The 1,153,433-nt window shown below is 36.1% G+C and overlaps 8 protein-coding genes and 1 long non-coding RNA gene across 23 annotated transcripts; 5 read left to right on the top strand and 4 right to left on the bottom strand.

Moving 5' to 3' along the window:
* The first annotated feature begins 8,146 nt into the window (after nt 1-8,146).
* FNTA (farnesyltransferase, CAAX box, alpha) lies at nt 8,147-53,479 on the top strand. 3 transcript variants are annotated; one of them, XM_051975627.1, is made up of 9 exons: nt 8,147-8,519; nt 11,894-11,979; nt 12,819-12,933; nt 14,027-14,131; nt 19,797-19,923; nt 26,694-26,842; nt 35,427-35,489; nt 36,248-36,419; nt 49,985-53,479. In XM_051975627.1, exons 1-9 carry the CDS (start codon nt 8,275-8,277, stop codon nt 50,036-50,038), a joined length of 1,116 nt encoding a protein of 371 aa, XP_051831587.1. In that variant the 5' UTR covers nt 8,147-8,274; the 3' UTR covers nt 50,039-53,479. The 3 variants fall into 3 exon arrangements, with proteins under 3 accessions (XP_051831587.1, XP_051831588.1, XP_051831586.1); XM_051975628.1 differs by lacking the exon at nt 49,985-53,479 and adding an exon at nt 45,004-47,602; XM_051975626.1 differs by lacking the exon at nt 49,985-53,479 and adding an exon at nt 36,859-37,555 and having other exon boundaries at nt 8,162-8,519.
* Nucleotides 53,480-68,114: 14,635 nt separating this feature from the next.
* Nucleotides 68,115-82,260, top strand: POMK (protein O-mannose kinase). The gene is made up of 3 exons (XM_051975629.1): nt 68,115-68,438; nt 76,300-76,608; nt 79,954-82,260. Exons 2-3 carry the CDS (start codon nt 76,306-76,308, stop codon nt 80,722-80,724), a joined length of 1,074 nt encoding a protein of 357 aa, XP_051831589.1. The 5' UTR covers nt 68,115-68,438; nt 76,300-76,305; the 3' UTR covers nt 80,725-82,260.
* Nucleotides 82,261-105,324: 23,064 nt separating this feature from the next.
* Nucleotides 105,325-150,154, top strand: HGSNAT (heparan-alpha-glucosaminide N-acetyltransferase). Its single transcript, XM_051975630.1, has 18 exons — nt 105,325-105,663; nt 115,400-115,521; nt 120,993-121,123; nt 121,334-121,434; nt 122,353-122,422; nt 126,656-126,725; nt 127,352-127,461; nt 128,698-128,774; nt 129,634-129,664; nt 130,673-130,833; nt 134,722-134,837; nt 139,930-140,027; nt 142,121-142,247; nt 144,054-144,140; nt 146,093-146,170; nt 147,847-147,917; nt 148,027-148,139; nt 148,981-150,154. Exons 1-18 carry the CDS (start codon nt 105,507-105,509, stop codon nt 149,160-149,162), a joined length of 1,902 nt encoding a protein of 633 aa, XP_051831590.1. The 5' UTR covers nt 105,325-105,506; the 3' UTR covers nt 149,163-150,154.
* A 16,179-nt stretch (nt 150,155-166,333) lies between these two features.
* INTS10 (integrator complex subunit 10) lies at nt 166,334-212,230 on the bottom strand. 11 transcript variants are annotated; one of them, XM_051975638.1, is made up of 20 exons: nt 211,884-212,225; nt 211,651-211,766; nt 209,840-209,907; nt 207,712-207,815; nt 206,245-206,384; nt 204,943-205,024; nt 203,841-203,981; nt 202,094-202,159; nt 201,764-201,935; nt 201,180-201,349; nt 200,695-200,828; nt 190,200-190,356; nt 187,594-187,676; nt 186,357-186,509; nt 184,841-184,949; nt 177,927-178,006; nt 176,106-176,268; nt 172,932-173,025; nt 168,805-168,882; nt 166,334-166,716 (listed from the first exon to the last, which is right to left on the bottom strand). In XM_051975638.1, the coding sequence occupies exons 1-20, from the start codon at nt 211,900-211,902 to the stop codon at nt 166,560-166,562; spliced, it is 2,286 nt and encodes a 761-aa protein (XP_051831598.1). In that variant the 5' UTR covers nt 211,903-212,225; the 3' UTR covers nt 166,334-166,559. The 11 variants fall into 11 exon arrangements, with proteins under 11 accessions (XP_051831598.1, XP_051831591.1, XP_051831592.1 ...); XM_051975631.1 differs by having other exon boundaries at nt 211,651-212,230; XM_051975632.1 differs by having other exon boundaries at nt 190,200-190,353; nt 211,651-212,228.
* Nucleotides 212,231-303,709: 91,479 nt separating this feature from the next.
* On the top strand, nt 303,710-591,402 carry LOC127548292 (uncharacterized). Its single transcript, XR_007950346.1, has 5 exons — nt 303,710-303,840; nt 331,629-331,670; nt 465,228-465,322; nt 559,307-559,423; nt 591,304-591,402. It is a non-coding gene; the product is annotated as an uncharacterized LOC127548292 (long non-coding RNA).
* A 125-nt stretch (nt 591,403-591,527) lies between these two features.
* Nucleotides 591,528-703,248, top strand: CSGALNACT1 (chondroitin sulfate N-acetylgalactosaminyltransferase 1). The gene is made up of 7 exons (XM_051975643.1): nt 591,528-592,230; nt 622,295-622,511; nt 642,730-642,831; nt 677,889-678,067; nt 679,128-679,222; nt 698,234-698,315; nt 701,334-703,248. The coding sequence occupies exons 1-7, from the start codon at nt 591,612-591,614 to the stop codon at nt 701,621-701,623; spliced, it is 1,584 nt and encodes a 527-aa protein (XP_051831603.1). The 5' UTR covers nt 591,528-591,611; the 3' UTR covers nt 701,624-703,248.
* Nucleotides 703,249-714,494: 11,246 nt separating this feature from the next.
* On the bottom strand, nt 714,495-826,522 carry SH2D4A (SH2 domain containing 4A). 3 transcript variants are annotated; one of them, XM_051975645.1, is made up of 10 exons: nt 826,322-826,522; nt 811,136-811,547; nt 797,477-797,639; nt 796,376-796,544; nt 769,573-769,653; nt 761,353-761,485; nt 758,613-758,823; nt 746,905-747,035; nt 719,418-719,638; nt 714,495-717,968 (listed from the first exon to the last, which is right to left on the bottom strand). In XM_051975645.1, exons 2-10 carry the CDS (start codon nt 811,317-811,319, stop codon nt 717,876-717,878), a joined length of 1,386 nt encoding a protein of 461 aa, XP_051831605.1. In that variant the 5' UTR covers nt 811,320-811,547; nt 826,322-826,522; the 3' UTR covers nt 714,495-717,875. The 3 variants fall into 3 exon arrangements, with proteins under 3 accessions (XP_051831605.1, XP_051831604.1, XP_051831606.1); XM_051975644.1 differs by having other exon boundaries at nt 761,353-761,488; XM_051975646.1 differs by lacking the exon at nt 769,573-769,653.
* A 63,003-nt stretch (nt 826,523-889,525) lies between these two features.
* Nucleotides 889,526-1,017,547, bottom strand: LOC127546489 (plasma membrane calcium-transporting ATPase 2-like). The gene is made up of 2 exons (XM_051973573.1): nt 1,017,323-1,017,547; nt 889,526-893,353 (listed from the first exon to the last, which is right to left on the bottom strand). Exons 1-2 carry the CDS (start codon nt 1,017,545-1,017,547, stop codon nt 890,009-890,011), a joined length of 3,570 nt encoding a protein of 1,189 aa, XP_051829533.1. The 3' UTR covers nt 889,526-890,008.
* A 119,666-nt stretch (nt 1,017,548-1,137,213) lies between these two features.
* On the bottom strand, nt 1,137,214-1,138,401 carry LOC127548296 (barrier-to-autointegration factor-like). The gene has a single exon (XM_051975654.1). The coding sequence runs from the start codon at nt 1,138,223-1,138,225 to the stop codon at nt 1,137,956-1,137,958; it is 270 nt and encodes an 89-aa protein (XP_051831614.1). The 5' UTR covers nt 1,138,226-1,138,401; the 3' UTR covers nt 1,137,214-1,137,955.
* Nucleotides 1,138,402-1,153,433: the final 15,032 nt, after the last annotated feature.

A 1,153,433-nucleotide genomic window follows, 5' to 3' on the forward strand; every position in this document is an offset into this window, starting at 1 on the left:
ATTATGCCTCAGGGGAAGTCAAAAAAGCAGGGCTAGCCATCCTTATCTCAGATCAAGCAAAAGCAAAAATTGATCTAATTAAAGAGATAAAAGGAAGGAAATTATATCTTGCTAAAGGGTAGCTTAGACAACGAAGCAATATCAATACTAAACATATATGCACCAAGTGGTGTAGCATCTAACTTCCTAAAGGAGAAATTAAGAGAATTGCAAGAAAAAATAGACAGCAAAACAATAATAGTTGGAAATCTCAACCTTGCAGTCTCAGAATTAGATAAATCAAACCACAAAACAAATAAGAAAGAAATTAAAGAGGTAAATAGAATATTAGAAAAATTAGGTATGATAGATTTTTGGAGAAAACTGAATGGTGACAGAAAGGAGCATACTTTTTTCTCAGCAGTTCATGGAACCTATACAAAAACTGACCACATATTAGGACTATAAAGACCTCAAAATTAAATGCAGGAGGGCAGAAATAGTAAATGCTTTCTTTTCAGATCACGATACAATAAAAACGACATTCAACAAAAAGTTAGGGGTAAATAGACCAAAAAGTAATTGGAAACTAAATAATCCCATCTTAAAGAATGATTGAGTAAAACAGCAAATTATAGATGGAATTAATAATTTCACCGAAGATAATGACAATGATGAGACATCATACTAAAATCTGTGGGATGCAGCCAAAGCAGTAATAAGGGGAAATTTTATATCTTTAGAGGCTTACTTGAATAAAATAGAGAAAGAGAAGATCAATGAATTGGGCTTGCAACTTAAAAAGCTAGAAAAAGACCAAATTAAAAATCCCCAATCAAATACTAAACTTGAAATTCTAAAATTAAGAGGAGAAATTAATAATACTGAAAGTAAAAAAAAAAAAACTATTGAATTAATAAATAAAACTAAGAATTGGTTTTATGAAAAAATCAATAAAATAGATAAACCTTTGGTAGAAATCTGATTAGAAAAAAGAAAGAAGAAAATCAAATTGTTAGTCTTAAAAAAGAAAAGGGAGAACTTTCCACCTTTTCCAATGAAAAGGAAATTAGAGTAATAATAAGTTACTTTGTCCAACTTTATGCTAATAAATTTGATAACCTAAGTGAAATGGATGACTACCTCCAAAAATATAGGCTTCCCAGATTAACAGAGGAGGAAGTAAATTGCTTAAATAGTCCCATTTCAGAAAAGAAATAGAACAAGCTATTAATCAACTCCCTAAGAAAAAATCCCTAGGACCAGATGGATTTACATGTGAATTCTACCAAAACATTTAAAGAACAATTAGCCCCAATGCTATATAAACTATTTGAAAAAATAGAGAATGAAGGAGTCCTACCAAATTCCTTTTATGACACAGACATGGTACTGATACCTAAACCAGGTATGATAAAAACAGAGAAATAAAATTATAGACCAATCTCCCTAATGAATATTAATGCTAAAATCTTAAATAAGATATTAGCAAAAAGACTACAGAAAATTATCCCCAGGATAATACACCATGATCAAGTAGATTTTATACCAGGAATGCAGGGCTGGTTCAATATTAGGAAAACTATTCAGTATAATTGGCCATATTAATAACCAAATTAACAAAAACTATTAAAAACACGAGAGTATAGGAATAAGGACTTTTCCTTAAAATAATCAAAGCATCTATTTAAAACCATCAGTAAGCATCATATGTAATGGGGATAAACTGGAATCATTCCCAATAAGATCAGGAGTGAAACAAGGTTACCTACTATCACCATTACTATTCAATATTGTATTAGAAATGCTAGCTTCGGCAATAAGACTTGAGAAAGAAATTAAAGGAATTAGAGTAGGTAATGAGGAAACCAAATTATCCCTCTTTGCCGGTGATATGATGGTATACTTAGAGAACCCTAGAGAGTCAACTAAAAAGCTATTAGAAATAATCCACAACTTTAGCAAAGTTGTAGGATACAAAATAAACCCACATAAATCATCATCATATATATATCTCTAGCAAAATCCAACAGTTAGAGATACAAAGAGAAATTCCATTTAAAGTAACTGCTGATAGTATAAAGTATTTGGGAATCTATCTGCCAAGGGAAAGTCAGGAATTATATGAGCAAAACTGTAAAACATTTTCCACACAAATAAAGTCAGCTTTAAGCAATTGGAAAAATATTAAGTGCTTTTGGATAGGCTGAGCCAATATACTAAAGATGACAATACTATCTAAACTAATCTATTTATTTATCACTATACCAATCAGACTCCCAAAAAACTATTTTAATGACCTAGAAAAAATAACAGCAAAGTTCATATGGAAAAACAAAAGGTCAAAAATTTCAAAGGAACTAATGGGAAAAAAATCAAATGAAAGTGGCCTAGCTGTACCAGATCTAAAATTATTTTATAAAGCAGTGGTTACCAAAACCATTTGGTATTGGTTAAGAAATAGACTAGTTGATCAGTGGAATAGGTTAGATTCAAAGGACAAAAATAGTCAATAACTTTAATAATCTAGTGTTTGACAAACCCAAAGACCCCAGCTTTTGAGATAAGAACTCACTATTTGACAAAAACTGCTGGGAAAATTGGAAATTATTATGGCAGAAACTAGGCATTGACTCACACAACACCGTACACCAAGATAAGGTCATAATGGGTTCATGATCTAGGCATAAAGAATGAACTTATAAATAAATTAGAAGAACATAGGATAGTTTACCTCTGAGACCTGTGGAGGAGGAAGGAATTTATAACCAAAGAAAAACTAGAGATCATTATTGATCACAAAATAGAAAATTTTGATATCAAATTGAAAAGTTTTTGTACAAACAAAACTAATGCAGACAAGATTAGAAGGAAAGCAATAAAATGGGAAAACATTTTTACAGTCAAAGGTTCTGATAAAGGTCTCATTTCCAAAATATATAATTAACTCTAATTTATAAGAAATCAAGCCATTCTCCAGTTGATAAATGGTCAAAGGATATGAACAGACAATTCTCAGATGAAGAAATTGAAACTATTTCTAGCCATATGAAAAGATGCTCCAAGTCATTATTAATCAGAGAAATGCAAATTAAGACAACTCTGAGATAATACTACATACCTGTTAGATTGGCTAAAATGACAGGGAAAGATAATGTGGAATGTTGGAGGGGATGTGGGAAAGCAGGGACACTAATACATTGTTGATGGAATTGTGAATGCATCCAGCCATTCTGGAGAGCAATTTAGAACTATGCTCAAAAAGTTATCAAACTGTGCATACCCTTTGACCCAGCAATGTTACTACAGGCTTGCTTATGTTCCAAAGAGATTTTAAAGAGGGAAAGGGACCTGTATGTGCAAGAATGTTTGTGGCAGCCCTCTTTGTAGTGGCTAGAAACTGGAAACTGAGTGGATGCCCATCAATCTTGGAGAATGGCTGAAAAAATTGTGGTATATGAATATTATGGAATATTATTGTTCTGTAAGAAATGACCAGCAGGATGATTTCAGAAACTCCTGGAGAAATTTACATGAACTGATGCTGAGTAAAATGAGCAGGACCAAGATATCATTATATACTTCAACAACAATACTATATGATGATCAGTTCTGATGGATGTGGCCTTCTTCAACAATGAGATTAACCAAATCAGTTCTAATAGAACAGTAATGAATTGAACCAACTACACCCAGCGAAACAACTCTGGGAAATTAGTATGAATCACTACATAGAATCTCAATTCCTCTATTTTTGTTCGCCTGCATTTTTGACTTCCTTCACAGGTTAATTGTACACGATTTCAAAGTCCAATTCTTTTTGTACAGCAAAATAACTATATGGATATGTATACATATGTTGTATTTAATTTATACTTTAACATATTTAACATGTATTGGTCAACCAACCATCTAGGGAAGGGGGTGGGAGGAAGAAGGGGAGAAATTGGAACAAAAGGTTTTGCAATTGTCAATGCTGAAAAATTACCCATGCATATGTCTTTTAAATAAAAAGCTATAATAATAATAAGCAAAAAGCAAACAAACAAACAAACAAAAACACTGATATTGATGGGTAGAGGGAGACTGGATCCCTTTCAGCTAATCTGATCAGTGTTCAAGTTTTGATGTTGAGGTATTTTTTAAGCTGAGTGTCTCTGCATTAAGAGACAGCCTAAAGATCAGTCTTTAGGGATCCCAAGCTTTCCCAATCTTATAGCTTTTTCCATTCTCTATAGGCATCCCTAAGAGAGAGAAGGATATGACAAAAACCTTAATTTTTATCAATTCACACGAGTTGTGCCCTCTTCCCTCTACCAAGGGGTAGTATGAAGTCTCTTCTCATTATTGTTCATCCTTTGTTTTCAAAGAGGATCAATAGGCGATGACTTTCTAATGAATTGGATTTAAATGAGGCAGACTTGTGGAAAGGTATCAGTCTCACTCCTTCCTTAGATATTGAAATCCATTGGTAAGATAAAAGGTATTGGTACCTGGTATTGACCCAGGATTTAGTGGATGACTTTGTCATCTTTGATGTTTGATAAAGCCCCAAGCAATCCACACATCCTGTTTTGTTGTACATAGGGAGTTTCTTCTTATTGATAGCCTACTTGGGATTTTGGCTTAGCAATGGAATCTTTGAATAAAAGCATATGGACATTTTAGTCACTTTATTCACATAAGTCTAAATTTGCATTCATTTTAAGACAGGGTGGATGTACTACTTAATTGTTTGTGAGAAGAGACTTTTCTTGGATGTAATTATGTTTTAAAAAATCAAAAAAAATTTAAGAACAAATTGTTCTCATCAACATCATACACAGAAACAGCAACCTTGTAGAATGATCAACTATAATAGACTTAGCTCTTCTGAGCAATGAATGATTCAAGAAAATTCTGGGAAATGTTGACCACATCCAGAGAAAGAACTATGGAATTGGAAACACTATTTTCATTTCTTGTTTGTTTTTATTTTTTTCTTTTTCATTGTTTTTCCATTTTTCTCTAAATCTTCTTCACAACATAACTCATGTGGAAATATGTTCAATGTGATTGTACATGTATAAACAAACATGTGTAGGATGAACTGAGTGAAGACCTGCTCATAGGAATATGACCTAATTATGACAAGAGACTTTATAATAAGTTGAGCTATTGCTAAAAAACTGCAGGGGGTTGATTGTCTTGAATGAACACTCCCCTTGGGTTTCCCACCACTTCTTAATGAGCATTTAAGTACTTCTTTTAAAGGTGCTGATGGCTTTGAATTCTCTCATCAGATGATATCACTTGTATAGTACTTCTTTAGTGAGATCTAAATTAGTTTATTATTTTTCTTTTGTTCCTGGGATAGATTTTCAGGTTTAGGATATAAGCCTGTACTCTCCCAAACAATGGGAGAAAAGGTCAAGGAGGAGGGGAGCTTCTGTTCTATTTAATCTTGTGTTTTGCAATTTATGCTTTGCACTCTACTGACAAACATTTGGTCAGATGGGAGATGGCCTTTCTTGGGAGATTGTAATATGTGACTCAGAAATGGTCACCATTTAATAAAAAAAAAAAGCTGGAGAGATCTCTAGGACTAAAGCAAAGTTTATTATACATTCTCCCAAGAAGGGCATCCCACTCAGCCAGCAGAGGATCGAAGGGAGGAAGCACCTCCTGAGGGCAGGGTTAACACTTTAATCCCTAACACAGATGCCCCCTCCCATCACTGACCCTCATCCTCATTGGCTGAGGGTCTTATATCTTAAAGGAGGGAAGTACCCAAGAAATTGAACTTGACCAATAAGTACATAGTTGCCCATATTTGATTGAAATAGGGAGAAAATCATGTCATGGGAGTATAGCAGGAAGGGGACTTAAGTATGCCTTTGGATCAATGCTCAAAGTCCTTCAGGCCTACTCAAACTCTGAATTAGATGAAGCCTTACTCAATTTTCACAACTGTCTTGAAAGATCTCACCTCATCTTGTTCAGTAATAAATCCCTTTTTTTTTTTTTTTTTTTTTTTACTGAGTCTGTTTTTGTGGTCACTACTGTCTTATACAGTTATATCGGATTTGCTTAATATGTTGTGGAAGGGTAGGGGGAAAAATCTGGAATTTAAAATCTTACAAATATGAATGTTGAAAACTATATACATAATTGGAAAAAAATACTATTAAATAAAAAAATAAAGCTCTCATTTACCCATTCACCTGATGACAAGGGGAGCCCCGAAACGCTCTCTCTCAATCTGACTTTGGGGGGAATGCTAAGCTCTCCCTTGAGAGATCTGCCCCAGGAAATCAAGATAAAGTGGTTTCATTCTGTTATCTGGGTGAGAGTAGTTGAGTCCAGGACCACTCTTACTTGCCCTGAGCTAGAGATTAAGATTTCTATAGACCTCTACTGAATTGAAAATTAGCTCAGGACTACTCCCAGTAAACTATCCAGAAATCTAGGCCTGGGGCAGTAATCTCGTTCAATTGAAACTTCTATTGAAAGATTTCAGTCTGATTCTAGCTCAAACTGCTCCCAGCCTCCATCAAGAGCTGCCCCCAGTTTCTAGCCAAGGTTTCAATTATAAAAGAGGGCAGCTGAGCTCAATCTTTGGCAGAAGAGGATCTCAAAGCAAGGATCATGCCAGGCCAAGGGACCTCCCTTGGCATGGTTACCTGCGAGGGACTCTCTGATCACTCAAAGATATTCTCTTTCGGTGTTACTCCCTCTTTATCTCTCTCTCCTAGTTCTCTTACAGGACTACACCCTCTTCCTGATGGGATTTCTCTGTTAGATAGGTTTTTCTGATAAAAACTTTATATCCCTCTGTCGGGGACCTTGCCACCCAAGAATTCAATCTTTCTAGCAAAGGCTGACTTCCCAATGCCTATAATAAACCTTTTTTGCCAGTTTAACTTTTCAAGTTTGTAAATTCATTTACAAAAGACCTGCATCACTAGAAGGGGGTTCCCACAACTCCATGCCCTGCTTTGAACCTCATTATTTGGCTCCCTGACCAGGAATTGAGGGGAACTGAACCTCATCATTTGGGGACACAACCCCAAACCTCATCACCAAGGTAAGTCTATACATGCTTAGGGTACACATCTCTCTAACTTACCAATGGGTTTGAGACCTGCCCATTATTCTCAAGCTATTTAGCCCTTCTTTAAAGAGGGTCTGCCACAGTGTTGACTGCTGTGCATGCTACAGCTTCTTGAAGCCACGGTGATATTTGGGTGAATCAGGTAAATACCAAAGGTAGATGAACATGCCCAGAAAGGACTCAGCAGCCTTCACAGCCAGAAGTGCTAGTCCCCGAAAAATATAATATTATTCAGAGAAAATTGAGATAATGTTAGCCTGAGGATATACCCCTTTCTGTTTTTGTGAAGAAAGGTCTGAGAAGACAGGGAATTATTGTAGTTGAAGACTGATGTATTTGTTCTGGAATGTTAACTATCAAATTGCATTTTAATGAATTTTTATATTCACCTTCAATGCTCATATAAAATCTCAAATTGACTAGGGAGAGGTATTGGAAGGCATGGGGGGAGGAGGGGAAAGTGGAGAATCTCTAAGTTTGTACATTTATCTCTTTAGGTTTAAATTAAGGTAGCTTAAGGAGAAAATCATCTTCCCGAGATGAAATGTGACCTCAGATACTTACTAGTTGTATGACCCCAGGGCAAGTCACTTTATCCCCGTATACCTCAGTTTCCTTATAGGTAAGGAAAGACATGGCAAAGCACTCAAGTATTTTTGCCCCAAAAAATCCCAAATGGGGTCAACGAAAGTCAGAGTGAAATCGGAGAAGGCCTTGTATAGGTGTTGGGAGAACGTTTGGAGTGAAACGAGGAAGGTCTTGGCGATGGAATGAGGTGAGAAGGCACAGAGAAGGAAGACGGAACGTCTGTGATGGAGGGCTGGGCAGGAAGGGGTTCCCAGTAAGGTACAGTAGGGTACGGAGAAGGAAAGGCTGGGGAAGCCAGAGAGACGCGCAGACAGTAAGCCAGCCAACATGACAGGACGGGCGGGGAAAGGACGCTCCAGCCCCAAGGTCGGCAAATTCAAACTACGTCCGCGCTTGCGCATTGGCCACGGCTACCCTTTCGCGCCTTCCTTCCGCCTCCGCCCCGCCCCCTCCCTCCCTCGGTCTTTCCCCGAGGGTTGTGAGAATTTGGACCTGCAAACGGAGGCCGGTTCGCCCGCGTCTCTATGGTTGGCCAGGCGACCGGAAGGGGAAGAAGGGAAGGAGGCGGATAAAGTAGGGATCAGGGCTGCTGCCGCCACCCGGACTCAGGCGAGATGGCGGCCGCCCAGGTGGCGGCGGAGGCCGATATGGCCGCGGAGGGCTTGGTAGCCGGGGAGCCGGGGCAGCAGGGGCAGCCGGGGCAGCCCAAGCCGAAGCCCAGTGCCGAGGCGGAAGCGGCGGCTGTGGCGGCTGCTACAGTAGCAGCAGCGGCGGCGGAGCCTGAGGAAGTGGAAGGGGACTCCTTTCCGGAGGACTACGGGCTGATGCGCCTCGACTCGCCTACCTACGTCCTGTACAGGTAGTGGCCCCGCGGCGGCGGGAGAAGCCCGCAGGAAGGCCGCTTCCCCTTTCCCCCCGGAGCCTCGGGCCTGCCTCCCTCCGAGGCGTTGGAGGCCAAGGCCCGTAGCTCCCTCGGGGTCTCCTCTCGGTACGGACCCCGCGCCTATCTTCTCTGCAGCTTCCCTACGGCTTCGGGCCGAGTCCCGCTGCCGGATCCCCCTTTCCAGTCTCGGAACCGCTGCTCTCCTGACTCACTGCCTCCCCACCCCGGGGCTCCTCCGCCCTCTGGGATCAGCTGCAGCCCCCTACCACGCAGCAGCCCCAGTCAGTCCTGTGGCCCCTTACACCACTCCGCCCCCTCCTTGCAGCCCCCAATCTCGCCACCGGCCCGTCCTCCCAATCCCACATCCCCCAACCTCGTCGCCCGCCCCTCCCCCCGTCCCGCATCCTCAGCCACCCCGCGTGCTCGAAGTCCCGCAGGCTCCGTCGGCCTGGGCTGCTGCCCGGCTGCTGCGCTGTCAGGCCCCTGCAACCCAGCCCTGCAGCGTGCTCATACACTCACTCTCTGGAGTTGGGGAAGAGTTAAAGGACTCCCCTGTTGACTCTTAACTCGGACCCTACAGGAAATTACCCATCCACTTTAAGATTACGGAATTAAGAGTTATAAGCCACCCAAGAGCCCATCTAGCCTTGTTCTCTGGTGTTACAGAATAGAAAACTGACTCCGAGAGGGTAAGGAATTACCCAGCCACACAGGTAATCGAGTGGCAGATGTGGGATTTTAAGTCGGATCCTAAGAACCTAAAGATCTCCTGCTCCACCACTATCGCTCCCCTTTAGGTTGTAGTAAAACTTTTTAAATTTTGGTATCCATTGTTTTCCCCTACTCAGTTATGATTAGTGCCATTTTGGTGGTTGATGGTTTTGTTGGATTTGTTTTTTCATCAGTATAGGGATCTTGTGGTATTATACCAATGCATAAGTCACACACAAGATGTGGCTAAAGTTGTGTTCAGATTCCTGAATCTGAAAGGTCAGCCTTCATTCTGTAAGGTACGAGGTCTTTCCTGCCAGTATTAGTATCGCTTAGGCTTTGTTTAGAAGGAAAAACAGGCTCCAAGAGGTAAAATGAAACATTGCTTTGACTCTCAAAGGGCAAAATGGAGGTTTCTTATCTCTTTTTCCTGGCTTCAAGGTTGGTGCCTTTTCCTCCAAATCAGACTACTTTATAGTTGAAAACCATTCTGATCATTATAGAATATATGCGTTTAAATGGAAGAGGGAAGTTGTGCATACCATTCATGTCCTCTGGTAGTTTGGATAGGCCTTTTTCTTTTTCCTACTTTTTCCTCCTGCTTTTCGCATCATAGAATAAGGCCTATGTATATAAAGGCAAGTTGTGTGTAGTAAAGGGATGGGGGTGGAGGTGTGGAATAGAATTGCAAATTCCTTGAAGGCCTTGAACAATATATTGGACTAGACATCCTGTGACTAAGAATTCACTACCTTTTGAGACAACACATTACACTTTTTAAAACCTTTATTAGCAAGTAAAGTTTTTCATTTTATCCAGGTGACAACTGTCTACTTTTTGGATCTTATGTTGACCTTTCTGCCCTCTGGGGCCAAGCAGCATAAGGTTAGTTCCCATACTTTAAAAAAAAAAAAAGTCAGCAAGGTGGCACAGTAGGTGAGCACTGGGCCAGGCGTCTGAGTGAAGGAGTCACTTCATGAGTTGAGATCCATCTTCAGACACTTGTAGCTCTGTGACCCTGGGCAAGTCTCTTCACCCTGTTTGCCTTAATTTCTCATCTATAAAATGAGCTGGAGAAGGAAATGGCAAACTATTCCAGTATCTTTGTCAAGAAAACCCCAAATAGGGTCACTAATAACTGAAACAACTGAATAACACCAACAACTCTTAAAAAAAAGTTTTTGTTGCCTTTTGTTGATTCTTCTCCTTGTGAATGTTCCCTTGTACAAAGAAAACAACAAATCTCTTTTATGTGTAATGAGCTGTTCCTGGTATGTTCTTAGTGGCTGAGTATTACTCTTATTTCCTCACCCACTATGTTTCATTCAGAAATATAGGGAACACTAGGTTGCCTAATTCAGTTTCACCTAGCAAAGAGAGTTAGGACAAATTACCCCATCTTCTTTGGGAAATTGTATTTTAATGATCTGAAAAGCAGAGCTGTTGTAAAAGGGATAGCTACATTGTCTTAAGAGTGTGGGAAAAGGCCTATCTAGACCAGCAGAGGACAGGAATGGTATTCATAACTTTCCTCTACACTTAGACTGCTAAACATACTAGAAGGATCAGAGTTAATTTAAACTAAAAAGCAGCTTACTGAGGAGAAAAAGGCACCAAACTTGATAGAATCCCTGTTCTGCTTTGGCATTTTGGCATATATGTTATGAATAATTAAAAATCACTGAAAATATTTCAGAATAAGTGTAAATTAAGCGTTTTGCTACTGCCACAAAACTTATAATCTTTGCCCTGGGAAGACTAAATGCTGATTTTTCTGGAAGTATTTCCATTTCTTTTGTTCCAGGCCCTAGGTCTCAGACACATACTAACTTAAAACTAATTTCTTTCTCCCCATTTAAATGAGATAATATTTATAAAGTTCTTGGCACAGCTCCTCGCACATGGTAGGTGCTGAGTAAGTGCTTATTCCCTTCTGTTCTATTCCTCTCATCAATCCTTTCATATAATGGGCAAAATTTCAGGATTGACAGGATGTCAGAAAGTTTACTATCATTACTATTGTGGATCAGCATAAAAAGTTTGTTGTTACAGTTTAGCTTTGTATAAAGATAAATTTGTTTTTATGGAATATTTTGTTCCCCCAAAGATAGTAGTAATCTTTTTTGGATGATATTAGCTGGTATATAGTAGGCTGTGTGATATTGTGATTTTAAAATGTCAAATTCCTAGTAAATTGTTATTCCAAAGAAAAAATGCTGACTGAAGTAGAACAGATTTTGAAGACAAGAGTCTTTTGAATTAGAGAAATCTGGTGACTTCTAATCTCAGACTGGTGCATTTAGATTCATTTCTAAATTAGAAGCTTTGTGTACTTGTTGCAAAGACTTACTGTTCTATTCAAAGACCTTTTTGTATAAAAATTGTTTTTATTTGTGAAAGGGAAGATGATTATGAATCTTAACTTTATTTGAGACTACTGGAAAGGCTTAAGACAGTAGTAGCAGAATGATTTAACTTTTTGTTTTGTGTGATTTTGTAGTACTTATTTTAAGGTATCTTATAAGAACTAATGAATTATGAGAATATTTGTCATTCTTAATCTAATAAACACCATAGTCCTTTTTCTTTCTCTTATCTGTCTGTCTTCAAGCACTGAAAAGAAAAATGTATATTTACAGGGACAGACCAGAATGGGCTGATATAGAACCGGTGCCCCAGAATGATGGACCAAATCCAGTGGTCCAGATAATTTATAGTGAAAAATGTAAGTTTATTTTTATCTAGTAATTGGTGCATAAGTGAAGAAAATTCAGCTGGCAAATTGTAGTTTCATAGTGTTTGTGAGCCAGAATAGAAAGTCTGATATTTCATAATAGCCACAAATAAGCAATTGCCATTAATCGACATCAATTGCTTTGGAATATATTTTATGGTTACTATTGTTTGTAAATTTATCATATGCAAGAAATAGATTGTTTTGCATTGTTTTAAAAAAAGTTAGGTTGTCAGGGAACACATATAATCTGTGTAGTTAAAATTACTCTTGTTTACTATACAATTAAATATGTGAATGAGTATATTTGACCTAAATTTTTCTTTTGCACTCTTTAGTATTTCATTACTCTTTTATGATGTATACTTATATACTTTTAATTAAACACAGGCTAATTCTTTTCAGGTAAATATAAATGAGAGTGAAATTAAACCTAATTTGGTACTCAAATCACTTTCTTAATAACCGTTCTCCTTTTTAAATGTTCAGAAACCACTGACCTTATCTAACTTGGACAATTAATACTCTGAGCTAATTAACCCTTATTTATTTCACTATTCAAAGACAAACCCTGCATGAAATCTGAATCAATTGTTCTATTGTAATCCCAGTAGAATCTTGTTAACCACTAAAAAGAATATTGTCCATGGAACAAATATGAACGTGAGTATTTAAATAAGAGCAGTTATAAAAACTTTAGGTTTGGGATTGTGATTTATAAGATACAGCACAGGATGTAGATAAGTAATGTGGATGCTATAATATAGTGCTAAATTTAAATAAAAAGTATATTTGTTTTAATACTTTTGTATTAACTATTCTGTTTCCAGTTAGAGATGTTTATGATTATTTCCGGGCAGTTCTGCAACGTGATGAAAGAAGTGAACGAGCTTTTAAATTAACTGGAGATGCAATTGAGCTAAATGCAGCTAATTATACAGTGTGGTAAGTAATCGATTACATTATTTTTAATTCTTTAACCCACAATCTGTGTATTGGGACAAATCACTTACCTTCTTTAGGCCATGATTTCTGTAGGACAGTGGAATTCAGTCTTCTAAGGTCCTAACTCTGAATTGCTGATCATATGTGTATTCTCATATTTGAAAACAATTGAAAAATCCTAATTTAACATCTTAAAATATACTGCTCAGGTTGATTGTTATGTAGACAAATTTGATTTGGGAATCTTTTAATGTTTTCCTTTCAGGAAGTTGACATACTACAGAATAGGGTGTGAGTGTGGGTGTGGGTGTAAATACAAACAAAATAAGAGTGATTTAAATTGAGGGAGGAGGGCACTAGTAGCTTTGGAGTTAAGAAAAGGTCTGAGATTCTAAGATATAGAAGGGAAATGGATATTTATTCCAGATATGAGATAGTCATTTCCAAGGCATAGAGATGGGAGATGAAGAGATAGAGTATTGTCTATGAGGTCCTGCAGAGAAGCTGTTTTGGCTATACCTTTTAAAAGGTGGGAAGGGAAGGAATATGGTATCATATCTGCTTGCAACAATTTAACATTAATATCGAAGCATTTCTCACTTAGAGAGTGAGTTCCTCTATACCCTTGGACATTATTTCTCTGCTCTAAAACAATTTGAAATAATATATATAGGAATCTTAAAGAAGCAGAAAATTATACTATGTTGAGATGTTGTTCTTTCTTGACTATTCCCCTCCAGGATTCTCCTGATGTAATCTTAAGAAATCTCCTATTAGGGGTGGCTAGGTGACATAGTGTGATAGAGCACCAGCCCTGAAGTCAGGAGGACTTGAGTTTAAATCTGGTCTCAGACACTTAACACTTCCTAGCTGTGTGACCCTGGGCAAGTAACAACCCTAGTTGCTTCAACAAAAAGAAAAAAATCTCTTATCTCTGAACAATCAATATTTTAAATTTTTTAAAAATATATTTCCATACTGTAAAGAACATAAGCAAAATTATTAAAATCTTAATATCTAAAACTTTGCTTTTATTGTTTATTTAAAACATTTTGAGTAATGAAGTTTTTGACAATTGATTTTTTTGGTGTAGGCATTTTAGGAGAGTTCTCTTAAAATCTCTGCAAAAGGATCTAACTGAGGAAATGAATTATATCACTGCAATCATTGAGGAACAGCCCAAAAACTACCAAGTCTGGTAAGATAAGCAAACTTTCTTTTTTGTATTGTAAAATTATTTTTCAGCACTATAGGTCATCTTTTAAAGAGGCAGAATCAAAATGGAATCAAAATACTTGGGTCCAAGCTCTAAACCTGATACTTCTTAATTGTATAGTTGTGGACAGGTCGCTTCATCTTTCTTAATTGGGCCTTTTGTGAAGTAAGGAAAATATTATTTGGGCTTTATATACCTTGTTAGTTTGTTAGAAAGGAAACACTTTATAAGCTGTGAGATGTTTGAACCTGAAGTATTCCTGTCATTCAATACTTTGAGTTGGTCTGAGGTTTTCTTGCTGTAGTTAATTCCCTTTTCCTGTGCAAATTCTCTATGTAAGTAATTGTGTACCTCCAAGATATGTGCTGTGTGAATGGAATGGAATCTCCAACTGAAGGCTCTAACAGGAGGGCTGCAGATGTGATTCTTACCCTTATTCCTCCCACAAATCTTCTATAAGGTAATGGATGTTGAATTCTAAATCATGAACCCTGAATCATGGGTAAATTTTACAAAGAATAATAGTCTCTCTCTCTTGTTACATGACTGATTCCCACCACTTTATATTAAACATTTCCTGGATGAAATATTTTATACCACTTCTTACATGCAATAGTAATGATAATTAGTTGATATTATGTAGCACTATAAAATTGGTAAAACAGTTTATATACATTATTTCATTTGATCTTCATTTTACTCTCAGGCTCAGGGGATTAACATTTCTATCGTCACATAATCCACTAAATGTTAGAGGCAGGATTGGGATGTAGGTTCATTGTGATTCCTAATCCAGTATTTCTAGCATATGTCATTGTTTCCATTGCTCTTAGGTCCCCAGTAATTTTGGTTCTTTGGAAATCATGGTGTTCCATGATTCACAACTATGTAGTATTCACAGAAAAATTCTATTATTTAAATAAACCTGTTTTTTTATATTAGGGACTTTCTTGGGATCATGGAAACCCTAGGTATTTTCCTAATTTAAACCAAATTTGAATTATTTTACCTATTCAATTCTGGTCCCAGCGTTTTGTTCATTTAGTGTTTTGCCAAGATACTTATTGATGGATTGACTCAATAGACTGCCTGTGCATCTTTCTGTCTTAGCATGGGCAACAGCCCTTCTTTATCTACTTGTTTTTCCTAATGGATTGCTAATCTCTTTGAGTGTTCATGAATTTCATTGAGGAGGTCCTGTAATCTGGGGTTTGGTGCAGTCAGCACAATATCATCCATAAACAGCAACATCTAGAGGACCTCAGCAACTAGGCAATCCCTCTTCTATTTGGATTCTGTGCAACACATCCTCCATGGTAGGTGAATATCTTTGGTGAGCATACATCTCATATTATGCCTCCTTTGGTGTGAATAGAGGGTCAGCGGAATAAGCTCAGAGGTTCCAGCTTTCAAGGAATCTTATGTTATTTTAACATATGCATAAGAAACACATTGGAATTAAAAAAAGAAAAGAAAGAAACACATTGGAAGAGAGCTTTTAAGCCTACATTTTATTATACTGAGTCAACTACTTTATAATAAAGTATAAACACAATTGAGAGGCTTTATGTTATAGTGAATAAAATAGACTGGGACTAAGGAAGATCTTGGTTCAGGTTTTGCCTGAACTAGCTTTGTGACCCTGGGCAAGAGATATGGCCAGTGTACACATAAGGCAATTAAAAATAGGTATTGAAGTCTAGTTGCTGATAGATATTGATGGAGTGTTCCTTCTAGCAATGAAATCACTGTTTTGAACTAGATAAACTCTGTACATTTTCCTAAATAGATTGCTAGAATAATTTCTTATGAGTAGGTCCTGAACTTCATGAATTTTTTATTGTGGTTGTTGCTTTTCTCAATAGTATTTTATTTTTCTAAATATATGTCAAGATAGTTTTGAGCATTCAGTTTCGTAAGATTTTATGTCAGAGCAGCTAGGTGGTGCAGTGAGTGGAAAGAGCACCAGCCCTGAAGTCAGGAGGACCTGAGTTCAGATGTGTCTCAGATACTTAACACTTCCTAGCTGTGTGACTCTGGGCAAGTCATTTAAACCCAATTGCCTGTGGGGGAGAGGGGAGGAGATTTTTGTTTCAAATTTTTCTCCCTCTCTTCCTCTTTCCCAAAACACAGCAATCTAATGGAGATTAAGCACGTACAATCTTTTAAAAATTAGACCACAAGGAAAAAAAAAATACAAGAAAGAAAAAGCAAACAAACAAAAATGAAAATACTGTGCTTTGATCCACATTTGAGTCCCCATAATCCTCTCTCTGGATGCAGATGGCACTTTCCATCCCAAATCTATTGCAATTGTTTTGAATCACCACATTGCTAATAGCCAAATCCATCATGGTTGATCATCACATAATTTTGCTATTACTTTGTACAATATTCTCTTGATTCTGCTCACTTCACTTAGCAGAAATTCATGTAAGTCTTTCTAGGCTTTTCTGTAATCAGCCTGCTCATCATTTCTTATAGAACAATAATGTTCCATTATATTCATATGCCATAACTTACTCAGCCATTCCCTAACTGATGGACAGCTACTCAATTTCCATGGATTTCGTCTTTATGGTTTTGGGCTGAATATCTTCACAAACTGAGCTACTCATTAAATGAATGAAATTGTGAACTACTCTAAAAATTGTGCAAACCTTTCTGGTTCTTTTGTCTTTTCAGCAAAAATTATTTTGATGTGTGTATACGTTTATAAAGATAAAAAAGTAGGCACAAGAGTTGTCATGTTCATATCCCCTTGAACATTTTTTGAGGGTGTTAATACCATCTATCACTTTTTTTCCCCTAGTCAATTCAGGTTTTTTTCCAACTTCCCCCTTGAAAATTAATCCTTTCTTTCTTTTAAAACAGTCACTTGCAGTACAGAAACAGAATTTTATTTCCTTATGTGCTTTAGTCTGGTCTAGTGTCTGTTCCTGGCTTCACTTATCAAACTATTCACAATTCCTCATGTAGTGTATTAGGCACTAAGGTATAAATTGTTAGGAAAGTAAAAATAAGGCATCGTGGAAACACTGGCAGATTTGTTTCATTTTTCACTATTTCCAATTTCCTCTGTAAATTTTCTTAGGATGATTCTGTTTAATTAGGTGTTACTCCAGATTTGTTTTCCTTGTTATTATATAATGTAATATAATTTATGTTGTGTATATATCTTTTTATGCACACAGTAAGCTTATATAGTATGATTGGAGAATTATGTATTCTATTGTACTAATTTTTAAGCATTTAGTATATAAACATATCCTTCTTAGTATCCTTAATTGGTTTTGTGAAAATAATTCATTTGATGTTATGGGAGTGGTTCCATAGAAATATTATAATTTCTTGATTGTGCAATTGTTGCACAACAACAGGGGGTTTGGTTGTGAGTGTAGTTATTATTGCAAAAACAACTCTGGTCAAGGCAGTCTTATGTAAAGGGTGTCTGCGTAACATTATATCATCCAATTTTTCTTTGATATCCATCAATAGGCACTTTAGAATTTTACTGTTCTAAGGTCATTTGACCTTAGCATTATTTGACAGTGAGCAAGATTGATAAATTTATTATTGTATATAATTTCAAATAACCAACTTTACTACATATGCTTTCTGTTTACTTATATCTAGAAACATTTTTAATAAAGAAAACTTGGGGGTGTTTTTGGCATAAATTTGACTAGAGATTTCTTTTATTTTCAATTGAGTGACAGCTCACATTTCAGAGTATAAATATGAAGCTAAAGTTCCCCTGCCATTGCAACTAACTGTTACCTTTTCTCATTTGTAAAAGAAGGGAACTAAATGATATGTAGAGGTCTTTACAACAGTGAATATATGACTACAGAGCAGATTTTCTGTTTTGTATTACTAAACAGGTCTTAAAAGCATTTTTATAAAAATTTAGGTTTTCAACATTCACCCTTGCAAAACCTTGGAATTCCAAGGTTCCAAATTTTTCTCCCACCCTCTCCTAGATAGCAAGTATCCAATATAAGTTAAACATGTACAATTCTTAAATGAATTTTAAAAGATGCTACTACTGGTGTTTTGAATACTGGTTCTGGAATTAAAGCATCAGGTTCTAGCTCCTTCTTCTGAGATTTACTTCCTATGGGACCTAGACTAAGTTTCTTCACTTCTGTAGATCTCAGTTTCCTTATTCCTTAAAATTCTACTTTAGATCTGTGACCTTGTGACCACTTAATTGGCAGTTGAGTTCTATTCAAGGATCCCTAATTCTCCCCAGACTTGGTGGTAGTAAATAGAAATTACAATCTTTTAAATCTATGAGAAGTTGTATATATTTATTAACCTTCTACTTTGCTATGTATGAAGTCTTATACTACATTGTAGCAAATGTAGTATAAAAATAATAATAAACTTGAATTGAGAATTAAAAAAAAAAAAACTTGAAATAATGTTTGACCAACCTAAAGCCAGCCATTTTTATTCATATGTTAATTGCTGTGTGTTAGTCACTTGGCCCTGAAAATTGGGATTGGTTTTTAATCAGGTTTTCTTTAGTGGATAAATCACTAATACCACTTTTAAATTACAAATTTTGGAAAGACAAACAATATATTTGCCAAATTCTTAAATGAACAATTTAATTCCTAATCAGACCAAGAAGCTTGCTTTGTTAAGAGTAATGATGATTACTGAGAAGTGTTGGAATTTTTTTTTTTTATACTTTAAGAAATCTGTCAGTACAGTTGTACCTTCTAACAACACAGATCACAATCCCTATGCCATAATAGGCCATTTCATCAGTTATTATAGAAGAAAAACAGCATCTAGTGCCCATCTTTTTATTTTTTTATTTTTATCTTAAGAGTGTGCTTGGCCAAAAGGAAGGTAAATTTTGATTTTAGAAGCCTCTCAAGGTAGCTTGGAATGTATGGACTAGATTTCTTTCTTAGGGACCTTACCTTAAATCCAAATCATTTGGCTTTCATTGATTGGCCAACAGTACATCTCAGGCCAAACCCCACTTGGTCATTGTTTGGGCCATGATTGGTTCAGAGTAATTGTAAATATCAGTTGTTTCTGATTTCCATCAAATATCCTAAAAATTTGATTGATTTTTTTTTTTAAACTAGATAAAATAAGTCATTTTCTGCCTCATGTTTTAAATCTTGCCTTAATCACTAATTAGGCCTTGCCTCAGTCAATCTGAATCTAATTAAAAACCTTAGCTTAAAAAGACCAAAACTCAGAAAGAAAAAGTTCTTGACTAAACTTCCCACTATTCTATATGCTTTACTTGGTACAGTTGTCATGAGACTCTTCTGAAGAAGTTTATGAGGATCTTCCTGGCTGATGTATTGCCATAGTCATTCTCTACTAATTTATGACCTCTTTGAAGGTCTATCTTAAAACTCCCCTTGGGCTTCTTACACTGATCTTTTCCTTATTTGTGTTACCTGACTCATATGTGTACAGTGCCATCTGTAATTGGTATCTATCCATGAGGGAATTTTCATCTCTAAGGGTATTGTTAACTCCTTGAATTCAAGAGCTGTGATTTCTACCAAAGACATTGCTTTTTATGCATCTGGGTTTTTAATTCTTGTTGTATCAAATTTGTGACTTGTGCCTAGTATTAAACAACACTTATCTCATTTGCTTGGGATTTTAGGCACCACAGGCGAGTGTTAGTGGAGTGGCTGAAGGACCCATCTCAGGAGCTTGATTTTATTGCTGATATTCTCAACCAAGATGCAAAGAATTACCATGCCTGGCAGCATCGACAGTGGGTCATTCAGGTACTGTCTTCTCTGTTATAACAGCAATTTCAACTCATTTATAGAGTGGCAAAGTTATTATCTTTATGAACTTTATAATTTAAGTTTTGTGCTTCTTAAATAAAGCACACTAAACAATTTCCTAGTGGATTTTTAAAATACTTGTTTAAATTTTCTAAAGAAGAAAACTTTAATATTGGTCAGCTTTTATATTTTCCTTGGGGAAATTATGTTAATAAAATAATATAACTGTAAAATTATCATAATTCTATAAATAAAAACGAATATATTGATATGATATCAAGTCTATTTGTTAGTGAATAATATAGCTAAAGAAATATACAAGTCTATTTGTTAGTGAATAATATAGCTAAAGAAATATACCTACAGAAAGTAAAACTTACATTGAAACTCTTTTAAGAAAAAAAACCTATACAATTTATTTTGAACTTAAAATAGTGTGGACCACTTACATGGACAAAAGAATTCAGAAAAGGTCATGAGACCAATAAAGTATAATTCTTTATTGGTGAAATATTCCATGTGTGGCTGCCTGTTAATGATGTCCCCAGTACAGAATGAAACTTTTTTACAGATAGAGCCAATTCATAAAGTATAGTGTAAATTAAACATTTAGACTTTTGGGACGTGTTTTTTAACATAAATTTAGAATAATTCTTTTTTTTCAGGTAGTCAATTTTCCTATTTCTAATTTTAAATTGCATATTAAATAGAAAACAGTAGCAATAACATGCACTCAGAAAAAAATTACATAATGTAGTATACAATGAAATTGTTATACCTTATAAATTTTTTCCCATAAATATTATTTTTACTTGTTACAAAAAGTAAAAAATTTTTCCTTTAGAATTCCAAATTTCTTATTCCAATATTACTTTAATAATCCTTTTTCAAAGGGATTTAAGAGGGCTCACCAAATCACACAGTTTAACTCAATGCCCTGCTTAAAATCATTTTTAAACCTTTCAAAGGTGATAATTCCAAAGCCAATGAGACTGTCAAATGGTTTCAAAATTCTAAAAACTGGGTACCTTTAATTCTCTTCTTTGTTTTTGAATTTGATATATTTGATCTGATTTATGCCAAGTTAATCATTTGAAAAAAATGAATAATTTCACAGATATGATTGGTACAAGCTTAAAATACAAACAGTAGATAAAAATTCTATATAATTGTCCAGAAAACCATAGTTTGAAATAATTTGACCAGTCTTTGATGTTTGGTACACCTTGTTTCCTAAGGAGCTATATTATATAATCATAAATTTAAGGGAACATAAAACTTAGCTTTACACTAAAATTAGCCCTTTCTGATGACCAATGGAGTCTATTTTGAAATGAACTTCTGTGAAACTGGAAATTATTATTTTGCTATTTTGCCAGTTATTGAATCAGAAATAAAAATTCAGCCTTTTTATCATTCCTTATTTTCTTCAACCTTTTCAATAGCATTTAGAATTGTTAACTGCTTGCTCTTTAAAATTCTGCTTCCTTTGACTTTTAAGGAACTATACTTTTCCTGGTTTTTCTGCAACTTTGTGACAGCTTCCTTTCAGTCCTCTTCCCTCTTTGCATAACAACAGCTCAGTGCCTCAAACTTAGGAAGTACTTAATAAATGCTTGATGACTAATTTCTTTGGTTTTTTCCTTATGCTCTGTATTTGCCTAGGCTTCTCCACATTACTTATTTATTTTTTTAAATTATCCTAAACTTAAATACCAAAAAATATTTCCTTATAGCACACCACCTAGTAGAGGATGGTAAATAGAACCATAACTTTTCCTTTTATAAGGAGAAACTTCTTTTTGAGAAACATATGTAATAAATGTAAACACATCTTCAAGACTATCCTGCTTGGCTATTCTTTGCTTTGAACTTTTTTCTTTTTTGTTTTCTTCTATGCATTTTGAGGGAAAAAATGGTCTTCTTTATTGCTATCTTCTTCACTCTTAGCATGCCTCTCTCTCCTGTGTAAAAGCCAAAAAGATGAAGAAAAAAACTCTTTTAACAAGTAAACATGATCAAACAAAACAAATCTAATATGTCTTTTTCTACATTGAGTCTCTTGTCTCTCTGTCAGGAAGTGAGTTACATGATTTATCATAGGTCCTCCTGGGAGACATGATTGGTCACTTCATTGATCAGAATTTTTAAGTATTTCAAAGTTGTTTTTCACAGTGTTGTTACATATTACCCAAGATTCTTTGAAAAAAATTTTTTGGTTATTTCTTATAGTACAATAATATTCTATCACCTCTGTATACCATAGTTTGTTCAACCATTCCCAAATTGATGGAGACTCATTTATATTCTTTTTTCTTTCTTTTTTTTTTTTTTTTGCTGAGGCAAATGAGATTAAATGACTTGCTTGGGGTCACACAGCTAGAAAGTGTTCGGCATCTGAGGTCAGATATGAACTCGGGTCCTCCTGACTTTAGGGCTGGTGTAAAAAAAATTTTTAATCTCCCCTTCAGGATCAAAAAGTTTGTTTTATGGTTCTTTCCTTCCGAATGTTCTCTTTCTTACCCATTACCTAACCCCAACATCATCCCAAACATAACCCTTTTGAGTTTGATGTATTTCTATAACAAACTGCAGGCATATATTCAACCTATCTTTGTTAATTTCAAATAAGAGTGAAATTTATCTGAGTTCTGCTATTCCTTCCCACCATCCATATTTGTATGATCTTCTCACGCTTCATTTAGTTCAGAACCCTCTTTTTTCACATTTCTGCATTAATGTATTTAAAAACTTTTACCTTTCCTTCTACTGGCACTTTTCAGATACACAAAATAAAACCATTTCACCCTCACAACCTGTTTTTCTAAACTCTCTCACATATGTTTTAAAGACATTATATTTCTGAAGTGACATTTAATTTTTATCCACTTCTCTACCTGTAGAATTTTAGTTATATCTGATTATATAGTTGTTTCAAAATGCTCAGATAAATTCACTTTTCTGAGTTTCTTTGGACTTGTCTGTATTAAAATATTCCTATTCAGCTCTAGTCTTTTCATCAGAAATGCTTGAAAGCTCTCTTCCATTAAGAGCTCTTTTTTTCCCCTGTAGGATTATATTCAGCTTTTTAGGATAAATTATTCTTAGTTGTAAGCTTTTATCTTCTCTCTTTTGTAGTACTATATTGCAAAATTTTCCCTGTTTTAATAGAAATTGTGTGATTCTGATTGACTTTGATATTTGAACTGTTTCTTTCTAGATTTTTTTCTTTAATGTGGAAGTTGTGTGTTTTAGCTTTAATATTTTGGGTTTTTTTCATTTTATGGTTTGTTTCAAAAAAAGATTAGTGTATTTCTATATCTGCTTTTGTTTTTTTGGTCCTAATAATAGATGGGGACAATTTTTTATTTGATTTCTTAAAATGTACAAGCTTTGTAAAAATAATAGTTTTCAAGGAATCTAAGGATTCTTAAATTAATTTTTCTTGCCCTTTCTTAGGTCACTTTTTTAAAATATTAAAATTTCTTTTTTTCCCCTCATTGTTTTGATTTTGTTATAATATTTCTTGCTGAGTCATCAAATCATTGATTTTTTTTTTTTTTTTTTTTGGCCTAGTCTAGTTTTCAGGGACTATATTACTTAGGTATGGTTTGCTACTATCACTTAACTTTATTATTTTTCCTATATAATTCTATATTTTCCATGTACAATCTTGTCTCATTCTAATTGTTTATACCTCTGAAATTTTGTAGATTCATTTTTTCTTCTACTGTTGCCAAGCTCATGGAGTCTATAGTGTTCCATCTGGTTGGTTGTCCTTATTCATTTTTCTGTATTTCAATACATTCATTCTTATATGCCATACATATTGTATTAGTCTCCCGTCCTTTTGTCACCTGTCTTGAGAGCCTATATTAACCCATATCAAATCCAAACTTTGAGACCCTCCCTAATCCAGTTCATTTTACCTAACAGACATTTTATCCCATTACTTTTTGTTTTTTAAGGTTATGCATGTACATTCATTTTTTACATATTTCCATGAGGTTTTTTTGTTTGTTTGCTTTTTGCTGAGGCAATTGGGGTTAAGTGACTTGCCTAGGGTCACACAGCTAGGAAGTGCTAAGTGTCTGAGGCCAGATTTGAATCCAGGTCCTCCTGATTTCAGGGCTGGTACTCTATCCACTGTGCCACCTTACTGAGTCATCTTGGGAGAGAAAAATCAGAACAAAAGGGAAAATCCACCAAGAAAAAAAAAAGGCAGAAAAAAAACTTGAAAATAGTTTGTGTTGGTTGACATTCGGTCTCCATAGTTCTCTCTCTCTGGATGTGGATGGCATTTTCCATCCAAAGTTTATTGTAATTGCTTTGGATCACTCAATTGCTGAGAAGAACCAAGTTGATCATCACACAGTTTTATTGCTGTGTACAGCATTTTTCTAGTTCTGCTTGCTTCATTCAGCATCAATTCATGTAAATCTTTCCAAGCTTTTCTAAAATCATCTTGTTCGTCATTTTTTTATAGAATAATAATATTCCATTACTTTTATGCCATAACTTATTTAGCCATTCTTTCATTGGTGAACCATTCACTCATCTTTCAATTCTTTGCCATTACAAAAAGAGCTGCTACAAACATTTTTGCATGTGTGGGTCCTTTTTCCTCTTTTCTGATTTCTTTGGAATACAGACTCATTACCAGGCACTGCTGGATCAAAGTTTACAGCCCTTTAGGCTCTGCAGAATGGTTGGATCAATTCACAACTCCTCATTATTTTCTTAATATATCTCCAACCTAGTTCACATTCAAATAGCAGATCCATCTTTTCTCTATTCCCTTTATTTCTATTTTATTTTATTTTTTGAGGCAATTAAAGTTCAACTGACTTGACCAGGGTTACACAGCTAGTAAGTATCTGAGGCCATATTTGAACTCAAGTCCTCCCAACTTGAGGATTAGTGCTCTATCTACTGGGCCAACTATTTATCCTTCCATTCCTTTTAATATTTTAGTTTTCTTACCTCCTATGCCTTTTCCAACCCCGACCCCTCCCAAGCCATTTTTCATTATCCAATCCAAATGCTCTTTCTCATGTGTAAAGCTTCTTCCAGCTAACACCCCTCCCCCCCAATTCTTCTCTGTACATATATTTCATTACATGTGAAAGTATTTCATTAGATTTGAAAGAAAACTTTGAACCAGAAGACACAGGTTTTGAGTTCTGCTTCTGTCTGCCACTTGTTAGCTGTGTGATTTTGTGCAAGTTGCTTAACCTTTCAGGATCTGAGTTTCCTTATCTGTATGGGAATGTTCGAGCAACCTCACCTGATTTTTGGAAAAATCAAATGAAATAATTTGTGAAGTGCTTTGTAAACTATAAAACACCATTCACATATAAGCAAACTGTTCCTGTAATGATCTTATTTGTATTTGAAGAGAAGAGACAGTTCACAGTTAAAAGCAGTTTATCCAATTATAATTTATTGATGTTTAAAACAAAGGTTATAGTAAGGACATGGATCACTTTGATCCCCTTTGTCTTCATTCAGGCCTGCTACAGCACATTTGAGTTTTCTATGACCTGATCAAATCTGCCAACACTGCTGACTGACCCAAGTTTAAGCTTTTATTCAAACAAAGGAAACTAGACCACTTTACATAAATGCATCATTGTAGGATAAGGAGACCTCTGGCACCTTTGAGTACATTGGACATAAGCTTATTAGATAAGGATGCATACAGGAGTTACTTTGATGCTCAATGGTTTGTAGGTTTTTAAATTTGTTAATCAAGCTAGTTGTTTCTGTTCTCATTCTTAGATTGACCATCAGACTTTCTCGGTTTTTATTACTTTAATAAAAGTACAGACCATAACATGCAGTTAGTTCTTAGTTGTTCTCTAATTGTTAGTCTTATCAACAAAACTAGGTCTTAGAAAGCAGGAGCTATGTTTTATATGTAAATTCTAATTCACGTAATATTTATCATAATATTAAGTGCCTAGTAGAAGATAAGTACATGCTTGTAAATTGGTTGAAGTCAAAAGAATTTTGTAAATGATTTATTCATGATTGATCTATCTTGGCAGATTTGTGAATTTTTGTTAGTAGAGTTTGGCTGATCCAACCATTTTGCTTTCAGCCATTATTAATATGCTGCCTTTATCTGTTTCTTTTTGGCTCCCATCTAATAAGATTTTGATTTCAAGAAGAACTTTTTAAAATAAACATTTATTATATACTTCCTGCTTCCCAGCATAGAAATATGAGCTGAAAAGGAAAATTAGAAAGGATGAAGGCAGCTCTGTTCAGTTAAGATATAGTTTATCCCTATCAGAAAGCTGAGTCTAGAGAGGAATTCAGCAGAGCACAGAATTGAGGAGGGAAAATTAGATTTTATCTGTATTGTAGGCTTCTTTTTGTTTGAAATATTGACATATTTGAATCTAGATCATTTTATAGTTTTCTAAGAAAGCTTGATTCCCAAAATAAAAAAAAGTATTAGATTAGAACATTTCTAAGATCCCTTGTAGCTTGAAAAAAATTTAACTTCTCTTCATCACTATTAGGATAATCAAAAGTTAACTAAAGTTTATATTTATACAATGCAATTTATATTGAAGTAGCCAGATCTATTTATGATGAATTTTTTTTCTTCAAAAAAACTTATTCATTATCTCTTAGTAAGGCCTGTGATTCTAAGTAATCTAAAATTGAAAAAATGCATATTAAGTATAGTAATCAAAGAATTCCAGATTTTTCTCTTTTTTTGTTTTTTTTTGTTTTTTTTTTTTGTTTCTCTTTAGGAGTTCAAGCTTTGGGATAATGAGCTGCAATATGTAGACCAACTTCTCAAAGAGGATGTGAGAAATAATTCTGTCTGGAACCAAAGACACTTTGTAATTTCTAACACTTCAGGCTACAATGATCCTGCTATCCTGGAGAGAGAAGTCCAGTTAGTATACTTTTAGCGTGACCAGTTACAATTGAAGTTCTTTAAAATTCTTTTGCTGTCATGAGGAGTCAATTTTTTCTAATATCCTTATTAAAGGCTTATTTTAAAGGTTTCCTAAATTCCTATTCCAGTGGAGGCAGCATGGTGTGGTGATGATAGAGTATTGAATTTGGAGCAGAAAATCTGGATTCAAATCCTGCCTTGGGATAACAAGGACTTAAACCTTAACTTCTGGGAATTTAGTTTTCTCATTTGGAAGATGGGGCTAATTCAGTGTTACAGTGATGATCCAAAAAGATACAATGTATGCAATGGGAACTCTGTCTGTAGAATATAAATTTCTTTATATTGGGTACCACTGGGATAGAGATCTAAATTGAAAAGTACCTCAGACTATTCTCATCCAATCCTTTGTTTCATAGATGAAGGAATTGGAGGAGAAATGACTTGCCCACAGTCCCTTATATATCTAGCATCTGAGGTGGAATTTGGTCTTCTGATTTCAGAGACAGTGAATATTTTTTCCATTATCCTATGCTACTACCATTCCCTTTATCTTCAGCATCTAGTTCAGAACATGAGCTAAGTAAATGTTTATATGTGGACTGTTTGATTAATTATAGAATTAACCATAAGCTCTCATATTGGGGCACAGTTTCTGGCACTTCATACCAAACTGGTGCAAGATCTGTCTGTTGTCTCAGAATCGATCTAAGTCTTGTCAGGAACTGTCTTGCCTATATTCACTCGTTAAGCCATCTGTGTAAGTCATTGAGGAGTTAACTGTTTTGATAGGGGGAGTCAAAATTCCAAGGTAAGACATTAGAGTGTATAAAAATGGCTTTTACCTCTCATCTTTCTATTACTCGCACAAGAATTACTTCATAATTGTGCTTAGACTATTGTTATCTGTTCAAGTGAACAACAATATTCAGATCAGAGAATAAATGAAAATTTTCATGTAACTAGGCCATTTCTAAAGCCCAGTGCTAATGTAATGTTTTTATAAAACAAAATTTTTGTGCCATTATTTCCCTTGGAATTGGTGATAGTAGGATTTACCTTTATTTTAATGCCCTTCTTAGGTAAAAGAAGATGAGGGAGCTTTCCTTGTGGATCATTTTGCAGTTTAATGCTATTGTTTTAACTTCAAAATATTTTATTGGATCTCTGATCTTTTTGAGTTGAGTATTCCCTTCAATGGTGCAAATCACAACGTATCCATGCCATCTCATTCTGTGCATCCTTTGTCCTTGACCTCTCATAAATCCTCTTTAAGAGGGATAACAAAGAGATCTCTTCCTCTAGGTTTTGTTTTGCATTTTTAAAAAATATTATGTGGATCCTTAAATCCTATATATAAATAACATTTTTTGTAATCTCTTATTGTTGGTAATATATGTAAAACTCTTTGCAAAACTTAAAGCTCTACATAAATGCTGGCTGTTATTACATTGCCTTTTAGGTGACCTCAGCAATTTTTATTCTTCAGAGGTGGTGTCCCATAATTTGCAGTTATATAACCTCACCTAGTAGAAGCATGTTACACTGAAAAGAAGAGTTTTTGTGCTTTGTGATTCTTTGAAGATGCTGTGCAGTTTTCCAGTAGCTGTTCAGTTGTTTCTTTTTTTTCTTATATTCAATTCTAGGTCCAGTTCATTGTTCATCTCTAAGTGTCTGCCCACAGTGGAACTCAATAAGCCATGTGTATAATTACATTTCATAATCTGGATAATGGGCACCTTTCATCTACTTGTTTTTTTCATTGTGGATTATTAGGGCTGATTAGTATTTTCTAAGTTAGCGCAGGCAACAAAATCTTAGCTGATTGGAGCTTCTAAAACTTACCTTTTGCAGGAAATCCTTTTATTTGGGCTCTATATAGGATAGCTTCTGTGACTTTGGCAAGCACACCTTTGGCGAATGTAATGGCAAAGTGGCTTATTAATACCTCTTTTTTCATGTCATTTTCATTGATAAAATACCAGTTTTTTAGCCCAACCATTTGATAGTGCCAAGGGCAAATATGTTCTTTTCAGGATTGATAGTAGCTGCGGTCATAGCACATGAAAGAGCAGTTGATGTACTGCATCTTCACAGAAGTTACTTTCCAGAATAATGGTAGCAAATATTGGCCGGGAATCATTGCTGTTCTCAGGGCTTATTTCTACATCAGTCCATGGGAAAGTGACAATGTTGATTCTACCTGTCAAGCACATACTGCTTCCCAACTTTTCATCAGGATACTGTTCTGCTTCAGCTAGTTTGGACTACTTGGCCCAGGAGTAGTAGCCCTTGGAAGAGTCAGTTTCTTAGAGGATGCCATTCTCAGGGCTCCTGTACTTATTTTCCTCTTGATGGCAGTTGGCTAGCCTTATTGCACATGATGATGAAATAAGGTCCTTTTGCTACAGTGTTTTCTCCTGTCAGTGATGGCTGTGGAGACTGATCTAGAGGTAGATCTGATGCTAGAGTGGGAGGGAGCACACAGCTGTTCCTAAGGTTCTTGGGTTTAGGATCCTGCATTGAAAAGATATGGCAGCCAAAGCCATTGACTTGCCTGACACATGGCAATGCTCTTTTGAGTGTTTCTCCTCTTTGGCTAGGCTGACAACCTAGGAGTGGCAGTTAGTGGGGATGGCTGATCTTTCTGTCAGTGTTACTTCTCTGGGAAGTATGCTATGGATCCTTGGCTTCAGGAAACAGGATTAAATAAACTAGAGGTAATGTCTCAGGGAAGTTGTGCTTACCTACCTGTTGGTAGAATTTGGTCAGCAGTTGTTACCTATTGGTGATTAGAAAAAAGGACTGCTTTTTCTGCAGGGATTTATCACATCATCATCTGTATTTCTTCAATTTATTCCTTATCTTCCCATCCTCACTCCTTGATGTTTTGGGACTTCCTCAACATTCTCAAAATTGTGTTGCCACCAGCACAGATTTATTTTTATATCTCTTGTCTGGTCCAGCTGACATTTCAGTCTTTTTTTTCCCTTTAATGCAATTTTCCCTTCCTTGCATAGTACATTAGAGAGAGGCATTTAAATTCCAAATACATTTGTTCCACTTTCATCCCTTTTCAGTTTCATTTTAAATGCTCTTGGGATAATTTGTCCTAATTGATCTCACATCAGGCTTAACTATATTGATTTTAAGGATGTTGTTTAACCTCTTTTTCTCTTCCATTGCTTCTGCTATTTTATAATATAATACTTTATCTCTATTATCCAGTTCTATAGTTTTTTCAAATAAGCTACATCTGATGTGTTTTCCCATTTGATCTAGTGATTGTATTTTTTGACTGAATTAGTTATGGGATCTTTAGGCCTCTTTGGAATGGTGGTTGCTTTACATTTTTTAAGCTTTTTGAATAATGTTACATGTCCCTGTCTTTGTCCCCTTTAGCTTTTTTATGTCAGTTGGTCAAGTTGGAGTTATAGTAAATGTACTCTTTTATCTTCTCATCTTTATCTGTTCTCCTAATTTGATATTGATTTTCAGCTTTGCTCTAACAAGTAGATAGATAGTAAGCATTCTGAATGTAGTCCATTGGTCCCTGATTAATAAATGATTCCAAATCAGTCCTGGTTTTCTTTACTTCGATGGCCATTTTCATTTTTTTTGATGTCATTCAGTTTATTGTAACATTGCCTTCTGACTCTTGAAAATGAGGCTTCTGTAATGTCTACAACTTTCTAGATTTTTTTATTTGTTTGTTTTTTGGGGGTGTTTTTTGCTATCCTCTCCAGGCCCACTTTATCATTGAAATAACCATGTTAAAGGAGATATTGACAAATTTGGAGAATTTATCTCCTTATCCTTTCTAATTGATGCCTGTTTTGATCTTTTTTTTTTAGATTCAATTCATATTTTGTTACTGTTATCTCTTATATTTCTCTTTTCTTCCCTTTTCCTACATTCCTACATTAAAAATTTTTTAACTGAAAGAAAAGAATCGGCAAAACTGATCATAGTTTTTAAAACTTTGATGTTAAGTGAAGTGTTTCACACCTGTGGAATCCAGCTTTCTTTATAGGAGTGTGGGAGAGGCATCTTCTCATGTCTCTTTTTGGGACTGATTTCTGGGATATTTTTTCTGTGTTTTTTTTTTAAATTATAGCTTTTTATTTACAAAACATATACATGGGTGATTTTTCAGCATTGCCCTTGCAAAACCTTTTCTGTTCCAACTTTTCCCTTCCTTCCCCCTCCCCCCACACTCTTCCCTATAATCTCTGATTTTATAATTTTATAACATGGTGGTTCTTTCCATTGCCATTATTGTAGTCATTGGGCATATTATTTTCTTGGCTTTGATATTTAAGTTTTAATTGTCTTCATAATACTTATCATGAGGTCCTGTAAGGCAATGTGACCAAATATTTTCATGAAATGCTTTCTTCTTGCTTTGGGGTTCACAGTGAAACCAAATCTACCGTATCTTTTTTTTTTTTTTTTTTTTGTCTCCCTAAGAACTTGTGGGTCTACCAATTCCTCATATGGTTTTCTAATTTCAGTTATAGTTCTTTGGTCATTGGTCATGGAGTTTTCATTTAGAATAAAAAATTAATGTGTTTAGATGTTCTACAAACCATTCTTAGCATTTTCTGTTGTTCCTTTTTGGAAAGTCATTTGTGAAAGCAGAAATGAGGCAAAAATAAGACACAGAAACATTTTGTATTTTTTTTCTTTTTTCATGGGTTGTTAAGGCCAAAACATTCATTACAGGGTGGCCAGCCTATATAAGCTTCTCCATTCATAGGTTTTAATTTTTTCTTTTTTTATTGTCAATTCAATAATTATAAATATCTCAAGATGTGAAGAAAACCTATGAGAAACTGAATTTCTACCACATACAAGGTTTTGGTTATTTTTAAATATATCTCTAGATTTTGAATTAATGTGTTTTTTGACTCCTCTTGGACTTCTTCCATCTGTGAATAACTTATCAATTTTTTAATTGATCTTTTTATGTTTAAAATTTTTTTAATGCATTTTATTTTTCAATTAGCAGAAATCTGCCCTCTCAATTTTTTCCCTCCTCTCACTTAAGAAGGAAAAGCAAAACAAATTTTCACGTGACCATGTCTGAAAGAAAAAATGTGTTATGTATATATGTGCATATCTCATTCTACACTTTGAGTCTCTCATCTCTTTATCAGAAGATATTTCATTTTAGATTTCTTGAATTGTGATTGGATATTATACTGGTGGACATGGTTGTCTTTCAGTGTTGTTTGATTTTACATTGTCATTATGCAAATTGTTCTCTCCATTCTTTTGAGTTTGCTCATCATCAGTTCATGAGTTTTCCTCTGAAATTTTCCTTTTCACAATTTCTCACAGCACAGAAACATTTCATTATATCCATACACTATCTTCTTCAACCATCACCAGTTGATGGGAACCCTCTTAGATTCCAATTCTTTCCTCAAAAAGAGCTATAAATATTTTTGAATATCATTAGAGATAACTCTCCAATTTTCCTTTTTCCTCCTGTTCCTTACTATGTGATTGATAATCTATTCTGTATACAATTGTATATGTATATTTTTCCCTTTGACCAGTTCACTTGAGAGTGAGGTTCAAACTTCCCCACTCCCCTTTTCCTTTTTGTTCATATATACTTCTATTTTCCTAGCGTAATAACATATTTAGTTTTGCTGGGTTAGTATTAATTGTAAATTTGCATCCTTTGCTTTGAAGAATATCATGCCAAGTTCTTTTTTATATAGGTGGCTGCAAAATTACGTGTAAGCCTCACTGTGGCTCGCCTGTACTTAAATTCTGGCTGTTTACCATATTTTTTTCTTTGACCTTGAAGCTTTGAATTTTGAGCATAATGTTCTTGAAATTATCATCTGGAATTTCTTTCAGGAAGTAACCAGTGGTTTTTTTCTATTTCCATTTTTGCCTTCTGGTTTTAAGAAATCTAGGCAATTTTCTTTTGAGACTTCTTGAAATATATCTTTATTCCTTTGTTTGATTGTAATCCAATGATTCTTAAAATTCTTACATTTCCTCAATTTTTTTCTAAATCAGTTTTTTGCTAAGAGATAATTTATGGTGGTGTGTTTTTTGTTTTGTTTTTTAGGTTGGTTTTTTTTTTTTTTACCTTGTTTTAATATTTGTAATTATCTCATAAAATTATAGACTTTGATTTCGTCCATTCTAATTTTTAGGGAGTTTGTTCCCTGGGCAAAGTTTTGTACCTCTTGATACAAGTTAAGAATTCCCTTAACATAGTTGTAATTTCCTTTTCTATTTTCTCCTCTAGCACTTCATTTAAAAAACTTTTTTAAAAATTCATACTTCATCTCTTTCCAGGATTCTAGTTGAATTTGTGCCCAATCTGTTTTTCTTTGTGACTTTGCATGTGAAATTTTCATAGTTATTAGCTTCTTTGATGTTTATCTTGAGCAGTTTGGGCTTTTTATAGTGGTATTTTTAGTTGTTTATTCATTCTTCTAGACTTCTTCCAGATTTTCAATTGTGTTAGGGCAGGACTTGTTACACTTCTAGAGGAAATATCTAGGCTTTTCTTGTTACTGTTTTTTTAGGGTATTGAATGTTATTCTCCGTTCTCAGGGACAGTTCCAGCTGATGGACCTGGAAGATTTCAGTGCTCCCAAAATAATATTATCCAGACTAAAATCTAATCACTGCCCCCTTGATCTGAACTCTGAAAATTTCAGATCTAAGTTTGGATCTGAGGAGCAACTGACTGCTGCTGAATTTAGCCTCTATTAATCAGTCAGCTAGTTCTACTGTTTCAGTGACAGAACTGCAAGTCTTCCTTGAATCTGTTGATTCCTGCCCTGCATATTCCTCTTCAGGCTTTAGACTGACCTGAAACCAGAAAGCTCTCTATTCCTGTCATACAAATACATCTGCTGCTGACTTCTGAATTTGTACCACTGGCTATATAACTCTGCACTTTGGAGCACTCTGTATCTCAGAATAACAGCCCTGAGAACAGATTCCTTTCTCAGTTCATCCTGGATCTGTGACCTTGGTGCTTTAAAAAAAATTTTAAAAATCTGTCACTATCCATCATCCTCCCACCAAGTGATAGTTCTTTATGGCTTTGTCTGAGAATTCACATCTAATTCTAAAACTTTACTCCTTCACTTCTACTAAGATATATAAGATATGTATCATCAGCAGACTTTTATAGTTACTGCTTTAGTCAGAGTTATTAGATTTTTCAGTAATTTCACCTCACATTGCAATGGTCATCAAATACATTTCTCAACACTTCCCCTTAACCCTCCCCACCCCCCCCAAAAAAAAAAAAAAAAAAAAAAAACCCTTACAGGAAAAACCTGTAATCCTTAATAGGCTATTGTAAAGCAGCTCTTTCTTATTCTTATATTAGACTAGTTATAAGAACAAAAAAGCCAGCATTGTAATTTTTTTCTTTTTACTTTTCAGGTATTCTCACTTAATTCTTATATCCATTCATACAAGTTTTTTCCACATTTCTTAAAATCTGTCTATTCTGTCCTCTTTCCATTCTTAGTTAAACTAGTCCTCAGCAGACAGCCTCTGAAAACATACTCAGAACATTCTAGGTGGCCTTCCTGATATTGGTGTTGCCTCCAAGAATGTGGTATTGTCACCATGAGGAATCAGTAGAACTGTTAAGAATGACTAATGACTATATTCTTAAAGGAGGTTATGCATTTCCTTCTCAGTACATAACCTCAACAAAAGTTTTTGTAAATTGACAATAATTCACAAATAATATGGAGGCAGCCAGATGGTACAGTGAATAAAGTACTGGACTTGGAGACAGGAAGACCCAAGTTCAAATTCTGCTTTAAACTTGCTTTGAGACCTTTGGCAAGATACTTAACCTCTCATCTTTGAGTTGTCATCTGTAAAATGGGGATAATGTCACTTCCCAGGATGTAGTGAAAATAAAGCTAGAAGATAGTTTTAAAGCAGTTTGCAAATTCTAAAGCATTACACAGGTGCTAGCTATTTGGGGGATGGGACTCAGAAGGGGATTGTTAAGGTCACACAGGTCACAGAGCTGGTAAGTATATGAGGTAGGATTTGAACTCAGTTTTTCCTGTCTCTGAGATAGGTGTTCTATCCACTGCACCACCCAATAGCTATTATTACTAATTAATTTAATCCTGATATGGCAGATTTGAACGTAGAACCATAATTCTTCATCTTTCTTTTTTTCCAATAATATATTCTGACCAACAGTAACAGTGAATGTGAAGAAAAATCAGTTAGTGATACTGCATTCAGAGAGGAAGCTTCAAGTGGAGAAAAATTCTGTTCCCAACTGTTTCCTATTGAAAGGATTAAATTTCCTCAACTGGCAGGAAATAAATGAGGACGACAGGATATAAACATTATTTAATGACAATCATTACTTCAATTTATATCATAGTTTGATGCCTGAATTTAAAGAAACTATATGTGTGACTAATAGATATAAAAGGAAACTAAAAGACTAAGTAAATGGATAGACAGAAAGGGAATGACTCTTACTAAGTGATTTGCCTGATTCCTATGGTTGTATGACCTTTTCTAAGTGTTCATGCTCCTTTATTTCTTTTGTCAGGTATACTCTAGAGATGATTAAAACAGCACCACATAATGAAAGTGCATGGAACTATTTAAAAGGGTAAGCTGTTTTTGATTTAGGAATTTCATTTTTAACTGTCATTAATGATGATAACTGTCTCAGCTTTTTAAGATTACATTCATACACAGTTTGAAGTTCGGAATAGAAAATGTCTTTAAATTTTTTAATATAAATTTAATGTTTATCTAGATTTCTTGTAGATGCTAAAATAGAACTTCATTCAGTCAACAAACATTTATTAAGTTCTTATTATGTGTCAGGGATTGTGCTAAGAAGCACTGGGAGCATAAATCCTAGCAAAGATGGCTTTTTCCCCTTTTAGAAATTTAAATTCTAATGAGGAGAGATATCCCATAAAAGCAACATGAGAAATATTGCTGTCCTGGAGCAATGGGAGAGGCAGGCTCTAGACACATGGGATCTCTCTGTAAATTTTACTTTAATTTCTTTCCACATCAGCCTTCTCAGAACTGCTAATAAGGAACACATGGTCATATTGAATTAATTTAGCTTTTCGGTCCAGAATATCTTTCAACTTTTACCTATGACTTTTTCACTTACTGTGAACTAAAAGATAATCAAATGAACCCATTATTAGAAATACCCTGGATGGGCAATATTTTCTTATTCCTGCTCTAGTCTTATGACTACTACTGTGTGGCCTACATCATTATCCTCTTTTCGTTTTACTTTTGACAACTAAAAACAAAACCAGGGCCAACTTTAGATAACTAGCAAAGCAGAAAGACTTTATCTCATCTTTATTAAATTCTTAATGTATTTTTTCTTTACTCTAGGATTTTGCAAGATCGTGGCCTTTCCAAATATCCCAATCTATTAGAGCAATTGTTAGATTTACAACCAAGTCACAGTTCTCCCTACCTGATTGCCTTTCTTGTGGATATATATGAAGATATGCTAGAAAACCAATGTGACAACAAAGAAGATACACTTAATAAAGCATTAGAGGTGAGCTATTAGGAATTACATTCTATTCCAGACAATCTGATTTCCATTCCCTTAGAATTAAGTCAGCACAGTGCAACTAACTTTAGATCTTGTTCTTCATAAGAATTCAGAACTCACTTAGAGTGGGTTTGGGATAACATCTTTCAAATTTCCTATCTTATAATCTAAAACTGCCTTAGAGTGTATTGTTGCCAGCAAATAACAGTAGTTTATGTTATTGTTCTGGTGTTCTTAGTTCATTGGTTTCTTTTTCCTCCCAAAGAGGAAAAAGAAATACTGACATGTTAAAACATTTTTCCAGTGGTGAAAGACTAAGAAGCTGCCCTAAAATTAATTACAAGTAGGACCTGTTATTTATTGATTTAGAGTAAATCACAGCACAGTGGGGTTGGCTATAAATGGAATTATATCTTAAAGTATTACTATTTTTCATTTCTAGTTATGTGAAATTCTAGCTAAAGAAAAAGACACTATAAGAAAGGAATATTGGAGATATATTGGAAGATCCCTTCAAAACAAACACAGCACAGAAGGAAGTTTGCCAACAGATAAGCAGCAATAACAGCATTCAGAAGACACTAATGGAATAGTTTTATTTTTAAAAGAAACTTGGAACAAGGAAGTGTGACATGGCTTAAAACCAGAGGGATCATTTCCTTCTACCTGTGTGGGTGTGTGACAACAAGTGCTTTGCACAGGTATTGCTTCCTAACAAGCACTAAGCATAATAAGTACTCTTTGGGCACTGCTGCTATTCAGACTAACTCTAGAAGTATTAATTTGGCTGTCTTTTTAAAGTAAAATAATTCCTTAAAATAACAATTCCCCAAATGAATTGTTGAGTAATAAATAATTCCATGTTTGTTTATTTTTAAAGGCCCTAAACAGTCTGTTCTTTTCACCTATTTCTTACCACTCAGCTACTTCTTAAATAGTATATATGAACTCAGATTTGCAGCAGTAACGATTACAGATAACTTGTGTATTGTGGAGGTAACATAGACTATAAGCAAGGAATACAATTGCTGCAATACGTTAGAACTATTACGGAAGCTGCACTGGTAATATCTTGCTATCGCTTTAAACTGACTAAATGACAAAATGGTTTTGTAATAAAACTGTAGATACACCTAAAACAGTATGTAGTGGTGGTGTGGTATTTTATTTTCATAGAATTTAATTAGTTCCCTTCTGAACTTAAATCATGTCATCTTATGAATCAGTTGCAAGAGAAGTTTCATTGGTTTGGTGTTTAAAAACAAAACAAATAGAAAATGGGAAAAACAGAACCTTAAAAGATAAATTTGGCAGAATTTCCTATTCCAGCCTCAGTAAGGCACAGATTGTTTTGTCCAAAGAAATATTCAGGATATGAAGATAAATAGTAATTGGTATTCTTTAGTGATGGATTATATACTTCAGGTTTTAGTTGATGTATGGCCTTTCATTTTAACATTTGCATCTTAGTTTTTTAAAGTTTTAAAACTTAACCTAATTCCAAAAATCTCCTGTTACTAATATAAATTCAGTTTAACTTATTTTTAGCGTGTTTCAACATTGGACTGAAATGATCTATGTTGCCAAGAATAAAGAGCCTCTAGACAGAATTGTACATAAGAGGTATCATTTTAATAGTTATAAGTGTAGAAGCCTTAAGGAATTATAAAGGTACTTGTTTAACAGCTTTACAACAGCTTCACGGTATATAATATTATAACAGTGCCCTTAGAGTAGAATGGAATTTTAAGATATTGAATTTAAATGGGCAGTCTCTCTATCCTTTATATTTTTAAAAATTATCTACATGTCTACATTCAAAGGACAGAAAAAAAGATATATAACAAAATTGTAACTTGTACACAGCTTGTTTTTTTTAATCTCTTACTGAATTGAAAAAAAATTTCAATAATATTTTATTTTTCCATACATGTATAGATAGTTTTGAACATTCAATTTTTTTCTTAAATTATAGCTTTTTATTGACAGAACATATGCAGGGGTAATTTTTCAACATTGACCCTTGCAAACACTGTTCCAACTTTTCCCTTTTTTCCCTCCACCCCCTTCCCTAGATGGCAGGCAGTCTCATACATGTTAAACATCAACTTCATTTTTGTAAGAGTTTGAGTTCCAATTTTTTTCCCCTTCCCTCCACTTCAAGGCAGCAAGCAGTACTCACACTGTCCTGCTTTTCTGAGTCTTCTGTACTTCTTCCCTCTCCATTTCTATTTTTTTTTTTCAAGTCATTCCTTACAGAAAATAAGCATAGTCAGACACATTACATTTACACAGTAAATGTCAGTTGAAAATATGTCTGATTCTGTACCTGTAGTCCATTACCTCTCACCCAAGAAGTGGGAATTAAGCTTGTCTTTTGAACTCATGATCGAAGTTCTTTAATCTTTCACAGTTGTTGTCTTATAATATTGTAGTCATTTTTCCTGCTTCTCTTCATTTTACTATGCCTCAAGTCTTCCCAGGTTTTTCTGAAACCATCCCTTTCATAATTTAAGTTTTGATAATCTATTCAGATATCATAATAACACCACCCATTATTATTATTATTGGTGTTCTGTCTTCCCATAGGTCTTTGAACAGTTGTCATTTTCCACTTCAGTAATCTTTGCTAAGGTTTAAGGTAGAAACTCAGGGTTATTTTAATTTTCAATTCTTTTTATATTAATGGTTTGGAGCATTTTTCATTTGATGGCTGATAGATTTTTATAGTAGTTGTTGAACAACTTTTTCTTTTGAGATCTTGCCTGTTCTTTTAACTGTTTTATCAATTAGGAAATGGCTTTTGTCCTTATATATTTGTATGTATGCTTCTGCCTTTCTGGACTTCAACAGTATGCTTTAGCTGCAGTTTAACTCTAAAATCTCCCTCAAGACCAGTGACTTTGGAATATCCATACATTATTGCAGTCTTCCATTATCCATCTACCATGACTTCTCTTCTGATGAATTTCTCCAGGAGCCTCCTGGCCAACCTTTTTTCCCTCCTGATGATGCTTCTGACTTTCTGAACTTCAGTACTGTGTTGGGTACATCTTCTAGCTCTGCCTCACATCTTCTCCTATCATTTTTTACCTATTCCTTGCTTTTGAGCTCTTCTTTATATGTTGTCATCTTCTCATCCCCACTAAAATGTGAGCTTCTTATATTTGTAAAATTTGTATTTTGCTTGTATTTATCTCTAGTGCTTAGAACAATTCTCGGCACATAATAAGTACTTCTTAAATGCTTAATTGCCTACTTACCAGTTTCTCTGTTTTTGTATCTCACACTTTTATTAGAAAAAGCTACTTCAATAGTTTTTCATAGTTAATTAGTTCCCTTCTAATTCTAACTGCATTGCTTTTGTTTGTGGGGAAAACTTCTAATAATAATAGAATTTTTTTTTTTATTTCCTGTGCTCCTTTCTTTTGTTTGGTGAAAAATTCACTTCCTAGTCATAATTGTGAATATATCCCTTTCCCTTCTCCTAATTTATGATAGAACCTTTTATATCTAGATTATATATCCATTTAGTATATTATTGTGTGAAATGTTGACCTAAAACTAATTTCTGTCAGAATGCTTTCCAGTTTTCCCAACACCTTTTTGTTAAATAATGAACTTTTAACCTACTAGCTTGTCTTGATTTTATTATACTATCCAATTGTTTTGGTATATTGTCTGCCTAATCTGTTACTGGTCAGCCTTAATTTTTTTTTTTTTTTAAACCAAACCAGTAGTTGTCATGATCACTACTTTATGACATAGATTGAGAAATGATACTACTAAACTCCTCCCCTCTATCCAAAAATTCTTTTTGTTCCAGAAGAATTTGTTATTCTATCTAGTTTTGTAAAGTAACTTTTTGGGGGGTACTTTGATTAATGTATTGTCATTTTTATTATGTTGGAATGACCCAAACACAAAAATTTCTCTTCATTCAGTTTAAGTCTCTAGTTTTGTAAACAGTGTTTTGTCATTGTATTTTTATAATGTGTGTCTTGGTAAGTGCAGAAACAGATAATTATACATTCTAGTTATTTTGAAAGGGATTTCTCTTCATCTTTTCATACACAGTTTGGATAATAGTATGCACAAAGCTTGATTTGTGAGAGCTTGTTTTAACTAATTTTCAGTTCTTTAAGATTCTTTAAATTATATTACCTACAAAAAAACTAATGATTGTGTTTGTTCTTTGCTTATCAATTTCCTTTTCTTGTCTTATTGCTATATTAGCATTACAAAATGTTTGTGTTTCTAAGACAGTTTCTCTCCAAACTGAGTCAACCTCTTTCTTCTCAGATTTTTCCCTTCTGCCTCCAACCCCTGCACTGGGAACTGTAATCAAATTAGCACTATCCCTTGCTTCATTTGACTGCACTTCTGTTCCCCGCCCCATATTTTGTCTTTGCTTTTTAGAGATTGTATCTCTTGTATTTTCATCCCTAATACTTAGCATAATGCCTTGTCCATAGTGCTTATTAAATGCATTTTCCTTTCATGTCAGTTTGTTTTTTCTTTATACTACTTAAACATATTCTTTTTATTTCATTTTAAAAGGATTGTTTGTATGTGATGCTAAAATCATGTTTGGAGGTGTCAAGTTTTTTCTCCCCATGGACACTTTTCCCCAGTTTTGTAATGGAAGCCAATGACAGTTTGACTGAATTTACCAAAATTTTGTTTAAAGACTGAATAGCATTAGGAATACATTTTTGACAGTGAAGTTTACCAACTATCTAAGTTATGCAGAAATTTTTCATCTTTTTTTCAATCTTCAGAAATTGAATTTCCTGGAATAGAGTGATGAATTGTATCTACTTGGAACTCCTACATAATTGAACTATGATTACCATTTCTGCAATTACCTCAGATCTTCATAGCATAATAGAACTTAGAATGTTCTCTGACATCTTTCATTTTACTGTTGTGGAATCTGAGTTCTAGAAAAGTGGCAACTTATTTCAAGGTCAAATAATGCCAGTCAATTCAAGAATCATCAATTGGGTACGAGGAAAAGATAATGTTTACAAAAACACATATCTCTACCTTCATTAAAATTTAATTTAATGGGAGATAAGTTACATTGTATGTTCATTAGTAGATCAAAGCCAAGTGCTATGGGTTAAAGTCCCTTCATGAACCTGTATCTTTTGCTCCAATAAGCAGTTTTGCAAATTTATACTTTTAATTAGTCCAGCACTTAACAGAGCAGTTGATATATGTAGTAGTGCTTTTTTTTTTAATCTCTGTAATAAAACACATCCATTTTTCAGACTCTCATGCCCATCATTTCTAAAGACAAGAATGAATGTTATGGACCTTTTTATACTTTAACTTAGCTCACAGTGTGAGCATTTTCTTCCTTCTGTTCACCCTACCACCCCTCTCCTGCCCTCCCCAGTAGCACCTCCATGCTCTCTTTTCCCAAACGTGTTATTTGGGGCTCAGAACATTGTCATTTAGATATGCCATGTTGAAAGATGTTTCATCATTGTCCCCAAAATATCAAAATAACTGTGAAGAGGGAATGATCTGTTTAGACCTCTCATGCACATAATTTCATACTCTAATTGGACTGATCAGGAGTACCTGCCTCATACTAGTATTTATGAAATGTTTATTGACCATCTAGTTGCAAACACCTCCAACTCAAGAGAGTGTAATTTATTAGTATAAATCCATTACTGTTCTTTGAAGAGTGCTTCAAAAAGCATATTTTTAGATAAGACAACACCACCAAAAAGCTGATGCTTCCATTTCCACATATTTATTATTCCCCTATAACATAGCTTTATTTTCTCTCCATTAAGTCACTAGTGATCTTATTACCAGTTGAAGGATTTTTCCCCCGTGTTCTCAAGTATCCTTAGCTTCTTCACTAAACTCATCATTTCTCAATTTTCATGGTTGTTGGTTCCTTTTATTGTTTCCTTTCCGTCACTAAACTGTCACTTCAAAACTGTGGGTATCCTTAGGTGTTCAATGCATTGTTCACTCAATCCTTATTAAAGGTGTTCATCCTTTCTAGAGGCTTTATTTATTGTCTTTATGACAGTAACTTTTAAATCTGTTTTTCTGATCCCACCTTTGCACCCAAAGTCTTGTCATATTAGCTGCCAATAAATATTGGGCACTTCAAACTCAGAGTTATAAAAAACTAAAATCATAGCCTCCAACTCTTCATCTACCTAGCCTTGAAACCTAAGGTTTGTTTTATCCTTTATTTTCATTCCCCACATCTGTCTTAAAGCCCTGTCTATTTATCAGTCCTGATCTTTCAGTTCCTCTTGCCACATCCTATTTCAGATATTTATTTTAGACTGAGTTACTACAAAAACCTCTCAGATGGCCTCTTTCTGTTTTTTTGCTCTTCAATTCCTAAAGTACAGTAATCTGTCAGACTTAAGCTTCATTAAACTATATTCATTGTCACCCTATTCAGATTATTAATTGCTCCTTGTTTACCATTTAATCAAATTAAAACTCTCACCTAGTTTTCAAAGCTACAAATCTTTTCCATCCCCAACCAATTTCTTTTCCCACATATTTGGGATTTAATTTATATCATCTACTTTATCCAAGGCTATCCTGGGGCTTTGCTTTTATAGCATACAAAGCCTTTATTTCACCTTTCTTCTGCAATTGAATCCTACAATTAACCCTCTTTTTTTTCTGACTTGTCTGAATAACACTAAGAAATGAGATTGCTTCTCACTCAAACTGACACTAATCCAGAGTTCAGCAGTTAGTGATACTTTTTGAACTTTCAAGGAGAAAAAAAAGCCAATATAAGCTGGAATCTCAAGAAAGGTTGAGTTGGGCTTCTGATATTTAAGTACTGACTGCTGCTCCTTTCTTGTCTCCACTAGTCTTGGGTACAGACAATAGGAATTAGCATTTAAGTCCTCACTTCATTCCCACCTCTATCTAAGCCAGGAATGGATAGAACATGCGGTGACACTGTAGAGCAAGAGTATTCTTAACCTGGGGTTTTTGAAATTTTTTTTTTTTTTAATATTCTAAAAGCTCAGTATAATTTAAGGATCATCAAGCTATTTGGTATTGATTTAAGAAAATAGGTCAATATAGGTAGCATAGTTTTCAAAAGACATTCCACCTACTCTAGCAAGGACTCAACTGTTTGACAAAAAATACTGGGGAAAAACTGGAAAGTGAGCCTAAAATTAAATTTTTTAAATTTAAAATTTTTTAAATTGAGTCTCACAGCATATACACTATAGGTTCCAGAAGGATATGTGACCTAGATATCCTTAGACAAAGGATCAAGTAATGAAATATATATATTGTAACTATTATTAGGCAGAGTTTATAATGACCAAAGGATAAATAAGATTATAGAAGAGAAGATAAACAATTTTGAAAAATTATTGCACAAACAAAATTAATAGTTAAAATTATAAGAACAAGAGCTAGTCCCCAAGTGAAAGATGATTAAAGGATCAACAGGCAGTTCTCAAATTCGAACTGCCAATTCCATAAGTCAGAATAGTTGAGATTCTACCTCATACCCATCTGGTTGACCCAAAAAAAAAAAAATTGAAATGACTGGAAAAAGGATATTAATACATTGGTAGAGCTATTTGTTTTATTGGAAAGCTATTTGGAACTGAAATCACCAAATTGTGTATACCTTTTGATCCACAAAGCCTATACCACAGAAGAAACAGAAAGAAAGATAACTGGATGTCCTTACAGTAGCTTTTTAAAAATAGTTTTAAGCTCTAAGGTGTTACTTTGTAAAGAAAGATAACTAGATGTCCTTGTAGCAGCTTTTTAAAAATAGTTGCAAGCTCTAAGATGTTACTTTGTAAAAAATCAATTAGGGATTATATGAATATGATGGAATACTATGGTAGTGTAAGAAGTTACAAAAAGGATACTTTCAGAAAAAAAACCAAAAGACTTTTATAAATAGTTGCAGAATGAATCTTTCATTGGTCCTTATTTCCCCAAAGTTATCTTTATGATGTTATTGTACATTGTTTTCTTGGCTCTTTCATTTCATTCTGCATAACTTTATTACAAATATTCCCAGATTTCTCTGAAACTAGAAGGCAATAGTATTCCATCACACTCACAGAACATAATTTGTTATAGAAACATGAGAACATTTTCTACCAGTGGCAACATTGTTAAGGCGGCCCTGAAGTCTGAAGAACTCTGATCAATGCAGTGACCAAGCATTATTCTAGAGGAAGTGTGCTAATCATCTCCTGATGGAGAAATTGATACAGAATTAGGTATACACTTTTTGAACATGGCCACAATGGGAACTTGTTTTGCTTGACTATGCATAATTGTCCTAACTGGTTTTATTTTTCTTTTTTTTGATAAAGAAGATAGGGATAGGAGATTCACCCTACCTTCCTTCCTCTACAAGAGGAGAGTAGAAACCCACAAGGAATAATAGAGAAGTGTAGAATAGCTTTGAATTTGGATGTTGGATTTATTATATTCTTTTTTTTTTTTTTTTTTTTTTTTTGAAGCAAGTTGTTCATAGGGGAGATTCAATTTTTTAAAAAAATTTTTAAAAAATTAAAAATATTGGTATGACCTGATACAGAGTGAAGTGTGCAGAACCCAGAGAAGAATTTATACAACATTGTAAGGAAAAACAACTTTGAAAGACTCTCTCATCAGTGCAATGACCAACCATGATTCCAGAGGACCAGTGATGAAACACGTTGCCTATCTCCTGACAGAGGTCAACTTAAGGTGCAGAATGAGACCTATTTTCAGGCATGGCCAGTGTGAAGATTTGTTTGCTTATTTGATACAAGGATTTTATTTATATAATATATATATATATCTAAATATAATTTTTAAAAGAATTTTGGGCTGAGGAAATGGGGAATATATTGAAGTGCTTCTCTGATTTGGTGTTGATTAAGTTGAGAATATTTAAAGAAAGAATGAAAAGGGCCAAATGGAATGTTGTGGAAAAGGGAATTTGGACTGCCAATTTTGGAACATGTTTTTGTCTTTTTTTTAATGCATCCCTAACACTTATTACAGAATTTAGCAAATAGTAAACACTTGGTAATGCTTGTTGACTGTTACTGCCTTCTCCTTTTGAAGTCAGAAAAGGTGTTTTTATATTTGATCCATGAGGATCTATGAAATAAACTGTGGAAAAAGTTAAAAGGTGAGGGAGATTTTCTTTGTTAGAACTGTTTTAATTTATTTTGTAAAGAAACATTATAAAGAGAATTTTGAGTATATTCTGGAGAGATTTACTTATCATCATTGAAGAGAAAGGAAAGCAAAAGAATTACCACAACTACTTTCTTTAAGAGATCATATGTAACTCAAGGAGAAATAGAAAGATTATTGAGACTGTAATCATTAATTCGGGTGAATAGTGTGTAAGTGATCTGTTGTTATATTCAAGTTTTGAGGTAACAATGGCTTTGATTTTCTCGTATTTTATATAATTGTATGTGTATAATATCCCTTCTCTCTTCTAACACAGTGCTCCTCTCATAAGCTCAGTCTCTAGAGGATGGCTTGGCTTCTCTTAGTAATTTTATAAGTGGCTGTTACTACTACTATAGCTCATGAGTCCCCACCATTCTATTTCCAGTTAACAGTTAGTCAGTAGACTTAATAATTAGCTTTTTGCAAAAGCATTTACAAAGATGAAAAATTAACTTGGTACAAAATAATGATTTCAGAAGCCTATGGCATACTGTCCCACAGATACGGACAGTGTCCTTGGAAAAAGCAGTTTCCAACTTGAGTATATAGTCAAAGTGTGGAACACATGTAGGATACATACATACCAATTTCTGGTTCTAGAAATCTTTTCCTGTGTCTATAGCCATCACTAATCTCTAATATATGCTCAGACACCTTGAAACTACCCTTTTCCTCAAATGATTGTCCCTTCATATCCATGTCTGTCTTTAGCCTTAGGCTGATAAATTTTCTTCTGCTGTATGATAGCTCCAATAATTTAGCTGTTGGGGAGAGTAGGAAGAAGGTGAGGCAAAAAAAGATCTTTTTTCTCTCCATCCCTTCTATCACCATTTTTTTCCCTTTTCGAAACATATTCCCTCCTTGGGTTCCAATTCCCCTTCACCTCTAGCTGCCAAACTATTAAGTTTCCCTTAGCTACTTAAGGCTCCTCTCAAAGACTGACCAACTATTTTGGTTAACCAGTCACTGTTCTCTTCCAGATTCAATCAAAGAGGTTAATATTTCCTTGAGGATTCACAGGGTTTAGATTCATCTGTGTAATTGCAATGTATGGAATAGTAGAAAAATTCCTTAACACTTATTTTACATTTTGTGATTATAAGAACTTCTATGATTATCTTAGTTGAAATGGGTAATGCAGCTACCTCTTTTACATATGGATTACTTTTAATGTTGATTTCATTATTCTTTCAATAACTTTGATAGTTATTCAATCATAGATTAAGGGATTTAATATAAAGATCAATATCACTACTATGTTTGGGACATAGTAGTTACTCAGTACTTGATTGATAAGTTAGGAAAGGAGGTTTTTCTAGTTTATTTCGTAAATAATACTTGTAGAAATGAGGTGGAAGTTTGAGCCAGCTTATTAATGAACAAAGTGGAAATTTTATTAATAAAAATATACAATGCTTCTGGAATACTTGAGTCATGGATAAGAAAAAATATGGAAATGAGTCAAGTAATAGACTAAAGGATGACCTACAAGTAAAATTGGTAAGCCATGTAATTTTGTTTCACAAGGAGAGGTTGTCCTTCTAAACATTAATAGATAGCTCTGCAAGTGCATACATAAGGTACTAGACATAGTGGAGAAGAACTCTTGAGGCAAATCTGTGGAGTCTTCATTCATTAGAAGGAGTAATTTCTAAGCTCTGTGCCCCTTAAGACTGGTCTAGTTTGTCTACAAAAGGCAGAGAAACTGTCCCTGAGGACTTTATTGGTCCAAAGGATGGTTTTTGACATGACTGAAAAGTCATGGCCTAAGGCACAAAAATGCCATTCCCCAAAGAGTTCGTGCCTCTTAGACTTGGTGGATCTCCCATTGCCAAACAAGCCAACACACTTCTGATGAGGCATATCTGTATGGAAGGGGAGCTGTGTCTACCTGAACCAGTGCTGTATCTTTACTGAGTATCATTTCTAAACTATTGTTAAATAAACTGCTTTTTTAAAAAGTGTTGGATAGTCTACAAGTGTCTCATTTCATTCCATTTCTAAGCCTGTACCCTGGAACCAACCTGAGGTTGGTCTGATTAAGAACAAAATCTTACAAAATGACATTATTTGACAATATTTGCAACAATCTGTCCTAAATCTACTGCCTTTCTGTTGAAGAGGAAATGCAAACAAGAGTCAAGCGATAGAGAAAAATATGAGTGAACAGTCATAAGAGACTAAGAAGGTAGTAGCTATATTCTAATACAGGAAGATACCTTTTCAGAATTCTTTTATAAAGTCATAGAAGCAAGCTGATGGAGAACTTGGGAGTGGTTTGTTACATTTTTAGGAGTTAAAAAAAAAAAAGGGAAAAAGAAGGAAAAAGGAATACAGTGAGAGAAGATAAGGAAAATAAGCTTATATAATTGTAGTGGATAAGAATACCATACCACTAGGAAGCAGGAGTAGGAGGATCAGTTGGTACTTGAACTTCACTGTAATGTGAACTGGTTAAAAGAGGGAAGAATCATAATTAATTGAGAATGGAGATACTTTTCACTCAACCTAGAAAACTAGGTGTGGGGGAGTTAAAGAATACATTAAAGGAGGGATTTTTTGTTTGGTTGTTTCAATTGTGTTCAACAGTACAGGACTATTTGAGGTTTTCTTGGCAAAGATAGTTAAGTGGTTTACTGTTTTTCTCAACAGCTCATTTTTACCTATGAGGAAACTGATGCAAAGTGATTTACCCAAGGTCATGGGTAATAAGTGTCAAATCAGTAGATTTGAACATAGGTCTTCCTGACTCCAGGCTCAGTGCTCTATCCTGCTCTAACTGGGGGATTAGGCCTAAGCAAAAGTCATTTGATTAAGGACAGTATACCTCAAAAAAGAGTTTAAAATAAAAAGATAAAAATCTGCATTTGAGTGCAGGATCAGAAAAAGAGGAGAAAGGAGAAAAAGTAGCTTGCACCAAATCAAGAGTACTAGAGCTGAGTACATTTCTCTCTTTATAAAGAGGAAGAACAAAAAAAGCCAAAATAAAATAAAAACTACAAGAGAAAAAATGGAGAAAAACACAGTGATGATTATTGTGAATGTCAGTGGAATGAACTCACCCTTAAAAGACAATCAATGTATGTGAAAATAGAACTCAACAATATGTTGTTTACAAGAAACATTTAAAAGAGATATTTATAGAGTTAAAATAATTGAGGCTTGAGCAAAATGTGTTTTAGCTGAATTTTGAATGGCAGGAATATCAAATCAATCTCATAAAACAATAGCAAAACTTGGGCTAATTAAAAGAGATAAACAGGGAAGCTATATTTTGCTGAAAGGTTCCATGGATTGAATTATTTTCAACACTAAAACACACACATGTAGTCTAACATTTAAATGCTTAATGGAAAAGTTAAATGTTACAAGAAGAAATAGTAAAAATAGGTTGAGACCTCAATTTTCTTTCTAACCTAGATAAATCTTTTCATCCGTCCCCCTTTCAAAAAGTTAAAGACCTAAATGAGATCCCCTCCCCCCCAGGCAATTGGGGTTAAGTGACTTGCCCAGGGTCACACAGCTAGGAAGTCCTCCTGGCTTCAGGGTTTGTATTCTATCCACTGTGCCACCTAGCTGCCCCTCTGATTTTTATTTTAAATAAGATATAGTGAACCTCTGGAGATTATATAATTATATAGGAATAGGAAGTAAAGAAATATTTATTTACCTGCTATTTGCTAAGCACTGTCCAGTTAGCCAATTGATCCTTACAACAATGGAGGTAGGTAACAAAAACTAAATGACTTATCTGGGGTCATACAGATAGTTGGATGTGCCTTGAGATCAGATCTGAACTGGTTTTCCTGACTATTGACTCTGCATTCTATATATTGTGCCCCCCAATTGCCTAAAAGAAATGTAAGAGAATATATGTATTTTCCAGCTATGGATAAAGCCTTATAAAAAGCTAACCATGTGTTCCAAATCACTATTAATCAGAGAAATGCAAATTAAGACAGCTCTGAGATACTAGTACACACCTCTCAGATTGGCTAAGATGACAGGAAAAAGTGATGATGAATGTTGGAGGGTTCGCAGGAAAACTGGGACACTGATGCATTGTTGGTGGAGTTGTGAACAAATCCAGCCATTCTGGAAAGCAATTTGGAACTATGCTCAAAAAGTTCTCAAACTGTGCATACCCTTTGATCCAGCAGTGTTACTACTGGGCTTATATCCCAAAGAGATCTTAAAGAAGGGAAAGGGACCCATATGTGACACCAAAATGTTTGTGGCAGCCCTCTTTGTAGTGGCTAGAAACTGGAAACTGAATGGATGCCCATCAATTGAAGAATGATTGAGTAAATTATGGTATATGAATATTATGGAATATTATTTTCTAGGAAATGATCAGTAGGATGAATACAGAGAGGCTTGGAGAATCTTATATGAACTGATGCTGAGCCAGAAGATCATTATACACTTCAACAACAATACTATATGAGGATGTACTCTGATGGAAGTGGATATCTTCAACAAGAGAAGATCCAATTCAGTTATAATTGATCTATGATGGACAGAATCAGCTACATCCAGAGAAGGAACACTGAGAAATGAATGTGGACTACTTGCATTTTTGTTTTTCTTCTCAGGTTATTTTTACCTTCTGAATCCAATTTTTCTTGTGCAATAAGAGAACTGTACGATCTAAACACATATATTGTATCTAAGATAATTGCCTGCCATCTAGGAGAGGGGGTGAAGGGAGGGAAGGGAAAAGTCGGAACAGAAGTGAGTACAAGGGATAATGTTGTAAAAAATTACCTATGCATATGTTCTAGCAATAAAAAGTTATAATAATAAAAAAAAGCTAACCATGTTAGCCATTTGTGTATAATCATTGGGCATAAAAATCTCACAAATGCACAAAAACAGCCATAATAAATATTATGAAATAACAGTCCTAAAGAATACTTGGATTAAAAAAAAAATGAAAACTCCCAGGAACATCATAATTAAAATCTGGGGCTTTCACATGGAAAAAAAAAATGCTGTAAGCAGGCAGAAGAGTTCAAATGTCAAAAATCTGTTTTCAGGATCACACATGATCTAGTGATTATCACTATAAAATAGATCACAAAATCAAGGAAAATGGATCGGTAATGAAATAGAGGATTTTTTAGCATTCCTAGTGGAAGCACTGTGGCTGAGTAGAAATTCTGACATTCAAAAGAGTGAAGAGGAGCACAAAAAGGCAAAGATCAATGAGTAATTATACAAATAATATGGAAAAACAGGTATATTGATGCACTTTGCGGGCAGTTAGATGGCTCAGTGGACAGAAGGGGTAGGACTGAATCAGGAAGGTCATCCTCCTGAGTTCAAATTTGATCTCAGACACATTAGATTTGTGACCCTGGATAAGTCACTTAATCCTATTTGCCTCAGTCCTGCATTTATAACGTGAGCTGGAAAAGGAAATGGCAAATCAATTCATTATCTTTGCCAAAAAATAAACCCTAAATGAAGTCACAAAGAGTCACACACAAATGAAACTACAATGATAGACTCGATGGAGATTTGAACTAGAGCAAGCCAATCTGGAGAGTAATTTGGAATTATGATCCAAAAGCTATTAACTGCATGTACTTTTTGATCTACTGATATTAATTAGTTTTTGTTTATACCCCAAGAGATCAAAGAAACAGGGAAAGATTATGTATAAAAATAGTTCTATTAGTTCATTTTGTGATGGTGAAGAATCAGAAGCTGGGGGGATGCTTATTATTTGGGCAATAGCTGAACAAGTTATGTTATATGAATGTGATGGAATACTATTGTGCTATGAGAAATGACAATGGAAGAAACGATCAGCAAGATGATTCAGAGAGGTCTGGAGAGACTTATATGAACTGATGTTAAGTGAAATGAGCAGAACCAGGAGATCATTGTACATGGCAACAACAAGACTATATAATGATCAGTTCTGATGGACATGGCCCTCTTCAACAATGAGATGATTCAAATCAGTTCACTGATGAAGAGAGCCATCTACACCCAGAGAGAGGACTGGGGGAACTGAGTGTAGACCACAACACAGCATTCTCACTCTTTCTGTTGTTTGCTTGCATTTTATCATGCTTCTCTCTTTTTTTTTTTTTTAACTGGTTTGATTTGATTTTTCTTGTGCAGCAAGATAATTGTATAAATATGTGTGCATATATTGGATTTAACATTTCTGCCATGTTTAACATATATTGGATTCTTGCCATCTGGGAGAGGGCATGGGGGAAGAGGGGGATTGGAACACAGGGTTTTGCAAGGGTTCATGTTGAAGAATTGTCTATGCATATGTTTTGAAAAATAAAAAGCTTTAATTAAAAAAAAAAGAAAGAAATGACAAAAAATAATTCCCAGTTTCAAAAGAAACTTAAGAAGATTTGGTTGAATTAAATGCAAAGTGAAAAGAACTAGAAAATTTTACTGTGTACAAAAACAGCAATTTTGTAAATTAAATTAAGACTTAGTAATTCTGATCAACACAATAATGAACCATAATTCCAAAGGATTCATAATAAAACATGCTATCCAATTCCAGAAAGAACTGATGTAATCAGAATGCAGATTCAAATAATTTTTTTCTTGTATTTTTCTCACATGGCTAATGCACAAATATGTTTCTTATTTCTCTACATATTTTTGTAATGTTTTTTTTTTTTTTTTGCTTTCTCAATGAATGGGAGAAAAGAGAATTTGAAACTGAAAATAAAATATTTGAAAGTAAAATTTTTCAAATATATTAAGTAGATGCATGTTTACAAAAATAGAAAGAATGAAAATTTACCAAAAAATTAAATATTTACACAGAATGAAAAAGAAAACTTTAATTACCTAGTTCAGAAAAAGAAATTAAACAGGCCATAAGTGAATTTCCAAAGGAAAAAGACTAATGTGAGGTGGATTATGAAGTGAATTTTATCAAATAATTAAAGACAAATTAATTCCCATATTAAATAAACTTTCATAAATAGTAAAAGAAGTTCTATCAAATTCCTTCTGTGATATAAAAATCATGATATCTAAAGTAGGTAGAGTCACAATTAAAAAAAAGAAAACTATAGTTTAATATCCCTAAAGTATATAAATACCTCCCCCCCAAAAAAGAGCAAGAATACTAGAGCAATATATCATAGTTTGGATTTATACTATGAATGCAGGATTTGTCCAATGTTAGGAAAACTTTAAAAAGTGAACAATTTTGAATTGAACAAAGAGCAAAAGTGGACAGCAGCAAAAACAATAAAAACATGATAATAGATGCAGAAAAAGTTTTTGACAAAATACAACACCTATTTGTTTAAAAAAAAAATACTAGAAAGCACAGATCTTTAATATAAGTAATACCTTGTGAAGACTAAAAGCCAGCATTATCTGCAATGGGGATAAACTAGAGACCTTTCCAATAAAACAGGGGAAAGCAAGAATGTCAATTAAAACCATCACTGTTCAATATGATAGCTATTACTAAAGAATTGTAGTGAATAATAGACAGGAAACAAACTTCATTTTTTGTATATGATATATTTATATAGAGAATCCTAGAAAATCAACTAAAAAAACCAAAGCAATGGTAGTAACTTCAGCAAAATGGCAAGATATAAAATAAACTCACATAAATTATCAGCATTTATTTAGCAGAAAGAAATAGAGAAATTCTATGTAATATATCTATAGAATGTACAAAAAACTTGGGAATCTTCTTGCCAACAGAACAAAAATTATATAAACACAACTACAACTATACTACTACAAAATGCTCTTTACACAGACATCTTTTGTTTTTGTTTTCTTTTTTTAATTAAAGATTTTTATTTTCAAAACATATGCATGTATAATTTCTCAACATCCACCCTTACAAAACCTTGTGTTCCAAATTTTCCCCTCCTCTAGATGGCAAGTAATCCAATATATGGTAAATGTGTTAAAATGTTATTTCAATATATGTATACATATTTATACAATGATCTTTCTACAAAAGAAAAATCAGAACAAAAAGGAAAAAAAAATAGAAAGAAAACAAAATTCAAGCAAACAACAACAAAAAGAGTGAAAATGCTATGTTGTGATCCACACTCAATTCCTTTCTCTGGGTGTAGATGGCTCTCTTCATCAGGAGATCATTGGAACAAGCCTCAATCATCTCATTGTTGAAAAGAGTCATGTCCATCAGGATTGATCATCTTAGTTGTTGCCTTCCAATGATCTCTTGGTTCTGCTCATTTCACTCAGCATCATTTCCTGTAGATCTCTCCAGGCTTCTCTGAAATCATCCTCCTGATGGTTTCTTACAGAACAATAATATTCCATAATCTTCAGATACCATAACTTATTCAGACATTCTCCAACTGATGGGCATCCATTCAGTTTCCAGTTTCTAGCCACTACAAAAAGGGCTGCCATAGACATTTTTGCACATGTGGGTCCAAATCACTCTCCAGAATGGTTGGATCAGTTCACAATTCCACCACCAACAATCAGTGTCCTGGTTTTCCCATATCTCCTCCAACATTCATCATTATCTTTTCCTGTCATTTTAGCCAATCTGAGAGGTATGTAGTGGTACCTCAGAGTTGTACAGACAGATCTTAATGCAAGTGTACTGATTTTCCTGTTCTTTAATGTGGAAGGCCAAATGTATTACTCTTTAACCTACCCCTACCAATGGTTTTCTTCTGATTATAAAGGTAGGTTCCCTGTGTGATAAATCCATTTAACCAGAAGGAATATTTATTTAAAAGTAATAATAAAAAAATTTATAAACACCTCATAATGCGGTAGTAGTCATAATTCTCTCCTTTCTTTACCCATATTACTTTTGGGAGGGAAAGTAGATTGGATTCATAGTTTTAGTTCCTTATAGCGTAGTCCCAAATCCAAGTCTAAAACTCCCTTTGGCCTTCAGTTGTAGACACCTTAGTTTCTTAGAGCTTTCCTGCTAGTGGATTAATTATAGCATACAGTCTGAAATACTAACTTCAAGATTATCATGGGTTATGCTCCAAATATGGGGGATTACTGTCTGTATCTCAGACTGAGAAGGACAAAAGAAACAGAATAGAAATAAAAACACCCTCAAAAGGTATTTATGATGAAGGAAAAGAGGGGTGGGGGGCAAAGTACTTCCCCTTCCTAGTTCAATTCATAGCACTTAAAATAGGGGTAAACTATATGTGACCTTCACCCTCTGGAGGTAGTGAAAGAGGGAGCAGAGCAGGAAATCAAACTTAATTATTCCAGCAGCTGTTTGAAAGACACAGCCTGTTCTGGCTATACCACCAATCAAAAGAGACTACTCCTTCTTGGGTGGTAGAAGAACATAAAGAGGCAAAGTACCTCCATCTTAAACAATCTGAGTATGTTTCAAATTCCCATTACATAAATATAGAAATGTTAATTATTAATCAATAATCCAAGTCAAAAGGTAATAAAAATGGCAATACTGGCCAAATTAATTACTAGTGCCTTACCAATCAAATGACCAAAGGATAATTTTATAGAGCTAGAAAAAAATAATTATTCATCAAGAGGAATGAAAAGATCAGTAATATCAAAGAAATGAATTTAAAAACAATTAGTGAGAAGAGGGTCTAAAAATACCAGATCTTAAATTATACTGATCAAAAAAAAAATCATCCAAACTTTTAAAGAAATGGGTTGATCAGTAGAATAGATTAGGTATATAACATATGGAAGTAAATTAGCACAGTAGACTAGTTTTTGAGAAATTTAATTATCTGGAGCAAGAACTTACATTTTTGACAAAAATGGATGAGATTGTAAAGCAGTCTAGAAAAAACTAGCTATAGACTAAAATTTCAAACTATATACAAGTATAAGGTTCAAATGAGTAAACGAATTAGAAAGGATGAAATCATAAACTAATGAGAGGAGCAAGGCAGAAATTGTCAAATTTATGACTAGAAGAATTCATGCTTAAAGGGGTGGAGCCAAGAAACAATGCAGTGAGCTCCTCTACAAACTTCTCCAAATTTCTAAGGGGCGCCAGACTGAGTCCTAGTGGGAAATCCAAACAAAAAGCACAATGCATCACTTGTCCATCCAGCTCAGGATGGGGTGTAGGGTGTGTTCAGGGAAGAACAATCCCTCTGGGACAAGGGTTGCCAAGCCCTCTACAAAAACTGCTTTCCACCTTTGTGTCCACCTGATCCCTAACTCTCACCTATGGCTCCAAGAAGTTGAAATAAGCACGGCAGCCACATCCCAATAAACTCTTTTGATAGACTAAACCAGGTTGGGGATAACTGAAGGGTTTAACCCAGTAGTGAATTAGGGAGATGTCTATGGAGGATGAGAACAATTTGTTCTAAAGACCATGAAAGCAGCTGAAGCAGCTATTGTGAAGTGGTTAGACATCAAAGACACAAGATCATCCACTGCATCTTGAATCATCACTTGTTGTCTTGACTCTCCTGCCAATGGATAGTGATGACTCTGGAAGACCTATGTCTTCAGGTAACTCTGCCTCATTTAAATCCAATTTATGCATGAATCAAAAGACATCACTATACCGTTTTACCATTTCTACCTCTATCAAAGTCCTGTGACAATGGGCGAGTGAAAGGGATGGATGCATTGGGAACTGTAATCACAACCCTGCATACAGGTGGCCCAGAACATAAGGTCATCTTCTCACTGGAAGCAGCAGTGTAATTTGGCAGTCCCCTGGGTATCTAAGCAGCCTTTTAAAGATCACATTGCTCACCTCCATGTGTGAGGAAGGGGCTAGAAAATGTGTCCTAAAAATTATCTGCTTCTTGGCCCAATTATCATGGTGGGTGGGGATCCCACCCTGTGGTCAAAACACTAAAAATTGTTTTTAAAAAATTTTCTGAAAACTTGATTCCATTCAACATCCATGGGGGAAGGACATTGCTCATACAAAAGCTTACTGAAATTTTCAAGGTTGTATGGCAAGAGGAGGTTCTGCCCCAGAAGTTCAAGGATGTCTCCATTGTTCATCCTTTATAAAGGTAAAAGGAATAGATTGTTTTGTGACATTTATTAGGGAGGGGGTGGAGCGTGGAGAGGGGGGAAATGGGTCTCTTAGTCATTGTTGGCAACATGCTTGCCAGAATACTCCTTAAAAGGTTGATCCTATACCTGGGAGGAGATTATCTACCTGAGAGCCAGTATGACTCCAGAAGGGGCCAAGGCACAGTCAATACAGTGTTTGCCGCCCCACAATTCTGGGAGAAATGCCAGGAGCAGAACAGACGTCTGTTCACAACATATGTAGATCTTGATCCGGTCAATTGTGAGAGCTTATGGAAAATTATGGCAAAATTTGGTTTCCCAAAGGAGTGCATTAGTATAATATGTTTATTTCAGGAATGGAGAACATCAAGGCTATGTGCTTGCTCCCATGCTTTTTTAGCTTGATGTTTTCAACCATGTTGTCAAATGCCTTCAATGAAACAAACATGGCGTCAAAGTCAGCTACCGCACTGATGGTAAATTGACTTGAAATGGCTACAAGACAAAACTGAAGTGGAAGGAATGTTTTATTATTATTCATAATAATATTTTGGAAATGATTGTGCACTCAATGAAGCCTCAAAAGCTGAGATGCAGCAATGTATGCATTAATTCTTTGCTATTTGTGCTAAATTTGGCCTACCAACACCAAGAAAACAGATGTTCCATCAATCAGTCCCATACCATCTGTGTGTTGAACCATCATTACAGCAAAAGGCAAAGTTTTGAATGCTTGGATAAGTTCACTTACCTTTCTTGGCAATATACTTTCCAGAGATGTTTACATGGATAACAAGGGTGACATACATTGCTAAAACTAGCTCAGTGTTTGGGAGGCCCCCAAAGAAAAATATGGAAGAGAAGAGGTATTAGACTGACTTCCAAACTGAAGGTCTACAGAGCCATCCTGACCTCATTGTGTGTGCCTGTGAAACCGGGACAGTGTACCAGGCCATGTCAGGAAACTGAATCACTTCCATTTCAAATTATCTTTGGAAGATTCTGAAGATCATTTGGCAGAATAAGATATTAATCACTGAGGTCTTTTCTCGAACTAAACTACCAAGCATTCCAACTCTACTGCAGAGAGCACAACTCCACTGGCTGGCCATATTGTTCAAATGCCAAATGTATACTTGCCAGGAAGATTAATTTATGGAAAACTCAGGGCAAAGGGGTCAGAAAAAAGTGATACAGGCACACCTCAAAGTCTCTCTTAGGAATTTTAGAATTGATCATATGACTTGGAAGACGCTGGCACATCAGAGAAGCTGCTGTGCTCCATGAGCAAAACAGAATTAGCTCAGAAGAAAGATGAGATGGGCAAAGTTAGAGAGTCCAGCCCAAATGTTCATGGGGACTATTTGTGCCTGATCTGTGGCAGAGCATTCCAAACTCAGCTTGGTTCCAGCAGCCACAACTGGACATAGTGATGTAAACTGAGATCTTTTTGGGAAAAAATGGTGTAACCTCTGGGGGGGCCCAGATATAAACTGTGTCTCCTTTGGGGAGACTCTCAAACCCTGGGAAAAGAATATCTTTCCCACACAAGCCCTTCCCAAGGTAAGTGGTTTCATTCAATCAGAGATCTTGGTCAATCACCCTCCATTGAAACTGAGATCTTTTGGGGGTGCCCCAAATCCCCTTCAGGGAGTTCCCAGACCCTGGGAAAAGCTTTCAAACTCCCAGTTAAGTGATTTTATTCAATTGGAGATCTCTATCAGATGGTCCTTTATTGATTAGCCCAGACAGCTCTCAGCCCCAGGCCAACATTTACCCATATAACCAGAGATCTGTTAATCCACTTTAGCCAAATTCTTTTTTTTTTTAATTTTTATTTAATAATTACTTTATATTGACAGAATCCATGCCAGAGTAATTTTTTTACATTATCCCTTGCACTCGTTTCTGTTCCAATTTTTCCCCTCCCTCCCTCCACCTCCTCCCCTAGATGGCAAGCAGTCCTATATATATTTAGCCAAATTCTTAATGAGGAATTTTGTCCACTAAGAAAGCTTCCTTCTTAGTAAACAATAAAATTCCCTTTTTTGCCATACAGATTTTGGGTTTGCTAATTCTTTTTCATTGGACCTACACTGACCCAAAGGGATTCCCCACCCCAATTCATGTACCTCTTCACTACTACTAACCTCATCATTTGCACGTCATCATTTTGGTTCCCTAACTGGGAATCCCTGAGAATCTGGACAAGGTAAAGCCTTTTCTTATTGTCTATTCTATAGCTGGGATGATCCAAATTCCCAGGAAAATTTGGGTTGTCTGGGGCTCCATACCCAGCAGACAGAAAAAAAAAAAAAAAAAAAAAAACAGAGACAAACTCAGTTTAAAAGATCTCAAGACTAAAAAGCTTAAATTAAAACAGCATTGCAAGATGCTGCTTAAATTTGCTGGAAAGAAATCAAACTCCCTCCTTCCAACTCATTTAGAGACAAAGGGGTCCTCCTCTGCACCCCATATGCAGTCCCTATCAGGAGGCTTCTGGATTCCTTCCAGAACGGGACCTTATGTCCAGCAATATCTCTCTAACTCTATCTCCCTCACCTGAACCAGATCCCGAGACTCCCAGCCTTTTTTCTCCTCCTCAGAATACTGATTTTAATCTCTGCCCCCTGAGAGAAGCAGCAAACTCTCAGGGAGAGACACTTAGAGAAGAGGTGCCTCTTTCAATGTCAAATCTCTCCCAGATTAAGGAAAAGCCTGGCCATTACTCTGAGGATCCCACCAGCCTTTTTGAGGGGTCCAAGGCCAACACCCTCCTTGAACTTTCCTGGGCAGATGTCAATGTTAAACAAGCTGCCCCAGATAACGGAGGAAGCTGCAGAAGCCAGATTTGGGCCCTCAAATTTCTCCCTTAGAAACAGCTGTTGGAGTCTTTAATGATAGGGATCAAACTGAGGAGCTGAGGATCCAGGCAGCAGAATTAAAGCAAGATTTGGAGAAAAGTCCCTACTCTTGGCTGCTATTTCCAGGAACCACAAAGTCTATACTTTAAACTCCCCAGTCCTTGTCCTGAGTTCAAGCATGAGGAGCACTGGAGGAGGACTGCCTACAGGAGATGAGCTGTCATTTAAACATTTGTTGCTATTCCCTCGTATCCTGCTCCCTTATTGGGGCATGATTTAATGGTGAAATTGGGGACCCAATTTTCTCTTCTCAGACCTCCAGATGGCTTTTTTTGTACTGCTCCCAAAGCTCTCTTGTATTTATTTCCTCTGAAATCTGGGAGAAAATAGATTCCTCTATTTGGGATTGGGGGATTCCTGGGCGGGCCACGCATGCCACCTCAGCCTTAATTAAGCTGTGAGACCCCAGTGTACTTCCCCATCAATGTCAATACCCAACAAAACCTGAGGTTAGGGAAGGGTTCCACCTCTGATTGAGAACTTTCTTAAGTTTAAGCTTTTAGTTCCCTGCGAGTCTCCCTGCAATACTCCAGTTCTTTCTGTTAGAAAATCTATTGGAGAGATTTGAATGGTGCAGCATCTCAGGGCAATTAACGATCCATCCCATGTGCCTAACCTTTATATAATCTTTCTCAGATTCCAGGAGACACAAAATAGTTCTCCACCCTAGACCTTAAAGATGCTTTCTTTTGTATACCTTTGCATAAAAACTCACTGAATGGGCAAAGCCAGGGGAACTTTCGCACCAACTAACTTGGACAGTTTTGCCTCAAGGTTTCGGAGACAGCCTCCACATATTCCGACAGGTACTGGCTAAAGATTTAAGGGAACTAGAGTTCCTTGGAAGCAGTGTGCGAATGACATTTTAATCTGCATTCCCACCAGAAAGGAGTCCCTAAATGCATCCATGAAAACTCTAAATTCTCTAGCCTCAAGGGGCTACAGGGTCTCTTTACCCAAAGGCCACATTGCCTGCTGGTCTGTCAAATATTTGGGCCACAATCTCACCCCCACTTCCCACTCTCTAACTGAGGAGAGAAAACAGATCATTTTAGGCCTTCCAGACTCTGCCTCAAATAAGCAGCTATATACTTTCCTGGGCATGGTTGGTTTCCGCAGAATCTGAATTCCCATATGCCCTAACCTGAGCTCTAGAACTAGGAAAGGGAATGAGAGTGAACATCTAAACTGATTCCAAATATGCTTTTCACATTTTGCATGCTCACAGGGCTATATGGAAAGAGAGGGGTCTTTTAACAACAAACAATTCTCCCCTTAAACATACAGGAGAAATCCTGCAGCTATTGCAAGCTGTCCATGAACCCAGGAAGGTTTCAATCATGTTTTGTGAAGGACACCAGAGAGGAGATTTACTTCAAGCCAAGGTTTGCAGATTCAGCTGCTAAAGCTACTGCCCATTTACCACTGACCATGGCACTTTTTAATCTCCCAGCTCCCTGATTCTTAGATCCCTTTCTATGGTTCACAGGAAAAAACCCTTGCAGAAGAAAGGGGATACATCCTTTCTCCTGGCTAGTTTCAAACACCCTCAAACCTACTCTTTACTACTCCTCTCCTGTAGCCTGTTTAGAAAAGAGAAACATATCCCGGGGAAGATTGACAAATAGACTTTGCACAAATGTCCCCTTGCAGGGATTTCAAACTGTTTTCAGTTTTGTTAACACTTTCACTAACTGGGTAGAAGTTTTTCCCTGCAGAATTGAGAAGGCTCTGGAGGTGTCAAGGTGCTCGCTAAGCCTGCCTAGCTCCTTGAAGAGAGACAAATAGTCCAGGTTTTACTTCTCAAGTATTTCAGAGTATTCCTGTGAGCACTCTGGAGAAAGAAGGATGAAACTGCCTGTGTCCTTCTTCCTCTCGCTCTCCTATCTAACTTTTCCTACTCTAAGGATGAGAAATTTGCCCCTAGCGTTTTCTCTCCTACTTTTCTTTTCTTGTTATTTTTTGGCTCTGCCAGCAGTTAACTTCTTAGCATTCTATGCCCTTTACCAGTATTTAACTCCTTCTCAGCCCTCACTGCCCATGGAGCAGGGGCATTCAGGATCATTGGGCCAACCATCAGCATCCTTAAGACAGCCCACAGAAAAGATGACAATACTCCCTAAACTAATCTATTTATTTAGTGCTATACCAATCAGACTTCCAAGAAAATATTTTAATGATTTAGAAAAAATAACAACAAAATTCATATGGAACAATAAAAAGTCGAGAATCTCAAGGGAATTAATGAAAAAAAAATCAAATGAAGGTGGTCTAGCTGTACCAGATCTAAAATTATATTATAAAGCAGCAGTCACCAAAACCATTTGGTATTGGCTAAGAAATAGATTAGTTGATCAGTGGAAAAAGTTAGGTTCACAAGACAGAATAGTCAACTATAGCAATCTAGTGTTTGACAAACCCAAAGATTCTAACTTTTGGGATAAGATTTCATTATTTGATAAAAACTGCTGGGATAACTGGAAATTAGTATGGCAGAAATTAGGCAAGGACCCACACTTAACACCATATACCAAGATAAGATCAAAATGGGTCCATGACCTAGGCATAAAGAATGAGATTATAAATAAATTAGAGGAACATAGGATAGTTTATCTCTCAGACTTGTGGAGGAGAAAGAAATTTGTGACCAAAGATGAACTAGAGACCATTACTGATCACAAAATTGAAAATTTTGATTATATCAAATTAAAAAGCCTTTGTACAAACAGAACGAATGCAAACAAGATTAGTAGGGAAGCAACAAACTGGGAAAACATCTTTACAATTAAAGGTTCTGATAAAGGCCTCATTTCCAAAATATATAGAGAACTGACTCAAATTTATAAAAAATCAAGCCATTCTCCAATTGATAAATGGTCAAAGGATATGAACAGACAATTTTCAGATGATGAAATTGAAACTATTACCACTCACATGAAAGAGTGTTCCAAATCACTATTGATCAGAGAAATGCAAATTAAGACAACTCTGAGATATCACTACACACCTGTCAGATTGGCTAAGATGACAGGAAAAAATAATGATGAATGTTGGAGGGGATGCGGGAAAACGGGGACACTGATGCATTGTTGGTGGAGTTGTGAACGAATCCAACCATTCTGGAGAGCAATACGGAATTATGCCCAAAAAGTTATCAAATTGTGCATACCCTTTGATCCAGCAGTGTTTCTACTGGGCTTATATCCCAAAGAGGTGCTAAAGAAGGGAAAGGGACCTGTATGTGCCAAAATGTTTGTAGCAGCCCTGTTTGTAGTGGCTAGAAACTGGAAAATGAATGGATGCCCATCAATTGGAGAATGGCTGGGTAAATTGTGGTATATGAATGTTATGGAATATTATTGCTCTGTAAGGAATGACCAGCAGGATGAATACAGAGAGGCTTGGAGAGACCTACATAGACTGATGCTAAGTGAGATGAGCAGAACCAGGAGATCATTATACACTTCGACAACAATATTGTATGAGGATGTATTCTGATGGAAGTGGATTTCTATGACAAAGAGACCTGAGTTTCAATGGATAAATGATGGACAGAGACAGCTACACCCAGAGAAGGAACACTGGGAAACGAATGTGAACTATTTGCATTTTTGATTTTCTTCCCGAGTTATTTTTACCTTCTGAATCCAATTCTCCCTGTGCAACAGGAGAACTGTTCGGTTCTGCAAATATGTATTATATCTAGGATATACTGCAACATATCTAACATATATAGGACTGCTTGCCATCTTGGGGGGGGGGTGGAGGGAGGGAGGGGAAAAAACGAAACATAAGCGAGTGCAAGGGATAATGTTGTAAAAAATTACCCTGGCATGGATTCTGTCAATACAAAGTTATTATTAAATAAAATAAAATTTAAATTAAAAATATATATATATACCAATACAAAGTTATTATTAAATAAAATAAAATTTAAATTAAATATATATATATATATATATATATAAAGACAGCCCACAGAGGGGACCTGATGTGTTTTTTGCAAAGGCCCCATTTCCAAACATCACCATCTCCACCTTGGATGAGACCCACTTTTAATCTGCTCCCGAGATCTGTTTCCTCTAGGCTTCAAGCTATGAATTTTCAACTGCCCTTCAGCCTACAGAACATGAGACAACTGACTGTGAGACACAACACCCCTTAGATGCCGTTGCTGCTGTTTTCAGATCTTGCACCTCCCCTCCTGGCCTGAACCCCTAGTGAACTTAGAACAGCAATATCACCCTTGTCAGCTTGAAGCAGCTACTGAAGATGAGACCTTTGCCCCTTTATTCCAAATGAATTTGGGGATTGCTTGAGGGTAGAAAATAATGTAAACTGAGATCTTTTTTGGGGAAAATGATGTAACCTCTGGAGGGAGGGGACCTGGATTGTAAACTGTGTCCCTTTTGGGAGATTCTCAAACCCTGGGAAAAGCATACCCTTCCCAGACAAGCTCTTCCCTAGGTAAGTGGTTTCATTCAATCAGAATCTTGGTCAATTACCCTCCATTGAAATTGAGATCTAATGATGGACAGAAGCACCCAAAGAAAGGACACTGGGAAATGAATGTAAACTATTTGCATTTTTGTTTTTCTTCCCGGGTTATTTTTACCTTCTGAATCCAATTCTCCCTGTGCAACAAGAAAACTGTTCGGTTCTGCAAACATATATTGTATCTAGGATAGACTGCAACATATTTAACATATATAGGACTGTTTGTCATCTAGGGGAGGGAGTGGAGGGAGGGAGGGGAAAAATCGGAACAGAAGTGAGTGCAAGGGATAATGTTGTAAAAAATTACCCTGGCATAGGTTCTGTCAATAAAAAGTTATTATAAAATAAATTATAAAAAAAGAAAAGAAAAGAAACTGAGATCTTCTGGGGGTGGCCCAGATCCCCTTCAGAGAGTTTCCAGACCCTGGGAAAAGCCTTCAAACTCCCAGTTAAGTGATTTTATTCAATAGGAGATCTCTGATTGATAGTTATTGATTAGCCCAGACAGCTCCTAACCCCAGGCCAACATTTACCCATATAACCAGGGGTCTAGTAGACCATCTTTGCCAAATTCCTAATGAGGAGTTGTGCCTGCTAAGAAAACTTCCTTCTTAGTGAACAATAAAATTCCTTTTTTTGCCATACAGATTTTGGGTTTGTAAATTCTTTTGCATTGGACCTGCTCTGACCAGAGAGTATTCCCCCCTCCAGTTCTCGCATCTCTTCACTACTACTAACCTCATTATTTGCACCTCATCAAAGATACAATCACAGAAGTATGACTAATGTGTTTACAAGTAGGGTATGGAAGACATGATCAATAATCAGATAAGGGGATAAGGAATCAAAGAGAAGAGGAATATGGACAATTGAATTGTCTCCCCAAAGATACCAAGATGGAAAAGAGACGAGAATGTAGCCAATGTTGACATAATCCCCTGGTAAAGAATTGCAGTGTGGAGGGATTAAAAAGTAAGAAAAAATAGGGTGTAGTGTTGTAAGATGGAAGAAAAGATAGAAAAATAAGAGTATGATCACTTAAAGTAATTTCAGAGTTCACAAACATGGAATGGGTCACTTGATCATGGTAAAGTCAAAGGAATTACTATTTTTTGGTGTAGCTGAAGTACAGTGGAGAAATATGTATGGAAAAATGAGAAGTTAGCCCATTTGAGGTAATATTAATATGTACATAACAGTTCCTTCCTAAAAGGGAAGGCATTGAAGAGAAGAAAATGAATTGAAGAGAAAAGTAGATTATCCTAGGTAATGGCTATGAGACTCTCAATTGGAGGCTAAATATAAATCAAATGAACTGCAAAGGAAAAGCGGTGACTGAATAAAGGTGATAGAGAGAGTCTGGAAACAGCAATGGGGGAAGAAAATTTGCATTCTCTTCCTCATTATCAGTGAGAGTCATCTCAGTCATCTCCAGTCATATGGATCTATACTTTGCCACAGAACCTATATGACAGTGGAGAAGAAAGTGAGACAGGTGACCTTACCTCACTTAAATCCAATTTACTTGTGTATCATGGCATCACTTTCTTGATGTCATGATCCTCTTAAAGAATAGAAAAACAATCTCTGAGTGATAGTAGAAGCTGCCCACTGGAGACCCAACTGGAACTGGCCAGTTGGGCAACACAACCCCCTTCCTCTCTATCTTCCTCCTTTTTTTCCTTCCTCCCTCCCATCCTTACTTCCCTTTTTCCTCTCTCTGTTCCTCCCTCCTTTCCCTTTCCTTTCCTTTCCTCTTCTCTCCTCTCCTTTCCTCTCCTTTCCTTTTTCCTTTCTTTTCCTTTTTCCTTTCCTTTCCTTTTTCCTTTCCTTTCCTTTTTCCTTTCCTTTCCTTTTTCCTTTCTTTTCCTTTCCTTTCCTTTTTCCTTTCCTTTCCTTTCCTTTTTCCTCTCCTCTCCTTTTTCCTCTCCTCTCCTTTTTCCTCTCCTCTCCTTTTCCCTCTCCTCTCCTTTTTCCTCTCCTCTCCTTTTTCCTCTCCTCTCCTTTTTCCTCTCCTCTCCTTTTTCCTCTCCTTTTTCCTCTCTTCTCCTCTTTCCTTTCCTTTCCTTTTTCCTTTCTTTTTTCCTTTCCTTTCCTTTTTCCTTTCCTTTCCTTTTTCCTCTCCTCTCCTTTCCTTTTTCCTTTCCTTTCCTTTTTCCTCTCCTTTCCTTTCCTTTTTCCTTTCCCTCCTTCTTTCTTTCCAATTCTTCCTTTGCTTATTGGTGCTCTCCCCAAGGGAATGTAAATTTTGATCTCTGAAACCTCACATTCATATCTTGGAATTTAAAGGTCAGCTTTCTTAGGGACCATGACTAAATTTCAAATCATTGTGGCTCTCATAGATGGACCAACTGTGAGTTCCTGCCAAAGCCCCACTTGGTCATTGTTTGGACCCTGATTGGTTCAGAATGAATGTAAATAGCAATTGTTTTATGTTTTAGCCAGAAATCCTAAGGGACTTTAACTCCCAAATTGATCTTTTAAAAAAAAAAACTGGTAAAAGAGACCATTTTCTGCCTCATTTCTTTCTTTTTTTTTTTTTTTAATTTTTTAATAACTTTTTATTTACAAGTTATATGTATGGGTAATTTTACAGCACTGACAATTGGCAAATCTTTTGTTCCAATTTTTCTCCTCCTTCCCTCCACTCCCTCCCCTAGATGGCAGGATGACCAGTAGATGTTAAATATATTAAAGTATAAATTAGATACACAATAAGTATACGTGACCAAACCATTATTTTTCTGTACAAAAAGAATCGGACTCTGAAATATTGTACAATTAGCCTGTGAAGGAAATCCAAAATGCAGGCAGGCAAAAATAGAGGGATTGGGAATTCAATGTAATGGTTCTTAGTCATCTCCCAGAGTTCTTTCGCTGGGTGTAGCTGGTTCAGTTCATTACTGCTCCACTGGAACTGATTTGGCTCATTTCATTGCTGAAGATGGCCAAGTCCATCAGAATTGATCATCATATAGTATTGTTGTTGAAGTATATAATGATCTCCTGGTCCTGCTCCTTTCACTCAGTATCAGTACTGTAAGTCTCTCCAGGCCTTTCTGAAATCGTCCTGCTGGTCATTTCTTACCGGACAATAATATTCCATAATATTCATATACCGCAATTTATTCAGCCATTCTCCAATTGATGGGCATCTACTCAGTTTCCAGTTTCTGGCCACTACAAAGAGGGCTTTCTGCCCCATTTCTTACCTAGCCTTAATCACTGTTGGCCTTGCCTCAGTCAAACTGAGACCCGTTAAAAAACCTTAGATTTAAGAGTCCAAGAGCTCTCGCTGCATCCTAAGCCATCTCTAATCTTCTTGATCTATATTTTGCCACGGGACCCAAATGCTCCAAAGAATATGAAGCTGGTGACTTTGCACAGTGCCCCCTCAGCCCCACCTCCTATTTAAATTCAGCTCACTTGGTATTACCTCTTTGATCTCATGGTCATTTTATAGAGTGAAGGACAAACAACATTATCATTAAGAGAAGAATGGGTAAAGCTAAAAATGCAACCACAGCAGGAAAGACTGGCCAGGGATTGCCAAGTTATCAGGAGGGAGCCCGTTTTCGGTAAGCCAAAAAGATTGAAGAAACAAGAAAGAAACAAGTTTAAGATGAAAGCAACTTTGTTGCACTTCAATCAGAATTGAAATCTAGAAATGGGGTCAAGTTCTGGTCTTGTTCAAACCTCTTTCTTTTTCGTTTCATACCATAAGGCCACTAAAGCAGGATTGTAAATCAAGACTTTATCCTTCAAATCCCCTATTAAAATTTAGGACTTAAGACAACTGGTTTTTAGGCGGCCTACCCAGCTCGGGACGGTAGAGGGACCTCGCGTTTTCAGTACAAGCTAAAAATTACGTCACATGGAAAGGGGTTTCCGGGTAGTCTGGGAAGATGCGAGTGTCCGGAAGCCATGGGGTTTCAGGAAGGTTGAGGGAGACTTGCGGGCGAGTTAGAACTAAGAGCTCCGGGGTGTCTCCGTAGCCCAATGGCCAGGTCGTTAAAATGCGTAAGGGTTGAATTTTGGTTGAGAGGCGGAGACTCCGAGTAGGCGGCTCAGGGTTGGTGCTGCCGCTGGGGTCCGCGACCCCAGGCCAACGCCAGCAGCGGCAGAAGCCGCACTTTGCCGCCCGAGCCCAGCACCTGGAGCCCTTGCGCTGGTCTGCGCGAGGATGCGCCGGCCCCGCTTGCTTTGCAGAGAGCGCGCGCCTGGCGCTCCGCCTTCGTCCGCGAGAGCTTCGGCTTCCTGGGGAGGAGCTCCCGGCCGAGGTTAATGTGCATTGGTGATGCTGCCGAGGGGCTGGGAGAGGCTCTGTCCCTGCTGATCCTTTGTACCTACGAGGTGAAAACGCTTTAATCCGAAATGACAGGTGAGGAGCCGGGGGCGGGGGGTGGGGTGGGGTGATGCTGGAGGAGAGGAATAGGGCGGGGAAGGAAGGGGAGTCAATTTCCATCCATCAGCCTGTAATTTTTCATGCACTTGTACGATGTCAGGCGCAGTGCTAGGTGCAGGCATACAAAGCCATAGTACAATCCCGCCCCGCCCCGTGGGAGCTCACGTTCTAATGGGGAGAAACAAGCACACATAAATATAATTATATATTTATCTTTACTATTGTGATATATCAATGCTATCTTAACTTTTTTTTTGCTAATATATTTTAATCAACGAGCATTTATTAAATACTTATTGTAATCAGTTAGTGATAGCCAATAATAGCTTATATTTATATGTGCCAGGCATTGTACGTGGTTTACAATTATTCACATATATATATACATATATGTATAATTTAATATGCCAATTGGTATAATAATGCTATTATAAATGCAAATATAAATTCAAAATATAGTATAAAACTATAAAATAAACTCAAATAGTGTAAATAAATAAATATAATACAACAGTATAAATATAGTATAAATAAATAAAACTAAAAATAGCATAAAACTATTGTTTAGTAGTAAGTAGTTTGGGAGGAAAGGCACCAGCCTTTGAGGGGGAAATCAGGAAACGTTTCACCAGCTGAGGGAGGGAAATAAGTCCCAGACTTGGAGGATGACTAGAGCAAAACCGGGGAGTTTGGAGATGGAGAGTTGTGTGGTGTGAGGAACTGAGAAAAAACAAACAAACATTAAACTCCTACTATTTACCAGGCACTAAGCTGGGTGCTCTGCTGAGAGATGGGACTATTTGGTTTGCAGAGTATGGGAGGGAGAGTAAATATAGGTTAAATGACAGTTTCCACTAAGTGGCTTAGGGTTAGATTTGCTTGGGTATCTTTCCTCAAATATTCTCAGTTAGAGGCTTTATTTTTAAATAGGATTTAGTGATCTTAATCTCTTCAGGAAGATGGTGAACCTTCTTATTCTATATGTAGTTTTCTTCAATTAGGAAGTGAATTCTTTGTGGCCAGGGACTGGCTTTTCTGTTTGTATTCCCTGCATTTGACAAGTAAGTAATAAATGCTTTTTTCTTTTCATTCATTCATCTTAACAATCATCTCCCCCTATATTTTACACCCAGAATATTCCTGACCATTTAAAATAAGATTGTAATATGGTGAGCACAGTAAGATTCATTCTTTGAAAATTTTGATATATTTTTAAATCATTAAAAAAAATTACCTTTTGCCCTTCATCATGAGTTTTCCCTTGTAGCAAAAAAAAAAAAAAAAAACAAAAAAAAACAACCAGAACAGTTAAGCAAACATTATCAGATAATGCTTGGAGCATTCCAAACCCAGAGGTTCCTTAAAGTTTTTTTATCAGTTAGTTATAAACAACAATATTAACTCAGCATGTCGTTTTTTATGCTTATATAATTGTCATTTACTAAGTATCTATTATGTACCCCTAAGTTAGCCAGCTAATAAATCACTCATAATATCTAACATTTCTTTATATGCCAGACATAGTGCTAAGTTATTATTATCTCATTTGATTCTAACAACAACTTTGTGAAGTTTGCCTCAGTTTTCCTAGCCATAAAATGAGGACAACAATAGAACTTATCTCACAAGGTGATGTTTTCCTTATTTTGTAAAATGGGGATAATAATAGCCCTTACCTTATCAGGTTGATGTAAGGATCAAATGAGATAATAATAAAGAATTTAGCACTATGTCTGGCATATAAAGAAATGTTAGCTATTATTATGGGCTATGTTAAGTGACTTGCCCAGGGTCATATAGCTAGTAAGTGTCTAAGGCTGGGTTTGAATTTGGGTTTTCCTCACTCAAGGCTTCTAGTGCTCTGTCCATTGTGTCATCTAGCTAGTAATAAAAGACCAAAAATAAAATATTACCTGCCCATCAAGAAGCTTTCATTTTTTTGAGGTGGAGATAGCTTACAGTTAAAACATATGGTTTTTTTTGAATTCTCTATAATACTACCTTTTCCCCGTCTTACACCCACATTATATGACTTCCCCTTATACTTTAATATAAATTATTATTTAATTTCTCCTTCTAAATACTTGTCTTCTGCTTCATGAATGAACATTAAGGATCCCTCTTAATGTGTATGAAGCAGATTTTTCTTCCCTCCAATCCTACAGTCTATGGTCCTTAATCTAAAACTTAGCTTTCAGAGTCAATAACTAACTCCAAGAGTCCTAAAGACTCTTTTCTCTGGTAAGTATTTCTTTCATCAGAGCTGTTTGCAGATTGAAATATATTTTTAAAAATTCTTTATTTTTCTTTTTTATTGCAACATGACTAATATGGAAATATGGTGATGGGGTGGTTTGTATAATGTTTATGGTATCTCTTGTCAACTTAATGGAGGAGGGGCAGAGTGAGGGAAAGAATTTGGAATTAAAAATTTTAAAAAATTAAAGTAAAAGAAAAAAGGAAAAAGCAGGAAGTTAAAATCTCCTTTATGATTTGCTACCTCTCTAGGGCTGGCCTGTTTCAATGAAATGCATTTAAAAATTTAGTGAGCCTACCCACAAAAAAACTAACCCTCCAAAGTGTTTGTTTTTTTCTTCCAAGTCTCAAATAGCACCACTTTCTACTAAGTATTAGGAAAATCTGGAGCTCTTTCTCCCTTAGTTCAGGAAAGCTGAATTTGAATTTCATGAGTCATTTAAATTTTTAAAAAATCTGTTCTAAAGAGGCAGTTCACTACCTCATTCCTTCTCCATCAATACTGTGTCTTGGCTTCAAGGCCTTGGAGAAATCTAAGGGTCTTCTTGATTCCTCTGACAACATTCATTGAGTCCCAGCTGTATTCAGAGTGCTGGGCAGATGCCATCTGAAAGAAGATACTGGGCTGGCAAAGAAGAATCTACAATTATAAAGGGAAACTGACTCTACCTGAGGAAAAAGAATTTAAAACCTTCCTGGCCTAGGCTACTGGAATGGTAGGTGCCAGATACAAAAGATGGCTATGAAGAGGCTCTTTGGAGATGCTCATGAGTACAGCATTGTGGGTTGGCTCACTAAATTTTTAAATACATCTCATTGATATAGGCCAGTCCTAGAGAGGTAGTAAATCATGAAGGAGATTTTTTTTTAACTTCCTGGTTTTTTCTTTTTTCTTTTAGCTTAATTTTAGTTTAAATTTAGTTTAATGAGTACATAAATACATTATATAGAATGTGCATCTTAAAGACTTCTTGTGACCTTTCTGTTTTTTGTTCAGTGCTATAGGGAGGAACCCAAATGTTTTTTGGAGTATATGTTACATGGTGAAGACCATTAAGTTTTCCATTTAGTAAAAAGAGGATAGGAAAAAAAAAAAAACAACTCCAACAACAAACTCATACTATAACTGGAGAGAATACAACAGATAATAAGATAGATGACTGACTGTGAAGAGATTAAAACTTTGCAGACATAATTTTTTGTTTTACAAATTTAAAACATTTATTTAAAGTACAATTTGTAAAATGCTTAATTTTCTAATAGGTGGGGATTCAGGGAGCTGTCCAGCTACTCCAGCATGGCAGAATTGCAGGATATATCTCTCCCTTTTCTTTTCACTTTTCTTCCTTGAACACACCAAAGGAACATTTTGAATCACCCTGGGGAAAACATAACATCTAGAAACAAAATTCCAAAAGGTTTCTCAAGCCTTTGGGCCAAGAGTGACTAGTGTGGCCCCATCTGTCCAGTCTCAACAGGAGGACTTCCCTATAGAAGTGTGGATTGGGTTTAGGAGGTGTTACCTCCTTCTTGTAGGTGAGGAGCATCCTGATTGACTGGGTGAGAGAGTCTGGTCATCATCCCCTGTACCTTCAGCTCTTTTGGTTAGTTAGATTGATGGGGGAGAAAATGCTAAATAGGGGGGTCAGGGACCTGGTCAGTGGAGTCAGAGAGCAGGTAGAAAGTGTTACCCTGGACAGGTGCTGCCTTCAAATCTCATCCCAGATTTCCTAAGCCAAACTACACAGCCCACTTTAAAAACAAACAAAAAAAAAAAACAGAACAAAGCTGAACCAAATGAAATATACTTACGAAAATGTGGATAACCACAGAAAATGTAGCTTTCTATGGAATGAATATAGTACTGGGTCTGGAGTTAGGAAAATTCATCTCCCTAAGTTCAGATCTCAGATACTTACTAGCTGTGATAATCACAGAGGGAAGACACTAAGATTAAGGAAGATTGATTACTTGACTGATTGATTGTTGAAATGATTACTTTTAAATGGAATGTGCTAAGAAAAATTGCATGTTATGACCATGGATGTATACAGATCACATTTGAATTTATTCAGTTTACATACAATTTGTGGCTGATTTGGCCATGCTTCAGCTGCTAGTGTCCTCCCTTCTGCCTGAATTACCTTGTCTGTAATAATTTTATATTTATTCTCTTTACATTAATTCTGTATGTATAGAATTATATGCATACTCATTTCCTTCACAGAATATAAGGTAAGGATTATTTCATTTCTTATCTTTCCTTTTCAGAGCTTAGCACAATGCTGGCATATTGTAGGTGTTTCATGAATGCTTCTTGATTTACTTAATATAATGAAATAGAAAATTTTGCCTTGAAAGAAAAACATAATCCTACTTTAAGAGGATTCAGAACAGGGCCCTAATTCTCTTCCACAAATGTTTATTAAGTAGGTGTTCTAAAAAGGACATGTAAGTTGTTAGGGATACAAAGGTAATTATTAACCTTTCTATAGGATTAAAAAATCATTTTGTTGTTGAGTTGTTCAGTTAAGCTGCTCTTTGTGATCCCACTTGGCAAAGACACCGAAGTAGTTTGCAATTTCCTTTTATAGTTCATTTTACAGATGAGAAAAGTGAGGCAAGCAGTATTAAGTGACTTATTCAGCATTACATAGCTACTAAGTGTCTGAAGTGGATTTGAACCCAAGAGAACAGAAAAAGGATTATAAATGAAACTGCAGATATAATAATGATAACTAGCATTTATATCGAGCTTTAAGGTTTGCAAAGGGCTATACAAATATTATCTCTCACCATCCCAGAGAGGTAGGTACAATTGTGCCCATTTCACAAAGGAGGAAACTGATACAAGATAACAAGATAAATTGTTTGTTACAAATCAAGTGATTTGTAAAGCTCTTAGCACAATGTCTATACAACGTTAACTATTATTGTTGTTGTTATTATTTGTCCAAAGTTACACAGCTAGAAAGTGTCTGAGGTTACATATGAATTCAGGTTTTCCTGACTCCAGATCTAGTACTTTATCTAATGTGCCAGCTAGTTGCTTCTGTTATTTATAGCTTGCTTTTCTTTTTAAATATGTAATAAATTCATTCTTTAGCATCCAAAACTATCCTACTTGTCTATGCTTCTTTCTGTCTTCTCTTCATTTGAAAAAAAAATACAACATACTTTTTTCCTTCCCCTATGCTTAGCCTCCCTTGCCTTCCTGTACTTCCCTATTAAAAAAAATAACAACACCCCCCCCCCCCCAAAAAAAAACAGCCTTTATTAGAAATATGTATAGTCAAGCAAAACAAATTTCCAAGTTAGCTCTGTCTTAAAATGTACATCTCATTCTACATCTTGAGCCATCACTTCTTGGTCAAAAAAGCATGCTTCATCATAAATATTCTGGAATCATGAATTGAACAGTGTTTTCAAGACTTTCAGAATTGTTTTTCTCTATGATGTTATATAGTTTTGTTGGTTTGGCTCACTTTCCTCTGTATCACATCCCCACATCAGATCATGCTTTTCTGAAACCATCCATTTCATCATTACTTATGACACAATACTATTTCAATACAGTTATTTGCCATTACAACAAATTGCTTATCCATAGTTTCCAGTTCTTTGTTATTATAAGATGAGCTACTATCAATAATTTTATACATCTCGGTCTTTTTATGTGCAGTACATGTGAAAGAACACTGGGAGTAAATTTTTTTGGGATGTATACCCTCTGATTTGCTAGGGTATACATCCCTCAAGGAAAGGACATCCAATCTCATTTTAGTGAGGGTAGGAGTTGAAATAAAAACAGGACTAATATAAGGTTTCCACCTGAGGAAGAAATTAAAGTAATCTAATCAGACTCAAGGCAGAAGTGAGAGAGGACTGTGTGTGTGTGTGTGTGTGTGTGTGTGTGTGTGTGTGTGTTCAGCACACCCAGACACATTGCACCTAGGGAGGAAAAACAGATGTAAGACCATTCTGTTTATTCTGGAGGCTTTACTGAAACAGGAGATAGATGCAAGAACAGCATAAATTGGAGTAATATCAGCATCCAACAACTAGAATAACTCTGTTAGGCACAGTTCTAGCCTGCAAGAGGAGGCAATGCAGTGGATTTGCTGTCCCAGGTTTCAAGAGTATGTAGTAATGTCCCTGTGTGATCCAGATCTTCATAGGTACATTTTGGGAGCTAGAAAAGGGCTTTAGAAATAACACTGATTCGAGCCATCACTGGGTCTGTATCCCAAGGAAGGGATAAGTATATATAATATAACATAAATAAAGGAAGGAAAAGTACCCACATATGCAAAAATGTTTGTTGCAGCTCTTTTTGTGACAGCAAAGCATTGGAAAATGAGTAGATGCCCATCAATTGGAGAGTGAATGAACAAGTTATGATATATGAAGTTAATGGAATATTATTGTTCTATAAAAAATGATGAACAAGCTGATTATAGAAAGACCTGGAAAGATTTACATGAACTGATGCTGAGAGAAACAAGCAGAACCAGGAATACATTTTACACAGTAACAGCTCCATTATGTGATGATCAAATATGAAAGGCTTGTATCTTCTCAGTGGTTTGGTGATCTAGAGCAATCCCAATAGACTTTGGACAGAAAATGCCATCTGCATCCAGAAAAAGAATTAAGGAGACTGAATGTAAATCAATACTTGCTATGTTCACTTCTTTTTTCTGGGTTTTTTTTTTCCCTCTCTCCTATGGTTCTTCTCTTTTGCTCTGATTTTTCTCTCCCAACAATTCATAAAACAATGTGTATTAAAAATATAGAGAAAAAAAAAGAAATAACACTGATTCCAACCTTCTTATTTTAGAAATAAGAGAATCTAGATTGGAGGGGGAAGAGAAGGGGAGGAAGAAGTGATATGCCTCCTAACTTAGTTCAATGAGAAGTGAGAGGTCTCTCAGCCAGTCTAAGGCCCAGATTGTGATGTTTTTCTAGGGAAGGGAGGTGACCCCATCTACCATCTGTTCTGGAAAGACATTTTCCCTAGTGTCTGCCTGGGAGTTTGAGAAAGTAGAAGAGGTGTGTTATTAGTCTGCTTGACCTGGCCCTCTTATGCTGGGGGCACTTCTGACAAAAAGAATGACTGGGTCTAATGGTTACAACAGAGAAATAAGTGATTTTGAATTCTATGAGTTTCCTGCGTCATGGGTAAATTTGAGATCCCTTTCTGTCTCCTAGGTGAACTTGAGATCCATTTTTTTCCATGGCTGCTAGGTGGTTAGAGGGCTGGACTTGGGAGTCAGAATTTAAATTCAAATCCAGTTTCAGAGACCTAATAATAATGTGACCCACACAAATTGTGTAAATAGCCTCAGTTTCTTCTATAAAATGAAGGGAGGAAGGACACCTCCCCCACAGCGGTATGAGAAGGCCAAATGAACACACATAAGTCAGGCTCTTTGCAAACCTTAAAGCACTCTCCGAATGCTAACTCTTGTAATTTTTATTTGAATGCGGCATATCCTGTGGCAGCCAAAAGCCCACGGCTTTTTGAACTAATACAAAACTGACCACCCTACTATTTCTTGGTTTGTTTCTTGCCTTTTAGGGAAGCATGGAAGATAACAACATGGAAAAGAAATCACAGGAGAATACAAGAGGTCCTTCCCAGAGAGAAATCCCACTCCCACCAGCTGCGCTGCTGCTGCTGGTGATGGTCCTTATGAACATCCTCCTCTATCTCTACCTTGATCATGTTTTTGTTTCTCCTCCACCCTCTGGCTTGGACTCCAGCCGATGTCCCTTTGGTACCTTCCGAATGGGACAGATGAAAAATTGCTCCCCTTGGCTCTCTTGTGAGTCCCTGAGAACAGAAGTTAGAAGGCTAAAACGTATTGGGGAAGGAGCGGTGAAAAGGGTGAGTTTCATTCTCGGGATGGGACTTTTATTTTCAGAATTGTATGTAAGGTCCTTGAGTACAGGGTGTGTCACATAGTAGGTGCTTACTAAATGTTTCTTGAATGAATTGCCCCTCTTAGGCCCAAACCTGGTTTTGCCAGTGAGCTGGGGAACCAAGGAGCAAACTCAGAAAAAGGACAACTTTGGTGATGGGCCCCTCTGAACAGAAAGAGAATTCTAATGAGTAGAGACTTGGATTTAATCAAGGGCAGGCTGAGGCAGTTCTCAAGCTGTCTCTTTTCTACCTAGATGAGTTTTCCTTCTGATTAACATGTCCACCAATGGGACCTTCCCTGGTGATCTGGATTAGTGGTAGTTTAATGAGAAGGTAAGCCAAACTTCCTAGCTCCTCCCCATCATCAGTAGTGGGGAGGAAATGGGGAGCCCTTAGATGTAACCAGTTGCTCCTCTCTGACTCCTAAAGATTTCATGTTGCTTATAATCTTCACCAGAAAAAAATAAGCCTTCTCAATAAGATGTTCAGTGGCTTGTGCCTCAGCTTTGGTGACAAGGTCAATTCAAACTTTAATGAAGGGAGCAAGGTTGTTTAGTCTTGTCTGACTCTTCATAACCCTATTAGGGGTTTTCTTGGCAAAGATACTGGAGTGGTTTGCCATTTGCTTCTCTAGCTCATTTTACAGATGATGAAACAGATAAACAGGATTAAGTGATTTGTCTGGGGTCACAGATTTGAAGTGGATGAATTAAATCCTTCTTAGCTGTATGACCCTGAGAAAGTAACTTAATTTCAATTGCCCCTCCAAAAAAAAATTTTTTTTAAAGATTCTTCTTGATTCCAAGTCTGATATTGGACCATCTAGGCTCCCACTCCCTAGAGGAGGGTATGACTCGAACTAGATCATGCTTATAAAGTTAAACCAAAGCCAGGATCTCTTTTGGGTGGAGTCCAGCCCAAAAAATAAGGAGCTGATGTTTGGGCTAGAAGTGATCACTATACTGTGTCACACCACTTTTTCTGGCTGGCTTTTTCTGAAGTGAAGTTTTAAAAATTGGAGGAAGGGGCAGCTATATGGCACAGTGAATAGAGCACCAGTTCTGAAGTCAAGAGGACCTGAGTTCAAATTTGGCCTTAGACACTTAATACTTCCTAGCTGTGTGACCTTGGGCAAGTCACTTAATCCCAATTGCTTCAGCAAAAAAATAAATAATAAAGATTGGAAGAAAAAGGATGCATCACAAATTAATACTTGATTATGAGTATAATAATATATTAATTTCCCTCAGATTGATGACCCTTGCCCAGAGTCGAAACTCGATATTTGTCTTTTGTGAGATATGGGGTCCAAAATGCAAAGCCAAACTTCATCCAAAGTTCCAGAGATCTAGGTATTAAAAATGGTTGTTGAACTGCTTAGGGGAAAATCAGATGAGATGAATACTAATAGATTTAAAGGGGCTAAAGTTAAGAATCTTATCGTGAGATAAGGTTACCATTTTTCCATTGCTTTTTTTTCTTCAGATTTTTAAAAATTGATTGATTCATTGATTTTTGAAGTGAGAATATTGGCAAATACTTGTAATCCTTGCTTTCAGGTAGACCGAGGCCCATGGGTTGGTTGCTAGAGCTGAGGATTTCTGAGCTAGAATAAGCTAAGCCATTCTGATACTCAAATTAAGTCTGGCACTGATTTGAAGAGTCCCTGGGTCATGGTGAGTCAGACTTGACTGAAAAATGTCTGAACATTTCAAGCCTGAGTCTCTCCTGTGACTGCAGTTCTTCCTTAGGCTGTCCCCTTACCCAGGGACGCTTCAATCTTTAATGCTTCAGCTTCCTCATCTATAAAATGAAGATAATAATAGCACCTGGTTCCCAGAATTATTGTGAGAATCAAATGAGATAATAATAGTAAAGTGTTACACATAGCAAATATATGTGCATATTATTATTAGTAGTAGTATTATTGTTGTTATTTCCCTTGTAGAGATAAGAAAACAGGCCCAGAGGAATTCATCTATTTGCTCAGGGTCACACAGCTAGACAATATCAGCACTGGGAGTTGAATCCAGATCTTTGGATGCTAGTGTTGGTGGCAATGACACTTCGGAGGGTGAGAGTCTATGCAGCCTCTGTTGGGCTCTTCTCAGTGCCTCCTGCTGCCCCTCAAGCAAGCGAGTTGGAGTGGGAATACAACCACAAAGCTTTTGTTTTGGGGTTTTTTTCCCTAAGACAATTGGGGTTAAGTGACTTGCTCAGGGTCATACAGCTAGGCAGTGTTAAATGTCTGAGGTCAGATTTGAACTCACATCCTCCTGATTTCAGCGCTGGTGCTTTATGTACTGCACCAACTAGCTGCCCCCAACCATAAACTTTTATTTATTTATTTTTATTGAAGCTTTTTATTTTTCACAACACATGCATGGATAATTCTTCGACATAAACCCTTGCAAAACCTTGTGTTCCGATTTTTCCCATCCTTTCTCCTCTCCCTCCCCTAGAAGGCAAGTAGTCCAATGTATGTTAAACACAACCATAAACTTTTAAAAAGAAAATTTGCTTAATAACCTTCTAGTGTATATTAACTACCTAGAAAGCTTTTTTTTTGTTTGTTACTTGTTTTTTTGGTTCTTTCCCAAGGAAATGAAGATAGGGAAGTAATCTTTTGACCAGGGGTCCTCAAACTTTTTAAATAGGGGGCCAGTTCACTGTCCCTCAGACTGTTAGAGGGCTGGACTATAGTAAAAACAAAAACTTTGTTTTGTGGGCCTTTAAATAAAGAAACTTCATAGCCCTGGGTGAGGGGGTTAAATGTCCTCAGCTGCCGCTTCTGGCCCACGGACCATAGTTTGACAAAAGAAAAACGAACTGAATAATATTTCCAGTTAAAAATTTCTAAAATGATTTTAAAAGTTAAAAGTTTTTTCCTCTGACATTTCTCCCCTGAATCCTGATTTAAGCATAGCACTAGAGCTATAAAATTCAATACAAGTAGTGTCTAAAAGTTGTTGGTATTTTTAAAAAGCTTCACAAAGGTCTGATCTCGTATAGTTCATAAATCTAATAACCTGCTATTTATGGTATACATCCCCCTATGGGGCCAACTTGAGCACTTGCACTTAAAGGCCTATATACACTACTTGTATTGAATTTTATCTCTCTAGTGCTATGTTACAGTTAGTACTGTATATCATAACTTAGTATACAGAAACAGTTCTGCATCACACTTAGAAACTTATGAACAATATTTCTGTGTCCCATTGCCCACTCCATATTCAGGGAGTATATTTCTCTGCTCATTAACACAGACAAAAGCTTGAGATCCAGTGTTCCTTGGCTTGGTTCTAGGTCTTTCTTTCTGAATGGAAGGAACAGAAAGTTGCCTTTTCCCAGCTCACCGCCCCAGAAATGAAAGAAGATTTCCTTCATGGGCTGAAGATGCTGAAATCCTTACAAAGCGAGCACGTGGTCCTGCTAATTGGCTATTGTGAAGACGACGGCACTCTTCTTACTGAATACCATCCCTTGGGTACTTTGAAGAACCTGGAAGAAACACTAAACCTCCCCAAATATCAAAGCCTGAACACCTGGCATCACAGGTTGAAACTGGCAATCAACTACGTGAAGATCATTCACTATTTGCACACCAGCCCCGTGGGCACTTTGGTGATGTGTGACTCCAGTGACTTAGACAAAATGCTTTCGCAGTACTTGCTGACGAGCAGTTTTAATATAGTAGCAAATGATCTGGATGCTCTGCCCGTTGTCAACAAGGGCAACGGGACCTTGATCAAATGTGGCCACAAGGAGCTTCTGGGGGAATTTGTGGCCCCGGAGCAACTGTGGCCTTATGGAGAGGAAGCGCCGTTCGAAGACAGTCGTATGCCGCCGTACGATGAAAAGACGGACATCTGGAAAATACCCGATGTCTCCAGTTTTCTTTTGGGGCACGTGGAAGGGAGTGATGTGGTCAGATTCCATTTGTTCGAAATCCACCAGGCGTGTAAGAAGAAGAATCCTGAGGAAAGGCCTTCAGCCCAGGAGGTCCTAGACACCTACCAAAAGGTTTTAAATTCTCTTAGAGACACAGTCTTGCCTGGGGTAAGAGAAATGTTGTGAAAATGAGATTAATCACTGAGAGGTGGGCCCTGACGATTTAAGGGGAAAATACAAGCTGCTCTTTTTGGTCTTTGTTGTGATTTTCTTCTGCTGCACCTAGATGGTTGCTTTCTTTAATTTCCTTATAATCCTTGAGCTGATAAAGGCCATAATTTGGCCTGAAGGGGTGGGAGAAGGGAACGGAAATGAAGAGAGTACATATGCATAGGAGACATGGAAAGTTCACTACATTTAAGAGTCAGCGTCCCTTTTTTTCTGGTTCTGCTACTCACTAGCTTTGTGATATTAGTTGAGTAAGTCCCATAATCTCTTCTGCACCTATTTTCTTATCTTTAAAATGAAGACATTGGCCAAGATGACCTCTATAAAGTCTATTTCTTGTTCTAAATCTATGATCTTTGGATCCTATTTTAAATTTAGCTTCCAATGCCTTTTTCAGATTGCCCCCTTGCAGGGGTACACCTAAGAGATAGACAACTAAAGGAAGGAGAACAAAGCAGCAAAAAGTCTTAGATAACCTGGGCTTGATTGTAATTGGATTTACAAAAATCAAACTGACTTAATTACACTCCTCATTGTGATGTGGAAGTTGCTGTGGGTTCTTAAAATTGAGATCACCAAATAAACAGTTTTGATGGATCCTACAAAACCAGAAAGGCCTCAAGGATGTAGAGATGGATCCTGTGTGTTGTACCCCTAAAGGACAAATTTAGCAAGTTCATTCCCAGGGTAGAATGTTGGCTGTTAGGAGATGATTTGGGGAGGAGGGGCATGAATGGTAATTCATGAATGGATCAGGAGATAAAATGGCCTTCTCTCCCTCCTGGCCCCCTTCCTTTTTGCTCTCAGAAAATGGAGGCAAAAGTTTCAAAGAATCACATAATTTTTACTCCATCTATTACTGTTAAGTTATTTATTGATATTCCTAACATGTAAATGAAAAATAAGGTGGCTGAGAACAAGAAGCAGCTGATAGTAGACAGACAATTCATGTGGTCCATTAGTATTCTTGGGATGGTAGGGAAATAAGAGGAAGGTCCCCAGCATATCCTGAGTACCCCTCCTAATGGAGATTTTATGGATCAGCATAGACAAAAGCCATACAAAATGGGTATCCATTTTGAGATCTGCAATACTGAAGAGAATATTCACATTGGAGTTTTGGAGTACTCTATGTGTATTAGTCCAAAGACCTAGCTAGTACATACCACAGGAATGGAACCAAAGCCATTCTGATATTCTCACTCTTAAGCGGAAACAAGTGTAGAGAAGTAGCAGTTTTCATCCTAATGTCTATAATGGAACATTTGGGCACCCGTCCTTGCATTGTCCTCCAAGGACTATAAGTAAACAGATCATTGCAAAGGAGATTCCCACTGAAGCATCAGCATCCATTGCATAGGAAGAAGGAGTTATAAACTCATAAGAACTGTGGAAGATGGAAGAGGATTGTGTTTTTATTGCCTAGATCACAAAAAGAACATTTTTCTCCAGTACTTTCCTTTTAATGGTAATAAAGTTGGAGTTATCAGTGTATTCACTTGTCACTTGGGTTGATTTAATCGTCATATGCAGCTCTTGGGTGCCTTCTCTCTCTCTCTCTCTTATATAATACTTTTCTATTTTTGTTAAGAAATCTATCATAACATTTTCTTTCTTGGTCAGTAAAACAGAACTATTGCCAAAAACTGATAAATTTTTCAAAGTTGAAAGATATGGAAATAATTTAATACTAAGTCCTATAGAGTTCACAATTGTGCTGCTGTCCCTAAACCATGCTTCTAAAAACCATTGCTCTTAGAGATGAGTTCTGAATGTCCCAAATGACCTATTGTGACTAGTCAATAAGAACAAGTCAGTGATATTGTCTTATTTACCAGGAGAAATGGAGTGGTCCTCGACTTTACTAAATAAAACCATCAAAGAATCCTTTTCCTATAGGTACATCATCTTATTCATCTGATGGGATGGTTATTCTCGTTCCTATTAATGATCACTAATCAAGTAGTTTAAACCCAACTCCAACCCAAGTTGGAGATCTGCAAAATTGGAGGTGCATTGATATAGGTTTTATTTCCCTGTGACAGATCTGAAATGAATACAAAGCAAAGAGGGAGAGTAGATTGTAACTATCTGTTACTTTATCTATAAAATGAGGGTGTTGGACTCCAGGATCTTTCCTTCTAGATCCTAATCTAGATCCTTTGACATTCACCTAAGGTAATACTACCTCCTGACACTCACCTGTGGCAAGTACCCAAATCCTGTATGACAGATTGCCTGTATCACAGTAAATATGAGAATGTGTGTGCCAAAAGTACATAGATATATATTTTTTATGTCTTGAAAAATAGCACCAGTCATTCTGTCCATTTCACTTAGCTCTAAATGAAATTGGCCTTTGGAATCTAGTTGATTTTACCAAATGGGATGTAATTTAATGTATTCATGTTATAATTTTTTCCTGCTCATTTCTGTCATTATAAAGTCATTTATTTCTGTTTCTTAATATTCCAACTTTTCTATCAAGTAAAATTTTGAATCTTCAAACTTGTGAGTTTTAAAATATTACAAATAAAGGAGAGACCCTTCCCCTGTTTCATCCCTTTTTTTCTCTCAAGACTTTTGTGAGTCCAGGTGCAAACTTTTCTTTCAGACTGTCTGCCAAGGCCAGAGGCCAGCAAATCCAAGTGAAATGTTACAATCTTTTCAGCTGATTTGAAATGGCTTTTCAAAGAAAATATTACCAACTAAGTCACATGAGAAAGTTCACATTTTGCCCAAAACACAGAAGTGGAAATTCATGATGTTCCTGGTATTCAGTCTTCTGCCATACATAAATGTATTTTTAAGAAAAAGAAGATGATTTCTCACTATTAAAGCTCCATCAGGAAATTGAAATCCTGCCTTTTTCATTGCTTTTTATTTAATATCAATGTGTACATCCCAAGACTTTTTGTGTTTGTCATTCAGAGGTTATTGAAAATGGAGAAGCCATAGGTACAGTACGATAGAAAGGATGTGGGGTCTGTCTTCAAGTCCCAACCTGACTTCTTATTCCCAGTGGGACCATAGACAAGTCACTTAAACTTCTTATCTTTTCAATGCCAGGTCTTCACTTGATCTGGGACTTTAAAATGAGGGAGTTGAACCAGATGACCTTGAAAGACTTTTTCAGGGCTAAGTTTGAGACTCTATGGTCCATGACTCTAGTTGATTCCAGATAATCAGGGGACCCAATGGTCTTCAGAAAGACTTTGAAGGTAAATGTGTTTTACTGCTCTACAGGACCAGAGGATTTAGAACTGGAAAGAACCTTAACGTTCATTTTAATGATGAGAAAACTGAGATCCTGGGAGATTTGCCCAAGCTTACCCAGGTAATAATGATGACAATGATGGTGGTAATAATTAGCTTTAAGGCTTGCAAAGTAGTGACTACCTCATTTGATCCTCACAATATCCCTGTGAGATAGATGCTAGTAATCTGAATTTCATAAACGAAGAAATGGAGGTCTAGAGAAGTTAAGTTATTTGCCTGACATTACAAAGCTAGAAAGTGTCTGAGGTAGAATTTGAACTCAAGTCTTTCTGACACCAAACCCAGTCTATTATGTCTGTTATGTCATGTAAAGCTAAGAGTTTACATTCAGTGCTAGTGCTAAATCCAGTGTTTTTCCAGTATACACTGAATCACTTTTCCTTTCATTAGAGGCAATTCAGATTAAGTGACTTGTCCAGGATCACACAGTAAGTATCTGAGACTGGAATTAAAGACCCAGCATTCTATCATTGCACCCCCAAGACCCACCAACCATACTGAATTCTTGACAATGTTTGGAGGGAATGAGAGGATAGTGTATGCTTAAAAATACTTGCATGTTAAAAACCTTAATTTGGAACTTAAAGAAATGATTATAACCAATAATTTGGGGAGATTCAGAATTCTTTCTTTCTTCCAAAGTCCTGATTTTAAAAGTTCATTCTCTTGAAGGACATTGCTGATAATAAAATTGGACTGTTTTTCTTGATCTGGACCCTATCCTGGTGGAAGCCTTTATGTTCTGCTCAGGTTTCATTGGAGAAGTATACATTCTTTGAATAGATAGCCCAAAGCTTTGGGTAATCTTGTAGAGATAGTTTCTCTCCCAGTGACCTGATGTCACTTTCAATTCTTCATTTAAATAAAGATCACCTGCTATTATCCTGTTATCCAATCAGAGTTGTTCCCCACTCTTTAAGAACATCTCTTCTTTGAAGAATATAAATCATGAAGTCAACCATGATTGTCTTTGGTCTAAGAGAGATGGCCAAATGATTATACTTTAATTAAACATGCTGGCCTTATTACTAACAAAAGTATTAAATTACCCAGAAACCATGTCTCTTGAAATGTTTTTTTAAGGCTTCAGAACATAAGAATAAATGTTAGTAAGACTTATCAAAAAAATTATTCTTCCTAAGTTTGCACAGTAGTGGTTTTTTTTTTTTTTTTTTGCTTTACTCCATAAAAATACAACACTTCACTCCCAAAGATTTAATTATGCTCAGCCATATTAGAAGATGTCTGTTGCAAGACCCAAGTAGCAACAGAATAGGTCATGGCATAGGAAGGCTAGAAATTACTTAAAAAAAAATAACAATAACAATGATAAGAAGTAGAATTTATGAGAAAAAAAAGTAGGAGTCATTATAATTGATCTCAAAGTCAAACAAAAAAAATTCAATCAAGAGAAAAATCTATTATGTGTCTGCCATATTAATATTGTTTTAAATGCATGTATATATGTGTGCATATGCATACGTGTGTATATATGTAAGTATAAGGTATATATATGTATTGTGTAAACATGTATGTGCACATATACACACACATAAATATATCTCTACTTAACTGTCTTCTTCTTGGGGAAGTGGGGGAGGAGAAAAGGGGAAAGAATAAAGTAAAAGATGCCCAACAGACAAAAGAAAATTTAGTAGGAGGTACAAAAAAGATGACAGCCATGAACACTATGTCTTCTATTATTATATATGCTTTTTTGAAATGCAAATTTATTGTTACATATTTCAAATCCTCCTTGATGTTCTGCTGGGACATGACAACTTTTTTTTTGCCTTTCTTTTTCTATTTTGTTTCTTCTTATTTTTCATTTAAGTTTTAAATAAGTAAATACATTTTAAAAAATAGCGAGACATCTTGTTTTAAATGTAGGAACTAAAATACTTGATGTTACTCTTGAATCCAGCAACTAACACAAATTAGGTCAGGGCTAATGAGGGGCAGCTAGGTGGCCCAGAGTGGACCTGAAGTCAGGAAGACCTGAGGTCAAATAAGACCTCAGACACTAGTTGTGTGACCTGGGCCAGTCATTTAATCCTGTTTGCTTTAGTTTTCTCTTCTGTAAAATGAGCTGGAGAAGGAAATGGCAAACCACTCCAGTATTTTTACCAAGAAAACGCCAAAGTGGGTCACAAAGAGTTGAATAATGACAACAGTGATTTTTTTTCTGATTTTAGAAGAGATCTATACATTTGGCTTAACTTTGATGATCTGGTTAAACAAGAATGCTGTTGCTTATTGAGAAGCATATTCATATTACAGTCACTAATATCTTAGTAGTATATCCATGCATTAAAAAGGATTTCACTTGATTTTGTTTTGATTTTCTAGGCAAAGAGAGTTATGGGACTGGCCTAAAGTCACACAGTTAATAAGTATCTGAGGATGGATTTAAACTAAGGTCCTCCTGACTTCAGACCTGATGCTTTATCCACTGGTTCCTCTAGCTGCTTCTTTGCTTTATTTTGAAGAGTCAAAATTTAACAATCATTTAGCAATGATGACTTCACACACACACACACACACACACACAGAACTACATTGGATGCCATGGATACAAAAGGCTAAAATTAAATAACCTTGACCTCAAAGAACTTATACTCTATTGAGAAACAGAACTTGTACACAGATAAATACAAGGTAGTTTGAGGAGGAAGACAGAACTCTTTCCCCTCAGGATAAGGAAAGCTGATGATTAAAGGGGCTGCATTTATCAAGCAAGCAATGTGGTATCTGAATATTAAAGTACAAGATTAATTCTTCCATTTCATACTTTGACACTTGGAACAATTTGTGCTTTCTTCAGTTTGATCATTGACCAACAATACATCTTGTAACCTTTCCTTGTCTTTGAAGGGTAAGTGGGGGGTAAATTTCATTCTAGTCATGAATTTAATTAATCTGGTGATTAAGCCCCTAATCTTAGCAGAATTAGCCCTCAAATAATAGATTAGCATGCAGTTTGGCAGGACCAAATAGAGTTTATGCTCTGCCAGCATGGTATTCAAGAACACAGGTCTGTCTCCATACCACAACTGAGGACTTGGATGAAGGACTTTTCAGTGCTTTCAAAATATTCATTATCTTCCATCAGTAATGGAGATGATGACTTGTGAATCTCCAAGAATGATTTTAAACTAAGAGAAATTTGCTATTTTCACACCACTTTCTACAATACTTTTGATAGGCAAAGAGTAGAATAGATTTCAATTCTTTAGACATCTATATGTTCATTTGAACTCAAGGAAATAATTTCTTTATATAGCAAGTTGTTATTTACATGCTAATTTTTTTTGGGGGGAGTGTATTTTGTTGTTTCTTTGTTTTTTAAGGCAGTTGAGTTTGTGACTTGCCCTCTTGTGCCACAGTTCTCTTTTAATGTCCTGACCCAATTTCCCTAATTGGACAATTCAGCTACTGTGCCTCAAATTATAATCATTCCCTCTTAATGTTAGGATAAAGGTCTTATGTCTTAGACCTTAGGCTATAATCATTCCCTTTTAATGTTTGATGGGATAAAGGTCTTTATCCATTTTACACATCATTAGAATATCAGGCGCCTCTCCAGTACCTCCCATTATGTCATCCTAGGTGCCACCCCCATCAGGTCATCCCCATCCAGGTACCTCCCCCATTATGTCATTGTTCTTGTTACCCTATAAAAGAATCTTGTATCTGACATTTGCGGCTGGATTTTTGGAGGATAGTCTCATTCAGCCCTGGAACCAAACCATGGATCTATTTGGTCCCAATAAATCTCCTCTTTAAATAAATTATTACTGGCATGGATTCTGTCAATATAAAGTTATTATTAAATAAAAAAAAATAAAATAAAAACATGCAAAATAAATAAATAAATTATTAAATTTTTCTCTAATCTCTGTCTTGCTTGGTTTCTATGGTATTATATTTTGGAGGCTTCTCCAGCATTACAGCCCAAGGTCACAGACTTAATTAAGTGTCCAAATCAGGAACTCCTGATTTCATGGCCGGTGTTCTCTACTGTGCTATCTAGCTGCCCTGTGATTATTTATTAAGTGATTTGCAGGCATGGTGTCGTTTGAACCTCAACAAAGCTGTAGGGATAGGCACTAGTGCCAATGGTCTCATTTTGCAGATGAGTAAACAATTTCTAAGAAATTAGGTAACATATCCTGGAGCACATAGCTAGGACCTCCCTCTCAACAAAACAATGAAATGGGCTATCATTAACCCCATTTCAAGATGAGGAAAAAAGTAATTTTCCTAGGGCTATAATTCAGCATCAGAATAGGAATTTGAATTGTAGGCTCTTGATTTTAGGTGGACTCCTCTGTGCTGGACCATATAGCCTCAAGCAAGAATACACCAGTTTGGAGAATTGCTTCCAGTGTGGAGAACCAGGAGAAATTTAATTCCAATATACTTGGGAGGGAAAATGTCAATCACATCCAAAGAGAAAACTATGGAGATTGATTGTGGATCAAAGCATAGTAATTTCACCTTTTTGTTTGTTTGTTTTTCTTTCTTTCTCATGTTCGTTTTTTCCTTTTGTCCTGATTTTTCTTGCACAACATGACAAATAGAGAAATATATTTAAAAGGGTTGCACATATTTAACCTATGTCAGGTTGTTTGCTATCTTGGGGAGGGGAGAGATAAGGGAGATAGAAATATTTAGAAGTTTTAAAAAAATGAATATTGAAAACTATTTTGATATGTATTTGAAAAAATGAAATGCTATTAAAAAAAAGAATTGCTTCCCAGTTAAAATTTTAAATTTATATATAACAGGCATTTGCCATCTTTTTTTGCTACCCAGAAGGTAATATTTTAACCTTTTGTTTCCCCTCAGAAAAAGAATATTTATCATCTCTTATAAGCTCACGCTGTCAGGATTGGGCCAAACAATACTAATTTTTTCCCATCTTCAATGTCATGATATAGTTCACTACCAAGACCAAGACTGCAAACCAATTAGAAAAATAACTCAGTACTCATTTTTAAAATTTATTTTCCCCTAACTTTATTAAAATGTATTTTATTTCCAGTTCTTAATTCTCTTGCTCTCTTTTCCCCCTGCCTGCCCCTTGTAAAGGCAAGAAAAACAAAATCTATTATAAATATACATAGTCATACAAAACAAATTCCCACCTTAACCAAGTCCAAAGAAAGAAAGGAAGGAAGAAAAGAAGAAACAAACAATGAAAATATGCTTCAATTTGCATTCTGAGTCCATCTGCTCTGTATCTGGAGGAAGATAACGTGTTTCATCATGTAGCTCAATAATCATGGACATTTGGTAGGAGACCAAAGAAAAGCAATTATCAGGTGTTTATGGAACATGTTGTTTGTGACTGAGGGCTCCGTTTCCTGTCTCATTGAATCATATTCACTTATGTGACTTTGTGCATCACAGCCTAGAATGAATCACTAAATGTTAAAGCTGGAAGAAATTTCAGAGACCATCTGAATTGAAAGATCCTCTCAATTGAAAATATTTTCCTACATTCTTGTTATTTCATGAAAGTCTTTCCAAGTTTTTCTTTTTCTTTTTCTTTTTTTTTTGCTCAGGCAATTGGGGTTAAATGACTCACCCAGGGTCATATAGATAGGAAGTGTTAAGTGTCAGAGGCCAGATTTGAACTTGGGTCCTCCTGACAGGCTGCCCCCTTTCCAAGTTTTTCTACAATCAACCTGCCCATCATTTCTTACAGCACAGCAATATTCTATCAGATGAATAATTTTCAAAGCAGCAAACATTAAGTGTCTACTGTTTTCAAAGCATTGTCTTTTAGGCATGAAAGGAAATGCAAAATTTGTAGAAGACACAGTCTCTGTTTCTGTGACATTTACCTATAATTGGAAGAACTAAAATTTAAAGAAATCCTGCCAGAATCTTTTGGGATCACAAGCCATGGGTAATTGGAACCCAAATCCATGATCAGATCATAATTTTTAGAACTATGGGTATCTTTGGAGGTGTTCACAGTCAAATTCCTTATTAGAGAGGAAAAAAGCTGAGGCCCATGTACAGTTTAGTAACCAGCCTGAAGAAGCATCTAGATGACTCAGTCAGTAGAGTACTGGGCCAGGAGTCCCCTGACTTAAAATCCAGCCATAGACAGTTAATAGCTATGTGACCTTGAGCAAGTCATTTAACCTTGACTTTTCTTCATCTGGCAAAGCACTCCAGTATCTTTGCCAAAAAAATCCCATGGACAAGTGAGTTATGGTCTGCAATTCATAAAGAGTCAAACACAACTGAACACCTAGACTAGTAAAGAGAACCACTGGGGTCCTGATGGCAGGCCCAGTGCCCTCCCCACTGCATCACTGAACTGCTGAAATAGCTCTTGATTCAAACTCAGGTATTTTTGGTTACAAATTTGGCAGTCTATCCAGTGTGCTATCTAGCTGCTACACATATGTGTTGGGCTATATGGCTCAGAAATCCCTTTTGACTCTAAGACTCTGAATCTGTAAAAGTGGTTATGGGAGATAGGGGGTAGTGAGACAAACTTTAAGGATGACTCCAGACTGGGAGAATGATGTGCCATGAATAGAAATGAAGAAGCTAATAGGAGAAACAGATTTAGATGGAAGATGATGAATTGGAAGTATTGGCAAAATATCCATGTAGGTATGTATTGCTGGCAGCTGGGGCTGAAGACTAAAATTTAGAGCAGAGACTTGGAATACAGTTACATATTTGGGCTCATCCATTTAGTGGATTAAGGAAGGTCAAGGAATCAAGTGAATCAAAGGGTCAAGGAGAAAGTGAAATCACTATGGTTGAATTGAACATAAATTGAGAGCTAGTAGTAATCATCCAAAGGATTTGGTCTTGGTTAAAAAGGAGAGATTGATCACTACAATCATCATACAGAAACAAATGAATGTAGTAGCCTCGTGTTCAATAAATTTAAAGATCTAAGCTACGAGAGTAAAGCTTTCTTTGATAAAAACTGCTGGGAAAATTGTAAAGCAGTATGGCAAAAATTAGATGTGGACCAACATTTCTTTTTTTTTTTTTTAATTTTTATTTAATAATTACTGTATATTGACACTTGTTTCTGTTCCAATTTTTTTTTCCCTCCCTCCCTCCACCCCCTCCCCTAGATGGCAAGCAGTCCTTTATATGTTGGATATGTTGCAGTATATCCTAGATAGAATATATGTTTGCAGAACCGAACAGTTCTCTTGTTGCATAGGGAGAATTGGATTCAGAAGGTATAAATAACCCGGGAAGAAAAACAAAAATGCAGATAGTTCACATTCGTTTCCCAGTGTTCTTTCTTTGGGTGTAGCTGCTTTTGTCCGTCATTTATCAATTGAAACTCAGATCTCTTTGTCAAAGAAATCCCCTTCCATCAAAATATGTCCTCATACAATATCGTTGTCAAAGTGTATAATGATCTCCTGGTTCTGCTCATTTCACTTAGCATCAGTTCATGTTAGTCTCTCCAAGCCTCTCTGTATTCATCCTGCTGGTCATTTCTTATAGAACAATAATATTCCATAACATTCATATACCATAATTTACCCAGCCATTCTCCAATTGATGGGCATCCATTCATTTTCCAGTTTCTAGCCACTACAAACAGGGCTGCTACAAACATTTTGGCACATACAGGATGGACCAACATTTCACACAATATACCAAGATAAGCTTCAAATCAATACCTGATGAGATATAAAAGTTCACATCATTTAAAAAAAAAAAGAGGAATAAGGAAAAAATTGTTTTGTGGACAGGGGGAAGGATTCCTTCCTAGGGAAGAGTTCATTACCAAACAAAAAATAAAAAGGATCACAGGAAATTAAAATGAATTTTTTTTGATTAAAGCACAACAATTTTTCACAATCAAAATCAGTGCCACTAAAATTAGAAGGAAAACAGTTTAACTAAGGAAAATCTTTATAGACATTTTCTCTAATAAAGATTTCATTTCAAGATATATAAGGAACTGATTCAAATTTTAATTTCCCAATTAATAGGATCAAATGATATGAATAGGAAATTTTCAAAGAAAGCAGTCATATGATACACATGCACACACAATCATGCAAAACATATTTCCATGTTAGTCATGTTATGAAAGAAGAAACAGACTCGAAGGAAAAAAACACAAAAAAGAAAGAAAGTGAAACTGTCATGTCCAAGAAATTGAGCAAAACAAGAGATTAGAGACCAATTCAATAGTTTATTAAATGGAGAGAAATACTGGGACCAATGGATCCATTGTTGATCCCAGGGCTAGACAAGACTATCATCTCAAAGAGTCTAGCCCTGTGTATCGGGACAGCAAGCTTTTTCTGGAATAACAAGAACAATGACATAGTCGGGGAGGCACCTAGATGGGGATAATCCAATGGTGGGGGAGGTTACTGATATTCTAATGACATCTAAAATGGATAAACCTTTATCTTGTCAAACATTAAGAAAGAATGTCTATAAAATTTTTATCTCAAACGTTAAGAGGGAAAGGTTATAATCTAAGGCAGAATAATTAAATAGGACAATTGGAGAAACCGACTTACGACATTAAAAAGGGAACTTTGGTACAACAAAACTAGTCTATTCAATCTGCATTCAGATTCCCATAGTTCTTTTGGATGTGGATAACATTTTCCATCATGAGTCCTTTGGAATTATCTTAGATCACTGTATTGCTGAGAAGAGCTAAGTTATTCATAGCAGATCAATGCACAATGTTTGTTACTATGTACAGTGTTCTCCTGGTTCAATAACAGCAAAATTATAAAAAAGAACAATTTTAAAGACATTAGAACTCTGATCAATGCAATGATCACAATTCTAGAGGATTGATAAGGATGCATGCTAGCCACCTCCTGATGGATTCAAGATGCAGAATGAGATATATATTTTTTGATGGAGCCAGTGTGGGAATATATTTTGTTTGACTATATATATTTGTTACAAGACTGACATTTTCCCTCCCAGTAGGATGGGTAAGTGGGAAGGAGAGAAAACAAATGTTTGTTAATAAAAAGTTTTACTATTGTTGTTGCTATTGTTGTTTTAATTTGGAGCTGGAAGGGATCAATCTTTTTATTTTACTGGTGAGGAAACTCAGTCCTAAAAAAGCATAATATATAGTCTTCAAAGCTCATTTTAGACCTCACCTTTTAAATAAGACCTTTTATGATTCTTACCCTCTCCCGCTTCACCTCCTAATGTTACGCCACAGTTCTCTTTTATTGACCTGACTCAGTTTCCCTAATTATCCTGACTCAGCTCTGCCTCAGTTTCCCTGCTTCTCAATTCTGTAAAACCTCCCCTCCCTCTTTATCAGAATACTTGATAAGGATAAAAGATCTTACTTTTTATTTTTTTTTATTTTTTAATTTTTTTTCCCTTTTTCTTTTTCTTTTTTTAAATTTAATTTTTATTTAATAATTACTTTATATTGACACTCGTTTCTGTTCCGATTTTTTTTTCCCTCCCTCCCTCAACCCCCTCCCCTAGATGACAAGCAGTCCTTTATATGTTGGATATGTTGCAGTATATCCTAGATACAATATATGTTTGCAGAACCGAACAGTTCTCTTGTTGCATAGGGAGAATTGGATTCAGAAGGTATAAATAACCCGGGAAGAAAAACAAAAATGCAGATAGTTCACATTCGTTTCCCAGTGTTCTTTCTTTGGGTGTAGCTGCTTTTGTCCGTCATTTATCAATTGAAACTCAGGTCTCTTTGTCAAAGAAATCCACTTCCATCAAAATATGTCCTCATACAATATCGTTGTCGAAGTATATAATGATCTCCTGGTTCTGCTCATTTCACTTAGCATCAGTTCATGTAAGTCTCGCCAGTCCTCTCTGTATTCATCCTGCTGGTCATTCCTTACAGAACAATAATATTCCATAACATTCATATACCACAATTTACCCAGCCATTCTCCAATTGATGGGCATCCATTCATTTTCCAGTTTCTAGCCACTACAAATAGGGCTGCTACAAACATTTTGGCACATACAGGTCCCTTTCCCTTCTTTAGTATTTCTTTGGGATATAAGCCCAATAGAAACACTGCTGGATCAAAGGGTATGCACAATTTGATAATTTTTTGGGCATAATTCCAGATTGCTCTCCAGAATGGTTGGATTCGTTCACAACTCCACCAACAATGCATTAGTGTCCCAGTTTTCCCGCATCCCCTCCAACATTCATCATTATTTTTTCCTGTCATCTTAGCCAATCTGACAGGTGTGTAGTGATATCTCAGAGTTGTCTTAATTTGCATTTCTCTGATCAATAGTGATTTGGAACACTCTTTCATATGAGTGGTAATAGTTTCAATTTCATCCTCTGAAAATTGTCTGTTCATATCCTTTGACCATTTTATCAATTGGAGAATGGCTTGATTTCTTATAAATTTGAGTCAGTTCTCTATATATTTTGGAAATGAGGCCTTTATCAGAACCTTTAACTGTGAAAATGTTTTCCCAGTTTGTTGCTTCCCTTCTAATCTTGTTTGCATTAGTTTTATTTGTACAAAGGCTTTTTAATTTGATGTAATCAAAATTTTCTATTTTGTGATCAGTAATGGTCTCTAGTTCATCTTTGGTCACAAATTTCTTTCTCCTCCACAAGTCTGAGAGATAAACTATTCTGTGTTCCTCTAATTTATTTATAATCTCGTTCTTTATGCCTAGGTCATAGACCCATTTTGATCTTATCTTGGTATATGGTGTTAAGTGTGGGTCCATGCCTAATTTGATCTTACTTTTTAGAACATCAGAATGCCCCACCCCATCCCAAGCTATCAGAATATCGGATACCATTTTATCAAGATGTCTCTCCTCATGTCTGGGATTTTCCCATCTCTAGAAGCTCACCCCACCTTGTCTGAGTCCTGTTCCCTGACTCCGCCCCTGCCTCAGACTACCCCCTGTGATTGAGCCACGTGTATATATGTCATTGAGACCTGACTGTGGACTGGATTCTTGGAGACTATAGTCTCATTCCACCCTGGACCAAACCATGGATCCATTTGATCCCAGTATATTTCTCCATTTAATAAATTATTAAATACTCTCTAGTCTCTATCTTGCTCAGTTTCTCCCGCATTACACTATATTTTCCCCCAATTATCTTGTGTTTATATATTTATGTGTATCTCTATATAGGTATGTATGTGTGTGTGTATACACACCTGCCATTTTCTAGGAGAATGGAAAGTTCTTAAAGACAGGGACTTTTCTCTTTTAATTTCTAGCATCCAGAACAGTGCCTAGCATTTAAGTAGTTGCTTAATCAATTCTTGTTAATTGATCGATTGTCCAAGATCACAAAGATAGTAAGTGCCAGAACCTAGTCTGACTTCCAAGGCAGCATTCTTTCTGCTTTACAGCCTTCCACTTCCCCTCCCTCAATGCTTTTTCATCAGTTGTCCCCTCTGCCCAGCATGCTCTCCCTTCTCACTTAAGTGTACTGGGTTCTCTGTACACTCTGTTCATTCCAGCTACCTCAAGAAGCTTTTTCTATGCCCACTCCCTTCACTCCCCACTACTAGTTCCTTCCCTAGGAGAAGCTATTTGCATATTATCTCTTTCTTAGTTTAGAGTTCTCTCCCATATCTAGTTTGTAGAGTCAGGATAATGAGGTAGAGGCAAACTGGATATGCCTGGAAAAAGGCAAAGGTCCTTTTGTAAGGATAATGGGACTGGGGCAGCAGCTAAGATTCCATCTTTCTGACATTACCATACTCTGATGCAAGTCTATTGGGATAGTTTGGTTCTTCTCATCTCAAGTATCTCCACACTGCAGTCCATCTCCCACTCAGAGATCAAATTAATCTTCCTAATTCCAAAGTCCAATACACAGTCCTCTCCCTCGCATTTAGTAAACTCCAGGGGCTCCCTATCACTTCCAGGTTCCATTATAAAATCCTCTGTTTTTTGTTTTTTCCTTTGCTGAGGCAATTGGGGCTAAGTGACTTGCCCAGGGTCACACAGCCGGGAAGTATTAAGTGCTTGAGATTAAATTTGAACTCAGGTCCTTCTGCTTCAGGACTGGTAGTCCACCTACTGTGCCATCTAACTGCCCTTAATTACCTGGTTTTTAAAGTCCTTCATAATCTGTCTCCTCTTTCTTTCCAGTCTTTTTATATTTTGTTGTCTCTTACATGACAATCCCACTGGAGCTGACTTCCTTGCTATTCCTCTAACAAGACATTTATCCCCAGTCCAGGTATTTTCCCAGTCTTTCCCGGAAATGTGAGATTATTTCCTTCCTCACTTCTGCCTCCTAGTTTCTTCTAGATCCCAAATAAAATCACAGTTTACAGGAAACAGTTTTCTAATCCTCTTTAATCCCAGTTTTTTACCTTTATTAATTATCTCACATTTATCCTATCTACAACTTATTTCTATGTGGTTGTTTGCATATTGTCTCTTCCCATTAGACTATAAAATCCTTGAAAGCAGTGACTTTTCTTTTGTTTGCCTTTCTTTGCATCCCCAAAACGTAGCACAATGACTAAGACATAGTTGTTGTTTTTTATTCTTCATTCTTGAAGAGGAATCAGGGACGTGATGGCCCTAGATGCAGTGAGAGATGCTGGACTTAAGCTAAGGTCTTAAGACTTTGAGCTGAGGTCTTTTAAATAAATGCTTGTTGGCCTGTTAAAAAATATTTTTGCACTTTTAGTTTCTTTTCCTTTTTGTAGTTTTTCTCTTTAGGATACAGACCTAGTAGAGGTATTGTTGGGTCAAAGAACATGCACAGTTTTATAGTTCATTGGGCATAGTTTTAAACTGTTCTCCAAAATGGTTGGATTAGTTTACAATTCCACAACAGTGCAATAACAGTTCAATTTTTCTATATCCTTTCTAAGATTTATCATTTTTCCTTTCTGTTCTATTAGTCAATTTGGTAGGTGTGAAGTAGTATCTCAGAGTTGTTTTAATTTGCTTTACTCTAATCAATAGTGATTTAGGACATTTTTATATGACTATAGAAGACTTTGATTTCTTCTGAAAACTGCCTGTTCATATCCTCTGATCATTTATCAACTGGGAAATGATTTGTAATTTTATAAATTTGACTCCGTTTTTTTTTTTTTAATATTTGAGAAATGAGTTCTTTATCATAGAAATTTGCTATAAATTCTCCATCCCCCCTCCATTTTCCTGCTTTCCTTCTAATCTTGGCTGTATTCTTTTTGTTTATAAATGCTTATTCATTCATTGCTTCATTCATTTGTTCATTTGTTAGTTATTAATTATTTGGAGCAATATTGTCACAAAAGACTTGGAATTAGAAGTCTGAGAAAACTGAAATTTGTTACCTGTGTGACCATGAGCAACTAGTTTCCATTCCCCAATTTCCCATTTCCTCTTTTGTAGCACTGAAGTATTGGGGATTAGATAAACTTTATGAGTCTTTGTGGCTCCAATGTTATATATTTTGAGTGAGGGACTATCCTGAGCTCTGGGAAGATGAAAGCGAAAGAGTGAAAGAGAGAGAGAGAGAGAGAGAAAGACAGACAGACAGACAGACAGAGAGAGAGAGAGAGAGAGAGAGAGAGAGAACGAACGAACTTAGAGAGAGACAGAGAGAGAGAGAGAGTATGTTTCAAAAGGGCACCTGAGGAGGAGAGTTCAGAGACATACGTACATACACAGAATGTGACACATTAACTGTGTCACTATGAACGTCACTTCAGCTCCCATAAGAGCTTTCCTTTCTTCATCTCTATTTTAGGGCTAAAAATACTTGTACTTTAATGCTTCCTTGTAGGGTTATTATGAGGAAAATGCTTTGCAAATGTGAAAGCATCATATAAATGTATCATCATCATTATTATTATTATAGTAAATAGGAAGTCTTACGCTTGCATTCCAAAAATAAGCTTTGCAGTATGGCTAGGCATGGTTCCCATGGAAACAAGGTCTGGGTGTTTTAGTGGACTGCATACGCAACATGAAGGAACAATGTAACATAGCTGCTATCAAAGCTAAAGATTTCTAAGGCTTGCTGGATAATAAGAACTGTATTATCAGAATCTTTGTGGATAGAATATAAATTCCCTGAGAGAGAAGGAGAGAATAAGCATATATATAACACCTACTATATACCAGACAATGTGCTAAATGCTTTTTACAAATATCTCATTTGATTCTAATAATAACTCTGCCAGGTAGATGCTATTATTATCCCTCTTTTATAGTTGAGGAAACTGAGGCAATACACACTAAGTGATTTGCTTCAGATCATATAGAAAGGAAGTGTGTCTAAGACCAGATTTGAATCTTGGTTTTTATGACTCTCTGGGATTAGTCTCCTAATTCATAAATTAAGGACATTTTATTATTATAATACTTCTAAGATGCCTTTCAGGTCTAAATCTATAATCAAATCAATCAATCAACCAATTATCCCTTTAAGATGTAATCATATTACAATAGCATAAATCAATCAAAATATATTAGAGACCCACTATATATCAGTCACTCAGTTTAGTACTAGATACAATAAGAGACAAAATACTGTCCTAAATTCAAGGAACTTAAAATCTAATGGGAGAGACAACAAACAAATATATTAAAATGAGCTACTATAGGATAAATAGGAAGTAACTAACAAAGGGAAGACAATAAAATTAAAAGGGCCTGGATCACATTATATAATCTTTGTAATATATTATATATTACACATATATGTACTATATTATATTAGGATTTTTTGCATCCATATGAATTAATGACATTGGTCTATATTTTTTTTTTCTTTTTGTTCTATAGGTATAGGTAACAGTATCATATTTGTTTCACAAAAGGAGTTTGATAGGATCTCTTCTTTGTCCATTATTCCAAATAATTTATTTAGTATTGGAATTTGTTTATTTTTAAATGTTTGATGGAATTCATTTGTAAATCCATTTGGTCCTGATACTTTGTTCTCAGGAAGCTCATTTATAGAGGCAGGTAGGTGGCTTAGTGTATAGAGCACCATCCCTGAAGTCAGGAGGACCTGAGTTCAAATGTGGCCTCAGACACTTAATACTTCCTAGCTGTGTGATCCTGGGCAAGTCAATTAACCCCTATTGCTTCAGCAAAAGAAATAAAATAAAAAGGAAGCGCAATGTCTTGTGCAATTTCTTTTTCTAAAATAGATCTATTTAGACATTCTGTTTCCTCTTCTGCTAATTTAGGCAATTTATATTTTTGTAAATATTCTTCCATTTCACTTAAATTGTTAAAATTATTGGCATATAATTGAGCAAAGTAACTCATTATAACTGTTTTAGTTTCAACTTTGTTGATATATTCACCCTTTTCATTTTTTTTAACGCTAGTATTTGAGCTTAGTTTTTGTTTATTTATTTTTTGGTGAGGCAATTGGGGTTAAACGATTTGCTCAGAGTCATACAGCTAGTACAGTGTCTGAGGCAGGATTTGAACTCAGAGCCTGACTTCAAAATGGGTATGTATCCACTGAGCCAGCTAGTTGCCCTTAGTGATTTAATCTCTTTTAAAAATCAAATTAACCAATAGAATAATCTATTTTATTGTTTTTTAAAATAAAACCAACTTCTAGTTTTCTTTATTAATTCATTGTTTTTAAAAATACTCTATTTTATTAAATTCACCTTTAATTTTTAGGATTTCCAATTTAGTGTTTATTTGGAGATTTTTAGTTTGTTCTTTTCTAGTTTTTTAAAATTGCATATCCAATTCATTGGACTGTTTTTTTTTTTCCTATTTTATTGATGTAAGTATTTAGAGATAGAAATTCTCTTCTAATCACTGTTTTTGTTGTATCCCATTGATTCTAATATGTTGTCTCTTTGTGACCATCCCTTCAATTAAATTAGTTTCTATGATTTGTTCTTTAATCTGCTCATTCTTCAAGATATGTTGTTTAATCTTCAATTGGTTTTTAACCTATGTTTCCATGTGCTTTTATTAAATATAATTTTATTGCATTTTGATCTGAAAAGGATACTTTTAATATGTCTGCTTTTTTTCTTCTAACTATAAAATTTTATGGACTAATAAAATCTTTATAAATGTATCATAACTGCAGAGAAAAAGATATATTATTTTTTATTTCCATTTAATTCTCTCCAGATATCTATCATATCCAGCTTACTTAAAATTTTATTCACTTCCTTGATTTTTTTTTTTTTGGAGGAGATGAGATTTATCTAATTCTGAGAGGGGAAGTTCCCTCTATCATTAAAATCCCCCAGCATTATAGGACTACTATCTATTTTCAGCTATACTTCGTATAACTTTTCTTTTAAAAATTTAAATGTTGTAGTATTTGCTACATATGAATTTAGTATTGGTATTGCTTTATCAAAATGTAATTACCCTATTTAATTTTTAAAATTAAGTCTATTTAACTTTAACTTTGTCTAAGATCATGATTACTATTGTTCCTTTTTTTTTTTTTGCATTAGCTGAAGCATAAATTTTACTCCAGCACTCTAATTTGACTGTGTCTCTTATTTTTAAATGTTTTCTTGTAAACAACAATTGTCAGATTCTAATTTTTAATCTACTCTTAGTTAATCTATTCTGTTTTGTGAGTGAATTCATTCCATTTACATTCAAAGCTATAATTACTACCTGTGAATTTCCCTCCATTTTATTTTTAATCACTATTGTTCTCAGACACTTTTTACACTCAATCTCAGTTACCTTATTTTCTTCATTTTCTCACCTATTCCTTATTCTACCCATCCCTCTAAAAATGCCTCCTTTATCTTCTTTTCCTACCCTCTTAAATCTTAATCTACACACCCTTCTAAAAGTCCCTGTCCCCCAATTCTCTCACCTCTCTCCAAGTTCAGAAGACTTCTCTACCCCTTCAGATGTACATGTTGGTTCTTCTTCAACTCAGATCAGAGTAAGATTCCAATGTTATCAATCCTCACTCTTTACCTGCTTCCTCTGCATCAGTTTTTCTTTTTATGCTCCATTTTCATAGACTCCTATAGAAAATAGGATTTTAGCTGGGGCTTAAAGGAAGCCAGGAAAGGTAGAAGGTAGAGATGAGAAAGAGTGTTCTAGGATAGAGAAAATGCTCAGAGCTAAGAGAGAGAATATCTTATTATTGGAAGAGCCAGGAGGTCAATATCAGTGGACAGAAGAGTACATTTTAGTTGTAAGAAGACTGGAAAAGTAGGAAAAGTAGGACTAGATTATAAAGGTTTTTGAATGCCAAACAGCATTTTTTATTTAATCCTGGAGGTGACAGGCAGTGTCTGGGATGGTGCATGCGTGTGTGTGTGTGTGTGTGTGTGTGTGTGTGTGACATGATTAGATCTGATCTTTAGGAAAATCATTTTAGTGGCTGAATGTAGAATGGGTTGATGGGCAGAAAGACCTGGGGCAGGAAAACCCACCAATATGTAATTACAATAGTCCAGATGTGAAGTGATGAGGGCCTGCACCAGAGGAGGGACAACTTCAGAGAAAAGAAGGAAGTTTATTAAAAAGATATTGCAAAGATGAATTGATAAGTTTTGGAAACAAATTAGATATGGGGAGTGAGAGATAGTGAGGAGATCAGGATGACTCCTAGGCTGGAACCTTAAAGGAGGATGCTGTTATCCTCAATAGTAATAGGGAAGGCAGGGAGAGAGATAATGAGTTCCTGAAAATGTCTACTGTAAATAATATTTGGAGATATCTGAAAGGCATTTGGAGTTGCGATGTTGAGAATCAGCAGAGTTTGGGGCAGGATAGCTAGATCTGAGAATCATAAGCATAGAGATGGTACCAAGTATGGTATAGAAAGAGAAAAGAAGAGGACCCAAGTGTCCTGAGGGACACTTATCTTTAGAAGGCATGATTTGGAGAAAGGTCCAGAGCAAGAGACAGAGAAGGAGTAGTCTGATAGGTAGGAACAGAACCCAGAGAGAGTGGTGTCCCAAAAACTTAGAAAGAAAAAAATAGCTGAGAGAATGATTGGCAGTGATCAAGGCCACAAAGATGCTGAACAGAATGAGGATTAAGAACTGGCCATTGGATTTGGTGACTAAAAGATCACACTAATCACAGCTGAAAGTTTTCTTTCTTCCTCAAAATTTCCTAAAACAATTTCTCTCTTTTGCTTTCCACAATTCCTATTTATATTCTATTTGTCTAAATACACATAATTGTTTTACCAAACCCATCACTCCCACCTCCCAGAAAGAAACTTACTTGAGGACTGGACTGTGCTATTTTTGTGTCCTAACATCTTGAATTTAGAAATAGAATAACTTACATTTGTATAAGTGTTTAAGATTCACAAGATATTTTAATACATATTATATTGTTATAATACATTATATTATACTGTATTATCATATCATATCACATTACATTATATTATATCATATCATATTATATTATATTCCATTAGATCTTGAGGTTCTTAAGGGCAGGGACTGTCTTTTGCCTTTTGGTATCTCCATCATTTAGTTCATAACCCTTCCTCACTTAAATCCAATTCATTCACAAGTCATGGCATTACCTTCCTGAAATCATGATCATCTTTAAGAATGAAGGACAAACAACAACAACAGTACCTGATGCACAATAGGCACTCAGTAATATTTATTGACTGGCATTTAGTTTTAAAATGGCCTTAGTTTTTTTTTTTTTTTAAGCTATGTAATCCTGGGTAAGTTACCACCTCTGTTTGCCCAAGTTTTACCTGTAAAATGGAGCTAATAGTAGCATCCACTTTCTAGGGTTGTAATGGGGATACATGAAATAACATTTGTAAAATGTCAGGATCCATGATCATCTTTCCTTACTCTGTTTTTTCAGCGCTAAGGCCCAACAAGCAAGCTGTGTATATGAGCTTGGTATAACAACAGTCCTTTGCACTCTGAATGAACTTCACTTGCAACTTAATCACAAAATTGATGGTCCCTGAGCTCAAGCAAGCACTAACAGGCCTAGACAACAAAGCACTATGAATGGACTTTTTACAATCTCTAGACAACAAGGCTTGTTGTTGCTGTGTCTCACTGTTGTTCCTATTCTACACTAATTCATTATTAACCTCGCCACAAATATATAAATCAAGATTTTGCACCACTGCTTTGGGTCTCCTACTAGAGGAAGCCCTGCCTGACACGTATCTAATTTATCTACCCCAGGAATAAAGGAAGTTTTTTGTTTTTAACCTGTATGAACATCTCTAGTATTTTTAAAGTTGAGTGTTTGTAAAATGTGACTCTGGTCATTTGTTACTACAGTTGACAAAAGTGTTATATAAATTTTAGTTATTTCTATTGGTTATCAGAGCATCTCTGGAGCATTGTATTCAAGTCTATGTATCACAATTTTTAGGAAGAGTATTGACAAGATGAAGGGACCAGAGAACATCTGAGATCTTTTGGAGGAACTGAAGATATTTATCCTTGAGAAAAGAATACTTGGGAAGTATATGATAACTGTTTTTCCATTATTTGAAGGCTTACAATATTGGAGAGTGAGGGAATAAATTTCTGCATGAACCTGGGAGGGCAGAATATGGAGCAATGAGTAGAAGTTCTAAAAGAGGAAGATTTTGGCTCTTTATAAAGGAAAAGAGCTTAAGTTAGAGAAAGTAGTGGATTCCCTCTTACTGGAGGCTGTCAAGGGAAAGCCAGATGACGGTATGCTGTAAAAAGAAGCTTGGTTCAGGAACAGGTGGAACAGAAGCTCCTCTGCTCCCTTCCATCTCTGAGATTCTGTGATTCTAAATGATACTATGTTGTTCAGTCATGTCTGACTCTTTTTGTGTTTTCTTGGCAAAGACTGGAAACAGTTTGCCATTTCCTTCTCCAGTTATTTTAACAGATGAAGAAACTGAAGCAAACAGTGAAGTGACTTGCCCAGAGTCACACAGTTAAGTTGTCAGAGGCTAGATTTGAACTCAAGATGATTCTTCCTGATTTCTGTGCTCTATGTGCCCTATGGCACCTGAACCTCCCAAGATACCTTGGAGTTTACTGTCTAGATTTCTTTCTTAAGGACCAAGCCTTAAACCAAAACTACTCTGATTCTCATTGATGGGCCACCAATAGATCCCAAGTCCAGTTTCACTTGGTCACTGTTTGGATCCTGATTGATTCAGATTGAATGTAAAAAGCAGTTACTTCTGCTTTGGTCAGAAAACCTGAGGATCTTCCCCTCCTAGATTTATTTAGATTTTTTTTTTTTTGGACTAGGTGAAAAAGGACATTCTTTGCCACAATTGCTACCTACCTTAGTCACTGAATGGGTGTGGCTTCAAGTCAAACAGAGACCGGTTAAAAACCTTAGCTTAAAAAGGTCAAGGTCCCATTGCATCTCTAGTCATCTTGATCTATGTCTAAACACTGGAACCAGAGGGTTCTAGAGGGGAAAATGAGGCAGGTGACCTTGCACAGCCCTCCCTCATTGAAATCCAATTCACTCGTGAGACATGGCATTGCCTCCCTGACGTCACATCCTCTTTGAGAACAAAGGAAAAACAACAACCTAGCAGGTTCCACATATATACACATATAGGAATATATAGAGATACGGAAAGCATTTATAGCACAACCTATGCTATTTACCTGTATGAGTATAGATGTATACATATAAATATAGACACACATATATAGCAGGTTAGCACACACCAGTGCTATCTAGCTGTATGTATATATGCATGCACACACATGTATACAATAGCATTTACAGAACACATGTTATCTACCTGTATGTATAAATACACACGTGCATGTACCTATACACACACATATCTACAGCTTTAAAGCACACCCTCCTGCCATTTGTATGTACCTATGTAGCACCATGGCTAAATAGCATAGGTATGCGCACATGTATCGGTAGCATGTTAGCACACACCTGTTATCTACCTGTATGCGTACATGTTTACATAACACGTATGCCCAACACGGGTACACGGCGTTTATAGCACACGTCTGTGTTACTACCCACAGACATACCCGGGCACACAGACACGCATATTCCTTCCACCCGCGTGTGTAAAGCGCTAACGGCACACACTCCTCTCAGTCTCCCACAATTTCCTGGGCTCGGACTCTCCCTGAGGGCAGGCTCCGTCCGCCGGCCCCGCAGCGCGCGGCCCCGCAGCCCCGCGGGCTCGCTCTCCTTCGGGCGGGGCGGCCGCCCGCGCTCGCGCCCTCGCCCCGCCTCCCCCCCTCTCCCGGAGCCGCCGATGACTCATGGCGGAGGCGGCTACGACGACAGCAGCCCAGCGCGAGGAGGCGGGGGAGGAGACGGCGGCGGCGGCGGCTGGGCAGAGGGGAGACGAGCGGGGCGGGCTCCGCGGCAGAGTCGGCGGCGGCTGCGGAGGGGAGCGGACGTGCGCTGAGCGGACTCCGCGAGCAGCAGCCCGAGCCGGAGCCGGAGCCGGAGCGGCCACAGGAGGAAGGCCAGGCGGCAGGACAGCGGCGTGTCGGGAGCCCCGGGCAGCGGCGGCGGACGACGACATGGCCGGGGGACCGTGGAGCGCACGCAGGGCGCTGGCGGCCGCGCTCCTGGCCGCCTCGGTGCTCAGCGCCGCGCTGCTGGCCCGCGGGGAGCTCCCGGGCCCGGACACGCAGGAGCCAGAGCGGCAGCAGCAGCTGCAGGAGCAGCAGCCTCGGGGTGAGTGAGGAGGGACCGCCGGCCCGCAGCCCCGTGCGTGTGTGCACACACATCCGCCGTGACACGGCTGCATGTGTGTCTGCGCACACAGACCCCCCAGCTCACACGCAGCCTTCACCCCCCCACACACAACATGCACCACGTCTCCAGGCAACACACATCTGTAGCCCCAGACATAGACCCGCACCCTTCGCATTCACCCACGACATGCCTCACGTCTCCCAGGCAACACATCTGTCGTCCCACGAGAGCCATTCACACCCAGCTCACATGCAACATTCATACAGAAAACATACTCCGTGTCTCCTGACAGCGCATCCCCCCACCCCCACCCCTTCAGTCATACACCTGCACACAGAATTGCACAGCCCACACTCATCATACACCCTGCCTCCCTGACGACACCCACTCAGAACACAGGCACCTGTAGTTCACATGCCAGAATGTACAGATCACACATGACCTTTGGCGACATACAACCTAGAGACATTTAAAAAATTCATTTAAAAATTTTAAGTTCCAAATTCTGTCTGCCTCTCCTGCTCCTCCCCCACCCATTGAGAAGACAATCAATATGATGCCCATTGTCCATGGGAAGTCGTTCAAAATGTTGCCTTTTTAGCCACAACGTACATACATATATCTGAAATCATACATCATCCAGTAAGTACGTAGATGTGCATGTGTCTAAATGTGTCTAAATATCTGAAATCATACATCATCCAGTAAGTACGTACATGTGCATTTAGACACAGCAAACATGCGCAGCCTTCTCTCCCTGGCAACACACGTCTGGAGTCTTACACTAGCTGCATATGTGCCTGTGCAGACATACAGCCAACACAATACATTCAGACGCAGAAAATACACATGCTCGTAACACATTCCCTCCTTCCCTCCCCTTCTCTCCCTCTCTTCCTCCTTTCTCTTCTTCTCCCTTTTTCTTTTTCTCCAGGCTACTTCTCTCCCTCCTTCCCCACTCTCTCCTCTTCTCTTATGGTGTTTGAATTTGGCTTTAGCTTTGTTCTCAACCCCATCCCACCCCACCCTACCCTTATTCTCAATTATCTCCCCTTTTAAGCTTTGGTGAAAAGCAGGATACTGAATTTCTTTCCTTCTGGAGAAAAAACATTGTTGTATTTGAAATCCTGACAGAACCTCAGCACCCAAACCCCTTCCCCCAAAACAAAAGACAAACAATCTTCTCCACAATTCTCCCCCCCAAAACAAACAAAAAAAAAACCCTTCCCTACTAGATTAAAGAACAAAATAACACAAAAAAAAATTCCTGCTTTTCCCTCTTTTTTTGTTCCCATATTGGTTGTATGCTTGCCTTCATATGCCTTGTAGATATAGATTTTTTAAAAAGAAGTGCCATTTACCAAATAATATCAGTAAGGTATTGTAAATTATTCTCCATCCAGAGTTGTCTATTATTGCATAATTGATGATAATATCAGCCAACATTTGTATTGTCTTTATTTTTCCTTTTGGTGGACAAATCAAAATTTGTTTGGGAAATAGGTGTGATCTACCCACAAAGGCTGAAAAAGAATAAATCCCTGGCCCCACATTTTGTATCTTAAGAGACAGAATTTAAACTGAGGCTTTCTATACATCATCCACTAGACACTTAGTTGCCTTAATGTTGGGAGAGATTAGAAGGGAACATTGTTTCCTTCTCCAGGCATCCTGTCTGCTCCCATGAGAAACCAATTGTTCCTTGCCCACCTTGTACATCCACCCACCATCAGGAAGAAGTGACGCAGTTGAAAGAAGCTGAAAGATGAAAAGCTTTAAGAGTCAGATACCCCAGATCTGACAAAAGCAGTAGGATTTCTGGGTGTTGCCAGTTGTACTGTGATAATGATCCTATAGATTCTTGGAAGAAGAATTTGGAGATGCTCCAGATATTTCCTAAATCCTGTATTTTAGAAGAGATGAAATTAAATGGGTGAAAGGGGGAGGAGAAATCACTTACATCCTGGATTTCTGGTACTTAATAGAAGTTCCTTCAACATTATCATCATCATCATCATTATAGTTAGCATTTATATAATGCTTACCATGTGCCAAAGTATTTTGCTAAGCACTTTACAATTAGTATCTCATTGATCCTTACAACAACTCTGGGAACTTGATACTATTATTATCATCATCCTCATTTTACAATTGAGGAAATTGAGGCAAATAGGGGTTAAGTTACTTGACCAGGATCACACAGCGAAAAATAATTACTAACATTTATGTAATTCCAGACACTATGTTAAATACTTTAACAATTAGTATCTTATTTGATCCTCACATCCTGAGATGTAGGTACTATTATTATTACTCCCATTTCACAGATGGGAAAACTGAGGCAGACAGTGGTTAGGGGACTTACTTAGGGTGACACAGCTGGTAACAGTCTGAGGCTAGTTTTCCTGACTCTAGGTGCAGCTCTTTATTCACTGCAATAACTTCAGAGCCTCCAGTCAATCAATAATTATTAAGTACTTATTAGGTTTTAAGATACTAGGTTAAGTACTGAGGCTAAGCAAAAAATAATGCCTTCCTCCAGGAGTTTACTTTTTTTTGGGAGGGGGGAGTGGGAGGCTAGCAATTGGGGTTAAGTGAGTTGTTCAGGGTCACATAGCTAGTGTCAATTATCTGAGGTTGGATTTGAAATCAGGTCCTCCTGGTTCCAGGACCCTTTAGGTGCTCTGTCCACTGTACCATCTAGCCACCCTCAAAGGAGCTTATAGTTTAATAAGGGAGATAAAATATACATAAATAGTTCCATATTAGATAGGGTAACCTTAATCCTAAATCATAACCCTAACCCTCAAGTGACTTAATTGCTCATGATGGGCAAAAAGTTTGGAATCAGATTTTTGTTTCCTAGGCCATACTTTGTCTACTAAATCATGCTACCTCTCATCTTATACAAAATAGGTGTCTAATAATTATTTGTTGAATTGAATTGCATTGATCAAATGAATTTTGAGGTTCAGAGGGATCACTTGGTATCATTAGTTCCATCCAGGTTACTTATGATCTTTTAGTACAATTCTTCAATTCTGGATTCTGGTAAAGACCACTCAAGACCTCTATTGAGCAATTTTTATCATCATTTAATTAATTATTATTATTATTTTTTTGGAGGAGTCACCTGGGTTTAAGTGATTTGCTCAGGGTCACACAGCTAGGAAGTGTTGTGTCTGAGGTCACATTTGAACTCGGGTCTTCGTGAATTCAGGGCTGGTCCTGTATCCACTGCACCACCTAGCTCCTCCTTATCATCGTTTTATAATATTATTTGACTGGGGGAAGTCATTGACACGAGACAGGAAAAAGTATTAAGATGATATTTTACTTTACTTGCCTACCCCTCGTTGTGGGCTGCAATAAATGGGGAAATAATCCCGTAGGTAGGTAGAGATAATACACAAATTATGAAATTGATTGTGTATTGTATGCTTCTGGGAATAGACCCCAAGTCAAGAAGGGATGAATGAATCAGAAGTCATTTAGTATCTTATCTCCTCTTATTCGAATATCAGCTCCTAAAGGGCAGGGACTGGCTTTCTTTTTACTTCTACTTGTATTCCCTGTGCCTGGCATCATTAGTGAGGATTAGAAAAATACTTGTTGACTTGGCAATTTGTCAAGCATTGGAGAGATGGTATCAAAGCTAGATATTCCAGGTATTCTCAAAGAACTTGCAGTATAATTGGCAACAATCACACAGGGGTTGGCAGGGAAAGGTGTTTTGGTCTGAGAAATCCTTTTTGGTCTGAGAAATCCGTTGGATGGCCAGAAGTTGGTTGGGAAGGGGGGATTATGAAGTAAGGGAGGGATGTCAGTGGGAAGGGATATGGCTGGATAGAATGTGAAGTAGGAACTGGAGCCAGCCTGACATATAGCAGGCCAGGGTAGGAATTCCAAAGATGAATGAAGTTTCCCAGGCATAAAGTCTGGAAACAATAATCATAGTAATTGCTAACATTTATATTGCTCCTTAAGGTTTACTAAGTGCATTTCATGGTTAATCTCATTTTTTCTGTTTTTAAATCTTGCTTACAGAACTCAACTGTTTGCCTTAAGAACAAGTCATTTAGCCTGTAAAATGGGCATAACATTCTTAGTAACTAGTTTGTAGGATTGTTGTGGGAATCAAATGAAATAAAGAAACATAGATTATTTTTCAGTAGTTTTATCTTATGTTATATAAATGTAGCAGTTATTGCTTTATTACCAAGAAAATAGACTTGGAGAGAAAGGTGGTATATTTTTCCTTTGAGCATGTGGTGGCAGCCTGGTGCCACAATGGACAGAGCTCTGGTCTTGAAGTCTGGAATACCTGAATTCACATTTGGATTCAGACGCTTCATGGCTCTAGTAGCTAGGTGGCCTGGAGTCATTTTTCTTAACTCAAATCCATATTTAGACACTTATTGGCTGTGTGAATTTTAGGAAGTCACAGAACACTGTTTGCCCAAGTTTCCTTATCTATAAAATGAACTGGAGAAGGAAACAGCAAACCACTGCAGTAGCTCTGCTAAGAAAACCCTAATTGGGATCACAAAGAGTCGGATATGACTAGAATTATTGAACAACTTACTAGCTTAATGGCTCTAGCTAAGACCTTGCCTTAGTTTCCTTAATTGTAAAATTGAGATAACAGCATCTCTCTGTCTCAAGGTAGTTTTGAGGATCAAGTAAGATAATATTTGTAAAATGCCTGACACTTAGCAACTTTTGTTTCCTTCCTTCCACATTACTAGGGTATCAGAGTAGTAACTATAGAGTTTTTTACTCTTTTTTAAAATAACATTTTCAACTTATCTAATTTCCAAATATGCTTTTTCATGAACTTAACTTTATACAATAAAAAGGTTCTTCAGAACCTTTCATAATTTAAAAACAGTTTTGAACAAAACTCAATAACTGTCACTTATTTCTTTATCTCCCCCTTCCCATCACTTTGATTGGTCACTCACATAATTATGCAATTTTTTTTGCAACCATGTATTCTACTAGCACTATTTGCTTTGCATTTTTAATTTTGTATATTTCTATATATTTATGAAATTTGTAATTTTTAATGGGAATATGATGATATGCTATATTATTTAGCCAGAACCTAGCTATTGGATTCATGTTATTTCCAGTTTGTTACTATTATTTATAATTTTTAATATACTTATTGGATTTTTTCTTCTCTTTTTAATTATGTTCTTGGGGGTATATTTTCACTAGTAACTTTACTGGGACAAGAGGCACTATCCATAATGTAACTTTATTTATGTAATGCCAGGTAAGTCAGGTCCATTTTAGAAGTCTTAAATGGGGATTAATTGATTATGGCTCAAGAATGGGTCTTTTCAATCACAGTTTTCAGTGATATCAGACAAGATTTTCAGGGTAAAGGGTAAAAAATGAGTAGAAAAGTCTGTCTATCTGTATACACACATCTACTTAAATAAGTGGTGAGTGGAAAGATATATACATATGTGTATATTTGTATCTGTACACAGGTATGTGTGTGTGTTTGTATATTGATGGGTTGGCTAGAAAATTTAATAAGGAAGGATGAAAATTGGGAAGGAACAGTTAGTTACATAATCTACCTTACAGGGTTGTTATGATGAAAGTGTTGTGGAGGAGGGGACTGAAAAAAGGAAGGGCAAATTGAGGGAGACGATGATCAGAAGCAAAACATTGGTGATGAGGGAAAGGGTGAAAGGAGAAACAAAAGAAAGTGTTAATTTAACTGTGAACAATTAGTAGTATTATTATCATCCTCATTTTACAGATGAGTAAACCAAGAGTCAGAATTTAAGTGAGTTGCCCAATTTCGTATCACTAACAATAATAGCTGACATTTTTCTAGCACTTGAAAATTTGCAAAACTCTTCTTTTGACATATAATAATATATGATTTGATCCTCAAAACAACTTAGTGAAGTAATTGCTATTATATCATTTTTACATATGAGGAAACAGGTTCAGAGAAATTAGGTTTATGTTTAAGGTTGGATTCAAACCTGGAGCTTTCTGATTTCAAATCTAGCACTTTGTCCACCATGCTGCTTATTTAATAAGTATCAGAGGTAGGATTTGAACCCAGGATTTTTGATTGAAAAACTATTGAGCTTTCCTATCTGCCCAAATGCCTTTCTATCACTGTTGGCCCACTTAAACACTAGTCATCATATTATTTGATTAAAAAAAAAATCATCCTCTCTTTGACTTATTCCTTAAGGGGGGGAAAACAGAAGTCTTAGCTTTCAACAAAGAGCATGAGTGTAGAGCTAACCTGTTTCCTGGGGCATAATATTAAGTGGCTAGAATTGAACATTTTGAAAAGGAAATGGATGCTCACCAAGAGCCAACATGGCTTCACCAAGAAAAAGACATCCTTTAGCGATGGAGTAAGTAGGATGATGGTCTAACTGGATTTCAGTAGAGCACTTAACAAAATTCTCTCATGCTAACCTTGTGGTTTAGCTAAAGAAATATAGACCAAACTATAATGATAACTTAGAATTCAACACATTTAGAATTGGTTAAATGACTAGACCTAAAGAATAGTTGTTAAATGATCTGTCTTTGGTCTTGTGTTGTTGAACATTTTTATCAGTGACATGGATGAAGACATAGAATTTATATTTACCAGATTTGCAGATGACATAGTGCTGGCAGAATGACTAATGCACTGGATCACAGAGTTAAAACCCACAGAGATTTTCATGGGTTCAAATGATAGGCTGAGTCTAATAAAATATTATTTAACAGAGGAAAAGATAAGAGAAAAAGCCTGAGCTTTCCATTCCAAAAATCAAAGTAACAAATAGAAGACAGTGGCATTTGTGTCTGGATGACAGTTTTTATGAAAATGTGGTAGATGTAAAAATTATTGATTTAAATGTTAGATAAAGCATTTTCTTTGGACTCATTAGGATTACTTTACTTGGCCTTTATGTCAAGGTCACCAAAAGAAAATTATTTGGTTACAGAACAAGCCTAGAGAAAATGGAGTTTGAATCTTCCCTTTACTATTGATTACAAGTTTTTGACTCTAATAAGTCACTTCTCTGAAACTCAGTTTTTCCTTATGTAAAATGAGAATTGTTTGCTGAAAACAACAGTTAAGTCATTGGCATATGAAGGCAGGGTAAGACATTTCTCCCTCTAGAACATGCTAAAGCATTGTACAAAATACTATTATTGTTATTATTCCCATGTTTATTTCAGTAGTTTAGCTAGAAATTGGACATTCAGAACTCAATATCAACTCCATAGATCTCTGCATATAATGGGTGATCAATGTTGACTGACTAGTATATGAAGACATCTATAACGATAAGGGTTTCACATTTTGATAAAGTATGAGTTTGTGAAAATGAAATGCTTTTCTAATCCATGAGATTTAGAGCTGTCACAGGCCAAATAAAACTCATTCTTCTGCACTCTCATTTGTGTTAGCTTAAGACTTTTCATCTCTACATCACCCCAGCTCCAGGTCTTTACCTTTTCCCCACTTCTCTCCTATGTATCATTTGTCACTTCTCTACAAGTGGCTCTCAAATCTCTCTTTTTCTCTTCTATCAATTAGAGTCTTGTATTGCAGTTGGATATCTTTACCCGAGCGTTCCATTGGAAACTTAAATGCATCATCATCTTCCCCTCTAAATTGCTATTCCACCTCTAAACATTACAATTTCTGTTGAAGATGGCCACATCCTTCCATTCACACAGATTCACGACCTCAGAGTCACCTTTCACTCTTCCTTCTCCTTTATCACCTATATTTAATCAGTTGCTAAGTCTCATTGATCTATATCTTTAACATCCTCTGCTTTTTAAGCCTGACCAAAGTTCAAGCCTATGTTACCTCTTGGCTGAGTTATTTCAAGAACTTTCCAATTAATTTCCCTGATTCCAGCCCCTTCCCTCTCCAATCTAGTCTTCATATACCTGCCAAAATAATTTTTTTAAGGCAAGGGTCTGACCATGTCACTCCTCTCCTCACAGTTTTTTGGGGGCCCTATTGCTTTTAGAACTAAAAAACACAAACCAAAGAACATATGCTTGTCATTTAGGGCTCATCACTATGATGAGTGAAAGATGAAACAACTGGAGAACTAAAGGATTGATCTTTGGAGCCATATCAATTTATTAAGCGGTGCTTGCCAATTGCTTGACAATTCTGGAGCAGACCTCTTCAGTTTAGGCTTGGACCTAATTACAGATCTTTATTAATTAAAACAATTAATAAAATAAGGGCAGTTAATGAAAAGGAAACAATACAAGATTAAGTAATCTGATTTTTAATTGGAGAAAAGATTTGGGACTTTTCCAAGTTGGAATGCCCTTTCGGAATTCAGAAAAAAAGAGATTTCCCACTCCTCCCATGTATCTGTGAACATACAAAGGAATATGGAAACAATAGAATGGGGGATCAGTTTTCCAGATAAGATGTATGGGTTACATCAGATATATAATTGTGAGAAAACTCTTTGCTTCAATTTTTGGATCTGAATGAAGTTTCTCATCAGCATAACCTAGAATCGGGGTCCTCAAACTACGGCGTGTGGGCCAGATGCAGCAGCTGAGGATGTTTATCCCCCTCACCCAGGGTTTTGAAGTTTCTTTATTTAAAGACCCACAAAACAAAGTTTTTGTTTTTACTGTAGTCCGGCCCTCCAACAGTCTGAGGGACAATGAACTGGCTCCCTATTTAAAAAGTTTGAAAACCCCTGATAGATCCTTGGATCAGAATCTCTAAGTAGTAGGTAGGGTTGGGTCCAGCTCCCCACATGCACAGGACGAGGTTCAAATAATGCAGTAAGTTTTTCTTCCATTTCCCACAATTGAATAAACTTTTCTCAAAAGACAGAATTTTGACTTGACTCATAATTGAATAGAAAGGGAATTGAGCTAGCTCCAGAATTTTTTTTTTTAATTTAATTTTATTTAATAATAACTTTGTATTGACAGAATCCATGCCAGGATAATTTTTACACAACATTATCCCTTGCAATCACTAGCTCCAGAATTGAATTACAAGATAGAATCAATGTGGTTCATTCAGTTCCCACAATTAACCACTTGCTATCCTAATCCCCTCAATTCCCTCATTATCAATTCTATTTTTACCTTTCTTTTCAGGATTATGTTATATGTTACTCATTTTCATTCCAGCCATATTGAACTATAGTAGTTAATGAATTTTGACATTCTATCTTCTGCCTGCTTATTTTTATATACATCTTCCATGCCTATAATATACTCTATTTTCATTTGTGCTTCTCAGAATACCTAATCTTTCTTCATGGCACAGCTTGAGTCCTACTTCCTTCATGAAACCTTCCTTAATACTCCCTTCCATTTCCCTTCCCCATTAGTATACACTTTCTTTCTCTTTCTCTATATGCTTAAATACATATGTATATTATATCCCTTTATTAGAATGTAAACTCCTTGAAAGTGGAATGATTTCTTTCTTTCTTTTTTGTTCATAGTACATAGGATAATATTTAATTTATAGTAGGAATTTAATAAATGTTAAATTGAAGTATAAAATGTGACGGGATATTCAAAGACCAGTGTGGTGAGGGAGGAAGAGTCTCAGAATGAATTTTGAAAACCACTAGTTTGCAACCAACATTTCAATGTGTGTAACTTTTCTGGAAGAATAATTCAATTTGTACTGTTTTCTTTCCTTTTGCATCTTAATTGGCACCAGATGTAAACAAAAGAAAGTTCCCTGAGTTGAAGATGGATCAGGCATTATTAATTATCCACTATGAACTTCATCATGGAGATGGAGATTTGAATGTCTACTGGCTTTCCGACCACTGTTATCAAGTAAGCATATTCTTTTTTTTTTTCAAGTAAGCATTTAAATTTTTTTTATTTTATTTTAGACAAATGTATTCTAATTCCCAATGCTTGTTAGATCCATGTAATTCTTTTTCTTTCTTTCTTTCTTTTTTTTTTTTTTTTTTTAAAGAAAAGCATTGTGGTACAGTAGAAAGAATATTAGATTTTGAAGTCAGGAATACTTGAATTCAAATGTTGCCTTGTAGTTGGTGCCCAGAACTATCACAATGCAAACTGTACTACAAAACTATAATCAGCAAAAAAAAAATTGGGAGTGAATAAGAAGTAAAGGAGTTGATCAGTAGAACAGATCAAGTACACAGCATATAGAAACAAATGAGCACAGTAGCCTAGTTTTTTGGATAAACCTGAGGATTTTATCTATTGGGAAAGAACTCACTATATGACCAAAACTATTTGGAAAACTGGGAAGTTGTCTGGTGGAAAGTAGGTACAGACCAACATCTTATACAGTTCATCAAGATAAGCGTCAAATGGGTACATGATTTGGAAATTAGAAGAACATAGGGATTACCATTTAGATTTATGGATAGTGGAAGAATTTATGACCAACAAAGAGATAGGTTTGCATGAGATAAAACAGCTTTGATTATATAAAATTAAAAAGTTTTTCCACCAACAAAACCTGTGTAGCTAAAAATGAGAAGAGAAGCAGGAAATATGAAAAAAAATCTTTGTAGCAAGTTTCTCATTTTTGATAATGTCTCATTTTTAAGGTATATAGTGAACTAATTAAAATTTTAAAGAATGTGAGCCATTTCCTGATTGATAAACAGTCAAAAGATATGAATAAATAGTTTTCAGATAAAAATAAATCTAAGCTATCAATAGCCATGTGAGAAAAATATAAATACCAGCAAATAATTAGAAAAATGCAAATTTAAACAACTCTTGAGGGTCTACTCATCAGGATGGCAAAATTGACAGAAAAGAAAATAAATACTGGAGGAGCTCTGGGAAAATAAGATACACTAATATACTGTTGGTGGGACCATGAACTGATTCCACCAGCTTTCTGGAAAACATAAAATATGGTTTAAAAGTTATTAATTAGTGTATATCCTCTGATCAAGTAATACTGCTACTAGATCTGTACCCCAAAGAGATCAAAATAAGATTAAAGGGACGCACATATGCAAAAATATTTATGGCAATCTTTTTTTGTGGTGGCAAAGAAATAGAAATGTAAGAGGTGTCCATAAGTTGGCAATAGCTGAACAAATTATGATGTATAAATGTGATGGAAATCCATTTTTGTTCTTTGTATCCTCAGCTCCTGGCACTTAATGAATGCTTACTGACTGATTGCTAGATTGCCATATCCAAGTCTGTGGTGATAATATTTAACACACAAGGCCAGGTATAGGTCTCTGGGAGACTTCCTTTCAAATTGCCATTGATACCCTAATTAATGACCATTCTTTGTTTATGGCCATTCAATAATTTCTAAATCTTCCTATGTAGTATTTTTTCTGTTTCATATTTCTATATCTTTTCCAGAAGAAAAGCGTAAGATACTTCATTAAATGCTTTGATAGAATCTAGGCAAAGTAGCATTATTCTTCATTATCAGGCTAGAGAAATTGTCAGAAAAGGAAATAAGGTTAAACTGGCATGACTGGACTTGCTCTTGATAAAGTCATACTGGATTGATTACTGCTTCCTTTTTTAGTATTCACTAATCATACTTTTGATTTATGTTAGAAGTTTTTGGGGAATCAAAAATCAAACTCAGTGGCCTGTTTTATAGTCCATCTTTTTAATCTTTGAGAAATTGGGATATTTGCCCTTCTCCAGTCCTGTAATGTGTCTCAAGTTCTTCCCTTTCTTTCAGAGATCACTGCTGATGCCTTAGCAGTCATATCTGCTAGTTCTTTCCATTTTTATGATGTAGTTTATGATGTAGTTGGGTCAATTATTTGACTTGAACTTTTCAAGGGCAACCAGATTTTTTTTTTTTTTTTTTTTTTACTGTTTTCTTACTTATCTAAGGCATTGATTGCCTATTAACTACTTTTTATACAAATTGTACTTTTTGTATAGTTCTTTCTAGTCCAAAGGTCATTCTCTTTGTCAGAAGAAACGAGGAATGGAACAGCTCAGTGTTTTCTCTGTTATAAGTTATTATTGTCTTATCCTGAAGTGGAAAAGCACCCCAAATGGGACCGTGAGAAACATAATCTTAAATCTTTGTAGTTAGAAGTTTGTTACTAGTTCTTCACTCCCTAATGCAGATGGTATTTTTAACAACCCAGAAGTGCTGTCCTGACAAACCCGAGACCTTGACAACCTGATAAGCTTAAAGAAATACTGCTTATTGCGGTCTGGGAATGACCCCCTTAGAATGATAACTTTTTGCCTCCTATTTGGAATAGAAATTCCTTTTATTATGACAAACATTTTGATGTCTCTCTCTCTCTTCTTTCTATAAATATGTGGTCCTGAGGCCACTTATTATTGACCCCTCCAGTCTTGGTGTTGGGGGAATCAGTCCTGGCCAGTAATAAATGCTCTTAAAACTTCATTATTTTGGCTGCCCTATTTTTCTCTCACCTGGGTACGTCAATCTGTCCTCATAGTGATTCTACCCCTTTTTGACTCTAGATTGTTTCTTTTGAATAAGGTGCATTCTCCCAGATTCTAGTCATGAATCTCATTCCACCATGTCTTAGCGTTACTTATTAAGTTAAATTTTCCTCTTTACATTAGGATCATTGGTTTATCTTATTTATTACCAGAGCAGAACAGATATTCTGAAGAGGAAGGCTATTTCCCAAGGAATGATAATGTGGATACATAAAGGCTCTGAAATAAAAAATCGGCCAGTAAGGGGCACAGGAAGAGCAGAAGAGGAAGAGGAAGAAATAGTGCAAACTACTAGTTGACCTGGTAACAATAGTAGACATCTATTTTCGCTGCCCTCCATTCCCCAGGTCACATATCCAAGACATAATAAAGGATTTCTCAAGACTTGTCAAATGTGATAAGTGCTACCTACTTTTTGTGTTAATCTGGGCACAAAAGATACTGCCAAGAGGAATCTGGACATATTACTAAAAGTTATAAAATTCAGAGGATGAAAATGAAATCCTTAAGTATTGTTTCAAGGCCTTCAGAAGAGAAAGGCAGAACTAGGAAGAGAACATATAGTTGGTTAAGTACATGGAATTTAAGAAAGTGATTTGAATTTTTAGTTTGGGGCTTAAAATGCAAGAATGACAGTCTCCTTGCCAGAGATGAAATAAATCTAATGTACTAGTAATGATAGATTTGCCTGAAATTTGCAAATCTAATGAAAAAGACTTTAAAATGAAAAGGAAGAGAGGGAAAGAGGGAATTACCAAGCAAGATACCATAAAGAGTAGACAAAATATAGAAATAAAATATACTGAGAATTACTTACTGAGGACAGAATAGGGGACACGGAAGAGAAAGACAGTAATAAGGCCATGGCATTGTATATTTTTTTTAAATGCACTAAGTAAGGGGGCAGCTAAGTGGTTAGTGGATAGAGCATCAGCTCTGAAGTCAGCAGGACTTGAGTTCAAATCTAGTTTCAGACACACTTAACCCCAGTTGTCTCAGGAAAAAAATGCACTAAGTAGGGGTAATAAATAAGATAAACCAATGATCTTTTTTTTTTTTTTAATAACTTTTTATTGATAGAACTCATGCCAGGGTAATTTTTTACAGCATTATCCCTTGCATTCACTTCTGTTCTGATTTTTCCCCTCTCTCCCTCCACCCCCTCCCCCAGATGGCAAGCAGTCCTTTACATGTTGAATAGGTTACAGTATATCCTGGATACAATATATGTGTGCAGAACCGAACAGTTTTCTTGTTGCACAGAGAGAATTGAATTCAGAAGGTATAAATAACCCGGGAAGAAAAACAAAAATGCAAGCATAAACCAATGATCCTAATGTAAAGGAAAATTTAACTTAATAAGTAACACTAAGACTTGGTGGAATGAGTGTTATTTCTCTGGGTAGAGTATTGTATTTGGATTGAGGAAGGCCGGGATCAACTTTTCCTTCAATTCAATCTCCTTTGGGAAGAGTTTCATCCAAATTCCAAATCATATAATCTACTTCTGGTCACTTTATAGTAATGTCTTATTTTTGTATTTCTAATCTTGCTTTAATTTTAAGTAAAAATTATTTGTATGGAAAATAAAATACTTCTATATTTTAAAATGTGTAAGTAACTATATATGGCTGGGGATAGTGGAAGAAAATTCAACAAATAACATTGTATCTGTTCATTGTAAACACTTAGATTAAAAACAAGACCTGGTGGATGAAATTCATATCAGGATCCTTTTTAGTTTGATGTTAAAGTCCTTTAAGTATATGTGTGTATGATTAATCACACACATATACACACATATATGTAATTAAAAGTATGAAGAAATATTTTCCAGAAGAAGAATTGTCAATTATTTTAAGTCATATGAATGAATATTCCAAATCAATAACAACAAGAAAAATATAAATCATTGTACACTCTGCAAATTGGCAAAAATTGGAAATAGTGTTGGAGGGATTGTGATAGATACACTGATGAAATTTTGAAAAGCAATTTGTAATTATGCAAATAAAGTAAATAAAATGTCCATATCCTTTGAATCAGAGACTATAATTAGATTTATTCTGAGGGAAACCATCAATAAGAAGAAATTCTCCATACATTCCAAAATATTCATAGTAACCCCTTTTGTGAGCATTAAGAATTTTTAAATAGTATTTTATTTTTCTGAATGTCTTTAAAGATAGTTTTCAACATTCATTTTTGTAAAACTTTGTGTTCCAATTTTTTCTCCTCCTCTTTCTTCTCTTCCCCTCCCCAAAACAGCAAGCAATCTGATATGTTAAATATGAGTAAAATAATTAAGAATTGAAAACAAAGTAGATGCCCATCAATTGGGGAATAACTAAACAAATTGTGGTACATAAGTGTAATAGAATATTTCTGTGCTGTAAGAAAGATGTGTGTTATACAGAGAAGCATTGGCAAGTCTCTATGAACTGATGATACAAAGTAAGCAGAGCCAAGAAAATGCACAATAATTACAACAATGTCGTTGAAAGAACAACATGCCAAAAATTTAAAAGTGAATTGTAGCAACATTTTAAATATCCAACCAGATTTGAATGAAGAGATAGAAGATGACACTAATCCACCCTTTTGTGGAGATGGGATCTCTGCAGGTGTTAAACACTTTGCACATGTTGTCAGATTGTTTTAAATGTATTGATCAGGTGAGCTCTAAAAAATACTGTTTGTCCATGGATGATTCTTTGGGAAGGGGAGAAGGAGGGATACGTGAGATACCTTTGATGTAAGAAGACATCACTAAAAACTTATTAAAAAAAAAAAACAGCAAACTTTAAAAATCCCCAATCCCCTTCCTTCTTGTGCTTCTATTTTTGTAGTGCTTGTATCAGTTTCTGGTGTCCGTTCCAGTGCGTCTTGGACACCCTAGCATTGCAGCAGTAGCAGTGAGCACTCAGCACCCTGTCACCCTGCTTCTAAATGATACCTTGGAAAAGAAAGAGATTTGCCGGTCTGTACCTTCTTTGATGTTGACCTATCTAAATAAAATCTACATTTTCTCTCCACCCTCCTCATACCTTGTTCCTTTCCTTTCAAAACGCATCTCCATATTGTTCTTGGTCTCCAGCAGTCATACTCCTCAGCAATGAACATATCTTTCAAATTCCAACTGTTTCTAAAATTAAAAAAAAAATTGTTATTTTTTTCCAATTCTTTGCAGGATACATTATGCTTTTGGAGAATTTGGAAACTATTCTCTCAGAGTAAACCAGATGTCCTGTGACATAATCATCAATGAAAATCCAGTCAACAGCAACTTTCGTATGTACCCATTGTTGATTATTTAACTCAGCCTGAAATTGTTTTCACTTTTGGGGTGCTGCTTGGAAAGAGTGGTAGCACACAAAATGTTTTGGATAATTTAAAACTCAAATTATAGAGCTCATCTCAGAGCATTTGAACCAACATAAATGGTGGATAGAGTATTGTATTTGGATTGAGGAAGGTCAGGATCAACTTTTCCTTCAATTATTTACTAGCTCTTAACTTACTCTGGGCAAATGACTTAATAGCCCTTAGCTTCAGTTTCCTAATTTGTAAATTAGGGGTGATAATACCACTTATCCCAGGATTGTTGTGAATATCAAAAGACATACTATAGGTAAAGTACTTTAAAATCCTAAAGTGTTCCATCAATGTTAGCTATTGTTATTAAGATTTTTGTTGTTGTTGCTATTTCAGATTTTTAGTGAAAAATGAATGGAATAATATTAGTTACCAAAGTTAGCATAAACAGAACAGAAAGGTTAAGGATAAAAATTTAGAAATAGGAGCATTAAATGAAAGAAAAAACTTTATGTTGCTTTAGGATTAGGTTAAAGAGTTCATTTCATATGAGGCCATCCAGAATCTTTCATTTTCTGACAATTCTGGATGTAGAATTTGTCATCCAAACACATTTTTTGCTTGAGTTGCATTTCAAGTAAGTAAATTGTGGAGTTAGGAAGCATTATTAATAAGTAGATTTCTCCTTTTTAATGCCTTTTGTTTTTCTCCATTGCATATAGGAAAGTTAGCAGAGAAACATGGGGTTCCTCTCCAGTAATATTTTGTCTTGCAGTTTTTTCAACAATGATTTATGTCTCTTATAATTTAAAAGTAATTTTATGGATTACAATGATGTGACTATTTATAATGTTGACATTATTTGTGATGATATTCTTCTTTTTCTTCATATAGCTATCTACATTGCATTCCTTATTTACATAGCAATCATCATTTCCTCATCCGTAGGAAATTTCTTTGTGAAGTAAGTAGAAATTGGTGGGGGTGGGATAAAGTAGAGATTTGGAAAAAATGGGTCTTGGAATATTTTGTGTATTTCTAAAGGCTTATTTTCACTCCTTTGTAATTCTTCTCTTTTACCATGACACCTTTCCTTCAAAGTATGAGAAAAAAACCTCCAACAACAACAAAAACCTTGATACCCCTTGCTTAGAGTTAGTTCCTAACAGAAGTCATTATACTTTTTACAGAGCTGTGGTAATCTCTGGGAATTTTAGGAGATGATTCTCAGGCTTGAAAAAAAAAACCCACGAAAACCTAAATATTTAAATCACCATTCTTCTATGATATGAAGCTTCCCCACCCACATTTTCTCTGCTATCACCATTCCATAGTTCAGTACTTTATTTTTGGCTCTTTCCTAGTTATTTTGATTTTATGTTACACTTCTGGAAGGGATCAGAAAATATCTTGAGAAGGGATAAGAATAGAAGGAATGGTCTTGAGAAAAAATCAGAAGAGAAGAAAAGGGAAAAAGAGAAGCAGGGTAATCAAAACTTGAATCATTTTGCTTGGAATTTTCATAAGTACTATTTCTTCCAAGTTGAAAAGAAGCTTTATAAAATGCTGGAGAAACTGAGGAAAGATAGAGATTAGAGAGTTTTAGTATTTTATTAATTGGAGAGTATAATTAACTGGACAGGACTCTTGTCTCAAAGTATTCAGTGACGAAAATGAGTTCTCAATGACATATATAGTCACATGGCTCAGCTACAGGGATAGACCAAGGCAGGGTTGGAGTCAGAACAATGAGAGTGGGAAGTTTCAGGACCATAAATTTGGTTCTAGCAGGATGGGGGGGAACTGGAAGCCAGAGTCAGGACGTCTGAATAAACAGAAGTAAAGATGTCAATGAGGTTATCTTTTGAAATATTTTAGAGGGGTAGTGTCATAAATTCTTGAGGGCAGAAGGAGTTAGGAGCCAGGAAGTCTGATCTCCCCCTCATCTTGTTACATTGACAATTTATAACCTTAGAGCAAATGGTTCTCAGTCTTAATGGACCAGAGAGGGGTTTTACAACTAAGAGGATTGAGGCAAAACAGTTAAGGAGACTGAGGCAGAACAATTAGGAAAACTCAGTCAGGACAATTAGGGAAACTAGTGCAGGGAAACTGAAGTAGAACAGTTTAAAGAGACCATGGCATAACAATTTTGCCTAAATTCCAAATAGAATTTTTGTCTCACAAGTATTGACCTTATTTTGTCAGAACTGGAGACCAGATTTAGTATAACAGAAATCTAGTAACTCTCAGGTACACTGAAGCCTTTAATCCATAAAAATGTCAAATAGCCTAGAAATGTTTCAAAGAAGAGCAAATTATAATTTTTGTCCTATGATAATGTAGAAGAATAACAGTTTTTATATGATTTTGTGAAGGAATAGGAGAACATGGGAAAAGATGAAGAGGAAATAACCAAAAAATATAGAAATGCAATAAATAGTTATAACTTATGGAAATTTTATGGTAAATTATATTCTTACATATAAAACACACTTAGCATTTGTTATTGTTTAAAAAGTCATAAGTGTTTTTGTAATGTAAAAATCATCCTAATATATATTTTTTGTTTTGGTGTATGTAAATTGCTTTGTGATCATAAGGTATGATACTATAATAATAATAATAATACTATAATAATATACTATAATAATAGTTATAATAATAAGATATAATAAAATATTATCATTAAGTTCATTTTATTTTCATAGTACATTTGTGTGAACCAAGATACTATGCAAAAGGGTCAAAGGATAAATCCAGAAAAAATTATAATAAAAACCCTAGCATTTTAGCATTATATTCCTCCCTTCAATATAAAATTTGTCTTTCCAGTATGCCTTTAAATGAATATATATCAAGGAAGATTAGCTCTCTTACCCCTTAGAACATTTAGGGTGAACTGTGCTTTTTAAAGAGACAGATGACTACAAGAAGGTCACTGTAGAATAAGGCAATGTTGTGTGATAGGGTACTAGAATTCAGATCCAATAGGCTTAGTTCAGATTCTTAAGTGGTCAGTCATTTAATAGCCGCATAACTTTTGGTAGATCAGTTAACATTCTGGACTTCCTTTTCTTCATGTATGAATGAGAGGTTTGGACTAGGTGACTTTGAAGGTACCTGTGGCCCTGTGACCTCACCTCTTTGTAGGAATGATCTTCTCTTTGAACAAGAATTTGATTTTTTGTGATTTGTGAATAGGTGACAGGATAAATACTCCTTCTTTCATCATTTTTTAGTGGACAATAAAGGCCTTTTTGTCATATAGTCCATTTATGATTTAACTCTCAAATAGAATCATGGAGGGAACATGGAGCCAGAAGTTGGGAGTAGATAGCAGTTTTGACAAGTCTTGGGAAATTCTCTGTTAAGTCTTAGATGTATGATTTGGAAAGATACCTGATCTCTACTGTTATTATCAAATAGGCCTTAATTCCCCTCAGTAAGGAATCACCCACTCAACTTTTCTCTCTTCCTCCTGTGACTATTTACTTTTGGGGAATGGATGTTTTTCTTTGTTTAAGAGAGAATCAGATAAATTGTTGTTTTAACATCCTAATTTCTCCTTTTTAAAATTATGGGCTTGACAACTGTTGACAGACATGAACGTTTTAATATACAAAGAGAAAAAGAAGATTGTATTCGAGACTGAACTTCAATGTTTTGATTGTATTAATTTTTAAAAAATATTTTAATTTTTTCCCCAGTTACATTTAAAACAATTTTTATATTAGTTTTTTAAAAAAAATTGTGTTCTAGATTTTTTCTTATTCCACCTCCAGCCCCCATTAAGAAATCATATATGAAGTTATACAAAACATTTCCATAAATCATGTTGTGAAAGAAAATATAAATCTCCCCCTTAAAAAAAACTTTAAGAAAAATAAAGTAAAAAATAAAGAGAGAAAGAGATTATGCAGCAGTGTGAATTCAGATACAATCAATTCTTTCTCCGAGTATAAATAGCATTTTTCATCATAAGTCCTTCAGAGTAGTTGTGGATCATTGTATTGCTAAGAGTAGCAAAGTCATTCATAGCTGATCATCTCACAATATTCCTATTACTTTGCACACTGTGCATTTCACTTTGCTTGAGTTGATGGAGGACTTTCTAGGTTTTTCTGAGAGCATCCTGCTCATCATTTCTCACTGAACAAAGAGTATCTTAAATTTAATGAGAGTAACAAAGATGTCCTGCTTTTGTGTATTCTTCTGAACTTCATTCTGCTCCCTTTTGTGGTTTTTGAATGTTTTATTGACTTTTATTTCTGTTCCTTTTTTTTTTTTATCACAAACTACCAATATTCTCTCTTCCCAACTTTTAGTTCCTCAATCCTCAAATAAAAACCTTCCTTTGTAATTAATATGGTCAGCCAAAACAAATCAACACATTGGCTATATTTCCTTCTATATCTTTAGTATATCTCTTTATATAAATCTCAGGTTTCTCCAACTCTGTCATTTTTATATAAATTCTTACATTAATTACACTCATCTACCATAATATTCTCAGACATTCTTCAAGTATTGGAAATCCACTTAGTTTCCATTTTTTTGTGACTACGATTAATATATTGTATATGTGAGTCATTCTTCTGAATTTGATCTCTCTGGGGATATGTGCATAAAGGGGCAAGTATATTTTAGTAACTTTGGTGGGGAGGACATAATTCCAAATTTCTTTCCAGTGTGCTTGAACCAGTTCACATACAGCTCCACTAACAGTACATTATTTTGCCTTTCTTCCCATAGACCTTGATCAGTTACCGTTTTTATTTTTTGTTTATCTTTCTCCATCTGAAGGTTTTTGTAAAATGGAACCTCAGAGTCATTTTAATAATTTCTTTTAATTATTTATTAAGATCTATTTAACTCTTTTCCATAAAATGATGTTAAATAGAAGTAGAGAGATGATTTATGAAAGAAAATACATTTGAAAACCTTACATTGATTAAACAAAGATTTCAGCAAAATTTGTGCAGAACATGAATGCTTATGGGAAGCATGAGTTTCTTTCTTTTTTTTTTTTACAAGTAAATTCAAGGACTTTTATGAAAGATTTCTTCATTTTAAAGCAGAATTATCAGCTCTAACTGTCTTGTGCTGTCTTATTATGAATTAATTTAGCAAAGGATATCATTTTAAGGAAATCATTTAAGGAAAAGAATGCTAACAGATTCTTAATAATTTACAGACTTGATCCTGTTCGGAATTGGCTGTATAAAAAAATGAATCCCAGAGAAACTGATCGTCTCATTAATTCTGTGAGTAATCGGAATGCCCCAATTTAGGATCTTTATCTTCTACAAGATTTAGAATTTTTTTCTCCCAAATGTAATAATTGTTGCTTCTCGTTTAATAGTTCTTATCCCTATTTGTCACATAGTTGCCTAACTCCACCATGTTTCCTCATTGAATGCAAGTGAGCCTGTGTTCTCAATGGCTGTGTAATCAGAACCTGCCAAGTGGGGACAGTTTTTAAGTCTAGGATCTGTGAGAGAGAGAGAGAGAGAGAGAGAGAGAGAGAGAGAGAGAGAGAGAGAGAGAAGCTGAGAACCAGACTTAATATACTCAGAAACTTTTGTTTTTGCTGTAGTAACTTGAAGCTGATGAGAAGTTATGGAGGGGTAGTTCATAACCATTAGATAATAGGTCTTTGAAGGATACCTAAATATGTCTGTCTCACTTGTTGCGCTGACATAGTGTTCTTTCTAGCTCCCTTTGCAACATTCTGTCTGAATTTATTTCAGACCTGTTCTCGGTGGCTATGTCTTTCATGTGTCCCATGGACAAGCTTAGGAAAAACAGCACAAAATCAAGTGAGGTTAAAATCTGAACCTTAAGATCAAGTAATGAACACATTTTTGGTTTTTTTTTTTCCTTGCTGAAGGAGCTGGGATCTCCAACCAGAGCAGAGTCTTATAGTAGTGACCTGCAAGTTGAAGCATGGAGACTGACCCCTCCAGTGTATCGCCTTCGCTCTCTAGATACATTTAGAGGGTATGTAGAAATTCCCTCAGAATTTTGTTTCTCATTTGTCTCATAAACAGAATCTTGTGCCCTTTAGAAACTCTTGAGTATGATGGAAGGTATTTAGTATGATGTGATTGATCACCTTGTTTGGATCCTGGTATCCCCCATACCTGACATATATTCTTTGTCATTTCAGCCTGTTAAATCTTACCCATCCTTGAAGACTCAGCTCTGATGCCATCTCTTCTGTGAAATATTTCCTGATTCCTCTCATTTTCTCCTCCCTTAAACATTTTATAATACTTAGTCTCCTCTTTTATATTTGCCATAATCCAATCAGTATTACAGTTTTTTTGTGTTTTTGTGCTATCCCTACTTCCACCAAGATTCTATTTTGGTCTTCTAGGTGGTGCAGAGGATGGAGTGGCCAGGCCCAGAGGCAGGAAAGATTCATTTTCTTGAGTTCTAATTAAATAGCCTTGGACACTTAGTAACAAACAGTGTGATCCAGACCGAGTCATTTAACTCTGTTTACCTCAGCTTCTTCATCTATAAAATAAGATGGAGAAGGAAATTACAAACTATTCCAGTATTTTTGTCAAGAAAACCCTAAATGGGATCATGAAGAGTAGGACATGACTGAAACAATTGAACGACTATAACAAAATTTGCACATTATAGATACTTAAACAACATTGTTGTTTTTAAATGAAAATTCGACATCTTTCAAGACAACCCAGATGCTTCCTTCATTGTCTTTTATTATATCCATATCCTTTTCCCTTTCTGTTCCATCATCCTTCAAGAAAAGATAATTGCCACAAGGGAACATAGAACTTTATGGTAAAAGTAAGTTATATACTAAGAGTTCTGAAGAATGGCTTCAGAACACATCAAAGTCTAATTAGCAAGCTTTTATCCTTAGAGGTACCGTTTTCTTTTTCCAGTAATATATTAGCACCACTCTAAATTCCCTCTGATCTGTCACAGCTCCGAACAATATGGGTAAAAGAATACTTTCAAGTAATCTAGTCTAATAGGTAAAAATTATCAGGCAATCTAACTTCTTACCCATAAACCCCATTTGTACAAGTCAGTCAGCCAACAAGACCCTGTTCTATGCCAGACACCACTGATGCTGGGATGCTGAGAAGCTGTTAAATAAGAATTCTCTTTGTGGGTATAAAATGTTTATGTGTTAAGTCTTCCACACTATCTTGGTATGTGGACTCTGCATTCTTTGTATTTTCTTGCTTCTTTTAGGATTGCTCTCATCATCATGGTTTTCGTGAATTATGGAGGAGGAAAATACTGGTTCTTCAAACATGAGAGCTGGAATGGTAAAGTATCTGTTAGTTAGTTTTGCCTATTTCAGTCAGCTTTTGAGAAATATGAAGAACAAAGTCTTCTGTCCCAACTTGAAGGGCATGGAAGCAAAGTTTCATGACCTTCCTCCTTTATGTTGTTTATCTTAAAGATGGTTAGTCCACTGAAGTCAGTTGTATTTTGAGATTTTACATCTCCTCTAGCAGGCCATGGGCCCATAAACAAGGTCCAGCAATAAGAACTAATAGCGTTTATAGGTGTTTCTTGATAAAATGGCTTTTGAGACTGTAGGGAAATGACAACAATTTGGCCTTTTATTGTTTTTGCCATATTCTATGTCTGTCTTTGTTATAAATCCTTGTACTCTTCAGTGTTGTATTTTAACAACATCTTAACTTCCAAGTTGTCACCTTTATTAAAGTGCTAGGAACTTTCTGTGTTACTCTGAATAATTCTCGTGTGACCTAATTTAGAAGTTCAGTGATTAGGGTTAGCCCTTCGGACATTGCTTTAAAATGATATTCTTCCCTTTTCAGTGCTCTATTTCCTTGTTTCTGGATCATTGCTTTCTCACAGTAGATGCTCACAATAAATGCTTTTGACTCATAGACATAACAAAAGATTTTTTTTCAGTGGAGTTTTCTTCAAAAAATGTGGAATGAGGTTTTCACATTTCTTTCATCTGTGGAGGATTTGTTCATTTGCATAGTACTCTGTGGGTCAAAGGGTCAAAGATCCAGAGTAGGAAGGAGCTAGTTGGTCTGACACCTTTTCTTTAAAGCCCAGATAGAAGATTCTACATTCACCTTCAGAATTAGAAAGGATGCTCATGTCAGAGCCTGTTTTCCTTACTGTTGTTGTATTGTTCTTTAGGTTTGACTCTAGCAGACCTGGTGTTTCCATGGTAAGTTGGCAGTGCCTTTTCCCTCCCCACCTACTCTAATATCCAAGAGCATTTCTATCCAGATTATATCAGAGCTTTGTTCTAAGGCCATTCATGAGGTTTGTAGCATGAGTTTTTTGCTTCTAGAGTTTGTGTGATATCAAATTCCATGTAAACTATAAACAGTCCTTGTATTTAGGGATTACCTAATTATTTATTGCTCAGAACATTGTTGCTTCATGAAAGAAGCCAAAGGAAGCCAAGAAAAATAATATCTTAATCAAAATATATAATATAATTATTAACAGTATTATAAATCACATTATATAACATAAAATTTCTCTAAGAAGTTCAGTTAGCTTTCTGGGTTCTATTTGTTTTAAGTATCAAGGAAGTTTAGTTAGAAAATAAAAAGGTGTGGTTCAATAGGGTTCCTAAGAACTCTATTTTAAAAAAAAATTAATATAAAAAAAATTAGCAAGCATTTGTCTGTTCTTTTTTTTGGAAAAAGGAAAACAGAAAAACTAAATCCTTATAACAGATATCCATAATCAAGCAAAACAAATCCCCCCCATTGGCTGTCTCCAAGAATATATGTCTCATTCTGCATTTTCAGTCATAACTTTTCTATTGAAGAGTGAGTTGTGGTTTCCTTGTTAGTCTTCTGGACCATGAAGAGTCATTGCATTGATCCAGATTTCAGGTAGCTACTTTGGCTTGTAGTTGGAAAGAAACAATTATCTCCCCTTTTACCTGGTTCAGGAGCCAAGGATGAATTTAGGAAAGGTGAATACAAGTTTTCTGTTTCTATTTCAGAGAGTTTTAGGGGCAAATCTTTTGAATTCCTATCATTTTATTTTGTTTCTAAACTGCTCGAATAGTCAGTCCTTGGGGATTTCTGGTAGTGTTCACAAATGTGCTTTTGTAGCAGAATTTGGAGGATAGCCTTTCAGGAATAAAAAAAGTCCCAATAGTGGGTACCTTCTTTGTCACCTATTGTTAACCAATTCTTCTTTTTTTTTTTTTCAGGTTTGTGTTTATTATGGGTTCTTCCATTGCCCTCTCCCTGAGCTCCATGCTGCGACGAGGATGTTCCAAATGGAAGCTGCTGGGAAAAATCCTGTGGAGGAGTCTTCTACTCTGTGTGATTGGAATCTTCATTGTGAATCCTAATTATTGCCTTGGCCCCTGTGAGTAATTGTTTTACTTCTGTTAAAAAACTGAATACACAAGTTGTAAGGTGAAAATTAAATAGTATTATGTAAAGGGAAGATGTTTAATTAATTTCAAATGCTTATCAGCATGAAGAGTGAATTAATAAGAATGCATTTATTTCCCATTATACTTTTTAGTTTAGGAAAAGGAGCTTTTTTGGATAGTCATGGAATATCAGAGAGATGGAAATGGGGGCATCAAAAACTCTTTGTTTTACAATTGCGATACGGAGAGATTAGGGGACTGTGAGATTTCATATCTAGACAATGACAGTATCTGTGTTTCTACACATATATCTGTAGACACACATACATATATATTTGTGCATATATGTGTATGTGTATACACACAAAGCTCTATACATAAATATAAACACACATGCATGTGTACAAACATGCACATACAAAACACATACATGAATAAAATACAGAAACAAAGAAAAAGAGTGAGTTGCTCAGTGCTGAAGATATAAAGACATCAATGAAATAGTCTTTGCTCTGAAGGAGTTTGTGTTCTAATGGAAGAGACAACATACAACATGTAAATAGTTACATGCAAGATACTGTACATAAGAATAGGTAATGGGTAATCTTTTAAAAGTAGGTACTAGAACCCAAGTATTTTAACTCTTTAGTATTCTTTCCATTATACCCCATAGTTACCTTAGTTTCAGTAATTTTCATAATGAAGGTTTTTTGTTGCTGACCCACAAATTCAGGTAGGTGGTTCTATGACTAAAACACTGGGAAGATCTATTTCAAATCCAGCTTCAGATACGTACTAACTGTGTGACCTGGACATGTCATTTCACCCTGTTTACCTCAGTTTGTTTACCTGTAAAATGATCTGGAAAAGAAAACGAGAAACCATTCTAGTATCTTTGCCAAGAGGAGTTAGATAAGACTAAACAATTCATCTTCATTTCTTGCTTGGTGGTTGAGATGCCTTTAAGGAATCATGCCTCTTGATCCAATTTAATGCTATTATTTATCACTGGGGCATGGAGCCTGAAGGAAGGATTTGAGGCACACAATGACATAATCTCTCAATCTCAACAAACAGGCATTGTGCTTATTACTGAAGGGGGTACAAAGAAGTGTAAGATTCATTACATAATCTTATCTATGGAAATAAGACATATGGAACAGATGGGAGAAAGTGTTTTGAGTGGGTCAAGTGCTGTGAACAAAGAGCTGTGAAGTTCAGGGATCAGCAAATGGCTAGTATGGCTGGTGCCGAGGGGTTCTTTGTAGAAGAATAATGGGAAATAAAGTGGAACCACATGGGGCAAAGATTTGGATACAGGCTAAGACATTGGCTTCCTTTTCTTAGACAAGAAAGCACCATTACAGGTCTCAAGTGGAAAAGTGCCTAAGTGAAGAGGTGTTTTAATGGGATTCATCTGACAGTGATGGATAGATGGCTTGGTGTTGCGACTGGAGACACAGAATCCTACAAGTTCTTGTAATAGTCTAGGTCTGAAGTGAATAAAGGCTCTAATTAGAGGTAGGCAACATGGGTATGAAAATAGAGAGGACTGATTTTAGGGAGTTGGTGAAAGAATAATGCATAAAACTTGGTGATTAGATTGAATGTGGGTAGCAGTTGTGAGAGGGAGGCAGGTGTCAAGGATAATTGAAGATTCCAGCTTGGTGACTAAGAGATGGTGGCACATGAACAGAAATGGGAAAGTAAGGAGGAAAAATGAGATGTTGGGGTTTTTTGCTTGTTTGTTTTTTGTTTTGGTGGGGAGCTGGTTCAGCACTAGTTTTTGAGTTTGTTTTTCTAATTTTAAATTTCATCTAAGGGAGGTAGCGTGTTACATTGAAAAGAGTGTAAATTTGGAATTCAAAGACCCAGGTTCAAATCCAAATTTTGCTTTGTATTACTTGTGTGATGTCTGGAAAGTCATTTTTATTCCTTGGGCTTTTGTCTTGTATCTAAAATGATGGACTTGGATGAAATGACCTGGAAGCGTCTTTCTAGCTCCAAATCTATGCACCTAATTCAGCAAGTGTTTATGATCATTTGCTTAATAATTTGCTGTTAAGAGTTGTAGAAGACAAAAATAAGAATAGCATGCCATTGTTACCCTGCAGAGCTTAAAATCTCCTTGGGGAAATGAGACACTCACATGAGTCACATATATAAGGCATTGTGGGACAACTAGATGCTGCAGGGGGGGGGGTTGTTTTAGGGAAGGGGAGATCAAGAGGCAGGCAGATGGTGCAGTGGATAGAGCACCAGTCCTGGAGTCAGGAGGACCTGAGTTCAAAATCCAGCCTTAGACACTTAACACTTCCTAGCTGGATGACTCTGAGCAAGTCATTTAACCCAATTGCCTTGCAAAAGAAAAAAAGCGAAAGAGAAAGGGAGATCATTTCTACATAGCTAATAATACTTTACAAAGAAGGTAGGATTTGAACCAATTACTAAGCACATATTCTTCCGAACAGTGTGCTAAACAATGGGGTGGTACGATACAGAAACTTCTGTTATTGTACAGAATCTCCTCTTCTGAGGAACTTACAATCTAACAGGAAGAGATAACACATTTTAGGGAGTTTTGGTTTAGAGTATACAGAGATGGTAAGTGGAAGCATATGGGGATAGGGTGGCTCACCCTTTCTAGTTGCAGAGGCAGTATTGATATGATTATGGTTCCACAAGTCTTTATGTGTCTATGAATGGAGGAATATGGCAGGGAGAGAGGTATTCAGGGAAAAGCAGATAAACTTACTGTAGCAGTGGTTTCATTTAAGGGGATAATGGGTGTGAGAAAAGGCTAAAACAGTTGAAGTAAGATTATGAAGGGCCTTGAATGCCAATTTAGACTTTAATCTATTAAGCTTTGCAGAATCATTCAAAATATCTGCATTTGAAATAACAATAGGACATTCCAGTGGAAATAGTTGGCAATCAGATATTTGCCATTAGAAGTAGAGGAATGGAATTGACAGAAGACATAAGTATTGGAGAGAAAGTCTTGGGACTTAAATCAAATAGAGGTGGTGATAGTTGAAACAATCAAAAAGATCTATGATTCCATCAGCATCAGTGCTCTTTGCTTGGGCTAGAGAGCAGAGAAACTTTAAAATAGGTAGCTTCAGAGAGGCTTAGGGCAGCCAGGATATATAGTGGATAGATTCCCAAAATCAGGAGGACCTAAGTTCAAATCTGGATTCAGATTTTTATTAATTGTGTGATCCTGAGCAAGTCATTTAATCCTGTTTGCCTCAGTTTGCTAATATGTAAAATGAGCTGGAGAAGAAAATTGCAAACCACTCCATTGTCTTTGCCAAGAAAACCCCAAATGGGGTCATGGAGAATTGGATATTACTGAAGTGATTTACCAACACTAGAGAGACTTTTCCTTGATATATCCTTGGTCTAACCTCAGATTCCTTAGTGACTAGAGTCCAGAAGACTCAGGAGTGAACTGTGCATTCATCTCCAAATGCTTCTAAAGATCTATTTAGGCATAGCATAGTTAGGATTTCTTTCTTTCTTTTTAAAAATTCATTTTTTATAAAAGCTTTTAATTTTTAAAATATATGCAAAGATAGTTTTCAACATTTATCCCTGCAAAATCTTGTGTTCCAATTTTTTTTCTCTCCTTCCCCCACCCATCCCCTAAACAGCAAGTAGTCCAATATAGGTTAAACATGTGCAATTCTTTTAAACATATTTCCACATTTATCATGCTGCACAAGGAAAATCAGATCAAAAAAGGGAAAAAAATAAGAAAACAAGAAAAAAGCAAACATACAACAATAGTTAGAATTTCTTGCAGACAAAAATAATTATGGTCCTTCTATGAAATAAGATATGCTTGCTAACAATCTAATATGCATTTTCTCTAGTGTCCTGGGATAAGCTGCGCATCCCTGGTGTGCTTCAGCGTTTGGGATTGACCTACCTTGTGGTTGCAGTTCTAGAGCTTCTGTTTGCCAAAGCCGTACCCGAAAACAGTGCTATGGTGAGACCCTCTACTTTGTATAAAGAATGTTCTGGGATTCAGTGATAGTTTATTTTTCCCTAAAATTCTGAACTTTACTACTATCAAATAAAAGGATCATGTCCAGATACAAAGTAGAACAGGACTGGATATGAAAATATAAATCTTCAAAAGTACAACTTGCTTTTCCTTTTAAGTGAATATTAAATTAAATTAACAATTTAAGTAAATATTAAATTCAATTCTCCCAAATGCCCTCTGATCAAATTGAAAGAAAAACAGCTGTGGATCAGAAATGAATAGTCAAACAGAACAAACCTTATATTGTGCATATCCAAAACTTGTGTGTGTCAACTATGCAACTCTCTGTTAGGAGTTGTGTACCATGTTTCACTATTGGTCTTTTGGATTTACATTTTGTCATTTTGTTGATCAGAATTCTTAAGTTTTTCAAGATTGTTTGTCTTTACTATATTATTGTATAAATTGTTCTTTCTCTATTTACTTTTCTTTGCATAATTTCACAAATGCTTTCAAGATTTATGTGAAATTTTCATTTTTAAAATTTTTTATTGTTGTTTTGTTTTTTTGCTGAGGCAATTGGGGTTAAGTGACTTTCCCAGGGCCACACAGCTAGTGTTAAGCGTCTGAGGTCCTCCTGATTTCAGGGCTGGTGCTCTATCCACTTCACCACCTAGCTGCCCTGTTTTTTTTTTTTTTTTTTTTTTTCATTTCTTAATGTGAAATAACACTGCATTTTACATATATAATAAAATTTGTTCTGCCATTCTCCATTTGATGGGGCTTCCATCTTTTCCCCTTAATTTCTAGTTCTTTACCCCTACAAAAAGAAACTGTGATACACATTAGTTTTTTATATATTATCTTTTTTCTCATTCTTTGATCTCTTTGGCATATAAGCCTACTAGTGGTTATCACTGGGTTAAAGGGTGTGTAGAGTTTATGAATTTTTGGATTTAGTTACAAATTGCTTTCCAGAATTCCAGATCAATTTATAGCACTAGTAGTATTTTTAATATGCCTATTTTCCCATAGCCCCTCCAATATTTCCCTTTTTTGTCATAAAAATTGTTCATGTTATCTGTTATTTTCCTTTTTGTCCTTTATTTGATTATGAACTCTTCTCCTATACATATTTGCTGTAGGTGTTTTATTCCACTGACCTTTTAATTTGCTTATGGTATGGCTTTTTATATCTAAGTCATATATTTATTTGGAACTGTCCTTGTTAATATGATAGGAAATGTTGGTCTACTCTAAACTTAATTTCTACCAAACTGCTTTCCATATTTACCAACATTTTTGTGTACAATAGTAAGTCTTTGTCCTAGAAGCTGGAGCCTTGGAATTTACCAAACCTTATGCGGTGTTCATTTTCCTAATCTGCTCAACTGATTGACTTTTCTAATTTTTTTTAACCAGTATCTGAGAGTTCTGATAATTACTGCTTTGCACTGTTGTGCACTTTTTTTTCCTTTTGGTTATTCTTTCCTTTGAAATTCTTGACTTTTTGGTCCCTCTAGCTGAAATTTGTTATGTAACATCCCCATAAGGTAATCCTATGATAGTAATTGGTTTGACACTGAATAGATTCATCAACTCAGCTGTTATTGTTATTTTTATGATATTGGCTCATCCCACCTAAGAATAGCTAATATCTCTCCAACTATCCAGGTTTCTATTTCTAGAAAGTGTTTTGTATTTATAGTCAAATAGCAATCTGAGGCTTTCAAGGGCATTTATAATATAGGTTCCCTACCCTGTGATAATGTACCATTTCAGTATTATCTGTTCTTATCATATATCAATTTCTTACTCAGGTGAGCTATTTTTAAAAAAGATTTTATTGGCATATTTTGTTTTTGTATTGCCTACATTTCTCTTTGTATCCCTTTCCTTTTCCCCTTTCCAAGCAGCCATCTCTTATTTAAAATATTTTTTTAGAAAAAGAAAAAAAAATCAGTTAAATCAAATAATATATGGAAAAAAATCTGACAGTATGTGTAATGCCCCACACCCTTGGACTGCTGCAAAGGAACCAAATAAAGGGACAGTGTTGTCTCATGTTTCATAGCTCAGATGCAAAGGTACTAAATAATCTCACTTCATCCCTACCAAACTAATGGAATTATTTAATCTCTAGGAGCACAGACTTGTGTTGGTACAGAAGAGTTTGTGTCTGTAACATTTCAGGGATAATATAAAACTAATTCAAATCCAGCTCAGAGATTGAGCTGCTACTTTTAAAGCAGTCATTAATGTACTTCCTGTATGTTTTTATGGATATTTCTACTTCCCTCTTTGCAGATATTTGATCTGAATCATTTTCTATGTCTTCTGTAGGGGGTGAACTGGATTGCAGAGGTTAGCCCATCACCTGTAGGTAACAGGTGATAAAGTCTTTGACCAAAGCAACTCCTGGGGGGGGGGAAGGAAAATCCAAAGTGACCCTCAGTTCTATGTAGCCCTGCTTCTGTAGGAACAGTGGCTGAGTGGTGGAAAAAGGGAGAGAGGTTGCTAAGAATCACATAGTTTTTCAGGTAAACACAAATTTTTTGTTGGTCCTCTGTATATGATATCCCTCTCCAAATGACCAACAAATTGACATATTCTAGAGGATTTGAACTGTTTCAACTAGCTGGATGGTATAATGGGTAGAGGCCTGCTCTTGCAGTTAGAAATATGAGAGTGTGACTATGGACATATCATTTAACCTTTCTCTCAGTCTCAGTTTTCTCATTTATAAAATGGAGACAATGATAGCATTTATAGGATTCACAGGATTGTTTTGGAGATCAAATAAGAAAATTATTAAGTATTTTGTAAACTTTAAAAAGCTGTGTAAATTTTGTTATATCATCACCATTATTATTATAATTGTGAAAATTATTCTTATATTTTTGCTTTAAGTGAAACCAGAAGATATAAGGAAGTAGCTGTTAAACAGAAAAATGACTCTAGGGTTTTTTTTTTTTTTTTTTTTTTTTGGTTTGTTTTTTAGAGAGGCTTAAAAATAAAAGGGCAGAGTTGCTTTCATCACGTGCCCCAATGCAGTAGGAAGCATCTTTTCATAAGATGCTTGATCATCTTCCCTTTCAGTGCTCATGATGAGCATAAGCAAAAAGGCCACCCTAAGGATAATTGCAGCTCGTACAGCAATAGCCACTAAGGAACATGAAAAGGTGGAGAAATTCTGTGAAGAGTTCATCAGAATCCTCCAAACCAAATCAGCCATTCTGTTTTTTGCTTATTGACTGCAGCCCAAAGATGAACACAGACAGGGAAAGGAGCAGAATGACATCCCATATCTTCATGGTTCCTTTCCTGGATAGTCAGAATAGTTTGAATTGCATTTATACTACTTGGACAAACCATCTCCCTTGAGAAAACTATTGCAGTATCAATTCTGGTAGAAATATTTTTTTGTTCTCTTTTGATGGCTCTAATCATTCATTTAGTCAATTAGTCACAGACATTTATTAGGAGTTTGCCATATGGCAGGTATTTAAAAGATTTTTCTTTAATTTTTTCTGCCTCTCAGTATAGGTAGATTCTTATTAGCAGATTTAACATTGTATCTCAAATTTTCTTGTTTTTTTTCTATAATGATCTTTTAACATTCACAGTAATAATAAACAGCACTTACATAGCATTTTAAAGTTTCTATTTAGAAATGTCATTTGATATGTTTTGTTAAGTTCTGTTATTATACCCATTTTGTTGATGAGGAAAACTGAGGTTGCGGTATAAATAACTTGTGTAGGGCCACACAGATTGTAGAGTCTTAGCTGTGGCACCATGTCCAAGGCTCTCCCCATTATGCCATAATTTATGCTTTCAGACTGATTTTTAATTTTGAGACAACTGATGGCTGGATACAACTCTGGATGTCAGGAAAACCTGAGTTCAGATTCATCTTCAAATACATCCTGGCTTCATGATTCCTAGCTCCTACCTCCAAATCCATCCTGCCCATCCTGGGCAGGTCCTTAACTCAGTTTCCCCATCTGTAAAATTAGGATAATAATAGTACTTCCTTCCCAGGGTTATTTTGAGAATAAGTTGAGATAATAAAGGCTATGCAAATTACATAAATGCTAATTATTATAATAATCATGTCATTTATTTAGACTCTGTAACTTGGAACAAAGTTGAAAGTATCTCAGTTTACACTGAAATTACATTCTTCTGCATATGGTTCATGGGAGGCAGTGCATAGTTGAGAGTACAAGCCTGGCTTTAGGATTCAGACATAAGTCATTCAACCCTCTCGATGCCCCCAGACAGTTGGATCTTTAAATTTTTGACATCTGTGACCTGCTTTAGTGAAGGGCGTTTCTGCACTGAGTATTCTGTTCACTAATGAAATCACACATCTGAACCCCAGCCTTATAGATTGATAGCTCATCATTTCTGTAGGAAATAGATCTAATCCAGGACTGGTTTGTTAGCTGTAATGAGTTTATTCTGTATCTACTGGCCCCCTCCGACCCTCTTCCTGACCATTTCCTGTCACCAGGGATATTTTGTAGGAATTTAATCATAATGTTTTAATTGTTTAATTTCCTGGTGTGACTAAATATTCTGCAACTTACAGCATGGCTTAAATGTATTATTTACTTGTGTGATTTCATTTTGGAAATTTTAAACTGTATGTGTGCTGGAAGCTAGATGAAACATCACTGAGGGCTGTTAAATAAAGCCTGCCATAGAGTTCTTGAAAATTGAGTTTTCTTAATGCTTTCATTGTGATTCTTCATAAAACAAACAGCTTAGAACCCACGGAAATTCATCTCATTTTCCTTCAGCATCCGAAAAATAGAGTCCATGAGTTGAAGGTCATTAGTCTAGAATATTACACAAGGTGCGCGCTGGATAGAGCACGAGTCCTTAAGTCAGGAGGACCTGAGTTCAAATTTGACCTCAGACACTTAACATTTCCTGGCTGTGTGAGGCTGGGCAAGTCACTTAACAACTCCAATTGCCTCAGGGGAAAAATGAATAGTAGAATATTACACAAAGCTTATTTTTTCAGTCAATCCTATTTCCCTTTCTGCCATTCATAGTGGAGAGGTCCTGTTTTTCTTTTCAGGATATTATCTCTTACTGGCCGCAGTGGATTTTCATTCTGATGTTGGAAGCCACTTGGGTGTGTGTGACCTTCTTGTTACCTGTTCCTGGCTGCCCAACGTAAGTAAACTCTCCTTACTTTTTGCAGATATCAAAAAGGAAAGGCTGGGGTGCAGAGTGGAGATACAGTCCTGGATTTGGCCTTTCATGGAACGCTTGAGGTTTTTATGCTGTATCTGATACTTGCCAACTGTGTGACCGAGAAAATCCCTTACCTCTCTGAGCCCCAGTTTTCTAATCTGTAAAATGAGGAGAATAAAAATAGTAGTCGTAGTGGTAGTAGTGGTGGGGCAGCAGCAGGAGTAGTAGTGAAGCTCAGGATAGCTAGACAGTGCAAATGAGAAAGCATCCAAGAAAGTACTTCCCATCTTTTAAAGGGCAATGTAAATACTAATTATTGTCATTCCTGTCATGATAGCACTTTTTTTCTGCATATTATGAATTTTATCAGAACTATTTTTGGCAAATGAATCTTTCCTCCACCCCTTCTCTACCATGTAAAAGCCTTACAGAGAAAAATCCACAGTATATCCTGAGAAATGTTTTGGTGTAGTTTCTTAATTACCTTTTGGAATGGGAATTGTCAGATTTAATAACAGTCTACAAATAATAGTAAAGGCCTCCCTCAAGAGGCCTCTCATGGTGCTTACAGCTGTTGATGCTCACCATCTCCTCCCCTCTTAAAATATTTTGACTTTAATTATATTTGTACATGTACATGTACTTTATAAAAACTCTCTGTTTTTAACTTTGGATCTCCAGTACCTGATACCCAGTAAGAGCTTAATAAATGCTCCGTAGATTGTTGAATCAAATTAACGTAAACTTTATTTTTTAAAAATTCTTTATAGCACAACAGTATTGTAAATAATACTTTATTTTTTCCAATTATATGTAAAGACAAGTTTTAACATATATTTTTAAAAAAAGTTTCAAATTTTCTCTTTCCCTCTCTTTTCCACATTTATCCTGCTACACAAGAAAAATCATCAAAAAGAAAAAAAAATAAGAAAAAAAAAGCAAGCAACAACAAAAAAGGTGAAAATATTGTGTTGTGACCCACATTCAGTTCCCATAGGACTCTGGATACAAGTGATTCTCTTCTTCACAAATCTATTGAGATTGTCTGAATCATCTCATGATTGAAAAGAGCCAAGTCCATCAGACTTAATCATTATCTAATCTTGTTGTTTCTATGTACAATGATCTGGTTCTGCTCATTTCACTCAGCATCAGTGCATGTAAGTCTCTCCAGGCCTTTCTGAAATAATCCTGCTGGTCACTTCTTACCAAACAATAATATTCCATAATATTCATATACCACAATTTATTCAGTCCTTCTCCAATTAATGGGCATGTACTTAGTTTTCAAGAAGCTTACATTCTATTAGAGGAGGTGTGTCCACGTGTGTGTGTGTGTGTGTGTGTGTGTGTGTGTGTGTACATACACATGTGTGTATGAATATATAAACATACATAGATTTGTAAGTATAGGTACATTAATGCACATACAAATATACATGTATGTGCATCTATATACACATCTCGTCTAATAGAATGTAAGCTTCTTGAGGACAAGTATTATTCCATTTTTGTTTTTATCTACTTCACTATAGTTAGATATAGATATATGTACATGTATATAAATAGAGTATGTTTACATGTTTACTCAAGAAATATGTGAGATAATTTGATATGAAAGGACTCAAAAAAGTCTTTGTGTAAAAAAAAGTTTACCCTTTGAAGAAAATCAAATGTTCCAAGAGGCAGAGGTAAGGAGGGGTACCTTCCAGGAATGGAAATGGATGATGGCGTGTTGTGTCAAGTATAGTAAGAAGGCTCAACAAGATATCAACGTTTCATTACAAAGGGAATCAAAGATTTAGAGGTGGAAGTAACCATAGAAATCATCTAATCCAACCCATTTTACAAATGAGGAAATTGAAACTAAGGCCATAGCCTTCCTGTAGGTAAGGCAATCTGTAAACATGTATAAATAGTTCATCTAATTATGTATTTAACAATTTTATTATTTATTCTTAATGTATTCTGTATTTTATGAATTTAATATTCATTATTTCATCCATAAATTTTTTTATTGTTATTCTTTATGAGGTTTCATAAAGTAAGAATTTACTTTTTACTCTCTCTAGTGGTTATCTTGGTCCTGGTGGTATTGGAGACTTTGGAAAATACCCAAATTGTACTGGAGGAGCTGCTGGCTACATCGATCGTTTGCTTCTGGGAGAAGACCACATTTACCAGCATCCCTCTCCCAATGTGAGTAAAATTAGTTCATCCTTGAAGAAGTGAAAGGAAGGTAAAAGGGTCGTTCATTGAAAAAAGCCTGCACTCAATTGTGGCTCATTTTAATTGTGGACTACTTTTTGCTGCTGATTGCTTCTGTTATGTGAATTTTAAAAAATCTTTGGGTTATAAAATTAGGCAAGAGTGGATCAGATATGGAGCATTGTAAGTCATGTTGCAGGTAAATGTTTTCTAATTGTTTCATCCTAATGTTAAAAATTAGGAGAGCGAGAGTGAGCATAGTGTCATGAAGATTGTACAGAGCTAAGCTTATAAGCCTTAGGGGCTTATTAAGTGAACTAAATTTGGCACCATCATTTTATTGGTAGTATTTTCTTAGGTTTTTGTGTTAAAGTAAAGTAGGTTAACATTTACATATGATTTGTATGCTCTGCTATCTTAGGTCTACAGGATATTTCATCGCTGGAGTTCTTCCTGGAATTTTTTTATTGAGGTTTTGTTTAGGAACTCTATGTTTAGGGAAAGACCCTTTTCCAAAAACCTTATTTTTGTTGCTATTTTTTTATATCATCTTAATTTCCAAATTTATCCTTGCTCCAGCTTCTAGCAGAAGAACCATCTTTTGTGACAGAAATTAAGAAGAAAAAAAAGAATAAGGGGAAAGAAAAACAGACCAATAAAACCAATCAGCCATCAATTGATTTTGACAGTATTTAGTGTTTCACACCTCTAAGAGTTTCATCTTTGCATAGAGAAAAGGAAGACATTCTTTGTATCTGTTCTTGGAAGATACATTTGGTCATTAAAGTATTTAGTTTAATTTTTTTCATTCTTTCCATTTATGTTTTAGCCTTTGCTTATTTTCTTTGCATCAATTTTTGTCTTTCTTTGCTTTTCTAAATTTAGGCCCATCATTGTTTCTTATAGCACACTAGCATTCCTTACATGTACCGCTCTCTGTTTAACCCTTCTTTAATTGATGGAGCAGCTAGATAGGTCAGTGGGTAGAGTGCCAGGTCTGGACTTAGGAAGATCTGAGCCTCAGGTACTTACTAGTTATGTGACTCTGGGCAAGTCACTCAACCCTATCTGCCTCAGTTTTCTCATCTGAAAAATGAGTTGGAGAAGGACATGGCAAACCATTCCCTTATCTCTTCCTGGAAAACCCCAACTGGGGTCATGAAGACTTGGATATGACTGAAGTGACTGAATAATAACAGTTAAGGGTGAAACTTTATGTCCACTTCTTTACCACTATACAACATGCTTCTGTAAATATTGTGATTTTATATATATGTATGTATGTATTTATATATGAATGGGAACTTTCTTTTTCTCATTGACCTCTTTGGAGTATGTGCCTAGCAGTGGGATCTGTGAGTAGAGATGTTTTAGTTGGATTTTAAGTGTCATTCTAAATTGCCTTCCAGAGTCTAGTCCATAGCTTCACCAATACTTTATTAGCATGTGTATCTTCTTGTTTTCTTTCCAACATTGATTTTTTCCCCCTATCTTTTGTTATCTTTGCCAATTTTCTGCTTTTGAGCCAAATTCTCATAATTTTTCAGATTTACATTTCTCTTATTAGTGATTTAGATTTAGATTTCACATGGTTATTTATTAGAAATTTACATTTTTTCTTTTGAGAACAATTTGTTCATCTGTTTGATGGATAATAATCTTTGTCCATCAGGGCTGTGATATATTATATGATAATTTCCTGTATATAGAAACCCTTCGTAAGGATGCTGGCAAAGATGCTTGTGACATGCTAAGCCCATCTTCACCACTAACCTTCTTCCTGTCTTTCTTGTCCAGGTGCTCTACCACACCAAAATGGCTTATGATCCTGAAGGACTCTTGGGAACTATCAACTCAATTGTGATGGCATTTTTAGGAGTGCAGGTAGTTTTTCTTTTGAATGTTCTTTTCTTGAAAAATAATATTCTCTGAGTGAACCAAAACAACAAAACAAATTCTAAGGAGCTTCTCCCTTCCACCCAATCCAAGTTAAAGATGCTTTGCTTGTATAGTTTGAAAAGCCTATTTAATATTTATTCTGTTCATTGGAACAATGTTCCATTTTACTGCTTGCTTTTTTCAGAGCAGATGGGTAAGGTAGATTGTGGATTTATGATTTTATCAGTATAAGCAATTTCTAGGGTGGAAACTCCCTTTATTGGTAGAGATTATTATCTATAATTTATAGTCAGTGGGAAATGAATATATACTGTTTGCATTTTTGTTTTTCTTTCCGGGTTATTTATACCTTCTGAATCCAATTCTCCCTGTGCAACAAGAGAACTGTTCGGTTCTGCACACATTTATTTTATCTAGAATATACTGTAACCTATTTAACATGTATAGGACTGCTTGCCATCTGGAGGAGGGGGTGGGAGGGAGGGAGGGGAAAAATCGGAACAGAAGAGAGTGCAAGGGATAATGTTGTAAAAATTTACCCTGGCATGGGTTCTGTCAATAAAAAGTTATTTAAAAAAAATAAATTGTCAACAACAACAAAATATATATATATATATATATATATATATATATATATATATATATATATATATATATATATATATATACACACACACACACACACACACACACACACATATATATATAACTTATAGTCAGAGAATTATGTAGGTCAGCCAGACTTTGTGACTTAATAATCATGATAAATAATAATAATAATAGCATTTAGAAAATGTTCTAATATTTGCAGAGTGCTTTCCAAATATTATTTTATCATTGGAACATCCCTGGGAGATCGGTGTTATTACTGTTTCCATTTTACAGAGCAAGACACTGAGGCAGACAATTTAGTGACTTGTTCAGGGTCACACAGCTAATAAGTGTCTGAAGCTGAATTTGACTTCAGGTCTTCCTGACCTCAGATGCACTTCTCTATCTGCTGTGTCACTTAATTGCCTTTGACTTAACCCTGGTCACACTGCTAGTAGGTGTCCAAGGCATGACTTGAATTTGGGTATTTTGACTCTAAAACCAGTCCTTATACCATTGCATCTAGCATTTATATAGCACCTAATTTGTAAAGCACTTTACAAACTTTAATTTATCCTCATATGAGCCCAAGTATAGAACAGGGGTTCTCAGGTTGCTAGACCCCATTCTTTGGTGAATACTGCTTACCTCCTGACAGATTGGTAATGGTGCAGATTGAGACCATCAGAGCAGATCGAGATTTTTTTTGGGGGGGACATGACCAAAGGGGAATTTGTTTTGCTAAACTCCACTACTTCAAGAAATCACAGGAAATTAGTTATTCCTTCCATACTGCGATTTTTCCCGTTGCAGTTTTGATATATAATGGATTGACATAAGAAATTAAATGGGAACCTTTTGGGGAATTTTGCAGAAGCTGCAGACGACACATGAAGGTATTTAGAAAAAGAAGACATTTAGAAACTCCAATATGCATAAAATAGAATGTCGTTATAATATCTCACCCCATAAAAGAAAAAGAAAAAATTCAGACTTCTTCTCTGGTACAAAGAGAGGGCTAAAAAAATTTATGTGGATTTTCTAGATGGCAGAGATGTCATGACCCTAATCCCCACGTTGTGGAAGAGTAACTGTATGTGTCAGTGCTGTCTGTCTTGGTCAAAGCGATGCAGTCAAAAAGAGATTCATCTTGAGAATGAGAGGGCTTGGGTTCTTGTTCTTAGAAAGATGAGGATGATAGTGTTAAAAACCCTGCTCACTTTGCAGGGTTGTTCTAAAGCTCTTGAAACAAGATCATCACATAGATGATCTATGTGAAGGGGCTCTGTAAAGTTCTAGAGCTGTATACAAATGAACAAGTTCATTAGTGATGGCTTTTTTCCTAGGCTGGAAAAATCCTCTTGTTTTACAAAGACCAACCCAAGCAGATCATGCTGCGTTTCCTTTTGTGGAGTGCCATGTTGGTAAGTGATGGATTTATTACTATCATTTGTTTTCACTGACGCTTAAAAGGACCACAATTTAAGACTATCTCGAAGGGCCAACCTGTCTCCATTTTTTAATCCATGAGATAGAAAATATCGATGAGATGGAAGTTTTTACTTCAAAGTAAAATTGAAATAAAACTTTTACATTAATATGCTTGGTCATGAAAAATTAATAGAAATGTGAAAATAATTAGGAATGTCATTTTTTAAGTGGATGGTGAAGGTCTGGCTTTTGCTTTCATTAATACAGTGGACTCGGGTCTGGAACCTCCCTCCACTAATGCAGATTAGCAACTCCTTTGCAATTTCTAGTCTTGGAAGGAGTTATGAAGTCCCTGGAGAGATTAAATGACTTACTTGTTTTACCAGAGCCAGTGTGTTTCTAGGCAGGACTGATACCAGTTTTCTGATTTCGGTGCCAGTTTTCTGGTCACTGTGCTGCCTCTCATTCATGAAATATGTTAAAATGTGTATATTTAGAAATACCTGTAAAATCTCTCATTATATATCCATTTCTATTATACATCCAGTGTTTTATTTTCATTGTAACAGTAAACAATCTTTGATGAACTACCTGCCCTGTCTCAGATTTATAGGAAAAAATCTTCCTTTTTAATTAAGGAGAGGGCTTCTGCTTCTGAACATTAGATTGTCATATGAATAAGAAAAACAAACTGCTGTGTTAAGACTTGGGGCTATTTTCCAATGTTGTGTTCTAGAATTGAATATGAAAATTAAATTGGCAGAGACACTGTTCCATCCTGTCCTCCTCTTGGTCACTGATTCAGTGTGTGGGAGTGGGAGCCAGTTCAGGCTTCCTGTTCTCTTCTGTTTTTCTCATATAAATGTTAATAAGGATGAATCAGAAATTACCATTAGAATGACTTTATTTTTTAAATTATAATTTTCAAAGAAAAATCAATTTTCTCTTTCCTTCATCTCTTCTTTCCCCACATAGAGAAAGCAAAAAACCTTAACTGGTTATAAGTTATAAGTATGAGGAGTCAAGAGAACAAATTCCTGCATTGTCTACATCTCTCCCAAAATACTTCCACCTGCACCCTGAATCCATCTCTGTTGGGGAATGGGCAAGATGTTTTATCACAAATCTTTAGAAATTGGTTAATATATTGCTCGGTTTCCAAGTTCCCCCTCCTCTGGCCACCCTCTTTCACTATTTATTTATTTTTCACTTAAAAAAATTTTTTTTTGGAATTCCAAATTCTCTCCAACCCTCTCCCCACCCACTGAAAAGGTAAACAGTAGGATTGCTTCCAAGTCTTTGAGAGCTGTTTGTTCTCACAGTATTGCTGTTATTGTCTATATTGTTCTCCTGGTTCTGCTCACTCCAGATCAGTTCCTACAAATCTTCCCAGATTTCTCTGAAACTAACCCCTTCATCACTTCTAACAGCCCAATAATATTCCATTTCATTCTTATATCATAATTTGTTTAGAATGACTTGAAGTATTATTTTGTTATAAAGAGTTCAATCATTACAGTAAGCATCTTAAAAGTATTTTCCCTCTTGTTTGATAGTGTAAATTTTATATTCTCCCACCACACACACATACACACACACACACACACACACACACACACACACACACACACATTTATCTTCCTCTATCTTTTTTTTTTTTTTCTTACAGGGTATTATTTCAGGTGTTTTGACCAAATTTTCTCAAAATGAAGGCTTCATCCCAGTAAATAAAAATCTCTGGTAAGTAGAAAGCAAAATATTGTTTTAATCCTTTATTTGATTACCCTGCAATATACTTCAGTGCACAGATGACTAACTATCATTATCTTTTCTCCCTACACCTGCCTAGGTCCATCTCCTATGTGACAACTCTGAGTTTCTTTGCTTTCCTTCTGCTCCTGTTTATGTATTTCTTGGTGGATGTTGCAAGACTGTGGTCTGGAGCTCCCTTCTTTTACCCAGGTCAGTTAGATTAATCCAGGAGCAAAGGTTCACTATGCTGATAGTTGCACATCTTGAGATCTATGGGGCAGTGACTTGGGAATATTTCTATAAAGAGGGGCACTGAAAAAGCTTGCCTAGAGGTGAGCCTACTCTGTGAACCTTGCATTTGTGTGTATATGGAAGGGTAACAAGGCTGTCTTTTTGGGAATAGAGACACATAATATATACTACATTGATTAGTACATTTATAATTAGTAAATCTGACATCATAATAGCTCTAATGCATTGTCCCTCCTGGAAGACATCAGTCTTTTAATAATATGCTTAGTTTGATTTATAAGGTTTTGTGCAGCATTAATACTTTTCCCAAAATGAAAAATGTCAGAGAATAAGATAGTCTGAGGAGAGATAGTAGTGATGGTGTAGTGGGGGGGAGCCAGCATTGGAATGAGACCCAGGGTTCCAATTCTGCTTCTAATACATGCTGCCTGGGTGGTCACAAGCAACTCACCTGATGTCTGTGCCTCAGGTGTTACTCTAAGTCTCTAAGATTTAAAAAAAAAAAAAAGGATTTAAATTAAATTAAATTCCAATTTAAATTTTAAGTGAGTTGTTGATCTGCATAGGTGAAGGAACTTTCCAATACTGTGAGTTCCCATTCATCAGTTCCAGATCTGAGTTCTCCCCTCCATTACATTGTCGAAATCTCTTTTTTCTCTCTCTTTAAAACACATCATTCTAGTTTCTCTTTGAAGAGAATGGGGGCAAGCATGTCTGCCAGGATGCCATCCCCAGCTTGTGAGTCTGGAGCTGAAATGTCCCTTCAGCTGATAATGGTTTTTTAAAATTTCTTTTTAAGGAATGAACTCCATCCTGGTGTATGTTGGGCATGAGGTCTTTGAGAACTACTTCCCTTTCCAGTGGAAGATGGAGGACCACCAGTCTCATAAGGAACACTTGACTCAGAACCTGGTTGCCACTTCCCTCTGGGTGGTCATTGCTTATGTGCTCTACCGAAAAAGGATTTTCTGGAAAATCTGATTTCATTGAACTGATTCTGGAGGGGCCCAGGGAGATCAGTGAAGCAAATAGACTGTCATCTGTATTAGTGAGAAAAGTGGATGGGCTTTGGAATGTTGGGTTATGGGAACATGAAATCCTCTTTTAATGTGCATAAATTAGATGCTATAGTCCTGTGAACTGGTTTAATCCCATACATAGCTCATCAGAAACCCTGTCTTCTGTATATTTGTAAATCATGTGTTTGTAATGTAACTGACCATGGTAGTTTTTCTCCTTTATTCTGTGTAAATAGATGTGTTTAGGGGCAGCTAGGTCACACAGTGGATAGAGCACCAGCTCTGGAGTCAGGAGAACTGGATTCAAATCTGGCCTCAGGCACTTGCTAGCTGTGTGACCTTGGGCAAGCCACTTAACCCCAATTGCCTCAACAACAAAAAAAAAAAATTGTGTTTGACAGTTTTAATTCCCTTTTGATGAGGTCTCATCAAAAAGGGAATTATTGCAGGCCTTTTTGCTTTCAAGTTTGATAAAAAAAACAATTGAAGACCTGATTCTTATTTCATTTTCCTATAAAATGACCGTTTTAGAGCTTATATACCCCGCTTATGAAGAGCAGCCTTATTTCTCTTGTGAACTGTAAAAGTTATTGAATGTGTTTTTGTGCTGATATGCTCTGCTTTATTTAAAAATCCCAGCTTTTCTGCTGTGTGATTCCTTCTAAGTGAGTTCCAAGAAAGCCTACCTTTCTAAGTGCCCTTTTCAGATCTGCCAGGCGCTTGCTGTGTGACACATGTTTCTGTTCCCTGATGCTTCTTGAAAAAAAAATGCCTCTTTCTGCCAAAAGATTTTTTCTGTTTCTACTTTTTTTTTTTTTAAAAGATATCATGTATTGAACTTCTTTTCTCACCAGTATTGTGTAGCTATCTAGAATTTACCTATCGTTTTTCTGAAATTCTCAGTAAAAGTGTATTTTATTATGGAAAAATTCCAATTAAATTGTTTGAGCAGCATTTGTCAGACTATTCTTTGTATAACCCCTCTCCTTAAAACTTTACAATAGAGATCTGCTTTCTGCTCATTATCACCAAGCTGACAAGGGAGTGTTTTTCCATAATGGAATTGAGAAAACCTAAAATAAGAATTAGCAGGTTTCATGTGCTTCATTAGCACATGTTGGTGGGGAATTTGGGAGTTTGGTGCTTGGTGGACCCATGAGTTCATGAATATGTGGTCCATCCACTAAGATACACAGACTGTTACCCACTCACCCTTTTCCTTGTGAGGCTCATCCCCATTTTTTTTTTTTTTTGTTTTCATTATTTGAAAATGTTTTATTGGTACCTTTTTTTTTTTTTAATACTCCTTTTACTTCTGAATGACTCCTTTCTGTCCCCAGCAAACTTTCACTATAATAAAAACAGTCAAGCAAAACAAATATAACACATTGGCCATATTTGCAAGTATGTGCTTTGCAGCTAGAGAACTCCACCCCTTTTCTGAGAGGTATCCACTATCAGTCTTCAGAAACCAAAATTTATCCAGGAATTTTAGAAATCTTTCAAAGGAGCTGAAGGTCTTCCTTCTTTTCTTTTAGTATCTTGGAGATACTGTTATGCCCTAGTCAAACTATCTATCTGTTATTTCTCATTCCTACTCTTTGACTTGTATAATCTCCCTTTTCAGTCATGTGTCTTCACTCCTTGCACCTGATGCCCCCGGAGCTTTCCACAGCCTATTCATGCCCACCACTCTGCTTTCCACTGTCCTTTGATTTGTCATTTTAATTCTCTTGAGAGCCTGATGTGACCTAAATCATTTGATATTATTGGGAGATGACTGGTGTTAATTCAGAGAAATTCGAGAAAAATAAAAATATTTGCTAGAGCCCCACCCAGTGATCATGAAACAAATACTGCCTCATACTGTTGTAAGAATCAGCTCAGGGGTCTCTTTGAGTGTTAAGCCATTTCCAGTCCTCTTAGGGAAAGAAGGGAAAACCTGAGAAGAATTCAGCATTTATATATCTGTGGCACAGGGACCGTTCTCACCTTAGTTGAGGAACCCAAAGCAGACAGGTGAAGTGACTTGCCTAGTTGTCAGTGCTCTCTCCTGCATAAAGTGGACAGATAACCGAAGACGTCAAAGACGGCAGACTTCCAAGAAGCTGTGCAGTCAGGTTCCAATCTGCAAAACTCTTTGACCAGATCTAGAAAGGATAGAGACCGAACCTTGATAGGGAAACCCAGAAGTCACTGTGACTCCTTTGTTTGGTCCAGATCAGCACAAGGAGACTGAGAGGTCTCCTGACATTGGGAACTAGGGGAGGACAAGAGTATGTCATGGGTGTGTGCTGTGGCTCCTAGGGAACGGGCAGGAAGAGTTCCCAGATCCCTACTAGGACACCCCCAGACCTGCAGCTGTCCACAGAGACAGGGACAGATACTAGGCAGCAGCTTTGTCCTGCTCTCTCCAGTCCCGAGTCACAGATCCACAGTAGACTGAGAAGGGAACTTGCACATGATTATCCTGGAGAATGTGCTACAAGAAAAACGTCCAGTAGCCATCAGCTGCTATTCACACACACCCCAGGAACAGAAATAGATTCCAGTCCCAGCATCTAGCCAGAAAACTGCCTGCAGAAAACTAAAGAAGAGATCAAAGGGGAGCCTTCAGTTGTCACTGAAACAGAACTTCCTACTTGGCTGATGGGGGCTGTGTCTAGCTGCATTCTGTTATTGCTCTGACAGAAACCCGGGTCAAGAACTTGCAGAATTGGGAGAAGGGAGAGCAGCAATGAGACTGCCCTGGATCAGACACTTTGGGAATGCTGAAACTCACAGGTCCTTGGTCTGTGTCTAAGATTGTAAAATAACACAACATATCCTAAGAAAGTAGCAACAGGACCAGCCAAAGAATGATTATGGGACAACGAGAAATATTAAAATAAGTCAAAAGGCTAAGTAAAAATAAAGAAAATTTAAGATATTTTATCGCAAAAACAAGTGCTCTGGAAAATAATGAAAAAAATTTTTAAAAGAATCACTGGACTCTTTGAATGCTATGACAAAAAAAAAAAAAAAAAGAAAAAAGAAGCCTAACAATCATATTTCCAAAAATCTTAAAACTGCCCTTATCCCAGAATCAGAGGGCAAAGTGGAGATAGAGTGACCAGAAGAAACCACAAAATGAAAAGGAACATCATAGTGAAAATCCAGAACTTCCTGGATTACCACCAACAGCCAGAACATGAATTCAAGAACTAAGGAGTCATAGTCAGGATCACACATGATTTAGTAGTCACGACTATAAAGGAGAGGAGTACTTTGAGTATATTTCCAAAGGCAAAGAGTATGTGCTTAGAGCCAAGAATAATTTATTCAGGAAAACAGTATAATAATTAAATAGAGGACTTCCAAGCTTTTCTGATGAGAAGACCAAACCTATTATTTCATTAAGGCAGTTCAAACACAGGAATGATGGGAAGCATAAAAAGATAAACATGGATGATGACAAAAGTCAAAAGGATAAACTGCTTACATTCTAACCAAGGGAGATGATACATAATCTAAATTATCATCAGGGTTCAAAAAAGGAGTCCAATTAGATGAAGCTGATGAGTGGTTCTTGTAAGGTTTTGATGATCTTAAGAAAAAGAATGGAAAAAAGAGGAAGAAAAATGCTGGGGGTGGGAAATGGGGGTTGGGGAAATTTATCTTACATGATTAGGATGCACAAATAGATACTTATTTAAACCAGGAGGGAATGGGGGAGAGCAGCTGGCACTTCAATCTTATTCTTATTTGAACTGGTTAAAGGGAGGGATGAACACACAGAATTGGATAAATACATTTCACTCAACAGGAAAATGAAGGAAGGGGGAGATGAAATTAAAGGAAAGGCAGAAAATATTTCAGCTCTTTCCTTGAATTTCTAAAGTTTTTTTTTTATTAAATGACTTTTATTAAAGCTGTTTATTTTCAAAACATATGTATTGATAATTTTCAATATTCACCCTGCAAAACCTCATAATCCAAATTTTTTCTCTCCCTTCCCGCCACTCCCTTCCTTATTCAACAAGTAATCCAATATATGTTAAACATGTGCAATTCTTCTATGCATATTTCCACAATTATGCTGCACAAGAAAAATCAGATCAAAAAGGAAAAAAAGAGAAAGAAAACAAAATGCAAGCAAACAACAAAAGACGTGAAAAGGCTATGTTGTGATTCTCTCTCAGGGTGCAGATGGGTCTCTCCATCATAAGACCAGTGGAACTGGCCTGAATCACCTACTTGGTGAAAAAAGCCACATTCATCAGAATTGATCTTCATATAATCTTGTTGTTGCCATGTATAATGATCTTCTGGTTCTTCTCATTTCACTTAGCATAGTTCATGTAAGTCTTTCCAGGCCTCTCTGAAATCATCCTGCTGATCATTTCTTATAGAACAGTAATATTCCATAACATTCATATACCACAACTTATTCAGCCATTCTCCAACTGATGGACATCCACTGTTTCCAGTTCCTTGCCACTACAAAAGGACTGCCACAAACATTTTTGCACATGTGGGTGCCTTTCTCTTTTTTATGATCTCTTTGGGACACAGGTCCATTAGAGACACTGCTGGATCAAAGGATATTCACAGTTTGACAGCCCTTTGGGCACAGTTCCAGATTGCTCTCCTGAATGGTTAGATGAGTCCACAATTCCACCAATAACGCATTAACACTCCAGTTTTCCCACATCCCCTTCAACATTCATCATCTTTTTCTGTCATTTTAACTAATTTGAGAGGTATGTAGTGATATCTCAGAGTTGTCTTAATTTGCATTTCTCTGATCAATAGTAATTTAGAACATTTCTTTGTTATAACGATAAATGGTTTCATTTCTTCATCTGAAAATTATCTTTTCTTATTTTTTGACCATTTATCAATTTGTTTCAGTTCTTTTGAAGTGGTGAAAAATGGAATGTGAAAAGGTTCCTAAGTGGAAATGAGCAAACAAATTATTATATATAAATGTAATGATACTGTCATGCCATAAAAAATAAAGGGGATAGTTTCAGAGAAATCATGGGAAAACTTGTAGATGGAGTGAAATGAAAATAAAAACAAACCAAAACACAGAATAATTAATAAAAATGACAGCAATATTGTTAAGACAAACAACTTTGAAAGAATTAAGAACTCTTATCAGTGTAATGACTAATCATGGGTCCAGAGGAACACATTATTCATGTCCTGATAGGTAAAGTACTTCAGAGTTCATAATTAGACAAATAATTTTTTGGACATGGCAGATGTGGAAATCTATTTTGATTGGGTGTGTTTTTTAAACAGGGTTTGTTTTTCTTTAGTTCTTGGGATAGAGGGATGAGCTAGGATGGGGAATGGTAAGAGTGAAGAGGAAAATCTTTGTTGATAAAAAAAAATTAGAAAGCAATCGTGTAGACGCATTCACATTTTAAATGTAAGCTTCAGACAGAGACTGTCTTTCATGTTATTTTTAATATTCTTGGCAACTAATACTTTAGGTAGACCCCTGAGTGTTTGGTGAATTGAGACTCTCAAACAAAACTAGAGAAACTACAAATAGGAATAATAATCAGTAACTTCTATAATCAATTATCCCAAGGTTAATTTCTTCCACAGAGCTTGTATCCACTCTTTTATCTGTTCAGAAGTTTACATCGTCTTTGCAGCTCCTTCATCTTCTTGTTCAATTACCTTGAAGTGTCTACCTTATGATCTTTCACATTTGTTTAGTTCAACAATTGATCCACTTTATTTTCTAAATTAAATTTTATTTTTAACTTACAATCATTCATTTTTTCTACTTCCTCTTCCAACTTAGAAAGAAAAATAGAATTTTGCAACAGCATATTCATTATAGATATCTGAAATGCCAGCAAAATAATTTTTGTGCCTGAAAATATTTATGATTGCAAAGTGGACAATTTTTCAGTAGACAGTAATTGCATTGTTTACATTGATCATTCAAATTAAACCATATTTTATGAATGAAATGATGCAAACACCTTTCTGACAGTGACAAAAGATCGATAGCCCCATTCTAAATGGCAATACTTGCTGGGTCCACTTCTACTGTCATATATTTAGGCAAAACAGGTATATAATTAATTCGTAATTTTTTAGAGTACTTGATAGCTGCTATGTAGCCCATTTATTCAACTGCTACTTGTGTATGGTAACATTTAAAAAATATGATCCATATAATTGTACCTTTAAGATTAAAACTATACCTAGATAAGTTCAGCAGTTAGGGTTTTTCTTGATCATTATTTAAGAGCCTTTTCAAAATTGAATATGTAGCATCATCTAGTAGCAGAAAATATTCTGTCAATTTAGAAAACTCTTTTTTTGGACATTTATTTAATGTTTTGTATTTATCCTTACGTTCAAGTTTGCATTTTTAGTATGCTTAAGTGTAGGTTCTAAAACTTACTTATTTATACTTATTTACTTCACTAGTTTTAAAAACATCACTATGGGGTAACACAAAAGACAATGGGCTTGATTGATGATTCTTGCCTCTGCTACTTATTACTTGTGTGACTATGGTAGAATTCTGTAACCCTTCTGAGCCCTTAAAGTTTCTTTATTTGAGACAGACTGTGGAAAGAGTACTGGTGTCTCGAAGACATGAATTCAAATTCTTCCCTAGACCCTGAACTAGCTATTTGACTGTGGGCAAGTCATTTAACCTGATTCAGTTTCCTAATCTATGAAATGAGACTAAAAATAGCCCCTCTCCCTCCCATGTCTATTGTGAAGATTATGCAAAATAATTATAAAGTACTTTGCAAATGTGAAGGTACCATATAAAAATGTTGTCTATTATTTGTTATCTAGATGAGGTGATCTAAGATTTTTCCTTTTAACATTCTTTAAGTGCTAAATCCTATGAATCTATAAGCCAAAGCAAGGGCACTCCACAGATATGTAGGGTCCACAAGTAAAATTTATGTCCAAAGAATATTAAATGGTGATTTGTCTTATGTATCAATTTTTACATCCTTACATGAGCTGCTGTATCCTGAATCTCTATAATAATGAATTGGAATCACTGACTCTTCACTCCTTAGGGTGAGAAAAAGACAAATGAACTTCTGCAAAAAGCTTCCTTAAGAGAATTTCCCAATGTGACAGAACATAATTATGAACTTAGTTATTACAACTTCCCAGAGGTAAAATCACGCTAACAAGTGGAAAAGCTTAGGAATAGATTTTCAACCAAGAGTAAAATTAACACTCACAATCCTTCTCACAAAAGAGCTAAGGGCTAGAATTTCCAACATAGCAGCAAGAAAGTTCTTAACTCTCTCCAAACATGTAAAACGCTAACATTAATCTACAAATATAATCTGATTAAATAAACTCATTTCAATAATGAAGCAGTTTCATGTACAAATTCTCTTAACATCTCAAACACAGGTTCTTGTAAATTTTGAAATTAGGTAGAAAAGAATAGTTTACTCAGTTGTAGATTCATGGAGTCTTTTCTTTGCAACTCTTCATTAGTTTATCATAAGCCAACATTCTTTTATTTGTTGGGCATTAGTTACAATAATTTCAAACTTTATTATGCTTCCCTCTTCCAAGTTTTATGAATTCTTACGTTTACTATTGATAGAAATTCAAGATGTTTGCATCATATCACTGAATGCTAGACTTTTAAAAAAAATCCCTTGATTTGTGGACAGTGTTAAAATACTTTTTTAAAAAGACTGATGACTTTTAAAGTTTTGGCTTTCTAGCTTAGCATTTCATATCAATTCCCAGAAAGTCCAGAAAGTCCTTTCATGATAGCTTGGCAACATCCCATGCAGATGGTTCCTACAACAGCACTATATTTTATTGAGCTCTGGACAAAATAGGTTTTGATTGTTAAAAGTGTTACTTTCTGTGTGAAAACATTTCTTTTCCAGTTTCCCAGTTAATTTCTTTGAGCCTTGCTCAAAGATTAGTTCTTGTCCATTAGGAGACCATTTCCTTGTCACCTGAGCAAACTGTACATCTGATAGTTATAAAATCTTTATGTAACTTGAATAACTTTATACACATAATGGAAGCACACTGTAAATGGAATATCAAAGATAGATTAGTCCTAAAGTTCATGTATTGACACTGTTAATTCTGAGTTAATTTTGTTTCCACAAATGCAATGCATGAAATTAGAGAGCACCAACTAAAAATTGGTGTGTCACTAACAATAGGTTGAAGGTTAAAAACAATGAGAATGAACTGTTTAAAATTTTTACTATTTCATATTATTGATATATGGGAAATGATGAGTAGGATGCTCTCAGGAAGGAAAAAAAAACACCCTGGAAAGTCCTCCATGAACTCAAGCAAAGTGAAATGTATAATATACAAAGCAAAGTTGTGGAATGACCAGCTGTGAATGATTTTGTTATTCTCAGTATCACAATTATCTATGATGACTCTGAAGGACTTATTTTTTTTTTTTTTTTTTTTTTTTTTTTTTTATAATAAATTTTATTTTATTTAATAATAACTTCGCATTGACAGAATCCATGCCAGGATAATTTCTACACGACATTATCCCTTGCAATCACTTATGTTTCGTTTTTTCCCCTCCCTCCCTCCTCCCCCCCCCCCCAGGATGGCAAGCAGTCCTATATATGCTAAACATGTTGCAGTATATCCTAGATACAATACATATTTGCAGAACCAAACAGTTCTCTTGTTGCACAGGGAGAATTGGATTCAGAAGGTAAAAATAACTCGGGAAGAAAATCAAAATTGCAAATAGTTCACATTCATTTCCCAGTATTCCTTCTTTGGGTGTAGCTGTTTCTGTCCATCATTTCTCCAATGAAACTCAGTTAAGTCTCTTTGTCAGAGAAATCCACTTCCATCAGAATACATCCTCATACAATATCGTTGTCGAAGTGTATAATGATCTCCTGGTTCTGCTCATCTCACTTAGCATCAGTCCATGTAGGTCTCTCCAAGCCTCTCTGTATTCATCCTGCTGGTCATTCCTTACAGAGCAATAATATTCCATAACGTTCATATACCACAATTTACCCAGCCATTCTCCAATTGATGGGCATCCATTCATTTTCCAGTTTCTAGCCACTACAAACAGGGCTGCTACAAACATTTTGGCACATACAGGTCCCCTTCCCTTTTTTAGTATCTCTTTGGGGTATAAGCCCAATAGAAACACTGTTGGATCAAAGGGTATGCACAGTTTGATAACTTTTTGGGCATAATTCCAGATCGCTCTCCAGAATGGCTGGATTCGTTCACAACTCCACCAACAATGCATCAATGTCCCCGTTTTCCCGCATCCCCTCCAACATTCATCATTGTTTTTTCCTGTCATCTTAGCCAATCTGACAGGAGTGTAGTGATATCTCAGAGTTGTCTTAATTTGCATTTCTCTGATCAATAGTGATTTGGAACACTCTTTCATGTGAGTGGTAATAGTTTCAATTTCTTCATCTGAAAATTGTCTGTTCATATCCTTTGACCATTTATCAATTGGAGAATGGCTTGATTTTTTATAAATTTGAGTCAGTTCTCTATATATTTTGGAAATGAGGCCTTTATCAGAACCTTTAATTGTAAAGATGTTTTCCCAGTTAGTTACTTCCCTACTAATCTTGTTTGCATTCGTTCTGTTTGTACAAAGGCTTTTTAATTTGATATAATCAAAATTTTCTATTTTGTGATTGGTAATGGTCTCTAGTTCATCTTTGGTCACAAATTTCTTTCTCCTCCACAAGTCTGAGAGATAAACTATCCTATGTTCTTCTAATTTATTTATAATCTCGTTCTTTATGCCTAGGTCATGGACCCATTTTGATCTTATCTTGGTATGTGGTGTTAAGTGTGGGTCCTTGCCTAATTTCTGCCATACTAATTTCCAGTTATCCCAGCAGTTTTTATCAAATAATGAAATCTTATCCCAAAATTTAGAATCTTTGGGTTTGTCAAACACTAGATTGCTATAGTTGACTATTCTGTCTTGTGAACCTAACCTTTTCCACTGATCAACTAATCTATTTCTAAGCCAATACCAGATGGTTTTGGTGACTGCTGCTTTATAATATAATTTTAGATCAGGTACAGCTAGACCACCTTCATTTGATTTTTTTTTCATTAATTCCCTTGAGATTCTCGACTTTTTATTGTTCCATATGAATTTTGTTGTTATTTTTTCTAAATCATTAAAATATTTTCTTGGAAGTCTGATTGGTATAGCACTAAATAAATAGATTAGTTTAGGGAGTATTGTCATCTTTATTATATTTGCTCGGCCTATCCAAGAGCACTTAATATTTTTCCAATTATTTAAGTCTGACTTTATTTGTGTGAAAACTTTTTTGTAATTTTGCTCATATAATTCCTGACTTTCCTTTGGTAGGTAGATTCCCAAATATTTTATGCTATCAACAGTTATTTTGAATGGAATTTCTCTTTGTATCTCTTGCTCTTGGATTTTGTTGGTGGTGTATAAGAATGCTGAGGATTTATGGGGATTTATTTTGTATCCTGCTACTTTGCTAAAATTGTGAATTATTTCTAATAGCTTTTTAGTAGAATCTCTGGGGTTTTCTAGGTATACCATCATATCATCTGCAAAGAGTGATAGTTTGGTTTCCTCATTGCCTACTCTAATTCCTTTAATCTCTTTCTCGACTCTTATTGCAGAGGCCAGTGTTTCTAATACAATATTGAATAATAATGGTGATAGTGGGCAACCTTGCTTCACTCCAGATCTTACCGGGAAAGGTTCCAGTTTTTCCCCATTGCATATGATGCTTACTGAAGGTTTAAAATATATGCTCCTAACTATTTTAAGGAAAAGTCCTTTTATTCCTATGCTCTCAAGTGTTTTTATTAGGAATGGCTGTTGGATTTTATCAAATGCTTTTTCTGCATCTATTGAAATGATCATATGGTTTTTGTTTGGTTGGTTGTTGATATAGTCAATTATGTTAATAGTTTTCCTAATATTGAACCAGCCCTGCATTCCTGGTATAAATCCTACTTGGTCATAGTGTATTATCCTGGGGATGATTTTCTGTAATCTTTTTGCTAATATTTTATTTAAGATTTTAGCATCAATATTCATTAGGGAGATTGGTCTATAATTTTCTTTCTCTGTTTTCAGCCTACCTGGTTTAGGTATCAGTACCATATCTGTGTCATAAAAGGAGTTTGGTAGGACTCCTTCAATCCCTACTTCTTCAAATAGTTTATTTAGCATTGGAGTTAATTGATCTTTAAATGTTTGATAGAATTCAGATGTAAATCCATCTGGTCCTGGGGTTTTTTTCTTAGGGAGTTGATTGATAGTTTGTTCTATTTCTTTTTCTGAGATAGGAGTGTTTAGGATATTTACTTCTTCCTCTGTTAGTTTAGGTAAGCTATATTTTTGGAGGTATTCTTCTATTTCATTTAAGTTGTCGAATTTATTGGCGTAAAGTTGGGCAAAGTAACTCCTAATTATTGCTCTAATTTCCTCTTCGTTAGTGGTGAGTTCTCCCTTTTCATTTTTAAGACTAACAATTTGATTTTCCTCTTTCCTTTTTTTAATCAGATTTACTAAGGGTTTGTCTATTTTGTTGGTTTTTTCATAGAACCAACTCTTAGTTTTATTAATCAATTCAATAGTTTTTTTACTTTCAATTTTATTGATCTCTCCTTTTATTTTTTGAATTTCAAGTTTAGTGTTTGATTGGGGGTTTTTAATTTGTTCCTTTTCTAGCATTTTTAGTTGCAAGCCCAATTCATTGACCTTCTCTTTCTCTATTTTATACAAATAGGCCTCTAGAGATATGAGATTTCCCCTTATTACCGCTTTGGCTGCATCCCATACATTTTGGTATGATGTCTCATTATTATCATTTTCTTGGATGAAGTTATTAATTATGTCTATAATTTGCTGTTTCACCCAATCATTCTTTAGTATGAGATTATTTAGTTTCCAATTATTTTTTGGTCTACTTTCCTGTGGCTTTTTATTGAATGTAATTTTCAATGCATCATGGTCTGAAAAGGATGCATTCACTATTTCTGCCTTACTGCATTTGAGTTTGAGGTTTTTATGTCCTAATATATGATCAATTTTTGTATAAGTTCCATGAACTGCTGAAAAGAAGGTGTACTCCTTTCTGTCCCCATTACATTTTCTCCAGAGATCTATCATATCTAATTTTTCTAGTATTCTATTTATCTCTTTGACTTCTTTCTTATTTATTTTGTGGTTTGATTTATCTAATTCTGAGAGTGCAAGGTTGAGATCTCCCACTATTATAGTTTTACTGTCTATTTCTTCTTGCAGCTCTCTTAATTTCTCTTTTAGGAATTTAGATGCTACACTACTTGGTGCATATATATTTAATATAGATACTTCTTCATTATTCATTCTACCCTTTAGCAAGATATAGTGCCCTTCCTTATCTCTTTTGATTAGATCAATTTTTGCTTTAGCTTGATCTGAGATCAGGATGGCTACCCCTGCTTTTTTGGCTTCACCTGAAGCATAGTAGATTTTGCTCCAACCTTTTACCTTTAACCTGCATGTATCACCCCGCTTCAGGTGTGTTTCCTGTATACAACATATTGTAGGATTCTGGCTTTTAATCCATTCTGCTAACCGCTTCCTCTTTATAGAGGAGTTTACCCCGTTCACATTTATGGTTAAAATGACCAATTCTGTATTACTTGCCATCTTGTTGACCCCGGTTTATGCTTTTCTCCCTTCTTACTCCCTTACCCCCTCCCTTACCCCCCTTCCCAGTATTAAGCTTGTGAGCTCCCCTTGCTTCTCACAGCCCTCCCTTTTTCAGTATCCCTCCCCTCCCCTTAGAGTTCCCCCCCCCCAACTTACCCCTTTCCCTCCCAGTTCCCGTATTCCCTTCCACTTAGCTTATTCCTTCCTTTTTCACTTTTCCCTTCTCACTTTTCAATGAGGTGGGAGAAGTTTCACCATAGATTGAATATGTCTAAAATTCTTCTCTTACTGCCAATTCTGAAAGCAGTAAAATACTCACTATTTTCATTCCTCTCCATTCTTTCTCTCAGATATACTAGGTTTTCTTTGCCTCTTCATGAAATGTAGTACCCCCACTTTCCCTTTTTTCTAGTACAATGTCCTTTCCTCAACTAGTTTCTAGAACAAGGTATACATGTATTTTTTTATACATCTTTACAGCCGAAATATAGTTCCCAAGATTAATCTTTACCTTTTTAGATTTCTCTTGAGTTCTGTGCTTGTAGATCAAATTTTTTGTTAAGTTCTGGCTTTTTCATCAGAAATAGATGAAATTCGCTTATTTCGTTGAATGACCATCTTCTTCCCTGGAAAAAGATGCTCAATCTCGCTGGGTAAGTTATTTTTGGTTGCATACCAAGTTCCTTAGCCTTTCGGAATATCATATTCCAGGCCCTTCGATCCTTTAATGTGGATGCTGCCAGATCCTGGGTGATCCTTATTGTGGCTCCTTGATACTTGAATTGGGTTTTTCTAGCCGCTTGGAGTATTTTTTCCTTTGCCTGAGGGTTCTGGCATTTGGCCACTATATTCCTTGGTGTTTTGATTTTAGGATCCCTTTCAGTAGGGGATCGATGAATTCTTTCAATGTCTATTTTACCTTCTGTTTCTATGACTTCTGGGCAGTTCTCTTTGATAATTTCCTGGAAGATAGTGTTCAGGCTTTTTTTTTCATCATACTTTTCTGGAAGTCCGATGATTCTCAGGTTGTCTCTCCTGGATCTGTTTTCCAGGTCTGTTGTCTTCCCCAGAAGGTATTTCACATCCTTTTCCATTGTTTGATTTTTTTGGATTTGCTTGACTGATTCTTCTTGTCTCCTCGAGTCATTCAATTCCAATTGTTCGACCCTGATTTTCAGTGAGGTATTTTCTTCACTCACTTTTTTAAGATCTTTTTCTAATTGTCCAATTGAGTTCTTTTGTTCTGTGGAATTTTTTTCCATTTCGCCAATTTTGTTTTTTAGAGAGCTGTTTTCTGTTTCCAGTTCACTAATCCTATTTTTCAAGGATTTGGTTTCTTTATCCACTCTCTCTTTAACTGACTTCTCCAGGCTCTTTTGCCAAGCCTCCCTCTCCTTTTGCAGAGCCTCCCTCTCCTTTTCCCATTTTTCTTCTAGCTCCCTTGTGAGAGCCTTTTTAATTTCCTCCATGAGATTCATCTGTGCTGAGGGATATAAGGTCTCCTCCTTCGGGGATTCACCTGGGGACTGTTTGTTTTTAGTCTCCTCAGGGTTTGGAGTCTGCTCTTTATCTGTATAAAAGCTGTCCAGGGTTAAATTCTTTTTCAGTTTCTTGCTCATTCTGTCTATTTATCAAAGACAAACTATCAAAGAAACAGAAGGAAAAAAAACCCCTTGAATGGAGGCTGCTTTCTTTGGGGGAGGGGCAGGGTATTCGTGAGGCACAGGTCCTACTGTGCTATGGCGCCTGCGCGCTGAGATCCGAGCGCTCTGAGATCCGAGCGGGCTAAGACACTGTGGGGGAGGGGTGGCCAGGTCCCTAGAAACTCCAGCTGTTTGGGATTGTATTCTTCACCCCCGGTGTTTTTAGCTTCTCTGCTGGGCTGCTGACTTGCTCCTATAGCAAAGCTCTCACCGCAGAGACGGCTGCGGTCCTACCCCCTCTCCGCTCCACCGGTTCTGAGCTGCTATCTGTGCTCTGGTTGCAGCTGCTGCTACCCGCAGACTGCTTCCAAATACCGTCCCCGCCCTCGCGCAAAAACAGACCTTTCTTGACGAGTCTCAAGGATGGTTTCTCTTGGTAAGTAATTGTATGGTTTTTTTTTCAGTCGAGCATTAATTCAGAGGCATGAAATGAAATGAATAGTGAGAGAAAAACACGGAGATTACACAGAAGTGTATTTCCTCTCCGCCATCTTGGCCGGAAGTCCTCTGAAGGACTTATTATGAAAAATCCTATCCATACCCAGAGATTGTATCTGAATACAGATCAAAGCATTTTCTATTTCTCTTTCTTTTTAACTTAATATTTTTCTTGAGGGTTTTTATTTTCATTAGGGTGGGAGATCTGTTTTTTTTCCCCCCACAACTTGACCTTTATGAAAATGTTTTGCATAACTTCACAAGTTGGTTTCTTAATTGTGGGTGGGGATAAGGGAGAGAACAAAGAGTTCAAAAATTCTGTTAACAAATGTAAAAAAAAATTTTTTTGTTTTGAATATAACTGGGGGAAAATATAAAATAAAACTTTTTTTTTTTTGCTATTTTAGCTCTAAATGCAATTTAAACGTATTTTTATCATAAGCATATGCAGTTATTAGCTCGTTCTTCCTTCTCCCCAGCCCCCATTCAGTTTGTTTGCTTTTAGTTAAAAAAAAAAATCCTTGATTTGTTGGCACAAAAATACAGTATCGTCTTCCTCACTGATGTTCAACACACACTGTGATGTAGCACAGCGCCTTGCAAACAGTAGGCACTTAATAAAACGTTTGCTGAATTAGATATAAAAGACAAAGGGTTGGGTTCCTTTCCCTTCATCCACGCCACCTGAGCAGTATGCCTGGTCCATAGATAAGCAGACTGTCAAAATACCTTTTCACTTTACCCAGTCCTAAAAACAGCCAAAACCCACTGGCCTCTGAACTGGAACTAGTCACTGAAGGCAAATGATCTTATTTTCCTGCACCCGAGAACTCTGGATCCAAAGCACGTAGCTTTGATGTGTATTGCCCAAGAGATAATCAAATTATCTGAGTAAGCTGTTAGGGGAGGGGGAAATAAGAGTAAAAGAATAAGCATTTATATAGCACCAATGTATACCAGGCACTATGCTGAGCACTTTACATGTGATCCCACTTATTCCTCAAAACAACCCTATAGATAGGGGCTATTATCATTATCCCTTTTACACATGAGGAAACTGAGGTGAACAGGGGTTAAGTAACTTGCCTAGGGTCATCTAGCTAAAAGTTATCAGAGACTTGAGTTGAATCCAGGGCTTCCTGACTCCAGGCCCAGAGCTCTATACACTGAGCCACAGGAGAATATTTAACTAGAAATAAGGCATAGAATGAAACATGTCATGATTAAAAAAAAAAAAAAAAAACCTGATCACTTATATTCATAATGCACTAATACAGTGTATTAGAAATTAACACTTAAAAAACTAATAAACTAAAAATTTTCAGTGACTGTAGGCTTTTTTGCTGATAATAGCAAGTATCTGTAATCACTACTTTTGTTCTAGTCAGATGACCATATAGTGTTTGACAAGGGTTTTAAACGTCTATTCTGGGCCACTGAAATCCTAACTCCTTTTTTGCATTGTTTTTGTCACCTAAAACAGAATTTTGGATTCATTTTTAGGTCACTATGTTTACTATGCTTATATTCAAGGAGAATGATTTGTATTTCTCCAAAATATACATACTAGTTGGCAAGTTCTTCCTTCCCCTCCCCCAAGCGTGGCTTACTCCTCCCGATCTGACAGAACTGAGAGCTGCTCGGTTCTGCACCAGGCAGTCCAGCTGGCACTTGCCTCTGCTCTCTCTTGTACTTATATCAATTGGGGAAATAAGGGTCCTGGGAGAGGAGCCAACGGCACTCTGAGTGATCACAACTTAAAATTAAAGCTTCTCAAAAGACAAACCGAATTTCTTCTACCTAACAATCTGAATGATGTAGAAAAGTACTTCTGCCGACAATGAGAACTTTGGCTAATGGAGGGCAATGTGTTCTCTGGCAGGATGCCGGAAGGTTATCCGTACCCCGAAAATTCTCTATCAAGTCCAGTCACGCCTCAGATTGCTGGCTGTAGTGTTTGCCAAATTACAAAGGAGCTGCTTTGAACAGGGTTCCCTGGAAAGGCCAATACTTCAGAATATGTGTGGAGCTTTGGAACTCTAACCTGAAAACCCAATCCAGCTGACTGGTGCCTGAGCACACTCACATCAGCCCCAAATGTCTACAGGGCAGGCCCAGGTACTAGACCTTGGATCAGCTTCTCAGGCCATGCAGGCCTCCACAGGCTCTCTCACCATCTCCCTACTGCTTTGTGCATCCCTCCCCTTGTGAGCTCCTCGAGGGAAGGGCCTATCTTTGAAAAGTTCCCAGGGCTTAGCACACAGCCTAGCACATGCTTAATAAATGCTTTTTCATTCACTCACAAAGTTTTTTTTAAGGATGGTTTTTATTTACAAAATGGTTTTTACTCTTCTTTTATAAAAGTTACAAAAAATGGGATTTAAAAATAGAAATACCTTCTTAGACTTTTGTGTTCCACATTAAAAGCAACTAAAGTTAGCATTCAGATGATTTCTTTTTAGAGTCATAAAGCCACACTGTTATTGATCACAACTTCTAGTAAAGAAAACTGTGCTCATGGGAATCACTTCATTTAGGCCAGAGCCTGAAGCAGCAAGATTTTCTCATTAATGCAGAACCTATGGAGTACGACCATCAAATTCTCGCCACACCGGGACACCTGGCGCTCCATAGCCAGGCGGAAATCTTCTTTTACACCTTTGGTGATACCCCTGGTTACCGTGTGGTGCCTGAAGTTAGCAACAGGAAAACAAAGAGAACACAGGATTATCATCTATGGCTGAAACCACATAAATCCCAAAGAGTAAAGTCTAATACATAAATCTGCCTTCTATTTAAGAGAGTAAGCCAGTAAAAGAAAAATAAAAAAATGTCCTTTAAAAAAAACCAAACCAAACAAAAAACTAAAACAATAAAACATAAAATACTACCCAAATTTTTAAAGATAGATGGGCATCTTCAAAAGTTATCTTCACCATTTTCCCCTTATAAAAAAGGCATAGGTACATTTGACTGGTTAAAATTTAGCTTTGTTTTTTAATCCTTGTCTCCTGCTAAACAATTGAAGCTCTTGAGTCCAACAGGGAAGATCCCCCCTTACTTGTGCAAGGCCTTCACTGTCATTTCTGGGAGCTCAATGAACATTAAGCCATCTTGGAAGTGGAACCAAGGAAAGGAACCATCTAAACTTTGCTCTGTTTTGGAATAGCAATGACAATTGGCAAAGAGGTCAGAGACTCTGAGCAAAAACCAGGCAAATCAAGCAGGAGTGCAGTAGGCTCAGTAATTCAATGGCGTGGCAGCAGCCCTTACAATATTTCACAAAACTGCCACACATTTGGCACTTGTGAGATCTTGGGGGTGGAGATGAACAGGAAAGTCTGAGGTGGTGTAACATTTTGGGATGCCATCAAGAGCATATTTAAAAGTTCCTTAAATAAGAAGAGAAAGAACAGAGAAAATCCAATAAAACAAATTCTTACCAATGAATAAAATAAACGAGCAGGAATCAATAGCTATGGGGAAATGGGTCCTAGCTTTACTATTTCACTGATTCGTCAAATTTAGATAAATTCAAATAAGAAGTCACCTTGATTCCATTATTATAAAAGTGATGTAGAATGGAGTTATACATTTGCATAACTAAAAATTGCTTATAAACTATTTCTTTTTTATGATGTGAAGTAAAAATAACTTCAGCTAGAATAACAAACATTACAGGTGCCACAATCAAAAGTCACACACTGTAACATAAGCAGGAAGCTTTAAATTGCTTGTTTCAGGGAAGTAGTTTCATGGTAGGAAGTCTTTGGTACAATTTACAAGAGACCTAATTCCTTCTCCGTTTATCAGAGATCAGAATGATAACCTGATCCATTCAAGGTATCTGAGTTAGGACTGGTGGTGGAGTTTAGGTAGGGGACAGTACTAAGAAGATGAATCAGTGTCAAGGGTTTTCTCCTCTAGGTAAATTAACTTCACATCTAGGAAAGTTCTATTCCAGAGCAACAGACCAACTGCAGCCTGATTTTTATGTCATAACATTGAAAAAAAGGTTTGATTCTAGCAGTAACAGAGTCAGTGTATGGGTGACACGGATAAATCCATCCCCACTGCTAGAAAACCCCCCAAGTAGCTTAAATGATAAAAAGCTACTATGACATTCTGTCCTATTCAGTACTTAAATCAGGAATTGTGTACTCTAAAGAAACTGCCAATGGCGAGGGGAAAAAAATATTGAAATCCAGCGTATTAAAAAGTAATGAATTTAGTCTTCGAAAAGCTGGGTTCCAATCCTATGCTACCTAGACAAGTCTTTTAACCTTTAGAACCTCAGTTTCATGATCTTAAAATAGGTGAGTTAGATAAGCTCTCTTCCAGCTCTGTATCTATGATCTCTAATTAGATAAAGGACAGAAGAAACAAAAAAGAAAAAAAGAAAAAGACTAAAACTGTAGCCAAAACAAAAGGCTGGTAAACCTTACCTATATTTAGAAAAGAGAACTTGTTTTTAAAAAAGTAAGCTAACATCTTGGACCGGCACTTAAACTAGTATACTCTAATAACAGTTTCACATTATCTTCATTTTAATTTGGTGGTGAATATTAAATTGAACACACACACACACTGTCAACTTATGGATAAAAATAAGAAATGTTACAATATTACAACCAGATGGTTTGCTGAGGAATGCAGAATAAATTAAAAGAAAAGCATGGATGAGGGCACTGGGTAACAGAGAGCTGAAAACCATGGGCAGTACAACATGTTGACGAAACAGCACACTATGAGCAGGTGTGTTTTTTCCCACTTGGTACCTGTCAGCAGTCTGTATGCTGGGCTGTAGTACAGGTATGAATTCCTGCTGCAGTAACCCCATGGGAGGGCTAGAAGGCCTTTAAAAAACAGCAAACAGCAGCATTCAAACACCCACACCGACTCACCCTGTACTGTAAAACACTCCAGAGAAAATACAAGAGAGAGCTGGAAGGAGACCATATGAGTGCTTTTTTTTTTTTTTTAAACCTGCAACAACCACCTTAGTCCAGCTATGTGCTAAAAGGGAAGGGAACGAAGCCACCATCCACTTTTATGATGCCCACTGATGGAATATTGTCCAGGTTTTACTTAGTAGAATTTGATTTGAACTGAGTCTCAAGATCAGCATGGTGTCCAAAGAGAGCAGTGAGAAGTTGAGCATGATGAATTTGCAGTGGGAAAGGAACTACACAGTAAAAAAGTTAATTTTTAAATCCCACTCAATCTTTTTCTCACAAAGTCCAGATGTATATGCTGACAAACTCTTTCAAATGCAATTATGTCAAGGTTTAATAAGGAGATAATTCAGTGCTGAGTGATCACACGGCACACACAGTATTCCACTGAAAGCAAAGCATAAACATACCAATACTGGCTTATTTCATTCTAGCTTGATCCAACTATAAAAAGTATGGCAGACATGTATAAACTCCTCTCTTAAATATATAAGAAAAAAACCTTTAAGTCACAGACTCTTAACTTGGAGTCCATGGACCTCCAAGGGATCCAACCATGACTTCAGATGGGATTAAAAAAAAAAAATCACAATTCTATTTTCGCTAACCTGTAACTGAAATGGAGTATTTCTTTCACTTATGAAGATAGATAATAAACATTATTCTGAGAAAGGGTTCAGAGGCTTCACTAGATGGCCAAAAAGGGTCCCTTGATCTCCAAAATTAAGAATTCCTGTTCTAAGAATAAAAAAAAATATTTCTTTCACTTTTCATCCTTTTTGGATGTACCATATCTGAAACAATTTTGACAGTCCTACAGCCAAGGAAAGAGTGAATAAAATGTCCAAAGCTGTTAATGGTATAAAGCTTCCACAAGTAGTATACCATATACATCAACTACCTTATAGTTTCTGAAAGTAATGGGAAAAGGCAATTATACAATGGGTCCAATTCATTTGTGGCCTAGATATTTTCGTAATTACCTTTTACCTATTTTTAAGATTGAAGTTTTTCCTGATTTAGCTTAAACTATCTGAGCAAACTGGGTGTTTTCTGCAGAAAATGCTCATATTTCCACTTCTATAGAGAGAACCAAGCCTAAAGATAGGTTACAAGTTGACCACAGATTTTTATTACCATCTTCTCTGTTCTTTTATTTACAAGATCTCAATTAGTTCTACACTTTAAAATTATGACCATGTAGCTTAACAGTTTACAACAACTACAGAGGGTGCAAAATAATATAAACAGCTTTCCACTATGCCTAGAACAGCTTTTTGAAATAATTTTATAAATCAAAGGAAGTAAATGCATTTTTATTCAGGTGTCTTTCTGGATTTCTTAATGTCGCATCTGTTCTCCCTGCTATCGCAGTTTAGTTTAGATAGAGACTTTAGAATGACTATAAGACCTCCACAAAGCACATTAGGCAAATTTCATTGTGCCAAACTATTAAGTAAAGGTCCCAGAAATATGGGAGAGTCCAAACCCATCCTGCCTCCCACTCAGATAACTTGCTGTTTAATTGTTTTCAAGAACTGAAAACAAGGCCCAGCATGTAGGAAATGGGTCAGTTGCTCTTAAAATGAAGGCTGGTGTCCTGGAAAGGATAATGGACTTAGCATCAGTAAATTTCTGGATTTGAATCCTACTTCTACATGTATTAGCTATGTGATCACAAGCAAGCATCTTATACCTTCTGAGTCTCACTTTCCCAATCTTTAAAATGGAGATAATACCAGCATGTCTCTCACAGGTTTGTGGTGAAGAATCAAGGTGCAAATTTGACAAACACTTTACAAATCTTCAAAGGCTATGCAAATATCAGCTAGGAGCAAAAATCCTTAATTTACCCTCAGGATCCCCTGTGGATCTATGCTCTCTGGGGCTAACCTTGACTCTCCCTTCTCACCCAGACACCTCCCCTATCTGGGGCTTGTCTGCATTCTAGGACATCTCTGTGACTTTTTGTCTGGCTTGAATAAATCATTTGGTGGGGAAATATTTTGGCTATTCCTCGCATGAGATGCTGTATCTCTTGGCTTGTCTCCCATTCCTTGAATGTCTTCTTCTCAGCTCTGCCTCCTGAAATTCTTGGATTCCTTTGGTTCTCAGCTCAAATCCTGTTTTGCATAGGAAACCTTTCCTGATGATGCCCTCTAATATTAGTGCTTTCGCTCTCAGATCATCTAAATTATCTTGTTTCCCTCTTGTTTGTGTGTGCATGGTGTTTCCCCCAATAGATAGACTGTGAAGTCCTTAGGAACAGGGACTGTCCTTTGGCTCTTTTTGTATCTCTAGCACTTAACACAATATCTGGCAGATGGAAGACACTTAATAAGTGCTTGATGACTTGACAAGGTTAAAGCAAATAGTTAAAAAACCACACTGGTGATCTCTTATCTCCAAAATCAAAACAATAGTTTTTATTTGTGAACATTTTTCATTGAGAGAGGTTCTCCTGTCACTGAATCAATCAAAAAGCAATTGCAATGTCTATTTTCCAATTTTTAAAAAAACACAGGGAAAACAAACATGTCTCATTTAATTCTTACTAATTCTTTGTGTCTTCAGTATCTTTCTTTACAAAAGTTTACTTCTCTCCTATGGTCTTTTATAAGTGTGGGGAAGGGAAGGGAAGCACAGTTGCTGCTAGATAGTATGCCATCTTCCAAATTAACTCAGTGAACTTACTGGCCAGAGACAACATTCCTTTTCCACTCTAAATCTCTGAGAAATTAATAATAAGAATCCAGAGAATGGGAGGTCTGAAGGTAAAGAGAGAAAGAGAAAGGGGAAAGTATTGTCTTTCTGTTAACTGAGAACCCATCAATTCCACAGTGGAGAGGAAAGAATCTTGACCAAAGCCAATGATTTATCCTTTTCCATCTTTATTAAACTAAGTGCTTGTTTTCTTGAAGTGACCATAATACTGACCTTTGGGAACAGCAAAAACAAAAACTCAGAGTGCACAATTATTCAAACTAGAACTAGTGCTGAGCAGCAGAGGAAGTTCTGTGACTTATTCAATAATCTGAAGAGTTGCTGATTTGGTTGTGGTAAGGAGGCAGGGGGAAGAATCACACTTACTCCTGTGTCTTTTTCTCGTCAATAAATAACTATTTATTGAAAAGAATAAATTTCAAATAAGATTGGAGTTTCTCCAGGAGGTACTAGGCTTAACTATTTATTTTGTGCTATATTAGAGTTGAGTATACTCTACTCTAGCACGTAGTAGGAATTTAATAAATTCCTACCGACTAAGCAAAACTTGCAATTCAACAGCCATTTGTATATATGACACAGTTACTAATCTTTGGGAATTTTTTGCCTCCAGCAAAGATTTTTTCCATTTTAAAAAACTGAAATGCTTCAATGGCCAATGAAGTGTGTGAAGCCAGTGAAGTTGCTGGTGGCAAGAAGAGTCAAAAGATCTCAGATTTGGTCCTAGCCCAATCTATTTATTACCTGTCTATGGCCTTGAACAAGTCTTTTTTTCCTCAAGGGCCATTTGTAAAACAAGAGGAAGAGACTAGATGACTCTTAAGGACCCTGCTAGCTTCAAAGCCTATAATTCTATCAAATCTGTACATTTAAGAAAGGAAAAATAAAAGAAACCACAAATGAGACCTTTGTGTAGTGAAACACCTCTGAAAAATGACAGAAGTAACACCATAAAAATAGTGAATGTCATATTAGAAATTAGAGAAAGTCACTGTGAAAGCTTAAGCTTTCAAAATGTTTCCCAAACCTAATTCTGTTCATAGAAGCTGAGACTCAGGCCTGGACTTTTATCTTTTTAAAAGATGTTAGAAATACATTATTATAAACATATTTCCCACAAATACACACAAAAAATTCAAGCAAATGATTAAAAAAGCAGTTATTTGTTACACAAAGTCTTATAGCAAGAAATAGTTAAATCTTAAAATGGCATTAATGTCACTTACTTGATTAGCATTCCTTGATTGGGCAGTAATTCCAAATGGATTTTTCCACCTTCCTGTGTTCTCAAATAAGCAAATTCCTCCAGCATGTCTATATCTGTAGGCCTAAGTTCAGGGTTTACCACAAAACTTTACATATGATACTAGTAATAATAAATTAGCTAAATATTCTAATGAATAAAGAAATATTACTCCTTTGAGCTAGAAATGACAAGATCAAAACCAAGGAGCACTGAAATAATCACCTTCTATATATGTAATAATTAAACAGTCTAGCTACCCCATGTTTTCAGCAATAGACTAATCTTCTCTGTTCTCTTAAACTATCTTAAACAGAAGAATTTGCTTCCCACAGTACTGAAGAGAGCTGTTACATGTACCTTCTCCCTTCAAATCCTATCTAAAAAATCATTTATCATCCCTCATTCTCTTATCTTTTATATCAGTCTCTGAAATAGAGATTTTCATGCTACCTCTCTCTTGATAGAAAGGTGATAGATTCAGGGTGCAGGATTAAGCATACTTTTTTTCTTTTTGATAAAGCCAATGAAGAAATTTATTTTGCCTAACTACTCATGTTATTAGGTTCTTTTTCCACTTTGTATGGTTGGAAAAAGAAAGAGAAAACTGATTTCTGTTTATTGTAAAAATTAAAATTTAATTAAAAAACTGAATGTAATATTTTTTACCAAGTCCATCTCTTTTATTCCCCTCTGGAAGGTTGTACCATCAATTATTCTTTTTTTTTTTTCCTATCATCCTCTTTTTATCAGTGGGCTACTTTCCTAACACTTAAAAACAGATAGGTCTTCCCTATTTCAAAAAAAATTCTTTTACTTGATCCTAGAAATTGGGGCCAGATTCTACAGGGTTATAAGAGCTAAACAGAGAAGTTGAGCAGGGAAGTCCCAAGGTCAGTTGTATGTTTAAGGAAAAATAACTTTGGCAGCAGTGCATCGAATGGACTGGAATAGGGAGACTTGAGAGGCAGAGAGAACAGTTAATAGGATATTGCAATAATATTAAAGACAGGGTATTGTTTGTCCTTTGTTCTTAAAGAGAACCACAACATCAGGGAGGTGATGCTATAACATGCCAGTGAATTGAATTTCAATGAGGGAGGGCTGTGCAAGGTCACCTGCCTCACTTTCCCCTTCAGAGCCATCTGGGTCCAGTGGCCATACATACGTCAGGAAGGCTGGAGATTGCAGATCTTGGACTTTTTAAGCTAAGGTCTTTAAAAGGTCTCAGTTTGACTATGGACAACATCCAGTTAATGATTAAGACTAGGCAGGGATGTAAATGGAAGGAATGGGTCTGATTTGAGACGTTGATAGACTTAGAAATGGCAAAATTATGGCAGCTGTTTGAATTCACAAGGAAAAAGGAGTTGGGGATAATGTTGAAGTTATGAATCTAGGAGACTATAAAGAAGGTGGGAAGTTAGGAATAAGTGAAAGCCGAGGGGGAAGCTAATGAGTTGTTTTGTACATTTTTAGTTTGATATGTGTCTGGAACCCCTGTTTTGAAATGTCTCATAGGGAGCTGATAATGAGAAATTCAAGCTCAAGGGAGAAATTGGGGGTGGATATGAATCATCTGCATAGAAATGATGATTAAACCAATGGGAATGGATGAAGTTACTAAGAAGGAGAAGAGGGTCTGGGCAAAACTTTGGAAAGCAACCTTCATTTGGGAAGCTGCTTTGGAAAGTTGTGTGATCTGGACTTTGTGCCAGTAAAGGTGACTGAAAAGTAATCTTCAAACAGGTAAGAGAACGGGAGAGAACAGTGTCACAAAAACCAACAGAGGAGACAGTAGCCAGGAAGAAGGTGCTTAATAGCATTAAATACTGCAAGTGGATAGATCAAGTGAGGAAAGACCATCACATTTGGCAATTAAGAGATTACTGGGTAGCTTTAGATTAAGTATGTTCAGCCCAAGGCCTAGTACACAGAAACTTAGTAAATGTTTGCTGTTTGAATGAATTAACTTCAATTTTTAAAAGCTCATGAGTAACAATATGCCAAAAAATACATTAGCTGTTAAAGAAAGGATGAGGAGGAGCTTGACAGCATCTTTTAGGAGAAGGATACTCCATGTCAGAAATGGATATCATAGGGCAAAACAGTTAATTATATTCCAAGGGGAACCAAAATCCTGGCAAATGATAAAATTGGCATATTGTGGTTGAAGAAAAGAAGAGGGCCTCTCCTAGACTAGAAGCAGCCACTATGAAGTGCTTAGGCTGACTAGCACTCACAGACCACATGTTCCACTGTGAGTGAAGAGCACTGCGTCTTATTAAAAGATGACCTTTGGATCACTGCTCTGACATCTTTTACTCCTTCTTTCATATCCCATACTTTCCTGCTTTTATGCATACTGTTCTTTAAGCCTTTAATGCTTTCCTTTTTATCTGTACTTTTTAAGTTCCTAGGTATCCTTCAAAACCCACCTGCTACCTCTTCCACAGAAGAATTATCCTGATAATTTTTTCTTTTTTGATAAATTTTTCTTTCTTGACCATCTCACACCTCTTTTATGCAATGATCACATTCTGCTTTGTAGTATAGTCACATTAATGTGTCATTTCCTATAGTGGACTCTACGTTTCATGTAAGCAGGAATTTATTTATCTATATATCTTCCCTAGTATCAACTGATTACACTGTAGAGCCCAATTTCTCATATTGTTGCAAAATTATGATTTGTTATCAGTAAATGTTAGATGTATCTACTATTTTATGTCTATATACCTGGGGTCACATAGAAATTTCTTAGGTGAAAAGGAGTTGTACATGAAAAAAATTTAAGAAGTCCAGTTCCAGAGAAGAAGTTTTAAACTAGAAAACTCCCAATGATGCCTGAACCAGATTAAAATATAACTGAGAAATGTTTTATGTTCATTAATATGTGGCCTGCAGGGATTGGTTTCTACTTGAGTTTGCTCTAAATCAGCTTAATAAATATTGAAAATAAGACAATCTTTAAAGTCTTTTAAAAATCTCTATCCTATTTTCTCTACTCTTCTTTAGTGATGGTTTTCCAAAGCGTTTTGATAAAAATATGAGGTAGAAAACAATTTTAAAAACTCAGTGCTAAATAAAATACACAGTGCAAAAGTCATTCTTGAAAAAGGGATCTGAAAATTGGCTTAATATGAAAAAAGGATACTTGTAACATAGTTGAAAAAATTCTCATACTGAAAGTTGCCTTGCTGACAAATTTTGTTGACAGCTTTCAAAAACAGGTTCTCTCCACGTGGCCATTCTTGTTGAAGCAACACGATTACATGGCCCAATGCCATATCATCCCTGTTATCTGTGAAAGCTCTTAACTGTAAGACAAGGATTTAATCAAACAAGAAAAAAGAAAAAGGAAAAAAAAGAAAATGAAAAAATCACTTAAGAAAAAAACCATCTAAATGTATCCTTTCACATTGTGTATAACTTCTATGATAAAACATACCTATAGAGTATTTGGGAACAAAGCAGTGTACTCTCACCTACCGTATGAGTTGAACAGAATTCACTTCTTATGCTGTTGTTCTATGAGACTACAACACCTTAACTTTCCATTCCTACAGAAAATCTCTCTAGAAAGTTTCCAATTTAATAAGAAAGCAGAGGCTTTGTTTTGTTACACCAAGTTTCCATAAGATTGTAAAAGGAAGAAAAACCCACAAAATCCATCAAAAACAACTTATTCTAGAACAAATGGCACAATCTTACTAATCTCACTAATAATCAATTTATTTCATCTTAGGAAAACAAAACAAAACAAAACATGATATGTGTTGCTTCATCTCTATTATCCATGTGAATGCAAGTGTAGTACCAGGCCATAACTCAATGATGATAGTTCATACATGCTTTTCTAAAAGAAAATCGACCTTTACTATAGAAATAACATTTAGAAACCATGTAGGAAATTTTGGCTAAGAAGCCAGTCTGAAAATCAATAAACATTTATTAAGTTCCAGGCTCTGTGGTAAGGTTGGGGGTAAGACAATCCCTAGCTTCAAGAAGCTCACAATCTAATGGAAATAGTTTTTTTTTTTCTCTCATTCTAAAGAAGCATGAAATTAAAACCTGAATTTTTGAGCTGGAAGGGGCTTAATGGTGTCCTGTCCAGAGCCTTTTTCACCAAGATGAGGATATTGTGGTCCCAAAAAGTAAAGTGATTAGCTCAAAATGAGAAAGTAATAAAAATAAAACAACCCTCCATTAGGTAGTTCTTTCATAGCCTAAGAATGGTGGCAGATCCTTCTCCTATAAGGGAGAAGCAGTTATCACACATGATATTATCTTTTATGATCATCACTTTAAAATCTGACAGGAAAACTAAATTAATGTTAACCTGGCAATTCCCATTACTACTTGAAGCCCTTGAAAACTCTGGAATAGAGCCCTTGCTCTAGAGCCAGCTTTACCATTAAACTGCTATTGAGCAAGCAAGAAATTATGGCCTTGTTACACACTATCCCTGCTAGATCTGTTTTGATAGATGATCCCTATGGTTTCTAATAGATGTTGCATTCTGAAATCTAAGAAAATAACATTGGCAAAGTCCCTCATGCCTCCCAAGCAAATTATGATGTAAAAAACATATCACTTATTTCTAAATTTCAACATTTTAACAGGTGGATTAAAAGTAACACATAAAGATTGAGACTTTTTTGAACATGGCCAATGTGGGGATTTGTTTTGCTTTACTATACATATTTGTAACAGGGCTTGTTTTCTCAACAGGGAAGTGGAAAATAGAAGGGAGCTAATGCAAACCTGAAAACAAAATAAATTTCATTAAAAATATTAGTCCAATTTTTTTGAAAGAAAATTACTTCTTCCTTACACAAAGATTCTTCTCTGTACATACTGAATAAACGTATAGAATGTATTTGCTCTACTGATTTAAAAAAAAATTAAAAAAAATTAAAAAATTACAAAGTATTTTAAATTAAGTAGAAATCCCAGTGAAGATCTTTAGACTTACCTTAAAACAGGCTAACATTAAATGTAGACAATAAGGCATAATAGCCTTATTAGTACAGGGCAGAAGTTTCAAATCTGATCCTTTAAAAAAAATACATTTGTTAGCTTAAACAAATGACTTTACATATGCAAATATTTAAGATGTTTTCAGTCAAAAAGATGAGAGAAGTCATAATGTTAAGGACATAGAGCTCATGATTATTTATGGCAACAGGAGACTGAAAAAACTCCAAGAACAATTCAAAAGCCTTTGTTCCCATCTAAGTCTTTTAATAGGGGCATGAATTTAATTTTTTTTTAAACATATTTTTTTACAAGTAGCAAGAAGTAGTTTTATTTTCTTTTCTCCCCAATCCTGATTTTTGTTGAATTATTAGTGGGCTATCTATATGGCATGCCAAAGTAGAAAGGATGAAGCAGCAATAAAAAAAAGTTAGCCTAAGAAATGACTATATTTTATAACTATACAACCATCAGTATGTCTCAAATTAAATAACATCTTCAAGTACTTTTGGAATATAGGCTTTTTTTTTGGTAAGGCTTTTATCTCATGTCTATATTCTTGTCCCATTTCCCCTCAGAAAGCTGTGTCATAAGACAAAAAAAATTTTTAAAGAGAGAAAAAAAGCACAATTGATCAGTATATTGAAAAGTCTGAAAACATACATAATGAGCTACATCTATGGACCTTTCACTTCCATGAAGGAGTAAGGTTGGGGATGTTCTCTCACATCTTTTCATTCGAGTCCCACTTGATCTGAACAATTTTGTCACATTTACTTTTGAATTTTGGGTGTTCCATTTATGTTGTAATTGCTAGTTCTGCTTACTTCATTCTGCATCAGTTCCCATAAATCTTTCCAAGTTTATCTGGATTCATCACACACATCATTTCTTACAGCACAGAAACATATTCCATTACTTTCTTGTATCACAATTTGTTTAGCTATTCCTCAAATGATGGGTGTCTACTTTGTTTCCAGTACTTAGCTATCACAAAAAGTGCTGCTGTAAATATTTTGAAATATATGGAGACCCTGGGATATAAACCCAGTAATGGAATCTCTAGTTCAAAGGATATGGACATTTTATTTATTTTATTTGCATAATTCTAAACTGCTTTTCAAAATAGTTGTACTATTTCATAGTTCTACCAACAATATATTATTTTCCACAATCCCTCCAACATTGACTACTGCCATTTTTGTCAATTTGCAGAGTATAAAATAAAAGTTCAGCAACGTTTTGATTTGCAATTCTCTTATTATCAATGATCCGGCACACTCTTATGGTTCAAAATACTTTGCAATTTTTGAGAGGTTTTTATTCATATCCTTTGATCATATATCTGTTGGGGAATTAATCATATACAGGTATCTATTAATTGTTAATATATCTTATATATCAAATGCTCAGCAGAGAAATGTGATACAGAGATTATTTTCCCACTTGACTACTACCCTTCTTTTCCTAGCTACATTAATCTGTCTGTGCAGGAGCTTTTTAGTTCAGGTTCTCTTTTCTGAAGTAAACATACTATTATGTTCCTTCAGTTACTTTAATCTTTTAATGTGGCCACATTTTCAGTGGCTCGTTTCTCCTGACTACTGATCCCCTTTTTTTGTCTGATGTCCTTTTCCTTTTAGGGTTTTACTAGTTCTCTTTCCTCTTCTGATTTTATGTTTATATATTTTTCTTCACTTCCTTTTTTTGTTTCAGTAGACTTCTCCTTCCACTCTTCCCCTTTAGTTTGTTCTGTTTCTTAGATTTTAAAATTTCATTTTTTGCCACTGTTCAATAAAGGATTTCTTTCACTCTCTTCACCCATCTTTTCTTTCTGTTTATTCTCTGATTCATGGTCAATATAATTATGATTTCTCTCACATAATTAAAATGTTCAAAATATTCATTCTATGTTCTCCCCTCTAGGTACTTTCTGTCACTGCTGATAGGACTTATTCCGTGGATTCCACTGTTTCATTGTGACTCATTCTTAGAACAATGTCAATCATTGTAGATATCAGAAAGAATGCTGACCCATGGTAGATTGTATTCTCCCCCATTTGATGTACCTTCTCATTCTGGCCCTTTCTTCTTCTTTTTTAAATGGTGTATGTGCTGCAGGATATTTATTTGGGTAGTTTTGCAAACTCTTTTTCTTTGTTATAGAGAACAAAAGTGTGGAATAATACATATGCAAATGTTTGCCCTGATAATCTTCATTTTCTTTTTTTTTCTGGCTATATGTGTATATTAAATTTTTTAAAAATACAGACATTTCTTTATGAATCATGCTGGGAGAGAAAAATCAGAACAAAAGGGAAAAACCATGAAAAGGAAAAAGAAACAGAAGAAAAAGAAAAAAAAAAGTAAACACAACATGTATTGATTTACCAGTCTCCAAACTTCTCTCTCTGGATGGCAAATGGTATTTTCTATTCAAAGTTTATTGGGATTGCCTTAGATCACTGAACCCTTGAGAATAACCAAGTCTTTCATAGTTGATCAATGCACATGATGTTACTATGTACAATGTATTCTTGGTTCTGCTTGTTTTGCTCAGCATCAGTTCATGTACATTTTCCCAGGCCTTTCTAAAATCAGCTTGTTCATGATTTTTTATAGAATAATAATATTCCATCACATTCATATACTATGGTAGATTGATATAATGACTTATTCAGTCATTCCCCAATTGATGAGCATCTACTCATTTTCCAATTCTTTGTACTGACCCTTTTTTTCTACATTTGCCTGGAAATCTAATTCCTGTGTCCATATTCTCCCGCTCATCGAGGTGCTAATGTCCTCCCATTACCAGGACAAGTTGATTTTTCAATCACAAAATTCCCTAGATCTGATCCATTATTCAGTATTCATTTCCTTTCACTAGCTTTCTCTATTCCTTAAAATAGTTATTTTATTTTTAAAATTTCTAACATTTATTGAGTTCCAAATTTTCTTCCTCCCATCCTATGCTCCCTCTTCCCTAAGATGGTAAGCAATGTGACATAGGTTATATGTACAATCATGTAAAATCTATTTCATATTAGTTTTGTTATAAAAGAAAAAATTGTAAAATCATTACAGTTTGCAAAAGGAAAAAACTGAAAAAAAATAAGGAAAGTAAAATCAGCATGTTTTGATCTGCTGTTAGACTCCATCAGTTCTTTTTCTGGATGTGAACAGCATTTGCACCATGACTCTTTTGAATTGTCTTGCACCACTGTGTTGTTAAGAAGAGCTAACTTAAACATAAAGCACAGTTGAACATCGCACAATATTGCTATTACAGCATATAATATTCTGATTCTACTTGTTACACTCTGTATCATGTAAAAGTTTCCAGGTTTTTCTGAAATCTGCCTACTCATTATTTCTTACAGAACAATAGTATTTCATTATATTCATATCATACAATTTGTTCAGCCATTCCTCAACTGATGGATATCCCTTCATTTTCTAATTTTTTTGCCAACACAAAAAGAGCTGATACAAATATTTTTGTATGTGTAGGTCCTTTTCTCTCTCTTTTTTATGACCTTTTTGGGAAGGAAACTTAATTGGAGTATTACTGGATCAAATGTCATAGAGTTTTATGGTCCTTTTAGCATAGTTTCAAATTGCCTTTCAGAATAGTTGGATTGGTTCACAACTACACCAATAATTCATTAGTGATTGACCATCTCACTCCACTCATAGAAGCATTTTTTAATGGAATTCCCTCCTTTCTCTATAGTATAGTCTCCCTCCTTCACCACCTTGCAATTTTTTTTCTTCTTTTCATTCAGTTCTTTGTAAGCTTCTCTCTCTCCTCCCCACCTCACCCCCTATCCCCCCTTCCCCCTGCAACCAAAGAGTTTGCTTTTTCTTTATTGCTATCCCCTAAATTGGCCCTGGCACATCATTCACTTCTCTTTATTCTCTGGTCTGCTCTTCCCTTACGATGAAATGTAGTTTTATTAAAAAAAGCAGATTTCCCCTGTATGTAGGATGTCAATAGGTTCTGTCCATAATACACTCTGTCCACTTTTCATTGCTACTTCTACCAGATTTCTACCTTTAATCTTGTCTCCTTGTGTGCATTCACAAAGAAATCTTATCAATCTTTTTGCTGTCATCCTGTTGCTGTACTTGTTTGTTTCATTTTTTCACTCCTCCTTAATTTATGTGATTTGGGGTGGTTAAGAAACAAGTAATTGTTAAAGTTTTGTTTGTTTTTTTTTCTAAAAATTTTTCCAACTCTTCTTTATTATTGAACAATCTTTCTTTGTCCTGTATGGCTAAATTCATATTTGTAAGATAGATCACTCGTGGCAGCATTCTGGGCTCCTTGCTGTTCAGAACACATCATTTCATTCCCTCATTTTTCTAATGAGTGTGTAATAATCTTGCATTATTTGAATAATCTTTCTTTTATATTTGAAGGTCTTTTTCCTGATGACTTGCTGGACTTGTTTCTGAGCTATTAAACTTAACCTCTGTGTATTTTGATGTTTGATGTTTTTGTTAAACTATATTTGCAGTACGTAGAGCCCAGGATGAATTTGGGGTTGATGGAAGTAATTAGGAGGGGTAGGAGGTAGAGTTCTTGGGTTCTTTTCTGGAGACAATTTCTGGAGACAATCTGTGATGTCTTTCAAATGGAATTCTATTTTCTATGTTCAGAAGTTCTGAGCAGTTCCCTTCTATTATTTTCTTTATCATGATGTTAAGATTTTTTCCCCCAACCCTATTCTCTGGAAGACCTACAATCAGTCTGTTTGGCTTGCAGAGTGAACTTATTTTCTTATAATGTTCTTATTTTCTGCTTCTCTTCCTATAGATTGTCCTTTATTTCTGTGTATTTGCATTCACAATCTAGTATTTTCTCTTTTATTTCTTTGGTGAAATTTCCCACTGCAGATGCAAGTTTTACTATTATGCTCATTTTTTTTTTTTTTTTTGTGGTGGGGTGGGGTGGGTGGTAAACTTTTTTCTTCAAAATTCTCATTTTTCTTTTAAACACTCAGAAACAGTATCTTGTTGCTTCATGCTCTCCTCAAATTCTGTAAGGTTCCCTGTCTCATCAAGTATTGAATTTTTCATTATTTTGCAGTCTTCATTCATAGATGTCTGAACTTATTTACTAGATCTGAAGGCCCTATTTCCTGTTGACTTATCTCTGTTCAAAGTGTAAGTTTTTTCCTCCTGAAATCTCTGGTACTTTTGAATTTCCCCCAGTCATTTCCTCCTTATGTTCCTAATCATTCACTTCCTGGTTCCCTCCTCCAATTGTGGTTTCTTTGGGGGCTGGATCTCAAACAGTTCTCATCTCCTTCTAACTTTATAATTTACAGTTCCCACTAACCTAAGTCTTTGCCCGTGCCTTTTGGGTGGTCAGAACTGGCTCCACTTTGATGCTATCATCTTTCCTTAGACCTGACAGAGTACGGTATTATATCCTCTCCTCCCTCTCCTGATGACCTGTTTCCACTCCCTCTGTTCCTCAGTTCTCTGGCCTGCACTGGGCTTTGTAGTCCTAGATCTTCCAGGTTGTTCCCCTACCTCAGCAGGCTTTTGCTCACAAAATGCTGTGGCCACACTGGCTGTAGAGGCCTGGGTAAACTCTTGAAACCTGGAGCCAGGGACTCCACAACAAGGGAAACATAGGGAAGGAAGGGGAGTGCTCTATGCTGGCAAGAGTGAGTTTTCATCTATGTCTCTGTTATGTCCTTGGTTTTGTTAGTACAGCTTTGAGTTGGTAGCTTGAGAGATAGGGAAAGAATAGAAATCTCAGGGAAAGTAAGCATCAGTTGCTAGGTTTTAAGATTGCAGTTTTTTGTTGTTGTTGTTTTTTAATCTTCTTTTGGATTCTGAGAAAAGTTTGAGATGACATGGAAATTGGAGAAAATATCTAGTTCATCATCTTGTTACTCATAAAGATTTTTTAGCTGATATTTTTTGGGTCTAAGTCGCATGGTAGATTAAGTATTAGATATGAAGTGAGGAAGAACTGAACTCAAATCTAGCCTCAGATACTAGATGAGTAATTCTGGGAAAGTCAGACAACTATTTGGTTCAGTTTTTTCATCAGTAAAACAATGATAGCACTTTCCTTCTAGGGTTTTTGTGAGGATAAAATTAAATAATGTTTACAAAGGGCTTTGCAAACCTATAAATGCTACCTATTATTATTTTAGCTATTATTGGTATGATAGTATCCACTAGGAATGCATAACATAGATTAGCTACAATCCTAGCTATTAGGGCCCTTGGACTTTGGTGGGAAATACTCATAGTCACATTAATTTAGGAAGCATTAGAGATATATACACAGAAAGGAAGCTTACTGGCCTAAGTATTACATGTGTAAACTAGTCTTCCAAATGCCAAATTACAGTGTTCAGGGGATCACAAACTTTTAAGAAGTATCTTTTTGGATAGGTTATGGTTTCACTGGTAGAGGAACTTCTGATGAGCAAATTTCCTCCAAAAATGGAGTTGTCAGTGCAGACTGGTGACAAGTCAAGTGACTTGATCATGGTCAGCACCTAATACCTGCCTGCAGTGAAATCTTTAGTTGAATAGTCCTTATCCACCATGCAATACTACCTTTCTCTTATCAAAAGTAAGCATGGCATAGAGTCCAGAAAACCTGGGTTCAACTCCTCCCTTTGACACACACTAGTTGTGAGAACCTGGGCCTAGTTAAATATTTAAACCTTCATATACTTTTAATAAGTTCCCATGACTTTACTAGTAAGTCATAGATGGGTTGTAGGCTATGAAAAAAAATCGTCAATTTAAATGCATAAAACTGTCAAGTCTTGCAGAACTAATAATGTTATTTTACAAGCAATCGTTAAAAAGTGCTCTTAATTCTCTTGAGATCCAAAATAAAAATAAAATCCAAACTTAATTCTAATCACTTACCTTTTCTAAACTTGGGTTTTACTTTAGAGGGTTCCTCATGAGGTTTTCCTCCATCTTGAATAGGAAGTACCATGTAGCACATAAGATCCAGAATTTTTTCACATGTCAACTAAATTAAAAAAAAAAAAAAAAAACCAAAATGTAAAAAGTACATATGTATATATTTACATGTCATGTTCACATGTAGTCAGATGCATATATGGATTAATCTGAAGCTGTCTTTAAAAAATTGATTCAAATTGAACACCAGCAGTGTACAAATTAAAAGAAACACTGGGCAAAAATATCTATCTGAAGGGTTTAAACACCATCTCAGTATAGTGTATTCTCTTTCTGGGGTTACACATTATCTGTGAGGAAATTAAAACTAAAATTAAATCAGTTTAGTTTTTCTCTTTAAAGGAATAAGCTCTACCCTTTGGAGTCACAATGCTAAAACATCAAAATATATAAACCAAGAGACCAAGAAATATTTACTGATTGCTTGCTATATAGGTAAGATCATGCTATCCAAAAATATGTAAATCAAAAAGTTCCACTCACATTTCTATAGCAATTAAATAAGATTTTAAAACTATTTTTCTCACAATGACTTATAAGGTGGTCATTTATTTATAAAAGATATATAAAATATAAGCTAAAGTGTGCAGCAGAAACCACAAGTGCTCTAGGAATTCAGCAAAATTGAAGAGCAAAACTCCATGGGAGAGATGAGATGTGAAAAAGCCTTTTGAAGGGAGGATAGGATTTAGATAGAAAAAGTATCTGGTTGGTCTCCTTGCCTCATCTCTCCTCACTCCAGTCTACCTCTTACTTGCCTAAGAAATAAATCTTTTTAAAGTGCAGGTCTGACTATGTCAGCTTTCCTAATTTAATTGTAGCAGTCCCCTACCACTAGAAAGATCAAATAAAAAACTTTCTGTTTGTCATTCAAAGTCCTTTACATCTGGGCCCTCTCCTGACTTTCCAGTCTTCTTATAGCTTACCTGCACTAACCCATCCACACACGTACTCAATGATCCAGTAACACTGGCCTCTTCCTTCCTATTAAGTGGCAAAGGCAGGACTCAACCTAGACTCCATGAAACAAAATCCAGTGCCATTTTCACTACACAATAATGCCTCCCCAATAATTCAATTCAACTCCAAGTTTTAGCAAATATATTACATTACTATTGTTATTATTAACACAACAATATCTAATTTACATAGCACTTACTTTGGGCCAGGCACCAAAGTAATCATATGCTTTAAAATGATTATCTCATTTGATTTTCACAACAATCTTGCATGATAGGTCCCTATTTTACAGATAGGAAATTAAGGCAAACACAGGTTAAGTGATTTGTCTACGGTCAATAGCCAAAGATGATTCCAATGTTTTGGGTCTAAAGGCCTAGAACTTTATAAAGCTGCAGTGAACTAAACAAGAAAAGTAACATTATCTAACAACATAAAAGTGCCTGAAATGGCTAAATGCGTTTGTGGGTACATTCACAAAACACATGGTACTTACTCTGTATTCCCCAAGAGCAAAGTGACAGGTTGCTAACTGGATGAGAGCTCTTTGATGTTCCAGTGTTCCTTGTCCAGTAATCTGTTGCTGAGGATGTGATCCCTGAAGAGCTGCTAAATGATGTAAGCTAGCTATTGCCTTTTTATACTGCCCCTTCAAAGCCATAAAAAGTGGAAATACCATTTAGAGAAGGGGGTGAAAAAAAAAGTTTATATCATCAATCAGGTAGAAATAGTCTAGTAATTGTAAAGAATTGGCAACGCTTTGACCTTCCAGTAAGTAGCAAGACAATTCTGCAACAGAGTAAAACTATTATTTAAAGCCATACAGAATTTCTAGAATTTTACCTAAAAGCATAGAGATTTTCTCTTCAGGACTCTATGAATCTTACAGTTTAATATAACCACAAAACCTTTGGTAAATTATAATTACCACCTCTAGCCTTTAAGGGGCATAATTCCTCAAAGAACCAATGATAGGAGATCAAATATAATCTCCAAATCGAGTTTGTGCTAAAAAATACAAATGTAAAAGTCAGAGCAAGTACAACTGCTATTCCCATCTTCTTTATAGGTGGTTGTTAATATAGAGAAAGAGAAAAATCATAAGATTATTAAACAATTTCTTCCATTAAGTTGTTAATCTCTTACTATTCACCTTTGTATTTCTGATGTTTCTCTTCATTTTATTTATATCATTTACTTTTTCTTATTTTTCTGCAAGCAATATAACCTTTATAATTAATTAGTTAAAATGACCCAAGTCCAAATGAACCTCAGCTCTTCAAATTATTTAATTAACAAATGTAATAAGCCTACTTGTCCCTTCTTCCTGAACTCACCTCTGAAAGTAGAAAATTATATTTTCATGTTATTTTTTGATCATTTACTTTCTTTACTTTAAGGTTAGATGATTCAAATCTAAGGCCACAAAGGCTATATCTCAATACAAAAGGGTCCAGAAAGTTTCTCTTTTCTACTTCAAAAAAACCATCCAAGGATTTTTTGTGACAGGTTTAGGACACTTTGTTCTTTATATTTAACAAAAGATATTTATATTTATTACTGTGAATATGAATTGAGAGCTCTGTATCAATAGACCATACTTATGCAGACTACAGATGAGCAAAGTTTAAAAGTACATGTAGACCATTTGATAGAATAAAAGCAAAATCCTGCACACCATTAAAATGGAAGCAAGATCTTTTCTAAATGGAATTTAGTTTGTTTCATTTTACCTGATAGATAATCATGTCAGTGAGAAAAATTCGTAGCCAAAGCCAGGTGTCTGTTTTCCATGCTAAACATATTCTTGTAAATTCTGTATGAAACAAAAAAGGCAAATTTACTGAAAAGATTTATTGTACAGGAAGGTTACATATAGGCGAGTTTTTTGTAAATCAGGATGCTCAGAATCAATAAATTATGGTTGAAATCTTATAAAAGCCTATTCTTTTCTATATTCTATATTGTACACTATGCAAAAAACCTTAAATAACCTTGTGGGATGTTACCCCCACTTTAAAGGTGAAGAAGCTGAAGCTCAGAGTGATTAGAGGCCTTGCTCATGATCACACACTGATAAAAGTAACAGAGGCATGATCCTAAACCAAATTTTCAGAGCTCCACATCCAGCCCTTTATTCACTACATCATACTCTTATTGAAACATGCCCCACAGTTCTAATATTCCAGAATTTCATCCCTCTTTCTCTTAGGAATGGGGATGGTGACAAAAAATATGGAGAACAACCAAGGGTGTTAAGAGATTCTAACCCAATGAAGTAAATTTCACCTCAAAAATACCAACTGATAGTTGGTAGAACAAAATTCAAAACTCAATATGGCTCTAGAACATACCTTATTGGAAAGAAGTTGGATTTAACATTAAAAGAAGAAAGTAAATGATCAAAGAATAACATGGGAAAAAAATTTTCTACTTTTAGTAGTAAACAAGAAACAAGAAAAAAACATGTTAAGGGAAAAAAATTATTGGAGAGAGATAGTAGAGGGTAACAACTTTTATTTTATACTTATCTTCTTTGCCAAGGATCTTTGGAATAGACTAGAACAAACATGGATAATAAAAATAAGAAACCTAAGATAAGTGATAAGAGCACCTAACAGTCCTCAGAGAGATCAAGTGACCAGGTCCAAGATATAGAAAGAATCTGAGGACATGCTTGCTGAGATCCTACTAGCAGTGCCTGAAATGGGAAAGATACCATAGGCCTGAAATAGGTAAAATGTCTTAATTTTCAGAAATATGGAAAAAGGCAAATTCTTCAAATTCTAAACTTGTGACTATGACTTTGATTCTTGGCAAAATTCTAGAACATAATATTAATAAATAGACAATAAGTATCTACAAAAGAAAGCAGAGATTACTAAGAAACAACAAAGCAAATCATGTCAGATTAACTTCATTTCCCTTTGAAAAATGTCAGGGAATTTTTGTCAGGAAAATTCTATAATATGGAAATTTACTTTACCTAGATTTCAGTAAAGCATTGAACAAAAACTAGTATAAGAAACTACTAATACTAGTCTCGTGGACAAGATGGAAAGATGTTGGCTAGACAATGGGGAAGTAAGTGGGAATCTGTAATTGCTAAAATACCTATACCACAGAATAAATCTAAATGAAATTATCAGTGATCCTGTAATAGTTAACATTTTTAATAGTTTGAATTAGGGCAAATCAAATTTACAAGAGCTAAATATTGGAAAGGAAAACTAAAGTTTTTGATGACAAGTTCCATAAAAATGTCAATAAGCTAGAATTCTGGGCTGAATATAATAAGATGAAATTTAAAAAGGATAAAAGTTACAGTCCTATACTTTGGTTTCAAAAAGTAGCTTCTTAAAGTCTAAGATGGGGGAAACATGGCTAGATAGCATTTGATCTGAAAAAGATATGGGGATTTTGGTGAACTTTAAATTCCATTAAGATCCATTAAGAGTCCAACATGATAGAGCAAAACAAACAAATCAGTGAAGTTCTGGGTTGGACTGAGAAAAGAATGGAATACAAAAAAAAAAAAAGGGGGGGGGGAGATAATCCCACATTCCCTGGTAAAGCTAAGCCTGTAGTATTGTGTCAATTCTAGGGACAATATTTTAAGAAATTCATTGGTAAACTGGTAACAACAAGAGCAGGGTGGCCAGGACAATGGGGAATGCTGGCTGGAGAGTCTTAGAATGTTCCATTCAGAATTAGTAAGGATACCAAGTAAGAATTGTATGAGTGTGACCAGTAAGTGAATAATATCATTGGTTATACTGTGATGTAAAAAAATTAAAAAATCTCCTTCCAAAAAAGTTTAGTAAAAATGATCATGGTCAGGAAATCCATGGTAAAGGAATTTGTAAACAATGTTTAGTTATTCTTCTTTTCACCACAATATAAGCCCTTTTCCCCTCTGTCATATTTTCATAAGCTGTACTGTCCCTTCCCGTGTACCTCTGCCCCAAATGCCAGGTTATATTTTCAGATATACTTATTTTTAGGAAAAAGTGTGGGCAAAGGGGAATGAAGCTAAATAGTTATTCTATCATATATTCATCCACATGTCTTGGAAGAGCCAACACAGGATAAGAAATAACAAAAGACCATAGCAAAAAGGGAAAAGAATTGGAGGAGAAAGGCCAAAAATATGAAAAGTGTTTATAAAACATTTTTGAAAATCATCAGGTGCAGCCAAGAATTAGCATTTTAAAACCACAAAGCAACATTAGCAATGGATGATTAGCAATGGTGTACTGTTTCCAATCATTTATACAGTCCAACTAGGCACTACTGAAATAACACAAACAAGTCAGTTTGAGGTGAGAACATTCCTTACCCTTGTCAAGGAAATCTAGAGAATAGAGCAGTTCCCAACTATCACGTGCCAATTTGAAGCTTTCTAGGACTTCAACTGAATTGACAAGTTCTGCTTTATTAACAACAATGTGTCGACTTCTTCCTTTTCCTGAACATTCTTCATCATCAGAACTCTGCTTTAAAAAAAAATGTGTTTAATTCAACTTTCTATAACTAACTTATCTATTCCACATCACATTTTAAATAAATGTATTTGTCCCATCTCAGGAGATTGAAAAAATAGCATATTATAGATTAGAAGCAGAGAAAGTTATATAATAAGCTACCTTCAGTTCAACAAAGATTTAATAAGTTTCTCTTATATAATTTTATCATGTTTAACTCTGTGTCTTAATAACAAAAACATATTGGGAGAAGAGTGGATGGGGTAGAGATTTAGAGCTGTGTCCAAGTTCTTAAACGGTTTTCATGTGGAAAAAAATATTTGAACTTGCTCTGCCTTGCCCCACAGGGCAAAATAAGAGAGGATCAATGTAAGGAAAAATTTCCCAACAGAGAACTATTCATAAGTAAAATAGATTGCCTTAGAAGGTAATTAAGGTTCTCTCACTAAAGGTGATCAAGTACAGGCCTTGTACAGAATAGATTGATTTGAGGCTGGGTTTTGGGAATAGTGTAGCAGTGATTATTTAGATATGGAAAAAATCAGGCTTTTTGACATCCATATGACTCAAATACAATATAACAGTAAACAAAAAAAAATTATAAAAATAAAATAAAAAAGTATAGGGAGTTCTCTACTTCCTGGAAATTAAGTTTTAAAAATTAAGCTTTTATAAGTGAAAGAATTCAACATACATCTTTCAGATCAAATTTAATTCTTAAGATAAATAAATTTGAGAGAAGTTAAAGAACTGAACAGAAATCTAGAAAAATTAGATATGCTAGATATGTGACAATTACTGAATGGGATAGATAGAAAGAAACATAGTCATATATGGCATTAAAAAAAATTGACTATGTTAGGGCACAAAGATCTTTGCAAAGATAAAGTAAAGCAGAAATATTAAACACATCATGTATTGAATCCGATACAATAAAAAAATATATTCAATAAAGGGACCTTAAAGAAAGATTTAAAAAAGTGATCGGGGACTAAAGAACTGGTGGGTCAAAAAATAAATTACAGAAATCAACAGAAAATTTCACGGAAGAAAAATGACAACCAAAAATATAGCAAAATTTAAGGGATGCATCTAAAGTAATTTTTAGGGGAAAATGTATGGTTTTTATTAACAAATGGCTAGTGTGATTTTTACCAAAAGCAGGAAAATGAAGTGTACATTAAAATGAAAAAGAACTCACAATAATTGAAGAGGAAATAAAAGAAATTATCAGAAAATATTTTGCCCAGTTACATGTGTTGATAACTTAGAAGAAATGGATGAGTATTTACAAAAATATAAAATATTTAACTAACAAAAGAAACAGATTATTTAACTAATTCAGCACCTATAAATGAATGAATAAAATTGAATGAGCCATAAATGAACTTCCCACGAAGAAAAAATTCTGTCAAATAGATTTATAAGTAAATTTAACCAAGTATTAGAAAATTGATTCTATTGATAGATTCCATTGATATATAAAATTGATAAAATTGATATATTCCAAAAAGCAGAAATCCTTCTGTCTCTTACTATGATATGATCCTAATACCTTAACCAGGGAGAGAAAAAGCAGAGAAAGAAAATTAAAGATATATATATATATATATATATATATATATATATTTAATAGGGTCAAACTGTTTAATCAGACCAATACAAGCTTGGAAGGCTCTAAAACAGGTCAGCACAAATAATTCACACGAACATTTAGAGTGGAAATGTCTCTAAATCTCCACATCTCACATTTTTTTTTTAGCTACTGAAATTCTGCTTTGCTCATAGAGCTTCTTTTCTTTCTTTTTTTTAATTAAAGTTTTTTATTTACAAAACATGCATGGGTAATTTTTCAACATTGACTCTTGCAAAGTCTTCTGTTCCAAATTATCCCTTCCTTCCTCCCATCCCCACTCTTAGATGGCAGGTAGTCCAATACATGTTAAATATATTAAAATATAGGTTAAATCCAATATATGTATACATATTTATACAGCTAAAAGATCAATATTACTAAAGAATATTGATAAAAACATTTTAAATAAAACGTAACTAAGTAGCCTATCACAATGTATTAGAAAGATTATACACTATGATCAGGTTGGGTTTATACCAAGAATGCAGGATTGGTTCAGCATAAGGCAGATTATAAATACAATAAACTATGTTAATGATATAAATAATAATAATTTAAAAAAACATGATATCAATAGATACAGAAAAGATTTTTTGACAAAATTCAGTATTATTTCTATTAAAAACTCTGGAAAGCATAGAAATAAATGAAATTTTCTTTTAACACAGTAAATAACATATACATAAATTTGAGACCTTGAAGGACAACAAACAACCAATGAATAATTTTAGGTTTCTTGTGAGCTTCTCCAGAACAGGGGCTACTTTTACCTTTCTTTGTATCTCTAGCTGCTTAGTAAAGTGTCTGGCACATAGCAGATGCTTAATACACAACACTGAATTTCTGACTTGCACAGTGTCACACAGATAGTAAAATATGGATCATCTTGTATAAATTGGCATTGTCACAAGATTTAGGGATTAGCCCTTCTACCTTTGATCTTTTTCACTAGTGATTTTATGTGTCTTGTGCATTGGGTATCCTAAATGGTGTGTACTGTTGTTAAAGGTAGGAAATCAGAAAAAAAAAAAAAAAAAACTTGAGATAAGAAAAAGGAGCAGTGGCAGGTAAGAGACCATAAGTCATGGCACTATGGGGAAGGTGTAATGGGCCAGAACTCTGGAGAAATATACTTGAGGCAAGGACTCTTACAACAAGGTGTTAACTCAATGGAATTGATAAGACAATAGTTATCTAGTTTAGCATAGTGATTAACATTCTCTCTCTCTCTTTTTTTTTTAAAATAACTTTTTATTGATAGAACCCATGCCAGGGTAATTTTTTACAACATTATCTCTTGCATTCACTTCTGTTCCGATTTTTCCCCTCACCCCCTCCCCTAAATGGCAAGCAGCCCTTTACATGTTGAATAGGTTACAGTATATCCTAGATACAATATATGTGTGCAGAACTGAACAGTTTTCTTGTTGCACAGGGAGAATTGAATTCAGAAGGTATAAATAACCCGGGAAGAAAAATAAAAATGCAAGCAGTTTATATTCATTTCCCAGTGTTCTTTCTTTGGGTGTAGCTGCGTCTGTCCATCTTTGATCAATTAAAGCTCTTTTTATCGAAGAGATCCACTTCCATCAGGATACATCCTCAAACAGTATTGTTGTTGAGGTATATAATGATCTCCTGGTTCTGCTCGTTTCACTTAGCATCAGTTCATGTAAGTCTCGCCAGTCCTCTCTGTATTCAAGTGATTAACATTCTCTAGTTCATTGTATAACATAAGAGATGAAGCCAAGTTCATACTGATTTTTTTTTTCTAGTTCATAATTTTTTTTGTAAGGAAGCTCCCTTTATCAGTGCAGATTTATATCTGTTCTACAATATATAATCTTAAAAGTTATCTGGGGCACTGAGAGAATTACCTAGGGCACTCAGTGTATGTCAGAAATGTGTCAGACATGAACATAATGCTTCCTAACTATCCGTAAATTGATTTAAGATTGATTTAATCTTACAACAAATAATGGTTCTCTAGTGATATAATGACTGGCTTATACTCAGTATGATGAATTTATTTAATTGTAATAAAGTATATAAACTAGGGACAAACAGCCACAGAAGAGAAGACTTAACTATCCTCATGGTGGCTCTCCTACCTTCATCACTTCTCCACTAAAGCCAAGGACTCCAGCTGGTCCCAAGATCCTCCAGTGAGCTAGTCTGGATGCTATATTTTAGTCCACCCTGGTGTTAGGGCTCTAGAAAGCAGGACATTACACTGAGATGTGCAGACAGACTGCTGGCTGACTGAGACTGTTGAAACAGACTGGAAGACTGAAAGAGACAATAAAGACTTTGGATTTTATCCCTGACTATTCTTGTGGTGATTATTCTGCTGAGACCAAGGCTAGTCCAAAGGCCCTCCAGAAAGCTAGATAAAGGAAGATACTGGTCACCAATGAAGGTGAGCAGTAAAAGGCCTAAATTCTGATTATTATAACTCTAATCAACCTTAGGTCAACAAACTATTTAGCCCAGAGAGTTGAGAATGGTTTTTATATTTTAATATAATGTTTTATTGTATTTTAAAAAATGTAAACACCACTCTTATCGTTAGGAAGACTTATGTTCATGTCTGACACATTTCTGACATATACTGACTGGGTGCCCTAGGTAATTCTCTCAGTGCCCCAGGTAACTTTTAAGATTATAAATTGTAGAACAGATATAAATCTGCACTGATAAAGGGAGCTTCCTTATAAAAAAAAATAATTATGAACTAAAAAAAAAATCAGTAAAGAATGAACTTGGCTTCATCTCTTATGCTATACAATGAAACAAATTCTTGATGGATAAACAAATGAATAATTTTTAAAGCACTAGAATAAAAGAATATATTTATCCCACTCATGGAGAGGGAGATAATTCTTGATTATTAAAGAAATTAAAGTCTAATGGATGGATGTCTAAATATATACAAACTTTAAAACGTGTTAATATTTCATTAGATTTTATTACATTTCATTGTGCAAAAGGAAAGTGAAAAACTGATGTTAAAAAGTCTTATTATTCAAAATAGGGAAAGAACTGACACAAATTTATGAAATCAAGCCCAAGATTCCATTTGGTTAACAGTCAAAGGAAATAGTAAATTATCATAGGTGAAAAATCACACTTGCTCTTAAAGAAATAAATATTAAAACTTTATTGTTACACAATTATTAAAGAAAAGTAGGTAAAGAAGTGTCACTCTCCCAAGTATGAGCCATTCTCTTTCTCCTTCCCTTCTAGACTTTCACTTAGTAATCCACAGCAACTATGGGTTCAAGGATATTTCATTGCAAAAGATTCTCAGATCTATTTTATTTAATTCTAATCTCTCTCCTGACCTGTAGTTATTCATCACAATTTCCTTTTGGACAATTCTAACTAGATATCCTGAAGGCACTTCAAATTCAGCATGTCCAAACCAGAACTTGTTATTTTTCTTACAAGAGCTGCTTCCCCTCTTCCAAAGTTCTCTATTATTAGCAAGGAATCCTTAGGGGAAAATGGGAAGCAGAATGTGCTAGAAAAGTCAAATCACCACTGCCATTCTGAGTCCCATCATCTTGCAGACCCTGTAAGTGACAGCTCAGACCCTGAATTCAAGTTTTTGGAATGGCAATGCTTCCAACCCAGAATTCATAGCTATGATAATTAGAAGCAATCCTTAGAGAGATGTGGCTTGGCAACTATTCTGTAGATGCAATAGCAACATTTATGAAAGACCTAGAAAAGAAAGTTCTTGATACTAATATCTGTTACTCTTAAATGGTTCAACATCAGAACCTGACAGGACTTTATCAAGAGAAATGACATTAAAACATTCCCAACTGCATCACACCCTGAGGTGTTGAGATGAGATATGAGAGCTACCTGCCAGTGGCTGCTGGAGGTCTAACTCAGATCTATAGAATGGATCTTTCATGTGAGAGGATGATGATGATACAAGGAGACTGGGAGGCATTTGCGTTGTCTGACGTCTGACCTCTTTCCTCTTCCCTCCAATTTATTTCATTCCCAATCCACAAGGAACATCTGTGAAGGCTGCTTTGCTTCAAGTGTTATGATTCACAGCTGTGGAGGCTCTCAGAGAATTGATCTACCTCTTCATCTAGGCATGGTCCTTAACACTGAGGACCATAGGCATTGCCCAAGATCACACAGTACAAGACTGGATTTGAACTCCAGGCCCAGTGCTCTATCCACTGTACCACTTTGCTGCCTCCTTTTGTACACAGTAATTGTTTAATAAATGCCGATTCATTCATGGGCATCAGCACCCTAATTTTATGTCTTCTTTGATTCTTACTCACCCAAAACTCAATCTTTTGCTAAACTTTATTATTTCTACCTTCACAATCTCTCTCTCTATCTCTTTCGCTCTATAATATATATATATATATATGTCTCCCTTTCTCTCCATTTTCACAGCTACCATCCAAAGCCCTCACGTATTCCTGTAAGAGCTTTCTGATTGGTCTTGCCACTTCAAGGTTCTCCTTACTCAATATAACCAATAAAAAGCTGCTCAACATAGGAATAAATGAAGTTTTCCTTAAAATGATCAGTACCATCTATCTAAATCCATCAGCAAGCATCATATGTAATGGCAATAAACTAGAAGCATTCCCAATAAGATCAGGGGTGAAACAAGATTTCCCACTCTTACCATTACTATTCAATATTGGATTAAAAATATTAGCTTTGGCAATAAGAAAAAGAGATTAAAGGAATTAGAGTAGGTATAATGAGAAAACCAAATTATCACTCTGCAGAAGATATGATGGTATACTTAGAGAATCCACTTAAAAACTATAAGAAACAATTAGCAACTTTAGCAAAGTTGCAGGATACAAAATAAATCCTCATAAATTATTAGCATTTTTAGATATTACCAACAAAGTCCAGCAGCAAGAGATACAAAGAGAAATTCCATTTAAAATAACTAGATAATATAGAATATTTGGGAGTCTATCTGCCAAGATAAAGTTAGGAATGATATGAACACAATTACAAAACACTTTCTACACAAATCAAATCAGATTTAAATAACTGGAAGAATATCAAGTGCTCATGGGTAGACTGAGCTAATATAATAATTTTACTTAAATTAACCTACTTATTCAGTGCCATAGCAATCAAAATGCCAACAAACTACTTTATAGAGCTAAAAAAATAATAACAAAGTTCATCTGAAAGAACAAAAGGTAGAGAATTTCATTGGAATTAATTGGAAAAAAATACAAGTGAAGGTGGTTTAGCTGTACCAGATCTAAAACTATATTATACAGCAGTGGTCATCAAAAACCATTTGGTGCTGGCTAAGAAATGAGAACTGGATTAGTGGAATAGATTAGACTCAGAATTCACACATAGTCAAGAACTACAGTAATCTAGTGTTTGATAAATTCAAAGACCCCAGCTTCTGGTATAAGAACTAATTATTCGACAAAAAAATTGCTGAGAATTGGAAACACTGGAAAATGTTATAGCAGAAACTAGTTATTGACCAAAACTAACACCCTATACCAAGATCAGATTGAAATGGGTTCATGATTTAGACATAAAGAGTGATATACTATAAGCAAATTAGAAAAACAAAGGATGGTCTACCTCTCAGATCTGTGAAGAAGGAATTTATGGCCAAAGAACTAGAGTACAGTATCAAATGCAAAAACAGTTAATTTTGATTATATTAAATTAAAAAGCATTTGTACAAACAAAACCAATGCAGACAAGATTAGAAGGGAAGCAGAAAACTGGGGGAAAAACTTTTCCATTCAAGTGCTCTAATAAAGGCCTCATTTCTAAAATACATAGAGAATTAATTCATTTATAAGACTACAAGTCATTCTTCAACTGACAAATGGTAAAAAGATATGAACAATTTTCAGATGAAGAAACTAAAACCATTTCTAGTCATATGAAAAAATGCTCTAAATCACTATCAATCAGAGAAGTACAAATTAAGGCAACTCTCAGATACCACTATATACCTCTCAGATTGGCTAAAATGACAGGAAAAGATAATGATGAATGTTGGAGATGTGGGAAAACTGGGACACTAATACATTGTTGGTGGAGTCGTGAACTGACCCAATCATTTTGAGTACAATATGGAACTATCCAAAGGCCTATCAAACTGTGTCCAGCAGTGTCTCTACTGGGCCTGTATCTCCAAAAGATCATAAAGAGGGGGAAAGGACCCACATGTGCAAAAATGTTTGTAGCAGTCCTTTTTGTAACTCAAAACTGAATGGCTGCCCATCAGATGGAGAATGGCTGAAAAAGTTATGGTATATGAATGGAATGGAATATATTATTATTCTGTAAGAAATGATCAGCAGGATGATTTCAGAAAGGCCTGGAGAGACATGAACTGATGCTAATAAGTGAAGTGAGTAGAACTAAGAGATCATTGTACACGGCAACAAGATCATACAATGATCAATTCTGATACATGTGGCTCTTCTCAACAATAAGGTGATTCAGGCCAGTTCCAATAGATTTGTGATGGAGAGAACCATCTGCACTCAGAGAGAGGACTGTGGGGACTGAGTGTGGACCACAACATAGTATTTTCATCTTTTTTGTTGTTGTTTGCTTGCATGCTTTTTTTTTTTTTTTCATTTTTTTCCTTCTTGATCTGATTTTTCTTGTGCAACATGATAATTCTGGAAATATGGATAAAAGAACTGCACATGTTTAACATATATTGGATTACTTGTTATCTAGGGGAGGGAGTGGAAGGAGAGAAAGGAGAAAATTTTGAAACACAAAGTTTTGCAAGGGTGAATATTGAAAACTATCTTTGCATACATTCTGAAAATAAAAAATTATTATTAAAAAAAAAATGCTGCTCAAACTATCTTCCTAAAGCTCAGGTCTCCCCCCATCATTCTCCTAGTTACATAAGTCCAGTGGCTCCCTTCTCTCAGAATAAAATATAAAGTCCATGTTTGGCCCTCTGTAACCTGATACCTTCATTCCTTCCCATTCTTCTTATACTTTTCTCCCCTCTACTTTTTCTATGTACTGTCAGCAACTTTGACTTTACTGCTCTTCACACATGAAATTTTATCTCCTAACTCCATGTCATTTCCCTGGTTAACCTGGAATGCTCCTCCCTGCTAGTCTCAGTCTCCTGATTTTGTTCAAGATATGGTTCAAACCTTACTTTCTTTAAATGCTTTCTCCCTGTCCCCTACTTCCATAGTAGTAGTAGTACCTTTTCTCTGAGAATAACTTCCATACATAGAGTATGTGTAATTTTTGCTATGTTGCTTCATTAGAATATAAGTTCCCAGTAGCTAGAAATCATGCTTTTACCCCTCCCTGTATCATTAGTATTTAAACACAGTGCTTGTAATCTTGTTTTCAAAATTTTTGTTATAATCCAATGTTGGAAATCTGAGGAAATGGGTATGCTGAAGTTAATATAAACATTCTTTGGCCTGATGATTCTGTTCCAGGCAATGTAACTGAATAATCTAAGAGGGAAAGAAAAAACGTTCATACATCTCTAATTTGTACAAAGATGTCCACTGGCAACATCTTTGTGAAAGAAGTGCTGTAACAACCAGAAGCCAAAGAAATGAACTTGGAGTTATAAAAGGAAAGATGCTTTTTTCTTCAGAGACTATAGAAGAGAATAAAGAAGATTATTTGACCTTGGGATGAAAATCAGACTGAATGAGAGAAAGGATAAGTAGTACAATACTTGGGAAAAGTTCATTCAGAACTTTCAAATCATCATCAGGGAACTCAGCAAAGGTTACGTGAGTGCTGATAAATCCATCTTAGGCTAGTTGAACAATATGAAACATGACAGGATGAAGAACTTAATGACTGCATATAGATAAAGAATATGACTGGTAGTTTATTTTGCTTTGCACTCTCTTTCAATGTATGATGAACAAAAATGAAGAAGGGATAAGGATATTGGCAGAAGTTAGAAGAAAGTATATAATCTTAAGGATCTTTCTTCCCTTTTACTTTTTGTATGGTAGAAAAAAAGAAGGAATGCAAAGTTTATCTTATGGGTGAGACAATACCACCCTTGGGCTGGAAGAACAGAACTCCTAATTGTATTACAGTCTTCTCAGATAATCTGTTGTATTGTAAAAACAGCCTTCTAATGTTTGTGCTACAACTCAAAAGGATGGTCTCCAGTGATGAGAATTCAGATATTCTAAAAGAGTCTTTGGGACAGATGAAATTCATCAGAATAGCTGACACTTGTATAACACTTTATAAATATGACATCATCAAGTTTTTACAACAGCTCTGTGAGTTAAGAAGTAAAAATACTACAATTTCCATTATACAGATGAGGAAACTAAGGCTGAGAGATATTATATGACTTTCCCATGATCACAGAGCTATCAACTGTCAGAAGTGGGATTTGAATCCAGGTCTCTTTAGTTCAAGACCAATTCTTTTTCCACTACACCAGGCTTCATCTTAGGAAGGCTGGCCCTTGTGGGATCCTTCAAATCATCAAGACAACTTGTGGAACAGGCTCTGCAAGGCAACAAAAGACTAAAAAAGTACATAATTATCTAACCAGACCTTCTAGCTTCATCTAATTTTATTTTAGATCAAAAGAAAAATTTCCAGTTGGTACTCATAACAATGACCTAAAATAATACAAACATGTAACTCAAGCACCATAGTGACTGATAATATAAATTTTGAGTAAATGAAAAGGTTACCATGGTTTTTTCTCTTCCTTCTGCAAGTTTCCTCTTTTTATGTATATGTTTGTTACGATCTATTTCCACATCACCATAAACATTTGATACATCCTCAAGAAGAACTAATGGAACTTGACTGGGTGTATTAGGACCTATAAGTAAAAATAAAAGTATTCTTAGAAACTTCACCTAATTCATAAAAAGTCTTTGTGAGCACAACCCTCACTCTTTTCTGATTTTGCTAAATTCTACTGCAGGCATTTATTATTTTTTTCTTTAAACACTTTTAGAGACCTTTCAAAGCACATTAATTAAAAAACTAAATTCCAACATCAATGTAAACCTGAACACAAGACCTATAGTTAAGCCCTGACCCAACAACAAGGATTTCAATTATACATTCCATCAAAGTTGTTCCTAAAACCCAGTAAATGCTCATCTTTACCACTTCCACCCTCACCATAAACATTGCTTTCGGACTGTTTCAAGATCTCAGGACTAACCTTGGAAGAGAGATGGCTGTATGCTACTGACATACTGGTATGCATTCTTAAAGAAGACAAGCATTGTAGAGTACACTATTTGATTTTTATACTTTGTATGAGTTTCAGTGTCAAAATTATTCATGTATCTGCAAAGGTCTTTCATTCTATGCAAAATATCACCAAGGTTTCTGAAAGACAAAAGATAAACAAATGTTCACCAAACGTTTATTCAGCTGTCTGCAGTGATATGCATTATGTTTACAAAGACAAAAAGTATAGCAAAGGGATAAGAACATGATATCACCTGGTCTAAATATACTTAATGGGTTTTTATAATTGCAAACGACATGACAGACTTGCTGAAAAAAGTCTCAGACACATATTAAAACTATGGTGAAAAAAAGTTTTTTTTTTAAGTAAACAAATGCCCTCAGACTTTTATTTGACATAAATGCAGATCATGTAACTTTGTTTCAAAGCAGGGTATACTTCCATACAAAAGGCTTTTTAAATCACATGATTTGTCCTCTTATTAAAGAATTGTGATAACGAAGTCAGCAGATGAGACACAAATCCAAGAGTTAAGACCATTCCTTACTTACCGTCTTCCTTTATCCATCTGCCATTCACATCTCATTCCTATGACAGACAAAATTTTAAACAACCTCTCCCAGGGGTCTACAATCTGGGAGGACTTTTCAGTCAGGCCATCTATAATGTACTTCTGAGAGCTGCGCTTGCTTGGAGACATGAGATCAGGTGTATCTTGGGCTCCTGAAAAAGTAAAGGGGGAAATCTCTGTATCACTCTTATGCCTTGGTGCTTGTACAGCATTTGATGGACAGTAAGATGAGTTCCTTTTATAAGCGCCCCTCAGCCCACATGCCACACCCCCCAGACACACATTCTGTGAGGTAAGCAGGAGGCATTACCTTCATTTGAAAGATTAGGACATGGAGGTCCCGAAGTCTTTGGTCCAAGGTCACACACTGGTATAGCTAGGAACAGAATTTTGAGCTGCTTTCTATATAACTTCTGTGCACTAATGTTGTATGACAGCAAGTAGTGTCCAGATCAAGGGAAGTAACAGTCCCACTGTATACGGCAATGATCAGGCACATCTGCAATACTGTGTTCAGGTCTGAATGCCACATTTTATGAGGAATGGTTGAAGGAACTGGGAAAATTTAACCTGGAGAAGAGAAGGCTTGGGGAGGGGAAGGTGCCTGAGTGATATAACGGTCATCAACACATGGCTGCACAGGCCATTGTGGAGAAGAGGAAGCAGTTACTCTGTGTTGCTAAAGAGGGCAGAACTAAGGCTAATGAGCAAAATTACAGGGAAACAGAATTCAATTAATGTTAAGGAAAAACATTTCAATGTTAAAGTTGTTAAATATGGAGTAAATTGTCCAATGAGGCAATGAGTTATCTCTAGAAATGTTTTATATGAAAAGACTACAAAACTAGTCAGATCAGTGGAAAATATTGCTGGTAGGAGGTTGGATGAGACTTCTAAATGAGATATCAACAAACAGTTCTTTTACTCTAAAGATTCTCTGAAGCTACTAAACCATTTTTATTTCTTATCTATATGGAGAAAATTTCCCCTACTTGTCTCTGCACTTCCAAATCCTACTTTCCATCTATCCTTCAAAATCCCTCCTAATGATTCTGCCTCTGTCTGCTAGATGCTAGTTTTCCTTTTACCATCAAATAGGGTCACTGGTGAAAAGACTTAAAGAAGATTCATCACAATCTGAATCCTAAAGTTTGGATCCAAACCAGCTTGATTTTGACGCTGTAAATATGAGTAAGAATGAGGTGGAGCAATGATAAGACTTGTGTCACACTCTTGCACCCATCCTTCATGTCTGCACCCTTAGAGCCACCCTGATTCCTCACTGTCCCTACCCACACACATTCAGTGGCCAAATCTTGTCATTTAATAGGGCCACTGTCCTTTCTCACCTAGACTACTGAAAAAGCATTCTAATTGGTTTCTCTGTCTCAGCTCTTGAAAGGTTGCATGGAAGAGTGGACAGAGCACTGGCCTTGAAATAAAAAAGGCCTGAGTTCAAATTCTGTCCTGACACTCACTACTTTGTGTATCCAGCCAAATCACTTAACCTCCTAATCCCTCATCTTTGTTCCACAGTTCATCTTCCACCCAACTGTTAAGAGTGTTATTCTTAAAGCAGAGATCTGACAATCACTCCCTTGTTCATTAAGTTCTAGTAGCTCCCCTATTACCTTTAGAGCTAAATACAAACTTCTCTACTTGCCATCTGAAACCCTGAACAAACTGGCTCCAAATGAACCCCAATGTGATGGTCTAATCAGACTGGGTATCTTTCTGTTGCTCACACACAACAGTCTGTCTCTCCCATGTGTGCTCTTGAACAGGTTGCTACCCAAGCCCAGAATATGCTCTCTTCCTTGCAAGAGCTCCAATTTCCTTTGAAATTCAAATGCTACATCCTAATGATCTCGCCTCTGAACTCTCAGATTCTAGCTTATCCTTCTGAAATTATTTTGTGTATGTGTGTTTTGTCTTTATATTGTCAATGTCTAACACAGAGTAGGTATTTAATAAGTACTTGCTTACTGATAGGTCAAACAAGAAAGACATTCTGATTGGAAACATTTGACAATACAATCTCAGGCTAGTTTACTTACCCTGATGCTGATTTTCCGTCTGAGTAGACCTAGTGACATAATTAATATAAAATTCAGCTGCTTTGTTCAAATACTTATATAATAGGCTGGCAGGTAACCTAACATCAGGGTTATTAATTATTAGAGGAAGGACATCACAAACTGTTGAAAGAAAAAGAAAAGGTTGGTTTTTTCCCCCATCAGAATACCAGCAAAATATAAGTTCATTGGAAATTTGGTGATCTAATTTCTTATTAAAGAGGAAAACTGGCAAATACTTTCTTGGGTAAGTAAAATATAAAAGTGCTGAAAAATGGGACATTACATTAAAACCCCATAATACATAAATGGCTACATTAATCTGAGTCTCCTGACACATTTGGCAACTATAATAGGAAGCAAAATGTTTGTAGCAGCCCTATTTGTAGTGGCTAGAAACTGGAAAATGAATGGATGCCCATCAATTGGAGAATGGCTGGGTAAATTGTGGTATATGAATGTTATGGAATATTATTGCTCTGTAAGAAATGACCAACAGGATGAATACAGAGAGGCTTGGAGAGACCTACATGGACTGATGCTAAGTGAGATGAGCAGAACCAGGAGATCATTATACACTTCGACAACGATATTGTATGAGGATGTATTCTGATGGAAGTGGATTTCTATGACAAAGAGACCTAACTGAGTTTCAATGGATAAATGATGGACAGAAACAGCTACACCCAAAGAAGGAACACTGGGAAACGAATGTGAACTATTTGCATTTTTGATTTTCTTCCCGAGTTATTTTTACCTTCTGAATCCAATTCTCCCTGTGCAACAGGAGAACTGTTTGGTTCTGCAAATATGTATTATATCTAGGATATACTGCAACATATTTAACATATATAGGACTGCTTGCCATCTTGGGGGGGGAGTGGAGGGAGGGAGGGGAAAAAAAACGAAACATAAGCGAGTGCAAGGGATAATGTTGTAAAAAATTACCCTGGCATGGATTCTGTCAATACAAAGTTATTATTAAATAAAATAAAATTAAAAAAAAAAAAAACTATAATAGGAAGCTTCCTGCCCACCAACTTTCTAGATGTTTCTTGGCTTGAAATAAGGAAACTGTTCTTACCAAATAATTTTCTAAAGCAGTTGACAGGGGATTCTTGTTCATCAATATTTTCAGCTTCCAAAAGTGTTTCTCCAAGGCCAACCTATTTTAAAATGTAAACAAATGTAAATTCTAATATAGATTGTGGTAACAACTGATAAAGTTAAGAATCTATTATAGAAACAGAATAACATTTTGGATATATACATATATCCTAAATATATTTATATGTATATATCCAAAATATTATTCTGTTTCTATAATATATATTGTATTAAAAGATGAATTATTGTTTTTCATAAATCAAATATCCTCATTTTTTTATCAAGGAACATCCATGGCAAAGCCAGGAATAAAATCCTAAATAGATTATTAGACCTATTCTCATTTTTACTATTTTAGTTGGGAAAACTGAGAAATTGCTATCATCCCTACAGAAACTAAGGAAAAAGCATCAGGTATGGAGCATGAAAATTATTGCAACAATGTATGGAAGCACAGAGAAGGGAACTTTTCTCTGTGGGTAACTGTACCAGGACTTGTTCTTATAGCCGCAGAAATCAATGCTAAAGAGCTCTGAAAGGAAAGCACTTAAGATACTGGGAAAGATGGAATTCTTTTTAAAATTATAAGGACATCTGCAAATTTCTGAGCTTTGGGCTGAAAAGGTTTTTAAAAGTAATCTTGCCCACATTTATAAAACTAATGATTACACATTTTAACAAAACATTACATCATGGCAGTGGTAAAAAAGTAATATGCACAGAAGAGGAAAAGCTAAAATCAAAGAAATACTAAGGGGGGGTAAAAGAATAGGAAAATTTGGACAGCAAGACAAAGTCAAAGGAAGAATAGATCTGACTAGCTAGAGTTGAAAGAACTACTGGTAAAGTGAGTCAGAAGAAAAGCAACATAGCCAAAGAAGGGATTGAGCCAGAAGCAAATCAGGACTGTCAAAACGTAATTGTTATCCCATTCCTGAAGCATATCAAAATTAAGAATTTAACATTGCTTAATTCCAAGAAATACAACATTTTTATAGTTATTTGCTAAGCACATATTTTATTACAGTTCAGTTACTGTTTTCCTAGCATAATAAGACAAAGTTTAATATCTTACAATAATACAAATTTCTAAGGATTCTTGGTTTAAAATCCAAACTATTACTATTTACCACACTGTTTTTATAGATAGAAGTCAACACAGAAAATATCTGAATTTACTTGCCGGCTATCAGGTTCACTTCCACTCTGATTTAAGAAAAACAAATGTATCAAGTGAATGGGAACATTTATTAGGGTACAAGTGTGTTAAATCTCTTACCCCATGTTGTACAACGGTTTCAGGAAAACGTCTCAAAAGCAGAAGTAACATTTCTGCTCGCTCCAATGTATTAAAACATTGTTCTGTGGCTTTTAGTAACATCTCACATTGTACCCGACCAGGAAGGGTTTCAAATAGACCTGTACAAAATAACATTTTCTTTTTATTTTTGGAAAATGAGAAGAGATAGAGGCAAAAGAGTAAAAACATGTTAATGTTCAGACCAGCCAACACAAAATGAAGGAATTATTCTGTTGTATTAATTTTTATTATGTCTTGCCAACAGCAGTCTAACAGTTAACAGAAATTCTGTTATTGCTAGTCACATGTAGTACTGTCAAAATGATTTTCCTTAAATGCAAGTCTGACCATGTTATCCCTCCCTCATCTCCCACAAACTTCAGTAACTTCCTAACATATCTAGGATCAAATATAAAATCACCTGGCATTAAAAACTTTCCTAACTTCCTTCCACACTCTCTTCACCTTTCCAGTCTTCCAATCATTTACAATTTTTTCACATATTCTTTTAGAGAACAAGAACTCTGGATTCCTTATTGTCTTTGGAATAAGATATTTCATTTCCTGACCCTGAGTTTTTTCTCTGGGCTGGATGTTTGTTCTTGCATCTTTTTCATCTCTGCCTCCTGGGTTCCCTAGGCTTCCTTCAAATGGCAACTAAAATACTTTCTACCCTTATTTAATTTTTGTGGCTTTCTTCCACTGATTATTTCTTATTTATCTTGCATATGACCTATTTGTTCATACTTAATTGCTTGTTGTTTCCTCCCCTCATTAGATTGTGAGCTCCTTCAGGATAGTTACTGTTTTAAATCTTTCTTTGCTTCCCCTGCACTTAGCACAGTGTCTGCTACATAGCAGGAATTTAATAAATGTTTACTGCCTATTACTGCATGGTCGAATAAGACAGATTGCCTCACTTTTCTTTTTTCATGAAGACCTAAAATCATTCAGTGTTCTCTTACTGGACACCCATGGATTTCCTTTCTCTAAATGAAACATACAAAACAATCTCAACCTTTGTTTCCTCTACATTTTGCAAGAAATCTGGCTATTTGGTAGTCTGTTTTTCTAATCACTTCAACTGTGACACTTTTTTCTTGGTGTTAACAAAAAATAGAAAGATTACAAAAAAATTCTTAAGAAACAGTAGTCATTCCTTCAACTCTGTATTTGTGACTTGTTTACTTTTAGGCTTTTTAATAGTCACCTATTTTAAATTAGAACATTTCCTCAGGAACAATGATAAATTCATTTCTCTCCAAGGATGCTAAGGGACTCCAAGAAAATGCTCATGGGATTCCTTGACATCATCTAAACAAATTTAGATGCCAGAAACAATGCCCACAGTTAGAAACAAGCATCAAGACCATTAATTTTTATTGCTAAGAAAATCTGAGGTTCAGGAAAGTTTACTTTATAATATGTAGGATTGCCATGCCTTACCTCTTAAAAATTGAGTTTGTTTATCCTGGGAATCATTCCTTAAGGCAGAAGTAATAACACTTATTTCTCTCCATACTACTGGTTGGTCTGGAAAATTCACAAACCTTTAAAAAAAAGAACACTCTTAAAATAAAATATGTATAGCCAGGATGTCCCAAAAGTCTTGAGCAGTTTTAAGTTATGTTACAAATTTATAAAAAAAATTATTTGAAAGTTTAATTTAAAATATTTTTTAAACTTAGTTTTATGAATTTTGATTAATCTATTTGCAATTTTAACAAGACAGAAGATCTTGTCATTATGCATTGCATATATGATAGTTTTTGGATGATACTTTCTCAGATTGGTGGATCAGGAGAAGAGGTCCTTTTCCTGAGCATCTTGTTCACCTGATCTATCTCCACCAGACTTGTTATTGTAGAGTCCTGTCAAAACTGTCATATATGCACCAAAAACTTGCTCTCTGGATGATCTTAAGGCTAGGATGACAAATATTAATTTTTTAGTCACCAAGTAGCTACTGATGAAAGTTTTATGAAATTTAAAAACTGACTAGAGCAATACATAATCACAAAATAGTAGTTGTGTTAAATGTTACCTAATTAACCTTTCAAATGTTAATTTTTACAACTTTGTGATATATACTTCTAAACTTACTAAAGTTTAAAATTGCACTAAGATTTTTGGGATATCCTTTGTGTGTGTGTGTGTGTGTGTGTGTGTGTGTGTGTGTGTATACACATACCAGAATACTAAACTTTCAAATAAGGAAATCTGCTTATGTTAATGTTCAGACCAGCCAACACAAAATGAAGAAATATTCTATTGTGTTAATTTTTATTATTTCTTGCCAACAGCAGCTTAAAAAAAAGAAATCCTGTATTGCTCAGGTCTCTATGGTGCTAAGTTGACAAAAGAATTTTGATTAAAACAAAAACTATCACTTTTCTTTCTTCTAAGTGAAGAAAGGTCTATCTCTATACTAATAGACTCAAAGAGATTACTGAGAAATGGAATTGATGGGTAGGAAAAAACAAGGCTGCTTAAGAGAAAGCAACAGAAGTCTAAGGCATGTGAAGCTCAGTGTACTTATCTTATGCCTTTCATTTATTCTTCCAATAAACATTTATTAAGTGCCAAAAGACAAGATCAAATTGCTGCCCCAAACTTCAAGGAGCTTCCATTCTAATCGGGGTGTGGGGAGGGGAGAAGAGAAGAAGCACCAGGTGCCCAATTAAACAGATACAACGTTTTGGTCTGTACCGGCGATTTGATTGGTAGCAAGAAGTTCAGATGAAGAAAGGCCCTCTGCCAATGCAGGCAGGCCCTGAGATGCCTTGCCAGAGCAAGAAGTGGAACATGAACCCAGATCTTTCTGACTCTGAGACTGGCTCTGTACACTGTGCTGTTTCTCAGTATTAACTATAAAAGGGAGAGATCACCGACCTATGATTTCACAGAATTCCCAGGGAAGGGAATTCCTTGTACCAATACAGGCCTACTCTAAGAGCAGGAAGCGACTTGGCCCTGGCCACAGCTGGCATGGGCCAGGGAGGGATGTAAGCCCAGGTCTTCCTGGTTTAGATGCTGGGTCTTTAAGAGCTCTAGCATGCTGCTTCTATAATACAAAGAAAGTAAACAAAGTGGGAGGAAGGGATAGATGCCACTCCCAACCAGGAAAAACAGGACAAGCAACCTGCCAAAGGTGGGATGTGAGGAATTGAGGCTTTTAAGGGGCTTAAGTGAGAAGGGAATGAGTTCTTGGCAGGTGGTACAGGCAAGGAAATATCAGAAACAGAGTGTCTTTTATACCCAGGGAACTAATATGCAATAGGCTTAGAAAGACAGGCTGCAACCAAACTGTGAAAGGTTTTAAATGATGTACAGCAAAGAGTTTATGTGCATGAAGGATGACTTGGAATGGATACTGAATCTTCTGTTTGTTTTTAAAAAAAATATTACCTACATTGACAAACAAACCTCCTAAACAATAAACTCTAGTGACCTGGGAAAGCTTGCAGATAATCCTTGTACTGCTAGTTCTACAATCAGATACAAAGTCTCGTTGAAGAAATTCAATGAAGAAAATATGTCAAGTCAAAATATGTTAAGAGCTGTCTTCACTCACATGTCATATAGGAGCCTTCCAGCTGAAGCCGTCCGCTCTGCATTCCGTTCAATGATATACATCTCATACTGAAACAAAACCATTCACATTTGGTATTATCCACCATCTCTGGGCCAGAGAAGGTTACTTTCTAACCTTGCTTGTTTCATTCCTAATCTGACTCTTGGTGTAAATTATCATCATCAGCTAACATTTATTGAGCACTCATGACATTTTATGTCAACAACACACAGAAATTGAGTGTACAATGGGATCAGCAGCCCTGTTAGTCTTGCCACTCACTGTAGGGATTTAGCAATGTCTGGTATTGTAAAATTGGAAAAGGGAGCAGAGAGAGAAGTAAGGAGCAGGATTCAATTTCAAATTTTAAATGCCTGCTATGTGCTAAACACCAGAGATTCAAAGACAAAAATGAAAAATATTTCTCTGTCCTCAAGGAGCTTACGTTCTATAAGGAGAAACAACAAGCAAATCGATAAGCAGACACATCATATAGACTTAGAACTGGAAAGGACTTTAAAGTTCATCTAATCCAATCTACCCATTTTATAGATGAGGAAACTGAGCCCCAGAATAAATAACTTGCCTAAGGTAATCTGGGACAAAGTCAGAATATAGTAATTTGAGGAAGGAGAAAACAGTAGTGTCTAAAATAGAAGAGAACAGCTGGAGAAGAAAATTAAAAAAAGGAGAGGATATGAAAAAGAAATACAGAAATACAGAAAATATAGAAATAAAGAAAAGAGTCCCAGAATGCCACTGGGAATTTTACTTCAGATACTCCTGTTGTAAAAGTAATAATGATAATAATAACCACAATAATAACTAGAATTTATATAGCTCAATACTTTACAAATATTATTGTTCACCATGACCCTGGAAGGTACTATTACTATTCCCTTTTAATGAAGATTAATAATAATATAAAAATAACTGGCACTTATATGTGCCTTAAGGTTTGCAAAGCACTTTACAAATGCTGTCATTTAATCCTCAAAATGATCTTTGTAAAAGAGGAACCATTATTATTATGATTATTCCTGATGAGGAATAATGAGGGTGAGAGAAATGATTTGCCTACAGCCAAGGAACTAGGAAGTGCTTGAGGCAGAATTTGAATTCAGGTCTTCTAATGAGCCACCCAGTGGCCTTCTAAAAGCAAGCTGACAGACTCCAAGTTCAGAACCTCTACTCTAGAATTAGACTTCTTGACTTCTGTTTGTCCTGGCTAGAGCACACACATCCAATGCCTTCTTCTCTCTCCCTCTCTCCTTCCACCTCACATCCCCCACTATGCAAACACTATATACCCTCACACTATAATACATTTTACATATAGACATGTATACTATCCACACACACATTAAATATACACATTATCCACATATTCACATTATATACACACACTACATACATATTTACACACATTAATATAGACAAAATATACACATACACTATGTGCACACGCTATATAAACCACTTTTACTATATACAAAAATGTACAGTCTATACACACAGCATATATGTATATACACACACTGTATGTATGTGTACAGAATAGATGCATAGTATATATGCCATAGCATAGCGTATACACACATGCACTATACACACACACTTGCATTATGTGCACACGTGCTACACAGCCTTCTTCCTCCCCCCAAGAACAGGGTATTCCCCACCCCCGGACGTGCGCACGCAGGGACACGTAGTGACAGTCCCACAGCTGCACCGACACACAAGAGCGCGCGCCCCCACCACGCACGTCCGGTTCCCAAACACAAGCACGCGCGCGCACGCCGGGCCCTGACCTGGATATTGAAGTCTGCCGGGTAGAGGCTGCGCGCGGTGATGAGCCAGGCCTTGGCCGCCCACAGATCTTGCTGCACCAGTTCCCGGGCTCGCTGCACCAGGAACTCACAGTCGCCTAGGGACGACATGACACTGGAGCAAGCGAGTCCCTTGGACTCGCTGCCCGACCCTCCGACCCCGGGACCCGAACCCGTGGAAAGCCTACTGCGCATGTCCAAAGCCGCGCCATCACCTCCAGAGGCTGGCTCCATTTTTCCGGGTTTTATCAGCAGCTTTTTAGCCCTGCCCCAGGCCGCCCTTTCTTCGCGTTCGTTTTCCTGAGCGATTCTATTTTAGTGGCGGTCCCAGCCGTCACTAAACTATGGAGAACTGGATTTAATCTCCCGTTCGACTCTGGTCCATTCCCAACAAGCATGCGCAAAGGAAAGGAAGTCTATTGGCTCTTTCCTGTGGTCTGGTTGTCCCTCCAATCCCTCTCGTCTTTCTTTTGTTGTAAACCCTTGAGGGGGAGGAGCGGCAATCCCAGAGTCCGGTCGCGAGAACCTAGAGCCTGAGTCAGGGTCGAGGGAGGAGCGAGCAAAAAGAGCCTGCGCCTGGGGGTCCAACTGCGCATGCGTCGGCGCAGGGGGCGGGGATTTGGCTTTTGGCGGTTGGAGTGTGAGAAAGGAGTGAGACAGGGGTGGACTATGAAGGGCTACCTGGTTTCGTCGGTGCTTTGGCCAGGAAAGGGAAAGGGCGCTAGTCCGGACTTCTCTGAGAGGTCGGAGTTGGGAATGTGGCTCCTCAGTCTGAAATATCCTTCCTAACATCATATAAAAAAGTAAGAGAGCTCAGGCCCAGAGAGGATAGTAATTATAATAATTTGAACACATGTTCTCCAAAGCACTTTCCTTACAATAACACCTATAAGGTGATTTTTTTTTTTTGGTCCCAATTTGAGATTTTTTTTGTCCTGTGAGGAAATGCTCCTGGTGGAAGCCGCCTCCGCGATGTAAATTTGACATTTCATCCGGAATCTAGAGCTTAATAGGCCACTGAGAAGTCAGTTGGGCAAAACCCATGGTCAGACAGCTACTTTGTGTCAGGAAAGAGTTGAAGCTGCCTCCTTCCCATTCTGCAGCTGAGCATGGTCTTCCTGGCCAATGACTAAACTGAGAATTAGGGATATTCAAAGTGAAGACAAATCCCCTCCCTTCATGATATTTACAGTCTTAACAGGATATGACCCATCAGAGAAATGTGTTAATGCTGTTAATTGGTGGTATTTTTATGGGTGACCTCTAAACTTGTAACATTGGAATCTGATGTCTTGTAGATATTTCAAGCTTAATAGGTACAAAATTAAAACTACTGTCTTTTCCAGTGGCTAGGTGACTGAAATTACCCTAGATTTTCTTGGGCAATATCAGTACCATACACATTCTGCCAAGGTTTTTCAAGGCAATAAGGTTTCTAATCATTGAATTAGCACCTTATCATTCCCTTTTCAGAAGACCAGCTTACATTAGATCAGTAGATGGGATTTGAAATCAGAACTCAGTTTAAGTATCTGCACTGTGCTGGCAATACAAATAATAATTTAAAAAACTATCCCCCAAAAGCTTATATCCTAATGGATGAGGCAAGTACATGCAAAAATATATACAGCATAAATATAAAGTTAAATAAAAATCTATACTAAGTAGTTGAGAATCAGATTCTAACAGACAACATGGCATAACAATGATTTATTGAACTGGCTCAAAAGCCAGAAAGATCTAGGTTTGAGTTCTGTCAGTGATATATGCTAGTTTGTTACTTTAGACAAAGCCCTGAACCTTCAGTAATTCTCTTAGACTAAATAAATTACTGAATAGTTGTCATTCATGTTAGAAGAAATATTTTTTTCATCTGACTGGAGGAATTCCTAGAGTTCAGAGACATATTCTTCTTTTGGTCCTCAGACCAACTCTGTAGGTAGCTAGTTCCCTTCTTTGCAACTGTACTTCACAGTCATTGGTCTCAAGTTGTTCAGTCATTTCAATTGTTTGTAACCCCATTTGGGTTTTTCACTAGAGTGGCTTTGCTATTTCTCCAGCTCATTTTACAAGAATAAGAAACTGAGGATAACGGCTTAAGTGGCTTGTCCAGCATCACACAGCTAGTAAGTGTCTTAAGATCACACTTGAATTCAGATCTACTGGACTTCAAGGATATTGTTCTGTCTGCCACCTAATTTATTTCATTTAGTAATAGTCACATCTAAGTAAATGGCAGTAACAGTACTTGAACCTAACTACAAATATATTATTAACTAAGGCAAGATACTTCTTTGAGCCTCAGTTTCCTCATCTCCAAAATGGACATAATATCTATAGAGCCAATCTCATATGGTTATTGCCATGCTTAAAAGATATCTTTGATTTAGAATATGAATTGTAGAGTTCATAATGTACATAGAGTACCTTGCAAGGTTCTATAATACAAAAAAAACACAGGTCTTCCATTAGCCAACACCACACCATCCATATATGGAACATGAGTTACAGTAAATGGTGAAGTTCTGAATGCTGTGGATAAGTTCACTTACCTTGGCACTATACTTTCCAGGGATGTCCACATTGATAATGAGATTGATACTTGTATTGCCAGAGCTAGCTCAGGTTTCATAGGACAGTATAACAATACAATACCAAGAAATTGAGTCGCTTCCATTTGAATTGTTTTAGGAAGACTCTGAAGATCACTTGGCAGAATAAGATACAGACATTGATGTGCTTTCTCAAATTAAACTGACAAGCGTTCCAACTCTACTGCAGATAGCATGACTCTGCTGGGCTGGTCACATTGTTTGAATGCCAAATATATGCTTGCCAAAAAAATTATTTTATGGAGAACTCACACAGGGCAAGCACAAAGTGGTTAGAAAAAAAGTGATACAAGTACACTCTCAAGGTACCACTTTAAGAACTTTAGAATGGATTGTATGACATGGGAGACACTGGCACAGGATTGTCCAGCATGGCATATCCTTGTCAAAAGATGCTGTGCTCTTTGAGCAAAGCAGAATTGAATTAGCCCAAAGGAAATGTGAAATATAAAAAATTAGAGAGGCCACCCCAAAATGTTCATATGGACTATTTGTGTCTGACCTGTTGCAGAGCATTCTGAGTTTGTATTGTTCTGACCAGCCACCAAACCACTCAATTCTAACAGTAATGTCATTTTGGACAATTTGAAAACGGAACAACAACAATAGGCATCTTTAAGACAACTTGTGAATTCACTAGCATAGGGAAGTGTTGGTGAAGAAATTCCCTTAGCTGCCTAAAATCATTAGTTTTTATAGCTTACAAAGTGCTAATAGGCACATTATTTTACTTGATCTGCATAACAACCCTTGAAAATGGAAGCATAATGTTATCCCCATTTCATAGATTGAACATATTGAGATGAATTAATCTGGGGTCACAAAGTTTATTAAGCCAAGTCTTCTGAGTCCAATGTTAATATGTCTCGTGTTTTATGATGGTTTTAACTTTTTCAAAGTACTACCATATAATCTTTCCCAGAATGATAAAGGGGATGGTTACATAGTCACTGAGAAGGGGCCTTCTTTCTTGTTAATGCAATCACAAAAGATTCCAACTCTAGAACTTTTTTTTATGAGATTTACCAATATTACCAAATTTGGTGTTGAATTAGGGATCATCAGGTTAGCATCTGTTGGTCCCATGACCTACATTTTTAATAGTTTGCCGTTGTAGTTGTTCAGTTCCAATTGTATGAATTGAGTCATTAAGACTTTTTTTTCAAGATTTAAATTAAATTTCTTTTAAAGACAAATATTAGTAAAATTCCCTCACTGTTAACATCTTTCATTTAAAACTAAGTAAAGTATTGAAAAGTTACTATAATTTAAGGAAATGATTGAGACCCCTTAAAACTTGCATAGAGTTTGAGTTGGGATTAATTCATTTGATGGGAATAGTAATTCTTTTATTCTGATCTCCTAGGCTGTCATAAGAATCTGAGATAATATATGTAAAGCATTTTGTAAATCTCATGTCTATAAACTGTTAAGTGTTAATTATCACTAAATGGTTTCATGATCTCATTATTGTGGGCTTCCTCTAGTTGCAAAGATGTCAGACACCAGTACCTTCTCATGTTGGGACAATTTTTGTCCATCTCCATAAATACTCAATGGAAGATTCACTCAATATTCTAGAGATCTTCCTTTTGTTCCTTTTCAGTTTTCTTTGCTGGATCATCGGCTCATGCTTGCTAATATTGCTAATATCCCACAAGGCTCTGTCCTGAGCTCTCATCTCTTTTCCCTCTATATTTTCTCACTGGTGATTTCATCAGCTTTCAGGGATTAAATTGTTATCTCTGCAGATGATCCTTGATTCTTTTTTTTTTTTTTTTAATCCATCTCTAACATCTCTCCTGACCTCCAGTCTCCCATTTCTAATTATCTATCAGACATCTAGAACTGGATGTTTTATGTGCATCACTCAACATATCCAAAACTGAATTCATTATATTTCCCCCAAATTCTTCCCTCTTCTGAATTTTCCTAACTAGGACATCACCATATTCAAAGTGACTTAGGTTCTCATTTACCACACATATCTAATCTATTGCCAAATCATGTCATAACTGTCTTCACAATATATCTCATGTAAATTCCTTTCTTTGATGTAGCCACTACACCAGGTCCTTGTGCTCATCACCTCTTGCCTAGACTATTCATGCTGAAAACTGCACTAAAACTTTACACTATATATGTATAAGGCATACATTCACCTATATGTGCAATTTACATATATGTACACATAAGTACATATGTATTCTTGATATACACAATCTGTGTGTGCATATATTATATATTTAAATATGTGCAGTAGATAAAGTTATTTACAAGGTAGAGAAAGAAGATATTAGTAGTTAGGAGATTAGGAAGGCTTCAAGTAGAAGTTGAAGTTTGAGCTGTGTTGTAATGGAAGTACAGAAAATATGATGCAGAAGTGAAAAGGAAGTGCATTACAGATATGGGGGACAGCCAGTATAAAGGCAGGGAGATAAGAGGTAGAGTTCTGTGTGTCAGGAACAGAGAGGCCTGATGGAATAGGCCTTAGAATATGAGAAGATGAGTAATGTTCAACGAGACTGGAAAGATAGGTTGGGACCAGGTTGTGAAAGACTTTAACAACCTGAAAAAAGAAATTTCTGTTTTATCTTAGAAGTAATAGGAAGCTATCTGAATAGGGGAGTGTTTTGATCTGTGCTTAAGAAAAACCTTTTTGCAACATATGAATGAGATTTTGGACTGGGAAGGAATTGAGGCACTGAGCTCAATTAGAAGGCCATTGCCATAGTCCAGAGAAGAGGTGATGAGAGCCTGAACCATGGCTGTGTGGAGACTGAGAGTTTCATTTAAGAGATAGTATAGATTTGTCAATTGATTGAATATGTACTACGGAGGAGAATGAGGACTTGAAAATAATGCTAAGATTACAAACTTTGATGCCTGGAAGAATGCCTGAAGTACCCTCAACAAAGATGGGTGGGTTTGAGATGAAGAATAAGTACTGTTTTTTAATATGGTGAAATGTCTCTAGGACATACAGTTTGAAAGATCCCTTTAGGTAATTGATGATGTAGGACTGAAGCTCAGGATAGAATCTGGGGCTAGATATAAAGAGCTTTGAGTCATTTGCATAGAGATGACAATTAAACTAGTGAGATTTGAGATCACCAAATGAGTATATAGAGAGAAGAGAGCAGGACCCAAGACCCTGCTTTGGGGAACACTGACAACAAGGGATTGTTATCTGAATGATGAGCCAATAAAAGAGACTAAATGGGGTGTCTTAAGTTGGGAAGAGAGTCAGGAAAAAGCAATGTCATGAAAACCCAGGGAAGAGACAAAGTATCCAAATATAGCAGAGGTTAAGAAGGATGAAAGCTGAGAAAACAACATAGATTTGACAATTAGAGTTTGTCTGGATGAGAAAGGTAGGTGAAATATAAGAAGATAATGAAGAGGTCTGGTGAAGATTTTAAGAATGGAGAAAATTTGGGCATATTTGAAAATAATGGGAATTGAACAAGTGGACATCAGAGATTTGATTAGAAATGGGAGACCATTAAGGAGAACATCAATTGGAGAAGAATGAAGAGGGTATAAGCAAAGGAATTGGTTTCTGCAATGAGAAGCACCGTCTTATTTTCAAGGAGAAAACGGAGTGGAGCATGGTGGCAGAGAGATTTCAATAAACAAAAGTCAGAAAGGGGAGCTTTCAAGAAATGGCCTCAATTTTCTCAGTAAAATTAGACAAAGTCTTCAGGAGAGAGGGTGAAGAGGATTTGTAGAAGTTTGTGGAGAGAAGTTCTATAATAGCTTCCCAGCTCTGGAAAGCTGGGGCAAAACAAATGATAGGGAATAGATAGTAGGACTAGTCCAATGTCAGGAGTTTTTAGCAAGAGATTGTGTCCAATGATTTGACAGTAGAGGATAATATGGACTTGAATTGGTTAACTATATACCCTGTATATGGGAAAGAGAAGAAGATGAAATCAGTACAGGAGTAATTATGAGAAAATATTGAAATATAGAGGAATTGGAGGTTGTAATAAAGGTGAAGAATAGGAAGGGAAAGGAGGGGTGAAGAATGGCAGAGAAGTAATGATAGGAGGTTATGGTCATAAAGGAGTGTTAGAATTTTTGATCACAGAAATGGAATACATCTGGGTAACTGAAATCTCTGTGACTGAGGTAGAATAGAGAAATGGGGTTTCGGATTTGAAGAAATTGAGGAACTGGCAGGTGAACTTAGTTAGGGAGCATCAACATATAAAGTGTCCTAGCATAAAGAACTGGGAATAAGAAGGAGAAGACAATGAATTAGGTGTTTAAGGTGATCATGCAGTCATTGGGGATGATAGCAAACAACCACAGATGAAACATGTCTCTTGCTTCCAACCATAGTTATTCAGTCAACAAGCATTTATAAAGGGTTACTATGTTCCAGTCTCATTGCCACTTTTATGAGAATTGAGTGAACTAACTTGTGTCGCAGTTCTAAAGCTAGCTCAGTTTCCTTTCTATTTAATTATGGTTCTAGTCAAATTTCTGTTTTATGAGAAAACTATGAGAACTATGAGAAGATTTCATTGCATTGTTTGAACTTAGTCCTGTGTGTCTGAGAAACTGGACCATCTCTATCTACTTTTTAAAGACTCTTTACTAAGGAGCTAGGTTAGGCTGACCAGAAACCCTGTTAGATCCAAAAATTGATGCAAGGAGTTTTTTTTTTCCTCACAATTATATATCTCAAGCAATCCTGGGGTTACTAGTCAAGTGGTTACTGTTTCCATGTTCCCTTGATTTCCCCTCCTTGATTTCAGGGAAATTGTACTTTTTCTCTTTCTCCATCTCAATTTGGATTTCTAATATTTCTTCCACTTTGAAACCAGATTACCTAATCTTGTATCCTGGTTTATAGCCTGTTAATTGTTTTCTTTTGAATGCATAAAAATGTATTTCACCCTAAGGAAATCTGGACCAATTTTTTTTTTAATGTAATTGGCATGCGTTGCTTAGTAAATCTATATACTCAGAAACACAAACTTTTGTTTCCTGTTATTTCACATACTTGAAACCATGTGTTAGGCTTTAGCTATTGAACCTCTACAGGTCCATCTGCTATTCTCTCATTCAATGTGCTGGGGTGTAGTAGCTATTAAGCCTTTCCCTGGCAAAGTGGGCACTAAAAGTGTATTAGTGCATAGCCCAGGATTGTAGAGCAGGCAACCTGTTAAATAAGCCCCCAGAAACTTTGACATCAATATTAAGTCTACTCTTTTGATTGCCTTCTTATGCCAGTTTGAAGTCCCTGGCTCAAGTCAACCATGTGAGGTTTTAAAAATTCCTTTAACTCCTGTTAAATCTTGATTATTAATCAGCACTCCCCAACTTATTTCAGGAAACTATCCCAACAAGATCCCACAGCAGCTGTGAGGAATGAGGCCCTGCTCGGTTCTTAAGATGCTCCTGGATTGGCATATGATAAATTTAGAAGCAAGAACAAAAAGTCTAGATGAGGCCACAGAGCTTCAACCTTAATTAACTCTATTCCATATTTCTGCCTTTGCTTTGCATAACTTCCCATGATAGACGATCTAGCTTTTGTTTAATATTCTGGTCAACTCTGTACTTATAATGATTATCAGTGCTGGGCATATTGTAAGGCTCAATAAATATTTGCTGATTGACTTAAAAAATTTTTGAGTACTTCTAATGTCAGGGTTAATGTGATTTTTTTTCAAAGGACTCCCACTTAATAGGGGAATGTTGTGAAAGTTGAAGTAGATTACAAATCACAGATCTGGGGATATGATTTTCCTCACTCTAACATGTCTTTCTTCTTTGTTGTTTATTTCTGTCTGAATAGCCTTTGGGATTATTAAAGGTTTATTGTGTTAATTCATTACTAATGATGAGATTTGGCACCAATTATGAGGTTGGCACCAAATGTTGGAGTTGAGGTGCAAGGCACAAGGCACATGTGAAGAATTCACAGTGGCTTTCTCTTTGTCAAAAGGTACCTTTATGAGAAGAGGTTACAGACAAAAGAAAGAGGTAAAATAGACCCCAGTTGTAGTAAATATGAAATAGTATCAGGAGAGCATATAGTTAGCAAGGAAAGGTTTTTTTTGTTGTTGTTGTTTAACAATTAACAAGAGAAAAGACAAGTTCCCTGGTATAATTCACAACCAGGAAAAAGGAAATGTGACATGAAGTAGGAGTATGCCATTGACTGGCAGGCTAAATCTATAAAGAAATTTAGCACTCTAAAAACATTCCTACAAGGAGGAGAAGAACACCATGAGGCATGGGAGAAGGAGGTGAGAAGAAACACATCACAAGGCAGAATTCTGGGACTGGCTAACCCAAAGGGATTCAGCAAAGATGGTGTAGGCCATAGGGAGATTTAACCTGGGGGGATTGACATCATAATCAAATCCAAGGCTGTCTGATTGGATATAGTAAGGTAGAATTTCCCAAGACCTCCACAGGGGTGTACCTGTAAGGCTAAACTGATGCTCATCAGTGTCCTTCCCTGCTTGCCTCAGCCTCAAGGAGTATTTTAATCTCATCAGTACTTCTGGCTTTCTCTGACAACCCCATGTAGTTACCTAGGACCTCATCACTATGATTATTTAGAGGTGACACTTGGTATATTGAAGTTGATTTTGAGGTATTAGGGAAAAAAATGACATCCCTGTCAAGTAGAACTCTCATTATCTTTCAAATTATAGAGTTATCTGATACATTTTATCACACCGTATTAAATTTTTTAATATTTAAGCAAGTTGATGACAAAATAGTGATTAAGAAAAACTTGAATTAAATTATGTCTACATATACCCTCTGTTTTCTTGAGTTTTACTAAGAGTCATTCCATTGTCATCATTAAATATTTGTTAAATATCTCTACCATGTCCAAAGTGAGGAAGGGATTTTATTCTCTTTTACTTTACTTTCCTCTTGTGTTCCACCATTGGCTATGACATCTTGTAGTGGCATTATTTGCCCAAAAGGACACACAATATCCAACAAGAAGTAGGTCAGTGGGTAGGAGTAGGAATTGAAGAGTGCCAACACTTGTCACTGGGAGTTAAACTGCTGAAAGGAATAAACCCAGGGATCCCAATTGAGCGGCCTGCTTAGTAGAGATATTAAACATGCAGGGGGAAGAGCACAAAAAGAGCACAGGCACTGGGGCCTATCAGTGCCAGAAGTATGAATTGCCTCAGTCATGTGTTCACTAAGTGTGTCTTGTCTCTTTCTACAAGTGTATTCTTAAGTGTATATCTACTGATCCCACTGGGTGCTCTGCCCAAAGAAATGTAAATTTTAATCACTGAAACCTTGCAAGATGTCTTAGGGTTTGCAGGCTTTTTTCTTAAGAACCAAGCTTTAAACCCAAATCACTCTGGCTCTCACCAGAGTTTTGGTCTACCAGAGGGTCCAGCCAAGCCCCATTTTTATCATTACCTGGGCCCTAATTAGCTTAGAGTGAACATAAATAGCAATTGTTTCTGTTTTTGGCTAGAAATACTGAGGGTTTTACCCTTTTAGATTGATTGATCGATAGATCGATTGATCTATCAATCTATTTTTTTGATTGGGTAAAAGAGACTATTTTCTGCTTCATTTATTACTTAGCCTTATCACTGATTGGGCATTGCTTATTAAAGACCTTAAGCTTAAAAAAGCCAAGGTCTTTCACTGCATCCTGGACTTCCACTTATCCTGATTTGTATCTTGCCAATGGATGCAGATGTTTCCAGAGGAGAGAGTGAAGTTGGTGACCTTGCACATCCCTTCTTTAATTAAATCCAACTTACTTGCTTGTCATGGCATTACCTACCTGATGTCATAGTCCTATTCAAGAATGAAGGACAAACAACAATACCATATATAGTTGTAGGATAATATGCCCAAGTTTATGGGAAGAATATTTTGTTAACTGTTCTGTAGAAATCATCAGAGTAAATGCCTTGCTTTGGATCATTATATCTACTAGCTTGCTGTTAAAGGCAAGCACCTCTATTGGGGCTAGTAAACTAGTTCTTTTTTTTTTTTTAATACAACTTTTTATTGACAGAACCCATGCCTGGGTAATTTTTTACAACATTATCCTTTGCATTCACTTCTGTTCCGACTTTTCCCCTCCCTCCCTCCACCCCCTCCCTGGATGGCAAGCAGTCCTATACATGCAAACTAGTTCTTTAGATTTACTGACCTAGAGAATACTTTGAACTGGGGATAATTACCTTTTTGGAGACCCAAATTGCAAACTTATGTTGGTGGACAGAGAAAGTAATCTAAAATGAGCACTATGTTGTATTTGGTTTTGTTTAACTTAATTTTTCTTTGTTACAACAAGAAGAAATAGAAAGGAATAAGTGTTTATGTTGTACCTACTATATGCAAGGCACACATACAACACAGAATCTTATTTGATCTTCACAATAAACCTTGCTACTATTATCCCCATTTTATAGTTGAGGAAACAAAGGCAAACAGAGGCTAAGTGGCTTTTGGAAGCTTACACAGTAAGTTTCTGAAACTAGATTTGAACTTGGATCTTCCTGATTGGTTTGGTGCCTTATCTACTACTGTGTTTCCCCGATAATAAGACCTGTCCCGAAAATAAGCCCTCCCCTTACTGTATAAGATTCCTCTAAAATAAGCCCTCTCTTGAAAATAAGCCCTATTGAGATTGCTACTGTAGTGAAGGTGATCCCCTGCGCTACACACTACATTACGGTACCCTCTATATGCACCGTCCCCCCCGTCCTCCTCCCTGGGTGAAACGCACGCCGTTCTCTGAGCTGCATCCAATCAGAGCTGCAGTAGTGAGCGTGTCATCCTGTTCTTCCCCAGTGATTTGCTTGCTGGCGCCATTGAGAGCAGTGCTGCGGAGGAGAGCTGAGGCAGGACAACATAAAAACCCGGTATGAAAGTGGGAGTGAGGGGGCATGATGGAGGATAAAAGGGGCATGATGGAGGATAAAAGAAGAACTCAGCCAGCACTCACCGCGCTAAAGAAATGAAGAACTTCCTTGCAGAGAGAAGACTAGATCAAGCAATGATTCCTACAGGAATGACTGCCTATCTCCAGACTCTTGATATTGCAGTAAAAAAGCCATTCAAGGACATTTGCGCATAGAAGTCAATGACTACATTGAAAATAGAATGGAAAGAAATCAGCGAGGAAACTTTGTGAAGCCCTGTCTGCGAGAAGTCGCGACTTGGGTGAAGAAGTCGCGACTTGGGTGAAGAAGTCATGGGATAAAATTACTGACAGCTGTGTCACCAAGGCACTACGAGCAGGTTACCTGGACAAGATATGTTCATTTAAAGAGAGTTATATTGCTGGACATGACAGATTGGGTCCACTTCTTCTGAAGGAAATAGAGGCGCAAGACATCCAGGACAGAATTCAGGGTATGGACACTCGTTGTTGAAGATGACATGATCATTATTGAATAAAGGTACTTTTTTTTGTTCATATTTACCTGTTTATTAAAATTGCTGTCAATGTTCATTAAAATAAGCCCTCCCCTGAAAATAAGCCCTCTGGTGTTTTTCTGTCCAAAAAAAAAAATAATAAGACAGTGTCTTATTATCAGGGAAACATGGTATATCATCAGCTGTCTCTGGAAGGGAGTGGAATGGAGGGGAGAATTCCTGCCTCATTTTAGGATGGTCACCAAAAACAAAGAATATAATTGCAAATTATTAATGAAATGTTAAACTGCCTAGAGATGAGCTTACAAACAAATTTACCAAACCTCTGAGGGATTTAAATAGCTGAGTACTGGAAAACCATTATTGAAAACCAATAGCTACCTAAAAAGGAAAACTCACTAGGGGTTTAGATGTATGAAATAAATTCTTCTCTTTTCTCCCTACTTACATTATCCATTTAGGCTTAAAGGGAAGCTACTAGGATATTGGTTGAGGAGCAGACTCGACATTCCAGACAGATATAAATACAAAGAAATGGTCATCTAAAAAAGGAAGCAGCTTCAATGACCCTGACCTCTAGCAATCAAGAGTTGAGCTTTAGAGAGAAGCGGGGAACAAAGCAGGAGAACTCTACCAGAAGAAAAAGTACCTCCACCCCCTACATTATGAGTAATTATGAACTGTCTTTGCAACTTTTATGTCTAATACTATTTTACTTCTAAGTTTGAGCCAACTTCTGCTGGATAATATGTTTACTTGTGAGAGAGCATAATTCTGGTTTTTGGAGAGAATATTTTGTAATTACTAGTCTCAATATGACATTTGAGTAAATGGCTTTACTAAGAACAGATTGAGTTGGCTGGCTGATTGTTAGTGGTGGGAACTTCATGACTATAGTGTTTATATTATAGATCCTATAGGATTTCACTAAGAATCCAAGGTAGTTGCCTTTTCTAGGCATTCAAATTGAAAACCTTTCAGTGGGATTTAAGGCCCAGAGATGGTGATACCAAAAGAATTTAGTTGGATTTCTTTTTTTTTCTCTAGAGAATACTTTTTTTTAACTGTCAAAAAAGTATATAGTCTAAACTCATGACATTTTTTTCATTGATTAATTAATTCATTCAACAAGCATTTATTGAGTTATGGATGTGAGCATAACATAGTTCTAGGAATTATGGGGAATACAAAGAAAGTATAAGGTATAATCTTCTTTTTTAAAAAAGTATTTATTTTTAACATTCTTTTCTTTTTTAAATTTGTAGTTCCAAATTCTTTGCCTCTCTCCCACATCTCTCCTACCTACTAAGAAGACAAGTAATACATGTGAAATCATGCAAACCACAGTTCCATATTAGTCATATTTCTTTAAAACAAGAAAAATAGAGACTTCATATGCTTCATATACTTCAGTATGCACTCAGAATTCATCAATCATCTTTATGAAGATAGATAGCATTTTTTCATGATAAACCCTTTGGAATTGTTTTGAATCATTGTATTGATCAGAGTAGCCAAGTCTCTTACACTTGATCATCATGACAATATTTCTGTTACTGTGCACTGTGATCTCCCAGTTCTTCTCACTTTACTTTGCATAGGTTTGTTTAGGTTCTACAATGTTTTTTTCTGAACCCCTTCCTCTCCCCATCATTTCTTATAGCCTAACAAATACTCTGTCACAATCAAATGCCACTACTTGTTCAGCCATTTTTTCAATTGATGAGCATTCTCTTGATTTCTAATTCTTTGCCATCCCTAAAAGGCTGCTATAAATATTTTTGTACATATAGATCCTGTTCATTTTTCTTTGCTCTCTTTGGGGTACAGACCTAGTAGAGGTATTGCTGGATTAAACTATATGTAAAATTTTATAACTCTTTGGACATAGTTCCAAATTATTCTCCAGAATGTTTGGACCAGTTTACAACTCTCATCAATAATTCATTAGTGTATTTATTTTCTCATGTATCCTCCAGCATTTGTTATTTCTGATAGATGTGAGGTGCTACTTCAGAATTGTTTTAATTTGCTTTTCTTTCATCAATAGTGATTTAGAACATTAAAAATATGTTTTTAGATAGTTTGATTTGCTCTTATTTTTACAAATTTGACTCAGTTCTATATATTTGAGAAAATAGACCTTTATCAGAGAAACTTGCTGTGAAAAAGTTTGATATTATTTGATTGTCTATGGTACCCCTTAGCACAATGTGATTTCCCTGATTATCCCTTAGAATAAGGTCTATTTTTTGAATTTTTTTCTTTACCACTCTTATCACTTCCTTAATTCTTCTAGAAATTCTTGTTAGACTTGGATCCAATTTGTATTTTTCTTTGAGGCTTTTTTTTGTAGCTATTTTCACATTGTTGTCTTCTTCAGAATCTGGTCTTCCCTGTGACTGTAGTAGCTTTTTGTGGTCAAATTTTTTTATTGTTTTCCTCTTTTCTAGCCCATTTCTTTACTTTTAACTTTATGTTAAAATTGATCTCTGCTCACCTTGGGATGAGGATAGACCACCTTAAACTTTTAAGTTTTTTGTGCTTCTGTTTTCAGGGCTACTTCTAGGAGTTTGCAAATTTTTGATGCTTTCAAGGTGATACGATTTTGGGAGAAGTATTGTCACTGCTCTCCTGGTCTGTGCTTTGGTCTTTATCTAGAAAGAACCCCTGGTCCTTTTTAGCCACAAGTGCTAGTACTCTTCTTTGCCTTGAAATTGTGACCAGGCCCCTGATTCCTTGTGACAAACCATCAGCATTCCACTCTCCCCTGAAATTGTAACCTAGAACTGCATATAGGCAATAGAGTTGTCAATCAGGGCCAGCTGTACCCGGTACCAACAAAGGTTATCTTATAACATCATTCTTTGTTTTGGCAAGGCAATTGGGATTAAGTGACTTGCTCAGGGTTACATAGATAGTGAATGTTAAGTGTCTGAGGTCATATTTGAACCCAGGTCCTCCTGACTCCAGGGCTGGTGCTTTATCCACTATGCCATCTAGCTGCCCACCCATAATGTCATTCTGACCAGTTGTCTAATCCCCTCAGTCCCTAGCCCCTTCTGGGGAGCTGGTGAAGCCACTGTTGTTGCTGTGCTGTGCCTATGCTTTGGACAGATCTCCATCCCTGGATCAAAGATTTATTTTGTTGACCTTGTAAGTTTCTTTATAATGGAAAAATATTTCACCCTGACTTTTGTTGCTTTTGCTGCTCTAAAATTTGATTTGAAGTACTATCTTAAATTCTTTAGTTCATCATCTTGGCTCTGCCCCAAGACATGCTCTTTAATTCTTTTCTTTTTGATAATAGCTTTTTTATTTTTCAAAATACATGCAAAGATAACCTTGTGTTCCATATTGTAAAACTTTGTGTTCCATATTTTTATCCTTCCCTTCTGCCCACTCAGGACCCCTAGACAGCAAGTAATCCAATATAGGTTAAATATGTGCGATTCTTTATAATTTATAAATTTATCTTTATAATTTATCATGCCGTACAGGAAAAATCTGATCAAAAAGGAAAAAAATTAGAAAAAACCAAGCAAGTAAACAATAACAAAAAAGATGAAAATACTGTTTTGTGATCCACATTCAGCCCCCATAGTCCTTTCTCTGTATGCAGATGGCTCTCTCCATCACAAGTCTATTGAAATTGGCCTGAATCATCTCATTGTTGAAAAAAACCAAGTCTGTCACAGTTGTTCATCACATAATCTTGTTGTTGCTATGTACAATGTTCTTTTAGTTTTACTCACTTCACTTATATGCTCTTTATTCTTAAGGAATTTGTATTAAATTATCAGCCACAGATGACTTCCAACTATTTAGGTATTTTATCTGAATGATGTTTTACTTTTATTTCTAACCATACTTACAGATTACCATGGTGAAATTTGTATAATTGCTTCTGGTTGAATAAAAATTATTATGTAATAAGTGTCCCCTTTAGAAATAGAGTGACTTGCATTTTGTTATTTTAGAGAGAAGTGATTTAGTTAGAATGTGCAAATAGATAAATTTAGGTTTGAGTTTGTAAAAAAGGCATCAACAAATAGAGCTGTTCAAAAATGAGAATAGATTTTTTTTTTAAAGAGGTTGTGAGTTTTCTCTTTAGAGATTTTCAAGCAGAGACTTGCTGGTTGACTACTTATTAGATATGTTATAATTAAGATTTCTTTTGTGCATAGGTTGAAGTTGGACTATATGGTTGCAAAAGTCCTTTACATCTCTCAAATTCTATATTTTTGTATAAGTAAAAATTCTCCACTTATTTACTCTTGATGGACTCTCCTTTATTTATTTATTTATTTATTATAGCTTTTTATTTACAAGATATATGCATGGGTAGTTTTCAGCATTGACAATTGCAAAACCTTTTGTTCCAATTTTTCCCGTCCTTCCCCCCACTTCCTCCCCCAGATGACAGGTAGACCAATACATGTTAAATATGTTAAAGTATATGTTAAATACAATATATGTGTACATACCCATACAGTTATTTTTCTGCACAAGAAGAATCGGACTTTGAAATAATGTACAATTAACCTGTGAAGAAAATAAAAAATGCAAGCAGACAAAAAAAGAGGAATTAGAAATGCTATGTAGTAGTTCACACTCATTTCCCAGAGTTCTTTTTCTGGATGTAGCTGGTTCTATTCATTATTGAACAAATGGAACTGATTTGGTTCATCTCATTGTTGAAGAGAGCCACATCCATCAGAATTGATCATCATATATTATTGTTGTTGAAGTATATAATGATCTCCTGGTCCTGCTCTTTTCACTTGGTATCAGTTCATGCAAGTCTCTTCAGGCCTTTCTGAAATCATCTCATTGGTCATTTCTTACAGAACAATAATATTCCATACCATTCATATACCATAATTTATTCAGCCATTCTCCAGTTGATGGGCATCCACTCAGTTTCCAGTTTCTAGCCACTACAAAGAAAGCTGCCACAAACATTCTTGCACATATAGGTGCCTTTCCCTTCTTTAAGATCTCTTTGGGATATAAGTCCAATAGTAACACTGCTGGATCAAAGGGTATGCCCAGTTTGATAAATTTTTGAGCATAGTTCCAAATTGCTCTCCAGAATGGCTGGATGTATTCATAATTCCACCAAGAATGTATCAGTGTCCCAGTTTTCCCACATCCTCTCCAACATTCATCATTATTTTTTCCTGTCATCTTAGCCAATCTGAGAGGTGTGTAGTGGTATCTCAGCATTGTCTTAATTTGCATTTCTCTGATTAATGTTGACTTGAAGCATCTTTTCATATGGCTAGAAATACTTTCAATTTCTTCATCTGAAAATTGTTCATATCCTTTGACCATTTATCAATTGGAAGATGGCTTGATTTCTTATAAATTAGAGTCAATTCTCATATATTTTGGAAATGAGGCCTTTATCAGAACCTTTGATGTTACAATCGTGCTAGCACCCAGGACATCCCAGAATCAGCCGGAGTCAGGATAAGCAAAAGTCCTTAATTTTTATTCTTGGTCTTAGATGCAAGATTGAACAGGATGGGAGCAGATTCTCCCCGATTGCCTTCCCCCTCGGCTACCCTGAGAGTGTGTCCCTGGCTAGCTTTACTCCACCCCCTAATCCCTCCTACAATCCTCTATACACCAATCATTGAGCCAGTATGGATAGTGGAAAGGACCATTTTCCAAGTATATGCCCATAGAATATTGTCCAATCAATAGTTAGGCTCAAGCGCTAGGCAGTCCTGACCTCAGTGCATTGAATTCAATAGCTTCAGCCCTCTACACTTTGACTGCAAAAATGTTTTCCCAGTTTATTGTTTCCCTTCTAATCTTGTCTGCATTAGTTTTGTTTGTATAAAAGCTTTTCAATTTGATATAACCAAAATTTTCTATTTTGTGATCAGTAATGATCTCTAGTTCTTCTTTGGTCACAAATTCCTTCTTCCTCCACAGGTCTGAGAGGTAAACTATCCTATATTCTTTTAATTTATTTATAATCTCATTCTTTATCCCTAGATCATGAACACATTTTGACCTTATCTTGGTGTACAGTGTTAAGTGTGGGTCAATGCCTAGTTTCTGCTATACTAATTTCCAATTTTCCCAGAAGTTTTTGTCAAACAGTAAATTCTTATCCCAAAAGCTGAGGTCTTTGGGTTTGTCAAACACTAGATTATTAAGATTATTGACTATTTTGTCCTTTGAACATAACCCATTCCACTGATCAACTAGTCTATTTCTTAGCCAATACCAAATGGTTTTGGTAACCACTGCTTTATAATGTCATTTTAGATCTGGTACAGCTAGGACACCTTGATTTGATTTTTTTCATTGATTCCCTTGAAAGTCTTGACCTTTTGTTCTTCCAGATGAATTTTGTTGTTATTTTTTTCTAGGTCATTAAAATAGTTTTTTGGGAGTCTGTTTGATATAGCACTAAATAAATAGATTAGTTTAGGTAGTATTGTCATCTTTATTATATTTGCTTGACCTATCCAAGAACACTTAATATTTTTCAATTGGTTAGATCTGACTTTATTTGTGTGGAAAGTGTTTTATACTTTTGCTCATATAGTTCCTGACTTTCCCTTGGCAGATAGATTTCCAAATATTTTATACTATCGGCAGTTACTTTAAATGGAATTTCTCTTTGTAACTCTAACTGTTGGATTTTGTTAGTGATATATAAGAATGCTGATGACTTACGTGGGCCTATTTTGTATCCTGCAACTTTGCTAAAGGTGTGGATTATTTCTAATAGCTTTTTAGAAGAATCTTTGGGGTTCTCTAAGTATACCATCATATCATCTGCAAAGAGTGATAATTTGGTTTCCCCATTATCTACTCTAATTCCTTTAATCTCTTTCTCAATTCTTATTGCCAAAGCTAGCATTTCTAATAAAATATTGAATAGTAATGTTGATAGTGGGCAAGCTTGTTTCATTCCTGATCTTATTGGGAATGGTTCCAGTTTATCCCCATTACATATGATGCTTACTGATGGTTTTAAATAGATGCTATTGATTATTTTAAGGAAAAGTCTATTTATTCCTATACTCTCAAGTGTTTTTAATAAGAATCAGTGTTGAATTTTATCAAATACTTTTTCTGCATCTATTGAAATGATCATATGGTTTTTGCTAATTTGGTTATTGATATAGTCAATTATACTAATAGTTTTCCTAATATTGAATCAGCCCTGCATTCCTGGTATAAAACCTACTTGATCATGGTGTATTATCCTAGGGATGATTTTCTGTAATCTTTTTGCTAATATTTTATTTAAGATTTTAGCATTAATATTAATTAGGGAGATTGGTCTATAATTTTTTTTCCTCTGTTTTCAACCTACCTGGTTTAGGTATCAGTACCATGTTTATGTCATAAAAGGAATTTGGTAGGAGTCCTTCATTCCCTATTTTTTCAAATAGTTTATATAACATTGGAGTTAATTGTTCTTTAAATGTTTGGTAGAATTCACATGTAAATCTATCTAGATGGACTCTCCTTTATGCAAGGCTGCTACAGGCTGAATAACTTTTTAAAAAATTATCTCACAAAGCCATACTTTTTGTAACTTGAGTTATTAGAAATCTTAGCATGTTTTATTGAAGATTTTGGCACGAAAAAGGTTTTTTCTCTATGACTATGGTTACTGAGCTAGATATGTCTGCCTGGGGCCTCATTTGATTCCAGCCAAAGAGATTTTTGGTTTGTTGAAACATCTTTAACACGACTATATTAAGGAGATAATTTGTAAAATATATTCAACTTTTAGTTTATATTGTTCTACTTCTTTTGTTTGAATAATTTTTTATCCTTATGTCCACTGACATTATTTTAATGGGCCATTTTCAAGGAGATTAATTATATGTTTTGTACATCTGCTTTCCCATTTCAAAATTTTCTTTCTGGTGACAGTAATGGAAAATAAGAGAAAACAGTTTAAACAGCTGCTTTAGTTACCAAGACAACAAAATGAAAAAATAACTCTATATTTCAATTTTTTTCTCTTTCCTTAAACTATCTTCCAAATACAATGATCTCCACCTTAAAAGCTGTTTTGCTATTTGTATAACTATTTGAGAAATCTAAAAGTTATATATAGTTACTAAATTGTATTTTTATGAATATAGCTATATGTTCTCCTTATAATCTGAGAAATTATTAGAAAATTAGATTAGAAATTATGATCCAAAATGGGTTCATGATCTAGGCATAAAGAATGAGATTATAAATAAATTGGAAGAGCATAGGATAGTTTACCTCTCAGACCTGTGGAAGAGGGAGGAATTTATGACTAAAGAAGAACTAGAGATCACTATTGACCACAAAATAGAAAATTTTGATTATATCAAATTGAAAAGTTTTTGTACAAACAAAACAAATGCAGACAAAATTAGAAGGGAAACAATAAATTGGGAAAACATTTTTACAGTCAAAGGTTCTGAGAAAGGCCTCATTTCCAAAATATATAGAGATTTGACTCTAATTTATAAGAAATCAAGCCATTCTCCAATTGATAAATGGTCAAAGGATATGAACAGACAATTCTCAGACGAAGAAATTAAAACTATTTATAGACATATGAAAATATGCTCCAAATCATTATTAATCAAAGAAATGCAAATTAAGACAACTCTAAGATACCACTACACACCTGTCAGACTGGCTAGCATGACAAGGAAAGATAATGCAGAATGTTAAGAGGGGATGTGGGAAAACAGGGGCACTGATACATTGTTGGTGGGATTGTGAACACATCCAGCCATTCTGGAGAGCAATTTGGATCTATGCTCAAAAAATTATCAGACTGTGCATACCCTTTGATCCAGCAGTGTTTCTACTGGGCTTATACCCCAAAGAGATACTAAAGAAGGGAAAGGGACCTGTATGTGCCAAAATATTTGTGGCAGCCCTGTTTGTAGTGGCTAGAAGCTGGAAAATGAATGGATGCCCATCAATTGGAGAATGGTTGAGTAAATTGTGGTATATGAACATTATGAAATATTATTGTTTGGTAAGAAATGACCAGCAGGATGAATACAGACAGGACTGGCGAGACTTACATTAACTGATGCTAAGTGAAATGAGCAGAACCAGGAGACCATTATATACCTCAACAATGATACTGTTTGAGGATGTATTCTGATGGAAGTGGATCTCTTTGATAAAGAGAGCTAATTCAGTTTCAACTGATCAAGGATGGACAGAAGCAGCTACACCCAAAGAAAGAACACTGGGAAATGAATATAAACTGCTTGCATTTTTGCTTTTCTTCCCGAGTTATTTATACCTTCTGAATCCAATTCTCCCTGTGCAACAAGAGAACTGTTCGGTTATGCATACATATATTGTATCTAGGATATACTGTAACCTATTTAACATGTAAAGGACTGCTTGCCATCTCTGGGAGGAGGTGGAGAGAGGGAGGGGAAAAATCGGAACAGAAGTGAGTGCAAGGGATAATGCTGTAAAAAATTACCCTGGCATGTGTTCTGTCAATAAAAAGTTATTAAAAAAAAAAAAGAAAAAAAAGAAATTATGATCACATTAATGAAAAAGTATGGATGGTGGAGTGAAGAGAGGAACTCACCTGGATTATCTCAAATTCCCCTCCAAAAAAACTTAAATGCCACAAATCAAATGAAATGGTAGAGCCTACAAAAGATTAGTTTGAAACAGTTTCCCAACTCAAAACAATTTAGGAAGTCAGCAGGAAAAGTCTGTTTTTACCAGATTGATGATCAGGACTGGAGAATAGTGCAGTATAGACTGTGTCCTGGTAAGCCAGTAGCAGGCCTTGGAGGTGATTTCATCAGTAGCAGTAGCAACTCTAGGAAGGAAATTGTGGCTGACTTTTTGATGCTGCTACCTATGGGATTCTTTACATTGCCTACACAGTTCTAGTTTGTAGTCCCAGGGCAAGGAGGAACACTAACACATTAGTGCTTTTGGCCACAGAACAGAAAAGGCTCTTGTTACAGGGCAGAAAAGGGTGCTTATGATCACTCACAAACCAAAGCATGGTCCAGGAGAGCAATGATCATACTTCTTCTTAGATCATATCACCTTGAAAGAACCAAAAACTTACTAAAAACAACAGCACAAAATCTTTAAACTTGGAACTGTGCCCCCTTCATTCCAAAAGCAACAATATTAATATAAAGTTAAAAGTAAAAAAAAAAAAAAAGATTTTTAATTAGCAAAGAACAAAAAAAAAAAAGAATCTGATTATTGAAAGTTATATGGTGACAGGAAAACTCAAGACATAAACTCAGAAGAAGACAACAAAGTCAAACTATCTACATACAAATCCTTAAAGAAAAATGTGAGTTGGACACAAGGCCAAAAAGAATTCTTAGAAGAGCTCAAAAAAGGCTTTAAAAACTGAGTAAGAGAATTAGGGAGGAAATTGGGAAAAGAAATGAGATTGTGCAAGAAAATGATTTTTAAAAAATCATTCAATAGCTTGGTAAAAAGAGGCACAAAAAATACTGGAGATAATAATACTTTAAAAGCCAAAATCGGCTAAATGGAAAAAGAGGTACAAAGGCTCTCTGAAGAAAATAATTTCTTAAAAATTCACATTGGGTAAATGGAAGCTAATAACTTCATGAGATCAAGAAAAAATAAAGTCAAAAGAATGGGGGAAATAGAAGAAAATGTGAAATATCTCATTGGAAAAGAAACTGACCTAGAAAACTGATTGAAGAGAGATAATATAAGAATATGATCAAAAACAGTATAGAAATCATGTTTCCAGAAATTATCAAGAAAAACTGGAGAGGATTCTGGAAAGAAGATAGAGTAAATCAGAAAATTACAAGCTTTCCAAACTTACCCCATAAACAAGTTAAAATAGTGCCTCAGGGTGAACATAAAGTGGTAAAGGTAAAGGAGAGCTATACCAGAAAGAGATTCTCCTGGGACAATTGGAGAAGATAAGAGAAAGATACCCCGAAGGAGATTGAATCCATGTGAAGTGTAAATACCTCCTGGCTAGCTTTGTTCAAACAGCAAACTGCAAGCCCTGGGGCTAGTTGGAGTGGGAGTTATTCTCAGCCCCAGCCACAGTAATTTTCATTTTTCTGATAGTGTTGGGAGTCAAGCATCTGAGCTGAGGAAGATTGAAGGATCTTCTCTGCTGATAAGGGATGCCAGGCCCAGCTACACTGTCCAGACTCTGCTCTAGATGAGAAGAAAACAGCACACCCCTGGTGAGTGCAGAAGCCAGTAGGGGTAGGCGCTGGTTGTGGGCATTTATAGGAGGGTAGAGTTCTTGGTTTCAGTTCTAGGCCAGAGGGAAGAACTGAAGGAAGACCTGAGGCCAGAGGCACCATTGTGCACACTGGAGGACTGTGATTACAACAACAAATTGTTATTTTAAAAAATGAATAGGCAGTAGAGAAAAACTTCAGAGGAATATACTGAAGCAAAAAAAGACTCTTCCACCTCAAAGAATAATATTAGTCACTCCCCTGCCCTCTCCCCTCCCAATTCACAGAAGAACTCAAAAAAGATGTTAAAATCAAATGAAAAAGATTGAGAAAATTTAGAAAAATAGATACAATACAAGAAAAACAAGAAGATTATGAAAAGAAAGTCAACTATATGGAAAAGGAATCTTAGGGAAGAAAAATGACTGCTTGAAAATAAGAATTGGACAAGCCAAAAAAGTTATACGATACTAAGAAATAATAAAATAAAATAGAATGAAAAGAATATGAAATAGCTTACAAAAAAGCTATCTGGAGAACAGATCAAGAAGAGAAAACTTGAATAACTGGACTACTGAAAAGTATCAGGTATGATAAAAAAAATGAATAGTGATATAATAATACAAGAAATAAAGAAAATTGTCTTGAAGTGTTAGAACAAAAAGGGGAAAGTAGAAATAGAAAAAGAATCCATCAACTACTACCTGAAAGAGATCTTATGAGGAAAACCTAGGGGAGTATCATAGCCAAATTCTGAAACCCCCAGGTCAAGGGGAAAATATTATGAGCAACAAGGAAAAAAAAAACAAACCACAATTCAAACATGGTAGAGCCACAATTAAAATCACACAAGACCTAGCAGTGGCTACACTAAAAGATTGCAGGTCTTGGAACACTATATATTAAACAGCAAAAGAACTGGGGTTATAACCAAAAATATCATACCCAGAAAAGTTAAGCATAATTCGGAACAGGAACAACAACAAAATGGATATTCAATGGATTGCCAGACTTTCAGCATTTTGTTGAAAAAAAATCCTGAACTTAAAAGAAAATTTGACATACAAGCTCCAAGAGAAATATAAGGTAAGCATCAGAAACTAATTACAAGGGACTCAATAAATTGTATGTCTAAGATTGTCATTAATAATTGGGTAATTTAAAAGAAAGATTGGAGTAGATCTGAATATGTTGAGAATCTAAAAAGCAAAACTATGTAGGAAAAGGTAAAAAGAATAATTATACAAATGAGGTGCAAGAAGAATTGACACAGGAATTAGATGGGGGGAGGGGTAGAGATCTGGTAGTTCTGGAACCCTACTTGATGAGGTTTAGATTTGGGATACCCAAATGAAATTAGGGTTAATGGTGGTCAGGGAGTTAAATGAGGTCTAGTGGCAAGTTTGGGGTTCAGGGAATCAAATGGAGGGATTTGGCTCCCCTGCAACCCCTCAGGATTTGGCACAAGGGTAGGGAGTTTTAGGGACTCCCGTCTGGCAGTGCAGAGATTCTCTGTAAAGGAATTTACAGACCGGAAAACCTAGATTGATAAAAGAGATTTATTATGGCTATTGGAAGTAAGGTTAAAGTCTGGTTAAGGAAATAGATGAGGGTAAAGAGAAGAGGGCGCTGGAAAAGAGCATTCCAGTGGGAAGAAGCTCCTTGGGGTGCCAAGATTGGTATGGCTGGTGTGTTTGGAACGTCTGCAAAGAGAGGATTTTAGTTTGGTTCTTTTTATAATGAGAGATTTAGCTAAAGGGGGCCTGTGGGTGGAATCCCAAGTTGACTCAGATCTGATTGTGGCTGTGAGAGTCCAAGTTGGCTCAAATCCGGTGGGGACTAGGACAAGCCCAGATCTCCTATTGGAATTCAAAGGGGTGCTTTTGACCAGGATTTGTGAATCAAAAGTCCTAGCTTCCTGAATTGATAATGCATCAGCCAAGAGGAGTTGGGAATCAGAAAGAAATAAATCAATCTGAAAGGAATAGTTTCTTTTTTTTATATTATATTTTATTTTTAATAACTTTATATTGACAGAATCCATGCCAGGGTAATTTTTTTTACAACATTATCCCTTGCACTCGCTTCTGTTCCGATTTTTCCCCTCCCCTAGATGGCAAGCAGTCCTATATATGTTAGATATATTGCAGTATATCCTAGATACAATATATGTTTGCAGAACCGAACAGTTCTCTTGTTGAACAGGGAGAATTGGATTCAGAAGGTAAAAATAACCCGGGAAGAAAAACAAAAATGCAAATAGTTCACATTCATAAGGAATAGTTTCTTAAAGAGACCACAACTCGCTTTATTCTCTCATCAGGAATGAGTTAAAAAAGGAAACAGTGCATGCATATATATATATATATATATATATATATATATATATATATATATATATATATATATATATATATATAGATGTATATAGATATAGTATAGACAGATATAGATATATAAATATAGATATAGATAGATAGATATAGATATAATAACCTTAAAAATTCAGAAAGAAATAAAGTAGAGGGAAGGGGGAGTAGGAAATAGGATATGGGAAGAATTTTTAGAGTGAACCCTTACCTCAAATCTGAATTAAAGAGAGAATAACATATACATTTAGAAGGAAATAAAAGTCTAATAAATTTATAAAGTAATAAAGTGAAGAAAAAGTATGGGAGGATATATAAGGGTATGTAGATTAAGGGGCATAGGAATAAGATATGTAGACTAATGGAAATGGCATAAAAAAGAACATATTTATTTGAAAATCTATAAAAGTTTTCTAAATTCAGATACAAATAAAAGGACAAGGAGAAAAAGTTGGAGGCAGAGGAAAGGGAGTGATCCTTAGAGGGGAGTATGTTAAGTAATAGGAGGACAAGGTAGTAAATAGAAATCAGAGCATTCAGGAGGGATAGGGAATAAGAGATACATATAAAAAGTGGGAATAGAATTTATGTAGAAAAATCATGATCTCAGAGAAGTTAAAGCCAAAATAGATTTAGTCAAAAGAGAAAAATAAGGAAATTATATGTCAGCCATATTAATATTGTTTTAGACTATTTAAAATAGCTTAGATGACGTAAGATTAGAATATTGCTATGGTGGAGGAAATGATGAGTTGGTGGAGTAAGAAATGTGTGGAAAAGCTTAGACATTGAAAGATGTTAATCACCTTCAGAGAAAGAATAAACATAGTATGATTTTATATAGATACATATGAATGTTTATGTATATACATGTATGTGATTACAGATAACTATGTATATGTATGTGGATGTATGTGTATATCCATGCTTGATTAAAGTCTTCTTAGAGAAGGAGGGAAAGAGAGGAAAGAATAGGAAGTATATCACAGAAAACAAAGAAAACCCTCAGGGAAGGAAAGAAAACATGGACAATTCTGAATACAATGTGTAGTATTTGTTATATAGGCTTTCTTGAAATGGAAATTTATTGCTTAATGTTTTGAATCCTCACTTACGTTTTGTTGTGCACATGACAGTTTTTTCTTTTCCTATTTAAGTTTTTTTTTAAAGTTTAAACATATTGTAGGATTCTGGTTTTTAATCCTGTCAGCTATCTGTTTCTATTTTATGGGAAAGTTCATCCCTTTCACATTCACAGTTAAAATTACTCTGTATTTTCAGCTATCTTATTTTTCCCAAATTATACTTTTCTTTTTTTTCCTCTCCTTTTCTCTTTTCTTTTTCTCCTTACCAGTATTTTGCTTCTGACCACCATTTCCCTCAAAAATGCCCTCCCCTTTTACAGTCTTTCCCCCCTTTTCTATCCCTGTGCCCTTTACTAATATTCTTCCTTCTATTACCTCCTCCTTTGCTTTCCTCTTTCTTCTCCAACTTCCTTATAGGATGAGACAAATTTCTATATTAAACTAAATATTCTGATATTCTCCCTTTGAGCCAAATCTGATGAGATTAAGTTCACAAAATGTTTCCTCCCTCTCTTCTTCAACTCTAACAGGTCTTTTTTTTTTTTTTTTACCTTTTCATGTAATGTAATTCACCCCATTTTATCCCCCTTCCCTCTTTTTTCTAGTACAATCTCCTTTCACCCCTAGTTTCTTTTTTTATATCATCACAATAAAGTCAAATTATACCTAACCTTCTAAGTATACCTCTAACAAAGATATAGTTCTTAAGAATTAAATATATCATCTTTCCATTTGGGATGTTAACATTTTAATCTTTAAAAAACATAGTTTTTCTTCCCTTTTTACATTTTTTATGCTTCTCCTGAGTTCTATATTTGAAGATCACATTTTCTGTTCAGCTCTGGTCTTTTTATCAAAAATAAATGAAAATCTCCTATTTCATTGAATGTTCATCTTTTTTCCTTGAAAGATATTAATTTTGCTGGATAGTTGATTTTTGGTTGCAGTCCAAATTCCTTTGCCCTCTGGAATATCATATTCCAGTAATCCTTTAAAGTGGAAACTACTAGGTTCTGGGTAATCCTGATTGTGGCTCCTCGATATTTGAATTGTTTCTTTCTGGCTGCTTTCAGTATTTTCTCCTTGATCTGATAATTCTAGAATTTAGCTACAATATTTCTTGGAGTTTCCGTTTTGAGGTCTAATAAGGGCCTAAATTTCTCAAATATACAGAGAATTCTGTTGAATTTATAAGAATACAAGTCATTTCCCAATTGATAAATGACCAAAATATATCATCGGACTCTTTTTAGAAGAAAATATCAAAGTTATCTAAAGTCACATAAAAAAGTGCTCTAAACTGCCACTGATTAGAAAAATGGAAATTAAAATAGCTCTGAGGTACTACTTCCTATCTATCAGATTGGCAAATATGACAAAAAAAGAAAATGATAACCATTGGAAAGCATGTGGGAGAACAGGGACATTAATACACTGTTGGTAAGTTGTAAATTGGGGAGCAATTTGGAACTATGTCTAAAGGGCTGTAAGACTGTGCATACTCTATGACCCAACAATACTACTAGGTCTGTATCAGAAAGAGATCAGAAAGGGAAAAGTATACACACACACACACACACACACACACACACACACACACACACACAATTTTAGCAGCCATTTTGTGGTGGCAAAGAATTAGAAATTGAGCAGCTAGTGGCGCAGTGGATAGAGCACATGTTGACAGCAACAGCTGAGTATGGCAGACAACCTCAGGAGAGAGGCGAACACGTGAGGAGGAGCAGTAGAACTATCCTATTTTTTTTTTTTTTAAGACCCACTAAGAGCATGATTCATTCTTTGGTCTGCCAATGGCTTGCTATTGTGTAATTCTGTCAAAACTGGCGGAAAAACTTCATAGATCAAAATTTAAAAAGTATATAGTTCTTTGAATTTGTTTTGGCTTTACCCTTTGGTAATTTCATCAGCTAGGCTGGGGTCTCTCATTTGATCAAGGATAATCTAGTCAACTCATTCCCATTACATGAAGAATTAGAAAAACAAGGGAATTTTTATATGAATGATGGGAGAATGACATAAGTAGAACTAAGAAAACAATAAATGCAGTTACAATAATGTAAAGGGAAAAGAGCCTGGATTCCATAGTGCAAACACTTGTATTCAAATCCTACTTCTGATAATACCTGTATGGTCTTGTAAAAGTGATTTAACCCCTTAGGTCTTATTGCCATCATCTGTAAGGTAAAGGCTTGTATTGAAATCCCTTTCCACTTTAGAACATAGAAATCCTATGAAATAGAAAGAACATTAAAAGGAAACTAATTCAGAGTAATTATGACTAATTTTGGCTCCAGAGAAAAGCTAATGCAACAAACTTTTCTCCTTTTAGCAAAGAGATGGGAACTGAGTATTGAATGGGATCCTCAAACTACAGCCAGCGGGCCAGATGTGACAGCTGAGGACGATTATCCCCCTCACCCAGGACTATGAAGTTTCTTTATTTAAAGGCCCACAAAACAAAATTTTTGTTTTTACTGTAGTCCGGCCCTCCAATAGTCTGAGGGACAGTTAACTGGCCCCCTATTTAAAAAATTTGAGGACGTCTGGATTGTCAAATAAGTTCAAGTGTTGTTGATTTTTGTTTTGGTTTGTTATTTGGAAGGATTCAGTTTTAGGGGTGGGGATATTTGGAAATATGACATAAAATCAAAAGGAATTAATATGAAACCTGTTTTAAAAAACCAGTGTCAATTCCATGTCAGTAAAAACTTACTAGTTTGTGTTAATATCCTGCTGTAAGGTTTAGAATAATTTCCCCCATAACAATTTTATGTGATAAATTATTACTATTATTTACATTTTATAAGAAACTGGAAAATTGAGTAAAGTGATTTGCCCTTTTTGATCATTTGATCAATATTGGAGAAAGAATGCAAACTCTAGATCTAGCACTTTTTCCTTTAGGGCAGTGAATTTCAGAGGCATCTAACTAGATGACTCAATGGATAAATCACTGGGCTTGGACTCAGGAAGACTACTTTTCCTAAGTTCCTAAGTAGCCTCAGAGGAGACATTTACTAACTGTGTGATCCTTGGCAAGTCACTTGACCTCATCTGACTTAATTTCCTCAATTATAAAAAAGAGCTAGAGAGGAAAGTGGCAAACTATTTCAGTATCTTTGCCAAGAAAACTTCATATGGGTCACTGTGGTGTTTTTCTCTCTTCTTTAAAATATAATAATATGATGGTTCTCTCTGGGGGAGAAAGCAGGTTTCTAGGGGAGGTTTTCTGGAGGCAGCCTTAGTATCAGTTCAGATCAATAATTACCCCAAACACAGCCAGGTGCTGAAAGTTCAGATCTTTTATTGTCTCCAATATAGCCTGGTTAGCTTAGGCCTATCTCTCTGCTTGGTTCCTAGAGCTCTTGCAGGTTTGTCCTTTGCTTCTGCCTCTGCTTTCTTCAGCCTCCAGAGCCAGCACCAAGTTGAATCTGTCTTGTCTCTGAGAGAGGACTTCTAGCTCTCAATTTCCCAGAGTGCTCCTCTCCGACCTCAGTCAATGTTCTGAAGTAAAACTCCTCACTCAGAGAGGGGTTCTGGCTGAACTCACTTGACGCTCCCCTCTCAATCTAAATTCAGCTGAATTCTTCATGTAATTCAGCTGAATTCTCCCCGAGAGCCTCTGTTTCTTATATATGAGAGAGAAGAATTGTGGGATATGAGAGAGAGGGATTATGGGTTTCTTTCCAGAGTGTTCTCTGGCCCTAAGAGCTTCAAGGGAGGTATGAATTCACAAAGTTATACAATTAATTTTGTGAATCTCCCATACTTGTGAATTCCAATAAGTAAAGGTGTAAAAACAAGCATTGCATCAATTAGTTCTACTTAGTACCTTGTTTCAGGTTCTGGCCCAAAACATCTCAACTCTAATGATTTAACAGTTTGTAAAGATTCCAACAGGTCACAGAGTTGGATGTGATTGAAAATAATTAAATTACAAAAATGATTTTCAATCTTTATTGGTGTGAAGACTCCTTCATCCTCTTAAAAATTACTGAGGACTTCAAAGAACTTCTGTTTATGTGGATTATGTCTATTTACTGAATTAGAAATTAAAACAAATAAATTTTAAAATGTATAATTTATTTAAAAACAATGCTAAACTCATATATTGAACATAGTATATTTTATGAAAAACAAGTACTTTTCAAAAACAAAAAAAATCGAGAGAGAATAGCATTGTTTTACATATGTTTGCAAAGTTCTTTGATGTCTAACAATCAGAAACAACCGGGGTTTCATATTTGCTGCTACATTTAGTCTTTTGCAATATGTTATTTTAGTTAAAGTCTATGAAGAAAATTCATCCTCACACAGATACATCATTGGAAAAAAGAGGAATAGTTTAATAGGTAAATAATGTATATTATTATTATGAAAACATTTTCAAACTCTCAAATTCCCTTAGAGGATGTCACTCATACATTGGGAATCACTGCACTACACCAACTATGAGCTACTTTCCTTTACAGTGAAGTCGGTCATGGTAATTATGACGGCAGCAAAGCTAGCTGGAATGTACCTGATCAGATCAGATAGGAGAATTTTTATCTCTGAATTTATAAAGGAAGGAATGAAAAGTTACATACTGGGATTCTTCAGATAACATATATTGAATGTGTTCCTACTTTGTCAATTTTTTTTTCAATTTTACATCTTATTGATATGCCAACAGTAACAAAGCTGAGTTGTTAAAATAAAAATTCAGTATATCAGGATTCATATATATATAGTAAAATATATATATTGAGTAGTCACTATTTGCCGAGCTCTATATCAGATATTAGCTTAGTTGATATCAGGGAATATTCTAAATTTAATCATATTGTTTTCTCCTAATGCTCCCTACCCCATCTCCATTTTTATAGTAAAATGGTGATAACAGATGGAAACACCCAGAAATAGCTTCTTTATCATGGAACATGAGGTCACAGCCCCAGATCTGCTGAATGGATTAGTGCTATTTGGGTTTCACTATTATTTGTACTAATGTTCTCTCTCATTATTGTTTGTGTCAGAGTGAACTGTACTTTGAATAAAACAATGAAGCTGTATTGTGATAATTAGATTCAGAAGGAGCTGGAAATCTGTTCAGCTTTTACCATTCTATCCTCTTTCTCATTTTTTTTCCTGTTCCCACTGCAGACAGGAATTAGATAGAATAACTTGATTCATAGACTTATTCAAAACACCAGACTAAATAGAAATGTCCTCTCTTTTTCTCTTTAACCTTTCATGAATTTGTGGCTTCGGGAAAGATAGAGAAAGTAATAAAGTTTTTAAGTTTTAAAATAGGACAAGACCTAGTACAGTGGCAAAAATATAGAATCTTCCTTCAAATTCTAGTTTGTATTACTTTTAGTCAAGTCATTTAAACTTCCTTGGGCCTCAGTTTCCTCATCTGATAAATAAAGAATAAATGTTTTGATATCTAAATTCATTTACATTAGACATAGAACTACAATATTCATGAATGTGATCCAAACCAGATTAAGATAAAACTGGGAAATATTTAACAATATAAAATATGATAAAATATAGCTAATATTACAGTTTAAAACTAAATTAGCATACATCATCCACTTCTCTTTGACTTTGACACCACTGACTTAAATAGCTCTAAATTTATGCCTCTAAATTCCTAGAAAAAGTTGCCTCCATTTTCTTACCTCCCATCTAGATTTTAGATTCTTGCATTCTGGCTTTTCTTAAAACTGTTTTAGTTTTAAAACTGTTAAAGTAAAACTACTTTACTTAAACTGTTTTTTCCTGAGTCACTGACCATTTCTTTATTTTGAAATTTAATACTATTTTTTTAGATTTCATCTCTGTAGCTTTTGACACTTATATTATCCTCCAAGATGATCTTTCCTCTCTGTATTCTCCAATGCTCCTATGTCATTGTTTCTACCTATTGGGCTTTCCTTCCTTTCCAGCTTCATTATCCATTTACCTTCACCTTTAAAGGAGTGTCCCTTAAAGAGCTCTGTCCTAGGCTCTCCCTTCTCTTTTTGCACATTTTTACTTAGCAATTTCATCAGCTTCATGAATTCAACTATTATCTCCATACAAGTGACTCTTATACTACATATTTCACCTTTATCTTTCTCTGGAGATCTTATTTGATATTTCCAAATGAATGCTTGACCTTTCTACCTGGATCATAGAACTGATAACTGTAAATCTGAGATCACCAAATCCAATTCTCTCTTTTTTTTTTCCAGTTGAGGAAACTGAAGCCCAGAAATGTTAAGTACATTGTGACTTGTATAAATTCATGCAGCTAATAGGCATCTGAGTCAGGACTGGAATCCAATTCTTCCTCTTGCCATGTCCAATGCCATGTCAGCTATATATCATAGACTTTTCAAGCTCAAAATTTCCAAAACAGAACTTATTACTTTTCTAAGCCTATTCTTATTCCTCTCTGTCCTATTTCTGTTTAGGGCACCATTATTTCCAGCTATCCAAGCTCAAGTCCAGGAATTTTCTTTAACTATTCCTTCTTTTTTACTTCCAATATTCAATCAGTGGCTATCTTATTAATTCTATCTTCTTGACTCTTTGAAAACCTTAAAGTTCCATTTAAATGCTAGCTATTATTGTTAGTGTTAATGACAATTATTGTTAGTGTTAATGACAATTAGAAATGAGAAGATTGTATTAGATGACCTCCAAGGACACATCTAGCTCTAGCTCTATAATCTGTTAATGAAAGAAAATGATTTGATGGGTTATTATGCTCAAGATTTAGTAATGAGTGATGGGATATATAACCCTATTATTGTGAACTTGATTTGGCTATTAAAAGCTTCACAAAGGCAGAGGCCAGACTCAAAATATCTTTATATCTCATACAGTACTTATTGTAATATCTTGCACAATGGGCCCTTATTAAATGTTTGTTTAGTGAATGAATGAATAAATGAAGAAAACATTTGAAGATAAAAAGTTTAGTCCTTCACTCTTTCCCAGAATATTAAGTGAAATGTTGTGAATGCAGGAATCCAGAATACTATGAATCATAGTGTAATGTATTTTTTCATATATGGACATTTTATTTACTCCCACAGGGCAAAAAAATGGCATTCATGTTGGAAAAGCAACTTGAGAAGTTTTAAGGACCTGCGAGAAAACTGACCCTCACACAAATGTACTATGAGAGCCTGTTTGAAAGCAGCTCAAAGGCACAAGAACTGGCTGAAGGCAGAGGCAGTTTACAAGGCATTATTGGTCAGTGGTTTATTCAGGTATTTGAAGCATACAGCTGAAAAGTGTAAGTCACAGAATTATTTGGAGACCATGGGAAAATTTGATATTGTTTGTGTTATGCCTGCTCAAACTGTGATTTTTGGGTTATTTTTAACCTGTTATAGATAAGTTACTCATGAGGAAGTCCTGATTTGAGGTATATAGAGGAGATGAGAAGAAATTAGCTGTCTGAAGAAAGGAACTAATGGCCAACATCGCCTTTTATTGCTTGAAAGAAATAAAATAGAGGAGAATCAAAATAGCTTTGTATGATGTCAGATGAGTTCCATAGAACTTGCAGATGCTGATAGAGTCTTAGAGGAAGGTTCTGTAGCTGCTAGAATCAGATTGGAGAAAAGCACAATACTCCTCATGTGTGATTGTGTAGAAAGTTGGTTGAGTTTATTGCTTCTTAGTATCCTCTGTTATATGAGAGAGGGGAAACTTCTCAGGGGCTGTGGTCTTTTACTGACATCCATGACAGGGGAAAAAAAACAGGTTTTGCATATGCTTTACTATGAATTGTGCTGATTGGAGAAGATGTGTTGCTTTGCTAGAAAAGAGACAATTATGTTATTTAATGAAGAATGGGGAAAGGGTATATTGCCCTACTGCTATCTGCAGTGTGAGAGAAAGGAAATTCATCAGGGATTTTCTTTGTTCTTTACTATCTTTACTCTTCTGTATTGTCTTTACTATACTGTCTTCTGTGCTTCAAGAAGAAATCTCTATGAGAACATATCTGATTTCATTGGCAAATTCAAGACTTAAGAAAACTGCAGCATTACTTTAAGAGCTTTTTGTAGTACCATGGGAATAGCAGAGAAACAGTTTTGTTCATCTGGAAAGCAGAGAGGTTCAGAAAAGAAACCAGTGACATGGTACATACTGGTTCCTTAAGTGACCACTAATATCCAGGTAAGCAGTCCAGAATTGTGAGGCACATAGATTCCCTCTCATGTGTCTCACTTCTGGATTTCTGTGTGTACTTAGTCTTTCCCACAGATACATTGTTCATCAATGAAAGAATGTGTCACAGATTTATGGGTAGACATATTTGGAGTATTCCTGCTTCTGCCTTCTATTGAATAAATGTTATAATATGATTTTTTCTGCTTTTGCTCACTCTTGATTTAATGGTATGATTATTCTTTCTTTTGTCTTATTGTTTAGTAAATATTTTGTTTTTAAAAGTCAGTGGTATCATTGTGACTGATTTTAAGTAAATAGAAGCCCATCAATAGGGAGTGCTCAGGAGTTACTATGTTAAATAGTAGAAGTATCTCCTTCCCCACATCCAATAAGTTACCCGTAGAATTCTTAAGAGTAAATTATATTAGCCATATAGTTGTCTCTTTGGAGAATCACCTCAGCTTGCCAAAATAGGTACTAGTGTATTGAGTGTACCAATCTAGAATTATGGAGGAGAGAGAGAGAGGGAGGGAGGGAGGGGGAGAGAGAGAGAGAGAGAGAGAGAGAGAGAGAGAGAGAGAGAGAGAGAGAGAGAAAGACACACAATCCAGAGGGGAAGGAAGAGAGAAGAAGGAAAGGGGTGGGGGTGGGGGGAGAGAGAGAAAAAAGAGAAAGAGAGAGAGAAAGAGAGAGAGAAACAGACAGAGAGAGAGACAGAGAAAGATACAGAGAAAAAGAGGAGAGAGATAGAGACAGAGAAAAAGAAGACACAGAGAGAAAAAAGAAGAGACACAGAGACACAGAGAGAAAGACAAAGAGACGGACTGAGACAGACACAGAGAAACAGAGAGACAAAGGAGAAAGACAGAGTAACAAAGAGACACAGAGACAGAGACATAGAGAGAAAAAGAGGAGAAAGAGAAAAAGAGGAGAGAGACACAGAGAGATACAGAGAAAGAGAGACAGAGTAAGCTAGAGAAAGAGCAAGCCTGGAAGAGTTGGGGTTGGTGCCACACTTAAGTTACAAGAAGATCATGAATTTAAATACTGGAAGGACTGAAATAATTTAGTTCAATCTCCTCATGTTATGAATGAAGAACATGTGGCCCTGAGATGTTAAATAACTTTTCTGAGGTTACACAGAATTTGAACCCAGACCCTCTGACTCCATATCCAGCATTCTTACTATTCTAAAGATTATTTAAATTGAATTCTCTAGGTCTTGAATAAAAAAGGAGATAATAAAGCTGTGTTATTCTGGAATCTGAAGGTTCTTCCTAATATTTTATTAGAAAAATGTGGTATGGGATTTATTCTTGCAGATGCACAAGATAAATTATATCTTTTAAAAATGTGCTGAAAAATTATAAACGTTCCAGTGAGAAGAATCTAAAAGGTAAGGCTGGGGATGATGTTATTTTTATGTGGCTAGATTTTTCAAAATACTAATTCTAAAAACAGTTTGGTTGAAGTTAATCTCCATGTGTAAGGAGCAATTAAAGTCAGATCATAGTTTTCTTTTACTAGTTCCTAGCTTTGAAATCCAGAGGGACAAAAGTAAGAAATTTATGCAGAAAATCATTATCAGAAGTCTCTATCTATTAAAGTTGGATAGCTCTGAATTTGTTATGTCTCTGGACTTAATCTTATGTTACAGTTTTTTGTACTGATGCCTCATCTCCCTACTAGGCAAGCATTTTACATCTTTGTGTACACTGCTTTCCACTTTGTAATAATTATAATTTACTGTCTGCATATTTCACATATGTGATCCCATATCTTCACAACAAATCTGTTAGGTGTTTAGTACAAGTGCTATATTCTTATTGTATAGATAAGAAAACAAGCTCTGAGTTGCTTGCCTACAGTCCCTGAGTTACTAAGAGGCAGCTTGCTCATGGTCATACAACCAGTAAGTGGCAGGACTGAGATTTGAATTTTAATTTACCAATTTTAAATTCTGTGCAGTCTCTTCTATATCAGTCTGTAGCTGGTTAATAAATGTTCAATTTGTGCTGGCATTATGCCTCACATTTTCTCTGAATGGGTTTGATGGCAGGGTTGGGTGAACATCACAAGAGGAACCATGCAAATTCTTGTTCTAACAATAACAGCAGCTGCTGGGCCAAAGAGGCAGGATGCTGTGTGTCTCCCTCTCCCCCAAGAGGTTCATCTGCCCTGGGCTCATAGATGCAGTGAAAGGGTTCAATTCTGAGAGAGTCTGACCACCTAAGATAATGATCAGATTATTTTTTTCACATTATATGACTCATTATATCCTCTTCTAGGAGCCTCATGGAAAAATTACTTATAGCTTATGTTTGACTCATGTCTAGGGTCTTTTCTAAGAAAAGAGTCAAAAAGTACTCAATGTACAGAATGATTCAGATGTGATGCATGTATTTATTTCCTTCACACAAAAAGAATTCTTAATATTAGGCACACAAGGTTATACTGACAGACATCAGGATATGGCAATATAATTACTATTACCCCCTACTAGAAGGTTGAGACTTAAGACTATAATCAAAACATGTAGTATTTTGCAGCACTGCTGAATAAGGATTTGACATTTCATCTCTGCTCTGCCCTATCCAAACAACTCTTTCCAACAGATGTCTTTTGGCAAGCCAGGTCAGTGAGTTGAGGTCCTTTACTGATGGCAGTATCATTTCCAATGCAGAAATCCTCCTGGCCATCTGATTAGACTCAAGAACTTCTGATCTCTCAAACTTACAAGAATGAGTTTATTCTCTACCTATATTCATCCATCTTGAGGTTAGAATTCAGATACCCCTACTTAGGTGAAAACCAAAATGGCAGCTGGGGCCTTCAGGTCCAGAGTCGACTTTACTAGACAACCCCCTGTTCCAAAAGCCACATGGTAGCTAGTTACCATTTCTTCTGGATGGGTAGGTAGGGAAAATAGCCATATTCTTTCTCTAATCCATTTAGGAATAGACTCTCCTAGACCTGACACGATCTATAACCAGAAAGAGAAGAAAATGACCCAAAAGGTGAATTGGGTGAATAGTTCTTTCTGTTCAGAGTTCAATAAGAGGATTGTTTCATCATTTCAAAAAATGCTTGAGAACTTTAGTGCTGAACCACACAGGGTTAGTCAGGGTAGCTCCATCTTTGCTCTCTGAACAATAACAACACAATAACACAGGCTTGGTTTAATTGTGTAAAATGGGATGGGGAAGGGTGAGAGAAACTTGCAGGAACTTAGGAGAAAGGTTTACAATTACATCTCCCTGCTATAGAGTGACAAATGACATGTACTACCCTATTATTGTTGCTCACTCATTTCAGTTATGTTCCACTCTTTGTGATCCCATATGGGATTTTCTTGGCAAAAATACTAGAGTAGTTTGTCATCTCCTTCTCTAGCTCATTTTACAGAGGGGTTAAGTGACTTTCCCAGGGTCATACAGCTAGTAGTATCTGAAGCCAGATTTGAATTCAGGAAGATGAGTATACTTTTTCCAGCATACCACCTAGCTGTCATCAGGTAAATCAGGTTAGTGGATTTAACACTACTAGCCATGATTATATTGAAAATTGAAAGGAATTTACTCCAACTAGAATGGCAAACAAGCCTGAGGAGTCCTTTATTTCAAAGAAATGAAATAATAAAAAAAAATGATCTTGACTATGAGGTTCTTTTTCTATTGGTTGAATGCAATTATAGGTATGATTGAGCTGAAATAGTCCTGAGGTTAAAGGACAACTTAAAAAAATGGCTGTGAAGACTTCCTGAAACCTCAGTTCAGCAGAAAAGTCTTAATGGATGCTAGCAGCAGCTGGTAGAGACACTTCTGAAGAGCAATTCAGTGGTGAAATAGCAAACGATAGTAGCAACTCAGCAGGGAAACAGCAGATGGCAGCAAGACAGAGGAATTGTCGCAGCAGATCTTAGTAACCCTAAAGAAAGCTGCAAGTGATTGCTTTAGGCAGAGGACTATTAGTTGAGACAAAACTCTGTTAGTTGATGAAGAGCATTCCCCTCTCCCACTGGTCTCAAGAGAATTGGTGGGAAAGTGTACACATATAGGATTGGGAGTAGTAGGAATTTTTCCTTTCTATTAACATGACTACTTTGCTAAATTATTATTATTTTTTTTAATTTGAATGAATAAAATTCAATTAATACATTAATTTAAATAATTCAGTTCCTTTGGTTTGGTTAAAAAAGGAAGCATCAGAGGGTGACTTGTTAACTGTAATTCTGAATACATAATGATCTGAGTAGGATTTTGAAACTAGGTATAGCATTTAGAGGAACATCTTGAGGGGAATGGTAAATAATTTTAAATTTACATGTGTGCATGCATGCATCGTGCTGTGTCAGAATAGAAAATTTCTCTGGTTTTCTGGGCCTATTATTCTTTGTTGTGACAAGTTGTCTTTCCTCTGTACATATTCCTCTTTCTATATATACCCTCTCTTTTTGGGGGTATCTTTTATGCCTGGAATCTTCTATGTTGGAATATTCCCTGCCGAGCTGCATTGGTGCTTCCCTGTCTGACGTCAGAGTTAGGAATCTAATCCGGTATACCTAGGTGAAACCCTGCTGCTACCTCTAAAAGACATACCCTCCTTTTTTTATCCATAAAATGTATTGATGCCTGAGGTATATTCTTCTTATCTTCCCCACTGCATGAGGAAGGTTGGCAAGAGTTTGGTATAACTGATGGGGGTGTAGCTTCTGGGGGGAAATGTATCAATAACCCTAAAGTTCCCTGGCCTTGGGAGTTCCACAAACATTGTTGTTTGTCAGATAACAATGTGCTGATCAGTGATAACAAAGCTTCTGAGACAATAATGAGGTGCCTACCAGACTACTTCTCAACTCCATCTCTAGGCCCTAAAATTAGCATATCAGTGACATGAAGTACTTGGTATCTCTAACTTTTTCCTATAAATTTATTTTCTTGCTTCTGGTTCCATAAAGAAAAGATAAATTTATTCAAGGGATTAGGAGGGGAAGCTGGAACCCTCTCTGACAAATTGCAACAGTTTGGAGACAGAATGAACTGAACAACTGAAAAAGAAGGTGGAAAGTTTATTTATTTCATCAGTCTTGCTAAATGTAATTTAGGGTATTAGGTGTTACCAACTTTGCTAGAAAATTAAGAGGAAATTACAGCTAAGACTGTCTATTATGAAAATTCTAAGATTGTTAACTAAGTTATTGTCCTCATGTTAAACCTAAAATTGATAATTACTGGGTGGAATAAGAGGGATAAGGTGAAAGCCTTATCAGTTTGTCTTCAAGTATGAGGATGTGCAACACCCTTTCTTCCCTTCACAGAGTTAAGGGGAAGTATCAAACATCACAGCCTATGGAAGCTGATAGTTGTGGTGGGGAACAACAAACTCAGCCTCTTTTCTGTGATCTCTATCAACTCTCCTTAATTTGTAAGCTTGCCAATTTTCTTTTAACCAGCAGTATAGGCAAGTTATCAGCCCTGAGAAATGAAGTTGTTTAGGATATATAGTTCCCAAACAAGGAATAGATTTACTAAAAATCTAGACGTTTATTTAATATATAGAAATAATTTCTAATGATCGGTCCTTGCACTAGGATGAGTTTAACATTGAGAAGAAGAAAACAAAAAAAATGTTAAAGATATTAAAATGTCCTAGATGTGTGAGTCCTTGTAAACTTTTATTGCTTATTGCAACTCCATGAGAGTAAAAATAATGCATATACTTCTAAACTGTGATTAGTAAAATTTTCTATTAGAGATAAAATCTTTTGAGACTATAACTGATATTCTTTTGAGTTTTGAATTTTGGATTTTCTGATGGATCATTAAGTCCATAACTCACAAGTTACTCAGAGGGATGCCATCCTGAACTGTCACAGTTGGATTTCTATCTGGGCAGAGCTGGAAGGACAATCTTGGTTTCTGCTCAAGGTTGGATCCTCATGACTCAGTTTCCCAGTTTTCAGTTTCTTTGTTTCCTCCTGATTATTCTTGAGTCTGGCTATGAGATGGAATTGTTACTACATGATTGGTTGTCAACTGTGACCATTACCTAAAGTCAAATAGAGATATGGATGTTTTTTCCTGTCATGTATGTACTCTCAGGCTGTAACCTGAAGGATTTATTTTGATGCTATTATAATCATGTTCCTGCTTTTTCCTCTTATAGCAAATTTTCATAATCAGAGCAAGTGGTCAGTAGAAATCATGCTCATGATATGTTCAAGATACAAGTATGTAAGATCTTGCTGTTTTCAGTCTGAAAATATACAATCACTATATTCTAAATAATTAGGTAAATGAGTATTTGGCCTCGTTATCTGCCTCTTACTAAATATATAAATATATACTTGTATGAAATTAAGTCCTAAATTGATACACTATCTATGGATCCTGACTGTTATTCCATTGATTATTGAAATGAAATAGGAAACATCATCAGTATGGTTTAGAGAAGAGACTTTTAGTGCAATAAGAATAGTTTTTTTAGATGGATGCAACTTAATGGGTTATTTTGTGTTACATCAATGAAAAAGTTCATTTTATTCAAATTTGTTATTAGTGTGAAAATAACATGTTTGTACAATGTGTCCTGTGGTACAGACATGCTTTTTTATAAATTTTTATAAATGACCCTCCCAAGTCTACCCTAAGAGTAGAAAGCCTCTACTTGTAAGGATGTTGTTATTCATGTTTCCATGCCAACTGTTATTCAACTTTTTCATGAGCTTTGTCTCTTCTAGGTTCCAGGCCATGAACTTCCAACTACTTGTTCAATCTGAATATCATCTGCTACCTGATTCTGAATCTCAGCACCCTCTGGATGCTGCTACCATCATCTTCAAGTCACATGTCTCCCTTCCTCAGTCTGAACCCCACGGGGCAGGGCCAGCTCTACACCCCTTATCAGTCTGAAGAAACTCCAGAAAATGAGACCTTCATCCCTTTGTCCCAAATGAATTTGGGTCCCAATTGTTTGAGGGAGGTAATAATGGGGTTCAGATTCTAGGGGAAATGTAACAATAACTCTAAGGCCACTTGGCCTTGGGAGTGATGTAGTTTCTAAATATTGCTGGCTGTCAGATAACAATCTGTTGGTCAGTGATAGCAGTTTCTGAGACAATGATGAGTGCATACTAGACCACTTCTCAGCTCCACCTCTAAGCCATAAAATGAGCATATCAGTGACATGAAACATCTGGTCTCTCTAACTTTTTCCTACAAATTTATCTTCTTGCTCCTGATTCTTTGCTAAATTCTTTTGAAGCTTAGCCTGTTTTAATCAGTATTACAATTATAATGAACTTTGCCCCTTGACTTGGAGGTGCGACACATTGTGATACCAGTCTGGAACCCCAATCTTTTTGGGGGCATCTCAAACCTCAACATAACCATGTACTAAATCCAGGTGAGAGGCCCTCCCAGGACCATCTTTCTCCACCCAATTCTCTGGTGATGTATTTATTTGAATCTTTTCCCTTTCTTTCTCAGTCCCATTTTTAAGATATCAGATGTTGTCATACTTTGAAGAATGGTTACTGTCCTAGAGTCCTACCTTTTGCTTCTCTTCTATGCTCCCAACCTTGAAGCTTATCTCCAATCACAAATCTCCAGTTATATAGTCTTCCTTTAATCAAGATCGATTTCTTTCAGCATTATATGTCAAGCCTGATTCTTCAGTGCAGTCGCCATGCATCCTGAAGCTACTATGCCAAGCACCAACCACTTGGGAACTGCTGGACTAGGTGTTACAGGGAATTTGAATATAAGTAAGGTGGAATCACAGCCTTCAAAGAAACTACAGAGTGATAAAAAATATGTCAATGATTATAATACACAGTAGAATATGTTAGATATGATAAAAGAATACAGGCTTTTATCACCTCTCACCTATACTACTTACTGCAATAGCCTTCTAACAGGTCTCTCTGCCTCTAAGCCTTTTGTTTCCCAATCAATCCTATATATAACAGCCAAGAGATTTTTTTAGTATTGAAGTCTTTTTGTTGCCTGAAGGTTTGGAGGCTTGCTTGGTTGAAAATGAAAGGGAGGGCAATATAATAAAGATGACAATACTGCTTAAATTACTTATTTAGCACTGTACCAGAAAGACTGCCAAAGAATTAGAGTAGAAAAAATAATGAAATACATCTGGAAGAACAAAATATCCAGAATCTCAAGAGAAATAATGAAAAAAGTGGGAAGGAAACAGGAGGGGCCTAGCAGTACCAAATCTAACAATGTATCACAAAGCAATGATGATCCAAAACTACTTGGTGCTGGTTAAAAATAGATTAGTCTATGCAACAGAAATGTAAGACACATTGTAGTTAATGAGCACATAGTAGCATAGCTTGATAAAATCTAAGATCCCCTTTCCCAAGGTATGGACTCGCCATTTGATGATAACTTTGAAAAGCTGGAACAAGCAGTTAAATGTAGACCAACATTTCTCACCTTATGCCGAGATAACTTCCAAACGAATATAGTACTTAGAAAAGGTCATATCATAAATCAGAAGAGAAAGAAAAAACTTTTCCCCAGGCATAGATAAGGGAATATTCCATGACCTAACAAGAAGAGATGAACATAGAAAATAAAATGAACAATTTTGATTACCTATGTAAGCCTGGATCCCACCTATGCTGAAGAGAGAAGGCTTAGGCCTGGGCTACTTTCTGGGTATGGAAGGAGATATGATTCCTCATTAGTGGCAGAGATAACTAGTAGCATAGTAGACAGAGTTAAACCTCTATTCAAGAATATTTGTTAAAAATCTCGATTTACTAGGTCTATAACTCTCTAAGTCCCTTAATATCAATTACCTTACAGATTTATTGTGAGGATCAAATGAAATACTTCTAAGAAGTGTTTATCATGGTCCTTGCCACATGGTTAATACTTCCTCCCTTCCCCAGGGGAGATAATGCAGATATGATGTCTGTCATTCATCAAAGATCTGTTTAAGAAATATCATTCCACACATATACTTTAGGAGAGGCACTTAAAAAAGACTTTGGAAATTGCTAATATATATATATATATATATATAATTATAATATATAGCTGGGTCCTTAACATGTTCCTGATTTTCCAGTGTACCTCTTCTTAGGGCACTAACCCCTTGAATGAAGTGGATCTCTTTTTTTAGTTTGAGCAATACCTCATCCTATTCCTAGCAAAGAGTTCATTTACTCTTGTTTATTTTCTGGCCCATTATTTTAAAAAAATAGCTATTTTCAAAATACATGCAAAGATAGTTTTCAGCATTCACCTTTGTAAAATCTTGTGTTCCAAATTTTTCTCCCTCCTCACCATTCTCCTCTAGGCAGTAGGTAATCCAACATAGGTTAAACATGTGCAAATCTTCTAAACAAATTTCCACATTTATCATGATGCATAAGAAAAATCAGGCTGAAAAGGAAAAAAGAGAAAATTAAAAAAAAAACAAACAAAAAAGGTGAAAATACTATGTTGCAATCCATATTCGGTCCCCATAGTCGTCCTGGATGCAGATGGCTCTATCACAAGTCTATTGAAATTGGCTTGAATCATCTGGTACATTCTAATCTGAAGAATGAATCCAATATCTATTTACTGTTGCTTGGATAAATGGGCTTATTTGATATTTGGATGGTCTTTTATATAAACAGCATAAATCCTTTTGTCTAGATAGCTCAATGCTGCAAGTGGTCTGAATATAGAGTCACACGGATGTCACTCTCAGCCCTTCTTTAGACATTACTCTTCAAGGGATTATAAACTGTGGTCCTGGACACCATGGTTGTCTTAGATTTAAAATAATGCCAAAAGACCATCCTTTTGATGCTGGCCTTATTAATAAAATGATTAAATAATCCAGAAACTATATTGCTCAACCCTTTTTATTAACACTCTTCCTGTAAGACGTGTTCCAAATTCCATAGCACCCACAGGCCACATTTATACAACCCACAGAACATACACATACCTTATGATGAATGTTTATTCACACATCTTACTCATAAAATTAAAGTTTATGCATAAATGAAACCAATGCAGTTAAAATTAGTTAATAAGTTCCTATTATTTGCTAGATACTGTGCTAAATACTTTTTAACAAATATTTAATTTTGATTCTCACGATAAAACCTGCAAGGTTTGGTGATGTTATACTCATTTTACATTTAAGGAAACTGAGACAAACAATGAGGCAGTAAATTAGAAGGGAAACAGGTAACTGAGAAAACTCTGCAGAAAGTTTCTTTGATTAAAGGTCTTATAGTCAAGAGATTAAAATGGAACTAATTAAAATATATAAGAAGGAGCTATTCTCAAATGAAATGGATATAGTCAGAAAATATGACTAGTCAATTTTCAAAGTTAGAAATCCAAATTCAGTAAGCATATGAAAAAATTTTTCATTAATAATTAAAGAAATGCAAATTAAAGCAATTCTGAGATTCCATTTCATACTTTGTAACAGATTAGCAGAGATAACAAAATTATAATTATTAGAAGTGCTATTGGAAAATAGGCATAGGAATATACCATGGAATTATGAATTGGTCCAATCATTGTGGAAGGTAATTTGGAATTCTGCCTCTTAAAATCATCCAATTGTGTATATCCAGAGATATCATTACTAGGTCAAAAAAAAAGATCTAAAAAGTACTCACATATACAAAAATATACAATTTTTTTTTGTAGGGCAAAGAACTGGAAATTCAAGGGATAACCACCAGTTTTTGAAGTGATTGAACAAATTATGGCATATTAATGTAATAGAATATTCTTATACCATAGGAAATTATTAAAGGGATGGTTTTTGAGAAACTTGGGAAAACTTATAGTGTTATACTGGACAAGCTGAGAAGAACTGGGAGGAGAATTTATAAAATAACATTGTAAAGACAATTGTGAGAGGTTTAAGAATTTTGATGCATGTTCCTCACCAGAGTCTTGATGGACTCAAGATACAGGTTTATTTAACTATTCATCTTTTGTTATTCTTTTAATTTTTTCTCAGTTTGAGGGAGTGTGGAGAGAAACTAGTGTAGAGTTGCAAAAAAAAGAAAAGAGGGCCATTGAAAAGTTAGTTTTACATAAGATTTACCGTTTCATATTCAACTCTCCCTTTGTTTTAGAAGTGCTCATTTTGTTTATTTCAGAATTTTTTTAAATGGGGAAAAAATTAAAGGGAGAGGTACCTACTCCCTCTTCTGGCTGTTGGAATGTGAATATTGTCCTCTCACTGGACAAGACTCATTCTCCAGTCATTTCACCCTTACAGGGAGATTTTCTTTGCACATTCCTGGCATAAAGGAAATAAAGAAGGAGGCAACAATCACTCCAGCAAATGTCCCTTTAGTTGAAGAAGAAGCTATGGTATCTAGTAGTCAAATCATGAATTTAAACTCTTATCTAGAGTCCCCCAGATTCTAAACCTGTGATGCCCAAATTGTAAATAGTCCAGGACCACAGTGAAATGCACATGGTGCTAGAGGTTATTTTACATTTTTGAGGAAAACACAAAAATACCAGTTGGTGGCTCAAATACTAGCTTACAATAGTTTATAGTTCTAATGTTAGAGTTACATTCTTTTCAATGATATGCTGGAATGTCTGAGATAAATTTTTGTTTACTTCTACTTTAGCTACATGAGTAACTTCAAGAATTTCCTCATTTGTGATATCTCATCTTTGTGAACCTGGGCTTTTGTTATAAAAAGCAAGTACCAGGTGACTATCAATGTGGAACAGGAAAGGAGAGTGGCAACATTCAATCTGATTTCAAGGTTTGGGAAGCTACACAGTGCCCAACAACTATGTACATAAGACATTAGTAATGGTGGTTATTTAAAATGAAATTTAAAAAATAGTATATTTTCTCAAACATGTTGTTAGAAGTTAAATACTTAAGTTATTGGAACCTAACTAAGTAGAACTGTTAGATATTTATTTTGAGGAGTACCTTGAAAAAAGGTGGCAAAATGGATAGAATACTGGGCTTAGAATCAGGAAGACTCATAAGTTCAAATCTGACCTAAAATTCTTATCTGTGTGACCCTGGACAAGTCACTTCACCCTGTTTCAGTTTTCTTATCTATAAAATGAACTGGAAAAGGAAATAGAAAACCATTTAAGAATCCCTGCCAAGAAAACTCCAAATGAGGTCACAAAGAGAAGACACAACTGAACAAACAACTGAACAATAAGCCTTAAAAAAAACCCCAAACTACCAAGTCACTAAGGACTCCTGGAAATAAGAAAGTTTGGAAATAGTTCTAATTCCCTATCCAGGCCTCATTCCATCTCCTTGCTTTGACACTCCTCCTTCACCTTAGTGTTTTGATTGTCTTCTCCTTATACTGGCAAGCCAAGATCTGTTCTAGCCCTAGGATTTCCATTGCTAGAATCTAATTTCTCCATTTTAGAGAGATACCACTGGTTACAGTGGTTTAAGGCTGAAAGCCACTAAGTAGTTAACTAAACCAACCCTTCCTTGGCAGGTATCCTTTCTAAAACATCCCAAGTGATCATCCAGTCTCTGTTTGAAAATCTCCAATGAAAAAAAATTCACTGTATCCTAAGCCTCCTCATGCACAAGTCTGATTGTTAAGGGACAGGTCAATTCCCCGAGAGCTTCCATAACTGTGGATCATAGCATCTGAAGGAGTTGCAGGGCAGCCTTTGCTGACACAGGTATTGTGGACTGGGAATGAGATAAATTGGAGGCAGAGGGAAGAGAGAAGTCAGACTATACAATGGCCTCTCAATCAGAGAGATCAGAGAACAGCAACTGCCTCTCAGTCTCCTTGTATCATCCTCTCACAAGAGGAGATCCATTCTACAGGTCTGGGTTGGATCTCCAGCAGCCACTGTCAGGTGGCTCCCGTGTATTCCAAATCTGATCATTTTCTTTTGTAGAAAAAATAACTTTTATTTGACTCCCCGTTGCCTATTAATAAAGTTAATACTTTTAGCCTGGTATTTGTGAGCTTCTCCAAAAATCTGTCTTCAATTTATTTTTCATTTTTTGTTAAAAAGAAATGTTATTTATTGCTGCCTTTTGTTTTTATTCCACAATTATTTCCTATTATTCCCTTCTTCCATATTGAAATTTATATAACAATGACTTCCCTGGCATCCATTAATGGTGTTCCCCTAATTTTAGGGGTCCCCTACCATCAAGTTCCATTTAACTACTTAACAGTAGTTCTTTATAAAGGAATATTTACTTCAAAGGTATAAAGCAGTAAGAAAAAAAAAAAGATTACCCCATTTCTCAACACTTTCACCTACACCACTTCAATCTTTGGAGATGAAAAGAGGATTAGATTCACAATTTAGCTCCATTTCTATAAAGCAGAGATCTAACAAGTTCCAAGTCCAAAGTCCTTCTTGGATTTGAGTCCCAAGTACCATGACTTCTCAGAGCTTTCCTGCTCAGTCTGAAGACTCCACTGCCTGTTCTAGAACTGAAAAGGACAAACAAGACAGACCAAAACCCCATTTCTTTTTCTCAGGGCCAAAGGGTCTAAAAACTTCTTCCCCTTACCTAGTTCTGTTTTTGGCACCTGTGCTGGTGTGAATAGGACCTTCACCTTTTTTAAGATGCTGGTGAGATGTGGGGGGAAATGGGGAAGAAAAAAAGGGTGGGGATAGACTGACCCAGTCTGGTAATTTTAATTATATAGGCCACTCCAGTTATGAAAAGAGACTATTCTCAACCAGATGGTAGGGTAATACGGAATGTCTTCTTCCAGAAGCAGGTTTCTGACAACTCCCAAGAAAGTATCTTTATGTTGGGTATTATGGTCATGTGCCAAAAAAAGAGCCCCATTATATTTCTTTTATTACAAAAAAAAAAAAAAAAAAAAGCAATTGAACAGTACTGATTAACATGGTCAACTTGACTTATAGCATACACCACATTCTAAATCTATAGAACTTTATCTGTCTTCTAAAAGGACGTAGGTAGTTTCCATTATGAATTCTGGAGTCATTGCAATTAAATACAATTATGCTTCTTTTTTTTGTGGTGTTTATATTTATGCTATAAGTCACTGGGTAGATAGTTTTGTTTCTCCTTATTTTTCTTTGCTTCAATCATATAAGTTATTTGATGTTTCTCTAAATTCCTCATATTCGTCATTTCTTTGGCACACAATATTCTTTACAATTATAGACCAAAATTTGTTTAGCCACTCTCTAATTAATAGGCACATTTACATTTTTTCTTCAGTTTTTGCTATCACAAAAAATAGTCCACAAGAAATATTTTGCTTGTATTTTGTCTTTGATTTATTTGGTTATATATCTTAGCCTCACTGAGTCAAAAATTAGGAACAGTTTAATGACTTTTCTTGTATAATTTCAAATTCCAAATCAGTTTTTCCACTTTACCTCATACAACTTATATGCTTCATACCCTCAAACAAACAAACAAACACTACTTGCTATTCACAGAATTCAACTCTTACATTCTTACTTGTGAATTAATGAAACAAAAATTAAGTACCTACTCTATGCCAGGAACTTTGTTAAGTAATTTATAAATATTATATCATTTGATCCTCTCTGCAATCCTGAGAGGAGACCCTATAGTACCACTACTAGATTGTATTCTAAAGAGAGTTTTTAAAAAGAGAAAAGGATGTATTTATGCAAAAATATTTATGGCAGCTATTTTTGTAAGGGGCAAAGAAATGGAATTGAGGGGATGTTGGTTGATTGGGGAATTGCTGAACAACTTGTGGTATATGATTGTGATGGAATATTATGCCATAAGAAATGATGAACAGGATGATTTCAAAAAAACCTAGGAAGACTTATATGAACTGATACAAAATGAAGTGATCAAAACCAAGAGAACATGACACAATACAACATTATATAGTGATCAACTATGAATGATTTAGCTGTTCTCAGAAATTTAATGACCCAAGACAATTCAAAAGAACTCATGATGAAAAATGTTATCTACCTCAAGAGAAAGAACTGATAGAATCTGAATGCAGATAGAAACATGTTATTTTTCGCTTTATTTTAAATTTTTTTCTTTTGGTTTGTTTTTTGTTTTATAACATGATTAATATGGAAATATGTTTTACATGATTGCACATAAACATATGTGAAATTTCTTACTGTTTTAGGGAGGGAAGAAATGAGGGAAAAATTTGCAATTCAAAATAAAAGAGAATGTTAAAATTGTCTTTACACGTAACTGAGGAAAAATAAAATATTATCTAAAAAACAGAATGAGGTACTATTTTGATCCCCATTTTATAGTTGATCAGGTTTATCTTAATTCTAGGTCCAGCACTCTTATCCACTGTTCCACAGCTTCCAAACCTATGAATCTATATAAATCTTTCTATACTTAAAAGTTTAGCTCATGCCATCCTTTTCATTAAACTTTTCCTGATCTCCCAGATGAAAGGTATTTTTTCCCCCAATCTGACCTCATAATTTTTCATTTTCTTTGTTATTCAAGTCTACAAATCTTTATTAAAACTCCTACTACATGTAGAACACAGTGTTATGAAAATACAGTGTTTACACAAGACTTTTGTGCTTGTGGAGTTTATAGTTTAATAGAGGATATTATACCCACATGGAGAATTATAACACAAAATAATATGTAGTCTCTGCTGGGATGTATTTATTAAATCTTAAAGTATTCTATAATGATTACCTATCATAACTCAATCTTTGGTGTTTAATTGGGGGCTTATTTAGAAGAAGGGTAGCCCAAGGGAATTCATGGTGAAGGAATAGCATGAAACGAACTAGAGTAGGAGGATCATTAAAAAAACCATGTAAAACCTCTTTAAAGTTTCTAGGTAGTTTTTAAGACAAAAGAGATGAGACAGCTAGGTGATGCAGTGGTTAGAGCACTAGCCCTGAAGTCAGGAGGGCCTGAGTTCAAATTTGATCTCAGACACTTAACACTTCCTAGCTGTGTAGCCCTGGACAAGTCGCTTAACCCCAATTGCCTCAGCTTAAAAAAAAAAAAAAAAAAAAAAAAAAGGAGAAATAATTATTTCCCCATGTGACTTTTCTAAAATTGTGAAGTCTTCTGAATTTTCTAGACATTCTGGGGTGGGGATGAGACATACTGAAAGTAAATTAAAAATAAAAAAAAATACCATTCAGCAACCCAATCTGTCTAACCAAGACATTTAGTTCTAAAAGATATTGACCTTCCTAGAAAAAGAAAGGGAGCTATGTGTAAGACATAAGTAACTTTAATCAGCAAACATTTATTAAATTTCACTCTATGTCAGTGTGTTGATGCTGAGCATACAAATACAAAAATGTGATGGATCCTGCCCTCAATGAGCTTATATTCTATTAGGGAGATGCAATATGTTCATAGATAGCAACTGGATAAGAGAATATCCTTCCAGATCTATGTTTTCTAAAAATTTGGTCTCAGACCCTTGAGAAAACTCTGAGATAAATATTTCTATGACATCCTGAATGTCTTATGGAATGGATCCATATTAAAAATGCCATTATTCTCAGGTGAAACTGTTTCCCTACAAGTAGAAGAGAAATTAAATCCTATTTGGTATGCTACTGAAATGCTACAAGAGTGACAGAATGTCAAACATAGAAAAGTGAAGATGATTGCTAAAAAGCCTCCAAAGTCCTGAATTTTGAGGTTTCAAATGTTAAAAATGAGTAACTTTTCTTTTATGACATGGGATTGCTTATGGTCACTGGATTACCTCTTTGGAGGCATATCAAGTTCACAATTAAAATTCAAGTGCAATTCTAGCTCCTGGGACAAGCATCATGTGTATTTCAATGTAATTGGCTTCCTTCTTTAATCCTGTGTATTTCATTTTATTCATTTAAAAGAATTATTCTGAAAAGGGATTCAGAGCTTCACCAGACTAAGAGGTCTATGACATATTAAAAAATGGTAAGAGCCTCTGCTCTCTTTAAATGTTAGTTTTCATTTTTAGTGATAAATTCTGGAGTGTTTGATTTTTCAGACTCTCTAGCATGTGAAGAATGGAAACAATACCTTGTGAAGAAACTCAGTTGTAGGTTTGAAAGGTTTTCACTGAATGAGAGGGATGCATGGTGTATTCCTGGATTTTGAAGATTATTCGTCTTTATAATTCCTAATCATTTCAAGGATATTCTTGAAGAATTGTCCTTCCTGAGACTGAGGACCCAAGAAACCATTATTACTGTCTTATAGAATTGGTAGAAGTGATAATTGATGGGGTGAATGGACTCCAGCAAAAAACCAAATCCCTGGAAACAACCCAACATCCGAGTGGACTCTAGTGAGGCACAAACTGACCCTGTAAAATTATCCTGTACTGACAAAATTATCTTGTATGGATAGAGATATCCTGTATTGACATTCACTGTGACTTTATGCAATCTAGAGGTTGAACTATAAACATCAATTCCAGAAGCTATTTTGTATAAGCAGAATGATCATGACTACCAGTTGATTAACTGACATACACAATTAGCACACTTGCTCTGGATCATTTGCTATAGAAGGTCCCACATTTCCCCTTGTAAATCGTGAGTTCTGCTAGGTGGTGGTGCAATAAAGCTTTGCTCTTTGACTTGAAGACAATTTGAGTCTATGAATTCATTCCAGATGACTTTTTGTTTTTATGACTTGTTGTATCTCATCTATATGAAAGAAGACTAGGAAAATTATAATGTGTGTTTTGGACAGAACTCTGTAACTCTGGACCAATCACTTAATCCTCTTGCTCAGTTTTCTCTATTGTGAAATGAGGACAATAATAGTGCTTACATCCATCTGTTGTGTGGATTAAATAAGATATTTGTAATGTACTTAGCATAGTGCTTGGCACATAGTAGGTGCTTAATAAATGCTTGTTTATATATATTTTGATATAAAATGTTGATAGTTATACTACCTAAATGATATATAAGTACATATAAAACAATATATAGCTGACTGCACACACACACACACACACACACACACACACACATATGTAATGTAGTGCTTTTTTTCTTTCAAAACACTGAATAAAAAATTTGTTGCAAATTCAGGATACTCCACCAGGCGTCAGTAATTCTTAGTAGTGGACTTATGCAATGAACACTAATAGATTCTCATGGCTGAGGAAGATAAGAGAAAGACTTTATTTGCCTAACAGGGCTAACTAATTCAAATATATTCCACATGGGATGTCTAAAGCACCAGCCACTTTTGAGTAAGTCATGGGAGCAATGCTGAGTGATATACCTTATTTATAGGTACTGAGCTACGTGAATGGGTAGCTAGGTAGCACAGTAGAGAGACTGCTGGGCCTGGAGTCAGGAAAACTCGAGTTCAAATCTGACCTCAGACATTAGCTAAGTGACCCCAGGAAAGTCACTTTACCTGTCTGCCTCAGTTTTCTAATCTGTAAAATGAACTGGAAAAGGAAATGGCAAACCGCCCCACTATCTTTGCTAAGAAAGCCCCAAATGGGATTATGTAGAGTCAGACACAATTGAAAAATGACTGAACAACACAACTATGTGAATAGAAAGATGGCACAATATGAGAAAAGACAATTGTAGGACTAGGAGTGCTTATCCAAAGCTGGCACTGTTATATATCAGTTTTGCCAAATAGCTGCTAAATCATGTGCTACATAGTATCTCAGCAGGGAGTGAATTCTGATTCTGAGAAGAGAAAAGCACTTAGTGGCCAGCCACACCCAGAACCAGTGTTCTGAAACCCTTTCTGGAGTGTAGAGGGTTGTCAAAGAATTGTGAAAAAACTATGTCATTACAAAGTTAGTCAATGATCTCACTTTTGGATGTTTGCTTAGAAGGAATTTTTAAAAGGACAAGTGGTTTAGAAATGGATCTCCTACAGGAGCTCTTAAAGCCAACTGTCACTGTAATGAAAATTCTGCTGTGGCCTTTAAGGAACTAATTACTTTCCTGGTACATATACTATTGTTGGTTTTTACTGATCTAAAAATAAGGTAGTGGTAGGGGAGACAAGGGATTTCTGGTTATGGCAAGAATGCCAAAAGAGGATTCTCTATGTACCTCTAATTGTTTTAACTTAAACTTGTATTTTGGTTTTATTGTTCAGTTATTTCAATCATGTCTGATGCTTCACAAGCTTGTTTGGGATTTTCTTAGCAAAGATACCTAAGTGGTTTGCTATTTCCTTCTCCAGCTTATTTTACGGATGAGGAAACTGAGGCAGACAGGTTAAGTGACTTGCCCAGGATCCCATAGATGGTGCTCAAGATCAGCTTTGAATTCAGGTTTTCCTGGCTCCAGGCTTAGAGATGGCTCCATTTTACCATCCAGCAGCCTTTGTGGTCTATCTTGGTACTTCATGGCAATTTGTATAGTTGGATATGGTAAGAATCAAAAGGAGTACTAGAGAGGAATCTAGGAAACACCAGGGTGAAATAAAAACAATGTGAAGAAGCATATTGGCTATCTGTGAGAAAGGAACAAGAAAAAGTCATTCATCCTGCTCCTACTAGGAAACAACTTCCAAGATAACTTTTTTTTTTTTTGCTTTGGCAATTGGGTTTAAGTGACTTGCCCAGGGTTGCACACCTAGGAAGTGTTAAATGTCTGAGCCCAGATTTGAACTCAGGCCCTCCTGACTTCAGGGCTGGTGCCAAAGATAACTTCTTGAAAGGAAGCAGGGAGTCTAACTCCCCCTACCCCTAACTCCAGCAAAGACCAGAAAAAAGCATCAGTCCAAATAATGATCAAGAAATCCCGTGTCAAGTCTGGAGTCAAGAAGACTCATTTTCCTGAGTTCAAATTTGGCTTCAGATACTTATTAGCTGTGTGACCCTGGATCAGCCATTTAACTCTGCCTCAGTTTTCCCCATCTGTAAAATGAGGAAATGGATCAACCACGATAACAATAAAGTTACTTTATCCACCTATCACTTCATAAGATGTCATTCAAAAACCCACAGGCAATAAAAAGGAGAGAGCAATAGAAAAGATAGCTCAAACAAGATAGAGACCTTTCAGTGAGACTGGTAATACCTCATATCCTACAAGGCTTTGTATCTGTATTTGTATCAAGAGTACAGGGCTCCTGTTTGTAGTGGCTAGAAACTGGAAAATGAATGGATGCCCATCAATTGGAGAATAGCTGGGTAAATTGTGGTATATGAATGTTATGGAATATTATTGCTCTGTAAGGAATGACCAGCAGGATGAATACAGAGAGGCTTGGAGAGACCTACATGGACTGATGCTAAGTGAGATGAGCAGAACCAGGAGATCATTATACACTTCGACAACAATATTGTATGAGGATGTATTCTGATGGAAGTGGATTTCTATGACAAAGAGACCTAACTGAGTTTCAATGGATAAATGATGGACAGAAGCAGCTACACCCAAAGAAAGAACACTGGGAAACGAATGTGAACTATTTGCATTTTTGATTTTCTTCCCGAGTTATTTTTACCTTCTGAATCCAATTCTCCCTGTGCAACAGGAGAACTGTTCAGTTCTGCAAATATGTATTGTATCTAGGATATACTGCAACATATTTAACATATATAGGACTGCTTGCCATCTTGGGGGGGGGTGGAGGGAGGGAGGGGAAAAAACGAAACATAAGCGTGTGCAAGGGATAATGTTGTAAAAAATTACCCTGGCATGGATTCTGTCAATACAAAGTTATTATTAAATAAAATAAAATTTAAATTTAAAAAAAAAAAAAAGAGTACAGGGCTCCCATGAAAAAGTCCTGGGATAGTTGAAAACCATGCTTAGCAGCACTGAGATTGAGATATTCCAGTGTAGTGGTGGTTCCCAGGTCCATAGTGCATTGTGTGGAGATGCCAAAGGAAGTACTGAACATTCAGTGCTCTCAACTTCAAAAATCCATGGGAATCTAAAACCTACCAGTGTTCTTAGTGTAGACACACCCTAGAAGGTAAAGATCAGAGTAAGAAACCAGCTTACCTAGGTCTAGATCAATCAGGGCCATCTGCTCCACCCAAAATCGCAGTAGAGGATAGAGACTGCCTCTATATAAAGCTCCAGCTGGAGATATGAGTAAGCAAGAGAATATATAGATCAGCATAAAGAATTATTATAGATCTAGAGTTGCCCTAAAATCAAATTTAGAAAGTAAGAGTAACTTCACAACAATTGTAAGCAGAGTTACAAAGATGTGGAAGAAATTTTTAAAAAAGCATAAAAGAAAGGGAAATCCAGTGGAACAGAAATCTATTCTGTCTTTGAAAATATTCCTCTTCTGAGCCTTTTGGAGTTAGAGTTTATAGTATTCTCAAAGGCAAAATGCCATGATAACTTAAAGAGCTCAGGTGAAAGTTCACTTAAACAGAGTGGCTTCCTCAAACAAAACAATAATCATGAACAATTTTTGGAACATCCTGGAGGATCATTTTTCCTAATGTTGAATCCCTCTTCAACTTGCTTTAAGAATTGCTTTTTGCTTTTCCACCTAGTCAAAGGTGAACTCTTTTTCCTTCTTTAAATATGATGGTTACTCTAATCACTTCGGAGAGGAGTTCTTCCTGAATTGATTGGGTTTAGCTCTTTATAAACTGTTTGGATCTTTGATTAGAAAGAGGTAAAAAGATTTCAATCTAGATCATTTTCCTAGAAAGTTGTTTAAGTTACTGATAAGATTTTCTTTATTCTGATTAAGTCTGAAAAATTTGTTTGATAAAAGAATTGTTCTAATATTTTTGAAATATATAGCTTAACAAAATAGGGGATGAGGAATTTAGTATGCTTCCATAAAGGAAGAAATGGGTTTTCTGCAAAGATTTCCTAGATACTTTGGGAAAACTCATTTTTTTTGGTCTACCTGCTTGATTTCTCTCCCTAGTTGGGGGCGGGGGAGGGGGTGGGGCGAGGGATCAAGCAGGTAGACAAAAAAATTTTCTTGGAGGAAAGAAGTAGAAAAAGAATTTATAATTTAGAATAGAAAGTGGTAAACTTTGCCCAAGTAACGTACTCCCTGAAAATCAGAATAGATCAAAGAAAAATAGTGATTCCATGAGACAACAAAAAATATTAGAACAAAATCAAAAGACTAAAAAAAGAAGAAAATGTAAAATATTTGGTTAGCAAATATATTTGACTTGGAGAACATATTAGAAAGAGATCATCAAAGAATCACTGGATTTCCTGAAAACCAAGATTTTAAGAAGCCTGGATATGATGTTTCAAAAAATGATAAATGGAAACTTACTATATCTATTAGAAACTGAAAGAAAAGTAAAAATAGAAAAATCCATATATCACTTTCTCAAAGAAACTCCAAACAGAAAAATGGCATAGCTAAAATATAGAGCTCTCACATCAAAGAATAAATATACTACAAGTAGCCAGAGAGTATAACTACCAAGAAAACAGTCAGGATCAGGCAGCTTCTACTATAAATTAGATGTGATCTTGGAATATAGTTTTCCAAAAGACAAAAGATACAGGCTTTCAACCAACAATAACTTACTCAGTAAAGCTGAATATAATTCTCTGGGGAAAAAAAGGAGAATAGAGGACTTTCAAATATTCCTGATGGAAATAGCAAAGCCAAGTAGAAAACTATAATGTAAGCAGAAGAATCAAGAGAAACGTAGAAAAATTATTTTCAAAAACCTTGATATCTTCAAAGGATGTTGAAGTAATTAAAGACAGAGGACCTGGGAGTGAATTAGTTCTATTCTGAGAGTTTGGAAAAGGGGAAGACAAGGAAGGTATAAAGAATACATTAGTTGGAGAAAGGAAGAAGATGGAACTTATCATTTCTCATAACTGAATTACACAAGAAGAATATGCAAATATGGAAGAAGAAGTGGGGAAAACTGTCTTAAGATGAATATCACCTTTATCTGAAGCTGCAAAGGAGAGTTGAACATTTACACATACTTAGAAACACACAGTCTGGTGTAGAAATCTGTTTACCCAGGAATGTATAAGGAGAGAGAGGAGGGATGAATAGAAGGCAATATTGGGGAGGGAATAGGCACAAGTAAAACAAATTTCTACTTCAGAAAATGCTTTCTAAAGTGGGGTTAAAAAGCAAAAAGGGAAAAGCAAAGAAATGGAATGTAAGTGCTTTCTCATCAATTGGAGGATGGTTAAACACATTTTGGGATCTCAAGGTAATGGCATATTTTTGAACTGTAAGAAATAATGAAAGAGATGGAGAATCTTGGGAAGATGTGGAGTGAAGGTGCTTAGAGAAGCAATTCAAGGATACCCTCTTTCCCTCCAAGTTTTCCCCGGGGGGTTGTATTTTTCTCCCTACCTAATGCAGGAATTTGTGTGAAGAAGAAAACACAGCATTTAGCAAATAGTGGATATGTAATATTTGTTAATTAATTAATTACATTTTATGTTTTAAAAGTATGATTCAACAATTGCTTCCTATCTTATACTGTACTTGCTTCTAGCCTGATGACAACTTCTTTGTTAGAAAGGGGTACTCTCCATTAAACAATGAACAGTCTTACATCTACTCTTACTCTTTACAACCCAGTGATTCTGAATTTCTATAAATCATTATTTAAACCCCACTCCTCCCTCCCCATCTGGTTTCTCATTCTCATCCCTCTCAACTCTCTCACTCTTAAATTACAATCTTATTTTAACCAGCCCTTCCACTGTGGCTATTCCACAGACAATAAACTTCCCTTCCTTTCCTTAACTTTCCATGTGTAAGCTATTACTGAAACCTCCCCACAGATAACACAGTCTCCTTGGCTACCCTTTCTAGTACTGGCTGTCCCTTCATTTATTCTCCTCAGTTCAATGGTCAAGGTGAGGGAGTTAAAAATACTCCTTGCTCCTCATTGCCACTCTCTCCCCTACCTTTATCACTCAGTAATCACTCATCCTTTGAAGCCATTCACTATGATCTCTCTCTTCTCTCTTCTCCCTTATCAATTATCACTCAGATATCTTCTGTCACAATCTCCTTCACTCCTTTCTCACAGGAAGAGATGGCCTTACTTTTTATCAATGCTAATCCCTCAACTTGTTTAAGGGATCCCATTCCATCCTCTTTGCTCCAAAGGATTGCCCCTGCTGTCATCTTCTCCACTCTTTCACTTATTTTCAGTCTCTCTTTGCTAACATTTATTACTGTCTGCAAACATAATCATACCTTCCCAGTCCTGAAAAAACCCTCGGTTGATCCTTCCATCTCAACCCTTGTCCTATATCTCTTCAGCCCTTTGTAGCTAAATTTTTTTTGAAAAGACCCTCTAAAATAAGTGCTTTCACTTTCTTTCCTTTCTCTCTCTTCTTAACCATGTACAGTTGGGCTACTGACCTTATCATTCTGCCAAAACTTCTCTCTTCAAAGTTGCTAATGGTTTCTTAGTTGCCAAATCCAATGCCTTTTTTCAATCCTCGTGCTCCTTGGCTCCTCTGCAGTTTTTGACATTGGGGGATCATTTTGTTCTCCTTGATACTTTCTTCTCTCTAAGATTTTTGGGACACCACTCTCTCCTGGGTCTTTTATCTATCAGCTCACTCCTCAGATTCCTTTACTTTATCCTCTTCTAAATCATGTATTCTACCCATGGGTGTCCTTTAAGATTCTGTCCTGGGCCCTTCTCTCTTCTCCCTCAATACTACTTCCTTGATGATCTCATCAGCTTTAATGGATTAAATTACTATTTCTATGTTGATGATTCTTAGATCTACCTTTCCTGTCCAATTTTTTTGGATACCTCCAAATCACTACTTCAGCTGCCTTTCAGTATCTCAAACTGCATGTTCAGTAAACAGCTTAAACCCAATATATCTTTCCCTTCCCCCCTAAAATCTTCCCCTGTCTTCTCTATTACTATAGAGGGAAACACCATCCTCCCAGTCTGTCAGGTTCACAACTTAGGAGTCCTCCTGGACTCCTTACTATCTCTTACCCCCTCTCCCTACATACAAGGTATTGCCAAGTCTCATAGACTTTACCTTTGCAATATCTGAATACTTCCCTTCTTTATCTTGCTAGTACTCTGGTGCAGGCTTTATTTCATACCTGGACTACTACAATAGCCTGTTGGTGGGTCTGCCTGCCTCAAGTCTCCAGCCCATTCTCCATTCAGCCATTAAACTGTTCCCATGACAGCTGGATCATGTTTCAGCTTCTCTCCTTTTGCCCCCCAACTCTAGGGGCTTTCAATTGCCTCCAGAGTTAAATACAAAATATCTTGCTTCACATTTAAAGCTTTTCATATTCTAGCTCCCTTCTAACTTCCCACCCTTCCAATTCTTTATTTCCCACCATCTACTTTTTAATCAAGTGACACTAGCCTCCTAACTGTTCCACAAAAAAGATATTTAATCTATTGTCTCTAGGCATTTCCTCTGGTTGTCTTTCGTACCTGGAATGTTCTTCTTTCTTTGCTCTACCAACTGACTATGAGTTCTTTTAAGTCCCAATTAAAACCTCACCTTCTATAGTAAGTCTTCCAACTCCTCTTAATTCTAGTGTCTTCTCTCTCTTGATTATTTCTAATTTATCCTATATATAGCTTGTTTTGTATATATTTGTTTGCATATTGTCTTCCCCATTAGACTATAAGCTCCTTAAGGGCAGGGACTGTCTTTTGCCTCTTTTTTGTAACTCCAAGGTTGAACAGAATATTTGGCATATAAATACTTATTGATTATTCCTTAATTATTTTACTCTTTGTGATAGAGCCATCTGCATCCAGAGATCTATGGAGACTGAATGTGGATCAAAGCTTAATGCTTTCACCATTTTTGTTGGTGTTGTTTATTTGCTTGGTTTTTTTTTTTCTTCCTCATATTTTTTTCCTTTTTGATCTGACGAATATGGACATATGTTTAGAAGAATTGCAATGTAGGCTTAACCTACATTGGATTGCTTGCTGTCTAGGAAAAAGGGAAGGGGAGTAGGGTACGAGAAAAATTTGTAACACAAGGTTTTGCAAAGGTGAATGTTAAAAACTATTTTTGCATGTATTTGGAAAAATAAAAAAGCTATTATTATGGAAAATATTGCTTTACTGTTTTAAATTCTAGGAATTTGCTTGATCTGTGACCAAGAATACCTTGAATTTAGAATCTATTTCCTTTCTCTCACATTGAACTCAAGAGTAAAATGAGGACCACAGGGAAGAGATAGTCCTCTTATCTAAACAAATCCTGTTACAGCTGCTATTTTAATAGCTTGAAAACTAATTTTTTAAAGAAGGAAAATGATGGCTGACAGAAACTTGGTATGGTATGGTTGTTGTCCTTTGTTCTCAAAGAGGACCAAAATGCATCATTATGTTAGAGTTGAGTTATAGTATGTCTGACTATGGTGGTCAGATCAATATGCGTTTGGAATGTTCTGCCACAGTTGGACACAAATAGTGCCTATGAACTAGGACTTTCTAATTTTGCACATTTTCTTCTCAGCTAATTCAATTTTGCTTTGGTTATAGAGCACAACATCTTCTCTGATGAGGGCATTGCCATACTGGGCAGTCCTGTGCCAGTGTCTCCCATGTCATACAATCAATTGTAAAGTTCTTCTTTTTCATTTAGCAATTTCTGAATTTCTCCATGATTTTCATCAAATTAGTCTTGATGTTGACAAGTGTTCTGACCCAGATAAGCAAATACAGTACTATATAGTGAAAGCTGCCTACTCCTTTTCTGCATCATTGTTGCCAACTGTATGTTGGTTCAACTTACTCTCCAAGTTAGCAATAAACTGTTCCTTCTCTCTCTCTCTCTCTCTCTCTCTCTCTCTCTCTCTCTCTCTCTCTCTCTCTCTCTCTCTCTCTCTTCTCTCTCTCTCTCTCTCTCTCTCTCTCTCTCTCTCTCTCTCTCTCTCTTTCTCTCTCTCTCTCTCTTTTAATAACTTTTTATTGATAGAACCCATGCCAGGGTAATTTTTTTTACAGCATTATCCCTTGCACTCACTTCTGTTCTGATTTTTCCCCTCCCTCCCTCCACCCCCTCCCCCAAATGGCAAGCAGTCCTTTACATGTTGAATAGGTTACAGTATATCCTAGATACAATATATGTGTGCAGAACTGAACAGTTTTCTTGTTGCACAGGGAGAATTGAATTCAGAAGGTATAAATAACCCGGGAAGAAAAACAAAAATGCAAGCAGTTTATATTCATTTCCCAGTGTTCTTTCTTTGGGTGTAGCTGCTTCTGTCCATCCTTGATCAATTGAAACTGAATTAGCTCTCTTTATCGAAGAGATCCACTTCCATCAGAATACATCCTCAAACAGTATCATTGTTGAGATATATAATGATCTCCTGGTTCTGCTCATTTCACTTAGCATCAGTTCATGTAAGTCTTGCCAGTCCTCTCTGTATTCATCCTGCTGGTCATTCCTTATAGAACAATAATATTCCATAATATTCATATACTACAATTTACTTAACCATTTTCCAATTGATGGGCATCCTTTCATTTTCCAGCTTCTAGCCACTACAAACAGGGCTGCCACAAACATTTTGGCACATACAGGTCCCTTTCCCTTCTTTAGTATCTCTTTGGGGTATAAGCTGGATCAAAGGGTATGCACAGTTTGATAACTTTTTGAGCATAGTTCCAAAGTGCTCTCCAGAATGGCTGGATGTGTTCACAATCCCACCAACAATGTGTCAGTGTCCCTGTTTTCCCACATCCCCTCCAACATTCCGTATTATCTTTCCCTGTCACTCTAGCCAATCTGACAGGTGTGTAGTGGTATCTCAGAGTTGTCTTAATTTGCATTTCTCTGATTAATAATGATTTGGAGCATATTTTCATATGTCTATAAATATAAACTGTTCCTTCTCAAAGAAATATTCTAATTTGTTGACATTAATTCTTCTAGTAGTCTTTTGTGATGACATGGTGTTTTCCTGCAAGTGACAATAGCATTGCCATGAGCCTGTCATTCAGTCCTTTTAGAAGGCATGTGAGCTTGTTTACTAGATAGTTTTGATTACAAAACTTACACCAGCTTATTGGCACTCACTTTTGCTGTAGCCACTCCAGTTTCTCCTCATTAATCTGGCCTTCCTTTGCTATCCTTGTTTCATTCAGGGCTGCTATTTGGATGTAATACCTATTAAGTCCTCTAGCAAGAGGAGCTGTTCTTTCAGCTCTACTGGATTTTGTGTTGTCTATACATGTGTACCGATAGTGAGCAGAATCAACTTTTCAGAAGTTTTGTACATTTTTTTAGTGTTTCAACCATAGGGTGGGATCCCCACCCACCATGGTAATCAGGCTAGGGTTGGATAAGCAGACAATTTTTAGGGTACTTTTTCTAGCTCCTTCCTCACCCTGGAGCTGAGCAGTGTGATCCTTAAAAGGCTGCTCAGACACCCAGGAACTGCCGAATCCCACTTCTGCTTCCAATGAGAAGGTGACCCTATGGCTGGGCTGCTGGTGTGCAGGGTTGTGAGTACAGCTCCCAGTGTATCTGCACCTTTTGCTTCATCACTTGCCCATTGTCACAGGGCTTTCAGAGTAGAAATGGCTAACGGGCTTGGTGATGTCTTTTGATTTGAGCATAAATTGGATTTAAGTAAGGCAGAGTTGCATGAAGTCATCAGGCTCGTCTCTCTTCTAGAACCACTGCTATCCCATGGCAGGATAGAGTCAGGACACTGTGCATGACTTGAGATAAAGTGAATGATTTGGGTGTATTCAATGTCTGACCAAGTTCGAAGTGCTCCATAACACCTGCTGCCTTCATGGCTGTTGGAACAAATTGTTCTAATACATTCATTCCACCAGGGGAAGTCTTTATATGCTTGGGGTAGACACCCCCCTGGCTCACCAGGATTTGAGATTCCTTAATTATCCTCAACTTGGTTTAATCTGTCAAAAGAGTTTACTGGGCTGTGGTTGCTGTGCTTGATACAGTGATTTGGAGTCACAGGTGAGAGTTAGGTGAATCGGGTAGGGGTCAGCAGCTCTGACCCAGAGGTATTAGTCTTCCCTGAATATACCCTACATCCCAGAAGCCTATTGTATATAGAGGGACTCACAAACAAAGCATGGTAGTCTTTTGGTGTACAGTATTCTAGGGCTCCAAAGTAATCTGTTACTGAAAATTTACAGTTCAGTTATACAGAACACAGTTAACATCCCACTGACTTATATTGTAATGAATGTTAAACTGGATACTACCAGTCAGAGAGGAAGAGGTCCTCTAGGCTAGAGCTTCTTAAGTATTTTCTACTCGTGATCCCTTACATGACTCTGGGTATATAGATATATAAAATAAGCATATAAATCAAACATTCATTGGTAATAAATAAGAATTTCATGACCTCTACACTCAGTTACACAAACTCCTGGGTGGCTGTGACCCACAGTTTAAAAAGCTCTAGGCAGTTAGAGAGTCCCATATACAAAACACTAGACTTGGATTCAGGAAAATCTGAATTTAAATAAAGCTTCAGATACTTACTAGTTTTGTGACCTTGTTCAAGTCACTTAATTTCTGTTTATCTCAGTTTCCTCATCTATAGTATCAGGATAACAATAGCACCTACCTGTCAGAGTAGTTGTGGGAATCAAGTGAGATAATATTTGCAAAAATGTTTAGCATAATACCTGGTACATAGTAGGAGCTTAATAAATACCTATTTTACTTTATAATAATAATAAAAATATATTATATAATTATGTAATATAACAATATAATATATATTATGTAATATAATTATCTATAATAACCTAATAAATAGCTTCCTTCTTAGTTCCAATTTAGGCTAATAGAAAACACCATAGAACCAGATACTCATTCCAATGGATTGTATGTAGTAGTGATGTTGATGATTCCTATAGAAAGGGCAAAGCCAGGAGAACACTGGAGCTAGCTCCTATTTGCTAGAATGAATTGTTAAATTTTCAGTATACATGTTTGCATTTCAAAAATTAGAAAACTACAAATCAGGAATTGGTTTACAGTTTTGTTGATTGTCTATATATAAGAAAATGATGGAAAAAATGTTGACAATACAGATTAAATTTAAAAATATGCCCTGTGTACTTTTTGGAAAGCTGGTTTTTAGAAAATTACCATCATACTCTCTAGATGAAAATAACGTGTTACTTAAAGGAAGTGTAACTTTTGATATATAAAAGTGAAGCTGAGATTCTGAGTAAACTATATAAGTAAATTATATAATCCTGAACTCATTATCAATTCCCATATAGATGGAATAGAAGTAATTGATGAAGTTATTTGCATAGGAGATGTAACACTGGTCAAAAGGAAGGAATATGATGTCAAAATGATTTGGTCTAGCTCAGCTCATGCCCAACTATTATTAAAAGAGTAGTAGAAATTAAGATTTTTAATATCATAATATATTGAATGACGAGGAAACCCCTGGAAGTTATGAAGCAAATAGTGCTGTATCAATAGCTGTGAAAACCCTTCATCATGATTTTGAGCTCTAGTTTCTAGAAGAAACTAGAGCTGATGTGGTCCAGACTCTGCTGATCCCAAAAGACACATGCATGCATTAGGTTTGTTCTATAAGATCATAAGATTTAATGTTGGAAAGGACCTTAACAACAGCTAGTCCAACTTCCTCATTTTATCATGAAGAAACTAAGAACCAATAAGTGGAATGATGTCCTCAGAATTCTAGAGGTAAAGGTGCCATGATTCAAATTTACACCTTCTAAATCTAAATCCATTGTTTATGGAGTAGGTGGGTCGACCAACTCTCTCTCTATTTTATTTCAGAAAGGCACTGCTAATTTAAGCATCTTACCCACTGAAGTTAATCAACAATAAAGTTTTTGCTGCTAGTCTGCTTTGATTTAGTGTCCTGGTGGGGTGAGTCAGAAGAACATGAGTAACTGTCTAGTAATGAAGTTACTTTACCTAATAAACACAAGCCAACTAGCTCATCTTGAAATGAAAAACTTCAAGGAGGCCAGATTGTGTAAAGGTTTAGTAGATGACTCGCCTTCCAAGATTCACTATGAGTTTGTAAGTTATTCAGAGGAATATTTGATCCATCAAGAATTAGGCAACCTAGAGTTGCTCCTTTCTTCCCAGCGGTCCCTAGGGGATCCCAGCCAGAATGCTTCAGTCATATCCTCTTAAATATACTGGGAAAATCTAGGCTAGAACTGAAGGTTCAGTGAAAATGAGGTGCGATTGTACTGGCCCACAATGTCACCAGGAAAAATGCTGCAGGATTTATAATGGATTTGTTGAAATTTTGGGAAGAATTTGGGGATGGATGCCTATGGATTTGTGTAGAGAACTGAGAAAGTTAAGAGACTCATATGGCAAAACAGGAGCAATAGAGAATAGGGAAATGATGGCTGGTTCTGGAGTAACAAGATCTGGGTTTGAGTCCCTTCTCCATCATTTATTACTTGTGTGAATTTGGCAAATCATTTTACCTCTCTGGTTTCACTTTTCTCCTTTTTAATATGAGGAGAGAGGTAGCTAGGTAGTACAGTGGATAAATCTCTGGGCCTGGACTCAGGAAGACTCATAAGATGAATCCAAATCTAAGTTCAAATCCAGCCTCAGACCTTTACTAGCTATGTAATCCTTGGCAAGATATTTAATTTCTTTTATCTCAGTTTCCTCACTTGTTCAAAGAGTAGAGAGGGAAACAACAAACCATTCCAAAATCCTTGCCAAGAAAATCAAATAGGATCATGAAGACTCAGACAGGACTGAAGTGAATGAACAACAACAATACAGATGTGTGTATGAGTATGTTCATATACAAGACATAAAAGTACAAAACAAAGCACTTTATAAAATCTTATCATGATAGAGGGGTAGCATTTGAATTGAACTTTAAAAGACGGACAGGAAGTCAACAGGTGAAAGGAGGCATTCTAGGCATAGGAAATGTGTCTTGATATAGAGATGGGAAAGCTCAAGAATTATTTTGAGGACAGAAAGTAGTTGAATTAAACTGGAGCAAAGAGTACCCAGAGAGGAATATTTTTAGATGATGCTGGAAAGGTAAGGTAGTGCCAGATTGTTGAAGAAATAGTGTGCCAGGCAAAAGAATTTGAACTCTTCCATAGGAGTTCTATATGGAGCCATTAAAGATTTCTAATTTCTACTATATTTATTTTGTACCTTCTAATATGTCTTTTCCCTTGATAGCTGGAACCAGATCTTATTTATCTCTCCATTTTACTAAGTATAGCATTCTGCATATAGTAGAGACCTAATAAATATTTGTGGAATATTGTTGAGTAGGAATTTACAAATCACTGGGGAAGTGCCCAGTTCTTTTCTGGAATAATTTAATCTGGTCAGAGGTAACCTAGTCTTAAATTATTCATTATCATAATGGTCTTATATGTGTACATCTGGGATTTAGAAAAATCAGGAATGTTCATATAACATAAATACATCTATATGTAGGTATATATTTTTAAAATGTAAGAAAAATCTTTTTTTCTCCAAAGCAGTGTCTGTGACTCAGAACAGGAATCATGTGAAAGTGTTCAAAAAGTCCTTTATCAGTGAGGGAGCCAAATTCTTTCTTTCTCTATCCAATCAAGATAAAAGCTGTATCTGAAGGAAAGTACTGTTTATAGATCCTGTGACTGGTACTCTTCCAAGATGCTGTTTAAAAACTAGGAAAGTATCCACTCTGTGAGCCAGAAAATTGCAATAAGAATAGGTTCTCTATCTAGATATATATAGACTCTTATTATGATTCTAGAGTTCTATTTGCTGAATTAATAAAGAATACAGAATTTACATGCCTTTATTTCAGTACAAAACATAAGTATGTTACAAAGACTGATGTAAATGAGGAAGCACACACACTAATTTGTTCTGTTTATCTTTCTAATGTTAAATCCAACCATTTGCTTGAACTAGTTCCTGCCTTCATTAATGCCTGTTTATAAATGGTAATTTGTTTGCCTTTCCCACAAATATGTTTGATTCTTCACACTTTTTGTATTCAGTAACTGGAACACAAATGTCTTCAATATTTTTTCATACTTGTATATAATCACACCATAGGGCCTTATCTAAGATGACTGATAATTATCCTTCATAGTAAAATTGCAAACATAAAAATTTTTTCTCTGCTATGGATGTTAGCATATATGTGTTGTTCATAATTAAAAGATAGTATTTACACAGAGCTTTTAAGGTTTGCAAAGTGCTTTACAAATATTCATTATATCCTCACAGTGACCCTTGAAGGTAGATGCTATTAGTATTTTACTTTTTATAGATGTGAAAACTGAGACAGAGGTTAAGTAACTTGCTAAGAATCTTGTAGCTAATAACTATCTGAGACACATTTAAATTCAGGTACTTCTGACTTCAAGTCAAGTTCTCTCTATTTTTCCACTTAATTGTCAATGGTCTATAATTTTCTTACATATAAGAACTCCTTCTTTCAATGTATATGTCACCTGTTTAGAATGTGATAAGACTTATAGAGTTGCCTGAACCTTATACAAATTACTTGATTTGTTCTTACTCTTTCCTTCTCTCTGTCTCTCTGTGCTCCTGTATCTCTGTCTCTTTCTCTCTCTGCTCTGTCTCTGTCTCTTTCTATCTCTCTCTTTCTCCATATATATGTAGTAATATAGGGAGCCATGGTGGTGGAGTAAAGGCAGGAATTTGCCCAACCTCTCCCCCCAAACTGCTCCAAATTCCATTAAATAATGACTCTAAACAAATGTTAGAGCATCAGAACACCCCAAAAGATAGAGTAGAACATTTTCCAGCTAAAGGCAACTTAGAAGGTCAGCAGAAAAGATCTGTGGAACCCGAATCATAGTCCAGAATGCTATCCTGGTTCAGGGTGCACTGGCCTCGGCCCCGGTCCCAGTCACTTTTAGCAAAGCAGGACTCTGTCGCTTTAGCACACTAGATTTTACAGCTACAGTGGAGCAGGGATACTTCTAACAGTTCTGGGGCAAAAAAGAAGGCTTGTGGTTAGGTCCATAAAAGAGTCTCTGCAAACAGCTGCACAAAACCCCTGAAGTTAGGACATTGCACCTTCCACCCTGGAAACAGAGCCTTACTTTAACAAAGAGTTAAAAGCCAAGTAATGGGCTAGGAAAATGATCAGACAACAAAAAAGTTTCTGACTGCAGAAATTTATTATGGTGACAAAGAAGATCAAAACACACACGCAGAAGATAACAAAAATCAAAGCATCTATATCCAAAGTCTCCAAGAAAAATAAGAATTGGGCTCAGGTCATGGAAGAGTTCAAAAGGGATTTTGAAAATCAAGTAAGAGAGGAAAAATAAGGAAGAAAACAAAGTGGTGTAAAAGGAGATACAAAAAACTAATAAGGAGAATGCCTTAAAAAGCAAAATTTGTCAATTGCGAAAGGAAGTACAAAAGCTCACTGAGGAGAATAATTCCTTAAAAATTAGAATTAAGCAAATGGAAGCTAATGACTTTATGGGGAATCAAGATAAAATAAAGAAAAACAAAAAAAGAAAAAAATGTGAAATATCTCTTTGGAAAAGCAACTGACTTGGAAAACAGATTCAGGAGAGAGACTTTAAAAATCATTGTTCTACTGAAAGTTATGATAAAAAACAAAGAGCTTGGACATCATCTTTCTTTTTTTTTTTTTTTTTTAATTTTTTATTTAATAATTACATTATATTGACACTCATTTCTGTTCCGATTTTTTTTTCCCCTCCCTCCCTCCACCCCCTCCCCTAGATGGCAAGCAGTCCTTTATATGTTGGATATGTTGCAGTATATCCTAGATACAATATATGTTTGCAGAGCCGAACAGTTCTCTTGTTGCGTAGGGAGAATTGGATTCAGAAGGTATAAATAATCCGGGAAGAAAACAAAAATGCAGATAGATCACATTCGTTTCCCAGTGTTCTTTCTTTGGGTGTAGCTGCTTTTGTCCGTCATTTATCAATTGAAACTCAGGTCTCTTTGTCAAAGAAATCCACTTCCATCAAAATATGTCCTCATACAATATCGTTGTCGAAGTGTATAATGATCTCCTGGTTCTGCTCATTTCACTTAGCATCAGTTCATGTAGGTCTCTCCAAGCCTCTCTGTATTCATCCTGCTGGTCATTTCTTACAGAACAATAATATTCCATAACATTCATATACCACAATTTACCCAGCCATTCTCCAATTGATGGGCATCCATTCATTTTCCAGTTTCTAGCCACTACAAACAGGGCTGCTACAAACATTTTGGCACATACAGGTCCCTTTCCCTTCTTTAGTATTTCTTTGGGATATAAGCCCAATAGAAACACTGCTGGGTCAAAGGATATGCGACATCATCTTTCAATAAATTATCAAGGAAATTGTCCTTATATTCTAGAAGCAGAAGGTAAAATAGAAATTGAAAGATTCCACCAATCACCTCCTGAAAGAGATCCCTAAATGAAAACTCCCAGGAATATTGTAGTAATATATTACATAAAGAATAATATACATTTGAACAATGTATGTATATACATACTATATACATACACACATGCACACATCTATAAATATATTCACATATCTATACACATATACATATACATATCTCTGTCTATCTCTTTGTCTCACAAATAGGATCGGAGTGCTATTATGTGGCTGATGGGAGGCAGAATAGATATCTCTCTTATATTTCCTCCTTCAACCTTTTTCTAAAGGAGAATAATTCCTGCCAGGAGGGGAAGTAGAGATTGGAGGGCAGAGACTGACCATTCTGTTCTCTTTAGAAAGAGGAGGTATTGGACAAGAATTATATTTATCCTCTCCCTTAAATATTATTAGTTTAGGAGATACAATTTTCAGAGTCAAGCTAAATATCTGATCATTCTTTCATGTTGGGAAATTAGGACCAAGGTTTTATATCTTGACTCCCTTCCCACCAAATAGCAGTTTTACAAAGAATATACACAGGAAGTAGCAAAGAAATTCATTTAGGCAAGTTGATATCAAGAAGAAATCAAAGAATGTATATATGGGAGACTATGACAATGCAGAGTGAAGGAGCTCTCCCATGGGAGTGTGTGTGTGTGTGTGTGTGTGTGAGACAGAGAGACAGAGAGACAGAGAAACAGATAGAGACAGGGAGACAGAGAGAGAGAGAGAAAGAGAGAGAGAGAGAGAGAGAGAGAGAGAGAGAGAGGGAGGGAGAAAGAGAGAGAGAGAAAGGAGTCCTAGATTTCACCTAAAAGGAAGCTCTCCAAAGTTCTCTAAAGTAACAAGAAATAGGATTAGAATGGAGATAGTAAGTTCATTTTATGTCATATTCTTCTTAGTCTCATTCTCCCTTCAGCAACCTGAAGTGGCTTTTATATTGTCCATTCTCTCAAAGGTGGAAACCAGAAGTGCCCCAAAGGACTGTGGAACCCAAAGAGCTTCTCCTCTCTTTTATTCTTTTTAACTCTACCCTACACCTCACACAGGTAGAGGGCATTGATCCTTAGTGAGGAGAGAGTCCCATACCAATGGGCTTTGGGATTTGGGTTACATTTATACATCTATCTTTATTTCTGTCTCTATACTCCCCATCCTCCACTATACATACACTCACACATACGTGTACCTACACACACATACACACACACACATACACACACACACACACACACACACAAATAAACACACATACTGGAACTAGCTGTTCTCATCTTCCATTTTCTTTGGTTCTCTATCTATTTCATATGCACATCACAGGCTGAGTCCGGCTATGGCAGCTCTTCACTGATAATAAAAATAATTTGTTTTAGAAATAATGATAATTTCCCATTTTTTCCTTATTCATTGTTATCCTTCATTTTCTCTTTCAGCTGAGTTTCATATCAAGCTTCCTGCAGACGTGTTTTTCCCTCAATTGTTTATCCCTTTTTCTTAGGAAGGAAGGAAATAAGCATTTATTAAGGTCCAGTTATGTGCCAGATACTATGATAAGCACTTCACAAATATTGTCTTGTGTGAATCTCACAACAATCTAGGGAGGGAGATGCTATTATTATCCCTACTTTTATAGTTGTGGGCATAGGGCAAACTGAGAATAAATGACTTGCCTAGAATCACACAACTATTAAGTATCTAAGGCTGGACTTGATCTCAGATTTTCCTGACTCCAGGAATTCTGGATTCTATTCCCCCTCCTAGCTGCCCTTCAATGTTTGATTTCCTTAGCTTTACAAACTTCCTAATATAAGAATTGCTTATAATTTTCCATCCTCCTCCTTAAATTTTATAAGAGAGTTTATGTTCTAAATTGACATCACCCTTGATTACCACATATTTTTGTATGACAAAGGGATAAGGTTTTTTTGTAGTTCTTTGGCTTCCAAGTTGTGACTATTGCTGTATGTCAATTAAGCTTCTATAGAAAATGGCCATAAAACTATACTACTATCTTACATTTATTTACTAGTCATAGTTTGTCATGTGGACAGCTGTCACTCCATTTTTTTCTTTCATCTTTATCTCTATTCTGTACTACTCGTGATGTGACCTTCACTTTCTATTTAATGTCTTGTCCCTGAGATCTCAGAAAATGACTGGTGAGTATTCACTTATCAGGCCTGGAAGAACCCACTGTGCCATCTCCCATGCACTTCCATGTTAGGCTGCCTGTACTTCAGTTCCCATTGCTTATTAGAATTTGGACTCCCACTCCACATGGATCACCATGCCAGTTACCCATCATCTCCATGTCATGCTGCTCTGAACATACCCTTCCCCACCTTTTCAACTCATGGAAAATACAAGTTAGTCATACTCCAATCATTTCCTCTGACTTCAAAACACACTTCCCTGATCTCTTCATTGCTCTAAAAATAAGGGTTTTCCCAATAAGAATACAAGCTCAACAGTAGAGACTAGTTTGTTTCCTTGCTCTTGTATCGAAAGCTCTTGGCATAGTACCTGTCCTATAAGCTATATATAAATGCATCCTTCCTTCACCCCTTCTTTTTTTTTTTATCATTTGGCATTTGTCATGTCCAGTGTCTTTTTGATCTCTTCTTAAATAAAAGATCTATGATACATATGCATCAGTCTCTTGAGTAATCTTTAACCTTTTACATATCTTAAGTCTAAATTATATTTTTGCATTAAGATAAATAAATATTAAGGAGCATATTGACCTAGTATGGAGAATCTTTTTTCCCATATAAAGCAAAAATCTTTTTAATTCTTTTTTAATTTGATTAGAAGGTATAGAATATACAAGATACCATTGTGTTTAGAAATTATTGTTTATATGTAAAATATTTGACTTAGAGCAAATGTGTCCACAAAATGACAAGATTATAGAAAATATCTTGGTAGATTTAATTACAGGGATACCTATTAAATGATCTTCTGATCATCAATATCAAGCCCAGTTTAAAACAAGGAGATTTGTATTTCTTAGAGGTGTTTGCTAATGTCATGCAGAATGTTCAAAAAAAAGAGGGATTCCCTGTGGTAATGATACAGATGCTTATATTTGCATATGACATTGTGTTAATTATGTCAATCTCTACAATATTTCTTCAATGACATCTATATGTAAAATCAAAAGAGTTTAACAATATACCCAAGAAAAATCAAATGGATGAAGAATGTGAATTCGTTTAGTATTTGGAAGGGTAGCTCATAAAAGTGGTTCATCAATAAATCAATAATATTGCATATAGAGAGTGATCTGGATTTCTAAATCTGAATAGGAGAAAGAGAATGGACATGACTGCCTAGGATAAATAGCAGAGTGCTTTCAACCATCTCAACTGCTTCCTAAAAGAAAAGCTCATTTTTAAAATACCAATATTTTTCTGGGGCTGCTTTATGATTGTATAACATGAAATACTATAAACTCTGAAGAATCAAAGTTAAAGGTAAACCAAGGGCAATGGTGAGATTCACTGTGAGCATAAACATAATGTCATATATTACCAGTAATGATTGGTGTGAAAGAATGTATGAAAATGTATGATTGGAAAAATGAGGGGTAAGGATAATAGAATGCTGGGCCATTGCAAACAGAATATTAAAAAACCTAAAAGAAAGTCTTTAGTGTGTTAGAAACTCTTTGGAAAATTTCTAAAAGAGCAGGTATAAGAACTACACTGGATGAGAAGGTGAAAATAGATTATATCCTCTGCTACTAAAGAGAGTTCCCACATTGATGAACTTCTAGATATATTTAAGTCCTGAAATAATGTATATTGTGATATATAATTATATATCAATTATATATAATTATTAATTTATTAAGCATAGGCATGAAGAAACATGATATCAGTGGTTCTCATTTAGAAGTATATATATATATATATATATATACACATATTTGTCTGTGTATGGATACTTCTATACTCAGTTATAGATAGATATGCATGTACATATTTATAGACACATGCATATACATATATATATATATATATAATATATACATAACAGATATAGTATAAATATACACTCATGGTGTGTCTATATGTGTGTATAGTATAGGAGCCAAGGTCTATCATGTAGGTGATTTCCATAAAAAAGTGCTCATTTAGACCAACAGGATGACTTCAAGAAAGGCCTGGAGAGACTTACAAGAACTGATGCTGAGTGAAATGAGCAGGACCAGGAGATCATTATATACTTCAACAACAATACTATATGATGATCAATTCTGATGGATGTGGCCATCTCCAGCAATGAGATGAATCAAATCAGTTCCAATGGAGCAGTAATGAACTGAATCAGCTACACCCAGTGAAAGAACTCTGGAAGATAACTATGAACCATTACATAGAATTCCCAATCCCTATATTTTTGCCCACCTGCATTTTTGATTTCCTTCACAGGCTAATTGTACAATATTTCAGAGTCTGATTCTTTTTGTACAGCAAAATAACTGTTTGGTCATGTATACTTATTTTGTATATAATTTATACTTTAATATATTTAACATGTATTGGTCGTTCTGCCATCTAGAGGAGGGGGTGGGGGGAAGTAGGGGAAAAAATTGGAACAAAAGGTTTGGCAATTGTCAATGCTGTAAAATTACTCATGCATGTGACTTGTAAATAAAAAGCTGTTAAAAATTAAAAAAATAAACTAAAAAAATAAAATGGATGAATTGATAAATATTGGAAAAAAATTCCCATTTAGAATAAAAATCTTTTAAAAAGCTAGAAATAAAATCCACATTATCAAATATCTATACTCTAAATACTCAGAATTTAGACAACAAGCAAGATGAATCTAATATTTTAATGCAAGAAGGTAAATTTGGCTTCATAATTAGTTATTACTGAGACATGATTAAATTCATGATTAGGAGTCTGATTGGACATACCTTATTCAAAAGATAAAGGAGAAGTTAAAGGGAGTCAATGGGTATGGAATAGTATTGGTTTTGTTTTTATTTTACAAATGAATTTTATTTTATTTTTAAAAATATGTGCCTTGTCTCCCATTATATCTTTGGAGGAAAGGATATGCACAGTTTAATTGCTTTGGGGGCATACTTCTAAATTGCATTATAGAATGGTTGAATTAATTTCTAGTTCCACCACCAGTGCTGATATATCTTTTTCTACTCCTCCAGCATTGGTGATTTTTCTTTTTGTGCACTTTTCTAATATAATGAGGTATGAAGTAGAAGGACAGAGTTGTTTTAATGTATATATTTTGAAATATTTCTGATTTAAAACTGAGGTGTCAAACTTCAGCAAACACATTAATCTAATACTCCATAATAAAACTAAAATGTAATTGGAAAATGCTCAACAAAATACATACAAATACAGTCCACATAGATAATATTAATTTCTGGATTTTTTTAAGGCAATATGTAGGCACAAGGATCATTTTCTATTTGGGCTTGACACCACTGATTTAGAGTTGATTTTTTTTTTTTTTTTGAGAGAGAGAGAGGAGGTGGGTAGGAACTATTGTTGGTTTGGATTTGTTCTTCTGAAAACTACCTGTTCATATCCTTTGACTATTTATTGAGAAAATCTCTAATTCTTCTCAATTTGAATCAGTTCTGTGTATCTTAAAAATCAGAACTCTGTCAGAGAAACTTGCCACAAATATTTTCCCCATTTGCCTACTTTATTTTGTAATTTTAGCTGCATTAGTTTTATTTGTGTGAACAATTTAAAATTTCATATAACCAAAGTTTTCCATTTTATTTTCTGTGACCCTCTCTATCTCTTATTTGGTAATGAACTGTTCCCCATCTATATATTTGGCAGGTAATTTTTTCCTTAATATTCTAATTTGTTTATAATGTCACTTTTATCCCTAAGTCATAAACCTATTTGGAGCCTGTCTTGACATAGAGAACAAAATTGTTGATCAATGTCTACTTTCTTCCAGATTCTTTCCCTTTTTCCCAAAGGTTTTTTAAATAGTGAATTCTTTTCCATAATAGCTGGGAAGGTTGAATTTATCAAAGACTAGGCTACTGTATTTTGGTAGTTGATTGGTATGTTGCTGGATAAATAAATTTGATGTTGTCATTTTTATTATATTGACTTGTTCTACCAGTGAATGATTAACATTTCTCCTGTAATTTAAGTCTACCTTTATTTGTGCAATGAGTGTCTTGCAATTTTATTCATATAGTTTCTATGTATCTCTTGGGGGATCATTTATATTATTATTTTAAATGTAATGTGTCTATCTCTTCCTACTGGACTTTGTTGATGAATTATGTGAGTTTATTTTCTATCCTGAAACTTTTTTTTGGAATTTTTTAATTGTTTGAATTATTTTTTAGTTGGATTTCTAGGGTTTCCTAAGTAAATCATCATATCATCTGGAAAAGTGATAATTTTGTGTTGTCTTTGCTTATGCATATTCCCTCAATTTGTTTTTATCATCTTTATCCTATTGTTGCAACTGACATTTCTAGCACTATATTGAATAATTATGGTGAGCATGGAAAATGGGCCTCAATCAAACAAATAAGCATTAATTAAGCACCTACCATATACCAAGCATTGTGCTAAACTCTGAGGTGGGATACTAAAAAAAACAATATAGTCCCTGTTCTCAGGGAGCTTATAATCTAATAAGGGAGACAATACGTAACAAATATATATACAAAGGAAACTAGATGCAGGATAAAAAGGAAATAATTAACAGAGAGGAAAGCTTTGGAATTAGTGGTGGGAAAGGCTTCCTGTTGAAGACTGGATTTTAGATAGGATTTAAAGGAAGTCAGGGAGATCAGTAGTCAGAGAAGAGGAAAAACAGCATTTCAGGTATATGGGACAGAGAAAATGCCTCAAAATAAGAGATAGAGTGTTTTGTTCATGGACCAGTCAGAAAGCCAGTGTCCTTGGAGCAAAGAGCACCTGTCTGGAAATAAGGTTTAAGAAGACTGAAAAGAATGGAACTAGGTGATAAAAGGCTTTGAATGTCAAATAGAGCTTGTGTATTTGCTCTTGGAGGAAACAGAAAGTCACTGCAATTTATTGAATAAGGATAGGAATTGGGAAGGGGATGACATAATCAGATATGAACTTTAGGAAAATCACTTTAAAAGCTGAATGGAGCATGAATATATTATTTTTGATGTTATTGGAAAGGCTATCATAGACAATGCTGGCATTTATATTAAGACAGATAATACTTATTATTTTAAGTAAAAATGCAAAAAAAAAAAGTCATAACCTTTATATTGTTTTAAATTGGAATGGGTGTTATATCTTATGGGTTGTTTTAAAAAATATATATTAATCTAATCATATAATTGTTTTTGTTTTGATTATTAATATGTGTTATGAGTTCAAATGTTGAAGTTCTTGTTCTTCTCAAAACACAGCCGGTTTAGCTTAGGGCCCTCCGAATATCTCCAAATCCAAAGGTTCTGTCCGTTAGCCTCTGCCTCTGCTTTCTTCAGCCTCCAACCAGCACAGAGCTGGAATGAATCTCTTGTTTCCTTCTCTTGGAGCTCAGCTAGCTTTCTGGTGAGTCTTTCAGACCAGCTTGGTCTCGGTGGGGGGCGTGCAGGAGCCCAGCCACCTACCACAGTGGTGTGAGATGAAGATGAATCTGGTTGTCCACTGAACTCTCACTCGTAGCTTTATCCTTTGAAAACTCTTCGTCTGCCACCAGCCAGCCAAGTGGAAAATATTCTGCCTTGCCTCGGAGAGAGGGCTTCTGGCGTAATTCCGCAAAGTGCTCTCTGTCTACACCAGAGTTGCTCCTCTCCAGTCCAGCTGAACTCTCCTCTGCGACCAGCCAGCCAAGTGGAAAAAATGTATTCTGGAATAGCTCTCTCGCCTTATATGTGAATCTTCTGAGAGAATGGGATTATGGGTTTTCTCCCATAGTGCTCTCTGGCCCAAAGAGCTTTAAGGGAGGTGTGAACTCCCTTGAAGTTAGAAAGTTTACTTTGTGAAGCTGGCATACTTGTGAACTCCAATGAGTAAAGGTGTGAACACAAGCCTTGTATTAATTAGTTCTACTTAGTACCTTGTTTCAGGTTCTGCCCAAAACATCTTCTTGTAAGATTAGATCAACTCTAATTAGTTAGCAGTTTGTAAAGATTCCAACAAATATGGTCAAATATGTTCAAAGTTTTAAAAAATACTGAAGCAATTCTACATTCTTAGCATAAATCTATAGGGTATAATCTTCATGATATATTGAAGTAGTCTTCTTGCTAATATTTTATTTAAATATTTTTCAGTAGTATGTTTTAGGTATATTAGTCTTTAGTTTTCTTTCTATGTTTTGATTCTCCCCAATTTTGGTGAAAAGACCATATTAACAATTAAGACAGAAAGAATTTGGTAGAACCCTCTTTATCCTATGTTTTCAAAAAAGCACAAAATATGTGCTATTGGCATTTTTTATTTTACTTGAAGCATAAAATATTTTGGTCTAACCCCTTTGACTCTGTATACCTTTCTGTTTCATTATATTTCTTGTAAACAACATATTATTGGATTCTGGTTTGTAATCCAGTCTGGTATTTGTAATGGGCTGAGGCTCAAGTTGATGCACTGAGGTCCCAAGCACATGAGGCTAAACAGTAATCTATTAATATATAAGCTTGAGAAAAAATGGCCCCCGCCCACTCTTTGTGCAAGTCCTGATGTGTTGTATAGGAAATGATGATTTTGGTGGGTGGAGGCAGGGGAGTGGAAAACTAAGGGGAAGGAGAGACTGCTCACATTGCCATTGCGATGGCTTTTCAGCTCAGGTCTCTCTCTGCTAGCTGGCTTCCTGTTGCAGCTGCCCATATTGCTATCGCAATCTTTTTTCACCTCTTCACTTCAATAAAGATTGAAGATTTTTCCCTTAACCTGAATTCCTGATCAGGCTGATTTTAAATATGCAGTCATTACAATTGGCACACAAGCGTGGGAACCAAGGACCCTACTTTCACTGAAGAAGTCTCCAGTGACCAGGAACTTAGGTGAATATAAGACAAACAGGGAACTCATTTTCTTAAAAGACTAAACTAGTAACCTTTTTTAGCTGAAATGGGACAGATCCTAGCTAAAGATTCTCCATCCCTCACCCCTACCCCGCCTACGCCCAGCCCCACCCAGAAGTGGTGCTATAGAAAGCCTGCTTAAGCTGATCAAGGGCTACTTGTAACTTGGGAACAGACAGCTAGACTTCTGGGTACATTAAAACGCACCTCCCCTTGGTTCTTAGAGGAAGAGCAAATCTCTCCAGATAATTGGGCATTGATTGGTCAACAGCTCTCTGCATATTACAATGAAAACGGTCCTCATTCAATTTCCATCGAGGCATTCTATTTATACAATAAGATACAGTTGACCTTAAAATACTGTATAAGTTCCCCGGAGAAAAGGAAAAAACTCTAGGAATAGCCAAATGGGGAAGCCTGAGATAAAGGAGGAAGACAAAGAACAGATTAATGGCCATATCCCCACAGGGCATGGAGACTTAAGTGAGGCTCAAGGGTGGGGTGAATCTGAGGCAGCTTCAGCCCCACCTAAGGAGCAGGTAATTGACTCTCCTCCATCAACTCCATCCTCCGGGATGGAAGGAGGAGGGGTAGTGGGGGGGGGGCAGTGACAGCACCACCACCTCCCCCCCAGCATCCAGCACCTCGCCCCCAGTATCCAGCTGCTCCTATGAGTAGATTGCAAAAGGGACTAATTAAGGCCAAAGAAGAAGGGAAAAATGTATCAGAATTTCAACACCACATTTTTCTGGTAATTCAACAGTTTAATTCTTCAGGTCAAGAAAGTAGAAGATACTCTCCTTTTGATATAGAAATCCTCAAAGACCTGAAAAAAGCTTGCACTCTTTATGGGGCTACATGAGCTTATGTTAAGATGTTATTACAGAATTTGGCTTTTGAAATCTTGACCCCTAATGACTGGAAATCTATAGCAAGGATATACCTAGAACCTGGACAAAACTATTTGTGGCTTTCTGAATATAATGAGCTCTGTAGGATACAAGCTCAACAAAATAGTCAAAGTGGAGTTCATACTGCAATCACCTGTGATCTACTAACAGGTGTAGGTCCTTGTGCAGATGTCGCAGTACAAATTAATTATTCTATAGCAGCATATGAGCAAATTGCTGCTAATGCTATCAAAGCGTGGGCTTCTCTCCACAATAAAGATGACAAGGGTGGGGCCTTCACAAAAATAACACAAGGGCCAAATAAACCCTTTGCTGATTTTGTGGGACGTTTGCAGACAGTTATCACAAGAACAAATGGAGGAAATGCAATAACAGACATTTTGATAAAGCAACTTGCTAAGGAAAATGCTAATGACGTTTGCAGAAGAATTATACCAGGACTGCGCAAGGATGCTCCTTTAGAGGAGCTCATAAAATGCTGTGCCACAGTGGGCACAGATGCCTTTTATAGCCAGGCTATGATGCAGACTTCCCAAAATCCAAACATGGGAAGACAGAGTCCCTCCTGGCAAGGGACTTTCAGAGAGACTCGTAGATGCTTTCAGTGTGGAAAAGTAGGACATCTGAAAGCTCAATGTTGGTATAGAGATAGAATGGGAAAACAGAGTGGGAGAACAAGATCCAATATCCCATGTCCAAAATGCAACAGAGGCTTCCATTGGGCCTCAGAATGTAGACAGATTCAGGGAAACGGGATGAGGGCCCAGCCCCAGGGCCCAAAGCAAAAAACACTTGGGGCATGATGGCAGCCAATGGTGCACCCAGAGAGTGCCTACAAGTTCAGTACCCAGACATGACCAATCAGCCAGAAAGCCATATGATGGGAGAAGGGGATTACACAGTCAACCAGCCAGGAAGCAACCTGATGGGAGAAAGGAATTACAATTGGGGAGAATAGAGCTGTATGCATCTGGGACAACTGAGATACCCCCTGGAGAGGTGAAATCTGTTCCTCTCCAGCCTATGGATCCCTTACCTCCAGGCACAGTAGGCTTGACCATTTCACCTCCTTTTTGTATGTACAAAACAGTGTCCATCCACACACTGATGTGGGAAACTGGGGAATGTATAGATAATATCCCAGTCACTAATACAGGTAGACAATGTGTGACTTATCACCCAGGAGAAATAGTAGCATCCGGTTTACTCATACAGAATCCTAATAAGCAACCTGGTGATAGTCACCCAGATTCTGACTCCAGACCACAAAATCCAGAAATATACTGGACAGCAGCTGTAATAGCTGACTGACCTATGCTCACGACCTATATAAATGGCCTACCATTGGAAGGATTGGTAGACACAGGTGCAGATCGTACAGTTATTAGAGGTGCCAATTGGCCCAGTCACTGGCCAAAGATTAAAGCAGACACCTATATGTCTGGAGTAGGAGGATCAATAGCAGCTGAAGTTAGTGCTGCCCCTATGAGATGGACTTTTGAAGGCAAAACAGGAGTTTTTACTCCTTTTATAGTTGAAAAAATCCCCATCAATCTGTGGGGAAGAGACGTTTTACAACAATTAGGGTTAAAAATGAGTACTTCGGTTTTTTAAGTAGGGCTGCTGTTGAAGGCCTGCCAACACTTTCACCTGTTCCTATCCAATGGAAAACTGATACACCAGTGTGGATAGAACAGTGGCCCTTAGGTAGCGATAAAATTCAGGCCTTATTAGATATAGTACAGGAGCAGCTTGAACAAGGGCATTTACAGGTATTCTCTTCCATTTTATGGGTGAGTTCATCTCATTTACATTCACAGTTATGATTGTTAATTTTGTATTGCATCTCTTCTCTTACACTTTTCCTTCTCTTTAAGAATTTCTTTCTTTAAGAGTTTTTCTTGTTTAAGGTTAATTTCTCCCTCAATCTGGATTCATTCTTATTACTCTCTTTCCTTTCCCCCTTTTTCTTGCTTCCCTATTGAATAAAATATATTTCTGTCCTCAACTTTGTACCCATGTATTTTTCCCTTCTTTGACCAGTTGATATGGGACCGAGGTTTGTGTCCACTTTTGTTTGTATAGACTTCTCCTTGCTGGGAAATTAATACTAGAAGGAATACTCTAGAGCGCCAGATGCATAGTAAAGTTACAGGTGAGTAGAGAAAGATGTTGGTGAGAGGTTGAACTAGGTCTAGCAAAGCAGTCAGGATGGCCAGTGTAAAGCAATGGGTTCAAGTCATGGTATCATTTGGAGGAATGGGTACATATACTACTTACTTTTTACAGCAATATTATTTTGTGAGGTAGTGTGGTTTAGTAGATAATGTACTAGCAGGAAGATCTAAGCTCAAATTTCACCTCTCATACTAACTGAACAATAAGCCACTTAATTTCTTTAGGCCTTAGTTTCCTCAACTGCAAAAATAAGAGGAGGGACTTTGGTGAGTTTATGATCCCTTCCAACTCTAAATTTATGATTATATGGAGGGAATGAGTGTATGCAAATGAGCATGAGTCAAGCTGTGGGTATCTTTGCTTCTATTATACATTCACACCCACACACCTCTTCTCTCTCTGACTTCAGCATTTGGCTTCAGATAATGACACTGGGAGTGAGCCTTCTCTCATCCCTGGAGGGATATTTCCTACTCTCCCAAGTGTGTCCATTGCTTCCTCTCCCAGCAGTAACTGAAGGATCCTGTAGATGGTCACCATGGTGACTGATCTTTTCAATGTAACATCTGACCAAATTATGTAAGAGAATTTTCCCCATCCTTCCTTTCCCTTTCCCTATCCAGTGTATTTCCATTCTTCTTTTAAGATCATCAAACATAACAGAATTACTCCCAGGCCCTTTGTCTAATTAGACTCCCTCTATGAGCCCTCATGATAATAGAGTTCTGAGGGGATAAATGTATCATCTCCCCAGTTTATTTTTGTTTAGTCCCTTATGCTCATTCACATTTCTCTTTTTATGTTTTTCTTGACCTCTGTGTTTGCACTTCAAAGTTTCTACTCAACTATGGTCTTTTCATCAGGAAGGCTTAGAAATCCTATTTCATTAAAGGAACTTTTTTCCCTTTTAGGATTGCACTCAGTTTTGCTGGATGAGTTGTTTTTGATTATAAACCTATATCCATTTCTCCTAAAATATATTCCCTTACAGTGATGGCTGCTAAATTTGATGTGATACTGACTGTGGCTTCTTGTTATTTGAACTCTTTCTTTCTGATTGCTTTGAGTATTTATATTTCTTTGACCTGCAAGCTTGAGTTACAATATTTCTGTGAGTCTTTATTTTGGAGTTTCTTTCAGGAGGTAACTAATGGGTTCTTTCAATTTCTACTTTGTGCTCTAGATCTAAGAAATTTGAGCAGTTTTCTTTTATAATTTCTTAAAAGTATGATATGTGGGCTCCTTTTTTGGTCATAGCCATTCAGTTAGTCCAATGATTCTTTTCTCTTGGATCTTTTTTCCACGCTAGTTGTTTTTGCTATGATATATGTTATGCTTTCTTCTATTTTTCAGTCTTCTGACTTTGCTTTTAATATTTCTTCTTATCTGGTTGAGTCATATTTTCTATTTGGCAAGTTCTAATTTTCAGAAAATCTGTTCCTTGGGTAAAATTTTATACCTCTTGTTTCAAGCTATTGTTTTTTTTTCCAAATCTTTTTTCTATAGCTCCCATTTTGTTTCCCATTTTTTTCCTTTAATGTTCTATTTGGTTTTTAAAAAAATCATTTTAAAGCTCTTTTCTTTTTCTTTCAAGCTCTCACTTTATTTCTTCCAGGAATATTGGTTGAATTGTGTTTTTCTTTGATTCTCTACTTATTGTTATTTAGTTGTGCTCAACTCTTTATCACCCATTTGGAGTTTCCTTAGCATAGATAATGGAATGGTTTGCCATTTCTTTGTCCAGCTCATTTTGAGGCAAACAGGATTAGATGAGTTTCTCAGGATTACACAGCTTCTAAGTTTCTGAAGTGAAATTTGAACTCAGAGATGAGTCTTCCTTTCTTCGGAACCAACACTGTAGCCAATGTGCCACCCAGTTTTCCTATACATATTTTGAAATCATTCTCTTCAGAGCTTGTGGATTAGGAGTTCTTGGTATGATATTAACTCTTTATGGTGGTCTTCCTTCACCTTCTCTTCCTCCTCTTCCTCTTCCTCTTCTTCTTCTTTTAATTATTTTATAGCCTATATCTTGATTTGAGATTTGATGTTAGGTCTAGTATCTGTGTATATTTGGGAAGAATATACATATTGGTTTTCTGTCCTTGTGGGTCTTTTTTTTTTTTTTTTTTTTTTTGCTGTTTTCTTGGAGTGCAGTATTTTATTTCTGTATTTCATTGACAGTTTAGGCTGGGGATCTGCAAGTTTTCAAATCTCTCCAAATCTGATATGAGGCAAAGCTGGTTCATTTCTTTTCTGAGTTGAGCTTTGCAAGTTCCTAATCTCCTTTTGGGTCTGCATAACACTACTGTGAACTTATCCCTATTTGAAAGCCCCAGTACATTGCTGCAAAATTCAGCTACTATCAACTATATGGAAAGTTCTGCAGGTTCAGAATTATTCCTCTTTGGTCTGGGATTTGTACTCTAGTTATTTTGCTGCAGGCTTCAGATTAAACTAGAGGCTGGAACTGAGACCCTGCTCCAGTCTTAGAGCCCATCCCACATAGTTATTTGCTTCTGTTCTCTTTTTTTTTCAGTACACAGCCTATGATCATCAACTGCTCCTGTCCCTGGAAAACCACCTCCAGGCACAGGTCTTCTCTTAGTATGCCTTTGATCTGTCACCTGAAACTGGATAGTGAGCCACTGAATAATACTCTGTGTCCATGTGCCCAGGTCAGATCCTATCCCGGTGTCCACAGACCTCTCTATCTATTACTCTATGCTAATGTAAGCTGGAAATATGAATCAATATCATTTCTCCCCGAATTTCCACATCAGTCCTTAATCCAGTACATTTCCCTCATTCTTTATGAGAAAATTGTGTTGGAGAGAGAAACTATTCTTTTTTTCTGCTCCTTCATTTTGGCTATGCTCCTCTGGGTAGCATTGTTTGTCTGTTTTAAAATCTTATTTCAGTTGATATTTTTGCTTTTATATTATTTTCATTTAAAAAGATGTCCCCTTTCCTACCCAGTGAGTTATTCCTTACAACAAAGATTTAAAAAAAAAAAAGAAAAAACAGTTCATCAAAACATTGACTGAACAGTATATGCTAATGTTCCACATCCATAGTCCTCCACCTTTGCAAGGGGGGAAAGGGAGAATGTATTTTCTCTGGGACTAAGCTTGGTTATTATAATTACAAAAATTCATTTTTGTTCTTTTCATTTATATTTTTGTATTCATTTCTAAAATAAGTGAGCTGATTACATGATCTTTGAAGTTCATTCTCCTTCTAAAGTTCTAATAAAATACTGTGAATTATTGAATTGAGTCTCTGGATCTCGAGTCTAGAAGCCTTGGATTCAAATTTTGGTTCTGTCATTAACTGTATGATATTAGGCAAGCCAATTATCCTGTCTCAGTCTCAATTTCTTCATCTCTAACATGGAGATATCATCTTTAACTCTTTCCTCATAAGATTGTTGAGAGCACTAAATCAGATAATGAATGTAAAGTGCTTGGCAAACCTCAAAGGCTACTTTTCAGTTATTATTATCATTCTGTTCCAGGTTGCTGAAGTTATTGGGGTTCTGCCTTGGATGAGAGGGTATTTGTGTTTAACGTAAATGTATATTGAACAACAAATAAAACATGAAACTGTTAGTACTTGTTGCTACTCTGTTCCATAGATGTTCAAACTGGACATTGCAGGAGTTGTTTAAATTGCCTATAGTTCCTTTAAGGGGTGAGTACTCTGGTATTTTGCCACTTATCTCTGGCAAAGTCGTAGAAGGTACTATGACTAGAAAGCAAACAAAAACCCAACATATCTTAAGCTCAGAGTGAAGAACTTTTAACGATCCCTCGGAAGTCACTTACATTCAAACCACCTTTTATGACTTCAAAACTATCAGGCTACAAAATAAGTTGAACCACCAATAACGTTAGCTGAAAGATAAAACCTGTATAAGGAACTTTAATTTTCCCTTGGAGCAATTATCCAAAGGTTTGGTTTCCATCTGTGATTCCCAGTGCTTTGAGGATATATAGAGCCTGTTCATGTGATATTTTGGGTCCAAATGAGCCTTTCTTTGATCTTACTATTTCTACTAAGATTTGCAAGCACATGTAAGAGGAAGTGAGTAGGGTAGGACTAAATTGGCTCTTGACTATCTTACCCCATACCTCAATTCCTACATTTTCTGCTCTATCTTGAAATACTGGAGAATGAATGGCATGTGGACTATCTGTTGCCTGTTTTTTAGAGGAATTTTCTTTTCCCCCTGTAGCAATTCCCCAAAGGCTGTTTTTCATCTGTGAGTATGCAAACCTTTGTGATTAAATATTTTGTGCATACTTCATTTACAAAGTCTCACTACAATTCATTCAATGGCTTTCAAGGACTTTTTTCAAGGTTTTTCAAAGGCTTAATAAGGACTTTTTTCATACTTAGTCCAAAATCTATGATTGAATAATTCCGCAGAGATTTTGTCCTTTGTTCTCAAAGAAGACCATGACTTCAGGGAGGTTGATGCCATGATGTGCAAGTGACTTGGATTTTAGTGAAAGAGGTCTGGGCAAAATCATCAGCCTCATTTTCTTCCCCTGAGCATCCAGTGGCAGGATAGAGACCAGGAAGACTACAAATGGCCCTGCAGGCAATGGAAGTCCTTGGCCTTTTTAAGCTAAAGTATATAACAAGTTTCAGGTTTAAAAAAAAAAATTAGTAATAGCTTTTTATTTTCAAAATATATGCAAAGATAGTTTTTAATATTTCCCTTTGAAAAATCTTGTGTGTCAATTTTTTCTCCCTCCTTCCTTCCACTTTCCTTCCCTAGACAACAATATGTTAAACATATACAATTTTTCTATACATATTTCCACAATTATCATGCTGCACAAGAAAAATCAGTTCAAAAAGAAAAAATGAGAAAGAAAAAAAGCAAGCAAACAATAACAAAAAGGTGAAAATGCTAGGTAGTGATCCACATTCAATTCCCACAGTCCTCTCTCTGGGTGCAGATGGTTCTCTCCATCACAAGTCTATTAGAGTTGGCCTCAATCACTTCATTGTTGCAATAGCCAAGTACAGGTCTCAGTTTAAATGAAGCAAAGGACAGTCAGTGATTAAGACTAGGTAAGATTGGTTGGTTGATTGTTATCATTTGTTTTTTGAAGAGGACCAAAATGACATCACTGTGTTAAAGTCCAATTACATTGTGTTCTGACTGTGATTGCTCAGACCAATATGAGCTTGAAGTGCTCTATCACAAACCGGACAAAATAGTGAATGACATAAGATGAGATCTTTCAGACAGTTGGGAAAATCAAGTAAGGCTTCATCTATTTCAAAGTTTGAGTAGGCCTGAAGGTTTAAGCATTAAGTCAAGGGCATACTTAAAGTGTCTCCTCCCTGCCATTCTCCTAAGGACATACTTAGTCTCCTCCCTGTTATCCCCCGAAGGGCATACTTAAGCCCCCTTCTTGTTATCTTCCCTATTACAGCCAAATATGGGCAACTATGTACTTATTGGTCAAGTTCAATTTCTTGGGTAGTTCTCCCGTTTTAGATTGTAAGATCTTCAGCCAATAAGGATGGGGGTCAGTGGTGGGAGGGGAATTTGTGTTAGGGATTAAAAGCACCGACCCTACCCCCTACGGTGCTTCCTTCAATTGGCTGCTCGATGAATGAGACGCCGGATTCTCGGGAGAATGTATAATAAACTTTGCTTTGCTTCTATAGATCTATCCAGTCTTTTTTTATTAATGGCTTCTGACCCACACAATAGTCCCTACGAATATTTGGGGTGGATTCCCTAATTTTGTGCATCTCAGGTTTCTTCTGAGCTAATTCAATTCTGCTTTGCTCATAGAGCAGAGTACCTTCTTTGATGGAGGTACTCCATGCAGAGTGGCCCTGTGCCAGTGTCTCCCATGCCATACAATCAATTCTGAAGTTCTCAAGAGAGCTTGAGAGTGTCTTTGTATTGCTTTTTTGGACCACCTTCTGAGTACTTGCCCTGTGTGAGTTCTCCATAAAATAATATTTTTTGGCAAGTGCACATTTGGCATTTGAAGTCATCGCCAGCCCTCTTGCCTCTGTCCTGCTACTGGACAGTGGTGAGTCTGGAAGAGAGAGTGAGGTTTACAACTTTGTGCAACTGTGCCTCACTTAAATTAAGAGTTATATAAGAAATGAGGCAGAGAATAACCTCTTTAAACTATCCAGAAACCCTGAGGGTCTTTCCCTCTAAAAATGATTCCACACGGAAACATTCTTAGCTGGTTAGCATTTAAGGTTGTAGGATTTAATTAATCAAATCCTACCCTTATACAAAGATCCTCTGAGCATCAATATGGTCACTAAATACAATAAGTATACAAATACAATACATACAATAATAAATACAAATACTAAATACAATAAGACATGATCACTAAAGACATTATAGAGAATGTCCTATTTAGCATTCAAGTGGAAGAGAAAGTCCTTAGAGATGGTAAAACTGTCTAGATCCTTCTTCCTCCTTCTCCTCTTCCTCCTCTTTCCTCCTCCTCATCTTCCTCCTTTCTTCTCTTCCTTCTTCTTCTGTCCTGTAAAAGACATGCTGTTAAGTCCATCAAATCTCAGAAGACTATGGATCTACTCATTTAGATCTACAATTCCTCAAAAGAGATGGGGCTAACAACAAAGGAAAACCAAGTGGATGAAGAATGCCTACTACCTAGATTAATGACGTAGCTTGATGGGTAGCTCGTTGGATTAGAACTGTACATTTATCTTGGGCTCAGATGGCCTAGCGTGGGAAGAGCAGTCTAGTTTGTATTTGAAACATTACACAACTATCTCAGGGACTTAAGCTGCTTTCTGATATAATTCCTTTATATCTTTATATATATATAGCTTTAAAACAAGTATTTTGGATATGGCTATGGATCACAGGTCTCCAAAAATCTGAATTACAGGCAAATCAAAGGTTAATGAAGAATGAAGGATTAATGTAAGTAATAACAGAAATATTGACTTTCTTAAAAGAATTATGTAAAAATATAGTTGGAAAATGTGGGTTGACCATGTATGCATACAAAATGTTAAAGAGATCTAGATCAAGGGTATCAGGGGCTCTTAATTTTTTTTTGTGTGTGTGTGTATTATGGACGTCCTCAAATAATGTTTTAAAATGCATAACATAAAATAGATGAGATTACAAAAAACTAATTACACTGAAATACAATTGTTAACTTATATGTGTATCCATATATCTATCAATCTATCTCTATAAGGAAGGAAGAAAGAAAACAAGCCCGTATTAAATGACTACTATGTTCCAGCTAATATAATTACAAATACTCTCCCATTTTATTCTCACAATAATCTTGATCATTATACACAATTTTAAAAAAAACATTTGCGGAACCAAGGCAAACAATTTTTTAAAAAGTGACTTACCTAGGACCACACAGCTTTCCTTGACTCTAGGCCCAGCACTGTATCCACTATACTATCTTATTAAAAAATTCATAGACCCTAAGTTAAGAACTCTTGCTTTAGAGAAAGGCCTCCAATATTTTGGGAACATCCTCTTTAGAGAATTTATGAGAAGACATGGGCAAGAATTACACAAGATGAAAAACCCATGAATGGGTTGTGACCTACGCTGATGAGACCATGAATCCATCAATGTTTAATTACATAACAACAAATAAATCTAAGTTTTAGCATATTAAGTTATAACATTTCATTAATGGAACTTTTAAAAAGCTTCTTCAAGAGCATCAGTGCGGTCAGTATAGACTTTAAAGGTGCCAAATGTACTTTATTGAGCAAAGGCCAGCTTTGTGATCATTGGCATATGAAAATTTTAAATGACAATTTTTAAGATTTGGCAGTTCTAGATACTTCTTCAGGCTTTTGTGGATTTATAAATTAATATTCCAGTGCACCTGTGATCTAATTAATCTGAGTATTCCCTCCAATAGTGCTGATTACAGAAACATCTGTAAATGTTGTGTATTTAAATCTATGTTCTGTGTTCTCCTGTGTTCGGCTGACTAAGAAATGAGGAGCATTTAACTAAGTCTTTTCACCCTTCATCACAAGTCCAGATGAAAGCAGCAATAGGAATTGTATCTGTTATAGTAGGTGATGCAGTAGATAGAACATTGAGTCTGCAGTCAGGAAGAAAAGTTCAAATCTAGCCTCAGAGATTTACTAATCATATGACCTGGGCAAGTTACTTTACCTCTGCCTTAGTTTCCTCAACCGTAAAATGGGGATAATAACATTTACCTGTAATCTAATACGTTCTATATAAATGTTGATTCCTTCCCTTCTTAACTATCCTCGAGAGTACTAAACTTTTATACCCAGTACATGATATCTAAAGCCCAAATTCTATCCATCCCAGGATCCTACAACCCTCTCAGGATTTGTTTTCTTTACTCTTTTTTTTTTTTTTTTTTAAACCTTTTGCCCTAACTAAACCTTTAGTCTTCTTAGGGGAAATGGGCCAAATCTATATTGGAGGCTTTCCTCACTGATGGGTTTCAGGGGTTAAGAAGATGGTGACTCCAGTGCCACACAAACTATAAATGATTATTCGCTAGGGGTGTGGTGTGAACTTGAGAACCTAGGATATTCCATGAATCCTTCTTTTATATTTTTTTTGGTGGGGGGAAATAGACACATATAACTTACTTTTTGATCAATTCTGTGGCTAGTATCAACAAATAGGGATGGAGGGACGGGTTGCTCGGTGGTTATTTATATAGGGACAGGAATTCAACTTAAGACTTCATAGTTATTGGCAAATACCTGGTGAAGAAACTCGATCCAAATGCAAGTCAGCATTTCCTCTGGAGTTCTTTAAGAGCTGATTAAAGAGCAGGAGGACCCTTATTTTTACAACCTGGGAAACAGATCAGGCGCCAGGACAATTGATGGTAGTACCAAGCTGTGACACAGTTCTGAGCCCCAACCTTGAGCTCCCTACATCAGGTGATAAAAATGGAGAGAACTGGAGAGAACTTTCAGTAAAGCAAAAGGGGTTACATACAAACACATTTGGGAAACATTACATTTCAGATTATTCTTCTTGGGACTAATTCTAAACCAACTCCCCCCAAACCTTTTATTGAACCCCATTCCCCTCCCAGATCCATATGACCATTTCTTACAGGGAGATTTTTTGCCAATCACGAAGCTAATTGGAGGTTTAACACCTTATGTCAGATTGTCCATTCTCGGCCACACCCTCCGGGCGCACAGTGGGCAATCCTTGGGTGGGACAAGACAGGAAAAACTTTGCCATCCTCAGGTCTCGAACCAAAGAAACCCCCAAGGACAGAGGGGCGGGGTCAGTGAACCCCACCGCACCGGCGGTGCTCCTCGAACCAGTACTCTCAAGGTAGCAGAGTGGTGTCAAGGAGGAGAGGTGCCAGGGAAGATTTCTGGGAATATCCCACGGTGACAGATCCCCAAAGCCTAATCTCTAATCCTTCAGTGCCAACCCCTCATCCTCCCCAAACCTGCAGATCCCAAATTTTCGACTCCTTCCCCCTGACACCCAGTCTCTTAGCGCCTCGGCGGCTTCGTGGAGTCCCGGCCCCCTCCACCGGTCCATCCGCTCCCGAGGCTCTTTATGCCAGTGCAGAACTCGAACTTCTCTGCCACGGGGCACTGTGCTGTTGCCTCCCAGCCCCCGCCCCGCGTCCCCCGGGCTTTCGCTGCGCTGCTGCTGCTGCCGCTGCCGCTGTTGGAACTGCTGCTGCTGCTGCTGCTGGAGCTAGGAGGTGGAGCCGAGCGGCGGAGGCAGGGAAAGTTCAGGCAGCAGTGAGAACAGCAGGAGCAGCCACCACCGCCGCCGCCGCTGCCGCCGCCGCCCGAGCCTGGGGAAGCAGCGAAAGGAGATGCGGCCATGTGGTCAGTACCAGCATGTGCTTGTGTCTCGGGGTCAGTGGACATTGGGGGTTGCGGAGGAGTTGCGCAGAGAAAAGGGACCAAAGGGTCTCCCGTCCCTTTGGGGCATTTCCTTGTAGCTTCTCTCTGGTCTCCCCACCCCCTCCACCCGGTGCAGCCCCTTGGCGGATAGTGCCGCGCCTGGCTTCCCTCCAGCCTTGGGCTGAGCCGACTGCCCTCGGAAGCTCCCTTCGGGGCGGGCTCCGTGACCTGGGCTGGGGCTGGGGGCTGCCCCCTTTCCCAGGGGACGTGCATCACTCAGGTGTACGGTCCGGGGGACGCAGAGGAGGGACTGGACAGGGCTTAGGTTGTGGGGGAGGAGGGTGGGAAGCCACTGACAGGGCCGGAGAAGGTTTAGTTTGGTGTACTGATCCATCCGGTGGCCTTTTCCTGTTTAATTGGCGTGCTAAAAACCAAGGGCAGCATAGCTGTTTTGAAAAGTAACCAGTACACTTTGCCTTTCGAGGTAGGTGGGGCGGGTGGGGGCCACAGCGTGCCCACCTACCCCGTACATTCTCCATCGCCTTGCCAGTCCCGAACCCCAGAGCCCACACGTACCAGGGCGCGTTGGAATACGCGTGGGGGGTCACTGCTGCCTAGGGGGGCTGCCCAGAGGAAGCGTTTTTTTGTGCAGTGAGTGAAAAGAAGCATTTCTCTTGGCATTGTCTCGTATGAAAGGGCGGTGGAAACCTGTTCCGAAGTTGTTTATTGCCAAAAGTGCCTTCCTGCACCTGCACTCCCCGCATCGATTTTGAACTTACTTTTATTGACATGTACAAAAGGAAGAATGATATACAAGTTCTTAACTGTACAGTATATGCCAAAACATGAAGACCTTTTAGATATTCTGAAATGATAGTATAACTGGTTTCCAAACTCTGCTCTTCCCCCAGGTTCAAAAGCTCTGTAAAATCAATGTTCTACGTCTGACGCCTGCTAATCTAGATGTAAGGAGAGTTCTGAGAAGGAACTCACTTGCATAGGTTATATGATGTGAATTCAAAGTTCATTCTGCTAAGTTTCTTGCTTTGTCTTTTAAAGTTTAGTGCTTGTGTGTTGTAGTGATTAACAAAGTGCAGTACTTGTAACGGCATGTATTAATATCCTTTGTATGAGGATTTCTCCTTGCTAATTGGAGATTGTGCAGACTATCATCCTTGAAGATGAAAAAAGAAGGGAACAAGTTTAAGACTGAGCATAAGAAATAACTGTGTAGGATTTCTACCATTTGATATGTGTGCTGCTGCCACAGCATAAATTCCTGGAAAGCAAGGGCTGTGTGTCATATGTGCTACTGACTGAACTTAATGTTTTTTGTTTTTTTTTTAAACTCGTTGCATTGAGATGCTGCTTTATACTTGACAAATAATAGATTGGAAAAATGCTTTAATAATCTCATTTATTTATTTATATTAGTTTCAGTATAGAAATTTGTAAGCAGTTTATATTCAAAGCAGAATGAGACCATTATGGCCTAAGAATTCAGCTTTTGCTTTAGAATTCTTTAAACTCCAGCATCCATTTTTTAAAAAGAGCTCCTTAATTTTTTTTTTTTTTTGTACTTAACCCTTAGTCTTCTTAGAATAGCTTTTAACTATGTCAGTTGGATGATGTTGGTTATTTGGTTAAGCAATTTCAGTCTGTGTCATATGATGATGGCCTTGAAAATTCTTTCCAATTACACATATTGAGATTCTTTGAAACATTCTATTTCCTGATTTTTCCTTACTTTGTTTCTCATAGTTTTAATATTTGTTGAAAATCAACATAATATATGACAATGGCCAGCTAACATTTTTCCTGATATTCCATATATAAAAAGCTCCTTAGAATTACAAATGAGAGTCCCAACATATATTAAGAGATTAGCTAAGACTCTATGATAAAATTACATATTGATTCTATCTTATACTGAAACAACCCTATAAAATATATGAAATAAAAGTTGAAACAGTAACTTCACCACTAGGGGACCTCTCTGTATAATCTTACTGTTCTCAGCAGTCACAAAAAAGCTAACCTTTCAGGTAGCAAAGGAATTCAGTTTACTGCATTAACCTGATAGAGATAATTATATTTTTCATACCTAAATTTCAAATAAGGACATGCTTGTTTAAAAACACTGTTAAAGACAAAAATAAGCTAAATAGTCTTTACTTCTTAATTCTTGGTTCTTTTGAAATAACTAGAAGTATGGGAACAAACTTCTGAAAATGTATATTTATTTCAATAAAATCTATTTATAATCATAATTTTGGTTCAAATATGACAAACTTATTTTGGTTTCTCTCTGTTGTTTTCTCTTTACCCTTTGCCCCCAACCTCAATTTCAGAATTGTGAAAGATATTGCATTTCATGGAGCAATATTTGTGATGCTAGCAAATAGGAGACATATATGACAGCTGATACTTTTAAGGCACTTAAGCTGCCAGAAATTCTCATCCTTTTCTCATTTTTAAGTGGTGCTAGGCAAATCATGTTGTTGTAACATGAAGTCCTGCCTTAAAAAAAAAAAAAAAAAAAAAGATTTCCTAAAAGCATTCCTCTTGTTTGGGAGTTCTTGTTTATCACTGAAGTCTAATTTGAATACAATTTGAGTCAAGTTTTAGTACATTAATTAGAGTAATAAAATGCATGTCTAGTTGTGTTTTTATTTGTAGCACATAATTTGCTCCATGATAGACAGTTAACCCTGACGATGTATGTAAGGATACAGGTTTCAAAATATTACTGCATTGTGAACAAATATAGAAAATAATATTCTTTCAAAGTATTTAGCTAAATTTCATTAATATGCTAAACTACATATTAATCTGCAATGCACATTAAAGAACATTTGGAAAAGTTAAGGATCACTGAGGATCCTCAATCTTAAAACTGTCAATAACTTTAACTCTAGCTGCCTTGTCTTCATATGGTAGAAGTACAGTTCTGTGATTTCAGAAAATTACAGGCCATGTAAACTCAGTGCCTTGACAGAGGACTCTTAAGCAGTGTGGAATATTGGAGTTAAGAGCTAGAGGCCTCAGGCTTCACATTTTAGTACTGATGGGAGAAGTCATTCTTATCTTTTTTGAGCCTCAGTTTCCACATTTGTAAAAGGAAGGGGATGGGCTACATGATTCCCTCGGGCCCCTTCCAATTTGAATTCTGATTCTCTGATCCTAATGTAATCTGTTTCCCTATTCAGAATAGTGTAAGAATATTTGTGAGATAGGTTAGGGAAAATAATTTTGTAATAATGAAGGAAGTGATCATTTCTGTTGTTATTTGCTTCATATTCTCAGATAAACAAGTTTTTTTGACCCTGAAAATATTGTGACTTCATCTGTATCAAAAACATAGATGTCTTCCTTCCATAATAATGTTTCTCAAACATTCCGTGAAGGGAAATACTGCCCTCTCCTTCCTCTAAGACCTACACAAAGGCAGAATCAAGATCTGAGTCATATGCACAAGGCTTTTTGCAAAATTAGAGAATATGGTCCTAGGGAGATCGCTTTAGTTCACTAAATTATAGCTGATTGAGAAAGGGAACACTGAGGAGGCATATGTTAGACTGAACTAGAAAAAGGTTACAAGGATTGATCAAGTTAATGACTACATCACACAAACACACAAAACCCAAATCTTAAACCATTACTATGTGTAGATCATTTTTTGTTACATTGTATATAGGCACGTATATAAACATAGGTCATGCATGAATAAGGTACATTGTATATGTGTGTGTGTGTGTATGTATATATATTACATTCCATGTAGCGATATTTGTGATATTAACAAACAAGAAACATATTCCAGCTGATAATTTTAAGGCCCTTAAACTGCTTAGAAATTCCTGATATCTTCTCACTTTTAGGTGGTACTAAGCAATATGTGCTAAAACCATGCTGTTATAATATGAAGTATTAACTTTTAAAATTGTGATTTTCTAACCTAAATTATTTTAATATTATATATATATAATGTATATTATATATATAAATATATACATTAGTGTGTGTGTGTGTGTGTGTGTGTGTGTGTGTGTGTGTGTGTGTATGTGTGTGAGTGTATGTGTATCAGACCTGGAGCCAGGAAGACTCATCTTATCAGTTAAAATCTGGCCTCATATACTTCCTAGTTACGTGATTCTGGGTAAGCCACGTAGCCCTGTTTACCTCAGTTCTTCTATAAAATGACCTGGAAAAGGAAAATGCTCTAGTATCTTTGCCAAGAAACCTCAGTGGGGTCATGAAGACTTGGACAGGACTGAAAAATGACTCAACTGTACATACATACATATACACACGTTGTAGTACCTAGGCCTAGTAATAAAAACATAAATTCCTATTAATAGAAGGACAATTCACATGCTGTGTTGGTAGGAATTGATTAGTTGGTAGGAAATGGCCATACCTAGCCCCAAAGCACTTCTCAAATATACATCTATCTAATTTTGTCAGCTGTGAATTGGTTACAAACTTATCAAAGTATGATATGTGTGTGTAATATATGTATATCTGTCTATTCAACATCAATCAATCTGTTTGTGTCTGTATCCATCTATGGATATGTGGATCTTTCTAATGGGCTAGGTTATTCTAGCAAGCTATATGATGTTCAGGGGATTTTAAAGGCAATATGGGTTGGTGCATGAAGCACCAGATTTGGAATCAAGAAGATCTAGTTTTGAATTTTGAATGATTCTTGATAGTTCCTAGCAATGTGATCCTACTAAGTCTCAGTTTGCACATGGATAAAATGAAGGGACTGGACTTAATGATCTCTATGATCTCTTTCAACTCTAGGTCTGTGATCTTATGATGTTAAGTAAACTTAATGCCATGATAATGTGTGAGATAAAAATACATTTTAAAGGCTGTTTGCAGTAATTTCTGTGTGTTTTTGCCTCCTTGTTAATACTGAGTTGGAATTCTTAAAAATAATTTGAATTCTAAGGATTGAAAAAGATAGAATTTTCTTTATATTGCTGTATTTATATCCATTTCTGAGCTTGATGGAGCAAGATGACAAATTAATTTTTTCATGGTGGCTTCTGGAGCACATTTTTATTTATAGGTTTGAAGATGTAGCTTTTTTCCAGGCCATCAGAACACAATGAAGTACAAGTTATGTCTGTGCACCATTTGACTTCTTATCAAGGCATTTTGCAGCAACACATTATAAACTGAATGTGTAAATCAAAAATCCTCTGTAAGTTGCAGAATATTAGGATGTGGTGAGAGTCACAATCAGCCATTCTTTCATTCTTTCATCAGAAATTTACTGAAAGGCTGTGTACATAATGCTGCTTATAAGCTCCATAAGGAATGTCCATGTGTGTGATGTTTGCCCTCAGAGATTTTATAATCTCATTAGGGGAAGGAGCATAAAACAAATATACAGATAATCATACTAGAAAGAGTAGTGGGAAAGATTTGTGAATGGAGAAATAATTGATAAGGGAGAGGGTAGAATCAGGGAAAGCTTCTTAGAAGGAGTAACTCTTAAGCTGAGACCTTGAGAAAAGAGAAAAGATTTCAGTTGGTGGAGTTGTGTGCCAGATGGCTTTGGACCTGGGGATGTTATATGTGTGCATAAATATATATTAATATATAAATATAATTATATTATTAACATAATATATAAATGTAATTAAGTGTCTGATAATATGTCAGATGGGTTAAGTATGTTGTGAAGTACATAAAATGCTGGGAACCAGAAAGACTCATATTCTTGAGTTCAAATCTGACCTCTGATTCTAGTTTTGTGACTCTAGGCAAGCCATTTAACCTTGTTTGCCTCAGTTTCCTCATCTTTAAAGTGAACTAGAAAAGGAAATGGCAAACCACTTCAGTATCTTTGCCAAGAAAACTCTGAAAGGTGTCAGGAAGCTAGTTAGACATGACTGAATAACAAATGTCAAAAGAGTTGTCCAATGTACAAGGACAATGAAAAAATTCCTTCCCTTTTAGCCCCTTAATTTGTGATTTACCTCACTCTTTTGCTTCTTGGTTTCCTGACCAGGAGTTTTCTTTTCTTCTTTAAAGAGGGAAAACATTAAGAATCCATGTTGAATAAAATAAACTATTGGTTTCAGAACCTATTTCCCCCCTTATTCTATCCTTCTGTGCTTTAAAAAGTAGAGCTATAGGATGGCTAACCTATTATTTTGTAGGAATTTATATTTTATTTATTATGCATTTAACTGTATATCATTGGAAGAAGGGAATTCTAGTCCACTAGCACCTTGCTATAAAGTTCTATTTGGAGCACAGGTCATGGGGCTTTGTTACAGCTAAAACAGCATACAATGACACATTTTTGGTACTTTGATCTTAGGAAAGGGTTCATATGGAAGGTGTTATTAAGTTATTAAACTTCAAGAGAAAGAACTCATTATGAAATATGCCTGACAATCAGGAAGCAGATGAGGTGATTTAGTTATGTTTTCTATTATGGCCTATATATTGAAGCATTGGGATTGAGTGGCTGGAGAGTGTTGTCCTTGATGTGAGTAATAACTGGGATCAAATCTGACACTAATACCAGCTGTGTGGCCCTGGGCAAGTCAAGTCACTTAATCTCTATGTATATCAAGCTTCTTCTTAGGACTTATTTACCAATTCAAAAAAACAGGTTGCTGGTTGCAGTTTGGAGTTCCCATGCCTGGAGTTTTCCATGCTGACTAAATTACAAGTCCTCCAGGAACCATTCTCCTTTATAGCCTAAGGAAACCAGCCATTCCAGACATTGGCAGATGGTGCCTGAGCAAATGCAAAGAAAACTTTAATTTGGGGTTTGAAAAAATCCCATGATGTTAACAGTGACAAAATTATGTTCATAAATGGTAATTTACTGTACTTAAAATTTTTTATTGACTATAGGTTAAAAACAATGAAATTAATTTTGAAAAACCCATTAAGATAAAAAAAACAGACTTTTGGAAGGAGAGTGTAACTTGAAGTATTATCTAAGTAGATCTTTGAGCATCTTGGGAAAATTAATAGAATTATATATTTTGAAAGGCTTACCTGATAAAAGAGAAGAATGAGTGTCGTCACATTGTGGATTTGGTCTGGTCCTTTTTGACTTTACTGCTTCTATGCTATGGTAGGGGTAACTTCATCATATATACAATTCTAAGTCTTCCTCTTCCATCTCTTGGGCACTCACCTTATACTTGGCATCATTCTCCCAAATTTTATCATTTACCTTTAAATCTTATGATCCGAGGCTGATGTTGGCCAGAGGTATAATTTTAGATAATTAATTCCTCAGTTACCTTTGATAAGCAATGGGCTGAATCTGATAAGATGAAACTTAAAAGCAAGCAAGGTAAAATCTTACACAGGGGCTCAAAAAAAGGTCAATTCCACAGGTTCCAGCGGAGGGAGGCATGATTAGCAATGTGCCTAAAAAGATCTTAGTGACCTAGGGACTCAATGGGAGTCAGCAGTGTGACCAATGAGATCTTGGGCTGCATTAAGAGCTCTCTATTTTCTGGTTATTCCGGAAGTGGTAGTTGTTCTGTTTTCTGGATATCTGGAGTACTGTGTTTAGTTCTAGATGCCATAGTCTAAGAAGGATATTGCTGAATTAGAAAATGTCCAAGGGAAGAGGCAAAGGGGATGCTGAAGACCTATGGCAGAGTCAATTTAAAGATCCAAGAATTGTTTAACTGGGAGAAGAGAAGACTCTGAGTTATGATTGGTGTGTTCTTGAATCTTAAAAGACATTTGTTCTTTTTTAATCTCAAAAGGAAGAACTAGGAGCAATGGAGTGTAAATTGTAAAGAAAGAATTAAATTTTGGTTTGATATCAAGAACAATTTCCTAGCAATTAGAGGTATCCAAAGGTGGAATGGGCTGCCTTGGAAGATAGTGCTTTCTCTCTCATTGGAGAAAGGAAAGATTAGATGATATAGTCCTTCTTGGATATGTTATAGTAAGAATTCTTTTTTGGGTATATTGAACGGTATACTTCTGAGGTCCTTTTCAGCTCTAAAATACTGTATTTTATAACTATAACATTAAAAGAATGAGTTTTTTCTGAAGCTCTTTTAAAATTTTTTATTTAAAATGTTAACAAAAATCAATTCTTTCTCCCTTCATCAACATTGAAAAAAGAAAAAATCTCTGGTAACATGCATAGTCAAGCAATAGAATGGAATAAGTATTTATTATGTGCCATTATGTGCAAAGGCATTGTGCTAAGCACTTTGCAAATATTATCTCAGTTGATCTTCACAACAACCTTATAAGATAGGAAATGCTATTATTTCTATTTTACAGTTGAAGATACTAAAGCAGAGAGTGATTAAATGACTGTCCAGGGTGGCACAGCTAAGAAATATTTTAGGCTGAATTTGAATTCAGGTCTACTTGAATCTAGGCCCTGAACACTATCTCCTGTGCTACGTAGTAGCTTAAGCAAAACAAATTCTTGCATTGATCACCAACAAAACATATAAATCTTATTCTGTACCCTGAGTCTATCACTGCTTTGTCAGGAGATGAGGAGCACATGAAGTGTTTTTAAAATGAGTTTAATCAGTCTAGCTCTCCAGATCAGTTTTGCTGACTCCTAATGTTTCATTATAGAACAGCATCATTTTGGGCATAGCTGGCTACATACATCATGTACACTTGTACATATACACCAAAAGAAGAGACATTCGGTAAAGGGTAGTCTTGTACACACCTGTGCTGAACACAACACGTAAGCTTTTTGCCCTGACTTGTCCTGGAGGAGGATCTTTCCTTCTCTCTCCCTCCCTCCATGTCTTCTCTCTGTCTCTGTCTCTGTCCCTGTCTCTGTCTCTGTCTCTCTCTCTCCTCCTTCCCTTTCTCCTTTCTCTCCCTCCCCTCTCTTGGTCTTTGTCTCTCTCTCTCTGTCTCTATCTCTCAAAGTTTTTCTATTTCTTCTTCAGATGGTTACATAGACAAGTTGCTACAGAAGAAGACATGTTTAATAATGTGAACACAAAATACATGATAAAGAAATTCTGGAATCTTAATCACAATTCCAGGATCTTAATTATACTTGCTGGATTCATTCATCCCATGGCCATGGGCAAGTTCCCAGTATGTTAAGGAGGGCTTTAATAATTGAGATTTAGGGGGCATTCAGATGTGAAGAGATGAGACTTGCAGGGTCTATTAAATGATTCATCAGTCCAAATGATGTTGAGAAGCCAAGATCTGACACAGAACTGGTTAGTTTGTTGGCTCTGGTTAGCTGGTTCCAGTCTTTGGGTTCTGTGCCTCCCTGAAAACTTTTCTTTGTATGTCAAACTGAAGCAAATAATTTCTTAAGCAAAGCCTAGAGGTCGCATATTCACAGGAAATTTATCCAGATATGTGAAACTGATTTTCTGCCTCCCTTACCAGAACTCCCTTATTTGATGTGGCAGTTTTTTATTAGCAGTGGTCTTAGGTAATGGAGAAGCTGTCCATTCCTGGTGCATCCTTTGACAGAGCATTTTGTTTCATGCCATGTGCCATCATGAGAAGAGGAGGAGGAACAGTTGTAGGCTATGTTTGCATTTGAATCTGAACTCCCAGAATAAATTTTTCACATTTACCATCAGCCTCATTAACTAGTAGAGTAACTACCTGATAAAATTATCTACAAATCATTTGCTGCCTTATTATCAGGGCTGGGCTTTCTTCCCCACCACCTGAGAGGAGGAATTTTCTTGGTGGCCTGTGGAGTGACCACAGAAAAGCCTCTCATCCCTGAAAAGACTGGTGGATGGTCTGGCAGGATGAGAAGAAGCTGCTGCTGAGGCCATGAATGAGTTCCTGAAACAAACAATGGCATCCCTTTCTAGGTAAAGTGCTATGTGGGGTGGATGTTGTTGGACTCCAAGAATGAGCAGTTCTTTCCCATTATTCTTGATCTGATAGGAGACTACTTAAGCAGATCCTTTCCTAATATTCCTGACTGCTAGGATCTCTTCTGTGCTCCTCATTACCTTATATCTGCTTTGTATCTATTTATATATGTACATTTGTTTCCCCCTACATGATACAAGCCATTTGAAGGTAGGATTGTTTGCTTCCTTGCTTAATGAAAATATAACATTTTTTAGCTGTCATCCCTTTTCCAGCCTTTGTTTCCCAACTTTTTCTTTTATTTAAATTATGGAGAACCACTCCTAAATGCAGAAGTATTGAATAGTTTCAGATAGACTTATCCAAGAACAATCTACTTAGCATCTATCTAGTAGTACCCAGGAGCTTTTGAAATGGCAAATAATACATTGAGATGATTACAGACATCTGGATCCCTGTGGGCCCATAGTCCCTTAATTTAAGGACTCTTCTTGTTCCTTAGTTGGTACTAAGGGTAATGAAGGGTATATTAGCTAGGAGGGATGAATGAGCAGAGAAACAGTAGAATTTCAGAGCCAAAAGACACTTCAAGATTTATTTTTTACAATTGACCCAGAGAAGATGTGAGTTGCCTAGGATTACATAGTTTAGAGCACAGCTGGGATTAGGGATTTCAGGTTTCTTCATTGGCAGGGCACTAGATTAGGAGTCAAAGGGTGTGGACTGAGCCTTAGATCTTGACAATTATCTATGATGCTATGATTTCCTCGGGCAAAGTAAGCTATCTAAGGAAGCTTGAGAAGAGGGAGGTTTTAAATACTATCAAGACAGAATGCTACAGATTGATTGTCTGCTGATGATTTCTAGTGTCTGTCACTTTTAAATCATATTAGAAATAGCTAAGTGATAGCAATAGATTTTGAGATGGAGTACACATTCTATGATTACTTCAAAAGTGTACAATTATTACTTCCATTTTACCATTGGGAAAACCAATGTTGGGAGAATTTGAAGGCCATGTGCATAAAAAGCTAGCAAGTGGTAGAAATTTGACTCATATTCCTAGCTTCTCTTTCTTAGTCTAGTGTTCTGTCCACTATAGCAGCTGGGGTTCCAAAAAACTTTTTTTGTGAGAAGAAAGATTTCTCTTATGTGAGAGAGAAGCTGTGGAAATAGAATCTATAAGACTTGACAATTTATTTATTATTAGGAATGAAGGAGAAGTGAGTAATTGAGGATGACCTGAGGTTTTGAACTAGCATGAGTTTGAATAGGCAGAGATGACTAGAAGAATGGTCATTTCCTTGAAAGAAATGGGAAAGTTTGGGAGAAGGATGCTTTTTTTGGGGGAAGGTAATGAATTTTATTTTGGATAGGTTATATTTACACAATAGGGACAACCAATTGGAAATGTCCAGAAGCAGTTGGTGTTGTTGAGCTCTGGAAAGAGACTAAGGCATGGATCTAGGAATCACCTATAAAGTGATGATAATTGAAGCGATGATATTATCAAGAGAAAAAATGTAGAGAGAAAAGTGCCTACGACCCTTGGCACTGGGGATATGCCCAGAATTTATGGTCATGATATGGGTGATGATCCAGTCAAGGAGAGTGAGAGGGACAGATCAGACAAGAAGAGAACAAAAAGAGTACAGTGTCAGCAAAAACCCAGAAAAAAAAATTATCTAGGAGGCAACAATAGGAAATGCTTCAGAGACATAAAGAATGATGAAGGTGGAGTAAAGGTTATTAGATTTGTCTGTTAAGAGACTATTGGTAACTTTGGAGAGGAAAATTTCAGTAAAATGATGGAATTAGAAGCCAGTTTGAAAGAGCTGAGAATGAATTAAGAGGATGAGAAGTGGAGTGAGCAAATGTAGATAGCTTATTTTTTGGAATTAGGCAAGGTAAGGAATGATAAATTGAGAACTTGGTGTTTTTTAAGGATGAGGGATTCTTGGAAGCATTTGTAAGCAATATAGGGAATGAATTAATAGGGAGACAGTGATAGTTTGGAGCTGGTGTCTGGGAATTGGGATGAAGGCCTGGTTTTGACTTTAACTACATGAGAGCCCAGAGTGGTTTTGAGTTTGGAAAGCCAAGGATTTACTGGGGAGGAGATTGGAATGATGATGGGTTGTAATAAGTGGTTGGGAAATGGGATGAATTTTTACATTATAAATGTACAGTAATGGCCATGGGCAGAGAACACAAACTATCCTGGGGGATCAGCAAAAGACTTTGTAGGGCTGATATCTAAGCTGTCCTTTGAAGGAAGCTAGGACTTCTACAAGGCAAAAGTGAGGTGGCAGAACAGCTTATACAATAATATAGAAATAGGAAATGAAATATCTTGTACATGGACAGAAAGTAGATTTGGATTACAACATAGGATGTGTGAAAGAAAATAATATGCAATCATTGTAGAAAAGTAGTCTGGAACCAGTTTGTGAAAGACTTGAAATGCTGGATAATGAAGTTGATATTTTTTAGTACTGGATCGTTGAGCAGGGGAGTGATGTAGTCAGATCCGTGGTATAGAAATATATGGAGGATGCATTGAAGAAGAGAGAATCTGGAGACAAGAAGACAACTTTCTGTTGGTAATGTTGCTGTTAAACAGAAAAAAACTCCAAATAAAAATACTCTAGTAAACTTCTATGTAATTTATATTTCGCAATGTTTATTTTAGAAATATATTCCAATCCAATTTTTAGTCTTTTCTCCCCCATGACTCCCACACAAATCCTTTGGCAGCTGAAAAGATTTTATAGAACAAGCAAAGCTTTCAACAGGTAAAATGTTCTTTTGATAATTAAAAAATGATAATTTTTTTTGCCCCCTTCCTGAAACAATGAGGATGGAGATGTCAAACATGCTTTTTCAGTGGATTCTAGGCTAGGGATGAAGTATATTCAGGAAGAATGTAAGACTCTAGAGATGAATTGTATGTCACAATAGTGTGCTTTAAAAGAAAAGGAAGGGAAAGGAGAGCTACTTCCATTCAACCACTTAGTCACATATCACAAAAGACAATTAATGAAGATGCCTGGTAAACCAAGAAGATAATATCCATATAGAGAGATAGTAAATAATAATTCTTATGGACTCTACACAAATGTTTAGAGCATAAGTAATAAGTAGACTGAAAAAGATTTTAATGCAAAGGAGGCAACTGTAATTTTATAATTTTATCTGAGATGTGGTAGGATGTTATCCATATCTGAAATATAAAAATGGATATTTTTTAGAAGGAACAGATTGGGTAAGAGGGGTAATGGAGCAGTCCTTGTATATCAAGAAGATAGACTCTGATGAAAATCTTTGAACTAGAAGGAGGAGGAACCAGTTATGGAGAATATTTTGAGTAAGGCTCATTGGAGGGAGAAACAAGATAAATATGGTTGTAAAGATTAGCGATCATCTGGTTAGAAGGAGACACACAATAACTTTATTTAAAAATCAACTGTAATTGATTTTGTTATAAAGAAGATGTATTGGCCATGACCTTATACATATACATACATACATATATATATATACACACACACATATATATATCCTAAACTTTGGGAGTTTGGATTTCAAATATCTCACAGAAAAGATAGGTAGGATCCTATGGTGTAAGGTTCTATAAGGAAAGTTGACTCAAGGATGAAATGCTCTCAAGAGTGAATAGTTCTGTTCTGATGATCTGATGAAAAGAAGTAACTCTCTAAGACTATGATGTGATTGCACAGGAAATTAATTTACTAATTCAGATTTTTAGAAGATATGTTTGGAGGATAAAAACAATAGCCGGTAACTGAGGATGAATACCAAAGAGTGATGGAATTCTGTCAGAACAGTGGCAGAGCTACTAAATCCCAGAATGAGCTAAGACTTTTTAATAAGTCTAAGGAAAACAGAAAAAAGGCTTTTTATAAATATGTCTGAGGGAAAGAAGTAAAGATCTGTTTAGGTATATGAGATGATGATGATGATGGAGAAAATGAACAAGTTCTTAACTTATGTTTTGCTTCTTTATTTAAAAGAATGGTTAAATCAAGAAGTATAGAACAAAAATTGTCAATTATAGAACAAAAATGGTCAATAGAATTGATATTCAAGTTAAGTGAGAAAATGACAAAAGAACATTTAATATCTTTCAGTGAATTCAAGTTACCATATTAGACTTACCATGAAATAAATCTTAAAATGTTGGAAATTGATGGAGGGAACTGGAAAACTGTTGTAAGACTAGAGAAAGGCAAACCAGTAAGACTATCCTAATTTTTAGATAGGGAAAGATGTTGGATGGAGGTGAAAATGTGGTACGGTACAGACTTCATTTGGGAGTCCACTAATTTAAAAGCAGTTAGGTGGTGCTATAGCACATAGCACAGTAGACTTAGAATTAAGAAGACTCATCTTTTTGAGTTCAAATTTAGCCTCAGACACTCACCATCTGTGTGGCTCTGGGCAAGTCACTTAACCCTGTCTGCTTCATTTCCTCATCTGAAGACCTGGAGAAGGAAATGATAAATTGCTCCCATACATTTGCCAAGAAAACCCCAAATGGGGTTACAAAATATCAGATACAATTGAAATGACAGAACAAAACAATTTAGATTTAAATTCCAATTCTATGTTACCAATTATGTGACTTTGTACAAATCACTTTCTATTTCAAGCCTCAGTATCCTTATTTTTAAAATAAGGGAAGTTGGATTTAAATATCTATTATCTCTTCTACCTAAAAAATTATATAATTTTTCTAGTTTGATGACCATGACTTCAATTCCTAACAAAATTATAGGAGTTATAATTAAAAAGATGGTTTGTTATCAGTAAGGGTCAATTAGTAAACATTAATTAAGCATCTACTGTGTGCCAGACAGTTTTAAGCACTAGGGATACAAAGAGACAATCCGTGTTTTTAAGAAACTCAAAGGCTAATGGGATAAACAATTTGCAGACTACTGTGTACAAACAAGATGGATAAAGGATAAATTGAAGATCAGCAAAAAAGAGAAGTAGTGATCACAGTAAATAATTATGAGTTCATCAAGAAATTGTCATGCCAGGCTAACCACATTTCTTTTTTTCTGACAGAATGACTAAATTGTTAGATTGGGTAAGGCTGCTGTTTGTTTTATACAGCTTCTACCAAGCAATTTGCCAGAATATCTCAAGATAACCTTGTGCATTCTGAGATACCACTACACACCTGTCAGAATGGCTAGAATGACAGGGAAAGATAATGCGGAATGTTGGAAGGGATGTGGGAAAACAGGGACACTAATACATTGTTGGTGGAACTGTGAATACATCCAGCCATTCTGGAGAGCAGTTTGGAACTATGCTCAAAAAGTTATCAAACTGTGCATTCCCTTTGATCCAGCAGTGCTACTTCTGGGCTTATATCCCAAAGAGATCATAAAGAAGGGAAAGGAACCTGTATGTGCAAGAATGTTTGTGGCAGCCCTTTTTATAGTGGTTAGAAACTGGAAACTGAGTAGATGCCCATCAATTGGAGAATGGCTGAATAAATTGTGGTATATGAATATTATGGAATATTATTGTTTTGTAAGAAATGACCAGCAAGATGATTTCAGAAAGGCCTGGAGAGACCTACTTGAACTGATGCTGAATGAAATGAGCAGAACCAGGAGATCATTATATACTTCAAAAATAATACTATATGATGATCAATTCTGATGGACATGGCCATCTCCAGCAATGAGATGAACCAAATCAGTTCCAATAGAGCAGTAATGAATGGAACCAGTTACACCCAGTGAAAGAACTCTGGGAGATGACTATGAATCACTACATAGAATTCCCAATCCCTCTATTTTTGTCCACCTGCATTTTTGATTTCCTTCACAGGTTAATTGTACACTATTTCAAAGTCCGATTTTTTTTGTACAGCAAAATAACTGTATGGACATATATACATATATTGTATTTAACATATACTTTAACATATTTAACATGTATTGGTCAATCTGCCATCTGGGGGAGAAAATGGGGGGAAGGAAGGGAAAAACTGGAACAAAAGGTTTTGCAATTGTCAATGCTGAAAAATTACCCATGCATATATCTTGTAAATAAAAAGCTATAATAATAATAAAAAAAGATAACCTTGTGTACCATCAGACAGAAAAATGTAAAAGTAGAGTTAGATGGTTTCAGGCTAATAATTATAATAATTTTGTTATTGTATATTCTTACATATAATATTAGTTTAATTTAATAATAATAATAGCTAATATTTATGTAGTATTTTAAGATTTGTAGAGTACTTTGAATATAATTATCTTATTTCACTGGGACCCAGAGAATGGTGATTAATAGCTCAATAGCAACTCTAATGGGTGAAGCTAAAGATTCTATTGTTGTTTCCATTTATACATCATTTCATTTAACCTGGATGAAAATATGTATATCAGTTTTGTAGATGATAAAAAGTTGGAAAGAATAGTTAATACAATAGACAGAATCTAGATGCAAAGTGGTTCCAATCTGCAGATCCAAAGACCAAATCTAATAAAAACAAAATTTAATTATGAAAATATAGTTTTATTTTTGGAGTTAAAAAACAAACTACTGCATAAGTACAGATGAGTGAGTTCCTCTGAACAATATTCATGAGAAAGAATCTCAATTTTAGAGGGATGCAAGCTAAGTATGAGTCAGCAATATTCAGCAGCCATAAAGCTAATGTGATCTTAATTAAGCACAGTGTCCAGAGTGAAAGTTGTAGGCTTACTTTGGTTAGGTCACATCAGTTGTGTAATATTACGTTCTGGTCTAGGTATTATAGAAAGGACATTGGAACATGTAAACGACCATTACCTATAGGAATCAATGGAAGAAATCGTGATATTTTACTTGGAAAGCAGAAGACTGTTATTGCTTGTCTTTTGTTCTCAAAAAAGACCAAGACATCAGGGAGGTGATGCTGTGACATGCAGGTGAATTGGATTGAAGTGAGGGAGGGCGGGGCAAGGTCGCCTACCTCACTTTCTCCTCCAGAGACATCTGGGTCCAGTGGCCAGATGTAAAGCCGAAGACTAGCTGGGTTGGGGAAAGGGCATTGTGCATTAAATATTTGAAGATGGAATATGGGAACGTAATTAGGCCTATTTTGATTAGCCACAGAAGGAGCAATGGGATAGTAGTTGTAGAAAGGCAGATTTTAGCTTGGAGAAACTGCCTGAAAATGAGAACTGTCTGAAAAGTGAGTTTTCTTATTATTGGAGATCACTGAGATGGGAGTGGATAATCCCTTCTCAGGGATCTGATGGGACTGGGATGTGGGTTGGACTAGATAACAGAGGTTTGTTCAATTGTAAGATTCTTTGATTCTAAGCAGAGTGTGAGATTTGGGCATAAGTAAAACTTTGAAGAGATGGCTCTGAGAAAAACCTGGAAAAGTGGGTATTAGCTAAATTTTAAAAAAGAAATATGCAGTCTGCTGAAACAAGGGGACATGGCTAAATCATTCACTGAGTTTCTGTAGTAGGATTGGGAATGCTGAAAAGTGTGATTGATGTAGTCGCAAAATTTTTTTTTTAGCTTTTCATTGTTATACTTTTTCTATAACATCTTTCTCTATTTAATATGCAGTGCTTCTTATCAGACCTGATTTGTGTACATTGATCACACTATTATACTTGTTAAATATTAAAACCCTTTCTCCTCCTGTGAAGTCTAATTAGGCAATGTGTTCAAAGGAATAATAGTCTGGCCATTGCCTGGCACATACCTCACCACCGGCTCATTTATCTTGTGTTTCTTTCTTTGCCATGTGCCAGAGTGCCAAATATAGCACATGAAAGTTTGATGAACAGCTCAGCTACTATTGGGCAATTGAGAGAAATCTTAATGCAGAGGTTCTGAAACCTTCTTAGGATGCCAGATGTGAAGAAATGTATTATCTATAAATTTGCATTTTTCACAATCAGAGAAATATACTAACATGTATAGTAAGTTATTTAAACAATCTGATTTTAATGAATTAAAGTATCTTAAAATATCCTTGTAAAGGTGAAACAGAATTCACCAAATTACGTTTTTCTTTGAAAAATCTTTTGAGCAAACTAGCAGCCACAAGCAATTTCATATGTAAAGAAGACCATAAAAAGAATATAAAGCTATAAATCACTACCATGTACAATTTGACCAATTTCTCTTTTAAAGATAGAAAAAATTCAGTGTGAGAGTAAGGGCATTTTTAGTTTTTAAACATCATATTCTTTAAGTCTTGCAATTTTAAAAAAGCCCCTTTAGACAGCTACAAATAAATTATTACCCCCAAATCCATGCTTTGTATTATTCAGAAATTTTTTAGCTTGAATAAATTTGATTGTTTTTTAATTAAAGCTTTCTATTTTCAAAATATATACATGGATAATTTTCAACATTCACCCTTACAAAATCTTGTGTTCTAAATTTTTTCCTACCCTTCCTCCCACCCCCTTCCCTAAATAGTCCAATATATGTTAAACATACAATTCTTCTATACATATTTCCACAAATTTGATTTATTTTAAAATTTTTATTTTTGTATCTTTGTTTTTTCATACCTTTATTTTCCAAATACATCTCTTTCTTCTCTCCTCCTCAAAGAGCCTTCCCTTGTAATAAAGTGTAAAAATGGACAAAATACAGGGGAAAAAGAGTTCAGCAAAATAACTTATTAGTTGAGTCTAACAGTAAATTCATTGTTCCATGCCAATTGTCTCCAACTTCTGTGAAAAAGAGAGCTTATGTTTTCTTCTTGTCACTGGGGCCACAATTCTTCATTATAATTACAAAGTGCTTGTTTTTTTTCTTTTTAATTTTACTACACACACACACACACACACACACACGCACGCACGCGCGCACACACACACACACACACACACACACGCCACATTTAAAATTTTGAACTGTTTTGTTTCCTCTCCATTCCATCCTAGAGAAGGCCACTATTTTACACAATTCATCTATCTAATCTATTTATAATACTCTCTCTTTATAAAAACATACTATGCATACTTCTCTTTCACAGTTCTTTGACTTCATAGGTCCTTTGTAGTTAATTTGAATATTTATAATATTCAGAATACTTTTGTCATTCATAGTTATTCTTCAGACAATATTGTTACTACATATAACAGTCACTTGATTCTGCTCATTTCACTCTTTATTATATCATGCCAGTCTTTCTGTATTTTTTAAAATATCATTGAGCTCATCCTTTTTTACAGTACAGTATTCCATCACTATCATATATCACAACTTTTTTTTTAAAAGCCATTTCCAAATTGATGAATATCCCTTTAATTTACAGTTTTTGGTTACCCCAAAGAGAGCTGCTATATATATTTTTAAAATATAGGTTCTTTTCATTTTTTCCTGATCACTCTGGTAAACAGATTGAATAATGGTGTTTTGGGATTGAAGGGTATACCCCAATTTTATAACTCTTAGGGCATAATTCCAGATGGTTGGATCAGTTCATAACTCCACTAATAGTTTATGGCCCAATTTTTCTGCATCCCCTGCAACATTTGTCAGTTTTACCTTCTGTCATTTTAGCTAATAGGTGTGAGATCTCAAACTTAGTTTGATTTTCATTTCTCTAATCAATAATGACTTAATCATATTTTTCATATAAATATCTAACTTCAATTTCTTCATTGAAAAACTTCCTGTTCATATCCTTTGACCATTTATCAAGTGGAGAATCATTCATACTTATAAATTTGGTAAAATTCTCTACATATTTAAGACATGAGATCTTTATTTGAGAAACTGTCTATAAATTCCACTCCTCCCAATTTTCTGTTTTTTTTTTTTTTTTTTTTTTTTTGATCTTGGCTATATTGGTTTTATTTGTACAAATAAATAAAATAAAATAATCTTTTATTATTATGTTTTATATGTCTACTCTGTATCTTAACCAGTACCAGATAGTTTTGATAATTATTGTCTTATCTGGTACTACCTCTTTGTTTTACATTTTTTTCCCCATTAGTTCCTTTGATATTTTTGACCTTTTGTTCTTCTAGATGAATTTTGTTATTGTTTTTAGTAGTTTAATAAAATAATTTTTGGTAACTTAATTGGGATGGCATTAAATAAGTAGATTCATTTAGGTGGAATTGTTATTTTTATTATATTGATTGCCTACCTACAAAGAATTTTTCTCCAATTGTTTAAATGTGACTTTATTTGTATAAATAGTGTTTTATAATTAAGTTCTTGCAGTTCCTGGGTTTGCTTTAGCAGGTATGTTTCCAGGTATTTTATGCTGTATGCAATTATTGTTAAGTGGAATATCTTTTTCTTTCTCTTCTTGAAGTTTTTTTTTGGTCATACATAGAAATCCTAATGATTTATGTAGGTTTCTATCCTACTGCTTTGTTGAAATTTTTAATTATTTCAACTACCTTGTTAGCTCTGGGAATTTTTCAACTATATCATCCTATACTCTGCAAAAAGAGATGGTTTTATTACCTCATTTCCCTTTCTGATTTCTTCAGTTTTCTTTTCTTCTCTTACTACTGTTGCTAACATTTCTAACACAATATCTAGAATACTATTGGTGATAATGGACATTCTTGTTTCATTCCTGACCTTACTGGGAAGGCTTATAGTTTATTTCCTTTACAAATAATGCTTGGTTTTAGGTAGATGTTTCTTATCATTTTAAGGAAAAATCCATTTATACCTTTGCTTCCAAGTGTTTTTAATAGGCAATTGTGTTGTATTTTGTCAAAAGCTTTTTCTGTATCTATTGATATAATCATATGAATTTTCTACTTTTGTTATTGATATGATCATTTATGTTAATAATTTTTCTTATGTTAAACTAAACACCTCTACATTGCTGGTATACTACTTGGTCACATGTATAATCTTTGTGATGTATTGTAGTCTTCTAGTGTTTTGTTTAGGACTTTTACATCCATATTCATTAGTAAAATTGGTCTATAATTTTCTCTGTTTTTGCTGTTCCTAATTAATACTGTATTTATTTCATAAAAGGAGTTTGGTAGGACTTAATACTTTGACTATTATTCCAAATAATTTATTTATTGCTATTAGTTGATCTTTACATATTTGCTAGAATTCACTTGTAAATCCTGATTCTGAGGATTTTTTTTTTTAAAGAAGCTTATTTATGGCCTGTTCAGTTTCTCTTTTCTAAAATAGGTTTATTTGGATATTCTAGTTTTTCTTCTAAAAATCTAGGCAGTTTATATTTTTAAGTATACTTTGATTTCACTTAAAATGCCAATTTATTAACATATAATTGGGCAAAATAACTCCTAATGATTTCTTTGAATTTACATTCCTTAGCGGACTATTCATCCTTTTAAATTTTTGATGCTAATGATTTGGTTTTGTTCTCTTTTCTTTTTTTAAAGTAATATTAATCCCTGGTTTATTTATTTATTCTTTCTTTTCATAAAACCAATTCCTAGTTTTATTTATTAATTCAATGGCTTTTTCACATTCAGCTTCATTAATCTTATCTTTAATTGTTAGGATTTCCAATTTGGTGTTTACTCAGAGATTTTAAATTTGTTCTTCTAGTTGTTTTAACTGCACACCCGATTTATTGGTCTTCTCTTTCTCTATTTTATTGATGTGAATATTCAGAGATTTTTACTTTGGCAGGCTATCTCATTGTCATTCTCTTTCATAAAAATATTTACTGTTTCTATAACTTATATTTTGATCCACTTATTCTTTAAAAATAGGCTATTTAGTCTCCATTTGATTTTTTAATGTGTATTTCCATGGTGTTTTATTAAATATGATTTTCATTGCATTTTGATCTGAAAAGTATATATTTTCCTGATTTTTTGTATCAGTTTTGTTTTTGTTGCTATTCTTCCATTCATATCCTAGTCATTTTGCATATTGTTTTCTTGTTTCTGCTTATTTCATGGATTCATGTCTTCCCATGCTTCTCATGTTTCCAGTTTCTTAGAACATAATAATATTCCTACTATATTCATCTGCCTCTCCATACTTCCCCTGATTCTTTTTCACCTCAAAAAAGCACTTCTAAAAGTATATTGGTTTTTATGGGACTTTCAACTTTGACTTTTTAAAGTATGTATGTTCACACTGGGATCTCTAGGTTAGTGTATGGACACTTCAGTCCTTTTCTTCCCATAATTTCAAATTGCTTTCTGACATACAGTTCACAAGAATATATTGATTTGTCTATTCTTCTATAACCCTTTTAATACTGATTTCCCATTTTGAATAAACTTTGCCAATTTATTTAATGTGAACTAAAACCTCTGAATTGTTTTGAATTGCATTTTTCTTTTTATTAATAAGTTGAGCAATCTTTTACATTGTTTATAGTTTGAATCCTTCTGCATACTTTCTTCATCTATTCACTGGGGAATGGTTCTAAGTCTCATATATGTCTAAAGTTTAATTAAAGGCCCTTTTCTGTTTATTACTATCTACATTGATACCACATTTTATAAGGGATATTGAAAGGCATTATGCTATAATGGAAAGAATGATTTGGAAATCGGAAGACTTGAGTTCAAATCCCAACTCTCAAACTTGTGTGACCCCAAGCTAATCAATGAATCCCTTATCGACTCCATTTCTTCATTATCGACTCAATTTAATTAAATTCCATAGGCACCTAGTAAGGATTTACTATATTCTGGTGATACAAAGACCCATATGATACATGTACAGTCTTTAGGAATTTATGTTTTGTTTGGGAAAAATAACAAGTATATAGAAGATTAAATAGAAAATACATGAAACCAATTTCAGGGAGTCTGCATAAAGCTATCAGGCAGTTAATTGCCATATTCCTCATTGCAAAGTAGAAATTGGCATTTCAGGAGAGGCATTAGAAGGGAAATGATATAACTTTCCAAATTTGAGTTTCTACAATTTTAGCATTCTAGTATTTTCACCCTTGACTAAGAGTAAGAACTTAAAAAAATAGCTTTACTAACTTGTCAAATATTACTACAAAACATAACAATCATAAACATCATTCCCTCTTTTTTAGTTTCCTAGTTTCACCCCATGTTTTGTTAGTCAGAATCTCCCCCGCCCCCCCCCAAAATCTAAAAGTCACTAATTTTCAGCAGAATTATGTTGGTATACTCTCTTCCATTTTACATATAATGAGAGTACAAGTACAAAGAATTGATATATTCCTCCTCCTTTCTCTTCCCCTCCTCCTCCTCCTCTTCCTCCTCTTCCTGCTCTTCCTTCCCTCTTCCTCTTTTCCCCCCTTCTCCTCCTCTTCCTCCTCTTCCTGCTCTTCCTTCCCTCTTCCTCTCTTCCCCCCTCCTCCTCCTCCTCCTCCTCTTCCTTTCCTCCTCCTCCTCCTCCTCTTCCTTCTCCTCCTCCTCCTCCTCTTCCTTCTCCTCCTCCTCCTCTTCCTTCTCCTCCTCCTCCTCTTCCTTCTCCTCCTCCTCCTCCTCTTCCTTCTTCTCCTCCTCCTCTTCCTTCTCCTCCTCCTCCTCCTCCTCCTCCTCCTCCTTCTTCTTCTTCCTCTTCCTTTTCCTCTTCCTCTTCATCCTCCTTCCTTCTTCTCTTTTTTCTTCCTTAAGGGCTTTCTGCTCCTGAATATAAGCATAATTATCAGTTCTTTGAAGGAAACAGGAGAGAAATTTTAAAAAAGGAGAAAATGGGTTCCTACTTTTCCTTCTCCATTATAATCATGGAAGATTGTATTCACACATACCCACAGAGGGTGTATCAGCATGTGTCAGAGATGTTTTAAAAAAATGAGGCTTTTTGATCCTCCTGGATGGAAAGAATTGGTGTTTTATTATCATTAGAGAAAAAAGCTTTTAAGTCTACATTTTAAGTAATATGCATTAGGCTAACAGGTTTTTCTCTCCATAATGCCTGGGCCTTGTGGGTGTTAATGTTGTCTATTTTGTAGAAAAATACCTTTTAACCCTGATAATGGCAAACATCAAGAGTGCTGCTTTCTGTTTATGTGTTATGGATAGTGAGCTTCTCACTTTTTAAAAGAGAACATTTTTTTTTGCCTCTGGGTTTTGGGGGAGAAGTTAAGTGCTGTCAAATAATCAAAATGTCTTGTAATTCTGAATTAAAATATGGCCACGTAAAAGCTTAGCGCTGGAAGTTTAGACTAGAGATCATAAAATAGAATCTCATTTCACAGAGTAGAAACTAGAGATCCAGATTGAGAAAGGGACATGTCCATAATAACATGGCTCTGCCATGAATTTGCTGGGACCAGAATCTAGGTCTCTTGACTTTTGGTCCTTTGTTCTTTTCACTATTTTTATTCTGCTTTTGTCTTTCAATACAATAGCATCTCTAGTTAGATTTTGGTCATCATTTGCTCATTATATTTGATCATCATTAGCTTTTTGTTTAATTCATGATTAGAGCATAAGTTGGTCTGAATGAGATGTTGAATATGAGTTATTATTCTGAAGGACAAGACAATCCTTACCCTTTGGCAAATTAGAGATAGAATAAGTGTAATCTGAACCTAAATGTTTACTTTTATTGTATGTTTTGTCACATTTGTTAATTCATTTCTTTTTGAAATTAACTTTTCTTTTTTATGTGAATTTATCAAAAAACAAAAACATTTCAATATATACAGAAAAACAAGAAGCCAGTATAAAAAACTGTGCAGTGTTAACATAACAATTCCTGGCAAATAGTGCTTAATTAGTGCTTGCTTGCTTGTTTGCTTCCTTCCATATACACAGCAGACAAAAAAATTATTGTTTATGAAATGGTGAATCTTATCATAATTTGCCAAAAAAATGTATATAATAAATTTTGTCCATTATCAAGAAAGTTTTTTTAGTTTTTTTTCCATATCTAGGCAGCTCTCTAAGCTGATAAAAATGCACAAGGTTTGCTGATTTACTTTGGTATAGGGTGTTGTATAGGGTGTTTCCTAATCAGGAATTCTCTACACCAGTGAAATTACAGGTCTGGTTCAGAAAGGTTGGTGTGCCATGACCTACTCTTGATAAAGTCATGTTATATTTTTGTAATTGCCACTTCTTTTTCTAGATGTTTGTGAAGCAGCCCTAATAATATGTTCTAGAAATTTCCTCCAAAATAAAGGCCAAACCCTTAGGCCTATAGTTTAAACTCTGTTCTTTTGAAAATCAGGATAATATTAGCCCTCCAATTCTGTGATGTACAGGCTCTCAGCTCTCATTGACAGTGCCTTAGTAATCACATTTTTTAATCCTTTCAGAAACTGAGTAACAGCTAGGTGACCCAGTGTATAGAGTCTTGCCCCTGAGTCAGGAAGATCTGAGTTCAAATATAGCATCAGGAACTTATTACTTATAAGGTCATTTAAGCTGTTTGCCTCAGTTTCTTCAACTGTAAAATAAAGGTAATAATAAAAACTACAAATGAAATAATATTTGTAAAAGGCTTAATACAGTGCCTGGCACATAGATGCATCTGAATGCTGTTTGTTATTATTGTTATTATAATTAGGTTTAGTAGGGGCAGTTGACTTGAATTTTCAAAAACATCTAAGTTCTCTTTATCTGGATAATTAACCAGGAAGACTAAAACAGGCATGAAATCAGTCTGAGAGTTGATTTTCATTCCAGTTGCACCCCAAAGACCTGAGTCTTAGCTATCTAGTCACAACCCAGGTTTGCTGGGGATGGAATGGGAATTCTCTTGTCCCCATCTTTCTGTAGTCTTTTCATCTTGGGCCGATTTTACTCTCATCCATTTCCCCTCAGGCTGTTGCCATAAAGAAGTTGGCTAGTTAGACCTTCCAAATTTATTTCTTGTTTTCTCACATACTATTATCAAAAAATTGGGGATAATGGTAGTTGATAGATGTGCCAATGGTTCTTTACTAGTTACCTAATAGTACTTCTCAGAAAATATATTGTGTCTAGTAATGGATTAGTATCATTGCTTCCTTCTCCCAATTCCATTATTTTTTTTGTATGTGTCTATGATTGACCACAATAATGGACAAAATTTAGTCCTTGCCTCATAGTGATAGGAGGAAAAATTAGAATTTTCACCTCAACAACTCAGTAGACAAAAAAAGATCTCTGAGAGAGAAAAAAATTGGTTGTGTCTGAATACAGATTGAAACTCACTCCTTTTTTTAAAACATTATTTTCTTGAGTTTTTTTGAGGGAGAGGAGGAAGATCTATGTTTTCTTTCACAACATGAATTTTATGAAACTGTTACATAACTTCAAGTATGCCTTCTTAATGGGGGTTAGGGGTGGGGAGAAAGGGAGAGAATCTGGAACTCAAAGTTTTAAAAACAAATGTAAAAATTATTTTACATATAATTAGGTAAAATAAAATGTTAAATAAGTAAAAAAGAAAAGAAAAAAAGAATTTCATCTCCATATGAAAAAGATGAAAACAGAAAGAGCCTATTATAAAATAAAAATGGGAATGATTTGCAAAAAAATAAAAATCTTTGAGAATTTCAGAATTACACCATAAGGGAAACATATTCATACTTTTCATGGATGCTGTTTTATCTCTTAACAGGAGGATTAGAGACCTTTTAGTGTATTAGTTTAGTTGTAAATTAAATTGTAATGTAATGTAATGTAAATTGTAATGTAATTAAGTACTATTTACTGAGTGCTTTAGCCTAAAAACTCTGGAAGATTCTTTTTGATTATTTCTGTGGGTAGTAAGTGACAAGGAAGCATCCTGCTTGAGTTTTGTGTGTCATATTCAAGGCTTTAGCTTTGTTTCTTTGAAAATGAAAGATGATGGAGCTCAGGTATCCTGAACAGGATGTTGATACACATTTGTAAATGGGAATTGCAGCTTTTTGAAGAGGAAAATGATGAAATCTCTTTTACACTTTAAAAAGAAATGATATTAAAGATTCATTGCTGTTGTAGATGACTGAAACTTAGGAGTTTTTGAGGCTGATAGGTATGGAGTTTTCCAGGTATGTTTTTGAAATAGCAAGTGACCCCATCACAAAAGTCATACACCAAATTGACAAAGTATTCTCTTTGAAGTGATTATAAAATGATTTATTAAAAATTATTGTTGTGGATATATTTTCAGCTAGTAACTTATTTGAACATGTTCTCTATCTCTAGAGCTTTGTTTGGCAATACAAAAGAAATAGAAACATCAACTTTTGGATTGACATTGTTCTTTTTTGTTTTCTGCTTTCTTCTATTCTCTCACACCTGTCCTCCTCTCAGTCAATGACGTTAATCTTCAGAACAAAGGCTATGATCCCTGAGGTGTCCTGCCATGTCAATCACTCTCCCATTATGTCTAATACAATGAAAACATGTTTGTTAAGCCATGAGCTCTTTTCAGTATACAGGTGTGCCGAATTAAAAAATAAAATTAGAAACAAAAAAATTCCCCAACATATGAAAGTACGAAAGAAATTATAGAGTTGTTTAAAACAGTCCTTTCCTTTGCTCTCGTTCAATTGAAATGTGATTTAATTGCAAAGATTGGATATACAACTTCCCAGGAATATATCTACTGCAGAAAGTAAAATACACCTGTGTTAGAATTATAATGCTACAGAAACTCAGAGATGTAGTCTCTACCCCATCATTTTGCAGATAAGGAAACTTCTGCTTAAAGAAAGTAAATAATGGGCTTAAAGTCACACATTGCTAGTTAATGGCTGGGCTGAGATTAGAATCTAGGTTTCATGACCCAAAGTCTGTTTCCACTTTATGTGTGCAACCTTTTATTACTTTTGACCACTTGTGGGATTTTAAGGAATTCAGAGGTCATATGGTCCAAATCCTTCATTTTACAGATTAAGAAACCCACTCCAAGAAGTTTAGTGATTTGCCCAAGATTGGATAGTCATTAAGTTGCAGAGGCAGGATTTGAACTCAAATTCAATAATTTTTTCCCTCTCTGACTGCTCAGAAATTTTTTTTTTTTAATTTCAGGATTCTGGAGGATTTGACATTTAAGTGAATTTTCAATTAAAGGTAAGTTTGGATTTGTTTTCATTCTTTCTCTTATAAATTATTCTCTCTTATTCTCTCTCTTATAAATAATGACAGGAGGGAAAAATTGGAACAGAAGCAAGTGCAAGGGATAATGTTGTAAAAAAATTACCCTGGCATGGATTCTGTCAATATAAAGTTATTATAAAATAAAATATTAAGAAAAATAAAATAAAATAAAAAATAAAAGTTAAAAAAAATAATAAACAAATAACGACAGGAAGTTCTGTCCACGCCTTTATCTTTGAAAATTTAATTCCCCTCATGTATGCTAATTTCTCTCTTTAAAAAAAATTTCAATGGTAATTTATTTTCCCAAATAACTATAAAGATACTTTTCAGTGTTTATTTTTGAAAAATTTTATAGTCTAAATTTTTCTTCCTCCCTCTCTTAATTCTCTCCTTCCCAAGATAGCAAGAAATTTGATATAAGGTGTAAGATATACAATTCTTGTATAAACATATTTCTGTATTTGTCATGTTGTACAAGAAAACTCAGATTAAAAGGAAAAAAATCCATGAGAAAGAAAAAACCTAACTAAACAAAAAGTTGAAAATACTATGATTTGATCCACATTCAGTCTCTCTGTATATGATTGGCATTTTCCATCTCAACTTTATTGGAATTGTCTTGAATCATCACATTGTTAAAAAGAGCCAAGTCCGTTATAGTTGATCATCATGTATTGTTGTTACTATGTTGCAGAACTCCTGGTTTTGCTCATTTCACTTAGCATCAATTCATATAGGTCTTCCTAGGCTTTTCTGAAATCAGCCTGCTGATCATTTCTTATAGAACAATAATATTCCATTACATTAATATACCATAACTTATTTAGCCATTCCCCAGCTGATGGGTATCCACTCAATTTCCAGTTCTTTGCCACTACAAAAGGGCTGTGACAAACATTTTTTGCACATATGGATCCTTTACCCTTTTTTATTATCTTTTTTGGGATACAGACACAATAGTGAGTCTTCTGGATCAAGAGGTATGCACAGTTTTATAGCCCTTTGGGCATAATTCCAAATTTGTGTGATAATATCTCAAATAAAAAGGAGAGTATTCACATTTTTTTATTCCAGTAAACTTTGAGTTTAGAAAGAAGATATTTGGAACACACTGATTCTTAAAAATAAAAATAATCTGACTGTGAACACAGATTATTACTTCAGAAACTCAGTAGGCTAAATGTGAAGCAATTACCTAATTCTCTTTCCTTAGAACATTCAGAATTAATTGTGAGAGGGGTTTTGAAATGTGATAACTTTTTTTTGGGATAAATAATGTTTTATTTTCTCTAATTATAGTAATTTAAACATTCATTTTTTACAAGATATAGAATTCCAATTTCCGCCCTCCCATCCATCCCTCTTCCCCACCCCCCCATCCCCATCTCTCACCAGCCAAAGTCAGGCAATCTGATATAGGTTATCCATGTGTAATCATGTAAACACATTTCCACATTAGTTATTTTGTGAAAGAAGAATCAGAAAAAAGGGAAAAAGCAGGAGAAAAAAAAATGAAAATAGAAAATAATATGCTTCAATCTATATTCAGACTCCATTCTTTCTATGGTTGTGGATAGCATTAATCGAAAATATGATCATTGTTTTCTATGTATTATCAAGATATATTATGGAGATCTATACTCTGAGTATATATCTATATATCTATATATATCTATCTACATATATATTATATATATATATGTATGTAATCGAAATCTCAAGGAAGGTGTTTTTTTTTTTTTTTGAAAACAATGTTTGACAAGTTATTTGATTTAAACAGTTTAATTTATTTTCTAAATTATTAGCGCTGGTAACAGTTTAAAGGTGTTTGTGCAAAGTTATGGAGAATGTAAACAAATTAAATATTAGTTGCTGTTGATCAAGAATTATGGCTCATAGAGTTTATTTTGTTCATTTTTTAAAAGTTACAATATTTTTGTATAATGTGTTTCATTTCTCTGTCTCTTCCTCTTTACCCTTGTCTCTATTTTTTTCTTTCTCCTTTCTCCCCTTCTCCTAAGTATCTGTTGTTTCCATAACTACTACCTTCAAATATGCCTGTCTCACTTATTCTTAAAAACAAACTTTTACTGGAGTCCACCATCCCAAAGATTTCTTTCTCCTCCCCTTTTCAGCCAAAATAAGAGAAAAAGCTATCTATACTTGTTCCTCCCACTCTTTAACCCTTTGCAGTCTGGTTTCTGATCTCATCTTAACTGAAACAGCTTTCTCCAAAAATTTCATTGATTTTAATTGCCAAATATATTGTTTCCCTCTTGGTCCTAATCCTTCTCAACCAATCTGCTACATTTGTCCCTTTTGATCATACTCTGCCCATTACTTTCTTTTTTTGTTCTTTTCCTACCTATCTAATCATTCCTTCTCAATCTCCTTTGCTGGCTCATCATCCGGAGCACTATCTCTAACTATGGTTGTTCCCCAAGATTCTGTCCCAGACCTTCTCCTCTTTCTCTACATCCTGGGTTGCCATTTCCTTCTCCAGCTCACTTTACAAATAAGAAAACTGAGGCAAAGAGGATGAAGTGATCTGCCCAGGGTCACATAGCTAGTAAATGTCTGAGGCTGGATTTGAACTCAGATCCTCTCAACTCCAGACCAGGAATTCTGAGCCACTCAGCTACCCTGTACTAATCTAGGAAATCAAAATATAAGAAGGGGTCCCGGGAACCTGACTATTTATATGACTCATTGATTCTCCAAAGGTTTGGGTCTAAGTTGCCTGCTTTGTTTCTCAACCCTCTCCTAGTGCTAATGTATTAGTACTTTCATGGGCAGGGTCTTGCCAAGTCTCTTGCTGACACAGCTGCTATTGTCAGACTGTGTGCTTGTCTAGTGATTATAATAGCATTTTCCATGCCTATCTAAAACCCTTCTGTCCTTCAAGGCTCAGATTCCACCCTTGTGATCCTGATTGGTGATTATACAGATGCATTATCTAGACCAGTCTCAGGCTTACCACAACCATTTCCTGGTCATCTCCATGCCATGCTGGCTGCATAGAACCCTTTTCTCCTCCCAATCCCCCAGAACATACTTTTAAAAGTCTCCTACTGAGAACAGTAATCAAATCAAATTTCCTGTTAAAGATGCACCTGTCAATTTCCCTGTGACTCCTTTCATCATTCATTTTAAAGTTTCTCTTATACAGGTTGCCTTCCCATATTTAGAATGTAAGCTTTTTTACATTTGTACTCTCAGCACTCAATGTAGTACCTTACACAATAAACCCTTAATAGATACTTTTTAATTAATTCATGATAGTAAATTACAATAGTTTTGGACTTAGAATGAGGAGAGATCTGTCTAGCATTAACTAATCTTGTGATCTTGAAAAAAATCACTTAAATTTTCTCAGCTTCATTTTCTTTATGGTTGAAATAATGAGGTTTGGATTCAATGACCTTTAAGGATTTGTCCAGCTCCATGATTTTCCCTAATCATCACCCCTAGTGGAAATGAATTTGCCTCCTTTGGACTCACTTGTCAATTCTAATCATTTGACATTTCTTTTTCATTGGACAGATTTTAAAAAAATTATTTATTTTGAATACACGTTGTTTTATGAATCGTGTTGGGAAAGAAAAATCAGAGCAAAAGAGGAAAAATCATGGAAAAAGAAAAAATCCAAAAAAAAAAAAAAGAACTGAACATTGAATATGTTGATTTACATTTAATCTCCGTATTTGTTTTTCTGAATACTGATAGCATTTTCTGTCCAAAGTCTATTGAGATTACTTTGGATTACTGAACCACTGAGAAGAACCATGTCTCATAGTTGATCACACATTCTTATTGTCATTGTGTAAAGTATATTCTTGTTTCTGCTTCTTTGCTCAGCATCAGTTCATGTAAATCTTTCCAGGATTTTCTAAAATCAGTTTGTTCATCATTTTAAATTAGAACAATAATATTCCATTGTCTTCATATACCATAACTCATTCAGCTACTCCCTAATTGATGGGCATCTACTCATTTTTCAATTCTTTGCTACATTGGGCAGTTTTGACAATCATTTTTCTGTTTTCAATTTCCCCAACTAAAGCATAATTTCCTTGAAATCATAGACTAGGACTTCTGTCTCTATGTATTTCTGTAACCTCAGATTTATTCTTGTCCATGGCCCAGCTTACAGGGTTTTCTCTATGTGGATTTGTTGCTTGATGGGGGTGTGGAAGTATTGATTGATAGGCAAGTCACTTGTAAGTGCTAAATGTTATGGAAGCTTTTCTAATTGCATATTGATTATATTATCCCAAACTATCTTTGTACTTAAGGATGCATGATGTGAAGAGGACTGAATTTGAAGTCAGTGCATGCTGGGTTTAAATCTTGGTTTATATTTAATCTTCATGATCTTATTCAGGGCACTCCACAGTTTCATGCCTCAGTTTCCTTATTTGTAAAATAAAGGGCTGTGCTAGGTAATTTCCAAATTCCTTCCATCACCAATTCTGTGATTCTATGATTTGTAGAATGTCCTCTGGTTTGCTTTTTTTTTTTTTTTTGGCTGCCTGTTGTGCATTCACTTTTATTTAATGAGCGAGGTAACAGAATATAAACAAGAGTTCCCATCAGTATAGCTCTTGACACTTTACAAAAAGCTTTCACATGCATCACATCTTTTCATGGACTTGTAGCATTCAAAGCTGGAAGAAATCTTTGTGATTTCTTTTTTTATATATATAACTTTTTATTGACAGAGCCCAGGCCTGGGTAATTTTTTTTACAATATTATCCCTTGCACTCACTTCTGTTCCGACTTTTCCCCTCACTCCTTTCGCCCCCTCCCCTAGATGGCAAGCAGTCCTATATATGTTAGATATGTTGCAGTATATCCTAGATACAATATATGTGTGCAGAACTGAACAGTTCTCTTGTTGCACAGGGAGAATTGGATTCAGAAGGTAAAAATAACCTGGGAAGAAAGACAAAAATGTAAGCAATTTACATTCATATCCCAGTGTCCTTTCTTTGAATGTAGCTGCTTCTGTCCATCCTTGATCAATTGAAACTGAATTAGCTCTCTTTATCGAAGAGATCCACTTCCATCAGAATACATGCTTATACAGTGTCATTGTTGAGGTATATAATGATCTCCTGGTTCTGCTCATTTCATTCAGCTTCAGTTCATGTAAGTCTCTCCAAGCCTCTCTGTATTCATCCTGCTGATCATTTCTTACAAAACAATAATATTCCATAACATTCATATACCACAATTTACCCAGCCATTCTCTAGTTGATGGGCATCCATTCAATTTCCATTTTCTAGCCACTACAAACAGGGCTGCTACAAACATTTTGGCATATACAGGTCCCTTTCCCTTCTTTAGTATTTCTTTGGGATATAAGCCCAGAAGTAACACTGCTGGATCAAAGGGTATGCACAGTTTGATAACTTTTTGGGCATAATTCCAGATTGCTCTCCAGAATGGCTGGATGTGTTCATAATTCCACCAACAATGTATCAGTGTTCTGGCTTGCTTTGTGTTATAGTGTAGAATTATTCATTTGCATCTTGACAATCTGTTTTGTGGTTCATTTACTGTCACTTTTTTAAAATATATTTTCTATGCAGCTAATAATAGCAAAGATTTATACAGTACTTACTATGTGCCTGGTGCTGTGCTAGGTGCTTTATAATTATTATCTAATTTTATCCTCACAATGACCCTGTAAGATAGCTACTATTATTATTTTCATTTTAGAGATGAGAAATTGGAGGCAAGCAGAAGCTAAGTTCCCATGTTCTTATTTAGTTTCTCTTTTTTTTCTCTTTATTTTTTGGTATGTGTAGGATTTGGGCATGTGTCAATGCTGCTTCGCAACTGAGAAACTAATGGAAATTTATATGTAGTCCTATGTAAATAAATAAAGGGGAAAGCATCTTCTTAGTTGTGGTTGTTGTGGTTGCTGTTGTTCATCCTTCATTCTTACAGGTCTTCCATGTCTTAAGGAAGAGGAACATCTTGACTTGCAAATTGGATTTAAGTGAGGCAAGACTGTGCAGTCATCAGCTTTACTAATACTCCTCTAGCCTCCTGCAAGTCCTGAAGCAAAACAAAAATCAGGCTGAGATGACCCCTGAGGCAGTGGATGACGATGGTCTTTCTAAATTAAGTTCTTTCATAGACTTTAGTTTGAGTGAGGCAATATCTATTAAATGACTAAGGGCTGGGTAAGAATTTGTGTTATTTCACCTTGATTTAGCGTTCATAATGGGGACATGATTTGATTTATTATACACTGAAAAAATTTCAACAAACTCATAAGGGCAAGGGTTACTTTTAGCATTTAAAATTTTTTTCAACAGATACTCATTTTTCTTCTTAGCAAAAATAGTTTATTTCAGTAGATATCTAATAGCTTCCATTATGTCAATTAAAATGATGATATAGGAATATGGAGGGGAAATTAATGGACTTTGGAGTAATGGGGGAAAAAAAAAGATTTGTGTCTTAATTATGAGAGGGCTTGAATAGGTTGTGAATGAGATCATAGAAAAGGGGCTATCTCGTCCACACTTTTAATTTTTGCTGATGGGGAAACTAAGGCCAGGGAGAGTAAGAGTCTTGTCCAAGGAAATAGTATGAATAAGATTAGAGATTAGAATCCAGATTCTCTGACCCTAGCACCAGTATCCTTTCCACTGATGCACTGAAGTATAATTGTGTTTGTTTGTGTGTGCGTGTGTGTGTGTGTATATGTGTGACACACACACACACACAGAAAGAAAGGGGGGGAAGGGTGGGTGCGCATTTTAAGGAGGTCAATTTTGGAAGAGAATTTGGCACAAAAGCATGATCTTAGTAAATCCACAGCTGGAACTAAAGATCATTTTGCCAAAAAGCAGATTTTACTTTGTTTTATATTCTTTTCTCTTCATCTTTGTGAGGGACACAGGCTAATAGAGGGAGATGGGGTTTTCTAGAGTTAAGGAAGGGGTTAATTCCTCTTTGCAAGGTAATGAAACACCTAAAAACATTCCAGAATTTTGGTAGAAATTGTATGAAAGCACTAAGCTTGTGAAATGAAGTAACAGGCCACCTTTATGTGCTTCTGAGGTATGCACATGAATAGCACTTTATTCTGGGGTTGCAGACATAAATCATGGGGCTGACTGAGGAAGGAACATGTTGTCTCTAAAATCATTGAATGGGTGTATGTGTGTGTGTGTGTATGTATTGGGAGGAGTGAGGGTTTCAGGGATAGTCCAGGTGCATGTTGATAGATTAAAACAACTTTGTTAACTAAGATTTAAAAAACTGACCCAAGTCCACAGAAAATTGTAATGTGGGAGTCCAGGATGAAATCCTATCCTCTATTTTACTCTAAAAAGAGTTTAAAAATGTCTCTGGAATTTCCAAACAGCACAGACCATTCTGTGATTGCTGAGACAAACAAAAGGATGGATATTATCACAGGAACAATTAATGTTCTACTCTTCCCCCAGCTCCCTATGCATGGAATACACTCCTCTCTTTTCTCTGTCTTTTGGAATCCATTTGTCATTGTTGTTCAGTCATGTGCAACCCTTTATTGCCCCATTCAGGATTTTCTTGGCAAAGACACTGGAGTGTTTTGTTATTTCTTTCTCCAGTTCATTTTACAGATGAGGAGACTGAGGCAATCAGAGTTAAATGACTTATCCAGAGTCACAGCTATTAAGTTAATGAGGCCTAATTTGAGCTCAGATTTTCTTGATTTCAGGTTTGGTGTTTTATGTATCTTTCCACCTAGCTGTTCCCATACTTTCCTTTAAAGCTTAGTTCAAGTCACTTCCTATAGGAGGATTTTCTTGATCCTTTTAGTTGCTAGTGCCTCCCTCCACAAATTACTTTGAATTTATTATTTTTTTTGTATGTACTTATATGTATCATTATTGTCTTCCTTATAGAATATAAGATCCCTGAGGAAATAAATTCTTTCATTATATACCTGGCACATAAAGCACCTTTAAGAAATACTTATTCACCTATTGACAGAGCTTTGTGGTTTGTATAATTTTATATGCATTGTCTTATTTATGCAAAACACTTCAAATATAATTGTCCCATTTGAATTTTGCAACTTTCTGAGATGAGCACTGTAGGGATTATTATTCCCATTTTACAGATGAACAAACTAAGGTATAATGGCATTAAGTGACTTGCTTGCCCATGATGGTTGAACATCTCATGTCAAAGGGGGAATATGAATTCAAGTCAAGATCTAGTACTCTAATGACCAAATCAAGCTTTCTCTCCACAGAACTTTAATCTTCACAACTTTTCACCTTTGTCCTTTTTTTCTTTAGATTTGACACTTTTTTTTTCCTGAATAAAATAATTGCAACACAGAAACACATAACCATAAAATAACAAATGAATTTTTTCTGAGTAATTGGTGAAATCCAATATGATTTCTACATAGTCAAATCAACAAACATTTATTTAGCACCAGTTGTGTCATTGTGCCAAACACAAAGAAAGACAAAAAACTCTCTGCCTTCAAAAAGCTTATCATTTAAGGGGAGGGAGATATTACAGAAACAACTATGTACAAACACGATATATATTAAAATATATACATACATAAGTATGTACATACACATGTATATTAACATTATATTTATATTCATATTTGTGTATATACACATATATTTATATATATTAGGGCATTTGAGTGGCCCAGTGAGTGCTGAACTTAGAATCAGGAAGACTCATTTTCTTGACTTCAGATCTGGTCTCAGAAATTTATTAGTTGGGACACTGGGTAAATTGTTTAACCCTGTTTGCCTCAGTTTCCTCATTTATAAAATGAACTAGTGGAGGAAATAGCAAATCACTCTGGTATCTTTACCATGAAAACTCCAAATGGCATCACAAAGAGTCAGATTCAACTGAAAACAATCCCTGAATTTATGTAAATACACATTCACACACATTTACATGTATACATATAAATGTACATGTGCATATGTGTGCATATATATGATAAATTGAAATAATCTCAGAGGGAAGATACTAATATGAAAATGCACTACAAAGATATTGCAAAAAGTGGGATTTTAGCTGAGATATTAAGGAAGTCAGAAAACTGAGATAAAGTGAGAGAGAATTCGAGGCATTAGTGACAGGCAGTGAAAATGCATCCTCAGACTATGGAGTATCTTTGCATGAGAACAGAAAGGAAGCTGGAGCCACTGGATTAAGTGTGTGTGTGTGTGTGTGTGTGTGTGTGTGTGTGTGTGTGTGTGTGTTTGGGTAGATTAAGTTTATAACCATTTATTGAGAATTTACTAAATGTTCCAATCATGTAGTAAGTACCGAGGATACTGAGAAAGGCACAAGACAGCCCCTTTACTCTAGTAGTTCAGGGTCAACATGCAAAAAAATCTACAAACAAGATAAATTGGAGAGGGAAGGCAGTAAGATGGATTAGGAAATCACATGAAACTCATGGGAAGAGTAGAATTTAAGGATAGTTGGATACATGATGCTCCCCTTCCCTCCAACCCTTAACATTTTGTTCAGTTGTTTTAATTATATTTGATTCTTCACGACGCTATTTGGAGTTTTCTTGGCAAAGATACTGGAGTGATTAGTCATTTCCTTCTTTAACTCATTTTACAGATGAGGAAACTGAGGCAAACTGTGCCATACCAAGGGTCACACAGCTAGTAAGTGTCTGAGGATGGATTTAAACTCAGGAAGATGTCTATATTTTCTATTTAATTTTCTATGTACACCTTCTTTTCCCTTTATAGACTATAAACTCTTTAAGGAAAGGAACTATCATGTTTTATCTGTATTCTTAGCCCCTAACTCAGTGCCTGGTGCATTGTAAATAATTAATAATGAATGAATAAGTGAATGAATGCTTCATTACAGGCAACTTCTCTCTGCTTCCTTTAGCCCATCAGTTGAAAAACCAGCCTATGGTATACTAATGAGAAATGTTTCTTGGTGGAAAACCTAAGATACAAATACCTAAGAGATACTAAAAATTACAAGGTGACAGAGAAGTTTGAGCTAGTAAAGTAAATGGTGGCACATTATTACTATCTCTGTATGTGGAAAAACTCTAACCTTTCAATTATTAATATTTTGGATTAAGAATAGGATTATTGGGTAGGGTTCTATTTCAAACCAGCTATACTTTCATTGAATTTGGATTGTGGCATATTTATAAATTGTAATTTCATCATTTGTTTTTGGAAATATTTAAAAAATTATGTCTCATGCAGTGTTATTAATGGTAAAAGTGTGTTATTAAGCCTAATTATGTACTTCTCAAAACAGGTAATTTTTCCACGCAGAAAATCAGACCTACAACAAAGGAGTTAATTGTATGTGACCCTTTGTCCTTTAAGAGTTGGAACTGAAAGAGAGAAATTTGTGGTCTAAATATGGCCCCATATTCCTCTCCTCTCTCCAATCCACTCATATCCTCTTGGGCTGCAAGGCTGAAATCAGAGGGTTGTTTCAAATCTCTGCACTTCTTGTACTTGCTCAACTGAGCGCCAACAAAATATACGTAAGGTTTGAAGTGAACAATTCTTTGGGTTGACAACTCTGCCCAGTATTTGAAAGCATAAAAATGACCAGAGATTTTCAGAAGCTTAAACTAATATTACTTTTTTTTTGCCTTCAGCAAGTGCCTTTTTAACTTTAGTGGGAGGTCTGAATCTTTTATTAACAAGTCAAAAATTATATCCACTTAATACTGGGAGCATTAGGATATGAAAAGCAATTTTGTCCAGAGGCCTAATGACTCCCAAGAGACTGGTCCCCAGACCTCTCTCTGTTTTTGTATTCCCTTGTTCTTTCTAGTGGGGAAAAAGATATGGAGAAATAAATGTTTCTTTTAAGTCAGTTTGAAATTTAAACAAAAACTCTCACAATATATTTAAAGTGAACAAATTGCTCGTTTATTTTTACCCTCAAACACACCTAATGATCAAGTAGGACTCAGCCCAGTTCTTCAATTGTGGAATGGCCAGAGAGAAGTGGGGAAACAGTAGGAGGTCTCAATCTTTACTTCATCAAGTCTTGAATCTTCATTAGGTGCACCTGGTAATTTTTTTTTTTTATAGTTGTTAATTTTCTTTTGAAATTAATACTCTGGTAAGTGCATTTAATGATCCAGAAAAAATATTGACTTTATGGAAAAGGAGAAGCTGTAGTCAATTAGCAGCTATTAATTTGCATATACAGTCCACTTCATTAGGCATAAATGTGTTTTCAGTGAAGTAAATTGTAGCTACTGAGAATATTTGATACTTGCTTAAATGTGCGATGTGATTAGAGGGTATTGGGGCTGTCCATTTAAATTTTTTTCTTATCCAGTGGCAAATGTGGGACTTTGCTGACTCATTACAGAGTCAGGCTTTTGAGCTAACAATTTTATTTTTGTAGGTAATGACTTTATAGCAAAAGAGAATATTGGTTAATCATTTTTGAGTTTAGTGTTGTAATTGACTCCAACACCTACTACTTATGTGATCTTGGGGAAATTATAGTACATTATTTTTGCAAGCCTCAGTTGCCCCATCTGAAAAACCAGGAATTAGAATATATAGTCCCATAAGTCCCTTCTAGCTCTTAAGCCTGTGGTCCATTAAATCCTTTCTCCTACTTTTTCCATCATAGTGGGCTGAATATTGATTTCTTCCAAACAGAAGGCACATCTCCTATTAGTTTATCAATATGAGGCCAGCTCAGAGATGACTGTAGCCAAAACTTCTCCTTGGAGTGGGTGCATTGAGTAGGGTAAAAGGGAGAGAGCAAAGGCAGGAATTTAATATTATGTGGCCAGAATCCAGCATATTCAGCCAGTGATCAAAGATTCAAAACCTTGGCTGAGCTGACATCGGAAGACATAACCAAGACATCTCTATTTCTATTTTTACATAGAAATTTTAAGTAAGTTGACTCGGGGAGAGCCACTTCTTTAGAAACATAAATTGTTAGAGCTGAAAGGGGCTTTAGAGGTCATTTGGTCTGACTCCTTCACTTTTTTTTTTGGAGGCAATCAAGATTAAGTGTTTTGCTCCGGGTCACATAGCTAGTAAGCATTAAGGCATTTGAACTCAGGTCCTCTTGATTCCAGGACCCATGCTGTATCCTTGAAACAAGGATACTTACAACAAGGTGTTAACATGGAAATGGAACAAAGCAGCATACATAGACCAGGGGTTTTTGGCCTTGTGCTTGTGAACACACACACACACACACACACACACACACACACACACATACATACACACACACACGAACCCCTCAGACCATCCTCCTCCCTCTGTCCCTGCAGGCTGTGGGAGTGTGACATCACAGCTGAAGGTTGTAGAGCCCTGGCCCAGGTGCTGAAGGGCAAAGCCTGCTTGAAAAAGTTGAGTCTCTCCTGTAACCAACCCGGTGACCAAGGAACTGATCCACTGGGTCAGGCACTAATGGACCTTGCCTGTCAGCTGGAGGAGCTGGTGAGGGTGATAGCTGTGGAGTATATCCTATGCATTTTGTTTTAAGCATCTATAAACATTAATCTGAAAAGGAGTCTGTAGGTTTTACCCTTTTCCTCTGCCAAAGAAGTCCATTACACAGAAAACAGTCATATACAAGACAAAAATGGGACAAAACAGTATACAAGATCAGGGGTTGTTAACTTTGAAAAAAATATATATTTAAATTATATATATTATAAATATTTATATCTATATATTTATAAATATAGATATCTCCTTTCCTCTTCTCTCCTGTTTTCCTCTCCTCTCTTCTTCTATTCTCTTCTCCTCTCCTATTCTCCTCTTTTCTTTCCACTTCTTTTTTCTCCTCTCCTATTCTCCTCTCCTCTTCCATTCTCTTCTCTCTTCTTCTCTCTTCTCTTTTCCTCCTCTTTCTCGCTGTATACATATGTACACACATAGGCACATTTATGTAAGTTTGTATGTGCACGTGACTGTGTGTGTATATATGTATATTTTGTACATTTTTTGGGCATTTATAAACATTAATATAAAAAGTAGTCCATAGGTTTCAGCCTTTTCTTTTGCCAAAGAGGTTTATGAAACAGAAAATAGTTTTGGATCCCTAATATAAACAGAGAGGGTAAAATAAAAATGTATATTTATAGGGACTCAGAAGGAGCTAATGCTGCTGGTTTAGGCCATTGTCATGGATACATGTCTCTTATAGATTCTTACAAGACCCTGAATATCATGGAAATATGTTTTAGGTATGGAGGAGAATGCTTATGTAAAGTCTTACACAACCTCTGTGAAGAGGAAAACCTTGGGAATTCCACAAGAGATATCCCTCCAAATTGACATCAGCTTCTTAATGATGAAGTTTCTGAGTCAAGTCCATAGGGAAGGTTAACTTCATCAATACAAACTGTCTCAATTGTATTTTATTAAGAGAAGCATCCAGCTCAGCTGCAATGGGTCAGAATCAAAGGGGAAATCAAACAATAAGATTGGTCATTTCTGAGGGAATGCCCAGCGGGAGGCCACTTGGGGCAGTAAAAGAAGAGGAAAGGGAAATAAACAAGGGCTCTGGAAGAAGGGGATGGGGTGGATGGGAGAGAAAGTAAGTGAACTTCTGGTAGAGGTAAAATGAAAAAGGCAAAGACAATGAGAGAAAGTAGCTGGGAATGAACAAGAGGGGTAACAAGAAAGAGAAATAAGGCAGTTCTTATTGATGAAAGGTGATAAAGTAGATTCTCTTAAAAACAATAACAATAATTGAGGTTCATACAGAGTAAGTGGCTTGAGCAGGATTGTAGTACAGTTAGTAAATAGCCGAACTGGGAGTTTGATGTTTTTTCTACCTCAGAAAATTAAATTTCTTCATCTGTAAAATAATACTTGTACCACTTCACAGAATTATAGCAAGACAAGGGCGTTGCAAATTGCAGAACCCCCAAATAATGTGAAGGATGAAACTTATCTATAGCTTAGGAATCAGTGAATGGATCTGTACTGTGTTTGGAAGGAAGACTGTTGAGAACTGTTGGGTTACATTTTAGGGGGAGAATCAAAACACTGAAGTTTGTACAAAGGAGGGTGTTTAGCAAAGCAAAGGCATGACTTTTAAAGCATCTGGGTCTGTTTAGTACAGAGAAGACACTAGATTCATGTCTTCAAATATCAGCAAGTGACACCTTCTAGACCTCCCTCTCCCATCATCATCTAACAGCTTCTCTTTGGAAGTTTATGCTCTCTAGTTGTTTCCATAATTGCCTAGATCCTTGTTTCTGAAATCTTCCCTTCAGGTCTTCTCAGTCTTTCCTCCACTCTTGCTCATAATCCCAGAGATTTTGGTGTAATGTTCAGGGTAGCTTTCTGGAGAACTTTGGGACCAGCCTTGATCTTAGTGGAGGAGTGTAGGAGGCAGGAGAGCCACTGGGATATGGTCAAAGATGGAATGTCCCATTTCTGGTCCTTCTCATCCCTTAAATACCTTGGTATGATTACATCATTACAGCATATTGATATGTGTGAACCAGAGAACCATTACATCACCATGCTACGTACTAAGTATATGTATATTAAAGAACCATCATCTCATCAATTCCACTGAATTAACCCCTTGCTGTAAGTATCCTTGTTTCAAGTATACTTCTTCAGAGTTCCTGCCTTCTACACTTTGCTATTTATGTTGATGAGCAGGGCTTTCAGTCCACCTATTTACCATATTGTGCCCCCACTTAAAATGTTAAGCCCCTTTAGAGAAAGGTATGTTTTCACTTTTTTTATGTGTCCCCAACTATTACTGTAGCACTTGGTAGGTAACAAACACTTAATACATCAGTCATTAAATATTTATTAATGATGTCTATGTGTCAAGTACTGTGATAGTCTGCCCTCGGGACCCTCATCATTGTTTAATCTCATCAAGATGTGAATGCAAGGTATAATATGCAATATTAAATAATAATTATATAATACATCATAATTATATATACAAGATAGAATCATGCTTTGGTACTCATATCTCATCAGAATCCTCTTTCCTTCTGATTGAAGGCCAGAGTCATGAACTCCAAAACTTCCCTTTAAAAGAAGGGGCTCTGGCAAGCTATGTCTTTGTTTCTCACCTGGGTGCTCTCCTTTGGGTTTCTTTTGGGTATCTTCCCACATTTCTTTTTTTTTAGCTCCCCACTAGATTATAAGCTTCTTGAGAGCATTATAGAGAAATCAAAATAAATCCAAGCACAATTAGGTGGCATAAGAGATAGAATGCCAGACTTGAAGTCAAAAAGACATCTTCCTGAGTTCAAATCTGACCTTAGACATGTCTAAGCTATATGATCCTGGGCAAGTCACTTAATTATGTTTGCCTTGCTTTCCTTTTCTGTAAATAACCTGGAGGAAGAAATGGCAAACCATTCTAGTATTTTTGCCAAGAAAATCCCAAATGAAGTCATGAAGAGTTGGACATGATTAAACAACAAGAAAGAAATCCAAAGGCTTTCTGATGGAAAAATGGTTATTGGTTGATTAATTGAATTAATTCTACTGACTTGTACCCTACTTTCCCTGGGTCACCTATGAGAGTATTTATATCTTGTATTTCACTATTTTAAAATTGTTCCTGTCTTCCAAGGTTTTTTGCTCTGAAACTCTCCTCTCTGATGACACCCTTCTCTTTTTCCGCATCTATTGTATCTTGGTCATCCTAAAAAGACTTTTCATCCTTACTTTAAAGTCTAGTCCCTCTATACCCCTGATATAGTCTCACTTTTTTCTCTTCACTGTTTTAACGCTGTGGTTAACTAGCTCAAGAAGATCCCATTCTTCACCTTTAATCTCATAGGTCCTTGAAAAAAGCTAATCCTTCTTTCATATGACAACCCTTTCATCACAAGAAAACAATTGTCCTAGCCTTCCTGAGACTTTCCTTCTCCATGCTAAACATTTTAGTTCCTTCAGACATTGTCTACCACTGTTATTCCTTTACTGGGTGGGATGTTGAATTTGATGATGCATTTATAGGCCTCTTCTCAGCCCTAAAATTCTTGGATCCTTTTCTAGAGCAGTGACTTTTAAACTTTATGATTATTTAGCTCTCCCTTAATCAAAAAAAGTCATATGATTTCAGTGCTTTTGAAAAGTGCAGTGAAAATAATATTTTTTTTAATGTGAGAAAAATATGATTGCTGGAGCTGGGGAGGAGGAGGTAAGTAGGTAGTGGTGTTAGACTCTTAATTCCTGTGACATTTTCCAATAAACAAAGAGTGGGGAAAGAAATAAATTCTAGGAAAATACCTGATAATCTTTGGAAGAATGGCATGAACATATATTCAATTTTTGTAGAATATACACACATTTGTCATATTGATAGTAACTTAAGAGTTTAAACAATTAAAGTAGGCATTTGGTTTTTTAAAATTTTTACTTTCCTTCTATATGAAGGATAGACAGAAATCCATTATTTTCTGCCATGTAATTCACAGAATTTTGCCTATTTTTTTCACAGCGTGAATGTATTTAAAACATATTGCTTGCAATTAGAAAAGTTTCCTTCTTTCTCCTGTTCTCTCTCCCCCTTTTCATTTCACCCTTTTCCTCCCAGAAGCTGAGTGTTACCTCTTGTGGGAAAGTTGACCAATATAAATTTCAGTATGAAAATATCAAGTTTAAAACTTTCAGTTTCAGTCTTGCTCTTTCTCCTTGGTGCAACTTAACCATTGCTTCTATGATTATTCTCTGCATTTTTTTGACCTTGATTTTGCAAAAGCACTATGAATTATTCTTTAAAGACCTACAGGAACACAGAGTTATATTGCACCCTGGCTTGAGAGACATAAATTAAGGGCAGAAAATGGAGAAGTAAAGTTAGGTTAAAAAAAAAACACATTGCAATTTGCTAGAAGATTATTGAGTAGGGCTTGCTACTTGTGATCACCTAGCGTCAGAAGGCTGAGATATCCATTGGAAGGGGCCTTAGAGATATAATCTAGTTGAACTCTCTTATTTTATAAATAAGGAAGCTGAGGTGCAAATAGGAGGGAAGGAAACAAGCATTTATTAAGTACCTACTGTGTCCTAAATGCTTTACAAATATTACTTCATTTAATCCTGACAATAATTGTTGTTATTAACTCCATTTCACAGTTGGAGAAATTGAGGCATATTGATATTAAATGATTTTCCTAGGGTCCCACATTTGGTAAGTGTCTAAGGCTGAATTCGAATTCAGGATTTCCTGATTCTATGCCCAGGAACTTTCCATTTCTATGCCTACATGGTTTAAAGGATTTGCCCAATATTACATTAGCAATTAGTGACAGATTCAGAATTTGAATCTAAATCCACTGAGTGCAGCACTCACTTCACGCTACTATGTAACCTAGCTAATTCATTTCTTCTTTGAAAGATGAAGTTAAAAAATTAATAAGAAATTCAGAGCTGTGTTAAAAAGCAATTAGAATGTGAAAGATATAATCTTCAGACAATTGACTTTTTTTTTCCAATTTATATTAGGAAAAATGATGAGAATATGGAATGTTACAGTAAAGGCTAGGGCATAGTGATGACAGGATTCCTGCTTAGTCAGGAGGATAAAATACTGATTTCTGACAAAGTTGTTATCTTCAAGCTGATCTTTAACTTTCCTTATTGTTTCACCTCTTTTAATTAATGAGAGAAAGCATGAGGTAGAGAAAGTCAGTTGATTCGTAAACTAGACATTTTAAAAACACCTACTATGTGCCACAGACTTTGCTAAGGACCGAGGATTTAAAGAAAAGTCTTGAGTTTAAGAATCAGGAATCTGTATTTGAATTCTGGCTTTATCACTTATTAGTTTTGGGTAAATAATTTTGCCACTGTGGGCTTCTATTTCCTTATGTGTAAAATGGAATTAATCTATTTCCCTAACTTATAGGTTGTTTTAAAGAAAACACTTTGTAGACTATTAGGAGACCAGTTTGGGGTTTGGGAAGAGGCCAGTATTAAAACCAGCAAGATTATAAGGGAAAAGACAAAGAAGTTGGTGATAATTTATAAATTATAAATACTTTTTGTTGCATATTAAGGATGGAGAATCTAATTTCCAGAGAAGTTGAAATTTACCCCAACTCACAAATTAAATAATAGTGTTTGACAAGATTAGTGTATGACACCCTATAAAACATTTTCCTCTTTTCCTTAGCTCTTTTTCCCCTATCTTGTATTTTCCATTTCTGTTTACTTTGTCTCTTCTCTTTTTCATATAGCCTCTAATGTTGTATTTATTGGATGAAGTTTTATGTTTCCTGTTCTCTTTACAAAGGCCAGTTGAATACTTTATATTTTTATTGCATTCCTGCCATTACTGCTTTTTAACTTCATATGTCATTTAATTGATTGATTGATTGATTGTGTGTGTGTATATATATATATATATATACACAATATATACTTATATATATATATATATATATAAGACAGACAGACATACAAGGAAATCAAGCTATCAAGGTTTATGATCCCCTGATTCAGCTGATGTGAAGAAGTAGGTAACTGTATTCTAGTGTTGCTATAGTTTGGACAGCTTCTGAAGGAAATCCAGCAGTGAGAAAGCTATCAAGTATATTTTCCTTGGGTTGCTTAGTCAGTAATCACAGCTTTCAATTGTGCAGAATCATGTCAGGCATTTGGTCATAGACATAAAAGATTCCACTCTTTAGAATCTTGAAGCCAGCCAACCCCAAATTTTGTGATTTTATCATTTATTATCAGTAAACTGTGGGCACAGCTTATCACCTCAAATCTTGCCCAGCTTCCATCTGAATTTCTCTAGAACTATCTTTGTAGATTTATAGGCTTAAATGACTGTATTTTAGACCTCCCTGAATTACTGTCCACGGGTATGTATGGCAAACAAAGACAACAGACTATCTCTTATTTAGGAGGAGATTGTCTCTGAGTTAAGGACTGGCCATTGATTCGTTGACACAGCATTGGGACAGAAGATGGTAACTTTGCCAGTTGAAAAGAACAAAAGTTTTGAGGGTCATTTATAATCATTCCTTCACTAGGTCTCCCATTTATTAAGGGTAGGACTCCTATTCTCATGTACCTCTCAGAGTATAAGTTACCCTTTTTGGACTTATTTTCCCTCGATAAGAATTTAGGGTGTAGAATGTTCTCAATTCTTTCAGTTACTTTTCCCCTCTGATTGAGGGGATTGGAATAAAGCAATAAATTCCTGTCAAAGTCTTCCTTTTTAGAGGTTTCAGAGCTTTTCAAGTAATTCTCCATTTTCTTGGCTCTTCTTGGTTTTTAACTTGAGGGAGCATCATGTCTCCATGCCAGGTACCTGCTGGTAGCTTCTCCCTCGCCTTCCTTTTCAGATTTTTGTATTCTGTCTTCTCCTATTAGGCTGTAAGCTCCTTGAAGACAGGGGCTATCTTTTTCTGATTTGTATACCTAACACTTAGCAAAGGGCCTGATACATAGTGGGTACTTAATAAATGTTTAGTGAATTGATCAGTGGCCTGAATTGGAAACATCCAGTAAGGGAGAAGCCACTGGCTTTCTCCTTGGCTTCAGTGTACCTTGGTCTTGATTCTTTGATCTTTTCACTGCGAAAATGTGTACCCTGAAGCTTTCCCTCCCCCAAGTCCCATTTGCTAAGTCTGACTTGTTCTCCAACATGCTATTTCCTTTTAGCTAGTTGTAGGGATTTCCTGTCCCCCTTGGTCCCCAAGATTCTACCTTTATGTATGATAGGATTAGGGACTAGAAAGGACTTTAGTAATCACATATTCAACTCCTTTATTATTGCCTATGAGAAAATTTGTCATTGGGTCAAAAGGCATTCTTTTCTTTTCACACTATATTGTCTGGGATAAATTCTCCTATGTATACTCGCTCTGATTTTTGATACACCATTGACTTGGATAAATGAATTTCTTTGCTACCTATAAAAGTAATAAAAAAAAAAATCAACTTTACAAGCTCAGGTCACTGTGACTCTTGCTGCCTCTGCTTTCAGTTGAATAACAGCAGCTGGCTTCCTTTCAGGAAGGGTTGCTTCCTCTTGAGGGTTTCAAGGAAATTCTGCTCCTGATAACAGCAAAGCAGACTCAGCCTGTTGGTTTGGTAAACAGGCATACGTGTGTGTATGGGGGTGGGGGGAGCGATGATTCCTTAGGTCTGCCAATTGATACTGTGACATTATTCTAAAAAATGTTCTTTTCTATTCATGTTAAGCGTGTGTTATGTTTGGAAAATATACTATCTCACCCGATTTTAGCCTACAAAGTGACAGTCTTCAAGAGACTGTTGTTAAAAATGCATTTTCCAAAGTTCTCTTCCAACATTGCAGTTTTCCAGTCTGGGCTTTAACAGAAAGCAATACTAGTCAGTCTGTCACCTAGCATTTATAAAGTGCCTGCTATTTGCTTGGTACTCTATTAAATACTAAAAATGCTAAGAAAAGCAAAAAAGTAGACCCTGCTTTCAAGGACTAATGGGGGAGACAACATGCAAAAAGTTTTATACAAACAAGATAAATATAAGATAAATTGGAGGATTGTCTCAGAGGGAAGGCACTAAGATTAAAGAGGATTGAGAAACTTTTTTAATAGAAAGTAGGATTTTAGTGAACACTTGAAAGAAGCCAGGGGGTATAAATATAATATATATTACTATGTAGTATATAGTTTCTATTGTCCTATAGTATATATAAACTATAGTATATAAATGACTATATATATACTATAGTATGTATATATTAAATACTATAGTATATGCCATATAACATATATAGAATATAATATATACATACTATGGTATATAAATGACTATGCCCAATAATTTTATGTACATAATTTATACTATATATCATATATAATTTATCATCTATAAATTTTATATTAAATTTTTTTAGAACAGATTTCATTGATATAAGTCAATCAATAAGCATTTATTAAGCCCTTTTTTGTGCCAGGGACTGTGTTAATTACTGCTATAGGAAACTCCAAATAAGGAAACTGCCTCTACTAATTCAAAGAATCAAAAGACACGATATAAAATAATTGAGATTTGAACCTAGGTCTTCCTGACTCTGAGACTGATTCTATAGTTTTGTTTCCCACCATGCCCTTAAGTGGAGGAACTATTCTTGACTATCCCCTATGCCTGGACTGCTCTATCACATCATAGTCTCTGCTTTCAATGAGCTCTTGATGTAATGGAGGAAACAATACGAAAAAAGTTTTAATCAAAGTTGCACAACCCATATATTCTTCATTCTAGAACCTCACGGCACCTGGTCCCTTTGCCTCTCACAGTTCATCTCCTATACTCTGGATTCACTTTTCCTTATTCCCAGTTAACTTCATTAATAACTCACCAGTCACCTCACCTTCTGTTCTTCCAGAATTAAATATAAATTGTTCTGTTTGCCATTCAAAGCCCTTTAGAATCTGATCAGTCTCCAGCTAACCTTTCCAGATTTAATACAATAATTATTCCTTTTCACTCAGGTTACCATTCATCCTAACTCTCTCTAACACATACCATTCCATGGGCCATCTCTTTACGCTTGTATAGGATCTTCTATCTGGAATGCACTTCCTTTTTGCCCTCTGAAAATCTAGAATTTCCCTCATATCTTAACACAAGGACAATGTCTTAAAGGAAGTCTTTACTGATTCCCTTTTGGACAAATACCTTCTCCAGACCAAATTACCTTGTATTTCCCTCCTTCTTTTCCCAATAGAATATAAATTCCTTGAAGGTATGGACTGTTTCTTCTTTTTTTTTTAATCTTGTGGGCCCAGCACAATGCCTGGTATGTAGTAAATTCTTAATAAATGTTTATTAATCAATTGACTGACTTTTGTCCTTTAGTTTCTACCTTGCTGATTATGAACTCTGGATCACCCCTTTAATCTTACTCCTACAATGCTAAAAATTACTGAAATAAGTCAAAATTGAGCTGATTTCACCAATTATAAACTGATTATGTGTGCATAACCTCATCTGGGTTTTCATTACTGCCTGGAAATCCTACTTTATTTAACCTTACCGACTTTCCATCTCAGTTTTCACAATGAGAGTACAGATCTCTCTCCTGCAGCCCTCAACTTCATCTGTACTAATGACCTTTAGGGCAGATGATAGCCTCCTGTTCACTGAGAATACTGAGACTGACAGCAACATCTTCAGCTTTCCATCTCTTAAACATTATTCTCATCTCCTAGCATCATTAACTATTCTCTGCTTTCTTGTCCCAGCAGAGATGTACTCATACTGATGTTAGAGAGAATAGGAATTGTTTCTTTTTTTCCCTTTGTATTCCCAATGTCTCATGAACATAGAAAGTCAATAAATGCTTGTTGATTTGTTAATTTATTGAAAAGATCACTGATCCATCAAGGTTTATGTGCTATCTTCCATTTGTCTCTTCTTTACCTCACTTCCCATTTTTTCCCATTTTTTTGTCTTTTGTTCATGAGGAACAGTAATTGAACATCATAGACAGATAGATGGTTAGGTTAAATAAATATATCCTGAGATAGAGTATGGTATGTTAGATTTGAGTTAATAGGATAGATAAATCTGGAAGACAAAGCAGCAACCCCAAAGAGAGGACTAAATCATCACAGACTAAGTCAGCTTACATAAATAGGGGAACAATGGGGTGATTGAAATTTATCTCATGTGATCATTAATGATGACGATAATTATAGTTAATATATAGGACTTAACTGTTATTATCTCATTTCATTCTCACAAACAACCCTGAGAGAAAGATGCTGTTATCATCCCCACACTACAGATGAAGGCACTGAGGTAGACCAAGGTTAAGTGACTTGCAGCTAAGTGTTTAAAGCTGAATTTGAACTTGAGTCTTTCTTATTTCAGGACCAATAATCTATCCATTAAACTTAGAATGTCAAACTCACCTGTAACAGGAACAGAAGCAACTTTCTTAATCTGAACTTCCTTCTTCTTTCCCTCCTTTCCTCCCTCCCTCCTTCCCTTCTTCCCCCCCCCCCTTCCTTTCCTCCTTTTCTTCCTTCTCTCCTTCCTTCCCTCCCTCCTTTGCTGGTGATATGGGACCTTTAAAGTCTTTAAAAATTTATATCCAGAGTCTTTCAGTTCATTTTTCATTTTATTAAGAAGAAACTATAAATAAACTTTAACAATGCCATCATTTTTCATTAGCTCTAATAGCTTTGTGACACTATGGAAGCTTAAGTAATAGGTTTGATTTTTTTCTTCTTTTCCCTGAATGCTGTCTGGCTAGGACATCCAGACATATTACAGAATCCTTTGCACTGAAAGGGGAGGGAGCAGGAAAGGAAAGCTTTCAACTCTTTTTTTTTTTTTTTTCTTTTAATGGTATATGAAGTCATGTAAAACATCAATAACTTTGGGAGGCTGTTCCTAAATAGGCAAGTTTCTTTGTCTTGCTATAGAAGATCTATGAGGTTCTTTTCTCTGCTGGTAACAGGATTTCCCAAGTAAAATAGTCTGAATAATATGTCATCTTTTATTTCATTGGCCATTCTCCTTGTATAGAGGAAAAAGTAGTAGTATAACTAGTGGTATGGGCAGCTAAGTGGTGTCAAGTAAACCTCAAATGATGCCATGAAGAGTGAGACATGACGGAAATAATTGACCAAATACCCTCTTAAATTGTTCTGTAGTCCTCAGATCACTGAACAGGGACTTTTGGGGCCATCTTATCCATCCTGTGTCAAGTGGCTATTCAGTGAAGGTCTCCCAGGCCTACCCAGTCTACTTTTGAATTGCTCTAATTGTTGGGAAGAAATTATTTATAGTAAGCCTATTTTTACTTTGTTTTCCTCCAAGTATAAAAATAATTTTCTTTGGCAGAGAAAATTGAGGCAGAATTAAGAGTTGTGTACTTTCTTCTGTCTTTTTGATTATAGTGGTCCCACTCACTCATGCATATGTCCCATATGTTTTTTCCCCAGAAGGAGGCAATACAGAGGGGGTAAGTTGTAGACATAGATAATGACCACAGTTATAATAATGATATAATAACTGATATTTGTATATCACTTCAGAATTCACAAAGGGCATTATGAACTTAATTTTAGTTGATTCATAAAACAAACATATGAGGTGGGCAGTACAGGAATGATTATCCCCATTTTACAGATGAAGAAATTTGAACTTTGTAGACTTCATTTTCCTCATTTGTAAAATGGGACAATAATAACCATAGTTTCTACCTCAAAGAATTTTTACGAGGATCAAGTAAGATAATGTATGTAAAGTGCTTTGCCAAACAGAAGGCTTCAAATAAACACCAATCATCATTATTGTTCGGATACAAGGTGGCACAGTGGATAGAATCCTGGACTAAGAAGTCTCACCTTTGTGAGTTCAAATCTGACCTCAGACATTTACTGGCACTGTGACCCTACGCAAGTCACTTGACCCTATTTGCCTCAGTTTCTTCATCTGTAAAATGAGTTGTAGAAGGAAATAGCAAACTACTGTGGTATCTTTGCCAAAAAAAAAAAAAAAAACCCAAATGGGGTCATGAGGAATCAGATCCAATTGAAATGACTAAATAATAAAAATTATTATTTGTTGAAGATTAAGATTGTATAATGATTTATGTAGTTTGGTATGGGATTCATGATTTTATTTGATTGTCAGAAAAATCCTGTGAGATGAGAACTTCATTGTTATTGACCCCTTTTTTACAGATGAGGAAACTGAGTTTCATAGACATTAAGCACCTAGTTCCAGAGTAAGTCCTGTAGTAAGTGTCAGATGTAAGATTCAAACATATGTCTCTCAACTCTGAATCCAGCTCTCTTTTCCTTATCCTAGGCACTGCTCAGTGGAAAAATTGTTTCTGGGAGCATTCTCCTACACATTTTCTTTGGGGCAAAGTGGAAGGGGCTCATGGTACATGTTAAAAGAGTTGATCGGCCGTTTATTTAACATTTAAGGAAGCCCCATTCTGTTTCTCAAACTAAAATTCCTCATGATGACTAGCTGAATGTTTCCAGAAGCTGTAGTGTAGCATGTAATGTGTATAAATGTATTTCTTGTCTGTCCAGGAAAGTAATTGCATTTGCTGTTCCTGGCTCTACCCCCAAGTCATCAACATCACACAACCTTCTTTATGAAGTTGCATCTGGGTGGGATTTTTTCATTTGAAAGACTAAAATAAGAAACGGGGTTGAGTTTTCTCAGTTGAGATTTCAACTAGAATGAAGCATTCTAATTCATTATCATTTGGCACAAAGTTTCCTCCCAAAAAAAGAGGAAAAAAAAAAGAAAAAGGTAGTAGTGATGGTGGTGACATTAAATAGTAAAACTCCCTAATGTTGTTCTTACACCATCTTAGGTTTGTAGCTGCCAAAGCTCTCTTTTTCCTGGAACACAATCTCCTGATTTGGCTTCTCATCCATCCCAGCTTCCTGGCCTGAGCGAAGTGGAAAATTATGGAAATATTAGATGAATTGGGGACCTTTTTAAATCACCAGTCCCAGTCACTGAGCCCCAAACTGGCTTTTGCCTGAGTAACTTAGCTTAACATTGAGGACGCAGGATACCTCTCTCTGTGTCTCCCTCCCTGTCATCTGCCAACACTTGCCTCATGTTGGCTTAGAGATGACTCTGAATTCTGAAAGCTGAGTGCAGGCTTTGGTAGGCCCTGCCAAACTGGAAGGGCTTTGAGGACAGACCTGGTAATGGACTGCATGTTCAGAGAGAGTCCAAAGCTTTCTGAGCACAGGGTGGGAAGGTTTAGCTCCGGGAGTTTGATCCCCAGGTGTTTTTTGCTGTTCATACACCAAAGAAAAATTCTATATAAAGAAAGTTTATATTATCTTGGATGGTTGGTAGGAATTCTGCCAATTATGTATAATTCCATTCAACCAATACTCATTAAATACCTACTATGTATATGTAAAGCATTGAGCTAACTACTGGTTACCTAGAGAAAATGGAAAGCAATATCTGCCTTTTAGGAGGTAGTATTCTATTGGAAAAATTTAGTTTGCAACAGATAAGTAAATGCAAGGTTATTTGAGGAGGGAGAGAAAACTAATAACTAATAACAAATGATCAATCAGTCAGTTAGCATTTATTAAATGCCTACCATGTGCCAGGCACTAGGTGCCAAAATGAATAGAGTGTTTGCCCTGGAATGCTGGAAGATTCATCTTTCAAATCTGGCTCAGACATAGTATAACTGTGTGACCCTGAGCAAGTCACTTCACCCTCTTTGCCTCAGTTTCCTCATCTGTAAAATCATTTATTAAGTGCTTACCATATGCTAAACATTGTACTCTTAGTGCGTAAAATACAAAAAAAGGCATTACATTCTAATGGGAGAGACAGTGCACATGGGAGGAGCATTGGCCAGAGAGGGGGTCATTAATTAAGAAAGTTACTGAGATGATGAGTGGAGCTGTTGGGGAATAGATCGATGCACCCTTTGGAAGTAATGGTAAAGTTGATTGGATCATGGTTCTAGAATCAGGGGCTGGGGCAGCAGTAGAAGTAAATGGAGGAGGGCTTGGTGGGATGTGGAGACCACTTTCCTGAAGATGGTCAGGGTGGGGTAGTCACTAATCTGGGCACAGGCAGGGATTCCCTGGGTAAAGGTTCTTGAAATGAAGGATTCTAAGAGGTAGATGGGAGAAAAGGAGCACATACCGAAAGTGAGAGATGGTACCAGGGCATGGAAAACAGATGTGAATGCCAAGTTTGGGAAATAGTACTGAGAATCATAGGAGTAATGTGGACTGTGTGATGGGGAATGATGAAATAAGCTAGAAAAGGGAGATGGAAACTCAGTTATGGAAGGCTTTAAATGCCAAGCTTAAGAGCTTATATTTTATCCTGAAAGCAATAAAGAGCTGCTAAAATGGTCACAGCAAAATCGATGTTTTTTCTGGTCCTTGTCAACTTAAAAGTTGACTCTTAACTTAACTCTTTCTTTAAGAAAAGGCTTTGCATGATACAGTGGATTTGGAGTCAGAGGATTTTGCCACTGCGTGCATGATTTGGACAAGTCACTGTATGTGTTTGGACCTCATTTTGCTCATTTGAAAAATGAGGGGGATGAATTTGATGATCTTAGACAGAGGGTTGAGCTATAAACCTATGATTCTGGAACGTTATATATTTTTTTCTTTCCATTTTGCTTTGGTATTTAGGGAGATTGATGCTTTCTTTTCATCTTATGTGACTCAATTTTGTTTTCTTATTAATTCTATGTGTAGGACCCACACGGTTTCCATAAAATGTTTGTTGGGAAAGCTTATGCTATATGTGAGGCATGGTACAGTTTGCATTTCAGTGGGAAGAGGAAGAGAGAACTGGTTTCAATAGTTTGGATTCCCATTGTTCTCTTGGAAGGGTAGCTGTCAAATGATCTTTTTCTTTTCACTTAAGGATTGATTATGAAAGACTTCATGTCTTTCTTTTTTCCTCAGCCAATATTAGGATACACATTTTGGAAAATTACCAGATATAATTTCAAAGGAACATTTGACTTCTATTTTATGGTCTGGTGTCTGTTTAATATTTAAAAAGACAAATTATTTCACAGAGCCTGGAAAAACAATTGACAGAATCACAAAATAAAACTTAGTGATGACCAGCAACTGAACTCTTTTGTCATAGCTCAAGCATGGGGCAAGTGGTTTTCAAGTGAAATAGATCTCACTTCTCTCCACTGGCTTAATGATGTAACATGTTGCCTTTTGGGCAGACACTGCCCTTTGTTTCCAAGGATTAAATGAAAGCCAAAAAACCCTAAGCCAAAACCTGCCACCTATCATTCTTGGAACTCTCCCTTCTTATAAATAGAAGTGGGGGTCTAGGGTTAGGAATAAGTAGACTAGAGAGCTTTGTGGCTTTATTTCAGGGAGTTGGGAAAAGTCTCCTTCTCTCCCTCCCTTTTTCACTAAAAAAAGATGATGTACTTTGACGTCCATATTCCACAATTAAATTTAGTTGACTTAAGCCAAACATAATGGCTTTGTTCCTTATTAAAAATACCCCTGTTATTAGTAACATTAAATTTCTTCATTCATTGATAATTCAATATAAATGAATTTATTAGAAGCTTTTTAAGGAAAAAATTATTGATGACTTTTTAAAGCATTGCAGTCATTTCCCTATATATGTTCATCAAAATCTTCCTTGTAACAAAGAAAAACAGGCAAATTTACTATCAAAGTGACTTTTGTATGCAATATTGCACAACTGTAACCTCCTCCTTTACTATTTTTCCTCCAAGGGAAGGGTGTTATATTTCATTATTAATTGTTAGGTCTTTTCATGAAAGCAGAATTTGATAATGGGCAGAGGAAAGAGAGACCTTGATGATGCTGGTTACCTAGGTGGGGAAGAAAATGTTCAGTTTTTAGTAAAAATCTGAAATGAGACAAATTTGAGTGAAAGTCTACTACTTGGTTTAGGAGGACATGTGGAGTGCTGAAGAATATAGATTTGATCTTTAAGATTAGGAGAGGAAGCTATTTTTCATATTTGGATCACACACATATACGCACAGAGACAAAGATACAGAGACGGTGAGAGAGAAAGAGAGAGAGAGAGAGAGAGAGAGAGAGAAACAGAGACAGAAAGAGAGATAGAGAGACAGATGCGCACGCGTGCACACACACACACACACATACACACACACACACACACAGCAAGAATGAGCAAGTGAGTGAGTGAGAGAAAAGAGAAAGAGAGAATATTGTCTTTTTCCTGAAGCAAATGTTAAAAAATTGATATTTTTTGTGTTTTCCATCTCCAGAACTTCTCTCAATTTTTGTCTCAGAGAACCATTCCATATAACAGTATTTCTTAAAATAAAAATTCTAATTACAAATAAAAACAATTTTTAACATTTTTTTTAGTATTTGAGTTCCAAATTCTCCCACTCTCTCTTCCCCATCGAGAAGGCAAACAGTTTAATAAATAATATTTTAAAGGGAAAGAAAAGATGACGAAGAGAGAAAAAATTAGCAAATAGATTAAATTATCCTATAATGTATTCAGTGTACCACAGAAAATTAAAAACCTAACAAAAACAGACATCTTCTTAACATAGGTTTTCTATTTTCTAGCCAAATATACAGCTTAATGAATGGGTGAATGTAGGGATCATTCTTCAGAGGCTTAGATCAGACCCAACACCATTGCTTTCTATTTTGGCCATTCTTAACTGATAGATGAAGCTTTATTGAAACTTCAGCTAACATTTGCCAAGCTCCTACTATGTGTACAACACTTGAACTAGGCACTGAAAGACTTTCATAGAATTTGTAGTTTTTTTTGTAGTTTGTTTATTTTTTGTTTTTGGTGTCTTTTTTAATAATAGCCTTTTATTTTCAAAATATATGCAAAGATAGTTTTTAACATTCATCCTTGAAAAACCTTGTGTTTCACTTTTTTCTTCCTTCCTTCTCTCACCCCTTCTCCTAGTAAGTAATCCAATATATATTAAACATGTACATTTCTTCTATACATATTCCACAGTTATCATGCTGCGCAAGAAAAATCATATCAAAAAGGAAAAAAAAATGAAAAAAAAAAACAAAAAGCAAACAAACACCACAAAAAAGGTGAACATATCATGTTGTGATCCATATTCAGTAGTCACAGTCCTCTCAGGGTACAGATGGCTCTCCATCACAAGACCATTGAAGCACCTCATTGTTGAAAAGAGACATGAGATGGCTTGTAGTTTAATGGGATAGGGTAGAAGTGATTGTTGCCCTTCATTTTCGAAGAGGACCAAAGTGACATCACTGTGTTAAAGTTGACTGACAGTGCTTCCGACTGTGTCTGATCAGACCAATAAGAGCTCAGAATGCTCTGCTACAAGTAGGAAACAAATGGTCCAAATGCACATTTGGGGTGGCTTCTCTAATTTTGCATTTCCTTTGTGCTTATTCAATTCTACTTTGCTCATAGAGTACAGGACCTTTTCTGATGAGGGCCAGTGTCTCCCCTGTCATACTATCAGTTCTAAAGTTCTTAAGAGATACTTTGAGAGTGAACTTGTATCACCTTTTCTGACCCACCTTGTGAGCACTTGCCCCTTGTGAGTTCTCCATAAAACATTCTTTTTGGCAAGTGTACATTTGGCATTTGAACAAGGCGTTGATGGTCATAAGAAAAAAGGATACACGAAGAGCACAATGTCATCTCAGGTCCCTCACCCTGGGACAGGAAGAGGCTTAGTGAGACCAGTGAACTCAGATAACCATGTAGTCCCATAGATGAGCTCTGGGTAGTTCTGGGAACTTTGGGGTCATATCTTTCTCATTGAAACAGAGCAAATTTAGAGCTTAATGACAACCAAGTGTGGCAGTGCATAGAGTGCTAGAAGTCTCTGTGAGTTCAAATCTGGCTTCAGACATTTACTTAATAGCTGTATGGTCCTGAGCAAGTCACTTCACCCTGTTTGCCTCAGTTTCCTCATCTGTAAAATGGGCTGGAGAAGGAAATGGCAAACCACTTTAGTATCTTTGCCAAGAAAACCCCAAATGGGTCATGAAGAGTCAGACACTACTGAACAATATCACTTGCATAATGTTAAAAAAGATGTAGTTCTCTCTAAGTCTGCAAATATAAGATCTAGAATTTCCTTAAAAACTTAGAATAGTGGTTCTTAACCTTGGGATCCATGAACTTTTTATTTTTTAATTAAATTTTCTTTTCTGCAAGGAGTTAGGTGACTTGTCCAGAGTTACAGAACTAGTAAGTATCAAGTGTCTGAGGCTGGATTTAAACTCAGGTTCTCATGATTCCAGGACCAGTGTTCCATCTACTGCATTACCTAGCTGCCCCTTATTTTAGTTTTCAAATGAAGAACTACCTTCTTTCCCTTTCATGTTCCTTACTTCTTCCCCCTATTTCAAACCTTCATTGAAAAAGCAAGAAACCAAAATCCTCTATTACAAATATATATAGTTAAGCAAAATAAATTCCTGCACTGACCATGTACCAAAAAAAAAAAAAAAAAAATCTCAATCTGCTCTACTTTTTTATAAGTAGGAAATTAGCCTATTTCATCATGAGTCCTTTGGAATTGTAGTTGGGCATGATATTGCTCAGAGCTCCTAAGACTTTCAAAATTGATTAATTATCATGGTATAAATTGTTTTATTGACTCTGTTTGCTTCATTCTGCATCAGTATATATAAGTCTTAATAAACTAGTGGAAACACATAACACCACATTGGGGAAGGGGCTGAATCACCCTCACCATTGTAGTTGTGACTTTTCTATTTGTCAAGTTTTATCTGGGTTAGTTTCTCTCTTATTTAGTTTTTTTCCTTTTTATGTTATCATGAATTTGGCAAATATCCACAAACATGAACACTTCCCAATAGAAAACAGAATAGAAAATACTGCTTATGAAACTGTGAATCTCTACTATGTAAGTAGTTTGTTTTTTCTTTGTATATATTTCAAACAAGGTAATAGTTTCAATACTTTATCCCTTTCTGAAATTCTGTTTTCAAATGAGTCATTGCTGCTCTTTTCTTTTTCTTTTTAAAAAAATTCCATTTTAGTGTTGCTGTCATTATCTTTCTATTCCCTCCAAATTCCCTCCATCTCCATAAAATTCTTATGAGTACAATCATGCAATTCAAATCCACACATTGTGTCTGAAAATATATCTCCCATTCTAGACCTCCCTTCCATCAATTTGGGTGCCAAGAGGTGGAAAGCATGCTTCATCATCAAGCTTCTAGAATCATGGCATTACATTGATCAGAATTCTTAAATCTTTCAAATCTGTTTTCGTTTGCAGTGTTATAGCTCACTTTACCCTTCCGTTCATACAAGTCTTTCAAGTTTTCTTTGAATTGGTTTATGTGTCATTTCTTATAGTATAGCATTCCATTCACATGCCATAATTTGTTCAGCTATTTATTCTTTTAAAAATTAATATTTATTTTGAACATTCATTAAATAATTTTTGAATTCTGAATTCTCTTGCTCCCCTCTCCCAGCTGTAGAAAAGGCGAGAAATGTGATAGTAATTATACACGTGAAGTCATGTAAAACATAATTCCATATTAACCATGTTATGAAAAAAAGGCAAGAAAAATAAAGTGAAAAAACGTTTAGCTTCAATCTGTACTCAGAGTTCTTTCTGTCTGTTCTTAAATCCATAGATAATAGAAATTATCTTCCCCTTTAAAATTTTATTTTTATTGTGAACTTGATGCAGACCAATATATTTTATATAAAAGATGATTGATTCTAACCCTTTTTAAGTACCTTCACAAAATGTCAGCACAATTACTGAATTGATTTTCTTATTAAAATAATAAATGCTTGCTGATTGAAGAGGCTTTTTCTGTTTCCATAATGAGGTCTAATCCTGCATCTCTACTTACTTACTTGTTTTTGCCTGAATATCCATCCCAGTGAAGAAGCAAAAGCTTAAAGAGTTTTTTGTTGTTTGTTTGTTTTTTAATTAATTAATTATTTAATCACAGTAATTGGGGTTAAGTGATTTGTCCAGGATCATACAGCTAGGAAAAGTTAAGTGTCTGAGGTCAGATTTGACCTCAAGTTGTCCTGACTCCAAGGCTAGTGCTCTATTCACAGCTGCCCCTTGGAGAGTTTTAAGTGACTTGCTTAAGACAGAACCGGTAGAAGTAAGTAGAAGAGCCAAGATTTGAGTGATCCAGGTAAGTGATGCAATGGATAGAGCACTAGATCTAGAGTCAGAAGAACTCAACAAAACAAACTTCAACAAAAATAAATATGCCTTCTTCTAATTTCATTTTTCCTGTTGATGATACCAGCATGCCCCAAGTCATTGTTTATTCCTCTGTATCTTCTACATCTTAAGATTTAGTCAGTGGAAGAATCCTGTTGATGTTTTCTTGGAGATGCCTTTTGGAGTTTTCTCTGCTCCAAATTGCCATTATCCCTCATTTTAATTATTGCAGCAGTTTCTGAACTGCTCCTTTTGCCGTTAGCCTTTCCTTTTTCCAATTTGTTCTTTAAAATATCACTAGAATAGTCTTCCTGCAATAAACTTTGATCATCATCCACCTACTTTAAACCTTCAGTGACTTCTAGTGGCCAATGAAATAAATAAAAATTCCTTAGCCTGATATTTGTGGCTCCTTTCAACCAACTTTTCCAGCTTTATCTTCCACAATTTTCTCATAGTGTGTACCCTTCACCCCTTTTAATCTCTTAAACTCATTAATTCTACTCTTTTTCTCAGTATGATCTGTAAATTTTTTTTTTTTTTTTTTACGTATTCTACTTCTCCAATCTTCTTTATTGTTTACATAGCCAAATTAGTCTATTCTGTTGCTAGATGGCCCAAGGGATAGAGTGCTGGCCCTGAATTCAGAAAGACATCTTCCTGAGTTCCAATCTGACCTCAAATACCAGGGATATGACCCTGGGAAGGTCACTTAATCCTGTTTGCTTCAGTTTCATCATTTGTAAAATGAGTTGGAGAAGGAAATTGCAAACCACTCCAAGATCTTTGCAAAGAAAACCCCAAATGCTATGATGAAAACTAAACGACAGAATAAGGAATTTGACAAAATCTTTTATCTACTTTTTAAAATAGTTTATATAGTATTGAAAATAATTGTTCTTTAAATATTTGATAGAATGCACTAATAACAGTGCTTCCCTGGCATTCTAATAGCCTAGAATCTTGTCCTTCTCTTGGTACAGTGTGAAAAATTGATCTGTGCCTAGTTTCTGTCAGACAGAAATTTTCTCAACACTTTTTATCAAATATTTAGATTTTACCACTGGAATCTTTGGATTATCAAACTCTGAGTTATTATGCACACTTGCTTCTATTTATTATCATCCTAAACAGTTTCACTGATAAACTTCATTTCTTAGCCAGTATCAAATTGTTGCGATAATTACAGCTTTATAGGATAGTTTGATGTCCAGTCCTACTTGCCTCCTTTCTTTCCCATTTTCCATTGATTTCCTTAATATTCTTTATATTTTATTTCTCCAGATGAATTTTATTATGATTTTTTTTGTAGCTCTGTAAAGTAATTCTTTGTTAACTTGATTGAGATGGCACTGAATAAGTAAATTAATTTAGCTATTTCATATTTGTTGTATTGATTCAACCCATGAACAATTACTATTTCTCCTGTTGTTTAGATGTCTTTATTTGTGTGAAATATCTTGCAATTATATTTATATAGTTCTGGAGTGTCTTGGCAGGTAGAGTCCCAAATATTTTATAATGTCTGTGGTTATTTTAAATGAAATTTCTATTTCTGTCTCTTTTTGGTTTTCTTTTTCTTTCTTTTTTTTTGGTAATATACAAAAATGTTGATGATTTGTATGGATTTATTTTTTATACTACATCTTTGCTGAAGTTCTTACTTGTTTTGATGAGTTTTTTAGTTGACTCTTTAGGAATCTCTAAGTAAACTGTCCTATTACTTGCAAAAAGTGATGGTTTTCTTTCTTTTTTATTCCTTCATTTTCTATACTTTTTATTGTATTTCTAGTATGGTATTGGATAGTTATGGTGTTAATAGACATCCTTATTTCACTTTTAATCTTAATGGGAAAAGTTTCTAATAATTTGTGACTAACATAGATAATATTTACACTTAGTTTTAGATAGATACTATATCTTAAGGAATGTTGCATTTTTTTTTCCTGTACTCACTAGTGTTTTTTTACCAGAAATAGATATTATATTTTGCCAAAGGTTTTTTTTTTTGGCATCTATTAGAATATTCATGACTTTTGTTGTTAATATGGTTAATTATGCATATAGTTTTTCTAATATTAAACAAGCCCTGCCTTCCTAGTATAAATTTAGTCTGGTTATCACATGGGATCTTTGTGATATACTGCTGCAATCTCCTCGGTACAGTTTTATTTAAAATTTTTGTTTTAATATTCATTAGGGAAATTGAGCTATATTTTTTCCTTTATTTTGATTCAACCTGGTTTAAATAACAATTCTGCTTTTGTGTCGTAGAAGGAATTTGATAGAAATCATTATCTATTTTTTCAAATAGTTTATATAACATTGGAAGGAATTGTTCTTTAAATATTTGATAGATTTCACTTGTAAATCCATCTAGTCTGAGAATTTTTTTTAAAGGGTGTTTGTTTATGACATTTAATTTCTTTTTCTAAGATAGGGTTATTTAAGTATTCTATTTGTTCTGTAAATGTTGGCAGTATTTATATTTATAAAGATTAATCCATTTCATTTGGATTGTCAGTTTTACTGAAATAGGCTTGAACAAATTAATTCTTGAAAATTATTTTTATTTCATCTTTATTGGTTGTGATTTTATTATTTTTGATATTGCAAATTTGATTTTATTCTTTTTAAAAAATCAAATTATCTAATGGCTTATCTATTTTTAAAAATAAGCTCCTAGTTTTATTTGTTACTTTAACTTGTTTTCTTAACTTTCAATTTTGTTAATCTCTCCATTGATCTTCAGGATTTCTATTTTAGTATTTAATTAGAGTTTTTTAGTTGAATGCTAAGTTTATTAGTCTACTCTTTCTTTTATTGGTGTATATTTTTGAAGATAAACATTTTCTTTTCAATATGGTTTTGGCTGCATCTCACAAATTTTGATATGTTGTCTCATTGTTGTCATGTTTAATGAAATTATTGATTATTTCTGTGATTTGTTCTTTGATACATCTATTTTTTAGGATTAAGTTATTTAGTTTCCAAGTAATTTTAAATCTATGCTTCAAAGGCCCTTTTTTGAATGTAATTTTTACTGCATTTATAATTTATTGTATTATAATCAGAATTACTTTTTGTGCTTTTTGTTCCCATGTGTTTGTGAGGTTCTAATACTATAGCACAAGGTCAATTTTTTGTGAAGATTATGTGCACAGCTGAGTAATTAGTATATTACTTTCTATTCCCATTCAGTTTTCTTTAGAGGTTTATTAAATGTAACTTTTCTAAAATTTTGCTCATCTCTTTAATTTCTTTCTTATTTTTAGATTTCATTCGCTCTGAGAGGGATAAATTGATATCTCTCACTAATATAGCTTTATTGTATTTCCTCCTATAATTCATTTAACTTTTCCTTTAAGAAGATTATATTTTTTGGTGCAAATATGTCCACTATTGATATTAACTCATTGTCTGTGGTTTTGTTAGTTGTTTTTCAGTTGTGTCCAGCTTTCCATGACCTCTTTGGAGTTTTGTTGGCAAAGATACTGGAGTGGTTTGCCATTTCTTTTTCCAGCTCATTTTACAGATGAGGAAAACTGGGGCAGATGGGATTAAGTGAAATCGCTGGAGTCACACAGCTAATAAATGTCAGAGGTCAGATTTGAATTCAGATCTTTCTGACTCAAGGCCCAGCCATCCACTGTGCATTATGTATGGTACCTTTTTATTAAGATGTAATTTCCTTGGTTTTCTCTTTCAATTAGGCTTATTTTTGCTTTTGTCTGTGATGATTGCTAGCCCTGATTTTTTTTCCACTTTAGCTGAAATACAATAGATTTTTGTCCCATTCCCTTATTTTAATTCTGTATATCCTTCTGTTTCAAGTGTGTTTATATATATATAATGTTGGATTATAAACAATATAATATTGGATTCTGCTATTCCATTCTGCTATTCTTTAATATTTAATCAGTTATGTTTGCTAACTGATTCCTTCCATCATACTGTCTTAAACTTATCTTTCTTTTTTTTTGACCTTGTCCTCTATGAGTCTGTTTTGCTTATGACCAGGCCATTCTACTTTAATCTATCCTCATTTTTATTGCCTTCCCACTCACCCCATATTGCCTCCTCCTTTCTCTTGATCCTTTCCCTGATACTTCTCTGTTGGGTAGAGTGAATTTATGTACCCCACTGCACATGCATTTGTATTCTTTCTTACTTGAACCAATTTAAATGTGAATGATATTCAAACATTGCCCACTTTCCCCTTATGTCCCTTCCATTATATAAACTTTTCCTTGGCTGTCCCATTTTGTGAGATAATTTCCCCCATTCTTCTTATCCCTTTGCCCCTCTCCCAGTGCATTCTACTCTCCACCCTTTCATTCTTTCTGCCCTGGTGCTTCTTGCCCTGCCTGGTCTGTCTGAACTCCTTTTCTGTACCAGTATGGTGAGATACTCCCCATTCCTGTCACTGCTGTCCTGCAACACTCTAGCCAGGCCCCACTCTAGTGTGTACAAACTTGCTCCGTTTTCATAAACTGCCCTAGACTGGGAAAATGACTCCTTGTGACCTTTTCTTGGGATTCTCCATCAGAATTTGGTACATTTTTTAGGTTGTTGGGGAAGAGATGCTGAGTGAGATGGGCAAAAATGCTTCCTCTTACTCTTCTATCTTTACTCCTTTCACTTACTTTCCTTATATAGTTAACTGGTTTATTTTTACTGTTTATTTTACTCCTTCCATCCCTCATTTCCCTCCTCCTCTTCTATTCTTTGTTCTCACTTTTACCAACCTAATATGGACCACAATTACAACCAATTTTAAATATTAAATATTTCAATACCTCCTTGTAGATTTTCCTGCCAGTCCTCTCTATCCACATGCTAAACTATCTTTTATGTTTCTACCAAACTAATCTTGCCTATGTATAGATCTAGTTACATAACTCTTTTGCTCAAAAATTTTCTATGACTCCCTATTACCTCTTGAGTAAAGTTCTTTCTTCTCTGTCAGTCCAAGTCATCAACAATCTGGTACCAATCTTTCTTTTTTCCAAGGGCAGCTAGATGGTGCAGTGGATAGAGTACCAGGCCTGGAGTTAGGAAGACTTGAGTTCAAATCTTGCCCAAACACTTACTATTTACTAGCTATATGATCTTGGGCAGATCATTTAACTCCAATTTTCTTTTTTTTTCTTTTTTTTTTTTTTCCAATTTTCTTTCAACACCTCCGCCTCCCCCCCCAAAAAACCCAAAAATAAACCAAACTTTTTTTTTCAGCACTATCTTCTTTATGCTTTCTGCATTCAAGCCAAACTAAACTATTCTCTGCCTTCCAAACATATCATAGGTTTTCATGACTGCTCACCTTATTCCTCTTTGACATTGCTCAATCTGTTGTCTTTGCTTACAATGTCCTTCTGACTGCTTTTGACATAGTTTTTCAGCCTGTTCTTTAAATCTTATCCTCCATGATACCTACTCAAACCCCAACCTCCTTCATGATACTTTTAAAAACATCTTCTAATTAATAGTGACATTTCCACTGAGATTTCCCTTAGCCCCTTTTTTGAGGAGTAATTCTCTTCTGTACCTGGCTTTTAATCTTGTGTATTAGATTTATTTCTGTTTGTCACAGAAATTTCTTAATTTATTAGCTGTGTGAACATTCCTGAGTCCCATAACTGCTCTGATCTTCATTTCTTCATCTGTCAAATGGGGATAATGTCTCTATTCCCTACCTCACAGGTATCTGTGAGGATGAAATGAAGTAATGTATATACATAAAGTGCTTTGTAAACCTTTAAGTGCTGTGTAAGTGCTAATGACTGATGGTATCATTGAAGGTAGAGCTATTATCTTTATATTTGCATCCCTAACATAACACAACACAGTCCTTGTACTTAGTAATTGATCAAAAGATGTTGTTTGTGTGACAAAGACTCTCGCCTCTGTAAAAATGTTGTTGGTAAGAATAGGATAATAGCTTTGCAGTACAATTTTCTTGGACTCCATTTACAATTGCTCCCTATAAAAAATTGAAGGTATAGGCTCATGTAAATCTAACAACTAGAAATTCTATCATCCAGCTATTTCAATTCTGTCCATATCATCATTTCCTTTTTTTTTTTTAATTTTTATTTATTTTTTATTTTATTTTTTAAATTTTATTTTATTTAATTAATAACTTTGTATTGACAGAATCCATGCCAGGATAATTTTTATACAACATTATCCCTTGCAATCGCTTATGTTTCGTTTTTTCCCCTCCCTCCCTCCACCCCCCCCCCCCAAGATGGCAAGCAGTCCTATATATGTTAAATATGTTGCAGTATATCCTAGATACAATACGTATTTGCAGAACCGAACAGTTCTCCCGCTGTACAGGGAGAATTGGATTCAGAAGGTTAAAAATAACTCGGGAAGAAAATAAAAAATGCTAATAGTTCACATTCATTTCCCAGTATTCCTTCTTTGGGTGTAGCTGTTTCTGTCCATCATTTATCCATTGAAACTCAGTTAAGTCTCTTTGTCATAGAAATCCACTTCCATCAGAATACATCCTCATACAATATCGTTGTCGAAGTGTATAATGATCTCCTGGTTCTGCTCATCTCACTTAGCATCAGTCCATGTAGGTCTCTCCAAGCCTCTCTGTATTCATCCTGCTGGTCATTCTTTACAGAGCAATAATATTCCATAACATTCATATACCACAATTTACCCAGCCATTCTCCAATTGATGGGCATCCATTCATTTTCCAGTTTCTAGCCACTACAAATAGGGCTGCCACAAACATTTTGGCACATACAGGTCCCTTTCCCTTTTTTAGTACCTCTTTGGGGTATAAGCCCAATAGAAACACTGCTGGATCAAAGCGTATGCACAGTTTGATAACTTTTTGGGCATAATTCCAGATTGCTCTCCAGAATGGTTGGATTCATTCACAACTCCACCAACAATGCATCAGTGTCCCCGTTTTCTCGCATCCCCTCCAACATTCATCATTATTTTTTCCTGTCATCTTAGCCAATCTGACAGGTGTGTAGAGGTATCTCAGAGTTGTCTTAATTTGCATTTCTCTGATCAATAGTGATTTGGAACACTCTTTCATGTGAGTGGTAATAGTTTCAATTTCTTCATCTGAAAATTGTCTGTTCATATCCTTTGACCATTTATCAATTGGAGAATGGCTTGATTTTTTATAAATTTGAGTCAGTTCTCTATATATTTTGGAAATGAGGCCTTTATCAGAACCTTTAATTGTAAAGATGTTTTCCCAGTTTGTTGCTTCCCTACTAATCTTGTTTGCATTCGTTCTGTTTGTACAAAGGCTTTTTAATTTGATATAATCAAAATTTTCTATTTTGTGATCGGTAATGGTCTCTAGTTCATCTTTGGTCACAAATTTCTTTCTCCTCCACAAGTCTGAGAGATAAACTATCCTATGTTCCTCTAATTTATTTATAATCTCGTTCTTTATGCCTAGGTCATGGACCCATTTTGATCTTATCTTGGTATGTGGTGTTAAGTATGGGTCCTTGCCTAATTCATATCATCATTTCCAATCCATATTTAAGCAGGGAAAATCCCAGACAAAGTGTCATTTATTAGCTTCTTGAAAATCTATTGCAAAATTTTGTATTCCAGATTTTTCTCTCTCCCTTCCCTCCACCTTCTTTCCCTAGACAGCAAGTAATCCAACATGTGCAATTCTTGTATACATATTTCCACGTTTATCATGCTGTACAAGAAAAATCTGATCAAAAAGGGAAAAAATGAGAAAGAAAAAAAAAAACAAGTGAGCAAACAACAACAAAAAAGTGAAAATGCTATGTTGTGATTCACCCTCAGTCCTCCCAGTCCTCTCTCTGGCTGCAGATGGCTCTCTCCATCACAGACCATTGGAACTGGCCTGAATCATCTCATTGTTGAAAAGAGCCACATTTGTCAGAATTGATCATCGTATAATTGTGTTGTTGCTGTGTACAATGTTCTCTTGGTTCTATTCACTTCATTTAGCATCAGTTGATGAAAGTCTCTCCAGGCCTTTCTGAAATCATTCTGCTGATTCTTGTATAATAATAATATTCTGTAACATTCATATACTGTAACTTATTCAGCCATTCTCCAAATGATGGGCACCCACTCAATTTCCAATTCTTTGCCACTACAAGAAGGGCTGCCACAAACATTTTTGAAGTTGAGTTCTCTGTTGTTGTTGTTGTTGTTTTTTGTTTGTTTGTTTTGTTTTGAGACAACTGAGATCAAATGACTTGCCCAAAGTCACATAACTAGGAAATATTAAGTGCCTGAGTCTGACTTTGAACTCAAGGGCTTCTGAATTCAGGGCCAGACCTCTCTATTCACTGCCCCATCTAACTGCCATGCGCACTTTCATTTTAAGGATCAAATACTAAGGCTCAGAGGACTTAAATAACTTGTCTCATTTTGTACAAGTAATGGGATGCCAAACTAGGATTTGAGTCCAGATTATTCCATATACAAAATCCATCAAATGTCCATTTAATGTGCTCCCTCTTCAGGTTAAATATCCCAAGTAATTCTCATATAGAATCAGTTCAAAGTCCTTCGTAATCTTGGATGCTCACCTATACCCACTCCGGATGGTTAATAGCCTTCCTAAAAGTCATGCTCAGAACTGAATATGAGATTTGCAAAATAGTCTGACTAGGTTAGAGCCTGGCGGGTCCAGACCCTTCCTTACTCTGAACTTGAACTTCTATTAAGGCAACATTCTAAGCAGAATTTGCATTAGGTTTTTTGCCTGCAATGTCACATCAGGCGTCCATTAATTTACTGAAACTGTGACATGGAATTTTTCAGAAGGTTTATCTTTTCTTCTGAAAACATATCATTGTCTGTCTCCTTTAGCTTACCTTAGTATAATTTTTCATTTTCTGGCTACCATGGAAAGTGGCCTGGAAAGTTCAGTAGTTGAAAAAGTATAATAATTTAATAAGAATGCTGTATTTACTTAGCCACCTTTCTCCCTTTGAGAGGAGTAAGGAAAATGGAGGCTTTGGGAGTTTCATTTCTGTAGTTTCATGGTTTAAGCAGTCTAATAGTTTCTGACATAGAAGAAATTATTGAGGGCATTTCAGGAAATACTCAAATTGCCTGTGGTAATAGTCATCAGCACTTTGCAACTGAGTAGACTGATATAATTCCATTTATAATGAATCTCTGTGCTAGGAAGCTCTGTATTGAAAGAACTTGAGCATTTAGAAAATTTCCTCTGGAATATATTGTCCTATAACAATGCAATAATATGAAGAAATCTTATTGCTATTGCACTGATATATGATGTGTGCCTAAAATTAATGTCAGTAGTATTTAGAAATAAGGCATCTCTTTCAAATGAACCTCATTCCCTTTCCAAAGCAACACTTAACTAGTTGAATGAAGGGTGAGACATGAACTGGACATTAACTGTCAGAGGAGTTTTTTCCATTTGTAAGAGAAGGAAAGCAGGTATATGTTTAAAATAGCATATGTATAAATTGGTGCTCAAAAATTCTTTTTGATGAGAAAACTTAAAATGCTTTCATTAGGACAGATAATTGGGCAATATATGATTTTTCTGTTGTCTTTGTTTTCTTGTATCTCGGGATGAGATATCTCCTTTGTTCACATTAGGTAGGCAGAAGGCCCCAATAACTTGATGTGTATGTCTGTATTCTTGGAAGGATGACTTTTGTTGATGAGGTTATGGATCTCTTGGCAGGTTGAAGTATGCACAATTTAGGTCTTTTAGTTGAAATGTCAGCTCCTCAGTGAGGGCTTTTGTCTTTGTTTTTATATTTCAGTAACTAGTCTGATCCTTTGCACTAAATAGATGATTAACAAATTTTAAAAAATTGAACTGAATATTTTCTGAAGTTTTCAGCATTGTGTAGTTGAAAAAACAGTGGAATTAATATCAGGAAAGACTTGGGTTGAAATAATACCTTTTAATACTATCTTTGTGAATGGGAAGAAGGAACCTGTCCTCTCTATGATCCACTTTCCTCAGGAATGAATGACTGAAAAAAGCAATTATTAAGTACTGAGCATACATCAAAATACTCTCTCTTAAGAGCAAGAGTTATAAAAAAACCAAGTGAAACATTCTCTCCTTTCAAGTGGTATACATCCTAATTGATGACAGGACCATAGGATTATATAAATCATAGGTATATAGATTCAGTGTTAGAAGGAACCTTTGGGGTTCATCCAGTCCAACTTCATTTTACACAAGAGGAAACTGAGACTGAGAGATTAAATAGCTTGTCTAGGATCAAACATCTAGTTAATGTTAGAGGCAGGATTCCAAATCAGATCTTCTTGGTTCAAGTCCATTATTTTTTACTTTATGACACATAGAGGAAGAATACATCTATAAATCATAGGGTTACTGTAAGGCTCAAATGAAAATTTATATGTATATGCATTTGTTTATATCTGTATATGTATGTGTATGTATATATATGTGTATATATACACATATATATGTATATATATATATATATATATATACTTGTATCTATCTATATATATATATATATATACTTGTATCTATCTGTCTATATGCATGTGTATATGTATTTGTGTGTTTGTACACATATATGGTCTCATGAGTTGAGTGGCAGTCCCGATTATTGCCATGAATCTTTTTTTTGGTGGGGGGAGTCAGCAATAACATTTCCTAATACCTGTGAGATGTTTTTATTATGCTATGGGATATGGGATGCAGTTTATTCTTCAGAACAACCAAATTTACTACTGAGGAAACAGCTTCACAGCTGTCATTATAGTTTCACTGGAACAATTGCTGCTCTGTCACAGTTTTCCATGTGTCAGTCTCTTGACTGTTTTTCTATCTAGTTGCATTTCTGAATGATTTCTTCTATTTGGAGGCAGGTAGATAGCTCAGCAGATAGAATGGTGAGTTCAAATCCTGCCTGAGACACAATCTATGTGATTCTGAACAAGTTATTTAATCTTTTCTTCAGTTTACTTATCTGCAAAATTGGAATAATAGTATCAATCATCTTCTAAGAGTATTGTGAGGATCAAATGAGCTAATATTTGTAAAGTGATAACACGTAGTGTAAAGTCTAACATGCAGAAAGTGTTTAATAAATGCTTGTTTCCTCCTTCCTTCTTTTCTTCCTTTCTTTTTTCCTTCTTTTGTTCTTTCTGTCCTTCATTTCTTTTTTCCTTCTTTTTTTTTTTTGGCCTAGAAAATAGTCATTCTATTCCATCCCAGAAGTTATAGAGACATTATGAAATCCTTTTTACCCTTCTCTATCAGGAAGACCAGCTTTCCTTTATAGTTCTTATGATAAATACAGCAGGCACAAAGACCAACATCAAATAATATGTTTAAGTTAGTGGAACATTTCTTTCTGTGTCTGTATACTACTATTTGTGCTATATTCCTGTGGCTCTTTCTGGCTTACTTAGAATCATCCTTATAAATTGCCATTGCATGCTGCCTATTTGTAAGTGGTTCTTGGGTTTTAAGAGGCTCTTGGGAATGCTATTTTGAAACTGTCCTGTCTACTCTTTGTTCTTCTTTTAACTGACTTCTGCCAATCCACTAGGTATTAGTAATTAGTGTTTCTTTGTTTCTTCTGTGAGACTCCTGAGTGTTATGGGATCAGAATCACAGAATCTTGGAGTTGGAAGGAATCTTACAAGCCACCTAATCTAACCCATGCCTGCACAATAATTCTCTCTCTAATATATTTGGAAAATAGTTCTCTAGTCCTTAAAGATCTTGAACCTAACCCTACCTCTTAAGAAATTTCATCCTATTTTGGAATAATTTTAGTTGTGGGGAAGTTTTTCCTTAAAATTTGCAAACATAAATTTGCCACTTTGCAACTTTAATTCCTAATTGCTTCTAATTCTACTTTCTTTGATCAAATGAAACAAATCTGATCTCCTCTTCTATTTTGCATACTTCCAAATGGTTAAAGACAGTTGTTGGGTTAAAACTTTTTTGGGCATTAAGGCTGTTAAGGCTTTTTAAAAAACAAAAATATTAATGATGATTTACTTTATTCTTTGCTTATATAAAAAGACTCATGTATAGCCATAGTACTTACTTTAATAATTGTTCTTTGGATAGATATTTTCATATGGTAAGTTGGTCAAAATTGGTCAGTAGATTCCTGATTGGATGGTTTAGTGGTCAGTTTGGTCTGATTCCATATTGGGGTCTCTGTATTAGGTAAATGGTAAATTTTGGAGAAATTATCAAAAATAAGCTAAGCATAATTGACTAGAGTGACAGAATATCCCTAGAAGAAAGAGTGCAGTAGTTATCAATTCTTATCATCATCATCATCATCATCATCATCATCATCATCATCATCACCTTCTTAGACAGTTGACCTGAAATGATACTAGTGTTCTAGGGGCAGAGATCAGGCTCAGTTATCTTTAATGTTCTGTGGAAGAATGTATAAATTTTGCTTTTTCAAGTGCCACATCCCATTAAAATGGTAAAGAGCTTGATCGTAATGATGCCGCCATTAATAATGGAAGGTTTTTTTTTTTTTTTTTTTTTTAATACTTTACAAGCAGACCAATATAGCCAATGTGGCCCAAAATGACCACAAAAGCATTGAACCTTATGTCATAGAATTATGGAATCATAGAATTTCTGAGTTTGAAGGGACTTCAGTGGCTAGTTAATCTAATTCATATATGAAATAATTTCATTCTCATATATTTTATTCTCCTCCCCTGCCAGTCTGATTCCCAAAACTTGTATACTGTATTTTGAGAAATTATAATTGAAAACTATTTAGACTTATGAATCATAATACACAAGAAAATAGAATTTACTAATCTTTCTGAAAGAAACTTCAACAAGAAAATTCCCAAAAATGTTATAGTCAAAATCAAGAACTCCTAGATCAAACAAATAATATTGAAAATTTAAGAAAGAATGGCTCAAGGAGGCATATCAAGATCACACAAAATTTGGCAACTACCATTTAATTTTTTTATTTTATTTTATTTTTTTTAATAACTTTTTATTGACAGAACCCAATTACCATTGACAGGGTAATTTTTTTACAGCATTATCCCTTGCACTCACTTCTATTCCGATTTTCCTCCTCCCTCCTTCCACCCTCTCCCCCAGATGGCAAGTAGTCCTTTACATGTTAAATAGGTTACAGTATATCCTAGATACAATATATATGTGCAGAACCGAACAGTTCTCTTGTTGCACAGGGAGAATTGGATTCAGAAGGTATAAATAACCCGGGAAGAAAAACAAAAATGCAAGCAGTTTATATTCATTTCCCAGTGTTCTTTCTTTGGGTGTAGCTGCTTCTGTCCATCCTTCATCAATTGAAACTGAGTTAGATCTCTTTGTCGAAGAGATCCACTTTCATTAGAATACATCCTCAAACAGTATCGTTGTTGAGGTATATAATGATCTCCTGGTTCTGCTCATTTCACTTAGCATCAGTTCATGTAAGTCTCGCCAGTTCTCTCTGTATTCATCCTGCTGGTCATTCCTTACAAAACAGTAATATTCCATAACATTCATATACCACAATTTACTCAACCATTCTCCAATTGATGGGCATCCTTTCATTTTCCAGCTTCTAGCCACTACAAACAGGGCTGCCACAAACATTTTGGCACATACAGGTCCCTTTCCTTTCTTTAGTATCTCTTTGGGGTATAAGCCCAGTAGAAACACTTCTGGATCAAAGGGTATGCACAGTTTGATAACTTTTTGGGCATAATTCCAGATTGCTCTCCAGAATGGTTGGATGTGTTCACAACTCCACCAACAATGTATCAGTGTCCCTGTTTTCCCACATCCCCTCCAACATTCTGCATTATCTTTCCCTGTCATTCTAGCCAATCTGACAGGTGTGTAGTGGTATCTCAGAGTTGTCTTAATTTGCATTTCTCTGATTAATAATGATTTGGAGCATATTTTCATATGGCTATAAATGGTAACTACCATTTTAAAAAATAAGGGATCCTGTAATGTGATATTTCATAAAACAAAAATGCCAAAATAACTTAGCATTATTAAGTATAATCCTATACGAGAAAAGTGATGTAAGAGAATTTTAAGCTTTACTGGTGAAAAGATCCAAGCTGAATAGAAACTCTGAAATGGAACGTCAGAGTCAAGAGAAAAACACACACACACACATACACACACACACACACACACACACACACACACACAAACAAACAAGTCATAGAGGGAATTAAATAGGACCTAAAGGTCTTAGAAATGGTTTTATTGTGTTTTGATGATCTTAAGAGAAGATAGAAAAAGGAATAATTAGAGAAAAAAAGTTAGAACTTATTGTTTCTCATCTGGTATTCAAGAAGATAGTATAAATATCTATAAAGGAATCGAGGGGAATGATCTTCATCAAAACTAATTACATAAACTAGACAAAGGAGGGTAAAATACACACATACACACTAAGATTATAGTGTAGAAATACTTTCCACTCAACTGGGAAACGAGGGATCTGGAAGAAGTTAAAAATTAGAAGGTGAGTTTCAGGGAGAGATTAGTCATTAGCAAAACAAATTTCAGTCTCCATGAGTGGATTGTGAAGTAAGCTTTAAAAAGAAAAGAAAGGAAAAAAAGAATGAATAAAAAAGAATAAGAACCTGTCCAGGGAGTTGGAAAGAGAAGATAGGCATAGGAAGAGAAGCAGATATTTTCAAATCTAAATCACTAGGGCTTAGCACACTCCTTATCTTATTCTTCTTAATGAAGAAAGAAGCAGAGGGCAAAGAGAGAGAAATGTCTAAGAAGAAAAGATGAAGAGAACACACAATTATGTATTTAATTCCCTCCCCTCCCTCTAAATCACTAAATTGTGCATTCCCTTTGCCCCAGTAATTCCTTTGCTATGTCTACCCTCCAAAGAGAGACAGAAAAGAGAAAATGGGCTCATCTGTAAACAATATTTATAGCAGAATTTTGCTAGTGGCAAAGAATTGGAAACTAAGGTGATGCCCATAATTTGGGGAGCAACTGAATAAATTATTGTACATTAATATAATGTAGTGGGGAGCTAGGTAGCACAGTAGATAGAGTGCTGGCCTGGTGCTGGGGCGATTTATCTTCCTAAGTTCAAACCTGGTCTCAGACACTAACTAACTGTGTGACCCTAGGCAAATCATTTAAACCTGTTTGCTTTAGTTTCCTCATCTATAAAATGAGCTGGAGAAAGAAATGGCAAACTAGTATTTTTGCAAAGAAAACCCCAAATGGAGTCCTGTATTTCCATTATAGATATTTTTCTGTGCTTTAGTATTTTAATTTTCAGTGTTCCCTCCATTTGTAGAGATGCACTTTCTGCTGTAAGTATATTATCTTCTAAGATCGTCTATTTGGGGAATTCCCAAGCTCATTCCCTCAATGATTTTTATACACACACACACACACACAGATGTATATGTAAATCAGCATGTTATCAGACTTCTAGGTCCTTAGCTATATAGAGCTTTCTTAGAATTTGATGTCTATGTGATCTGCATTTCCAGTCACTAAGGGGTAAAATGATAATTATTTGTAGCCTATTTTTCATATTTTTTGTCACTAAGCAGTCAGTGTGTTTTCATGTGGTTTTTTTTCTTTCTTTTTGTGGTCACCTTGGGCAATTCCCTTAATGCTTTTATACCATGATCCTATGACAAATATGATAGATATGGAGATACTGACCTGCTTTTGTCATTGCTGTGAAAATTAAATTATCTTACTCATAGTCTTATTCATGGTTAAAATTTCTTCATAACCTAAACCCCCTATATGCATAGAGAAAGCTAAAAAATAATAGAAATTATCACTATTTCTGGGAACACATATTAATAGAAAAATAAGGTCAGATTTTAAGAAAATGCTTCATGGGGGAATTTACCTGAAGCAGAAAGAAATTGAAGAATAGGCTTTGTTTCACACAATTTTGGCCAAATTTCTTAACCTCTCTGAACCTCAGTTTTTTATATAATTAAAGGATTGAAGGAGATGATCTCCAAGGTTCCGTTCTGCTATAAAATCTTAAAATCTTTGACCTGAAGTTCAAAAACTTGGGGGTTTGCTGCTGTAAGAGAAAGGGCCATTTATGTGACTCTTAGAAAATGTCCTGATTCTAGTCCTCTGAAAATTGAAATCAAGGTACCATCAGGAGGTGGTATGGGCCTCAACATCTTTCTTTGTTTTGTTCTTGTCTTTGAGATTACTAAAATCTAAACTTTAGCTTAGGGCCTTGAAATGAATACAGAAGCAGTTAAAATAGATAAGGAAGTGCATATTGCCATATATGTGCCAACCTGGTGACCTTTACTTGGGTGAGAAGGAAGGTTTGTGAAAGACAAACTGGTAGTAGCCAACTGACCCCTAATGTTTTGTTCTCATATTCTGATTTTAGTCTTTTGAACAGCTCTCTCCTCAGAATAGTTTACTTTTGAATAGCTTTTGAATCTTGACTTTGACACCCCTGCCCTTTTTTGGCCCTGCTCATAAGTTACTTATTAATCTGTTCCGTACTTTTGCCCTTCTCACTCCTTCCCTCTAAAACAGAAATCAAGACATAACAAAAAGAGAGCTACCAAGAGGAAAAAAAAAATAGATTAGGGCTTTTCATCCTGGAAAGATACAAGATCAAAGTCAGAAAGAACAAGGACAGGGTGAACATGGACTTGTTCACCAAATACTGGTGAGGATGAGAATAAGAAAGCATTCCTTGCCATTTGAAAAAAAATATATAAATTTTGGACATGTAAGGCAAATTTAATTCATCAAGCACCTATTATGCTCCTACTATGTATCAGGCACTGTGGACACAATAACAAAAAATTCTCCTCACTCAAGGAACTTAGATTTTACTGACAGGAAAAAAAAAAAAAACAAACTTGTGCATAGATAAGTAAAATTTAAAAATATGCACATATACATATCTAATATATTGAATACAATAGGATTGATATAGCACTTTATCTAATGTACTTTATTTAACTTCATTTAAGTTTGTAAAGCATTTTACTTAAGTTAATTCATTTGATCCCCACAACAACTTTCAGAGGTACTCTTAACTATTCATATGTTTTATAGATGAGGAAACTGAAACTGTGAAAGAGGTTCTATGTCTTATTCACAGTTACACAATTAGAGAGTGTCTGAGGCAGAATTTGAACTCATCTTCTTTATTACAATTTCAGTGTTCTATCCATTATTTTACTTAAGTGCTTGTGTGTGTGTATGTGTGTGTGTATACACACATATATGTCTAGATATGAATGTATATACATATACATTATGTAGAACAAATACAGAATGATTTTGGGATGGGAGGCAAACATCTGGGTGAATTAAAGCTTTTTAGAGGAGATAGAACGTGAATTGATCCTTCAAAGAAATTAAGATTTTAAGAGTTTAGGTGAAGAAAGAAAACATTTTAGTCATGAGACCAAAGTTTGTGCTCAGGCATGTAGGTGGAAGCTGGAATTTTGTACATGAGGAACAGCAAAGTGGGCCAGTTTGGCCAGAATATAGAATGTATGGGGAGGAACCAGGTATAAATAATCGTGGAAAGATAAGAGTCAGATTGTAAAGGACTTTACATGCCAGACGGGAAATCTGCAGTTTCCTTGAGAGGTCAGAGGAAGCCAATGAAGCTTCGTGAATAGAAGATAGAGCCAGACCTGTATTTAAGGAAGCTTTTTGGAGAATAATCTGAAGAAGGATAAAGCCAGGTGCAGGGAGATTATTATGATAAGGGACTGAATTACAACATAATCAGTCAGTCCATGAACATTTATTAAGCACCATTGTGTTTCAGGCACTGTGGTAAGTATTTGGAATACAAAGAATGGTAAAAGACAGTCCCTGGTCTCAAAAAGCTCACATGTTCCCCCTCCACCCTTTCAAACAGAGGGAAGAAGAGGCCCCAGGGAGAGGAGGTACTGAGAAGGTGTGAGTTTCAGGGTTGATGTGAGCTTGATAAGGTTCCAGAGAACATGATGAATTTCTAAGGAGTGCTGAGCAACAGAATTTTTGTAAATATTTGTAAAAAGCTCTGGAGAATCTTGATTTTTAAAAGTAATAAACCAGTAAATCCTTTTTATAAATACCATGTCCTAATTTACCTTTATGTAAAACTTAAAAGTATGTAAAAACCTAATTTACCTTTAAGTTTTACATATTTAGATATTAGTATATTGGGAATATTTAAGCCTGGGCATACCTTGAGATTTATTTTAAAAAGGAATAAATATGTTTGCATGCCTAACATATTCATTGTCATTCCTGATTCAGAGTCCCCAGAAGTGATGGCTCATCACATATATTGAGTGAAAGATATCTAGTTGGCAAAAGTTACTAGTAAGAGGAAAGGGAGTGAGACCATTTTTTTTCCCCAGAATATTTACCATGAATCTATTTAACACTATGGTTGTTTATAATTCGGTCCTCTTAGATAATGCTGAGAATGATTGAGATTGAGGGGAAGCTAGGAGGCACAGTGCATAGAGTGTTAGGAAGACCTGAGTTCAAATGTGGCTTCAGACTGTGTGATTCTGGGCAAGTCAACCCTATTTCCTTCAGTTTTCTCATCGGTAAAATGAGCTAGAGAAGACAATGGTAATCCACTCCAATATTTTTGCCAAAAAAATCCTGAATGGAATCATGAAGAGTTGAATATGACTAAAATGACTGGACAACAACAAAAATAACTGGGAATAAGCTATATTTTTGCTACACAACCTTTGCTCCAAAATGATGCTTTATCTTGAGATGTCTATCTCACCTGCCACGTAATGTAAAATTCTACATTCTCCTATTCAGTATATGAATACTTTTTTTTTTTTTTTTTAAAGAATTTCTGGCCACAGAACCAGTTCAGCCTGTACAAATAGCTACCTGAAGCAAATCTGAACCTGGGATGTTTTGGAGGAAAGGAGCCTTTTGTTTCATCATTGAGTTAAGAGGAGAAAGTGTCTCTAAACAATTAAGTTTAGCTTTCACCATCTTTGACAGCTAGTGCAATTTTCCACATTTTTAAAGATACTAAGAATTCAGTATAATTGAGCAAATATATTTTAAACCTGTGTAGCCAGGTAACAGAGTGCCGATTCTGGAATAAGGATGACTTGAGTTCAAATTCTGCCTCAGACACTCCTTTGCTGTGTGACCTTGGCTAAAACACTTAATATCTCTCTACTTCATTTTCTCAGGCTATAAAACATGGGGGTTGGACTTGATGCCTTCCAAGGTCACATTAAAATCTTTTCAATAATTCAGGTTTGTACATTTGGATTTCAAAATCGAAAATCTCCTTTCAAATCCATCCAGCAAGGATGTCTTATGGACACAAGGACCCTAAGTGTGATCTACTATATGCAATACTATGCCAGGTGTGAGGAATACAAAAAGTTGAAATATCTCTTTTCTTCAAGGAATTTTATTCTTTTGGGAATGAAAGATTAAAAGTAAGAAAACCATTTCTGTGCAAACAAGTAAATATAAAGTAATTTTAAGAGGGTTAGAGATGTGCTTTCATTGGTACAGGATACATAAGTCTTTGGTGAGAAAACTTTGCTAAATGCGGAATGGCACCTTTGCTCTATCTGATTGTCTGGAGCATTTTGAGCTTGACTTGTGCAGCAAAAACCAGCCAATGTGGGTCACAAGTAGACTTGTTGATTTAGGAACTAGCTCTCAATCAATGAAACCAAGCTGCCTTTTTAACAGAAGAGAATACAAATAATTGTGATAATAAGGAGATTGTGTAGGAACTGGCACTGAAGAGGGGTAATAAGAGATCATTAGAAAGAAAGATATTGAGCCAGATCATGAAAGACCTCAAGCAGGTGTGTATTTTGTATTAGAGACAGTAGGGAGCCAGTGAAGATTTTTAAATAGGAGGTGATATGATTGAATTTCTGATTTAGGGATTTCAGTTTGATAACTGCATAGAGGAAATATTGGAGATAGAAGAAGCAAGTTATAGAGTGATTATATAAGATGTTGTTGGACTAAACTAGGAGAAAAGTGGTGAGAGTGTAAATGAAGATGGAGAGAAGTGAAAGTAGTTAAGAGAGATTATGGAGGCTGTCCGCAAGATATCCCTGCTGATTGGATTTGAAAAGAGATTTTGGATTTTGAAATCCAAATGTACAAACCTGGATTATTGGAAGGACTTTAGTAGCTTCAGTAGGGATAAGAAAATTTTATGGAAGTTTGGGGAATAGGATAGAAATAGGAGTTTCATTTTGGATATGTAGTTTGAGATCCTTGGAAGTTTTCCAGCAAAGGTTGTTTAACTATTTCTTGAGGGTTGTAGAGAAGATTTCTGCTCAGGTATTAAGGTGTCAAGCAGTCACTTAATGTGAGTAATGTGTAACTAGAATTAAGGAGAGAGCTTAGACCAAATATATAGATTTGGGTGAGACGTGCATGTAGAATGCTACATGAGACTGAGAAGAAAGGTAAGTGCCTATTATGTGGTAGGTATTTTGCTTTTCACTCGAAGGTCAAATACTGAAGATAAAGCTCAAATATATTGGTCTTGTAATGAAAAATGGCAATCACTGGAAATGACTCTGATGTTGGGAAAGATTCAAGGCAAAATGGAATGTCAGAGGATGAGATGGATAGATATTGTTATGGCAATAATGAATGTGAACTTGGACAGGCTTCAAGAGATAGTGGAGCAAAGGACTTGAAGTGCTATTGTTCATGGGGTCATGAAGAATTGGACATGACTGAATGACTGAAGAAGAGAGCAGCAACATTGTGCTAAGCACTTTACAAAAATTATCATATTTGATTCTCATAACATCCCTGGCAGGGATTATTCCTATTTTACAGATGAGGACTGATGCAGTCAGTGGTTTTAGTGTGGTTAAGTGCCCAGGTTCGCACATCCGTCTGAGGTTGGATTTGAGTCTTCCTGACCCCACACTCTATGTGATGTCACATAATTGCCTCAAACTGGGGAACAAGATGGAAAATACTTTTTTTCTGGTCTTGATTAAGTTCATAGGGATTGTGATCAAGATTAGGAAAGACATATGCAGTCAGAAGACCTGGATTCATGATTGAGATCTTCTTATTACTTCCTTCCTTGTTGAACTTTGGTAAGTCATTGACTATCTGTGCCTCTGTTTTCTCAATCAGTCAATCAATCAATTATATATTAAGCACTATTTATTTGCCAGGTGACTGTGCTGCATTCTGGGGATACAAGTGAAACAAACATTTAAAAAATGGAGAGATGGTTTAAGATGGTGGTATATCAAACTCAGAATGCTTATTGACTGAGAAAATCAAAGATTAATATTATCTTGTCTTGTATTTTCACTTATTTTGTTTAACATTTCCTGGTTGTATTTACTCTGGTTCTGTGAACATTACAGTGGCTTTGATACCACTGCACTAAGGTCTCTTCTGGTTCTAGACCTGTGAAGTCAGGAGCCTCTGTTAGGAATGCCTGTAGCCCAGTGGCTGACAGATGCTTTATTTAGTTTCTTAGCACGGGAAGTGAATGATGGCATCTTTGATAGTGACAAAACAGATGGCTTCATCGTTTCTCTATTTCTCATGGTGCATATTAACCAAATGAAACAACAGGATGTCATGAAAATCGTAGTGAGGTTTTTAGCCTTGGTAGATTAACACTACACTAAGGCATTTGGGACATCCTGTATTTTGCAGCCATGACAAAGAGGAGTGAAATGGGTGAAATGGTTAAAATAGAGTAAATGTGGCTTGATTCTGACATGTTTAGAACACATTCTTCAGTGTCCAATTAATGGCTTGTCTTTGGATGCCTAGGACCAGCTGCATTGCTTTCCTGCCAGTATCCAGCCTGGGTCTTCTTGTAAGGAAAGGAGAAAATGAATTCTATGCCATAAAAGGATTAATTTGAAAATATCAATACAAATGCTTAGCTATTAACTAGAATCATAGTCCAAAAGGATATAGAGCTGGAAGAGACTTTAGTGATTAGCTAGTCTAACATCTTTATTTTATAGATGGGAAAACAGTCCAGACATACAACTTTTTTCTTCTGATACTGCTCACCCTGGTTTAGACTGTTATCACCTTACATCTGGACTATGGCAACAGCCTTTTGTTTGCTTTGCCTGCTTCAAGTCTTCCCGCAATTCAATCTGTCTTCCTCTCAGCTGCCAATGTGATCTTCCCATGGCTAATGTGGAAATTTGTTTTGCATGTCTATGCATATTTGAAATGGTTTTTATTTTTCTTGTCTTCTTAATGGGTATGTGTGAAGAAGAGAATTTGTGATTGAAAAGAATATAAAATTGAATCAATGTCATTTTCCTACATCACCTTATCACCCCCTTATTCACTAAATTCCAGTGGTTCTTTATTACTTTCGGGTTACAACATAAAAATTTTCTCTTTGACTTTTAAAGTCCTTTATATCATTCCTCCCTTCCTACTTTCCTTGTCTTCTTAATTTCTTCTTGTTGTTCTGTGTTTTTAAAAAATATTTATTTATTTTAAACTTAAATACAACATAGGAAAAGAAAAATTACCACATGTACAGCAAAACATAAGAGGATTCAAAATATAAAATTATAAATTTTCATTTCAAGAAAGTATATATAATATCCATCTTTTCTTTGCTTTATTGTAGATTTTCTCTTGTTCTCTGTCATCTATTTTTAAACTTAATTTTCTCTCCCTTTTCCCCAGCTATAATTAAGTGTGGATATGTATTAGTGTCTACATTTATCCACACAAATTCATATTTACATAGATGTACAAATATCTACCTATACATACATACACACACATATATACATAGATATCTATAATTGTACATATCTATACACACATTTATATACATCTATGTAAGAGACTGTAGTATACGTATTTGTTATCTATTTTTCTGAAAATGTATGATACCTTTTTTCATAAGTCCAAATCTTTCCATATTTTTATAAATCTATCAATGCAGCATTTCTTATACCATAGCAATATTCCAACTTCCTACTGTCTAGTTAGTTTAAATAGTTTAAAACAATATTGCTTAATATGGCTGACATATAGTATAATTTCCCTAATTTTCTCTTTTGACTAAATTCATTTGTTTGAGATCATGGATTTCCACCCCTGCTTTTTTACATAATAAATTCTACTCCTTTATTTTATGTTTGTGTGATTCTCTTATTTTTTGTTCCTCCTCACTCCTCTGCTTTACTTCTATTCACTACCTTTTTCTTCTATTATTTAACATCCCTGCCCCGCCAAGGATTCCTCTCTTATCCTCTCCCCTCACTCTTTCCCCTTGTCCTCTTGTTTCTCTTTGAATTTAGAAGACTTTTATAGTCTTTCTTTTTATCCTATCCCTATTAATCTACACACCTTTCCATATACTCTCTTCTTTGTTGTATTCCCCTAATTTTTCTGTATCAGTTCTTCCTCTTGCACCTCATTCATATACCATAATTACTCTTCAATTTTTCCTACGTGATTTCACATTTTAGAATCACATCACACTTAGCTCTATTCCAATCTTTCTTTTGAACTACTAAATTATTAATGACAATCTTGGACATATGGTTTACATTTCCACGTATTAAAAAAATAAGCAGTTTATCCTTATTGAGTTTCCTGTAATTTGTCTTTAATGTTTAGCTTATATTTCTCTTGGATCTTGTATGTCAAATATTCTATTAAGTTCAGGTCTTTTTCAACAAAATCCTGAACATCTGGCAATTTATTGAATATCCTTTTTTTCATTCAGAATTATGTTTAACTTTGTTGGATATGATATTTTCAGCCACAAACCCAGTTCTTTAATATCTGATGTTCTAAGACCTACAATCTTTTAATGTAGTTGCTGGTAGGTCTTGTGTGAGTCTAATTGTGATTCTACCATATTTAAATTTTTTTTTCTTGTTGCCAATAATATTTTTTTCTTGGCCTGGGGTTTTTAGAGTTTGGTTATGATATTCCTGTAGGCTTTCCTCATAGGATCTTTTTTTAGGTGGTGATCAGTGGATTTTTTTCTATTTCTATATTCCTTTCTTGGTCCAACACTTTACTACAATTTTCTTTAATTATTTCTTGTATTATTGTATCAAGATCCTTTTTTAAAATTATAGCTTTCAGATAGTCTGATTATTCATATGTTTTTTTCTTCTTGATCTGTTCTCCAAACCAGTTGTTTTTCTTATGAGATTTTTTTCATTCTTTGTATTTTGTTTTATTATTTCTTGGTGTCTTATAACTTCTCTGACTTCCCCTTGCCCAATTCTAATTTTCAAGTAGTCATTTTCTTCCTAAAGATTCTGGATCTCCTTTTTCAGTTGGTTGACTTTCTTTTCATAAACTTCTTGTTTTTCTTGAATTGTTCTAATTATTTCAAAAATTTTCTGAATCTCTTTCATTTCATTTTCAAAGTCTTTTTTTGAGATCTTCTACGAATTCTTTTTGGATTGGTGACCATTTGATATTTACTTTTTGGTGGTAGGAATGGCCTTTTTTCTTTTTCTTTAATTATCTCTACTAAAGATGATCTCAGGTCTTTTCTATTTCCATAGTAACTTTTTATGGTTGGGTTTTCCCTCCTTTTTCTACTCTTTTTTCTTTTTCTTTTTTGAATTTATACCAGCTTGTTATTGTAATTACCTCTTGGCCTGGGGTTCAGGGGATGGTTTCCTGGGCTTCAGGTCCTTATTCATTTCTCTCCTCTAACCTGGAACTAAAACAAAAAACTTTACCCTCTTGTAATTCCCAGCAGTGTCCCTGCTCCCACTGCTTCTTCACTCAATGGAAGTATGCTGATTCCTTCTGGACCAGGGCAAAGTCTGGGCAGCACAGCTAGGCTTGGTGTCCCTTATCAGCCAAGGTTCCTTCAGTCTTCCTCCTCTCTTGTGTCCTCCCGCTCAAAAGCCCAGACTCCTGTGGCCGGAGTTGAGGCTACCTCCCTACCCAGCTACTCAGGTCTTGCCACTTGCTGTTTCAGTGGAGCTAGCATGGAGGTGTTTACACTTCACATGGGTCAAATCTCCTTCTTGATATCTTTCGTCTGATTTTTAGTTGTCCCAGAAATACCACTGATCTGATCTAACTCTTATTTACTTTTATTCCTTCACATTTGCCTTGAGGATCTACTTTCTTTTCTTTGTGGGGAAAATCTGAAGAGCTTGTAATTTTCTCACCTATTTCACCATCTTCCCAGAGTTCTCTCTCTAATTACTCTATGTTTCAGTGACACAGGTCTCCTGGCTGCTTTTTGAATAAACATTCTATGTTCCTATTCTGACTTTTCCCCTGTCTGTCTTCCATCCCTGGATGTTCTCCCTCCACATTTCTACCTTTTGGTTCTCCTAGTTTTTAAAGTTTTTAAAGTCTCAGCTAAAGTCTCCCTTCTTCTTGAAAATTTTCCTAGTTCTTCTTAATCTTAATGCCTTCCCTTTGAAGTCACTCACTCCCTCCCCCAGATTTCTTCTTCATGTTGTAGTTACTTCATTCTCCATTCTGACTCTTTGTGATTCTTCTATCTTCATAGGTCCTCAAAGTCTGTCCAAATTCATATTTATTGTTTCCATAACACTATTCAACTACCTCATCTTCTGCTGTCCACTTTTCCTTTTGTCTTCAGTTTTTCTTAACATCAAGTTTTTTCCAATGACTCTTATCTTTTTCATTTTCCTGTGTAAATAATTGTTTGTATTTAGTCACTTCATTACTCTATGAGCTCCTCAGGATTAGGGACTGTTTTTTTTTTTTTTTTTTTTTTTTGCATCTTAGCACTGTGCCTGCTATATATTAGGTGTTTAATAAATACTAATTGATTTACTATTCATTGATCTGTTGGATCCATTCCAGGTCTAAATCTAATTTCCTATGATACTATGTAGAAAAAAAGATGTGCTCTTCTTGCCCTTAGAAAAAAACCAGATATTTATACCTTCTGAATCCAATTCTCCCTGTGCAACAAGAGAACTGTTTGGTTCTGCAAACATATATTGTATCTAGGATATACTGCAACATATCCAACATATATAGGACTGCTTGCCATCTAGGGGAGGGGGTGGAGGGAGGGAGGGGAAAAATCAGAACAGAAATGAGTGCAAGGGATAATGTTGTAAAAAAAATTATCCTGGCATGGATTCTGTCAATATAAAGTAATTATTAAATAAAAATTAAAAAAAATAAATTTAAAAAAAAAAAAGAAAAAAACCAGAGAGTGGAAGTGGCATTCAGATTTCAGATTAACATAAGGAAGAACTTCATAATAACTGGAGATGCCCTAAAGTAGGATGAATTTTGTTGGGAAGAAGTGGATTTCTCCATCACTGGGAATTCTCAAGCAGATGCTAAAAGCTTAGTTGGGGGATGTTGTAGAGAGGATTCCTTCTTACTTATGTATTATAACCTCTGGGCCCCATTCCAACTGAGATATCCTATGATCATATGATCATATGCTCCCTCTAGTAACTATAGGTAAAAAAAAAAAGATTGATTAGATGTATAGAGATTCTAGAGCTACAATTAATGTTATTTCTATAGGGATAGGAATGCTATGATGTGAAGATAAACTAAAAGGAATGACATTTTCCATTTGGATAAGAGAAGGTGGAGAGGGTTGATCAAAATAACAAAATAACAGCTAGAAATTAGGTGGCAAAGTATTGAAATTTGGGTCTTGAGTCAGAAAGACTCATCTTTGTGAATTCAAATCTGGCCTGAGACACTAGCTGTGCGACCCTAGACAAGTCACTTAATCTTGTTAGTCATTATGACTCATACTCTTCCAGCTTGTTAAAATTAATTGAAGAAGGAAATGGTAACCCACTCTATTATTTTTGCCAAGAAAATCCTTAACAAGATCACTAAGAGTCAGACAAGACTGAAAAATGACTGAATGACAACAAACATTTGCATTTTCTCCAAAACTTTATATTATCTTATTTTATTCTCACAATCCTGAGAGGTAAGTGCTATTATTATCACCACTTTATTGATGAGGAAACTGAGATTGAGAAAGGTTAAATAAGTTGCCCATTGTCACATGATTTGCACATATCTGAGGCAACATTTGGATTCTGCTCCTCCTGACTCCAAGTCCAAAATTCTATCGACTTATCTGCATCTGGGCCTTTTCCATTAAGTGCCCAAGTATAAGAATCTGGAGTCATTCTCTAAGAGTTGAATGAAGTAAGTATAGGACAGTTACATAAGTTCAATTTCATATAATTAATATTTTGATTTCCGGTTGTTTATTACCATACAGAGAAATATCCACCAAACCCTGCAAAGGATAGATACTCCCTGTTTTCACCTTTTGCCAGAGCATTGCTGCTTGACCCATCAAGTTTTCTGCCTTCTCATTAACTGTTTATATCTTTTGATATCCAATATTTTAGTTGCATTGTCCATCTATTGTCTTCCATCCTTTTTACATGTTGTGCCCAGATCTTTTCTAATGATAGGCTGACCTCAATACATCTATTGCCTTTACAGAGTTTCTATTTAGTCATGTGCTCCCACAGAAAGGTTTTACACAGTGGGAAATAAATCTAATCACAGAATAACACAATTTCAAAGTTTGAAGAGACCTTAGAGGTCATCTGGTCTAACCTAAACCTGAAAAAGAATCCCAACTTCAACGCATGATAAGAGGTCATCCAACTTTTCTTTGGAGACCTGCAGTGAGGGGAAGAATCTACTACCTCCTGGGGCAGTCCATTCCATTTTTAGATAGCTCTAATTGTTAGGAAGTTTTTCTTATAGCAACCCTAAATGTGCCTTCATGTTGCTTCTACCCATTGCTCCTAATTCCACTTTTAAAGTCCAAACAGAACAAATAAGGTCTCTCTTCCACATGACAAGTACTTGAAGATCACTATCATTTTGTTCCCTCTACCCCATCTCATCTTTTCTAGGCTAAACATTTGTTTCCTCCTTGCATATGGTGTGGACTTGAGTACTTTTGCCATTATGGTTACCTTCCTTTGGATATTTCTAACTAGGAGGATACCTTCTTGTCTCTAGTTTCTTTCCCATCTATCCCATCATTTATAATGCTGATAGAATAATCTTCTTCTTCTTGTTCTTCTTCTTCCTTCTTTTTTTTTTTTTTTTTTGCTGGAGCAGTTGGGGTTAAGTAACCTGCCCAGGGTTACAAAACATCTAGGAAGGTTTAAGTGTCTGAGGTCACATTTGAATTCAGGTCCTCCTGACTTCAGGGCTGGTGCTCTATCTACTACACCAACTAGCTACCCCTTGAATAATCTTTTTAATGCACTACTAAAAAGCATGTGACCTTAATACCCAGAAGCCTTTGGTCATTCCTCATTGCCCAAGTTCTTTAGTGGAGACCATTTCTTCAAGTTTTAGCCTGATTTTGGAATCTCATCTCACATTATACCACTTTCTGTACTCTGAGCTCTAGCCAGAGTAGATTGCTTATTATTATTCTTTCATTTCTTCCTGTTTTCCTTCTCCTTAATGTCTTGGCTCAGGTTGTTCATTATGATACACATCCTCCCAACCAATCAAAAATCTTTCTTTTAAGATCAAGCTCAAGATCTATCTCCTCCAATAAGTCTTTTCTGATTCTTCAAATTAGAAGTGATAAATTAATGAGATGAGTACAAATTGCTTTGTAGACCTTAAAGTGCTATATAAAGTATCAGGATTATCTTTGAGCTTTCTTTCCTAGCTCTTTTTTCTTCTACTCTGATTGAATTCTGATTTCTGCTATGATTAATTGTGTAAACATCTTATTTTCCTAGACTGTTAAACTTACTATGCAGGGAGTATGTCTATTTTTTCCCCAATGACCCTGCCTTACCTATGTTGATCATCTCCAATTAATTCTGTTTGTATCTTGTTTTATGAAGTTATTTTTCACATTGTCTCCCCAATTAGATTGGAGAACAGAGCCTGTCCCTTACCTTTCTTTGTATCCCTAGTTCGTGGCACAGTGCCTGGCACAAAGAAAGTGTTTCATAAATGCTTCTTTCTTTCCTCTTCCACTTCCCCCAGGGTGGAATGCTGGATTCATTGCTTAATAGTCATGTGACTTTGACAAGTTGCTAAATCTGTGTCTGCTTCAGTCACCTCAATTTTAAAATGAGGATAGTAATCACTCTTCTTTATTGTGAGGATCAAGCGAGTTAATACTAGTTTTTTAAAAAGTGCTAAGCATAGTACCTGGCATATAGTAGGTGCTATATAAATGCTTATTTCTCTTCCCTCTTATCAACTCATAGGGATGATATTCAAGTTATTTGAAATATTTAAAGTTGTTGAGGATAAGCTCTGAGGATAAGAGAGCATGAGCATGGCAATTATGGAAAGTGGAATTGTTCACAAACTTGGAGAGCCATATCTTGAGGACTAATATTAATTTTTTTTTTTTTTTTTTTTTGTGAAAGACACTGTTCTGTTCATGGGGGAAGATTTTAGGATCAGAGATATGAAAAGGGATCTTAAAGGTCATCTAGTCCAACTCTCTCCCCCACCCTATTTTTTTGTTGTTGAGGAAATTGAGACCTAGGTATATTAAGTTGACTTGCCTGGGTACACAGGTAGACAGCATCATTCAGAATGAAGCCTGCAGGCATATCTTCTCACTTGCTTCTTAGTATTTGTTAAATTATATCTTTGTTGCATTGTTGATTGTATCTTTAATGTAGCAATGAGGCAATGAGACAGAGCTTAGAAATGCTACTTTCTGGACTGGGTAGTGTCATCTATGTGTGAAATAATTCCTTTAAGCTTTTTTTCCCCAATGTCATGTCCCCTTCCTCTCTCCATTTGCTTAGCTATTGTTGTCCTTCATTTTTGAAGGAACAAAATGACCTCAATTATACTAGAGTCAAGTTACAGTGTGTTTGATTGTAGCTGATCAGACTAGTGGGAGCCCTTCCCTCCATTTAAATTCCATTTCAATGCTTCTTTGTGGTATGAGGTACTTCCCAGTTCTTGAAGGCTACACAGCACACTCTGGCTGTCCTTATTAGTTCTGAAAAATGTATGGTTGGATGGCAGATTGCATTTGTCTTTGTTTAAGTACCTAGTAAAGTTCAAGGTTGTCTATCATTTGAAAGTGATCTGTGGTGTTAGGAAAAATTCTTACATCGGTGAAATGATAGATCTTCTGAAATATTAAATTAAGAGGTGGTATGCCCCACATATCAGTATCCATCCTTTTTTTCTGCCCTTCCTTTCCAGTCTTTGCTGGAGCCAGCAGCTTTTAGGCAGGGACCAGAGATTTCTACCTGAGCAGACTAGAAACTTTAGAGCAGATCTGGCACATGCAGCAGATGCTGAAAAGTGATGCTCTTCTTGGAAATTTCTTAACATCATTGGAGCCTAGACTTAGAGGTAAAAGGGAACTTAGAGTTCACTTTCCTCATTTAGCAGATAAGTAAACTGATGGATAGGGAGGATTATTACTTTCTCTAGATCATTCACATAGATAGTTAAAGAGTTGAGCTTTGAACTCAGAGCCTCTAGCAAACATACTCTTCCTGCTTTATGTTGTGAGGTGGACAGAAAATTTGGTTTAATAAGGTGTGACTTTCTGTCTGGAAAGGCTTGTACTGTCTGCCTTGAAAGAGGGACTAAATCACTAAAGACTGGGAATTGTATTTCTTTCGATTTCAAGGAGTCAGGAAATTATTCTGGGATTTCAACTTGAGGATAGAGTTTTCTATGATAGCAGCAGTTTTAAATCTGGAGAAAGATACAAAGGGAGAGCTGGAGAAAGTGGTGTCAGGAGCCCCAGCACTAATAGATGAACATGGAGATGATGGAAGATCATTTCTAGGAAACTGATTTTAAACCTTACAATGGCAGGAGCCTCCTCCTTTCCCTAGATGGCCAGCTCGGCTTGTGAAGAGAATGGCTACATTTTGACTTCTTACCATTGGAATAATGGTAAATTTGCTCCTCTCGTTCTTTTTTGTGTTTTATCACCTCATGCAGCTGGCGGCATGATTCTTTTCTATGTATTTCTTATAAATTTTGCTGATTGGTTATTTGTGTGCATACACACACACACACACACACACACAATATACATATATGTTAACAATGGTTTACTAGATAGGATTATAATGCCCAGTTAGATGGTACAAGGAATAGAATGCTAATCCTGAATCTGGGAATAACTGAGTTTGATTCCTGCCTTAAATGCTCTCTGTATGGTCCTGAAAAAAGTCACTTACCCTCTCTCAGGCTCAGTTTTCTCATCTCTAAAATGGGGACAATAATAGCACTTACTTCACAAGGTGTTAGATCAAATGAGACAATATGTGTGAAGTATTTTGCAAAACTTGAATTGCTAAATATAAATGCTAGTTATTACTTTTAATTTTCTTGAATTGATATTTTTACTATCTAGAGTAAAGTAAGTTGGGGAAGGACCTGTGGAAGATTGATTACACTAAATTCAATTGGCTGAGAAACCACTCTCCTGTTTGACAATGAATAAATTCCTGGAGTGGGTAGGTAGGGGAAGGTTTAGGGAATTTTATGAACTTTATTTACAATCTGTATTTACAAGATTTTTAGCTTTTTAGAAAAAGGAAGCCATATGGAATTGAAATTTTTACCCTGGATCAAAACCTTCAGTAACTTTATACCTGGGGCCTTTGGGTTATTTCTTTATGGCTCTTCACTCCCAGATGGAGATGGGAAGAGAGAATTTAAGAGACCCTTATGCTGTGAGATAATACCCAGTAAGTGAAAGTAGATGTAATCAATCCCATCCCCTCCTCCTGAAGGGGGTAAAAAGTGGTCCTTATCATCCATGCTGTCCTCTCTTGGGAATTATCTGCTCCATAGGAACATTAGTATGGTTCTTTGAATTAAAAAAAATTTTTTTAGTAGTCTTAGGCTAAATGGATATTGATTGTGTTCCCTATCCCACCACTATTGAATTGTAAGCTTCTAGAGGGCAGGGGCTGTTTTTTTTTTTTTTTTTACCCCTCTTTGTAACCCCAGCTCTTAATGTAGTACCTGGCACATAGTGTTTAATAATAAATGCTTGTTGATTTCCTTCTATAATTAATCTTTGTGAATTTAAACTTATTCAAGATTAGAAAAGAAATGCTTCTATGTGAGATTAGTGAAATGAGAGTGGGTCTGGGTACTTATTCTCTAAAAAGGAATAATATTCAACCCCATATGAATCTAATAACTGAGTTCTGCTGTAAAGGCTAACAAGATTCAGTAATAGGTTAAAGAAGGAACAAATTGATTGAATTCAGTCCATGTTCAGAATATTCATTCTTTAGATAAGAAAAATGTCCCTTATGTCAAGACCACAGATAAGAACAATGACATCAATACAAATGTATGGCAAGCAGGGCCATGGAACAGCAATACTTCTGTTCTGAATAGGGATGCCAAGAGACATAAGGGAGGGTTCTGACAAATCATGCACACACTTGTGGGGATTTACAGAGAATATGTGGGAATTACACAGAGTTTAATGAGACATCCAGAAGCAAAAGGCTGCAGGTGATAAACAGGGCACAATTTGACCTGTGTTGTTCTGCACATGGTTGAGAAGAGAGCCCTGGGTTAGATCCTTTTTTTGGTATGAGTTTTTTTTTTTTTTTTTTTGGTCTTTCTCTGGGTTTCCAATCAGTTCAATCAAACATTGAAGGAGGTGTCTGTGAGAGAGGGATGGGTATCTGTGTTATACTGGGAGAGAGGGCTTAGGGAATTCCACTAGTATTATATTTTTAGATAGTAGCAGGCCAGGGACTCCAGCTATACAAATTAGGTGAAAACAATGATGCTGAAGAAAATTGTCTTCCTAGTCCAACTTCTTGGAGGATAAGCAGCCTTTAAAAAACAAAATTAATTTTTAAAATTCTGAACTTAAACTAGAAAAGGAACATTTCTATATATAACAGAATAGAAAAACATTATATTTTTATGTACAACTTACTTTTAGAAATATAAAATAAATTCTGCATATTAGTTTCAAAGCTGACCTGCTTGAATGTGTTTCCTGTTCTTTTGTGCATTTAAAAAAATGCTACAGTAATCCTACTCCCTCTCTCTCCCTCCCTCTTCTCTCCTCTCTCTCTTTCCCTCTTTTTCTCCTCTTTCCCTTTCTCTCCCTCTTTTCTTCTTTCTCTCCTTCCCTCCCTCCTCACTCTCTCTCTCCTATCATTAACTTCTTCCCAGTCATTTCCCCTTCCATAAGTAAAGAAAAGAAAAAATTCCATTCTTTTAAACACAGAAACCTAGCCAATCAAAAGAAATTCACACATTACCATATCCAAAAATATGTTTGATTCTGTTCTTTGAGTACATCACCCCTATAAGAAACTGAGTAACATGTTTTATATCAACCATTCTTTGGAATCATGATTGGCTATTGCATTGATCAGAGTTTTGCTTATTTCACCTCATCATTTATACAAATCTTGGCAGGTTTCTTCAGAACTGTCCCTTTCATTATTTTTTATAATATTCTGTTATATTCATGTACCACAGTTTGTTTAACCTTTTCCTAGTTGATGAGAACTCCCTTTATTTCCATTTCCTTGCTATTACAAATGAGTTGGTATAAATATTTTTGTACCTATGATTCCCTTTCATTTTTTTCATTTTTTTGTTGATCTCATTTGGGTGTATGTCCAGTATTGACATTGCTGGGTAAAAAGGGAACAAACAATTTAATGCCTTTTGGGGCATCATTTCATAATATTTTGCACAATGACTGAACCATTAAAGTATTTCCTTTTTTCTTATCCAGAAGCCTACTTTTTTAAGCTTTCTTTTTTCTCTCAAGTCAGTAACCACAATAAAAGAGCTCCGATGTTCTACTGCTTTTCTTCTTTCTTCCTTTTCCTTTTAATTTAATTTTTTTTTTTTTGGTCTGAGCCTGACAAACATCAACAAACACAAGCATTTCCATACATATAGAAATACAGAAAAACATGGTTTCAAGGTGTTCTGCTTCTCTATGTTTTTTTCCGAACCTACTTTAACAACAACAAGAAAACTTTTAATTGAGAAACTGTAAAATAAATATCTAAGGTATTAAATTAAATGAACTGACTGTTTAAATTTACTAGATGGATTAAAATGTGTATAGCTTCTGGATAAAAAAATTAATTAAAGGTTTTCTGAAATTATTTAGCTTGCTAAGTATTTTATTATTTTAGTGTTTTGATTTGCTTTTGTTTCAACTTTTAGCCATCAACTTCTGGCTTTGATTTTTCTCATATGATATGTAGCATTTGTAAATTTTAATGTGCAGGATATGTTGTGTCACATGCATACATTTTGAAAGAATGAAAAGTAAAGAAATGGTCATACTTCCTGCTGCCAAGGATACCTAATATTTAAACAATGACAAATAGAACCTATAGAATTTAGGGAATATAGAAGAGAGAATATTATGGCAATTTAAAAAATATATAGATTGAGGTTGTACTTGAGTGCTATGAATTATAAATATTTTGTATACTTGAGACATTCTTAGTTGAAGTTTTTTTATGATTTCCAATCTCCCTATATCTATTAGTTCATTTTGATCAGCCTCCTTCTATATATAAATCCTCTTCTCATTTTTTTCTCCTCTTCCATCTCCTTGCTAAACTTCATTTTAAAATAAAGCTTCCAGAAGCATAGAGCTAGCTCACTTACTTTTGCAGCTTTGTTACATACATCTTTCTCATAATTTTTCATTATTTAAAAAAAAATCAATGGCTCTTGATAGTTTTATTTATTTTATTTTTTCTTAAAAGCTCATCTTCATTCAGAGCAGTCTAGTGGATAAAGTACTAGATCTGGAGTCAGGAGGACCTGAGTTCAAAGTACAAGGATTGGAATTAACTGCAGTCAGAAGACAGAAATACAGAAAGTGAGAAAAGTAAAAGGCTCAACTAAATTAATAGAGGTTGGTGAGCTTTACCTTATATACTAGTAAACCAATTGTTTACTAGTACTTTATACATTGCCACAGAGTAAGCACCTATTAAATGCTTAGTGATTTTTGTGAGAGTTAAGTGAAAATATTCTCAGAAATACAGAACTCTGTCCCTCAAGCATCCTGACTATGGTTTCTGAATATTTGAGCAGTTTAGAAACATTTCTGTTGACTAGTGGAGAGTGAGGAATGTTGTTGTAAGGGGAAATTGATGCATTATTCTAGGAAAATCATTTTGCCTGTTTCTTTAAAAAAATCACTCAAAAAGAGTCCTACAAAATATAGTCATCAGTTTTATCATTTCTCTCCCTTAATATATTTTCTCTTCCAGTTGCTTTAAGAAAACTTTGCATTTGAAAAGCATTTTCTTTCAAAATCTGAAACTTGCTAATAATTGAATTCTAGAATAGGTTATTAAATGATATCAGTTTCTGTTCTTGATTAAGTATTTAGTTAAGTTCTAAATTTATAGTTTGCTTCATACAAGTTATATAGTTTTGAGATCAAGATTAGGACCCCCTTCCTTGGTTATGAAAATCAAAATCCAGTGCTAAGTTTACAGGATATGACCATACTGGGAAGGTCTTTGGGGACTAGGCATTTTTATTTTCCATGTTTGTTTTTTATTTGGAGAAACAGCTGGAAGATATTATTTCCAGTGAATGTTATTGATTCAGTGACTAACATTTGTATTGTACCTTTCAACCCAGAGATCCTGAAGCCTTTGGCATATAATCAGTGGGAGTATTCTCACTAACTCTTAAACAAGGCTCCTTTTTATGGCAATGATGTATAGACCCTTAAGGCTACTTTTGAGATAGGAAATGGAGAGTTCCATGGAACAGTAGGTAGAAGTTATGGTTATTGACAAGTAGAATGGAATGGCCCAAAATGGAATTTGACCAGTATTGTGATTCATGATATCCTTTAACCAGAATTTTATTAAAGGTCATATGTTTCAGGATTCTGGCTTAAAAATTAGTTACCATATTAGTCTGAATATCATGACATTCTTTTTATCTCCCAACCCCCAATTCTCCCATTCTAACTTATATAAAATCTGAGTGAAGTTCTTTGATTTTACATTTCTGTGTTTGTTTATTTTTCTCCTGTCCAAATAAATGTTTTAGGGATATGGCTTATATTGAAATCAGTAGAGTATCCTTTCTCTTGTATGTGCTGTCTTCCCCCATTAGAATGTAATAGTAATAATATTTGGCATTTTTATAGTGCTTGAAGGTTTGCAGAGCACTTTTATAAATATTATTTAATTTTATCCTCATAGGTAGATTCCATTTTACATATGAGGAAATAGAAAGGGGTTAAATGACTTGTCCAGGATCATTCAGGCTCATAGGTGTTTGAGACTTAATTCAAATTTAGATTTTCCTGACCCCAGACTGATCACTCTGTCCACTATATCATCTCACTGACTGTGAGGGCAGAGACCAACTTGCATCTTTGCTTGAATTTGTTATCTCCAGCACTTAGCAAGATGCCTGACACATAGCAAATGCTTAATAAATATGTGATGACCAACTGACTATATTATTAGTATATAAATTAGTATATAAATATACTAGAATTAGAGTACCAAAATGTATATATTTACATATGACATATACCTACAGTAAACTCATATTATTAATTTGCAATGGATTTGGAATTTGTGATTATTTTGAATAGGGTTTGGACTGAAGTTTTCATTTGTTTTTATTTGCTGTTTTAAGTCACATTTGACTCTCTGTGACACCATTTGGGATTTTCTATCCAGAGATACTGGAGTGGGTTTGCCTTTATCTTCTGTAGATCATTTTACAGATGGGAAAACTGAGGCAAACAGGGTTTAAATGATTTGCCTGGGGAGACACAGCTAGCAAGTATCAGAAGGCAGATTTGAATTCATATCTTTCTGTCTACAGACCAATACTCTATCCATTGAGCTATATTTTTAGCCACACTTTTTATAATATGAATGAGATTGTAAAATGAATAACTTCTTTTCTTATAATTTTTTACAGTTTCCAAAACTATTTTATACATTTCTATCTTTATTATTATTGTCATCCCACAAGCTGTGATTATCTCCACTTTATTGATAAGGAAAGTAGGGATTTGCCCAGGGTGACATAAATAGTAAATTGTGGGCCTAAAACTTATTTCTTAAGATTATAATGATGAAAATGAAAAGGACAATAAGATTAAGATAAATAATAACTATAATGATCAATGATGGCCTAAGAGAGAAGAAGAAGAAACACATTCCTCTTTTTGGGTCTAGAAACAGGAACCAATAGATGAATGTTCATTCACTGTAGGATAAGGTCATTCTATCAGCTGGCTAATTACCCTAACTTTTTTTCTTTGTTACAAGAAAGGATTAATTTAATAATATTAATAGATCCTATTATATAAGAGATATCAAATAAATATATCTTTAAAAAATAAAATAAAACTAAGGCCTTTGTGTTCTTAATCTAAGGATTTTTTTCCCCTAAGTTAAAATGACTAAAATTTATCAGATTTTCTTCCTATGTCTTATGTCAGTCTTCTTTCTATGCAATTATGCTTCTCAATGGAAAATTCAGCCTGATCATTTTTAAATTTTTCTCCTGTCCAAATAAGTATTTTAGGGATATGGCTTATATTGAAATTGGTAGAGTACCCCATCTCTTGTATGTGTGGTCTTCCTCCATTTGAATGCAATAGTAATATTTAACATTTCTATGGTGCTTGAAGATTTGGGGAGCTCTTTATAAACATTATCTAATTTTATCCTCATAGGTAGATGGCCCCATAATGTGAATGCCAAGGAGCAAGGAGCTTAACATTAGTATTTTGCTCCTTTTGAGCTCTTAAGGGTTCTGTGTAGTCTGTAGTAATGATTAAGATAGAATTAACATAGAGTGGCTTTAAAGTAATAAAGGAGTTTTGATTGTTTTTATTGGCATTTCATGGAATATCCCACCCCATGTTTACCTCTAGTATCCTTATTTTTCTACCAACTCTGCTGAAGTCAACTTCTCTTCTCCATCCTTTTGCCCTGTCCACTTCAGACTTTATATTACTTTCAATTCCTATCTGAAACCTTATTTTACCTACCCCACACCAACATGACATTTTCTTTGAATTCCTTAGCACTTAGGTCTGTTCCATTTACACACTTTCTAATGTATTTTCATACATCTACACTTCAAAGATCAGTGATTCTACCAGAATGGGTGCTTTCTTTGTATCTTATAAGATGCTTTTGTGAGTTGATGTGGCTGAAAAAAGAATCCAACCTTTACTGGTGGCTCACCTTCCAGTGATGAGTTTTTTTTTTTTTTTTTTAAGCTTAGCTAGGTTAATCCTTAAATGATTTACACACAACCTATTGCCTAAACTGACTTTTTGGTTTCATCTATTCTACAAGAGTTTGTAGTCTGGGAACATAATCTGGGAACATAATCTTTAAGAACTACTGCAGGTAAATGAAAAAGAATTTACAATTCTAAATTGTACTTTATATTCCATGGCTCAGAGATTTAGAACTAGAAGGGAATTTAGAAAAGTAAGAGTCCTGTCCCTTTGCTTTGTAGATGAAGGAACTGAGACTGAGAGATCTTAAATGACTTCTTCAGGATCACAGATTTAGTAGTTGTCTAAAGCAGAATTGAACTCAGGTCTTCTTGACTCCAAACCCAGTATTCTATCTACTGGATCACTTACAGACCTATTGTTGCAAATTGTGTTCCACTATAGCTATCCTGACTTCTCAACTAAGTTCTAAAAGATCTGGTCCTAAGAATTTTAGATCATATTGTTTTATGATTCTTAAAATAATGGGAACTTATGGTACTTAAAGTACACTAGAGATGCTTAATAACAATTTGTTGAGTCATAATGTCATAGAATTCCAGAACATAAGAGATTATCTTGCTCAAGCAGCTAGTGCAATGGTTGATGGACTGCTGGACCAGGAAGATCTGGGTTCAAACCCTGCCTTAGACACTTACTAGCTGCACGACTCTGGGCAAGTTATTTAACTTACCTCTGTCCACTGTCATTTGCTAAATGGGGATTAATGAGAGCAACCACTTTACCAAGATATTATGAGGATCAAATGAGATATTTGTAAAGGATTTAGTGCTGTTTCTGACACATAGTACAGTATTTAATAAATGCTTGCTTGCTTCCTTTTTTTTTTTTTTTCCAACCATCTTATTTTATATAGGAGGAAACTGGTACCCACAGAAGTTAAGTGACATTCAGTCAGTAAATGGCAGAGTCAGGACTGGAATCGCTATCTCTTTTCATTCTATATGGTTGTTGCTGGGTTGTTTCAATTGTCTTCAACTTTGTCTCCCTATTTGGGGTTTTCTTGGCAAAGATACTGGAATGGTTTGCCATTGCCTTCTCCAACTCATTTTACAGTTGAGGAAATTGAGGCAAATAGGGTTAAGTGACTTGCTCAGGATCACACAGTTAGTGTCTGAGCCCAAATTTGAACTCAAGAGGGTGAATTTTCCTGATTCCAAGCCCAGTGGTCTATCCACTGAGCTACCTAGCTTTCCCTTTTCACAATAACTTTATACTATTTTGGATTGTATGGAAAAATCTAATCATTTTAAATCATTTATACATAAGTAATTAATATGCCAATTATATCTCTGAACCATGCTTGGAAGCAGATTCCCTAAAGAGATCTTTATCAGTCTAGTGGAGTTACTAAATATACTTGAAAGCATTATAATTACTGCACATTTTCACTTCTTATACATTTCATGTCTTCTACAATTTTAGGGTAGAAATGCAAAATTCTCTTCCCCCCATTATTTCCCATTGACAACTATAGCAAATGAACTTCTAAAAGTAGGAAGACTAGTAGCCATTGAAATCATGAAATTGACATTTTAGTGATTTGTATAATGAATTAGGGTAGAATATTTAGTCCTGGAAGGAACTCAGTGATGATCCAGTATGATCCTCTCATTTTATAGAGGAGGAAGATGAAACTTAGAGAATAACAGTTATTAAATAGCAAAGATTGGATTTGAGCCCAAGTCCTCAGACTCCAATCCCAGTATTCTTTTCCATTCTTTTAAGCCATTGTTGTTGGTAGTGTGGCTCCATAAATATCAGAGAGGTTGTTATTTACTGTGGCTGCTATTTTGGAGTGAATAAATAAAACCACTGCCTCCTGGGGATTCAATTATGATGATGTATTTTTGCAACAATAGGTACTGTTTTGCTGGTTATGTTGATATAATTTAAATTGATAGAAACTTATATTTGAAAGGGATTTTCTGCATTTCTCTGTGCATGTTAGGGAGCTTATTGAAATCAGAAGGATGTGATACTGGACCATTCAGGGATCATTTTGAACTTGGAGATCCTTATCATCAGAAAGTTGATTGTGGGGGTGATGAAAATTTTGGCTTTAGCAACTCATGAAGCCAATAACTAAAGCACAGAGGTCCTGTAATCTTTGGCAGTGGAAGGAGGATATCAAACTGTGAAATCATGGGTCTTTAGAAATCTTGAAGTAAAAATTGGTATGCTTTCACATATTATTATTGAAGTTCCTTCACCCCCATCTTAACTTGTAGCTTTTGTTGCAATTTTGAGATTTTGAGAATAGACCAGAGATTTCTGCTTGAGTGAACTAATAGTGGTGAAAGAGAAATTGAGAGATCAAGTGGCTCTACTGGATATGATGATTTCTTATGAAGCATCTACTATTTTATATCATCATTTAATTTTGTTATTAATATCTGTAGTTATTTTAAGGTTTTACTTAAATTAAAATATTTTCTTTAAAAAGTTTTCCCCCTTCCCTCTCTCCTCCCTCTCTCTTTTCCTCCCTTCTTCCTTCCTTCCTTCCCTCCCTTCTTCTCTCACTTCCTTCCTTCCTTCCTTTCTTCCTTCCCTCCTTTCTCCCTCCCTCTCTTCCTTCCTCCTTCTCTCTCTTTCTTCCTTCTTTCTTTTCTTCCTTCCTCTCTGCCTCCTTCCCTCCTCCCTTCCTTCTTCCCTCTCTCCCTTCATCCCCCCTTTCTTCCTCCCTTCCTCCCTTCCTTTCTCCCTTCTTCCCTTCCCCCTTCCCCCTTCCTTCCTTCCTTCTTTCCTTCCTTCCTTTCTTCCTTCCTTCCTTCCTTCCTTCCTTCCTTCCTTCCTTCCTTCCTTCCTTCCTTCCTTCCTTCTTTCCTTCCTTTCTTCTTCCTTCCTTCCTTCCTTCCTTCCTTCCTTCCTTCCTTCCTTCCTTCCTTCCTTCCTTCCTTCCTTCTCCCTCCCTCCATCACTCCCTCCCTCCTTCCCTCCTTCTCTCTGTCCTCCCTTCCCTCTCTCCCTCTTTCCCTCCCTTCCTTCTTTCCTTCCTTCCATAGTCTTGGACTGATTAGACAAGTAAAATATTTGTTTCTCCTTGTATTTGCTGCCATTTAGAAAAAATCTTGTTTTTTTCTCTTTTAAATGAATAACAATAAAATCTGAAACTGTTGATTGCCTCTGATAGAAATCTCTGTTAATTAGTAGGGCTTTAAACAGCCATAACACAGGAAGCTCCATGTGGTCCATGGATTGATTTGAAAGGTCTGCAAACTTGGATGGAAAAAATTGCGACTTTATTTGCATTAGCCCTCTAACTGAAATTTAGTGTCTTCAATTTTGAATTAAAAAATATTTTGAGAAGGAAATCATCAAGTTTTTGATATACAAAATAAATAAGAAACTCAACACTATTCCTTAATGATTTCTGTTACAATATCGTATTTCTCCCCAGTATGAGTACCCATAGAGGTCTTACTTTCTAGTGAATGGAAGAGCAACATTTCTGTGAATGTCAGAGCAAAATCATCACAAAATTTTCCCCTCTTCACCTGTTGCCATCACCACTACCTCTTCTAAATGCATATGTGGCACTTTCAGTGAAGCATAGGATGCAGAAAGAGTTTTTATTAAAATATCTGCTAAGGGGATGGTGGTAGTGGTGTTGAGGAGAATTATTCAGTAAACATAATAAAACTGTATTTCTTCAAAAAAAAATGTCTTCATATAAAGACTATTCACTTATTCATACTTTTATTCTTACCAGTTAAACTGATCAGTGAGATTTTACTTTATAAATCCAAATTGTAGAGTAGTCTCTGAAAATACTGCTAGTATTTATGATGCTGCTGGTATGGCTGCCACTCTTACTGAAGGACATTTTAACCACTCTATGAATTGGTAGATAGTTTTGTTTTTTGAGAATTGTTATAGCCAAAGCCACCATCACTTTTTGGCCAACCTAGGGGTAAATCTCTCTATCTTTAACTATGTTTTTCTTTGGAGGATACACACACAGTCTGTCACATTACCTGGGATAGCCTTTAAGATTCACTTTTGTAAAGTAAAAGTTAAGAGGTGAAAGGAAGGGGAGGGAGTGAAAGCTAATTGGCAAAAAAGAAGTGGAAAGGTTGAATAGAGACTGAGGTTGAGGAGTGGAAAACAGACAGAAAGACAGACAGGAGAGACTATAAATCTGCAAACTCAGATTATATTTGTTTTTGGTTAAGGATGACCCTATTCACTGGTGAGAAATCCTTTATATATATTCAATTCAATTAACATTTGTTAAGTGCCTGTTATGTGCTAAACACTGTGCAAAGCACTGGGGATGAAGAAAAAGGCCGAATACAATCTTACCCTCAAGGAGCTTACATTCTAAAGAGGAAAACAACAAGCAACAACTATAGATACAAAGCCAAACTATATACAAGATATATAGGAAATAATCAACAGATGAGAAGGCTGTGGAATCAAGAGGTATTGGGGAAAGCTTACATAGAAGGAGAGATTTTAATTGGGAAGTCAGGGAAGTTAGTAGTCCAAGTGGAGAAGGAAGAACATTCCAGGTATGGAGGAATAGCCAGAGAAAATGCTTAGAGCCACAGATGGAGTGGTTGTGGAACAATTGAGGTGTCAGTGCCAGTGCAATGAAGAGTACATGTTAGAAGTGATGAGAATATGGAAAGGTAGGAACGTGGCTATGAAAGGTTTTGAATGTCAAACAGAACATTTTGTATCTGCTCCTGGAGGCAATAGGGAGCCACTGGAGTTTCCTGAGTAGGTGGGCAACATAATCAGATCTGAGTTTTAGGAAAACCACTTCAGTTCTTGAATTAAGATAGAAATAGGGAGAGATGAGGCAGTTTCTTAGAAAGAGCTTATAAATATAACAAAGGCAATATGGATTATGTTTAGTAGGCAGCTTCTAAAGCTTTTTCAGTTATGTTCAAGCGAAACATAAACTGTAGCATGAAGAAAAAATATATATCATATTTTAGTTCACTTCAGTGACTTGCATCTTAAATGTTTCATGATAGCCTCTTGATTGAATGATATAGTATGTTGCCTTAATTTTCTTAGACTTTTCTCACAGAGAAAGACTTTTCCCCAAGTACCTTATTATACGTTTTCACTGCCAGTAAAGCTCATCATTTGGTTTTCTTTATAACCTGGTTATATTGTTTCCTTCTGAAACTGTTTTAAATACAAATTCACGACTTAACCAAGACCTAAAACCTATACTACATTGTATATGTAGTTTGCAATATTAATAATTTTCCCAGAGCAATCCCTTAGCAGATATAAAGTTCTTCCAATCTATTTTACCTTTTGTGAGCCTCGCCAGTAATTGAATTGAAGTCTGTTTTCTGGTTTGCTTTTCAGAAGATTCACTGGAGTTTGTTGTGTATGTTTTTAATCTATTTGGCTATTGAAAAGCAGTCTTTTCTTGATTATTTAGATAAACAGGAGAATTAGAGACACAGTTAAGAGATTTACTGAGACCCTACTTTCTTTTCTTCTTCTTATGATCTTTAGTAAATATTTATAGAATATTGAGATTGTTATCTGCAGTCCAGGTCATAGTGAAATGTTTCTAGAATTGTCATCTGTTGTTGTTGGTCTCTTGGGGCTGCGTGGAATATCTTGCATGGTGGTGTGCGAATCCACACCAGTTCTTTCTATTTTATTTCTCTTTCTATTCTAGGCTGTATGGACAATTAAGGCCTAGAGTGATCAGGGCAGGTGACTTGTTTCTGCTTTAAGGGAATCTGCTCTGGCTACTTCACCAGAAGTCCCATAATCTAGCTATCTTGTAGGCTTGGGTTTGGGAAAGGGCCCTGAAGTCTGTGTATTCATCTTCTACCCATCTTGTTCTCTATAGAATCTTGCATATCATTCTATATAAAATTTAAACAGGCATCTAGGTGGTGCATTGGGTAAGAATTTGGGGACTGCAGTCAGGAAGACCTGAATTAAAAACCTCAAACATTTATTTATTGGCTATATGACCATGGGAAAAATCACTTAACCTCCAAATGTGGATAATAATAACATCTACCTTCCAGGATTGTGAGGAGTGAATGAGATAAAATATGTAAAGCACTTTTCAAATCTTAAAATATTTTATAAATATGCTAACAATTATACATACAAGTTAGTGAGTGAGTGATTGAAGACTTTAAATGTCAAAGAATAATAATATTGTATTTAATTTGCTACTAAATCAGTCATTTAATAGTCATTTGAAAAGCTGTCATATTTGCCTGATATAATTTGTACTTATTTTTTAATGCCTGGGTTGATTATTGCTCCTATTTCCACTGTACTTAATGTAATTATGGTTCTTGGTAATATTGCTCATGATTTCTAATATCTCTTTGCACCAGCTCATTATTCCTCTGGAAATTTGAAAATGAATTCATTGGTTAGTTAGAAAGAATCATCCTTTACCTTTTCAGTGATTCTTAGGACTGTGCTCACTATACTACCAGATTCTGGTGCTCAGAGCCTTACCAGAACCAACCAACCAAAATTTTCCAGTGTATCAGCAAGTTTTTTGTCCAGTTGCCATTAAAATGAGATGTACGGCGGGCAGACCTGTATGTATATATATATATACATACATATATACGTATATATGTATATGTATATGTATATATACATATACATATATACGTATATATGTATATATGTATATATACATATATATATATATATCTCCCTTGTCTCCCTGATGTTTTCTTTTATTGAGTAATATTGATCTTGTCTTCATTAATTCGTATAGTTCTTGCCATTATTTTTTATCCTTTGTTTTCAGTGTCCTATCCTAAAATGTTGTTCAATATCCCAGTCTTGATAGAGTTGTTGATTTCTCATACCTAATTTAATTTCATCTCATATTTCTTTTGCTCTAGTTATGGGATCTATTTATTTTCCCCCATTATGAGCTAAAGAATTTTCCCTTTTCTTTTGTTATTTTATTTAGAATTTGTACTGGTAAGATACTTTAAGTCCTTCTGTGTTATTTCTTTTCTTTTCTAGGCTGTATAAACAACTAAGGTCTGGAGTGATCCAGGCAGGTTCCAAACAGTGGTGCTTTCCTTGTGAGACTTACTATAGTTCTCCAAAAGCTCCTGGTCTTGTCATAGTTATGATTGCTGCCATTTCATCCCCTTTACTCCACTATAGCTGCTCTCTGTTGTCACCACTTACTTTTCCCTTACATGTGTACTTTCTTTAGGGGCAGCTAAATGATGTAAAAGAGAAAGCATCAGGCTTGTAGTCAGGAAGAATTAAATTCAAATCTAGCCTCTGATACTCATTCACTTTGTGATCCTGGGTAAGTCACTTAACTCTGTTTGCCTTAGTTTCCTTATCATAAAATGACCTGGAGAAGAGAATGGCCAGTATCTTTGCCAAGAAAACCCTACAAGGGGTTATAAAGAGTCAGACATGACTGAAAAATTATCAAACAACAACAAAACAACATTTCCTTTTGTGCTCTCTAGGTAGAGGGAGGCTCCTAGCAGAGAGATAGGAGGTTGCTAGAGCAGAATTGTGTATACATTGTCAGATATAGTCTTTTGCTTTATTTGTCCCAAGGGAAGGTTCAGTCATGGCAGTAGGGATTTTCCCCCAGAAATGAGCATGATGTTAAGACAAAAGTCATCAATAAAATGTATTTTTAAAAAGGTAGAGGCAATTCTTTGTGGGAAGATAAATGATCTGCCTTTTGTAACTTGCATTGCTTTTCATTGAGATTGAATCCTTTGTGTCTTAATTATAGTGTGTCTCAGGCCAACTCCCACACTTCTGTCTTAATTTATTCTTCTGTTGCATCATTTTCCCTAGAGTTATACATTTCCCCAAATTTGGTTCATTAAACATCTCAATACATTGTCAGCTTTGTTCTTCATTGCACCAAAATGAAGTGGTTTGTATGTACCCTGATTCCAACACTCTTGTCTCACTGCAGAAAGGGTCAAGTTACAGTGGAGAATGCAGCAATCCTTTTTTGCCTTGAGGTTGAAATAATGGCCAACCAAATCAGTTATTGAATTTCCTTTGTCCTGGTTTAAATTGTCTGTAGCCCTTGAGTTTTTAAGAGAGGCAACATTTTTTGCTTTGAACTTTTCATTGATATTAAAAAAAAAAAAACCCCTCTAATTTCTAAATATCTGCTTTCTCCTTACTCTGAGAGCTATTGCTTATAACAATAAAAAAAGAAAGAGAAAAAAATAAACAGCAGGGCAAAATTCCCCAAGACATCCACCAAGTTTGATGTAGTGTTTCCCTTTCTAATCCTAGTGTGAAGAAAGGAAAGGGGTATATTTTCTTTGGGAACACATTTGATCTTTATAATAACACAGCATTCAATTTTGTTATTGATCCATTTTTTTATATTGCTCTAGTCATTATATTCCTGCTTATTACTTTTCTTTGCATCAATAAATATCTTCCCATGCATACTCCCCTGTATTCTTAGAATGCAGTAATATTGCCTTGCATTCATGAATAGGTGTGCTGGAGCCACCTCTCCCTGGTTTGGAGAACTGAGTGTAAAATTTTCATTGTGAACAGGGCTTGGTTTTTATTATTTTGTTGATTGCCTAGATTTAAGAAAGAGCTAATAATGTAGATTAAATTTAAAAGTCTGTGTGTATACTTTTTTCCCTGCAGATAGTTCAGGTGTTAAACATTTACCAGCATGCCTCTCTGTTGGTTGCTCTATAAACATTGCTGGAATTCAGTATGAGTATTGTAAATGGGAGTAGAATCATCCCCAGAATGGTGCCCTGTTGACTGTAGGCTGATGCTGTTGATGAACAGCAACAGCAACAAAAACTATGATAACAACAACAACAACTGACTTTTAAATAATAAAGCCATTATTTCATTTGAGCCTCATAATACTCCTGCAATCATATATTATAATTTTTTTACATATTTTCCAATTCATGAACATCTATTTTGTTTTCTTTGCTACTACAAAAAGTGCTTCTATAAATATTTTGGGATCTATGGGGATTTTTCCTTCCTTCTTTCCTTCCTTCCTTCCTTCCTTCCTTCCTTCCTTCCTTCCTTCCTTCCTTCCTTCCTTCCTTCTTTCTTTCCTTCCTTCCTTTCTTTCTTCTTTCCTTCCTTACTTCCCTCCTTCCTTCCTTTCTTTCTACTTCCTTCCTTCCTCCATTCTTTCCTTCCTCCCTTCCTTAGTGTATATATTCTAAGAGTGGGATTTCTGGGGCAAAGAGTATGAACATTTATTTTCTTTTTTAGCATAATGTAAAACTGTTTTCTAGAATAGGTAGACTAAATTATAGCTCCAACAACAATAAAAAAGATTGTGTCTGCTTTTTCACCACCTCTCCAACATTAACTGTTCTCAAGTTTTGTCATTTACCAATTTACTTGTTGTTGCAGTAAAGTAGTGCTATCACAAGTGTATTGCCTTGTAAAATACTCTGGTCTTAGAATCAGAAGATCAGGGTTTGAGTCCTGATGTAACTCTCTCCCTTCTTTTTTGAACTTTGTTTTTAATTATAGCTGTGTTCTGAGAATTGGCCCTATCCTTTTCAACATCTAGTTTTTTGAATCAGCCCATCAGGCTAAACAAACTGGTGGGCCAAGAAGTGCTGAATTGACTTCCATTTAAATGATGTTACTATAGAGAAAAAAAAAAGCTTTCCCTTAAAATGGCTTTACAGAGGTATCTGAAACTAATAGCTTGAATGGAGCTATTATTTTAATTGGAGTATTTTGCCCCTAACTAGAGCACTAACACAATTGCCAAGACTACTTTATCAGATTAAATTACTATCTTTTGTCACTGAGTAAAAATCAGAATCTTGAAGGGAGTGATTGGACAAATCAGGTAAAATGAAAAGATGGTTTCCCCAGGTGCAAAATGGCAGAGTCTAGATAGCCAGGAGGGAGGATTGACTACAATCTTAAATTGTAATCAAAGATCTTTATATATGGATCTGTGGCCTCCATTTCTACTTATGCTGGACTCCACTGATCCATACAGATATCACTAAACTGACTGTTGATGAAACCATCAAGAGAGTTTAATTATTTTAGACTGTTAATGGGGGTTTAGTGAAAAGACATTCACTGATTTTTTACTTTAGAAGTCATGGATTCCAATCCTGCCTTTGTTATTTACCAGCTGTTTGATTCTGGGAAAATCATTCAGGATTTGTTCCTGAAGCTGTTTTCTCATCAGTCATGCTAAAGCACTCCATAAATGTGATCTATTATTTATTTACTTCATTTCATCAGTATGGTTACTCTTTCCACTCCCGTAGATCATACCATCTTTTTGTTTTATGAGGCACTCAGACAAATGGCGATGGCCAAAAATTCATCATCCTAGGGCCAAAGTTCTAGTGATGAGCTTTTCAACTTCTCAATCCAGGTTCTCAAACAGAACAGGCATACATGTTCATCACTTTGTCTATATTCAAAATCTTTGTAAGCTTTGTAAGACCTACTAAAACATGCAATCCCACTGATTTAACTTTCAGGAACTCAAGGCTTCTTTAGGGGAGAAAAGATTTGGAAGAGACTTTAGAGACTAACTCCTCATTTTACAGATAATGAAACTGCTATCCAGGGAGATTAAATTGTTTTTTTCCTTATAAAAGCTGGGATTTGAATCGAGGTCCTTTGTCATAATGAAGTATCACAGGAAGGCTTTTGGTCTTGGTAAGTCAAGTTCACTAAGATGAGCTAGCTACATACATCTGGCCAATTGATAGAACTGGATTTCTGTAAATGAAGTCTCAGAATATGGCCTGGTTATTGGGGATCTAACCAAGGTGCCTCAGCCCTTGAAGCCATCCTAATTGACTCTTTAAAAATGGTTACAGGTCATGCTTGTAGATCATTGTGTCTTTAGATTGGAGGAAAAGGGCTGTGTCTTTCTTTTTTTAAATTATTTTACTGGTTTTTGTTTAAATGCTTCATTTTCCACACATCTTGTTTCTAATGATTTACTTCCTAAATACTAGAAAATATGATTGCTCAACTATTGAAACCATACAGTTGGATTATTTGAAATGGAAGACAATAAAAAATAAGTCTTAAAGGATTCAGAGGCTATACTTTTTGGGAAAAAGTTATAATTTAGTAGAGATTTCATAAGGGTTAAAAAAATATGGAATTATTCAGAATCAGTGTAAGGTCCTGCTGAGTCTAGTTAATAGGATTTATAGTAGGCAAGTCAGGCAAAGACCAAATTTTATGGATAAACTTCTAAAGCAAAGTTGCAGGAAATTTTAATTAGGTTTGACTGTGACTGATTGACTGCTGAGAAATGCTCTAGCATCTCAATATGACATTCTATGAGAATCTGCTCAGAATGAATATTATTCCTCTTCTAATACACTGGGGGATAGATCTGGAGACTAATGCCTGATCCATCTCCTTTCTGTGTTTCCATTACACTGAAAGCTCTTTGAAGAGAGGAACTATCTTTTACCTTTCTTTGTATCTTTAGTATTTAGCACAGTGACTGCTACATAGTAGATTCATTTTAATAAATGTTTGTAGATTCAATAGGTGTTGATTATGTTATCTAAGCAAATGAAAATATGGCCACAGCAGAAAAGAAAATAGAAATGTCAAAAAGGGCAGTGTCTTTATATCCATTCAGCTAGTGATCTTTGACTCTGTCCAAAAGATTTTTTGGAGAATTTCCCATTTAAGAAAAGCATTTATTAAGGAGGCTTGTGGATGAAGAAAACAACAACAATAACAATATTAACAAACATTTGTACAAACTGAGATCATTATCCAACATATTTATGTGTTGGATAGTGAGTTTTCCATTTCAGTGTCTAATTAAATTGTTAAATTCTTTGTCATTTTTTTCTGTTAATAGAATGTAGAGTTGGAAGAGATTGTAGAATTATCTACTTCAGGCATTCTTTTTTTTTTTTTTTTTTTTTGTATCATAGTCCCTCTGATAGACAGTTTGATAAAGTCTGTGGTTCCCTTCTCAGAATAATATTTTTAAGTGCTTAAAATGAAATATAGAATTACAAAAGAAACAAATTATATTGGAATACAGTTATCAAAATTTTTAAAAAAGGAAGCTCACAGACCTTCTCTCCCCAATTAAAAACCTTTGATCTCATTCAACTCCTTCTTTATAATCTGGGGATGTGACAAATGAAAGGTCACATAGAAAATAAATGGCAGATGTAGGATTAGAAAAAGTTACAGAATCACAGAACCTCAATTTTTCATTATGGCAATACTGATAGGATTGGTAATTTTTTGCTTTTATGAACCTATGATATCATCAATGTGGATATTGTCTCTATTGCTGTCATTTCTAGCTATTGTAACCCAAATTTTCTCCCTCTAATCCAAGCTGTATGAGTTTTGTCATGTTCTTCTATTTTTTCTTCATGAACTTCTACTCAACATGCTTGAAGACCTTCCTGTGGCCTTTGAATGCTTTGTGGATAACAATAATAACAATAACAATAACAGCTAACACTTAATACCTTAAGGTTTGCAAAACACCACATATATTGTCTTATTTAATTTTCATAATGTCTCCTTAAGATAGAGACTATTATTATCTCCTTCTAGTTAGGATTACTAATAGAAAATGAACTTGTTATTTCATTGGATATAGAGAATTCTCTGGCGAAGAATCTTCTTCCACCAATGTCATATAATAGCTATAAGAAAAGATTTTAAAAATGTTAACAATCTTTATTGTTCATGTGTATCTTCTCTTCAACTTGTAGTTTTAGAAGTTCCCCTAGGGCACTGAGAAATTGGGTAATTTCTCCCAGATTACACAGATAGCATGTGTTAAAGGCAAGACTTGAACCCAGGACTTCCTAGCATTGAGATGGGCTCTCTAGACATTTTGCTGTACTGCTTATCATTTTACAATTAAAGCCACAAGTTAAGAGACTGATCCAGAGTCTCATAGTTAACATCAGAGGCAGGATTCATACTCAAATCTTCCTGACATCCACATCTAGTGATCTCTAAAAATATGGCTCCTAATATTCACACTGGGATTGTCCACCTGCTTATCTCTTTCTCTTCCTAGAAGCTTACCACCTTTTCTGGTCATTTATAATCTAATGGATATATTTTATCACATTCATCCCATACAAATTAATCCTGCCGTTATGCTACCAGGTATTTAAATACATCATGTATTTTTCCATTTCCTTTGGGTCACCTGTAATTTTGGATCTTCTGAGGCCATAATGTTCATGAATCGCAGCATATAGCAGTACAATAGGGAGAATTTTGGTGTTCAAATATATTTTTGTAGCAAGAAGCTTGGGATTATTGAAAGCCCGGATAACCCTCACATATAATACAGGTTTTCCTCCTCTTCTTAAGATGGAGAGAATGGTAAAGGACTTTAGAGTTGTCTGGTACAAACTTTTCATAGATAAGCAACTTGGTTCATAGAGGTAAAGGGATTTGGCCAGGGTCATACAAATAACAGAGCCAGGGTTTGCGTTTAAATCCTCCTGGCTCATTGTTTATCATTAATGCCTGGACAATATGTCCTGATAGACTAACTCAATGAATTGCCCATTCAACTCAATATGCATTCTTTATCTGTCTATTTCATTGGATTATTTTCCTATTTGTTGAATTTTCCTTCAAAATGCTCTTTTGTAGGTTGTAAACTTTATTGATTTGATTTCCCCCCAAGTATTTTAGGCTGAAACAATATTATTATGTTTACTAGTTTGGAAAACTAGTTTGGACCTTTCTGTATTAGTTCATGTTCTTAAAATGTGCATATATAGTTTGTATTAAAAGGGAAATAACAGAATTTTATGAGCATGAATGGAGATTGAACAAGGATATAAACAACATGATTGCTAATACATTTTTAATCATAGTTTTGGTTTTAAATGTACTTATGGATATATACATAAACCCTATATATTTGTGTGTGTGTCTGTGTTTGTGTGGATGTATTCTTAAAACTATTCTTTCACACTTTCTTTATAAGCTTGATCTTCTTACTATTTCTTACTATTTCTCATGTATGATAGTCTGTCAGTATGCTTTTGCATTATTTGTTCTGCTGCCAGGAATATTTCTTTCCTTTATCCCTACTTCTTAGATTCCTTAGTTTCCTTCAAGGTAACTTTCCAAATTATCTCATCCATAGTTTACATGTAAAATTCCCATTGGAGCTATTTCCCCAATTCTCCTTCCTATTGGTAGGGAGGAACTCCCAGAAAGTTATCTGATTATTTCTCCATTCATTATTTCTCTCATTCATTATTTCTCCTCTTATTAGGGTAATTCTTTGGGGGTTGAGATTTTACTTCCTCTCGTTAGAGTGCTATCTATTGGCTATTAGTTAACTAAACTTAATCAGCTTTTGAAAAAGGATATTTCCTAAAGTGTTACAGTAAGAACAGTTGGTGCAAAACATCCTTCTTATTCCTTAAAAAAGTATAGAGTGTATTTTCCCAGAAGTACACACAGGTCCGTGGAAAAGTGAGCTTTAATATTAGAGTATAATGATGGTGAGGCACAAGTGTAAAAAACATATGTGCTAAAAGCATTTTATATTTAGAACATACTTTTGTAATTTTTTTAAATTAAAATTTTCTAGATGTTGCTGGTGGTAATATTTATATGAATGACCCTTTGATTACAGATTTAGAATTGGTTAACAATGCAATGGATAACAAAATTAGGAGAAATAAAAAGAATTTTCTGCAAAATTGAGAGGCAAAATGCCTATTAATTAAGTGTTTTGGGGAAACTATGTTATGGACATTTTATCTGTCATTTTCTTTGTAACATTTTAAAGTCTAGGTCAAGGTTAAGGGCTATGCCCTCCTCCTACTCTTTATTTTCCACATAAAGCTTATGGTTGTTGATTGTTCTTGGTTAGGGTCACTTGAAAATGAGATGTCATTCAAGTAGAATGTTTTCATTTCTAGATTAAAGTGCCTCTTTCATTTTGTAGTTTTAAAGGGACCAGGAAAACACTTATATTCATTGTAATTTTTTTCCCCTTCATTTCAGGACCTTTAAGAGTAGGGAAGGATTTTTTAGGGGCTGCATCATTCAGTCATACCTCTTTATTGGTAGGCAGTAAAAAGACAGCTGAACATAGGCATTAAGTAGTGCTAATAAAAAGTTTTGAGGAAAAAACCTTTGGGGATATTATAGTATGTAGTATTTTTAACTGACCTTGGATTTAGCTAAACTTTTGTATAATATTTAATATGAGATCATAATCCTGAAAACTGATAATTCCTTGGCGTCATAAAATCTTCTCAAGAGCTCAAATCTTTTCTCCCCCAGTGGTAAGTGATAAATTAAATTGATATCTGTGATAAATTAGGAGAGTAACAAATTAACAATATCCATTTTTACTCTTGTTCTATGTAGCTACTTAAATAACTCATCCTTTTCTTGTTTATTTAGACTTTTTGCCATTATACTGTATTTGAATTTGTTTCTTCTTTTCCTTCTCTCCACATTACTCCCACTTTATTGATCTTCTAATAATGTATTTTCTCCATTCATGTTCTTTTCTAATTTGTTCCAACCTTTCTCCCTCCTGGTGTTCTATTCTCCTTGTCATTTTGGGAGCACTTATTTGGAGTGCTGAGTTTTACAGTACTGAATTGACATTTTAGATTTTCTTAGTGTAGGAAAGTTGTCAGGAGAGATAGTTATAGATTTAAGTTGCTTCACAAGACATGTAGACATTGATCAGGTGAGATCTTCTTTTTGATGATTACACAAGACACTATTTTCCTTTCAGATCCATTTATTTATTAGAGTCATAAAGTCCTATATTTGAATTTAATTTCAGTTAGACAAAGAAAAAGTCTCTCTTCAGAACTCTTCAGTGTACTTGATTTCTCATATTTTAGGTCTTCTGGTCTTGGGCATTTTTTACTGGAGACTAGAAATTAAAAAAAAAAAAAAACTTACCAAATATTGTTTCTTGGATTTAGTTCAGGGTTTGACTTGTCAGTAATTGAATGAATTATGAAAGTGGTTTTTAACAAGTGATTTCTAACATTTTCAATCATTTTATAGAATAAATTCATTTTTGTGAGTATATTTGATGATTTAAGAAAAAGTTTCCTTCTTTCAGAATATCAGAACAATGACCTTCTAGGGAGCTATCCAGGGTACTTAATTATTACCTCCTTAAAGCTCTCTCTGACCCAACTGATCAAAGCCACTCTGCCACCAACTTCCTCTGTTTCCATTAAAGCTCATTTTCACCAACCTTGACACCATATCCAGACCCGTACCTCACCTGACCAACAATTAAGGTAGTATCCCCAGAAATATGACAATTAAGTAATTTTACAGACTTGCCTTTTCCTTCCTTCCTTCCTCTCGCCTTCTTTCTCTCTCTTTCTCCTTCCTTCCATACTCTGACCCTTTCTCTTTCCTTTTCTCCTTTACTCAGCTCTTTTTTCTCTTTCCCTTTTTATCCCTCTCTCTTCCTTCTTTACCATTCTCTTCCTTTTTCTCTATACAAAGAAATACACATATACTTCTAGATGAGTATTATCCTTTAAAAAATCACCTTACTGGTCTATACAATTATTTCAAAAAATTTAAAGAAACTCAGAACATTATTGGATCTCCTTTTTTTTTTTTTTTAAAGAATTTTCTTTAGAGTCAGTTTTCAGCTACATTTAAAATATGCTCTCATTATTCTTTTGTGTATATAGGTGCACACCTATAATTTCATCAGTATGGGGAGTTTCCACAAATGCCAAAGGCTAGTGTTTTGCAAATTATATAATTTTAGGGAATTTTGAGGAATGTTGAGAAGTTCAGTAATTTGCCATATGTCAGAGGCATGATTTGAATCTATGTCTTTCTGCTGAAGCAAACTTTCCAGTCATTTTAATCTTTCTATTATTTTTAGTTATTTAATAAAATCAAATCTTTATAGATGCAGGTTTATCAAGATTTTGAATATTTAAAAAACCTTACTTATACACAAAGAAATTGGAAATAGGAGCTCCAAAAGAGTTTTTATTTGAAGAGATAAGTTTTCTAGTACTTTCTTAAATAGTGCAGTAAAGAAAATGTTACCAGCTGTTTGTAGTTTCTTAGTACAGGATACAATTATGATGTAAGGCTTTAAGAACTCAATTTTCTTTTTCACCAAAAAGATAGTAATAATGCTTAGAAGGGTTTAAAGGATGCATATATTTCTTTCTTATTAATTTTGCCTTAGAGCCATTTTCTAGCATTCTTGATTTTGAATCAGAAAATGAATCTATTCACCTAAAAGGGACTTGGCAAAAGGGACCTTGGCTAAAAAATCAATGAGGAAATCAGTGATTTTGGTGAAGTGCAATGTTTTCATTTCAACAGCATCCATATATGAACCCAGCATATTTTGGTGATTGTTGTGGTTTCATAGAATGCTAACATAAATCCTCATTTTGTGATAATTCATTCAAACAGGTAAGGAAAATTAAATGGCAATGTATTGACTAGATCTGGATGGCTTATTGGCTCTGGGTAATGGTCGGGTAGAAAGTTCACAAATGAAGCAGATAATTTTAGATTTGAGTTGTTTCTCATTATCAGAGGATATCTGTAGGATTTAATTTTCATTATCTAATGAAATCTTCAGAGACCATATCCCATACTTTCTATTTGTGATGAGATACTTGCTGCCTTAATTTTTAAAAATATAATTAAAAAAATTTAAATATGTGTCCATTACTTTGCTCTTCCTACTCAGAGACTGTACACAAATTCTATTTGGGGTATAGACAATGAGAAGCAGGTCCACTGGCCATGTAGCATTAGATTTAATTTACATGCAGTCATATTAACAATATTAATCATCAGATCCTATATTTGCATGAAGCTAGAGAATTGTTGATAGAACATTATGGCTTAAATGTCTTACTTTAAATTCACAGTCTTTGGGAGTAGAAAATCAAGACAAAACAGAAGGAAAGATAAGATTCTTAGCATTATCATAAACAGTGAAGAAAAACTATAAAGAAAACAAAACTATCAGCTGCATATGGTAAATAAAAAGAATAATTACTGCCATTATTGAGCATCAGAAACAAACACACAAAGAAAAAGATGTTAGTGTGGATGTGGGGAAAACAAAAGGCTTTTCATGAAATAGAGGTCAGTGTAGGAATTAAGAAACCTCTAGAGTATAAAAAGCAGTAAAAAGTTAAAAAATACTAAAGTGAAAATAAAGGACTCCATATAGGTCATTGCTTTATCTAGAAAATAATGCATTTGAAAAATAATACCCTCTGTAGCATTCTAACTTTTACTGACCATCTGATTAGTCATTGAAAGAGCACTGGTTTTGGTGACAGAGGACTCGAGTGTGAATCCTACCTGTATTACAAAACTACCTATGGAACCATGCGAAAAATCACTTATCCTCTCTGGGCCAGTTCTGTCATCCTTAAACCTAAAGGTTGTAATCCTAAGAAATAATTCTTGAGTATGCAAAGGATCTGTGATTTCACCTGTGAGGGCGGGAATATTGCAGCCATTCTGTGGCTTATTAGATAGTCTTTGAGAATTGTTCTGGCCAACAGATCCATCACCTGGTAATGAGCCTCCCAAATTTAGCTAATCTGGTAAGCAAAATTGGACATGCCATTTAGCCTATTGTATTCAAGGCTTTTCCAGCTAATTAGGCTATATTAAGAGTTACCTCTAAGCTGTGATGAAGAATCAGAGTAGGACTTTAGTAGATATGAAATAAGTAAAGCATGAAAATATACAATATAATGAAATAGGAACAGTAGAAAATCTTTAGAAAAGAACAATTTTAAGTTGTGTAGAATAGAGAATTGCAAAATTACAGAGAAATAAGAATGACTAGCTTTTATTTGGGAAACTAATAATGTATACTTTGTCATTGCTAGTAAGTGCTGGCAAATCTTGAGATTAGCTGTCTACTGGTTACATTGACTGGAGATATCTGATACAGGTCAGTAACCACAGAGGAAAATCATCATGTTCTTCCAATCAAAGTTGGAACCAGGGACAAAGCTATAACACATTATTCACCTGGGTACCCCATGACAGAGTTCAGTTCTGGGACAAAGAAAAAAATTGTGAACAAGCAGTTGTAGCTGACTATCTTAGCTGGAGATTTAAAGAGTTGACAATGTCATAGATCAAAGTGTAGGTCTATTGGAAGTTAATCAGGCACATAGGCAAGGAAACCAGGGCATAATTGAGAACTGATTACTAGAGTTTAAAGCAGTGTCATTTGGTGGGGAGGAGAGAGGGAAGCAAAACTAGGCCTGGAGCAAGAGTTAATGAAGCAAATGAGCATAGAGAACAGTAACTGCCTAGAAGACTATTTAAGTTCATTGGTGTTTCTCCCAAAACAGCTTATTTTATTCTGGGGATGAGAAGGTGAACAGACTTGCCTCCTCTGACTGATGCTGAGAGGTCCAAGACAGTAGAGAAACAAGGGATATAGAATTGAAAGAACTATTCTGGATGCAAGTTCTTAAACTTAACTCTTCTGTAGGAGTACCATTCATCATATGCTATATCTTACAGGATTAAAACATTGTATAAACTATTAAGTACTCCATAAATGTGAACTGTTATTATTGTGAATATTATTATAGTAGCTTGGACATAATAAATTAATTGCAAGTTGTTTTTTTTTAAAGTAGGTTAGGCGTACTTCCTAATAAGACCTATGAAAGTAGTTATAAGGCAGAAGAGATTCAATGTGAAATAGACTTTTCTTGTTACATAGGACTAGGAGAAATTCTGATAAGAAACAAGGCAGAAATGATTAGAATATGGTAAGAATGGAAGGTGAAGTTTCTAACTGTTCAATTCTGAATCTCTCTCATTTGTGCCTCTTTAATTCCCCCCCACCCCCAATTTTATTGGTAACTTTCTGTTTTGCCTTTTATAGGGGAAACTTGGGCATTTGTGGGGTAAATGGAGAATAGGGAGAAAAGGAGAAGATAATGAAGTCACAAGATCATAGTGTTAGGGAAGGAAAGTGAAATGGTGGAGGAATGGGAACATAGGACAGAAGTAAAAGAAATAGTAGGATTTCTAGTGTTGTAAGAATTTTTTTTTTTAACAAACTTTTGAAAGGCAGTTTCAGAATAAAATATCAATTATAGATCCTATAACTTCCAAGGAAAATTTTATTTTTGAGATCAGATTTTTTTCTATATAGCTTCTTTTTCTTGTTTAGATCACCATAGAAACATTCCTGCATTTTGGAGATGAAACAGAATACCTACAGGAGCAGCTTGGTGATGCAATGGATAGAATTCTTGACTTGAAGTCAGGAAGTCCTGAATTCAAATTTGACCTTAGACACTTATCAGCTGTGTGACCCTGAGCAAACCACTTCACCCTATTTGCTTCAATTTCCTCATCTGTAAAATAAGCTGGAGAAAGAAATGACAAATTACTCTAGTATTTTTGCCAAGAAAATTCCAAAATTGAGTCACAAAGAATCAGACTCCATTGAAACAACTGAATAACAACAATATTATCTAGAATTTTGGTGAAGAGATAGAATAAAAAGATACAGAAATACTCCCGGGGGTCATGAAGATGAATGGGTTTAGGTGCTCTAGGATTTTATCTGAGTGGCATAAATCTGAATAGCATATCTAAATTTATTTTATTTTTTAATAATAGTTTTTATTTTCAAAAGCATGGAAAGATAGTTTTCAGCATTCATCTTTGCAAAATCTTGTGTTCCAAATTTTTCTCTCTCCCTTCTCATCATCTTCCCCCAGACAGCAAAAATCCAATATAGAGAAACATGTGCGATTCTTCTAAATATATTTCCATATTTATCATACTATATAAGAAAAATCAGATCAAAAACAACAAAAAATGAGAAAAAAGCAAGCAAACAAAAACATAAAAGGTAAAATTACTATGTTATGTTCCATGTTCAGTCCCCATGGTCTTCTCTCTTATGCAGATGGTTCTCTCTCCATCACAAGCCTGCTAGAATTGGCCTGAATCACCTCATAGTTGAAAAGAGCCAAGTTCATCACAATTGATCATCACATAATTTTATTGTTGCTGTGTACAGTGTTCTCTTGATTCTACTTATTTCACTTACTAAATTTTTTGAACCTGTTCCTGACTAATCAAGAAAGAGTGTATGAGTTGTGGAAACTTGAAATCAAGTTCATATTAACCTAGGAGTGATCTCTAAAAAGGTACCCAAAATTTATTAGTATTAGTGACAGATCAGTAGATTGAATATCATTTATTAATATTTACAGTAGGTAGTAGATTAAACCCTATTAAATTTCATTGCCAAGTAATAGGCTCTTTTACTTAGCATAGCAGAATGTAAATGTTTCCATTTGTTTATTTCTAGTTTCTTAATCAGAGGATGTTGGGATTAGCTCATTCTTCTTCACTTATGACTTGTCATTAGTTGAATTTTATCTATTTTTCTCCTTTGTTTCCATTAAAGAGATGTTCAATCTTGGAGTATACTTATGTGTGTTTTTACCTTATCTCCCCAATAGACTACAAATTCTTTAAAAGAAGGACATATCTTTAACAATTTTTAAAATTTTCTTGAAGCCTCCCATAGGGTCCAGCATGTATTTAGTACTTAATAATTGTCGACATGTTAATGTCAGTGTTTGGTCTTTATTAGCGTAAATGCCTTTTTAAATGATTGAAAATTGGCAAGGAAAGACAAAATATGCCTCTTTTGTTTTGTATAAATTTAAAAAAATTCTTTGTAAACTAGTAGATTGAAGGTTAAATTGTTAATGGAATAAAAGGAAGACCAAAACATTCTTGAGAAAGCTATGTAACAAAATGGTATATGGGATGGATTGGTCTACCTTCCATACTGAGTATAAATACTAGAGTTGATGATAGAACCATAGAATTTTCTTTGTTAATGGTATCATTGTCCTCCCAGCTACTTGTGCTCCAATTTCATCAATCTTTGACTCTTCCCTTTTCCCCTTTCTTGCTTACATCTGATTGATTGTCAAGACGTATTGATTTTTTTTCCATAATATCTTTTGTGCTTATTTTCTTATTTCTACTTCATTGCTACCTGCTCATTACCTTTTTTCCTAATATAATGGTAGTACGTGACCCACTCTGTAGCATTTTGTACATTTTACATGGATATGTTGACATCTACTTATTTTCCTGACTGGCTTCTTCTTCTTCTCAGTGCCCTCATATTGACAGATTCCCAGAGAACACCCACCTCATGGTGACATGCCAGTTTTATAAGGTCGTAGATCAACCATGTTGAGCAAAATCATACTTCTCTTGCTCACCATTACAGCTATCAAATCCACAATTTCTATCTATATAAACAGCCACAAACATTAATGATACTTTTAGATATTAAACATAACCAATTACTTAGAAATAAGTCAAAAATATTAATAATATTCATAAGTACTCATATTAAATCAAGTATATAAATAATAAAAAACATAATCATTTACACATAATTCTGAAACATATCTTCTCATCAGTGTACAATGGGGGAGAGGGGGAAAGTGGGTATCTACATACAGGAACATGACAGGAAAGCATATGAGAGTGGGTAACTCATATCTTTGGGGGTAATTCACAAGAAGTTTTTGGTATTGTTGCCTAATTAGAAACTATTGCTGTGTTTGGAAGTTACTGCCATTTTAGTTGGGCAATCCTCCTCTTTTCTACATTCATATATAACATTTATGGACTCTTTCAGTTTATAATAATGCTTAAAAGAGTGTTTGGAAAATGTTGCTTTAAATTTAAACAAAAGTTCCCTTTAAGCCACTAATGTCAACATAGGCTGACATTAGTGGCTTAAACAATGCCACTCAACAAGCATATATTAATCAGCTGACATTGGTAAGCTTAGCTAACTCTTATATAGCAAAGCAGAAGCTTTTCCCTTTAGGCTTTTCCTTTTAAAATACGGAAAAATAGGGTAGCATATACTTCTGAAAGGGTTTGCCCCTCTGAAGCTTTAGGTCAGGCTGAAGGGCCTGGTACACTAAATTGACATTCTTTTCTCTTTTTCTTTTTTTCTTGCACTTAATCGTTTTTTTTTTTTTTTTTTTTCCTATTACATGTAAAGATAGTTTTCAACATTCATTTTTGTAAGATTTTGATTTTGATTTTTTCTTCCCTCTCCCTCACCCCTCTTTAAAACAGCAAGCAATCTGATATAGATTATATAAACACTCATGTTGAACATATTTCCATATTAGTCATGTTGTATAAGAAGAAACAGACCAAAAGAAACACAATAAAGAAAGTGAAAAATAGTTTTCTTTGATCTGCATTCAGATTCCATCATTTCTTTCTCTGGATGTGTATGGCATTTTCTATCACAAAAAGTTGACACTCGAAAAGAGTAACTAAGCAGTAGTCCCATAGCTGAAGCCATCTATCAGATCACTGTTCTATGATTATTTCTTTATGCTTAGTTCTGCCAGAGCTGGTTTTGGCCTCTTGCTGTTTCTTAAATTTTTACTTTGGAGTTGTTCCCTCTTAATTTTTAGCCTCTTACTTTTTAGTTCTCCCATATCTATCAGTGGCTTAATCAGGGTTACTTGACTCTCAGTAGTTCACTTTTGACTTAGAAAGTAACAACTCCTTAAATTTACCCTATGAAATAAATAATTCTTTGTAACATATGATCTCTCTCCTCTGCTCCTCCCCTATCCTCCCCTCAGGGTTCTCAGGAATCTTGAAGAGTTTTGGAGATGTTCTTTCTCTACGGTCCTCAAGCTCTCTATGAGTAATGCTCCCTTTGTTACTGGACCACTCACTAGCAAGCCCAGTTCAGTTTCACCACTTAACTTTGGATTGGCTTTTACAAAGGAATATCCATTTCAAAGATATGTCAAGAGCCACATAAACATCCCCTAAATACCCTACCCACAACATACTTTAGGGAGCATATTCTCCCTATAGCACCTACCTTCCAGTAGGAATAAGCTCAAAAAACTTAGCTCAGTTGCTGCAGAAGCATTTGTTTCTCAACAAATTCATGTCCAGATGTGGCTAAGCAGCCAAATGAAGCTGCTTCTAAGCCTCCACTCTGCTCCCAAAAGTTGCTTCTTGCTCCTCAAGGTGTGCTGGTGTGCTGACTGTGAAACTTGGATTTTGTGGCACCAGATGCTGAGGGAAGTGCAACTATCTTTATCATCTAGGTATATTGATAATTAGCTAGTTGTAGACCCCGACTCTGGAATGACATGATACAGAGATACTTTATGGACCTTTCAAACTCAGAATTGTAAGATTCACTCTCTTTAATGGTCTCTGAGCCTGCCCACAAACATTGAGGCAAAGAGAGGGGTTGAAACTCATAGATTTCTTTTGAATGATTCCATAGCCAATCAGAGAATCTTCTCTTCACCATGTGGTTAGTTAACCAGAATTAGTTATAGAAGATCTATACATGTTCTATTATCTTCAAGATATTGAACTTTTTATTCCCATATTCAATGAACTAATTCCCATTCTTAAATAACAAGACTTTCCACAAAGCAGAAAGCAGCATTTCCACATGGAAAGATACAATTAGAGACAGTTTAAAAGTCATATTTCCATCTTTAATTGTCTTCTAGTCATTCTGTCTTGAAACTGTTCATCTGTACGGATCTGCACACATATATTGTGTCTAAGATATACTTTAACATGTTTAACATGTATGAGACTGCCTGCCATCTAGGGGAGGGGGTGGAGGGAGGGAAGGGAAAAGTTGGAACAGAAGTGAGGGCAAGGGACAATGTTGTAAAAATTACCCATACATATGTTCTGTCAATAAAAAGCTATAATTAAAAAAAAACTGTTTGTTCATGCTCAATATTTATAGTTTTTAATAAACAAAAATGTTCTTTCTTTGTCTCCTTAAACCAGAGGTGTCAAATTTGTAGCCTCCCACAAAACTCCTTAGTTAGACAGGAACCAGATTAAAATGTAATTGGGAAAATTTTAACAAAATTAAAAACACAATATAATATATTTAATGGTAATTTATGTTTTTCTAAATCAATCTGCAGGCTCTAGGAATCTGTTTCTATTTTGAGTATGATTCATTGCTTTAAACCAATAGTCTATTCACATTCAAGTAAGGTATCATCCTCCATCTTTTACATAGTGATCTGAGTCTTTATATTTATATCACAGTTTATTTTCCCCAAAAACTAAACAAATCCTATCTGAAAACTCAGTTTAATCACACATACACATTTTAACCACTTTTTTATTAAGCAGAGTTGTACTACTATTCCTTTCAGACATTAGAATGATCATCCATAATAAGAGTAATAACTTATGTCCTTAAACAGATTTAAATCTTTTCCAATGGAGAAAAGCACTTTTTCTGTCTTTTTTTCAGCACTTATAAAAAGGTCTTAAAAGATACAGTACATTACATTGGAGTATTATAATATTTTATTCTAATTTATTCTTTTTTTCCTTCTAATTTATTCTTGTAATACTTTCCTTACAATAGCCTGTGGGACAGGTAGTATAAGTATCATTCTCATTTAATATCCGAAGATTCTAAAGCTAAGGGGAATGAACTAACTTGCCTACGTTCATCCTAATAGAATAGTTATAGGAACTGAATCCAGATCTCTTGTTCATAAGATTATGAATCTCAATAAACCTCATTTTTTTTTTTTTAGTTTTTTTTAAACTCCCAGAACCTAACACAGTCTATACTTCTTATGTTGGGTTATTTTTGTTGCCATAAGAATGAAAAGAGTTAGATATATTTGTGTTATAGGAAATTCTTCCAATGATTCAGATAAAAAATTTATCTCTAATTTAACAGTCTTAAAGAGTTGTTCCAGGTACTAGGAGGTTCAAAGCCTTGTCCATGGTCACATAGCTAGTTTGAAGGAAGCAATATTTAAACCGAAGTCTTTGGATTCCAAAGATTGTCTTCTCTCCTAAACTTCACTCTCTCTCAGTCTTTCAATTAATAAATATTTGATTTTAATTGTTGAATTAATTTGAATTTAATTAAATTGGAAAGGATCTTGTTGCTTCTTATTTCAAAGGAATAAATCGAACCCCAGAGAAGCTGAGATTTAAATTCAAGGACATACAGCAGTCATTACATATTATTAAGAATGTTTATTGGCTTTGTCTTCTTGTCTCCTTTTATCTGCAAAATCTAGTCACTTGTGTTTTTCATGAACACCACACTTTTAATCTGTTATTTTTATGGTCACTGTGTCTAGTTCTTCACTGGAATTCATTAGTAAGTAGGTGCAATTGTGACATTTTCAAAGGCTTGAGTATTGTAATGTATACAGAATCACAAGAGAGCTCAGCTGTGGGCATGCCAGAAAACTAGAAATGGTGAAACACTTATTCAGATTCTAAAAGATGCAGTCTATTAGTCAAAAAAGCTAGCTCATTTGTGGTGTTTTATAGTCAGTGGTTAGGAATAGGAGTAATAGAATCTGTATCACTCAGAATTCAATGATGATAAAAACCACAAAGAAAATTTCAAACTGTTACACTTATTTCTGGCAAACTCATTTTTAATCTTTCTCATAAACGATTTACCATTTGGTGTGGAAAAGTTTGCTGGCCCAGATGCCACTTAGTTATGGAACCCTTCCAAGGTGTACTGCTGTGACCAGGCTTGCATAGTTGAGGTGAAGGCACTTGTTTTATGTGGTTTGATCTCACTTGTTAAGAGTAAGAGCAGAAAATGACATGTTTAAATGGGTAAGATTCTTGCCCATTGTTTTATAAGGTGCTGGTATATCTTTGGATTACATTGCATTCCACATGAAAAAAAGCCATCCTTGTATAACCACTAAAAAGAAGTTCACCGAGCTTAGGAGAAATGTAAAATGTAATACCTTCTCTTTGCTCAAGAATTGTTTTGTGTTTTATTACTTGACTCTTTATAAAGTTAATAAGCATATATACGATTACATAAAGGCATAAGTGTAAAATTCTGCTTTGAACTAAGCATGGTAAGAAAAAATGCGTTTTTATTTGAAAATTCAAGCCACAGCAGATATAACAATACACAACAAAAAAAGCTTTTATTCCATTATTCCATTGCTGAAGTTGGTATGAAAGCTGCTTAAAAAAACAAACTAAAAAACAAAAAAACATCTGGACAAAGCTTCACAGACAAAAAAATGTAGCCACTTCCCCTCCTACCAATTGAATCTCTAATGTTTCAGAAACAGTGAAAAGTGTTTCGAAACTGCATAATACTTATTTAAATCAGAAAAGAACTTTATAAAACAAAGTTAGGTCCATCATTATCAAGAATAACAAGCCTTAGTCTGCTTTGTGATTCACTGAAAAGAATTTTTCTTTCTCTTAAATATTGAGGGTGAGGATGAGGATAGAGGTTTCTTCTGCAAGAAGAGGAGGCAAACATACTTAGATCCTTCTAGTTGTCTTTCACGTCATTCAGGTCACCTTCTGGCTCTACAACTCTGGTTATTTGTTTTCACTCAGTGAAATTTTTGGGTATTATTTCTTACTATGTTTAATTCAAAGCAGGATTTTACACCTATATACCTATACCTTTATAAAATTATAAAATTATATATATGCTTTTAAACTTTGTCATGAGTGAAGTAATAAAACAGAAAAAGATCTTCTTCTTCTTCCTCTTCCTCTTCCTCTTCCTCCTCCTTCTCCTTTTCATCCTCCTCCTCTTCCTCTTCCTCCTCCTCCTCTTCCTCTTCTTCCTTCTTCCTTCTTTTATTGTGGCTCACTCAATAGCCTTAGTTGTTCAATGATAAAATGCAGTGATTATGATTAACCAATTGTCTCTTCTCATTATTTTTTGAATTATTTCTTCCTTCTTTTACCCCCCTAGGAAAGTGATGAGAAAGAAAATAATAGCAATGATGTCGATAATGATGGTGGCCATTTGTATGGCGCTTTATGGTTTATAAAGAACTTTATAAAATTAGCTCATTTGATTCACTCAAAAAAATCCAGATCTACTGTTGGTGTGTCCTGCTTTCTAGAGCCCCCAATTTGGGGTGACAAAATGTACCGTTGCTTTCTAGAGTCCCCACGCTGGAGTGATTAAAATATCCTGCTTTTTAGGGGAGAAGTGATGAGGTGGGACTCCTGAGTATGGTGGAAAAATGGAGTCCATTTATTCCAAGGATTTACCCCTTTATATAATGTAACAAAAACAATACTGTGCATGTGGGACCCACATAAACAACTTGCTATTGTACATAGTTTGCCACCTGGTATCATTCTTCCACCTGATATCACTCTCCTTCAATCACAACACAGGTTGTTACCACCCCAACTTCTCAAGAAGGCTGAGAGCCCTCAGGGGAGATTTTTAGCAGGTTTCTTCTGGGTTGAAGGGTCTTATATCTCACCCAGAGTTTTCCCACTGACTGTGACCCTCAACATACTGTTATAAATAATCCAATTTTTACAGAATGGCAAATTGAAGTTTAGAGACATTAAGTCTTTTACCCAGGGTTACATAGCTCTTTAATTTCTGAGTTGAGATTTGAATCTAGTATTTCCTGATTCAAGTTCCAATACTCTTAAGTATTATACTTAAGTGCAGGATTTCCCTAAGATATCTTTAGGAATTGAAGTTTATTCAAACACAGGAAAAAGGATTGGGGAAAGCTGTAGTCACTAGAGAGTCAGAGAGCAATGATTAGAAGTCTGTTTTATTTCATAAATGTTTATAAAGTGCCTACTATTTTCAAGATTCTGTGTTATATCAGCCCTGAAGTTAGGAGGACCTGAGTTCAAATTTGGCCTCAGACACTAAGCACTTCCCAGCTGGGGTGACCCTGCGCAAACTAAACAGTGCTTACCTTTCAGGAGCATATAATTTACTGGGGAAATACTATATGTACTAAACTATATTCCAATAATAGGAAGTAATTTCAAGAGGGAGAGAGTTTTACTTTACTGAAGGGAATGAGAAGGTTTTAGTCTTGGAAGTGGAAAGTGAAATGTATTTTGAGGGAATGTAAATATTCTGCAAAATGAAAGTGAATAGAGAATAACTTACAGATAGGAGAGAACAGTTATTCCAAAGTAAAGAGATAGCAAATGGAATGTTGTATATAAGGAAGAGCTGTTACAACTGGGATGGAGAATATGCAGAGTATAGTGATAGAAAATAAGAAAAAAATAGGGGGGAGTGACATTATGGAAGTCTTTAGGCGATAGAGAGATAGCAAAAATTTTAAGTATGCATGTATCTGTGGGTTCGGTATATATGGTTTTAGATCTGTGTTTTAGGAACTCAATTTGATAACTGTATAGAAGATATGGATTGGAGAGATAATAGACATGAAAATGAAAGGAATACTTTAGAGGTTGTAGCAATGTTCTAGGGGATAGGTTGAAAGGGGTTTAAAATAAGGGGGTACTCACTTATATGGCAGAAGAAGATAGATAAGAAAAGAATTATGGAGGCAAAGTCCATAATACTTGAAAATGATTGAATATAAGGAATAAGAGACACAGTCTAGAAAATAACCCAAGTTGGGGAATTTGAGTTAATGTTAGTTCATTCAAAAGACATTGGGGAAGTTTGGAGTAGCGATTTTTTTTGAGGGGGGAAATTAATGAGTTCTAGTTTGGACGTGTTGAGTTTAAAATATTTCTGAAACATTAAGGTAGAGAGATATCCAGTAAGTAGTTGGTAATGCAGAATTTGAAGTCAAGAGAGAGTTGAGGTCTGGAGAAAGAAATTTATCTGTCTAGGGATGATCTCTAATAAGAGTACCAAGGGACAGAAGAGAAGTGGATCAAAAAGAGAAACTTGAGGGATACTCACATTTAGTGGGCTGGAGGAGGAGGAAGATGATCCAGTAACACAGACTGTGAGAACTGTTTAGACAGGATAAGATAATAGTTGTAGAGCTTGAAGGAATTGTAATGATCATTTATTCCAATTCCTTCATTTTACAGACTGAGAAACTGTGATCTAGAGAAATATAAAGACTTGTGTAAGTTTGCATTGGTAATAAGGGAGCATAATTGGGATTTAGGTTCAGACTATCTGGCTCCAAATCCAATATTCTTCCCATTTTACTCTGCTGCCTTCTTGGTGAAAGAGAAATGTCAAAGAAATCAAGGAAAAAGTGAATATTTAGGAGAAGAGGACATTTGGTTAGAAGTTGCTGCAGTATGAGGTAGAGTGAAAACTGAGAAAAGAACCACAGGATTTATCATTTAAGAGATTGTTGGTAACATTGGAGAGCAACTTGTCATGTGTTGAGACTAAAAATCACTAGAGAAGATTAAGAAATGGGTGGTAGGTTAGGAAAAGTTTTTCTGGGTTTGGCAGGAAAGAAAGCAGAGCTATAGGTAACTGAGGGAATGGCATGATCCAGTTTTGTTTTTTTTTTTTTTGTTTTTTTTTTTTTATGAATGAAGACTTGACATCTTGGTATAAATAGAGAAGGCGTCAGTAGAGAAGGAAAGAACAGAATATAGGGAATAATTGAAAGGTAGGGCAGACTCCTAGAGAAGCTGAGAAGGGTTGGGATTCAAAGCACACAAGGTAAGGAGAGAAGATCCACAGCTTCATCAGATATTGGAGCAAAGGAAAAGAGAATAGGACATGTTGAAGAAGGACTTTGGGATGTAAAGTGGGGTAGAAGAAGCTCACAGTGCAAGATTTTAGTTTTTTTTAAGTAAAGCAAGAGGTGAGATATTCTTTGAGAGGGAAGAGAGGTTGCTATAGAGCTTCTGAAGAGTGACTGAGAAACTTTGGAATAATCATTGCAGCTAGTGTACTGCAGAGGTAAAAAGAGAATAAAAATTTCTGTAAAGAAGCAAAGGTCTAGTTGAGATTAGATAATAAAAAAATTTGTAGTGAATCCAGTTGGCTTGAGCTCTTTCGTTCAGCACATGTTTCTCCCTTCTTTTTCTCCAACATATGGTTTCTGTTTGGTCACTTTTTTACATTGTGGTATATTGGATAGATTGCAGAAGCTGGAGGCAGAGTATAAATCTTATCTCAACATGAACTTGGACAAATCATGTAAATTATCTGGGCTTTGATTTTTTAAAAAAATAACTCTTTACATGTTATCTTTTCCCATTGGAAGCTCCTTGAGGGTAGGAACTATCTTGCTTGCTTGTTTAGTTGGCACACTGACTAAAATCCTGGATTTATAGTCAGAAGATCTGAGTTTAAATCCTTCTGTAGACACTTATTAGCTTTGTAAGTATAGGCAAGCCACCTACCCTGTTTCAGTCTTAGTTTCCTCATCTGTAAAATGAGGCTGATAATATTACTTATCTCAGAGGGTTGTTGTGATGAGGACCAAATGAGTTAACATGTAAAGTGCTTTACAATATTTAAAATGCTACATTTTATATTTATATATTGTTAGCTTGTATTTACCATACTATTTGGCTCAATATGAGTACTTAATAAATGCTCTGTCTCTTCCTGTCTCTCTCTTCTATGTATCCAACCATTTATCTATCTTTCATCTATTTATCATCTATCTATCTATTATATAACTATCTATCTTCTACCTATTGGTCTATCTATCTATCTCACTTCTAAGTCTATGATCTGGCGCAGAATTGCTGTCACCCTAATTAATTGAACATGTAGTTGGCACCGTGAATAGAGCTCTGGGCTTGAAATCAGGAGGACTCATCTTTCTGAGTTCAGATTTGGCCTGGGACACTTAACAAGTCACTTAATCCTGTTTGCCTTAGTCCTTCATCTGTAAAATAAGCTGGAGAAGAAAATGATTAAAGGTCCAGTGTCTTTGGCAAGAAAATCTCAAAATGGGGTTATGAAGAGTTGCACTTCTGGAATATCTCAGTAACAAAAACCCTAATTAACTAGCGTTATAGTTTAAATAATCCTATTAACCCTATAGTCTATTATGAAAGAAGTTTCATGAAAATTGTCACCTGGATTTTCCCATAAATTTTTGTGACATCTGTGTATAGGAGAAATAGGCAACTGCATTCTTTTAGGATTGTTGAGTACCTTCATGTGCTTTGCAGTATAGTAAGTGGCTCCTTTTCCATTTCCCTCCTATACTTTAAGAATCTGTTGATCTTCAGGGCTGGCTAATGTTCCCCTCTTCCCTCATTCTCCCACCCTGTGGATTATGAGGAAGCAGCATATGTCTACTCATATTCCATCTTCATTTTGGAATTTCTTTTCTTATTCTATAAAGGTATAGATAATTGAGACTATTAACAGTGGAAAGGAGATGTGTGTTCTGACTGCTTTGGGGATTAAACATGGGATCACTGTATCAGAGGTCAGAGACTTAGAAGTACTAATTTTTCAATGCAATTAAACTTAACATTAAGTGACTGCCACGTACTAGGCTAAACTAGCTAATGATAATATATGGGCTAGGTTATTCTAAGTTTCAGAATGACTAGGCAGAATTTATTAGGCCCCAAATTTGCATATAATGCAATGCTTGTCCAACTATAGAATGTAATACCTGGAATGCATGTCAAGAAAACAGATTGGTCTAAGATTGATAACAGATAAGCATACTGAGAACATATGTATAAATTACACAGTAAAAACATTAAGGAAATAGGGGGAATTACATAATAGTAATTCTGTAAACAAGTAAATCAATCTAGGGAGATTAGACATTTAAACTGAACTTTGTGGCTCACAGATTGCTGCTGACCCAATGGGTAGAATGCTGATTCTTCTTTTAGAAAGACCTGAATTCAAATGCAGTTGCAGATACTTTATAGCTATGTGATCCTGGATAAGTCACTTAAACTATTTGCCTCAGTTACCTCAACTATAAAATGTAGTTGGTATGGTATCTACTTCCTAGGTTAGTTGGGAAGATCAAATGTCCCTTAGTTTTCCCTCCCTTTCTTTCTTTCCTTTCTTGTACCTTTCCTTCCCTTCCCCTCTCTTTCTCTTTCCTTCTTTTTCCTTTCTTTCTCCTCACAATCCTATGATGGATATATTATTACATTATATTAGCCCCATTTCTTTTTGGTAGGTGAGGAAATTTGGGGGGTTGGCCCAAATCAGTCCAAGTATTTAAATTCATGCTTTTCAACTCAGTTTAATGATTTTCCTTCCCTACCATTTATACACTTCAATATGTGAAAGTAATTAAATTCAATTTCAGTTCAACAAGCATTTTTAAAGTACTTACTATATTCAAGGACTGTTTTAAGCCTTGGGGAGACAAAGAAAGATAAAAAGCTCCCTGTTCTTAGAGTTTGGTGGGAAAGACAATATGTAAAAACTGTGTACATATAAGATACAAACAGGATAAATTAGCAATAATGTCAGAGGGAGAGCACTAAGATTTTTTTTTTTTACATGATCAAACCGTTATTTTGCTGTACATAAAGAATCGGACTCTGAAATATTGTACAATTAGCCTGTGAAGGAAATCAAAAATGCTGGCAGGCAAAAATATAGGGATTGGGAATTCAATGTAGTGGTTCTTAGTCATCTCCCAGAGTTCTTTCACTGGGCATAGCTGGTTCAGTTCATTATTGCTCCATTGGAACTGGTTTGGTTCATCTCATTGCTGAGGATGACCAGGTCCATCAGAATTGGTCATCATATAGTATTGTTGTTGAAGTATATAATGGTCTCCTGGCCCAGCTCATTTCATTCAGCATGAGTTCGTGTAAGTCTCTCCAGGCCTTTCTGAAATTATACTGTTGGTCATTTCTTATTGAACAATAATATTCCATAACATTCATATACCACAATTTATTCAGCCATTCTCCAATTGATGGGCATCCACTCAGTTTCCAGCTTCTAGCCACTACAAAGAGGGCTGCCACATACAGGTCCCTTTCCCTTCTTTATGATCTCTTTGGGATATAAGCCCAGTAGTAACACTGCTGGATTAAAGGGTATGCACAGTTTGATAACTTTTTGAGCATAGCTCCAAATGAGCACTAAGATTTAAGAGAGAAACTAAATAGTATATACTTGTAAGGTGTATATATTCTATTGAAAGAAAAGCCAATTTATTCACAGGGAGATAAAATATAAACAATATATACAAAATGGATAGAGAATAATTGGGAGAACTGCATTAATAACTGGGAAGTCAAGAAAGGCCTCTTGTAGAAGGTAGTTCTTAAACTGAGCCTCAAAAAGATCTAGGGGTTGTACATAAAAGAAAACATTGCAGGCAGGAGAGAGAGAGCCTGTATAAACATGTGGAAATTTAGGATATGGAATTTCATGTGTGAAGGATTGTAAGCAGGCCATCTCTCTTGGAACATCAAGTAGATAATATATAAATCATCTTGATAAGATAATTTGGAGTCAGATGGTGAAATTAATTTTTTTGAAACATCATTTACATATCCCCATATATCTATACCTCTCAACTGCCTCCCATAAAGCCATCCCTCGACATAAAAATAAAACTGACCAATACATTGAAAAAGACTGACATTATCTGTCATACTCATAGTCCTTTGCCATTGCAAAGTAGAGAGGGAGATGTTTTCTCATGCTCTTTCTTTGGGGGTTTCACTTCACCATTCTAATATCACAGCATTTCCATTTCAGGTTCTTTGTTGTTGTCATTCCACTTTCATTGTTGTCATTGTGAATGTTTTTCAAGTTCAAGCTTATTTCACTTTACACCATCGTCCCATATGTCTTTGTATTTAATATTCATTGTTTCTTATAGTATGGTAATATTTCATATTACCATTCATATGTCACAGTTCGTTTATCTATTACACAATTTGTGGGTGTCTGTTTTGTTTGCAATTCTTTGCTATGAGATAGATGTTATAAATATTTTGTATATGAGGGCTTTCATTTTATCATTGATCTCCTTGGGGTTTATGTCTAGCATTGGATTCTCTGAATCAAAGAGTATTGGCATTTTAGTCACTTAGCACAGTTCCAAATTGCCTTTCAGAATAATTGGACCAATTCTCAACTCCACCAGTGGTACATCTGTGTACCTGTCTTGCCCCCAAAGCTTTAACGATGAGCAACCACTTTTTATGCTGTTTTTGCTTATTTGCTGGCTGTGAGGTGGAACCTCAGAGTTGCTTTAATTTGCATTTCTCCTGTTATTAATGATTAATGTCATTCTTTAATATGGTTGTTAATAACTTGCAGTTTTTATGAAAATATGAGGCAACATGGTATGGTGAGTAGAACCTTGGATTTGGAGTAAGAAATTGTTTTGAATCATTCTCAGACACTACTGTTTCCAAGACCCCAATTTAGTCTATTAAATCCCTCAGCGTTTTAGTTTCATCATCTATAAAATGAAGATAATAATACTTATTTCATAACATTTAAGATTCAAAATGATATATGTAAAGTGCTAAGCAAATGTTAATTTATTTTTATTATTATACCACTTACCTTTTGAAGATGGAAAAGATCTTAACACATTATTATTAAAATCAGTAAATTTTATTCATTTAAAATTCTTAAAACATTTATCAAATAGCCAATTATCATTTAATTCATCTATTATTAAAATAATAATTAACTGTAGTTATTGTTATTATTGAATTACCTATATTTTGGAGCTGCAAAGGATTTTAGATGCCAAACAGGAATTTGTACTGAATTTGTATTGAGCTACTGAAGATTTTTTTTGAAGGCAGTCAAGTTATGTGACTTCCCAAGGATCACACTTAGTAAATGTCTGAGGTTGTGAATTTAAGCCTTTCTGACTTTATGACCAGTATTTTATCCACTAGTTGCTAGGTAGAGTAACAGAGGAGTAACAAGATGTTTTTGAAATATGTGGCAGCTGTTTGGACCTGACTGCAGGCAGACTACTTAGAAAAGGTAGAGAAAGGAGAAAGTCAATGAAGGACTGAATCAATATGATGGGCCATGTGAGTGGAAATAAGGGAATAGATAAGTGAAATATTTTGGAAATAGAAACCACAGGTCTTGGCAACTGCCTAGATATGAGAGTGAATGTGTGGAGAGAGCTAAGATATGTAGATTTGGAAAACAATTATATAGAGGTGCTATTTGAACCCTTGTAAATCTGATGATATCACTAAAAAAAGGGAGTGTAGAAAGTAAAAAAGCAAGAGATTAATACAGAGCCCTCTTGCAGTGATTAAGGAGGAAGTTGTGGGAAAACCATTCTCCCCCTCCAAGTTTACATAATTATAAAGTCTTTGCCTCACCAAGCTATTGTGATAGTCTGTTAACATACCATGAAAAATCCTCTTCCCAGAATAATTCCTTATTCACTCAAAATCTGAAAATATGGTGATGAAAATTCATGAGAGAATTTATTCTTGCAACATTTCAGGTCCCTTTTTGGCTGCATTTATTATTTTTACTGGTATTCTTCTTCTTTTCTCTTTCTGTGGGAAAAAAGAGGATTTTAGAGATGCTAGGGAGGTCATAGTTGCATTATTTAGCTGCTCTTTTAAAAATGTTCTTCCAAAGGGTCACACAGTTCATCCATTTAAAAAAGAAAATAATGTGTTTTTGTGCAAAGAAGTGTCAATTTTAAAGGACCTACAGGAGTGAATATAAATGGAAACTAACAATTGCAGCCTTAGGGTTCTAAGTACTCAAGATCCTTCTCAGAATTTAAAAGCTAGACAGGTGAAGTTTCCAAGGTGAAGTTTGATGAGTTGTTGGCTGATTATCTTTTGGAGTGCCAAGTTATTTCTTTCAGGATTGGACAGTGAAGATGGAAGTTACTGCTTTAGTACTTTCGATTAGAGTATCACTGATGAGAAGTGATTTCTCTACTTCTTGTGTAGGAGGTATATGGGGTTTGGAGGTTTTAGGTAGATTCAGGGTACTTCGTATGGAGAGGAGATTGATTGTTCAGGAAGATGGCTCAAATGCCCAGTACTTGTATTTCTGCCATAGCTGAGTAACTGTTATCTGTGTTCTTTCCAAGTGTGATCTGAGGGACATGCAAAATTGCTCTTTATACTCCAGATTGTTAGGGAAAATGGAATATTCTTATAGAAAAAGGGAAATGAGCCTTCATTCAAGGGAAAAAGGATCTGAAGTGGAAGAAGGGAGATAATCTTTGCTAAGATGATGAAAAGTGAAGAGGGTTACATAGGGGAGAAAGGGAAAGAAAAGGTTAGACTCAAAACAGATTTGGGAGTCTTCCTAAAGACAATGGAACTAGATGCTTAGAGACATAATAAGCTGATTTTCATTCCAAGAGTGATAGAATATATGATTGAGTTGCTTAAGTTAAGTGAGAGATCATCTAGTAATAGTCAGAAGAACAAAAGAATAGTGATAGATGATTCTGTTCTGCTTAGGGTTAAATAACCCTAAATAGAAGTTATTTGTCAAAGTGATAGCAACAAGAAAGAGATTTGTTGTCTTTCTAGAGCATTGTCCAGGCCATGATTCATATCCAAGATATGTCCATATGTTTAAGACATTACAGAGAATATTTCAAGAATTATCAAAATGGAAGACAACTATCTACTTTTAGTTATTCACATAAGCACAAGTGATACCATGAAAAGGGATTATAAAGATTAAAGTAAGAAATTAAAGATCTTGGGAATATATGATGTCTTTTCCATACTTTGCTCATTGAAGGAAAAGGATTCAGAGCTGGAAAGCAAACAGTTGGCTAAGAAGGTGATATTTGAGAATAGAATTTGTATTTTGGGACCATAGCTTAAAATATAGGAGTGAAAGATTCTTGCCTGAACACTGAACTGTTTCTTGTTGGATTAAAAATTCATTTTCAATATTGCAAGAAATCTCCAATGGAGTTCTCCTAGGACCTTTTTGTTCATGGTCCTATGGTGTTTAACTAGGCATTGTAGTGGGAAGTCTTGGACTAATAGTCATGAAAGCACAATATTGCCTTAGAAACTTACTAGCTATGTGACCCTAGACCAGTCACTTAACTTCGGTTTGCCTAAACCTTTTTGTCCATAAAATGGCATCAACCCCCGGAGTTATTGTAAAGAATAAATGATGTATATATCTTCTCTTTGTCTCTTACCCACATATCCACACCCACCTACACACCTATACACCCTCATACCCAAAATGTTTTATTAACCTTAAAGCACTATATAAATGTCAGCTGTTGTTATTTTTTTATGGGTTACTTGGTTAAAGGGATAGATGACTTACTAATCAAACTTGTAGATGACATAAAGATAGAAGGAATAGAGAATATATTAGTTTGATAGAATGAGGATCCAAAAAAGATCTTGATAGGTTTGGTCATTTGACTGAAATCTAATAAAATGAAATTAAATAGGAATAAATGTAAATCCCTCCATTTGGGTACTTCACAAGTAAAAATGGAAGAGAAAGTTAGCAGCCCTTCTCAAAAAATTCCAGCTCCATATGAATTAGTAGTATCATGTGATAATCAGAAAAGCTTCAGCGATCTTTAGCTTCATTAAGAGAAGCAAAGCTTCCCAGAATATAGATGTGATAGAGCAGGGGTTCCCTAACTTTTAGCTATGGGGGAGAGAATTAAAAAATGTGTAAGTCATTAAAGTAGTTCTTTCAAAGTTTTATTGAATTTAGGTTGATGTTGTATTAACTAGATTGAAGACTTGTATTGGGGAATATTAGAGATTTGTATGTATTCTGATTGATTTAATGCTGTCATTGCTAAATATCTATTCAAGAGATTATTGGATTAATGTATGCTTAAAAGAATTCTAGAGTTAATTGGTGCCAAATTCTACATTTTAACCTGGCAGTCCTTTGCCCTGGGTAATTTCCCTGTGAGTTCTTGATGGGTGGTTTTTAATGTGGCAGAATTGGGCCAAGACCAATTACCCCTCACCTGTGGCAGCCAGGGGAACACAATTTTATCAACAGGAGAAAGATTGATATGAGATATCTTTTTCTCTCCATTCACAACTCTTCATTGTATGTGATTCCCTCTACTTTCCACCTTTCATTTTAATCTATTTCTTTTTTTCTCACCACATATCCTTCCCACCTGGCCAAAGTGTGACACTGAAGAACATAGATTTTTCATTATTTCTGTGTTTATCGACTAAAGTTTGATTCTTCCTATTAATAATTAATTTTCATTTATCTTTCTTCTGCAACACATTACAGTTGTAGATTGCTTGAACAGCAAACAGTTCTAACCCATCTGCCTTTAAAATGACTATTCTAAGAAGAGTTGCTTATTTTTTATGGCTCGAGAATTGTTTTCCCCCTTGAGATAATGATTCTTGGTATAAAAAATGATTCTCTATTTCTGCTTGAGCCCAGTGGAATTTTTTAATCCATTTAATTAGGCATAAATTTAAAAATTTCTTTTCTATTTTTTTTTTTTAACAGTGAACAACCAAGTCTGTTACCAAACATTGAAAAAATGGTTTTGGTGAAAGTAATGGAATATTATGGGGGCACAGCACATTTCTAGCTCATTTAACATCATTTTAACCTTTCTGAATTGTTGATGTTACTTCATCTGGGAAGGGGAGGTTAGAATTACTATTGTTGATGTTCCTTCATCTGGGAAGGGGAGGTTAGAATTACTATTTAAGTGTGTTTAAAAATTAATTTTAAAAAATCCATCACAATTTTAACTGTTCTCTTAAATATCAGGTAGAATTTATGTAGAGGGAAGCTTATATAACACAGAGAAAATATACTTTATATAGCCTACATCCATACATGTTCTAGAATAGTGAAGTAGTGTAATCGATAGAGTGCAGGACTTAGAGTCAGGAGAATCTGAGTTCAAATCTGACCTCAGATACTAGGCAAATCATTTCATTCTGTTTAATTCAGTTTCCTCATCTGTAAAATTATAAACCATTTCTGTATTTGCCAAGAATGGGGTCATAAAAAGTAGGATATGATTGAAATGATCAAGCAGTAGCATCATACACATGGTTTTGGATGGTTTTCCTAGAAGACCCCTTTTCTTAGGAATCTGAGAATATTGCTATTTAACTTTTTTTTTTTTTCAAAATGAGAAACAGTGAAAAAAGGAAGAGAATATAGCAACATCTAGATGGCTCAGGAGAGAGAGCACTGGACCTAGTATTAAAATCCTGGGTTCAGATCTAGCCACAGATACCAGCTGTGTGATCTTGTGCCTCAGTTTCCATAAATGTAAAATGAGGATAATAATTGTATCTGCTTTCCAGCTTGTTGTGAGGATCAAGTGAGCTAACATTGTTAAAGCATTTAGCCCAGTGTCTGGCCTGTAGTAAATAATTTCTAAATTCTTTCTTTCTCCTTCCTTTCTTTCTTTCTCACTCTTCCATCTATTCTTCTCTCTTTCCTTCCTTCCTTCCTGATTGGAGGGTTTCAGCTAGAAACAACAAACAATATATTGGGTAGAATGAGGGAACTTAAGTAGAATCCTAGATTCTTGGATCTGGAAGAAACTGCACTGATCAATATTTTCATTTTATAGATAAAGAAACTGAAGGGTTTAGAGTGATTTATCCAGTGTCCCATAGTTAACCAGTTACAGAATTGTGTCTAATGTTATTTGCACTGAACCAAATTGTTTCTTGGGTCTCTTGAAATAATTTTGGGGCCAAGGAATGCCCATGTAACAATTTGTGATAGTGTTTTTCTGGTATTCTAACAACCTGTGATTTCATTAGTTCTAAATGCGAGAAGTCCCTTCATCAATGCAGAAATCAACCTGTTGTCTAGGTTATCTAGAGAATTGTCTCAGAGAATAAATGATTTGCCCAGTATCTGAGGCTGTATATGAACTCAGTTATTATTTACTCCAAGTCTCATAATCTATTCACTAAGCCATACATTTTTTACATTACTAATAGATACTTATTGACTTGAAGGACCACTGTATAAACTGCTCCCCCCTATAAACAGAACAACAATAAAACACTGAAAGTCATCCTTCCCAGAATTGTTTCTTGTCAGGAGTTAAGTTATGAGACTGCTGGGGAAGCCTCTTGATATTATCTCCTTCTTAGGTTTCCCATTGGTTATGATGATGCATGCTAGGTAGATAGATTTATGACTTGGTCTTCTTGCTGTCGATGTCTCTGCTCAATGTGTGCACCTTAGACAATTACATCATTCAGCCAACATTTATAAGATGCCCACTCTTTTCAAGGCCCTGCTTGAGGGATACAGAGATGAAACAAAATATAATCTCTCATCTCAAGGAGCTTACAATATAATAGAAATTTAAGATATGTACACAAACAAATGTAATACAAGTTATAATGTAATTAGTGCAAAGGAAAGATTTCCATGAAGAATAAAAAATTAAAAGGTCTGTGCTGTTTATAGTGATTATGAAAAGCTTTATGTAGCAGGTAGGACCTGACTGAGGTCTTAAAGGAAGAGAAGAATATCAGTTAGCTTTGTGCCAGGCTTCCATTCTAAGGATAGGGGAATGCAGATAAAAATTCAAAGGAAAAGAGAACAGGGTGAGATTTCAGAAGAACTCTTTTATAATAAATGTCACCAGAGGATAATTATATACTTAGGACATCAAGGTCAAAAGTGAATGATTTCTTCAAGGTTCAATTCATTTGCCATCTTTTCTGGCCCACTTTTCCTGGTACCTTAATTGTTAGTCTTTTTCCTTCCTCAAATTATCTTTTTAAAATCTTTTTTTTCTTTTTCATATTTATTTTGTTTTCTAATTTGTGGAATAAAATAAGCATTTCTATAACATAATAGAATAAAAAAGATGATTGCACATGAAACGACAAATCTATTATGTACAACTTGCTACTTCTTTTAAATATATAATAAATTATTGTATAATTTTTTTCCTCTCCTCCACCTAGAGATGACTACCATTAGACACACACACACACACACACACACACACACACACACACACACGTATGTTTGTGTATAAAATTATTCTATTCATACTTATATTTATCAGTTCTTTCTCTGGATGCAAATAGCATCTTTCTTCATATGCTCTTTATATAAGTTAATTTGGGTGTTTATAATAGTCAAAATGACTTATTTGCTCAAAGTAATTCTTTAATGATTAATAACAATATTGTAATTACTATATATAATATTCTCTTGGTTGTGCTCATTTTATTCTCTATTATTTCATGCAAGTTTTTCCATGTTTTTCTAAGATCATCGAACTCATTATTTCTTATAGCACAGTAGTATTCCATTACAATCACAGAGTACAATTTGTTAAGCCATTCCTCAATTGAAGGACATTCCCCTAATTTCTAGCTTTTTATCTACCCAAAGAGAGCTACCAAAGATATACTGGCATGTAGAGGTTCTTTTTCTTTCCCCCTAATCATCTTTAGAAACAGACACATTTTTCCCCTATAGGTTGTATTCCCTAGTCTAATGTACTCAATTTTTCACTTTTGCCTTTTTTTAACCAAAAAAAATTTTTTAAATCAAAATGGATTACACAAAATAGGCTCTTGATAAATTTTTGTTGATCTGAACAGAGAAAATGTGATTTTAATAGGCCATCTCTGTATCACCCTCCACTCACTTTCTATATCTAATCAGTTGCTTTTTCCATCTATTTTACTTCCCAAACATCTGTATCTGACTACTTCTCTCTAATTTTGCCTCCACTACCAGAGTCCGGGCTCTTTTTTACTATTGCCTTTGAGCTATGATATTTTACTAGTTATTCTACTATTCTACTAATCTTTGCCATCTCTAATTCATCCTCCACACAGCTGTCAAAGATATCTACAGCACAGGCCTAAATATATCACTCTCCTGCTAAAAACCTTCAATAGCTCTCTATTCCTTTGAGCTGAAAATATCAACTGTATAACCTGACATTAAGGGTCTTGCCTATATGGTTCCTTCTTCTTCTTGTTCTTCTTCTTGTTTTTTGTCCTTCATTCTCGAAGAGGACCATGGCAGAGAGGTGATACCATAATCTTCGAGTCTCTCTCTGCTATGCACTTTCTACTTTATCTCCAACCCCCAAAGAAAGCTACAATTAAATATGAATATATGGCTGTGTACACACACACACACACACACACACACACAAACACACACAGAGTTGTTTATAAACATACACTTTTCCACTCACATATATGTAAGACTGTATTCTGCTTATTTCCATTTGTCATCTATTTCTCTGAAGGTGAATAGCATCCTCTTTCATAAGTCCAATTCTTTCCACATTTTTTCCTAATTCAATTAGTTCATCTTTTCCTATACCCTAACAACATTCCAATCTAATCACATCCTGAGAGATTGTGTATGAAAGTTTTCCCCTAGTTTTCTGCATCCCTTCTATTATTGGCTGAATATCTTTCTTTTTTTTTTTTTAATAACTTTTTATTGATAGAACCCATGCCAGGGTAATTTTTTACAGCATTATCCCTTGTGCTCACTTCTGTTCCGATTTTTCCCCTCCCTCCCTCCACCCCCTCCCCCAGATGGCAAGCAGTCCTTTAGTTGAATAGGTTACAGTATATCCTAGATACAATATATGTGTGCAGAACCGAACAGTTTTCTTGTTGCACAGGGAGAATTGGATTCAGAAGGTATAAATAACCCGGGAAGAAAAACAAAAATGCAAGCAGTTTACATTCATTTCCCAGTGTTCTTTCTTTGGGTGTAGCTGCTTCTGTCCATCCTTGATCAATTGAAACTGAATTAGCTCTCTTTATTGAAGAGATCCACTTCCATCAGAATACATCCTCAAACAGTATCGTTGTTGAGATATATAATGATCTCCTGGTTCTGCTCATTTCACTTAGCCTCAGTTCATGTAAGTCTCGCCAGTCCTCTCTGTATTCATCCTGCTGGTCATTCCTTATAGAACAATAATATTTCATAACGTTCATATACCACAATTTACTCAACCATTCTCCAATTGATGGGCATCCATTCATTTGCCAGCTTCTAGCCACTACAAACAGGGCTGCCACAAACATTTTGGCACATACAGGTCCCTTTCCCTTCTTATCTCTTTGGGGTATAAGCCCAGTAGAAACACTGCTGGATCAAAGGGTATGCACAGTTTGATAACTTTTTGAGCATACTTCCAAATTGCTCTCCAGAATGGCTGGATGTGTTCACAATTCCACCAACAATGTATCAGTGTTCCTGTTTTCCCACATCCCCTCCAACATTCCGCATTATCTTTCCCTGTCACTCTAGCCAATCTGACAGGTGTGTAGTGGTATCTCAGAGTTGTCTTAATTTGCATTTCTCTGATTAATAATGATTTGGAGCATATTTTCATATGTCTATAGTTTCAATTTCTTCATCTGAGAATTGTCTGTTCATATCCTTTGACCATTTATCAGTTGGAGAATGGTTTGATTTCTTATAAATTAGAGTCAATTCTCTATATATTTTGGAAATGAGACCTTTATCAGAACCTTTGATTGTAAAAATGTTTTCCCAGTTTATTGTTTCCCTTCTAATCTTGTCTGCATTTGTTTTGTTTGTACAAAAACTTTTCAATTTGATATAATCAAAATTTTCTATTTTGTGGTCAATAGTGATCTCTAGTTCTTCTTTGGTCATAAATTCCTCCCTCTTCCACAGGTCTGAGTGGTAAACTATCCTATGCTCTTCCAATTTATTTATAATCTCATTCTTTATGCCTAGGTCATGAACCCATTTTGACCTTATCTTGGTGTACAGTGTTAAGTGTGGGTCAATGCCTAGGTTCTGCCATACTAATTTCTAATTTTCCCAGCAATTTTTGTCAAATAATGTATTCTTATCCCAAAAACTGGGGTCTTTGGGTTTGTCAAACACTATATTATTAAAGTTATTGGCTGTTTTGTCCTTTGAACCTAACCTATTCCATTGATAGTCTATTTCTTAGCCAATACCAGATGGTTTTAGTAACTGCTACTTTATAATATAATTTTAGATCTGGTACAGCTAGGCCACCTTCATTTGATTTTTTTTTCATTAATTCCCTTGAAATTCTTGACCTTTTGTTTTTCCACATGAACTTTGTTGTTATTTTTTCTAGTTTATCAAAGTAGTTTTTTGGGAGTCTGATTGGTATAGTGCTAAATAAATAGATTAATTTAGGTAGTATTGTTATCTTTATTATATTTGTTCGCCCAATCCAAGGGCATTTAATATTTTTCCAGTTGGTTAGATCAGACTTAATTTGTGTGGAAAGTGTTTTGTAGTTTTGCTCATAAAGTTTCTGATTTTCCCTTGGCAGATAGATTCCTAAATATTTTATACAATCAGTAGTTACTTTAAATGGAATTTCTCTTTGTATCTCTTGCTGTTGGGTTTTGTTAGTGATATATAAGAATGTTGATGACTTATGTGGGTTTATTTTGTATCCTGCAACTTTGCCGAATGGGGTTCTCTAAGTATACCATCATATCATCAGCAAGGAGTGATAATTTGGTTTCCTCATTGCCTATTCTTATTCCTTTAATCACTTTCTTAACTCTTATTGCCAAAGCTAGCATTTCTAATACAATATTAAATAGTAACGGTGATAGTGGGCAACCTTGTTTCACTCCTGATCTTATTGGGAATGGTTGCAGTTTGTCCCCGTTACATAGGATGCTTACTGCTGGTTTTAAATAGATACTACTGATTATTTTAAGGAAAAGTCCATTTATTCCTATACTCTCAAGAGTTTTTAATAGGAATGTATGTTGGATTTTATCAAATGCTTTTTCTGCATCTATTGAGATGATCATATGGTTTTTGCTAATTTGATGATTAATATGGCCAATTATACTTATAGTTTTCCTAATATTGAACCAGCCCTGCATTCCTGGTATAAATCCTACTTGATCGTGGTGTATTATCTTGGGGATGATTTTCTGTAGTCTTTTTGCTAATATCTTATTTAAGATTTTAGCATCAATTGAATATCTTTCTTAATACAAGAAAATTTTAGTTTAAGATAATCAAAAGTATCCATTTTACACTTTGACAATACTTTCACCTTATAGTATAGTTTAAGATTTGATACTACTGAATCTGCTTCCTTTACATCTTTTTTCCCCTGGTTCCTTTGAAGTTCTTGACCTTTTGTTCTTTTAAATGAACTTTGTTATTATTTTTCCTAACTTCGTAAGATAATTTTTTTCATGGTTTAATTGGAGTGTCATTATAGAAATACATTAGGTAAAATATTCATTTTAAAAATCATATTGGCTGTATCTCTCTATGAACAATAAATATTACTTCATTTATTTGAATATAACTTTATATTCCATGAATATATTTGTATAGTTACTGTTTCTGTTTTGGTAGATATACTCTTAGGTATTTTATTCCATCTAGTTATCCTAAAGGGTATAAAACAATATCAAATAATATGACTGATACAGATTGTATTTTCCCCATTTTTCTCTTGATTAAATCTATTTTAGCTTTAACTTTGTCTGAAATTATGATTACTACCCCTGCTTTTTCAATACAATAAATTCTACTCCTGACCTTTATTTTATGTCTGTGTAGTATTTCTCATTTTATAGCATTTCCTGAAAGCAACATATTGTTGAATTTGAAATATTTAATCTGTTATAGTTCCCGCTTTATGAGTAAATTCTTCCCATTCCCATTCTAAACTATATCTACTTGTTGTATATTTTCTTCCTTTCTATTTTTCCTCACTGTTCTCATCCCATTCGTATATCTTCTCTGCTTTACTTCTATCTACTATTAGTCATTCTATTCTTTAACCTACCCACTTCTCCAATAATCCTTCCCTTATCCTCCTTCCCCCCCTCCCCTTGGCTTCTTATTTTTTCTGAATTTAGTAGACTTTTATACCCTTTGGAACATTTATGTCATTCTCTCTTTAACCCATTTCTGATGAGAGTAAGGTTTCTGCACTACCTGCCTTTCCCCTGCTAACTTCCTCTGTTATCAATTTTTCATTTTTTGCTTCATTTGTATGAGATAATTGTTCCTTTTTATTTGTCCCTATAATAGTTTGACGTTTTTATTTTTTGGACTCGCCCCATCATATTCTGTTCTGCTTTCAAATTATCTAATTAAGATGACAGTCATAAAAGAACTGATAATATTTTCACATGTAAGAAATAAATTATTTTACTTTATTGAGTCCCTTATAATTAATTGGTCCATAGTGTTTATATTTCTCCTGTATCTTATATGTCCAATTTTCTCTTAAGTACTGCAGCTTTTGTCACAAATACCTGAAAGTCTTCCAGTTTGTACAATATCCTTTTTTCCCCATTCAAGATTATACTTAAGTTTGCTGGGTAAATTACCATTAATCACAATACCCACTCTTTTGCTCAACAAAATTCCAAGATCTATGGTCCTTCATTGTAGTAACTGTTAGGTCTTGTGTAAGTCTTCTTGTTATTCCATTACATTAAAATTTTTAAAATTTTTGCTTCCAATATTTTTTTTTCCTGTTTAGTTGTTTTCAGTTGTGCCGACTCTTTGTGACCCCATTTGGGGTTTTCTTGCTAAAAATACTAGAGTGGTTGGTCATTTCCTTCTCCAGTTCATTTGATAGATGAGGAAACTGAGGCAGTTACTTACACAGGATCATATAGTTAGTAAGTATCTTAAATTGTATTTCAACTCAGATTTTCTTGACCTTACACTCAGAATTCTATCTACTGAGCCACTTAGCATCATCTCCGTTTGTATATTTGCATAAGCCATCCTTCATACATGGAATGCTTTCCCCTATCTCCACATCTTAAATTTCATCTCTCCTTTTAAGATTTAACTCAAGACACACTTCCTCCATGGAGCTTTCCTGATCCTCAGCAATTAAAGCAACCCTTCCCAAATCCCTCTTACTTTTTCTTCTGCATTTGGAATTTATACATAAGCTGTTTCACCATTGCACATCGCAAGCTTCTTGACGTCAGAGAAAAGACGTCATTTTGGTTAGTTGGTTTTGGAAGATGTCAGCATCTTCACAGTACTTTGCACGTAGTAGATGCTTTTAAAAAATTTTGTTGAAATTGAATCATGTAGAGGGCATACTTTTCCAGTATTCCAGCCCTCTACAGAATCGCTTAATTTGGAAAGTAAGTATTTATCCATTACTGACTTTCTAATTTTATTTGGTCCTTGACTTTTCCATTGTCTTAGTATTTGATGTCTGATGTACTTTGTTGTAACAGTATTAGGTTGGAAGTGAGACAGATTCTATGCCCTGTTCTCTGATCTTGTACAGATCTCTCAGAGATTAAGCATAGTATAAATGAAATGTACTATGTACCAGGAGACCTGGGTTCAAGTATAGATTCTAATATAAGCTGTGTGATCATAGATAAGTTCCTTAACTTCTGAGTTTCAGTTTCCTTGTCTGAAATTTGGAGAGTCTGATACTTGAACTATCTTACCTCATAGGACTGTTATGCAGAAAATGTTTTGTAAATGTTGAATTATTACAGATTATTATTATTACAGACAATTCAAAAAAGTGAAAGCTTCTTTGAGGCTGGTTATTTAATTCCCATTTTCTAGTTCAGTGATTTGCCAATACTCTAATCCCCAGTAGGTCTTTGATTTCCCTGGTGTAACCATTCTCTTAAGTGATGCAGATCTCAAGACAACCAACCTGGTAGTTGACTTGCCCATATCTGACACTTAATAATTATTTGTTGAATTAATTTGAGTTTGTTAAATTATTATTACTCTCTCACATATCATGTGAGGGAATTAGATTAGATGACTTCTAAGATTTCACACTACTTTATCTCAATCATCTTTTAATATTATTTTTTAAAAATTCCTGACATTTTGTAAAAAATTGCATCATTATTTAGAAAATGGTCTACTCCAACTCTGAGATACCACTACACACCTATCAGATTGGCTAGAATAACAGGAAAAGATAATGCAGAATGTTGGAGGGGATGTGGGAAAGCAGGGCCACTGATACATTGTTGGTGGTGATACATGTGCAAGAATGTTTGTGGCAGCCCTCTTTGTAGTGGCTAGAAACTGGAAACTGAGTGGATGCCCATCAATTGGAGAATGGCTGAATAAATTGTGGTATATGAATATTATGGAATATTATTGTTCTGTAAGAAATGACCAACAGGATGACTTCAGAAAGGCCTGGAAAGACTTACATGAACTGATGCTGAGTAAAATGAGCAGAACCAGGAGAGCACTATACACTTCAACAACAATACTACATGATGATCAGTTCTGATGGACATGGCCCTCTTCCACAATGAGATGAACCAAATCAGTTCCAGTAGAGCAGTAATGAACTGAACCAGCTACATACACCCAGACAAAGAACTCTGGGAGATGACTAAGAACCATTACATAGAATTCCTAATCCCTCTATTTTTGCCCACCTGCATTTTTGATTTCCTTCACAGGCTAATTGTACACTATTTCAAAGTCCAATTCTTTTTGTACAGCAAAATAACTGTTTGGATATATATACTTACATTGTATTTAATTTATACTTAAACATATTTAACATGTATTGGTCAACCTGCCATCTGGGGGAGGGGTGGGGAGAAGTAGGGGAAAAATTGGAACAAAAGGTTTGGCAATTGTCAGTGTTGTAAAATTACCCATGCATATAACTTGTAAATAAAAAGCTATAATAATAATAATTAAAAAAAAAAAAGAAAACAGTCTAGTCACATTGGAGAGAAAGGGCTAGTATCCATGATCAAAGACCCTGTCATTTAGTTGCTCCTCCTTATTTATTTATTCAGTGCTTTTGTTTCTATATGTAACACTGAGCACTGTACCACTTAATTTAGTTGAGTTTACATTGGGCATTTCACTACTTACATTTATGTCCTTTCAGAAAGACAAAGAAATTGAAATCATGGCCAGTAGGTCCTGTATACTTTCATGTGTTTGGGCATATGGTCTATGGAGAATCTCCTGAGTCTGAATCTTGCCCTTTCTTCAAATTCTACATTATTCCTCTTCTAGAAGGAAAATGTTCTTGTCAGCAGAGAACTAATTGGTTCCTGTAAACTCTAGAGCTCCTTTTTGGGTGTATACATGGACTCCAATTTAAGAATATTGGCTAGACCCAAAGGGAAACTGAGCAGACTGATGACATCTTTTGGACAGGTTAAATATGGTTATTATTTGTTAGGTGCTACTTAGTTTTCTGTAGGTTAAGTGTTGATGATTTGGTGGTTGTTATTGTGGATTTTATTTTGTTTGTTTGGTGGTGGTAGGTAGAGGAGATGGAGGTTATGTGAGAGAGAAAGAGAGGGAGAGGGAGGGAGGAAGAAAGAGAGAGAGAGAGAGAGAGAGAGAGAGAGAGAGAGGAGAGAGAGAGAGAGAGAGAGAGAGAACAGGGAGAGAGAGAAAGAGAAGAGGGAGAGAGAGAAAGAGAGAAAGAGAGAGAGAGAGAGAGAGAGAGAGAGAGAGAGAGAGAGAGAGAGAGAGAGAGAAAGGGGAAGAAGAGAAGAAGGGACAAAGAGAGAGGGAGAGACAGTATTATGGTCTTGGAGCCAGGGAGGAGGAGTTAGGAGTGAAAAAAATCTAGGGAGAAGTGGGGAAAGAAGAGTCAGTTTAAAAAAAATATTGGTTTGAAGGAGGAAGGATTTTGGGTAGTAAAATTTTGTAGCCTGTCTAAAAAATTGCTTTGGATCAGTGAGTCTGAGCCAGAACATGATTATTTGCATTAAAAATGAATATTTACCTTGAAGGATTCAGTGCAATGTTTCTGAGCAAGCTTGGTGCATTTATTAGATTTAATTTGCAAAATTTTGGCAGATCCATTGATTAAAAAGACCATTTATTTTGTAAAGCACAGTATGCATGGTGATTTTGTAAAGTTTTTCTTTTCTTTTTTTGAGGAGTAGAGAGATTTTTCTTTTTCTCCAATTGTAGATTGGTTCTGTTACTTATTGCGTTTGATAACATGGAGAATTCTTGATGTTTTGTTCTTCATCTCCTGGCCTAATTTTTTTTAGTTTTTTAGTTCCATAGGCTCTTCTTGCTTCTTTTCTCCCCTATGATTCCTTTGATTAAATTAGGATCAGATCTTTTGAATACTTTCTAGAAATTCTTTGGTGGTTAAGTAATAGGCACTCAGTAATATTTACTAACTGAATTAATTCTGTTTTTCTCTTTTTCCCTCTGCTGCAAGCAGTTTTCTGTCTCTGCTTAGACTGATCTATTTGTTGTTTGGAAATTTCTGTTTGGTATTTTAGGTGGTTGGCTTTTGAGAATTGGTTGCCAATTAGACACTGGAAGGATTAACAACACTGATTGTGGATCAATGCAAGAGTTTAAAAAATATTTTTACTCATTTTTGCTATTTATGCAAGTGTTCTTTGAATACAGATGACTAATAAGCAGATATCACAATTTTATATTGAAATACAAATTTTCATTTTCCTTTCTCTAGCATGTTTAAAGATAGTGTCAATTGACACAGGTTGGTCTTTTGAGATCTATTTAAATTCTGGTCCTACTATTTAAAAATCAGCTATTGGGTCTTTCCTCATTTCTTTTGGCTTTATTAATTTGCTCAGAATCACTCAGAGTTTTCTAATATTTCAGGAGTTTTGGATATTTTTAAGTTAGTACTTGTACTTGGGGAAGTAATATCCTTCACTTGAGCCTCAGTTTCTTTATTTTTATATTGAAGACTTAGTGATCTTTAAGGAGTCTTTTAACTCTAAAAGTCTGTTTTTTTTTCCTTCTCAATGAAGCCTGATATATTTTTTTCTTCCACAGCTTGGTAGTTGTTGCCACATCAGCATCACCAGGGATGCTACACTTTTCCTTAGCTGGGAGGGGCTTTAGGTCTAACAGTTCAGAATACTGGATGAATGGTCTTTTTCAGCCTTATCCCTGACTGATGATAATGTTGTCCTTATTCAGTCAATAAGCTCTTACGATGGGGCTACAATGTTCCTGACACTAGTCTAAGAATTGGGGATTCAAAGAAAGGTTAAAAAAAAATTTCTGCTCTCAAGGAGTTTACTGTTTAATGTAGGAGAGAATAAGAAAACAACTTTGTACAAACAAGCTATATCCAGTATCAAATTGAGGGGTAATCAACAGAGTTAAGGCACTAGCATTAAGAAAATTGGGAAAGGTTTTCTCTAGAAGGTGGAGTTTTAGCTGGGACTTGAAGGAAACCAGAAAGTGAGGAAGCAGAGATGATGAAGGAGACTAGGTTCAGAGAAATGGTATTACAATTCAGTTAAAGATACTTACTGATTCTGTCCTTAATGGGTTTTTAAAACCTGGAGATGAAAAATTGGAGATAGGTGGGGGGCTTCCTTTACATTCTTTTATCTAACAACCTTTGCAGAATTTGTTTTATATTTCAAAGGATATAAGCCCCAATTTGATTTCCTAGGGGAGTAGTGAATAATCATGGAGATGGATGAATTGCTGATTGCTTCTTATAGGGAAATAGAAATTTGGGTCTATGCCTGAAATTGAAAATGATTTGAATTATTTGGAATTTTTCCTGATTTATCACAGTGTTGTGGTTCTGTGAATAATATAAAGTATTCAACTTCATGGTAACAGCAGCTATTGAGTAGTATAAAGGGGAAGGTATGACATTATTTGATTTTTTTTTAAACAAATAAAGTGAGTCTTTTTTTAACTTGGTGACTTAAAAGTCTTAGTTTCTTCATTCTCTAAAACAAGGAGCCTCAACTAGGTGATCTCAAAGGTTGTCTAAATGTGGGGATCCCATAAGAGGAGTGGGCTTGGATGATAGTGCAGTTCGATGGCCCCTTCTTTGCTTGTTGGAAGAGTAAACAACTGTACCAGAAGTATTGATTAATGGATCACTGTTAACCTGAAGGACAGTCCTTGACCTCATCCTATTCAGTATTTTTTCAGTAACTTGGAAGATGACATAAAAAGATTTCTTATCTTACTTGTGCCAATTTGGAATGAATCAATACTATGTTAGACAACAGACATAACTTGAACAGCTTGCCACGAAGGGCAAGCTAAACAAAATTCAAGTTCATAGAAAGAAGTCTATGAAAAGTGCTGAGATTCAAGAATAAACTGAATAATTAAAGCATTGGAGAGCCCTAGCTTAACAGCAGTTCATTTGGAAAAAAGACTTAGGGCATTATAGGTGATTGTAAAGTCAGTGTTATTCCATGCTAGGTCATGAATATCAAAAAGAGAACATCATGTCAGGCTATACTAATGGAAAGCTAGTGTTCAAAACAAGGAAGATGCTTCCTTCTTAAAAGAAAGGTGGTGGACTCAAGATGCAAGGAAAGATTGAACATGTCCAATATAGGAATTTGTTTTGTTTGTGCATATTTGTTATGAGCATTTTTTTCTATTAGGAGAGGGTTTGGATAGGTTTGTGCCCTCCAACAAAAGAAAAAAAAAGAAAGAAAAGAGGGTGATTGAAGGAATTTTTAAAAAAATGCACCAAAAAGAATAGAAGTAAGGCCAGAAGGAAGCACAGACAAGTAGGGGAGTTTTAAAAGTTACATGTGGACTTATGTACTTAAGAAGAAAAGCAAATTATATATGAGATATTTGCAGTTTTGTGTATAATGTTATTTTTCTGTTCTATTATGAATGTGGAAATGTTCATTTTACTTAGAGTTTATTAAGTTTGAAGTTTAAAAAAAGAATCTAAATAATGCCCATATATATTGGTAAGAAATTTCTGACCATGAAGCAATTTTTTAAAAAAGAAAAAGTATAAAATATATTTTAGTTTTAAAATTACTTTACCTGATTATATGTTCAAGACTAAAGTTTAAAATTTTTTGGTGTTAAATTATTTGTTGTGTTCTTTAATATGTATTCAATGAAGAAAATGATGCAGTTTTAGAAAATTATTGACAGTATATTTTTAACATTAGAACACCTTTCTGCAATAAACAAAGAGGCTAATGACTCTCATTATATTTTGTGCTGGTCCATACCACATTTAGTACTTCATTTAAAGAAAAACATTCACAGAGCATATTTAGAGGAAGACAGCCAGAATGATGAAATGACCCAAGAACAAGATGATAAATGGAATAATTGGAGGAACTGGGAGGTTTAGTCTGGAGAAGAAAAGAAAGAAGTTCTCAAAACTGCATTCAAGCATTTGTAGGATTCTCATATGGAAAGGGGCATTGAATGGATTCTGTGTTGCCTCAGGTTCCAGAACTAGAAATACTTGGTGAAAACTCTAAGGAGACAATGGGACATAATTTTATAGGCATATATAATGTAGTGCTGGTTAGTGAAGCAGTCACAAATACATATAGTCATTGGCCATAGATATGTTATAAGATTTGTGACATAGAACAAGGCTTCTTAAACTTTTTCCACTCATGACTCCTTTTCACCCTAGAAATTTTTATGTGACCCTGAGTATATAGGTATATAAAATAAGTATACAAATCAAATATCATAATAAATCATAATTTTGCACCCCTCACATTCACTTACAAGACACTATATGAGGTTTTGAACCATAGTTTAAGAAACTGGAACATAGATTCTTGTGTTCATCATCTTTAATCTGAGAATTTCTTTGGGAGCTCAGGGTGGGGGGGGCTCCTAAGTGGCTTTATACTTAGGGAGTTTCAGAGTTTCCACACTGAAAGCTAGATGAAGATGAAGATGATTATAGGTTTTAGCTTATAGTGAAGCAGTTTGAAAAGAGTCTATATGTAGCCTCAGAGGCAACTCAGTGATGCCTTGGATAGAATGCTGAGTCTGTAGTCAGGAATATCCGAGTTCAAATCCTGCCATAACTCTTGCTAGCTGTGTGACTGGCCAAGTCACTTATCTCTCTTTGCCTCAATTTCTTCATTTGTAAGAAAATCTGGAGAAGAAAATGGTAAGCCATTCTAGTTTTGCCCAGAAAACCCCAAAAAGGGATCATGAAGAGTTGGACATGAAAATGATTAAACAACAATGGGAAGAAAAACTGAGCATTCTCCAAAAATGAAATGGGTCCTTTTATAAAGTAGTGAGTGTCTCATCACTGGAAGTATTCAAGCAGACACTGGGTCCTTTTGAGATATAAGAGTGCCTACAGTGGTTTCAAAGTTGGATAAAAAGCCTTTTCATTACTTAAGACTCTATGATACTGGGAGAAGCATACCTTTCCGTGAAAGGCTTAGTTGTAATTTAGTTATGATTCCCACTGTTCCATCTGAAGCATGAACTTCTGGCTGCTTGCTTTCCTAGGGAAGCACAAACATACATGCTCAATGTGGTATTCCATTCCTCACAGAATTTAAATCTGGAATACTGGAACAGCAGCCAAGTAGTTACCAAAATAATGTGTCGAGAATCCTATGTCTAAAAGAGATATTAAAAATTTATGTGTTAAAAATGTTAAATGAGTAGCTATGTAGAAACATGGAACAAAACAACTGACCTTCATGGATTTGGGAATTGTGGCTTTTTGGTGATTTTTGACATATGCAGAATTAAATCTTATGTTATGTTTGGATGGATGAGTTAATTAGGCTTTATCTCTGGGCAGGAAACATTGTACAGCAAAGAGGAGTGATTTTTTTCTTTTTATTATGTGAATAAATTTTGTATCTTTTTAAAAAATCATTTTAGTCTGCCCATCTGTGAAATGGGTCTATTAGGTCCATTCATGGTTGTTGAAAACAACTCTGGACATGGGGTTAAGAAACCTGGGTTCCTTTCTAAACACTTTTTCTGGTTGGCTGTGTGCCTACAGAGGCAGCTGGATTAGAGCACTTATATTGGAGAGACAATTAATTGCAATCTGTGCTTCTGAAGCTCTCACAAAAGGAAAATGCTGAGCTCTTTTATTTGTTTGGTAAATTGAACAGAATGTGCAATTTTCTAAGTGGGCAAAATGTTATTGATCACAGTTCACTCATAAATTATAAATATTACTAATTTTTCCCTTTGGTAGGTGTTTTTAATGGCTTTTAAATGTGGTTAATGGCTGACCTGTTTGTGCAGCCCTGTCAATGCAGAATCACAACAATAGCTCACCTTTATAGAACTTTAAAGAGCTCATAAATATATAATAAACATAGCTCGCAATTTAATAATTATTATTATAGCTAGCATTTGTATAGTATTTTAAGGTTTGCAAAGAACTTTACAAATGTTATCTCTTCACAACAATCCTGGGAGGTGGGTGCTATTATTAGCCCCATTTTACAGTTGAAGAAACTGAGGCATTTAGAGATTAAATGATCTTGTAAGCATCTGAGTCAGGATGTGAATTCAGTTCTTCCTAATTTCAGATTCTGATCCACTGTACATTCTACTTGTTTCTTAAAAAGAACAATCTTTTTTCACTCCACTCTATTTGCTAGGTAGTGTATATAGTATCCCCATTTTACAGATGACAAAATTAAGTCTTAGAGAAATCTTGTTCAAATTCCCAGAAGTAGGAAGTGATAAAATTGAAGCCAGGTTTTTTTTTTTTTTTTTGACTCAGTCTAATGTTGTTTTTCTTCCAGTAGAAGGGTTCCTTCTCAAAGTGGAATAGGTAAGAAGTCACTGGAGAATTTACTAGCTTCTTAAAAGCCCACTTTAACTGTTTTATAACCACCTGCAAGGTCTCTTCCTTAGTTTGGAGAGATCAGGCGCAGCCCATTCTAGCAGCTCCCTCTCCCCTTTCCAATCCATGCTTCTTTAATTATATTTAATAGCATGTCAATATTTATGAATGTATGAGGAGCCCGAGGCTGCACATATACAAGATATTTTATGTTGTTTTTGTTCATTTTTCAGTCGCGTCCACTATGACCCATTTAGGATTTTCTTGGCAAAGAAGAGAGTGGTTTGCCATTTCCTTCTCCAGCTCATTTTACAGATGAAGAAACTGAGGAAAACTGGGATCAGGGTCACACAGCTGGGAAGTATCTTAGGCCATGTTTGAACTCAGGGAGATGAGTCTTCTTGACTCCAGGACTTTATCCATTGTACCAAATGGATGCCCCATCAGATATTTTGTAGCATACAATAATAATGAAAAATAATAATTCGTCTTTACTACTATAAAGTTACAACGTTTCTCTTCCTTCTCCCCTCCTCTCCTACCACTATCCAAGGTAAATAGTATAAATCTGTTAGATTGTGGGCATTTTGAGGACAGGCAGTCTTTTGCCTTTCTTTGTATGGGGAGTACTTGGCACAGTGCCTGGTAGATAGTAAGTGCTTAATAAATGCTTATTGCTTGATTTATAGCAAGTATTATTATATTCATTTTAGGTGACAGAACTGAATTGTGGAGAGTCTAAGTAAGAATCCAGGACATAAATCCAGTATTTTTGATGCCAAATATAGTACTTTCCCCACAATATCCATCATTGTATATCTACTGATTATATGATGAATGTATCAGAAAACAAAATGCTATGCAAGGTCAAGGTAGAAAGGGTATTACTCAGTCAAGGATTCAGAGAAGTTTTGCTTGAGGAGGTAGCATTTGAATTAGATTTCAAAGGCTGGACCTGAATTTAAGACGCTTAGAGGGATAGGGGATCCATTCTAGGCATAGGGAAAGACATTAGATAAAAGCACAGAGATGGGAAAATTTTAGGGCATGTGTCCAGTGGTTCCTCCCCTCATTCTGACTCCTTACACTGCATAGGCCTGTAGGTCTGCCTTGTCTTATCCCTATTATAGTATACTACTCAAGGGACAATATTGTGGGGGCATTTCAAATTCTGGAGTCACTGAAGTAGAATGTGTTGGTTTGTTTTTTGTTTTTGTTTGTTTTTTTAGTTTCATCAGTTTTATTTTTTAAATCTTCAAAACATTATTATTTATTTATTTTTAACATTTTAAAAACATTTTTGAGTTCTAAATTCTCTCCTTTCTTCTCTTCTACCCTCCTCTCCTCCCTCCTCCACTCAGAGAAGGCAAACAATCTGATATTTATTATACATATGAAAATCATGCAAAATGTATTTACATATTTTCCATGTAAGAAAAAGCAAGAAGAATAAAGAAAGTATAAAAATTATACTTCAGTTTGCCCTCAGAGTTCTTCAGTTCTTTCTCTTCAGGTAGATCACAATTTTCATCGTTAAGTCCTGAATTGTCTTGGATATTGGATTGTTAAGAGTAGCTGTTTTTCAGTTGATCATAATTATGATTTTGCTGTTAGCATCTTTATTAATCTCTTGATTGTATTTACTTCATTCTGCATCAGTTCATATATGTCTTCCCAGGTTTTTCTGAAACCATCCTCTTTATCATTTCTTATTGCACGTAATATTCAATTATAATCATATACCACAACTTGTTCAATTATTCCCATTAATTTCCAGTTCTTTGCCAACACAAAAAAGCTGCTATCAATATTTTTGTACATAAAGGTACTTTTTTTTTCTTTGATCTCTTTGGGATATAGACCCAGTAGCTATATTTCTGGGTCAAAGAATAGGCATAGTTCCCAAATTGCTTTCCAATGTATATTTGAGAAATGAGTATAGAATTGAGTCACTTTCACAAAAACAAGAGCCATTTCCCAAATGATAAATGATCAAAGGATATGAATAGACAGTTTTCAGAAGATATAGAATGATGCTCTCCTAGAAGAAGGGAGTCATTGTGATGTCTTCCTGGTCTCTGTTAGTACCTTGTGAACTTGTTAGTACCTTCAGTGAACTTGAAGTTAAAAGTCAATTTTTCTATTCAGTTCTGATCTTTTCATCATCAGGAACAATCATCAGGAATTTTTGAAAGTCCTCTATTTCATTAGCTATCCATTTTCCCCCTGAAGGATTATATTCAGTTTTTTTTTCCCCTGAGGCAATTGGGATTAAGTGACTTGCCCAGGGTCACACAGCTAGGAAGTGTTAAGTGTCTGAGGTCAGATTTGAACTCAGGTCCTCCTGACTTCAGGGCTGGTACTCTATCTACTGTGCCCCCTAGCTGCCCCTATTATATTCAGTATTGTTGATGATTTTTGTTTGTAATCTTAACACTTTTGCTTTTTGGAATAACATATTATAAGCCCTCTATGCCTTTAATGTAGAACTTGCTATATCTTGTATGATCCTGATTTGGCTATGTGATACTTGAATTGATTCTTTCTTGTTATTTGCAATATTTTCTCCTTGGCCTGGGAACTTTGGAATTTGGCTGTAAATATTGCTAGGAGTTTTCATTTTAGGAACTCTTTTAGTAGATGATTGGTGGATTCTTTCAGTTTCTATTTCATCTCTAGTTCCAGGACATCAAGGCAGTTTTCCTATATAATTTCTTAAAATTATGCTTTTGGGACTCTATTTTGATCTTGGCTTTCAGATAGTACAATAATTTTAAAATTATCTCTCTTTAATGTCTTTTCTAGGTTAGTTTTTTCAATGAGATATTTTACATTTTCTTCTTTTTCTTCATTCTTTTGATTTTCTTTTATTGTTTCTTGATTTCTCATAAGGTTATTAGCTTTCAGTCTTCAGTGAACTTTTTTTATCTCTTTTCCAACTTGATCATTTTTCCTTTTAAGGATCTTGTCAAGAGTTCTTTTCTTCAGTGAATTTTTGTACCTCCTTGTCCATTTGATCTATTCTGGTCTGTTTCCTGGACATAGATGCAGAAGAGAGACCATATGAATATTCTTTAAATTCTAGCAGTAAGTGAAAGAGGACTGGATGTGGAATAAGCAAAAATATGTGAGAGGAGTATTGTTCTGTATTAGAGACAAGTGCTACTCTGGAGAGGATGGGATGAAATCTACCTCCTCATCATTGATCCTACATCATTTCCCCCTGGAGCTACAGGATTCCTACTTTAAAATGATGCTCTCCTAGAAGAAGGGAGTCATTGTGATGTCTTCCTGGTCTCTGTTAGTACCTTGTATTATGGTCCTGCTAGTGCCAAGAAGTTTTTGGAACTTATGGGAGTATGTAGTGGTTATAAGGGTGGTGAGTGTTCTCATCCTCAGAAATCCAGATTATATTGTTCCTGGTCATGACACATTTGAGGAGGTGATTCTCAATTGTGAAATAAATGTGGTACATGGAGGATTTTTCTATTCCTTAGTGACAGCTAGGTGGTGCAGTGTACAGAGTACCAGGTCTGCAGTAGGAAAGACTCATCTTTGTGAGTTCAAATGTCATCTCAGACATTTACTAGCTGTGTAAAGTTTAAATGTGTTTGACTCAGTTTTGTTTATTTGTAAAATGGACTGGTGAAGGAAATGGCAAACCACTCTGATATCTTTGACAAGAAAACCCCAAATGTCATGAAGAATCAGACATGATTGAATAATAAAACAAAGAATAGTAAGACAAACAAAGGATATATCCCTTCATTTATTCAGTGTTTATAACTTAAGACTTAGTATTAAAACCCAAGTGAAGTTGCCTAGTGCATGCAGAATGACATAAAGGGAAGGATCTGTGATTTTAGGATGGGGAGGTAAGAAATCAAGCTATGAGATCTTTTAAAATCCTGGTATACCAGCTCTGAAAAATGATAGACTTAAGTCTAAGTGTTCACTCCACTTGGGTAGTGTTGTCCCATTCCACATAGAGCTGGCTTAAATGGCAAGGAAGAAGTAGGCAGGAAGGGAGAAAGGGAGAAAAAATAGTGGAGTATTGAATATGAAGTGTCTGACTTTGTTTACCTAGAGCTTTTTGTTGTCAGAAGAGTTGAAAGCAAAATAATCTAAATTATAGAGACAGAAATCTAGTTTGTCCCGATAGAGGATGGATGGGTTTTGGAGTCAAAGGAGGATTCGAATGCCAGACTTGCCAGTGTTTATTAATGTGCACCTTTTAGATCTTCAGTTTCTTCATCTGCAAAAATGATGATTTTTATGATATTCATTAGAGCTGCTTCTGGGAATCTAGACTCCCCAAGTAATTTAGGAAATGCCTTTTTTCCTAGTTTACTAATTTGAATGTTCACTGAGGCAAATGTATAAATTTTACTCATATGTGTGAAAATGAAGAATTCTAATACCTTCACTGTATTTTTATAATTATTCAATCAATAGATTTTTATTAAACACCTGCTATATATAAAGCACAGTACTAAAAGCTGCTGTGTTACTCTTAGATATAGGCCTTGTTAAGAAGTTGATCCAACAGAAAAATAATGAAACTAATTACTAGCTTTTCTGGGCCCATTCTTTGTCCTGACTCTGGTACCATTGATGCTTGTATGCTGTTTTTTCTTTACCTTTATCTAATTATGAAATGGAAATAATAAAACTTGTTTTTTCCTACATCCCAGAGACAAGGATGATAATTATTAAAGCCCATTGGAATGAAGGCCATATATTTATCCTGTTTATAGTGCTAAACTAGAAATCATGAAGACTCATGTTCAAATCTATCTGAAGCAATTGACTATCTGTGCAACACTGGGTTACCCACTTAATCTCCCTCACCCTCAATTTCTTCATCTACCAAATAGGGAGATAATAGCTCCTGCCTCATAAGATTATTGTGAAGATCAACTCAAAGAATGTAAATAAAAAGATTTGCAATAATAATTATCCTTATATGTATTTGATAAGGAGCTTTATTAAAATTCCGCCAATATGAAGAGTATAACTACAATGACTATCTTCTAGCTATATAAAATTGCAAAAAGAATCAAATGTTTCTGTATCAATGTGGTTGATATCTCTGAATATAAAAGTGAGTCAATTTATTCAACAAATATCTGTATAACAGACATTAAACACCTATCCTGCATGAAGGAGGCACTAGAATCAGCATTGAAGGATGTGATCCCTTTCAGGATTTTATTAGTGAAGCATTAAGTTATTTTAAACAATCTAGTAGATACTACTATATAGTGGTTCTGCACCCATGCTATTTTCCCTCTTCTATCTGTTAGTAAGAGATTTAGTGGGAATGTTTCTGCTTGAGGAGCCTGTAGCCATATTCCTCTAATGGCTTCAGCTTCATCACCATCCTTGTGAGAGACTGCCTCTTGAAAGTGGTACAACTCCTGTGTAAGAGCAGTGGGTAGGGCGACTCCAGCCTTCCCTGGGAGCCGATGCTGAGAGCATATTGAAAAGCTGTCTTCAGCCCGGCCCTGCTGGCTTGAACAACCCAGTTCACTGTTTCTGTAGCACAGTGGGGTCTTTGATGCACCAGAAAGAGCTGCTTTTTTTTTTTTTTTGCTTCCTTCAACACCACTGGTTCAATTTGAAGCTGGTAGATTCCTTCTTTCCCTCAGGGAGAACTTATGTGAGGATTTTCTATGTTTTAACATCTTATTCGTGAAACCATTTATAATTGTTTGCTGTTCAGCAAAGAGCGAAGCTGAACATGATCCTTTCATAGCAGGTCAGTGTCTTTACTCCTAGACTGAAGTGTTGCTTCAGAGAACACGGTACCCTCCCAGGGCAAAGCACCATTAGGGAGAGTGGACAGCTGCAGCCCCTGAAATACTTTTTTCAATTCCCTTTTTTGAAAAAAAAGTATATTTTTACCTATCTTTGCTTTTGTGGATACTTAAACTTATTATTCAGAGTCTTTCTCTTGCTCTTGTTTCATTACTAACCTACTACTCTTCAGTTATTAAAACAGAGAGGGGAAAAGGTGATTGACTGTTGCCCCAGAACTAATCTATTTTTCTTTATCTGTTCTTCTCTCTCCCTTTCTTCTACTTTTCCCCTCCCCCTCTCTCCCTTTCACTCCCTCTTGGCAAATAATTATATTTTAACTTAAAACATTTACTTCCTCATTTGTTTTTAATCTTGCCACATAATTTAAAAAAAATATTGTCTGAGTTTTGGTGGTGCAAAGCATAGCAATCATTTCCCCATTTGTTTCTGTATTTTAGGTTTCTTTAGATTTCAAGGGGGAACAATTAAGATGCTTTTTACCTAGAAGAGGAATGATGCTGTTTCATCCCGATGACTTTTTTCCTGTTCTGAGGTAAGTGAAATTGTGCATCATTAATTTCTTTAGAAATAAATCTGTAAAGGATCAGATTACTTTTAATGATATTTAATAGTAGACTTATATATGCACACATATATGTTGTATGAAATTTCATTTTATATCCATCATTAACATTAATTTTATTTTGATCAATAATAAATTATTATTTCATAATGCAAATGATTTTTTCAGAGTACCAAAATCATTTGATAACAATCTTTTCTCCATTTAGTGTGGAAAAAAATAAGCATTTACTTTCCATGTGTAAATTGAATTTTATGATCTTTTTCAGAATTTGTCACTTCTCAGTTTCTGTCTGTTAACTCTTAAGAACCTATTTAAAGACTTTATTTAGTGAAAGAGGAAGAGCATTTGTCCAGAATTCCAGGGGAAAACAATTAGACTTTCTAAAAAAGTTCCATCTTTGGAAGAATAAGAAAATATGGCTTCATTTATGTTAAGAATTGATTATATAAGTGCAAAGACTTAGAGAAACAAGCAGCCTTCTCTTGATATTGTTTTTTAAAAAGATAGATAATATGGTGGGCATACTTTTTTTTTTTTTTTTAAGAATTCCTTAAGGACTAACTTTATCTTTAGTATGGTTCATTTTCTTGGTTTTAGTTTCAGATCATCCCTTGTGACATTGCTCTTGAACTGTTCCCATCACCAGCTGCCATTAAGAACCAACTCTTTGCTTAGATATTGCAGTCTATTTGCATTATGCTATTATTTTTTTAAACTGAGGACTCCATTAAGCTTGTGAAATCCAAAAATGGGAAATGAGAAGCTGGATATCTGGTTCTCTTCTTCAAATCCTGTTTGAGCCTATATAAATATCTTTCCCCCCTCTGTTTCCCTCTTCAAATAACTGAGCAGAGATGAAAATAGATAAGCTCAGTCCACATACCTTTCAGGAAGTATCTTATTTCCATTTTAACAAATCCCAGTAGAGATTTAGTGCATGATTTTACCTTTTTTCCTCATCCTTTTTATCACTTAGAATAAGATGAAAGAGCATTATCTGAAAATATTTATTATTATTATTCATTCATGGAATATCTCACACTTCATACTTAGAATGCAATGAAGTATGTACTTCTAACAAGGATGCATTTGAATCATTAATCATGGAAAGAGACAACTCAGATAAAAGTCACTTTTGCAAATAATTGCAACTGATTATGATTGCCCATGTATTCTTTACTTAGGTAAGAAGGGTTTGGTGTCAAACCAGGGAGTGGATGTAATGATGTTTGATGGGTTTGGGTCTGGGCTTGGTTAACAGAGTTTGAAAGTATTTTGGAAGATAAAAGAAAGAAATTCTCTTTAGATGACCTTAATCAAATGCAATTACTAAAAAAAATTGAAATAGTATACATATTTATGTAACTTATCCTGCATGAAATCTATGCTTTCTTCATTGAGGATAGTCTCTGTGGGTATTGCTATTAATTCCTCCATACCTCATTTTATATGCTTCTTGTCCATGTCTTTCTTTACATCTTCCACGGAGCTTCCTTTTGAACCTTCTTATGGTTCTTTAAAATTTGGTGAATATTTGTGTAATGGGAAAGAAATAATATTTGTTTTAGAGCAGGCTTTGGAGCAGACTCATTGGTATTATGAACTCCTAGTGTGGAAAATCACCGAAACAATGTAGATCTGCATCTGTTCTGCAAATTATAGAGTTGTCTGGGGCACTGGGAGCTTAGTAACTTTCTCAGTCATATAGTCATTGTGCTGTCAGGTAAGGCTTAAACCAAATACTTCCTGACCTCAAGAATGGTATTCTATGCACTTACCTCCTATATTTTAGAAATTATCTACTCTCTTCTCCTGTTTACAAATAAAGAAACTGAGGGTTATGAAGTTTAAGTGACTTGCCTAAGATCACAGGTAGTGTTAAGAGGTAGGATTTGAATCTAGATCTTCTGTCCCCAGAGTCTCTATACTTTCTATCATACTGTCATGATTGTTAATCAAAAGTCACAATTCTACAAGATACTATAGTATCTTGATTTATTACAAGAGAAATACCCATGCATGTGGGAATTCTTTGTACCAAGGAGCTCAGTCTGTAGACAATGCCTTGAATATTTGAGGGTACAACAAAAAGACTTTGAACACTATGTAAAAATGAACTTTAATTGTAGTAATGTATCACAATTCATGGCACATTGACATTTCATAAATATTTGTATTCATATTATTTATTACTATTATTATTATTGTGACACTAATAGAAAGTAAACTATTACAGATACTTGATGTGAAGTGTGTGGCCAGCAGAAGTATAGATGAATATATTAAAGCATACTGTGGTGTGATTTGATAAATGTGTGGTTTAGGGCAACTAGGTGATGCAGTAAATAGAGTGTTTTTAGTCAAGTATACTCTGTGATGAGTCTCAAATCTAGTCTCAGATACTTATTAGTTGGGTGACCCTGAGCAAGTCACTTAACCTTGTATATCTCAGTTTCTTCATCTGCAAAATTAGTTAAAGAAAGAAATGGCAAAGCATTTTAACTTGGGTTGAGAGATCAGGAAAAGCTTTGTGGTAAAGATGGCATTTAGAGTGGTAGAGAAGAATATTTCAGGTACAAAAAAGGAGGATAGAAGAATAAGTAATTTAGAGAGTCAAGAAATGTACTCCTAGAGATTTTCTTAACAATAATATTATGCAAATTACATAATGTTATATTATTGTATGAAATAACCTAATTATTCCATTAGACATAATAATATACATACTACATGATACTATTATACATAATATTGCCTATTGTGATTTAGATGGTCTTTGAGGGTCTTTGCCTTGGAAACCAAATGGCATAAAATGGCAACACAATAACTTTTCACTCTGTTATCTTTTGGTTTAACAGAAAACTAAGCCAAGTGAATGATTTTTTTTAAAAGTGTGGATTTTTAAAAATCGCTTCTTAGCAAAAAAAGGATCTAGACTCAGTTTACTTTATTGTTACTGTTTAATCATTTCAGTTGTTTACAACTCTTTATGACTCCATTTGGGTTTCCTTGGCAAAGACGCTGAAGTATTTTGCCATTTTCTTCTCCAGCTCATTTTACAGGTGAGGAAGCTGAGGTAAAAGATTAAATGCCTTGCCTAGGATCTTAAGAAGTTTTAACTTTGGATATTCCAGGATTTCAAGGACTACTCCTGAATCATACAGAATTAGTTTTCTTGCGGATTAAAATTATCCTAGGGAGTAGTCAGGATCTTAATATTATATGCCATATACCTGGTAATTCGGTAATCCTTGGCTCAATTTTTAAGTATTACTATTGATTGACACAATTTGTTCTTTAAATAATTTTTTTCTTTTCTTCCTTTTTTGTGTCTTTGGCTTAGCTTTTTACAATTCCTTTGCCTTACTAATTCATAACTGGAAACTGAACAAAATGACTTGTATATAAATACTTCAGTTTGTTATATACCTTAGGATGTCTCTGGGAGTGCCTATCATTCTTCATCTTTTTAAATATTTTTTCCCTCTTTTATACAAAATATTTGAGAAGGCTCAGTTCTCATTGTGTGTTAACTTATTAATGTCCCATGTAAGGTCCCAATAAGGCATTCTCACTGTTGAACGATTTTTTTCCTGCTGTCCATCCATCTGCTGATGGCCACATCTGTTGAGAATGGAAATTTCAGTCTATATTGAAAAGCTTCTGATTTTACTTTTGGAAAGGAGAGGGGATAATTGACTTATTTAAAAATTTTTCAGATTGTTGAAAATTTTCAAGAGGATTTAAAAAAAATCTAGTCCTTCATCTTCCCAAATCATGAGCTTAATTTTTCTTTAAAAGTCAGGTTTATCTTGAAATTACATTAGACAGGACAATATGGAATCAATGCAGTGGAATAGATTTATTTCAGGAGTAAAGGGGAAGATGAAAACAGAGTACAGTGAGAATGATTTAAGTCTTATTCAAAGGCCATAAACTTCTGGGACATAAAATTGGAGAGATGTATACATCTATCAACAAGCTATCTTTTTTTTTTTTTTTTATTTGATAAGGTTTTAGAAAAAAAAAAGTAAAGATAGGAAAGAATATGAATACAACAACTGGTTTGTATTTGTGATGTAATGAGATTTGATGGCATCTTCTTCAAAATTGCTTTGGTTTGCTAAACTTTCTTTCATAGTGGGAAAAACTGTTGGAAAATTTTGACAATTGTTAAAATTTAGTTGGGGCAGATAGATGGCTCAGTGGATAAAGTGCCCGGCCTGGAGTCAATAAGATTCAACTTCCTGAGTTCAAATCTGGCTTTAGGCACTTATTAGTTGTTTGAGCTTGGGCAAGTCACTTAACCCTGTTTGTTTCAATTACTTCATCTGTAAAAAATAAGCTAGGGAAGGAAATGGCAAACTAATGTTTTTTCCCAGAAAACCCCAAATGGGATCATGAAGAGTTGGACATGATTAAAAAATGGCTGTAACAACAACAAAAATTTAGTATCCATTTTATCAGGCTGAGCTACTACCTAGGTTTACTGTTATCATGGTATATCTGCTCTGTTCAGGTTTTTAAAATCCTTTAAAATTTTTAATTTTTGGAGTCTAATTTAAGAAAAGTAGGAAGGATCTTAGAGATATTCTAATCTAGAGGCCTAAGGTCACAAAGCTAGGAAGTGGCAGAGCTGGGATTTGACCCAAAATCTTTTTACTCCAAATCTAGAGCCTTTTCCATTATTTTACACTGCTTCATTTCTCTTACTGAATCACAATCCCTTCTCTTCTCATCATAATCTGAATTTCACCTTTGATTCCAGAGCAAGAAAAAAAAATTCTCTGGGAGCCATAAAAATTCTAACAGAAAAGAAATAAATTTGTCATTCATATTTTTCTATAATGCAATTATACTAATACATCAATTGATCAACAAACAATTATTAAGCACCAGACACTGAATAGAACTCTATGGATACATACAGAAGTGAAATAATCCCTATCCTCAAGGTACTTACATTCTAACAAGAAACAACATGCATAAATATTATATGCACAGAACAATTAAAAAAAGAATAAAAGTATTTTGAAACTAAATCACAACTCATGCTCTCAACATTCACAACCATTATTAAATGAATGGGCCCCATCTTCACAATGCAATTTACTGTCATTTTAAAGATTTGGATTTGTGTGTGAAGTCAACACTAAGAAACCTATTTAATGCCAGAAACTTTGCCTGAAATGAGGGCAGGCTATTAATAGGTAAAAATATTGAGATCATGGAAACCCATATGTGGATGTGGGTATTGTCAAAACATTTAAGCTTACTACTTACACTATTCCCATGTAACAAGTTCCAAGGAGAAGAGCAAAGGGGTGAATCAGACTCAAAGACCAACCATAGAATTTATAGTATGTGATCCCAAACACAAATATTTGTAGCAAGAAAAAACAAAATCTTCAAAGGTAGCCTTAAATAGCACGTACCTCTCTCCTGATCTGGATTATGGCAGAATTATGGGAACCATGGCAGAATTTGAGAGCTGGTTTCAGGCTGGCAGATTTGCGTTTCATTTTTGTTCATACATGTGTGTATTTGTTTTTACAAAGTACTCCTTTTTTTCCTCAATAAGATTTTATTTTTCCAATTACCCATAGAGATAGTTTTCAACATTGATTTTTGTACTATTTTGAGTTCCAATTTTTTTCTCCTTCCCTCTTTACCTTCCCCCCTTCCCAAGATTTGATCAAGCAATTTAATATGTTATACACGTACAATCATTTTTAATATTTTCCTTATTGTAAAAGAAAAATCAGTGTTCATATGTTTTTCCATTTGACTATTACTTCTTAATCTTACCCATTGTGACTTGGGCCAGTGACATCTCTCATTGTGTTTTATTGCATTTCCAATAACCATAGACTGGTTTAAATTATTTAACTCATGTTTTAGTGATTAGAGTACAAGGCTGTAAACACCAGGACTACTACTATACTCACCTATTTTGCAAAGGTGGAAAACTTTATTTTTGTTGGGGCTTGATATTATTTATTTTTATTGGGGATTGATCTTTACATCTTTGTGCTGCTACAGTTTCTCAGAAACTTTATAAAGGCACATGAGCACTCTTTGATCCTTGAACAAATCATAGAGGACTCTGAAATATTTTTTTGTTATTGAGGGTTTTTTTGAGTTTTATGTTTTTCTTTGTAGTATTTTACTTTTCTGATTACATGTAAAGATAGTTTTCAATATTAATTTTTGTAAGATTTTGAGTTTTAGATGTTTTCTCCCTCCCTCCTTTACCCCTTCCTTCTCCAAGACAGCAAGCAGTCTTATATAGGTTACACCTGCATAATCATTTAATACATATTTCCATATTTGTCATGTAGTGAAAGAAAAATTAGGACAAAAAGAAAAATGAGAAAAAAGGCAAATAAGAAAAAAGAAGAAAGCTATGTTTTTATCTGCATTCAGTCTTCATAGTTCTATCTTTGAATGTGGATGGCATTTTTCATCCTAAGTCTACTGGAATTGTTGGATCATTGCATTGTTAAGAAGAGCTAAGTCTATCAAAGATGATCATCACATAAACTTGTTATTACTGTGTATAATGTTCTCCTGGTTCTGGTCACTTTACTTAGCATCACTTCATGTAAGTCTTTCCAGTTTTTCCTGAAATCAGCCTGCTCATCCTTTCTTATAGAACAATAATATTCCATTATATTCATATACCATAACTTATTTAGCCATTCCCCAACTGATGGGCATCTACTCAGTTTCCAGGTTCTTGCCACTACAAAAAGGGCTGCCACAAACATTTTTGCACATGTGAGTCCTTTTTCCTTTTTATGATCTCTTTGTGATACAGACCCAATAGTGACACTGTTGGATCAAACAACCCTTTGGGCATAATTCCAAATTGCTCTCCAGAATGGTTGCATTGGTGTCCCAATTCATATCCTCGCCAACGTTATTATTATCTTTTTCCTATCATCTTAGCAAATCTGATAGGTGTGAGATAGTACCACAGAATTGTCTTAATTTTCATTTCTCTAATCAATAGCAATTTAGAGCATTTTTTAATATGACTATAATTGGCTTTAAGTTCTTTATCTGAAAGTTGTCTGTTCATATTTTTTGACCAGTATCCTCACTTACAGAGACATTTGGGGGAATTCATTTTCCACTGAGAATCCCTTCTCATCCTGGATTCTAAACAGTGTCTTCTCCTCATAAAAGTGGTAAATACTTTTGGCAAACACATAGCTTCCTGTTTTACATCTCTCCTGAGGTTGATTATCAGAGGATCACTGAGCTGAGTTACCATAAGTTCTGTTATAACTCAACATATTTGTTCTTAAAAGTTACTGAGCTATGCAAAATCACATAATAAGAACCATTGGTTTTTTATGAGGAAAATGAGGTTAGGGTGACAGTACTCAAAAATTTCATTAGTGAAACATTAAAAAGATAGGAACAAAAACAGTAGGATCATTTTAAACATGTTAAATGATTAACAAATATATAAATATTATAATAAATAGTATAGTATCAATAACCTTGGACTTTTGCATGGCCTGTGTCTAATTTTCCAAAATGAGATCATGGTAGGTGAGAAGGTGATCTTAATTGCACAGATTGGGGGGTGAATAGGAGCAACCAGTAATTTTCCACCTACAGTTCCTCCTGCACCAGAAGATAAATAATAAATACGAAAGTTTACCTTTAAAAAGAGCTGAAATTTGCTTGTAGAAATGTAGCTGGAAGATTTGTAGCCTATGAGTTATTATAAAATTGTATAGCTTTCTGTGTTCTTATTGTTTCTGGATAAAATTTTGCATAAGCAGATTCAAAATTTCTGTTATACTTCAATTTTTCCCTAATAGGTCATTTATGTTGGAACAAATTTTCATTTTCAAGACAAATCAATTATAGAATTGACTGAATTTTTGTTGTTACATCTTCTAAAGAATTTTAAATAATTAATATATAAATGAGAGTAATCTTTTTGCAAAAAAGTCTTTAAGGCAGTGTTTTATTCTACTGAGTGATATGATTTTTCATTATCAGTACCAAAAAAACCCATAATGGAATTTTTATTATTTACATCTTTAATCAATTATAAAATATTAAAGATGTGGTCCATTATTAAGTAATATTTGCAAAAGCCTTTGTTTCCAATTGATATTCTATTTAATCATGTCTTCAATTATGATCCTCAAAGATCATGCATCTGTAGGAGAGTAGGCATATAGATAAAAATTGTATTTTCTTGGTCACCTTTTTTGGGGAATCAATAAGTTCTTGAGTTTTCTATGTCTTTACTATTTTATCTTCCTTTAGATATCTTTTAAATAATTCCCTTAAAACCCTCACAATTGTATCTCTAAGCTCTGCCATGGATCCCTTTTTCATATATTTGATTCAATCTAGTTGCTGTTCTTGTCTTTGTGTTTTTGGTTCCATTTCTGTTTTTACTATAAGTTCTTCAGGCTCTGAGATACATACTATGGTCCCAATGTGCTGATTCTATTATCTTTGAGGGAGAAATTTTTTTTCCTATTTTTGTACTGTTTTTCATCTCTCTCCACTTTTCTTTCTTGAATGTTTTTGGGATGACTTTGCTTAATTGGATAGCGTGTCAAGCTTCCTTTAAACTGGTTTTTTATCCTTCGCTGCTTCTCTCTTTTTGAGACAATATTGTCCATCATCTAATCCTGTCAAATTTTGTAGATGAGTTTATAATCTATTCTAATGTTGTCTTTGGTAGCCATTGCTCTTAATTTGACAAGTAAGTCAAATGTTTGTTGACCAAGGTCCTTTATGTACACTTTTGCTATCCTTATTGTAGTAGTTGATTTACACTGGTTTAATTTGAATAAAATGATTAAAATTATAATTGACATTACTTTTTGTTCATTTATTATATTAAATTTTAAAACAGATATAAAGATAAATTTTCTTAGCTGTGCATCATATTTTTTTTTTATCATTGCTATACTTCTTGATTGTTATAAATTTTGATATTAGTTGACTCAAGAATAATGAGCATATTTATAGTATGGCTTTTTCTATATTAAAATGTGTCAGTTATTTTTTGTGATATATTTTAATCTTTACAATGTCTGAGTTCAATAAATTCTTTTTAAAAAGAAAACCAAAGTATTTAATATAGAGAGGCATAAGGCCTCTATAATCTATAAATCTGAAACCTTTCTCATTTTTTTCTCCTGAATCATTCTCATATAGTTCTCTTTATAGTTATCTTTTTTCATCTGATTTGATTTGGAGAGTGTGATCAAGTTCCTTGGCTTTCTCTGTTACTTTGTTTTAAATAAGTAATGTTAATAGATTATTTTCATGGGAAATAATTCTCATCATTATGGAGATCGCATCAACTTTAGTACTCATACTTGAACAGTGCTCTCTGTAGCTTCAGCACCTCTGATTGGAGGACTGAATTGTGGAGAAAATAACTCCTCTCAAAGCTCTCATTTAAAGAGAGTACAGAAAACTCGTGGTCCAACTATTCCCCACCAGTTTTACTCCTGGATTTGATTCTACTATCATCGTGGCCCCTGGCTGCATACTTTCTGTTTTTAACCCCTCCTCCACTTTTTAACTTCCTTTTGTGTATTTTCTTCCCTCATTAGATTGTCTTCCTTGAAGACAAAAATGCTTTTATTTTTCTTATTTATATTACTAGTACTTAATGTAGTGCCTAATATGTAGGCATTTAATAAATGTTTATTATATGATCATTTTGCAAAAATTATCATGTGAACTCTAATACATTATGACTTACTGCCCCACAAAATAATATGCCGTGGAGCTTTTGGCCTTATGATCAAACCTACTCTGATGACTTCTTTATTTGCCCCTCCAAAGAGTATCTGTGAATTATCCTTTCATTTAGTTATGATTTTTTTGCTTCTTTCTGTTTTTGTTTATAGCAAGAACTTTTTGTGGCATTCTTTTTTAAAGTTTTTACTTCCAAATTCTTTTCTTTCCTTCTGCTCCCTATCCATCCATTGAGAAGGCAATATATAACTGATCAATATAATGAGTATCAAGTCTTTCATAGTTGATTATTATTATTAGGATATTGCTGTTACCATGTACAATATTCTTTTGGTTCTGTTACCTCACTTTGAATCAGTTCATTTAAGTCCAGGTTTTCTGAAATCTTTCTGTACATAATTTCCTATAACAGACTAGCATTCTATAACAATCATATACTATAACAAGTTGAACCTAATTGATAGACATCTCCTCAATTTCTAGCTTTTTGCCACGAAAAAAAGAATTGCAATAAATATTTATATATATATAAGTTCTTTTCCTTTAAGAGTCTTATGATTTATATGGTTCCTCCAGAAATATGTCTATATATTGGTTTTTGGCTAAGGTTCTCACACTTAAAGCGCCAACAATCAAATTGAAATTTGTTGCAGGTTTTAAAACTGTTCTTATTTCTCTCTTATCCATTTCTTTTATTCTTCCATTATCTTAGAAGAAATAGAAAATAACTCACAAGACTGAGGATCATTTTTTGTTTTTCTTTTTTTCATGGATAGCCATTGTAAAAAATGTTTCATAATCAACTAGCCAGCCTAATGGTGATGTGCCTCTTTCTGTTTGGTGAGATGGATGCTTTGAAAATTGGTTCAATTCATTCCTGGGGCCATGACACAAATATTTCCAACAGGGTAAAACATGGGCTTACTTGATGGCATAGCCCTTGGAAAGCCAGGTTACTTCCTTGCCACAATGGGGCAGAAGTAAAACTTTTGTGTATGATATACTATATGCATAATTAAATTATACCTGTCCTGTATGGCTTATTAGATCGATTTGTCTTATTACATCAATTTGATTGTACTCTAGGTTAGCCTCTAAAACTCAACTTTGTAGATAGTGTTTTCTTTGCTGATGCCCTGCTACAGTTTGTTCAGGTTCAGGTGGAAAGTCCTTGATATTACCAAATCCTCAAGTGCTTGCTCCCCTAGAATATACTCTGTCATCACTTCATATATCCTGTTCTTCCTAAATCTTCTTTACCATGAGTTATTTTCCCTAAAGGCTTTTCTTGCTTTTTAGACTTATATTTCATGATTTCTTATTTTTCCAACTCATGCCTAAAATAATATTTTTTGGATCTTGTCCTCTTGGATTTTTCTTTTCTTTTCCAATATATATTATTTAAATAAAATGAGATTATTTAATTTCAGAGTCTCTCTTCTTTCATCACCTATGTTTTCCCAAATCCTTCCATTTCCTCCAAACCAAGTAGATACTATTACTATTTTTAGTAGTACATACTACTTTTGCTTATCAGTCAATTACAGGTCCTTTCTGAAATTAACATTCTGAAGGCCCACTTTACATTAAAATGCTTAACATAACTTTTAATATATTCCAGTGGTTTCTAATTTTTTTCTTATTGTGATGCTTAATTGAACATAAAATTATAGACCTTAGGACTGGAAGAGACCTTCAGGATTGAGTCTAACTCCCTCATTCTTTTAAAAAAATTTTATTGCTCCCATTTACATAGAGAATAATTTTTAACATTTAAAATGTTGTTTTTTTTTCAGTTCCACATTCTCTCTCCCCCTCTCTTTCTTCCTCCCTCTCTGAGATAGTAAGCAAGCTTATATAGGTTATACATCTACAATCATATAAAACATTTCCATATTAGTCATTTTGTGCAAGAGACTTGACCAAAAGAAAGTGAAAAATAATGCGCTTCAGTCTATATTCAGACAACACCAGTTCTTTTTCTGGAAATGGATAACATTTTTCATCATGAGTACTTTGTAATTATTTTAGATCATTATATTGATCAGAATAATTAAATATTTTCATTACAATATTGCTATTGCTATGTACAATGCTACTTTTGGTTCTGGTTACTTCACTTTGCATCAGTTCATATAAGTCTACTGAGGTTTTTTTGAAATCATCCTGTTCATCATTTTTTTAATAGTACAATAATATTCCATTGTAATCATATATCATAACTTGTTCAACTATTTCCCAATTGATGGACATCAGCTTAATTCCTAATTCCTACCACAAAAAAGCTACTATAAATATTTTGTTCATATAGGTCCTTTTCCTTTTTCTTTGATCTTTTTGGCATACAGAAAAGATATGTACAGTATGGGCATAGTTCCAAATTGCTTTCTAGAATGATTGGATCAGTTCACAATTCCACCAACAGTGCATTAGTGTCCCAGTTTTCCTACATGCCTTCCAGCATTTATCACTTTCTTTTTTAAAAAATCATTTTAGCCAGTCTGACAGGTATGAAATGGGTACCTCAGTAACTCCCTCATTCTCAAGTGGGATTACTGAGGCCAGAGAGTTTGTGACTTGTTCAAGATTATATAAGCTGCTGGGGGGAAAGAGAGGACTTAAGTCTTAGCTGCCTGACTCCAAATCTAGTTACTTCCTACCATTCCACATAAGTAGCTTCACTTCTAAAGATCTGGAAAGAGAAACATCAAAGTTCTTTTCAAAAAACAAAAAATTATAAAATCCCCATATAACAAAGTTTATTTTTATTTTCTTGAAAACAAAAAAATCATTAAATAAAATTTTAGGGAAATCATTAATCAGAATCACCCCCAAGGCCATATTGCAGAAGCTTTGGGTGGACAAGGTGGGAAAGAATCAACTCTGGCAGCCCTGAAATGTGGCCATCCAGCATCAGCTGGAAGAGCACTAGCCACTGCTCTCTCTCTGTCATAGAGTAAAAAGGCCTCTCTGCAAGGCTTCAGGTTCTGCTTTGGGATATTATTGATGATGACAACAGCTTCCCCAGCAGTTATCCTTGCTGCTATCTTGACTAGGAGCCATTCTGGCCTTTGTTATCTGCTCCAGACATCCCTTACTCCCACCCCCTTCATCTCCCCAAAAAGTTGTCTTGTCACCGGCCTCAATCTGTGTTTGACGTTAAGGTGAATCCTTTATCTCCATTTTATGAGTCTTTGGAATAAAGTCATTCAACAATTTAAGTGTTAACCCAAAGTCACAAACCAGTGATCTACAGAGGCATATAGGTGACATAGAGTGTGACATGTTAGGCTAGACTTGTGCCTTATGCACTCAGATAGACGAGTCTGAATCCTGCCTAAGATAATTATTAGCTATGTGATCCTTGGCAATTTCCTCATCTGCAAAAATGGTGACGATGATAGCTTCTATGCTTCAGGATTATTATGAAGACTGGATGAGATAACATATGAAAAACTTTGTAAACCTTAAAGCCTTCTCTAAGTACTATCTGTTATTACAGAGAAACAGTTTACTATAATAATAGATGATTAAAATTTGGAGAAAAATGCTTTAGTTAAAATTGCATTTGAAAGCATGTTGGAAAAGCCATCCAAGGTTCCAATCCAATGCAGAGATAATTTTATTCTATTGGTAACATTACTGTATAAGAATATACTATACCTTGCTTATCCATGAAGGTTCAAATAACATTTTAATTTGTTTTACTTATTTAGAAAAGCCTTGAATACATTCACTTCTTTGGTTTGCTGTAGTTATTATTCCCTACCCAGGCTTACTCCTTGCTTTCAGACTGACTAATTGCTTGTAAAATATTTTAGTATCATCCACTTCAGGGCTTGGAAGCAAGCTGTAAAATATGAGCCATAATTCATTTCCAAACCAGGATTGTAATATGGTTTCTGTCGCTGTTTATAGGATAAGATTTCAAAATGTGTGTTATATATGTCAATTGACAACATTCTTAGCCAAGCTATAGCCATTTTGTAGTCTGGTTCTAGGAGAAACTGAAACAACTAGTTGTTTTGTAGATAATTTATCTTTCTTGTGGTCATTAAGTTTTAGGAGAAAAGGAGCTTATATGGCTCTAGAGGGAGCACCAGAACCTGGATGTTCTGAATTGGCAGATCTTGGCAGCTATCCTGTTGTTTTCCATCAAAGATAATGGAGGGGAGAATATGACCCAGCCAACTTCATTGCTTTTCTCCTTGTACATTTCCTTAGAAGAGAGTGAAGGTTAATAATCCACCCAAGAAACAGAAAAAAAATCTGTAACAGGCCACTTGGTAGAACTTATTCTCTTCTTTTCTAACCAAATGAATTTTATTCTGAGAATGACATATAGTCTATAAAGTTCTATAGATTATGCACAGTATAGTGACTTTAGATCTTTCAAGAATATAGCATAGACCTGTACAAATATTATTAGTCTTGTTCAATATCAGAATGAGCTGATGCTGATAAGAGAAGCTAACAAAAGCAAAAAGGGGTTAAAACTTGGGTGTAAAAAGGAGGATTAAAGAAGGACCATTGGGGTCTTTGCACCTGTGATAATTGATAATAGAGAAAGCAGAAGTGCTCAGGTTTTTTTGTTTGTTTCTGTTTTCTTGTCAAAGAGAATGATCTTTGAACTAGAAAGGAAAGAACAAATATAGTTATTAGGGATTTGATGCTCAAGATAAATAAGGTGGTAATAAGAGATCACTGAGATTTCCCTTGATGATTTCAAGTAATTGGCCCAGATGAATTACATTCTCATATACTGACAGAACTGACAGATGCAATTGCTTAAATACTGTCAGTGATCTTTGAAAGATGGTAGAACTAAAAAGAATTGCAGACTGTTAAAAACCCTACAAAAGATTGCTCCAAGTCATTAATAGTAATACAAGTGTAAATCAACAAATAAGTCTGAAGCTTCATCTCACATTCAGCAAATTGGCAAAAATTACAAAAAATGGAAAGAGTCAATGTTGGTGAAGTTGTAATGGAAAAAAAAACTGGAATCATTCCAAAAGAGAAACTAAAATTTTCATACCTTTTGACCTGGAGAATTCATCACTAGGCATATACTCTCAGAAAGTCAAAGATTGAAAGAAAGTTCACTTATGCCCCAAAATATTCACAGCGACACGTTTTATGATATCAAAGAATTGTAAACAAAGTAAATACCTGTCTATTGGGGGCAAGGCCAAACAAATTGTCTTACATGAATGTAATGAAATGTGATTTTGAAGGAAACAAGTCTATGAGAAATTCAGAGGAGCCTGGGAAGACTAATATTAATGGGTACAGAGTGAAGTAAGCATAACTAAGAAAATATCTATCATCTACCTATCTATCTCTATCCATTGAATTCCTCATTTGTTTTGTGTGTGTGTGTGTGTGTGTGCGCGCGCGTGTGTGTATGTATGTACATGTATAATGTTATATATTGATAATGATCAAGTTTGGTACTAGAATTGAGAAAATGCACCTCCCAGCCATTTTTGTAAATGTACATATGAATGGAACTGGGCAGTTTGATGGCACAGTGGATAGAGTTCTGGGTCTGGAGTCTTATTTTCCTGAATTAAAATCTTACCTAAAACACTTACTAGCTGTGTGACCCTGGGCAAGTCACTTAACCCTGTTTGCCTCAATTTCCTTATCTGTAAAATGGACTCTTGTGAAAAATGAGCATATCACTATAATGTCTTTGCCAAGAAAACCCCATATAGGCTCACAAAAATTAGACATAACTGAAACAATTGAACAACACCAAAAATAGGAATGGAATATTAGATGTTATATTCATGGTCATTGCTAATGTGTTAGTTGGTTTTACTGAGCTATTTTTAAAATTTTCTTTCTTTCTTTCTTTTTTTTTTTTTTTAAAGCAAGAGATAGTTTGCTTAGTCAGAAAGGAAAGAAGGATCTACTGGGAAAGAAAGGTGGTATAAAAGATCAAAGAACATTAAATACAATATTATTTAAAAAGAAAGATTGTGGAGAACTCAAAAGATGCTACAGGTTTGGAGAAAAACAGATGTCTTAATTTTCAAAAAAGGAAAAAGACTGGAGTCTGCACATTCTAAGTCCATGATTCTTACTTCCATCCCCAGCCGTGAATAGCAAAGGAAGTGGTGGTCACAAAGAGCCAACATGACTTTGTCATACCAGGCTAACTTTATTTACAGATTTGAATAGGGGAATGTTGTGGATTTATTTTACTTGGATTTTAGCAAAGCATTTTTCAGTCTTTTATGGCATCATAGTGATTAGGTAGGATCCAGTGGACAGAAATTCTCCAGGGGAAGTCAGCTCAAAAGGGTTGAAATTCTGAAGAAGACACAAAGAGAAGTAAGAAGGGGAAGAAGGAGGGTCCAGAGACGATGACATGGATATTCAGGGCACTCACCACAAATCTAGAATTTTAAAAGTCATGCTTAGAAGAAGGACGCAAGGAAGGTAACTGGAAGAATACAAAGTATGGGATGGCCTTGTTAGAGTAGTGTCAGGAGATCCACTCAGAATGAGCTGAGCCTGTCAAGAAATAAGATGTCAAAAAGGGGTGTTTGGAAAAGCCATAAAGAGGGAATCCATAGGCTGGTTGGGGCAGATGGAAGGAAGCTAGCAGCTGATGGAAATAAGACAGAACTATTACTGTCTCAAAAATGCCTTGGTTTTGGGGGGAAAAAGAGAGAGAATGCAGTCTGCAGATTTGGGGCCTTTAAACTAGGCTTCAATTCATGGCAAACTTCTAGACTGATTTAATTAAAGGAATGGTTCCTTAGTTCCTGCAGAGGAATGGAAGGACAGTGACCACAAAATTGCAGAATTGCGTCATTGAGAACAGAGCAGGTTAGACTAACCTCATTACCTTTTTTGACAGATTTATTAGAGTGGTAGCTAAAGGGCACACTGTAGCTATAGACTTAAGCTCCATAAGCCTCAGTTTCCTCAGTGGTAAAATAAGAAAGTTGGACTAGTTAATTCACTTTTGGATTTATTACTTTGAGATTTTATCAACATATTAGCAAAGCATTTTATGAATTTTTTGGTGTTATTCTAGTGAATAAGATGGAGGTGAAGGAAGAATAAGCATTCATTAAGTTCCTACTATGTGTTAGGTACTATGCTTAGTACTTTACAAAATTAACTCATTTTGTCCTTATAAAAATTCTCCAAGGTAGATGCTGTTATCCCCATCTTGTAACTGAAGAAATTAAGGCAGACAGAGATTTTATGACTTGTCTGAGGCTGAATTTGAACACCAGCATTCCACTTAATGGGCCATGTGGCTATCTAGGTGGTGCAGAAAGATGGTCTCAATAGTAGTACAGTTATTTGTCTTGGGGATTGAATGACTAGCTAGATGTAAAGGGTAGTCTTTAACTTTTTTTGATTAGAGCTTGAATGGAAAGGTTTCTAGGAGGATAGTCCAGGGGAGCTATAATAAGTGCTAAGCTATTTAACACTTTTATTAGTGACCCAGATAAATGTAGAAATTGCACATTTCTCAAATTTACAGGTGATTTAAAGCTAGGAAGAAAAGGTAACATCTAGTTGTATGTCAATATAAGAACTAAAAAAAGATCTCAATAGTCCATAACTAATTAAATTTTAATATTGATAACTACCAAATCTTATACTGATTTAAAAATCAACTTCCCATTAACAATATTGTTGTTTTTCAGTCAGGTCCTGCTTTTCATGACCTTATTTGGGATTTTTTTGGCAGATATAATGGAGTGATTTGTCATTTATTTCTCTAGCTCATTTTAAAGATGAGAAAAAGGAAACAAACAGGGTTAACTGACTTTTCCAGGGTCACACAGCTAATAAGTGTTTGAGGCCAGATTTAAACTCATGAAGATGAATCATTCTGCCATTCTATCCATTGCATCACAGATTAGGGCTAGGGCTAGGGTTAGGTCTAAGGCTAAGGTTAAGTTTAATTAAACAATCAATATAGCTAGCATTTATATAGTGTTTAAACATTTGCAAAATGCCTTACATATATTATCCTACTTGATCTTCACCATGCTATAAGGTAGGTACTATTCTTATTCTCTCTTTTATAGATGATCACTGGATGAAGTGATTTGCCTAGAGTAACACAAGTCGTAATTATCTGAGGCAAGATTTGAACTTGTCTTCCACATTCTAAGTCTAGCACTCTGTTCACTGTGCCATTTATATATCACTTCTATATCCCCAAGATGGAGGGAGCGTGGAATAATGGAACTCTGAAAAAAAATCTAAGTATTTTAATAGTATGATATTTGTCAGTAGTATGAAAAAGGTCAAAAGGTCAAAAAAGTCAATAGAATATTAGTTTGCATTGAGAGGAATTCTGTCCAGGAATGAGGAGGTGATAGATAGTTCTGCTTAATTCTGACCTCATTAGACCACATTAGAATATTGAGTTTAATTCTAGGTGTTTAGAAAAGTTGTTCATAAGTTGGAGGGTGAATGCTCTTGGGGAAGAGCATTGAGATCATGTCATGTGAGGATCAATGGAAGGAATTCCATTTTGTTTAACCTAGAGACAGAAAACTTAGTGTAGGGGAGAATGTTCGCTCTTTAATGAAAGGAGGAATTATATTTGATCTGCCTGTCCAAGAGGGAAGAACTGGGAACATTGGAAGGAAGTTGAAGAGGGTCACATTTATACATTGATTTAATGAAAAATTTCCTTTGAATTAGAGCTATGTAAAAGTAAGATGGAATGCCTGGGGTGACAGTATTTTCCATAACTATATTACTGTTCATCCTTCAGCCTCTGAAAGGACCAATGACATCAGGAGAGTAATGTCTTGACTAGCTAGTGAATTGGATTTAAGTGAGGCAGGGCTGCGCAAAATCAGCAGCCTCACTTTCTGCTCCAAAGTTATCTGAGTCCAGATCAGAGTGCCGAGATGGACCTGGATGCAGTAGGAAATTTTGGCCTTTTTAAGCTAAGGTCTTTCCCAGGTGTTAGTTTGAGGCAACATCCATTCAGTGATTTAATGATGTAAGGCCAGGTAGGAAATGAGGCAAAAGAGTCTATTTTTGCCCACTCAGGGAAAAAAAAAAATCTAACTTGAAGGGGAACACATTCAGGGTTTCTGGCCTGAACAGAAACTACTGCTATTTATACTCATTCTGAGCCATTAAAACCCAAACAATGACCAAGTTAGGTTTAGGTCTGGGTCTTATCAGTGAGCGCCAGAATGATTTGGTTTTAAGGCCTGGTCAAATAGCTCCCTTTGAATTCCAATGGGCTTTATCAAAGTCTGGTTTTTCAGAGTTCTATTTTAAGAAATCAGAAATGAAAATACATGGGATGAAAGGTTTTTTTTTTTTTTTTAATGATAGAATAAATAAGTAGGGAAGAAAAAAAAAATCTAGCTCCCAAACTCCAAGATATTTTGTGAAGTTTCAGTGATCCAAATTTATATTCCTTTGTATAAAGTGCCCACGTTTTAGAATATGATTTCCCATATGAGCAGAGGGAGTGGAGGAGAAAGGGAGAGGAAGCGGGAGAGAGAGAGAGAGGAAAGAAAGGAGGGGAGGGAGGAAAAGAGGAAGAAAGGAAGGAAGAAAGGAAGGAAGGAAAGAAGGAAGGAAAGGAAAGAAGGAAGAAAAGAAAGAAGGAGCATTATTTAACTGGAGTTGGCCAGTGTTGTTGCTACCACTATTTACAGATTGTCGTTTGCTCTTTGTTCTCAAAGAGGACTAATGATATCAGGGAGGATGATATCTTGATTTGCAAATGAATTTGGATTTGCAAAGACTAGATGGCCAGAAACAGATTTGGAAAGGACTTCAATGGCTATCTAGTCTAATCCATAAGTTCACAAGACTCTGCTCCAGGTCATATCCTACAAATGGTCAAAAGGCTTTTGTTTAAGGCTTTTTGTTTCCCTTTCAGTAAGGGAAAACCCACTATCTCCCAGTGCTCTGTTCCATCTTTGGATAACTCAAATTATTAGCGGTTCTTACTCCATACTTAAATCTATTTGCAAAACTTATATTCATTTTCCTAGTTCTGACTTGGAGGATTTCTAGGACTAGCAGAATAGATTTAATTTCTCATCTTTAGTACTATTTTTTAAATACTTAAATTTAGCAATCATGTCCCCTATAAACCTTTTCTTTTCCAAGTTTAATTTACACAGTGACTTCAGCCAGTCTATGTAGGGCATGAACTCAAAGATCTCTATTATCATTGTTGTCCTCTTCTGTATGTTCTCCAGCATATATCAATGACTAATTTAAAATGTAATGATGAGAATTGAACATTGATCATCTGATCAGGGCAAGATAAAGTAGGACCATTGTCTTCCTAGGTTTGTGTACAGACCCTCTCTTTGAGCAGCCTAAAAAGCCTTTGAGTTTTGTTAGATGCCACATTGTACGACTGAGTCATGTTAAACTTTTTGTATGCTAAATTACCCAGATCATTTACAATTGAACTGCCATCTAACTAACTTCCATCTTGTCTTTGTGAAGTTGATTTTTCAAATTCCAACATAAAATTGGTTCTCTCAGTTGCTGATATAGTATGGCCTTTTTCTGTCTTGTGAAGTGAGAATAATAATGACTACCTTAGAAGGCATTTGTGATCATTAAATGAGATAATTTACATGAAATCCTTTTTAACCAAATACTACTCTAACATTAGCTATTATTAACAATAATAATAATGATTATAATAAACGTTTATTTTTGCTTGCCTAAAAATTTGAGTGGGTGTGAATTCTGAGGTGTTAGTTGTCATTAGCACTTCAAAAAGGTGCTAAAGTGATTATAGAAGATATTTGTTTTGTCTGAAAGAGTCTTTTGGAGGGTAAAAAGTGGGATAGAGGGAAAGGAAAGGAATAAGATGTGGGTAGGGGCTTTTAAGTCCCTTGGGAGTTAAGCTCCTTGGGAGCATATTTGTGGAAATTCTTAGATTATTAATATCTGAAAATCAGATTGCAAACCCTTCATTATAAATTGTGCTGACCTCAAAACTTTCAACATCTGGTGACCAAAGTACTAATGTTGATCTTCTGAAATATGGCCCCTGAATGGCAGACACAATCTCAGACAGATCCTTTGCAGTTTGGAATTAGCTGAGATTTCTGCTTTACTGACAAAGCTTTTAAGACTTCTTTTATCTAAACACAGAAAAATAGGAGCATAAAGAGCTTTAGAGATGTTTTCAGAACCATTTAACAAGTGAGGGGAATATGTGGGAATAAGAATTCTGGTCTCCTGATTTCCCAGAGTAGGACTTTCTCTGTTAATAATAATAGCTAACATTTAAATAAAACTTACTCTGTGAAAGCACTTTGCTAAGTACTTTACAACAGTTTCGTTTAATCCTCACAACAACTTTGGGAAATAGATGCCATTATTACCCTCCTCTTACAGATGAGGAAGTTGAGACTGGCAGAGGTCAATTAATTTACCCTTGGTTACACAGCTACTAAATGTCTGAGGCTGGATTTGAATTTGGATCTTCCTGATTCCAGAACTCTGTCTACACTGAGCCGTTTAGTTATAATATTCAAGAAATTAGTCAAGATTTTCCACATGAATGTTAATTTTTTTATATAGTGAATAATAAAGAAAGAGGGAATAATAAAGAGAGGATCCGCTTTATAGTTGCAAAAAGTGGGTTCAGGCCTTACCTCTAACTCATAAAACCTTTGTGACCAAAAGCATACTATCTAATTTATCAGTTCTTTGAGATTGTAATACAGATGAATTGCCTTTCTGCATATGGGAAGGGACTGTTCATACTTAGAGAGCTTTATACCAGTAAGTTCAGGCCAGATCGCAAAGCAGAGAATGCATGAGCTGGAAGGGGTTTTAGAGATCATGTAAATCCATCTCTATGCAGAAAATCCTTCTCCAATGTTTCTGATAGGTATCAGTCATATGACCCCTAATGTAAGATGACATAGTTTGGCTATTTCCCAACAGGATGACCTTAGCCAAGTCATTGTTCAATTTCCTGAGCCTCAGTTCACTCAATGGGGATAATAATCCCTATTTTACTTGCCTCATAGGTTTGTTCTAAGCAGCAGTTTGGGTTAGTAGAATGAGCTCTGAGCTTGTAATAAAAAAAACCTGGGTTGGAGACTTCCCTTCAAACTTGGTAGATATGTGACCTAGACCCACCTCTCTGGATCCCATTTTCTTCATCTGCAAAGTGGAGATGAGAATCTTTGCCCTGCCTACTTAGTATTGTTGCCATGAGAAAAGTACTTTGTGAACTTTGAAGTGCTCTAAAATGGGTTATTAAATATAATGATCTATATGAAAGATATTTATCAATTATTAAGTTCTATACTAAATATGATATTAATCTTACTAAGACTTTAGTGATTGATTACCTCCCATTCACACTGTCTATCTCTTGTACTAACATAGCTGTTTGCATGTTCTTTTTGCCTTTAGAATGTGAACTTCTTGAGGGCAGGGACTGTTTTTGCCTGTCTTTATATCCCCATTTCTAAGCATAGAATCTGGCAAATAATAAAACATTTGGTAAATGAATGTTGATTGATTGACTGTGCCCAGATTGCAGATTCTTGGAAGTAAGTCTTTATAATAGCATTCAGGTCCTCCCATCCCTACCCTGCATTTTAAAAAATTGCCTGTAATCCCATACCTGTTGGCTTTTCTGTCATAACCACACTTTTTTTTCAAGTAAACCCTTAAATACATCTGGTGGGTAATTATTGCACCAGCTCATGCCACCTCCCGGTGATTATATAATTAAGTGTTATTTTTGATTATTCTGCCAACTAATATCTCCCATAGTTGCTTAAGCCTCACCTTTTCCCCCCAAGGCTAGAGTGGGTGTAGTATTGTGCTACTGCTCTCCATGCTGGACATGTTTCCTAAATGGAATTGGGCCTCTGTTGAAAGAAATCTGATTTGAGGGTGTTGGCTAAGAGACCTTCAGTCTCCAAAAAATCTTCCTGGCTGTGGCTTTGGCTGTCATCAGCCAAGATCTGCAGGTCTAGACTAGACTTGTTAGAAATAGAGCTAGGAAATTAGGGTTAGAGTGCTGAGTTAATTCAGCTGCTCAAGGAGAGTAGTTGAAGCTTGGGTATTACTTTGGGAGAAAATGTGATTTTAGTTGTGGGATAATTTATTTGAAAACTGACACGAGAATATCCTCTTTACATTACATCTTGCAGCTCCATTCTTATGTTTTCTTTGTTTTTGCTGGTGTAAAATGGAACATTAGATATCCAGGAAGAACCCCTGGATCCTTTCCTCTAAGACAGATGAGTTTTGTGATATTGTGTAAAGGTCATTGGACTTGAAATCAGAGAACCTTAGATTGATTCCTTTCTACTTTGAATTGGTTATGTGACTTTGTATAAGTCAACTTGCTTCTTGGGGTGTTAATTTTCCCTATTGTAGGATAGGAATATATGACCTTTAAAAATCCTTCCAGTTCAAAAATTCTTGTGATCTTTGCCTAGTAGATTCATGGGATAGTGCTTTAGTTTAGAGAATTGGTATTGGGAAGATAGAAGAGATGTTGCATGGCCAGAATCTGTCACCTCGAATTCTTTTAGAGAAGAAGCCTAAGTAAGAACTGAGAACACAAAGAGTTGTCCAAAGGAAGCTCTCTTATATGGAAGATGGTGACATAATTGGTGGGAGACATTTGCAGTAGATATGAGGATGGCAGTAATTACATGATCATTTTGACCGAAGCCCAAAGCAGCCTTCCTTATATTAACTGCTTTGAATAGACGTTCTTCCTTCTCCAGTGTGTACTTGTGGGTGTGTCCCTACGGGTAGTCCCTTTTGACTGGATTGGATGCTACTACATCTTTTTCTAAAACATGATGCAAGAGAACTTCAGAAGTACGCGTTGGCTGTTGGCATTTTAGTGTTGGGTTACAGAGACTCACTACTTTGTGTGGTTTGAAAATATTTCCCTTACCGTATTCCCTGGGTGAAATTCACAAGGATGAGAATTCAGGAAAAGCGACGAGGCAAGCTGTCCAACCATCCTTTTGTCTGCCTGGTACCTTTAGTGCTGATTTCTTGTGTTAGATACCTTTAAAAGAGTCTAACAATGGCATTACTTATTGGTCTGGCTTGTACCTAGTCTCTTGTGGACTTAATGACATTGGTTTGGATTTTAAAATAATATGGACAAAGACAGTGTAGTAAGAGCGAGCAGTAAATTCAGCCCAGCTCTCTCCCACAGCTGTTCTAATAAAGATCAAGGAAGACTGCTAAAATGAAAGGGAAATCTAAAGGGAAATCATAGGAGGTCCTTTTTCCAGCTTCAGTTAGCAAAGGGGATAGCTGACAGCCTGTGGGGCTTTTGAGGAGGGTAGCCAGTGAGAGCCTGCCAGAATATTACTACAGCTCTGAACCAGCCACCTTTCAATAGGGCAAGTTTGTAATTGTGTGCTCTAGCTTGAGGCAACTAAGTGGCACAGTTCTTCAGGAAGAACTGAATTCAAATCCTGCTTCAGGCACTTACTAGCTGTATGACTCTAAGCATGTCATTTAATCCTGTTTGCCTCAGTTTTCTCAATTGTCAAATGAGCTGAAGAAGGAAATGACAAAAACTCCAGTATCTTTGCCAACCCCCCCCCCCCAAAAAAAAATAACAAATCCAAATGGGGTCATGAAGAGTCACATGACTGCACAAAAGCTCAAGCTTGCAAAAGGTGTTTACTGTTTATGGAACATGGAATATAGAACAGAACTTCTAAGTTACTGTAACTCTCACTGGCATTTCAGATCGAATGCAGAGTCTGAAAGTTGTGGCTGAATACAACAGTACAGACCAGGAGTGAACCTACAATTCTTTTCCTCTGATGCCTCAGTAGGGTGTAGAGTTTGCAACAAAGTATTCAAGGAGAGACCATAGTTTTGTCACTCTAAGTCCATGGAATGTTTTATCTAGTTGATAAGGGCTGGGGCTAAAATCTTTCTACTGGAGTTTCAACCAAAAGCTAGCCTGCAGCAAGACCTCTCTGATTCCAGACTGGAGGGAGGAGCCTGTGAAGCTCAGGCAAGGCATTGATCAGACCGGGCCGCACCCTAGATCAGAGTGATTAGGAAGCAAAAAGTGTGCCTTTGTTGACCTGAAGTGCTGCTGTGCTTCTTAAAGAATAAAATCCTCAGTATCTGGAGAAAGCCGCAGCAGGACCCTAAATAATACAGATTAGAACCAAATAAAGTGCCAGTGTTTCATCTAGAAGTGTGAAAGGCTGGATCCTAACATAACATCTCAGTTCAGGAAATGTCTGGAAAATGTCTGGAAAAATGAGTAAACAAAGAAGATACCAACAATGGAGAAATATTGTGGAGTCAGGGATGCCCACAGCACAAATCCAGAAAAAGAGCATAACTTTACAACATCTATAATCAAAACCCCAAACAAAAACATAGCTATGAGATCAATTAGAATTCCTTGAAGAAAGGAAGTAAAAGTCAAAATAAAATTATAAATGAAACGGGAGCTCTAGAAGAAAGATTGGAAAGGAAAATTAATAATTTAATACAACAGGTACAAAATTTCACCCAAGTAATAGACTCCCTGAAAATGGATTAAGTAGAAACTGGTGAATCCATTAAACAATGAGGAATATTAAAAGAAAGTCAAAGGACTAAAAAGATAGAAGAATATCACATAAAAAATAACTGACTTGGAAAACCAGTCAAGGAGAAAACATTTTTCAAGAAGAAAATCTATGACTAAAAACATAGCCTCAATACAGTATTTCAAGAAATCATGAATTAAAACTGCTTAGAATCAGAAAGAATCCATTCTTATAAGAAATATCCAAAATGAAATCACTTATAGCCAGTATTTAGAGCTTCCAGGTCATAACAATACACAAACATATAAAAAGAAAGAATTTAAGGACTTTCATCAGTAATATTCAAGTTTTGACATCTATCTCCAAATAAAAGAAAAACTTGGAGTACAGTATCTTAAAAGGAAAAAGATATGTGTGTATATATATATATATGTAACCATCAATTCTTTGGCCAGAAAGATTTAATTTAACTTGACAGGAGGAAGATGGATTTTTAATAAAGCAGAGGATTTCCAAGCATTCCTGATGAAAAGACTAAAGTTGAATAGAAACTTTGAAATGTAAACAAAACCCCCCAAAGAATTAGAAACTTAGTAAGGACCTATCAGTTGGGAAATGAGTGAACAAATTATGGCATATAAATGTAATGGAATATCATTGTATTATAAGAAATAATAAAAGAATGTTTTTAGAGAAACCTCGGAAGAAGTGTATGAACTGATGCAGAATGAAGTGAGCAGAACCAGGAGAATATTATAGTATTAACTATACTATGAAGAAAATTTTAAAAGGCTTAAGAATTCTGATCAGTGCAGAGGACTGGTAATGTGGAAGCATTCTGTCATTTCTTGAGAGAATAAACTCAAGGGGGCAGAATTAAACATTCATTTTTTGACATGGCAACTAAACAGGTTTTTTGGGCTTGAATGTGTTTGTTACAAGATGTTTGTGTGTGTGTGTGTGTGTGTGTGTGTGTGTGCGCGTGTGCACGCGCACATCTTTAAATTTGGGGAGAATCTGGGAAGGAGAGAAGCTAATAATAAGATTGCCAAAATTAAAGGGAAGAAAGTAGGAACATTGAAGCATTTTCAAAAAATGCATTGAAAAGAACCAAGGACTTCAGAAAGAAAAAGCCAACCAGTACAGTTTTTGAAAATAACAATGAATTTATAGTATATTTTAAAAAGCAAACTGTGAGAAATAGAGATATGTGTTTTCACATATCCTTTCATTTCTATTCTGCTCTGTAACTAGAAATTTCCTTTTTGGGGAGATGTTTGCTAAATTCAGAATAAATAAAATAAAATAAGTTAGATGATATAAAAACTCTTTGAAAGGAACAGAATGCCTTGGAGCATGATAAAGCTAACATTATGTACATGAGTATTATTTCAAAATAACCCGTTAGTCTAAGCTTTCTGTATATTCAGAAACCAAGATTTTTTTCTTTGTCAAAAATACATATTTTTTCAATGTAGTTTAAGATTCTCAAATTTAAAAATTCTCCTTAGGCTAACATAGGATTAATGGGAAGATTATTAATTGGTTCCTGTTGAATAGCTGCAAAACTCACATGAGTTACAGAGTCTCAGGTCACATTGCCCAGGTAAGAACCACAATTATAGCAAATTCCCAGACTTAAAATGTACCGTGGCATTGTTAGTCTTTCAATTGAATAATTTCTTTGTTGGAAGATCTTAACTCAGTCACAGTGACATAGTAATCTGTCCTGGTTACCCTTCTCCTCTCCCTCCTTTATCTTTAGATTAAATACCATTCAAACAAAATTGAAGATGTAAAAATGCCTAAGGAGAAAAGGATGGTCTATGAATTACCAGCTGTTGGCATTCTACCTTTTTGATTTCAGCCCCTATCTAATTATTTGTCTTGGCAAATGGCCACTGTTTTTTGGAAGGTTCTAGAAATCTCTCTTAATCTAGTTGTTCAGTAACTATGACAGAAGAAATTGTTACTTCCTAGTTGAGTATGTCAATGCAGACATCAAGTCCCAAACAGTTTTCCTATTTTGTGTAAGGTTGTGGTACATAGACTGAAATATTTGCAAGAGTTGAAAGTGAGATTGCCTTATAAGTTCCCCAAAACAACTAGTTCCCCAAAATCATGACCAGTGGGAATTTAGAGTCATGGTATTGCCTTTGCCTTGACAACTTGCACAAACAAGAATCTGTATGAGAACCTCAGTAAGGATGGAGTTGGGAATGTTTGAAAGTCCATGTTCTGGGAAAGTATAAGGAGTCAGGTCAAATAAAGATTCTGTTCCTTATATTTGAAAGACTAGTCTAATTCATTTAAATATCATCAATTTCTGTTGAAATATTGAAATAGCTGAAATAGAACTTCTCATGTCAGCTTTCCCAGGCAGCATGGTACAGTGGGAAAATGTTGAATTTGGGGTGAAGAAAGAACTAATCTTGAATCTTTCCTTTGATACTCTTGGCTTCAGTTTCTCTAACTTAAAAATGAATATAATGCTACCTGTAACACCTACTTCCTAGTGTTGTTGTGAGGATCAGATGAGATGGTGAATATGGAGCACTTTGAAAACTTTAAAGCTCTAAATAATGCCAACCATTATTATTTCTATCTTATATTTGATTCTTCATCTATTTTAATCCCAAAGATCCTGGAGGGATCAGATTAGATTTAGTTCTCCCCTCAAAGATTCCAGATACTTTTGGAAACTTAGGAAAAGAAGACAAACATTTATAAATTATTTTTATGTTCCAGACACAGCCTAATCACCTTACAGATACTGTCTCCTTAGGGCAATGTTGGGGAGCCAGAATATGTATTCTACAAAGAATATTGGAATTGGAGTCAGTTCCTAGCTTCTACTTGACATTTACTTTCACTACCTGCGTGGTCTATGGCAGCTCACTTTTCCTCACTGGGTCTCAATTTCCTTGTCTACAAAAGGAGGGAGTTGAAATTCCCTTTTAATTTTGGATTCTATGTTCCCACTTCTGATCATACTAAGAAGGAATGATCTGTGGAACTGCTTCCAATAAAAACTGACCTTCTGAAGGAGTCCAGACCAATATGGCACAAACCCAGGGACTTTAGCCAGAGCAGTCAATCAAGTCTCAGCTCAGGATCTGGAATCTTGGGGGCAGGCAGTCTAAAACGATCTCTTCTCAGACTGGGGTAACACTAGGATGAGCTCCACAGGTCATCAGCTCAAGGGGACCTCGCAGGTGAGAAATACAAATAACAAAAAGTCAAGGTGGCCGTAGATACAGACCAGGTCACCTACCAGAAATCAAGAGAACCCAAGCCCTAAGGAAAGAGCAGGGTGGGAAGAGGTCTTGAATTCATGCAAACAGTGGGCAATCAAGAATTAGAAGCAATGCGAGAAAATTAGTTAAAATACCAGGTGGCACAATCTGCAACCAAGAAATCTTCAGGAACTAAAAGTGAAACAAAAAGACAAGTAAGATGGTACCATCATGAAGGAACAGATAATGAAGTAGATTATTCATTTAACCACAGCAGGATTTTGTAAGAGCCAAACCCCAGTAAACCTGAGTCTACAGGTGAATGCTTGAAGATGACTATTCTCTCTCCTCAAATTATTTTTTTATTATACTTATTATACCCCACCTCCAGCAAAATGTAAGATCCTCCAAGGAAATGATTGTTTTTTTTTGTTCCTTCTCCTTGTATCTCTGGCAGCTAGCACAATGCCTTACAGACCATTGGTACTTAAGAAATATCTCTTGAAAAATCACTGAATGTGAGCAGGAGGGTTTGGAGGTTACAAGGTGCTCTGTCATATAGGCTTAGTTATTATGATTCAGTGTCCACTCCCTCATTACATGACTTCTATCAGGGTGGTGCTCTCAAAGAGGATGTGGTTATAAGAATGTAGAGAAAGAAATGGAATTGTCCTTCATGGAAGCATTGATTTCTTATCTTACGGTGGTAAGTGAACTTCTCTGGGTCCATATTCTCATCATCCAAGATCATAGTATCATAGATCTAGTCCTGAAAGAGACTTTAGATATAATTTAGTCCAATTCTCCCCATATTTTAAAATTTAATTTTCAATTAATGAATATTTCTTTTTTTTTTTTTTTTTATCCTATCCCCATTGGGGAAAAAAAAGAAACATAAAACTCCTGTAACATATATACCTAAGTCAAGCAAAGGAGCTTTCCTCATTGGCTATATCCAAAAATACATGGCTAATTCTGCCTCCTGAATTTTTCTTTCTCATGGGTAGCATATTTCACCATTTGGGCTCTGGAATTGTAGTTATTTATTGTAACGATTGGAATTCTGTGTTTCCTTGTTGCTTGTCTTTATAATATTGATGTTATTATATATTTTATTTTCTTGGTTCTGTTCGCTTTATTTCACATCAGGTCATAAAAATCTTCCCAGGTTTCTCTGTAACCATCTTTTTCATTATTTTTTACAGTATAATATATTCTATTCATATTTGTAATTTCATCAGCTATTTCCCAATTAATGGACGTTCCCTTAGTTTCTAGTTATTGGTCACAAAAATTGCTGCTATAAATATTTTTGTATATATGGGATCTTATTCTCTTTTTTAGATCTCTTTGGTTTATAGATTTGAGAGTGCTATTGCAATATGAAAGTATGTATGCTTTAGTAACTTTTTGTGCATATCTCCATATTATTGTTTTTCTAGTATGTTAAAGAATACCATGTACATTATACGGATTTTGTAATGACTTGTGGATTATAATTGTGAAATCCTGTAATGGGAGAGCCACTTTAGTGTGTATATGTATGTGTGTGAGGATATTCTGGATTTTTTGATCACCAATTGTGGTGTTTTTTTAATCTATGATGGTTCTTTCTGGAAGTAGGTTTCTTGGGGAGGTTTTCAGAGGCAGCCTTTGTTTCAGTTCAAAGTAATAATCACTTCAAATGCAGGCAGGAGTTAAAATCCAGTCCTTTATTGTGTCCTTCAAAGTCTTGAGCTTCAGCCCCTAGCTCCCTCCGAATGTCTCCAGCCAGCACAAAGGTGGAATATGGAGTAAATCTGTTTCTGCCTCCCAGAGTGGGCTTCTGTCTCTAGCTCAACTCCGACTCCTGGCAATCTTCTGAACTGACTCTCCTCTCTCAATCTTTTCAACTGAACTCTCCTGACTGAGCTCAGCTGTTTTTATGCTCTTTTAGAGGTGTAAACTCAAAAGCTGACTCCTCCTCTGAGAGTGGGATTATGGGAGGTGTGAATTTGGGTATCTCATACTGAACCCTGAAATCTCTCAAATGTGTGAACTAATGTGTGAGCTAATGTGTGAACTCTCAAAGGTGTTAACATAAGCATTGTTTCTATCAATTCCATTGAGTTATCACCTTGTTCCAAGTTCTGGCTCATAACAACCAATAAAGGAAACTCCTAGCAATGCGGATCTAACACTGTCCTACATGTTATTGCTTTAGAAGGTTGAATATTAGAGGTTTATTAGAGGGTTTCTTAGAGCATGGCAGCCAGTGTGTGGCAGAAGTAGACTTGGACTCTTATGACCTTCTTATCCACTATAGTCTATATTGCCTTGCATTTTATGAATAAAAAACATGATTAAAGTCAATCCTACCACAATGAAGAAGGCATTTTCTCTCATTTCTGAAAACTAGGATGACATCTGCTTATTTCCAATCCTTCAGCAAGGTTTTTTTCAGAGATTATGAACAGAGGCTCAACACTCACATCAACAAGTTCTTTCAGCGCTCTGGGATGTAGTTTATTTGGGTCTGTTTGTTGACATGGATATTTTTCTTATCCTTTTCTCACTTATCTTGGGTTTCATTTCCTTTGTTGTCATTCAGTCATTCACTCACATCTGATTCTTCGACCTGGTTAATCATATTGTGCATAGGACTATCTTGCAAAGACACTGGATTATTTTGCCATTTCCTTCTCCAATAGATTAAGGTGAATAGCAGTTTAATGACTTGTTACATAGCTAACAAGTGTCAGAGGCAGGATTTGAACTCAGATCTTCCTGATTCCAGACTCAGTGCTCTCTTTGCTAACTATCTTTGTCCTCAGTCAGAAGATTATTCTTATTGGCAGGGAAAAAACAAACAAACCCAATGCCGCAGAAGCAAATAGAAGTTGAATATTCTGTCTTCTCTCTGTCATCCATTTTTACCATCTCACCCTCCTCAAATAGTAATCTTTTGCTTTCTTTTATCTTCTTGCCTTTAAAAGATTTTTTCAATCCTATTTGTTGTATTTCTTTTTTATCTGGATTAGTGAAGGAGAGCGTAAAATAGACCAGTTTTCCATTTCCTGCATCTTGTAATAAAAATGAAATTCTTAGGTAATAACAGCATTGGGAATAGCTACATAACTTACTCTAGGAACCCTGTCTATATTACTGTTAAATTGTGAGACAAGACTAAATGATCTGTGTACTGATAGAATGGGCTAATCCTAAGGCTTGTTTTCCTGTTCATCTCCTCCTCTGCACCCGAGTCCCTGTCTTCATTTCACTTTTCAGATGATGGGCTGCATGCATCTTTGCATTCTGAGTCCCCAGCACTATTTCTTTTATTATTTTTCTAAAATAACTTTTAGCCAGTCTTTACTGTCTGATTACTGGTTGTAAACTCAAAAAAAAAAAAAAAAATCACCACAACTTAAATAGTATGTATGTATGTGTTGTGTGTGTGTGTAAAAATTTTTCTTCTCCCCCCCCCCCCTTCTATGAATGATGTCTATTGTGGCAAAAATAAAACATAAAAAGAGAATAAACTGTATAATGACACTTGTGACTGCCTCTTATAGTTTCCTGGTACCCATCTTCTCTTTCACATGCAAATTGGCAGCTTCATCTCCTAAAAGATACTGCTCAGTAGGAATGTTTTAAATTGTTACTCCAGAAAGTGCCACATTCTCCCACAAATGTCATTTTAAGTCTAACTTGATCCAGTATATCACTTTGCAGAGGCTCATTTGCCTGGCTTGTTGAGCTTTAATTACTTACATGTCTCTGGACTGTCTGAGCAACATGCTACTCTTCGTTCTAGCTGACTGCTCGTATGTCATACAGTTCCTCTTAGTTAACAAGTTGAAATTTCTTTTCTTTCTTTTTTCTTTTTTTTTTTTTTTATGTAGACTTGCTATAGTCTTATTCATTCTGTTTTTTTCTGACTTTATAGAAAAACTTATGTTTTTCTGACATATATTTTGACTTATATGTGACTTTTCCATTTCTCATACTAAGATTTCATCTGTGAAGACTCTTAAGTAAGAGGCAGTTTTTTCTTTGAATGTAAAAGTTGTTGCTTTCTTTGTCGAGATGGGAGGAGAATCTGTTGGAGGGAAGAAAACTGATATCTTGGGATGGTCCGTGCTTTTAAGCACAAAAAACTGATGAGGAAAAAGTTGTGAAGTCAAATAGAAATATTTTTACTCAAATACTTCTTTGTTGAATTGCCTCATTGTGGTCTGGGGCTACTCCCAAAGGGACATGATAGCAGAGTGTGAGCTCTGACATGTTTTACCACCGTGTAAATGCTTGGAGCACAGCCCATATTCACTTTGGAAAAGCTGTCACAAGGGGAGAGTCAGCATGATCATGAAAAGGTAGCATCGGAGTAGTAAGTTAGAGTTTTGAGTCTGGAGTGAGGAAAAACCTGAGTTTGAATCCTGCTTCAGACACGTAATAGATATAGGAACCTGAGCAACTTCTTGGACCACAGTTTCTTTATTGGTAAGATGAGGGTGTCCGATTAGATGGCCTTTATGATCCCTTGCAGCTCTTAATATCTGATCTATTGATTCAAGGTACAAAGAAAATTCTCATCCATATTGTTAGAAGGGAATAACCATACCTACAAAAGCTAGGTGGGAGCTGAATAGCACAGTGTAGAGAACTGGACTTAGCATCAGGAAGAACTAAATTCAAATGCAGCTTCCAATGCTTACTAGTTGTGTGATCTTTCACAGATCACTTAATCATTATCTGCCTCTGATTGCTTTTCTGTGAAATGTGGTTAATAATAGCACCTACCACCCCAGGAATATTTTAAGTATTAAATGAGTATATCTGTATAGTACTTTACAAGCCTTAAAACACTGTATAAATGTTATTATTACAAATGATACTAATATAATCACAGATCTCTGAAGTGTAAAAAAAAAAAATCATTTTTTTCCTAAATGGATAGAGATTGAAATTGTTTTAATTTCTTTTGAGGACATTTTTTTTTTTTTTTTTGCTTTATAAAAAAGCAAACCACGTGATATTAAACTTTATGGTGTTCAGTTGTTTTTAGTCACACTCTATTTGTGATCATATGAGGGTTTTCTTGGCAAAGATATTAGTCGTTTGCCATTTCCTTCTCTAATTCGTTTTACAAGTGAAAAAAAAAAAAAAAAAACTGAGGTAAACATGGTTAAGTGACATGACCAGGATCACACAGCTAATACATGTCTGAGCCTGGATTTGAACACATGAAATTATCTTCCTAACTCCAAACATTGCACTCTATCCACTGTATCACTTAGCTGTCTTATCTAATTTTAGACATTTCCTCAAAAGATGAAGCTAAATGTAACCAAGGACAAGTAGAGCCTCTTGATATAATATCAAGTCTTTGTCATTGAATTTAAAGGTTGGGCTGCCTATCTCAAAAGGTTGTGTGGAATGTACTTGGCAAACTTTATAGCTTCTTACTTTAATCATCCTAATTATAAATACCACATTTATCTCAATATGGGATATTCTAAAATATAGGCTATAGACTTAAAATATTTTGTTTTTGAGAGGAAAAAAGCATCTATCTATCTAATTTTTAAAACCACAATATATGCCCAAACCATTTATAGAAGGAGAGAGGGGGGAAAAAAGAAAAAATACTATTTACATTGATATATACATATATATATATAAAAGGAGAGAGGAGGAAAAAAGAAAAAATACTATTTACATCATATATATATATATACACACATATATATGTATATATATATTTAGTGATACACAACTTCTCTCAACTTTATCTTTTATATGTATGTATATATACACATATGCATATATATGAATGTATGCATATATATACACATAGATGGATAGATAGATGTGTAAAATCCAGTAAAGATTGTGTGAACAGTCTTTTGAATTAGCAAAAGGTTTGGGGAAATAGTGGCTTGATGGTCTTGTATCTTTTCCTGGGTTTAAGAATTCTTGGGTCTCAAAGCCTTTGGCAATGCAGATGCTATTTGCTTTCATTTGTAATAATCCTATAATAAGTGATAATCCTGTAAAGTGCCTGGAATACATTTGCATATAGTAGGTGCTAACTTCATAAATTCTTGTTGAAGTGAATTTCATTTCATGATGGAAGTGATGGAATAGTTGCATTACTTGAATTTAATCTTATAACAGGAATAGAGAAAAAGTAAAATATCTAGAATTTGTGACCATAGGTTAGTTAGTTTTTTAAATTGGTGATAAATTTATATTATCCCAAACAATAACAATGTGTTTAAATAGAATGTTTAAATAATATAATTTAACCATCATTTAAAATGATTAGACATGATAATTTAATTTATCTTGTAATTTTAAAACAAATAACTTTAAATCTTTCTTCTACAAACATCTTGAATGACAGTGTTATTAGATTAAAAAAATTATTCATGTACCCATGGCTCAGTTATTTAGTATTCATTTATCACCCACTGTGAGTCAAATTTTGTTGTTAGGTGAGTTGTTAAAGAGAAAAGTAAGATATATTGTAATTGGAAGACATAGGAATTTGTAGAAGACCTGGAATCATTTCCTTAGCTTGTTCTTAATTCTTTTAAGTATTCTTGAGTAATGATGTCATTTCTCTTTGTGTATAGGACACAATAGGCCTGTATGTCCACATAAGTTCTCTTAATGTGTGGAAGTGACTTTCAAGTGAGTTGGATAGATAGCTTTGCGACCAAGGGCAAGAGAAGCATTTATGACTGGGTACTTGCTCCTTCCTTGTGGATTTCCAAGAAGGGAATTGGGCTAGATTCATCTTTATCTTTTTTCCCCCAAAATTGATACCTCCGGGGTCCAATAAGTTTAGAACAAAAGTCACTTCTTTGGCCACTCTTGGAGAGAATTGTCCTTATGTTATACATATTAGCTTGTCTCCTTCCCATCAAACAATGTTTATTCAAAAGGCAAATTGTAGATAATGAATGTTATTTATCCAAGTAAACATAAATTGGAAAAGTTATATATGTTAGAATATATCAAAGACTCTACAAGAATGAATGAATTTGTTAGATGACAGTGAGATAGAATCTCATCTTAAGCCTAGAGGGACAGTATATTTTACCACTTAGTCAGTCAATAAATATTTGTTTAGCACCTATTTTGTGCCAGCACTGGGGATACAAAGAAAAGCAAAAGTCAATCTCCTTTCTCAAGTAGCTCACGGTTAATGGAGGAAACAAGAAAACAGCTATATACAAATAAACTACATACAGGATAAACTAGAAGTAATCAACATAAGGAAAGCATTAGCATTAAGGGGGGATGAGAAAAGGCCAATAGAAAATAGAAAATGGAATTTTAGCTGGGATTTGATGGAAGCAGAAGAAGATAGAAATGAAGAGGGAGAGTATTCCAGATATGGGAAACATTTAGTGAAAATAAACAGAGATGGTATGTTTTGTGCAAGGATCAAGACATATCACTGGATCCCAGAGTACCTAAGGTATAAGAAGGTTGGAAAGATAGGAGAGTGGAAGGTTGTGAAGGCCTTTGAATGACTCACCAGATTTTATATATCTTTGAAGTCTTTAAGGAGAAAAGCAGGGACATGGGGGGGGGGGGAACAAGGGAGAAAGTTGGATGTCAAGAACTTATTGAAGGTTACATGTCAGAAGCTTCCAGAATCTTTCCACATATCTCTATCAGATCAAGAATCTCTGAAATCACATTATGTATCATAGAACCATGTCACCTAAGAAATTCTTCCAAATAAGGAAAGTGAGAGAACATGTTGGGAAAGGACAAAACACTTCCTTTCTCAAATAATGCATCAGAAGCTAACTATCAGGTATCTGTTTTGTCAGACATGATTCTTACAAAACAAATTCTTTTCTTTTAGCATGGTGTACTTTTCTGTATTAGTGTTTCTTTTTTATGGAAAATCCTTAACTTTATTCCCTTTTCTGTCATTCATAATTCATAATTATCTTTTTATAAATGTCCTTTTATACACAGCATATCTCCCCACTTCCCTCTTTGGTTCTTTCATATTCAATGATACTATTACTGACCCTTTTTTTCTTGCATTACTGGTGAAGGATTGGGCTGAGCCTTCCACATTTGGTCACTGTTAATTAACTCTGGGAGGTTGAAATTCAAAATTGCCGGAGGCCCCATATGTTCTGGTACCATTATAATTCTGAGCTGTGTGAAAGCTCATCATCTTTGTATTTCTATAATATCATTCTTCTGACAAGGTAGACCAGTTAGCTTTCCCCTGTTCCATGGCAGCAGACAACACACTTATCTCCATACTATTGGCATTGCCCACAGAGGTGAACAGGTGCAGTTACTGGATTGAGTTATCAGAAACCCATCCCCACTTGAATTACAGACTCAAGGAGAAAACTGTAGATGACTCTAATTATATAATATAATATAGTAGTTAATAGTGCTTTGATTGCCTGCTAGTGGCAATCTTTAGCTCTAGCTGCATTCGATGCACATTGATGTCCTTGCTTAAGAAGGTGAAAGAAAGGACTTGAGAGACTATACACACACACACACACACACACACACTTTGGCTTTTCAGAGAAGATGAAAAGTTTCTACACTGGGTAGAAGAAATAATCTAAGAAGAATACTGGATATTAAAAAGCTTTTGAAGAAGTCTAAGATATTAGCAAATGAAAAGACATGACACAATGGAGCAGATGAAGGATAAGAAACTCTCAACCATGGGAACTTTTCAATAGGTATGATTTTTTTTCCAAAGAAAATGAATTTAGACTTTCTGAAGAAGCAACCTTTTGTCTTTTGTGAAACAAAAATGAAAATCCACAGGTACCAGTAGGTTTAAGGATTCCTGTTTTGGATCTCGAAGGAGAGATTTATCATTGTGGCTAAGGACTCCTCCTAAGGAGACATGTCCAGTTATATGATCTATCTCCCTTGATTGTGTGTCTTACATAGAATGTAATGGCAAGCTTCTTCCCAGCTTACTTGGTTCATAGTTATTCGGTTGTTTTTTCTTTGTCTGTCTCTTTGTGACCCCATTTGGGGTTTTCTTGATAAAGATACTGCAGTGGTTTGCCAGTTCCTTCTCTAACTCATTTTATAGATGGGGAAACAGAGAAATAGGATTAACTGACTTGTTCATGTTGAATGTCTGAGGCCAGATTTGAGCACAGAAAGATGAATCTTCCAGACAACAGGACATGCACTCTATCCACGGAGCCATCTAACATAGAGTGAGCATTAATATGGATAGAAAAATACCTGTAGGGACTATGAAGTCTCAGGAAGTAAATGAAAAGAATAATGGAGAAAGAAATTCAGGATTTTTTTTTTAGCCTAAGTATAAAAGGCACTGAAATAAATTCACTAGTGGGAGAAGGGAGCCAGCATGGCAGAAGGATGGATGTTCCAAGGACAGTAGACTTGAGGCACCATATAGATTTTAGGGTTAGAAAGGATCTTTGTTTAAATTAGTTTAAATTGCTCATTTTGCAAATGAGGAGTAAGGTCTAGAAATATGTAATGACAAAAATTGACTTCAAACTTGGTTTTCTATCCCTAAATCCAGTGCTTTTTCCAATATACCCTATCATTCTGTTACCTTTTATTTCATGTTTTCCCAGCATCATCTGAAATAGACATTTTGGGATTTGATCACTAGCCTTGACTTTTTTTGAAATATGAAATGAGTGGAATTGTAGCTACTCTTACATGAAGAAACTAAAGTGGGAAAATTGTCTTTAAATCATGAATCTAAAGAAACTGAGACTCTGGACATTATTCCTCCTCTTTTAAAAGCACCAGTAAAGTGCCCATTTATTTTCATTGAAATTGACTTTTGGAGGACCTTTCACATAAGAGTTGTCACTAATGATCTATCTACCTCTCTGTTGATTTTAAAGGGAATTGAAGGTAAACAAGGAGAATTATTTCTATTTGACTATACAACATAAATTTAGGTTAGGAGACATATTTTTGGAAATACAGAACGTTTTCCTACAATGTTTAAAATACTATGGCTATGTGTGCAGCAATACTAAGTTGCCTCAGGCAGGTGATACCTTTGTATGTGTCTCACAGAATGCTGACTGATTTAATTTACTTTGCTACATGTATGTTTCATAGAGGCAAGGCAAGAAGGGTGGACTGGGAAATTTTGGTATTTTTTTGCATGGTAGTTTAAGTCTTCAAATGTTAGCACATCTTTGAGAAAAAAAAAAAAAAAAAACCTGTATCATTTAACTGTTTTGAAGTTCAGTTCTCCTATCTGTAAATGGGAGACAAATAATCTTCATAATCTCAATTCTCAGTGTCATTGTGAAGTTTAAATTCAATAACATATAAGAAACAGTTTGGTGTAGTGAATAGAGAGATGACTTCATAGTCAGGAGGATTTGCATTCAAATCTCATATAGATTCTATATAACCCTGGGCTAGTGTGCTTAATCTCTCAGTGCTTTTGGCAAATTAATAAATTCTACATTTTGACAATAAATTGTACATTTGTTGACCTGCATTGGTATAGGGGGTTCCCTATATTGATTAAATCACCAGTCTATCCCATCTCTTCAAAAAGTAAAGCTCTATGTAACTATCATCTACCATTATTGTAATAACAATATGAGCATGCCATTTAAAAAAAAATAATGAGATGACTAAATTTAAATACAAATTTTAGGTTTTTTTCTAATCCTAAAGTTTCACATAATGAATATTAGACTTTTAAATCATACTTATTTGGCTCATCTCAGATTAGCACCTTAATTGAAGATTACTTGGGTATGATCTGCAATTTCTCTCTCTGCACCAACAAGAATATTTTGTTGTGAATTATTTCTCTGTGTGCTAAGCGAAATGGAGTTTTAAAACATGTGTGGGTATTTGTGGGTGTTTATGTATGAACTTAGAGGGTCATGGGTATTCTAATCTATTTGTATTGTTCTGCTATGATAGTGCTGGTCTATCCAGGGACTGTTTGATAGCAAATATCACAAGATACATGAAATAAGGAGATACATGCTCACCAAAAGAGTATCATTCTTTGTGTAGCCTTTGTATTCTTTGTGTATCAGTGTCCGGTTTATGTCAGGAAGTAATCCTACCCTCAATAAACATGACTAGTTTGTAGCCTCCAGGTGTGAGAGCAACTTGAGTCAGCATAGAGAAAATCAGCTGAAGCTGTCAGCCCTTTTTGCTCCTGGCAGATTCTGACAGCTGCTTGACAGACCTGGAATAGGGTTTGTCCAAGTGAATCCTGCACATACATTGCATGTCCAGATTTAGGAATGCCATGAAATTACATGTTTTAGTGTTCAGAATTTTTCTGCTCAGCTCTTCCCTGTTGTTTTTTCCCTTTTGTCATGAAGAGTTACAGTTATGTGTATATGTGTATATATGGATATATGTGCATTATAAATACATATATATGTATGTATGTATGTATGTATATATATCCATACACACATATATTCTGTTTGGTTTCAAATGTGTGAATTTCATTATGTTTTATTTATGACCTTTGGGTTTGAAAAGTTTTAATCAACTTTATTCAAAGCCTAAAGAAGAGAAAAACAATTCTTTGAAAATCTCATTTGTGGACTGGTTACTTTAAAGAGGGAGATACTAGTTTTATGACAGGGAAACTCTTGGGTAGCATTTTATATAACTTTTCTTTTAGTTAGTATTTTCTTTAGTACTTGGGCATATCATGGCCTTCTTCTGTATGATTATTGTTCATGCTTCCCCAGAAATCTCCCATCGATGTTGTTTGCTGATGGCTAAATAGTGTACGGAAGGCTTACCTTTAGTATCTTAGGGTAGCAGTTTACTATTTAGATTTTCTATGCATAGTGTCTCATTCTTGGTATTTCATTGCCTCACTCGGTCTCATATGTCTTTGATCATGACTTTTGTGCCCAGTGTGACTTGTAAGGCATCTTTGATAACATGCTGGTTACCATACTGGCAGCATCTTGGTCAGTCAAGGTTTATTTAATTGATAAATTTCTCTTCATGACAAAAGAAAGCCTTTACAATCACTGACTCATAGGAGGTAATTTTTGTTCTATTGTCAAGAACACTGGATTTGGTCCAAGAGAACCTGAATTCAAATTTTCTACTTGTATGATCTTTCTATTTTGTAAACTAGAACTAGGTCATCTCCATTCCTTTCCATATCTTAATTCTATGCATTCTTTGAATCATTCATTACAACAACCATAACCCTTCTTTTTTTCCCCCAATACAGAACATTTATCAAGTACCTAATAACCTAGTATCTTGGGTAAATAAATGGTAAATGTTTATTGGAGAAATTCATTAATGAACTAATCCACAGAGTTTCTGCATACTCTGATTTTGCAAGTGATATTGCTAGGTACTCATAGTATAAAAGAGAATGGCCACTGTGACAGTGATATTTAGTGTGACTATTTCCAGTTTATCTGGTGTATAGCTTGTTGGCGCATAATTGTTTGCAACTTGTTTTCTTCATCAAAATGTGAGCTCCTTGAGAGCAGGGACTAACTTTTGCCTTTTGTTATATCCTCAGCACTTAGCACGGTGCTAGTGCATGGTAAGCATTTAATAAATGCTTATTGACTAATTATTAACATTTGTATGTGTATAATGCTTTAGCAAGGCAGGATGGTATGCTGGAAGGAGTATTACATATGAATTTTGGAAAGACCAGAAAACCTGGATTTGAGTCTCTGGCTTATTGTTTACTAGCATCTCATAGAGTTGTCATAAAGACTGAATGAGATGATGTAAAATATTTTGTCAGCTGAAAAGGTTGATAATAATAATACTAAACATAAACACTTATATAATGCATACTCTATGCCAGTATTGTGCTTTACAAGTACCTCACTTGCTATGAAGTGCGAGATCCGTGTGAGTAATTACTACTGCTATGACCACATAGTTCTTATTTGGAGAGGGTGAGAGACCTCTGCTCTCATCAGTGTAGGAAACTACATGAAGGGTATCTTTGCATACAGATCAATACCTGCCAATGATGTTTGTTTTTTCCCCTGAGGCAATTGGGATTAAGTGACTTGTCCAGGGTCACACAGCCAGGAAGTGTTAAGTGTCTGAGGCTAGATTTGAACTCAGGTCCTCCTGACTTCAGGGCTGGTGCTCTATCCCCTGTGCCATCCTAGCTGCCCCTGCCAATGATGTTTTAAAGAGTTGCTTAAGGGCACTGAGAAGCGACTTGACCAGGGTAGCAGTGCCAGTATGTGCCAGAGGTGGAGCTTCTACCAGGAGACTTCTCACTTAGGAAGGCAATTCTGAGAGACGGTTCTGTTCCACAAAAGGCACTATACTTGGATCTGGCAGTGACTATGGCCACATGTGGTCCATGGGGCTGACTATATATATATATATATATATATATATATATATATATATATATATATAATCTTACCCACACTGAGAGAGTGGGAGAATGCTCTCATTCATGACATTCTGTTGCAGGTCGTGGGGCAGAATTCACAAAGCAAGCTAGTAATCAGAAGCGTAAATGTTAGAATCAAAAGGACCAGGTACAGACAGTGTCTGAGGTGGTAGTTAGATTTGATTGCCATAGTTGATGGTTGGAAAGTTGAATAGGTCAGGTATAATAACAAGAGTCAGATAGAAAGCAAAAGAAAATCTAGGAGTATGACTCAGTCCTGAGGAGGTGAAATCTGGGGGAAATCTGTGAACAAGAATGAAAGTTATTGTGCTAAAAACAAGGATAATTCTAGCTTGCTTCATTAAGTATTGTATGGGTGTATGTGATTTTTAAAAAATAGCCAGGACTGAAGCCTGCCTTTCATTTTGATTTGAATTCCTTTTCCTATAGAATTCCTTTTGTTACTGTTGAGATCATTAATCTCCATAGTAACTGTAGACTCTATATATAGTCGTATAGAAATTGTATTTTGTTGTGGAAAGAATTTAGGCTCAGTAACCAGTCTGGGTTCAGAATTAAGACCTATGAGCAAATCACTTCATCTCTGAGCTACTTCACTGGAAAATGTGGCTAATAATTCTGCTATCTCATTCACAGGCTAGTTTAAGAGTAGGGGGCTTGTCAGTTTTAAAGAACTTTAATGGAATGTTATAAAGCTCTGTCCTTGGCCCTCTTCTATTTGACTTTTTCATTCATGACTTGACCCTGTCGTCATGGCTGGTTTTGTTCTATTCTAAGCCTTCTTCTTTTCCCTTTCCATATTCTTTTTTTTCTACATAATGCCATCAATTCCCACGAGTTCCTTATAATTTCTATATAGATGACTCACAGATCTATCTCATCTATCTCTCTCCTAAAATACAACTCTTCATTATCTGCTGTTTATTAAAAACCTCCAACTAGACATCCAATAGGCATTTTAAATTCAACATGTCCCAAACAGAACTTGCTTTTTCCACAATTCCTCTTCACTCTAAGCTATCCATTAACATTCTACTTCCCTATTTCAGATGAGGCTCCACGTTCCAGTGGCTCACGTTCACAACTGCAAAGTCATTCTCCAATTTTTCACTCCCATTTGTCTCTCATAGCCAATCAACCACTAAGTCTTGTTGATTTTGCTTCTACAGTTTCTCATTCACCTCCTTCTCTCCACTCCTATGACTAGCACCCTTTTTCAGGACCTCATTATCTCTCACCTGGACTTTTGCAATAGTCTAATAATTGTTCTCTCTACCTCAGTTCTCTTCCATTTCTCATCCTGCTCACCTGCCAAATTGATACTCCTAAAGTACAGGTCTGAACAAATCTCTGCTCAAGAGACTCCAGTGGCATCCTGTTGCCCTTAGGATAAAAGACAAACTTCTCTGTTTGTCTAATACTCTTTATAACCTGGCTCCACTCTACCTTTCCAACCTTATTATACATTTTTTCTCTTCATGCACCCAGTGGTCCAGCCAAACTGGTTTTCTTGCTGTTCCCACATGATCTTCCATTGCATTTCCTTGGCTTTGTACAAGTTGTCCACCATGCTTTGAATATATTCCTTCTTCATCTATACCTCATGAATCCCCAGTTTCTTTCAGAACTCAGCTAGGGTGCTCTACTCCCCTTTACAGAAAGTCTGTCTTGCTTCTCCAAATGCTAGGGCCATCTTCCCTTCTACCAAGAATTTACTTTGTGTGTTTTATGTATTTACTTTATTTCATACATATCCTTTTTTTTTTTTTTTTTCTCAAGACAATCTAAACTTTCCAAAGGCAGGTACCATTTTGGTTTAAGCTTTGTATGCATATCCCTTGACATAAATTAGTTGCTTAACAAAGGCATGTTGAATTAAATCAAATTATTAAACATGAAATGGTAAGAAGATGGAAGGGATATCTGACTATTAGATGACAGAATTGTGATCCAAAAGCATCTTTAAAAGCTCTAATGAGATGAATTGTAGTAGTCATAAATGTAAAGTTCTACATTTGGGCCAAAAAATCAACTGCAGGAAAAAAGGATTGGGGAGACTCAGATGACTATAAAAAAATTGTCCATGTCAAGTTCAATGTAAATTAATACTGTCATATAGAAATAAAAAAGCATTAGCTTATGTTAATGTAAACATGATTCAAAATTGAGAGAGGTCCCAGTCACTGAATTCATCCCCAGTCTTTTGTACTATTAGTAACCATTTAGTTACTAATTTAAATTAAACTACTAATATAAATTAATAGTTTAGTAATTATAATAGTACAATTAGTAAAATTGTACTATCAGTAGTATTGGTAATCCCTTGTCCCTAACCAATATAAGTTGGTTTACTCTTTTATTTATGTAGTGAATGTTTATTACATTTTTAAAACTTTGGGGACATTTAGAAAAGAGGGAATTAAAAAGTATACTATACAAGGATAATTTGAAGAAATGGGGGATATTGTAACTAGAGAAGGACTTAAAAGTCTTATATTTGACTTGAAATATTTGAAATGTTATTATGTGGAAGGGAAATTTGATTTGTTTTCTTGTCAGAAGACAGAAGTTGAAGCAATGGATGGAAGATGCAAAGAAAGATTTTGGGTCCAGAGGAGGGACTTTCCAACAGTTGGAATAATCTAAAAATGGAATGGGCTCCCTCAAGAGGCCAGAGTGTTCCTTGTCATTGGAAGCTTTAAAGAAGTAACTGGAAATTTATTTCTTATTATTGTAAATGTCATTTTCCCTCAGCTGTGGGTTAGATGATAGAGTCCTTGAATTTCCCACTAATCCTGCAGTTATCAGACTCTGAGTTTTGGAATATTAAACTTTTCTAAGAATATATATAAAATGAGGTACAAGCCCTGTTTATGGAGGATATCATGGAGATATAATTATGCAGCTGTAGTCTTTGAAAATATTATTCTTGATGTTTACTGAGTCATACCATTACTGAGACTAATTAAAGCTTGTGGGCTTTCATTAAAATTTATTGTATTTAGAATTAAATTCACTAACAGTAATCAGACAAACCCATCTGTCATTATGGCTGCCATTGTGGTGAACTCTCATTAAGCTGACTTTAATGATAATATTATTTACTTCTCCTGGGCCTCAGTTTCCTCATCTATAAAATGATGGGGTTGGACTAGATGTGCTTTAAGGTCCTTTCCGGCTCCAAATCTATGATTTTCTGTTTTTGCATCATGACAATATACAGATTTCAAACGTGTTCAATTATGCTATTTTTTAATGCTTATATCAGTTCTGTGAATTATTCAAGACAGATATTGTTCTCATTGTACAGACAAGGAAACTGAGTGATGAGCTGGTTTGCTCAGAGTTATACAATGAGTTAGTTTAATAGTTTAATTATAGCCCAAGTTCTCAGACTGCTAAATACTTTTTCTTTTCTATTTTTATCATAACTTTAATTTTCATAGTTTAAAATTTTTTATGTAATTTTTTTTTCGATGAAAGAAAATCTGCTCTTTCTTTTACCCCCTTCTTCAACTATCATTGGAAAAAACCCAAAACCTTTGTAATAAATATTCATAGTCAACCATAACAAATTCTAGCATTGGCCATGTCCCAAAATGTGCATGTCAGTCTGTATCATGAGTCTATTACTTCTGTCACAAGATGGGTAGGACTAAATACCTTTTAACTACATTATATTGCCTCAAAGGAAGCCTCATGGGATAATGTATGAAGAGAGCTGTCCTTTGAGTCAGAATATACTTCTAATAGATACTGGCTGTGTAGCCCTAGGTAAGGCATTTAACCCCTCAGTAGCCTCAGCAATTCTTTGAGATTATACATTTCTGGGAAGGTGCTAACCTACTTTGATAGAGAAAATTTCCTTACCTTGGAGTTTTTTTTTTTTAATATGCCAATGAAATAATTGTTCCCTATCTTTGTATTGCCTCTATCAGTCAAAAGAACTTTTTGTTAATAAGTCCACAAAATTCTTAACTGTTAAAGAACTTTTATATTTATGGTATATTATGAAATGTTGGACTTCTGGGAAAATGATGACAATTGACCAATTAATATAATACTTCAAAATTTATTTTTAAGAGCCTCAGTTATTTTACTTATTTGTACTTATTAATCTATTAGTTCATTTTGCTTTGTATTTTATCAGACTATTTTTGCTATTCTAACTTAAGTCATCCAAGACTCTTTTCTCTCCCCAGCCTCTCTCACACCCTTAAATTTTATTCAGGAGCAAAGCAGAACTCTGGTTAACAGAATGCATCACTACATAGGAAGTCAATAGCATAACCTAGTTGTGAAAGGGGGACATTGTTCCTTAGTTTGAAGACCTCACTGCTGAACTCAGTCTCCTGACAATTGCTTGCTTAAGCAGGCCTCTGGCAGCTCTTTACCATGGCATATGGGTGAAATGTGAAATGTCTAACCCAATGAAAAAGGGAGAATTCACAAAGTAGAAAGAATACTAGATGAGGAGTAGCTAGAAGACCTAGTTTTTATTCTCAAGTCTACTGTTTCAAATGATAGAATCCGAGATTTGTAAAGGACCTTAGAGGCCATCTCATACAACTTCCTTTCCTATTAGCACCTGCTTGGCTAGGTGCTGGAATATAAAAATTAAAAATTATACAGTCTCTGTCCTCAGGGATGTAAGGCATGAAATCTCTCAGTAATTGCCTCACCATGGCTAAGAAATTCCATTCCTTGGAGCCTCAGTTTCCTTATCTTCTGAATCCTGTTTAAGGTCAGTGGAAAATGCTTTGCAAATCTCTGTATTAATTTATTAACTCATGAATTTAGAACTAGAAAGGACCTGGGAGGCTACCTAATCCAACTCCTGACTTTTATAGCTGAAAAAACAGAGCCTCAGAGAGGTCAAATAGCTTGAACGTAGGTCCTCTGATTCCAAATTCCCACTTTATTAGGCTGCTTCTCAGTTTATTACAATCACAAGGCCCTTCTCAACACCATTAAGTGACATTATTGCAAAGGGAAGATTATTTTTTGATTTGGGTTTTGTCTTTGTATTCTTAGTATCTAGCACAGTGTCTTATATCTAGTAGGTGCCTAACAAGGGCTTGCCTGTTGGATTGTGAGAATCCTCAAAGAGCTATATATGGAAGCACTTGAAAACAGTCAAGTACTATAATAATGTCAGTTATAAATTCTTTGCTATATGGAATGGTTCTCTGGAATAGAGGGAGGGGAAGAAGAGGAATAAAGGGGAAAGTATAAGCAATGTAAAAACAAAATACATCAACAAAATCAATTTTGAAAGTTATGCATATTTTTATTACATTTTTGAGAGATGGAGCTTATTAAAGACTTAACATTCAAATGTTTTCTTTAAAAGGAAACTATTATATGAAGAAATGTTTGCATCTACCATGAGATTGCCAAGTCATGATATAATGCGGGAACAATGAAAATGTCACATTTGCTGGAGAATATGGGTGGAGATTTTATATAGATATTTTATATAGTGTCTACTCAGAGTAATTCATAGAGTTGATGTAAGAATGAGATGAATCAGTGGAGGCAGGGAAAGTAGTGTGATACAATGGAAAGATTACTAACTTGGAATTAGAGGGACCTGAATTTAAATCCCAGCTCTTCAGATATGGGGCAAATCACTTCACCTACTTGGGTCTTTGTTCTTTGTCTGTAAAATGAGGGAATTATAGCAAATTATCTCTAAGGTCCCTTCTTTCTTAGAACCTCTGATCATTTGACTGTGAGTAAACATGCTTTGAAACCTGTATACTGCCATGAGCATAAGGTCCTTATAATGTAAAGAACTTGATAAGCTTCAAATTTCTCTTTAAATGTGAGCTGCTATTATTTTCATCAAGTTTAATCTTGGAACTCACCATAGAAAAAAGTTTTATAGCCAACCAGCCAGAATTATGAAAAGTTAAAGAAAAGCGAACCATTGTGATGAATTTATAGAGTATAAAGAGGAAGTGGCAAAAAGGAAGAGTGGATGATCATAATTTTGGGGATGAATAAAGAGGCAGATAAATGTTTATGTGGAAAGTCAGGAGAACTGACATGCTATGTATAGAAAAGAATAGGATAAGAGAAAACAAATGAAAAAGATAAGAGTTTTGAGATTACAAGATAATCACAACCAAACATCTGTAAAAATTTGTTGGTAGGACTAGGTTTAGATAAGACAAATAAGAAACAATTTAAAATTTAAAAAAGCATATAGAGATCAAATTGCACAGTAATAATAATGATGATGATTTATATTTATGTTATATTTTAAAGGTTTACAAAGCACCTTTGTCAAATAATTCTGTGAGCTATAGTGCAAGTATACATATCGTATTTATTTCCTTTATGTTCCATAAGAGTAACTTCCCTTATAGAAGTTAAGGAATATATTCCGTTTCGTGAATATCAGAGTCAGATTATGAAAGGAGGTCTTCTGACTTCAAGGTCATGTTAATAGCTCTCTGGCCATTTTCCTGCTATCTGTTTTGCTCTAACCTCTGCCTCCAAAGATGAAGTAGGTTTTGTTCTGGGACTCTAGGCTTCTGATTGATGTCTATTCATCATATGTGGTCCAAGACCCATCTTGTTTCAGTCTGGCTATCTTCCTGTCCTGCAGTTGTGCTTTTCTCTCCCACTCTTCCTTCTGTCCCCTTTTGACCTATAGCTCAGAGATCAATAACCAAATCAATACTACCATTCCTGGAAAAGGACCATCAGTCAAGTGCCCTGTGACTCCATTCATCATTCTTGTATGTTCTCATACCAAATCACCCTTTCCTGGTCACCATTTCTCTATGTGTCTTTTAGAATGTAAACTCTTTGGTTTTTTCTCTACTATTTTAAAACATATTATTGAAATACTGTATATTCTTTCAAAGGCCCAGCCTGATCTCATCTTCAACAAATCTGATTCCGGCTCATTTTCTCTCTGTTTATACTTAAATATTTAGGGCAGCTACTGCGCTGATGACAAATTATTTATCTTTAAAAGCAATTAACCAAAACTAAAGTGAATGGAAAGTTGGTATGACATTTTTTCCACAAATGATTGTGTCCTCAATGTAGCTTCTGAAGTTGAGATGCAATAAAATACGGATTGATTCTCTGCTACTTGTGTTCATTTTGACCCAACAACAACCACCAAGGAAACAGGTTCTCCACCAGCCAGTACCACTTCATTCATATATGGAACCATTGATTACAGAAAATAGAAAAATATTGAATGCTTACCTTGGCAGTGTACTTTCCAGGGATATACATATAGATGAGGGGGTTGATGCAGACATTGTCAGAGTAGCTCAGGGTCTGGGAGCCTCCAGAAGAAAATGTAGGAGAAGAGAGGTATTAAATTGACTACCAAACTGAAAATCAGCAGAGCCATTGAGCTCACCGCATTGTTGTATGCCTGTGAAACCTGAACGGTCTACCAGCTCCATGCCAGGAAAATGAATCACTTCCATTTAAATTGTCTTAGGAAGTCTCTGAAGATCATCTGGCAAGATAAGGTACTGGACACCGAGTGCCTTTCTTAAATTAAACTGCCAAACATTCACAATCTTCTGCAGAGAGTATAATTCTGATGGATTAGGTTGTGACTTCATATGAGATTGTGTAAACAAATATGGGGTCTGTGAAAAATTTGGCAGAAGTCAAACGTTTCTGAATGCAATGACCAAAAATTAATTCAAAATCAAATACATCATGAATCCATTTATGAATGTGTTTCTGTTCGTTCTTGTAACACATGAATTTGCTGCAGTCTTGGTTCTGAACACACTAGGTGTGCATTTTGCAGTACGCATGCCAGAACACTGCCAGAAACACCTTGGCTCAGATTTGAGACAGGATTGCATAAAAATTTTGGGGGCAAAAATGGGTCAAGAATGGAAAAAGTTTAAGTTTAAAAAACTTTTCCTGATCTAAAAGACTAGTTTATGGAGAACTCGCATAAAATAAATGTTCATTTGGTGGTCAGAAGAAGCAGTTCAAGGCATTAAATTTGCAGTCAATTGTGGGATATGACAGACATTGGCAGGATTGTGTAGCATGGCGTGCCCTTCTCAGAGAAGGTGCTGTGCTGTATGAGTGAAGCAGAATTGCAGCAGCTCAAAAGAAATGTGAAATGCATAAATTTGGAGACATTTCCTCTCCAGTGCTCCTGTGGTCTTTTTCTGCCTGACCTATGGTAGAGTCTTCCAAGCTCCTATTGGTTTGATCAGCTACATTTGGATGCAACGTAACTCCAACAAAGTGAGATCATTTTGGTCCTCTGAAAATGAAGGATAGCCACCAACCAATCAACGTGTGTGTGTGTGTGTGTGTGTGTGTGTGTGTGTGTATTTGTATGTAACATATTGATTTTTACAGAAATATATGTATATGTTTATACAATGTTTATTTATTAAATAAATATTAAAAGACTTGTCAGGAGTATATCTATTCAACTTTGTCATAAGCTGAACAATTTACATTTTCATCCACATTGCTTTTCTCGTATGAATGGTTAGACAATTTCTTTTTGCATTGCTATGGGTTTTAAGGAGGAGAGTGTGTTATTTTTTAAGTTGTATTGCAATCAGTCTTATTTTCACTTTGAAAAAATTTGGAAATCCTTGCAATCCTTGAATATTATACAAGGATCCTTTGCGCCATTTCTTCCTATCTTGGATGTCATCACATCTCCATGTTTTACACTAAAGTTGAAATCACTATCCAAAGGATCAAACATAGGAACTACTTCATTAAACAGTATTTTCCAAACTGCATGTTATTTTATTATGTCGAATGCTTTAAGAAATCAATTAGCAGGAGAGACTGTGGGAGGAGCAGCTTATATTGTTTGTATCAGGACTTCTTAAACTAATTCAATTCGTAATCCTTTTTTGCCTGAGAAAACTTTACATGACCATGGACATGTAGGTATATAAATAGTTATACAAATCAAACATACAAATCAAACATTTACTGATAGTAAATCATAATTTCATGACCCTTATATTCAGTTACATGACCTCATATGGGGCTGCAATGCACAGTTTAAGAAGCTTTGTTCTACACTTCTTAATTTTTGGATCATCAAGGTATAATTGACCATAAAAATTCTTCTACAAAAGCCTTCCTTTTCCTTTTGACTATTCATTAAGGATATTTTAGATGTATTTATTATAATTATAACTCATTTTTATGTGGTGCTTTAAAGTTGGCAAAGCACTGAGAAGTTTTAACACAAGTATTATTATAACCATCTAGCAATTCAGAAAACTGAGAGATTATGACCTACCCATGAACAAATAAGTGTTGGATATAGAAATCAAACTCAAGCCTATTTATTTCAAGTCCAAGACTTTGTAACCTCCCATTCTTTTGGAAGTGTCTCCTTTTTGGAGAGAATCTAAAAATCAATCCTTAAATAGCTTTAAGAAATATCTTATCCAACATAGATTTCTTCTGCATGCATTTATATATTTGGTTAGGTTGCCCTGTTTTTTCCATATTCATCTTTTTAAGTACCACTTCTTCAGATAGTACACTGTGTTCTGGTATGGCAGAATAAAATGAGTACTTATGCAGTAATTCCCAATTTCAGTGTCCTACCTACATGTTGGCTTAATTTAGAGAATCCTGTAAAGTTCTTTATAAAATAAAAATAACTAGTACTTATATAGTAATTTGGGGTTTTCAAAGGGCTTTGCATAGATGTTAAACAATTTGATCCCCTCAAGTGTGATTCTATTCAAATCACACTAGTTTTGAAGACAGAATTTGAACTCAGATCTTCCTGACTCCAAATTTAGCATTATCAACAATACCACCTAGCTGCCTCATAATAATTTATCTATATCTTTATCCTTATCAGTTTGCAATATAAACTGTAGCCTTCATACTGGTATTTTTTAAAATAGCCTTTTTAATTACAAAACATATGCAAGGGTAATTTTTCAACACTGACCCTTGCAAAACCCTCTGTTCCAAATTTTCCCCTCTTTTCCCCCCTAGATGGCAGGTATTCCAATACATGTTAAAATATATGTTAAAGCTAATATATGTGTACATATGCTGGTATTTTTCTTTACACTTATTCTTAGTGTTACAAGGTAAGATGACCAGTAATCTGATATCCCATAGAGTGTTTTTTCTTGCTTCTAAAGCTAGGCTAGGGGACAGGGAGAGAAATGAATCTTTATATAGTACCTACTATATATACTATGCTAATTGTTTTACAAATGTCATCTCATTTGATTCTCATAACAACCCTGGGAAGGGAGGTACTGTTATTATTCTCATGTTACAGTTGAGCTATCTGGGGCAAGCAGAGGGTAAATGATTTGCCCAGGAACACACAGCTAAAAATTTTCTTGGGTTTGAACACACATTTTCCTGACTCCAGGCTTAGTGCTCTGTGCACTATTGCACCGCCTGGCTGCTAAAGAATGCGTGATGAAGCATTTTTTAAAAAAAAAATCAGTTCTATTCACCTCTATAAGGAAAACCTATGGGCTTTTCTTTCATTTATCTTCAACTTCTTTATAAAAAGAATTTTCATTTTTGATAAAATTTCCATCTAGATATATTTTATTTCTCCCATTGGAGGAAATCCTGGATCTCTGAGCAAAAATTTAATACTGACTACTGACAATTAAGTTGATGTTTCTAGATGGTTCAAGAAGGATCTTTCAGCATCTTCTTTCCCTGTTCTGTCACTCTTTTCCCATCATTCCAGAAAAAGACAATTTAAAGAACTGTTGACCCTTTGGCATTTTCCTATTTTTATGTTTCACCATGGGAAAATCGATTAGTTACTTTGTGGCCAACTTTCTGGTGATTAACCTCTTTTTCTTCACCAACCACAGACACATAGCTGGTCATTCAGTGGTGGGCAAAATCTCTCTAGCTTGGTAGAGCCAAAAACCTAAGAGTTATCTCCATGTCAAAATTAGGTATCAGAGTGAGACTTTTATGGGGTCTAAAGGAATTACTAAGAAAAATTAATTGGTTGGTGTTAGCTTGCAGTAAATAAAAAGCGTCCATATAGAACAGTCCCAATAATGCTGAGTTTTTATTGTAGCAGATCATTAGCTCTTCTAGCAAATGATTCTTGGTCAGCATTTTCAGTTGCTTCAGGGATAGTAGCACTTAATATTGACATGGCTTCCTGCCCTGAATTGGTGCCAAAAGGCAGATCCATTGGTTTAAATTTATAATAATTAACCTTTGAGTTTTTTCTTTAAAGGAAAGAAAAGAAAAGAAAGCACTAAGTACATTAAAATGACATTAAAAGTAAAGAGCTCATTTTCATTTGGTATATTTTTGGGTAATTTTGTCCACACTCAGTATTGCATCCATGCATCTTTGTGCTTCATCTTTGGGAAATGACATAAAACACCTTCCAGATGGCGGTGATTAAAATGGAACTCCAGTGGCAAACGGTGATGGGAATTTTATTCATTATATTTCTTCTTGGTTGCTTTGTTACTAGGGGAATGAACATGCAGAGCTGCTGTATTCCCAAAGATAAGACAGTAGAACTGTGTTTTAATAGGTTAACTGCATGGTTCTGTGGGGTTTTTTGCCCCCTCAAAGCATGTTGGGAAAATTTCTCTGATGCTAGATCACTGGATTGAGTGAACTAATTTCTCTCTTCTCACTTCAAGTGCATATGGTTGCCCCTTTCTTGGTATATGTAGTAATCTGAACAATTGTTCAACTAATTCTTTTTATAACTTCATTGAAATAAGAAGGTGGTCAGGAAATGTATATTTTTTAAATTTTTATTTTTTGCCAGTGCCACACATCTAGTAAGTGTGAAGTATCTGAGGTTAGATTTGAATTTAGGTTCTCCTCTCTCCAGGGCTGGTGTTTTATTTATCCATTGCACCTCCTAATAATATCTATTTAATAAATATAGAATTTATTATAATAAAATCTATTTTTTAAAATAAATATCTATTAAGTGCTTACTATTTACCAAGCACTGAAATAAGCTGTGGTGATGAGGGGGAGAAGGGAAGGAAAGCTACATATTAGCTAATACATTTTTCTTGTCATCCCCAATAGAATATAAGCTTTTCAAAGTCAGGGATGGCTCCCCGCTTTCTATGTAACCCAGTATTTAGCACAGCCTTTGGCACATAGCATAGTCCTTTACAGAGTGAGAAGTTAGTCAATCAACAAGCATTAATTAAGAATAAATACTTAATAAATGCTTGTTGATCGACTAACTTCTCACTCTCATTCTGGACAGGGCCTTTTAGGTAAATATGTGAAACTTGGGAAACCTTGGAAAGTTGTATTATATAATGATTTTCTTTGCCAATTTCTACTTTGGTGTTTTACTAACTCAGATCAGAGAAATTTATTCCTCCCTTGGTTTCATAATAGTTTTTCTCTTTACCTATGAATCATTCTACACATCTGTAATGTTAGTTATCATTTAATGTTTGTGTGCCATTTTCCCATCTCTTAAGGAATGAACCATGTCTTCTCCTCCTTTTGTATTCATTTTAGTGCCTTATGATACCTTACACATACACTGAATTCAGTTAACTATTTGTTTTTGTAGTTTGCCTTTGGGATTATTTATTTCTCAAAATCTCTGTCTTTCCCCCTCTCTCCAAAATAAATAAATAAATAAATAAATAAAATAAAAATAAAACAAAACTCTCCATACAGCAGGAATCAGTTTAAAATATATTTAGAAACCAATAAATAAAAATAAAAACAACAAAGATAATGTAAATTTGTGGTTTTCAAAGTCATCCCAGACCCATCAGGATCCACTTCTAGTTGAGTTGGACACCACTGGCATAGTGGATGGAGTTGTAACCAGGAAGATCTGTATGCATCCTGGCTCTGTGGTTCTCAGTCCTCAAGGCAGCTTTTTAAGACTAACTTGCAGAGAAAGTGCTGACCTGTCCTGGTAGAAAGAAATTGTGAAAACCCAGGTCAAGTCCCCATCCCCTTTGCAACCAGCACAGGGCCTTGTTCAGAGTGAGAACCTAACATAATGAAGGTTTGCTGTGGGCAAGCTTTACCTCTTCCCTGAAACCAGCTTATCAGAACCTACTGTGGGCCCTTTCTCCTTGGAGTTCCCCGATCATTCCTTATCTGCACTACCATTTGGCACCGAGGCATCCATGAATGTGTTATGTTTTGTATGATTTCTTTTTAAAACCATGTATTATTTAGCTTCCTCTCCATCTTGATTGTAAGCTTCTTAAGGGCAGGGGAGTTTTTCTAATAGCCACATAACAGACATTTGCTCATTTGAATTAATTTTTTTGGAATGAGATATCCTGGAGCCCCCTATAATATTTCAGTTATAAATCCAGTCTAGCATGGGTCGTTTTGGATACTCCCAAATTATGAGCAAGTGGTACAGAGATGGGGAGTAAAGGTGATGGATGAAATACTCAGTAACAAATGTTGAGGTTCCTGGCCATGGGCCCGATCCCCAATCCCCAATCACCATCACTCACTGCTGTTCTCTTGTTTATTCCCATTTCCCCTTCATAGCTCTAGGTGAGCACCCAGTCAGCCAGGGACTGACCAGTAGCTCACTGGATGCTCAGGGAGTTGAATGTGGGAAATAAAAACTCTATGGTTCTCCTACAAGGTAGGTAAGTGAGAAAGGTAAAAGGCATTGGGCTAAGAACCCTGAATAAAATATATAGTGCTAGTATTGTTTCCTTTTATATGGATAGAAAGTAACCAAGGTAGGTTTTGAAACCAGGTCTTATATGACAACACATAAGATACGATAATTATAAATATTAAGAAAACACATAAAATGGTTTTCAATGCCAAAGTGCATCCCTGGGGAGGACAAGACTGAGGACCACTAGATGTGTAACAGGAAGGTGTATTGCCGGGTCGCTGACTTATCCCTGTCTAGTTGTCAGGGTAGATGCATGCCCCTAACTACATTATCTCCCACTCCTGGAACTTCTCTTCTTATGTCCTTGGTATTTTTCTTTTTTAAAAATATGCTGACTGTATTTTAATGTAATTAGTTTTCTAATTAAAATGATTAATTTTAATTATTTTGAGAAGGTATCCATAGCCTTTATTAAAAGGTCTAAGGAGAACCCAATGACCCAAAAGATCCATGATCCCAAAGTGGTTAAGATCCCCTGTCCTAGGAATTCTCTTGAGCTGAGATACGACTGAGAACTAGAGAGAACTTGGGCATGAAGATTAGCCCCCCAGGACAGCTGTTACCATACCAGCACACTTGTATGGGAGTCCCTTCCTGCGGTTCCTCAGGCTCACACAGCATTTCCCTGCCATTGCAGGATAACGTTGGCAGGCTTAATTGCCACCCCCACAGCCCAGGATCACCAGGTAGCTAGTGCCTGCAAACTGCTCATTCCCTCCCCCATTGCCAGCATCTCATGCTTCTCCTGACTGCCTGCTGCTGATGATTCTAATCTCTTCTTAGTGTTTGGGGATTTCTGCATATAACTCTCATTTCATAATAGAGGGAGAGTTCTCTCACAAGTCACATTAAACAGTAAAACCTCATTATGTCATGTCCCAGTGATTTAAAATTTGCTGAATAAAAAGTTCAAACTAAGTGACATAATCAAAGATTTCTAAGTTTATGATTATTGTACCTCATTAAGAGAAATAGGTTTGTTGAGAATTAATTTTTTCATTGAATTACCTCCTATTACTTATGAATATCCACTTATCATTCAGCTTTTACTGTAGGATATATTATAAACTTATTAAATGGCATTTCTTTAAAAATATTATGTAATTCACCAAGGCTTACAGCATTCTTTTTCTCACTCCCAAATCTCTACTTCAGTCTTACTCTAAACATCTTATCATATGATAGGCTCTAAATATTTTTATTCATATAAAATTATCATAAAATAGATCTTAATTTTGCAAAGTGCCATTTTAAAACAGCATTCTGGTCTGAATGTAGCTGTGTTTAATACCTGTGGTTTAGAAAATACTTCACCGACACTGTCTTCTTGTCATGTAGTTCTGCTTTTGCTGGTGCTGGAATGCCTTCCAAATCTGACTGTGCTATGGAGGACTTAACCCTGTTCAGCTTTGCAATTTATACTCTGGAGCTGAGCTCTCCTAGTTAGCAAGTACATGAGCTCATGTAGCCTATGATATATAAGCTGGCCCTAGAATTCCAATTATAATTTCCCCATCCATTTTCCTGCCATACCACTGCATATGTATGCTCCCCTAGGCAATCCTGCCCTTTCTACATCTTATTATTTTTTTAAGCTGTCAGGATTAAATGACTTGCCCATGGTCACATAGCTAGAAAGAGTCTAAGTCATATTTGAACTCAGATCCTCCTGACTGGAGGGCCAGTGCTCTACCCATTGTGCCACCTGGCTGCTTCTCTACATCTTACTCTGAGACCTGCCACCTAATCAATACTGGCATTATTTCTGGAAAAAGCCTTCCTCTGTTCACCGTCACTGTGATTTCCTATACTCAAACACATTTTCTTGGCCTTGTATGTGTTGAGTTTCTTTTAGAATGCCTACTTCTTGAGGTGGAAAGTTTCTCATTTGAGTCTCCATGCTTGAATTGTATCTTGCCCATTTTAAACTCTAAATGCTTTTTAAATTCATTCTTTCATTTATCTGTATACACAATTGTATTTATTCAACTGATCAGAAAAGAGATAATTTCAAAAATTTAGTTGAAAGTCTTAGGATCAAATATAAAGCATGAACTTAAATTGATCTCAGAAAATATTAGAAATGATCTTTCTTTTTCAGCCACATTTTTTCTCATCTGAAGCACCATTGAAATCACATCTTTATGAGCCATATAATCTTGTCCAGAGGTATAGCATCATAGAAGTTGAAGCAACATCAAGAGGTCTTTTAATTTAGATTCTTACCTCCACAAGGAGAACCATTCTTTCCACAGTGTCTATTGAATAGCTTTCATAGAGAGAAAGTTCTTTTAGCCTCTTCATGTTATAATAATTTAAATTTGTGTTCTAAATTTTCTCCAAGTGAGAAAAGGAATAAGAATTTATATAGTATTTATACTATATAGCATAGGGTAAGGCACTCTGCTTACAATATTTTATCCTCACAACATCCTGCAAAATAGGTGCTGTTATTATTACCATTTTAGAGTTGAGGACACTGAGAGAAGCAGCAGGTAAGTAACTTGCTCAAGTTGGACAGGAGCTACAGTTTGGGACTGATAAGTTGTTGGATCGGATACTTGACATTGTGCTGGTTGAACTTTATATTTAAACATTAAAAATCTTAATGTGTCCTGTAAGAGTCAAAGGAAGTCGGTCTGTTGGAGTAGACCCCGTGGAACTTTGGAAGTTGTCTGGTCTGATTCCTCCCTGTTGGTGAATCTGCAAGGCTAGATTTGAACTCAGTTCTTCCTGATTCCAGAGCAAGGATTCTCTAGAGTGCCTCTTCCATACTATCACCTACCATCCTCTCTCTATTTTTAACAATCCTTCATGTTCTTGACTACCTTTTGTTTATTCATAAGCCTTTTTCATAAAATCTAATCTCATATTTTTAATCATATTCCTTAAGAATTTATCATCTTTGACCTCTTATTATTATTTCTTAAAGTGTGGAATTGGAGAGAATATTTTTATAAGACACATAGAATGATAGAGTTTGAAGAAAATTTAAAAGTCATCTAATCTCTTTCATTTTAATACCAATATAGATGCAAAATTTTGTTATAATTTTACACAAAATCAATTTTATTTTGAAAAAAATTTCACCCTATCTGTATTTTTGCATTGTAGATTTTAAAAATGAACTTTGTCAATTCACAAACTTGGTCTTTTAAGATATTCTTAAATTCTGATTTTTCTAATGTTTTAAGAATGAGGAGACTGTGGTGCCTTATTCAACAACAATAATGATCACTGACATTTATGTAACAACGTAAGGTTTGCAAAGAGTTCTATTAATACTTTGAGGTTTACAAAGAGTTTTACACCTATGATCTCTCTTTTTTTCCTCAAAATCCTGGGAGGTAGGTGCTTATTATTGTCTTTATGAATGAGGAAACTGAGGCATCAGGGGTTAAGCAATTTGCTTAGCCTCATGAAACTATTATGTATCTGAGGTCAAATTTGAACTCATGTTTTGTTGATTCTAGACCCAGCACTGTGTAACCTCTTTGCCTCAAGGTGGGGAAACTGAGGCTCAGAGAGGTTAAATCCCTTGTATGAGCTAGTGACTGAAGTAGATAGGATTTAAACTCAAGCCTTCCTGACTCCAAGTCAAGTATGGTATTTTCTGTGTCATGCTGAAATGATATCATGTTTCCAAAGATCTCACAATACGATTATGTGAAAATGTTATTTGTAAATTATCTGGGTGCCAAACATTGATGAATTATTCCATGATTTAAAAAAAAAATCTGTGGATTCATTTTATATACAACTTTTTAAGCTGCTTGGGCCAAACTTTTCATTCCCCAGTGCTCAAGTTTCTGGTCATGGTCTTCTTTGAATTTCTGAAGTTTGATCTTCAGATTCTGGCCAAACTCCATCATGGGATCTTTATTCTTTAAAACAAAATTACATTCCATATAATGGTTTTTCAAAGATTTAGCTGGAAAGAACCATTGCCATCAGCTTATAAAAGTTGCTCATAAAAATGATGAATTTATGAGTTTGGCATGAGTTATAGTTTGGGATTGATAGATTAAGTTGTTGGATTGAATGCTTGACGTTGAGCTGTATGAATATTGAACTTTATATATAGACATGTACCTTAATGTATCCTGGAAGATTCAAAGGGATTTGACCAGTTGGAGTAGACCCAATGGAACTTTGGAAGTTGCCCGGCCTGATTCCTCCCTGTTGGTAAAATCTGGTTTTAATGAAAATGGCAAATTGCCTCATCTTGTTTCAATAATTAGTCTCTGGCTAGTGGTGGGAGCTATCATTCAGACGCACTGCTAATTCGGCATTTTAGAAGCCTTTTCGTTGGATTCGTATCCTAGCTTTGGAAATGTTCTGCCATTCTGGAATGAATGAATAATCTCCCTATCCTCAAAAATGGTCCTGCAGAGGCCACTTCTCTTTATTTATGCTTCTTAGAGGTGAGGGATGCCCTTTCCACCATCCCAGTCCTCAATTTGGCTTGATTTAAAAGTACCTTTATTAAGTGTGTTATGTACTTAAACTAGTGCACAAGTGGCTCATACCTATTCGCAATAATAAGAGACAGAGTCGGACAGTTTGAGAAAGAAGGTGAAATATGGTCTTAGCCATCTTGTTCAGGAGAAACCCTGGCCTGCCTATACCATAAGTAACATGGGAGGGAAAAGTCAGACTAAGCACAATCTAGAAACTAAGTCAAATTAGGACATTGTCACTTCCTACAAGAGTAATTTTCAGATCTCCTTTTGTTTGTCTACCAGGCCCCTCTCCCCCAACCCCAAAACTTTTATTTATTTATTTTTTATCTCTTCACACCTTTTAGCTCCCAGTAGACTATAAACTTCTTGAGATCAATAATTCTTTTTAATCCCTAGGACCTAGCACATAGTAAGTGCTTTAAAAAGCTTATTGCCTTGGCTTGGTCTGGCATAATTGTTTGGTAAAGTCTCTCTTGTGCCCCCCTTTAAGCCATCACTTTCTTTTTCTCATTATAAAACTTTTTGTCCATGTAGTGTGGAATTTTTAGTCTCAGTGATGTGGAAGTAAGTCTTTGCTCTGATCCAGACCTCCTGCTTGCTAACCTTGGTCTAACCATGAAGGTAAGAGAGGGAAGTCCTAAAAAGATGACTTAGCTTCTTCCATGTTTTCCTGTAGCTCCTTTTGGGAAACTTTGTAACAAATAAAGATGCAGCGTCAAGTAAAATCCATTTTGACGTGCGTCATGTCATGTCTAAAAACCTGGAATGCGGAACTTCTATCTGTAGTTTTCAGGCCAGATCAGTGAAGATGAGGCCTCCTGAAAAACCATAGTTCAGCCAAAGAGTTTGCTAGACTATTTAGCTGTCAGAAGTTTATAGATTTATTCCTGGAGGTATTCCAGCATGGCTTTTACTGGGCTGAGTTTCAGATTATTCTAAGAGGACACTGAAAAACAAGACAAATAAATAAATAATTGGGTAAGGTTCTTTTGGAACATCCTCTCTAGAATTTCAAGTAGCAGGATGGTCAAACAATATTACAGCTGCTCAGAGTAAAAATCACTTTTCTCACAATAGAGATTAAACAATCTATGTATAGTTTGTATATATGTATGTGTATGTGTATGTGTATGTATATGTATATGTATAGAGGGCCTAATACCCTCTTCTATTAGAGAATAGGTTTTTAATTTGAAATCTATGGACAGTCAAAAAAATTAACATCTATATTTCAGTATCATTGATTCTTTGTCATTTTTATTTATTTAAAATTATTTTAAAGAAGGGGTATCCAGGCTTGGTTAGAGGGATCTATATGCTTCCTTGGGGTTGTTATGAGGATGAAATGAGATAATATTTGTAGAGCATCTAGCGCAGTGCCAGGAAATGTTTGATAAATGCTTGTTTCCTTTCTTTTCCTTTCCCATGACCAAAGAAAAATTAAGATTGCCTCTCCTAGGGAGTAAAAAATTCGGCTTTCCATTTTTAAATTGGGTCCTAAAGGATTTTTACTTATACTGTTGAGAAATTTTTTCAGGATTCTTCTCTCTATCTATGAAATCAAAAGAAACTTAGACATTAATATTTTGTTTTTATTTGAATATCTGTGTTTACTGTAAGTTTTAGTTATTAAAAAAATATCATTGATTTGTTCCCATTTGTCTTTCTTTAAATTGTGCTTAAAGGGGAAGAGGAGGAAGGGCTAATGTTAAATGCTATTTTACTGAAGATGGAACTTAAGGGAAAAAATATTTTTGTTTGTAAAGTAGAACTATAAGATTTCAGTTGTCCCTCTCTGTGCTTTATCTTGCTGCCCCTGGGATAGGGAATAGCTCCATAATTCATTCAGTGCAATCAAAATTGAGAGTCTGACCACACTGCCCTTGGGCTACCAAACCAGCCTTTTATCATAAATTTTGTGTCAGGTTAAACAATCCAGATGAAGTCACAGTCATCTCTTTAATGGAAAAATAATCAAATTAGCAGCAGAGGGTAGACTTGGTCTTTGGCACTAGCTAAAAGAGCTTACTTATATCTCTTGGAACTGAAAACCAATGAGACTGACTGTATGGTTGGCTCTGTGATCTTCCCAAATGGAAAAAAAGAATAACAGTTGTGAAGAAATGCTTACCCGGGAAATGTTACCCCTTTGTTTAAGGCATGCCTTTTATATTATCTCATTGTAAACAGTTTACAAAAATGGACTTAGTCTTAAGTGATAACTCTAGGGAGATAAGAGCCAGGCTGTCCTTATAGGAGGGAGTATTAAAGAGCAGACCAAGGCTTCATTCTCTGAAAGGTTCCACTCCAGGTTATTGTTTGAGGGTTTTTCCCCCTTTTGATGAAGCATTCTGGAGCCTAAGAAAAAAAAATAGTCAGAAACTATTTTATGCAAGAAGATTTTATTTCCAAAATCAAAATGGATGGGGAGCAATTTGTCTTTGATTTTTCTCAAGTGAGATTGGAATTCAGAGGCACTGGCTTCATGCTGTTAACACACAACTCCAGAGTCTTCTACCTAAGTGATGACTTTCACATGCTTTATTTTAGCAGCTTTGATTGGGGGCAAGGCTTCTGGGAAAACAGTAAAACTTTACTGATGCTGGGTGAAAACTAATTCAGGTCATAGGAAATCAAGTTTGAAATTGAGAAAAGGACTTCTTGCATTGCTTATAACATATCTGGAAGCTAAGGAAGACATTAATCTTAAAAATAATTTGGAAATACACAATACATACACATATACATGCATGCATACACATACATACATGTCTATGGAACCAGGTTTAATGGAACTAAAAATTCAATTTAGTTCAATTTAATAAATATTCTTAAGTATCTTTTTATTCTGAACATCTATAACTAGCTATTATAGCTATATATAGATATATAACTATATATGAACCAGATGCCTATGACAATTATATATATATGTATATATAAAAATTTTATATATAAATTTTCTCTCTCCCTGTCTCTCTTTCTCTTTTTTCTTTCTCTTCAATTCTCCCCTCTTCCCATTTTATCTGTCTTGAGTTTTGTATTTGAAATCAAACTTTCTATTCAGCTTTGGTTTTTTTCATCAGGAATGTTTGGAATTCCCTTTGACAGCTTATGCTCAGAGGTCTTTTTGCCCTCTGGAATATCATATTCCAAGTTCTCTAGTCCTTTACTGTAGAAATTGGTAAATCTTGTGTTATCCTGACTGAGGCTTCATGATATTTAATTTGCTTCTTTATGGCTACTTGTAATATATATATTTTTTGACCTGGAAGTTCTAGAATTTGGCTATAATATTCTTGGGAGTTTTCATTTTGGAATCTTTTTTCAGGAAGTGATCAGTAGATGTTTTTCAATTTCTATTTTATTATCTGGTTCTAGATATCAAGGTAGTTTTACTTGATCATTTTTTGAAAGATAATGCCTAGAATGTTCTTTTGATCATAGCTTTCAATTAGTCCAGTAATACTTAAATTATCTCTTCTGGATCTCTTTTCTAGCTCAATTGTTTCTTCAATGAGGTGTTTCACATTATCTCCTATATTTTAATTCATTTGCTTTTGTTTGATTATTTCTTGATGTCTCATAAAATCATTAGCTTCCATTTGCCTAATTTTAATTTTTAAGACATTATTTTTTTTTTGGTGAACTTTTGTATCTCCTTTTCTGTTTGGCCAATTCTTCTTTTCAAGAATTTTTTTCCTTCAGTGGATTTTTGTACCTTTTATTTCCCATTTGGCCAATTCTGTTTGTTCTTCTCTTCACCATATTTTTGTATACCTTTTTCCATTTGTCCTATTCTATTTTTTTATGGTATTGTTTTCTTCAATATTTTTTTTCAGTATTTGTGTCTCCTTTACTAAGCAATTGACTCTTTTTTCATGATTTTGCTCTATCACTCTCATTTTCTTTCCAATTTTTCAATAATACCCTTTCTTTCTTGCTTTCCAAATCCTTTTTGAGCTTTTTCATAGCTTGGGGTCAATAATTGCCCTTTCTTCCTGGCTTTTCAAATCCTTTTTGAGATCTCTCATGACTTGGGGTCAATTCATATTTTTCTTTGAGGGTTTGCATGTAGGAGTTTAAAATTTGTTGTCTTCTTCTGAATATATGTTTTGATCTTTTCTGTCACCATAGTAACTTTCTATAGTCAGGGTCTCTTTCTGCTGTTTGCTCATTTCCCAGCTTATTTCTTGACTTTTAACTCTAAAATAAAGTGGGTCTCTGATTCTGGAGTGGAAGGGGACACTATTCCAAGCTTCAGGAATTCTGTTTTCAGAGGTAATTCTGGGGACCTAAGTTTTTGGTTCTTCCATAGTGATGTAATCTAGGGAGAGATGTATTTACTCTTCCCTATTCTGTGCTCTTGTCTGTGAGTGGCCACAAGTACTCTTTTTCATTCTGGAATTATGATGAGGGTCTTGGCTCCTTTGCAGCAGCAAGCTCTGATGTGTTAGTACAACATTTGTTAAACTGTGGATTATGACCCCATATGGGATCATGTAAATAAATGTGGGGACTGTGAAAAAATTTGGCAACAGTGCGAGGTTTCTGAATTCAATGATCAAAAATTGATTCAAAATCAAACACATAATGAATTTGGGGTGTTTCTTGCAGTGCTTGCCCTTGTCGCATTGGTTGATTCACTGCAGATTTCATTCTAAACACATCTTAATCCTTTGTACTGCACATACATGAATGCTGCCAGAAACACCTAGATTCAGACTCAAGATGGTGTTATGTAAAAATTTCTTGGGTGAAAAGAGGTCAAAAATGGAAAAAGTTTAAGAAACTTGTGCTAGTGTTCCTCTTCATCCTGGGATTGAGACTCAGGATTGTGACCAGTCATGAGTCTGGATAAGTTTGGTTGAGTATGGAGTTCTGCCCTTGTACCAGCAAAGGGACCCTTGTAATCTCCTTCTGGTCAGTTGTCTCACCTCTTAACTGTTTTTAGGCTGAGAGATCTGAAAACCAATATTACTGTCACTCTCACCCCCATGTAATGGATCTTTACTGCCAACCTTCTAAGTTGTCTTGAGCTGGAAAATTGTTTCAGTGTTTTTTTTGGGTGGGTTCTGCCACTTAAGAATTTGTTTTATTTAAATTTATTTAAATTATTTAAAATTAAGGACCTTTGGGGAGAACTCAGTCAAATTCCTGCCTTTTCTCTCCTATCGTGCCCTCTCCTTAGTCCTGTATTTATGTCTGTCTGAATGTCTATCTTTTTATCTATTCAAATTATTTAATTTAGAAATTAACTTATCTCTCTCTTGGAAATTATATTTGACAAAAACAAAAGGGCTTAAAGATGTAATATACCTTAAATTTTTAAGAGCGCCTAATAGGAAGTTCTGAAGACAATTAAAAGTGGGGAAGGCTGTCTATTTAACTGCCGACTTAACAGCACTGATGCCTTCTGCTCCTCGGAATACTTCCTTAAAATACTCCCACAGAAGCTAATCATTTTCTCTGTCTTTCTCAGCCCATTAGGATTTCACAAGGTAACTTTCAGAACCTGAAGGAGATGAAGGGAGGGGAGGGCCACCATCTCTTGTGGAGAAGAGAGAAATAGGCTGAGAGATCTGGGACTGGGAGGACTGTCTGAAGATCTGTGACTGTTATGTTACTGTGACTGTTATGAGAGTGTTTGATGATCTTGTCACTGACACAGCACACTTCTTCCTAGCAATGAATGATCTACCTTCTTGTTAAATCTTTTGTGATAACAGCTTCAGTCTGACTGGCAGCCTTTTCTTTATTGGGAATTGAATGGTTTTTCCTTGGGGGCTTTGGTGAACAGTAACATGGAGGATACTCTTTTTTTTCAGGCTTACCTTCTTTCTCTGGGACTAAAAATAAGTCATGTCAGAAGCCAGTGGATCATAGAAAAGCATTTAGGGAGAAATTCCTTGTTAATTCAGTGCTTTTTCCCATGCTCAGCTTCCCCTTCTGTCCAAAAAAGGTAGAGAGTTGCTGGGGATTTCAGGCATCTTTTCCAAAAGACATTTCCATACGAATGTCTCTTATTCTTTTTTCAAAATGATTCATTTCCTTGCTGATTGCTATTGTTCACTACAGACTTTTTTAGTTCAATCTAACAAGATCCAAATAAAAATGTCCAGAATGATATTTTTCATAATGCTAAAGGTAGCATGACATTAGTAGACAGGGAGCCAGGATGATGTGGATTCAAGTTACACATACTGACTGTGTGACTTTGACTAAATCACTTAATCTCTTGTCAATCAATACTCTAATCAACTCCATCAACACTCTAAAACTTTAAATTATAGAACAGTTCTCAGTCTGTTTTGGCACAGCGAAATCATAAATCAGGACCAAGGTCAGATATGTGAATTTTATGGGGTATCCCTTTTTTCTGGTCTCTTCTCTTTCTAAATAAAAAGAGTCAAGTTTTTTTTTTTTTCTTTTCAACTTTTCCCAGAGATATCAGCCAGCTGTATGGCTTTGGAAAAGTGTATTTTTTACTTCCTCAGTGTTTTTCATGCAGATGTTAAATTCTTCCACTTAAACGCTGAATGATTTAGAAAGTAGATTTTTTTAAACCGACTTATACAAGTAACATTCATGTTGCCTGATGGTCTAGTCAGAATTCTTAATCAGTTTTTGTGTCATGGACCCCTTTATATTTGCCTATGGACTCTCAGGAAAATGAATTTTTAAAAGTCATTATAAAAAGAAATGATAAATATCACTTAGAAGCTAATAATAATGAAAATTTTTTTTCTATTCAAATCCAGAGACCCCATGAGATCAAGGCACTACCTCTTGTGAGCTTATTACTCCAAGGTTAAGAATTCTTAGTCTAGCATATGGAGATCAAAGCTTTTACCAAGTTGATTCAACTAGCTATTTCAAGCCCTCATCATGCATGGGCCAGGCTCTGTGCTAGTCTCAAAATATAAATAATAATAAAACAAAATAAAGAACATATGCTTTATAGACAAAAATCACACAGTCTTTGCCTTTAAGATGCTAGATCTACTTATAGATATTTATAATAACATAGAGTTTTAACTGTGGGAAAATTTTTAGAAGTCATATAGCTTTACTTCTTTTTAAATAAAAAAAGATTAGGTGAAGGAAACTTTTTACCCCAATTAAATTAATTTGCTCAAGTTCACACAACTAGCTGTTGGCAGAATTGGAATTACAACCCGGGTCTCCCAATTCTCGTTTCAATGATTTTTTACTACACCTCACTGCCTCATTTCATAGAATCATAGTTGCTGAGAATTAAGCTTAAGGGATCATCAAGTCTTGTTTCCTACTCAAATGGCTTTTATCTAGTGTCTTCAAATATTTGTCACATGAGATAATTTATAGATCCTCCCTCTCATAGTCCTGGTTGCCTTTGCCTGGACACTGATGTTTTAATTTCCTTTCTAAAAATCATAGTTATCTTTTCTATATTGCAACTTTCCCAATCATGGTTTTGATCTATTGCAGATCAGCATAAGAAATCAAATGAGAATTTTTTTGGAGTTTTATGGAAACTGCAGACAACACCAAAGGACTGCAAATGACATGGAGACAACCCAAATTTTACAGTTACTGTAAACACCCCATAAAAGAGAAAGAAAAAAAATGGAATTTCTTCTCCTTCTTTCATATCAGGAGAGGAGGGCCAAAAAAATTTACATGGATTTTCCCAGGTCCTATAACTGTACATTCATTACTAATGAAAAGGTACTTCAGACATCATCTTCCCAGGGCAGAGTGCAGTGAGATAAGATACACTGCCTTTGATTTAGATACAATAGTTCTGGTGAATTGAGCCTAGAAATGGAAGCTAATCCCTTACAATTTAACAAGTATTTATTAAGTACCTGCTAGGCACTGTGCTAACACAAAAAGTAATAGTAATAACAGTAAATTCCATCCTCAAAATGTTGAATTCTGATAGGATGGAATGTTTTAATCTTGAGTCTAGGCACTTAAAAAATTTAATAACTGTATTTCAATATAATTTCTTCCCTTTGCATTTTTTTTTTTGAGACACAGTCCATGACACAGAATAGGTTAAGGACCCCTGTCTTAGGGGGATGTAGCATGTAGCAGATAAGAATGCATCCTTGGTATTCCAAAATTGTTAGTGCAGTTTTAAGCTTTTTTAAAGCTTCCTCCAGGAGGAAGAAAGCAGTAATGACTAAAGGAATCAGGAAATGTTTCCTGTTGGAGATAACATATGATTTGAGCCTTGAAGGAAGCTGGGGATTCTAACCAAGAGATGAGACAGCCTGAGTATTTGAGAAAATCTGTGCAATTTGAAATTTGGCAGCAGTTAAGTATAGAGCATAAATAATAGCTTGTGGAGATATTAGGATCAAGTTATTGCAGCATTAAATGTTGAAGAGGGAAAGACAGCTCAGCAACCTATGGAACTCCATAGGAGAATCCTCTCTAGGTCAGTATCAATCCATTAATCACCATTTTCACAGTTAATATATGTAAAGCATTTTACAAATCTTAAAAGCACTACAAATGCTAGTTATTGTAGCTGTTGTTATTCTGTTGTTTAACCATCTAATTGTAATTACTCAGCATGCAGTTTTCCAATTTTCTATAGGTATATCTAGTTCATTCAAGCAAATGTTTGTTAGTTTCTATTAAGTTTAACATTCTATAAATAGACAAGAAGAAGTCTCTGCCCTCAAGGAGCTTATATACTTATATATAAGTAGTAGAGAACATATAATAAATAAAAGCTTAAGGAGGATAAAAGGAGTAATAATTAGGGAGATTAGAAAAGTTTTTACATAGAAAGTGTTGTGAGGCTTAAAGCTAAGAGGATTCTTTCAGGTAGAGGTGAGGAAGGAATCCATTTAAGGCATGGAAGGGAGATGGCAGATGAAATGCCAAGTTTTAGAAAGAGTTCTTCCTAATGCTGTTCTCTTTCTTTCTCTTAATCCTCCCCTTTCTGTTCTACCTCCCACTTCTAGCACTTAAGCACAGTATCTGACTTGTAGTTAAAATTCAGCTTCAATTTAATAAACATTTTCAAGGAGTTTGCAATCTAATGAAGAAGACAACATGTAAAAGTACTTAATAAATGCTTATTAACAAACTTATTTTCCTTTTTTTTTTCTCCTCCTACTTCTTTGTTCTTCTGCTATTGTTCCTGCTTCCTTCTCCTCTTAAGAAAACTTATATGCCTTCTTAAGATCAATATGGACTCTATGGGGATTCCCTTGATCTACTAGTCTCATAATCCCATTAAAAAAAGAAAAGAAATTAAGTTGGTTTTCAATGACTTGCCATTAATGAACCTATATTGACTATTATTGACTACTTCTGTCTTTTCTAAGCACTCACAAAATATCTATTTAATAATGTGGCCAAGACTATTATTGAGCATCTTAAAGTTTTATAGTTTCCAGTTTCTAGCTTTTTCTTGTCTTTGAAAATCAGGATAATAGTGGCCCTTCTCCAGTCTTTTGATACTTCTTTAATTCTTAATGATTTTTCACTGGTTACTTAAGTGGTCCCATGATTACATTAATTTTTTCTTCTCTACTCTTCAGACCATGCCAAGATAATGGAATTTTAAATCAATCAGCCAACAAGCATTGACTAAGTGTCTCCTATGTGGCAGGTTAGGGGGCTCAATGGATAGACTTATCTTTCTGAGTTCAAGGTCTGGGCTCAGACATTTGCCAGTTGTGTGGCCCTGAGAAGGTCATTTAATTCTGTTTGCCTCCGTTTCTTCATCTATAAAATGAGCTGAAGAAGGAAATGACAAACTACTGAGTTTTTGCCAAGAAAACTCCAAGTGGGATCATAGAGAGTTGAACAAATTGAACAATAAGAAGAACATGTACCAGGCACTATGTGTACAAAGACAAAAACACAATAGTTTCTACCCCTCTACATGAGGGGATGAAGGGCCACGTGGTAGGTGGGATAAACCATGCAGATAGATGGGCACTTGTAAGTTATAAAAAACAGTTGGGAAGGGAGGCTATCAGAAGCTGGTTATATAAGGAAAGACCTCATGTGAGAAGGTGGTTTTTAGGCTGAGTTTTGAAGGAAATCATGACTTACAAATGATGCAGATGGGAGAGAGAGAGCATTCCAAACAGGGAACAACATTACAGATGCATGAAATGCCAGGGGGAATAGCAAGTTCATCACTATGATTAATAACAAGAAGACCAGAATGATAAAAGAATTTCATTGTTCTGATTAAGAAGGCAGAACACTTATAGCTGATAGCAAGATCAAATGTATGCTACTTTATAGAGCTAAGGTAGAATGGAGGAGTAGGTAATGGGAATTGAGTAACTTGAGAAATGGGGAGGTTACTACATTTGAGAAAACATCAACATGTATGTTCAAATCCTCTGACATAAAGGCAAACATTGGATTATAGAAAGAGACAAAGAACTAGCTTCTAAACTCATTGAGAAATGAAGGAAAATAGCCTGGGGAACCAATAGATAAAGAGTCACCAGGATTTGGATTTAGTCATAAATTTGAATAGATTGAACATCAAAGAGAAGTTGCTTGAGTAATAAATAGTGATATAGAATCTATAGTGACAGTGAAAAAAAAAAGTCTTCCAATTCTTCTTCAACAACTAGTGAAAGGATGGCCAGGACATGTAGTTTGATCCAGGGGATTTGGGTCTCTGGGAGTGCTTTAATTCCAAAGGACTATGAAAGAAAGATGTATGCAAGTTCCTCCCCATTAGATGGTAAGTTCCTGGAGGGCAGGAACTGTCTTGCTTCTTTTTGTATCCCTCCCTGCAATATCTGGCACAAATGTGTAAAAATTGAATAAGAGATCTAAAATGAAAAGACATTTGTTAGTTGTGAAGGAGGAATCTCAGAGGGCACAAAAGTGGGTAGAATTCAAGTGAGACATGGGTAGAGTAGATTTGAAGTAGATGTGACATGATGGAGTGTATAGAAAGAATTAAAGAAGGGGTAGTTTACTCTTATTTTTCTTTTAGGATTACTGAAATTGGGAGTCAAAGGAAGTAGTGGGATTTGCTATCCATTGCAGAATGATTTCAATCAGAGTATTAATATATGGAACTAGTTTCCTTGATGAATTTAGAATATTCTAGGTCATGACTCCATTTTGTAGTCTCAGTATGGTTTATCCTTCATTCCCAGCTGGTCTTTTTCTTGGACCTTCATTGGGCTGAGCCAAGTATTCTCACAAGGTTCCACATTACTCAGTGGTATGGTAGTAGTGATACTTCTATCTTTAGTAATAACAGACACTGCTGGGGGCAACCTGATTGTTGCAAATTTGAGATCTTCAGTTCCTAAGGGAAAGTTGTTCCTACTGATGGTCTGCAGCACTTCAGTCATGGACACTTTGTCCATGGTACATGATTGGGTTGCTGCTCTGTGTGATCTTTTGGAGAAAAAACCCTTGCAAATCCTTCCCCAGTTAACAAGTATGCATTTTCTCTCCTTTTGCTTTTCCCCTCCCTAACTGGAAAAGAAAAAGAAAAAAATCTTTGTTACAAATAGTCATAGTCAAGCAAAACAAATTCCTTCATTGGCCATGTCCCAAAATGTAGGTCTTATTTTGCATATTGAGTCCATCTTCTTCCTCTAAGGAGATGGGTAGTATTTTTTCATCACTTCTCTGGAACAGTAATAGTCATTGCAACGATGAGTTTAAGAGATTATAAAGTTGTATGAATTTATTGGGTAAATTGTATGAATTTCTTTATACAAGTCTTCCTGGATATTTTAAAAAATCATCTCTGGAATTACTGAACAAATTATGTTTTATAAATGTTTTTCATACAAATTGGAAGAAAACCCCCTATTCTCACTTGATCTATTTATCCCTGCTAATTATCATCTTATAATTTTTGTGTGAACCCCCCTAGGAAAAAAACATCTACAACTGAGGTCTCCGTTTTCTTTCCTCTCTTTCTCTTCTTAACTTTTTGTAATCCAGCTTCTGATCTCACCATTCAGCTGAAACTGCATAGTTACCAATGATCTCTTATTAAGTCTTCTACCAAGCCTTTTCTCAATCCTTGTTCTTGACCACTCTGCAGACTGAAACTGTTGATCATCTTCTCATTGATACTCTTCACTGTAGATTTTTGTGAGATTGTTCTCACCTGTTTCTCCTCCTACCTGTCTGTCTCTTTTACAGGAGCTTCATCCAGTTCACACCTGCTAACTATCTATATTCTCTCAAGGCTCTGTCCTGGGCCTGCTTCTATGCTGCCTCTATATTATGTAATATATTATTGGTGATATCATCAGCTATCATGGTGATTTTTCACATTGATTTTGTGTAGCCCTAAACTCTGTCCTGAGCTCTAGTCTCACATCTCAAATAGATGTCCTATAGACATTTTAAACTCAATATGTCCCAAAATGAACTCATTGTCTTTTCCTCCAAACTCCTCCATCTTCCTGACTTCTTTCCCATCCCAGTCACCCAAGCTCAAAATTGAGACGTCCTCAACTCCTTACTCTCTCTCACCTATCACATCCCATCAGTTGGCAAATCCTATTGTTTTTTAACTTTCATAAAATCTCTCATATATATTCCCTTGTCTACTCTGACAGTGCAGACCTTTGGTACTGGCCCTCATTGTCTAATAATAATAATAGCCTACATTTATATAGCACTTACTATGTGCCAGGCATTTTGAAGTGATTGTCCATTTGATTTTTACAAGCTGGGAGTTAGGTGGTGGTGGTGTTATTATTCCCATTTTACATTTTACCTAGAATATCACAGTTTTTGTTTCAAATGTCTTCTCACTCCAATCCATTCTTCACTCTATTGATTTTACTAAAATTCAGGTCAGATAACTACTACCTTATTCAGTAAATTCCAGTGGGTCTCTAATACTTCCAGGATCAAATATAAAATCTTCAGTTTGACTTCTAAAACCTTTTATGACCTGGTTTCTTCCTGCATTTTCAGTCTTATTAGACCTTACTCCCATTTCTCCCCTCCCATTTCCCACCCTTGCATTCTATAATCTGGTAGTACTGGTATCTTTGTAGTTCCTCAAATACAACACTATTTTCTAACTTCAAGTTTGCAGTCTCCTATTCCTGCAGTGTTTCCTTCTTTATCTCTTTTTCCTGGCTTCTGTAGTTTCCATCCAGTCAGAAAAAGTCTCACCTTCTGCAACACGCCTTTCCCAGTCTTTAATCTTGATATCTTTCCTCTTAGATTGTAGTCCCCTTATCTCCAACATTATTTTGTTTTACTTGTTATCTCCTTCACTTTAAACTATGAGTTCCTTGAGAGGAGAAACCATTTTTTAAAAACTTTTCTTTGTTTCTCCAACACTTATGCCCCTAGCACATTATAGGTGCTTAATAAACATTAGCTTATTATTAATTAAAGTCAATTACTCTGATACTTTCCCGATTTACATTGTTGGCGTGGCTGCCATTTCCTTGCTTCATATTAGTTATAATCAGAAAAAAAAAGATTTTTTTTAGTAGCCTCTTTATTGCTTAGAAAATGAACAAAATAATGTTGGCAAAGCATCAAGGAGTAGGGAGTTTTCTGGGCCTCTGGGATTAGTGCTGCACCTCCTTTGATTCACCATTTTTATTAAGGGTTCAGTGAAGGAGGACATGCTGTATTAAAAAGTATCCTGAAGAATAAAAATTGGGGAAGGTTGTGAACAACTGAGAGAATGGAGCAAATTTTGGGAGACAAGATATAAGATTACCAAATAGATGGATTTAAAGATAGAAAAATACATGCCAAGCTTCTGTGAAGATGTCCACCACCAACAATATTAAAGACATCTAGCTACTAGGGTTGTGAAGATAAAATGAAATAATTTGTACAGCACTTTGCAAATCTTAAATAGCTACTTAAATGCAAGTTTTCCTCCTTTTTCCTTCTTCTTTCTTCTTCCTTCTTTTTCTCCTCTTCCTTTTCCTCCTCTTCTTCCTCCTCCTCTCCCTCTTTCTCATTCTCCTTCTTCTAGTTTTTCCTGTTCTTCCTGTTCTTGTTCATCATCATCATAATCAATATCATATCTCCTCATCCTTCTCCTTCTTCACATCTGAAGCAAAGATAGATTGATTGTACTTGAAGGTTATTTCTAGGTTCTTACAAACTCTGGGGACAAGTCTGCCATTTCTGTGGTTTGGCTTGTGATGACTATGTAACAGCTGTACTTTTTCTTTAATAATAATTTTCTACAAATTGTATTCTTCAAACATCTGCACTATTAAGTGCTCATGGTTTTGTGTGTGTGTGTGTGTGTGTGTGTGTACGCACGTGTGTTTCTCACCCATTTCCAAACTTTTTTTCCCTTGTTTGCTTTATTAGGCCATTACCATGTTAAGCATTACTTTCTCTGCTAAAAAATAAGACCTTTCCTTCCAGGACTTAATTATGCCATTTTTGTGAAGTTGGTCTCAAGTAATTCTTGATGATTTAGAACTTGTAGTGTGAGACTTGTGTTCCTCCAGAACTGTTCCAGTTATTTTCTTTCTAGTGATGGGGGATCCAAAACTTTTTGGAAAATTGGGGACAATTAAAATGAAGCTTCTTCTCTCAGGGGTTTTTAAAGAAGGCTTAAAGGAATATAGGCCAATTTGAAAGAGTTGTGTATACTATACTGGCTATACTGGATTGTGATTCTTGTCATTATTGTCATTCATTTTGAGGGATTTCTCTTTTTTCATCTGGATCTGTGATGTCCTCTTTGTTGGAAACTTATGGTCTGGGAATTCCCTTTACCCATGCAGATTAGCAACTCATTTGTGATTATATAGTATTAGAAAGTTACCTAGATTCACTAAGATATTCAGTGAATTATCCATGGACCACTTCTATCAGTTAGAAGCTGCACTTGATTATAAATCTTCTTTACTGTGAGACTGATCTTTTATCCCCTATGATACACTGCCTCTCATTGCTAATGCTATCATTAGTCTATTTTTGCTAATTGTAATGCCATTTCTTTTTTCTGTTCTCTGGGATTGCAGTTCTGAGACATAACATTAGGTGATATTAATGAAGAAAGATTATATGGTATAGAGATGCTCTATAATATAAACCACTTGCTATATCAATAGATACTTATAAAGTGTTTCTGATGCCCAAGATATTTTGGGGGTAATTTTTAAGAAGGAGGAAGTTTTTCCCTTAAATTGTTCATAGTTTAGATGGTGAGGCAAGATACAAATATGTGAAAAGTGAAATAAAAATTTAAATAAATAGTTCAAGACACCTTCTAGATATCACAAGGAGACATATGATACTCCATTGAACTGTATATCCATGAATTTGTATAGGATTTTAGGGGAAAGTTATAGATTATTGTTATAGTTTTAATTATAGTTATCAATGTGATCTAGCATACCCAAAAGCAAATTGCTTTATGGCCAACATAATGCCTTGTCCATGGTAGACACTTAATAAATTCTTTGTTTAATTGCACAGAATGAATAGAATATACAGGGAATATAATAGTGAATAGAGGACTAGACTAAGAGTCAGGAAGACTTGATGTCAACTACTGCATTTTATACATTCTGGCAATATCACTAAAATGCATGGGCTTACAAAGAAAACCAATTATATTGAAATATAGTAACATGAATATTTTTTTTTCTTTTTGTGACTTGCCCAGGGTCACACAACTAGATGGTATTAAGTGTCTGAGATCTTATTTGAACTCAGGTCCTCCTGACACTGCACCCACTAGTTACTCCAACATGAATATTTTTGAAAGTTTATGTAGCACAGTTTCTTCCCTGAGATTCTAATTACAAATAAATTGTTGATCTTCATTAATGGAAGGAATTTCTATAAGAAGAGTTATATAAATGAAACCACACATCCATATCTTTTTTAATATCGAGAATGAATGAGGGATGTATTGTACCTTGTATCCTGCTCAGAAAATATCTAGGCTATGATACCATTTTTCTTGTGTCCCATTTTAGGAAGGTGTGGCTGATTGGGAAGGTATGGTTGGGAAGGATAGTTGATTCAGTGCTAGACAGGAGTTGGTATCCAAGAACATCTTGATAGATTAGAGCATTGGGATAAATTTTCTAACTAGTTGAAATTTAATAAGGATAAATGGATGGAGACACCATGTTTAATGAACAGGGAGAACTGATCTCAGAGTCAGGAGAACCTGGGGTCTAGTATCTCATATGACTAGTTGTGATCCTGGGAGAAATTGAAGAACTGGTAGCCCAGAGTGGTTAAGGGAGTATTAACATATTAAAAACTCTTCTGGTTTAAAGGGAAGGAATTGGAAGGAGAGAAAGGCTCTTCTGAATGGGACTAAACTTGGAAAAGATGATGTGGGGGCTGGTAGATAACAGCTATCATGAGCAACTAGAAATATGCCGCTTGCTTCCAATGAGAGTCAGCCATTTAGTCCACAAACACTTATTTAGGGCTTACTATTTTTCAAGACCTGCCTGGAGGAAGCTAGATGATGCAGTGGATGGAGTCAGGAAATTCAAAGCTGGTCTTAGATACATATTTTCTGTGTAATTCTGGGCAAGTCAATTAACCTCTACCTGACTCAGTTTCCTTATCTATAAAATAGGGACAATAATAACACATTTCCCAGGATTGATGTGAGGATCAAATGAGATAATATTTGTAAAAGTGCTTTATGAGTCTTAGTGCTATATAAATGCTAGCTATTCTGAACCTTTCAGTGCCCCAGACAATTCTCTTAATTGCGGAGCAAGTATTGATCTGTGTCTGTAAAAAGAGGTCTGATTAAAAAAAAAAAAACCCAAAAATGTCTAAAGTGTTACAGTTGGATGAAGACAGTCTGCTCCCCAATTATAACAGGGAGGAGACGTCATTAGAGAGCAGTTTGTCTGGAAAAGATTTGAGGGAGTTTTAGTAGGTTGCAAGCTCAGTGTAAGTCAGTAGAATGATGGGGAAGTCAGAAAAGAGCTAGAGCTGCAGTAGGAGGGATGTAGCTTCCAGGAATAAGGAAGCAATCAATGCAATGTATTCTTCCCAGATCAGGTCCCATCTGAAGGGTTATGTTCAGTGCTGAGTCCCCTACTTGGGAGATGATGGATAAACTAGGGAACATTCAGAGCAGGACAACCAAGAGGATACCTGGCATTGAGTTCATGTCCCAGGAGAATCTGATGAAGGAAGGGAAGAAGGGTCTTCTCTGGAGAAGAGAAGACTCAGGGCAACACAGTAAGGTATGTTCAAGTATTTGTAAAGTTGTTTTGTGGAAGAGGGTATGTGTATATGTCTAGGTTTGCTCTGTTTGGCCCCATGCAACAAAATCAGGAGAATTGTAGGGGACTGGTGGGAGATGGGTTTATAAAGCGGAAAATCCAGCTCAGATGTCAAGAAAAAACCTTCTAACAATTAGAGGTGTCTGTTAGTGGTTGGTTCACTGTAATAATTAGAAGTCTTTAGGCAGAAGCTACATGATCACTTGTTAGGTACATATATATTGTTATGGGGATTCTCTTTCTTGTATGGGTTGACTTAGACTAACTCCAGGCTAACAACTCTAAAATTCTGTTGTACTCTCCAGCATTCCCTTGATTAATAAATATATGTTGATTTCCCTAATTCCTACACAGTTTTGCGATTGGCCCTGGGCATTCAAAGAAGGAGACATGGTCCTTACGGTCAAGGAACTTACACTCTAGGAGGATTAATACAAAATCCAGGCCATTATTTTTTGAGTCAAGCAATAAGAGAATAATTGAGAATTAAATAATAAAATAATTGCGATACTTAATATTGGTGTTGTTGAAGTTCAGAGAAGGAAATAATCATTGTGGTCTGGAGTAGTCTCTGAGGTTTTGTGGAGGAGATAAGAGTATAAGCTGGACCCTGAAGGGTGAGTCACATTTAAATAAGCTTATGGGTATGGAAGGGCATTCCAGACATGGGAAAGAAGTGTGAGTAAAGGCATGGAGGTGTCTATTTGAAGGAAACAATGGAAGATTAATAGAGGGCTAGAGTAAGATCAAATAATGGAGGGGTTTGAGAGTCAAGGAGACAGGGATCCCTTGTGAGATTGGATATGAAAGATTAGGAAACCTTTGTTGAAATGACTTGAGAAGATCAATGTTTTTGGCAACTGTATATCAATACACACAGACATAGAGAGTAAATGACTTACCTTGCTTCACTCAGATAATTTCTATGTGAGGGATCACTAAGTACTACAGGCTTATACTGTATATATTTCTCTCTATCCTATGAAGTAGGAAATATGAAGATTTTTGAATTGGAAAGTAAGGCAATTGATCTTTCTGTTTCCTACTTCGATCTTTAAATAGCAACGAACTAAAATGTCATTTTTGCTCTTATTATAAGAAACACAAAACAAGTTTTTACTTGGTGGCTATTAATCTCTTTCCTATTAGAGCAGCCCTTAAAGCATTACACATATGCATTTTTTATGGGTATGGCTATTAGTAGGTATTTTATTGAACCAGACTTGTAGGTGCACTGTCTAAACAAAAGATTGCATAGTTTTGTTTGTCTCTTCTGATGAAACTTCTGTGGCTAATAAGGGATTCAGAGATTACTCAGGGCTGTTCCATTTATCAGTTCTAGTTAGCCTTCATCCAATTTCTTTGTGCCGGTATTGGAATGGCAATTTTAAACCACTAAGCCTTATTGCCACATCGGATTTGCAACATGTCTTAAGGAGTGCTCTTTTAGATGAAGAGTCATTATTGTCTTTGAAACGATATAGGGCAATTTTCCATTGGATTTTTTGCCATCATGCAGAAAGCTGGAAACTACAAAATTAAAAGAGGGAGAGCAGTTTTTCTTAAATGGCCATTGTTCTCCTTTAGATTTTCCCAATGGAAATGGAATCTTGGGAAATCCACACAGAGCTGATGACTATGATAGTAGGGACATTTTAATCTATTAAGAAGATGATGGCTTTCCCCTTTTGTCTCTCTTTCAAGGAACAGTTTAATGAGGTTTTTTTCTTTTTCTTTTTTTCTTCCTGGTCCCTCCTTGAACACATAGCCATCTCCTCACTCATCCCACAGGCTATCATATGTATGTTGGCAGATCCCTAGTGGTTGAAGAGAGCTACCACAACCTCTCTTTGGCAGGGGCTAATACAGTAGGTGAAAAATGCATTGCCAGAATCATTTTTGCCTCAAACCTTTGGACCATACATAGAGTGGCTCCCTAAATGACTTATGAAGGTGGAGGAGGAGGGAGAGTAGCTTATCTAATAGATTAAAAAAAAATCTTCATTATTATTTGATTAATTTCTCTACATTTTTCATGCCTCTTTAAATTGTCATTCCCTGTGCATTTTATATATGCGTGAGATGGTTTATGTCACTTGGGAGTTTTCCATTTCTGATTCAATTTTCTTTTTCTTCTGCCTTCAGCCCTGCCAAGAAATACTTCTTTAAGCATTTCAATTCATCTTCTCTGGTTCCTGCTTAATGGGTTTTGCAGGGTCATCATCAGAGCATTTTCCCATTTGTGTGCTGCTTTTACTGGAGAATGTTGGGATCAATGCTTGATCAGCTCCCTTGAAAGTTGCTTCTTTAATGACAACCAATTACTTTTTTCTTATAGAGTTTAATGTTATGACTAACTCTAAGTTCACTGATGGCTAGTTTTTTACCCCCACCACTTTCTACCTGCTTCTTGGCAGTGGGTGTGTGCTAACTCAATTAAATTTTGCAAATATTTCTTAAGTACCTACTGTGTGCATAATTTTGTGCCTCTGGCATAAGATAGTGGAAAGAATATTAGAATGGGGTTAGAAGATATGGTTCAAATTTAAACTGTGACACTAGTTCAGTGTCAGTGAACAAGCCACTTAATCTCTATAAATTTCAGTTTCCTGATCTGTAAAAAGGGGATAACAACAATAATTGTTATTTTACAGGGTTGTTAAATGACTTGCTCAGGGTTGTGCAGTTAGTAAGTGTCTGAGGCTAGATTTGAGGTCTTTCTAACTCCAGGCCTAGCCTGCTATTTACTATGATACCTAGCTATCTAAGGAAGCCATAAGGAAACTGAGGCTCAACTGAGTCACCTAGATAGTTAAACAAAGGTATGCATGGAGTAAATAAAGAATTAGAACCAGGTCTTCTCACTTCAAATCTGATTACAACTACTGTTATTTGCTTACACAATAAAAATACTAAATGTTATCCCTAGGCAATGGAGAAATTAAAAGCTTTTTTTTAAAAGTCCTTTTCTTGTTTTAGTTTGCAGTCAAATCAGAGAGTTAAGACATAAATCAGACAGGACACAGGTGGACAAGTGATGGGTCCATCAAAAATGTGCCAAACAAAATGCTTGCTCCACCAGGTCCATGGAGGGAAGGCATGTAGAGCAGTTCAGTGCCTAGGACTTAATAGGTGCTTGATAAATGTTGTTGATTTGACTTGCTATATAGTAGGAATGGAGAATTTTTTTTCTGCCAAGGGTCATTTGGATATTTATGATATCATCCAAGGGCCATACCAAATTATCATCTTAAAGAACTCAAGCACCGGAAGCTTTCAGCTCATCATCACCTGTGGTTGCCTTAGGAAATGATTTGGAGGGCTTTATATGGCCTGTGGGCCAGACATTCCCCATGTCTGGTATACAGGATAAGGGAAAGAATCATGAGTGTCACCTGTTCTGTTGTTTGTTGTTTATTCTTTGTGACCCTATTTGGGATTTCCCTGAAAAAGGTACTGGCCATTTCTCTCATTTTACAAATGTGGAAACTGAGGCAAATAGAGTTAAGTGACTTGCTTATATAATTCTACCTTTTATTTAAGATGAAAGCAAATTTGCATACCAATAAAATGGATGTGCTTGTAAGAAGTAAATTTTGGCAGAATATTTGATACTGCAGGATGTAGAGCATTAAGAAAAAATTTTACTTTTTTACCATTGCTAAATTTTTCACATCTCTCACATTCAATTATGTGATCTTAATCCATAGTTTTGGGGACTTTGATCTGATGAATGGGAAGGAATTAGTCAAGTGATGATGGAAAATTAATATATTTTAATCACAAAGAATAGTTTCACTTAAGTTATTTGTAGGCTAATGAAAGTTTTGGCAATTTAATATTTTTAAACACATCTGGAAGATTTTTTCCCCCTCTTTCCTTGGTCGTTAGCACCCCTAATATTTTGTATTGACTCATTTTAGTCATGTCTGACTCTTCATGACCCTATTTGGGATTTCCGTGACAGATATACCGTAGTAGCTGGACATTTCCTTTTCCAGTTTATTTTACAGATTAAAAAACTGAGGTAGACAGTATTAAGCTGCTTGCTCAAAGTCACATAGCTAGTAAGTGTCTGAGGCCAGATTTGAATTCAGGAAGATGAGTTTTCCTGACTATGCCCAGGATTCTATCCACCATACCATCTAGCTGCCCATTTTCCTAACATAACTATAATAAATATCTACTAGCCCTACTAAGGTGTTGTGGGGTTTCATGATATAGTCCCATCTGTGTGACTGTGCAAGTGCTTTGGACTCTCTGGATGGAGTCTAAATTTTTTAGGAGTTGTTATCATCATTATTTCTATCTCCCAGGAAACGGGGGACTTTACCAAGAAAACACTCACTTGGGAGCTCTGAGAATACTGGATTTTGCCAGAAATCTTGGCTCTCAGCTAAATGGGTGTTCTTCAGGTTGTGCAAAATGACCTTGCCCAGAAGGGGGTAGGGATACAGCTGTGTTCTCAGTAGAGCTGTGCTGGAAAGGAGGGTTTCACAGGTGCGGGACTACATGTAAACAAAAATGTCCCTATAGCCCATTTTGGCAGGTCTGTTTTCCTCCCCATCTTTTCCTCTCCCCCCACTTAAAAAACAAAACAAAGAATGAGTATCAGTTGAAAAATATAAATAGCTTTAGTTTTTGAGTGTGATTCTTTTCATGCTCAGATTTGTTGGGGAATAGAGGGCTGACATATCGTCTGGAATCCCAAATGCTTGCTTGAGTAATTGTCCAACATCTGAATCATGTTATGATTTATAAATGTTATCCAAGTTGTGGATATATTCTATTATAGACTATAAGAATCAAATGTAAAAGTATGTGAAGAAAACAGGCTTGGCTCTGAGGTCCTACTTACTATGCCTGTTCTTGAAGGATTAATTAACTCTTTCTTGCTACTGATTCAGGCAAAGGCCTTTGCATTCAACCCCCAAGCATGCCCTCGTGCTCTTTCGTTTTCTCTCTCTCTCTCTCTCTCTCTCTCTCTCTCTCTCTCTCTCTCTCTCTCTCTCTCTCTCTTTCTCTCTCTCTCTCTCTCTCTCTCTCTCTCATCTTTTACTATTTTGTATGCTTTATTGATTATGCTAAATCCTAACTTAAGACACCACACACCTTCTGACCTTCCTAGTCCTTGAGTCTTCTAGAAAGCTTGAATCTAAATGATGCTTAATTAATTTCCCTCCATCTTTTTCTTCTGATACTTTAATGAAAGGTCTGATAAATTATCAACAGTCTCTTTTTCCTTTAATATTTTTGAACCATCTTTGGAGCAAAGATATGTCTTTACATGGAAAATGAGGCTATAAATTTAGAAACAAGTTATAACAGATATATGTATATATATATAAATATAAATATTATATTTTACTATTAAGAAATAATCCAGTATAGACTGAATGGTGCCTCAGCTTTTAAATTATTCTCCTTAGCTATAAGTTCCCAAGCCTAATTTGGCCTTCTTTATAAATGGTAGGCTCTACAACAATATTATACCACAATCAATTCTGATTGACACAACTCCCAATTATATGTAAATTTTAAAACAATTATTTAAAAGATTTTTGAATTCCAAATTCTTTCATTCTCTCTTACCCTTTCTCTCTCCTTGAAAAAGTAAGCAATTTGATTTTGATTCTGCATGTGAAATCATGCAAAACATATTTTCACATGTTCCAAAAGAAAACCCAAGCAACATAAAACAATAAATATAAAAGAAGTAAAAAAGAAAAAAGTATGCTTCTGTTTACATTTAGAGATTATCAGTTCTCTTTCTGGAGGTGGAAAGCATTTTTCATTATGGGTTTTTTGGAATGTCGGATCATTGTTTTAATCAGAATAGCTAACTTTTTTCACAGTTGATTCATCCTTACTATATTGCTGTTACTGTGAACGGTGATCTCCTGATTCTGCTCACTTCACTTTGCATCAGTTCATATAAGTCTTTCCAGGTTGTTCTGAAACCAAGATACTTTCCATAGCACATGTTGATCATCCTGTTAACGAAGAAGCAAATTAAAATAGCACCCAGAAGAGGGTATCTAAAAGTTTTATATTTGTAATAGGGTCAGCATGACATTCTCTTTCTTATCCCTGATTATTTATTAATAATAAATAGCTTACATTTCTTATGCTACATATATATATTCACTCAGATGGCAAAATTATCTTTTCACCCTCTATATCATCTTTCACATAAGTTCTCTTTTCTCAGCTCACATCACTACCCATTCTGTTCAGGCCTTCCTTGCTTATTGTCCAGATCAGGGCTTCTTAAACTTTTTCCAATCATAAAGAAGTTAATTTTAAGACAATTTCTTGGCACACATATAATTTTACTTTTTTTTTTTTTTTTGCTGAGGTAGTTGGAGTTAAGTGCCTGAAATCAGATTTGAATTCAGGTCCTCCTGACTTCAGGGCTGGTGTTCTACAATCTGCACCATCTAGCTGTCCCCAATTTTACCATTTTTAAAGATGAAAGCAAATTTATATAATAATGAGATGAATGTGCTTGTTTATTTTTACATAAAGAATTAAATCTTGGCAGAATATTTGATATTGGGGGATGTAGAGCATTGAGAAACCTACTGTTGCCAAATTTTTCACCACCCCCACATTTAGTTACAAAATTATGACTTATTATCAGGAAAGTTTGTTTTGTATATCTATTTTATATACCTGTATACTCAGAGTCATGTAAAAACTTCTCAGGTAAAAAGGGTTTGCAAATGGAAAAAAATTTAAGATGCCCCAGTCTAGACTATTGCAGTACACTCTTAATGGATCTTTCTGCCTCAGATTTTTCCCTCTTTTATCCATTCTTCACAAAGCTGCCAAACTTATTTTCCTAAAGGACAAATCTGACCACACCACTTTATTACTCATTAAGCTCCAGTGGCTCCCTATTACCTCTAGGTTTAAATATAAATTTTCCTATTTGATATTTAAAATGTTTCATAACCCATGTGAACAGATACAGAGACAGAAAAGAATAATTCATGAGGGATTAAATAAGGTTCCTTTTCTGAGGTCCCTTCCTTGCATATGTATGAACTTAATTCCTTTTCCCTCTCCACTCCCATCTCTTTGGCTTTGTGTTGGCTATCCTCCACACATGAGAAGCTCCTTCTTCCTATACTTCAAAAGATATTGTACTTTGTTCCTCAGTTCTTCTACATGATATAAATCTTCAGATTCCCCCAGCTGCTAATGTGTTCTCTAAGTGACCTTTATTTATTCTATGTACATTTATCTATGTATGTGATATCTCCTCCGTGGAATCTAAGACCCTTGCCAAGTGTGTGGGGGCTTCCTTGTAATCCTGCTGCGAGGGGAGACCGAGGCTGGAAGATTGCTTGAGTTGAGGAATTCTGATCTGTCATAAGGCTGAAGCTGATGGAGTATCTGCCCTAACTTTGAGTCATTCAGATGGAGAACTCCAGAGATCAGGGTTGAGTGGGAGGGTACTACATCACCTAAGGAGGGTGGATTCAGTTTGGGATGGAAATGAAACTGATCAAAGTTCTGTCAATCAGCAGTAGGATCAGGACCACTCATGGTCATTAGACTTCCAATCTGGACAAGATCTGGAGATCTAGTCTCCAGGGAAAAAAAAGTAAATGCCTCGAAAAAAGGAATATAGGTAATGTTTCATTCATTTGTCTATTTGTGTGTATGTATGTGTACTCCCAGAACCTGATAATTACCTGGCAAATTGTAGTTTCTTAATAAAATGCTTGTTTTCTTGATTGTTCCCATGAATCCCATAGCATGGAAACTTTCAAATTAATGTCTTTTGACTTTTAAGTCCTTCCCTTGTCATGCTAGCTTTCATTCATGTTGACTTGTCCTTTTTATTAGTATCATAAGGTTTTGTGGGTCCACGAAAGGACACCATTGCAATGAGTGAGCATAAAACAGAAATTCAGAATTATCCCTAAGACATGAACAATGGCAGTTGGTGCCCAGTGTGGCTTTTCTTATTGTTGGGCTCAGGAAACCAGAACTTGTGGTAACAACTCATCAAGATCATTCTTAAAGAAAAATATTATACTGAAGGCTAATATTCATGAAGTGACTAAAATAAAGGGATCGTTTTCTTTGTGGGGAAAGGAAGAAAGAGACTTTATCTTAACCTGTAAATTACCTGAGAAAAATTATAGAAAATTATATTTGAAAGTACTTTTTCTAAGTAAAAATGCTCAGAATCTGCATAAGCCCATTTTCTGTTCTGTGCTGCATTTGTCAATAGGGAAATTGCACAATTCTCTGTGGAGAGTAACATGTCAGAGTAGTTCAGCTGAATATTATTTATTAATGAGAACATTTGCAGAAAATTCCGAGCTCACAAAAGAAACCTCAAGCCAGGAAAAGCAGAAGAATTTACATGGTTGAGTCAAAAAGCCTCATATTGCTTTTAACTTTAAAAAACAAGAGAACTTTAGGTAGAAATTGGATAATACTTATTTTGTCTATAGTGCATTTTGTTTTATTTTAGGGGGTCAGAAAGGAACTTAAAGTTGGATATTGAAAAAAATATAGATTGTAGATATTATAAAAATGGAAAGGAAATTGGCCTAGGAACCAGATAATTTTCCTCTTCCCCCACAACCAATAGAAACACTATGGTGTAGGGAAGGGGTTCTTCATTTCAGCAGCCTGGTGAAGACTTTGTACCCCTTGTGCTAGTCAGCTAAGTGATGTAGTGAATAGAATGTTGGACTTGAGGGTCAGGAAGACCTGAATTCAAAACCTATCTCAGACACTTATATGAATCTTGGGCAAATCATTTAACCCCTTTTTGCCTGTTTCTCAGGTATAAAATGGGGATAATAATAGCACCTACTTTAAAGCATTGTTGAGAGAAATAAATGAAACAATATGTAAAATATTTTGCAAAAAGCACAATTTTTTATTCATACATACATACATACATATGCTAGTTATTCTTAGAATGTTTCAATTAAATTTTAATTTAATTTTTTAATCAAAAATCATCTTCTCATCCTCCCATGCTTCCCTTGATTGAGAAAGAAAGAAAAAAAGATATATGTCAAGCAAAACAAATTTCCACATTGGCCATGGCAGAAGAAGAAGAAGGAGAAGGAGGAAGAAGAAAGAAAGAACAACAACTTTTCATTCTGTTCTTTAAGTCCTTTATCTATTAGGAGTTAGGAAACATGTTTCATAATGAGACTGCTGGAATCATGTTTGGTCATTATGTTGATCAGATTTCCTAAATCTTTCAAAGTTGTTTGTCTATAATATCATAATTATTATTTTATAATACCATCATTATTTGTTTATAATATCATTGTATAAATGATTCTCCTGGTTCAGTGCACTTCACTTGGTCATTTTGCTCAAGTTTTTCCAGGTTTCTCTGATACCATCACTTTCATCATCTCTTATAGCTGTATAGTATTGCATTATATTCACATACCATAACTTATTCAGCCATACACAACTTATTCAGTTAATTGATAGGTACCTTGTCGGTTTCAATTCTTTTTCACTGTAAAAATAGCTATAAATATTTTTATTAGAATTCTCATTGTTTTGGACTTAGCTTTCTCTTAATCTACCCTCCCTCTAATTCCCCCTTCTCTCTTCTCAGCTTTTCCTTGTATTTGTTTTGAGTGAAATGTATTTCTACACCCGAATTTATGTATGTTTATTCTTCTCTCTTTTGACTGTTTCAGATGAGTGAGATTTAAATGTTAGTTTCCCCTCCCACTCCATGTTCCTTGTATGTATAGATTTCTACTTGAACATTCTGATTGTGAGATAATTTTTCCTAACCTCCTTTCCTCCTCTCCTTAATGTTTTACTTTTCCTCACTTTTTCCATCCTTCCATTAAGATCAATAAAGACAATAGATTCATCCCCCAACCTTCTACTTAGACTCCCTCTATAACCTTTGATAATGAGATAATCCAGAGGGGATGCATGTATCATCTTCCTGTATTTAAATGTAAGCAGTTTATTCTTGTTAATCTTTTTAGGATTATATATTTATCTTTACCTTTTTATGTTTCTCTTGGTGCTTATATTAGAACATCAAAGTTTCTCTGTAGTTCTGAACTTTTCATCAGGAATGCTTGGAAGTCCTTATTTCATTAAAGGTCCCTTTTCCCCTTGTGGAACTATGTTTATATTTGCTCAAAATCATATTTTAGATGCATAATATAAAATAGGGTATTACAAAGGACACTATTTGTTTTGAAATTACTGTAAAATATTTTTTTAAAAAGAAAAGTTCATGGACCCAAGTTAAAGACTTCTGTACCAGATGATCTCTAAGATCTCAAAGAAAGAGGAAACCAGTAGAGTGGAAAGAATATCAGATTTGGTTTCAAGAAATCTGGTTTTGCATTTATAGGACTGCTTGCCATCTTGGGGGGGGTGAGTGGAGGGAGGGAGGGGAAAAAAATCGAAACATAAGTGAGTGCAAGGGATAATGTTGTAAAAAATTACCCTGGCATGGATTCTGTCAATACAAAGTTATTATTAAATTAAAAAAAAAAAAAAAAGGAAGTAACAACCTAAAGATAACTCTAAAAAAAAAAAAAAAAGAAATCTGGTTTTGAATCTATACTTTACCACTTCCTATCTACATGACTCTGGACAGTCACTTTTATGTCATGAATGCTCCAGTTTTATGTTTTGTAAAATGAGGTGGTTGAACATAGACAACATCTGAAACAGGATTTCTTAACTTTTTTGTATCTTATAAACTCCCCTTTGGCAGTCTGTCAAAGCCTGCAGATTCTTTCTCAGAATAATGTTTTCAAATCGAATGCACAGGATTATAAAGGAAAATAATTATATTGAGATACTATTACTAAAAATCTTTTTAAAAAATTCTGTCAATTAAATGCTAAAAATTGTTTTCATATGTAATTGGGAAAAATAAAATATTAAAATAAGAAATCTAAAACAGTTTTTGGACTCAGGATTAAGAATTTTTTTTTTTCTTTTTGGTGATAGAACACTAGATTTGGAGTTTTTGAGTCCTGATTCTGCCATTTACTAGCTTGAACAAGTCTCACTACTTCATTGGACCTCAGTTTTCTCATTTGTAAAATAAGAAGCCTAATGTAGATTATCTCTAAGGCCCCTTCCAGCCTAAAATTCTCTTATTTTACCATTTTCTGTATGACTTTGAACTTAAAGTTGCTACCTCAGTTTAACACATGAGCAGAATGGAAATATTTCTTACCCTGTATATGTCATGGGAATAGCACATTGGGAAAAATAAATTAGATTATCAATATGCAGGTGCTTCACTTTTATGGAATGATACAATATAAAATTAAATAGATAATAAATTACATTGTTGGTAATGATAACTTTCCTTATAACCATCTTATAAGGTCGGCAAAGTCAGGATTGTTTTTTTTTTTTTTTTTGCCCTTTTTGGAGATAAGGAAATAGGTGAAGAAAGATGAAATTACCAACCCACAGTTATAGAATTAGGAAAGGTCAGAGCTAAGATTGAAACCTAGGTCTTGGATTGATTGATCTTGTATTGACTTAGCCATATTATATCTCTCCCCATCCCCAACAGTTGAATGTAAGCTCCTTTTGGTCATGGACTATTTTTCATTTTCTTAGCTATATCCTTTGCATATGACATTTGCTGAAAAAAATAATGCTTGTGTTGAACATTTGATCCATGGTTCAGTGCATTTTGCAAAGCACCAGGCTACTTTAGACCTATTATGAAACATTTGTTATACAGCATGTCCCCAAAGTCTTGGTGCATATAAACTCTATTTATGGCACATTATGCTCAGCACAGTGGGGAGTAAAGAGATTTGTGAGTCTAGTTGGAGAGACAAGATAGCCACCGTCAAGAGTTAGCAAACAGAATGAGGCAACCACAATATCTGCCAGGACAAGTATTATGGACAATAAGGGCTTTGGGAATACAAAAGGAAAATAGATCACAAGAACTAGAGGAATTACAAAATCAGTGAATATGAAGCTTGGGCAAGATCTTAGTAATCATCTAGTCAAAATTGACACCTCCCAAAGAAATCCCTGTTATAACATTTCTCTCTGCTTGAACATTTCTAGTGTCAGGAGATTTAATTCTCATAATACAATCAATTCTATTGTTGGATGACTTGAACTTATTAAGAAGCAGTCTTATTGAACCAAAATTTGCTTTCTTGTAACCTCTGGCCATAACTTTTAGTTCTGACCGGGACCAGATAGAATAAGTCTAATTTTTCTACTATTTAAAGATAATGATTACCACTCTTCTGAGCCTTCTCTTATCAGCTTAGATATTCCCAGGATTGCATGTTTAATATGTTTAATAAACATAACACAACTACTTGGTGTAGCTATAGTGTTTGACTTGGAGTGAGGAAGACCTGATCTTGAATACTGTCTGGGGTATTTGCTTGCTAGGGTACTTTGGGCAAATCAGTTGACCTCTGTCTCTTTAAAATAGGCATAATTATAGCATCACCTTCCTTATTGTGAGGATCAAATGAGATAATTTTTATAAAGTAGTTTGCAATCATTAAGTCACTACATAAATGTTAGCTGTTATATATTCTAGCTAATACTAGTTTAGTCCCAGTCCCAATAGATTGTCAGCTGGAGCTAATGAGGAGGGATTATATTTTGACTTTTTTCTTTGCCAAGTGCTTAGTACAGTGTCTGAACCATAGTTGGTGCCTCATAAATGTCTGATGACTAATCAGTCTGCACAAATATTATTTGGCACAAGAGACAGAGTACCCTCAAGGAGAGTTAACAGTTGCAACGGGAAGATGAAGACCTGCGTTTCAGTAATTCTTTAAAGTTTCAGTTTGTTGATTTATAAAATGAAGTTGGATTAGATGACCTCACAGGTCATCTTTAAATCTGTGGTTCTATGTGAGATATTCACAGATTGGGAACATTTTTCTAAGGTCTTATCTTGTTAAATTTTTGACATTTCTCCTCCTCCCCATCATTTCCAATCAATATTCACACATCTAGGTTTTTTTCTCCCGCTTAAAGTGGTTCCTTGACAATTGCTTGGGTTGCACAACAATGATCTTACCTCAGATTATTCAATTTTAAGTGAGGTCTTAATTTCAGCATCCTAGGAGGCTGTTTCAGAAGGAGGATTAAAGAGTTCCTGGGGTGTAAGCACAAATGACAGTGCGCCATTTTGTTTTCAAATTAACAATCTATGTCAGTGAAGAAGCTCCTCAGAGGAACTCATTCACATGGAAGATAATATATAGAGCTTTGGCGAATGAATATTAGGCTAAGTTGAGAACTTCAGGATTTCTCTGCTGGGAAAGTGTAGATTTTTTAGCATTTTCAGTAATGGGGAATGACAAGGTAGGTAGTCTGTCCATGATCTTATTTTGCTTTATAGAACACATATATTCCAGAAAAGTTGTGTCATGTTTGAAGTTTTTCAGAGTCACATAGTTTTTCTTTCTGACTTACATTATGATTTCAGAACTGCTTTACCTTGATTTCTGATTGACATTCAGTTGGCTGTGGTTCTTGGCAGCTCAGTTTAATTTCCATGCCCTTCTACTATCAATTATTTTTTAACATAATTTTCAAGTTGAATGGAACTCAAGAATTCAACTGCTCCAGTGCCTTCATTTGAAAGATGAGGAAACTGATCCCTTGAGTTAGTAAAGTGACTTGGGTAGTTCCTGAGTGAAAGCCCAGAGCTCCATTAGGTTTTATATGCTTCATAGACTGCTTGGGGAGTCATGTGGATCATACTGGCTTCCTGAGTCAGGAAGATTTATCTTCCCATGTACTAATCCTGCCTTAAACACTTCCTAGCTATGTGACTCTGGACAAATCACTTAACTCTGTGTGCCTCAGTTTCCTCTTAAGTAAAATGAGCTGGAAAAGGAAATGGCAAACTACTCCAATATCTTTGCCAAGAAAACACCAAAATGAGGTACCAAAGAGTAAGATGCAACTGAAACAATGGAACAATTTTTCAAAGTATTTTCACTTTCCTATAAAGAAAGTTAGATTTATTACTTTTTTTATTCACATAAACAATATGATGAATTCATGTCTTCTGTTAGATGTAATAAAATCTGTTTTATATTTAATGTTTGGTTAACCTCAGTATTTGCTTGGGAATTGAGGTTTCCTTACCTCTTTATTGAAGAGACCTCAAGATGACCTTAATACTGAAGTTTCAAGGGGAACTCTGTGGGGAAAAATGAGCCAAATTTTGATTTCTTAGGGGAAAGTTGAATTTGGGACATAAGCCAAAGAAAGTGATTTATGAGAAATCCTTAAAGTTAATTTATCATTATTTTGCTAGTTGTTGCTTGTAGTTATTACCTTGATAAGTTGTCTAGAAAAAGGGGGAACTGGTCAATTGAAGGGGCATGTGTGCAAGGCTTCTTGTATCCCCTCTATAGCTTTTCTGGGTTGCTACTGGTAGAGGGATATCCCAACAGAAATAACAGAATTATGTGAAAATCTCAGGCATAAACTTGTGGTCAGGTTGATGTCTTGGCAAGAGAAGGCCATCCTCTGCAGCAGGACTTGGATTTAGATGTTTCGTGAGCTGAACCCGTTAGCAGACTCACTGTTTTTCAGTTGTCTGCAGGGAGGACCTTTTCTTTCTTGGTTCATTATCATATCCTTAACTTGAGCCTTAAGCCCAAGTGGTAGGGATATTTGATAAGGATTTGCTTTTCCTTTCTTTCATGAAAACCAAGGGTAGAAATAAAGATATTTAAGAGTTCAAGGAAACAACGCCATTTAGACTTTTGTTTGCAAATTGTTTAAAAAAATTTTTATTATTATAGAATTTTCTTTTAAAAGTTTTTATTGATATATTTTGTTTTTAAGTAACCTGGATTTTTTCTTGTATCTCTGGCTTTACCTTTCTAGAGAAATCATCCTTTATGACAGGATTTTCAAATTGAAAAAAAGAAAAGAGGTTTTTGCTGTTCAGTTCATAACTATTTTCAGTTGTGTTCAATTCTTTGTGTTCCCATTGGGATTTTTTTTTTTTTTTTAGCAAATGTTTTGCTCATTTTTCAGAAGAGGAAACTGAGGTAAACAGGATTAAGTGACTTGCTCAGGGTCACATAGTAAATGGCTGAGGTCAGAAGTGACCTCAGGAAGATGAGTCTTGCTGATTCCAAATCCAGTGCCATCTAGCTGCCCTATAAAAAAAGTAGAAGAGAGAAGAAAAGATCAGCAAAACCAATTAATACATTAAAAAATCGGATTTTATGCATAGTGTTCCACACTCCTGGACCTTCTACAACAATTATAGTCCCCTCTCCTTCTCTTGCCCTTCAGTCCCTGAAAAGAAGTGAGGGGAAATATCTTCTTATATCTTTTCATTGAAACCAAGGTTATTCTTTATATTTTATTGTTATCGTTTAGTGATTTTTCAATTATGTCCTACTCTGTGACCCCATTTGGGATTATCTTGACAAAGATGTAGAATGATTTGCCATTTTTTTCTCCAGATCATTTTACAGATGAGGAAACTGAGGCAAACAGTTAAATGATTGCCCAGGATCACACAGCTAGTGCATGTCTGGGGTCAGAGTTTTACTCACAAAAATGACTGCGCCATCTAGTTGTCCCCCTTTATACTTACTCTCACCTTAATAGAGACAAACAGGTATTCATAAAAGCTGAAAATCCCCCTTTACTCTTACCATCTATCCATACATAATTGCATTTGTGGAAAGTCTCAGATCCATTAGGTCATATATGTATGTATAAATAGAAACAGATCTATATTATGATGTGTGTGTGTGTGTGTGTGTGTGTGTGTGTATGCACATATATTTTATTGGACATACACACACCCTAATTTCTTCCTTCATGGAAAGCACTAATTTTTTTTCTTAAAGAAATAGGAAGCTTGACAAAGCTCATGTATCTTTCCCTAGCTCTGGGGCATTTGAGGGAGGAGGGTGAATGCTAATGAAAGAGAATAGTCAATAAATTGAATGTAGTTATTGTGAATTTTAGAAAAGACATTTTCTGCCTTGCTGTTGGGGAATGGGCTTTCTTTTTGAAATGACCTTTTACTGTGTTAGAAGCAATAAGCATTCTATTTTCAAGCCAGCCTGCCTCACGCCGTGTAAGTGGGACTGGGCTCCTGCCTTCACCAGGGACCTGAGTGGGACCCAGCTAGTTGGAGCAGGGTGATGCACGATGGCTATTTGCCTGGCTGCCGTGAAATTCCTAGCCTCTGGTGTGGCAGTTTTCAGCAATGATTTTGGATTCATATGCAAAGATGAAAAGGATGATTGGATTGCTACCCAGTCATTCTCCTCTTTGCCATTTAGGGGGAGGACAACCATGTCTGTCTTTGGTAGCTTTAAGCCAAAGGGTGTTTGTATGTCAAGATAATGATGTACAGTGGAAAGAAACAGTTCATAGAGCTCTCCACCGAAGATATTTTGAAGTATTGTTTCAGGAAGCAGCTTCTTTTTTCTTCCAGTTAATTTTTTGGGGAATATATCCGAAGTTCTGATTCATCTCATTTCTAGCTGCAGGAAAACTGCAGTTTGAAAGCATCTCAGGAGACATTTGAATGTTCCTGTACATCATTTACCACTATCCTTTTAATAGTTTTTGAGGAAGTACGGGTCAGAAGTTAACTGGCCCCCTTCTCAGTGAATGTTATTCATGCTTTTGTACAGGAAAGCTTGCTGGTTGGGCCATTTCCTTGGCTGAAACATCGGCGAAACGGAAAGCTGGCGATTTAGAAATCTAAACCTCTGCTGGCACTTAGGAGCCCCAATGGAGGGGTCTACCTGGTGAGTAGAAAACAAAAAGAGCAACTTGGGGATCTGGGGGAGCTCTTGCGCATCTGCTTGGGTATTTCCCAAAAGTTATGTTTTCTTTTCATAGCAAGAGGCTATTGGTCTGAATTCTTTTGCTTCAAGAAATGACAAAATATGTGAGGAAACCAGAAGGAATGTTAAGGGAGGTGGGGAATATTTACTCTGCAATTGACCTTCATGGAGGTATTGGGTGCTTAAGAGATTTGTCTAGAATTGTTTAAACTACATACGACCCAACAGAATTTGAACTAGACTCCCATGGCTCTGTGCATCAATTTCCTTTTCAGTAAAAATGTAATAATAAGGGAGTTAGGATAGAAAAGATAAAATGAGACTATGAATGAGAAAACTTTTTTTCTCAGTACTTTGAGTTTTAGAGAGGATCAGAGTGAGGGGTGTGTGTGTGACTGCCTCTGGAATAATAATAATAAGAAAAATATCCAGCATTTGCATAAGGTTTGCAAAGCCCTCTGATCCTCATCACAAGCCTGGGAGGGAGGTTTAGCACCATTATATAGATGAGGAAACTGAGGCTAAGTAATTTACTTGGGATCACACAGCTTGTAAGTATTTTGAGGCTGGATTTGAATTCAAGTTTTTCTACCTCTATGTCCAGCTAGTTATCTTTAGACACAGGCTATTTTGTGGTACAACCCCCCCCCCATTTCTACAAGCTATCTTTTTATCAAATTAATTTGTCTGGCCTTGAAGGCTTTTTCAGCTTTAAGAGTTTCTAATTAAAATTCTCTTTGGGAAAATGTGTGGTTTTTAGGACTTACCCTAAGGTGATTGATTGACTGTTCTGTCCCTCCCAGGATTTGCCTTCACTTCTAGATACTAGAGCTTCCTTTAGGGAGTGTTAATTTGGCAATTTAAGCTTTCTTTTAAGGTATGGAAAAATTATGAAATCTGGATGTCTTCCTCTTTCATGGGGAAATATGTTTTGATGAAAAACACTGATACCAGTGTTGTATAAAAATAAACATAATTATTCATAATAACAAAACAAGAATTAGCTGAATTTACTTTTGAATTGTCTGAGGCCGTTATATGACTTATCTAGAGGCGTTAATTCAGTAGGGTATTGGTCATTAAATAGAAAATTTGGGGGCAGCAAGGTGGCAAGATAAATTGAACACCCATCATGGAGTCAGGAGGACCTCAAATCTGCCTCAGATACTTCCAAGCTGTGGGATCGTGATTTCTGCCAAAAACAAAACAAGAAGTAACCATGTGAGAGAGTAAAAAGAATATTGAAGTTGAGTAAGGAAAGACTTGGGTTAGAATCCTGGCTTAATGTGTCACAGCTGGATGACCCTGGGACAGATATTGGCTTTTTCTTTTGAGTTTGCTCATATATAATAATGATGTTTGCACTGATGACTCTGCCACCTTTAAAGCACCCCAAAATGTGAATTGTCGAATTGTTGCTTGGCGGTGCCATGAAATAATCACTGTTAACTAAGATTGCTAATCTTAAAGGAATCCTATTCATGAATACTTGAGTCCAGGAAACAAGTTGGTGGTTTGGAAACCACAATGGGAAGATTTTGTGAACAGAATAGCCATGAGGGGGTAAGTCTTGGAAGAATATCAGTAGCGCCCAAAGTATCTGAGACATGAACTCAAAGCCCTATAACTCAGTTTACTCATTTTAAAACATTCTGGGATGCACAGGATAGTGTGCTTTTGACCTTCTGTGAGAGCTGGGTATATGCATAAATATAAAAGATCATCATAAATTGTGCGTGTGTATGAGATCTTTTCAATGCAAAAGAGGATTGTATCATTCCATTGTGCTTTATCTTCAAATGTAAACTTTTGATTTAGTCTACTTAAAGTATCATAGAGGCAGTTGACATAGTGGATAGACTGCTAGACCTGGAGTTGGAAAGACTAGAGTTCAAATCCTCCTTCAGATATTCACTGTACAGCTTTAGGCCAGTTACTTATGAGTCTCAGTTTCCTCATCTGTAAAATAGAATGATAATAGAACTTAGCTCACAGAATTTTTGTGAGGAGCAAATGGTCCAAACTGCCTTTTAAGCCTTAAAATTCAGCATCATTGCTACCTATTTTGCTGTTCTACAGGATACTCCAGCTCTTCCCATGTTTTTGATCTTGTCTTTCTTAATAGTGAAGTAGTTAAAATAGGGTATTACTCATCAACATTACTTTCCTATTTATCAGGGGCAAAAATGACCTAACCACCTTATGTGTTCACTTAGTCTGTTTTCTTCAGAGGAGATAATCTGTTTGTCTCTCCTGTCTTCTGCATTGTCTCCTTCCCTCTCCTCCTCTCCTCCTCCCCCCCCCCCACTCTAATACCCATAAGCCTTGAACTAACTGTTACACTGGTGGACCCTCTGACAGAAGTCTTTCTGTCGTCAAGCCCTAGATTTTGGCTTGATGAATTTATTTTCTAGCTTGACTCCTTTCCTCCTGGACGGAATGCTCCAGTGCTCAGTTCAGTCTGTAAAAGAGGCTACTGACCCTTAGGGTCCATAGTAGGACCAAGGCTCAACTCTTCTTCACCGAAGAGTTGATGAATTATTCAGTGCTAAAGGAATAGATCCTTTTATTTAGTATGTTTCAGGGAAGGTCCCAAAGGAACACAAAGCCAGCTGAGCAGGAGGCAAGGACCACAATGTGAGGGCAAAGAGTTGAGCACCTTACTAGGGCTAGGGCCATGTTTTCAGTCTAGGGTAGTCTTCTACAAGGGCCATGACTGACACCTCCAAGCAGGATCCAACCAGGTAGTTGATGATCTTCAGGGTATGACAGGAGGAGGTTGTCCATGAAGTTCCATAGACATTTAAACACAATATGTCCAAAAATAAATTCATTATATTTACCCCCAAACCCTCCCCTCTTCATACCTTTCCTACTATTATTAAGGACACTATCAATCTTCTAATCACTCAGGTCTGCCATGTAGGGGGTCATCTCCTATTCCCCATGTCCAATCTCTTCTGAAACCTTATTGATTCTACCTTCACAGCATCACTTATGTGGTCCCCTTCTCTCCTCTCATACTCCATCACCCCAGGAGAAGCTTCCCTACACACCTGGGTTTGTGTAGTGCCCTACTGGTTGATTTATCAGTTCTTTCCCCATTCTAATCCATCCTCCACTCAGTTGTCAAAGGGATCTTCCTAAAGTACAGGTGTGACAATGTCACCTTCCCTCCCTCTCACTCCCCTTTCAGTAAACTCCTGTGGCTTTCCAGTGCTTTGAAGATCAAGCACAAAAATGCTCTCTTTGGCCTTCAAAGTCTTTCATAGCATGACCCCTCCAAGTGTTCTTCCACCTTACTCTGAATACTTTATGAGCAAGGGAAACTAGCATCTCTACTGTTCCTTACATAGGACACTTCATCTCCTGGACATTTCCCCTGGCTTGTTGCTCCTTCCTGGAATTCTCCATCTCCTGACTTTCCCAGCTTCTCAGATCTCAGTTATAGTTATAAATTCTCCTTTAATGCTGGTGCCTTTTCTGTCTCCAATTTATATATTTTATTTATACAATTTATATATTAAATGATTTTTATTTGTACACAAATTTATATAAAATTGTATATTTTCTACATAATATAAATAATATGTATAAAACATATATTTGAATTGTACATATTTGCTTACCTATTGATTCCTCCATTAGATTGTAAGCTCTTTAAGGGTAGGAACTGTGTATTTTTCCCCCTTTCCTTGTATTCCCAGAATGCAGATTGTTGAGTTGACTTGACTATATATCTTGTTTATACATAGTTTTGCATGATCTCTTGCCTACTAAAGTGTAAGCACCTGTAGAAAAAGGGCTGTTTTTGCCTTAGTTTTTATCCTTGGGGCTTCTATAAGTCCCATAATAAATGCAAAATAAATATTGGTTGATTGGGTACTTGCTTCAGGACAGCTCACTCATGGGGAGGGATTGTCAGGTCATTTTTCAGATGCTTTATTTCTGGGGCTTGCACTCTTTTCACTGCTCACTTAGCTGTCTGTAAGTACATAGTGTTTCTCTGATAGAATGTGATCTGTGTGAAGGTAATGAATGTTTCCATCTCTCCTTTGTGTCTCTGCCTAGCACATCTCCTAGTATCTTAGGAGGGACAGAGCAACAAGAGGGGGAAGTAGTCTAGTTATCAAGCCTTTCAGTCAGTCCAGTAGCCTATGACCATATGCAGGGGACAGGACATCTCTTATGTCTGACTCAGCCCCTTCTTTTGCTTTTGTCCCATGAATCACCTGTCAGCCTGTCCAAAAGGACACTGTCGGTTCTAGTTCTTGTCAGTAGATTCGATTTAGAAAAGTATCAAAGACATAGGTTTTCTATATGACATCAGTGAACTTTAAAAAGCAATAACTGTATTTCAATATAATTGATTGCCTTTGTACTCTTAGATATTCTATTTTATGAACTGAAAAACATTATTCTGGGAAGAGGCCCACAGGATCACTAGACTGCCAAAGGGGCATGACACAAAAATGAAGGACCCCCAGTCTAATTCTTTTGAAAATATGCTTATCTTAGTGCTTATCTTGCCCTCAGTTCTTGGAGAGAAAGATCTTCCTTTCTTTCTTATATCCTCCCCTTCCCCTGACAGATTCTCCTCGACATTCTACCTGAATTGGCCTCCTTCCTTCTTTTTCTGGGACATATATGAGGCTTTTATCTTCTAGAAGCTTTTCCTGTGATCTCCATTATGATTAGTCTGAAGTGATTCCCTCCCTATACTTATGATATTCAGCAGGAATCACAAACTTGTGTTTTTTTTATATATATTTTGACAAACACTTCAACATAATTGCTTTTCCATTTAATTCTGTGTTGTTGTTTTTTATTTTATGCATTTAAAAATAACTTGGCCTCTTTCTGTCTTTCCAGGCTTCTAACACCTTGATCCCTTTCTAGGAACTCTCAAACTCAGTGACATTGGCCTCCTGGCTGTTCCTTAAATAAGACTCTCCATTTCTTGTCTCTGGGCATTTTCTTTGGCTGTCTACTATGGCTAGAATAACCTCCCTTCTAACCCCCACCTACTGGCTTCCCTGGGTTTCCTTCAAATCCCTTTTTAAAGGAAGTTTTACCCAACCTTCTTAATTCTAGTGCCCAATCGCTTTTCATTATTTCCTATTTATCTTGTATATAACTTATTTATATATATTTGTTGTTTCCTCCATTAGACTATGAACTCTTGGGAGACAGGAACTATCTTTTGCCATTTTTTGCATTTCTAGTGCTCACCATGTTAAGTTCCTGGCTCATAGTAGGCTCTTAATAAATGATTAGGGACTGAATGATTGATTAATTGAGGTAGCATAGTGGATCCCTTTGACAATCTGTTGAAGCTTGTGGACCTTAGAATCTTGTTTGTTATCTATGCTTATAATTGAAGGAAAAGCTAAATTTTATTTAAAAAAATTTGAAAATAAAAGTATAATTTATTTTTTGTATAGTGGATCCCTTTGATAGTCTGGTGAAGCCTGTGGCATTAGAAGCATGTTTATTATCTATGTCCATAATTGAAGGAAAAGCTGAATTTTATTTAAAGATTTTTGGAAAAGGGTGTAATTTTTTCCTATCCAAATTCACGGACTCCCTGAATCTATGATCAGTGGACTCCAGCAGCTAGATAGAACAGGTATAGATAGAATAGAGTGTTGGACCCAAATTTCAAATGAAGCCTACAAGTCTGTTTACTATTTGCTAGTAAGTGGGTCAGAGGCCTGCCTCAGTTTCCTCATCTGTAAAACAGTGCTAGTAATAGCACTTCCCTCTCAGGATTGTTCATCTCAGGATGGGTCAAATGAGATAATATTTGTAAAGCACTTAGCACTATGCTTGGCACTTAGTAGGCTTATATTCTTTTCTAAAAAATAGGCTAACTGTTCCCTGTGGGGGGCGAGGGGAGAGAGAGAGACAGACAGACAGAGAGGAAAGAAAGAGACAGAGAGAGACAGAAACAGAGAGACTCAGAGATAAGAGAGACAGAGATGAGAGAGAGAGAGAGAGAGAGAGGAGAGAAAAGGAAAGAGAGGAAAGAGAAAGAGAGAGAGAAAAAGATAGAGAAAGGCAGCGAAGAAGAGAGAGAAGAGAGAAAGAGAGAGATAGAGAGAGAAAAAGCGAGAGAGAGATAGAAAGAAAGAGAGAAAAAGAGAGAGAGAGTACAAACACAAGAAAAAAGAGTATTCTTGCCTCAAGAAACTTATGTTTTTGTGGGGGAAGGCAGCATTCAAAAGGGAATGGAAACTGGGGAGAGGAGGATAGGGAGAGGTAGTTGTATGGGGGCAAGATGAAGCAGTAGTTTGAGGAGTTGAACTTACTTGGCTTCCTTCAAGTCACAACTAAAGATCTGTTGTCTGTAAGAAATCTTTCCAAGTTCTCCTTAATTTTAGCACATTCCCTTTGAGATCATCTGTAATTTATTCTCTGTGATGTTGTTTGTAGGTAGTCACAAGAATAATAATTAACAATAATAATAATGGCTAACATTTATATGGTGCTTACTCTGTGCAAAGTACTGTGCTAAGTGTTTATCTCACTTTATCTCCATAACAACCCTAAGAGATAGGTGCTGTTATTACCCCCATTTTACAGATGAGGAAATCAAGGCAGGCAAGTTAGGTGATTTAGCCAGGGTCACACATCTAGTAAATATGTGAAGACATATTTGAACTTAGCTCCTCCCGACTCCAGGTCCAGAGCTCCATCCTACTTGTTTGTATGTTGTCCTTCCCATTAGACTGAGAACAGCCTTTCTTTGTATTTCATCACTTAGCAGAGTGCTTAAGGAATGCTTGTGGTTTTTCAATCATGTCCAACTCTTCATGACTCTGGGGTTTTCTTGGCAGAGGTAATGGAATAGTTTGCCATTTCCTTCTCCAGGTCATTTTTTACAGATGGGGAAACTGAGGCTAACAGTCATTTACCAAAGATCACAGAGGTAGATAAGTGTCCGAGGTCGGATTTGAACCTGGGAAGATGAGACTTCTAACACTCTGCACTGTGGCACCACCTATCTGCCCCTTCTTGAATTGACTTGTTTTGAAGTCAACCTTAAAGACTTCTTTCCCAGAAAGTAGCTTTTCAGAGCATAAGGTTTCATAATAATTTTTAAAAATTAAAAAAAAATTTTTTTTTCAAAATAATTTTTTTAAAGTTATACTTATGATGCATAGTGCATAATAGCAGACCTTCTACAAGGGCAACACCTGGTACCACAGCTTCTTTTCTGACTAGCATATGCTGGCCCTGTTGGCTTCAGTTTCTAATTACTTCCCCATGGCACCCTTAGAATGAATAACTAAACATGGTTGTTTTCTCCACCCTTCCTCCCCCAAGAGTCAATTTATTTTTCCATCAATCCAAATGTACATTTCAAAAAGTTAAGCCTTTAAACAAATAGGGGTTAAATAGCAAAGTCAAAATAGATTACTTTGCAGAAGTTAAACACTTTGAATATCAGATAATATGTCCATATTGTGGAGATTCTTAGACTAAGGGTTTCTAACCTGGTTTCTCTCAAAACTTTTTTTTTTTTTTATTTTTGGCAATTTCATAATTGATTACCTTTACAATCTTTTTTTTTTTTTTTTTTAAATTTGAAAACCTTTCAAGAAGAGTTTGACCAGACTGCCAAAGGAGTCTATGACACCAAAAAGCTTAAGAACCCAGATCTTGATAGCTCCTGAATGTGAAAACACAACTGAGGGGTTGCAGGCAGAGTAGTGAAGAAGAATAAAGTAGAGCAAGATGGGAGAAGAGTGACATGGGAGGGTCTCAAAAACAATGCCGCATATTTTGCCCTCTTGTTTATGAACTCTCCCTCTAAATCATTCTGTTCCTTCAGACTTTTCAGATCTGACAGCATGGTTTAATGGATGGAGCATTAAATTCAGAGCCAGAGACTAATTATTTCAGATCCCAACTTTGCTAGTTATTACTTGTGTGACCTTGGCAAGCCATTTAATGTCTCTGGACCTCAGTTTCCTCATCTGTAAAAAGAGAGAGCTGGACCAGACCACCATCGTCACTAACATTTTTACCATCCTTTAAAGTTTGCAAAAAGTTTCACAAATATCTCATTCAATCCTCACAATTCGGGGAGGTAGGTGCTATTATTATCTCTATTTTACAGATGAGGAAACCAAGGCAGCGGCTAAGTGACCCACCCAAGGTCACACTGACAGTAAGTGTTTGAGACCAAATTTGAATTTAGGTCTTTTGATTCATACTCTGCACTGTACCCCTTAACTGCCTGACTCTCCTTTCAAGTCTAAATATATAATTTTATGATCTGGTGTAGCAATAGAGACTCATGAATAATTTCAAAGATATGATAATAGTTGCTTTTGTTCCCCAAAATTCCATTGCATGGGGCAAAATCCTATTGCCAAAAAAAAGATTCTGTTTTGCAGTTTAAGTTGATGATTGCCCTGTCTCCAGCCCTGCCCCCCCTCAAAAAGATGCCTCCTTTATCTGGTTATAACAAATAATTTTAAAGGAGAATTATTTCTCATAGCTATACAGTCCTGATTTTCTAAAAGGACTTATTTGTATGGTTCATTAGCAAATCAGAGAATCACAGAATGTTACAGTTGGAAAGGAGCCATAGAAATCACCTGGTCCAAACACTTCACTTCATAAATGAGAAAATTGAGATCCCAAAATATAAGTGGTTCACATGAGGTCACGCTGACAGCTGGTATCACATTGACCTAACTGGACTGGGCCATAACTGGGCTTCCTTTGTCCTGATGTCAAGTTGTGATTACTCTCTCATTTCTTCTTCTTTCCAGCATCCATAGACCCTAGCACCCCTTTTGGTGAACTTTAAGCAGAAACGTCTTGCATTTTACAAGTCTTTTCGCATGCTTAGGTCACAGTGGCAGGGTGCTGAAAGACCATATTTTAGAGCCATCTCAATTACCTGCAGCTTTCATTTGGCCACAACAAAAGACTCATGCCCCAGGGCAATTGCAGAATCTGCTGGCAGCCAATCACTTCCCACACCTGCTGTCTTGCCACAAGGAACCATCTCTCCCACCCGGAAGTTGTAAAACCCTGTGGAAATTGTCTGTAATTATCAAACGTGGCTGTTCTCTCTCCCTGCCAGGAATTTGTTTTTGGAGATGTTCCTCTGAGCTAGGGAGCTCACGTTTAGGTCAGTTCTGCTCCAGAGCTTTGCACTGACTGGTAGCTGGGTTCCTCTTGTGATCATACATATTTCTCTTTGAACCAGTGTCCTGAGCACTACTGTAGAGCAGACAGAGCTTCCTTTCAGGTCCCAGAACATGTGTTCCCTCACAGTGGTCTTTTTGTCTTTATACCCTGTATGGTACCGGTGGGACTCAGAGACAGGTCCTCAGTGAGAATGTATTTATAAGAGTCCTTTAGTGTTTATCATTAGACAAAGTAGTCAGAGAAGATTAAAGTCCTCTGACCAAGTAGGGAGCTGTTGGAGGAGGGCAGAACATACCAGCTATTGCACTGTCAACCAATGTCAAAGCCAAGAGTGATCCTGGGGTTTAACTTTAAGCCTGATGCTTTTCTGTAGAATCACAAGATTTGAGAGGTGAAAGGGGCTGCAATGCCCCTCTAGTCTGACCCACACTGAAAAGGAAGCATGCTCAGTTGTAACATACTCAGCAAGGGGTCATTGAGCCTCTGCGTGAAGACTCCAGTGCTGCAGTGATGGGGATTCGTTCTCCTGAGGCAGTCCATTCTACTTTTGAAGAGCTCTAATTGTTAGGAAACCTAAATATACCACTTAGACTTATTCTCTAATATACTTATATAATAGATAATGTTATAATTATATAATATTTATTATATGATGTCATATTATATAATAATATAAATATACATATTCTCTAGGTTCTTCTCCTTTCAGTCAAAAAGAATGTAATAAACCTTAAAATACTTTAAGCTATCAGGCCCCTCTTGAATCTTCTTTGCTTTAGGCAATATGTCCTTCATGACATTGAGGCCCTTTATCACATGGATTGTCAATTTTTACATTCTCTCTGCTTTAACATTGTCTCTTCTAAACTGTGTCATGCAGATCTTAATACTGTGTTTCATATGTGATCTGACTAGGTCAAAATACAAGGAACAATCATCTCCTTATTGCTGTGTAGGCTATCAATCAACCAATCAACAAATATTTATAAAATGCCTACTGTGTGCTAGGCATTGTGTCAGGAGCTTGAAGCCCTGGTTCTTTTAACACAGTCTGAGATCTCATTAACTTTTTTTTAACTTCACATCAAACTGTGGGTTCCTTTAACCCCCCAACAATCTCCGAAAAACTACCAACTATACCCCCACCAATGTATATGTGAAGTTGATTTTTTGAACTTAATTTTAAAACTTTAATCTGTCCCTATAAATTTCATCATATTATATTCAGTTCACTATTCAAGCCTGTCAAGTTTGTTTTGGATTTTAACTATCAACCAGTTTCTTAACTCTCTCTCAACTTTGTGTCATCAGCAAATTTGATGAATACTATTTTTTAACTGATTTTACAATCTCTGCAATCCTACTGCCAGAATTTGAGATGTTGAAGATACCTGATTTTCATCATCACTGGATATTGCTTCCATTGGGAGAGGTCACTTCTCCATTTTATGAATTTCAGGGGCCCTAAGTTCATCCTCTGGTCTCTACTTTTTGGATCATGAGTCTCTTAGCACTTGGACCAGGTTCGTTTTTCACATAGTAAATATATGTGAAGCTTTTCTACTTGATTGTATTCAAGTAGCCCAAGACACATCTGAGGAAGAAGCTGAGCCCACTATCCCATAGCAATTCTGAGCCATCTGAGTAATGCAATGAGAGCAAGTGCCTTGCCTAAAAGAATACTATTTTGGGCAAGAAAATTTCATAAGACAAACTGACATTTAAAAAATATCTATACAAATAATTCCACGATATATTCTTTCTGACCCAATATTTACCTCTGGGCCTGTATTAATAAATACTTGAACTTATTCAAGTCTTAGACCTCTGCTTGGAGTTCTTTTCCTATCTCAATGAACTTTGACATGACTGGACATGACCTCTAGTTTATAACTTGGACCATATCCCTTTCCCAATATTTGGGCTTTTCCCTCAGGCCCCAGTAGTTCTTAATAAACAGCGCACACTAGATCCTTGGTGCTATGTTGTTCAGTGTACCTCCTCTCCTTGTTCTTCTGCTTCTGTCTTGACAGAGGTTCAAACTGTTCAGTATGCCACTTCTTGCTTCCAATTTTAAAGCCTTTGAGAAACCCAAGTTACCTTCACATCACAATGAAAGAGATTTATGGGAATCTATCAGAATTACCACAAGGATTAAGAACAGATGTTCTTAATCTAGAGTCTGTAAATTTAAATTTTTTTTTTTGTAACTGTATTTCTGTAGAGTTAGTTTTCTTTTTTAGTCCTATTTATGCTATTTTATATATTTAAAAATATCTGGAGAAAAGGTCCACAGGCTTCATCAGTCTGCCAAGGGATCTATGACACATAAAAGATAACACATTTTTGAGTTAGGAAGTTCACATTTGTGGCTGCTTAGATTGCATAAATGAATGATTGAATGAAAAGCATTCCTTAAGCATTTACTATGAACCAGAAACTATGGTTGTAAATATGCAACAACAGGCTAGTCCAAGACTTCGAGAAACTTATATTTGAATGAGGGAAATAACATAATAATGGAAGTTAGGGAAAGGGATGGGAAAGGAAAAGAATAGGATGGTTAGGGAAGGGAAAGTTCAAAGATGTTGAGTGGAACAATCAAGCTGTCTGTTAACATCCCCTTTCCAGAGACAATGGCTATTAGTATTTTCAGAGGAAAAGGTGTAAAGCCAGAGAGTGGGAAACAGTGTGCATAGGTTCTTGGGGAGAGTGCAACAAGCATGGCTTAGCTTCTGCAGGCTTAATCTCTGGTAATCTGATGTGGAGGATGGAGGGGTAGAGGCAAGTGAGTGGCAGGTTGACCCCTCAAAGCAGTTGTTCTTAAACTTTTGTTTTCAGTATCTTTATCTTATTAAAAATTATTGAGGCTCTCTCCAAAGCGTTTTTGTTTATCTGGATTATATTTATAGACATTTACTATACTGGAAATAAAAACTATTTTTGAATTTGTAGACCCTCTAAAAGGGTTTCAGAGATCCCCAGGATTCTCTAGACCATACTTTGAGAACCACTTCTTCAAAGTCTGGAGCCTTTCTTTACTTCCCATGTAATCTTTTCCCTAGGAATAATTTTTAAATAATTTGGCCCTGACTCCAGAATTAAAAGCATCTTACTTCCTCTTCTCCCAGCACTCTGCCCCTCCCTTCATCCCCCTCATTATTGCCATTTCTCTTCCCATTCCTTTTCCTGCGCCTGGGTTCTTGCTTCCATTCGGCCCGTGTGATGAATTCTGGGTGTGCAGAGCAGTTTTTGCATCACGTGGGCCATAAGGCAGGTCAGCACCTCTGCTCGAAGCCCATTTTAGAATGCTAAGAGAAGTTTTAAGTTTGATCTTTTCTGTTAAAACACTGACCTTTGCTTATGCAGCAAATTTCTGCACTGCTCATTTTACCAGTAAAGAGAATTCTGTTTTTCTTTTCTCTCTATACTTTTCTCAGTAAATCGAATGGACAGGTACTTCATATAAGTTGACACAAGACAAAGAACTTCTGCATGATTCACAAATTTGACCTACTCTTGTCATTTCTTTGTCTCATATTTACAATCCAGAAGCTCTTCTACACACTTTCCCAAACTACATCTTGTGCTGTGTATTATTTTTTTGCTAGAAATTCCTTAGCCTGTCCAGGATGACTCATTTTCACTAATCCTTTTTATCTAACACTGCTCCTTTCTCCGGAGTCTGTGCTATATGACTTTCACATGGAGTCCTGGCTCCAGAGATGTTGTCTTATTGATCAGTTGGGTAGAGACCCATGGTGGCTTGTTATTGGCCTGGGAGAACTTTGGTCTGATTCACCATGGTGACAGTCCAGAGGTATCTGATTTTTTTTCTGGGCTCACAAAGAAAGAATGGGGAGCCCTGAGTGTTTTGCATTTCCTAGAGTTACAAACTAAAGCTTTTCTCCGTGGCCAAGAGAAGAGAGGTAGGGCTATTTGGCCAAAGTTGTTTTCGGTAAAATTGTCTTGAAACAGATGTGTTTGAGCATCTGGCACCTACCCAGAAGCATCTAATTTGCCTAGAGGGTCTCTTGATAATTTTGGCAGCTGATCCAGCCTTGCATACGGGTTCAAAATATCATTCTGGTGTAAATATTTATATCATTCTGATTAAGCTGAATGAGTTCTGCCCACAACTGCTGGGTTCTCTTGTCCCTCTTGTCTTATAGGGCTAAGAGAATAACATAGATGACCATAGTAAATACACCTGAAGATTATTCACAATAGCTTTCTTCAAGATTGAAAAATAAAAATAAAATAAAAAGGGGTCTGGGATCCACTATTTGGGGAAAGTAACTCTGTGCTGATTTCTGTAGATTTTAATAGTGTTTCCTGTTCCTCAATCTCCCATTTGTTGTCAAACATGGAAATTAGTCAAGATGATGGTGGGCCGTGCTGTGTGGAATAATGGGGATTGGAAGAGATGGGCATAGGTTGTAGGAGGTAGATGGATATCTGGACCTAAGCAAACCTGACAGGGTTAAGCAAAGACACAATGCCAGTGGTCACTTATTCTAGGAATGGCTTCTGTCTGAAGTTGGATAAGAAACCAAGAGAGAATTCCGTAGGAAAAAGACAAGGCAGGTAATGAGCACCAGCAATAGTGATCAAAGGTACCTGCAGGAAAAAAAAAAAAAACAGCTTTTATTTTCACTAATTATTCACTCACATCTCAGCACCTCTGCTTGAAGCCCATTTTAGAATGTTAAGAGAAGTTTTAAGTTTGGTCTTTTCTGTTAAAACACTGACCTTTGCTTATGCAACAAATTTCTTCACACAGTTTGTTATTTTTAAACATTAATCTGATGAAGGGTCTTTGGGTTCATCAGAGTGCCAAGGCTTGGGGGGGAAGGAGCTAGGGTTAATGACACAAGCAAGATTTAAAAACCTTTGAAGTAGAAGATAGAGGAGGTGACAGACCTGCGTTGAGGCTGAGCCTATAGGTAAATACCCAATTATTAAATTACATGGGGACTCTGCATATAATATGTTCTGTTATGAAGGAAAGTGCTTTGTAAACCTTAAAAGAAAGCTATGAATGTGATCTTCAAAGAACACAGAATATAGAAAAGATAATGTGGAAACAATGTCCATCATAGAGCTTTTTGGTATAATTAGTGACCGACCCTTTGACCCTTTTCCACCACACTTTGCAGCTTTTTCCTTTGTTGTTGATGAGTTTGCTATCCCCCTTTTCAGTGCATTTTCTATTCTCCTCTCCGTTACCATTTGTTTATCTACAGGAATAGGTAGTATTACTTCATTTTTGTCTAAGCACTTGTTAACATTTGGTTGTTATTGGGTTTTTTTTGTGATCTCATTTGGGGTTTTCTTGGCAAAGTTACTAGAGTGGTTTGCCATTTCCTCCTCCAGTTCATTTTATAGATGAGAAAACTGAGGCAATCAGGGTGAAGTGATCAGCCCAGGTCATGAAGCTAATGTGTTTCGGGCCAGATTTGAACTCAAGAAGATAAATGCTCCTGACTCCAGGCCTGGCATTTTATTTACTGTGTCACCTAATATATGGACTTGAATTAAGGTTCAAGGCAAGTTATTTAGCCTCTATTCTTCAATTTCTTTATCTACAAAACTGGGATAATATAGCACCCACTTCACAGGGTTGTTGTGAGAATCAAATTAATAAATATAGGTGTAGCACTTTGCCCACATTGAAGTGCTATATAAGTGTGGTTATTTTATATTGTTATCATTATATTGATTTGTATCAATCATTGATTATATATCAATCATATAATAATTATCAATTATATGTAAATGTTATAAAATAATAATGAAAATAAATTATGATATAAATAAAATTAAAAAATAAAATTAAATAACTGGGGAGGATCTTAAAATATCTAAGAAATACATCTTGGTTTACCATAAAACATCATATTACTCCATTGCCTTAGAGTTAAAATCAGTTTTGCTCAAGATTCAGAGAAATCTTTTGCCTTAAACAGTTGCTTGTGAGCCATGAAATTGAGCGATGCTGGGCTATACCAGCCTGTGCTATGTATACCATCATCATAGCTGTGAAGGCAATCTCTCATTGCTGATTTCAGCCTCTTAGAATTCTCATGGAGACAATAGTCTTTGGTCTTCTGTTTGCCAAAGCTTCTTGAACTCTATTGAGCAGAGTGCTGGGACGATTGACAACAGTGCAAATAGAAAAATCAGAAATTCCTTTATAGGTATGTTTATAGCCTGAGATCTGAAAGAGGGAATTTCAGAGGAGAAAGGCAGTTCCAAAGAAGGCTATGTGAGCGAGCATATAGTGGTGCTTTGTGCAGTCTTGAGGGCTTTGAACAAGAATTCTAGCAAGATACTTCTCTCACTTACTCTGTCTCCACCCTCCCGCCCCCAAAGGTGTATTTATCTAAGCCTGAGATATTGCTCCAGTTTATGTACTGTTAACACAAGTGATCCTTTGAGTGAAGGTTAGCCTGTGACACCGGAGTCAAAGAGCTCATTGTGTGGGGCCTGAAGTGAAACCTATTTATGTGGCCATGTGAGGTACCAGGGTCACCACTTCCTGACCCAGGGAGACACTGCTCATTCTCTTTTCCCTCCTCCCATCGGCTTTTTTGGCTGTGCCCCCAGAAGGTGGAGATGCTGGGTTGAATATACGGCACTTCTAGAAAAAGGTTGCCTTTATTGGCTGTAGAGCCTGTCACGGCCAGGTTTTCAGAGGCCATGGGCAGCAGCCTTGCCCCGCTTTCCCTGGCTCCCCGGGCTTATGGAAGCACGTGGCAGTGCTGTCCTGCCTGCCCTTCCTGCTTTGGTTCTTCCTGCATGGAAATCCCTGGGGATTTCCCCCAGGTAGGTCCTGTCTCCTGGTCTTACCTGCTGCTCCCTGGGATCACCTGCTTCTGCTGTTGAGATGCTCCTGTTCAGCAGGGCAGGTTAGTCAGTGTCTCAGCACATCATCCCCATTCTCGGCGGTTTGGGATTGGTGGTGAGCTTGTTAAGTGGTCCTGGGACTGAATTTCCTCTGCTGGCTATGGCTCCTGACTTCTGGAAGCTTGAAATCCTGAGTGACACGATGGGCAGAGTATGTGTTCTGCAAGACCTGCTACCTCATCAACTCAGGGGTTCTTGCCACAACCCTTGTTCATGTCCTCCCATACGGAATACGTCATAGTGTTTCCCTATTTTCTTTTGACATTTCAAGGGTACCAGAGATGCCTTCTTGTGATGAGTCTCTTTTCTTCTTCATGTATAATTACTTCATGACATCTTTTTCTCCTATTGTTTTGAGTGCTCCACTGATTTTATGTTGCAGCCTACTTACCCACCATATTCCTCCCCATCACCTTCTGTTTGACATTCATTTTTTATTCTTCAGAAGTAGTGGCATTTCATGTCTAATTGCCATAGAACAGAACTGATAGTTTTGTTTAAGTGGCCCCTTTGGGGTCCACTTTGGGATCTTAAGGGGAATTTTATGATTTCCCAGTGACAAACCAGACCACATTTTCCTCCTGTACAAGTCCTCACTTAACTCTTGATTTATATGTTTATGTGTACATTTACACACACATGTACACACACACACAGATGGATGAACTCAATAGAGTATCCATTGAAATGTGAGTAATAGACATTTTTCATCCACTTGGTCTTCCAATTCTGTATTAAAAAATTAATTATACTTTTGGATAAAATTATAGCCAGTATTGGTATAAATTCTGTTGTCTGTTTACCATTTTTGGCTGTTAATTGATGATTTAATTAATTGAAAGTTATGTTGATTCAAATTTATAATATTTTTTCACTTTTAACAAATTGATGATGTGATAAGAAAGTTGACTAAGAGATAACTTCTATATCAATAGCAAGCCTTTTTCAATCTGTTAAAATTTAATATATTTTGTTCTTTTGAGAATTACTTAGCTTTCCATGTCCAGTTCATACTATTTCTTTTTTTTTTAAGAAAATATCTGTAATATAAGAGATATGAAGCTTTTGTATAATCTGTAAGTATTTGACCCCTCTCATTTATTATACTGAACCTTGCTTTCTCATATATTTTGTTCCAGCCTAGCCTTCCTGCCAACTTTACACCATACATTTAAATCACTAAATATCAGATTCAATCTATAATCAGTTTAGATTGATTTAATTTTAGAATCTTTACAGGTTTTTCATTGGGTTTCTCTATCATGTTCTTCTCAGCAATGGAGATTGTTGCATAAGTTGCTGTTTTTTCACCCTGATATTTTTGCAGATGTTTATCAATAGCACCAATAAATGATGATCATAATTGTTGAACATTTTCTAGTATATGCCAAAACCACTCCACCCACTTTTTTTTGCCTGTTTAAAGAGTTACAGTGAGCCCATCTTCAAATTAACTGCAACTTTCTTCTTTTTAACAGCATATATCTAATATGTATCTTGTACCAGCAGATGCTGACGACTTTTGTGTTTTTCTTCAAATTTTCAAAACCTGTCCAATTTCTATTCCCTCTCTTCTATCCTGGTTGACATACTCTATAGTTCATTATAAAGTAGGACAGTAATTAGAAACAGATTGCTAATCTCGGTGGACCATGTTTCATCTGGCTCATTATGGTAATACCCAAGTCTCTCTTAAAAATATTGGGATTTATTTTTGTTGTTTTTGAGTCATTTCAATCATGTCTGATCCTTCATGATCCTATTTGGGGTTTTCTTGGCAGAAATATTGGAGTTTTTCCACTCATTTCTTTTTCCACTCATTTTACAGATGGGGAAACTGAGGCAGACAGGGTTAAGTGACTTGTTCAAGATCACACAGCTAGTGAATGCCTGAGACTGTATTTGAATTCAGGAAGATTCATCTTCCTGACTCCTGTCACCTAGCTGCTCGCATGGTTCTTAAGGAGCTTTTGTAATGAATAAAAAAGGAAAACTCTAGGAAGCAGGTTAGATTATACCAGGATGAGTTTCTTGGACAGGAACTTGCTGCTGTTTTCCACTTACCTACTTTTGTGAGTCCAAAGGGCAAGTTTATTTCTCAAGACCAGCAGACAGATTCCTAATGACTCTATGGGATGATCTGATCTGACTTGGTGTTCTATAGATAGAAGACAAAGGCAACCTATGCAAAGTAGTTCTCCTTTCTACACATAGAATTGTTTATCTGGACCTGAGGGTATGTGGGTGGAATAGTGACTGCAGGCTACACCTAGGTAAGCCACCAGATGGCAATCGAAGCCCTGAACGATCAGCTTTAGTAACTATGTATGGCAAGCAGAGCCCGTGAGACCCAAGTCTCAGGCCCAGGCCCTTCTCGTTCATTCCATGTATGCAGAGATGGGGTCTGCTTGGTCTTCGTGTTTCCCTAGTCTTTTCCCATTTCAGTGCCTTCTGGATATTGTCTAAGGATATGATTAATCTTTTCACAGTTATCTTTCTTGCATTAGCATCTAAACCACAGAAACTTATTTTTCCATATACATATATACATATGTGTGTGTATATACACATATATTTTAGTATGACCCAGGCAGGTTATTCAGTTTTCATATATGTTAAAATTCATATGCTCAAACACATTTAAAGTAACAACGTACTGCTCCAAGAACTACAGGGAAATTATAAATAAATTTGGCAGAAAATTAGATTTTGACCAACATCTTATACCATATATCAAAAAAAAAAAAATTCAAAATGAAAATGTGACCTGATTATAAAAAGGGCATGGCATTAAAAAAAAAAAAAAAACAACCAGAAGATAATAAAATGTGGTATCTTTAACAACCATGTCTAGGGAGAGAATTATTAGCTAATCAATGGATAAAGGAGACTATACAATGTGATAAAACAGAGAATTCTGAATACAGAAATTTAAAAAGCTTTTAAATAAATAAAATAAATGAAGACAAAATTAGAAAAGATTCTACGGGAAAATTTTTTGATATTCAGAATAGAAAGGGTCTTTTCACAAATAGATAAACAAGAGTGATTTCCTAATTGGTAAAGGATCAATGGATATAAATGGTTTCCAAAATAAGAATCATAAATTGCTAACAATGAGATAAATTAAAACAACCATAAGGATTTATTTCATACCACATTAGATGACCAAGATGGGAATACTCAGTCTTGGTAGGGCTGTGGAAAGACATAACTTATTAACAACTGTAGAATTTTTTTTTGAATTCAAGTTTTGAATTCTAATTTGCAATAATGCAAGGAAAGATTCTAAATTGTTCAGATTTTTGGAATTATTGATCCAGGGATTCTTAAACTTTTTCCACTTGTGATACCTTTTTACCCAAGAAATTTTTATGTGACTGGGGTATACACACACACACACACACACACACACACACACACACACACACATATAATAGGCCTAGAAATCAAACATTTGTTGATAATAAATCATAATTTCATGATCCCCATATTCAGTTATGAAATCTCAAATGGGCTTGTGAACTACTATTTAAGAAGCTTTGTACTGAATGAATAAGGAAGACAAGAATAGAAAAGTTCTGATATATACAAAACATTCTTACCATCATTCTTTGTACCAGAAACAAAATGTATGTCCATTAACTGGGGAAGGGCAATGCAACTAGTATATGTGACTGTAATGGAGTAGAATAAAACATAATGTGTATGTGAAATTTAGGGAAATGATGGAAAAATTTCAAACTAAACTAGAGTAAAATAAAAAAATATAAAGAACGAGATGCACAATAACAGTTATTGAAAAATCAGTGCAGGTCCCAGAGTCCAGATAATGCAGATAATGAAACATATTTCTCTGTTCCATCAGGGCCTACTCACAAATGGGTTACAAGGATGGAATATTATGTACACTGTCAAATGCAGTGATTTATCAGATATTTTTGCTTGTTTTTTTCTCATAAAGAGGGGTTCCCTTTGCAAGGGGTGGGGTAGTGAAAAATGATTGTTTTGTAAAAACAAGAGGGATCAATAAAACCAAAAAAGCCTCGTTTCAAATTGTTAATAGTAGCCCTAAAATAACCTCTCCCTTGGAGATGGATTACCTAATCCATTTCCTTTTATAGCACCCCAAAACCCAGGGTGGTTAGAAATCACACTCAGTAATTTAGTTTGTTCTTTCAATTCATAGGATTTTCTGTACACCTCCTTTGCTTCTATAGGGAATTCCTTTTCAAATTCACAGGCCTTTCTGGGCCTCTCTTTGTGGGCTGGCCCGTCTGCTTCTATGGACAGACAAATCTATTGATTGCTCGATAGAACAATAAACATAAATAAATAAATAAACATAATGCATTTATTAACTGCTTAGTGTTTGCCAAGCACTGAAGTACATTCTGAGAATATAAATACAAGTCTGAAAAGATAATGTTTACCCTCAAAGAACTTAAAATCTAAACAGTGAAGAAAAGGGAACTAGGGAGAAAAAGATGGGATATAGGGATTAGAGGAAGATTCCCTGCTGTTTTGAAGTAGTTGGAAAACGACAGGGGAGCTAAGGTGATCATCCCCTGGACACCTCTTGGAACGGTGGTTCAGGCCAGGGAATCACCAATTAGAAGAGAGAGCCTAAGGCATTTCCAGGGTGTAAAGGTGATTGTTGAGGAGGAGGAGGGCTGGAATCAGCAATGATGAAGCCCTTTATCCAGCTGCAAGGTGCGACCACTTCTCGAGTGCTCCCGGCCAGCTTGCAGCTGATAGATGGAGAAGACAAAGAACTTCTTTCCTTTGTAAGATTCCTGGGGCAGCTTACAGCCCTCTGACTGTGAGACCTTTTGTTAGCCTCCTTGGTGCAGTTCCTTTCTGAATTTTTCTGTTTCTTCCATACCCAGTGATTTGGTCAGTGCAGAGAAAACGGGTATCAATTACACAGTTAGAAGCTGTCAAAGAGAGTGTTATACCCGCATTCCTGGGCACATCCTCTCAGTCTGCGGTTTCTGGAAATAGCAGAGTTTCAGTGCTAGAATGTCACATTCAGTTCCATCAGACTTTTCACACGCCTTTTTGGAAATTTCTTTGCATTCAGGAAAGCTTAGTCATTTCTAGGCTGTTATGGGGTGCAGTGGTCAGAGCAAAGTTGGAGTTGGATCAGAAAGTTGGCTCAAATTGCTGGCTGTGTGGTCTAGACTAATTTTTTGGTGCCTCAGTTTCTTCATCTGTAAAATGGGGATGATAATAATACCTGCCTCCCAAGATTGTTTTGAGGGTAAAATGAGATATTTGTAAGCCTTCAAATGCTACATAAATGTTAGCTCTTGCTGTTATTTTTAAAGTTAAATCTGACTTCAGCTGAATGACCTTGGGTAAGGCAATTATTCCCCGTCTTTCTTCATTTTCCTCAATGGTAAAATCATGATAATAACAGTACATGCTTTTGCAAAATCAGATGAGATAAAATTTGTAAAGTGCTTAGCATAGTATTTACACTTAGTAAGCACTAACTACATTAACCCTTGTTTCCCTCTAGAATTGTCATTGTTATTATTATTGTTGTTATTTTGGAAGAGAGACATGCGATTGTAATATGTTGTGACTTGCTTTGGGGGGAAGCTGTGAAGCACCTTCTTTTCCTGTTATTTTTGGAGCATTTGCACTCAGAATGACTGTAAAAAGCTACTGACTTTGGATGCTACTGTAAGAAATAAATTATCTTACCAAGAACTCCACTGACTCACTGATGAATGCAGGAAAGATTTATTTTACATTCTTGCAAGAATGGGTTGTCTAGGCAAGTAGACACACCTTTGAAACTCCCAAAGCAGCATTTTATTTCATAAGTCCCTCCCCTGATTCCCCATTAATTGGATGTTACAGAAATTACATGAATCGCCACCCCTCATTACATAGCCGGTCCCTGCTCCCAAGGAGCTTACTTTTTAGAAAGAGGAAGGGCAAAGAGCAAAGAACAAAAGATTCTTTTCAAGTCTCAAACCACCTCCCCAAATTACAAAATCAGCTCCTGCCCCCAAGGAGCTTACATTCTTTTAGAAGATAGTCCCCCTGATTATTCCTTATGTCCTTGTGGATTTCAGTTTTCCAATTTAAGTTTCATTTCTCCAACTTGATTTTCCTAATTGTGGAAACCAAATCCATTTCTCACACTACCTTCTGCCACCTGGAGAGATCCAATGCCTTAATAATAAGAAGAATGGATCTCGACAGACAGCCCAGGGATGCAATTATCTCATTTATTCCTCATCACAAGTGTGCAAGTGGTCATTACAGAATCTCTAACAGTCTGTAGAATCTGAAGTAGTAATCAGTAGAATTTGAAGTATTCAGTACAGAATCTGGAATATCCATTTTATAGAAGAGGGTGTTAAGGCTGGGAGAGCTTTGGGGACTCATCCAAGATCACACAGATAGTGAGAGATGGGAATTAAATCGAAGCTTTTCTAATTTTGAATTCCACCTTCTTCTCACAGTTCTGAGCTCCCTCCCTCCCATGCTTTAGAACCCAGCTTCACTTGTGGGTCAAGGGAAGAGGGAAAAGAGTGGTTAATAATGTAATGGGGTTTTAATAGTGTATGAGGATCTAAAAAATTTAGGTCTGGAGAGACCTAGTAAAGCCAAAATGATTGAAACAAGTTAAGGAATAGCTATGGCTTTTATAGCCTTTCGGGCGATGGTGAAGAAGGGACCCAGTGAAGAATAGAATGAGGAGAAAGTCCTGTTCCTTCTATTCCAAAGAATGGGACTTCTGAATCACAAAATCTCTGCCCTTCCTCCAGAGTTGAGAGGCTTTATTTATTATTTGCAGGGTCTCTGTCCCTCTTTTCCCATCCGCCCAACCAAGAAGAATTGAAAGAGATATTCTGGGCTTTATGTGCTTTTTCTCAGTATTTTAACTGTAACACAGTGCTGCTGTGATCAGAGAAGGCTATATTTTTACTGCCATCTCTAACATGTAATATTGCTGGGTAATTATATGGTGCTCCCCATCTGAGAATAGGAAAGCATTTTATAAACATTAACTCATTAATTCAAGTAGCACCCTTGCAAGAAGAAGTGGCAGGTTTCAGCTCCGGGATTGCCATGCCCATGACGTAATTACCTTGCCCCAAGGACTGACAAATATGTGTCAGAATTGATGAAAGTGCCAAGCATCAGAAGGTCCTGTTCTCAGCCACGAGAGCGGTTTCAGCTCACTCTGGTTTAGTAAGGCTGTTGGGTATTTCACCCACTTGGAATATTATTTCCCCAACCCTCAGCTGCAAAAATTGGGTATTCTAGGGCTTAGAACAGATTCTGCTCTCTCTTTTCTTTATTTTCTCATTTGATTCACATCTGAGCCTACTTTGTCCTATACACAGTGGCCATGGACCCGAAGAAAGCCTCCTCTTTTTCAAATGAGATAATTTTTGTAAAGCACTTAGCCATATTAGACACTTCATAAATGTTTGTTCCCATGCCCATCCCTCCCTTTTCCCCTCCTATGGATCAGTGCTTTAGAACCTGAAAACCACCTTATGATTACAAAGATGTAAGGATCCTCAAGGCCAGGTCAGAGATGATGAATTTGATAAAAGAGGTCTGGAATCATTAAAAATAAGTTTAAAAATGAAAGTCAAAGGAGGCTGTTTGCTTTCTGTATTTATTTCCATGAGTGCCTCTCCTTCGGGTAAGAGGAAAATATGCAACTAGTGCCTTTCTATAGTTCCTAGATAATGTTTTTAAAATTCTTACCTAAAGGTTTGTTTTGTTCTTTTTGCTGATCCTATAGTTGAATGAAAATTAGCCTGAATCTTAGATAAGTCGATTTTTAAAAGCCTGTTGATAGCTGAACTAAATTTGAAGGGATATAGAATGTAGACTATTAAAAAGTGCCATATCCATAGCTTTACATTTGAACAGTTGTAGGTGTAAGAGCAGAACGGAGGGGGAAGCCCCTATGGTCAGAACTAGGAAAATGATCCTCGGGATCATCTGACCAGGGAGAGCAGCCTGGAGGAATCTAGAATTGGAAAGGCAAGGATCATAGAATATTGTGGTCTATGATAATCTGAAAACCTTGTTAGAAGAAGAGATGTAAACAGCCACTGAAGAGGTCGTCAGGGGATCTCAGGAAAGCTTGTTTGAGACAGTCCAACGAGTAGTAGCAGACAGGTAGGTGGTACAATAGAAAGAGTGTAAACCTTTCTGAGTTCTAATCCAGCTTCAGACACTAGCTACGTGACCCCTGGAAAGTCACTTAACCCAGTGTGCCTCAGTTTCCTCATCTGTAAAATGAGCTGGAGAAGGAAACAGCAAACCGCGCCCAAGAAAAACCAAATGGGATCACAAGAATTGGATATGACTGAATCAATAACAATAATACATTTGTAGTTGATTAGGGAAGGTAGGTGGTAAGACAGAGTGAGAGTGTTTTGGGGGCAGAACATCAGGATTTTTAGAATGGTGTGTGAAGGAGCTTATGTTTTGAATTTTAAAGGATTAATATTTTATGGGGTCAAAGAAATAGTTGTCTTTCTCTGTGTTTATCATGTGTGAGACAGGATGGGAAAGAGAACTTCATCAGGTCAAAGACCAGTAAGTATGAGGACAAGGGAAGAAGCATGAACTTGCAACCCAAGAAAATTAGGGAGATTGTAGAAGGGTGGTATCTGTTTTACATCTGCTATTTCCCAACTTTAGCTGAGGGTTGGAAATGCATATTCCAGGAGGTTGAAATGCCAGACAGCTTTAACAGATCAGCTCCACAACTTTGTAAGCTAGAGCTAGTGCAATGTCTAAGAATAAGACCTGTTAAAAGGAGCTCAGGCAAGATGCAAGAAGGAACTAATGTGAGGAAGAGCCAGTGTTCCATCTGGAAACTCCCTCAAGCTCCCTCAAGACCACTTAAAGCTTTCTTCCTTCACATCCTTCACATGCCCACTAACCCTGAGGATGTCCCCTAGCCCTACCCTGGGTCCTCTTTTCATTCCCTACAATTTTATACAGAGATCTCAGCTCTCATGGGCTTATTTATCATTCATATTCTAATAATTCCAAGCCCCACACCTATATATGCACATATACACATATATTCTAAGATATACATATATGTGTCTACATATATGTATATAGATATGGATGTCTATGTGTGTCTATGTGTATATCTCTGTGTGTGTGTGTGTGTGTGTGTGTGTGTGTGCAGGGAGAGAGAAAGAGAGAGAGAGAGATCTTTATATATCTATGTTTAGACCTAGTCTCTCACCTACGCTGTATCACCATCTGCTTCTTGGATATCTCAAACTGGATGACCTGTAGGCATCTTAAACTCAACATGTCTAAAACAGAACTTACTATCTTTCCCCTAATCCCTCTCCTCCTATAAATCTCTCTATTCCTTTTGAGGTCATTATCATCCTTTCAATAACCCAAGCCCACGGTCTTGGTGAAATCCTTGACTTCTCGTCTCAATCACCCCTCCTATCTAGTCCAGTGCCATATCTTGACGGTTTTATCTCAGCAATTTGTCCTCTTTTCTCCCCTCGCATAGCCACAACCCTATTTCAGGCTCTCATCACCTTTCAACTGGACTGTCGCAGGAATCTTGTGGTGGTCTCTCTGCCTCAAATCTTTCTCCATTCTAACCTATCCCTCACACAGCCATCAGTTTTTCTTTTTTTCCCTTAATAGTGTTTTACTTTTCCAATTACATGTAAAGGTAGTTTTTAACATTAATTTTTGTTAATGCCAAATCTTTTTTCCCTCCTTTTCTTCCCACTTCCCCAAGATAGCATGCACAATCATTTTAAACATATTTCCATATTAATCATATTATTTAAGAAAAATCAAAACAAAAAGGGAACACCATGAGAAAGAAAAAAGAAACAGACAAAAAAGGTGAAAATAATATACTTCAATCCACATTTAGTCTCTATAGTTCTTTCTTTGGATGTAGATGGCATTTTTCCTCATTAGTTCTTTGGGTTACTGGCTATGAGGAGCTAAGTCTATCACAGTTGCCATTACTGTGTACAATAATGCCCTCCTGGTTTAGCTCCTTTCATTCAGCATCAGTTCATAGAAGTCAAGGTAATTTTTCTAAAGCATAGTTCCAATTATGTCACACCCACCTTATCTCATCCTGCTCAATGAGCTACTGTGGCTCCAGGATTATTATTGTCTCCAGGATTAAATATAAGCTCCTCTGTTTTCCATTTAAAGTTCTTCATTATCTGGCTGCTTCTTCCCTTTCCAGTCTACTGCTTTCTAGCTAAGTTGCCCTATTTCCTTTTCCTTTGATGTCATCCCATCTCCCACCTCCATGCAGTTTTACTTTCTGTCTAAAGTGCCTGGGATGCTCCCTCATCTCTTTCTTTTGGTTTCTGTGACCTTTTTTCAAGCCTCAGATCAAGCTCCTCCTTCTGTAGGAGGCTACCCTTCATCCACTCTTTATATATCTTATATGTCTTGTATGTATCTTTGTATCTTCCCTACTTTCCAAGTTATTTACCTGATGTTGTCCCTATTAAAATATGTACTATTTGAAGGTAAGAACTGTTTTTTCCTTTTCTTTATACCCTCTGTGCATGATATGAAGCATGATAAATAATAAATGTTAGTAGATTGGCCAACTAAATTTCTCTTTTAATTGATTTTATTCATGTTCCTCATAATATCCATAAGTATAAAACTTTAATGAAACTTAAAGAAAGGTGATATGCCCTCATCAGGGAGGAGGGCAAGGAAGAAGAGAAATTGGCTCTTGTCTTTACTGTACCTGAGCTGAGGGATAGGGGAATCCAAGAAATGACAGAGGGGTGGTCTTATCGAAAGATGGAGGGTACCAGCAAACCAACTCCTAGTGCTTTCTTGGAGGCACAGGTGTGACCTTCCCTGCCACAAAGTCATCAGTTACCTTGAGGCCCATGGTATTACAAAAGGCACTCTAATTTTATGGGTCTGAAGTTCCAGCAATTTGGGAATAAATAATATTTAAAGTTCCTCTTTTTTAGTCTTGTTTTCTTTTGTGATTTTCTATTGTCTTTAGCTATAACTTATTTAAATCAAAGTGGAAACATAACCTAATAACATGCTTTCACTGGTAATTTAATACGTTGATATAATGAGTTCATCTGAGAGAATTCATTAAAAACAGTGAGGTGCCTGGGTACCAAATCTGAGCTGTTTTTAATCACAGAATTATAGTAATTAGATGAAGCCCAAGATTTCCCTGCAGCAGAAAAAGCTCCCAGGGTTAAATACACACTTTCAGCTTAGTCTCCTAATAACTGTGTATTGTTCTAAATGATAGTGGATAGAGTCCTTAAGCCAAGAAAAAGTTTGGAGAGAATTTTAAGTGTCATAAAAAAAAAGAAACAAACTATTTGAAATACTGAGCTGTCTGTGTAGGAGGCACATCTCTTAAGTAATAGTAAGTAGATCTGCCGTGGGGGGAACCAGGGCATGTGGTGTGCAGAAAAATGCACTGGAGGCTGTCAGATAATGAAGCTTTCTAGAGAGTCAGGAAGGACTGACTTAGAGATTCTTGGTATACATGAGTAATGGTGGTGACTGCAAACATCATTATGAACTAATCATGCCAGATTTAGTCTCATTTTATCTTCTATCAAGATTTTTTGTCAATATTCTGTAAACAGATACAACTTAGATTTCAGTCAGATGTTTGCTAAGACATTCATGCAATCCTTGTGGACATGATGGAGAAATATGACTTAGATGATAATATAGTTAGATAGATTCTAAACAAGCTGAAGAAATGGAACCAATTAATAGTCCTTAAAGGATGGTTAGGTTAGAGATGGGTTTCTGGTACAGGGCCCCAGGAATTTTTCCCACAGTGGTGGGCTGGCCACTAGCTTGATGAAAAACTTAATAGTGTCTGCATCAAAGTTGATTAGTTGGTTGGTTGTTGTCCCTTGATCTTAGAAAGGACTAAAATGACATCCTTGTTAGAGTTGAGTTATGGTGTGTCTGACTGTGGCTGCTCAGACCCACTCGGAGTGCTCTGCCATCGATCGGGCTCATGTAGTCCTTGTGAACATTCGGGCTGGACTCTCTGACTCTGGGCGTCTCGAGCTTCTTCTGGACTAATTCACTTCTGCTTTGCTCACAGAGCCCGGCACCTTCTCTGATGAGGGAACACTGTGCTGGGGGTTCCGTGCCAGTGACTCCCATGGCATACGATCAGTTCTGAAGTACTTGAGAGACCTTGATGGTTGTCCTTGTTTCTGACCATCCCGCGAGCTCTTGTCCTGTGTGAGTTCTCCATGTAGAGTTGGATGCTTGGCAGTTTAGTTCGAAAAAGGACCTCGGTTGTCAGGTGCCTTCTCCTGCCAGATGATTTTCAGAATCTTCCTAAGACAATTCGAATGGAAACTATTCGGTTTCCTGATATGTCAAAGTTATGGATGACATGAAGCCATGTCAATAATAATATTCAGTATTCCATATTGAATAATTGAAAATAATCTGGACAGTCTAGAATTTATTAAAGTTTAATGGAGATAATAAATGAGTCTTACATTTGGGTTCAAAAAATCATGATGGAAGAGGTGTGGTTAAACCTCTTTGGAAGTCTTTAGTGAAATTTAGATGACCACTTATCAGAATATACTAGAGGAAATATTCCTGTTCTGGAATGGCTTAAACTCGATGACTTCTTTTCTTGGAGGTTCTATATCATCTTGAGGTTTGATTCAAAAAAATACAATGCCATCCATTAATAAGAACAAGTAGAGGACTTTCTTATTCATGGGGAATCCACAGAGACTTCTTCCGGATTTGGACTCTGATGTATCTTTTCTCTCATAGCAGCAGATACTTTTGTTAAGTGTACATATTTCTACTTTATGCCACACCTGATGTTTCTCCTTGGTAGTTATTGAGCAAGGTTAGATCTAAATGTGGTAGTTCCACTATCCTTTATAAGAAAAATTCATTAAAAGGACTTTTGCAAATCTTTTCCGTTTTCCTTTTATTTGTTCCTCTGGTTTTCATCTATGATAGCTCTTAGGATTTTATTATTATTATTTTTAGACTGACAACAAACTGTAGTTTGGTTGTTAGTATTCTAAACATGAGAATGTTTTCCAAAGACCAAAGGAGGATATATTGATAGAGGAGCTGATTCTTATCAATTGTGACATTTTTAGCATAAACAAACCAGACCAATTCAGGAAGTTTCAGGAGAATAGAAGGATTCGCAGGTACTGCTTGGAGATATGAAGAAATGAATTGGAATAAATTTTATCATTTTCTACCTCAGAAGTAAAAAGAAACAGCATTTTATGGAGATGCTTGGTCATCACATATTGCAGTTTTACTTGGAAATATTTATTTACCACCATGAAAATTTAAAAAAAAAAAAAACACCTTATATACCAGCTTTGATTACTAAGGTCATAGTGGTAGAGAAATTCTAAGAACTTGCTAAGTACTTCCAAATTAAATCAATATATACTCTGATACTTTGTGATTTTAGTGCAAAGGTGGGAAAGGTAAAGATAGGGAGAAATATATAGGATCATATGAATCAGGAAAAAGAAATAAATGAGAGAGGTCAGAGTTGTAGATTATCCAAGAGCTGACTGCTTCTTTTTAAAAAGTGCTAGATGATGATTATGAAGAATGGCAAATATAACCAAAAGAATGAAATGGATTTTATTTAAGTAGATTTATTATTATTTCAAGGATCCCTCAATCAGTCTATATAGAATTAAGCTATCAATTCATCTGAACTAAAGTCAGAATTTGTAAAAGATGAAAGAATAATAATGAGAAAAAGATACTGAGTGCAATTAAAATGAGTGAACTTTTAATTATTGAACTAGTTATTAAAAATGGGAAATAGATAACAGAACTGACATTGTAATAAGAATTTTATCCATTGTTTATTCATTATAAGTTAATTTTCACAAGAAGACCAAAACAGTTCTAAAAGTACCTGAATCAGAAAATGTTTTGACTTATTTCCTAAATGGAAAGAGATGGATGCTGAAAGTTATGTTAAAACATTAACTTTCCCATGAAAAATGATAGATAATTATGAACCATATGCCCTCTCATAAAACAGAAAGAAGCAGAGGAGGTTAAAACTAATTTAAAGAAAATTTGTCATCATATCCAACTATATGTGGTGCACATTCATAAAATATCAACATATATAATACATTCATTAAGCATTGCCCTAAAATGTATTCTATAGAATCTTGGTGTATAGGACAGTGTAAAGAGGAGCTGTGAAATGAAATGATGTTAACATTATTTTCCCTTGACAAAATATTAAATTTAAAAGACTATTTGAGATATCTAGTATGGATAGTATTTTCCATATTAATATATATGCAACTTACCAATTTTATTCCAAAATTTTGATTTGTTTCCTCATGGCAGGAGATTCTTTGCTGCCAGTCTAGTTCCATGGCTAATTTATTTGGAAAGAACATAACATGATATTGTTATATTTTTGTGTGTGTGTGTGTGTGTGTGTGTGTGTGTGTGTGTGTGTGTGTGTGTGTGTGAGGGGTGGGGGAAGATGGCTAAAGTGTCTCCGTTCTTCCTTTGCCATCAGGCAATAAAAAGAAATAATATTTTTCTTTGGGGCATTTTCTTTTTGTAATAAATATATTTCCTCTTTGGAAAAGTAAGTGGAGGGGGGAGTGAGGAAAAAGAAGAGGGCACCCACACATGGGGAGAACATAAAAGAATGAAAGATGGGTGTTAGTAATAGTGGGGAGCAGAAAGAATGAGAGGGAGTAAAAAGATGACAGGATGAAAAGGAGATTAGTTTGTAGAATGAGTTGGAATTAAATTTGGAGTTGAAGTGCAGAGCATGTATTTAAGAAAATATCTGTTTTAGTGAGAGGCTCTGTGATATGCTAGTGTATCTGTAATGAGCAGCTGGGACACAGAGCTCCTGCAGGAAGCCTGGAGCAGAGCTCTGGCTGTGACAGGGCGGCTGGTTTTTTCCCCCATTTTCCTCCTCCCAGAATTTTCTCACTCCCTCCTGCCAATCATCACCACTTGATTACTATGCTCCGGAAGAAATTTTCTTTTCTGTTGTCAAAAAGCAGAGTTAGGTTGGCCAGATCAGTTCTTCCTACCCTCTCAAGATGAGGAAATTTGAATGTATCAGTGCCCGTATTTCATACTCCACCTCCATTCTAATACTTGGACTTGAAAGCCCCGTTCCTTATTCTGTCTCCACCCTCCCTTTCTTACCTCATCAGGATATTTGGGAATGATTCAGAGCTGACTTTTAGCTCCTGCCTAGCATGAAAGAAACACTATATAGATTGTGTTATGGGAGAGTAAATTTCCTATTACTTGGAGATGGTTAAACAAAGACTGGACAGTCGTGTGTTAGGGATAGTGTGGAGAATATTCCTATCCAGGTATGGATTGAACATAAATAATTTCAAGATCTCTTCTAATGAAGCAATTCTTGATCATATTTATCTGAACTAATTAGGACGCATGTAAGTGTGAATCTGATTGGGATTCTGAGCTAATGGCTTTCCTGGAAGGCTCTTTTGAAGGCTGCAGGACACACACACATATACACCTCTCTCTCTCTCTCTCTCTCTCTCTCTCTCTCTCTCTCTCTCTCTCTCTCTCTATATATATATATAGTCTTATGTATATGTGTGTGTATGTATGTATGAGTATGTATGTGTATATGTATGTGTATATATATATATGTCATATGGTTTCACGAAATCACTTTGTTTTTTCTCGCTTATCTCTCTTTCCAGGTCTTCCTTGATGATGTGCCCTACCCCGAGAAGGCTAGGATGAGAGAGACTGTAGGGGCCCGGAGGTGTTGCTCAGCTATTGTCCCAGCCTCCCAGCCCAGCCGGAGCAGAAGAGGAAAGGGTCTGTCTCGCTGTGCCTGGAGGGAAGGAGCGGAATGATTTGTGGGAGACGGTGGGACGCAGCTCATGCATCTCCAGCCCCGTGTAGCCTGTGATCCGGCCCAGGGGAATCCTCCTGTGGGGATGCTGGCCTTCTGGGATGCCTCAAGGGGGGTTTTGCTTGCCTTGAGCGGATGGCAGGTCCCTGAATGAGGATGTTGCGCCGGGGACTGCTTGCCTGGATCTCTCGGGTGGTCCTTTTGCTTCTGTTTCTGTGCTGTGCCGTCTCGGTCCTCTACATGTTGGCCTGCACCCCGAAAGGTGATGAGGAGCAGCTGGCGCTGCCCAGGGCGAACGGCCCCACGGGGAAAGCGGGCTACCAGGCCATCCTTCAGGAGCAGGAGGAGCAGCACCGCAGCTACATCAGCAGCCTGAAGAAGCAGATCGCCCAGCTGAAGGACGAGCTTCAGGAAAGGAGCGAGCAGCTCAAGAATGCCCAGTCCCGCTCCAGCGACTCGGAGGCCCGTCCTGAGAAAGCCCAGGCCGGCCTGCTGGAGTTCCTGCACTCCCAGGTGGACAAGGCCGAGGTGCATGCCGGCGTGAAGCTGGCCACCGAGTACGCGGCCGTCCCTTTCGACAGCTTCACTCTGCAGAAGGTCTATCAGCTGGAGATGGGCCTCACCCGCCACCCCGAGGAGAAGCCCGTGAGGAAGGACAAGCGAGACGAGCTGGTCGAAGCCATCGAGCTGGCCCTTGAGACTCTGAACCACCCCGAAGGGGAGAGCAGCCCCAATCACCGCCCGTACGCGGCCTCGGACTTCATAGAAGGTGGGTCCCTTTGGAGCGGGGAGTGGTGCAGGGGGAGAGCTGGTTCCCTCTGGGCAGGTGGGGACTGTAGAAGGCTGGCAAGAGCAGCGGGGGGCATAGCTTAGAATATTTTATGGAGGATTCACCAAAGGTACAGTCTGTTTTTATTTTTCATCAACATCTGTTTGCATTTAACTTTCTCCTGAAAAGCAGTCATCTAGTTGACAGTTTAATTGTTTCTTGGCAGGAAGAGACAAAAGTTGCTTTAGTTGTTGTTGCTGTTTTAAGCAACTAACAAAAAATTCTGGAATCAAGTATATACCAGGATAGATGGACCATCATGATTTTTGTCCCCTTTCGCAAAGAATTCTTCTAGGGACTGGGTCTGATTTTGATTAAACTATCTGCATGTTCTTAGTTACATCACATCATAGTTTCTTGGGGGCTTGGCCAAGAGAATCCCATCTTTACAGTATGTTGAGAGTTCCATTGGCCAGATCCTTGTTAGAGTGAGAATTTATGGTGGAAACAGTCCAGTTGGTCCTTCTATAATTACCAAAGGTTATTTTGTTCCTTAGAGTGGTAACTAAAAAGGGAAAGTAGCCTCACACGCTCCTCTAGAATTCCCTATCAATCAATAAACATTCATTAAGCACCTACTGTGTACCAGGCACTGTACAAAAATAATACAAAAACAAGCCAAAGATAGTCTTTGGCTTCGAGGAACATGCAGTCTAATGGGGTAGAAAACAAACATCCATCGTGTCATCTATTTCTTATTAGGGTTCAAATTGTTTCTAATTCAAACTTATTCAAACATAAGAAGAAAATGTGAGGTCATCTACTTTGTCTGCTTGACTCCTACCAAGATGCCACTAAGGTGGTCCTTTTATTATAGTTATGAATGACTTACTCCCTCTTTGGTTATAATCTTGGTACCCCTGATCTAGAGGCCAGGAAGTTGTTTCTGATCTCTAACTCAGACCATCCTGTTGCAATGTCCTCTCTAGAAATAGAACAGCTGCTTTTCATCAAAATTTAAATTGCATTCCTTCACATGTGTGGGAATTTTCTAATGTTCATTCACTCAGCAAATAATACAAGTACTTGCTGTGTACAAATTAATTACTCGATGGGGTTCATCAAAATGTCGAATCACAAATGGAATGACTTCAGTGTTGTCATCCAAGTGAGACATCTATGAGCAAAAGATATGTCATTTCATTATTCTTTACTCATAGAAAGGTTGTGCTTCAGAGTTTTTTTTTTTTTTTTTACTGAAAATCAGACTATTTTGATGATTTATAATTTGTTTCAGCTTCCTATAAGGCAAACAAGTTGTTTTGGTGGCTACATTAGCCAATACTGTTCAGTAAAGCTCTGTGCTAGCGACTCTTAACCTGGGGTCCATAAACTTATTTTGTTTATTAAATAGTTTGATAACTGGGTTTAAATATAATTGATTTCCCTTATAAGCTTATATATTTTAAGTTATACATTTAAAAACATTATTTTGAGAAGGGGGGTCCATGTGCTTCACCAGACTGCTAAAGTGAAGGAAGGAAAGAAGGAAACAAACATTTATTAATATTTCTACTCCAGACACTATGCTAAGTGCTTTACAAATATCATACTATTTGATCCTCACAACAATCTTGGAAAGTAGGTGCTATTATTATTCCCATTTGACAGTTGAGGAAACTGAGGAACACAAAGGGAAATGACCTGTTCAGGATCACACAGCTGTCTGGGGTAGGTTTCGTACTCAAGTCTTTCTGACTCCAAGTCCAGCACTCTATCCACTGTACCACCTAGCTGTCTCAAAGGAATCCATGGCTTAAAATAGGTTAAGAACCCCTCTTCTCAGGAGACCATTTCAAGTTGGGATAGTCTGACTCATTGTCAGAAAATTCTGAATGATAACTATGAGCTTCGGGGCTTGCTGGCACAGTATTATCTACATGGGGATTCTTGGGAAAGGAAAGTTTGCCAGGGACTTACTGGAAGATACTTTAAATGAAAGGACTCAAAACTTTAGAACAATGTGAGAGACATTGTGATATAATGAAGAGGAGCTATTAGAGTGCCATGGTTAGGTTTTAGGGGCACAAGAATCCTCCTCTTGGTTCCCTAATAGAGACATGTTCTCTAGCTTCCTTCCAAGCTTGAAAATCTTTTAGCAGGAGCCAAAGCTAAAAATCAGGACAGCTTGTAGTGCAATGGATAGAGTGCTAGACTGGAGTAAGAATGATTCTTCTCTTTGAGTTCAAATCCAGCCTCAGACACTTACTAGCTTTGTGCTGCAGCAAGTCCCTTAATCCTGTTTGCTTCAGTTTGTCTATAACATGATGAGCTGGAGAAGAAAATGGTAAAGCCCTGAAATGACTGAACTCAGGGATTCATTTTCCTACAGAAAGACTGTTAAGAGAGGTGATAGGGTTCTCAGGTAAGCCCACAGTAACCAATCTAAACCACAGTAAAGCTAGGAGAAGATACTGAAATAAGAAGAAAGGCTCGGGGGATAGGGAGGCATATTTATTGCTGAAGTTGCTTTAGTTCTTCTTCCTCCCCAAGGTACAGACCAAACAGAGTACGGAAAATTGAAACCACTTTTCTTTTTAATGTAAACTCTGCTTCATGAACCCATTGATTACCTTGCCCACTTCCATTGCCCTGCAGATCAGTCACGGCTCTCTTCTCCTCTCCTGTCTTAATTGTGCATGATCCAGCATTTTTTAAGTCATGGAATTCCTATGGTTTCACTTGGAACACAGTGAGTTCTGTTCAAGGTTTGCTAGATTTGGAAGTCAATTATAGACAAACCTACATGTACTGCAACTAAAAAAAAAAAAATAGACAGCATACACACAATCACAGATACCTTAACTTGAGCCCTATGAATAATGGGAAGAGCATAAAAATCAGAGAAGTAGAAATAAGCTTTCTTTTGATCCCATTTTTAAAAATTATATTTCTTTTCGTTGATTTTTAAAAAGCAGAAATAATGTTGGGGAGCAGAGAGAGTCCATATGCTTCACCAGACCAGGATTATAAGTCACAAGCCCAGCTTTATTCTGGGCTTTATTCAACATCTTACACTTAGTACTTTAGGGAGATGCAGGGAGCTACCACTTAGCCTCTTGGAACTACAGCTATGTCATTTGTAAAATGAGGGTAATGTTTACATTCTTATTCTATAAAATTGTTGTGAGGAAACTGATTTGTGAATCTTAAAGCATACTCTAAAAATGAGTTTATTAAGTAGTTGTAATAGTAGTAATAGTAAGAGTAGTAGTAATAGTGACAATAATAGTAATCGTAGTAATGATAGTAGTAATAAGTAGTAACAGCAGTAGTATTATCAGCAGCAGTACTAGTACTAGCACCACTAGTAGTAATAATATTAGCAGTAGCTATAATAATAAGTAGTAGCGGCAGCAGTACTAGCACTAGTACTACTAGGAGTAATAGTAGTAGTAGCAGTAATAGTAATAGTAGTAGTGGCAGTAGTAATAAGTAGTAGCAGCAGTAGTATTATCAGCAGCAGTACTAGTACTAGCACTACTAGTAGTAATAATATTAGCAGTAGCTATAATAATAAGTAGTAGCAGCAGCAGTACTAGCACTAGTACTACTAGGAGTAATAGTAGTAGTAGCAATAATAGTAATAGCAGTAGTGGCAGTAGTATTAAGTAGTAGCAGCAGTAGTATTATCAGCAGCAGTACTAGCACTACTAATAGTAATAGTAGTAGTAGCAGTAATAGTAATAGTGGCAGTAGTAATAAGTAGTAGCAGCAGTATTAGTACTACTAGTAGTAGCAGTAATAATAATAGTACCACTACTAGTAATAAGTAGTAGCAGCAGTAATAGTAATAATACTACTAATAGTAATAGTAGTAGTAGCAGTAATAGTAATAATGCAGTAGTAATAAGTAGTAGCAGCAGTACTAGTACTATTAGTAGTAATAGTAATAGTAATAGCAGTAGTAATAATAGATAGTAGCAGCAGTACTAGTACTAGCACTACTAGTGGTAAAAATATCAGCAGTAGTAATAAGTAGTAGCAACAGTACTAGTACTAGTAGTAGTAATAGTAGTAGTGGCAGTAATAGTAATAGTAGTAGTAATAATAAGTAGTAGCAGCAGCAACAGCACTACTAGTAATAGCTACTAGTTGTACTACTAGTAGTAGCAGTAATAGTAATAGTAGTAGTGACAGTAGTAATAAGTAGTAGCAGCAGTACTAGTACTACTAGTAGTAATAGTAGTAGTAACAGTAATAGTGATAGTAGTAGTAGTAATAAGTAGTAGCAGCAGTACTAGTACTAGCACTACTAGTGGTAAAAACATTAGCAGTAGCTGTAATAATAATAATAATAAGTAGAAGCAGCAGTAGTATTAGCAGCAGCAGCAGCAGTACTAGTACTACTAGTAGTAATATTAGCAGTAGCAGTAATAGTAGTAGTGGTAGTAGTAATAAATAGTAGCAGCAGTAGTTTTAGTAGAGCAGTACTAGTACTAGTAGTAGTAGCAATAGTAATAAGTAGTAGCAGCAGTAATAGTAGTAGCAATAATAGTAATAGTGGCAGTAGTAATAAGTAGTAGCAGCAGTAATGGTAATAGTACTACTAGTAGTAGCAGTAATAGTATTAGTGGCAGTAGCAATAAGTAGTAGCAGCAGTAGCATTATCAGCAGTACTAGTACTAGTACTACTAGTAGTAATAATAGCAGCAGTTGCAATAATATTAGTAGTACTAGCAGTAGAAAGAGCAGCAGCAATAGCAGCAGTAGAATAAGCAAGAGCAGAAGCAGCAGCAATAGCAGGAGCAGTAATAGTAGTAGTAATAGCAATGGTGATAGTAGTGGTACTACTGGTAGTAATAGAGTACATTTAGAACTGGACTTTTAGTCAGGAAACCTGGATTTTCATCCTGACTTCAACCCTTAAAGTGGTTATTTCAAACTTTTTCCCTTAAGATTTCCACAGGACCCTCTCTGTGTCTCTCAGATAAGGAAGTGGATTCATACTTAATTTTTTTAAAAAGCCATATTCTAAGAGCTCCCCATTCTTTTTGACTTCTCACATTACTTCAGTCTTTTTTTTCTCATTATCTCCTCTTTCACTCCAGTCGTGGATAATGTCTTCTTACCAATGCAAACCTCTTGACATTTAAATTTTTTTCTAGGTTGTCTCACCATCATCCTCGTTCTCTAATTTTCAATACTTTCCTATCTAGCAGCTTCTTCCCTGCTGCCTACAAACATACCCATCAGTACCCCAGCCTTAAAGAATCTTCATTTGATCTGTTTGATTATGACTATTTCTGAGCAAAATGCCTTTAAGAAAACTTTCCCAGTAGACTATATCTACTTTCTCCCCTCTCATATAAACCCTCTGAATCTGACCTTTGATTTCAATGTTCTACTGAAACTACCTTTTGCAATGTTGCCAATAATCTAGTTGCCAAATTTAATGGCCTTAACTCTCATCCTTATCCTTCCCCTTCTCTGGACATTTGATACTATCAATTACCTTCTCTTCCTGGACTCCATTTTCTTTCCAGTCTGTCAGGATGCTTTCTTCCTCATTCTGCTCTATGTTTGATCATTCCTTTTTAGTCTCTTTTGCTGGTTCTTACTTACATCCACTAATCTTTGTTCCTGGACCCTCTTTTCCTTTTTATTTATACCATCTCACTTGGTAATCTCATTACCTCCTATATGTTCAATTATTATCTCTATGCCCATGATTCCAAGATTTATAGTTATGCCTGAAAGATTTTCCTACCTCAGGAAAATCTGACCTCCAGATTTTGGCTGGTAAAGAAGGGAAGAAGAGAACAGTAAGTCACTGAACACCTAAAACAGATCAGAGGAGGAATCATCAAGAGGGAGAAGAGAGAATTTTTAGAGAACATAAGATAAAATTGAATAATGTTACAGTTTTGGTCATGGTCTGCAGTACCTGAGCAACCTTCACCATGGAAGGTTCTATTTAGAGTAGCTCATGTTTTGTTTCATTTTATTTTAGCCTCTGAAATAATCATAGTTTCAGAGATAAATTAATAAAAAGATGAGAGCTAAAAATCATTACTTTTTACCTCCTCTTTTCTGAACTAAAGTCATGAATTAGCAATTACCTTGTATAGATATCTCAGACTAAGTGTTCCCAAAGACAACTCAAATTCCACATATTCAAAACAGAACTCATTCTATTTCCCCTACATCCTTTCCTCTTCTTAATTTTCCTACTACTTGTGAGGGTACCACCAACATTTTAGTTGTCCAGACCCACAGCCTTGATGTCATCCTTTATTCTTCACTGTTTCTCATGTTATGTATCTAATCCAGTCTCAGATCTTCATAGCATCTCTTATATGTATCTTATTTATTCCATTCATACAACCACAGCCTTAATTTAAGCCCTTATCACCTCTTGCTTGAATTATTGCCCTAAGATTTTAATTTATTGCAATAGCTGCAATACAAACTTGACTTCACTGCCACGTTGACTTTTCTTTTTCTTTTTTATTTTTTTATTAAACCTTTTTTATTTTCAAAATATATTCATGGATAATTTTTCAACATTGACCCTTCCAATCCAGCCATTCTGGAGAGCAATCTGGAACTATGTTCAAAAAGTTATCAAACTGTGCATACCCTTTGATCCAGCAGTGTTACTACTGGGCTTGTATCCCAAAGAGATATTAAAGGAGGGAAAGGGATCTGTATGTGCTAAAAATGTTTGTGGCAGCCCTGTTTGTAGTGGCCAGAAACTGGAAACTGAGTGGATGCCCATCAGTTGGAGAATGGCTGAATAAATTGTGGTATATGAACGTTATGGAATATTATTGTTCTGTAAGAAATGACCAGCAGGATGATTTCAGAAAAGCCTGGAGAGACTTACATGAACTGATGCTGAATGAAATGAGCAGGACCAGAAGATCATTATATACTCCAACAACAATACTATATGATGATCATTTCTGATCTCTTCAACAATGAGATGAATCAAATCAGTTCCATTTATTCAAAAATTTATAGAACCAGCTACACCCAGCGAAAGAACTCTGGGAAATGAGTGTGAACTACTACATAGCATTTCCAATCCCTCTGTTTTTGTCTGCTTGCATTTTTTTATTAATTGTACATGATTTCAAAGTCCAATTCTTCTTGTGCAATTAAATAACTATATGGATATTACACATATATTATATTTAACATATACTTTAACATATTTAACATATATTGGTCTATCTGCTATCAGGGGGAGAGAGTGGGGGAAGGAAGGGAAAAATTGGAACAAAAGGTTTTGCAATTGTCAATGCTGAAAAATTACTCATGCAAATATCTTGTAAATAAAAAGCTATAATAAAAAATAAAATGAAATGAAATAGAGATGCAAAAAAACCCAAAACAAAACATTGACCCTTCCAAAACCTTATGTTCTGAATTTTTGAATAGATGGCAAGTAATCCAATACATGTTAAACATGGTAAAAATATGTTAAATCCAATATATGTATACATATTTATATAGTTATTTTGCACAAGAAAAATCAGATCAAAAAAGGAAAAAAATGAGAAAGAAAACAAAATTCAAGCAAACAACAACCAAAAAAGTGAGAATGCTATGTTGTGATTCACAGTCAGTCCACACAGTTCTTTCTCTGGGTGCAGATGGCTCTTTTCATCACAACATCCTTAGAACTGATCTTAATCATCTCATTGGTGGAAAGAGTCATGTTCGTCAGAATTGATCATCATATAATCTTCTTGTTGCCATGTACAATGATTTCCTGGTCTTGCTCATTTCACTCAGCATCAGTTCATGTAAGTCTCGCCAGTCCTCTCTGTATTCATCGTGCTGGTTGTTCCTTACAGAACAATAATATTCCATAACATTCATATACCACAATTTACTCAACCATTCTCCAATTGATGGGCATCCTTTCATTTTCCAGCTTCTAGCCACTACAAACAGGGCTGCCACAAACATTCTTGCACATACAGGTCCCTTTCCCTCCTTTAAGATCTCTTTGGGATACAAGCCCAGTAGAAACACTGCTGAATCAAAGGGTATGCACATTTGATAACTTTTTGAGCATAGTTCCAAATTGCTCTCCAGAATGTGTCCTCTTGGATGTGCTCACAATTCCACCAACAATGTATCAGTGCCCCTGTTTTCCCACATCTCCTCCAACACTCGTGACTTTTCTAGTGTGTGTGTGTATGTACACTTATTATATATATATACATTATGTATACATATACACATTATAAATACACACCTATATATACATATACATTGTATATATAATATATATCCATGGAATTTCCTGCTCATTAAATTCCAGTGGCTCCCTAATACCTGCAGGATCAAATATGACAACCTTTGTCTGGCACCTAAAAGTTCTTGATAAACTCCTGCCTTCCTCTTTTTCCAGGCCTCCCCTTCAAGTATTATACCATCTAGCTGCCCTGACCTATTTGCTCATCCTTGAGCATGACATTCATCTCTTACCAGTCTCACTGGCTTTTTTTCCCTTCAGTTTGAAAAAATTATTTATTTAGTATTTAATTTTCCCCTGATTACACATAAAAACAATTTTCAACATTCATTTTTAAAATCTTGATTTACTGGCGTCTTTCAAGAGTCAATTCCAATCTTACCTTTCTTAGGCAGTGCTAGTACCTTTCCACTCTTAGATTACTTTCCATCTACTCTGTAAGTACCTTGTAAATATAAACATAAAGTTTGGCTGCATGTCTCCCATGTGAGAATGCAGGCTCCTTGAGAACAAGAGCTGTTTTCCCTTGTCTCTGTGTCTTTTGTACTTTGCACAGTGCCTACCCAGTGTCAGCATTATTACTTGTGGGAGTGACTGATTCTGTGCATTTAACAGCACTCACACCCAGGTCTCTTGATTCTGAGCCACTGTTTTCCAGTCTTTCTGTTTTGCCGTGCTGCTGCTATGATAAATGTCTCTGGGAAAAGGCACTGGATGACTGTTCAATTAGTCATTTTTACTTCTGTTAAATGACTTGCATTTTTGTGAGGCTAGTCACTACATTCCTGTGAGAGTTTTCCAAACCTCCTATTTTTTACCCTGGCATCATGTGGGTGCCAGCTGTGTCTTGTTAGACCTGTAGAGGTGAGGTGAGCTTGAAAAGCCGGAGCTCAGCGGGCTTCTTTTCCTACTGTTCCATGCTAGCCTCTTCTTTCTTGACCATAATCTGGTAAATTGGTTCTTTTTCTTGGCCTTTGCACCCACGTATCCCCTCCTGTACCGCACTGATTGCCTTCTGGCAGAAAACTCTGGGCTGGACTTGACGAACAAACTACTTGTTTCCTCCTTGCTGCCTCTGACTTTGCACCTTACTATCCCTATCTCTACTTGAGTTGAACTTCCAGATCAGACTATTACTTGTATTTGAAGCATTCTATCTCACACTGAACCCTCACCCCAGCCAAAAGCAGCAACCAGACTAAATAATGACAAGAAAAGACATTTTCACTCTAAAATCAATGTGAAATTTGGAGCAATGAACTTGTAAATGTCTGAGTAATGGCAATAATCACAAAGACTTGAAGGCTTTTTTATTATAAGGAGGATGCTGATTATCTTTTGTTGTGTCCTTAGAGTCAACCAATCAGCAAACAAGCATATATGAGAGACTTACTCTGTGCCAGGTATTGTGCCAGGTCCAGGAAGAATACATAGAAAGGAAAAACAATGCTGCCATTAACCAGTTCACATTGTTCTAGTTCTAATCGGAGACCCAAATAATGAGGTACATTCATATATGTACAGGGTAGATAGAGATAATCTTAGTTAAGGCACTAGAAGCAAGGAAAGGCATGAAGAAGGTGGCACTTGAAATAACAAAGGAAGCTCGATGGCCTGGGTGAGCGGAGAGAGTATTTTAGGCAGGAGGGACAGCCCGGGCAAAGGTACAGAGATGGCAGACAGACAGACGTGGTCAAGGAACAGCAAATAGGTCAGTGTCACTTCACTGAAGGTTTCATGGAAGAGAGTAAAAGTTAAAAAGACTGGAAATGTCAGGAAGAGCCAGAGTATGAGGAGGCAATCAGAAGAGTTTGTATTTAGACAAATAAAGCTTACTTATTAAGTGCTTGCTATGTCAGACACTGCACACACACACATGTGTGTATAAATGTATACAAACATGCATATTTCATCAGATATTTGATTCTGGAGATAATGGATATTTGATTTTTATTGAGAAAGAGGATGGCACAGTCAGCCCTAACAAAAAGAAATTAAACTGCAGCAGGGAAAACTTAGGTTAGTATGTTGAATTTAGGAAAAGACTAAGTTGGGGCCTCAGGCACAGGCTTTCATGAAGTCTCCCTCATTCAATAGAATTTTTATCTCTTATCACATAAGATTCTCAGGGATTTGGTGAATAATTTATTTCTGTCAAAGTTCAGCTAAAATCCCATCTTCCACTAGAAGCCTTTCCCAAGAATCTGTAATTCTTGTGCTTTCTCTTTGTTGAGTGGCTCCAGTTATCCTGTATATATTTATTTGATCATATTTATTTGCATGTTGTCTCTGCCTATTAGATTGTTATTTCCTTGAGGACAGGGATTATCTTCTGTCTTTCTTTGTATCCTCAGTACTTAAAACATAATACTTGCCACATAATAGGTACTTAAAATGTTTATTGACTAACTCTTTCAGAATCATATAAAAATAGTTTAAGAGATTAGAAAGCAAAAAAACTCTATTAATCCTTCTTTTATATGTTCCAACTTCTACCAGATACACTTAGGGAAAGGATTTTCAATAATGGCGAAGAAATAATGTTGGAGAACTAAAGAAATTTTGTAGGGAATAAAGTGAGTAAGCTTGAATAAGAACTTGGAAATACTGGCATGAGGGATTTTGTTTGGCACGAAGATGCTGAGATATTGGCGGGGGGTACAGAAGGGAATGGGAAGGATGCTAGAATCCTATTTGCAGGTAGATTACAAGCATTTATTAATCACTTATTGTGTGCCAGACACTGAGGTAAATTATATGGATATAAATACAAATAAAAAAAAAGATAGCCCCTGCCTTTAAGAAGTTTACAACTTTATGGAGGAAAACAATCCACAAAAGGGAGCTGAAGAGCAAGGTTTGGGGGATAATGTGTATTGATGTGGAGGTATAGTGTTGAATTTTGGAAAGTTAGGAGCACAGCTAGCAGGAGAATCAAGTTTTTGAGGGAAATGCCAGGGTGAGATTGTAGCAGTCATGATTTTGAAGTCTTAAATGTCAGATGTATAGCTAGGAGAGAATCTTAAAGTATAAGATTATATCAGAATTCACAATATGGAAATCTCCAGCTATATATATCTAGTTTTGCCAGTTGAATACCACAGGGGTTAATTAACTCAAGTTGTAAACATAACACCTTTATTTGATAATAGATATTTCAATATGTTTATCAAAACCATGCCAGATGGCCTGGAGACAAGGCTATTCTGAACCAAGAGCTAGGCCCATAATGTAAAGCTAGTAGGGACATGCATAATATAAAGATTATGGGAGCAGGGAAAGAGGAAAGGAAGCCATTCATATGGAAAGGATACACACAGTAACCCCAAGTCTTGAGATTAAATCCACAGTCCAGGTTGTTTGCCCATATGGACAATCAGGAGCAAGGTGACTGTATTGAAGTCACATTAAAAGTCCAGACCTTTTAGGGGACATAGGCAAGCAGAAGAGCACAAACAGAAACAGAGTTTAAATGGGCAGCTGTGGGTCAAGGTTCCACTTCAAGATAGATACAGAGTAGGATGATCCTATCCCTTCTGTGATCCTTGTCTTATCCCCAAAAATATCCTTAATTTTTTTGTTTTTAGTTTCTCTCATCAGTTATGGTTCATTCTCAGGATCAGCAATCTCAACGTTCCCAACATATCTTGCTTAATTCTTTCTATCCCTTTTACTCTGTCTTGTGTAATTATCTTTTTCTTAATCTAAGTCTACGATGACTCTTTTGACCATTCTCTCCTCTTGGATTCTCTCTCCTTTATTGGTTTTGAAGACACAATTCTCTCTTTATTCTCCTTCTTCCTTTCTAATAACTCCCCATAGTCTTTTTTACTTTATCATGCTTTTGATACTGTCTAATCATGATATATTCCAACTTATTGGGCTTCTTCTATTTTCTTTCCATCTCTAATCTTTACCCTGAGAGACTGCACCTCTAACTAACTGCCTGTTGTATGTTTCAAACTGTACAAATCTTTTATACATCTCAAACTCAATATACTTAAAACAAAATTCATCATATTGCCCTTAGAAACCACTTCTCTTTCAAACTTCCCTACATTTATGGAGGGCACCACCTATCATTATATTTGACTTCCTTATTTATCTAATCCTTTGCCAAATCTGGCTATACACTCTATAAAATTTCTAATTTTGTTCAAAATTCTATTTAGGTGCCACCTTTGACAAGAAGCCTTTTCTAATTCTCCAAGTTGCTTTTGACTGTCCCCATAAACTTTTTTTTTTTTTGGTATTTTTTGTATTTATTTTGTATATTTTTTGTACATAAATTTATGTATAAATTTATATATGTATTATGTTGTCTCTTCAATTGGAATATGAGCTTCTTAAGGGAAAGGACTATTTAATGTTTGTTCTTTGATTTTCTAGTCCAGTGCTTTGGGGAACCCCTTTTTGGATGCCAAGCACTTAGCAGAGTACCTACTACATAACTAGACACATATTAGTGTTTATTAATTGCTATTAGGAGCTTAATAAATGCTTATTGGCTGATTGATTTTGCTTCTCTTATTCTTCACCCAAATACTCTCCTACTATATTACCTCTCTCCCCTCTAATTTCTGGCTCTCTTCACATGAATATAATGCTTTTTTTTTTTCTCCTTACCCTCAGCCCTTCCTTTAAGATGTGATATTATCAGTCCGCTTCAGAAAAGAAGAATGAACACTGAAAACATATTTCTGTTCCTTTTGCATGAGAGTATACCTTTTCAGTGTCACTGATGTATAATCAAACTCTGGTCTTTTGTTTTAGGACCTGCAGTTCATCTTGCTTGCTGCCTATCTTTTGTATATTTGTTCATAGACATTGTGAGGCCATAGTTTATTGAAAGCTTCTTTCTTGGATTCTATCTCCCAATGATAGAGGGACCTCTCTGTTGCTATTTTTCTCGTATTGTAAATAGTCTCTATGGTATTTAGCTTGGTAGATTTTCATAAACAGTCCTCCTTGCTCTTCATTCCTTTTTATTTTATTGCTTTTTTAAAAAATAGATTTGTAAAGCTCCAAGAAAATGTTTTTCTAAAAGTGATAGTTTATTTTTCCAAATACATGTAACCATAGTTTCAATATTTATTTTTGTAACACTTTGTGCTCCAAATTCTTCTTCCTCCTTCCCTTCCCTCTCTCTTCCTTAAGACAGCAAATAATCTGATAATAGGTTAAATATGAGCAATTATTTTAAACATGCTTTGATATTTGTCAGTTGTTCAAGAAAAATTAAATCAAAGGGTAAAAACTATGAGAAAGAAAAAGATCCAAGCAATCAGACAACAACCAAAAAAATAGTGAAAACATTATGCTTTCATCTACATTTAATTTCCATAGTTCTCTCTGGATGTGGATGTCATTTTCCATTCTAAGTCTATTGGAATCTCCTTGAATCACTGCATTGTGGAAAAGAGCCAAGTCTATCACAGTTGTTAATCACAGCATATAATGCTGTTGTTGCCGTGTACAGTGTTCTCTTGGTTCTGCTCACTTCACTCAGCATCAATCAATTTAAGTCTTTCCCGGCTTTGGAAAATGCCTTTTTGTCAGCTCTAGCTAGTTAGCTTGGTTCTGTCTCTAGTCAAGGATTCCTCTAATTTTCTAACTCTAATGAAGGATCCTTATAGATGTATTCTATTCCTAACCATCATAATTGTATTTTCAGTAGTGGGTCTATAAATCCTAATTCCTTTCTCAGACATCATACTCTTAACCAGATACTATATTTCCAAGATTTCTAACTATAAGCTGACCATGCTTTCCTCTACATCAGATGGCATTTATTACTTCAAAGGCCAACAGAGTCAAACAGAAAATGAGAAATTTGGGGTAGCTTAACTGAGATTGAGCCTTTACTTCCTTTAGTCACTTTGCAGGGTAAACAGCACAGTAGAGGGATGATTGGAGTCAGAAGCCGTAAGTTTGAATCTTGGTTGTGCTACTGTCTGCATGATGACCAAAGGTCCTGCTATCTCTGAGTTTATGCTGTTTTTGTTGCTGTTAATAGCATTGACATATTTGTAAGTCTATATGTCTAATGTTGTTTTGATCCTGTTTTGTTCACTCTGTGCCACTTCATGTTTGCTTTCCCATATTAATTTATAAATCTGCCATTTCTCATTGTATTTGTACGGCAAAAAATCCTATTTTGTTTACCTATTCTCCAGTTATTGACTATCAGCATGTCTTTAGTTTTTCACTTTTATGAATAACCCTGCTCTGAATATTCTCTTATCAGGAGAGCTTTTTTCTTGCCAACAATGTCCTTAGTGTAGAGTCCTAGAAGTGGAATCATAGGGTCAAATTAGGGTTATGAACAGGTTTTTTGAGCTTTTTATTATTAAATACTAGAATTATCTTTGTAAAAAAAAAAATTACACAGCCATACCAGGCATTCTAATAGTTGCCCGTTTCTCCACATGCTGGCCAATCACTACTAATTTTTGCTTGAAAACAAAAGATTTAAAGACTAGGGAGGTAAAAAGGAGATCAGTGGTAGAAAATCAAGATGATTCTCACCCATTTGAAACAAGTCTAGGAAAAGATTTTTCTTATGTAAAGGACAGGGAATAGATACTGGGATCTAGCCTATCCCCACGGAACTATTTTTGTCATCAGAGTAGGTAATTATTGATAACCATGAAAGTAGCTCTTTATGCATAATGATTTTTTTGTCTTGTCATCACTACCATAAGTGTCGATGACCACAGCTGTCAGAACTCTGGGTTCTGTCTTCCTCTAAATTAGTCATATAACAGGAGCCCATACTCTTGTGTTGGTATTTTCAAAAGAGTTTATAATATATTGCATTTCACATACAAACATACATACATACATATATATATATATATATATATAAACATGTACATTTTTATACATGTGCATTTGTGTATTATATGCATATATAAGTTTCCCTACATTAAGAAAGGGTCTAAGAATGAGGTGAGGCAGCTAGGTGATAGAGTACATAGACTGCCTGGCTTAAGGTCATGAAGACTTATCTTACTGAATTCAAATTTGGCCCTTGACACTTAATTGTTTAATTCTTAAATTAAAGTCATTTAATCCTATTTACCTCATCTGTAAAATGAATAGGAGAAGGAAATGAAAATCATTCCAGTATCTTTGCTAAGAAACGGCCAAATGAGATCCTGAAGAATCTCAGACAAGACTGAAATGACTGAACAACAACCAGCACAACAAAGAATGGAGATGAGAACAAAATATCTCTATTTAGAAGAGTGCCTGGCACACAATAGGTGTTTAATAAATGCTTGTTGACTCAATTTTCTTAGTTCTTTCCCTGCTTCCCAGAGTCCTGTCAACAGCACATCAGCTTTTTTTTTCTTCCTCTCCCCCTTATCCAAATCTGTTTCACAGTCAGTTGGTTAAAAATGGTGTGTGAACAACAGCAAACTTTCATAATTCTGTGTGTATTTATGTTGCCCAGATTAGTAGTACACCATATGCTATTTAAAGAAACATTCAAAGTCTTTTGGAAGAGCAGATGAGGATTTATAGCTTAGAGCTTGTTCTCCAAAACATTGCAGACTTTTATCCTTGAATCTGAGGAGTTAAAGATACTTTGAATGGGGTGGGATGTGAGGAGAGCCCATTTATTATCTATGAAGTCAGCAGGCCTCTTTATGGCCACGGTGATGGCTGGTCATTTTCCCCAGCTTAAAACAATACCAAGTAACGCTGAGTTACTGTAAGGAGGCAGACCAGGGTCTAACCCCAAATGGCTGGAAAACACATTCCTCCTCCCTAGCTGGTGCTTCTGGACCTTGGTGGCTCTCATGACCCTGTGTCAACACACTCTTGATCTTTCAGCCTTAGGAGCCGGCCTCCTCTTGCACTTTTAACGGGCTAGGGAGAATCCCAGGATGAATGGAAAGATTTACTATGTCATCAAATTCTCCCTGTATCTTAAAGGCTCATGAAGATAAATCTGTAGAGAGGGGGAAAATAGGCTGCCATAAAAAAGCCAAAGTGATGTTTGCATGCATTTATATTAGCCCAAAGATCCAGACCTACACACATATACACATATAGAGATATATGTATATCTCCATGCATAGGGAGTATGTATGAGAATATAAATTTATCTTCCATATATTTCCATATATAACTATATGTAGATATATCTGTCAGAATGTATGTATATATGTATATGTGTTGTGGGCATGTGTATGTATATATATGTAAAACACATTCTTTAGTGTAGGAAAGAATGGAATTAACTTTAAAAGAACTATGCAAATGTGACTTATTATTATCTTCTTGTATGTGCTTCGATGGGCACCACTCCTTTGTAGGTAAATAGACCATCCACATAGATGCCCGTGCATGCACATGTAGACTACTATTATTTAAAATGATAATCCAACTTTCTTCTTGTTGGAGGTTGAAGTTAACCTTCTGTTTAAACAAGCATTTATATAATAGATCATGAATGTTTTTTAATAGAAAAGTGGGATATAATTTTCTTTGTGCAGGTGCATTTCTAAATGTTGAGGGTTTTTCCCCTTCCTCATAGGAGAATTTGGCCCTAGGTCAAGTTCTGCCATTAGTTAGCTTTGGAACAACTCATAAAATGCCCGCTGGGAATCAGTTTACTCATTTGTAAACAAGGAGGTTGGACTAGGTGATCATTTAGATTCCTTTGTGGTATAAAATTTGGGAACTCTAGTATATCTATTTATGTAAAGTCTAAACAGAGATGTCTGTTTGTAATATAGACCAGAGTTCTTCAGTATATTGTTAATTGAATTTTCATAGTCATCTACGGCTATAAGGTAGCCTCTAGCCTCTTTATTTTTTATTTTTTTTGTCTTCACTGTTGGTATATAATTAACCAGGTCTTTGACATCATGTCATAGACTTAGGAATTGACATTTTTTTTCTTTTCTTACTATGTTATTTTCCCAAATACATGCAAAAATAGTTTTCAACATTCATTCTTGCAACACCTTGTGTTTCTCTCTGGGTATGGATGGTAGTTTCCTTCACAAATTTATTGGAATTACCTTGAATCACTGCAGTTTTGAAAAAAAGTCACATCCATCACAATTGATCATCACATCATCTTGTTGTTGCTGTGTAAAATGTTCTCTTGGTTCTACTCACTCATCAATTCATGTACATCTTTGCAGGCTTTTTCTGAAATCATTTGCTGATCATTTCTTATAGAACAATTATATTCCATTATAGTCATGTACCATAACTTATTCAGCCATTCCCCAAGTGATGGGCATCCACTCATTTTCCAGTTCCTTGCCCCTACAAAAAGGTTGCCATAAATATTTTTGCACATATGGGTTATTTTCCCTTTTTTATGACCTCTTTGGGATACAGAAGGGCTACTGCTGGATTAAATGGTATGCACAGTTTTATAGCCTTTTGGGCATAGTTCCAAATTGTTCTCCAAAATGGAGTCCAACAACAATGCATTAGTGCATGATAGATCTTTTCAAATTTTCTAGGAACCAGAGTGCACAGAGCACTAGAACAAGAGTTGTGAAGATCTGAGTTCAAATTTAACCTCAGAGACTAGCTGTATGACCCTGTGAGTCACTTAACTTTTGTCTGTGTCCTTCCCTTGTCTATAAAATGGGAATAATAAGAGAACTTATCTTCTAGGTACTTTTTAGATTATTACATGGTAGAATTATTTTTCTTGTCCAGTCCTGTCCTACTCTTCATGACCCCATTTGTGGTTTTCTTGGCAGAGATTCTGGACTGTTTTGCCATTTCCTTCTCCAGCTCATTTTATAGAGGAGGAAAAGGAGGCAAGCTGGGATAAATGACTGCCTATGGTTTCAGAGGGAGTATCCGACTAAATTTGAATCCAGAACCTCTGACTCCAGAACTAGTGTTCTTTTATTCTGCTGAAGACAAAAGCACTAGGCTGAAAATTTATGCCTAATGAAAGCACAAATGTTCTAATAATTAGAGTTAGAGCTAACTAAAAGCAAAATGGGATACTGCATTGGGTATAATATTCCCTTCAATGGAGGTTTTCAGCCAAAGACTGAATGATTGTCTGTTGGGCATCTTATATAAGAGATTTTCATTCAGTTGGTGACTTTCAGTAATTATTCTCAGAGGCCACCTCTCCTCCCTCTGTTCTGTGATTTTATTAATGTCCTTAGATGTAAATAGTTCACACAACAGACTTGTACATTTACTAATTCTTTGTAATGCTTTTAGCTTTATGTCTCCCCTTCAAGAACTTTTGGGGATAAAAACCTTTGAGAAAATGTTCACTTCATTCTTGTCTCTACTCCATCTGATCATTGGCCATAAGTAGTTTAATTAGTACAATAAACCACTGCAAAATCCACAGTTGCTAACTTGGCATACAGACACATGCTTTGTTCCATTCCCAGAAACCAAATGCTTTTTGGCGCAATCTTCCTATCACTAGCCCAAGATGGGCACTGTTGAGAAGGCTCTGGGTGATTACAGATAAAATGTTGTTTGGCCAGGCTGTGAACAGATGTGTTTATTGACAGCAGACCTAAGACTTTTAAAAATGGCCCAGAAGAGAAAAAAGAAACTCACTAGATAAATACTTCTCAGCAATTTTCAGAGGAATATGATTTCCAGGTGGGTTTCTATAGTTTTTATGCCTCCCTTTTGATCATTTCAGAAACATGCCTTTGGCTAAAAGAGATGGAAGGTGTTCATTTATTTTGAGTCTTGCAGAAGAACTACCTTGAATAACACCATTTAGGATTAATTATGGCAAGTAGAGAACTGATATTAATTTAATGGTTCCTTGAAGCCAATCTTATATTACCACACAGTGGAGGAACAAAGTTAAAGGAACTCTAAAACTAAAAGCAATCCTAGTTCATTTGCAAAAGTCAAAAAATGAAAAAAGAAAAAAGGAAAAAGAAAGAAATCAACAATAGAAAATATCATTTTCCTGATAGAATTTGAGAAAAGATAGTAATAAAATAAAATTTAATTTTTTCCACTTATGCTGTTTTGCTTACAGTGGTTACATAGATTGTCATTCACATACTTGTCAGTCACATATGTGTTGGTAGAAGCATTAGGCTGTAAATTCCAGTACAGTAAAGCTGTATTATATTTGAAATTTTCTACTCAAGAAACAGCATAATTTAGTGCATGGGCTCTTACCCTTGGACTATAGATTTCAGAGGGTTCATGATAGGATGGAAAAGAAAAATCATATCTAACTGTTTTTCTCTATGTTTTGTGATATGCATTTAAAAATGTTATTTTGAGAAAGGATCAATCCATAGACTTCATCATACTGCCAAAGAGGCATAAAAAAGTAAAAACCTATGTTTAGTATAAAGAACTCGAGTCAGTTATAGTTCATTCCGGCTTTGCCTCTTCTTGATATCAAGGATTTAGACATGGAAAGATTTTTAGAGATACTCTCCTTCAGGATTGTGATTTTTATTCAGCTACAGAATTTTTTTAAATTTATCTGTTTTAATTTTAATTTATGGAACTGCATTGTGCTCATTTTGCTCAGGTGGAGAGAAAATCACAGTAATTCCTAAGAAGGAAAACATTTGTATAAAAGGATGTGCTGGCCCTTGACTATAGGTCAGCGTTCTCTTTTGACACAGTCATGGAAAAGGGAGGAAAAGGTAGCAGATACATTTTGTTTTGCTCTATCTTCCTAGAACAGAATGTGATAAAACACTACCACCTAATATCAATGAGATCTTGGGCTTGTTTTTAATCTCTCTGGGCCTCAGTTTCTCTATATGTAGAATGAGACAATGAATTCAATGAACTCAAAGGCTCCTTCCAACTCTACATCTATATTTTTATTATTCCATGACCTATTGAATAGTTTCCCTTTTCATTATAGAAATCATTAAACTTGTTTGAGAGGAAATTTCAAGAAATGTATATGAATATGTGTGTGTGTATAATAATATTTATTATGTATAATTTATTTATATTATATGTATATAATAATTTATTCCACATACACTGGAATTGACAGACTTTAGCTAAGAAAATGTAGAATGTATTCTGTGCACTGATGAAAATACTTGTTATCATAAATATCTTGCTCCATAGTTTGGGCTTTCAAAATCAGAAGGATTGGGTATAAACTGTGCCCTTGGAGCTTACTACTTTGTGACCATGGGTGAGCCACTTAGACTTCTCTGTCTGTTTCCTTACATGTCAAATAAAGGGTTTTGCTGAATGACCCCTGAGACCCCTTTCAGGACAGCATCTCAGTCTATCCATAAACATTCATTAAGTGTTTACTATGTGCCAGCAAGTTCTGTGAATAAAAAAGAGCTAACAGAAATTGCCCACCCTCAACGAGCTTACGGTCTAATGAAAGACACTCAGAATAGGCCAGAGAGATACAAGCATAGCCGGTGAGCTTGTAGCATAGCACAGAGCTTACTGAGTTGGATCCTTCCTTCCCATCCACTAGTACCCTGCCCCTTCTCCTGGCCCTCAGCTTCTGGATGGCCACAGGTCAGGGCAGTACCTTCGTACTCTTGGTGAGCTGAGATTGCCAAGGCAGGAAACGTGTCCAAAGAAGCTTGGATAAATACGTGGGAAGTGTGCCTTTGATGGCAGGGAAACTGCCGTGGGACCCCAGATTTGGGATGGACAGCACAGGGTAATGTCAGAGAGAGATTCTCCCCCCCCTCCCCTGCCCCGGGGGACCACTGGCCCCAGAAAAGGCCCACAGGAAGCATGTCTGAGATGCAGCTTGGGCAGAGAGATTCTTGGGTCACACAACAGAGTATATACATGGATTTAAATGTAAAGTACGGACAGGTTTGCGACCCACTGGCTGTGTTCTGAGCAGTGACAGTTGGGATGTCGCCTGCCAGAAATCAGTAACAGAACCAGCCAAGCATGAGTTCAGTATATGCCAAGGAAAGCTAATGAAGACCCAAATGTTCTCTCCTGGAGGCCACTTAGAATCGAAGCTATGGGATCCCTGAAGAAGGGGGGAAGGCTCTCTAGTTAGGGAGCTGCTGAGAGCAGGGGACTTCCACCAAAGTATCAGTCATTGGTGTTTGTGAATGTTGTACCAATCTTCTGGCTAGTTGTCTGTGGATGATGGGCAGTGGGAACCACACAGTCTGGACTAGAAGGAGTAATTCAAACCAAGTATTAAGGAAGTAAATCTTAAAGATTCCACTTGCGTTCTTTAGAGGGAAATTTATTGTAGGGATAATGGCAGAAGGCTGAGCTAAGAAATGGAGTACTTTACTAGACTGGAACTGAGCTTTTGTAAAAGCACCAACAAATCTTTGGAATTTGTGTTCAATGAACCCTTCCCCTCCACCCTCTTAATCTCTGGAATGAGATAGTATACAGTTAAGCCACATCCCACTAGTGATTGATCCTGGAGTACTGGGCAAACCCAACGAGGAACTAGACATTTCCTACAAATACTAAAACACGGTGAGAGAATTTTTCTGTATATGACTTTCCTGGCTAGGTATCTACTTTGATTAGGATGGAGACTTGGAGAGAAAGCAACTCTAGGAAAGAATTGATTTTGGCAAGAATCAAGAAATCTAGAATGACATTTCTGGGGAAATTAGCAGCCCAAGCCTTTTAATCATGAGGAACCCCTGACCAGAAATCTTAGCAGAATCAACATGTGACATTTCTAATGCATGTATATAATGCCATCAAAAATGATTCCATTGATTTTATATTATGTTTACTAATTCTTGGGTCAGAAGGATATCTAATTCCTGATTTGGACTTTGGAATCTAGAAAGATGGAGAAAATGTAGAATGCATCTCTTTGCTAGGAGCTTCACATTCTACTGCATTTTCTCTGATGGAATAAGTGTAATGGAGAATCAGTCTTTTCTTTGCTGCTTTCTGAGCTAATGCTGATGGTCTTTTTAAAAATTTTTTATTAAAGCTTTTTATTTACACAATATATGCATGAATAATTTTTGAACATTGACCCTTGCAAAGCTTTCTGTTCCAAATTATCCCCCTTTTCCCCACCCCTTCCCCTAGATTATTGCCAATGGTTGTGACTTTTGTCCTGCCATTAGATATTGATGACTGGAAGAATAAGGCTGATGACTTTGTGCCTCACTTAAATCCAATTCACCCATGAATCAAGACATTATCTGTGATATCATTTTGAGGATGAAGGATAAACAATAATAACTACAATGATAACTTCTGCCTCCCAAAATTTGAAATTCAATTTTATGTTATATAATTATAAAACATCTGAGTTTATCCTAACAACAATTATAAAAATTCTAAATACAAAAATATAAAACTTTAATTGCAACATAATTATGAATATTTTATGTGCAACATTCTGTAAGAACTAAAAGTAATCCAGCAAGATCTCATAACACGTGCTATTATTGGTAAGACTTCATGTTCAATTTATTTTATAGATTTTGTTAAATATAAATAACATTTTTAATGAAATAGGTTCCTACTTAGAAAATGTTTACTATAACATAATAATCATAGTGAAACTTTATTTTGATATTGGAGTTTTATATTTGAACAAAGTTTTGCAATATTTGGCCAATAGTGGAAGAACACAGTCTTAAATCTTATTATATATAGAATTTTCTTTTGTATTTTGATTTAAAACAATAATAAAGCAAACATGCTTACTTTACACAAATATGTAGTAGAAAATGTTAGGAGATTTTTATAAGCGTTCTTGCTGAGAGATGAAAATTTATTTAAAAAATAAATTTCAGTTGTCCATGAAAATGAATAATTCGTTACAAAATATAGTTTACTTTTCTACTGGCAATGATGTAGTTGAACATACTATTTCACTTTTAACAATTTTAATATTTACATATTGTTTTTGTTTATTTATTTATATTTAGAGAGAAAGAGAAAGTAAGTACATTAACTTCTATAAGGAAAGAATCTTTTTAGACATGACTTTCTCCTCTTTTACCATTGATAAACCAATCAGCTATCCTGTCCAAGAAATTCTATTTATTTACTACATTCTATTTATTTACTACCAGAACTGCTATTCACTTAGTTCATTTGAAAATCTTCCAGTTAGAAGATTAGTAACATAAGCAAATATAAGTTTAATTCAGAAAACAGTTCTATGGTAAAAGGTAGTTTTGTTTCTGACAAATGGTTGTAATTTTCCCTGATCATTTCAAGTTAGTTTATATAATTGTCTAATTATCATGATTTTCAAATTGTCTGACATTTGTGCAGTAAGAGTGAAAATGTTTATACGATCTGGATCACATGATTACTCAAATGATCAGATACAATTATAGGTTAAAAAAGGAGAATGAGGAAACTATGTTGGTGAACTCTACAAAAAACAAATGAGGATATACATATGCACCTCACCATTCATTAGGAATCATTTTGTGTTTGAATGCTGAATCCATGTAGTGCTTTGGAAACAATTTGATGACAACTGGAGAAACTGTAAGAACATATCACATTTAGTAATATTTGATATAATAACTGCATGCACACCAAACTCACTGGCTACATGATCATGACAATTTTGAATCACTGTAAAAACAGACCAATAATGCTTTAAGCATGTGCATACTCGTCACAGAGAAAAAAAATATATATAATTGTAATATAATGGGGCAATTATTTACATCTTAAGGTGCAACTAAAGAATTTTTGGAGCAATGTCCAACATAGCAAATTTCTAAGTGTTTAATGAATCATTAAATAGAAGCTACTGAACTGTAGGGACAATGTAATGTGGAGGAAAAATGCTGTAGTTAGGAGATAGCCAAGTTCAAATTATACCTCTTATGCATTAACAATAATAATAATAGCTAATATTTATAAAGCACTTATTACATGTTAGGTACTATGCTAAGCACTTTATAATTATTATTTCATTTAATCTCCACAACAACCTGGAAAGTAAGAGATTTTATTGTCTCCATTTTATGAGTGAGGAAAGTAAGACAAACAGGTTTAAGTAACTTGCCCAGGGTCACACAGGTCAGTGGCTGAGGCCACATTTGAACTCAGATTTTCCTGACTCCAACACTGACTAATATGTCATAAACACAAATTACATAATTTCGTGAGGACTCATGAAATTTCTTCATTTATTAAATAATGATAATTAGTACACGTACTATCTTTAAAAATTTCAAGGAAATGCTTTTTAAATCTTAAATCACTATACTCTAGTACTGCAATTATTGAATTCACCTTTCATTCACTGCAATATTTCTTAATTTTTGCCCTCTTGCCTTCTCATTTCTTGTTCAGTCTGCTGCCTATATTCTAAGATTATAATGGCTCTTGGCTCTCCTGCACGCAGTATCTTGAAATGTTTTGTAAAGAAATATGACTGTGCTCAGGAAATTTGCCTATTTATTTCATCTGTCTGATTTTTCCTCCTCATTTTTTTGTATGAAATTCCTGCAGAAATTTGTTTGCTGGCACCCCTCACTCAGGGAAATTTAGCGTACATAAGGATAAGATGCAGAGAGAAATTTTCCTCCTTATCTTTTATCTTGAAGGGATTTTTTGGCTTCTTAAAGTGTGGCTAGAAAGAGATATGGTGTTCTCATCTCTTCAAGAAAAAAAACCAATCAATGCTCAAGAACAACAATGATGTTGTGACTTAAAGAGCTTTAGGCTTACACTGATTGGAAAAGAGCCTATCAAGACATGGAAAAGCAGTGATAATGAATCAGTGGCAACTTAAAAGTCCCAATGCCTTGGGAGTCTGTCTTTGGTTCTGTTTTATCCAGAAATTTAAAAATCACAATGATTTTGTTGAGGATATAGATGTCATAGTTGTCAAATTCATAGAGGATATGGCTCTGACAGTGAGAGTTGTTATGATGGATGACAAAATCCGAACCCAAGAGATCTGAACAGATTAGAATTATGAGTTGAATCTAATGTGATAAAATTTAAAAGCCATGAATTTAATGTTATACATCTCGATCTAAAACATTCATCTACTAATTACAAGGAAAGGTGACATATTATGCACAATAATATGAAACAGTCCTGAGGTTTTCATTAGTTATAAGCTTCATATGAATCACAAATGTGATGTGACAGTCTCCAAAGCTAAAGCATTAACCAAAGCAGGATGGAAATAAGTTACTTATTAATATAATATTTTAATATTTATATAGCAGCTTACTCACCAGAACCTTAATTTCAAGGAAAAGGAACTTAATAATCCCAATGAGCCCTGCCCTAGTCAGAGCAAGTATCTAGTATCATGCCTAATTATGGGTGATACATTTTTTTCTTCTCTTCCTTTATTTATTTAAAATTATAAAATTCTTTGACATATAATACATTTTACAACTTTTTAAACCTTCAGAATGCTTATAATGAAATATAGCCTCTTTTGCTGTTGTCATTTGTTTCACATAATTTAATTACTGAATTTGCAAGAGTTGATACATATTCTAAAATTATATTTTAATCATATTGGATTTTAATTGTACTTTTGGAAAATAGTCCTTTTTTTTTTTTTTTTTCTGGCTCAGGCTTTGGTCATAGCCCATAGGTTTTTTAATTAAACTAATTTTTTTTTCAATTTCAAATTCTATCCTTCTCTAACCACCTTTCCCAAACATTGAGATGATAAGAAATTAACACCTATTACCCATATGAAATCACACAAATAATAAAGGAAGAAAATATGCTTAATCTGCATTCTGATTCCATCAGATCAATCTCTGGAGATGGATGGTGTTTTCATCATGAATGTTTTAGAGTTCAGCATGAATGTTTTGGAGTTCTGATGGATTCATCTAAGTTACTAAGTTTTTTACAGTGGTTTATCTTTATAATATTGCAGTTACTGTGTACATTATTTTCCTTGTTCTGCTTACTTCACATTGCATTAGTTATATGCTTCTTATTAAGTTTTTCTGAAACCATCCCCTTCATCATTACTTATGGCACAGTTGTATTCCATCACAATGATATGCCATAACTTATTCAGCCATTCCCCAACTGATGAGCAACAACTAAGTTTTCAATTTACTGCCACTACAAAAAAGGAGATCCTTTGATCTCCTTCAGGTATAGACCTATTAGTGCATGTAATTAGGCATGATTCCAAATTGTCATTTCTCTTTTTTATCATCTTGACCAATCTAATAGGTGTGAGATGGTAATTTTTTTTTATTTTAAATTTCTCAAATTATTAGGTGACACATTTTAGTAAGAATATTGAAAAGCTGCACTATCATCAGGATGATAATAGGACTGAATGCAAGTATCATTTGGAAGAAATAATGTTTATTTTATCTGAAGAAGATAAAACTTGGAGATTGGGAAGACCAGACATCATCTTCAGGAACTGTTTTGTTTGGCTGCAAAGTCAGAAGTAGGATCTGCATTTCAGTTTGAAATAAGGAAAAAGCTTCATAGCTTTTCATAGCTCCACGTGGGGATTAGATCACCTTATATAGTTATGACCTCCTCATCAAGGGAGTTATTCAGATAGAGACTCATTGACAATTTGTAGCTAGAATGTCAGATTTGGAGTCAGGAAAAACTGAGTTGAATATTGTCTCTCAGTAGTTTCAGTTTTCTGGTCTGTAATCAAGTCAAATAAGCCAACAAGCATTTTAAAGTACTTATTATGTTTTCATTGCTAAATGCTGGGAAATATGCTTAGAAGCAAATAGAAACTTAATCCCTGCCCTTAAGAAGCTTAATTTTTATTTATTTTTTTTTTTTTTATAATAAATTTTATTTTATTTAATAATAATTTCGCATTGACAGAATCCATGCCAGGATAATTTCTACACGACATTATCCCTTGCAATCACTTATGTTTCGTTTTTCCCCCTCCCTCCCTCCTCCCCCCCCCCAGGATGGCAAGCAGTCCTATATATGCTAAACATGTTGCAGTATATCCTAGATACAATACATATTTGCAGAACCAAACAGTTCTCTTGTTGCACAGGGAGAATTGGATTCAGAAGGTAAAAATAACTCGGGAAGAAAATCAAAAATGCAAATAGTTCACATTCATTTCCCAGTATTCCTTCTTTGGGTGTAGCTGTTTCTGTCCATCATTTCTCCAATGAAACTCAGTTAAGTCTCTTTGTCAGGGAAATCCACTTCCATCAGAATACATCCTCATACAATATCGTTGTCGAAGTGTATAATGATCTCCTGGTTCTGCTCATCTCACTTAGCATCAGTCCATGTAGGTCTCTCCAAGCCTCTCTGTATTCATCCTGCTGGTCATTCCTTACAGAGCAATAATATTCCATAACATTCATATACCACAATTTACCCAGCCATTCTCCAATTGATGGGCATCCATTCATTTTCCAGTTTCTAGCCACTACAAACAGGGCTGCTACAAACATTTTGGCACATACAGGTCCCCTTCCCTTTTTTAGTATCTCTTTGGGGTATAAGCCCAATAGAAACACTGTTGGATCAAAGGGTATGCACAGTTTGATAACTTTTTGGGCATAATTCCAGATCGCTCTCCAGAATGGCTGGATTCGTTCACAACTCCACCAACAATGCATCAATGTCCCCGTTTTCCCGCATCCCCTCCAACATTCATCATTGTTTTTTCCTGTCATCTTAGCCAATCTGACAGGAGTGTAGTGATATCTCAGAGTTGTCTTAATTTGCATTTCTCTGATCAATAGTGATTTGAACACTCTTTCATGTGAGTGGTAATAGTTTCAATTTCTTCATCTGAAAATTGTCTGTTCATATCCTTTGACCATTTATCAATTGGAGAATGGCTTGATTTTTTATAAATTTGAGTCAGTTCTCTATATATTTTGGAAATGAGGCCTTTATCAGAACCTTTAATTGTAAAGATGTTTTCCCAGTTAGTTACTTCCCTACTAATCTTGTTTGCATTCGTTCTGTTTGTACAAAGGCTTTTTAATTTGATATAATCAAAATTTTCTATTTTGTGATTGGTAATGGTCTCTAGTTCATCTTTGGTCACAAATTTCTTTCTCCTCCACAAGTCAAGAAGCTTAATTTTTAAAAGCAAATGAAATATATATAAAAGGAAGCTGAAAGAGGGCAAAGGATATAGGGGAATGGTAGTGAAAGAAGTTTAAGAGAGACAGAAGGAAATGCAGGAGCAGGAACCAGAGAGCAAGGAAAGAGTAAATATGGCTGATCTGGGGCCTTTCTGAGAATCTATAAAATGGGATTACTGATAACAATTACCAATGATGTCATTATGAACATCAAATGAAATACTATACATAAAGACCTTAGCAAGCCTTAAAGACCTTGATGGTGATGATGTTGTTAAGATAATTTCCACTCAGATGTGGGTTGGAATAAATGATCTCCAAGGTCCTTTTCAACTTTGGGGTTCAAGTTCTTTCAATATATTGGCCTGTGGCTCATGGTTCTTCTGGGTTTACTCATTTGAGCTCTTGGAAGGTAACTAAATTCTCTATGACTGTTACCACTATCTTGAGTTTCAATTCCCCATTAACTGTTTTTACAATCATTTCCTTTCATAGAGAAAACAGACACAAAATGGGAATTGTGTAATTCTGCTTTCTTTCCATTGTTCATTCTCATTGTCCATCCACCCTAATTCGATTTAGGAAAGTATGGGAACTATGGGAAGATATATGTTCTGGGATTTAGTATAGATACAAAATTTATGTATGTCATAGTCCTTGCGCTTATGGAGCATGTTGCTTAATGACTTAGTACTTTATCTATTAAAGTGCATGGATCTCTTCATGGCTTTGGATTTACTGCTGTTGCTCTGCTGTGGTTGCTTTGGAGGGTGGAATGTAAGGAGTGGATAGAAAACTTCTTTGTCTTTGGGCAAGGATCAGGAAGGCTCTTAGGAATGAGTCTGTACTGTGATTATTACTAGATGAATCTCTCAAATTGAGCACTAGAGATGAAAAATAACTTAGTACCTTTTCTTGTGTTTTGATGTGACCCATAATGACAGAAATGGCCCTAACTGTGAGAGTTTTTTCTGACCCTCTTGTAGAAGATCCAAACCAACTCTAGAATGTTCAAGGGCAAGGCTTAATCATGAATATTTTAGTCACAGGATCATAAATTTGAGCTCAATGGGACCTCACAGGTGAATTAGTGAAACCTTCTTGTTGTCCAGATGAGGAAAATGGGGCCCCTAGACTTTTGCTGATTTGTCCTAGGATACATATATAATAAGTTTTAGAGGTAGGATTTGAACCAGGTTCCTTTGACTTCATATCCATTGCTCTTTCCATTATATAATGCTGCCTACTTATAACTCCTAAGGATTATCTATAACTGTTGGTACTTTAAATAATATTTTCAGTTAGGGGCATTATGTATCAAAATTATGTAGTTAATTCAATTATTAAATATTTATTAAACATCTACTAAGTGCCAGGCACTGTGCTAAGTGTTAAGGAGACAAAGAAAGGAGTAAGACAGTCCCTGTCTTCAAGGAGTTCACAATCTAATGTGGAAGACAACATGCAAACAGCTCTATACAGGATAAATTGGAGACAATCCTAGAGGGAAGGCACTGAGAAAACCAGGAAAAGCTTCTTAAATGAGTGTGGGATTTTAGTGAAACTTGAAGGAAGCCAGAAACCAAGAAGTAAAGATGAGAGGGGAGAGAGTTCCAGGCTTGGGGGATAGCCAGGAAAAATGCCAGGATGAAATTCATTTAAAATTTTGTTTTTTAACTCCCCTCCCCAAAAGAGAGATTGATTTTGTACTAATTTTCTGTTATCAAAGCTGCTCCAGCAGCCAGTTATTCATATATAATTTTTTAAAATGCTTATTCTGTTCTTCTTACAGGGATATACAGAACAGAAAAGGATAAAGGCACTTTGTATGAGCTCACGTTCAAAGGGGACCAAAAACACGAATTCAAACGACTTGTCTTGTTCCGACCATTTGGCCCCATCATGAAAGTAAAAAATGAAAAACTCAACATGGCCAACACGCTTATCAACGTTATTGTGCCCCTGGCAAAGAGGGTGGACAAGTTCCGACAGTTCATGCAGAACTTCAGGTTGGTTGGTTTCTATGTGTTTATCTTTTTCAACAGGATATACATTAGGAAGTTGATGTCATTTCCCCCTCCTCCCTCCCATACAAAGGTTTCTTTCTCTTGATGTCCAAGTCTGTGTTCTTCATACAAAGCATAACTTGTATGTACTATCCCTTAAGCAAAGTTGTAATTTCCTAGGAAGTATTCCTGTACCTCAGGCAGTAGAAAAGAGGAGGAAGGGCTGCATTTTATTTAGGAGTTAAGGGTCTGGAGTCATACCTGCTGGTGTTCTGATGTCTTGAGCTTGTGCTTTTTGAAACAGTGGAGGCAAATATGTCAATAACACTTCCCAGAGAGCCAATTTTTTTTTTTTTTTCTAAAATGGGGCCACCATATTTTTTTGAGCAATGTGCCAAGTTTTTAGCAAGCAGAGAGGTGTGGTACAAGATGATTTGGGAAGCAACCAAATAGAATTTGGCTTGCAAAAAAGAACCTTCTTACCTTGTTTCTTGTGCTCAAGATATGTTCTTTTTCTGTTTGCTGACCCTGGTCATAGTAGAAGCAAGATTTGATCAAATCATTATCTTTTCCCATGTCCAATCCATGTCCCCATAGCAGTTATGCTTGTGAATAATGATTCTGTGGTGTATTTCAGTAACCCAGAAAATTATATTGAATGTTTAAACTTTGGGTCTAAATGGGTCTAAAAGCTAGGTGATACAGTGAATAGAGCACTGGAGTAGGAACTAGGAACACTCATCTTCCTGAGTTCAAATCTCACCTCAGTCCCTTACTAAATGTGTGACCTTGAGCAAGTCCCTTACCCCTGTTTCCCTCACTTTTTTCATCTGTAAAATGAGCTGGAGAAGGAAATGGCAAGCCACTCCCACTAAGAAAATCCCAAATGGGCTCACAAAGAGTTGTATGTGACTGAACAATAACAATTTAGACTTTATTTGCAAGAAAGTGGTAATATGTATAAGACACTTAAACTCTTTATCAAACTCTTATAAATAGCAAACACTGGCCATGAATAAATTGTTTACCTTATTTTAAAGTTAGTTTTATAAGCCTTTTACACTTTAAAATTTGGAATTATCAGATATTTGTAGTATTATTTAATTAAAATAAATTTACCATTATCAGACTAGATAGTCATTAATTTTCTATATTAAAGTTTCCCCAGACTAAATTGCCCATCCTAATTCCTACTGGGCTTGTAGCTTTGTGAGAGAAATTAGAATCTTTTTTAAGGAATGAAGGTATTGAACTAGATTATCTTTAGTTATACTAACGACACAATGAAACAAAAGAGTAGCAGTTGTTAGCACTTCCAGCATGTAGCTAACTTTTAACTAAGGAACAAAGCTTTTATATTTTTCTAAGATTTTAAGATTGGTACCATTAAGATTAGGATTGCAGAATTTAAGCACAGGAAGAAATCCTAGAGGCCACCTTGTTAAGACTTGCCCAAATCACTTCTATAATGTTCTTATGGCTGGTCATCCAGACTTTGGTTGAATGTTTTCAGTGGGAAGCGGTTTCCTATCTCAATTGGCAGCTTTTCCTTTGCTAGTTCACTCTAGTTAGAAAGTCCTTTTTTTATTTTTGAAGTCAAGTCTTCCTTTTTATAGTTAACTTTGTCACTTTGTTCTTTTTCTTAAAAAAAAACCCAGATCATTTCCTTATAACATCATGGAAAGATCACTGGCCTGAATGTCATAAAACCTGGGTTCAAAGCTGGTGTTTGTGCTCACTAATTTTGTGGTCTTGGCCAGATCACTCAGCCTCTCTTATCCTTGGCTTCCCCAGCTATTAAATGGCTTCCTCCCTTATAGGGTTCTTGTTGTTCTAAGAGAAACACCCTGTAAATTGTAAGACATTCTATTCAAGGGATCTTGTTTTTTTCCTAATCACTTCTTTTCTACACAACATTCCAAGAAATATTTGAAAACAGCTATCAAGTTTCCCTTTAGTCTCCTATTTTCCAGGCAATGTTACCTCTCATTGTGTTGTTGGTTCTCTATATGTCACAGTTTTCAACCATAAAATAATCTGGAATAACAATGAGGCAGTCTTTAAAATTGACTTTATTACCTGAAATTTCCCATTTCTCTGTTTCTTCAGTTTTCTTTGTTCATATTCATCCTCTGCCTCCTATATGTTAATGTCTCCCAAATTTTTGTCCTTGGCCCTCTTACTAAATTCTTCTCTCCACCCCATTCTTTTAAAAGCAATTTTATTATCTTTCATGTTTTTAATTTTTATTTTTATGCCTACTTTAGTATTTGTTTACTTCTGTAAAATAAGAATTGTTAAGGTACAAGTCAATTCCCCGAGAGCCTCCATAACTGTGGATCATAACATCTGAAGGAGGTGCAGGGCAGCCTTTGCTGACATAGGTGTTGCATATTGGGAATGAGATAAATGGCAGAGGAAAAGTAGAGAGGTCAGACAAGGCAACAGCCTCTCAGTCAGAGAGGTCCAAGAACAGAAACGGCCTTTCAGTCTCCTTGTTTCATCCTCTCACAAGAGGAGATCCATTCTAGGTTGGATGTCAGGTGGCTCCCATGTATCCAAACAGCTCTCCCATGTATACCAACAAAGAATAATAATAACAATACCTTTCTTACAAGGTTGATATGAGAATCTAGTGAGAAAACATAAGTAAAACATTTTGCAAACTCTGGAGCACTATATAAATGAGAATTATTATTATTATTATGCTACTATTATACTACTAATAGTATATAATGGTTTTAATAGTACTAATGCTATTAAATATATTACTACTATTTTTATTATTATTGTTACAACAATCACCAGACTATTCATGTAATACCTCTTGGGCTCCCAAGTAGTAACATGATTTTCTGTGCTGTTCTTCTATGATTTGAGGGTAATGTTGGATAATCTCAATCTGTCTATCTTTTCTACATCCCTTGGTTTCTCTTTTGTGTTTATTTTTCCTCTGTATCTTCTATTTGGAATGGCAGCCTTTCAGGCAGAAGCCTCTATCTTGTAAATAACTGAACCCATGATTGGCAGTCAGAACTGGATCTGTTGTTTTCCCTGAGACTCGATTGTGCCTATTTACATCTCTAGTAATAAATCAAATTCAGTGGGTTGGAAAGTTGCAAGTAACCTAGAAGAAGAAAGGCACTAACACTTGGTTTTGAAAAACAATCCAAGCAATAGAAATACTGGATTTAGTTGCTTGTTGCTCAGACTCTAGAAAGCTGTGCTATGTGATACCCGGGTTCCTATGACAATGAGGCATGCAAATCATGAAGAACAGGAACACTTGAGTGGAACAGTGTTAGAAGTAGAGTAAATCCAGCCTTAGTTAAATGCTATTTTAAACTTTTCTCTATCCATTTCAACTCTCTTTCTCAACATGTGACCTCATCTGCTACTCTGTCATGAATTATCTCATCTCCCCTTTTCTATTTCTGAAAACCTCTCTATGGCTTTATTCCTCTCCTTCCCTCTAGTCCCAGAGGATGGGATTGCAATCTTTACCAAGGCTAATCCATCCACTTAAACTTGAGCCCATCCCCTCTGCTCTCCTCGGGGACACTGCTTCATCTGTCATTCTACTTTTTTATCCCCTATCTTACTCTTTCTTCACTTCTCCCCTACTTACAAACATACTCACATCCCCCCAGTCCTTAATAAAATTTTTTTTTGACCTGGACATTGTTCTCTTTACCTTCATTGTTAACATGATTAAAACAGTAGCCTACACTGATTGCCTCTGGTTTCTCATTACTATTAAACCTCTAGCAATCTGACTTCCATTCCCAGTGATCTATTCAAACTGCTCTCTTTAAAATTAGTGGCTACTCCCCTCCCCCCCTTTTAATAGTATTTTGTTTTTTCCAATTACATGTCAAGGTAGTTTTCAACATGCATTTTTATAAGATTTTGAGTTCCAATTTTTTCCTTCCTTCCCCTCCACTCTCCAGAAGATAGCAAGCAAACTAATATGTTATACATGTTATAATCATGGTAAACATATTTCTATATCAATCATATCCTGAACAAAGAACCAGAACAAAAGGGAAAAACCACAAGAAAGAAAAACAAAATAAAACAAAAGGTGAAAATAATATTCTTGGATCTGCATTCAGACGCCATAGTTCTTTCTCTGGATATGGATAGCATTCTCCATCATGAGTCTGTGGGAATTGTTTTGGCTCATGGTATTGCTGAAAAGAGCTAAGTGTATCATAGAAGATCATTTGCACAATGTTGCTGAACCGTGTACAATATTTTCCTGATTCTACAGCAACTTCTTTATTATTAATTTCAGTGACCTTTTCTCAGTGAGCATTGTTCTTAACTGTTCTGCCACATTTAACATTGTTGACCACTCTTTTCTTTCTTCATATTCTCTTCTTAGATTTCCTGACACTAAGTGTCATCTGGTTCTCCTCTTATTTGTCTGACTGTTTCTTCTTAGTCTTTGCCTATTTATGTTCTTCCTCTTGCCCCCCCCCAACATATATAATGTCCTCCAAACATCTGTTCTGAGCCCTTTTATTTATCTTCTCTCACTCCACCCTTTCTCTAAATGATCTCACTTTCTTCCATGTCTTTAATTTTTATCTCTCAGCATACTTTGGTGGCACAGTGTTTACATTAGGATAAGGTAGATTGTGGTCCATCCATATACTGCAGGAGGGACTCCTGTCCATTCTCCTTTTAATCCTTTACAACAATCTAACCATTGTGGTACTGAGTTTTCTTGACATTTTCAGAGTTCCAATATAGTATGTGAGTTGTTCATTCTTTATTTTTTGTTCTTTCTACATGATTGTCTTCTCCTCCTACACCCATTTTTTGGTGTTATATGCTAGTTAAAAAATATCTTTTGTCTTGCTTCCTGTGGTACTCATGCTACCCATGAATTTTTTATTTAAAATAAATTTTATATTTTTCAATTAGCAAAAACCCATTCCCTCTCCCCTCTGCCTCTGTCTGTCTCTCTCTCATACTCTCCAATTGAGAACAAAAGAAAAACTAAACCACTAGAATATGTATATATAGAAAAACAAAATAAATTCATGTCCATTTGCTTTCTTTTGTTTTTTTAAATGATCCATACATTTGATGCTTCAGAGACTATGGAATTTCATATTTGTAACCCTATTGTATCACCCAGAAGAATGTTGATGTTAAAAAGTTGCTATTTGTTTCAGAGAGAAACTTAAGTCATTAAACAAACCCAAGACTGCTCTCAAGGAGCTTGTAGTCTAATGGCAAGAGATAACACATAGAACAGTGTATATATGGGTCTCTCAGCCAAGTTTAATTTTTCATCTATCTTCTATTCACACACACACACACACACACACACACACACACACACACACATATATATAGTATGAGTGTATATACATATATGTGTATGTATGCATGTGTATATAGTTAGATATATACAGTGTATATACAGTATTTCTCATGTCTGAAATTTCCTTCTTCCTGTATATTTAGTACCATCTCTTTGACCCTACCATATGTGTGTGTGTATATATAATATATTTATATTATATGTGTGTTTTATATTAGATACACACAGGTACATGTATGTGTATATATATATATATATATATATTACACACAGGTATATGTATGTGTGTATATATATATCAATATAGATATTACATTTATAATAAGATATATATATATATATATATATATATATATGTGTGTGTGTGTGTGTGTGTGTATGTCTATTTGAGATAGGCTCACAATGACAGCACTAAAATTAAAGAAGTCAGGAAAAGGCTTTTTTTTCCCCCAGGAGATGGAACTTTAGCTGAGGTTTTAAAGCAGCCAAAGAAGCTGAGAAGCAGAGATGAAGAGGGAAGAAGTTTCAGGCATGAGGAACAGCTGAGAAAATGCACAGAAACCTGTGATGGCATGTCATGTGTGAATGACAGCAAGGGAGTCAGAGTCGTTGAATTGCAGAGTATATGAAGGGGGGTTAGCTGTGAGAAACCTGGAAAAGTCAGAATGGGCTGGGTTAAGAAGGGTTTTAAAAGCCAGAGGATTTTATATTTGATCCTGGGGGTTAATAGAGAGCCATGGGAGTTTATTAAGGGGGATAACATGATCAGACCTGCAGTGTAGGAAAATCATTGTAGGTCAGGGGAAGATAGACTGGCAAAGGGAAAGATTTGTAACAGGTAAACCTACTAGCATGCTATCATAATAATTCAGGTATGGGGTCATGAAGGTATAATAGGGATAGCAGTGTCAAAGGGGTGGAATTAGAGATGTGACCAAGGTAGATATGACAGGCCTTTGGCAGCAAATTGAATAAGATGAGAGAGAGAAGGAAAACATGAGGATAATACCTACAATCATTATTGTACTACACAGTTTCCCAAATGCTATCCAGTCCCCTTCTCTTTCATTTCAATTATGAACCACTTTATTTTCTGTCCTCAGCATTGGACAAAGTCATAGGCATTAATGGACCTAATCTGGATTTTTCATCAAAGTACTTGAAATCTGAACAACAGATATTTTTCATATGTTTGGTTTATACTTTCTGGATGATTAGTTTGGGTTCTTAGGATTTGTGGTAGAGGACAGAAAAAGCCAGGTATGGTTAGGCACATAGCTTAAATGTGAGGATTATAGACTTCAAAGGTTCAAGAGAGAGAATCAGTAATATCTCATAAACCAAAATTCTGCTGAAGAATGAGAAGCTCTTGAGAATAAAATTCTGAAGACATAAAGAGAAAAAGTACAGATAGGAAGAAAAATATGGAGTTATACAAATTGAACAATGTAAATATACGGGGTGCTCATTAACCAAAAAGATAAGTACAGAAGATGGAGGCAAGATCAGGTAACTCATTATGAATACAAATGCATAGCATAGTCCTGTAAGAAAAGACCAGTGTCGGCAGTGAGCTGAGGCTGTCAAGAAAGACTAAGAATAACAAAAAGTGTGTGTGTGTGTGTGTGTGTGTGTGTGTGTGTGTGTGTGTGTGTGTGTTAAACCTTTATTTAGGAAAAAAAGATAAAAAAGGGATAGGACTGCTATTTGGGATCCTGACGAGAAGTCAGAACTGCTCAACCCCTTCTTATACTTTTCCTGCCAAGGAGAATGATCTTTGGATTATTTAAAAAAAAAAAAAAAAAAAAAGGAATCAGAATGACTGTTAGGAGTTTGTACTCAGTGAGGCAGCTGGGTATTCCAGGGGATAGAACACTGTTTCTGGAGGACCTGAGTTCAAATCTGATATCAAACATTAGCTGTGTGATCCTAGTCAAGCCACTTAACTCTGCTTGCCATATAAAATGAGCTAGAGAAGGAAATGTCAAATTACTCCAGTATCTTTGCCAGGAAAATGCCAAATGGGGTCACAGAGAATCAGCCATGTCTGAAAAATGACTAAACTACAAACAATGGAATTGGAAGTCAGATTATAAAGGAAGTAAGGAGGAGAAGAGAGGAGGAGTAGGTAGAAAGTATAGACAGAGTTTCAAGGGGCTTGCCTGAGAGAGGGAGAAGAAATATAAGGAAATTGTTAGATTGCATGGTAGCATCTAGTGAAGCTATTTAAGCATAGGGGTGACGGGCATTTTAGAAGGTAATAGAAAAGCCATCAGGAAGATGTTGAAGATTTGAAAGGGGATGAGTAAGGAAGAGGATCATCAATATATGTATAGGGAGAGGCTGATCTTGGTAAAGAGAAGGGATGCTTTGTCAAGGACTAGGCAGAAGGGAGGAAAGAGGAAGAAAAGGGAGAAGGAGCAGCAGAAACAGAGAGAGAAAGTCAGAGAGAGACACACAGAGAAAGACACAGAGAGAGAGATACTGACAGAAAGAGGAAAGGATGGAGGAAGGGAGGGAGGGAGGGGGAGAAAGAGAGAGAGAGAGAGAGAGAGAGAGAGAGAGAGAGAGAGAGAGAGAGAGAGAATATTAAAGTTCTGAAATGAAGAGGGTCAGAGGAGTCTTACAGAATTGCTTCATGTTTTTCAGCAAAGTAAGTAATAAGATCAGCTAGGAAGGAGGAAAAGGACTGAAATGTTGCCATGAAGGTCCAGTAAAGATTGAATAGCACAAATTTGTAATGTGCCCATCAAGTCAGCATGATAGTGAGGCTTCCTGCAGCTGTATTCAGTGTGATGAGGAGGAGCTAAAGAGGCAGATAGAGAATACAAACCAGGGTTAACATTTGATAAAAGTAGAATGATAATAGGCCAAGGAGTCATTAGATTCGGCAGTAGAGTGCAGTGTTAAATTGGCTAACTTTGGGGTTGAGGTTGGAGCAGGAGCAAAGCAAAATCATAATAGGAGTAATTGTGTGAGAGAGTACTGAAGACGAAGAATTGGAGGTCTTTATAAGGCCAAATAAAAGACAGAAATGGGGCATAGGAAGAGGGGGAATAATAGATTATGGTTGGACAGAGTAATGTAAGAAAGTTTATAGGTAAAATATAGATGGGGAAAGGAGAGCAAAGGAGATATCAGACAAAGAGAACTGGGCAAGTTTGATAATGTGGCAGAGAACACTACCTATGGAATTATAGTCTACATAGTCTACATATTTAGTAAATATCAGAAAAGATTTTTTGAAAGATCAGTTTTTTGATAACAAGAGAGGAATTTTTGAAGGTTTAGCCTTTCCATAGTTTGTTTCTATTTCCCTTAAGATAAAGGCTGTTCAGAAGAGTCCTTCATTTCATTTTTAGCAGCCTTTGAGAGAAAAGAGGGAGTGTGACCATTTACTTGTTTTGTGTCCAAATCATATACAATTCCAGAAGTTAACTTAGCCTGCTGATGCCACTATTCATTTAAAATTTCAGCATGTGTCTTGGCTTCTTGGGTTGGCTCAAGGTTCAATATTACCAATCCCTTCCTGGCTGCTTCTTTGGAAAATCCTATGTGTTAGATTAATTTCATTTTTATATTTTGCAAATCTAATATGTGTGCCTTTTTCTCCATTGGAGCCTAGGTTTTTGCCTGGTATAATACTACAGACCATAATAGTAATTTGTAAAGTATTTGCTGCTAAGTATACAGAAATAAAAGTTGTATGACAACTATAAAAGAAATTTGTGTGCACATGTGACTGAGAATGGAGATATAATCCTAGAATCAGCACTGTCACATGATAGAGGAGAGGGGGTATTTGCATTATAATTTTTTGTAGCTTTACTTTTCTTTTGTTCTTTAAATTGACAAATATCAGCATTTAAAACATCCAGAAAACCAATTTAGTCACAGTGTACCAAATCCCTATCTCAGTCATGTAGAATGTATACTTTGGCTTAAAAGCTAGGACCCAAGAATAACTAACTGGGCTTCTATCTGACCTGTACAGCAATAATTATTAAGAAGGCATCATCAAAGTAGGTTAATCTCAGTACTTACTTTTGCAGAATCCTGTGCAAATTATCATTTTAGCTCTTAAGAAAAGCAGCCAGGATTTAAGTAGAGACATTATGTCAGATTTATATATATATAATTAAAACATGATATCTCCAAAAAATAACCCTTTTCAGTTTATCAATAACCATCAACTAGAAAACAAAACAAATAAGTCTGCTTATAAAGTGGAATGGTAGTATTATTTAAGTATGTATTTTGTATGTCCATGTATATGTGCATTCTATTTATACATAAGATATGATGTTAAAAGTCTCTGTATCTTAAATTTGTGTGTGTGATTTTGTGTGTGTGTGTGTGTGTGTGTGTGTGTGTGTGTGTAATAGAGGGGGGTGAGTGGGAAGCTGGAACAGGCAGTGTGCTGTAGTGGGTAGACTGTTGTTCTTGGAATCAAGAAGGCCTGAGTTCACATCATGCCTTTCAAATTAGCTTTAGGACTTATTAGGTCTAATTATTTATCCCCTCTGAGCCTCAGACAGTTCTCTAGGACTTATCTACTAATTTAAAGATGGGTTGTGATTTGTACTGTTGCCTCACTAACAAAATCATGAATCTTTGACATGTTAACTCTGTATACTTTTTAGTAATTGGAGACTTAACTTGTGATCTCACTGACCTGAAGAACTCCCAGTGAATAAATGCCCTTTATTAATACTTTATATATTATTTCATCAGAAACCATGGAGATTGTCCTATGGTGTTTGTTTGTGTATGTTTATATGGCTATATGTGTATGTGTGTGTGTGTGCGGGAGATACACTGGGAAAATTTCTGGCCTTGGATCCAGGATAGACCTGTGTATCTAATGGCCATTACCTGTTTGCCCAGAGGCAAATTACTTAACCTTTCAGTAAAATGGGCATAATAGCTATAGCACTTACTTCACAAGGTTGTTATGAGGATCTAAAGAGATACACAATTGCATTGAATCTAGTTTTGTTTTTCACTGAGAGAATGTAGAGAAATACAAAGTAAAGCCAGAGAAGAGCAAAGAAATGCAAAGTAGGTCTTAAAAATTTAATGCATTAATGTTTAATCAATTTCTGAATCTGAGAGTTGGAAGGGACCTTGGGACTGTCTAGGCCAAATGGTTCCTGAACAAGGGTCCTCTCTGTCTCATATCTGTCAGAAGATAGCTCATCACTTTCCTGGATAACTATAATTGTCACAAGAATTTTTTTTTTTATTACCTCAAGCCTAAAACTGCTTTTTTTCCTCCCTTCTGTTTTCATCTTCTACTTCTGGGAATTTCATAGGACAAATCTAATTCTTTTTCCAGGTGATTTTCCTTCCAGTACTTGGGAAAAGGCTATCATTCTTCCTATTCATAGTCTTTTTTTCTCTAAGCTAAACATCCCCATTTCCTTTGACTATAATCTTCCATGGCATGAATTTTAGCCCTTTTACCATCCTGATTACCTTTCTTGGGGCACAGTCCAGTTATCAGTACCAGTCCTGAAATGTGTTGATCAGAACTGAATGTGATGCCCAGATATGGTTTGACCAGGGTAAAGCCTAGCATTGTTTGTACTGGCACATTTCTTGAGTTCAAGACAAGATTTTCTAAAGTTGCTGCTAACTAAACTGGCAAGATAAAGGTGGACACATAGAGATAATTGATCATGCCAGGAAGTGTATATAAAATGCCAAATGCAGGTATAGATGGTAAATGATGGCACTTGTTTCATGACGTTCTCTGAGCAAGTTAGTTTCCCAGCCAAGGAGACACCATCCTGAAGGTTTTCCCCCTAGCAAAGTGTGATAGGATCAACCTTTTATCTCTGTGATTTTATGCCTCTTCCCAGCTTCCACTTATGCGAGGTGTTTATTTTTTTTTTCTTGGAATCACATTGATCAAAATCCATTCAACTTTGTGTTACCCTTGGTTATTTTTCTTCTGTTTGTTCATTTGTCCCTCAAGACATTTCACTCCTGAAGTCAATCTCACTCTTCTTTTTTTGTTGCTTTGCTATGTATTACCTGCTTGGAGACAGGTTTCAGGCTTATTTCCTAACCAAGGATGAGAGGGATGTGGACCAATGAGAGGATATGAAGAGCCAGGTTGAAGAAAAGCAACAGTGATTTAAGAATGCAAAACAAGTCTTGTGAAGAAAATTTAAAAGCATTAGTGTTTAATCAGTCTCAGAGTGAAAATATTCTTATCTTGCCCAACCTGGAATTAAGGGACCAGTCATGAGTCACTGACATGCTTCATCTCCAACTGGAGCCAAGAGGTTCACTTCTTTTTAGATAGCGCAGTATATTTCTGAAGAGAACATTATATTCTTGCTGACCTTAGTGCAGAAACTGAAATGATATAGCCACTGTAATCAGAATTCCCAATCTCAAGAGATCTGTCAAGCGTCGACTTTCCTTGGTCTCTAGAACTTCAAGCAAGTGACCAACTTCCTTTTATATCATATTATCTATCAGGTGGTGATAAAAGAAAAAAAACTTCAAAACGTTAAGATATATATTTTTCTGAGTCCCTTCCAGAATCACTGGCCTCTCAGGGAGTTGAGGGAACTTTAGCTTCAGAGAGAAATTCTTTGACATGATGCCTTTCATCCTTCCCAGGGCATTCTAGCTATACCTGACTTTTCCTTTACCCTTTCTAATTGGAAGTAAGCAGACACCATCATATCGAAGTTCTTTTCCTCAGCCCTCTTGATCATTCTGCTTCTCTAATTTCCACTCTAGACTCCCCTCTCTTTCCTCTTGGAGCATGCATCAGATCTTTGTGCAAAACAAAGAAAAACGTTTCAATGGAATGTACAAAGCAAAACAAACAAAAAACAGAAAGTTCTTAAGCCATTCTCCATCCAGTTTTTCAGCCTTCTGGTTAAGTAGGTGAACTTTAAAGACACTTTTTGACTTGTTATTGATACCTTCTGTTTCTCATCACCTTCATTTCTGAATATATCCTTCTCAATGTAGGAAGCCTTCTGATCAATTAATCATCAAACATTTACTATATATCAGGCAATGTACTAAGTGCTAAAAATAAGTCAAAAATATATCAGACCATGCCCTCAAAGAGTTCAATATAGCCAACCTATACATTGAGCATGTCTGAGGATATATGCAGTTTTCCATAGTAATCGCTACTTCTGCAAAGAAAATAATTGGTAAATATAATTACACAGGATCCGGTTATTGATTTTTTGTTTTCCATTGACAAGGTTGTAGTCAATGTGTTTGTTTTCTTGGTTCTGTTTGCTTCACTGAGCATCAGTTTATATAAATCTTACTGCACTTTTGTGAGTGCTTCATAGTTGTCATGGTAACATTCAATTGTATTTCTGATTCATAATCTTTTCCAATATTTTATTTAGCTATTCCCCCATTTGGTGAGCAGATACTTTTGTTTCCACTTTTTTGCCTATAGCAGATGCATTTTTTCATGGAAATTAATTTTGGGAAGACTTCTTCTCAAATATTCCATTTGGAGCAGAATGATACTAATGCTATAAATGCTATCTCAGAAGATAAGAGACTTGATAACTATTTAAATAACATGATTACATTGGCTTTCCATCCTGCCGAAATTAATACCTTAGGGAGGGAGTAGGAAGAAGACTAGACTGGGCTTCAAGAACTTGGATTTCATGCCTAGATGACTTAGGAACATTGACTGGTTTCCCTGGAGTTGTTTCTTTGTTTCTAAACTAGGTAATGACCCTATAACAAGATAAGGTTGCAAGGGTTTCATGATTTAGACATAAAGGGTGATACTAAAAGCAAATTAGGGGAACAAGGGATAATCTATCTCTCAGATCTGTGGAGAAGAAAGAGAGTACATTTTGAAATGCAAAGTGGATAATTTTTGATTATATTAAATGAAAATGGTTTTGTACAAACAAAACCAATGCAGACAAATTTAGAAAGGGAGCAGAAAAGTGAAGAAAAATTTTACATTTAAAGTCTTATTTCTAAAATATATAGAGAATTGACTCAAACTTGTAAGAATACAAGCCATTCTTCAATTGACAAATGGTTGAAGGATATGAACAGACATTTTTCGAATGAAGAAATTAAAATCATTTCTAGTCACATGAAAAAATGCTCTAAATTACTTATGATCAGAGAAATACAAATTAAGACAACTCTGAGGCACCACAATACATATCTGTATATGATATAGATAGTATAGCCAATCTGAGAAGATTGGATAAAATGACAGAAAAAGATGATAATAATAAATGTTGGAGGAGGTGTGGGAAAACTGGAACATTAATACATTGTTGGTAAGTTGTGAATTGATCCAACCATTCTGGAGAGCAAGTTGGAACTATACTCAAAGAGCTATCAAAATGTGCATACCTTTTGATTCAGCAGTGTCTTTACTAATCCTGTATCCCAAAGATATTATAAAAAAGAGAAAAGAACCCACATATGCAAAAATGTTTGTGGCAGCCCTCTTTGTAGTGGCAAGAAACTGGAAACTGAGTGGATGCCCATCAATTGGATAATGACTGAATAAAATATAGTATATGAATGTTATGGAATATTATTGTTCTATAAGAAGTGAGCAGGATGATTTCAGAGAGGCCTGGAGAGACTTACATGAACTGACGCTAAGTGAAGTGAGTTGAACCAAGAGATCACTGTACACAGCAACAGCAAGATTATGTTTATGATCAACTGTGATGGAAGTGGCTGTCTTCAACAATGAAGTGATTCAGGGCAATTCCAATAGATTTATGATGGAGAGAGTCATCTGCACCCAGAGAAAGGTGAACTAAATGTGGATCATAATGTAGTATTTTCACCTTTTTGGTTGTTTGCTTACTTTTTTTTTTTCGCTTTCTCATTTTTTTTCCTTTTTTGATCTGATTTTCTCAAGCAGAGTGATAAATGTGGAAATATTTTAGAAAAGTTGCACATATTTAACATATATTTGATTTCTTGCTATCTAGGGGAGAGGGGAGGAGAAAAAGGGAGGCAGAAAAATTTGGAACACAAGGTTTTGCAGAGGTAAATGTTGAAAACTATCTTTGAACATATTTTGAAAATAAAAAACTATTTGAAAAAAAAATAAACTAGGTAATGTTAGAATAGCATGATATAAGAACCCTGGACGTTCTGCTTACTTCCTATTGTTTCATATACTTAGATGATGATGGAGGAAAAGCAACTTCAAAATGTTATAAAGTTTATTTTTAGAGTCCTGTCTAGATCACTGGTTTTTTAAATGGATTTAAACCTTTAGCCTCAGAGAGAAATTCTTTGTTATGATACCTTTCACCTTTCCCAGGACTTCCTAGTTGTGCCTGGTTTTCCCTTTGTTCCTACTAGTTGGATTAAGCAGATTCAGAAAGCCTGGTTTCTAAAGGTTTTTTTTTTTTTTCCTTTCTCTGGTACTCTGGTATTCTGTTCCTTTGTAACATGAGGGAGTTGGGAATTATTTTGTTGAAGATAATTCTAAACTGACTTTCACTTCCAACCTTCTATGATTCTGTAATGGTAACTTAACTCTTGGGGTGGGGATGGAAGGCAGTAACAATGTGAAGATTGCTATAGATTAATAACAGAACTCAGCATGAAATGCTTTTGGACTCTTGGGAAGAAAAATATAAATGTATTTGCTAGTTTTCTAACCAGATACACATTTTAATTATCTCTGTGCCCTGAACTGAAGGGAGGAAAAATGTCATTTGTCAGAGGGAAAAAATAATGTTCCAAAAGCCAGGTAGTTTTGTTATCCAAGATTTCTTGTTCTTTAGGGGTCATAATGGAAAAGGGATCAAGTCAAGTTTATCTAGCACATGAGAAGCACAAATGTGGATGGGAAAAACTTCCTAAAAAAAAAATTCAGGAAATTGGAGTTTAGAGTCACATGAAAAAAGACTCAGTTTTTCAGTGTAGGAGGAGGAGGATGGGACAGACAGACTCTTACTGTAGCAGGGCAGATGCCCAGAGTTAATGGCTACATATAGCATATGAGACATAGGCTGATCTGTGGCTGGCTAAATAGATGAGATAGATAAATTTGTACTTAGACACCATTCAACACAGGTAAGACCCAGAGCAGGACTTGTAAAGCTAAGTAGATGACCTTCTCCAGAAGGCATGGACTCCAGAGGTCCAGATTGGAGATGAGAGCAATTAGGGATGGGCAAGTGGCAAAAGGAGAGGGTGGGAGGAGCAGGGCAGATGGCTGGATGAATAGGAGTCAACAGTGTGATGACAATCCAGTGAGCTGGGGCTCTGAGAGCCTTCGAGATGACAATATGGTGGCCACTAAGTGGGGAAGTGGAGACAGTGTAGAATCTGCTATCAGGAAGACCTGAGTTCAAATGTGGCCCTCAAACACTTAACTTTGTGACCTTGGATAAGTAACTTAAACTCTGCCTCATTTTCTCAGCTATAAAGTGGGAGTAATAATAGCATTTTCCTTGGAGCATTATTGTGAGGATCAAATGAGATAATATTTGTAAAAGACTTAACACAATTCCTGGCGGTACTTAATAAATTACCCATTCCCATTCCTTTCCTTCCCTATTCATAGAAACAAATGCATAGAATGCTGAGTGGTCATTTGTTGGGGATTTGTTGGGGAGATTCCTGTTCAGTTACAGGTTGGACTCAATGCACTATGAGGTCCCTCCTAGCTCTGACACTGTGACACAGTGATGCTAGAATTAAACATGTGTGATTATTGTACAGAAATGACACTAAGTGCACCTCTAGAGGAAAAATAATTAATGGATTGGGGATAGATGAGCTTTACTGGTATTATCCTCCTACCTTTCAAAGTAAAATGGAGCTCAGTGGGAACTACAAGTAGGAACATTTTTGATGACTTTTGAAGAGGGTCTGATGATATTTTTAATAAGCAAATTTTTACTGAGCATATTTAGCTGACTTAGGGGAGTCCTGATTGCTGTCATCATATCATTATTGTCACCTAGATTATGCATGATTTGCTTGATTTTCAAGGACAAAATGAAAGCCAATAAGTGCAAATTACAGGTGAAGTTTTCAATTCAAAAGTGTGTGTTGGATGAGAGCTTTTCTTCCATTGAGCAGGCAGGGTAACTACTTCTGAGTCAGAAATATCCCAGTTCAAATCTCACCTTTGACAGAAACTGATTGTATGATCCTAAACAAATCCCATCAACCTTCAGTGCCCCCAGGCAAATTTTGAAGACTGTGAGCTTCAGAACATTTGAACACCTACATTTCGAAGAGGAGTTTTCTTATCCAGGAATTCTTAACCTTCAGTGAAATAATGGATAGAGATGGAGACTAATAAATGAGAACTTTACAAAAATAGAATTTCCTAAGGAAATAAATTATTTCCCTTTCAGTGGGGATCACCAAGCAGAGGCCAAGTAGTCACTTATTGGGGATCTTATAGGAGGATTCACGGTCAGTTACAGATTGACTCGATGCACCACAAGGTTCCTTTTAGCTCTGACACTGTGATATAGCGATGCTAGAATTAAGTGAATTTGTGATTATTGTATAGAAATCACATAAGTGTACATGTAGAGGAAGCCAAGCTACCAATCTCCTGGAAGAATAGTTAATGGATTGGGGATAGAAGAGCTCTGCTGGTATTATCTCCCTAACTTTTAAAATAAAATGGAGCTCAATGAGAGTTACAGGTAGGAACCCTTTCTAATGTCTTTTTTTTTTCCTGAGACAATTGGGGTTAAGTGACTTGCTCAGGGTCACACAGCCAGGAAGTGTTAAGGGTCTGAGGCCAGATTTGAACTCAGGTCCTCCCGACTCAGGGCTGGGGCTCTATCCACTGCACCACCTAACTGCTCCAATAATGTCTTTTGAAGAAGATCTGATGATCTTTTTAATAAATGAATTTTTATTGATATCTTTTACTTTCATACTTTTGTTCTTTGAGAGAGTAATTCCATCCCTTATGACAGAACATTTTCAATAACATTTTAGTTATGGGCATCACATCCATAACTATAATCATAGTTTACCCAGAACTCCTCCTATATGTGAAACTTACAGTTATTCCTACTTCAGAAGTGTCTTTTGGGGAACCTATATCCTGTCAGGGAACAGTAAAGGGATTGAAGAGTCTCAGTAGCTTATTTCCTGAAATTGGGAAGTGCTTTGAAAAGATTAAAAAAGTCAGCATGAAACATAGCAAAGATATAGCTGAAAAAGTGAGATTCCTATTATTTAGTCACAGCAGGGGATCCTCCCTTGGATCTGGGGATGGATTTTTTTCCTGCTGGCAGATGTAATTTAAAGCCCAATTCCCCCCTGTACTTCTCTTTGTATGTGTGTTCTTTTCTATCCCAGTAAAGAAAGTTAAAACATTACCTGGCAAGTTCATCAAAGAGTCCTTTTATCTAAAGGAAATTGCATTGTTGGTAGGTAAAGATTTAAGCAGCAGCATCTGCAGCTATGAACTCTCCATTTTTAAGGGTCTTTTCAGCAGAATAATTCCTTCCTAAAGTCATTGTCATAGTGTCTGAGTTCTTTCTCTATTGTTCTACATGCCATCCCTCAAAAACTTCTTCTGCATTCTGATCTGTGGGTCTTGGCATTTGATTTTACCTCTGTTCCCTCTTTTGCCCCTTTCCACATCCTACCCAATTCTTCAGTGGACCTGCTTATACCTTATATTCACGATGTTTCTCCTGTCACTGCCTTCTCTTGCCACCTTGCAAGAACACTGTCATTGAGTGTTTGCTGACTGGAATAATGATAATGAATAATAACATATCTCCTGACTGACCAGCATTTCCTACCAGTAATTATTCCTTTGCGATGAAAGGGCTGTTTCCAGAGTGATTCTGCTCAGAGATCAAGTGTCAGATATTATTAATTACTGAAACAGAGTCTTTTGTCAAATTCTGTAGCTATGATCTATCAGTGAGCATCACTGCCAGGGAATAAGTTATCTGAGAGCAAAGTTTGATTGGGATAGAGGAAGGCCAGAAAAATGGAAAGCTTGGGATATTGAAGGGAGGGAAAAAGGAGGTACCCAGGTGAATCTTTTTTTGTGGCAAAAGACCTGTATAAGAGTGACTCAGTGTTTGATAAGGATGCTGGACAAGGAGGAAAGAGTTACTAATTGAAGATATAGGCCAAACTTATGCTTCATCACCTGGATCAAGCTTAGCTGGAAAAAGGGTGAAAGGCAACAGTCACTGTTTCTCTCTAGGATAGTATTCTGAAGTCACTCACACCAAGCTTCTCCTGGAACATCATGAGTCTGAGTTTTTGAAAATAAAAGCAAACACTTCAGCCTTTGGAATAGAGGAACTGCTCCTAGTGGTTACCAGACCACTTTTCCCAGCTGCTATATTTTAAACATTTCTTCATAGAGTTGTAAAAAAAAAAAAGAGGGAGATGGCATTGGAATAGGGCATGTAACTTGGAACCCAGAAGACATAGATTTGAATCCTTCCCCCTATACTTTGTAACTGTGTGATTTTATTGAATTCACTTGAATTCCCTCAGCCTTAGTTTCCCCACCTATAAAGTGGGAATAACACAGAACATTTATCTATAAATGGGTTGTAGAGGAACTTAAAAGAGATAGCAAATATAAAAAAGTAAAATAAGTTAATGCAAAATTATTTTAAATGATTTGAGGAAAAATAGAAGGAGATAATGGATGCAAGGTAGCTGACCTTTTATACCACTTTAAGGTTTGCAAATCTCTATATAGGAAGGACTTTGAATGAAGTGGAGTTAAAAGAATCAGAGTATCTTCCATCATATCCTGTTGCTTCTGTAAAGAATTGGAGAACACAGATATTCATTGCAGCTCTTTTTTCCCCTGTGGCTAAGAAATGGAAATTAAGATGACCCCCATCAGTTGGGAAATGGCTATATAAGATGTAGTATGTGATTATGATGGAATATTATTGTGTGATAAAGTGACGAGCAAATAGATTTCAGAAAAAACCTGGAAAGACTTACAAGAGATGGTGCAAAGTGAAGTGAGCAAAACCAGGACACTGTTCACAGTTTTGCTCAATGAAGAACTGGGGATGACTTACCTGTTTCTCAGCAAGGCAGTTTCAAATGATTCATAATGAAGCATGCTGTCCACCTCCAGAGAAAGAACTGAATGAATACAGACTAACATGCTATTGTTTCTTTGTTTTGTTTCTTTATTCATTTTTTATTTGAGCCTTGACTAATATGGAAATGTTTTTACATTATTGCACATATATAGACTATTTCAGATTGCTTACAGTCTCCAGCGGGGCGGGGGGGGGGGGGAGGAAGAAGGGGGGAAGGGATAGAAGAGACAGGGAGGAAAGAATAGATCTTGGAACTCAAAAATTTTAAAAAAGGTTAAATAAATTGTAATTGAGAAGGAATAAAATATTATATAAGACACAATTAATCAATAGATTAAAGTTTAAAAAAAAAAGAATTGGAGGTTCTAGGGAATTGGATCCAAGGTCCCATACATGTTAATTTAAATATTACTCGAGTTTATAAGATTTTGCTCTGTACCTTTAAATCTGAAATCAGTATTTATATAACATACCCCTTACTCCATCTGAGAGTCCATTTGCTTCCTCTGAGGTATACCAAGTTCTTTTGGCTGTTCAGGGAAATAAAATGCTTATCATTGCCCATTGCTAAGTCCTGGCTTCCTTTAAGTCCCAGGTAAAGTCCCACCTTTTAGGAAACCTTTTCCAATTCCCTTAATTGCCTTCTCTCGGTTGATCATTTCCTGCGCATCCCGTGGATGGCTTGTTTGTACATATTTATTTGTGTCATATTCTCCACTAGATGGTGAGTTCCTTGAGATCAGGGACTTGCTCTGGAAAGAACAATCCAGTTTTCTATGGGATTGACTTGTGTTTCGTTTTCTAGGGAGATGTGCATCCAACAAGATGGGAGAGTCCACCTCACTGTGGTTTATTTTGGGAAGGAACAAATGAGTGAAGTCAAAGGAATATTGGAGAATACTTCCAAGTGAGTATTGCATGAGACCCATTCTCCCCTAACTACAGACTTCAGGACAGCTACTGTGTGATTTGACTTTCCTTCCCAGTGTGAGGAGGGGCGGGAGTCAGCCTGGTTGGCAACTTGGGGGAAGGAGAGAGGGAAGAGAAGAGAGGATTCCATCTCATTCTGCCTGATACCAGCCCTAATTGTGTTGAGCTGACACATTTGACAGATGTGATCAACTCCCTGGAGCGGCTGGGTTGGGAAGCTGGGGTTTCTTTGGGCTTCTGCATGACTGAATATAATCATTCTTTTTAGCACTAAAGATTTTGGAGGTTTGCATGTGCAGAGTGGGAATTAGAAAGTACATAGCTTTGTAATTAGTTCTGTCTCAGTCATAGCTAGGAAAGTTAAGAGGGATGTGCCCAGTCAGATCTTCTTCCTCTTAGCAAAAGGATGCAATCCCTTGATGTTAACTCATTATGCTTTTTGAGAATCAAAAGAGAAACCAAAGAGGGTTGGCTGAGAATCCCGACTTAAATCTACTGGAAAGCTTTTCAACAAGGGCTTGTTGTGGACTGTCATGGTTTTATGTAGTAGCCCACATATTGGCCTTCAAAAAAGAAGGAACTTGAATAAAAGTATATGTTATGTTGTTCTTTTTCATAACTCCATAACTTCTGATAACTCCATTTGGAGTTTTCTTGGCAAAGATACTGGAGTGATTTGCATTCTCCACATCGTTTTACTGATATGAAAACTGAGGCAGACAGGATTAAATGATATCCCCAAGGACATCACAGCTAGGACATGTCTGAGGTTATATTCTTGACTCCAGGCCTGGGCACTCTACTGCATTATTGAGTTGCCAAGTATGATATGTAATAAATAACAAAAGTTCATGAGTTTTGGTTATATTAGGATTGTAGGTTTAGGGCTAAAAGGCACCATAGAGACCAAACTAGTCAATCCTCTTTATTAGAGATAAACAGTAATGTTGGAATCCTTACTAACTGCTAAGTAATTAGAGTTGATCTAATCTTACAAGAAGATGTTTTGGCCAGAACTTGAAACAAGGTACTAAGTAGAACTAATCAAGACAAGGCTTGTGTTCCCACCTTTACTCATTGGAGTTCAATGAGTTCATACCTCCCTTGAAGCTCTTTGGACCAGAGAGCACTATGGGAGAAAACCCATAATCCCTCTCTCTGGAAGGAGCATAAATAGGCCAATGGGCCAGTCGAAGAGGTTCTGGAGAGGAAGACGCTACAAGTCGAGATTTCACCGGAATGACATGAAGACTGGAGCTGGCTGGAGGCTGAAGAAAGCAGAGGCAGAGGCTGAAGGACCAGACCTTTGGATTTAAAGACATTTGGAGAGAGCTCTTGGAACCAAGCAGAGAGATAGGCCTCTAAGCTAACCGGGCTATATTGGAAATAATAAAAGATCTGAACTTTTATCACCTGGCTGCGTTTTTGAGAAGAAAAAGATCACAACATTTTAAATGTGGTGAGCTTTTTCTTCTTAAAACGCAGCCAGGTGATAAAAGTTCAGATCTTTTATTATTTCCAATATAGCCCGGTTAGCTTAGAGGCCTATCTCTCTGCTTGGTTCCAAGAGCTCCCTCCGAATGTCACCAAATCCAAAGGTCTGGTCCTTCAGCCTCTGCCTCTGCTTTCTTCTACCTCCAGCCAGCTCTACTCTTCATGTCATTCCGGCAAATTCTCGACTTGTAGCGTCTTCATTCTCCAGAACCTCTTCGACTGGCCCATTGGCCTATTTATGCTCCTTCCAGAGAGAGGGATTATGGGTTTTCTCCCATAGTGCTCTCTGGTCCAAAGAGCTTCAAGGGAGGTATGAACTCATTGAACTCCAATGAGTAAAGGTGTGAACACAAGCCTTGTCTTGATTAGTTCTACTTAGTACCTTGTTTCAAGTTCTGGCCAAAACATCTTCTTGTAAGATTAGATCAACTCTAATTACTTAGCAGTTAGTAAGGATTCCAACACAGTAATTCATCTAATGTCATATAGACAATAAGTTAAGTAGCCAAAGCAGAATTTGAATACAGTTCTTCTGAGTGCACAGTAAGAGCTCTTTCATTTGTCTGTAAGGAATTATAAATCACTGAGATATGGTGCTGGTTCTGGAAGGAAGGAAACAAGCATTTATTAAGCACCTCTTCTGTGGCAGGCATTTTACAAATATTATTTCATTTGATCCTAATAAGAACCCTGGGAGATAGTCATTGTTATTATCCCCATTTTACAGTTGAGGAAACTGAGGCAGATGGACATTAAGGAACTTGCCTAAGAGGCACAATTAATAAATAATTGAATTTAAATTTAAACTCAGATTTTCCTGATTCCAAGACTAGTCCACCACTGCCTCTAGCTTTCTCTGCCCAAAGGCCTTTGAAGGATCTAATTAAGTGATAGGGAATATTGCTTTAGTAGTTTTATCTAAGTTCTTGGGAATAATAATTAACAATAAAAATTATATAATGATAGCATATTCATTAATCATAATAATTATGTAAAATAATAATAATAATAACAGGGCAGCTAAATGGCATGGTAAATAAAGCACTAGACCTGATGTCAGAAAGACTCTTCTTCCTGAGTTTAAACCTAGTCTCAGATACTTTTTAACTGTGTGATCTTGGGCAAGTCACCTTATTTGTCTCAGTTTCTCCATTTTTAAAATGAGCTGGAGAAAGAAATGGCAAACCTCTCCACTATCTTTGCCAAGAAAATCCAAATGGCATTACAGAGAGCCAGACATGACTGAAAATGAGCAACAATTTATAGAGTGATTTAAGGCTTGCAAATATCGCACCAGTGATTCTCACAACAACGGTGGAAGGTAGGTATTGTTTTTATCCTAATTTTACAGATGAGGAAACTGAGGCAGATGGAGGTGAAGGTCACATAGACAGGAATTGTCTCAGGCTGTGTTTCAACTTAGATCTTCCTGACTCCAAGTGCAACTTTCTATCCACTGAACTATCTTAGTTGCTTCTACAAGTATATTCAGCCTTGACTTAGAATAAAGTAGAAGAGGCAGAAATTTGAAGTAGGTGGTAAAGTTAGGAGAATGTAAGATTTGGCATCCAAAGATCTGTATTCAAATCTTGGCTCTTTTTTTTTTTTTTTTTTTTTTTAGCAAGGCGACATGTTCTTCACTTTTCTCAGGCTTTAATTTCCTTATCCATAAAGGGAGAGGGTTCGACTAATGTCTAAAATTTTCTTCTAGATATAAATTAGCTACAAGCTAGCACTTTTAGAAATAATATTTTAAGGTTTACAAAATGCTTTCTGACAACCAAAATCCTTTGCTTGATCCTCACAACAATCCTGTAAGGTAAATCCTGTTATTTAACCCCATTTTACAGATAAAGAAATTGAGACATATAGGTTGAGTGACTTGATCACATAGATAAGTGTCTCAGGCAAAATTTGATTTCAGATCTTTTTGACTTAAGTCCTTCTATAGCCTAGTAGGAGCCTGTAAATGTCTGTGATAAGTTCAAGTCACACAGATAAGCTAAATTTGATGTAAGAGAAACACCACCTGTGATTGCTAAAAAGCTATCAGTAATACTTGAAAGATTAAAAAAAAGATGTGGGGAAATACTGTAGAAGGAAGACAAATGTTTCATTCAGCAAGACTTAAATTATAGGCAAAATTATCAAGTTCATCATTATTTTATTTTTTATTCTGATCTTAAACAAAGACCAAGTAAATATGAGTATTTCTGTATATAAAGTAGAACACAAAAAGGGATTGTTCATGAAACTGAGTCTCTTTTATAATTAGATTGCTTTTCCTTTTAATGATATAAGAAATTTCTCATATAACTTTCAGAGCTGTCCTGTTTGTTTTCCTTCTCATACTCCATTTCTTTCTTCCATGCATTTTCAAAAAATTCTTCATTGTTCTCTTTTTTTCTTTTTTTTTTCCTTCTTATTTTGTAGAAGGAGGGGGAACAACCCTGTCGCTATTCCCTTCCCCACCTATCCCTTTACAAAAAAGAAAGAAAAAGAAAACTGTCATAACAAATATACACAATCAAACAAAACTAAGTCCCACATTACCTGTATAAATATGTGTATACATACCCATATAAATGGATGCATCTTGAGTCTATCACCTCTCAGTAAGTAGATGGGTAATATGTTTTATTATTAGTCTTCTGGAATCATGACTGCCATTTTATTGAACAAATTTGTAATTCTCCCTGCCCTTCACTTCCTAACCTGTATAAAAAATAAGTTAGACTGATAAATCAAAGGTATGTTGAGTTTGCAGTCTACCTAGATTTTTAGCAAAATATTTGGTAAACTCATGCTGTTCTTTGTAGTCTGGTGGCCAACATCAATACTTAACTGAAATCGCTCTCTTCACTTACCTATGTTCTCTTGATTGTCAAATGTAAAAACCTTTTCTCAATTCCCATCTTTCTAGACCTTTGGTGTTACTGTTTTATACTTCTAGATACCCTCTCTGTGTTTTCCTCATTCCTGTCTGACCTTTACTTCTCCATTTTTTCCCCTGGATCATCATCCGTATCACATCCCCTAATAGTAGATCAAGGCTCAAACTTGTTCACTTTTTCTCTTAAACTGTGTAGCCCAGAACTATACAGAATCCTCCAGATAAGGAGGATTTTGTATCTTTCTTTAATGCATCCCAACATCCCATTAGCTATTTTGGCCACCATATCACACTACTTGCAATATCAAACTCAAAATCAGGTCTCTTGCCTGTAAGCGAGGTATTTTTCTCCAGTCCATTAAAAATCCTTCTTTAATGGAGTTCTGTAGCTATCAGTGTTAATCAGGCTTGCATCTAGACAAGAGCAAATTGCCACAGAGCTAGCAAACAAACTTTGGGCAATTGTCCTGTTTCTGTAACAGACCCTAAAGCTTTTGGGGGATGAGTCCTCATAAGTGCTTGCCATGCCCATCTCAAACCTGCCTTGTAGCAAAAAGTAGAATGAGGACATAAATGTAGCCACCAAGGAGGAACACTGAGTAGCAAAAATCAATGAAGCATAAATGGTCTGTGTGTGCCTCATTGATTTTTTTCCCCTGCTCCCTGAATTGTTAGGTTGGTCACCAATGGTCTCTTCATTTACTTTCTTTTCTTTGCTCTCTCTCTGAATCTGCTGGCTGTCCTTCCTCTGTGATGCTACTTTCAGAAGCATTTTCTAGCATAATTCATTAGCTGGGGCTACCTTTGTCTTTAGAAAAACAAGCCGGGCACTCCCAAAGTGCAGGGTACCACATTTGAAGAAGGCAGTCTATTGTGCTGATCACTAGATTGGGAGCTAGGAAACTTGGGTTCAAATATTAGCTATGCAATATACTAGTGGTTCTCAAAGTGTGAGCCAGAAAATCCTAGGAGTCTCTGAAACCCTTTTAGAGGAGCTACAAATTTAAAGTTAGCTGTTATTTTTAATATGGTAAATATCTATAAATATAACCTACATAAACACAAACTCTTTGGACAGAGACTCAATAATTTTTTAATAATAAAAAGATACTGAGAACAAAAGTGGGAGAACTACTGCAATATGCTACCTTTGTTTTCCTTGGTCCTCAGAGTACCTATTTGCTCTTTTATCTTCTCTGAATTTTTTTTTAATATATTAGCCTAGGTGACTACTAAAATCCCTTCCAACTCAAAAAATCTTATGGTCACAAATGGTTTGGATGCTCTGAAATATTTGGGATTGCTTTTTGACTCCTTAGTAGGAAAGACACTATAATTAATGTAGTGATCTGGGTTAATTGCAGATAAATTCACATATAGAAGTTATATTTATTTAAACCAGGCACTTTGTCCATGATTTCATTACCCTCCTTTTCTTACAATATCTCATCTCTGTCCACACATGAAAGTGCTAGCAAGGACCAACCTAGAATATAAGAGTGGTTGTGGGTGGGGAGTGTGCAGGGGGTAAATGAAGCAGAAATCACTGCTTTCATTTCACGGGAAGATCCGACAACTTTCTCCCCCAATGGTATGAGTTTTCTTTAAAGACAGGTGAAAATCATATGGCATATGCTGTCTTGGGTATTATATTCTTTGTCTCTTTCTCTCCCTTCTTTCCTTCCATTTTCCAATTCTAGCTTTGAGAGCAGTAATCTAAACAACACTTATCATTCTTAGAATTGCCTTAGAACAACATTATCGTTCTTAGAAAGAACATGTCAGATCAACCTAATTGACCTGTTCACTTATATGCATTGTGGCTCAAGTCATCCTTCTTTATGACTTTTCTGTTCCTACTGGCTATACTTCACACACACACACACACACACACACACACACACACACACACACAGACATACGTCTCTTTATCTGTTTATATACATCTGTCAATATATAAACACATACACATATACATATCTATATGTCCCCTATTTGGATGTAAGTATGACTCTCAGTCTCTCCCTCCCTTTTCTCCTTCTTCCTCCTCCTCCTTCTTCCATCTCCTCCTCTTTTCTCTTTCTCCTCCTCCTCCTCTGACCCACCATTGTTTTGGATAAAATGAAATGATATTTGTAAAACACTTTGCAAACTTTAAAGCAATATATAAAGGCTGGTTATTTATTATTATTATTATTATTATTATTATTATTGTCATGATTATCTAGAGGAAAGCAACCAGATTGTGAGAAAGAGCTTAAAACCATACTGTGCACGGTTCAACTGAAAGAACTGAGATTTTAGCCAGGAGAAAAAGCTTAGGAGAATGCCAGAGCCATAAAATCTTTCAGGTTTTAAGATTAATCCAATCTAAGAGATACTAAAATTTGAAAAGTAGATTTTTAAAAATTTCTTTCTTTCTTTTTATAGCTTTTAATTTTCCAAATATATACATAGTTTTCAACTTTCCCCCTTGCAAAACTTTGTTACAATTTTTCTCCCTCCCTTTTTCCCATTCCCTCCCCTAGACAGAAAGTAATCCAATATATGTTAAACATGTGCAATTCTTCTATACATATTTCCACAATTATCATGCTGCACAAGAAAAATCAGTCAAAAAGAAAAAAATGAGAAAGAAAAGAAAAAGAAAGCAAACAACAACAAAAAAAGGTGCAAATGCTATGTTGTGATCCACATTCAGTCCCCATAGTTCTCCTTCTGGATGCAAATAGCTTTCTCCCCATCACAAGTCTATTGGATTTGACCTGAATCACCTTATTGTTGAAAAGTATCATGTCCATCAGAGTTTATTATCACATAATCTTGTTGCTGTGTACAATGTTCTCTTGGTTCTACTCATTTCATTCAGCATCAGTTCATGTAAGTCTTTCCAGGCCTTTCTGAAATCATCCTGTTGATCGTTTCTTATAGAATAATAATATTCTATAATATTCACATGCCACAATTTACTCAACCATTCTCCAATTGACAAGCATCCACTCAGTTTCTAGTTCCTTGCTATTACAAAAAGGGCTGCCACAAACATTTTTGTACATGTGGATGCTTTTCTCTTTTTTATAATCTCTTTGTGATATAGGTGCAATAGAGACACTGCTGGATCAAAGGGCACGCGCACTTTGGTAGCCCTTTGGGCATAGTTCCATACTGCTCTCTAGAATGATTGAATCAGTTCACAGTTTCACCCACAATGTATTAGTGTCCCAGTTTTCCCACATTCCATCCAATATTTATTTTTTAAATTTATTTATCTTTTTAAAATTTATTTTTATTAAAGTTTTTTTATTTTTAAAACATATGCATAAATAATTTTTAACTTTCATCCTTGTAAAACTTTGTGTTGCATTTTTCCCTCCTTTCTCCTTACCCCACCTCAGACAGGAGATAATCCAATATATGCCAAACTGGTATCTCTGGATTTATCAAACACTAAATTACTATAGTTATTGATTTATTGTGTCTTGTGAACCTAATCTATTCCACTGATCAACTATTCTATTTCTTAGCCAATACCAAAACCCTCAAATAGTTTCGATGACCACTGCTTTATAATATTAGTTTTGTCTGGCAGGCTACCTTTATTTCCATTTTTTTCATTAATTCCCTTGAAATTCTGGACCTTTTGTTCTTCCAAATGAACTTTGTTATTATATTTCTAGCTTTGTAAAGTAATTTCTTGACAGTTTGATTGGTATGGCACTGAATAAGTAGTTTAATTTGGATAGAATTTTCATTTTTATTATATTAGATTGGCTACCTATGAGCATTTGATAATCCTCCAGTTGTTTAGATCTAACTTTGTGTGGGATGCGTTTTGTAATTGTGTTCATATAGTTCTTGATTTTGCCTTGGCAGGTAGACTCCCAAATATTTTATATTATCTACATTTATTTTAAATGGGATTCTCTTTGTATTTCTTGCTGCTGGACTTTGTTGGTAACATATAGAAATTCTGATGATTATGTGGATTTATGTTGTATCTGTAACTTTGCTAAAATTGTTATTTGTTTCTAGTAGTTTTTTAGTTGATTCTCTAAGTATATCATTATATCATCTGCAAAGAGTGATAATCTTGCTTCCTTGTTATCTACTCTAATTCCTTTTTTTTTTCTTCTCATTGCTAAAGCTAACATTTCTAATACAATATTGAATAATAATGGTGATAGTGGGCAACCATGTTTCACCCCTGATTTTATTAGCAATGGTGCTAGTTTATTCCCATTACATATGATATTGGCTGATGATTTTTAAAAGATGCTACTGATTATTTTAAGGAAAACGTCATTTATTCCTATGGTCTCTAGTAGGAATGGGTGTTGGATTTTGCCAAGTGCCTTTTCTGCTTCTATTGAGACCATTATACAATTTCTGTTAGTTTACTTATTGATACAGTCAATTATGCTAATAGTTTTCCTAATATTGAACCAGCCCTGCATTTTTCTGTTATATATCCTACTTGGTCATGGTGTATTATTTTGGTGACAAAGAAATAGATTTTTAAGTTCTGAATCAAGGGAGGAACTTCTCAGTAATCTATCATTTAGCAATTGTAGAGAGTTCATTGGATGTTTTCAGGAGCTGAATGGTCACCTGTTGGACTGTCCTGGAGGACATTGAGTCATCAGGCAGGCTAGGTGTAAAACAATGTCATCTCTAAGGTCCTTATTACCTTGCAAACACTGTAATAAATACAAATTAAGTAACCTCTAACACCATGTACTCCAATTCAGTATAGCCCATGTTTCTTCATTTCTTGGAAATGAAGAGAATGGACGGTAACTCAGCTTTTCTAGCCACTGAGTCAGATTTACAGTGACAGGAGTGACTAACAACCTATCCTTCCTTGTTAACCTTCCCCAATTTTTCTCTCCCAAATCTCTAGATAATTCTGCAGAATCTTTCCAAGGAGGGTCGGAAGAAAGAATAAACATAATCTGTTCAGGAAAGTGCTTTGTAAATAGTAAAATGTTGTTGAAATATGGAATAACATTAGTCTCTTTTTTTAAAATCAAAATTTATTTTATTTTATTGAAGATCCACCCTCTCTCCCTTTTAAATTCCCTTACCTTTTAATAGCTATCTAAACTTAGTTGGGGATCTATAGTTCTTATTCTGGGATCTGTTTAGGACAATAGATAAATTTAAGGAGATCCATGAGTTTGGATGAGGAAAAACACAGCCTGATTTTCTTTTTTAAAAAACTTATTTCTCTGCCCTTCTCTTCTCCCCTTAGAGATAAGAAACACAAAATTTCTATTAAAATATGCACAAACAAAACAATTTTTTGTATTGACTCTGTCCAAAAAAATTATTATTTTCTCTGTGCTGTGAGTCTTTGACCTCTCTGTCAGGAGGTTGTTTTAGTGTGCTAGGCTATTTGCAAATATTTTTTATGTTATTTACATAGTTGAGCAGCTGAGTGCCATGGTGGATAGAGTGTTAGGTCTGAAGGCAGGTAGACTTCTTTTCATGAGTTCAAATTTGAACAGTATCTCTGCTAAGAAAATCCCAAATGGAGTCACAAAGAATCAAACACAAGTGAAATAACTCAACAACAACATTTAGATAGTTATGTATTGTCTCCACTGGTAGATTACAAGGTCTTTGGAGGAAGTGCATGGTACGTACTAGTAACTTTAAAAATGTTATTTGATTGATTGATTGCCTCAGAGAGTAGCTAGGAAATTCCTAATGAGCTTCTACTTCTGGTTTCTGTGCTAACTGCCAATGTTTCTAGCTCAGGTAAACAGAACTGTTTTTTACATAGAAATCTCTGGGGCAACAATGACTTTTGCTACTGTGCCATTGATGGGCCATTGGTACTTTGGTTAAATTATTTTGTCATATATAGACATTAAAATGAAAAATAAAGACTTGGCTTCTGGATAGGAAGTATATCAACTTGAAGCTGATTATAACTGACTTTATAGCATTTGATAAAGTTCAAGCTTTGCACAGTCCATTATTTAACACCCAAATCATGTTTCCTGTAAATCAACAAATACTATATTCCCTTTATTCTATAAATATTCCATATTTGTTTCCCTCAGAAATTTTCCCTGATAAAAAGAATCTTAGCTCTGGCACACTGCAAAGCCCTGCATTCCATCTCCTGGGCTAATTATCTTAAAACTCCACTTGGATTATGTCACTTTTCCTCATTTTTAGTTTTCCAATCATGACACCCAATTGATTATTGATTTTTTCCTCCACAACAGATCTAGAATATTACTCCTTTTTTCATCCTAACATGACCATTCTCTAATTCATCCTCTTCACAGCTATGAAAATAATCTTCCTAAAAGCACTGGTCTGACCATACCGTACACTGGCTTAAGGATCTTCAATGACTCCCTATGACATTTTAAAGCTCTTCACAATATAATTCTGGTCTCTGTCCTTTTCCATATTTATCTCATGCATCCTTTATTTCAACCAAATGACTCACGATTTTTCAAACTTGGTATTCTATCTCCAGCCCTTTTCCAGAATGTTTCCCTATGCTTGGAAAGCATTTCTCCCTTACCTCTATCTGTTATAATCCCTGGCTTTTTTCAGGAATCAGCTCACATATTAAATTTTATTGGAACCCTTTCTTGATTCCTTTAACTATTAATATTCTCTCTTCCTATCATAACACAGAAATAAGTGTATATATTCTGATACTTTTATGTGGATATATTTTATATACGTATATTTATCTATAAATGTATCAATTTATATATGTGTGAAGGCAGATTCTATTTTTTGTGTTGTCATTTCCTCAGCACTTGGCATTGGTACATACCCTTAATAAATGCTTATTTGGGTTAGTTTGGATTCAGTGGCTTTCCTCTGTTAACTGGATCAAGTCCAAATCCCTTAGTTCCTATTCAAGATGCTATACAATCTGGCTAATGGTTCGTCTTTCCTTCTTTAGCCCTTTTTTCAGATGAGGAAACTGAGGCAAGCAGGATTAAGTGACTTGTCCAGGGTCACACAGCTAGTAAGTGTCTGAGGCCAGACATTTTAAATTCTATCTTGAATTCCAAACTCTAGTTCTAAACTAGATTCCAAACTTGAAACTGTCAGACTCATTCTCATCTCCATTTAATTCATTTTCAAAAAATGAATGCCTACTGTGTGCAAAGTTGTATCCTAGACACTAAGGAGAATACAAAGATAGATAAGACACACAAAACAAATTGCAGAGAATGTACAATGTGAATTAATAGAGAGGAAGAAGAGTATGCTTCTAGACTAGGGGGTATCTTTCTAAACTTTTATATCAGGGATTCCAAGCTTGGGGTCCATAGGTCTTCCCCCTAATACCATGAATCTATGGATATATTTCAGGGAGTCTGTGAACTTGGATAGGAAAAAAAATTATCTCTTCAGTCTCACTAAATTCTAATGGAAACTTAGCATTTCTTTCAATTATTTAAAAATGCTACTCTGAGAATAGGTAGATAGACTGCAATAGACTATCATAGGGGTCCACAAAATAGGTTTAGGAACCCATGCCCTATGTGCAGCCTCAACTACAACCTTACTGATGTGCCTGCTTTAGGGAGTATTTTAAGAAAAATCCCGCTCTTGCATTGTTGTTAACCCTTTTTTCATCCCTAGGCCCCAGAGTGCCTGATTCTCTGCTTAGCTAAGTGCTATTTGTTTTTAAAGTCCTTCCCCTTCAAGGGAGCCTTTTCTGCCGGCCCTGGCTGATGGCACTGTCCCACTTTTGTATCTCTGTCATACTCACTGTCTATACCACTCATTTAATCCTATATATATCAGCTGGGTGGTACTGTGATTAGAATTCCAGGCCTGGAGTCAGGAAGACTGCTCTTCCTGAATTCAGATCTGGCCTCAGACTCTTACTAGCTGTGTGAGCCTGGGCAAGTCACTTCATCCTGCTTGCCTCAGTTTCCTCATCTGTAGAAGGAGCTGAAGAAGGAAATGATATTTTGCCAAGAAAACTCCAAATGAGGTCACGAGAAGTTGAACACAAAAAAGGCTAAACAACAAATATGCATGTGCATGTATGTGTGTATATATATATGTGTGTGTATATGTGTAAATATATATATATATATAAATATATGTATCACAATATATACACTCTATGCTAGGCCATTATTTTAATTTTTGCATGTGTTTGACTTTTGAACTAGATGATCTCTAAAATCTCTTCCAGCTCTACTCTCTGTAGAATCTTTACTATATTAATATCAATATAGGTTACCATATTGCACATTGCATAGGTTGGTTATGAATTAAATAATTTATTTACTTAAAATTAAAGTTAAAAATTAAAAGTTGTTAAATTAATTAAAACTAGATAAGCTCTAAGCAAAATTAAAGCTTTAAAGTTAAACTTAATTAAATTAATTGAAATTACATGAGCTCTAAGCTTTTTCTCTCCAGCCATCTTTACTCTGGCTAAAATAATGCCCTACACATATATGAAAGGGATTTAGTTTATTGAATTAAATATCTTCTGAATATTTCCGAATGATAGTACCAATTGTGGACCACAGTTGGGTTTTATAAAATGCAAATACAAAGAGATTGTGGCTTATATTCAGATTAATATGTTAGACTGACTGGAACAATACTTGTGTATGCCCTGGGATTGAGCTCAAATTTATGTGTTGTTGGTGTTCAGAAATACTTATTGATGTCAGTGTCAATGCTTGTGAATGCTCCATCTTTGTGTATCGGTACTTCTTTGGTTTTACTTTTTGTTGGCGGGTTTATGTAATGTTCTTTGTCTCTTATGTTAGGTGGCAGATGGATAGACCTGAGTTCAAATCCAGCCTTAGATACCCTAGTTGTGTGACCTTGGACAAGTTACTTAATTTCTGCCTGCCTTAGTTTTCTCATCTGTAAAATGGGGATAATAAGAACATCTATCTCTTAAACTTGTTGTGAAGATAAAATCACCTAAAAAATAACATTCATGGACACCTATATGGCACAGTGGATAGAGTGCTGGCTCTGAAGTCAGGAGGACCTGAGTTCAAATCTGGCCTCAGACACTTAATATTTCTTAGCTGTGACCCTGGGCAAGTCACTTAACCCTAATTGTCTCAGCAAAAAAAAAAAAAAAAAAAAAAAAAAAGGCTTGCACATTTTAAAGTGCTATTTAAATGATGACTATTTTTTTTAAAAATGTTTTTCTTCCTCATTCTGATGTCTGTCCCTTGTGGAAAACACAGAGCCTGTCAGTTCTGTATATCATGACTTTCATCTACATGGGAATGTAAATGTTGGTTGAATGTGAGCTTTGAACTTGGACCTCCTGATTGGTATCTTTTGGAGAGCACTAAATTGTGGTATATTTTTGTGGTCAAACTATCATGGCTTTTGTTTTAAGAATTACAGAAAATCCATTTTTGTGGTTAGCAGGCCTTGCCATTTACTTTCTCCCTTCCCAGGTGTTTATTCCAATTACTTCAGCAGAACTTTGTATTTCAATTCACTTTTATAGGCAATAAACCAAATTACCTTCCCTGCATTTGATTCTGATTTCCTTAGCGTTTATGCCATGTGATTAGGGAGAACCCAGACTTAGGGCATAGTTGGGCTGGTTTTTTTTTTAATTAAAAAAAATTTTTTTAAGTATGACTTCTTAGAATGATAGTGTTTTGTTGTTCAGTCATTTCAGTAGTATCTGACTCTTTTTGGCTCCTTTTGGAGTATTCTTGGCAGAGATATGGGAATTGATTTGCCATTTTCTTCTCCAGCTCATTTTACAGAGGAGGAAACTGAGGCAAACAGCATTAAATGACTTGTTCAGAGTCACACAGCTAGTGAGTGTATTATGCCAGATTTGCTTTTGGGAAATGAGTCTTTCTCACTCCAGACCTGACACGAGATCCCCTGGGCTATCTAGCTGCCCAAGGTGATAGTATTATGAGCAACAAACAAACAAAAAATGGAGTCTACAAGATGAATTATCAGCTAATTACATCTGCTATATTAATAATTTGTCTCTGTCCGGACACGGACTTAAAGAAAGCATTATTTTTCTGGGCCCTGATCTGTGCACCTGTAAGGCACAGACAAGAAAGAGTTTGTGGCTGCTGCTGGTGAGGAAGGATGCCTTCCCAGTGGATGTCAGGTTGTCAGCATCTTCTGGGCCACAGTGTTTATCATTATTTCATACCTTTTTTGAAGTGCTTTGGTTAACAAATCCCATAGGAAGTTCCATCTGTTTATCCAAGAACAAAAGTGGCAGAAAGTTTACTTTAAGAATATTATGTTTACAAAGGGGTCACCTCACCCCCTTTTGGCTGAGGAATAGATAGAAACAGTTTGTGATGGGATCTTATCTGAAACAAGGTTCATGAAACATGAGGCGATTAATCTTTTCTCAGGCAAATGAGAGCTTGTAGGACATACTGACCACTCGTGTAGAGGAAAGCTTTTCAGAAAGCAAAGTGGGATTTGGACTAAAACTCTGGATATCCCAAGGTTACAAGTCTTGCTGTTACCTAACCATGACTGTTTTTAGAGGAAAGGAGATAAGATTCCTTTGTGTCTGAACCACTGACCTAGAGACAATTTAATGTGAGAGAAACACCATGAGACCTGAAGTTAGAACACCTAAATTTGAATTCTGGTTCTGACACTTCCTACCCATATGACTGTGGCATTTACCATTTTGAGACTCATTTTCTTTATCTGTCAGATGAACTACCCTCCATCCCTCTAAGGGATCTTGTAAAAACATTGAAATCTATGAAAATCTATAAGAAAATTTATGTGGATATAAGTTACTATTAAGACCAAATTAAAACTATGATCTGGATACTGGATACAGCCATTGCATTTTGAATGGATTCCCTTCTGTTTCTTTGGGGATAGAATGTGCAGGAAGATCATTTTTTCAGTCTTCTCTCCATCATCAAAATCATTATCATCATCACCCATGCCCAAAATACTTATTAAGCACCTAATGGAGTGAGATAATTACTGTATATAGAATTAGAATCATTATAACCAATAACCCAAATTAACTTTCCTACACCTGATTTTTATTCCTAATGGTTTATACCCTGGGATCACAGGTGGAACCAGGAAATAGGACATGCCCTCCCAAACACTGATTTCTAACACATTTCCCCCCTCTGTTACCTCACGTATCTCTAGTGATTTCAAAAGGAAAGTTTTGAAATTCTCATACTGGCTCTCGAGTTAGGAAGACCTGTAGTCAACTGAAGCTCAGAGACCTGCTAGCTCTGTGAACCTGGGCAAGTTGCTTAACTGCTATCTACCTCAGTTTCTGCAATTGTAAAATGGTAATAAGAATAATAGCACCTCCTTCCCAGGTTATTGTGAAGATCAAATGAGATAATGTTTATAAAGTGCTTAGCACAGCACCTGGCATATTAGTAGGTGCTCTATAAATGCTAGCTAACATTATTATTATTATTAATTTTAATTATAATTTTCCTTAATTTAAAGAAAATTTCAAGCCTCAAATCAGGATATCTTCCCTATCTTTTTTTTGTATCCTGACAAGTTTAATTATGAGTTCATAGTTGGCAGGTTCATCAGAGATTGTCATGTCTAATCCAGGCCTCTGCAATATCCCAGATAACATAGCTTCTGTCTCTTTCATGAGGTCTTCCCTGACCTCTTTCTCTCAAATTTATCTCTCCCTTCTCAACTTTCTCATAGCACTTTGTCCAGAACTCTCTCCATATTTCTTATATTCTGCCACATATCATTATTATTTGTGGCCTCCATCTTAGTCAAAAGGAGAGAAAGCTTCTTTCCATTCCGATACCCCAATTTTAATTTATATGCTCTTTAAAAGTAGGCTCTGGGATGGCACAGTGGCTAGAGCACCAGCCCTGAAGTCAGGAGGCCCCGAGTTCAAATCTGATCTCGGATACTTAACACTTCCTAGATGTGTGACCTTGGGCAAGTCACTTAACCCCAGTTGCCTCCTCCCCCCCCCAAAAAAAAAAAAAAGTGGGATATGTGTCACGTATTACCTCTATACATCCAACACAAAGCCCAGTATCTTGAACACAATAGATACTGGATACATGTTTACTGAATTAAATGTGAACTCCTATGCAATTACGATTCTCATTTTTCTTGCCATTTTTAGTGCAGATAGAAACAGTCCTAGTGCATGTCACTAATATGATATCATTCTTTTATATTTATATTCTATGGATTTGTATTTACATAGATTGAAAGCACCCCCTTTTTTGTAATTGAACATCAACTGTGGCATCCCTGAAAATGTCTTTGAAGCAGCTCCAGTAGCAAAGAGAATGAGAATTCTGTGTATCTTATCCCGTTTCCACATAATTTTAATTCCCTATCTATTTAATAAAATTATAGTTAGGGTTATTAAGCAAGGTTCCTATTAACAATGATTAATGATGATTATTATTACTCTCATTATCATCATTCTCTTGTTTGATGGAGTTCAGAGAGAAATGACCCTGGCAAGGTATTATCTTGCTATTCTTTTATTTCCAATGTTCTAAACGGTATTGCTCAGGTGGATCAAATACCTGCATTTTGTGGTTTAATCTATTAGATTGTTATTTCATCCTCTGTGACCTCATTGAAAGCATCCTTAGTACAATTTTAGGAGCAAACAGGAATAACAAGGATGGTAAAATATTGTTAACTCCTCAGTTACCAATTCATATTTATCATCATCATCATCATCATCAATGAGCATTTTTAAACACCCATTATGTGCCAATCACTGTGCTAAGTTCTATGAAAAAAGGCAAGAACATGGCCCCTGATCTCAAGGATGTCACATGCTAGTTGCAGACAACATGAAAATAGCTCTTACACACAATTCATATAAAATTTAATTGGAGGATATCTCTGAGAAAAAGCTCCAGTGGAGAGAGATTGGACAGAGTGGGAGATGCTTCTTATAAAAGCTGAGATTTTGGCTGAGGTATGAAGAGAAGCCAGGTGGTGGGAGTGAGGGAATAATCAATGAAAAGGGGCAGAATCAGATGATGGAGTATTGTTTTCAAACAACAGCAAAAATAGCATAGTGTGTCTAAAACATAAAAGTTTAAGGAGGGTGTTAAACTATAACAATATTGGAAATATAGGAAGGGGTGGATTGTGAAGGGCTTTAAAAGCCTAAGAAAGGGATCTTAAAAGTAACAAGGAGTTACTGGAATTTATTGGATAGGCAGTAGCAGGTGACATAATCAGTTCTGTCCTTTAGAGAGAATCCCCTGGTAGCCAGGAACCCTTCTCCATCCTTATCATTGTACCAAAAAAGATCAATCCTAGCTGTGTAAACTCTGGAATGGCAGATGTAACTGCAATGGTAGGGGGGCACTTGCCTCTTCATCCGTAAGTTGTCTCCTAAGTATAAAGCACTCTGTTCATTCAACTGGGGAAAAGTAGAGATGAGTCAGGTACCTGTTCTAGAACATGCCCTTACTCAAAACTACATCCACAGCACCAAAAACATCCCCCAAAGGCATTATTACAATGATTTGAAACAAATTCCCAAGATGTACAATGAATGATTTAGAATAATTAGTAACTTTAAAAAATGCCTGTAAAAGCACTATTGCCAAAATGAGAATTTAAAGCTAGATGGGGAGGAGCCATGAACTATTCATTTTTATATTCTCAGTGCCAGACAGTGTTCTAAATATTGGGAATCCAAATACAAACAGAAATAAAGTCTCATTCTCATTTATATTCTAATGGGGGATGGGGAGATCACAAGGATTTAGGATGGGAGAGCTGTGGTGTGGTTGGGAGTGGCAAAGAAGGATTCCAGCACTGAGGCTTGATGGAGAAGGAACTCTGAAGAGTCTGAAGTGGAACTCAGAGAGGAATGTCAGATTGTATATATCTGACCTGGGAACTTTCCTTAAAATGGAGGCTTGTGTAGTTTCTTGCCACTGACTCCAACTAGAATACTTTCTCTCATCCATTATATTTGCCATGGAAGGATGCTTCAAGTCAGCTCAAGAGATGACCCAACAGAAAGCTATCTCTTTAGCCACTGAAATACCACAATCTCTTATTTTTGTCATAATGGGAAAAAACCAACAGATTTGATAGACAGCAGACTGAGTTTGAATCCCATCTTTACCACTTAGCTTTGCAGCAATAGGAAATTATTTCTCCTCTCTGAAAATCAGTTTCATTATCTGTAAAATGGAGGAAAGAAAATCAGACTTGGAAGAGATTCCTGCAAGATCCTTTGGTACAACCTGTAGATAAACAGGAGTCCCCTTATGGTATCCTGGTCAAGAGACCTTAAAGCTTCTACTTACAACATCTCTTGGGAAGGCAGGGATGGGGAGGGAGCTGAAAGCAGAACATTTCAGTTTGGGATGTTACTCATTTTCCTTATTTTGGGTCAAAAATGACTTAGTGTCTGCCCTCCGCCCATAGTTCTGCAAAATAAGGCTCATTCCTCTTCCAAATGACAATCCTTCAAATAGAAATGATTCTAGTAGGGCATCATTTCAGGTGACTTCATCATCGTGTTATCCCTCATCAGAATGTACTCTTGGTTGTCAGTGTTCCTTTTTAAATGTGGCATCTAAAATAGAGCATAACCTTTTAGAGGTGGCATCTAGAATACAGCTTCATATTTTAGATATAGTATGATTAGTGCAGAGTTAAGCAGGACCATTGCCTCTTTCATTCTGAACACTCTACTTCATTTACAGTAGTAGCCAAAGATCATATTAAGAGAGGAAGTGGTTCAGTGGAGAGAAGGCAAGCCTTGGAGTCAGGAAGAGCGGGTAAGACTTGCCTCTATCAAAATAGCTGTATAATCAAAGACAAATCTCTCAGTGTCCCTGGCAACTCTAAGTCTATAGGATTAAAAGAAGTTTTTGATGTATGTGGAGGGAGTTCCCATTACTAAAGAGGTTTGTTTACCTTGATAAATTCACATATCCAAATGAAAAACCCCCAAATAAATCATATTAGCCCTTTTGGTTTTACTACTATGTCATATCACTCACTTGTTCCATTAAATTTATAGCTCATTAAAAAAAAAAAAAAAAAAAAAAAACCCAGAACTGTTTCACATGGAAACCACGTATTATAGTTGGAAGAGTACTGGACTTGTACTCATCAGACATAGTTTCAGATGCCTAGTCTGCTAATTGTATTGGTTTTAAATTGGTTAATTCACCTAAATTTTTGGTTTTGGACAATTTCCTTACTCATAGAATTAGGGTATTAGTACATATATATCTCTAAAGTTCCCCCTTGTTCAAAATCTATGACTTTATGATGGTCTTATCATATCTCTCCCATACTGTTGGAGAAGCTTTTTTTTTAAATCCAAGCATCAGATTTTATATTTATTTCAATGAAACTTCATCTTAACAGATTTAGCCCAATGTAATTTGTTAATATCTTTCTTCATTCTGGATGTTACTTATCCCTCCCATGTTTACGTCCTCAGCAAAATAGATAAACATACCACCTATGCCTTGATGTGAGTTATCTATAACAACTTTTTTTTTTTTTTAACATCTTTTGAGTCTACAAATCTGATAAATCTCTTCTTGTGGCACTTCACCCAGACTGTGAAAGAGAAACACAGTGTTATTCTTAATCAATCGGTTAAAAATGTTGGATTTACTATTATTTATGAGACATACTATGCCTTCCTCCCAAGCTACTTTAAGGACAGTTCTGATGTTCTGTTCTTCAAGAAGCTTTGCCTCATGCTTTCATTATGGCCCGTATCATGTTCTGTCTTGTACTAAGTCATCACTCTGCTTTTCTAATTCCTCCTAGTCTGTAAACTTAATGTAAAGAATGGATTGCTCGGACTTCCGGCCAAGATGGCGGAGAGGAAATACACTTCTGTGTAATCTCCGTGTTTTTCTCTCACTATTCATTTCATTTCATGCCTCTGAATTAATGCTCGACTGAAAAAAAACCATACAATTACTTACCAAGAGAAACCATCCTTGAGACTCGTCAAGAAAGGTCTGTTTTTGCGCGAGGGCGGGGACGGTATTTGGAAGCAGTCTGCGGGCAGCAGCGGCAACCAGAGCACAGATAGCAGCTCAGAACCGGGTGGAGCGGAGAGGGGGTAGGACGCGATCGCAGCCGTCTCTGCGGTGAGAGCTTTGCTATAGGAGCAAGTCAGCAGCCCAGCAGAGAAGCTAAAAACACCGGGGGTGAAGAATACAATCCCAAACAGCTGGAGTTTCTCGGGACCTGGCCACCCCTCCCCCACAGTGTCTTAGCCCGCTCGGATCTCAGAGCGCTCGGATCTCAGTGCGCAGGCGCCATAGCACAGTAGGACCTGTGCCTCACGAATACCCTGCCCCTCCCCCAAAGAAAGCAGCCTCCATTCAAGGGGTTTTTTTCCTTCTGTTTCTTTGATAGTTTGTCTTTGATAAATAGACAGAATGAGCAAGAAACTGAAAAAGAATTTAACCCTGGACAGCTTTTATACAGATAAAGAGCAGACTCCAAACCCTGAGGAGACTAAAAACAAACAGTCCCCAGGTGAATCCCTGAAGGAAGAGACCTTATGTCCCTCAGCACAGATGAATCTCATGGAGGAAATTAAAAACGCTCTCACAAGGGAGCTAGAAGAAAAATGGGAAAAGGAGAGGGAGGCTCTGCAAAAGGAGAGGGAGGCTTGGCAAAAGAGCCTGGAGAAGTCAGTTAAAGAGAGAGTGGATAAAGAAACCAAATCCTTGAAAAATAGGATTAGTGAACTGGAAACAGAAAACAGCTCTCTAAAAAACAAAATTGGCGAAATGGAAAAAAATTCCACAGAACAAAAGAACTCAATTGGACAATTAGAAAAAGATCTTAAAAAAGTGAGTGAAGAAAATACCTCACTGAAAATCAGGGTCGAACAATTGGAATTGAATGACTCGAGGAGACAAGAAGAATCAGTCAAGCAAATCCAAAAAAATCAAACAATGGAAAAGGATGTGAAATACCTTCTGGGGAAGACAACAGACCTGGAAAACAGATCCAGGAGAGACAACCTGAGAATCATCGGACTTCCAGAAAAGTATGATGAAAAAAAAAGCCTGAACACTATCTTCCAGGAAATTATCAAAGAGAACTGCCCAGAAGTCATAGAAACAGAAGGTAAAATAGACATTGAAAGAATTCATCGATCCCCTACTGAAAGGGATCCTAAAATCAAAACACCAAGGAATATAGTGGCCAAATGCCAGAACCCTCAGGCAAAGGAAAAAATACTGCAAGCGGCTAGAAAAACCCAATTCAAGTATCAAGGAGCCACAATAAGGATCACCCAGGATCTGGCAGCATCCACATTAAAGGATCGAAGGGCCTGGAATATGATATTCCGAAAGGCTAAGGAACTTGGTATGCAACCAAAAATAACTTACCCAGCGAGATTGAGCATCTTTTTCCAGGGAAGAAGATGGACATTCAACGAAATAAGAGAATTTCATCTATTTCTGATGAAAAAGCCAGAACTTAACAAAAAATTTGATCTACAAGCACAGAACTCAAGAGAAATCTAAAAAGGTAAAGATTAATCTTGGGAACTATATTTCGGCTGTAAAGATGTATAAAGAATACATGTATACCTTGTTCTAGAAACTAGTTGTGGAAAGGACATTGTACTAGAAAAAAGGGAAAGTGGGGGTACTACATTTCATGAAGAGGCAAAGAAAACCTAGTAAATCTGAGAGAAAGAATGGAGAGGAATGAAAATAGTGAGTATTTTACTGCTTTCAGAATTGGCAGTAAGAGAAGAATTTTAGACATATTCAATCTATGGTGAAACTTCTCCCACCTCATTGAAAAGTGAGAAGGGAAAAGTGAAAAAGGAAGGAATAAGCTAAGTGGAAGGGAATACGGTAACTGGGAGGGAAAGGGGTAAGTTGGGGGGGGGGAACTCTAAGGGGGGGGAGGGATACTGAAAAAGGGAGGGCTGTGAGAAGCAAGGGGAGCTCACAAGCTTAATACTGGGAAGGGGGGTAAGGGAGGGGGTAAGGGAGTAAGAAGGGAGAAAAGCATAAACCGGGGTTAACAAGATGGCAAGTAATACAGAATTGGTCATTTTAACCATAAATGTGAACGGGGTAAACTCCTCTATAAAGAGGAAGCGGTTAGCAGAATGGATTAAAAGCCAGAATCCTACAATATGTTGTATACAGGAAACACACCTGAAGCGGGGTGATACATGCAGGTTAAAGGTAAAAGGTTGGAGCAAAATCTACTATGCTTCAGGTGAAGCCAAAAAAGCAGGGGTAGCCATCCTGATCTCAGATCAAGCTAAAGCAAAAATTGATCTAATCAAAAGAGATAAGGAAGGGCACTATATCTTGCTAAAGGGTAGAATGAATAATGAAGAAGTATCTATATTAAATATATATGCACCAAGTAGTGTAGCATCTAAATTCCTAAAAGAGAAATTAAGAGAGCTGCAAGAAGAAATAGACAGTAAAACTATAATAGTGGGAGATCTCAACCTTGCACTCTCAGAATTAGATAAATCAAACCACAAAATAAATAAGAAAGAAGTCAAAGAGATAAATAGAATACTAGAAAAATTAGATATGATAGATCTCTGGAGAAAATGTAATGGGGACAGAAAGGAGTACACCTTCTTTTCAGCAGTTCATGGAACTTATACAAAAATTGATCATATATTAGGACATAAAAACCTCAAACTCAAATGCAGTAAGGCAGAAATAGTGAATGCATCCTTTTCAGACCATGATGCATTGAAAATTACATTCAATAAAAAGCCACAGGAAAGTAGACCAAAAAATAATTGGAAACTAAATAATCTCATACTAAAGAATGATTGGGTGAAACAGCAAATTATAGACATAATTAATAACTTCATCCAAGAAAATGATAATAATGAGACATCATACCAAAATGTATGGGATGCAGCCAAAGCGGTAATAAGGGGAAATCTCATATCTCTAGAGGCCTATTTGTATAAAATAGAGAAAGAGAAGGTCAATGAATTGGGCTTGCAACTAAAAATGCTAGAAAAGGAACAAATTAAAAACCCCCAATCAAACACTAAACTTGAAATTCAAAAAATAAAAGGAGAGATCAATAAAATTGAAAGTAAAAAAACTATTGAATTGATTAATAAAACTAAGAGTTGGTTCTATGAAAAAACCAACAAAATAGACAAACCCTTAGTAAATCTGATTAAAAAAAGGAAAGAGGAAAATCAAATTGTTAGTCTTAAAAATGAAAAGGGAGAACTCACCACTAACGAAGAGGAAATTAGAGCAATAATTAGGAGTTACTTTGCCCAACTTTACGCCAATAAATTCGACAACTTAAATGAAATAGAAGAATACCTCCAAAAATATAGCTTACCTAAACTAACAGAGGAAGAAGTAAATATCCTAAACACTCCTATCTCAGAAAAAGAAATAGAACAAACTATCAATCAACTCCCTAAGAAAAAAACCCCAGGACCAGATGGATTTACATCTGAATTCTATCAAACATTTAAAGATCAATTAACTCCAATGCTAAATAAACTATTTGAAGAAGTAGGGATTGAAGGAGTCCTACCAAACTCCTTTTATGACACAGATATGGTACTGATACCTAAACCAGGTAGGCTGAAAACAGAGAAAGAAAATTATAGACCAATCTCCCTAATGAATATTGATGCTAAAATCTTAAATAAAATATTAGCAAAAAGATTACAGAAAATCATCCCCAGGATAATACACTATGACCAAGTAGGATTTATACCAGGAATGCAGGGCTGGTTCAATATTAGGAAAACTATTAACATAATTGACTATATCAACAACCAACCAAACAAAAACCATATGATCATTTCAATAGATGCAGAAAAAGCATTTGATAAAATCCAACAGCCATTCCTAATAAAAACACTTGAGAGCATAGGAATAAAAGGACTTTTCCTTAAAATAGTTAGGAGCATATATTTTAAACCTTCAGTAAGCATCATATGCAATGGGGAAAAACTGGAACCTTTCCCGGTAAGATCTGGAGTGAAGCAAGGTTGCCCACTATCACCATTATTATTCAATATTGTATTAGAAACACTGGCCTCTGCAATAAGAGTCGAGAAAGAGATTAAAGGAATTAGAGTAGGCAATGAGGAAACCAAACTATCACTCTTTGCAGATGATATGATGGTATACCTAGAAAACCCCAGAGATTCTACTAAAAAGCTATTAGAAATAATTCATAATTTTAGCAAAGTAGCAGGATACAAAATAAATCCCCATAAATCCTCAGCATTCTTATACACCACCAACAAAATCCAAGAGCAAGAGATACAAAGAGAAATTCCATTCAAAATAACTGTTGATAGCATAAAATATTTGGGAATCTACCTACCAAAGGAAAGTCAGGAATTATATGAGCAAAATTACAAAAAAGTTTTCACACAAATAAAGTCAGACTTAAATAATTGGAAAAATATTAAGTGCTCTTGGATAGGCCGAGCAAATATAATAAAGATGACAATACTCCCTAAACTAATCTATTTATTTAGTGCTATACCAATCAGACTTCCAAGAAAATATTTTAATGATTTAGAAAAAATAACAACAAAATTCATATGGAACAATAAAAAGTCGAGAATCTCAAGGGAATTAATGAAAAAAAAATCAAATGAAGGTGGTCTAGCTGTACCTGATCTAAAATTATATTATAAAGCAGCAGTCACCAAAACCATCTGGTATTGGCTTAGAAATAGATTAGTTGATCAGTGGAAAAGGTTAGGTTCACAAGACAGAATAGTCAACTATAGCAATCTAGTGTTTGACAAACCCAAAGATTCTAAATTTTGGGATAAGATTTCATTATTTGATAAAAACTGCTGGGATAACTGGAAATTAGTATGGCAGAAATTAGGCAAGGACCCACACTTAACACCACATACCAAGATAAGATCAAAATGGGTCCATGACCTAGGCATAAAGAACGAGATTATAAATAAATTAGAGGAACATAGGATAGTTTATCTCTCAGACTTGTGGAGGAGAAAGAAATTTGTGACCAAAGATGAACTAGAGACCATTACCAATCACAAAATAGAAAATTTTGATTATATCAAATTAAAAAGCCTTTGTACAAACAGAACGAATGCAAACAAGATTAGTAGGGAAGTAACTAACTGGGAAAACATCTTTACAATTAAAGGTTCTGATAAAGGCCTCATTTCCAAAATATATAGAGAACTGACTCAAATTTATAAAAAATCAAGCCATTCTCCAATTGATAAATGGTCAAAGGATATGAACAGACAATTTTCAGATGAAGAAATTGAAACTATTACCACTCACATGAAAGAGTGTTCCAAATCACTATTGATCAGAGAAATGCAAATTAAGACAACTCTGAGATATCACTACACTCCTGTCAGATTGGCTAAGATGACAGGAAAAAACAATGATGAATGTTGGAGAGGATGCGGGAAAACGGGGACATTGATGCATTGTTGGTGGAGTTGTGAACGAATCCAGCCATTCTGGAGAGCGATCTGGAATTATGCCCAAAAAGTTATCAAACTGTGCATACCCTTTGATCCAACAGTGTTTCTATTGGGCTTATACCCCAAAGAGATACTAAAAAAGGGAAGGGGACCTGTATGTGCCAAAATGTTTGTAGCAGCCCTGTTTGTAGTAGCTAGAAACTGGAAAATGAATGGATGCCCATCAATTGGAGAATGGCTGGGTAAATTGTGGTATATGAATGTTATGGAATATTATTGCTCTGTAAGGAATGACCAGCAGGATGAATACAGAGAGGCTTGGAGAGACCTACATGGACTGATGCTAAGTGAGATGAGCAGAACCAGGAGATCATTATACACTTCGACAACGATATTGTATGAGGATGTATTCTGATGGAAGTGGATTTCTCTGACAAAGAGACTTAACTGAGTTTCATTGGAGAAATGATGGACAGAAACAGCTACACCCAAAGAAGGAATACTGGGAAATGAATGTGAACTATTTGCATTTTTGATTTTCTTCCCGAGTTATTTTTACCTTCTGAATCCAATTCTCCCTGTGCAACATGAGAACTGTTTGGTTCTGCAAATATGTATTGTATCTAGGATATACTGCAACATGTTTAGCATATATAGGACTGCTTGCCATCCTGGGGGGGGGGAGGAGGGAGGGAGGGGGAAAAAACGAAACATAAGTGATTGCAAGGGATAATGTCGTGTAGAAATTATCCTGGCATGGATTCTGTCAATGCGAAGTTATTATTAAATAAAATAAAATTTATTATAAAAAAAAAAAAAAAAAAAGAATGGATTGCTCATTTGTATTTCTCCCTTAACTTTCTGGATCTCTCCACTCCAAAAACCCTGCTATCTGCTACTTTGCAGAGTGCATTGTATATAGTCAGTGTTCAATAAGGTTGTTTCTTTTTTAAAATAATAAGTAAAGCTTAATACTGCCATTCATCACTAATCTTTATGTCTGAACATACAATAAGTTTTGAATCCACCAATTGTACTACTATCTAGCTGTATCTATCTTGTCCATGTGGTTTATTTCTTTTATCTCCCTTCTAACTAAGAAAAACATCATAAGTGAGCTTAATTTTCTTTCTCAGAGACATATTGGGATTAGGATGCTTCTATCTGTTATCTCTTTTCATACTAAAATCAATATCTCATAAACTCCAGTGTGGTTTATATGAGTGTAGTTATAAGGTCTGGATTTGAATTCTGCCTTTGCTACTTAGAACTTGTATGAACTTGGACAGAACTCCAAGACCTCAATTTCTGTATCTGCAAGCTAGATCTGCTGTAGATGACCTTGAAGACCCTATCCAGCTCTAAATCTCATTATCTTAACTAACACATGGGCCTGAAAATCAGACACTCTTTTTCAACAAATTCTAATGGCTCCTTTTTAGTTCTAGGATCAAATGTAATCTCCTTTATTTAGTACTTTAAAGCTCCTCACAACCTGTCTCTGAGTTTCAAGCCTTATTATACATACATTATTCCCCTTCTTGCTTTCCATCGTCCAGCCAAGCTGGTCTTTTTTATATTCCTTATCTGTGATGCTCCATTTCATCTTTATATTGTCTGTCCCTTATGTTTAGAATGGGGAACCTCCTTCATCCTCACTTAGAACCCCTAATTTCCTTCAGGACTAACCTCAGGCAACACTTTCTACATTAGACTTTTTCTCATCCCCTTTATTGCTAGAGTGATTTCCCCAGTCATTTTGTATCCATTTTATATATGTATGTATGTATGTATGTATGTATGTATGTATGTATCCTGTCTCTCCCTGCTACAGATAATCTCCTTGAGGGCAAAAACTCTTACTTTTGCATCCCCATTGACTAGACATATAGTGCCTGGCACATAGCATATACTAGTAAATACTTGTTGAATGATTGATTACTCCTGCACTGTGGGTCTCATCGGCACTTGCTTATGGAGATTGATTTGCTTGTTCCTGCCAAAAAAGAGAATAATCTTCCCAGTTTTCGTTCCTTTAAAAAATTTTTTTTCCAATCTATGACCACAGAGAGAATGAAAAGGTAGTAAGGGTGTTGAGCTTGAATGGTGAATTCTAATTAGTTAAAGCTTGTATTCCATCCTCTCGGATACCCTGTGTCCATTTGCTTTGTTTCTTGACAGGATAACAAGATGTATTTCTTTTCTAACTCGATTTTAGAAGCTGCTGTAGCTACACTAGCTCTGAGTGGAGCAGTCATGAATCTTCCATAGTTTCTCTCCCTTATCCTCAGTCCACTCACAAATACACTCTTGTCATCCAACCCTAAACCACTCCATGCCCTAACTTGTATGCTGTACCTATCATCCACATATATGTGTCTGCCTTTGCCTTGTTATATTATTAAACAAAAATAGGGGTGATAGTAAAAAAAAAATAAACAATAAAAAAACTTACTAAGTTCCCTGTTACTGTAGAGTTGGGCTAGAAACCCTGGGACCCTCAGGCATTAAGCAAAAATAATAATTGAACCCAGGAGTTAAAAAAGACCTCAGAAATCATCTCATCTAAACTGCAGTCCTGCAACAGCAATCTTTACCACAAATCTTTTCGAAATCTATGGATAGCTTGGATAGAAAAAAAAAAACAACACATCTTTATTTTCAACAACCTCTAACTGAAATTTGACATTTCTTTCTATTATTTAAAAACATGATTCTGAAAATTGAATCCATAGGTTTCTCCAGATTGTCAGAGGATCCATGAAGAAACAAACAAACAAAAAAAAAGGTTAAACACCCCTAACAGCTCTATACAAATTTTTTTAAAAAATATAAAACATTGATGGAAATAGCAAAATTGGGGAAGAAACTCCCACTTCTCCCCAGCTTCCCCCTTTTTCTTTTATCGCTAGAAAGAGGAGGAGGTGATGAGTTCAAGTTTTAGAAATACTGAATTTGTACTGACAAAACAAATGAGCTTCCAGGGCATCAAGCAAAGTGGAAATATCCTATAGGATGTGTGTGTGTGTGTGTGTGTGTGTGTGTGTGTGTGAAAGAGACAGAGAAAGACAGAGACAAACAGAGACAGAGAGACAGAGAAAGAGAGAGAGGAGAGAAAGAGGAGAGGGAGAGGAAGGAGAGGGAGAAAAGCATGGAAGGAGGGAGAGAGGGAGATAGTAGGACCTACTCTAAGGATCAGTTAATTTTTAAAAATTAAAAGTATTTTAGTATGAAACTTTTATGAAACTTTCCTATGAAACATACTGATAAGAACAACAGTAAGCCTTCAGCTCTTTTCTAATGAGTAGAGAAGGTGATATATTCCTGAATGAACACTGAGACTTAATCAGGTTTGCAATTTTTTGATGACCTACATACAATACTGTTAACTTCGTTTAGAATTTAAGGAGCCTTTATTAGATCTAAATGAAAATTAAGTCAAATCCTATTCTCCCTTCCTCCTGAAGAAGAAATATTAATTTTTTAATACCAGTATTTAAAACTGATAAGTGAACTGAAATTCTTCATAGATTTTCAATTCCTCCATAGGCAAAATTTAGCAATGATTCTTGTACCAGGCATTGTAAAGGTTTATGACAATGCCTTGTGTATAATATTGGCTCCTATCTAGGGTTAAAAGGAAAATGCTGCAGTTATTCAGGATAACTGTATTAAGTGCTATATTAATATATTAAAAACAGTTTCCTGATTTATGAGGATAAACCTTTACCAGAATAAACAAGATCCTTTGTCAATTTTATTCTTGTGTTAAGAAAATCAAGTCAATTAGCAAGATGAAGTCTTCTGAAACAATAGCTTTTAGAAAGTCATGTTTTTCCTAAAAAGGACTCCTTGCAATGGAAGCATCTCCATCCTCTAGATCTATTTCAGAAGAGAAGAGAATTAAAAATCAACATTCAAAAGAAGACAATTTGAAGGAATTTTCTTAGTCAATAAATTAAATGTGTATGAATATACCTGACAGAAACTTGGGGCTTTATATTCAAATTCATAGAAACAAACAATCTAACAAAGAAGATGATGCTCTTCTAATTCCCTGTAGTTTGCTCCATTAGTTATCAGTATAAATACTCTGAAGTTTTAAGAACTTCTTCCAAAATGTAATGTGGTACTTTTCCCAGCTCAGTTTTTCCCAGTGATATGTTTATGGTTGTTGTCTATTTCAGATCATCATATATTTGCTTTTAACCCATTTTTCATTTGGAGTATCTGATGGCTCTTCCCAAAAGACTGTGTGGATTTTTAATTGAATTGCATTTTGTGCTGGAAAAATAAGAAGTGACCAAGCAGAATGTTGCCAGTGGTGTGCTGATAAATGTTTAACAACCTGCTCTCCAAAAATGTACAACATACTTTTGTTTAATCTGATTTGTTGACATTTTCTTCATCACTTTATTAATTCTAGTCAATTAAAAGAATAATAAATCAAGCCTGATTTTTAGGATTTGTCGATTTTCAAGGTGTAAATGCTCACACTGAAAAATTTAACATTGTCTCCAGGTTGACCTAACTCCAACCCATCTCTTGGAGTCCAAGAAGACATGAGTTAAGATCTGGTCTATACATATTGATTTATGTGATCTTAAACAGATTACTTAATCTCTCACTACCTCAGGCAACTTGTTATAGTTATAAATTGCAGTAGTTGCCACTCTAAATCAGTAGAGCAAGTTTTCTTATGCCGATGAAGTCACAGGTATACAACTGCTATTGATACCATCATTATATTTACATTACCTGTTGTTATTGTTTAATTATTTTAGTCATTTCCAGCTTTATGGGATCGTATTTTGAGGTTTTCTTGGCAAAGATACTGCAGTGACTTACCATTTCCTTTTCTACCTCATTTTACTGATGAGGAAACTGAGGCAAAGAGAATTAAGTGATTTGCCCATGATGCACAGCTAGTACAATAGAGTCCAAGGCTAGATTTGAAATCATGAAGATGAGTCTCCTGATTCCAAATCTACTGCCCCACCTAATTGTATTGACTAATATATTGATTTAGTTTGACATTCTTGATTTTTAGTATCTTACAGAAATACATAATAGTCCCAAGTATAATGAGAATTCTAGAATAATTTTTATCCACATAGGAAAATGTTCTCTATTTGAAATATACTACCAACACAATCATGTTAGAATAACTAATACAATACATGCCATTTTTCAGAGAGACAGCTTAAGCAGGCCTTGTAATTCTAATGGACCTACCCTATTATCTCTGTTGAAGAGACCTGTGTATAGGTCACAAGACAAAGTGGGAATAGAAGTATCATATTGATCACTTGACGTAAATAGATGATATTAAATTATATGACTCTTTCACAAAATAATTAAATAGCTTCATACTCAACATGTCCAAAACAAAACTCATTCCCCCCAAACCCATACTTCTTTCAGACATCATTGCTTCTGTTGAAGGCACTTCCAGTCATTCACGTATAAATTTAAGGTCATCCTCTTTCTGTGGTACCTTCATGACATCTCCCATTTTAAATTCACACAGCCACCAATTAATTTTAGCCCCTCATCACCTCATCTGTGCCGTTGGTATAATTTCTTGTTTGGTCTCCTTACTTCAGCTTTTCTAGCTCCTGTCCATAAAATGATTTTCCTAAAATTCACTCATGTCATCTTGCCTTGTAAAATCTAGTGGCTCCCTGTTACCTCTAGGATCATATATAATGGCAAAGCCTTTGAAAATTTGGCCTTATCCAATCTTTCTGATATTATCGTATGTTGTTATTCCCCTTAACATGCACTATAGTCCAACCAAACTGATCTTCTTATTGTTCCTCATATCCAAGGCTCCATTTTTTATCTTTAGGCCTTGTGTTGGCTGTTCCTTCCCACCTTTTCTTCTTAAGATCCCATTCTTTGTTTAAGACTGAGCTTGAATTTCTGCTTAAGGCTTTTCCTGAATTTCACTTTCCTCCTGTTGCTATTGCCTTTCTTTAAAATTATTTTGTATTCATTTTTGACTTTATTTCAAATGAACATTGTGTTTTCCTTTGCTAGATTTTAAGTGTTTTGAGGGCAGAGGGCTAAAGTTTCATTTTGGATTTTGTGTCCCCACTGCCTAACTTAATGCCTAGAATATAAACGCATTAATTGACTGATTGCAGAAAATTTCTGTCAAGCAGTAATATTAAAATATAATTTGGATTCAATAATTATAAAATTGTTAATGTATATTCAGAAAAAATAGATACTAAAGGCTTTGCAATTGAATCTGAAAGTGTTAGAAGGTACAGTTGGTATAAAACATCCCTCCAAAACTCTGTGACACACTTTCCCACAAGTACATACAGAGGACAAGGAAAGTAGTCTCAAGCTTAGAGATCAAATGTGGCAAAGGTATAACTCGCAGCTCTCCTTTGTGAATTATTCATAAAGTACTCATAAAGGATTACTCAGAAGTACACTTATTTTTTGCTGTTGTTGAGACAATTGGAGTTAAGTGACTTGCCCAGGATGACACAGCTTGGAAGTGTTACCTGTCTGAGGCCAGATTTGAACTCAGGTCCTTCTGACTTCAGGACTGGTGCTCTATCCACTGCGCCACCAAGCTACCCCCTCCTTGTACAATTCTTAAATCATTCCATCCACATGGCATTGTCTATTCTGAAATCCTGATGCTGACAATATCACTAGGAACTACTGCCTTGCAGATGTTCTTAGGTCATTGATAAAAACTACAAATCCTCTGAGAAGGAAAAGTCTGGTCAGTGGAGAAGGAGGGGACAAGAAGACTAAGACCAAAGCACACTTTCCCCTACCCTGAAGTAGTTCTTTCTCAGAAATTGGCTGAAATAGTTCCACTTGGCTCACCATTGACTCAAATTCTATTTTTTCCAAATTGGTTCTCTGCTTTATTGCCAAGTTTCCTCAACCAATATGAATGTACTTCCTGTATAGCATTAATCCAGTTCATCTGAATTAATATTTCAGAGATATCTAAATTGATTATGGACTTTGTATGCTTAGTCTAAAGCCTTTGATTGATTGAGATGTGTTCTTACTAGGTTAAAATATGCATTGGGGTATGTCATTTTATCACTGTAAATAGGGCGTTATAATTAATCAACCAATTCAGTAGCCTCCCCTCTTTACCCCCCCCCCATTTTTAGGTTTATACCATAAGTATTGATTTATGAGTGTTCCTTCTTTCAAATGCACAGTACATATTTATACCACTTATTATATAGATATTTGCGTAAGTCATTTAAAACTTGCTGGATCTTAATTTCTTCATCCTTAAAATGAAGAATAAGATTGCATATTCTCTATAGTTTCTTCCACTTTTGACAGTTTATGTTTTAAGAATCTGTGTTTTATCATGTGGTTTCAAATTATTTAACCTCTGAATTATTTTTTTTAACTTGTAGTGTTTTTTATATTTTATCTTACAAATTAGACAGACTTTGGTTTCCTTTAGGAAAGGAGACCTGTGTCTTAAAACAAACTTTGTTTCCCTTAATCATTTCTCGCCTGCTTACCTATCTATACCATTGAACACAGTGTCTAACACCCAAGAAGCATTCTTGTTTTGTTTTTGTTTCTCTGAGCTCCTGCCTAAGTTCTACTACATTTTAGAAAACTATCCAATCAGTGATTTGGAGCAAGTATGGGAAGATGTGCGTATGGCTGACAGAAGGGTGGTGGAAAGAATATTTAAGAACAATATTTATTGTCTGACATTTGTCATGGGAAATCCTTGCTGTTTAAGACTAGTGCTATTGAAAGTATCCTAAGAGGAAGATGACAGGAAAAAATAATGATGAATGTTGGAGGGGATGCGGGAAAACGGGGACACTGATGCATTGTTGGTGGAGTTGTGAACGAATCCAGCCATTCTGGAGAGCAATCTGGAATTATGCCCCAAAAGTTATCAAACTGTGCATACCCTTTGATCCAGCAGTGTTTCTATTGGGCTTATACCCCAAAGAAATACTAAAGAAGGGAAAGGGACCTGTATGTGCCAAAATGTTTGTAGCAGCCCTGTTTGTAGTGGCTAGAAACCGGAAAATGAATGGATGCCCATCAATTGGAGAATGGCTGGGTAAATTGTGGTATATGAATGTTATGGAATATTATTGCTCTGTAAGGAATGACCAGCAGGATGAATACAGAGAGGCTTGGAGAGACCTACATGGACTGATGCTAAGTGAGATGAGCAGAACCAGGAGATCATTATACACTTCGACAACGATATTGTATGAGGATGTATTCTGATGGAAGTGGATTTCTCTGACAAAGAGACTTAACTGAGTTTCATTGGATAAATGATGGACAGAAACAGCTACACCCAAAGAAGGAACACTGGGAAACGAATGTGAACTATTTGATTTTTGATTTTCTTCCCGAGTTATTTTTACCTTCTGAATCCAATTCTCCCTGTGCAGCGGGAGAACTGTTCGGTTCTGCAAATATGTATTGTATCTAGGATATACTGCAACATATTTAACATATATAGGACTGCTTGCCATCTTGGGGGGGGGAGGGAGGGAGGGGAAAAAAACGAAACATAAGTGATTGCAAGGGATAATGTTGTGTAAAAATTATCCTGGCATGGATTCTGTCAATGCAAAGTTATTATTAAATAAAATTAAATTTAAAAAAAAAAAAGAAAATAAACTGTTCATATTTTTGACCACTAAAAAAAAAAAAAAAGAAAAAAGAAAGTATCCTAAGAGGGGGAATTTGGAGGATAGACAGTAACTTTGTATTTGCACTTGGGGTCCTCTTGATGTGATTATGTTGCTTTTGGGTATGTGAGGTTGCTGATGATCGATACCACAAGGTACATTGCCTTAATCTCTCCAAAAATAATATTGGTTCAGGAATGTCAACATGACACGGACAGTGCAGGACAAATGCCAGAATAATAAGAAATAAATAGACATATAAAATAAACTGGACATAATACTTTTAAATCAAGAGAACATTTTAGTGAGTTAGCAGTCATTCCAGAGATGCCTGGATTGACTTAGGGCTCCCAGACTTAATAAGGAAACATAACATTAAGTTCCAGTAGATTATCACCTGAATGACATTATTCCCTTGCCATCTCCACAAGACACACAAAAATCCCTTTTTCTAAAAGTTTACTGTTCACTCAGGAAATTTGGCAATTGGATGGAGTTTTTTCATTCTCAAGTTATTTTGTGTGTTCATACAGGGCTGCCAACTTCAGAAATTTTACATTTATCCAGCTGAGTGGTGAGTTCTCAAGAGGCAAGGGGCTCGATGTTGGTGCCCGAGTTTGGAAAGGAAGCAACGTTCTTCTCTTTTTCTGTGATGTCGATATCTACTTTACCTCGGAATTCCTCAACACATGTAGACTGAACACACAGCCAGGTATGGCTTCCCCCAAAGTCTTGTCCTCTTGAAGCAGAGATTCTATGCTTTTATGTGGTTATGAGCCTGTAGGAACCATCCTACACACCGTATATGAGGTCCCCAGACCCTTTTAGTGACACATGTGGCATAGAATTGAGGGACTTGTGCTACAATGATGAAACGTAGCCTTTAATGAGTGCCTTTGTCCTTATGACAATAGGGGCAGTGGAAAATGACAAAGACAATATAATAATAATAATTAACATTTATATAGCATTTCCTATGTACCAGGGACTGTGCTAAGTATTTTAAAATTATCCCATTTTATCATTACAACAATCCTGGAAGATAAGTACTATTATTATTCCCATTTTACAGATGAGGCAAACAGAGATTAAGCGCCTTGCCCGGGATCACAAAGCTAGTAAGTGTCTAAAGCTGAATTTGAATTCAGGTCTTCCTGAACTCTACGTTCAGCACCATCTAGTTGGCCACTAGGTAACAAAGGCTTCTCAATCCTAGACCTCTCTAATGAATCTAAACACATAAAACCCCCTTCTAATAGTACTAAAAATTCATTTTCTTTATATTTTTGTCTTCAGGTCATGTTTCAAGGAAATTGTTACTCTACATGGATCAGATCCTTTAAAACTAAACTGAAAACAAATTTCTTGAAATAATTTGTCCCTTACCAAAAAAAAAGTACAATGGATTGATTACTAAGCTTAACAAAACTAGCCCTGAGATCTGAGAGTCCCTAAATGCTTGGCAGAAAAGGAAAAAATTACCCATGGGGTGATTATTGCTTCTTTTAATCCTACTGAATGGGTCGCACTTTCAGCTCATTGGCTAGTCTTTGACAATGCCCAGCTTCCCACCATTACAGGTCCAAGGTACCAATAAAGCCAATTACTTCCTCACCCCAGAGCCTGAGTCCTTTTAGGCTGAGCCACCTGTGCTGCCAGAAGTAACAGGGGAGCTGAGCTCAGTTTTATGCCTGGGTCTTGGACTGGCCCTATCACCTAATGCACAAGACCTGCATGGGAAATTAAGAAAATGTTTGTTTTCTGATTTGTAGGGAAAAAGGTGTTCTATCCAGTCCTTTTCAGCCAGTATAATCCTGGAATAATATATGGTCATCATGATTCAGTTCCACCCTTAGAGCAACAACTGGTGAGTAATTCATCCTTTGAAGTATATATGTAACAGTCCATTCATTTGAAGAACCATTTAGATTCATGGGATACTTGACTCTGCAAATTGGTTGACTTGCTTCCTTTTCTCAGTTTTTATTGACTCAAATGTCTTTGTTTCTACATCTAAAGGGTTTGCTTGTTCAAAGTGCTTATGGAACTTGAAGGAAAAGAATAATTAAAAACTGTCCCCCAAACCCTTACATGTATTCAGGACATCTTCCTTCATAAAACCATGTGTTTTTATTCTCTTTTAATTTTCTTATCTGTTAAATAGGGATAACAATGTTTGTATTCCCTACTGCTCAGAATTGAGCTCTATAAATTGGGAAGAGCTGAACAACTAACATTAGTACCATTATTATCAGGGAAGGAATTCTTGGAGGAGATGAATTTTGAAGGATACGTTATATATAGATTAGCAATCCCTTGCCAGGTATGTTGGTACATCCCTGCCATTGCTATTATGAGGGAGGCTCAGGCTGACGGCTCTCTTGGGCTGATTGCTGAGCTGCAATCTGCTGAGCTGGTGGAGAGTCTGCACTAAATCCTTTATTAATATGATGAGCTCTCAGAAGTGGGGGAAGTGTGATTAGCAGCTGTTCTTTTCTACATTATATTTATCATATGGTATTATATATTTATCTATGTGTCATATCCCCTATGCCAAACTTAGGTCAGAGACTGAGTTTTGTTGTTCTTCTGTCATTTCAGTTCGGTTTGACTCTTCATGACCCCATTTGAGGTTTTCTTGGCAAAATTACTGGAGTGTTTTGACATTTACTTTCCCAGCTCATTTTCAGATAAGGAAACTGAGGCAAACAGGGTTAAGTGACTTGCTTAGGGTCACACAGCTAGAAAGTGACTGAAGGCAGAATTTGCACTCACAAAGATGAACTCGGGCTTGCCTACTCTATCCTGTGCCACCTTGCTGCCCAATATAATTAGGTGTATTCAGAACTAAATGAATAGACTGAGCGGCCATAAATCTCTTTATCTCTGCCAGCACTCAGCTCGGTGCTTTATACATAGTAAATTCTTTCATAAGGGGTTGAATGAATGAATTATGATCATTTGTTTTAACTAAAGTCTCCTTAATTTACTTCTATTTTGATATCTGTCTATATAAGCTAAAATACATTATTTTCCTAAGAGTGTATGTATATGTGTGTGCATGTGAACATTTGAATCTCATAGGTTTTGTGTTTCTTAGCAAAAAATTAGGCCCCATGACTGTTATAATCATGTTCTAATGCATAAAGTCTTAAGCTAAAAATGATTACGTTTCCCAATAGTTTTACAAATAGGACTCAAATGAATAAATATGTATGTTCCTTAGACCAGTATGATAAGAGAAAAACTTCCCATAACTGGCAGGGAAGAGCAACCAGAAAATCCATGAGTTTTTGTACTTTATTAAGATAAGTTTAAAAGTGTTTGCTTAATCAATAAATTTTGCAGAATTACAGACCTTTAGAAATGACAAATAGGTGCTTCACAAGCATTTTAGCCACTGTCAACATCTTCCTCTGATACCTCATTATGGCACAGAGCTTTTAAAAACATTTAAATTTTTTTCCAATTACATATAAAAAAATTTTAACCTTTCTTCCTTTATTTATTTGTAATTTTGAATTCCAAATTCTCTCCCATTGTTCTTTCCTTCCCCCTTATTGAGAAGGCAAGCAATATGATATAGGTTATAAATATGTAATCATGCAAAATATTTCCATAATTGTGTTGTGAAAGAAAACACAATAGGGGCAGCTAGGTGGCGCAGTGGATAGAATACCAGTCTTGAAGTCAGCAGGACCTGAGTTCAAATGTGACCTCAGACACTTCATACTTCCTAGCTGTGTGATCCTGGGCAAGTCACTTAGCCCCAATTACCTCAGCCAAAACAAACAAACAAACAACAGCAACAACAACAACAACAACAACAAAAAAAAAAAAAACAGTAAATATTTTTAAGTTAAAAAACAGCAAAATTCTTTCTGCTTTAAACTCCATCTTTCTCTGGAGGGAGATAGCATTTTTCATCGTAGGTTCCTCAGCTTTGTCTTGATCATTATATAATTGAGAATAGCTAAATCATTCAGAATTGATAAATGTACAATATTGCTATTGCTGTGTACAGTGTTCTGGTTCTACTCTCTTTACCTTTCATCAGTTCCTATAAGTCTTTTTAGGAAGCATTCTGCTTGTCATCTCTCTCTCTCTCTCTCTCTCTCTCTCTCTCTCTCTCTCTCTCTCTCTGTCTCTCTGTCTCTCTCTGTCTCTCTCTGTCTCTCTCTGTCTCTCTCTCTTTCTCTCTCTCTCTCTCTCTCTTTCTCTCTCTCTCTCTCTCTCTTTCTCTCTCTCTCTCTCTTTTTCTTTCCCTCTCCCTCCCTATCTCCTTTTCTTCCTTCCTTCCTTCCTTCCTTCCTTCCTTCCTTCCTTCCTTCCTTCCTTCCTTCCTTCCTTCCTTCCTTCCTTCCTTCCTTCCTTCCTTTCTTTCTTCCTTCCTTCCTTCCTTCCACAGGTGGGGTTAAATGACTTGTCCAAGGTCACACAGCTGGTATTGAGTGTCTGAAACTGGATTTGAACTGAAGTCCTCCTGTACCATCTAATTGCCTCCTGCTTGTCATTTCTTATAACGCAATAGTATTGCATCATAGCTATATACCACAATTTGTTCAACCATTTCCCAGCTGATGAGCATCCCCTTAATTTCCAATTATTTGCATGGCATGGCATATTAAAAAGTTATGCTAAGTAAGAAATAATCCCACAAAACTTTTTGGGTATAAGAGCAGTCATAGAGAATAAGCATTTATTAATCACCTAGTTTGTACTAAGCAGTGTATAAAGTACTTTACAAATATTATCTCATTTGATCCTCACAAAAACCTGCGAGGTAGGTGCTATTATTGTCTCATTTTTATCGTTGAGGAAACTACAGCAGGTAGTCATTAAGTAACACAGCTACTAAGTATCTAAGATCTCATTTGAACTCAGGGCTTCTTAGCTCTGGGCCCAGTATTCTCTCTACTGCACCATCTAGTGGCCGCCAGTCATAGATAGTGTCCTTGTTATCTGAGGAACAAGCTCAGTATCTCATCACCTGGTCAGTTAAAGGTTGAAGAAGTTTCTGGTCACAGCATCTCAAGAAGATTCTTGTGAGCTGTAAAAGGTCTGCACTCTGCTTTAGTGGACGGAATGCTCACATCAATAAAATCAAGATCAAATTTAGCCAAATCCAGGCAACTATTTCATATGGAAGCACCCCTGATCCTAGAAATAGTCTTGACTTAAAATAATATTTCACCTTTGAAATTTAATTTAAAATATCAGCATAATTAATAGGGTTACTAATTTCCCCCCACATACTGGTCTTAGATGTCATTCAGTTATATTTATACATACAGGCGAATGTTGTTAAAATTAATTATCTGCAATAGAAAAAATCTGAGAGAATTTCAAGTAATGATTTAATAGTAGCAGTTGATGGTAATTAGTGACAAAAGAGTGATTGCAGAGCTTATTTTTGTAACAGAAATGAAGCAGGAGATTTACAGGTTTAGGGAACTTATAGTATAAAAAGAACAAGAAATAGGTCAATTTGCAAAAATTTGGTTCCTGGCGTATTGGGGGTCATAATGGGGAATTTTTAGGGTAGGACAGCTATTAAATCTGATATTCTATTGGATTAGGGCCTGTGTCTATCAATCTTTCTGTCACAGTGAGATTGCTTTAGGAATCTCTGCTCTGTAATTATGACATTTTGCAATTAAAAAGATTATTTTAGACTTGTTTGAACTTAATTTCAGGGAGTTCAGCAAAAGGATAACTAAGACTGAGAAGTAGCAACTTGTGGTTTATAGTGGGTAAGTTAGCAGTTATCCCCCATCTTCTACCTGCCAGAAGATTACAATGCTCGATTTATATTTAATCTTTAGATCAAGCAAGAAAAAAAGTGTGTATGTGGGTACTTCTTCACTAAGACTAGAAAGTGGAACTTAATCTTTAGTCAGCTTTTACTTCTCCAGCTGCTAGAAAGGAGAATTTAGCCTTTTTAAAAAGTCTTATAATTCTATGATTATTTTATTCCTATAAAGATATGTTTTACCAGATGATAAATGAGAAACTCTTATCAGTTTATCTATAGGTAGACTGTAGATCTATAATTAGACTATAGGTAGACTAATTTATAGATAATCTAGATTTAAGAGAATATCTATGTTGATTTTGGCTGATCTGTCAAGGTAAACTTTTCCTAAAGAAAGGAGCTTAAGCCTACAATCAAACTGTGGCTGCTGTTGGTCATAGGCTGAGGATTTTTAATGGTGGCAAATAATAGAGTACAGTATCGCAGGCACAAGAAAAAGTAATAATTTGCTTTAAAAAAACCCTCAAATAACTATTTCCTTCACCATAGAACAGATCAAAAGTTGAATAGTAATGGTAATAATGAACAACCTTGTTTCTTTCACCCCTGATCTCATTGGTAATGTGTAATTCCCATTAGATATGATGCTTTCTGGTGATTTTAGATAGGTGCTACTTATCATTTTAAGGAAAACTCCATTTATTCCTAAGCTCTAGTGTTTTTAAAAATAGGAATAGGGTATTTTTTCAAAAGTTTACAAGCATATGATCTACCCAGATACTTTTCTTTTTCCTTTATCCTTAGTATGTCTTTGGGATGGTCACAGAATGGAGCTAAAGCTTAGTCTTTCTTCTTTTGTTAGTGAAGCTCAAAATAACAACAGTAGCTAAGATTTATATAGCACTTTATAAATATTACCTCATTTTATCCTTATAACAACCCTGGGAGGTGGGTATTATTATTATCTTTCTTTTACAGATGAGGAAATTGTGAGACACAAATTAGGTGACTTGTCCAGGATTAAAAAAAAAGAAGAAGCAGATTCCAGATCCAATACCTTATTTGTTGCACCAACTCACTGCCTCAGAGTGGGCTATTTATACAGAATCAGAATTGGTCTTGGTATGATTGAGCCCAAAGGACAAAGCTAGGAGAATGTGTGAAAAGATGCAAAGAAAAGGATTTAGCCTCAGTATAAAGAAGAACTTTCTAATGACTGGAGTCAAGCTTTGTTTGACTATCACCAGTAGTAATTATAGAGATGATTAGACTAGATAGACTTCTAGGTCCCTTTTTACATGGAAGTTTTGCAATTCAGTGATATTTCTTTATACTTGTAATCCCAAGATGTCCCCTATATTTCAATGTCCATGTCATATAGATCATATTAGTCTTTTAAAATAGATATAGATATATAAAGAAAAAAAAATAGATGATAGAGAGGTAGAGATGGATGGAAAGAAATAATTGATAAGAGATGGATAGTTAGATAAGTAAATGAGGATAGAGAGACAAACAGGCAGATACATTGAAAGTTAGATACATAAAGTAAAATGAGCAGAACCAGGAGATCATTATACAAGGCAACAATAAAATTATACGATAATTCTGATGGACATGGCTCTCTTCAACAATGAGATGATTTAAACCAGTTTCAACTGTTCAGTAATGAGGAGAGCCATCTATACCCAGAGAGAGAACTGTGGGAATTGAATGTGGTTCACAATGTAGCATTTTCCCTCTTTTCATTGTTGCTTGCTTGCATTTTATTCTGCTTCTTTTTTTTTTAATGGTTTGATTTGATTTTTCTTGTGCAGCATGATAATTGTATAAATATGTATGCATATATTGGATTTAACATATATTTCTACCACGTTTAACATATATTGGACTACTTGCCATCTAGGGGAGGGCATGGGGAAAAGGAGGGAAAATTGGAACACAAGATTTTGCATTGGCTAATGTTAAAGAATTGTCTACACATATGTTTTGAAAAATAAAAAGCTTTAATAAAAAATTAAAAAGAGAAGAGAATATAAATTGCTTGAGGATAGGGACTGCCTTTATTTCTATTTGTATTTTTATTACCATCCTTATTAGAGTGCTTAACACATAGTAAGCATTTTACAAACACTTTTTGATTTGAAAAAAAAAAATGAATCTCAGTTGAGAAAAAAATTCTCCCTGTTATCAAAAATATACAGAAAAAGAGAAAAAGAAAGAAAAATTACTATCAAATAGAATGTAAGTTGCTTGAGGCCTGGGACTATTTTATTTATGTTTTATAAACCAATGCTTTGCATATAGTAGTTCACATTTTCCTGGGTTTTGAGCTCATAAATTTTGTAAGGTATAAAATGCCTCACAGTCAGGAAGATCTGAGTTCATTTGCCTTCTCTAACACTGAGAAAAACCCTTCATCTCTTAGTAATAAAGTCTATAAATACAGAGTAAGGGCAGAAATTCCTAAGTCAATGAAATCATAGGTTTAATTTTTTTAATGGCAGAAATGTATAAAAGATAAGGAAAAACCTTTAGAATGTTTGTCTTATGGTATTCCAAAGTTTGGGTCTCCCAGCTCTACAGTCTAAAACCTGAAATGACAAGTAACAAAGCAGAGGGGGAGAAATTAGTTTATCCTACAAAATTTCCTGAAACTGTAAATATTGAGTAAGATTTTTAATAAAAATCAATGAGAAATATAATTAATCAAAAATTATTACTTAAGTGCTTACTATGTTCCAAATACTTTACTAGGTCTTGGAATACAAATAATCAAAAAATAAAACATCAAATAATAAATCAAATCAAATAATGAAAAGAAAGTTAGATAAAGTATAGGAATGGATTGAAAGATAAATGATTGCTAGAGATGGATAGATAAATACACATAGTTAGATAGATAGATAGATAGATAGGTAGATAGATAGAATACACATAGTTAAATCCAAAAAGGTATTATTGAATTATCCTGGTACAGAAATATTTAATCATGAAAGGTTGTTTAAAACACAACTTTCCAATTTAGTTGACTTTTTATTTATTAGAATATCATTCAACTAATGCTACTGGATTATGTCAATCAAAGTTCTGGGAAAGGCAATGCAGAGCAAGATTTTGGGTTAGCATAAAGGCCCCTGCTTTTATTTATCAGTTGTTCTCTTAAAAAACAAACAAAACTTTAAAAAATTAACAACCATTTATTTTCTCTTTTCATTTCCCTCCCCATCCAAAAAAAAAAAAAAAACAAAGAAAAGCAATATATCTGAAACATGTTTGCATATTTGAGCAAAACAAATTTCTACATTGGTGATATTCAAAAACATATGTATCATTCACCAACTTGTATATGTGATCTCTTTGTGAGGAAGTGAGTAGTTCACTGGAACCATATAATTGGTTCCTTCATTGATCAGAATTCTCAAATCCTTCAAATTTATTTATTGTCTTCATTGTGTAAATTTTTATCAAAGTTCTGAGTCATTTTAAACAAATTGTTCTAGGTTCCTTTGAAACTCTTTTTATATATAATCTCCTATAACACAATAGTATTCCACTGCATTCATAGACCAAAATTTATTCACCCATTCTCCAAATGATGGTTTCCATCTGTTTGGTTCAAGAAAAGGTGCTGTTAGAAATATTTTTGTGTATTTGGTTCCATTTGTTCTCTGAATCTTAGTTTCCTTATCTATGAAAATGAGAGTTGAACTCAGAGGTCTTTCCAACTCTAAATCTATAATCCTCCTGAATTACTACATCCACTTCCTCCAATTCAGATTATCATTCATATGCTATTTGTTCCCACTAGACTATAAGCTTCTTTAGGGTAGGGACTGTTTCTCATTTTGTCTCTCGTTATCTCTTGGCTCTACCCCTATGCCTTGTACCTTGAATATAATAAGTGTCTAATAAGTGCTTATTGTATTGCATTGGATGGCAAACTCATCTTTATTTTTTATTCTGTGTCCTTAGCCAGTAACAATTATCTCTATACATCTGACACATATTTCTTTCTCTCCATTCTCATTGCTATTAAATTGTAGCAACCTAACTTATTCTTCACCTAAATCTGCTCTCCAGTCCCACCCCCACAAGCCCTGTCCCCATTTGACTTATTTTCATTATTGCTGCCAAATTGACTTTCCTGTCTAAGTCTTTATTACGCTATTCATCTATCTGGAGCCCTATATGGATTCCCCTTTGTATTATAGATCAAAACCATGACAATTCCTGTGTGATTCACAGCCCTTCAGCAGATGCCCCAGATTACATACATGCCCCTTGTCACATCCTTCTCTGATTGTTCCCTCTGTGAATTCTCAGAAATATTTTTACTCTTAGCCTAATCTGTCTCTGTGTTTCTCCTTATATTACTTTACCAGCATTACTTACCTTCTTTCATTCCACCAAGTAATGCTTATTTTAACAAGTCTATCATGCAATAGTTTGTAAAATCCCATCTCCTACATGAAGTCTTTATAGACTGATCAGAATTGAGAACATTATTCCCCTCTGTTCAGTAGAGAGAGAATTCTGGATTCCCTCCTCAATCTTTACCCAAGAAAACATGTACTATTGTTGCCCATCACTAAAAGGCATTTATCTTGCAATCAAATATTTGTATTAATTCTGGACCTGCTATATATGGTTAAGCCCCAATCTGTGGATCCCGTTTATGTGTATCTCTATTTGAATGTTGTTTGTTCTCAGTTGTGAGGACCCAGAAGACACACATTTTCATCTAGCTACAAAAGCTTGTTGGTAACAATGAAATAATATGGGTGATCATTGATATTAAGTTTAATGAAAAATACTGGGGAGATAACATCTGTACCCATTCTGGAAAATATTATTTAAAAAAAAATATTATAAGATCCTTGGTGACAGGGACTTTTTTTCTTTCTTTATATGTTCAGCATTTAGCACAGTTCCTAGCTTATAGTAGATATTTAATAAGTACTTGTTTCAAGATACTTAATAAGTGCTTTTTCAAACACATTATACTGTGATATAGCAAAACTTTTCCTATAGTTGGGAGAGCAAACAGAGTTCATCATCATCTTGCAGTGTAGCCAGGAAAGAGATAATAATAGCATGTGGAAAGATGGAGTGAAAAAGCAAAAATGCTAAACATCTTTTACTGACAATAATGTAATTAAATTAATATTTAAGAAAGGGCCTTTCAAGAAAGAATTTAAAATTAATTGGAAAGGACAGAGTTAAGATGGCAAAATAAAGACAGTGACTTGTTTGAGCTCTCCTGAATTACTTCCAAACAACTTTAAAATATTGCTTCAAAACAAATTCTAGAACAGCAGAACCAACAAAAGGATGGAATGAACAATCTTCCAGCCCAAAACAACTTGGAAGTTCAGAGTCTGAAAGATAAAATTTGGCATTCAAAATTCAGTAGTCAAACTCCAGTAAGTCAAAATTTGAGAGTCAAAATCCAAGGAGTCAAATTTGACTCATAATACCAAAACTTTAGAGTCAAAATCGGAGTCAAAATATGTAAGTTTGAGAATTAAAATCAAAGCAGTAAAATGGTCAATATTTGGGATTCAAAATGTCAGAATTTAGGAGTCAAAATCCAGGAATCAAATATCAGAATCAGATAGTCAGAATCAATAAGCCAAAATGTCAGAACTGTCAGAAGTTGGAAGCCAAAATCCAGGATTCAAAATTCTGGAGGCAAAATCCAAGAAATCAAAATGTTAAAATTCAGAAGTTAAAATCAAAGAGTCAAAATGTAAGAATCAAACTGCAACAAATCAAAATATAACTGTCAAAAAGTCTAAATTTGGGAAACCAAATCTAAGAGTCAAAATTTGAAAGTCATAATCTATGAATTAAGAATTTGAGAATAAAAATGTCAAAATTTGAGACTCAGACAGAGCCAAAATGGCAAAGTAGAGTTGGTACCGCAACTGAGCTCTCCCAATCAAAATAATGACTCAAATAAAATTCTGCAGTAGCATTGCTAACAAAAGGTCAAGGTGAGTCTTTTTCCAGCTCAAAATAATTTAAAATGTCAGGAGATATCTGTGATAGTGAGTTAGAAGCTGGCCCAGATCCCAGCAACATTAGCTATGGGGCTTGAAGGCAATGGAAAGAGCAGCAGCAATAGCTTTGAGAGCTTTCAATTCAGATATAGTACCAGGATTGGAAAACTGATCTGAAGATATTACAGGTGACTTCTGAACTAGCACTGGGTGCAAAACTGGGCACTGTTTGGCAACTCCAGTATCTATACTCAATTCTGAGGTGCAGTTCCAGGTGTAGAGAGAACTTGTGGGCACAAAAGAGTTGGAGTCCTAGACATAGTTATTGGGTGGAGAAGGAGCTCTAGGAGAATAGGGACCACACCTCTCTGCAGATTAAACCACCTTAAAAGCACCAAAAACAAATCCCTTCACACACACACACACACACAAACACACACACACACACACACATACACACATGCATACACACAGATAAACAAACAACTAGCTGTGAAAATAGCATCATTGAAAGAGCCTGAAGCTTGGAAATGTGAACACCCTCCTTCCCAGGTGAACAGGACAAAACTGAAGTTCAGAATCAGGGAATAGACAACAAGAATGAACAAACAATAAAAAAAGAACCTGACCATAAAAAACTACTATAGCAACAGAGAAAATCAAGACATAAACTCAGAAAAAGATAAGGTAGTAAAAACAGCTATAAGCAAAGTCCTAAAAAAATGCAGAGTGAACACAATGTCAAAAAAGAATTCCTGGAAGAGCTAACAAAAACCCAAAAAAATTATTTTAAAATTTGGAATGATAAAAAAAAAATCAGGAAACAAATTGAGAGTGATGCAAGAAAGTTATAAAAAGGGGGTGGAGTCAATATGGCAGAGAGGAGACAGGTCTTTATTTGAGCTCTCCCTGGTCTCCCTCTGATCAACACCAGATCAAACCTATGAACTGATTTTAGAGTGACAGAACCCACAAATATTTGGAGTGTGACAAATTCCAGCAGAAGATATTTTGGAAGAACTTCAGAAAAGATCTGTTTCACTTGGGCACAGAGGGAGGGGTCAAGCACAGGCAGTGCAGACCCAGGGCAATGTGGCATCCTATGCCAAGTAGTCTACCAGAAGGAATCTATGACAGTGTTAGCTACTCTGCCCTGGTTGCAAGCCAGTAGATCAGCAGATTAGCTGTAAGACATTGAACACAAATACAAAAGGCAAATAGTAAGCCCCTGAATCCCAGATTAACATGGGGACCTGGCCATGCCCTCCTAGCACCAGCACCAGTTCATCAGCACTGATCCAGCACAGCCACTATTGCTTGTGGAGGAAGTTTGGACAATCTCCCCTTTGCCCTAAAAGCAGACTAAACCTTTAAAAAAAAAATGAGCAAAAAAGCATAAAGTATTCTGACCATACGTAGTTTTTATGGAGAAAGAGAAGAACAGATTCCAAATCCTGTGGACATTAAAAGGCAGATCATCTCCAGATAAAGTCCCAAAGTGTGATTTAAGTTGGTCCCTATCTCACAAGGCTCTCTTGGAAGAATTCAAAAAGGATCTTTTTAAAAGAGAGTTACAAAAAATGGGAAAAAGAAATGAGAACTTTGCAAGAGGGTTTGGAAAAGGAAACAGAAATTATCTGAAGAAAACTTAAAAATAGGCTTAGTGAAATGGAAAAAGCAAATAACTCCTTACAAAATAGACTTGATAAAATGAAAAAAGCATATCACTCTGTACAAAATCAATATGACAAAAAGGGAAAAAAAGGGAAAAATTGAAAAACAGAATTTGTGAAATGGAAAAAAAAATCCATTGAACAAAACAACTCATTTAAAAATTCAATTGGCCAAACACAAAAAGAGCTAAAAAAGATAACTAAAGAAAATAATTCATTAAAAATTAGAATGGAAGAAAGTTATGAAAAATGAATTAGAGAAGCATAAAATACCTTAAAAAATACCTTAAATAATACCTTAAATAATGAAAAACAAAAACAAAAAAAGTATCATTTGTATCTTACAAATTCATATACTTAACATATGAAAAACAAAAACAGAGTATCATGATAATAATAGCTTAAATAAAATAATACCTTAAAACAGAATTGACTTAATGAAAATGAGGTACAGAATTCTGCTCACTGCAGAAAATAATTTCTTCAAAATTAGAACTGAGCAAGTAGAAGCTAATGTCTCCACAAGACATCAAGAAACAATGAAACAAAGTCAAAATATTGAAAAATAGAAGAAAGAAACTATGAAATATCTCCTCAGGAAAATAGAACAAGGAGAGATAATATAAGAATTTTTGGACTACTTTAAAGTCATGATTAAGGAAAAAAGGAATCTATACATTATATTTTAAAAATGTATAAAGGAAACTTGCCAAAATAACCACAGACTTAAATAGATATTAAAAGTATCTACTTATGATTTCCTGAAAGAGATCCTAAATGAAAACTTCCAGGAATATTATAGTAAAATTCCAGAGCTCCCAGATCAAGAAGAAAATACTTCAAGGTTATGAAAGAAACCATTTAAATAATGGGGAACAACAATTGGGATCACACAAGATTTAGTGTTAAGGGACAGGTCAATTCTCCCAGAGCCTCCACATCTGTGGATCATAACATCTGAAGAAATTGCAGGGCAGCCTTTGCTGACACAGGTGTTGCAAACTGGGAATGAGATAAATTGGAGGCAGAGGGAGGAGGAGAGAGGTCAGACAATGCAGCAGCCTTTCAGTGAGAGAGGTCAGAGAACAGCAACTGCCTCTCAGTCTCTTGTATCATCCTCTCAAGATCTATTCTGGCTTGGATCTCCAGCAGCCACTGTCAGGTGGCTCCCATGTATTACAACAGCTTTCCTATGTATTCCAACAATTTAGCAGCTGCCACATCAAAGAAATAGAGGACTTGGAGTAAAATTTCCTTGAGAAGGAAAAGCAACTAGGGTTATAACTAAAAGTAACTGAATACCAGAAAAACTGAGAATAGTCCTCTGAGGAAAAAATGTATACTTAATGAAATAGAGGACTTTCAAGTATTCTTGATGAAAAGAACAAAACTAAAAAGAATATTTGATATTCAAACACAGATCTCAAGAGAAACATAAAAGGTAAATACAAAAGAGAAATCATAAAGGCCCTTAAGGTTAAACTTTAAACTTTTCTATATGGGAAGGTGATATACATGATTCCTAAAAATGTTGTCATTATGAGGGCAGTTAAAAGGAGTCTACATTAATAGAAAACAAAAATATTAGTCCATTATATTGAAATAATCTAGAAAAAATGGAGGCGTGAGGAAGAAGAATTCACTAGAAAATAGAGAGGAATAATGGGGGAAATTATCTCACATAAAAGAGGAATGGAAAGAAGAGCTTTTATACTGGAAAGAACATGAGGGGAGCTACATTTAAATTTCAGTCTCATTAGAATTGATTCAAAGAGGGAAGAATGTATATGTGTACTCAGTTGGATATAGAAATCTATCTAACTCAACAGGACAATAGTGGGGAAGAGACAACAGAAAGGGAAAGGTGTTAAAAAAAAAGTGATAAGAAGTAAAATAAACTGAGAAAGGACAGGGTAAAATCACAGGGAGAAGAATAAACAGAAGAAAATGGGATTAGAGGGATACACACAATAATCATAGCTGTAAATGTGAAGAGAATGAACTTACATAAAATGGAAGCAGATAGCAGAATAGATTAGAAAACAGAATCTAATAACATGTTGTTTACAAGGAATATATTTGAAACAGAAAGAAAGATACATAGCATTAAAATAAGGAAGTAGAGTAGAATCTATTTTGTTTCAGCTGGAGTAAAAAGGGTAGAGGATGCAATCATGATCTCAGACAAAGCAAATGTAAAAAGAAATCTAAGTAAAAGAGAATCTGGGAAATTGCATTTCACTAAAAAGGTAATATGGACAATGAATTAATATCACCACTAAATATATATGCACCAAATGGTATAGCATCAAAATTCTTTTTTAAAAAATTATTAAAACTTTTTATTTTTCAAAACATATGCACGAATAATTCTTTGACATTAACCCTTGTAAATCCTTGTGTTCCAATTTCCCCTTTACCCCACTCCCTCTCCTAGATGGCAAGTAGTCCAATATATATTAAAGATGGTAAAAATATATGTTAAATCAAATATGTGCATACATATTTATACAATTATCTTAGCATCCTTTTTTGTTTTTGTTGTTGAGGCAGTTGGAGTTAAGTGACTTGCCCAGGGTCACATAGCTAGGAAGTGTTAAGTGTCTGAGGCCAGATTTGAACTCAGGTTCTCCTGATTGGTGTTCTATCTACTGTGCCACTTAACTGCTCCAGCATTCAGATTATTAAAGGAAAATATAAATAAATTACAGCAGAAAATAGGCAGTAAGACTAAAAAAAAAAACAAAAAGCAGTGGGAGACCTCAACTTTCCCCTCTCGGAAATAGATAAATCTAACCATAAAATAAATAAGAAGTTAAGGAGATAAATAGAATTTTAGAAAAGTCAGATATGATAGACCTCTAAAGAAAATTGAATGGGAATAGAAAGGAATATTTCTTTTTCTCAATTGCTTTATAGAACATTTGAAGGATGAGTTTCTAAAAAGCTCATCATTTTACGTTAGATCATCTCTAGCCTCTTTGGTCTGGCATATGTCCCATTGTCCTTAGGAAACAGCTTTTTAAAAGGCATCATAATTTATTGCACGAAGTACTGAATCTGGAGTAAGGGAGGCATAGCTTTTAATCTTGATTGAAGCACTATTAGCAAATTCTTTAAACCTCTCTCAATCTTACTTTCTTCATCTGTAAAATGGGAATAATAATAGCCCTTACCTCATAGGTTATTGTGAAGATCAAATGAGATAGTGCACATAGAACATTTTCCAACCTTTAAAGCTATATATAATTATATATTCTTATCCTATTATAGTTGTGCTATTATAATTGTGATTTCTAAATTCACCTCCATTCTGGCCTCTCTTCCTTGCCCCAAACTGGACAATTTTGCCATGCTAAAAAGTACCTCTATTTTTAGAAGTCATCTCTACCATTCCAAATAACAAATGACAATAATAAGCAGCATTTATATAGCACTTTAATATTTGCAAAACACTTTGTGTATGTTATATCATTTGAACAACATTGGGAAGTAGGTGCTATTATCCCCATTTTACAGAGGAGGAAACTAAGGAAGATATATTATTAACTTGCTCAGGGTCACACATCTGTAAGTGTCTGAGGCTGGCTTTGAACTCAGGTATTCCTGACTCCAGGACCAGGGCTCTGTCTTTTACACTATCTAGCTATCTCCCTACCTCCATAGAAGTACTTCTTAAATATTTGTTGACCTGCTATAGGTCCTCTTCTTTTCTCCCTCTCTACTATTTCCCTGGGTGATTTCATCAAGTCTCATGGATTAACATCTCTATCATCATGATGGTTCTCAAATCTACCTTTTCTGCCCTAGAATCTCTGATGACCTCCAATCTCTCTTCTCCAGCTGCCTTTTAGACAACTTAAATTGGATGTTCAGTAGTGACATCTTAAATTCATAATGTCCCAAACTGAGCTCATTATCTTTCCCTCTAAACTCCTTGGTACTTCCCAGTCCTACAGGCTCATAAATTAGGAATCATCCTAGGTTCCTCACTCTTTTCTCACCCCCTATATCCAATCCTTTGCCATATCTTGTGAATAAGGTCCCTTTTTTCCTCTGACACTGTACCCTTATTCAAACCTTGATAATTGCTGGATTTGCCTGCCTCAGGTCTCTCCCATTCCAATCCTTCTTCTATTCAGCCACTAAAGTGATTTTCCTCAAATGTAGATGTAATCATGTCACATACCCCCTCCCCCCCAATTCAATAAACTCTAATGGCTGCCATTTGTCTCCAAGAGCCAAAACAAAATGGTCTGTTAGCATTCAGAACCCTTTATACCCTAGCCCATCTTGTCTTTCCATTCTTCTTACACCTTCTTCCCCAACATGTACTTTTTGGCTTCTGAACTATTCTACTGAGAAGATACTGTGTCTCTCAACTCCAGGCATTTTCTCTGACTATCCTACCTGCCTGGAAGATTTTTCCTTCTCCGCTCTGACTACCGACTTCCTTTCAGTTCTAACTAAAATCCCATCTTTTACAGGAAGCCTTCCTAAATCCTCTTAATTTCAATGTTTTCTGCCTTTTATTTATTCCTGATTTATCCTGTGTGGGGCTCATTTTGTACATATTTGTTTGTGTGTTTCATCCTCCCATTACATTATAAGCTCCTGGAGGAGAAGGACTGTTTTCTGCCTGGTTTACTATTCCCAGTGCTTAGCACAGTGCCTGGCACTTAGTAGGTACTTAATAAATCTTGATTGATTGCTCCCTGGTGAAAGGGTGCTGAACCATTTTATAAATCAGCAATGTGGAAGCACTGAAATGTATCTCCTCACATAATAGAACAATTTGGGGACAATAAGACCAAAAACTGTTAGACAAGTCAAAAAATAAGTAACATTTTTTGGCATGCAAGAAGACCAGAAAAAAAAAAAGATAAATTTAATCAATCGTTGTCATAACTCAGATACTTGATCATCAATTAGCACATTTCCAGCATATAGTTCTTACATAATAGTTCGGCCTAGAGTCTGACTTATCAGTTTTAAGCTCCAAAATATCCAGGTCAAGATGATTATATTTCACACTGCCTCCTTTCTTTAACAGGGGAATTGCTGGGCAGGTATACAGCACATTAAGCTGTTTTTTAAAATTTTTTATTCCTCAGTACAGCTGGGTATATACCAGGAACTCCAAAATGGCCCCTCTCCAGGACTGCCCCCATTTAAGAATTTTTCTAGTCGGTGCTAATTTGATTTTCCTGCCACACTGGAGATGTTGCATAACAATTCTTTGTTCCAAAGTCAAATGATATCATCCTGACCACCGGCCAATGAAGACAACTTTTGCCAACAGAGTGTCCTGAAGATTTGCCTTCTCCCTTAACCAATGCTAAAATATTGGTACAGAATGCAACTTGATGTGTAAATAACATTCACATCTGCTTCTAGATCATCCTGAGGCTGAGATACAGTGCATTAGGGAGCAGAGAACAAAAGCTAGCCTAAGCAAGTGGCCCTGTACCATAGGGATCATCTCATCACATGTTGAGAACTAGAAGAGAACCTAAAAGATCTTTGAGCCCAACCTCACCATTTTACAGCTGAAGAATTGTGGGCCAGAAATGTGAAGGGACTCCTTAAGCTTCTCAAAAAGGCCCATAACTTGATTGTTTCTTCAGAATATCGAAAGGCATTCCCTCGTATCACAAAACAGAGCTGGACAAAGCCAGGCGATCATCCTGCTAACAGATGCTTCTTGTTGGATGGCCTCTGCCCACTAGGTACTGACACCCTGCAAGCACTGTTGGAATGGTCTAGCAAGAAAATAGCTTTGAGATGAATGGACTCCATCTGTGTTAGGGACTCAGACTTAAAAATTTTCTTTTCTTCAATTAACAACATGAGGGAAAGGCTCACCTGCTCTCTAGTGCCCACTCTTTCTAGTGGAAGGTCACATCTTGGGGAGTTTCCTTTTCTATGAGTTGTTCTCCATCCCTTCCCTTGATTTTTTCTTTTTCTTTTTCTTTTTCTTTTTTTTTTTCTTTTTTGCTGAGGCAATTGGAGTTAAGTGATTTGCCCAGAGTCACATAGTAGGAAGTGTTAAGTGTCTGAGATCAAATTTGAACTCGGGTCCTCCTGACTCTATCCACTACACCACCCAGCTTCCTCACCCTTCACTTGTTTTCATAAGCCCCCTCCTGGTTCTCTGCCAGGGAGCTTTCACTGATTATTGAATCTGATGTAAAGATAGCCTTTCTATAGGATGTTTAGTTGCTCCTTTTTTCCTTTCTCTGTCTCTGTCCTTCTCTTTCCTTCCTTCTCATCCCCTCTCTTCTTTCTGTCTCTATTTCCTCTACTCTTTTCTCTTTCCCTTTCTATTTTCCTTTGTCCATACCTTCAATTCAATCAAATGAAATACCATGTAAAGTGTTTTGCAAATGTTAATTATACTATAATATTTTTATGCTAACTATTATTCAGTGCAACATGTAATTGTGTAAGCCATTCTGCTAGATTTTGGATATGTAAAAGATGAGAAATAGTCTCTACCCCCAAGGAACTTAATTTTTTTCTTTTTTTCTAGTTATACATGTTGATTTTAATACATATTTCTTTATGAATCATATTGGGAGAGAAAAATCAGAACCAAAGGGGAAAACCACAAGAGAGGAAAAAAAAAAAAAACCAGCAGAAAAAGAAAGAAAAAGTGAACATCATGTGTTGATTTACATTCAGTCTCCACAGTTCTCTTTCTGGATGCAAATGGCGTTTTATATCCACGGTTATTGGAATTGCTTTGGATCATTGAACTGCTGAGAAGAACCAAGTCTTTCATAGTTAATTATTTCACAATCTTGTTGTTAATGTATATATTGTATTCCTGGTTCTACTTGTTTCACTCAGTATCAGTTTATGTAAATCTTTCTCCTTAAGGAACTTAAATGAGCGATGTGAAATATATAAACTTAAATAGTAAGTAAACACAAGATAATTTGTGGAGGAAAAAAACTGGGAACTAGGAACTGCCAATAACTTCTTTTAGGAAGCAGCACTTAAGCAGCATATAAAGGAAGCGAGAGCCTGAACACTGGTTTCAGGGAACATCACACAGGCTAATTTAATTGGAATGTAAAGTTAAGAAAAATATGAAATAAGTCTGGAAAGGTAGGTTGGAACCAGATTGTGAAGGGTTTTAATTGCAGAAAAACTAGAAGCAGTATGTAGTAATGAAGAATCTTGACGTTAGATTCTGTAGCTTTTGGTTCCAAAAGTTAAACAGTATTCTTTCAGCTGGGGCAATTTTACTGTGTTTTTAATTGAAATGAAGAAAATTTGCCCTTATATTTACTGCAGGGATGTGGGCAGATTGTCCGCGATAAGATGGGTACCTTTTTTAGTGTACCTTTCTCATATATCTGTGAATTCTCTTTTGTTTTTGTTTCAACCAGATCTTCCCACCTCCCAGTCCCATTCAAATTACTGTTTTCCCTTTTCAGGTTATAAAGAAGGAAACTGGATTTTGGAGAGACTTTGGATTTGGAATGACTTGTCAGTACCGATCAGACTTCATCAATATAGGTAAAAAAAATTATCTTAGTAAATTCTGCTTCCGCACTGCCACCCAGAGGTCATTATTGTACTTTATTGTACATGGAGGTGAATGGAAGGAATGTGGTCAGAATTCCATGGAAATGGAAAGCTTTGTCCATCCCAATGCTGAATTTCCTGAATGCTCAATTTCCTAAAAATAGGGTTTGGAGAAAAGGAAAAAAAAATGGACAGGTAAAGGAAGTTTTAGGAAAAACAAAAACAATCTCATGCTTCCAGTTTATTTATGCTTCCCTTTTTGGGGGGACAGGGGTTCAAATAGTATGTCTTTTGCATACAGATATGTTGCTACTAATTCAGCATTGGCTGGGCTAGCTCCAACAGTATGCTGGATTTCTTCTGATTTCCCATTGCCTTTTCCCATCAACCACTTCCTTCCTTTCTCAACCCACCTCTAAACTTATCTTGCAAGCTACCTTGCAAATCAAGTATCTTATCTCCAAGCAGGTAGACTTAGAGTTTTAAAACCATGGAATACATGAGATGGAATGAATTTTAGACATTCACCATATAATGCAGCCTCCTATTCATTTTAGAGACGAAAACTGACTTTAGGAAGTGGAAAATTAATTTCTCAAAGCCATGGAATAAGATACTAGCAGAACTTGAACTTTAGCTCAATTTAGTAATCTCTCCATTGTGTTGAGCTACAGTTATCCATTTTGGAATTGAATAGAAAGAAGATATGATGGCCATTATGGAGTCAGATTACCATAACATTCAGAAGTACTATTTATGTGTATAACACATTTTAGAAGCAAATAATCATTATTTAAATTCCAATTTACATATTTATTCAGCTTTGATTTATATTTCAAGTCAATAGGCATTTATCATGTCTTTTTTTTGGTCTGTATTTTAAGGCAAGAACATATGTATAGTTGATGAAAATGGTGGATACATCAAAGATGTTTTTGTTAAGTGTGAGGGCTGTTATGACTTTAGTATTTATTTTCTACATTTACATCCCAATCTCAATCTTGTAATTCTGTACTAAAGTTTTCTTTGCAAGCTCTCTATTTGTTCTTACCTTCTTTAGTACATAAAATGCTATGTCACACTGTGTATATATGTTTGCTTGCCTTCTCAATGCATGAGAAAAGGGCAAAGAGGAAAAAATTTGGAACTGAAAATAAAACAAAATTGAATTTAAAAAAAACCAAAAAGTTCAATCAAATTTTCTGAAGAAACAATGGCAGAAAGCATATGGGGAAAGTGCCCTGCACTTGGATTATTATCTTTAGCATAAGATTTGGAGTTAGGAGACTTTACTTCATATCTTAACTCCAGTATTTGCAGCATGTCTCTCTGATGATGCTGTTGCTTGTTTCCCCATCTCATGGTTGTTGCAAAGAAAATGCTTTCTTAAGTGCTAAGTAATGATAGTAATACCTCACATTTGTATAGTCCTTTAAATTTTATAAAAACAAGCACAACTTCCTAAAGTCCCAAAACACATTATTTGTTTCCTGAGGAGGAGGAAGAAGAGGGCAATGGCAAAACTAGAGAATGCCAAACCAGGTAATAAATGTCCAGTAATGAAATCTTAGTGTCCTGAGACAGCTACATTAGTTACAAAGGTTTAGCAGCTGGGCTGTGGTAATAATGCTGATGGGGCTAACACAGAAGCCACCATGACACTGCAGCTATTTATCTAAGAAAAAGATAGGAATTATCAAAAAGAAATCAAAGACAAGGTTGTGAATGAATATGTTAAGGGACTTACTAACATCTAGAAACCAAAGTTCAATGCAAAGAAAGTGTTAAAAGTATTCAACACCTATAAAATACAGTTTTATTGTGTTTTCAGAATTATGAAATGGAAACCTTTTAAGAAGATTTGTAAAGTTCTATAGAGGGAAAAGGGACTGAGACAAAAGTCAGCACACCTAACACTGGTAATAGATTTGGAACGTATCCTAAAAAAAATCTGTATAATACTAATGAAACACAGAGTCTATCACCCTAAGGTAGCTCTAGAAAGATTAATACTTACTAAAGAGGATGAGGAAGATGGATAGACATTTTCAACACACATGATAAATTGGTCAAAAATCTACAAAATGCTTTGCAACAAGCATATATCACTTTTTGAGCAAAGTAAAATCTGACAACTAGTACCTGCCAATGGATTTCTTGAATGTAATTTGAAATAACCTACCTTCTGATTGAACCTCTGAAATAGCTAACAGTCAAGAATAGAGTCTAAAGGTGTTCCATGAGTGACATTTGTATATTTGTACACTTAGCACAGTTCCTGGCATATAACTATTTAATAAGTGTTTGCTTCCTTTCCTTCTCTCTCCCTCTCTCCCTGCCTCCTTCCCTCCCTCCTTCCCTCCCTCCCTCCTTCCTTCCTTCCTTCAATATATCGATAAATAACAAATGTATGTCTGTACATGAGAATTTTGTTCTGGAGGATTCAAGATGTAAAGATGTTGCTATAATTTTCTTTGAAACCATGGCATCATCCAAGATTAGAGGAAAGAAAGTAAAGGGGAAAGAATACTGACTTGGGTTCAAATCCATTCTCTAATTTTTACTGCCTGTGTAATCTTGGGCAAATCACTTAATTCCTCTGGGCTCAGTTTCCTCACCTGTACAATGAGGGGGTTCGTCTATGTCCCTTCTAGTTTTTAAATCTATGAACCCCTATAATCCTCAGTTTCTTTGTCTGTAAAATGAAGGAAGTTAGACTAGATGAACTCCAAGGTCTCTCCTTGCCTTCAGCTCTTTAAAAACAGCCAGATGAATGATTGGAACCTGAATTGTCCTTTAAAATCATAACTTTAATTTGTCTAACAGGGTAGAAAGTAAGAGGTGGTCTTCAGAATTCTGCAGACCAGGACAGAGACACTAAAAAGGTGAAAATGTAGGATGGCTTCTTAGAGCTATCCCCCTCCCCAAATGACGAACGTGTATCCGTGCCCAGCAGGAGTGTAAGCATGTACGGATAACATAATTTCCTGGGTGTTTCCCTTCTGGCAGGTGGGTTTGACCTGGACATCAAAGGCTGGGGAGGAGAAGATGTGCACCTGTACCGCAAATACCTGCACAGCAACCTCATTGTGGTCCGGACTCCCGTGCGGGGGCTTTTCCACCTCTGGCACGAGAAACAGTGTGTGGACGAGCTGACCCCCGAACAGTATAAGATGTGCATGCAGTCCAAAGCCATGAACGAGGCGTCACACGGGCAGCTGGGGATGCTGGTCTTCAGGCACGAGATCGAGGCTCACCTGCGCAAACAGAAACAGAAGGCGAGCAGCCAAAAGACATGACGTCCTTCGGGAGCTGCTTCTTCTCTTGGAGATTTATGGAAACAGTCACTTTAGTGAAAGATGGAAAAATATATCGGAGATCAGGGCTTAGGGAGAAGGACTACGCCTCTCTCTGCCGGCACAAAGCTTAGTAAGCCTCCATTAATCGCCCCAGTTCACTTGGCAATGTCCGACAAAGGCAGAGATGATTATGAGGTTCGGAGCAGATGAGGGTTCTGATTCCTTACTGTGTGTCGGGATCAGTAAGGTGAGAGCTGTTGTTTTCTGAGCACCTTGAGACGTACTGTATGAAGGCTAGCGCCTTTAACTTAGACTGAGAGGCAGCCACATTTATTTCTAAGGGAAGGATCATCTCAATCCAGACTCTTAAAACTCTCAAAAGCTGCTAGATCTAAAGGCTGGCAGGGTGGGGGTGGGGATAGGGGTATGACATTTGGAACTTTTGTGTGTTCACTAATCAAAACCAAAATGAACCAAAAATTAAAAGCCATACACATATATTTTATCACTTTCTTCTAAGATTAACCAGAATTAATCTGTCCATAAGTTTGGTAGTAATTCTTAACTGTCTTGATTTGTTTATTTTATTTAAAAGTGCACCTTTTTTTTTTTTTGCTTGTGATTTATATTCTGCTTATTTAAATGTCAATTTGCGAGCCTTACTGAGAGAGAGCACAATTTCCTGTACATTTTTATGTTTTTTTTTGTCAGAAGACATTTTTAGATACATTATGTGAATATTCAGAAGTTCATAACATAGAACTCAAGAACTACATGAAAACAGATGCCGAAGGATGGATGCATCCTGTCAGGCAGGCACTGAGCTTGAAACAATTTAGTAACGTGAAATGCACAGCTTGAGGGTATTGATAAGCAAGAGGCATATTGATATGGCTATCCGGCGAGTACTCCTGAAACAAAGAAGTTGAGCACTGGAAAAGAAGAAAAAGATTTTTCACCTTCATAGAAAAGAGGGGGGTGCGGAATCTGTCGATTAAGGCTGGTGGTTTCTTGATACATTCTAAACTCTTTGTACACATTTCTCCTCAGGAAACTGAGGACCACTTCAAATAAACCAAAGCAAGCTGTGTGAACCAAACAATCTCTTTTCAAAGCAGGGTGCTCTTCTTGGCTTCTGGCCTTCTTGAGTTAAAGTGCAGAAAAATATATTTTTGTGAATAATCAATGGATTTGTCTCAAGAATGGAACCAATTCCTTTGCATCTTCTCATCCCAGTCCCTCTGGACACAGTAAAAGAGCCCTTTTTTTTTTTCATTAGCAGTTGTTCTCCTTGGTTCCTGGGACACTTCTGGAAATCATGTCTTCTAATTGTTTCAGATCATTGTTTTAATATGGCTAGTTTTGTGGGGTTTCTACATCTCATTTTAAATTGGTTGACTCATTAGCCAACAACAGATGCATGGACCGAGTTACTGATCTGTTTCCCTGCCTTATGTTTTCCCACCACGAACTCATGGCCGAAAAGCTTCCTGTTCATTCAAGCTGGTGTTGTGTAAATCATGAAATGTAATGGTCTGTACCAGTAGTTTGTAACAATTTAAATGAAAACACAATACGTGAATGTTAATGGCATTGGACAGTTAATAAAAGAAGATTTATGTTGATACTGTGTGGTCAGAATATATGATTTGGGCCTTTCTTTTGTTTGAGGAGATCATGAGTTGAAATTTGTTGATTGGAAGAAACATAATATTGGCCTTTTCAGTCTTCTTCTTCACAATGAACTTCAATATTGACATTCCCCATCAGTAAACTGTATTTGTAGGCTTAGTTTTCTAGCAGTGTGGATGGTCTCACATTTTTCTCTCCGTTTCCCTTATCATTCAAAGAACGGCTGATTAGAGTTATGGCTTCAGTTTTGGAGAACAGAACAGACCCTCCGTGTGCTTACTCTGGCTAACTACTCTAATTAGTAGGTAGCCGTGGTTCACAAGATGCCCAAAATGTGTTCTGAAAGCTCAGTTTTGTACACAAGAAATTAAGAAGGGAAGTGGGAAAGGTGGTCACTCCCATAAAGTAAAACTGAGAAAAGTATTTGGCTTTTAAATATTCCACAAAACAATAGATCGCATCAGAGTAAAAGCATAGCAACCACTCAAGAAGGCCCTCTAGTTCATGGAGGCCCATGAGAGAAGGAAATCTTTCAGGACACATGGCAAGAGTATTCTGGGAGTAGTCAGCCTGGAGTGAATGGGAGCATAACTCTTTTGCAAAATTAGGGGGAAGGGGTGAGATTTTAATGCAAGCTTGTAATTTGTTATCCTAGATAGGTGGTCAAACCACATCGTGAGCACTGTGTTCACTCGGGGGCACCATTTAAAAAATTTGTTATTTTATTGTTTCAATCATGTCTAACTCTCTGTGACTCCTTTGGGCCTACAGGGCTAAGTGGCCTGTCTAGGGCCACACAGCCATATTTGAGGCCATATTTGAATCAGGCCTTCCTGACTCTAGCCCCAGGGCTCCCCACCATATCACTCCAGCTGCCCCATCATATTTTCGGAAAGACACTGATAACCCGAAGCACATCTAAAGGAGACAACCAGGATGATAGGTGTCTTTGAATATACAACATATGAGGGCCAGCTGAAGGAACTGAGAATATTTTGTCTAGAGAAGAGACAATTCAGGAGGAAAATACTTGTATTTGATGTATATTTACCATGTACTTAACAGGTGTCGGATAAGACTTCTGTTTGGCCCTAAAAGTCAGAACCAGGAATTGTACCTACTGAACAAGGCATTTTTCCATTACTATAGGGCAACATAGTGCATAGAGTACCTCTCTTGAAGTTAGGAAGACTCATCTTCCTGAGTTCAAATATAATTTCTGACACTTATTAGCTGTATGCAGATCATTTAACCCTGTTTATCTCAGTTTTCTTATTTGTAAAATGAGTTGGAAAAGGAAATGGCAAACTACTGCGGGATCTTTGCCCAAGAAAACCCCAAAGAATTGGACATGACCTGAAACAACTAAACAATGGCAAAGTTTCTTTCCAAGATTACATGACTTCTTGTGAGAGGAATGAGTCTCTTGGGTACTACCTTGGTAGTGAAAGCTCAAAAAGCTATTTCTCCTGATTATTCTCTGAGAAGAAGGGTAACAGTGGCTTTCTTGCACATGTGTGTTCTATTCAGACCCAATTACCACCTGTAGACTCCCAACTCCGTATGGGATATGGCTGGGTAAATTTTCTTCCTTCTTAACTAAAGAACATTGATTTCACAACACCCAGGGGGAGAATCAAGGCCAACAGCTTAGAAGATTTAACAATAATTCTACCCACAGTATGATTTAAAAAATAATGACTGAAGTCGTGTAGGCATAAGATGGAATTTAGAGATGTCACCAAGAAAATATTAAACTAAGGTTTCATAATCATTTTGACTATGACGATGAAAACGGGAAAAAATATTTTTATTAGAAACATAATGAAAAAGCTAGGAAAATTTATTTATACTCATTGGCTCAATTTCCTCTCTCCTTGATTCTCAGTCCTTCGCCATTTAAGTTCTGACTTCATCCATCAATTGAAACTTTTCTCCAAATTATCAGTAATCGGTTATGGCCTCAATCTTCTTGGTCATGGTCTTGATTTGCTTAGAGAATCAGTCCCCCTGCTCCCTTGGCCCAGAGACACTCAAGCTTGCCAAGTCTTGGATTTCTCTTACCATCTTCCCCTGCTACTCTTACTCACATAATGTTGAATAGAACTGGTAAGAAAGTTGTGTAGTAAGAAAGTCCGATGGCTTGATGCCCTCATTTCATAAGGCAGTTCTTCTCTTCCTTCCTCATTTAATCTTTATCTCATTTAACACAGAGCATCCAACCTTTACTTTTTGCCTCATTACTACAATGCTTCCTACACTCATCCTCTCTTCGGAGGGTCTTGCCTTGTTCATTGGATTGTAAGCATCTTGTAGGCAGGGACTTTTAAACCTTTCTTTGCATTCCTAGCATTTAGCACTCTGGCAAGTACATGGGAAGCATTTAAAAATGCTTTTTTGATTGATAACTTTATGAAGAAATTCAGTCATTTGAGTTCATTCTTCCTCTTTTTAACTTGAAACTTTTTAACAATATCTCTCACCTCAAAGCCTTCTGTACCTGTCTCCTTGACTTCATCCCTTCTTTTCTTCAGCATTTTGCCTCCATTGTCATTCTCTTTATCTAACCTTCAACTACTTATTCACTCATTCTTTTCTTCTGCCTAAAAACACATTTATCTCTAATCCTTGAGGGAAAAATAATTACACAATTCCTGCAAGCTCTGAGCCTTATCTGTCTCCTTTCTCTGTCAAACTCTTTACTTGTTGCTTTCACTCTCCTCAACCCCCAATAACCTATCTTCTTCATAACCAGATGAAAATTCCCTTTCCCAAATTAACAGTAATCTTTATTGATAAATCTAAAGGTTCATCTTCATCTTCCTCCTTCTTGACTTCTCTTCAGCATTTGGCTCTGTTAACCACGCTCTTTGCCTTAGTCTGTCTTTTCGTCCTTCTAACATATATTACTGCTGTCTACATACTTTTTTGTCCAACCAAATGGGACTTTATCCTGCTCCTCCCACGCAGCATTCCATTTTCCAATTTGTTGTCTTTGCTTTGGCTGTCCCCCTTGCCTTACATGTTTTCCTTCCTTATTTCTTACTCTTAAAAAAAATCTCTCATTTCCTTCAGCACTCAGTTCAAACACCACCCACTTGTCCGACACATTTCGTGGTCCTCCCAACTTCAAGGGCCTTCCCCACCAAAGTCCCCTCCTATCTGCCTTGTATATGATTATACACATATACATCACATGCATATACATGTAAGGGTTGTAAAAAAAGTAAGGGTAAGGGTTGTAGTTTTGTCATTGTAGCCCTGGTGCTTAGCATATATGCTATTACTCAGTCACTCAAGCAGTCCAACTCTTCCTCCCTCCACAGATCATAGCGCGATGGTCCATCATCTACTATCTCTGAGTAGGTCCAAGCTCATGTTTGCTGCCTCCGTGACTGTATCTATCCATCTCATCTTCTGCCATTCCCTTTTCCTTTTGCATTCAGTCTTCCCAGCATCAAAATCTTTTCTGGTGAATTCTGTTTTCTGATTATGTGGCCAAAATACTTAAGCTTCAGCTTTAGTATTTAACTTACAAGGAATGACCTGAATTAATTTCTGTAAGTATTGACTTAGGTGATCTCTTTGCTCTCCAAGTCTTTTCTAGAACTACAATTTAAAAGCATAGATTCTGCAGCACTCAGCCTTCTTATAGTCCAACTCTCACAGTCTTACATTGCCACTGGGAAAACCATTGAGTGACAATTTTGTATTCCAAACCCCCCCCCCCCAAAAATGTTGCAATTGTTTTAGAAGAAATGTATTAACAAAAGGTTCATTGTAGCTGTTGCTACTCCCTAACTGGGCTCCCCTTCCCAATGTTTAACTTTGATTTCTGCATCTTAGGATGCTTTATAAAGTAGCTCCTATGCAAGGATAGGGAGTCCATCAGGCCCAGTTGGGCCTCTGATTCGGACCAATACCTGAGATAACTTAGAGCAACTACTGGAAGTAGTTCTGGGCAGCCTTCACTGTATCTCTGGGATAACCAAGCAGCTCCAGAAAAATGATATTGGAAATAGCCCAAAGCATAATTGAGCTCAGCTTAAAGGCTTGAGGGCGGCTAGATGGCCCGGTGGATTAAGTGTGGAGACTATTTTCCTCAAGTTTTCTCCCCTGTGAAATAATCTGGATAAGGACATTGTAAACCATTCTAGTACTTTTGCCAAGAAAACTCTAAATAGGATCATGAAGAGTTTCAACTGAAAGTGACTCAACAATAACAAATTATTGCTCCATTTCTTCTCTCCCATCTCCCATTGTCGATGAGGTATAAAGCTTAGCATTCAAGGCCTTCCACAAGTTGGCCCAAATTTACTGCCTTTTTAGCCTATCTCAATATTCTGCTTCAGAAACTGCCCCCGCCTTTTTCCAATTCAAAAAATATTTATTAAAGACCTACCACAAGGGCTTATGCTGGAGTATATGGAGAAAATGAAGTAACCCCTGCCCTGAGAATTATACATATCTTTCATTTCTCCTCTCAGGCCAATTCTTTTACATAAGTAATTATTGGCAATACTTCCATTCCCTGGAACCTTCCTTAAAAGACCATGTTTTTATTAAACTGTGCTCCCACTGTATCCCTTGTGTAAATAGTACATGCTTTGAGATCCAGGATCACTGCAGCTTTGTCCTTGCATCCCCAGCAGCATAAGCTGTGGCCCTTTCATGTGGAGCCCACCAAGGCTTTAATTCTCTGGAGACCATGGTGCTCCATGACTCACTGTCTGCAAGATGATGCTGTAGTCACTGGAGGCTTATTGATGCCGGGGTCTCAAGCTTTATGTGCCTGGGAGTGGGGTGGGGCAATGGGATTATTCAGGGCCGAATAATAGGAAAAAGTCAATCCAGCTTCTCTCTTCTTCCTATTTATCTTCAGGCCTGGCTCTCTATAAAAACCCTTAGTTTTGCCCAAAATGGAACTACTTTCTCCTGCTTCCATAACTACATAAGCTATCTCCTAGGTCTGCCCCAATATTTCTAGATGATTACACTTTCCCACCCTTCAATGCTCAGGTGCGACCTCTGAAACCTTTCCCGATCTCTCAGCTAGCAATAATTGTCCCCTCCACCAAGGGCCATGGATATGAAGTGATTTCCCCAGGATCCCACAGGTAGTTAAGTGACAGGGAGGATTTGAACCTGGGTTTTCTGATTACAATTATGGCACCCTTCTATACACTTACTCAATTCTTTGGGGATTTCTTGGCAAAGATCCTGGAGTGGTTTGTCATTTCCTTCTCCAGTTTGTTTTACAAATGAAGAAACTGAGGCAAATGGGGTTAAGTGACTTGCCCAGGGTCACACAGCTAGTAAGTGTCTAGGGCCAAATTTGAATTCAAGATGAATTTTCCTGACTCCAGGCCCAGTGCTACGTGCAATTTCCTAGCTGCCTTTTACTATAGTCTAGATGCAGCTTTTTGTGTGCATGTGCCTTCCATAAGCTCCCCACAACAGAGAATGTGACTTACTCTTCTGCATATCATCCATAATGCCTTGTACTTAGTGGTAATTTATAAATATGTGTTCAGTTAAAGTGTACTTCTCTAGTAAGACAGCATTTGGGAGTATATCCTTATGATAGTCTCAAAAGATTAGGGGCAATCCTTAACTTCTTAACTGTTAAGATTTACACTTTCATAATGGAAACTTTTAGAAGATTGCCTACTATGGTATTGTGTCCAGAGGTCCTCTGCGGGCTGGAAATTTGAGCTGTTTTAAAATGTCCAGTTGCTAAATGAAAAATGCATTTCATTTTCATTATAGGATCATAGCTTGAGAACTTAGATGGGACCTCTGAGGTTATCAGCTCTAACCGTTTCAATTTACAGATGAGGGAAATGCGATCTAGAAAAGTCCTAGAAGAATAAAGTGCCTTTTTGTAAGGACTCCTGTGAGCTTTTTGCCCAGTGAAGAAGCCTGGGAAAGCTCAAATCCCAAGTTTCTCTGTAAAAGTAAGGTCTGAGGAAAGGATGCAGACTCCTGCTCCCCTCAAGATCTATGTATGGATCCTGCAGGATTCCCCCAGATCCAAGCTCCTTCCTTCCCTCCTCCCCTTTGATGCATGGACCTGCTTGACTAAGAAAAGAACTCTATGAAAATCCACTGGACTTTGTTAGTTTGGGTCCCTTCTTCCAGCTGAGGCCGTCCATCAGACCAGTTCCATCGTCTCTGATTGCCTTTCATTATGGAGAGCATTGTCTCTGCTGACTCTTTCTTCTTGGTTTTGCATTTCCTTGAACTGTATCTTGAGGTCCTGAACCTTGTTCAACCTGTATTAAGACATCTGCCCAGTCCAGATGCATGGAGAGAGAGAAGTAGGGAGACTAAATGTGGATCAAAAAATAGGATTTTCACCTTTTTTGTTATTATTGTTGTGTATTTGTTTGCTTGTTTTTTGTTTTCTTTCCCATTTTTCCCGTTTGATCTGATTTTTCTTGCATAACATGACAAATGTGGCAATATGTTCAGAAGAACTGAATGCATTTAATCTATATCAGATTGCTAGCTATCTTAGGGAGGGGAGAGACAGGGGGAGGGAAGGGAAAAAGGGGAGGAGAAGGAGAACAATTTGGAACAGATTTTGCAAAGGTGAATGTGGAAAACTATCTTTGCAAGTATTTGCGAAAAATAAAATACTATTAAATTTTGTTTTAAAAAAAGACACTTACCCAAGATTCCCCACTTATTCAGCCAGTAAACATTTATTAAGCATTTACTTAGGCACTATGCTAAGTACTGGAACAGCAGAGTCAGGATTTGAACTCCAGGAGCAAAGACTTCAACTTTTTCCACTACAATGTACTCTTCCTATGAGCTCCTCTGGAACAAGGAGTTTGGCTCTTGATATTTTTCCCTCTAGTGGCTGGTTCCTAGGAGGCACTTAATAAATGCTTGCTTGCTCTCCATAATGAAGGGCAATCAGAGAGGATGGAACTGGTCTGATGGACGGCCTCAGCTGGAAGAAGGGACCCAAACTAACAAAGTCCAGTGGATTTTCATAGAGTTCTTTTCTTAGTCAATGTGTGTCGGTAAAAGTTCAACTTGACTGTCTTTTTTTTCTGAGCCTCTTTGTCTGATTTGTTTGGAAAAATTAAAAATAAAACCAATAGTGATCTAAAGTTACAGAGTTAACTGAAAAGCTCCTTTCCCTCCCAATTCGCATGTTTGGTCTTTTCAGATGCTAAGATGCTAAAGAATGAAAAGGAATTTATAAAACTTGTACTTTCTGCCAGACACTGTACATTCTAGGGTGTAGAGAACCATGAGATAGGGAGTGAGCAGGTAAAAAGGAAGGAGAAAGAAAAAGCTGGAACACAGTCTTACAAAAATGAATATTGAAAATTATCTTTACATGTATTTAGAAAATAAAATACTATTGAAACCATGTGCAAAAAAAGAAAAAAAGAAAATAGAGAGCTGCCTTAGTTCGTGTCCCCAAGGAGCCTCCATTCTAATAATTGAAGATAATGAAAATAGAAGACAGGTGTTTTGATTAGGGAGATGGTATCACTCTTTTAAACTGAATTGTCCAAAAGTTCAGATGACCAAGACCAAAGTCACAGGATTACAAAATAAGCACCAGGACTTTAAAAAATAAAAGGCTTAAAATCTCAATATGCAACTCAGCATCTGCCCTTTCCATGGACCACAATAATTAACCTCTGAGGGTCCAGCCAAGAAGTGGGCAACCTGAATCAGGTTTTGGTGGCATTTAAGTCCTCCTAAGTATCTGCTATCCTTTCTTATTTCTCTTCCTCTCAGACTCAAGAACTTTTGGATCTAGAAAGAGGTTTAAAGATCAACCAATCCTACCCCTGTCACTTTGTAGCTATGAAAAATGAAGACTCAGAGAGTTAGTGGCAGTTAGGACTGGAACCTGGCTCTGGAATCACATCTCAGTGTCCCGAGGACACTATGGCATCCTCCTTATTCTTGTTTCCTGTTTTACTCTCCCATACTTTCCATTATTTTTCTCTTTCTGATTTTCCTTTTAAGGACTTAACCAAGACATTTCCGGCCCTGCCAGTGTAACTAAGGCTAAAGCAACCATTCATGATGGTTTTCAGGTCTGTGGGATTAGCAGGATTAAAAACTGAGAAAAGCAAAGCCTGGAGAATCTGGTTAGATAAAGGGCTGTAGAGGGTCTGGCCAGCTAGATAGAAATACAAGTGGTTTAAATTCAGATGGACTTACACTTGAATTTCCCACAATTACTTTGGCTTTTAAGGATTTCTTATTTTTAAAAATTTTTCTCTGATGTACATAGTTCCTTGAACTGAAAATCTTTTGGATTTCATGCTCAAGTTCTTTGATTAAAAAAAAAAAATCTGTCCTCAATCATTGGTCTCTATTCCTATTTGGTGAGAGAAGTCTCCTTTTATGCCTCTTTTGACCTTTAGGCCTTGGTCAGAAGGTAAGCAAAATTAAGGCACAAAAGCATACCTAACTGCAGTAGAGAGGGCTGAGGGTGAAGAACCAGATCAGAACTGAGAAGGATTTCAGAGATTAAGTTAATCTTCCCATTTCATGGACAGAAAAAATGAGACTCAAATAAATAAATGATTAAGTGGAAAAGTAAATTTGGCCCCTGAGCATGTTGGGCTTCCCAAAAGGAATTAAACAGACAGGGTGGGCTAATATCAGTCGCTCAGATCCCACAGGAAGTCTCCATATTCTGACAATACACAAAGGGATATCACCTTGTCATAAGGCGTTTGTGCTATTTTGAGCATTTCTAATTGTGTTTTTCTTTCAGAGGCCCTCCTGTTTTGGGGCTGGGTTAGGTTTTCTTTAAGGGCTTATCTCCACTACTGTGGCTTGAGGTCATTTTACATTTATGTTATTAATCTTTCTGCTTACAGACTCTGTTTTCAAAAAATAGAAACTTATGGTTGCTGAAGGGCATTATTTCAATGCTCCTCCATTGCATTTGTGACTTCTGGATAAAGTCATTGACTACACTAACTCAGAGTTATTTTTCTCCCTCTCCAGAGATCTACACTTTCCCACAAATCACTACAACAAAAATTAGAGATCGCTAGATTTGCTTTTATATAAATGAAGGGAGTAAAGCAGTAGCAATAAAAAAAAGAAGTAATGGAGCCGATGAGTTCATTTGTAAACAGAAGGGCCACAGAGCCAGAATCCTCTTCTTCCAGGCTCAATCCTCCCCCAAAGACAGGGGAAATTTTTCATCAATTTATTGGGAATTCAAGTTTTGGGCCAGTCCCATTTCTTGTCCTGAGTGTTGGCTTTGAGCGGGGGTGGGAAGGAGAAAAGCAGACTTTGCTTTCCGATATTATCAAATTGTTGGGTTGTGGTTCTAAAGCCAGCACTCATAGGTTTGGTACCCTGCATGATCCTTCTGCCTTTGTCTCTTCAGAATGGGTAACAGGAATAAGGATACTGAATAGCATCTATCAGACGCAATACAATGCTAAACACTTTACAAAAGTTATCTCAGCCCTGGGAGATAGCTGCTATTATGACCCCCATTTGTTAGTTGAGGAAAAGGAGACAAACAGAAATTAAGGGCCTCTCCCAAAGTCACACAGATGGCAATTCTCGGGTCTTCCTGACTTCAAACCCAGCCTTCTATGCACTGCATTCTTAGCCTTCTGCCTACTCACAGAACTCCCCTCCCTCAAAACCGTACCCAAGTCCAAATGGGTCACTAACTGGGGAACTCTGAGGCAACATGTTTTAGCTCTTGTTTCCATAACAACACTCACACAATTCCTGAATGCACTGGACTCAGGTATGAGTTTGTAGGAATTTTGCAGTAGTTGAACTTGAGGCAATTCAAGTCCTCAATCTTGGTCTGAAATAACTTAGATCTCCTTATTTTCTGAATTCTTTATCCCTTCAAGACAAGTTGAATCCCCCTTTAAAAAAAAAAAACTGCCCTCTCCCAATTCTAAGCATTGCTAACTCCATCAGACTGGACCATCAGGAATTCTTATGCAGCTTCTTGGGGCGGTCCAACAAGAACATTATGTCCTGATTTCCAGTCAGGATAATAATCTTGATTGATCTTGATTGACCCTAGTCATGAAATAATCCAGATTGCATTTGGAGGGATACCTTTCCTTCTCCACCTTCCCAAGGATATTTGGCTGAGCCCCTCCAGCCCCAACATCTGCTCCAGATGTTTGTATCTGGAATGTTCATATCTGGAAGAGAAGGGAGTCACTGATTATGATCCTTCCTGTAAATCAGAGCATCCCCAGTCTGATCATCTTCCCAGCTACTACTAATATTAAAAGTACTTTTACAAAGCACTTTATCTCATTTTATTCTCACAACAATCCCATGAGGTAGGTGGTATTACTGAGGCAGAAGAAGCTAAGTGACTTGCCCAGTTCATAGTTAGCCAGCATCTGAGGCAGGATTTGAACTCGAGACTATCTTTATTAGAAAATGTAGTTGTATCATAAGGTCCTCTGAAATTTACTGTCTTTCCTGTCAGATTCCCTCAGTTATTGCCATCTGACATATCCTAGGAATCCCTGGGCTGGGTCATCTGGACCCTCCTACATATGCTGTCTCCCTCAGTTACTATGTGAATCCCCCAATAGCAGGGATTGTCTCACTTCTAAAAATTTTAATCATTTAGCACAGTTTTAGTTTTTTTTAAGCAATTGCTTAAATATTTCCATTTAATTCTAATAGACTTGGGATCTAAAATGCCAATCACATCCAGAGAGAGAACTATGAAGACTGAATGTGGATTGAAGCATAATATTATCACCTTTTTGTTTCGTTTGTTTTTCTCATTCTCATGTTTCTTTTTCCTTTTGGTCTGATTTTTCTTGCACAATATGACAAATATGGAAATATGTTTAAAAGGGTTGTACATATTTAATCTATATCAGATTGCTTGCTGCCTTGGGGAGTTGAGAGGAAAGAGGAGGGAGAAAAAAAATTAGAACACAAAGTTGTAAAACAAATGTTGAAAACTATCTTTACATGTATTTGGAAAAAATAAGACACTATTAACAATACATTAATTTACGTGATTAACTGAATTTTTGTGGTTAAAAGCTTTTCTTCAAGTAGTACATACACTAAGATGATTTTTTAAAAATAAAACTCTATTACAGACTCTTATGGAATAAGGAGACTAAATAGAATGCTGTCATTAGCATGACCAAGCTCTGCCCAAAGGAGCTTAGATGATGTATCTCCCTCCTTCCCTCCTTCACAGAAGTAGCAGTTGCACATCTTATCAAACTTGTCTTTTTTTTGAGCACTTTTTTCTTTTATTTTTTGTTCTTTTACAAGTGATGACTTGCCAGGTACAGAAGAATTTAGGGATACATTCAAATTCAGAAAAGAAAATTATGTAAAAACAAAAAATCACAACAATATAGATTTTTTTCAAAAGAATCTTATGGACTTGATATAGCTGTCAGTCAAAAAATACTTCTGCACAATGATATTTACATGTGTGTAATTTATTTATAAATACATACACATATATTTGAAATGCTTATGTAAAATATATACACACCCCTTAATTACATCACAAATGAATCTCTAGAAAGATTCACATGCATGTTATGTATTTGGTTCCATTTCTCATTAGGTTCTTCTACTGGTTTACCAAACTGCATGGGGAAACTGAGACCTAAAAAGATGAAATGATTGCCCATAGTTAAAACAGATTTTTATAAGAAAAAGATTAGAATCCAGGTCCTGTAAAGGATTCTTTTGCTCCCCTCCCCCAAATGCTTTGTCTATTGCTATACACAAAGAGCCCTAAAATGCCTTATGATGAAGTCAATCACAACCATGTCAATGGATGCTTGGCAAGTATCCCGTTCTTCCCAACTCTCTGCCCATTCTTCTGAATGACAATAGCTGCCATACTGCAGAAAACTGATTAAATTCTGACTTAGGCTAATTCAGTTCAAGTCACGGTGCATTTTTCCCATCAGTACATAGCCTAGCAGCTCTTATTGATGCTACCTTTCCTTACGATCACACAAATCTCCTTGGAAAGGTCTCTGGGAGAAGGTATTGCTATCTTATTTTTATGAAAGTACAAAATATTTGTACAGAGGTTATGGATTTACTTATTTTTTTTCTATTAAATAACAGCTATAGGATCATAAAATGTTAGAGCTAGATATGGTCTTCAGGGTCATCCAGCACAACTGCTCGCTTTAGAGATGAATATGCTGAAACCTGGAGAGGATAAAGAATTTTCTCAGTGCTATGAAGCTGAACGGTGGCCATCAGTCCATTGCTCGGCTTGCAGTACCACACAATCACACATAATATTGTATTCAGGAATGGAAGATGAGAAAATAATGCATAGTTTGAATTCTTTTAAAAAACATATGGAAGGATTTAGGGGAAATTACACAATGAATTCTATATAATTGGAAACTTTCTCTGCTAAAAACAAATAAATACTTAACACCATCTTCCCAACTAAAAAAAAACAAAAAACAAAAAAACACACAAAAAAACCATTATACAACTGATCACTCCATGAATGACAAGCCATGTGACTGGTACAAAGAGGCTCTTTGAAAAGAATTCAAGGTTAGGTTACCTGTATGACCTTCAGCAAGCCCCTTCAAAATGAGGGAACAAGATTCCATGATCTCTACTTTAAATCCATGATTCTGATTCTGAGGTAGCTATCAATTCTCAATTGTCAATGAAGGAATTCTTAGAAGTGACAGAAAGGGAGGACGCTGATAAGCCTCCAGAGCAGGGTGCCATGGATGGTGAAGGGGCCTGCAATCTGGACCATAGGGAGCCTGGTTCAGAGAACTGAGACCTGGGGGAAACCTGCTAGACTTTTCAAGGTATTTGAAAGGCCATCGAGTGGAAATGAAAATAGACTTGTTTTGTTTAATCTTGGTGGAGACTTGGTGGAGAACTTGAAGGAGAAGCTGGAAATGGCAAAAAATTAGTTCTATGTGTAATAAAAGAAGAAAATGATAAAAACAAGCCATCCAAAAAAGTGGAATGGGCTGCTTTAAAAAGACTGATAATAATAACTAACACTCATTTACTGTTTACTCTGTGCCCAGTTCTGTGCTGAATGCTTTACAAGTATCTCATTCAATCCTTGTGACAACCCTGGAGGCAAGAGTATTGTTAACCCTATTTAACATAAGGAAACTGAGGTAAAAAGTTTAGTATTTTGCCCAAGTCAGACAGTTAATAAGTGGGCAGGGCTGGATTTGAACGCAGGTGTTCTCTGAGATGTTCTGCCCACTGCACTGCCTGTCTGCCTGCCAAGTTAAGGGCGTTTTCCTCACTGGTTTTCAAAGCAAAGACTGGATGATGACTTCTTGACTGTGTTGCAGGGGAATTCTTGTTGCATTGTGGGTTGAACTGGATGGTCTCTGCAGTCCTTGCTCCGATTTTCTGTAACCCTGGGAAGCCTCCTCTCCAGTTGGGATCCAATCTGTCTAGGCCCTGGCAATGGAGGCTACCCCTGTAAGGAGTCAAAGCTGGCCAAAGAAAGGGGAAAGATGAGAAGTTTGTCTCCCTGAGTATTTATGAATCTAATTGTTTTGTGAAGCAAAAAGAAGTCACTTTTATTAACAGAAAGATTGATTCATGAATAGTGACCTGTGTCAGGATAAGAGAATTATTCATATTCATGCACAAACTTATTATTCTATCCTATGTGCCGTGTGTGTAATATACTACACATCTTAAGGCTTTATAGTTTTCAAAAATGCTTCCACACCAATTATCTCATTTGATCCTTATTGCAACTCTGTGAGGTCAACAGCGCAGATATTTCTTTTTGTTTTCATTTTGAAGATGGAGAAGCTGAGGCTCAGAGACTTAAAGTAATGTGCTTGGGATTCATGCAAATTTACAAATTAGGTGAAATATTCCAATAATTAAAATTTTTGATTTTCAGCTTCCCATTTTTTCCTTCCTCCAATTCAAAAAGCCCTAGTAACTAAGTAAGCTTTCCTCCTTATCCCTCTCCATCCTCCATCCCCCGCATTTTTACAGTCAGGGGCCATGGTTTCAACTTGCTAGGGAACTCCTGATATGAAAAGTCTCTCCAGAAATACAGAGGGCAACTCATCTAGTCTCACAGAGTTACCCGGGCACTGCGGGGCTGGCTGACTTATCCGTGGCTGCAGAGCTTCTGTGTTTCAGAAGCAGTATTTGAACCCGGGCTTTTCACAACTTATCCTGCTGTCCAAAGAACTACACCACCTGCCTTTATTATTATTTTAAAAGCAATTTGAATTGTAGTAAGCATCAGTGTAGAACCTGGAGGCTTTAGAACTGCAAAACAGAGCCATATCATGTAATCACTTTGGTTTTGGAAAGATCTCTTATTCCCTTTAACTCCTCTGGGCTTTTCTTCATGTAATCCAGTAAAGCTGTTTCTCCCCGTACAGCTGCTTTGCTGAACTTGGGAAATCATTTCCCTTTGAGAACATAAGTAACAAGAGGACATTCCCATTGACATAAGTCTTTAGAGTTTGGGCTGAACAGAGATTCTTCTAGCAACATCAGGGTCGTTTCTGCAGAGTGAAGAAACACCACATTCTGAGCTTTAACGGGCTCCTTCTGAGAAAGGCTCAGCTACAGTTTGCAGAACAAAAACTGGTCGCTAGTGTCACTCAAAGAGATTCAGGTAGTCAGGCGGATGCTCCTGCTGACCACAGGGGTAGAGCAGCAGCTCCTTCCCTAGGGAAGTGATGGGTTCCTCCTGTAAACAGAAGCACAACATTCAGCTGTATGGTTGTGAGAGTGTGTGTGTGTGTACATGCGGACATACACCTGCCCTCTAGACTGAAAACCAATCATCTGACAGATTACACTGTGGGAACACAGAATTCACGGTCCATGCAAAAGATGATGTTTCCAAAAAGATTTCAATTTCCATTTGTCCTTCCCATAATTATCTTAGTCTTTAAGGATTTCTCATATATTTTAAGGTTTTCTCATCTAAAAATCAATTAACTAATCTATCACTCAATAAATCTATATATAACACAGATAAAATGTGTATATCAAATATATATACATATATAGAGAGCCAGATAGACAGACAGATAGATGGACAGATGGATAGATAGATAGTCTCTTAAATGGAAAATCCTTAGCTTTCATGATTACTCTCTCTCTTTTTAAAAACTTTGTCCTCAGTGGTTTGACACTACTCTATTGCTATTTCATAGAGACCTATTCTGTTAGACTCCCTCTATCTTTTGCCCTCAATAGGATATTCCTACAGAGTTTTTTTTTTTTTTAAACAGGACAGAGGAAGAATATTTTTTTCATTTACACCAAAGGAAATTAAGAGTTCTGATTGGGGAAGAGAGCACAATCAGAGTTCAGGGATTTTTATGCTAAAGATACATATTTTGGTTTATGATACTAGCTTAGTTCAAGCCCATATCACCTCTTTCTTGGTCTCCTAATTAGTCTTCCTACTTGTGATCTCTCTTCTCTTCAACCACCTTCCACAGTTGCCAAATGCAAATCTACGTATCTGATCATGTCATTCCTCTTTTCAAAACTCTTTGGTGCCTCCTTATTGCTTCTAAGAGAAAATTCTGCACCTGAAGCCCTTCATAATTGGGCTCCCACCTTCTTTGCAGTCTTATTTCACATCAAATGTCTTTCACACCATCTCCATTCTAATTAAATTGTTCCCTATACATGACGTTTCATCTCCTTGCCCTTTGCTGTTCCATATTCTCTGGTGGAGTGCTTTCTTTCTCATGTATGCTCCTAGACACCCTTATTGTTGTTGTTCAGTCATCTCAGTCATATCTGATTCTTCAGGACACTGTTCGGGGTTTTCTTGGCAAAAATACAGGAACTGCCATTTCCTTCTTCAGTGATTTTACACTTGAGGAAGCTGAGGCAGACAGGGTTAAGTGACTTGCCCAGGTCACACACCCAGTATCAGGTCAGATTTGGACTTAGGAAGATGAGTTTTCCTGCCTTTAGGCCCTGTACTCTGCCTCCTACACCATTTATCTGCCCTTCTAGTCCACTCCCTTACTCCCCTCTCCCACCTCATCACAGCCTTCTTCAAATCAAAGGTCAGATGCCTTTTCCTCTGTGAAGTCTTAGCTGAGAATCTCAGTCACCAAACGGCCTAGAATCATTGATTATTTTGAAAGGAAATAAATATAGAGAGGCTTACCTTGTGATAAGCCACCAAATCTGCCAGAGTGGAGTGCTGTAGTTGGTCCACTCCTAGGAAGCTGTAGGAGTCAGTGGAGGCATCTATTAGGAAGTGTTTAGTGCCATCCTTTGAGAGATAAGACAGAGCGTAGCCTTTTATCTTTTCACTGACTCGGATCAGAAAACTTCCAGGTACTTTTGTACTCAAGAGTTCGTTTGCTTTTTTAAGAGTAAGAATTCCTGTAGGAGAGAAAATAAAACAAAATGGGTATCTTTGACTGGAAAAAAAACTCACCACCACCAAAATTCTTTCCCACCCCTGTGAACAGAATAGATCAATTGAGTTTCAGACAAAAACAAGGCAACTTTAATCCCCCTACTCTTTCAGTAATCCTTCATTGAAATGCAGAGAAAAAATCATTATCTCATTAATACTCTATATTTGTGATAACTGAGAAAAGATAATTTTTTTCTATCTATGAGCTTTCCTTTATAAAAATTCCATTTTCTTAAAAACAACAACAACAACATCATTCTGAATTCCCCAAACACCAAAGGTGAGCATGTTTATATATAAAGAGAAAAAGAAAATTGCTCACAAATGCTGTGAGTCTACTCCATGGAAAAACTATTTGTTCCCCCAAGTATATGACAATTCCAACATGCTATTTTCTAAGCTGTCTTTCCTACTTGCATTTTTTAAATGAAAAAGAGTTTCTAAGCAAATGTACTATATACATAAGAAATGTGAAATGTTCAACCTGTACAAGAGAGTAAACTACAATTTGTACTACTACTTACAATGAACACTGTCTTTGTATTGCCAGCATACCGCCGGGCATATATAGTAAATGCCCAATAAATGCTTGTTGTTAGAGATAATTAACTTTGAAAGACTTTGTAACTCTAATGAACACAAATGACCAATCACCCTCCCAAAGGATTCATGGCACACTGAGGCAGTCAGATGGCACACTGGTCTAATTTTAATATCGCTGTGGCTCTGGGAATAGGAAGGCCCAAGGAGAGGGAGAAAGTTAGGAACTGGCAGATAGTTGGAGCACTCAGAACACATATAGCATTTATTGGTTAACTTTGTAGTCTTATATGGGTGCAGTTCATGACCCCTCGAAACAATTACAATAATAACATCAAAGATCACTGATCACAGGTCACCATAATATATAAAGGTAATGAAAAAGTTTGAAATATTGAGACAATCACCAAACTTGATGTGAGCTCTTGCTTTTGGAAAAATAGGGCCAATAGATTTGCCTGATACAGGCTTGTCACCAACCTTCAATTTGTTAAAAAACAAAAAACAAAAAAACAAAACAAAAAAAACCACAGTCTGAGAAGTGTGATAGTGAAGCACAATACAACAAGGTGTGGAGTATGAAACCTGCCACCACCTCCAGATAGAGCTGATGGACTTAGAGGGTGGATTCAAGTGTGTGTGTGTTGTGAGATTTGGCTAAATGCTAGAATTTGTTTTGTTTGACTATACATATACACAAACACATTTGTAAAATTTGTTTTTCTTGTCTTTTAAATGGGGGAGGGAAAATGGCGGGGGAAGAATTTGGAAATAACATAAATAATTAAAATATAATAAGATAGAATTTTTTAAGAGTGTTTGTTGATTGCTTGAAAACAGTCATTGCAAATCATCTTCGTTACATGTTAGTTTGTTAAAATGAGAACAGGGCAAAACCCCTCATTTTAGGGATGAGGAAATTGAGACCTAGAGATATTTAGCGACTTGTTCACAGTAATTGGCAAGAAGTTGATCTGGCAACAAGGCAAAAACTGGAACCAAATTTGTCTAACAGTCCCACTGCATTTTCTACTACTCTTATTACTCTTAGAAGTCGTGAAATTGTTGATTTTCTCTACCTGCCTTATTTCTGATCAGCCTTCTCCTCAAGGTTTCATTTTGGCTTCTTCTCCTCATTCCCTCTTCTAATTCTCATCATCATTCTATAAATTTAATCCATACACAGACACTACAGTAAAGTTCTACAGACAAGGCAGCCAAAGGCACTGAATTATTCCAGGTTCCAATTTGTTTGGAGAATGCACATTTCTAGCATAAAGAAATTCGTCCTTCACCCTATACCTACTACACATAGCCCCTGTTGACATTTTCAGGCTGCTTTCCTAGGCTACTGTTAATATTTTTCAAAGTAATCATCACCCCTGGTAAAATAGTCCCCTCTTAATTGGCAATTGTACGTGACTGATCAAGCAGTCCATGTAGAGAAAGGCTGTTAGATGTAAAACAGAAAAGCAAATTCCATTTCTTTTCTTGTCATCAGGTTATTAACTGCAAGAGGAAAACAGGAGCTGCTTCTATTCCCTGACTCCCACCACCAAACTGAATATATTTATTATCCTTCATGAAGTCTGAGCATTTGGAAATCAAATGGAGCCCAATTCAATTATTTCCTTAGTTACAGATACTGTATTGTAGCACTAACATTTACTTTTGTAAGATTATTAACCAGGCTAATTTCAATATTGTGTCTCAGGGAACAGGAAGGCTCAAGGAGAGGAAGAAAGATAAGAACTGGCTATGGGTTATGGGTCGGTTCCCCAAACTTCTGTGATGATCACACATTGTCAGTAAATAAATAAGGCTACTTTTGGGGGAGAAGCCACACAGACATGTGGGAAAGCAATAGCAGACACTACTACTTTTTCATATCCATTTAAACCCTAGTCATAGGATCATGGCAATAGAACAGGGAGAGACTTTAGAAGTCACCTCATCCAAACCCCTCATTTTGCAGATGAAGAACTGAGGTACAGAGAGAGGAAGTGATCTGCCCAGTATCACACAGCACAGCTGGAATATGAACCAAAGCCCCTCCGCTCCAAATCCAGTACTATACTTGGGGTATCACATTCCCAACTTAGGACAGCTAGGTGACAGTTAGCTAAATTCAAATTTGACCTAAGTCTTTTCCTTGCTGTATGACCATTATAAGCCACTTCACTTTTTTATCTGTCTCATTTTCTTTTAAAGTAAATTGGGATTATAATGGTGTCTATGATATTTATAAAACATGGTGCTTGGCAGTAGGCACTTAATAAATGCTTGCTTGGCCATAGTAGGCACTTAATAAATGCTTATTCCTTTCTTTCTAGAGAAGAGAAATGTTTGGGGAAAGGGATGAAGAGTCATGAAGAATCATTTCCTTTTATAGTTAAGAAAAATCCAGGGAGCGGTAAAAAGTGTTGGATGTTACCTGTTATTTTCCTCTTCTTGGGGCTTCCATTGTGGTTAAGAAACATTTATCACGTGCTTTTACACACAAGTCACTGTGCTAAGCACTGGGGATACAAATATGCATTTTTGAAGGCAGAGGCAACACATGAAAGGGATGGAAAGAGAGGGAAGGGAGGAGTAAAGGAGGAAGCATGGCTGGCTTGGGAACTTCCATTAAAAAAGATTCCAAGAGAAAAGAAATCCTTAGAACAAAGAATAAGAAAGAAAATCACTATCCTAGGACAGACAAGTTATATGTGATGCTCTTCTACACTCTTGAATGGCACCTGAACAAGAATAAAATTATTATTATTGAATAATTTGAATAAATTGAATAAAATAAAATTAATGGGGAAATATTTAAAAATAAATAAAAGTATTATAGAACATAAAAAAAAAAAAAAGATTCCAAGAGAATAGGAGGCTGCAGGGACAGAATGACCTTCCAGAATAAGGAGGGTGCAGAGATGGAGGAACAGAAGCAGATCCCCTACACAAGTGCAATGCTTTAAGCCTAATTATCCTTTCCACATTGCTATATCGACATATCATGGGTCCGCTTAAGAAATTAAATGGGAATTTGGGGGAGTTTTGCAGAAGCCACAGATGACATGTGAAAGCCAGAAGATGGCAAAGAACTTAAATGCAAGTTTTACAATAAGGTACTATAAATACCCTGTAAAAGAAAAAGAAAAACATCAGACTTCTCCGGTACAAAGGAAGAATCAAAATTTTTACACAGATGTTCCAGATCACAGGGCACTGGCCCCCGAGTCCCTACAATTTGAAAGGGATAACTGGATATTTTGCTCAAATAGATATTTTACTGCTAGATGAAGTCTAAACTCCTTGGCTTGGCATTCAAGGCCTTCCAGTCCAGCCTTATTTCAAAATATTCCTCTCCAGTGCATTCAGTGTGGTCCAGATCAGACTCCTTGATGCATCCCAAGCATGACCTAGGCTTTTTTGCCTGACTACTTTTGCTGTTCCCAACACTTAAATCACTGTACCTTGTTCCCTACTGAATTCCTCACCATCCTTAAAAGCCAACCCAAATGTCACTGTATTCTTTAACTCTTACTCTGTCTCCATGTCCCTTCCCAGGAAATAATGGTGTTTTCCTCCTGGAAAGAAGGCAGGAAACAAGTCTTATTAACGCACTTACTATGAGCCAAGGACTGTACTAATCACTTTACAAATATACTCTTACTTGATCTTTACAACAACTCCAAGAAGTAGGGTTACTGTTAGTATTATTCCCATTTTACAGCTGAGGAAACTGAGGTGGGGAGCATTTAAGTGCCTTGCCCAGGGTACCATCTCAGTGGAATTATGTCACATCCTGTTTTACAGTTAGTTAAGCTTGTGTAGACACAAAGAAATATGGGAATAGGGACTGTGTTTTTTCAAAACTTGATCCTCCTCCGGTGCTCTTCTTGGTATTCTAGGATCACAGCTGCAGAGATGGAAAGACCCTCAGGGGCCATTTAATGCAACTTCATCTAACAAATGAGGAAACTGAGTGTCAGGAATTGAAATATGAACCTGGAATAGTTTGCCCTGTTGGATCCAAGAAATGCATTTTCTGGACTGAACTGGCAAATGGTGACAAAGTTTGCCTCTTGTATCAGTCTGAGACCCAATGCTTCTACCTTGCTTTCCTCCTCTTCAGCAGATCAAGACATTAGACATTATGCCTTATGGCTTTAACTACGTGACAACCCAATGATCTTACTTCCTTTCTTCTTTTTTTCTGGAGCTGGATATAAACTTCTTGTATTAAACTTTGTGTGTGTGTGAGGGAGAGAAAGTAACATACCTTATCTCACTAAAATGGGAAAGGATAGAAAAATGACACAGATGTCAACCAAGAGCCCCAAATCTTAAAAAAAGGCAAAAGATGGAGCTTTGGATTCTTTGAAACTTTAGAAAGTTACTCTCTAAGCATGGAAGCACATGGTTGGAAAAAACTGAGCTCTATGGAGATTAAGTGATTTGCTATAGCCAGGGAATCAGTTCCAGATCTGACACCCAGTTTGGGGCGCTTTCAAACATAACATAATGGATAGAATAACAGATAATGGATAAAAAGCAAAAATCTGATGAAGGCAAAGATTCCCATAAACATGATAGTCCTCATTATTTCTATAAATAAAGCAAAGGGTTCTGTTTGACAATTTTTTTTGGATTTTAAGATGAAAATTGTAATGGAAAAAAGCAATATAATATAATAATAAACCCAAGTAAAAGGTCAAAGCCTCCTTAGAAGCAGGTCATGAAATCAAATATTATTAGATTATAATACATGATGACCACCTAAACAGCACATCTGTCAGCCGGTACTACATAAAGTCCTTTACTATATTTGAATCATAATGAAATAATTTTATGGTTAATCATCAATAATGATTTGACAGTGTGGGCAGTGATTGCAAAGACAGTTTCAAAGATTTCAGAACTGTGAGTCTTTGGATAATTTGATGTCTCTAAGGATATCCCATTTTAAGCATCTACAACTGTATTCATGTACATACACACACATTTAAAAAGTTATATTTGGATTTTTATAAAAATTTTTGTACATATGGGTCTTTCCCTCCTCTTTGTTTTAGAGTATAGACATAACAGTAATATTACTGAGTTAAAGATTATGAACAGTTTGGGAATATTTTATTTGGGAGTTGGAGCATGGGAAAGACAGGAGAGAAGGGTTTAAAAGGAAATTAGTTTTTAAAAGGTTTAAATTGTTTTTAAATTTAAAAGATATAAATGCATGTATACTTGGAGCCTTATTTTTTACATTATAAAAAAGGATGCCTTTATAGAGATAAGTTAAATTAAAATATAATTTGATTTACAACAAAATGTACATACAGCTTTTCATAAATATGCCTACTATAAAGACTTAAATTAGATTTATATGTAAATGGGGCTTCCAAAAACTAAGTAAAAATCTGGGCTAGAAATTATTTATTTGTAGAGTTTGGAAAATTCTTTGAAACATTCATTACCAACAGATTCTTCTTGTGCAGACTCTGTCCCTCTATAATAGCAATCAAAGCTTTGCATCCCCAAACAAAGAAGGCAATAATAATATTTTATTCTTCAACTTCATGTCTACCTCCCACAAAAGCATGTAGTGGAAAAGGGAGAAAGAAAAGGTATTTTTTTTAATTTATATTGTTTAAAAATGAACAGGTCTTTAAGAACTATAGTTTACCTTTAACAGTTGCTCATTATTTTTAAAATAAATTTTACAGATATCTTTTGTTTTTCTGACCTCTACATTTTCCAGTGTATCTTTTTTCCTAGCCTTCCTCAGAGAATCATCCCTTATAACATTGAGTTTTTAAAAAGTTGGGGAGGGAATGTAATGTAATATTATTGTTCTATAAGAAATGATCAGCAGGCTGATTTCAGAAAGGCCTGGAGAGACTTACATGAATTGATGCCAAATGAAATGAGCATTATACATGGCAACAAGATTATGTGATGATCAATTCTGAAGGATGTAGCTCTTTTCAACAATGAGGTAATGCAAGCCAGTTCCAATAGACTTGTGATGGAGAGAACTATCTGCATCCAGAGAGAGGATTGTGGGGACTATGGATCACAAGATAATTTTTTCACCTTTGTTGCTGTTGTCGGCTTGCTTGTTTTTTCTTTCTCATTTTTCCCCTTTTGATCTGATTTTTCTTGACATGACAAATATGGAAAAATATATAGAAGAAGTGTACACGGTTAACCTATATTGGATTACTGTATTGGATTATATTGCTGTCTAGAGGGAGGAAGGGAGGGAGGAAAGGAGAAAAAATTGGAACACAAGATTTTGCAAGAGTGAATGTTGAAAATTATCTTTGCTTGTATTTTTTCCAAAATAAAAACCTGTTATTATAAAAACAAAACAAAATAAAAATGTTGGGGAGTGGGATCAGAAAAGATTGACAAAACTATGCTTGGTCATTATAATTTCATAGCTTTCAGGTTTGATTGCTTTCCATTTACATCGTGGCAATGTATTTGTTTGTTCTTGAGGCAACTGGACTTGTGATCTGTGCAGGATTGCACAGCTAGTAAGTGTCTGAGGCTGGCTTTGAGTTTCTCCTGACTCCGGGGCTGGTGCCCTACCCAATGTGCCACCTAGTTGCCCCATGGTAATGTATTGTTGTTGTCCTTCATAATCAAAGAGAACCAAAATGACATTATCATGTCAGGGTCAAAAAACAGTATATTCAATTATAGCTGCTCAGAAGACTCCTCTACAGGTCACACAAAAATGGACCGAATTAACATTTGGAAAGGAGATGTCTCTAAATTTGTGCATCTCACGTTTCTTTTGAGCTATTCATAGAGCCCAGTGCCTCCTTTGATGGAAGCTCACCATCCTGTGCCAGTCTCCCATGTCTCACAATTGCTATCAGAGTTCTTCAAAGGACCTTGAGAGTGTCCTTGTATGACTTCTTTTGAGCACTCGGCGACTATCTGCCCTGTGTGAGGTCTCCGTAGTCCCAAAAGACTATTGTTTTTTAGGCAAATACATTTGGCATTTAAGCAACATGAGCAGCCCATTGGAGCGATGTACATGAACTGATGCTGAGTGAAATGAGCAGGACCAGGAGATCATTATATACCTCAACAATGATACTGTATGAGGATGTATTCTGATGGACCTGGCCATCTTTGGCAATGAGAGGATCCAAATCAGTTCCAATTGTTCAGTGATGAACAGAACCAGCTACACCCAGCGAAAGAACACTGGGAAATGAGTGTGGACCAACATAGCATTTACACTTTCTGTTATTGTTTGCTTGCATTTTTGTTTTTCTTCCCAGGTTATTTTTTATCTTCTTTCTAAATATGATTTTTCTTTAGCAAGATAACTGTATAAATATGTATACACATATTGTATTTAACATATCCTTTAATATATTTAACATGTATGGGACTGCCTGCCATCTAGCGGAGGAGGAGGAGGGAAGGAGGGGAAAAGTTGGAACAGAAGTTTTTGCCAAGATCAGAGTTGAAAAATTGCCCATGCATATATTTTGTCAATAAAAAGCTATAATTAAAAAACAAACAAACCAAAAAAAAAAAAAAATTGCACTCTCTGCAGTAGGGTTTGAATGCTTGGCAGTTTAAGCCCAAGAAAGGACTTAGATGTCTGGTACCTTCTCCTGCCAGGCGATCTTCAGATTCAAATGGAAGAGACTCCGTTTCCTAGCATGGTTTCACAGGTATACAACAATGACATCAACAGAATGGCTCGGGAGATCTTCAGTCTGGTAGTCAGTCTAATACCTCTCCCCTCCCACACTTTCCTGAAGCATCTCCCAAATACTGAACTAGCTCTCTCAGTGTGTGGGGGCCAGCCTCATATCTATGTCTGGATGCATGCCATCCAGGTAAGGGAGCTTGTCTACAACACTGAACATTTCTCCATTTGCTATAACTGATGGTTCCACATATGGATGTGGAGTGCTGGCTGATGGAGGACCTGTTTTCCTGGTGTCGTCAGGACAAAAGTAGAGAATCATTTCATACTTTGTTCATCTCAGCTTCATTCGGAGGCTGCATTGAGTATAACCATTGGTGAATAAAAAATTGTACCAATTCTTTTCCACCTTAGTCTTGACCTGTAGCCTTTTCAAGTTAAATAATTTACCATCGGCATGGTAGCTCCCTCGATGCATTTTTGTCCTCAATGAAGGCATCTGACATTGCTAAAAGTAAAAAGTGCAGGAATAAGCATGAAGTCCTGTTTCACTCCACTGGCAACTAGGGAAGCTCAAGAGCAGCATCAATCACTCTGAACCAGAATCATGGTACCATGCTTATTAGGGAGGACTCTGGCAAGAATCTTGCCAGCAACAACTAAGACACACACACAGAGAGAGAGAGAGAGAGAGAGAGAGAGAGAGAGAGACCCTTTCATGGAACAACTTATTTCCTTCCTCCCTTTTAATTTAATAAATTAAAAAGGAATGAAGGTGGGAAGAGATCAATAAAACTATTCTTGGCCATAATTTCATAATTTTCAGGTTTGATTGCTCTGTTACTGTTCTTTCCATTATATTGTAGCAATGTATACAGTACATTGTTCCCCAACTCTGCTTACTTTATATCAGTTCATATGAGACCTACTATGCTCCTTTACATTCATCCTCTTCATTTTTTATTATAGCATAGTGAAGTTCCATTACATTCATGTACAACTCATTTAATCATTTCCCAATCAATTGCTTCTAGTTCCTTGCTATTCCAACATGTGTTTCTTTAAATATTTTGGTATGTATGGATCCTTTATTTTGTAATTGATCTCCCTGGATATAGCAGTAAAATCTGATGGTTAAAAATGTACATTTCAGTCACTTTTTTCTCATAATTTCTTACAGATCCTCTAACAGCACTACGCTGTTCATCTAATAATGCATTAGAGTGTTCATCTTTCAATGATCTTTTCTACACTGATTATTCTCAGATTTCACTGTCTTTAACATTATTTGTGAATGACATGAAAACTCAAAGAATAAGTCACTATTTTGAAGCAGTTTAAGGTTCACAAAGTATTTTCTTCACAACTTAGCAAGGAAGATAGTACAAGTTTCATTTCTTCCATTTTACACATGATGAAACCAAGGCAGTTAAGTGACTGAACCAGAATTACACAACAAGTAAATATTAGAATTGAGAGTAGAACTAACTCATTTGCTTGAATCTGATCCAGTATTCTTTCCATAACCTCCTGTCGGTCTACTGAAGCGGAAATTAAGTAGAGAAGAGGAAAAAAACCAAAGAACTAGAGATGAAGATATAATGATAAAGGGGGATGAGGAATGCTTTGCAGGAAAGCAGGTTGAGTATTAAGAAATTAGGGCAGTATTAATGATTCTTTGATACAACATCTGGGTAAAAGCCAAAGGATGATCATCATCTCCATATGGTGATGAACAGCAATTAAAGTTTCATTGAAAGAGCTCAGAATCTCTATGGGAGCCATAATAGGGAAGCTAAGTGACAGTGATTGTCCTTTGGGAGACATCAGGATATAATAGAAGTAACCCCAGGTTATTGAGGGGGTTGAATGAAATATTCTCTGATTATAGCTTTGAGCTCTGTCCCATTAGTAAGAGCTGTAGATTACAAGACTCATAGATTCTGAAAGCTGGAAGATGAAAGGGTTCCCTAGAATCAGTTACAGGAGGACCTTGTGCTAATGAACTACACCTAAGTCCAAAGGCCTTTCCCAAAAGATATCTCTGTGAGTCATGATCTCTAATCTGAGAAACACTCCTTATGGATTGGATTAAATGGTTGCTGAGTTCCCTTCCAATGCTCAGTTTCTGTAATTCCTAAAGGCAAGATACATATTACCTTTTTCTCTTTAGTGTGGACTTCAATTCTTCCTCCCTTCCTTTCCTTCCTTTTTTTCCTTCTTCCCCTCCCTCCATTATTGTCTCTGTTTTTTCTCTCAGTCTCTCTCTCTCTCTCTCCCCCTTTCTCCTTTCCTTTCCCTTCCCTTTTTCCTCTCTTTCTCCCTCTATTGATATATTTCAGTACATGGAAGGTTAAGTTGCAGTTCTCTAATTATGTACACTAACTTTTGCATAGGTATTATTTGTGAAAGCATTAGCATTGATGTGATTATGAAACTATCAAAGTATTGAAGTCTTCTTTTAATCTCTAACCCTTTCGGCCTAGTTTGGAGTTGATTTTGACTGTAAGCAGTTAATGTCCTTAACTGCACACAGAAAGCTGATTCTGAAATTATTCCCATATAAGTTAGCAGCTGTTTCCTGCTGCCAAAAGAATCTGTTTGGAATTTTTGTTGGGGGGGGGGTTAGGGAGGAGAAACGAAGCAGATAACTGATACTCAACATGTCCAGTATATTCTGACTCTTTATCAAAAAATTAATGATACACAGAGTCAGTGGTCACTGAGAAATTTGATTTGGTTTGGAAAATACTGTCAAATTTTTCATAGAATTTCTCATCTTCTTCCTCTGTGACAAGATGGTACTACCACTCACCACAAGCACAAGGAGGAGAGATTAGCAAGTGTTCCTACAACATGATGCCCCTTTCTCCTTTTGGTAACATGATGAAACAAACTCTCCAAATTCCTCTATTCAGCTCTCTGAACTTGTGGACTTTCCTTCCACTTTAAGTACAATATTTTCATATCTTCTAGTTTTATATATAATGAGAATGTCAACATGAATGGGGTTCACTTCCTTTCAGAAGTCCACCAATTATTGGGCAAAGATTTCATATTTAAAATGGATCTGCAGTTCATTTTTATAGACTGATGACAAGCTGGATTATTCTTAGTAAATTCCCTCCTCTCCTGGGTTAAGCTCACCTCTGTTTATCTTAATTTTCTCATCTGCAAAATGGGGATGATTAGAGAATCTACCTCCCAGGATTGTTGTGAAGCTAAAATGAAATAATATTTGAAAAGTACTGTGTAAACCTTAAAATATTACATAAATGCTAGCTATCATTAATATCTTCCTCTTTTAATCCATTTTATCTACTGCTTCCCTTATACTGGCATTCAAAGGCTTCCACAGTGGGATTCCAAGATACTTTGACAGTCTTGTCACATCCCAGGTTCTGGCCACCTTCTTCATGAAGATCACTGAGTCTAAATGAACCCAATCTTCCCTTCAAACCTTCTCAGGCCACTCAAAATCTACCTCAGTTTATTTACTATACTTACAGAACAAAAGATCATTGAAAGAAAGGTTCATTTTTTTGGGGGGGGGGAATTAAAAACTCCTCTCATAATTTAAAAAGAGACTTGTAAAGACCAGAAGCTCAATCTATTTTTTCCTAAACTAATGAATGAATGAATACAATTAGCTTCAAAATAAATGTGAATATTATCTTCCTGAGGAGTGTTCCCTCTTCATCTGGGGAGCTTTGAGAAAAAAAAAAAAAGAGAAACAACATCTGTTAGTGTTTTTCAGGGTAGAAGTGGATTTTAAATAGCTCTTGCTCTCTCTGAACCATAAGAGCCTAATTAAGGGCTTCCTTTTTGAGGAGAGGTGTTCTTATTCCTTTTGTTCTCTTCCCATTCCCTTCTTACATCTCCTAAAGGAAGTGTACTCCTAAAGGAAGAGTATAGTTTGGTTTGGGAAGCAAAAAAACCTATGAAAAAATTATAAAGGAAGGAACTTGTGTTAGATGACAAGAGTGCTAGATTTTATTTTGTCATTCATTTAAATAAACATGTATAAGTGCCCACCATATGTATAATGCACTGTTGGAAGCTGCTGGAAGAAACATAAAAATAAAGAAAATAATGACTGTTCTTGACAAGACAAAATGGGAACACATGGTAAAACAAACCACAAATAAGAATCCAAGAATATAAAGGGAATTATAAAGAACTAGAAGATCAGAGAAGAAGAAATCTCTTCCACCTGAGGAAATCACTTCATTGAGGAAGTGACATTAGATCTGGATCTTGAAGAATAGATGATGTCAACAGGTGGCAAGGAAATGAAGTCATTCTATGTAATGAGCAATGTGGACAAGAGTGTTAATGATTGAAAAGTTTAGACAGTCTCAGGTGATGGTGAGTAATTCAGGTTTGTTAGAATATGGTGTAGATTAAAGGGAATAGGGTGAATGAAGCCTAAAAAAGGTTAGAATGAAGCCAGATTGTAGAAGGCTTCAAATGCCAAAGTAAAGATTTTGGAATTTATTCAACAGGGAGTGAGGATCCAATGAAGTTTCTTAGGGACATGAGCAACATAATCGTATCTGGGGATCAAAAAGTCCAATATGGCAATAATGTATAGGATGGGCTGGAAGTGGCAAAGCTGGAGTCAGTTTGATTATGTTTGATATTGAAAATATAAAAATGTCCAAGTTTGTGTCAGATCCTATTTGGCTTCTAAGTAAAGTGAAATAAAATGCTTGCAAAGATTCCCAAAAATGGGGTACTTAAGGCATGTGTACATATTTCAGGATGAGGAAGAACCAGTGAAAAGACAATAAAATCTAGATCAATCAAACATAAAAAGTAAGTCAATATGTGGCCCACAGAGACCCTTATATGGGGAAGGAAGGGAGGAAAGGAGAGAGGGAGAGAGAGAAAAAAAGAGAGAGAGAGAAAGAGAAAAGAAAGAGAAAAAGAGAGAGAGAGAGAGAAAAGAGAGAGAGAGAGAGAATAAGTGTATGACATAGTCAGAACTAGATTTTAGGAAACATCACTTTGGCAGCTGATTGAAAATAAAACTGAGTGAGAAGAGTCTTGAGACAAAGAGATCAATGAAAATATCATTGTAAAATGTTCTAGGCTAGAAGTAATGAGCACCAGTACCAGTACCACAACCAGGGTGATGGTTGTATAAGTGAAGAGGACATGGATGGACACAATTGGAAGATGCTGTGAAGACAGGAAGGGTGAGATTTGGATATGCAGGATAAGTATGAGCAAGTTGATGAGGAGAACACAGAGGTTACCACATGAGCCTGGATAATGGTGATGCTTTTGAGCAAGAGTGTCGAATAGAAATTGGAACTGTTAATCTATACATAAGGGTCCCTCTGGACCATATTGACTTAGTTTTAATGTTTGATTTATCTAGGGTTTTTGTATTTTTTAATTAAATATTTCTCAATTATTTTAACTTTGCTTGGGCAGCATGACAGTAATAGAGAAGCTGGAAAGAGGATAAAGTTTAGGGGAAAAGATGAGCTTTGCTTTGGAGATATTGAGCTTGCTATGTCTATGGATCACAGATTTTGAGAAGCCCAAAGGAGCCGGTCATGTGGGACTGACACTCAGGAGAGAGATCAGAGCTGAATATACTGATCTGGAAAGCATATGGATGGAAGTAATAATGGAACCTATGAGTGGTGATGAGTTTCCCTACAGGGGTCCTCAAACTTTTTAAATAAGGGGCCAGTTCACTGTCCCTCAGACTGTTGGAAGGCCCGACTATAGTAAAAACAAAAACTTTGTATTGTGGCCCTTTAAATAAAGAAACTTCATAGCCCTGGGTGAGGGGGATAATCATCCTCAGCTGCTTCAACTGGCCCGTGGGCTGTAGTTTGAGGACCCTTGCTCCAGGACTTCAAACAGTATCTTGCATAGTGAAGGAGCTTAATAGAGTTTTGTTAAATAAATGAGTGAATACAACGAGAATGAAAAGGAAAGATAAATGTTATTCCTACAAGGAATTTTGTTCATCTGAGGAACTTTGAGAAAGAGAAACACATTTGTTGGATCTCTTTTGGGCAGAGATGGTATAGAGGGAGAATGAAAGAGGGCCCGACAGAAGTCTGGGAGGGGGTAGTAAAATGGAAGTAGTACAGAATACAGTAGGTACAGTATTCATGCTGAAAAGTACAGATTGCTGGCCTCTGGTGGGTACCACAGAACTGCCTATCTCCAAGCTGACTTCTAAGCTCTCTTTGTTACATAGCCTGGAACCACCAAGGATTTTCACTACCTGCTTCTATAAATCTGCTTTCTGAAAATAACAATAAGTTCACATACATATCTTAAATACATTATCTTATTTGAGCATCACAACAAATTTATGAGATAGAAAGGTTAAGTGCTCACTAGCTCATGATTATACAGCAAATAAGTTTCCAAAACAGGATTTGAATTCAAGTTTTCCCAACATCAGTTCTAAGACTTTATCCATTAAGACATTAAGTAGGTATCACATATTTAAGTAAATGTATTACAAATGAGACAAAGTTTATATATTCATCTGAAAATTCAGACAGAACAGGCTTTGAAATTATATAAATAATGGTATGCAAGGGATAAATGTTAGACTCAAGGTTCAGAAGACTTAGGTTCAAATTTTGACTAGCCTTTACTTCCTATGTGACCTAGGACAACTCGCATCACCTTTCTGAATTTTAGCTTCAGCACCTATAAAAAGACTGAGTCGGTCAAATGACAAGATTTCATTATTTGTTTCTGCTAAGTGCTGGGAATAAAACGGGAAAAAAGGTAAACAGGCCCCTGAAGAATTTGCATTCCATCATGGAGGCAGAGGGTTACATGTTCATATAGGTATCTATAGAAAAGAGATGCACAGCAATTTTGCATAATCTAGAGGGTTTTGTGAGGAAATGTGCTCTAAGAGCTATAGAAAACATTGTTCTCAAGGTTATTATTGTTTTCACAAAAACAGAGATTTGAAGGATTTTGAAACTGGTTATATTGCTTTCTCCCCTAAAAGATGAAGGATTCTTCCTAGCCTTCTGAAGAGTGTGGAGGCCAGAAGTTTTCAGTCCTCAGTTAAAAGTGTTTGAGAAACATGACTTCTGATTGTATTAATCATTTTTCACAGGTTCATATAAATCATTAATTCATAGGTTAAGAAAAATTAGGGAGGCACTCAATATGTCTTCCTTAAGACTAACTATTGATATACAGATATACACACATGTATATATGTGTATATAACATATCTGTATGTTTTTATGTACACATCCAAATATATATGCATATTGTGTGTCTCTGTACACATATACATAAATGTGTATATCTATTTATATAGGTTTGAGAACCATTACTTCTGCCTTGGGCTAACTCATAGGATAAGAAAAATTAGGGAGACACTCAATATATCTTCTTTAAGAGTAACTACTGATCTATAAATAGATATACATGCATGTATGTGCATATAACATATATGTATATATTTGTATGTACACATTCAAATATTCTAGGGTTTTATCTGTCTCTCTGTGCATACATGTGTGTAAATCTAGCTATAATAAGTTTGAGAGTTATTACTTCTGATTTGGGCTAATTCATAGGTTAAGGAAGATTAGGGAGGCATCCAATATATCTTTCTTACACTAGCTACTGTTTTATCTGTGTGAATAAAATATTTATATAAGTGTACATATAGACATAATATGTACCATATACATATATATGAGTATATAAGTTTGAGAGTAATTAATTCTGACTTGGGCAAATTTATTGAAGGAAAATTAGAGGCACTCAGTTTGTCTTTAATATTGGCTACTGAATTTACGTTTTATATACATATATGTGTGTATGTACATACATATCCATAACCAGATGCTGTATGAGACCTAGCCATAGGTCTAAGAATTGCTAGGGTAGCAAGTGTGGAAGAAGAGAAGGGAAATATGAATCCACAAGGAACACTACCTCCAGAGAGCTCAGGTTTCAGAGAATAATTGCTTTCACGGAAACTAATAGGATTTACCCCTGAGGAGAATGAAAAACTTAAGGGATGTGCCAAAACTAGAAGCAATCAATATAGCTTAATAATGGAATATGCTGGATACCCCATAAATGTAAAAAAAAAAATCTGTTCTGAGCAGCTAGGAAAATAAAATACAGATGCTAATACATTTGGACAAAGACAAGCTCAATTACCTGCTAAGACGGTAACAAAGGTCCTTGGGGAAAAGAAGAGAATTGATCATTTTTGTAATTGTTTTAAATACATGTTAATAAAATGCCCATCACATTTCTAGAAGTGCATCGATGAAATACCAAATGCATTCAGGAAGAAAGAGCCAGAAAAGTTAGGCTTTGGTTCCCATTCTAAGTAGTTGTGTGAGCTAAGTTAAGAATCTCTCTGAGTCTCAGTGTTCTGATCTGTCTAGTGGAGAAATAAGTAACTTATGTACCATAGCTCATTGCTATGAGAATTAAATGAGATGATCTATGTCAGGGGTCCTCAAACTACGGCCGCGGGCCAGATGCGGCAGCTGAGGACGATTATCCCCTTCACCCAGGGCTATGAAGTTTCTTTATTTAAAGGCCCACAAAACAAAGTTTTTATTTTTACTATAGTCCGGCCCTCCAACAATCTGAGAGACAGTGAACTGGCCCCTTATTTAAAAAGTTTGAGGACCCCTGATCTATGTGAAGTAATTTGTTAATGACAAATAAATGTCAGCTATTATGATGATGCTGCTGATAGCAGTTGATGATGATGATGACTGTTTAAAGACTAAGACTAATTTATACTCAACAAAGAATTATAGTAAGAAAGTCAATTAAGAATCTGCTTCTACTTCAATAGACAGACATTTTCTAGTTTAATGATAATCCATATGTGGTTAAAACAAAAAATGTGATTTTTTTAAAAAGTTGGCTAAACTTTCTATTAAGAAATGTAAAATAGAATATTAATAGAAAAATCAAACACATTCTCATTTTCTCAACATGTCAGAAAGGAAGAACAATCTTTAAAAAAAAGGATTAACATTTCCAGAGAGGTACAACTAGGACTTTAATAAATGCATTTGCTAATTGTAATTATACAACTAGGTGATATACTATTTTTATGTATGGCTCTCCAGATAACATGGAAGCTCCTTATTGGCAGGAACTGTGCCTTTTTAACTTGTGGCTTTTCTCCATTCTTGTCACTTCTCTCCCCTCCCTCCATGTCATGCTTACTACACAGAAACATAAGATGATTCCTCTTTGAATGATTGAACAGATACACTGATGTATGTGGATTCTCATTGAACTTCATCCTAATAAGGATTTCATTTAGTAGTTTCTGATACTTTACCTATAAACTCTAAAAGCACATTAGTTTATATTATTAATCATATATAGAAATATACCTGGCAGATCCATCATCAAGGGGGTTAAAACAGGTCAAAATATATAACCTGATTTTGTTATAACAGCAGGAGGTAAGCTGAGTCACTGTTAGGCAGGAAGATCCTTAACATTCATTAGGAGATATAAACATGAATATAAAAGCATATCAGCACATTCATATTTTTGTTATCTTATAAACTATTTTCAAGCTATTAAGAAACACCCTCTTTTCCAGAGCTAAGGCCCAGCAAGTAAGCTGTGCTCTGAGCTTGGATAACAATAATCCTTTGTGCTCACCAATTGATCCCGCTCACAGCAAAGTTCCAGAATTATTTCATATAATTATTGTATTGCTTGGATCAGTATGAGGTGTTCTCGGATCTCAGACAAGCACCAGTCAAGATCATGAAGTCCTGCTATGAATCAAATTTGTCTCATCGTTGCTGTTAGCCCAGGTCAGGGCTGCAGCTCACTGCACAGCCACGGGTACAAGGACGGAGATCTTGCCACACTCAAGCGTGTCCTCCATTAGGGGCAGGGCCCTGGCACGTGTGCCTTATCTGCCCCCTTGCTTGCAACCTATTTCCCTCACTTTGAAATTAAACTGGCTCTGCTCATTCACAGGTTAGAGGCTGGTTTGGTTCAGGTGACATTATCAAAAATTACTATACAAAAATGATACAATAATGAAATGAGATAAAAAAGACTCTAAGAACAAATACAGATTGAAAAGGGAGGTTTTTGTTGATTCTAAGAAGAAATACAGATTAAGAAGGGAGATTTTTATTTGTTTATTTGTTTTTAAAATTGGGGAAAAAACATTTGTTCTTCAATCTTGTGGTTTCTCTACTCTTTTCTGTTTTCAAGTACTGCTGATGGTATCTCAACAACTAAATATAACTGTCAGTTCTCTCAGCAACCAAGGTCATAGCCCATAGGCTTGAATTCATCAAGGCCAAAATGATGCTCTTTTACTATCTCTTTACTTACTTGGGGTGTCAACTCTGGGTTAAACATTTTCGTTCTATGTTTTCCAATGCAAAGGTAATTTTTCTTGGCAGAGAAAATAAAAGCAAAATTGGAACTTCTACCTTCTCTCTGTTGTCATTTAACACCATCCCTTGAATACCCCCATTCAAAAGTCTTGTCCCTTTCAATCAGCACCTGTCCCCCCAAAGCAAATAAACAGAAAATTTGTTTTGGTCATGGTTTCCCTCACTACCTTAGCTTATTCTGAGCTTTAGCATTCTGACAATATTTTTACATGACTGGACTATACCTTTATAGTCATTCTATTTCTACTTTCTATACATTTCTATTAAAAATAAAATTTGTTTGGTGAGTTACACATCAGTGAACATCCGTATCAGTCTCCTTAGAGAAACACTATTGTTCCTCTTGATTGGAATTGTCTGGAGAATGACTTCACTTTTGGGAAACTGGTGATTGGAATGATAATGATGCCATCCACAAAAATAAGAAGTTAGGAGGAGAAAAGGGACTTGGGCAAAAAAAATAATGAATTCTGTCTTGGGTTGAGTTTGAGGTATCCATGGAACATCCCTTGGAGATGTCCCACATGCAATTATGATGACAGAACACTAAAGTTCAGAAAACTGAGAAAAGATACATGGATTTGAGAGTCATTTACATAGTGGGGATAGGTGACTCCATTGGAACTACTGAGCATCAGGAGAGAAAAGGTATTTTTTTTTTTAAAAAGAGCCTAGGGTACAGTACCCTGGCAAGGGAGGTAAAAGAAAGATGAGGATTCAGTAAGAGAGATTGAGAAAAAGCAATCATACAGGTATATTTAGAGACGCAAGAAGCCTTGAAGTCCATTAAATCCATATTCGTTAGTTTGCATATGAGGAAATGGAGATTTAAAAAGGTCAAGGGACTTGCCCAGAGTCTCATAGTAAGTCTCAGAGACTAATACAGGATTTAAGCATAGATCATCTTGATCATAAGTCCAATGCCATATTTATTATATTATGTCACACAGAACAGTATCACAAAAGTACCAGGAAGAGAAATGATCAGAAGTAAGGGGATTATCAGCAATATCAAATTCTCAAGAGAGGCCAATTAAGAAAAGGCCATTAACAATTCCCATAGACTTGTGATGGAAAGAAGCATCCAAATCCAGAACTATGGAGACTGAATGTGGAGAAAGCATAGTATTTTTACCTTTTTTGGTTTTTGTTGTTGTTTATTTGCTTGATTTTTTTCCTTTTTGATCTGATTTTTTTTGCATAGCATTATGAATATGGAAATATGTTAAGAAGAATTTAATGTGTTAACCTATACAAGATTATTTGTTTTCTTGTGGGAGGAAGAGAGGAGAAAAATGTGGAGCACAGGTTTTTGCAAAAGTGAATGTTGAAACTATTTTTGCATATATTTGGAAAAATAAAATATTATTAAAAAGAAAAAAGAATAAAGAACTGTTCAGTTTTAAAAAGGCCATTAAGAAAAAAGTAATCCTTGGTAATCTTGGAGAAGGCAATTTGAGTTGAGTGATGAAAATGGAAATCAGAATGTTGTGTAAGCTGAGAAGAAAGTATGAGGTGAGAAAGCAGAAGAAGTAAAGACAGCTTTTTTAAAAAGAAATTTGGTTGTGAAAGGGAAGAAATATAGAGCAATAACAAGGGGGATGTATTAGGCTAAAGTGAAGGTTTTATAATGATGGAAGGCAGGATTTATTTGGAAGCTGTTGGATATGTTTGGAAGCTGGAAGGAAAGAGTCATTGTATTAGGAGAGACAAAGTTAAAAAAGCAACTTTGATCAATGCAGCAAACAACCATAGTTTCAAGAAACCAATGATGAAGAATGTTATCCATATCTTGAGAGATTGGTGAGAAATTCAGGGTACAGAAAGAGACATATTTTTAAACATGGATGGCCAATTCAGGAATCTGTTTTTCTTAACTATGTATATTTGTTACAAGGGTTTGGTTTTCCTTTTTTTTTTAATTGGGGGAACTAGAAGAAAAAAGGCTTGCTAATTGAAAAAATACTTTAAAAAAAAGAATTTAAGAGTTAAACAAAAAAGAGAAGGAAAGGGAAAGAGAGAGGAAGGGGAAAATGAAAGTAGAGGGGAAGGGGAAGGGGAAAAGAAGAGGAAGGGAATTGGAAAGAGAAGGGAAAGGGGAGGAGAGGGTATAAGGAGAAAGGGGAAGGGAAGAAGAAGGGAAATGGAAGGGAAAAAGGGAAAGAGAAAGAGGAACAGAAGAGAAAGGGGAAAAGAGAAAAAGGAAGGGATACTAAAGGAAGGGCAAGGGTAAAAAAAAAAAAGGGAAAGGGAAAGGAAACAGAAAGGAAGGGAAGGGGAAGGGGAATAGAAAGAAGGGGAAAGGGAATAAGAAGGAAAAAGGGAGCAAACTTCCAGAGGAGACAGGAGAGGATGGAGTTAAGGATACAAATGTTTGTGAGGGCAGAGTAGTCCACTCTTTCCTTTGAGACTAGAGCAAAGGAGGAGAGAATGGGAAGCTGGTGTGGTGATTTGAAATGTAGAACTGGGAAGTAGCATAGAAGGAGCTTGCAATGCTAAGACCTTATTTTATTCAACAGAAGATTTTTAATCTTCTGTTGGGACTGAGGAGTACTGTGAGTGTCATGAGGAGAAAAGATTTGAACAGATGCTATGCAGGATGGGATATAGACTCAATCATGGATGAATAAAAGGACTGCTGTATAGCAGCGGGGGCTCTGGTGAGATTATATAACAAACATTTAAAGCAAACACAGCTCAATAATGTGACTTTCACGATCTCCACTCTCATGATTCATCAGGGTAAAATAAATATTTTAGGAGCAAAGAAAGAAGATGGAAAGAATAATCCATGACTAGAGTTTGGAAAGAGATGAATAGCAACAGGACAAGAGCTAAAGAACTCAAAGGCAGAAGACAGGGTAAAGTTAAATTGCTTAATGAGAGGCTCAAGATTTTGACTATAGGAAAGGAAGGCTCGAGCTAGAATGGACGGGGAAAGCAGGAAGCAGTGGGATAGTTCCTGATGCAATGACTAGCACATAGGAGGGGATGAAATGGGAGGGACAGGACCTGTTCTAGGGATAGATAATTCCAACACAGGGAAACTGCCTGTCAGTGCAGGACGGCCCCGCCTCTGCCACTCAAAGAAAGCTGCCCAGAGAACTGAGAGAGCAAAGGATGTGCCCACGGTGCCACTGGTCAGAGGCAGGACCTTCAGCCAAGCCCTCGCTGCTTCTCACCTGGCACACAGGAGATTGTATTTTTAAAAATGCAATTTTAAATGCAAATTCAAGCAATAAGCTTGAATTAATTGATTAACTGGGTTGAGTGAGGATGTTTTAAAATGGTTTAGAAGGAATGAGGGACTGGGAGAGATGAAAGGATAAGAGATTATGATCAGACAGAGGGACATAAGACTATCAGGAATACATGTATGGTTGATTTAACAATTTTAACACTCAACTGTTCTCTGATTGCACCAGGTAGAAAGGCTTCCCTCTCCAAGCACAGCACAAGCCCTTGAAAAGCAGAATTAAAGAGCCAAATTTAAACTGAAGGGTTATGTCCTTTACCCAGAGAATTGTAGCGAGAGGAAGTGACCTTCCCAAAGTCACACATGAAGTATACTACAAGTAGCAGAGACTTACTTCAAACCCAGATTTTCTGAAAATACACTCTGCTTTCTTTCTCCAAACTCTACAAAAACTGTTTGACAATGGCTTATAGTTCTGTAAAGGGCATTCAAACACGAATGGCATGTGATTAGGAAATGGCTGTCACTCAAGCATCCAGCACTCTTGTGCAGCTGTGGATAGAACACAGAAGAGCTGAGTTCAAATCCAGCCTCATATACTTCCTTAGCTATGTAATCCTGGGCAAGTCACTTAACCACTATCTGCCTCAGTTTCCTTATCTGTAAAATGGGGACTACAGGACTTACCTCCTGGGGTTAATTGGAAGATAAAATGAGATGATTTTATGAAGCACTTAGCACAGAACCTAGGACACATTAAACCCTATACTAATATTAGCTATTATTATTACTGAAGACTATCAATGAAAAAAGGAGAATCTGAGAACTGCTTTGGTGGAAGGAACCTCAACATTGATGATATCGTGGATCTTGTTATACTGACTTAATGTCACTTTCTTCAACTTTACAACAATTATTTTTATAAAACAGAGATTTCTAAACCTAATCAGAAAACCTACAACAATTATTTTCATAGAAATTTCTAAGCCCTCGTCAGATAACCAAAGGATCATAGTTCTAGAAATAAAAGAATCCTTAGATATCATTTAGTTCAAATTTCTTTTTGTTTAGACAAGGAGTCCAAAGCCTAGGTTAAGTTAAATGACTTATATAATGTCACATAGCAAGTATAAAAGGTAGAATTTGAACCCAAGTCCAACTTAAAAGCTGATATTTTTTCTAAAACCATACCACACTCTGTCTACTAAGTCAATGACCCATTTTTCCCCCATTAATCAAAGTTTTTTTTATTTTCAAAATATATGCGAAAATGCTTTTCAATATTCAAACCTTGTGTTTCAAATTTTTCTTCCTCCCTTCCTCTACCCCTTCCAGCACAATGTAAGTTAAACATATGACCCATTTATTTTGAATCATATTTTATTAAGGTCTGGGCTAACTCTCTGGAAGGCCTCAGGATCCAGATCAGTCAAAGTCTTTGGTCTTTATGGGGAGAAGTGATGGAGGCAGGCAAACAGCCATGCGGCTTGCCAAAGATGTATCCGGATTATGGAGTCCGGAATCTCCAGCCTCTCTTTTCCTCGACCTGCAGTTGAGTGACCCTGACCTCTCTTCCTCAGCCCTCCAGTCCTTGCCTACGATTACCTCACTACCACACATTCAGCAAGCACCAATGGTAAGGAGAGCCATCACGTCACCATTTCATCTAGGGGTCCTCAAACTTTTTAAATAGGGGGCCAGTTCACTGTCCCTCAGACTGTTGGAGGGCCGGACTATAGTAAAAACAAAAATTTTGTTTTGTGGGCCTTTAAATGAAGAAACTTCATAGCCCTGGGTGAGGGGGATAATTGTCCTCAGCTGCTTCATCTGGCCTGCAGGCTGTAGTTTGAGGACCCCTGATAAGTATATGTTTATAGAACCATTATCTCACATGGAATAGGTAATTAGCCTTAATTGCTCAGAGTTTCAGCCCTCTACAATATTTGACTCAAAAATATCTAGTAGAATAATAACTAACATTGTTCATTCAAATTTGTTGAAACAGGATTTTATCTGTAATGAAATTTTTCTGTCAGTGGAAATATCAAGTAAATGACATGAGATGTTTTGAAGTTAATGACTGGTATAAGATGACACAGAATGAGAAAGAAGAAATTTAAATTCTTGTCTGTCTTTAAAAATGAATATGGAAATGATAAATGTGGAACTAAACTTTATAAAAATTTCCGTTCTATTTTGCAGAAATAAAATCCCCTTTTATCCCATCTTTCATTTTTTTTTTTTTTTCATTTTTATCCTCAGCACAGTACCTGGTACATGGTGGTGTTCAAAATATACAAGGTGAATTGAATTAAGTCCTTTGGGTATACTAAAGATCCTTGTCTGATTATATGGATAGAGAAGTTGTTCAATAAATACAACAAGATGAGTTAAACTACTTACTCTTTTTGTACTAGGACAATCCAGTCATAGCAAACAAAAATGAAAAAAAAAAATCTACTTATCTATTAACATACTATTTTCATTCAAATTTTAGGACATGATTACATTTTGCCATTAGGAAATGCTGCTTAATTAAGAGAATTTTAAAATGTGAAAAGGGATTATTTGAGATAAGAAGATAATTTAATAACTTAAAAAAATAATTCACAGAGTAAAGGACAGAAAAAGAAACCTGATAAATCAATACAGGAAGACCACCAGCTAAGATTTCAAAGTACCAATGAAAAAACAATTGTGTTGCAAGAGAATAAATGTAAGTGCTAAAGGTAGAATGAATTATTTAGATGTGATCCATCTTTTCTGTAGAAGCCTGTGAAATCTGATTAACTCACTCAAACTGAAGATAATGATTTATGGTACAAGCTCTTTTTTTCTCTGGCAACATGAACATGATAAATGTTTGAGTAAATAACAAGGACACTATTACAATGGTACATCGATACAATATGTATACGTAAAATACAAGAATCTTGGGTTGATTTTTTGTGGGGTTTTTTAGCCATAGCAGCAAAAATTCCAAGCAGTATTTTGTGAGTTTCCACTAGGCTCCTGGCTTAATCATGCTTTCACAGCTTCCAGTTGAGATTTCAAACAGAATTGATGGTTGAAATGTGTCTTTCAGGTCAGTCAAAATTGAATATATGGAATCAGCATCAGTGTTGGAATGGGTCTCAGAGGGCACGAGTCCAATCCCACCTGAAGCATGGCTTCCCTTTATGACATACTTGATAAATGGCCTCCCCACTTCTTCTCCCAAATTAATTGGATTTCACTGACAAATTCATGGGTTATCTGAAATGAACAAACTATGATGCTATATGGAAACGTGCAAATGGGATGACCATATAATGTTCAAGGATCGACATACCAGACTTCTTGACATAAGAATTCATCCCTTGATCAGAATTTCAAGCCTCAGTACCTAACACGCTTCCACAAAGGAAAGAAAAACCTAATCCATATTTGACCTGTGATCTACTGCCAATTCACTATTAATTATTAGAAACAATCTTCTGCTACACACAGAGAAATGGTACTCTCATTGCTTCTGCTTCCTCTCCTCTCACTTCTCAACCTTTTGTCATTTCTCGTCTGACTTCACAATTCAGCTATTTTCTCTAGGTAAATAAATAAAATAAATATTATTTCTTACTCTGGCTCTCATTGATTGGTTAAAGAAAGGTCCCAAATCAAGACCATTTGGGTTTTCTTTGTTTATTTTTGGCCCTGCTAGGCTCAGAGGGAATGTAAAATTGTTGGTTTGCCCAGAGACCCTGAGGGTCTTCCCCTCCCAGAATGATTTGTTTAAAAAAAAAAAAAAAAAAAAAAAAAACTAATTGGGCAGCTAGATGGAGCAGTAGATAGAGCACTGGCCCTGAATTCAGGAGAATCTGAGTTCAAATCCAGCCTCAGATACTTTCTAGCAAAGCACTTAACCCTCAATTGCCTTGGCAAAAAAAAATAAAAAAATAAATTAAAATAAAATTAAAAAAAAATCATTCACTCATTTATTTTTGACTAGGTAAGAAAATCCATCCTTTGTTTCATTTCTTTCTTTCTTACCCTTAATCACTGAATATACCTTCTTTAAATTAAAGAACTTGATTTTAAAAGGCCATGGTGTCCCATTTCATCCAGAGCCATTTCCAGTCATCCTGATCTGTATCTGGTCTCTGGGCCCACTGGCTCTGGGGGGAAAGTGAGGCAGGTGACCTTGCACGGCTCTTCCTCATTCAAAGCCAATCCACTTGCATGTCATGGTATCACCTCCCTGACATCTTGGTTGTCTTTGAGAACAAAGGACAAACAACAATAACAGCTTTCTCTAGGTGGCCTAGTAGGCAGGTAGGTGCTGTTCTGTTCTGTTCTGTTTTAGACTCAGCAGCATTAAGTGACATGTCCAAAGTCATGGAACCAGTGAGTGTGGGATGCAGGACTCGAATTCAAGAGCAAGGCTCACAGCCGCCCAAAGCAGGGAATCCTGGGGGTGCCATGGGGACCTTATAATTTCTAATATAGATAATGCTTTGGTTTTAAAAGAAAAAAATGGTCTCTCCTTTTGGAACCTCAGGCTTCAATATCTATTCAAACTAGCAATATATCACTGTAGATATAAAACTTCAGTTGTATTTGTTAAAACTACATACTTAGTGTCGCACTGTGACAAATGGGTTAACTGAGTGCACAGCTGGTCTTAGAGCAGGAATTTCTGGGCCAAGCAGATTGGCTATCATTGCCACTGAAACCCCAAACAGTGAAAAGAGTAGGCAGCGAAGCATGAGCTGAGCTGGCAGAGTTTTTCAGACTGCACACAGTAATTGTGTTTAAGGGGATACTTTCTTGGCAAGTCGGCAGATTCAGCCCCTACTGCCAGTTGCAACCTCAACTACCCGGCAGAACCCAGAGTCTAGGAATAATAAAAATGGAAAGAATCTGAGGAATCATAAAGCCTAATTAACACCTTTTCCAGGTGAGAAAACTGAGACTCGAGGAAGGGAAAGGATTTGCCAGGAGGTATAAAGATAGCTTAGAGCAGATCCAGGATGAGAATGCTTCTCATGAATCCCAGATTGGCACTGTTTCTACTATCCCAATTCTTTGGAGAGAGAATTTTCTCTTATGGGATTGCTTGCGGAAGGCAATGTGAATGTATCTTTTCATTCAGTCATAGATAATTTGTTTGGACAACAAATTTACCCAGTATGTGCAGGGCTTATGAAATTGTTCACTGCTTACTAACAAATTTCATGAGCTGATGAATGGGTCCCCAGGAAACAGGGAATACAAAGAAATACAACCTAATCTTTGAATAGACAATTATTTTGAAAATCTCTTGGTCAGCATGTTGAAGAGAACACTTTCTGTAACAGTGGTCTCTGTGGATTCAAATTTCTTCTGCTGATAGTGGAGACACATTGAAGGGATCTCAGTACTCACCATGGAACCAGGGTGCAATTGTGTCTGAATTTTTCTCAAAGCCAGCTCTCAGTGGAATCTGCTCCTCCTTAAACCACGTGATGATGTTTTCTTGGTCTGAGTGGGACACCGATCTTTTCACTCCCTGATTTCTGTCATTTGCAAAGGATTAATATTTTCAGTTAAACTTAATATTAGAAATAAAATTGGTATCTTCTTAAGGGTTACAATTTGCATTTAAAAGTCCAAGCTATCCAGTCAAAGGTAGCAAGATTTTTTTTTTCCTAACTATGCCCTATGACCAGAAAATAGATCCTTTTCCACAACTTTCCAGCCATCTTGACAAATGCACCTGACAAAAATGCCATGAAAATTTAAGTGAGCCATGGGTATGACCAACCGCTGTGTTGACTTTAATTCATTTTTAATATTATCTTGGAGCTTCATTAACTCCCAATTAAAATCTGAGAAATTAAGTATTAATATGTGGAGACTGCCTCTAGCATAAGTTTCCTGGAGAGAGCCTATTTGTAAGCAAAACATTCAAATCAAATTAAGTCAGCTCCTGCCTCAAACTTTTCATCCTTCTGTTTCCTATTTTTTCTTCTGCTTTCACTAATCTTTTTGGCTCACTTCCCTTCTTTTTCTTCTTTACTTTGAAGGTTTAAGTTCAGTTAAAAGATATCTTCAAAAATAAGGGCATTTGAAGATTTATACAAAAAGGACAAAGCAATTATTGAATTAAATGTTGCTAACAGAGTTTCTGAAACATGACACTCCATCACTATTCTCTTTGCCTTGGCTGCCTTGTTCCCTACACCTTGGATGCCCTGCCCCTTATTTCTCATATTTCCTTCAGGGCTCAGCTCATATCCCACTTTCTGCAGACATCCTTTCCCAACTGCTAATGTCTTCTTATCCAAGTTTACATTCTGGTTACTCTGTATACATCTTGTATATACCTAATTATTTATTCTCCATTCAAATGTATGCTCTTTGAAAACATACTTTTTTTTTTTTTTGCCTTTCTTTGTATTCCTAAGGCTTAACACAAGTGCCCAGCACACAGCAAATTCTCAGTAAATATTTGAAGCCAGACTGACTAGGATAAAGGTCAATCACACTGTGTCCTCTGCCTTTCCCTTAAACATATTTTCCATCTTGCATTAAATGAAGTCTTACTATCCTCTGATGACATCGTGTCCCTAGAACTCCGTCTTCAAAGGAAGCTTCTGAAGTGTTTTACATAATCTTTGTTGCTCACTGTTACTTCCAGACTATTATGCTGCCAACTTTTGTTATGCTCCCTTGTGTGAATTCCACAGGATCTGATCCCAATCTGTCCTCTTTGTTAAATTATTTATTATCTTTATTAAATTCAGCTACATCACTTCCTAAGACATCCCCTTATTGTTTTAATGACTTCACACACTCCAATTATGATGATGTCATTATCCATGTTGATATTTCCCATACCGCATCAACTCCTCATTTCAGTACCCATAAGCTTTGGATCTTGTCACCATTCTGAACAGTTCATCACCGAGATTTTAAATACTAAAATACCATTCTCTCATCACATCCTATCAACCCACCTCTCTCTCTTCCACAATTCTACTAAATCTGGTCTTTTTTTACTCTTATCATGATCTCCACTTTCTCTACTCATCTTATTCTTCCAATTAAGCATTAGGTCCCTCTTCCTTCACTTGAATTAGTCACTAGAAAACAAGAAATCCAGGTTCATCTTTGAATAGCAACTGTTTGCTATCTCTGTTTCTATTCTTAGATTGTCAAGTAAAGTAATATAATGGTGGCAATTGGTCCCAGTAAACTAAGGCTATAAAACTATCTGGGCTCTCAATGCTTCCTGGAAATCCTTTAATTCACATCCATTTGTATCTATTTTTCATTCTTTGTAGTAACCTTTGCAAATGTATTTATTTGCAAGTTTCAAATACCTCCCCAATGGTTTGAACTCAAAATAACAGAATTAGAATTGGAAAGGATTGAGAGACCATTTTGTCCAATCTATATATGACCAAGACTCTCTTCTCCAATGTCCCCGTTAAGAAGTTATCCCTTTGACAAAGAGACCTAACTGAGTTTTAATGGATAAATGATGGGCAGAAGCAGCTACACCCAAAGAATGAACACTGGGAAACGAATGTGAACTATTTGCATTTTTGATTTTCTTCCCGAGTTATTTTTACCTTCTGAATCCAATTCTCCCTGTGCAACAGGAGAACTGTTTGGTTCTGCAAATATGTATTATATCTAGGATATACTGCAACATATTTAACATATATAGGACTGCTTGACATCTTGGGGGGGGGGGGAGGGAGTGGAAAGAGGGAGGGGAAAAAACGAAACATAAGTGAGTGCAAGGGATAATGTTGTAAAAAATTACCCTGGCATGGATTCTGTCAATACAAAGTTATTATTAAATAAAATAAAATTAAAAAAAAAAAAAAGAAGTTATCCCTTCTTCATTTTAAAACTTCTATTGAGAGGGAATTTCTATTTGGGAAGATCAAAGTCATCCATTGTAAATTCTTGCAATTCCTCTAATCTCTGCATCCAAATTTCTCTTTATATCTTTACTCATCTTCTTTTCTTTCCCTTATTTCTCAGAGGAGGAAGTCTCTTCTTTTCAAGGTTAGCACCTCTAACTGTGCCCTCCATCCATAGCCGTCTCATCTCTTCTGAGTGGTCTATCAGTTACCCTCTTCCTGGGCTGTACCCTGGACATGCAAAACTATCTCTATGCCTTCAATCTATTCGTCTCAAGTGTCTCCTTTTCATCAACCTACTATCAGGTTTTTGTATTTCAGTTTTGCCACTTTAAATACCTTTCCTTGATCTCTTACCTACTGAGCTATTACCCAACTTCTCCTTCCTTTGACCAGCAAACTCTTTAAAAAAAAAAAAGGAACGCAAAACTTCAAAGGTGTACCACTCATTCCTTCTGTCTCCTATCACTTAACACTAAATCACTTATAAGTGGATTCTTACTCTAATCACTCTACCAAAACCACTGTCTTAAAGGTTACCTTCTAAGCCCTAAATCCAAAGATTTTTTTTCTCAGATCTTCATCTTCTTTGATCTTTGCTGTTTCCAACCTTATTAATTACTTCCTTCTTAAAGGAAGGAAAAAAACAAGAATTTATTAATAAGCACCTGTTATATGCCAAAAATGTGCTGAGTGCTTTATAACTCTGCTCCAACAATCCAAAGAGGTAGGTGCTGAGGAGACTGAGGCAGACAGATTTTAAATGATTTACCCAGGATCATACAGCCAGAAAATATCTGAAGCTCAAATCCAAATCCAGGTCTTCCTAACTCCAAGTCCACACCTCTTGAAATACTCTCTTGCTTAGTAATGTGGCACTCTCCTGGTTTTCCTATCTCTTGCCATTTCTCTTATCTCCCTCAGTGGATTCTCATCCCATTCCCATCCTCATTCCAAACTCTTATCCCCTAAAAATCTCCTATTCAATGCATGTTCTTCCTTTTAGTGATCTCATCTATTCCCATATATCTTCAAAACCTTCATTGAGTAAGAACCTACGCTTCCACATTCCTAACAAATGGCTAACCTTTAATACTTCCGGTGAAAGAGACCTCAGTATCTTTCAAGGAAGCCCATCCCATTTTGGGGACAATTCTTAATTGTTAGGAAGTTGGAGATATTTTTAAAAATAGGTTTCAATCTACCTCTTTGCAACTTCTAACTTTTGTTAATTTTTCTATGCTCTGGGCAAAAGCAAATAAACTTAATTCCTCTCCCATATCTCAGTTCTTTGAGTTCATGAAGAAAGAAATCACGTTACCCTCATCCTTCCCAAATCTCCTCTTCTCTAAGCTTCCCATTCCTAGTTCATTTAATCAGTCCTCACATAGGATGGTCTCCATTCCCTTCAACATTCTGGTCACGCTCCTCTGAATACATTTCCATTTGTCAATGCCCTCCCTAAAATGTGTAGCTTAGAATGAATGTGCCATTCACAACAGTCCCTGACCAGAATACAGATGGTTGACAAATTTTATTGGATGAAACATGAGATTTCACTGTAGGGAGCTCCTGATGAGTAACTTCCTTTACCAATGTAGAATGGCATCTGAGAGTCTATACCTTTAAATGTGTGATGAAAGTATGAGGAAATCTTAGGTAAAAAAATCCCCTTTACAGATGCAGGTTTATACCTCTTCTGCAGTATATAGTGTTAGAGAGTTGGCTGGGGGGACTACAAGTTTAAATGACCAATCCAGGATCCCTCAATCATCAGTGTGTCAAAAGCAGCTTTTCACAACATCTCACTGCCACTGTGTGCCTTTTGAAAAGGTGGAAGTGGATTTTTCTTGTGCAACAAGACAATTGTATAAATATGTATACATATATTGTATTTAACATACTTTAACATGTTTTAACATGTAAGGGACTACCTGCCATCTAGGGGAGCGGTTGGAAGGAAGGGGAAAAGTTGGAACAGAAGTGTTTGTAAGGGTCAATGTTGAAAAATTACCCATGAATATGTTTTGTCAATAAAAAGCTATAATAATAATAAAAAAAAAAGAAAAAGAAAAGATGGAAGTGACTGACAGTGGTATTTGCATTGAAGATCCTAATTTTTACCAAATTCAACATATACAAAAGTCTGAGAGTACCAAGGGATTTGGTCCTTCCTTTGAAATTTTTATAACAGTATAATCTAACAACCTTAACAATGGCAGTTTTATACCCTGAGACTAAAGAATATGTTGTGTTTCATATATTGTATCTAGGATATACGGTGACATATTCAACATGTATAGGACTGCTTGCCATCTGGGGGAGAGGGTGAAGGGAGGGAGGGGAAAAGTCAGAACAAAAGTGAGTACAAGGGATAATGTTGTAAAAAAAATTACCTCGGCATGGGTTCTGTCAATAAAAAGTTATTTAAAAAAAAGAATATATTGTGTTTGACTTGGTTAAGAAGTGCATAGATTGCAGCAGAGAATACAAGTGCATTTAGGTGCTGGTTATTCTTAACAGCCTTGAAAGGTACTACTAGTGTCTAAAATGTGTCCCTTAAAAATCATTAGAGAGCAGTTGACTTCAAAGTTCTATGGATAATTTGCAAGGCTCAATTTATTTTCAGACAGTATTAACTGTCTTTGCTCCAAAATTTTCAAATCTTCAAGTGCTTTTCTAGAAAGCAAGCTACAACATAAGACAAAATTTTCATTGTATTCTAATAGCAAAAAAAAAAAAAATGGATGCAATATGGATGTCCATCAATTGGGAAATAGTTTTAAAAAGATGGAGCTAAGATGATAGATGAGTGGCAGCGACCTAGATGAACTCTCTCAAAATTCCCTTCTAAACAACTTAAAAATAACGCCTCAAATCAAAATTTTGAGTGCAGAGACAACAACAGCTCAGGACAAGACCTTTTTGAGCATAAGAAAACTTAGGAGGTCTTTGACACTGGGGTGGAGGTCTATCCTAGATGAAGGCAATACCAGTGGCCACAGCAGTTCCAAAAGCTTTAGAAGCTTTTCTCCCAAAGACAGTAAGTAATCAAAAAGAAATTACAGGGACTCCTTGCTAGCCCTGGGTACAGGGGGCACAAATTACCCAGTTTTGGTCCCACATCTAGGCAGAGAGGTATACAAAGGAGCAGGGGCCCATGTCATGATTAAAAAAGGACCCTACACATCACATTTCAGGAAATTATCAAGAAAAATTATACCAATATTTTAGCTCCAGAGGACAAAATAGAAATTGAAAGAATTTTCCAAGTGACTCCTGAAACAGACCCCAAAATGAAAACTCCCAGAGCTTCCAGGTCATAGAGAAAATACTTCAGTCAGTAAGAAGGAACAATTCAAATACCATGGAGCCACATCAGGATCACATAAGATAGAGCAGTTTCCATGCTAAAGAAGTAAAGGGCTTGGAATATGATGTTCCAGAGGCAAGAGCTAGTATTGCAACCAACGATAATCTACCCAGCAAAAATTGAGTATAATTCTCAGGAGGCAAATGGGTATTTAATTAAATAGTGGACTTTCAAGTATTTCTGATAGAGAAAACAAAAGAAAATGAGATGGAAGGAAATACACAGTAATCACAACCGTGAATATAAATAAGATAAACTCATCCATAAAATGGTAGAAAACAGCAGAATGAATTAGAAACCAGAATCCAATAGTATATTGTTTACAAAAGACACTCTTGAAACATAAAGACACACAGAATTAAAATAAATTTTTTTTGAATCAAATATGCTTCAATTAAAGTAAAAAAAGGCAGGGGTAGTTATCATGACCTCAGACAAAGCAAAAGCATAAACAGACTTAATTTAAAAAGATAAATAACCCAAAGAAACTACATTTTGCCAAAAGGTAACACAGATCATAGAGTAATATCAAATATTTTTTACATCAGGTTCTTCTAATAAAGGTCTCATTTTTCAAATATATACTAAATGTAGAACTGCATCAAATTCACAAAATAAGAGCCATTTCCCTACTAATAAATGATCAAAGAATATAAACAGGCAACTTATAGAAAAAAATCAAAGCTGTGCCTAATCAAATAAAAAAATTCTATAAATTAATGATCTAAATGCAAATTAAAACAACTCTGAGGTAACATCTCCATCTATCAGAAATGATAAATGTTGTAGGGGAGAGAAAATTAGGTACACTAGTAAACTGTTGATAGAGAAGTGAACTAGTCTAGCTATTCTGGAAAACAATTTAGAACTATGCCTAAGGGCTATAAAACCATGTATACCCTTTGAATAAACAAAACTGCTATTAAGTCTGTATCCCGAAGAGACCAAAGAAAAAGGGAAAGGATCTATATATACAAAAATATTTATAGCAGCTCTTTTTGTGGTAGCAAATAACTGGAAATTGGGAGAATGCATATCACTTGTGGAATGGCTGAATAAGATGTAGCATATAATTGTGATGACAATGAAGTAGTTTAAAAAAAAGGTGACATATGAACTGATACACCACAAAGAGAAGAATCCTTGAGAAAAACCAGATCATTGTCCACAATACCAGCAATGTTGCAATGATGAACAGTTGTGAAAGACTTGTTACTCTGATCAATACAATAATCTAAGATAATTCCAAAGGATGAGAAAGATGAAAAAAAAAATGCTATCCAACTCCAGAGAGAGAACACTCTTAGGGTAGATTGAAGTATACTTTTCTCTTTTTATTTTTCTTATTTTTTAAAAAAAATATGGCTAATATGGAATATATTTTGTATTATTTCATATGCATAATAGATATCATATTTCTTGCCTTCTCTAAGGGTGAGAGAAGAGAGAAGACAATTTGAAACTCAAAATTTAAAAAGAATATTATAATATTTTTTAAAAAAGAAATGGCTGAAAAACTCTATTAATGTAATATTATTGCATCATAATGAATTGCAAATATGTGGAATTCATGTGAGAAAACATGTATGAAAGTTTCTGAAAGACTTTTATGGAAGTTTTTCTTCCACACTGAGACAGTGACATCTATTACAAACACTGCCCTTTCGTCTTATTTTCAGGCGATAGTGGGTAATTCTTCTGACTGTATATTTGCTCAACTCCTGAGGGTATTTTAAAGTCAGTAATTTTTTGGCGAGGCAATCAGGGTTAAGTGACACACAGTATAAGGGTCACCCAGCATAAAGTCAGTTATTTGTATGGGAATTTCTCACCTGTTAGTTTAGATCATGAACTTCTAGTGCCTACATGCTGTCGTTCACGTGACACCCCCCTTCCCATCTCCATGTCCTTGTATTGGCTGTTATCCCCTGCCTGGAATTTTCTCCCTCCTCACTTCCAACTCTTAGAATCCCTGGTTTTCCTTCAAGACTCAGCTCAATGCCCTCTTCTGAGGGGAGGTCTATCCCAGTCCCTTCAACTGTTAGTATTTTCACTTATAAAGTAACCTCCCTTCTACCTTATATTTCTTATATATGCATCTATTTTATTTATAAAAAATGTTGCCTCCCCCATTAAAATGTAAGCTTCTTGAGGGTAGGGATTGATTTTGTTTTTTCTTTGTATCTCCAGTTCCTGGATTAGATGCTTAATAAATGACTGTCATTTGCTTGACTGAAGAACTAAAGAAGGAAGTAAGCAAAACCAAGATAACAATCTACACAAAGACTACTCTTGCATAAGCAATAGCCACTAAAAAGTCAAAATCTGATGAACTGAAATGAGTAATTCCAGTACCACAGAAAAGATTATAACACTCACATCAATCTTCTCAGTAAGAGACAGGGTACTAAAGATATGAAGGGAAAGAGATGCTCTTGCAAATGACTGCTGAAGGGATTGGCTTTGTCTAAATATTTTCCTTTGTTATAAGAAAGGCTCCCATCAGAAATATTTAAGGGGATATGACTGTGAAATAAAAACAAAGGGTAATAATACAAATTTTTAAATGAATAAAAATAGTTATGTTGCAGAGCAAAGAACAATTTAGATTTGGAGAACCTGGGATAAAATCTGTGGCCCTGACATTTGTTTCTGTAGAAAATTAATTTAACTTCTCTATGAATCAATTTCTTCAGCTACAAAATGGAGGAGTTGAAGTAGATAGCCCTCAAAGTCCCTTCTAGATCTCTAATTCTAAGTCTAAAATAAAACAAAAAATACCATCCTTGTTGTTCTCAATATATAATATATTAAGATCTGGAAGTAACTTTGGAAATGGATACATTCCAAAATGTGTTCTTCCATTTTCCTAGTGTGATCTGCATGAAAGATCATGTGTAGACAACACTTGTATTAATTAAGTGAAAAATCTACACTGGAAGCAGGAAAGTTGTCAGCCATGACAGCCCAATAATGCGCAACATGTTCTTATCTTTCTGGGTATTGTGTTCACTGGGAAGCAGAAGATACCCATATCCTGGTCATCTATTTCCCCAGGCCATGGGAAAAAAATGGCATTTTCCTGATTACAAACCTCTAGTGATATGAAGCAATCTGAAAACTGTGGTTAGAGCTTAGGTGTCAATCACTGAATTCCATCTTCAAATGTGCTTTCTGCTGACCACCCCATATCTCCAACTACCTATTAAACATCTCAACCTGGATGTGCTATCACCATCCCCCCATCCTCCAAGGCTCAAGACCTAAGGGCCATCGTTGATTCTCCACTTTTCCATCCCCTTCATCTAAAAGCTGCTGCTAAGGCCTCTTGAATTTTATCTTTGTAGCATCTCTCAAATATGCCCCATTAACTCCTTTGACAGTACTATCACCCTGGTATAGGGCCTCATCAGCTTATTGACTAGAGCTTTTCAATATGAAAAATATAAATATAGAGAAGTAATATTCATTTTCTTCCATTAAGTTATAGAATTCCTTTATATTTTTTTCTCATCTAAGGAGAGAAATATTTGATGGTCACAAAGAAGGAGACTTTCTTCATGTCTTCTCCCAGTTTTTATAGATGAGGAAACCACTTCAGAGAAGCAAAGTGATACATATGAATCAGCGAAGAATCAGGATGGGAAGCTTAGCACATAGTAGGCACTTAAACCATTTAGGTTTATTGATTGATTAATAAGTCCACTCTCTAAAGTACTCTTTTTTAAAAACTACATTTCCTAGATCTTTTATTTCTAACTGCTCTCTACTCTCACTCTAGCTAGAATGTGAAACACTAAAATAATATCAGTAATCAGGAGAAAAAAACCTTTTATAGCTAAAAAACAAGAGGAATAGGAAAGTTCTGCTAAGACATCACTGTCATTTCCCACCAGATGTTGGTCAAAGCAAGTTATAATTTTCCCTGTCTTCCTCTAAACTTTTCTAGCATCAGAGAAAAAGACACAAAATTGCCAAGAGGAGAATTTTCAAATCATTAACTACGTCATATCTGTGGAGAGAAATTGCTATTCAATAAGATATATTCATATCAGTGGTAAATAGAAATAGCCTGACATCATCATCACCACCAGCATTTATATAACTCTTTAAGGTCTGTATTCAAAAATATTCTCTCATTTGATTCTCATGACAGCCTTGGGAGGGAGATGCTATGTTTATCTTCATTTTACAAATGAAGAAACTGAGGCAGGCAGAGATTATATGGCTAAACCAGGGTCACACAACAAGGAAGCAGGGATTAGAGTCAGCATTCTATCTACTGTGGCACCTAATATAATACCACACTGAGATTCAAGAGATCTGGCAGTTGTGCGATTTGAAGTAAAGTCACACTCTCTCTGAACCTGTTTCCTTATCTGACCTGGAGTGCAGCTGCAGGAGGATTAGATGAAGGGACTGGGGATTGCAGGAGACTAAGGGGAAGTGTCAGGTAGGGAGGGCAGATATGATAGCTATCTTCAAGTATTTGAAAGGCTGTTGTTTAGAAAAGGATTAGATTTGTTCTGTTCCCTCCTCAGAGGATGATCCATCAGAAGGAACAAGAGGTAAAAAGCGGCTAAGTTTGGCTCGCTCTCAGAAAAGACTTCTATTTTAAAGTGAAATGGGCTGCCCCCGAAGGTCATGGGTTCCCTCTTTGGAGGTCTTCAAACACAGGGGGACTGACTAGTTGGCAGTTATGTCTCGGGAGGGATTCCTTTTAGGAAGGGTTCAAACTAGATGGTGACTGAGGTCCCTTCCAACTCTCAGATTCTGTGATTCTGTAAAATGAGATAGTTGGACTAAGTAATTTTTACAGTCATTCCTGAATTTCTACTATGATCATTTTTGCTTCTTTGCCTTGGCTTATAAGGAGGCAGTGTAGTAGAAAGAACATCTGTGTGACCTATAGCAAAGTCTGTTAAACTTTCTAAACCTCAGTTTCTTCACTGTAAAATGGAAATGATAATACTTGTACTACCTCTTTCAAAGGATTGTCACAAAGAAACTGATTTTTTGTACACTAAGTATTATAATGTACTATAAAAATGTACTATTATATTATGAAAATCAAAGATCAATTTGCTTTTTCCACTATAAGCCACTGAAGAACAGTGAAATGCAGAACTTCTTATCTCCAGTCCTCTTCTGCCTTCACTTCTTAGATGAAGCAAGTTTTCTACTATTCTTTGATTAGAGGCATTAATGTCCAGGAGATAAAAAGGGAGAGAACATCAAAGACCACATTCTCTCCCAACTATACCAGTCCTGAGATAATTAAGGATCAATCCTAACCATATTAAAAGCAGTCACCAAGATTATTCAAGGATGTGGCACTAGAGGCAAAACTGAATTTCACTTTCTAAGTTTTATCTTCGACTGTGATTTCATTTTTAAAAAAGCATTGTGGCATTCTCAGAGTCAGAACAATTTGGTTTTATGTCCCACCTCTGACACATTCTAGTTTTATGACACCCCAGACAACTTTTTTAGGAATATGAGTTGCAAAATTCTTGATGATCTGCTTTGGTAGAGGGAGTTTCTTTACTGGAACTTTCCTATACCAAATGAAGACATTTATTGTACTATCAGCTAACTATCCTTGCCTTCTTCATGGGAGAGACTCAACCAGTTTTTTTTTATTATAGCTTTTTATTGACAAAACATACGCATGAGTAACTTTTCAACAATGACCCTTGCAAAACTTCTGTTCAAACTTGTCCCCTCCTTCCCTCCACCCCCCCTTTTTAGATGGCAAGTAGTCCCATACTCAACCAGTTTTTCAGTCTATTTTGTCTTCCTTCTCACTTCAGTATCATGCTTCTGTGTGACTTCTGACCCACCTGTGAGGTTTTCCAAAGGGTCCTAGTGGGTTGATCAGTTGAGGTTTTGGTGGAAGAGGAGGCCTTTTGGGTTTCTGTGTAACATTTTGAGAGCTCTGGGTTCCATCATTGCCCTTCCCTTTCTGTGCAGCCAGGGATAACCTCTTATAGTCGTCTCTTGCTTGTTTAGCAATAGATCGCCTCTTCTCATCAGCTGCTTTGGATCTCCGTACTAGAAAAACAAAGAGGAGTTTAGCCTTCATCCTTCACCCATCCACCCACTCACTGGGGCAGCGTGATGACTGCATGAAGCTTCATGACAAAGAAATAGCATTCAGTGAATCACAGTTACCTAAGCCTCCATCTTAAAATGTCTCCGAAAATATAAGCTGTCAAAGAGCAGCTAGATGGTGCAGTAGACAAAGCACTTGCTTGAAGTTGGAAGTGTCCTCTTTCTGAGTTCAAATCCAACATCAGACACTTATAGCTGTGTGACCCCAGGCAAGTCATCCCAAGTGCCTCCCCCAAAAAATAAAAATGCAAAAGAAAAAAGAAAACATAAGCAGCCAGGACTCTTCCCTGATGTACAGTCTGCCCAACTTCTGGTGCAATGACTCAAGTATAGGATCTTGTGATTTCTGATGGAGTTTTCTGGGTAACAGGGAAAGAATGAGGAGACACTGCACCATCTCTGTTAAGGATATCCTGGAGTTGGCAGAGTCAAGGGTTATGAGTCACGATCGGTGTAATTATTCCATTGTGTAATCGTTACTCTAGAATTCCAATAGTTAGAAGTACTTGTCTCATCCCTCATGAAAAATGGTTGGGATGCAATAGAGCACTGAGTCATGGGCAAGTAGGAAGCAGCAGGGAAGGTCTAAGTGGCTTTTGGCTCAGGGCAGGGTGAAAGACGTATGGATAGATCCTCTTAAAAACTGTTCCAATCCTACCTTTTATCCCTCTTCCTCCCCAGAGGAAGTAATGCAGCTAAACTGGTCTATTTGCTGCTCCTCACATATGACACTCATCCAGTTCTCTATGCTTTTGCAATGCATGTTCCTCATGCCTAGAATCCTTTCCCTCAGCAATTCCATCTCTTAGAATCCCTGGTTTCCTTTACAACTTAGCTCATAGTCTGCCTTTTGCAGAAGGCTTTTCCCAGTTAGCCTCCCTTTCTAAGATTACCTTCCTTCTATTCTGTATGTATCTTTTATTATATAACTATTTATATATATTTCCCCACTAGATTGTGGACTCCTTGAGTGCAGGGGCTTATATAACTTTTGCCTTTCTTTGAATCCCAAGGACTAAGCACAATGCCTAGCTTATTCTAAGTACCTAATAAATGCTTACTTGTCAGAGTAAGTTCCTTTATACAAAAAGCATCCTAGTAAATAAAAATAATTCTCTTTAAACAGATTTAATTTCAAGGTAGACCGATTTATACAGAGAAATCCTGAGGCCACACTTTGCTTTTATAAAATATAATTCTTTATAACATCTTATAATACTTTATTTTACCTACTGAAAAATTTCTTTAACCCTAATGAAAGGTTTAAGAATTTTTAAAAACTGAATTTATTTGTCAAATTCCGCTGATGGAGCTCACAATGATGTCCAAATTATTTAGCCACTCTGGGATTTCACCATATAGAAAAATAGGACATTGTTTGGATCTTGTATTGTAAAATCATTGTCAACAATGAAGTGTGCTATAGGAAGTGATGTAAAATCTATCACAAAAGGGATGTAGGAATGGAAAAGGGGATGAGAGGTGAGCAATGAAAATATCAAGAAGGAGGAATGATAGATCCGTGTTGCCCTAGTATTCAAGCACTATTAAGAAGTTCCCCAACATATTGGGTGTATTTTGCCTTCTTTATATGAATCTATATGATTTTATGGGTGGACATAAAGGTATGAATGAGTTGTACTTAGTAGCACTGCATGGAAAACCCATATTGATGCAATTGCAGGTACATTAAAGTGATGTTCATTATTATCTTGTTGTGATGGAATTCAAATAATATTTAGGACTTTCTACTTTGTAAATGCTTTAATTCTCACCTTTATCTTTGGCTAATGTACTACAAGAAAATAATCCAATAGTATAAGTTTAATGGCCCAAGTCCAGACCGGAATTAGAAAGAACTAAGTATAAATTTCACTTCAAATCTTAATTCTTTCAGGGTTTAGGTAAAAAAGGTATCTGCATGGGTCTTGTTTTGTTTTGGTTGTGGGCCCATAAGCATACTATATTCAGCTCCAGTTGTTTATAATTATCAGCTAGAAAACTTTTTATTAAAATTTCATCAGTCAATATGTTTCCATTAAGAATCTTCTATGTGCCAGTATTGTAGTGAGTGCTGACCATACAAAGAGACACAATCCTCAAGGACATTATTCTGTTTTTGGATAAGACAACAAAAGACAGAAGTTGAGTTCAGCCTTGAAGGAAATCATATATTGTTTTAAAAAACCACCCATTAAAGGATAGTTAGGTAGTGCAGTGGATAGAGCACCAGCCCTGAAGTCAGGAGGACCGGAGTTCAAATCTGATCTCAAACACTTAACACTTCCTAGCTTAGCTGTGTGACCCTGGGCAAGTCACTTAACTCTGTCTCAGGGGGAAAAAAAAAAAACTTCCATTAAGTTAAAATTTGTTTCCTATATCCTTTCTATTCAGTGATTAAGGTTGAATCATTTTAATGAATGAATTGATAAAGAGAAAAGGTTAGTAGCTGGACTTCCAGATACTTACAAGACTCTTGCCATTCTCGCTCTTCCTTGTTTGATTTCTGGGTTTCTTTCCAACTCTTATAAATCTGTCTGGTTCTCTCTTCTTCCACTTGTTTCAACTCTTCATCTTGTTTTTTCCTCATTGTTTCTTTCTTCTGCTTTAAAAAACAAAAACAATATGCTTCACATATTCAATCTTGTTAACTGATTCTAACACCTTAGATCCTACATATAAAAGACAAGAAATACTATGTCACAAGTGGAATGTTTCTTTTTAGTTTTTCATGAAAGAATGGGGCAAAACATGAACATGAATTCTAATTACAGTTTAACTCTGGCTTAAAGTATTTTTGATATCTCGAAAAAAGATTTTTGGAATTCAAAACTATCCCATAAAGCAAAGGAAGCTAGCTAGATGATAAAATTAATAATTTGTTATCTGCAATGCAAGAATTATCTCATAATTACTTGGCTAACAGCCAGTGTAGTGCGGATGGCATATGAATACTGCTGAAGATACAGTCATATTTGCATGTGATTTATTTGATAAACTAACAACAGATATCAAATAGATTCTAATTGATTCCTCTTGTGCTCTGGATATTTCTTTAAAATATTCTCATTCTGTCTTACTTTGCTTAGTGAATTATAAATAACATAAAATGAGTTTCACAGATAAAGAATAGATGAGATTTGGTTTTGACTATGATGTTGGCTTTAAAGAAGTACAGTCCTTAGTCATTTTAATTCCTCTGGAAAATGGATTTTAAGCACTATCATCAATAATTTATCTTTATGCTTCCTACACAGATAATAAGTGCCTTCTTTTTAAAGAATGCTATCTCAACCCCTTTAAAGTAATGGATTAAAGACACAGTGCTATAAGCCATGAACAGGAACCAAGGTGAAGGTTAGGAATAATCAGTGGATGAAAGAAACAGTCCAGATCTAGGGATTATACAGAACCTAGACATCAAGATGGAGAAATACGACCAAGACAAGACAGCAGGAAGAAGTCAGGAATTACACATGAAACTAAGAGCCAAGATGGAACAGTTGGCTAAAGCAATCAGAACAGCAAAAATAGTCATGCACCCAGACAAGAAACCCAGAAACTTTTTGCTCTTTTTCTACTGGAACAGGGACCAATTACTGGGTCTGCAGGGCATGGCCATCTCAGAATTGGAGGTTCAAGATGCTGTAGCACATTATGCACAATTGGAAGAGCCTGACAGACAGAGTTCTGAATTACTTTTAGAAAGAAATTCTGCCCTTGAATAGACTACCTACAATCAGCAGGATATGCACATTTAGTTGTGATTCCAGTGATGATGTGGCCAATCCATTCATTTGCTCTTCTCCTCTTGAGAGATGGTGGCAATTAGGGTGCAGTGTGTAGCTAGATGAATAATGCAGCCTTAATAGAGGCATACAAGGGCTGAAGCCATGATTTTGACCTTGCTAACATTTGCTTTAACCAAATGAACTAAAAGGTGCTTAAGGAAGTCCATACTTAATATTCATTGCTCCAAGGAGTACTTGTGAACTGGGAATAAAAGAAGTCTGAGTATAAATTCTAAAACAAGGTTTAAGTAACAAATGATAATTCTGTTGAATAAGCTTGCTTAAGCACCTCTAAGAATCAGAAAACAGAACATATGGTTCCCAATGTAGCTCTATTTCTTACCCTTTCCCAATTCTGTATCTACATGCTAGCATAAGGATTCATTTTTTTTCCCCAAGAACTGTCCTGCTGTAGGAAAGGGCGTGCCAATGAGGGTGTGTAACATGTTGTTAGAAGTCTTTAATGGATGACATTTGTTTTATATGATGAGTGAGGCATGTTGGCGTAAATATTTGTTACCAAATACAATTTAAGATGGACATATTGATATTCTATCAAACTCCATTGTAATGTTGATATCAAATGGAGCACATAAAACTATCCATTTCTCAATTTTTAACTTTTCCACTGAACATATGCAGCAATCAAAGCTGGATCTACCCTGAGTGGTGACATATACTTTAATACAAGTGTAAATCAATGACCTCAATGACATGGAACTTCCTTTACTGTTGCAATCACAATCCAACAACACCTTCTCATCCCTTGAGATACTATCCCATATCCTTCAACAGATCCTCTTAACCAACATGCTAGAGATCTTTCTCCAGCTCTTTTTTGTTCCTTTTAACTAAATTTTAATTGATTTTTAAATTTTTAAGCCCAGTCATTTCCAAATATAACCTCTCCCCATTAGTCCTTCCTTGTAACAAAGAAAAAGAATTAAGCAAAATTCAGTGACTGTTTGCTTTATTAGAAAACACAATACCCACCTCTCTTCAGAGAGAAGTAAGCTTTTATTATCTGTTCTTTGGAAATGAGATTGATCAATATAATTACTTAGTTTGGCTTTCTTTATTTTATATTATTGTCCTTGTATTTCACTCTTTCCTAGTTCTGCAAACTTTACTATTCGTCATTCCACATTTCTTTCCACATTAGTTTTTTAACTGATATTCACATACCATAAATTGTTCTATCCTTCCATAATCAATAAGCACCAACTTTGAATTTTTTTAACCATAAAAAAGTAGAGCTATAAATATTTATTATATATTGAACCTTTGTTTCTGTCTTTGACATTCTTATGGTACATGCCCAGGACCAGGTCAAAGTAATGAATGGTTTAAGGACTTTTCTCACATAATTCCATTTTTTTCTTCTAAATGATCACAGTTTTAATAATAGTGTATTAGTGTAGCTATCTTTTGACATTTCCTCCAACACTGATTTTTCTCTATTATCTGTACTAATTTCATGGGTGTAATGTAAAATTCTCAATTATCTAAGTTTGCATTTCTGTGAATAGTAGTTAGTTTGGAGGATTTTTCTTTCATAGTTCTTTTGAAAACTGTTTGTATCATTTGACCCCTTATCTATTGGGTATTGACTCCTGTTCATTCATTTCTATATGTTCATTCCTATATTTTTATGTGGGTATGTATATATTTATATATATTATAAAAATAAATTTTGCCCTTCAGTAAACCTCTTTTATATGCCTAATATGTTCCAGACACAGGGGTAGACACTAGGTATGCAAATACAATAGATGGAACAATCCCTATTGTAATTCACTTTTTGAACTATTCCTTCTAACTATCCCAAACTGAAATCTCCTTTGGAATAGAGAAAAACTATTAAGCAAAATCACTTGCTATTGTGATCATATCTAAAATGTCTACAACATCCTGCCCTCATAGTCCTCCCACAAGAAGGACATGTTTCTTCAGGACCACAGCCCTCCCACTGTGAGGAAGGACATGTTTCCTTCTGTTCTTCAGGACCATATCCCTCCCTACTGTGAGGAAGGACACATTTCCTTCTGTTCTTCAGGACCACACTGATTTTTTAGTTGGTCAGAGACTGGCTTCCTTTTCGTTTACATTGTTGTGATCATTGTATAAATTGTTCTTTTGGTTCTGTTTATTCATAATTTCTTACTGCATAATAAAAGTATTACATTCATATGCAACAGTTTGTCCTGTAAATTCCCTATTGAAAGGCACCCCCTCTTTGCTTTTACTTTTTGCTACTACAAAAAGTACTGCTATGAATAGTCTCATCTGTGTATATGTATATAGTACATATAATATATAGATACATATAATATGTAGCACATACATATAAATAGATACACATTGATACATATAGTTTATATTATACATATATATACATACATATAGATACATATAGATGTAGTACATACATACAGATATATAGTTATAAATATATGTATATATTCTGTTTTTTCCCCTCTATGGGGTATAGGTTCAGAGTATTATTTTTAAATCATTTATTTATTTTTGGCTGAGGCAACTGGGGTTAAGTGACTTGTCCAGGATCACACAGCCAGGAAATGTTAAGTGTCTGAAGCCAAATTTGAACTCAGGTCCTCCTAACTTCAGGGCTGGTGCTCTATCCACTGCACCATCAAGCTGCCCCTAGACTCAGATTAGAGAACAGAAATGTGTTCATTGGATTTTTTACATAATTATAAAATTAGATCCAAACTGGTTGATATACTTCACAGCCTGGCCAACATTATTTCGGTAAGCTTGTCTTCCTATAGTCCTTCCAACAGTGGATAATTCTATTTTTTGGTCATCTTTGCCAAATTGTAGGGTGTGAGGTGGAGTCCTATAGTTTTTCTCATTTGTACTTCTCTTATGATTAGTGTTTTCACATGCTAATTTTTAGTTTACAATTCTGAACATTGTTCATATCCTTTGACCAATTACCTATTGGATTTTGGCCTTATGTATTTATGCTAATTCCTTATATAATTTAGAAATCAGACTTCTTTCAAGGATATTAGCTATAAATGTTTCCTACTCCAAAGTTCCTTTTTTATTCTAGTATCACTGATTTTGTTCATACAATTGCTTTTTAATTTTATCACCATGAAACAGTCTACTTTTGTCTTTGGTAAGCTCCTCTATTCCTTATTTGGCTAAGATTTAGTTCCCCTATAAACAATTGTGAAATTTATTCTTTTTCAATCACGTCTAAATTTTTATTTTGTGACCCTCCATACTTAAAAATCCATTTAAAGGTTATTGTAATAAATGTTTCAAGATGCTAGCTTAAATCTAATTTTTGTTCAACTGGTTTCCAATTTGCCCAGTAGTTTATGTTCTTTGGTTTACTGAATAGCGCTCTGCTACATTAGAATGATTCTAGGTCTTGCTTTCTAGTCTACTCAATGACCTAATTTTCTATTTTTAACCAGTTGAAAATAGTTTTGATGGTTACTAATTTATCAAAGAGTTTGATGTCTGTAAATGCTATTTCTCCCTAATTCCTACTTTGATTTTCCTTATTCCCTTAAGATTCTTCAACTGAATTTTGCAATTATATCTAAATTTATAAATTGTCTCTTTGATAGTATAATTAGTGCAATATTAAATTTATATGTCATAGAAATACAGAATTAGAGAACTGGAAGAGATATTGGTGGCTATATAGTCCAACCCAACATGAATGGAATTCATATATGGGTATCCAGAGTTTATTTGAAGATCACCACAGAGAAAGAATTCCCCTCTTCTTGAAAACTTTTAATTTTTAGGCAGTTTTTCCTGAAATCCAGTCTAATTGTGCCTATTAATTTAGAAAGTATCATTTTTTTTTTTAAACTGACAAGACTCAACCAGAGCAATGAATAACTCTTCAATTACCAAAATATTTATTTAAAATAGTGGTTTGTAGTTACCTTTTCTGAAGTTTGTCTTAGTATTTTGATTCTTAGATATTTTATGTAATCTTATTTTGAAAGGAACTTCTGTTACAAGAATCTCCTCCTGATTTATATTGGTACTGTAGAGAAATACTAATGATTATTATGAATTTATTTCATACCAGATATTTCATTGAAACTATTGATCATCTGAATTAATTTCTTTGCTGTTCTCTGAGTTTTTCTATATAAATTATCATGTTTTCTGCAAATTGGAATTCATTGGTCTCCTTTTTGCTGACATCTATGCTTATAATTTCTTATTCCATGCATTCTAATTATCTTTTATACAATCTTGCCAAACTCATTGCTGGTATTTATAAGCTTTTGCCAACTCTGCTTCTTACCTCCTATTCTGAAACGATCAAATTAACTTTGTCATTGTTCCTGGATAAAGAGTGTTGAGCTATACCCCTGAATTTCTCCTCATTATCTCTATAATTTTTAGAACGAAATGTTCTTTTTATGGTTATCATTTCCTAATGTACATTCTCTCTTCCTAGGAGAATATAAGTTCTTTGAAAGAAGGAACTAGTTTTGCTCATATTTTGTATTCCCAGTTCTTGACACCTATTAAATATTTAATAATAAATCTTTTTTTAATTCATTCATTTTCTGAGGTTTTTGTTTGTTTGTTTTGCTATTCCATTCATTCATTTTCTCTTTGTTTCTTGCTGTACTCAGCATTTTCACAGCTTTCACAATTGTCAGTTCTAAAAGTTGACTAAGGAGACATCCTTGCTTTACTCATTTGAGTTAGGAAACATTCCAGCATTTCTCTAAGGCAAACAAATGATACAATTCTTGGTCTCTCTCTTCTCTCTCTCTCTCTCTCTCTCTCTCTCTCTCTCTCTCTCTCTCTCTCTCTCTCTCTCTCTCTCTCACACACACACACATACACACACACACACACACACACACACACTTTTGATGATATTAAAGGGCCCTTCCATACCTATGATTTTGATATTCACAAATGAATTTTGTTTAAAAAAACTCTTTTCTACATTTCAGACTCATACAGCTTTTTAATATAATGAATTATGTTGTTTTCTTTATGTTGAATCATCTTCATATCTCTAGTATACATTTGACTTGTTCATACTGTTTTTTAAAAATATATACTGCTATTGTCTCTTTGCTATGATTTTATTTAACTTCTTTGCATCAATATTCACTAGTGAAATAGGACTATTATTTCTTTCTGTTTTGTTGTTCCTTTAATTGCATATAACTGTTTTTTAATAGTTTTTGATAATCTTCTCTGTTGTGAATCACTTTGTTCATTTTTCAAAATTTTTTTGAAAGGATAGTTTTCTTCTTTACAAAAATATAATTTTAATTATGATTTATTTTCTTTTCAAAATATCAGGTCTTAGTTTTATTTAACAATTTTATAGTATTTTTTTTTCCAATTTTGTTAATGTCTCCCTTATTTTGAAAGTTCCTTTATTTGTTCTTGGGGCTAGAGGCTGTTTCTTTTTAATTTTTAAAAACTACATGGTCAGCTCATTAATCCTCTCTTTTTCTTGTAAACATGTTTTTAAAGATATATATTTTTGGCTAATAACTACTTAGTTTCAGCATGATGCTTCATTGTTAATACTCTAATATATTTGTTACTTCTATGATTTTTTTTCTTTCACCACTCATTATTCAGGCTGTCATCATTTAGAATCCATTTAGATTTCTATCTTTTGCACATGTTTACTTTATTGGTTAGTATTTCAATAGAATAATTATAAAGTATGTTTTTATTATTTCTATTTTGGAAAGAAAGATTCTTTAAGATTTTTTTAATGTCTTAGCACAAAACTAATTTTTAAATGCAATATGTGGCACTGAAAAATATATATATATTATTCAACATTTTCTTTCATAAGTTGCTATCAGTCCTTAACATTTACAATAATTTGTTCAGCTCTATGTTTTCATTCTTCTTTATCTTTCTTTGGGATTCATCTAGTTCCTATAATTAAATGTTATTATCAGTTCTTTTGCAATTCAGTTGGTCTTTCCTTTTAGAAATTGATATTATGTCACTGGATAGCAAATAATAATGTTTTTATAGACTCAAGAATTTACAACATACTTTATATTATTATCATTTGATTGTCATAATATCTCCATTGGAAGCAGCTAGCTGTTACAGACAGTAGAGCATTGGACCTGGAATCAGGAAGACTTAATCAGATTTAATTGTAAACACTTACTAGTGTAGGATCCTGAGCAAGGATTTGCCTTAATTTTCTCAACTGTAAAATGGGTACAATAATAACATCTACTTTGAATAGTTGTGAAGATAAAATGAGATGACATTTGAAAAGCACTTAGTACAGGGTCTGGCCCAGAGTAGGTATTATATAAAAGCTTATTTCCTTCTCTTTCCAATTTTGCAAGGGAAGAAACTGAGCATCAGATTAAACCTGTCCAGGGTCACAAAAGCTATTAATTGTCCAAATTAATATCCAAACTCACATCTTCTGTCTGACTCTAAATCTAGTTTCTATTTCTTCTACCTCTTAGTCAGCATATACATTTAACAGTGATTCTATGATCAATGGCTATATTGTCTTTAAGCATAATGTGATTAATGTCTTCATCTTTCTTAACATTATCAGCTTTTATGGTGATAGTAGTTGAAATCAAGATTGAAAACTTCTGCTTTTGGAGAATTTCCTAAAGCATAAACATAAACATAAACATAAAGCCTCACTTTCACTCTGTGTGTGTCTTTACGTTTTAAATGATGTCTTTCATGTGACAGTTGTAGGACTTTGTTTCATAAGGCTGAATGTGCTTTTTGGGAATCATTTTTTGGATTTTACCTTTAGCTTCAATTTCACCTAAGACAAATATGTTGATATGCCAAAAAAATGACTTTATAGACAGGCATTAATCATTTCTCCTTGACTTACAACTTTTCAGAATTTTCTTACCTGTTGAAATCCATAGGTTTTCATACGATTGATGGAATCTGCCAACATCTGCTGAATATTTCTTGATGAACCGGAGGGTGACTAAGGATTTAATGACCCAGATTTACTATTATTATTTGAGTTAGCACTCCACTTTCAAAAGAGATACGCAAAAGATTATTAGCAAAAATTCAACAATCATGGGAGGTGAATTAATATTGTGGGAAGAGAACTTCATTGAGATCAGAAAACCTGTATTCAAATCTGTTATTTATTGATTGTGGGACTCAGAGTGAGTCACAGTGTTAGGGTAGTCTTTATTATCTACAAGCAGTTCAAAAAGATTAAAAAATTATTGGTCTAGAGCTCAATGGGACCTCAGCTAATGGGAGATCATCTAGTCCAATCCTTTCATTTCACAGAGGAGGAAACTGTTAGATGGCTTGATCAATGTCACAAAAATAGTATGTGTTAGAGTCAGGATTTGAACCCATTCTCAGTGTTCCCCTGAAAGGTATGAAGTGGGTATTGGTATTGTACTGAGAATAAATTAGTGTTGAGACAGGTGTAGGGGAACCTCCACCTCAACTGGGCATACAAGACAGGTTTAATAGAATGCATTAAAATGATTTCCAAGACCACAAGCAGCAGGAGTTTCTGCTTTATATTAATTGTTAAAGAAGGTTGATGTTTCAAACAAATGTATGTGCATATGGATATGTGATATCACAAAGCTAAATGGTAAATCAAACACTGTAATTGTCTTCCCTTGTGTCTAGAGTTAGAATCATATAAATCAGGGATTCTTACCCTTTTCTATGTCATGGACTCTCTTGGCCATTTGGTAAAGTATGAGGATCCCTTGTCACATTAATGGTTTTAAATGCATACAATAAAGTACTCCAAATTACAAAGTAAAGCAATTATATTGAAATAGGTTTCTTTTTTTAAATCATGGATCCCTTAGGGTTATGGACCTCAGGTTAAAAGCCTCTGATATAAATAAACAATATACACTGATTGGCTACACTGATTTTCGCGAAGGAATGCACTCACACACAGGAAAATAAATCAGACTAAAACTAACTGAGAAAAAAGTGATGAGGGAGACAAGGTTGGCGACATAACTGCAGATGCCTGAGGAGAAGGTTAATGGAGTCCACCATGAGATGCAGGAGTCGGATCCCTACAATGATCAACAAGGCTGAATTGTGCTTGGAGCATATACTGCTCTCTCTCAGTGGGTCCCACACTCAGTTTTGCTATTAATGGACAGTGTTTAGGTTGTTGATTTAACTTCCTCATCACCTGAGCACAGCCATGAAAGCCATTTAATATTTTTTATAATAAACTTGGAGCTTTGCTTCAAAGTTAGTATATTTCTTTTTTTCAGTTTAGAAAGTCTCAGGGGTTTATCCTTTGTCTTCATTGTTAAAATATATAATTACCTACCTGGAACTCTATTCCTACATCACTCCTGCTCCATAGAGCTGAGACCTCAGATTCCCTTCCAGTTCTGCTATCCCTGAATTAGCCCATTTGGTCACCTTCCCGATATTCCTAGTGTTGATAAAGTAGGATCTCTTCCATGCTCTAAGCAATGTTGCATGCATATTTTTGGTCTGGACTTGGGATTTTCTTCCTTTAGAGAAATTTCTATATTTTACCATTGCCCACCAGCAACTTGTCAGTAATTTTTAAGTCTCAAGTTGCTGAGAGTTTAGGTGATTTGTCACCTGTGTCAAAAATGTGCCTAAAGTATTTATTGGCAGAGTGATTCTGAGTCACAGCCTCTGTGAACCTCCATTTTCCGATGTTTAAATTGTACATAATAGTACCCATGGCAGAGGCTTGTTAGAATCAAGGTGAGATCGTAAATGTAAAGTGCTTGGCAAAATTTAGAGTACTGCTATATAAATGTGAGCTTTTAATTATTCCTTCTGTCTTCAAGGCTGGCCTTCTACCCACTATGCCATGTTATACAAAGCCATAATTTATAATAAGTATGTTACTCTAATCACCTTTAAAAATGTGTTAGCAGCCTAAAGTAATAAACTAATGTTAAGCAGCTAAACCACAATTATTTTTTAATGATTGAAGTAAGATTTTTATAGAAAGCAAGCATACATATAGAATAATTATATTATATATGTGTATATATAAAATATTGTACTAACAGAATATAACATAGAATATACATAACATATATAGAACATAGTATATATGTACTATACATATACTATACTACTTTCTCTATAGTAATATAACAAAATATATGATTATATATACAAACAGATATAGATTATATAAATACAAAGCTTCTTAAACTATGACCCAACCCCATATGGGGTCATGTAACTGAATGTGGGGATCACAAAATTATAATTTATCAATAAATATTTTGATTCATATATTTGTTTTAAATCTCTGTATATCTAGATTTGCATAAAAATTTCTCAGACAAAAAGGTAATGCGAGTAGAAAAAGTTTAATTCTTACATATATATTATATGGAGAAAATAACATAATGACATTATATTATTCTAAATAATCTCTTAAAGTATTTCAGTGGGTTCATGATCTCATTATTATGGATACTTCCTCTAACAGAACAGATCATAATCAATTCATGCCTTTTTATTCCATAGACTTCTTGCCAAGGATTTAAGTTCAAAGCTAGCCTCTGATAATTATTACAAGTGACCTTGGTTTCACTTTAGCTTTTCTCATCTATAAAATAAGATGGTTGTACAAATGGTCTTTGAAATCCCTCTCAGCTCTAGATTTATGATGCTATGACCCTTTCATAGATATTGCATAGAGGATCTCCCCAAAGACTTTCCTATCAGAACTTGAGCTTTGGGAAGGTATTGATGTAATGCCCTCAATGTCAATCTATTCATCATCCTCCATTCTCGCTACATGACTGACCCACTGCCATTTCCATTCATTCTATTACAATGGATGGAGACCTTTCATGTTATTTCATGCATACAAGTGATCACTGGTAACATGCTCCAGCCTGCTTACAGTCACCCTTAAAAATATCCTATGATTACATAATGAACTGAAGTTTTATTGTGAGTTAAAACATAGCGCCACAGAGAATTTTTTAAAAACACCAGAGTTGGACTGATGAGCTTTCAAAGGTAAAAATATGATTTATTCTGACACTTCCAGAAGGAGAGTTCTTTACAGTTAAGGTGTCCCTTTGTACATTGACAGAACAAAGATCCTGAACCCCATGCTTTCTCTAAACATCCCCATTGATATGCTTTCAGGGGAATACAAACCACATTTCTATTTGTGAAATGAAGGGCAAAGAGGCCAAGAATGGAATTTTTTTCTTTTAAGTATCGCATTGTAATTCTGCTCTAGCTGATATATTACATTATACTGCTGATTTTCCTGGACTCAAAATTTTGAGCTTAAAAGAGCCTTCAAGATAATAAGGGCATTCAAAGAGAGCTTTAAGGTTTGCAAGGGGCTTTACATATATTATCTTATTTGCTATTCTTTCATTTTCTCATTTTTATAAATTAATGCCAGATTTTATAAATGAATGCTAGAGGGATAGCCAGAATCCAGGTCTCCTCATTATCTTTCTAAGACTGGTACCATTTCTAAGGGCAAGAAAAAGAAGGTAGAACCATCATTGAATGGTCATCTGAAACTTGCTACAAATGTGAAAAACAAGCCCAAAATGTCAAAAGCAGACAGATTTGCTATAAATGCCATGGCAGAATATAGGAAGGATTAGTGATTTCCTCAGCAAATCACTACAAATGTGAGACTTTTCCCCTACCCGCTGCCAAGACGAAGACTTAGCTAGTAAGTAAGAGAAAAAGAGAGAAATCAGTGGCTACAAAGTGAGCAAGTGTCAAAGGTGGAATCTGAACCCACGTGTTTATGATACAGATCACCCATCATGCCAGGACTCTATCAACTAGATCTAGGACTCAATGCACTAGACCATTTTGCAGGCAAACTACCATGCCAGAATAACTTGCTTTAATCAGTTTCTATGACTTTGATCTGTACTGATTTGTATAATAATAGTAGTAGTAGTAGTAGTAGTAGTAGTAGTAGTAATAGTAACAATATTATTGTTTTTCTGGATCTCTAATTTCATTTGCATGGAGAACTCATAGTAAAGAAACTCGTTTGGAGACTTAGTCTTATGTTTCTATAAAAATTTAATGAGTGTTAAACTTATAAATGTGACAGCTCAAACATATTTAAGAAATTGGGCTATAAAAAGATGCAGTTAATATTGTACACTAAAAGAATTATTTCTCCCCTGTAGACTCTTTGTCTTGAGAGATGGATTGGTCTCATTATATGCATTTTTAAAACTGGTTGGAGACATAGTTTATCTCTGACTTCCAAGTTATCCATTAAGTTAATGCCCACTAATTTTTTACCCATGATTTTTAAGAATGACTTTTAGCAGTCATACAAATGCAACAATGCCACATGTTTGACAGCTCTTTTTCTGAGTCTTGGGCTGCTGGTACAGTGGGAGACAGTAGAGAAAGTAGGTTAGGTTGGCTACCTAAGGACTGTTATATCTTTGTCTCCCCAGATTCTTGCTCAAATAAGCCCTTAAGAAATGCTTGTATGGTACATGCCTGGATTGCAGGATCACAGAGCTAGGGCTGGAAGGAACCTCAGAGTCCATTAAAACAAAATCCTTCATTTTATAGATGAGGAAACTGAGGAATAGGGAGCTGTGTTAAATGACTTGCCCCTGGCCACACTAAAAGTGGGTTTCATAAATGCTGTTGGTTGATTGATTAATTGACTGAAATGAACAGATGTGCATCAGGGGGCAGCTGTTTTAAATAATGTGACCCCAGCTAAGTCAATTCTTCTCTCTGGGATTCATTTGGTTTCCTCAACTATAATTTGTGGAAGTTGGACTATACAATCTAATGTTTCTTTCAGATATAATATGCTCTGATTTTGTTAAATGTAGTCATAACAATGGGCTGGTAAGCTGAATAGAAAGTCTTATTAAGCCCTAGCATATAAAAACTCATAATTCTCCAGCTACTTCTAAAAGCATGCAAACCAATTTGAATTTGTTTGTTTTGTCTTGTTTCTTCAAAGGATGAATTCTGACAAAAATGCTTTTTCTCTCATTTTATATGCATCTGAGTAACAGGTCTCACTAAATTTTTCACTTTCCAACTGGTTATCATGCTTTCCTTAGATAATTAATCTAACAGATAGATATAGGGACAGCTTATCTGAAATATGTTTTGTGATTTTTTAAAAAAATCTACCTAACATTTATATTAACTGAGAGCTAGACTCATACTGCCATTCCTGATTCCCTTCCTTCCTCTCCCATGATTAAGACCCTCTGTAGCACAACTATCTTGTCTTTATGTTGTGTATATTCTACATACACTTATATATATGTACATACATATATTTATATACACGTAATGAATAAAGAGCTAGCTTTAGAACACTTGGGTTCAAGTTACATTTACTTGCCAGGTGATGGTGGGCAAGATTCTTAATAAGATTAGTTAACATTTGTATGAGCCTCCTCGGTGCATAGATTGCAGGGCGTGGAGTCAGAAGAGTCATTTTTGTGAGTTCAAATCCAGACTCAAATACTTACTGGCCCTGTTTGCCTCAGTTTCCTTATTTGTAAAATGAGCTAGAAAAGGAAATGGCAGACTGCTCCAGTATCTGCCAAGAAAACCCAAACAGGGTCCAAAAGAGTTAGACTAAATAGGGAAAAAAAAAAAAACATATTATGTTTCAAAGAAGTTCTGCTATGGAGTGCTATGGAGCACTTTACAAGCATTAATTCATTTGATCCTCACAATGAACCTGGGGGGCAGGTGTTATTATAACTCTCATTTTAAAGATGAGAAAGCTGAGGCAAACAGAGCACAACTGACTTACCTATAGTCACACAGCTAGTGTGACATAACTATTAGTCTGTGAACTTCTTGAGATGACAAACCCCTTGGGGCAGACAGGTGCCATATTTGTCTTCTGAATAAGGTAAACTCAGGTAATTCATTTCCTGTCTTTGGGACTGACTCAGTTTCCTCATCTCCAAAATGTAGAGGTTGGACTTTACTTTCCCTTCCAGATCCAACAATCACCTCCCACTCAACTCCAGGGCAACCAGAGATCAACATGCGCATGCATTCTCTGTGTGTGTGTGTCTCTCTCTCTGTCTCTGTATGTCTCTCTCTATGTCTTTCTCTGTGCCTTTCTCTTTCTGTCTGTCTCCTTTTCCTCTCTGTGTCTGTCTGTCTCTCTTTCTATCAGTTAGACCAGACACAGCACTAAGGTCACTATTAGATGTTCATATAGTAGTACTTAACTGATAAATTACATCTATCCTTGTAGCAGCCTCTTCTATACACTCCTGAAATCCCCTTATTTAGCTAAAAACAAGCCATTTCCCAGTTGAAAATTGAAAGAAATCTGACTCTAATTATCTCCAAGGCTATATGGAAGCAAGTTATTTCTTCCTAACATCCTTAACTACCAAAAGCTTTTTATAGTGAGCTCTAAGTTATATACAATAATCTAGAGGTCAAACAATTTTTCGTCAGAATGATTAAGTGATAAACTGCTATGAAAGATTTAATTATTATTTTAGAAAACTATCTTATCTGAATTTAGCAAGCACCAAATAAAATGAACATTGCCATATACATAGCAACAGTACTGCCTCCCCAAAGAAGGAATGAAGATAAAACTAAGAAATTCTCTTATGGATATCTTTTTCAAAAGATATGTAATAAATTCAACATGTAACTTTCAAGGTTGTCCTGCTTGTTCATGACTCTTTCTGGCCTTCCAAAGAATTTATTTTTAAAAACAAGCAAAACAATTTAGAGGGTATGGCCAAGAACCAGTATACATCAACTTGCTCAAATAATTGTGAGGAAATTACTTTATAACCTTAAAATGTCACATAGACTCATATAAATCTCCTAAACATTCCAGAGCTGCGGTACTATAGAATGGTAACTGACTTTCAGGATGGTTACTTTTAATAAATAAGTTTATATAAAATACTTTCTGAAACACAGAATCCTAAGATTTATAGCAGGAAGGGGCTCTGAAAATGTTTTCTCTAAGCTCTCATCCTACAAATAAGGAAACTGAGGTCCATAAAGATTAGGGGAATTAAGTTACATTCAACATATTTTCAATTTTAAACAAATTTTATTCCAATTCTCTAAAAACTGGAAATTCACTTATAATAAGAAATGATGTATTCTGTTAACCACAATATTAACCATAGCATTCTATCATTCTACCAGTCTGAATACAAAGGAGTTTGCTGTGTCAAATAAAACACAGCATTTTGGACCATATCCAGGTTTAAAATAAAAGGAGAAATTTATTACTATAGGTCTTGCTTCAAGAGTCTGATGAGACTGTATTTGATACAACTATAGAGAATCTTGATGCAAATAAGACAAAGACAGTAATTTTCCTAAGGCTGCAGATTAGTAGGATGGAACAACTGGAAAACACAGTTTACTGCTGGCAATAGAATATTAACTCCCCACAGATAAAGATTTTTTCTGGAGAAGTAAATGAGGACAATAGGTATCCTCAGGCAGCTTTTCCCCTTTTCTTATACTTCTTGTACATGGTTCCTGGCAATCTACACGTGGCACTTAGCAGGAACTAATTTAAAATTAACAGTAAACCCGTACATGCTATGTATTTATATAGTACTTTTTTTGAAACAACAGTTTTCTTTTTGTGTCTACATTTGTTAAATGGATGGTATTTTAACTACATGGCACACCAGCTTATCTTCTTTGCAACTATGCTTCTCTGCCCTGACACCAAATGGAAAGGACATGAGGAAAATATATAGTATACGCATCTAAAGTGTTTGGAAATGGAGACTTTTCAGAGAGGGAAGACAGTATAGGAGTAGAAGTCAATCTCATATCTATAGTCACTCCGTAGTGAGTGATAAGTAGAGATAAAAGGCCCAACACACTCACACAAAGCAAAAAACAAGCCAACTTCTCCCCTCCCCCCAAAAAAATTCTCATAAAATTTTAGACATATATGATAAATATGGAAATATGTATAGAAAAATTGCATGGTTTACATAAATTGGATTACTTGCTGTCTAGGGGAAGGGGTGAGGGAGAAAAATTTGGAACAGAAAGCTTTGTAGGGGTGAATGTTAAAAACTATCTTTGCATATATTTTGAAAATAAAAAGCAATTATATTTTCTAAAAAATTCATACATAGTATTTGTACAGTCTTAAACTTATAAGTGCCATTATTGACACAAATATGAGAAGCAGAACCTGCAAATGATATATATCAGGCAAATAAAACATTAGCTTCTCATGAGTTATGTAAATCATTGTCAATTTTTTTAAAAAGCAGCTTTATATCCCTGACTATCTCAAGCTCCTTACACAGCCCTCAATACATGTACCAACTTCACCAAGATATACTGAGCGGCCATAAGGGCTATACTTATTTCTTTTGAATCAGTATTGCAGTAGCATTGGAAGACAGCTAGATAAACACATGGCACACAGACAGACAGACAGACAAATAGATAATCAGACAGATGCATGAATAGATATAGAGACAGACAGACATAGATAGATAGATAATTAGACAGATGCATGGATACATAGACAGACAGACAGACAGATAGATAGATAATTAGACAGATGCATGGATACATAGACAGATAGATATGTGTGATTGCTGCAGCTATTGTTTATCTTTTGATTTCAAAGACCCGTGACATTATGGGGTGATATCTTGACTCATGTGTGCGCTGGATTTAAGTGAGGCAGAGTTGTGCATTTGTCAGACTCTCTCTTCCACAGAGGGCAAGACAGAAGTCAGGATGCGGGGCAGTGGTCTGAGATTCAGAGGGTATCTGGGCTTCTTGGGAGTCTGACCACGCTGTTTTAGCTGCCTTCACGGCCGTTGGAACAGACCGTTCTCGTCTGCCTGTCCTGCTGGGAGAAGCTCCCCCCCCCGGGGCAGAACCCCCTCTCCAGTCACCGACGCATGCGAGACCCGCTGGTCCCCTTGTCTGGAGTTAGCCTGTCTGCCAGGGGGGCTGCTGGGGTGAGAGCCGCGGGCCAGACAGGCACCGCGGCGGAGGAGCAGCCCTGATGGAAGAGTCATGGCAGCCAGAATGTACTTTATACGTATATAGTTAAGTCTTGAAGCACATTCTAAACATAAATACATATACACACAGTACATATATACCCACCTATGTGTACACATGTGCCCATCCCATGTACACAGGCACAATGCATGCGCACACAGCCCACACATATGCATGTGCACATATATGAGCACACAAGGCTCACACGTGCACACACATGTGCACAAACTATACATTATGCAATACGCACCGCCATGTCTGCCCTGGGTCTGTGTGCACAAGCACACGTACGTTTGTATTTTCTGCATACACACACCTGACATACAGATGCACACCTACAGCCCTGTGTGACCCCGACCCTACACTCACACTCTCTCCCCCAGGGCTGGGGCCCCTTTTTCCCCAGAGCTGTTCTGCTGCACGCGGAAACAATTGGGTTCCAGGACTTTGCCGCCTGGATGTTCCCACGCCGTGGTCAGCGCACTGCGCCACAGGTTAGCCCTGGGACCCACGGCCCACTGCTCATTCAGTTATCTTGATGGGCAGGAATCCTCTGCTTGGGTCTTCCCCTGGGAGCGTCCCCCTCCGCCAAACAGAACCAGTTTCCTTTCAGGTGTCCGTCCTCACCCTCAGCCCTCCCAGTCCCTCCTAACACTCAGGGACAATTCCTTTCTCAGTTCTCTCCTCTCAGCATCCCTCACTCAGTAGCTGCTCGCTCCTCACCTCATCACAAGTCTTAGGGGACTTGTCCTTAGGGGAAGCCACCAAAAGCAACATGGATTGTTAGGGCCATCCTCATCTTTATTATTAAGATATATGATATATAATATACAATAACATAATGTGATATTAAGGTATATAATATACAATAATATATAATAATGTGATATAATATTAAGGTATATAATATACAATAATATGATATAATATTAAGATATATAAAATACAATAATATATAAGATAATATAATATTAAGATATATAATATAAGATAATATAATATTAAGATATATAATAATATAAGATAATATAATATTAAGATATATAATATCTATTATAGATTAAGTCTTTGGGAGGGGGTTTTAAGATGCTGATAGGACATACCTCAAAACAATATGCTTCCTTAAAAAATGCCCTAGTGGATTTTGGACAGTTATTTGAGCCTTCTACTTTCCCTTGGGACTTTTTAACAATAACATCTTGTCCCTCTTCATTTACTAAAGTCCTATTCTGATGACTCCTACTCTGTATGCGACCCTTGCTCCTACAAGTGAGTCTCTCTCACTGGAGATCTTCAAATGAAATTTATTACTTGACAGGAAATCTGTAGACAGAATTCTTAAGCCAGGTTTGGGTTGGTCTAAAAATCCTTCTAAGCCTGAGTCTCTCTGATTCTCTAATTTGGCATCCTAAAGAACATAATGCTACTCTTTCACATACATTGTCCAGTTTGTAGCATCATTTTCTTTTTGGGAGGAAACTGAGATTAAGCGACTTGCCCAGGGTCACACAGCTAATAAGTGTTTGAGGTTGGATTTGAACTCAGGTGCTCCTGACTCCAGGGCTGGTACTCTACCCACTGTACTACCCTGCTGCCTCATAAAGTACCATTTTCCAAAAATCATAATTTTGGCATTATGTAATCATCTCAAATAAATATTTTATTTAATGGAAAAAGTTTATCTTATGGCGTAGAGCCAGAGGTTCAAATCTTAGCTCAGCTATTTGCTACCTGGGCAAGGCACTTGAGGTCTCAGTTTTCTCACCTGTAAAGTGGAGGATCTGGTTAGATGATACTTGATGGTCCATTTAAGGTCAAAACTCCATGACCCAAGATCTGGTAATCATGTCCTCCACTGACTGAGGCTCTGGGATTTGATAAGTAGTATTATGATTCCTCTGTGTTTTTATCTACTATGGAGAGCAATCTATTTTACTTTTCTCACTAACTTCCCTCTCCATCCATACACACACCCACACATCGATACACACAGAAATGACATTGAAATAAGTCTATTCAAGAAGCAACAGGGCTTCTTTCTGGTGTGAATTAGAAATACAAATCTACTTCACTCAAACCTCCCATTTTTAGCTCAACTGTCAAAAATGCTCTTCCTATCTTTATGTTTAGCAGCCCTTCTCAAGATAAGACAGGATGTACAGACCATCATCTCTCTCTCTCTCTCTATACACTCCCTTCCTTGACAATCTCATTCACTCCCAAGGTTTTAACGATGACTCCTTTTTTTTTTTTTTCCAGATGATTACATTTATATCTGCAGTCCTGTAGCCTAGAAAATTTCACTAGCCTAGAGTTATATCTCTGTCTGTATACCCCACTGACACCTTTGGAAGGGAACCTTTAAATAATATAGTCCTACATCTTCATTTTACAAATGAGGAAACTAAGTAAAAGAGAATTGTATTGCCTTGTAGCTCATGCAGGTAAAAAGTGGCAAAGCTAGGGAGAAAATCCTGGTCTTCTCTCTCCAAATCTAATGATCTTCCCACTCTACTAAACTCCCTCTCCAAAGTCTGACTTAATAGAGTTGGGTTCCTTCTGAAAGGGCTGAAAGGAAGGAATTATAAACTAGTTATAGTGTTTCTGTTTAGCATATTATAATGGTTGCTGCCATTTTGGGTGCCAAACACCCAAATAATGACAGGAACTCGCAAGCTTGAGGCTGTCTGGTAGAGGTGGGGACCAAGGGAATAGAGACAAATCTTAAACTATGTTGAAGATTTTTCCTCATTCTCTGTCTCTCTCTCTTTGTCTCTGTCTTTCTGTTTCTCTCTGTCTTTTTGTCTCTCTCCCTTTCCCTCCACTTCTGTCTCTCTCTATACTTCCCTATCTCTTTCCCCACCCACCTGCCCAGATTATGAACCATAAAGTCTATGTAGTTAACTCAATGAGAAGTCAGGCATATTACTGATTTGTCATTTTCTTCACAAAAATATGCACACATTTAGTACATCCTCCAACAATTCAATTCAATAAGCCCTCATTTAGGACTGATATGTACAAGACACGGTTTTAGGAAAGGTGGAGGCAATATGTGTACAAATAAGAAAATGCAAGATGCAGTAAATGTAAATTAGTTGGGGGCACTAAAGTCTCCTCGTTCTTTTCCTATTTCTATCCCCACCCACCTGCCCAGATTATGAGCCATAAAGTCTCTGTAGTTAACTCAATGAGAAGTCAGACATTCAGGAATGTTGCAAACCTCAGGTTGCAAATGTTTGATGTCTCTGATGTGGAGGATGCATTTGTGGAAGGAAACTCTGACAGTAGGGAGACTAATTATAATAATTATAATAGTTTAGGCAAAAAGTAATTTAGGCTTGAAGTAGAGTTGTTGTTCCATGAGTGGAGAGAAAGAGCCAGAAGCAAGAACTGTTGTGAAAACAAAAATGACAAGATGTGGCAACTGCTCAGATATGGTGGATAGAGGCAGAGTCAAGAGTGATTCTGAGGCTGGGAACCCTGCCTTAATCTTCCAATGGTTAGGAAGGAGGGGGTATTTTTGTCAGCAAGAAGTAGACGAGAAAGAGAAATGAACTCCCTAGACTTTTTCCTAGGTCCTCTTCTCTATACCTTCACTGTGATTTTGCCATTTCTCTGTGGATGACTCCCCAATCTACATATGCTGCCCTCTTCACTCTTCGGTACTCCAGACCTACATCACTTCCTGCCATCTCTCCTTGGATGCCCACTAGACTCAACTTGGTCTTATATAATTTGAGCAGAGAGTAATCTGACTAATCCACTCCATCCCTCACTCTCCCTGAAAACCCACACAATGACCTTTAGCTACTACCGTGCAAGAAGGGAAGAAAGAGTGTCCAAAATGGAGTTCTTAATAATAATTACTGACACTTACATAGCGATTTAATTTGCAGATTCCTTTACATTCATTCCCTCCCTTGAACCTCACTGCACCCTATCGGGTGGGCATGAAAAGGTTCATTATCCCAAAATACCAGCAAAGAAACTGAGGCTCACAGAGAGCCGCAATCTGCCTTTGATCGAATGATCTGCCTTTGATCCACAGCTAGGAAGTGTCTGAAGCAGGGGGGGAGTCTAGGCCTTTCTCCCCACTATTGTGCTGCCCATCTATAGATTCATAGAACAGAGAATGAGGAACAGGACCTGGCTCTTACTGGCATAAGGAACTCAGTCACCCTCATGGTAGTCTTAGAAACTTGTCTGAAGTGACTTGCCTGGGTTACACAGTTCATATACATCAGAGGCTGATTTAAATCTGAGTCTTTCTAAATTTGAAGTCCACTCTCTGCCCACTTTGCCATGCTGCTTGTCACCGAACCCACTCCTTTATCCTTTCTGAGAAATGGTTGGTTCTCAGCAACTCAGTCCCAATTCTTCCTTCATTAAGTCAACTGGCCATTCTCAAGAGATCAATACCAATGATGCTAATGTAGACAGCAAGTTTATATTTGCTGCATGAAGCAAAAAAGACAGAGAAGACCCAAGCTGGGAATTTGTTCACTACAGGATTAAAAAACAAAAACAAAAAACAACACTTTAGATTTGTCCCTTAAAAACACACTTAAACCATTAAGAAACACATCTGGAATTAGGACCAATAGAGTTTGAAGATTCTGCTTTGCAAAGCTAAGTGAAAATTACATTTTAAGTGATGACTTTTCTTTGGTTTTATCAGAAGGTTTGCATTTATGTAACTGATTTCTAAACAGGCAATGTCAGATCTTCTGGCATTTCCCCACCTACCTCCTGAAACACATCACCTCAGGAGAAATCTGAGGGCACTTTCCAGTCCCATTGGCTTAAGGAGATATGAAAGGGGAGAAACAAGTTCAAGGCTCTTTATCTGCCAACTGCAGTCTTTTTTAGATTGTGAATTCCAGTGTTTGTGTTTTAAATTTTTTATCTGCACATTTATGCTGTGTGGTCTACCACGAAGGCCACTTTTTCCCAAAAAAATAAATGTACAGTCCTTTAGAGATAAACAACTAAGGGTCAGCAGATAAAATTTTACTCAAGGCCCTTTCACAGACAAGGACAAAGTCTGCCTGCTGATGAATGAAGTCCCAGACCACATACAACCAGTCACCAGAAAAACACAATGGAGATAATCTTTGAAATGAAAATACAGACTGCCATTTCTTCCATCTCTACTGAATATCAACTTCTTTTTTTCTCTCCTCCTATTTCTCTCCAGAGAATAGAATCACAAGCCCACTTTCAGAGTGTTTGGGGACCTTCTTTCTGTTACCAAGAAAAATCCAACTCTGTTTGACTTTTAAAGTCCTTCCTAACCTGATCCTTTTTACCTTTCCAGGCTTCTCCCACTTTTTTTGCCTTCCATGTACTCTCTAATTCAGTGCTTGCTATTCCTTATCTATTCTCTGTCTCTAAGGAAAGAAACTGCATCTTGCCAAAAGATACCACAGATAATAAAGTAATATCAATATTAAACATATATACACCAAGTGGTAAAGCATTCACATTTTTAGAAGAGAAGATGAGTTGCAGGAAGAAATAGACAGCAAAACCTCCTTCTCTCACAACTAGACAAATCTAATCAAAACTAAAGAAGAAAGAAGTTAAGGGGGTAAAAAGAATTTTAGAAAAGTTAGGTTTGATAGCCTTCTGAAGAAAACTGAATGGGAAAAAGATTATACTTTTTTTCTCAGTGATACATGGCACCTATATAAAAATTGATCATAGGGCATAAAAACCTCATATTCAAATTCATAAAAGCAAAAATATTAAATCCATCTTTTTCAGGTCATGATACAATAAAAGTTATGTGTAATAAAGGGCCAATGGAAAAACAGAATGGAAAAAATTAATTGGAAACAAAATAATCTATCCCTAAAGAATGGATAGGTCAAACAACAAATAATAGAAACAATCCATAATTTCATCCAAGAGAATGACAATAATGAGACAACAGGCCAAAACTTATGGGATGTAGCCAAAGCAGTTTTTAGGTGAAATTTTATTTCTCTAGATGCTAATATAAATAAAATAGAGAAAGAGATTGTACAAATATCGTGGTTCTCTCATTAGACTGTTTTTTTCACTTTTTTTTGTATCCCCAGTACTTAGTATAGTGCCTAACACAACCACTGTTTTTTCTATTTTCTTTCTTCCCACGGTGAAATATTCTTCCCTGAGGATCAGGAATCTTCTTTGGGTTTTTTCTTTCTTTCACAGTACTAGCTAACAGTCTAATTTTAAAAGATGACAGCTAGAGTCTAATGAAATCATGACTTTCAATTAGAGAAAATTGATCTAGGATCAATACTCATGATAATTCTACTTTGGGAAACAGTACCCTCATTAAACAATGAACACAGGTACATAATCCACTGAAAGTTTTTTTTTTTTTTTTTAAACTCACCAATGTAACTTTAAGCAATAAATCTGAGAGGCATTGTAATACAGCAAGTAAAGAATTGGCTTCAAAGTCAGGAAGTCCTGGGTTCAGATCTCATTTTTGAGACTAAAGATAAAATGGTTCCTTGTTTTTGGACAAATCACTTAATTCTTAGCATCCAAAACACTCTCTAAGACTGTAAATTAAAAAGAACATGCTGACCTGTAATGGGAAAGAAAGTTTCCTCACAAGAAGTTAAACCTGTCTCCATGACTAGAGTGATGAGTAACTCAAATGTTATAAGAAAAACTCCTAAAATCAAAGTGGAGCCTTCAGCATGTTGGGTAGACTCTCTTTGGAAGACTCAGTATGTTCGTGGAGAGGATACCCACACAGACAAAATGCCAGAACAAACCCAGGTCTGATGCTTATTATTTGTGTGATGTTAGGCAAATCATTTAATTTTCCTGAATCTGTTTCCTTATCTATAAAATGGGGAGGAGGGAACAAATTAGATGGCTTCTAAGGTTCCCATCAGTTCTGGAGATCTGTGGTCCTATGATCCTATGATATATCTAAGTAGCACAATGCTCATCAGTTACTTCAGCACTCTGACATAATACGTGAATAATATTGCCAAAATTCTCCTCTCTGGTACTGACTGGAATATACAAATTGAGTGACTTCATCTACTAAATTATTTAGACACAGAATTACATAATTTCAGAGTTGAATGTAAATTCTGGAGCCATAAAAATTTAATCTATTTGTGAGCAGAAATGGCCAGGCTGTCAACTAGCACTTATTAAGCACCTACTATGAGCTAGCCAGTACACCAAGGAAGAAGGGGAAAGAAATAAGCATTTTTATGGCATCTACAGGCACTGTGTTAAGTGTTTTACAAATATTATTGTATTTAATCCTTACAAGAAGTTTGCAAGGTGGTGCTCTTAATATCATCATTTTAAACCTAAGGAAACTATGCAGAAAGATAATAATCTCACAAATCCAGTGAATGGCTTACTTCAGTCCATGGTCCCCTGATCAGTCCAGGACAAAATATAACAGAACTGACACCTCTACTCCTCTGGAAATGATGTGTCTTTTCATGTAGCCTCTAAATAAATAAGCTTTTTAATTAGTATAAACTTGCAGTTCACTAAAACTGCCAGATCTTAAAGACACAAGAATCTAGTTATATTCCTTATCTATTCTCTGTCTCTAAGGAAAGAAACTGCATCTTGCCAAAAGATACCATAGATAATAAAGTAATATCAATATTAAACATATATGACTCTACATTCACCCTTACTGCATTTAATCTTATTAGATCTGTCCTATTGCCCTATCACATTGGAGTCTTCTGGTATCCTGACTCTTGTCATCTCAAAAGTTAACTGTCCATACTCATTTTAAGTCTTCAGTTAAATTGGTAAGCACACCTTCTATAGATTCATTTAAATCACCAATAAAAATATTTATAAACAAAGATCCCAAAGGCAGATTCTTGGGGCTTCCATTAGATACCTCCTTCCAAATCAACATGAATCCATTAAAAATCCTGAAAACAGATTTTCCCACAACTCATCATAATGAATTATGCAAGTTAACTGCAATAAAAATAATTTAGAGACATTATTCAGCAAATAATAAATGAGTATCTACTATGTACAAGATACTGTTTTAGACTTTGAGGAGTATATATACTAGGTCAGCAAAAGAAATTAAACGGGAGTTCATGATTTAGAGAAAAAGAGTGATAGATACTATGCAAATAAGAACAAGGCATAATCTACCTGTTAGATTTTTGGAGAAGGGAGGAATTTGTGACCAAAGAAGAAGTAGAAAATATCATAAAATGCAAAATGGATAATCTTGATTATATTAAATTTAAAAAAAATTTACACAAACAAAACAATATAGCCAAGATTAAAAGGGAAGTAGAAATCTGGGGGAAAATTTTACAGCGAGTGTTAAAGGTCTCATTTCTAAAATACATATAGAATTGATTTTCAAGAAAAACAAGTCATTCCTCAGTTGAGAAATGGTCAAATGAGAAATGGTCAGACAAAGAAATTAAAGCCATTTATAATCATGTGAAAAAATACTCTAAATCACTATTGATTAGAGAAATGCAAATTAAGACAACTCTGAGGTACCACTTCACACCTAGCAGATTGAATCTTCTCAACAATGCAATTATTCAAGGAAATTCCAAAAAAATCAGAGGGAAAAATGCTATCTATATTCCAGAGATAAAACTATAGAGATTGAATGTGGATTGAAGCATACTATTTTCACCTTTTTGTTTGTTTGTTTTTTCTCTAGTGGTTTGTTTTCTTTTGATCAGATTTTTCTTCATAACATGACAAATATGAAAATGGGTTGAAAAAAACTGCACATATTTAAACTATACCAGATTTCTTGATGTCTTGGAGGGGGCGGGGGTTAAAGGAAGAAAGGAGAAAAGTCTGGAACACAAAGCCTTACAAGAATTAATATTGAAAACTATCTCTATATGTATTTGGGAAATAAAATAGTATTGAAAATAAAAAAAATTAAATGGTATTTGAGGGCAACTTTCCAGAAGCCTCAACTGACATGCAAAGATCAGCAAATGACACAGAAAAAGTTTAGAAATTCAGAAATGAATAAAAAATGTGTGCAGTATTATGTGGTATTATATATTTTATCTTTTAATACTGCAAACATCCAATAAAAGAAAAAAATAAAAATTCAGATGTCTTCTCTGGTACAAAGGGAGGGACAAAAACTTTTACATGGATTTTTCAGATCACAGGGGTGCTACTCCCCTAACCTTTGTGATGTGGAAAGAAACTATTCCTGAATCCCTATTTCTAAAGATTACATTCTACTTAGGGAAGAAGGAAAGTCTTATTTTTATATTGTTATATTACTAATCTAGGTTCATTACTTTCTTCAGGTTTCTATATAACGAAATTCATTACTTTATAAGCTATCTGTGGAAATCTGTTCAATGTATCCTGCTCAGATTTAGAAAATAAAGAGTAAAGCTCCATTCTAAAGACTTTAACATTTAGCAAGTGTATCATCATCAGTCCGGGCACCTCTTCCAGATTTCAGTCATGAAATGTCAAATTTATTTGGCTGTCCTGCTAAATTCAAATCTGACATGTCTGAATCCCACTCTCGCTTAGCGATTTCTGTTAGTGGTACATTCCTCCCTGTTCCACAGGTTCAGAATCTCAACAGTTTTCTCTGGCTCCTCTGCCTTTCTGGAGCCCCAGATACTTACATATTATGAATATACCCAAAGTCTGAAAAACTAAAAACAGCAATGCTTATAACTCACTGTTATTAATAATGGCTTAAGGAAAGTAAAGCAACAAAGTGTTAGTAACACTCAGGATACCAAACTTAACACTGTGTTCTTCTTTTAAGTCCCTTGCCCTCTTGTCCTATTGCCTACCTGACCTGCTGAGGATCATCCCTGAATCATTCCCACTATCTCCGCCCTTCCCTCCTTTACCTGCTGCTGCACAAATGAAGAGAAAATAATCTAACCACGCTGATGGGGTCTACTACAAATTTAGACCCTATGACTGGGTCCTCACTATAGGAAATCAATCCTTTAACATTTCTCTCATTAACTCACCGCCCCATGCATTACAGAAGCCCAAACCTTGTTGTTTCTCATGTATCATCACCCTCCACCCTCTCAGCAGAAAATTTTGCTCATATTTTACTGAGAAAACGAATGGTATTATTTGCCAAAGCTCCCTCTTCTGCCGTTCTTTTCATTTCACAGCATCCATATGTCTTCTGCCATTATTGCCCCTTCGCCCTGAGGGGTCCTTGCACACATGTTCCCATTCCCTCCCATCTTCTCCAGCAGATTGCCCCTCTATCACTCCTACTCTCATCTACCTTTGGTCACTCCATGTCTACCGGCTGCTTCTCCATTGCTTACAAACACATACATGTTGCCCCAGCCTCAAAAAACCCTCACTTGATCTGTTTCTCCCAGCTGGCTGATGTCTCACATCTCTCCTCTGTAGGGCTAAACTCCCTGAGAAGGCCATTTACAACAGGTAGCTTTTGTTCCTCTAGCCTCTTAACTTTCTGCAGTCTGCCTTCCAACTTCAGCCATTATTCAATTCCAGTCACCCCTTCTAATATTAGCAATGATGTCTTAATTGCCAAATCTAACGCCCTTTTCTTAATACTTATTCTTCTTCTTGACCCCTATAGTTTCTGACACTGTCAATCATCCTCTTTTCTCTAGGTTTTCATGGTACTCTTCCTAATTTATCTGTCCCTTCGCAATCATCTTTGCTGAATCTTTATTCAGATCATGCCCCAAAATTGGGGACATTCCCCCAGGACTCAGGTCCCCTTACCCCTTTTTCTACCCCCCTCCTCTCTTCTCCTCTCCGCTCTTCTTCTTTCATATTATTTCATTTGATGATCTCATGAGCTCCCATGGATTCCATCATCAATGGATTATAATGATGATTTTCAAATCTATTTATCCAGCTCTATTCTCTCTCTCCTGACCTCCAGTCTCATATTTCCAATTGCCAACTAGATATTCCAAATCAAGTGCCAGGAGACAGCTTAAACTCAACATGTCCAAAACTGAATTCATTACTGACTGCCCCCAACCATGCCTTCTTCCTAAATTCCCTGTTATTGTTGAGGGTACTGCCATCTTCCCTCTTAAACTTACATTTAGGCATAATGCTTGACTCCTTATTCTCTCTCTCTCTCTCTCTCTCTCTCTCTCTCTTCTCTCTCTCTCTCTCACTATTCCCCTGCTCCCATCCCATCTGTTTTCAAGACTTGTTAATTTTCTCTTTGTAATCTTTCTCACATGTATCATTCCACAATTATATGGCAGTCCTTTATTATCTCATATCTGGACCAGTGAAATAACCTGCTAGCTGGTCTCCCGGCCACAAGACTCTCCCTACTCCTGTCTATCTTAAGCTGCCAAAGCTTCCTTAAGCTGCTGCTTTCATCACAAAATTACAAAGCTTACAGAAAGCTTCCTAAAGCACAGGTCTGACCATGTCATCCCCCTACTCACCAAACAACAGTAGTCCTCATAAACTCTGGGATCAAATATAAAATCCTCTGTTTGGTGTTTAGAATCCTTTATAACCTACCTCCTCCTACCCACTTCCAATCTCTCTCTCTCTCTGTGTCTCTGTCTCTCTCTCTCTCTGTCTCTCTCTCTCTCTCTTTCTCTCTCTCCGTGTCTCTGTCTCTCTCTCTTTCTTTGTCTCTCTGTCTCTCTCCCTCTTATCTCTGTCTCTCTGTCTCTCTCTCTCTCTTTCTGTCTGTCTCTCTGTCTCTCCATGTCTCTGTCTCTCTCTCTTTGTCTCTCTCTTGTCTCTCTCTTTCTTTGTCTCTCTGTCTCTCTGTCTCCTGTCTCTGTCTCTCTCTTTCTTTGTCTCTCTATCTCTCTCCCTCCTGTCTCTGTCTCTGTCTCTCTCTTTCTCTGTCTCTCTCTCTCTCTTCTCTCTCTCTCTTTCTCTGTCTCTCTCTCTCTCTGTCTCTCTCTCTTTCTGTGTCTGTCTCTCTGTCTCTCTGTCTCTCTCTCCATGTCTCTGTCTCTCTCTCTCTCTCTCTTTGTCTCTGTCTCTCTGTTTCTCTCTGTGTGTCTCTTTCACACACACACACACACACACACACACACACACACACACACACACACCTTTCCCCTGCTCTTGTACTTTGCATGCCCTATATCCTCTATGATCTGTTGCACTGCCTCATTGCTATTCCTTGGACAAAACTCTTCATCTCCAGAATCTGGGTATTTTCCCCGGCTGTCCCTCATGCATAGAATTTTCTCCCTTATTACCTTTACCTCCTGCTTTTCTGACTTCCTTCAAGTACCACTATAATCTATCTTCTACAGGAAGTCTTTCTCAATCCCTTTATGTCTATTGCCTTCCCTCTGTTGAGTGTTTCCCATTTATCCTATATATAGTTTGTACAAAGTTGTTTTCATGTAGTCTCCACCAGACCGTGAGTTCCCTGAGAGAAGCAACTGTCTTTTGCCTTTCTTTGTACTCCCACACTTGGATCTGCCTGGCAGAGAGATAGACACTCAATAAATATTTATTGATTAACGGACTGATTATCCACATGTAAATTTACAAGCAATAAAAATTTTGATGAATATTTAAATAATCTCAAAAATCTTCTCCACTCTACCCGAGACCAGTCTATGAGTTGTCATGACAAAATAATTTTGCTCTTGCTTTCCATATGGTTTAATCAATTACTGTCTCCCCACTTCTACTTCGGATCAGGCAAAGGAGAGAAATTAAAAGGAATTGAAGAAGACTTCCAGTAAAAGGTGGGATTTTAGTTGGGAATTAAAGGAAGCCAGATAGTTTCCCAGAGTGCTGCTTTTCAAGCCCGTTCTTGATTCCTTAAAATGTTGGTTTTTATTCAAATAAAAGTACTGTAGTAAATGGGAGAGAGACGTCTCAATATGTTACATCCAAATTATGATGACATTTATGTGTAATGGAAGTAGGGCAGGAGAGTTGGAATGGTTCTACATTTTTTAAAAGTCTCCAATCACATATTTTCCTCTCCCTCAAATTCGCCTGCATGCATTTATTTTCTGCTTTTTTTTTTTTAATCTGACGGTTTATAGAATTCTAAAAAATGAAGTTTGCCCTTCCTAGGACATTCCTGAAGGGGTGCAATGATAAGTCTAATATATATTTAAGTTTCTGTTTTATTCCTTTATTCTCCTGTTGCAAATGTTGGTTTGTATATGCAGTCTTATAACCCATGTATGCATAGAGATTGCTATGCACATTTTGTGCTGCTGATAGAATTCATTATTTCCCACCCACTGGCACAAACACATCTCTTTCCCAAACTTTCTTATTTTTGTCAAAAGTATAACAACACTGACCTCTTCTCTCTACCCACACAGCTTGCTACTATCTTAGTTCCGGCCCTTATACCTCTCTAAGATTACTGTGTTGTTATTGAGATAGTTCAGTCATGACTGACTCTTCATAAGCCCATTTAGGTTTTTTTTTGGAAATGACACTGGAGTGGTTTGCCATTTTCTTAGCCAGTTCATTTTACACATGGGGAAACTGAGGCAAACAGGATAAAGTGATTTGTCCAAGATCCAGCTAGGTAAGTATCTGAGGTCAGATTTGAGGTCAGATCCTCCTGATTCCAGGACTGGCACTCTACCCACTGTACCACCTAGCTACCTGAGATTATTATAACAACCTCCTAATTAATTTATCTCTCCCTACTCTAATCCATCTCTTATCCTCCATTATGATTTTCCTTAATTAGATGCCTTTCTAGCCATTTGATTTCCCTCCCAGTCAACTCCAGTGGCTTCCTAAAATCAAATATAATCTCTCTGTGTAGGTTTTAAAGCCATTCAAAATTCAACCCAAAGTATTTTTCCAGTATCATTGTACATCACTCCCCATCCTGCACTTAGAGATCCTATCAAACTGGCTTTCTCTTTGCTCCTCAGACAAAACGCTGTCTCTCACCTCAGTTCCCCTTGACTCATATATGCTTCTTTCTGCCTTCCTGATCTGCCTCAAAGAATCCTACTCTTCTCTTAAGACAATGCTAAAGTATCACCTTCTTTCTACATGAAGTTTTTCCTGATCCCCTCAACAGCTAATGTCCACCCCCTCAGATTGCCTTGTATTTAAGTTCTTGGCGTTTATTTGTATTCTCATTATCTGCATCTACTTTTCTTGTTGTTCAGTTGTTTTCAGTCATGTCTGACTCTTCTTGAGCCCATTTGGAGTTTTCTTGTCAAAAATAACAGAGTGATTTACCATTTCCTTCTCCAGCTCATTTGACAGAGGAGGAAACTGAGGTAAAGAGGGGTAAGTGATTTACTCAGGCTCACATTGCTAGTAAGTGTTTGAGACCAGATTTGAACTCAAGAAAATGACTTCCTTACTACAGGACTGGCACTCTATCCACTATACCATCTAATTGCACCTGCCATACTTAACAAATGTCCTTTTAATCTTTTTTTTCCCCTTAGAATGAAGGCAAGTTCTTAATTTCATTCATTTTACTTAAGATTCCCCAGCCCTTGACACAGTACCTGGCACATTGAAGGTGCTTAATAAATACTTAATGATTGTTTAATTGATTTTCAAGTAAGCTTAGGGTAAGCAAAAAAGAAACTAGATTTCAGAGAGAAAATGGCAAATTCAGTTTTCAGCCCAAGATCACGGATCCAGAACTGGAAAGGCTTCACTGATCAGTTTGTTCAACTCCCTCATTCTACAGATTAGAAAACTGAAAAACCAAAATAATATATAGCAGAATTCCTTCTTTGTACTGGAGGATGCTTATGGACTGTTGATTTTTAGGTTTCTGGTAATGGAGAGTAATAGGCTTCACATTATGTAAAATATAAAACAGAATACTAGAACCAGAAGAGACCACAGATATAATCTAGCCCAATACTTTCATTTTAAAAACAAGGAAACTGAGACCCCAAGAGGTGAAGTAATTTGTTGAAGATTTTCTAGGCCAGAGGTGTTGAACATGTGGATCATAACACTCCAGAGTTCAGCCATAATCATATTCAAATGTAGTTCCCATCTGATTTTAATGTGTTAATATATTAATAAATACATAAAAGCATATGTATTTATGCACATAAATGTATATAATTATGTACAGTTATTGTATTTATATACAAAATTATGTACATAATTTTAACATAATATGTACATAAATACAGTAAATACATTAATACAAAAATAATAAATAAATAATGAAAATTAACAAAATTTTATATGTTAATGTATTAATCAAAAAAGAAATATGTAAATATGTGGCGTCTTTAAGTCAACATGTGGCTCTCAGGGATCCTTATGTATAGTTTGGTGGCTCCCACTTCTAGTTGAGTTTGATCCCACTGAGCTAGCCAGTCTAGCATAGCAGAACCTAGAACACAAATATGAGGTTACCTCATATTTCCCAAGGTATTCTTTTTCTGAAACAGAACTCTTCTTAGAAGTAAGCTGAGTTACCTGCAATTCCCAATAAGCTGCACAAAATATGATCTACCTTTTATCATGGGTCGCTCTGCACTGATACATGTCCTAGTGTCCATGTGCAGGAAAACAGCTGCCCAATAAGCTCCAGAGTGAGTACCAAGGGCTGGCTTAGCTCCCTAGTCAGGCAGTCTTACATTTATCTTTTCATTCAAGCCATTCCCAAAACTCACAGTCATGAGTTCTGCCCACAGCCTTCAGACTCACACGGACGGATCCTTTCATTTCATAAGCAAAACTCACGCTGGCCACCAGCACTGCCTGTACCTTTCCTCATCCTCTGTTCTCATGCCAAATGAACAATCAAAACATAGCATCCGCTTGCTCTCCCTCTCTCTCTCCATCCTGCTGCATTCAGAGCACCAAGGCTGGCTTCCAACCACCTCTCTCTCACATACACACACACACACACACACACACACACACACACATTCTCTCTTTCTCTTTGCCTTCCCTTTTCTCTCTCCCTCTTGCTCCCTTTCCTCCTCCCTTTTCCCTTCCTTCTTTTTCCTCCTTCCTCTCTCCCTCCCTTCTTTCCTTTCTCTGTCTCTTTCTCCCTCTTTGCTTACCACAGGCTCACCTTTCCCATCCTATACGCATGGCCCACAATTCTTTCTTTCAGGAAACATCCAAATTCCAGTGTCACTGCACAACGTAACCATTGCTTTTCCCTCATTTTCACATCACTCAGGCTACCACCAAACTACTTCAAAACCCTATACATCAGGTTTCTTTTTTTACTTAATGCCTTCGTGCCCTCTGAAACTGTAATCCAGTTTTTCCAAAAACAATGTAAAGAGATAAAGAAGAAAACCTCATAGCTTCCAAGTTCGGAGAGAAATTATTACTTTTTATTACATTAATAGCCCATAATTAAATTAGCAGCAAGGCCTTTCTCTTTATCTCCTCATTTAGGGCCCAATTACTGTAGAAGGTCAGTCAGTCTCTGAAGAACTTGGCTGATTAATGAGAGTGCCCTACCCTTTGAAGAACATGCTCCTTGATCTTAGTTTTAACCCACCCAACTAGGAGACCTTATTTCTGTTGATAATATAAATAAAATCCAGTCTAGCCAAGTTCTTGCCTTCAGAAAATGAGCCCTAGTCCTTGTAACCCTCCATTAGAATCTAGGGTGACCCAGCTCATGAAGGAAAAAACCAACCAGAGTGCTCTGGGTGGAAATGGATTCCTCTGTTTAGATTGCATTGGCAGCTGAGTCTCCTGGTCAAGCCTGATCTCAGCAGAAGGAGCTGAAGACTCCTAGCCTGTGTCCTTTAAATGTCAAGTAATGAGGGTTGATTTTTACTTGCTAAGGGCACCCCCTTTTACAAGGATATTTCAAATAGTCAGTGTCTATGCTGGGGGGGTGGGATCTTTGGTTATAGGAAGAAACCACTGACCATCAATTTACTGACTACTAGCCAGCCTAATTAACGAATTATTAATTACCCAGAAGCTCTGTCTCTTAAATCTTTATTTATCACAGTTCCTACTAATAGCTCAGGTGTGGAGTCACTCAACTCTACATTCCTTGGGACACTGGTTCCTCAGTGACACTGCTTATTTTCCTCTCTACCATTTTGTTATCGCTATTGTTCTGCTCTCCAAACTGCAGGCTATGTTTGGGAGTTGCTAAGTCACTAGCCTTCATGTTCTGTAGGACCTGCATTCTTATCTTAACTTCAAAATAAAGGCATTCCTAATTTTTATTTATTTATTAAGTTTGCCTGGTAGCACTTAGAGACCTTAGTGAAATACCATACAGGAAAAATGTCTGTTTTCAGTGAACAACAACAAGAAAAAAATTAAATTTAAGAAATTAAGTGAAAGTTAAGAACCCTTACAATCAAGAGAATGTGACCCTAGTCCTAACATAATAATAATAATATCAACAACTTTATTTATATTATATTTTTAAGGTCTGCAAAGCATTTTGTGTGATCACCCTGAAGGTAATTTTCTTTTTTGTGCTCTAGATATGTGATTTCTTTGGCAAAGTGAATTTCCAGAGAAAACTGCTGGGTCCATTTTTCTGCAACTTAGGGTCTCAGAGGCTTGACTGACTGCTGAAAGGATGTGACTTGCCATCATCCCAGTCACAATACTGCAGGATGAGACTTGAACTCTGGTCTTCCTGACTGAAACCAGTTTTCTATCTGCTACACCATGGTTAATTTCCTCATCTTCCTGAATTGTCATTTTTAGCATCAGAGAATGGAAAGACTCACCTGAATTTTCTCTTCTTCTGATGTTGAAGCTTTTCTAATTTCTGTTCCTGACTCCTCACTGTCTATTCTTTTAGAAGCATTGGGAGTCTCCCAATTTTTCAATGCTTTTGAATCAGAATGCAGCGACTGAGGTTTGGAAGTCTTCGAAGATTCTTTTGCTTGAGTTTTTCTGAAAATAAACAATAGAGGAATTAAATTTTTTTTAAAAAACAGCCTTTCAACCTTCTGGGCTATTCAAAATGGGATGTCCATGTTTGAATGTAATGAATGTCTGGCAAGTCTAAAGTTTAACTTAGCAACCCTTCTTTTATGCCAAAAGGCAATCTTCCTTAATAAGATAAATGATTCTTTTGGAATCAAGGGACTAGTTATTTTTATAAGAGTCAAAGGAAATGTGCGTAGCATTGTCAACCCTCTGAGACTGAGCTGGAGTCTCCCCAAATCTGCTCCATTATCTTTGCTTTTGCAAAATTCCGGCTTGAATGTAGGGTTATTGGCAGAGTAAACTAATACACCAACAGGAAGCAGGGATGAGGTGGAAGGACCGATGGAGGCCAGCATCTTGCAGCCAACAGAGGCTATGTTGTATTATGAGCCTGAGAGCAGCCCCTACTGCTGGCTTATCTTCCACATGAGTTCCCTTTCATTGGGCATTCATGGGCTGAGACTCCTGAAAGCTGACAATCCTAATGGGGTAGCAGGTCCATGGACCAGAGTTCACTGAGTGCTGGATATTCTATTTCTGCTCTGCTTCATTTTTATGGGCTTGCTCTTTAAATGAAAATACTGCTGCATCTCTGAAATCACACCAGACAATCTTTATGTGCACGAGGACTTACAAATCCCTTTCTAAGTTAACAGTGCCCTACTGGAAACAGCAAGTGCTCATTCTGATGCTCTGCAGTCTCAGGCATTAGAAAACACTTCCCTAAAAACCTCTTTGATCAAGACCTGATCAGAGTTTTTCATCTCTTTCCCCTCCTTCCCCTGCAGGTGAGAGCAAAGAGCATCGTTTCATCTGCTCTGAAACTGTCCACCTCTTACTGATAAAGCACCTGAAAGGGGCGTACATTCTTTCCCTCAGGGTGAGGAATCCCATACCTGAGCTCTTCTGCTTCTTTGTTTGCTTGCTGCTCCTGTGCCCGCTCAGCAATAATCTCATCACAGAGGACATCATAAGGTTTATCTAGTTGGTGTTCCCCCATTACCCATACCCAGACTTCTTTATCTGCTCCAAGCTTCCAACTTACAGTTTTCTTGTTTTCTGTAAAAAAACACAAAAACACAAAACCCATCAAACTAAAAAATAAACAAAAAAACTAGATCTGTAGATCTATTTGCTGAATAATATAGTAAATATGTCTATTTAAAGTAGTAAATGTATTCAAGTGTATATTGCTATTTCCTGCTAATATAATATCTAGGCTTTTTAAAAGGAATGAAAAATTAGACAAGACAAACACACTTTATTTTGTTGTTGTTTTCAACTTGCTCAGTATAAGATGCATAATTAAGATAAATAGAGATAGGCTAGATAAGGGGGAAAAGGTTAGATAAGAATAATAATAATAGCTACAGTTTGTATAGTACTTATCATGTTCCAGGTACTTTGATAAATGAATAATAATAATTACTAACATTTTTAGAGTGCTTACCCTGTGCCAAGCATTGTGCTAAATGCTTTATAAACACTATCTCATTATGCCTCATGACAACCCTGGAAGTGGGTACAATTATTATCCCCATCTTACAGATGAGAAAACTGAGGCAAACAGGGTCTGACTTTCCCAGGGACACACAACTAATAAATGTCTCAGACCAGATTTGAACCCCAGAAAAGGAGGTTTCCTGGCTTCAGGCCCAGTACTCTGTGCACGATGGTACCACTTAGCAGCCTCTAAAAGATGGGGATGATAAACAGATGATAGATTATGCTTTTATTAAACACTGTGTTCCAGGCACTGAGCTATTAAGATACGGATTTATTAGCATCTGTTTATAAAATAGTCTGTGGGTTTCCTTCATTTTGGGGGTAGCAAAGTTTATGTATGAAGAGGTCAAATATCTCAAACAAGATGACATAGGACAAGTGAAATGAGAACTGGTAACCCCTTCAGTATCAAGGCCACAGAATCATGCCTTTTCCTGAAGATGTTCCCCCCTTCCCAGTCTTCATTATTTTCTCTTTGGTGCTACTTATTTAGGGCAGGTAGGTGGCACAGGGGATAAATAGAGGGCCTGGAGTTATGAAGAATCATTTCAAATTCAAAATCATCTAAATCTGGCTTCAGACACTTACTAGCTGTGTGACCCTGGATAAGTCACTTATCCTATGTTTTGGTTTTCTCATAAGTAAAATGGAGATAATAATTGTCCCTATTTCCAGAGTTGTGGCAAGAATCAAGTGAGAAAATGTTTATAAAGTGCTTTACAACCTTAGAATGCTATATGGGGTATTCCAAAAGCCTTACTCCCAAAAAAGACTTTCGTGGCATCCTGTAGAAATGCCAGTTATTATTATTGTTATCATGATTCCTGTCAATTAACTGGCTTGGATAGAACCAAAGCATTATTAACACCATATTCTAACAAACTGAACTACCATCCTGTTCTAGATTCCTGGGGTCCTAAAGAATAGTCCAAATAACATGGAATCATGACGGGGTGGGATACCTGTGGACACTAGCTGTATTGCATGTTATCCTAGAGGTCAGGAAGCCGTGAAGGTCCAAAGTTGACACCAGGCTCAAGTCTTCAGCACATTAAATAAAAGAAGTGGGCCAGCTGAAGTGTCCTTATGTAACTTTGTCCCTGAGACACCTGAGCTCCTTCAACCTTTTACTCTAAGGGACTTTTGGAAAGAGGCTCCTAAAGCTAAGAATTGTTTTTTGTGAGCAATAGATACCTGGTACCGTGTAATGAACCTCTAAAGATAGGCACTCAGAGAAAAAGATCTAAAAGAAAACAAAATCACTTTCTCTTCCATAAATAAAAGTCTTAGTTATGCTATCATCCAAGAAGGCTGCCAATGACTTCATGAAAGGGTTCTAGAAAAGTGGTAAGGGACTGAAAAGGGAAAAAAAAAGCAAAAAGAATATCTGAATTCTTACATATAATCTCATGAAGATGACAAACTTCTCTGTTAACACTGGCAAGCTCCTATTACTGTTTCAAGAATCTCCAAGGGGTTGCTTGACCTTAAGAAGCCATTATATCTAATAAACCTCTCTAAGCAGTTTATTATTTTTGCAATTAATAAAATTTGTCTCTCACCAACTCATTCTTTATCTGAGGATCTCTAAAGTCACCTAACTCTACTTGCCTCGGTTTCCTTATATGTAACATGAACTGGAGAAGGCAATTCTCCAATTATTGCCTTGGAGAAATTATTGCCAAGAAAATCCCAAATTAGGTCATGAAGAGTTGGACATGACTGAAAAAAAGACTAAACAACAACAAATCAGCATATTTAAATTTTTTCTTTTCAAAAAGAAAAAGGGCAGAAGACAAAAGATAGGTAAGTAGATCAGGTACTCAGTAAGATTAGGATTTCCTTTATTCAGCACACACTGCTAATACTGTTAAGTCAAAAGGGAGGTGCCTTTTGAAATACATAGTGTCTGCTGCAAGGCAAACAAAGAATTGCAGGGAAAAAAGTTGTAGTTACACTTGCCAATGGAGGGAGGATGAAGGAAGGCTCAGAATAATGGAGAAAATGTGGAGAAGTTCAAAATGGTGAAGATACCTCAGGAGAAAAGATCAGGTCTAAAAATAGTTGTGACTATATGAAGAGCCAGAAAATTTGACATAAAACATAAAATGTAGATTGATGCTAAATAGGAGAGGAGTGAATAATAATCATTGATGATCAATTCTGATGGACGTGGCCATCTCCAGCAATGAGATGAGCCAAATCCGTTCCATTTGTTCAGTGATGAAGAGAACCATCTAACCCAGAGAGAGGTCTGTGGGACGGAATATGGTTCACAACATAGCATTTTCACTTTTTGTTGTTGTTTACTTGCATGTTATTTTGCTTCTCTCTCTCTCTTTTTTTTTTTTTTACTAGTTTGATTTGGCTTTTCCTGTGCAGCATGATAATTGTATAAACATGTATGCATATATTGGCTTTAACATATATTTCTACAATGTTTAACATATATTGAACTGCTTGCCACCTAAGGGAGGGTGTAGGGGAAAAGGGGATTTGGAACACAAGGTATTGCAAGGGCTAATGTTGAAGAATTGTCTATGCATATGTTTTAAAAAATAAAAAGCTTTAATTAATAATAATAATTAAAAAACAGAAATCTGGCAACTGCCTTTTATCTCATTTTTTATCTGGTTTCATAATTCAGTGCCAGTATGTATTTTAATCATCTCAATCTCTCACTCCATCTGTTTCCTACAAATCTCTAGGACCTAAAAATGACAGCTTTGCTACTCACTACCAGTGTGACCTTGATCTCAGTTTTCTCATCTGCAAAATGAGAGGGTTGGACTAGATGCCTTTAATGTCCCTTTCAATTCTAAATATACGATTCTGTGCACCTAAATTTAGTCTGAATTCCAGTAGACTGGTGATGGAAAGAGCCAACTGCATCCAAAGAGAATTATGAAGACTTAATGTGGGATCAAAGCATAATATTTTCATTTTGTTGTTGTTGTTTGTTTGTTTGCTCGTTTTTATCTTTGACCTTTTGATCTGATTTTTCTTCTGTAGCATGACAAATATGAAAATATTAAGAAGAAATGCATATGTTTAACCTGTATTGGATTGTTTGCTGCCTATGGGAGGGAGTGGGGATGAAGAAAGAGAGAAAATTTTGAAACACAAGATTTTGCTAAGGTGAATGTTAAAAACTATCTTTGCATGTATTTGGAAAAATAAAAAGCTCTAAAAATAAATGAATGAATGAATGAATTTAGTCTGACCCTGCACACCCAAAACTCTTCCCATAGACTGACTGACTGTATCCAACCTAATTCTCTGATGGGGGCCAAAGAGCAACACCAGAAAGAATGGAAGGACATGAAACGGGACATTAATAATTACTTAGCAAACGGCTAAGGCTGAGAACTAATTGTAGTTACAACTGAGCATGAACTCCGACGCTGAGACATGGAAGTGATCGTATCAGATTCCGTAGGAGAGATAAGATCCATGGCAGACAGCAGCCACATTTCTATCCCTGTAGTGAACCTCATTAAGGTCAACTTGCAAATAGAAATGCTCATTACAGAATGCTCTGCAAACACTGACCTAGCATATGTCCACACTAACTAGGTCTTTGGGGTTTATTTTCTAGAGCCAATTTGCATATCACATGCAATTCTCAAATAGCAGACCAAAGGAAAATAACAACAAAAACAGTTAGCATTTATGAGGCACTTGAAGACTTGCAGAGTGCCTTACAAATATTATCTCATTTGATTCTTACAACTGCACTGGGAGGTGGGTGCTATTATTATCCCCATTTTACAGATGAGGAAACTGAGGCAGGCAATGGTTAAGTGACTTACACAGAGTTAAATAACTACTAAGTGTCAGGAAAGATTTGACTCAGATCTTTCTGACTCCAGGTCATTTACCCACTGTACCACCCAGCTGCCCTACAGACAACCAGGGTGGGGTTCATATTTGTTATAAAATAGTCTTATAGTAATACCTTAGTCATTTTTTCACCTCCTGTCTCAGATCTGTGACTATAGAAAGATATTTCTTGCTTTCTGACTTCTGAAATTTAGAGGATTGCTATTGCTACTATCCTCTCCCCAAAAAGCTATTAAATAAATGGATCTATTTTTACTGGGGAACACTGAGGATTAAAGACAGAAGTCTATAGTCTTGTCTCTAGTACAGGAGGCATGTGGTCCTCTTCAGCCCTACCTGTGGCTTTCATCTGAGAAAAGTTCATAGATTCAATATGAGTTGATGTATTAACACTGGGGCAGCTAGGTGGTGTAGTGGATAGAGCACCAGCCCTAAAGTCAGGAGGACCTGAGTTCAGATCTGGTCTCAGACACTTAAAACTTCCTGGCTGTGACCTTGGACAACTCAACCTCAATTGCCTCAGCCAAAAAAAAAGTTTGTAAAGTTCTTTGCAAGCTTTGAGGCATGTAATAAAAGTTGCCTGTTATTATTAATTGGGAATAGTATTTTAATAAGAAAATATCATTTTTATGTTCTTATGAAAAGACTTTTGAGGTTGTTGGTTCCCATATAGGTAGTATCTTACCATATGACCATAACTGCTAAGTTATTCACTTAGTAGTTGTATGACCTTGCATAAGTGGCTTAACCTCTATATGCTTTGGTTCTAAAATGGGGATAATAACAATACCTAATAAGATTGTTATAAGGATAAAATGAGACAGTATTTGTTGTGCTCATTGAAAACCTTAAAGCACTGCATAAATATTAACTATTATTAGTAATAATAAAGTAATACTAAACTAGAGTGATAGTAAAGAAAGGAGTCTCTGTTTCCCAAAGTATCAATATCCATTCTATGTATGCTTGTCCACAGACTTCTAAGGATGAGTTCAAGAATGTCAGCAAAGCACTAAACTCCCAGAAAAAAAATGTTCTATAGTAGCGGTTCTCTAGGTGAGTTCATGAATCACTACAGCTCCCAAGATCTTTCCAGGGGGTTGGCTAATTTTTTTTTAAATTTATAATAATACTAAAATGTTATTTGCCTCTTACAATACTCCTTTCTTTACTATCACTCTAGTTTAGTATTACTCTATTATTACTAATAATAGTTAATATTTATGCAGTGCTTTAAGGTTTTCAATGAGCACAACAAATACTGTCTCATTTTATCCTTATAACAATCTTATTAGGTATTGTTATTATCCCCATTTTAGAACAGAGGAAACCAAAGCATATAGAGGTTAAGCCACTTATGCAGGGTCATACAACTACTAAGTGAATAACTGGGAATTCTAAATCTCTTCTTTCTGATTCCAGGTCTAACATCCTATTCATTGCATCACCTAGCTGCCTCAATTGCATATTTGTGAATCTAGATTTTTTTCATGTACTTCAACCAAAACAGCATATCATGACAGTTTGAACCTAGAAACATTTTTGAGAATCTAGTAGTCTTCTATTAAGTCAGACATTGACCAGATTTGAAAAAAATATACAAAATCATATTAATCTCACTATTTTTTTGCTTGGAAAATATTATTATTTCTAAAAAATATGTTCTAAATCTTAATATATAATTGGCTTTAGTATTAACTTTGATAAATTAAACCAATATTTTAATTTTTTTTCAATTTTATTTGGACATTAATGCACTTTCAGTGGAGTTATAAATTGATCTAACTATTAGGGAGAGCAATTTTAGGACTATGCCCAAATATATATAAAACTGAGCATATACTCTCTGATCTAGTAAGAACACTTCTAGATCTATATCCCAAAGAGGTCTTTTTATATTATTTTATTTTTTTCTAATTATATGAAAAAACAATTTTTAACATTCAGTTTTATAAAATTGTTGAATTCTAATTTTTTCTCTCTTCCTCTTCCCCCTCTCCTCTTTCTCAGAAGTAAGCAATCTGTCATAGATTATATATGTAATCATGCAAAACATATTTCCATATTAATCACTATTAATTAACTATTATTACTAGTAATAGAGTAATACTAAACTAGAGTGATAGTAAAAGAAATGAATATTGTAAGAGGCAAATAACATTTTAGTATTATTATAAATAAAAAAAAAAAATTTAGCCAGCCTCCTGGCAAGATCTCAGGAGCTCTAGTGATTCATGAACTCACCTAGAGAACAGCTACTACTGAACATTTCTTTCTGGGAGCTTAGTGCTTTGCTGACATTCCTGAACTCATCTTTAGAAGTCTGTGGACAGAGTCCATTAGTTCTTTATCTGGATATGGAAACATTTTCTATGAAGTTTTTATAATTGTCTTGGATGCCTGTGTTGCTGAAAAGAACTAAGTTATTCATACTTGATTGTCACACAATGTGGCTATTGCTGTGCATGACATTCTTCTGGTTCTGCTTATTTCACTTTTCTCCAGTTCATACAAATCTTTTCAGGTTTTTCTGGAATCTGCATGAGCATTTTTTGCATACGTGGGTTACATTGCCTTTTCTATGATCTCTTTCAAGTGTAGACTAGTAGTCCCAAAGAGATTTTTAAAACATGTGGGAAAGGACCTATTTGTTTAAAATGTGTGTGTGTGTGTGTGTGTGTGACAGAAAGAGAGAGACAGAGAGAGAGGGAGAGAGAGAGACAGAAAAAGAGAGAGAGATTGCGAGAGAGAAGAGAGAGAGAGGAAGAGAGGGAGACAGAGATTGAGAGGGAGGGAGAGAGAGAGAGGAGGAGAGGGAGAGAGATATTGAGAGAGAGAGAGAAGAGAGAAAGAGAGAGAGAGAGAGGAGAGAGAGAGAGAGGAGAGGGAGAGAGATATTGAGAGAGAGGAGAGGAGAGAGAGAGAGAGAGAGAAAGAGAGAAGAGAGAAAGAGGATAGAGAAAGAGAAAGATGAGAGAGTGAGAGAGAGAGAGAGAGAGAGAGAGAGAGAGAGAGAGAGAGTGTGTTACATATATTTATAGCAGCTCTTTTTGTGGTGGTAAAGAGTTGGAAAATGAAGAAATATCCATCAATTGAGGAATGACCGAACAACTTGTGATATATGATTATAATGAAATCTTGCTCTATAAAAAATTTAGAGCAGAATGATTTTTAAAACCTTGAAAGACTTGCATGAATGGATGCAAAGTGAAGTAAGCAGAATCACGAAAACATTATACATAGTAACAGCAACATTGTGTGATAATCAGCTGTGAATCACTTATTTGTACTCAGCAAAACAATGATCCAAGACAATTCCGAAGAACTTATGGTAGAAAATGGCTATCTGCATCCAGAGAAAGAACTGGTAGAATCTAAATGTAGATAAAAGAATACTATTTTTCACTTTCTACATTCTTTTTATTGGGGGGGGGTGTATTTTCTTTCACAAAATGATTAATATGGAAATGTATTCTGCTTCATTGCATATATATAATCTATATCAAATTGCTTACTGTTTCAGGGAGGGAAAGGGGGAGGGACAGTAGAAGGGAATTTGGAATTCAAAACTTTTTTATGTGTAATTGAGAAAAGATAAAGTATTATTAAAATCTGTTTTCAGTTTTAATTTCTAATATAGTAAATATTGATAAATAGAATCCACATTTAACAAATTCTTTGAGGCCCTTTGTAATTTTTAAAAATGTAATGAGATTTTTGAGAGAGTAAGAGTCTTGAGACTAGTAAGTTTGAGAACTATAGCTCTAAAGAAGTCAAAGGAACAATTTTACAAAGCATTAGCTTTATTGAGGCTTCAGTTACCCATTAGACATGGTTCTAAGAAAAGAAACTTTACAATTTAGCTAAGGCTGTGAATCTAACGAAGGAAGCTACAGTGGAATCTTGGGCCACACTTACTAAAGGTGACTGGAGGGGACCAACTTTGGTGTACACCACTTTCTTATTTAATTAAATGTCTATAAACTTGAAAAAAATTCTCAAGGACCAATGACTAGACTCAAGCTTGATGCCATTTCGAGACTATTCGGGAAGAGTCAATTGCTAAATTTTCCCTAGGAGCATTTTTGCTTAAGGAACTAGAAAATGCTACAAATCACTTAACTTGTCAACTTCAGAAAAAGATAGAGAAAATATTAATAATGTAGATTAAACTTAAAAGTGCGTTGTGTTTTGGAGAGCCAATTGTTAAACATATACCCAGCATAACCCTGGCTGAGATGCTCCATCACTAATTTCATGTCCTAGATCTGAGGCATTCCTTAGCACAGAATATACTTGAGATTACCTGAAATAAGTTTGCTTTTTTTTTTCTTACCACTCACTTCTAGATAAGAACAAATGTCAATTAAAGCTCTTGATCAATAAGTGCTCAAAAAGTGCTTGCTGATTTATTGGCTGGAAAAGGATTACCACAATATAAAGACCACTAGATCTAAAGTCAAAGGACACCGGTTCAAATTCTAGCCATTCCATTTCCTATCTCTGTGGCATTTAATAAGTAACAACTCTTCTGAGTTTCAGTGTCCTCACTGCATAATTAGCAAGTTGAATTCAATGACCTCCATAACTCTTTAAGGCTTATAAAAAAATTGTACAAACTATCTCATTGTGCTGTGGGAGTTGACACAAGATCAGTAATTCAAGTTGACTTTTTCCTGGTCTATCAATTAATCCAGATGAATTTAGGGTGAAAGGATGAAAAGCAGAAGGGAAATTATTCTGATTGATGAAATCAATTATAGAGAATTTTAATTTAAAAAAAGAATTACTATTTTCAGGGTATACAATACCTTGAAATCAACCAAGACCTTCCTGTGGCTGAGCAAGTTACTCAGGAGGGTCTGGTTACCTGAATACCTTTCCCTTGTAACTGTATTTTCCCCCTATATTTCCCCACGTCCCTGAGGAGAATTTTGTGCATGAAGCTGTACTATATGCAGATCTTGAAGTATAGCATATTGTTGTTCTTCAAAAGTGTTGGTTGTGTATGACTCTTCATAAACTCATTTAGAGTTTTCTTGGAAATGATAGTGTAAATGGTTTGCCATTTTCTTCTCCAGCTCATTTTACAGATGAGGAAACTGAGGCAAACAGGGTTTAGTGACTTGTCCAGGGTCAAGAAAGTATCTGAAGTTGTATTTGAATCAGGTCTTCCTGACTCCAGAACTGAGTCTGTGCCATGTAGATGTTCCAGATATAGCATACATCAGTGGGTTATATAAGGATGATGCTGTGTCTCAAGGTCAGCTTCACTTAAATCCTTGACAGCTCTTTCTGAGACCTTCCCTACTTTCTCAGGTACTTTCCCCCCTAAAAGTCATAAGATCCTCATAGTCATAAGTTGTGGGGCCCTGACAAAGAGGGCATCCAAGTTTGCCTTTAAATAGAAATGGCACTTTACAATTACCACCATCTATAGGATTTAAACATTTATTGTGTTTGTGTCCTTAATAAATTTTGTTATCTTAAATAGGTTAAATACCCTTTGCTTTAACCACTAGTTTGAAAATCAAGAGCAGAAAATTAAGTTTCTTCTCAGTAGCAGGAAAGGAAGCCTAGCAGAGAATAACAGCATGAAGGATTTTAAGTAAGGTGGACTTAGTTCAAATCCCACCTCAGATCCTTATTGGTTGTGTGAGTATCATGTCATACATGTTTAACCTCTCTGTTCTTCAAGCAAACTTAAGACTTAAGAGAGGAAAAGGAATTATAAGCAGATTACAGTCTGTTTCAGATCTTTCACATGCTGAGCAGTTGAATTATTGGGAATTTTAAATTGGTGAAACAAGAACTAATAAGGTATTATTTACTATGTGGAATTCTAATTAAATTTTACTACCTGCATAATGTTTGTTATTTATCAAGTGCTCCAGTAAGGAAATATTTTTCAAATAGAAGTCCAATATCCTTCAATAGTTAAATTAAAAAAAAAAAATTAACAAATGTAACAGCACCAACAAAAAATAATCTTACATCATAAATAATAAAATCTCACATAAAATTCTTAGCATTTATCAAATAGAGAAATATTAAGAAGTATATCATAGATTAGGTCAAAATTACCTTCGACTTGTTTTTTCATAAATCTTCAACTAGAGAGATATCCTCCAGACTCCCTCTCCTTTTATATATGAGGAAACTGAAGCAAACAGGGTAAAGTGACTTGCCCAGGGTCACACAGTTAAAATGTATCTGAAGTCAGATTTGAACTCATGAACATAAGTCTTCCCGATTCCAGGTCTATTATTTTATCCACTGTACTCTATTCCAACCCTTTTATTTTATAGATGAGAAAAGTGAGTCCCAAAAAAGTTACTTGCTCAGAGTGACACAGGTAATAAGAAGAACAAAGGTTTGAATGTAAGGTCATCTGATTCAAAACTCCAACGCTAAAGCTATAGAGCTTAAAATCACTCCCAGCCACCATCAAGTCCAACCAGATGAGGAAACTTGAGACCCAAAGGGATTAATTGACTTGCCCAGTTTACACTGCTAATCAATATGTAAGGTAGGATTTGAATCCTCATCCTCCAGAATGCAAGGATGTCACTCTAGCCACTATATCACCACTGCTCCTCTATGTCCCTCTACTAGAGCTTGCTACTAAGGACATTATATGACTTGGCTAATGCCATAAAGATAGTAATCATTAAAGTTGAAATTTTACCATCAACCTCCTAGAACTTTATTCCAGTGTACCACACTTCCCATAAGCAAACTTCCTCTACTAATACTGATAAGCAACTTACCTGCAATTTTTTTTTAGTCTTTGAGAGCACAGAAAGCTTAGATGATTTGACCATAGTCACAAAGCAAATATTTGTCAGGGGAGAGCTTAAACCCAGGCATTCCACTTTATGAGGCTGATTTTCCATCCACTATACTATGTTGCTAAATTAATATGCCATGATTTATTTATATATTCTCCAAACATTATAGGTATAATATATTTCTAAGTTTGGGGCTTTTTTGCCATTATAAAAAAAGTAATCATTAAATTGCTGTTGTCGTTCATTTGTTTTAGTTGTACCCTACTCTTCATGACCCCATTTGGAGTTTTTTTTTTTTTTTTTAAGTAAAAACAGTGGACTGGTTTGCCATTTCCTTCTCCAGCTCATTTTACAAAGGAAGATATTGAGGCAAATCGGATTAAGTAACTTGTCTGGGATCCTAACTTGTCTGGGATCCTACAATGAAGAAGTTTCTGAGACTAGATTTGAATTCATGAAGATGAACCTTCCTGATTGCAGACTCAGTGTTCTATCCATTGTGTCACCTACCTGCCCCCATTTTTTGTACATATATATCTTTTTCTCTTTTTTTGCCTTTAAATAGTATTTTAGGATAAAATATTAGCCATGGAATCACTGCATCAAAGAACAAAATCAGTGTTTTTAAATTTTATTATAGAATATTGCTCTTCAAAAAGGACCTACCAATTTAAAGTCTAATCAACATTTCTTCAAAGGCATGTTAACATTTAATTTTATTGCCTATTGCTATCCTTGAGATTCTACTGAGTATTGCATGGAATCCTAAGTTTGTTTTGGTTTGTATTTCTCTGATTGTGAAAGAATTTGTCATATAGTTTTGACAAGTAGTTTGTGTTTCCTCTATAAAAAATTATGGGCTTATATCCTTTGACACACTCCACTGGGCAGTATAACTTTTATGGAGACATGAGTGCATATATACACACATACATGTTTGTGTATATCTATGAGTATGTATACACATGCATATATGTATTGCTACATACTCACATGCACTCACATACATACACAAACATATTCTTTGTAAATCTTGAATGTCAGAATATTTTCACTAGGTTCTCTTCTATTCCATTTCTATTTTTCTAATTTTCTTATAGTATCAAACTTTTTAAAAGGTCACATTTATAAAATAACAATATAATAACAAGTATTACTTGTATAATGTTTATTATGTACCAGTAAAGTGATAAGTGCTTTCGCAATTATTATCTCATTTGATATGCCTTAAGTCATTCAGCCAGTAAATGTTGGTTTTGAACTCAGGTCTTCTTGTCTCCAGGCTTAGTGTTCTATTCACTAGGCCACTTAGCTGTTATACTTGGCAAGCACTTTGAGATTTACAAATTCAGATAGTGAGATATTATTTCCATTTCACAAATGAGTACACTGAGACTCAGAGCTTGCTCTATATCATCAGTCAGTAAGTATTTCAGCTTGGAAGCAAATGTAGTTGTCCTTACTCCAGATCTGTGACTTTTCTGCCATACCACACTGCTCTAAATCTTGAAGAGTCATTTACTGTTCCCTGGTTTGCTTTTTCATAGTTCTTATTATTCTTGCTCACCTATTTTTCTATATTAATTCTACTATGATTTAATCTACTTCTATGAATAGTTAGTTGATATTTGGACTATTATTACTTTGAACCTATACATTACAACTAGGACTTTAAATTGTGTTCAGAAGCCTGGCTACTTTTGTGACCAGCTGAGACTCAAAACCCCTCCAATTTAGGATTTTGACAAAACTTGAAATCCACAGCGATTGGGTATTGTAAGAAAAAAAGGATCTATATTCAAATCCCAACTTAACTACTTCATACAAGGGTGACCTCATCTGTAACTAGATTACTTTTGAAATCCCTTCCAGATCTGAATCTATGATCAAATAACCCAGTTACCTGAAGTTCCCCTCAATACACAGAGGAAATGGATCAGGTGAATTAAATGTCAGTGACTGAGTACATCCCCTCCTACCCCAAGTCACTACATTTTAGAAAAGAACCTCAGGGAATGGCTATGTATTAAGGCAGATTCTTTGTCTCCAGGCCCTAAAATCTAAGACGTGTAGTATTTTCCTGAGCAGAGGAGAGAGACTTTGGTAGTGTCTTCTTTATACCCACTTTTCCTGGCAGGATCCAAAGTATTCAGACTGTGTATAAAATCAGTCCCGGAGAAGGGCTATTTTGTGTGTACATGCATGTATGTGTGTATGTGTGAGTGTGAAAGACTAGCTGACAAATTACAGCAATAAAGACCAGTTCCTATGGTGGAATTTCCAAGCCAACAGGAAATAGCTCCCGGCATGCCCAGAACGTGTTCCTGACTTGCCTAAGAGTTAAAAACAAGTCAAGTGCGAGGCACTCAGGGGACAGACTGCGCCGCCCATCTCGGGGAGCGGGGGCGAACTTACCTTTTTGGGGTCTGGGTCTCCCCGGAGATCCCGCCTCTTTTTTTTCCAAGGCTGCTTCCCTCTCGTTCCACCTGCGGATCTGCTCCTCCCTCATCTTGAAGAACAGGATTTGCTTCTGCTCTTCGCTGAGCTCGGCCAACAGCTCAGGGTCGATGTACATGTCGGACAGTATCTGCTTCAGCATGGCTGCAGCTCCCCGACGCTCCTACCCTCGTGGCAAGGAGTCCCTGAGAAGGGCCTCCAGACTGGGTCTCTTCCCGAGCGGGTATTCGTGGAACGCCCTAAAGCGCGCACGAGAGTCCGACGGGCACTGTCCGGGGCAGCAGCAAGGCAGGGATGGATGCTCTCAGTCAGGGAAGCTGCCCTCGGAAGCTAGGGACCAGCCACTCGTTCAAGGTGTCCGTCATTCGACCTACAAAGCACAACCAAAAAAGGAGGCGGGCCACTTCAACCCCATTATTACAATTTACGGAAGTCTGCAAACAGGTTTGTAAAGAAAATAAAGCTCAGGGACTACAAGGAAAAGAAAACTGAGCCAATTTTGGCGAGCGTTACCTTTATCCTCTGGATTTCCAGAGATACTGTATCAAAGAAACTCACTCCATGCCAGTTGATCTCAAGGAAAAAAAAATTTAAACAGAGGTGTGGCTTACTCTTCACCGAGTAAACATTCAAAGCCAAACCAGTCAAGTGTTTGGCTGGCTACTAAAGAAAAAAAGTTAGAGGAAGAAAATAAAACGAGCTAAGTTCCAAATGATTTATTTTAAAAGCAACTAAATATTTCTGTGGTTCCATTAAAGCATGTTTCTTTTAAGTTACTCCCAAAGTTGATTTGTCTTAATCCGTAAGGAGGAAGGAATAAAAATTAAACCTTAAGAGAATTTTGATTCCTCAGGGGTGATACTAAGTAACAAATATGTTCATATTTTATTTATGGATGGAATGGTTTAATTTCCACACTGACCCACGGAGGAGATGAAAATATCAAAGGTGTTAGGGAAAACATTTCTATTCTTTTGTTTTTGTTTTCAAAAAACTTGGCAACTACAAAATATAATTCATGCTGATTCACTCCTTCACTCTTATTTACACAATCAATCATCTACAGACTTGAGTTACTGTAGATTAATGAGCACAGACTTGGTGATGAGCCCTTTCAAAAGTTTACACCTTTTGGTCAAAGGATATGAACAGACAATTCTCAGATGAAGAAATTGAAACTATTTCTAGCCATATGAAAATATGCTCCAAGTCATTATTAATCAGAGAAATGCAAATTAAGACAATTCTGAGATACCACTACACAGCTGTCAGATTGGCTAGAATGACAGGGAAAGATAATGCTAATGTTGGAGGGGATGTGGGAAAACAGGGACACTAATACATTGTTGGTGGAATTGTGAACACATCCAGCCATTCTGGAGAGCAATTTGGAACTATGCTCAAAAAGTTATCAAACTGTGCATACCCTTTGACCCAGCAGTGTTTCTACTACCCCAAAGAGATACTAAAGAAGGGAAAGGGACCTGTATGTGCCAAAATGTTTGTGGCAGCCCAGTTTTAGTGGCTAGAAGCTGGAAAATGAATGGATGCCCATCAGTTGGAGAATGGATGAGTAAATTGTGGTATATGAACATTATGGAATATTATTGTTCTGTAAGAAATGACCAGCAGGATGAATATAGAGAGGACTGGCGAGGCTTAATGAACTGATGCTAAGTGAAATGAGCAGGACCAGGAGATCGTTATATACCTCAACAATGATACTGTTTGAGGATGTATTTTGATGGAAGGGGATTACTTCAACAAAGAGATCTAACTTAGTTTCAATTAAGGATGGACAGAAGCAGCTACACCCAAAGAAAGAACACTGGGAAATGAATGTAAACTGTTTGCATTTTTGTTTTTTTTTCCCAGGTTATTTTTACCTTTTGAATCCAATTCTTCCTGTGCAACAAGAGAACTGTTTGGTTCTGCACACATATAGTGTGTATCTAGGATACACTTTGACATATTTAACTTGTATAGGACTGCTTGCCATCTGAGGGTGGGGGGATTGAAGGGAGGGAAGGAGAAAGTCGGAACAGAAGTGAGTGCAAGGGAAAACGTTGTAAAAAATTATTCAGGCATGGGCTCTATCAATAAAAAGTTATAATAAAAAAATTAATTAAAAAAAAGTTTATACCTTTGATTATCGTTTTAGGAGAATACCTCCAAAAGTCCTATTTCTGTAGCGGCTTTTTTTTTTTTTAAATTTTCAAAATAAGTTTTTTTTATGCTATCTTTTATTTTTTATATCATCTTTAGTTTTCTCTTTCTCCTCCCCATTCCTTCCAAAGATCGATCCTTTGTAACAAAGAATTAAAAAAGACAAAAGGGGAAAAAAATAAGCAAAACCACTTATTATATTGGAAAAAGTCTGAGGTCATATGCAATGTTCCATACCCAGTGCTCGCTGGCTTGTAGAGATAGACCTCCATTTTTTTTTCCTGAGGCAATTGGGGTTAAGTGTCTTGCCCAGAGTCATGCAGCTAGTAAGTGTGAAGTGTCTGGGCTGTATTTGAACTCAGGTCCTCCTGACATCAGGGTCAGTGCTCTATCCACTATGCCATCTAGCTATCCCATAGACCTCCGTTTTTTGTAGGATGTGGGGGGAGAGGAATGTGGTCTATTTATGTCTCTTCTAGATGATCAAGCTCCATCACTATAATTTTATAATACTCAGGTGTCACACTATTTTGTTATCCTTTTCATTTATATTGTTATAATCATTGTGTATATTGCTTTTATGGCTCTACTTCAACTTTGTATCAATTTATATGTCTTTCCATATACCTCTGTATTAACCTGTTTGTTATTTTTTTAAGTCAGAATAAAGTTCCATTGAATTCATATATCACAATTTGCTTTGCTAGTCTTCAGTTGATGGGCATAAAGTTTATTTCTAATTCTTTGCTATCACACACACACAAAATTACTACTGTATTTGCTAGTGTAAATATTTTAGCATATATAGAGCTTTAAAAAAAATTTAACTCCTTCAGTATATATGACCAGCAGTAGAATGAGTTGGGTCAAATGGTATAAACATTTTAGTCACTTTATTTGCATAATTCCAAACTGCTTTCCAGAATGGTTATATCAATTTGCAGTTCTACCAGCAATGTATCAATATCCTTCTTTTCCACAACTTCTCCTACACTATCCCCATCTTTAGTCACCTTTGCCTATTGATGGGTGTAAAATGAAATTGATTTATATTTCTCTTATTAATTATTTGGAACATTCTATCATATGTCTGTTAGATATTAGTTGTCCACAATTTTTCCTTTGAGAAATATATGTTTATATTCTTTGACCAGTTATCTGTCAGTGATTCCTGGAATCTTCTTATCAAATTTAACAACATTCTTGTATAAGCCACTGCATGCCAAAGTTCCCTTTGTATTGCTGCAGTATTTTCTGTTTAAAATTAAAAAAAATTTTTTTTTTAATATCAAGGTCAATTCCTGACTACTTTCTATCCCTAAAAATATTCCTTTGTTACAAAGAAATATAATTAAGTAAAACAAATCAACCTAATGGCCATGTGCTGTAATCACGCCTGCCTCATCCTACACCAACAATCTATCAATTCTCAGTGCAAAAAAGGAAAGGCGCTTTTATCAGCACCATCATTCCTCTCAAGCCATGACCGATGCACTGATCAGAATCCGTTGTCCTTCAGCCTAATAAACATTTAATTTTGAGAACTAACAAGATATAGGAAATTCCCTCTTCAAGATATACTTTAAAGTGTATATGCAACATAGAAAAATTTGAACTTATGATTTGCTAGGGATAGGGACTGAGACGGTGATAGCCTGTAGAAAATTTCTGAGTTGGAAAGTTCCTTTCTCAATGCAGGCTAGCACCTTCTCTGTAATTCAGTCTGAGAGAGTTGCCTAGAGCAATGAGAGGTTAAATGATTGGCTTAAAATAACACTGCAATAAAGTGTGAGTATCAGAACTTGAACATGGGCCTTGCTGACTTCAAGGCCCACTCTCTGCCCATTAGCTCACACTGCCTCTCTATTTGAGCTAGAAATGAGGTCCTTGAAATGATGAGGTACTTTAGTTTATGCCCCCAAAATATGTACACATCCCCCCCCAAAAAAACTTAACTGTCAACTTTTCAAAAATACTCAGGTCCCCTGAAGTGAATCATTATCTGCATGGTACAAAAGGTCTTTTTCATTCATTTTATAAAGATTCCAGGATTTGAAGCTGTAAGGAACCTCAGAAATCATTTTGTCCAGCCCCAACATTTTACAGATAAGGAAACAGAGACCCAGTGATGACTAGTTACTAGCTTTTGATAAGGTCTAGATTTAGGGAACCAAAATGAGATTAGGATTTCTGGTGGTCAGGGAGTTAAATGATAAGGTCTAGTGGCAGGTTCGGGATTCAGGGAATCAAATGGAGAGGTTTGGCTCCCCTGCACCCCCTTGGGATTTGGTACAAGGGTAGGGAGTTTTAGGGACTCCCTTCTGGCTGCACAGAGATTCTCTGTAAAGGAATTTACAAACTTGAAAACCTAGATTGATAAAAGAGGTTTATTATGGGGACTGAAAGTAAGGTTAGAAATCCTGACAGAGAGGCATAAAGTCTGTTTGGGAAATAGGTGAGGATAAAGAGAAGAAAAGACTGGAAAAGAATATTATTCCAGCGGGCAGATCTATGGAAAATAGAGTTTTGCACTGAGAATGCAGTTCTCAGTGGACAGAAGGTCCTGGCAGTAAAGGGAGCTGCCAAGGTCTATCTGCAAAGGACTTCAGTTGATGAAAGCTTATTATATTAAGTGTCTTAGTGGGGCCTGGGGCAGCCCAAGTTGGCTCAGACCCAGTGGGGGCTGGGAGTGCCCAGCTCTCCTATTGGAATTCAAAGGGATGCTTTTTGACCAGGATTTGTAATTGAATCAAAGGCTCTGGCATCCTGGAAAGACAACTTGTCTGGGGAGACAACTCCAGATACCACAACCCACTTTACTCTAAGTTACAAAGCCAAAACTATATAACAGAAGCAAAAATCAGATCTCCGTTCTCTGACTTCCAATTCTTTTCAAGATATAGGCACCTGTGACAAAGGCCAACTTGGATGATCCTAAAGTCCAAACCGATTATTTCTTGTTTAGGAAGGTCTTCTAGGAAAGCTGAAGATACAAAATTTCAAAATACATGGCTGCTTACAACAATGACATATTAATAATAATAACAATAGATACAAATATAGCATTTTAAAGTTTACAGAATTATTTTGTATACAATAGGTTCCCAAAGTCTTAAACTATGGGGACATTTTGCTTGAGTTTCATAATATTCCCTTTGAGGTTGGTACTCTAGATCTTATGATTCTATTTTACAGATGAGAAAATTGAGGTTAAATGAGGTTAAATCAGGGTGGTTAAATGACTTGCCCATGGTCAAATCCCTATTTAAGTAGGAAAGAAAGTTGGGAACCCAGGTTTTCCCACAGGATCCTATTATATAATATTGCTCTTCCAACTTATGGTGGGGATAGGAAGCTGAGGGGAATAACAACTATTACAAGTTATAGTAATAATACTATTTCTAGGGTTTTTCATACCAAAAAAATTGTCACATATATTATCTTATTTGTGTCTATCAAACAGATAAAATATATTGTTTTTATATTTAAATGTAGAAAATGGACACAAAGAGGCTAAATGGGAAAAAAGTATGGTTACTTAAAGCTCAGGCTAGAATGAACACACATTTTAACTTTGAGATCTCTAACTGCTCTCTACTAAGCCATCCAATGATATGCAAGAAGCCTTGCCCACCCACCCCTCTTAATGCTGCCTTCCCCCACTTGGATTATCTCTAGCTGCTTCTGCATATATTTGTATTTACATAGTAATTTGCAACTTGCTCTTTGGATTGATTGTGTGATCTACAAGCAGGAATTTTGTGGGTTTGTTGTAGTGGGATCAGTGCATTAGGTTCTTAATAAATGCTATTGACTGACTTTCAGTTTCTATCCTTATACTAAGTGTCAAATCCAGAAGATAGTCTAGGAATTCAAGGAGGCTCTGTGCAGATGAGTCAGGGAATTCACTCATCTTCTCGTCCTTATTATGACCTCCATTGTCCGAAAATGAAAATGTCATATCTGTCCTATAACTTGGAAACCACTTCTGACCATTAAAATGACATTAACTAAAACCTAATGATTTTTAATAGGGTTGAATGATATTATTCGCTAATGTCAGTCTAGAAAGAACAAAGAAAAATTGTTGGTTGTTTTTTGTTTTCATCTAATTTTATCTAATTAAAAAAGTCCAATTCCTTTTTGGGTTAGATTTAAACCTGTGCTATAAAATGTTAACTTAAATATGAAAATGGTCCTTCTTTGTATCTTCATAATTAGAGCATTGATTTTTCACTCTCTGCTTTATCATGCATCTAATTAATATATATATATATATATATATATATATATATATATACATGAAATTCAGTCATACACATGATAGCTATAACTTTTCTACCACAATAATTATCAAAAACCAACTTTGTGATATAGAATTGGGCTTCTTAATCTAGAGCCTGGGCAGAGAAGCTCTGTGGAGAAATTTGAGGGGATCTGTGAACTTCAAGGGAAAAAAATTATATCTTTTTTTTTTTCTAAATTACTTTTAAAATCAACAACAATCTTCCTTTTCTTTCTGTTACTCCCTCTCCCGTTTGGAAAGAACCAAAAAAAAAAAAAAAAAAAAACAGTATTCTGTTGCAAATATATATTATCTGACAAAAAAAAAAAAAAATCCTGCATTGGCCATATTCAGAAATTGCTCACTGCACTCTGAATCTATCATCTCTCTATTGGGAAGTGAGTTGCATTTCCATTATAAATCCTTTGTAATCATGGTTAGTCATTTTGATGATCAGTTTCTGAGATTTTCAAAGTTATCATTATAATATTATCATTCTTCTGATTCATCACCTCACTTTGCATCAGTTCATAAAAGACTTCCCAAGTTTCTCTGAAACTATCTGACATCATTAATAGTATACTATCTAATAATGTACTAATATTTCATCACATTTATATATCATAATTTCTTCAACTATTGCCACATTAGTAATATCTCCTCAGTATCCAATTATTAGCCACCGTAAAAATAGATGCTAAAAATATTTTGCACATCCTTTAGTTGGAGTGTGCTTCAATTATCTTCCTATAATCTACCCTTCCATTAATTCTGAATCCTTCTTTTTTCCTTCTGATTGCGGTACCCAACTGTGGGGAGAGGGTAGGGGAAAGAGGAAGGTGAAAAGAGGTGGAGGGTTGCTGCTTTGACTAATTTAGATAAGAATAAAGTTCAGGTATCAGCCTCTTCCTGCTATTTGTATTGCCTCTTTTTGTGGACCCTGATTATGAGATAATTCCCTCCATCTTTTTTCCTTCCTGGTGCATTGTTCCCCCCTTCTCTTTCCATTCTTCTTTCAAGATTATAACATAATAGAATCACTTCCAACTACTCTGTTATATTTTTTCTATAATTGCTGATTATGATAGAGCTCTGATGCATATATATATTATGCATATATATGTATATATGTAATGTTCACATTAAAATTTTAGCAGTTTATCTCTTTATAATCTCTTATGATATCTCTGATATTTTTGCCTTTTTGTTTCTCTTGACTACTGTGATAGTACTTCAAAGTTTCTACGTAGCTCTGGTCTTTTCATTAGAAATATTTAAAAGTCCTCTCTGTCATTAAATATTGATTTTATCCTGATATTATTATACTTAGTTTTTTTAAGTTTTTCATAATTATAGGTCTGTATACTTTACTTCTTAGAATATCAAATTACAAATTCTTTGCTCCCTTTCTTGTTATGGCTGCTAAACCATGTGTGCTCCTGACTATAGTACTTCAGGACTTGAATCCTTTCTGACTCCTTACAGTATTCCAATTCTGGAATTTGATTATAATGTTCTTAGAAGTTTTCATTTGGGAGTTTCTTTTGGGAGGCAAGCAATGTATTCTTTCTGTTTCTATTTTTCCCTCTAGTACTAAGAGATTTGTATAATTATTTTTTATGAATTCTATTTTGGTTCTTTTTTGGGATCATGGGTTAGGTAGTCCAGTGATTTTTAAATTATCTTTTCCCAGGTTAATTATTTTTGCAATGAAATATTTTACATTTTTCTAATATTTTAGTCTTTTTTACTTTGTTTCAATATTTCTTCTTGTTTTCATGAATCTTCTATTTGTAACATTCTAAGTTGTAGGCAGTTGGTTGCTTGAGTTTGATTTTGTACTTTTTGGGCCACACTGTACTTTTTCTTTCCAGTTCTTTTTTCCATAATTTTTATTTCTTTTCCATTTTTCCCTCTAGCACCTTCATTTCACGTATTAAACATTTTAAAATCTATTTTTTTTAATTCTTGCTTTGTTTCTTTCAGAAATTCTAATTGAACTGGACCTTACGTGGCAATTATTTTTTATTTATCTTGTAGATGTTTTGGAGTAATTCTCTTCTTTTAGGTTTGTATCTTGAGTGTCCCTATTATTATAATAATTTGGGGCGGGGTGGGGGCGGGGAGGGTGGGGTGTGTGGAATTGAGTGGAATTTCTATTGTGTTTACCTATTCTTCAAGCCTAGTTCCTGACTCTGAATCTTATGCTAGATCCAAGTTCTTCTGAGAGGAATGTCTGGACTGCTGCTTTTGTAAGGTATTAAATGTTGCATAATTCCATGGCCTTAGGGACTGCTCAGGTGAGAATCAGCATTGCCTTCAAAAGGCAATCCAGAATGATCAAAGCCATTCTGATCTGAACTCTAAAAGTTCCTGACCTGGGTTTGGGTCTGAGCAACACACCTATGGGTTTGTCTTGTTTGAATTTCCAGTAAACTGATACTCTCTATTCAACCATGCTAGAAGGCTCTGCTTGTACAGAAGGTAACAGAATTGCATGCACCCTTTTAGAATAGGATACCTGCCCTGATTATTATGATGCAGGCTTTAGTGTAAACTGGAAGTTGGAAATGAGATCCCACTCTTCTTCTAGAATCAGAAACTCCCAGTTGCTTCCTGCTTGATATACAACCAATGGCATCTACAACTACTTCTTACCTTGGAACTCTACCTCTAAATGCAAGTCCCTGTTCAGTCAATACTGGACAGAGCTGCAACTATTCTTGCATCCTATTCCAGTTTGGGGCTCTTTACACTAGTTTTGGAGCCTCTTTCTCTTGCCCTGGTGCAAAGACTCCCACTGTATTGGAATACTCCAAGTCCATTCTTAGCTAGATTCTATTCACAATGTCCACAGTTGTCTAAGTTGGTTAATCTATGGCAACCTTGGATAGAAAATCTCTCTGTGGGATGATTTTCTTTGGATTTTCCAATCAGGACCAGTATGCTACATTTTCTAAATCAATTTAAAGGAATGTGGGTTAGAGCTTAGCTATACTTCCTTCTACTACCTGGCCATCTTGGCTTTGCTGCTGTTACATCTTTATATTCACTAATCTCTTAACTAAAATGTTCATACCTTTCAATTATGAATTTTTAAAATATTTACTAGACTACCAAGGGAGTTTTAGTCACAGAAAGAACTAAGAATTATTGGGGTAAAAATTTTGACATTTATGGAGAAAATGGGAGGAGGGGAAAGGAAGAAAACAAGTATTTTAAGTACCTTAAAAACAATAAATATTATCTCATTTGATCTTTAAAACAACTCTTCAAGGCAAGTGCTATTATCACCCCCATTTTATAGTTGAGGAAATTGAGGCAAATCGAGGTTGACTTGTCCAAGTTCACACAGTGTCTAAGACTGGATGTCAACTCAAATTTTCTAGACTCTAGGCCCAATTCTCTATCATCTGTACAAGAGTTGCCTAATGAAATTACCCTTTCAAAAGGGTAAAAAGAATCATATTCCCTTGATATACTTAGTTATCATGAAACATAAAGAGCTTTCGTTCCTTTGGAAAACTTGGATGCAATGGCTCTTTAGTATAATTATTTGTTCTTAGCCTTAGAATTGTGAGTCTAAAGGTAAATATGAAAGTGATAAGAAAACTGGCAAAAGAGAGAAAATTAAAAATCTGGCAAGAGCAGCAGAAAGAAGCACATTTCCAGGAGACATATTCTATAATTTGGGGTACAACTCATATTGCAACCCAAATCTCAGAATATTCCTTTTGAAAATAATCCTTAAACTTATGATAAAAAATGCTATCCAGGGGCAGTTAGGTGGTACAGTAGATAGAGCACCAGCCCTGAAGTCAGGAGGACCTGAGTTTAAATCTGGCCTCAGACACTTAACACTTCCTAGCTGTGTGACCCTGGGCAAGTCACTTAACCCCAATTGCCGCAGCAGCAGCAGCAGCAGCAGCAGCAGCAGCAGCAGAAGAAGAAGAAGAAGAAGAAGAAGAAGAAGCAGCTAGCCATACCCAGAGAAAGAACTGAGTGTTCTATTGAACTATACTTTTTTAAACTTTATTTTCTGTCTTTTTTGGGGTAGAGAATCTATGTTTTATGACTTTTATGAAATGTTTTGCATAACTTTACCTGGGCCTTCTTAATGGATAAGGATGGGGAAAAATGAGAAAATCTGGAACTAAAAGTTTTAAAAACAAATATAAAAAATCACTTTACATATAAGTGGGGAAAATAAAAATATATCTAAGTTAAAAAAAAAAAAAAGAAAAGAAAATATTCCTTAAAAGCAAACAGATCAGGCAATGACGCTTTTTAGACTGTGGCTAAATATTAAACATACTAAGTCAATGATTATGCAAATGTTTAGGAGAAGGGGACAGGTGTATGCTTTACTTTATCTGGAGGTTAAACTGTAAGCCATATCATGCACTTTGTCTTTTACTAATAGAATTATCAGAAATTAAGATGGTGAAGTGCATGGAGTTTTGGTCCTGGAATCAGGAAGACCTGAGTTCAAATCTTCTCCAAGAAACTTACTGTGTGACCCTGAGCAAATCACTGAATGTCTGTGAGCCTCAATTTACTCATTTGTAAAATGAAGATAATAATAACACCTATATCCTAGAATTGTCTTGAGCATCAAATGAGATAATATATATAAAATGTTTTGCAAAACTAAAAGTACAATATAAAGTTTTGTCATCTTCATCACCTCATCATCCCACTGGCAAAAAAAGGCCCATAGACAACAATATATTTAACAGGCAACATAATTGTTGGAAAGGTGGATTTGGAGTCAATGGCCCTGGGTTTGGATCTTACTTGGCTATGTGCCTAAGCAAGTTATTTAATTTCTACAAGCTTCAGTTTCCCAATCTGTAAAGTTAGGGAGTTAGATTTGTTAATCCCTAGAATTCTTTAATGCTCTCGATATATAATTTTATAACAAATACCTTGTGCTAGAAATATGTAGAGAGAACCAGCAGGAACATAGAAGTGAAAATTCCAGCAGAGCATCCATATTGACTGCTTCACCCCACATGCATGCATATAGTCAGAAAAATATAGTTTTATTTATTGAAATATCTCTGAAATCTGCCTTTTTTCCTTCAATTCTACAGACTTCTAAATTCCCTTGTCCCAGTTTCAATTATCTTCTCTTTTTACTCATTCATTTGTTCACTCATTCATTCATTTAACATTTATTAACCTTGGTGCTAGAAGAGACTGAAAGATAATTAAGAATGGGATTCTATTTCTTACATCAACTCCTTCCATTCAAATTTGATCTATCAAAATCTTTAAGGTTCTGGGTGGGGAGAGGATAAGGAGGGTTTGAGCCTGTGATTTTTGTCTGTATGAGAAACTTTTGCAGAAAGTCCATCCATGACTGTAGATATATTACTTGAATTCTTTGTATCTTAGTTTCTCCACTTATTAATAAAATGTCATCTCTATCTTTTCCATAAGACATGAGACAATCAGGAGGAGAGAACAATTATAAAATTGTTTAGTTTCACTCACTAGTTGTGTGACCTTAGAAAAATCACTTAACAGGCCCTCAGTTTCCTCAAAGGTCAAATGAGGACATTTATTAAACCCTCCTTCGAGATAGGCACAGTGAGAAGTAGGCTCTGGGAATCTGAAAAGGTAAGACAAGGAACACTGCCTCTGATCCTACCTCAAATAGATCTCAAACATGACCTCATGCACGACCTCAAACAGAACAATTATAAAATTTTAAAAATACTTAATGAGCTGTGTCCACAGACAAGTCATTTAACAAAATCTTTCAAGGTTTTAGGCAGCACAGGGTAGATGGAGTGCTGGACTAGGAAACGGGAAGACTCATCATTCTGAGTTCAGATCCAGTTTCAGACACCTATTAGCTTTGTGATTCTGCACAAATCACTTAAGCTTATTTACTTCAGTTTCTCATCTGTAAAATGAGCTGAAGGAAAAAAATTTAGCAAAACACTTTAGTGTCGTTGCCAAGAAAACCCCAAAGAGTCACATAAGACTAAAAAACAACAAGAAAATTCAAAGTTTCATTTTTGTCCTCTGCAAAATGACCTGGTCAAGCTGAGGTGAAACAAAATTATTTCTAATGCTGCTTCTTGCTCTAAAATGCTGGAATGTTATGAAATAGGTGTACAACAACATTTAACTTATATGGTATATACCAAATACTTAAGGTGAGGAGAGAAGTTTAAAAATAAGGAAACAGATCTGTGATTAAGAAAGGTTTTTCCCTACTGATAAACAGTGACCCACTGACGTACTCTGCCAAGGCTTCCAGTAAGGGAGCTGGAAGGTGACCCTGGGCCCTGGAATGTTACAAGCATGTAGCTTAAGCTTTGGCAGATCATTTGGAAAGGCTTCAAGTCCAACCAGCAGAAGCCTGAGTGTCTGCAGCCGGACCATTCTAAACCAAGAGTCTTCTCTTGGCTATGTAATTCATGAAGAAAGTAGGTTACTCACACTCAGGAACTCACAGGTCTTTCTAAGCATCAGGGTCAATTCATAAATCAGAAATGAAGTCAAAACAGATATAAACATTAATTCAAACTCTCCCTCCCCACCCTCTTTCTGTCTTTTTTTTTTTTTTTTTTTTTTTTTGGGTCATTCTGCTTTTGAAAGACACCCACAAACATTTCCATTTGAAAGAAATAAGGATTATATCTGAAGCTGCCGCTCTATTACATACAACTTGTTTTCTTCCTTCTCTTGCCCTTCTTCTTTTTTCTTGTAGCCTTTTTTAAAAATTTATGGAATAAAACAAGCATTTTCTTTACATAATATTATAAAAAGATGATTGCACATGAATCTACATGCACAACTTGCTCTTGCTTTCAAAAAAATACAAAATTATCTGGAAAATTTCTTTTTTCCCTTTTTTTTTCTGCCCCCACCATTAGACACATGTCTATATGGATGGATGAATAGATACATACACACACACACACACACACACACACACACACACACACACACACACATCAGTTTTTTTCCGGATGCAAAGAGCATCTTTCTTCCTAAGTTCTTTATAACACATCCCTTTCTAATAAAAGTTTTCGCTTGTAACACTGAGAAGCCAGGTAGCTACCTACCTTGCTGCTATGGGAAAGTGCCAACTTTAAATCCAAGAAGTCTAGCTTATGGATGGGCAGCCGTCCAAGGGCTTGGAAAGAGCTGGTTCAGGTCTCCCCTCTGTCATACACTGGCTGGGTCTACTCAGGGAAGACGTATAACCTCTCAGTGCGGTCCCCTAGGACAAGCGGAGCGCCTGGCCATGACTTCCCCAGCAGCTCCCCAAGTTAGGAAAGGCCTCCGGGGGGCCTTTGCTGGGCAGTCGGCCCACAGCTTTGGCCAGCAAGGGGTTTGGCCGAGCCCGGAGACCGCCGCCCACGACCCTCCGGCCCAGTCCGCCAGTCTCCCACCAACAAGTACTAGTTCTCCGTCCCCTAGGCCGCCCACGCTGGCTGCGGGGCCCCAGGGTACATTCAGTGCCAAAGCACTGGGGCACAGCAAAGGTCCGGCCTCTGTCTGGGAGAGGGTTTCCAGCGTGAGGAGTTTGGAGCCTTCCTTAGAAGCAAACTGAGAGGCGCCAGGGAAAGTGCGGGAGGCGGGTGTTGTAGGATTTGGGGATGGAAAAGTTCTTTAGAGATTTAGCCCCAAATGCTCATTTTACAGATGAGGCAACTGAGGTGCTCCAGAGAGAAAGAGGAGTTTGTTCAACTTCACACGAGTGCTAGATTGAGACTCATCACTCTGTAGCATTCGAACTCATAACCCAGTTCCTCCGGGCTGCAAATCCACCACCTCGCTTGTCGGGAATAAGGTTACTTGTGTGTAGGTATATCCGGCTGGGGAGCGGAGTAAGAGGCAAGTGAAATCCTGCGTCTAACGAGGGGATGAATGCACGCGCGTCCCGAGAGCCGCGGGAGTACGCGCGCTTCTTTAAGTTGCATCCCACCGCCCCTGCTCCCCGCATTTTGGGCTCTCGTCCTGGGACAGGTTACTCGGAGCGGCGGAGGCTCCCGGTACATAAGGCTGCGGAAGCGCGCGCGGACACACACACACACACACACACAGTACTAACCCCGAGCTGGTACATCAGAGCCACCGTGGTGCACTGGATCCCCGGACTGCTTCGGAAGTCCTCTCCAACCTTCCCTCCCAGTTTCCACTCCACCTCGGGCCGGCGCTACCGCTCCCCGCCCCTTCCCCCCGCCCCCACCCTCCGGGACCTGTTGCTCGCAAAGCCTGCCTGCCTGCGGCGGCCGACACCAGACACCGAACGCCTGACATCGGACACTTGTCCGCCAGCCACATCCTGCCCCAGCTTTCACCACACACCTGAGCTAGCCAGCGCCTGGGGGCGGGGAGGGAACGCTACGGAAGAGGAAGGTGGAGAAGCGGGGGAGAAGTGACCCAGACTTCTCCCCCTCACACCGCCCTTCCCGTCTCGCCTCACGGAGTGCCACCCAGATCTCTGCCAAGGGCAGGAAGCTAATCAAGTCCGAGACCCCCTTCCCTTCCGACTTCATTTCCCGACCCCCAGCCACAAGCGCACCACTTAGTCTCGTTCCCAAGAACGCTCCTTTGCGCGCCGCCGCATCGCTTCCCCCCCCCCCCCCACGGGTTCCCCTCTCTTTGTCCCCTCTCCGACCTCCCAGTCCCCTCCGACTCTCTCTCACTTATAACCCCACACTCACCTGAGCAGACATGACCCAAACACTTGGGTCTGTTTGGACTGTCCGAGGAATGGAGACTCTGGGAGAGAAGAGCGGCGGGACAGCGGCGGGCGGAGAGTTTGGCAGGATCGATGTTATTAAACTCAAAAAGCTGAACGAGCAAAACCCCCTCCCTGTCTCCCCAGACCGGGTCACCCACGCCCAGACGACTTGAAGCTCGGCTGCCCCACCCCTGTCTCTCGAAAAGTCACCCACTGCCGGCGCACGCAACAGCTGCTTCTGCGCCGCTGAGCCGAAGTGTCTGGCTTTGAACCACCGCTGACCCAGGGCTGCAGCCTCGGTGCTCTGGGTCTGAAAGGAGCAGGGCAACCTTTCCCTTACTTCCGAAACTAACAAATTAATGGTGTCGTCGGACAGTCACTCATTTAGGTTTCTCTGATGTGGTTCCTTGCCTGACTATTTTCCTGTACCTAAGACGTTTATATCTGTGGTAGTCCTTCATGCATTCAGATCTCAGTGCTTCCATGAAAGGTAGGGCCAACGGGGCGGTGGCTAGAATTCTGCGCTTGGGAGTCGGGAAGACAGTTCAAATGCTGCTTCAAAGATTAACTTTGTGACCCTGAACAAGTCGCTTGTTTAAGAGAGAAACTCTCAGCCTCAGTTTCCTTTCTTGTAAAACTCTAGTGATAGTAAAATGGGAGTGAGAATTGTCAGCTGGACCAGACTGGTCAATAAGCTGTGATTGGCTGGCACCGGAACAGAGCAATAAGAGACTGGAGGGTCAGGTAGCATACAGAAGCTTAATTTCAAAGTGAGGGAAACAGCTTGCAAGCAAAATCACGTGTGTGGGGGTCCTTCTCCTAGAGAGGGGACCCAAAGCGGTATGGCCAAATCTCAAATGTTTATAGCAATGGCTGGGCAGTGAGCCGTAGCCCTGATGACAATGAAGGGTAACAGCAACAATGAGACAAGTTTGATTTATAGCAGGACTAGCAGAACAGGCATACAGCAGGTGCTCGTCTGAGCTCAGAAAACACCTGGTGCTGTTCAAAGCAACTCAATAATTATACGAAACAATTCTGGGATTTTGCTGTGGTTGAGATCATCCAGAGGGCAAGTGCAAAGGATTGTTGTTATGCCATGCTCAGGGCACAGCCTACTTGCTGGGTCTTAACTCTGGAAAACAGGGTGTCTCCTAACATTTTGACAGGTTTAAATAATATAATATTTGCAAAACACTTTGCAAACGTCAAAATGTGATATCTAAGTGCCATTGTTAAAGGTAGTGGCTGAAACAGGAACTTTCTGAATTTGGACTCATTCAAGTGGGCATTGAAAAGCAGGTCATTCATCTCAGTTATGCTCTAAGTGTCCTAAATGTTGATTACTTGCTTTTATTCTGCTCTCTAATTTCCATTATCAAAAGCCATAAAGGCATTATATTAAAGGACAGGCTTAGAACCAAGAGGAAAACAAAAAACAAAACAAAAAAAAATCAGAAAAGATGCGATGTGAAGAAAAGGAAAACAACTGGGAAAATAGTTTCACTTCATTTTCTTATATCTCCTTCAGTCAACTGAAAAATAGGACAATATAGAATCACAATCATAGAATCTCAGAATTTAAAAGGAAAGCAGAGGGATCTAGGCCAATACTTACTGAAAGTCTGAATGTCTCTCCTCTGAACAAGTAGTCACCAGCTTTCAAGTGACCTTTTCCAAAGAGGAGAATTCACAACATTATCACTATCCAATCTAATTCCACATTAATTTACGCTACAATGGAAACTAGTGCTGCCTGTAGATTCAAAGGGCCTGGATTCAAATGCTGCAAGATCTGTGTGACATTGGACAAGTCCCTTACTTTCTCTAGAGCTCTGTTTTTTTATCTATTAAATGAGGAGGTTAGACTAGATTATCCCTGAGATCCTATAAAATTTTGTTACCTCCGGTAGGTAAGAATACCATCCCTTTATTCACTAAATTTCAATGGCTTCCTGGTGGCTCTAGGTCCAGTTACAGATTCCCCTTTAAAGTTCTTCACAGCCTTCCTCAAACCTATCCCTTATTTATCACTTTCCTTAATGCAGTCTAAGATCCAACTAAACCGATTTACTTTTCACATACTATCTTGAAAGTTTTTGCATATACTTAATATTTCATTTAACTACTTTTTAGACATCTTGATTACAAGTACTGTCTTCTATAACTTTGCATACTGCAAAACTCCTGATGCATTACATGTCCAATGAAAGACCATTAAAACCCAGCTATCAAAGTGAATCATAAGATAACCTTAAATTTTTCTAAGTCACTCTTCTCTTTTCTTTTCTTCTCTTCCTTTCTTCCTGCATTTCTCTCTCTAGCTCTTTGTTTCTCTCTTTTCCCCCTTTCTTGCTTGTTTTCTCTCTTTCCTCCCCTTTATCTCTCTTTCCTCTTTTCTGTTCCATTTCCCCTATTCCCGCAATGCACCCTCAAGGAGACATAAGTATGGTATTAGCTGTGTGTGGGTTTTTAAAAAATTTTATAGGTTTATAATACCTTGCTACAATAATTAACTTATTTTAAGGCTAAGAAAATACAATCATCCTTGGGTCCATATGGTTCTTTCCTTTGCCACTTTAGGAAGTTTAAACAAAAAGTTAGAAATACAATTACCATCACTTCAAGCTCCCAGCACAGGATTGGCTGTCTGCCATAATTTATACTTAGATTTATCTCTAGCTAACCCCTGGCCTCTTTGTGGTTGAAACAAAAATTCATGTTATTATAAATGTTTGCGTAAAGAAGAAAAAGAGTATATAATAGTGTCCTTTTTATATATACTTAAATTTTCTCCCTTGATTACTTGAAATTTTTTTTTTTTTTAATATTTGATAGGTCTGGTAAATAGCCAGCTACCAGAAGAAAAAGTTAGGGAAATCATCAACCTCTTTTTAGAACTTCTTTCAGTCTTTGAGAAGGAAGATAAAACTCATGCATAAGCCCAAGTTTCCTGCTCAAAGGTTCTACAAGGCCAAGAGCCCTTTTCTCTCTCTCTCTTCCTTCTCTCCTGGAGTTCAGTCCTATTTTCTTTTTCCTTTCAAGTGTTGCCTTTTTGCTGCCAATTCTTTCCAACTCAGCTCTTGATGTCTCAACTCCCTCCACTCCCCCGGACCCTTCACACTCAGAGGGAATGAACTTCCTTCTGTATTTACACAAGCTCCTTGACATGGCCAAATCCTTCACCCACTCAGTACAGACTTTCTTTGCACCTAATTGAAAGATTATTTGTTGTCTTCAAAAAAATATCTAGATCTTGTTCAAACCTATTCTAACTGGTTCAATTTGCCAATTGAGAAATGTTCTTACTCAATGTTTTAATTTAACCCACTTTTAAGTGGGGATAGGTAATCCATGGACCCCCTTTTGTAATTTTTTGGTAATTTTTAAAAGTAAGTAATTTTAGATCTTTCATATTGTTCTAAGAGAAAAAAGGTAAAAATAAAGTTTTTTTTTTTTTTTTTTTTTGGTATGACTTTCAATTGTTCCTTGTGTAGCCTCCAACTTACCCAACATGGCCCTCCATCCAGTAGCCCAAGATTGAAAAAAATCTCCCCACTCTTCATGGGGAAATAAGAATGGGAGGGAAATTGAATGGTATATTCGGGTATATAGAAAATAGTTTTTGTGCAGTTAGTTCTTTGGGAATCAGAAAAGAAGCAAGGAGAGTGCCTTTGCTTTGTGCTCTTCCTCACAGAGTAATCAGCACTGTGCCTCTCACAAGTTGTTATTCAGCATTGTCCAAATCTTTGTGTCACTCTTTTGGGGTTTTCTTGGCAAGGATCCTGGAATGGTTTACCATTTCCTTCTCTAGTTCATTTGACAAATGAGGAAACTGAGGCAAACAGTATCTGAGGCTGAGTTTGAATTTAGGTCTTACTGACCGCAGGCCCAGCTCTCTATCCACTGTCCACCTCATTGCTCCCCATCAAATAGTAGACATTTAATAAATGTTCCTTGACCTCCAAAATCCAATGTCAACATAGAATAAACAACCTATTTTCCAGTTTTATTAGCCATTTTTCTCTTCCTACATTCAAAAGTTCTGCCAAATTTTCCTTCTTGTTCTTCCTTACCTCACTCAAGATATTCTATCTCCTTTTTCTGTGCCTTTGTTCTGGCTATATTTCCTTCCCCACCCATATTTCCTTTTTCCCATCTATCTCTTATAGTACTTTGTTTCTGTTAAAACTCATGAAGACTTTCCAGATTCCCCAAAGTCCTAAGGCACTTCTTCCAAAAATTTCTTGTATGATCTTATATTGGAGACAGCTGGTGAGTAGAGTAGAAAGACCTGGAGCTGGGAAGCCAACTTCAAATCTAGCCTCTGTTTTACTAACTCTGTGTTCCTAGGCAAGTAACTAACTTCTGTTTGCTTCAGTTTTCTCAACTATAAAATGGGAACACATAATAATAGCACCTGCTTCCAAGGATGGTGGTGAGTAGTAAAAATATTTATAAAAACATATAGCATACTACCCAGCACAGTTTATATAACAAGGTAGGTATTATATAAATGCATGTTCTTTTCTTCCACCTTTTATTTGTTTTGAATTATTTTATATCTTCTTACTTATATACTTGTTTTCTCACTTAATAAAATTTAAGGCCCTTGAGGACAGGGATCTTTGTTTTGATATTCCTAGCATCTAGCCCAGTACCTGTCATATAATAGGTATTTAATTTATGTTTGTTAATTGATAATTAGAGCTTGGATTATTAACTTACTGTTTAAAGTTCTTTCATGTAATCAAACATTATATTCATATTAAATTCAGTTATACACATGATTAAGGTCAACATACATACTAACTAGCAACTGAGCCAATGTATATTTGGAATATTAAAATAGTTTATTTCATCATCCAGTCTCAGTGCAAAGATTTTCATGAGGAGAAACTGATTCCCTCTCAGAGCAACCCATCCCATTTTTATATAGTTCTGATTGTTAGGAAATTTTTTTCTTGGATCAATCCCAAGTCAATCAATCAATAAATAGTTATTTATTAAATACATTTTAACCTCTTTTGTGTCTGGCACTGTCATGGGTACTGGGGATAAAAAGAATGAAACTATCCCTCCTAGTAAGCAGTCTGCTCTTTATTAAGGAAACAACAAATTGATGGATGTTTAACTATCTGTGGCCAAAGTCTGGGCAGAACAGACTGTTACATAAGTATATATAAAGATTTAAAGAGAATAAATACAGAAAAACATAAAGTAATTTGAAAGGCCAGACACTAACAGTTGAGGAGATTTTAAAAAGCTTCATGTAGAAGCTGAGGCTTGGGAGCCATCTTAAAGGGAATGAGTTTCATGAGGTTGAACTGAGAAAGCATGGGGGTTGGCTAGCAAAAAGGCATGTAGATGGAATGTTTCTTGTAGCTTGGGGAGTCAAGTAAAAAGTGTTATGGGCCAGAACTCTGAAACAAGGATTCTTACAAGGTATTAACTCAGTGGAATTGATAAGACAATGATGATCTAGTTTAGCATCTCTAGTTCTCTAGTTCAGTATGATTGATTTAATCTTACCACAAATAATGGTTCCCTAGCGATATAATGATTGGTTTATACGCAGTATACTGAATTTATCTAATTATAATAGAGCATATAAGCTGGGATAAACTCAGCCAGATTCATTCATTCCATCTCATGGTGGCAGGCCTGTCCTCCTTCATTTCTCCACTGAAACCAAGACTCCAGAAGGCCTCCAAGAAAGCTGCCCAGCCCCAGACAAGGAAACTAGATTGTGAAGGAGATAATAAAGAATTTGGACTTTATCTTGTGGTGATTACTCTAAGAAAGCTGGTCCAGAGACCTCCAGAAAACCAACTGGAACACTACAAAAAAGAATTCTAATTGCTTTTTTTTTCCCCCTCTTTTTTTTTTTTTTTCCTTTTTTTCCTTTTTTTCCTTTTTTTTTTTTTTTTTTACATTTGCTTCTTTATTTGTTTTAACATACATTGTTTTATGAATCATGCTGGGAGAAAAAAATCAGAGCAAAAGGGAAAGATTTAAAAAACACAACAGAAAAAAGAAGTGAATATAGCGTGTGTTGATTTACTTTCAGGTTCCTTAATTCTTTTTTTTTTTTTTTTTTTTTTTGGATGCAGGTGGCATTTTCTATCCAAAGTCTTTTGGGATTGTTTTGAATCACTGAACCACTGAGAAGAACCAGGTCTTTCATAGTCAATCATTGCACATTCTTGTTGTTATTGTGTATAATGTATTCCTGGTTCTGCTGGTTTTGCTCAGCATCAGTTCATGTAAATCTTTCTAGATCTTATTAAAATCTGTTCATCATTTTTATAGAATAATAATATTCCATTACTTTCATAAACCGCAATTTAATCAGCCATTCCCCAATTAATGGGAATCTATTCATTTTCCAATTCTTGGCTACCACAAAAAGAGCTGCCACAAACATGTTTGCACATATATCCTTTTCCCTTATTAGGATATCCTTGGGATACAGACCCAGTAATGGCAGTGCTGAGTTAAAGGGTATGCTAGTTTAATATCTCTTTGAGCATAGTCCAGATTGCGCTCCAGAATGTTTGGATCATTTCACAACTCCACAAACAATGTATTAGAGTCCCAGTTTTCCCACATCCCCTCCAACTTTATCATTATATTTCCCTGTCATCATAGCCAATCTGAGAGGTGTGCAGTGCTATCTCAAAGGTGTTTAATTTAATTTAATTAATTTAATTTCTCTAATCAATAGTAATTTAGAGCATTTTTCATTGACCGTAGATAGCTTGAATTTCATCATCTGAAAATCGTGTGTTAATATCTTTTGACCATTTATCAGTTGGGGTTCTAATTGCTTTTCCATGTGAGAGTCTTTTAAATCCTTGAAGATAGCAATCATTTCTCCTTAATTTTTATCTATTCCAGCTATAACTAGCCTAAGGTTACTGGTACTTTGGTCTGGAAAGGAGAGAAAATTTGCCCCAGGATGGAAAGTTGAAAAGGATCCTAAAAATACAGGTGGTCCTCTAAGAGAGGACCCTTCTGAGGAGTGTGTGATGAGATCCATTTGGGTGACAGAATGGCAAAAATAGGGGTGGGAATGTTCTATCCCAGTGGGATCTTGTGGGTCTTCTCTAAGAGAAGGCAGAGAAAGGATGGAAACCATAGCTGGCTGGATGGACATGAACTTCGGGCAGTTCTAGTGGTAAAAAGGGACATCTGAACAAGCAGACCAATAGTCTTGAGAGCCAATAGTTTGGAGACTGCTTCATGGCATATTCTCTGGTAGAAAAAGAGAAAGGAGATGCTATGGGAACCCAGCAGCCCAAGGACCAGCATAATTTAGGAAATAATCTATATCCTCTCTTTTACAGAATAGAGGTTATATAGCTGGCCTAGTAGCAGAGTGAATAGAGCACTGGACCTTAAGTCAGGAAGATAAGATCAAATCCAGCTTCAGATACATAGTAATAAGATGACCCTGAACAAGTCCCTTAACTCTGTTTGCCTCAGTTTCCTCATGTGTAAAATGAGCTGGAGAAGGAAATAGCAAAGCACTTCAGTATCTTTGTTAAGAAAACCCCAAAGGGGTCACAAGGACTTGGATGTGATGGAAACAATTGAACAGCAATAACAAAAGTAGAGTAAGGCTGGAAAGGGACACAGGAAAGTTAGGTGGCTCAGTGTTGGCCCTGGAGTCAAAGACCTGAGCTCAAATAAGATCTCAGATACTTACTGATTGGCTGTGGACAAGGCACTTACCCTTCACCTATTTCAGTTTCCACAATTCTAAAATGAGGGTAATAATAGCATCTAGATTCCAGAGGAGATAAGGAGATAAAAATGTGTGAAATATAGAAGGTGCTTAATAATTACTTCTCTTTTTTCTTTTCTTTACAGTCTCAGCTCTTGGTGGAAGTTGATGCCTGCATAGGGATCCCTTTCCCTACTCCATCTAGGGGAACTTTTCTTTTCCTCAAAGTTTTATCCTCCCTTCTATCCTTCTCAAATTTGGCTTCAACATAAATAGGGTAAGTTTGGAACCAGGATGTATCTGAAAATACTAAAAGAACACTCCTTTCAGTGTTCCAAATCACTATTGATCAGAGAAATGCAAATTAAGACAACTCTGAGATACCACTACACACCTGTCAGATTGGCTAAGATGACAGGAAAAAATAATGATGAATGTTGGAGGAGATGCGGGAAAACGGGGACACTGATGCATTGTTGGTGGAGTTGTGAACGAATCCAACCATTCTGGAGAGCAATCTGGAATTATGCCCAAAAAGTTATCAAACTGTGCATACCATTTGGTCCAGGAGTGTTTCTATTGGGCTCATACCCCAAAGAGATACTGAAAAAAAGGGAAAGGGACCTGTATGTGCCAAAATGTTTGTGGTAGCCCTGTTTGTAGTGGCTAGAAACTGGAAAATGAATGGATGCCCATCAATTGGAGAATGGCTGGGTAAATTGTGGTATATGGATGTTATGAAATATTATTGCTCTGTAAGGAATGACCAGCAGGATGAATACAGAGAGGCTTGGAGAGACCTACATGGACTGATGCTAAATGAGATGAGCAGAACCAGGAGATCATTATACACTTCAACAACAATATTGTATGAGGATGTATTCTGATGGAAGTGGATTTCTATGACAAAGAGACCTAACTGAGTTTCAATGGATAAATGATGGACAGAAACAGCTACACCCAAAGAAGGAACACTGGGAAACGAATGTGGACTATTTGCAGTTTTGATTTTCTTCCCAAGTTATTTTTACCTTCTGAATCCCATTCTCCCTATGCAACAAGAGAACTGTTCGGTTCTGCAAATATGTATGGTATCTAGGATATACTGCAACATATTTAACATATATAGGACTGCTTGCCATCTTGGGGGGGGTGGAGGGAGGGAGGGGAAAAAACGAAACATAAGCGAGTGCAAGGGATAATGTTGTAAAAAATTACCCTGGCATGGATTCTGTCAATACAAAGTCATTATTAAATAAAATAAAATTTAAATAAAAAAAAAAGCATTCCTTTCCTACTCAGCTGCTTATCCTGAGGGAGGAGACAAGGCAAAAGATACTGGAGTGGTTTGCCATTTCCTTCTCTGGTTCATTTTACAGAGGAGGAAACTGAGGCAAACAGGGTTAATGGACTTGCCCAGAGTCACACAGCCTCATATCTGAGGCTGGATTCTGATCTGGGAAGATGAATCTTCCTCACTCCAGGTCCAGTGCTTCATCCACAGAGTCACCTGGCTGTTCTTTTGTAGCTCTCACAGTTTGTAAGTCAGATAGATAGATATAGATAGATGGATAGACAGACATGTATCTATTTGGGTATCTATATTACACGTGTACATGTATGTATATAATGTGTGTGTGTTTATTTGTCACATCCAACTCTTCTTTAGTTCAGCTTTGCTTTTGTTGAGACAGAAATGAGCCTTGGACTTAAGAAATTTAATTCCCTTCAGTGGGGCCTTAGTTTACAAGGCTCCACTGTAAAATAAAATAGTTCCTGATACTTAATAAAGTCTCTTCTAGCATGATACTTTGAAGTTATGAGAGAAATTATTAAACTATTATGCACTTTCTCTTCTGAGGCAACTAGTTGGTGCAGTTCATGGAGCACAAGGCCTGAAATCAAGAAGACTGGGCTTAAATTCAACTTCAATAATTCTTAGCTATGTGAATGTGGGCAAGTCATCTAACTTTTTCTGTCTGCCTCAGTTTCCTCAACTGTAAAAAAAGAGATAATAATACCACCTACTTCACACGGTTGTAGAGAAATAATATTTATAATAAAGCACTTAGCTTGGCTCGGCACATAGAAGGCTCTATAGAAATGCTTATTCCCTTCTCCATTCCCCTCTTCTCTTTTATCCATTTCTCCAAAACCTTCTATTTCTTTGCTAAAGGGTTACTACCGCTACTCTACTCCCACCTCCTCCTTTAATTAGACTGTTTGGAGGCCAAATTCTCAAGAATAGTTATTTAAAATAGGAAGCAGCCAGATGCCCTGCTTCCTGGGGAAAAGGGGGTGGTGGTGGTTCAGTGCAGCCTCCTTAGTAGTGGCTTCCGGATGTCCCAGGGATTCTTTCTACTTCTTCTCATAATTTTCTACCCACCAAGGGTGCCTTCTGGGTACTCTACATGGCCTACAATTGGTGGTACTTGCCTCAGATACAATAATTCCAAGACACGTCTCTGTTTTTTCCTCTTTATCTTCTCCATGTTTAACATTTCCCATTCCAATGACATAAATCTCAAAAACAAATTTAATTTAGTCTAAACAAGAGCTGAATAAATTAGTAAATGTGTAACAACATAAACTTAACAATCACTGAACTTGTTCTTATTTTTTCATTTTTTATGACACCATGATGATTTTCATTTTAAAAAGAAAATTTGGGGTAATATTTTATAATAACTTTTTCTTAATTACCTTGACAATCTTTTGCTTATTTTTCCACAGTCCTGGGATAGAATTCACAAAGCCTATTTTGTCTGCTGATATTAGTATCCTATTCTCTTTCCACTGCTTTATGTCTTTGTTCTGATAAGAGGTACTCTAGACTACTCTAGGAAGATAGTCACTAATTGTGATCCAGGGACCTACCAGCTTACATCTCTGCATGTGATCAGTCTCTCCCAGAGGGAAGTGAGTTTTGGGTGCTGCCATATTTCAGTGGATTTTTAGTATTTTCAATGATGATGAAGAGCAATGTCCCACGGAAGTTGAGAGTATTGCAATTGAAGTCTGGAAGATGTAAGTAAGTTCAAATCCTGCCCCATATTTACCAGCTCTATGACATAAGCCATCTAATCACTCAACATCAGTTTTTGCAATGGTAAATCTTCTCAGAATCTGATTAATGTGTAATTGGGATATATTTAACAAAATAAACAAAAAAATATAATAAAACTAAGCCAATATGTCCCTGTAGGCATCTTTTTGTGTGGATTAATGCTCCTCTTCCATTTCTATTTTAATTTAACACTAGTGCCTCAGAGGCTCTTGCTGGTGCTGAATAGCCTAAAGAAGATATAAAAATGAGTACTCAGTTGCCATCTGCCAGAGCTTACAATCTAATTTGGGGATTCTGACAAGTGCAAAAGTAACTTATAAGACAAGACAGCATACGACAGATGCCATAAGAAAGCTACAAACAGGGAATACAAATCACAACTCTCTGGGTGAGTGGGCAGGCTAGTCCCCAAGATTGCATTACTCAGAGGCTAAGTTATTTATTATATACTTACAGCGTTCATTGTGGAGGTCCTAATGGGGTCATTACTAAGTTCTTAAAGTATACATCTAAGTTGTTTAAACTGAAACCTCCCTGGAGAATTCAAAGATACTGGGTACCCTTTCAAGTATGAGAAGCAGATATTGACTTAATAACTTCCTACTAACTCATGCTGGGTATTTAGAGAAAATCCTGGCTGTAGGACAAAAATTCAAAAGAGGGAGAAGGGGAAACAGAGAGAAAATGGAAATGGAGATAAGAATACAGAGAAAAATCTAGGACAGTGAAGTTTATTTTTTTTTTTTAAATTAACAGCTTTATTGTCTTTGTTTAATTAGCTTTTTCTCTTATTTTAGTAGATTTGTTATCTGATTTCCAACACTGAAAGTCAAATATATCAAATATATGCTGCTCACTTGACAGTGAATTCTTCATAAAAGAGAAAGAAAGAATGCCTTTGGCATCAGGAAATGATTTGGAAAGTCCTTAGTGTGTGGAGTGGTATTCCTTTTGAATAGAGGCTTTAAAAATGAGAATAGTATTGTCTTTTATGTTACACATTCAGCAGCTGTCCTGTGTTGGCTAAATGGGTTTCCAATTAAATTTCCAGATAAGAGAAACTTATCATACAGTTTTTAAAAATATTGAATTCAATTTAGAAAGTTAAAAGGATGATACTGAAATGTTAAATATCCTGAGTTTAATGTCAAAGGGCTTGGGTTCAAAACTTAGCTCTGTGACTTAGCAGCTTTGGGAGATATGGCAAAACACCTGAATTCTTTGATTTTTATTTTCCTCATTGTTAAAATGATAGTATTAAACTAGATAACATCTAAAATCCCTTCCACCCCTAAATTGATCATCTAATATTATTTGAGTAGCCAGGATTGGCGCTGAGAGTTCAAAATCCAACCCCAAATACTAGCCATATAACTGTAGGCAAATTACTTAACCTCTTTCTGTCTCAATTTCTTCAACTCTAAAATGGGGACAATAATAGCACCTAATTTCTAGGGTTCTTGAAGATCAAATGCTTAATATTTGTAAAACACTTAACATGGTGTATGGCATATAGTAAGAACTTAATAAATGTTTATTTCCTTTGCTTCCCCATATCTATTTGAAAGGAGGAAGGCAAAGGTGGGATCTATATTTGTGATTTCATCTGTATAGGGAACTATTGGTGTGGGAAATTCTTCTTTCATTTCCCAGGGGCAATTTACCTAGAATTCATAATCTTTAAAATTGCCTGAGCCTCTGAGAAAAGAATTTATCAGAAGCAAAACTCAAACTCAGACTTTCTCAATCTAATTCTCCCCCCAATTCCTCAATGCTTCCTACTCATATCAACATATCATTGTTGGGAAATAACAGATACAAAAGTTAAACTTTGTATAATACTTTCACATCAATTATTTCATTTAATTCTCACAATAAATCCTGAGCTAAGTAAAGTTATTCTTACATGATTTATGAGAAAATTGGGATACAATGAGGTCAAGCCATTTGCTTAAGTTACTATGTTATTAATGGAAGGACTAAATCCAGAATTATGCCCCTCTAGTTAGAAATGCTGTACTTTTTATATGATTACAGTAGTCTTACTAAATAGCTGTCATGGTATGGCTATATAAAGCTGAGAATAAATAAGCATTTTCCTGACTTTTCAGAAGATGGTACTAAAGGATGGGGAGTACTTAATTTTTTTTTAAAGTTTTTAACCAACATGCATTCATTTTCTTTCTTTCCTTTGTTCTTTCTCCTTCCTCTCTCCCCTTCTCTACTTATTTTATTTGGGGGCTGGGAATGGGGAAGGACAATAATGGGAGTGGAAAACAGTCCTGCAACTAAGAAATTAACATCCTAGTGGGAAAAGTCTAGAAATTTGCCCTAGAATGCTTTGTGGAGTTAAATCTAAGCCTGAGAATGAAATATCTAACTTCTGAGGATTTCTCATCATTCCATAGTGAAGTCTCCACTCTAAGGAAAGGAGGGAAGAGATTAGAGGACTCCTCAATAATCTAGTTATCTAAAATGATGTTGTCTATTCACCAATTCTCTATTAGATTTTTCAAACTGATGTCCTAGAGACATTTAAAACTCAATAGAATGACAAGGGAAAGAGCATTTTTTCCCTCACTCAATGCTTCCCTCTTCCATCCTTTCTTATTTCTGTCAGACTGCCATTTTTTTAGACCAAATCTTCTTAAACTGTGGACTGTAAGCCTATGTGGAGTCTTTGCAACTGCAAAATTATTATTTATTATCAGTACATGTTTGATTTACATACCTATTTTATGTATCTATGTATCCATGTAAAAATCTCTCTGATAAAAAGGGATCTTGAGTGAAAAAAGTTTAAGCTCTATTCTAGAATTCTAGTTTCATAACATTTATTCCTTATTCTCCTTCACCCTATCTATCCAATCATTTGCTACTTTCTACCACTATGGTATCTTTCACACCCAACCTTTTCTTTCTAGTTACACAGCTACCATCTGAGTTCAGGCCATCATCACTTCTTACAACAACAATCTAGTTGGTCCTCCTACCTCAAGTCTTCCTCCCTTACAGTTGGTCCTCCACACTGCTGACAGAGTAATTTTCTGACAAAGTGATTTTACTTCAGTGTAGGAAAAGAAAGAACACATCACTTATCCTACTCAGCAAACTCTGGTGGCTCCCTAGTTCCTCTAGAATTAAATAGAAGCTCCTTTGGTAAGCATCCTGCCACCAACCTGTTTTTCTTGAATCACCCCAAATAACTCCACTCTTACTCTCTGTAAGCCAGTCAAAAAACTTTTCTTTCTATTCTTCCAACATGGCACTCAAGTTCTCGGGTCCACGTTTTTGCACTGGCCTCCCATGCTTGGAATGCACATTCTCTTCACTTTTACATCATAGAATTCCTTTCCCTCTTCAAAATGCAACTCAAGTTTTTTCTGATCCCAAATGCTTGTGCCCTCCCTCCCAAACTACTTTGCATTTAGGTATTTATTCATTCTCTTTTTATCTATACAAAGCAGGGTTTCTTAAACTTTCCCCATTCATGACCCCCTTTTGCCCAATAATGTTTAAACAACCCTATATAGGTATATAAAATAACTGAGGCATTGTAGTACAGTGGAAGTCAAACTCAAACAGAGGATCTGTCCCTTTCTATCTGTGTGATGTTCGGCAAATTATTTTGCCTTCCTGACCCTCAGTTTTCTCATTTGTAAAATGGGAGAATTGGACTAAAAACTTCTTAGATCTTTTCTAGCTAGAAGTCATCTATAATTTATGATTCATCTATTTCTGAGACTCTATTAGTGAGAATTTCTTTCTTGCAGCCTTATGTAGTGAAGTTGTCCTCTATTTTATTTTGAAACAATGGGTATATATGAACCAAAATATAAACTAGATAGGTAGTCTCCTCTTTAGTGAGTTAAATTGTCATACCACATCTCAAGACTATTTTTTAGTATTGTCCTTTCCACCCATTTTGTTGTTAAGAATCTCTTATTTTGCATATTATTTAAAAACATACTCTGGGATGTTTTTCTCCTATTTTCTCCTATTTTCCTCTCATATTCTAATTTTTCTCTTTAATATTATTTATCTCTCTTCAATACTCCCTGTAGTCCTTCACAGTTGATTATTTCTCCTAAAATTCATCAATATGTACTATGTCTTAATCAATGTTTGGAAGAAAAGGCCTGCATATTTTACTCCCACTCTAGATTTTGCAGCATTACACCAGATAATTTCCTGTAACTTTGTACCATTCTGCTTATTATTAATTTCTATTTACTTTCTTTCAGAGGGGGTTTAGTCTGTGCAGCTAGTTTTTGATATATGCCATTTGGATTTGTCTTTCAGAGATGAGGTAGTGAGGCTTTATTAAGATAAAACAATAAGGTTATCATGGCAACGTGTGAATTATAACGAAGTTTCACTTCACAAATATAAGAAATAACTCTTTTCTTTCAATCCAATTGGTATTGTTTAATGAAAAATAAAAGACTAGGAGTCCTAGTTTCTTCTCCTCGTTCTATGAAAGGCATAGGCTTGATGTTCATCTTCCTTTCCCAATCTCTTGACTTCTCTGTGGTATCATTACAAGGTGACAGAAGGATTTGTTATCTTTGAGGCAGAAATGGTTTAAAAGCACTTGGCCAGAAGATAATGAGGTTGTGGTTGGTAGCAGGATAATTTTGTACAGGGCTAGAAGGTAATGAATGACTTGTGATCATAGCTTCAAGTCATAGCTTATAAATGTAAGGCTGCCAAGGTCCATTCCTAATAGCATTCAAAAACACTTCCACCGCATCGTCCCCCTAGCATCAGGGAAGGAAGGGAAGACTATCTGTTAAAGCAGAGAAGCAACCTCACATGTATAATTAATATCATATTGCCTTCTCAATGAGTGGAGGATGGATGAATGGAGGGAAAGATTTTGGATAAAATCAGTTGTCTTCAAGAGTAATGTACCAACCCTGGTTCTAAATGTGAAGTTTTAGGGAGTTGTTTACGTGGTGACTTTAGCTGAAGAAAATATTGATTTATTTTTGCTCACTATCTTTTAGAAACCTTTTTCTGTTCTTTTCCTTCATGGATCCATAAGGTTGCAGAGTACAAAGGCAGGGTTAATGTTTGTTTGTCCCAGGCTATGTCAACATACCTGGGAATATCTGACCATGCTCCATGTGTGCCTTTGCATGAAACAAACCTGTGAGATGGAAGTTGGAAGCCTTTCCCCTTCTGGGAGAAGATCACTTATTGGATTTGGAGTCAGGAGACCAACAATCTGCTCCCAGATCTGCTACCTCGCTGTGTGACATTGAATAAGTTATTTCCCTTCATCAAGTCTTAACTTCTTTATATACATATGAAATTCTTTATGTTATAAAGGGGTCAGATCTGATGATTCCTAAGATTCCTTCTAGGTCAAATGATAGAAGCTAAGAAGCTATTGGTCATTGACTATGAATTTTAAGTGAATCAAAGGTATCTCAACAATGCCAAGTTACGCCAAGTATTCCACACATAGTTACAACAGCTAAAAATAAATCCGGAAGGAGGAAGGGAATAAGAATTCATTAAGCATGTGCTAGGCACTGGGCTACATACTTTACAATTATTATCTGAGAGTCCCTGAGAAGGGGATGCTTTTATTTTAAAATTATTTTTAAAAATTATTTATAAAATGGGAATTCATTTTAGAATTGAAGAAATGGAGGCAGACAGAAATTGTGATTTTCCCAGAATCACACTGGGCTACATACTTTACAATTATTATCTCATTTCAGCCTCACAACCCTGAGAGGGCGGTGCTTTTATTTTTTAATTGTTTATAAAATAGGAATCCATTTTAGAGTTGAAGAAATGGAGGCAGACAAAAATTGTGACTTTCCCAGAGTCACAGAGTTAGTAGATATCAAAGTTTAGATTTGAATTCAGTCTTCCTGACTGCTGCCTTTGGAGTCAGCCTGCCACTGCCCAAACTATTTGCATCTTCTCTACTTCTACCCAGTTCTCTTTCCCAGGTCCGATGCCCAACATGATGTTTTTTCCCACCCCACCCGTGATCCTTCAATGAGCAGGGGTGAGGGGCAGTCTTAAGGCTGGAAGGCAGAATCCAGATCAGCTCCAGGCTTTATAAACAGTTGGTGCTTGCCACCACCACACCTACGGCCCCTCCCTTCAGGCTGGAAAATGATTATCTGGTCAGCAGGAGTCATTCCTAACACATCTGCCCACAGTCAAGGGGGCTTGGAGGGCTTCCCCATGGTGTGAAGCCATCGGCCGCTGACCCCCCAGTTCCCTGACGTTTGCATTTCCTTTTGAGAGTCAGGCACCCAAGTGAAAGACACCTAATGATTTGAGTATGGAATGAAACAAGGCTAGAAATTCTGGTTGTGTCAGAGGAACAGGGTGTGTCTCTCTAGTCAGTTTTTAAATCTTTTTTTTTTTTTTTGTGTGTGTGTGTGTGTGTGTGTGTGTCATAAAAATCATCTTAATAAACTTGGTTCAACATTTATCATGACAATAATTATACATTAGTGAAAAAACACTGGATTCTTCCTCAGAACATAATATTGGGAATAAATTGTCAATCCTCTATGAAGGATTTATGAGAAGATTTAGGCAAAAAAAGAAACAAGCAGATGACCCACGGATAGACAGCCAAACTTAATCCTTCTGCTTCAGTTTCCTCCTCTGTAAAATGTAAATGGTAATTCACGGAATTGTGAGGATCAAATAAGAACATATACACAAACACACATACCCCCAGTACATCTGAAGGTACCAAATAAATGATAGCAATTATTAATAATAACAAGGATTTGTTTATATGGGAAGCTATAGCGAGATTGTTAACTGCACCTGTGGAGGCAGTGCTCACACTATTGAAATCAGAGATAATAATAATGATCTCTTAATTATTAAATTGGGCAGCAAGGTGATGCAATGAATAGTGTATCACATCTGGAGTCAGGAAGATCTAAGTTCAAATCCAGCTTCAAACACTCATTACTCTGTGTCTAGGCAAGTCACTTACCCCTATTTGCCTTATTTTCCACTTCTATAAAATGAGATGGAGAAGGAAATAACAAATCTCTTCAGGATCTGCTAAGAAAATTCCTAAGGAATCACAAAAACTCAGACAGGATTGAAAAATGACTAAACAACAATTATATCAGATAAGTTTTATAGCTTAAAACTGTGTGAAGATTTGGGGAATTAAAAATTGTAAAATGTTTTATATTCATGATTTCATTTGATCACAAGCATTTTGTGATGTAAATAGTATTTTTCTTATTTTGCAGATGAGGAAACGAAGATATAGAGAAGTTAAGGAAGTTGGTAGTGGTGGTGATGTAACTAAATATAGGAGGCAACATTTGAACCCAGGTCTCTCCTTACTCCAAAATTAACAGACAAAATAATGATACTTCCAAAGATTCGATTTTTGGATGAATTACAAGATCCTTCCACCAAAATTATGTAGTAGTAGCTGGCTCATTTTGTTAGGTTTCAGGAATTCTGTGTGTTATAATGTGTTGTTTGAGAGTTTTAGTGAAGGAGTGGTTTAATGGATGAAGACCTTGATTGGGAATCAGTCAGATAGTCAGCAAATATTTACTAACGACTCACCATGTGCCAGTCACTATGTTAAATGCTGGAGATCTAAAGAGAGGTTAAAAAAAAATAGACCCAGTTCTCAAGAAGCTCATAGTCTAATGGGGAGACAAACTGAAAACAACTATAAGCAAGCTTTCTGGATTATAGATACATATACTTATGTGTATATACACACATTCACACATATATACACATGAATGTATGTATATATACATATATATCTATCTATCATTTATCAATATCTATTTTCTTCTACCTATCTATCCATCCTTCTATCCACATATCTATCCATCTATCATCCATCATCCATTTTCTCTTTTTCTCTTTCTCTTTCACTCTCTCTCCCTTTCTCTCTCATAAACTGGGAGTAGTCTCAGAGCCAAGGCACTAAGGAAATTAAGGAGGACTGGGGAAAATTTCCTGCTGGAAGTTTTTTGCTGAGATTTGAAGGAAGCAGGAGGCAGAGATGAGGGTGGGGAAATAATTCCAAGCATGGGAGACAGCCAGGGGAAAAACTCGGAGTTGCTAGATGGGGTTTCTTATTTGAGGAACAGCAAGGGACCAGTGTCACTTGAGGGGAGTGAAGTATAAGAAGACTGGGAAGGTAGGCAGGACCAGGTTTTGAAAAGCTATAAAAACGGAACAGAGAATTATATATTAGATCTTGGATCAAGAGACTAGGTTCTTTCCCCCAACTCTGCCTTAACTCACTACATGTCTTGGAAACTTCTTTAGGTACTTACCAGCTAACACATTGTGTAAGGAGGTCAAGGTGGGTAGTGTAAGTAACTTCCACAAAGCAGCCCATATAATTTCCCAGAATGTTTAGTCACTAATGACGAGAGTGAAAACTGAGATGATTTCCATCCTCCTCTATCCTGACCACTTTCTTCTCCCCTGAAATCAAAGCACATTATTGCTTTCCCTGGCTCTTCTGAGAACTTTTGGAACAAATAAATGTGTTCAAATGATGTTATGTCAAGTCAAATCAGCAGATCATTTCATTAATTTTTCTCTGAAGGTTTACCTTGAAAGTCAATGGGGAATAAACTTTATGATATATAAACACATATTCAACATAGAAATAATGTAGATTCTATATGGTGCCTTATAAAATTAATTTTATTCCTCCCCCAAACACTTATCTTCTTAGCTATTTCATATACTTACATATGACTCTGAAGATTTACAGAGTACATAATTCTAGATTTTTATGGATGTATTACATTCATGAAAAATCAGTTAAAACACTTATTTTCTCTCCCTTTCCTTTTTTCCATTTTTCTCTCCTTCCTTTGTTTTCTTCCTTTCTTCCCTTTTCCCTGCCTTCCTCCTTTCCTTTTTTCCTTTCTCCTTTCCTTTTTTCATCCTTCATTGCTTCCTCCCACCATTCCTTCTTCTTTCCACTCCTTTCTTTTACCCTTCCTTCCTTCCTCCTCTTTTTATTTTCTTTCTCTCTCCCTCCTTTTTTTTTTTTTTGTCTGTACTCATGATTTTATCAATAACAGGTGGCCTGGGGCTCTGAGGGGTTGTGACTTGCCCATGTATTTGTCAGAGGCAAGACTTGCATCTATGTTTCCCTGCATCCAAAGTGAGCCCTCTAGGCACACTCTCTCTTTCAGCTACCCTTCCTTTAGAAAAAGTCTTTGACTCTTCCTGACATTTCCCCCACTCCTCTTGCTTTTCTGTAAATCAAGCCACAAGCTTTGAAGAAAACTGGACTCATCTAGCAGGAATACTTCCTCTTCTGGCCAGAAAAGAGCAAGAACTCCCCAGAATTAGCAATGATGTGAGCAGTTGATTGGAACAAGTGCCTTCCAAGCCAATGAGTTTGTACAGAGGTGAAGCAGCTCAACTGGTTTTAAACTGACATCAGATAAGGGACTTTTTTCTTTAAGAGCCTCTGACCTCTTTGATCTCCTTGGAATGAAGGTGCTACTCAAGTTGTTATTGAAAATAACTTTTAAAAATGGGCTTACAGGACATAAACACTCAACACAGGCTATGAAGTAAGCCTAGTTGGAATTAATTCCAACTTGCTTACTAGTCTACCTTCATTAAATCAATGGTAAACCTGGTAAATTATATGTTCTTTGAATGGCTCAAAAAAAGTAAAAACTCCTATATCATGAGTTGTTAAGTGGTAGGCAACACACTTGGAGGCAGCTAGATGGCTCAGTGGGTAGAGTGCAGGGCCTGGAGTCAGGAAGACCTGAATTCGAATTTGATCTCAGACACTTACTGGCTGTGTAACCCTGGGTAAGTCACTTAACCCTTGCTTCCCTTAATCCAGTGGAGAAGGAAATGGCAAACCACTCTAGTATCTTTGCCAGGAAAACCCCATGGACAATGTGGTCTACAGAGTCACAAAAAGTTAGACAGGATTGAACTATAACAAGGCAGCAAATATAACTTGTAGCTAAAGACAGACTATTCACAGAAAATCGGGAATAAGACAAAATGAACTATTTTCCCATTTTCATTTCTGATAGCACCAGGACATATTTGGTCAATTATATTGTGTCTTCTACTTGCTTTAAACATGTACCAAAGTTTTTAAGCTCTTTAGTATTAGGGATCACTGTGCATTTTTTTTATCCCTCCAAAAAGTCACGGACACACAGTAGGTAATCGGCAAATTCAAGTTGGAGTGAATAAGGTGGAGCTGATTTCTATTAGTAATGCTTCATAGGGAAGAGAAACAGGTAAGATTATATACTAGAGATGACTCTGAAAGCTCTGTTAACACTTGGATTAGAAAGGAGGGGCTGCTTTCATGAAGTTGTTGAGAGGTTCATGGTGCAGTGCACAGATTAATGAGAAAGCGATTGGCCAGCTCTAGGTCGCTTCTGACAGCCTTGTTGCAATGGTAACTAAAATAAACAGGCTAGAATTAACCAGTTACTAAATTATAATGAAAAAAAAAAAAAACAAGGAAGAAGTTAAGAATATTATTCTCCTTCTTTCCCTAAGACTTCCTCTTATACAACTAAAATTAAAGGTTGATGAATCATGGAATGGGAGAGTTGGAATGGACTTCAGAAGCCATCTAATATAACTCATGCTTTCATAGAAATCCACTTTAAATTGTTCCCAGCATGTAATCATTCAACCTCTGCTATAAGTGAGGAGGAACCCACTATTTTCCAAAAAAGCTCTTTTCACTTTTCAATAATCCTCATTAGAAAGGGTTTTATTGTTGTTGTTATTGACATATTGAGTGTATGTTTGTCTCTCCGTAACTACTACACCCTGTTCTTTCCTCTTGGGTTAAATAAAATAGGTCTAACACCTGATCACAAAACTGTCAGATATTTGTAGATTCCATGTGTTCCCTAGTTCTTTTCTTCTCCATTAAAGTATTTAAACGATCTTTGAAATGTTCTCAAAGTTACTCACCATCATGGCTACCCTGCTAAAATGTGGGACCAGAATTAACTGTAGTTTTCTAGATAAGATCTGACCAGAGCAGAGGACGGTGGGACCATCTTCTAGTCCTTGTACTATCTATTGCACCTCTCTTAATGCAGTCCATGAGCACATTATTTTTAGTCACTATGTTGCACCTTTGACTCACATGTAGCATACAGTCTACAAAATACTTCAGATCTGTTTGAAAATCAGGGAGCAACACAGAAAGAAATTAAGACAGATGATGATGTCAGACAGATTTTTAAAATATCACCACTAGTCTAGGGGTAAGATAATGGGAGCCTGTGGGAATGGAGAGAAGGGAACATATACACGAGATGTTATGAAGGTAGAAATGACAAGACCTGATAAGATTGAATATGTGACATTAATGCAAGAAAGTAATTAGAGATGACACTTAGGATATGACTCTGTCTAACTGGGGATGGTGCTGCTTTCAACAGTAATAGTGAAATTTGGAAGAGAGGTGAGATTATGGGGGGGAATAATAAATTCTATTTTGAGTTTAAGATATCTAAAGGATATCTTCAAAGGTCCATTGTGACACATTATAAGAACTCAGGCAAGATGTTACAGCTGGACAATAAGTCTGAGAATCATCTCCATGGAGATGATTACTTAACTGATAAGCGTATGATGAACTGATGAGGAGTTGATGGGATCACTGAATGAGATAATGTCATAGGAGATTATCAGATTCTAGGACATGAGCCATGGGCATGACCTCAATGAAGATCCATCAAAGGAAACTGAGAAGGAATAATCAGATAATTGGGAGGATAATCAGAAAAGAACAGTAACACAAGAATCTGAGAAAATCCAGAAAAATGGTGTTGAGTACAGGGAGTTCTAGAGGGATAAGAATTTAGTGTTGGCAATTAAGAGGTCACTGGTGACTTTGAAGACAGCAGTTTCAGTTGAATGAGGTTGGAAGCCAGGCTAAATAAGGTTTAGAAGAGAATGAGGGGGAAAGGAGTAAAGACAGGAATGTAAACAGCTTTCTCATGGAATTTAGGAGTAACTGAAAAAGGGCCAATAGCTAGTAGGGATTGTAAAATCAAATAGGGTTTTTAAAAGATAGAATAAATATGGAATTGTTTGGCAGAAACAGAGAAGCAGCCGGTAGATAGAGAAATATTGAAAAATAGAGAGAAAACAGGAAGAATAGCGGGGACAATTTACTAGGAGAGATGGGCTGGAATAAGATCAAAGATGCATGTAGATGTGTTTGCCTTGACAAGGTGAAGTGTTACCTTTTTATGAGAGGTGGGGGAGAAAGGATATAAGGAGAGAGGAACATTTATTAAGTACTTACTATGTGCCAGGGATTATGCCAGGGACATTTTACAGTTCTCTCATTTGGTCCTCACAATGACCTTAGGAGGTAGGTGCTATTATTATCCCTGTTTTAAAATCCTGAGCAAAACCCCATACACTCATGGGGCTATTTGTGGAAGTATTGAGACTGTCTTTTAGGAGGTGATGTGATTAAAAATAAGGTTAATCATGGAAGGCTGCTTGGAGGAGTGTCTTAATAGGATTTTAAAGAAGAGGAACTTGGTTTACTGAGGAGCTGAATGTATTTCAGCTAAGGGGGAATGGCATGCATGAAAGCCCAAAAGCAAGACTGAACATGTTATGTGTTTTGGACAGTAATCAGATTTGTTTAAATGCTGGGAAAAAGTCAAGTCAAAAATCAAAGAGGGGTGATGGAAAGTTCCACAACTGATTGAGAACCTAGAAGAAGAATATTTGAAGTAACTGGAGTGTGAAGCAGAATGGTGTATAAGGAGGCAACTTATTAAAATTTTGTCAACATGATGTAGATGATAGAGTCGGGTTCAGAATTAGGATGATCTTGGTTCAAGATGTGTCCTCAGATACATTTTGCAATAGTAAATTTGCAATAGGGACCACACACAACATAAAACACCATATTCACAAATATAGAGAAAGGCAGACAGGAGCAGGTTTAGCCTGGAGAAGCACTACGGGAACATGATTGCTATTGTCAAAAATTAGAAGGGTTGTCATATGGAGGATGGACTAGATTTGGGGGTTTTGACCCCTAAAGGGCAGGGCCAGAAGTATGGGGAAAGCTGCAACAAGATAAATTTAGGCTTAATATAAAAAAAAAGACAAACTTTCTGGAATCAGAGCTGTCATAAAGTACTCAAATATCTGTGGGTAGCTTTGAATGGCAGTGAATTCTTTCTCCTTTGAAGGTGAGGAAAGATTTGTTGGCTGTGTATATGCATAATAGGGAGTCTTTTGGAATATGGATTGCCCTCTATCTTCCCTGAGGTTCTTTCTGACTTTCAAATTCTGTGACTGTGAATCCTCTTATCCGCTTCTATCACTACACATCTCTATGTAAACATTATCACACTGATAAATAAGGAAAGCAGACAGGAGCACCCACATCTTGTAGCTGACCAATTACAAATGGCAGCAGTAAAGGCTCTACTAGTCCTTCCTTTTATATGCTAGCTCCAGGCTGGCCAGATACAGAAGATACCAGGTCATCCCCAGTCATCTTGATTGTGATCTTGCCACCAATCTTCAGTGACTCAGGAAGAGCTAAGTGAGTCTCATGATTGTGCAACTCCACCTCACTTAAATCCAGTTCACTTGTAAGTCAAGACATGACCCTGTTATAAAGAGGCGATCATCAGAAATAGGTGATACTAGCTAAGAAATGGATGGGTGGACTAGATTAGGTACACAAGACACAATAGTCAATGATTATAGTAATCTACTGTTTGATAAACCCAAAGATTCCAACTTCTGGGATGAGAACTCAGAATTTGACAAACACTGGAAAACATTGGAAAAATAGTATGGCAGAAACTAGGCACTGACCAACATTTCACATTGTATTAATGTTCCAATTTCCTGCAGCCTTTGCAACATTTATCATTTTCTTTTCTGTCATATTAGCCAATCTGATAGGTATGAGGTGGTACCTCATAGTGGTCTTAATTTGCATTTCTCTAATCAATAGTGATTTACACATTTTTTTCATATTACTATAGATAGCTTTAGTTTCTTTATCTGAAAACTTCCTTTTCATATTCTTTGACCATGTATCAATTGGGGAATGACTTGTATTCTTCTAAATTTGATTCAGTTCTTTATACAACTGAGAAATGAGGCCTTTATCAGAAACATTGGCTATAAAAATTGTTTTCTAGCTTTCTGCTTCTCTTTTAATCTTGGATGCATTGGCTTTGTTTGTGCAAAATCTTTTTTAATTTAATGTAATCAAAATCATCCCTTTTGCATTTCATAATGTTCTCTCTTTCCTCTTTGGTCACAAATTCTTTCTTTCTCCATAGTTCAGATAGGTGAACTGTTCCTTGCTCTCCTAATTTGCTTATGGTTATTACCCTTTATGTCTAAGTCATGTGCTCATTTTGACCTTACCTTAGTATAGGGTGTGAAATGTTGGTCAGTGCCTAGTTTCTGCCATACTGTTTTTCCAATGTTCCCCAGTGTTTGTCAAATACTGAATTCTCATCCCAGAAGTTGGAATCTTTGGGTTTATCAAACAGTAGATTACTATAGTTATTGACTATTGTGTCTTGTGTACCTAACCTATTCCACTGATCCATTTCTTAGCTAGTATCAACTATCTTTGTTCTTTGCCGTCACAAAGAGAGGTGCTATAAATGTTTTTGTACATGGGGGTCCTTTTCCCTTTTGTATGATCTCTTTAGGTTACAGACCTAGTGAGGGTATTGCCAAGTCAAAGGGCATGCTTTTGGACATAATTCCAAATCGCTTTCCAGAATGGTTGGATTAGTTATCAACTGGAAATCAAAGGGGTACCCATTATTTGGGGAATGTCTGAAGAAATTATGATATATGAATGTCATAGAATACTATTGTTCTATAAAAAATAATCAGCAGACAAATTTCAGAAAAATCTGGAAAGACTTATATGAACTGATGTTGAGTGAAATGGGCAGAATCAAGAGAGCATTGTACACAATAATAGCAACATTGTGTGGATGATCTACTTTGAGAGACTTTACTCTTCTCAGCAATACAACTATATCTAGACAATTCTAAAAGACTCATGATGGAAAATGCTATCCACAACCTGAATGCAGATTGAAGCAAGCTATTTTTTTTCACTTTTGTTGTTGTTGTTCTTTCTCATGGTATTTCCCTTTTGTTTTAATTCTTCTTTCATAATATGACTAAAGTGGAAATAAATTTAATGACTGCACATGTATGTATAATTATTGATAAGGTTATCAGATTGATTGCTGTCTTGGGGAGGAGGGAAAAGAGGGAGAAGAAGGAAAATCAAAATCTTATAAAAATAAATATCAAAAACTAATAAATAAATTTTTAAAATGATATTGCTCTATTGTCACTGATCCTCTTTAAAAACTAAGGGGAACAACAACCAAGCAGCCACTTCCAAATGGGAGAAAATCTGGTACCCTCTTCAAAATTATTTTTTCCTTTTCATTTCTACAAATTAGCTGTCCTGTCTTCTTTGTTAAGCTGACAGATATCCTGCCCATCAAATTATTTAACTCCTTCTTGGCCTTTCTGAAGTACTAACAGTAGATAACTTCCCTTGGCTTCCATGATGTTACATTCTCCTAGTTTCCCAAATAAGCCAATATTCACATAGCCCCTTGAAGTTTTCAACGAACTTTAAGTTTATTTTCTCTATTGATCATCATAACAACCCTGTAAAATCTCTGTGAGCATAAGTTTCCCTTCTCTGTAAAATGGGGATGATAATAGCACCTGGGCATCTGGGTGGTGCAGTGGGTAGAGTATAGGGTCTGGAGTCAGGAAGACTCATCTTCCTGAGTTCAATTCTACCTAAAATACTTACTAGGTATATAACCCTGGATAAGTCACTTAACCCTGTTTGCATTAGTTTCCTCTTGTGTAAAATGAGCTGGAGAAGGAAATGGTAAAGCACTCTGGCATCCTTGCCAAGAAAACCCCAAATGGGGTCATGAAGAGCTGGTTATGACTGAAAAATGACTGAACAACAACAAAAATAGGATCTACCTGTAAGGTTTTCATGAGGATAAAATGAGATATTTTTTGTGAAGCACTTTGCAAACCTTAGAACACTCTATGAATGCTAGCTATTATTATATAAACTGCTGGGATGGAAGAGACTATTTGTTAAAATCTGTAAAGCACTTAGTATAGTGCTGGCACATGGCAGATTAATAAATGCTTGTTCTCATCCCTTTGCCCTTTAATTTGATAACAGAATGAAAGTCTCAGTCCTTTCTGCATAGTAATGAACATCAAGATCACAGACTTTATCATGTAAGTACAAGGACCACACTCCCGGACCAAAGTACAGGTAAGTGCTTGTTTGAGACTTCAGCATCTTCTGAAATACTGAAACCACATTCAGCAGACCAGTAACAGAGGCTGGATGCCAGCCCAGGCTGAAGATTGAAAAGACTCAAAAGCTGGCAAAGTAGCGAAAGAGTGGGCTGTGAGTTAGCTGACTTAGAGGTCCCTGCTCCCTTTCAGATGAATGGCAGCAGCTGAGCCCAGCACTGCAGCCTGAGACTGTATTGAGATTTCTCAGATAAATCAAAATGAGCAAGATGAGTTTGCACTGGATCTGAGCAGCTTTTTCAGGATCCTTAAATACAGGGAACAAGAATAAGAGGCTAGAGGAGAATTCAATTTTTTTTACATCGCCGTTGCAGAATTTTGTGTGTTTTGGGACTTTAGCTCCTCTTATCCATTGCTCTTCTGTCACCTCCTCTATTTCTTCCATTTCTCCTCCCTTTTCTTCTCCTCTATCATTTCTGCCTAGCACTTGGGCTCTACTTTACTCATCTATTCTCTTGGAGACTCTAAACCACCTTAATTTTTGGAATTCAGCCTCTCTTGCCCTGATTGTGGTTTGTATCTCACTTATCTGTTATCAGTTCCCAACCCTGGAAGGATTGTAGCATTCCCCCATTCCTTTCTGGCTCTCCAGTCCCCTGATGTTTTGATTTTCCCTGTAATAATATAAACAGGTAATCTTACTTACAGCAAGAGCTCCATTGTGATAGGGCTCAATAAATTCATTCCCCAGAGGCACTGTTTAAGGCCAAATTTGAACTCATACCTTCTTAATTCCAAGACCAGTGCTCTTTCCATTGTGCCACTTAGCTGCCAATCTATTGTTTTTCTATAATCTCCTTCTCCCCAATGCCTAGCATAATGCCATTCATATAACAACAATTTATATTGGTAAGGCACTTTAGGGTTTAAAAATTACTTTTTTACAACCATTTTATTGATTGGCTAATGCAAATTTTTAATCATCATTTTTCAGATGAGTAAACTGGCTTCTGGAGATTTAGTAACTTGCCCAGGTTCACACCTGGCTAACTGGTATAAATAGATTTCAAATCCAAGTCTAGTCTGCTTTCCACTAGACCACCTTCCCAATCTCCCTACAGGGAGACATCTGTTCTTTCAAGCCCTGATAACCCAGGAGAGATTATGCCCATTCTTTTCCCCAGGAGGGCCGTCTGTATAGCCCTGCATAACTATCAGAGTATTCCTAGGAGTCTAGGAGGTAAAAATAATGTTCCTTTTTATTAATTGTTTATTTTTTTGGTTACACATGAATATTAACTTTTTAAACACATTTCTTTATGAATCATGTTGGGAAAAAAATCAAAACAAAAAGGAAAAACCACAGGAGAGAAATAAAGACAGAAAAAAGAAGTGAGTAAAAATAATGTAAAAATAATGTGTATTTGGGTAAAAATCACGTTCTAATTTAGCTCAAACCTCTTCCAGTGATAAAACTTCCAAGGCTGAGGCAGATTGCACCCTCTGGGTGGAGGGCTGCTCTGAAAACCTTGATGGTGTATTAAAAGGGGGCCTTTTTCAGGAATGTTGCAGCCAAATTTACTTGTTATATGAAGAATTTGGTTGTTGCTTCTGGCTTCAGCTTAGTCTGCTTCGTATCCCCTCCCCCATTCTTCCATCCTTTTGCTTTCTTCAGATTCAATGTCACTTATTGGCCATATCTCATCTGTTGTCTATCACCAGCTTCAATTCACTAGTTCTCAGGTTCTGCAACCTCTCCTCCTCACCTTTGGCACTCACTTTCTAGCTTTCGTGAAGTCTCCTGGCTCTGCCCATTCCTTATCTCACCCCACTTGTTCCTTATTATGCTCAGCTCAGCTCAGAATGAACTTCCATCTTCTTTATCTAAACCATACATGAGCTCCTCCCCCTCCTCCCCCCCCATCCTATATCAAGATATAATTTGGCAAAACCAATCACTATTACTTAAGGCCCATGGCAGCTAATAAATAGAAAGTGATTAAAAATTAGATGTAAGGAAGAAAAAAATAAGCATTTATATAGCATCTGGTATATACACAAACATATATCTATCTATCTATCTATATATATATATCTATATATATATCTCAGGAACTTTGATAAATGAATTTATGAATTTTATTTTATTTGAGCCTCACAACAATCCTGTAAGGAAAGTACTATTTTTATCCCCATTTTATCATTGAGGAAACAGAGGCAAAGAGACTAAGTGACTTGTCCAGGTTCATATAGTTAAGACTCCAAGTCTTCCTAATTCTAGGCTCAGCACTTTATCCACTGTGATGTTCAGCTGCCAGAAGATAAGAAAGAAGGAGTGGGATCAAGATTACACGTAGAAGTATTAATGATAATGAAGAAAAAGAACACTCGAACACCAAAGGAAGGGAGGAGTGTAGAGGAGAGAGGAATGTGGTCAAAGATTACTGAGGATATAGGTTAGGAGAGAAATGGGAGTTCAGGGCAACTGGCCTCCATTTCCCAACAAAGTTTGAGGCAATTTCTCTCTCCTTAAATCTGTTCTCTATATCTTCTCAGTAGAGACAGTATATCATGGTGTGTGGAGAATTGTTCTAGAATTGTGTCCAATGGGTCCAATGGTTCTGGGTTCATTAAAGACCCATCTCCAAACCTACTTCTGACACAAACTAGGTTTGTGATTCTGGGCCAGCCATTTCATCTCAGTACTCTAGCCAATTCTCTAAGATTATAAACTATCAAGGAAATCTGGAGAATGCTCTTCACTGGGAACTTCCAACACCAATTAAATCAAAAGTACCAGCCCTATTCCTGACAGTGCTCTGAATGAGTTATAATTTCCCCTGTTTTACAGATGAGGAAATAGTTTCAGAAAGATTAAATGATTGGCTCATGGTTTGAATCAAGTATCAACAATGAAATTTGAGACTGAGATTCTCCTATCTTCAAGATCAGCTCTTATGCCATTTTACTATATTGATCCTCATCATGGTATAGCTGTAATCCCATGTTCTTTTTTTGTGTGGTTACTTTCTTTTTTTTCCCCTTTATATTTATTTTTCATAATAAAAGTTTTTTTAAATTTTTCAAAACACATGTGAAGATAGTTTTCAATATTCACCCTTGCAAAACTTTGTGTTCCAAATTTTTCTCTCTCCCCCCATCTTCCATCTTCCCTTAGCAAATAATCCAACATTGCAATAAACATGTGCAATTCTTCCAATTATATTTCCACATTTATCATGCTGCACAAGAAAAATCAAATCAAAAAGGAAAAAAATAAGAAAGAAAAAACAAGCAAGCCAACAACAACGAAAAAGGTGAAAATATATGTTGTGCTCTACATTCAGTCCCTATAGTCCCCTCTGGGTGCAGATGGCTCTCTCCATCACAAGTCTATTGGAATTGACCTGAATCACCTCATTGTTAAAAAGAACCAAGTCCATCAGAATTGATCATCAGATAATCTTGTTGTTGAAGTATATAATGATTTGGTTCTGCTCATTTCACTTAGCATCAGTGCATGTAAGTTTCTCCAAACCTCTCTGTATTCATCCTGCTGGTCATTTCTTACAGAACAATAATATTCCATAACATTCATATACCATAGCTCATTCAGCCATTCCCAGCTGATGGGCATTCGCTCAGTTTCTAGCTCCCTGCCACTACAAAAAGGGCTGCTATGAGCATTTTTGCACATGTGGATGTAACCCCATGTTCTTAAGTTGATGCTAGTAGAGAGTAAGCTCTGGATGGGGGTGGAGGAAGAAAATACTTAGAGGAATGAACACAGGGATGGACTATGGGTTTCTCTTGTTTGAGGAACAGCCTCATGAAGTTTGGGGAAAGTCACCACCAGATTGACCTAGCTCTTGAAACCATCCAATAAAAAATACAGAACGATTGTATTCTGCATCAGTGAAGGGAGTAGACTCCTTGACAAAATCTTAGATCCTTAAAGTATTAAAGCACCTTAAGAAATATTTTTATTTTAAGCAAAGTTGCTGATACCTTAGAAAGAGATTTCCTAGAAATGAGAGGGATAGGATGGGGCTGAGGTAGAGCAGTGGCAAAAGTCCAGCTTTTCTATTCTCTCACTCAATTTGAAATCATGTTCAGAAAAAGCAAAATAAAATCTCCATCTTCTCAGACTCATGCAGCTTCCTTTCCCAAATCATTCCAAGCAATACCTTGTATCCCTCACTGTCTATTAGGTAGCTCATACTGGATGTTCCATAGTTATCTTAAAGTTAACACAGCCAAAGCTGGGCTCACTATCTTTCCCCCCAAACCTTCCCCTCTTCCTAGCTTCTCCATCACTGTCAATTTAACCTTCCTATCATTTCTTGTATATGTCCCTTCTCTCCACTGACATTGCTACCACTCTGGTGCAGACCCACATTGCCTTCAGTCTAAACTGTTGTAGTGTCTTGCTGGTGGGAATCTCTGCCTCAATCTCTCCCCACTCCAATCCTCCTCCACTCAGCTGTCAATTTAATCTTCCTAAATTGCAGATCTGACCATGTCATTTCTGTATTCAATAAACTCCAGTGGTTTCCTATCGATTCCAGGGCCAAATATAAAATCCTCTGTTAAGCTTTCAAAGCTGTTCACATCCTGGATACTTCCCATCTTTCTCCTCATACCTATACCTTTCCTTTATGGATTATCTTCCTTTTATCCCATATATCATGCTTACATTTTGTCTCTTTCATTACATTGTGAATTTCTGAGAACAGGAACTGCTTTTTGCCTTTCTTTGTGTGCTCAGAATTTAGCACTGTCTGGCCGATAGTGCTGCTTAATAAATTGATTTCCTGACTGACAAAGCAGGGGCATTGCTTTATTCCCCATCTTCTGTCATGATAGTTTTCCAACCATAGTACCATGTACTTATAAAGGGCCCAATTTTTGAAAGACATAGTATAAACTTCTTTTAGATTCCAGAAGATGAGTCCTTATTTTTCCTCACAGATGTGCTCCAGTTATTAAAAATAGCTGCTATAAATTATTAATTTTTAAAATTTATTTAAAAAAATTATTGATATCTTTTTTGACATTATTCTTGACTTACCTTGACATATCCTCCCCCTCATAGAATAAGCCATTTCTTGTAACAATTTTTTTTTTTTAAAAAGAGAGAAGAAAAGAATACAGCAAAACTAAGCAGCATATTGAAAAAGACTAACATGGCATACAGCCTACCACACTCATAGTTTCCTGCTTCTGAAAAAAAAGAATAGGGAGTGGCTTCTTACCTCTCTCTCTCTTTCTTTCTCTTTTTCTCCTTTCCTCCCTTCTTCCCCCTCTCTCCAAAACTCATTAATTTTTCAGTGTACAGTTTTAATTGTTTTGTTGTTTTTTCCATTTATACTGTTATAGTTATTGCAGATATTGACTTCCTGGTTGTACTTATTTCATTCTGCATCAGTTCATATAAATCTTTCATGTATTCATCATAGTCACAATTCCATACAACACAGTAATGCTCCATTACATTCGTATACCACAGCTTCTGTAGCCATTAACCATTTGATAGGTTCTTTTTACTTAGTTCTTTTCTACTACATAAAGTACTGCTATAAATATTTAGTGTATTAGGTCTTTTCTTTTTGTATTAACTTCCTCAGTGCATATATTTGCTAAACACATTTATTACAATTAATAATTGAGAGCATCTTCTCTGAGTCTTCATCCCTTTCTGGAAAGAGAGGCAAAGGGCATAGGAACCTAGGATTTTATCAGTGTAGGGAGCTCCCTCCTCCCAGATGGGTAAATAGTGTATAACTTGAAGTCTTAGACAGTTGCCTAGGGCACTGAAAGCTTAAATGATTTGTCTGTGGTCATATAGCTAACATGTGTCAGAAGTAGGTCTTTCTAGTCTTCTATCATACCATTTTATAAAGAAATTGAATCCAAGTTGGAGGAAGCAAAGCATTTATCAAAGTCTCTTTTGTTATATATTTCCTTGTGGATGAGTGAGAAATATGGACTAGATGATAGCCCAGTGATGTACTTAGGTTTGGAACAGACCCAAAGGGTACTTGTTAATAGCTCAGTGGCAAGGCAGAGGAAAGTCTCTAGGGAAAGGCTTCAAGGATCTTGCCCTTGGTCCTGTTGCTCTTCAACTTAATCAGTGGCTTGGATAAAGGTTTAGTCAGTCTTATTAAACTTTAGATAACACAAATTCTGGAATTTAGAGCCTGACTCTAAAGGGATTCTAATAAGCTAAGCCTAGAGGCATAAATAAATAAGATTAAATTTAATAGGTCAAATATAAACTTCTACACTTAAAAAAAATTTTTTTTAAAATCCAGCTTCCTAAATATTGGATGACGAAAGTATTACTCAAAAATAAGTCAACAATGTGTAGCTAGAAAGGCTAAGGTTATCCCAAGTTGGATTAAGGAAAACCTAATGCCCAGAATGAGATGGGTAATAATTCCACTACATCCTCCCTTGATGGGGACAATCTGTGTAACATCTACAATATTATGTAGAGCTTGAGGCAGCCTATTTTGGGAAATCCATTCAAGTTGTAGCAAAAATAAGAAAGTAAACAGGATTGGTAAGAGATATTGAAGAATCAATCAATCAACATTTATTAAGTGCCTGTGCTATTCTAGTTATTGTGCTAAGAGTTGAAGGTATAACAAGAGACAAAAGATAGTTCCTGTCCTCAAGAAGCTTATAGTGTAATAGGGAAACAATATGCAAACAATAGGGAAACAATATCTACGAAGTAAGCTATAGACAGAATAAATAAGACACAATTAAAGGAGGAAAGACACTAGAAAAACATGCCATATAATGATCTGTCGAAGGCAAGGAGGTGGTGTAGTAAACTTGGGATTAGAAAGACCTGAGTTCAAAACCTATGTCAAACACTGTCTGTATGATCTTGGGCAAGTCATTTGATCTCTATCAGCCTCAGATTTCTCATGTGAAAAAGAGATTCTAATCACGCTTTCTTCATTAGCCTGTTGTGAAGATCAACTGAGGTAATATGTGTAAAGTCTTTTCCAAAGTTAAAAAATGCTGTATTAATGTGATTTTTGTTATCATTATTATTGATAATGGAAACATTTCCATTTCAGGAAACAAAGGAAACAAAGATTTTGAGCTGAGAGAAAAGAAGACATGATTTGGAGTAGACATAATAATCCTTCAAGATTTTGAAAGGCTGTCTCATGAAAGAGACTTTGAAATTTGTTTCATTGCAGATAATGAGGAATCCAATTATTACTCTTTGCAGATATGATGGTATTCTCAGAGAATCCTAGATAATCAACTAAGAAACTACAAGAAACAATTCACAACTTCAGCAAAGTTGCAGGATACAAAATAAATCCACATAAATCATCAGCATTTTTATGTTACCATCAAAATTCAGCAGCAAGAGATATAAAGAGAAATTCCATTTCAAATAACTGTCATTAATATAAAATATTTGGGAGTCTACCTGAAAGGCAAAGTCAGGAACTATGTGAACACAACTACAAAACACTTTCCACACAAATAACATCAGATCTAATCAATTGGGAAAATATCAAGTACTATAGGTAGGCCAAGCTAATATAATAAAAATGGCAATACTACCTAAATTAATCTATTTATTCAATGACATACCAATCAAACTCCTAAGATATTATTTTACAAAGCTAGAAAAAATAATAGTAAAGTTCACCTGGAAGAACAAAAGGTCAAGAATTTCAAGAAATATAATTTAAAAATGTAAATGAAGGTAGCTTAGCTGTGCCAGATCTAAAACTATTATAAAGCAGTGGTCATCAAAACCATTTGGTACTAGCTAAGAAATAGAATAATTGATAATTGGTTCAGAATTGGTTCAGAATAGATTCAGAATAGATTCAGAATAGGTTCAGAAGACACAATAGTTAATGACTATAGTAATCTAGTGCTTGATAAACCCAAAGACTCCAACTTCTGGGATAAGAACCCATTTCTTGACAAAATTGTTTGGAAAATTGGAAACTAGTATGGAAGAAACTAGGAATTGACTCACACCAAATACCTTATATCAAGATAAAGTCGAAATGGGTTCATGATTTAGACATAAAAACTGATATTATAGGCAAATTAAAAGAACAAAGGATAGTCTACCTTTTAGATCTGTGGAGGAGGAAGGAATTTGTGGCCAAAGAAGAAGTAGAGCACATCATGAAATGCAAAACAGATAATTTTGATTAAATTAAGTTAAAAAAGTTTTTGTTCAAACAAAATCAATGCAGATAATATTAGAAGGGAAGCAATAAACTGCAGCAAAAATTTTATATTCAAAGGTTCTGTTAAAGGTCTCCTTTCTAAAATATAAAGAATTAACTCAAATTTAAAGAACTCAAGCCATTCTCCTATTGATAAATAATCAAAGGATATGAACAGACAATTTTCAGATGAAGAAATTAAAATAATTTATAATCATATGAAAAAATGCTCTAAATAATTATTGACCAGATAAATTCAAATTAAGACATTTCTGAGGTACCACTACAGACTTCTCACATTGGCTAAGATGATAGGAAAAAATAATGATGAATGTTGGAGAGGATGTGGGAAAACTGGGACACTAATATATTGTTGGTGGAGTTGTGAATTGATCCAACCATTCTAGAGAGCAATTTGGAGTTCTGCCTAAAGGGCTACCAAACTGTGCATAGCAAATCTAGCAATGTCTCTATGGGGCCTGCATCCAAAAGAGATCATAAAAAAGGAAAAAAGGACCAACATGTGCAAAAATGTTTGCAGCAGCCCTTTTTTAGTGGTAAGGAAGTGGAAACTGAGTGGATGCCCGTCAGTTGCAGAATGGCTGAATAAGTTTATGATATATGAATGTTATGTATTATTGTTTTATAAGAAACAATCAGCAGGATGATTTTAGAGAGGCCCGGAGAGACTTACATGAACTGATGCTAAGTGAAATGAGCAGAACCAGGAGATCATTGTACACAGCAACAATAAAATTATACAATCAACTGTGATGCACATGGCTCTTTTCAATAATGAAGTGATTCAGGCTAGTTCCAATGGATTTGTGATGGAGAGAGAGACATCTACACACAGAGAAAGGGAACTGAGTGTGGATCACAACTTACTATTTTAACCTTTTTTATTGTTGTTTGCTTGCATATTCTTTTCTTTCTAATTTTTTTTCCTTTTTGATCTGACTTTTCTTGTGCAACATGATAATTGTGGAAATATATATAGAAGAATCGCACAAGTTTAACATATTATGTTATTTGCTGTCTATGGGAGGGGTGGGAGAAAAGGAAGGAAAAAAATTTGGAACACAAAATTGGAACACCTTTTGCAAAGGTGAATGTTGAAAATTATCTATGCACATGTTTTGAAAATAAACAGCTTTAATAAAAAAATAAACAAATAAACAAAGAGAACAGATCCCTTAGCAGAATTTGAAGGTTGTAGAATATTACATACATGTTATTTTAAAAATAATTTTGAGTGAATAAGGTATTTTTTATTATAAATACCCAGGACATATGAAGAAAGATTCTATCTACATCCACAGAAAGAAATGAAAAATAGAAGCATGTATAGAATAGTTTTACACATATGTATATACACAATATTATATATGTATGTTTATGTATATTGTATGTATGCATATGCTATGCATATGGTGTATATGTATATATGTATGGGTATATGTAGATATATATACCCATTTGTGTGTCTAGTGGTGTATATATATATATATATATATATATATATATATATATATATATATATATATATATATATACGTAGAGAGAGAGAGAGAGAGAGAGAGAGAGAGAAACCTCTTTGTGTCTAATGGTAGCCATCTCCAGGACAGGGTGAAGGAGAGGGAAGAAAAAAAAATGATAATTTTGTTGTATATTTGAAAGGAATTGTGCATAGTAGATTTGCAGTTTCATGTACAAATTTCTTTTTTATTGTATTATATAATGGAAATACTTGTTTTATTCCATAATTTAAAAATAAAAATAAACAAGTTGTGGAAAGTTAGACTTCTTATTGATCTGAGGAAAACCTCCTACCAATCAGAGCTATACAAAAGTGGAATGGGAGTAGTTCTGGGAAACAGTGGTTTCCTTCCCATTGAAAATTTTCAAATCCAGGTTGCATGACTACTTATTAAAGATGTTATAGAAGGGAACTTTATTGTGGTTCACATCATTGCTAACCTCTGAATTCACTTCTAGATCTTAGGTTCTACGATACTGTATTATTCACTTAACAAATGAGGCAAAGTAATAATTCAGTCAACTCTTGTGGGACATGTTATTCACCCTGCTAATTATCATTATTATAGTCAATATTTATATAATCCTTACTATGTGTCAGACACTGGACTAAGTGCTTTTACATTTATTATCTTATTTGGTCTTCATAACAATCCTGGGAAGTGGGTGCTTTTATTAGCCCCATTTTACATATGAGGAAACTGAGTTTAACAGAAATTGCCCAAGGTCATTTAATTGATACCATTTAACTGGACACTACACTCTTGTTTCAGACTATAATCATGCTTGTTATCTTCATGAGTACTGGGTGCATCACTAAAGCTTTCTGTGCCTCAGTTTCCTCATTTACAAAACAGGGGTATTATACACACATAAGTGCTTTGCTAAATTTGAAAGTGCCAGAAAATATGAATTTCTATTATTTTTTCACTTTCTCCTCCACTTTGCCAGAATTGCCCTATCTGCTTCTAGAGAGAAGATGATCTTCCATTCTATAAACTGCACAGTGTTATTTTTAGAGAGAACTGGTGAGAATAGAAGTCTCCTCTGAGTCAAATCAATAAGCATTTATTAAGCACCTATTGTATTCTAGGCACTGTGCTAAATACTGCAGATACTAGAAGAATAGAAAACATTGCCGGCTCTCAGAGAACTCATGATGGAAATGAGGGGTGGGGATCAGTAAAGGGAACGACCTGTGGACAATCAGTCTTGTTTTAAGAATGTCTGAACAAATAGCCATCTTAATTATTACATTAACTATAAAAGACACATGAAGAAAAATTCTTCTTCCAGATAAAGAACTGATAAATAGAAGTATAGAGTAATTATATATACATACATACATATATATATGTATGTATATAGACATATGTACCTATTTGTGTCTAATGGTAATGATATGCAGGGAGAGAAAAGAAAAAATAAATTTGCATGATAATTTTGTTGTATATTTGAAAGGAATAGCAAGTTGTGTTTAGGAGATTTGTAGTTTCATGTACAAACATCTTTTTATTATGTGATGTGATGGAAATGCTTTTTTTTATTACATAAATTAAAAATAAAATGAAAGCAACTAGGTAAAAGTAGACTGGATATACTGGACATAGAGTAAACTGGACCTAAGCTTGGAAGGCACTAGCATTAAGAGAGATCAGGCAAGGTAATCAGCAAAGCAACCTATTCTTAGGTAACCTCAGACAAAGTCTCTTTTTAGGAGTCCATTTTCATCTCTTGTTTTGCGAGAAGGAGTGGATGGTCCTGCTTCACAGCAGGCCCTTTCTATTTACCTCTAACAGGAAGAGGCATGAAATGTGATTACACTTAAGCATTTTTGTGAATCCGGTTTATAAAATCTGGTGACCACAAATCTGGGATTTTCCAGGACAGTCTTAATTCTAACTTTATTATTCTATCATCTCCATAAATCAAACGATCTTTTAAAAATCCCTTTTGTGAGGAAATGTATCCCAGATGGCAATTGGAAAATAATTATCATCCCCAAATTAAGATTGCAGCTGATTCACCACATATTGTTCCTGAAATATTCCTTCCTCTAGGTGGCACTATAGGACTCTAAGAGACCCCTGCGTCTCCCATTCTGTGTCCAGAGAAGCCAGACCAGCCAGGACCACTGCTTCTGTAATCCTGAAACACAGCAGAGAAACTAACACATACTGCCCATTCTCTTGGCCATCACTTACGGGCTGGGCTTATTTGGTAATTACAATTCGCAAATTTGCTGGGTCATTTTGATCAATCCAAATTCTCCTTTTAGAGAAGAAGAACTTCACTCTTTTACTACCCTTGCTACTCCTAGACACTTATTAACCACTGTTTAAAAAAGGTATTTTTTTATCTGCACTTGAAGGATTTGGTTATTTTTTTTTGACCCAAATATATGAATATTGAAATTTCAAAGTTAACAAACTTTCATAGCAATCAGCTATTTCAAGGTAAATATCCAAATTCAAGAAGTGAACTTTCAAGTATTGTGTCCTTTGGACACAATTTGTCCTACAGGACAAATCAACAATCTGAGAATTATTTTAAATCATTGATATATCTATCCCTTAATAAAGTGTGTTTATATATCTAACATATATAGGACTGCTTGCCATCTAGGGGAGGGGGTGGAGGGAGGGAGGGGAAAAATCAGAATAGAAGCGAGTGCAAGGGATAATGTTGTAAAAAAAATTACCCTGGCATGGATTCTGTCAATATAAAGTTATTATAAAATATATTTTAAAAAATTAAAAAAAATAAAGTGTGCTTATAAATAATCTTCCCAAAACACAGGTCTGATCATTTCATTGACCTGCTCAAAAATCTCTAATGGGTATTGATTTATTGACTCCAGGATAAAATACAAATTCCTTAGCCTGATACCTGATACAGATCTATAATCTGCCTCCCACCTATCTGTCATGTCTTGTTTTATACTAATTCCTTTATGAATTCTGCATTTTAGATAAATAGATCCAATAGTTATTTCATTCTTCAGACTAGATACTTCATTTCCCATCTCTCAAAGTCCCATGTATCTAAAGTAGAACCTAGGTCTAGAATGCATGTTATCTTCATCTAATCTTTCAGAATCTTTATCTTCCTTTCATACTCAGTTTAGGTGTTACTTTCTCTGTGAAGTCATTCCTTTTTCTACTTTCCTCATCTTTTTCTCTCTTCCCCAAGATTAATTTCTCTCTTTTTCTCTCTTCCTCTCTCTCACTCTCTTTCTCTTCCTCTCTCTCTCTTGCTCTTTCTCTCTCTCTCTATTTCTGTGTTTCTGTTTCTGTCTCTCTCTATTTCTCTCTCTTCCTCTCTTTCTGTTTCTCTCTGTGTGTTTCTGTCTCTGTCTCTCTCTCTCTCTCTCTCTCTGTCTCAGTCTCTCTCTGTCTCTTTCTCTCTTTTTGTCTCTCTTCCTCTGTCTTTCTGTTTCTCTCTGTGTGTGTTTCTCTCTGTCTCTCTGTTTCTGTCTCTGTCTGTCTGTCTGTCTGTCTCTCTGTCTTTCTGTTTCTCTCTTTGTATTTCTGTCTCTGTCTCTCTTTCTCTTTTTCTCTTCCTCTAACTCTTCCACCTTTATCTCTTTTACTCTCTTCCCCCATTCCTCCCTCTTTAATTTTCCTTGTCTATATATATTTACATATATATTTCATTTTGTTAATAGGATATAAGCTTATTTGGTGCGAGGATTGTTTTGTTTTTATTTTTGTATCCCCAATGCCTTTAAATATCTGGTGCCTTGCATTGTGCCTTATACATATAAGTACTTAGTAAATGTTAGTTGAATTAATTCATAAATATTTGTGGGCATGAAATTCACTATCTAGTCTGTTCCCGAACCCATACCCAAAGCCTTTTCATCTTAGGTGGGTCATCTCAGAGCTTTGAAAAGAGAAGAAAATTTGAAAATGTTAAGCTGGCTTACTTCACTTGGATTCCTGGCAAAATTCCGGAATATATTTTTTAAAAGGATGGCTTGTGAAGATTTAAAATGGGAAGCAGTGATCATTGAGAACCAGCATGACTTATTCAAGGTCATGCCAGACTAAGCTAAATTTATTTTTTGACAGGGCTATTAGTGTGATAGATCAATGAAATGCTATAACATACAGTGCTTAAATTTCAGCAAAAACATTTGACAGAATCTTGACTGTTACTACTGTTTAGAGTAGGAGAAGAGATGGCCTAAATGCTAATGCAGTTGGATAGCTTTAGATGTAGTTGAATGAATGGACCCAAAGAACACTCATTGATGGAGTCAGTATCAATTTGGAGAGAGGTCTCTAATGGAATGCCTCTGAGAATGTCTTTGGCCTTCCTTATATTGCTCACTACTTTTATTAGCCAGTTAGACAGCAAGCATTTGTTAAATATTCAGGAATTGCATTAAATGCTGAAGATACAAAAAAAGGTAAAAACTGCTGCCCTGCCTTCAAGGAGCTCACAGTTCAGTGGGTGAGACAACAAACAGAAGTATGAATACACAAAATAGATACGTAGTTACTTCCTCCCTCTTCCCATCCCTCCTTCCCTTTTTGATAAGGGAATTTTTGTATTTTTAAAGGTCCTTCTTATGTGAATTTGAAAGGTATTTTTTATTGTTTTGTTTTGTGCTGAACCCATGTATATATGCTTTTACATTTATGTCTATTGACATTTCAATACTTTGGATTAAGGCACAAATATAACATACTCATCAAATCTAGATAAAATAGGCTAGGAAAAAGTAGCTACCAGTAGGTATTGATATCCAGAAAGATCCTGGTAAGAGAAAACAATGGCTCAGATCTAAAAGTAGTAAATTTAATAGGAACCAATGTAAAGTTTCCTACTTGATTCAAAAAAAATGGGAAAAAGTGTGGAATGGCAGCAGTTAGTCTGAAAAGGAATGAGACTTAGCATGAATCAACAGACATGGTAAAAAGAAAAAAAAAAGGTGATAGCATTTCATTCTGCATGAAGATAGAGATAAAATACAGAATAAGGCAGATGACAGTCATCCCGTACTATCCCCTGATCAGATCACATCTCGATTGTTGTATTCATTTCTTCAAAAGTGCCACATTTTAGAAAGGTCATTGAAGTCCTGCACTATGTTCAAGGAGAGCAACAAGGATGATAAAAATAGTACTATAATTATTTTTAAAATTTTAACATAAAATTAAAATATTGAAATTATACTAAATTTAAATATTTACATAATTATAACACAATTATTTGTTATATTGTACTCTAGGGGCTACACAAATACTAGTATTACAAAGAAACTGTTTTACAAATATTATTTTATTTATATACCTATATAAAAATATCTACCTGGAAGGTAGGTATTTTTATATCTACCTGGAAGGTAGGTATTTGAAGGTAGGTATTTTTTATTACCTTCCTCTTCCAGACGAGGAAACCAAGTTTAAGTGACTTGCCCAATCACATAGCTAGTAAGTATCTAAGTCAGGATTTGAATTCAGGTTTTTCTGGCTCCAAGAGCAATACTCTAACTTTCTCTCTGCAAATACTTCCTGTTCTTCAGAGTTCTGCCTTCTGGAGCAAAGCACAACAAGCCTACCATTTTTCTATGATGACCCTTTGAATTCTGAAAAAAGATATAGGAGTAGAGGAGGTGACTTGAAAGGATCATCTGAATGTCTTGGAATTATTTAGCCCGTTAAGGGAAGATGGATGTCTTCAAGTAACTTGTGTAGAAGGGAAGAGGGAAGGAAACAAAAGGAAAAAAGAAAGTTATGTGGTAACTTTTTTATATAGTTAAAAAGGAAAAGCAAGTAGCACTTAATAGATTTGCACTTTTGTGTACCATCATATTTTTTCTATTTTATTATGTTATGGAAGTGTTTGTTGTATTTCTTAAGTTCAGAATAAAATGATTTTTTTTAAAAATGGGGAGCTAGAATTTTTGTACTTGGCTCTAGAAGACAGAAGTAGAAGCAATGAGTGGAGATTGCAAAGATTTTTTCCTCCCTTATTTCCTCTTAATTATCTGACAATTACTGATTTCTAAAATAAAATACCTTGTGAAACAATGGGATTCTCCCTAACTAGAGGATTTCAGGCAGTGATTGGATTAGTGCTTGTTGGAGATGGTGTAGAGGTGATTGCCAATGGGTTGGATAAAATGACCTTTGAGGTCTTCTCTGAGATTCTGTGATTTTGTGACCATTCAGGCTCAACTCTTTAAAATGAGGAGATCTCAGGGACAGACTTTAGCAGTAGTGACACAATAATTCTAATGAATATCTCAGTGTTTCCAGGTATTTTGTGACAATACACACTAGTCTCCTAGATAGAAATAATGAGCATGTAGTTGTCATGTTCCAAGATAACCTTAACAGTCTAAATGGCATTTGTGTTATTTTCTCTTTTCACACATATGGGCTAATTTTAGTGTGAAAGTTTGATGAAGGAATGTCTACAGGAAAAGGCATGAATATATTTCATAGATTTATTTTCAAAAATACTTCCTGGGTATTTTTTTTTTTTTCTAGGTAAAGCTAAGCAAGTTATTGTGCTTTTCTGGGGACAAAGTGTTGTTGACAGCCTCAGAGTTGCTGTTGTCCTACTTTTTCTAGTGACCTAGGAAAGAACCTTGATAACCCTGGCCCCTTTACCCTGTTGCATGCATTATGCTTCCAATGAGTTTGGAACTGCAGAGATCCCTCTCAAATCATTGGAAGCACACTTATGTAGTGGAAAGACTCTGAATGAGAAAACAGAGAGTCTGGGTTCAAATCCCAACTCTGTTACTACTTCTGTGATCTTCCTGAGCCACAATTTCCTTATCTGGAAAATGAGGGGATAGGACTAGATAACCTTTTTTAAAGAAAGAAAAAAGAAGAAAAATAAAATTTCAATTTTATGAAGGATCTGAAATATGAAAACTTCCATTGTAAAATACTGATTTCACCCCATAAAAATATATTCCAAAAAAGTATGATACCTGGAATGATATTTCCATATAGACACATCTAAAAAAAATCCTTCACACTCAAAATCTTTTGGCCTTATACCATTCTAAGCCTTAAATCTTAATCATTATTTAGATAGGTAAATCTATTTCAAACTGGTTGAATGACTTCATCTAGCATCATAACCTTATAATATATTGAATTTTAAGTTACTAAAAGTTACACAAAAATGCATACAGTAATAGCAGCATAAAATGATCTCACATTTGGTATCTGTCTCCCACTTTTTCCCAAATACCAGATCAGATGACCTCTTAGGTCCCTTCCAGTTAATCTACAATACTATATCATGAGATTCAAATGCTAATCTTTCCATTTACTATGCCTGTGATGTCAGTAAATTATTTCATCTCTCTTTACTTGGTTTCATATCTATAATAGAGGGATAATTTTGCCTGCATGATAGATTGAGGGGTATGATAAAGATTAAATGAGATTACCATGAGGAAGCTTTTATAGTTATCTTTATATACAGTAAATCTCTGTACAAATATGAGAGAGTACTATTGTAGCCAGGCTGATGGGGAACTCTGAAGAGTATAAAAATCAGTTTTTCTTGAGATGATTCCATCTAGCTACACTCCTTTTGATTTCATTATGCCCCCACACTAGATACCTTCCCCCCATCCCCTTTTCAACTTTCTTTTGTGTATTGATTTCCCTCATTAGATTGCAAGATCCTTTACATAGTCTATCTCCAGTGCTTAGCACAGTCCCTAGCACAAAGGAGCCACTTTATAAATGTTTATTGACTGACTACTTCTCTTATTTTGAACACTCTGACCTTTAGCTTCATTAGAAAATCCCTTCATTAGTTTTTGAGGCTTTTATCCCTTCCTGACTTCTTTCAACTTCATGCACTAAAGAAAACTTGAAGGAATTGGAAATTGAATGGATATACATCAATTGGGGAATGAGCTGAATAAGTTATGGCTTATGAATGTAATGGAATATTATTGCTGTTTAAGAAATAATGAACAGGCTGATTTCAGAAAGGCCTGGAAAGACTTACATGAACTGAAGTTGAGTATATCAAGTACAATCAAGAGAACATTATACACAGCAACAAGAAGATAATGTGATGATTAACTGCGATGGACCGGTCTCTTCTCAACAATGAGGTGATTCAAGGAAATTCCAATAGGCTTGGGATCGAAAATGCCATCCACATCCAGTGAGAGAATTATGAAGACTGAATATGGATCAAAGCATAGTATTTTCATGTTTGTTAGTTTGTTTCTTTCTTTCTCATGTATTTTTTTTTAACTCTTTTGGTCTGATTTTTCTTGCACAACATGACAAATATGGAAATATGTTTAAAAGAATTTCACAAAATAGTCAAAGGATATAGACAGACAATTTTCAGTTGAAGAAATTAAAACCATTTCTAGTCATATGAAAAAAATGTTCTAAATAACTATTGGTCAGAGAAATGCAAATTAAGAAAACTCTGAAGTACTACTATATACCTCTCAGATTGGCTAAAATGACAAGAAAAAATAATGATAAATTTTGGAGGGGATGTGGGAAAACTGGGACACTAATACATTGTTGGTGGAGTTGTAAACTGATCCAGTTCCAACTGGAACTCTGTCCAAAGGCTATCAAACTGTGCATATCCTTTGACCCAGCAGTGTTGCTACTGGACTTATATCCCAAAGAGATCTTAAAGGAGGGAAAAGGACCATGTAAGTAAAAATATTTTTAGCAGCTCTTTTTATAGTGGCAAGAAACTGGAAATTGAATGGATGTCCATCAATTGGAGAATGGCTAAATAAATTATGGCATATGAATATTATTGTTCTGTAAGAAACAACCAACAGGATGATTTCAGAGAGGGCTGGAGAGACGTACGTGAACTGATGTTAAGTAAAATGAGCAGGGCCAGGAGATCATTGTACATGGCAACAAGATTATACAATGATCAATTCTGATGAATGTGTCTCTTTTCAACAATGAGATGATTCAGACCAATTCCAATAGACTTGTGATGGAGAAGAGTACCTAGAAAGAGGTTTGTGGGGGACTGAATGTGAGTCACAACATAGTATTTTCAAATTTTTTGTTGTGGTTTACTTGCATTTTGTTTTCTTTCTAATTTTTTCCCTTTTTGATCTTATTTTGATAATTGTGGGGATACATTTAGAAAAATTGCACATGTTTAACATATTATGAATTACTTGCCATCCAAGGGAGGGAGTGGGAAGAAGGGAGGAAAAAAAACTGGAATACAAGGTTTTGCAAAGGTGAATGTTAAAAACTATGCATATGTTTTGAAAATAAAAAAAGTTTTTAAAAAAGAATTGCACATATTTAACCTATATCAGATTACTTACTGTCTTGGGGAGGGGAGAGGAAGAGTAGAAGGGAGAAAAAATTTGGAACATAAAGTCTTACAAAATGAATGTTGAAAACTATCTTTATATGTATTTGGAATATAAAATACTATTGGAAAAATTTTTCTTAAAAAACAAGGAAAGCCTGATTTTCAAGGCCTATCATAACCTGGCCCCATCCAACCTAGTCACCCAATTTAATGTCCCAACATAGACCCTGTACTCTATTCAGATGGCTTTCCTGGGTGTTCCATACCCATCATTATTATTCTTATTTTGAAAAGTACTACATCACTTTTTCAATCCTATTTAAACCCTCTCACAATTCCCTTCAACCCATCTTTTAAAGCCAGTTTAATTCTTACTTTCCTGACTATTTCTGGCATCTTTGATTATTGTCTCCTCCAAATTCCTATACCATGTTATCATCTGAACATGTCACTTATCGTTTAATTTTTTGTTTGCTTTTGCTTCATGTCTATCAGTCCTATCTCCCCAATTAACTTCCTGATCTTGGGGAGCATGTGTAATACTTTTAAATCAAGCAAGCTAAGTAATTAATAAAGATTAGGCCAATAAATAATAAATAGTTATTAAATAAATAGTGGAATATTTATATGTGGAACTTTGTTTTGAATTGTTTCACATTGCTACATTCAATGAGATCATCAGTATTGCATTTTATAGATTCATAGATCTGGAACTGGAAGGGACCTGACAAAATCATTTAACCCAAACTCTTTATTTGGAAACTGAGGCATGGAAGTTTAAGTGATTTGCCCAAGACCATATAGATGATAAGTGGAAGATCCAAAATTTGTACCCGAATCCAGTGACCCCAAATACTGAGCTATGTTCATCAGATCATAAAAAAGGTAACATTCTTTTCAATAGATAGATTCATATTTTGACTTCTTTATTGCTCACTCACTCAAATACATTTAATTCATTTGAGAAGAAGGGAGGAACTCTTACTTTCTTATCTTATTTCTGTGAAATTAATGGTGCAGCACTCCATCTTCAAAGAAAAAATAAAATAAAATAAAATAAAAAAAACCTGAGACTTTGAGCACTTAAGTGACCTTGACCAGCATTTCATAGCCAAGCATCTGAAGCTAGATTTGAATTCATCTCTTTCTGTCAAGTCTAATATTCTATACATCTGGATATGACATTTTGCTCTGTAAACAAATCAAATGGCCAGGAAGCACCTCAGTTATGTCTGGTCATATCCAGATGTGTCTCTGGGACACTGGAAAGGCAGGATTGAATTGTCCCAAGAGTCAGGCTCAAGAATATCCCTAATAATGTGTTTGTGTCTCTTCCAAGGCATGACCAGTACATAGGAAGCTGGGGAGCAGTGTGCTCACCTCCCCCCTGCCCCTTTTCTCATGTGCTTTGTAGCCCTTGCTACCTCTCCAATGATAGGGAGTCAAGACTAAGTCTATGGTGATAAAACCATTATATAGTATAAATTACCTGTCTCATAGATCCTTGCTACATCCCCTGGGGACATTTGAGAACCCCAATACTACAGTTATCACAAAACTTCCTTGCTTTATTCAAGTTGGTGATGATAGGCAATGGAACAGAAAAAAAAAAAATTAGTGATCAAACAAAGGAGGGGCAATGCAGGTCAGAACCCCTATTGCGTACTGTAAAGAGTATTAGACTATGTATATTATAATAGTATTGACTAGCAGCCTTTCCTATTCCTTGTACACAACATATAAAATCACCTCCTTATACCATGCAATGGTAGGGCAATATGAGCTATTTTCTTCTTCTTTTTCTTTTTTTTTTCTTTTTTATTTTATAATAACTTTTTATTGACAGAATCCATGCCAGGGTAATTTTTTACAACATTATCCCTTGCACTCACTTCTGTTCCGATTTTTCCCCTCCTTCCCTCCACCCCCTCCCCTAGATGGCAAGCAGTCCTTTACATGTTAGATATGTTGCAGTTTATCCTAGATATAATGTATGTTTGCAGAACCGAACAGTTCTCTTGTTGCACAGGGAGAATTGGATTCAGAAGGTAAAAATAACCCGGGAAGAAAAACAAAAATGCAAATAGTTTATATTCATTTCCCAGGGTTCTTTCTTTGGGTGTAGCTGCTTTTGTCCATCATTAATCAATTGAAACTGAGTTGGATCTTTTTGTCAAAGAAATCCACTTCCATCAGAATACATCCTCATACAGTATCATTGTTGAAGTATATAATGATCTCCTGGTTCTGCTCATTTTACTTAGCATCAGTTTATGTAAGTAATACAAGCTATTTTCTTAAATGACAAGGCTACAGTGGTCTCTGCTGAGATCTTTTGCATACAAATGTTTAAAATTAAAGTTTAATTTTTGTTATTGTGACAACAACTGGAGTTAAATGACTTGCCCAGCGTCACACAGCTAGCAAGTATTAAGTGTCTGAGGTCGGATTTGAACTCAGGCTCTCCTGACTTCAGGGCTGGTCCTCTATCCATTATGTTATCTAGCTGCCTCTGTTTTATTTTATTTTTAAAAGAACTTTGCACCATCTTTTGAGAGAGGCTCTATAATATAATGTGGAAAGCATAACCTATCTGGAATCAGAAGTAATAGGTTCAATTAAACCCAACACACATTTATTACATGCTTATCTATTGGTTCTATCCCTGTTGTCTACAAACACATTCTTTCATCCTTAAAGATCTCTCACTTGGTGCTATAATCTCTTCTTGCTATTGCCTCATAGCTCTCCTTTCTCTCTTAGTGAAACTTCTACAAAAAGCTGTCTATAATCAATGTCTCCACTTTCTTGACTCTAACTTCTCAGTCCCTTGCAGTGTGCTTTCCATCACTCTACTAAATTTGACCCAGCTGATTTCCCTAGTTACTCCCTCTAAATAGATTCTCTTTTCTCTCTGGGATATTTGGATATTGCTCTATCCTGGTTCTTCTTCTTCTTCTACTTATCTGACTACTTCTCAGTCTCCTTTGGTGAATCATCATCCATGTCATGTTCCTAACACTCTCTTCTGGGTCCTTTTCTCCCTTTTTTACTCCCTTATATGGTGAATTCATTAGGTATCATGGATTAATTATCATGCCAGTCTTTATAGATGACTCTCAAATCTATATATATCCAATTCTAATTTCTCTCCTAGCTGCATGTCTACACTACCAATTGTCTATTGGACATTCTAGACTGGATATGCTGTAGGCCTGATGCAGAATGAAATAAGCAAAAGTAGGAGAATGATTTATATGATGACTACAATGATAATCTGAGGGAATAGCATTTAAAAACATCAGAAATCTGACTAAAGTACTGACCAATTGCAACTTCAAAACAAATGAGAAAATATACCTCCAAACTTCTGGCAGAGAAATGGGGGACTAGAAATATAGAATCAAGCCTTCATTTTCAGGCATGACCAATATGTCCATCTGTTTTGTTTGAGTATATATAATTGTTATGGGAGCAGAGTGTCAACTTAGGATGAAGTGGGTGGATTGGCAGATAGTGATAGATTTGAAAAAAGAGTAATAACATTTTCAAATAATAATAGGAATAAAAAGACACAGAAGAGTGACCTCAAATAAAGTAATGTCTTTATCAAATTCTTTCTCTCCCTTTCTTGTTGTTGTTCTTCTTCTTCTTCTTCTTCTTCCTTCTTCTTCCTTCCTTCCTTCCTTCCTTCCTTCCTTCCTTCCTTCCTTCCTTCCTTCCTTCCTTCCTTCCTTCCTTCCTTCCTTTCTCTTCCTCCTCCTCCTCCTCCTCCTCCTCTCTCTCTCTCTCTCTCTTCCCTTTGTCTGTCTCTGTATCTTTCTCTCGCACACATACACATACACAAGCTGTCATCTATTTCTTTAAGTAAAACTATACATTACACAACTGCACACTTTCTTATACAATCCTCTTCCCAAATTTTGTATTTTGAAATAATCGCATTTGTTGATAATTGAAAAATAAAAAAATTAATAAATAATTGAATTCCTTATATCATATATTGTTTTGAGGATTAAGTGAGATCATGTATGCAACTGTGATTTGCAATTGGAGGCAATATACAAATATTATGTATTATTTATCATAAAGTTATTATTAAGGATGATATAAAGAGGCTGAAGGACTTCCTCCTTCCTCTGCCCTTTCTGAAGGCCATGCCTCTCAAAGATTCTGCAGCTGAGTTGCTAAAGAATTTTATTTTCAAACCCAGTTCTGACAGCCTCTAAGTATAGCCTTCAGTAGAACTCCTTCTCCTGACTTCAAGCTTGTTCAAGCTTCTAATTGGCTTGCTCACAGATAAAGATAAGCTGGGTAGGCTTAAGGTAAAGTTGTGAACTAGATACCTGCTGAGATCTCTAGTCTTCCTCTCTAGTCAATTGTCCTTAATGGAATTGCTTTGATCCTTTCCCAGTGGTTCTTAAAAACTGAGCCTTTTTATGTGCCACAATATCAAATGATTCTTAAAATGGCTCTAATTCAGGTCTTCAATTATTTAATGACTTGGGTCTTAAAGGCTTTTCTCAAAGGGATACTTAAATCTGTTCACAGTGGGAAGGAAAGAAATAGGTAAAAGTCAGCAATTCCTTTCACTCAGGGAGGATGGGGAGAACTAGAAGAGCAGACTACTGGAGTTTTTTTTTTTTTGAAAATTTACCTGGCTGCAAAAGATGCACTTGGGATAGTCATGTGGGTGGCCCTCATGCAGTGCCAGGAGGAGGTCCCTAGGACAAGGTAGCTAAAGGTCCTGGAGTTATAAAGATTGTAGCTGTCAGTCAGGATAAGTTACACTGGCAGAAATGATTTCTACAGTCATGACAGAGAGGATTTCTGTGGTCATGGCTGGGAGTAGCTAAGATGTTGAATGTATCAGTGACACTTTTTGAAAAGAGAATATCACCAGACCTTGACCCATATCTAGGGATGCTCAGATGTCATTGAGACAATAATTACTTCTTGAGGCAGAGCTAGTTCAAGCATTCATAAGTTCCCAAAAGAAGTTTCTATGGGGCAGAAAACATAATCCTAATTTGGAGAAGAGGACAGGAGGCTCAAAGAAAGAGGATGGCATATTCTGAAAATTCTGCCATGTCAGATATCAGAGTAACTGTGATTTAAGAAAATTTAAGAAAATTTAAGAAAAGTAAAGGTATCAATTTCTGGTTGGAGAATTCAAAGCTTAGGGGAAAGGCAAAATTCATAGGATGAGTGATTTAGAACTAGAAGGGATCCTGCAGGTCAAATAATCCATTCCCCTCAATTTACAGAGGAGGAAACTGAGGTCCAGATAATTTAAGTGATTTGAATGTGGTCAGTCGGGTAGTAAAAGACAGAATCAGGATTTAAGCCCAAATTCTTCAACTGTTTTTTGTTTAGACCCATCCCTTAATTTGTTTTTTGATTGTTGTGCTTAATTCCCAATGTGAAAATGACCATACCAAAAAATATAGATGGGCATAAGGTGATGTAATTCAAAGTTTAGGAAGCCAGGAGTGCAGGGAGAACAGACTTCATCTAAGCTCAAGCTTCTTCTTGGGTGTTTAGGTCCCCCTATACTATCCTGGTTGACTCTTATGTCCTGATTGGTGCTTTCTGTTCTGTAAGCTATCCTTGTTGAGTATGCTTGCTGCTCATTTCAGTATTCTTTGTCCATAACATCCCAAATGGGGTCCTGGAGAATCAGGGCATGACTGAAACAACTGAACAACACAACCCATCTCTCTCCTGACCGCTAGCCTCATGTTTCAAACTCCATATTGGATGTGTTGATCTGAACATCCCATTGACATCTTCAACTCAACATGTCCAAAACAGAATATTTCATATCGAATTCTCTCTTCTTCCTATTTCCCTGTTACTGCCTAGGATAACACCTTCCCCCCAGTCACCCAGCTCTAAACTAAAACATTTTTGAATGTCTTTCTGTGTCTGTCTCTGTCTTTCTCTGTCTCTGTCTTTCTGTCTCTGTCTTTCTGTCTCTTTGTGTCTCTGTGTCTCTGTCTCTCTGTCTGTAGTCTGTCTGTCTCTTTCTCTTTATCTCTCTCTCTCATCTCCCATATTCAATCTATTGTCAAGTCCTGTCAATTCTACCTTCATGCCATCTCTTGCATAAACTCCCCTTTCTCCTCTGACAATGCTACCCCCCCCCCCATCACTTCCAGCAATAGGCTTCTTTCTGGTTGGTTTCCCACTCTACTCTAGTCCATCAAATTGATCCTCCTGAAGCTTAGGCCTGATCATGTCACACACATCCTTTAAAAAACTACAACAGTTCTCTCCAGGATCAAATAGAAAATCCTCTATTTAGCTTTTAAAGCCCTTCTGGCTTTTTCCTTTCCATTCTTCATTCTCCTTACTCTTCTCTACCCAGTCTACAATCCTGTGATACTAAGTCTCCTCGTTATTCCTTGAACATGACATGTCTCCCAAATTGGAGCATTTTTTTGTTTGTTTGGGGACAAGGCAATTGGGGTTCAGTGACTTATATAGGATCACACACCTAGTATTAATAGTTTGAGGCCGAATTTGAACTCAGATCCTCTGCCTTGAGGATGGGTGTACTATCCATTGCACCATCTAGCTGCCCTTGGAGCATTTTTCACTGGCATTCTTCCATGCTTTGAATCCTCTCCTAACTCATTTCTAACTCTTGGCTTTCTTTGCTTCCTTCATGTCTTGGCTAAATCCCATCTTCCTCAAGTCTTTCTCAATCATCCTTAATGCTAGTGTCTTTTTGGTTGATTATATCCAATTGTGTGTGTGTGTGTGTGTGTGTGTGTGTGTGTGTGTGTGTGTAGTTTTTACATAGTTGTTTGAATTTGTTCTATTAGATTGCTAGTTCCATGTTTTTTGTTTTTCTTTTTCTTTTTTTTTTTGTATCCTTAGAGTTTAGCATAGTACCTGAAATAAAGTAGACATTTAAAAAATTCTCATTAAAATGTGGCCTCAGATACTTTCTTGCTGCTTGCCCCTGGACAAGTCACTTCACTGTTTGCCTTGGTTTCCTCATCTGTAAAATAAACTATAGAAGGAAATGGCAAACTCCAGTATCTTTGCCAAGAAAGCCCCAAATGGGGTTACAGAGTCAGGCATGACTGAAATGCATGAATAACAACTACATTGACTTGAGTTGACTTAGAAAATTCCCAACATTCAGATAGAGGTCTGACTCCATCATTTAAAATTTCTTTTCTAGGTTACTATCTTTGGCCTCTTTATTGTGGAGGCAAAAATCAGGATACTGTAAACATTTACATTCAAGAAATATACTGTTTCTATAAATGGACCAGCCTAGGAAAGGTAGGGGGAAGTCAGGGAAAAGAATAGATTTGTTTAGCTTGAAGAGATGAGTACCACTAAGCAGTAGCTTCACCTGGGTCTTCTGTTCCAGTATGGCAGAAGAGGATCGATAGCCTCTTCTAACTCCTCTGCCACAATCACAGTCTTCCTTTAACTTTATCCTGTTATAGTTTGCCTTCGTGTGTTGTCTATTTGCTACTGATTCCTCCTAGTAAAACTTAAGTCCTAGGCACGGGAACGCTTTCTTCCTACTACTGTGATTGTCTTCAGTGCATCCCTCAAAGTTTTTGTGTGTATTTTTAAGAACTCTCAGGTGTAATTGAAGTGTGTGTTGTGATTCAAAAATTGCAGTAGTCCCATATAACTCTCAGGGTTGAGAGATAAAATTATATTAATGAGTGAGCTTTTAATCCCCTTGTTAAATCTTTTTGTATAAGACTTTATTCCCCTTCCCCTTTGAAATTTGAAGCATCATTTCATATGTAAAATTCCAGAAAAAAGAATCCATAAGCTTGTCTATGAGGCTTTTGATTGCTCAACAATTCAAATTCATTGTCTTGGCACTTGCCAAATAATCATCAGGCATTCAGTAAATATTAATTGTCTCTTACTTTTTACTTTCATCCCAGACACTAGTTGAAAAGGTCAGTCCCTTTTTTCTCAATCATTATTTTTATAATGTGCCTATCTCAGCCCCATAGCACTTGGTATTACAGATAAGACCCTCCATATATCTTCATTTTAGCCAATCTTGAGTAAATATGAAAAGATTCTACTTGTAATATAATCCCTTTTTACCAATTACTGAGCTTAAAGATTCCAGAGCACAGTTCTGGAAATGAAGGTAGGGGATAATATCTTGCTCTTCATAGTTCACCGTCTTGGAGCCTCTGAAGAGGAGGGAGCAGCTCTAATACATATGAGTGATGGGGCTTTTCCCATAATAAGGGGAAACTTGAGATACTTATCTGAATAGCTGCCACATCAATGCAATCGAGATATTCCATTGTCCCAACTGGAATACAGATTTGGAAACCCAAAGATTCCCACCTTGCCTTTAGCCACTGTTAAAAAATATTCTTTAATAAAGCTCCTTTGAACACATAAAACATACATAGGTTTCCTTTTCCCCTCCCTAGTGTAGACTCTTAGCTTTTTACATGGTCATTTATCTGAAGAGGTGTTTGTTGCAAAATAAGAAATTGAAATGGGCAAGAAAAACCATCAACTCTCCTAATTTAAAAAGCTCTTCAAACTCAAGGAGCACTTATTCAAATTGCTATAATGAGTAATGCTAATGTAATGTCATAATCTGGACAATGGTAATTTTCTCATACATTTTGCTTTTCTAGTTTGGATAAAACTCTTTCAAATAATCATGGATCTCATTGAGGAATTCTTGCAATATTCTTGAGCTTGATGCAATCAGCCAATATTATTTGTAAGCAGAAGCATCTATAGAATTTGTCCATCTATTTGGAACTCATCTTTTATTTGTATTCTGCCCTGGGGGTCACAAATAACTATGATGTACTCCTTTGGTCTACATCTAATTCTTTATTTTATCCTTCTCTTGATGTCAAAATTTAGTGAATAACTTTTTAAAAATTGTTTATTGTAATATCTATAAAGGGCTCTTGCAATTAAGATTCTCCTTTTCTCTTAAGTCGAGACTAAATTACATTTAACATAAACATAATTGTCCAATTGCCTCCAGAAAGAAGACAAATGTTAACACAATGTGTAGCACTGAGAAAATTCTTTTGGTTTTTATATGCTCTGGTGAAGATTCTCAAATGAAACCACATAATCCTTTGTGGCTCTCCTTACCTACAAAGTCTCTCTAAAGCTCCCCTTAGGGTTCCTCTTGGAAATTACCTGCTAATAATAATTCCCTCCTTGACCTTCAAGATTCTTGGGTTTGCTGGTTTTTTAATTGGTCTAATAGTATTCCTTTCCCAGGTATCTCAACTAGTTCATGCAGATATGAATGATTAATAATTAGTCCTAATATGTTAGCATTTGGATAAATGATCATTTATAATCAACCACCATAGAGATCCATAGTCAGAATGATATTTTATCATTTGCTTTTTCCCCTATAAACTGTTAATAATAATAAACAGTCATAGTCATAATTAGCCCAATTCTCCTACTCCATAGTAGATTTTATTTATCTCAACAGTATAGAGAAGCAGAAGAAGAGTATATGATAAGATATATAGATAGATGGGAAAGAGAAAAAAAGCAGGGAAAGAGGGGCCTAGGATAAGGTAGTATAGAAGAGTTAAATGGGGTAGGGTAAGGTGTGTAGATTAATAGGAATGGGATAAAGAGGAAAGGAAAGGGTGGAAGGGAGAAGATGAGGGAGAGATCCATGGATGGGAAGTGAGGGGAAAGGTTAAGTATTAGCAAGGGAAGTTAACAGGTAGAAAAAAGTAAAGTAGAAGAATTGCCGGGATAGGAAATAAGAGATATACACAATCATAATAACAATCATCAGAAGTAGAATTTATTAGAAAAAAAGTAGGGGTAATAATCATTGATCTTAGAAAAGGCAAACATAAAAAAGATTAAATCAAAAGAGAAATCAACATTATATATCAGTAATATTAATATTGTTTTAGATATATGAGCATGTAATGTATGTGTATATATATAGGTAGGTGTATGTATGTGTATATGTGTATATATATATATAATATACACACATGTGTATATGTGTATAAACACAAATATAATAATGCTTAACTGCAATCTGCTTTGGGGAGGTGGGGAGAGAGGAAAGGGAGAAAAAGAATAAAATAAAAAGTACAGCAAAGAACAAAAAAAAAAAAACCAACAAGGAAACAAAAAGAAGATGGACAATTATAAATACAATGTCTTCTATATGTGCTTTTTTGAAATGGATATTTATTGTTACATATTTTAAAAGCTCCCCAATATACTGCTGGGCATATGATAATTTTTTAAAAAAATTTTTTCTTATTTTGCATTTAAGTTTTAAATAAATACATTAGAAAAGAAGAACACATAATCTTTGCTGACAACCTTATAGTCAAGTTGGAAAGAGAAAACCAACGTGAATTGTAAGACAGCATCTTAGTGGTGGTAGAGATTATAGACAAAGTTGAAGTTCAGAGAAAGGATACCATAAGACCTGCCAAAATATGTTAAAAAGACCTCACAGATGATGTGAGATCAGAAGTTTACTTTGAAAATTGGATAGTTAGGGTGAGTAAGAATTAAAAGCTTTGACTAAAAGCCTTCTTTATATGCCAAAAAAAATATTAGCACAAACACTAAAGCAATTATCTGTAATAGGGATAGGCTGGGGCCTTCCCAATACAATTGGAGTGAAGCAAGTATGTCCATTATCACCTCTCTTGTTTAATATTGTACATGAAATGTTAGCTAGAGCAATAAGAGAAGAAAAATAATTAAGGGAGTTAGACTAGGCATTGAGGAAACAAAACTAACACTCTTCAGCTGATATGATGTTATACTTAGAAAATCATAGAGAATCAACTAAAAAACTACTTGAGATTATTAACAACTTTAGCAAAATTGCAGGACACAAAATAAACCCACAGAAATCATTAGCATTTTCAGAACAAATCCGGAGCAAAAGAAATTCCATTTAAAATAACTGTAGGCAACATAAAATATTTGGTAATTTATCTGCCAAGACATATCCAGGAACTATATGAACAAAATTATAAAATGCTTTTCACATAAAGTCAGATCTAAACAATTGAGAAATTATTGTTCATGGATAGACTGAGCCAATATAATAAAAATGATAATTCTATCTAAATTAGTCTGTTCAGTGCCATATCAATCAAACTATTGAAAATTATTCATAGAACTAGAAAAAATAATTTAAAGAATTTATCTGGAACAACAAAAACTCAAGAATATTAAAGGAGTCAATTAAAAAATGCAAAAGAAGGTGGTCTAACCATACCAGATTTCAAACTGGATTAGAAAGCAGTAATCATCAAAACAATCTGGTACTAGCTATGAAATAGAATAGTGGAGCAGTGAAATAGGTTAGGGATAAATTATATTATGACCATAGTAACCTGGTATATGATAAACTCAAAGATCCAAGCTTTGGGGGAAAACAAACTCATTTGACAAAAACTGCTGGGAAAATTGGAAAATAGTATGACAAAAACTAGGTATAGACCAATATTTCACACTATATACCAAGATAAAGTCAAAATGGATGGCTTACACATAAATGGTGATATCCTAAGCAAATTAAGAGATCAAGGAATAGTTTAATCTATCAGATTTATGGATAAGAGAAGAACTTAGGACTAAAGAAGTTGGAGGACATTACAAAATGTTAACTAGATAATTTCAATTAAATAAAAAGTTTTTGCACACCAACCAAATATATGCAACCAAAAATAATAGAAGCAGAAATAGGGAAGAGTAGATTTTGCAATCAATATCTCTGATAAAGGTCTCATTTTTCAACTATATAGAGAATTGAGTCAAATTTATAAAAAAAAATACAAATCATTCCCCAATTAATAATGGTCAAAGAATATGAACAGGAAATTTTCAGATGAACAAATTAAAGCTATTTATAGTCATATGAAAAATGCTCTAAATCATTATTGATTAGGAAAGTACAATTAAAGCAACTCTGAGGTGCTACCTCACACCTATCAGAATGGATATTATGACCAAAAAAAATTAAATGATGTTGGATAGGATATGGGAAAACTTGGACACTAATGCACAGTTGGTGGAACTGTGAATTGACCCATTTTGGAAAGCAATTTAGAACTATGACCAAAGGGCTACAAAATTGTGCAGATCCTTTGATCCACCAATATTACTGCTAAAACTATATCCCAAAGACATCCCAAAAAGGGGGAAAGGAGTTACTTGTACAAAAATATTTATAGTAGCTCTTCAGCTGAATCATCATTTCTTTTCTATCATTCGACTTCTTTAGTGACTAAGAATTGGAAATCAAAGGGATTTCTATTAATTGAGGAATGATTAATTAAACTGTGGTATATGATTGTGATGGAATATTATTCTACTATAAGCAGTAGTATGATTTTAGAAAAACCTGGAAAGATTTACATGAACTGATGCATAGCAAACAGAACCAGGAGAATATTGTACTTAATAACAGCAATATTGTTCAGTGAAGAAATATGAATGACTTAGCTATTCTCACAATATAACAATCTAAGACAATTCCAAAGGACTAATGAAGCATCCTATATGCCTCCAGAAGAAAAAAAGCTGATATTTTAAACATAGATTGAAGTATGCTATATTTCAATTTCTTTCTTTTTTCTTTTATTCAAGTCTTTTTGTTTAAAATGACTAACATGGAAATGTTTTACATAATTGTACATGTATAATCTACACCTGATTGCTTACCATCTCAGGAAAGGACAAAGGGAGGGAAGGAAAGGATCAAATTTGGAATTCAAAACTTCAAACAAAAATATTAATACAAAAAAGCCACCAAAGCAATTGTAAGCACACATGGTAACATTTATAAAAATTTGCCTAGACAAAGTGAGAATCCTGGGGAATAGTAGAAAATTGTGTGAAAGGCAGCATAGCATGGCTCCATATTTTAGAGCATTTTGAAAGCTGAACATCAGGGTATGTGGTATGAAGATGTTTAGGGCTTGGGACAAGGAAGAAAGATTAAAAAAAATTTTAGGAAGCCTTCTCTGATTACAAGTTACAAGGTAGATTAGTGCTTGAAAGAGATTTGAGGTGAGCTTAAGTCCATTTATGGATTGTTATAATTAAGGGTAAACCAGCCTACAAAGCTACAAAGCTGCAGCTGTAGAGACTTAGGGAGGTCAGAGTTGTGGGAAGGGTGAAGATGAACCAGCAGGTACATGGCATGGCAGAAGGGGTTCATTCTTCAAGCTCTTTTACCCATCATAGAAAAATGATTTTACATTTTTAAGAGGTGAGCTAAATTCCTGATAGAGACTACCAATACAACTCTTTCCATGGGTCAACAGAATAAGGCATATGGCATTATTATGCTCCTGAAATTTCTATATAGTTGAAATTAGGTTAAAAGAAATGCCTGAAGAAGCATTGGAGCAAAACAGAGAGAGCAACAACCTACAAAATGGCGCTAGTGATCTTGTAAAAGAGGGAAGGGGCAGTTTTACCTAATTTGCCCGAGGTTGAATACAGACATGTTAAAAAGAAACCAAAAGCAAATTCATAATGACTCTCGATTTAATTTTAAAAAGAACAAATTTCAAATATACTGCATCACATATAAAACTAAATGATATTTAGCAATTCTCCAAAAGTGTAGTAATACTAAGGAGTTACATTTCTTGATTTTCTGTAAAAAAAAATTTCCCTAAATACAATCTTGCCAAGTATTAGTTTCACAAAACATTTTTCTTTTTTTGCATTTATTTATTTTTATGTTATGCATTTATACATGTACATTTTTTTTTACATATTTCCATATGAATGTTGGGAGAGAGAGATCAGAACAAAAGGGAAAAATCACAAGGGAAAAAAACATAAAAGGTGCAAATAATATGCTTCAATCTGCATTCACTTTCCATAATTCTTTCTTTGGAAGCAGGTGGTATTTTCCATCCAAAATTTATTGGAATTGTCTTGGATCATTAATTACTGAGAAAAGCCAAATCTATTGTAGCTGATCATCACATAATCTTTTTGCTGCTGTGCACAATGTTTTCCTGATTCTTCTAGCTACACTCATTATCATTTCATGTAAATCTAGTTTTTTCTAAAATCAGATGTTCATTTTTTACAGAATAATATTACATAACTTTCATATGTTATAAGCAGCCATTTCCCAAGTGATGGGCATCCACTCATTTTCTAATTCTTTGCCACCACAAAAAGAGCTGCAACATCCTTTTCCCTCTTTTGTAATTTCTATGTGAGACTATGTGCTACTGATGGATCAAAGTGTATTTACAGTTTTATAGCACTTTGGGCATAGTTCCAAATTGCTCTTCAGAATCTTTTGATCAGTTCACAATTCCACCAATAATGCTATTAGTGTCCCAGTTTTTCCACATCTCTTCCAACAATTATCATTCTCTTTTATTGTCAAATTAGCCAATATGATAGGTGTGGGATGGCACCTCAGAGTTGTTTTAATTGTACTTCCCCAATCAATAGAGATTTAGAGCATTTTTTCATATGATTATAGATGGCTTTAATTTCTTCATCTGATAATTGTCTGTTCATATTCTTTGATCATTTATCAATTAGGGAATGACTTATGTTCTTATAAATTTGACTTCTCTACATATTTTAGAAATGATAGAAATGATAAACCATCAACGCTGGCTGTAAAAATTGTTTCCCAGTTTTCTGCTTCCCTTCTAATCTTGCTTGCATCGGCTTGCTTTATGCAAAAACTATTTTAATGTAATCAAAATTATACATTTTGCATTTTATAATGTCCTCTAGTTCTTCCATGGTCATAGATTCCTCCCTTCTCCAAACATCTGACAGGTAAATAATTGCTTACTCTCCTAATTTGCTTATAGTACCATCTTTACACCTAAACCATGTACCTATTTCAATCTTATTTTGTTAAAACATTGCATTTTTTCAAAAGATGTATAATATTCTTAGAAAATTAGGAATGTGCTCCAGTCATTTATATAGAAAGTTAAATGGTGCATACTTTTCAAATATTCCTAGAATGTATAATTCCCAAATGAAATCCTTTGCATATTCCCATAAGAATTCTTCTCCCCTCCTAAGTTGAATAGGATCACAGAGCTAGAGCTGGAAAAGATGTCAGAAGCTATCTTATCAAACTCTCCCATTTTAGAGATGAGGAAAATAATGTCAAAGGAGGTTAAATGACTTGCTCAAATGCACCCAAATTTTTATAATTGCAAAAGTCACCAGATCATCACCCTTGTCCAATGACTCACTCCCATGTCACATTGTACATATGCTTTCTAGTCATCTTGCTGAGAGGGATTCAATACATTTTTGGAGGATGTTGCAAAGTTCATTTATAGCAATCCAAACTTTTCCTTACATCTTCCCCAAATTTTCCTCACCCTTGCCCTAGCCCAATAATCCTAACATCTGATATGTTTTCAACAATGCTTTTTTCCAGCATAAATATGATTTTATCAGTCAAAGATAGAATAACTAGGTATTCTCCAGGATAACTTCCAGGGTAAGCATACTTGGCCTGCTAGCTCACATAGATTAGGACTATTGTAGACCAAAAATTAAATGTATTTTTATTATTGACATGATTTAATATCTAAAAAGATTTTTTTTGTCAATGTTTGTTCTTCAGAGTTCAATTTTCACCAGAGTTTGTTGAGGACAGGTGGTATATCTTCTATTTTCTCTTAACCCTTTCAGGTATCTAGCCTAGTGCTTGCCTAAGATGTCAGGTAATAAACACTTTTCCCCATTGATAATTGGGGTTAAGTGACTTGCCAAGGGTCACACAGCTACTATCTAAAACCATATTTTAATTTAGATTTCCTCCCTGCAGGGCAAACACTATCCACTGCCACCAAGCTTCCCCACTCAACAAACATTTATCAAGCACCTACTATATATCAGGCACTGTGCTAAATAAACAATGGGGATACAAAAGGGGGGAAAGATAGTCCTGCTCCCAAGGAGCTTACAATCTAAACTATCTGAAAGATCCTTATTGATTGGCTGATTGAACAAGGAAGGTTCAGGAGGTGACACACATCTTCATCATAAAACTTTTGAATTCAATTCTTAAATTTTCCAACAAACCTCACAAATCTTTTTTTAAAATATAGAGTCTTTAAGAATCATTTTCAATTTCTACAAGCAAAAAAATTAATACACAGGAAAGTGAAAATGGATGGATACAAATTTCATTCTTTCCACCACCCTTACATCAAACTATTTACAGGTGCAGAACTTTCTGGAACTAAGTATCTTGACTGTGCTATACAGTATATATGATACATGTAGGAAGGAAAAGAACATGTATTTTTTAAACATAGCTTTTTAAAAATTTGTATTAAAGGATTCAAAGTCAAAATAAAGCAGAAAGTTAATGCATTTCCTAGTATCATATAAGCAAAAGTCAAAATAGTCTGCCTCAATTTTTTTTTTCCAAAAGGCTGGAATCAGAAAGACCTAAGTTTAAATCTACCCTCAGACATTTACTAGCTGTGTGATCCTGAACAAGTCACTTAATCTGTTCGCCTCATTTGTAAAATGAAGATAATAATAGCACTACCCCTGATAGTTGTGAGGATCGAGTGAGATAATATTTATAAAGTGCTTAGCATAGTGTCTGGCACATGGTTGGCATTTAATAAATATTTGCTCCTTTCTCCCTTCCCCTTCTTTTAACTTTTCAAATCTTTTTGGTGGTAGAGATGTTATCATATTTCAGAAATGATGCAATACCTTTGATCCATTTGTCTTTTGGACCACAACACTGCAAAGGAGTAAATGAAACCAAGTGAGCTAGTTAGTGAAAAATTAATTTTAAAAAGGCAGGAACTTTAGATCACAACTGCTTGTATTTTTACAAAGCACTCATGTTACCTATGTTTTTGTAATAGCATTTATTATTTTTATATAATATACAACAAGGAAGGAGTCAATACAAGTTCCAAGTTAATTCCCTATTCCTCTAAATATAACAATATTTAAAGGTTGAAGTTTACTGACTGAATTTTTGTCAGCTGAACAGGAATAGTTAGAATCCATACCTTCTCAACAGGCTTTTATCCTTTATAACACATACAACCCAATCTTGTGATTAACAACAAATATTAATGCACACATTTATTCTTTACCCATGAGGCTATTTAAAAAAAAAAAAAGAAAATGCAAAAAATGAAAACATTATAGTGCCTCTCAGTTGTTCCCTTAGATATTTCTTGCATTACCTCTCCATTCAATCCATATGTTTCTGACCATGTTCCCATTGTCCATTACAAAAGAACATCTCTTAAGACATTTCATTTGTTTCTGTCAATGCAGATAACTTGGGCTTCACATTCACTGTAAAAACCTTATATCTAAGAAAGGACGAAGGAGTGAATTTGCAGCTTTACTTAGAGAAGGGTATTAAAAATAAATAAAATTTGGGGGAAGGAAGAATCTCTATCATGCCATAGGCTGTCATAGTCACTGGATAATTTGGGACACACTCCTGTGAAAGCAAGAATGATATGACTTCATTAGTCTTTTCTGATTCTGGATTCTGCTTAGGTTCTGAACCCATAATAGTTCCTCAGTCATTGATGCTATAGGGCAGACAGTATCAGCCTTTTCTTCTGCTCTTCCACCCATAAACCTTATAAGGGGTTCCACACACTTGTTGGGAATGGTGGTTACCAACTGACCCCACACTAATACCCCTGCTCCTAGGAAAATGCACCACAGCCATAAGTCTGGACTAAGGTTGGTGCAACTGAAAACATTGCCGCCAAATTGTACAATAAAGAACTGTAAGGCGAATGTTCCCCCCACAATGATGCAAAAGATATTATTGCCGAGGATCCCTTCAAAGACATTTCTCTCACCATGAATCTTTCGAGCATTAATTTCATTGAAAAGCTGCATCATAACGAAAGTGTTGAATACCATCGTATAGTGGGTGGAAGGAGGAGCATGGAGAAGAGCTGTTCTTCCACTCTCGAAACCAAAGAGCTCTTCACCAACAAACATAAGAACAAAAGTGACTGTAAGCTGGTAGGCTGCATGGCCCAAAATGTACTTTACCATGGAACTGGAAAGGAGATACTCCTTCCTTCCATAAGGTCTTAGCAAAAGTGCCTCAGTTGGTTTTTCAGTGGCTAAGGCAAGGGAAGCAAATGCATCCATTATGAGGTTAATCCACAGCATCTGTACTGCATTAAGTGGTGAATCCTGTGTCACACATGCTCCTATAAATACCACAATCGTTGACACTACGCTGACAGTCAGCTGAAATTGGAGGAACCTGGAGATGTTGTCGTAAAGGTTCCTCCCCCACATAATCGCTTTCATAATGCTTGTGAAGTTGTCATCCATTAGAATGATATCTGAAGCTTCTCTAGCGATATCTGTTCCAATGATGTCCATGGCAAACCCAACATCTGCTACTTTTAGCACTGGGCCATCATTAGTACCATCACCTGTTACAGCTACAACCTGCTTTACTCCCAAAGCATCACTGTTAATTATGCCTTTTATAAGTGCATATTTTTCAATGGGGGAAGAACTGGCAAGCACACGAAGTCTGGGCCAAATTCTATCTAAAAGCTTCTGTTCTATCTTCCCGTGTTTATCATGTATTAGCCTCCAGAACTCTCTACCTTCTAGGGATAAATAATTGTCACGGAGGTTCAAAATGCCACATTTCAATGCCACAGCCCGTGCAGTATTGAGATTATCCCCAGTGATCATTCGGACAGTGATTCCAGCTTGCTGGCATTTCCTAATGGCACTTGGAATCTCAGGTCTAACAGGATCTTCAATGCCCACCACGGCAATGCAAGTAAGTTTTGTGATGATATTCTCTTCAATTTCCCAGTCTGGTTCTTTTTCTTGATCTGAGAATTCTCTGAAGGCCAAACAAATGATCTGAAGTCCTTCAGAACTCATCGGCTCGATGACATTTTGAACAATTTCTCTTTTTTTGGTTTCTGTCAGTTCCACAGGCTTTCCCATTTTGTTCAGGATTTTACAACACTTATCTAATACTGTTTCTGAAGGACCTTTACTGAACATCTGGAAACCCCCATTGGGCAATTTTAATACAGTACTCATGGATTTTCTATCTGAATTGAAGGTATACACTTTATACAAATTCTGCTGTGGTATTTTGTTTCTTTCTGCCTCATAATCCAATTCCAAATGCAGAAGAAATCCCAATAAAGCACATTCAGTCTTATTGCCAATTTGTTGTACCAACTTCTTACCATCTTTGGGGAAAATGACCTTGGAAGTATAAGAACAATTAACAGTGATACCTTTTAAAAGGTACCCCAGAATAGGCTCCGAGATGGAATTGCTTTTGGGGAGCTCTTGGTAATGATTCTCCCCAATATAAGCCTGGACCACAGTCATTCTGTTCATGGTCAGTGTTCCAGTTTTGTCTAAGCAAATGGTTGTGACATTTCCAATTGTCTCACAAGCATCCAAATGCCTTACCAGATTTTTGTCTTTCATCATTTTCTTTACTGCGTAAGCCAAAGATAGTGTAACTGCAAGTGGAAGACTTTCAGGGACAGTCACCACCAAAATTGTTATTCCGATAATGAAAAATTTAATAAAGTATTGGATATAAACCGAAGTACAACCATAAGTCCATTTTTGCCTCTCAATCACAAAAGTGTTAATCACAAAATAGGTCACGAGAGTAATTACTGTGACAGTGGCCATGAGCATTCCACACTTCCCGAGCAGAATGGCTAATTTTGTCAGTTTCTTTTGCAGCACGGACTTTGCTTTGGAAGAGTAATGTTTTGGTTTTATTATGCTCTTGCCGTGAATGGCCCACTCCGGAACCTTTCTCTGCTCTTCCGGCCTGCCTTCCTGGGCATTGGCAGCCAGCAACGTCAGGATGATCCCAATTTGTGAGTTGGGCCCTACAGCAGTCACTAGGATTTTGCCCCAGCCCTCCATCACATAGGTCCCAGACAGAAGAATCGGGTCAAGATCCAGGGACTTCCTCACCATATTCAACTCTCCAGTCAAGGAGCTCTCATTCATTTTTAAGTTCTGCGCCTGGAGTAGCACACCGTCCGCAGGCAGCATGTCCCCATAGGACACGGGGACCACGTCACCCACCACAATGTCCTTGACGGGGACCTCCAGGATCTGGCCATTCCTCATCACTTTGCCCTTCTGACTCAGGCTCACTCGCTCCTCCAGATTCCTGAACTGCTTCTCCTTGTTCCAGTCGTGTAAGGCTGTGATGAGCACTACCAAGGCCACCGACATCAGCAGGACTGCGCCTTCCAGCCAGCGCACCACCTTGTTATCCTCTTCCTCCGGGGAGATCCCGCCGACATAGCAGCCTTTGGTGTCTCCGCTGACCTTGGGCTCATAGAAGGCCAGGGCCAGCGACAGGACAGCTGCCACCTCCAGAAAGATTAGAGTAGTGTTCTGCAGAGCGTCCCACACCAGCTCCAAGAAATATCTGCTCCGGGGCTTGGGCACCTCATTGGTGCCAAACTGCTCCCGCCTGCGGTTTAGCTCGCCGGGATCTAAGGGGAGTCCGAGCTCGGGGTCCGTCTGCAGCTGCAGACACAGCCCCGACACGTCTCCGAAGTGCCCCTCCAGTCTCTCCAGCGCTTCCAAGCTCCGTAGTTTCATCAGCTGCTCCAGGTCTCGTAAGCTCACCTGCGGTTGCGGCTCTCCAATGTGGGAGAACCTCAGTGGAGTGGTGGAGATCCAAGACAGACGCGAGGAGGGCTCATTGGCCACTCTGAACTTTGCCAAGGCCTCTCCCTCCAGCTTCGTTTGGCTGCTTGCCCTCGTCAGCTACAGCCTCTTCTCGCTTCCCCTTGGCCAGCGAGACAGACAACCTAGAACTCCAGGCGCAACCGCCAACCTAAGCCTCCGGACTCTTCCAGGTCTTAAGCTGCCTCGAGGCTCCCGGCACGCGCTTCCTTCCCTCTCCCCCTCCCGCCCCCCTTTTTTCTTTTTTCCCTTTCGTTCTTTTAAACTTAAATACAAAAAAGAGAAAAGAAAAAAGTGCCATGTATACAGCAGAACATGAGACGATTCCATATAAAACAAAAAAATTTCGATTTCAAGAAAACCTATATAATAATCCCTACACATTGTTTTCAAAGCTGCCCAACTTTTCTTTATTTCCTTCTAAATTTTTCTTTTGTTCTTTATTTTTTTTAAACTTTTTTTCACCAGTTTAAAATTTTTTTTTTAACTTTTATTTTTACTTTACACTTTTTACTTTATCTTTCACTCTCCTTCCAGGCCAAAAGAAGGCTACAATTAAACATGGATATGTGTACACACACAGCACATACACAATGCACACCTATAAATATACACATCTATACACATATACACTCGTATGCATATGTAAGACTACTGTGCTCAATTCCACTTGTCATTTATTTTTCTGAATGTGGAAAGCATCATGTATCCAAATCTTTCCATGTATTTCTAAATCAACCAGTTCATCATTTCCTACCCACAGCAGTATTCCAACCTAATCATATCCTATCTGACAAGTTCTCTATGACCTCCCTCCCCATTTCCTGCATTCCTTCTATTTTTTTGCTGTATAGATTTTATTTATACAAGAAAATTTTAATTTAAAACAATTAAAATTGTCCATTTTACACTTCAACAATAGTTTAAGGTCTGATATTGCTGAATCAATCTCCTTTACATCTTTTTTTTTCCATGGTTTCTTTGAAGTTTCTGACTTTTTGCTATTCCATATGAATTGTTATTATTTTTTCTAATTCAGTAAGATAATATTTTAGTAATTTAATTGGGATGACATTGAAATATATAGGTTAAATTGATATTTTTGTTACATTGGTTTTACCTCTCCATGAAAAGTAAATATTATTTTAATTGCTTAGATATGACTTCACTTGTATAAAAAGTGTTTTATGTTCATGTTCATATAGTTCTGAATCTGTTTAGGTAGGCATACTGTCAGCTATTTTATGCTGTCTAGTTATTCTAAACTCTCTATTGACATTAGAATCAAGTATATTTCATCTTTATTTTATCCTTTTGAAATTCTACTTTTGAAAATGTAATAGTAGTGCTGTTGGCATAGCAACACATGTAAATAATTTATAAATAAGTAAAAATGCAATATTTAAGGATATGATCAAAAAAAAACTTTACAAATAAGATACATGATAAAAAATTTTGAGGACCACCACAGTTGGCAATAATATGAAGAAACTGAAGCTCAGAGTGGCTAAAAGATTGTGCAAAGTTGCCTGACAAATTAATGATAGAGGCAAGACTAGAGTTCCAAATCTTCTGATCTTAATATAGTATTCTTTCTAGGGCAACATGCTGCTTCCTTAATGACATTCGGCTCTAGGACTTCACTCTATTTCCAATCCCTTCTCTCTCATAAAATCTGTTTTTCCCTCTTCTGAACATTAATTAATAGGAGAGTGATGTGCCAGAATGGTGCTTTAGGAAATTATGAGGATAGATTGGAATGGGAGGAAGACTTGAAACAGACCAGTTAAAAGGCAAATGTCCAAGAAAAAAGGTCAAAAGGACCTCAGACTTGCTTCCAACCCAGCCTTCACAGCTATTACTGAGGGGAGAAATCTTCAGAGAGAGGTAGCTTACTTTCCTCATCACCAGCAACAACTGCTGGCCAATTGCTACCAGCTAGCAGATGGGCACAGGAGTCCTGGGACTGGCAACAGTCTGGTTTCTACCCCATCCCATAGAACATTCAGGGAAGGAAATGTGCAGAAGGGGTCATCCATCCCCACTAATTGCCAACCAAGGCCCCTTCTATGGCTGTGAAGCCAGTCCAGATGAAGCATTAAAGTACCCACAAAGCTTAGGGCAGGGGACAGGGTGGTGGTGGAGGAGGAGAGACAGAAGGCAGCATGTGCCAGGTAAACTACCCTCACCTCGATCACATTCTTCCCTCAGATGCTGATGGTTATTTCCATCAGGACCATTAAACCAAGAGACTCAGAAATTGTGATGATTCCAGAACACTGCTCTCAAGTCATTATCCTAGGAATCAACTTATGTGGGCATGCAACCTGGGACCTTCTCCTGTAGGTGTTACAGCCATAGCAACTGAAGGCCTAGGAAAAGATCTTCCCTTGACTCAAAGGATATGTACAGTTTTATAGCTTTGGGGGCATAATTCCAAATTGCTCTGTAGCACAGTTGAACTAGTTAAACTCCACCAGCAGTGCATTACTGTATCCATTTTTTTCAACACATCACTATAACAATTCTCATTTTTCTTTTCTGTCATCTTAGCCAATCTGATAGGTGTTAGATGGTACCTCAAAATTGTTTTTATTTGTCTTCTTCCAATGATTAGACATTTAGAACATTTTGTCATATGGCTATTGATAACTTTGATTTCTTCTTCTGAAAACTTCCTATTCATATCCCTTGACCATTCATCCATTGGGGACCTAATTATTTTCCAGAACAAATGTCAGTTTGCCGTGATTGTTGCTTCCCCTGAATTCTCAAGGAGCCTCATATCATTTAAGCATTTACAATGTTTTATTTTGTAATTATTTGTATACGTGTCTTCCATCTAATGCCTCTGTATCTTTTCACAGGCTGTCTGTCTTTCATGCTAATTCTCTTCAAGGTTCAGCTCAAATGCCCTTGTCATCAAGATGCCTTTCCTGGTTTCCACCCCCAATCATTCTGTATGAATTTTTTCCTAGCTTACATTTACTTATCTGTGAACAGGTTGTACCCTCTCAGTACAATGCAAACTCTTTAAGCACAAGGACTATCTTATTTTTGTATTTATAACCCAAGCACTTCGCATAGTCCCTAGCACATAAAAACTGATTCAAGACCACTGATCTCAAGTCATCCTGGGAAGCAACTTATATGGAGATGAAACCTGGCACTTTTCCCCCCAAGTGCTGGAATGCCTGTTGATTGATTCATTTAGCTACTCAATTAGACTAAAAGCCCTTAGAATATAGAGGCCATTTCTTCTTTCTCTATCTCCTCTAATATCTAACACATTATTTTCACATAGAATGAACAAAGGGTGATACAAAAACAAAAATCAAGACAGTCTTTGACTTCAAAGAGCTTATATTCTAAAATAGGAAGGCAGCACCTGTGTCAGAACAGGCCAGGGAAGGGCTATTTTGGTATGAGAAGTTTCAGAGAAGGAATGAAGTTATAGAGAATTGATTGTTGCACTGGCTGTAACCATGGCTTTCAACCTCTAAGGACATTTAATAAGACAACAGAAAAGAGATGACATTATTATTGTATAAATCTTTTGAGACATTAATTCCACTCTTACAACCAGAAAAAAATAATTAATAATAGTAATGAATAATCAGCCTTTTTTTTCCCTCTGGCTTAGCACAGGCCATTGAAATAAGGGACAGTGAAATGTGTTGGAAAGGGAGGGATAACCTTCAGAGGAACAGAGAGAGAATGAGAGAAGATAAAGCTTTATAATAGCAGATTGCAGAGAAATGTCTTAAACTGAGAGGAAAACAGACTGTTTCCCTTCCTCCCCCCATCCCCAAAGTCTGATCTATGGGAGTTGATTAGGGCTCAGATAAACACAAAAAAAGGTCTAGAAGATAAGAGTAGAGTTTTGCCACAGTTCCAAATAATGTTTTATTGTATGAGATATTTCAGAAGGTGCTGATTCAATAAAGGTAAAGAAATCTTTGCAATCATCCTATTGGTGTCTTTTGGAATTGGAAAGTATTTTGCAGGAGGTAAATTTGAGTGTAATCTTCATTATAGATAATAATCCTTATTAATTTTAACAATTTGGATGTGATTGATACCATGCATTGTAAATCATACAGAGGTTTTAAAAATAATTATTTATGAATGACATACAGTATTAAAAATGAAAAGGATGAACTTACCAATGAAGAGGAAATTAAAGCAATAACTAGGAGCTATTTTGCCCAACTATATGCCAATAAATCTGATAATCTAAGAAATGGATTAACACTTACAAAAATAAAGATTGCCCAAATTAACAAAGGAGGAAATAAATTATTTAAATAGTACCATTTTAGAAAAAGAAATTGAACAAGCTATTAATGAACTCCCTAAGAAAACAAAAATCTCCAGGGCTAGATGGATTATAAATGAATTCTACTTTAAATGTTTATAAAGATTAATTAATACCAATATTATTCAAACTATTTGGAAAAATAGGGGAAGGAGTCCTTTTATGACAAAGATATGGTGCTGATATTTAATCCAGACTGAGTCAAAATATAGGAAGAACATATATCAATGGCATAAACATCTATAGAGATTTGATGCTCTTATTTGCTTTTAAGGAGGTGCCTGATTTAAATCTCTAATAATTTCCACAGAATAAGACTACTGGTACATTATAGTATATACTTATTTTACATCAAAATTACACATTTGAATAGTTTTGCCTTTCACACTTGAGTGACTGATATTGTAAAGCAATTTCTGATTCTTACTTAGTCATATTTTCCATAATAATTGTTCTTATATCATATTTAGATATATTAATAAAATTGCTCAACTGCCATTGTCCAAAGTAAAATCTAGACTAGTTATCTGTTAAAGATGATTTGGAAATAGGGATTCTTCCTTTTTGTTTTGCCTTTAGTTGTCTACCAAATATAGTTCATAGATAAAACTCCCCAAATCATCTTCAAACATTTTTTCTCCCCCTTCCAAATTACATCATTTACTTGTCTGTAATTATGAGTGACCATACAATTCCTTTTAGCCTTGTTTTGTTTTTTTTCCTGAACCTATGATTTTCCTTGTAAAGGGATGCTTTCTATTGAGGCAGGTCGGTAACATTTAGGCAATTTATAATCCTCAAGAATTGCCCAGGCACCAAGAAATTAAGTGACTTTCCCTGATTGAAGTATGATTTAAAACCATATCTTCCTGCCTCCTAGACTAGCTTCCCCTCCACTACTACACTTAGCTGACTTGCATGTTTTCCTATAAACCACGCAGATTTAAGCGCAAAGTTCTACAAGCCCCTAAATGAAAAGCCAACCATTAGCATCATTAACAAGAAAATGTAAAGTGTAGTAGTTGCTGCTTAATTATAGTGATTTCTCATGGAATGAGTTTTGGTTATGTCACCAATCCAATCGATTCCAACAAACACTTAAGTCCCTGCTGACCACGAGGAGCTTAACTCCTCTAACAAAACTCTAAGTCATAAAAACAGTCCAAAACAGCATCTTCAAAGGACAAAAAAGTAAGCAATTAGATTACTCTCATCCTAAGTCAAATATCCCTTGACTCCAATGTATTTTTTTAAGCAAGACAAAACTCATTACTAAAATTTAATTAAAACAACTCACCTTTTGGTCATTCTTTAACATTTAGCTGACATTGTAAATACTTTAAGACCCCCAAAAGAAATCAGCCAAACTTGGGAAATTAAAATGAAGTTGTAACTGTCTAAAGTTAGCCTGCCCAAAGTAACTCTGTCTCCCAGAAGAGTAGACTTATGTCCTTAAAATGCCTAGAAAAGGAAGATAAACATTGCAGAGGAGGAAGGCTCAGAATGGTAACAAAATAAAACATTTTGACCTTCTTTATAATCAAAGCAAGAAATATGTATAGAATGACTTTCCTTGGGCCCCACCTTATCCCTTATTTTTAACTCATGTTACCATCAAAGCAAAGCACAACACATCGCCACATCGTATATGACCAGGTTTCCATAAGAGGCCACTGTTTCTCTAACTTTAGTCAACCAGTGCACTTCCTGGAATGTGCTTTGGATTAGCTGTCTAAGGGAAGGGTCCTATTACCCTATTCTTTCCCCCAGCCCCCACCCCCAACTCCCAGCTACCAGAAGCGTCCCTTGCTGCATTTACATCACCCTAGCAATTGTGAAACTGAGTCTCTTTCCAAGTGTTTACAAGCAGCTGAGGGGGCTCACCATTCCTATTTCCTGGAGCTCTCCATGAGAATCCTGCAGATGATAGATTTCTGACTGGCTTAGTTGCATGTACACTCTATACCTTTCCCCCCCTACTGACAAGAAAGCTAAGTTTTTGTTTTCATTTCCTTCTCCATGGTTTTTAAGTGTAGACAAATGAAGAGGGGAGAGAAAGAAAAGACCTACCAAAAGAAGAGGTGCCTCTCACTGATTTTTTGCTCTTGATGAAATCCACTGGAATAAACACAATCTCTAACACCAGGCAGTTTTAGGGGGATGCGTTTCATACTGGAAGTTTCTGACAGCACAACAAACTAAACAGATACTTTTCCAAGGCTACAGGAAGCTGACAATCATGGTAAGTCATTGTTTAGGACTTTTCTTTTTTTCACTGCTTAGAACTTTTCTTTTTTTCCTGTAGCAAAATGTTAGCAATGGTGACTTTGAGGGTAATATATTAGTGAGCCTTTTAAAAGTGAATTTCTATAATTAAAAAAAAAATCATAAGACACTTGTAAGGAATTACTTCTACAGCTAGGGGTCTGATTTGGAAGATTTTATTCAGAGAGGGGGCTGGGAAGCAAGAAAAATGTCAATAATTAAAAAGCTGCCTTTGCATAAAATAAAATTCAAGTTTTCTTTTAAAATATGTAAGGTCACACGAAGGCTCATTTTTTGAATATTAAATCACAATAGTGTTTAAATGGATTTCTTGAAAAATTGTCTCTTTGGTTGGATAGGATTTTAGGGTACATCTTTTGAATAAAGATTGGTCATTAGGAAAGTAGATCCCAGTACAAGGTATAGGGGAGTGGAAAGGAGATGAAAACATAATGAGTATTGATTTATTAGAAAACTAGAGAAGGGAGGAGGCAGGGATGAGGAAGGAAAGAAATTGTCAGTGGGGAATTGCCAGTAAAAACTCTGGTTTATTTGTTGTTAGTCCTTCATTCTCATCATGTCATCAGTAAGGTGATGTCTTGACACACAAGTGATTAGATTGAAATGAGGTAGGACTCTGTAAAGTCACTAATCTCACTCTTTCCTCCAGAGTCTTTCGAGTTTAATGGCAAGACACAAATGATTAGTATTGGGATGTGGAATATAGTGTTGGAGAGGGCCAGAGTATGTTAGTGGGGCGATTAGGGGGAGGTAGTGAATAGAAAGCAAGCTGTGAGAAAAGATCAAAAGGGGCCAACTTAGGTAGATTTTTAAGAGTCAAGGTTGTGTGGAAAATCCAGATTTTTAAAAAAATGCTATATGAACTTTCCCAAATATGGAAGTAGAAAACATCTTGTACCTCAACTCTGCTTAATCATGAATCCTAGTGTTTTAAAATTGGATCTCTAACTGATGCCCCCTTTCTATTTTGTGTATCGGGAGATTAAAGTCCTAAGAGATAAATTGATTTTTGCTAAAGATCACCCATATAACAAGTGCCAGGTGAGGAGTTCAAAGTAGGTCTTCTGATAAGACCATTATTTCTTCCTGGTCCCTTGTGAAAAGATAATTTAGTGCTGCTATGATGCAAAGAGTGTTTCAACAGGCATCAGTCAGAAGACCTACATTTGGCTATTAGTTTGTAGCTGTATGAATTTGAAGTAGTTCCTTAATTTTATCCTCTCTTGCCTTATGTTCTTCATATATAAACATGAAATGCAACAACAGGATGATTCAGACCAATTCCAAAAGACTTGTGATGGAAAGAGCCATATGCATCCAGAGAGGACTATGGGAACTGCATGTGGATCACAATATAGTATTTTCACCTTTTTTGTTGTTGTTTCCTTGCTTGTTTTTTTCTTTCTCACTTTTTTCCATTTTGATCTTATTTTTCTTGTGCAGCAAGATAAATGTGTAAATACATTTAGAAGAATTGCATATGTTTAACCTGTATTGGATTACTTGCTGTCTAGGAGAGGAAGGGAGGAAAATTTTAAAAAATAAAATAAAAATGAAATGCTCAGGTTAGATCATTTGAAATATTCTATAAGTGGATTTTGATTTTTGATATCTAAACTAATATAAACTATTTTTCTTGTTTTGTTTCATCCAATCTGGGGCAAAAAAACCAAACCCAAAAACTTGTTAGTTTGATAATGCCTAAATGTAAAATTACTGCTATTAATAACTTGGTAACAAGAAAAATAAGACAAATGATGGATTTGTACAGCATTTGAGATTAATATGAAACTATCAGTTTTTTAAATTAGAGAACATAGTTTTAAAATAATTTGAAAGAAGAATTAGAAATCATGTACAATCATAAAATACATGCCTGTGTTAGGAAAAAAACTTCACTTGTATATAGCCCTTTAAGAGTCCCAAAATATTCTTCTCACACATTATTCCTGTGAGATAAACATGGTTTACAAATCGAGTCCAAATTTATTTATTTTTTCATTAAACCAGATGGTGCTTTGGATAGAGGGCTGCACCTGAGTCAGGAAGACCTGAGTTCAAATTTGATTTCAAACACTTAATAGCTGTATGACACTGGGCAAGTCACTTAATCAGTCTACCTCAGTTTCCCCATCCATAAATTGAGAATAATTATAACACTGCTTTCTAGGACTGTTGGAAGGATGAAATGTGATTATATTTCTAAAGTGCTGTGAAACCTTAAAAGTGTTATATAACGCTGGCTATTATTTTAAAGATGAGAGAATCAAGGCTCTGAGAGTTTAAATGATTGATCAATAATCAAAAACTATTTAATATCTGAGATGAGATCTGAAACCACATATTTGAGCCTGAAATCAAATGTTCTATTTTTTCCTATTGCTGTAATCAAAAGTACTTATATGAAGTACTAAGTACTATAGTATAAGTAGATAGGACATATATGAAACACAGAATGATTTATAATCTTTGCCCTGTGATTTTATAATCTAAATTAAACAAGTAGAACACAAATGTATATCAAAAATTAAAACATTTGAAGGAGTAATTTTGACAGGAAGAGTGTTTGGAATAGATGAGGAAATTTAGTGACGCCCTGAGAATCATCTATAAAATAGGAGAACTCTGCGGGACTTGAGTAATTTGATTATCTAGCAGGATCTGAGGATTCTAACAACCAGAATCTAACAGTTCCAGAACTATTGGACAGGACTCCCAGTCCAAAGAATTGACTGGGAGGAGGAACCAAAGTAAAATGCAGGCTGAATAGACTTCAGCAGTAGGATGTGGACACTGATGGTGCTAATGAAATCTTAGGTCAGACTAAAAGGGACATAATGTCCAGAATAAGGGAGGTGTATGATATTCAGTTGCGGACTGACATTTTAGGAGAAACATTGATAAGCTGGAGCATGTACAAAGAAGAATGATAAGGAAGATGAGACTACTTAAGCCACAAATGGGAAAATCAATTGCAGGAACTGATGATGCTTAATCTAGAGAAGAAAAGATTTCAGGTTACAGGATTCATAGTTAAGAAAAAAATTTAAATTAAGGTTCAATTCTCCTAATTTACCGAGGCCCATCGATCTGAAGTGACTTATTTGTTATTACACAGGTAATAAGTGACAGAGCCAGAATTCACATTCAGATTTTCTAATACTAAATGCAATGTTTTCCCCATTATGTTGTGCCTAACCAAAAGCTGGATAATCTTTGGTAGGGAGTTGTAGAGAGCAGATCTATGTACCGAATAGATGACTTAGAGGTCCCTTCCAACTATTAACAGTCTAAAAACTGTTAGTAAATTCATATTTACTTCTCAGGTTTATAATTGAATGTAAGAACGTCTGACCTTTTGTACTTCTACTTATGTTTACAATTTGCATGTTGTCTGCAGTCAAATATAGATTTCACATACCAATTTACTAAATGTAATAGAATCCCAAAATCTTAGATTTAGAAGGGACCTTAGTTATTCTGTATATAAATAACTGGTATCTATGATATGAAGTAATTCAGCCTTCACTTGAATATTTTTAGTGATGAAGGTGTTTACTCCCTATCAAGGCTATCTATTACATTTTTGGATAGTTCTAATTGTTAAGAAATTCCCTACACTCAACCAAAAACCACTTCCCATGTACATTCTGCTCATTGATTTTAGTTTTGCCCTGAAGTTCAATCATCTTGGCAAAGATACTGAAGCAATTTGTTATTGTCTTCCACAATTGATTTTACAAATGGGGAAACTGAGGCAAAAAGGATTAAGTACCTTGTCCAGGGTCATACAGCTAATAAGTGTTTGAGGCTGTATCTGAACTTGAAGAGAGAAATTAAGCACAGTTTAGTGGCAAGACATAAATGATTAGTATTGGGAAGTGGAATATAGTGTGGGAGGGGGCCAGAGTATGTTAGTGGGGAAATAGGGGAGGTAGTGAATAGAAGGAAAGCTGTGAGAAAGCTGGAAAGGTCAAAAGGGATCAACTGAAGTGGTTTTTTAAAAGAGTCAAACAGAAGATTTTCTAGTTGAATCTGGATGATAATCATTGGAGTTGATGAATAGAGGGGTAACATGGTCAGAACTGTGCTTTGGGAAGATTAGTTTACAATTGAGTGGAGAATGTGCTGAGGTTTATGGCAGTCCAATCAGAAGGCTCATTTGGCAGAGTTGGGACATGAAACCCTGTCTCTTGACTTTTAAGTCTAGAGTTATTTTAGAATGCCAGGCTGCTGTTAACAGGTGCAAGACCAGGCACTGTGTAGTATGGGGGTCACAGACGGGATTTGGCCAACATCTGCTCACAGATGTGAGCTCCAAAGCAAAGATAATAGACAGATGTAGCAGTAACCAAAATATCAACAGCTATTGAGTAAAACCTAAATAAATGTTTGATGATTGAATCTAATTTCTCTAAGATATCAGAAAAAATGTATTTGTGTCTGTATAGTCATTTTTTTCAGTTGACTTTATAGGAAAATGGATTGGTGAACTATGCATATAATTCTTAATTATATCAAAATGACTTTGAATAAATAAAGAAGGAATTGATGTGATGATATTAATTCAGAGTTACATAACATTTTAAAATTTACAAGGGAAAACTCTATGAGGTTAAATTGGGTTAAGTTAGCTTGGGTTAGGTTAGGTTCTTGTCCTTTGTTCTCGAAGAGGACCAAAATGACACTATTATCTTAGGATTGTGACTGTGGCCAATCAGACCAACATGAGTTTGGAATGCTTGTTGTGCTACAGCTTGGGCACAAAGAGTTTCTATGGATATTTGGAGTGAATTTTCTAATGTTGTACATCTCATGTTTCTTCTGAGCTAGTTCAATTCTGCTTTGCTCATATATTATTATCCCCATCTTACAGATTAGAAAAGAAGTTTGAGAAGAATTAAGTGACTTATCCAGGGTCATATAGCTAGTACTTGCTTCAGCAAAGGGTCAAACTTAGGTCCTTCTAGCTATCAACAGTGTAAATATTTTCATCCAAGAGAGTTTAAATGATTAACCCATATCTTAAAGCTAAGAAATATTAGAATCAAGATTGGAACTGCCTCTGACTCTATCAGAGTTTCTTCTCTGCTGCTGCAAGAGAAATTTGCTTAAGAATTATCCATTCAGCATAATTCAGTTTTTTATTATCTCCATTTAATAAATAAGAACACTGAGATTTAGAAAGGCTGAATGACATAATTTCTCATGGTCAGACAACTAGTAGGTAATAAAAGTGAGATTTGAACCTGGCCAGATCTTCCTTACTCCATGTCATTTCACTTCACTTAATATTTTTAATTCTTATTTTATTTTAGGTTTATAAAGCATTTTTTCCTACAATCAATTACTTTGTGAAGTAGGGAGTATAATTATTTTTAGCTTCATTTTACTGATGAAGAAAAAGAGAATCAGAGAGACCTATCATCACACAATTACTAAATGCTGGAATCAAGACTTGAACTCAGGTGTTCTAACTCCAAGACCAATACTCTTATCAATATGGCATGGGATATTATTCTTGACCTTCAAGAGAGAAATAAATAATCTCTGAAATACTGGGTCACATAGGTCTCAATTTATCAGGTTAGTACACACGAATCAATCAATTAAAAATAATTTATTCGATGTTTATTTGTGTTGGCTCTGTGCTAAGTGGAGTACAAATAAAAAATAATCTCTGCCCTCAAGGAACTCACATTTCAATGAGAGAGACTTGTCAGAAATAGAAAGATATCTGTCAGAAACAATCAATAGGATGATTTCAGAGAGGCTTGGAGAGACTTACATGAACTGATGCTAAGTGAAATGAACAGAACCAGGAGATCATTATACACGGCAACAACAATACTATATGACGATCAATTCTGATGGACATGGCTCTCTTCAACAATGAGATAATACTAACCAATTCCAATTGTTCAGGGATGAAGAAAACCATCTACACCCAGAGAGAGGACTATGGGAACTGAGTATGAACCACAACATAGCATTTTCAATTTTTCTGTTGTTGTTTGCTTACATTTTGTTTTCTTTCTCAGGTTTTTTTTCCTTCTTGATCCTATTTTTCTTGTACAACAAGATAACTGTATAAATATGTATACATATATTGGATTTAACATATATTTTAACATATTTAACATGTATTGGACCACCTGCCATCTAGGGGAGGAGGTTGGAGGAAGGAAGGAAAAATTTGGAACAGAAAGTTTTGTAAGGGTCAATGTTGAAAAATTACCCATGCATATGTTTTGTAAATAAAAAGCTTTAATAAAAAAACTCACAAAAATAAAAAGAAATAGGAACATATAAGATATATAGGGAAATGGAATATCATTATGCTTTGAGAAATGACAAGCAGGATGATTTCAGAAAAACCTGGAAAGATGAACTTCTATAAAGTAAAGTGAGCAGAACTCAAAGAGCATGTACACAGTAACAGCAATATTGTATCATGAAGAACTGTGAATTAATTAGCTATTTTCAGCAATACAATCATCCAAGGCAATCCCAAAGGACTCAAGATAGGAAATTGCAGTCTCCAGAAAAAATAAGCTGATGTCATATGAATACAGACCAACAAATACTATTTTTCTTTCTATTCTTCTGTCTCTCCCTCCCTCCTTTCCTCTCTTCCTCTCTTTCTTCCTTCTTCCCTCCCACCCGCCTTTCTTTCTTCCTTTGTTCCTATCTCAGTCCTAACATAATGGTGTCCTTTTTGAAAACAAAGGACAAGAACCTAACCTAACTCAAGCTAACCTAACCTAATTTAATCTCATAGAGTTTTCATGCCTCGTAAACTTTAAAATGTCACAGAATTCTGATTTAATCTCACCAAATCCTTCTTTTTGTTATTCAAAGAAAGAAGAAAAGGAAGAAGAAGGAAAGAAAGAAAGAAAGAAAGAAAGAAAGAAAGAAAGAAAGAAAGAAAGAAAGAAAGAAAGAAAGAAAGAAAGAAAGAAAGAAAGAAAGAAAGAAAGAAAAAAGAGGGCGTAAATGAAGAAAGGGGGGAAGAAAGAAAGAAAAACTCTATCTAATAAATAAAAATAGTCAAGCACAAAGAATTCACTTTGTGACATGGCAGCCATGTCCAAAAATATTTGTTTTTAACTTGCATCTATCATCTGTCAGCAGATGATTAACATTCTTCATCTGGAAACATGGTTGATCAAAGTTAAGTCTTTCAAGATATTTTTTTCCAGTGTTGCTGTCCTTTCATAAATTATTCTCCTGGTTCTATTCTGTTCACTGCACTCTGTATCAATTGTTACTACCCATGAATCTCTGAAATCATCTCTTTTGTCCTTTCTTATAGTGCAATAATATTCCACTGCATTCATGTGCACAGTTTATTTTACATTCTCTTATTTCTAAGAAGTAATATAAGATACTTCCTTAGACTCTATCTCTTTATCTTCCCTTCTTCCCCTTTATCTTCCTGCCTGCCCCATCCTCTCATCCCTGTCTTGCTTTATTTTGCTAGTAGTTGTTTCCATTACAGAACCACAAGAAAGGAGAGTGCACAACATCATTTAATAACTAACTCCAAGGTTTAATAACCTCTGTTTTCTTGGATTTAACCTTTTATAGGGTTTCCTTTAGTTTTTCCCAACATACATAGAATCTCCAACAGAGATTCACCATCTCTGAATAATATTGCTTCACTCATTGGAAGGCAAGAAATAACTAATGTCTTTTATTTATCAAACTAAGAACAATTTTAAAAGTCTTACTTTTGTCTTTTACTTCCTCTAAAACTGAACTTATTTTTTGCAATGGGGTAAGGGGATTTCTATGAGGAATAAGATAGATGTCTCCAAGTAAGAGTATTTTTAAGTATTTAAATCACTGTGAACCAGCAGGAATTCATTAAGAACTAATGTTAAACTTGCCCCCATTCATTTTTGGACAGAATAATTATACTGCTGAACAAAGAAAATGCTATTGACATATCTGGATATCACAAATCATTTGAGTCTCTCAGTATGTCTTATGAACAAAATGGAGGAAATTAGATTAGAAAGTAATAAAGTGTATTTGAAGTTTATTGAATGACTGAACTCAAGGAATTATAACTAATATAAGGTCCTTATCAACCTGGAGGGAGGTTTCCAATAGTATGCCATATAACTCTGTCCTTGCCCCTGTTCTGCTGGTGTGAATGAATTGATAGATGGAATGCTCACCATATTTGTGGGTGAAATCAGGTTGGGATGATTAGGTGATATGTTAATTGGCAAATTCAAGACTCACAAAGATTTCAACAAGAATATGAGCTAAATCTAATAAGATGAATTTCAGTAGGAATAAATGAACATTTTGGTGCTTAGATTAAAAGAAATAAACCACAAGTACATGATGGAGGAGTTATGATTAGAATTCCTATGACAAAGAATGTGAGTATTTTAGTGGACAACAAGTGCAACAGTGCAATCTACCAAGCAAAAATCTTAGGTTGCATTGGTAGCATCCACTGAGAGTGAAACAGTGGGTCAATTCTACTCTCTTCTGGTCAGTTCACATTTAGAGTATTGTATTCCGTTCTTATTAGCACATTTTATGTGATAGTCCATCTGGAGGAGAGTGCTCAGGCTCAATAAGGGCATAGAATAATGCTGCAAGCAGATTGGTTGAAGGAACTAGAGTTACTATGAGGTAGCTGAATTTGGAAACTCAAGCATCAGGTTTGAATTCTAACTTGGCTACTTACAAAAATCGTGAGTTTGAATAAATCACTGGACTTCTCTTCTTTCTTCATTTGTAAAATGAAAGAGTTTGAACAAAATATCTTAAATCCCTTTCACTTTTAAATCCAGTGAACGTATACGTACATATATACACATACACAGTGGGTACAAATATACACATATACATATTTGTTGTTATATAACTTGTTTTCTTGGTTCTGTTCATTTTTTATACATCAATTCACAAACCAGAACTTGTTCAAAATTTAATTTTATTGTATTTTATGGTCTACATTTCTTCCCTTCTACTATCTACTCTTCCCACAGCCATTAAGAAAGCAAAAAAAAAAAAAAAAAAAAAAAGCAAGTTCTATTGCTATAAACATGCATAGTCAAGAAAAACAAACTTCTACATTAGTTATGTTCATTTGTACATATATGGATACATATACATATATACATACACACTTGCTATTATATAAATTGTTCTCCTGGTTCCACTCATTTTGCTATGCATCAATACACTAAAATCTTCCCTAGTCTCTCTGAAACTATCCTGTTCATCATTTCTTACAGTATAGTAATATTATATTACATTCATACACCTGAATTTGTTCATCTATTCTCCATTTGATAGTCATACTCTCAAATTTCCCATTCTTTGTCACAACAAAAGAGTTATTATAAAAGTTTGTGTTTGTGTATATATAGATATATGACAAAATGTTATCTACAGGATTATAGAGCTAGTAGTATGGTAGTGGTATAGATGGATTAAAAGATATGCACTATTTATAGGCTTTTAGGGCATAGTTCCAAATTGTTCCTCAGAATGACTAGCCCAGTTCACAGTTCTACCATAATGCATCGGCACTTTTCCTATAGCCATTCTAGCATTTGTCATTTTCCATTTTTGTCATTGTAGATGATCTTAAGAATATGAAGTGAAACCACAGAGAAGTTTTAATTTGATTTTTTCTCATTATTAATAATATAATAGTTTTTTCATAAAACTATTGATAGCTGGGACGTCTCTGAAAATTGTCAATTCATATCTTATAACCATTTAGCAATGCCTATGGTGGAGTGACTTCTCATAAATTTTAATCAGTTCCATAAATATCTTAGAAATGCACTATTTGTCTCTTATCAGACAAACTTGCTGCAAAGATTTTTTCCTATTTACTTGCTTCTCTTCTCATTTAGTTGCATTGTTTGTGTGTGTATATGTGCATGCATGCAAAAACTTTGTATTTGTATATAATCAGAACTGTCCATTTTACCTACCTATTTATGTCTTGTTCAGAATTTTTCCCTTATCCATAGATCTGACAGTTAATTTCCTCTTAGCTTCTATAATTTGTTTATGATATCATTTTTTTGTGTGTATATGGTATGAGATGTTGGTCTATATCACTACTTTTTGCCAGATTGCCTGAAGCTAGATTTGAACTCAGATCTTCCTTACTCCAAACCTGGTGCTCTATCTATTGCAGTATTTATGTTTAAAGAAAAAAAAAATTATTTATATATATATATATATATATATATATTTTTTTTTTTTTTTGATGAGGCAATTGGTGTAAGTGACTTGCCCAGAGTTACACAGCTAGGAAGTGTTAAGTATCTGAGACCAGATTTGAACTCAGGTTCTCATGACTTCAGGACTGGTGCTCTATCTATTGTACCACCTTGCTGCACCTAACATTTTCATTTCTTTAAGTGGCTACTTTTATATTTCTTTTCCAAAAGACACTGTTATTTTTTTACATATATGAGCTCCCAGTTGATAAAAATGTTTTACTCTGTGGTCCTATGTGGGTCAGCTATCAGAGATGTTTCCTTAGCCCCCCTGCTATGCTATGATTTGCCATTTTAAAGGAGAAACCACAGCTATAATTTGTATAGTTATAATTTGTTTGGTTCTGTGACATTCTTGGAAAATCTTGTGGTTTGCCTCTAAAAAATCATAAACCCACCTCCAAACCCGAAATTGCTATACTGAACCATACTTTCTCCCTTTGAAAAGTTTTATTTCTCTACCCTGCTTCCTACCCTGGACAACTGCACAAATCATATTATCCCCTTTTGAACATAAAGATGTAAAAGTCTGCAGGACTGAAGAACAATGTACTGTCTAACCAAAGAACACATTGTCCTTTAGAGATGACTCATATACGTCAAGAGTAGTCCCACTTCAGCAGAATTCCAAGATAATGTGACTTCAGTAATGTTGGCAAGAAATGTCAGCAGGAGCCAATAGTCTGCACTTTTGGAATGTCAGGGGAATGAAGGCAAGCCTACAGGCACGTGAGAGCATAGATTATGTTTAGTTTTGCTCTTTGTGGTATTTTTTATATATCAATAATTCCTCATTTTGAGCAATAAACTTCTGGTTAACCCCGTTTTTACACCACCATCAACATGGGACACAAGTAAGAATTTTACTTGCAAAGAAATTATTTTTAAAAAATCCTTTTTTGGAAAAAAAATATGGATTGGTACTTAGAACCTATAGCAAAGAATGGTGAGTTTAATATTCTGCTCTCAATTCTCAAGTAATTTCAGAACAAATCTAGGCAAGAACTTAAGTTTATTTTCTTTGTTTGGTAAATGAATACTCTAATCTATCTTGTGCTCTTTGGTGGTGGAAGGTTCAATAAATTTATTCTTGATTGATGAAATAAAATAAGGAGAAACATCATACAACAAGCATTTATTAAGCACCTACTATTTATCTGAAATGTGCTAAGCCCAGGAGATAGAAATATAAGGCAGGACTTGGAGTCAGGAAAGATGGGTTCAAAACCTGCTTTTGATCCATATTGACTGTATGATCGAGGACAACTCATTTAACACCTCAGTGCTTCTAAGTTACTGGGAGGAAGCATAGTAGGGACAGCTAGATAGCACGGGGAATATGGTGCAGGGCTAGAACTCAGGATGCTTCATCTTCTGGCCTCACGTGCTAATACTAACAATACTTGCTAGTTGTGTGATCCTGGGCAAGTCACTTAGCCCTATTTGCCTTCATTTCCTCATCTGTAAAATGAGCTGGAGAAGAAAATGGCCAACCAGTCCAATATCTTTTCTAAGAAAAACCCCAAAATGGGGGTCACAAAGAGTCAGACACAACTGAAATGACTGAACAACAAACAACCACAAAAATGGCTAAATATAAGATTACAGTTTAGAGCTAGAAAAAACCTCAGTTGTTCTCTCGGTATTCAATTCACTCACTTCACAGATGAAGAAGCTGAGGCTCAGAAAAGTAAAAGGTCTTGCCCAACGTCTCATAGCAAGTAGCACAGCCAGGATCTGAACTCAAAGCTCTGATAGTATATCCTGTATTTGTTTCTCTGAACTATACCCCTGACATCTTATGCTACCTCTTATATGGCATTAGCAACATTTTATAATCCACTTACATCCACTGAAGAGCTCCCCATCTTAGTGTGTGGGGCCCCAGTGCCATAAATCATGGGCTGTTTTAACTAGAAGCTTGTACCTTTATTTTCTGTAAATGAGTGAGGTCTCCAAATAGCTTTGCTTGTTCTGTTTTCATAGTCACAAGTGACTCTCTACAACCCCTGATCAGTAAAGAAGCATCAGGTTTTCATCAGTTTTCGATTTCCCTAATAAAAAAAACACTCTACTAATTCAGATGATAAGATCTCTATCATAAAAAGAGAATGGATTGGAAGGAAAGGTATCAAGAAGTCAGCTCCAGAAGGCTTAGAAGAGCCAATTGTTAAATATTCAATGTAAACATTGAAATCTCAGAAAGCAGCAAACACTAACAAATCAAGGCTGGTTTGTTTTGTCAATTTTCTAGGTTTAAGACAGCCATGGAGAAAATGTTAATAATGCAGATTAAATTTAAGAATATGTTCAGCATGTATTTTTCTACTTGAAGAGCCGATTGTTAAATATTTACCAGCATGCCACTGGCTGGAATCAATATCAATAAACATTCATTAAGCACCTACTATATGCTAGTCACAGTGCTGAGCACTGGGATACAAACAAAAAAGGCAAAAGACAGTCTTTACTCTCAAGGAGGCAGTCCCTACCCTCACCAAGCTATATCCAGGATAAATGGGAAAGAATTAAAAGAGAAAAAGCACTAGGATTGAAAAGGGTTAGGGGAGGCGTTGTATAGAAGGTGGGACTTTATTTGGGATATAAAGGGAGCCATGGAAGGAATCTAGAGATCATTTAGTCTTTTCTCCTTATTTTACAGCTGAGCCAACCATTAGCCCAGAAAGACTAAATAACTTGTCCAAAATCACACAAGTAATAAGGAAGAGCTGAAATTTGGACTTGGGTATTCCAGCCTCCAAATGTAGTACACATTCTACTGTATTATTTGTTGTTGTTGCTATTCAGTCATTTCAGTTGTGATTGATAATTTGTTGGGAGTTTCCTTGGCAACGATTCTGGGGTGACTTGCCATTTGCTTCTCTAATCCATTTTATAAATGAGGAAACTGAGTCAAACAGCTAGTAAGTGTCTGAAGCTGAAATCCAATTTAGGTCTTTCTGACTCTAGACTCATCCTTCTACTGTTACTGAGCTGCCTACAAATATACATTGGAAATGATGGGCTAGTCATATGGCAAGAGTGAGAAATAACAAAGCAGCAACCCATTGATCCCATGGCATCTACACAGTTGATTTGCACAGTAGTTAAAGTCAGGAAGCTCTGAGTTCAAATCTGAATTTCTGGATCAATTACTCTTGGTCTGCCTTGTTTTCCTCAACTGTGAAAGGGGTTATAATAAAGCACTTACCTTCCAGGGTTGTGAAGATAAAATCAGATAATACTTGTAAAGTGCTTAGTACAGCGCCTGGCATATAGTAGATGCTTAATAAATGCTTGTTCTCTTCCTTATATGAAATGTATGACCCCTAAGAGGAAGACTACCAGAACATGGAAGTAGAGCCTTTATGGAGGATTTATAGGAAGGTAGAGAGACAAGACTTAAACAAGATGTAGACACGTCACAATCTCTGCAAATGGAAAGCAACACCACATAGAGGTTTTGCAGTAAAACTTGCACACAATGTCAGCAAAATTTCTATGAAACTTCTAAGTGTAGAGAAGGAATTAATCCTTAAATGAGCATTTTGAGGAAGCCATTGTATAAACTTTGTTCAAACTGTTTTGTTTTGTCCAGCTGTGTTTTTTAAGCATTCAGCAGAGGCAAAAGAAAAAAGTTTGGCTCCTTGAAAAAGTCCTGGGCAAGAAGACAATTTTTAAAAGTTTCAGATGTTGCAAGTGCTCCCGGAAGCAGTTTTGTCATGGAGAAGGAATGAGGAGAAAGAAAGGAAATGGAGGGACTTGGAGCAGAGATAGAGGGAGGAGAGTTTTCCCCTAGTAAGAGGCTTTAGATTTCTGAGATCAATAATAGGAAACTACACCGAATAACATCCTGGTAATTAAACAGGTACTTGAAGCCTTCTTATGCTTGAAGCCAGAAGCTTGTTGCCAAGCCAAGCTACTCAGAATTATAAAGTAATGCGGTCCAATGGATAGACTTGAATTTAAAATCCAACTTCAGACACTTATTAGCTGTGACCCTGAGTGTCATTTCATCTCTATTTCCTTTGGTTTGCTCATCCTAAAATGGTGATAATAATAAGTAGCATCTATCTCCCAGGGTTTTTGTGAGGATCAAATGAGATAATAATTGAAAAGTGCTTAGTAAAGTTCTATATAAATATTAGGCTATTAGTTTTATTTCTAGAACCAGTCCTATTGTCCTGGATGATTTCTCTCTTTTTTAAGAAAAATAAGGAAAACTGGAGTTGAGAAATAATAATAAAAAATAGAGGAAACAGGAGATCCGGATTATACCTAGATGTTTGAATTTCTTTAAATCTTTCTCTGTTACCCTTCCATATGAAATATCAGTGTTGTTTGTCCTTCATTCTTTTTTTTTTTTTTTTAACAAGGCAATTGGAGTTGTAATATGCTCAGGGTCATACAGCTAATAAATGTGAAGTAACTGAGGCTGGATTTGAAATCAGGTCCTCCTAACTCCAGGGCCAATGCTCTATCCCGTGCACCATCTAGCTTTCCCTGTCCTTCCTTCCTGAAGACTACAACAGGGTGGAGATATCATGTCATGCGAGTGAGTTGGATTTCAGTGAGGGAGGTACCTTAATATCTCAAAGACTTGTGCTTCAGTAGTAGGGAGGACTTTCTCTACTAGTCCAGCTTATAGCACCCCTTTATAACTTATGACATGGTCTTTAAGAGTTGCTGTGATTGAAAAATTCATAACCATAGGACCAAAGCAATAGCCAGACTTGATTTCTGAAAATAGACACACAGTGTTTCCCATACCCAAAGCTCTTCTGGCTTGTCAAGATGGATCAGGACTTATACTAGTGTTCAGGAAGCAGGGGACATCTCCATGTTACAAATAGGCATCTAAGTAAGATTTTGCTAGGAATATCTCTATATTATAAACTTTAATTGGGAAGGAGTTAGTAAGGTTAATAATTCTTCAGCAGATATTTTAGTCATTTTAATAAGGTTTTATTTTAAATAGACTTTGCTCTCTTCCTATTCTTTCTCGATTATCCACAGTGGAGAAAACCCTAGGTACTTGGTTTATGCAACCATACCTCAATATATCAGTTTCAGTAGGAAACAGCTACTTGAACTAAAATAATGAAAGAAGAAAACCATCAAAATCTTTAAAAATCAGTTTCCTAAGCCTAAAAGGTAAGGTTAAAAACAAGTATTTGATCCCTGCAGCATTTATTATGTGTCCCTTATATAGATGGTCCTTGTCCTAGGCACTAAGAATAGAAAAAAAAAAAATAGGGAAAAACATCTTTGCCTTTTAGATCCTAACATCCTTGTGAAGATCAAGATATATTTTGACATCTTTTTGGTTGGTATCTCCATTGTTAAGTTGAGCATGAATAAGTGTTTCGTTTTTTTTCAGAATGATGAAGAAAAGTTTGTTAGAGCTTTTCCGCAATGTTTACTCAATGGTTACCTCATCTCAGTTAGAAAAGAGAAACATGGAAGCCAGTGATTTTTCCAATTTTCAGTGAGTCCCCAATTACCGAGACAGCATTGTTTGCCGAGGTTTGTCAGAAGCAGCCACAGAAGGCAGTTTTACATATGTAAAATTGAAATGTCTTGATTTTTTTTAACTTTCCATTTGGTTTGGCATTATTTTTCTTTTTCCTCTGCATCAGCAGAAGCCAAGAAAAATGGAAAATCTGAGAGGGCATAATTATACCCTTTGTGGTAGCCCTCTGCTGCCCTCTTTTGTATTCTGGGAGCTGTACAAAGTCAGGGATGCTTTCCATGTGATTATGTTTCATTTTCGAATGAATTGTAACTGATAACCCAGGCCTAAAGTGACCCATCATCTTGCTTTGAATGAAAGATCTCCATTAACTTTCCTTTGAAAAATATAAACATCAAAATGTGCCATTTCAAGATGTACCTCTGAAACGATGTTTTTCTCTCTGGACATCACTGGAAAAATCATTATTGTTTCTGTCTTAAGCTTCTCTTCTCTCTTTTTATAAAAGTTCCAGCCAGTTAAGAAATTTTTATGAATTAAAATTTTTGATCAGAGGGAAGAGAGAAACTTTAAAATATTCTTTTTTGAAAGATGCTTTTATTTTAATTTTAAAGAAGGATTGTCACTATCTTTGCCTACAAGCTTTCCTGTCAGTTCTCTAGGCTAATGTCTTTTAAAAAATACTAACACCCTCTTTGATATGCATGCTTAATTAAAAGAGGCCAATCCTATTATATGACAATTTTTTTCAATGTAGCCAAGATGCTCACCCTACCTCCTTCATGGATTTGAATTCTTGGCTCTTAAACCATTCATCTGTCTGTCAGCTTCAGCATCTCTTGGTACCTGGCTTGATTTGATCCCACCTAAATAAATGGTTCCCATGGCTGCCATATTCCTCCCTAGATTCCTGGTCACACTGATCTCTTTGATGAGGTATCCGGTGGTGATCACTGAGTATTTAATTCTCTGCTTTCTATAGGATATCAGTGGGATTTTGATGCTCTCTGTCAGAAGCTTAGGTGGTTATAATTACTTTCAAGGAGAAGTAAAGGACTGTGTCTGCTTTCTAACTTGATTGCATGGAACCCTTCTTTCCCTTGAGAGAAGTTCAGAGAGCTTAGAAAGAGATGGGGGAGAGCAAAGCCAAGAAACTATTTAGCATTGAGTAAAGAAGGGTTATTGATGGACATTGCCCATAATTGGATGCAGAGGATGACTTGACTGATTGCAATAAATGAGGTGGGCTTCAACAAATGAAGTTACAACCTCAAATGAATTCTATTCAGTTCAATACTGATTGGCCAATAATAGACCCCAGCCCAAGCCTCACTGACTCTTCCAGACTCTACCTCATATCCCTGGATTAGGTTTTAAAGATCTTTCAATGCCATGTTGGAGAATTTACATTCAATCTACTGTCCCTAAAAGTAATATGTTTATAAAGATAAAGACAAAAAGTCTGAGACTTCATTGATATAGGAAACTGCAAATTCTTTGCAATGAAGCCACTTGGGATAGAGAATCTTTTGAAACGAAGTTCACTTGAGTTTTTTAAAGGCAAAATGAAAATCAGAAGGGACCATTGGGCTCAAAATCACATGTTGCATTGGTCCAAAACCTTTTCAGATTTGGAGTCTTCCAAAGCCTGGAACAACCTTTTTAACTTTTGCTATTGGGGTAAACCAGGGCAAACAGAACCAAAAAAGAGGGCTTCCCTTAGAGTCATTTGTAGTTTTTTAAATAAATACATTAAAAAATCATCAAATCAAATCCAGCCTAGATGTTAAATCATGTATTATAATCAAACTCTATATGCACACACACACACACACACACACACACACACACACACACCCTCTTAATTATCCAGATCTAAAAATGTACACTGTGGCTCCAAGCCCCAATATCAAGGCTTATCAGCGGTTTTACCTGGAAGGGTTCCGTGGTATTGAATGAAGTTGATTCTTTAGATTTAAGAATGAATTGGGAAGTTCCTTTGCAGATAGGTAGTAGAATTATAAAGTGAGAACACTTAAGATCAAGAACCAGGAATATGGATCATGAAGCCAAAAATGCCAGAGGTATTAAGTGGTGCCAAATGCAGAAAAGGGATTGATTCCAATTACACTGCAAACTGTGAAAAATGTGGTCAACAAAAGGTGGTTTGAGGCTCAGTAACTCGGTCCTGAAACCATAAGATATGGAGCTCGATAAAGAGTTATTTAATTTTCTACATTGTTGTGTATTCATGGTTTTTATTCAAAGATCCTCCCTCACCTCCAGCTACCTCTGAAATCCCTTCAGCTAGAGAATTCTAGTCACTACGATTCTACTATTTTTCTTTGTGGCAACAACCCATTCTATGGGCTGATGGACAAAATGAATGTTATGAATGATTAGCAAGCCCTAAAGTTTTAGAGATAGATGAGGAAGGTGGATTGAACATATCAATTATGTTTTGACCAATGGGATAAAAATCTCTTGAAGGGATATCTGGGAGCTATAGTGAAGGGAAAATATAAAATCTAGAAGCAGGGTAAGTATATTGTTGTTGTTCATTCTTTGTTTTGGAAGAGGGCTGATGACATTCTGGGAGTTGTCTTGACTTGAGCATGAGTTGGATTTAAGGGAGGCAGAGTTGAGCAAAGCCATCAGCTTTGCTTTCTCTTCCTGAGTCCAGTGACAGGACAAAAATCAAGCTTTCTGATGAGGGCTTACAAAGCAGAGGATGTGTCTGATTTCTGACTAAGCTCTAAGAGCTCCACAGAGTATGCTTCAGGTGAGTTCATGGCCATTGGAACAAATTGTTCTCATCTGCCCATTTTTCCAAGAGAAGTCTTTCCAGGATTGGGGTAGACAATCCCTGAGCTCACCAATGGATTGGAGACTATTGGTTCACCTCAACCTAGTTTAGTCTGTCTGCTGAGACAGTCTACTGGGATGTGGCTTCTGCCCATGCAACAGCTTCTTGAAACCACAGATGAGAGCTGGATGAAAATGGACACCAAACATGGATGAGCAGCCCTGAAAAGATGTCGGGAAGCTCTCCCATCAGAAGGCTAGTCCTCTCTGAAGGTCCCATACACGAGTGAATACAGAATAGAATACTTTAAGTTGGGTGAGGGATGGGTTAGTTAAGTAGAGCAATTGGAATTCAGAGGGTTGGACTTAAGGGAGCATAATCAGAGCCAAATTTCAGTGCATCTGAAACTAAGGGGCTGATTGGACTAGAAGGGAACTCAATATTTTAGGAATTGATCAAACCCCTCCCTTGTCTTTTGTGGGCATGGACTTGTGGATGCCCTTGTCCATCTTTCCCTAGGTTATTGCCCAGTGTCATAGGAGAAGGATGTTGATAGAATCCTTTGATTAGCGTTAGGATGTCGATTTTCAGAACTGGATTTTAGGTTCTGTCCTCTAATCTATATCCTTCACAGGAAATTAGCTGTGGAGATATCCACAGGGGTGATGAGAGTCTAGGTTGACATAGAATGTGAATTGTTCCTAACATTCAGAGACCCTGGGGGAAGAGCTGGGAGAACAATGAATGAAGATTAGGAGAAAGTTGGGTCTTGTGTGGTATTGCTTTTTTCAATTCAAGGTAGATTCTGTGACTCATCAGGGATCACACAGATAGTAAATTTCTGGATTCTAATTTGAACTCAGGAATATGAGTCTTCTTGACTTCAGGTCTGGGAGTTAACCAGAGACAGAAGGCTACAGGAGAATGTTCATGTGGGTGATGGGAAGAGGTGCAAGTCTAATAACTTTTGGTAAGGATGTACGGTATGAAGCTTTTTAGTAGAAAGTCAGTCTTGATTTCCTATCTGAAACTCCATTAGACAATTTAGCAGAGTGTAGCAGGACACGTTGGTGACACAGTGGATAGAGTTACAGGCCTGAAGTCAAGAAGACTCATAATCCTGAATTCAAATTGGACCCCAGAAATTTGCTAGCTGTGTGATCCTAGACGAGTCACATAATCCTGCTTGCCCTAGTTCCTCAGGGTAAAATGAGCTGGACAAGGAAATGACAAACCACTCTGGTCTCTTTGCCAAGAAAACCCCAAATAAGATCATGAAGATTTGAATATGACTGAACTAACTGAATAGCAATACAGAAGTGTCTGTCACTTAGCATATAGAAAAAACATTTTTAAAATAAATAAATACTTTTTAAAAATACAATAAAACACAGATCATGTTAATATGTAGTGTTCTAAGTCAACATATAGTACAGAGATACTCATAAATGGTTTGGGCCATTGTTGGACCAACTGGAGCAGTAGATAGAGTGGTGATCTTGGTCATGAAGATCTTCACATCCTCCTGCCTCTGATGCTTATTAACTATTTGACTCTGGCCAAGTCATTTAATTTTTCTGATCTTAATTGTCTTCATCTGTAAAATGGGTATAATAATGTTTGAAAGTATTTGACTCATGCAAGGAATAATGTAAAAAATTACCTATGCATATGCTCTGTCAATAAAAAGTTATATAATATTTTAAAAAATCCAATAAACAATTCTTGAATAAAAAAAAAGTATTTGACTCAGGTGATGCCAAAATGAAAAAAAAATTAAGTACTTCACAAGCTGTAAAATACAATATAAATGCCTGTTATTACTATTATTATTTCATGTTGCTTGCATATATATATATTTTTTAAAATAACTTTTTATTGATAGAACCCATGCCAGGGTAATTTTTTACAGCATTATCCTTTGCATTCACTTCTGTTCCGATTTTCCCCCTCCCTCCCTCCATCCCCTCCTCCAGAGAGCAAGCAGTCCTTTACATGTTAAATAGGTTACAGTATATCCTAGATACAATATATGTGTGCAGAACCGAACAGTTTTCTTGTTGCACAGGGAGAATTGAATTCAGAAGGTATAAATAACCCGGGAAGAAAAATAAAAATGCAAGCAGTTTATATTCATTTCCCAGTGTTCTTTCTTTGGGTGTAGCTGCTTCTGTCCATATTTGAGCAATTAAAACTGAATTAGCTCTCTTTATCCAAGAGATCCACTTCCATCAGAATACATCCTCAAACAGTGTCATTGTTGAGGTATATAATGATCTCCTGGTTCTGCTCATTTCACTTAGCATCAGTTCATGTAAGTCTCGCCAGTCCAGTCCTCTCTGTATTCATCCTGCTGGTCATTCCTTACAGAACAATAATATTCCATAACATTCATATACCACAATTTACCCAACCATTCTCCAATTGATGGGCATCCATTCATTTTCCAGCTTCTAGCCACTACAAACAGGGCTGCCACAAACATTCGTGCACATACAGGTCCCTTTCCCTTCTTTAGTATCTCTTTGGGGTATAAGCCCAGTAGAAACACAGCTGGATCAAAGGGTATGCACAGTTTGATAACTTTTTGAGCATAGTTCCAAATCACTCTCCAGAATGGCTGGATGTGTTCACAATCCCACCAACAATGTATCAGTGTCCCAATTTTCCCACATCCTCTCCAACATCCCCCATTATCTTTCCCTGTCATTCTAGCCAATCTAACAGGTGTGTAGTGGTATCTCAAAGTTGTCTTAATTTGCACTTCTCTGATTAATAATGATTTGGAGCATATTTTCATATGTCTATAAATAATTTCAATTTCTTCATCTAAGAATTGTCTGTTCATATCCTTTGACCATTTATCAGTTGGAGAATGACTTGATTTCTTATAAATTAGAGTCAATTCTCTATATATTTTGGAATACCTGCATATATATTAGATGATCGATACAAACAATTTTCATTTCCCCCAAATAATCATTTGTCACTGGCACAATGCATAAGTAATAGCTATTGAAAAGAATGAAAGATGAAATCCATAGGTGGCAAAGTCAGGTATTCTTGGTGGAGAAGCTGGTTTCATAGCTAAGTCCATCAGTTCAGGGCAACAGGGGATAGAGAAACTAGATTCTAAGAAGTCATACACAAACACACCAGTAAGTTTAAAAATTGATGTTTGAGCTGCAAAGCATCCCTTCATCCTTTAATTTTAAGCACTTTGCCTAGCTTTCATCTTAACCTTTGTTATTCTGTCTTATACTCTATACATTTGTGTACATTTCCTATTCTCATTTTAGATTACAAGTTTCTGAAGGGAAGGTACTATTGTTTTTCATCTTTATCTCTTCCTTGTCTAGCACAGTTTCCTTTATATAGCCCGCACTTCAATGTGTTTTTTAATTGGATACAGTTGAATGGATCATGTGGAACCAACATGTGCCAGCTGGAAACAGAGGGCCTTCTTGGAGCTTGGAAGCAGAGGATCATGGAATCACAGATTTAAGGTCGAAGGGACATTAGAGGTCAGTGAATTCCACTCCTTCGTTTTACAGATGAAGAAACTGAAGCTTTGCTTTTTTTCCCCTTTCTTTCACATTTTTTTTCTTTTTGATCTGTTTTTTCTTGTGCAACATGGTATGTGGAAATATGTTTATAAGAAATGCACATGTTTAAATTAACATATATTGCTGTCTAGGGGAGGGCTGTGAGGGGAAGGGAGGGAGAAAAACTTGGAACATAGGGTTTTTCAAGGATTAATATTGAAAGCTATTTTTGCATGTATTTTGAAAACTGTTATTATTAAAAATTAAAAATAATTAATTATTTAGAAGATAATATTTAAAAAGCTATTAAAATAAGAATTTTAAAAAAGATTAAAAAAAAAAAAAAGAAACCGAAACTAGTGAGATGAAGCAGTTTTCCCAGACTCATACAGATAATGAACATCTGAGTCAAGATACAAATCCAGCACTAGGTCTTCAAATCCAGTGCTCTGTCCACTAGGCCATCCTGCCTCTCATCTAGGCAGGGCCTTTCACTGTGTCGGAGAATTTCTTGGGATTCTCCATACAGCAAACACATAAATTAAGTAGAATTAAACTAGTACCATTGCTGGAGCATTTAAGAGAAGACAGAAAATGATCAATGTTGCACATTGATCAAACAAATCCATACTTGGAAGTAAGAAATAGGGATATAAGAGAAGTAAAGCAAGTGCTGATTAGAGACAGCAAACTAGGTGGCACAGTGGATAAAGCATTAGGCCTAGAGTCAGGAAGATCTGAGTTCAAATCCAGCCATATACATACTAGCTGTGAGACCTTGGGTAAGCTACTTAACCCTGTAAAATTTTACAGTTTACTCATCTGTAAAATGAGCTGGAGAAGGAAATGATAGAGCACTCTAGAATCTTTGGGGTAATAAAGAGTAGGACACAATTGAAATAACTAAAGAAACAATCAAGAGACACAAGTTGTTTTACTTTGCAGCTCATGCCCTCATGAAAATCAACTTTATTAGCCTGCAGTCACAGAGCATATGGCTGGCTCTCAAGTATAACCTTTGTGAATAGTCCCTCCAACATTTTTTAAAATGTCAGATGCTTTCCTGTCATTTTCCAACAGATTTCCAGCTTACCTCCCCAACTTGTGTTAAGAAAATGCACATGAAATTCAGCTTTTGCCTTTAAAAAATCCAATTTGGTACCAGACTTTTAGTAAGGAACTACTTACTATGTGCAAGGAATGATGCTGGGCACTGGGAACCCAGGTACAAAGTGAAACAGTTTTCTCAGTGAGCGTCTGTTTAAACAATTATATTAACTCTTCTAAACAACAAATTCCAAATATGAATTATTTTAAGTTTTTTTCCTACTTGGTGGAGATCCTTATCATTATTTCACTATCCTTTTCCACTCTGATACAGAAAATGGCTGATTGTAAATCTATCAACAAGTATTCATTAAATGCCAGGAATAGTGCTAGGTGCCAGAATATAAACATAAGGAATGAAGTGATCCCTGCTCACAAGGAGTTTCCATTCCAATGAAGGAAACGAGTACTTATTAAGGCATATCAGAATAAATAAAAATTAATATAGAATAGTAAAAAAAAAAACAAGGTTATTGGGAGGAAAAGTACTAAGAGATGGGGAAATCAGAAAAGTCTTTATGTAGACATGGTATTTGAGCTGCATATTGAAGTAAAAGAGAGATTGTGAGGCATAAATGAAGAGGAAGGGCATTCCACACATGGAGACATTCAGAGTAAAAGCATGGGAAGAGGAGATTGAGTATGGTGTGTGTGGGACACAGAGAAGGGCAGTTTGGCTGGATAATGGAGAATGGGAATGTGGTAAGAGTGACATCCAAAAGTCTGGAAATAGAGGTCGATATAGATTGTAAAGGGCTTTGAAAATTAAACAGAGAAATTTTTATTTTTATCCTAGAATTAGGAAAGCATTGGAGCAGATTGAATTGGGGAGTGACATGGTCAGACTGGTAAGATATTGCACTTAAGCATTTAAGCAATATCATTTTGTTGAGTGTGTAGAGTCTGAACCAGAATGCATAGACACCAAGGGTGAGGACAGAGAGGGAAAGTCAAACAGCCCTCATGAATATGCATAGATGAGTGAAGCAAATTCCCATATTGGCTACAGCAAAAAATGCATGTCTCATTTTGTAATTGGAGTCCATCATTTCTCTGTCAGGAGGTAGGAAGCATGCTTGATCTTCATTCTTATGGAACTGTGGTATGTCATTGCATGGATCCAAATTCTAAAGTCTCGAGAAGTTGAAATTTTATTTTTTATTATTTTTATTATTATTATTAATTAATAATTAAATTACAATTATTAATTTAAAATTTTGTTTTTAATTTATGGAATGAAATAAGCATTTCCATAAGATAGTATAATAAGCAAGATGATTACTCATGAAACTGTTAACCTAATATGTATAGCTTGCTATTCTTTTTAAATATGAAGTCTTCATGTAAATTTCTTTTTTTCCTTTTTTTTGCCTTCTCTTTCCTGCCCCACTATACCTAGAGATGATTACCATCAAACATAAATATTTACACACACACACACACACACACACACACACACTTTATATTAAGTGAGCATAGTTCCAGATTACTCTCCAGAATGGTTGAATCTGTTCACAACTCCACCAACAATGTATCAGTGTCCCAGTTTTCCCATATCCCCTCTAACATTTGTCATTATTTTTTCCTGTCATTTTAGCCAATCTGACAGTTGTGTAGCAGTATCTCAGAGTTGTCTTAATTTGCATTTCTCTGATCAATAGTGATTTGGAGCATCTTTTCATATGATTACAAATAGCTTCAGTTTCTTCATCTGAAAATTGCCTATTCATATCCTTTGACCATTTATCAAATGGAGAATGGCTTGAATTCTTATAAATTTGAATCTTTTCTTTATATATTTTAAAAATGAGACCATATCAGAACCTTTGAAAATAAAAAATGTTTTCCCAGTTTATTGCTTCCCTTCTAATCTTGTCTGCATTAGTATTCTTTTACAAAAACTTTTAAACTTGATATAATAGAAACTTTCTATTTTGTGATCAGTAATGATCTCCAATTCTTCATTGATCACAAATTCACTCCTCCTCCATGGATCTGAGAGTTAAACTATCCTTTGTTCTTCTGATTTGTTTATAATATCATTCTTTATGTCTAGCTCATGCACCCATTTTGATCTAATCTTAGTGTATGGTGTTAAGTGTGGGTCAATGGCTAATTTCTGCCATGCTAGTTTCCAATTTTCCTAAGAGTTTTTGCAAATAGTGAGTTCTCATCCCAAAAGCTGGGGTCTTTGGATTTGTCAAATACTAGATTGCTATAGTCATTGACTATTTTGTTCTGCGAATCTAACCTATTCCACTGATCAACTAATCTATTTCTTAGCCAATATCAAATGGTTTTGGTGATTGCCACTTTATAATATAGTTTTAGGCCAGGTACAGATAAGCCACCTACATTTGATTTTTTTTTTCATTAGTTCTTAATCTACTTGGGGTATACTCTGTCTTTTTTTGTAGAACCATCTGGACCAAAGAGGACCCATATCCTTCAGAAGCCCATTTCCTCTTCTCCAAAGTCTGGACCCCAAAGTGTCCCTTCTACAGGCAGGGAGAATACAACACTCTCTTTAGAAAGTAGTTTCCGTAGTATATGTCAGTATCTGGGAAAAGTCTTTTCTCCTCTCCATATCATATCTTGCTCTAGTCATAGCCCTGTTAGACAAAATAGTATTGGTTACGAGTATTAGAATTTGAGAATTTGATAATTTTCAGTCTTTGTTGAGTCGGCTAGCTGATAGTTACAACAAATATAAAAATAATGATTGTCTTGGAAGAAAAGATAAAGACAATAAAGCATTCCATGTCATTAGAGAATTTCATTTAAATCAGATATATTTAAAGAATATCCCAACTCTGGAAAAACCTGAAAAATAGACAATTATAAAGATACTGACACTATGATCACACATGAAAGGAATTTAGCCTATGTAGAGGGGTCATCATAGCAAAGAAGTGAAGAACTCAGAAACTGCCTCATCTGGCACATTGATTTGATTAATGGTTAACTGTAATGGTTAAATGTAAGCTGATAAGAGCTATTAGTACATCAGTAAAGCCAAAAAAAAGTAACAAATTGTGTTTCCTTTTCAGTTTCTGTGGTTATTGTAGGTATCACAGCATGTGTTTGTTTTTAATAACTATATTGATTTGATACAAATTAGAAATAATGAATGTCAATTAGTTGAGAAGAAAAAAATTAAGTTAGGGAAAACTTAATTTACTGGTTATTCATAAACATTGGTTAGTAGAAACATATACATGCATTTCTTTCACTAGGAAGGGATAGAAGAGGAAAAGTAATATAATCAGGGGTTCTCGTTTTTTTTTTAATAAACATTAATTTTGGAACTACAAGAACTTTTTCTAAACTAATTAAATTCACATGCAAATAATTCACAATTTTTGTTGACTCAATATCTTGCAAGCAGTGATTTTTCAAGGCATATTTATTCAGGAAGGAATTGTAAAGTTCTACAGTTTCCCTTCTTTGGCCCAGATCTGAAAATTTAGTAGAATAAGACCTTCCAGTGAGGAAACTCCCTGTAGCAATTTACACTGAGAAATGTTTCACAATTTATACTCTTAGAGAATTGTTTGAGGGTACCAAGAGGGTAAGTGACTTTTCCATAATCACAAAACCAATATGAATCAGTGGACTTGAATCTTGGCTTTCCTGACTTCAAGGCTGGGCCTTTATCCACTATACTACTCTGCATTTCAGATTCTATTACTTTCTGAAAGCAACTAGTAAAAATCCTCCAGCATGTGATCATCATTATCATCTCTTCTTCTTCTTTCTTCTTCTTCTTCTTCTTCTTCTTCTTCTTCTTCTTCTTCTTCTTCTTCTTCTTCTTCTTCTTCTTCTTCTTCTTCTTTTTCCTTCTTCTTCTTCTTCTTCTTCTTCTTCTTTTTCCTCCTCCTCCTCCTTCTTCTTCTTCTTCTTCTTCTTCTTCTTCTTCTTCTTCTTCTTCTTCTTCTTCTTCTTCCCTATACATATTGTCATTTTCTTTCTTCAAACACTCCAATGACTTCCCATTGCCTGCAGATTAAAATCCAAATATCTTAGCTTGGCATTCATTATCCTCCATAGTAGCTTTCTAACCTAATTTTCCAGCCTTATTTCATATTTCTTTACCCATTCTACCCTGCAGTCAGATTGTACAGATCACCATCCCATGAACATATTTCATATTTCCTTTACCTTAAAGACAAAAAGTAGTGCAGCAGAGTGGACAGTGAGGTCACTTTGGAATACAGATCAAGGTTCAAGTCTTTTTTCAGCCACAGTGTCTAAGCATTGTCACTTAATTTCTTAGTGCCTCTAGTCATCTCTCAAAATTCAGGGCTAGTTGTTCATCTTCATCAGTAGAAGGAATTTCTGTACCATGAGTTCAGTTAGATGTTCCAATGGACATGAAATCAAGAGGATCTGACTTTAAATCAGCTTCAGTCACTTACTGATCTCATGTTCTTGAGCAAGTCAGTTACCTTCTTTCTGTCTCACCTTCCTCATCCTTAAAAGCCAAGTAATTGTATCACCTAGTTTCCAGAGTTTTTGTGAGCACCAAATGAGATAATGTTTTTAAGCACTTTACAAGTTTAAAGAATTATATAAATATAAAAAAAATTCTAGTCCAATCAATAAATAGGAATATAGAAATATTTATATACATTAATCAATCAATAAGTCTTATTAAACAACTTTGAAATTATAAAAAGCAAGAAGCTCATACATCTTGGAACTCATAACTCTTATTTCCTCAGGAACTTAATCTTTTTCAGCCTCCATTTCCTCATCTGTAAAATGAGGAAGCTGGATAATATCTGAAGTTCTTTCCAGTTTTCAATATATGATCTTGACCCCATTATTCCAAACATTAAAAAAAAAGAAAAGGGGAAAAAAAGCCAAGGAAAACAAACTTCAGATTGAATCTAAAAGGGATAAACGCATTTTGGGGTTTATTTGTTCATTTCTTTGATTCGATTAAATTTAAATTTTAATATAATTTGGATTTTGTGTAAGATAATTCCTTATTTTGCATATTTATTTCATTATTTTCCATGAGTGGCTAGAAGGCATATAATAAAAATGTGTAAATTGTGTCTTACATTTACATAATGATTTTTAGGTTATTGTGTTGTTCAGCCACTGTGAAACTCTTTGTGGATCCCATGTAGCATATTGTCCTTGGGATCTTTCTGGCAAAGATACTGGAGTAATGGGGATTCTTCTCTAGTGGATTAAGGGAAATAGGTCACATAGGTAATATATGTCTGAAATCAAATTTGTACTCAGGCCTTCCTGATTCCAGGCTCAGCACTCTATCCAGTGAGCTACCAATCTGCCTCTTTTAAAGCTATAAACATAATTATGTATGCACATGCACATATAAAAGGAGAGAGTTTATGTATATATCTGTCTGTGTACAAACACACACATGCACAGACACCTATCTATGATGAGAAGAATAATAGCCTATGTTTGTTCTGATACTACTAATAGTCAAGGAGACTGCACTGCGATCTTGGGTTTCATTTCATATAATTTTAACATCTTGCAACCAGACCTGGGAAGCAGTTTTGGGCATAGTGCTCCTCTGCCCCACCAAACACCCGAGACCTTTTAAACATGTCAAAAGAAATCTGATCACATCATACCAGCCTCGTCCCTTTACAGGTTTGCTTAACACTTGCTGCTTGTTAAGCTCTGTTAATCCTCTCTTACAGCTTTGAATGTCAGCCAAGAAAATAAATAAATAAAACAAAAGGCATCTCAGAGGGTTCTATGACCAAATCTACCTTGATCTCCTAGAGGGGAGGTCGAATGCCCTCGGCTCTGCTGATTCAAATGATATTCAGACATGACTTGATTATTTCTTGCCAGTCCTGTGGGTCAAATAAGGGAGGATAAAGAATAAGGTTCATTGTTGTCTTCTCAACCTTAGGTTTCCTAGTAAGGAAAAGAGAAAAAATTGCAAGTGGAAAAAACCCAAAAGGCAGAACAAAGTGACTAAATTGTCTTCTGTTCATTGATAGTAGCAGGCAAGGGGAGAGGATCATTGTTACCACCTCTGGGGCTCTGATGATCAGAATCTTGTTCAAAGGTGAGGTCGGGGACATGGTCAAGTGAGACTGATTCCACTGGCGGGTGGAGTTGTGCAGCAGCACTTCAATAAGGCTCATAATTGTCCCTTGGTGTCTGTATTTTACAAACATAACTACGTGGATTGGGGAGGGGGTTTGAGTGCAGGAACCAGAAATCTTTAGAGCCGAAGAAGAATTTTTTTGCATAAGACTCTCCATCTTCCAACTCAGGACATCTTCACTGATTAGGACCTAAGCTTGGAATTCTCTCCCTCCTTATCTCTACCTCTGCTAACTTCTTTCATGTTCCCACCTTCTACAGAAAGCTTTTATTTGTCTGCTTCCAATCTACTGCCTAACCTCAGTTAATTATCTCCAATTTATCTTGTTTTTATATTATTTGTACAAGGTTGTACAAGCTCCTTCTGTGAGCTCCTTAAAAATGTTGGCTCCTCCTGTGAGCAACTTGAGAATGGACTATATTTTGTCTCTTTTTGTATCCTTAGAACTTAGCATATAGTTTGCTTGGCACATAGTAGGTATGTATAATATACATAGTAGGGATACACATATATGTAATATGCATACATTAAACTACATATAATATATAGACTTAATTTCTATTGACTATTCTCTGAGTACTTTGCCAAATGAGCACTGGTATGGAATCCATCCAGAAGACTGTGGTCACTAATTTCTAGTTACATTTAGTTGAGCTTTTAGATGACTCAAAAGCTATCTGAGAACTATTTCATCTTAGACAAGTGCAGTTTGAACCTGTGTAAATGTTCTACCTGGTCAGTCCTCTTGCAAGTAAAGGACTTTCACAGTTTGCTGACCAGGTGTGCCATTTTTCCTCTAACAAGGTCACCTTCTCTGAAAGAAGAGAATTCAGAAAAGGATAGGGTCCCCGACTCTAGCTCCCAATCTCCTTCTTAATGACTCCTGGGTATGCAGGCTGGTCATAAGGACCAGGTATGAGACACTCATATGTATGTGAAAACGAAGGCTTGCATTCAATAGCTTTAAAACACAGATTCAGTAGATTCTGATACATCTGTGACTTGTTGACTATTCAGGAATGACCATTGCTTTAAAGTAACATTCTTAACTAAGGTAGCACCAGATAACTAAATTCTATTTTATGAGAAATTAAATTGATATATGTGATTTTTATAATCTGAATCTCTGCAGCTGAATTATTCAAGCACTGGGTTTTATTCTCTAGTATTCCAATTAGGACAATGAGAAAATTTTGATTCTTATAATTATAGTAAATGGACAAGCAAAGATCACAGATGGCACAGAATCATGGCATTTAGAGACAGAAGGAAAATAAACACGCAAGTGGACTTTCATTTAGTCCCATGGAGCCAGTGTTGAATAGTTCTTTATAACACATTCAGCAATAATAATGTTTTTCCAGTTCTGAGTAATGGTGTTTCCATCATTACTCTTGGGAAACTTCCATGGTTTAATTGAGTTTCTCAGCATTTGGCTCTAATTATTCCATGCTTCAGCTCATCTATTTGGCTTAATTTATACAGCTTTGCATCATGCTAAGTAATTTCCCTCTCATCTTCCTTTGTATTTACATATAATTGATTATTGCTAAAATCTCTTGAATTTTCTAATCTACCCTGGTCTAGTTGAGGAAGCATTTCTTGAGGACCTATTATATGGAAGGTACTATACTAGGTTCTGTGACTATAAAGAAACACATACAAGATAAATATAGATAAATAGATAATCAAGTGAAGTGGAAAAAGAGAAAGGCTTTCCATAGGAAAATAAGGATATGACCTCAGACTTAAAGGAAGATGGGGATTCTAAGAGGCAGAAGTGAGGAAGAATTGTATGGGGGTTGGTTGAGGAGTCAATCTGTGCAAAAGCAGAGAGGCAGGAGGTGGACACTTAACCAACTGTGTGACCTTAACCTCTCAGGTTAAGTTTCCATATATGTAAAATAGGGATAATAATAATGCATATTTCATAACGTTGTTATGAGGATCAAATTGTAGTGAGATATATACATTCACTCTAATAATGTAGAAGATAATGATGATTGTGATGGTGAAGATGATGATGATGAAGATGATGCATTCAGAGAATATCATATAATCAATTTGGCAGGAACATAGAAATCATGAAATGAAATCACATGCAATGAGACCTACAAGGTAAATTGGGTCCAATTTTGAAGAATTTTATATATCAGTTTTAATGTTAATAATAATAGCTGACATTATTATCACATTTTAGCATTTTTAACATACTTTACAAATATTAGGTCATCTCAGGCTCACAGTAACCCTGGGAAGTAGACAATATTTTATATAAGTTTACAAATAAGAGGCTGAGAGGTTAAGTGGCTTGCCCAAGTCACACAACAAGTAATATCTGAGCCTGACTTTGAACTTGGGTCCTCCTGATTCATGTCCAATACTCTAGCTAGTCACCATCTAATATTATATTATTCTTCTCAGAATCTACAATCTTTCTCCATATTGCACAAAGCAAAGCATCTTTTCTTTTTCCTGGGTGGCAGTACTTAATTGTCACCTTTCTGCACTTTTTATTTTCTTCATCTCCTCTAGATTTTTCTGAGGAAGTGTCCATGACTGGTCAGTAAACAGCTTTGATTAATGTATCTTGTCTTTACTTATTCATCCATTGGTTTCTGCTGATGTTGTGAATGTCTGAACAGAAAAGATCGTGCTCAGTTTCTTTGACATAGATCCACCTTATGATGTGTTTTCAAGTAAACCAGCAAGATGATAAGCACTTAATAAATGTTTACAATATATCAGGCATTGGGCTTAATTTCAAGCATACAGAAGACAAAAAACATCTCCTACTTTCAAGAAACTCATAGTCTAATAAAAGGGGAAGGGGAAAAAAAAAGTATTTTATATGAAACTTTCTATGTGCCAGACACTGTGCTAAATGCTTTTTACAAATATTTTTTCATTTGATCATTATGATAATCCTTCAAGATAAGTGCTATTTTCTCAAATTGAAGAATCTGAGGTTAAGTGACTTAGACACAATTATTATGAAGAGTTTGGCAACTGATAGGATATGGAGTGAAGTGAGAGAAAGTGAGGATTCAAGAATGTTAAGAAATTTACAATATAAAAATAGAGCTCACCTGTTTCATAAAGCAAATTCTAATAATCCATGAGAAAGCATGAAATTACAGAACCACAGGTAATCAAAAATCTGTTTCTATCATTACAATGTGTGATGTTCTTTCTGGCTAGGCTTGTGTTTCATGGACCTAGAACAAAGACCTTGAGTTGACTTCCTGTCTCTGCTTTAGTGGACATGCTTTTGATCCTGGCAAAGCCTGGATCTTAACCTGAGAAGGAGTTGGTGGATGGAATTCAAGGGGTCCATGAGCTCAAATGGGGAAAAAAAGGTATATCTTTATGTTCATTGAAAAATTTTGCTTTGTCAAAGGACACTTTTAATGTTTTTATTCAAACTAAATAGTAACATTCTTCACATTGCCACATTTCAAAAAATAAAATTGAATTTTTAAAAATTAAAATAAAATGTAATTTGCCTATATTTAAAATATATTATCTTATTATTTAATGTTAATGAAGATTTCTATCATAAATTTGTTTTTAAGATATTTTAGTGACTATTTCAGTATAATTGACTTCCTGTATAATCTTATGAATTTTGTTTTATGCATTTAAAAACAGTCTTAAAAAGGGGTACATAGACTTCCCTAGCCTTCCAATGGGATCTATGACACAAAGAGAGTTATGAATCCTGATTCTAAAGCAAGAAAGACCAAGATACATATCATGCTCTGGATTCTCAGGCCCTGAGTCCCTGAAAAATGATTTATTGTTTCTCAGTTACTTCTCAGTCTAGTGTGCTTGGTGGTGATCTTGGGTGGATATCTATTCATGGTATATACAGTTTTAAAATGAGCAAAAGGATTGGAATGATTTGAAATGTAAGCATAATGACTAATCGTTTGTTTGAATCATTTCCCTTCCTTTCCCCTCTCCTGACTTATTTATTCAAGAGCAATAAATGAAAGCATTAATTATCTTTGGATGAAACCCTTGTATTTAAATAATAATGGAAACTACGTAATTATAGACTTAATTTTAGAGCCGTCCAGCTGGATTATATGCTTCTTGAGGGCAGGGATTATAACGGGTTTCACCTCTGTCTCCTCCAATTTCCAGTAAAGGCCTGTCTCAATGTCTCACATTATTTATCCTAGGATTGGCCAAGCTAGATCTGAAATAGTTACTCACTAGACAGTTGGCTGCTCAGTAACAGTTTTTTCAAATCATAGTAACTCCTGAAAATTGTCTATTAAAGTGTGGAGGGGAACTTCCGGGGGCGGAGATGACACCCGGTTCTTTCTGAACTTCTCTTACAACCCTCAGACTAATTAGCAAATCCAGCCTCTGAATTAGCTCTGGACTGGCAGAACCCACAGATAGTGGGAGTGCAACAAATTATCAGCAGAAGATAATTTCGAAGATCACCAGAAAAGGTCTGTTACAATTGGAAATGGAGGGAGGCAGGCAAGCACAAGCAGGTGAGCACAGAAGTCAGTGCGATAGCGCAGAGTCCCAGGTGGCATGGACTCCACATCGTGGAGTCGCTACAGGGAGAAATCTACAGGAATCTACCACAGTCACTCTGCCCTGGTTGCAAGCCAGTAGATCAGCAGAGAAGTTAGAAAACATCCAACACAAGCACAAAAGTTAGAGTGAACCCTGAAACACCAGAATCTCCTGGGACCTGGCCATGCCCACCTAGATCTGGGAGTGAATCAGTGCAATCCCAGCACAGCTGCAGCGGCTTAAAGTGAAAGTCACTACCTGAGGAGACTAAAGACAGACCATCACTTGATGAAGCCCCAAAAGGTGACATAACTTGATGCCCACACAAAGCTCTCTTAAAAAAAATTAAAAAGGGTCTTAAAAGAGAGCTAAAAGAAAAATGGGAAAAGGAAATGAAAATTTTGCAAGAGGGTTTGGAAAAGGCATATAACTCATTAAAAGATAGATTTGATTAAATGGAAAAAGAAAATTACTCCCAGAAAAACAGAATTTGTGAAACAGAAAAAGAACATAATTCCTTAAAAACAGAATTTGTGAAATGGAAAAAAATTCCATAGAACAAAACAACTCATTTGAGAATTCAATTGGACAAATACAAAAAGAAGTTTAAAAAAAGAAAATGAATTCAAACTGAACAAATGGAAATGAATGACTCAATGAGCCAACAAGAATCAGTCAAGCAAAACCCAAAAAATGAAAAAATGTAAAATACCTAATTGGGAAAACAACCGACCTGGAAAATAGATCAAGGAGAGAAAGTCTAAGGATTACTGGACTCCCTGAAATACATGATGAAAGTGTGGAGAGGTTGTGGCTTGGAAAGAACACATAAATCATAGTAGAAAGTATTGAGATGTTTCCGACAGCAAAAGACACCATTCCCTGCACATAATAAATATTTAGTTCCTTTTTTGTTATTGAACAAATGATTGAATAAATGATATTTTCATAGAGTATGGGTGATCCTTACAGTTTTTAAATTATATTTTTCAAATAACAGCATACCAATTAAAAAAGTCACTTAGCTGGTCTAGTGGATAGAATATCCAGCTTGAAGTCAGAAAGATTCATTTTCTTGAATTAAAATCGGGCCTCAACTACTCACTAGCTATATGATTTTGGGCAAGTCACTTCACTTGGTTTGTCTCAGTTTCCTCATCTGTAAAATGAGTTGGAGTAAGAAATAACTATTGTAGTATCTTGTCAATAAAATATTAAATGGGGATGGGAGGGTGGATAGCTAGGTGGCACAGTGGATAGAGCAATAACCCTGAATTCAGGAGGACCCTAGTTCAAATCTGCTCTCAAACACTTAACACTTCCTAGCTTGTGACCCTGCGCAAGTCATTTAACCTCAATTGTCATCAGCAAAAAGAAAAAAAGAAAAAAAAGAAAGAAAATACTAATTGGGGCCATGAAGAATTGGACATGATTGAATAACAACAAACAACTAATAATAGAAAATTAAAAATAATGTAATAGTTTTAGTGATTACATTATATGACATAATTAAAATATTTTTTTAAAGAGCAGAACACATTGTTAAACCCTCTCCATATAATATATTCCTAAACAACTCATGGGGCAACTGGGTGATGCCATGGATTGAGTGCTAGGCCTGGGGGTCAAGAATTCTAAATCACTGGCCATGTAACCTTAGGTAAGTAATTTAACCCTGTTTGCCTCAGTTTCCTCATCTGTAAAATGAACTGGAAAAAGAAATGTCAAAACAATTCAATATCTTTGCCAAGAAAACCCCAAATGGGGTCATGAAGAGTCAGATATGACTGAAACAATTGAACAACAACAAAACAACTCTTGCCACTTAATAGTATTTTAAATCAAACTTCATGTTAATGTCAAGAATTCTCCACATTTATGGTAACCAAACCTGGAGTCAGAAAGGTTTGAGTTCAAATGTGGTAGAAGACACTTATCTGTGTGATCCTCAGCAATTCATTTAATCTTTCTTACCTTCTGTTTTCTCATCTGTAAAATGGGGATGATAATTGCACCTATTATGAAGATAAAATGAGACAATATTTGTAAAGCATTTTGTAAATCTTAAAGTATTACATAAACAGTGGCTATTAACTAAATCAATGGCAAAAATAATTATTTGCATGACGTAGCTACAAAATCAGAAGCATAGAGAAAGTGTGACACAAAGTCAGAAAAATAGAAAGCTTGTGAGATTTACCCAATGTCACCATGAAAATTAATAGCACATCCAAGAATAGATCTAAGTCCTTTGAATACCTTATGCCATGTTGGCTCCATTAAATGCTATTCAGTTCCAAATACACTGAAGAGGTAATTAGGTTATTCAGGGGGAAAAAAGCAGATCATTCTCAATGACAGATTCAGAACATCTTTTGACCCATGGAAAATGAGAGTATAGTGGAAAGTGCACTAGCTTCAAGTCAGGAAACTTTGCTTTCAATTCCCAGTTCTGCTACTTTCCAACTATGTGACCTTAGAAAACTCACTCAAGTCTCAGTTTTCTCATCTGTAAAGTAAGAATATTTGCTCTATTTACTTTATAGGCTATGGTAAAGTAACATCTATGGAGGTAAACTAAAACACAATAGAAGAGAGAGGGAAGGGTGTAGACCTACATCCTGACTTAGATGATTAGAATTTCATATTGGTTTAGAGAACTTCTGGTGTGGAAACTTCTTTCACCATCCCTGAGGCAATTAAACCATTTATCTGTAACTTGTAGTCTTAGATGATGAGGGGGTAAAGTCCCTTGTTCATGGCCCTCCCAAATCTTATCAGCACCTTTTCCTCATCTTTTGGTGCCATATTCCCCATCCTCCAGATGCTTATTCTGTGTCCCTTCCACCTTCTGACTGGAAAGGAACCTAGTTGTGAGTTGATAATTAAAAGGTTCCCATTTCCAGGAGTATTTGCATTTTAAAATTAGGAGTAGATGGAATACAGATAAAAATAGCTCTAGAATCTTAGACTCTCAGTTCTGGAAAAGGCCTTAATTTTCATCTAATACAACCCATTACCTAAAGCACAAATCCTTTCTACAACATTGCTGTCAAGCAGTATATCCATCTGGCAAGGAAGCATATATAGATACTACATTTGATAGGGAATATGTTTGGAGAGAGAGGGAAGAAAAGAAGGTGAATGAGAACTGCCCCACTGCTTAGAACTCAGTTCGTTCCATTGTTGGTTTACTGAGCCTATGATTACTACCAAATTCCCTATCCTCTATTTCCTACAGCTTGTAAGAGAGTGAATAATTTGTAATTTCTGAAAAATTTCTGATCATAGAGACAACCAATTGTCATTTGTCATTTTATCATCCCTGGAATAACTCTATGAGGATGGAAAAAGTAGAAGGTATCATTGTTTCCATTTTTAAATGGAGCAATGAATGGATAGAATGGGTTATTCATTGGACTTCTGTAAGGTCAATTTTTAGAATTAGACGGTTTAGCAGTAAATCTATCTGCCAGGAATATAATGGGTATGGGATATAGATAAGGATTTTTTTTAGGCTTTATCTTAATCCTCCAACTAAGTTCCTAAAGCTACACACCCTATCTCGATGACCTTTGGGGGAAGGACCAGGAAATAAATTGCATATCACTTCCTTTTTTTTAGGCCTGAATTTCAGTCCCCTATTGCCTCTGGTACAAGCATTCCTGCCAGAAGAAAGAGAGACTCAAAAAATCATTATGAATAAATAATAACAAAATTCATTTGGAAGAACAAAAGATCTTTAATCTCAAAAGAAATAATGAAAAAAAAGAGTAGGAATGAAGGGGGTAGGGTGGGAATAGTGCTTCCAGATCTCAAATTATATTATAATGGAGCAATTATCAAAACTATTTGGTATTGGTTAAAAAATAGAAAATTACATAAGTGGAACAGATGAGAGAAGAGGAATCAGAGTGAGTGAGCTCAATAATTCTGTACTTGACAACTGAGAATGTAAATTACTTCAGGGAAGAACTCCCTATTTGACAAGAATTGCTAAGAAAACTGGGAAGTGTTTTGGCAGAAATTATATCTAAGCTAATATCTTATACCACATATCACAATAAGTTCAAAATATATATACAACCTGAATATCAAAGGCCACACCTTAGTCAGATATTTTTTCACAGTTATGTCTATGGAAAAATTCTACACAAAACAAGAAATAGTTTTGATCAAAAAAGATGAAAAAGATTAAGTTCTATTGTGTGCAATTGAAAAGCTTTTGCACAATTAATCAATGAAAACAAAATGCAAGTAAACCACAACAAAAAAGTGAAAATACATGTTGTGACCCCCATTCAGTCCCCACAAACCTCTTTCTGGATGCAGATAGCTCTCTCCCATCACAAGTCTATTGGAATTGACCTGAATTACCTCCTTGTTGAGAAAAGCCATGTCCATCAGAAGTGATCATCATATAATCTTACTGTTGCTGTGTACAATGATCTCCTCGTTCTACTCACTTCACTCAGCATCAGTTCATGTAAGGCCTCTGAAATTATCTGCTGATCATTGCTTACAGAACAATAATATTCCATAACATTTATATACCATAACCTATTCACCCATTCTCCAACTGATGGGTATCCACTCAGTTTCCAGTTTTTTTCCCCCACTACAAAAAGGGCTGTTACAAATGTTTTTTTTGCACATGTGGATCCTGTTCCCTTTATTATGATCTCTTTGAGATATAGACTCTGAAGAGACACTGCTGGGTCAAATGGTATTTACAGTCTGATAGCCCTTTGGGCATAATTCCAAATTACTCTCCAGAAGGGTTGAATCAGTTCACAACTCCACCAACAATGCATTAATGTCCCAGTTTTCCCCTCCAACATTCATCATTATCTTTTCCTGTTATCTTAGCCAATTTAAGAGATGTGTAGTGGTACCAAGAGTTGTCTTGATTTGCATTTCTCTGATCAATAGTGATTTAGAGCACATTTTCATATGACTAGAAATGGTTTGAATTTCATCTAAAAATTGTCTGTTCATATCATTTGATCACAATGGCTTGAATTCTTATAAATTTGAGTAAATTCTCAATATATTTTTTAGCAATGAGGCCTTTATCAGAACCCTTGAATGTAAAATTTCCCCGATTTATTGAAAAAGAAAGCTTTTAATTGGGAAGAAATCTTGCATCAAATATTTTTGATAAGGTATTAATATCCAAGATATCTAGGGAGCTAACACAAATATATAAAGACAAGAGACATTGTTGGTGGGGATTTGATCAAATAGTTCTCAAAAGAAGAGATTTTTTTTTCAAAAAAGAAGAGATTAATAGTTTGTATCTCTTATTAAGATCAAAATAATCATTGATTATATAATAAATCATTGATAATATAATAAAAAAATGGAAATCGGAAAGCAATCAATATGACAGAGTAGCAAAAAAGAAGTATAGTTTAATTTTTCTCAAATAATCCTTCCAAGAGTATCTAAGAGACAAGACAAAGTCTTAATAGGGAAATCCAAGAAAAAAAATCATGAGTCATTTTTTTCAACTCAGATTTGCAGAGACAGAGAAGTTTGAGGTTATTGAGTATAGGTCTGGCCAGGAGTAAATTTATTGAATATTCCAATCCCAGGAACTGAAAGAGAATCTAGCCTGTGCAGTAGGGTAGGAAGCACCATGACAATAAGAGGTCTTAGAGTGAAATAAACTCTTATTTTATGTGGAGTACAAGAAAGCTGCTACATAACTCTATTGCTCACTACCCAGTTCCAGATCACAGATACACAGTACCCTTATAATGAAACCTATATCCACAGGTGGTATCCTAGGGTAAGGATCGGTCTGGGGTGAAGAATAATAGAGGGTCCTAGGCTTAATACTGAACAAGAAGCTAGTTTAAGGAGCAAACAGTCGCTGTGTGACTACTACCCCAGAAACAGAATTGGTACTAAGTTTTAGCTTCCAGCCTAGTCTGAAGTCTACAGGGCAATTACCAGAACAGAAATCCCAGAACAAAGGGGAGCATGCAGTTCTATCTCTCTGAATCTAGAGAATCTTCCAGATGACTGGTAATTCTTGGTGCAGAAATCCACTGGAACTTCCAATTAGGGACAACTCCCTAGGGATGTTGCTCAAACTCAAATTCAGGTTAGGAACTTTTAGATCAGTTAGAGAAGGCAGTAATCAGACTTTCGCCTACATCACACAACTTTGCAAAGATTGCAGTTTCCCACCTAAACTACCTCTGAGATACTGGAATAATACAACACAGCCCCCAAAGAAAGCAGCAAAAGGACCCAAGAGAACCTAATTTTAGCTGCCTACCCCATCCTATTTAATTCACAAAGTCTGACCCTAATATAAAGTCTAAAGTCAGAAAATAGGATGGAAAGATGATCAAAGAAAAAAAAAATCCCACCATAAATCCCACCATATTGTAGTGTCAGTGATGCTTAAGACACAAGCCAAAGGAAAAAAAAAATGGCTCTAAAATACCTACAAGCAAATCCTCAAATCCACAGTTTGAAAAGATATCTAAAAAAAAAAAAATTAAAGGGATGAGTGACAATTTTAAAAACCAAATGAAATTGCTAAAGGAAAAAATTGGCAAAGAAAAAAGAGTTTTGGAGGCAAAATATGGAAGGAGAATTAACAATTTGAGCTTGAAAGTGGTACTGTTATGCTTTAATGTAATTAAATGAAGAATAGAATGGTAAGAGAAATACATTGGGGAATAAGAGGAAGAAAGTTTGGGCAAATTATCTCACCTAATTAGGATGTTATAAGTAGAAATCTATACAAAAAAAAAAAAAAAGGAGCAAGAAATGTGAGGGATTAATTTGAATCTATTCTTATCTGAAATGATCAAAGTAAGGAAGAATACATACAAATGGGTACAAAAATACATTGCACTCAATGGGGAAATGAAAGGGAAAAGGATTAAAGAAAGGGGAAAATACAAAGGAATAATGGAAGAATTATTCCTAAACAAAATAAATAATTAAAGAGATCAGAAATAAATAGAAGAAAAAGTATAAGAGAATAGAATGGAAAGAAATGCACAACTAATTATCACAATTATGAATGTGAGTAGTATGAATTTACCCCCAAAATGGAAAAAGATAGTAGAATGAGTTAGAAACCAGAGTTCTTTAATAAGCTGTTTCACAAGAAACACACTTGAAACATAAGGATTTCCACAGAACTAAAGTAAAAGACTGGAGGACAATCTATGATGCTTCAGATAAAGTAAAAAAAAAGGGTGGGGTAGAAATCATGATTTCAGACAAAGGAACAAAAAATATTTAATTAAAAGAGATAAACAAGGAAGCTTCATTTTGCTGAAAGGTACCATAGATCATGTGTATCACAAACCCATATGGGGTCATGTAATTGCATGTGGGGGTCATGAAAAATTTGGCAACAGTAAAAAGTATCAAAGATTCCATTAAGATTTAATTCTTTAATGTAAAAATCCATTTCGTTAGTATGCAAATTTGCTTTCATCTTTAATAAATGGTAAAATTATATGTATAATAAGAAATTGTTTTAAATTTAATTTCTTTTTCATTTGTTATCAATAAATGTTTGATTTTTAGACCTACTTTATATACCTATATACCTAGGGGACATATAAAAATTTATCATGTGAAAAGGGATTGTAAACGAAAAAAGTTTTAAAAAGTCTTGCCATGGACAGCAAATTAATATCAATGCTAAACATATGTGGACTCAATGGAATAGCATCTAAATTCTTACAGAAGTTAAATGAATTGCAGAGAAATACAAGCAGTAAAACTATAATTGTGGGAGAACATCATTTTAACTCATCCTTGTTTCTAGATATATCTAATCAAAAAATAAACAACAACAAAAAATAGAAATGCTCATCAAAATGAGATTTTATCTCGCTCTCAGGAACTTGGCAAAAATGACAAAAGCTGGAATAGTCAATACTGAAGTGTTGTAGAAGACAGTCCCATTAATGCATTCTTAGTAGAGTTACAAATTGGCTAAATCATTCGGGAAGTAATTTTAAATTATGCTTAAAAAGTAACTAAAATATTCACACTCTTTGGCTCAGAGGTTCCACGTGTAGGCATATAGTCCATAGAGATCAAAGATGAAAAGAAATATCCCATACACATCATATTCAAAGTATCATTTCTTGTGGTAGAAAAGACCTTGAAACAAAGTAGCTATCCATTGATTGTGGAAAAACTAAATAAATTATGATATGGAATATAATGGAATATTATACTATATGAAATTATAAATATGAAAAATTTAGAGATGTATCAGAAGAAGATTGTGAAATGATCCACAATAAAGAAAGAACCAGGAAAGTAACATACATGAAGACTTCATTTTAAAATGGAAAAACAAAAAAGAAGAAACTAACGAATCATCCTAAATTGAATGGTATAGAATAATGAAAGTTGGCTCCAAAGAGCTCATGATATAACGTAACTTTTTCCCTGTCCTCCAGGGGTGGAGGATTATGGGTGTGGAGCACTGCGTACATTATCAGACTTAGATTATGTGTTGGTTAGTTGTCCTGAACTACATTTTTTCTTTATTTTTTATTCTTATAAGAGGTGCTTGCTGAATAAGGGAATGAGAGGGATTTATTCAGAAATAAAGGTAATATCAAACAAAAAAATACTAATAAAAACCAATACGTGTTTTAAAATTTATTGGCAAGGAAATTACTGTCACTCGTCTTGTGGCCCATCACCATCAGCCAGCCTTGTGATCAGCAGTGTGCCTCAGGCAGCTCAGAGCAGAGCCTAATGGAGGCCATTTTCAGGGAAGCATGTCCCCCAGAGGAACATAAACACAGACACTCAGGGGAAACAGCTTAAGTAACCAGATATCTCAGAGCCACACTGCTATACTCTTAGGGGATGTCTCTTGCTCCTTTTCCTTTCAAAACACCTAGATCTACAGCTATAGTATAAAGAGCCAGAAGCTTTGGGTTCCCCCAGCTTTTATTTACTGCCTTTAATGGAAGCTCATTAATGAGAAAAGAACTTATAAACTCATTAGAACCATTGACAAAGGCTCTTTTCTTTCTATCCTCACAGCTCAACTGCTAAGTGACATAAGGCAGAGAGCCACAGACTTGAAGTAAAAAAACGACCTGAGTTAAAAGCCAACTTCAAACAATTATTATGTAATCTTGGATAAGTCATTTAATGCTATTTGCCTCAGTTTCTTATACTCTAAAATGGAGATAATATAAAAACTACCTCAAAGTATTGTTATGAGGATCAAGTGAGATATTTGTAAAGTGTTTAGCTTAGCTCCTGGCACATACAAGATGCTTAATAAGTGTTTGTTTTCTTTCTCTACTCCCCATCCTCTCCTTCTTTCTTTATTATGGCAATATTGGTCAGTATTTGACTTTTTTGCACCTATTTGCTTCCCAGCACTACCTTCTCTTGACCCGCTCTCTGTGTTCTTGTGATTTTTAGGGATCTGATAGTGGTATAATGACTCTTACACACGCTTGTAAACAAAATATGGGTCTTAGTAGTTCAGTGTTTAGCTCTATGATATTAGTGGCGTGTCAGCAGCAAATCCAACCAAATGCCCCAGATGAAAGCTGAAAGGAAATGGGGTTTTGAATGTGTGATTTTGTGACTGAATCAAAAGCAGAGTCTTCTCCTGAAGGAAACCAGAGTGGTAAGCGGTGGTTATGTCACTGCTAAAATAGTTTCCTTCTGCATCATCGGCAAGGTTACTTAATCTTTCTGGTTTTCCAGCTGTTTCTAATCAAGTGAAATGAAAACATAACAGGCGTACTGAGACTGAAAGGGGAAATGACAATAACTGCTTAGAACTAGCAGGATCATGGATGAGCACTGTACTTCAGATATATAAGATACATTTTGTAGGTCCATGATGGAGAGGATGCATATTCACAATATTATTACTGCTAATTAAATAGGTTTTCTTCCCTACTTTCAGCTATCTCACATCTTTTGTTGATTTAACTGTATAGGGCATATGGAGAGCAGCCCTAATGTTCATGTCAATAGGATATTTAGAATAGGCTGATGACATGAGACAACCAAGCACTCAGATAATATTCATGACACTCTGGATACTGAGGATTAGACCAAGAACCCTTTAGAGACCAGGGTTAGAATACTTCCACTGTGTGATTTCTAGGATCCAAGATGCAAAGATAGAAGGAAATTACAAAGTCATTCTGACCAATGCTCTTCTTTCACAAATGAGGAAACGGGGAGATGACAATATTTATCCAGGATCCCACAGTTTAAAAAGTAACAGAGCTGAGGAATAAATCCAAGTCTTCTTACTCTAAAACCACTAGGCTTTCTACTACGATTATGTGATCTCCCTTTTAATACTTTTTTTCTTACAAAATCTCTCTTCTGTCTCTTCCTTTCTACTTCAAGGACAAGTATATTATAGGAATAATTCAATTGTTTCTAGAATTAATTTTGTGTCTGGGAAGAAAGTACATTGGATGGATACTATCTGAGGGGTTTTGCATTGAAGATTCCAAAGTATAGAAAATTTAAAGGAACTTTGAGCTGAGAACTACCACCATGGTCTAAAACTTGTTATAGGACAATGAACAAGAGGATCAAAAGCAGGGATATGAAGCTAAATGGTTGACTGGGTATGAAGTAATTATTAGGTCTGATTTCTCCTTGCTGGATTTCCATCCTTTAAGATTCTTCATGGTAGTTTTACTGGAAAAGGATGACACAAAAAGCAACAAAAAAGGCAGTGAGATAAAGATTAGGTCAAGGTAAAATAACATCCAAGAAAATGTAAGAAGATAGTATTTTTAAAGGGGATGATGTAAAGAATTTTATAGACAATGGGAAAATATAAGGAATCATATACCAATAGTTTAGTATAGTAGATAGAGAAATATAAAATATATAATAAAGCTGCTAGGAGGCACAGTGGCTAGAGTACTGGATTTGGAGTAGGGAAAATCTGAGTTCAAATCCTATTTTAGATGAAGTCTTAAATGACTGCTATGTGCTAGTCACTGTGCTAAGCTGGAGATACAAATAAGAAAAAGAAAAACAGTTTCTGCTTTCAAAAAGCTGAACAAAGTTCAGCATTCTATTCACTATGTTCCACATATTGAATTTAAAGATTGGAAGAGCAAATTTCAAAAAAGCTGAGGAACTTCATGCAGCTCACAGGAAAACTATTGTAAAAGGTGGAGTCAAGTCCAGGCTTCAAGCCTAATTTTTTCCCCTGTCTGTTAAATAATGTTGCTTTCTCAAAAGGGAGTTAAATGGAGTGAAAACAAAGTACAATGGAAAATCTTATGGCAGCCTTATTTATAACATTTACTTCTAGTGAACTAAGAATTATCACACAAGTAGCTCAGTTTCTTCAGAATAAAGAAAACTTCATTCATCAAAGGTTAAAAGAAAAAAGAAAACTGGACTATTTATAATACTTAGTGTATCTACCCAAATCTGCATTTAAAAAAAAATTCTTGTTTTTATACCACAATAATTTCTGGATTTACCCCAGTTCCACTGTATTGAACCCTCCCTTGCAACAAAGAAAAACAGATAAGTAAAATCAATTAATATGCCAACTAAATCTGATGCCCTAGTGCAACATTCATACATAATTCCCTCCCCACAAGCCCCCACTCCCAACTCCACAGTGATGGATTTGGAGTCAGAGGACTTGGTTTCATTTTCCACCTCTGATATTTACTATCTGTGTGACCTTGAGTAATCATCTAAATTCTTCATGCTTTGGTTTCCTCATTTATAAAATAGTGGCATTGGACTCAATGGCCTTGGAGATCTTTTTCATCTCTAATTCTGTGAACTCATTGGGATAAAAGAAAAATCTTGCTTAGACTACTTACTACTTCTGTGATCTTGAGGAAGTCATTTAATGTCAAAGACCAACTGTTTTCTTAACTGGAAAGCAAAGATGCTGGGTTTTGAGATGATCTCTTTTCTAAACCCATAACCCTATGACCCTGGGCTTTATTATCTCTTCTTTAGTATCAAGATGGTTCATTACAGTTACTTAAGAGTTCCCTTCCTTTTCAAGTTCTTTTTCTTTATTTCACATGATGGCAGTTATTATATATAATGTTCTCTTGGTTCCTTTCTCTTGACTCCCCATTATTACCAGCATTTTCATGAATCTTTGAATTTCTCATGTTTATTATTTCTTATGGAACAATGGCAGTGCACTACATTTATATACTGCAATTTGTTAGTAATATCTCTGTAGATGTCCCCTCTTTATTTTTAGTTATTAGTATTATTTCCCTTAACTAACACAAAAAAAGTACTGTTATAAATACTTTAGACTGTATAGGGCCTTTCTGTCTTTGACTTCCTTCGACTATATGCTTAAGTTAGGGGCCATTTAGTCACTTTTTTACATGATTCTTGATCATAAAACCTGTGTTTTCAGCCTTGAGTTATGGCTGAGAGTTATGAGATGAGAGCTTAGTAAGTCCAAGATGATGTGGTAGAAACAGCCCAATGAACTATCAAGTATCACTTCTACAAGTAACTAGTTATGTAACCATAAACACATCATTTGAACTCCCTGAATCTCTGTAAAGTTCATTTTTATTCAACAAATTTGAGTTGTTCTAATTTAAGGCACAATTTAAGTTGTTCTAAAGTAGAGGCTCAGATTTAGTGATCTGTAAGATCTCTTCCACCTCTAGTGTTACATGAATCCATGCATTTGCCTAGTGCTAAGTGGGTCAGTGGATAGAGGGATGAGCCTAAAGTCAGGAAGACATTTTCAGTTCAAATCTGCTCTCAGACACTTACGAGCTTTGTGACTTAACTCTGCCTCAGTTTCCTCATCTGTAAAATGAGCTAGAGAAAATAATGTCAAGCCACTCCAATATCTTTGCCAAGAAAACTAAATAAAGTTACAAAAAAATCAGATACATTGGAAACAACAGAATAGAAATAACAAAGGGTAGTAGCTGTGCCAGCCCTATAACCTAGATATGCTGGGCAGGGGACATGGAGAAAAGAGACCAGATGTGAAAATGCTGGACAAGTAGAATCAAAGTGAATTGCTTAGATAGGAAAAATGAGGGAAAGGGAAAAGACAAAGATAACCTCATATGGTTATACATAGTTTTTCTTTCTTCTCCTTTATTTTGCAGTATTTCATAAAGGTCTTTCCAGATTTCTTTATATTTTTCATGCTTATTATTCTTAATTGCTTTATATTATTGTGTTATACGAATATAGCCAAGCCATTCCCCTATTTTGGATATTTAGATTGCTTCTAGTTTTGTTCTGTGTATTTAAAAATATTGGGGAGACATTTACAAAGAATACTTTCATGAAAACCTTAGAACAGATAAACTACTTTTTTTTGCTAGTACTTGTATTATATGTTTCCAATAATGGAATTGCTCTGTGGCTTATTAGTTATTAAGTACTTTAATATACAAAGATTTATGATGGGCACTTTTATCACTAAGATGGAATCAGATACAGTTCCTGCCCACAAAGAGTTTGTCATCTACTGGGAGGAAGGTAAAACATGTATACAATTATACATAGGATTTCCCAAAAATCTAAGTGCAGTTTTAAGCTTTAATATCTCAAAGCTATACTAAGAATTTTAGGAGACTGCATAATACAAAACAGAATATGACAAATATTTTCTAGAATTATAAAGTGCTATGAAATATCTAGTGTCTCACACAGAATTGAAACTAAATAAATCATTATCAAATTTAATTGGCAGGTGGATGGTACAGCACATAGAGTGCTGAGACTGAGTTAGGGAGACTTAAATTTGATTCTAGCTTCAGACACTTAATAACTTGGTAACCTAGCAAGTCATGTAATTTTTCAAGGCCTCAGTTTCCTTCTCTGCAAAAATAGGGATAAAACTATCATCTACATCACAGGACTGTTGTAAGGATCAAATTTATAAATGTTATAAGTTAATGTAAGTTATTATTGTTGTTATCATCATTCATTGGATTAAAGGAGAGACAATCAGGAAAAAATTAATGAAATATCATAGATTTAGAGCTGGAAGGGACTTTGTAAGCCACTGACTTCCAAATTTCAATTTACACTGAGAGATTTGCCCAAGATTAGACAGCTTGTAAGTATCAGAGTTCAGATTTGAATGAATTCTTCTGATTCAAGTCTGGAATTCTTGCCACTCTGTCAAGAATGGGCAGTATTTCTACAGTTAGAAATAGGAGTGTGGACAAAGTAATCTCCATTCTAGGCACGGAGGATGTTATGAGCAAATATTTGAGAGAAAGGAAAGGGGAGAACAAGGAACAGTGAATAATACAGTTTGTCCAGAAGACAAAGAGTGTGCTAAGGGGATTGATGTGTACTAAGGCTTGAAAGATGAATTGGAGACACATTGTTGAGAACCTTGAATTCCAGGAAAAGAGATATGGATTTCATTAAATAGGCAATGAGGTTATTATTTGAATACCTTCAATGTTGATAACTTACTATCTTAGAATGACAGAGAATACATTTACTTTCTATACTACAAAACAGCCATTTCAATATTTACCATCGCAATGAATAGATGAAAAGCAGGATGGTATAATATGTAGAGTGCTGGGCTTGTATTCAAATCCTATCTTTGGTGTTTACTAACTGTGTGAGCTTGTATGAGTCATTCAACTCCCTAGTGCTGTTCTACTAAGTCACAAAAAGTTTGTGATTTATGTTGGCAGAGTAATATTGCCACAGGGGAGCTCCCCCCACTGATGAAATCATAGGTTATTTGCATATTGAATAATCATTATTCTTCTCAGGCTTTCTTTCCCAAAAATATGTTTCAGTTTCATTGGAACTCTCATCACAATCATGATTGATAGAGAAGAAAGGATGTGCCTGTTCCAATCTTTTAGGATTTCCCCCCATGATTATGCATTTGTTTATAGATAAATGTGGGGGAAAAGATGACAAAGTGGTTGATTGATCATGGAATTCTGTTCATTGAAAGGATATATAGAATTAACTTAGATGGAATTTTATGAAAAAGTACACATGAACACGCACACACACACACACACACACACACACACATCCCTTTTGGAAGCCAAAAGATATGTACACGATATGAATTGGTTGCAAGAATCTGTTTTACTTGACTATAAATGTTAGTAATAGACGTCTTGTTTTTGGCTTTTTTTTTTCTTTATCAAATGCTGAGGAGTTAAGAAGGGAGGGGAAAAGGAAAGAGAGAAATGTAGATCTGAAAGGAAAATTTGTTTAAAAAATATAAATTGGAAAGTTATATGAAAAACTGCCTAATGACAATCTCAGCTTTTACATCAGTTCTCTTCAGAGATGTATCTTATTTTTAACTAACTGCCTTCAAATGTGGGATTTGATTAGGATATCAATTCCTATTTAATCAAAAAAAATTCTATATGCCTATCACCATTTTGGTTTGAGACCTTTAAGTGGAATTCCAGTTAGCTTCACTTACTCTTCGAATAGAAAAGGTACATTCAGGCTCCCTTTAATATAAATATTTTTACAACAAGGTGTAGTTTGAGGATAGTGAGGTTATAGTAGAAACATTCTGGAAGGATTTCACATTTCTAAAGCATACTTGCAACATGTAAACAAAAGAAGCTTGTTAATTTTTCTGGCTTCAAATATTTCTCTGCTTAGAATTTAGCCATATCAGAGATATATGAAAAATGCCCCCAGACATCATTTTAGTAAATGGAATTTGCCCTGAAAAGTAAAAACATTCGTCCAAAGTAAAAACAACAAATTCTGGGCTCCAGCCCAAACACCTGGTTTTCTATAATAGCTCATTTTCTTGGGTTTAGTTTTTCCCTTCCATATGTATATAATGATAGACTTTCTATATCAAACTTTGTGGTTTTAGTTCTTCACTCTTATCAGCTTGAAGGCAGCTAGGTGGCCCAGTTTATAGAGTGCTGGGCCTGGAGTCAGGAAGATGAAATCTAGCCTCAGACATTTAGTAACTAAGTAACTAAGGCAAGTCACTTAACCCTGTCTGCCTCAGTTTCCTCATCTGTAAAAAGAGCTGGAGAAGGGAATGGCGAACCCCTCCAGTATCTTTGCCAAGAAAACCCCAAATTGGGTCACAAAGAATAGGACATGACTGAAAAATGACTGAACACAAATTATCAGCTTGGGTATTGATCTGCTGTATCTCTTTAACCCAGCTTTGCTGTTGTTCTAGGAACTAGTGATAACAGATGTCACAAAGTGCATGACTGAAGGATAAACGTGAAGGATGATATATTTTTAATAGCAGTTGAATCAGCATAGAAATGGAAAGAAGACATTATGAGAGGAACTGACATTGTATAATGATAGGGTTAAAGGCACTTGTGTCGCAGAGAAGTTGGCCCACTGAGAAAACTTTATCATGGCACTCAGAGAATTATTTATTATTGTCACAATAAATATTTCTTTTTATTCATTAGTATTATTACATAATACTGTAATGTAAAATGATATAAACAACTGATTATTATCACAAATAGTTGAGCTGCAAGAGAAGCAAGGCAGCAGCTCTTGCCAATAGCTCTAATAAGCACATCAGCCATTCTCCCAATCTAGAGATTCAGCCCAGTTATCTGGACTCAGTTTCTATACAATTGCTTATATTTTGGCTTTAGAGCTAGTTGTACTGCTAAGTAAAAAAGACAGAAAGCCAGGTAAGACTTTGCTGTGATAGAAAAAAAATAGATTTGGGGAGTCTGATTTTACCATGATGATTATAATAATAACTAATATTTATAAAAGCTTTAAGCTTTGCAAAACCCCTTATGAAAATGATCTGATTTTATCCTTATAGCTGTTTTCAGAGATAGATGCTATTATTATCCCTATTCTACAGATGAGGAAACTGAGGCAGATAGAGTTTTCTTTGCTTTGTTTTTGTTTTTTAAGTGACTTCTCAAGGTTTCATGGCACCAAAAAAAAAAAAAAAAAAAAAAAAATCATCAGCCTACTTTCTCTTCCTGAGTTATCAGAGTCCAGTAGCAGGACAAAAGTCAAGATGAGTGGTGATGGCCCGGGATGCAGTGGATGAATTTGGCATTTTACATTTCTGACCAAACTTTAAATGTTCCACAGAACCTGCTTCAGCCATCTCTGTGGCTGTTGGAGCAAATTATTCTCTACACCCATTCCATTGGGGGATGTCCTCCCATGCTTGGGGTAACCATCCCCTAACTCACTGATTGGTTTGAAGCTTATTGGCTTCTCTGAGTTGGTTTATCCCCTCTGACAATTCAGTAGGATGTGGCCACTGCACATGCTATGGCTTCTTGGAGTCACAGGTGAGAGCTGGGTGAAGGTAGACCCCCAAAGGTGGATTAGAAGCCCTCGAAAGGGTTCAGCAGCCTTCATAATAGAGGTGTCAGTTTTTCCTAATGATCCCATATACCCCTTTCTACTTCTAAGTTCCGAACTCTCTATCTGCCTCAGTGATCAGCTATATCCTTTACTCATCTAGGATAAATTCTTCCTATTTTATCTAGTTTCAAGTGGAACTACTAAACTCTACTGGCATAAAATGTATGTCTATTTAAATCATCTTGTTGGTTTGTTTATAGTTGTATAAAGAAAAACTTGTGACTTAAACCCTCAAAGAGATATCTCTTTGAAGGGAAGGGAGAACAAGAGGACAATTCATGGCTACCCACTTTGTTGTGTGAGTTGCTATGGGCTTTGAAGAGCTTGGTTTCAAGGTCCCAGAGAAAATGGTTGGTCATACCTTCTTGAACCTTTCAGTTCTTACAAGCATATTAACATAATAATAAATTTCCAAGCAGGAATGTAAGTTTTGTTAAACTAAAATCTCTTGAAAGCCCTTTTATTTCTAAGATTAGAGAATGGTTTTTGTTATGCAGAATCTATGTTTAACTCCAGGCAAATTTTCAAGAAGCAAACTGTAAGCATGAATAGAACTATGAAAGGTCAGATGGTCTTCCATTAGATTACAAAAACAGATTAGAAACAAATGAGAATTTGTCTGCAGTTTCTTAGATTATTAAAATTGAAAGGACTTAAATGGTATTTAGGCTATCCACCTCTCTTTTTTTTTATTTAATTTTTATTTAATAATTACTTTATATTGACAGAATCCATGCCTGGGTAATTTTTTTTTTTACAACATTATCCCTTGCACTCGTTTCTGTTCCGATTTTTTTCCCCTCCCTCCCTCCACCCCCTCTCCTAGATGGCAAGCAGTCCTTTATATGTTGGATATGTTGCAGTATATCCTAGATACAATATATGTTTGCAGAACCGAACAGTTCTCTTGTTGCATAGGGAGAATTTATCCACCTCTCTTGATGGAGTCATTCATGTTACAATATCCTCAGCAAGCTTCTACTTAAAGTACCATGGTCTCTCAGCAATAAGCATGGATTAGTGGAGGATTTGGAATTAAGACTTGTGCTTGAATACTAGTTAAAATCCTTAATTACTCGAGTGTGTTTGACCAATCTTTTTCCCTCATCTATAAAATGAAGGGGTTGACATAGAAGATTTCCAAGGCTCCTTCTACCTCTAAATCCTATTAACCACTTGTGATGGTATAAGTCATCATCCCATCTCAATGCTCATCCCATGTTCCTATGGTTCAGATTGTTAGGAAATGCTTCCTTTGTGGCTACTTAGTCATTTCTGATTCTTTCTGGCCCCGTTTGGGATTTTCTTCGTAAACATACTGGAGTGGTTTGCCATTTTCTTCTCCAGCTCATTTTACAGATGAAAAAAACTGAGGCAAACAGGATTAAGTGACACAGCTAGGAGGGTCTGAGACCATATTTGAACTCGAGAAGACCAGTCTTCCTGATTCCAAACTTATCACTCTAAACACTGTGCCACCTAGTTCTCTAATACTTCCATACTATGAACCTTGTCTTATAACTTTCAGAAGTCCTAGTTCTGAATTTTGGACACATACAGAATAAACTTAAGTCTTCTACATGATAACCACCCAAAATCTACGTACTTCTAACCTTTTATTCCTCCATGAAAATCTTCTTAATTCTCAATTATGGCCAAGAGATGATCCTGGGTACTCGAAGTTTAGATCGATAGGGCATAAACTCTGGCAAATCCTATCAAACTGGGAACATTTTGAGAATGAGCCAGGTATGGAAGAGCCACCTAATTAAAAGATGAGAAAAGTTAAAATCAAAGAATTTGATTTGTCTGGTGACACATTCTTAAAGAGAAGAATCCCAATTCTCACCTAGCACTTCTGATTTTGAGTTCAGTGATATTTCCAGCATACAACTGACCTTACCTATTTTCCAGAGCACCACACTGCTTATATTCTAGAACTATTGAGCTAGAAAGAACCACCATCCTTAGCCTCTCTCTACCCCCCACTCTTCTGTTCCTACTTCCATTATATTCAGTTAGGGCCTACACTTTTCTCATCTTATAATTAGGTGCCATAGTAGATAAAGCAAAGTATTTAACATCAGCAAGAACTGAGTTTGAATCCTGCCTCAGACACTTATTAGCTGTGTGATACTAGGCAAGTCACTTAACTACTTTCTGGCTCAGTTTCCTTATTTGTAAAATGGGCATGATAATAATAGCACTGGCCTTCCAGAGTCATTGTGAGGATCAAATGAGATGACATATCTAAATAAAAATTCTAGCTATCCTGTAATTTAACTTGCATCTATTATAAAATACTGTAAACTATGGGAAATGAAATGTGAGCTATTATTTATAAATATTCTGAATGAAAGTGTCACTTTGGAGTTGCTCTGACGTTTCATAATGTCAGAGCTTCCCCAACTAGATTACAAGATTTCTAAAGGCAGATAATTCATTTTAATTATCTTTCTGTTTCCCTCATATACTAAGAAGGCTATTTGCTCCTAGTAGAAACTTAAAACTGTTTGAATGTGAAAAATGGTTTCTGTATGTAGAGTGCTGCAAGGTTATCATTTATCTCTCAATCCTATGGGCAGATGTTATTTTTAGCCTCATGTTTTAGGATCCTAGAAGAGGTTAAGATGTTTGTCAAGGGCCACACAGCTGGTAAGTATTGAAAGTAGGATTTCTTTCTGTTTCCAACATGATCAGTTTATTCACTCTAGCAAGCTACTTCTAACAATGCCTTTTTTTCTATTCTTTATTTTCATATTCAGTCTTTTTATTGAAGTTTCTTAATCTCAACACTCACTTCTGAATTGGTTAAAGTTTATGAAATATTATTAAAGAGATAAGAATAGTGAAACTTTTATTTCTAATCCTGACTTTGTCTGTGAACTGACTGGGGTCACATTGAGTAGATCATTTTCATCTTTGTCTCTCCTCAGCTGTAAACACTTTCTTAATCTACAGAAAGGATGATGGTTAGGGGGAGGAGAAAACAGATGTGGCTAAACTGAATGCTGCTTTGTTGTTTAATGTCTTCCAAAGCTTTCCTTAGACAAAAGACATTGACCAGGAAATTATCTAATATTGGCTAGAAGTATAAGTTTTAAAATATATATATATATATATATAGATAGATAGATAGATAGATAGATAGATATGGAGTATTTTGAAGTAGTATGAAAGATTCCTGCAGGAAGACATGGTGGATAAAAAATGCCATGATGAATTTGGCTAGGGCTACACATGAATTCATGTACAGAGGGAATGTTAGGAGTACAACATCTCATTTCTCTGTTTCTGCTCCATTACTACACCATTAATCACTCCCAATTAGCAAGTCATCTCCAGAAACTCATCCTTCTGAACAAAACCCTATGGCCATCACAGGTGAGGTGGTTTTCAGCCCTTTGATGAACATTTCATCATATCAAGAGAATTAGTGCAAAATATAAAAGTGTTTTCTGTAGACATTAGTTAAGTTTTCCAATCTTGCTTTTGTCCATTCCTAATAATCCAGCATTTTCTAAACTCTTTTGTACATCTGTATCAGTAAGAACTTTTAAAGCATGATTGTCTTAAAAAAAACATCATTTGTAAAAAAAAAAAAAAAAAAAAGATTAGATCTTTAAAGCATATGCTTATCTTTAATTTCATAAATTAATTCTTGATTAACTCTTATCTTCAACGTTCACTCCTGTATTGATTATTTTAAAGTTTGTAAAACCTCACTAAATCCATGTGTTTCTAGCTTCATATTTACTCCATATCCACTACATGTTGTTATCGCTCATATTTATGTCATAAATTAAATGAGATTTTGTGATTGTGTTGGTCACTTCATCAGTTTATATGTGTCTTAAAGGCCTCAGGAGGCAGGAGGGGGAGGGAAAGAGAGAATGAGAGCAAGTGTAGTATTAAGATATACTCAACTGAGTAATCATCCTTTGAATAGAGAAGTAAGATGAAAAGAACTTAGAGATCAATGGGTAAAGAAATGCTATTGTCATCAGAATATGTCCCAGAGAAGCCATACAGCAGGAAATACAGATCATAAGACTAATATAGAAACATGATTCAGTAGTGATGGGGATTTAGACTATCCAGCAATCTCTTGCAACTTTCATCTTGCTCCAACCAAAGCAACTAACAATTTCTTGACTTATTTACTGTAAAGGGAAACAACCAACAAGATGATCTTATATATTAGATCTGATTTCTCCTAACAAAGATGTTTTGTGGACAGAAAAGATGGGAACCTCCAGGAGGATGTATACCAAGGAAAGCAGGAAGATTCAGAGAGGATCAGTAGAGTACTGTGGCCTAAATTCCTACAAGGGAAGTCAGTCAAGAAGAAGTAGCATGCTTCCAAGAGTGGCAATTCTGAAATTACGAAGAGAAAAAATTATCTTCTAATTAGGAGGAAAAGGGGGGAAGTTCTTTAAAAGTAATAGTATGCTAGTAAGTGGTTAATAACTGACTCTGCAGGGGAAAAATGCTCAACAAATTTTTAAGTTTAATGTGAAGATATTAATATGTTCTCCATTACTTTGAGAATCAATAACATAATAAACCAAGCCTTGATTTGTAGTCTTTGCCAATTTTTGAACATCTAACAAGTGACTGATTTTTGTGAGCTGGTACAAACTGGCTTCAGCATACCCCATATAAAGGGAATAAAATAAAAATCCAGGGACCTCATCAGTCAGCTTAGATTTAAAGACATGTAAAGGATATGAGGGCAAGACAAGTAGCTTTATATAATGGGGGAGGTGGAAATCCAGTCAATTTGGGAGAAAATAAACATTTATTATTCACTTACAATATGGTAGGCACAATGCTAAGTGCATTACAAATATCTCATTTGATCCTCATAACTTTGTAAGTAGGTGCTATTCTTATCCTTATTTTACTGTTAAGGTAACTAAGGTAAACAGAGATTAAGTGACTAACTCAGAGCCACAGTGTCCAATAATAAGCGTCCAAATCATACTCCATCTACTATGCCACGGATCAAGGACCAGTATAGAAAACTCAGCCTTATTACTTATTATCTGTTTCATCTTGGGTAAATCATCCCCCCTTCTATAACCTGTTTTCCTCGTCTGTAAAATGAGGTAAATTGCATAATCTCTGTTATTTCCAGTTATATCTCTATGAACCCAGGTATCAGTGAATGGCAGATAGTTGGGGGGAAATGCAAATGAATGGCACCATCTTATAAATATCATGCCAGATGTGCTAAAGGTCAAAATTAGCTTACATTCATAAGGATAGCTAAGGAAAACAAAAATGAAAAAACCAAAAAATAAAACAAACCACCAAAAACATTATTATACTTATTTTGGAAGAGAACAAAGAACGGTTGGGACAGTTTGATCCCTGATGGAGGAAAGGCAGAGATGCTCAGCTGTTACTTTGCTTCTATTTCTGATCTCTTTGCCAAGGGGAATGATCTTTGGATTGGAAAAGAAAAAAGAAAAAAATTGCTACTATGGAGTCAAAGAATTTGGTAAGAGACAGTTTTAAGTTACTAAGCCACAGTGAAGTACATACTAGGATAAAGGAGTTAAAAAAACTGATTGCTAAGCCTTTGCTCACAATCTCAGAGAATTAGAAATCTGTCATAGAACTGAAGAAGACTGCCTTGATCTTTTTTCTAAATGGAAGGGAACAAAGCATAAATGATAGATCAGAGAGTTTGACTTGAAGTCCTGTTAAAAAGCTACTATTAAAAGGATAGTTAGTATTTTGAAAAAGAAATGGTGACACTAAGGAGACAGCATGGCTTCATCGAGAACAGATCATGGCAGGCTAACTTTATTACAGTAGTAGAACAGGGAAATGTAGACAGAGCTTATCTAGATTTTAGTACAATGTCTCTCATATTACTTGAAGGGATATTACAGAGTGAAGTAGGCAATAATACAGTTAGATGGATTTGAAACTGGATGAATAGGCCAAGATTCTTAAACTTTTTCCACTTGCAACCCTTTTTAACCTGGGAAATTTTTATGTGACTCCAGGTATATAGGTATAGAAAATAGGTATACAAACCAAACATTTACTGATAAATAATCATAATATTGTGACTCCCACATTCAGTTATGAGACCCCATATGAAGTTATAAATCACAGTTTAAGAAAATAGGGAATAGGCTAAATCTAAAGAATAGCCATTAATAGTTGAATGTCAACTTGGAAGAGAATATCCCATGAAGTTAGTGCATTTAGCATTTTTATCAGTGGTAAAGATATATGAGAATAATCACGCTCATATGATAATATATAGCATTATATCAATTAGGATGATTGTGAAGAAAACAAAATAAACAAAAATTAAGGCATTATTGAAATATCTTGTTGTCGATGATGACTTTTCCCATAAGTTCTTAAAGTTTTTTAAAGCACAATGAAAGTATGAGAGGTTTAGGATGGTTTGTAAGTAACCAAATCACTTCTGCTAAGCTGATTTGTCATGGATAGAAGAAGAGAGGATGGAACAAACATAGGCTTTGAAAAGGAGCCATTCCCAGGATCCTTGGAATAACCTTCAGTATATCTTCTCCAAATAATACAGTTGACAGGGAATTGGCCTTAGAATAAGGAAGAAAACTAGGGTTCAAGTCTTGCTTATGACAAATGCTGACTATGTGACTCCGGGCAAGTCATTCAATCACTCTGCTACAGGCAACTTTCAATAGCTGGAAAACACAAATTAATGGCTGATTGGCTTTGGGGGCAGGAGTTTCTAGTGTTCCCTAGAGGGATGAAATCACACACGATCATAGATCTGGAGTTGGAAGCAACTTTGGAGGTCATCCAGTCTAACCTCCCTTAATTGACTGATTCTCCTCCCTTCTCCCCATAAATTGGTCTTTCCACCTATTATTAACCCAAACAAGCTAATTTAATTTTTCTTCACCTCTACTTTCTATCCAGTCGCTTCCCTCTTTCTCAGCCGACTAGATGGCGTGTGCACTGGTAGACTAAGCTGTGAGTCAGCTCTCCCTGCACCCAAGAGAACTCTGACAATGGACTCTTTCACTGCTCCAGGTGTGAGTCATCCTGGAACACCCGTGGATGTAATACAACACTATGACATCACTTTAGCAGCCTCCTCTTTGGCCCCCCAAATGACTATTGAAAGCAATGATTGAACCTATACCAAATTCAAGCTTTTTCAAGCTAACCTTTCTCAGGGTCAACATCTGGTGCTTACTTGCTTTTTCCACCAGCTAGCAGCCTTCTAAGTGAGGGCTGAATAGCTTGGTTAATGAGGTTTTTAGAATTCTGAGAATCTGTGTGAGTTGGGTGAATTGTGCCTATGGTGTTGCGCTCACTGGATTTATTAATTTTTTTTCTTATATTGTCATTTACAGATCAAAAGTTGTAAACGCAGAAAGAACCCTTAGTAAACAGAAAATTCATCTTGTAAATGTGCCAAGAGGCAAATAAGCAACGAATGTATCCCATAACTAACTAGAGGACAAAAATATCATTATAAGCTGGCTAGCTGCCAGAAATATGCTTTAAAAGCTGTTAAGAAGTTTCCGTAAATGAGGATCCAAGAGCCCCAGAGCAGTTTCCATTTTGATGTTTTTATACATTGCATTATCTATTCTTCAGCATCATTTCCAGGGAATTGGAGCACTCTCCTCTAAGATACTTGCTTTCCCAGTAATTTATAGAATCATTGATCTAACAACAAAAGAAGTTCTGAGAGCTTATGGGTCATACATATATTGTTTGAGCTTGATGAAGCTTGTCCCTTAGAGGACTAGAGGAAAGGATATCAATAGAAATAACATTTTTTTTTTTTGATGATATGACATAGTCAGGAGAGGAGAGGGGTAAACTTGGAGTCCTGAAGCCCTGAGTTCACATCTGGTTTCTGGGGTTAGTTGTATGACCCTGGGAAGATAGCCTGACTTCTTACTTCAGGCATCCATCCCAGATGACTAAATCTGGCTTACTTTACATTGACCCATTCTATTCTTTAGGGGAAGAGTCTAGTGCTTTATAATACAAGTTGGAGTCCACAGTATCAATAGTGCTTTGGGGTTCTTGGCTTTTTGCCCCAATACAACATACAAAACAATAGACATAGACTCTGAGTTGGAAGAGCTCTCAGAGGAAATCTAGTCTAATCCCAATCCAGACATTTTGTATTACATCTGTCTGAAGATGTGCAAATGAAGTAAACAAGCATTTATCAAGTGCATTTTATGGCCAGGCACTATGATAACGGCTGGAGAGTCAAAGAAAAGGGAAATGACAGTCCCTGCTCTCAAGGAGATTTCCTGCTATAATAAAGGAGAAAACATGCAGACATTCACATATCTGCAAGATACATACAGGGTCAATTAGAGATAGTCATGAAAGGAAGACACTAGCCCAAGCTGATTCAGAGAGGCTTTTTATAGATAATGGGATTTTAGTTGGGACTTCAAAGAAGCCAGAGAAATCAGGAAATGGTGATAAGGAGGGAGAGTACTCCAATCTCCAGGGGCAAAGAAAATTCTGTCAGAGGATGGAGTGCCATTTTTGAGGAGCAACAAGACTTCTAGTATCACTGGATTATGGAGGATGTGAAAGGGAGTAAAGCATAAGACCGGAAAGGTTGCAACGGGTTATGAAAGATGTTATAAGTAAGAGTGGATAAAAGTCCCTGGATGTTATAGGGAAATTCTCTAGCCTCAAGCCTCTACCCATCTAGTCCCTCTTTCATTTACCTATAGAACTATTCTTCCTAAAATATATCTGAATACATCATTCCTTTAATCAATAAATTCCAATTCTTGGTACCCATCTATTAGCAGATGTTATAATGTGCTCAGTTCCTTTTTTAATATGCTGTAAACGAAAAGAGATCAAGGGTTAACTAGAGATAAATATAAGTAGAAATTAAGACAGAGAACTCAATCTCTGTATAAATGTTAGGAATGGTTCTGACTAAGGGATTTAGAATGATTGTGACCATAATCCTAACTTTTTCAAATAGAAAAAGAACCATACTTACATTATGGGCCATTATATTATTTCTAAGCTTAAAATGAGCCAATTATTATAACAAGGTGTTATCCATGAATGACTATTTTTTGAGTCTCCCCATGTCATCAGTTCTGACTCCAATTAATTGTACTATTGTCTAGCTGAAATCTCTCCAATTTGTCCCATGAATAGCCATTAAGACTCTGTCAAACACTTGTTAAAATTTAGGTAAACTGTGTCTATGTTATTACCTTGATTTGCCACTCTAGCAATCCTAAAAAAAAAAAAAAGTGAAATAAGATTAGTCTGGCATGTCCTATTCTTAATGAAACTATGCTAACTTTAGTTAATCTCACTGGCATATAAACTATATGCATACCCTGCTTTTGAAAATTGGAATGAAATTTGGCCTTCAATCCTATAATATCTCTTCTATTTCCCATAGCCTTTTAAATTAAAATTATATTTATTTTTTCAATTGGTGAGTATTTATTTTTTCTCTTCCTTTCATCCATATTACTCTGCCTTGGAAAAAGAAAAAAGAAAACCCCTGTTTAAAGACATGATGAAAATATTCTTAAATGTCTTGATGAAATCCACTATCCATAATAACTCTCTGATCCACAAGCCCAGTAATCTTGACAAATAAGCAAATCTTAGTTTGCCATGTTTCGTTGTTAATAAAATCATGTCAATTTGTGGTGATTACTGCTTACTGTTCTAACTTCTCACAAATCATCCCTTTAATAATCTAAGAATTCTGCCAAGAATCAATGCCAGTAGTTTAAAGGATCCATCTTCTTTTCCTTTTCAAAAATTGCATTTGATTATTTGATCAGCTTTAGCTCCATGACACTTCTGTTTTCTAAATTTCTTAAAGTTCATTGGTAGCAGCTCAAGACTCACCTTCACAATTTCTTTCAGTTTTTGAGTCTAATGACTTGAGCTTATTTACAGCAGATAGACACTCCTCCTATCTTTTCACTTTTCATGTACTTGGCCCTTTTTGATTCTATCTAGTCTGAAAATCATTTCTATCTATTATAAAACAAAAACCAAAAACAATTAACAAATAAAATATGAGCCAGTCTGCTTCTGTTACTCATTATTAATGCTTTATCTAGCCTAGATTGTGGATTGGTAAACCTAATCAATCTTTGCATTTCCTTTTATTGTCAGCCAAATTTAAAAATATGTATGTATATATATATATACATATATATATATACATGTGTGTATATATATACACACACACGTAACATGTACATACATACAATCATATATATGAAATTTTTTTGTTATCCTTACTACTTTTTGGTTAAATTTCAGTTTATTCTGAGCTTTAGTATTTCTGAAAAATATGTGTTCTCAGGCACTTATGCACACTTCCATCCTCTACCCATACCATTTCAAAATATAAGCTCAGCAGAGAGTTCCGTGTGCAGCCACAAAAATCTCTTTAGAGCCTCCTTCCTTTTCTGCCTTCTTATTAGAATCAATCCCAAGTATGTTATCAGGACTTGGTTATTGAGAGCTATCTGTCTCTAGAAAGCCATTTCTTTTTTAGAATCTTAGATTACAAATTTAAGGGTCTATGTATCTTTCTTCAATTTTTCTATAGTCCAAGAAATATTATGCCTGGGCTTTATTTACATCTTTATCCTTTCAACATCATATAAATGTCATTCTCTTCTCAGAAAGATGAAAATGAATTTCTCTGCTTATCTTTTGACCTAATTATCACAGCTATAAAAAGTTGGGTTTTTTTTTTTTTTAATTCTGCCCAAAGGATTTCCTGCCATAGACAGTGGACACACCTGCATTACTTTCTTAAAATATATTTTAAACATTTTTGAGTTTTTTTGTTCCAAATTCCATGTTTTCTTCCCTCCCTTTTTTCTCTTCTCTCTGGGATGGTAAGCAGTCAAATATGCAAGTTATACATGAAAAACATTTCCATATTAGTTATTGTGATATAAGAAGACTTAAATAAAAGAAAACGAAGGAAAGAAATTGAAAAATAGCATGTTTCTAATCTGTATTCAGAAAATAGCAGTTGTTTCTCTGGAGGCAGATAGTATACTTCATTATTAGTCCTTTGGGATCTACTTGGATTATTGTATTGTTGAGAATAGCTAAGTCATTCAAAGTTCTCCTTCATACACTATTGCTGTTACTATGTACAATATTCTCCTGGTTCTATTCACTTTACTATACATGAGTTCATGTTAGTCTTTCCATGTGTTTCTGAAATCATCCTGCTTGTCATTTCTTACAGCAAAATAACATTCCATCACAATCATATGTCACAGCTTGTTTAGCCGTTCTCCAACTGATGGACATCCCTTTGATTTCCAATTTTTAGCCACCACAGAAAGAGTTGCTATATGTAAAACCTATATTACTTTTAAAATTGATTTCATTTAGTTGCCTAGAAAGCTATCCCAATTTGAATCTCAAAAGAATCTAGATGAAAAGCGAAATTCAGTCAATCATTTAAACATTTATCTCCATGACAACCAAATTTTGAATGATTCTTTTTTCCATTTTTTTCAGAATGTAAAAAAATTACATTATAGCCTCAGTCTAAGATTTCACTTAAAAATATTAGTCACCCCAGCATAAGTAGTAATAGCCTAAAAGTGTATTAAAATAGTGGAGGGTAATTGGAAAAAGGAGCTTCAGATAACCAACTCTTTCTTAAGAAGAAAATGGAGTTTAATAGTGTTATGTTGATAATTTGTTGATACAAAGATTCAAAATACAGGAAAACTCATTGTGTATAGGAATTACTCATCATGACAGAATAAAGAAATGTAAAAAGGTTGATAGGCAGATGGTAAAACTTCTAGAGGACTGATCAAAATTGTAGTTCAAACATTTATTTATATTTATTCCAGTTATTCCCATTCTATTTTCAACTCTGCAAATTGTCTTCAGTTCATATTTAATGTGTATAGGTGAAATGCACTTACTTAGGCTGATTGAACATGCTTGACAGCTCCTGTGGAGATGAATAGTAGTCATGCAAAATGCAGTGTTCTGGGTGAAATAAAATTGAGCCATTTTCAGCCACATATTAGGCAGCTTGAATACTCATTCATCCATAGTTACGGCTCATGCTGTAGAAAGTGAGTGATGGTTCCACCAGTCCAGTCTTCAGTCTGTGGAGTACACTTCAGTACACTGTGGAATAGTCTATGGATGGGGGAGAGGTGATCAGGGACTGCCCTCACTTAGGACACTGCTAGTTCTACTTCTACAATATCTTTCATCTGACCCCTGCTCTTTATAGCTGCCTTCTTAGTTCAGATCTTTATCACTTTTCATCTAAATCACTGTAATACCCTCCTATTTATTCTGCCTCATTTCTCCCTACTTCATTCAGCTCATCCCCCAGAATGCTATTGGAGTGAATTATTTTCATATGCATAATGAAAGCATGAAAGTTCATGAACATCTTCAGGTAGTTCCCTAGTGCCATTAGCTCAGTTATCTATGAATAAGTGATGTTTTTGTCCTTCACTTGTATACAAATTTGCACCATTATCATTAAGAACCACTGAGGATGGCAGTAAGAGTAGGCTCCTAATAGACAGACAGAAAAGAGGCCTGTCAGATTCAGAACCCCTTGCCCCGATTTCTGAAGGTGAAAAATTAATCAGAGGTCCAGAAGCCAGGAGAACCAGAAAGCAGCTAGTGAATCTGAGGTATATATTATCAAGGGCAAGACTGGAGCTTGGAAGAAAACTTCTCACTCTGTGACTTCCTCTAATTTGGCTTTTGTCTCTATTACTCTACAGAAATAGGTCACTAATTACCTAATCCAATGGCTTTTTCTTCCCTTCAGTTATCATTATGCAACAACATTGACTATCCCTCTATTTAGATACTCTCTTCTCTTGATTTCTGTAACCTTGAAATCTTTTCATTCTCTTTCTGTTTCTTTCTTTAATAGTTTGTTTTCCTGTTCTTGCCCCAAGAATCTGTTTTTTAGGGTTTTGTTCTCTTTACCCTCTTCTTCCTAATCTTGTTCATCCTAATGACTTCAGTTAAGCAGATAGTCAAGAAATCTGTCTTCAACCCTGAATGGTCTCCTATCTGATTTAGATAATTTTTTTCCATCTGCATAGGAAACTTCAGAATCTAGATATTCCCTGGTGCAGCTAGTATAATACAACCCCAAAACTGAACTCATCATTTTTATTCTGAAAACTGCTACTTTTCCTGATTTCTTTGTTTTTTTTAACTTTTTTTTTTTTTTTTGAGGAATCAAGTTTAAGAGACTTGCATAGTAAATAAAGCTAATAAATATCTGAGGTTAAATTTGAACTCAGATCCTCCTAACTCTAGGGTTGGTGGTGAATCTACTGCACCAGCTAGTTGCTCCCCTATGATTCTCTTGATGGCATCACTATTCTCCCATTTCTAGCTCATAATTCATCTTTGACTCCTTCCTATCTCAATCTCTGTTTCAAATCTATTACCAACCATTGTCAATTCTATATATGTATTATTTCTTATCTGTTCTCCTCTTTCCCATTCTCAATCCCATCATTTTAGGTTAGATTCTTATTGCCATTTTATTATTAAAACAACTTTCTAGTCTCTCTTTACCTCTTCAATCCCTTTTTCATACTTCTGCCATATTAATTGTTTTTAATGTGCAAGACCACTGATTGATATTTATTAATTTTTTTTTAATAAACATGTCTACTCACAAACTTTCAATGGCTTTCCATTACCTAAATGATTATATCCAAGCTTCTAAGCTAGACCTTCAGAGTTTTCTACTGTCTGGTTCCAATATTTTTAACATCAGATCTTACTGTTCTTTTTATTGAACATATATAGGTTCCAGACAAATTGAACTTCTCACAAATCCTTATATGCATCCTATACTTTCTTGCTTTGGGATGATTTCTCCTCACTAAAATTCCATCCAGGTATCAAAACTTTCTCAAAATCATCTTCTTAAAAAGATTTCTCTAACCATCTTCCAAGGCAGCAAGTGGAGCTTGCTCTAGAACTGGAGTCAGCCATTCCTTCAAGGGCATTCCTGCAAGAGCAGTCCTTCAGGCCATTCCTTCAGGGAAAAATGATCCTGAAATCCCAAAGCTGTAGGACACAGTCCAGAGTGTTGGAAGTGTTACTATTTCTTGGAATATTGATGGAGCAAGCATAAGCCATATCTGCTTGGGTTGTAGTAGCCTTTTGATATAAGAAAGCCTTACAAATATACAGTTATTGTGACTGACATCCACTCTGTAAGTCCTTGACTTCAGTTGTAGGGATAGGGAACTTCAGTGTCTTTACTAATTTTTCAAAATATGTAGAATTAAAACATAAAACAGGTTCCCTTCAGTGAGTTCTTCTAGAGAAATAAAATTATAAAATTCAAGTTTTCTTAATTTCCTTTCTTATTCATTTTTTCCTAGTTCTCTGGATTCACATAAGTTAAAATTGTTTATTCTTCTTGTTTATTTATTCACTATTGTTTATTCCTATTCATTCATACTACTTGAGAGATTTTTCTTTTCTCTTCAGTATCATGCAATAAGTTTTGGTATCAGTTATACCTTGTTTGGATTATAGACTCATAAGTGGAAGTTCCATAGTCAACTACTAATGGAAACCCACAGATGCCTAGAAAGGGAGCCACTTTACTTAATATACCATCTATATGCTTAAAAATATTTATGGATGGACTGACTATAGGAAAATGGACATTTTAGGAATTGTTATTACACATGTTTCCAAATGCTAATATCAATTAAAACTTCCAAATGAAGTTTTATTTCCTTCACTAATACCTAGTTTTTTCTGTTTCAATAATTATTAAGCCCAATACTTTCTGGACTCCCTCATAGTCTTATCTCTTTATCATGGCTTGGAGTTTACCCAAGGTTCTCAAAGGCAGTGTCAGTGAGATAAAAGCTCTAAAAAGCTAGAAATGTTTCCAGAACAGCCAGAACAGATTATATTTTCTGCTCAAGAAAGCAACCTAGCCAAGTTTAAGGAATCTTATCTCCAGTAAATGATGACTTCTTTGGCTATGATGATTCCTTAGGTATTATGATCCCCCCAAAATAAAATTTCTAACCCAAAATGTCCATGATGGATAGAAATGTTTATAGCATCTTTCCAACAATGATGTATATTTTAGAAGAAACATAAAAGACACCAAAGATATGTGTGTTTTTGTAGTGGCAAGGAATTGGAAATTAAGTAGATGCTCATCAGTTTGGGAATGGTTTGAATAAATTATGGGATATGAATGTAATGGAATATTATTCTATAAGAAATGATGAGCAGATTGATTTCAGAAAAGCCTGAAAGATTTACATGAACCATTGCTGAGTGAAGTGAGCAGAATGTAGAGAAGGTAGTGAACAGTACAACAAGATTATGTGATGATCAACTGTGATGGACTTGGCTTTTTTCAACAATGAAGTGATTCTAGGCAATTCCAATAGATTTGTGATGAAAAGTGTTTTCTACATCCAGAGAAAGAACTGTGGATACTGAATGTGGATCAAAGCATAGTATTTTCACCTTTTTGTTGTGATTGTTTATTTGCTTGGTTTTTTTTTCCTTTCTTATGTTTTTTTCCCTCTTTAATCTGATTTTTTTTTCCACAACAAGATGAATATGGAATTATGCTTAGAAGAACTGCATATGTTTAACATATATCAGATTACTTGTTGTCTTGAGGAAGCAGGAAGGGGGAGGAGAGGAAGAAAAGTTTGGAATACAAAGTTTTCCAAAGTTGAATGTTGAAAACTTTCTTTGCATGTATTTGAAAAAATAAAATGCTATTCAAATAATAAGAAGGAGACATATGATCAGAAAACATGATGGACCAGTCATGTAGATAGATAGACTGAGAGATTTTAGAAGGATAACTTGTGCCCTATACATCTTAGCATCCATGAAATATTAAAAGAATGAAAGAAAGACCTGAAATGTACTAGGTATCTTCTTTAAGGAGATTGTATAGAAGAGTACGAACAATAATTGTATAGAATTGTTGAATGTGAATGGGTTGTGATTTGAGCTGGTGAAGGACATCCATGTTGAGATTTCAGACCTGGAAAAATATTAAATTGTACAGAACCTCTCAGCTTACAAAGTACTTTACTAATAACATCTCTGTAAGGCACATGGTAGTGGTATTATGGTCACTCTTGCTTATGAGGAAACTAAGATTTAAAGAATTTCTGTGGTTATCAACAGTTATTCAGCTAATAACATTCTGTGGAGCTAAGCCTCAGCCCCAGATCATCTGACTCCAAATCCATCTCGTGTTAATAACTCCAAGCTGCCTCAAGCGTTTTTCCTATTTCTTTTCAAAGTCCAGAAAGGGTAGTGAGCCAACCATATGGTTAAAGTAAAGAATAACAGATGGATAGCCTGAGCATTGAACTAGTTGGTACCCACAAAATATAAAGAGAACCAGATTCTTTCGCAGAAAACCCAATTCTATATATTTAAAATTTTTTCTTTATTATTGTGAACTTAATCATCAAACATAAACATTTTAAGATATATATAACAGCAAAGAAGATTATATGAGAAACAATTTATATATAGTTTTTCACTAGAAATATATTTAGAATATGTATGTATAAACACACACACATATATATGTATATATACATGTTGTTTAGTTGTTTTCAGTCATATCTGACTCTTTGTAACTATATTTGAGGTTTTCTTGGCAAAGATACTGGAGTGATTGCCATTGACTTTTAAGCTCATTTTACAGATGAGGAAACTGAGGCAAACAAGATTAAATGAGTTGCCCAGGGTCACACAGCTAGGAAGTGTCTAAGATCAGATTTGAACTTAGGAAGAAGAGTCCTCCTGATTCTAAGCCCAGTATTGTACCCACTGTACTCTCTAACTGCTACAAATATGTGTAACATATACACACACATACACATATATTTAATAAGTTTGTAACAAAATAACTATATTTGGCAAGTAAGTGGTAAACTAGATAGAATGCCATCTGGAATCAGGAAAATAAATTCAAATCCAGCCTCAGACACTGTGATGCTGGGCAAGTCATTTCATCTCTATGACTCAGCTTTCTCATCTAGAATAGAGATAATAACACCTGCAACACAGGATGGTTGTGAAAGTTCTTTGCAAGTCTTAAAACACTCAGTAAATGCCAGTTGGATGTCTTTTTAAAAAATTTATTACTACTCATTAACTTGTCCTCTCTTGTAATAAATAAGTATGGTCGAGCAAAACCTATTGATCCATTAGCCACATCTAAGAATGTAAGGCTGTTGCTGAGGTCTAACAAAAAATTTTTTTCTTATTGTTATGACCTTGAATGAATTATTCTTTTGCTTCCATTTATTTGACTTTGCATCATTTTATTTGTCTTTCCCTGATTCTCTGAATGTATCTGCATTCATTTTTGTTTTTGTTTAACATTTTTATTTTCCCCAGTTATATATAAAACAATTTTTTGCATTTGTTTTTAAAACTTTGAATTCCAGATTCTTTCCTTTCTCCTTCCCCCATTGAGAAAACATATGTGAAATTATGCAAAACATTTCCATAAAAATCAGTATCTGTATAATTTTTGATGGCTTAGTAAAATTTCAGCACATTCATTTTTCAATTTAACCATCCAGCCTTTGATAGATATTACTATTTTGTTTCCCATTCTTGATTACAACAAAAAAGCTGCCATAAATATTCTTTTACATATAGGCTCTTTCTCTCTATACTTAATCTCATTGGGGTAATTCTAAAAGTGGTTTTTACTTTAAAAATGGTATGTAATTGAGTAATTTCGGGGGCATATTTAAAAATTATTTTCTAGAATGGTTAAACCAATTCACAGTGTCACCAACAGTGCATTAGTATCATTAGTGTGCCTGTCTTCCTTCCCCTCCACCCTAACTACTGTTATTCTCCACTTTTCTCATCTTTGCAAATAGATAATGATTCTTTTGATATAGTCTCCTATAATTTAGGACTTAGTTATCTTCAAACATTTAATGAATGTTTAGAATATCTGAAGATCATAGTAGGCACTTAAAAAAATGTTCCACCTCATTTAGGACCTGAAACCATAAACCTTTGATTAGCAAGTCATTTAATTGCTAATTAGAGTCCTGTTGGCCTACCTCATATATTTATAATTTCCTTTGGTGAACAGAAAAATTTTCACTAATGTAACAGTTGCATAATTCAAAACCTGCCAACCTCAGAGACAGACTCAGACTTAGCAAGCCCCCTCCCCCCAAAAAAAGTGAATTGTAGAGATGGTACTTGAATTGTACTAAAACTGCCCTCTGTTCTTTGCTCTAGTTTAAGAAGAGGGAAATTTGGCAAGGGGATACACGTTAGACTTGGTCAAAGAAAATAGAACTCGGTGCAATGAGTACAAGTTGTACAGAAACAAATTTATATTTTAGGGAAGGGAAAACATATTTATAATTAAAGTTATCCCAAAAGATAAATGTTTCAGAAAGTTATGAATTCATCCTCCCTGAAAGTTTTCAAGTGAAGCTTAGATGAGCACTTACACACTCCCTGTTTCAGGTATTTTGTTCCTCCAACTATCAAACATACTTTCTTCTTTATCCCCCATTTGGATCCCTTACTTTCATCCCTCTCTAACCCAATTTCTCATCACCCCATTTCCATTATGCTAACTGGGATGTCTGTTTTGTGGTTAAGGGAACTTACTAACAATAATAATAAAATTCATTTGGAAGAACAAAAGGTCAAGAATATTAAGGGAATGGATAAAAAAAAAGGTGAAGGAAAGTGATTGAGCTGTACTAGATTTCAATCTGTATTGCAAAGTGGTAATCATCAAAATATTGTATTGGCTAAAAAATATAGTGGTGGATCAGTGGAATAGAGTAAATAAAATACTATGGTATTCTAGTGTTGATAAACCCAAAGATCCAAGCTTTCTGAACAAGAACTCACTTTTTGACAAACTGTTTGGAAAACTGGAAAGCAATTTCACAGAAACTAGGCACAGAGTAGACCAATATCTCACACTGAATACCAAAATAAAGTCAAAATGATCTCTTGTTTTGCACATAAATCATAATATCTTAAGCAAATTAGGGGAGCATGATCTATAGATCTAGGAGTCATATCTATAAATAAGGAAAGAAATAAGAAATAACATTTTGAGATATGAAATGGATAATTTTGATTAATTAAAGAAATTTCACACAAACAAAACCAGTAAGCCAATATTTGAAGGAAAGCAGAAACTTGGGGGAAATGGGAATGGGAAATTTACAGCCAACTTCACTGATAAAAGTCTCATTTCTCAACTAGATAAAGTACTGAAATAAATTTATAAGAATAGAAGTCGTTCCCCAATTGGTAAATGGTTAAAGGATATGAATAGAAAGTTTTCAAATGAAGTCATCAAAGCTATCTATAACCATATGAAGAAAATTCTCTAAATAACTATTGATTAGAGAAATTCATATTAAAAGCAACTCTGAGTACCACTTCACACCCATCAGATTGGTTAATATGACAGAGAAGGAAAATGACAAATGTTCGAGGGGATGTGGGAAAAGTGGCACACTAATATATTATTAGTGGAATTGTGAACTGATCCTGTCCTAGAGAACAATTTGGAATTATGCCCCAAAGGTTATTAAATTGTGCATATCCTTTAATCTAGCAATACCACTACTAGCTCTGTATCCCAAAGAAATTTTAAAAAATTTTAAAAAGAAAAGGACCTATATGTACAAAAATACTTACACCAGTTTTTTTATGGTGGGAAAGAATTGGCATAGAATATTATTGTGATGGAATGCTATTGTTATAAGAAATGATGTGCAAGATGCTATCCAAAAAACTTAGATTTATGTGAACTGATACAAAGCGAAGGGAGCAGAACTAGGAGAATATCATATACAATAATAGCAATATTGTAATGGTGATCAACTGTGAATGACTTGACTTTTCTCAGCAATCCAATTATCTAAGAAAATTCTGAAAGACTCACAATGAGAAATACTCCAGATAAAGAACTGATGAAGTCTGAATGCAGATCAAAGCATGCTTTTTAAAAACTTTCTATTTTTCCTGGGTTTGTTTTTGTTTTTGTTTGTGTTTTCTTTCACATGACTAATATAGAAATATGTTCTACATGACTGCACATTATAATTTTATCAAATTGCTTGCCTTCTCAAGGGAGGGACAGTATTTGAAACTCAAAATTCTAAAAATCAAATGTAAAAATGTTTTACATGTAATTGGAAACAATAGAATATTTTTTAAAATAAGAGGGCTTGCTTTCATCTTTCATATTCTTTTTTTTCATTCCTTCTATCTTCTTATGTTTACTGAGACATGGCTCCCTCCTGACACCACAGCATGCCTCACCACACATTTCAGCTCTGGCTTTACTTTCACTGATTGAATTTAGTCTTGCTAGTATAAGTCAGATAAGTAGCAGTTCTTCCAGCTTCTGAAAAAAACCTTTCAAAATTTTCCCTTTTCCATAGTCAGTATTCCTAACTCAGATGACAAGATCACCTTCTTTTCTGGCAGGTCAATTCAATAAATATTTATTGAATATCTTCCACATTCAAGTCAGGTTTATGATTTTTATAAAGTATTTGATTTTTCTATCTCATATATACTCTTTGACTACAACATCTTTTACCTTTCTTTTCATCTCCTTTCACTCTCCCACTGTCTCTTGATCTTTTGTTAGTTATCTCTATTTTTCTCCTTTACAGGAGTTTATTCCTTTTCCTCCCTTAGAATGGATTTTTCTTCTTATCTTCCTTACTCCAAAGAATCTCCTTCTCCACTGGACAATAGACTGCAGAGAATCCATCTGAATCAGAGAGGTACGTTTGTTCTGTATAGCCATTCTGTCTTTACTGTTTTCTTACAATCATCTTACTAGATCTGCCTCTCCAATTCTTTAGCTCAATTCTCAAACAAAGCAGCTAAGACACATTTTCAGAATGTTTATAGTGATATAGGGTAAGAATCATCTGGGATCTACTCTTCTCTTATTTGTTGAAGATTGGTGGGAAAGAAATCATGAGAAGAGTTTGGGAAGGTGTCTTAGAGAAAGAAACAATGGAAAGTCCCAAGAATCATGGAGGCTTCAATGTTCTTTGAAGGAACAAAAGGACAAATAGCCTGGAGTCTCTCATGATTCTGGGATTGAGTAATGAATAACTTTGGTGTTAGGAATATACCCTGTAAGTGTAATATATATTTTTAAGAGTTCTTTCTCTCTTTAATGATTTTCATAACAGCACTATATATAATTGCAAAAATAATGGGAAGTAACCCAAGTGTCTGACAACAGTAGAATTATTAAATAAATTATGGTCCATTAAACTTTTTTTTTTTTTTTTGCAAACTTAGCCCTAAGTTAGTTGACGGTTTTCAAGATGGATATAGCAGGAAAATGTGTGTGTGTGTGTATGTATGTGTGTGTGTGTGTGTGTGTGTGTACACATATGTATGCAATCTGTTTCAAGAAACCAGTCTTTCTAGACTACCCATCAGGACATGTTCAAGTGACTCAAACATAGCAAGGATGTTTAAATATTCAACTATAATATATTATGTATGTTTGTATTACACATATGTATATATGCACACTATATTACATGTTACGATGTGTGCTATATATGTGATGTGATGTGATAAACATTGTTTATAGTATAATATATTTATATTTAACATACATATGCATTGTGGGGTTTGTATATATGTATGTGGTATTTTTATATACACACACACACACACACACAGACATATACATGTATATGTGTGTATCAGGCTTCTTTAGATTTGCCCTATTTTCTTATCCTCCCTTCTCTGCAGTTGGGAGTAGCCTTCTTTAATTGGCTCCTTGTAAGACTGAGCTGTTCACTCAGCTCTTTCCACTGCACCCCACCCTACCATCCCTTTTTGTGGCACTCTCTTTTCTGCAATTTATTTGCTCCATCCAAACAGTGAAGACTCCAGTTTACCCACAGTCATGAACTGAATTGGCCAAATATGAAGGAAAGTTTTTCCCATTCCCTCTCTTTTACCCAAGCACCCAGAAGTGAGTTGGAGATGTTTGTTTCTGTTCTGTTATTTGTGTTTCTAAGTTTTAGGTGACTGAGGCTGACCTGAGAACTTTCATTATTGCTGTCTTCATTTTTAGAGTGTTTTTTTTTTCAGGGAATTGGTTTTATAAATTAATATTCTTTATTAAGTGCTCTCTCTAGTCTCAGTCTAGGTGCCATGTAATCATTAAGGAATAGTCCTATAGTACCAGCCTTTAAATGGTGTGGGTTGCCCTTAAGTTAGTTCAGTCATGACTAATTAACCATTCTTTTGACTCTGGTTGTTTTTTCCCCATTTTGTATTATTTTGTAACGGTCTTTTCAGATTTCTTGTATTTTGTGTAATAGTCCATCATAATTGCTTTATAGCATTCCATTACATTAATGGACCACAATTTATTTAATGATTCAACTATTGTCAGAACTTGGGTTACTTCCCATTACTTTTGCAATTACATATAGTGCTGTTATAAAAATCATTAAAGAGAGAAAAAGCTCTTTTAAAAAAATTATTATACTTGCAGAGTATATTCCCAACTCCAAAGTTATTGGTCCAAAGACTATGCTTTTTTAGATAAAAATACCTTTTATCCATAGTATTAAGTGGTTCTCCAGAAAAAAAAGTCTATAAATTTACAATTCCATACCATCCCAGAGACACATAGGCAGAGTCCTTCCCATGGACTCCACAAGCCCTGTAAAGAATCAATGACCAATATCTCAACCATGAATAGGACGAAAAGACTAACATACTTGGTTGGAACAGGTGAAGGAAAACCATCCACTTGAGAAAAAGAATCATAGATTATAGAGCTAGAATAAAAAATCTATTATTTATATAGTCCAATCTCTTCATTTTATAGATTAACCAAAAAAATTAAGTATATTGCCAAAATTAACATAACTAGTAAATATCAGATAGACTAGACATATTTCAGATCAGTCTGGTGCTTTAGATTCAGAACTGAAGTGAAATGAAATAACTCATAGGCTATTTTTTTGGTTATTGTTCAGTGTCTTGCTTAAAGTCACACAGTTAGCTAGTAAATGTCTGAGGCTAGATTTGAATTCAAATTTTCCTTACTCTTTTTGTAATCCCATTGGGGTTTTCTTGGCAAAATATATCGGAGTAATTTGACATTTCCTTCTCCAGCTTATTTTACAAATGAAGGAACTGAGGCAAATAGGGTTAAGTGATTTGCCCAGCATCACACAGCTAGTAAGTGTCTGATGGTAGATTTGAACCCAGGAAGTTGGGTCTTCCTGACTCCAAGGCCTGTGCTCTATACATATGCCCATGGACACTATCAAATAACAGAAAAAAGCAAGAAGAACCAGAATCTATAAGTAGGTGCTCAAAAACTGGCCTCTTTTGTAGCAGTTGCAAGATTTGTTGATTCAACAAGATGGTGGTGGACAGAGCACTGGGGCAGGAGTCAGGAAAACTTGAATTCAAATCTAGTCTCAGATACTTACTAGCTAGCTGTGTGACTTTAAGCAAGTTTCTGTCTCATTTTCCTCATCTGTAAAATGGGGATAATAACAGCAACCACTCTTGGGGTAGTTGTAAGGACTGAAGGAGATCATTGATTGTAAAGCTTAGCTTAGTGCCTGGCACATAATAAGTACTCTGTAAATCTTGTCTATTATTATTGTTGTTATTGATGTCAGAGAAAGGCAGGGGGGAGAGAGACCTTTCTGTAGTATAGCTGATGTTCCTGGGTAGCTTTCCCTGTGTATTCTCCTTCATTCTCCAGGTCAGTGTGTATTCCTGGGGAAGATCTGTGAGCTGCTGCAAGCTTGTTTAAGGTCTTTGGTACACAAGACTAAAGGATGGGGATGGGACAATGCCTCCTGGACCTTCCCTTCCCCAGGTCGTAGAGAGGCAGGGCCCTTGTAACAAGTTATACATGCAATCCTCTTAACTTGTTGATGCAAAAAGCAACTCCATATCACGATGCTTCCAAGTTCTTCAGGGAATTCAGTTTCTGTGATCCAGAAAATAAAGTCATGGCCAGAAGGAAAAGTGCCCGCACTTCTAGTTAGAGAAGAACAAATAGAGATTTTGTGGAGCCAGTCAAGTCTGAGTTCCCAGGACACTGGACTTTTTTTACATCAGGTGTCACAAATGTAAGCTTGAGGAAATTAAATTGTCAAGGCCAGTGAGCAGAGTGCTTTTAGGAACAGGCTAAAAATCTAGTGCAAAAGGAATAAATAACCTTAGGGTATACCTGAATATGCCTTCAGCCCAATGCACAATTTTCACTCATCCTGTGAAATAAGCTGACCAAATTAAAGTGGGCGAGAAGGCACGTGGGGTCAGGTAAACCAGGATGGCTAAAGAACTCTCTGAATAAAGTACTTTGAATTGGATCAGTCATAAACACCATGAGAAATTTCCTAATTAGAAGAGCATTGGTTTGAACTCATTTCCCAAAGAAGACTGAACCGATAAAAATTGGGCTTTTATGCTGGAATTAGGGGGCTGAGGAAGGATGTTTCTCATATCAAGTGCATGCTCATTAGCCAGCTTCCAATTTCTTAAGCCTAATTCCACACACACACACACACACACACACACACACACACACACACACATCAGAAGGTCTATGGATTCCTACTGGATTTAATCCTTGGGAAGACACCTCTGCAGGTGCTTTTTGAATCTTCCAATTACCAGGGACATCTTTAACAGGAAAAAAAAGGTTGTAGTTAGTAGAATAAAAGCTTACATGCATTTTACTTTGTAGTCACATAAAGACCATATAGTCAAGAAATCCTGGATTTAAATCTTAGCTTTGGCTCATGCTAGATGTCTGACTGTGGGTTTATTTTCCCAGTGTCTTCAGAAAACTCTGTAGGATTAAATTGCTGATCTGCACCAGTGAAGAAAGTTTCCCTAATGGGAGATCTCCACGTTAATAAAAAATCACAAAATTTAATTTATTTATAATATATGTAATAAATTTATAACCTCTAGTAATCAAGTAACAGTAGGTATTTATTAACTACCTACTGCATGCCAGGGACATTAGGCACAGGCAGTAGTATCCAAAAGGTGAAAGTGAGTGGGAAGTACATGAAAACTGAGAGAGCCTGTGACAATCAGGAGATGGAATGACTAGGACATAGTGTCTAACGTGTTCACTTTGCATCTGCTTCCTTACCTGGTTTCAGTTCCACAGACAAGATTCCCCTTCCATGATAAGCTCTTCATTTCTTTTTTTTTTCTTGATTGAAATAGCACATAATATGGGATGCTTATTCTATATTTAGAAATATTCGGGATTAATGATCTGATTGATCTTTTTTTATAGCTTTTTAATTACAAAACATATGCATGAGTAATTTTTCAACATTGACCCTTGCAAAAACTTCTATTCTAACTTTTCTCCTCCTCCTCCCCACCTCCTCCCCTAGATGGTAGGTAGACCAATACATGTTAAATATGTTAAAGTATATGTTAAGTACAATATATGCATGCATACTTATATAGTTATCTTGCTGCACAAGAAAAATCGGATCTGGAAAGAAAAAAAAAAAAAAAAAACCTGACAAGGAAAACAAAAATGCAAGCAAACAATAACAGAAAGAGTGGAAATGCTATGTTGTGTTCCACACTCATTTCCCATAGTTCTCTCTCTGGCTATAAGCGCTTCATGTGTAAACTCATCACCATGCTCCTAACTTAAGTCTAGATTGCCTCTCCCTCCTCAGCCTCCCCTCCCCTTAGAAAGACTGAACAGCTGAATACCAAATTCCTCTAATGCCTTCCTTTATAGAGGCAGAAACTGAACTCAATCCCTTCTCTTTGCATCTGCTGCCTGGGTTGGTTTCAATTCCATGGAATAAGATGCCCCCAGGCCAGGTATTTCCCCCTTCCCTCAGTGTCCCACTTCTCCTTTCCAGTTTCCTTTTATGTTCTGTAGTCTCTGTTAGGTTATAAATTCATTAAGGGCAGGGACTGTTTGCTTAACTGTATTTCCAGGTATAGTACAGGACCTGGCACATAGTAAGACTTTAATAAATGTTTATTGGATTGGATTATCAGATAAAGGGAAGTAATTTGGGATAAAATCAGAAAGGTAATTGGGATCTACTTTGTGGAGAGCCTTGATACTAGGCTTAGGCTCCTTCATCTTAGAGGGAAAAGGGAACCATTGAAGATCTTTGAGTATTTGTGTTTGAATACCATCAGGTTGGAAATTTCAAAGGCAATGGATTGGGGGTGGGGAGGAACAAAAGCAGGAAGATTAATTAGAAAGCTATTATAATAATTCAAACGAGAGGTTTCATAGCTTTGGGTGAAGGCTAATGAATACATAGAAGGGTACAGATGTGAGAGATGCAATAAAGCATGGAGAGGGACATATATAACATCTACATATAGGGAGAAAGAAATTGTAAAATGAAATTCAAGAAGACATAGAAATCACCTATTATTTTTTATTGGTTTTTACTAACATTCTGCCATGCGTGATAAAAATTAATGCGACATCCATCTGAGGTGTTATTTGACTAGTTACTAAGGAAACATTGCCTTGAAAGAAATCTTAAAAGCTTTCACTAAAACCATGTAATTATAAATATTGCTTAAGAAACTGTAGAATTTATTTAAAATTTATATATTATGTTATAAGTTAAATGTATTTAAACTCTGAATTGCCTATCTCAATCCTAAAATCCAGGGGCTCTTAAATGAAAAAGAACCCATATACTTCCCATCAAAGACTTGGGGAAAAGTCAAGCTTTTTTAAGTTGATGGAGAGAGGCGGCCAAGTATAGTAAAGCTTTAAGCCTTGGAGTCAAGCCCTGACTCTGATCCATGTAGGCTGTTTTGATCCAAAAGCAATTTCCTTCACTTCTCAGCTCTCTTAGATAACTCTCATATTCTGTAAGCCATAGAAAAAGTGTTAATCTGAACTGGTAAAGGAAGTTCCTCCAAGGAAGCTCCCTGCACCCAATTTTTTACAAGGTAGATTAAAATATTGTCCAATTGTTCCCTCCCAATTTATAATCTTAGCAATAGGACTCACTGCAACAAAACATTATCAAGCATCTTTTGTATGAGCTTCACAGATGAGTCTGTGTTAAGATAAGACATGGTCCCTGACTTCAGGGGACTTACCATATAGGAGGAGGGAGGTGCAGGTAGGTAAGTCAGGAACTCTTGCTGAGTTCAAATGTGGCCTCAGACAGACAGACAGACAGCTGTGTGGTCCTAGGTAAGTCCCTTATCCTCACAGGTTTTTTTTTTTTTTTATCTGTAAAATGAGCTGAAGAAGGCATACCATGTCAATAACTTTGCAAAGAAAATGCTAAATGGGGTACAAAGAACCAGATATAATTGAAAAATGACCATATAGGTGGATGGGGGTAACTATAATGCAAAATAAAACATCAGAATGCATTAAGAAATGGTTTTTTGAGATCCACTGAAAGGTGGCAATCTGCCTTCTTTCTTTTCTTTTTTTTTTTTTTTTTTGGTCAATAGCTTTTCCAATAAGGTTTCTCTGTGGTTTCTTCCTGCTTTAATAAACTGAAGGAAGATAAATTGGATTGCTCCACTTTTCTGTTGGCTTTCAACCAACAAAGTATTATGTGTACCGTAAAGATATATTTGTTAATTTGCACTGTGTATTTTTGCAAACTGCATTACAGGCATTAGATCATGCCTCGCATTGCCCTCATGAGTCAGGTCAACATCATACAAATGAGTGGGCCAAATCACAGAAAGGAAAATTAACTTGCCTGGAAATACATGGATAAATGATCGAATCAAGAAAGCAGCTATTTGGGAATTGGCTCCCTTGCCTCCTCAGCTACTCTGAGATTCTATTAATATGGGTTCCCTTAAAACAACGTAGATTGTGAATTCTCCGTGACTTTGGTGAATGGTTTAAGAGCAGTGTTATAGCTGAAAAAATTATTATTTACAAGCATCTGTTGATGGACCTCTCTGAATTTAGCCAAGTACTTCCTAGCTAGATAAGTCCTGCCAGAATTGGGGATCCACTAGCATAGTCTTTCAGAAAGCTCAGCTCTGACCATGTCACCCCACTCATCACACTCACATGGTTCCCTGTTAAAAATTTAGATTATAGACAGACTCCATTGTTTGAATAAAACCCTTCTCCATCTTAATGCCCAACTTGCCTTTCCAGCTTTGTTATACATTGATCTCAGATAAACTCTGCAATCAAGCCAAGCTGGATTTTGCAGTGGTTCTTCACAGAAGATAATCCATCACTTCTTTCTGACTACCCTCTCCATCCCCATCCAAATGTACTTTCTCATTGCCCAGTCTTAGTATCCCTAATTTCTTTCAAGGTTCAGCTCAAATGTCGCCTTGTATAGGACACCTTTTCTGATTTCCTCCCATTCTCTTGGTGCTAGCACCCAATTGTCCCATTCAATTACCTTATAATTATTTTATAAATCCTTTTATATGCATACATTGTGTGTGCATATATATGATGTATACATATACACATACACATATGCACACACAAAATATAAGTTCCTTTTGGGCAAGGATTATTTCATTTTTGTCTTTATATTCCTAGCACAGTACTTGGCTCATAGAAGATTCTTAATAAATGCTTGTTTCTTTGATTATGGGACATCTCTACAGTAGGAATTTTAAACCCATATAGAAATCACATACCACAGTTTGTTCAGCCATTCCTCAATCGATGGATATCCCCTCAATTTCCAATTCTTTGCCCCCAGAAAATAGCTGTTGTAAATATTTTTGTACATATAGGTCTTTTTCCTTTAAAAAAAAATCTCTTTTGAGATACAGACTTAGTGGTTTTATAGCCCTTTGGGTATAGCTCCAGATTGCTCTTAGGACTGGTTGAATCAGTTCACAATTTTACCAACAATGCATTAATATTTCATTTTCCCAAGTTATGTGCATTATTTGTCATTTTCCTTTTCTGTCCTATTAACCAATATAATAGATATGAGGAAGTAGCTCAGAATTGTTTCAACTTGCATGTCTCCAAATAGAAATCCATGCATAAGCATCCATGCAGGCTCCATATTGACTTAGTTTTAAAATGTAATGTTTCTTATGCTTTATTGTATTTTTATTTATTTGTTAAATATTTCCTTATACATTTCAACTTAATACTTAAGAGGGTTGGTGCCTTTGAGGATTGCATGCCCCATCCCTCTATTCTATGCCATGATGAGGCAGTCAAAAGTAGGAACTAGAATATATACTAAATTGTGGGCTTGATTTTTCCCCAGAAATCTGGGACCCTTTTTGTCAGAGGGAAAGGCTTCCCCATGTTTTCTCGAACTGGCTCTTTACCAAGGCTTCCAAGTGAATATATCATATAATTCTCTGTGTTCTTTTAAGAGGACTGAATGAAAACAACATTATCTTACATTAGAAACTCTCCCTATCCTCCAACAGAATGCAGCCCATACTGCAATGGGGGGTGGTGGATTTTTCTGCCTTGTGAGGGGGGAAATTGACCCTTATTCTTTTCACCACTCAATAACCTGGGCATCCCTCTAGAAGAACTTTCCCTCAAATCCTCAGACCAGAGAACTGGTCTCAAAGATCTTGATGTAGTTGCTTGGAATTGAATTTAGGGAGACTTGGATTCAAATCTCTGAGCCTCAATTTTCTCATCTATAAAATAAAGGGCATAGAACTTATCTTTTCTAGATCCACATGTAGTATCCTATGATTTAATGGAGGGGAGATGGTATCAGTGGGGGAAAAGGGCACTCAGAAGTAAATCTCTACATAATTGAAGTAAAGCTTTGTCCAGTTCCATAAGGCATTTGAGAATATACATGATAAATTGGTTGTTATCCCCAAACCATCTTGGGCTGTAATGATAGCATCTTATGGCTTAATGTTGCCAAAATTATCTAGTTATTTTTCCTAATTAGTCTTAAATGCAGTAGAAAATCAAATGGTTATTACAAATTTTAAGATGTTTCCAAGGAGCAGAAATTGTTAAATTATATTTATCTCTATCTCAGCCTTTCCCTATCTCATATTTCCTGGGAGTAAAAGAGCAAACAAGGATTCTGAAAATTTTATTTTTGGAGTTGAATAGCTAGTAGCTTCTCCTTCAGAGGCATAACAGATGTAGAAGAAGAGAAACGAAAAGATCATTTTGGCCGAGAGCCAATTTCTAGCACTGACATGGTAAAGCTGTCAGCTGAAGGGATGATTCTGACAGCTCTTGGGTTTCTACACACACTCAGTGAAGGAAAATGTTGTTTCTCGGTAATGGGGAAAAATTGGAATGAGGATTAGTAAGGGTTTATTCTGGTGATACATAATAAACATTTAAAAAACAGTTGTTAATGATAGTTGACATTTAAATCCTACTTTTTAAGGTTTGCCAAGCATGTTACATACATTATCTTGCTTTGGGAGATAGGTACCCTTCTCCAACTTATCCCCACCAATTCTGAGATTTATTCTCTGCCTATTTCAGGATGATTACATGTAAGCTCTAAGGACCAATTTCTGGCCTTGTGTGACTCCTCTGATAAAATCTCCTAATTGGCTGCTAAATCAGAAGAGTGGATGGTGTGAAGTGCCATATCTGGTGGGAGAAACATTGATTTCTGACTGGCAGCTCTCCAGCTGATCAGAAAGGAGGAGAACAGGATGGCTTATTGTCCAAAGAGTATTTACTAGAATAGCTGGGCTTCTAGAGGGAGGAAGACAGCTGCTTTTCCTCTCTCTTTCTATGTGTCTTTCATTAGTAAGTGATCTTCTATGCATTGAAAGGTTCTAAGAGATCTTTGCAAAGCACAGTATCTTTTAGAGTAATTGGGATTTCAACTGCAGGATTTCCTTGCAACAAGGAAAGTATCAGTATAGAGGTGAAATGATTAATTATGAACTTGGGGAAAAAAAATCCAACTCAAATTGCTCTTGCCTCAATAAAGTAGACTATTAACCACCCAGCTGACTATACTAGTATTAACAAGTTGAAGTTATTGAATTTTGTGCTAATGATTCTATGATGTATGCTATGATCCTTTTTATTCATTATATCCCTTTCTATTTGAAGTCATGAACATGTTCCATACTTGGATTCACATTTGTACATTAGATACCTTATTTTTAAACTTCTCCCTCAGACTTTAGAGCCATAATTAATACTATAATAAACAACTTTTCTTGGGACATGGAAGTGGGAATAATGAGCTGATGGGGGATTTTAATGGGGATTTTAGTTCCTCTACTTAGGAGTCAAATTTCCCTAACAATGAACACAGGCAAATGGCAATAGCTTGGGTGCAGTCCAGGAAATGGTACAGGTTGCCAATTCTCCATCTTTATTGAGAGAAGGAATGAAAGCCTGTGCCTTCAGCCTAGAGAGATGAGGAAACTGGGAAGCAGAGAGATTAAGTTACTTGCTTACTATGTGATCTTGACTGTCAAAAGTTTGGAACCTTAGCTTCCTGACTTCAAATCCAATGTTCTTTCCAAAATTTCAGTATAAATTATGTCACATGGCTTCTAAAAGTTTGACAGAAGGAAGCTTAATAAGAAGGGGATAAAATCATTGATTCAATTAGAATTAATTAAATATACTCCCCTTTACCCCATTTTAAACAGACATGTAAACTGCAGATCAGAGAAATTAGATTATTTGCTCAAAATCACATAGCTAATTAATAGGAGAACTGGTGCTAGAACCAGTGGATAGAAAACTAGACTTGGAGTCTGAAATGAGATCATATTTGTGAAACTCTTTACAAATGTGAGATCCTTGTCTAATAACTGAGTTGATATATTATTGGAGGAACTGAATCATGTCAATCTTGACATTTTCACTATAATTGAAGGAAGCTGGAGCCAAATGGAAGTCTAGCTCACAGGTTTTTCTTGGAGAAGTGAATAAAAGAATTGATGGAGTTGGTTTTGTTGTACTTCCTGAGACAACAAGAAAGATTTTTTCATGAGACATTTAGATATCTCAGTAAAATATCCCTGATAAGTATTGCACAAAGGCCATGAAAGTTCTCATAGCATATGCATCAATATTGGTTACAGAAAAGAAGATAGAGAAATTCTTCTTGTTCAATCATTTCAGTTATTTCCAACTCTTCATAACTCCACTTGAGATTTTTGGAGGTATTTTTGGCAAATGTACTAATGTAGTTTGCCGTTTCCTTCTCTGGCTCATTTTACAGATGAGGAAACTGAGGCAAAAGGATTAAGCGGCTTATCCAGGGTAACACAGAAGTTAAGTGTCTGGTGCTGGATTTGAATTCAGAAAGCTAAATGGTCCTGACTCTGGCCTCTATCCACTGAACCACTTAGCTGCCTCAGAGAAATTCTTCAAATAATTTGATAAAAACTTTCTAAACAGAAAACACATTTGATAGAAATTACTTGTGTATAAAATTATGAATCTATGATTCCATTAAATCCTGACTTATTTTCTGTTGAGGAGCTTTTGTTTTTCTGGAAGAAGGCCAAAAAAGGGAGCATTATCTGGACAATATCAATCCATCTTTCACCATCAGTTCATGTTGCAGAAATCAAATCAGTTTAAATATTAACATTTCATTCAAATACAGAAAAGTGCATTAAAATATTTCATTTACATTAGATTTAAATAAATCTGCCTTCTTCTGAACTCATTAAAGCTGGGTTGTGGAAAATGAAAGTTTTGCATAAGCCAAAATACTAGTAAGGGCCCTGTGCCAATATTTAACAGTTTGCTTTAAGAGTAGAATGGGTTTTCACTCAGGAATAATACATAAAACATGTGTTATACCTGCCCAGGAAGACAATTTTGTAATGATTCTAGGATACTCAGCATTCCGACGAGAGCTTGGAGCTTGTTTTCTGAATGTAGGAGGACTTGGCAAGTCAGATTCTGCTTCAACAAATATTTTTAAGCATCACTGCACACATCCTCTTGCTAAGACCTGGATAGGGCCCAGTCATTTCTTTTATAGAACTTAGAGGTCAGTACAATGGAGAGATCGATTTGGATTCAGGGGACTTGGCTTCAATTCCTGACTCTGTCATTTATGACTAGTGTGGGTTTGGGTTAGTCACTGTCCCTGTGCAGGTCTCAGTTTCTTCATCTGTAAAAATTAGCAGGAAGTATTAAATGACCTCCAACGTGCTCTACATCCATGATCCTAAGAGTAAGGCAAAGGGAAATGCAGCACAAACAAATAACCAAATAATAAAGAATAAGAGCTTGGGGATGTGTGAGCAAAGTTCTTTGTAGAATCTTTGGTGAGAAGAAATGTCCCTGACTAAAGGGAAATACAAGAAGACTTTATGGAAAAAGTAGCCTTTGATTAGGATTTAAAGAACAGGCAGAAATGGGAAGAGGGTGCATCTTTGGCAGAGGAAAATAGTGTGACAAAGGCACTGAGGAGGGATAGTGTGAGAGATATGTGCTAATGATGTGTCATCTGGCAGTACAACACACATGCTGGGAAGTAGTAAGGGAAAAGGCCAGAAAGATTAGCTGATGGAAGCCCTGAATATCAAACTAAGGAGGTTGAACTTCGTAAAGCCAAGTGCTAAAACAAGCTCTTAAATAGGAAGTAAGAGGAAGAATGGCAAAGGAACGTGTTATTTTTTACATTTGAAGATAATTACTATTGGCCAATAGACTTTGCTATGCTTTATACAATCGAGAATGGGAAGAGTAATTATTAGAGTGGTAGAGAGTCCAATTTAAACATGTTGAATGTGATGATGATGATGATGATGATAGCTATCATTTATATAATGCTTCAAGGTTTGCAAAATCTTTGTAATTTCTCTTTATTATCATAGAAATCCTGCATAATTGTTATTGTCTCCTTTTTTCAGTGAGGACCGTAAGACAGCCAGAGATTGGATAGAATCCAGTCATTTAAAATTAAGTCACTTAAAAATAAGACTTATTCTTTATTATTTTGTGCAACAATTATCTGTATGTGTGCTGTATTCTCCTTTTCCTTATTCTTAGGATCACAAATGTAAAGCTGGAAGGCCCCTTGAAGGTCATCTCGAGCTCCCTGTCAATTTTACAAGCCTGAAATTATCCAAATCCACATTAGTCATAAATGATAGACTCAGAAATTGAACCTAGATCTTCTGACACCAACTCAATCTTTCTTTCCACTCTACTAGACTTTAAATTCTATAAAAGGTTAAGTGCCTAAGATTATATTACTAATAAGCATCTGAAGCAAGAACTCAGATCATCTTGCCATCAGGTTAAGCATTCTGTCCATCTCACTATCATACAGCAAATATGCGAAATATCAATTGCTGTTATTTTTAAAAGCATTGCTAATTTTTTCCACTAATATGTGTGTATATGTATACATAAATGTGTCGGTATGCATGTACATATATATGTGCATGTGTATACACATAGTGGAACCTAATTACTTAGTAAATGAGTACTACAAAGTGTCTGAAATACACGGAGGTCAAGTGACTGGATCAGAATCACATAACTAGCAGGTCTAAAAATTAGAATTTGAACCAAAGACTACCAGACTCCAAGCCCAGTATTGTACCACTGTGCCATGCTTCCTCTCATGCTGTTTTTATAACATACTATTTGTGATAAATTCTATGTAATAAATAATAGTAAGTATTAGCATCTAAATCTTACTCTGGTAGGTCATACCTACCAAAGAGAGAAAAGGGGTGAGGCTTTGCAAACTGGGCTTATTAACAAAAAGTTTCAAAAGATGAATTTCAAAAATTCATCTGTTAAAATTAAGAAATGTTCAACACCAATTTAATGAAAGAATTATGAAATTGGTGAAACCATAGCTTTATGGAATATTGAAGTAAATATTTAAACTTGGTGGTGCTATATATTGGGGAAAGAAGTATTAATAAAAATTACTGGTTTTTTAATAAAAGGCATCAATAAAATCTATGAGTATAAAAAGAACATATTGAATATTCCTACTATCTTATATTAGTTCAAATTCCTTGACCTGGTGTTAAAAGTCCCTGGATAATTAGGTTCAATCATATATATATATTCTGGATAGGTCATTCTCTCTATTGACAATCTTCACTCTTCCAACACCAGGTTCATTCAAAGCTAGAAAGTGTTTTAAGAAGACTACAAGACAGAATAAATTGAAAAATAAGGAATTAAAGTATGGATATGACAGGTTATCGGTCTTTGATTCTGTGACTGATTCATATTTGTCTGAATTTAACATTTATTAGAATTATCTGGGGTTTTATTCATTCTAAAAACTCTGACCCCAACCATCAATCTCTTGCTAGGAAGAACATCACAATAACCTCATTTGGGAAACAAATGAATATAGCAAGTTATAATTCCTATGAGATTCAAGTAAGATAATAGTTAGGAAGAAATTAGACAGTTAAAGAATGAATGAAAAGAGAGGCACAAAGGGCAATGTATACTTTAGGTACATATAAGAAAATGGATGAGAGGTGAATCTTGGATACTTGCTGCATGCTGACAGAATATAGATCTTACCAAACCTAAAAAAGGCAGCTAGATGGCTAAATGAATAAAGCACTGGGTGTGGAATCAGAAAAACCTGAGTTCAAATCTGGTCTCACAAAGACAACTTATTATAATTGAGGGAAAGAAGAGAGGGGGATGAGCATTGTGTGAATCTTACTCTCATCAGAGTTGACTCTAAGAGAGAATATCAGACATATTTGATTTCACAGAGAATCTTGCCTCACCTTATAGAGAAGTGGGAGAGAAGAGGGAAAAAGAAAGGAAAAGACTAGTAGAAGGGAAAATAGAAGTATTAGGGAAAAGGTATAAAAAAGGAGACAGAGGAGAAGGGCAGGTTGAGAGAAGTGTTTATCAAAAGCAAAATACTAGGGAGGAGGGAAGGGGGAAAGGAAAGAGAAAAGGATAACTTAGGGTAAATAAGATGGCAGGAAATACAGAATTAATTATTTTAACTGTGAATGTGAAGGGAAAGAACTCTTCCATAAAACGAAAGTGGATAGCAGACTGGATTAAAAGCCAATATGTTGTTTACAAGAAATACATTTAAAGAAGAGTGATATATACAGAGTAAAGATAAAGGACTGGAGCTTCAAATGAAATAAAAAAAAAAAAAGCAGGGGTAACAATCTTGATCTCAGATCAAGTAAAAGCAAAGATAGACATAATTAAAAAAGATAAGGAAGGAAACTATATTTTACTATAGAATACCATAGATAATGAAGCAATATCAATACCAAACATATATGCAGCAAGTGGTATAGCATCCAAATTCCTAGAAGAGAAATTAAGAGAGATGCAAGAAGAAATAGACAGCAAAACTATACTAGTAGGGGATCTTAACCTTGCTATCTCAGAACTAAATAAATAGAAACACAAAATAAATAAGAAAGAAGTTAAGGAGGTAAACAAAATGTTAGAAAAGTTAGATATAATGGCTCTTTGGAGAAAATTGGATGGAGACAGAAAGGAGTTTACTTTTTTCTCAGTGATTCATGGAACCTATATAAAAACTGACCATGTATTAGGGCATAAAAACCTCAAAATCAAATGCAAAAAGTCAGAAATAGTAAATATATATTTTCTTTCAGATCTTGATGCAATAAAATCACATGCAATATAAGGCCAGGAGAAAATAGATCAAAAGTTAATTGGAAATTAAATAATCTAATCCTAAAGAATAAATGGATGAAACAGCAAATCATATACACAATCAATAATTTCATCCAAGAGAATGACAATAATTTATGGGATGCTGCCAAAGTGGTTATAAGGGGAAATTTTATATCTCTAGATGTTTACTTGCATAAAATAGAGAAAGAGAAGATCAATGAATTGGGCTTACAACAAAAAAAAGCTAGAAAAAGAACAAATTAAAAACCCTCAATTAAATACCAAATTTGAAATTCTAAAAATAAAAAGGAAGACTAATAAAATTGAAAATGAGAAAACTATTGAATTAATAAATAAAACTAAGAGTTGGTTTTATGAAAAAAACTAACAAACTAAATAACCTTTAGTTAATTTGATTAGAAAAAGGAAAGAAGAAAATTAAATTGTTAGCCTCAAAAATGAAGGGAGAACTTTCCACCAATGAAGAGGAAATTAGAGCAATAATTAGGAGTTATTTTGCCCAACTATATGACAATAAATTTTATAATCTAAATGAAATGGAGGAATATCTATAAAAATATAGATTGCCTAGGTTAATAGAAGAGGAAATAAATTATTTAAATAGTATGATTTTAGAAAAAGAAATAAAACAAGCTATTAATCAACTCCCTAAGAAAAAATCTCCAGGGCCAAATGGATTTACATGTGTATTCTATCTAACATTCAAACAACAATTAATTCCAAAACTATATAAACTATTTGAAAAAATAGAGTAAGAAGGAGTCCTACCAAATTCCTTTTTGACACAGATAAGGTGCTGTTAGCTAAACCAGATAGGGTATTCTCAATGAATGTTGATCTTAGATAAAATATCAGCAATGAGATTATAGAAAGTCATCCCCAGGATAATACACTATGATGAAGTAGGATTTATACCAGAATGAACCAGATCTGGTACAATATTAGGAAAACTATTAGCATAATCAGCTATATCAATAACCAAACTAACAGAAATCATATGATTATCTCAATAGATTCAGAAAAAGAATTTGATTAAAATCCAACACCCATTCCTATTAAAAACATTAGAGAGTGTAGGGATAAGTGGACTTTTCCTTAAAATGATCAGTAGCATCTATTTAAAACTATTAGCAATCATATGTAATGGGGGCAAGCTAGAACCATTCCCAGTAAGATCAGGAGTGAAACAAGGCTGCTCACTATCACCAATACTATTCACTATTGTATTAGAAATGTTAGCTTTGGGAAAATGAATAGATGCCCATCAATTGGAGAATGGTTGACTAAATTGTGGTATATGAATGTCATGGAATATTATTGTTCTATAAGGAATGACCAGCAGGATGAATACAGAGAGGACTGGTGAGACTTACATAAACTGATGCTAAGTGAAATGAACAGAACCAGGAGATCATTATATATCTCAACAAGGATACTGTTTGAGGATGTATTCTGATGGAAGTGGATCTCTTTGAGAAAGAGAGCTAATTCAGTTTCAATTGATCAAAGATGAGCAGAAGCAGCTACACCCAAAGAAAGAACACTGGGAGATGAATATAAACTGCTTGCATTTTTGTTTTTCTTCCCGGATTATTTATACCTTCTGAATTCAATTCTCCCTGTGCAACAAGAAAACCGTTCGGTTCTGCACACGTATATTGTATCCAGGATATACTGTAACCTATTCAACATGTAAAGGATTGCTTGCCATCTGGGGGAGAGGGTGGAGGGAGGGAGGGGAAAAATCGGAACAGAAGTGAATGCAAAAGATAATGTTGTAAAAAATTACCGTGGCATGAGTTCTATCAATAAAAAGTTAAAAAAAAAAGAAAAAAGAAATGTTATCTTTGGCAATAAGAGAAGAAAAAGAGATTGAAGGAATTAGAGGAAGTCATTAGGAAACGAAATTCTCACTCTTTGCAGATGATATGATGATACTTAGAAAACCCTAGAGAATCAGCTAAAAACTACTAGAAACAATTCACAACTTCAGCAAAATTGCAGGATACAAAATAAATCCACATAAATTATCAGCATTTTTATATATTACCAACAAAGACCCAGCAGCAAGAGATACAAAAAAAATTCCATTCAAAATAATTATCGATAGTATAAAATATTTGGAAATTCATCTGCCAAGAGAAAGTTAGGAACTATATAAACACAATTACTAAACATCGCACACAAATGAAGTCAGATCTAATCATTTGGAATCAAGTGGTCATGGATAGGCTGAGCAAATATAATAAAAATGACAATACTAGATTAATCTCTTTAGTGCCATACCAATCAAAGTCCCAAGAAATTATTTTACAGATCTAGAAAAAATAGTAACAAAGTTTATCTGGAAGAGCAAAAGGTCAAAAATTTCAAGGGAATTAATGGAAAAATGCAAATGAAGATAACCTAGTTATACCAGATTTAAAACTATATTATAAAGCAGCAGTCATCAAAACCATTTGGTACTGGCTAAGAAATAGAGTAGTCAATCAGTAGAATAGGTTAAGATCACAGAACAAAATAGTCAACAAGTTTAGCAATTTAGTATTTGACAAACTCAAAGACCCCAACTTTTGGAATAAGAACTGACTATTTGACAAAAACTTTTGGGAAAATTGGAAACTAGTATGGAAGAAATTAGGGTTTGACCCACACCTAATAGCACATGTCAAGATAAGATCTAAATGGGTTCATAATTTAGACATAAAGAGTGATATTATAAGCAAATTAGAAGAACAAAGGATTAGCTCTCAGATCTTTGAAGAAGGAAGGAATTTGTGTCCAAAGAAGAACTGGAACTCATAATTGAACACCAGATAGATCATTTTAATTATATTAAGTTAAAACATTTTTGTACAAACAAAACTAATGCAGATAAGATCAGAAGGGAAGCAATAAATTGGGAAATCATTTTTACATTTAAGGGTGCTGATAAAAGCCTCATTTCTAAAATACATAGAGAATTAACTCAAATTTATAAGAATTCAAGCCATTCTCCAATTGATAAATGGTCAAAGGATATGAACAGATAATTGGCAGCTGAAGAAATTAAAACCATTTCTAATCATATGAGGTGCTCTAAATCACTATTGATCAGAGAAATGCAAATTAAGACAACTCTGAGATACCACTACTCACCTGTCAGATTGGCTAAAATGACAGGAAAAGATAATGACAAATATTGGAGGGGAAAATTGGGACACTGATACATTGTTGGTGGAATTGTGAGTATATCCAGCCATTCTGGAGAGTAATTTGGAATTATGCTCAAAAAGATATCAAATTGTGCATACCCTTTGATCCAGCAGTGCTACTACTAGGCTTATATCCCAAAAGATCTTAAAGGAAAGAAAAGGGCCTACATGTACAAAAGTATTTGTGGCAGCCCTTTTTGTAGTGACAAGAAACTAGAAACTGAGTGGATGCCCATTAGTTGGAGAATGGCTGAATAAGTGATGGTATATGAATGTTATGGAATATTATTGTTCTGTAAGAAATGACCAGCAGGATGATTTCAGAAAGGCCTGGAAAGACTTATATGAACTAATGCTAAGTGAGATGAGCAGAACCAGGAGATCATTGGACATGGCAACATCAATATTATATGACGATCAATTCTGATGGACGTGGCTCTTTCCAGCAATGAGATGATTGATGCCAATTCCAATAATTTTATGACGAAGAGAGCCATCTACATCCAGAGAGAGGAATGTGGGAAATGCCTTGTGTTCCAAATTTTTCTCTCTCCCTTTCCTTCACCTCCTCCCCTAGACAACAAGTAATCATAGCAACTCTTAGAAGACCAAATGGTAGAGGGTCTAGGGTCTGCACCACTAGAGTGAGCTTCCATGCCAACAGAAATATAAAATCTTGAAGCACTATAGTTGAGATGAATGATAAGTAGACTTCCCGGGGAGGGAAAGGGCCTTGAGGTTTTTGGCCAAAACAGAGCCCACTAGGTAGAGGGATCTGAAAATGATGGTACTTGATATGTTTATAAGAGTAAGTAGGGATAACTAGGTGGTGCAATGGATAGAGTACTGGACCTGGAGTCAGGAAGACTAATCTTCATGAGTTCAAATCTGTCCTCAGATAGTAGCTGTGTGACCTTGGGCAAGTCCCTTAACCTTGTTTGCCTCAGTTTCTTCATCTGTCAAAATGAGCTGCCTTCTCCAGCAAACTATCTTAGTATCTCTGCCAAGAAAACCCCAAACAGGATCACGAAGAGTCAGACATGACTGAAAAAAAACAACTAAACAACTGAAAAATGTCAGTAAGCCAAAGGCATAGCCAAAAGAGCAAGCAAAAACATGGAGGGCAGAAGCATAGAACAATTACAGGGAAGATGAAGTAATCTAGTTTGTCTAGGACACAGAATACATGGAAAGGAATAGGATGAGATAAAGCTGGAAAGTCAAATAGAGGGGCCGCAGGTTATAGATAGCCTGAAAGGCCAACCTAAGCATGTTCAATTTACTGAGTACATAATAGAACCTGAAAGGTCTTGAACAGAAAAATAATGTAGTGGAAATGAATGAATGAAAGATGAATATGTACTCGGTGTGAAGAATATTGTTGACCAATATGACAGTCCCAAATGACTGATGATATTTTTACTTCCTGCAGCATTTTCGTGAAAGCAAGGTGAAGACTATATAAACTCTCATAGAATTTTATGTAGTTAAGACTGTTTTCACTTCAGCCTTGCTGCTATTGTATGATTTGTATGGTATTAGAATGGAAATAGATACTAAGCAGAGAGGAAGGAATAAGTATTTATAAAGCTTCTGCTATGTGCCAGACACTGTGCTAACTACTTTTACAAATAGTATCTCAACAACCCTGGGAGGTGGATGCTATTATTATTCTCATTTTACAAATTTCCACTTCTCCCCAGACAAATCAGCTTTTAGCTATGTGATACACCTTGCCAACCATTCATGGAGCATTTAATAAATGCCTCATATTTACAAAGCACAAAGAGCATAAAAACAAAAGCCAAACAGCCTGTGCTCTTGAGGAACATACACTTTATTGGGATGCGACAACATATACACAGAGAAATAAATGCCAAGTCTGTTGAAGTTAATAAAAAGTCATTTCACTTGGGTGATAGTAAAAAACAAAAAACAAAGATGAGGAAATCAGGAAAGACTTTGTGTAGGCAATGACCCTTGAATGGAATCTTGATGGTATCTTGATATTAAAAGAGGTGGAAGTGAAGAGCAAGAACATTCCAGGCATAGTCTGGAAAAAGAGGCAGAAATGGGAAATAAAATGCTGTGTGCAGATAACAACAGCACGTTGGTGAGTGAAACTAATTACGCGGAGTACATGTGGAAAAAGAATGTGAAATAAATCTAGAAAAGTAGGATGAACACCGATTGTTCTAGACTTTAAATGTCAAACAGAGAAAGGTTCCTTTTAATCCAGAAGGCAATGAGATGCTGTTATGTCTTCCTGAGCAGGAGTATGACATGGCTAGACTTCTGCTTTAGGAAGAACATTTTGGCAGTTGAATAGAGGATGGGTTTCAGAAGACAAGGGATGGAGACAGGAAGTCCTATTAAAGGCCTTTGTAATAGTATATGTGAGAGGTCATGGCCCTGTGATTGGAGAGAGGGGCTAGATTCAGAGCCATGATGGTGGTAGGATCATCAAGACTTGGAAACTGATGGGATATGGGAAGAGAGGGATATTGAGGGGAAAGGAAAAATCATTTTTTCCTGTTCCTTTAGTGGAGATTTGTTAAGATACTTTTACCAGGAAACTATCATCCTGTGTCACTGGACCAGACCACCCCTCACCTGCATAAGTCTGGGCATCCTCACCTTGGCCAAGCTTGGCCATATTACTCCCTATTAGGAAGATGGGAAAGAAGGATATGGAAGAAAGGGTGAACACAAATACTCTGTGATTTCTCACTTTGATACCAGAAGTCTAATAGGGTACTAGCCCCTTTGCCCAAAGAAAAGATAAGCTTGAATTCTCTTAATATTGTGGAGACTCATTTGCGTTCCAAGTGAACTTTTCCCTGCATAGATTAAGAGAGAGAGTAATATAAAACCTGGCATTTGTCTATCACTTTAAAGTTTGCAAAAAAAATTTGCATATAACATGACAGTGGAAAAAGTCAAGGGCCTGGGTTCTAAACTTGTTTTTAAAACTTATTATTGTCATGACTTTGGGCAAATCAGTTAACTCCCTTGTCTTCTATTGATTCATCTGTGAAAAGGTGTTGATGATCTTTGAGGAAACTTACAGTGCTAAACATATGATCTTGTGATCCCATGAGTTTCTTTGAGCCTCTCCACCACTAGGGAGAGAGAAGGAGAATAAACATTGATAAAGCTCTACTATGTGCTAGACACGGTGCTAAATGCTTTCTCAACAACCTTGCAAAGCAAATGCTATTATTATCCCCATTTTACAATTGGGGAAACTGAAACAAACAAATTTTAAATGACTTGCCAAGAGTTACAAAGAAATAACAGTAATAGCTAATATTTATAAAGCACTTAATATGTGCCAAGCACTGAGCTAAGCACTGTACAATTCTGATCCTTACAACAACCCTGTAATGTAGATGCTATTATTATTCCCATTTTACATTTAAAGAAAATGAGACAAACAGACAAACAGGTTATAAATGACTTGTCCAGGGTCACATGTAGTAAGTATCTAGTAAATATCTGAGCCCAAATTTGAACTCAGGTCTTCTGGACATCAGGCCCAGTGATACTATCTGTGTTATCTCCATTTTACACATGAGAAAAATGGTGTTTAAACTTGCCTATGGTCACATTGCTCCTATAATTATGATCCTGTCCCTTTAAGATGTACCCTTTCTTTCACATGTAGTGAAAAAAAGGCAAAAAACAAAAACAAAAAACAAGAAAAAACTTTTCCTAAAGTAAAAGAGTCAAAGTGATTAATCAAGATTGCAAGTGTTGCTTCTGTCAAAAGAACCTTTAGAAGAAATCTGTGCTCTTTGGGAAGTAGGTTTTGTAGGGTTGGGTTGTCGAGGAAGAGGTGCTGAGATGTGACTGAACAGCAAAGAATTTTGGTGAATGAAGAGAAGGGGAGGCTGGTTTGCATTGTTTAATGTCATCTTAAGTTGTTTTGCTCTGATTGGAGAGAATAACTTGACCCTTTTGACTATGATCTCTGCAGGATACTCTCTGATTCCACAGTTCAGCACCCTGCTAGGAGAGTAGCTCCTTATCTGTACTTCTTAGAATCCCTGGCTACTGTCAAGTTTTAGCTCAAATAGCACCTCCCCCAAGAAGCCAGTGTTTAGATCCTCCCCTTTCTTAATAACTATGTATTTATCTCTCCTTGCAATCCCTTTTTAAAATTTTTTAATAATAGCTTTTTATTTTCAAAATATATGCAAAGATAATTTTCAACATTCACCCTTGCAAAACATTTGGGTTCCAAATTTTTCTCCCTCCTTTCCCCTGTGCCTTCCCCTAGACGGCAAAGAGTCCAATATATATTAAACATGTTCAATTCTTCCATATATATGTCTACATTTATCATGCAGCACAAGAAAAATCAGATCCAAAAGGGAAAAAATGAGAAAGAAAACAAAATTCAAGCAAACAACAAAAAAAGAGAAAATACTATGTTGTGATCCACACTCAGTCTCCATAGTACTCTCTCTGGGTGCAGATGGCTCTCTCCATCACAAGTCTATTGGAATTGGTTTGAATCACCTCATTATTGAAAAAACTCAAGTCCATGAGTTGATCATCACATAATCTTGTTGCTGTGTACAATGTTTTCTTAGTTCTACTCACTTCACTTAGCATCATGTAAGTCTCTCCAGGCTTTTCTGAAATCAGCCTGCTCATCATTTCTTATAGAGCAATAATATTCCATCACATTCACATATCATAACTTACTTTCAGCCATTCTCCAACTAATGGGCATCCATTTACTTTTCAGTTTCTAGCCACCACAAAAAGGCTGCCACAAATGTTTTTGCACATGTGGATCCTTTCCCTTTTTTATGACCTTTTTGGGATATAGCCCCAGTAGAGACACTGCTGGATCAAATGGTATAGTACGTGATTTTTTGTTCACAAATGGTTATGTATTCAATGCAGCCTCTGAGGCTGAGATGCAAGAGTATGAATCAATTCTCTGCAGTTTGCACTGAATGTACCCTCACAATTAACACCAAAAAAAAAAAAGAAAGAAAGAAACTCTCTAACAGCCAGAACCACTCTCTCCATCAGTTAGAACAAACAAAAAGATTCTGAGTTATCAGTAAGTCCCCTTACCTTGGCAGAATAATTTCCAGGACCTAGATGAGTTTGCTACACGCATTGCCAGAGTTAGCTCAGGGCTTGAGAAGCTCTGAATGACTCAGTATATGTGAGAACAGGTAGTGGGCTCTATCCTCAGGGTTTACAGTTGGGCTAGAGCTGTTGTGCTGAGTTTCATTGTTGTGTGCCTGTGAAACCTGGAGAGTTTACCAGTATTGTGCCAGGAAGCTGAATCACCTCTATTTGAATTGTCTTAAGAGTGAAGATCCCCTGGCAAGATAAGATACCAGATACTTTTCTCAAGCTGATCTGCCAAGCATTCAAACCTACTACACAGAGAGTATAATTCCAATGCACTGCCCGCATTATTTCCAATGCCAAATGTCCATTTACCTAAAATATTGTTTTACAGAGAATTCACAAAAGGCAAGAGTTCACAGAGAAGTCAGAAGCAGTGATGCAAGGACACTCTCAAGGTTTACCTGGAGAATTTTGAAATGAATTATGAGACATGGGAGACACTGGCACGGGACTGCCCAGCATAGGGAATTCACATCAAAGAAGGAACCATGCTCTCTAAGCAAAGCAGAATTTAGTACCTCAAAAGCCTCAAATTTAGAGACATATTCATGTAAACTATTTGTGCCCAACATGTGGTAAAACTTTCTAAACACATATTAGTCTGATCAGACACAATCAGACACACTACCTTTATCTCAATGTAATGATGTCATCTTTTGAGTACTAAGGACAACAATCAATCATTTGTTTAACCACTCATTCCTTCATTTTCTTATTTATTTGTTAATCTATTTATTTATTTACCCATCCATTCATTGTTTATTTAATTTTGGCCACAGCAACACATGAAACCATCTGCTAAGATGTATGAGGGTTACTGTAATTTATTCAAATGGAGGAAGCAACAATCCTTAAAGTATGAAAGTCTGTATATACAAGACCAGTGATTATGAAATATCTACAACTTGTAGCTCTGGAGTTAATCTTTCTTGGATGTGTCTTTCTGCTGATTTGGTTGTGGGGAGGGAGTATGCCATATGGTCAGCTATTTTTAAATTTGAATAACTGTTCCTTCCAAATCAAGGCTCTTTGATCGTGGCAGATAGGTAGTCTTGTTCAGGATAATCTGTCTGCCAAGTTTGAAGTCCTAAGGCACAGAGTTTAAATATAGTTGGACAGAAGGGGAGAAAAAAGGTTAGGAAAGGGTGGGAAGAGGGAGAAGGGAGTAAAATTATTTCAAGCAATTAGAATATGCCCTGTGTACTTTAAAAGAATAAAAAATGGCCAAATAAACTTTTTTTTTACATTAAGAAAAACAAAAACTGAGGTTCCAAAGCACTGGGCCACAACAGCCTTCCTTAAACTAGCAGGAGCAAGAGTCTGTGCAGGAAGGTATTTAATCAGATTCCCTTCAATAGGCCTGCCACTAGCAAGGACTTTTAAACAGATGCCCTATTGTGACATTGTTCCTAAAACTGTATCTTTTAAAGAAAGAATGTGAAGCAATTACAGAATAACCTATTTGGTTCCTGAACTTTATTTGAAGGGAAAATAATAATGGGGGGAAAAACAGCCATTTCCTGGGCTTTAAAGACATCCATTTAAAGTGCCATAAGTGTATCTTTGACTATTTTTTTTTAACCCCATGGAATATCACCTCCCTGCTGGATGCTGGAGGTGGTGTTCCATTATTTTCTGGAAGCCTGGAGTTACTGTAAAACGAATAAAATTTTGTGAGCATGTATGGAAACCAGTCAAACATAATTTAGTTTAATTTGTAAGATAAAAGTAGCTATGTTAGCCCCTGGATATTTATAAATATGAAATGTAATTTATCTTAAAGGAATGTTCCAAGAACTAGAGAACAAAGTAGCTACCAACTTTAAAAGAAAGGTTTTTTTTTTTACATAAAGTCAATAGGCCAACAACATAAAAATGTTATTAAATGATTTATGACAACATAAAAGGAAAAATTGGTGGATTTGTTGTGCATTTTATACTTGTGATCTCCATAGTATGGAGTAAGTGGATGCAGGCAGTGAAGAAACAGATTCCTTGCCAAGTCTATTTTATCTCCATCTACCTTTGATCCCATTCCCTCCCATCTTCTTCAACAGATTGTTCTTACTGTTATCTCCACATTCCTAATTTTCTATCCCTCCCAAGATGCCCAAGTATCCCCTATAGCCACCCACTTCCCCCCCAAAAACCTCTGACTAGGTTCCTTTGTGCCTTCTAGGTATCTTTTCTCTTCTCCACTAAATTCAATGAAAATACTACCCATGTATTTTCTCTTCTCAGTCTTCTGAATCTTTATAATTCCTGTTCCTGTCCATTTCAGCTATCTTGGGAGAGAATCCTCAGAAGAAATAAACTCCAGTCTATAATACTAAAAGCAACTGGGTTTTATTGTAGTTATACATTTCCTCCACTGATTCTTAGCCTTAATCATTGAATGAGTGTTGGCTTCAGTCAAACTGAGACCTGAAAAAGCTTAAAAAGGCCAAGATCTCCCACTGTGTCTAAGGCCATTTCCAGTTATCCTGATCTGGATCTCATCACAGGACCCAGATGGCTCTGGAGGGGAAAGAGAGGCCAGGTGACCTTGCCAGCCTCCCTCCCTTAAATCCAACTCACTTGCAGGTCACGGCATCACCTCCCTAAGGTCATGGTTCTCTTCAAGGATGAAGGACAAAAAACAACTTTTCCTCACACAAGGAAAGGTGGTTAATTTGAGACACTTAAGGGGTAAGAACTGGCTGAAAGATCAAAGCTAACAAGGAGAAAAGGAATTTTAGAGAGGCAGGAGTCTGGTTCTGGGGTGAAATCATCTTGAGGTATCAGTTGGAGGAAGATGGCAATTGCAGATCACATGAGAGGTGCCTTCTGGATTAGACACCTAGGGTTATTCCAGACTCATCATTCTTTCTCATGAGTAGCACACATTTGTTGTTACTCAACTTCCTAAAACAGAGTAAATCAGTGATTTGGAAGAGAATCAGATGTTTTTAGGAAAGGGCAGGGTCCTTCTTCCACAGGTCTGATTCATTTCCTCCCTCTTTTGGATAGGAAAGTAGGTGCCATTCAGTAGGTTTGCATAGGGGAATAGAAATCTCCACCAAGGAAGGCTCACAACAGATTCTGGAGAGAAAGAGATGTTGCTAAGGAGCATGCACTTTGTCCACAACAAGAATGGCTGAGTTGTCTCAAACAAGTCGTTTTTCAGGCAACTGCAAATACATTGCAAATATTTTCCAGGATTCAGAGTAAACTTCACTGATCCTACTCTCATTCCTTTTCTTGAAAATTGCAACATTTGATCCCAGGGCCATAAAAAGGGATCTAAAATGTAATGATATCCAGCCATCTCATTTGATAGATGAGGAAGCTTCAGAAAAGAATTCACACTATAACTGACAAGTGGTTGCCCAAAAGTTACCTAGCATCTTTAAAATTTCTAAGGCTGGAAAACTCACCATCTCTCAGGGTTTATTTTGGGACAGTTTAATACTTATTTAAGAAGGAAGGAAGTGAAGGAGGGAAGGTGGAAGGGAGGAAGGAGGAAGGGAGGGAAGAAGGAGAGGAAGAAAGGAGGGAGAGAAGGAGGAAAGGAAGAAAGAGGGAGGAAAGGAAGGAGGGAAGGAAAGAGGGAGGAAAGGAAGGAGGGAGGGAGAGTGAGAAGGAAGGAGGGGAGGAAGAAAGGAAGGAAGGAATGGAGGGAGGAAGGGAAACAAGTATTTATTTAACATATATTATGTGTTAGACACTGAGCTAAGTGTTACAAATATTATCTCAGTTGATCTTCACAACAACCCTGTAAGACAATTTTTTTTATCACCCCCTATTTTACAGTTGAGGAAACTGAGGTTAAAAAAAAAAGAATTTAAGTGGCTCACTAAGGATCACACAATTAGTGTCTAAGACTAAATTTGAACTCAGATTTTTTTGACTCCAGACTCAGTTTTCTCTTCATAGAACCATTTATTTTTCTGACACGGGGTCTAAATTGTTCTTTATAATTTCTTTCCATGGCTCTTGGTTCTGCCATTTGGAGCCAGACAGAATAAGATGAATCCCTTCTTCACAAGACAGCCCTTCAAGACTTGAATAAGTAAAGCTATCATTCCCACCTTCCTTTCCACCCCCAATCCTCAGTCTTTTTTTTTTGTCTAGACTAGACATACTCAATTCTTTTGCTGAGTCCTCATATGACATGGATTCAATTCCCCTTAGTTCCGTCATTGCCACCAGCCAGCTGTATGATGTTGGCTACATCCCTTCCCCTTTCTAGCCTTCCATTTCCTTCTCTGTAAAATAAGGGGATTCGATTAGATGATCTCTAAAGCCCCATTCATATCAGATATTTATGTTCTAAGGAGAATAACCAAAACTTTTCCATATTTAAACAGCTGCATGAGTCTAGTGAAAGGCATTCTGTTTTGAAACAGTAGTGCTTTTAAAATAATTTTCTGTTCTCCCTCCTCATGTTTTTGTTTCAAGTGGTATTTGAAAGAAAAACAAAGACTTTGTTTGACAGTATTGCTGCTATTTTTTTTTTTTAACAAGGCAGTGTGGAATAGTGGAAAGAACCCTGGGCTCAGAATCACAAGCCCAAGGCTTCATCTCAGTCTGGCCCTTTATTAACTGGGTGATCTTGGGCAAGTGGGGTCATCTCCCTAGTCTCAATGTGCTCTGTTGTAAAATGGGGCAATTCAACTAGATGATATTCAAATTCCTTCCCAATTCTAAAAGTCCTTCCCCAAATAAAAGGCAAAAGAAGATTTTCATCCAACCTGTGTCATTTCCCCATTAGAACGTGTTGTCTTCCCTTGGGATGTGAACAAGTCTGTTTTGCTTTTATATCCCTAGCACTCAGCACAGTTCTTTGTAAATATTAAGCACTTACTAAAAGCTGATTCAAGTGCCATGATCACAAGTGACTACCACCTGTTGTCTCCCATTTAAACAGCAATGACAGCTAAGTGGTGCAATGAAATGGGCACCAGGCTTGGAGTCAGGAGGTTATGAGTTGAAATCCAGAGTCTCAGACTCTGAGCAAGTCACTTTATCCTGTTTGCCTCTGTTTCCTCATCTGTAAAATGAGCCAACAAGGGGCTGAAAATCTCAAATGAGATCACAAAGAGTCAGATAAAACTAAAAATGACTGAATAATTATAAATATAAATTATAAAGGGATGGAAACAGTGTGTGGCTGAAGTTGACTAACAAAATATCACTGGTATGTCAAGCAGCTCTGAGCCTCAGAAATCCCTTTGCCAGGTTCCCTATGAAGGGGAGTTTTAATATATAGCATAGTCATAACAGAACCCATATTCACAAGTATAATAATAAAGATATATTCTACCACAGAAAGTTTATCACAAAATTTTGCCTTTTCCCTGAAAGTAACCAAGGATTTCCTTTAATGTATATGCTTGTATGTGCATATATAGGAATTTATATTCCTTATATATTGTTGTTATTCAGTTGTTTTCAGTCATGTCTGATGCTTCGTTTTGAGGTTTACCAAAGTGGTTTGCCACAGCTCATTTTATAGATGAGGAAACTGAGGCAAATAGGGTTAAAGTGACTTGCCAGGGTCATACAGCTAGCATATTTCTGAGGCCATAATTGAACTCACAAAAAAAGTCTTCCTGATTTCAATCCCTGTACTCTATCCACTGCACCCCCAGCTGTCCATCTTTAGTCGTCTTGGTCTATATCTAGCCACTGGATCCAGATGGCTCTGGAGGAGAAATGGAGGCAGGTGACCTTGAACAGCCCTCCCTCACTCAAATCCAATTCACTCCCATGTCATGGTTCTTTGAAAACAAAGGACAAACAACAACAACCCAGATGTCCAATTGTATCCCTTAGAATGATCGAGTCAACTACTCTCATTGGGAGAGGTAAACACCCTGCATCAGTAAGAGGAGAAGGGTATAAAGTTAATGAGAGCCAGAGGAGAGAGATCCAGTCTTTTTGCTTTTTTCAGTCTGTCTCTTAAAACCCTTCTAACTTCCAACTTCAAGAGAGAAAGAAAACAATGTCAACCCCACATAAGGTTGATAAAAATGAGAAAAAGACTCTGAGAAGAAGTTAATATAAGAGAAATTGTCCCAGACTGAAAACTAAAGGGTTACCCATCAACTGGGGAATTGCTGAATAAATTATGAATGTGATGAAACATTATTATACCATGAAAAAGAGATCAAAGGGATCATTTCACAGAAATCAGGGAAGATTTTGATGAATTGATACATAATAAAGTGAGAAGAATTAGAACAATTTATACAACAATAAAAATACTATAAAGACAAACTCTGAAAGACTAAAAATCCCTGACCTATGTATTGACAAGCCATTATTATACAAGACCAGGAAAAGAACAGTACCTACCTCCTGACTTAAAGGTGATGAATTCAAAATGCTGAGTGGGATATTATTACATAGACAATGTGGGAATTGCTTGACTATGGAGATTTCTTACAAAGTTTTTCTTCTTATTTTTCCCAATACAGAAGAGGTAAAGAGACAAATTAAATGTTTGTTAACTGAAAAAAATAAGACATTATATTGGTGCTAAAATTAGTCTCAATAACTTGAGGTTTGGTGTCTAACTTAATTTAAGGACTTTATATGTATAGCAATGGCACCTACATGCAAAGGACACTCATGGTATGTCATAGAAGAAATGCTAGATTTGAAGTTGGAGAAGAACATGGTTCAAAGTTTATGAATCAACTGCAAAGTTTGATTCTCCATTTTTGACTGAGACTTTCCAGGCCTGTTTCCTCCTCTGAAAATTTTAGGAAAATGTTTTAAATATCTAAAAATAAAGTTGTAATTTGGAGATAATGGGACAAATATATGGGAAATCATGGTTCAGAAAAAAAGGAATTAGAGAGATTTTAGTATTTGTAGATTACAGTGAAATTTCATGCCTTTTATCATGAGCTATTTCTTTGAGAAAATAATTAGTATGTACTAAACATGGCAGGCACAACATAATACCACACATAATGAAATAGATTACATTTTAACAAGCAGGAGAAAACTTGTTATTGAAATGGCAGTTACCCCGAATCAGCGGTCTGTGTATAATCAGATCATTTACTCATCAGAACTAAACTCAGAATGAATAAAAAGCAAGAAAACAAGTCATAAGAAAAAAGATGTAGTACATATTTGAAACAATAATCCGCAATTTATTAAACAAATAACAGATGATAAAAAAATTGGAAATGGATAGACAAAATGACACCAACAATTACAGTAATATTAAATACACATTCGATGAATACAAATTAATTGCTACAACATGGAAATTCAAAAATCCTGGAAAGCACCTTTGTCAGAAAATATTTGAACTTGCCAAATAGAGATAGATCTCTGCCAAAGGGAATGCAGGATTAGACTACAAAACTCATTTACCAAATCTTACTAAGAAAAATGATGGATGTTTGTGAATGGCTTCATTTCATAAAGAAGAGAGAGTTGAAGGATTTGTTAAATAAATTTTGGAAAGACATCTAACTAAACAAAGTCATCCAATAAAGGAGAACAAAAGGAAGAAAAATGGAAAAGATCTGCAAAAAACATTACAACAAATTGTTTTCTCCATCAAAGGGCAATGAAAACATAGACTTGGACCTTACCATTATAATCCTAGCTGGGCTTATAATAGACATAGAAACTGCACAAAGGGAGTAAAGATGGGAAACAGCGATGTAAGAGATCTGTCCTCAGGGCAAAACAATTGTGAGGAAATTGAATGATTAAAATATAAGATACCTGAAGAAGATTCCAGAGACATGGGAAAACATCACAGATTTACTAATCCCAAAAAAGTAGAGAGGGACCTGAGAAAACAACAATAACTATAGACCTGTGTGCTTACTTTCACCTATTAAAAACTATTTGAGTCATTTATTCACAGAGGATATGGACAAGAGTTTCATAGCACAAGTAAATGAGGTTGGGATAAAATCTCCATTAAAGAGAATTTCGAAATGGATAAGATTACTGACCCATTACAGTTTTTTAAAAGTATTTTTACATGTCATTTCATTTGATCCTTACAATAATTCCTGTGGAAAACTCCATGTGATCCTGAGGGAAAAAACCTCTTTAAGCCTCCATTTCCTTAATTATAGAACAAGGTGATTACCCTACCTTTCAAGTTTCAAATTTCTTAAAAAAAAAAAAAAAAAAAAGAAAGCACAGGTGATAAATATTAAATTTCCCAGTTTATAAATGAAGAAACTGAATTTTAAAAAGTGGTCAGAAAAGTGCTCATTAGATCCCTTAGCACTACACAGATGTAAGCATTTGAGGGACACTCATGGTATAATGGTATGTTGTAGAAGGAATGCTAGATTTGAAATTGGAGAAGAACATGATTCGAAGTTTATGGAGTCATGAATCAATTGCAAATTTTGATTCCCCAATTGTGACTGTGACTCTCCAGACCTGTTTCCTTCTCTGAAAATAGAATAATTACATTTATTCCACCTCCTTTACTGAGTTGTTGTAAAGGTCTTTGAGATAACTTAAGGGAAGTATTTCTCTTTGTATGTATAATTTCCCTAGTAAGGATTACTTCTTTCAGGAATGAAGATAATTTTTCTGCCTTGTCTTTATAAGTTAATATAATTTTAAAAAATCATTTCCTGGGATTAAGCACTTAATAGTTTTACCCTAAATTGGGCTGGTCCTAGACAACAGATAACATGGTTTATCCTGAAGTCCATACTAGAAGCTCTTCCACATTGGGAGGACCTGACAAAGTTTGTGCTCCCCGAGCAAAGTCTCCAAACACCCAAGTCACCTCCAAGTCAGAATGGGGTACCAGAGGAAGATTCTAGTGAGAGACAATAATGATTACTTTAAAATGTTCATATATAGGAGGGACAACTAGGTAGCATCGGAAAGGGCACTAAATCAAGAGTCAGGAATACAAATTCAAATCCGATTTTAAACATTTGCTAACTGTGTGACCCTAGTCAAATCACTTACCCCTGTTTGCCTCCATTTCCTCTTAAATAAAATGATCTGGAGAAGAAATGGCAAAATACTCCAGAACTTTTGCCAAGAAGACCCCAAATGGAGTCACAAAGAGTTGGACACAGCTGAACAACAATGACATAGTATTTTTGGGTTTAAAAAGCCCTTTCTTCATAACAGTTCTTTAAAGTAAGTAATGAAAGATTCTTATCCCCTCTTTGCAGATGAGAAAACAGAGGAACAATGAAATTGGTGACCTGTTTAATTTTGCATGGCTAATAAGCAGCCGAGCTAGGTATTTTGTTGCATTCTTTGTCATTGCAATCTCTAGGGCTTGTTTAATAAATGCTTATTGATTGATGGATGGATGAAAATCCTAGTTTTCTAAGTCCTACTCTAGTGCTTGTTTTCATGCTATGAAATTATGATCAGATTTTCTCTCCCCAGTGCCACTTCTTTTGCCTAAGGCTCCCTATACCAGGCACTGGGGAACTCTAAAATTCCTTGAATGTATTTAACTTCTAAGATGAAATATTTGAATTTAAGAACCATAATAAACATAAATTCACACTAAAGTGAATGACTGGTAATGGCAAAAATTTGAAGAAAAGAACTTTCTACTTGTTCAATTTACAATGTAGCTTTTCCAATTTTAATGTTGAATTTGTAGTTCCAGTGAGTTGCAGCAGTTCCACTGAGTTAAGTCCCTCAGGCACATTTAGAAAATGGTCCTTCTTAACACTTCTGCAGGCACAAAACTGAGGTGAGAAGTGAGCCCAACATACTAAGTATGTGAGAAGAACTAAAACATGAAAATATTTGAGATGGTGTTGAAGTGTAAGGGTAAGGGAATTAAGAAAGAGAAGAAATTATGTGTAAAGTCTTCTGAAACTTCTTTCTCCCAATCTAGTGCTTATTATAAGTGTCCCCACAATAACCTTTGTTTATTCATCTAATGAACACTTAATTTAATTCAAATTTTAAAAGACATGTATTTTTAAGCAGCTATTATATACAAGGCACTGTTAGGTGCTAGAGATAGACAAAAATTAAATAAATCTTTCCTTTGAGGAGTTTATGTTCTACTAAGAGGAGTGCTACAATATACATACAGGAAAGTAACTACAAAGTATCTATAACTTAATTTAAATCATCTTTTAAAAGTAGAGTGAACTAATATCTGAAGATGTTAAAGAAAGGCTTCCTGCAGAAAGTATCTCCTGAACTTTGCTTTGAAGAACACTAGGGATTCTAAGAAGTACAATTGAAGGAATGCATTGCAAAGCATGGAGGACAGAGATAGAATGTCATGTAAAAAGCACAGTTAGCACGTCATTTTGCCCCTAAAAGAAAGCAATGTGAAATAACATTGGAAAGATAGATGGGAACCAGATTCTGGAAGTTTCCAATGTTAGTCTGAGGAGTGTTCATTTTATCCTAGAGATAATGTTGTTATTGTTCATCACTCATTTTCTTTTCTTTTTTTGGAGAGGCAGTTGGGGTTAAGTGACTTGCCCAGAGTCACACAGCTAGCAAGTGTCAAATATCTGAGGCTAGATTTAAACTCAGGTCCTCCTGCCTTCTGAGCTGGTGCTCTGTCAGAGCTGTGCAAGTCATTAGTCTCACGTTCTCTTCCAGAGTTGTTCAAGTCCAGTGGCAAGACAAAAATCAACATAATTGGTAATGGCTTGATTTGCAGTGGATGACTTGGTGCTTTCAATGCTGACCAAGTTCTAAGAACTCCAGAGCACTTGCTTCAGCTGCTGTAATGGCTATCATGAACAGAGAGATTTAAGGGAGAGATTTGAGTCAAGAAGAAAAATTAGTCAGTTATTGTAATAGTCTTAGAGAAGAAATATTCCATAGACAGCCAGTCAGCCAATGGAGGCAGTAGTTGAAATTGCAAAGACAAAAAACTGTGCACCCAGCACTGAATCCATTGAGGAAAGAAAGATGTTCTTAGGGTCTATTTATTCGAACTATCAGAATCTTGATTGGGTGATTTGCATTAAATGAACCTGTTAGAAGAGAGGTTGCTGACTCATAGTTCCACCACGACCATCAAGTTGGATGAAGCCAGTATTAAAAAGAGTGGCAAGGGATGCAATGAATGTCAGTAGGGAGGAATCAAAGTCTCAATGAAGAATACAGAAGGGGTGAGGAAAGGAAAAAAAAATTTTTTTTTTAATTTTTATTTAATAATTACTTTATATTGACAGAATCCATGCCAGGGTAATTTTTTTACAACATTATCCCTTGCACTCATTTCTGTTCTGATTTTTCCCCTCCCTCCCTCCACCCCCTCCCCTAGATGGCAAGCAGTCGAAAGGAAAAAAATTAAGACAAAAACAGATATATTTGCTATGGAGAAGACATTTCAGAGAGTACAGCAGAGTGAGTAGGTAATGATAATAACAATAACAATAATAATAATAACTAATATTTATATAGAGCTTACTATGTTCCAGGCACTATGCTAAGCACTTTACAATTATCTCATTGGATCCTTACAACAATTTTGAAAGGTAGATTCTATTATTATGTTTATTTTACAACTGAGACAAATGGAATTTAAGTGATTTTTCCAAGTTTAAAAAGGTAGTAAGTGTCTGAAGCTAGATTTTAACTCAGGTTTCCTGACTTCAGGTTCAGTGCTCTATCCATTATACCATCTAGCAGAATCTGGAATGGGATTCTTTTGGGGGAAGGAGAGGGCAGAGTTGATTGAGGAAGATAAGAGTAAGGGAGTAGGCAGTAAGGAATGGGGAAATGAAAGTTGGGAGTCAGAATCACTGAGATTGAAATGAATATGAGGAAGTGGAAGTATGGTAATAATTCAAGAATGTGTCCTTGCTTAGTAGTGGGTGAAGAGTGGTCCATTGAGGGGGGCAGGTGTTTAGGCTATTCAAAGACTTCCATTGAGAATACTCATGAAAATGGTCAGAGGATATGAACAATTTTCAGACAAAGAAATTAAAACCATTTCTAGTCATATGAAAAAATGCTCTAAATCATTATTGACCAGAGAAGTGCAAATTAAGACTACTCTGAGATACCACTTCATACCTATCAGATTGACTAAAATGATAGGAAAAAAATAATGATAAATGTTGAAAGTGGTGTGGGAAAACTGGAACACTAATACATAGTTGGTGGAGTTGTGAAATGATCTAACCATTTTGGAGAGCAATTTGGAACTATGCCCAAAGGGCTATCAAACTTTCTATATCCTTTGATGGCAGTGTCTCTTCTGGGCCTGTATCCTAAAATAAAAAAGGAGAAAAAGACCCATATGTGCAAAAATGTTTGTAGGAACCCTTTTTGTAGTGGCAAGAAACTGGAAACTGAGTGGATGCCCATCAGTTAGGGAATGGCTAAATAAATTGTGGTATATGAATGTTATGAAATATTATTCTGTAAGAAATGAGTAGCAGGAGGATTTCAGAAAGGCCTGGAGAGACTTACATGAGCTGATGCTGAGTGAAGTGAATAGAACCAAGAGAACATTGTCCCTAGCAACAAGAAGATTATGTGATGATCAACCCTGACAAACTTGGCTCTTTTCAACAATGAGGTGATTCAGGCCAATTCCAATAGACTTGTGATGAAGAGCTGCATCTGCATCCAGAGAGAAGACTATGGGAACTGAATGTGGACCACAACATAGTATTATCATCTTTTTTTGTTGTTGTTGTTTGTTTGCTTGTTTTTTTCTTTCTCATTTTTTATCCTTTTTGATCTGGTTTTTCTTGTGCAGCATGATAAATGTGGAAATACAAATGGAAGAATAGCACAATTTTAACTTATATTGGATTATTTGCTGTCTAGGGTAGGGGAAAGGAGAAAAAGGGAGAAAAAATTGGAAATAATGGTTTGTAAGAATGAATGTTGAAAACTATTCTTATATGTATTTTGAAAAGTAAAGTTATTAAAGGACTGCTTGCCATCTGGGGGAGGGGGTAGAGGGAGGGAGGGGAAAAATCGGAACAGAAGTGAGTGCAAGGCATAATGCTGTAAAAAATTACCCTGGCATGGGTTCTGTCAATAAAAAGTTGAGAGAGAGAGAGAGAGAGAGAGAGAGAGAGAGAGAGAGAGAGAGAGAGAGAAAAGAAAGAAAGAAAAGAAAAGTTATTATATAAAAAAGAACAACAAAAAATTAAAGCAAAACAAAACAAATAAAAAATTACTAATGATAGGAGATGATATAATATCCTTTGAGACCCAGTAGACTCAATAGTGTGCTTTCTGCTTTACTGTGTTGACCTTGGTAGTAAAAAATAATTAGGATTTTAAAGGAGAAACTGGAGTTAAAACTTGCAACAACCTGCATGGTGGTGAAGATTGTAAATGTCCTCTCACTTTGATGAAAATAAAGTACCAAATGATGAATGACGAATAAGAAGACCAGTCGCTGCATCCCACTCCCGCCATGACTACACAAAGTAAAGAATGAGAAACCCTTGAGGACTGAACCTTCTTTTTTCCTCCAAACACTTTTCTGTCTTTTTACTGCCAAAGCAGTTTTATGATCAGGTGCTGAGGGTAGAAATCAGCAAGCAACCAGAGCACATCAACTTAGACACATAAAAATAGCTTGATAGATGAGGAGAGCATGGAGTAAAGGACAAAATAAAATAAAATAAAATAAAATAAAACAAAAACCAAAAAAACATCATGATGGCTATGGATGATTGTTTGTTTCTAATTAGAATGTTTTTCAAGCTTTTCCAGCTGGTATGACTGGAATAATAGGGACAAGCAGAAGGAATATTTGAGACAGTGTCATCTCTCCCTGAAAAAGTTAGCTGAGCTTGTTTTTTGGGGAAAGGCAGGAAGTGGTCAGAGAGGAGCCTTTTTGGAAAAGTTGAGAAGCAGAGAAGATGAGGAAAACAGCCTTGCTGTTTTTTACTTGATGAGAAATAGGCAAAGCCATTTTCATCTTTACAAGTCAATTTTTAAAATTCAGTTCAATGGACACTTATTAAACACCTACTAAGTGCAAGATACTTTCTTAGGCAAACTATAAAACCCTGTATTGATGTCTAGTGTTGATGCTATAATTACTTATTTTTTGGAACAATCCTTAATGAATGACTTCTCTGCATATTCTGTATGTTGCCTCCCCAGTGATATGAGAAATACCCACCAGACTATCTTGCTAATCTTGTCCCTGAAAGAATTCTCAGAGTTTTTTTTTTCTCCTCATCTGTTCTAGCCAGAATAAAAGGCTATCAAGAGTGAGAAGGCCAGTTGTACCACTTCCTGACCTGATCTCATTAAAAGCCCCTTACTTGTTCTGTGGGGTCATGGGAGGGATTATGATGGGACAGGGATTATTAACGTGTATATGCGTGTGTGTTGTGGAAGTAAAGCAGTTCTCTATTTTTTTTTCTTCATCATAGAACTTTTCCCATAGCTACCCAGACACAAATGGCATGGAACACCAAAGGTCCATTGGTTGCAGTTAGGAAAATGCCCTAACCTTTCATTCTTCTCTGACTTAAAATTCCTATCTTCAGACAGCAGTTTGGGAAATTCTCTCTGGAAAGGTATAATTAAAATGTTGAAACACATAACTACTCTGATCAACACAATGACCAGCCACAATTTCAAGATAATTATTGATAGTACAAGTTATCCACTTTCTGAGAACAGAGATGATGAACTCAGGTGACAAAGTAAGAAACAAATTTTTGGTTGTGACCAATGCTGGGATTTGTTTTCCTTGACTACAAATATTTGTTATGAAGGTTTTTTGGGTTTTTTTCTTTCATTTTCGGTGGAAAGGGGCAGGGAGGGAGAGAAGATGGATTTTTCTTAATTGAAAAAACAATAAAAAATATATTTTTAAAAGATCAGTTAAAATGCATTCTCGAGGATGTATAGTTTTAGCCCAGAGCAGGGCCATCCTGAGGGGTGTCAGAACCAGCAGATAGTGCGTGTTCAGTTTGATCTTGGAAGTCTGGGTAGAAGATTTTTCAGAATCCTTGAATCTTCAGGGAACTTGGTACCCACCTCTCTCCCCTCCTATGGGTCAAAATGATGAAACACTGAAAACCTGCTTCAGTGCACAAGCCCTACACCAGGTGTCGCTGTTCTTTTGGGAGAGTAATTGCTACTCACCTGGGACGCAAAATATTTCTTGATCCATTGTTCTTTTGAACCTGTCTGGGACTTGCATGCTATGGGTAAACAGGAGGGAGATTAAATTAAATAAATTAAAAGGGGTGACCCAAAGACCGGGCTTTGTAGCTGGGAAGCAATCAGAAATGAGGAGGACCCTTTCCAGTTGTTACATCTACAGAAGGTATGGGGATCTCATCCTTTTTGTGTGGTACAGTGAGCAGGAAGGATTCAGTACAAGAGTAAGATTGAAAACTTAGCACTTCAAAGCCCTCCCATTCTCCCCTCCCCAATACCCAATGCTAGGGAAAGGAAACATCCAGGAAGCTTAGAATAGTCCTGTCCCATCATGGACTCTACCTGACACTTAAACCTCTCTGTCATCTTGCCCTCGAGTCTCCATTTCCTCATTCAGAATGGGAGATGGATTAGACTAAATGGCCTCTAAAGGTCCATCCAACTTCAGATCTACAATACAATGAATGTCTACCCTTTCTCTTTGAGATTTACACTATATGGTATTTTAATACATATAATTTTTTGTTTGTTGTCTACCCCATTAGAATTTGAATTCCTTGAGGCAGAAATCATGATTATCTTTCTTAGTATCCCTTGGTCCTTAGTACTGTGCCTGGCATACAGTAAGGATTTAATAAATTTTGTTGACATTTACTGACTGGCAGGCTCACTCCATAAGAAAACACAGTCTAAGAGTTCTAAAATTGCTACTCTCTCCATTTCTCAGACCTGAGATTATTTGTCACTTCCTGGAAAATGTGAGAACATATCTCAAATGTCCTTCTTTGGAATTGCCTATAAAGGTAAAAATTCCTTTGCCTTATAATTCAAGAAATCCTCCCCAATTTTTTCATTATAGTATAATTTTATCTCAACAAAGAGAGGACTAGAATTTTTCTTCCCATTTCCAGTTTCTGGACCTATGAGAATGAAACTGATCTGATACCCTTCATTTTTGGAAAAGGAAAGGACTGAATGAAAAAAGAGAAAGAGGGAGGGAGGGAGGGAGGGAAGAAGGAAGGAAGGAAGGAAGGAAGGAAGGAAGGAAGGAAGGAAGGAAGGAAGGAAGGAAGGAAGGAAGGAAGGAAGGAAGAAGGAAGGAAGGAAGGAAGGAAGGAAGGAAGGAAGGAAGGAAGGAAGGAAGGAAGGAAGGAAGGAAGGAAGGAAGGAAGGAAAGGAAGAAGGGAGGGAAGGAAAGGAAAAAGGAAGAGAGGGAGGAATGGAGAGAGGAAGAAAGGGAAGAAGGGAGGGAGGAAGGAAAAAAGGAGGAAAGGAGGAAGAGAAAAAAGAAAGATTTTGAAACCTGTAGAGGATGTGGGCTTCCTATAAAGTATTCTCATCCTTCTGATACCTTGCCTTGGTAACTATGGCCTTCTGAAAGCTATACCAATGAAGTGAAATCCACCAACTTGGAAAGAATTCAAGTGTCTGATGGGTCGAGTTATCTCTGGCTTTGGCTAGCTCCGTGCAGAGGTTTAGCATAGTGTCTTGTTACATCGTAAGCCCTTAATAAAATTTTATAGAATTGAATCACCAAAAAGTTGGTTACATATTTTGGGTGAGAGGAGTAGCACCTAAACCCACTAAAATTCTAAGGCATCTGTGTTTTAGGTTGGTTCTATGTAGATAAAATCAGAGCTCTTTTAAATTATTGAATAATTTTCTATTGAATAATTATCTTTCAATAAAAGAGAAGGAGAGAGGTTATCTCATATAAACCACAAACACCTTTTCTCTTCTTAGAGCTTTGAACTTTTATTGTGTTGTTTTCTCTGTTATTTCTTGTGGTATGTGTCACAGAAAGGGATGTGGGAGTTGAAATATAACCCTAATTTATGGGAGGCCCCAAGGAGTATAAATAGCAGTATCATGGTCCCTTTTCCTAAAATCCACCAAGCAACAAATTAGTCAACTGTCAACAAACATTTATTGAGCCTTGAACTAGCACCTCTGATGTGAGGGCTTGTGAAACCTTTTTAGAGCTGCTCATCCACCTTTGGGTTCCACCTTCACCCAACTCTCACCTGTGACTCCAAGAAGCTGTAGCTTTTTTTTTTTTTAATTAAATTTAAAAATTTTTACAGTATCATCTCATTTGATTCTCTGAGCAATCCTTCAAGGTAGTTGCTATTATAATCCAATGTTAGTCTGAAAATATTTACATGAACTGATGCTGAATAAAATGAGCAGAACCAAGAGAACATTATACACTATAATAGCAATATTATGTTATGATAAACTGTGATGAACTTGGCTCTTCTCAACAATGCAATGATTCAAGGCAATTCCTATAGACTTGGGAAGGAAAATGCCATCCACATCCAGAGAGAGGCTAAGTGTGGATCAAAAGCATAATATTTTCACCTTTTTTGTTGTTAGTTTTTTCCTACTCATGTTTTTTTTTTTCTTTTCAGTCTAATTTTTCTCACACAAAATGAGAAATATGGAAATAAGTTTAAAAGGATTGCACATGTTTGACCTATATCAGATTGTTTGTTGTCTTGGAAAAGAGGGAGGTATTAGGAGAAAGAAGAAAAAGTGGGACACAAGGTGTAACAAAAATGAATGTTGAAAATTATATATGTATTTTGAAAAATAAAATACTATTGAGAAAAAATAATCCCCATTTTAGAGCTGAGGAAACTCAGATTAAGTGACATGTCCAGGGTCACACAGCTAATAAATATCTGAGGCTAGATTTGAATTTGGTTCTATCCACAGAGCCACCCAAATGTCTCTGCTACATTTAAGAGTGTTGGATTTGGAGCAATGAGATCTTGGTTAAAATCCTAGTTTCACTATTGAGATTTTGGATGCTGGACCTATTTCTTTACCTGTAAAATGAAAGGATAGGAATGAATGATCTCTTAGGTGTCTTCCAGTTCTAAATCTGGGATCCTTTTTAAAATGGCTTCTACTTCTCATAAAAACTTCCCAAAGGGCAGCTAGATGGCACAATGGATAGAGCACTAGCCCTGAAATCAGGAGGACCTGAGTTCAAATCTAGTCTCAGACACTTAACACTTCCTAGCTGTGTGACCCTGGGCAAGTCACTTAACCCCAACTGCCTCAGGGGGAAAAAAAGAAGAAAAGCTTCCCAGAAGAGCTAGCCTTGGCTCCCAAGAAAACACTTTATCTCCCCACATGAGATAAAGATGTATTAATTGCTCAGGAAAAGACACTAGGAAAACTCAACTGTGGTTCTAAGAACAATATCCTGGCTAGGGAAGTCTGTTCTCCTGGTTTAGGAACCAAATAATCCCTAAAATATCCCTCCTTTAACTCACTGTACCCTATACTATCTGTAGTTTTCTTACAATGGGATAATAGATTATCCCATTATGGAATAAAGGGACATAGTCACTTCCTATATCTCCTTGATTAAGCATTCCATCACCCCTTTGTTTTATCCTTTGCAAGCCTTTCCCAGGTCTTTTTTAAGCTCTCTCCTCTTATAGCTTCCTCACTTTGGAATCTCATATCCTTCTAAGGGATGTAGTTATAAAGAAAACATGGAATCTGTAACTAAACAGACCTTTTATACCTATGCTGCGTCTCTTATGTTCAAAGCTTGCATCAAAGGATTTCAAACTGAAAGTGACCTTACAAAGTTTCCAGGCTATTTTATAAATAAGGAAACCTGGATAGATTGAGTGATTGTCCTTGGTCACATAGCTAATAAGTAGGAGAGCTGAGATACAAATTCAGATATTCTTTCTCGAAATCCTTTTCTTTTACCTGGACATTGTGCTAGGAACTGCAAGCTGACATATAGATGGTTTAGTCAAAACGTGGAGTATTCTCATGAAGCTTATGGGAAGATGCAGTGGATGGAGCTCTACCTGAACCATTCTGCCATTCAAATCTGGCCTCAGACACCTCCTAGCTGTGTGATCCTGAGAAAGTCACTTAATTCTATTTACCCCAGTTTCTTTATCTGCAAAATAGCAAAAGAAATAGCAAACCACTCCATTTCTTGGCAAGAAAACCCCAAATGGAGTCAGGAACGGTTAGACATGACTAAAATGACTGGATGACAAACAACACAGTAAGAATATGACACAAACATGCTAATAATTAAAACAAATAATACATCAGTAGATCAAAGAGGCTCAAAATAAAGAGGAGTGTGTATGTGTGTGTGTATGTGTGTGTGTGTGTATGTGTTTGAAGAGGGGTAAGGATTGTAAAAAAAAAAAAAAAGTTAAAACCAATGGGGATGGGGATAATAGGGAGGAGGAATCAAGGAAAGCTTCATGGAGAAGGCAGTGTTTCAGTTGGGCTTTAAAGGCTGGGTAGAAATTTAACAGTAACAACAAAAACAAAAAAGAAATTTAATAGATAAAGGGGAGAAAAGGGATAGAGTCTATGTCTTATAGTCATTGAGTCAAATAAAATATTGTGAATTCACACTTAGGACACTGAAATAATGTAGAGATGACTTTTTTATGATGTGGTGTATCACAATGGAAATACACTGAGACTTGGATTCTCAGAATTGGGTGCTGGCAGCCACCTCCCCCTGGGCCAGAGATGGTTAGGGTTCAGAGAAATGGGCTGGATCATTTGCCCCATAGCCAACACGTTGGCAGCTCCCTGGATGACTTTGGGTGAGGAAGCTGGAGGAGAATGTTTCAAAAGCAAATCCTGGTTCAGGATCCCAACCACCCAGGGCAGCAATTTCCAAAAACTCACCCTTGGAGCTGGTGTTTCCTTTGAAACAAAGTATGTGGCCTGTCAGCGTCCTTTCCCTTTGATTAATCCAGGATTACTGTGAATGTGCAGTAATGACAAGGAGGCCAATGAGGAAGGGACCTCACAGGGCTTTGACATCAGTGCTTAGCAACAGGAGTGCCAGACTCTCCATGCTACCCGTTCACTTTGTCTCAAGCTTTATTTGCTGGGCTTTTTTTTTTTTTTTTTCTCTTTCCCTGACAGACTTCTTTCAGATGAGCAAAGCAGAAAACCTTTTTCATTTTTTAAAAAATTTTCCTGGAGCCCACTTTTCTCTGCAAGAATCTTGTTGGCTCTGCTTACTTATAGGCTATTTTCAAACCCAAGAAAATGACTACTAAGGATTCTGTGTTCTAATTATTCAATTGAATTTACAGGTAATTCCTTTGTAATTACTGCCAAGTGTGATTTTTTCCCCCCTTTATTCTCAGTTTTTCCTTCTACTCTCTTTTCTGAGAAACTTAATATAACTTGGCTGGAGAGAGATGGAAGGGGGTGAGGTTGGAGAATTGGTACCATGATGGTTATTTGGAATAGATGGTTCTTATTTCTCAAATCCATTCAAGTAGATTTGTTTCTCTCCCTTGTGTTACATGTTTGTTAGGAGTGATATTACAAGTTAATAACCTTATCCTGCAACTACTTTAGCAAGGGTTGATTGAAATTTCTCTGGATTTAGTTGTCTAAGCTGTATATTTAATACTTTTTTTTCCTACAGACTACTTGAAAACAAACAGGGTAATTACATGGAAAGAAGACAAATCTAAGAGAACTCTCTACTTTGAAAAAATGTATCAATCAATAAATAACAGCATCTTAGGAATCCAAATTTTACCAATCACATGTGTGATGAATAGTTTCTGTTATGATATTATAGTAAAAATAATAACAAGCTTAGGGTCTAAGTGGCCTGGTAAATGGAATGTTAGATTTGAAGTCAGCAATATGGGTTCAAATCCAGCCTTAGATTCATGTGACCTGGGCAAATCACTAATTCTGCCTCAGTTCCCTTATTTGTTAAATAGAATGAATAATAATAGCATCTCTCAGGGTGGTTATAAGGACAAAATGAAATAACATTTGTGAAGTATTTTGCAAACCTTAACATACTGTATAAATTATTGTTGTTATTATTACTTATTTTTAAAAATAGGTAGACAAATTTTGTTTGGTCTAAATTACTCTCAGAGAAAGAGAGACTATTTTCCTGTGATCATAGAGTGAGAGCTGGAAGAAACCAGAGATCATTTACTTTAACCCCTTCTTTTTGCTGAGACATGAAGAACTGATGTGATTTATGCAAGGCCATGCGAGTGGTAAGTGGCAAAACGGGAATTCAAACCCAGTTCCTCCAACTGTCCCATACTTCCGTCTCCATTTCAAGTGTGGCCCCAGAATTTTCTATTTCGTGCTGACTTGTTTCATACTTTTCTGCGAAGCGATTACAGCGAGGGAAGTCTCGGGTTTCCAGATGCACCACTATGAATTTCTGACTGACTGAAGTTATCTCACTGTTTCTCCCAGGTTTGACAGCGGAGTGGTCCAGCTGACCCCTGAGAGTGACTGGTCTAGTTTCCCCAGATGTTTGCATCCTTGGTCGTTGTGCTCTGATCCCGGCCCCCAGCAAGGACCAGCCCTACCCCCTTGGAGGAAATGGCTAAGCAGTCTCAGCAGCAGCAGATGAAAACTTCCTTCCTCTTCATCCAGCTGCAGCCCTCCCCTGCCCGAACTCCCGCCCAGTCTCCGGCACTCACAGCCCCAGCCACAACCACAGCCTCAGCAGCTGCCCGGGGAGGAGCGGTGGAGGAGCGGGGCTCCCTAAGTCCCAGGACGGAGCCCTCCGCCAGCCGAGCCCTCCGGCTCACAGGAGGGGCGGCGGGGACTCCCTTGGGGCCACTGCCAGCAGAGGGCCATGGGGCAGAGGGGGCAGCTGCCCTCAGCTGCTTTTTGCTGAAGGAGGAGGAGGAGGAGGGAAAAGCCAGAGAGCCAGTCCTGAGGAAGGCTCGCTTGTCCCAGTTCTTGCCACACCAGGCTCTGTTTCCTCAGGGATCTGGGCAGCCACAGGCATGGGCGCGTAGCCTTCCCAGTCCGGCTCCCGGGATGAGCAATGGGACCAGTGGCTCTCTCACACCCTGCAGTCCCTGTTCTGTCCTTCCCACTCCCCAGTCCCTGCGGAGCATGGATGCCCGGCCCAGGGCCACTCTGGGACCCCCGGCTCTGCTGGCAGCTACCTGTGGCAGGGCTCCCAAGGCCGCGCAGGGGCGTGCGGATGCTGCTGGAAGGTCCATCCCACCTCCTGAGCAGCGCCAGGAGCTTCCAGCCGCAAGTCGGGGCTGCTGTGCTGCGGGGCCAAGGAATGGTCAAAGAGGAGCCAGCACCCCCGCGTCGGCCGTAAGAGCGGAGCAGCACAGGTACTGCCCCTGGGTGCAGACCAGCAGGATTTCCCCAGCACCCCCTGCCGCCCCCCGGCTAAAGGTAAGAAGGCCTGAAAAGCCTCTGTGACCTAATCTGCCCAAACTTACTAACTAGTCATCCCAGAACCCTGCACTGGAGGTGGGGAGGTTGTGGGATCATCGACTTAAAGCTGGAAGCAACTGGAGTCCAGTATACTCATTTTACAGATGGGAAAGTGGAGGCCCAGAGACAGTAAGTGAACATGCAAAAGTCACACAGCTAGTAAGTCAAAAGGAAGATTTGAACTCAGGTCTTCATTACTACAAGCAGAACACTTTATCCACAGACCCGATGTTCCCGCACAACAGAAGCATCTCCTTCCCTCTTTCACAGCTTTCTCCTTGGCTACAGTCATATCTGTGCTTGCCTGTTGATACAGGTCAGCACTATACCTAGACCAGCCTTCTCTTGGGACAGGGCTAGGGTGACTGTAGCTCAGCTTAGATGGAGGAATCCTTCGGAGGGAGCCCTTGGAATTGAAAGGATTTTCCAGAATTGGAGCCTGTTCCTCTCATATCTCGGTTCTGTCTCTGCTGAGCCTCTGGCTTCCTAATCAAGCTTATCTCTGTCCTTGACACTAACTAGTTCCTTACATCTTATACCTCTCCCCACCCCACAAATTACTTTACAATCCAGTGACTCTGGCTTCTGGGCTATTCCTCAACAAACAACCAATATCTCTTGACTCCAGACATTTTCTCTGACTTTTCCCCCATGACTGGGATGTTCTCCCTCCTCCTGGCTTCTTTCAAGTTCCTTCTATAAATCCCACCTTCTACAGGAACTCTTTCCCAAACCCTCTTAATCCCAACGCCTCTCTTTTCTGATTATCTACAGTTTGTAAAGTCGTCAGCACGTTGTCGCTCCCATTCAAATGTGAGTTTTTGGAGGGCAGGGGTGTCTTTTGCCTTTCTTTGTATCCCAAGCACTTAGCACAGTGCCTGGCATATAATAAGCATTTCAATAATTTTTATTGACTGGCTATCTAACTCTGTGACTTTGGATAACTTTTGATAATAATTCAATTTGATATCACACTTCATAGTTTGCCTTTTCTGGGTCACAGGGCATTCATTGTTTCTCCTTTGTTCTCAAAGGTTTCAGGAAGGTAATGTCATGACTTACAAGTGCATTGGATTTAAGTCAGGGAGGGCGGGGGTCATAGATATTCCTTACCTGTAAGTGAAGGGGCAGTGGATCAAAGTTCCTTCTTCTTTTAAAATGCTATAATCTTGCCTCCTGCCTGACTCATTTTTAAACATCTTTTTGGTCCATATTTCCTATCGATCACCTACAATTCCTACCGTGTCCACCCCACTATTCGAATGCTCGCCTCTAACTCTGAGACTATAGCTCACTCCTGCATCGGCTGAAGCAAAGGAAAGATGATTCTTCCTAAAGCTTTGGAGACACCCCCATTCTATTTGTGTATGGTTTATGTGGGGGAAGGGTGGGAGAATGGGTGCGTTTGAGGTTATAACTGCAGTATATGGGAAACTGATGTCACGGGATCCCTTGGGGAAATCACAGCAGAAAGGGTAAGCTGTTCTCTGCTTGGAGCAGGAAGTAGGCTTGGCTTGGTCAGCAGTTTGGGCCAGTTCAGACCTCACTGCTGATTTACTTTCTCCTTTCACCTCATAATTGCTTCTTTTCTGGGAGAGTAGGTTACTTGTATTTACATGGTTGAATAGTAGGGAGCCCCAATCCTGTTTCTAAAGACAGCCTTGAAGTGGGGGAACATTTTAGAGTCTCCCTCTTGAGAAATAACTTACATTCCATCTGTGTTTCTGAGTCTCTCATTTCCTACCGGGATTTGGGACAAATGGTACACTCACTGTGACAGAGAATTATTGGTGAGGGGCAGGAGCAGACCCAGCAGTGATTTGTATACTTGGAAATATTCTAGTGACTAGAAATCCCTTTCTTCCCTTCCTAATCTCTCTTTTCCCCCAGCTCTTCAACAAAAATCCTCAGAACTACTTTTCTTTCTCCTTTCCTCTTTTCCTTTCTGAGTTTGGCTATGTATATAGATCTGACCCAATTAGCACCTCCTTCTGCCATGTTTTTAACTTAGCCATTTATTTTGAGTAAACTTCTTAAGTAACTGTCCCCCCTCTGGCCTGGATTGGAGCATTCTGGGCTTTCCATGCATACATAAGACACTGGTTCAGTGGACATGTCTTATGGAAAGAAAAGAGATGAAAGTCTGGGTCAGGGAATAGATAGACAGATAGATGGATAGATGGATAGATGGATAGATAGATGATAGATAAAACACAAATAGGCAGATAGACAGACAGTAGATAGATAGACACCGACAGAAAGATAGATAAATAGACAGATAGACAAATGCACAGATGGACAGACAGGTGATAGAGAGATAGGTAGGTAGACAGATAGACAGGTAAATAGATAGACAGACAGACAGACAGATAGATAGATAGATAGATAGATAGATAGACAGACAGATAGATGGACAGGACAGGTAGATAGACAGACAGACAGATAGAGACAGATACATTGGCATACAGAGAGAGACAGACAGACAGGCAGGCAGATAATTTACTGTATTTACTATGAACAAAGGCCAGCTGGGTGATGCAAAGGAAAGAGCACAGCCAGGTCTGGAGTCAGGAAGACTAGTCTTCATGAGTTCAAATGTGACTCCAAACATTTCCTAGCTGTGTGATCCTGGACAAGTCACCGACCCCTGTTTGTCTTAATTTCCTCATTTGCAATGGATCTAGAGAAGGAAATGACAAACCACTCCAGTATTTTTGCCAAGAAAACCCCACAAAGTCAGATGCATAAAAAACTACTAAACAACAACAACTATGTACAAGGTACAAGGTACCTTGCTAAATGCTAAATAATATGCATATAAGCAATATATAAGCAAACAAGATAACCCATGCCCTTAAAGAACTTATATTTTAATGAGGGAACAGAACTAATTAGAGAGCTAGAAGGAGTAGGATGTGTGTGTGTGTGTGTGTGTGTGTGTAATGTACTCTTCTGACAATCTGGTGAAGTCTATGGATGGATAATGACCCCTTCTCAGAATAATTGAAAAAAATGCTAAATTTCAGTTAAGAGTTAGTGAAAGTAATTTTTCCCATCCTGATATGCATGGGTCAATGCCCTGGAAGCCCATGGGCCCCCAGTTCAGAACCCCGGGACTAGAGAAGACAGAAAAGTAGTCCCTTGGTCTTGCTGCCCAGATATTGTGACCTCTCTAGTAGTAGCACTGGTGGGCATTTCTGCCCTCATACATCTTCAAGTAGAAGAATACTTGATTGAAAGTTGGGAGACTTGGGTTCTAGTCACAGCCCTGCAACTGATTTGGCTATGTGGTTCCTCCCTTCCACTCCCTTGACCTCACTTTCCTTCTCTGCATAATGAAGATTTTGCTCCTAAACTTTGTGTCTCCCATCTCCTGTCGCCCAGCCGCACTGTGCTTCAAGCTCATAACCATTTGGAGTGTTGAAAGGCTTAGCAAAATTGCCAGAAGTGCCCCAAATCTGGTACACATTCTGTTAGGCACACAGTATGATGAGCAAGTTGGGGAAACAGCTCACTGGACCGGAACTAGTGGATATAGCGAACCACAGTTCATTACCCTGCCCTTTAGACTGGTGAGATTAATTTAGGAGCAGGACACGCGCTTCTTATTTCATTGTTTTAGAGTTTAGCTACATGAGTCATAGCAAAATGGTACAAAAGTTGGTATTTGGAACTTCTGGTTATGTGTGTAATGCATGAGTAGTGGGGAATATGATGACCCCAGCAGGAATCTGCAAGGTCCTTGCTCTCTAGAATTCATGATGGATGATATTTGTTAAGTTACGAATAACCATGAGCAGGAACATTATTATAGGACAGCGAACCCCCGTTTCTGACCCTTTAAGTACTGTGGGACTGATTTCCCCATGCCAATTTCCTAAGTAGAAAAGTTTGAATCACATATTAAAGTTCTGTCTCCTTATAGGTGCCATTATCCAAAATGGTTGATTTTCTGCCTTTTTGTTAGAGAAGTATGGGTAGAGAAGGAAAAGCAATGATCCATTTCCCTTTGAGGGGTCTAAAGGGTGAATGCAGTTAATGGAATTGTTATCTCCTTCAATTATTTTGTGGCAGAGGCCTGGGTTGGAGCTTCCTGAAAGCAGTTAGTAGTTCCTCATGCCTTGGGGATACAATGTGCACATTTCTGGATGTATTTACTGGGTGATGGTTGGAGAAGAAGTGGAAATTCTGCTTAGTAACCTAGAATTGCCTATGTTTACCCCATTTGCATTCTGGTGGTAGCTTGATCCAGGTTTTAGAGATCCACAGAATTCCAGCTCAGGGACATACCATTACAACTTTCTGGAGGTTATTCAATTTTTTGTTTAGTTGCTTTGCATTCGCATCCTATTCTTTTGGGATTTTCTTGTCAAAGATACTGGTTTTCCGATTCCTTCTCCAACTCATTTTATATATGAAACTGAGGCAAAGTTAAGTGACTTGCCCAGGATTTAAACTCAAGAAGAGGAAACTTCTTGACTCTAGGTCAGGCACTCTGTCCACTGTACTACCCAGCTGCCCAGTTTAGTCTAAATATGAAAAGAGAAAGGTCAGAAGATCTGTGGGCTACTCTCAGCTCTGGCCATTTACTAGCAGTGTGACTTTGAGTAAGTAATTTACTTTTCTGAATCTCACTTCCCACATCTGTGTAAAAAAAAAAAAAATGGATAAAAACTTCTATCTATCCATAGAGATATTCCGTTCATCTCAATTCAACTGAACTACTACTCAACTCTTACTATGGTAAATGATATAGGACTCCTAAGAGATGGCTCTATTCTCATAGTCTTTACCATTTCATTGGATAGATAGGACATGTACACATATAATATAATGCATTAGAATATGATAAGTGAATAAAAAAGGTACAAAATGTTCTGTTAAGTCATAGGAAGGAAAAATCACTTTTAAATGAAAGGTCAAAGAAGGCTTCATGGAGGGAATGGTACCTAAACTGGATCCTAAAGGATGTCTAAGAATCTGATAAAATGAAACAGGAAAGGGCACACCAGACAGAGGTAACTTTGTAAGCAAATGTATGGACATAGTCAACCAGACTTTTTGGAAAACAGCAAGGAGGCTAATTGTTATAGTGATTAAATATACATTCAAGTTCTTTATAAATTAGAAAGCTCCCTCTATATATGTATAAGGGGGTATGTCATTGCTGATAATGGTGAAAATCCCTGCTTTAGGTCTAGCTCACCTTCTGTGTTATGGCTTTCTTGACCTGCTGACTATGAAAAGAAAAAAGGAATTATTGTACTTTGGCTTTGGCTCTGAGCCGGAAATGTGAAAACCTGAAAAGTCAAAGAAATTCATTTTTTAAATGTCAAAAATATTTCCAAAGACTTTTCTGGGTTTTCCCTATAAAATCAGGAGGAGAAAAAAAAGCATCATTTTTTCCTGAATCATCTAGGCTTTCATATGTCTAAATATACCAAGTATGGAGTTTTTATGAACAAGCTAAGTTATGTATAATACAGCTTTGTTTCTAAACCAACAGTGCGGCATTACTTACATTTCATGTTTTCCAAACTCTCCCTTCCCAACTAACCTAAAAAAAATAACCCAGCAACCTCAAATGGCCCCCCTCCTCAGACCAATGTTTTTCTCCTCAAAATTTGACTTTTCTCTTCTTGGTACCTTGTATTCACTCCTGTCTCAGCCAAATTTCAGCTGGTATTATATGACTACTTACCTCTGTAAGTTTTATTCCAACTTCCAGGGAATGACAAAGGACAATGGCAGTAGGGAAGTGAATATAAACAGGACTAACTAGATTTCAGAAGGACCAATGACAACACTGTTGATCTGCCCAGTAGTGCTGTAGACTAGGCAATTCAGATTTTAGTACAGAATCTCACCAGGTGACTCCAGACACGTTTCGACTCTATGTGCCTTCATGGGCTATTCCTAAAAATAGAGTCATTTTAGTGATCTGAGATTTCACAAGTATAAATACTGCACAATACAAGTTTCAGTCCCTTCTATCCTTTTGCAAATGATCTGTGAGACTATAGCTAAAATTTTTGCCATTCCAAAGCCAAATGTGGAGTCTCTCCAAACTTAACTAAACTGGTCTCAGATGAAAGACATAGCGTTTGTCCCTACATCCATACTCTGACTTTTCCAGCCAATGCATGTACTTCAATAGCAGATCCTTCAAGGAGGAGGGTTAGCTCTACATGATGGTGAGAAATTAAGAATAAGGTATGAGTGTAGTGTTCTTAAAAGTGTGTCTAGCTCCTTAGAAGAAAGTTATTTATAGTAGACAAAGCTATGACCTGGGACTCAGGAGACCTAGGCAGTTAGTCCTGGCCCTTCTGGGTCCATTTCTTTATTCCTCTGAACCCCATTTTTCTCACCATAAATAAAAGTTAGAGGTAACAGGCCAAGCTAGAAGTCTTAGTTCAGCCAATATTGAAATTCCAAAATTGGAAGACCAATATGCTAATCCTGCTTCTTTCATTTATCTAACACCAGAACTGTCATTTTATAGATGAGGGAACTAAGTCTCAGAGAGCTGAAATGACTTGTTTATAGTTATATAACTGAGCAATTTCTACTGGGAGGATTCAAAGCTAGGACTCTCGACTTCAAGTTCAGTGCTCCTACCATTATAATCATATAATGGCCTTCTAAATCAATTTTCTATTATATCTATGAGTTTAAGGTCCTTTTCAACTTGAAAGTCTCAGTACAGTGCCTGGCATATAGTATAGGAGCTTAATAAATGTTTGAGTGATTGATAGTTTAATGAAGGTGAAATGTTCTAAAACCTAATTAGATTATTACAATGACATTTGACTGAAATTATCGTCAAGGTAAAAGAGAAGCATTGGAATGGTCTCATAGTCATAATGAGTCATCTTTCCCAGGCTATTACAGTCAGTGTTGCTTCTATAATGGTGATGTTACTTAGGGTCCCTTTTAATATCAAACTTTCTTTAAAGAATTCCACATATCCCTTAGGATATGACTAAGGACTGTGAAATCAGCACTATATTGGGCCATAGAAACAGAACTCCACAGAAGGATTTTCCTTGACTGACCTGATTTTTAATTGAATGAAACCATTCTGGAAACTTATTGTTGACCCCATAGACTACTTAGTCCTATCAAAGAGGTAACTTGTCTCATCTAGGTAGCATTTCACTCCCCAAGAGGCTGTTTGGCTTTTCTTGTTTTCTTGTTGGGATCAATTTTGTTTAATGCATAGAAGGGTGCCTTTATATCAAACCTCCTATGCACACTTTTGAATTTTTCAAAGGAAACTAGAGCCAAAGAAAATAGCCACAAATACACATAGAGTAATTGTAAAAGGAGTAGGAGTTTAAATAAAAGTGCCATGAAGAATATTTTATAACAGGTTGGGAAACCAGTCTTAATTTGCTCTAGACAGGAATTTTTAGCATTTTTGCCCTCTTAATCACAACACAGATGTCTTGATTTACTGTTTGAATAAATGAAAACTAAGTGGCATAGTGGGTAGAGTACTGGATTGAGAATCAGAAAAATTCATTTTCCTGGGTTCAAGTCTGGCCTCAGATACTGTGTGACATTGGGCAAGTCACTTAATTGTCTACCTCAGTTTCTTCATCTGTAAAATGATCTGGAGAAGAAAATGGCAAACCACTCCAATATCTTTACCCCAAAAGCCCCCAAAAGGAGGCATAGTCAGTCAAGACTAAAAAATGACTCAATGGTAATAAAAGATAGCATAGTGATCTCCTCATGTGACTTCCCTCAAGATCTCAACATTCTTCTTCTCTTCCCCTCTGTACTCCTTTCTATGCTGCTGTCAAAAAGATGCTACTACAGAATAATTGTTAAGCTTTTCACATCTCCACTCTCCTCCTTGGAAGGATAACTGGCTTTTATATCAGAGGTAAAAGGCTAGAATATTATAAACTTAAATAAGGACATTAGACTGAAAGTCAGGAGACTAGGGTTCTTGTTCTGGCTCTGCTGTTAAATGTCTTTGTGAAGTGGAGCAAATCATTTACTCTAAGTTTTCTCAATTGTAAAATAAGAGTTTTTGACTTGATGACTTTTAGGGGTCCATCCAGGGCTAAAGTTTCATGATTCCATCAGTTTGTCCCAAACCATTGATATCTCTAGTTGCAAAAATGCATCCAAATTCTACCTGGTTTAAGAAACCTAAGTTTCCAGCAAATAAAGGTATTACTATCTATAGGAAAATGATTTAAAATTGCTTTTCAGAGTGGGAAGTCAGGGATTTTCTCTTTTTGAAAACTGAGGTATAACATGTTTTACCTATATTAGATTACTTGTTTTCTATGAGAGGGGGAAGGGGGGAAAAGAAGAAGAAAAATATGGAACACAAGTTTTTTGTTAGGGTGAATATTGAAAACTATCTTTGTATATATTTTGAAAAATAAAAAGCTATTGTAAAAAAAATTAAGGCATAGACAAAAGCTTCTATAATTCCTGTGCTATCAAGACCTGAGTAAGGACTTTTTAAATCTTTAAGAATAAATTCAAGCACATGCCTATAGGGTTTGCAGCTGGTGAATCACTTGAGCTTAAAAATTCTGAGCAGCAATAAGGCTTATCAGATATCTGTGTCAAGCCTTGTAGTACTACGGTGAACTCAGGAGTGGAGGACTACCAAGATGCCCAAGGAGGGCATGATCGCCTTGGTCAGAAAGACAAAGTAGATGAAAGCTTTTGTACTGATCAGCATTGGAATCAAGCCCAAGAGTAGTCAATGTACTTTCAGAGAAGGAGGAAGAGGAAGAGAAGCAGAAACAACAGCAGTAATGATAATCAGCAACTTTTGGTAATAGTTATGCAAATTTTAATTCAGAAAGTCCAAAATTTACAAAGAAGTATGGTATTAGTCAATCAGATCTTTTCCTTTCAAAACTACAAGGGAAAAGAATTTACTTTGTATTTGGGTACATGCAAAAATATGCATCATTTTCACCCCAATCAACAATTCATTTGTATAAAATTATGGTTATAGAGTAAAAAATTGGTATCAGAATTTTTTCAGCCTCTTGAAATTTAGCTAGGAGTAAAATATCAATCTATGTCTACCACTTTTCTCCATTTGGTTTCTTATCTATCTCTCTGAACAAAATAATATAATTTAATAAAATATTTTTATTCTCTAACGTATGAATTGCAAACTGATAGCTATTCATAGTTTCCACCAGCATTTTTAAAGGTTTCAAATGGGCTAGGTAAAACGATGGCAAGGTATCAGATAAGCTGGATGAAAAAGCTGGTTGGGTTTTGTTTTGTTTTTTTGTTTTTCTGAAGTGATGTTATAATATTCTCAGGATTAGGAAAGCAGTTTTAAATTCAGGCTAGAAGGAGCTATTTTTTAATGTTCCTTATAATTAAACAGTACCTGAAAGCCAAATCATGATTTGGAGAAGTTTAAAGAAGAATTTGGCTATAATGATGGATGAAATTTCATTTCTCAGAACATTTTTTCCTACTGAGTATACAAATAAAACAAAAATATGGAATTCACTCAACTATATAGCTTCTTAGGCATATATTTGATTATATAGCGTACCTATCAATCATGATTCCATCAGTTTGTCCCAATCCATTTATATCTCTAGTTGCTTCCCTTCAGCCTTCTGGGGCTTTATATAGTTTGCAATATTATGTAGCTATCGAGGACTGAATTTCACTATGTTTAAAAGTAGGCAGAGCTGAGATAGACACCACTGCCTTGAACCATTTCTGGGTTCTATTGAATTCACTATACTTAAAAATCAGCATCAGCAGAACTATTTCAAAAGTAAAGGGGGGAAAAAAGGGATAGGGCTTGCATATAGTTAGCATTGTCTGGCAGTTGCAATTCGGCATTTTTAAAATCAGTTTATAAAGTAATCAGCAGCTCCTGACTCTTTTTTTGGCTGCCCTCCTCGTTGTGCATATTTCCTGTGATTATATTTAGTCAACTTATTTGGAATGCAACTCTCGTTTTTCAGGACTTAGTATTGGTGTGGGATTTGACATTAACTCCTTAGCTGCTAAATCCAACAAGCACATCATTTACGGAGGCATGATGTTCCAGCATTCATACTTTATCTCATTTCCAGAGCCCATGTTATCTTCTTAGGACTTTTGTATTATTATATCTTAAAGGTAAAGTCACAGCTGCTGTAAGGAGTGAGGATGAATGAGTGAAATGAATGAATGAATGAAAAAGCATTTATGCTAAGTGCTGGAGACACAAATTTTAAAAAAAAAAGGTTCAAGGAACTCAAATTCTAATAGGTATAGACATGTATAGGAGGTTTGAGCTGCAAGTCACATGGAAAAGCCCAGTGGCAAAATACATAATAATACATCTTCTTTAAGCAGATGTTTCCATTAATAAAAATCACCACGATTTCTAATGTAGAACCATTTGACAATGCTAAGGACTTAGATGTCGAGAATTTTCTTTTTTAGGATTTTCAGCAATTTATAGTTACTGAGAAGGTGAAAGCTCCAGTACCCACAGAAGCAATTTACAGGTCAGTTAGGCACAAGAATTGCTTCTCTGGATGATGTCTGTAGAGTAACTGGGTTAGTAGGGGTGAGGAGATGGAGTGATTGCTATTCCCAAGACTCTTTAGGAATTTGGGGGGAATAAATCGCCCCATAAAAGTAACTAGCTGAAGCTTATCTCTTTATATTACTTTTTTAAACTTCCATTTTTGACAATTTGTGGTCAAAATTATTTCTATAAAAACAATAATATTCCAGTGTTTCTAATATCTCATAAATATAAATATTCCCTCTCATATCAGAGAGCCCAACCCATTCATGCCTGATCATTTTGTGTAGCTCTTGCTTTTCCACAAATTTGCACAAGAGTTATATCTGACCTTCCTTGTTTTCTCTTCCCATTCTCTTGAGGAAGAGAATCAATGGAGCACATGGCTTGTCTATGTACTATTCCTCACTTTCTCCACATGACCAGCCTTTCATTTTGTTTGCTCATATATTTTTCCATGATGTTTTTGACTCTGTTTCCCTCCATAATTGCCGAGGTCTTGTGTCTGCCTCTTATCAATTTTTTCCTATTGTCTGTCTTTGTACTATCAGACTATCAGCTTTCCCTTCTCGCTACTGTTAATGGGCCTGCCTCTAGTACATTCCCTCTACAGCCCTTCACCTCTTTCACTACCATAAGACATAAATCACTTCTAATTTGCTGCTTCTGATCTGATGTGAGCTGCAAAAAATGGATCACTAACCTTGTTAGGCTTGTGTCCAGAGTCAGAACAAAAGGCTCTGAGTACAGAGCCCGAAGGGTTCTCCTATCAGAAAAGTACATGGACTATGTGACATCTCTTTTGGCTTTAAGAGGCCTTTTAAAAATTCCTGCCTGGTTCAAAGCTATATTCTGGATCATTAAGGTTGACTGGATAAGTGTCTTTCCCTATTAGAATATGAACTCTCTGAGAACAGGAACTATGATAACTCTGTTTCCCCAGTGCTTAACCCATAATAAATACTTCACAAACGCTTTTTCATTCATTCCTAAGTGAACCTGGATAAAGGAGACATTATTATATTTCCCCCATTTTACAGATGGAGAAATTGAATCCTAACATTAAAGTTGCTACCCAAATTATCCAATGATTCAGTAATAAAATTGAAATTTGTATACCTATTTCCTACTTCCTAACACAGTTAATCACACATTACTTCACTCCTGAGTTCAGAATCTGTTTCTGTCATTTACTTTCTGTGTGATTCTTATCAAGTCAACTTAACTTCTCTGAACCTCAGTTTCCTTATCTGTAAAATGAGAGGATTGAATTAGATGATCTCGGCAATGTCTTCCAGCTCTAGGGATATTATTTTCTGATGCTAATTTTCCCAAATAGCAAACAATCTATAATGGTGCTGAAAGTGTCTAAAGACACTGAAAGTGTCTAAAATCAAAACTTCCAAACCCTTTTCCAAAGTCCCATTACTTTATAGAGACAAGAACATATATGTCTTATTTGACACAACACATATGTATATATAATGTACACATATGTATAGGGTGTATATAATATAATATCAAATGTTAAGTGTCATATACATATACATATATTTCCTTGGGTCATGTATGTAATGGGTATGTAATGTAATGGTCAATAAATGCTTGTTGACTGATTCATTTGTTCCAGCTAGTCTGAACTTCTTTTAGGATTTTGAGTTTTTGCTGTGAATTTCATCACTTTCTCCTGGACATCCTTTTCAAATTCCTAAATCACTAAGTACAGGGAAGCTCATTCACTCCTCACTCAGAGCTCATCACTTAACTGATTGTTTAATTGCAGAGAATAGAGATTTATAAAATGCCCTTAGCAGTATGGAAATATGCTTAAAAGGATTGCACATAGTGAACCTATATCAGATTGCTTGCTGTCTTGAGGAGGGATAAGGTAAGGGAATATTGAAAACTATCTTTACATGTATTTGGGGGGAAAATACTATTGAGAACAAAAGTTAAATAAATAAACTGTCATAAGCCTCAACCAGGGGTCAAACTAACATAGAATGGAATACTAAATTATTTTGGAGTTCATGAATTTCACATGATCGTTGTAATTCAAAAAATGTGTTCTTTCTCGGGTGATTTGGGTTGATGCTTTTAAGGATTGGAAAGCAGCTGTTCCAGAGGATCACTGTAATATTTCTCTTTAGTTAAAACTGGTTATCTTGTTTTTTAGATCTACTTTTCAGATAATCTTTCTGAGCAGTGCCCTCAAATGCCTACCTCTAATCCAGAATCAGTTCATACACCAACATTATCACAGTGGTATTCTTGACTTTTGAATGAGAAAATAAGTTATTTTACTCATCTCATTAAAGCTCATACTACACATTAGATAGACATTTTCCCCTTTTTGCTCATTGTTAACTCTTCAGTAGATAAATTCTTTCCTTTTCTCTCCCTCTTTTTTTTTCCTACTGTGAAAACTAATCATGGCTGCTATTTGTTTTTGTCTATGCTTTCAAGTCTCTTTGTTCGGTGCCCTCAGCTCTTTGAAGGAAAGGTATTATGTAAATCCAATCAGTAATTATTTATGAAAACTAGATACAAGGATTGTAGCTTTGATGAGCTACAGGTTACTCTATTTCACTGTCAAATAGCTTCATTTAATACTATGACCTGGTGCTGCTATAAGACAAAGGAAATTTTAAAAGATGTGGTGACTCCTGCCTTTGTGCAGTTGAAATATATTAAAAATAAGTTTTATTGATGCTTTTTGTTTTTCTATCATAGTCATTTCAACCTCCCCACTCTCAGAAATGAACTAAAACTGTTGAACAAAAATAACTGATACCATGATCTAGTCTGACCAAGTAAACATACTACCCCAAACCCCTATCTCTTAGCCAAGAGAAGAGAGGTATTTTTCATCATCCTCTCTAGGACTAAAATTGGTGCTTACTTTTACTCAGAGTTTTGCTTCTTTTTTTGGTATACTTCCTTTTTGCATATATTCTACAGCAGGCAGCTATATAGCATGGTAGATAGAATACAAGCCTTGGAGTTAGGAGAACCTGAGATAAATTTGACCTCAGATACTGGATGTGTGACTGTAGGCAAGTCATTAAATCTTGTCTGCTTCAGTTTCCTCATCTATAAAATAAGCTGGAAAAGGAAATGGCACACCATTCTAGTATCTTTGTCAAGAAAACTCTAAATAGGATCACAAAGAGTCAGACATGACTGAAATCATTCAACAGCAGTATATTCTACCATTATAGTCCTTATCATAGTTTTCTTATGGTTCTTCTCATTTCATTTTTCATCAGTTCATTCAAATCTTCTGATGTTTCTCTAAATTAGTAAGGGTAAACTCAAAGACAGGCAAAGTCAAGCATGGAAAGATGTATTTGGAAAATACTAAATAAATGAGCAAATTTAATAAAATAAAAAATCAATTGAACAAGTAAAATGATTGTTATGCAAGCAAATCTATTAGAGTTTATGGAGTATGGCAGAATGAGAATTGAATCTGAAGTCATAAGGGCTCTCATCTCTGAGACTTAGTAGCTCTTGGGCAAGCCATTTCATTTTTTAATTATATTTTCACTATTTCCCACTCTTAATAATTGGGAATAAAGTGATTGAATAATTCAAAGTACCTCATAATTTCAAGGTCTGCATTAATTAATAATATTAAGTGACAATTCTTAAAAGTTCACAAAACACTTTACAAATATTATCTCAGTGGAGTTTCACAACAGTCTCTAAGGCACATATAATAGGTATGTTTCCCTCATTTTAGCTCTTAGGAAACAGAGACTCAGAGTTTATCGGTCCATAGCTATTAAGTACTAGTTAGCGGCAGTATTTTAACTGAGGTCTACCTGATTCCAGGGCAAGACCTCTATCCAGTACTCCATGAGGCTGCTCTTAGGGTCAGAAAAAAAGTGGTAAGTAAAGAGAGATGTGGTGGGAGTTGGGAAAGAAGTGACTATTTTTCTTCCATTAGTCAGAGAAGTACTAAGATTTAGAAAGTAAAGAAAAATTTAAAATTGAGTTTTTTTATTTAAAAATTTTATTATTTCTTTATTAGTGATGAATCAAAAAGAAAATATTTTCCATATGCAATACAGAACAGAAAAATAAGAACATATGTAAAACCATGAATCTCTACTATGTTTAGCTTGCTTTTAACATGTATATGTATGTAAATTTAATGTTACTTTCAAAGCTGTCCTGTTTGTGTTTTCTTCTGAACTTTTTTCTCTTCTCTGTTTTAAAATAATGCTTCAATGAACCTCTTTTATTTCTTTTCTTCCTTTTTTTTTTTTAGTATTACCATAGCTAGTTCCTTTCTCTCTTTGCTGAAGCCTTCCCTCCTTCTAAGCATCCCTTTTTACAGAGACTAAGGCTTACAGAAGTTAAATAATTAATCTGAGATTGAATAGGTGGGAAATAGAAGGGCCACTTACTTAGAGGAATTAGATTTTAGAAGTCATTTGAATCAAGAACAGGAGAAAGCTTATGAGCTCATGGAACCTAACATAATTAATAGTTAAGAGGGCAGTGTCAATGTAATGAAGAATACCTGTTGGGGACTAAGTTGTCAGAAGACTGGAAAGGTGGGCAAGGGTTTGCTTATGAAGGTAACTGGCTTTAATACCAGGAGACCAAGATTCAACTCCAAGCTCTGACACTTACCCCGCAGTAAAGCTTCAAAAAAGTTACTAAATTTCTCTAAACCTTAGTTTTCTCCTCTATAAAATGAATGGGTTAGATTAGATAACTTTTAAGACGCTGTCCAGCTCCAAATCAAGTAAGTTACTGAAACTATCTAAAACTCATTTTTCATCTCGAAGATAATACCTACAATGTAAAATAAAACCTGTAATGTTTACCACACAAGATTGTTGTATGGATAAAATGAGATAATATATGTAAAGAGCTTTAAAAACTTTAAAGTGCTGTATAAATGCCAGTTATTTTTATTATTACAAGCTAAGCATCTTGTGGGAACTGCTTCATTCAGCTTTTATAGCCTAATGTGGAAGATCCCACAACTTGGGCAAGATTTATAGTTCTTGTTAAATGCAATAGCTCCCCTGTGCAATTCTTTGAAGCTACAAATGAAAATGAATGGTCTCCTATAGGCCTGTTATAAAGATTTCCTGATATTTGCATGTAAACTACTAGAAGCAAATAATCAGGGTACCCTATGACTGTTCTTTGAGTATACTAGAGTGAACTCAATAGTGTGACAGACACTTAAAAGGTACTCTTATCTCTGTTGATTTATTTAAAACCTACTAAATGGGCTCATCCCACAAAAGTTATAAGGAGTTGTTGAAAGTTTAAAATTTTATTTGAATTTATGATCTCTTTCTATCACAGTTATCTACAACAAAGAAATTAAGACCAAGGGATGGTATAGGAGTTTGATCATTATAATTATAGTATAGTATAGTTATATATAGTATTTTCTATCATGTCCAACTCCTTATGACCACACTTAGCATTTTCTTGGCAAAGATACTAGAGTGGTTTGCCATTTCATTCTCCAAATATAGGAGGAGGGTGAGAAGAACATATCCCATAGGGATTACCTATCTTTCTACCTCAAATCTACTCAAATATCATTTATTAGAGCACCAGGAAATGTTGGCCATTGTATAAGACATTATCTAACCATAAGGATACAACAATTTAGAGCTAGTAAATGTACCATCTTCTCAAGACTTAAAGCCCTTTTCTTCTCTTGTGCACAATTCCTATTTTGAAGATGTTTGAGAGTTCAGGAAAATCGGAGAAAATACCTATTTTAGAAGATTTTCATTTTTTAAAGGCCTTTGCTTTATGTCACAGGCCCAAGATTTGAATTCTCTTTTCCCCTATCATCAGATATGAAGATAAAGTAGGTATCTCTTCCAAATTAGTGCTACTGTAGATACTGATGATAATTAAGAGCAATTAACTATCTTCAAAGTCAAGATTTTATCTAGGGTTGAAGGAGAAGGGTCTGGCCCAAGCCTTAATCAAAAGAGTAACCCAAATATTTTGTTGGGCCATGCAAAAGCATTCACCAGGACTAAATACACAGAATGAGATACATTTTTGGACATGGCTAACTAAGGTGGAAATTTGTTTTTCTTGACTGTCACAAGAGTTTTCTTTTTCCACTAGAAGTGGCAGAGAAAGGAAGAAATATGCTTATTAATTTAAAAATAATTTAAAATTATTTTCTTTGGAAGCAATGAGGGTTAAGTGACTTAACTAGGACCACATTGCTAGTAAGTATCTGAGGGTCACATTTGAACTATTGTTACCTAACTCTTCCTAAAACAAATACTTTTTCAAAAAAGAGTTTACCAAGATAAATGAATCCCCTGAATTAGGCAGGACTCATGAAACAGAAGTCAGATTAATATTTCACAGCTGCAGAAAGTCAGGAACACTATGAAAGAATAACAGAAGGGGGCTGGGAGATGAATTTCAACTAATATCTCTGATAAAGATCATATTGCTAGTTTGTTTGGTTTTTTTCCTTAAATGATGGCAAGCATATGATCCAGAAAATGACCCTTCTTGCCCAATCCTATTTCATACTGCCATGGGCCTACCATTTAGTTTTTAAGTTATTTTTTTAAATGTTTAAAATCTATTGAACTTAATATCTGTTTATGTCTACATTCTTTTCTTTATTTTCCCACACAGACAGCAACCCTCATCAAGGTTTTGACAACTGTGTCAGACCCACATTGTTGGTTTCTGAAAGTCCTCACACTTGGGGAGCAGGATGTAGAATCTGAAGTTAGAGAACCAAAATCCTTCTTCTTCCCCTTCTCCTCATCAAGAAAACTCCCCAAATGTCTACTTTCCTTCACTAACATCACTAATTTGCCTTTTTTGACAGCTTCATGCAGAGGGAGATTTATAGCCAGGGGAATAGATAAGGAATGGGCAGATTCCAGGAACAATCAGACATCCCCAAGTGACAAACTTCAGAGGGATACCTTCAACAGCCATAGTGGATGCAGGGCTGGCTAAGATGGAGGGAAATGAGTCAACATGAAGAAAATGCCGGGACTGTTTGTGCTATCTTCACCGTCTGACTGTGGTTTACTTTAATTGATGGCTAATAATAATGGTGTTTTAAGTCTGCAAGGCACATATTATCTCATTTTACCAGAAAGTGTCTGTTTCCTGAATCCTAGTCCTTGAGCTCTATCACTTGTTGCTGGCCCAAAGTGGGTCTGGATCAGACTCAAGTCCATGAGATTACTGTTCTGTCTCCCAGACTAGCCTTTTCTTGGAAAGGATGGGGGGTGTCTCATAGATAACCCAGGCATTTGGAGTCACTGCACAAAGTGCTCTAACTCCAGGGTCCATGAGGATGCTGATGATGATGAAGATCATGATGATGCTGATGATGATCATGATGATGATGATGACTGGTGGTCCTGTCTCACCCAGGCAGGATACTCATGAGCCCAATCCCACTTCTGATTGGTTTGGACCCTTTGACCTACTCCACTTGGACCTGGACTAGTTCACCCCTCCCTGGGCAGCCTGGTGGCCCTCTCCTCCCCTCAGGGTCACCATATTGGTACAGGTTTTTGAGCAGATATCCTGTTGGCATTTAGCCTTATAGCCACCCAGAAATTCCAAACTCAGGCAATTTCTTTTTCTCAGTCTCCCTATAACTGTCAGCACAGACCAGACAGTGTCACTTCCCTGCTCATGAAACTTTAACAGTTTTCTTGTCTCTAAGATAAAAAAGAGACTTTTCTCTGTGACAATGGCATTTGAAGGGACCATTGGTATATGTAACCGTGTCTGAATGTTGGATGTTTTTGATGCCCTTACTATGGAGAAAGGACTAGAGAGTTTCACCCAAAGTGGATGAAAAAGGTACTATTTGGTTTCCTTCTAATTTTCCTCTTCTATAAGATGGAGTTGGACTAGAAAACTTTGCTCTCTAGTAGTCTGTGACTTTGCAAAATGCGGCAATGGATATGAAAATTATTTGATAAATATCAAGTGGCATGCAGACATTTGTTGTTATATGCAAATATGAGAGGCTCAATAATTACCTAGGGAACTCCCACTCTGAAAAAGGGAAGAAAAAGAATAAATCTTTATATATCACCTGCTATGCCTGGCACTGATACTTTATAAATATCTCATTTAGTCCTCACAAAAACTCTGAGAGATAGTTGCTGTTATTATCTCCATTTTACAAATGAGTAAACTGAGTCAGACAGAGATTTTTTTTTTTAAATGATTTGTTCAAAGTCATGTAAGTAGTAAAGATGTGAAAATGAATTTGAAATCAGGTCTTCCCTGAAGTCAAAAGGACCTAAATTTTTTTTAATAATTTTTTATTGACAGAACCCATGCCAGGGTAATTTTTTTACAGCATTATCCCTTGCACTCACTTCTGTTCTAATTTTTCCCCTCTCTCCCACCACCCCGTTCCCTGGATGGCAAGCAGTCCTATACATGTTAAATAGGTTACAGCACATTTTAGATACAATACATGTGTGCAGAACTGAACAGTTCTCTTGTTGCACAGGGAGAATTGGATTCAGAAGGTAAAAATAACCCAGGAAGAAAAACAGAAATGCAAGCAGTTTATATTCATTTCCCAGTGTTCTTTCTTTGGGTGTAGCTGCTTCTGTCCATCCTTGATCAATTGAAACTGAGTTAGATCTTCTCTTTGTTGAAGAAATCTACTTCCATCAGAATACATCCTCATACAGTATCATTGTTGAAGTATATAATGAGCTCATTTCACTTAGCATCAGTTCATGTAAGCAGAAGGACCTAAATTCAAATCCAGCCTCATATACTTACTAGCCATGAGACTTGATCAAATCATTTAACCCTAATTGCCTCTAAAAAATAAAGTAATTCAATTAAAAAAAGAAAAAAATCAGGTCTTTCTGACTCTAAGCCCATCATTCTACCTTGCTACCTTAGCTGCCATCATCTATCTAGCTGGTAGAAAATTCTTTCCACCAATATATGTTTTAGTAAAGAAGCGCCAAAGTTGTGCAATTAAAAGTATTTTGGATTAGGTATTCAAGTCAGTCAATTAACAAATATTAAACACCTAATATGTACCTAGCACAGTGCTAAGCACTGGATAAGCAAAGAAAGGCAAAAACATAGTCCCTTCCCTCAAGGAACTCATGTCTAACAGGGACTTTAACTATTAACTAAAACAAGTCAGAGATATTTACTGAGAAAATAAAAGTCGTTTGTTAATTCCTTCTCCTATTCTACATCTCAAAATCCCTTAACATCCTTCCTCTGTTCTCTGCTTTGTTCAGATCATCAGTGATGAAGTAGTCCTCTTCATCAAGACCAGTACCTCTCTACCTGGGGTCCTCTGGGAGTTTTTCCCTATAATTGTCAGCACAAGCTTGACAGTGTCACATCCCTGCTCTCTTGCCTCTGGGATAAAAAAGAAACTCCTTTCTGTGGCAATGGCATTTGAAGCCCTGTTCAATCCCCACTACCTTTCCATTTAGCCCTTCCCCTCTCCCACTGACTCCATGTCCTAGCCCAACTGATAAACTTGCTAATACTCAACAATCCATGCACTATGGCTTTGCATAATGTCCCCAGTGCCTCAAAAATGCTTTCTCCCTCATCTCTGGAAAGTGAGCTAGAGAAATAAATGGCAAATCATTCCAGTATCTTTATAAGAAAACCCCAAAAGGGGTCACTAAGAATGGAATACAATTAAAAAGACTTATTGCTATCTCTAGCTCAAATGCCATCTTCTGCTTGGCCCAGTTACTAGTGTCTTCCCACTCAAAATTACTTTGCACTAGCTTATTTATAATTTGTGTTCATTTATTTATATGTTGCTTATTCATAGAGAATATAAGTTTTTTTGAGGGCCATTCCTTCAACTGAGTTTTATCTTTTTAGTCTACTACTTAACCAAATGCTTGACCCTTAGCAGAAGCTTAATGAATGTTTTTATAATTAAATTGAATGGAATGGAATTGAAATGTTTTGTAAACCATTCCCTTCTACTATGCTACACTGTAGTACATTTTTCTTTGGATTTTTTAACCTTCTTTTTTTGGAGATTATGGTATTCCATAGCCATCATCACTAGAAAAAGGCCAATCGAACTCTAATCAATGAGAAAAACTGACTAATCAGGATGTCTATTCCATGAACATTCATTTATTTAAGGTGTTAAAAATGAACTGCATTGTGGGAACTGGATCATTTTCCTTGCCTAAGTATAGACATATATTTTAGTTTTGACTCAATCAAAGTTACTAGGACTTTGTCCTGACTTCAAAGAATCCATTTGAATAATTCTTTCACAAAATATTAATTACCACTTTGGTTTTTTGTCTGTTTAATCAAAGTTAAATTTTCTAGCTTGAATGTCTCCTAAGTATTTTTAAGGAATGTCGTTAATAGAAATTACTTCATATTTTCTGGGCTCACAAAAACATTTTTGAATATTTTAAAATTTTAATTGAATTAAATACAATTCATTTTAATGTAACAAACATTTGTTAAATACCTACTATGTGCAGGGTTTTTTGCACCAGAAACCAGAAAGTTGTTTAATCTTTGCTTAGGACAATTCTACTAAGTCAGGGAAAAGTAACATAAAAACCATATTGTTTGCTTAAGACAATTCTACTAAGTCAGGGAAAAATAATATAAAAACCATATTTAGCTTTCAGGTGGTACAAATATAGGTCAACAGGCTGGCTTTTGCCCTTCAGACCCTATAGTTTGTTGACCTCTGTCATTGACTAGCCTAAGCTTTCACACCATGTGCTCCTTACAATGACCAAGTCCCAAATCCTTCAGGAATTTGAATGTGGGTTACTCAGCACTTAGGATAAAAAGCAAAGCAAAAATCTCTCTCTCAAAGAGTTCAGAGCCTAGCAGGGACATACAATATGTACTAAAATGACTATCATACAAGTTGGATGTAATGGGTTTATAGAATAGGTCAGAGAAGGATAAAAACGCCAGGAGGGAGGAATTACTTTGAGCCATTTTACTTCTGTGGGGTGAAGGGCACAAATGCAGTCAGGAAAGGACAGGATGATAGCATGGCTAGAACACAGAATGTACAAAGAGGAATAGCAATCAGACGAAGATGGAAAAGGAAAGTTTAAAACCAATTTGAAGAGAGCCTTTAAGGATAGGGTGGTATTTTATTCAGAATCATTAGTCATTTTTTGACAGTGTCTTACTTTTCATGACTCCATTTGGGGTTTTCTTGGCAGAGATATTGGAGTGGTTTGCCATTTCCTTCTCCAGCTCATTTTACAGATGGGGAAACTGAGGCAAACAGTGGGCCCAGGACCACATAGTTAGTAAGTGTCTAAGGCCAGATTTGAACTCAGAAGATGAGAGTTCCTGACTCCAGGTCCTATGCTCTAACCACTGTGACATCTAAGTTAAGGTTCTATATTAGAAATTATTATTATTGGTAAGAATTGGGAATTCATTTTGGATGGCTATTAACGTTTTTCTGTATGTGGGCATTTCCAATCGGATGGACACAATTCTCTGTAAATGGATTCATTTCCACAAGGACATAGATATTATATGTATATATTTTCAGTGCTAATTGAAAACATTATAGTTTCATCAATTTATACATATACTCTGTCAGAGACTGAATTTCCTCTATGCCACAGTACTTGTTCAAGAGTCACTAAAGTTAAAAATCTTCCATCTACAAAGAGTCAGTGTGGTATAGGCCAGAAAGATGGCCTTGGAGTCAGGAAAGGGCAGGTTCAAGTCTCATACCTAATATTTATTACCTGTGTTGATTGTGGACAAATGTCCCTATTTCACAAGGTTGTTGTACCTATGTCAAGGTCAATACTTGCAGCTTTTCTACTTTAGTATCATCTGCTAGAGCTTCTGCTCTGCTGACAAAGTTTTCAGGAACCCAGAGCTGCTTCTTTGCCACAGAAGGGGACAAGATGCTGTTGGGCTTTCTTGCCAAAGAAGGATAAAGGACCTAGGTTCAAGGAGAACTGATGTCAGACATTTCACCCGAAATGATGTTAGACATTTCACTTAACTCCTATACTCCAGGGAAAACTAACTTGGCTGACTGGTTGCTTGCTGTTGGGACTTTGAAGGAAAAATAGCAGTTTTATTTGAGTTGGTATCCTTTTTAAATTGAGTCTTCTAATCTCTTCTCAGGAAAATTGTTCTTATTGCCTTTTATAACCCATAAATGTCTCAGTGCATTTAAGCTCTCAAGCCTGGCCCCCCAAATTAAAATGTATGTCTATATTTTTGGCAAGGAAAAAGAAAATCATTTCAAAGAGGTAGATGGGGTTGAGGGAATTAGGGAAGAGGACAGAAGAGGGAAGGGAGGAAAAGGAGGACAGAGAGAAGAGGAAGGGAGAAGGCAGGAGAAAAGATGAAGGAGGAGGAGAAGGAAAGGGAAGGGAAGAGGGAGAAGCTAAGCATTGAAGGTTGGGTATGATTTGGATTGGTAGAAAGGAAGTGGGGGTGGGGCATCATAGCCTGAATGGACAGCCCAACAGTCACAGAAATAATGAAAGTATGTTTTGGCCATTGCTGTTCTATTCTGCATTCAGTACCATCAGCAAACAATTCAGATAATATACTGTACCTTTTCCACTGCTGACTCAGGTATTTGCGAAATTAATATTTCCAAAATAATATGTGAAGAATAGAGACGCTTTGCTATTTGTTGAATGTGTGTTTTGGCTTGTTGTAAATAACTGATTTCATGAATATAGAACCATGTCCTGGGTTATTTCCTGAAATAGCCAAGAATGGGGATCATGGACAGCGGAATAATTTTGAGGGCGGATGGGTTTTGGTAAAAGGAATATTCAATCACGACATTGTTTGTTTCTTTTTAAAATGTCTACAATTCTGCAGAAAAATGAGAGGGGGAGAAATGGGGAAGAGGAAAGCCCATGAGCTCTGGTGGAAGCTGGCACTAGGGTTGGGTGTGTATAGTGTGCCAGGGCTCAGAAGGGACCCTGGTTTATGAATGTGGTCCAGTGTGTTTTGTGCCTGATTGAAAGAGGCTGAAGAAAGGCCCAGTCAGAGTTAGGTAGAAGCCAGGAGGATGTGACAAGGAGGCTGTTGTGACCTTGCCAGCAAGATGCCCAGATAATCGGGGGGATGGAGGAGCAGAGAGAGAGAAAGAGACAGAGACAGAGAGAGAGAGAGAGAGAGAGAGAGAGAGAGAGAGAAACAGAGAGACAGAGAGAGAGAGTCAGAGAGACAGAGAGAGAGACAGAGAGAGAGGCAGAGAGGGAGACAGAGACAGAAACAGAAGGAGAGACAGAAAAAGAGAGAGAAACAGAGAGACAGAAAGAGAGAGAGAGAGAAACAGAGAGAGACAGACAGAAATAGAGAGAAACAGAGAGACAGAGAGACAGAGAGAGTGTACTAATACTCTCAGTTGTCTGGTTACTTCCATTTATCATCTTTCACTTTTTTCCCTCCTTGAATAACTCTTTCATGGAGGCAATCATACAAGAATACATTGAGTTTTTAGTAAGAAATAGCAGTATCATTTTGATTTTCAAATGGAAAACATTGACCAGACTCCCCTCTAGTGCTTCTTATTTATTTAACTGTTTGCTTGGGTCTGATGATTTCATCAGGAGGAACTATTTTTCCAAGATTAAGTTCTTACTTGCCTAAAGGGATACAGCTGGTTTGTGTAAAAGGCAGGATTTGAATCTGAGTCTTCCTGATTCTAGTACTCTATTCACATTATCACAATGACTTTACATTTGAAGAGAGAAAATCAGGTAATGGTCGTGGTCTGGTTTAGAATCAGGAATACAGAGTTTCAAATCACACTTCTGATTCTGACTAGTTGTGTGATCCTGGGCATTTCCCTGGGTCTTTGTAAAATAAGGAGGTTGGACTGGAGGCTCTCTTAGAACTCCTAAGTTCTAAATCTTATTATCTGTGATCTCGTCTTGTATGGATCTTTCTCCAAAGGTGTCAATCACTACTCCATCATGACTTCTCATCTGATTTAATTCGTGTACATGTCTTGTTTCATAAAGGAACTCCTCAACCCACTGGAAGCCTTCCTTTGTTTCTTTTTTTTTATCATTTCAGAGACTAAGAGTCTTTGAACTTGGAGTTTGAAAGAGCCATGTTCAAATCCTATCTCAGATAGTTAAAACTGTTTTGATCCTGGACAAGCCACCTAACCCCTCAGACCTAGTTTCTTCATCTGTAATATGGGAGTGATAATAATACTTACATCACAGGGTTATTGTGAAGATCAAATGTTATTGTGTGTGTGTTTTTGTGTTCTTGTGTATACACATATATATACATGCATATATGTGTATATATTCATATATAGATTTATATATAAAGAAAAAGTGCCTTTGTAAGCCTTAAAGAACTATATGAATGTTGACTCTTATTGTTATTACTTGATATTGGATAGGGTTGACTTTTGATATGAAGACAAATCAAGCTAGAATTAGGTGACCCCCATACACAGTTCCTTCTCCTGCTTCTCTGATCCAGTAACGGTTACGCTGGTGCTGGTGCTGTGTCCAGAGCTGGCCAGAGATAACCTGGTTGCAGGAAACAGGAGCCAGCTTTCCTGATTATGCTATAAAAGCAGACATTGGCTACAGGGAGCCAGGATGGACCAACTGCTTGACACTGAATCCAGGCTGAGAGAAAGGAGAAGAGATAGAATGGCGCTAAGAGAGAGAGGGGAATTTTCTGACTTTGGCTAATACCAGATGGTTAAGAGGGATGGCAATTTAGGACATTTTGATGAGAGAAAATCACGTTAGTCATGTTAGTGTCACCCCAGACAAGAAATTGGGAGTTTCAAACAGCTGTGGTTATTCTTCCTCCTTAACTTTGTACGTTTAGTCCTTGTCTTAGAAATGACACAAATCGTTCACTTTATTAGGACGAATTTCCCATATATTTGTTTCATCTCAATTTCTTCCCTAAATGGCAAGAGTCCTGGCTAGTTTGTTGGGTGGATCTTGGTTTCTTCATTTATAGAAACAAAAGGGGGGAAGCTAGGTAGTGTAGTGGATAGAGCACCAGCCTTTAAGTCAGGAGGATCTGAATTCAAATCTAGGCTCAGACACTTAATACTTCCTAGCTATATGACCTTAGCAAGTCACTTAACCCCAATTGTCTCAGGGGGAAAAAATAAAAAGGAAAGGCCATCCTTTCTGGTTCTAAAATGATGATACTTGATTCTTCCTATGTTCTCTCTTTTTATTCCTACAGTCCTTTTCCTCACCTTTTAAGATGTTAAGTGATACAGTGGATAGAAGGAAGGATTGGACCTGAAATCAGGAATACCTAAGTTCAAATCTTGCCCCAAATATTTATTTACTCTGTGATCTTGACAAGTCACTCCTTCTGGTTTTGTTTAATACCAAATAGTCAAGGGAAATGACAATCTGGCTTAGTTTCCTCCTCTGTAAAATGGGAATAATAATAATACCTACCTTGGTTATCATGAAGATAACATAAATCAACTCAGGTAACAAGTAAATTATAGTTTTTTGCAAATTTGCAAATTTCAAACACTGTGCAAATATCATTATTATAATTATTACAACTACTTTCTTCTCTCACTTTACTTTAGCTCCCATTGTCTGAGATATTTCTAAAATATATTATACTTTCTAGACTTATTACAGGATTATGTTAGATTTTTTTGGATGATTTGATGTCATCATTATGAACACAGAATCTTAAAGTTGGAGACATCCCCAGTGGACATTTCATTCACTGTCCTTTCCCATTTGGGACTTGAGAGAGATAACGGTGTCTGAACAAGGGAAGTGATTGTTCTTCTGTAACTCTGCCCAGATCAGACTATATGTAGGATATTTCATGCAAGTCTTGGCGTCACATGTTAGGAAGGAGGAAAGCTGGAGGAGGGAGGGAGATCCAGATGTGTAGAGGACTAGAGAACATGCCATACAATTATTGATTCAACAAACTGGGGATGTCAAGTCTGAATGGGAGAAAAAAGGGGGCAGGAGAAAAGTGGTGGGAGGAAACATGATGGATATCTTCAACTATTTGAAGGTCTGTCATATGGAAGAGACATTAGACTTGTTTGTTCAACCTCTCTGCAACATATAACACTGTTGGCTACCTTTTTCTCCTAATATACACACATATATGTTATGTGCATATTTATATATATTCTATCATATTATATATGTTATGTATACATATATTCTATCATTTTTATATATGTGTATATACATATACATATATACACACATATTTTACTTTTTGGGTTTTTGTGACTGTATATTCTTGGTTCTTTTCTTACGTGACCAGTTCTTTTATGTCTTTTTTACTGGATCTTCATCCATATCAAGTCCACTAACTGTGGGTATCCTTCATGGTTCCATTCTAAGCTTTTTTTTCTTTTTCTCTTCTTTTTCTTATTTGCAGATTTTAAGAGATTTTCAGTTCAGTCTTTTTTCAATCATATCTGACTCTTTGTGGTCCCATTTGGGATTTTCTTGGCAAATTGCATGATTTGCCATTTCTTTCTCCAGTTAATTTTACAGATGAGGAAACTGAGGCAAACAAGGTAAAATGACTTGCCCAGAGTCACACAGCTATCAAGTGTCTGATTTGGCTGGATTTGAACTCAAATCTTCCTGATTCCAGTCCAGAGCCATTGTACCACCTGTCTCAAAGCAAATGATTCCTAGGTCTACATATCCAGACTAATATCTCTCCTGGGCTCTAGTTCCCTCACCAACTGCCTACTGGAATTTTTTAACTGGATGTCCCATATATATTTCAAACTCAACATTTTCAAAATTCCCCCAAATTCAACCCTCTTATAAGCTTCCTTGTTACTTTCCATGACACTGCCATCCTTCCAGACACCCAACCTTGGTATTTATCTTCAGGTCCTTTCTTTCCTATCCTATTTATGCATTCATTTGCTAAGCTTTTTCATTTCTAAGTCTGCAATACCTCTCATCCACATTTCTTTTTCTCCGTTCAGGCAGTTACCATCTTAGTCTAGAATCCCATCACTTCTTATCAAGAACATCCTTCTAACAGGCTGACTCAAGAGTTTCCCCACTCCTGTCCATCCTCCACACAGCTTGCAAAGTGATTTTCCTTTTGGAGCCTTAGTCTGATCAATTATTACCCTGTTCAGTGAACTCCAATGACTCCTTGTTACCTCCCAGATGAAATATAGTATTTGTATTTGGCTTCTTTCCTTTGTTCCAATCCTTTAACATATTGTCGCCATCTACTTTCAACTACTAATCTACCTCCACCATGATTTACCCTCCTGTTTTTCTGCCTCTAGAACAGCTAGGTGGGCTTGGAATCACTTAAATTCTGCCTCAGACCTTTACCAGCTGCATGACCCTGAGTATGTCCCTTAATCTCATTTGCCTCAGTTTCCCCATCTGTAAAATGAGCAGGAGAAGAAAATGGCAAACCATTCCAGTCTCTTTGCCAAGAAAACCCCAAGTGAGGGCACAAAGAGAAGGGCACAATGCTATGGCTCCCCCCTGAGAAGCACCTAGGATGTTCTCCTTGCCTTTCAGAATCTTCAACTTCTTTGACATTCCTCTCAAGGGCTACCTGGCGCAGGTTGGTTTTCCTTGTTCCTCTGGCTGCTAGTGCTTCCCTTTTTTTACGGACAACTTCCATTTATTTACATCTTATTTGTGATGATTTATGTGCCTGTTGTCTCTACCATTAGAATTGGGCAGTGATGTATCATAGTGGATAGAGTTGAGGACGCTTGAGTTCAAATTCTAGCTGGGTAATACTGGACAAGTTGTCTCCATGTCTTTATAACACCTGTCTTACAGGATTGTTTTGTGGATTAAATGAGATTTTTTAAAAAGAAATGTCTTCAAGTATTTGAAAGTTTATCATAGGGGAAATAAATTAGACTTGCTTGTTCAACCTTTCTGCTGTATTTGACATGTAGCCTTCTTGGAGGCAGACTTTTAGTTTAATTTTGTTTTTTTGTTTTTTTTGTTTTTTGATTCCCAGCCCTTAAGACAGTGCCTGACACATCGTTAGCTCCTAGTAAATGCTTTCAGATTGATTGAATCATTGATTGCATGGCCTTAGAAAACAGAATTAAGAGGAATGGTTAGAAAGTATAGATTTTCGTTCAATGTAAGGGTAAATTTTCTTCCAGTTAGAACAGTTCCACAGTGGAATAACTTGTCTTAGATAGTGGTGAGTTCCTCATCATCAGAGATATTCTATCAGAAGCTGGACAGCTACTTGTTAGGGATATGTTAGGGATACAAAGGATTCGTCTTCAGGTATGATTTGCATTAGAGTGACACTGAGGTTCCTTCCAACCTGTAGTCTGTAGTATCTCTGGCTAACGATTATCCATCTGCTCACTGAATCCTTCCAACAATAGGCAGTCTTTCCCATTGTAGAACAGCTCCTATTGCTAGAAAATTCTTCCCCATGGTGGGTCAAATTCTTTCACCCATTAATTCTAGTTCTGGCTTTTTAGACAGGATAATCTTCTCTCCCCTCCCCACAGATCTCCACATGTGTGAAGACCGCTTGTTATGTCCCCTCTGGGGCTACCAGTTCCTCTTCTAAACCTCACCAATTCCCTCAGCCAGTTATGTAATTGCCATTTGAAGATTTCTCAAAATACTTGCTTGTCATTAGCCCTCTAAAATTTGCAAGGTGACTCTCTGAGTAGAGAGTTGGATTTGGAGGCAAAGAGATCTAAATTTAAATTTGGCATCAGATAGTTTTGAGGTGTGTGACTGGATAACTCACTTAACTATTCTCAGCCTCAGTTTCTTTATCAGTAAAATAATATAGGGATAATATAGTTGTCCCTTCTACATCACATGGGTTAGGGTCACAATGCCCTCATAATCTAGAAAGACATGAATAATTGAACTCAGAACTCTGCAATTTTTTTGGTACTCTGGAATGTAAAAAACTTGACTCTTGAAGACTAGCTCACATAGAATACCAAGGTATTGTCTTAATCAATTCTTTCCTGTTTAGGGCTTGAATTCCTTTTTAATGATGTTCCATCATTTCCAGTTTGAGTTTTCATTTTCCGATAAAGAGATAATTTTTCATTTTGTCTGATGAACATGTAACTGAAAATTGAAAAAATAATTCAATTTCATCAGACTAAAGATATTAAATTCATCCCCTTCTAAAACAGCCTGCATGATTTAGGAAAGCATAGAACTGCAGAAGAGTCCAATGAGCATTGACAGATTTTAGTTTCCTCATGTATTATGGTTTACATCTTTCTAATTGGATTTCCCTAATGAGGCCTGGAAACATGAGAACTCACTTGTTAGTACATCAGTGGTGCTCCTCCCTATCATCTCCAATATTTTGTATCAATTTCACATTAAACTGATGCACTCACATCCGCAGAATATTAAAATACTTGGATAACAAGTAGAAATTCTATGGTGTGAAGGAAAATGCTATCCATATCCAGAGAAAGAATTATGGCTTCTGAATATAGATTGAAGTATACTATTTTTACTTTTGTTACTTTTGTTTTTTCTTTCTTGTGGTTTTTCCCTTTTGTTCTGATTCTTCTTTTATAATATGACTAATATGGAAATATATTTAATATGATTGTACATGTATAACCTATATCAGATTGCTTGCCATCTTGGGGAAGGAGGGAGGAAAGGAAAAAATAGTGAACTGAAAATCTTACAACAGTGAATGTTGAAAATTATCAAGCAGACAAATATAACAAATACACTTATAATAAAAATAAAACATTTATTTATAATAAATAATAAAGAAATTTATTTTAAAATAATTCTTTGGTTTACATATAATTTTACTACTTATTAAAAATGGAATCAATTCTGCATACTAATAAGACAGATGTGCTTGTGCATTTTTACATAAAGAATTAAATCTTGGCAAAATATTTGATAATGCAGGACATAGAGCAGCTTCAAGGTTTTCCAGAGTTGATTGACATTTTGATATTTCACAACTCCCACATTCAGTTGCATGACCTCATCCAGGATTGCAACCCACACTTTAAGAAGCTTTGATCTATAGGAAATGGATATCATATCTGAAGCTTGAAGGAAAAGGGAGAAATAAAGTTATCTCTAATAATTATTTTACCTTCTGGAAGATAATGATGACAACAGAGTAAGGGATTTCAGGGATGCCTCCAAGGTTAGGTAAATTTGAGGGTCCTTGGTCCCTTTTCCTTTTCACGATTCAATCTGCTTTTCACATTTGTTTTTGTCATGCTTATTCACTATTTTTCTACAAATTTAGTTATCTCCCCCATTTAACTTATAAATATGAGGAAAAGCATAGAGCCCAGTTGTAGAAACTGATATATGTTGGAGGATGGGATGAGGGCAAAGTAGGTAAATATGAGTTCTAACTGGGTCTCCAGTAACTCTCCATTCTGCCATACCACTAAGTCTTACTACTTCCTTGGGGCATATAGGGTGTTCAGAAGGACTGGCACCTCTGTTATGAAGCTTGCCAAGCCCTTTTCAGGGTTGTTCCTCCACTTTGGGGTCCACCTTTCCTCAACTTTCACTCATGGCTCCAAGAAACCATAGCAAGTACAGTAGTCACATCCTAGTGAACCATCTGGGAAGATGGCTAAATCAGTCTGAGGGTAACCAGCTCACAATGTGAGTGAGTTAGGGGGGCATCTATTCCATGCAAGGGAAGACTTCCCCTGGGCAGAATGGGCAGAGGAGAACATCTGTGAAGTTGGCACTCTTGGAGCACTTAGAGCTTGGTCAAACATGGAAGATACCAAGGTCATCCAGTGCATCCCGGGCCATCACCAGTCATCTTGCCATTGAACTCCAAGAACTCTGGAAGAGATAATGAGGCTGATGACTTTGTGCAGCTCACTTAAATCCAATTAATGCATAAATCAAGATATCACTCTATGATATTTTCCAAAACAAAGGACAAACAAGTTTTACCTTCACCAGTAGAGAGGGTAAATGTTATAGGATCACAAATACAGTTGAAAAGGATCTTAGAGGTCATTTGGTCCAACTCTTTCATTTAACCGATGAGGAAGCTGAGGCAGAGAGCTAATGGTTCAATCTTAGTCCACAACTACATTAGTATCTGAGCTAGAATTTGAACTCAGGTGTGCTCTTTCCCCCTCCTATATATTATGTGATTTAGCTGCTCTGTCCTACTTGCTGTTCCTCATATATGCATATGACACTGTTTCCCAATTCTGTTTATTTTCACTTGCTATCCACAGTGCTTATAATGTTCTCCTTCCTTTCCTCCATCGCCAGACTTCTGTGGCTTCAAGACTTAATTTAAATACCACTTTCTGCAGAAGATCATTCCTGGTTCCCCCTGGTTACTAGTGCTTTCTCCTCTGAGCTTGCCTTCCATCTATTCAGTATTTATTTTGTATATATCTGGCTATTTTCATGTTGCCTCCTTCATTAGAACGTGTGCTCCTAAAGAACAGAGGTGGTGTTTTTTACTTTTTCTATTCCCAGATCTTAACACAATTCTTGGCATATAGTAGGTACTTAATGAAGGTTTATTGTCTGTATAAAAAACTCTTAAATATTAGCCCTTTTTTTTTCTCAAAATGTTCTTTCATTTCTGCACGTTATCTCATGAAAACTACTGATTTTTAAATAAGATAACATCTTCCTATCCAGTTATCCCTGATGGCCATGCATATCTGTGCCATTTTTGCTTCCTTTCTTATCTAGCCTCATTCACTTAATGTGCTGTTGCTTCAATCAAACTAAGACCTTTTAAAGACCGAGAATAAAAAGCCCAAGGTCTCCCACTGCATCCAGAGCTATCTCCAGTCACCCTGATCCATATCTTGCCCCTGGACCCAGATGGCTCTAGAGGAGAAAATGAGACTGGTGGTCCCCCACTTAATTCTCTTGCAAGTCATAACATCGTCTCCCTGATGTCATGGTTGTGGTCACTGGCTCCAGATGACCTGGGAAGAAAGAGGGAGAATAGTGACTTTGCACAGCCCTCCCTCACTCAAATACAATTCACTTGTCATGGCCTCCCCTTGACAGGGGACAAAGGACAAAAACCAGCAAAAATGAAGGACAAATAAAGATCATTATAGAATGTCTTATCTTCTGGTTCTATCAAAATGAGGGCTTAAAACATCAGTTACTTTTGTAAAATTGTCTTAAAACAAACATAAAATTATAATATGGCCATTCTTCTTGGACTCCTGTGTACCTTGAGCTCAGGTTTATACAGAGATTTTGCTGTATGAGCTGATGTACTCATGGGGAACGTTCCCATTTACTGCATCAGAGCAAAAGGTTTCTCCTCACTTGAATTATTGAGTTTTCTGCTTGCTCCTCTAATGCAAGGGCAGGCTTCAAGATATTTCTTAGATATGCTCCAGATTTCCCTATATCCAGCTTATAACTGGTCTCTCTCAATCAATTAGGATATGGAAGATTACACCATCAGAACCCTCACTAATAACTTAGGCACTGAAGTCAAGCAGTGAAAAATTAGTGCCCTTAAATCAACTCTGTAATTGATGGTGTGAAAATAATCCAAGGAGTAATTAAGACAAATTCAGGTGAGCAGGAGGGAGAATTATGTGCTAAAATGGCTCATAGATAGGTATTATTAGCAACGCATGTGATCTGGAAGCTTCCTATTTTAGCTATGTTTTGTTGGTTACCTAGATATTAAGTTCAGGTGTTGTACCTTCTACCTCCATTGCATTATTATAAAGCACTCCCTTTCATATATTCTATGGTTTATAAATTGTCTTTGCTGCCCTTTCCATACAACATTCTATCTCATATCTTTGTCCAGGCTGCTCTTCATGCCCAGAAAGTACAATCTTATAACAGGCACTTAATAAATGCTTGCTTTTGTTTTGTTGATTTGTTGACTCCTTCACCTCTTTGAATCTTTACTTCCTTCAAAACTCAGTTTAATTGCCACCTTCTATGAGGAGCTTTTCCTAATCTTCCTAGCTGCCATGCATTGTGTATGTGTATTTTCATATACTTAAAGTAAATTTGATTTCATTTTTTAGCATGTAAACTATTTAAGGGAAAAAATTGTTTAATTTTGTCTTTGTATCTTAAGCCACAAGCAGGTGCTTAACACAAAAGGACTTAAACGCTTGGGTAATAAAGTGGCACAATAGATAGAAACTCCTCCTAAAGTCAGGAGGATTTGACCCCAGATACTTATTAGTTGTGTGATCCTGGGCAAGTCAGTTAATCTTGTTTGCCTCAGTTTCCTCGTGTGTAAAATGAACTGGAAAAGGAAACGGCAAACCCACCCTGGTGTTCTTTGCCAAGAAAACCTCAAAGGAAGAGTCTTGAAGAGTTGGACACAACTAAACAACAACTTAAATGCTTACTGATTTGATTATTGATTAAAGAATGAATATATTAAATATTTGTACCTTTTAAATAAGTTCTCTATATCATATTTGTAAATCTGGGAAACTAAACTTAACTGGGATCCTGTCAGGATCTCATCTGATATGAGGATTCAAAGGTATACACAGGGATGTATACCTTTGAATCCTCATATCAGATGAGGTATTGATTCCTTTTGATTACTATATTTGAAGAAGATTAAAGAGTGAAAATCATCCAGGAAAAAGTCTGTAAGTGACTTAATTTAAAAACTCTCAGAAAAATAGACCCATAACATAAGGGAAATCTGTAATTCATTAACATCAAAAAAAAAATTCAGACTCCATCAAAACAGATGAAACAATTATGGTATAGTAGAATATGCTCTTAAAAAGTTTGTGGCCATATATCTTTTTTTAATCGACAAAAATCTATTTTTTTTCCTTCTCCCTTGTCCACCACTGAAAAATAAAAAATAAAAACCAAAACCTTGTAACAAACATGCACAGTTAAGGAAAACAAATTCTCACACTATTCATGTCCAAGAATGTTGTCCCCATTTGTACTCTAACTCTATCACCCCTCAGTTGGGGGGGGGGTAATTTATTATGCCTTGGATCCTCTAGAATCTGATGGATCATGATATTGATCAGAGTTAAGTCTTTCAGAGTTGTTTGTCTTTACAATGTTGTTATTATATCAGTAATAGTTCTGGTTCTGTTTACTTCACTTTGTATTAGTCCATATAAGTATCACAAGTTTGTCTGAAAACATCCCTTTTATATTTTCTTATAAATAATAGTATTTTACACCCACAATTTCTCAAAGAATGACTCTACAATTTTTAATTCTTTGCCACTGCAAAAAGAATTGCAAAAATATTTTTGTACATATAGATCCTTTTCTTCTTTGAATTCTTTGGAGATAAAGACTAGGTAGTCATGGTAATCACAGTTTAGAAATTTGGAGGACTTAGTTCCAAATTTCTTTGTAGGATGGCTAGACCAATTCACAGTTCCACCAAAAATGTATTTGTTTAGTACAGCCCCTTCAGCATTTGCCATTTTCAGTCAATTTTGTCAATCTGAGGGCTGAAAATTGGAATCCTAAGAGCTTTCAACTTTATTTGTATTTCTCTAATTATTAATGATTTGGATCTTTCTTTGTAAGTGGCAATTGATATCTTGAATTTCTTTTTTAGAAATCTATTTGTTCATATTCTTTGACCATTTTTCAATTGAGGAATAGCTCTTACAAATTCCTAACTTATCATTTTAAATCAGTTCATTATGTATTTTCAAAATGAGATCCTTAGAGAAACTTGCTGCACAGGTTTCCTTCCCCTTCCCACCTCATTATGTTTCCCTTCTAATTTTTTAGTTGCATTGGTTTAATTTTATATAATCAAAATTGTTCATTTTATCTTCTATTATTCTTAATGTCCCTTGTTTGGTCACAAATTCTTCCCTTTGTTGAACTTTCTCAAATGGGTTGCATTTATTAACGCAGCAGATGTCCAAAGAAACCAAGAAAGCCCACAGCACAACAAAATGTTCTCTTGCTTTATGCACCAGAATAAAGCCGGGATCTAAGGATGTAATGAGTTCTAACCTCTGCCTTTGTTTTGGGGACAGCTTGCCAGCCAGGTTTAATGTAATATGAATCCAGGGAAAGGAATCATGTAGCAGTTCCTTGTATAAATCTGCGTGGTCACAGGTCATAAAAGAAGGTGTGGATTAAGTTGAATCATGAGGGTTCATCTGACCGGGCAATCATTGCGTAACTGCCTGCCACCACCTTTCCTGATCCTTTGCCCTTTCTCCAGATTTTAAAATTGGAATACATATCTAAATCCCTTCACCGGAACATTCGGAGTATTGAAAGTTGAAAAGGTCACAGGGCAGAAATGTGCCATTAGTTATGTATGAGCTCAAGTCCCCTCAGTAACACAGTCCAGTTATTAAAGAATTGACTTTTTGCTGGTAACACAGGGGCTTCATAGGTCATGTGTCCTTATTCCTAAATAATATGATGAACTCCCAAAGTGCTCATGTCTGGGGATCCAGGTATGACTGAAAATAGTTCTGCCATGAATAATAATGATAATTATAGCTAGCATTTTATATGGTGCTTTAAGCTCTACAAAGTGCTTTACATATATTAATTCATTAAATGTTACTCAAGTTGTCAAGACTCCTCTCTTGGGAGATGAACTTACCTTAACTCATTTGGGGGAGGGAGGAGGAGAAAGGATTTCAAGTTATTTTAATTAGAGCACAAGTCTAATAGAAATAGAATATCCCTTTTTAATCCATCCGGTAATTTCTCAAGTAAAGATTTCTTTTAGTATTTTTCACTGATCAAAGAAATAGTGAAGATAATAAAGGAGGTCACAGAAACACAAAATTTGAGAGTCTGAAGGGACCTTAGTGTCTGCCTAGTCCAACACGTATATGAAAGGAATCTTGATCATATGTATGTGTGTGTATATATATATATATATTATACCTGACAATATCATACCTGACAAGCCAAGTCTCTGATTGAAGACCTTCATGGAGGAGTGTCCCACAGCTTCCTAAATTAATCCAGTTTATTTTTGAATAGCTTTAATTGTTAAAATGAGAAGGGAGGGGGTAAAAATTGACTTAAAACTTAACATAAAAAAACCCCAAACAGCTAAGATGATTGCAATCATCACTTCGTGGAAAATGGAGAAGAAATGGAATCAATGTCAGATTTTATATTCTTGGGCTCAAAGATCACTGCAGATGAAGAGTACAGCATGAAACAAAAAGATAGGACACATTGGAAAAGATGCTGATATTGGGAAAGATTGAAAGAAAAAAGAAGTGGACAGCCAAGGATGAGATTAATAGTGTAATGGAAACAATGAATACACACTTGGAAAGACTTCAGGAGATAGTGGATGATAGAAGGTCCTGACATGGTCCATAGGGTCACTCAGAGTTGCACATGACTGAATAATTGAATAACAAAAATTGTTAGGGAGTTTCTTCCTGACACAGATTTCTGTTCTTTGCAATTTTCTTTGCAATGCATTGCTCCTGATTCCACCCTCTGGGGCAAACAGAGCAATTTTTTTTCATTTAATAGTATTAAGTTTTTTCAATTACATGTAAAGATAGTTTTTAATGTTCACTTTTATAAGATTTTGAGTTTCAAATTTTTTCTTCCCTTCCCCTTTTTTTCCTCTACCTCTCTCCAAAACAGAAGCAATTTGATATAGGTTATTCATGTACAATCAGTTTAAACATAATTCCATATTAGTCATGTTGTGAAAGAAAAATCAAAAAAAGGGAAAAACATAAGAAAGAATTTTTTTTAAGTGAAAGTAGTGTGCTTCAATCCACATTCAGTCTTCACAGTTCTTTCTCTGGATGTGGATAGCAGTTTCCATCCCAAGATTATTGGAATTATCTTGGATGACTGTGTTACTGAGAAGAGCTAAGTCTGTCATAGTTGATCATCACACAATCTTGCTGTTACTATGTACAGTGTTCTCCAAAGAGAGCAAATTTAACCTAACTTCTTTCACATGAGAAATCTTCAAATACTTGAAGACAACTGTCAGGCCACCCTTGATGTGACTTCTAAGTTAACTGTAGTAATTCTTTCAACTACTCTCATGACATGGACTCAAAGTCCTTCACCACTCTGGTTCCCTTCTTTTAGACACTAAGTTTATCAATATCTTTTTAAAATTACGGCACTCAAAACTCACCATAAAATTCTAGATGAGGTCTGGCAAAGGCCAGGCTACTATGTGACTATCATCTCCCTGTTCATGGAAGCTGAGCCTGATTTAGTGTAGTCTATGATTTCATTAGCTTTTTGTCTGCCACACCATAATGCGGTCTTAAATTGAGGTTGCTGTTCACTAAAAATCCCTGAATTTTTTTCAGAACAAATGCTATCTAACCATGCCTTTCCCAGCTTGTATCTAGGAAGCTATTTCTTGAAACCCAAGAGTAAAACTTTACAGTTATTGCTGTTGAATTTCATCTTGATAGATTCAGCTCGATACTCTGGCTGGCCAAGATTTCTTTTGGATCTTGATTCTGTCATCCAATGTGTTAGCTATACTGACTAGTAGCTACATATTTGAGCATAAAATATACACTTTTATTTAAGTCATTGATAGAATCATCAAGCAACACAGTATTTGGTTTACTACAGGAAGACATTGGTTAATAATAACTGACAGTGATATGGTGCTTTAAGGTTTGCCTATATTATCTTTATATATATTTTAAATCCTTTAGGTGATTTGATCTGTATCATGATTTATGGAGTACCTACTATGTGCCAGGTACTGTGCTAAGCACTGGGCATACAAAAAGAGACAGAAGGCTGTCCCAGATCTCAAAGAGTTTGTGATTTAATGGAGTAACCAACAAGCAAATATATACATACATACAAGATAGAGAGGAAATAATTAACAGAGAATTGAGATGACTTTGTAGAAGATGGGATTTTAGCTGGACCTTGAAGGAAGACAGGAGTCAGAGATGAAGAGGGAGAGTATTGATTGGTTGTTTTCCTTTATTCTTGAAGAAGACATCACTATATATTAGTCAAGTTAGCGTGTCTGTCTGTGGTTGATCAGACCAACATAAGTTCAGAATGCTCTGCCACAAATTGGACACAATAGTTCCTATGAAAGGTTTGGGTGATATCTTTTAATTTGTGCAAAAATTAGTTGCACAAAGTAATCAGCCTCACAGTCTCTTCCAGAGTCATCACTGTCCAGTGTCAAGACAGAATCAAGATACCTGGCAATGGCCCGGGATGCCGTGGATTGCCTTAGAGTCCTCGATGTCCAGTCAAGCTCTAAGTGCTCCATGGCGCCTGTTTCATCTGCCCTCGCAGCTGTTGGAACAAATTGTCCTCATCCTCCCTTTCCTAACTTATCATAGGACAGGAGACTCCATGGTTACCCTCAACCTGGTTTAACCTGTCCAGATGGTTTGCTGGGTGTGGCTACCATGCATGGTGCAGCTTCTTGGAGCCACAGGTGAGAACTGGGAGCATCAGGTGGACACAAAAGGTGGAAAGCAGCTTGTAAAGTAAGCTTGGCAGCCCTGGCCCCCGAGGAACACCCCAGGCATTGGGGAAAACCCTCAGAGCCAGGAGATAGTAGTCTCCTTAGTGGAACATCGAGACCAGTCACAGGGAATTTCAGTATCCCCTAAAGGAGGCCGTTAGAGGAGAAATCTGATAAATTGGCATCTTTCTCAGTGCATTGGCAGGTTGTTCGTGTTTATTTCTGGAACGAATGGTAGCCCAGCATTGGGGTCTGTGGCTGCTGCAGCTGGAGCAAGCACTCTCTTCCCAACCTGACCTCTCCATTATGGGCTTGGGAGATGAGAAAACCAAGGATCAGAATTAGAAGAATTTTTTGTGAGCAGTTTTCAGCTTGCAGAATCTTTGTCCTCAATATACCCTCAGCAAAGGCTTCATGTAGAAGGGTGACCTGATTCACCTTCCCCTTTCATTTTACTCGGTGCCCGGCTCTTAACCCAATCTTGTTGCTAGAGCAGGACTTCTTAAATGTTTTCCACTTAGGATCTCTGATCACCAGAAAAATTTTTATGTGACCCTGGGTATACAAGTATATAGAACAGGAATACAGATCAAACTTTGATGGATAAAAAGTCATAATTTCATGACTCCCACATCAGTTATGTGACCCCACATGGGTCATGACCCACAGTTTAAGAAGCTTTGATCTAGATGAGCAGACTGGAGGTTTCTGTCTTAATCTTAACTATGCTCATATTCCCTAAATTTGTGTTCATTGGGCAGCAAACTTAGATGTAAACCAAACCTCCCAAGTTCTGCAGCCCTTAAACCCACAAATCAACAAATTTCCCAAATTTTGGCAGACCAAAAACTGATCTCACTTATTCACATTCAGCAGAACATAATCACATTATTCTAAACACCATAACGTTGACTTTTTATTTATACTCTGTTTTGTGCCCCAGAATGCCATATCCTTAGCCATGACTACTTTAGATGGCTCAATGGATAGAGTATATCCAAAGTCAGAAAAACCTGAGTTCAAATCCATCTCAGACACTTACTAGTTGTGTGACTCTCTGGACAAGTCACTTTCAGCCTATTGCCTGAATTTCCTCATCTGTAAAATGAACTGGAGAAGGGAATGGCAAACTACTCTAGTATCTTTGCCAAGAAAACCCCAAATGAGGTCATGGAAAGTTGAACACAATTGAAAAATGACTTAACTCCATGTTATTTGGGGGCTGAGGGCTGGATGGATGAGTGAGATGCTTTGAAGGTAGAATATAATAGGACCTGATAATTAAATGGTTTTGAGAGCTTAGAAGAACTCATTTTAAACTTGAGGTACCAATAGAACTCCCAGGGAGAAAGCATTTGGCAGTTTGACTCTATAAGGTCAAGTTTGGGGTCTTCTCCATAGAGATGGCACTTGAAGCCATAAACTTGAAGAAAATTAATCAGACCAGAGAAAGAGTCAAAGATAAATCTTTGAAGAATTCTCACATCAAGTAGTTGGGGTAGGGAGGAAAAGGCCTTTGAAGAAGGTAAAGAAGTAGACAAAATTGGAAGAGAATGGGGAGAGTATGATTTCTCTGAAATAGAGGCAGGAAGGAGGATTCTGTGGGAGGAGAGAAGTCAGCAGTGTCAAAAAGCCATAGAGAGATAAACACAAATGTTGAAAAAAAAGGTCACCGAATTTTTCCATTAAGAGACTACTGGTAACCTTCAAAGGATTACTTTTAGTAGCCTGGTGGCAGGTTAGAAGCTGGATTGCTTAAAGAGAGTGCAGGTAGCAAGAAAATAGTTCTCTCAGCAGAAGGAAACTAGATGGCTTAATAGCTAGAGTGACAGCTCTGGAGTGAGAAAGACCACTCTAATGCAGACTAAGTCCCTTATTAGCTGTGTGACGCTGAATAAGTCACTTAACTGACTCAGTTTCCTCACCTGGAAAAGGAACTTTCAAACTACTCCAGTATTTTTGCTAAGAAAACTCCAAAAAGAGTCATAAAGAGTTGGATATGACTGAACAATGAATCTCAATGATACCATTTTAAAGGAGAAATCCTCAGAGTTTTTTTTATACAGAATAACTTTGATTTTCTTATTAACATTTCCCTTCCACCGCTTTTTGATTCCTATTGCCACTTTTTAAAAAAAATTGTAACTTTTTATTGACAGAGGCCATACCTGGGTAATTTTTTACATTATCCCTTGCACTCACTTCTGTTCCAACTTTTCCCTTTCCTCCCTCTATCCCCTCCCCTAGATGGCAAGCAGTCTTATGCATGTTAAATATGTTGCAGTATATCCTAGATACAATATATGTTTGCAGAACCGAACAGTTCTCTTGTTGCACAGGGAGAATTGGATTCAGAAGGTAGAAATAACCAGGGAAGAAAAACAAAAATGCAAGCAGTTTATATTCATTTCCCAGTGTTCTTTCTTGGGTGTAGCTGCTTCTGTCCATCTTTGATCAATTGAAACTGAATTAGCTCTCTTTATCGAAGAGATCCACTTCCATCAGAATACATCCTCATACAGTTTCGTTGTTGAAGTATATAATGGTTCTGCTCCTGGTTCTGCTCGTTTCACTCAGCATCAGTTCATGTCTCACCAGTCCTCTCTATATTCATCCTGCTGGTCATTCCTTACAGAACAATAATATTCCATAACATTCATATACCACAACTTATTCAGCCATTCTCCAATTGATGGGCATCCATTCATTTTCCAGTTTCTAGCCACTACAAACTGGGCTGCCACAAACATTTCTATTGCCACCTTTTTGACAAAACTAACTTCCTACTGACTTGACGATGATGTGCTAGTAAATGTTTAACAATTGGCCCTCTGGGGGAAAAATGTACCCTTGACACACTTTTAACTTTATTCCGCCTCATTAATATTTTCTTCATAACTTTAAGTTTGGACAATCAACAAAATAATGAATCAAACCTTAATTTATATGTTTTGCAAATTCCTCAGAAGTAAACACATATACTGAAAATTTAACAATTGGCTCCAGCTAGTTGATTCCCACTGACTCCAGCACACCTCTGCTTTAGGGTCACTATCCTCCCTCTTCTCCTTCCATAATCCCTCCTTCAAGCCTGTGCAAGTGAAAAGCTTGGCAATCCTATTGCCTGAATCACATCCAATATTAATCCATCATCTGAGTATCTCCATTTGTCTACATATCTTTTTTTGAGCTAATCGATGTTTTTTAAAACCATAGATTGATTATGACTGAGGCTGTCAGCCCTCCTTTCTGTTCTTTGAAATAAGGAACTCTTTCTGGAAAGGTATGATTGTCTATATTTTTTCAAATGAAGTTGCAAAATATACCACTCCACGCCTTGTAAAAAGTAATCGTATTAATAACATAGCCCTGTGGTTGCCTGGGGCCTCCCAGATTATTTGCCTAGGTGATTGGGTTTACGTATGTACTGTTGCCAGGAGGAGAGCAGGGAGCCAAAGCTGCCTGGTTCTGCTCACCTACCCCTACAGCCCACCTCTCTCTCTGTGATTAGCTCATTATTTCCTTCTAGGACTGCAGGCAGCTGCTCCCAAGCCTTGCTCTCCAGCTGTTCCTGGCAAGGATATCCAGAGAATGAATTAGATGGTGGCTGTCAAAGCTTTTTGAAGTTGTTAGATGAAATAAGTGACCCTGAATGCAAGGTAAATGCATTTATGACTCATGGTTGCTAGCCTTGGACCAGCCATGAATGGGGACAAGACATTCAGTTCTATAGATTCTGCCTGAGTCAGGATGTGCAATAAATCCATGTACAATTTTGTTCTTTATCTCACAAGGACAAAGCTAGAATAAGCCAGGAATAAGTCCGTTCCTGCTAGCCCATATCTCAGAATGGGAAGCCGATTTGGCCACAGAATCCCCCTCTGAAGCTGTTGTCAGTTCACTGAAGCAACAAGTGTGCTGAGATCTAAATATCATTGTTATATCTTTTTTCAGTTGTGTCTGACTCTCCATGACCCATTTGGGGTTTCCTTGAAAAAAGACACTGGAATGGTTTGCCATTTCCTTCTTCAGCTCATCTTCCCTTGGTACTGAAAACACTACTATCTCCTGGCAATCTTTACCAGCTACGCAGTTTGTCAAGGGTCACCCCCTAAAGAAGGGATTATATTTAAACAGATGACAGTTTTAATATTAATCCTTAGCCAATGGTATGAAGTGAGTAAGAAAGTGCTTATTGAAACCATGGGGAAAGAAGCATTAGGAAGGAGAAGGAGAAGGGAAACAGGAAGGAAGAGGAAAAAGCATTTATTTCCTCCTTTTGGAGTCTATTCTGTGGCAGGCCCTGTGCTAAGTGCTTTTTGCAAATATTATCTCTTTTGTGAAACTCATAACAACTGTACTATTAATATTCCCATTTTACAGTTGAAAAAACTGAGATAGAGATTAAGTTATTGCTGAGGTTCACCCAGTCAGTGTCTGCTTTCAGGTTTGAATTCCTGACTTCAGGTTTGATACTTTATCCATCATACTACCAAGCTGGCTCAGCTCAGGAAGCTCCGGGATAAATGACTGATTGAGACATATTATCTTGCATGACCCCATCCTTCCTATAGCTGCCAATGTGATTCTCCAAAGCACAGGTTCACTACTCCCCTGATCAAAAAACATCCATGACTCCTTACTATCTCTAGGATCAAATACAAATTCTACTGTTTGGCATTTAAAACGCTTCCCGATTTGATTGTAATTTATCTTTTCTGCCTTATTATATATATATTATTCTTCTCTTCATATTCTATAGTCTAAACCAAACTGGCTTTTGGGGAAATTCCACATATACTATATGACCTCTTCTGTCTCTGTTCTTTTGTAAAGATCTCCTATGTTTGCAATGAATTCCTTCCTCCCATCTACTTCTTCACACCCCTGGTTTCCTTCAAAACTCAGATCAAATAGCACCTTTTTCCTTAAGCCTTTCATTTCCCACCCCTCACTTCCCAGGTGCCAGTCTCTTCCTCCCAAATGCATTTGTTGAGAATAGATTTTTATATTTATTTGGTATATATCTGTATGTATGTGTGTATATACATAAGTATATATGTATATATATGGGAGTTTTATATAATTATGTTATATACATATATGTTACAGGTCATAGGATACATACTTAGATAATTCACATACACATATATGCATGTGTATATATGTATAATGGGAACACACATGCATGTATATATACACATACTTCTATAATGGGATCAGTCCTGTTACATCTTCTCCTCTAGGTTCTCAGGTACCTTGGGGGAGAATTGATATGGGAGGCATTGGAATATCTCTCTACTAAAAGCTCAAGCCCCTACTTACTTTGTTTCCCCCATTAAGGGGGAGCAGTGAACATTCCATTCCATTTAATTATTTTACATCAAATTAAGTTTTATAAAACGATAGCTACTTCAAAGATACAGCAGGAACAAATGTGTAAACATTTTCCCTAATACCTTAGGGCTTAATCTCCCCTATACCAATGCAATCATTAGGAGAGGAAAAAATCAATTTCACAATTTAGCTGCGTTCCTACATAGCACTGCTACCACCAAGTTCACATCCAAAGAGGGCATTCTGGCCAGATGAGTTCTTCCACTAGGCTGGGATCCCGAAGGCAGCTTCCAAAGCTTGGCGCCTTGAGTCTTGCTCATTAAGCCCAGAGCATTAATCCTACATTGGCTGCATCATCCAGATTCTCATCTTCCCAGTCTTTGACTCTTTCTGGGATAGAGACTTTACTCCCTTTACTGAGAATGGAAAACAAAAGTCCAACAAGGCCCCATTTTTTGAGAGAGGAATATAGTCTTTGCAGGAAGGGAGAGTTAGCCCCATGGGCTTCCCTTTTACCATACAATTCTTTCACTGGACAGTAAAGTTTCTGTACTCCTACAGATATGATCACAGGAGAGAACTGGCTTAAGCTGACTCAGACCTTTCTAAAAAGACTCCAAGAGAGTTCCAGCTACAGAGCCAGTGGAAAAAAGACTTCTTCCATCCCTGTGGAGGGAAGGCCAACTGGAACCAATTCCAGAACGTCCATGCTATTTCTCTCATGCATCCTCTCGATTCTCCCAGGAATGGCTCCTTAGGAGATTCCATCTGGGCAAGTTGGGAGAATCTGTGCCTGGGGCCACGTTATTCGATTTATACATGTATACATTTGTTGTTGTTTAGTCATTTTAGTTGTGTCTGACTCTTTGCATTCACATTTGGGGTTCTCTTGGCAAAGATACTGGAATGCTTTGCCATTTCCTTCTCCAGCTCATTTTATGGAGGGAGAAACCGAGAGAAACAGGGTAAAATGACTCAGCTAGTAAGTGTCTGAGGCCAGATTTCAACTCAAGTGTTCCTGATTCCTGGCCTGGTGCTCCACTGTACCCAGCTGCCCCATATATGTTTATACGGCCTTTTCCAGTGGAATCTAAGGTTTTTGAGGACAGAGGCTATTTCCTTCTCCTTTGCCACGGTATCAGTCTAGCACAATGCTTGGAGTAAGGACTTAATAAACCCTTGCCAATGAGTAACACACTTTAGCGTTGGCAAAAAGCGCCCAAGGGCCCTCCATCTTGGGTGAGGCTCCTAAGTGCCTCATCTGTTCCAGCACCTCAAGCAGTCCTTGCTTCCTGCTGAGAGATTAATGCCCCTCTATCTATAGGAATGAAAGGCTTGCTGGCACTGGGCCTCAGAGGGAATGAGGTTTTCAGCAGGTTACACTGACAAATGTAACTGCTGGCAGCTGTTAGTCCCAGGGCTGCCAACCATAAAATGTTGACCCCAGCTTGGCAGGCACTATGGGAAGTGGAAAAGGGCGAACACCTTGATTAAGGCAAAAAATTATTCGCTGGAGACTCACCCAATCAATTTGTACCGCTCACCACTCAGCCAAATACCTCTTTGCCCATTAGAAACGGTGTGGAAATCAGCTCAATGCTTCACTGGCAGAGCATGAGTAGCAATCTGTCTGAATCAGAACCAGAGGCTTTTCAGGAACGTCACTCAGAAATTCTTTTGTCAGTTTTGACAAAACTTTGTCAGCTTTGACAGAAGGGATTAGCATCCCAAGCCTCAGATATTCTCCAACTGCACAGAGCTCGGGAGAGAGCTGGCTTCTGTGTCTGCTTAAGGGCTGGGAAGTTTTAAGTTGAGCTCCAAGAGTTCTGTGCTCAGCCCTTGAGAAGGAGGAGAAATCATTGCCATCTGGAAAAATCTAACTTCAGCAAATAGCAACAATGGTAGAAGTGATCATAATCATAGGAATTTAGACATCTCTTTAACTTTTATAAGGCACTTTACATATATTATCATATTGGAGGATCTGTTTCTTTGTATATGTGATCTCTTCATTCTATTCAATAGATGGTGGTATATTGCACCGCAGTTATTTTCACAGAAGTCTTGTCAAGTTTTATCTTGTCTGAGTTTAAATCCTGCCGCAGACACCTACTAGCTATGTATTCTGGGTAAATCAATTAACCTCTCTCAGCATCAGTTTCTTCATATGTAAAATGGAAAGAAGTTAATATATAAAAATTTAATATTGTTAAATAGTTAGTGTTAAATTAATGATTCAATTTAATAATAATAATAAACCCATCTCTCAGGGTTATTGTGAGGATCAAGTAAAATAACAAGTTAGATGTTATTATTGTGATCATGATGATAATGACCAAATGTCCCATGAAATTATGTTTCTTGCAGCCATTGGATGCATAAAATAACTTCACCAGCTTCGTTATTTGTAATTTCAAGAAGAATCCATGAGACATCTTTCCATTAAGCTAGAACTTCCTTTTTTCTTATGATTTCCTTTATATTATAGCAAGAATATCAAGACTGATATTATCCAATATGCTTAGTAATCTTCCTACTTATGGTCAAAGCACAAGGAATTCACATGTAGAATAACTACTAAGTTAATTTTTTAATGACTGAAAAGCCATGTGGTTCTTACCCTCTCTGGCCCCTTCTGTAATGCTAGGCCATCCTCATACGTAAGATCAAAACAAGGTTGTGCAGGATTGAAGGTCATTTTGTATTTTTCTTTATTTCATGACTTGTCATAGCTAAAGAATTCATCATCAAATGATAAACCCGTGTGTACTTGGACTGATCCTTGAGAAGCAAGCTCAGTCTATTGCACAAAAGCCTGTGTTCAAGGCTGCTTCACCACAGTAGAAGCTGCCAGAGTTTGTGCTCTTTACTAAAGCACTTAGTAAATGCTTTTGTATTTTGGAGAAGTTTATTTTATTCTTACAATAAACCTACAAGGTAGGTACTATGAGTATTATTATCCTCATTTTGTAGATGGAGAAACTAAGGTTCAGAAATGCTATGTGACTTGCTTGTGGTTACATGGCTTGTAAGTTGGAAACATGATTTAAATACAGGTCTTCTTGACTCCAAGCCTCCTGGTTTATCCACTATACTGCATTACCTATCAGTTAACGGTATCTCTCACATTTGCATGTTTATGTGAAATAAAAATATTAACTGGCACTTTGTAACTGCTTTAAAGTTTGCAAAGCACTTTACATGCAATTTTTGTTTGTTTAATTGATACAACAGAAAGATTAGATTCACTCTTCTTGACCACTAAGAACAATAAGTAGAAATGATCATGTCAAATTTTAGTTCAATATAAGTGGGGGAAATCTTAACAATTAGTGTTATCTAAAAATGGAGTGAGGTTCCTGATCATTCAAGTGGAAGCTGGATAACCACTAGTCAGAAATGTAGAAAAAGTCATAATTCACTTGTCCTGGATGATTTCTGAAGTATCCCCTGTTTCTGTGATTCTAGCCCTTACTCATTGACAAAGTATGTGCATGTTGATGATCTTGTTTGATGCTCATAAAAACCATATAAAGGTAAATTGTATCTATTGTTATTGTTGTGATAACGGAAGAAGAAACTGAATCTTAAGGGTGGTTTTACAATGGGCTTAGGTCACATGGCTACTTAGAATGGATGCAGGAGGAGGACTCAGATCTTTTGCCTCCTATTCCAGTCTTCTTGTCATTCTAACTTTTTGTTGTTCTTGTTGTTGTAGTAAACTTCTGGTGTGATCATTTGTCAGCAACTTAGGGAATTGTTTGGAGCTCCAAGAGCTCAAGTGGCTTGCCAATAGTCATGTAACTATTATGGATCAGAGACAGGACTTGAACTCAGGACTTCCCAACTCCAAGTCTGGCTCTGCAGCCACGTAGTACTTAGAGAGATTCATTTTTATTACATCACTGTTAAAAAATGCTTCATTTTTATTACATCATAAACACCTAAAATGATGTTTCCAGGAAGGAATTTGGTAGGCCCAGAAATTAAGGGAAAAGGAACCACAAGCCCAAAGCAACTTTTGGAAAGGGAGAATAAAATATCCTCAACAAACCTAACAGATGTTTAAACCGAATAATCAAATGAAAGTATGAAAAAAATGCATTTGTAATTTGGTAATGTCCTTGATAGATTTCCCAGAATTTTCCAGGGCCAGTGTCAAATTGGCAGCATTGAGTCTAACAGAATGGATAAGATTACCTATTTATCCCTTGGTTCTCTAATATCCTGAGTTAGAACCCCATGTATAGCTGACTTGCTAGCTCACTCCCCAAAGCTAATTACTAACTCAAACTCAAACAATTCAGCTGAATTGTTGGTAATTGTCTATAGGATCAGGACAAACTTGATGATGGTTAGGAACAGGAGTAATATTTAAAGAAAATCCTCTAAGTCTAAAAATGTTGAGCCAGGAAGCTCTAGAGTTCTATCACAAAACTCAGCCAGAAATTAAAAATAGCAGAGTTCAAAGAGAAAGGAAAGGAGAGAAATTGAGGGGAAAGGATGTGGGAAAAGAGAAAATCTATTTAAAAAAAAATACAAACATTTCTTCATAGTACATCAAGAGTATTGGCTTATATTGTCTTACAATTGATACAGGATTATACCATACTCAAATTAAACATGACATATAATATTCCCCAAAATTCAATTTAATAAATATTTATTAAGTACTTACTATGTCCATGACACTGTGCTAGTTTAACCACTGTGTGATATTGGTAATCACCAACTGAGCCAGCGAAAAAGGATCTGGCCTGAGAAGTCCCATAGTCATCCTCTCAAATGCGAACAATCAGTACACTGGAAAGAAGTACCAAAATGTTATGGACTTTGTGCTTTCTAGAGAGTCGGCGACCTTTTAATACCAATTCTGCCCCTTTCTTTGGGCTAGTAGCAATTAATTACCTAGAGATGCATCTATTTGTGGATTTATATCATCAGTATATCCTTGAGCTCCCACCTAGTTAGAAATCTCCACTTGTTCTTATTTGGACATATTTTAGTAAGCCCTACATACAGGGTTTTTACTCTTGATATATAGCCATTAAGAAAATAAAGAAGGGCAGACAAATACACCATTGCCCTGTAGTCAGAAGGACCTGAGTTCAAAATTGGCTTCAAAATTGGATGGTGAGCAAGTCATTTAACCCCAACTGCCTCATGAAAAAAAAAAAAAAAACAGAAAATAAACAGTATATAATAACAAGAAAACAATATTATAATAAAAAGTCTTCCTATATACTTTTTGCATTCCTACACCCCAAAAATCTTCAGGCTGTTCAAAAGTTGATATACACCTTCAAATGCATTTTTGAAGTGTGCAAAGAATACAGTTCAAAACTCAGTGTTCGGCTCCTATGTTTATCAGATCTAGTGATCAAATGAAGACAAACTCTGAAAAAATTCTGAGTCTGGGATTTATGGCACAGGGGTTGACTTAGGAGAAAATAAAAGTTCTCCTGAGTAGTGCTCTTCATGATCTCAGCTGTCTTGTTAACAGGGACTTCCAAATCTAGAAGAAGCTATCTTGCCACTTGTGAAGTCAAAAGATTAGACTCAATGGCTGGTCCTAGCAAGCAGAATCCTGCCACTCCTGTGCCCATCTGTTACTTTCTCTGTCCTTCACTTAGGGGCTCTCTACCATCATTGTCATGTCACTTCCTTGATAACTTTTTTTTTTTGCTCTCCAAGCCAAAGTCCCACTACTTTGTCTAAGGAGAGGTAGAAAGAGAATAATTTACAAAGCCAAGGACATTATATCAAGTTTTGTGATATAAAGATAAAAATAAAATAGTCCTTGCCCTCAAGAAGTTTATATTTTTCTAGGTAAGAAGGGCAGAATGGATACAATAAGTACATATATGATGATGACAACTAGCACTTTAAGATCTGCAAAGATTCTTATTTGATACTCATACCAGCCCTATAAGGTAGGTGCAGTTATTGTTCTCTTTTTAGAAATCGAGAAACTGAGACTGGGAGAGACTTGCCCAGAGTTATAGAGTAATTAAGCATCTGAGGCAGGATTTGAATTTTGGTCTTCCTGAATCTAAAACCGACGTTTGTCCACTGTACCAAGTATCCTGCTACTATAAAGTAATAAAAAGTGATTTCAAGAAAGATAGGTTGCTACTAGCTTAAATGTCAAGCAGAGAAATTTTTATTTTATTTCAGAGGCAATAGGAAATTACTAACATGGCATTGTCAGATCTGTGGTAATATTAATATGACAATTCTGTGGAAGATGGGTTGGGGAAAGGAGAAGAAGGGATCCGGGAAACCAATAAGTTATCTACTGTAATACTGTAGGTCAGAGGTGATGGGGGTCCTGTTCTAGCCCAGAGGGCTGATGGGGGAGGCCTTAAGGATGCAGGATCAGCAAGCCTTGATTGATATATTGGCTAGTGGGGGTGAGGGAAATGAAGCCTCTTGAATGATCCCAAGGTAGAGAATGGGAGTGACTGGAAGGAGAGTCCGTAGAAATAGAGAAGTTTGAGAAAGGGATAGGGTTTGAGAAAAATAGAACAAGTTCCATTTTAGACATGTTGAATTTTAAATAACCACAAAACATTTAGGTAAAGATGTCTATCAATTATATTATAGGTAATGTGGCTTTCAACTGCTATCTTGGTGTAAATAAATTTTCCACTGAAATTACCTCAGATTTGAATAGATTATAAAAATATGCATATATATACATATTTATTATGTAAATATGTGTACTATGTATATATATTGCATATATACACACTTGCATATATGATGTTTTTCTTTATATATATATGTTGTTTCTTTTTATATGTGATATATGTATATACATACATTTATGTATATGTGGTTTCTTTACATACATATTTACTTATGTGCCTTCACACGACAGGTGCTTAATAAATACTTGATTGAGACAAATTGCAAGAAGGCAGTCTAGGTAAAATGATATATAAATTAAAATGACCAATGAACATCTTGTAATAATAATAATTATTTTATATATATATAATGTATATATGTATATACATACATATATACATATATATATGTGTGTGTGTGTATATATATATATATATATATATATATATATATATATATATATATATATATATATTTCTCAGCCTGAGGTACTGAAATCTGAAATTTTTTTGTGGTAGGTTCCATTTGCCTATTATGACTCTACTCTGCGTTAACAATGAGGAAAACCCTCTTTTCTCTTCATTGGTTTGCTTAATTTTTTCTTTCTGTGATATTTCTTTTCCTGCAGCTATCTTCCTATGTGGGAATCCAGTTTTTTCCTGCAGACATAAATAGTATTTGCTGATCCTCTCATGTAATCCCTTGGAGCTAGTCCACAAAAGCAAATTTTATATATAATTGAAATGCTAAAATTTCATTTATCTTAATTATTTCTGTAGAAATCTCAGACCTTATAGACTTTGTGGGATCATGTGTTAATTAAGAGTCAATGGACTGTGTGTAACTGAGAGAGTTAAGACATCACATTGAATGTGTAAAAATTGTTTGGGCAACTCAGAATATTTGGCTTACTTCTGCATTTATGGCTTTGTTCCCAAGGCTTGAGTTTGTAGGAAATCTGACCTTGGAATGAATGGATTTCCCCTCCTTTCTTCTCTTTCTAAGATTGCTTTCCTTTCTTTAGGAGCAAGTAGTACTGAGTCAAATTACTCACAGCCTCTGCCTCTCCTTTGTACTTACCATCTTCTGCCTTCGATCATAGTTATTTGTGTAAAATGACTTTTCCACTTCTTAATGGACTGTAATTTCCTTGGCACTCTATGTTCTACTCAAATTAGTCTTTCATAGCTGTTACTCAGTCATTTTCAGTCATGTCCAATTCTTCGTGACCCCATTTGGGGTTTTCTGGGCAAAGATACCGGAATTGTTTGTCTTTTTTTTTTTTTTCAGCTGATTTGGCAGATGAGGAAATGGAGGTAAACAGGGTTAAGTGACTTAGTCAGTCACATAAGTGTCTCAGGCTAGATTTGAACTCAGGAAGACATCTTCCTGATTAGGTCTAGTACTCTATCTACTATACTACTTAGAGATGCAATCTAGTCTACTTGCTCTCTCTCCACAATTCCAGGCTCTGAAGGACAGACTGGCCCTTGTCCCTCAAACCTAGAATGCTGTCTCTTCTCACTTTTAACTCTTGGAATACATAACTCCCTTCAAGTCTCAGTTCAGTTTGCTATCTACTACATGGAAACTTTCCTGACCCCTCTCTTCAGTTGTTAATATTCATCACTCTGAAATTATTTTACATTTATTTTGTGTATAATTTCAGTAGAGTACAAGTACTTTGGGGTCAGGGACTACTGAATTTTTTTCTTTGTGTTTTGTATATAGTAATAACATTAATAATAATAGCATTATATTTGCAAAGCATTTGCAAAAATTATCTCATTTGAACCTCACAACAAACCTGGGACAAAAGTAGTCTTATTATTCCTATTTTACAGTTGAAGAAATTGAGGCAGATGGATTTTTATATGCCTTGCCCAGGGTCACACAACTGGTAAATATCTGTGGCTGGATTTGAATTAAGGTCTTTCCAAGTCCACTGAACTACATAGCTCTGTCAGTAGACATTTAATAAATGCATTTTTTGTGTAGATTATTTCACCTTTCTATCCCCAGTGACTAAGCACACTGTAGCAGATACACATAATAGAGGTTTAATAGGAATTTGTTGCATTGGAAGAAATTTCTTTTCTATTCTGAAAAAGGGATCTTTTGTTATAGTAAGAAATCTCTTATCATTTGCATCAACTTCTCTGGGGCCACTTATAGATAGCAGCTTCTGAAAACTGCTGTGCTGAAAAACTCTGAGCTGCTGCTGAAAGATGCCAATTTGTTGGGCAAGTTTTTGGGGCCCCGAGCCAACAAGTTTGCCTAATGTCAAATTTGGCTGCCTCATAATCTCTGATAACACGTTCTCAGAGAATTTTGCCTACATGTAAGGGAACACCAGGCCCTTTATTAGTCTTCTCTTACATTGTTCTCCCTTGAATTGTTTAGTTTCTACCAGGTTCTAAGCTTCTTGGAGAAATACAAATATTTAATTCAAGAATTAGAAGCTATGTGAGAGGGGTAGGAAGAAAGAAGTGGGGTCTATGGGATGGGACTAGTTACTCCTGGAATTTCTTCTTAAGATACTAAGAACCTGATTGATACATGGAGATATATGATCTTAATAAATTTTGTTCAACATAGTATTTTCACCTTTTTTGTTGTTGTTTGCTCTCTTGTTTCTTTTTCTTATTTTTTCCCTTTTTGATTTAATTTTTCTTGTGCAGCATGATAAAAGTGGAAATATGTTTAAAAGATCTGCTCATGTTTAACCTATATTGGATTACTTGTTGTCTAGGGAAGGAGAGAAATGGGGAGAAAGAAAGAAAAATATGGAACACAAGATTTTGGAAGGTGAATGTTGAAAATTATCTTTGCATGTATTTTGAAAAAATAAAAAGCTATTATAATAAATTTTGTGGAGGAAATTCTTATTGAACTAATTGTTGAACTTGGGGTCACTTTAATTCCAGCTTAAACATAAAAATAAAAGATATAGAAGAAAGCCAAAGTTGATTTGTCCTGGAATTATTTGAAAAAGAAAAGGTGGCAATTGAACTGAGTCTTAAATAAAGTATGGGAAGATAGTGACAGGAAAGCTAAGCAAAAAATAATAGAAAGGGGATTTTGAGTAGGAAGAACAGAACAAAGGAGCAAGGATGAAAATGTTTTTGAAATATGTTTTTGTGTGAAGTAGCTTGGAGGTAAAATGGATAGAGCATAGGGAGCTGGAATTAGGAGACACAAGCTGTATGGGCTTGGGCAAGTCGCTCAAGAGTTTGCTGTAGTTTCCTCATTTGTAAAATGAGCTAGAGAAGGAAAAGGCAAACCATTCCATCATCCTTGCCAAGAAAGCCTTCTAAGTAGGGTTATAAAGACATGTCTGGGAGAACTGAACAACAACAATGAGATGTAGAAGAAGCTGATCTGATTAGACCAAAATAGTCACAGTGGGAACTCAGTAAGAGACTAGGTTGAGTGAAGTATGAAAGGCTTTGAATGTTGTTGAGAAATTTTTATTCATTCTATAAGGAAGAGAGGAGTCATTGTAGGTTTAAGAGATGGGAAATAGACAACATAAGAAAAATGATGTTTTAGAACGATTATTTCGGCACAAATATGAATTTAAGGGAGGAAGAGACCCTGGGGATTGAAGACTGTTTCCATAATGTGGGTATGATGTGATTGATGAAGGGACTGGGAATGCAGAGGTGGGCAGAGGGTGTGATTGCTAGATGAGACCGATTTCCAATCCCTGGATGCCTCTTCTCTTTTGTGTTTCTGTTCCTGAGAAAGCTAAACAAATAGCAATCTTGAGAAGAGTATTTTGACCCTTGGCAACAAGTTTATGTGTATAAGAGATCAGAAGCTCCTGGTTTTGGATGCTCAATGCCCAGTTTGGGGAGTGGGGAATGAGGAATTCTTCTTGCAACTACTAAAACATTCTCAGAAAAGTAGATAAACTTCAATTGAGCCATACCCTGACTTGCCAGAGGATATGAGTTTCAAGTGAAGGTTTGGACAATACAAAGCCAAGATGAAATGACTTTCCACAATCTCATAGAATGTTTAATTTTTAAGTAGCAACTTTACGTGAAATTATAGTTGGAAAAGAGAGTTCCTGCTTCGAATTTTAAGTCTCTGTCAGTATGAATGTATGTATTTTGTGTTTTAAGCATCTTTAATTTAATAGTTACCATGAACTTAATCTATTTTTTGTACTGAGTACCTTTCTAGAAGAGCCCTTGTTAATCTCTTTAGAGAGACCCTAGGTATGAGCAAAACCTAAATTTATTTAAGAGCTATCTCACCAGAGCTATATTTTGGAGGGAGAATATAATGAACCAGAAAGGAAATTTAACTCTTCCGGTTGGGATCAGGCTTCCACAGAACTGAATCTATTCAGCATGAGCCCAGAACTGGGTCATTTTAACAAGAGAGGGCACTTTAATCCCTCCTGGACCAGAGGTACTGTTGTATGAATAAAATTATTAAACTCTACTTCCTTTACTTGTATTCAGTTTTGACTGAGTGAGATAGAAGACAATTGAATCACAGAATTTAGGAATGGATCATGTGATCTTTGACATGATCTAATTCAGTCCCCTCAGCTCCAAGAGTTTTTCCAAATGTGACAAGGAATGGACCTAGTCTATCTTACAAGTAGTAGTAAAAGCTTCTTTAAAATATGGAAAATATGAGGGAGCAATGCTATATTTGGTGACAGTGATAGCTGCCCAGGAATATAGTGAGCAAAGTAAAAGGAGCAAATTTGGACTGTGCAGACAATCAATACAACAAGAAAGAGATTGCAACTAGAGAACTGTTCGGTTCTGCAAACATATATTATATCTAGGATATACTGCAACATATCCAACATATAAAGGACTGTTTGCCATCTAGGGGAGGGGGTGGAGGGAGGGAGGGGAAAAAAATCGGAAAAGAAACGAGTGCAAGGGATAATGTTGTCAATATAAAGTAATCATTAAATAAAAATTTTTTAAAAAAAAAAAAGAAAGAGATTGCAAGTCAGGGCAGCAAGAAGACAGCTGTTGTTGATTAGGGTCCCTGTTGACTTAATCTGTGCTCCATGCAAGAAGATAGAACTAGTACCCATTCTCAGAAAAGAACTGAGTGGGGCTGAATTCAGATTGAAGCTTATTCTTTTCTTTTTTTTTTTTTAACTTTGTTTTTCTTAAGTTTTTGGGGGGGCGTAGGAGGGAAGAGCTATGTTTTCTTTCTCAACCTGCCTTTTATGGAAATATTTTGCATAACTTCACATGAGCCTTTTTAATGGGATAGGGGTAAGAGGAGGGCGGGGAATAAGGGATAGAATCTGGAACTCCAAGTTTTAAAAACAAATGTAAAAATATTGCTTTACACATCACTGGGGCAATGGAAGTTTCTGAACAGAAAACTGGAGAGAGAAGCATCATTCACTGCTGGTGTTTGAACATTGCTGTGTCCTACTCCTGAAACAGAACTTTACAGCGTTAGAGCACAGACAAGTTTTGGATAAGACCTGCTTTCAAAAAGTAGGTGGCCCAGTGCATTGAGCCTGAAGTTAGGAAGACCTTATTTCAAATCCTGCCTCAGTCTTATTTTCCTAATCTGTAAAAAGGGGATAATAACAAAACTCTCTTCCAAAGAATCGAATGAGAATAATTGTAAAACATTTAGCACAGTGCCTGATACCTAGTAATCACTAAATAAATATTAGCTATTATTATCATTAACAGAGCAGCATGGTTTGGGACATCAAGGTTTCCTGGGCTTTTTCTGTGTGAGTTTATGTCAGTGTCTTCTTCCTGTGTTGTTCCTCCTTTTGTGTGTTCTTTCCCCATTAGACTGTATGTTCCTGGAGGGCAGGGACTTTCTTTTTATTAATTACTTCACCAGCATTTAGCACAGTGTCTGGCACAGGGTAGGCACTTAATAAATATTGAGTGAATTGTTGCTTATGTTTCCTGAGGAAATCTTGTGGGCCAAAAGGTGCTGCCAAGATGCCTGCAGTGAGCCAGCTTACAAAAGATCTAAAGGTTTCTATTTCTCTTAAGGAACCACTTCATTCCATCCCCCAGGCTCACAACCTTGGAACCATCCACAACTCTTCCATCACTCCCACTCCCCACATTCAAATAGTTGCCAACTCTTATTAATTCCACTCTTTACTCTGCTGATTTCTATCTCCAGTACTCATGCACCCATCACCTTAGTTCAGATTCCTGTAACCTCCCATCTCCATTATTTCAGTAGATTGTTTTTCCTGCTTCTTGTCCCCCCTTTTCCAGTTCATTCTCTTCAATGAGGCCAGTTATTAGTGTCCAGTCCTGAAATTACTTTGTCTGTCCTTTGTGTCTTGCTTTGCATTCGTGCTATATCCCGAAGTAGAAAGTAGTTCCTGAAGAAAAGGCACTATCTTTTTGTTTCAGTCTTTGTATTCTCTCTCACCTAGCACAGTACCTTATACATAGTAATTGAGTCAAACTTTCGCCAAAGATCTTGTGTCATTAAGTTCAGAAAAGGACATTTCCTTTCATGCTGGTGCTTTCTCTCTGAGATTATCTCCAGTCTATCTGTATATATCTTATGTATTCATAGTGGTATACATGTTCTCTCCTCTGTTAGACTGTGAATTCCTTAAAGTAGGGACTATTCTAACCTTTCTTTGTATCTTGTATCCAGCACAAAATAGGTACTTAATAAACACTTGTTGACAGCCCTTTTTGTAGTGGCAAGGAACAGGAACCTGAGTGGATGCCCATCAGTTGGAGAATGGCTGAGTAAATTGTGTTATATGAATGTTATGGAATATTATTGTTCTGTAAGAAATGACCAGCAGGATGAATACAGAGAGGCTTGGGGAGACTTATATGAACTGATGGTGAGAGAAGTGAGCGGAACCAGGAGATCATTATATACGGCAACAACAAGACTATGCAATTCTGATGGACGTGGCTCTTCTCAACAATGAGATGATTCAGGCCAGTTCCAATGATCTTGTGATGAGGGAGCCATCTGCATCCAGAGAGAGGAATGTGGGAACTGAGTGTGGATCACTACATAGCATTTTCACTTTTTTGTTGTTGTTTGCTTGCTTTTTTTCTTTCTCATTTTTTCCTTTTTGATCTGATTTTTCTTGTGCAGTAAGATTATTATATAAATGTGTATAGAAGAATTGCACATGTTTAACATATATTGGATTACTTGCCATCTAGGGGAGGAGGTGGAGGGAAGGGAGGGAGAAAAAATTTGGAATACAAGGTTTTGCAAGGGTGAATGTTAAAAACCATCTATTCATATGTTTTGAAAAAAAAAACTTTATATAAAAAAAAAAATAAATGCTTGCTGACACTTTGACTTGAACCTTCTCTTCTTCCCCAGGGCATGTCAGAGGTCAGGAAGCCCTGAAAGTAATAAACCACAGTGTGACTAATGACCATATGGATGAGTGAAAGCTGATGATAAAATATATAGCCACGTTACCCTTTGCAACTGTGAACAAAACAGACTGACCTTAAAAAATAAAAAGCTTGGATTTCATTTCTTTGCCAAGCTAAGATCCAAAGAGAGTTCTGGATGTAAGAGAAAGCTATAGTTTGTATGGAAAGTGTCAAAATCAGGCTACCCAAGTCCCTAAAATGAAGAGTCTGTGGGCAACAACTGTCTCAACATCACTCTATGCTATAAAGTTGGTTTCTATCTCAATTCTGAATATTGCTTAGTATATTTGTGTTATATTTGGTGGAGCACAATTGTCCTGTCACACACACACACACACACACACACACACACACACACACACACACTTTGCAGACCAGCGGCTGTTACTAAATGTTGGACTCCATAGGCCCACAGTACTTTGTCAAAGCACTGGAACTCCTGGTTACTGATTTGTACAGTTTCCTGAGTGCACATTTCAGTCACAAGCACAGAGATTTAAAGTTAGAAGACAGCTCAAAGGTTATCTGATTCAACCTCCTCATTTTAGAAAGCTGAGACTCCAGATTCTGATCTGCCTTGTATTTTTTTCTGGTTTAAATAGTTCTTTAGTGGTGAAACGGTTTATGAACAGGGACCAAATGATTTATAAAGAGGAAGCAAAGGTTGTGGGGGTGACATCAATGGAAGCACCACATCGTTTCATATATTAAATGCCACTATTTGTGTTTATTCTTTCCCTGGTAGGGTTCAAGGATGAGTTTGTTCACTTTTCTAAAATCTCTATCTTTATAAAGAGATGGAAGCGATCACTCCTACTCTAAATGTGTGCTTTCTAGTTAAGAAGTGTGATTTTCTCATGAGCACTTAATTCAATTAAAAAAGGAGTTACACTTTTGGCAGCAAACCCAAGGATTGTAAATGAGATGAAATAAGAATGCTGAAGCCAAGAACATTATGTGGATTTATGGTATTCCTTTGAAGTTTTCATGAATCCATTCATTAAGCAGTTCATTGGCACATGGGGGGAAAGCACTTTGACAAGGTCTAACTTTGTCCCAGAATTGGTTGTCATTGGAAAAGAGCACAAAAATAGCCTGAGTTTTCTCTCTAGATTTTCAAAATAAAAGCCCAGCTCCCCCTTTTCACATCTTCTACCTTTTAATGGAGTAATCTTAAATCATAAAATTTAAAAATAATTTTTTGAAAGTTCAAGTGTTTTAGTTTCTGACATTCTGATCTTGCATATGGCTGGTTGTTCACATTTCATATTCTTGACCCATATTTATAATAATTGACATTTTTATAATAGACAGGTGCCAGAGAAACTGGAGATCTTGCTTTCAGAGAATGCTGGGCAGTTTCTATCACATGGTGACCATCACACATCCCTCTCCCTATGCCATTTTAGGGAACACATAGAGGGAGAAGCATTTTGCAGAGTCTTAAGAGTGGGGTCACCTGCTAAATTACTTTGGAAGTTGAGATACTTTCAAAATAACCCTATAGGGACACCATCCCATCTGTTAAATGCCATATGGACTCTATCTTTCCCCTCACTTTTATTGCATAATGTTTTTAAAACCACATGTTCATTCAGCTGTTTCTCATCAGTTTTGTTTTGTCTCCATATAAACACACACATACATAAAGTAAAACAATTTAACTAAAAGGAAAAACCTTTCTTAAAGGAGCTCTACAATAGTTTTTACATATACTTCTGAACATAAAAGTTGAATTTATTTGTCTTTATTTTCATTAAAAAATGCAAGTCACTAATTCAAAAGATCATTTTAGAGCTCTGTTCTTTGGTTTTTTCCTTCCTTTTCTCCCTCTACTTCTCATTCTCTCTTTTCTTCTAATCTTTTTTATCTTCCCTAAAGCAAAGAATATAATAAAAATTTTGCAAATAGTAATAGTAAATTAGGGTAAAAGATGTTTTCAGGGAAATGTGTGATAAGAAAGATAAAATGGTCACAGGGTGAGAGAAGAAAACAAGCATTTGTTAAGTACCTACTATGTGCCAATCACTGTTCAAAGCACTTTACAAATATTATCTCATATGATCATGATTTGGGAATGAGGGATGGCAGGTGGAGAATCAAGTTGCTCCACTGGTGAGTAATTCTCTCCTCTGGAGAACTAATTAAGCACATGAACAAGAACCACAAAATGAAAGGCTTGTGGGTTATATATCTTTGAAGGAAACATCTAAAATGATGAATCACAGACCTTTTAGAGTATTTAACTAATAGAAATAGAATATTTTTGGAGGACGCTAGGAGAAAAGCATAGGATAAAGAGCAGTGGACTGAATATGGTAGGAAAATCCTAAAGACTAGTGGATTACTTGGGCTCCAGAGTTCTTAGTTTTACTGGGCTAATATCAATAATATACTGGTAAATTAAGTACACAAAGCACACTTTTAAGTTTAATCTGCATTAAAAATAGATGATTTTGATCTTAGATGAGTTTTTCTCCATTGTGTTCTTAAATCTAGACAAACAATAAAACAGTAAAGCAAGCCCTGACTTCTAGCATTTACTGATAGCTGAAGTGTAAATAGCATGTTGAAAATTTAATAATTAGCTTTTGTAAGTCAATCAGGTGGTTTCAGCATACCATTGAAATCCCATTGGGTGTCCATCCTAAATATGACAGCAACATGGGCAATAGGTAGCCTAAAGAGAGGCAGACTAGCTCATTTTGGAACTGAAGCTAGACTAAAGCTTCTCTGTCTCCCAGGGTGAAATGACCCATGACTGTCTACTGCACTTTGAAGACAGGGAGTAGAAAGACCCAGTCTCTAGAAAAAGAAAATAAAAGAGCAAGGAGGAGGCTGGAACAGGATTTGGAGCTCAAGGACCTGGGTTAAACTGTTGGCCAGGCTATTTACTACCTGTGTAATCTTGAACAAGTCACTTCATCCTTGGACCTCAGTTTCTTTATTTAGAAGGAAAGGGAGTTGGACAAGGTGATTTCTACCTTTTCTTCCAAGTCAGGGTTCTGTGTTGTATCTTAAAATACAAGACAAATATATGGAATAAGAATGGGCAAGAAATTGTCTATTTGAAATCTCTCTCTGCTATTATCCTCAATATTTAGAAGTTGCTTACACTTGCTCATTCTAATGTCCAATCCATTCTTGGACATGACACTGAGCTGTCCTGGTACTTGTCCATGGTTACTGCCAAAGAAGTTAAAACATTTGCCAACCAATTCAACTTAACCAAGGGATGCAGCCCCCAAATAAGCATTGGACACAAATGAAATCCTGTTAAAGCAGAAGTTCCTTCCTTCTGTTGTATCATGGTGGTATCTTCAGCAATCTGATGAACTTCATGGACCTTTTATCAAATGGCTAAATGGATAAAATGAAATATATTGTGTTACAAAGGAAACCAATTATGTTGAATTATAGAAAAAGAAATACTAAACAATCAGAAAAAATAATGCATTCTAGATTAAGAATTCCTGCTGTATGAAAAGAAGGAAAAAAGAAAGGAAAAAAACAGGTTTTGGGTAGAGAGTTAAATATAGTCTTTCCAACAAAGATAGGAAATTTAAAAAAAACCCAAAGATACAGCATTGTAAAGAACATAAAGATAGAAAAGCATAATCATGAGATAATATATGTAAAATGCAAACCTTAAGTTTCTATGTAAACGCTAGTTAACATCATCTTCATCATTATCATTATTCCAAATGTACTTTTCTTTCCAACATCTTTGGTCATTGTTGGTAGGTAGGGTACGGATTATGTTTTTAAAATGAGGTGGTCGGCTAGTGACTGAAAACATTCTCACTGTAGCTGGGACAGTATTTTCTCTTGCCAAAGTTTCTTTAGAACCAAAATTAGAAGGCTAAATGAGGTCACAAAGAGTTGGATTGAAATAACTGAACAGCAACAGTAATAAAAAACCATTTGGTGGATATATTAAGTTTGGCACCAATATGGTGAAACTCTGGGGGAAGAGAAAGGTACAGCCTGAGTGAAAAGGGAAAAATGGGCCAGACCAGAAACTGAGCAGGCCAGAACTTCCCTGGCAATCAGCAATAAGACTTGCTTGTGAGATGTTTCACTTCCAGCTTGGGTGAGATGGAACTAGCTAATCTTCCTCTCTTCCCCATTAAAAAAAAAAAAAAATTAGCAACAGCAGTTTAAAAGAAAAAAAAAGTCTTCCTTACTAGGCTAGCAACAGCAGGACTATTCCACTAAATTGGGTTATTGTGAACTCCTTACTGGTTTGTGAGAACAATGTTAGTATTAAGTACTGTAGGTTTATTTGTGGCATTATTTATCTTCATTGTATTTTACAAAAAACTAATTAATTTTATTTGGTGTTAATTGGTTGCCATGGTAGCAAATAGAGATACACAGAAATGGTTTTATCCTCCAAATTCATCTCTGCTTCATGAAATGCAATTTTTAATGAACATTATGTTAATACAATATAGAACTATAATGTGTTTAGAATCATAATTACTTGATACTTTTTGTCACCAGAAAGCTTTCAGAAATATCCATATGATTGTTATCTCAAAAGAAGAATAATTGGGCTTTTTGTCTCATTTTTCTTTATTGGGATTGAGGGCTATAATTGAAAGGTTTGTCTGAGATTATTATTCTTTATGTATTCCTGTGCTCTTGTTTTAGTCCTTGAACATGTTCTACACTGAAGCCTGGTTCTCTTGCCATCCCCTTAGGGGCCTCATGTTGTGGGTAAATATTATATGCAAAACATTATTGCATATGATGAAATTCTACTTGGAAATTTGGGCTTGAACAGCTCTGGACTGGAACAAACATTCGTTTGTCTTGTTTCTTTCCAGTCAATGTCAGACTTCCCTCTTGGGCTTTTTTGTTCTTTTACCTCTAATGAAGTTTTCCTATTAGTTTTCTAATTCTGTGGATATCCACATTCCAAAATTCATCTCTTTTATTTGCTTATTATTCCTTTTTCTTGAAATCCAGAATTTTTAGTTTGTTTTCAGGATTGCTTTTCACTTTCTGATTAAGCTCTCCCATGAGCATTTACTATTCATGCATTTAATTTGCTTATTTTCTAACTGGAAAGAAATTATCTCTTACCTTTTTCTGCTGGAGTGATGTTTATTTAAAGAAACAGACCAAAAAAGCCCACCAAAATATGCACTGGATCCTACAGTTACTAAGTGTCTTCGCCCCAACATCCATGGCAATTAGAGATTTGTTTTGTGTGGGACTCCTGCTTCAGGCTCATCCTGACCATTTAAGAGACTAAAACTCTCTATGGTGCCTGCCATCACTATGGTAATAAGGTCAGTATAATAGGGAACTGATGAAGAACCTTCAGAGAGCAAAGTGAAAAGAGAGCCAAGGGAAAAGAGAAACAGAAAAATAAAGCTTAGGCATTAGGGTGGAAGAAGACAAACAGAAAAGAAGAAAGGAAACAGATAAAAATGAGAACAACATAGAAAAGGAAGCTAATGGCACTACATTCATGCCTCCTTGTAGCCCTGTTTCCTTGGCATAGAATGGTACTGTTCCAAGAGAAACACTACCCTTTAGGGAGGCTGAAAATTGGACTTTGTGACAGGAAATAGTAGTAGAAGAAAGGGGAAAGAGATCCATCTTTTGAAAGGTAATCTTCCTAGAATCAGTCATTTACTGGAAGCAGCATTACATCCTCTCAAGCAGCTTAGGCACTGTAAACCTGCATATCTAGTATGGGCACTTTTTTCCCTCATAAGAAACAAGGAACTAGAAAAAGAGACTAAGAGAACAAAGCAGATACTGTATATACAAAAGAATAGCGTGATGCATTTTTTAATTTACACATTATGGGATTTCAAATTATAAGATTTTATTGCTTTTTTAAATGTTTCTGAATAATTGTCTTTTCTCAGTGATTTCTTGCCTATCTCTATGCTTTTTCCCTTGTGACCTCATCCAGTACCACAGCTTCAATTATCACCTCCATGCAGATGACTCCCAAATGTATATATCTAGCTTCACTGTCTCTTAAGGTGGTTCCTCTTACATTCTCAAATGCCTGTAGTATATTTTTACCCAGATCTCTATTCTATAGGCAGTTCAAACTGGACATGAATTCCTCATATTCCCTCCCAAACCTATCCCTCTGCCGATTTCTCTATTTTTCTTGATGTCACTGACATTTGTTGTTGTTGTTGTGTTCAGTTGTGTCTGACTTTTCATGACCATCTCTTCATGACCCCATTTGGGATTTTCTTGGCAAAGATAATGGAGCACTGTGCTATTTCCTTCTCCAATTCTTTTCATAGATGAGGAAACTGAGGCAAGCAGAGTTAAATGTTTTGCCCTGAGTCACCCAGCTACTAAGTGTCTGAGACTAGATTTGAACTCAGCAAGATGAGTCTCATTGACTATGAACCCAGCATTCTATGTACTGGGTCACCTTGCTGCCCTTCTTCCGTTACTTAGACTCAAATCCTCAAAGTCAATTTAACACGGTTTATTAAGTACCAGTGTCCTCATCACCCAGCTTGAAAATCTACAAATCAATCCAATTCAACAAATATTATTAGTAACTATCTTACTATTCTCAGCCTTCTCCCATAACCAATCAATTGTCCAGTCCTTTTGTTTCTCCCTTTGTTAAGTTCTTTTGAATACATCTCCTTCCTTCCTCTGACATCACCACTTAAGTATAGGCCTTCATCCCCTCACACCTGAACTATATAATAATAACCTGATGGTTTATCTGCCTGCCATAGATCTCTCCTTACTCCATCCAGTCCTTGATTTTTCTTTTTCTTTTCTTTTCTTTTTTTTTTTTTTTTTGTGGGACAATTGGAATTAAGTGACTTTCCCAGGATGACACAGCTAAGCATCTGAGACTGTATTTGAACTCAGATCCCCCTGATTCCAGTGCCAGTGGTCTGCATCATCTAGCTGCCCCAAATGATTTTCCTAAAGCATAGGAATGACCGAGTCAGGTATTTCTCTAGTCAATCAACCCCACTAGCTCCCTATTGACGCTAGCATCAAATATAAAATCTTCTATTTGGCTTTTAAAGCCTTCTATTCTAACATTTTCAATTTCTCCTTCTCTACACCCTAGCCCCCACATACTCTGTAATTCTGTGAAAATAGCTTCCCTGCTGCTCCTCCAACTACATGCTCCTGATTTCTGACATTTTCACTGTCCTCCAGCTCCTAGCTATGTCCCCCATGCCTTTCTCTTCCCATCACCTTCTGGCTTCCTTCAAGTCTCAACTAAAGTCCCCCTTTCTACAAGAAGCCTTTTCTGATCCTCCTTAATTAATGCTAGGGCTTTCCACTGTTGATTATCTCCAATTATCTCCAATATCTTGTTGGTACACAGTTGTTTGCATGCTGCCTTCCCATCCATCATCCTTTACACTGTGAGCCCTTTGAGCAGGGACTGCTTTTTGCCTGTCTTTGTATTCCCATTGCTTAGCACACGTCCTGGCACATAATAAGACCTTAATAAATGCTTATTGACTGACATATTGACACTACAAAAACAAAAGTAAAAAGGTCTCTGTCCTTGAGGACTTTCAATTTTCCTGGGAGGATACAGCGTATACAATAAATAAGCAAATACAAAGTATAGAAAATAATTTCAAGAGATAGAGTGCACTTATATCTAAAGGAATCAGGTCAGACTTCAAGGAGGCCACATTAAAGCTGGACTTTGGAGGATATTAGTAACCTTTGTTTTCACCTATTTGTTTCTTACATCCAATCTGTTGGCAAGTCCCTTAAATCCTAAGGCCATGGTAACTTTCCCAGTGGCCCTACTTGTCCCCCTTCACTATGCTATCACTCCAGCTCAGGCCCCCAATACCTTTTACCTAGACTACTGTAATAACTCTTAATTAGTTGCCTTACTTTTAGATTCTCACTACTCCAATTCCTCCTTCATTATTGCTATCATGATAATCACTCAGATTTATGTAGTCCTTTATTGCTTACAATGCATTTTCTCATCCCAAGCTTTCACATAGCAGACACACCCATCTTCCTAGAGAGGTAGTACATGCAGTGGAAAGAATTCTGAATTTGTTATTGGGGAGACCTGAGCTCAAATCCTACTTTAGACCTTTATTAACAGCATGACTGTGGACAATTTGACTACCATTTCTGAGACTCAATTTCCTACTCTTTAAAATAGGATTAAGTATACCTCTTGTACCCATTTTACAAAGTTTGTAGGGTTCAAATGAGATATATGTATAAGATTTTGCAAATCTTGGCATGGTTTATAAATGTCAATTTGTTCCAAATGCAAAACCATGATCATGTGATTCCCCAGCTCAGAAATACCCAGTAGCTCCCTATTATAATTAAGATAAATTACTTTCTCTCTCTCTTTTTTTTGGGGGGGGTGTCATTTTAGACTTTCTATAATCTGGTTCCAACCTACTTTTCTATCCTTATTTCAACTGCCTTTTTTTCCACATACTCTAGCTTCCAGCTAAATTATATTATGGGATGGCCCCTAACTTCTTATTGCCCTAGGACAAGATGTCCTATTATCTCCCGTGGCCCTCTCCTGCTTTCATACATTATGCATTTATGGAGATCATCCCTCATTTCTGAGACAGTCCCTTTAGATTCCTGCTTGTTGAAATCCTTTTCTTTCATGCTCAGCTCAGGTTCCACCACTTTCATGTAATCTCTCCATGCCCTTGACCTCTCCAGCTAGAAGTGATTCTTACTCTCATTCCTACCCTCATCCCTACTCCGTTAGACTTTCTGGAGGCACCATGTCTGTGTCTCTCCTTGGATCTTTTCACATTCTAGCACACATTTTATTTATTAGCATACATTTGTATTCCCCTCTGATTAAAGTGCAAATTCCTAAGGGCAGGTTCTTTTTCATCTTAGTATCTCTAGCACTTAGCATAATGTTTGGAACATAATGAGTTCCTAATAAATGTAGCAGCAGCAGCAGCAGCAGCAGCAGCAGCAGCAGCAGCAGCAGCAGCAGTGTGAAGTTCTAAGTTACTGCTGCTTAATTGAATATAATAAAAACAGATGGATCCCTCTTATGTGCTTTTAAAAATCTATGACATCAAAAATTAATTTATCATCAAACGACAAATAGTACCAATTCTTTAATGTTCAGCTCCTTTTGATAATATTCTAACAGTAAACTAAATTGTTTATATTGATTCAAAAATTAAATAAATGCTCTCTATTAGTACTAATACTTCATCTCATCTATTAATCATAATGCATCATGTTTCTTAGGCATACATGTTTATAATACAGGCTCTAGAGTTATTTTCCCATAGTCCACTTTCGCTGGCAAGCTGTGTCCTCTCAGCATGGCTGCTACTTCTTTATTAAGATTCTAGGATATTGTGAGGCATTGGGAGGTATCTTTATATGCTTCAAGAGCCCCCATTGGTGTGCTTCCCCTGTTGATTAGCAGTTGTTATATCAGTTGAGAGTGACACAGACTTACTTAGTTTTCAGAAAGGAATTATTTATTAATGTAGTAAAGTAAGAACAGTTGATACTTCTATTACTGCTGTGCCTCCTTCTGCCATTGATATTACTACTACTTTTATTACTATTTCAATTGCTAAGACTACTACTTTTGCAGCAGCAGCTGCTACTACTACTGCTACTTTATTGCTGCTACTACTTTGCTAATGATACTATTGCTGTAACTACTGCTGCTGCTATTATTACTGCTTCTATTGTTACTTCTACTGCTGCTGCTGCTACTATTATTATTACTGCTACTACTACTACTGCTACTGCTTCTATTGCAGCTGCAACTGCTATTACTGCTGCTACTGCTGTTATTGCTACTACTGTTACTGCTGCTGCTGCTGCTGCTGCTATTACTGCTTCTATTGTTATATTACTGTTCCTACTACTACTGTTTCTACTTTGCTGCTACTGCTATTACTACTACTATTTTGCTGCTGCTGCTGCTGCTACAACCACTGCTACTACTTTCTGCCACCACTGATAGATACTGCTGCTGTTGTTACTGCTATTATTATTACTGCTGCTGCTACTACACAGAGGCAAGGAAAAATAGGCTTAGAGTTAGACTCAGACTGGGGGGCCAAAGGTTCTAAGTCCTTTAGCAACAGTCCCCAAACTATTCCTTTAGTTATAATTTAGCTTTATTTTGGACTCCTCACAGAATTCTGAAGTTGCTTCTCCTTTATGTATTTAGTATGTCCTGGTGCAGACACTGCCACCAGTAACTACTTTTCTAAGGACAATGCTGGGAGGCTGATTAGGATCCCAACCCTATAAACTTTCTCCAGTTTCAAAAGATTCTCCACTGTTCCAGGGGAAGAGGAAAAAGAAAGAAACTTAATCTTAGCTACCCCATCCCCTTTTCAGGGACTTGACTAGAACTGTTTTCTCTTAGTTGACAGTTAAAATACTGAGTTATAAAGTGGCTTCTAGTGCCCAGGGGGCATGATGGTGCATAATGCCTTTAATGCTTCTGATTGATGGATGGATGGAATAGAGATATCTTTACCTGATAAAAGTGTCAGGCTAGAGCATTTTGTTAGTTACTTTAAAGTCGGCAGAGATGGGTGATTGATTCCATTAAACCCAGCCCTTGGAGGTGCTTTTTTTTTTTCTTTGACAAGGCACTACTACTGGCTTTGATGGAATAAGGTTTCTGGAAGAAGAAACAAGAAGGGAACTCAAGAAATAGAAGGAATTGTAAAGGAGATTTGGAGGGCTTGTATTGTAAAAACAACAAGAACAACAACAAAACTAGAGATTGAATTTGGGGTATTTGAGAGAATTTGAAAATTTTGAAGAGGGCTAAATTAGCTGAAGAATATGGAAGCTAAGTAGCTCAGTGGATAAAGTGTCAGGCTTGGAGTCAGGAAGACTCATCTTCTGGAGTTCAACTCTGACCTCAGATACTTCCTAGATGTGTGACCCTGGGCAAGTCACTTTACTCGTTTGCTTCAGTTTTTTTTTTTTTAATCTATAAAATGAGCTGGAGTAGAAAATGGTAAACAACACCCCAGTCTTTGTCAAGAACCCTCCCCCCCCCAAGAGGTTGCAAAGAGTCAGTCATGAATGAAAAACAACTGAAAAACAAAAGCTAAAAGAAGATTCAGATTGAAGGAGGGGAAGGATTAAAAGGAAACTGGAAATGCCATGAGCAGGAGGACCTGAAGAGATGAGGAAAGAAAGAAAGCAATATAAGGAGAGAAATGAAGGAGAAATTGAGGAGGAAATGAAATATAAAGGAGGACAATGGAAGAAGAAAATTGTTAAGACAATGTAAACAAGACAAGTTTATAAGGCAAAGTAAGATGTTAATGAGACAAAGGAAAGGAAGACTTTCAAAAGCAGTTTAACACAGGAGTTCTCTAAGAGAGCTGCTAACAAGCAAAACAATGGACTACTGGTCTCACTTCCAGTAAGTATGGAGAACAGGAATTAACTGAAGTAACCTGCACAGGGTATGATACGCTTATTTTTGCCTTGCCTATTAACATTTGCTCTAGTCAGTAAACTCAAGGGACCTATTATTTCTAAGAACACATCTCAATTTTTAAAGCTATAAACTGCAGACTGATATTCCCTTCCAAAAGAAAATATCTCTTTCTTCTCCAATTTATCAGAGTGAATGAATGAGAAAGAAAGAAAGAAAAAACAATAAGAAGACAGGAGTTAAAAAAGGAAAGAAGAGAATTCTGAATTATTTCAGAACATTGGGAGGGAAGGGGTTGTGTGGGAGGGAAGTAAAAAAAGGGAAGAATATCATTAAACTCTTGATGGCAAGTAATAGATTCTTCCCAGATAGAGAAAGCCATCGCTTTCTCTGGAGGTTTTGGTTCTTCACAAAAGACAATATGAGTGCACATGTCCTTTTAAGTACTTTAAATTCAATAGATTCAAAGGAAGTATAAATGAGGAACAGTTGTTAGTGACCTAAAGAGATATATTAAGGTAGCTATTTGTCAGTCTGATAACAAAAACAGAGAGGTTTGATGTCTTCTCAGAATAAGTGCTGCACCCCAAACCTGACAGAAGACTTCCTAAGATTTGCAAAATTACATGATGACTACTAACTACTAATGATGCTTGTGGGCACAAGTGATACTGTCAGAAGTAACTTCGAAAGAATTGCTAAAGGCTACAAAGTTTTGGACAAGAAATGAAGACCTTAGTTGTACAGTTGTTGTTTTCATTGTCACTGACAATTTAAGGGCTTTAAAAGAGAAAAGTGGCTTGGGAAGTGAACAACTGATTAAGAAGATGATTAGAAGAAAATTTGAGTTTCTGGACCACATCTTAAAATATATAAATGACAATTAGAGCTAGGATATGCATAAAAAGTATAGATAAGATTGTATTTGGTTGGTCTCTCTTTTTAAAGTGACTTGTCCAGGGTAATACAGCTAATGTTTGAGGCCAGATTTGGACTAAGGTCCTTCTAACTTCTCTCCACTGCTTTAACTGCCTCTAAGAATGTGTTTGATTGGATTCTTGCAAGTATAATCAGAAGGACTTTGAACTTAAAAGGAAAGGAGAAAGGGAAAACTACCTCTATATACTTGAATCTAGATAGCGTAGAAAGTAGGGAGGAGACTGTCACTGAAGATGATCAGAAACTCACAAAACATAAAATCCAATGAAAAACAAAAAGCAATAAGAACTATCATTCCTTCTGAAAAAGAAAAATTTGACTTTAATAGTAAGATTTGGCGGCATGATTCTCATGGCTAGAATGTCTTCAAGGAGAATACTCCATTCAAAAGAAACAAAATAGATGAGAGAGGGAGATGAGTACGAGTAGTAGTATAAATTTAGAAGATATTCTAATGTGAGAAAATCAGGAACCAGGAGTGGGAAGCTATGATAGAAAATATTTAGTTGGAGATCAATGATATCAGAAATAGATATAATACTGTTTGGACAAATACTCCGTTGGATGTGAAATATAGCTATCTGGACAGAAATAAGAAAGAGATGAGGAGTTTGGAAAACAAATAAAAGCTACAAAGAATGAAATTGTGAAGACCCAAAAGAGATAGCTAGAGATAACTGCTATTAATACACTGTTTTGATGTCCTATAGACCTCAAACTCACCTATCTAAAACAGAGCTCTATAATCTTTCCCCACAAAAACTCTTCCAGACTTCTCTGTTTCTATCTGGAGTGTTAGTATTTTTCAGTTATCTATGTTCACAATCTCAAAATTCTGACTCTTCATTCTCTCAACTTACTATCCCTTTCAATTGCCATGTTTTGTCAATTTTGCCTTTATAACATCACTCACATGCAGGCCCCTTTTCTCTACTTACAAGGCCACTAGCTTGGTTTAGGCCTTCATTGACTTTGCTCTTGACTCCTAAATTGATTTCCTTGCCTTTTTTGATTCCTGACTAAAGCCCTCCTAATTGATTTCCTTGCCTTACTTTTTTCTCCTCTTCAATCCATCCTCCACCCAGTTTTTAAACTGTTATTTCCAAAATAAAGTTATTGCCCTAATCAGTAAACTCTAGTGATCTATTATTTCTAGGAACAAATACAAAGTCTTCTGTTTGACATTTAAAGCCCTTCACAAGCTAATTCCAACCCACCTTTTCAGACACATTTTTTCATCCACTCAAACTGGCTTTCTTTTTGCTCTTCACATATAACATCCTATCTCCCATCTCAGTACCTTAGTATAAACAATTTCACACTTTTGAAATGAACCCCCTCTTCATCTCAGTCTCTTGGAATCTCTAGTTTCCTTTAAAGCTCAAATCATTCACCACCTCCTGACTAATGTCTCTACTGATCTTCCTGATCATTAATTTCTTCCTCTGAAAATTATCCTGTGTTTAGTTTGCATAGTCTGGCTCCCTCTGAAGAAAAGGTCAGGGTTTGGAGAAGAAAGGCCATCCTTGTGTTAAATTCAGTGTAGGTAGGCCATTGGAGAGAATGCTGAGTGTGATGTTGTGGGCTCATGTAAGGGATTTGTTAAATTATTTCCAAATTTTCTTTGGAGATGTGAAAAAAAAAGACACTCTAGAGGGCAATTGAGAGAAAGACTTTGGAATGGGAGTCATCTGTGAAAAGTTAGCGCCCATCATATCCCTGGACTATTTGTAATTCCAAGGACTGCTAAGAATGGACCTCCTTTAGGTGAAATTGTTCTCCATGTTTGAGTCTTTACTCTTTTGTTCTCTCTGGGGTTTCCTTTTAGACTCTCATCTAAGTAGGAGGAGATTCTCAGCCCCAGATGCCAAAGTCTTTAGAAAGAAGGTCAGGGGTGACCCACTTCACTGTCTCTTTATTTTTTGCTTTGGATTCGTCTTCCTGGTGAAATTATCTCATCAGAAACTTCATCCTATTTTATGATGAGCACTTTATATACTTCCCAGAGTTCTGTCTCTAACTTCTAAACCATAAACCTGGCAATGTTAAATAACCCTGTAACTACCAAAAAAGTTCTGGGATTCAGAATTTTTCAAACCCTCATCCTCTTCCATTCTTTGCTGTAGATGAATGGACAAAAGAAAAGGTACAGGAAAAAGCCAAACCCAAATGGGCATGATCTTTGCTACCTGCTTATTATGAATTCTTGGCTTTTTTATGTTCAGATGAAGCCAAAGTCTGAACAGAGCTTTGAGGCTCCACTTTAGACATATAAAAGCCCTATTTTTCATAAGATCATAACTAAGCTGTAAAACATAAGTAAAATGCTTATTTCAGCAAAGAAATATTTTATTTGGCAATCCCTTAATAAGCCATCTTGAACTTCCTGTTCTTAAAATCACTTTGTGGGAAACCCCCACCTATTTTTCCCAGGAAAAATATTTGATTTTTGCCAAATTGAATTTCTATTACATATACCTAACTCTGTTCCCTGATCTCCTCCCCATTTAAAAATTCTCCATATCTCCCTATTGTCTGTAGGATAAAATACAATCTATGTAGTCTAGCATTTAAAGTTCTTCACAGTATGAATATCGCTTCTCTTTCCAGGAAGCTTTTGGGTAAAGTCTAACTTTACCCAAAGAAGGATTAGAAAGGTATTCAATATATAAGGTAAATCACCTATGGGAAAGGTATTTATTTCCTACACACAAAAGAATTGCTAAACATAAAGCTTACGTTGTGCAGTTACAGAATAACCTTTAAAAAAAGATTCTGTCATTTAACCGAGGTCAGCCTGCTGGTTTAGTGGATAGAGCACCAGACCTATCCAGGAACCTAGAACACCTGAGTTCAAAAACAGCCTCAGACATTTACTAGCTATGTGTCCCTGGACAAGTCATTTTAACTCTGCTTCAGTCTTCTCGTCTGTAAAATTATCTAGAGAAGGAAATCTCAAGCCACTCCAGTACCTTTGCCAAGAAAACCCCATATGGGTCATGAATAATCAGACATGATTGAAATGATTTAATTTAGAACTATCATTACAATCTTCCTGGGGAGCTGACACAAACTGAATCAAAACATAAATAAGTTTCTAGGATTGATGATTACCTTTATTTCACCTCAGCATTAGACTATCTTCCTAAAACTCCATGTCTTCTGGCAAAGTTGATTTCCATCACGCTTTCCTTTTAACTGGTATAGCACCCTCCTGCTGTTGTAGTCATGCATGGGTAGGGGAGGACCATTCAGGATACAGTATCAAAAAATCCTCTTTGCCCTGGGCTACCATATGGCTGAAAGTAACCTAGAAGTCCCTTCTTTGCAAAAGGCCCAACTACTGGGTCACTGTGTTTCCTGGTGTCTCCATCAGTTTCCAGCAGAGTTGTGGATTCAGAGTCCTTGGTATGGCTCCTGTACACCAATTCAACTACTATACTTGTCTTTGTTTATTGCGCAGTATGGAATTGGCTAGATATAAGATGGTACCAACTTTCCAAATAGCCACTATGTGAGATGGAAGAGGAAAGTAATAAGCAGGGAGAGCAGGAGAAATTTTTCAGAGATAAGTAGAAATCTGGTACAAAATTATGTAGCATAAGCATGAATCAATGAGAAATGATAAAATGAGAAATGAGCAATGATTTAAAAATGGTAGGAAACAAATTCTCCTGAGAGTTTGAGATCTTCAGTAATAGCTGCCCCCCATATTAGTTTCTAATGTTTATCTCTTTCTTCAAGCTCATAAGATAGCATCAAACATTCAATAATTAAATTATATATATCATTATAACATATAACATAATATATTAGTATATATTTATATATTATATACATAAATTAAATGTCTACTATGTACCAGGTATTGTAACCTAAAGATATCAAAAGAGGTAAAAGACTGTCTCTAATCTCAAAGAGTTCATAGTATTTTAATAGAGATAGCAAGCAAATAAATCTGTGTAAATTGTATACAAGACAATTAGGAAATAAATAGGAGAGAAAGCACTATAATTAAAAGGGATTTTAAAATTAAATTAAAAGGGAATTTACCTGTTGAAGGGGGAATTTAAGTTGGGACTTAAAGGAAGCCATGGAGGTCAGTAGGAAGAGCAGAAGAAGGAGAACATTCCAGGCATGGGATTTGGCCAGAGAAAATGACCAGAGACGAAAGATGGAATATCTTATTCATGAAACAGCAGAGTCCAGTGTCATTGAACTGAAGAACTTGTGATGGAGAGTGAGCATTAGAGAGATGGTATTTATATCTCTCTATATCATTTTATAAGGAGATATACATATCTATATCTGTATAGAGATGTAGATATACATGAGTTTAAGTACAAGGTGTCATATAAAAGTCTTAGGGCAGTAGTTTTAAACTAGGAAAGCTCAAAACTTCACTAAGACTTTTGGAACAAAAATATCGGCCAAAAGTATATAGCATTACTGACAAAAATAAAAGAAGACATAAACAACTGGAGGGATTTTACATGCATAAAGAGAGGGCATAGTAAAAATGTCAATATACACAAATTAATTTCTTAATTTAATGCTTGCCAATCAAACTCCTGGTGATTTGCTTTCTAATATTTAATAAAATTATGAAATTTATATCACAAGTATTTTAAAAATAAAAGCTGAAGTAAGGGAACTTTCTCTTCAAGTCTGTAAAAAAAGTCTGTAATTATTAATATTAATTGCTATTAAATGACGACAACAACAACAGCAAAGAAATGGAAAAATAGATTAATGAAACATAGTAGAGATTCCAAAGTTACAAACAAAAAAAAATATGTACAGAGATGTGGGAATGTTTCTTGGCATAGGGGATAAAACACTAGAGTTAGAGTCAGAATGAGTTGAATTCAAATTCTGTCTCAAGAAATTAATTGTCTTTGAGCCTGGACAAATCACTTCTCTCTGAGTTTTAGTTTTCTCATCATAAAATAATAACAGTACCAGCATTTACCTCATAAGGTTTGAAAGAGAATTATATTTATCTAAATTTTTTTTGGAATTTTTAAAAGCCCTCTATAAGTGTTAGTTATCATGAGTAGTAGAAAATAATTTCATTGATATTAAAAAATAAGGAAAGGGTTCATTAGTCAATAACTGCTTTGAAGTAAACATCCCATATAAATTAAATAAGCTTCATATATAAATTGTTGTCTATTATATACATTTGACAGCAGAGTTAATGAAACATGTGAAAATGCATACCTCATAATGCACATCAGTTCAGATGTACCAGTTCTTTTCAAGATGTTTCCAATTATATTGATGCTTTGCTTGTAGATTTTTAAAGAAGTGCTTCCCTAAGACACTATGCCATTTAAAATCCACTGGAAAGGATGACAGGAAGAATCACAGTATGTCACCTCACCAAGCAGCAGATGATGGTTACTTATATGACAGGAAGCCCCAGGATTGTATCTTAATCAGAGGGTTAATGCCAAGATTCTTTGGAATATTACAATAATTGAAACACTTTCAACAAGTATCCAAGAGTGCAAGATTCCAAGTTAACTCTAATTGTATCATATTATTTACTAGTAAAACTATTTCCCGCAATGTCTTTTCACCATGTTCAATGTTGCCATTATGCATTTCTTCAAGATTTCAGTGGTACCTGGTTGTGCTAGGGAGCAGCAGGTTCAGAAAAGTTTCATCATTCAGAGGTAGCAAAGTACCTTTAGAGAAACTGATTTATTTCACAAAGAATTAATGTCCAAGACATTCATATAATTAAAAACATCCTGACCAGAGGAAGTTGAAAACAGATATTTCAGAAATGAAGATCATTTAAAAGGGAACCAGGGCCATTCTGTCTAAAGCCTACCATTGAACCAATGTACTTAAAAGCTAGATGTGTGCCTTTTGCTCCAAAGATAGGAAGTGCTGGGGGAAGGATGATAGAGTATCTCATCAATCAAAGTGTTCTTATACCAATTATCAGCCCTTTAAGCTATACAAGTTGTATTTAATTATAAACTGACACTCTATGGGGACTAATCTAGTGCCTATAATTTGCTGCTTCCAAATCTAGCCCAAGTCTTCCTCTTCATCTTCTACCCTAGTTCTAGAACAAAGCTGGACAAATCTAATCTTTCTTCCACACAAGAGTTCTTTAAATGCTTAAAGATAGTTGAAGAGTGTGAAGCAAATGTTTAAAAACTAGTTCTTAGAGGGGAAAAAGTAAGCAGGACACACTTTTAAATTTAAGTTGCATTACAGACATTTTCTCCATCACTTTATTAAATCTAGACAATCAACAAAACTATAAATCAAGGCCTGATTTATAGCGTTTTCCAATTTCTGAGGCAGACATGCTCATATTAAAATTTTAATTATTGGCTTAATTTGAGCTGAATTATATTCCTATTCTAAAAAGTATTTGATTTTCTAGGTTATGCAGCCCGGATTCTTTTAATTGATCCTTACATGGCATGGTCTTAAGGCCCTTCAACATCCTGTTCATCCACTTTTAGGCACTTATTCACTTATCAATGTCCTTTCTAAAATGTGGTGCCTAGAACTTAACATAGTATTTCAGATGTGATTTTAACAGGGTTAAATATGGGAACAATGGAACTGTGACTATCTAGGAATTCGTGTTTTTTGATTACCCTGTTAGATGGTTGACTCATATTTATGAGTTTTCAATCATAACCTCAAATCTTTTTCAAATAATCTGATACCCAGATACTTCCTTGTTTTGCACCTATAAAATTGAGTTTGAAATGAAATAGGACTTAACATAAATCTCTGCTAAATTTTATCTTAGATTTGGTCAACATTTTGTGGTCTCAGTGAATAGAGTATAGGACTTGGAATAAGGATTATTTGAGTTCAAATACAGTCTCAAAACAGTTACTATCTACATAATACTGGGAAGTCACTTTTGCATGCCTCAGTTTCTTCATCTGTCAATTGGGAACAATAATTGCACTTGCTTTCCAGGGATAAAGGATAAAATAAGATAAAATTTGTAAAATGCTTCATGAAACTGAAAGTGCTATGTTGTTATATATTATAGCTATTGTTATCTTTTTTGATCTCGTCTCTGTTATCCAATGTGCTGACTACTCCTCCTGACTTTATGTTATCTGAAAAACTGATTAGCATGCCATCTATATTCTCATTCATGTTACTGGTTAAAATACTGACCACCATGGGGCCAAATTCCTACACTACTTCACTTGAAACCTCCCTCTAAATAGATATGGATTACTATTAATGATTACTTTAGAGTCTGGTCATTCAGGCAGTTCCAAGTCTACTGTTGAGAACTATGTAGTATTATAAAGTCCACATCTCCTCCATCCTGTCCATAATAGTATATATTCTATATCCTGTATGTGTTATACCCTCAATTAGAACATGAGCTCTTTGAGAACAAGGACTATCTAGCCTTCTTTTTGTTTTTCCAATTGTTGGCCTAGTGCATGGTACATAGTTGTTGTTTGTCTCTTGTTTTTGAAGAGGACCATTGACATCACAGGATGATGTCTTAACTTCTGTGTAAATTAGATTTAAGTGAGGCAGATAGTAAGCACTTAATAAATGCTTTTTCATTCCATAATATATCTGGCCAAATATTTGCCAAAATCTGGAAAAGGAAGTGATGATTACAAAGAACTTGCAGGCTTCATCAAAAATGGGTCAATTCTAGCTAACTCATTTTGTTTTTGACAAGATTACTAAATTGGTAAATTGGAAAAATGTAATAGATACGTTTCATCTTGATTTCAGTAAAGCATTTGATGGTCTTTCATGCTGTTCTTATGGGAATCAGTCAGAATTAAGAGCCAACATATCTCCATCACTGGTCATGCTAAACTAACTTCATTTCTCTTTTTGACAGCGTTACTATACTATTCTTGATAATGTTGGATCCTGCTGCTGACTGCTACTCCTTTTAAACATTAAATATCCCTTTAATTACATGTAGCACCTGGGACAACCTCTTTCATCACACATGGGGCTCTTATGATAGCTATCCCATCTTCAAAATACTCTGTGCATACATATCCATTCAAATTATATCTTGTAAATACCTCCTGATAGAGTTACTTTTTTTTTTCAATAAGCTAGAGGACAAAGTTCAAAACAAAACTATTAAATGGAATGCTATAATAAAAAGATTTTCTCTAGAACATTCTTTCCCTCATAAACCTATGGCAGAATCTCACACACATACACAAAAAAGATAAATAGATAAAGAGAGAGAAAAAATTTATTAAGTGCTTATTTACAACATGTCAGACATTTTGCCAACTATTGCAAATGAACTAAATACATCCACTGAAAGAGGTAATATTCAAATAGGAGAAGGCTAATACATAAAGAGAAAATGAAAAATAAAGATAGGTTAGGGTAAATAAGATAGGACAGGGCTTTTTAAACTTTTTCTACTTATAATCCTATTTCACCTGGTAAATTTTTATACAATCCCAGGTATATAGATATATAAAATATTAAAAATATATATATAATATAAAACATTTATAGATAATAAATCATAATTTCAAGATCCTCACATTCAGTTATGTGCTCCCATATTGGATAGCAACCTAGAGTTTAAGAAGTTTTGGGATAGGAAAAAGTATTTTCATGATTGCTAGCCAGAGGAGGAGCAATTTGGAGCTGTGTTGACGTGAGCATAAAATTAGGGACTAATATGAAATGCAAGTTCCAGTTAAGCACTCAACAATCAGGACCTAGTAGGACCTAGGACAGAAGTATTATCTGTAGAGAGAGTGAAGACTCATAAGAAACCTTCATGAAGGGCCCATATGTGGGGAATATGGGTGTGTGGAGAGAAGATATAACTCACATATCTGTTGTTGCAGAACTACTGATGTCTTCTAGTGATGTTATCTCTTTTCTCTCACTGGGAGCCCACTCCCTATCACCCAGGATGACAACTGTGTAAATTGTCTCTGCTGGTCTTGTGGTATCTTGGCTGTGTTGTTTTGTTCATCCCTTAGATTCATATGAACATTGTTCTGCTATATCCTGATAATTGCTCCCTGCTTCTTGGCTTATCTCTTCAAGTCTACAAACAACTTTCATTTTCAGTCAGGTAGGCTATATTGATTAAAACCTTTTCCTGAAAAAGGCATGCTATAATTTTTTAGTTATTCCCACCATTCCCACTTAACATAAGTCTGGCAGAATGCCTCTGAGCTTTATATAGGCTTTTCCTTTTTCATTTTATCTGGCTGGAGTTTGAAGTCTTCCAAAAGCATGGCTTAGCATTGTTATTCTTAGATACTTCCAAGAACCTCTAGTTTAATATGAAAATTAATCTAAACCAGAATAAAAGACAAGTGAAAAAGGAAAGGTCGTTGTTCTCCACCCACCTAGCCCACATTCTTGTCTTTATTATATATACAAGCAACAATCTGATTTTTTTTCCCCTATATTTCACCAAGGGGAAAATTTGGGTTTCTCTACAAATTCATTCTAAGATTTTGCCAAGATTTGAATTAATGTTCCATGTACTATAATTTACAAGTTCTGTGCTCTCTCCTTTAGGAAAAAAAAGGGGGGGGAGAGGAAGACAGTATTTGTATCTCTGTACACTGGCTTTCTCTCTCATTCTCTGTTACAGAGATCAGTGATGTCAATTAGTCATGTCTGTCAATTTCAGTACAGTATCATGTAGTTCAAATTACCTTTTTGATTTGAACTCATCAAAGGTAGGCAGATAATGTCTTATTTTCTCCTTTTGTATCTTGAGTTTTAACTCTCAGATTGCCCTTTGTGTTCTAATCTTTCTAGTCCAAAGATCATTTTGCTAGATAGAAGAGACAAAAGTTAAGCAAAATTTTAGTAGTTTTTCCTTCTCTCCATCCACCGTTATCAAGGCTTTGTCCACTTCCAAAAGAAGTCTTTATCCTTCTTTGATATTCCTCTTATCCCCAACATAGCTAAAATAGTCCTTTTTGTTAACATTAGCATTTATCATTAGAATTAATGAATTCTTTGTAATTCTCACTGGAGAGAAATTTTTGCAAAACTTGATCTTATCTAAGCTTATCTGCTTCATTGAGTATTGTTCATTCATTCATTCATTCACCAATTGTTAAAGCCTTATAATGTTCAAAACACTGAGCCAAGTGCTAGGGATAGCCATAATATATACAGCAGAAAGAATCTTGAAGCTGGAAGCAGATGCTTTGAATTAAAATCCTAACTCTGCTACTTACTACTTGTATGACTTTGGTCAATTCTCTTAACTTTTGTGAACCTGAGTTTCTTCATTTATAGACTGAGGGAACTGGAGAAAATAGTCTCTAAGATCCCTTCCAGCTTGGTCAATTATCCTATGATTCAACTTGTGTGATTTTTGGCCAAATCACATAATTTCTGGGGATGTCTAAGATCATATCTCACTCAAAACCCTAAAACAGGCTATGCAAGTAAGAATTTGGATTTCAATGGACCATTTCTTAACAATTCTTTGAAGCTGCATTTAGTAGTTATTTTCTTTAAGAATGTTTATATGAACACCACATGTATTAATAACTATTAGCCTGGAGAAATATAGACAAATTAGATTTTTCTGATGTTTTTTAACTTAATAGCTTTTGCTGAGCAGTTAATGAACAAAAATTGGTAACATTGCTAATGTAGGCACAAAACCTCCAAACTTGTTACACAGTGAGAAATCACTAGAATGCAAATATGACATCTTATCCCCTGTTCTCTTTCCAAAAGAATAGAATGATATACTAAAATAGAGGGAAGATTGTAGCCTACAGGGAAATAACAAAACACAGAAAACACTATTTAAAATTTGAGACAGAAGAAAAGATTTACATGATAATAAATTGGAAATATTCTACTACCAACCAAACATAATCTTTATGACACAAGAAGGTAAAATAAATTATGTTTTTTAGTGAAAGGATACTGAAAATTAATAAACTAAAGGCTTAGATAAGGTCATGTAAAATCACAATAGTTTTTAATTATGTGATCGATCTATAGACTTGTATATCCATTTTGGGAAAAAAATCTTAAAGAAAGGTTCTGTCAGCTGAACTCCATAACTCCATAGTTATGGAGTATAAACAAGATTTTTTTTTGGTTGTATAAAACAAGATTTTGAGCCACTGAACTGATAAACTGATAAAAATCACCCCCAAACAAGAAGTGGGTGAAAAGAAAGTGCACAAGCTTAATCAGTTCATTAATTTTAATTTCTACTCCCCAAAGGAGGAGTTTTCTGCTATTTTTGAATATGGGTTGTATGATGAGGGAGGGGGGAACATGTCAAGGAGGAGTATGAAATGGGAGGAGCAAGAAGTCTGTTAACTGGGTGGATCACTGTTTCTTTCAAGAACTGTAAATAAACCAACTTGCTTCATATATTCTTGAGTCTTTTTTATTTTTGTACCATATTTCTAATAATTATCAAATAATTTGATTTAGAGTGGTATTCTTCAAAATAGGGACCAGGGTTCTATGGAGGGGGCCTACGATATGACATTAAGGGAGATGTGGTAGGACCCCAAAGAGGGGGGATGATCCAATCCTAAAGTAGGAAGATAGTTTTCACCTCAGTCTCCCCTTAATGGCCAATCATAGTGCTTATTTCCATATTGGAAATAATCATACTTACTCATTACCCATAATAATTCAGTACTTCCCTATTCTGTGCCATCTTATTAACTTCCCACTTTCCTTTAAAAATGAAAAGTCTGGCACCTTGAGATAGCTACACTCTTAAAACTACTAAAACATCCACAGAAGCAATTGCACAGGTGCCAGTTGGAAATCTCGTGCTCTTCTTCTCCTTAACCCTCTTAAACTTCAAATACCCCTCCAAGGGGGAAAAATAAATTATTAATAGGAGTACACAATCAAAAATGTTTGGAAAGCACTGATTTAAAGGACTAGGAAAAATTTAGTCCAGAGTCCAAGTCCACATACTTCAGTTCATTACCTGGCCTTATCCAAAATCTGACTCTAGTCTCAATCATATGCATCTATGGGATATCATCTTAATTCAAGAAAAAACAACAAAAATGTATTATGTCTATGGTGTCCTAGGGTTAGGGGTAAAAAAAAAAAAAAACAGTTCTTGCATTCAAGGAACTTATTCCACTGAAAGGATAGAGCATGTACATGAATAATTATAGAAATGTGAAAATTTGAGAAGAGAAAGAGTTTTGACAGGAATGGCTTCCCATACAAAGTTTGATATATTCATCTCAGAGCAAAGGTTTGTAATCACATTATACTAATAATAATAATAACTGACATTTACATAGCCTGACCTTAGGGTTTTCAAAAAAATCAGAAGAGAAGGCTACAGGAATCCAGGAGTTAGAATTCAGACTGAGTTTTAAGGTTTGTAAAACATTAAAGTCCCAAGAAGTAAGGATGGATCTTTGAGAGTTAGTCAATCAATAAACATTTATTAAGTACAAGTAGGTATTACATTGGGTGGAGTACCAAGTCTGGAGTCAGGAAGATTCATCTTTCTGAGTTGAAATCTGGCCTCAGATACTTTACTGGGTAAGTCACTTAACTCTATCTCAGTTTCCTCATCTATAAAATGAGCTAGAGAAGGAAATGGCAAATTTTCCAGTGTCTTTGCCAAGAAAACCCCTAATGAGGGTCATGAAGAGTTGGACATAATGGAAATATAGCTACTCTGTTAAGCTGTGAAGATATCACCTTCAGGATACTAGTTCAGGAGATGGACTCATCTAGCAACAATGCTGACTTTGGATATGGTCTTAGTAGGACTACTGCTATATAGAAGCTTAACTAACCTTTGAGCTTATTACACCAGAAACCATAGTGGTAAGGGTAGAGAATACCATGATAGGGTAACAGCAAAATGTTTTTGTTTTTTACCTGTTATCTTGGAGGTATAAAAGTTCTTTGGAAAAGCCACTTATGTCAGGTATATAAATGGTATTGGTATGCCAGTCATTGACTCCACAACAATGGAGTTGGAGAGAGAAAATTCAGCCAGCAGGGACTTGAGCCAATGGCAACAGAGAAAGAGAAATACCATTCAACCCTCAGGATTACCCCCTGTAACTGTAAGGAAATGTAGCAAGTCTGGCTTTGGAAGAGAGGGCCAGGACATACCTATTAACTACATGTTACTTTAATCAATCATTCAACACGCATTTATTAAACCCTTAATCCATGCCAGACCTTGTGCTAGGTGCTGGGATACAAATAAAAAAATGAGACAGTCCAGGTTTTCAAGGGAATATAATATTTATTAACATCAATCATATAATATATTGCATTATACCATCATCCTTCAATATTCACCCATTTAACTTGAAATTTCAAGCATTTGTGGAATTTTTTTTTAATAACCTCAGTTTCATTTTCATACTGGCAGCCATACACATTTGTGGCTATGCACAGTGGAGACAATGTTGGAGTGTCAGAGGTGATGGGGAGAACTCACTTGTCTTGGTATCTTCCAACATCTTTGACTAAAGTCCCAGCAACCCCTCTTTTTGTTTTCATAAGGTGGCCAAGGTAGAGAGATTTACATCAGTATAGTATACAATATGATGCCTTCGTATTGCTATCTGAAACGGGAATGTAAGATTCAGGTTAAAAGATGTTTTAGTTTTAAGAATTTCATTTGCTGTCAGTATTTGTGGTACTGTGGATTTCATGTGGTATAAAAAGTAAATATCTTCTGAAATCAATAGTTTTTTTTTTTTTAATTGAAATGTTAGCACAAAAGTTCTATTCTATGGAATTACTAGTGAGAAAAATGTTTTCCATGTTACCAATTTTATTTTGTGCGCTACATTTTATGGGTTATTTTATGGTTACCTTTGTTAGGAAAAGTGCCTATTGTTAGAATTAATGTTTTGTTATAAAGGGTTGAATTCATGAAAGTATATTTTCAGTGATAACAAAAGATTATAATTTTTGGTAGTTGTAGTTGCCCAACCCTCCCTTTCCAATAGGTTCAATGAATCAACAGTTTTTTACTTTTATCATCCTTTTAAAGGAACATTACCCCACAAAAGTTGAGGATTATTGTTTTATCCATTTATCTATTATGTATGTATGTATGTATGTATCTATCTGTCTATCTATCTGTGTATCTGACTATGCATGTATATCTGGGGAAATATATGTATTTTTGGATGCTTTAGTCTAGATAGTCACAGGAATTATAAATGAAGATTATAGATTGTCGCTTGACATACTATATATTTATTTTTGTTCCCAGAACAAAAGAGAAAAAGCAAAAGAGTTGGGGTGGGGAGGATTAAATTACTTATCTTCCAAACAAGGATACTAGATCTCCAAGGTTAGTCCCAAAACTGATTAATTTCTCTGAGGTTGAGTGGGGAAGGTTAAAGTACTTTGAATACATGATCTCATTTGATATATTTAAAAGAAAAAAAGATTTTCTTCACTTTTATCACCTTTCCACAGACTTCAATAATAAGAGTATCTTAGCCCTTATTTTTTGTTTTTACTTATATATACCTGGACTCCATTTTTTTCCCCTAAAACTTATAGTCCTCTAGCATATAGACAAATTTCTTGATGTAAATTTCCCCAATGAATTTTTGTCATGATCTTTCCTTCCTCACTTCCTGATAACTAATGTATTCAGATTGGACAGGGCTTTTTGATAAGATGGAGTATTTTTGCATCTACTTTGCAATAACTAGAGTAAAATCGTTAACTTATACTTCACAATTTTTATAGAAATTTTATAGACAGTTTTCTCTAGAAATTTTATTGAAATTAAAACTGGGTTGGCTTTGCACTATTTGTGAAGAAAGGGTTTATTCTGAAGAGAATGGGAGTGAGCAAAATTGGAAACTATTTAATTGATTAAAAAAAATAAATTTCATTCAAAGACTTAATTCAAGGAGAAACATTCAATCTCATGAATATCATTTAGATTTCAGGGTTGGGTAGGGAAACTAACTCCTGGATAAAACATGACAAAGAAAGAGCATTCAAAAGGAACACATTAATTAAAATGAATGATTGATTAGCATCATTTATCAAGATGATATAGGAGCATTGATTGAGAAACAAGCAAATTTGTTTGGGGAGCCAGTTAATGGAAAACATTTGGATGGGTTACATTGGAGAAAGCAAAAGAAGATAGATTTTACCAGAAGAGTAGGTTGAAGGAGGAATTAGGTGATGATTCCTTGAAATAGTTCACACACCTGGCATTAAGACAGTATAAGGCCCAATGGGAAAAATCAGCTATATGAATGTTTGCTAAAATCTGAGCTGATGAACATTTGTCTTGCCTTGAACATAATATTGACCATTAAAAGGTGAAGAAAGTGCCATAAAGAACTACTATTCTGACCAATAAGCAAAGAATTAATAGTCTAAGTGAGACCTAGAAAGTGACCATTTCATCTTAGAGTTAAGATCATAAGAAAAATTTTAAATAATCAAATGGTCTTTAGAAGTAGTCTAGAGGGACAGCTAGGTGTCAGTATATAGAGTACCAGGCCTGGTCAGGAAAACCTGATTTCAAATCTGGCTTCAGACACTGATTTGGGGCAAGGCACTTAACACATTTCTTCACATTGTCTCCAAAAAAAAAAAAAAAAAAAAGTAGTTTAATATAATCTTCCTCCCTGTCACTGTTCTTTTACAAATAAGAAAATTGATTCTTTTAGAGGTGAAATCAGTTATTTTAAGGTTGAAACTAGCTCCAAGGCCTGGATTTGAACCCAAATGACTCTGAAGTTGACATCCTTGTTTGCAGTAATCTTGGTCCTATTCTTTTGAAGATTTTAAAAACAACAACATATTTTAAATTATTTTTTTCTACTGCCAATAAAATTATTTTCCTTCCCACTTCCTTTCTTCTCATTAAAAAATAAACAAGATGCTTATATCCAATATTAATAGTTAAGCAAAACAAATTATCTCACATACCATGTTTCATTGGGCATATTTAATTCACCACATTTCTATCAGGAGAGTATTATTCTTCATGAGTCTTCCAGAATGGGTAATCGGGGCATTGATCAGAGTTCTTATGTCTTTCAAAATTGTCTTTACATTTTTGTGGTTATAGTATAAATTATTCTGCTCATTTTTCATCATTTTAATCAGTTCATGCAAGTCTTTGCAGGTTTCTTTGAAACCATCTAGTATATCATAATTTGTCTGTTCTCCAGGTGACAGGTGATCCCTTTGTTTTTACTTCTTTGCATTATAACAGGAACTACTATAAACATTTTTGTACATATTGGACCTTTTCATCTTTATTTGATCTCTTTGAGGCACAGGTTTACAGTGGTATGGCTGGGTCAAAGGGTATGTGCAATTTAATAATTTTCTGGGCATAATTCCAAACTGGCTTCTGGAATAGCTGGGTAATTCACAGCTTCATTCACAAATTCACAAATTAATTCACAAATTCATAGAACCATGCAACAATGGGCCTGTTTGTCTTCAACTATTCTGACTTTTGTCATTTTCTCTTTTTTGGTCAACTTTGCCTAATGGTATGATCCTTGCTGTTTAATGAAGAAAATCTTCCATTTCTTGGCTCTGGGAATTTTCTTTGACTGTCCCCCATGCCTGGATTGGTTTTCCTTCTAATCTCTACTGGTTTTCTTGGCTTTGAACAATGAAAATCCCAACTTCTTCTCTAACCCCTTTTAATTCTAGTGAATTCCTTCTCAATTATTTCCTCTTTATCCTGTATATGTTTGCTTATTGTCTTTCCCATTAGATTGTGAACTCTGAGGGTGGGCTATCTTTTGCCTCTTTTTGTATCCCAAGCAGTTAGCACAGTGACTGATACATCTTAGACACTAAATATATATTAATTGACTGATCAGTAGGTATAAGGTTGAATGTCAGCATTGCATTTCTCTAATTATTAGTGATTTGGAGATATTTTTCATATATCTTTATATAGTTTGGATTTCTTTCATTGAGAACATCCTGTTCATATCCTTTGATCATTTATTGGTTGGAGAATGACTGTCATAAATTTAAATGAGTTCTTTGTAAATCTTGTAAATGAATTTGCTATAGTCTCTCCTCCTTCCTTCCCCTAGTTAACTATTTCTAATCCCAGGTACATTTGGATTTATTTGTGCAAAAACTTTAAAATTTCACATAATAAAACTTGTCCCATGTTATTTTCTGTAATTCTGTCTGTCTCTTGTTTGCTCACAAATTCTTTCTTTCTTCCTAAATCTGAAAGGTAATTTCTTCCTTATTCATCTAATTTATTTGTGATTTGATCTTTTATATCCAGATCATGTATCCATCTGGATACATTTGGAGCTTATGTTAGTCTATGTTGTGAGGTATTGGTTTAAACTTAAATTCTGCCAGTCTTTCCAACAGTTTTGCAACGAGTGAGTTCTTGAACTAGTAGCTAAGGTTTTTGGTTTATCACATGCAAGGGTAGTTGATGGCACAGTGAATGAAAAGCTGGGCCTGGAGTCAGAAATATTTGAGTTCAAATCTGGCCTTAGATACTTACTAGCTGTATTATCCTGTACCAACCCTGTTTGTGCCAATTTTCTCAAATGTAAAATAGGGATAATAATAGCACTTACCTTACAGGTAAATTGTGAAGATCAAAACAGATAATATTTGTAAAGCCCTTAGCGCAGTGCCTAACACATAGTAGCATATAAATATTTATTCCTTTCCCTACCCTTTTTTATGATGGTACTATATTCATTTGCTTCTATAATTTGTATACCTAATCTTTTCCTCTGATTCACTCTCTTTCTCTTTTAAACTAGTCCCACATCATTTTGATGACTGCTACTTTGTAACATATAATGAGATCTGCATACTGCAAAGTCCCATTGTTTTCTAATTTTTTTCATCATTTCTCTTGAGATTTTTGGCCTTTTGTTCTTTGAGATTAAGTTCACTATTTTTTTCAATTTCTATAGAGGAATTCTTTCGTAATTTGATTTATATGGCATTCTATAAGGAATCCATCTTAGTTTGATTTAAATGGTACTAATAAGTAAATTAATTTAGTTAGTATTGCTATTTTTATTACATTGTTTTGGCCTACCTGTGGGTAATTAATATTTAAAACTATTTTAAATGCCATGTTAAGTGGATTACTGACAACTGAGGGATTACTGACAACTTTCATAATCTCATCACTTATTAAGTCTATTTCATCCTAAAACTATAGGGATTCCAGATCTGATATATTTTGGTTTTGGTCTCTTCATGTCAGCAAAAATGAATTCAACAAAATAACAATTTTAGTTCAGAAAAAAATATTTAGAAAATATATATTACTGGGGAATTCTTAGCTCAATAATGAATTTACCAATCTAACATAGGTTAATATAGGCCATAAATCTTTGGTAGAAGCTTTAGCTTAACAGTTTAGAAACTTATCAATTTCTGAATATGACAGTCATTCAAGAAAACCTGAAATTGTCTGTTTAATGAAGGTAGCTTAGTTAAAAAAGACACTGGGAGCTCTATTATATCTCCTCTTGGGAAACTTCTGTAGGATTGCAATTTAAGGCAAAGAAGAGAGTTTTAAACAGTACAAAATGGTGAAGAAAAATCAAGAAGGAAGGAATGCAGAAAAGTGTGTGTGTATACACATGTAAGTGCATTTGGGTACATATATATGTACATGCAAATTATATATATATATTTCTCGAGCTACATGAGATATAGAACATTTTTTCATACATCATCAATAGCTTAGATTTCTTACATATTCTATGCCTTTTTTTCTCAGTCAGAACTATGGGAGTTAAGTTCTTGACCCAAATTCCAAAATTCCTGTCTCCTACTTCCAATCTAACTGCTTAGTCCCCTGAATCTCCTCAGCTCCACCTCCATAGAGAAGATTCAGTGTCTATGTACATTTGAAAGCTCTTCTAGCATGGCTCTCTTCAACAATGAGATGATTCAAACTAGTTTCAATTGTTCAGTGATGAAGAGAGCCATCTATACCCAGAGAGAGGACTATGGGAACTGAGTGTGGAACACAACATAGCATTTCCACTCTTTCTGTTATTGTTTGCTTGCATTTTTGGTTTTCTTCTCCGTTTTTTTTTTTCTTTCTAGATCCAATTTTTCTCATGTACCAACATAACTGTATAAATATGTATACATATATTGGATTTAACATATATTTAAACATATTTAATATGTATTGGACTATCTGCCAGCTAGGGAAAGGGGTGGGGGGAAGGAGGGGACATTTTGGAACAAAAGATTTTGCAAGGGTCAATGTTGAAAAAATTATCCATGCATATGTTTTGTAAATAAAAATCCATAATAAAAATAATAAAAAAGCTCTTCCAAGAAGTCATTCTGAAGCCCATTAAGTGAATAGAGGTCCATCTCCCTTTGTTGAGTCCACAGCATCAAATCAAGAGGATCTTGCTCTCTTGAAGCTGACGTCTCAATTCATGACTCATAGGGAACTATTCTGGTAATAGCTGGAGATGGGTGGCAGAGGGGCAGGCTCTGTTACTGTTCTCATCCTCATTCAAATGACCAAAAAAAAAAAAATTGGATTATTGGGAATAGTGAGGAGCTGGGGACAGTTTTAAGATATCAGTAATTATGTATGGAGAGGAGAGGAGAAGGGAGGAAGTGGCTGGACAGTTGGCCTCCGAGTCAGAGAGGATTCAAGTTTCTATTCTGACACATGGATTTCATGACCTAGAAGTAATTCTCTGCTAAATCTGTAAATTGCCAGGTAAGCACCACTCTATATTGGTAGAGGGAATTATTCATAAGAAGTATAAAAACAAACCTTCTCTCTCCAAAACAAAATGAAATAAATTGTGCTATTACTAAGGAAAGCTGGGAGCTGGGCTCCCTTGGATAAAGATCTAGAAGACATTCTTATTACATTTGCTCAAGGTGGAGAGGTGGAAGGAATAGCCAAGATAAAAGATAAAATAACTGGGATCCAGAATGATGGGTTGAATCTAACAAAATTAAATATTATGGAGATTCATGAAAAGGTTTTTTAAAAAAAATATATCACATAGGTACAAGGTGGGGAATTAATACCCTGTGGAAGACTTGGACTTTTTGATGACCTACAAGCTTAATAAGTCAACAATGTAATATGGTCGGCAAAAAAGCAATAATCAGAGTCATGTTGTCTAGGTCATAAGAAGTGATAATCCCAATGTACTCTGCCCTGATCAGACAATATCCAGTGTATTGTATTTTGTCTGAAGTGCCTCAATATAGGAAGGACAGGCTGGAGTACATCCAAAGAAAGATTTCCCAGGAGTATTAGTGTTTAACTTGGAGAAGAGAAGGGACAGGATATCTGTCTTCAGGTATTTTGAGGATTGTCATATGGAAGAGGGATTAGCTTTGTTTTGGTTGGCCCTGAAGACCAGTACTAAAAGCAAGGGGTAGAAGTTACAGGAAAGCAGAAGAACAATTTTCTAGCAACTAGAGCTGTCCAAAAGCAGAAGATTCTGCTTTGGGATGTCAGGAATTGCTAACAATTGGACATCTTTAAATCCATGCTTCTTATCTACTTATTAAAGATGTAGCAGAGAATTCTTGCCTAGGTAGAGCTACGTGGCCTCTGAGGTTCCTTCCAACACTGAGTTGCTATGTTCTTTTACATGTAAATAATTTTCCAGCAAATGATCTTAATAATTACGAATGTGAGCCACTCAGCTGTCAACAAACATTTAATTAAGTGCTTACTAGGTGAAAGACACTGTGCTAAGCAGATGGGATATAAAGAAAGGCAGCGTTCTTGCCCTCCGTAGAGTTTCATTTTAGTGAGGAAGATAGTTTATGAATAACTGTATCTATGAGAGAAATATTGTGTAGAGAAACTGTCAGGAGAATGACTGCCTTTTCTCCTAGGGGAGATTTGAACTGATTTTTCAGGGAAGCCAAAGGATTTCAGTGAGGAGGAAGAATATTCCAAGCTTGGAGTATATAGCCAGTGAAAAAGAAGGGAGGTGTGGGGAGCAAATATATCTCAAATATTCATTAAAGCAGACCCCAGAAGGAATTCCACTCTAAAACATTTCATTAGCCATTAGTGTGATCTGTTCTATGTGCTTGAAAGTTACAAAATTGCACTAATAATTTTATTGCTCAGTTATTTCACTAATTCACCTAAATCATTTGAATCACTGAGGTATTACTGTGTGTATGTATATGTATATAACATATATATATATATGTATATATATATATACATATATATATATACACATATATATGCACTACAAATTATAGTTTTTGTCTCCTTTTCTAGACCACTAGAATTTCACCCCCTCAACATCTATCTGTCAATCATACCTTTTCTCCTCTCTTCCTTAATATAATTGGGGAAAACTAGAAGATGGTAGTGATTAGATATCTTTGACAAGGTCTTGCTATTATCTTCTGACTTAGGAGCACCTTTGTTATCAGAAGCCACTGCTGCCTTAACCTCTGAAATAAAATTCAGAATAGTGATAGAGACTGGACATATGATTTCATCAATCATTTCAGTGATCAACTTTCAGGTGAGGAACTTTGCTGATGCAAATTGGCAACTTCTCTTCAAGTTAGAGTATTAAAGCAGGGATCTGTGAATACATTTGAAGGAGGTCTGTGAACTTGGGAAAATGCATATTTATTTTGATATAATTTGTTTCCCTTGTAATCCCATGTCTTTTATTGAAGGCATTTAAAAATTCTGAGAAGATTCTTAGATTTCACCAGACTACCAGAGAAGTCCATGACAAAAAATTTTAAGAAATCCTTTCTTGTAAAGGTTCCCTGAACAGTAATGAATAAGCAATTTATTCAGGGTCATACAGCCATCATGTGTCACAGGTTTCACTTGAACCCTCTTCTTCCTCACCGTGACATCAGTTTTCCCATTATCTCCCCATTAAGTAAATAATAATAAAATCTTAATTAAATGAGTAGAGGTAGGAATTGTTTCTACTCCCAAACTAGTCCTTTTTCCACTGACTTAATGTGGTATGGTTTGAAGATTCTATTCCTTCAAGTTATTAAATATTCTGAAACCCAATCATTATGTCTTCTAAAGCATAAAAGGGTTGGAATCTGCATAACAGGTAGTGAATCTTTTTTTCCCTTTATAATTGGTTAATACACTACAAATCAAGCCAACTTTGCTCTTTCTTTGGTACTTCATCTTCCTCCTTGTTTAGCAGACCACAAAGCTGTTAAGCCTAAAGGATTTAGGAGGGCAGTTGTTCAGTGGAAAAACAGTATAGACCTCTTTCTGCTGAACTAATAAAATTTTCTGTAGAAACAAGTGAAAGGACTGAGAAACACTGCAATTTGAAAAAACTTACAATAGCTAGTGTGCTCGGAATATGGGACTACTGGGCGCTCTTTCTGATAGATTAAGAGTTAGAGCTGTGCTTTCCAGTAGTAGAGTTTGTTCGTGTTGATCCATCTACATTCAATAAGCCTAGTTCCCTCAATCATTTAAGTGCCTACTATGTGCCAAATGCTCAGTATAAAGAGAAAGATAGAAAGAAAAAAAAAGTTCCATTTTCAAAGAGTTTCACAGTCTAATGGGGGAGAAAGCAAAAACTACATATAAACAGAAAGGCACTAAAATTTTTCTGTCAGAGATACATTGGAGAATTGACTGTTTAACAAAGATTGGGAATGAACCTTTGATTTGAGCCTCATTGACACTGAATAAAAAATGGAGTAGAGTCAGGGACTCCAAAGATGCCTTTGTATTCCTTTCAAGACCCTGAGCTCCCTACCAGCAGAAGTCAGTTTAGAACAGGGAATCTTAAACTTAAAAAAAAAAAAAAATCAATTACTGTAGTTCAATATAATTAAGTTTCTTTGTTGTCTTTGTTTTTGCATTTCATGTACATAAAGCAGTATTCTAAAAAAGGGTTCATGGGCTTATACTACTTGTCATAATGTAAAAAAAGGTTTAAAACACCTGATTTAGAAGATATCTCTTTTCCATTCTCATGGCTAAGTTATTGGTATACTCATTAATCATTCCATAAAAATCTTAGTCCCTACTGTTTCAAAGAAAAATTCCCTCCCCTCCCTCCCCATGCTTGGATAGCCACAGCATTAATGAAGTAGCTTAAATAGTACACATTTACATTTCTATAGAACTTTCAAGATTTACATTAGATTCTCCTTTAAATTGTGAGCTCCTGCCTTTTTCTATATCTCCAGTGTTCAGAACTGTGCTCCACATAAAGTAGATACTTAAAAAATGTTTGTATATATTATCTCATTTAAGCCTGGCAAATAACCCTGTAAGATAGGTATTACCATCCTTGTAGGGATAAGGAAACTGAGGCTTAGAGAGATTGATGACTTGCAGTGCACACATCTAACAGGTATCTGAAGTGGAATGCATACCTAGATCTTTCACTCAAGACTAACATTCTATCCATCAACATAACATGACTCCAAACTAAGTGGAAGCTAGGATTTGAACGCCCGATGTTCTTGACCCTGAAGTTAATTTCTTATTCCACATATTCTTGACTGATCTTCAGGTTCACATTTTGTACTAAGCCATGTTGTTTATGGATGTAAATAGTTGTGTAACTTGATAAAGGTAGTCACATGATTTTCTGCTAAACAGTGGTCATTTTGGGTTAGAATTAAAACTCCCCTGTACTTGTAGATCTTTCCTCAGTCAATGAAAGATGGATTCCTCATCTTTGACAAATGAGCCCACCAGCAAACAAATAAATAAATGAAATTATTCCCCCAGTTAAAGAAATACTATTTTTAAATGGTTTTAAATGAATAAATGTATATATGTATTTATGTTATTTTTGAGTGAACATAGAGATCCTAATCATGGTCTTTCATAACTGTGCATACAGCTTCATGCCTGGAAATCCCAAGTTTATCTGAATATCTGGATAACTAACTACCTGGCAGTGAACCTCAGTGCCAGTCTACCGTGTGCATGGATAAAGGCCAGATGTGGAGAGAAAAGGGGAGGGCGGTTCACCCACAGGAACAAAGGGCCAAAGAAAACACCGGCACATCGTGTCCGTTGGACGTCCCTCCCCCAACCCAAACAGATCCGAAGACCGGTAATCTTGCACGCCGGGGTACTACCGTCAGAATGGTTGCAACATTGTCCCTGAAAGCAGCTGGAAAGATTCCCATCCCGGTGGGTGCGTGCGTGCGTGCGTGTGTGTATGTGTGCACAGGACTTCCCGGCCACCCCGCGTGGACTGGGGCCTCGACCCGCGCCGAGCGGACTAAGAAGGGAGTGCGCGTGAATCCGACTCGCGCACATTGCACTAGGCAGCTCCAAACCCAAGTGTTATCTCCGTAGGGCACTGCCCCACCCCACTCTCCCGAGGGTCGACCTCCCCGGGCCCCTAGTTTGCAAACAAAGAGCGAGGGTCCAAGCCAGCTCCGGGTCTTCAAAGGCCGTCCTTTGGGACTTTTCCAAAGTTGGGAGAGGGCGGCAAAATGTCCACCCCACAACATGCCTTCTCCTAGAAAACTGGGGGAAATTCATTTTGAAAGATCATACGAAGAGGGTTTTTTTTTTCCCCTTTTGGAGGGGACCCGATAGAGATATAGCAACAGGCGGGTTTCCTTTCCTGCTGCCTGGACTCCTCTGCTGGAGTCCCTCGCTTCTTTTCTAAGCAGTGAGCGGGGCCCCCAGGTCCCCGGGGTGGTAAGAGACCCCCGAGGCGCAGAAAGGCGAGCCCAGCCTTGAGCCCCTGAGAGGGGGCTTACTCCCCTCAGCCTTCTCCCCAGCCCCTGCCGCCCAGACCGGGTGGGACAAAGGTAAGGACAAGGAAGCTCGGCCCGGCTCGCTGCCCTCGGGAGCTACCAAGAGCTTGCCGGGCGCAGGGGAGAAGAGTTGGGGCGCAGGAGCTGCTCGGGCGATCCCCGGGGCGGCAGTTGCCTTGGGAGTGAGCCAGCTTCCGGACGACAGTCTGGGCAGCCCGCTATGTCCGAGCTACAGACTGTCCCAGGCCGTCCTGCAGCCCCGTGTCCAGATCTCGCTGTCCAGGCATCCCCCTCGGCAGCCCCAGCTCCTCCCCGGGCCAGCTCCCCACCCCTCCCTTACTCCTCTGTCCCCGCTCCCCCTTAGCTCCGCCCCTTCCCCGGGGTCCGCCAGCCTCCCGGCTTAAGTCCGGGGCTGCGAGGTGTCATGCCTCCCGCTGCTCTAGTTTTGACGTTGCGGAGGGCAGCTGCGCTAGTCCGAGGCCGCCTGGGCGGCTGCAGCGGTGGGAGCGGGCTCCTGGGCTGCTCCAAGTAGTTGTGGGGCATTTATCCCCAGAGGGTTTCGTGTGTGTCTATGCGCGTGTGCGTGCATGTGTACGAGAGTCTAGGAGGGCTTTTTGCCTTGGCTTGCCCTCCTTCCTCCTGGCTGTCAGTGGAGACTAACAAAGAAAGAGCCCCCAGATGGGAGAGCGGGCGAGGGGTTTGCTCTGAAGCGGTCCTCCCCTCCACCTTCTTCCAAACCCTCCTGGAAAACGAAAGGAGGCAGCCCTGAGCCCGGGCTTGTTGGCTCCCAGCTGCAAAGCCATCAGCAGGAGATGGAAGATGGAAGAAAGAAGTGGTGGGGTAAGGCTTTCAGCAAAGAACGGATGGTTCCTGAAGGGAGATATTCATGATTCGTAGGAATTCCTTTCTTTTCCCTCCTCTTTTCCTTCCCTTTGATCACTGGGAGACTTACTGCTCCTTCCACCTCGCGGGCTCTGTAACTAACTGTGCGGCTTTCTTTGTGCCTGCCTGTTTGTGGGTGAGCAGAGCTAAGCTCAACTTCGAGATGGTAAATTCACTTATTTTAATTTTTCCCTCTCTGCTCCACCACTTGAAGGGAAATGCAAGTTACCCATCCTTGCTAGTGCTCTAATGAGCGATAATAGGATTGAAAAGGGAATGAAAGTACTGATTTGGCTCTTCCAACCCTCTTTGTATTTAGGGACTATCAGGTTTCCCTGTCAGAAGGGGGAAACAAACTTGAGTGAATAGTCCAGGAATAGTCCATACAGCCAGTTGGCTGTAATATTTTTGGTTGCTTTTAAAGACTAGTTACTTCACGTTGTCTTGTTGTTGTTGTTGTTAATAAATTCTGAACTTAAGCTAATGGAACATTTCCATATTCAAAGCAGAGGAGATAATGAAGATTGTAAATGAATCTATTACATTTAACTTCCTTTCCTCTTTAAGTATATAATTTCAGCACAAAACAAGTTGATTTAAAATAAACAATTTTATTCTATATCAGATTTTTTTTAAAGTTCAGTAGTTCAGAGTGAATACTCAGTTTTTACTCTTCCTTCAGCCATTATTACTGGCAAAGCCTTAGGATTGGTTTAAAGAACTCTTGACACTTTGAGAACAAATTTGGAATCTTGTTGGGGATCCCATACGGAAGTTTCAGGTTTCTCTTAATCTCAGAGATGTTAAGTAATGTTAAACAAGCAAGTAATTAGAATTATCATGGGTCTTTCCATTTTAATTTCTAGAGGCTAAAGCTACTGTCAGAGTGCTATTCAGTACTTCCATCAGGATGATTCTAAGAAAAGATTCAGGATGGATTGGTTTTTTGAGGGCAAAAGAAGCTCTTACAAAATGAAGTCTTGAGTTGTGACAGAAAATAATTAATACTTTGGCACAGTTAGTCTTCCCTGGGGTTTAGGGAAACAAAGAAAAATATAGGAAAGCTAAATTGGAAATTCTTACCACCTAGAAACTCTGAGGCATTCAGAAATATAAAAGAAATGGAACCAGAGATAAAAGTACCTTTTTCTTTTTGCAGGATTCACTGTTAAATCAGTCTTCTCAAACATTTCTGGATAATTTCCCTTTCCCTCCTCCCCTCCCTCAATCCAATTAAGTTCACCTTCTCCAGTGGTTCTCAAAGTGTGGTGCAGTGAATCCTGGAAGGTCTCTGAAATCCTTTCAGGGGATCTACAAATTCAAAATTAGGTTTTTTTTCTATTTATGATAAATATCTATTATGTAACCCATATAAACAAAAACTCTTTGGACATATTCTCAATAGTTGTTAATACCATAAAGATACTGAGAAAAAGAGTCTGAGAACCACTGCAAAACCATACCTCTGAATCTCTATCCTGGTTTTGCAACTCAATACAACTGTGTGAGAAGTTGGATTTTAGAAGTTATTTTTTTCCATTGAAATTCTGTAGTGATTTGTCATCCATTATTTAGTAACTAAACCTACAGGTTTAGTAATGGATAAATTTCAAAGCTGTTTAAGAAGTGACTTGGCCAAGAAAAAGTGTGAGCATTAAAATGTGTATGGGATTGTTTTAGCCTCATGATGGTTTGTTTGAATTTTACTCCAGGTTAATAATATGTAGCTTTATAAAAGGCCTTTTTTTAGAGACTGAATAGGTTAGGAGGTAAATAATAAGAGTCACTGGTTCAGACATAGCTGAGACTTAGTGTTTTAGAAATAATTTGATATAGAAAAATATCACATGCTTTTCATCTTCCAGTCTGGTTTAAAGAAGGCCAGAGGAAGTCTGGTTTAATTCCTTCTCCTAAGGAGTCTTTAATTTTGGGGTAATGCTGGGGCAAGGTTGAGGTACTTACAAAGGTCCTAAAATGGACCATTTCTTACCTTTCACCTTTTCACCTTAATTGATGGTACTCTTTCCTTCCTCCAATATACTCTCTAAGATTTGTCCTTTGACTATGTTACTAGGCCATTCAGGGATGTTCAGTTAGATGGTTCAGGCCTTTGGGAATGGAAGGTCAAATTGAAATTTACTGGGGCATTTGCCTTGGGGAAGGGGGAGGAGAGAGCAGAGAGAGCACTACTATACCAGCAAAATAAACACCGCCACAGTTGTCTTTGTACTGAATTGAAACTTTAGTTTTTAACCCTTCTCCTAGCTGAGACATTTTAGGTAAAACACAAGCTATAGAAGTAGTCTGCAAGAGACTACAATGTGCATATGTCTGTAATCTCCTTCACAAGACTACAGACATTTTGGCTTTTATATTCTTGTTCACCAAAGTTACATTCTCGTTCAAGAAATCAACAGTACAAGCCCACCCCCACCTAATGTTAGTGTTGGGAAGGGGGAAGCAGATAGTTTCATAGCAACACTGGTATATTATTAAGGGGGTGAATGTCTAAATGATAATGAAGCAGAGTTTGGTAGGGTTTGTTTATATTATAGTAACTAAGATACAGTGAAACGGTGATAGGTGGAGTGACTTTCTTTGAGTATAATCATATAATACTTTGAATTACCCTGATTAGGCCCAACTTTTTTGGGGATCAAGGCCACTTTACATGCTTAAAAATTGTTGAGAATCTCCTCTCCCCCACAAAGAATTTTTGTTTATGTAGGCTATCTCTATTGACATATACAGTATTAGACATGAAAATATCTTAGTATTATTAGGAAAAGTTTTAATGTAGACCTCCTATAAGTATTTTGGGGACTTTCAGGGGTCCATAGGCTATCTTTTGGGAACCATTAGTAAAAAGAATAAAACTAATAAAAAAAGAAACATTATCATCCATTGTTACTACTTTAAGCCTTTGAATTCTCTTTAAGAAGATAACAGTCACAAAACAAAAATTCTATATTTATGCACTTTTTATAAAAATGAAAATAGTATTTTTATCTCTAGCTTTGAGTGCCAGCCTAAGAAGATAGGTTTTGTACTATGCCCAGAAAGTCAATAAATTGGAGCCTAATTGTTGAAGAATGGGAAGGGAATTTGAATGTTTGCACTTCAGGGATCTGGAGATGAGAGGGTGTTTTCTCCCTGGAGAGCCCTGGTTTTTGGAACTTGTGATATATTGAGAAGAACAGCAGCTGAGGTCCCTTTCTTGGTCCTCTAATGGAAGGGCCCAAATAAGTATTTATGCCTATTTTAGCAGGGACCAGGGAGAATTAGTCTTCATCTATTACCTGGAGATTGCTGCTTCTCTCTAGTCCAGTTTGAAATTCTTTATTTTTTTGCCCAGGAGACAGTAGGGTGAATATAGCTTATTTATTTTTGTTAATTGAGATGTATCCTTGGAATTAGGGACTTGAGCTAAATATAAAAGTTAATCTTGTGAAGCAAAGTCTTGGTGTTTCATTAAAATCGGTGATTAGGATTATGGTTCTTATGGAGGAAAGATCTTTAAAAAATACAGTGGGGAAAAAAATATTGGAGCTTTGGAGGACTAATGACTTCTAAAATTATGAAACTTCCATGTTAGCACTTTGTCATTTGAAATATTTCCCTTTACATGTGTGTGTATATATGTGTGTGTTTTCCTGGGAAAAGGCCAAATTTAAATTAGCATTCAAGAATTCAGTTGGCTAGAAATGAAATTTGGATAGCCTTGATCTTTGAGTGCTTTGGGGGTACAGTAACCAGCAAGGGGATCATCTGTTCCTGAACTGAGATTTGGCTTCAAGTTCTCTGTCTTTGAATGTGAAATTTGAACGCAAATATATTATTCAAACACAAGGAACTATTTGTGTTCCCTCTGTGTGTGTGTGTGTATAAAACATAGGCAAGGACTGTAGTTTAGCTCAAGAGATCAAGAACCCTTGTGACTGTCATCTAACTACAACATGGTACCTAAAAATTTCTATAACTAGATTGCTGCATTTCCCTCCCTCCACAGCCATGTGCCATGATAATTTATATTTCTTGAGTGCATTGTACTGGTGTATCATCATGACCTGGAAGTGACTGTGGGTTCTCCAAGGCTATGCCAGTATGGAAAGTATTGGCAGGTTCAACCCCAACTTAGAAATGTTTTGAATAGGAGCTTAGTGATAGACTGTCAGTTAAGAATCTCATCACCAGGTTGTTTGTAGAGTTTTGAATTTCTTGGCCACAGAAATGCCTGAAAGGTTGGAGTATGAATTAATGAAGTAGAAAGTACCTACACCAAGAAAACCAGACTCTTGAACTATTGAAGTTGCTTCACAACAACCTTGTTTCTATTGATATTGATTGTTATGGAGTTGTCTTGGCTTATTTAATTTACCACTGGTCTCTGATGACACTGAAGGAGAGAGGGAGGCTGCTAACTTTACCCAACTCTGTCTCACTTAATTCCAATTCGCTAGCCCAGCCATACCAGACCTTAAATTGTATTATTAAAGCAGCGGTCATCAAAACCATATGATACTGGCTAAGAACTAGAGTAGTTGATCAGTGGAATAGGTTAGGTTCACAGGACAAAATAGTCAGTGACTATAGCAATCTTAATTACTGTAGTAAAATAGTGTTTGATAAACCCAAAGATTTAAGCTTCTGAGATAAGAACTCAGTGTCTGACAAAAATTGTTGGGCAAACTGGAAAATAGTATGGCAGAAACTAGACAGTGACTACCATCTAGCATCCTGTAGCAAGATGAGGTCAAAATGGGCTCATGATTTAGACCTAAAGGGTAATATACTAAAAGCAAATTAGGAGAACAAGGGATAGAGTACCTCTCAGATCTGTGGAAAAGGGAGTAATTGCCAAAGAAAACTAGAAAACTTTATGAAATGCAAAATGGATAATTTTATTATATTGAATTAAAAAGGTTTTGCACAAACCAAAACAGTGCAGCTAAAATTAGAAGGAAAGCAGAAAGCTGAAATAACAATTTTTAGATCCAGTGTTTCTGATAAAGGTCTCATTTCTAAGATGTACAGAGATTGATTCAAATTTGTAAGAATACAAGCCATTCTCCAACTGGTAAATAGTCAAAGGATATGAACAATTTTCAGACAAAGAAATTAAAGCCATTTCTAATGACATTAAAAAAAATTCTTTAAATGACTATTCATTAGAGCAGTGCATATTAAGATAGCTCTGATATACTACTTTACAAATCTCCAATTGGCTGAGATGACAGGAAAAAATAATGATACATGTTGGAAGGAATGTGGGAAAACTGAGACACTAATTCATTGTTGGTGGATTATGAACTGAATCAACTATTATGGATAGCAATCTGGAACTATGCCCATAGGGTTATAAAATTATTTATACTCTTTGACCTAGCAGTATCTCTACTGGGTTTGTATCCTAAAGAGATCTTAAAAGAGGGAAAAGGATCCATATGTATAAAAATGTTTATTAATAGCTCTTTTTGTAGTATCAGGGAACTGGAAATTGAGTGGATGTCCATCAGTTAAGGAATGGTCAAATAAGTTATGATATATGAATGAAATGGAATATTAGTGTTCTGTAAGCAACAATGAGCAGCACAAAAACCTGGAGAAACTTACATCAACTGATGCTGAGTGAAGTGAATAGAACCAAAAATATTGTACACAATAAAAACAAGATTATGTGATGATCAACTGTGATGGACTTGGCTCTTTTCAACAATGAGGCAAGGCATTTTCAGTAGACTTAGGATGGAAAATGACATCTGCATTTGGAGAGAGAAGTATGGAGACTGAATGTGGATCAGAGTATAGTATTTTCACCTCTGTTGTTGTTTGTTTGCCTGTTTTTTTCTTGTTTTTTTTTTTTTCTTTTTGATCTGATTTTTCTTGCATGGCAAAATGAATATGGAAATATATTTACAAGAATTGCACATATTTAACTTCTATTGGATTGTTTGCTGTCTTGGGGAGAAAGGGGGAGAAATATTTGGAAGACCAGGTTTTGCAAAGGTGAATGCTCTTTGTATGTAGTTAGAAAAATAAAATACTGTTGGAAGAAAAATCCAGTTCATATGCAAGTCAAGGTGTCAGCCTTGTGATGTTGGTGGTATTCTTCTGAGAACAAAGGATAAACACCAACAGGAGTGTTACCCTCATAGAGTTGGGGAAACTGAGGTTTGGAAATGCACCACTCTGCCATGATCACTTAATGCTAAGAATCATGCAGTGATGAAACGTGGATAAGATTCTGTATCAGGTTCCTGAAGTCTGAGAGGTGTGCTTTCTCTATGACAATTGCAGTCCTCATGCTTCCCTTTCTCACTCTCTGCTGCTCCTTGCCCCCCAATAGCCTGGCCTTTTACACTTTTCGTCTTGCCCTCATCTTCCCACCACAAGTCCTGATCATCTTTTCCAGAATGAATTTACCCAGTGCTTTTCCCAGTACTGCTACCAAGCTGTTTTTGTCCTGGGTGAAAATCTTCCGAGTTATGTTCCTACATAAGTAGCATAGTACAGTGTAAAGGTCTGAAACTCTAAATAGGTGCACTAGAATCAGACAACCGAGCACTTAAGGCTAATTACCTATTGGCTAATACTCCATTAGCACATGCTTGGAAAAATGACCTTTCTCACTATTCTGTGCTGGCACGATCTTTTGGTGTATATAGATAATCGTAGGAGGGATTAGGGGGTGGAGTAAGACAAGCCAGAGTCACTTTGGAGGAGAATGAGGAGAAGGGAGGTCAGTAGGTGGAGAGCTTGTGGAAGTTTCATCCATCTCTTCTACTTTTCCCCCTAAAGACCAAGGACTTTTGCTGATCCTGACTCTGGCTGATCCTGGGTCAGCAGGAAGCTAACCTAGACTTCACAATACAGTGTGGAAAGAACACTGAGTTTGGAGTCAGAGACCCTAGATTTACTCAGATATTTATTATTCCTGATGCTTACAACCTATATAGCTTTGGGCAGGTCACTTCTCTGTAATCTCTGTTTCCCCTTCTGTACAATGAGGGAATTACATGAGGAGCTCTCCGAGGTCCCTTCCAGCTCTAGACTTGTGATCCTTTTATTGTCCTTCATTTTCAAAGAAGCCCAATGACTTCACATGGTGATGTCTTGGCTTGGATATGAATTGGATTTAAACGAGGCAGATCTGTGCAGAATCACCAGCCTTAATCTCTCTCCTGAGTTCAGTGATGAGACAAAATTCAGGACCCCTGCTGATGGCTTGGGATGTTGTAGATGACTGCAGCATTTGACCAAGCTCTGAGCATTCCACAATGCTTGTTTGCTTCATCTGCCTTTGTAGTCATTGAAACAAATTGTTCTCATCTGCCCGTTCTGCCAGGGATGGGAGAGTTTTCACATACTTGGGAAAATCCTATAATTTTTTAACATAAAACATCACACTTAACTAATATAAATTATCTCCCTACATCATTCTGCATACTACATACATCTACAGCTAGTTGATCAGGACTAACAAAAGGAAAAACCTTCCCCCATTTTCTTCTTCCTTTACCTCCTCTGGCAGTTGATTCTGAGGTATGCTGGCCAAGATTGTTGAAAAGAGAGTTTAGGACAATAAATAGGAGGGTTGTGAATGAACTGAGAGCTTTAATATGTACTCCATCAGCACCTGCTCCCATCTCTCCTTGCTTTATGTTCCCAGCCCTTGGCTAAGGGAATTATAAAGATGAAGTAGCTTGTTCCTTGCTCTTGCCAGTTGAGTCCAGTGGAGAAGTTAGGCCGAAGTCTTTGCATAGAAGCAGCTGTGGCTTATTCTGCTTAGTCCCCCAGAGAGACTATTAGTTAAGATTCAGTGGAACTATTTTGTTTCCCACTAAATGAACCTTTATATTTAAACCCTTAAAGCCCTTGTTTCCTCAAAAGCCATTTATAGGTACAATGACCCTTTATGGATATTGAGTGTCATGGAGTAGTGAGGGTTGCAGGGTGTGTGCATAGCTATTGACTCAACATCATAGCTAGCACTCTTAGATTACCAGATTTTAGTTATGGTTTAATTATCCAGTAAAAAAAAGTACTCAGAATGGTGGCAGAAACCTGCTAAGCATTGGGGTACTGGTAATGTATATGGGATGTGGGTGTTGTGTGTTTGTATGTGTGTGTGAGAGAAAGCATGTGGGTTTCTTCTTTGGTTGATCTGACTCTTCATCCTATCCCCCAATGCCTTTGAACAATGTTTCTCTTCTTTTTTCCAAAAGTATTTTTTTCAATTACTTGTAAAAATAGTTTCATCATTCGATTGTATAAGAATTTGAGTTCCAATTTTTTTCTCCCTTCCTCCCTTATCTGCCCCCTCTCCAAGATAGTAAGCAATTTGATGCAGGCTATATATGTACAATCATTTAAAACATAGTTCCATATTAGTCACATTGAGAATAGAACAAAAGGGGAAAACAACAAGAAAGAAAAAATAAGCAAAAAAAAAAAAGGTGAAAATGGTATACTTCAATCTACATTCAGTTTCCATAGTTCTCTCCCACAGCAATGCTTCTCAACCTTTTTAATATTCAAGAAAAAAACAAACCTCATGGTTCCTCCATGTATGATTGTAGTTATACTATTAGCATCTATTTATTCATTGAGAACATCTAAATGAGAAAAAGTTTCTATGAATTTAAAAATGCTTTTAAATGAACTTATGTTCTGTATCTTACAATAACATCAATGTACATTTGGGAATAGTAATATAAAAACAGGACATTTATTTGGTCTGTAAAAGAAATACTTGAAATGGAAATGGTAAGACTTGGCATATATATAGGCTTGAAGACCCTATGCAAAAATTTGGGGGAAGGGTAGAAGTTCTTTGTTTATGAATTGCAAAGCACTGCCCCAATGCACAAGGTTGGCTATGAATTTTGGAGCAAATTGGTTTAGTCAGGCTGTTCAGTCTGAAAAGTTCTGTCTTTGTCACTTAGAAATGCTGATTCTCAAACATTTTTTGTTTTCAAACCAATTTCAATGAGGTAGTGGTAGAGAGAAAATATTGCCCCCCCCCCCCCCCCGGACCTAGGTTAACTAAAATTAAGAATGATTTGTTCATTATGAAAAAGAGGGAAAAAGGAATAGTTGTTTTGATTGGATCCTTTATAAATTTGTATTGTGCAACCCTAACTGGGCCCTCACTGCCGCTAGGTAATCCTTTGCACCTGCCTTATTAACTCTCTCACCCTCCACAGCCAGCTCTTCCAAAACTTTTCTTCCTTTCTCAACCTCCCTCTGCCTACCCTCTTAGCTGAGAACCTTGTCTCATATTTTACAGAAAAACTGAAGCCATTGACCATGATCCCCTTCCTCTCCCCTCTTTCTCATCTCCCATCTGCCATTGTCTTGTCCTTCACTCCCATCTCATGTGATGAGGTTCCATTGCTCCTCACCAAGACTAACCTCTTGCCTTCCCATACAGTCCCATTCAATCTCATCTCCGGCACATTGTTCTAGCATCCCCACTGTATCACCTATTTTCAGTATCTCTCTGACTTCTGGCTGCTTTCCCATTGTCTACAAACATATCCATTCTCATCTCTCCCATCCTGAAAAAACTCCCTTGATCCTTCTATCCCCACTAATGAGTATCTCTTTTGTCTTGTGGCTAAAGCCCTTAATAAAGTCCTCTAAGGTAGGTGCATCCACTCTTGCCCCTCAAGCATTCTTCTTAACCCTTTACAATTTGGTTTCCGACATTGCACAGAATGCTTTCTCCAAAATTGCCTGTGATCTAATTGCCAAATCCAGTGGCCTTTTCTCCATCCTTATTCTCCTGACTTTGAAGCCTTTGATGCTACTAGTCATTCTCTCCTCCTTGATACTCCTTTCTCTCTAGGTTTTTGGAATCCCACTGTCCTTGGTTTTTTTGCTACCATCTTCTAATTGTAGATGTGTGTTCTAGGACCTTCTCCCTCCTTTGGTAATCTCATTAGCTCCCATGGATTTAATTATCAGCTCTCTGCTGACAATTCTCAGATCCACCTATCCTGCCTTCACATTTCCTGACGTCCAGTCTCAAATCTCCAACTGCTTTTAAAGTAAATCAAATTGGATATCCAGTAGGCATCTTGAACTGAACATTTTCAAAACTAAACTCTTAACCTAAATGAGTTTCCCCTACATTTTTCTATCTTCCCTATTTCTGTCACAGTATCACCACCCTTCTAATCCCTCTCATAATGTAAGCCATCCTGGATTCCTCACTATCTCTCATGTTTAAACTGTTGTCAAAGCCTGTCAATCTCACCTTTGTAACATCTCTTGAATGTGCTTCCTCCTCTCCTCTGACACTGTCACCTTCAGAAGTCAGTGAAAACTGTCATCAGTCTAAAGAAGGATCTTATCACTTCAACCAATGATCATTGTAATGGTCTGCCACAGTCTAGCCTCCATTTAGCCACTAACCTGAAACTCCTTAGTAAATTCCAGTGGTTCCCTACTGCCTCCGGGAGCAAATACAAAATGCACTTTTTGGCCTTCAAAGCCCTTCATAACCTAGCCACCTTCTACCTTCCTGGTCCTTACTTCCTGATACATATTCCTTGAACCAGTGATATTGACCTTCCTGCCTGTTCCACAAACAATTCATTCCATCTCTTGCTCTAGGCATTTTCTCCATGTTTGTCCCCCCCACCCCCAAAGACTCCCAGAATCTATGACTTTTTAAGGACTGAGGCTAACTAGTGGTGAATTTTTCAAAGAACAAAGGAACCCTATAATTGATTTAATATAGTGGGAAAGAGAATATGTTGACTCCCAGGTAAGAGATTTCAGCTATTTTCCTTACTGGAGAGAATTAGAGCTATCTAATCCATCCTGTCTGGTTCCAGCTTTGGAGCCAGATCCAAGGCAACTTAATGTTTTATTTTTCTCCATAGTTGGGTTGACTCCACAGTAAAAGTTTTTCACCACGTTATGAGAATTTTTAAAAACCAGGAAGCTGCTGAAATTAATCTCAAATGTGCACAAGCTCCATTTATATTGTTTTCAGTTCTCCTCTTCCATCTCCTCCAAGCTTTCTCCACTGTTTTCTTAACCTTGCCAGTATCTTTAAGGTCAAAGATTACATATACCATATCTACCTATTGTAAATAAATTCCATGTCCTGTAATCACCCTGATCTTCATAAAAACCTAGTAAAGAAACTCAAAGTGTTCTTAGCATCCAAGATGTAAGCTAGAAGGTCCTAGAAGCCGTCTGGTCCAGCTCCTTTTACAGAGAATGACACTGAGGAAGAATGTTTTGCCCAAGGTCGTATAGAAGCTATTAGCAGAGCCAGGATGCCAATTGGGTTCTTGTATGCTAACTTTGGTGCCCACCTAGTGGCTGCTAGGTAGCACCACGGTGCACAGTACACTCTGCTTGGAATCAGGAAGACCCGAGTTCAAATCCAATCTCAGACACTGCCTAGCTGTGATCCTGGGCAAGTCACTTAAACCATTTGCCTCCATTTCCTCATTTCTAAAGTTTAAAAATAGCACCTACCTTCAGGTTGTTGTGAGGATCAAGAGAGAGAATATTTGTAAAGCGCTTAGTGCAGGCCTGATGCATAGTAGGTGCTTTACACTTTTATCTCTTCCCCTTCCCACAGTGTTGTAGGAGACCTCTCCGTATGCCCACAACTGGCTTGTTTTAGGCCCCAAGGTCAGTTAGACTGGGAAAGGTAGGTCACATGGGGACTTTGGCCAGGCGGGGAGGTGCTTGCCACAAAGGGTTTTATTTGCTTAAGAAGCAAGTGATGCTTCAGGGACAATTAGGACATCCAGGAATGGTAGACTTGGGCCAGGTTTCTGGAATAGCTCACTGCAGCTCTTTGTTAGACACATGAAGAGGCAGACTGTGCATCTGCTAAGTTTTTCAGAGCTTACTGTGCACCTTGGCTTATGTAAAGGTGGCTTCAGGGGTTGTTCCCCTAGAGCAAATTGAGTTTTCCTTGTGGAATCTGGGAACTTCTCTGTCACTGTTTATTTGACAAATGCTTAGAGAGTAGCTTACCATAGTCAAGTCTGAAGGGGACGCAGCTATGTGAGCCAGGTTCAGCCTTCCAGGAGTTTCCCATCTAGGTGAAATGACACCCTGCTTACCTGGGATGCTGACAATGAGAAGTTGCTTGATAAAGGGGGAAAGAGCTATAAGTATATTTAAGGGATGGAGAAAAGATAAGGTTTTGGGGGAATAGGCTTTTCTCTTTACCTGAGCCAAATATGATTATTTTGTACCTGGGATCCTAAGACTTGCATTTGAATGATAGCTTAGCATTACTAGCTGTGTGACTGTGAACCTCTCTGAACCTCAGTTTCTTCATCTATAAAATGGGTCTGAATTATATTCCTTATATTCAAAGACTACGTTGAAGATCCATTGAGCTATGAGTTAAGGGCTTTGTAAGCCATAAAGTGTTAATATAAATGTGAGTTGCTGTCTTTGTGATGCTATCATGTTTCTCTCTACTTTTAACTCCTCAGGTGGCTGAATGAAAGCCTAGGGCTGAAAACAGTCACTTTCTACTTCGAACTTCTTTCCATAGACCTCCTGCTAGTCCTTTTTGGTGGGATCATCTCATAAATAAAAAAATGTGCACTATGTTTTAGATCTTTGACATTCTCTAGTTGTTTTTTTTTTTTTTTTTGACTGACCTTGGAAAATATTGGGAGACTGTCCACATTCTCCAAACATGTAAAAGACAAATATATGTCAGAAGCCACAAAAGTGAAATGTACAGACCAAAGAGTTTTTTCCCCCTCAATAGCACATATGTAATTTACTCCATTACAAAATGTAATATTAAATTAATAAAAGTATATAGCAACTTAGAAAAGTTAAAGAGTATTAAAAAAAATAGGGGAAATTTCGGACATTCAGAAGGCAACTTCCAAAACTCAGATTGCTACAAGGTTCCTCAAAGATCAGGTCATGTGTGAAACTAAAACAATTTGCTCTGGAGAAGAGGGTCTTGGAGGGACAGACCGTGGGTCTTTGAATAGTATTGTTCTGTTTAGTTCCAGAGAGCAGAACTGGGTAGAGAAATGGGTAGAAGATGCAGAGACCTATTCCGTCTTGATGTTAGGAGAAATTCCTTAGTAATTAGAGCTAAGCCCAAATGGAATAACTTCCCTAATGGAGCCTCCGCTTCTCTGAAGGTCTTCTCTGGGGCATGAATCACCATTTCTCCTGAGTAGGGACTACCTTTTGTTTTGTTTTTATTTTTTTGTATACCCAATGCTTCGCACAGTGCCTAGAATTTAGTAGGTGCTTAATAAATGTTTATTTATTGATAGATTGTCTAGTATGTCATAAAGGGAATTCTTGTTCAGGACTGGATCAGATGGTCTTTGGTGGTCCCTGCCAGCTCTGAGGTTCTGTGAACTATATTCTGCAAGCCTCCATACTCTGACAAACAAAGAGGTGATAGAAAAACTGGAACCTAAGGAAAAATCATTTGAAGATTAGCAGGCTAAGAGAAATTTAAATGTTTTAAAAACTGCTACTGGTTAAATAAAAAATGCCAAAACATTTCTGAAATGAATATGCAAGTTAGTAGGGAAAATAATCTGCTTATTCTCCCCTTCTCCATAAAAAGAGTTTACTATACAACTCCTCCAAAATCCTGTTTTATAGAAAGAGGCTCAACTTCAGAGAACTTGTACAAGGTATCGCAAGTGTGAAGTGGAAGAGTTGGGATTTTAACCCAAATTTGGATCTTATTTCTATATGCCTTATTCTTTCTCCATACTACATTAAAATTTGTATTAATGAAACAAGTTAAGGAATAACTCCTTCAATACTTCTGATATGTCTGATTTTTATCAGCACGGATAGTTTTTATACCTTTGTGCATCAAAAGCACAGGAGATGTTTAGCACTGAGCCTTAGGGCTTTATACAGTATCTGGCACACAGTAGACACTTCTAAATGTTTATTGATTGACATTTAGCTTCTCTGAGCCTCAGTTTCTTCATCTATAAAATAAGGCTTGTAGTTGCAATACTTACCTGAGATTTGTTTCATGAAGGAAAGAAGGAAACTAGCATTTATTAATTGCCTATTATGTCCAAGGCACACTGTGCTAAATGCCTTTCACAGCTATCTCATTTGATTTTTACAATAACTCTGGGAAGGAGGTGCTATTTTTTTTCATTTTAAAGTTGAGGGCATTCAGGCAGACAGAGGTTAAGTGACCTGCCCAGGGTTACACAGCTAGGTGCCTGATTCTGGATTTGAACTCAAGTCCAGAGCTCCATCCACTAGGCCTGGGCCACCTTGCTGCCTCTAGCTGAGGTCACTGACTTCCCCACCAACCTGATGACAAGCCCCTCTGGAGTAGAGAGCTTGTGCTTGCCTTCCCTAATCCAGCCTCAGCTTCCGAGCATGATGAGACATTACAGGAGGACTTTAGTGGAGGCAGACATAATTAAGATAGAATTGTTTCTTTCTAAAAAAGACTCCCTCCCCCCCTAAGAGTTGTTCCCCTCTCCTGGATCTCTCCCCTTCTCTCCACTCTTAAAGTCGTCATCGTGAGTCAGGTTTTTATCAGCTCCTGACTACCTGTATTAGAGGTTCTAATTGATCTCCCTGCCTGAAGTGTCTCCCATTCCAATCTGTATCCTGCTCCATTGCCAACGTTCTGACTATATATCACATTCTGCTCCCATTTAAATGCTGTTCATTTCCTTACCTTTCCAATCTTATACCTTTTTCTGTCAGGTACCATTCTTTGCGACCCCATTTGAGGTTTCCTTGACAAAGATATGGTAGTTGTTTGACATTTCCTTCTCTAGCCCATTTTACAGATGAAGAAACTGAGGCAAACAAGGTTAAGTGACTTGCCCAGGTCATACAGATTAAGTGTTTGAGGACAAATTTGAACTCTGTAATATGAGCCTTCTTGACTCCAGTTCCACTACTCTATCCACTGCATCATCTAGCTGCCTGAAGTTAAACAAAAGAAAGAAAAAAAAAAAAAGAAAAAAAATTACATGAAAATTTTCAGAGATGCATTGGCTTTCTAAAATAAAATTCACTTGCAATATGTGTTGTGTAAGGATTAAAAGTGCAATCTGGCAGATTAGTTCTTTAGTCCCTCTAATTTCTAGAGATTCACTGCAAAGTCATGTTTCATTACAAGAGTCATTACTTTGTACTTTCGGTCATATTATATTTTTGATCTAAAGAAATCAAAATCCAGTTATATGTGCTAATCATTCCATCTTGTCTTGGACACATTCTTCTGAAGAGAGATCTTTCTTTTTTAGGAAACATCCTGAGGGTGTGGGAATGGGGGCAGTTCGGAGTTAACTATTGAAAGCCAGAGAAGAGGTCCTGAGTGATGGTCCAATTTTAGTGCATCATTTTATTTAGCTGAAATGTTTCCATCATTTGACTTTTGAAATTCAGTGAGGATTAATTCCTGGTGACCACTGAAAGAACCCTTCCTTTACTCTAACATTCTAGAATATTACAAAAGGTGGTGAGAAGATCTTTAGAGTTTAAATGACATGTCTAAGGCCACCCAAAAGCTGAGGCCAGCCTTTCCTACCTTATGGAGGAATGTACTCAAGGATGGCTAGATGGCACAGTGGATAAGAGCGGAGGGATTGAAGTCAAGAAGACTCATCTTCCTGAGTTCAAATCTGTCTTCAAATACTTCCTACCTGTGTAACTGCTTGCCTCAGTTTCCTCATCTGCAAAATGAGGTGGAGAAGAAAATGGTAAACCACTCTAGTATCTATGCCAAGAAAACCCTAAACAGGGTCATGAAGAGTTGGACATGACTGAAAAAAGACTGAACAACAATTCAAGCAATAAGTTGGGACAGGAGTAAGAATGGTTGTTGTGGAGTCAGAAGACTTTGGTTCTTCCACTTTTTGACTGTAAACTTTTTTGACTGTAAATTTCACAGTATGATTTCCTTGTCTGTCAAGTAAAGGGATTGGATTTAGATTATTTCTAAGATTCCTTTTAAATATATCTTCTAAATCTATGATGTCCTTTACTTATGACTTGTTTTTTAATTCTGTCTCTGATAATTACTATATGTGGGATCTTAGAAAAGTCACCTACAGCCTCTGGGCCTCAGTTTCCCTATATGTAAAATTCAAAGATTAAATAAACAAGGTAATCTCTAGAATATCCTGTAAATATTATTAAGTCTCCTGACCTACCCTCCTTTAACAACTCCTTTTCTCCCTCATTTACATTATCCATTTGAAGATCTCTGCAGAGTGATTAAATCTAGCCTCTGTAAGATCATATTGTACTAAAGGGCTTTGGTTTTAAATGTAACATGATATAATATGTATAAATTACCTTACTAGCAAAATTCCAGTTTAGAAAGATGACTAATAGTAAACTGGGCTGAGTTTTGGCAGTATGCTAAGTCATTGAATCTTAATTATACATAGAAATGTCAGTTTCTACCATAAATCTGCTTTTTCCTAAGATTCTCCTAAATAAATATGACTGGGGATAATTATCATCTGATCTAGATCCTCCTTCTCCCCATTCTCTCCACTTTCCTATCTTTATCTTCTTCTTTCCTTATACTTTTCAGATCACCAAAGCCTAGTTAAAATAGCCAGAAAATACTTCAGACTTCAGAAACAGTGTAGTCCGATGGTTTTCCTCGAGTCAACCCTAGATATTTCCCTGTGGTCAACTAACCTTCCCTGGCTAAAATTTGTATCAGAATGTAGACCCTGATTCCACCTCCTTGCCTGGATCCCCAGATCCCAAGGTCTGAATGCTTAACAATTTTTTTTCTATTAGCAAGTACAAGGTCATAATCATGGGTAAAGCAGATAAGATTAGTGTTCTGATAATCCTGAATTCTAAATTCACATCCTAGCCTGATTCACACATCTCTACTACTCTATTACTCCTTACTCATTTTTTTTAATTGTCTTAAAAAAAAATTTCATTGAGGTCAAACTAGAGAACTGGCTTTATCCACCTTTCTTCTATGCATTAGGAGATAACTGTAGCATATTTAATCAAACAGCCCTCACAAACCTTATTGAGGCTTAAAAGATCAGTCTTTGAGGTACAGAAATGGGAGAGAGATTTGCTATTAAGTATTTATAGAATATTATCAGAATCTTTGAAGAAATGCATATCCAACGTGCATTACTGTGGATTTTAAAGATATATATCTATGTGTGTGTGTGTATCCATGTATCTATGTATCCATGTTTTTACATGTATCCATATTTATATTTATTCATACTAATATGTATCCATATATGTGCATTTATATGTAATTCCAATCTTTTCTTTCACTTATAGTCTAATATGTCTAATTAGGGAGTCTGAACAATTTTTTCAAGTAGTTATCAAACATTTTTGTTTCAGAAGTGATTTGTACAATTTTAAAAACAACTTTTCTAGGGAAGCTAGATGGTACAATGGGATAGAGCACAAGCCCTGGATTCAGAAGGATCTGAGTTCAAATTTGGCCTCATACATTTATTGCTTAGTAACCCTGGGCAACAGAACTCTAATCACCTTTCAAAACTACTTATTTATTGGACTTTTGCTTTCCCCTTAATTAGGCTCTGCAAAGACAGAGGAGAGCATTATTTTAGGAATTTTTTATTAAGGAACTCCTTCAAGTCTGTGTTGTAGCCATGTTCCTGAATAGGTCTAAAGCAGTGTGATACTGCTGTTAGGATATCAAGAATTGGCCTTTGAGCCCTGAATACTTGAGTCCAAGTGCTTCCTTAGCCAAATATTGGCTGTGTAATCCTGGGCAAGTTAACCTTTTAGTATTCTAAGCAACTCTCTAAGATTAGAGATTTCAGAGAAGGTGCCAGCTTGCACTGGCTAGAGACAATTTCCTCCTCTCAGAGGTCTCTATCAGTGAAGTCACAGGTCCAATATAGGCAGACAGATCTTTTTATTTTAATTTCACAGTTATTGGTAGATAGATCCCTTATTTATTTTATACAATGCTTATTAAGTGCTTATCCTTTGCCAGGGACTTTACTAAGTGCAAGAGTACAGATAAAAGCCAAAAGAAAAGCAGTCCAAAGATTTTACATCCCATTCAGGGAAGACAGTCCATAAATGTGAGCTGAAAAATCCTATGGCATGAAGAGTATGGAAGAAGGTACACAAATGGGGGGTATAGATATGGAAGTATGGAGATAAAAGGTATGGAGAGTAAAGAAGAATGGACAGTGGATTACCTGGATACCTCCTAAAGAAAGAGATTCCAAGCAGGACTCACCAGCTGAGGCAGGTGCCCAAAAGCATCTCTTGAGTGAGAAGCTGTAAACATTTCCATAATCAGTTGAGAAAGGAGAGAAGTGAGCAGGCTCTTGGGTACTTACTCAAATGGAAATTGCCTCTCTACCAGAAATTGCTTGTGTAAGCACTCCAGCACAAAACTCAAGGAAAAAATCAAAACTCAATTTCTGCTCTCAAGTAGGTGACAGTTTCTCTGTGAGTTGAAGACCTGTAGGGAGTCTTATCATTTCCGTGTTTGTCATTTTCACCTTTTTTTTTTTTTAAGTGATACAAGGTTGAACTTCAGACCTATGATAGTAACAAATGCAGGTTTTGCTTATTCTTTTCCAAGTAGAAAGAACTGGGCTAGGAATCAAGAAGACATGAGTTCAGATTCTACCTCAGAAAGCCACAATCAGTGTGGCCTTAGACCAGTGATTTTACCTCTCAGGCTCAGTTCCTTTTTCTGTAAAATGGGAATAATAATGGCACTTGCCTCACTCACAAGGTTGTTGTGTGGATCAAATAAAACAACATATGTAAAACTTTGCAAACCTTAAAGCAATATATAAATGCTAGCTATTTTATGTTTTCTTATTTCTTTTTTGAAGCAATGAACTAGGTGATGGACATTTAAAGAAAGCCAAGTTTTGCAATCAAGATGTAGGTTTTTAGACATTAATCTGAAAATGTCTTTTTAAAAAACCACAAATGAGGGTCAAAATATGATTGCTTGTTAATTATCAGATTGCCTCTATACCTTGCTATTTTCATGGATGCTTTTCCATGTATTTATACAGTGCTTTTATAAGGGATTTTATGTATATTAATTCATTTGATCCTTACAACTACCCTGGGAGGTAGTGGCTGTCAGGATTGTTTTGATCCATTGAGGCAGCACACATTTGAGGAAGGAACACCAGACTTGGAGGCAGGAATCCCAGTTCAGTCCTAGCTTTAACTCTTTCTTAGCTGTGTGACCTTGGACAAATCACTTTCCCCCTCAAAAGCTGAATTTTATTCTCTGTAAAAAGGAGATTCTACTTGGTCTGCTATGTAGGGGCTATTATGAGCAAAGGGCTTTTGTAAATCTTACTTCTTTAGAAATGTGAGTTTATTTTTCACAATGTATAGCAACAAGTTATATCATGTATCCACCAGACAGCTTTTTAATGGTAAGAGTTGGCATATTTTATGAATATTAGGTTTCCTTCACTTTGTTATTTTGATTTTTGAATGTTTTATTATTGCATTTTATTTTTACCTAATTCCCAATAATCTCCTCTCAAGAGCAATTTACCTTATTTAAAACACACACACACACACACACACACCATTGATAGAGTGATTTCTCTCTATATATTTAATAAATGTGGGCAAAAATGTTAAGTTTTTAAAAAGTCCTGTTTTAAAAATTGACGTACCAAAATTTCAACTCAGCTCTGCTTTTGATCTTCATTTGACAGTGATATGGCACCTGAGATTTTTTTTTTTTAATTTTCTCTCTCCTCCTCCTCCTCAGTGTCTCTATTAAATACGTATAACATATACACCATCACTTACATATACCAAGGATGGTTTTTTAAATATAAAATTTAATTTTAAAAATTAACAAAAATCTATTTTCTTTTCTCCTATAATCAATGTCTTTCCTCCTCCCCCTCTCATCGACAAAGAAAAGGAAAAACTCTTGTAACAAATATGCATACTCAAGTGGAACAAATTATACCAGGAACTAATTTAAAGCAACCTTGCTAAATCCTCTTGTGAAACAAAGAAATCTCTTACAATGTGAATAATACTACACGAATTTGTCCGATTTGTAAGGCTCACTCATAGATTTGGTAGAAGAAAACAGATGCAGTCACCTGTTAGCAAACGTTATTTTGGGCACTCTTGGGCCTTTTTCATAGATGACAAAAAGAAATAAATTCTGTTCTAATTAGGGACCTGGCCTATTTGATTCCATTTCTATCCACTGCTGTTTTATAACCACTCTTCATAACCTTGGCATCAGTATGCCCTGAAGGTGACCTTGGATTCTAGGAGTTTATACCAATGGAACCCAAGATAGGGTGAGTCCTACACCAGAAAAGTATGGACCTCAGGAAATCTGGTTTGAGGACCGATCTTTGAGCAAAGCTGCTTATCTTAAACTTGGCTATTAAATAATGAAATTTTTTCAGTAACAAAACTCTCTTAAATATAAACCTCTCTTAAAACACAGAGTGAAAGCCCACGTGGATAGATCATAGTCCTTTCCTCAGAAGAGTCATTGATTTTTGGAATTAAATTGTATTAACTTCATTCAAACTAAAATTTCAGTGATTTTCCAAAGTAACATATTTCCTGTTTACTCAAGTTTTATTACCTCTATTGTCTTTTTTCCTTAGTAAAATGACTTGCCTAAAGTCAGAGGCACAGTTAAATCTCAGCACTAGGCCTGAATGCTGGGGTTCTTTCAATTATACCATTCTTAAAGGTGGGAGTTTGGAAAAGAGAGATTTGATTTGTTCTCTGGATTTTCAAATCTTCTCTGTCCTGGATGATCATACCCCTGGGCCACTTAGTAAAGAAATACATGCTTATAGTTTTGTATCATACCTTCCTTTTCCATATAAACCAGTTCATTGCAAAATATTAAACTCACTCTGCAAACAATCTCCATCACAGAATTTAACTGTGTCCCCAGGTTAGAAAAAAATTATCTGTGATACATCTTTAAATGGATTATTTTGTTTTAGTCAACAAAATCCTAGCTATAAGAAAATCAGTTTTTGTGCCAGATTTAAGGTGAGTTTCTGCCAATTCATGGTTTTAAATTCATTTTAGTTTTTAGCTAGGAAAAAAGGCTTACTTAATGAAAGACTCTGAACTGCATAAGGAAGTTTTTAACTTGTGTGCTTTCCTAATAAGGAAACTTTACTAATGGTCACTGGACACACCCATTATTGCCTTTACCATACTCTATTTGATGTGTTTCTGTGTCATTATTATAAGTGCTTTAAAATTAGATGGTAGCTCATGTTACTGGACATGACTTGGCAAATACTGTGCCCCGCTGTAAACCTGCTCTGGGGGATATGACCAGACCAAAGCAGACAGAAACGATGCTATTTACTACCCATGTCACCTAGGGCTGTTCATTTACTAACATTTCATATATATGATTGAGTATTCTTTCCTGAAAAACAGTATAGTAAAAAAAGAAACTGGATTTGGAATCAGAGGCACTTGGCTTGGGTCCCAACTCTGATATTTGCTGTGTAAACTTAGACAACTATTTTAAGTTCTCCATACCTCAAACTGCCTCTGTTTCCAGTTATTTAAAAGACAGTTGGGCTTGATGCCCTCCGAGTTTCCTTTGGATTCTAGATTTGTGATTCTGTAAACCTAAGTTACTTCATGTTGGTTGCTTTGTGGGCAGTAGTGTTAGGGATGGTGGTGGTGGGGTGTGTGTTTGTGTATCAGTGTGTGAATGTTGTGAATGAGGGGAGCAGGGGTGGACTAGATATCCTCCCAAGACCTCCTCTAGTTCTAAGGTTGAAGATCTGAGCTTAAAAAGGTCTCCCATTGCATCCAGGACCATCTCCAGTCATTCTATCTATATCTGGCCAGTGGACCCAGATGGCTCTGGAGGAGAAAGTGAGGCAGGTGACCTTGCACAGCCCTCCCTCACTGAAATCCAATTCATTTGCATTATCATGACATCACCTCCCTGATGTCATGCTCCTCTCTGAGAACAAAGAACAGCTGACCACCTCTAGTTCTTTGTAATTAATCTAGTTCTTTGTAACTTTAGCTTGGCCACTCCTTAATCATGGAGATGGGTTAGAATGTGTGATAATTTTCTCCATCACAGAGACAGCAGAGGAAGGCTTAGTGCTCAATCAGTGCCTACAGATTGGTTTAACCATATTTTCAGGATATTTAAATTTTTTTTAAAGACTGCGGAAGTATTTTCCCTTACAACAACAAATAAATAACTAATCCTCTAAGTAGTAAAAAAAAAAAAAAAAAAAAAAATAGAACATTTAGAACTATGTTGCTATGTTCTACCTTGGTGAAATGGCTTTAATATGAGACCTGAGAGCTTTGCCCTCCAGATATGTCAATGAGAGAGGTAATATTCACCTGTAAGTCGAGACATCAACCTTGTGATATCATTGGTCCTCTTTGAGAATGAAGGAAGAACAACAATGTGTGATCACCATAATAGCTAAGATATAATACTTTAAGGTTTTCAAAGTATTTTACATGCATGACCTCATTTGTTCCCCGGAACTGTCCTATGAAATAGCTGCTATAATTATGTTTTCCAGATGAGACAACTAACTGTAAGAGCGATGGGGTGATTTGCTCATAGTGACACACCTAGAGTCTGAGGCAGGATTAGAACTCAGGTCTGATGTTTTCTGACTCCTGCTTCTCATTGGGACCTTTCTGATTCTTAGCACAGTTTTTGCAATCAGTCTTCTCTTGCTTTTCAGTCAGTTCTTCATTAATGCTGGGCGTTATCAGGTTCTCTGAGAAAATTCGGTGCCTCTTTTCTTAATTATCAACTACTCTCTTTGTTCTCCTTAATTTTTCAAGTTTGTTGACTTTTATTGGTTTTAAAAAAAACTCTTTACAATGGCAATCAATGTCCTCCTGCCAAATTATCCAAATGGCATAAACGAGATCAGAAATGGGGGCTTAAGAGGTGGAAAGCTAATAACTATGACCACTGGAATTTACGAGATAGTAAGCATGCTGAGGTATGAGCACGGACGCTTGGGTCAAAATGATGGTGGAGAGGGGAAGGTGTCCCAAGAGAGGGCGGCAGCAGAAACCTTTCCTTTAGTTGGGAGTGGGGAGCGAAGAAGGGGCAGGATATCCCACGTGGGAGCGCTAACTGTAAAGATCCGTCCGGAGTAAAAGGGTGCCGGCCCCCAGGCCCGCTGCTCACAAGAAGGCGTCGCACCAATCTTGAAGGCAGCCAATGCAATCCCGGGACTGTTTGGCATTAGCTCCGCACACGTCGTTGAGCCACTCCTGGAAATGGCGTTCGTTTTTTTTCAGCAGCAGGAAATGGCCTAGAACCATATAGGCCTTGTCGAAACCCCTGTCCTCGAGCTTCTTGCCTAGCACTTCTCCGATACCCGCCAGGCACCTCACGGACTTCTCTCCCATGGGCTCGGCCACGAAGTCCCGGTGTTTCTGGGAGGTCGACATGGCTTTTCAGCCCTGTCCGGCTCCGGCCCCGGCCTTGGCTGCGGCGCCCGTAACGGTCACCGAGGCAGCATCCGGCCTCGGCCGAAGCGGCCTTAAGCCCGCACGGGCGTGTGTCGGCTTCCGCTTCCGGGTCGTGGAGGTCCTTTGTCCTCCTTTTTTACCTTACTGTTTTCTTTTTCTTCCTGTGACCCGGCAAAGCAAAGCTTTACCAGAACCGGATCTTCCTCCTTGCACTTTGGGTTCCGGTTCTCCCCAGCCCATTTTCCATCCTTTCCTCCCAGAAAAGGACAAATTTGGGACAACGAGGAAGGGGAGAGACGAAATTGGAAAATGGCTCATTTTGGTTGTGTACGATTCACAAAAACACTTGTAGGGAGGGAAAAAAAGTAGAATAAGCATTTTATTGAGCATCTGTTGGATGCTGAGGCACTATGCAGAAGAAAAAAGGGAAAAGTGACTGCCCTAAAGGAATTAAAATATGTAAATTATCTTGAGGAGAAAGCTCTAATTCTCTCTCCTTGCTCCATTTTTTTCGTACCTTGTCACTTGTGAAGGCCTCTGGGGACAAGTCTCGCTTCTGTTTTTGAAGAGAAAACCTGCAGAGAGATACAAATATTGGGATAGTTTAGAATTCCCCAACCCCCTTCCCAAACCGACGCTTCTGTCTCCACGTGCAGTGTTTTCAATTATGCTTATGAAGAAAAATGGTTCTAATAAGGTGATAGAAAATGGGGCTTGATAAGGGTTGAGAATTTTGAGCTGAGTAATTAGGCTATAACCATGTGGAACTGAATTGGCTGATTAGTCTAATTAGTTTAACTTCCATAAGTGCCGTGAAAAACCCAAGGGTGGTGGCCTAGAAGGGCTGTCTTTCCTTGTTTATTTAAGATAGATGATGGAACAGGTTCTGTGTCTTTTTAATTTTGTTTTGTTTTGTTTTCATCGAGATTCTCTTTGGGCTTCTCATTCAGGATTTAGCATTGGACTTTGAAATCCTTATTATGGATTGGACTAGGTAGCCTCTGACATTTCTCCAACTCAGCCTCCAATTCTATCATTGTATTCCCTGGACTAATTTTAGAATAGCTAGTAAGATTTAACAGGCTACTTAATTTACTTTTTTTTTTTTACTATTTGTAATTGTGTACTTAACAATGTTAATACATTGTTGTTATCACTTAAAGTTGCCTTTGAATTTTAAAAAACAAAATTGTTCCTTCTGTCAAATATTTTAAAGCCAAAAAGTCATACATTAGCCATATTTGAAAATATATATTTCATTCTCCATCTCACACTCATCTCTAAGAAGGCAAGTCAATTTTGTATTTGTAAGTACTCTGGAGTTGTGATTTGTCATTGTAGTAAACAATATTAAATCTTTAAAATTTTTTTTTTTCTTTTTGATACTTTTATCCCAGCAATACTTAAAAGTGTGTACCCCAAAGGATTTTTATATAGAAAACTGTTTATAGCAGCTTTTTATGTGCTAGCAAAGAATTGGAAATTGAGTAAATGCCCATCAATTGGGGAATGGCTGAACAAGTTGTGGTATATAATTGTGATGGAATACTGTTGTGCCATAAGAAATGACAATCAGGCTGCTTTCAGAAGAACCTGGAAAGATGTATATGAACGGATGCAAAGTGAAATGAGCAAAACCAGAACATTGTACATAATATTAGCAATATTTTATGATCAACTGTGAATGACTTATCATTCTCAGCAGAATAGAGATTTGAAGGATTTATTTTGGAAATGCTGTCCACCTCCAGAGAAAGAAGTGAGGGAATCTGACTGAAGATTGGAACATACTTTTTAAAGCTTGCTTTATTATTCTTGTTTTTTTGGTCTTTATTTTCTTTTGCAAATCATATCAGATCTCTTGACTTACAATGCAGTACTCTTTACACAAAATCTTTTTGAAATTTTTAATATTTTATTTTATTTTATTTAATAATAACTTTATATTGACAGAATTCATGCCAGGGTAATTTCTTTACAACATTATCCCTTGCACTCGTCTCTGTTCCGATTTTTCCCCTCCCTCCCTCCACCCCCTCCCCTAGATAGCAAGCAGTCCTATATATGTTAGATATGTTGCAGTATATCCTAGATACAATATATGTGTGCAGAACCGAACAGTTCTCTTGTTGCACAGGGAGAATTGGATTCAGAAGGTAAAAATAACCCGGGAAGAAAAACAAAAATGCAGATAGTTCACATTCGTTTCCCAGTGTTCTTTCTTTGGGTGTAGCTGCTTCTGTCCATCATTTATCAATTGAAACTCAGGTCTCTTTGTCAAAGAAATCCACTTCCATCAGAATACATCCTCATACAATATCGTTGTCAAAGTGTATAATGATCTCCTGGTTCTGCTCATTTCACTTAGCATCAGTTCATGTAAGTCTCGCCAAGCCTCTCTGTATTCATCCTGCTGGTCATTTCTTACAGAACAATAATATTCCATCCACAAAATCTTGATTCTTGTGAGGAAGCTGTTAAATGAATCATGCAACATGGAAATGTTTTGCATGACTGCATACTCTCAAGGAAGAGAGAAGAAAAGTAGGGAGAGAGAAAATTGGAAACTAAAAAAATTTTTTAAATGTCAAATTTTTGTTACTGTGTAACAAAAAATAAGCAATGTGAAAAATAAAAGGCATTGCTTTTGTGTTGTTGAGGCAAACTTATAGGAAGATCAGGTGAATTTATGTTGTTTGCCCCATTTTATAGGATAATTTGTTTTTGTAAATAAGGCAAAGCAGATCTTTGTACATTTGATCCTAGGTGACTTTCATTAGCTTATTACTGAAAAACTCCTCTGGTGGTAACTAACTGCCAGTGCAATAAAATCACACCAACATATGATTGCAATCCTTTAAAAATTATACCTAAATCACAGATCCTTAGTTTTGTTGGTGTGGGAGAATCAATGCTGATTCCAATCCTTTTATAACTTAGTGCCTTTTCTTATAGTATGAAAAATTCATAACTGCTTCTGATCTAGTAATTGGCCTCCCTGATTTTAGAATTGTCTTTAGACGACCTTAATGAGTTATAATAATTTTTTATTATTAGAGCTGGAAAGGAACTGAGTTCTATAGAAGGCCTGGGTTTCAGATGTCCCTTCTGACCTTATTAGTTGTGTTATATTACTCTGGGTAAGTCATTAAACATATACCTCAGTTAAATCATAAGTTGTAAAATGATAAAATTGGACTCAGTGGCTTCTAATGCCACTTATTGTTCTGAAACCTATCATCTCTTAGAGATGTGCCAGTTATCCTCTGAGATCACCTGCAAATTTACACACATGATTGTTCATATGTTGTCTCTCCTCTTGGTTTGTAAGCTCCTTGAGGGCAGGAACTTTTACCTTTTTTTGGTAAGTTTTTAACTAATTAATGTTGTAGTGTGAGACATTAAGCCTTGTATAAATCAGACTTTTCAAGGGAACTGAAGCCCACAAAGATTAAGCTACAAATATAGTTAAATAGATATATCAGGATTAGAATTCAGATCTCTTGAGTTACAATTCAGTACTCTTTCCACTAAATCTTGACTGTCTTGTGGAAACTGTTAAAAATCAATCAAGAATCTATTAAGTAACCTAGTATATGCCAGATACTGGGCTAGGAAATTAAGGCAACAAGACCAAAAATGTCTGTCCTCAAGAAACTTTTATTCTATTGGGGAAAGGAATGTCAAAACATTTTGTATACTAGAAAGTGCTTTAGTTTTGGAGACAGCTATCTTGCATACAAATCCCTTAGTTCTGGTTGCCTCTGTCTAGCCAGATTCCCTCCAGCAGCGGATTCCCAGATAGCATCTTTCTCTTCTTCCAAGGAAGGCTTTTTTTTGCCTCTCTCTTCCAATTTCACTTTATATTTAACCTCACTTCTTTATTCCCTTTCCTCTCTGTATGTAGCAGCAGATGTGGTCCTGGGCTCTTGGCAGTTACTAGGTACATATTTGTATATTGAGTATTAGTATTTCTGACAATCTCTTTAAAAAGTTAGTTATTGGGAGAGGGAAAGGAGAGACTGTTCCAGCCTGGGTTAAAGTGTTGTCATTCCGTACAGATAAACCCTAATGTAAAACTTCAGATGAAGTGGGAGAACAGGGATCTGAATTCTAATTGTGTACTGTCTCTGTTACTAATATATCTCTTTGTGCCAGTTAACTCTTCTGAAAAGTGGCAGAGGAATTAACAATGACATCTCAGCTCTGCTACCTGTGTGAACTTGGAAAGTCACACAATTTCTTAGAGCCTCAGTTTTTTCATTTGCAAAAAGAGAGGGTTGGGCCTCTGAGACACCTTGCAGCTCCAGAACTACATTCAGTGATGCCACAGTATTATTGCTATGATACAATAAGATACACCAATCGAAAGTTTGAAAAAAAAACACGTTCATGTACTGATAAGTTTTACTGACTCCCTCCCCCCTTCTTTTCTTTAAACATATTGTAATGAGACAACTCTCTAGGAAGGGGGAGTGAAAAGTTAATATCAGTAACAAAAATAAGTGAAAAAAGAAAAATATTAAGTTACAGTATTTATCCTATTAGAAAATCATTTCTTTTCCATGATAAGTAAAATACCATTAAATTACAAAAATTATGTTGATTAATGTCCTCCTCTAATGCCGCTTATGATATGGAGGTGTCCCTGAGTTCTCAAGGATCATATCAGAAGAGCAAGCTCAGCATGGAAAATCAGGTGACGGACTCTGATTAGTCTGTTGTCTGAGGGCCCACTGTTATCTGAGAGTCCCACAGAGGGACTCATCACTAGAAGATGGGCCATGAAGTGATGGACCTTTCTGCCAACAGAAGCTCTTGAAACCATTTCCTAAGACAAACGGGGGTTTCCACTCTGCATTGTAGGAGCAGTATCCATAGTAGTGATAACAGATATCTTGGAAATGTGGAAGGAGGTATGATTGAAATAGCTTAGTTGGAAGTGAAGTTTGGCAGAGAATGCTTGGGGGAAAAAGACCTTCACTTGGGAATGAGAGAATCTCTTATTTTTTATTTTATTTTTATTTTTTTGGCTTTGTTATTCCAAATGCCCAAGTTCCTCCCTTTCAGCAAGAATGTGCCACATAAGATAAACATCTGGCTCACTGGAACATAAGTGATTTTAACTGTAAATAGAAAGACTTAAAGAATTTGAGTTAGGACCAAGTCATTCTGTTTTTAATTAGAATGACTAAAATGGAAGCGTGAAGCCAAAGGTTCATGGAGTTGGCAATAAGACAGTTTAGGAATATTTAGAAAGAAATTAGATAAAGGCCATGGACATTTGAAGTCACCATTGCCCATTGGTGAGACTTACAGTTTAGCAGATTGGAAGCCTTTTTCTTCAATCTCTTCCTTTGTGCCGATGGGTATGAGGGAAGACGAAAGCTAGTAATCTGTACCTCTTCAGATCTCTCCAACAGATGGGACTACATACTACAAGTGGGAGGGAATGATTGGAGAAGAGATGCAGAAGGAATATGGAAATGGTTGTTTGTGGCTTGGAAGTGGGAATAGAAATGAAACTCCCTGGGTGTCCCTGTGTAAGAGCTATGTATGGGAGGGAAACTTCAAATATGGAGGCAGAGTTAATGTGGTACTGTTGCTTACTCCAGGGTTATTGTGAAACTCAAATAAGATAGGGGATGTCAAGCACTTTGCTAACCTTAAATGGCTATATAAATGTGCTTTATCATTATTACTATTGTCATTAGCACACAGTCACCAGGCTTCCAGACTGGCCATGACTCCTCCATTCCCTGAACCTTCTGCTGAACTGTTGCTGTTCTCAGATAGTATAAGTAGAGCATGATGGTTAAATATTTAAGGGGGGGGGGGAGAGGAAATATAGAGGAAAGGCATACTTTTTAAGTTTAATTTGCTTTACTAACACTTTCTTAAGTATAGACAATCAACAAGTCAAGCCTGATTTGTAAGGACTGCTGATTTTTGAGTTGTAAATTCTCTCCCACTGAAAAATTTAATATCTGAAAGCTGGTGAGAGCTGGGTTCCAGCACATTCCTGCTCCAATCCTAGATGGAACTTTAGATAGCTATGATTCTGTCTTTAAATAAGAAAGATGCAAGTTGTTGATAATTTGTCAAAGGACAATTTATATCTCTTCCTTTTTTTCTGAATCTTCAGTTTACTGTGCATAGGAGGTATTTAACAGATATTTAAGATGAATTTATTTCTTCCTTAGGTTCTGCCCTCATATCTCAGTAAAGTGATTTTTAACTTTGTTTTTGTCCTTTTCATTCAGGCCAATGACTAATAATATTAAAACAAAATAAAACAAAAACTCATGGCAGAACTTTTATGCCATTTGAAATCTATGATCAAAGAAATGTATAAACAGAAAGGAGGTGGGTAAGATGTGTAGTGAATGACTGTGTGTGAATAAACAGATGGACAGCTAAAGAGATGAATGTATTGTGGAAAAGACATTGAATTTGGAATTAGAGCTGCTAGGTTTGAATCAGTTTACGACTTGTGTGACTTCACCATTTTGTGCTTCTGTTTTCTGATCAATAACATGAGAAGGGTTGGTCTAGTTAGTTGATGAGATCCTTTCTATCTAAATCGTTGATCTTGTGTTAAAAGATGTTCTTAACAAGTCTCTTAACTTCCTAGAAGTTTCTGCATCAGTAAAATGGTCACAATAATAACATTCAATTCACAGATTATTGTGAGAATCAAATCAGCCATATGTAAATAGCTTTGCAAATTTTAAAGCTCAATTATTTTTTATTATTGTTAATAGCTATAGCTTTTTTGGCTGTTTTAAGAAAGTAAGTTCATATTGTGCTATTTATTCTTTCCTGAGCACAGCTGAAGTTTTTATGTATATTCATACATTATTGTTATTTATGTAGAAGTCATGAATTAGTGTCTCCATTCGTTAGCTAAGAACTTTCTAGAAGACATTAATTCTTAGTCTTTTCAAAGATAATACTAGAAAAGGAAATGTGGGCAGACATGGAGTTTTTCAGAACCTTTTCAAAGTTTAGAAAATGGAAACTATTATAAATATATAAAACAGTATGTGATTGGTTGGCATAAGTATTACATGCTAATTGGTAACTGTGATATTTTATACAACTCCACTCTACGACTAATTGCAAACATAAGATGACTGAAGGAAGTTAATTTAGCAGTGTCTTGATTGGAAGATCCAAAGATTATTTTTATTTTTAACTGTCCTATATTCCTTCCTCCATCCCCAAGTAAAAACTCTTTATGACCACAAATTCTGTTTTATGTATAGTTTTTGTTAACAAGAATTTGAATATTTCCCCCAAATCTTTAAAGGAATTAAAATTAGGATTTTTGTTATGATTAAACATTTTTCACACTATTACTGCAAATCTACAATCTACTGTGGCTTTACATGCTATATAAAGACAAGGTAATAAGCATGTTATTACTGGCTGCCTGTTAGTTTTTTTCCATGTTAGTTGGGTTTTTCAAATCAAATTAAGATGTCTTTCTCAGTATGATATTAAAATAGATATTAAAATATCTTTCATTATATTTTGGTGGCACTTCAAATATAGAGGACAATAAAGTTGGAACCAATTTTTAAAAATACAAACATGAGTTCTTATGACATTCAAAAAAAGTTTGTCCCAATCAAAATTGTTTCCTTGGAATTGGTAAATACATTTACCTTAGTTATAATACTTTAGAAATGTGGGGAAGCTTATAAGGCAGCATTTCATATGAAAAAGATCTGGGCCTTAAGTGGACTTCAGACTGAATAGGAGTATAATATTGTCACATAAAAAATAATGGTAAACTAAGGTGCTTAAAGAGAGGCCCAGGGCTCAGGACTGGGTAGTCCTGTTGTCTTCTATCTGGATCAGATCTTGCTTAAAGATTGCATTTAGTTCTTTATGCTACATTTTGGGGAAGATCTTGATAAGCCACAGAACATTTATGTGAAAGCAATTGGAATGGTGAATGAATAAAAAAGCATTTATTAGGTGCTTACTGCATGCAAAGCACAACACTAACTATTTGAAGATTGGTTGAAAGAACTGGGGACTCTTCTGCCTAGAGAAGAATTAGAGAGGAGAATATGATAGGGGATTTCTGGTATTTCAAGGGTCGTGTGGAAGAGGGATTGTTCTTTTCTGCTTAATCAGAGAAGAAGAAACCATGTATGTGTATTTATAAGACAGGCTTGATGTTAGGATGATCTTCCTAATAACTGGAGTTTTCCAAAAGACCCACCCAGAACAAAAGATCCTCAAAATAAAACTGGGTACCATTTATCGGATCTGTTTAGTACTTGATTTCAGGTCTTGTTTATGTTTGGCCTCCAAAGTCCTTTCCAACTTCTGTTATATTCCTTTACATTCTCAGTAGTGGCAAATCTTTGACATTTGTTGGTGAGTTTCATTAAAACAAAAATAAATAAATAAACCAAAAAACAGACGTCATTTGGAACCAATCGGGTAAATGAGATATGACTCTAGAAGTCCATTAAGAAGCTGGCAGCAGCAGGAATGTTCAAATGTAGGACAGGTTTGAGGAAAGACTGACAGAGATATTCTTAAAAATATGAGTATTGAACAGATCTGAAACTGTAGTGCTGACATTTCACTGTACCTTGAATTTTTTGGATAAGCTCTTAACAAGACTAAGAGGCACAAATTATTTGATGCTCACTGAAACCCAAATTAAATCATGTGAGAGCAACTGAAGGTTTAATGGTTTTAGATATGAATCTTCTTTAATAGTCCAACCTTTAGTTACCTTCACTTAAAAACTATGACCTTCAGAACGTCTTGGGTCTGTACCCATATCTTTCTGGATATTAAAATGGGTGGTGGAACAATTCTACAGAGCTAACATCTACTCTCCTGGGGTACTTTCTTACTTCAGCTTACCTCTGCTTATTTGAAATACACATACACACACATTTATATATATTTTTTCCTTTTGTGACGTTTATAGTCAGAGAATAAATGTTGCAAACATAGCATGGGTGTGTGACCACTCCTTACAACTGAGGGAACAATATTGATGGAAGCTGGAGTTATTTGAAGAGAGCCTAGAGACTTTCCAGTACCTTTAAGAGAACCCTGGAGGTGGGGTGAAATGTAACACACCTGGTCAGGTGGTGAGGATCAGGGTGGTGTGTGTTACACATTTTTCCTCAAAGAAAAATAAATTAAGAACGGGGACAGGTTGGTGTAGAAGATGGTCTATCCAGCCCTAGACTGTTTTGCTGTTGTAATCATAGGTCCAAAGGTGAGTTATTCTTTCAGCTAATCACTAGATGATTCCTGCCTAGCCTCATTCACACATCTTTATCCTTTAGTCTCTGAAATTGAATAAGAGGCAGAATAACCTGAGCCTCCTGTAATATATATTAATTGAGTTGAGGAAAACACCCCACCCCCACCCCATTGTTATACTGAGAGGTGTTTTTTTCTTCAGAAAATTGTTCTTTGAATATAGTTAGGGTTTATTAGCCCTGTGAAAAATGGATGGTCAACCTATTTAGAAAGTGTAATATTTTTAATATACTGATTCCTAATTGGGAAATCCTTTGGTATCCCACTGAGATCACTACTTTTCACAATTGCTCAACAAAATCAACTTATATAGTGGGAATCATAGCTTTCTTTTCAGAACCCTTACTAAATATTGGTTGAGACCTAGGGGAACTTTATTTAGCTCTGTTATTCTTAGTCTGTAAAATGAGGATTATAATTGTTCTGGCCAACCTAGCTAATCAGCAACTGTAGGATTAATGAGATCATGTAACAATGTACTTTAAGCTCACTGGAGTAAAGCTTTGCCTAAATACCAAGAGTAATGTTACCTAGACTTGGACTCTTGTAGGTGTTTTGCTCCTGTACTGCTTTAAATTTTACCTTAAAGGCAAAGTGCTAGATTAGGTTTAGAATGGACCTTACACTTCCACTAGGTATTTCAAATTATATGACAGGGAAAAGTGGACTTGGCAGCTCTTAATGTTCAAATTTGTCAACAGTTTCAAGGTATCTGTAAAGTTATCTAAAAGTATTGTGACTACAAAGGGCAACTAGGTGGCAAAGTGGAGAGAGCACAAGGCCTGGAATAGGAAGGCCTGAGTTTAAAATTGTCCTCAGACACTAATTGTATGACCCTGGGTCAGTTCATTTAATCTTGTTTCCTCAGTTTCTTCGTCTGTAAAATGAGCTAGAGAAGGAAATAGAAACTATTATTTTTGCCAAGAAAACTCCAAATGAGCTGCTGAAAAGTCAGCAAAATAGCAAAATCTTGAATCAGACCCATTTTCTGTGAATCATTTGTTTAAGTCACATTGGAAAGCATGGCTTCTTATAGGACTCTAAAATTTAGTTCACTGTGTTTCCTTTATTTGTTTGGAATGACCTTTCCTTACACGTATGTCATCCCTTAGTCACATGGCTAGGATTCTAGCTAGAAAATATATAAGCTGCCACCTTTGACCAAGACACTGGCAGTGAAAAAAGAAAGTCTGAGTATCTTTTTCCAATAAAGCTTTATGTCCTATTCTGAAGCATTGAATAAGCTGAATTAGTGGCTGGGGGTCATGTCCTGCTATCCATATTTATGTAGAACTCCCTGCCTCCACATTGATTTTTAGTTTGAGAAGCTTCCCAGGGGCTTTGGTGGCAGGATGTGGGCCATATATCTTTAGGCGCCCAACAGCCTTTTTGTGAACTCCATCAATAAACTTTTCTTCCTCAGCTTAAAAGTCAGATGTCAGTGTTTTTCAGGAAGATATTATTTCTAAATGGCCAGTGAATGAGGATACTGTAATAAAAAATGGCAAGGTTTAAAATAATGTTGATGTTCTGCATGTCATGGCTGGGGAGAATGAAAGATAAAAAGATGTATTTTTTTATTCTTTATCTCACAAAGTCATAATGCTTTATTGTAAGCATATTCTAAGCAATGATTGCATAAGCACATTTTAAAAATAGATTAAAAAAGTAAAAGAATCCTTTATGAACAGAGAACTTCAATAAGAAGTTGTTCATTGGACCATGGGTTTTAGAATTGAATGGAATCTTAGAGATACATGGTTTTAGTCTCTTCATTTTACAGATGACAGGTTAAAAGAATCTTAATGTAAGCTTCTTGAGGGTAGGGACTGATTCCTCCTCTTCCCCCCTTCCCCCTTTTGTAGCTTCAGTATGCTAGCATAGAGTGGATGCTTAATAACTGCTTTGGAACTAAATCATTTATCCAGGATCACATAGGTAATGATTTATTGTTGCTGAGCCAAGACTGTACCCAAGCACCTTCAAACCCACTACTCCTGCTATTGTACCATATTGCACTTCAGTCATTTTAAGTGTTTTAATATTAAACTTTAAATATATGAAGGGCCATATATATAGTCACAAAAGCAAGAAGTCTCACTTCAAAGTAATACTGACTGATTATAATTCGTGTTATGTCTTGATTTATAGCCCTGTAAAGAAATGAATAACTTAAAAAAATTATTATTATTATTTTTACTTTTAAAACTCTTAGAAAAAAAGGATCTTTCTCTCTCAAGAAGATCAGATTTAAAGTGCAGGAACTACGAACTGGTTGGTTGATGGGGATGCCATTAGCAAACTAAGAATTTGGGTCAGATTTGGATCTTGCTTGTCTCCAACTTTTGAAAAAAAAAAAAAAAAAGGAAAGCCAGGAGACATTCAGGGAGCTCTGAGATCCAAGGAAAACCTTGGCAGTGAAAAGTGAGGGGCTGGTATTATTCACAGAGGAATAATAGAGGTTACTGTTCATAGACATTAAGAAGGTAATGAGCACATTTTCTTTTAAGTTCTGACGAGAGCTGCTAGGGAATTAAAGGCCTTATTAGACAAAGCTGTGCAATAAAGCAATCATTCAGATAAACAAGCTTATAATAGTTAAGTAACAGGAATAATTAATTTGTACCTAATCTGTGTTTCACTTAACCCTCAGGATCACGGAACAGAGGTGAGAAGGGAATTTAAAGATCCTCTAGTCCAGGGCTTCTTAAATTTTTTCCACTCCCTTTTTACCCAAGAAATTTTTATGAGACCCCAGGTATATTGGCATAGAAAATAGATATACAAATCAAACATTTACAGATAAATCATAAATAAATTTATTTTAAAACAATTCTTTGGAATCTGTGTATACATATACACACACACACACACACATATATATCATTTATATACTATATATAATTTAACCATTCATTAAAGCAAATTTGCATAATAATGAAATGGATGTGCTTTATTTTTTCATGACTAATTAAATCTTGACAAAATATTTGATAGTGTAAGGCATAGAGCATTTAGAAACCTTTTACTGTTATAAATTTTTTGTGACCCTCACATTCAGTTATGTGATCCTATGTGGTGTCGCGAACCATAGTTTAAGAACCACCCCTCTCTACTCAGAAAAGGAGGACTTGAGAGATAATGTGACTTGTCCAGGGGACTCTGACACAAGCCATAAATAGTCAAGCTGGAATTTGAAGTCAGATCATCCACAGGCAAATCCAGGACTTTTTCCATTGAACCATTCTTGCCTTCTGTTTTGAATATTATCAGTGCTTATGAGCAAATAGTAGTGTCTAATGACAGGGCAATATCATTAGATGATGGAGAGCACTGTGCCTGGAGTCCGGAAGCCCCAAGTTCACATTTAGCCTCAGACACTTATTAGCTAGCACCACGAACAAGTCATTTAACTGTATCTGCCCCAATTTTCTCATTTGTGAAATGGGGAAAATAGCCCCTACCTCCTATACTGTTATGAAGACCAAATGAGATAATGATTGTAAAGTATTTATTAACACAGTGTCTGGTAGATGCTATAAAATGGGTGTAATATTATGTTAAACAAATTTACATATATTTAATATACATGTATCTGTGTGTACACACACACACAGTTCTCTCTTTGTTTTGGAGAAAAAAGCATAATTAGATAGATTCCGTTTGTTTTTATATCTTTGCCTTTTTCAGTCATCTACCTTTATTTGAGGGGAGAGGCCAGAAATAGGGGTCTCTGTTCACACACTGGCAGCTCCCTGAAGAGCTGACCAGGAGGGGACCTATTGGATTAGCTTTATACATTTATCCTTTTCTCCTCTCCCCCGCCCTTTTTTAAGGAGAGAAAAAAAAAAAAAAAGCTTTATTTTGTTGGTTCATTTGCAGGAAATCAGCTTAAAGAGACCCCTGATACTAGTGTTTCTGGGAGTGTCACAGGGAAATTCACTAGCACATTGGCGGTCCTGGGACTGGCATTTGTTCTTCCAGAAATGGATCCCATTCCATCCCTGAACCTCCTCGTGCTACTAATAGCTGCAGCCCCTTGCCTGAATCCACCTCAGATCCATTTTGACCCAAAGTCATTCTTCTGTATCCAAGTATCCGTGCCCTTGGTTGGGGTGTTCCTTGCCGCGGGCACAGTGGGAGCTTCCAGGAAACCCCTGGTTTCCTTTGGGGGAGTGAGAATTTTGTCCATGGATGTATGACCCAGCTGGGAAGGGAGGGGACTAGGTGAGTCTCTGAGTCTTGACGGCCTTTCAGAAGCTTCCAGAAGGGCACAGAGAGAATACCCACAGCCCGGCTGGGAATGGTAACTAGGGTACCCACATTTATCACTGTGAACCCCAGACCCCGTCTTCTGATTCCTGGGCCTCAGGATCCCAGCACTTAATCTCTCCTTTTCTTGCTTTGGCAGTGAGGGGAAGGGAGAATGGCTCACTGGACAGAGTGCTGGGCCTGGAGTTCACAGGTACTCTCACTTATCTGTGTGACACGGGGCAAGCCATTGAACCTTTCTGCTTCAGTTTCAACAACTGTAAAATTAGGATAATAATATCTTCTTCCTTCCAGGTTTGTTGGAGGATGAAATGAAATAGTATTTATAAAGTGCTTAGCATACAGTGGGTGCTATATAAATGCTTGTTCCCTTTTCAGGGAGCATCTGGGCAGAAATAAAGGGATCTGGTGAGGACAGCTGAGAGAAGGTGATCCCAGATCAATAGTGCTGAGGAGCGGGGCCCCAATGGCTCATTCCTGGGATCTAGGGGCCAGTTGCTGGTCCTGGTAGTGAAGAAGAGTAACGTCAGACCCCTTGACTTTTCTGCTTGGAGACAGCATCCAGAGCTACTTCCTGCACTTCTCTAAAAGTCTTCTCGGAGTTCATTCACCAAAGTCCATCTTCTTCTCCTGCTGGGACTGCATAACTCTTTCTGCCTCAGGGCCAGACTGTGGCTGTTCATCAGCAGGGCTTTGTTCTGTGGATTTTTTCATAAATTCATTAGAATCACAGTTGGACTTGCATGGGTTTCCCCTTCCACAAGTTATCCTCTTTCCTGAAGTGGGTTGGACTCTACCTGCTCAAAAGCTTGGAGGTCTCTCAAACAGGTCATTAAAGACTAGGAATATGTTTAGAAGAATTGCCCATGTTTAGCCCATGTTGGATTATTTGCTGTCTAGGGGAGGAGGAAAGGAGAGAGGAAGAGAGAAAAATTTGGAACATAAGGTTTTACAAAGGTTGAAAACTATCCTTGCATGTATTTGGAAAAATAAAAAGCTATTAAAAATAATCGGGGTCATGTTCTCTGCATGTCAGGCCAGGGTCAGGAGTGAATGATGGACCAAATACATCTTGGTTGAAGAGATACCATGTTGATGGATGGATGGAGGAATGGATGGATGGTAGGAAGACCTGTTTGCCAACAGAAGGAAGGAGAGGGTACCTTAGACCCCCATCTCAGACAGTGGTCTTGAGTTCTTACACAGATTGGGGACCAACTATGCTACGGGAGGGGAAAGACTCACCTTATCCCTGGCTTGACATCAGCAGCCATAATCCCTAGCATCCTCCAAGGGCCTCTGCAGAATCCATGCAGTAGAAACACAACTGGAGGAGTAGCTATTTTCCCTTTCCTCCCTCTGATCCGAGGACTGCTTTAAGGTATCCAGCAGACCCTTGGTTTGCCCTCATCTCCATTTCTTTCCTCCTGCCCTGGCCATCTATTCCAGATTGGAGCTATGACTGAGATTGTTCACTCCTTGCCTTTTTTAGTGAAGTGGTTGCTGCCTTTTAAGCATTGATTATATACTGACTTAAGTGAAGATTGAAGAAGTAGAATTTTAGACAACTACATTGGAGCTTTGGGATACCACTATCAGGTTTTTTATT

Source organism: Antechinus flavipes, chromosome 2, assembly GCF_016432865.1.
Source record: "Antechinus flavipes isolate AdamAnt ecotype Samford, QLD, Australia chromosome 2, AdamAnt_v2, whole genome shotgun sequence".
Lineage (NCBI taxonomy): Eukaryota > Metazoa > Chordata > Mammalia > Dasyuromorphia > Dasyuridae > Antechinus > Antechinus flavipes.

What these genes read in the sequence shown, in the direction of transcription:
- FNTA (XM_051975626.1), top strand. Translation starts at nt 8,275, where the DNA reads ATGGCGGCCGCCCAGGTGGCGGCGGAGGCCGATATGGCCGCGGAGGGC. An exon ending in CCTACCTACGTCCTGTACAG is followed by an intron (nt 8,520 to 11,893) that starts GTAGTGGCCCCG and finishes GTATATTTACAG; the next exon opens with GGACAGACCAGAATGGGCTG. An exon ending in ATCCTGGAGAGAGAAGTCCA is followed by an intron (nt 26,843 to 35,426) that starts GTTAGTATACTT and finishes TTCTTTTGTCAG; the next exon opens with GTATACTCTAGAGATGATTA.
- POMK (XM_051975629.1), top strand. Translation starts at nt 76,306, where the DNA reads ATGGAAGATAACAACATGGAAAAGAAATCACAGGAGAATACAAGAGGT. An exon ending in GGGAAGGAGCGGTGAAAAGG is followed by an intron (nt 76,609 to 79,953) that starts GTGAGTTTCATT and finishes GCTTGGTTCTAG; the next exon opens with GTCTTTCTTTCTGAATGGAA.
- HGSNAT (XM_051975630.1), top strand. Translation starts at nt 105,507, where the DNA reads ATGGCCGGGGGACCGTGGAGCGCACGCAGGGCGCTGGCGGCCGCGCTC. An exon ending in TAATTATTGCCTTGGCCCCT is followed by an intron (nt 130,834 to 134,721) that starts GTGAGTAATTGT and finishes CATTTTCTCTAG; the next exon opens with TGTCCTGGGATAAGCTGCGC. An exon ending in TGGCATTTTTAGGAGTGCAG is followed by an intron (nt 144,141 to 146,092) that starts GTAGTTTTTCTT and finishes CTTTTTTCCTAG; the next exon opens with GCTGGAAAAATCCTCTTGTT.
- INTS10 (XM_051975631.1), bottom strand. Translation starts at nt 211,902, where the DNA reads ATGGAGCCAGCCTCTGGAGGTGATGGCGCGGCTTTGGACATGCGCAGT. An exon ending in GGAAGGCTCCTATATGACAT is followed by an intron (nt 207,816 to 209,839) that starts GTGAGTGAAGAC and finishes TTTTTTTTAAAG; the next exon opens with GTTTGTGAATTTTCCAGACC. An exon ending in CTGCTTTAGAAAATTATTTG is followed by an intron (nt 203,982 to 204,942) that starts GTAAGAACAGTT and finishes TTCTTTCAACAG; the next exon opens with TTTGTGATGTCCTTCCTCTA.
- CSGALNACT1 (XM_051975643.1), top strand. Translation starts at nt 591,612, where the DNA reads ATGAGGATGTTGCGCCGGGGACTGCTTGCCTGGATCTCTCGGGTGGTC. An exon ending in GGCCTCGGACTTCATAGAAG is followed by an intron (nt 592,231 to 622,294) that starts GTGGGTCCCTTT and finishes TTCTTCTTACAG; the next exon opens with GGATATACAGAACAGAAAAG. An exon ending in ATCAGACTTCATCAATATAG is followed by an intron (nt 698,316 to 701,333) that starts GTAAAAAAAATT and finishes CCCTTCTGGCAG; the next exon opens with GTGGGTTTGACCTGGACATC.
- SH2D4A (XM_051975644.1), bottom strand. Translation starts at nt 811,319, where the DNA reads ATGCTGAAGCAGATACTGTCCGACATGTACATCGACCCTGAGCTGTTG. An exon ending in AAAGAAGCAGAAGAGCTCAG is followed by an intron (nt 796,545 to 797,476) that starts GTATGGGATTCC and finishes GTTTATTTTCAG; the next exon opens with AAAAACTCAAGCAAAAGAAT. An exon ending in AATTGCACCCTGGTTCCATG is followed by an intron (nt 719,639 to 746,904) that starts GTGAGTACTGAG and finishes TCTCTCCTACAG; the next exon opens with GAATTCTTACTCTTAAAAAA.
- LOC127546489 (XM_051973573.1), bottom strand. Translation starts at nt 1,017,547, where the DNA reads ATGCAAACATCTGGGGAAACTAGACCAGTCACTCTCAGGGGTCAGCTG. An exon ending in CACTTGAAATGGAGACGGAA is followed by an intron (nt 893,354 to 1,017,322) that starts GTATGGGACAGT and finishes AAGAGGCTGTAG; the next exon opens with CTGACGAGGGCAAGCAGCCA.
- LOC127548296 (XM_051975654.1), bottom strand. Translation starts at nt 1,138,225, where the DNA reads ATGTCGACCTCCCAGAAACACCGGGACTTCGTGGCCGAGCCCATGGGA.